Source organism: Bos grunniens, chromosome X (assembly GCF_055505025.1).
Source record: "Bos grunniens cultivar Pamir isolate PY7600 chromosome X, Bosgru_T2T1.0, whole genome shotgun sequence".
In the NCBI taxonomy this organism is placed as follows: Eukaryota; Metazoa; Chordata; class Mammalia; order Artiodactyla; family Bovidae; genus Bos; species Bos grunniens.
The window spans coordinates 8,569,678-9,723,110 of record NC_141194.1 but is presented as its reverse complement, the minus strand read 5'-3'; the positions used below and the strand labels follow the sequence as shown (position 1 = coordinate 9,723,110).

General features: G+C 40.7%; 4 protein-coding genes, 2 long non-coding RNA genes, 3 other non-coding genes and 1 pseudogene across 29 annotated transcripts; 5 read left to right on the top strand and 5 right to left on the bottom strand.

Annotated features, from left to right (window-relative positions):
• The first annotated feature begins 193,323 nt into the window (after positions 1-193,323).
• TRNAD-GUC (transfer RNA aspartic acid (anticodon GUC)) lies at positions 193,324-193,395 on the top strand. Its single transcript has one exon. It is a non-coding gene; the product is annotated as a tRNA-Asp (tRNA).
• A 97,387-nt stretch (positions 193,396-290,782) lies between these two features.
• LOC147339757 (U6 spliceosomal RNA) lies at positions 290,783-290,889 on the bottom strand. Its single transcript, XR_015160017.1, has one exon. It is a non-coding gene; the product is annotated as a U6 spliceosomal RNA (small nuclear RNA).
• Positions 290,890-352,539: 61,650 nt separating this feature from the next.
• TRNAW-CCA (transfer RNA tryptophan (anticodon CCA)) lies at positions 352,540-352,611 on the top strand. The gene has a single exon. It is a non-coding gene; the product is annotated as a tRNA-Trp (tRNA).
• Positions 352,612-435,270: 82,659 nt separating this feature from the next.
• LOC147339755 (uncharacterized) lies at positions 435,271-477,002 on the bottom strand. Of its 2 annotated transcripts, none has more exons than XR_015158558.1 (3): positions 476,820-477,002; positions 475,455-475,566; positions 435,271-435,395 (listed from the first exon to the last, which is right to left on the bottom strand). It is a non-coding gene; the product is annotated as an uncharacterized LOC147339755 (long non-coding RNA). The 2 variants fall into 2 exon arrangements; XR_015158559.1 differs by lacking the exon at positions 435,271-435,395 and adding an exon at positions 440,633-440,835.
• A 6,670-nt stretch (positions 477,003-483,672) lies between these two features.
• Positions 483,673-499,164, bottom strand: MSL3 (MSL complex subunit 3). Of its 6 annotated transcripts, none has more exons than XR_015158556.1 (13): positions 499,049-499,164; positions 497,677-497,759; positions 497,206-497,301; positions 496,805-496,905; positions 496,162-496,241; positions 495,487-495,609; positions 494,752-494,912; positions 493,803-493,961; positions 491,521-492,256; positions 491,098-491,207; positions 487,019-487,118; positions 486,604-486,688; positions 483,673-484,464 (listed from the first exon to the last, which is right to left on the bottom strand). XR_015158556.1 is itself a non-coding variant. In XM_086386909.1 (13 exons), the coding sequence occupies exons 1-13, from the start codon at positions 499,148-499,150 to the stop codon at positions 484,365-484,367; spliced, it is 1,563 nt and encodes a 520-aa protein (XP_086243035.1). In that variant the 5' UTR covers positions 499,151-499,164; the 3' UTR covers positions 483,673-484,364. The 6 variants fall into 6 exon arrangements, 4 of the variants coding, with proteins under 4 accessions (XP_086243035.1, XP_086243037.1, XP_086243036.1 ...); XM_086386909.1 differs by having other exon boundaries at positions 491,994-492,256; XM_086386911.1 differs by lacking the exon at positions 499,049-499,164 and adding an exon at positions 498,685-498,830 and having other exon boundaries at positions 491,994-492,256.
• A 92,311-nt stretch (positions 499,165-591,475) lies between these two features.
• Positions 591,476-1,132,920, top strand: ARHGAP6 (Rho GTPase activating protein 6). 11 transcript variants are annotated; one of them, XM_086386891.1, is made up of 13 exons: positions 591,476-592,982; positions 1,043,748-1,043,907; positions 1,073,950-1,074,021; positions 1,081,708-1,081,964; positions 1,084,437-1,084,632; positions 1,090,168-1,090,223; positions 1,093,006-1,093,156; positions 1,094,100-1,094,248; positions 1,100,855-1,101,034; positions 1,115,257-1,115,354; positions 1,125,247-1,125,518; positions 1,127,573-1,127,653; positions 1,130,924-1,132,920. In XM_086386891.1, the coding sequence occupies exons 1-13, from the start codon at positions 592,404-592,406 to the stop codon at positions 1,131,622-1,131,624; spliced, it is 2,952 nt and encodes a 983-aa protein (XP_086243017.1). In that variant the 5' UTR covers positions 591,476-592,403; the 3' UTR covers positions 1,131,625-1,132,920. The 11 variants fall into 11 exon arrangements, with proteins under 11 accessions (XP_086243017.1, XP_086243018.1, XP_086243028.1 ...); XM_086386892.1 differs by having other exon boundaries at positions 591,490-592,982; positions 1,125,250-1,125,518; XM_086386895.1 differs by lacking the exon at positions 591,476-592,982 and adding an exon at positions 853,427-854,051 and having other exon boundaries at positions 1,125,250-1,125,518.
• LOC147339753 (glycogen synthase kinase-3 alpha pseudogene) lies at positions 613,254-614,167 on the top strand (annotated as a pseudogene).
• On the bottom strand, positions 985,684-992,240 carry AMELX (amelogenin X-linked). Of its 5 annotated transcripts, none has more exons than XM_086386904.1 (5): positions 992,187-992,240; positions 989,683-989,730; positions 988,281-988,325; positions 987,516-988,004; positions 985,684-985,832 (listed from the first exon to the last, which is right to left on the bottom strand). In XM_086386904.1, the coding sequence occupies exons 1-5, from the start codon at positions 992,238-992,240 to the stop codon at positions 985,827-985,829; spliced, it is 642 nt and encodes a 213-aa protein (XP_086243030.1). In that variant the 3' UTR covers positions 985,684-985,826. The 5 variants fall into 5 exon arrangements, with proteins under 5 accessions (XP_086243030.1, XP_086243034.1, XP_086243029.1 ...); XM_086386908.1 differs by having other exon boundaries at positions 985,685-985,832; positions 987,516-987,590; XM_086386903.1 differs by lacking the exon at positions 985,684-985,832 and having other exon boundaries at positions 987,373-988,004.
• Positions 997,888-998,641, top strand: LOC147339751 (uncharacterized). Its single transcript, XR_015158555.1, has 2 exons — positions 997,888-997,982; positions 998,453-998,641. It is a non-coding gene; the product is annotated as an uncharacterized LOC147339751 (long non-coding RNA).
• Positions 1,132,921-1,142,595: 9,675 nt separating the features above from the next.
• Positions 1,142,596-1,152,841, bottom strand: HCCS (holocytochrome c synthase). Its single transcript, XM_086386888.1, has 7 exons — positions 1,152,739-1,152,841; positions 1,152,011-1,152,163; positions 1,149,501-1,149,652; positions 1,148,579-1,148,727; positions 1,147,707-1,147,826; positions 1,145,246-1,145,332; positions 1,142,596-1,144,346 (listed from the first exon to the last, which is right to left on the bottom strand). The coding sequence occupies exons 2-7, from the start codon at positions 1,152,129-1,152,131 to the stop codon at positions 1,144,148-1,144,150; spliced, it is 828 nt and encodes a 275-aa protein (XP_086243014.1). The 5' UTR covers positions 1,152,132-1,152,163; positions 1,152,739-1,152,841; the 3' UTR covers positions 1,142,596-1,144,147.
• Positions 1,152,842-1,153,433: the final 592 nt, after the last annotated feature.

Sequence of the window (1,153,433 nt, the reverse complement as noted above, 5' to 3'; positions counted from 1 at the left end):
AGATGAGTATCTTGCCTTCCTCCTCACCTTCCCTTTAGTACTTAAGCGGCAGCCTAGATCCCTTGATTAGTTTTTTTGAGACTTTAGAATTAGATTTGGAAATTATGCCCATGACTTGGTCTTCCTGCATGCACGTGGACATAGCTTTTCATATTGAATGGGCATAATACGTGAGTGATGGCTGGAATCTGCTCTGCCCGTGTATCAAAACAAATGGGTAAGCCAGTTGGGGAAAGAATATATTCAGAGAACAGGTGGCTGAGAGCATCTGTGCCCAGAAGTAGCAAATGAAATGGGTAAAATGCAAATAGGAGCTGGAAAAAAATTCATTCCCTGGTGTTTCCTATGAAAAAACAGGCTTGGTACTTTGGACTTTTTCATTAATGTCAAACCCTGAAGTTTAGGTGGGAAAAATTTTATTAAGGAAAGGCACTCAGCACCTTCCTGGAAGATTAGACTCTGTTGAGATCAGTAAGTCAAGGAAAAGAGTAGCCTAGGAGTTGAGATCTATGCAGTAACCTCACCCAGATTTCTAATTAGAGAACAAAAAAGTGAGATTTCACACTTCACATGGAGGTCTGACTTCAGGGACATTCATTGTTACTTCTTGCAATTTCTAATACTAGTTAGATCAGACACGCATGCATGTGTGCCAAGTCACTTCAGTCGTGTCCAACTCTTTGCTGCAACACTATGGACTATAGCCCACTAGCCTCCAATGTCCATGGAATTCTCCAGACAGGAATACTGCAGTGGGTTGCCACGCAGTTCTCCAGGGGATCTTCCCGACCCAGGGATGGAACCGGAGTCTGTTATGTCTCTTGCATTGGCAGTTGGGTTCTTTACCACTAGCACCACCTGGGAAGCCCAGATCACACATAAGTGAGACCAATTAAATATGAAATACCATGCTAGAAATTCAGAAACTGTCCTCTTGTAAACCTTAGTGTAAAGCTTGATATCTTTGTTCAATAGCCCCAGGTAGCTGCTGAACTCATAAAAAACGTGGTTAAGAACAAATACAAATATGTCATAATTGTACAATTACAAAGACTTACTTTAAACAAATGCAAAATGTCTTAATGATTTTTTTATTGATTGCATGTTGAGATGATCATGCTTTCAATCTACCAGGTAAGTAAAATATGTTACTAAAATTAACTGCACCATTTTATAACTTTTTAAAACATGGTTATTAGAAAAATTTTGATTTATTATTTCTATTGGACAGTGTTACTTTCTATAAAAGGTCTTAAAATAGATTTTTTATTGTCAAAGAAACATCTCATATTTTAGCTAACCATCAAATAGTTTTCTCTTGCCCCTTTCCCACCCCTTTATGTAGGAAAGCACGAGGTTTTTGTGCTCCAAGTCAGAGGACTAGAGATGGATCCTTACTCATAATGTCTTGGTTGCAAAAAGGGAAAATTGTGCATCTGTGGAGACCCAACTTGGCTACCGAACTCACATTGCATTCCTGACACACTGCTGCTCCTTCTGGGCCCAAGTTGTAAAGTGGAAGACTGAGCTAAATCAATCTCCAAATCACCCTAATCGTATCAATTGCATGTGTGCATGCTCAGTCATTTCAGTTGTGTCCGACGCTTTGTGACCCTATGGACTGTGGCCCACCAGGCTCCTCTGTCCATGGGATTCTCCAGGCAAGAATACTGGAGTGGGTTGCCATTTCTTTCTCCAGGGGATCTTCCCGACCCAGGGATCGAACCCACACCTCCTGCATTACAGGTGGATTCTTTATTGCTGAGCCATCAGGGAAGTCCAATCCCATCAATTAATCTTCCTCAAAGGTCCTTTTCACTCCCAACTCAAAATTCTGCATGATTGCTGGTTGGACACGATGGTGCTTCCTGTCCCTGTTTTCTGTGTTACTGTCACAGGAAGCTGGCCTCATGCCTTTCTGTCTTCTGTGCTTCACAGCAAGTCCTCTGCGTGAAATCCTGAATTGTTGCGTCCCCACACCTTCAAATGTCACCCATCAATCAAAGTCATGCTGAAATGTTACCTTTCCTGTAAGAGCTATATTTCCTCAGCTGGCAGTAATCTTAGCTTTTCTGGGTTTAACACCATATCTCGCTGCCTTCTAAAAAAGGAAATGCCTCCTGTGTTGGGCAGTGGTTATTGATGTATGTGTGTCATCTCTGGAACCCGGTGGCCCATACTGAGGACAGGAGCACCCCGTTCTGGCTTCCTTCTTCTACCACCTCTCCAGAAACACATTGTGCCCAAAGCATACACGATACAGTAGGAGTGCCGCGTTCAGTGGGTCACTTTGGTAGCTGACATGAGCTATGAACTCAGTCACTTGTTTCTTTGCTTTATCATTCTATCCATGCTATTTCTTTTTTAAGAGAAGTTAAGAATGAGCATGCATTTATTCAAAGTCAAGTGGCTGGTTTTTGTTTCAAAGCAGACTGCCTGAGAGGCTAATGCAGCCTCAGTTTAAGGGCCCTAATTACAAGGCTCCTTCAGGGGCTCTGGGTGAGGTGCTGGTAATTCATGTTCATCATGTTGCAGCATTTTTCCCAGAGAGGGAGTCTCATGGAGCAACAGCTTCTGGCTTCACAAAATATGGATCTGGGCCTGATTTTAGTTCTCTTTCAATTTTTAACTGGAATGAGAAGACATCTAAGCCTTTTCTTTGGTCACTCAAAAAAATTTCCAGAGGCCATGTGTCATTGTTCAGTCGCTCAGTCGTGTCCATCTCTTTGCGACCTATGGACTGCAGCACACCAGGCTTCCCTGTCCATCACCATTTTCTGGAGTTTGCTCAAACACATGTCCATTGAGTGGGTGATGCCATCTAGCCAAACCCATGGGAATGCACTGATTCCACATTCTGCGCTCTTTGTAGGTCTCTCTGGCTCTGTACATGAAAGACTCATAATGGTTTTGGAGCAAATGAGTCAACAAATGAATAAATAAATGAATATATGAGTGAAATCTTGTGATGTCACACAACTCCATAACAGGGAAACAAACTCTTTTGTAAAAATGACAAGGCAGCATGGAAATACTCTCACCTTTGTGGAAGGAAACAAAGCGCAGTGACAAGCCAGTAAAGAAACATTCCAGTCAAGGAGGCAGATTAAATCACAAGCATTTCTGATGCCCAGAAATGCACATGCAGTACAAAGAGGAAGTCTTCCCAAAGTAATTTCCTGTCCATGAAGCATAAAAGAGGAACTCTTTTTTTCTTTTTTTAGGAAATGTATGATGCACACAGACTTTCATGACCTCAGCAGGATACAGACACACAAAGAGCAAATCATAAAAATACCCTTGAAGTGAAGTTGCTCAGTCATGTCCGACTCTTTGTGACCCCATGGACTGTAGCCTACCAGGTTCCTCCATCCATGGAATTTTCCAGGCAAGAGTACTGGAGTGGGTTGCCATTGCCTTCTCTGGGAGATCTTCCTGACCCAGGGATGGAACCCAGGTCTCCTGCATTGCAGGCAGACGCTTTACCATCTGAGCCACCAGTGCATCTATTAAAAGACTACCCCCCATGACACTGGCACCACAAGCAACCAGAAGCTTCCATAAACTAAGAAGGTATGCATCTTAGCATATCATATGATTAAACATTGTATTTACATAAAATATTATTTCTGTCATTTTCATTTTTTTAAGTTCAGGGAACAATTGGTATTTGGAAAATAAATGTATGTCAGCTTATGCTTGCAGAACTTCTAGTGTCTCTGAATGTGTCTAATTTGAAAGCCAAATTACCGTAAGTGCTAAAAATAATGTCACACTGTACTTTGGCAGAAAATATAAAATACAAGCAAGTTGAGTAAAATGGACAGCAATCTTCTTTTTAACAATTTTAGACATTTACTTTTTAACACTTTTAAAGTGCGTTTCTAAAAGAACAAGACCACAAATGGTAGAGGGCAGGAACTGAATTTCCTTAAAAGACTTATGTCAGTAGCAGTGGCAACTAAAATGACAGTCATTTTCTTTTTATTAAGCTGTGGTTCACATAAGAATTGTATTTTCCTTTGAAAATATCTTAGATATGACATTTATTCTCCACTTTGATGAATTTCTCCACAAGTTAGCTACTCATTACTAACGTTACAGATTTCAAATAGGTCAAGGTTCAACCTTTGAACTTTGAGATCAGATGATCTAAAGAGAAGAAAATGCAAACTAGTACATACAGGATGGATAAACAACAGGGACCTACTGTATAGCACAGGGAATTATATTCAATATCCCGTAATAAAACATAATGGGGAAGAATATGAAAAAGAATATGTATGTATGTATAACTTCGCCATACAGTAGAGATTACACAACATTTTAAACCAACTATACTTCAGTAAGTGAATTCCCAGGTGGTCCAGTGGTTAACAATTTGGCACTTTCACTGTGGTAGCCCAGGTTCCATTCCTAGTTGAGAAAACAAGATCCCACAAGCTGTGCAATGGAGACAAAAAAAAATAAAATAAAATAAAAAATAAAACTATACTTAAATAAGATAATTTTTAAAAGAGAGAGAAGATTAATTAATAAAAAGTCCTACAGGCTTATTTCCCTCTATGAGTCATCCTAACCCAACCACCATGGTCATTTACTTCATCAGGTGCTGTTCAGACATCAAGAGCCTGTATTCTTTCACCGCTTTAATCATTCTACTCATTCCCTTGTCATTTATTTGATGCCACATTCTGCTGTCACTGCTTTCATGATGCCCACAGAAATCCCAATACCAAAACTTAGCTCTACCCTCAACACTTCTCCCAGAAATATATAACTACCTACCCAGGAGGCCCAGTGGCTGCAAGTTCAAAGTCATGATTGACAGAGAATATTCCCAAATGCCCAACCAGTGAATAATGATGATGACATTTATTGAGTGCTTACTATAAGCCAGGCACCAAAGCGCTTTACATGTACAATGTCATTTAATCCTTAGAAAACTCGACTACGATTTTCCCTACTTGACAGATGTGTAAATGGAGACAGAAAGAATAGGAAACTTATTTGAAATTCACAGGTCACCGGCAGGACAAAGATTTGAATCTGGGCAGGGTCCCCCGGTATCCCTATTGTCAACCACCAGAGCACTGCCCCTGGTTATAAGAAAATGTCTGTATCAGTGTGGTCCCCGTATTCAAGGTGTCAGTCAGGGAGATGGGAGGAGCATGGTAGAAATGCAGAATGCTCTACTCAAAACATGAGACTCCGCATTTTAAAGTGATCCCCAAGGGAGTCTGATTCCCACAAAGTATAACAAGAACTTGTCTAAGGAACTCATTAATGACAAAAGATGCAGTACAGACTTTTTGATCACCCTGCAAAATCTCCCACTTTCCTTTTATCTTAAAATGACAAGCCGAAGTCACAAATATAAGTTGCAAAAGTAAAGAAAATCTGGGGTACTCAGCCCAACTTTAGTTTAACTCACCTGGCACAGGTAATGTTGGCTTAAAAAATATTCACAACCTAAAAGTTGAGAGTTATGTTTTATCCAGTGGGGATTTCTAGGACTCCAAGCCCAGGGGGCAGCCTCTCAAGTAACCCACAGAGAACCACTCCAAGGAGACGAGGGGAGTAGCCACCTTATAAGAAGTTTTGCAGACAAGGGCAGGTAGTCTGAGTCCATAGATAATTGTGAATTAAAGAAAACCCAGTATCTCAAGTAAGGAATTTAGTACTTTTCTATGTCTGGGAACATGCAAGAGTCTGGGCTCACTGAAATCCTTCCTTTGATAGGCACCTCAGCTAGCTGGGGCCAGTATTCTGTTTTCACATCCTGAGTTTCCTCAGGGCTCACCAGCTCTGGAAGGAGGGCTGCAATAGCTGATGACAATGACATCTTTTTTTTTTTTTTTTTTTACTGATATGGCAGGAAATACTCCATTTCTCAGCAAGCTGCTAAGAGAAGAGCTCCACAGAAGCTCTTCACACCAGTGTGAGAATGGAAACCTGTGTGATGGTGGCTGCTGGCCTATATCTTTCTCCTGGCAGAAAAGGTGAGGCATTGGAAACTTCACTAGGCCAAAATGAGAAACAGGCAAAGCTCATCTACTGTCACCCTTGGCAGGAGTGGGGACTGAAAAAGGTACCCTTGGTGGGGTGATGATGGTGGCAGTGGCAGCTCTGGATGTTGCTCATATTTCAGTTCCTGATCCAGTTGCTCGTTACATAAGTATGTTCAGTTGTTACTAGCTGTAGACTTGGGATTTTTGCAAGTATACTGTATGTTGATAAAAGTTTACATAAAATATGTTAATTTTTTCTATAAAATAGTCTCACTAAATAACAGATAAGCAAAATAACAGTTTTTATAGCAGAGTGGTAGGAATTACATAGTTTAAATGGGAATATTACTACACTTTCAACAAAAAAGCAAGGTATATTCTTTTTTTAGAAAAACTATATATACTTATTTACTATTGGAAGCAGGAAGACTATTCTAGATATTTTGATTTTTTTATCATTTTATTTTATACTCACAAAAAATTACAAAAATAATCCAGAGAGTTCCCATGTACCCTTCACCATGCTTCTCCAAATGCTAATCCTATCTTCTATAAATATATTGTCAAAACCAGGAGACTGACTCAACTCCAGCTTCTTTCTACTAAGAGTTCACCAGTAAGAATATTCTGCCTTATCATATGATCCAGCAATCCCACTTCTGGGTATATATTCAGAGAAAACCATAAATCGAAAATATACATGCACCTCAATGTTCATAGCAGCATTATTCATAATAGTCAATACATGGAAACAATCTAAATGTCCATCAACAGATGAATGGATAAGGAAGACATGGTACATATCTACAGTGGACTATTACTCAGCCATAAAAAAGAATGAAATAAAGCCATTTGCAGGAACATGGGTGGATCTAGAGATTATCATAATAAGTAAATTGAAGAAACACAAATATCATGATATCACTTATACATAGAATTTTTAAAAATGATACAAATGAACTTATTTACAAAACAGAAACAGCCTCAAGAACATTGAAAACAAACTTATAGTTACCAAAGGGGAAAGATGGTGGGGGGAGGAATAAATTAGGAGTTTTGGATTAACACACACACACTACCATATATAAAACAGATAATCAACAAGGACCTACAAGTTCCCTGTGCTATTGTATGGCACAGGGAACTCTACTCAATATTCTGTAATAACCTATATAGGAAAAGAATCTGAAAAAGAATATACATATATATATATATATATATATATATATAATTGAATCATTTTACTGCACACTTGAAACTAACACAACATTGTAAATCAACTATACTCCAATATAAAATAAAAAATAAATTAAAAAAATATTCTGCCTTGGCTGGCAATGTCATACCTTGTGGCCCACTTCATAGATTTACAAAAGAAACAATGACTCATAAGTGAATACAATAAAATATATGTTGCTTAATTTTTGACTGTCAGATATTCTTTTAATACACATTATATAAATATATACACATATACATATAAATTGTTATGTAGATATATACCTATATATATATGTATGTGTACACATCTGAAATTGAACAGTAAACAGTCATTAGGTGAACCTGCAAATTAACTTTTCCTGTTCGTGACACTTATCACATGACTTGATCATAATCATTTAGTCCTACCAGTTGCCTAACTTCAATATTGGGGTTTCTCTGCATCTTCACCCTGCTTTCAATTCCTTAAGTGAAATTAATGCACTGATTTCAGATTGCAGGAGGTATGCATCAACCAGATGGTCGTACAGTTTTAAGAGAATAGAAAATTATTTGACACATAGCTCAATTAAGCAGTTCATCCAAGACAAACCAAAGAAGGTATTTTTAAATGCATATTTTAGAAGATGATAATGGCATTTGGCATGCTAACTAAGATACTTCATCAGAATGACATTATAAAGAAAAGCTCAGGATAAAAACATCAAACTGATGAAACTAAAGTAAAAAAGAAAGTCTACTGGACCATTGCAAGTAAATGATATTAGGTATAGTGAACACATGGTTATTTTTGCATCTAGGAATTCTTTCTGAAGGGTCCAGGAATGAGTTATTTCACCAGAGAGAACTTTCTACTAGCCCATTAGGACTTTGGGAATTAAATGTTACCAAACCTAAATAAGGAGATCCAACTAGTCCATTCTGAAGGAGACCAGCCCTGGGATTTCTTTGGAGGAAATGATGCTGAAGCTGAAACTCCAGTACTTTGGCCACCTCATGTGAAGAGCTGACTCATTGGAAAAGACTCTGATGCTGGGAGGGATTGGGGACAGGAGGAGAAGGGGACGACAGAGGATGAGATGGCTGGATGGCATCACTGACTCGATGGACGTGAGTCTGAGTGAACTCTGGGAGTTTGTGATGGACAGGGAGGCCTGGCGTGCTGTGATTCATGGGGTCGCAAAGAACTGAACTGAACTGAAACCTAAATAAATACATAAGTTTTAGAGCCATCTTCTCATTAGTCTCCGAATTTTCTACTGACTTCATCTACCTAACACAAACTCTAGGTGACATGTGGTTCAAATACTGACTGAAAGTACACCCCCCTTGCCCGAATGGTACAATGCTGGATAATTGGAATCTCCACATTCTATCTTGAATTCAGAGTTTCTCAGCCTCAGGAGTACTGACATTTGATCAGTAGTCTTTGCTAGGGGGGGTGGTGGTGGCTGTGCTGTGCATTCTAGAAGGTTGAGCAGCTTCTAGGGCCTCTACCCATTAGGTGCAAAGAGCACACCCTCCTCAGCTGTGACAACCAAAACTGTCTCCAGACATTGTATATGCCCACTGAGGAGGAGGGGGTAAAATCCCCACTGCTCTGAGAGCATCACTTAGATGGACTTTCAGACAAAAACTCAGTCCTTTTAACAACAAACTAAAAATAATGTGAAGGGCCTAGAAACAGGATGTATCAATGATGTGAGTGGATCCCAAAGATGTCATGAGTTTTTCATTCCAGCTTCAAAAAATTTTCCCAATCTTTCCAGTCAATCAACATATAGAAGAAAGCTAGAGCAAGAAGGTTTAAAAGAGCTTTGAAGAGACTATTTTTATCTCATTAATGAAGGAACTTAGGTCCTCTGAAGAGGTAAGCATTTCTCCACGATCACCCAACAAGCCAAGCTGTTTAGTTTCTAGTCCAGTTACCTTGGGTAGCCTGCTTGGCTTCTCTCAAACTCTTTTTCATATAATTCAAAAGGTTACATTTATTGACCAGCTGTAGATCACCTGGTTATGTGACATAAAGCCACAATCCCACTCTCCCACAGTGGTAAGCAATTGCAGGGGAAAAAAAAAAAAAAGATGGAAATGGCAATATAACCAAAAAGAACAGTCACATTTCACCCTTTGGAATGTTATGGCCAAGTTGCCACTGGAGGGAAAGAACTGCAGATATATCTTACAGAAAAGAGAGGAATCATTAAGACTACTCTCAGTGAGATGGTAAAACTCAAAGTGACATTGATTTCAAAACTCCCTCAGTATTGTAGTTACAGCCCCCAAATCAGAAACATAACTTCCTGCAGAAGGCTGTGTACCCTAAGGAACTAATGATGTGTTAGCCTTGTCAGGGAAATGGAAAACTTCTGTGTGACAGAGTCATAAAAAAGGCAATTATAGGCACTGCCAGAGACTGTAAAATACAACAGGAAGATGATACTTGCAAAATTATTCCCAACTACCAGCTCACTTGACCCTCAAAATCATCTTAAGATGCTGAGACCCTTGTTTTTATAGGTGAAAGAATGAGGGCTGGACCCCTAAACATTCGCAAGTGCAGAGTAGAGCCTGGAACCCAGATTCCCTGTGGAGAAGTCCACTGCCTCTGCTCTTCACCTCAGTGGCCCCTAGAGGCAGAGAAGGCTCCTGCTTTGGGTGTTGGTATTCTCTGTACTTCTGAAATGTTCCTGTCCACAACTATGCCAGAGCCTGCGACCATTCATGGGTGTTCCTGTTCTCCCCTGCTTCCTGGGCAAAAAGGAAGGCTAGGTTTTGCAGCGTGCCTTGTATCAGTCTGTGTGAGGCTGGTGCATTGTGAGAAGTGAATGTGCTATCTCCAAGCCAGGCCAATTGAAAATCGCCAACTTGAGGTCCTCACTCTTTTTTCCAGTCTCTACAGATCTAGAGAAAGACTGATCTGCCAGATGGAAGGAGTCTGGACTCCAGAATGACCCTGTGGAGCTGGGCCATCCTGATCTAAACTGCATGGACCAGGGATAAGAATAAGAAATAAGCTTTTATTGTATCGAACCACTGAGATTTGGGGTATAATTAACTACTACTGTTGCTTCTGACAAAAACAACTAGGATAGCAACACATTTCAGGGGTAATGTCCCACAAATTGTCAGGCAATTTCGGGGGGCTACACGTAGAGAAAAGAGTTACAGATGTCCCCCACAGAGTCCCAAGGCCAGTTTCCACTTGTCGAGTGTGCATTGTCATAAAGCCCTTTCCACCTCTGTTCAAGGATTTCACTCCCCAAAGACTTTCCTGCTAACCTCCTCTTCAGCAGGACTTCTAGTGAGAGCTAGCTTTGACAAAAGGAATGCCAGTTTCTTCTCCCATGACTCTGGGAGACCCTGAAAATATCCAAGTGAACCCCTCCTCCCAAACATTTTCTGTACAGAATCTGTGTAAACCAACACAAAAAATAATAGCTTATCATCACTCTGCCAAGAGCCAGCAACCCAAAAGTGAACCAGTAATTTGTTACTGAATTTATCAGGACTTATACTAATAAACATACTTCAAGATTTCACTTCCAAGCATCCCATCTGTCTTAGGAAAAAAGGAGCTATTTAGAGCACTACACATTTTTTTGTATTATAAAGGGAGGAAAATGGGCTGTCATAATAACCAAGCTTGGTAAAATTACCAGTACTTGGTATTATAGAAGAAATTGGGAGAAATTACAAGGTGCTTTTGAAGTCATGCTTAAACTATTTTTTCCCGTCTAAATGGATAGATCTACAGTGTGCACAAAGAGGGCAAGTGGTTGATTATACAGACATCTAATTTAGCCTCCCAAATCCGGTCTAGGCCATTCTGAACATACAATCATAGGCGATGTATCTCCCACATTATTTCCTGAAGAAAGGACAAAATCATGAAAAGATGCATAAACCATACATATCTTATTTCAAAGTTTTAAATACACTCACAGAAGACTTCTAAGGAATGAGAACCCATACAAGCACAGAAAACTCTGATTATACTTACTGGGCTTCTTCTTCCTTCTTAGAAGTTGATTGATTTACCATAAAAGCTTTACTAGTAGCTTTACTACTACTTTTCAACAGCTTTACTGTTGAACCAATGAGCAAATCACAGTATCAGAATCTGTTCTATACCAGAGGTTCTTAAATGTGACTGCACATTAAAATCATCTCGAAAAGACTTACAAAATCCTGATGCCCAGGTCACACTCTGGAGCAGTGACATCACAATCTTGGGGAGTGGGAACCAGGTACTTTTAAAGCTTCCCAGGTGATTACAAAGTACAGACAAGGTTGAGAACTTTGTCCTTGATAACTTCTATGGGCTAAAACCAAAACATAGGCAACCCTTGTTTTCCTTTTAATCCAAAGCCAACAAAGGAACTTCTTCTTCTATGGCATTATGTCAGCATGGTAATGTACAGCAGCATGAGAGTTAAAGTGTTAGTCACTCAGTCATGTCTGACTCTTTGCGACTCCATAGACTGTAGCCGGCCAGGCTCTCTGTCCATGGAGGTCTCCAGGCAAGAAGAATACTGGAGTGAGTGGCCATTCCCTTCTCCAGGGGATTTTCTCGACCCAGGGATGGAACCCAGGTCTCCTGCACTGAAGGCAGATTCTTTACCATCTGAGCCACCAGGGAAGCCAACAGAGGCCTTCATTTTCCTCTACTGAAAACTGGCTTACTTTGGGCCTTCTTATGAAATGAGGGGAGAACAGCTTCTTTTACCAGTATATTTCACAAGAGATAGTAGGCTTAATACTTCCCTGTATTGACAAAGGTCCGTCTAATCAAAGTTATGGTTTTTCCAGTAGTCATATGTGGATGTGAGAGTTGGACCATAAAGAAAGCTGAGTGCTGAAGAAATGATGCCTTTGAACTATGGTATTGGAGAAGACTCTTGAGAGTCCTTTGGACTGCAAGGAGATCCAACCAGTCCATCCTAAAAGAAATCAGTCCGGAATATTCATTGGAAGGACTGATGCTGAAGCTGAAGCTCCAAAACTTTGGCCACCTGATGTGAAGAACTGAGTCATTGGAAAAGTCCCTGATGCTGTGAAAGACTGAAGGCAGGAGGAGAAGGGAACAACAGAGGAAGAGATGGTTGGATGGCATCACCGACTTGATGGACATGAGTTTGAACAAGCTCCGGGAGATGGTGATGGACAGGGAAGCCTGGAGTGCTGCAGTCCATGGGGTCATAAAGAGTCAGATGCTACTGAGTAACTGAACTAAACTGAACTAGGCTTAATGGACTTGCCAGGTGATGCTAGGGGTAAAGAACCCACCTACCAATGCAGGATATGTAAGAGACATGGGTTGGATCCTTGGGTTGGGAAGATCCCCTGGAGGAGGGCATGGCAACCCACTCCAGAATTCTTGCCTGGAGCATCCCCATGGAAAAAGGAGCCTGGCGGGTGGGCTACAGTCCATAGGGTGGCAGAGAGTCAGACATGGCTAAAGCGACTTAACACACACCAGGCTTAATACACTCAAACTTCACATTTCTCTATCTGAACTTCCCCCATTCAGAATAATTTAAAATAATTGTGTCTCCTGAAAATTAGTAAAAGAATGCTTTGAAACCAACCAAATAATAGCTTCAGACATTCTTCAAGAACATCCTATGGCACCATCAAATGTTTCTTGATTTTTAAAATTTGTTATGTTAAACAAACTCATTAAAGTTTTGTGGGAAAACAAACAAACAGTTGTCTACACTTACATGTCACTTAATTCTACTCAACACCTGTTGTGGAGAGATGAGTTTATTAATTATCACATTGTATTTTGGGGACATAGTAATATAGGGCAGAACCATAATGAAGTGTTTGTGGAAAGCAGCTGCAGTGTGATAACAAGCCCCCCTCATCAAGAACTGAGGACGTGGAGGGTGTCTGGAGCCCCCAGGACAACACCCAACCCGCTCGTCTCCTCTGAACCTCATGTTTCTAAATCCAAATGCTTATGCAACAGTCACAGGTACCTCACACTTTCCTGATCTTCTCATTAAAAAGCTCTTCTCCTCTGTCTAAGCAAATGGCCATTTTCTCCTTTCAGTTACTCAGCACAAATCCTTAGAAATCCCCCCAACTCTTCTTTCTTCACTCCACATCATCTGAGCCTAGGCCACTGTAGGAGCTCCCCAAGTTGATTCCCTGATGCCAGCCTTGTTCCTTTCTCTAGTCTTGAAACAGAAGTCAGCATGGGCCTGCATCAAGCCATGTCACTCTGATTTTAACCTTCCACTGTCTCTGCACTTCATTCAAAGTCAAAACTGGTCTTTAAAAGCCCTACACAGGTGATGACCCACCTCACCTTGACTGCATTGTCTGTCACCTCCTGCCGCACAGACTCCACTCTAGGCACACCTGTCTGTTTGCCAATTCTTTTGCATGTGAGGCACGCTATTGCCACTCTTAAGGTTACCAGCCATCATTTTTTTTACCAGGGACTGAGAGGTTTCTGAAGACGTAGGACCTTCAGTGCATGTGGGACAAACCAAGATGAGTAGGTCACCCTACCTTTCCCACTCCCAGATGTCTTCCTTGGTGAAACCTTCACAGTGGGTCTTAGCTCTGTGTGTGTGTGTTCAGTAGCTAAGTTGTGTCCGACTCTTGCAATCCCATGGACTGTAGCCCACCAGGCTCCTCTATGGGATTTCCCAGGCAAGAATACTGGAGTGGGTTGCCATTTCCTACTCCAGGGGTTCTTCCCACCCCGGGAATGGAACCCACGTCTCCTGTGTCTTCTGCATTGGCATGTGGATTCTTAACCACTGAGCCACCTGGGAAGCCACTACCTATAGCTAAAACTGAATCTTTCCCCTCCCACCTATCCTTATCCCATCTCATAAATTCCTTTCTCAGAGCCTTTATCATCATTTAACATGCTCTATAGTTATTTACATGGTTTCGTTTCCTACTCCCTCCACTAACAGGTAAGCCCATGAGGGCTATTTTATTCACCACTGTATTCCCCAGAATCTAGAAGAGTGACTAGCACACAGGAGATGATCAGTAAATATTTGCTAAATGAAATAATTATTTATACTGTATAATAAATGTTCTACATATATATGACTCAAGGTGACAAAATTGTTTCAAGATGTAAACAGCAGATCAATATTATTTCTTGGTGAACTTAAGAACTATAATCAATGGGCAATTAGAAAAATCCATGGCACAAATAAAATTTAGTGACTGTGGGAGAAAATAAACTTGCAATCTGAGCCAAAGTCTACCTAGGGAAGACGGACTGAAAGTGGACAGTTAGTGTGACATAAAATGCCTTTTGGTATTGTTCTTGCATTCAAATGCATTAAAATCCATTATACTTATGAAAGCACATTGAGATTTTTTTCCCAAAACATTATATAAATTAATTATTATAATGTATCCACCACCAACATCCTAATGACATAAACAACTCATCCAAGAGGGAGTAAAGATACTTAATACCTTTTATTGTCATTAAAGACTGGTAGCACAGCAGGTGCAATGCACATCAGAAACCACAATCACCTCATTTCACCCACAACCATCTTCATAAACAAATTTGTATTATTGCAAGGATATGCTGGGGGAGTTTTTGTTTTCCTTCCAAATAAATATCTCATTTTAAGAGGCAAATGTTTGCTTCATGAAGATAAATGGTAAAATTCCCAACAGTTTTCTTTCCCTCCCCACTCTTACTAATACTGGCTTTGATTTCATTTTCTGGATATATTTTGCCATCCAGAGTTTGAGGCTTATAAAATTCACGGCATATTCTGCCCATCAACCAGTACACCAAATTCCAGTGTGAAAAATCAACCCCTTCCTTCCACATCAGCATGTGAGTCATTGCTAACCAAGCTGCATGTTCAGGGGGAGGCGAGGAGGGACACTTAGGGCCAGACCATAACCTGATTCACTATTTATATATAACAAAAGAAAGATTGCCAACACACCCCCAATTCTACTTGAAGTGAAGGTTCAATCAAAGCCTGGCCCTATTCATCCCAGCCCTGTCTGAGGCCACCTAAACAGACAAGCCCTGCTGGGAGGTGGAGGAGTCTTGCTAAGCATTAACCATTAAATCAGCAAATGCTTTGAAGATGACCCTTGTTCCAAATCCCCTCAAAACCTTCCATGGATGGACAATAACATGCAGTTTTGGGGTATAAGTGGCCAACCCCTTCAGCAGTTCAAATTTTAAAAGAAATGTATAACCTGAATTTCCAGGTTGATAAATTAGTCTCATGATCTGAAATCCACCCAAGAGAGAGAAACTCACTCTTGGGGAAATAACAAAGTAAGATTCCTAGACCTTCAAAGCTGAGACCTAGACTTGGGACTGTAGCAATTGAACTAAGATTTAGAGAGTTAACCCATGAAGTTTCTTGGGCACTTATTACCCTGATCTCTACAAGATCCACATGCCACAGTTTCTGCCCCAAAGAAGAATACCACAGGAACTCACAGAACAGCAGCCCTGTTTCATGGACCTTTGCCATGACCCACAACTTTGTCCTCTTGAGTTCTTACAGCAGTCTCACAGGGAGAGGACTGTTAACTGCCCTTTTACACTTACAGAAACAGGCTCAGTCGCAATAACTTACTTCTTCAAAACTTAAAGTGCCATATATACTGGATACTGGATATACATGAATACTTGGGTTGGTAACCATTTCCTTCCCCGGGGGCTCTTTCCAACCCAGGGATTGAACCCAGGTCTCCCACATTGCAGGCAGATTCTTCACTCTCTGAGCCATCAGGGAAGCCCAAGAATACTGGTGTGGGTAGCCTATCCCTCCTCCAGGGGATCTTCCTGACCCAGGAACTGAACCAGGGTCTCCTGCATTGCAGGCAGATTCTTTATCAGCTGAACTATCAGGGAAGCCCTAAAGTGCCAAAGCAGCAATTTGAAGGATGATGGGTTTTTTTTGTTAATTTAAATTTATTTATTTTAATTGGAGGCTAATTACTTTACAATATTGTATTGGTTCTGCCGATGGTTTTTATGTGACTCCAATACAACCACTCCCATCAGTTTGTTGAGGATTAAACAAACTCAAGGGCTTTCCAGGTGGTGCTAGTAGTAAAGAACCTACATTGGCAAATGCAGGAGACATGAGATGCAGGTTTGATCTCTGGGTTGGGAAGGCTCCCTGGAGAAGGTCATGACAACCCACTCCAGTATTCTTGCCTAGAGAATGAACAGGGGAGCCAGGCAGGCTACAGTCCATAGGGTCACAAAGAATTGGACATCACTGAAGTGACTTAGCATGCACGCAAACTCAAGGTTAAGTGACGCATTTAAGGCCACACAGATGGTAAGAGGAAGCTCATGCTCTAGATGCTGCTGCTGCTGCTAAGTTGCTTCAGTCATGCCCGACTCTGTGCGACCCTGTAGACGGCAGCCCACCAAGCTCCCCTGTCCCTGGGATTCTCCAGGCAAGAACACTGGAGTGGGTTGCCATTTCCTTCTCCAATGCATGAAAATGAAAAGTGAAAGGGAAGTCGCTCAGTCATGTCCGACTCTTTGCGACCCCATGGACTGCAGCCTACCAGGCTCCTCCATCCATGGGATCTTCCAGGCAAGAGTACTGGAGTGGGGTGGCATTGCCTTCTCCTTGCTCTAGATGAGGGACTGGCAAACTTCATCCGAAAAGAGCCAGAGAGAAAATGGTTTAGGCTTGTGGACCTCTCGGTCTGCAGCAGATACTCAACCGTGCCACTGCAGCCCAAGAGCAGTCATGGACATGACACAGATGAATGAGCATGGCTGTCTTCCAATGAAACTTTATTTTCAAAAACAGGCAGAGGTTGGATTTGGCCTGTGAGTCGGAGTATGCTGGCTCCTGCTGTAAACCTACTAAACTAAAGTACTTCTAGAAACAATTTAGAAGTGCAAATAAGGTCATTCATATAAGCAATTGATTGATTATTTTTGTGAGTCTTTTTTCCACATTTTATTAGGTAAACTAGAGCAAAAAATAAGTTATACTGTGATAATTTAAAGCAATACCAACTCAGTATTTCATATTTGTTATTAATTTTATGATGGAAAAAATTTTAATGTAGGTATATTGGTCTCATGCTTTTGAATATGTAAAAAGCCTCAATTTTACCACAAAAGAAAAAAAGCAACCGGAAACAGGGATGGTCTGGGTGCAGAGATGATCAAGAAATGGCAGAATGTTGATAATTGTTGAAGCTGGATGACATGAGGTGCTGTTTTACTACTTGGTTTACTTTTTGTCTGCTAGAAATTTTCATAACAGTTAAAAACATGAAAGCCTTACTTATGGTTGAATACAATGTGCATGGCACCTTGAATTCCTTCAGGGAGCTAATTCTGTTTTCTTCCTGACCTCTTGCTGGGCTAAGCTGTTTGTAGTTTTTTATCACCAAAATTATGTCTGCAAGTCCTCCAGCTTCCAATAGCCTCTTCCCTAAAGGTCAAGTCCTGGTGGTGTGCATGTGGGCAGGAAAGATGCACTGATGGCATTTTAAGAGGATAAATGCAAATCACCAGCTTTTGAAGTCAGAGGCTCTAGGAAGCATCAAAACATTGCTGCTTTTTTTTCCCCCTCAAATCAATAAACCCCAGAGAATCAGAGAGAATTTAGAGCTTCATATATTTTGCATTCTATTCATGTCAGCTTTAATGATTCTGAAATGCAATTTTCACAGATTTTTACTAAGTAAGGCCTCTTTTTTTCTCTTTTGGGAGATGACAAGCAATCATCTGTGGTCATGTCCAGGGCTCAAGATCTGTGTCCGGGTGAGCATGTTCTCTGCAAGAAGCTTGGCTCTGCTCAGCAAATGTTAATTCAGCAATTACTATGCTCCAGAAACTACTATGCTGGGTACCAAGACATGCTACTCTGTCCTCAGGGCAGCTACTCTTGAGAGGGGACCAGAAATAGGAATATTTGCATACTATTTTAAGAGCAAAGAAGAGAAAAACCACAGGGTGTGAGGAGAACCCAGAGGAGGACCATTTGAGCCAACTTAAAGGCAGCTTGGGCTTCCCTGGTGGCTCAGTGGTAAAGAATCTACCTGCAATGCAGGAGACACAGGTTTGATCCCTAGGCCAGGAAGTTCCCTGGAGAAGGAAATGGCAATCCACTAAGAGATACTTGAGTCACTTGGAAGGATAAGAGGAGGCAGCTATACACAGAAAAGAGAAAAGGGCATCTAGGGAGAGGCACCAGCTTCAGCAAAGGCATAAAGGAGTGGAACAGCATGGCATACTGGGAGAATGACAACAGTTTGTTATCACTAGAGGGTAAAGTACAGTGCAGAGGGTAGAGTGAGAAAGAGATGTTTCACTCAGTCTCATATGCCAGGCTAAGGAGCTTGGAATGGTACGTTAATTGAGAGTCGTGGATGGGTGAACAGGAAACAGCTGTGTACAGTTAGCATTTCAGAGAACATTCTGGTGCCAGAATGGTGCTGGGGATAATGGATTTGAAGGTAAGGTTAATAAGTGAGATCATCAAGAACTGGTGAAATAAAATCCAGTGAAAAATAATGACCCAGAACCCAGCAATGGATGGTGAGAAGTTGAGGAAGTGAGTTCAAAATTATAAACAGGAGGTAACATTGGTAAAGAGCCAGAATTGATGGTTATCACTAGCTTTCTGTTTTGGGTGACTGAGTAGGTCACTTACTGTGACAATATAAAAGGAAAACAAATCTTAGGATGAAACTGGAGAAGTATTTTCGCAAGAGGTTGCATTTTATGTATCTGGGACATACATAGCTGGACTCGTCATTCTGAAGCTCAGGTAAGAGAAATCGAGACTGATTTTGGAGTCAACATATAGGTGCGGGTAAAACCACAAAAGGATGAGGTCACCAAATGAATGCATATTGATCAAGAAGGACAAAAGGCCAAGGTCACAACCACGGACACTGAAGTCCAAGATGCTAATATAAGAAGAACCTACAGAGTAACAAAGAAAACACTCAAAGTCAAGGAAACTGAGTGGAAAACACTTGCTTCTCCAGTGTGTTCTCCTTAACTCTCACACTAACACCACATGCACGACATTTCAGAGTGCAGGGGGTTTTGCCCCCAACCAAGCAATTCTCCTGCAACACCAGCTGGGTGTGCTACTATCTATCTGGAGACAGAGTCATTCCCACAGGTTAAGGGCTCAATTCCATAGAATTCCTCCCACTTCAAAAGCCAATCCCAAACCCAAACTTCTGACCAACCGGCTACAAACTGAAAGTTCCCATGACCCCCACCTTGGGTTCAATTAATTTGTTACAGTGGCTTATAGAACTGAGGAAAACATTTCACTTACTACTAGGTCACCAATTTATCATAAAAGGATATAACTCAGGAATGGCCAGATAGAAGAGTTATGTAAAGTTTAAAAATAAAATAAAATTAAAAAAAAAAAAAAGAAGAGATGCCTGGGGAAAGATTTAGTTAAAGGATGCAGAGTTTCCATACCCTCTCTGAGGTTCCCACTCTCCCAGCACCTCCACATGTTCACCAACTTGGAAGCTCCCTGAATCTCTTACTTTGGGAATTTCTATGAGGGCTTCATCATGGTAAGTCTGACTGACCATTAACCAAATTTCTGGCCACTCACTGGAGAATGGGGGGTGGGACTGAAAGTTCCAAGCTTCTAAAAATGGCTGTCTTTCTGGTGACCAGGTGCTATCCAAGAACTCACCAAGAGTCACCTCGCTAGAACAAAAGGCATTCCTGTTACTCAGGAAATCCCAAGGGATTTAGAAGCTTGGTACCAGAAACCCAGGGCTGAGGACTATATATATATATATATATATATATATATATACACACACACACACATATATATATATATACACATATACACACACACACACACACACACACACACACATAAATTTTTGTTGTTCCACAGAAACCCAAGAGACTTTGGTAGAGTCATAGAGATAAAACAAATTATGCTACAAGGAGAGTGTCATCTGGGAAAAGATGTAATAATCCGTACTTTGCAGAGTTGTTGTGAGAGTTTGAGATAACAGACATCAGCATCTTGCCTAGTGCCTAGCATGTTAGCAGGCACTCAGCACCTGGTAGCCACCATCCTCCACTTGTTCATCAAAAAGACCCTGAAGAAGGTGAGAGGGATTGGGATCAGGAATACAGGTACAGGGGTCATTTCAATAAATGAAGGAACATCTTATCCTCTGAAACTGAAGGGAAGCACAGATGAAGGTTTGTCTAAGTAGGAAATGTCCTAAGAATATAAGCAGCAATTATTGACATCTACTTATGTCCCTGGCACAGGGCAAGATAATTATAAATGTTTTTCCATGGACTCCTTAAAAGAATTCTTCAAGGTACATAAAGTAGGCATTAGGCTTTTTTTTCAGATGAAGAAATGACTCAAAGCATTAAGTTATCCTCCAAGATCATACAGTTAATAAACAGCAGAGTTAAGACAGGAATCCAGGTTTGTTTAAGCAAAAAAAAATTCCCATGTTCTTTCCAATACACTTGGCAGATTAGAGAGGTCGCTCATGCAGTCCTGTTTACCATCTCATAGTCCAATGGGCACAATAAGAAGAGGGGAAAAAATCAAAGTAAATGAAAGATTTATACTGACTTCCATGAAGCTGGAAATGGCAAGATAATAAAATAATAAGAAAAGTCTTTGGCCTCAAGCATCATTAGATGGAAAATGAGTCAAGAATCAAAGCATGATCTTTTTTGGTTGTTTTATTTTTGTTGTTGGGGTTTTTTATTATTATTTTTGGTGTTAGAAGATGGAGGAATGAGTAAATCACATCTAGAATTTATAGGATTGTGAGAAAGAAAAAAAAGAAGGAAAATAAAAGAAATTACAAGCATGATAAAGCCTAAGACAACATTTTCATTTTCAATTAAGAAATTGTCCTCATCTAGGCATATGTGCTTTGAGAATTTGCAAGGAGAAGTCATAAAGCCAAATATTGGTGAAACAAAATGACTTGTAAGTTTCAAACATTTATAGCATAAAGAAAATGAAAATGTTGGCAAGAGACACTACATCAGTAAAACCAAGTAAGAAACATCAGCTCTGAAGTATCACCTCAACTAACATGAATCAAAATTTAAATAAGCTGGATGCTATTTCTAATGCTTGGCAGTAAATATCGGCTGGAAAATATGTTTACAAAGTCACTATACCTTCAGTTCAGTTCAGTTCAGTTCAGTTGCTCAGTCGTGTTCGACTCTTTGCAACCCTATGAATCGCAACACGCCAGGCCTCCCTGTCCGTCACCAACTCCCGGAGTTCACTCAAACTCAAGTCCATCGAGTCGGTGTTGCCATCCAGCCATCTCATCCTCTGTCGTTCCCTTTTACTCCTGCCCCCAATCCCTCCCAGCATCAGAGTCTTTTCTAATGAGTCAACTCTAAGCATGAGGTGGCCAAAGTACTGGAGTTTCAGCTTTAGCATCATTCCTTCCAAAGAACACCCAGGGCTGATCTCCTTTAGAATGGACTGGTTGGATCTCCTTGCAGTCCAAGGGACTCTCAAGAGTCTTCTCCAACACCACAGTTCTTTAGTCATTAAATAAATGAGAACACCGAGATAATAATTTGATTTCATGAATGCTAGCCACAAACATTTAGAAGATTAGGAAGAACTGAAGAATAATGCCCAAAGCCAATGTACACTGTTGTGCCATAAATGGGTTATAAGTATGCAGAGATATTTAACTACAGATTCTTAACCAGATATTTCACCAGAGGAAGTAGCCTAGACAGTTGGTGCCTCTGGGTCTGTACCTTCTGTTACAAATAACCTCACTCATTTACTGATTTCTGCCTTTGTCATGACATGAAAAGGCTGGGAAGCAGTGACACACCCATAAATGAGGTGCTACCATCATGAATAGGACACTATGAACAGGATACCCTCATAGGGCCTTCTCTTGACTGTTTCCTGGTCACAGGTCATTGAGATGGTCCCAGATACAAGGTTAATCAAGAATGCCATGCCATGAGGCTGCAAGACTTACAAACTCATTCATTACCTTGATGGATGGGCATCTGATTACCTGGCTAAATACTCCCTTTAAGTACACTGCAGAATAATACTTCATTTCAAATACCTAGTATATTGGAATTTAAGTTTTGAAACAAACTTACATTAAAAAAATAAACAGAGATGAAATAATCATGTATTCACTGAATATTTGAAATACAGCAGTGGACAAATCATGACCTGTCATTTGACAGTATTTCTTCCTCAAGATTCTGACCATGAAATTGCCCTCTACTGCTTCTCATACCACCTCCACACAGGGCTCTCCTGGAAAAATGGCACATAAAAGCTCAATCTTGCCCCTTTTTCAACTTAGGCGTAAACTCTGACAATTCTCCTTTATCCTTCTACCTTGTGCTGGGAGTATAGTCACCCATCCCAGTCTCTCCTCCTTTTGTGCTCTGTGCACTGATAATCCAAAATCCTATCCCTGGTGTCAGTCTCTTTTCTAAACTCAAGACTCAGTGTTGAATGAACAAAAGTTACCTAAAATCAAAATTGTTGCTACTTCTGCCACATTTCACTTGAAGGAGAAAATTAAGTGCTTTTCTGCTTTCATCCCAGGAAGGAAAATGCTGAATTCTCAATGCCTATGGCAGCTGTGGGCTGTAGAACGGTAGGACATAGATTTCAGAGTAGAGGAAGATATTAATGAGGTTTGGGAAAGGTAAGAATAAGTACTGATAACAAAGGGGAAAGTGGGGGAGAGATAAATTAGAAGGTAGGGATTAACAACAAAATGGGGCTCTGTTCCACACTTGGAGCAATGAAAGTGAAAGTTGCTCAGGCGACCCCATGGACTATACAGTCCATGGGATCTCCAGGCCAGAATACTGGAGTGGGTAGCCTTTCCCTTCTCCAGGGGATCTTCCCAACCCAGGGATCGAACCCAGGTCTCCGGCATTGCAGGAGGATTCTTTACCAGAGGAGCTACAAGGGAAGTGGACAGTGAAGAGAGAAGTGGACAATGAAGAGAAGTGGACAATGAAGAAGAGGAGAAAGACAGCACATAAGGACAAGGAGGCCATCGATCTACTGAACAAATTCAATGGAAGCAGAAACTGAGACTGAGATGAGCACAAAACAATTTGCATCGGGCTTTCCCTACTACCAGCCCTGCTCTCAAGAATCCCGGACACTGGGAAGGCTCTGTGTCTCCCACTGTGTGTTGATTAGGGTTCAACATAATTTCATATGAATCCCAAAGCAAGCTGCCTCATCTGCCTTCCAGTTTATACCAATACATTCAATCGCCCACCTGACATCTACCTTCACCTGGATGTCTTACAAATATCCTGGAATCAGTCCCAGAACTAGACAAATAGTCTTGTCCCCAAGTCAATCCATTTCCTCTTTTGCTAAAAGACACCAAACATCTACCCTGGTGCTCATCCTGGTCTCCCTGTTAGTCTTTCCCTCCTCACACACAGCCTGTTAGTCATCAAATCCTGATGATGATGATGGTGATATAAATCCTACCATTTTGCTTCTCTACTTTGAATACTCCTCTTCCTCCAATGCCAAAATCACTGCAGTAGCCTACAAACCAGCTATTTATACGCCTCCCTCGCCTTTGTCCAATCTAAGTTCTTACAAGAATACTGCGCCATCATATTTTCTATTAAAAAAATTCTTCCTGGTGACTCTTCCCTTCTGGAGAAAGGAAAAAAGAAAAAAAAAAACTTATTTACATGCTCTCCTGGTAATATTCCCTTGTTCCTGGAGTACACTCTTTACTCCTCAACTCTAAGTAGAAAATCTCTTGTGTTTTGTTTACTGGAAAATGTCTTTCATTTCACCCCTCCTTGAGGAGTGGTTTTGCTGGATATCTAATTATTGGTGCCGAGTACCTCCCTCCCTCACTCCCTTCCTTCATCTATTCCTTTCTTCTCTCTCCCTCCCAGCACAGCCAACATATTTTTACATTACGCACACACATTTTCCAATTACTTTATCTAAAAATATGCTTGGAATAATCCTGTCCATTTGAAAAAATATAATCTTCAAATTGATGCGAGAAGTAGCATGAATAATTAATACCCGCTGCTTTTAGTAGAGGGCAATGACATTATGTGTGGTATACCTGACTTCAAGACACAGACAGCTTCTTAACTAGACTCACAGAAATCACGAGGGTATAAAATTCATGACACTTTAAAACTATTTTATTAAGAACATTGATAATGTTTCAATTATAAGGACCACAAATGGTTCTGAAAATTAAAATGAAATAGTCATAGAAGTCAGTGAGAGTCAGATCTTACCTGAAGCTTTCTGTAACATCTTTGATAAAGGCCCACACCTCCAGTAATGGACCGGTGTTTATAGCTGAGCTATAAGAAAGTGCATCCTAGGGTTAATTTACCAAAGCTCTTCTCAAATTTTGGTTCTGCCTTCCAGAAGCCTGAACAAGAATCCAACACCTTCATCCAGATCACATTCCCCCCAGGACATTCCAACATTCCTGCATGTCTGGACTGTGTATGTACTTTGCTTCAAACAGAGAAGCAAAACAATAGAGACCCCCTGACTTACAGGACACTGTTTTGTGATTTTCCCATCACAACTATTCTGAGAACTGCTCAGACCTGGAAGTCCCACTCCCTCCAGGAAACTCAAATATAATTTGAAGTCCTTTATATATTATTCAAAGTCCTACTTCTAAATAGATTTCCTATACTGAACCTTCCCACCTAGTGAAATGCAGTTATACGTTAAAGACAGGAGTTATATATGCCCTCCACACATCAGTCTGACCAGGTGAGATTTCTGGGCTTTGATATACTGCACACACCTGAGGCTTTTCCTCCCGGTACATATGGTTTTCCATATGTCTGATCTGAATTTCTGTGGAAGTAATTAACACATACATGAATGCAATCATATGTAGATTTATGCACATGACCTTCAGATTTTCCATGTGACATTTTCAAATTCACATATTCAAGAGCTTCTGAGAACATCATCATCTAAAATCTCTTTCATTTCCTCTAGATATGGTAGAGGAATCAATATTAGAGATTGGAATCATTCAAAATTAGGAAAGACTCTCATGTAATGAAATATTATTATTGTTTGTGGCACTCAAAGAACAGTTAGAGGACATCCTTTTACTGGGTTATCTTACACATCTTTCCTTAATAAAAGACTATTTCTGATTTTTAAAAATCTCCCAGGTTCATTTTTATACTTGGAATTCAGTCTGCTCATTGGCTCACATAAGCAAACATAGTCCCAAAATGTCAGACCACTGGATGCCCAGAGACTGTGTGTACTGTGGATAAAGTGACGCCCTGCTGATCTAGAGCCCTGAGTCCTAGGCACAGACCTCATAAACTCTGCAACCTTTCTGAGCCCATCCCCTTCCCTACAAAATGGAGACCCTGGTCTGTCTCACAAAGCTTCTCTGAGTTGTGCTCCAGAGAATTACCTAAACATACGGACTTCGCTGAATCTTAGCAGGATTTTCTATAAAGCTAGTATTTATTGAGGGTTTATTATGTGCCGTGAACAGATGTTTTGGAGCATCCTTTTTTTTAAGCTTCACAAAACTTCATGCGTTTGGTTCCACTTTTCCTCCACTAAGAAAAGTGAAGCTCAGAGAGGTGGGCCGCTTTGCTTCACGGAGGCATCAAGGTTTCCCAGAATCTGGAACTGCACTAGTCTGGGTGCAGGCTGTCCAGAAGCAGATGATGAGCCAAGGGCATGTGTGGCCAGACCATTGAAGGCAGTTCTCCCCAGGAACACTTGCTGAGAGGAGGGCAGCATTGGGAAGGAGAGGAAGCTGAGAGGGACAGACTCCCTAGAAATGTCCAGTACAGGGTAGCTTAGGCCGGATTCCTGGATTCTGAAGTGCAAAGCAAACTTCAGGGGTTCCCTGACCTGAGCCAAAGGATTTGGGCTTGGACTCCAGCCCCAGCCAGACACTGCTCAAGAGCTGTGTGTTTGTGTGGAAGGGGTGGGCATAGGGCTGTCACTTTCAGGTCCTTCCAGCCTTTTCTACAATCAAGCAAAGTATGTTCAAATTGGGTTCCAGTAATCAAGGGGAATCACCAAGAAAGGGTGAGCAGAGGGCACAAAAACAGTGCAAATGATGTGAAAGAATCTAGGCCAGACCCTGATGTCATCTGCCCTACCTGTGAACCACGGAGCATGTGCCTGACCGGCCTGTGGGGGACACCTGCTCTGTGGCCAGCTGGGTCTCCAAAGTCTTCAAGGGAACTGGCTAAGACCGTGTCTCGTTTCTGAACATAAGGCCATTTTACCAAGCCTTATATTCCATTTGTGACATTTGGCAGTGTTATTCCTTTTCTGGCAGATCGGTGCTCACAGTAAGGCTAAGCTGAAAGAGGGGAAGAACAGAACTCCAGTTGGGGGCTTTGGTGTCCTGGCCAGAAGCGATGGGAGGGAAGGCCCTGGGCCTGCCTGGACTGTCCAGGAGCAAAGGCTTCTCTGACTGGCGACATCTGACCTGAGGCATCAGCTAGACACAGCATGCACTTTCTGCTTCTCCATCTGCAATTCCACAATCCCCATGCAAGGGGCGAGGCTCCCATCCAATCTCAGCTCCGCTACTTGGGTGGCTGTTTTTTTTTCAAGATTTAGACAAAGCACTTTGACCAATGATAGATTGTCAGTTGTGAGCATTTGGCTGAGGATTAAAAGAGCAGAAGCCTCTATTTTTTAGTATTGATCTCTCTTTTTAATGGCAGTTCTATGCTAAAATTTGGACAAAATAAAATTAAATTAATTTAAACGAGTTTTCATTTTCACTGTAGTGAAATCTTTATTTTCTGACCCTAGGGGTAGTCAATTGGACTGAAGTACAGAAACTGTCCACTTGAGAGACTTTTATATTATGTTTTGTTCTATGAAATTTATTCTATAATATGTACCAGTCTCTTCAAAGGTATATACCCCTGTCATTAGCAGTGAGTTTTGCTAAAGAAACATCTAATCAAACCTGGAAATGATTTTATAGTGAAGTATTCACATATGGTATTCTGAAAAAAAAAGTACCTTAAGAATTCATAAGATGCTATTACTCATCAGAAGTTCAGATATGTTTGTGATCTGCTGTGAAAATAATCATTACCAAATAAAAATGTTAAGAAAAAGAATGCTTCATTTAGGAATGGCAGAAGAGATGGTCAAATGCTCAGTTATAACGTGCTTCACGGACAAGCGGTTTCCAGTTGGTATCACAGTGTGCTCCTGGAAATGAAGTCACCAAGTGAACCTCTCTGGCAGAATAACATCACATGGGACCTTCAGCATAGCAAAAAAGAATAAAAAAACTTTTTGCCTTTTGTGTCTACTATACTAAAAAAATTGCACAAAAATGATATAAGCATATATAATTAATAATTAAAATCAACATAAAATAAACTTAAATATGATACTCCATTCAAAAAATTATATTCTAAACTAAGTCCTACAAAATGAGCACTTTGATACACAAGGGGCTTTAGCGTCATCCCCATTACACACATAACTGCACTATGCAACTCGACGAGCTTGTGTTTTTTGTCCTAAATCTAACTATCCACTTTAACCAACGTTAAATACCTCACTATCACCTTTCTTGTCTTCTGATAATTTAGAAAAGTTTCTGGGGGAATGCCTTGGACGGCTTAAGCCTCTGTAAAAGCTGCCCCAATGGTCCTCTTTTTCTCCCAATATGCTTGGGCGTATGAAGTAGACACTTTCCAATGCACCCCACTTTCACCAAACAGAACAATCAATCAATGTGGGTGGGAGATGACGACAGGCACACTTCTTACCCTGGACAACTAGATTAAATAGCAAGTCAGCCACTCTCCCTTTGCCCTCCGTGCCACTTCTCCAAGGCACCAACACCCCTCAATGGCCCCAGGAAACACAAGCTCATATTTCTTGGGTGATCCTTCCTTTTCCTTCACTGCCAGCCAGCCCTGCCTACACTTCCCCAGTCAATCTTTGCTGCCCTACAGCATATGACTGGTGAAGTTAATACCACATTTTCTCTATGGAACCTAGTTAGACCTGCTACTTTCACAAAAACCAAAGTCCAGGCATTATGCTTCCCTCTACCTTCTCTCTATTTTACTAACATAATTTAATACCACAAAGGACGTACTATATGCACCCGAAACACCTTTAATGTTTTTGTGCCTATAATATTCAAGATTTTGAACAGAAGAATATATTCAAATACTCACAGTATCTGATGTGACATGAAACAGTCATCAAGATCAAATACATAATGATTCTAAAAAACACTCACAATCTTTTATGCATAAAAATACTGTGACTTCCACGATTCCAATGTGTTTGTTTTCTTAATAAGTGTACATAACTAGGGGAGAAAAAAAAGACTAAAAGGGCACACACGAGAATGTCACCAGTGGTTATGACTGAGCAGTGGAATTGTATGTCATTTGCTTTTTTTTGTTTTTGTCATTTTACATTGTTTCCAAATTTGCTACAGTATAATTATAAAAACAGAACACTTTAAAAAGTACTTTCATAGCTGTTAAATAGAAAAAATTTGCACATGACCCTTAACAATTCTCCCCAGTGCTTAGAAGTTTACTAACATGTTACAGAAACTCATAACATTTCCCTGGGAAACCAAGAAATCAATCACAAGGTACTCAACCAAACTACAAGGATGATCTACAAGAATTATCAAAATGCTTCTTGTGAAAATGACTAAGGCAAGAGCATATCATCTCCTGTAAGAGGAGTAGGAAGAAGAGTCTTGTTCTTGCTTTTATGTGCAATAAGTGAGGCTTGAAACTGGAAAGAAAGAGATGCCTATATAGAAAATTACTGAGTATCATCAGGTGAAATTATACTTTCTTACCCCCACTCCAATTTCAATAAAGCTCAAACTAACATGTCAGTCTCTTAGAATTTCACCTCTTGAATACTCTTTTTGTGATTTACAAAGAACAACAACATGGTATAAAAGAAGATGGCTTTCTATGCCAGCTGGGACATAGAGAAGGAAGAGTATTAGTGATTGCTTGAGACAACTGGGGAACACCTAGAGAGACTCTCGTGACATTTCAAAATACCTTGAACACAAGGTTACGATCCAAGAAATGTAAATTGCATTCCTATTTTTTATACCAAGCTGCCTCCCTTGTTCACATTACATAATCTCCCTGAGTCTCAATTTCCTCTTCCATAATCTTACCTTATCACTATCTAAAAAAAAAAAAAAATGTGACAAATAGTAAAGTTATACATGGTTTTTTTAAGACACTTAGTTTAACAAACTCCTCTTTTAAAGTGCAGATATGTCTGGTTTCAGCTCATGAGACATTCATGGATTAGTGGGAACCACTTTAAACTTGTGACAAATCACACCCTTCCTCTGGGGGTCATGCCTTAGGGGAGAATGAGCAATGATTTTGGAGCATGGGTACTCCGAGGAAGGCACTTGGGGATGGGTTAGCATGGAGCACCCAGAGATTGGAAGCCACTGGAGCAGAAGTACTCAACTGGAAGAGAATTTGTTCTTCGCCCCCAGCAGGGGACATCTGAAAATGTCTGGAGACATTTTAGTGTGTCATAGCTGGGGAGGGGATGCTACTGAGATCTAGTAAGTAGAAGCCAGGAGTCCTGCTTAACACCCTGCAATGCACAGGAGAGCTTGTGCCACGAAGAGCTATCCTATTCCAAACGCCAATAGTGCTGATGCTGAGAATCTCTGCACTTGAGATAAAAGAGTGGGGGAAAGAAAGCGTGAGGCAAGAAATTTCAAGACAAATTTCACCAACTCATAAGTTTCCAGTTGGCACCAACGACTGCTCCATTAGACCAAAAAAAATCTTCTCCTAGGCATATTGCCCACACTTCTCATTTTAAATCATAGACTTAGGTTGATACAAATCTGGTTTCTGAATTTTTCATCCCTTTCTTTTTAAATCATAAGAATCCCATCTGTTGGCAGATGTAATGATACTCTATGGCCATCAACATTAATGGAAAGTGAGACCTTAATTTTAAGGTGTCCAGGAAAGATTATACTAAAATGTGCTAAAAAAAAATGCTAAACTGGTTCAGGAATCTCATGCAATATGTATCTCTTTTTTGTCTGCACTATTTCTCATCAGTAGAAAAAAAGAACAGAAATTACCATAAGAATTATGCAAAGAAAAAATATGGCTTTTTTTCTGTAACTCTAAGTGGTTTAACAGCATTATCAGAGAATGTGAAAACTATATTCTTAAAAATAACCTCACAATTAGTCTTACTCCATTTTCAAGGAATGAACAGCAAAAAGCCCAAGGAAATTAACAGGCTCATCCTGGAATTCGCAGTGGCTCCAAAGCAGGTCCCTGTGCACCCTGGGTCATCACTGAAGAAATGATGCTAAGAGTCCTGCAAGTATCTCTCTACCACTTTTGCATTCTGTCTGCTAACAGCACAGAAATGCAATCTTTACATATCAGAAGATGGCGGGAGATTGAAATTCTTCATTTCAGTCAAGTGACTACATGGTCAGTGTTTAGAAATAGGAGGACAGATCACTTTATTTTGATGCAACATGAACCAAGACTTCAACTTTTAACAGAGCAGCAATCAGACCATGAAGCCTTCTTTTTAGTACCCACATGAGGTCCAGGGTTCAGTAATTGCAAGGAAATGAATCACAAGAAGCAGTGGTGAGCTCTCAAAACATCTGTTTGCAAAGCCCAAGATGGGATGAACACACTGGCATCCGTGGCTGCATCAGAAGAGGTGGGAATCTTTTACAGTGAGGGCAACTCTGTGCCAGTCCACCTGTGGTGACTGTATTTGGACATCCTCCTCTGTGGGACCAAGCCAAGGATGCGGGAGAAGGAAAGATGAGTATGTGACAGAGGCAAAAAGACTGGAAAAAGAGACTGGGCTACAGCAAGTATCTTTACTGTTCTGGGTGAGTACACACAGTACATATCTGGGGGTTGACAAAGCGCTTGCTGGCACTTCTCAGTCCTTGGGACCTCTTGATAAGAAGTTTATGAGCTGAATGAGTCTCAGGGCAGCCCATAGACACAGTTCTTTTGTGAAGGAAGAATTCTAACCACTATTGCCCTGCTTTCCTTATCATCTTGAAGCAGGGGTGTTTTAAAAGGAAGTCAGGGGTGCTAGATTAAAGGGTGGTTCAGGCAGTCAACTGTCTCCCTCTGCACACAAGTGCCTTTATATAAGTGCACACCCACCCTCAACATTCACTGGCTGGGCAGGAACATGGATGGAGGCCCAACTATTAAATGTCTAAATATGTAAAGGCTCCAAATTCAGCCAATAAGCATTTTATCCTCTTAATTTGACAAATGTATTTTCTTAACATGCAAGGCAGTTTCAGGTTTAAAAATCTGCAACTCCTCAGAGTCCCATCCACAATGTGCCATCAAGGAGACAGCACCCAAGGGTGCCACAGACACACACACACACAAACACACAAACACTCACGCTGTAGGCCTACGCAAGAGCTCATGTACCTCAACACTGCCGGCCTTCCCTTCAAAAACAACCCTACTTGGCCATCTTTGGTGGGTCTACCTTCAAGAGCCTGGAAGCAGGCAATAAATTGTTGGTGTGAGGAATTCCAGGCCCCCAGGTAACCAGCACATGGTCTAGAACAGAAGTTGAGAACTTTCTCCTAAAAAAGCCAATTTTTTAAAGCACACATTTGAGGCTTTACAGGTCATATTATCTCTGCCACAGCTACTCAACTCTGCCATTACTACATGGAAATAGTCACAGACAATATATAAACAGAATTGTGTGACTGTGTTCCAAACCAAACCTTTATTTGCAAACATAGGCAATGGACCAGAGGCCACTGTTTACTAGAAACTAGTCGAGAAGGCAGCAGGGTATAGACTCAAGAGGATACATCCCCTTGGTCCTTGAAATTCCCTGAACCATGGGAAGAAGCGTGCCTGGAAGAGAACCAAAGTGGGCCTTCTAAATGGTCCAAAATGGGAGCCACCAGCCATACGCGGCAACTGAGCACTTGAAATGTGGTGGCTGGTCCACACCGAGATGTGCACCGTGTGCAAAACAGGATTTCAGAGACAGTACCAAAAAAAGCAAAATATTTCTATTGTTGATTTTCTACTGATTAGATACTGAAATGATTTTGGGGATAGGGAGGGTAAAAAAAGAAAAAAAGGTATTAAAACCAGGCTTCCTTGGTGGCTCAGCAGTGAAGAATCCACCTGCCAATGTGGGAGACACAGGTTCAGTCCCTGGTCTGGGAAGGTCCCACAATCCTTGGAGCAACTAAGCCCACGCATCACAACTACTGAGCCTGTGATCCAGAGCCAGGGAGCTGCAACGACCGAGCCCACATGCTACAACCACTGAAGCTGGCACGTCCTGGAGCCTGTGCTCTGCTCCAGAAGAAGCCAGAACAATAAGAAACTCACGCACCACAACTAGAGAAAAAGCCCACACAGCAACAAAGACCCAGCACAGCCAAACTAAATAAATAAATAAATATTTTTTAATGTTATTCAAGTCAATCTACCTGGTTTTTGAATCTTTAAATACTGCTACAAGAAAATTTCAATTTACACATGTGTTTACATGCGTGACTAACACTTGTGGATGGCAATAGAGTTTTGCCAGACAGGGCTGTTCTGCGTGGGGCCCCAGCTTTCCTGTTGGTCTAAAGACTGCACTGTTGCTGTGGCCAGAGTAAGAAAGCACAGGTAGAGTGGATTTCAGCCCTAGTTTTATTCCTCCTGGTCCGACCACAAAATGCGTAACCATACGTGGGCTAGGACCAAACACCTTTCCAATAAATCAGGAGGCCACCAGTTGGCTGAGCTGCCCTCAGTGAACTCCTTCTGTAATAGGGAAGAACAAATCCGACTCTATATTAGATCTTTTTCTTTGACTTTAACCCTTGTATTATGGTGCTTTTGCTTTAAGAATGTTGTCTATAGTCAGAAATATACAGGATAATCTATTCTCAAGGCTGTGATTTTTAAGGGTGTAATAGTTTTCTATTCACATAGTGATAAAAAATTACAGAACAGAGAATAAATAACATTTGCCTCCACGAAGATTTACAGGAACATCGAGACTTGACTGACACGGACAGCTGCAAGAACAAAGGATTCCGACATCAAGAAGTTTGCCTCAACTAACCATGCCCCTCCTTCACCTTGCCTTTAAAAATGCTTTACTGAAATCTTTCAGAGAGTTTGGGGTTTGGGGGGCCTAAGGCCCCCATCCTCCTTGCATGGGCCTGCAATAAACATTCCTCTACTCCAAACTGACATTTTAATATTGTCTGGCCTCATTGTGCATTGGGCACACAAACTTGCATTTGGTAACACTTTCTTAACGGGCAAAAGGAAAATTTCTTTCACTACCTGAAGAGAAGAGAGACCTCAAGTGGAAAGAAAGGAAACCCTTCTCGCATCCACTAAATAGTGAATTGTCTGAAGAGGCATCTATATGTTTCTTGGGACTCTGATGGAAGGCGGAACTACTCCTCTCCCAGCCATGAACTTACTAAAGGGTCACTTACAGAGCTGGAGGGTGGACTCTAACTGACAGCCAGCCCAACCAATCACATGCAGTTTCTGGGCACATTTCTTTTCTTGGAAGAATGAACGCAGAGTGCCCCCCAAAAATGGGGAGCAGTTGGCGACAGAACTGGTTCAGCTGTTTCTGCCTGCTGCTCACTCTACTTTAGGAATGTGGATCCAGGATGGCTGCACAGCTACTGGAATCAATGCTTATCTTGCTCCACTTTCCCACGCAGTCTTAGAGAAGAGCTTCCATCAAAATAACCTCAGTGAGCTTCCTCCATTTGAGGAACCTTTGGATACTATATAGTAATAGGAAAATCTTCCATTTTGTGAATAGAAACAGCCTTAAAGAGATGTCCCTGATTCTTCCTTCCAAATATCTGCTGTAACAACTTGCAATACATTTATACTGCAAATTCACTAACTAAACTGAAAATCTGCTATAATGAATTTGCACACACATGCACACAAACCTATTAATGCCTTCATCAAATGTTAACTACTTTGGTAATTTTTGTTGTATATGCTTTGTGTTATGCAGAAATCCATTGTGGATTGTTACAGAGGATTTTAGTGATATTTGGCAAAAATTGTTTACAGCTTTTGGATGAGTTGGAAACATATTATTTTTCCTTTATAAAATAAAATGATATTAACAGACTCCTTTTATCTAAACTCACCACCAAGCACACTTCTCAGAACTCAGAATAAGTAGGTTTGGAAAGGATGCAATGAATTAAAGTACAAGTTTCATGAAAAGAGATAACCAAATGCTACTGCTACTGCTAAGTCACTTTAGTCATGTCCAACTCTGTGCTTCCCCATGGACAGCAGCCCACCAGGCTCCCCCATCCCTGGGATTCTCCAGGCAAGAACACTGGAGTGGGTTGCCATTTCCTTCTCCGATGCATGAAAATGAAAAGGGAAAGTGAAGTCGCTCAGTCGTATCCTACTCTTAGCGACCCCATGGACTGCAGCCTACCAGGCTCCTCCATCCATGGGGTTTTCCAGGCAAGAGTACTGGAGTGGGGTGCCATTGCCTTCTCTGGAGATAACTAACAAGATCATTTATTTTATGAAAAGTGTACAATTATTTGAATAATGGTAGGTTGGCTATGTAGGCAGGTACATTAAATCTTCTTAATTACAAGCTGAAAAATAGTAATTCCTTACTCAGTCATAGAAAAGAATGCCATGTGCAGCAACATGGATGGACCTAGAGATTATCATATTAAGTGAAGTCAGAAAGACGAGTATCACATCACTTATGTGTGGAGTCTAAATATGACACAAGTGAACTTATCTACAAAACAGAAACAGACTCACAGGCATAAGAACAGCCTTGTGGTTGCCAAACGGTGGAGAGGAATGCAGTGCGAGTTTAGGGTCAGCAGACGCAAACTAGCGTAAATAACAACAAGGTCCTACTGTAGAGCACAGGGAACTACATTCTATATCCTGGGATAAATCATAATGGAAAAGAACATGAAAAAGAATGTGTACATATGTGTAATTGGATCACTTTGTTGTATGGCAGAAATTAACACAACACTGTAAATCAACTATATTTGAATTTTTTAAAATAGTAATTCCTTTAAAATATAGATGTGTTCACACTGAACTTCAGTGATGATTCCTGTGCCTTAATATAGATGATGCACCTACTGAAAGGTTACAGGAAGTGAAGTCTGTGAGAGGTCACTTAATGCCAGGAAAATCCACTTCTGGCCATTTCTTCTATCTGCTGGGTCCACCTTAAGATGTCTTACACTCACCACTTAGCAGAGACAGACAGGGGTCAGCTTCCCTATGATGGCACTAGAGAAATAGCTCCACACAAAAGTGAGAAGTGCGCTTTCACTTCAAATCTCAAATACGGGGGTCTGGCAGCATCACATTGATGTGTAAGTTACAAACTTGTAAATGACAAGCAAGGTACATTTGCTCCTTCTGTGTGGGACAGAGGCTGCCCTGGCACCTCCATGGTGATGCTTTTAGGGTCCACAGTCATGCGAGGAATAAGGATGACAGAACCGTGGTGGGCAGTGGGAGGCCTGGGTTAGAGCTGTGCACTGGACTCACATGGGGACCTTAAAAAAAAATACCCAGCCTGCGGTCTCCTCTGTGATTCCAGTGTAACTGTCTGGGGTATTGCCTGGGTACTAGAGTTATTTTAAAGCTCCCCAGGTGATTCTGACATGCAGCACTGCAGGGACACTAGTCAAGGAAGAAGAGGCAATGAATCATGAACATCATGACAACCTCCTGACAGGCTCCCGACAGGACAGAAGTCTGCCCAAAGGGAAGCAACAGGGAATTCAGTCACTGGATCGGATACCTAGGGGCTTCACTTTGGCTGTACCTGGAGTATTGGGAAGGTTCTAAGGTCACTCAGTCTAGAAACATCATCTGACTCCAGGTTTCTCAACCTTGGCCCTAGACTTTTAGGTCGGATCATTCTTTGTGCTGGGAGCTGTCCCGTGCACTGGAGAAAGTTTAGGAGCATCCCTGACCTCTACCCACTAGATGCCAGGAAAATACTCTACTGCTAGTCATATACCCAAAAAGCCTCTGGGAACAAAATTACCCCCAGCTGAGAACCAATGGATGTGATAGAAGCTGCATACTGTAGAAGATCATTTAGTTTCATCCACCAGATACCTCGGAATCCATTACTCAAGAGAACAGGAGTCTGAAAAGGGAGGCCCTGTCTGAAGCTGTCAGGACTTGTTTATTAATATATGTTTATGAAAGTATGGAGTGCTCTACTGAACTTGGCCCTGTTGGAGGGATTTGGGAAGAGGTATTTGCAAGAGGCTGAAAGATCTGCAGCAGCATATGTGGATGGAAGGAAGCCCAGGCTGGGATGGCCTAAAATATAAATTACACAAAAGAACTAAAGGTTGAAGAAATCTGACACACCCAGAGGCCTGTCTCTAGGGAGCACTGAGTTGCTAATTCAAATGCACCTCTGCTGCTAAGTCACTTCAGTCGTCCCACTCTGTATGACTCCATAGACGGCAGCCCACCAGGCTCCCCCGTCCCTGGGATTCTCCAGGCAAGAACACTGGAGTGGGTTGCCATTTCCTTCTCCAGTGCATGAAAGTGAAAAGTGAAAGTGAAGTCGCTCAGTCGTGTCCGACTCTTCGCGACCCCATGGACTGCAGCTCACCAGGCTCCTCCAGCAAGAGTACTGGAGTGGGCTGCCACTGCCTTCTCCAAATGCACCTCTCTACCTTCCACTATCAGTGCAACTGTGCTTAAGTCTCCCCAAGAAGTCTCATGGACCCAATGCTAATGGCACAAAAGTGACCCACTTGGACAAGATCTGAGTCAGTCCTGTTCCAATTCAAGTCCAAAGCAGATAAATCTCCTGAATGTAATAAAAGTCAAACAGCAATTCTTTACACTGCCTTTGGTGTGCTGATAAATGTCTGAAATTTCTCTGTTGTTGTTCAGTCGCTAAGTCATGTCCAACTCTTTGTGACCCCGTGGACTGCAGCACGCCAGGCTTCCCTGTCCGTGGGATTTCCCAGGCAAGAATACTGGAGTAGGTCGCCATTTCCTTCTGCAGGGGATCTTCCTGAACAAGGGATTAAACCCATGTCTCTTGCATGTCCTGCATTGGGAGGCAAATTCTTTACCACTGAACCACCAGGGAAAATAAATTTCTTTAGTTGCCAGCTTTTTAAAAGTTATTTGTGATGTCAGATAATTCTCAGGAATTAACGAAAAAAAAAATACTCCTATTGGATTTTTTTATGAAAGTTCTCCTTGTAGAAATCTTAAAATCTCTGATTGCTCTTTTTATGTTATTTGAGTCTTTTTTCTGTCTTTAAAAGAAAATCTAGCTGATAACAATCTTTGGATTTATAGAAACTTCTACTCTCACATGAAATTTATACTTCAATGAAACACTACTCTTTGGGAAGGTGCCTATTTGACAATAACGCACAAACATTGGCAGGTGCAATCAGAACAAAAAGACGACGGGATCCAGAAAAATAAAACACTGCTTTGATCACTATTTCAAACACCTATTGCATGACTAGTTCAATAAATACACAAATGAGCCTGTCAAACCCAACTCAATTATTGGACACCCCTGCTGTTTTCAGCTTATTGCTCATCTTGATCTAAAAAAAAAAAATTAAGAACAAAACAACAAACAACCTGTCTTTCATTTTGTGACTATGCACATTGAGAAAATAAGGTGTGATAAGCTGAAATAATGATTATGTGGGGAGGGAGAATAAAACAGCTCGTGCATTTATAGATCTTGAAATCATGTGAACACAAGAGTTGAGGCCACAGCTCAAGGGTAAGTCTACAAAAATGCATTTCTTGTATAAAATGGCAGGCATTGACTGTTGTCCACCAGTAACTGCTCTCTTCTGCAGCGCTTCACCGGACTGCATTGACCAGGTCCCCTTGCAGGTATTAGGGACACATGTTTGCATTCTAGCCAACTGTGTAGGCAAAGCCACCTATGAGCCTTGCCCTGAAATCTCTCCCAAGATCCCCCAGGTTTCCCCTCTTTTCTGACCATGGGGTACCATAACACCCTAAAACGTCCAAGCCCCTAGACCAGGGTTTTGGCAAGCATTTCCCTGTAAAGGGCAGATAGAAAATATTTAGACTCTGTAGGGCACGTGGGCTCTGTCACAACCCTCAACCTTGCCCTTGCAGCAGCAAGACAGCCAGAGACCAGAACTAAAAAAACAGGCGTGGCTGTGTGCCAGTTTAACTCTCTGGATGATGGTAACAGAAATTTAGATTGCATATCATTTTCATGTGTAACAAAACACTATTCTTCCTGTTATTTTTAAGCCATTTAAGCACTGGAAAAATGTAAAAACCATGCTTAGTCCCTTAGACTAAAAAATCTAGGTTCCTGTATGACTGCGTGGAACAGAAACTCTTCTCCCCCGTCTCCCTCGACTTCACACACTGCACAATGACATGAGTAAGAAATTGCACTGTATTAAGTCTGAGTTTGTTACAGCAGTTGGAATACTTTAATACACAAGTATTTGCATAATCTTTACCGCCATGAAAAGAACAGATAGCAGGAAAACTGTTTCAGGCATGAAGTTGAAGACGTATTTACAATTTTTAATCAAGGAGATTTTTTTGTTCTCCCCTGCCTCCTCCCTCATAGTTTTTAACATTTGTCAAGGATAATCTGATAGGATAATTCCCAAGGGTTTTTGAGACAAATCCTGCCAGTGACCAGTTTCTATATGATGGCTACCTAAGAAAAGAAATGGTTAGTCTTAAAGAAAGAGGTACAGTTTCCTTCTGGGCAAACGGTGTCAATTCCAACTTAATGTGATAAATTGATAGCACATAATAATTCATATACAGTGACAAATACAAAAAAGTTATCTTCTTATCTGCAGATGGAACCACAGAGACCATTTCACGTAATTCAGAAAACATTGTTCCTAAAGCATTACTATCGGAGAAGGCAATGGCAACCCACTCTAGTACTCTTGCCTGGAAAATCCCATGGATGGAGGAGACTGGTAGGCTGAAGTCCATGGGGTCGCTAAGAGTCAGACACAACTGAGTGACTTCACTTTCACTTTTCATTTTCATGCACTGGAGAAGGAAATGGCAACCCACTCTAGTATTCTTGCCTGGAGAACCCCAGGGATGGGGGAGCCTGGTGGGCTGCCGTCTCTGGGGTCGCTGAAGCAACTTAGCGGCAGCAGCAAAGCATTACTATTCCACCATCTAAGGAATTCTCCAGACAGACACTGTAATTAAGCCCCTAATATTCCTAACTTCATAAATTTTAAAACTGCATTTAAAGAACAGTAAAAGTATATAGAAAGGATTAGTTAATAAAATATTTGTAGTCAGATTATTAGACTCTATTATCTAAGAGCATATATATAAGTTTTTTCAAGAATTCTGTTCTGAAGTTTTAATGACATTTCTCTTATACTGAATATTTAAATAGGCAAACTTTTTATATTTGAGATGTAAAGAGATATGAAACTAAGTTTAGGATGATAAAGTACAAAATATACCATAACTGAATAATGATTACACTTTTAAATTATATATTTATAAGCAATGGTAACACGATCATTTTTATTAATAGAAAAAAATTATCAACAGCTTACAGCAGACTATAGATCACTTTTGTAAAGGCCTAATCTTGAATTGTCAAGAATGGCAAGATTTCCCCTCCCCATTTTTGTTTGTTTTTTTGGTAAAGGGCCAGATAGCATAGCAAATATTTTTGGCTTTGTGGGCCAGTTTATCTCTGTGGCAGCTATTCGCCTCTGCCATTGCAGTGGCAAAGTAGCCATAGGTAATGTGTAAAATGAGTACCTGTGGTTCTGTGCCAATAAAACTTTATTTACAAAAGCAGGCCTTGCTCTACTCTGTCAATTTCTGTTGTACTGCTTCCCAGTAGCAACCAAAGAATATATCAAGAAAAAGTTGTCTCACCTCTTAAACCACTGGTATTTAGGAATTAATATAATAGGAATAGGGCTTCCCAGGTGGCTCAGTGGTAAAGAATCTGCCTGCCAATGCAGGAGATGGGAGTTGAATCCCTGGGTCGGGAAGATCCCCTGGAGGAGGGCATGGCAAACTATTCCAGTATTCTTGCCTGGGAAATCCCATGGACAGAGGAACCTGGTGGGCTACAATCCATAGGGTCGCAAAGAGTTGAACGTGACTAAGCACACACGTGCATAATATACAATAATAATATTATATATTAATTAGGACTATAATACATAGTCCTAATATAATAATTAGGACAGATATAGTTTAGTTTCCTGACCAGTTTCCAGAATTTTGTATCAAGCTCTTATTCCTCTCCAAAAAAAGGACTTTAAAAAAGATTTTAAAAAACAAAATATGGGAATGTTTTTTCCTTCTTGATTTTAATTTTAAGACTAAATGATGTCTTGCCTCAACTAACAATTTACAGAAATACAAAGAACTTGGAAACGTATTAAGTGCTATGGAATTAAAAGCAGCCAAACCCAGACAAAGTAGAAATTCTACAGGGTAAATGACCCAGTTTCTTCAAAAACCACATTATAAAAGAGAGAGAGAAAGACAGCATAATAAGGGGGAACCGACGGACACAGTCACTTGCAATGGGTAGACCTTATTTAGATTCTAATTCAGACAAGCAAATTACAAAAAAAAGAAAAATACTGAGACAACTGAAAATTTGAACACTAAATGCTTATTGTTATTAAACAATTACTGCTAATATTTAGATACAATTTAAAAAAACAGGAAAATTGTTGAGAATGAATTAGATCTGGGTAAATAAAAACTTTGGGGGCCAACATAAAGGAGAAAGGCATGGTAGAAAAGATTGTAATGAAAATCTTTCCAGAAATCCCCAGGGTTAATATCTAAATATAGTCTCTCTTTCTAAATTTATGATCAAGTATGAAAGTCATATAATACAAAGATAAATAAAATGTGTTGGCACCAAGAATTGAAAGAAAATTTAATTGGCAATATTTTAATAAACCTTCCTCCCCATGAAGATGGAAGATATTTGTTCAAATGCTAACAGCACTGCTGAAACAGTCCAAGTCTGTTTGCCAACATGAAATATGGTAGGAAATGATCCTTTTCTGGCAGACGTTTCATTCATGATCAGGATGAATGGAGCATGTCTGAACTTGCAAAATCATCTATTTTCTGATACAGTTGCAAAACAAACATAAAAAATGAACATTTGCTATAAAACTCAGACCTATACACTGGAAAATGATACAAATACACACGTCTTAGCTGTAAAGACAATTTTTCAAAAGTAATTTTTATGATCAAATACACTGTTATTATCAGAACAAAGACTATGCATAAGCAATGCCCTCCTGTATGTTAATTTTAGGATATAAAGTTAAACCCTTATTCTTTTTTTGTGTAGATCAAGGTTTCTCAGCCTTGGCACTACTGACACGTGGGGCTGTCCTGTGCATGGTAGGATGTTCAGCAGCATCTGCAGCCTGTACCTTTCTAGATACCAGTGGCAACACCCTCATCAGTTGAAGTGAAAGTTACTCAGTTGTGTCTGACCCTTTGTGACCCCATGGACTGTATGTATAGTCCATGGAATTTTCCAGGCCAGAATACTGGAGTGGGTAGCCTTTTCCTTCTCCAGGAGATCTTCCCAACCCAGGGATCGAACCCAGGTCTCCCACACTGCAGGCGGATTCTTTACCAGCTGAGCCACCAGGTGGACAACCCCAAATGTCTCCAAAATTGGTCAAGTGTCCCCTGGGGGCAAAATCAGCCCCAGTTGAGCATGATGAGTATAGATCAATTCACATCTTAATATCCAAGAGAAATTAATATCCATAAACACTGAAATATGTTTGGACCTGCAGGTTTGCATAAACCAGTGCTATCTGTGTCATGAATATGCCAATACATACCTAAGTTTGTTGTCAAGCATTCTTTCTGACCAGATTCTTGGACATACTTAATTTGAGGATTATTTCAGCCTCCAGCAGTACCAGTCAGTAGAAATCAAAAGTCCCTCAAGTATGTGGATTTTTCTTTGCCAAATATTCCAATCATTTACAGAGAAACATGTGACATCAGAACAAGGACAGAGTACCTCATATGCATTTTAGAAAAAAATCACTTTGTCTGGTTTTCTAACACCCAATCCCACTGCCCAAGAAGATAACTGGAAATTCTCCATTTTCCTTTATTTTTTTCTTCTTTAAAAATATTTCACCAGGATTCATCATTTAAAGTTAAAGCACTTATTTCTACTTTTCCAATGAAACAATATTTTACATTGGAAATTTTTCATTATAATTGTTTCATAGAAAAATACAGAAGACATATCTGTGAAGGTTCTTTTTTTTCTTTAGCCTTACTTCCAAATGTAGAAATTACTTTTACATTATCTCCTCTTTCATTTCTATTATTTGCCTACTCATGATAACATTTTTGCATCCTGATTATAAAAGCATACACATATTTGGATTATGAATACATGCTTGTGTATTATATCACTCTTTAAACTTTAACCATATTTTTATTTTTATTTTTTTTATTTTATTATTTTTTTTCCAACTACAATTTTATTTTATTTTTAAACATTACAAAATTGTATTAGTTTTGCCAAATATCAAAATGAATCCGCCACAGGTATACATGTGTTCCCCATCCTGAACCCTCCTCCCTCCTCCCTCCCCATACCATCCCTCTGGGTCATCCCAGTGCACTAGCCCCAAGCATCCAGTATCATGCGTTGAACCTGGACTGGCAACTCGTTTCATACATGATATTTTACATGTTTCAATGCCATTCTCCCAAATCTTCCCACCCTCTCCCTCTCCCACAGAGTCCATAAGACTGTTCTATACATCAGTGTCTCTTTTGCTGACTCATACACAGGGTTATTGTTACCATCTTTCTAAATTCCATATATATGCGTTAGTATACTGTATTGGTGTTTTTCTTTCTGGCTTACTTCACTCTGTATAATAGGCTCCAGTTTCATCCACCTCATTAGAACTGATTTAAATGTATTCTTTTTAATGGCTGAGTAATACTCCATTGTGTATATGTACCATAGCTTTCTTATCCATTCATCTGCTGATGGACATCTAGGTTGCTTCCATGTCCTGGCTATTATAAACAGTGCTGCGATGAACATTGGGGTACACGTGTCTCTTTCCCTTCTGGTTTCCTCATTGTGTATCTTTACTGAATATTTAAATAGAATAATTTTTGAAAAATAAGTACATGTTTACTGAGTGATTTTCTGATGCTATATTTTTCTCCTTGTTTGTCTCTTTCTGATAAAAGCTACACTCTTTCTATGACTCTATATTTCACAATTTCAAATATATGTGTTGAGAAATAGCCTTCAGATTTAAAAAAACACTGGATAAAAAGTATAATATTGAATAGTAGATATAAAACAGTATACTGAAATCTAAGTACTGCTCTTTAATTTACACTTACTTTCATAATTACTGATGGTTAATCTTCTAAAGCAAGTTAAACATCCTAATTACATATTAGTTATACATGTCAAAAACCTAATTTATTAATTTTTCTGATATTGAGAAAGCATGAATTTTGATATCTGAAAAAATTTTAGTTACATGATAGTCAATCAAAAATCAAGTGTGCTGCAAGATGAAATAAAATTACCCCAAATCTTTGACATCTCTGGCCCCTCTTTTGCTTTGATCATAGACAGAACATGGAAGGCTTCTCTTCCCACATGAAAGGCATGGGAAAAGAGAACTACTATTAATTATAATTAAATTTAAGTTTGTAAGAGGAAAGAACATTTTAGTCTCTCTCTTCTTGCTTTACCCTAGTTTGTCCTCAAGGTCAGCACGCATCATGCTCAAAGCCATCACCACCCGTAGCTTCCTGCACACAGAAGTGATGTGTGGTGCCTGCATCCTTGGGCTCTTTCAATGGTTACCACAGTTGAGGTCACCACATTTCAGCCTCTGATGCTGTACCCTCTTTCCAGCCCCTACACAGGCCAGCACAGCATTTGCAGATGGGATGGCAACATGAGGTCATTAAAGGAACCCACAAAAAACCCACCCTATGCATTCATAAGGCAAGAGTCAGCACATACAATGACACTGAATGAATGAGTCATAAACACACAAAATCAAAATACCACAAGGGCAAGTTCAAAAAGATGGACTCCCCAGAGTTTGATTAAAACTGTATTTACAGACTTTTTTTTACCAGTCTCTCTCTCTTCCCCAGCAGTGTCCAAAGCCTTCACAAGTCATTAGCATGTTTTCTTTTTTCCCAACTTCGCAATTCATAACACTGCTGCCCCATCACTTTGGCTGGTTTTCTAACACCCAATCCCACTGCTGCTAAAGTGCTAAATATACATATATATATAATTGCATTTTAAATGGAAGTTAATTCATTTTAATTTTGCTTTTGATATGTCTTAACACCCCTGGAGATGGCTGGCAATGTTCCAGGAGGCTGCAAAGCAAAGACGCCAGAAAGTGCAGTAGGAGGAAATCCAGGAGTACTGCTCAGTACAGTGGCCTCTCCGTGGACTTTCTGCCACTCTGTTCAAGTCAGAGCAAACACTCAAGGACCTGATGCATAACTTGTCTTCAATACTGCCTCAGTTCCTGCCTTTAGGATTGATTCTGCCTCATTTTGTAATTAACCTGTACTTTGGAGGTTCTAATGAAAGATTTATATTGTAAAATGTCAACAGAGCAATCTCTCCTTAGCACAGCACTCACAAGCTGTCACTCTTACCACACACACACACACACACACACACACACACACACACACACACACTCATATTCGGCCCTAGTGTTAAAAGGCAGCCAGCCCTCTGCCTAGCTTAACCAGGCGGTCTACCAACCCATCCTCACTCACGCTGTTCTTTTGCTGAACCCTGTGGGGCCATTCACAAACTGACAGAAGGGAAGCAAATCATCTGCAGCAGCTGGCTAAGAAATCAATTTCCCAGTGGATTACCGAGAATGAAAAGGCAGAAGACATCCCCCTGGAAGAGGCCACTTCATTCAACAAATATTTGGACAGTCACTACGTGCAAAGACTGTTGGAAGCCTTTGGAAATAAAAAACAAAGCACAAGTCCTGCCTTCGAGAAGTTTCCCTGCCATGGCCCATGGTTGTCTGCCTCCATTTCCAAATCTACCTTTGATCCCCTCTCTGCCCTGTCCAGCTCCAGTCAATGATGGCCTCCCAAGGGGGCTTAAGTGAGACCACCTCGCTTACAACTGCTAACTTCACTAACAGCACCTGAACTTCCCCGGTGGCAGCTTCACCGTTCACTCTGACTCATTGCCCTGAGTTTTGAACCTCTGAGTACTGAACCACTGTAAGTTTAATTAGTAGTTTTTGAAAGAATGAAAGAAAATAATCTCATGGTTGGGCATGATTGGGACTAGGGTTATAAAAATGAAGATCAAATCAAAGAGTTCCAGGAAGTTCTCGAGTCATGCTTAGCTCCCCAAATATGCAGGGTTGTCAGATAAAATACAGGACATCCAGTTAAATTTGAATTTCAGGTAAACAGTGAAATTTAGTAAATATTTCCCAAATACTTCATGACACATACTCCCACTAAAAAAAATCATTTTTTTTTTGAAATTTAAATTTAACCGGGCATTTTTTCTTCTTTTTTGTTAAGTCTGGCAACTCCACATATATACCATTTTGAGATTCCTTTGGGTTAAGGTATCTCACTTTTGAATTAAAATAGTCAGTTCTCAATTATTTTAGTCCTTCAGCAATTATTTTAAATAGTCCTTACCCAGCATTAATGGTCACAGAAAACTGGATTTGTGAATAGAGAACAAGAATGCAGAGTGGGAGAAGCTGAGAGTTTGAGGCATTTGTATTATTAGTATTGGGTAAGGCTACACAGAATTTAGGATTACAAAACACAGCTGGAAAGTAAAAATGGGCCACAAGAAGAGACCAGTAAACAATGGGGGATTCTGATGGGGTTCCTGGTGGTAACTGTGGTCCTGCTGAATATTACCTCTGCATTCATGTAGACTCCTGTTGCATGAGTTATTGTATTACTTCTTTCTGAAGGAAACCTCTACTTAACCTCATACCGTATTTGAAAAGCCTGTACACTTATCCTTCCTACTATACCATTAGCTTCCTAAAAGCAAGGAATCTCTTATCTATTCTTACATCCCAGAGACTTCTCTGGTGGTCCACTGGCTGAGACTCCATGCTGCCAACAAAGGGGGCCTGGGTTCGATCCCTGGTCAGAGAACTAGATCCCAACAGGCCGTAACTAAAGATCCCACATTCCGCAATCAAATATACTATTAAAAATAATATTATTCTTGTGACCCAGAGTTCCTGATTCTTATCTCATTCAGCTCATTCCTGATTACATGGTGAGAAAACATAAATATTTGCTCCTTCTTTTGGTTGACTGAGTTGGTATGTCCAAATTTAATTGAAAGGCTGTACAACTCAGCGTAATCTAGTTAACACATCACCCCAACAGTGTTCCCTCTCTGCCCCAATCCCACCTGACACTGGTGTTCCCCAATCTAACCTCTCTAGGCAAGACCAGTATGTTCCACTGGCTACTAAAGAAAGCATCAGGGAAGAGAAGAAACAGAAAGAAGACAAAACATGGAAGACCTTTTATTCCCATGTGACCTTTTCCAATGGGTTCCCTTCCTTCACTTTTGTCTCTTCTTCTTTGTCTTAGGCCAGGATCCTATGGGCAGCCATGCATCTGTTTGTTGAGTCAGTTCTGGCTTATGTCTACTGTCCCAGAATATTTATTAATAGCTCCCCCTTCACTCTCAGAAGTGCCCTGGTTTGAATGCTCATCACACTCACAGAACATTCAAGAATCATTTTAAATAGGGAGGTGGCATGGAAATACCCAACAGAGCAGACAAACATTTGTCCTCAGAATGGCCATGATAAAAGCATTTACCCCATTATCATCAGTGCTTCTCTTCTGCTCAGCTCAAGAAATAGAAATTACAATAACAGACTCATACAGTAGAAAATACTCAGGCTTTCAATCTCATTTGTTGGTTCCCAATTATGCTGAAAAGATGGGCTGCACATAAAGAATCTCCTAAGCTCCAAGAGGTCTTAAAATTGCAGCAAATCACAGTAGTCTCTCCTAGTGAGGAGTACGTTACCTTGCTAATCTGAGTAGAGCCAAGAAACCTTTGTTTTAAAAATTTAAACCTTTGTTTTAAAAATTTTACCCAAGCGAGTTTTCTGTGCCACTTTGTTAGCTATCTGGCAACTACTGACCTGATCTAATCAACTGAACTACCATTGTTAATGGACCAGATGTTTTTTTAAGTTAATTCATATATTTCTCAGCTTTTTATCAATTGAATAGAAATAAATGTATTACCAAAGAAATAACCCTGTGTAGCAAATACTACAATATATTGTTACTATATATTTTTAATTTAAGACCAAACAGAAACAATAATTCAAATCAAGAAAGTCAATTAAAAAAAAACATTTCTTTGATTATTATTATGTTAAATAAATACTATATGTACAGTGTGTAAAGTTTGCACTACATAATCATTTTTTAAAGTTTAATTTTCATCAAAATTAATATTTTGGTGACATTATCAATAGAGATTAGATTTTTATCTCTATTCTATTTTTGGTTCATTTATGACTACATTTTTTTAAAAAGCTTGAATATATTCTTACCCATGCCCCTAAACATACAGAACTTAGAAGGGACTAGATATTTAGAAGAATTTGAGCCACATGAGGGCCTTGTGTGTAAACCTGAGCCTGGCAGGCTGTTCACCAATGCTTCGGTGGAGCAGAGGAAAAAAGGATCTACCAAGCTAAGAGGAAACACACCACTGGAGGAACAGCCATGCCGTGTGTTAACTGCTTTACAAGCACTGCATCATTTAATTCTTTACAGTGAGGAGGCTGACACTACATTAATCAACTTGCTCCAAGTTTGACATCCAAACGAAACACTCAGGTCGAGATTCAAGCTGACATCAGAGCCTGAAAATACCTACTATATTCTCTATGTACACAATATTTGAATTAGAAATATTTTCTAACTGTGCTTTGCAGTTAGGCCTAGAAACAAACAAACACAGAGGAAAGGTGAAAGGGTCAAGAAAATTTGTTCATTCAGTAGTTCTATGTGGACCAGAAATCACTAGAAATTACAGTTAAATGGTGGGCTGCAAATAGGAAAGAAAATCAACTGCTTCAAGTCCTGAGTTCATCCATTCACTACGTAGGACTGTCCCTGAGGCAGACCAACCCCTTTGAAAACATGACCTCCTACCAGCTAATCTCACCATACTTGTGAGTCCTCATTATTAAGACTTTGGGGTCCCCCGGATCTTGATTCGCAAAGGTTCAGCTTGTTGTGTGCAATACCATGGGTGGGTGGGAGGATAGTTAGATGGGATTTCCAAGACATGGTGATGTGGTTCAAAAACAAAATGGAAGATTCTGTGACGACATTGATATGCCTCCTGCTTATGTGCCCAAAGACAGTCTGATTAACCTTGGTCTCAGTTTGCCTGTGTTCAGCGCCTTATACACCATGGCCATGACAGCTGGCACAGTCATTTCAAAAATCAGGAGGATAACGGCAGTGCCAAAAGTTTATGCACAGCCAAATCTGCTGGAAAGGATCACTTCCCTGTGGCCCACTTCTCAAGTGATAACAATGTGACTATGAGAGGAAAACAGCTGGTCCAATTCATCTGCAGACATAATTTAATCCTACAGAACTGCAGTGGTTCAAGAGGGAAAAAAAGGACTTGGATGATAAATTTTCAGTGGAAGGCAAAAGACACATTTAAGGGGAATCAAGAGAATTGAATTCGGCAGAAAGGTCTAGAAAAATAAGGACTGAAGAATGTTACTGAATTTTGCGGAATGGTGTCTTTTTAACCGTCAAGAGAGTTGTTACAGTAAAACAGCAGGATGCAGAGTAAAGGCTAAGAATTAAGGATGGAGTGAAAGAGGAGAGAAATGCAAGCAGCTGGCAGAGACAACAAGCTCTAGGATTTCTGGTAAAGAACGGAAAGAGAACAAGGGAGGAGCAGAACAGAACCAAGACCTTCTCAGGATGATGAGATCAATGTTGGGTTGAAGCCTGGGAGAAAGGTCAACAGAGAGGGAGAGAGGAAAGATGAAGCTGAGGAACAGGGCAATGGAGAGGAAGATTAAACCATTCAGTTAAAAATGAAGGAGACTTGTCTGGTGATCCAGTGGTTAAGACACTGTGCTTCCACTGCAGGGGGCATGGGTTTGAGTCCTGATGGGGGAACCAAGATCCTGTATGCTGGGCAGAATAGCCAAAAAAAAAAAAAAAAAAGTGGTGGTGGGGTACAAAAGAAATGTGGAGGGAAAGGGTGGATCAGGCAAGATCCACATGGAGCTCAACCAAGGGGTTCCAGGGGAAGGATTTTAAATGTGAAGGGAAAGAATGAAGGGCAAGAAATGAACACATCAAGGGCATATATTATATTCCAGGAACTTATATGCAGAGTACATCATGAGAAACGCTGGACTGGAAGAAACACAAGCTGGAATCAAGATTGCTGGGAGAAATCTCAATAACCTCAGATATGCAGATGACACCACCCTTATGGCAGAAAGTGAAGAGGAACTCAAAAGCCTCTTGATGAAGGTGAAAGTGGAGAGTGAAAAAGTTGGCTTAAAGCTCAACATTCAGAAAACGAAGATCATGGCATCCAGTCCCCTCACTTCATGGGAAATAGATGGGGAAACAGTGGAAACAGTATCAGACTTTATTTTTCTGGGCTCCAAAATCACTACAGATGGTGACTGCAGCCATGAAATTAAAAGACACTTACTCCTTGGAAGGAAAGTTATGACCAACCTAGATAGCATATTCAAAAGCAGAGACATTACTTTGCCAACAAAGTTTCGTCTAGTCAAGGCTATGGTTTTTCCAGTGGTCATGTATGGATGTGAGAGTTGGACTGTGAAGAAGGCTGAGCACCAAAGAATGGATGCTTTTGAACTGTGGTGTTGGAGAAGACTCTTGAGAGTCCCTTGGACTGCAAGGAGATCCAACCAGTCCATTCTGAAGGAGATCAGCCCTGGGATTTCTTTGGAAGGAATGATGCTAAAGCTGAAACTCCAGTACTTTGGCCAACTCATGCGAAGAGTTGACTAATTGGAAAAGACTCTGATGCTGGGAGGGATTGGGGGCAAGAGGAGAAGGGGACGACAGAGGATGAGATGGCTGGATGGCATCACTGACTCGATGGACGTGAGTCTGAGTGAACTCCGGGAGTTGGTGATGGACAGGGAGGCCTGGCATGCTGTAAATCATGGGGTCGCAAAGAGTCAGACACGACTGAGCGACTGATCTGATCTGATACTGAATCCTTCATAGTTGGCATTTCATTCAATACTCCTCACATGCTGTGCCATAAGTATGTATTTCTTTAGAAAAGAGGAACCTGAGACTCATAGATATCAAGCAGAATTTGGTGGGCCCAGGGTTAAAACACAAACCTCCTTCTCTCCCTAACTTGAATGCATGATAAAACAGGAAAAGGAAAAGAGGTGTTACTGTGGGAAAACATCTTGTCCACATGACAATTTTAGCCATTGTGAAATTAATCACAATATCCTATATGATTGTTTATGTGATAATTCCTGCCAGGATAACTCCTCCAATTCCACCAACTTGGTCTTATCTTACTTCTTGTTGTTTAAGAAATAACTATAAAAGGAGCAGATGCCGTGTTTTTAAAATTTGATGCATGATTTGTGCAAAGAAGAGATAAAAAACTAATTTATCTTCCATTTAACATAATGAAAAACACTCAATAAAACTTCCAGTTGATTCAGTCTTCTAAAGATGAAAACCAAGACTATTCTCCAGTTCTTAGCTGCATTCTTCATATTTCACCTGGCAACAAAGACAAAATAATAAAAACCACACAGGGGCCCAAGAAAAGACATTCTTGTCCAATGGTCATCAACCTTGTGTTTCACACCATCAAGGAATTCACAAATGGCTGTCTGTAAGCCAGTTTTAATATTCCAAAAATCTGCTGAAAAATGGGAATCTGCTGCTAATAAGGCTGCCTTTCACCAGAATCGTATCAGCTCAACGTGGTAAATGTAGTGCTTATTAAAACCTTGGATTATTAAGTCAGTGTTGGAAATTGTGACCATGTATGGTGGACTGCAGTCCATGGGGTCGCTAGGAGTTGGACACAACTGAACGACTTTACTTTCACTTTTCACTTTCATGCATTGGAGAAGGAAATGGCAACCCACTCCAGTGTTCTTGCCTGGAGAATCCCAGGGACGGGGGAGCCTGGTGGGCTGCCGTCTCTGGGGTCGCACAGAGTTGGACACAACTGAAGCAACTTAGCAGCAGCAGCATGGTGGGCTAGATCTTCCTACTAGATTAATACAGTGCAGTGCCAGAGTTGAAGGATTTCGAGTTTGTAACTGACCTTAGATAGAAGTAGCAAGTGAAACAACAGGTATCACTGATACCTAATAAACTCCTAAAGAATCTGAAGGTTTTCTTTACCTTTTATTAGGATTTCAATTGTGATGGTGATGACATAATATTACCATAAAACATTCTCTGCACTGAGAGACCCTCGTGAGACCTTCATGAAGTTAAACAAATACACGATTCTGTGATCAGGTGAGCTTAGCAAAGCTTGGTTTAAACAAATTTCAAGAGCATCCTAAAGAGCAGGGCAACTGAGTCTTTTAATATCTTATCGTGAACTATACATCCCCAAGAGGGAGGAATACAGATATTCAGCATTTTCAAAATGTATTTGACCAAAGGTTTTCTCTTTTGCATGGTATCTGAAGGGGCAGCCTGGGGTTCTTCCAAATATACTTTGGGAGCACTAAACTGGACAATTGATAACTGTATGTCACTGATAAAACCTGTATCAGAAACAGAAAATGAGTAGGCATGGGTAAATCAATTTGACTGTATCTCACCACTTCATTATTACCATTTACATTTTCTTAACAAATTTCCAGTTCTACACAAACATCCCTACACGCTAGTCTGCCAGGCTCCTCTGTCCATGGGATTCCCCAGGCAAAAATTCTGGAGTGGATTGCCATTTTCTGCTGCAGGGGATCTTCCCAACCCAGAGATTGAATCTGAGTCTCTTACGTTTCCTGAATTGGCAGGGGATTCTTTATCACTAGCGCCACCTGGGAAGCCCACACTATAGGAAAAGGACTATAAATCAGGAGGCGCAGAAGCCATTCTCAATTTAACACATGGTCTGTTGGGTCTGGCTCTTCCCAACCATTGGGAAGCCCACAGTTCCTTATAGAGCTGCCTCCAATTACATCTAGTCCTGAATAATTTCCATTAGCCTCTGTGCAGTACCCACCATGGATCCCTCAAAAGAGACCTGCACATTTGTATAGAGGTTCCTCCTCGTTCTCTCCAAGGGGCATAAGGGAGCTGCTTTCCATTTAATATGCATTGCTCTCACTCACTTAACGGCACGGTCCCTCACTGTTCACACCCGTAAAGGGGAACTTGTTTGTGAAACGCTGTAGCTTGCTAACCCTAATCCTAATTCCTTCCAGGAAGGAGTGAGGTTCTTCCTGGTCCGAATGCCTTCAGGTCACACTAAGAGACCTCCACGCAAGTGCCGAAAGAAGCAGAGCTGCAATCAGAAAGCTCCATCTCATGCAAACCACTATATACAGAATGGATGAACAGCAAGGTCCTACTGTAGAGCACAGGGAACTGTATTCAATATCCTGTGATAAACCATAATGGCAAACAATATGGAAAAGAATGGATATATGTGTATAAACTGAGTCACTGTGCTGTACAGCAGAAATTAGCACAGGGTTAGAAACCAACTAATCACCGGAAAAGACCCTGATGCTGGGAAAAATTGAGGGCAGGAAGAGAAGAGGGTGGCAGAGGATGAGATGGTTAGACAGCATCACTGAGTCAATGGACATGATATCTGAGCAAACTCTGGGAGATATAGAAGGACAGGGAAGCCTGGTGTGCTGCAGTCCATGGGGTCACAGAGTCAGACATAGCAACTAAACAACAACAACATAAATCAACTATACTTCAATAAAATAAATTTTGAAAAAACAAAGCTCCATCTCAGGTGTATATTTTTTTGTTATTGTTCCATTTTCAGTTAAGTTACGGAAATCAAAAAAGAGAAGAACAGAAAACACTTTCCCTGGATGCCTGAATGACAATAGATTTTTAGAGCACTCAGAGCCCTTAGAAAAAGGTGCTACTGATTAAGTATTAGCTTCACTCTGTATGTGAAGTGCCATCAGGATGGCCATCTCTCTTACCTTAGTTGTGCTTAAACAACTTTGCACCAATTTATGATGAACAGTGAAACAGTTTTGTCCTCATCTTATTTGCTATCATCACTCCTTCTATCTCCTCTTCCCCTGGGTACATTAGTGCTCACTTATACACACGACCTTGCTGTTAATAAAAAATATTTATGTCCAAGTAAGATTTGGCCACTGGAGGCGATGGAATTCCAGTTGAGCTATTTCAAATTCTAAAAGATTATGTTGTGAAAGTGCTGCACTCACTATGTCATTAAATTTGGAAAACTCAGCAGTGGCCACAGGAATGGAAAAGGTCAGGTTTCATTCCAATCCCAAAGAAAGGCAATGCCAAAGAATACTCAAACTACTGCACAATTGCACTAATCTCACATGCTAGTCAAGTAATGCTCAAAATTCTCCAAGCCAGGCTTCAGCAATACGTGAACCATGAATTTCCTGATGTTCAAGCTGGTTTTAGAAAAGGCAGAGAAATCAGAGATCAAATTGCCAACATCCGCTGGATCATTGAAAAAGCAAGAGAGTTCCAGAAAAACATCTATTTCTGCTTTATTGACTATGCCAAAGCCTTTGACTGTGTGGATCACAAGAAACTGTGGAAAATTCTGAAAGAGATGGGAATATCAGACCACCTGACCTGCCTCTTTAGAAACCTGTATACAGGTCAGGAAGCAACAGTTAGAACTGGACATGGAACAACAGACTGGTTCCAAATAGGAAAAGGAGTACATCAAGGCTGTATATTGTCATGCTACTTATTTAACTTATATGCAGAGTATATCCTGAGAAACGCTGGTCTGGAGGAAGTACAAGCTGGAATCAAGATATTGGGAGAAGTATCAATAACCTCAGATACGCAGATGACACCACCTTTATGGCAGAAAGTGAAGAAGAACTAAAGAGCCTCTTGATGAAAATAAAAGAAGAGAGTGAAAAAGTTGGCTTAAAGCTCAACATTCAGAAAACGAAGATCATGGCATCTGGTCCCATCACTTCATGGGAAACAGATGGGGAAACAGTGGCTGACTTTATTTTTCTGGTCTCTAAAATCACTGTGAATGGTGATTGCAGCCATGAAATTAAAAGACACTTGTTCCCTGGAAGGAAAGTTATGACCAACCTAGACAGCATATTGAAAAGCAGAGACATTAGTTTGTCAACAAAGGTCTGTCTAGTCAAGGCTTTGGTTTTTCCAGTAGTCATGTATGAATGTGAGAGTTGGACTATAAAGAAAACTGAGTGCCGAAGAATTGATGGTTTTGAACTGTGGTGTTGGAGAAGACTCTTGAGAGCCCCTTGGACTGCACGGAGATCCAACCAGTCCATTCTGAAGGAGACTAGTCCTGGGTGTTCATTGGAAGGACTGATGTTGAGACTGAAACTCCAATACTTTGGCCACCTGATGCAGAGAGTTGACTCATTTGGAAAGACCCTGATGCTGGGAAAGATTCAGGGCAGGAGAAGGGGATGACAGAAGATGAGATGATTGGATGGCGTCACCGACACAATGGACATGGGTTTGGGTGGACTCCTGGAGTTGGTGATGGATAGGGAGGCCTGGTATGCTGCGATTCATGGGGTCACAAAGAGTCGGACACGACTGAGTGACTAAACTGAACTGAAGATTTTATTCCTTCCTTCAGCTGTTTACTTAAGAAGGCTTAATGCATAAAGTATTAATAGTATCCATACTCGGCACACAAGCAGATTTATCTTTTTTAACTCATCTTTCCATATTTTAAATCTTAGTCTGTCATGGGGATTTTATTTAGTTCAGGAATTCAGATTTAGCATATTGTTTGCTTCATATATAGGATCTTGAAGAAAGGGGAAGTATTAGACTATTATCGTTAGATGCCTAACAACTGGCACAGCTACTTAAGAGGCAGAGAAAGAATGGTTTATTCAAAGACTATCTTTGGTACTACAAGGCCTGTAGAAATTGGACATTTCCTAACTGGTACAAATACGGAAAACAAAGAGGTAAAACATATTCAAATCCATAAAGAAAAGTTATGTCCTTTATCCCAGTCTAGGGAAATAATCCAAAGTCAGGAAAACAAAACTTATCTGAAGGGAGGAGCAGACCGAAAATCCAGATTTAAAAGCACAAAATCAGAGCCACACTAAATGTGTCACAAAAGGTATGTGCAGTCCCCTGCCTACCAAGAAAGACTTCCAGATAAAGATGAGAAAGAAAAACAAGAAAGGAAACAACACTGCTGTCTGGTCTGAAATCTCTATCACTACAAAACTGCTGTAGTAGCAAAATGTATTACAGAAAAGGAAATATCTTACCTGAAATTCTTCCTCTTCTTTTTACCTTTCTAAATGATACTGATTTAAAACACCCAAGTTGAGTTCCACTTTTACCACATACCTTTGCTCTTGACTTCTTTGAAACCATATCATTTCCAAACCAGTAGATCTCAAGCAGAAGTAATTTTGCCCCCCACCTCTGCTCTGGCAACATATGGCAATATCCATGGACAATTTTGGTTATTATGACAGCATGCTACTAGACAGAGTCTGGGGATGCTGCTAAATATCCTACAATAAATAGGTCAGCCACCACTCCCTACTACCAAAAATGATCCAAAATGTCAAAAGTGTCAAGGTTGATAAACCCGCCACTAAATCATATAACTTTGTAATGTTTTAAAATATTTTACAAATAAAAATGAGCAAAAGATTTGAAAAGATACTTAAGCAAAGAAGATGTAGGAAAGACAAATAAGCATATGAAAGGATGCTTAGCATCATTAGTCATCAAGGAAATGCAAACTAAACCACAATGAAATACTACTTCATATCCACAAGAATGCCATCTATCAAAAAGACAGATAATGACAAGTATTGTCAAGGATATGGAGAAACTGTAACTCTCCTTCACACTGGCAGAAAATGTGAAATGGTCCACTCATTTTTGGTCAAACAGTTTGTCAGTTTCTTAAAACTTTAAACACACAATTCTTATATAACTCAGAAATTCTAGTCATTTACCTAAGAGAAAAAAAAAATTTTAAAAACATGTCCACACAAAGACTTCTATGCATATGTATACAGCAAGTTCATAATAGCTAATCACTAGAAACAGGCACCCCACTCCAGTACTCTTGCCTGGAAAATCCCATGGATGGAGGAGCCTGGTGGGCTGCAGTCCATGGGGTTGTGAAGAGTCGGACACGACTGAGCGACTTCACTTTCACTTTTCACTTTCATGCATTGGAGAAGGAAATGGCAACCCACTCCAGTGTTCTTGCCTGGAGAATTCCAGGGTCAGGGGAGCCTGGTGGGCTGCCGTCAGTGGGGTCGCACAGAGTCAGACACGACTGAAGCGACTTAGCAGCAGCAGCAGCAGAAACAATCTAAATGTCCAAGATCTAATGAATGAATAAACAAAAGATGGTACATCCCTACAAGGGAATATTACTAAATAATGAAAAGGGAGCAAGCCACTTATGTGTGAAACAGCATACCTGAATAGCAAGTGCTTAACAAACAGGCTTTAGTGTTTCACAATAAAGACAACTACCTTAAACGTCAAAGAGCTAGAGTAAGAAAATTAAGTGGAGAAATTACTCCTGTGATCTAAAGGACACATTTGGTGCCCACCAGGACATTCATCAGGAGCCCAGAACCCACAAGGATTAATGCTCATTCCCCTGAAACTGATATGGTATGCAGGGCACATTTAAAAAACGAATACTTCTTTGCATCTTGCTCTAAATTACCAGTGATCCACAATTCCATATAATAGTATTCAAGTAATCATTAATACATAGTTATATAGTAATGAATTTAATTTCTAAAAATTACACAAAAGGTAAAGGAGAAAAATTAAGCTAGAAAGTATGCAAATTTTTAGTCTGCCACAGTCATAGAAAAGCATAGAAAGTATAATTATTTGGACCATTAGATTATATTCTAGATTATAATATTAACTGTAATAGAAAAAAATATTCAATGTTGACCACTCTGATTCACTTTCTGGGAACAAAGGAAGACTACATTTCCCAGTACTCTCTGCAGTGAGGGTGGTGCCCATGTCAGTATCCCAGCCAACAGAAGAAATATAAGCTACTTCTAAACCTGAAATCAAGATCCTGCATGTTTGCTATACTTACTGGGGATAGGGATGGATAAAGACTGGGAAAGGATGTAACATTTTTTCAGATGTCCTGTTGCTTGATCTGGGTGCTGGTTACAAGAGTGTGACCAGCTGTCAAAATGCATGAGTTGCACCCTCGTGATTATGCACATTTCTCTTTGTTATACTTCAGTGATAAGCTTATTGAACATGATTTCACAATACATCCCTCTTCCTCTTCTTTATGGCCACTTCCACTCCTACTTCTCTGAACACGTGCTCTGACGGCAGACTTGTGAGATGGAAGCAGTTCCTACACAATGCCATGAATGGGGTTGGTCTGTTATTGTAGACCAGCCTAATATGTTAACATCATCTGCTGCATGATACTTTGCCTCAATAGAGGATATGGTACCAAAGAATTCCTAATAGTGCTTGTACTAGTATTTAAGATCCAACTACGAAAGTTTTAAGACAGTATTTTTTAAACTTTGGTCCATGAACCATTATATCAGGAGCACTTGGGATGTTTGATTAAAGTAGATATTCCACACCAGAATTTCCAGGAAAGATAAATGGGAACCTGAATTTTTTTAATGAGTTCCCTAGGTGATTCTTTTGCATATAAGAATTTGAGAACTATTATTATAGCATGATAACAAAAGTCACAATAGCTGTTAAAGACTAAACTCTTATTTTAATACCCATAGGTGAGGGTATTAATACAAAGAATTACCATTTGTCTCCAGTGGATTAAGACATAGGAGTCTGCTTCTCCTCATTAAAGAATCAAAGTAAAAAGCTCTCGACTGAGCACAGGAAAGCTAGATTCTAATTGTAGTTCTACTGTAATTCAATGTATGACCCAGGCAGAGTCATTCAAATTACTGGAGCTTCAGTTTCCTCATTTGCAAGACTTGAAGAGTTGGCCTAGAATCTATGGTTTCAAAAGAAAAACATAAAACTAGTTTAGTAAAAACTAAAAACGTATCATAAAGCAAATGTTATGTGTAAGGCAGTACATAGAAAACAAAGGCATTTAAAAATAAATTTAAAAAAAAGAAAGCATGAAAAGAGAAAACTACATTGACCCACACAGACCTCCAACTACCGCAGTCCATGCGGGTGCCTCAGAGAATGCACAGAACCATCCACCTTGGAGCAGAGTTTAAAAAACTCCGATCTAGTTCATCTCTTAGATCCTTTATACATTCTTCAAATGTTGACAGTCATGATTATCATCCTCAAAAGCCTTTAATTAAAGTTGATTCTACCATTTTGTTATTTTTAGAGCTGACTATTTCCTTTACTCCCATTTGGGGAAGAGTGTGGGTTATGCTAGAACTACAGAAAAGAAATTCAACGAAAATCTATTAACCCTGATTATGAATTCTCTGAACTACCACAACTAAATCCTCAGACAATTTTGCATTCTTTGACTAGAAAGATCCTTACCCTTCTTGTAATATAGTTCACACCAATTTTGCATGGCAGTTCAGAGGTGACAGCCTCTGCAGCCCATCACCCAGGGCCTGTGTGCAGTCCTATAACCAGTCTGCAGGTCTCTGCACTAACTGATACTCGGCTGTTACAGTCAGGGAGGTTCAGTACTGCAACCATTTTTGAAAGTCACTGTAAATCTTTTCACAAAGTTCTTTTAACCAAATATCACTGCACGTGATAGGATATTAACCTTAATTGCTTTTTCTAAAAAGAGTTCATCTCATAGATTCCTAAGTTCTTGTCTTGACCTTTTATTATTTTCCATTATTTTGAGATATTTTAAAAAATCAAGGATACTCATGAACATGTATGACTAAAATCCTCCATCAGAGTGCTTATTTCTCAGGTCCAATCAGATAAGAACCAAAATGAAGAGGTATCTTGGTTTCTCCTGACACTTTTATGTTGACTAAACACACAATTCAGTGTAAAGGTAAATATATTCCTACTAAAACTTGTCATGTGATTCAATGCATTACATGATACAGTACATAGAAAGAGAATCAAGAAATTAGTTTAAGTGCAATATATGCTTTTTTCTGTAAAAATCCAGAGAGCAAATATTACTCTTTGCAGACCAACTACACAGTTCATTCACTGTGCTGTGAAAGCAGCCAGATAACATGTAAATGAATGGGCATGACTGAGTTCCACTGTAAGTACTTTACAAAAACAGATGCAGGGCCGGATTTGGTCAGTAGGCCCTAGTCTGCTGACCCCTAACTTAGATGGGAATTTTTATGTGAGAGGGAAAAGACATAACCAAAATATTGTTTCCTGTGATGAGCTAATGATTATGCAGTTTGCCAATTAAGAGTATCAAGCTTACTATCTCAAGAACCCATGGGGTAGGACACTGCGTGCATGTGTGCATGCGAGCTAAGTCGCTTCAGTCACATCCAACTCTTTGTGACCCCATGGACTCTAGCTGCCAGGCTCCTCTGTCCATGGGATTCTCCAGGCAAGAATACTGCAGTGGATTGCCACGCCCTCCTCCAGGGATCAAATTCTAGTTTCTCGAATCTCCTGCATCGGCAGGCAGTTCTTTACCACTAGCGCCACCTGGGAAGTCCACCAGGTAGGACATTAGAAATGTTATTTCCTCTTTTTATACTTTATGGCTGGATGGCATCACTGACTCGATGGACGTGGGTCTGGGTGAACTCGGGGAGTTGGTGATGGACAGGGAGGCCTGGCGTGCTGCGATTCATGGGGTCGCAAAGAGTCGGACACGACTGAGCGACTGAACTGAACTGATACTTTTCCTTAAAGAAACGAACTTATTTAAATACCAAAGGAAAGTTTCTTCTCTAGTAACCACGCTTATTGATTGGCATGTGTTGAAGACCAACCAAAGTATTTATGATCTACTTTTACTTTCCTTTTACACTTCCCTTTCTTTTGGTAAATCTCAAAACAGCCCCACCAAAGTTTACATTCTAAAAACAATGAAAACTTACACCTGGCAAAGTTAGTCCAACAATAAAGAAATCAGGGGCAGAACCAGGGATGAAATAAAGACATCAACTTCATCAAACACAATTTTTAAAGTAATGTCCACTGATGTTTTTAGTTGTATGCAAAACACTGCTATACATTCAGTTTCAAGGCAAGTCCCCAGAACCCCCCAGATATATATGTTCCACATGTCAGAGACTATCACTTGTATCCCATTTACAAAGAATTTCTGCAGACCCCAAAAAGGGGTAATGAAGATTTTCATCCTAGGGCAGAGAAGAGGCCTTGCTTAGGCACAAGGAGCAAGGCAGTACCTCCAGGTTGTAAGGTTTGATTTCGACTTGGAAAAACAAATGCATACATTTACTATAACACGTATAAAAGGAGCAAAGCTAGAGGCTTGGAGTAACTCAAGATTTAGATTAAGAATTTGATGCTATTTGGCTTCTGGGACCCTATTTCAAAGTGGAGATATCCCCACACCAATAAGCAATTCTGAAACCAGCTGGGTGTCCTCCAATTCAATTCTGGCACCATCTACCCAGAGACAGCATCAGATTCCAAAGGTTAAGGGCCCAGCTCCATAAGACTGCCCCTCTCAACCCCCACTCCATCCCTCTTCAACTGCTAGCTGAAACCCCAGGCTATTATCTGTGCTTCTGACCAATCAGCTATAAATTCTCATCACCCTCTCCTAGGGTTCAGTCCATTTGCTACAGCAGCTCAGAGAATTGAGAAACATTTTACTTACTAGATCACTAGTTTATTATAAAAGGATCTAATTCAGGAACAGGCAGATGGACAAGATGCAGAGGGCAAGGACTGGGGAAAGGGTATGGGGTTTCCATGCTCTCTCCAGACCCTCCAATCTCTCAGCACCTCCACGTGTTCACCAACCCAGAAGCTCTCTGAACCCCAATCTTTCAGGATTTCTTAGAGGGTTCATCACACAAACATGACTGATAAGTCACTGGCCACTGGTGATCGATTCACCCTCCAGCCCCACTCTCCTCCCCGGATATCAGGAGGTGGGACTGAGTTGGTTCTCCTGGCAAACAGTCCCCCTCCTTAGGAGCTTTCCAAAAGTCATCTCATTAACACAAACCTGGTTGTGATGAAAAGGACCTGTTTTGAATAACAAGGCAACCACTTCACCTCATGGCTCTGAAGGGATTCCGGGAACTGAGAACAAAAGACAAAATATTATAACAAAAGATACTCCCATTGCTCTTATCTTCAGGAAATGCCAAGGCTTTGAGAAGCTGTCAGTCTAGAATTCTGTATAAAAACCAAATATATAAGAAATATATATATATTGTCATCTGAATGACAAAATATATATTTCTCATAAACCACAATTATTTCAGATGTTTTCTACTAACAGAGGATGGTTAACAGTAAAATAAATGTGACTTCCAGATACAAAGATGAGCAGAGGGAACCTCTGTGAGCCCAGTATCCTTTATTAAAAGTCATATTCAGGACGCTTTACATTCCAAATTTTAATACAACTGTAACTGGCTTAAATGATAAGGTGTTAGTTGCTCAGCTGTGTCCGGCTCTTTCCAACTCCATGGACTGTAGCCCATCAGGCTCCTCCTCTGTCCAAGGGAATCTCCAGGCAAGAATACTGGAATAGGTAGCCATTTCTTTCTCCAGAGGACCTTCCTGACCCAGGCATCAAACCCAGATCTCCCACATTGGCGAGCAGATTCTTTACCATCTGAGCCAACAAGGAAGCACCCCTTGGAACACACAGATTAGAAGTCTGGATGCCTGAAGCTGCCAGGCTGACGAGACCCTGCTGTTCCAGCCCTCCAGCTCATTAAATCTTCTGTGTCCTTTTACCAGCCATCCTGGAAAAGAAATGCTGTGCCCCATTGGCATTCATGACCCACAGAATCTATGAACATGATAAATGGTTGTACGACACCACTAAGATCTGAAGTCATTGGTTACACAGCCACAGTCACCAAAACAACTGGATATAAAAACTATTCAAGCCAAGGGTCAGTAAACTGTCTTTAAAGGGCTAGACAGTAAGTGTTTGAGACTCTGTAGACCACGTGGTCCTCATTACAACTTCTGAAGTCTGCTCACATGCCATGAAAGCAGCCAGGCAAAATGTAAATGAACAGGTGTGAGTGTATTCCAATAAAAGTTTATTTACAAAATCAGGTGGTGGGTGGGGATGGTGGGGGAGGACAGATCTGGTCCATGGAATAAAGTTTGCTGAGCCCTATTCTAGCCAACTTCTTGGAAAAGACTGATGGTGGGAAAGACTGAGGGCAGGAGGAGAAGGGGGCGACAGAGGATGAGATGGTAGATGGCATCATGAACTCAATGGACATGAGTTTGAGCCAACTCCAGGAGATAGTGAAGGACTGGAAAGCCTGGCATGCTGCAGTCTATGGGGTCACAAAGAGTTGGGCACTACTGAGTGACTGAACAGCAACAACATTCTAGGCAAAGGAAGAAATCTACTGTTAGGCCCAAAGGCAGTAATGTGACTTTATTCTAGAGATAACATAACCTTCTGTATAGGAAAAAGAAGGTACTCAGAGAGCAGGAGGGCTTGATGCTTAGGCTAGATACTTTCTCAACTGACAGAGAAAGTAAAACAACCTAAGATTGCAGGTAAAAAGCAATACGTGAAAGCTTCTCTAAATATGTAGAGTTGACATTCTCAAAATTGAGATGCAAGCCATTTTTAAAGATATTCAGTAGGTCAATATTCATTCAACAAGAACTGTAACTGAAAAATATCTTTCAGACAAAAACGGTTAAAGGCCCTTCTATCATTTGGAACTTATAGCGAAAATCAAGCCACTCAACTATAACACTATAGTCAGAGCCTCTTTTGAGGAAAATATGTCCTAGCTTCTTTATTTTTTTTTCCAGGCTTCTTCTAATGACAAAATATTTTCCATAAATTCTAGATGCTTTCCCCCCATCCTTCAACCTTTATGTGTGAAAGAACCAATTTAATCTAGCAAAATTCATTTATATTTTATTTTTAAGGCCAGCAATAAGAAGTATCTCCAAAAGTTATGGATTTATTCTTGTTTTCAAAAGCATTAGGGACGAGAGAATTAACTTCTATTGTCTTTGCTATGTGCCAGGTACTTCATCGTAAAGGGCGCCATATCATGATAGAATGGAGACTTGGGGGTGGATTCTCTTCTGGAGATGAGATTGGCCAACACAAGCCAGAGCTCTAGAACCTGAGAAGTCAGAGCAAGCTATCAAAATTGGGGCTCAGAAAGACAGGAACCAGGAAGAAACACAGTTATGACCATGTCTGTACCAGGGTTACCCAGAAGGAGGTAGTGAAGGAGGCTTGATTCAGACTCTTAGTCCCAATGTTTTTAGGGCCTCAGCTCACAATTTACAATAGAAAGAATCAAGAAATCAGCCAAACAACTAAACACACAAAATAAGGCACCAAAAAATGTCACTGGGCTTTCTAACAAACTATGAAGAGAATTTAAAAATCAGATGGAATAAAATTAGAATTCCTTTAGACTTGGCTGAGGAGGTGTAAGATTTTATCCTGAAAATGAAGAGAGGATGAAAAAACCTAGCAATCACTAAAGAATTAGTTTAATGACAACCATAAGGTGGTTATGAATTTTTGACTCACCAACCTGAGCTCTCCTGAGATATGAAATCTGTCCCCTTTGAAAGTGGATTCATCAAGAAACCGATTTGGCTTCAGATTACAATGACTTAAACAAGAAATAATTTAAAGGCCTAATTTAAAGATCTAGGCTATATGTCAACCAGGCTCCATGAAGTTGGAGTGTACTGGCATCCTGAGTGCCATGCAGCTCAGCCTCTTTCCATCTTGATGCTCTGCCATCTCCATGGTGCATGCCTTGACCATGCCATGATGGTGTCCTACTATGTCTGCATTCCATTCCAAGGGAAAGAGGACAAAAATCAGCCTAATGTCCACCTAGTTATGGGGAAATGTGCCCAGTAAACAAAATGTGGATTTCTTTAGTTTTTGGGGCATGCTGCAAGCAGCATGTGGGATCTTAGTTCCTGGATCAGGGATTGAACCACCATTTCCAGCAGTGGAGGCACTGGAAGCGCAGAGACCCTAACCACTGGACAACCAGGGAAGTCCAAGTGCTCGGGCGCTTCAGTCATGTCTGACTTTTTGTGACCTCATGGACTGTAGCCTGCAGGCTCCTCTGTCCATGGGATTCTCCAGGCAAAAATACTGGAGTGTGTTGCCATGCCCCCTTCCCAGGGATTATCCCAACTCAGGAATCGAACCTGTATCTCTGGCATTTCCTACACTGTAGGCAGGTTCTTGACCCACTGAGCCACCTGGGAAGCCCCAGGGAAGTCCAAAGGATTTTTAAATTGCAGAACAGGGGTCAACAAACTACAGTTCACAGACCATAGTCAGTCCACTGACTGTTCATGGTCAAAGGGTTAAGAATGGCTTTACCATTTTAAAAAATTGTTTACAAAATAAACAAAAGAGAAATATGAGATGGATACCGTTTATGGCTCTCAAAGCTTAAAATACTAACTATTCAGTCTTTTACAGAAAAAGTTTGACAATGTGTTATAGAGGAAGAAAGAATGGATGCAGGGGGAGAATTGAAGTTTCTGCCTGAGAAGTAATTGTGTTTTCAACAATGAGAATATTCAGAATTAAGTAAACAATGGATATCACATCACCTCATAGAGTTAGTATTTTTTAGTACATTTTATGAACAATCTGTGTTTATTATCAATATATGTGATTTAAGAAACTCTAAAATATTAGCCTTGCCACTTCAAGCTGAAAGGAATAAGAAAATTGTGTTTTTAAACAGAACTAGAATATTTCACATGCTTGTTTGCTTTATAAATTTAATTTACTATATTTAAAAGAGACTGATTATATTCTTTGCAGCCAAAGATGGAGAAGCTCTATACAGTCAGCAAAAACAAGACTGGGAGCTGACTGTGCCTCAGATCATGAACTCCTCATTGTCAAATTCAGACTTAAATTGACGAAAGTAGGGAAAACCACTAGAGCATTCAGGTATAACCTAAATCAAATTCCTTATGATTAGAGTGGAAGTGACAAGTAGATTCAAGGGATTAGATCTGATAGACATAGTGTCTGAAGAACTATGGATGGAGGTTTGTGACACTGTACAACAGGCAATGATCAAGACCATCTCCAAGAAAAAGAAAGCAAAAAGGTAAAATGGTTGTCTGAGGAGTCCTTACAAATAGCTGAGAAACGAAGAGAAGCTAAAGGCAAAGGAGAAAAGGAAAGATATACCATTTGAATGCAGAGTTCCAAAGAGCAAGGAGAGATAAGAAAGAAAGCCTTCCTCAGTGATCAACACAAAGAAATAGAGAAAACAATAGAATGGGAAAGACTAGAGATCTCTTCAAGAAAATTAGAGATACCAAGGGAACATTTCATGCAAAGATGGGCACAATAAAGGACAGAAATGGTATGGACCTAACAGAAGCAGAAGATATTAAGAGGTGGCAAGAATACACAAAAGAACTATACAAAAAAGATCTTCAAGACCCAGATAATCAGGATGGTATGATCACTCACCTAGAGCCAGACATCCTGGAATGCGAAGTCAAGTGGGCCTTAGGAAGCATCACTATGAACAAAGCTATTGGAGGTGATGGAATTTCAGTGGACCTATTTCAAATGCTGAAAGATGATGCTGTGAAAGTGCTGCACTCAATATGCCAGCAAATTTGGAAAACCCAGCAGTGGCCACAGGACTGGAAAAGGTCCGTTTTCATTCCAATCCCAAAGAAAGGCAATGTTAAAGAATGTTCAAACTATCACAGAATTGCACTCATCTCACATATTAGCAAAGTAATGCTCAAAATTCTCCAAGCCAGGCTTCAACAGTATGTGAATTATGAACTTCCAGACATTCAAGCTGGATTTAGAAAAGGCAGAGGAACCAGAGATCAAATTGCCAACATCTGCAGGATCATCAAAAAAGCAAGAGAGTTCCAGAAAAACATCTATTTCTGTTTTATTGACTATGCCAAATCATTTGACTGTGTGGATCACAACAAACTGTGGAAAATTCTTCAAGAGATGGGAATACCAGATCACCTGACCTGCCTCCTGAGAAATCTCTATGCAGGACAAGAAGCAACAGTTAGAACTGGACATGGAATGATAGACTGGTTCCAAATCAGGAAAGGAGTACATCAAGGCTGTATATTGTCACCCTGCTTATTTAACTTATATGCAGAGTACATCATGTGAAATGCCGGCTGGGTGAAGCACAAGCTGGAATCAAGAGCACTGGGAGAAATATCAATAACCTCAGATATGCAGATGACACCACCCTTATGGCAGAAAGCAAATAAGAACTAAAGAGCCTCTTGATGAAAGTGTAAGAGTAAAATGAAAAAGTTGGCTTAAAACTCAACATGCAGAAAACTAAAATCATGGCATCCAGCCCCATCACTTCATGGCAAATAGATGGGGAAACAATGGAAACAGTGACAGAGTTTATTTTCTTGGGCTCTGAAATCACTGCAGATGGTAACTGCAGCCACGAAATTAAAACACACTTGCTTCTTGGAAGAAAAGCTATGACCAAGCTAGACAGCATATTAAAAAGCAGAGACATTACTTTGCCAACAAAGGTCTGTCAAGTCAAAGCCATGGTTTTTCCAGTAGTCATGTATGGATGTGAGAGTTGGACTATAAAGAAAGCTGAGCACCAAAGAATGGATGCTTTTGAACTGTGGTGTTGGAGAAGACTCTTGAGAGTCTCTTGGACTGCAAGGAGATCAAACCAGTCAATCCTAAAGGAAATCATCCCTGAATATTCACTGGAAGGACTGATGCTGAAGCTGAAACTCCCATACTCTGGCCACCTGATGTGAAGAACTGACTCATTGGAAAAGACCCTGATGCTGGGAAAGATTGAAGGTGGGAGGAGAAGGGGATGACAGAGGATAAGATGGTTGGATGGCATCACCAACTCAATGGACATGAGTTTGAGTAAGCTCCGGGAGTTGGTGATGGACAGGGAAGCCTGGCATGCTGCAGTCCATGGGGGCAAAGAGTCAGACATGACTGAGCGACTGAACTGACTGACAAGAGTACTGTATTTTTTTTTTTTTTTTTGTGGCAATGCCACACAGCTTGTAGGATCCTAGTTCTGTGACCAGGGATCAAACCACAGCCTATGGCAGCAAAAGTGCCAAGTCCTAACCACCAATAGACCGCCAAGGAATTCTCTGTAAGTAATTTTAAATCCTCTCGAAAGCTTTTGATTATTTGCATATCCAGTCACTGGAAACACTTCAAAGGAAAATATAATATATTAAATGCATAACTGTAGTGAGGCATATTTAAGAGAATTTAATACACTACCTTCGAAAATGAGTCTGATCATTGGAATAAGTAGCCTTTGTTTGATCTGAGTTAATGAAATACTACTCAAAGAAAACGTGAAGGTGATTGTCCTTATTTTACTAGATGTAAAAATAGAATAATAAGATTGATTCACTGAACTTCAAAACGCAATAAAAACTAGGATTTTTGCAAGGGTAACTCTAATAAACTGAATATGAAGTTAAAAGCAAAGTTACTATAAATAATCTTTTCCATATGCAGAGGCTTCCCTTGAACATCAAAGAGCTCAGGGGCTGGTAAACAGATCTATAAGCCAAGTGGAGCAAAAGGGAGGGGAGGATTTGGCAGCTAAAGCAGGAGGGCAAGAGATATCCTCCCAGTGGAAAGAAGATGCAGGCTGCTTTGCTCAATCTTCCGGTCCACCATTTCTGCCAGAGCTCCTCATGGAGTTGCTTATCAAAGAAAACTTGGGTATAGCGAGAGGCTCAAGCAACCAGCACTCCTCGGCTTGGTGGATTCAGTCTCATTAATGAGAAGTACAAAAATGCCAGGCAGCCCAAGCCTGTCAGGTTACATGGAGTCGATCTCTCTCCTAGGTCCTTGAGGAGATTGTAAAATAAATGCCAAAGCCGCGAAACAATCACCCACTGAAATCAAACACTGTTTTATTTTAACAAAAGTACCTTTCAGAGAAAGATTCTATTTCATTTTGTCACTGTGAAATTATATCCGTGGAATTTTTTTAAAATGCCTAGTTTTGACATTTGGAAATCCTCATATTTCTGAAAATCTAACATTTTGGTGTTTGATATTTTAGAATACAACTTACCATTGAATGGTGTCTCTTCAAATTTGGCGAATGTTCAGGCTGTCACTTTCTCTCATACATCTAAATTCAAACTGCAGGTTGTCTGGTTTTATTTCCCCCTTTTGGGAGCCTGTGCGTGTCTGTGTGTGTGTGTGCGAGGGGAGGGTTCCAACACTGACACACGGTGACCGCCTGCAGGGTTTCCAGAACATCAGACTGTGCTCACTCGGAGCATGGCCAAGCTCTTTATAAATGTGTGTTAAGCTACACTCCCTTGTCTTTTAGGAAAAATGAGGACATCCTTGTCTACCCTTTCTGCCTGGCCGGCCCCTCCAAAAAGTCTTCTTCTGCAGGTCCACACCTCACACTCCCAATCAGATTCTTGATACATATTTAAATAGAGGGCGGTTTATTTCAGGCTCCAGCGGTACCAGTCAGTGGAAACTAAAATCCCTCAAATATGTGGATTTCTCTTTGCCAAATATTCCAATCATTTACAGAAAAGCCCAGGAGAGCATGAAGGCAGTTTCCCAGGGTACCCTCTGCTGCCCTCAGGAGATCAGTATTCACACTGCATGTCATTGGTAACTTCTCCAGACTGATTCCCTGGGGACTCAAGTGACAAATGAGTCACTCAGTCGTGTCCAACATTTTGCAACCACATGGACTGTAGCCCGCCAGGCTCCTAGGTCCATGGAATTCTCCAGGCAAGAATACTGGAGTGGGTAGCTGTTCCCTTCTCCAGAGGATCTCCACAACCCAGGGATCGAACCCAGGTTTCCCACACTGCAGGTGGATTCTTAACCATCTGAGCCACCAGGGAGGCCCTAACTTTCTCACTATGCTATATCCCCATGCCCAGCAGAGCACATGGCATAAGAAGGGCTTCTGGAAACCTTGACCAGAAGAAGAGAGGAAATTTACTGGAAACATTCAGAGGAGGAAGAAAGGAAAGGAAGAAAGGAAAGGAAAGGAGAGAGGAAGGGAGGCGGCGTTGAGGAACCAGTTGGGGTGGGGAGAAGTGGCAGGAGAGGGTTGGGATAGGCTGGGGTGGGAGAAGGTGTGGGCACACCACTGTCTGTCCCAGACATGCTCCAGGAGAGTGGAAGCCAGAACCACTCCATCACAGGGGCAAGGACACAGAACTCATGCAGCTTCTAACCAGTTCACACTGGTTTGTGCTAGCCCATGCCAACTGGTGCTCATTCAAACTGTCTTTTGCTGGTTCAAGCTAGTTTGACTGATCTGCACTCTCTCCCACTCTGACTCAATTAATTTTTCCCCTTTGTATTTGCTTCTATCACTTACTTTACCTTTTGTCATATGGTTTTGTGCATGTATCTCAGAAATGCTTTCAATCTTGTCTTGAATAAGGTGGAGCTATAATACACTGATCTGCTCAAAGTCACAGGGTAATAATTATTCACAAAGGTACGACCACAGAAGGAAAACCAAGCACCTCTCACTTCAGTTCAGTGCAGGTGCTCAGTCAGGTCTCATTCTTTGTGACCCCATGGACTGCAGCACACTAGGCCTCCCTGTCCATCACCAACTCCCGGAGTTTACTCAAACTCATGTCCACTGAGTTGGTGATACCATCCAACCATCTCATCCTTTGTTGTCCCTTCTCTTCCTGCCTTCAATCTTCCCCAGCATCAGGGTCTTTTCCAATGAGTCGGTTCTTCGCATCAGGTGGCCAGACTATTGAGTTTCAGCTTCAGCATCAGTCCTTCCAATGAATAATCAGGACTGATTTCCTTTAGGATGGACTGGTTGGATCTCCTTGCAGCTGGTAAAGAATCCGCCTGCAATGTGGAAACCCTGGGTTCGATCCCTGGGTTGGGAAGATCCCCTGGAGAAGGGAAAGGCTACCCACTCCAGTATTCTGGCCTGAAGAATTCCATGGACTGTATGTCACTTAAGTGGAACCTTGGAAGTCAAGGCAGTGGCTTTCATTTCTCACAATAGCAACATCTGCTACTGAAAAGATTTGTCTCATCTCTTACAAGTGAAATGATTATAAGAAATGACCATATGAATATCCCTCTACACTGACTTCTCTTGTCAGTTATTAAAAGTTAGGAATTAAGCCTGAGGAAATGGAAGAGATTCATCTTTGTCAATAACTGAAAAGCACTATTCGTGGGGCTTCTTATCCTTTCTGGAATCAAGGACACTATTGATAATCATCTGAAAGTGAGGAGCCTTCTTCCCAGAAAACAAGCAATGTGTACAGGTAGATCCATTTTTGCAAACACTAAGGCACTCACAAACCCACCCACTCCCACCCATCAGGTCCAACCACTACATTGAAGCCCATCACACTACAGCAGGGGTTTTTTAAATGGTAATCTGTAGATTGGGGTTATGTGAGAAAGTGTCCAAGATTTCTTAGTGGAAAAAGAAAAATTAAATCTGTGCAGTGTATATATATAAATAGATGAGGCTGTAAAATGTCTACAGTCCTTACTCACAGAGGATTTCAATTTCTCTTCTTATTTTAGTTTCCTAAATTAATTTTTAGTTCTGTAAAGTTATTTCTTTTAAGAAGTGGAGATAGTACATGGTATTGCTTTTTCATTTGTTATTTCAAATATTCAATACAGAATGGGCAAAAAATTAACCTCAAGAACTATACTTTTTTAATATATTATTGTTCTGTAAAATAAGACAAAGGCAAGGGGAAGTCTGCTCTTGGTTTTCTAAAACTCCAGATTAAAACCCCTATATGACATCATAGATATTTAAGGAAATATTTTATGATTGGAAATAATTTATATGTTCATTCAAGATATACTGCACTGATTCACAAGAGGCTAAGAAAATACTTTAGCAGCTAAAACAATTTAAAAAGGCAAAAGCCCATTCAAGTTTAATTGTGTTGGATTCTGTGATCCTTAATGTCACAAATAGTTTTTACATTCAATAATTAAAATCAAATTAAGTATCTTATTGAAAGTCACCTTACTTCAGTTAGCTGATTCTAAACAGGAAAACCATTCTATCAGAAGGATTCATTATTGTTGTAGTTTCTTCCAACTATGACATAATTTTGCCAAGTATTTCCTAAATAGAACTTTTCCATAATATTACTCTTTACATTTTAAATACAGGTGGTAAATGCAACAGATACTTATATTTAATTGAGTAGAGTGGCTTAATTGAAATAACTGGTTCAACTGTTTTTAAAAATTGCTTAAACACATTATTATTTTAATTTACTCTAAACTTTTATTATAGCATAGTAAGGTATTATCTTCCTATTTTTGTATGGTTTAAAGGAGGAAATCTGAATTTACGAATTTAAAGATATTTACCTTTTAGATATAATTAATAATCAGCTATGCATAAGCAATTCTATTTGGTATAAAGGCCTTGAAAAGGATACCGAAATGAATAGGCTACCAAAGACATAATTTTGATTTTTCTGTTCTAGGATTTCTATTTGGTTATTTTTGTAGAGTTTCCTTCGCTCTCCTGAAACTCTTCATCATTTTACATATTATACCCATCTTTTCCAAAATTTTACAAAATTTTAAACACATTATAGTTAAGTTTTTAAAGTCTTTATCTGCTAATTCCAACACCTGGATGACATGTGGATCTTCAGCTATCGATTACTTTCTTTCTTGATTGTGGGTTACATTTTCTTGCCTCTTGCAGGTCTAGTAATTTGTACTTATATAATACTGACATCATCATCATCAGTATTACTATTATTGGCCGCCCTGTGTGGCTTGCTTCCTGACCAAGGGCTGAACCCAGGTCACAGCAGTCAAAGTCCAGAATCCTAACCACTAGGCCACCAGGGAACCCCCTATACTGACATTATTGATGATATATTCTGTACAGTCTGGATTCTGTTATCGTCCCCCGAAGAGTACTGACTGTTGTATTAATAGCAGGCAATTATATTACTAGAGGATGACTTTAATTCTGTGGATGCTTGGTTTTTAGGTGTTCTTAGGATGGGTCTATTTCAGTTTTGTCCTTATTTCTAGGGCAAAGTCCTCATTCTTGGGACACAGTTCCTACTCCTAAAGCATGGCTACTCTGGGTTCCAATGAAAACCACAAAGTGTTTACCAAACTCTATCATGTCACAAAATTTGCACTCCAATCTCTGTTTTCCCACCACAGGCAACTGGTAAAATCTCTGTTCAGGTCTTTAACTTCCCAACCACTGCTTTCTGTCATGTTCCTTGGAGTCACATGTGCACGTGTAGTGTGAAGGAGTCAACTGGGGATGTGTACATAGATTTGGCAGGGGGTGCCCATCTCTAAGATTCCTTCTTAATTTCTAGGCGACCCTTGAACTCTAACCTCTGAATTGTCCACTAAATTAGAATGCCACTTTCTGTGTGAGCTCTCCCCCTGTGCGCCACGTGAAGTGGGAAGCAGGCTTGCTGGAAAAGCCAGTCAAGTGTGGATCTTCCTGATGTCCTCTTGTTTGAAGGGTCCCATCTCCTGCGCTTTCTGCTTGCTTTTATTGTCCTCCAAATAGCTTCCCAAAACTTGTTTTCATAGTTTATAATTTTGAATTTATAGTTTGTTATCAGCAAAATGGTTAGCTAGCGATGGTTAGTATAATACCAGCTACATGGTTAGTCCTAGAATGAGAACCTCGGAGACTGACTTTTGATTGGCTGATTGTTTGTTGTTTTTTAATGAAAGACGTCTTCCTTTTTTCTAATTCACAGTCTTGGTTAAAATACTGAGGAATTTCTATCAAGAGCAAAGAGCTTTGGGTTGGGACTTAATAAGTTTTAAAGTAGAATATTAATGAAGAATAGTGAGGCATATTTTAATGCCAAAAACAGAAAGTCGGAATTGTTTTCTGCCTGCATACAGCATTATAAGTTTTGGCAGAGTTCTACAGGGTGTCTCTCCTTGTCATGTAGATCTAGCATCAAAAGAATGGAAACTCTGGGACACTGCTATTTTTCTAATAAGAAATGATATGACAATAAAGGAAGATGTAGAAAGGTTTATAAACAAAAAGTGCAGCCTAATTGAGAAGGGATCACTCCAACGGCCTATTTATGGTGAAGGGAATAGTCTCCTTCTTTGATGGCAAGTAAGACACCACTACACAACCACACAAACTCATTATGATAATTATAACAATGTTTTTAGCAGCCAAAAGTTCGAGTTGTGAGCAACAGAGACAGAATGTGGATAACAAGCTCAAAAGGGGTTAATGAAAGGAAATGTAGTTGTTCATGAAGGCTGTTCATGGAGCTCGTGAGCACCAGGGCTGGAGGCAATGCCCACAGAGGAAATATTACAGGTCATACCACAGATAAGCACTCAAAAAATACCACTACTGTGGCCACTGAGGACAGACGTGGGAATTTGCAGGGTAGAAACCACCAAGGTGAACTTGAACTGCCTCTGCTAGAAATACAGCAACTGAGACCTCTCACAACCAGCTACGGTGGCTACTGCCAACATGCCCCATCAGCAGAATGGACTCTCGCAGCCCTTTCTTCTCTAAACCATGAGCGACCGATTCAAGGAAAGGTGTTGGTGTGTCTGATGGGACACCTGCCCCACTGCCAGTGGCAAGAAAGGCTGGAAAGGTGGTTCTGTGGCATCTTCAGGTTCTGAGGTGCCACTGGCTTAGCCTCATGACTTTGGAAAGTTCCCACATGCAGGAAGGCCATTTTGATTCCAGGAGGTAACTCTCTCCCAAAGGAAAGAATAAAAGTTCTCTACAATATCCTTAAATAACCAAAGAAAGAATCCAGAAGCAACATTTAAGTACCTACCCAGTCCTAGGCCCTCTTGCTTAGCCCTTTTAAAACACATTATCTCAATTTAATTTAATTTAATCGCCACAATAATCTTTAAGGCAGTCATGATTTCTTTCCATTTGCAAGGGTTGATTCTGAGGTTCAGAAAGATCACAGAATGATAAAGACCAGATTTCTCACAGGGTTTACCTTGGTTCAAACTCATATGCTCTTGAAGAATGCAGAAAACATACTTATTAGAAAGTTATGTACCAAATGTTTCCCACTGTATCTTACACACACTGCTGTCCTGTTTGAGCCCTTTCTCAAACTTCCTTATATGTACGAGTCTCAATTCCCTGCTGGGCTCTAAAGCCCCGTGCAGGTCAGAGACAGCTTCGTCTTCTCTGCATCTATAATTAGCCCACACGGTGCCTGAGCACACAAAAGAAGCTCAAGCCTTATTTGCTGAATAAATTGCACAAATCTTGGAAATTCATTTCTGCGATGAACGGTGGAATGCTGAGGTAGACAGAACTGCCCTGTGAAGTTGCATAATTTAGCAGCTTCCCTGTCGGAAGTTATGAAGGAAACAATACAGTGCGCCATTTTAATACAGAAGAGAGGATGGCTTTAAGGAGATAAACACCCCAAATATGAGCCATCCTGAGCTTTTGGCACTCTAAGTCAACTGTGCAGTAACAGGCTGAAAGCACTGAGAAAAAATGCAACTATTTTTCTTAGTTCATACAGTCTACCATCTTTTCAAGCTACTCATTTCTTCTGAATTCCAAACCCCTTGCCAAAAGTCCTACCTTAGCAATTTTTTTTCAGATAAAAATAAAAATCCTCTTAACTCAAAGGGAATTTGTACAATATAAATTTCTTATATAGAAAAATCTTAAGTCATATTTCAAAATTTATTACTATAATTTTTACACAATGTTGATTTCTTAAGAGGTAAGAGATTTAAGTTAAATAGAGAAAGTGAAGTGAAAGTCGTTCAGTCATGTCCGACTCTTTGTGACTCCATGGACTACAGTCCATGGAATTCTCCAGGCTGGAATACTGGAGTGGGTAGCCTTTCCCTTCTCCAGGGGATCTTCCCAGCCCAGGTATAGAACCCAGGTCTCCCACATTGCAGGTAGATTCTTTACCTGCAAATAGAGAAAAGTCTTTCATAAATGGGTAGTTAACAGCTGGAACAGGTTGTGAAATGTTCCTCTCTGGAAATCTTTGAAAATTGGATAGATCCTGCCCTGGAGAAGGAAATGGCACCCCACTTTAGAATTCTTGCCTGGCAAATCCCATGAAAAGAGGAGCCTAGCAAGCTACAGTCTATGGGGTCACAGAGAGCTGGACATGACTGAGTGTGTGCACACGCACACACACACACACACACACATACACACACCCTCTTCTACCTGGGTGCATTGGAAACAGGCTTCATGGGCTTCCAGAGTTTCTTCCAGCCTGGGTTACCATCACCACCATCATCCAAAGGCTTTCTTTAGCATCTAGTTAGGCCTGATTTTGTGTCCACATTGGTCAAAGAGTACTACAGGGACTTTGTTTCTATCCTCTCAGAGTTTAGTCTTTAGTAACCTAGAGAAGTGACTCCTCTGCCTTAAGCAAATAAACAAAGAAATACAATTAGCTCAATTCACAAATGGGGAAATTTACAACCTGTACAAATTCAGGGCAAATAACCTGGGCAGGAGGAATCCAGTTTATGTAGATAAGCAGAGTGGGATTTGGGGAGAAGAACAGATTTCTGTGGCACCAGCTTTTCTCTAGCTGATGTAGGAAAGATGAGAATGTTTAAAATGTCAGAGCACAGACCATTTGGCAAAGGACAAGGGTGAAGGGGAGAGCGCTAAAGGGAAGAGAACAAGGTTCATACACAGGTGATGAGAGCCTGAGACCCTTCAAAGGACAGAGGCAAACTACAGGCCGGCTGTTTCCAGACTAGGAGGAAAAGGCTTTGAAAGAGAGAGAATCTCAGAATGTAACAAAACCAAAGAGCCCTTGAAAGGGAGGGCATGCACTCTCAGCACCCTGGTCCTGAACTGGGCAGCCAGGGGGCCCTTTGGGCAAGAAACCTCAGAGGACAGTGAAACAGGTAAGGCAGCAGACGGGCAGATGACACGGGTGGCAGCAGCATTAAAGATCACCTGAGGTTAGAAAAGGGTCAAAATAATAAAGCTCTACCTCACCTTTTCCCTCCGACCACACATTGTAAAGAGGAGGGTTTTTCAACTGCGGCATTACTGACATTGAGGGCTGGATCATTCTTCATTGTGGGTATTGTCCTGTGCCCTGCAGGATGAATAGTAGCATCCTTGACCTCAACCCACTTGATGCCAGTACCATCCTCCCACTCCAGCTGTGAAGACCAAAAATGTCTCCAGACATTACACAGTGTCCCTTGGGGAGGTGGTGGTGGTGGTGGGGATAAAGTTGCCCTGTTGAAAATCACTAGTAATAGACAATTGAAAAGACTTTGGGAGAAGGCGAGGGTGGGATGATTTGAGAGAATAGCACTGAAACATGTATATTATCATATGTGAAACAGATCGCCAGTCCAAGTTCAATGCATGAGACAGGCTGTTCAGGGCCAGTGCACTGGGATGACCCAGAGGGATGGGATGGGGAGGGAGGTGGGAGGGGGGTTCAGGATGGGGAACACTGTACACCCATGGCAGATTCATGCCAATGTATGGCAAAAACCACCACAATATTGTAATTAGCCTCCAATTAAAATAAATATATTAAAATAAAAGACTTTAACCATTTAATCAGAATGAATCTCTCATTTATTGATTTGTATAAAAACGAAAGAAGATCAACCAAATGTCATTTCATGCACAAAGAAAAAGCCAAACTGGATTAAAATCCTCAAAAGGATTTTAGATTTCCACTTAAAATTTATTTGTTTATCTGAGGACCCCTCAGGAAACAGTTTTGATTCCCTGTTCCAACTAAATGTCAAATAAATGGATTCACTTTTTTTAATTAAATCTTTGATCTTGTGACAGTAAACACAGTCCTGGGAGAAAAGACATTTAAAGGTATCACTGGTCCTTAGTACCTTGGTATAAATGAATAGACTATCAGAACCTTTCAGGGAAGCAAGTGCTTTTGTTCTTGTTTTGAGGGAAAAGAGTTAAGATGAGTAAGTGGGACATCATCTCCTGTATGTACTTCTGTCCCTGCCCTTCAACACTCTCTTGAGGTCACTGGGACTGAAAGCCTAGAGACTATGTTTCCCGGCATCCCTTAGCAGCAAGGCTACCATCTACATCCTGCCTCTGAAAGTCATTCACAGAAACCTGGTAAGAGAAGAGACAGAAGACATTATTCACTGGTGACAGTGAGAGTCAGATGTGTGGACATCAAGAGATGATACACACAGAGTTTTGCTGGGAGCTTCCAAGCAGCTTCTTAAGAATGACTCCATTAAGTGCTGAAGGTTCCTAAGATAGCAGGTAGTGTTTCCTACATTCCCTGCACCTCCTGAGTTTTGGATTCTACAAACGTTTCCCTGACCTTCACTACTTAATCCCTCCAACAGTGTGCAAGCAGATCATTCTCTATATTCAGTCCCTTCCTGCTCAATATACCTAGAGTGGTTTCTGCTTGATTTACTCCATCTTGACTATTACATGGATAAGGCCACAAGATAAAAGCACTGAATACCAGAGCACGGGAGACCCCCAAGGAAGAAAGGGAAACACCACCATGAAGTAAGGCACACTAGGTTAGTTTCCTAGAGCTGCCATAGCAAATGACTAGAGTTTGGGTGGCTTAAAACAACAGAAATCTGTTCTCTTGAATCTAGAAGACAGAAGTCTGAAATCAAGGTGTCAGAAGGGCCATGAACCCTGTGAAGGCTCTAGGGGAAAATCCTAGATTAATAATCCTTCCTTGCCTCTTCCTGTCTTCTGGTAGATGCCAGCAATCCTTGGCATTCCTTGGCTTGCCGCTGCCTTACTTTCACCTCCGTCTCCATTATTACACGGTGCTCTTCCCTCTGTGTATCTGCATCTGTACGTGTCTTTCTTAGAGCACACAGTGATAGGACCTTACCTCAGCTTTATTATACCTGTAAAGACCCTATTTCTAAGTAAAGTCACAGATTGTTGTTTTTGTTGTTTAGTTGTTCTGTCATGTCTGACTCTCTGTGACCCCATGGACTGTAGCCCACTAGGCTCCTCTGTCCACGGGATTTCCCAGGCAAGAATACTGGAGTGGGTTGCCATTTCCTTCTCCAGGGGATCTTCCTAACATAGGGATTGAACTGACATCTCCTGCTTGGCAGCCGGATTCTTTACTGTTGAGCCACCTGGGAAGCCCCAGGTCACAGGTACCAGGACATAAAACTTAGGGGCACAGTATTCCACTCAGTACAGGCATCAAAGACCAAATTTGCCTCTTGTTTCTTCTCTCCCAATGTCAGTCTTGCCCGAAGGGTTGCTGCCCTGAACATCATGGGAAGTATGTCCAGCATCACAGGAGATGTAATGTTCTTAGAACTAAACCTCAGTGAACACTGCTCCCCCCCAACCCCAATGTTTCTTACAGGTGAGGTTATTCCTTCTGAGGGCAGGATGCTTACACAGTCACATACATGGCTCCAGGAAGGTGACAGATAGCTTGATATAAATAAACATTTTTCAGTTCATTCATTCAACAAAAATATTTTGGCAATAACATGCCCATAGCTCTGAGCTAAACCAAAGAAAAGCAAGAGACTGTTAATTTATTGCTGTCATATTAACTATTTTCATACAACAGTGATGAATATAACCTTCTAGGGCTATCCAACATGTACTGTGGGCACTGTCAATAAGACACACACTGTATCATATATGTGGGCCAATTTCTCTGCAGATCTCTCATCAGTCAGGATGAGGATTAGAAGAAAAATCTGGCACCCAAAAGGAGCTGCAGTTTGGCAGGCTGCAAGGAAATGAGGATTACAGCCAGAAGCACAATGGCATGAGAGGCAAAAAAAAAGAAAAAACATCTAGAGTAGAAAAAGACAACAAATCTTTAAGCAATAATCAATACATCTAGGCAAGTGTTACAGAATAATATAAGACATCAGTGTGTTCACCATCTCTTTATGACTGTAAAACTGGGGAAAGAAACAGCTCTGTTTAATTTTCAAATCACTTTTATAAACAAATACATTAACCCGAGAGGGTTACATGAACTTGGAAACATCTATTCATTAATAATTGTCATCTTCCCTTCTGACACACCATGCAGAGCCTCCAGCCTCTTCCCTTCTTCCCCAGGAAGTTGTTTGTTACTAAACAGGGTTTTTTCCTGACTCAACTTATAAAAGCACAGAAAACAGTAGTGAGTGCAGGACACTTTTTTTAGTGTTAAAGCCAAAAGCTCCTCTGATGTGCCAATGCACTTTGGCTTCATCTCATCTCTTGTAAATGGGGCTATTTTAGACCTGAACACAAGGCAATCAATGACAGGACCGACCAGAAATAGCAGGTTAGCCAGGGGACAGTCGGCCACCCCACATTCTCTGGCCCCCCTCTCCTCCTAGGGCCAGCAGACTCACAGCAGAGTCTTTGCTTTTGCTGTTGCTCTTGAAGGATTTATTAAAAAAATATGAGAGGATGCTTTGTAATTGTTTCTCAATACAGAAGTGGGTATTTCTCTGGTTATAAAAAATATTACATGCTCATTTAGAAGTACTGTGAAAATACAGAAAAACAGGAAAAAATATAGAAATAATAACACAAAATCATATCATCCATAATTAACTGTTTTTCAGTTCCCATCCCAGGCTTTAATGTATGCATACATGTAGGGAAAATGTGTTTTAAGGGAAAATTACACATTGCTTAGCTTCTGAACCGTCGAACATACCTTTCTGAGTTCTATGATTTTGATTTTATGGTGGCTCTGAACCTTTCATTGTCTTTGAACTGTTTTGAAACCCCATCAGCTATAGATAACTGACGGTAATGCAAAATAATACTTGTCAAATAAATTTGCAAATAAATTCTGTAAGGTGAAGGTGCAATTGACCACGGTTCCTGTTGAAGAAGCCACTTTTACTGCAGATTCGTTTCAATATTCTGTTCTACCATCTTACCAGTTCCCGCATTGATAATGACTTAAATAAGATCTTTAACATGTGTTCCTTTTATATCTGAGACTCGTGATTTTACTTTGTTTTGAAAATCGCACTTTAACACACATTATTTATCATTTTGCAATAATGTGATCCCACTGTAACTACTTCTTTGTAGGTTACTTTATTCTTTTAGTAATACATCATAGCCCTTCTCCAAGATGATTAATATAGATTTGTAATGAATGCATATTATTCTAGCTGCAGGCATGTTCCACACTGATGGCTATTTAGGTCATTTCTAATATTCTGCTATGGTGAACAATACCACAATGAACATCCTTGAAAAAAATTACACACCTGTCCGATTCATTCTTTGGGCAGCTTTCTAGAAGGAGAATCGCTGGGTCAAAGGGCCTGCACATCTAAATACAGAAACCTATTGCTGCCAGGCTGTACACATGAGAGGAGCCACTGAACACTATGAACACAAGAGAGGAACCATTTCTCATAGGGCAGCAAACTTATCAACCTAGGAGGCCAACACAGTAACACGGATGAGTTACTCAGGCCTCCTGTCAGAGCGCTGATCTCTGATGGGAACTGAACGGTGTTCACTGCTCAGGGCCTGCTCCCAAACTCTCAGCAACCAAGACATTCAAAGAAAACACACATATACTCATCATTTTCCTTAAAATGTAAATTGTCTACTTTATCGAATAAAGAAATGTTAGTGAGAAATTTGGCCTAGCATTAGCTGGTTTAAATAAAAAGCTCACTCTGTGAGATGCCTTGCTTCTCATAACTGACAGAAAAAGTTGCCCAACAAGCTGTATTTCTTGACAATCAAATAAGGACTCATGGGGACAGGAGAGGAGGTGCAGCCATTAAGTTAAAAAAAAAATCCCCAAATCTGTATCTGTATTAATATCTTCAATCAATACAAAGTGTGGACTTTAAAAAATACAACCTAAAAGTTGAAGGCTGTGTTTTATTTGGCAGGAATTTTTAGGACTACAAGTCTGGGAGGCAATATCTTAAGTAACCCTGAGAAAACCATTCTGAGGAGGTGAGGTGGGGAGCTGGGTTATCTAGAAGTTTTGGGTAGGTAGTCTGAATGTCAAAAGATTACTATGAATTAAAGGAAAACCTGTGTCTCAGGTTAAGAAATGTAGCACTTTTCTGGCATCATCCTAGCTATGTGGGAGATTCCCTGGTGGCTCAGAGGTTAAAGCGTCTGCCTGCAATGCAGGAGACCACGGTTCCATCCCTGGGTTGGGAAGATTCCCCTGGAGAAGGAAATGGCAACCCACTCCAGTATTCTTGCCTGGAGAATCCCATGGATAGAGGAGCCTGGTGGGCTACAGTCCACGGGGTCACAAAGAGTCGGACACGACTGAGCGACTTCACTTTCACTTTCAGCTATGTGGGGCCAGTATCCTGTGTTTTCACATCCTGAGTTCCCTCAGGGCTCACCAACTCACCATCAGTGGTGGCTGCAATCACTGATGATTATGACATCCTTTGTTTATGATATGGCAGGAAATATTCCATTTCTCAAAAGTATCTAGAAATAATCTAAAAAAATCACTGAGATGTAAGAAACAAATTTTTAACATGCTGTACCTTATATTTATAAAGTTCAAGAGAGTTCAAGTTATCACTCTGGCACCCTTATCCCTGTCCTTTCTGATTATTTTTCTGGTGAAATATTTCCACGCATATATTTCAAAACAATCATTTCCAGAAAAACAATTTTTTTCCCTTTAAATGAGTCACTGTAATTTTTATCTTCAAGAGTCATTTTAATTTTATGACCAGAGAGACACAAAGCCTGGAGAAGTCTGCAGAGTCTAATAGGGATGACATTTGAATGTCTTAAGAGTCAAAGAGATGCAAAACCAATCAAACTGTGAAGGAAGCTAGATATCTCAGTGGGAAAGGAAGTCATCTGTGGCAGATGGAAGAACTAAGTAAAATGCCCCTTGAACTCAAATGTAGTCTCCACAGCAGCAGTTTAAATACTATCTGGGAGCTTGTGAGAAATGCAGAATAGCAGGCCCACCAAAACCTACTGAATGAAATCCTCTGTTTAAAAGTTGGATACGTAATAGATTAAACTGTGGGTACATAATTAATAGATGATAACATTCTCATCTTCTGAACAGAATTCCTGCAGCCTGGTCACAATAATCTTAAGATGACCTCACTGATGCATTCATTCATGTTTCCAGAATGTTTCTAGAGATATTCTTTGGGTTTCCCTTCAGGCCAACCTTAATAGAAAAACATGAATAGATAGGGTAGGACTTCTGCCCTCAAGGAGTTGATGGTCTGACACATCTATTTGAACAAACATATGTTTATAGATGATCATATGACAGATACTACAAGAGCACTAGAAGTATACATCCCTGCCAGAAAGGGCCGATCTCTCAGATCTATGTGTTATTTTAACAAAGACATCTTGCAGCCCTGGCCCTTAGCGCTGCCTTCTGGGAAGCCAGCTTCTGAGAAGTTCCCTACATTAGCAGGTTGTTTTCCCACCTGGACCACAAAACACCTGTGTCTGGGGAACCCTGAACTTCAGTAACTGTGGCTGGTCCTTGCTATGATGTGACCGAATACCAATAAAAACCCTGGGCCCTGAGTCTCAGATAGGTTTCATTAGGCAGACAAGCTGTAGGCGAGTTGCTGTGTTTCTATGCTACAAGAGACAGTGCTTGGACTATGTGGGAGAAGGCGAGGGTGGGAGGATATGAGAGAATAGCATAGAAACATGTACATTACCATATGTAAAAGAGATAACCAGTGCAAATTCAAAGCATGAAGCAGGGCCCCCAAAACTGGTGCTCTGGGACAACCCAGAGGGATGGGGTGGGGAGGGAGATGGGAGGGGTGCTCAGGAGGGTGGGACGCATGTACACCCAGGGCTGATTCATGTCGATATATGGGAAAAACTACCACAATACTGTAATTAGCCTCCAATTAAAATAAATTTTTTTAAAGTGCTTTGTGTTTGGGAACGATAGGGGAAGCCTATGCATGGATTCTTCCAGACTAGGTCTGTGCCTTTTCATCTCACTGGTCCCAATGTGGAAACTTGCTCTGTAGCTGTGATAAATAAATAAGTGAAATCATAAACAGGACTGTACGATGAGTCCTCATAAGTCCTTCTAGAAAACTGCCAAACAAGTGAGTGATTTTTTTGGACACCCAAACAATCCCATTTTCAACAGTTTACCATTTGGATTGGTATTTACACGTTAGTGTCTTTCCAAACACCTGGTCAGTGAATTTGAGTCTGGGGGGCAAAATAAAATTTTTAAATAGATGAAAGAAATTACTTTGCCAAGTTCTTTTTAACTTTGCCTCACCTACCTGTCATCAGTGTTTTTAAAAATAAGAAAATCTATACCATATTTAACATACACCCACATATGTAATATACACATATATGGTGCCACATCTTCAATTTCAGAAATGTCAGTTGAACATCAAATGACATAAAAAGAAAGGACAGAATGAAGCCAAGGGCAACATGGCTTCTATTAACCTATCAGCCATAATCTTTTATTCCAGTTATTTGACAAATTAACTGATCTTGAATAAAAGGGGCAAGCCGGCACTGGGAACTTCCATTTCGTGTTGGCATTGTTTTCAATAATTATATGCAGGGCTTGCTATCAGCACTACCCCAGTGTTGTGCTAGGAATAGAAAAGTGTGAAAAGAAACAGTATTCCATCCGAAAAGGACCCATCCGTTTTTATCAGCATGCCTTTCTTCCTGCTAGTTCTTCTGCCATAGAGAATCTAAAATCCTGGGTCTTTGAGACAGAATTAGAAAATGTCATAATTATTTTCAAACATTTTCTTAAATACTAACCTAAATCATACAAGAGATAGCCAATTTTATAGAATGGTACTTCAATAAACATTAACAGTCCCCAAATTTCTTTCTCTACCCCCAACACCTATAACCTGTACACATGATAAGGAAAAAGCACTCCTCAATTTTGTACGTTCCTCAGTGATTAACCTATAGAATCTTATATTTCACCTCTCTTATCTGCTTCTTATAACTGACACAAAACAGTGATAGGTATATGGGGATATAAGTTAATTTTCACCCGTATCCTAAAGACAATCAAGTCATATTTTAAAAGCTGTTAATCAGGAATCCACACTTCAGAGGCGGCCAAGGCAAACACTTCAAATGTATTACCTAAATCTGCTCCAGCGGGTTTGTTAATTAGCATAAGAGGCGTCAGAAGTCATTTTTCATTGATGAAAATTTTCATTTTTCATTGTAGTTTTGTAGCCAGCAAAACTACATAGGCCCTACTGCCCTTGTATGAGGAAAGAATAAGAATTGGGCCAAACCAGCAGCTAAACACCCAAGAGTAAATCCTCTAAATTCTGCCATACCATCTGGCCTTGAGCACAATGCCTCACCATCACCCACTGTCCACTTGACAGAAAACTCTGTGCCCAGTCTAGCTAGACACCTGATACCATCCCTGTTTCCAAGAGAACTCTTCAGGCCAGTCCTGTCCAGAGACTCCACTGCCCTTCCAAGAACAGTAACTAGGTTCTGTTTTCTTTTTCATTTTCTTTCTTTCCTTTTGCCAGCTCACTAATTAATATCCATATAAACTTGGATCTGAAGCTTGCTTTCCTGTTTACATAAGAACATACCACCCACTAGCCCTGTCATGGAAAAAAAGAGACATAGATCTCCCTTATCTCTCTTTCTCAGACTTTTACCAAGAAACCATTTTTAAACTATCCAATTGGAATAATGAAGAAGGCAATGGCAACCCACTCCAGTAGTACTCTTGCCTGGAAAATCCCATGGACGGAGGAGCCTGGTAGGCTGCAATCCATGGGATCATGAAGAGTTGGACACGACTGAGCGACTTCACTTTCACTTTTCACCTTCATACATTGGAGAAGGAAATGGGAACCCACTCCAGTGTTCTTGCCTGGAGAATCCCAGGGACAGCGGAGCCTGGTGGGCTGCCGTCCATGGGGTTGCACAGAGTCGGACACGACTGAAGCGACTTAGCAGCAGCAGCGATTGGCATAAATCCCCTCACAACTACTTTCACCCTATTTCACAACGACCTGGCTATATTCTCCAAAAGGTATATAAGTTTGTTTCATAACCGATGTATAGCACCTAGATGTTTTTGGTATTAAAGGAATGTTTGACAATATTTTGATGGAAAAATAGGAAAAAGTGAAAGTGTTAGTCACTCAGTCATGTCTGACTCTTTGTGATCCCATGGACTGTAGCTTGCCAGGCTTCTACATCCATGGAATTCTCTAGGTGAGAATACTGGAATGGGTTGCCATTCTTCAGGGGAACTTTCCAACCTAGGGATTGAACCCAGGTCTCCCACATTACAGACAGATTCTTTACCATCTGCAGCACCAGGGAAGCTAAGAAGACCATCAGGCCATATTCTGTATTGCATATAAGCCAGGCAAGTAGCACAAAAAAACAAAACAAAAAACCACCTAACAATTCTGAGATGGACAAATCTACGTAGAAACATGAGAACTGATTTGGAACCAGGCAGCAAAAGTTACCATTTTTCATATTTGACATTGCTCTCCACCTCCAGCCTGCTCTTATTCTTATTTCAGACCTTTTTGCCAATGCCTTAAAAGGAAGTTGCCCACTGTAGTTGTTGCTTTTTTAAAAAAAATCTGTAACACTCACTATATTTTTTCCAAGATAAAATGCTCTGAGCTATGTATCCATGGTGTTTCTTTTTTTTTTTTTTTAAGTCAGATAAACATATGCTACTTTCTGGTATCTATAACACTTTCCACTAAGTTCTTCCTGTATTGTTTAGGTGGGCCTTCTTCTAGGACAGAGGTTCTTAAAGTATGGTTCCTAGATCAGCAGCAGCATCACGTGTAAATTTATTAAAAATGCAAATTCTCAGACCCACCCCCAGACCTAATGAATAAGAGGCTCTGGGAGTGGGTCCCCAGTAATCTGAAAATAAAAAGGCTTCCAGGTGATGCTAATAAACACTGAGGTTCGGAAATCACATTTGGCACACACTTAGTTAAACTTGGAAACACTGACTACAGATGTACCCAAGCTGTCATCTTTAGAGAGAGGGGAAGCAGATGGCAAGGAGGTTCATCTTTTTGTCATGCTTGACTGGCAAGTTGAAAAGTGGTTTTGCAAAGTTCACAAAATCTTTTTACCACCACATGAGACCTCCCTCCAGTATCAGTGCAGCTGCCATCTTTGCACATGCTCTCCAGTTATTGGCCTGCTTTCTACAGCTTGCTATGGGCAAAGTTTCAAAACACCTGTTGCTGACTACAGAATATCATCTCTTCTCTATGAAAGTGAAAGTGTTAGCCACTCAGTCGTGTCCAACTCTTTGCGACCACATGGACTGTAGCCCACCAGGCTCCTCTGTCCATGGGATTCTCCTCTTCTCTACAGTACGAGGGAGAAAACAAAAGCAAGCTAATGAAATCATCATGGATGTGCATGTCACATGGTATCCAGTGGCATCGAGGCTGGTCACAGCAGTGCCACTACAGGGCTCTGAGCCCCAGTTTGAGGAATGTGCCCAGAAATTTTGGTTGTATTTCAAAATGTGATAAAGTTGATTCAACCAAGAGAGAAGAGACAGCTCATTCAATCCAAACCCAAAGCAGAACACTGCCTTCAGGAGAAGGCTTTCCAGAAAAAAAAAAATCGATTCATAAGCATGTTTTGGTTTAATTAATTTTTAACAGATTTTATTTTTTGAGCAGTTCTCAGTTAACAGAATTGAACAGAAGGTACAGAGAATTCCCATATAAATGGATGTTGGTTTGGGGGGGGGTCTATTGAAACAAAGAAGAATTTTCTTTTTTAGCCTGTTGATGTGATGGATTGCATTAATTTTCAAATGTTGAAGCAGCCTTGCTTATCTAGGATAAATTCCACCTGGTTGTGGTGTATAATTATTTTTATACATTGTTGGGTTCAATTTGCTAATATTTTATTGAGCACTTCTGCATCTATGTTCACAAGAGATAACTGGTCTGTAGTTTCCTTGACTTGTAATGTCTTTGGTTTTGGTATTAAGGGAATGCTGGCTACATATAATGAGTTATGAAGTATTCCTTCTGCTTCTAGCTTCTGGAAGAGATTGTAAAGAATTGGTATAATTCCTTCCTTAAATGTTCAGAATTCTTCCTGAAGAATTCACCAGTGAACTTATCTGGGCCTGCTGTTTCCTGCTTTGGAAGGTTATTAATTAGTCATTTAATGTCTTTAATAGTTATAGGCCTATTCAGATGGTCTTTTTTCTTGTGTGAGATTTGTCAGAGTGTGCCCTTCAAGAAATTGGCCCATTTCATCTAGGTTATCAAATTTTTGAGCAGAGAGTTTTTCATAAAATTTCTAATGTGCATAAGATCTGTAGTGATGTGCCCTCTTTCATTTCCAATACTAATAATTTGTATTAATTTTTTCTTAGCTTGGCTAGAAGTTTATTAATTTTATTGATGTTTTCAAAGAAACAGCTTTTAGTTTTGTTGTGAAAACAAAAATAAATTTAATTCAGTTCTACTCAAAAGAAACTCATTATTTCTTTAGAGCAGACTGACTTGGAAATGACTAAAATATAATGCAATATGGTTGATAATGTAAAACATTTATGAAGGGCTACTGTAAAATATATGGGAGTGGGGAGTGCCACTGGAATCTAGTTGAGAAGAACCTGCATGAATGGGATGGATAAGCAAGTGTATTCAAGAAGGAAGGACCTATGAATATGTCTCGTTTACTCTCAGGTGGTCAGCATCTTCTAAAACAGTCCCTTCAAAAATCGTATTCACTTACATTATTGCCACCTTTTCCACTCTTTCAGCAACTAGAGAGGAAATTATGCTGCACTGCTATATTTGCGTAAGATAAATTCAGGTTCTCTAGATGTCCCCCAAATACTCTTCAGTATAGCTCACTATACCCTCTGCTATAAATGAACTTTGAGGAGATACAAAGGTAAGGTTACAGGGAATATATGAAGATGTGCTGACACATTAATGGATATACTCTTGTACCAAATACTGAAGAAAAATACTGCGCGATGGTGCAAGTGGAGAGAGGAAACCACATCAAAATGTCAGTCATAATACAGCTTTCTTTCCTCCCCAGAATTCACTCTATGAATGAAAATATTATTATTTCTTCTCTGACATGATCTTCTTATCAGCACGCCACAGGCCAGAGACACATTTGAGCCTCGGCTTTATTTACCACTTTGTTGTTAGGAAGTCACTTACCTATCTGGATAGCCACGGTATCAAAACATACTCATTCTGTCACCATCAGAGATTATTTAAGTCTTCTTTTGAGGATACTATTGTATTATTACATGACATATAATAAGTAAAATAATAAGTAACAGCACCAACAAGCACTTTGGGAGACCCCATTAAAAAATTAAATAATTATAGAGACATTTTTTTTTTTACCCAAGAGATTCCAGTCACTCTCAAATACTATGAAAGTAAGACAGGAAGAAGGAAGGAGCACCTATCACCACTTTCTTGTTTGATAAGTCAGTGGTGCCTCATGATACACAAGCATTCTAGGTTATTAGCAGGACGGAATCTAACTCATAAGTTTTATGGTCAGGGTGTTATATATGGCTGGTGAGATTTTGAAAAGGTACTTTACATGAAGCAGACAACTAAAATACCTTGGGGTGGAGGCAATTCAAGGAATTGTATGCAAACAATAAAAGACATGGAAAGTGCAGATTAGTTGCCTTTAAAATTATTTATGATGTGAGGCCTATAATTGTACCTATGGATTTCCTTTTATAATCACTTAACCATCTTTCTTATGTGTAGTAGCGGGCAGCCAAAAACATCATCTTCAAGGCTGCAGATCATCTGTCATTCTTTTTAATCAGAACGGACTTGACAGTCATGATTTCTTATTAGAGGGAATTTTATGGCCCTGGGTAATGGAATTCAAAAACTACCAAAATGTAATGATTTCTGGTGAATAGGCAATAAAGTTATAGTGATATTTGATGAATGGAGCTCCTGGGAATAAATCGAGTTCCTTAAACTATCACTGCCATTAGCACTCCATTTTTTTCCCCTTGTTTCTTATGTGAGGCCAGGAGTGCTTACATTTGCAATGACATTTTAAAAATGACTCTGAACAGTTTGCCCCTTGGAGATGTCTTCTAGTCTAGGAATTGTGAGTATGAGTATGTCAAGGAAGAAAGAACAGAGGGAGTGGGGAAGACACTTTTATAAGTATACAAAACTATTGGGAGGGTGGGCCCTGGCTTAACGTCTATTGGTGGGAGAGAAGACCTTGGCCTCACCTCATTCCAGTCATTTCAACAAGATTAACTCATGGGTGTTGTTAATTATGTACTAAGGCCAAACACCAGCACCAGAATTCTGGTTAGGTGGTTGTGGGATGGGGGCTGGACCCCTGTACTTTATAAAATCTACACACATGAGTCCTTTGTTCAGTCATGGTGGTCCATAACCGCTTCCATGGTGATTCCGCAGGCACACCCTTTATCTAAGACACAAAACAATCCTTTTAAGCAGTAGTTGAAGAGTAGAGTGTTGCTTTACCCTTTTGGCCGTGAAATAATCTTATTATAATGCAGACCTTAGTTTTGGCCTGAGCACTTACTGGGATAAATGTGCAATGTTGGTGCACAGTCTGGCTCATGGAAGGAAAGTGCAATGGCAGAAGTTTTACTATAATTTTTAATAATAGCTCTGGGTGATGCCTTTTACTGTGATCTGTTTCAAGTCTGAGCATGTAATGGGGGTATTAATCCATTTCAGTATGTGAATGGACACTACTAGAGACATAGGCTTGAACTTTGAAATCAAGCTCCATGCTTCATTCCATGTATGTCCAGGAATTCACAGGAAGCTCAGTGCAGCCCCTCTAAACCCGTCTGCTTAGTCGTTTAGTTGTGTCCAACTCTTTGCTACCCCATGGTCCATAACCTCAGATATGCAGATGACACCACCCTTATGGCAGAAAGTGAAGAGGAACTAAAAAGCCTCTTGGTGAAGGTGAAAGAGTAGAGTGAAAAAGTTGGCTTAAAGCTCAACATTCAGAAAACGAAGATCATGGCATCTGGTCCCATCACTTCATGGGAAATAGATGGGAAAACAGTGTCAGACTTTATTTTTTGGGCTCCAAAATCACTGCAGATGCTGACTGCAGCCATGAAATTAAAAGATGCTTACTCCTTGGAAGGAAAGTTATGACCAACTTAGATAGTATAGTCAAAAGCAGCGACATTACTTTGCCAACAAAGGTCTGTCTGGTCAAGGCTATGGTCTTTCCAGTGGTCATGTATGGATGTGAGAGTTGGACTGTGAAGAAAACTGAGTGCTGAAGAATTAATGCTTTTGAACTGTGGTGTTGGAAGACTCTTGAGAGTCCCTTGGTCTGCAAGGAGATCCAACCAATCCATCCCAAAGGAGATCAGTCCTGGGTGTTCTTTGGAAGGAATGATGCTAAAGCTGAAACTCCAGTACGTTGGCCACCTCATGCGAAGAGTTGACTCATTGGAAAAGACTCTGATGCTGGAGGAATTGGGGGCAGGAGGAGAAGGGGACGACAGAGGATGAGATGGCTGGATGGCATCACCGACTCGATGGACATGAGTTTGAGTGAACTCCGGGAGTTGGTGATAGACAGGGAGGCCTGGTGTGCTGCAATTCATTAGGTCACAAAGAATCGGACATGACTGAGTGACTGAACTGAACTGAACTCGACTGCAGCCACCAGGCTCCTCCATCCATGGGGATTCTCCAGGCAAGAATACTGGTGTTGGTTGCTATGCCCTCCTCCAGGGAATCTTCCTAACCCAGGGATCGAACCCAGGTCTCCTGCATTGCCCTCGGATTCTTTACCGACTGAGTCACTAGGGAAGCCCAAAACTACTGGAGTGGGCAGCCTATCCCTTCTCCAGGGGACCTTCCTGACCCAGGAATAGAACTGGGGTTTCCTGTATCGCAGGCGGATTCTTTATCTAGGGAGGCAAATATTTCTTGAAAGGCTTCCCTTGAATGTTCACGTTTGGTGTTCAAGATTTTTATTCCTATTCCCTAAAGCTGTAGTATGTTTTAAATCAGGATAATTCTCTTTGAAAAGATGGGAAAGTTAGCTTGGGACTTGAAAAATCCAACTGTTTTGCCAACTACTTTGCTAGTGAATACAAACAGAAATATGTATTCTCTTTTTTCCCCCTTTCAACCATGTTCTTTATCTACCCAGGTGGCATGCTCCCTTTTCAATATGCAATCTTAGTAAATAATAATTAAAAATTATTGCAAAATTGTGCCCTTCTGATTTTCAGGGAATTTAAAGAGAACGTTTCCTTGATTTGTCCTGGGAGACCTGCCATTTCAGAAAAAACACTGCAAAACTTAATGAACTAAACATAGGCACCTCAGCCCAACTTTAATTTCTAACTTAGTTCGGGAAAGTCAATTTAGTAAGCTCTAAGAGGATTTTCAATGCTTCTATTTATATTCTGAAGAACACTAGACTGGTATGCAAGTCTTAAAAAGCAATGAACTGTGAATGCCTATCAGGGGGAAGACCTGTTAAACTCACCTCTGTGGAAGATAGCAGGAGGGGATTAGGCCCTTATTCTCTGCAATTTAATCAAGAATCTTTAAGACCAATCAGAGCTGAGCACAAAGCTGTAAACTAGGAAAGTTCAAGTATTTGGGGGGAAAATTCTTAAATATAAGTATTAGACCAGATTTCCATCTCTAGGTGAAAGATCAGATAATTAAAGTCTTATCTTTTTCCAAAAGCTTTAGGAATCTTTCTTCTACTGAGGACTTTGGTTTCAGATGGGGGAAAGACAAAAAAGACCATCTTCTTGGACTTTCCATTAGTGTAAATTTGGGCCTTGTGGATTTGGGGAGGATGAGCCCTGCAGGCTAAGGACAGATTTTGGGTGGAAGTCAACCAATGTAAATATATATACCAACATATGTTTGGCCAAGCATGTCAGTAATTTATAATGTACTTATAAGACATTCCCTTCTCATTTTCTACTTTAACATCCTAGTTGAATGATACACAGAAATGTACCCTGTTAATCTCAGCAGGTTTGGGAGACCTGGAGAAACAAGCACGTCTGTTATTTTCCTGGTGTGGACTTAGACAAAGACAGCAGCAATGGCATTCCTACAGATGAGGAAAAAGAAGCTCAGAGAGGTAAACTGGCCCAAGGAAACACAGCTCATGAGTGGCAGGAGCAGGCATCCAACCCCATGTTTAACTTCTGCCTCTTTACAGCCAACTTCAGAAAAGGGTACTCTTTGAGCTGCATGGAACCATGACAGACACACCATAATGAACTGTCCCCTGCCTCCCCTGATAAACTGATTGTGATAAAATGGTTAGTTAATTCAGATCCCCCAAAAGTGTCAAATTTGACAGGAAAAATAAGGTCAGATCTCACTGGCTTAGAATGAATATCCTGGCTGAACTGATCTGTGTGGATGATCAATCCATTACAACTACAACAAACTCTCCATGGCCCTGGCACTCCCCGGTTCTTTCCTCCTTTCCAGGCATTAGACACATGATTTCACCTAAAAAAGTCAAGTTTTGAGCGGAGTTTATTAAACAATATGCTGGTTCAGCAGAAGGACTGACCAAGACAGAAAGTGATGACATATATACACATACATACATACATACGTTTACTCTCCTAAGTAACCAGAAAAAGTTTTGGATGAAAATAGGGCTTGAGAAATAAAATAAAGTTCCAGGGGAAAATATTCACTGAATTAAAATAATTTTCAGGTGGAGTGTTCGATCTTAGGATCTTGACAGTTTTTAAGTAGTTTATGCTAAGAATATAAACATTACACTGAATATACATGAAACAAGACAAATCTTGCTTATATACCTGAGAAACAGAATTTTAAAATTTAGAAAACCCTTTAGAGTGAAAGGAATCTGTTTACTTCTGGACAAGATCTCTGGATTAAGATATTTTCTTACTTTGAGTCATTTCTTCATTATTGCTCACAGCTGCTATTTGCTAAACAGAGTAGATATTTATTACTGGACTTCCCTGCATCCATTCTTCCTTGGTCAGTTTCCTCCACCTTGTTTTTCATTTTGGAACTATCACTTTCTCTCTTGGTCCTTACAGTTTGAGTAGAGCTGAGATTATCTGGTAGAGTAGAAATTATCTGCTACCATTTCCTGGTATCACCAAGGAGAGGAACGCTCTTTTCCAGCTATAAAATACAAGTCTTAAGCTGCCAGTGAGGAAAGGCTGGCTGAAAATGAAGCTAATTCAGAAAAAAAGAGAGTTGATAGGCAGAGGCAGACCATAACTTGAAGAATGGACTGGCTTCATGGGCATGCAACTTAAGGAGTTCACAGAGCTGTGTACTTGGAAGGGCCCTATCCTTGGTTTAAGGTGATGCTATCATCATTTTAAATATTCTTAGAATCTTCAATTGTCATTTTACAATATTTACTTTATCATATATCTATGTGTTACTCAAACCATCAATTATTATTTTTTGATGCCTTCAAAATAAGTTGCAAATATTAATGGGCCTTACCCATAAATACTTAATAGTTCATATAGTTAGCTAGAATTCAAATTTGTTTATGGACTTTTTAAAAGGTGAAATCAAGAAAAATCCAAAATCTTAAGGGTATCATTTAATCAGTTTTTTTAAATTAATTTTTATTAGAGTATAGTTGCTTTACAATGTTGTATTAGTTTCTGCTGTACAGCAACCTAAATGTCCATCAACAGAGGAATGGATAAACAAGACATGGTACATATACACAACAGAATATCACTCAGCCATAAAAAGGAATGAAACTGTATCATTTGCAGAGACATGGATGGACCTAGAGACTGTCATACAGAGTGAAGTAAATCAGAAAGAGAAAAACAAATATCGTATAAAATCACTTATATGTGTAATCTAGAAAAATCATACATTTGAATTTATTTGCAAAGCAGATAGAGACACAGATGTGAAGAACAAATGTATGGCTATCAAGGGGGGATGGGAGGGTGGGATGAACTGGGAGACTGGATTAGACATATTTCAGTTCAGTTCAGTCGCTCAGTCGTGTCCGACTCTTTGCGACCCCATGAATCAGAGCATGCCAGGCCTCCCTGTCCATCACTATATAAAATAGATAACTAATGAAAACCTTATGACCAACCTAGATAGCATATTCAAAAGCAGAGACATTACTTTGCCAACAAAGGTCCGTCTAGTCAAGGCTATGGTTTTTCCTGTGGTCATGTATGGATGTGAGTGGATGTGAGAGTTGGACTGTGAAGAAAGCTGAGTGCTGAAGAATTGATGCCTTTGAACTGTGGTGTTGGAGAAGACACTTGAGAGTCCCTTCGACTGCAAGGAGATCCAACCAGTCCATTCTGAAGGAGATCAGCCCTGGGATTTCTTTGGAAGGAATGATGCTAAAGCTGAAACTCCAGTACTTTGGCCACCACATGTGAAGAGTTGACTCATCGGAAAAGACTCTGATGCTGGGAGGGATTGGGGACAGGAGGAGAAGGGGATGACAGAGGATGAGATGGCTGGATGGCATCACTGACTCGATGGACATGAGTCTGAGTGAACTCCGGGAGTTGGTGATGGACAGGGAGGCCTGGCGTGCTGCGATTCATGGGGTCGCAAAGAGTCAGACACGACTGAGCCACTGAACTGAACTGAACTGATTGAAAACCTACTGTATAGCACAGAGAACTCTACTTAGTGCTTTGTGGTGACCTAAATGGGAAGGAAATCCAAAAAAGAGGAGCTATATGTATACATATAGCTGATTCATTTTGAAATTCTTAATAATTTTTGAACCAGGAGCCCTGTATTCATTTTGCACTAGGCCCCACAAATTATGTAGCCAGTCTTACCTAAATACCTTGGCAAGACCTCTAGATCCTGCCATGTCGGAAGTCAGACCTATCTTGGGACCTTTCAGTTGTATAAGCCTATAACATGTGCTCCTTTTTATATAAACGAGTTTGGGTTGAGATTTCTCTACATGCAATATAGTTCTGATTTGATAATATAACAACAATTAAATGATAATCCTTCCAACCTTCCACTCAATTCTAGAACAATTCTTCAACCAGCTCATAGATAATTATCCATCCTTTTTCTAAAACTCTTCAGTTGTGGAAAACTAACTACTTTGTAAGGTTGCCCATTTTCAAACAACTATAATATTCTTAAAGTTCTCCTTTTATTAACTTGTACTTATTAATTCTATTTCTAATCTCTAGAATTATTCAGATAAATTGTACCTCCTGCCACATGGCAGGATGTCAAATACTTAAAGACAGCTACAATCACATCCCTTAATAATTCACCATTAAGTTAGACCCAATCTCTTCCATTCTCCTTTTATGCAGTTTCCAAATCCTTGAACAGCTCATGTAATATCCAGACTGTTACCATCCACTGAATGTAAACTCCTACTGTGAACTACAATAGATTTCTTCCTTCCCTGGCTTTGGACGGAGCATGTCTATTTACACAGGCTAAAACAACATCACCTAAGGCAACTGGCTCCAGCCAAGCCACAAAGCTACTAAAGATCCCTTAGGACAGGGTCAGGCCAAGTCTCATCATTTTGCACTTGAACAACTGATCAAGTGCAGGAGTCAGTGAACAACAATGACAAAAACCCAACCCACTGCTGCTTTATGGTAAATTAAACTGTACTGGAACATAGCCATGCTCCATTTTTTACATCCTGTCTATGGCTGCTTTCATGTTACAACGGCAGAGTTGAAATTGGCTGGCCTGCAAAGTCAAAAATATTTATTATCTGGCTTTGTAGAGAACAAGTATGTCAAGCTCTGATTTACACCAACAATATAAGCATTTACATTTATTTTTGTTAGATTTTATTTCATTAGTTTGGGCCCTTCATTCTACTTTGGTAAGATTTCCTTTAACTTCATCAATATGTAACCTACATCTAAACTTTTTCATGTCACAGACAAATGGTCTCAAACAAAATTGTACTGTATTCCCTATCCCCAGTCTCTTTCTAAATTTTAATTGATGCATAATGATTTGAAATGGGTATTTTATTTAAAATTTTTGAAAAGTATTTATTTTTAATTGGAGGATAATTGCTTTACAATGTTGTATTGGTTTCTGCCATACATCAACATGAATCAGTCATAGGTATACATATGTCCCCTCCTTCTTGAGCCTCCCTCCCACCTCCCACCCGATCCCACCCATCTAGGTTGTGACAGAGTACTAGACTGAGCTCCCTGAATCATAGAGCAAATTCCCACTGGCTATCTATTTCACATATTTTAATATACACATTTCAATGCTGCTCTCTCAGTTTGCAATGGGCATTTTAGGTAACAAAGGAAATTACCCCTCACCCTTAATTCTAATCCAAAACATGGAGATCTAACACTGGCATTACCAGTTTCATTCTTAATTGGACAAGAAATATCAGAGTGGTGCTATCCACCACTGCTCCATGTTGACAGAAATGTTCTACACATCTGCATTGTCCAGGATGGTAACCACTGGCCATGTGCAGCTATTGAGGACTGGAAATATGACTAATTCAATTAAGAATTTCCATTTTTACTGTTACATAACTCACTGAATTGAAAATTAAATATAAATACGTACATGTGGCTAGTGGCTACTATGTTGGAAATGACAGCCTTAGAGAGTTAAGAACACTAAGCAGTAGTAAAGTTCCACGCTCTCTAAAGCAACTTTAGCTCTCTAAAGTTTTCTTGTTCAAGGCTCTTGCAGGGCTCACAAGAGAATTCCCTTATTTCTCCAGTAATCAACACCAACAGATGACCGGCAGGCTGAAGCCCATCTTGTCCATGATAATTAACAGCAAATGAGGGCTTTCAACTCAGCTCATGTTTGAAAGAATTCTGGGAAAGAAACAAATACATCATAAAAAGGGGCTAGGTTAGCAAGAAAGCAAGCAAACTAGAACACCACAGAAGCTACTTAGGAATTCATTAAGTTTTCATTTTACTACAAATTCTTTATTGAACATAGTAAATTCCTGGGTGGGCACTGAACTTTGTGGTTAGGACTAGGAATGAAAGCCAATTTGTTGGCCTAATTTACATGAAATCACTTCAGGAAGTGAGGCTGGATTCCTCATTCCTTGGTGAGTTCTTCCACCTAAGGTTTTGGGGTATCTCTTTCATGCATAAGAATCGCCATTACAGCATGTGGAACATATGGAAAACTGACCCTGTTCACAGGGGAGTCTGATGTGCAGCCACGATTTACAATCATGTCAGTAAATATTGATAGCTTGCAAATTTCTATCTTCCATCCAAATTACTCTCTTGAGATTCATATGCATCTATGCAACTGTGGTAGATTACAAAATATGGCCATGATTTTCCCTGTCTTGTGTGCAAAGACCCTTTGCAAGGTGCCTTTGTTGCTCTTCCCTTTAAGAAGGTGAAACTGAAAGTGTTAGTCGCTCAGTCATGTATGACTCTTTGCCACCCTATGGACAGAGGCTCCTCTGTCCATGGAATTCTCCAGGCAAGAATATTGTAGTGGGGTGCCATTCCCTTCTTTAGGGGAATCTTCCCGACCCAAGGATTGAACCAAGGTCTCCAGCATTGCAGGCAGATTCCTTACAGTCTAAGCCACCAGGGAAGCCCCTTCCCTTTAAGGGGATGAGTCAGTTTCCCAATCTCTCAAAGATGGGCTAGTCTTGGAAACTGCTTGGCCAAAAGACTGGCTAAAATGACACTGTGCGTCTTCCAAAGCCAGACCTACAAAGGCCTTGATTCTCCCTCCGCAGACCTGGAAAGCTGCCCTGAAACTATGAAAAGAAGCCAACATAGTGTCCCCTGCAGGATCAGAGACCACGTGGAGAAGAACCGAGGTGCCCTAGTCAACAGCCAAGAGCCTGAGGCACATAAGGCTCTCTCAGACCTTCTAGTCTCGCTGCTGTCCTGGATGGATGCAGCCATATGAGTGAGCTCAAGAAAACCAGCAGAGGAACTATTCAGAAAACCCACTGAATTGTGAGAAATAATAAATTGTTATTTTAAGCCAGTAAGTTTTAGGATGGTTTGTCACACAACAGTAGATAACAGAAGTTCCAGCTCTCTCCAGGACATCTCCAGGAGCATGTCTCAGAAGCACATCAAATTTACAAGTCCATTAGTCAATGCATGGCCAGCCCCTTCCAGGTTCCACAAGTCTTCCTTGATCTCCCACCCCCAGCCTGGCGAGGGGTCCTGGTAGATGCTTCTCTAGCTAGGACAAGGTATTACAAACTCCTGTACCTTCTCCTAGCTCTCAGGGCATGTACGTGTGCTCAGTTGCTCATGTCCAATTCTTTTCGATCCCATGGACTGTAGCCCACCAGGCTCCTCAGTCCATGGGATTCTCCAGCCAAGAATACTGGAGTAGGTTGCCATTTCCTCCTCCAGGAGATCTTCCTGACCCAGGGATCAAATTTGCGTCTCTTGTGTCTCCTGCATCCCCTGCAATGGTGGGTGGATTCTTTACTGCTGCACCACCTGGGAATCCCTAGCTCTCAGGGTATGCACTATGCTTGTTTCAGATCCTGTATTCCCAGCTCCTTGACTAGTATTTGGCACATACTAGATGCTTAATAACTATTTGTTAAATGGCAAATGAACAAATCATGGATTTAGAGACTTCAGCTATCTGGAAATACAGAGATGCAAAAATAACTAGTGGTCTGGGTGAGGTTGGGGAGTGGGAGTCGGTAAGGCAAGACAAACCCAAAAACAAGTTGTGAATTTGCCTAAAGCCTAGGGAATCTCATATTATACACATTTATAACAAACCTAGTGATGATATCGTGTAGATTATAGCAGCCATGACCTGAATGCTCATCAAGAAGGCCTAAATCAATTGATTAAAAATAAAATCACTCACAGTAGGCAAACTGAAAGGTAACATAAATGAAAATTCAGAAAAAGAAAGGAGACAAATGAAATTAACTACAAACAACAGACAGGAGAGGCAGGAAAAATATAGGACTCGGAGCTATTTGGTGTCTTGCCTTACTCAAAGTCCTCACCTAAGTCACCCTAAATGTCTCAACCAGCAGAAGAATGTAAGAGCAAGGAGGGTAGGGATTTTGGTCTCCTTTGTTCAGCGCTACACATCCAGCTCCTAGCACATCAGCGTTCAGTAAACATTTATGAATTGAATGAACAACCTTCAATTATCAAAGACAACACAGAACAGCTCAATTTCTAAAGTGAGAATGATCTGAGTCATTGGGAAAAGGTTAAAACATATTCATTACGCCAAGTTTAAGAACACAGGGCAGGAAGTAACGTATTGGAAAAAACTCTATTAAAATTGCTTTTCAAAGTTTGGACATATAAGCAGTACCATTCATTCATCTGAAAAATGTATGAACAAGGACAGACAGATAAGTGGAGTTAGGACGTGTCTATTTTACCTTGCATAGTGAAAACTAGAATGGTCTCTTACATTTTTTTGTATTTTCTACTCTGCCAAGCAAACCAGGTAGAAAACAATAAAACTGTAATGAATATTTTAAACCTTTTATTATGGAAATGTTCAAACATACATAAAAGTAAAGATAAGTTCATGCATCTCCATGTGACTATCACCCTGCTTCAATATCAGCCACTCTTGATCAACCTTGTTTCATGAAAATCACATCTACCTTACCTCCTCCACACTATACAAATATTTGGGGATGAATAATTGGTTTAAGAGCCAATTAATTGCTATCATCTATAATCTAGCAGGTGAAATTTCCAGATGTATTTGTATTTAATGGATACTAATTAATGGCATCTTTTCATTAGTGATTATTTCATCTAAGTCTATGAAGAATAACCCACTCATAATGGCTTTTTAAATTTTTTATTCCTTCATAGAAAACCAAATGTCATACTAAAATAAATGATTCATTTTTATTTTAATCAATTTTTTATTTGTTGCTCCCATTAAGTCATTTCTCTTCTCAAGCATCGGAGAAATTGTATTTTTCAAACATGACTATGGCAAATCACATAAAAGAAAATCATCTTATGGTTTACCCTTTCCCCTGGTTCAGTTCAGTCACTCAGTCGTGTCCGACTCTTTGCGATGCCATGGACTAAAGCATGCCAGCCTTCCTGTCCAACACCAACTCCCAGAGTCTACTCAAACTCATGTCCATTGAGTTGGCGATGCCATCCAACCCTTGTACTAGATGTTTTTAAATGCCACAATTCTATTTCCTGTGCCTTTTACAGATTATATATCCCAATTGTACTCTATTCTAATGTTCAGAATACAAAACATTGCTGTTTTGTAAGTAATTTTAGATACCAAATAATTCTAAAAGTTTAGAATATTTGAATCCAGTTTTGTTTTTGTTTTTTTTCTGATTTGTCTTCACAATCCCTAGACCTTCTGCCCCATTTTTAAATTTTTTTCTTTTTCATAATCTTTTTTTTTTTTTTTTACTTTACAGTATCATATTGGTTTTGCCATACACTGACATGAATCTGCCATGGGTGTACATGTGTTCCCCAACCTGAACCCCACTCCCACCTCCCTCTGAATCCAGTTTTAAAGCAAACATAACACCAATCATTGTCTTGAAATACACTTGTGTAGTGAGGAAAATTTATCATCTCAAACATATTTTATGATCTAAAATTTTGATTTAAATTATTGAATGTAAACTAAATCTGACTTTGATTATACAGATTTAACATCACATCTAGTCCTATACTTACACAAACATTTTTTGAGAATAAACTTCGAGGAAATGCATAAAATTCTTAAACAACCTTTTTTCTTGGTTTGAAATCAGTGACTTCCCTACAGAACTTGGTATGTCACAGTATGTTGTTGTTTAGTCACTCAGTCGTATCAGATTCTTTGTGACACCATGGACTGCAGCATGCTAGGCCTCCCTGTCCTTCACCATCTCCTGGAGCTTGCTCAAACTCATGTCCATTGAGTCGGTGATGCCATCCAACCATCTATCTCATCCTCTGTCATCCCCTTTTCCTTCTGCCTTCAATCTTTCCCAGCATCAGGGTCTTTTCTAATAAGTCGGCTCTTTGCAGGTGACCAAAGTATTGGAACTTCAGCATCAGTCCTTCCAATGAATATTCAGGGTTGATTTCCTTTAGGATTGACTGGTTTAATCTCCTTGCAGTCCAAGGGACTCTCAAGAGTCTTCTCGAACATCACAGTTCAAAAGGATCAATTCTTCAGTGCCCAGACGTCTTTATGGTCTCACATCCATACATGACTACTGGAAAAACCATAGCTTTGACTAGACGGACCTTTGTTGGCAAACTAATGTCTCTGCTTTTTAATGCGCTGTCTGGATTGGTCATAGCTTTTCTTCCAAGGAACAAGCATCTTTTAATTTCATGGCTGCAGTCACCATCTGCGGTGATGTCACAGTATAGAAGAGATTAAAGCCAAGGAGTGGGAAGTATTTTGCCCATGGCTGGGTAAGAGGAATTACATTCACTAAAAATGTATTTCACAAGTACTCTGCGGCAGTGGCTCTCAGACTTTACTGTACATGGAAATCACCTGCGGTGTTTCTAAAAAATCCTGATGCCCAGGTCACAACTTGGACCAAATGATCTGGATCTCTAGAGATGCGACCAATACGCACTGAAGCTGGCTTAACTCCCAGCAGCTCCAAAGGGCCAGTAGTGCACATGTCTTCCCAATTTTGTGTTCAGTGACAGTTGGTGTTGTGCGTGTGTGGTCAGTCACTCAGTTGTGGATGACTCTTTGCAATCCCATGGGCTGTGGCCTGCCAGGCTCCTCTGTCCATGGGATTTCCCAGGCAAGAATACTGGAGTGGGTTGCCATTTCCTTCTCCCAGGGGATCTTCCCAACCCAGGGATCAAACCTGGGTCTCCCACACTGCAGGCAGATTCTTTACCACTGAACCACCAGGGAAGCCCTTAATATGAATAACAGTCGCTAAGACATGTCTGACTCTTCTGCGACCCCATGGTCCTCTGTCCGTTGGATTTCTCAAGTTAGAGTACTGGAGTGGGTTGCCATTTCCTTCTCCAGGGGATCTTCCTGACTCAGGGATCAAACTCATGTCTCCTGCATTGGCAGGTGGATTCTTTACCACTATGCCACCTGGGAAGCCCATTACACTTATGTTAGTAGCTGTGAATTGGCAATGGTGGGAGTATTTACGTAACAGAAAGGGACAGACACTATAAATCAGAGCTCTTTATCTTCCAGGGAATCAACTGTTAACCATTTACCAGCATATCACTGGAGTAGGGACATGAGGGGTACATAAGTATCAGTATTTTTTTTTTCATTTCTTGTATGATATTATACATGTTTCCATGACACTCTCCCAAATCATCCCACCCTCTCCCTCTCCCACAGAGTCCAAAAGACTGTTGTAGACATCTGTGTCTCTTTTGCTATCTTGCATCAGCAGATGAATGGATAAGAAAGCTGTGGTACATATACACAATGGAGTATTACTCAGCCATTAAAAAGTATCAGTATTTTTTAAAGTTCCCCAGATGGTTTCAATGTGCAGCCAAGTTTGAGAAGCAGTTGTCTCTAGACATGGTGATCCTAAACTTGAAAAGTCATCAGAATCACTTGGAGGACTTGTTAAAATACTGGCTGCATTTCTGACCTAGTGGATCTGGGGTAGAGCTCCAGAAGCTGCATTTCTAACAGGTGAGGCTAAGGAAACCTGTCCAGGGACCACATTTTGAGAACCACCGGTTCAGGGCATTTAGTGAATGTGAACCAACTAACAAGTGCAACTATTAGCCCCAGAAATTGAGAGAAGGCAAAATCAATCCAGATAGATCACCTCTCACAATAAAAGCTGGGAAACAAGACCTAAATACTAGATATCTCTATTTATCCACACCTTTCATGTTCTGCCCATTCCTTATCACTTGCCCTCCATTCTCTGAGCACATTCATTCATTCATTCCTATCACCATCTTTTACTGAGTCTATATTATATGTCTGGTAGGATAGGACGTTAGAAATAAAAGATCAAGGAGACAAGATCTAGTCTAGAAGCTTACCTCCTGATTGGAAAGAGAAGCATCTAGATATTCAATCAGAGTAAGGCCTAGTAATTGTATCAAGGTTGGAGGACCACTGACTCAAGAGAATCATGACCAGATGTGACATGCCAGAGTAGCACCAAGAGTCCCTGAGGGAAGGAGGAGTTGGATTTGAGAGGAGGCCAGGGCCACTCTGCAATGAGTGACTTGAAATTATGTTTTAAAAAACTGAGAGATTGCTTACATCTTCTCCTGGCCATTTGGGCATCCAATACCCTGAGGAAAGTCAAAAAAGCTTTGGTTTTTGAAAACAGGGGCCAGCAAACTGCAGTCCACCAGCATATAGGGCCCACCACCCACATGAGAGGTGAGAATAGTTTCCAAATGGTGGAAAAAATACAATAATAATATTTTGTGACACATGAAATTTATATGAAATTCAAATTTCTGTGTCTATGAAGCAGTTCTATTGGTACACAGCCAAACTCATTCATTTACGAATTGTCTGTGGCTGTTTTCATGTGACAATGAGAGAGCTGAGTAGTTGTGACAGAGACTATGTGGTCAGCAAAGTTGGCCTTTACAGAAATGCTTGCTGAACCCCCTTCTAAAGGCTGAGCCTGTGAAGGTCTAGAGAAGCCTCTAAAGGATGAGGAAGAAGGGAGTGACCGAGGCCAAGAAGAGTTAGAGGCCCCCAACTGGTGGCTTCCACACTGAATGGAGCCCCAGAGACCCAGAGATCTGGTCTCAGCCCCAAAAGTAGCACATATCTTCTGGGACCATCTAGTGAGAGGCCACCAAGATCTGTGGCCTGTGTGCTTCAGGGAAGGTGCAGAGGCCAAGCTGACCAGGAGGAAGACAGGGCGTCAGCAAAGGCAGTCACTTTCAAACGCCAACCTAGGATTCGAGCATGGCAGCTGCAGTCATGACAAAATGAAGACCAGAGGCCCCACTTTAACAGTCCTGGCCTCCTTAACCCCAGGAATTCTAAATGAGCCTAAAGGTAGGAGCAGGGACTCTTTCCCCACCCCACGCACTCCACCTGTCAGGCAGGTGGTGGCAAAGCCAGTTTGAATTTGCTTTAGGAAAAGAAACAAATGTGGCATTTCCTGATGTACCTTAGTTCCCAATATTTTGTTCATACTTCAGATGCCCTTCTCTTCGCTTGGCTCTCCTTGAATTTGAATATCAAAGCCATTTTTCTTCCTGGTTCCACTGACATACGGCCAGAGGGGAAAGCTGGTGATCCCTGGAGCAAGATGTCTAAGCACACCTGTGGCCTCCGTCTCAGCACAGCATCCACTGTGGTTGGTTGCAAAGAGGCTATGCCGTGCTCCAAATATATCTGCTGGAGAACAGCCCAGATTTAATTTACTACTACACTCTGGGTGCAGGATCTGTTAATATCTTCCAATTACTTGCCTCATACAACATAGCTATTTTAAGCAGAAGTCACTTAAGGCTTCCTCATCATAGAAAACCTTCCCTTTTCCACAAACTTGTGGTCAGAGAAAAAGTCACAGAGACCTTGAGCTTGGATTCAGCCCACAGTTAGGATTTTGTATCTTTGGAAGCAGGAACTGCAGCAGTTTGAAGTTCTTCTGCGGAGAAAGGGAATATACGCTTTGGACAGAGGATGACTTTATTTGGCAAACGCTGCTTGAATGGGCTGTTCAGTTATGCAAATGTCAAGTGGAGACTATAATTAGTAAAGGAAAGGTTTGAAATGCTCCAACTGCAACAGTGGCTGATAAGAAAGCTGCTGTAGGTGGAGCCACACCCCTGTAGATAACGTCTGCCTTAAGAAAGATTTCTTATCAATGATGGATTTGGCTGTCCTTTGCTCACAGCTTCTAGATGCCATTTGTAGTCCTGGCTCACGGCCCTTTCAAACCCAGCCCCTGTGGGTCCTTCTCACCTTCCAAATCTCTGACTCTCCTCTTTCTAGCTCCTCTCCCAAGTCTCTGCTAACTGTTGATATGACTTTCTTTGTCTCCCCAAGTTCATGAACCCAAGGAGCCTCTGGGTTACCTTCAGTCATCGTGACTAGGTGCTGTGAGCTCCATGCTCATCAGCTTCATGGAGAACAGTTCAACCAGGTTTTGGCTCCTGAGTTTACAACAGCTTTTGCCTGGTTTTGTTGGGCTCTCAAAACTGAATCTGGAACCACTGTAAGCTTGCAAACCTGCCTTTTATCTCCAGTATCTTGCCAAGTTGTAAGGTAGCTCTTTCACTTGAACGGGTTCGAAGAACACACACCAGGCTCTCCTCTAAAGCGCAAATGACTTCTCTGCTATGTTTTTGCTGTGGGAAATGGCTTTGGCTCTTTCAAAGGCCTCAGGGAGCCCACCAAAGCAAAGTAGAGAGAAATCAAAAGCCTGGTTTCTCATTTTGAAAGCTGCTTATATAACCATATCTGGCATAAAGAAAAAAATAAAACTTACAGCCCAAACTGGGATGTACCATCAGTAGAAAAGCCCTGAGGTAAACCTGTGGTCCTTATGTAGCACATTTCAAGGCTGGCTGCTCTTGTTAGTGCTCCCCCCTGCACCCCCACCCCACTCCCTGCCCCCGTGCTGGTTTGAATCATTTGTTTTTCAGTTTATGGGGTCTCATTCAACAAGGAAAGGGATTCCCTAGTGGCTCAGAGGGTAAAGGGTTTGCCTACAATGCAGGAGACCTGGGTTCAATCCTGGTGTCGGCAAGATCCCCCGGAGAAGGAAATGGCAACCCACTCCAGTGTTCTTGCCTGGAAAATCCCATGGACAGAGGAGCCTGGTGGGCTACAGTCCATGGGGTTGCACACAACTCAGCGACTAAACAACAGCATCCACAAGGAGAGTTACAGAAATTAGCAGCCCTTCCTCCATTGTACTTGGGGTTACATAGTATTATGACCCCAATTGCCAGGGAAATACAAAAGGGATTAGTGAAGTGAAGTCACTCAGTCGTGTCCTACTCTTTGCAACCCCATGGTTGCAACCTACCAGGTTCCTCCGTCCATGGGATTTTCCAGGCAAGAGTACTGGAGTGGGTTGCCATTTCCTTCTCCAGGGGATCTTCCCGACCCAGGGATCGAACCCAGGTCTCCTAACCTTCTGAGCCACCAGGGAAGCCCACAAAAGGGATACCTAGACCCCAAATGCTGGGTGTCCTGAAATTCAGAAGAAAAGGCCCTCAGATGCTTTCTAATCACCATTTGCTGTGAGAAACTTTTCTGCAGTGTAACCCCAGCAGCTAGAAATCTGAGACCCAGTGGAAACAGCTGCTCATTAGACCCAACTCTTTTGAATCACACCAGAGAATAGAAAGCCACACAAAGAATGATCTCAGCCTGTTAACCCACCAAGGAGTTTCCAGACATTCACAAGACACTGAAGTTACACACAGGAGACAGGAGAGGGATTAGTTAAATCATGAAGTTCCCAGTCAGATCCTGTGGCTGCTCAGATGGGAACTGGGTTTAAACTCCAGGGCCGAGCTACCTTGGCCCAGGGAGCAGAGCGCCAGTCAGCACTGGGCATGGCTGCTATCAATCCAAATAACTGTGGCCCCTGGAAGAGTGCAGAGGGTTAAAATTCAGACACTCACGAAGACTGTTTCCATGCAGTTTCACTTTGAGTCTTGGTAAGAAGTATATTTAGCTTGATCAAGTAAAGCAAAGAATGAGCAGGACATTTCAAGTTGCAAAAGACCTACAGAAACACGTGACTGCATCCTCCTTCTCTTCCCTCAGCTAACCAGAATCTGAGCCGCTCCCCACCTGGTGGGAAAAAAACAAGCTAACATATTTGCATGAATTTTCTGACGCACAGGCCTTTCACATTTTCAAGTCTCCTGGTTCATTTTATAATATATGGCATTTTGGAATCTCTGCTTTCCCAAAGAAAGTATAATTGGTTGATTATTCTCAGGGTTATGATTGGACAATCACAATTCCTCACCATTTCAGCCAAAATCTATGTAAATTCTATTTGAGGAAGTAGAGAGGAGACATCACAGAGGCTGAAAAAGATTTCTGTTGAAAATTTCTAGGACTATCAAGAAAGGGTCTGCATCAAAGCACAAAGCAGCTTGGAAGAAAATCCTAGAGGCAATAATGAAGTACTCATTCAAGAAATGCTGCATCACCAGTGCTTTCCATGGCATCGAGGAAAATATTTTGTGGAAAATCATGGACATCAATTACTGCATTGAAAATGATCCATACAGGTCGAGCTCTATGTTTTATATGTACAAAAGTTTGAGGAATACCTTAACTAAGTTGTTTGCTGATATTTCACTTTTTTGTATGCACCAGAGTATAATATGGTTAAAATCTATGCTGAACTCTAAAAGCTCAAGAAATAGAAAAGTATTATAAAGCAATATATACAAGGGCTTGCCAAACTCTTTCTGTAAAGGGCCAGACAGTAAATATTTTCAGCTCTGTGGACCATTCAGTCCACTACTGCAACTATCCATCTCTGACACTGTAGCAGAAAATCAGCCACAGACAACATGTAAATGAATGGGTGTGGCTGTGTGACAATAAAACTTTATTTTAAAAAAACAGGCACTGGGCCAGATTTGACTTAAGGCCAATTTGCCAACCTATGATCAAAGTGATAAAACACGATGTCTTCATTTCCTAGTGGACACATAGAGAAATGTCTGGCAATTGATGAAGTCAGATTCCATGAAATTTGATATATATGCCAATGATACCAAATGTTGCCCAATTGGGGAAAATCCCAACATCTTTGTTTCCCACCACCTCTGTCCTTCCAGTTCAGGGGGATCATACGTATGAAGTGCTTCCCCTTTGTTCTAGATTTCACTAGTCACCACTTACTTAAGTAATCTTCTCACATATCCACATTCCTAGCCTTCTTATTACTTTCTCTTCTAACATTCTTGTCTACTGGCATTAGAAAGCTACCTCCATGTGATGAAAATGCAAGCCTCATCATGAATAATAAGTTTAATAGTTGTATTAGGGATGTTCTTTGTCAAAGAAGATGAAAGAAACACTTTGAAGTGAAAGAAAGTAATAAAGAATCAGTGTCTTTACCTTCTAAAATTCTCAATATGGTGCAAAATAACTTTCAGAAAGTGACATCTCCTTACTCTCTAATAAAATCTATTCCCCCTGCTTCAACATGAGCATTTAAAAGGCTCCCTAAGTTTTATTCTCGTGCTGTTTTGTCTTTGATGGCATCACAACAAGGCTGTGCACTGTTCATGTAAGTTGCATGCATATGGTATTCTAATCATACCGCAGGTTAGAGAATTTTTTTTCAATCTAGCTTTGAATTTCTATTACCAGGAGAGGCTATTTGCCATAATGAAGTAACCCCAAGCCCAAAGTATCAGTGGCTTAACTCAGCTGAAGTCAGTTTTCCCTATCCCAGTCCAGGAAATTATAAAGGGGTGGGAGAGGTGTGTGGGTGTGTTGGTGTGTTTTGTTCTGCATAGTTTCAGGGTCCCAGGCATCTTCCATCTGTGAGTTCTGCCTCCTCTAAGCCTTTAGACCAGGAATGCTCAATAGTGTCAGTGCTGACTTTCTAGACCAGCTCATTCTTTGTTGTAGGGTGCTGTCCTGTGCACTGAAGGGTATTTAGCAGCATCCCTGGCCTCTACCCATTAGATACCAGTAACACCCCCCACTCCATTGTGACAAATAAAAATGATGTCTCCAGATACTGCCAAATGCCCTTCAGGGCTACAACAGTCCTTCTCCACATTGAGAACCAGGAACTTACTCAAAAAGATTATCATCACTCATCAGAGATTATGTGTTCTATTTATTCCTGGGAGACTAAATTTATATTTAAAAGTTTTTAAAATATGAAATCAAGTTATCTTTGTTCAGGTAGTACACATGGAACGTGATTCCAATAGCTGTTGGACACAGGGTTCTTCAGCTGGAAAGTCCATTATATCATCTTCCCATAAAAAGCAAGTGCCCTGTTCATCTGCCTTGAATTATTTCACATGCATTTCAGAACCATTTCACTGGCCACAGGATCAAATGCCATCCATGAGTCACAAAATAAGCCTTTAAAAGCCTGAGTGAAATGGGTTCCCTTGGGAGTTTTTCCAGACCCCAGGAGGTACCCCTTGATATTCATTCTCTCTCCCTTTAAAAATCCACTATTCTACCAGTTTTGCTCCAAAGGAAGGCAACAGGCTATGCACAAAACCACTTGCACAACTGAAACAAAATCCCACGAGATTGTGAAAATGACTCTTAAAGCCAAATGCTGGGACCCCTAATAATTACTTACATTATCCTAATTCCCTTGAAACAGTACTACCTCTCATTCTTGCTGATGCAAAGCTGCTAAAAAGTAATCAAAGACAGGTCCGGGTCTTTTGGATGTACCCATCAACGTTTAGTGGTTACTTAGGAAAGAGTAGTATAATTACAACTGATAGGTTTTCCCTACAACTGGCACATGCTAGAGCCCTTGAAGTCATTTTTTGGAAAGTGCTGTCTTAGAGGAAAAAGGAATAGTGCACTGGCAAGTATAAACATGCACTAAAACCCTCATGGCTACAATTTGCCTAGGTCAGGAGACTTAGAGTGAAGACCGCTATCAAAATCAAACTTTGAAACCACAAGGTCTCAAGCACCACTTTTTTTCCTCCTCTCCCCCCCACCAAAAAAAAAAAAGAAAAAAAAACACTGGAAGCAATAAACCCAATTGCGAAAAAATTATGACAATCAAGAATGATCAAATAATAGCCACCAAAGTGAAAACAGTAACTATATAAAGTCTTATCACTTTGCCGACAAAGGTCTGTATAGTCAAAGCTATGGTTTTTCCAAGAGTCATGTACAGATGTGAGAGGTGGACCATAAAGAAGGCTGGGCACCAAAGAATTGATGCTTTTTCAATTGTGGTGCTGGAGAAGACTCTTGAGAGTTCCTTGGACAGCAAGGAGATCAAACCAGTCAATCCTAAAGGAAATCAACCCTCAATATTCATTGGAAGGACTGATGCTGAAGCTCCAATACTTTGGCCACCTGAAGCGAAGAGCCAGCTCATTTGAAAACACCATGATGCTGGGAAAGATTGAGGGCAGGAGGAGAAGGGGGCGACAGAGGATGAGATGATTGAATAATATCACCAACTCAATGAACACGAATTTGAGCAAACTCAGGGAGATAGTAAAGGACAGGGAAGCCTGGCATGCTGCAGTTCCTGGGGTCGCAAAGAGTCAGACATGATTCAGCAACTGAACAGCAAGAGTGGGAAAACATGGAGAGAAACACTACTCCAGAGGAGAAGGCATAATTGGAATAGTTTATCTTGCTCAAAGTCCTGGGAAAATCTCACCAACAAATATCATTAGATTCTAGATATCTCTGTTGCACGCCACTTACATACCGGGGAGGCCAAAATCCCTAATTGGAACCTAATGGCTCCATTTATCATTTGAAAACCACCTTCTAACAACCATCTATTTCCTTTTTGCCAGAGCACCAAAATATGCCCTCTCTCCCCTCCTTTCTCCTCCTTTCATGATGTGTGACCTGAGGAGGAGGCATCAAAAGATGTGACCAGTGAGAAATTCAAAATAAGATGAAGAAACATTTTTACTTAACAGGATGAATCTGGACATTTCAGTAGTGGAAAAATTCACAAAGGTGAAGAATGTAGCTGGATAAGGTCTAAGCTCATTGTAACATTGGAAGGTAGAGAGGAAAAGAAATCTATCAAATGTCACCAATTTGCAACATAAGCAGATTGTGTGCTCGGTCAAGAAGGAATCTCCCTGACCTGAAAATGCTATGTTCACCACAGGGAAGGGGACATACCACCCGCTAGGGGTGGAAGTGGAGGAGTCTTACCAAGTTTGCCTGGGACTAAATCCCAGATGCTGCTGTCAGGGTGTCTGTGGTGGGCAGTGAATTCCAAAGCATATGTCATCACCACTGTGACTCACTGTTACACAGACTAATCTACCCTGGCACTCGTGGTCCTCAGTTTCAAGGGCACTAATTGTAAATGTCATTGAAAACGATAAACAGGAAGCAAGTCACCAAAAATAATGCATCTGCTTAAAGAACAGTCTGGATTCGATTTACTATTGCACTGTGAGTGGGGAATCTGGTCTTCCAGCTTATTCGCCTCACATAACCACATCTGTTCCAAGGAGAAGGTGCTGCAGTAATTACAAAGCCTCTGTTCCTACAACGCTCTTTATCTTGTTCTTAGAAACCACCAGCACCTTTCATTGGGGCTTGCTATGGTGTTACCCAAAATGGACCACACAACTCCACCTAATTAATTTTGAGTTCTACATTGTTCCCAACTGGATAAACATTGTTAAATATGAGAAACCTGTTCCCACTTTAGAGTTCATTATACATGCCACTAAGAATTCCTAATCAGACCCTCCAACAATGATTCCAAGAAGAAAATAACTAGTTTTACCTGCAATTTCAGATTACTTCTACAATGCAGATTTTTTTATGTTCTCTAACATCTCGTGACAGCTTCTGTTCTTTGGAGTAGACTGCATGCATTCTAACAAAATGTACAAAGGCAGTATAGGTTCAAAGGAAAGAAGGGAATATGTAATGGGATGGTTGTCTAGACAGAAGGTTACTTGTGATTTTTGGAAAGACTAATTGCTCTATTTCCTTTGGTGGTGACGATAAAAATCATACTGCATTAAAGAGAGGGAAGAAACCACTTTCATTAATACCCACATTGTTGGAAGTGACACTATTACCTCTGGAAATATATAAAATATGACAAATAATATAAATATTGTCTTTGCTATAACATAGCGTTATTATTTAAAAAGGCAGCTCCGTGTGATCAGAGGAGGCAAACGACGACAGCACATCAGAGTGGCATTCATTTCTGCCGTACACGAAGGAGTTACAAGTGGGGACTCTGAAGTGATGGTCAGATCCCGAGTCAGCTTCCTCCTGAGGTAAGTTAGTTACTGAACCTCTCTGATCCTCAGTGGCCCCCTCTGTAAAGCAGGACTAACAATACAAGCTATCTCATTAAGTTGTTGTGAAAATTAAATACCAGAGTTACTGCTAAGAAAATGCTTATCAAAGTGCCTGAGACACAGTGAGTCCTCAATACATTTTAGGTAGTTGTGGGAGTAGAAGCAACAGTGGCGACAGCAGTAGTCATGATAGCAGTAGTAGCAGTATTTTAGTATTAATAGTAGTAGTAGCAGCTGGAGTAATATAAGAGAGTAGTTAGGAATAATATTGGGCTTCCCAGGCGGCACCATGGTAAAGAACTCGCCTGCCAACGCAGAAGACACAAGAGACTTGGTTCGATCTCTGGGTTGGGAAGATTCCCCGGAGAAGGGAATGGCAACCCACTTCAGGATTCTTGCCTAGGAAATCCCCTGGCAGGCTACAGTCCATGGGGTTGCAAAGAGTTGGACACGACTGAGCACATAACATGCACAGGAATAATATTATCTGTAAGTTTTGGAAGTGGAAAAATCATTACTAATATAAATATTAAGATATGGTATTTGTAAAACTGCAGAACTAAATAATATTACTATTACTGGTAATATCCCTGGTGGCTCAGATGGTAAAGAATCTGCCTGCAATGCAGGAGACCTGGGTTCGACGACTAGGTTGGGAAGATCCTCTGGAGAAGGGAATGGCTATGCACTCCAGTATTCTTGACTGGGAAATTTCAAGGACAGAGGAGCCTGGCAGGCCACAGTCCATGGGGTCACAGAGTCAAATGTGACTGAGTGACTAATACTTTCACTTTTTTCACTTTAATATTAACATTTCTAACAATAGCATTGGTGGTTGGCAACATAAAGAGCACTGCTATTACCAGTACTCATAATTATACTAATAATCTAGGCCCTGAAAATCACTGCACAGGCAATAAAAATAATGCAATATAAAATTGGTCTATTTTGTACCAGAAATTATCATTTACTTTGGACGTGGGGGTATTCCAAAGACCGTGATATTCCACCTTCCTTTCAAAGAAGATAATTGTATCCTGGAGCAATATTAGGAAAAAAGAGTCTCATCTTCATGTAGATAAAAGGGAATGAAAGCCACAGAGAAATCATTAAAGTAGGGGTTATTTATGACTTATGTTGATTACCAATGAGGAGGAAAGGTTGCTCTGAAAAGAATACAGATCTGAAACAGACAACAGAAATGAGCTTATTACTCTAGCAATAAGAGTTTCCAAATTACAGCTAATTCTTGACTATCTAGATGCAAGTGACCTGGTTTGAGAATGGTGGTGGTCAAAAACATATAGCCACATATAAGAAGATCTACACCAATTGGCAGGTGGCGCTAGTGGCAAAGAACCTGCCTGCCAATGCAGGAGACATAAGAAACTCAGTTTCAGTCCCTGGGTGGGGAAGATGATCCCCTGGAGGAGGAAATGGCAACCCACTCCAGTATTCTTGCCTGGAGAATCCCATGGATAGAGGAGCCTGGCGGGCTCCAGTCCATATGGTTGCAGAGTTGGACACAACTGAAGTGACTTTTATGCATGCATATGAATTAGAACTTTATTACCAAGAACAGAAGCCACTTGGTGTCTACCTATAACTATCTGCACTATTCTGGTACAGCCAGTTCTTCAAACTCATACTCCTCGCTTTGTAAATGTGAATTTGTTTCAGCGGGACTGATACATTAGGGAACTATTTGAGGACAATGCAAATTTCCTGTTTCCTGATGCACCATTTCATTGAGGAGAAGGACCATGAATTAAGAAAATTGCATGCAGCTGAACAGAGCCACATAGGATCCCACAAAATGTGCTCAGACCCCCCCCCCTCAAGGTGTACAGCTCCCTCAGTTCACAGGTCCTCACCTGCTGGTGCAACCTCCATCCTGATTTCAGATCGCCTTCCTCCACATGTATAGGCCAGCTTCAGGGCCTTTTGAGGGAAAGTGACATATGTATTGTAGTATTTATGTATTCCCTAACTACTTAGCATGTGCTGGCATTTTTATGAAGTTCTTATCTTTTTTTTTTAAACCGTGTCCTGACAATGTGTTTTTTTAATATTTTAAGTGCCATGCTCTTCACCCGTTTTCTCCACAAGCCTGGCGGGATTTTATTACATGATCTTGCAATTGCACTATAATTTCAAGAACACATATGTCACATCCACATCTTCCTCAGCCTAAGAGAGAGACCTTACTGCTAAATGTCTATAACAGAATATAGAGCATGGAGACACGCTGTGGTGGCCCAGGGCAATGGTCAGGAGAACGGAAGCAGTCCCAAAATCAAGATTTTTCTCACCCCTGGGATGAGGACAAAGTACTGAGAAGACAGGGAGCTCTCACTCAAGAATGAAGGGTAAGAACAGTGACAATGCTCTTGGAATTTCAGAACCGACTCTGCGGCAGAGACTGGCCAGCTGGCCACCAGACCAGTTTTTTCTCTTTATGATACCTATGAAACTACAATTCCCAGTGTCTCTTGTGGTTAGATCAGCCTCACAATGTGTTCTCACCTATGGATGAGAGCAGAGGGGATACATGTGCCTTCTTGTTCACTCTGCCTTCCTTTCAAATTCAGCCTGCTTTATGCACACAAACATGACGTCTTGGAAGATACATACCGAAGATCATACTGAAGACGACAGATGCAAAAACAGAAGGAACTTAGGTCCCTACATCACCACTTGCACAATAGGGAAGAACAAATCTGACTCCATATTAGATCTGTTTCTTTTACTGTAACCTTTATATTCTGTTGCTTTTGCTTCTTCAGAGTGTTGCCTATAGGACTTCCCTATAGGTGGTCCAGTGATTAAGAATCTGCCTGCCAATGCAGGGGACACAGGTTCGATCCCTGGTCTTGGAAAATTCCACATATGGTGGGACAATTAAGACCATGTGCCACAGTAAGAGAAGGCCCCGCACAGCCAACTAGGGAAAGCCTGCTCACAGCAATGAAGATCCAGCACAGGCAAAAATAATTTTTTTAAAAAGGCCAAAAAAAGAGAATTATCCCTATGGCCTGAATATATAGGACAGCCCATTCTCAAGACTCTGACCTTTAAAAGTGTAACTTTTCCTTCATATAAAGATAAAAAGTTGCAGAACAAAGAATAACATTTGGCTAGTTGGAAATTTACAGGAACATTGTGATCTGAGCTATGAGGACAGATGCAAGAACAAAGGATTCCAACACCAAGAAGTTTGCCTCAACCAACCATGCTCCTCCTTTATCTTGCTTTAAAATGTTTTCATGAAACCCTTCAGGGAGTTCGGGGTTTTGAGGGCATGAGCCACCCATCTCCTTGCATGACCCTGCAATAAACCTTTTCTGCTCCAAACTCCTACTTTTCGTTTTGCTAGGCCTCACTGTGAGTTGCACACACAAATTTGCATTTGGTAACACTTGGAAGAGAGCAAGACATAAAGGATTCTGGTATTAGAGATATCACACAATTTGGAGTTATTTTGTTAAGCAGCTTTACCTTAACTTATTAAATCCAGACAGACTGGCCAACATGTCCTGCTGCTGCTGCTGCTATGTCGCTTCAGTCGTGTCCAACTCTGTGCGACCCCAGAGACAGCAGCCCACCAGGCTCCCCTGTCCCTGGGATTCTCCAGGCAAGAATACTGGAGTGGGTTGCCATTTCCTTCTCCAATGCATGAAAGTGAAAAGTGAAAGTGAAGTTGCTCAGTTGTGTCCGACTCTTAGCGACCCCATGGACTGCAGCCTACCAGGCTCCTCCCTCCATGGGATTTTCCAGGCAAGAGTACTGGAGTGGGTTGCCATGTCCTTCTCCAATGCATGCATGCATGCTAAGTCACTTCAGTTGTGGCCAACTCTGTGTGACCCTATAGACGGCAGCCCACCAAGCTCTTCTGTCCACAGGATTCTTTAGGCAAGAATACTGCAGTGGGTTGCCGTTTCCTTCTCCCCACATGTTCTGGTCTAGCTTAAATGTTAAAAGGTTAATACAGGAGCACTGTCCGGAGTGTTTAAGAAGTGTATGCCTTGGGTGGACAACAAAGTCCTACTGTATAGCAGAGGGAGCTATATTCAATGTTCTGGGATAGACCATAATGGAAAAAAATATAAAAAAGAATGTGTGTATATATATCTATATATATGTATGTGTGCATATAACTGAGTCACTTTGTTGTACAGCAGAAATGAACACTGTAAATCAACTATACTTCAATTAAAAAAATAAATTTTAAAAAGTCATGCCTTTTCTATGCAACAGCTTCTCTACTATGTAGGGGTTATATAATGTTGAACAAGGCCCTCTCTCCTTTCAAGGAATCTACAGTCTAGCAAGAAGAGAGAGAAACATGAGTGACCATAAAAGATATTACACAGGCAGCAATTCTACTCTAAGGAATATGCACAAGAGAAATCTGTTCATCAGATCATCCTAAGAAGGCATAAGAACAATCAGGACAGCTCTGTTCAATATAAAAATGGAAAATTCCCCAAATAGTCATTAAACCAGAATGGATAAATAAATTGGGGGCCTTCATGTAATGAATACTCTACAGCAAGGAGAATAAGCAGACTACCACCGCATATGAGCATAAGTGAGTCTCACAAATGTTACTGAAGTGAAAGAAGCCAGACATATCCACATAGTACAATTTAAACTAAGTTCAAAGACTTAGTTCAGCCAAATGAACTGACAGTGACAGAGGTCAGGATAGTGACTAACTTCAGGAAAAGGATCTAAGGAGGGCCACTGGACTTCAAGTTGTATCCTAATTCTTGAAGTGGGTGGTGGTTACATGGGTGCATTCAGTTTATGAAAACTCAATGAATCTACACACTTACGATGCAATTGTTCATGACTATCATGCTTCAATAAACAGCTAACAAAATCACAAATGTTACTGATGTCAGGACAGCAGTTTGAAGAAGGTACCTCAGAGACTCAAAGATTCAACGTGTCCACAGAGTCAACTCACTCATTTAGGCAAGTGAGAGACAAAGAGTTTTTTGGTGGGATGTTTACTACTATTGGGGCTTCCTTTGTGGCTGAGCTAGTAAAGAATCTGCCTGCAATGCTGGAAACCTGGGTTCGATCCCTGGGTTGGGAAGATCCCCTGGAGAAGGGAAAGGCTACCCACTCCAGTATTCTGGCCTGGAGAATTCCACGGACTGTATAGTCCATGGGGTAGCAAAGAGTCAGACACGACTGAGTGACTTTCACTTTCACTTACTACTATTGAGAACTTATGCCTGCTTCCTCATCTTGCAACCCAGTCCAATAACCTCCAATTCAAACAGCAAATTTTTTTATTTACTACCTAAGTGCACCCTCAAGCCTTAGGAGTCCTCAGGAGTCATATTTTTGCAGATACTAAAAACTGTACAAGCAGAATTACGGGAGAAATGGATTTCTCTGCTAAAGAGAACATGAATTTTTTTTTTCCAGTAAATCTCTCCTTGCCTACCCTCCCTCTTTTCCTCCCTCCTCCTCCTCATTTTTGCCCTCTCACCCTCTATCTACACACACGAGCACATGCACATACGTATGTACATACATATACAGGAGAACCTACAAGATTCTAATGCAGTCACACCTCTTGACTCACTGAGGCAACCAACAGCTGTAGAGTTCAACAGGCTTATGCCACTCCAGATGCAAAAGAAGACTCTCTGCCCATCAGGTCCTGTCATGGAATCAGTACATGGCTCAATCTCCAGGGTTCACCATTTCTGTATTGGTTGATGTGTATTACTTACAGCCCTTTCAGGACTGAAACCATCTTAGACTAGATCAAGAAAAAACAAAACTGTGGCCTGTATAAGTAAACCCACCAAGGTATACTAGCTCCTGGCATGGCTGGATTCAGAGCTCAGATGCAATGAGAATCCTTTTTCCCAGCCTCTTACTAGATGCTGACTCAAACTTTCAGCCAGAGGTCCCCTGGGACTGGCACATATGGCTACAGGACGTTTTGGGATTACATTTTTTAAAGCCCATCTTCATCGAAGAACAAAGTACTTCCCTGCCAGCTCAGTTCAAAAAGCTCTGGGTGAGAGCTCTCATTGGCTTGGTCTGGGTCACAAGGGCTGAAAATCAGCAGCCACTCATGGATATTATGGCTGGCATGGGGAAAGAGAAGCTCCCAAAGGAAGAGAAGGGATGTTCCAAGAAGGAGGAGGAGTCCCAGAAGTGGAAAAATCACACATCTACAACCCCGGTATTTTTCAAACCTGGGCTGCTACTTACATAGGGCAGGGGGTCATGAAAATAATCCCTGGGTTGCAATCAGCAGAAATTAAAAATGAAAAAGGATAAACAGAACAGAATCAGACTTTACCCAACTCAGTATTACTTTGTGAAACTTTTGTTTTAATTATGGCTATGTGTGTATGGTGTATGTGTGTACTGGGTAACAATGGAAAAATTTCTTACTGTGGGTTTTGGTTTTAAAAAATCAGAGTAGTACAATACTCTAGGCAATCATCAAACATCAGATCTGTTTAACATCTATGCACACACACCTACCCACTCCTGGGAATACTTAGTGGATATTTCATGCCTATCCCCATATCTTCATTTAATGTGATTATGGCTATAGATAATACAAAAAAAGTTTAGCTGAGACATTTTTATTATGAACCATTACACCTTATCCAATCAATAAGAAGATGTTTAGGCATAAGAAATACATGATTGTAAAATTCTTTTCAGTGACACCCAAACAAAAGAGCCTAATAAATTAATTGGTTTTAGCATAAATACCAAGGAAAATTACTTTCAATTTACTTAATTGTTTATAATTATCTTTATAACCTTACTTTCAATCATATGATTAATACATTCTTGTTGGAAATAATGTGTTCGTTACAGAACAGCATGAAAGAAAAGATCATTTTACTGAAATCCTGTCATATAAGAAACACAGAGAAGCACACTCCCCACTCACAGAAAACTCTGGCCCTATGAGCTCTTCCTCATGAGGGCAACCACTGTCATCAGCTGATGAGTCAGTCGGTAATTACTAGGTATCCATGTAACCATCCCTTTCTGGAGATCAATTTAGCAAATCCTCCCTATTCTCCAGAGCTGGCCTAACCAACAGTTATTTCCTCTCCTTCTTTCCTCCCAGTGTCTCAGTTTTGCAGAGGCATCAGATGGCTCTGTGCAGGGCTGGGGGTGGGATGGGGGTAGTGGGAGCTGAGGTCCTCTCCCACACTAGAAACTAACTTTGAATTCATAGAAGCCAGTGCTATTTTGAGTGAGACAGCTCTTCATTATACAGAACTGTTTTGCTCATGTTAGGATGTATCACTGGTTCCTTCCTGCTGTATGCCCATAGAAACCCTGCACCCAACACTACAAACAGTTGGCACACTCAGGGTCATTGCCCATCAGTTGCCTGCCAGTTGAAAACCACTGGTTAGAGAAGCAGGGGTCAGCAAACTTTTTCTATAAAGGGCCACTTGGTAAATATTTTAAGCTTTGTGGGCCACACAGTTTCTGTTGCAACTACTCAACTCAGTCACTACAGTACAAAAGCAACCATAAATTTTTTGAATGGGCATGGGTGTTCTAATAAAACTTTATTTACAAAACATATCCTAGGCTGTATTTGGTCCACTAGTCATGGTTTGCCAATGTCCACAAGTCTAAACCAGCCAAGCCGATTCCCCAAACCAAGCAGATTTAAGAAAGACATGAGATATCATGATAACTCTGGATAATGCAAGATCAAGGGACTCTGCTATGAGGTTTCAGGGAGAGTTTTCCACACTCCCAAATAAGGGAGGCATTGCAGAAACATATTCTGCCCCTCCTTCATCTTTAGCTTTTTTGGTGTAAAGATATCATAGCTGGAGCTACTGTAGTCACTTTGCAACCATAAGAAGTGCAGTCTACATGCTGAGATGGCACATGAGAAAAAACAACAAAACCCAGAGCCCAGGAATCCAGTTAACCAACACTAAAATGGCCCTATCTCTGAATTCTTATGTGAGAAAATAAATTCTCCTCCTCTTTAAGCTATGTTAGTTGTGTTTTCTATTACATGCTGATGACAGTATCTTAACAAATACACGTTGATCATAAAGCAGTAAGAGTCATACATTAATTTCTACTGGCATATGAGTACAGTGTCTACATTGACACTTGTTAGCTACCTCCAAAATTCAAGTGTTTATTCTGCAAACAATAGCCTTTTTGTTGTTCTCCAAGTACAGTTCTGAATAAAAGAGAAAATACAAGAGAATAACTATATGTTGATTGCTTCTTCAACATCTTTCCCCTTCTTTCTCCATGATACTGGAACCCTGATTCTGAGCATTAGGCTCTCTGGGAAGGTGAGCCATAAATGAACATCTCATTGCCCTTTGCTAGATGTGGCCATGTGATCCATTCTAGTCAAGGAGATTCTAAAGGGAGAAAGTCAGCTTCTGCAAAAGATGTTCCTCCATGATTTAAAAAAAGAAAAAAAGAGCCACACAAGGAAAACACCTCACAGTGCCCCAGCACTTGCTGTTTCCTTTCTCTGAGCCCAGTCATGTTATGATATGATGCCTGGAGCTGTAGCAACCACTTTACACCATGAGGTAATAAGCATGACACTGGTGAAGCAGAAAGAAGGAAAGAGCTTGAGGAAAGCCCAACCTAGGAATGATCTCCCTCTAGAAATATATTGTTTAAGCCAAAGTTATTCAAGTATTCTTTTACTTGCAGCTAAAATATCTTGACCAATAAACAGATAATAAGAAAGGATGACATTTTTAACTGTAAAACACAGAACCTATTCAGGTTACATATGAACTACTAAGGGCTTTCCCTGTGGTTCAGCAGTAAAGAATCCACCTGCAATGCAAGAGATGTGGGTTCGATCCCTGAGTCAGGAAGATCCCCTGGAAAAGGGAATGGCTACTTACTCAGTATTCTTGCCTGAAGAATCCCATGGACTGAGGAGCCTGGTGGCTACAGTCCATAGCGTTGCAATGAATTGGACACAAGTGAAGAGACTGAGCACATCCATGAACTACTAAGTATAGGTGGCCCTAAATGAACTACCCATAGCGTAGTGGAGTTTTGATGTCCACTTCCAAGAAAGCAGACACAGTAGGATAACCTTATAGGGCTAGGGCTGGCCTGAGGGAGTGGTCCACATTCGCTTCTGTTTCTTCTATTTTCTAAAGCAATTCTACTTTTCCAATGTGGTTTCTACACTTCCCTTCAAAGCATCCACTCATCATAGCAAAGCACTCAGTGGACAAAGGGGGAAGAGTTTATCACTCTTTTGCTTTGAATCCTTTACTACATAGCATGTGGGGGGTATTACATCTTCTTTGTGGGAAAGAAAGCAAGCACGGCAGGAGGATATAAACATTTACAACACAATTCCTATTCAAGTTGTTTAAAATCTATTTGGGAAGAGAAAAGACTGTTCACAGTGGGAACATTTATACAGAGAATCATCTGTAAGTGCAAAGTGATATTATCTAAATTCTCCTTTATGCAGAATTTCCCCCAAAGCCCAGAAAGATAAAAATATTTATAAACCCAAATCTGTATCCACAGAGAATTCCCTGATGGTCCAGTGGTTAGGACTCCTCGCTTTCACTGCCGAGGGAGTGGGTTTGATCCCTGGTTGGGGAATTAAGATCCCACATGCTCCACACTGTGACCAAAAAAAAAAATTCTGTATCTGCACATTCATTTGTGATTTTCTTCCCATCAAGAACTACTTTTAATGATGTTTGATGACACAGGACAAGGATCAGCAAACTTTCTGTAGAGGGGCACATGGTTTCAGCCTTGTGAGTCATCTGGTCTCTGCAGCACTCAACTCTCACATTGTATGGACAAAGCAGCCACAGGCGACACATAATGGGTGTGGCTGTGCGCCAATACAACTTTATTTTCAGACACAAATTTGAATTTCATATAATTTTCATGTCATTAAATACTGTTCTTCTTTTGATACGGGAAAACCATTTAAAAATGTGAAAACCATTCTTAATTTTACACAAATATAGGCCCACAACAGGTAGGATCTGGCCCACGGGCTGTCATTTGCCAACCCCTGATCCCTGACCTAGGACACAGGAAAAAATATGAAATGACTTCTAGGTCAGCATTAAAACTGAGTTATGCCCGTGTACAGTTTTATGTATGTTTCTTCTTGCATTCAGATGATCTTTTTAAAACGTTAACACATATGCCTATAATAGCCAGACTCTTTGATTAAACACACCACTATATTCCAGAGAAATGTAAGTTTATGGAGTTATACATGACCACATCATTACCAGAATGAGATAAACGAAAGGATTAACCAGTAGAGACGAACCAGGCACTTTATTGCCTCCTATGTGTGTTTCATCAACTTAGTTAAATAGCACTCTATTCTTCAGCCTGTCAACATGATCTCAACCGGAAAGCCAAATTATGAACTAATGGCATCATAATCAAATTACGGTCCTAATGGAAACATCCATCAATATATCCCCAGAACATGGTTCTCCAAAAAACACCAAGTTGTCCTCTTTGGTGAACAGAAGATTGTCAGAGGATACAATTTTTAAGACTGCTGTCAAAATGTGGTGGTGTGTGTGCTCAGTCATATCCTGCTCTTTGTGACCCCATGGACTGTAACCCTCTAGGCTTCTCTAGCCATGGGATTCTCCAGACAAGAATACTGGAATGGGTTGCCATTTCCTTCTCCAGGGGATCTCCCCAACCCAGGGATCAAACCTGTGTCTCCCATGTCTCCTGTATCAGCAGGCAGATTCCTTACCACTGAGCCACCTGGGAAGGCAAAATGTAATTAAGTTTAAAAAACTTGTACATACTCTTTGTTGGGTGGTAGAGAACAAAAGAAAACATACTTTTTCATTTTATATTCCTATCAGAGAAAGAGTTATCCAAATTTACAAACTGATGGAACTTTGCTTCAGAGTACTCAATTCTATACAAAAAGTAGATCATTTTCATAATCATATGATTTTTCCAGTTTCATCTTAATTTGCTAAAAAAAATCTACCTGGTAGTCAGTGGTTAGGACTCCATGCTTTCATTGCCAAGGGCCCGAGTTCAATCACTGGTCAGGAAACTAAGATCCTGCAAGCCTTGCAGTGCAGCCCCCCCCCCCCAGATTTATATATATATATATACACACACACACACATATAAAATAAAAATTACTACTAAAATTTTATAGATCTGAAATTTATATTACATCTCTATGACATATATCCTTAATGTAGTAGACCATCTCTTGTGCTTCATTCATCCTAAATAGAGAAAACTATGTATAGGTTAAAACTGAGTCAGCGATTTAAACTTTCATCCAAGGCAGATTTTTCAACATTTTGTCACATTTTGGGAGATCATATTTACCTAAATTTTGTTGTTTTTTTCTAAGTAAACTTCCTTCTCCCCCTAGATTCCCCCAATCTAATAACACTTCTATTAACGTCTTATGTGTCCTTTCAGTATTTTTAAACATAAATAAAATTGTACCGTTGTATAATTGTCTATGTTCACTTAATAAGTACATTTGGAAATGGTTCTATACTACTGCATAGAGTGTTTCCCTTTTCTTTACTTTTTATAGCTGTGTTTCACGCTATCTTAATCTATGTTCTTATAGGTGCATTTCTTAGAATTTGCTTATTCTATGTGTGTGTGTTAGTCGCTCTGTCATGTCTGACTCTTTGCAACCCCATAGACTGTAGTTCTCCAGGCTCCTCTGTCCACGGAGTTCTCCAGGCAAGAACACTGGAGTGGGTTGCTATTCTCTTCTCCAGGGGATCTTCCTGACCCAGGGAATGAACCTGGGTCTCCTGCATTACAGGCAGGTTCTTTACCATCTGAACCACTATCAATAAAATGATAGAAGTTTAGAAACAAATTAAATTTAGAGGGAATATTGCATAATTTCCCCATTTTACAAATGTGAAGAAACAAAGATCTGCTTGCTAAAAATCCACCTGAAGTTTCTACCACCATTATGCAAGTCTTCCATTCCCAAATGCCTCAAGTCTTGTCACTAGGTTAACTTCTGTGACAAATGCTCCTTGTCAACTTTAATACCTTTGAGAAACCAGAATGTCCACAATTTTAGCATAAAATTTAAATACCATTTTAATGGCATCTCAAACTACCTTCTGACTTTTATGAGTTTTGAAATACTCAGTATGCTATTATTAATGTCATAAAAAATATGCTCATGAAATCCAAAGACTTCACTGTAAAGATATTCATCACATTATTATTCAAAGCAAAACACTGGAAAGGATCTAAATGTTAATTAAATAGGAAGTCATTCAGTAAACTGTGGTATATATAGCTGTTTATTTCATATGTGTAAAAATATTTCATGATACAAGAATACATTTTTTTTAATTTAAAGATAGAATTGTGTATATAGGATATTATAATAACTATGTAAAATAAATGGAAAGGTTAAAGAAAATAGAAAGATAACAGTGATTATATCTCGCTGGTGGAATGTCAAATATTTATATATATTTTTTCCCTTATACAGTCTATATTCTCAAAGCTTTTTACAATAAAGTTATCTTACTTTTACAATCAGAAAAATCATGTTAAAATTCTGATGCTATTATTGGACTCTTGGATTTATATGGGTATCCTCACTTTTTTGAAATTCAAATTTCTTTGTTAATAGTTGATATAATCCTAGGGTTCAAAAAATCAAAAGACAATAAAAATGTAAAGTGTGGATGGAGACATGGGGATCCACCCATGTCTCCTATCTACCCAGTCTGTCTCACACATAATCCCCTGTACCCACACTTTACAGAGTTAAACACTGTTGTTAGCTTTTTGTGTATTGTTCTAGTCATTTTTATGCAAACATAACAAATATGTGTATTAAATCCTCCTTCCTTTTTAATACAAGTTTTTCCCTTACTGTTAGCACTTAACAATAAATATATTCAGAGATCTTTTTTTTTCAGAGATCTTTTTATATTACTACATATAAAGAAGTTCCTTGTTCTTTTTCCCCCCTGGCCACACTGCATTTTATGTTAACTTTTAAGCCAAGTTCTCATAGACCTATTTCTTAAAATTTTCTCATTCAGTGCGATATTTTAAAAGTGCAACATAAAAACTAACCCTCGGTCAAATATGTGCACTTTAACAAGATAATATCTTTCCTTTAGTACAGTGACAATTTCAATTTCTAGTACTTTATTTCCTTTTCCCAATATACTGTATGCAAGATACCCTGATCATGGGTTTGTTTGTTTTTTATTGGAGTATAGTTGATTTACAATGTCCTGTTAGTTTCAAGTATACAGCACAGTGATTCAGTTTTATACACATATATTCTTTTTCAGATTCCTTTCCCTTACAGCTTATTACAAAATACTGAATATAGTTCTCTGTACTCTATAGTAGGTCCTTGTCATGGGTTCTTTACTCTCACATTAAAGTACCTAAAGCTCTCAATATCAAATCATTAAATATGATAACAAGCATTGTGTACAATTCTCTCCTGGCAGTAGAGAAACAATGTGTATAATCAGAGAAGACTAGGATATTCAGGACTAGAAGAAAGGAGAGAAAACAAAGTGAGACTGTGAGGATCTGGGTCCAGATGTAGAGCTGGGTCTCAACCTGTAGGGTTAGGCAGTGGGCTTCACTGCCAAGGGTCCAACAGGCACAATAAATGAGCTCTGGCATCAGATCCTAAAAGTTAGGAGCAATCTTATCTGCTGAATGAAGTACAGAAGCAGGTATATCTATGAAAATTGATACTTGACCTCACGTGGAATACAGCATGCTTTCACTCTGATTCATTCATAATTCACCAAATATTTACTCATTATCTACTCTGAAAAAAGAAGTTTAATAAAAGTTCTCTTTAAAAAACAAACAAACAAACAAACAGCCCTCTTCAGGAGGCTTGCCCTCAAAGAGCTCATAAAAGAGACGCAGTGCCAAATTGGACTGAATTGTAATATCATACGTGACAGTCAACTACTGCCATGGTAACACTGCATAACAAACCTCCCCAAAACTCAGTGTCAGCCAACAATAAGTGCCTGTTTTCATGCTCATAGGTTAACAGGATGATGCTGTGCCATGAATCTAGCTTCTGGAACTAGCAGACCAACCCAGACAGTTCTTCATACAGTAATGTTATAAGCGAAAAAGAATGAACACGGCTTCTTAAGGCCATCTACCAAAATTGATGCTCTGACCCCTGCCTGTGTTCCCCAGGACAAAGCAAGTTACAAGTCCAACAGCAGTGGGTCAGGGAAGGACACTCTAAGAGGAGGAACTGTAATTTCACACAGAAAAGGCTTGAATTCAGTGAAGGTTTAAGAATTGGGAACGAAAGTACAATCTACCACATAGTGAATGAATAAATGTTATGATAAAAGTAGGGCACGTGATGCCCAGCAGAGACAGCGTACACAGCTGGACTAAATTTCCCAGTCACTCTCGCATTTAGATATGGCTAGGGTTGAGGTTAATGGAGTGTGGGTAGAAGGATGTACTTCAATTCCAGGCATTGCCCTTCAAAACCTCCAATCCAGTCTTCCCCCTTTTCTCTCCCATCATCTGTCGCTGAACCTTGGTGGGCAGGGCAAGCTTGAATCGCATACTGAGGAGGAGACAGCCTCCAGCTTCTGGGTGCTCTGAGTGAGTGTGTAGAGCAGAGCTCCTTCAGTGCAGCAGGAAGGCCTGTTAGGGGCTCCAAGTAAGAATAAACCACTTATTCTCAAATTGAGGGGTTAACCTGATAAAACAATTAGATTATCTTAACTAACAAAAGATGCTCACCAAGCCATTTAACCCAGGATGGGGAGTTAGAAAGGCTACATGGAATAAGCATAGATTAGAAACTGAAAGATAAAAAACCAAATGGTCCTTTTCTAGGTGAAAGGGGGGCAAGGTAAAGATTGTTCCAGACAAAATGAAGAGTATATTTAAAGGCTCAAAGGCGTGACACAATTTAGGACTTCTAAAACAGTTTAGCACAGTTAGAGGTAGGGAGGATGTGTGTGTGTTTGTTTGTGTGTCCACCTGTGTGTTTGGGGATTGAATACGAAGTTAATTAATTAAGGCTAGGGAGAAATAAAAGTTTCCAAAAATAAGATACCCAAAGGAAACAAAGCAAACAGGGGCCCGCCCCCACAGGGCAGAGATAAAGAATGTGGATTCTCCCTCGGGGACATTAAGGAGCAAGGAGACAGACAGATAGAGACGATCACATTCGCACTTTAGAAAGCTTCTAAATTCACCTCCAAGTGGTACAGTAAGTGTTAACAGCTAAAGACCCCAGAGGGGGCTGCCAGGGCTGGCTGGGTGCGGGGTGTCCCCCCAGTCACAGCTTCCTTTCCCTCTCCTAGCAAAGCAGGCAGACAAGGCTCTAGTCCCAGGGCAGAATTTGAGTCCTGGGCACAGAGCTCAAGGAAGAGCAGTGAAGTGTTCCTGTCAAGGGCACAGAGTAAATATTGCAGGTCTTGTAAGCCACATGATCTCTGTCATAACTATTCAACTTTGCCACAAGTAGCCACGAACACAGAAGCAAATGAGCGTGGCTGTGTTCCAATAAAACTTTATTCACAAAAACTGGCAGGAGATAAGTAAATTAAAATAGAAGTAAACATATCAGGTGGGCTAGAGAGTGCTAATCTGTGCCCTGGGCCACAATGCAGGCAGGCACATGAGGGGTTTGTGACAAAACTAATCCCAGACTTCACTCGCTGTGTCCCTGAGACTCCCCCTGCCTGTGCCCTGGCATCAAGACTGGTGACCTGGACTGTGATTTTTATAAGAGGCAAGCACTCTCAACTCCAGTTAGACGGCCATTGCAAAATCACCATGGTTAGATGTATGACCCAATGTAGAACAGTCTAGAATTGGTCAAATGGCTTCATGCTCTCCACCATAGCAATCTTCCACCAGCTAAATAATCCTGCCAGTTAAATATATAAAGACACTCCTTCCTACATTCAATGGGTGAATTTTAACATTTATTTGGTAAATTTTGGACTATTGTGTTCTTTAAAGCTCATCTTTGTGAGATAATTATCATGTTCTCATTTTCAGTTAAGCAAATCTCACACAATCTTTGAAACATAAGGAAACAACCAAAATAAACATTAAACCTCTAAAGCAAACAGGAATTGTAGGGAAATTGCTTTCCCTTTTCGAACTTGAGGCACATTTCTTTCATAAAAATAATAGTATTTTTCTATCATTCAAAAAGGCCTTCTTAAAATAAAAACTTACTGACACCTATAAAAACTCATTTTAGCATAATACTAATTTTGCTCATTGAGCTTATAGGGTAAAACACAGCATTCTTAGAAGTTCAAGTCGATGACTTTTAAACCATTAATCATAGAAAACCACTTCAAATGTCAAAACAAAAATAAAAGTTTATTCTCTGAGACCAGTCCAAGAGACTTGCACACTCCTTTCCATTCCTGAGTTACTGATCCTGATCACTGTTCAGCTCAACAAATTACGATAACTCATTTGTTAAGAAGTATTAGAGTGGGTTTGTACATGACTTTATTCACTTATTATCTAGTATAGAGTAGTCATCATATGCCAAATGCTGTAACCATACTTGAAAATACATTTCTAAAAGAAAAGGGCAGGATGAAACTTTCTTATCTCTTTGTCAGGAAAAAATGGGAATGGTAACTTGGTTATCTAAAACTAAGGCTTAGAGTTCTTCAAGATACTTTCCACAGCTGAAGTACATAATGACCTAAATTGCTCAGAAGCAAGGCTACATATGTTTGATATGTCTTTGCCATGAAGAACTAAAGGCATATAAGTAACATCATATAATATTCATCTTTCTGTTTCTGACTTACTTCACTTAGTATAATAATCTCTAGTTCCATCCATGTAGGTGCAAACGGCATTTTTTCAGGAGGAGGTGGGCAGGGATGGAATGGGAGGTTGGGGTTGCTGCTGCTGCTGCTGCTAAGTCACTATAGTAGTGTCCGACTCTGTGCGACCCCATAGACGGCAGCCCACCAGGCTCTGCCGTCCCTGGGATTCTCCAGGCAAGAACACCGGAGTAGGTTGCCATTGCCTTCTCCAATGCGTGAAAGTGAAAAGTGAAAGGGAAGTTGCTCAGTCGTGTCCGACTCTTAGCGACCCCATGGACTGCAGCCTACCAGGCTCCTCCGTCCGTGGGATTTTCCAGGCAAGAGTACTGGAGTGGGGTGCCATTGCATTTTCCGGAGGTTGGGGTTAGCAGATGCCAACTATTAATATTTTATATAGAATGCATAAACAACAAGGTCCTACTATATAGCACAGGGAACTGTATTCAGTATTCTATAATAAACCATAACAGAATAGAAAAAATTTAAAAACAAAAAAAGAACTAAAGGCAGTCTGGTTTTTCATTATGATGCTCTCAATCAAATCACAAGAAAGTTGAGGTGAACTCAACTGCAAATTAATACAGCCTACCTCCAGTTCTCTGTCTACAACTAAATCCACTTATCTAGTTTTCTTTCCATGTGGAAAAAGATTAATGAAGGTCATCAGCCATTAGGACCAGGTGGCTCAAGTATACTGTAAGGAAATACCAGGCCCTCTCCTGTGGACTTATCAGTTCTCCACACACGTCAGTTGAGGCTATACAAGTACTGTTGGCCCATTCTTTTTCCATCCATGTTAAACTAGAAGTTGAAAGCTTTATGGAAGGCAAGTATCACTCTAACACATATCTCTCCAGTCCAGAAAGTGGGCCAACTCAGTGACCAAAGAATAAGCATGCAAAATTGTCGCCAGTGCAGCAAATACCACGAGGGCAGTTATGTGCACTTTTGATGCTCAGTGTCCCTACAGTTAAGTAAATAAGATCAGAAGTTTCAATAAAGGCAAGGTCTACATTAACTGTGAATGTGTACTGGTGAATGCGTGTATTTAATATACTAAATTGAACATGTGTTGACAAAGCTTCTCTCCTTAACCAAACTCTAGCCAGGCTCCTCTGAGCCCTCCCTTGACTAGGTTTCAACCTCGGCCCAGAAAGAACTGAACAAACACTTCCTCAGTTTCTAAAAACTCTAAAAACTCAAGGGTACACCCTTAGGATGACTTTACCTCCATTTAAAGTGCTTGTCTGAGAAAATTTAAGGCTGCAAATGAATTAATTGACTGCTTGTTCCAGCCCAGATCTGAAGATGGGGCCTCTGTCTCTCAGCCACTGTAGGAGGGCAGGAGTCTTAACTTTGATAAGAGCCAGCTGACAAAGCCAGATGGGTTTCACATGGACCAACCCTCTTCTTGCTTTTTCTAATATTTCACTTTCCTGCCTGTACTGACCCCCAGCTCCCTCCCTCCCTCTTGCCTCATTCTCCCTTTAAAATGCCCAGTCACCTCTGTACAACTGGAAGCTGTAGTTGTGTTCACAGCAGTCTCTCTTCCCCACTGCAATAGAATATTACTAATTAAAATCTGTCCATACAATTTTAACCAGTGTCTGGCTCTGTTGATCTTTGACACTGTGTATTTGGTTATGCTTGTGCCCACATACACGTGCTGATAATGTAACCAAGAGAACATAGGAAAAGGCATTGTTTTGCCCAGGAGTCAGTCAGCTGTTTCTGGAAAGAGGCAGACAGTAAATATTTCAGGCTTTGCTGGCCATAAGGGCCTTGGAGCATCTATTCAACTTTGCCGTTGTATAGCAAATGTAGACATAGACAATCAGCAGATGCAGGAGCAGAGCTGTGTTCCAATAAAACTTTATTTATGGACACTAACATTTTAATTCCATATTCTTTTGATTTTTTAAACCATTTAAAAATTTAAAAACAATTCTTCAGTTCAGTTCAGTCGCTCAGTCGTGTCCAACTCTTTGTGACCATATGGGCTGCAGCGCTCCAGGCACCCCCGTCCATCACCAACTCCCAGAGCTTGTGCAAACTCATGTCCATCAAGTCAGTGATGCCATCCAACCACCTAATCCTCTGTCATCCCCTTCTCCTCCCACCTTCAATCTTTCCCAGCACCAGGGTCTTTTCCAATGAGTCAGTCTTTGCATCAGGTGGCCAAAGTTTTGGAGTTTCAGCTTCCATCAGTCCTTCCAGTGAATATTCAGTATTGATTTCCTTTAGGGTTGACTGCTTGGATCTCCTTGCAGTCCAAGGGACTCTCAAGAGTCCTCTCCAACACCACAGTTCAAAAACATCAACTCTTCAGTGCTCAGCTTTCTTTATGGTCCAACTCTCACATCCATACCTGCCTACTGTAAAAACCATAGCTTTGACCAGACAGACCTTTGTCAGCAAAGTCAAGTCTCTGCTTTTTAATATGCTGTCTAGGTTTGTCATAGTTTTTCTTCCAAGGAGCAAGCGTCTTTTAATTTCATGGCTGTAGTCACCAGCTGCAGTGATTTTGGAGCCCAAGAAAATAAAGTCTGTCACTGTTCTTAGCTCACAGGTTATGTGAAAACAGTCAGCAAACCAGATTTGGCCCACAGGTCAGTTTACTAACCCATGGTTTAATGTATTAATTTCCTTTCCTTGCTTTGATTAGCTTTCAAAGTTCAAGATCATTTGATGATAAGAGTGGTAGATTTAAGGACTGTATTTCTCAACAAACTAGAAAAATGCTGCCAAGTTTTCTCAAGGAGCCAAGTATGAAATTAGTGGTTTTAAGTTCATTCCTTAAAGATAAATTTTCTAGTTCACCAATAATGGATATTCTCTCATAGTAAAACATCCATGCAAACTCCAAATGGAATAATAAAGCAGTAAAGTTGAACTGAGTGTGTATGTAATCATTAGAGAAATGCAAATCAAAACAACAATGAGATATCACCCCATACCTGTCATAATGGCCATCATCAAAAAGTCTACATACAACAAATGTTAGCAACGATAAGGAGAAAAGGGAATCCTTCATTGTTGGTGGGAATGTAAATTGGTGCAGTCACTATGGAAAACTATGGAGATTCCATAAAAATGTAAAAAGAGAACTACCATATGATCCAGGAATTATACTGTTGGATATATATCTAGAAAAAACCTGATAACACTAATTCAAAAAGATACCAGCATCCCAAAGTTCATAGCAGCACTATTTTCAGTAGTTAACATATGCAAGCAACCCAGGTGTCTATCACCATACGCATAGATAGTTAAAGAAGATGTGGTATAATGGAATATTATTCAGCCATAAAAAGAATGAAATTTTGTCATTTGCAGCAAAGTTCATGGACCTAGAGAATATTATGCTAAGTCAGACATAGACAAATATGATATCATTATATGTGGAATCTAAAAAAAAAAAAACCAAAAGAATGTACAAAGCAAAACAGAAAGATCCACAAATACAGAAAAAAACTAGTGGTTAACAGTGGAGACAGTGAAGGGAGGAGGGACAAGATAGGGTTATGGGACTAAGAGATACAAACTATTTAATAATATGTACACAATAGATAAGCAACAAAGATATATTGTACAGCCCAGGGAATTAGCTTGTAATAACTTTTAATGGAGTACAAGCTGTAAAAATACTGAATCACTATGCTGTACACCTGTAACTAATAAAACATTGTAAGTCAACTATACTTCAGTAAGAGAGAGAAAATGAACAGCTGGAAGGTTCATAAGCAGAAAGTAAGAATTTCCAGGTCATGCTTTTAAACAAGTAAGTTTCACTTCATCTGACAATCTACATCAAATTCTGATAGCAAGAAGGTAAATTCACTTGCCCCAAAGAGAGAGAGAGAGAGATGCCTGAAATATACATAGCCTGAACTAGACATCTTTTCCCAGAACAGCTAACGACTAGACTTTCACAGCTGCAAACTAGCAAGCTCTGGGAAACTAGAGTTAAATATTCCTAAAACAGGAATCTAGTTCTGTTATGAAACTGTTCATCATTTCACCTCATGACAGCCACGAAAATCAGCAGAACTCAGAAAGGACTCAGACGATGAGCAAGTAGCATTTTTAATAAAATTCAAATCCAGAGTCTTTGCGAGTTTTTTGTTGCTAGCCTCCAGAGTCACTATTATCAGTAACATTAATGCAATTACTTGGGTAAAAAGGGAGATGGGAAAAATCTGACCTTTGCATTGCTTCTTTAGCTGCCCTTTTCCCCTAGGAAATATTTAATTCTGAACAAGGGAAAGGTAAAGAATAGAAGTTTAGTAGTCTTTAAAAAGGTTTTACATAAAATGTAAGGAAATTTTATTTATATATATATATATATATTATTCTTACTCAAATGTATGCTTGGAACAAAATTAGCACACGTTATTTGTCACTGCTATATACCACAAAATAACTTGTGAAACTACAAGAAAATGTAAAATAAAGCAGCCCTCAAATTTACCTAACACTGTAAGAAAGAACATTCACATTAATAACTGGGACCAAATAATTATCTCAAAGTGTTCCATTTTGCTTAAAGAAAAGAAATCTTCATTTTTTTTTTTCAATTCATGAACTCGTGGCTCAGTTTAATAACACCCCTATGAGTTCTGGGTTTCAAATTACTTCCCTCAGGCAAAGGGGGCATAATCATATGTTTTTCTACTGAACTACATTCTTCTATAAACATTTCAAAGAGTGCATCTGCTTTACACATGAAACAGCTGATACAAAGAACAGTAACAATAAAAAATATATGCCTATTTTTATACTATTACTGGTTTATAAGGCAATCATCTGTAATGTTCTCATCTACAAAGATGGAAAATGATATATAACTGTTACCAAGGAAACAGTGAAGTAAAATTGCATGTAAACTATCAAGCAGTTTAATAACCAGAAAATTAGAAGAACAAGGAAAAAACATCTCCAGATAGAACCATGACACACTGTGCCACCCACAATGGATGCAATCAAGGGTCACTACGCAGAAAGATGATGTAAAGGGTCCCAACTTGCTAGCTAGTCCAATACTTGGCAGGTTTTTGTTTTTTTCTTTTTTAATGATGACCATAGGATGTAACTGGATTCTTAAGGGGTAATTTGTATTCTGACTTTTCACATGATTAAGAGAGTATAGATTCTGGGAACAAGTGGTTAAATGTAGGTAGTTTGAAAAGTCAAAACACGTTGTTTATTAATTCCAGTGTGGATTAATATTCTCTTGGAATTCTCTGAACTGCTACTTTCTTTACTCACTGGTGGGACAGTTAGCAAATATCAGACAGCAAATACTTCCTGAATGAACATTTAGAAACTCAAGTTCAACTCACTTAGGAACCAAAGGAAAGGCTAAGGCCTGGGGTAACTGTGTGTTGATCTCTAAACCAGGAGAATTTTAAGCACTCAAGTAACCACACTGATCAAAGCTAAATCCTTTAGGAAGATTATCCACTCCAAAATCAGGAAAATCCTGCAGTGTAAGCACTTTTATACTTCACCTTTGAGAAAAGAACTTGATTTCTGTAACGGTGTTTAAAACACACACACAAGACTTTATTCCTTCAAGGGCAGAAACAAGCAGCTGCAAACATGTGTTTCCACATGCTTATGACCCTCTAAAGGTATTTCTATTTCAGCTTGGGGACCATCGTTGAGCTCACACTGAGAAACAAGAAGAATTCTTATGGATGGGAGATTTCTTAATCGGCACATAAGCTCAGAACATGTGCAGCTTCTCTCTTTAGAATAAACACTCTATTTGGATCACGTTAAGGATAGAAAGTGAAATTCACACTCATTTACTAAATTTTAACCTCTCTTTAAAATAAGATACTAATCCCCCACAGCCTGGCTTGGGTTTTGCAAAAGCTCAGATTTGTGAATATCATGAAGGCATCCTAGAATTGAGTAAAAGAGCATAAAACATCTTTTCACTGATACACAGCACTGTTTTCCCCCAAGCTCTGAAGTTTAAGGACAAAATCTAGGCTCTAGATGTTTCATTAATCTTAACGTTTTTAGCATTTGAGGCAATCGATGGCTATCTTGGTTACTTTGAACTATATTATCCGTTGAACCTCACTTTCCCTTGGGCATCTCTCTGCCCGTCACAGATGGCACCAGGCAACTGCTAAACCCTTGCTCACAACCCTTTCCTGTCCATGGTTCATGATTTGACAGCTGTTTATAATCTAGCCACAGGCAGCAGCATGCAGGAAGTTAATAGAATAGAAGTGTGAAGCCACGGCCTTTGATGACATCGGTATGAAATCAAACAATCTGCCACAGTACAATCATCCACCACTCAACTTACCCATCAGCTGTATACCCCAAGTCTACCCAGACTAAGTTACACTGGAGCCTCTCCCTGGGAAATCTGCTAGGCACATTAAGACCCACCCAATGTGAATAGAGAAGGAAGGTGGAGATGGGCAAGAAGAACAAATAAAGACCGGTGGATGTTGGAGAGAGGCACATCTGAAAGGTAACATCCAAACTGAATGTTTCTGAAATGACCCAAACATACTTTAGCAAAGCAAAGTCAACATACATTTCTGTCAAAACAAAGTCAATACACATTTCTGACTACTTGACATTACTCACTTTTGCCTGATGCAATCGACACTTCTCACCCTGACAACGAATTATTCTCTCAGGATTCCAAGGGAGTATAAAGCAGGTCCTAAAGACCTCTGATGTCTCCCTCCTAAGATAGAGGTAGTAACTGCTATCAAGAGCTCAGGCCAGTACTTCCAGAGATCTGGGCAGTAGAGGTGGGGCACAGTCTTCTAAGTCTTCTCACACTGGGCTCTTCCAGTGAATGCCACTTCCTGGGCTTGCTGAAGTCTCCGGAAGGAAGCGTAAGCAGGGCAGGAGACCTAGGAGGAATGCTCTGACCGATAAAACCTAGGTAGCCAAAAAGTGGGAACGTTCCTCCTCTATCAGCACGGCCTGAGAAATCTGCCTGAATTGATGATTTTTCTTCCGTTTCAACAACATGGCCACTTGGAAGCAAATTTCTAAATCTCTCCAGGCTTAGAACTACACAGTTGCGCAAAGAAGAGCTAAAGGTCTTTCTCTTCTGTCTCCATGGCTTCAGCATCTAGGTCACTGCTGGGAACACCTGACAGGTTACCTGGGTCCACCTTCGAGCTCACTTTTCAGGGGTGTGGAGGTCCAGTTTTGGGGTGGGGGGCAGGGGGTCACTTTTGGTCACTGCTGCTTAGAAAGCAGGAACCCAAGCTCTAAGCACTTCTGGTTTTCCCTAGCAGGCGCGATTACAACCATCTTCTCTTAGCCCTCAATTGACCCCAAACACCACTGGGGCTTTTCTTAGGGAAAACAAACTGTCGTGAAGATTGCTCTGTGCGTGAGGGCATGTGTATGTGTATGTGTATGTGTGTGTGTGTGTGTGTGTGTGTGTGTGTGTGTGTGTGGTCTACAGTCGTGGCTCCACAAGCCCCACCAGCCAGTGAGAGAGAAGTTGAACGCGGCAGCCCCTGGCCACCTCGCTTCCGTCCTAGCTTAAGCTCAGCTGCTCTCTCGGCTTTTGCTTCTCCCCGAGGCTCCCGCAAAATAAAGCACCAAGTTGCCCACGGCGGGGGCCCTGGGTGCACGTGAACCGGCGCGGCCCCTACCTCGAGAGCTTTGCAATCTTCACAAAGCTGAAGACATCCATGCAGGCAGCCGGGGACCCCGAGCGCGGTGGCTCCGTCGCCCCTTGTCACGCCAGCAGCAGCGGCAGCCGCGGCAGCCCCATGGCCGGCCAGGACCTCAGCGCGCCCCGGGGCTCGAGTGGCGGCGACGACGGGTGGCGGCGACGACCCGGGAGAGCCCGCACCTGGAAGCGGCGGCTGCTACCCCCCTCCGGCCGCAGGCTGCGTGTGCATCCCCGGGCAGGACCATTGATGGGCGCCGGTGTCGGGAAAACTCAATGGAGAGGGGGCCGGGCCGGGTGCGAGGGGCGGGGGTGGGGAACGCGGCCCGGGAACCGCCGGGCGCCCCCGGGGAGGGCGCTGCTCTTGCTCCCCGACCCGCCGGCCCCGGCAGCCCCGCGTGCCGAGGAGCGCAGACTGAGCCGGGAGGCGGCGGGCGAGCCCGGCACACGCGCGCGCACCCCTCCCGGCACTGCAGCTGCCTGCCTGCCTCCTTCCCCGAGCCCAGTCCCTTTTCCTCTCCCCACCCCCAACCCGCGGGTGGTGGTGGTGGTGGTGGTGGTGGTGGGGCTCTCCTGTCACCGCTGCCTCTGCCTCCGGATCCGAAAGATCTGATCTAACAGTCTCGGACACACCGGGGGGCCGTGAACGCTGCCCCCTCCCTCCCCAAACCTAGCGAGAGCCGGGCCACCGCAGATTGCCCAAAGCCTCGGCGGGTTCCATAAACAAAACTAGCGGTCGGAAAGGAGCAGGGATGGTCGAGGCTGGGTCGTTATTCTAGGGGAAGGGGAGGGAGATGCCCGGCGAGGCGGGCTGATTTGGAGAGCGCAGAGTTCCCACCGCTTCCCCGAACCGCTGGAGCGAGACGTGACAGCTGGGTTGGCTGGGAAGGTGTGTCTTTGGACAGCAGCACCGGGAGGGAGTCGGAGAAATAAGAAAATAAGAACGAGAGGCATCGGCGGGGGAGGGGGGGGGGTTGATACACAGAGCTGCTTCTTTCTAGAGGGGCAGAGAGATGAGGGTCCCAGGAGCCAGCGGCGCGGAGACTAATAGGAATGGGGTTTCGAAATCTAAAGGAAGAGAAGGGAGGAGAATGGGGGTCTGGCAGGCGGAGCAGCCGCTTTCTCAAATTGAGCGGTGGGTGAAGAAGGAAAAAAACCGTACTCCAAACATGAAAACCAAAACACAAAAACATAAACACATACCTTAGGCAGAGTAAACTCCAAGTTGCAGCCATTTAGAACTCCTAGCCTTCTCTTTTACATAATTATCTGGGATAATCACCCCTCTTCATTAACTCAGTTTTATCTCCCCCGAGGCTCAGGCTTCCTCGGGCCCCCTTTTTCTTGTTCTTTATCTTCGAGACTCAAGGCCTCTTCTCCAAAATCCTTTAAAAATTTCTCCCCAGACTCTGTGAAGGTCAGATGGCTGCACAAAGTGTGTTCTCCCACCCAGAAGCGTTCACCTGATGACAGGGCCACCGCGAGGAAAAGATGCCACCCCCGAAATGTTGGAGGATCTGGCCAGCTCACTTCTAGCTCTCCAACAGGATTAGAGAAAAGGAAATAGGTTTAAAGTTCCCAGACTTCTGCTCCTATCCTGGTCTGTCGCTGCATTTAAAGTCTTCAGTATTCAAACCTAGTGCTTCCACTTTTTTTTTTTTTAAAGGCATTTCTTTCAAAAATTAAACATAAAATCAGTAGCAATCTGAAAGATCTGAATGACTCAAGACTCAGGCACAAAATTACATTATTTTTAAAATAAATAGAATCCATTTTCCTTTAGCTTCCTGTAGACAGACTGGTTTAATTTCATGAACGGGTTACTACTCATGATCAGAAGAGGCAAGAAGGACCTTGGCTTTTGAACCCTCTTTTGTTTGTGTAAAAATAATTATAGTTTGGGTCTGTACTGTGCTTTATAATTTTGAAAGCGCTTTTGCATTTGAGTCTCATAGCAACCCTGTCATATAAGTAGGCAACATGTTTAAAAAAGAGAAATCTTCTCTTTTTATGCCACAATCTATTCTCAATAAATTGTCAGCACTAGACAGATGAGTTTTAAACGCTGGCCTTCCCTTGTGGCTCAGCTGATAAAGAATCCGCCTGCAATGCTGGGTTCAATCCCTGGGTTGGGCAGATCCCCTGGAGAAGGGAAAGGCTCCCCACTCCAGTATTCTGGCCTGGAGAATTCCATGGAATGTACAGCCCATGGGGTCTCAAAGAGTTGGACAGGACTGAGCGACTTTCACACTTTCAATTTCAGGTAAGATTACTTCTCTGATCGAAACTCTGCAAAAGCTCTCCATGCTTTTTTGAGCTGAAGTCACACTCCTACAATGACCAGTGAGGCCCTAGATGCCTGGACCTTGATTTCTCTGACATCATCTAATTACTTCACATCTCCCCTCACCTTTACTAGGCCCCAGCAACACTGGCCTCCTTGCATTGTTCTTCAACTCTGCAGGTACCCTCCCACCTCTGTCTCTTTGCAATGGTTGTTCCCTCGGCCTGTAATGCTCTTCCCTCAGATATCTGCATGGGCACCTCTTTTGCCTCGTCAAGTCTTTGCACAAATATCCCTTCCAAAAAACCACCTCTGAAAACCTCTTTAAAACAGCAAGACCTCCATGCCCTGAGACTCTGAGGCCTCATTAACTGTTTTCCTTCCTTGTTTCCATAGCACTTATCACCCACTAGTATATTATATAATTTATTTTTATGTCTGTTGCTTCTTGTCTGATTCTCTTGCTGGAATAAAACCTTCACAAGGGCAGTTATCTTTTTTGGTTTTGTTTTTTGTTTTCGTGGGTCCCCCCCATTACTGATGGATCCCAAATGCCTAGAACAGTTCCCTGGATGTAGAAGAACCTTAATAGATACTTGTTGAATGAATGAATTTTATGCTTATGAGATTCACAGCGAAACCAGCGCTGGCCAAGCATCCCCAGTGGGAACCGCTCCTTCTCTGACCTCATTGCTGATGTTTGTTCATCTCACACCATTCCTCCATACCCAGCATCCTTCATCCTCCTTTGGCTTACTAATAATAACAATGAAGGCCCTCATAGTCTTCACTAATTAATCCCCTTCACCCTGTCTACCTCTTCCCAAGAGAATAGCCACCAGAACCTTCCTTCATCTCAGAATCAACAACTGGCAGCACAAGACCAGCTCTTGAGAGGGAAGTAAAGCAATGCCTTGGGAGAATGTGTTTTGAAAAAGTGCTCCCTTCTGAGAACAGAACAGTTGGGATGCCCTTTAAAAAAAGATAACCCTATTAATCAAGAATTATGCCAGATACCAAATAGCTAGTTATTCAACAGTGACAATGTCAGGAAATAGGTATTATGTTTACTTGTAGAGAGACAGCCTCCCTTCAAGACATCTGGTCTACCTGGAACAGCTTGCTGTTTGGGTTTTCAATCTTTGCCAATTTGCGCGCTACAGTTATGAATGGTGCAGATGCCGACTCTCCACAGTCTAATTGCCAACAGGGGGAAACAACGACTGGCTTCTCCAGTTCTTTATACTCCTCTGGTACATTAATTATCTAAAATGTTTTCTAATGGATTGATATATATATATTTTAAAGCAAAGAGATTTCCCCCCTCCTCCTTTGTTTTTCATTGACATAAAAACGGAAGAATCTGCTCCCTTGATACAAGCTAACACAGCCAGTTTATATCTTTAAGCTCTCTTGGCAGAGAGACAAAGATGTGAGTAGCTGGTCTCCAGGCCCTGTTCCCTCTCTGTGTGCCAGGTGTGTGCAGCAGAGGTTGGGATAGGTTTCTTTGTCTAGCATGAAATGGATCTGCCTAAAACAAACAAAAACCAATGTGTGGCATTAGAATACACGTGGTTTTCTGAGGTTTTATTTTCAACCTGGAGACTCTCTAAGGCCCCTTAAATATCTTGTAGAGATTAACTCATTGGAAACTGTACCACCCAGCCATGAGAATCTGTTTGCTTTGCTTTGCTTGGCTCAAAGTGGCATTTGGTCATTTCTGAGAACAAAACACTTTCAAACACTGTTGAACATATTCACAAATAAGAGACTTAAAGGCATCAGATCCAGAGCAAGACATTTAACTTTTCTGAGACTCAGTTTTCCCAGCTGTGAAATGAAAATGTGTATTTCTACCTTACCTAGAATGAGTCTTTGAGGTTGAACACCAATCCAGAATTGACTACATGTAAATTGAGGCACATGGCTATTAACTCCAGAAGGATTTTCACAACTGTCTTGAGCCTTGGCAGTAAAAGTTTCAGTCCATAAGATCATTACTTTGAATGTGAAAATATCTGCTCTGATTGATCAGAGGAAAACATCTGCTCTGATTGATCAGAGGTGGGTGTTTGGCCTAAAAATCAATCTCATTGCTTCCTGGTCAGTCACCAGAGCCCTAAGTAGTTGTATCTTTTCTGCTCTGAGGGCTTCTCAGGGAAAAGAGGGAGGCATTTTTTCATTACTGTTAAGACCTTATTTCAAGCCAGTGTCAGGAATCTGCTATTGGGCCAGATGTTCGGTACAGGATGGTAGCTGAGGATTCTTTTGATGCAAATTACAGTAGAGAGAGCCCCATACATTTCTCAGTTGGACTGTAGCATCTTGGCCATCTGGTCACAGTCTCGAAAACAGAAGTGAGTAGGTAAAAGCAAGGTATCCTCTAACTCAATAATTATTTAAGGAATTCTCCTATGAACCAGTTGCTGTTCTAGGCACTGGAGAATACAGCAAGCAGCAAAACAAGTTTCAGTTTGCATAAACTTTACATTTTCGTAGAGAAGACAGATGATAGACAGCAAAATAGAAAAACAGCAGATGGTGATGTGCAGAGAATTAAAGTCATTTTGATTGAAAGGAAGTCATGAGATGACTAAGATCCAATGGTCAAAGAAGATTTCTCCAAGGAGGTTATCTATCACCAGATGAATGGATAAAGAACATGTGGTATATACATACAATGGGATATTACTCAGCCATAAAAAAGATGAAATAATGCCATTTGCAATAAGGATGGACCTACAGAATATTATGCTTATGAAATAAGTCAGACATGTAAAGTAATTAGCCTCCCATTAAAATAAATAAGTTTATATTTAAAAATTTTTAAAAAAAGAAATAAGTCAGAGAAAGACACTCTATGTCATTACTTACATATGGAACCTAAAAAATAACACAAACAAATATATATAGCAAAACAGAAATGGACTCAGATATAGAAAGCAAACCAGTGGTTACCAGTGGGGAGAGTGATGGGGGAGTATAGGAGATAGGATTAAGAGATAAAAATGACTATGTATGCCCACCTTTCTATGGTTTACAAACAATCACCTTTAAGGCATTGCTTTATATCACCCTGTTCGTGTGCATTCTTTGCTAAAGCATTCCATCCTGAGCATTCCATCCTTGTTAACCAAGCACTGAATTTTGCCTGGGATATAAAATAAATAAACATGAATTTACCTAAAGAGAGTAGGCAAAAAATCAATAAATAAGCAACAAGAATATAATGCATAGTACAAGGAAATATAGCCATTAGTTTGTAATAATTTTAAATGGAGTATAATCTATAAAAACTTGCACTGTGTCCAAGTTTTTGTGTGAACGTACATTCCATTTCATATGTTACCTAGGAGCGGGCCTGCTGCATCATGTGACAAATTTTATGTTTAATTTTATAATAAAACTGCCAATTTCTTTTCTAAAGTATCCATACCATTTTGTATGTATGTATACACAAGCAACATATGAGTTTGTATGTATGTATAGCAAGGATATCAAACCAGTCAATCCTAAAGGAAATCAACCCTGAATATCCATTGGAAGGACTAATGCTGAAGCTGAAACTCCAATACTTTGGCCACTTGATATGAAGAGCTGACTCACTGGAAAAGACCCTGATGCTGGGAAAGATTGAAAGCAGAAGGAGAAGGGGGCGACACAGGATGAGATGGTTGGATGGCATCATTGACTCAATGAATATGAGTTTGAGCAAAGTCTGGGAGATGGTGAAGGACACAGAAGCCTGGAGTGCTGCACTCCATGGGGTTGCAAAGAGTAGGACACGACTGAGCAACTGAACAACACACACACAAAACCTATGGGGAGAGAGGTAGGAGGGGGGTTCAGGATGGGGAACACATGTACACCCATGGCTGATTCATGTCAATGTATGGCAAAAACCACTACAATATTGTAAACTAATTAGCCTACAATTAAAATAAATAAATTAAAAAAAATATTGAATCACTAGGCTGTACACCTGAAAATAATATATTATAAATCAACTATACTTTAATAAAAAAAGAAATACTCCACCCTCCAGACTCCTTATTCCTCTGTTTTAGTTTTCTCCATAGTGCTTCATATCATAGGATACTTTAAATTTGTTTTTAATTTCCTATTTCCCCTACCAGAATATGAGCTCCATAAAGGGGAAAAAGGGAAATACTGCTGATTGAATGAATGACAGAATACATTACATTTCATAGAGATGAAGTGAACTGCTTAGAGTCACACACACAGTTCATAGTAGAGTAAGAATCAGAACCCCGTGTTCTTTGCACTATGTCAACTAATGCTTCCCGCATCTGAACTAGCACATAATGGATAGTAGATATTCGGAGAGAGAAAGAGCAACTAGGAGGGACAAAGAACGCTTCCTGAAGGTGGTGTTGTGTGTACGTGTGTGTGTGTGTGTGCTCAGTCGCTCAGTTGTGTTCGAGTCTTTGCCATCCCGTGGAATGTGTAGCCCACCAGGCTCCTCTGTTCATGGGATTTCCCAGGCAAGAATCTTGGAGTGGGTTGCCATTCCCTTCTCCAGGGGATTTTCCTGACCCAGGGAATGAACTCACATCTCCTGCATTGGCAGGCAGATGCTTTACCACTGAGCTACCTGGGAATGCTGAGTCCTAAAAGATATGTGAAATTTAGTTATCTAAAGGCAGGATGGGGCTTTCAAGGTGGAGGGCACAACATAATAAAACAGTCAGGGACATGGAAGTGTTGTGTGTGCAGGAAATGTAGGCAGTTTGATGTTGCTTGTTCTATAGTGAGAAGAAGGGAGAAGAGAGATGAACCCTGAGAGGCAGGCAGGGACCAGGTCATGAACTGTATCTTATAGTCATGGGCTTCCAATTTTAATTGCATAATGTTTTTTTATTTAAAAGCAATTATTTCTAAGAATCTCTAAGAATGCAGAAAGCAAACACAGAGTGCGCTTTCCTTGTCCGAAGTGGAAGTAGATCACAGCTCCGATAGCATCCCCTTCACCTTCTTTCACTCTGCCAGCTAAGGCACCCCATGGGCTCCATATGAACCTAGTTTGAAAACCACGGATTTAGTGATGAGGAGTTATAGACTAGCTTAAGGCAGGATACGATCTGGTCAGACAGCAATTTGAAATACATCCTTCTGGAGGCTTTGGGAAGAAGAAGGAACATAAGAAGGCCAGTTGGAGAACAGAGAGGGAGTCTATGGCAGAAGATGAAGGGATAGAGCATTGTGTTGGGGATAAAATCAGCAGGACTACTTATCTGATTATTTTGGGGAGCAGGAAGGAAGGGGTGTGAAGAAACTCTTCCAGATGCCTAACTTAGATGCCTGGGCCAATGAAAATGTGCCTGAGACAGTGGTAATCATGTAGTAGTTTTGTTGGGAAAGGTGATGAATTCATTTTGTGATGTATTGAACTTGAATAGACTGTAAAACACTCAGGTGATGTGCATAGGATGTCAGATGTACACACCCGAACCCAAAGGGCTACTGTGCCAGGTAAGTCGGTTCAGCCGCTCAGTGTGTCTGACTCTTTGTGAACCCACAGACTGCTGCAAGCCAGGCTTCCCTGTTCATCACCAACTCCCAGAGCTTGCGCAAACTCATCATGTCCATCGAGTCAGTGAGGCCATCCAACTAATTCATCCTCTGTAGTCCCCTTCTCTTCCTGCCTTCAATCTTTCCCAGCATCAGGGTCTTTTCCAATGACTCAGTTCTTCACATCAGGTGGCCAAAGTTTTGGAGATTCAGCTTCAGCATCAGTCCTTCCAATGAATATTCAGGACTGATCTCCTTTCGGATGGACTGGTTGGATCTCCTTGCAGTCCACAGGACTCTCAAGAGTCTTCTCCAACACCACAGTTCAAAAGCATCAATTCTTCAGCACTCACTTTTCTTTACAGTCCAACTCTCACATCCATACATGACCACTGGAAAAACCATACCTCTGACTAGACAGACCTTGGTCGGCAAAGTAATGTCTCTGGTTTTTAATATGCTGCCTAGGTTTGTCATAGCTTTTCTTCCAAGGAGCAAGCGTCTTTTAAATCCATGGCTGCAGTCAACATCTGCAGTGATTTTGGAGCCCCCAAAATAAAGTCTGTCACTGGTTCCACTGTTTCCCCATCTATTTGTCATGAAGCGATGGGACTGTATGCCATGATCTTAGTTTTCTGAATGTTGAGTTTTAAGCCAACTTTTTCACTCTCCTCTCACTTTCATCAAGAGACTCTTTAGTTCTTCGCTTTCTTCCATAAGGGTGGTGTTATCTGCATATCTGAAGTTACTGATATTTCTCCTGGCAATCTTGATTCCAGCTTGTGCTTCATCCAGCCTGGCATTTCGCATGATATACTCTGTATATCATTTAATAACCAGGGTGACAATATACAGCCTTGATGTACTCCTTTCTCAATTTGGAACCAGTCTGTTGTTCCATGTCTAGTTCTAACTGTTGCTTCTTGACCTGCATACAGATTTCTTAGCAGGCAGGTCAGGTGGTCTGGTATTCCCATCTCTTGAAGAATATTCCACAGTTTGTTGTGATCCACACAGTCAAAGGCTTTGGCATAGTCAATAAAGCACATATAGATGATTTTCTGACTCTCTTGCTTTTCTGATGATCCAGCGGATGTTGGCAATTTGATCTCTGGTTCCTCTGCCTTTTCTAAATCCAGCTTGAATACCTGGAAGTTCTTGGTTCATGTATTGCTGAAGCCTGGCTTGGAGAATTTTGAGCATTACTTTACTAGTGTGTGAGATGAATGCAATTGTGTGGTAGTTTGGGCATTCTTTGGCATTGCCTTTCTTTGGGACTGGCATGAAAACGGACCTTTGCCAGTCCTGTGGCCACCACTGAGTTTTCCAAATTTGCTGGCATATTGAGTGCAGCACTTTCACAGCATCATCTTTCAGGATTTGAAATAGCTTAACTGGAAATCCATCACCTCCACTAACTTTGTTCGTAGTGATACTTCCTAAGGCCCACTTGACTTCACATTCCAGGATGTCTGGCTCTAAGTGAGTGATCACACCATTGTGGTTATCTGGGTCATGAAAATCTATTTTGTATAATTCTTCTGTGTATTCTTGCCACCTCTTCTCAATATCTTCTGCTTCTGTTAGGTCCATACCATTTCTGTCCTTTATCGAGCCCATCTTTGCAAAAAATGTTCCCTTGGTCACTCTAATTTTCTTGAAGAGATCTCTGGTCTTTCCCATTCTATTGTTTTCCTCTATTTCTTTGCACTGATCACTGAGGAAGGCTTTCTTATCTCTCCTTATTCTTTGGACCTCTGCATTCAAATGGGTATATCTTACCTTTCCTCCTTTGCCTTTTGCTTCTCTTCTTTTCTCAGCTATTTGAAAGGCCTCCTCAGACAACCATTTTGCCTTTTTGCATTTCTTTTTCTGGATGGTCTTGATCACTGCCTCCTGAACAATGTCATGAACCTCTGTCCATAGTTCTTCAGGCACTCTGTCTGTCAGATCTAATGCATTGAATCTATCTGTCACTTCCACTGTATAATGGTAAGGGATTTGATTTAGGTCATATGTGAATGGTCTAGTGGTTTTCCCTACTTTCTTCAATTTAAGTCTGAATTTGGCAAAAAGGAGTTCATGATCTGAGCCACAGTCAGCTCCCAGTCTTGTTTTTGCTGACTGTATAGAGATTTTCTGTCTTTGGCTGCAAACAATATAATCAATCTGATTTTGGTGTTGACCATCTGGTGATGTCCATGTGTAGAGTCATCTCTTCTGTTGTTTGAAGAGGATGTTTGCTATGACCAGTGCGTTCTCTTAGCAAAACTCTGTTAGCCTTTGACCTGCTTCATTTTGTACTCCAAGGCCAAACTTGCCTGTTACTCCAGGTGTTTCTTGACTTCCTACTTTTGCATTCTAATGCCCTATGATGAAAAGGTCATCTTTTTGGGGTGTTGGTTCTAGAAGGCCTTGTAGGTCTTCACAGAACCGTTCAACTTCAGTTTCTTCAGCATTACTGGTTGGGGCATAGACATGGATTACTGTGATATTGAATGGTTTGCCTTGGAAATGAACAGAGATCATTCTTGCAGACGCATAGACTATATGGTCCATGGAATTCTCTAGGCCAGAATACTCGAGTGGGTAGCGTTTCCCTTCTCCAGGGGATCTTCCCAACCCAGGGATTGAACTCAGGTTTCCTGCATTGCAGGCAGATTCCTTACCAGCTGAGCCACAAGGGAAGCCCTGTGACAGATCAATGAGGCACAAAATATGATAAAATGTTAATTACCAAATGTTAATTCTTCAGGGAATAGTGGGTGTAAATAATTGAGCAATGTTCTCAGAGCTGGAGTTGGCACCTAAAATAAAAGGGATTCTTGAGAAATGAGGCTAAAAAACTAATAAGAGCAGTAAAGGAAGGATTGCTTCTTTTAATTTTCTTCCTTCCTTTACTTTTTACTTTCTACCTTGCATGTCTTAGTATTTTATGGAGTTGGGTGTTGGGACTAGAGGTAACAAGGCTAGACAAGCTGGTTTCAAAGTCTGATTAGTATTAAATAAGATGATGAATCATGCCATACATTTGTAAGTTTTCATTTTTCTAAACTCTTTTTGTCCTATTAGTCCTTGAAATTACCCTGTAAGTTAGACAAGAAAGTTATTACTATCCCATTTGGGTGATGACAAAAGGCAAGATCAAAAAAGCTAAGTGATGACAATAATTTCTATAAAGTATGAGGATTATTATGAGAAGCACTGGTTCCTAGGAATAAGTCTAGTGTCAGGAGGGTAACTTTTGCACAAAGATTTATGGAATAAAAGTGTCTCAAGTTCCACCAACATAATTCAAGTTTTATCTCATATTTGATTATCTTAAAGGAGATTCAAAAACTAAACATGCCATATAGGGCATTAGAAAGAGCAACAGACAAGGCACTAGGATTTCTTGGTTCTGCTCCCATATCCATAAATAAAAGCGACCCTTGAAATATCACTTAACTTTTCTTAGTGTTGACTTCCTCATCTGTAAACTTTTATGGGTTAAAATACATTTGCATATTCCCATTCCCTTCCTTATTTTGTGCAATGCAGATAGACAAGCGCACCTTCCTAAAGATCAATAGATACACGATATTTTGAGATCTTATCCACTTTGGTAAATCTGTAATCAAGAAGGCTAGATTTTACAGGAACAAATTTATGATCAGAGACTTTTACCAGTCAACTGTAAATCTATGAAATAGAAAATTATTAGCTCATTCTCCTATGAGTTGAACTTTATTCAAAGTTAAGAACCACATTTGCTATATGTACCTTCCAGTAGGCCTTATTAGGTCACCTAATTTTCTTTATATCTTTAATCCCCGCCCTTGCTCACCCATTTTGCTCAGGCATATACCAAAAATCTGTCAAAGTAGGAAGGATCATAATTACTGCTTTCCTACTGAATCTCCTCCTGTCTGATAAAGTATGAAAAGAAAAGGGGGAGGAGGTCATTTAAAAGATTCTAAGAGTGTGTAATTTTCAGAATGTGGTTCTCACTATGATATACCCTGCAACAATATTTTGAATTCCTATGCAACTTTGTATAAAAAGAAAACCATAAAGGCTCATATGTGTCAGAGACATGTTTTAATATTTCAGACTCATTTTAAACTCTTAGATCTGGACTCACTTTTATGCTATCTTTGTCATATAATGTTCCTGCATCTGGGCCCTTGACTAGACAAAAACTAATCAAATCACTTTGAATAATAACACTTCTGCTTGATGGATAAATTGCTCTAGTTGTGAAGGCTCCCATGAGGGTGAACTTAAAGGAAGATAAATGTACAAACATGGCTGTATTGAAACCGCTTATTTCAGGCTTTTGAAATCTCAATCATTCATTTATTAATTAGTTCATTCAATTACTATTTATTGAACAGCTACCATATGACATCGACTGTATTCTAGGCACTGCAGAGAGGAAATCAAGATGAACAAGACTTGATTCCTGCATCAAGGACTGTAGCAGACACAGCTGCCTACTCAACATGTATACTTTTTCTCTTCTCAGTGGAAATGAGGTCCCTTTTCAAAGCCACCTGAGGATCCACCTCTGATCCAGTACCTCCTCCTATACACACAAACAGTGCATCCTGTCTCCAGTGAGGTCATCAAGTCTTGGGCTGTGGCTATCATCTTGCGACTATGAGACAACAAGCATGAAGATAGAAAGTCAAGGTACTGAAGACAGTGGGGTAGAACCCGGACAATGTTGAGTTGTAGACCGTACCTTGACTGCTGGCCTTCAGATTTCTTATTTTATGAAATAAATACGTCTCTTTTCTGCTTAAACCTGTGAAAATCATGTATTCTATTACTTGCACCTGAATGCCTGCCTAAGTGATACAGGGGGTTAACACTGATTGTGGGAGGATGGAATGAAATAATTTCTCAGATAGCTATAATGGAAGAAATATAATAAGGCGATTATGCAAAAACCTAGAGTATAAGATAGATAACCATTATGATATCCCAGACTGGTATAATAGTTTCCAATTAGAAAAGGTTTCTGCATATATCATCTCAGGATTTATGGCAATCCTATGAGGCAAGGATTATTACCTCCAACTTGAAAATGATAATACAGAGGTTCTAAGAGGTTAAGTCACTTGTCAGACATCACACACAAGCCAAGTGGAAGCATCAAACAGATGCACCCTAATTTCTAACGCATTGCGCTTTCAGCTATACCACAGGTACCTCAACCAGAACAATAGCCAGGGGCCTGGGGAAACCCCATGAGAGGTGGAGAGAAGAGGGTATGGAGTGAACAACAATGCTGAGAGGAAGGAAACACATCAGGAGGGGAAACAACAGACGCCACCTGAAGAAGGGACATCTTTTGAGCTGGGTCCTAAAGTATGGGTGTGTGCTAAGTTGCTTCACATGTGTCTGACTCTTTCTGACCCCATGGACTGTAGCCCACCAGGCTCTTCTATCCATGGCATTTCCCAGGCAAGAATACCGGAGTGGGTTGCCATGCCCTCCTAGGGATCTTCCTGGCCCAGGTATTGAATCTGCCTCTCTTATGTCTCCTGCACTGGCAAGTGAGTTCTTTACCACTAGTACCACCTGGGAAGCCCAAAAGATGGGTGGGATTTAGAAAGGGATCAGAGGAAAGACCATTCTAGAAAAGAGAATATTATGAAGATGCAAGTTACACTGAACAAGTATCTCAATTGAAGTTAGAGAGAAACTAAAGATATAAGGGACATAAGAATTCTGAAACTAGATCATAAATTTCATGCCAAGGAGTCCAAGTTTGTAGAAAATGGGGCTCTGTTTGCAACTCTAGAAGAGAGACTATGGAGGCAGTTACAAAAGGAAATTGAGTTTTATCAACAGAGTTATAGGTAGATGAAGGAGAACAGAGCCCAGAGAAACCAGGAAGAGGGTATCTGTGGTAGTTGGTCCAGATAAGAGAGCTCGTGATGACCTAAAGTGGGGCTCAGTTCAGTTCAGTGCAGTCATTCAGTCATGTCCGACTCTCTGCGACCCCGTGAACTGCAGCACATCAGGCCTCCCTGTCCATCATCAACTCCCGGAGTTCACCCAAACCCTTGTCCAATGAGTCGGTGATGCCATCCAACCATTTCATCCTCTGTCGTCCCCTTCTCCTCCTGCCCCCAATCTTTCCCAGCATCAGGGTCTTTTCCAAAGAGTCAGCTGGGACATCCAAAATTGAAGAAACAGGATGGAGTTGGGATGGTGGTGGGACTTATCTACCGAGTGCAGGAGATGGTGTAAAAGGGAGGAACAAATGAGAAACTTCCAAAAATCCAGTAGAAGCAAGTTTAGGGGAATGACAGAAATGATTGGTCCACTTGCTCTCTCACATCCTAGGAAGAACACTTAATTTAATCAAATCAAACTGTCCCACTCCCTGACTTGCAGAACCACTCGGAGGGTTCTTTCTTGGGCCATTAATCCAGTCTGTATGTGTAATATGGGACCTCTGTCTCGTTTCCTGGAGTCACCACCAAAATTCCAGATCCATCCTAAGTTATGTACCTGGCTTTGTGATGTGCTAAAATCCACCTCTCCCACACTATCATTTAGAGCAGGAGAATGGAGGGAGATCCATTATCCCTTTCTTTCTGAGGCACTAGCTTTGTCTCTGAGCAAGAAATGTGATCTCCTCTCTATGGCTTTTTGTTGTTATTATTATTGTGTCATTCATTCTGGCTTTCCTGGGAATCCTCGCCATCAATTGGCAGACAGATGTCCTTCTCTATGGTTCTTCCTGTGTCCTGCTGTGTCACTGGCTAGTGACAAGCTGTGGCTTAGTTGTCAGCTAACTAATTACAGGACAGTCTAATTACAGACATGTTACACTTGCAAGGTATTATTACTGAGGCCCTGTCTGCCATCACCCAGAAGTAATCTAGCAAAATGTCATCACGATTGTTAGGGGACTGGTATATGGAACAATGTAAATTCTGCCATAAATCATTAGCCCTGGGAATGCCCTTGGACTCTGGGCAGGAGACAGGAGCATAGGAAATGGAGAAAGGTCACTAAGCTGGATTCTTTGGGGCTGTTCAGTGTGGCAAGGCAGACTTTTCTGTGTCCCTCTCCTTATTCAATCCTTGGCCTCCTCACTCTAAGAGCACTTTTGTTTTTCTATGCTTAAGCTTAATGGCGTTTGAATTCTTATTATGAGGGGCTATCACTGTTAGCAAGGGGAAAGTTTTTCTTATGTCATTTCACTCTGAAGAGACGGAGGATGTAAAGCTATATCTGTGGAGGACTTCATCCTGTCTGAAAGGATTCACTGGATTCCTTCTAGAACAGAGTTGGGAAAGACAGCCTCTACCCACTTGACCCCAAGGTGCTTGCCATGCAGGCTCCAGAAAAGAATCAGGGGTGGAAAATTAAAAGAAGGGTGGCCAGGGAGGGAAAAACTGTCAATCACCCACCAGAAGCTGACTGTTAAGGTGGTAAGATTACTCAGTAAGAAAACTAATCTTGGGCATGGTCCTTTGGACTTTCTGTATATTTGAGATTAGCCAAAAATGAGATCCCTTTCTTTCTGGTAACACCCTTGGAAAGCCTCCCAGATATGGGTTCCTTCCAGTGTTGCAGAATCTAAGGGATATCCTTTTAAGTCCAGATGCTTGATATCTCAGGATTATGAAGATCCAGAAGAATCTTCTAGAAAATTAATACAACTTATGTTCATTCAAGAATACACAGAAGAACTACACAAAAAAAAGGTCCTAATGACCCAGATAACCACGATGGTGTGGTCACTCACCTAGAACAACACATCCGGGAGTGTAAAGTCAAATGGGCTTTAGGAAGCATTACTACAAACAAGGCTACTGGAGGTGATGGAATTCAAGCTGAGCTATTTCAAATTTCTAAAAGATGATGCTGTTAAAGTGATGCACTCAATATGCCAGCAAATTTGGAAAACTCAGCAGTGACCACAGGACTGGAAAAGGTCAGTTTTCAGTCCAATCCCAAAGAAAGGCAAGGCCAAAGAATGTTCAAACTACCACACAATTATACTCATTTCACATGCTAGCAAGGTAATGTTCAAAATCCTTCAAGCCAAGGCTTCAGCAGTATGTGAATTAAGAACCTCCAGATGTACAAGCTGGATTTAGAAAAGACAGAAGAACCAGAGATCAAATTGCTAACATCTCTTGTATAATAGAAAAAGCAATGGAATTCCCCCTAAAACACTTACTTTTGCTTCATTGACTATGCTAAAACCTTTGACTATGTGGATCACAACAAAGTCAAAACAACCTTTCACTGTGAAATATTCTTCAAGAGATGGGAATAACAGACCACCTTACCTGTCTCCTGAGAAGCCTGTAAGCAGGACAAGAAGCAACAGTTAGAACCAGACATGGAACAATGGACTGGTTCCAAATTGGGAAAGGAGTATGCCAAGGCTGTATATTGTCACTCTGCTTATTTAACTTATATCCAGAGTACAGCATCAGAAATGCTAGGCTGGATGAAGCACAAGCTGGAATCATGATTGCCAGGAGAAATATCAATAATCTCAGCTATGCAGATGATACCACTTTAATGGCAGAAAGCAAAGAGGAACTAAAGAGACTCTTGATGAATGTGAAAGAGGAGAGTGAAAAAGCTGGGTTAAAACTCAACTTTCAAAAAACTGGGATCATGGCATTCAGTCCCATCTCTTAATGGCAAATAGATGGGGAATAAGTGGAAACCGTGATAGATTTGATTTTCTTGGGCTCCAAAATCACTGCAGATGGTGACTACAGTCACAAAATTAAGACTCTTGCTCCTTAGAAGAAAACTTTACGACAAACCTAGGCAGCATATTAAAAAGCAGAGACATCACTTTGCCAACAAAGGTCTGTATAGTCAAAGGCATGGTTTTTCTGGTAGTTGTGTACGGATGTGAGTGCTGAAGAAATGCTGTTTTTGAATTGTGGTATGGAGAAGACACTTGAGAGTCCCCTGTACAGCAAGGAGATCAAACCAGTCAATCCTAAAGGAAATCAACCTGAACATTCACTGGAAGGACTGATGCTGAAGCTGCAGCTTCAATACTTTAGCTACCTGATGCAAAGAGCAGACTCATTGGAAAAGAGTTCAATTCCCTTCTTTTGCCAAGTACTAAAGGGAAGACTGGGCTTCCCAGGTGGCTTGGTGGTAAAGAACTCACCTGTAAGTGCAGGAAACACGGGTTTTATCCCTAGGTTGGGAAGATCCCCTGGAGAAGGAAACAGCAACCCACTCTAGTATCCTGGCCTGGAGAACCCCATGGACAGAGGACATTGGTGGGCTACAGCACATACGGTTGCAAAGAGTCAGACATGACTGAAGCAACTTAGCATGCATGCATGCACATAAGACACGACAATATGAAACTCCTAAAAGATAACATTGGCATAAATTGTCCCAATATTTTCTTAGGTCTACCAAGACAATAGAAATAAAAGTAAAAATAAATAAATGAGACCTAATCAAACTTATAACCTTATACATAGCAAAGGAAACCATAAATAAAATGAAAAGATAACCTACATACTGGCAGAAAATATTTGCAAATGATGAGACCAAAAAGGCCTTAACTTTCAAAATACACAAACAGCTCATACAACTCAGTAACAACAATGACAACATACTCAATCAGAAAATGGGCAGAAGACCTAAATAGACATTTGTCCAAAGACATACAAATGGCCAACAGGCACATGAAAAGAGCTACACATCACTAGTTACTAGAGAAATGTAAATAAAAACTGCCATGATGTACCTACCACCTCACACTGGTCAGAATGACCATCATTAAAAAGCATACAAATTACAAATGTTGGAGGGGACGTGGAGAAAAGGGAACCTTCTAATGCTATTGGTGGGAATGTAAATTGGTGCAGACACTAAGGAAAACAGTATGAGTGAGTGATAGTCACTCAGTCATGTCCGACTCTGTGACCCCATGGACTGTAGCCTGCCAGGCTCCTTTGTCCATGGAATTCTCCAGGCAAGAATATAGGAGTGGGTTGCCATTTCCTTCTCTAGGAAATCAGTATGGAGACTCATTAAAAAGCTAAAGATAGAGTTGCTATATGATCCAGTAATGCCACTTCTGTGCATATACCTAGAGAAAGCTCTAATTTGAAAAGAGGCATGCATTCCTATGTTCATAGCAGCACAATTTACAATAGCCAAGACATGGAAACAACCTAAATGTCCATCAACACATGAATAGATCAAGAAGATATGGTATATATACACAATGGAATACTATTCAGCCATAAAAAGAATGAAATAATGCCATTTGCAGCCACAAGGATGGACCTAGAAATTATCACACTAAGTGAAGTCAGAAAGAGAAAGACATATACCATATGATATCACTTATATGCAGAATCTAAAAAATAACACAAATGAACTTACTTAGAAAACAAAGATACTCATGGTCATAGAAAACAAACTTACGGTTACTAAAGGGCAAAGGGGATGGGAGAGGGATATATTAGGAATCTGGGATTAGCAGATACAAACCAATATATATATATATAATAGATGAACTGTAAGGTCCTACTGTATAGCAAAGAGAAATAAACTCAATATTCTGTAATAAACCATAATAGAAAAGAATATTTAAAAGAATATGTATATATACGTATAACTGAATCACAATGCTATACAACAGAAACTAACACAACATTGTACATCAACTATACATCAATCAGAAAAAAGAAAATACAGAAGAATCAATGATAAAAGAGAAAATAAGGACGCATATAATTATATATACTCAAAGATGACAATATACGCATGTAAATGCAAAACTAAAAAAATGTAATTTCAAAATATAATTATGCATACTATTCATAATAAAAAATACCCAGTTTGCTTTTGTGATTCAAATTCTGTTTATATGCAACTATGTAAGAAGAGGTGGCAAGAATACACAGAAGAACTGTACAAAAAAGATCTTCACGACCCAGATAATCACGATGGTGTGATCACTCACCTAGAGCCTGACATCCTGGAATGTGAAGTCAAGTGGGCCTTAGAAAGCATCACTATGAACAAAGCTAGTGGTGGTGATGGAATTCCAGTTGAGCTATTTCAAATCTGAAAGATGATGCTGTGAAAGTGCTGCACTCAATATGCCAGCAAATTTGGAAAACTCAGCGGTGGCCACAGGACTGGAAAAGGTCAGTTTTCATTCCAATCCCAAAGAAAGGCAATGCCAAAGAATGCTCAAACTACCACACGATTGCACTCATCTCACACGCTAGTAAAGGAATGCTCAAAATTCTCCAAGCCAGGCTTCAGCAATATGTGAACTGTGAACTTCCAGATGTTCAATCTGGTTTTAGAAAAGGCAGAGGAACCAGAGATCAAATTGCCAACATCCGCTGGATCACTGAAAAAGCAAGACAGTTCCAGAAAAACATCTACTTGTGCTTTATTGACTATGCCAAAGCCTTTGACTGTGTGGATCACAACAAATTGTGGAATATTCTTCAAGAGATGGGAATACCAGACCACCTGACCTGCCTCCTGAGATATCTGTATACAGGTCAAGAAGCAACAGTTAGAACCGGAAACAGAACAACAGACTGGTTCCAAATAGGGAAAGGAGTACATCAAGGCTGTATATTGTCACCCTGCTTATTTAACTTACATGCAGAGTACATCATGAGAAATGTCGGGCTGGATGAAGCACAAGCTGGAATCAAGACTGCCAGGAGAGACATCAATAACCTCAGACACTCAGATGACACCACCCTTTATGGCAGAAAGCGAAGAGGAACTGAAGAGCCTCTTGATGAAAGTGAAAGAGGAGAGTGAAAAAGCTGGCTTAAAACTCAACATTCAAAAAACTAAGATCATGGCATCTGGTCCCATCACTCCATGGCAAAAAGATGGGGAAACAATGGAACCAGTGACAGACTTTACTTTCTTAGGCTCCAAAATCACTGCAGATGGTGACTGCAGCCATGAAATTAAAAGACACTTGCTCCTTGGAAGAAAAGCTATGACAAACCTGGGCAGCATATTAAAAAGCAGACATTACTTTGCCGACAAAGGTCCATCTAGTCAGAGGTATGGTTTTTCCAGTAGTCATGTATGGATGTGAGAGTTGGACTGTAAATAAAGCTAAGCACTGGAGAACTGATGCTTTTGAATTGTGGTGTTGGAGAAGACTCTTGAGAGTCCCTTGGACTGCAAGGAGATCCAACCAGTCCATCTGAAAGGAAATCAGTCCTGAATATTCATTGGAGGGACTGATGCTGAAGCTGAAACTCCAATACTTTGGCCACCTGATGTGAAGAGCTGACTCATTTGAAAAGACCCTGATGCTGGGAAAGATTGAAGGTGGGAAGAGAAGGGGATGACAGAGGATGAGATGGTTGGATGGCATCACCGGCTTGATGGACATGAGTTTGGGTAAACTCCGGGAGTTGGTGATGGACAGGGAAGCCTGGCATGCAGCAGTCCATGGGGTCACAAAGAGTCAGACACAAGTGAGTGACTGAACTGAACTGAAGGATGAGAAATGCTATTGTGCATGGGACAAACTGAAGGAACCATGAAAAGGAACATTTAATGAAAAGCAAGCTAAGCTAAGCTAAGTCACTTCAGTCGTGTCTGACTCTGTGAGACCCCATAGACTGCAGCCTACCAGGCTCCCCCATCCCTAGGATTCTCCAGGCAAGTATACTGGAGTGGGTTGCCATTTCCTTCTCCAATGCATGAAAGTGAAAAGTGAAAGGGAAGTTGCTCAGTCATGTCCGACTCTTAGCGACCCCATGGACTGCAGCCTACCAGGCTCCTCTGTCCATGGGATTTTCCAGGCAAGAGTACTGGAGTGGGGTGCCATTGCCTTCTCTGAAAGAAAAGCAAGCAATAACTTAATTATGCTCTCTGGGTGCATTCCTGCAAGACAACTGGAAACCTGGGCTGAACTATAATGACTAAAGGGGTGGGAATCCTTAGCAAGCATAAAGGCAGGCCATCTTTTTAGTTGTACAGGACGTGTACTGCAAAATTTCAGAGGGCATCATTCATATTATATTAATAATAGGTCTGCATATTTGCTCTGAAAATCTTCTCGTAAATTTTCAGTGAAGAAAATTAACACTGAAGTGTCTGAGGAAAATAGTCTTTTCTATTATAATTTTCACTAGGATGTTATAAGGGCTGCTTAGTTTTAGGTATCATATTAAAGTTTTTGATAGTTAATCTCAGGCCCATATACACTTACATCTGAGGACCTCGGCCCTGGAGGCCTTAAAGTAAAGAAACTTCCATGTCAGGGATATCGAATTATTGGTGTGTCCTCAGTCATTCAGTAATGTCCAATTCTTTGTGACCCCCATGGACTGTAGCCCGCCAGGCTCCTATTTCCATGGGATTTTCCAGGCAAGAATACTGCAGTGGGTTGCCATTCCCTACTGCAGGGGATCTTCTTGACCCAGTGATCGAACACGAGTCTCTTGCATCTCCTGCAATGGCAGGCAGATTCTTTACCACTGTGCCACCTGGGAATCCCTATCCAATTATTGGTAGACCTTCTAAAGTATCAGTTGATCTGAGAGCTCAGACTCTAGCAATACTCCTATAATCTCCTCATTATTACTTAACATCAAACTCTTTACAGGTGCTCTATGACTGTTCAGCTCTTCTCTTTTTCCTTCTGGGCAGCTAGATCATATTTCCCAGCATCCCTAACCATTGGGTGTAGCCATATGAGAGATTAAAAGCCATGAAATACAGGTGGAAAAGCTGACTTGACTTGTGCAGTTTTCCATTATCCTCATTGACTGACTAAAGGTAGAGAATTCCAAGGGCTTACAGAAGGATGGAGCCACAAGATGGAAAGATCCTGGGTCTCTGAGTGACCATATGGAACCCTTACCTACCCACTTTGCACTGGAACACAAAGGAATTACTTTTATATGAATCTTCTGTAAATTTTAGGTTGGCTGTTACAGCAGTCAGTTGACCCTTCCCAGTACATTGGAAGAGGAAACTGTAGTCAACAAGCCCATAGGGAGAGTGATAGCATACAGACTTAAACACCACAGAACCTGGAGCCAAATGATTTGTGTCTGAATCTGACTTTTCTTACTTACGACCCTGTGAGACCTTAACCAAATTTAGCTAAACAGCATGTCTCAGTTTCCTCTGACATAAAACTGCCATAATAAGTATACTGAACTCCCAAGTGTGTTACGAGATTTAATACATATAAATTAGCTAGCCTGATGTCTCACCTGTCATGAGCATCAGTAACAGCAATTCTGAGGCTGATAGTGGAACACCAATTATGCATATGCTGAAAGACATACTGATGGTAATGATACAAGAGCAGGCTTTGTCACCAAGTCCAGGTCTTCTCCAGGGCCCTCCCCTCAGCATAAAATGCCATCAGTCTTTGACCCAGAGATGAGTAATGCTGGAGAATCCATACACCACAGGAATGGAATATGTTATGAGGCTTGGATATGATGGTATCGGTGAGAACCACACACACAGTTCAGTTTCAACTTTTACCAGTTTGAGAGGATTCCCAAATATCTGTACTCTGTGAGGGATTCTTCTCCTGAGGGTCCCACCACCTACCATAAGACCATGGCAGAAGGAGGGAAAGTTAGAGCATGCATGGATCACCTTACTCAAAGTCACTTTGCCAAGGTAAAGTGGTTCTCCAATCATTTTGCTTCAGGACTCTTAATACACTTTCAAAATTAATGAATGACCTCAAAAATCTTTTTTTTCACCACTCCGAGCAGCATGTGGGATCTTAGTTCTCTAACCAGGAATCAAACTAGAGCCCCCTGCAGTAGAAGCACAGAGTCTTAACCAGTGGACTGCCAAGGAAGTTCCTCAAGTCTTTTGTTTGTACGAAAAATATGTACTGATATTTACTATATTAGAAATCAAAACTGGAAAGTGTTTAAATGTTTATTTTTAAAAAATAAGAACAATAAGCCCATTACATGGTAAAAGTGAAAGTCAAAGTCACTCAGTCATGTCTGACTCTTTGGGACCCCATGACTATACAGCCCATGGAATTTTTGAGGTCAGAATACTGGAGTGGGTAGCCTTTCCCTTCTCCAGGGGATCTTCCCAACCCAGGTCTCCCACACTGCCTACTTTGCAGGCAGATTCTTTACCAGCTGAGCCACAAGGGAAGCCCAAGAATACTGGAGTGGGTGCCCTATCCCTTCTCCAGTGGATCTTCCTGATCCAGGAATTGAACCGGGGTCTCCTGCATTGCAGGCAGACTCTTTACCAACTGAGCTATCAGGGTAATACAAACAATATTTTAAGTGAAAAAGAACTGCATTTCCAAAAGAAAAAAATTAATAAGAAGAATAGGACTGTTTTATATTTTTGAAAATCTCTTTAAGCTCTGGCTTAAAGAAGCCAGCTGGATTCTCATATCTGCTTTTGCATTCAATCTGTGAGATATCACACACTATGTAGCCTCCAGAAAACTCCACCAGGCATTCGTGAGAGAATGAGATTGAAAAAAGGCAAATAAAATCTTAGTATTACTATAAAAGTTATTTTGACCTTGCAACCCCCCTGAATGAGTTTTGGGGACCCTCAGGATCCCCAAATGACATTGCAAGTAGAAGTGGTAGGCCATGCCTCAGTGCCCAAGGCTTGCTCAGTTCTCAGTGGCTCTCACTACTGGGCTGTAGGACTTGCGATCTGAATTGACTATATTTTCTTGTAAGTAATCATACATTATTATATCTTGAAGTAGATGAGGTATATACATTGTCATCATTTGAAGGAGAAATTAAGGCACAAAGAATTTATTTGTTCATCCAAGGTCATACAGTAAAATTCTCTGGAATTCCAGCCTTGAGTTATCTTCCACCGAATCAAAATTCTTACGTGGCCCTGATACTACATTGACATGTCTACTTAGTTCACTCTTGGGTTGGTAAATACAGATAATTTGAGGATAGTGATAAATACAGATAATCTGAGTAGAGTAAACTTTTTTTCATGGGTGACCTCAGCTCCAAGAGGTCATACTGGAGGCTATACTTAGCATTTTCTATGCATCCTAACAGAGATCCAACTCCCTGACTCAATAACAGAGACAGATATTTGGTGACAATTTTCTGGTGAAATCTTGAGGGAGGGGGTGGATAAAGATGACTCACACTACACACTACTTACAGGAAAGTCTGTTAATTTCTTTGAAATTTCCATCATTATTTCCCCATTTCTGGTCACTTCATCTGTCCTTCTCTCTTCTCTCACCTAGTCACTAGAATCTTACTTGCTTCATTATGAAGGAAAATTTAGCTTTCACCCTTAGTTCATAATTCCCACTCCACAAAAGAAAATTCAGTGATTGGTGACTATTGCTGCTCCTTTGAATGCCCCTTAGAGAGCACAATTCATTTGGCCACATCTGGAATCATTCATTAAGAAAAATATGATGACAAAAGTTTTTTTTTTTTTTTTTTTTTTTTTACTTCTGTCTTTAACTTCTACTGACTTTCACAAAACTAACCTCAGGATCATAGAGCTTGAGGCAATCTCAACAAAGTCCTCTAATTTATACTCCTGTGAGTATGATACCACATATCTGCTCCTATAAATACATTTATGAAAAGTGAAAAAGAAAGTGAAAGTTGCTCAGTCATGTCCGACCCCATGGACTACACAGTCCATGGAATTCTCCAGGCCAGAATACTGGAATGGGTAGCCTTTCCCTTCTCCAGGGGATCTTCCCAACCCAGGGATCAAACCCAGGTCTCCTGCATTGCAGGCTGATTCTTTACCAGCTGAGCCACTGCTGCTGCTGCTGCTAGTTCGCTTCAGTTGTGTACGACTCTGTGTGACCCCATAGATGGCAGCCCACCAGGCTCCTGTCCCTGGGATTCTCCAGGCAAGAACACTGGAGTGGGTTGCCATTTCCTTCTCCAGTGCATGAAAGTGAAAAGTGAAAGTGAAGTCGATCAGTCGTGTCCGACTCATAGCGACCCCACAGACTGCAGCCTACCAGGCTCCTCCACCCATGGGATCTTCCAGGCAAGAGTACTGGAGTGGGGTGCCATTGCCTTCTCCAGCTGAGCCACAAGGGAAGCCCAAATACATTTATACATCTTATATAAATAAAGAGTCCATGAATTTCTCTGAGCACAGCACTGCAGCCTAAAAGGTTGAGTTTATGTTGTCATTAAAATCTATATTCTATTGCATATTATATCATGGCAATAAAGGTGATCTCACTATATCTCTATTTCACCTTCATATGTTTGGGGAAATTCTCACATCATTACTATCTTCCCCAGGTTAAATAAGCATTAAACTCACATGCTATTTTATTTCTCTTTTATCATTTCCCTAGTTTTGCATTGTTGTTATTCAGTTGCTAAGTTGTGTCCGACTCTTTGTGACCCGAGGGACTGCAGCACACCAGGCTTCCCTGTCCTTCACCATCTCCCTGAGATTGCTCAAACTTATGCCCATTGAGTCAGTGATGTCATCCAACCACCTCATTCTCTGTCGTCCCCTTCTCCTGCCTTCAATCTAGACCCCCTCGAATTCTTCCATATGCTCTTTTAAATTTGTAGGCCAAAATTGCACTGAACTTCTAATAAGGTTGATTTTTAACCATGTAATGCATGATACACATGATTGTAAGAACTAGTTCATAATTTTTCCTCATTTTCTATTGATTACATCAGTAACATGACAATTTTAAGATTAATGAGTCTTCTTCCATATCATAGTGAAACTAGCTATTAAAATTAGAAGAAGGCAAAGAAACAGGCCTGGGGTGTGAAGATTCTCAAATACATACATAACACTCAACTTTTTTATAGTGGAAGTTTGGGGACCTATGTGTGACTCACTTAAAACCTCCTTGAACAAACAGGACCAAGTGTTTATTTTTATATTGTGTGCCCCCAGCCCCACAGTGCTGTGGACCAAGGATGTACACCTGGCCTAACGTCAACCATCATATCAAATCAAAGTTTAGCCAAATCCCTTGCCTTGAGAATCTGCAATCAGCCAACAGTAGATGATGGATTAAGTCAGTAAAGTCATGTGAATTGGGCCCCTTCGAGCCCCTTACAAGTAGTCAGCATCTTTGGAGAGCAGAGACCAAGAAAAGCAGAGATGGGAGAGGTGTTGCAGTTGTTGACAAAGAGTTAAAGAGAAAAAAAGAGATTTCAATCTCAGCATCTTCTTCCATTCTCAAGAAGCTTGGCCATTTTCTGATTCCTGTGTCCGAGTAATTGCATAGTATAAATGTACTACAATTCCCTTCTTCCCATGACCTCATCTGAGATTTCTAGCTCTTGCAACCAAACAATTCCTAGCCAAGACCATATTTGCCATCCGATGAAGACTAAGGTTTGCCCTGGAAATGAACAGAGATCATTCTGTCGTTTTTGAGATTGCATCCAAGTACTGCATTTTGGACTCTTTTGTTGACTATGATGGCTACTCCATTTCTTCTAAAGAATTCCTGCCCACAGTAGTAGATATAATGGTCATCTGAGTTAAATTCATCCATTCCAGTCCATCTTAGTTTGCTGATTCCTTGAATATCGATGTTCACTCTTGTCATCATCTGTTTGACCACTTTCAACTTGCCTTGATTCATGGACCTAACATTCCAGGTTCCTATGCAATATTGCTTTTTACAGCATCGAACCTTGCTTCTATCACCAGTCACATCCACAACTGGGTGTTGTTTTTGATTTGGCTCCATCCCGTCATTCTTTCTGGAGTTATTTCTCCACTGATCTCCAGTGGCATATTGGGCACCTATTGACCTGGAGAGTTCATCTTTCAGTGTCCTATCTTTTTGCCTTTGACTGTGTGGATCACAAGAAACTGGAAAATTCTGAAGGAGATGGGAATACCAGACCACCTGATCTGTCTCTTGAGAAACCTGTATGCAGGTCAGGAAGCAACAGTTAGAACTGGACATGGAACAACAGACTGGTTCCGAATAGGAAAAGGAGTACATCAAGGCTGTATCTTGTCACCCTGCTTATTTAACTTATATGCAGAGTACATCATGAGAAACACTGGGCTGGAGGAGGCACAAGCTGGAATCAAGATTGCCAGGAGAAATATCAATAACCTCAGATGCGCAGATGACACCACCCTTATGGCAGAAAGGGAAGAAGAACTAAAGAGCCTCTTGATGAAAGTGAAAAAGGAGAGTGAAAAAGTTGGCTTAAAGCTCAACATTCAGAAAACGAAGATCATGGCATCTGGTCCCATCACTTCGTGGGAAATAGGTGGGGAAACAGTGGAAGCAGCGGCTGACTTTATTTTTCTGGGCTCCAAAATCACTGCAGATGGTGATTGGAGCCATGAAATTAAAAGACGCTTACTCCTTGGAAGGAAAGTTATGACCAACCTAGACAGCATATTAAAAAGCAGAGACATTACTTTGTCAACAAAGGTACGTCTAGTCAAGGCTATGGTTTTTCCAGTAGTCATGTATGAGTGTGAGAGTTGGACTATAAAGAAAGCTGAGCACAGAAGAATTGATGCTTTTGAACTGTGGTGTTGAAGAAGACTCTTGAGAGTCCCTTGGACTGCAAGGAGATCCAACCAGTCCATCCTAAAGGAGATCAGTCCTGAGTCTTTGGAAGGACTGATGTTGAAACTGAAACTCCAATACTTTGGCCACCTGATGCAAAGAGCTGATTCATTTGAAAAGACCCTGATGCTGGGAAAGATTGAAGGCAGGAGGAGAAGGGGACGACAGAGGATGAGATGGTTGGATGGCATCACCGGCTTGATGGACATGAGTTTGGGTGAACTCCGGGAGTTGGTGATGGAGAGGGAGGCCTGGCATGCTGCAGTCCATGGGGTCACAAAGAGTCGGACATGATTGAGCGACTAAACTGAACTGAAGTTTGTTAATAGCCAGCAGTGACCTACTGTGGACCTTTATATTTTTAAAAATAAAAAGTATTCCGCAATTTGGTATAAAAAAGGGGAAGAAAGTGGAGGTAACAGTAATACTTCTTGTTTTCCTTGCTGTCCACTCAAGTGTATACTTAACAGGCTAATTATTGGTTCTTGATGAGGAGAGTTCCAGTGGATAATTCCACTTACTAGTATGGAGACAAGGCAGTAATGGACTGTAAGAATGAAAATTAGGAAAGAGTGAGTATTTAGGTTAAAGAGAGTCAAGCAGGCTTTTGGGAGGAGGTAGATTTTGAAGTGGTACAAGGGGGTTTTAGAAATCAGTAATAATTAAGAAAAAAAATGAACACTGTAATTCACTGTTTGCTTACTCTTCCTAACCACCGTATGTGGGTTATATTGAGAATAAGAGTGTTTTGAACATGGAGAAAAGAATTATCCAGGTGAAATGTGATGTGGGGAACAGGAAAAGAAGCAGTAAATATGGCTTACGATGTTCAGGAAACAAAATGATTAGAACATGCATATTGGGAGGATCATTTGGTAAGATCTGACAATGAATTTTTTTAGTTCAGTAAAACAGGTTGCAGTGAGGGAAGGGTGGTAGGTATAGCGCAAGTAAAAGAGTATGTACAGGAGAGCACCATCTCTGAGTGCAGTGAAGGAGGCGTGCTGGATGGAGACTCTGGGGCCAAACTATGGGAGACCTGGAGTGCTAGGCTCATGAGGTCAACTTAACCTCAAAGCCAGTTGGTATGATATCTATAAGAGGAATGATAATGTGTCTTTCTGTTTTGGGGAAAAATTGATCTGGGTTCAGTATCATTTAAGGGGAGAGCATGAAAGAGGTAAAGGGCAGCATGAAGAGATGACTGCAGGAATGTGGGCTGAGGTGATAATATACTAGACGAGGAGGGTGGGCATGAAAATGTAAAGAAAGGATAGACTCTGAGCAATGCTGAAAATAAAGACTGATATGTGTGGTGACTGTTTTGATATAGGGAAAAAAGAAAATGGAGAAATTTCAAAGGCTATTCATCTGATTAATTATTCAACAAACATATACAGCAATAAATACATACTCTCTGGTGCTGTTATAGTAGAGAACGCTCTTATTTGCTAGCAACCAAAACTGAATCTAGCTATCTCAGGTGTGCAAGGAATGGATCATAATGCCAGCGGCTCACAGCATCAGTGAGAACTCAGAGAATGAGGCTTAGAAATTTGGCAGATCCAAAATTGCCTTGTAGCAGTCTTTCTAACCCGAGTTTCATGAGAAAATTAAGTTCTATCACCCTATAGCATGCGTTATATACAGTATAGTGACTTAACGCCTCTCCTCTGCATCTAAAATGGCACTCGTCATATGCTATCTTTGGCAGGATGGAGAAATCTGTCACTCAAATCATTTTCACTTTCTCTGCCTCAAATGAGGTACCCTACTTGAGAAAGCCTGGCTGGGGGCTAAGAAGAAGTCACCACAAGATGGTCTTGCTGCTGCTGCTGCTAGGTCGCTTCAGTCATGTCCGACTCTGTGCGACCCCAGAGACGGCAGCCCACCAGGCTCCCCCGTCCCTGGGATTCTCCAGGCAAGGACACTGGAGTGGTTTGCCATTTCCTTCTCCAGTGCGTGAAAGTGAAAAGTGAAAGTGAAGTCGCTCAGTCGTGTCTGACTCTTAGCGACCCCATGGACTGCAGCCCTCCAGGCTCCTCCATCCATGGGATTTTCCAGGCAAGAGTACTGGAGTGGGCAACACATTATTCATTGCCTTTGTTCCCATGTGTGCTTAGTCACTCAATTGTGTCTGATTCTTTGCGACCCCATGGACTGTAGCCCACCAGGCTCCTCTGTCACTGGGAATTCTCCAGGCAAGAATACTGGAGTGGGTTGCCATGCCCTCCTTTATGGGATCTTCCCAACCCAGGGATCAAACACAGGTCTTGTGCATTGCAGGCAGATTCTTTACCATCTGAGCCACCAGGGAAGCCCTTTGTTCCCATATTATTGCTCATTTGCTTAAGATTTAAAATTCCAGGAGCATGGAGAGAGTTCAAGTATATGGGAAGGCTTTTTTTTTTTAATTTATTTATTTTAATCGGAGGCTAATTACTTTACAATGCTGTAGTGGTTTTTGCCATACTTGACATGAATCCGCCATGGGTGTACACGTGTTCCCCATCCTGAAACCCCCTCCCACCTCCCTCCCCAATCCCATCCCTCTGGGTCATCCCAGTGCACCAGCCCCAAGCACCCTGTCTCATGCATCAAACCTGGACTGGCCATCTGTTTCACAAATGATAATATACATGTTTCAATGCTATTCTCTCAGATCATTCCACCTTCGGCTTCTCCCACAGAGTCCAACAGTTTGTTTTTATCTCTGTGTCTCTTTTGCTGTCTCACATATAGGGTGATTGTTACCATCTTTCTAAATTCCATATAAACGTGTTAATATACTGTATTGGTGTTTTTCTTTCTGACTTACTTCACTCTGTATAATAGGTTCCAGTTTCATCCACCTCATTAGCACTGATTCAAATGTATTCTTTTTAATGGCTGAGTAATATTCCATTGTATATATGTACCACAGCTTTCTTATCCATTAGTCTGCCAATGGACATCTAGGTTGCTTCCATGTCCTGGCTATCGTAAACAGTGCTGCAATGAACATTGGGGTACACGTGTCTCTCTTTCAATTCTGGTTTTCCTGGTGTGTATGCCCAGTAGTGTGATTGCTGGGTCATATGGCAGTTCTATTTCCAGTTTTTTTAAGGAATCTCCACACTGTTCTCCATAGTGGCTGTACTAGTTTTCATTCCCACCAACAATGTAAAAGGGTTCCCTTTTCTCTGCACCCTCTCCAGCATTTATTGCTTGTAGACTTTTGGATAGCAGCCATTCTGACCAGTGTGAGATGGTACCTCATTGTGGTTTTGATTTGCATTTCTCTGATAATGAATGATATTGAGCATCTTTTCATGTGTTTGTTAGCCATCTGTATGTCTTCTTTGGAGTATTGTCTGTTTAGTTCCTTGGCCCATTTTTTGATTGGGTCGCTTATTTTTCTGGAATTGAGCTGCAGGAGCTGCTTGTATATTTTTGAGATTAATTCTTTGTCAGTTGGGGAAGGCTTTTTTAAAAGATGCTTTTAAATGGATCCTGAAGGGGGCGGGTCTGGGCGCCGGGCGGGGCGGGGCCTCCCTGCCGGGGGCGGCAGGGCCGGGCGGCAGAGAAAGTTTTTAAAAAAAAATAAATAAATAAATAAATGGATCCTGAAAAAAAAAATCAGTGGGGACTTGAAAGTCCTGACAAAAAGAGATCATCACGTGTAAAGTCAGAAGGTTGAAAGGGCTTGGTTGACCTGTTTTGGAAATGACATCATGGGCAAAAGGGCTGGGGATGTGAGATTGGGGCTGATGGCAGAAGATGAGGTGGGTAAATGTGAACAGGCCTTGAAGGTCTGTTCCAACAAAGAGTTTAGATTTTATCCTCTAGGTCCTAAAAATTACTGAAGTTAGCAAAGTTTGAGAGTGACAAGATCAGACTTTGTTTGTCACAACAGGAATACTGATGAGGGATAAGTTCTAAGAAGGAAAGACTCAAAGAGTAAGGAAACTCCTATATACATGATATGTCAGCAGCAGTGGGCTATTCATCCATGAGCCAAGGTACATAAATCAAGACCCAGAAATGTTTAAATGACTACTGTAGACCTGCACAGCTTGCAAGGAAGAGTGAGGATTGAAATTGCCAGGGAGCAAGGACACCATCCAGGAATGAATTGCAATTGTCCAGGTGATAAACGATAAGGTTTCACAACAAAGAAGTGGGAATGACAGTGGGGAGAAGACACTGTAGGAATGATACCAGGCTAAGGAACTGGTCAAGAGATAACCTTGAGCCTAGAGTATGATTGGGTTATGTGTGACATAAAGGCATTATCTGAAGTCAGTGAGGAAGACAGCAAAGGGGCCAGCATTGGAGGATAGTCAGAGTTAGGGGATGGAACGAGGAAAGGAATCAACAGAGGGGATGGGGCAAAAAGAAAATATCACAACACCATGGGGTCGGGGGGCAACACTGGAGGAAGGGGACACTTAAGAAAGAGAAAGGAATCTCAGAAACAAAAAACAACCATCCCAAAGGGGATACATCTCATCTCTTCTCCCTGAAATCCCTCAGATTCCAGGCTCATTAAAAACAAAACCACTTCTTCAATCTTGTTCATATGACAGAGAATAACCTCATCTTTTTGCTTCTTTGTGCTAGCTTCTTTCCATCAAAGTCTTATTTACTCTCTGGGGTATTTATTCTTACATTGTGAAAAGTATACTAGAAATAATTAGGTATGACCATATTGCTTGGCCTCATCTACTACCTTTAGGAATATATTTCAAGGAATCACTTAAAAATGTGTTCAAGACTGGTTATACCCATAGTGCTCATAGTGTAAACAAACAAAGCAAAATCAAAACAGAAGAGACACCCAGTAAGTGAGCACAGCTGGGACATGGTTCCATGTACTATACTCCAACATTTTACTGCACTGTGGATCCAGCAGATACACAGAAAATTTACATGGATTAAAGGAAAAGAAAAAAAATAAACTTTGAATGTACCAGCACAAGAGTTGGAAAGGGGTCATAGAATCTTACAGAAAAAAATAAGATTACATTCTAAAGTTATTTTGTACTTTTATTATCTATTCAGTTCAGTTCAGTTGCTCAGTCATGTCCAACTCTTTGTGACCCCATGAATCACAGTACGCCAGGCCTCCCTGTCCATCACCAACTCCTGGAGTTAAAAGGTGAGTGCTCAGTCAGGTCCAACTCTGTACGACCCCATGGACTGTAACCTGCCGGACTCCTCTGTCCATGGGGTTTTCCAGGCAAGAATACTGGAGTAGGTTACCATTTCCTACTTCAGGGGATCTTCCTGACCCAGGGATTGAACCCACATCTCTTGTGTCTCCTGCACTGGCAGGCAGATTCTTTACCACTGACCCACCGGGGAAGCCATTAACATACTTATTTGTGTTTATTTTAAAGATGGCTAGTTGGTGAAATATAAACCAGTTATTTCTCATATGTTAGTACAATGAGAAAAGAAATTTCATTTGTTGGATTAAATTGCCACAGATAACACAGTTAAATGTCATTGATTAAATAAAGATCTTGTACAATGTACTTGATGGGGTTTGGACAAACTACCTGAAAATATGGCACCTTGATAGATTGATTGTTTTAACCTGAAGGAATTTGAGCAAACTCTGGCAGAAGCAGGAAGGTCACTACAGCCTCCACCTGAAACAGGTCATAAGATGCTCATGTGAGATGCCCCCTCCTCACATTTCGAGGAAAGGAACACTCTGATCCTCCAAAAGCTGAGAAAAATCTGAACAAACAGGCCTTGCTAAGCTCCTCTAGTTTACTACACTTACTTCGTGCTCCTTTAACCTGTCATATTTTTCCACAACTGTCCAATCTTCATCAAGGCTAGCATCCAAATACACAGGTCTAACTATTTCTTTGGTTTTTCATTTCCTTATGAAGGTTCTTGTATCATGTAAAACTTACACCAAATAAATTTGTAGGATTTTTGTCCTGTTCATTTGTCTCTCTCAGTTTACTTTTCAGGCCCAGCCAGGGACACCGAGAGGGTTAAGGAAAACTTTTTTCTCCCCTATGTATTCTTACAAGCACAAAGTCAAAACGCCCTGGTGCAAAAATATTTCAACTTTAAAAAGAGGAGATTAAAATAAGAATGAGTACTTAAAGACTAAAAATATCCTTCTCTAAGCTTTTCAGGAAAGTAATATAGGGAAACAGCAAAGAATAAGAACCACTCTGAAAGCGAGAGATTTATTTATTCAGTTATTGTGAAATGGGAATTCATGTTTATTTGATACTAGCCATGAGAATTATAACAAAACATTCTCTAGAACAGCAGAAGCACACAATTAAAAAAAAAAAAAAGCTTTGAGCCTATTTCCTACTCCCAAACACAAACAGAAAAAAAAAAAAAAATTCACAGAAACAGTGAACAAGGGAAAACAGTTCAAACTTAAGAAAGACAAAGATGAATATTCTGAAAAACAAGAAGAGTGACAGTTGAGAGGAAAGAAGAAAAATGAATAACAGGAGGAAAAAACATTGCAGAAAGTCTCTGTAGCATATAATAGGCTGTAGGAAGGAAGATATTTTAAAGGTGAACTTGACTGAGAACAAGAGTATCTGAAAGAGAATTCCCAGTTGGTAGCATAACAAAAGTGAAAAAAAGTGTTTTAAAAAGGTACAAAGAGATTAAAGGACAGGAAAATATTGGAGTCATTTAAAGTTATATGTATAATTTAATGTTCTCTGCACAATTTTTCATATTTCCAAAAATGCTTTATAATTCCAAATATCTATATAAAATGTTCTTAAATTGCTCCTGAAAACCATTTTCTTTAATACAGTATTTTTCAAGATTCTTAGTTGCAAATAACAGTATTCCAACTCAGACCAGCTTAAATCAAAAAGAAGTAATTCACTTATTGTGGCAGGTCCCCAAAGATATCCATGTCCTAAGTCCTCAGAATTGGAAAATACGCCTCCTTACAGGGCATAGGGGACTTCTGCTGATGTGATTAAGTCAAGGATTCTGAGATGGGGTGACTATCTTAGATTACTTCAGTGGATCTAAAGTAATCACAAAGGGCCTTATAAGGGAAAAGAGTGGAGAGAGTCAAAGAAAGATGTGATGGCAGAAGCAGAGGTCAGAGTGATGAGAAGCTATAAACCAAGGAAGGCAGGCAGCCCCTAGGAGGTAGGAAAGGCAGAGCCATTTTAGACTTCTGACCTACAGATTATAAGACAATGAATGCACAGGTGTGTGCTAAATCACTTCAGTCATGTCTGACTCTTTGCGATCCTATGGACTGCAGCCCGCTAGGCTCCTCTGTAAATGGGATTCTCCAGGCAAGAATACTGGAGTGGGTTGCCATGCCCTCCTCCAGGGGATCTTCCCTGGCCCAGGGATCTAACTAAAGTCTCTTATTTCTCTTGTGTTGTCAGGCAGGCTCTTTACTACTATTGCCACTTGGGAAGCTCTTTTTTTATACTGGAGTGTGTAGCCTATCCCTTCTCCAGGGGAACATCCTTACCTAGGAATCAAACCGGGGTCTCCCACATTGCAGGCAGATTCTTTACCAGCTGAGCTACCTAGGAAGCCCCTGATAATTTGTTATAGCAGCAATAGGGAACGAAGACACTCAGCCACACTACACTGTGTGGCTGCTGCTAAGTTGCTTCAGTCGTGTCCAACTCTGCGACCCCAGAGATGGCAGCCCATCAGGCTCCCCCGTCCTGGAATTCTCCAGGCAAGGACACTGGAGTGGGTTGCCATTTCCTTCTCCAATGCAGATGGTAACAATAACCCTGTGTACGAGACAGCAAAAGAGACACTGATGTATAGAACAGTCTTTTGGACTCTGTGGGAGAGGGAGAGGGTGGGAAGATTTGGGAGAATGGCATTGAAACATGTAAAATATCATGTATGAAACGAGATGCCAGTCCAGGTTCGATGCACGATACTGGATGCTTGGGGCTAGTGCACTGGGACGACCCAGAGGGATGGTATGGGGAGGGAGGAGGGAGGAGGGTTCAGGATGGGGAACACATGTATACCTGTGGCAGATTCATTTTGATATTTGGCAAAACTAATACAATTATGTAAAGTTTAAAAATAAAATAAAAATAAAAATAAAACTCAACATTCAAAAAATGAAAAAAAAAAAAAGAAAGAAAGTGAAGTCTCTCAGTCGTGCCCGACTCTTAGCGACCCCATGGACTGCAGCCTTCCAGGCTCCTCCATTCATGGGATTTTCCAGGCAAGAGTACTGGAGTGGGGTGCCATTGCCTTCTCCAACACTGTGTGGCAGCCCTGATTAAAACTAGCAACCCCAGAAGAAAAGCAAAATCTCCCTGCCTCAGCTCCAGAAAAGCCCAGAGGAGAGAATCTGACCTGGGTGCTACAGGCCCCACCCATTTCTTGAACCAGTTATAGCTAGGGGTTTTCTCTGGATATATACATGCACCCCAGTGTTCACTGCAGCATTATTTACACTACCCAAGACACGGAAGCAACCTAAATGTCCACTGACAGAGGAGTGGATAAAGAAGATGTGGTACATATATACAATGGAATATTACTCGGCCATAGAAACGAATGAAATAATGCCAACTGCAGCAACATGGATGAAACTAGAGAGTGTCATACTGAGTGAAGTAAGTCAGACAAAGGCAAGTATCACTTACACATGGAATCTAAAAACAAAATGGTACAAATGAACTTATCTACAAAACAGAAATAGTCACAGATGTAGAAAACAAACTTATGGTTACCAAGGGAGAAAGGGGGAGAGATAAATTGGGAGATTGGGATTGATATATACACTCTACTATATATATAAAATAAATAACTAGTAAGGATCTACTGTATAGCAGAGGAAAGTCTACTCAACACTCTGTAATGATGTATATGAGAATAGAATCTAAACAAGAGTGGATATATGTATGTGTGTAACTGATTCATTTTGCTATACAGCAGAAACTAACACAATATTGTAAATCAACTATACTTCAATAAAAATTTTAAAAAAGACATTTCCTAAGAAACATTGTATTTGCGATAAAACAATAAATTGATAAATGTGGGTTAAAGGCAGCAAAGGTATAGTGAACTGGGGGGTGAACTTGAAGTCAAGAGTCCAGAATTTAAATTTTAGTTCTATCACCAGACATTGAGGCCACCTTGCACAACCCCTTAACTGTAATGACTGTTTCTTCAGCCCTAAAATGGAAATAAAACTAAATTGTCTTCTCCCATCCCACTCGTAAAAAATTCTATATTACTAACTGAAGTTGGCAGCTCAGCATTAAGGAGGACAATTATTATGTTAATAACAGGTAAAACAATTGCAAAATGCAATGTCTAAGTGGCACTGTTTTTAACCTGAGCTGAGGTTGCCCCTTTAAGGACATGGTCACTGTTCAAAGGGGGCTTGAGATGCCAGGGTGTAAGAATTCCAAAGAGTTGATGGTTGGTAGAATCAAATGGCAGCTCATCAGGACTCTGATTATTTGGCTTCCTCCTTTTTTACTGACCTGTTATAGTCACGTCCTCCCTTCCTGTTCTGATGCCCCTGGTTGTGGCCAAGGCCGAGTGGTGGGTGTGGAATCCAAGAAGGTGAAGTGACCCTTTGGGGTGTAGCTCTCAGAAAATTGTCTTAGAAAACATCAAAAATACGTTCACACCTTCCAAGATATCTTTAAATCTCAGGTGAAAGGAACCAACTCTGGTGTGAATATGGTAGTGATTTACTTTAAAGACTTACCAGGTAGCATCAGAGTTGATCTAGAGGTCAGGGGGAGCTCACTAAATACATACTGAATGAATGAACTGGTTTCAAAGTGCTGCTGTTCACCACTTGCTGAATACAATTTTAATTTTGAAAGTGAAAATGTTAGTAGCTCAGAAGTATCTGCCTCTTTGTGACCCCATGGACTGTAGCCTCTGTCCATGGAATTCTCCAGGTAAGAATATTGGAGTGGGTTGCCATTCCCATCTCCTGGGGATCTTCCCAACCCTGGGATCAAACCCAGGTCTCCCACATTGCAGGCAGATTCTTTACCATCTGAGCCAGCAATGAAGCCCTAGATTTTAACTTTAAGTTTATATAAAAGAGGCAAAACTCTTGTTTTTCTTTCTGGTTCCATATCTTTATTATCATCAGCAAGCATTTGCTATCTGCTTCCTTCAGACATTACTTTTGTTTTAAAGAGCCTGAAGTCAGGGGTTAAGTGAAAGTTTAAGGAACCTATACACAGAGATGATTTCGATGATACTAAAACCACAAATAAATACACAACATACACACATACGAAGGATATTTAAGTTAATGCAAAATCTCGATGTCTAAGATAATGCAGACTGGAATGCGGCCAGCAAAAATGTCATTTTCTGACTTAATGGAGAGATTAATAAATCAAAACCATGACTTATATACGAAGTCTCAGCCAGGGTCTCGGTTATTTTTAGCACAGGAGAGTAACACGATGCTGCAGGTATGGTCTGTGCCAACACCATAATGGGAGGAGCAAGTACCCAACAAAGCAGGACTGCGATGTTTCAATCAACAAAAGCAGAAACAAAAACTCAGCATCCTCCAGAAGAGAGAGCCAGCTTTTCTCCTGTGCAAAACCTAATGGCGAGCACGAAGGAAGGAATCACGAGTGTGGAGGAGGGGCGGCTTCACTAGCACATAACAGCTGATGCAAATACCTGACACTGTCTTCAGTGTCTCTGCCTGTCAAGTGATAAAGGTAATTTGCGATGGGATTTTAAGTTACCCTATGATAAAGAAGGCCACTGTCTGAAATAAAAATAAACAGGGATAATTAGCACCAGATGAAGATACATTACGTACACAGACTTAAAAAGGAGTCTACAGACTTGAGTTCAAATCCTGGGTCTCTGTTGTCCTCAACAAGTAATTCAACCTATAGAAGCCTTAATTCACTTGTCTGTGAAATGAAAGCAGTTTGTCTGTATCATAAGGTTTGGGAAGGACTCAACTTAATGACCTATGTGAAGTGCTTAGCATGGTGTCCAGTATATAGAAAGTGCTCAATAGTTAATATTTCTCAGAGATACGTCTGACAGTTACAAAGGTTAAGTGCATGTGTGTAACTCCGTATTAACCTTTATAATCATTAATAAATATAACTATTTATATATAAAACTTAAGGGATAGGCTTTAAAAGGTTTTAGTCGACGTTTCACAAAATGAAACAAGTCCAGGCCCCACAGATACTGAAGAGTTTGGGAGCACCCAGTGTGACAATCACATAAGGGAGTTTGCTCTTCAGTGAAGAGAGAAGACAACTCAGGAAAAGAGGAAACCTATAATATGTTATATCAACACCACTTCCCTGGCCTTTAGTGCCACAGGTACTGGACCCAGAGAGCAGTCCCACCCACTAATGACCATATTTAAGCTTTAGTGTTAAGAAGGAAATCACAAATAAACCAACCTCTTGGAGACTTCCAAACAGGAGAGATTAAGAATATCTTTTTACTGGATGAACAAACATTTATTGAATATTCACCAAAACGTAAACTCTAGTTATTGCTGGGTGGCAGACTACACACGATTTTTAATTTTCAACACGTCTTTTGATTTGTAGATAATTTATAGATTTTCTAACATATTTATATTTACATATGCATTAAGAACCAGAAGATATTTAAGTAGTATCTTCTTAGTTTATCTAAGGTAGGGAATAGGCAGGGGCCTGCAAACTCCAATCTGATGGTCCCCTGTTTTTGTAAATGAAGTTTTGCTATAACCCAGCCACAGCCCTTTGTTTGTGTACTCTCCATGGCTGCTTTGGCATCACAATGGCAGAGGTGGGCAGGAGCAAGAGACCTCAATGACCACAAAGCCTAACATATTTACCATTTAGCGCTTTAGAGACAGTTCACTGAGCCCAGAGTGAGTCAGTGTGAAGGAAATTCTCAAGCATGGCTTGCCCATTCTGGAATACCTTCTACAAGTGGGCCCCCCTCTCCCCGACCTATGATGGTTTGGACAAGTCATTAAACTCATAAGTTGCCTTATTTGTAGAAATAAATAAATAAACATAAACCTTTATTGAGTGTTCACTATGTGCCAGGCACTCTTCTGAGTGCCTCACAGATTAACTCATTTAGTCCGTATGACTTCCCTGGTGGTTCAGTTGGTAAAGAATCTGCCTGCGATGCAGGAGACAGCGACTCTGTAACAGTCAGTTCAGCTTGACATGGGGATGGCCTCTGTCAGTCAGACTTCAAAAAGGACACAGATCAGTTTCCAGGTGACCATACAACAAAGTGAAATGCAGTCATTAAGAACAATATTCATGAACACTATAGTAAACCCACAGTATTCCCTCACACACAGACTGGAAAATTATGGACTACAGTTTCTGAAAGGGGCTTCCCAGGTCGTACCTGTGGTAAAGAACCCACCTGCCAATGCAAGAGACATAAGAGATCCAAGTTCGATCCCTGGGTCCGGAAGACTCCCCTGGAGAAGGAAATGGCAACCCACTTCAGTATTCTTGCATAGGGAGGCCCATGGACAGAGGAGCCTGGTGGGCTACAGTCCATGGGGTTGCAAAGAGTCAGACACGACTGAAACAACTTAGCATGTAGGCAGTTTCTGATTTATTTGGGCAGTGAAATAATAGGGTGACTTTTTCCCTTTCTCCCTTCCTTCTGTTCTTCCTTTCCTTTCTTTCTTTTGGAGATACATATTGTCCAAGGTTTTTATAATTAATATTTGTTACCTTTGAAATCAGAAAAAAAGTTACACTTGGAAAAGAAAACCTTGATGCACTAGAATTGATCAATATAAGCAACCCCCAGATACTAAAAGGCCAGAATCTTGTCTTAGGAGAAACATCAGAAGGGCTGTGCAATTTTTATCATGGAAAAAAATGAAGGCTTTGAAGGGTGAGATAAAACTTATCAACTACTCTGAAGAGCAACCATGTAGAGGAGAGACGAAACTTAATTCTGGGTAGTTTCAGAGAGGAGAAACTAGGACCGACAGACAGACGAGGAAAGGAAGGTTCAGTAGAGGAGGAAATCCTTTCCCATAACGACAGTGTGCTAAAAAGCTTGACAGCACTCCCTCTCTGTGGAGGCACACCCTCAGATGACCATCTATAGAAACACATACCCAGATGCAGGCTGATTATCTACAGAAACACCCCAGATGCCGGATGACCATACATGAAAACACTCGCAGATGCCAATCACAATACATGGAATTCTACGTCCAGATGCCAATGAACAAAAAGGCACACACTGTGATGCTGAATGTCCTTCCTGCTCACAACCCTTCATAAATGACCATGAACTTGGCTTTCTATCTTTAGGATACTCTTCAGGGCTGGGACACATGTCCTAAAATAAGTTATGAAGTCGGTAGCATGTCGTCCTAAAACAAGTTATAAAGTTGGCAGCATGTCTTTAGGGACAGTGTTTCATGAATATGAAGAATGGTTTGGAATCAACAGCACGGTGACAATTAGCTGCAGAAGAGTTGCATGCTAATACTCAGCTGCTCCTCCTTTCAACCACCTGCTCTATGGCTTCACAGATGCAGGGGATACTCATTACCCTCCCTTACAAAATGCTCTCAATTAAGGAAAAAAAGAGGGGAGCTTCAAAGTGAAAGGAAGGACACACAAGATTAAAGAGGAGAAACAAGGAATGATCAAGTATGGAGAACAAGGAAGACAGCAACAAGTGAATACAAACATAAAACTGTTTAGAGAACAACTAAGGGCGAACACTGAAAATACAGTTACAAAATAAATAAATAAATAAATTCACACTCTGGCCTTTGAGGTTTATTCACCTGCTTAAATCATGACCTACTTTTGTAGATGTTTCAAAAACTGTCCTGAAAGAAGTTTTACAGGGTTATTTAAATAGAAGGAAAAAGAAAAACCAAAACATCTGTGATATCTATATTTTTGTCACCAATTCTCCTACTTAGCTCTATAACCTGTAGAAAGTTAATCTCTCTGAAACTCCACTTGTTCATATACAAAATGAGGATTATACCTATACAGGAATGACAGGACCAATTTCAGCTCTGAGCTGCCTTTTCTCTAAGAAACTGGAGCATAAACTCTCTGTGTTTAGGATTTCTTGTCACATGAAGGTAGTTTTCTGCCTCCTAGAAAGTACCATGTTAGAGAGAGTAGAGGACTCAACAGATGAGGCAGGGGAGCTGGCTAGGCTAAGGTCACAGTACAGAATTTAAATAGGACACTGATTTCTGGTTCCCTCATCCAGGAGGCCTTCTCTGATACCCAGCGTGAGTTGGGTGTCTCTTCTCTGTACCAAAAGAGTACCAAGCACATCTCTATTATACTACATATGCCCTTTCAGAATTGTCGATTTGCTCATCTGGTAGACTTTTTTGTCAAGCTTTTGTCTGCAACTACTGCAAAGCTGAGCAGATTGTGGGCTCCCAGTAAACATTCAATAACAATAAAATGTCTTTGGTTTGTTTACCAGGAAAATGGGAGAACAGGTTGAGAGGGTTGTTAATGTCTCTCCTGGTCTTGAGATTTGGATAAAGACCACTGTTCTAAGTCCCAAATCGAGTCTCAAAGGGGTAATTGTTTTTTTGGTTTGGGGGGTAGAAGGAGACAGAGTCTCAAAGGAGAAAGACATTGATATAACTAGATCCTTCTCTTCCCATGAAATGGACATTCCTAACTCAGCATCCAGAAGGATCCATTTTTCAAAGAATTCAGCTCTTATTATTCCTCTGCTCATAACCCTCCAAATGATTCCCCATCTTGCCCAGAGTAAAAGCCACAATGAGACCAGATGCCATTCATCAACAGATGAATCGATAAGGAAGATGGGATACATATACACAATGGTATACTACTCTGGCATAAAAAAACAATGAGATCATGCCATTTGCAACAACATGGATGGACCTAGAGGTGATCACACTAAGTCAAAGACAAATATCATATGGTATCACTTACATGTGGAATCCAAAGAAAATGATATAAATTCATTAAACAGAAACAGACTCATAGACAAAGAAAACAAACTTATGGTTACCAAAGGGGGAAGGAGGGGGAGGGATAAATAAGGAGTTTGGGAGTCAGTTTATTTCAGTCGCTCAGTCGTGTCTGACTCTTTGTGACCCTGTGGACTGCAGCACGCCAGGCTTCCCTGTCCATCACCAACTGCTGGAGCTTGCTCAAACTCATGTCCATTGAGTCAGTGATGCTATCCAACAATCTCATCCTCTGTCATCTCCTTCTCCTCCTGCCTTCAATCTTTCTCAGCATCAGGGTCTTTTCCAATGAGTCAGTTCTTGGCCACTGATGTTAGAGCTTCAGCTTTAGCATCAGTCCTTCCAATGAATATTGAGGGTTGACTAGTTGGATCTCCTTGCTGTCCAAGGGACTCTCCAGAGTCTTCTCCAACATCACAGTTCAAAAGCATATGTTCTTTGGCACTCAGCTTTCTTTACGGTCCAACTCTCACATCCATACGTGACTACTGGAAAAATCATGGCTTTGACTAGACAGACCTTTGTCGGCAAAGTGACGTCTGTGCTTTTTAATATGCTGTCTAGGTTTGCCATAGCTTTTCTTCCAAGGAGCAAGCATCTTTTAATTTCATGGCTGCAGTCACCATCTGCCATGATTTTGGAGCCCAAGAAAATAAAGTCTGTCACTGTTTCCACTGTTTCCCCATCTATTTGCCATGAAGTGATGGGAATAGATGCCATGATCTTAGTTTTTTGAATATTGAGTTTTAAGTCAGCCAATGCAAACTAGAATACATACAACGAACAAACAAGCAGCTCCTACTGTGTAACACAGAGAACTATATTCAGTATCCTGTAATGAACTATAATGGAAAAGAAAAAAAGAGCCACCACTCTTTCCATGACCTATAGATAGTATACTGGCTGGTCTTTTGCTCACTCACCTCTCTGACCTCTCTCCCTGGCTCACTCCATTCCAGCCTCCTTACTGCTCCTCCAATTTACCATGTGCTATTCATCCTCAGGGTCTAAATCCATGTGGTTCCCTCCTCTGGAACTTTCCCCCTAGATATCCCAATGGCTTGCTCTCTCACCTCCTCCAGATTTGCCAAAAGTCGCCTTCACAAGAAGACTTATTCTGACCACCTCACTGGCAACCTGTAGTCTTCCTTCCAGCACTCCCCATCCTTTTTGCTGATTTATTTCTCTCCATAATTCTTGTTGCCTTTCTTATACAAGTTACTTTTACTTCATCGGCTCTTTGAGTCTGTGCTTTTGTCTGTCTTGATCACTGCTGTGTCCCAGCACCTAGAAGCCTACCAGGCGTGCAGCATGGGACTCAATGAATGTCTGCTGGATGGATGGACACAACTAAGGCAGCACAATGAGATGGGAGTGAGGCTCATGAGCCTCAAGCCGCATTGCCTTTCCTGTTTGGCCTTTGGGCTGTTGCTCTAATCTCATGTTTATGGCCTCCTCCTGAGTTCATATTTGCTCTGCTCTTCAGCTGTCTTTCTCTTTCAACCTGTGTCCACAGGTTACTCCCTTTCTGGTCAGTGGGAGCTCGATCCCGAGGCAAATTAAGCAGGAGATAAAGCAATGGAAAGGGAAAATGCCTGCATGTACTAATGGAAGGCAAAAAGCTATTATCAACAGAGAAGGCATGGGGTTGACCATTGACCTTATTTCCTGATGTGGAAAAAGGAGGCAAACATCAATTTTTCAATCCCAGACTTTCAGAAAAGCTATTTTTGAGTTAATGATGGTTAGAAAAGAGATCTTACAAATAAAACCTGAAGACAAAAAATCTAGCACTGTTTTCTAGGCACAGTTGGTGCTCATGGGGGCTGTCCAAATCTTGAAATCCTATGTCCAAAGATGTAATTCATTATAAGAATGAGGCAGTGAGGCAGAACGGAAAGAGCCAGGCTTTGCATATAAGCATTTGTATTTCTTAGTGAAGAAACAAAATCATAATCCCTACTTATGAATTTATTTTAGAATGAAACAGGATATTTTAAGAGAAGCATATTATATGTATAATTATCCAACCCATAATGGGTGCTCAGTAGATGTCAGCTGTCACCGCCACTGCCACCACCACCACCATCATCGCTGTTATTTGCAAGGGTTGATCTATCAATACCTAGGGGGCAGTAAGAGAGAAGGGTACTATCATGCTGAGAGAAACAGAGAGGAAGGGACACGCTATAGGCTGAAAGATGAATTTAATTCAACTAGTTGAGGGTTTCTCAAGCTCAGCACAGTTGACATTCAGGACCACATAATTCTTTACTCTAGGTGGCTACCCTATACATTTTGAACATTATCCATGGCCTATACAGATGAGACAAACAGAAATCCCCCAGCTGGGATAAACAAAAATGTCTGTTCAGTTCAGTCACTCAGTCGTGTCCGACTCTTCGCAACCCCATGAATCACAGCATGCCAGGCCTCCCTGTCCATCACCAACTCCTGGAGTTTACCCAAACTCATGTCCATCAAGTCAGTGATGCCATCCAGCCATCTCATCCTCTGTCATCCCCTTCTCCTCCTGCCCTCAATCCCTCCCAGAATCAGGGTCTTTTCCAATGAGTCAACTCTTTGCATGAGGTGGCCAAAGTATTGTAGTTTCAGCTTTAGCATCAGTCCTTCCAATGAACACCCAGGACTGATCTCCTTTAGGATGGACTGGTTGGATCTCCTTGCAGTCCAAGGGATTCTCAAGAGTCTTCTCCAACACCACAGTTCGAAAGCATCAATTCTTCGGCACTCAGCTTTCTTTATAGTCCAATTCTCACATCCATACATGACCACAGGAAAAACCACAGCCTTGACTAGACAGACCTTTGTTGGCAAAGTAATGTCTGCTTTTTAATATACTATCTAGGTTGGTCATAACTTTCCTTCCAAGGAGTAAGCATCTTTTAATTTCATGGCTACAGTCACCATCTGCAGTGATTTTGGAGCCCCCCAAAATAAAGTCTGACACTGTTTCCACTGTTTCCCCATCTATTTGCCATGAAGTGATGGGACCAGATGCCATGATCTTCATTTTCTGAATGTGGAGCTTTAAGCCAACTTTTTCACTCTCCTCTTTCACTTTCATCAAGAGGCTTTTGAGTTCCTCTTCACTTTCTGCCATGAGGGTGGTGTCATCTGCATATCTGAGGTTATTGGTATTTCTCCCGGCAATCTTGATTCCACCTTGTGCTTCTTCCAGCCCAGCGTTTCTCATGATGTACTCTGCATATAAGTTACATAAGCAGGGTGACAATATACAGCCTTGATGTACTCCTTTTCCTATTTGGAACCATTGCCAAATATCCTCAGAAACAATCACTCCAAGTAGAGAACCACTGATGTCTGACCAGGAAACAGGAAATAGAGAGCAGTAAAAAGCAGATATGACTTAAAACGTTTGTATGCTGCTGCTGCTGCTAAGTCGCTTCAGTCGTGTCCGACTCTGTGCGACCCCATAGACGGCAGCCCACCAGGCTCCCCCGTCCCTGGGATTCTCCCGGCAAGAACACCGGCGTGGGTTGCCATTTCCCTCTCTAATGCATGAAAGTGAAAAGTGAAAGTGAAGTCCCTCAGTCGTGTCCGACTCTTAGCGACCCCATGACTGCAGCCCACCAGGCTCCTCCATCCATGGGATTTTCCAGGCAAGAGTACTGGAGTGGGGTGCCATTGCCTTCTCCAAAACATTTGTATACATATCCCTATTTATCTTTGTGCTGTGTAGTTTACAGTGAACGTTTGGCAAGTCATGGTGTGTATGTGTGTGCTAAGTCACTTCAGTTGTGTCCAACTCTGCGTGACGCTATGGACTATAGCCCGCCAGGCTCCTCTGTCCATGGGATTCCCCAGGCAAGGATACTGGAGGGGTTGCCATGACCTCCTCCAGGGGATCTTCCTGATCCAAGGATCGAACTCACATCTCTTATGTCTCCTGCATTAGCAGGTGGGTTCTTTACCACTAGCGCCACCTGGGAAGCCCCGGCAAATCATGGTTCGCTGGTCAAATCCATCCCTTGCTTTTTTAAATTATATTTTGTCAAAACACAGACATGTTCATCATTTCCATGTTATCCGCACCTGCTTTCACGCTACAAAGGCTGAGTTGAGCAGTTGTGGCAGAGAGTGTATGGCCCGCCAAGCCTAAAATATGTCCTATCTGGCCTTCTGTAGACAAAGCTGTGAGATCCTTGGTTTATAGAACAGATAGACTCTGGAGTCAGGCTGCTTGTTTTTAAATTCTAGTTCGGCTTATCACCAGTATATTTTGCAGCAAGGTCCTTGAACCTCCTGGTGCGTCACCTTCCTAATCTGTCAGTAGGGCTGATGATAATGGTGCCAAACTCCCAGGGTTGTTGTGGGGATTAAATGAATAAAGACATGGGATGTGCTCTGAACAGTTCTGTGAATGTTGTAGGCACTCAATACGTGTTTGCCATTATAATACTCTTCAAGGAGAAACAAAGAAAACATGGTGATCTTACCTTTTAAGGGACTGATTTATATATCAGTAAAGTCTGCTCAGAAAAGAATAAAATCTCTCATATTTCAATAAACTTATTAGTCTCCTTCCTTAAATAATCTCTCACTAATACTTGATGAGCTAACTTCAAAGAAAGGAGAGAATCAAAGGCCTTTGCAAAATGTGAGTTTAAAGTGTCTGATGTTACCATCTACCCTGTATACGAGACAGCAAAAGAGACACTGATGTATAGAACAGTCTTTTGGACTCTGTGGGAGAGGGAGAGGGTGGGATGATTTGGGAGAATGGCATTGAAATACGTATAATATCATATATGGAATGAGTTGCCAGTCCAGGTTCAATGCACAATACTGGATGCTTGGGGCTGGTGCACTGGGACAACCCAGAGGGATGGTACGGGGAGGGAGGAGGGAGGAGGGTTCAGGATGGGGAACACATGTATACCTGTGGCAGATTCATTTTGATATATGGCAAAACCAATACAATATTGTAAAGTTAAAAAATAAAAGAAAAAAAATAAAGTGTCTGATGGAAAACCCGGCAAGAGAAATACAAATCTGTAGTAAAACCCATCGAGTACTTTCTCGTCACTTCAGATGAAGGAAGGCTATGCTTTCTTTTGTTCATTGTCTTCTTCCTTGTCTTATTTTTAAACTTCTAAAAAGGAAGGCTTTCAAGTAATAACACACATTCAAGTGGGCCTGGATGTGTATACAGCCCCATCACAAATCCCTCACTGTGACTAGACTTGGAGCCTCATTTTACAGGAGTAAATGAAATTCTTGCCTGCCTGCTAGCATGTGCTAGGGTTGTTTGAGATTCTCCAATTCCTGTTTATTCTCCAGGTATCAGCATCAGTTCAGTTCAGTTCAGTCACTCAGTCGTGTCCAACTCTTTGCGATGCCATGGACTGCAGCATGCCAGACTTCCCTGTCTACCACCAACTCCCAGAGCTTACTCAAACTCATGTCCATCAAGTCAGTGATGCCATCCAACCATCTCATCCTTTGTCGCCTGCTTCTCCTCCTGCCCTCAATCTTCCCAGCATCAGGGTCTTTTCCAGTGAAATGGATCTTCACATTAGGTGGCCAAAGTATTGGAGTTTCAGCTTCAGCATCAGTCCTTCCAATGAATATTCAGGACTGATTTCCTTTCGGATGGACTGGTTGGATCCCCATGCAGTGCAAGGGACTCTCAAGAGTCTTCTCCAACACCACAGTTCAAAAGCATCAATTCTTCAGTGCTCAGCTTTTTATAGTCCAACTCTCACATCCATACATGACTACTGGAAAAATCATAGCTTTGACTAAACAGACCTTTCTGTTGGCAAAGTAATCAGCCCATACATGACTACTGGAAAAATCAAAGCTTTGACTAAACAGACCTTTCTGTTGGCAAAGTAATCAGCCCATACATGACTACTGGAAAAATCATAGCTTTGACTAAACAGACCTTTTGGTTGGAAAAGTAATCAGCATAGGTACTTCCTTTCTTCTCATGACCCTTGGCATGTTCTCCAAACTACTTCAAATTCCAGAAGGGTTCAGAGGACTTCATGTCTCAACAAGGCTTTTCATCCCATACCCACTGCATCTGTTACTCAATGCCTGCTCATGTGGCTGCCTTGTTTCCCAATCAAATGTCAAATGACTTGTGGCAATGACCTTGCCTTGTGTTTCTCATGTGTATCTCCTTTTGCACTATGCTTAGAGGAGGAGCCTGTAGTAGGCACTAAACTAATTAATTAAAAATTACATTGTTTACAGTACATATATTCAATAAAGGACTCACATAATTAAATTATGTATCCACATAACCCTATGAGGCAGTACCCTCGGGAAGGAAATGGCCACCTACTCCAGTATTCTTACCTGCAAAATCCCATGGACAGAGGAGCCTGGCAGGCTATTGTCCATGGGGTGGCAAAGAGTTGGACATGACTGAGCAACTAAGCACATGAGATAGAAAGTACTATGAAACCAACTTAAAGGTAAGGAAATTGAGGATTACAAAGATTAAGCAACTTGTCCAAGGTCACATGTGGAGGCAGGATTTAAACTCATACAGTCTCTTTCCAGAAACTGTATGTTTAGCTGCTACATTATGCCGCAATTAGAATAATTGTTCAATGCAAAAAAAAAAAAGAAATAAGGATTAATGTAAATAGATATAGATATAATTCTATGAATCATTGAAGAAGCAAACAACATCATGGTTAAACGGATGAAAAATTTAAACAAATAGCTCACAGGAGTTTATCTAAATGGTCAACAAACATATGAGTAAATACTCAACTGCATGAGTTATCAGGGAAATGCACATTAAAACCTTATGTTGCTATCATGACTTACCCATTGGAATGTCTAAAACAAAAAAGATGGAGAGCAAGGAGTAGAGCAACTGAATTCTCACACATGCTGGACGGGACCACAGATTGATATAACTATTTTGTAAAACTGTTTAGCAGTATCTATAAAATCTCAACAAAAGTACATCCCATGACTCAGCAATTCCACTCTTCGGTTTATTTTCCACAGAAATGCATACACAGATTAATTAAAGGTAAGTATTAAGAATACTCATAGTAACACCATTCATAATAGCCAAAAGCTGGAAACCACCTAAATGTTGATACATAGTAGAATGAATAAAGAAACACCTATATTCTTCTAATAGAATATGGCTCAACAAAGAAAAGGAACAACATATAATGTCTCATCAATACGGATGAATTTCACAATGTTGAGTGAAGGAAGCCAGTCGTAGAAGGTACCTAGCATCTGATCCAGTATAATACAGCACAGATCCTAGTGAAACAAACCTATGCTGTTAGAAGTTAAGAAAACAGTTATCCTTGGAGAAGGGAGTATGAGTGGGTCTTCTCAGAAAAGACCGCTAATATTCTATTTTTTCCTCTGAGTGTTGGTGAATGTGTTCAATTTGTGAAAATTCATTGAGCTATGTGATTAAAATATATTCCCTCTTCAATACAGAGTGTTTTTCCATATCCAGTTAAAATTATTTTGGTTGATTTAAAAAGGAGTAAATTATCAATATTCTCCTTTATTTCCAGACACTGCTTTTTGTTTTGTACATGGTATTTAGATAACAAAAGTCACCATTCCCTGGAGAGACCAACTCATAACCCATAAGAACTGTTTTTCTGCTTGCACTGTCACAAACCCTTTCATTCTCCAGATCAGTTCACCACCTCCAGTCTTTTGCTAAACACACTAGAACATGCCATTCTTTACACAGAGCTCAGCACTTGAGAACTGGAAAGAGCTTCACAAGCAAGAAAATTGATGCTTAAGAGTCAAGTTGTTGGTCTGACACCATGCAGCCAATTCACAGTTAAGGTGAGAGCTTGGACCCAGAACCCCTGACTCCCAGCTGCACTCCTGTCCCCACTGTTGGCTAGGAATTAGCAGACTCCATGGGGAAGGTCCAGAGTTTACACTCTTCTAGGGCAGCTGACCATCCCTGGAGTACAAAAAAAAGATGGATGCCTGCAGCAAAGGCCTCAGGAGTTCGCCATCCACACACTTCTCCGTGAAAACTTGATAGGAATCCAATAGGAGACGATACATTTCTTAATTTTCTTTGCAGCCAATTGTTTCTCTTGTACATGCTAATTTCTGTAGCTGAACAGAAGAATCATAACCTAGTACTTGGTGAGTAATTACATGGTACATTGTGCTATAGGACTGTTAACGTGCTTTGGGGGAAAGAAAGAGAAGAATTTTACAAGCAGCAGTTTTTTGCCTTGTCATTTTGAAGGCCAAAAAAATCTATATTTTGTATTCAAGGAAAACATGTTTAAATTAACGATGTGGGTATTTTTTGTTTCTCCTTGAACAAGGCTTTTGTATCTCTTCCCTGCTTAGTGCATACTGATGCCAGAAGGAGGTGAAGCTACAAAAGAGGCCAAAGTATTACATAACCCAGCCTGGGTAAACAAATCCGTCTACCTGGGAGGCCTCCTGAATCTCGATGCTGACCCTGGGTGATAACAACAATGAGCAAGGAATTCTAAGAGGAGAGCGCTGAGTGCATAAACTTGTACATTAAATACAAGCTGCAGAGCAGCAGAGAACTGAGTTCAGTTATAAAAGAGGGGAAGTTGGCCTGGAAAGCCTGCTGTGCCATATTGTGGACTTCTTTTCTCTCTCTGATTTTGCCCTAGCCTCTTAGCCCCTTACCCCTCACCCTGACCTCCCATCCGTAGGCCCTCGGCGCTTTTGGTGGATATACCCTAAGGTGACCCTCAAAGACTCACAGCTGTGCATAACCCCTTCCTGGGTACAAGTAGAACTTATGATTTGCTTCTGACCAACAGAATGTCGCAAAGATGGTGAGATGTCACTCCTTTCAGTTACGTTACAAGGCAAAGGTGATGGGATATTCGGTAGGAGTCCATCTTAGCAGGTTGGACTGAGAGACTTACCCTTGTTGGCCTTGAAAAAGTAAGCGCCATGTTGTGAGATGGCCTCATGGCAAGGAATGCAAGCAGCCTCTGAGAGTGAGCTGGCATCAGTAAGAAATTTGGCAACCTCAGTTCCACAGTACCAAGAAACAGTTCTGCCAACAACATGAGTTTGGAAGAGGACTTCAGCAAGGTAAGGCAGCCCAGCTGATATACAATGGCAGCCTCGTGAGACAATGAGCAGAGGACCCAGCTTATCTACACCTAGACTCCAGATCCACAGAAACTGTGAGATAATACAGGTGTATTGCTTTAAGCCACTAAGTTTGTGGTAATTTGTTACGCAGTAATAGAAAAAAAGTACACACTAACTGGAGTAAAGCTGAAAAATTCATGAATATGTTGAGATTAGATTACATGCTCCTGAACAACCAAAGGTCAAAGAAGAAATCTAAAGAAAATTCAAGAAATATCTTAAAACAAATGAAAATGGAAGTACATCATATTAAAACCTATGGGATAGGGAAATGTTGCATGACATCCCTTATATGTAGAATCTAAAAAGAAATGATACAAAAAAACTTACTTACAAAACAGATACTCATAGTTTAGAGAAGGCATTTATGATTGTAGAGGGGTGGGAGGATGGATGGAGGAAGGGATGGTTAGGGACTTTGGGAAGGTCATGTACTCACTGCTATATTTCAAATGGAGAAGCAACAAAGACATACTGTATAGGACATGGGACTCTGCTCAATGTCATGTGGCAGCTTGGGTGGGATGAGAGTTTGTGGGAGAATGGATACACATATATGCATGGCTGAGTATGTTTGCTGTCCACCTGAAACTATTGCAACATTGTTAATCAGCTATACCCCAATACAAAACTAACAGTTAGAAAATGAAAAATAAAGCCTATGGGGTGCTGCAAAATCAGTTCTAAGATGGAATTTTATCATTATAAATTCCTACATTAAGAAAAAATTCTCAAATAAACAACCTACCTTTATACCTCAAGGAACTAGAAAAATAAGAATAAACTTGGTCCAAAGATAACAAAAGGAATAAAATAACAAAGATCAGAACAGAAATAAATGAAATAGAGGCCAGAAAAAACATTAGAAAGATCAGAAAAAATAAGCACTTTTTAAAGAAAGAGAAACAAAATTGAAAAACCTTTAGGTAGCCTAACTTAGAAGAAAAGAGATGATTCAAGATCAGAAATGAAAAAGGAGACATTACAACTGATACTACAGAAATACAAAGGATCACAAGAGACTACTAATAACCAATTATATGTCAATAAACTGGATAATCTAGAAGAAATGGATAAATTCCTAGAAACATATAGCCTACCAAGACTGAATCATGAAGAAAGAAAATTTCAACAGATCAGCACTGAATAAGGAAATTCGATCAGTAATATTAAAAAACCTCCCAAAACAGAAAAGTCCAAGACCAGATGATTTCACTGGTGAATTCAACAAAACATTTAAAGAAGAATTAAAGCCAATCCTTTTCAAACTCTTTCAGAAAACTGAAGAGGAGGGAACATTCCCAAACTTATTAATAAGGCTAACACTTACCCTGATAGCAAAGTCAGATAAAGACATCACACACACAAAATATAGATATAGATATCCCTGATGAATATAAATACAAAAATTCTCAACAAAATATTATCAAATTGAACCCAACAGGACATTAAAAGGATCACATACCATGATCAAGTGGGATTTATCCCTGGGATGCAAGGATGATTCAACACATTCAAATCAATAAGTATGATATACCACATTAATAGAATGAAAGATAAAAATCATGTATCTTAGTAGAAGCGGAAAAAGAATTTGATAAAGTTCAACATCTTTCATTATAAAAAATCTCAACATATTGGATATAGAAGACACATGTGCTCAGTCACTTCAGTCATGCCCAACTCTTTGCAACCCCATGGACTGTACCCTGCCAGGCTTCTCTGTCCATGAGATTTTCCTGTCAAGAATACTGGAATCGATTGCCATACCCTCTTCCAGGGGATCTTCCTGACCCAGGGATCAAACCTGCATGTCCCATGTCTCCTGTACTGCAGGCAGATTCTTTACCACTGAGCCACTGGGCAAGCCCTTAAAAGACAGATACATCAACAAAATAAAGGCCATATATGACAAACCCACAACTAATATCATAGTGAATGGTGAAATGTGGAAAGCTTTCTAAGGTCAGAAACAAGGCAAGGGTGCCCACTCTCATCACTCCTACTCAGTACAGTACTGGAAGTCCTAGTCAGAATAATCAGGTAAAAAAAAAGAAATAAAGGCATCCAAATAGTAAGAGAAGGAATAAAATTATCTTTGTTTGCAGGTAGTATGATCTGATGTATAGAAAACCCTAAAGATGTCACCAAAAAACTGTTAGAACTAATCAATGTATTCAGCAAAGTTGTGGAATACAAAAACCAACATACAGAAAACAGCTGCATTTCTATACACTAACAACAAAGCACGTTAAAAAGAAAGAAAACAATCCCATTCACAACAGCATCTAAAACAATCAAATACTTAGGAATAAATTTAACCAAGGAGATAAAAGATCTGCACACTAACAATTCTGATGAGAGAAACTGAAGAAGACACAAATGGAAACGCATCCCAAGCTCATGGATCAGAATAATTAATATTGTTAAAATGCCTTTACTACCCAAAGGCATCTATAGATTCAATGCCACCCCTATAAAAGTTCTACTAACATTTTTCACAGAAATAGAAAACAATCCAAAAATGTTTATAGAGTCACAAAAGACCCCCAAATAGCTGAAGCAATCTTGAGAAAGAAGAACAAAGCTGGGGGCATCACATTTCCTGATTTCAAACCATACTACAAAGCTATAGTAATCCAAACAGTGTGATATTGACATAAAAATAGACACATAGACCAACGGAACAGAATTAAGAGCCCATAAGTAAACCCTTGCATACATGATTAACCAATATTTGATAAGGAGGCCAAAAATACTAGATGAGGAAAGAAGTGTCTCTTCAATAAATGGTGCTGTGAAACTGGGGAAACTGGGTAATTATATGTAGAAGAATGAAGTTGGACTGCTATCTTATAGCACTCACAAAAATTAACTTGGAATGCATTAGAGACAAACATGAGACCTAAAACTATAAAATTCCTAGGAAAAAAGCATAGGAGAAAAGCTCCTTGACGTTTATCTTTGGCAGCAATTTCCTAGATATGGCACCAAAAGCACAAGCAACAAAAGCAAAAATAAATAAGTGGGACTATATCAGTAAATAAGCGGGACTAAAAAGTTCTATACAGCAAAGAGGCTCTCAACACAATCAAATGGCAATCTATGGAGTGGGAGAACAATTTGTAAATCATATACCTGATAAGAGGTTAATAACCAAAAAACAAAAACAACTCATACAACTCAACAAGCAAAAAACAAATAGACCATTTTAAAACTGGGCAAAGGACCTAAATAGACATTTGTCCAAAAAAGACATATAAATGGTCAACAGGTACATGAAAAAGTGTTTGACATAACAAATTGTAAGGGAAATAAATGCATATCAAAACCACAATGAGATATGACCTCACATCTGCTAGAATGACTATCTTTGAAAAGACAAGAGATAACAAGTATTGGTGAGGATGTGGAGAAGAGGGAATACTATGCACTGTTGGTGGGAATGTAAATTGGTGCAGCCACCGTGGAGAACAGTATGGGGGTTTCTCAAAAAATTAAAAAAGAACTATCATGTGTTCCAGCAATCCCACTTCTTGGACACATATCCATAGAGAATGGAAACAAAATCTCAAAGAGATGTTGGCACACCCATATTCAGTGAAGGATTATTCACAATAGCCAATATACGGAAACAACTTAAGTGTCCATCCACAACAGATGAATCAATAAAGAAGATGTGGAGATATATATGTATACACACATACAAGTAGGCATTTGTTGTTGCTTAGCTGCTAAGTCGTGTCTGACTCTTTCATGACCCCATGGACTATAGCCTGCCAGCCTCCTCTGTCCATGGGATTTCCCAGGCAAGAATACTGGAGTGAGTTGACATGTCTTCCTCCAGGGGATCTTCTTGACCCAGGGATTGAATCCATGTCTCCTGCACTGGCAAGCGGATTCTTTATAAAGATATTCTTTATCTTCCTTGAGCCACCAAGGAAGTCTACAAATAGGCATACACGTAGATACTGTGGTTCTGGCTCCAAACCATTGCAATAAAGCAAATATCACAATAAAGTGAGTCACATGAATGTTTTTGTTTCCCCCTAGTCTGTTACGTGTGCAATAGCATTATGTATTTTAAAATGTACATACCTTAATTAAAATACTTTATTGCTAACAGCCAAAATATGAAAACAACCTAAATGTCCATTAATAGATGGATAAAGAAGATTTAGTACATATATATACAACAGAATGCTACTTGGCCATAGAAAAGAATGAAATAATGCCATTTGCAGCACCATGGATGGGCCTAGAGATTATCATACTAAGTGAAGTAAATCAAAGACAAATACTATATGATATCACTTATATGTGGAATCTAAAGTATGACACAAATGAAACAGAAATGGATTCAAAGACATAGAGAACAGACTTGTGGTTGCCATGAGGCGGGTGGGTCAGAGAGCGATAGATTGGGAGTTTGGGATTAGCAGATACAAACTATTACATATAGAATGGATAGGGAATTCCCTGGTGGTCCAGTGGTTAGGACTTGGCACTGTCACTGCCATGGCCCAGGTTCAATCTCTCGTCAGGAAACTAAGATCCTACAAGTCATGTGGCGTGGCCAAAAAAAAAAAAAAAAAAAGATAAATCAACAAAGTCCTAATATATAGCACAGGTCTATAGTCAATATCCTGTAATAAACCATAATGAAAAAATATGAAAAATAATACATATATATGTGTAACTAAATCACTTTGCTATACACCAGAAACTGATACAACATTGTAGATCAATTATACTTCAATTAAAAACAAATTTAAAAAGAAAGAAATTATTGCTAAAAAATGGCAAAACATTTATAATAGTTAACATCAAAGAACATTATGCTAAGTGAAGTAAGTCAGAGAAAGACAAATACTGCATGATATCACTTATATGTGGAACCTAAGAAAGTTGAAGTCAGAGAAACAGAGAGTAGAGTGGAAGTTACCAGGGGCTCGGCGGGCACGGAGGCGTGGGGTAGGGGCAGTGGTGGGAGAAATGTTGAGATATTGGTCAAGGGGTGTAGACCTTTCGCTAAAAGATCAACAAGTTCTGGGATCTATTGCGCAGAATAGGGATTATAACTCATAACACTATATTATATACTCACAAGTTGCTAAGAGAGTTGATATTAAATTTTCTCAGAAAAGAAAAAGAAATGGTGATTATGTGATGGGATGAGGTATGAGCTAATGTTATACTGGCAATCATTCTGCAATATATTAACATATCAACATATTGTACATGTTTAACTTATACAATGTTATATGTCAATTACAGGTCAATAAATCTGGAGGAAAAAAGAAAACAAATACAGCGCCCTCAGGATTTGCCTGAATTTTCAGGGCCCCTCAAGTCACTTCCCAATCAGACCTCCCTATCTTTGTCCCATCTTTGAAAGAGGTTCTTCCTCAAACATCCAAACTATCTTATTTCTCCAGAGCCTTAAAAGAAATTAATCATTAATCTCTAATAGGTTATTAATTAGACATTAATCAACCCTGTTATCTGTTCACTCAAAAACTCAGAATTTTTCCAGATGTATTCTCTGACTTATCAAGTGCTATAGAACAAAACAAAACAGCAAAATAAAACCAGTTCTGTGGTCAAATACCTTTGGGAAATGCTGAGCAAAGCAAAGTTAAGCAAATGCCTTCATTTACAAGAAGATAAGCATATGGCATTTTTGTAACTTATTTCACTACAGAGCCATTCCCTCGTTCACTTTTTGGTGTGTATGAGTGGAATTTCACAGGATACCAACCCAGAATGCACACACACACACACACACAAAATGATGAGAATATACTCAAATAGAAAATCTATAAATGATAATAGTTAAGCAGAAGTTATTCTACAATAATGGGTTTTTAAGGGTGTTTTCTTTTCTCTATAATTTTTATTGCTTGCAAATAGTTTTTAAAGGGTAAAAAATTTAGGAATAATAGCTAACATTAATCATCTCAACCTAGAAATTCTTTTTACAAAATTAAGGGGTGATTATTCATAAAACAGATCAATTAATTTTTTTTCAGTATTCAAAAGATGCCCACTGGAGAATACCTTGGTTCTCCAGTGGTTGGAATTCCACGTTTTTACTGCCAAGGGCCAGAGTTCGACCTCTGGTCAGGGAACTACAAGATCCCACAAGCCATACAGTGCAGCCAAAACAAACAAAAAGCAAAAGATGCTCACTGTTTTTTATAAAAGATGAATCTCCTCATATATTTAAACTATGCTTCAACTCTTATAAATTGAAATACACATGTTTAGAGCAATAATTGCTATATGGTAGACCCACAAGAAGGTTTCGTTTAATTGAGCTCTTTGAAGCTACATTTACTGGGTAAAATTTACCATCTGGTGGTATATCTGCTCTTATGGGACATTAGTAAACACCATTAACAGAGTTAATTATTTAATTGAAATTATTATCTCATGATTTCTTTTCCCCTGCACCAAGTACTAAAATAAAAGGGTGGAGACCATAAGCATTTTATCCACTGTTTTTAATTTTCTATTCTTCCATTATTTGTGATCCCCTGATGATGAGTTATGAGCAACCTAGACAGCATATTCAAAAGCAGAGACATTACTTTGCCAACAAAGGTCCATCTAGTCAAGGCTATGGTTTTTCCAGTGGTCATGTATGGATGTGAGAGTTGGACTATAAAGAAAGCTGAGCGCAGAAGAATTGATGCTTTTGAACTGCGGTGTTGGAGAAGACTCTCGAGAGTCCCGTGGACTGCAAGGAGATCCAACCAGTCCATTCTAAAGGAGATCAGTCCTGAGTGTTCATTGAAGGACTGATGTTGAAGCTGAAACTCCAATACTTTGGCCACCTCATGCGAAGAGCTGACTCATTTGAAAAGACCCTGATGCTGGGAAAGATTGAGGGCAGGAGGAGAAGGGGACGACAGAGGATGAGATGGTTGTTTGGCATCACTGACTCGGCGGACATGGGTTTGGGTAGACAACGGGAGTCGGTGATGCACAGGGAAGCCTGGCGTGCTGCGGTTCACGGGGTCTCACAGAGTCGGACACGACTGAGCGACTGAACTGAACTGAACTGATGACATCCCAACAGCAACACTTTTCCCCAACTTTCTTCTGGCTCTACTTAAATTCAAGGTATGTTACAGAGGAACCTGGCAGGCTATAGTCCATGGGATCGCAAAGAGCCGGACACGACTGAGCAACTAACACTACTATTTGAGCTTGTCTTAAGGCTTTTATGTTGCCAATCTGCATATTCTCCTATCTGAATCTGTGTGCCAGAGTCCTCCACACACACAAGTGTGCTGTGCTGTGCTCAATCATGTCTGACTCTTGGTGAGCCCATGTACTGTAGCTTGCCAGGCTCCACTGTCCATGGGATTCTCCAGCGAAGAATACTGGTGTGGGTTGCCATGCCTTCCTCCAGGGGATCTTCCCCACCCAGGGATTGGACCCATGGCTCCTGCATCTCCTGAACTGCAGGTGGATTCTTTACTGCTGAGCCACTGGGGACATCCCTACACACAAGAGTATCTCATGCTAAAGCCACTGGTCTTTCCAAAGCTTCCACCCAATGTGGCTTCTCTCTTCTGCAAGTTTCCTATGCCAGAAGAAGATTCATTTAAGTATTCATTATACCATTCTGCTTTCATTCACACTGAGGCAAGAAAATTTAAAGCCCATTGCTTATTTGTTTTTCTGATATGTCAGAAATTGTTCATTATTTTATATAGTGAACCACCAAAATGTCTAACTCTCTTTTGATGATCAAAAATAAGACTCAATATTAACATCAGAAACTCCCCATTACTCCTTCAGAGTACAGTAATTATGTGAAAATTTCATATATTTCCTGTGAAATATAAGCTTTTTGCAAAAGGAAGGGTGTTTTAGAATGCACACACACAAAACTACATATAAATCAATTAGCTTTTCTCAAAGAAACAACAAACAATAAATAAGGAATTAACTGCATTTCATTCCATGTGGTTAAAATCTCACTCTGCTTTAACAATTAATTAATCTCCTCTAGAAAATGACTTGTGTTTGATTCCTGGAAGAAACAAATAAAAAACATCATGAATTGGGCTACATCAGGTAATTTCACAAGTATAACTCACCCACTGTCTGAATAACGTCACAGTGAGAGGGAAGAATATTTATGGCGGCTCCTTCCTCGCATCATAAATTTCACAGGAACGAGGAAATTTGTCTCATACACAGTGAAGAATACTGATGAAATTTTCGAAGGTAGGCTCTGTCAATGCTAGTGACATTAGGGGATTTCAAATGTAATAAAAAATGAAAAGCACACGTCCACAGTCGTATTTTTCTCCCTCCCCATTAGAATCTAAAATTATACTGAAAGCATTAAGTAAAAGAAACTGATATTCTAAAAGCAGCAATCCAAGTGACATCAGGCATGGGAAAGGTTTGGGGCAGCTCTGCTGTTCCTTCTCAGCCTGTTACTAAACGTGTGTGCCTTCTTCCTCTCTGTTAAGTACTTAGAAGTAGCTAAGACAATGGTCAAATTCACAGCTGTGAAAGAAGCCCTGAAAACCAGAAATCACCAGTAATGACAAGTTCACCACTCAGAGAAACCACGAAGACTGCCTGCCTAAGACCACTCTGCTTGTATTACACTCTAAGTCTTATGACTTAGAAAGAAAAAATCTGCTTCTGGGAAAATCTTTAAAAAAGAAAGATATCATTATCCTAGAGGGAAGGAAACTGTTGTCAGCATTAACCTTAACCGAGTGATGACACACAGGTTGTATCCACAAGCAAGATAAAAATAAATGCAACAAAGGAAAGCTTATTCTCATCCTCTGTGCTCTCAGTGTGTGGGGGAACTGAGCAGCAGGCCCTGGTCCACCTTTTGATCATGTGCAAGTCCACTCTGTCTAAGGGGATTTAGCTCGTGAAAAGAACCAGTGTGAGAAAACCAGGAAAGATTTGCCATGATAAAGTCTCCTGTGGGTAACTTTAAATAAGCAGCCATTTAAATGGGAGGCAAGGAAAGCAAATAGGTAAATAATTCACACGAGTTGAGTCTGACACATTTTCAGAAGGTAATAAAATGCAATATATATACCTATATAAAGAAATAATTCAGCTCTGCATTGTTTTAGCTGGGTTGCTCAAGAAATCTATGATGATTCTGCCTTGACCTTGTACAATTACCTAGAAAAGCAGCTGTAATCACTACTGAAAGGGAAGTGCTCATAAATTCCATTTGAATTATAATTCCCAAATAATCACACCATAAATAATTTTTAGAATTCTAGATTCTTCCTCTTGTTTCATTCTTCTCTCAGCAATAACTGTCTTCTATTCCTTCTTCAGGGTCTGATATTTTCTGATGTTTTCAGCATAGACTGTGTTTTTATTTTTGGCTTCCAAGTTTTTGAAGTGCTACTGAGAGCTTTCTGCCCAACTGACGTCTTCTCACAGATATCCACGAGTTAGCTTCTCTTCTCTTTTTCTTACAATCTGCCAGAAGGAAAAAAATCTTCTCTGGCTGAGGAATGTAAGCCAGAAACAAGAGCACTCCCTGGTGGACATCTACAGTGATACTGCCTGAAAAGACATGGAGCACTTTTCCTCCAGTCTCTGTCAAGAAGGGATGCTTAAGAGGAGGACCATACATGTTACTGACCAAATCGGAATTCTTTTGAGAGTAAGTGGAGGTTGTGGAGATAAGGACACCGAAAAACAGATGTAAACCAGGAATGTTTGGGGCAAACATTCTATGGCCATTCTAGATATTAAAGTTAGAAATAGTGAATTTGTTCCTTGGGTAGCTGAAGTGAAACAAGAAATAGAATTTGCTAACTTGTGGAGGGGAGGGAAAAGAGGGGCATAGTTGGTAAATAATATGATTGTCCTCTGCTCATTGGGGAGGAAGTCTTCATTCTAGCTGCACTCAAAGAATAAAACACATTACTGATTGAAAGGATATGGTGCCTGATCTCCCAGAGTTTTCGAAAGTCATCAGTTCAGTAACAATTTAAGATATAAAAACTTAATTTCTGCATCAATGTGTTAGTGATCCAAAAGGCACATTAAGGTACAATATATCTTCGATTTTACTCTGTATTTAACTCTGGAATGTAAAGAGATATTCACGTTTCCAGCCAGTTTATATTGTAGTCATGGTTATTAACAGGCTTTCTCTATTTTAAGAAGCTGGTTGTGGAATATATTTCAGTTAACACTGCCAGTAGCAGAATGACATGGAGAGGTGGGTTCAAGACCACAGATTCCTACAAAACAAGTGAAATCATCAGGTTATATCTGTGTAATTGGCAGGACTTAATACTACCTCAGCCTGAATGAAAAATATTATATAATAAAACAAAATAAATGGAAATAATCTTTCATGAGTGCCAATAATTTAGATTTATGGGGTCATCTATACAAATCACAGTTTCTAATGGATTGCCAAACATGTGTCTGAGGACTTTCATTTCCAGTTGTGTACATTTTATTATCATCTGAAGGGCTAGAAAATTGGAGTCTTAAATTAAAGTGTGAAAATGGGGACATAAACCAATGTTTGTAAAATGGATAGTGTGCAGAGATTCAATAAGCAAACTGTATCTTTCACAAGAGGTTTCATTACAGTTTAATTATATAAGTGGTGAAATTTCATTCTTTCTTCAGTTCAAAGAAATATCCTGAGACTGTAAATGGTAAACACAGATATTTCAACTGCCAGGCGCATTGTTGAGGGGGAAGCATTCAATGGATACAGCAGCACTTTTCAAATCAAAGTACCATTTCTAGGATTACAATACCCATATTTTGCAGAGGTGTGAAAACTCAGCTTACGTTACAGATGAAGTGACCTGGGTATTGAGAAGTTAGTCCAAACGAGGCCTGGAACTCTTTAGAACCTATTAAGCTGCCTGAAGCAGGACTCTGAATTTCCCACTGCCTTACATCATTAGTTGTAATGCAGCTGGATAGACTCACAGCTGTGTTCATACCAATTTCATCCTAATTACATTTCCATGAAATTACACTGCATGGATTTTATTGCAATCAGGAGATGCCCACTGACTCCTTAATGGAAACCTGGGGGAAAGACCCAAGTTTAGTGGATCTCAATTGGGGTTGGTTATGTTCCCTCCAACAAGGGACACTTTTGCCAATATCTGAAGACATTTTCAGTTGATACAACCTGGGCCTGGGGTTAGGTGTAGGCAGGTGCCATTGGCATCTAGTGAGAAAGACCAAGGATGCTGCCAAACACCTTACAATGCACAGAACAGTCTCCAACAATAATTACCTAGCCGCAAATGTCAATAGTGTTAACAGTTGAGAAGTCCTGCCCTAAACATTCGAAGTGTATTTGAAGTGATTTCCTAAAATGGATCCCTCCATTTGATAAGTCACCAAATCCAATTTAGGTTGATGCCTATGGGCTGTAAAATCAGATACTTTCAATTAGTTTCCCAACTACAGGAATGTATTGCATCTGGAGCTTAGTGCTCTTTATTCAAAGGACCCTTAGAATGTGTTTCTGGAACAGGAAGGAAAGGAAGAAATTCTGAGCTGCCCAGATAAGAAGAAATGGCAAGTGTCTCATTCTTCATAGCCTAAGATGATCTCCAATGAGTCATATCCTTGTAGAATCCCATTCTCTTGAAAGTGACTGGGACCTGTGAGTTGTTTGAACATGGAAAAGTAGATGGGACATTATTCTCATGATGATGCTACATTGTATAAAACTCTTAGAAGATTGGACTAAGACATTATCCTGCTGGCCTTAAAGAGTTAAGCTTCCATGTTGTGAACTGTCTATGAAGTGGGTCATGTATCTAGGAGCTATGGGAGGTTTCTAGGGTGTGAGGATAGCCTCCAGTTGACAGCCAGTGAGCAGCCAGTAACCTCAGTCCTACAATCTCAAGGAGATAACCTGCCAACAATCTGGGGGATCTTGGGAGAGGATTTTGCCCCAGTTGACCTTTGGATGACACTGCAGCTCTGGCTCAGGCCAGAACTGTAGGTTTGTGAGACCCTGAGCAGAGGGCCTAGTTAGGCTGTGTTTGAACGTGAGCCATAGAAACAGTGAGATAATATACTGCGTGCTGTTTTAAGCATCTTGAGTTGTGGTAATGTGTTACTCAGCACCAGGATGAACTCACAATGGAAGAGCACTGTCTGTGGTGCTGAAGAGAAAGTATGCACCGTATGCTACTCTTCATTAATCTGACTTCCTAACACACACAGTCTGAGGTGATGTTGGGATTAGGATCACTCTGAAATGGCATCTAAAGGCCAACTGGCAGCAGTGAATCAAAAGGAGCCACATATTGAAAAGTCCATACTGTTTCACCAAACAAATTATGGAAAGCCTCCAGATTTCAATTTCACTTACTTTCTCTCCAAAGTGACCAGATCACACACCCCTAAGTGGGAAGAAACATGAGATGCTCTTCTGTGAGAAACAGCCACGTGGTGGCTTGCCATAGGAACCCTTGGTAGAGCTTTACTAGGTGGGGAGGGCGATTTCAAGGAGATGAAATTCTCCATTTCCAGCTGCAAAAATCCCACAGCCCACCTCCTGCCCTTTGAGGGACTGAACATAGATTAATAAGCAGCGGCACCCAGTCCTTCATCTAGGGTTTCAGGAGGAAGATTCAAATAGAGTTCAGGTGACAGTAGAAGTGACTCAGAGAACCTCTGTCAGTGACACTCACAGGGATAAAGGGGGATGGATGCAAACAGAGCTGTCCCAATTCAAAGTATGTTCACACACGTGGGCACACACACACAGCTAATGTGGGATCTAAACAAAAGTGCTTGTAATGGAAAGAATAAATTTTGGATGGAGAAAGCAAGTGACATGAATAATCAGAGGAAGATTTATTCGAGTAAACATAAGAATATTTTAAGTGACTCAAACACTGATGGAAATGAAAGAAAACAGATTCTATAAAATAATAAGAAAAAATGAATAAAAAAACAGAATGAGAAGAAAAGGGTGTTGGCAGAGCTGAGAAAATAAGAAAAATGATACACTGTGTGACTAAAAGAGAGCTAGAGACAGGGGCAGCAATGGTAATGTTTATTGAGATAACATACATGAGGTGATAGAAACTTATCTAAGGCCGGAGGCAGTGTGGATAGAAAAGACTGAGTGCAGATTTAGGGGAGAGAGAAGGGATGCAGAAAAAAAGGTCTATTTACTAAGCAGGAAGTGAATGAATACAGAACCACTCTGAGGAATTCAAGCAAGGGATTTCTAGATCCAAGGGCAGGCAGAGTCAAGTGCTAAGTGCTAAGGAAAGGTCATCAATGAGTAGACCAAGAGGGGGAAATTTTTCCCTCTACAAAGGAAGAAAAATCACAGGACTTTCCATTGTGGTGCCTTGAGGGTCCTTGATCTTGATGGGCTGCCAAGGGGAAATCTGAACTTTCCAGATCAAAATGAGGACAGCAGGGCTGTATTTGATCATCTGTAGTTTTTTTTCTCTTTTTTTTTAAATTTTATTTTATTTTTAAACTTTACAATTTTGTATTAGTTTTGCCAAATATTGAAATGAATCTGCCACAGGTAGTTTTCAACTTAGAGTCTTAAGCTGCTAAGAGGAGTCTTTGCCAACCACCCTTCCTTTTGACAAATGGACTTTTGATTTGAGGGTAATTTTTAGAGTCTTTTAGATGAGATTTCTGTCTTGAGATAGTAAGCTGTCTTAGGAATCCTGGCAACAGGTCAGGAGGCTTCTCTCTGTCTCTGTCTCTCTCTCTGTCAAGAATTTAAGCTGCAGTTGGTGCTTTTCCCCAGTATCACCCCATCTAAGGACTAATAACTTGCCAATGGAAAATGGTACTTGGTGCTACTCTCTACAGGGAAATGGAGCCAGTGAGGAGGAACCAAAATGCTTTATTCATGTGTTAGATATACTTTAGCCAACCTCCTACAGAACTGAGCAATGTTCTTAATTCTCTACCCTAAGTGTCTATTCTTAATACAGTACAGAAAAGAAAGCAATGAAAAACATTCCTTACAGTGATGTTTTTTAAAAAAGACAAACCACAGTTTCAAAAAGAATTCATAGAATAATTTTCTGAAATATTTATTATGAAGTAGAGGCCAGAGTTTGGGGTTAAAGTACTACTAACAACACAGTAGGGAAAGAAGAGGATTAGCCAAATAGGATATGTCTTATTTTGCAATTTCAGATTCAATCTCCAGTGCTCTTTGCAATCAAGACCCATGGGAAGCTCAGTTCAGTACAGGCAAATTAAATCAGCAACCACTGTGGTCATTGGCTATTTTGCTGCTAATTTGCTATTTTAAACAAAGTCTGAAAAGTGACTTGCTGCTCTGCAATTATCATTTAGTTCTGACTAAGAAAGCTAACTTCCCCACAATGCTGGTTGACTGGCAACAGGGAGACCCAGGACACCTGTGGCATCACTGTGGTTCTACGGCATTTTAGAGCAATTAGATACAGATCTTCAACTCTGACCACCACTAGCTGTGTTTTCTTTGGCAAGTCTCTTAAACTGACTATGCCTCCTTTTCCTCACCTTTTGAAAACAAAGAAAGTAAAATGAGTGAAGGATAAAGTTAAAAGGTATCACTAAGCCTGCTTTAAAACATTAAAGGATTAAATGGCAGACTTTAAGGGCAGCACTGGGCAGATTATTAGTATTTTACTATATTAGCCAAAAGTGTTATTTCCTTATAGCTGTAATTGCTTATATTGATAACATGATTGAATTTTACAAAAGAAGACCATCAGGGCTTTCAAAAAATCTTCCTAACCTGACTATTTTGGCCAATGGTAGGATCTATGAGGAAAGAATCACTTGTCACATGGGTGTGTATGGTGCAGTAGGGAGTGCTTTAGAAGAGAGGAACAGGAGAAATTTTAGGAGTAAAGCCCAACAGCAGGCTCCTATCCAGCACCCGTGCCAATGGACTGTCATTATGCGTTTCTTTATCTCCTCTTCTAGACTGAGTTCATGAAGGGAGAGGACTCTGTCTTTCTCTCCTAGCTTTCTTAATAACAGCAAGTTAGATGGACTGAATGAGAAGAAAGCATAGTTTTGGTGAAGAAGTGTCAAGTCTCCATTTCGAAACCATATCTGATAACATCACTTGTGTTGAACATTTCTCTTATGAAGAAAGAGAAATGGGTCACTAATATAGGTCCTATCTTTCCAGGCACAGCTACTCTTTATTTAATTCTCAGCACTTCTGGTACTATATTTTCTGTGTAGCTGTAAGGTCTTGCCCATCCTCCCTTGGAAGTTCTCATTTACAATCACCAATAGCATCCACATTATCACCACCAGCACCGGGACACTGATATAGGCATTAAATCCAGAGAAGGCTAAAAGTTTCCAGTTCCACTTCCCTGACATGTGACTGCCACTGCAAGGAGCAGTTTCCTTCTTCCCTGGGTCCTCATGTCGTTTTCACCACGAGCATTTGTATCTTGTTCTGACCTTTCAGTTCAGGCTGCTGAGCTGACTGTGTTTCTCTCCTTCATTCTATGACTCAGGCTGGAGAGTCCTGTTGCTCTCATTCCTTGAGGTTACTTGGTGGTATCCAGAATGTCCTTAACTCAAGAGGAAAGAATCTGTTTAGATCTGTTCTTTTTTTTCCCCCAGATTTTCATTTTTTCTTCTCTCTAGTCTATGGTCCTTAAGTGTGTTATTCTTCTTTCCTTGTGGGCAGGAAGAAAGATACTTCTAGAGTTCTCAGAAAGGTGTCTTTGGTTTCTTTACATATCTCACCATCACCATTCCTGTTCTCTTTTTAGAAACCCCCAGGTGGCAGCCCCTGAGTACTTCCACGGCAGCCTGTGCCCTCCCAAATTTGCATATTATTGACAGTTCAGTTGCTCCAATGTTCCTCTTCTCCAGAATTCCCTATATTTTGGTCTCCAGCCACCTCTCACATGCTCAATGAGCACAGGCATATAAAAATAATAATTTTGGGGGACTTCCTCGGTAGTCTAGCAGTTAAAACTCTGCACTTCCATTGCAGGGAGCATAGGTTCCATTCCTGGTTGGGATCCCACATGCCCTGCAGCATGGCCAATAATATTAGTAATTTCCAACCCAAAAGATAAAAGAGCAAAGTGAAGCATCAGCTGGTTCACCTTGTGCCCAGGCAAAGCCATGGACTGCCTCCAGGTTGTAACTATCCCTGATCAAGGCTCAAGGAGGGACTCAAATGACAGCCTGCACAGGCATCAGATCAACTAACTCAGTTTCTGACACAATGTGACCAACTAAATTGCCTTTGTCTTCTGCAAGCTAATTACTCTTCAGCTTCTTTATCACTGGTTACAACCTTGTTCCTACACAGGCTGCTAGCTCCTTCCTCCCTTTACAAATACTGCACTTCTCTTTCAGAAAACCATAATTTAAAGCATTGGGGGAAGAATAACTCTGAACATTGTTGCAAGAATCATAGGATAAAAGAGATTATCTTAATTATGTTACTCGACATGGTGCAAGACCCATGCAGAGCAAATACAGTTTCAATCTCTCATCACTGGAGAAAAGCTAGCAAAACATGTAATACATTTTTGGAACATTTACACATTCTTATTATCTCAAATCTCATTAATAGAATACAAGAACCATATGCTGAATCAATAATATGCTGTGTGGAAGGAATAATCTCATTTATCTTGCAATGGTAAGGCAGGTCTACAGCAGTCCAACTTGCCTGATTTCAGGGAGTTAAGAAAACTCTCTTTTTGTACTGACTGAGGCTTGAAATTTTACATTATTCAATTATCCCTTTAGCTTAGGACATTGATCTCTTTGGAAAAATCTCTAAATAGGTATCAGGGAATTGTATCTCCTGGTGGCTCAGGGGTAAAGAATCTGCCTGCAATGCAGGAGACGCAGGAGATTTAGGTACAATCCTCAGATTGGGAAGATCTCATGGAGGAGGAAATGACAACCCACTCCAGTATTCTGGCCTGGAAAATTCCATGGACAGAGGAGCCTGGCGGGCTCCATGGAGTAGCACAGAGTCAGACACGACTGAGCAACTAACACTTCTTCTTCTTCTTCTGGGAACCTGGGAGCAGGATTTAATACAACACATAAGAGAGGCAGCACAGAAGAGTGAGAGGAAGGGGAGATGGGGACTGGAAGGAAGATACAAGTGGAAAATCAGGACGCTGGGGTCAGTTAAGACAAGCATGAGCAAGGGTCAACAAATCATGACTTCAGTCAAATTAGGCCCAAAGCTTGTTTTTGTATGGCCCACTGCTCAAAATACATTTTTAAAAATATTCATAAGGAGGAAAGAAAATCAAAAGAAATAATAATGTGAAATTTATGTCAGCATTTGTAAATACAGTTTCCTTGGTACACAGTCATGCCTGCTGGTTCACATACTATGACTGTGTCCATGCTACTACAACAGAGCTCAATAGTTATGACAGAGGCCATCTGACCTGTAAAGCTGACAATATTTACTATCTGGCACTTTACAGGAAATAATTTGCAGACCCTGGCCATGGAGAAACTCTTTTGGATGTATGCAAGGAAGACGTGCAAGAGTGTTCACTGAAGTGTTGTTTATAATGGAAAGAAACGGGGGGGCAATGTGAATACCCATTAAGACGTAACCACATGCACTATTTACAATAGCCCAGACATGAGAGCAGCCTAGATGTCCATCGACAGATGAATGGATAAAGAACATATCCATATGGGACATATATACAATGGAATACTAGCCATAGAGGGGAAAGAATTTGAGTCAGTTGAACTGAGGTGGACAAATCGAGAGCCTGTTATAAAGAGTAAAGAAAGTCAGAAAGAGAAAAACAAATATCATATACTAATGCATATATATTGAATCTAGAAAAATGGTACTGATGAGCCTATTTGCAGGGCAGGAATAGAAACGCAGATGCAGAGAATGGACTTGTGGACACAGGATGGAAGGAGAGGGTGGAAGGAGAGGGTAAGGAGTAGCCTGAAATATATGCCTTACCATGTGTAAAACAGATAGCTAGTGGGAAGCTGTGGCAACATAGGGAGCTCAGCTCAGTGCTCTGTGACGACCTAGAGGGGTGGGATGGGGGTGGGTGGGAGGGAGGCTCAAGAGAGAGGGGATATATTTATACTTATGGCTGATTCACACTGTTGTATGGCAGAAACCAACACAACACTGTAAAGCAATTATCCTCCAACTTAAATAAATTAAAACATCAAAAAAATGTTTATTAAAGAATTCAAAGCAGGACCTCAAAGAGAAAAAAAAGTGAATGCATAACTCAATTATAGTATATTTACACAATGAACTATTTAAAAAAAAAAAAAAACAGACCTACACGTACAACTTAAATATAAATCTCAAACACTTGATATTGCTTGGGGGAAAAAGACTACTAAAGGATACAGTATAAAACCATTTACACACATTCTGAAAAATACCCTACATGATACAGTATATGGTGTATGCTGCTGCTGCTGCTGCTAAGTCGCTTCAGTCATGTCCGACTCTGTGCGACCCCAGAGACGGCAGCCCACCAGGCTCCCCCGTCCCTGGGATTCTCTAGGCAAGAACACTGGAGTGGGTTGCCATTTCCTTCTCCAACACATGAAAGGGAAAAGTAAAAGTGAAGTTGCTCAGTTGTGTCCGACTCTTAGCGACCCCATGGACTTCAGCCTACCAGGCTCCTCCGTCCATGGGATTTGCCAGGCAAGAGTACTGGAGTGGGGTGCTATTGCCTTCTCCGTATATGGTGTATAGGTATATACATAAAGAGAGATAGAGAATAAAATATAAAAGATGAGAAGGAGAAATACACACCCTCAGGATGCCAATTATTTCTGCAGAGGAAGAGAAGGGAGTGGGACAGAGGCCTTCATCTGTGACTATAATATTCTATTGCCTTAAAAACAAGTATTGGTAGGGAATTAAGAAGCTCAATGTGTTTACTATATGTATATGTGTATTGATTGCAATGTAGTCTATATCTTTGAAATGTAGGAAATCTTTTCACAATTTAAAATAATATTTCAAAGTTACAAATCTATTCCAATAGCCATTATTTCTAATCATTCACATTTTCAGCTGATTGCAACCTTTTCTATAAATGCCCTTTTAATTACACAACACTTGGGAAAGGAAGTCATGCAGGTTTGGTCAGTATTAGCCCTGTGTTGTTGGATGCTAGGAGATGCACACCAGTGGGCATGATTAATTACATAGTCCATAAACCTTATTCTTTGACTATCCTCCTAATTATGGTGACACTCTAGGGTATGGGTGACAAAATAATTGCTGTAACCCCAGACAAATGTTTTATGAATATTAGAACAGAGATGGAAATGGAAAAGAATTCAGGGGCAATATATTTCACGAGGAGTGAGCCATCTCCCAATTACCCCTCTGTTAATAAAGTGTGCATTTCCCAAACACGTTGAATGAAGAAACAGCTTCGTTTCCAACAACAGTATCAGGAAAAGAAACAGAAATGTGCTGTTCCTGTCTGTAAGTCAAGAGGGACACTGCTATGAAGCATGATCAAATATTAACAAGAATGATGTCAGATGTGGTGGGGAACTTACAGCATCTGTCTTAACATTGGAGAGTTTGAGGTTTGCTGGGGCCAGAAAGCATTCATAGAAACTCCAGTGCTTGTATTATCCCTCACTGCTGGGTCAAATGCCTGCCTGACAGGTCCTTTCTTTGGCTGGTAAGGGTGGACGTGGAGTACTAACAAAGTTTTCACCACTTTGTAAGGAAGAATTTATGGAGAAAGGGAAAGTGGGGAACATGGGTGTTTTGTCAGGCTCTCTCAACCTCATGATTCAGTCTGTTTGCCTTCACTAATGAGCAGGCAAAGAGGAACAGAGATTATGCAGTATTAGGGCAAGAGACGTAAGGCCATGTGACCTGCATTTCATTATCAGCATTGCCACCTGCTGTCTGTGCAAACCTGGGTAAGCATCTTGTCCTCTCCAAGGCCAAATGAATGAAATCGTAAGCTAATAAGGCTAAGTATTTTTCTCACAGGATTGTGGAACGTTTTGAAGGAAAAGTTCTGCCAAATGCTTTATAAAAGGCTAAGTGTTATAAAGATATTAGCTGTTCTACCAGACGCTTTGATTGGTGCCACGTGCATCTCAGTGAAGCCACTTCCACTGATCTGTGTGGTATATGCCATGTTTTGTAGGATTTATAGAAGTAAGGGAGGTGGGAAGGGAGGGAAGAAGAGAGAGAGGGGTGGAGAGGGCAGGAAAGATGCAGGAAGAAGTAAGTGGAGGAAGGGAGAGAAACGGAAGGGAAGGGAAAGGAAGGGAAAGAGGAAGGAGGTTGAGAGGCATGTTAGGAAGACAGTAGGGAAGGAGGAGAGAGGGAAGAGAAGGCAGGGGAGAAGGGAGACAGGAGAAGGGAAAAGTGAAGCCCGCCTAAGGCCCCCAAAGGAAAGTCTTGACCAGGTCTCATCAATACCGAGGGACCCATTCTATCAGCTCTGTTTACGGGCTCTGAGCAGGTAACTCAACCTTCTTATTATTGACACCTGCAATATGTAGATAATTGAACCAGTCTCTCAAAAATACTGCCAAGTAATTTTCTAAGACAAGAAACTAACTCTCCAAAATAAATCCAGAGCACACACTCCCCTGAACGGTCTTAATGACCAATACAGCCTAGTGCTGTGAAGAAACAGAGTGGTTTGCAATGCAAATGTCCAAGATGCTCTAATGCTCACACTTTAAATGATTCAGTTCAATTATATCTCATCTTTGAAAAGGCTGTTTCATTACATTGACAACATCAGTTCCACAATATATGTCTGTTTTTTGGCCTAAAGGACCATCTTTTATGTGAGCTCATGGTGCTGACGCACTGTCACTGGACGTGTTTTTTCCCCGCAGTAGTGAGAAGGCTACTGCAATGAATCAGCTCCGTGTACTCATGCTCCCTCAACCTTTACTTATATGGCTCGTTTTAGAGGTGCAATTCACAGCTACAGAACAATCACTTATCTGTTTAAAGCCAGCAGAACTATCCTGAGTTGCAGCCTTGAACCATGGCCTCAACTTAACATTCTAACAAAAGGAGTTAAACAAATCAGACATGATATCAATAACTACTGCTCAAATACATAGTTGTCCGTATATATGGGCTTTCTGTGAAATGCCCAGGTTTTTACAAAAATATTCTCCTGTTGTCCCCTCTAAACCATAAAAATTTCCAGAAATTCCTAACTTTCCCTTTTTTTTTTGCATCAAAACCACATATTTTGAAATGCCCCACACACTAAAATGTGGCATAAAAACTCTTTGTTAAATATATATCCTCATCACCAACAAGGACCTACTGTGTACCACAGGGACCCATACTCAATATCCTGTAATAACCTATATTGTAAAAGACTCTTAAAAAGAATATGCATATATACATATAAATATATAAGTGAATCACTTTGTTATACACCTGAAACTACCACAACATTGTAAATCAACTATATTTCAATTAATATATATATGTCCCTATCAATTGTTCAGAAAATATTTGACCTGTCCATTTACCATTTTTAAGGCCAAGCTTTTCACAAGACCCTTGAGCTTCATCCCTCCCTCTTTTTTTCTTTCTTGTTTACTTTTTAAATTACGAAAATATGATCACACATTTACAAGAGACTTGGAAAACACAAATCAAAGTTACATATAGCTCCACTATATATTACAATTATTTTTAAGTAGAAAAATTACAATTTTTAGTTGGTTTCAATAGCAAATTCTCAAAAATTAATAGAATGAATAGACAGAAAAGTAGAAGGATATAGTAGACCTGAAAAGCACTACAAACCAATTCAACATAATCAAGATTTATACAATCTTCACACAACAGCAGGATACAAATTCTATTTGAGTTCTCATGGACTATAAACCAGGAGACACTGGAACATATCCAGGGACATAAAACAAGGTGCAAAAATTTCATGGTCTAAAGGTATTGAAATCATACAAAGTCTGTTCTCTTATCACTGTGGATTTATGTTAGAAATCAATATCAAAAGATATTTGAAAATAACCCACACATTTTCAAGTGCAAGGTGACATTTACCAAGAGAGACCTTTAACTTAGCCATAGAAAACATCAATAAAGTTAAAAGACTGAAAAACAAAGGGTGATTGCAGAGAAGAAAGCACTTAAGTGAGAAATTAATAACAAAATTAGAAATTAAATCAAAGATACTTAAAGAAACTCCACATAATTGGAAATTAAATGTCCACTTTTAAATGATGGGTGTATCTAAGAAACCACAACAAGAAAAATTTAAAAATATCTGTAACACAATAAAGATGAAAAGAGAAGTTATCAGAATTTGTTGCATGCTGCTGAGGCTGCTCAATCCAACTACAATTGGAATCTTGAATAAGGTATGAAAACAAATAATGGACACTAGCATAAAATTTTGTGAAATTTGAACTAAATCTGTACTTTAGTTAATAATACTGTGTCACATGTTAATTTCCTAGTTTTATTTTTTAAATATAGTATTTTACATTCTCAGAATTGGATTAGAAGTTTCAAGTCTCATTCAAAATATTTTTTTAAATCACTAAGAAAATAAGCTTTCTAGACTTTGAGCTCGGAGAAGGCAATGACACCCCACTCCGGTACTCTTGCCTGCAAAATCCCATGGACGGAGGAGCCTGGTAGGCTGCAGTCCATGGGCTTGTTAAGAGTCGGACACAACTGAGCGACTTCACTTTCACTTTTCATTTTCATGCATTGGAGAAGGAAATGGCAACCCACTCCAGTATTCTTGCCTGGAGAATCCCAGGGACGGTGGAGCCTGGTGGGCTGCTGTCTGTGGGGTCGCAGAGTCAGACACGACTGAAGCGACTTAGCAGCAGCAGCAGCAGCAGCAGACTTTGAGCAGTAATACTAGCACCATCCCACTTTTTGATCACTCAAGCACATCACTTTAGAAATCATCACCCATCTCTTGTGTCTTCAATACCCCCCTCTATTTTATCATTGCCATCCACATTCAAACATCCTGTAATATTTCCAGTATCAAAAATAAAGCTTTCCTAGAAATTCTGTGGCAGTCCAATGACCACCCTGAGGCCAATGCCCATAATCAACACTCCCCTCCCATCTTTGCCATTTTATCCACAGATTTGACATGGGGATCCCTCTCTGTTCTAAATGCTTTCCTCACAGACTTTAGGGACTCCATGCTTGGTTCTCCTCTCCCTTGTGGCCAATCTCTTAATCTCTCAATCTCTTAATTTCCTCTACCTCCAAACATCAGGATTTTCTGGGCCCAGACATCCTTATTCTGCTCGCTTACTCCTCAGGTAAACTCATGAAAACTTCTGGATTGAAACCGCATCTATCCACTGACTTGGGCAAAATTTGTGTCTTCAGACTGGACCTCTTCTCAGAAATCCAGATTCACATCCCATATCTCAAACTCAATCCATGAGAAAATCCTACTTCTACTTTCTTAGACATATATCCATAATACAGCAACTTCTCACCAGCTTGGCCATGGCAACTGGGTTCTAAACTACCATTATTACTAGCCTGTATTCTTATTCTGCTTCTACCTTTGCCACCTACAGCCTAATTTCCATTTGGCAGCCAGAATGCTACTTCTAGACTGTCAGCTCATGATGCTTCCTGAAGTTTCCCATTACACTCAGGGTGAAAGTCCAACTTCTAGCCATGGCCCTCTGGACTGACCCAATGTACCTCTCTGATCTCACTGCTAGCAGTCCTCCAATTGTTCACTGGGCTCTATCCACAGGCATCTCTCTGAATCTCATTGAAGATGTCAAACATCCTCCTTGCTTAGGGCTCTCACTCCTAGCTGAGATAGTGACAGTGCTCACTTCCTCATTTTCCTCAGGTTCTACTCAAACATCACCCAGCTGGTGTGGCTTTTTTTCTTCCCTATATAAACAGCACCAACCCAACACTCTCACATGTCATTTGTTTTTCCTTGAAGGACTGGTCACTGCTAGAAACACCGTATATTCACTTGTTTTGCTTCTTTCTTTGTTGTCTATGTATCTCCTCTTAACATAAACATTTCAGGGGCAGGGACTTTTTTATAGAGTGCTTGAGATTGAGTCTGCCACACAATAGATACTCAATAACTATCATTAGATTTATAGAGTACAACATTTTAATGACATTCCATCGATTAATCAACTAATCAATGAGTTTGGTAATTATTGATTGTGAACTTACTGTGTGTAAAGAATTTTGCTAAAAGTCAAGAACTCATAAAGTTAGAAAAATAAGCAGTCTAGTTCCATAACTAAAATCCATTATGGCATAATGTGTTCATTAGACTTTGACAGTAAGGACTGGGGGGAGGTTGAGGATCAGAAGGTATGGACACAGATCAGTCATCAGTAAGACTGCTGTGCTCTCCAAGTGATGGCTTCCTTTCTCCCTTTATACTTTTCTGAAGAATAAATACTTTAAAAAAATCTGAGCTTGTTATTATAATCAGAAACAATCAATGAATCTCTTTTTCTCTTGCTCTTTTTCTCTCTCTCTTGCTCCCTCTGTCCTGCCTCTGTCATCACATTTCCTTCTCTGACTGACCCTCATGCATTCTTGTAAAGACCCTTGTAGATATACTGGGTCTATCCAGATAATTCAAGATAATCTCCCATCTCAAAATTCTTAATCACACTGCAGAGTCCTTATGGCATCTGAAATAACATTTAGGATTAGCACACTGACATCTTTTGGGGAAGGACCTTATACTGCCTCAAAGAGTCATTCACTATGAAAACAATAGGAAAAGATGTAGTATTTTGACTCATCAGATCAGTAACTTATGCATGCCAAAACTACAGCAGAACTTAAGAATATTAAATATTATTAACATAAAACATACTTCACTTGGTGCTTGGCTTTGAGTGAAAGGGTCAACACAGGCAGCCCTGACTGGTCATGAGCATTTCTGGGACCCGGTCAATGTCCACAAACCAGTGGAGGAAAGGAGACAAGGAAATGAGCTCATCTTCTCATCTTATGTGAAGAAAGTTCACTGTGCAAGAAACTTGTTATGGAGCTAAGTGCTTCTTCAAAATCTTGGGGCTGCTGTTATGATTATTTTATACTGTTTTTCTCTGTAAGATTCCTGGAGTTATAAACTGTAGGAACTAGAGTTTGACTTTTACAATAGTGTTTCCCCTCAAATAATGCTTCTTTTATGCTGCTTCTGTTAAAAAAAAAAAAAATCCAGAATTTTGAAAATTATAACAAAGCATTATTTTAGGACTTTAAGTCATCTATAATATATGAATCCCACATCTTTATTGCTCTTCAAGCATCTCAAATATTAAAAAAAAAAAACCCTAAATGTTCCAAAATTAATTTTTCTTTCCCTGTGAACAAGCCGAAAGTAGTTACATTTGTTAAAGGTCAAACAGAACTCAAGTTGTTTAAAGGGCAAAAAGCAGAAAAGAAACACTGAATATCTCATCAAATATATTTGCTTAATTGATCCTTCCAATTGTTTCTGTGCACATCATGCTCACAAAAAAGACACATTCCTGGGAAGTTAAATTTCAAGGGTTTGTCTCCAATCATGGACGATTATAGAAAAGACAGTCTTAGAATTTGATTTGTTTCCTAGGTAACACCTCTTCAAATCTGGTGTCTGTGTCTCATCATTTTGCTCCTACACAGGGATAAAGATCCTAAAACTAAGTGTAAATTTCAGGGACAGAAGATGACTTGAGCAGGCATCCTAAAAGAAGGATCTGGGATGGATATTATTCTTTGGAAGGAAATTTAATTTCTTTAAGTTAATATAAATAGCAGGAAAAAGAAACAAATTTGAGACTTGCTGAAACTTAATTCTCTGCAGGATATTGTTATTCTAGCAGGTTAATCTTGGACCCGAACCAAATGAATAAAGTTTCTGAAACACATGAAATATCTCCTAGTTTAACCCAATGGCTATGGCATAATATAGCTCCCAGGGGAGGAATACAGTTAGATTTAGTTAGATTTATATGTTTAAACAATTGTGGCTGATTTACAAACCTTAACAATGGGTTTAAGACTAGAAATATAGCATAAATGAGATTCATATAGACTGAAAAAAATGAATAATCTCTCACATAGCCTCAGGGTACAAATTTGGATTATTAAACACAAATATTAAAATTACTTTGCTACAAAAAGAGCCATTCCTCAAGGTATAAGAAAAAAGGGCAAACCATAAATTGTGTCTATGTCCCCATCTTCTGCTGTAATATAGTATTCAGGAAATATTTTGTTTAAAATAATCATCAAAAGTAGCCTCAAACCACAAAGCCAAAAGCAGAAATAAGAGCAGCCACATTAGGTAGACTGCTGCAGCTATACGTATACAAAGCAAGAAGAGATACTCACATTCAATATGCCGCCATAAGGGTAGGTACGGAAGTGGAGAGGGAGGAAGGAGGAATATCAGGATCAGGCGGCCAGGGCCTGATCCATCTACACAGCTAGCCTGCCAGCCCATGCCTTTTGAATGGAACTGTCCAAGGTCCTGAAATAGGCGTCCGAACAAGCCTCGATTCCCCTGATTACATATGAAATTGTTACCAGTCACTGGCATTGGCTGAAGACACACTCTCTTTGTCTTCTGCCACCATGAGTCACTGTGCATTTCCAGCTACCCGCTTCTCATGGTAGCTCAGTACCTGAGCCTGGCCAGGGATAGCTCTGTTTGAAAGGGATAAACCAGAATACCTGGAGGTCACACAGAAATCTGTTTAAAGATTTAATGATTTATTTCCTTCTAATATCCCTGGAGAAGGAAATGGCAACCCACTCCAGTATTCTTGCCTGTAGAATCCCATGGACGGAGGAGCCTGGTGGGCTACAGTCCACGAGGTCACAAAGAGTCAGACACGACTGAGCAAGCAACTTAACTTAATATTCACTAGCTTCTTCTAAGTCAACACCCACTCAATTTGCCAATTGAGAATGATTTAAAATTCAACAGTATTTGCAAATAGGAATCGTTATGGCCTTTTACAAACTACAGAAGCCTAATTATTCTATTTTCATGTTAAGTGCCTAATCTTCATTTAGTAAATGGAGATTATTAATTACGCACACTGACATTTAAAAACAGTATGAATTCTGTGTACTTATTACTAACTTGAAGCGTTCAAATCATGTAACTTCTTGCACAAATTAGCTCATGTATATTACACCAGACAGAAAAATCTTAGTGATCTTTATTAAAAACAGACTAATCCACTGAAATGAACATTTTTTTTTTCAATTTTTAAAGGGTCTTACTAATTACTATATCAAGACCTAGAATAAATTTTCCCCCAGGATATACTGTCTGGAATTCTTAAGATTGATTTTCACTTAAAAATTATTTATTTATTTTTGGCTGTGCTGGCTCTTCTTTGCTGTGCCCAAGCTTTCTCTAGCTGCAGGGAGAGAGGACTACTCTTGAGCTGCAGTGCACAGGCTTCTCATTGCAGTGGCTTCTCCTTGTTGCAGAGCAGGGGCTCTAGGATGCGAGAGCTCTAGGATGCAAGGCAGATTTTTAACCACTGGACCACCAGGGAAGACCATTTTTCACTTTTTTTTTAAGCAGTGGAGAAATCACCTAATAAGGTAGATGATGGATTTGTTACTCCTGCATAGGTTAGCCCCACCATTTCTGACTTTTCATTCCTCTGCATCTGACTTTGATGATCAACAGTTCCAAATTTACACATTTAAGAATTTTAAATGATATACTTAAAACATGCTTTGATTCAGGTCCAGAAAAAGACATCTGACCAATAATTCACACATTAGACATATTTCTTAGTCATGTGTTCATCAGGTTTGAAATGGGAACAGGGAGGCATATTCTGGGAGTACTGATTTATCTGGATACCTAAAAAAATTCAATCACAATTGAAATCTGTGCCAGAGACATGGTACTGAAAGGTACCAGATTACGCCACCCTCAAATATGCCTCTTTGACATATGGATTATTTTCAGTTAAAGGCAATTGAGAACCAGTCCAAATTCTAAAAACAGGGCATAAATTTTCCTTTTGTGAAAGAAATGTCCATTTATAAAGGAAATTTCCATTCATAGAGATGTCTCCCTCTCCCTTACCAGTTGCTAAGGACTCTTACCAACACCTATCCAGAGAGAAGGCTCCTAATTAAATCTGCTGAACAAACCTTATTAAACAGCCTTTGTTTACCATACCTTCCTGGTCATCCTTCCTTAACTTGCCTCTCCCACACAGAAGCCCCAGACACCTTTTTGTTTACATTTAAACACAAATTCTAACCACTCTTTTGGATTATTCACAACTGACTGCTCCCTTGTGTACACCACAAGTCACATATTAATAAACTCCTGTTTGTTTTTGTCTTGTTAATTTGTTTTTGGCCAGTCTCATTTATAGGGCCTGAACTGGAGAACCAAAGATAGGTAGAGGAAGAGATTTTTCCTTCTATACAGTACTGTCTCATAAATTTTCTCCTGTTACCACAGAATTCGGTCAGAACCCCAACTCTGATGCCAACTTGTCCTGGAATGTTGAGCAGATGCAATAATCCCTGAAGTCTAAGTTTAATCATCACCATAATATCAATGTGATTTTCTACTTTATAGGGTTGTTTAGAGGACTAAAGGAGATTGTATACATAAAGCATCTAGAACAAAAAAATGTCTGGATTAAGTGGATGGTCAAATAATAATATGGTCTGCCAGATCAGTATAAAATAGAGAGAAAGCTAAACTAATCATTCATCCTGATCTTTGATCACTCCCTAATATTTGAGACAATAGCACGTTGTGCATAATAAAATAGCACTATGGTATCAATAGTCATCATCATCAACAATAAAGAAAATATTATACATGTAATAGTCTGGGTGGAATTCAGATGTGTTTATTAAAACAAAAGTAAATCCACTTAGTTTTTCACTATACATATCACTATACATAACACAAACGATATGTATCTTCAAACACCCTCTTCCAACAACACAAGAGAAGACACTACACATGGACATCACCGGATGGCCAACACTGAAATCAGATTGATTATGTTCTTTGCAGCCAAAGATGGAGAAGCTCTATACAGTCAGCAAAAACAAGACCAGGAGCTGACTGTGGCTTAGATCATGAAATTCTTATTGCCAAATTCATACTTAAATTGAAGACAGAAGGGCAAACTGCTAGACCATTCAGGTATGACCTAAATCAAATCCCTTATGATTATACAGTGGAAGTGAGAAATAGATTTAAGGGACTAGATCTGATAGACAGAGTGCCTGATGAACTATGGATGGAGGTTCATGACACTGTACAGGAGACAGGGAACAAGACCATCCCCAAGAAAAAGAATTGCAAAAAAGCAAAATGGCTGTCTGAGGAGGCCCTACAAATAGCTGTGAAATGAAGAGAAGTGAAAAGCAAAGGAGAAAAGGAAAGATATACCCATGTGAATGCAGAGTGCCAAGCAAGGAGAGATATGAAAGCCTTCCTCAGTGATCAGTGCAAAGAAATAGAGGAAAACAATAGAATGGGAATGACTAGAGATTTCTTCAAGAAAATTAGAGATACCAAGGGAACATTTCATTCAAAGATGGGCTCAATAAAGGATAGAAATGGTATAGACCTAACAGAAGCAGAAGATATTAAGAAGAGGTGGCAACCTCCCAGAATAATGGAGATAAAAGCAAAAATAAACAAATTGGACCTAATTAAACTTAAAAGCTTATGCACAATGAAGGAAAATATAAGCAAGGTGAAATGACAGCCTTCAGAATGGGACAAAATAATAGCAAATGAAGCAACTGACAAAGAATTAATCTCAAAAATATACAAGCAAATCCTGCAGCTCAATTCCACAAAAATAAGTGACCCAATCAAAAAATGGGCCAAAGAACTAAACAGACATTTCTCCAAAGAAGGCATACAAACGGCTAACAAACACATGAAAAGATGCTCAACATCACTCATTATCAGAGAAATGCAAATCAAAATCACAATGAGGTACCATCTCACACCGGTCAGAATGGCTGCTATTAAAAAGTCTACAAATAATAAATGCTGGAGAGGGTGTGGAGAAAAGGGAACACTCTTACACTGTTGGTGGGAATGCAAACTAGGACAGCCACTATGGAGAACAGTGTGGAGATTCCTTAAAAAACTGGAAATAGAACTGCCATATGACCCAGCAATCCCACTGCTGGGCATACACACCGAAGAAACCAGAATTGAAAGAGACATGTGGACCCAAATGATCATCACAGCACTGTTTACAATAGCCAGGACATGGAAGCAACGTAGATGTCCATTGGCAGACTAATGGATAAGAAAGCTGTGGTACATATATACAATGGAATATTACTCAGCCATTAAAAAGAATACATTTGAAACAGTTCTAATGAGGTGGATGAAACTAGAGCCTATTATACAGAGTGAAGTAAGTCAGAAAGAAAAACACCAATACGGTATATTAATGCATATATATGGAATTTAGAAAGATGGTAATGATGACCCTATATGCGAGACAGCAACAGAGAGATAAAGAACAGACTGTTGGACTCTGTGGGAGAAGGTGAGTGCCGGGAGCCGGCATATTGCATATTGACTGCATATTGCATATAGAGTGCAGCACTTTCCACAGCATCATCTTTCAGGATCTGGAATAGCTCAACTGGAATTCTATCACTGCCAGGAGCCATCGTGAGGAACTCCGCCCATGACAAAGGTCATGAGAAAGGAGGCTCGGCGTACGCAAAGGTGGGATCGAGCCTCAGGAGTCCCCCTGGAAATTCTCGAGCATCTACCCCCAAAACCAGAGTCTGCCTACTTTCTGCTTTGTGCTTTCACCTACACCTCTGACTTTATGGGGGGCTGTCCCCCACTACCTCTCTGAAAAAAGAGTTAGCTTACAGCTCCAGTTAATAATTCCTGGGTGTGACAGTGTTTAACCTACAAACTCCTTTGGAAATCCTCTAGGCTGCCTGAATAGGTTTTTCCGGCCACATGTGATTGCTCAGAGCCTCCCAACTGTGAGAGGCATGAGATGTTCTAAACTGTCTAAATACAGAGTCCTTTGAGCAGTTAAAAGATTGATTAGATATTGTATTGGTGAAGGGTTTTTCACTTGTTGGGCCAATGTTTGCTGATAAGTCTCCATATCCCTTACCTGCTGTGTCCATGGCAGTGTATTGATTAATATAATTGGTGTAAGTAGTAGCTTTAATGTTTGTAACCTTGGACCCTTGAGTTAATTCTTTTCTTGATTGAGCCCACCACACCTTTGCCCTATAGGAATGCAACTTTATCTAATGCTTTTGGACGGTGGCTCCTGACTTTGGAATAATCACCTTTAGAGAAAAATAAGTTTCTTAAAATGTTAACAGGCCTCCTGGCCAGAAGATGATGTAAATCACCTGAACTTTTGCATATGATACGTTTGAAAGCCTGGCTTCGATTAGGATCAGGAACTGCTGTCCTTGCATGACTCCACCCCTTCCCCCATTATCCTCTATGCATAACTTAAGGTATAAAAACTACTTTGGAAAATAAAGTGCGGGCCTTGTTCACCGAAACTTGGTCTCCCCATGTCGTTCTTTCTCTTACCTTCTGGCTGAATTATTCAGCCTCTTTTCTCCACTGAATTTCCTCACTGAGCTATCCTTATTTCAGCCTCTTTTCTCCACTGAATTTCCTCACTGAGCTATCCTTATTCTATTACTCTTTATATCCTTAATTAACGTTTAATTAAGCAGTTGTTTCCTGATCCTCGCCGACGCCGTCCCCACTTCGAATGCCCTGGATCCACTGGGGCTGGACCCCGGCAGGTGAGGGTGGGATGATTTGAGAAAATATCATTGAAACATGTATATTATCGTATGCGAAATACATCGCCAGTCCAGATTTGATGCATGAGACAGGGTGCTCGGGGCTGGTGCACTGGGATGAACCTGAGGGATGGGATGGGATGGGGAGGGAGGGGGGAGACTGGATCAGGATGGGGAACACATGTACACCCATTGCTGATTCATGTCAATGTATGGCAAAAACCACCACAATATTGTAAAGCAATTGGACTCCAATTAAAATTTTTAAAAAATAATGAAAAAAAAGAAGAGGTGGCAAGAATACACAGGAAAACTATACAAAAAAGATCTTCACAGCCCAGATAATCACGATGGTGTGATCACTCACCTAGAGCCAGACATCCTGGAATGTGAAGTCAAGTGGGCCTCGGAAGCATCACTACGAACAAAGCTAGTGGAGGTGATGGAATTCCAGTTGAGCTATTTCAAATCCTCAAAGATGATGCTGTGAAAGTGCTGCACTCAATATGCCAGCAAATTTGGAAAACTCAGCAGTGGCCACAGAACTGGAAAAGGTCAGTTTTCATTCCAATCCCAAAGAATGTTCAAACTACTGCACAATTGCACTCATCTCACACGTTAGTAAAGTAATGCTCAAAATTCTCCAAGCCATGCTTCAGCAATACCTGAACCATGAACTTCCAGATGTTCAGGCTGGATTTAGAAAAGGCAGAGATAAAATTGCCAACATCCACTAGATCATCGAAAAAGCAAGAGAGTTCCAGAAAAATATCTATTTCTGCTTTACTGAATATGCCAAAGCCTTTCACTGTGTGGATCACAACAAACTGTGGAAAATTCTGAAAGAAATGGGAATACCAGACCACCTGATCTGCCTCTTGAGAAATCTGTATGCAGGTCAGGAAGCAACAGTTAGAACTGGACTTGGAACAACAGACTGATTCCAAATAGGAAAAGGGGTACATCAAGGCTGTATATTGTCACTCTGCTTATTTAACTTATATGCAGAGTACATCATAAGAAATGCTGGGCTGGAAGAAGCACAAGCTGGAATCAAGATTGCCAGAGAAATATCAAAAACCTCAGATATGCAGATGACACCACCCTTATGGCAGAAAGTAAAGAACAACTAAAGAGCCTCTTGATGAAAGTGAAAGAGGAGAGTGAAAAAGTTGGCTTAAAGCTCAACATTTAGAAAAATAAGATCATGGCACCTGGTCCCATCACTTCATGGGAGACAGATGGGGAAACAGTGGAAACAGTGGCTGACTTTATTTTCTTTTGCTCCAAAATGCAGATGGTGATTGCAGCCATGAAATTAAAAGATGCTTACTTCTTGGAAGGAAAGTTATGACCAACCTAGACAGCATATTAAAAAGCAGAGACATTACTTTGCCAAAAGAAGGCCTGTCTAGTCAAAGCTATAGTTTTTCTAGTAGTCGTGTATGAATGTGAGAGTTGGACTATAAAGAAGGCTGAGCACCAAAGAATTGATGCTTTTGAACTGTGGTGTTGGAGAAGTCTCTCGAGAATTCCTTGGACTGCAAGGAGATCTAACCAGTCCATCCTAAAGGAAATCAGTCCTGAATATTCATTGGAAGGACTGATGCTGAAGCTGAAACTACAATACTCTGGCCACCTGATGTGAAGAGCTGACATTTGAAAAGACCCTGATGCTGGGCAAGATTGAAGGCGAGAGGAGAAGGGGATGACAGAGGATGAGATGGTTGGATAGCATCACCAACTCAACGAACATGAGTTTGAGTAAACTCTGGGAACTGGTGATGGACAGGGAGGCCTGGCGTGCTGCAGTTCATGGGGTCGCAAAGAGTCAGACACGGCTGAGGGACTGAACTGAACTGATACATAACACTGGTAAATTTGAAATTTTAGATGTACTGAATAATTTTCTATGAAAATATCAATTTTAAAAATTAATCCAATGAGATATAGATTCTGGGAATTGCCTGTCAACAAAAGAATTTGAAAATATAGTGAAAATCAAAATCCATAAAGGCATTTTTTTTTTTTTTTTTTGGCTTTACTGCACAGCTTTTATGATCTTACTTTCCCCACCTAGGTACCCGGCAGTGAAAGTGCTAACCACTGGACTCCCAGGGAATTCCTGGTATAGATGGTTGTACAGAGAAAACCCAACAAACACAAAATGATCATATATTTCTATTACTTAAAGTAGTCCAGAATAGGGGCAAAAATGAATGTTTCTCTTTTTACTAGGCCAACCATCTCTGAAAATGCTGCTGCTGCTGCTAAGTCACTTCAGTTGTGTCCGACTCTGTGCGACCCCAGAGAGGGAAGCCCACCAGGCTCCCCCGTCCCTGGGATTCTCCAGGCAAGAACACTGGAGTGGGTTGCCATTTCCTTCTCCAATGCATGAAAGTGAAAAGTGAATTTGAAGTCGCTCAGTCATTTCCGACTCTTCGTGACCCCACAGACTGCAGCCTACCAGGCTCCTCTGTTCATGGGATTTTCCAGGCAAGAGTACTGGAGTGGGGTGCCATTGCCTTCTCTGCTCTGAAAATGAGCAGCACAAAATAAGGAGTGTTACATACAGATCTCTTCCACTTATTACTGTATACACGAAGTTATGAAGTAAAATACTGACAAATGTCATTCCATAGATTTGGTTATCCTATAATGAATGAATTTTAGTACACTACTATGTTAAAGCAGAAAAGCATACTAACATTTCAGTAGATAACACAAAGCACTGGAGAAGTGTCAATATCTGTTGTGCAAAAAAAACTACATAATATAGAAATGGTGGGAAACTTCCTTAATTTATGTCTACCAGAAAACTATAGTAAATTTCATTCCCAGTGGTAAAATATTGGACACATTCCCATAAATCCATGAATAAAGCAATACTCTCAACTCCTTCATCTCAACTAATCAACATTGGACTGGAAGTCTTATCTAACTAACACAATAAAGAATATAAGAAGCATAAACAGTGGGCAATGACAGATAAAGCTGTCAAGTATTTTTGGTATAATATTCTAATACAATTTTCTACATGGAAAATTTTAGTGGCTCAATAGACAAACCAGTAAAACCACAGAAATCAGTAACATGGTGAGATCAGTTCAGTTCAGTTACTCAGTCATGTCTGACTCTTTGTGACCCCATGAACCACAGCATACCAGGCCTCCCTGTCCATCACCAACTCCCAGAGTTTACCCAAACTCATGTCTGTTGAGTCGGCGATGTCATCCAACCATCTCATCCTCTGTCGTCCCCTTCTCCTCCTGCCCTCAGTCTTTCCCAGCTTCAGGGTCTTTTCCAATGAGTCAGGTCTTCATATCAGGTGGTCAAAGTATTGGAGTTTCAGCTTCAACATCAGTCCTTCCAATGAACACTCAAGACTGATCTCCTTTAGGATGGACTGGTTGGATCTCCTTGCAATCCAAGGGACTCTCAAGAGTCTTCTCCAGCACCATAGTTCAAAAGGATCAATTCCTCTGCGCTCAGCTTTCTTCACAGTCCAACTCTCACATCCATACATGACTACTGGAGAAACCATAGCCTTGACTAGACGGACCTTTGTTGACAAAGCAATGTCTCTGCTTTGTAATATGCTGTCTAGGTTGGTCATAACTTTCCTTCCAAGGAATAAGCACCTTTTAATTTCATGGCTGCGATCACCATCTGCAACATGGTGAGACAGAAACCTTTACAAAACCAAAGTGCTCCTATATACCACCAATAATTAATTGGAAAATATAATTAGGTAAAATAGGTAGGGCTTTTGCACAAACAACTCTGGTCCGCACATCTATCCATCCACTCACTCACCCACCTACATGAAGAAAAAGAAGAAACAAATACTAAAAAACAAGGAATAAATTCAATAAGAAATGTGGAAAATGTATATGAACAAAATTGTCAAATATCATTGAAGTGTTTTTAAGAAGATTGTAATGGAGGGACCTGACCATATTCTTGGAAAAGAAAACTCAATATCAATAAGAATAGTCATTTCTCACCAAAATAATCTATTTTAATGACTAAATTGGTTACAGATCTTGGTGGAGAAGGAAATGACAACCCACTGGGTTGGGAAGATCCCCTGGAGGAGGGCATGGCAACCCACTCCAGTATTCTTGTCTGGAGAATCCCATGGACAGAGGAGCCTAATGGGCTGCAGTCCACGGGGTCACAGAGAGTCAGACACGACTGAGTGACTAAACAACAATACATATCTTGGAAAACCATAAAGCTACAAAAGAGTGGAACAGATTTATATGTACTGACAAGACAAATAACCAAGTGAAATGTTTCCCAGAATGATTCCATTAATGCAAAAGAAACATTGTTGCATGATTGTACACAGAGCCAGAGGTTGTATATAAATAGTAGTATCACAGAGAGTAGAAGGGGTAGGATGAGGGCAGGGTAGTAGAATTGTAATTTATTCCTATGACTGCACGCTTCAGATTTTTACAACAAGCTTTATTTTTCTAATTAAAAACTTAAAGGATATTAAAGACAATAGGACTTGCTTGTGCATGTGCATGCTAAGTCACTTCAGTCATGTGTGACTCTTTGCGATCCTAAGGACTGTAGCCCACCAGGCTTCTCTGTCCATGGATTTTCCAGGAAAGAATACTGGAGTGGGATGCCATGCCCTCCTCCAGGGGATCTTCCCAACCCAGGGATCGAACCCACCTCTCTTATGTCTCCTGCATTGGCAGGTGGGTTCTTTACCACTAGCTCCACCTGGAAAGCTCTAGAATTTGTTTCAGTTCAGTTCAGTCGCTCAGTTGTGTCCGACTCTTTGCGACCCCATGAATCGCAGCATGCCAGGCCTCCCTGTCCATCACAAACTCCCGGAGCTCACACAGACTCAAGTCCATCGAGTCAGTGATGCCATCCAGCCATCTCATCCTCTGGTGTCCCCTTCTCCTCCTGCCCTCAATCCCTCCCAGCATCAGAGTCTTTTCCAATGAGTCAACTCTTCGCATGAGGTGGCCAAAGTACTGGAGTTTGAGCTTCAGCATCATTCCCTCCAAAGAAATCCCAGGGCTGATCTCCTTCAGAATGGACTGGTTGGATCTCCTTGCTGTCCAAGGGACTCTCAAGAGTCTTCTCCAACACCACAGTTCAAAAGCATCAATTCTTTGGTGCTCAGCCTTCTTCACAGTCCAACTCTCACATCCATACATGACCACTGGAAAAACCATAGCCTTGACTAGACGGACCTTTGTTGGCAAAGTAATGTCTCTGCTTTTCAATATGCTATCTAGGTTGGTCATAACTTTCCTTCCAAGGAGTAAGCATCTTTTAATTTCATGGCTGCAGTCACCATCTGTAGTGATTTTGGAGCCCAGAAAAATAAAGTCTGACACTGTTTCCACTGTTTCCCCATCTATTTTCCATGAAGAGATGTGACCGGATGCCATGATCTTCGTTTTCTGAATGTTGAGCTTTAAGCCAACTTTTTCACTCTCCACTTTCACCTTCATCAAGAGGCTTTTTAGTTCCTCTTTACTTTCTGCCATAAGGGTGGTGTCATCTGCATATCTGAGGTTATTGATATTTCTCCCGGCAATCTTGATTCCAGCTTTTGTTTCTTCCACTCCAGTGTTTCTCATGATGTACTCTGTATATAAGTTAAATAAGCAGGGTGACAATATACAGCCTTGATGTACTCCTTTTCCTATTTGGAGCCAGTCTGTTGTTCCATGTCCAGTTCTAACTGTTGCTTCCTGACCTGCATACAGATTTTTCAAGAGGAAGATCAGGTGGTCTGGTATTCCCATCTCTTTCAGAATTTTCCACAGTTTGTTGTGATCCACACAGTCAAAGGCTTTGGCATAGTCAATAAAGCAGAAATAGATGTTTTTCTGGAACTCTCTTGCTTTTTCCATGATCCAGCGGATGTTGGCAATTTGATCTCTGGTTTCTCTGCCTTTTCTAAAACCAGCTTGAACATCAGGAAGTTCACGGTTCATGTATTGCTGAAGCCTGGCTTGGAGAATTTTGAGCATTACTTTACTAGCATGTGAGATGAGTGCAATTGTGCAGTAGTTTGAGCATTCTTTGGCATTGCCTTTCTTTGGGATTGGAATGAAAACTGACCTTTGCTGCTGCTGCTGCTGCTAAGTCGCTTCAGTCGTGTCTGACCCTGTGCGACCCCATAGACGGCAGCCCACCAGGCCCCGCCGTCCCTGGGATTCTCTAGGCAGGAACACTGGAGTGGGTTGCCATTTCCTCCTCCAATGCATGAAAGTGAAAAGTGAAAGTGAAGTCGCTCAGTTGTGTCCGACTCTTAGCGACCCCACGGACTGCAGTCTACCAGGCTCCCCCATCCATGGGATTTTCCAGGCAAGAATACTGGAGTGAGGTGCCATTGCCTTCTCCCAAACTGACCTTTACTAGCTTCTAAATACTTTCAGATTCAAATTCCCCAAAATTAGTTCAGAACCAGTATACCGAACACATACCTGATTCTTCAAGAACAAAATAAAACATACATAAAATATACAGATACAAGCAAAATATATGTTTTTTGTTTTCTTCACAGTCCAACTCTCAAACAAATTATATGTTTCTCTTCTTTCTGAGTATAAAAACACCGAAAAGCGATAGTGTTAGTCACTCAGACATGTCCGACTCTTTGCAACCCCATGGACTGCAGCCCACCAGGCTCCTCTGTCCATGGGATTCTCCAGGCAAGAATACTGGAGTGGGGTGCCATTTCCTTCTCCAGGGGACCTTCCTGACCCAGGGATTGAACCCAGGTTTCCTGCATTGCAGGCAGATTCTTCACCATCTGAGCTATCAGGGAAGTCCCTACCCACCACATAGGAAGACTAAGTAAGGCACACAGCAAATATTATGCACTAAAATATGTGAACTGTTATTATTCCCAGACAGCAAAATCAGAGAAAAACATGCAGTAGCCAATTTGGATATAAAACATATTAAACTGCATACATAAGCTTGACTCATTACCTGTAAAGACAAAATAGGTATTGTTGGGGGCCAGAGTGAGGTACTCCGCCCGTGACAAAGGTCATGAGGAAGGAGGCTCGACATACGCAAAGGCGGGATCGAGCCTCAGGAGTCCCCCTGGAACTCCTCGAGCATCTACCCCCATAACCAGAGCCTGCCTACTTTACTACTTTGTGCTCTCACCTACATCTCTGACTTTACGGGGGTCTGTCCCCCACCATCTCTTTCAGAGAAGGAGTTAACCTAGAGCTCCAGTTAATAATTCCTGGGCGTGATAAGAGTGTTTTAACCTACAAACTCTTCTGAAGGTTCTCTAGCCTGCCTGACAGGCTTGTCCGGCCACATGTGATTGCTCACAGCCTCCCAACCGTGAGAGGCACGAGATGCTTTAAACCTTCTAAAAACAGGTTCCTTAGAAAAGTTAGAAAACTATTAGTATAAGTATAGTGGGCTGATTAGAAATTGTATTGGTGAAGGGTTTTTCATTTGTTGAGCCAATGTTTGTTGCTACGTCTCCACATCCCCTGCCCTTACACACATTAATGAATATATAGAAGAAATAAGTATTAACCTTTGATATTAATCACGTTAGACCTTAGGCTAAGTAAATTCTTTCCTTAACTAAAACCCACTACACCCTCACCCTATAGGAACATAACTTTATTTGGGTGGTGTCTGTTTTGAGAATAATCAGCCCTGGAGAAATAAGTGTCCTGGTTGACTGACTGCTGTCACAAGGAGAGGGTCGTAAATTGTCAGCAGGCCCCCCTGGCCAGAAGATGATGTAACACCCCTAAGACCTCTGTATACATTTGTATGAAGCACCTGACTTTGATAAAAGTCAGGACTGCTGACCCCGCGTGACTTTTGCATAACATCTCAGTGTATAAAAGTAGACCATGGAAAATAAAGAATTGGGATCAGTTTCTCGAAATACTGGTCTCCCCATGTCGCTCGCTCTCTCACTCTGGTTGAGTCTCCATCTGGAGCGCGGAACCCACCATGCTTACTAATTATGCCTGGGCTTCTGAGATCCGACCGGGGAGGCCTCAGTGTCTCCTCTCCTTCGGGAGAACGGAAGGACGCCTGCGGCCTACGTAAGTGGTGCAAACTTCTTGTCTTGAAGTTTTATTGGTCTCCCGCGTAAACCAAGCTACTCAGCCTCTTTTCTCCACTGAATTTTCCTACTGAGCTATCCTCATTCTATTACTCTTTATATCCTTAATTAACATTTAATGAAGCTATTGTTTCCTGATCTTCGCCTACGCCGTCTCTCCTTCGAATACCCTGGATCAGCGGGGGCTGGACCCCGGCAAGGTATCATAACTATAGGAGAATCATGACTACAAAATACACGATCTTAAACCAGATTTGAGGTTAACAGGGAGAGGGGAGAAAGGAGCCCACAAAGCAGGTGAGAAGTAGTGAGGAAGGAAAGCCAGAAGCTTCACATGGATTTACCCGGCCCATGATCCTTTCACCACCAATTTTAATGTAAAATAATGGTTTTTGCTTAAACTTACAGATAAAGGGAAAACAGTTTTATCCTTAAAGATAATCTATCATAGAGACAGCACGGAAAATAGGACTTTTCCCCCCACTGCATTGGAATTTAATATAGGTTTCTAGGCTATTTTCACTTAGGGCAAAGTTTCTCAGTCCTGGCACAACTGACCGGCACTATAAACCACTGGGTTGGATAATTCTTTGTTGTAGGGGGCTGTCCTGTGTATTATATATTATAGTATGTTTAGCAGTGTCCCTGACCTCTATTTACTAGGGCCAGCAGCACCCCTGTTTCCTAGCTACGACAACCAAAAATGTCTCCAGACATTGCTGAATACCTCCAGGTGTGGGGGAGCATGTGCAAAACGGCCCCAGGCTGAAAATCAGTGACTTACCGAAATGATGAACATTCTCCTTTGTCAAGAAATATTCTCTAAATGCATCTTTTAATGATTTTAAAATATTACAACACATGGGCTTCCGTGGTGTCTCAGACAGTAAAGAATCTGCCTGCAATGCAGGAGACCTGGGTTCAATCCCTGGGTCAGGAAGATCCCCTGGAGAAGGAAATGGCAACCCACTCCAGATTCTTGCCTGGAGAATCCCATGCACAGAGAAGCCCGACAGGCTACAGTCATTGGGGTCGCAAGAGTCGGACACGACTGAGCAACTAGCACTTTCACTTTCACAACATACAATAAGTTAACTCAAGCATTACATATAATTAGGCATTTTACTTTCATCATCTTTTGTTTCATGATAAATAAGAAACACTTGTACAAAATTCTTTGCTTGGATAACTGATTATTTCCTTAAAATGAACTCCCAGGTTGCATTATTCAATCAGAAGGCATGAACGTTTAAAAAATGCACCCTTGTTCCATTCTCCAGCAATATTGAGCCAAAGACACACTCCTTTGGAGGGAAAATATGTTTTCATACCTATGCAACACTGTGTATTATACTTTATAAAAATTATTTATGAATCAAGTACATTAAAAATGATATACCACATCACAGTATACCATTTTTATTTATCAGCATTTATTTTCCTATTTACCCTTCAGTGGGCTTAATCATTTTATTTGATGACTGAATCTTATATAAAATATTATTCTTCTGTATGCAGTGGTATTTTTTGAAGTAATTTCTACTTGTATATGACAGATGTCACCCTCTGTGTTCCCTGTATAATTTCATTTTACTGGCCCTGACTGCATTGCTAGGAAGGATTTGAAATGTGAGAGCAAGACAACAGAAAGGATTTATAGAAATACTCTGAGAGGAAGTGGACATTCTTTTCTACCAGCCCAAGAACAAGAATTTCTTACTTATCTATTGATAAACAGTCTAGTAAATTCAGGCTCTGGAAATGAACCTGAAAGCAAAGATAAAGCAGAGGCAGAAGAACTGTCACCATGAATCAAAAGCTAATATTGAACTGTTCTCTAGCATAACTCTAATATCTGTGTCATAGCAAAGTACAAGAATGGATATTCATAATACTATTTGTGCATTTTCAGAAATATTATATGAAGTACAATATGGTCTATTTGACAAGGCAGAATTCTAAGGTGATCTCCATGATTTTCACCCTCTTGATGGCGGTTGGAGATGCCCTAAGCAGAGGACCCAACAAACCCACAACTGGACTCCTGACCCATTGTTTTAGGCCATTACTTACAGTTACTCAGAATACAAAACTAATACTGTAGGAGGTGACTAATATTAATTTAGGGTAACTTTCACTAAGATTGTTAAACTATTTGAGCCTGTAAAAAATTAAATTTCAATGATCATATCTGGAAATTTATTCTTTTTGAAGAGCTCAGGCCCCAACAAAGGCTTGTTGAGGAGAGGGCAGTTTGTATATTTCACTGCCTGTTAAAATGTATCATTAATGCATAACCCAGGATAGTATACTGAAATCTAAATTTATGATCTAAGTTTTTAATATATTCCATTTACGACAAAGATAAGAAATGACACCAGAGAAATAACTAAAAATAGTAACTCTGATTTTGACTCTTTTCAGTGATGCTGATGAGACTAAATTATGCTCTGTTCAAAAACACCATGATCAGTAATGTAACTAATTGACAAATGAAAGCAGAAGGGACATCTGCCAAAATTTGGGTAATTAAAATAAATGCCTGTCTTCATTATATACACATTAAACTTATCATACAATTATGGTGTGATATTTGTATTCTTTGTTTCAAAGAATTTTATAGTATCAAATTGTTTTTCTAAAAATAAGCATGAGAAATTAAACTTACACAGTTGCAAAAAGGAAGAAAAAAAGGAAGAAAACAATTTATTCCAAAATAAGGTTTTGGTTTTTTTTTTACTATTTAAACCATAGCTCATAGGAGTCATTTGAATAGACAATGCATAACTTATAAAATATATAAGAATGATCATTAAATTATTTGTTATAATAAAACACAGAATCACCTCACATACTCATCAATAATGGGGATTGTTAAATATTTTTTATGTTATGTAATAAATGTTATGTAGTCATTAAAAAGAATGTTTGTCAGATTTTACTGACATGGACATACCCATAATGTTTTATTGAATGGAAAAAGTTGTAACACAATACATACAGTTTGAGGACATTCTTATTTTAAAAATATTGTGTACATATTTACACTTGGTGTGAAGAAAGATTTAAAATATAAGGTTTGTGAAAATAAAAGGACAAAGATTTAGCAAAAGCAACTGCTAAGAGAAGATTACATTGGGGAGAAGGAATAAGGAGGAGGCACTCCTTTCATTCATTATAATCTTTATGAATCCTGAATCTACACGGTTCACAGATACAGAATAATGTATAAAATGTTGCTCTTTCAATCTAATTTCTAAAATATCTAATGACACATCTTGCAAACATCAAACCAGATTCAAGCACAAACCCTCAGAAATGGGGGTCATAGTCCCCTTCTGTCCTCCTAATCCACTACCCTTCTTCTGCCGCGTGGCCTTTTACGTGGCTTGTCTGACCATGTCTCTCCTGGCCCCCATGGCTCAAGCCCTCAGGCTTCATCTTCTCCTACGTATTCTAATCCAAAAACCCCTAAAAAATTCTTAGCCAACTGAGGCAAACTTCTTTCCACTTTGAATAAACTTGAGCAGAGAGAATGGAAACATCTACACATTAATAATTTATGACTTATCACATTACACTCATAATTTATTTTTTAATATCAAACACATTTTAGTTAGGTTAACATTTTCTTGATATGTACTTTTTTTTTTTTCCATTTGCTTCTTGGTAGCAAGATCTGTTCCAGTTCAAACCTTTCCATTTTCATCTGATCAGAGTTAATTAAGCTTAATTCAACAAATTTTTCTTGACCACTTAGTGACCAAAATGAAGATGGCAACCAGATGAAGATAGATGTTCTCAGAGAGATTACACTCTAGGGAGAAGAGGCAAAGCCTTGAACAACAGACATAATAAAGAAATAAATTACCTGGAGTGGGACTTGGAAGAGAAGAACATGGTAATAAGAAGTGTGCAGTGGGGAGTGCACAAGTCACTTAGATTTTAGAGAAACTAAAGGAAGCTGTGAGGAGCCAGGACAAATCAAGGACTCATCATCACACTGAGGACAGGTCCAAGATGCAGTGGGAGGGCGCTAGACTGTGGGAGGGGACATGTCTGTGGTCCATTTCCACTTGCTTGTCCCTTAAACCACTGTCTATGCCTCTGCAAATGCAGACAGGCCCCTCACGCCAAGCCCCTAATTGGAACTGAGAGGCAATTCATCTGTTTCCTAAATGTTCCCATCAAGAGATTTTGGAGAGGCTTACAATTAAGAACTGGCCACAGTTAGGCTGTTGACCTAAAAATTTTCTTCTGGCCTTTTTCCTTTGTAATGTGTAAGTCTTGATTGACCTTGCTCCCACATGAATCTGTTTCCCACCTGAATACATAGCTTAAGTTCAACTCTTAAGAGAGTGTTTTACAAGAACCTGGAATCTCACAATATGTCATAGACGTAGCAAGAGAAAATATGGTCCAAGTTAAGAATACCCTTATGTTGACTAAACTTTTCATTTTCCTTAACCACTTCTCTACCTTCCTTGATACCTTGGATCGTGGCCCTAAACACTGCTGTATTTGGGTTTTATTAATATTAATATTGGGGAGTTATTGTTGATTTATTATAGGTGACTTTTTGTCACTGTCGTTTGTTTAAAGTAACTGTGCTGTGCTTAATCGCTCAGTTGTGTCTGACTCTTTGTGACCGCATGGACTGTAGTTCACCAGGCTCCTCTGTCCATGGGATTCTCTAGGCAAGAATACTGGAGTGGGTTGCCATGCCCTCCTCCAGGGGATCTTCCTGACCTAGGTATCAAACCGGAGTTTCCTGCATTGCAGGTGGATTTTTTACCAGCTGAGCTACCACGGAAGCCCTAAAGTAACTGAGAGATTGACTAAGTGAGAGACCTGGAAAGGACTCCAAACACTGGGGGAATCCTGAATACATGGTAACTGAGTGGCTGTGGGACAAACAGATAAAGAGATTGAGATACTCAGTGACTGATTTGGAATGGCTCATACTTGCCCACTGTCAAAGAGTAACAGAACTAATTAATTGTCCCTTGACTTTCAATTCAGGGCTTTCCATTCCCTCCATTCCCTTTTGTTATGTGAGTCAAGTATACACTCCTTTGCCTACTCAAACACCAAACATTTTATTTGTGGAAATACGTAAAGACATTATTTCAGTACTCAGATGCTCTCCTCCCCATGCCCCTCTGATTCTCTGGATGAGTGAGATCAAAATTACAATCCCATAAATTTCTTTGATGTGTTGGTTAGACCATCAATATAGCAAGCTGGGCAGAAGACAAAAAGGGCATTTAACGACCACAAGAAACACTTTTACAAGCTTCCCTTCTCTATAAATCTGACATAGTGATTTACACAGGACTCATCTGAATTTACCTCCAAGTAGCAGAAATAACCTTAAGAATATGGATCCTGGTAAAATCTTGATATCCTGACTAGCACAACACATCAAAATGGCAAAATGCCATTGGACCTTATTGCTGTGTTTAATCAACAAATTTTATATGTTTCAAAATTTTTAAAAAATCCTTACGTGAAAGTCACTCAGCCGTGTCCGACTCTTTGCAACCCCATGGACTATACAGTCCATGGAATTCTCCAGGCACACCATAAAAATGTGTCTAAATGATTAACAGACAAAATTGCTGGCTCCATTTAATGAAAAGAATTCTTTCACATTCTCTGCACAGCTTAAAATTGTCTCTACTGACCAAGATATCACTTCTCTCTTTGTGCTTCTGAAGTATTTGGAATATATTTCTACTCACATGGGGTTGTAACCACTTTCTTATATTCCTTTCTGCTAGACTTGGAGGAAAAGGAACATCACCCTAACAATCCCAGTGACTGGTACAACACTGAGCATTTACTAAGTTCATGGATAGATGTATGGATGAATGATTATACAGTTGTGATATCTATAACACTTCACCACCACTACCACCATATAAGAGTTTATCAATGGTTTTCCTTTTAAATTAGCACACCTTTTCTTTTTTTAAAAATTAATAAATTTATTTTAATTGGAGGCTTATTACTTTACAATATTGTAGTGGTTTTTGCCATACTTGACATGAATCAGCCATGGGTGTACATGTGTTTCCCATCCTGAACCCCCCTCCCACCTCCCTCCCCATCCCATCCCTCAGGGTCATCCCAGTGCACCAGCCCTGAGCACCCTGCCTCATGCATTGAACCTGGACTGGGGATCTGTTTCACATATGATACTATACATGTTTCAATGCTATTCTCTCAAATCATCCCACCCTCGCCTTCTCCCACATGGTCCAAAAGTCTGTTCTTTACATCTGTGTCTCTTTTGCTGTCTCACATATAGGGTCATTGTTACTATCTTTCTAAATTCCATATATATGCGTTAATATACTGTATTGGTATTTTTCTTTCTGACTTACTTCACTCTGTATAATAGGCTCCAGTTTCATCCACCTCATTAGAACTGATTCAAATGCATTCTTTTTAATGCTGAGAGTCATGTATGGATGTGAGAGTTGGACTGTGAAGAAAGCTGAGCACCCAAGAATTGATGCTTTTGAACTGTGGTGTTGGAGAAGACTCTTGAGAGTCCCTTGCACTGCAAGGAGATCCAACCAGTCCATTATAAAGGAGATCAGCCCTGGGATTTCTTTGGAAGGAATGATGCTAAAGCTGAAACTCCAGTACTTTGCCCACCTCATGCAAAGAGTTGACTCATTGGAAAAGACTCTGATGCTGGGAGGGATTGGGGGCAGGAGGAGAAGGCGACGACAGAGGATGAGATGGCTGGATGGCATCACCAACTCAATGGACGTGAGTTTGAGTGAACTCCGGGAGTTGGGGTCGCAAATTCATGGGGTCGCAAAGAGTCGGACATGACTGAGTGACTGAACTGAACTGAACTGAATATTCCATTGTGTATATGTACCACAGCTTTCTTATCCATTCATCTGCTGACAGACATCTAGGCTGCTTCCATGTCCTGGCTATTGTAAACAGTAGCACACACTTCCACAGCAAGGTTTCTTTTGTTACCCAGTCTACCTCCCAAAATTATGACATTTATTATAAAACATAGTTGTGTAGCCATCATACATATCAATAAAATATTATAAATATGTTTAAAGTTCTATGTGTATATTTCTCTCTACACCCTCTAAAGTTTGGATTATTCTGAATTTGTTGTTCATCATTTCCATGCCCACCTTTATATTTTTACTACACAGACATGTATCCTGAAATCACAGATAGTATTATTTGCATGATTTTAAACTTTATTCACATAGATGATATTGTACTATATGGTATTATCTATATGGATCTTTGTGTAATGTGCTTTTTGTCTCTCAACATGAGATTTTTTTCCATGTTGACACATATAGCTCTAGCTGGGTTATATTTCCTGCTGTGTAATATTCCATTATAGTAATGTACCACAATTTATTTATCCATTCTTCTCTTGATGGCTATTTATGCAGTTTATAATATTTGACTCTGGCAATGTTAATATGAACATTGTATACAAGTGTAAATACCTGTGCACAAGTGTGAATCATTTTTAGGTGGGATTAGAACTACAAGGTCATAGGAAATTAATGAATTTGATTTTACTCAATATTGTCACACTGCTCTCCAGTGAGTGTACAAATATATATGCCCACCAGCAACATGTGAAAGTTCTGGTCATTTCACATCCTCACCAAGACTTAATATTATCAACTTTTAATTTTTGCTAACTTCAATGGTATGTACTGGTATGTTATTTTAATTAGCAGTCATCTGATTACTAATAAGAATAAGCTTATTGAGGCTTTCTTTCTGTGAATTGCCTGTTCATACTCTGGTCATGCCAAACTGGGTTATTTGTGGGATTTTTCCTATTGCTACTGCTAAGTCGCTTCAGTTGTGTCCGACTCTGTGCGACCCATAGACTGCAGCCCACCAGGCTTCCCATCCCTGGGATTCTCCAGGCAAGAACACTGGAGTGGGTTGCCATTTCCTTCTCCAATGCATGAAAGTGAAAAGTGAAAGTGAAGTCGCTCAGTCGTGTCCGACTCCTAGCGATCCCATGGACTGAAGCCCACCAGGCTCCTCCGTCCATGGGATTTTCTAGGCAAAAGTACTGGAGTGGGGTGCCATTGCCTTCTCTGTTTTTCCTATTAATATATTCTAAATAATTTATTGTCAATTTTATGTATAATAAACATCTTCTTCAAATTTGTGGCTTATCTTTTTTCTTCTTTACAAAAGTAGTATTTTTGATGCTTAGAAGCTTTTAATATTTAATGTAGTTAATGTGTCCATCTAGTATCTTATGGTTTGTGCTTTTTAAATCTTATTTAAGAAACTTCCCCTATAGTAAAGCCTCAAATTATGCCTCCTGTATTTTCTTTAAAATATAGAAATTTTAAAGTTTTGCTTTTCATATTGCAAAAACTGTTTAATTCTACATGCTTGGTTGTACTTGACCAATCTTACCTGAATATATATATATATACACACACACATACATATGTGTTTACATATTTGTGTGTGTAGCTTTTTTCAAAGAACAAAATTTAAGTTGTGTTGATTTTTTCTATTGTACCTTTGTTTTCTCTTTCATTTCTACTCTTTATTAGTTCTTTCTAATTTCTTTGAGTTTATTCTAACATCTTTACTGAAATGTTTAGCTTTTTAATTTTTAGGTTCTTCTTTTCCTTAGTATAAGAATTTAAGATTGTTAATTTTCTAAGAACCACTACTGCTACATTCCCCACGTTCTGAAATACAGTATTTTTTTTTATCATTCCTTAATTACAAATGTTTTCTAATTCCATTATAAGTTTTTCTTTGATCTATGTGTTAATTTAAAATGTGCTTTTAAATTTCCAAGTGTACAGATACTCATAAATGAATGATTATGTTTGTGCTCCAATAAAAGCTTAGTAATAGACACAGAAATGTGAATTTTATATAATTTCCAAATGTCAATAAATATTCTTATTTCTTTCTCAACACTTAAAAATGTAAAGAACACCCTTGGTTGTTAGATTGTCTGAAAACAGGCAGAGAGCCAGATTTGGCCCACAGGCAAAGTTTGCCAACTCCTGGTTTAGAACATTTTCTAATACAAAAAAAGCAATGCTTGTGTTTGCTATTATAATTAAGCCAAGCAGCATTAATAATCACTTATTTTAAAGGATACTTTTGTTTCCACAGCAATTTTCCCAGCTGACAAACTGGCCAACAGAAGCCTCTTATTGTACCACTGAGGACAAAGTCAAATAGCTTGCAGCACATGAGACTGCAGCCTCCTATTTACTGATTGAATAAGATGGTTGAGTCTGCACTGATCTGGGAAAGCAGAACTTTAGAACTAGGACTTCAGTGACTGAGACCTGAAATGCTTAAGTGACTTGATCCATTTCTGACACTGGGAGAGTTGCATTAAAAAACCCTACTCATCTTTCAACTCGGTCGCCTCCTCACAGACCTCTCCCCTGAACTGTCCAAGGTTAATGCCCCTGTCGTCTGAACTCACTTTGCTCTTTGCACATATTCCCTGTAGCAGCTCTCAGTGCACTGCTTTTCTCTTTCATTTGAACATTCCTTATTCACCCTCCTATCTCTCATAACTACATCAGTGAAGCCAACGCCTGGAAATGGCTCATTTAAAGATTATTAAATGAATGGATGTGGTCTCCATAGAGCAAAGCTCATATATTTCCAGTAGACAGGACCAACTGACAGAGTAAGAACGAGCCAGTCATTTCTCAGACCATACAAGAAGAATGATACGATATGCAATTCCCTTGCATATCCATACAAACCTCAAGATCTTTAGAACACAAGCGTTGTGATGAGACCATAACAAAATTATCTGAGTATGGCTCTAGACTGCCGGTTATAAAGTCATCTTCTGCTGCTTAGTCACTTCAGTTGTGTCTGATTCTGTGTGACCCTATGGTCTGTAGCCACCAGGCTCCTCTGTCCACGGGATTCTCCAGGCAAGAATACTGGAGTGGGTTGCCATTTTCTTCTCCAGTAAAGTCATCTAACCATTGCTAAATTGATTTTTATAATAAAGATTTAAGAACTATGGGTAACTTTCTTCTCAGGCCCAAATAAGATTTTATCATTCAGAAAATTGGTAAAAATTAACTCAAATAGCTGAATTATACAGAAGGGAAAGCAGTAATTCATTTTTCCTGTCAGTTGTATAAAAATCCTTTCTTATGAAGAACAAACTGTATTCTAATTTCATAATATTTTATCCTCTTAAAATAACTGAGTGAAACTGAGAAAAGCATTTAACTTCATAGGACTTACAGTAAATTTTCAAAATGCTAGAGATTGACATGCAGTGCAAAAATCTTAATTTTGCTAAATAACACCATGATAAGTCTATTCCTCTATTACCACTACTTCATAGACAAGAAAGAACACTTTAACATCAAAGTGTAGGAAAACAATGTTATACTGGTTAAAATGGAATCCTTTTTTTTTTTTTTAATTTTTGGCTGCACCCTGCAGCTTTTGCAATCTTAGTTCCCTGACCAGGGATTGAACCTAGGCCACAGCAATTAAAGCACAAGTCCTAAGTCCTGGACTGCCAGGAAATTCCCCAAAATGTAATCCTTTAGATTAAATAGATTTAGCTTTTAAAATGAAGGCTAAATAGTTACTATTTTTCATATTATGCTGCAGATTTGAGAAAAGATTTTCAGAGGTCCCCCAAGCTCTAATAATCCAAAAAGTCCAGTGTTTGAGGAATACTGAATTAGACAACATCCAAGGTCTCTTGTAACTCTTTTTAGCATAGTTATTTTTCTGCATCATTATATATTAGATACTTCTCTTCCTTATAACAAGCCTCATAATAAGTCACCAAAGACAGCTCTTTCAGAAGCTTCTAAGTTTTCTTTTTCTTAAACGTGATATTGAATTTGCTTTCTAATCTACATCCTTATCAATTTCAATTATCTTCCTGTTTGATTTACAGGTTTCATCACTAGCTCACTAAATTAGCCATATATCATGTCTTTCACCACAAAAAAGTCATATGGTTTTCTTTTAAAATGCTTATATGGCAGAACTTCCATTTATGACAGAGGGAAAATTTTGGCAAGTCCTCTCCCCAGCAAACACATATAAAGCTGGACAAAACAGTCACAAACAACCATTTCAGAGCTCCAAAAATTGATCAAAGGCAAACAACAAATAGAGAAGCACTTATTGATGAAAATCTCCCCAGACTTCAGGACAGAACTGTGGGAGTCTATGGGCTGCTTGCCCAGAGCTGCTTTCATCTCCACTACCTGGTTCAGCAGACAGGAATGGTAGCTCTAGGTAAGGCTAGATTGAAAATCAGCAGCTTCACTGCAAGAGAGGGTTCACTTGATTTGGAGCAGGGCTGAAAACCTATTCCCCAACAGTGTTGTCAGTGAAAGCAGCAAACTCTGTAGGATATTAAAAGGGAAAAGCCACAGTCCTGCCAGCCTCAGGTACCAGGGCAGAGGGGAAGCCAGGAAGGAATTTAACAAGGAGGTAGTCCTGGAAATAAGAACGTGTTACAAGAAAAGCTCTCCACACATCTCCAATTGACTAGGCGAATTACATGTATAGGCAGGGAGAGCTGAAAGTGCCCAGCGGAAAGTAAAAGTCGAGGCAGACTTTAAAATTGCCTGAAGTCCGAATGTGCTCCCAACCCACACACACACTCACTGGTGGAGTGTGGCAGCCAAACAACTTGAAGTGTTTGAGCACAATCTCTGCCCGATCACTGCCTCAGTATTATGCTATCCAGATAGAGCAGTGACGTCTATATATCCAGGATAAAAATCTCAACTAGAGGAAAAAATGAGCAGAGGGAATATCAACCACACCTGCCTAATTAACATTTAAAGGACATGCTACTCAACAGCAATATAATACATATGTTTCTTCAAGTATACATGAAACTTTCCTCAGAATAAACCATATCCTAGCGCACAAAAGAAATCTCAATAAACTTAAAAGGAATGAATAATTTAAAGTATGTTCTACACAATGGAATTAAACTGGAAAACAACAGAAAGGAATTTAGGAAATCATCAAATACTTGGAAATTAGGCAATGCTTTTCTAAATACTATATAGGTAAAGAAGAAATCACAAAGGAAGTTATAAAGTGAACTGAATTAAGACAAAATTACATATACTAAAATTTATTAGATATAGCTAAAGTGTTAGAGGATAATTTATAGTTCTGAAGACTTACCTAAGAAAAAAAGAAAAGTCTCAAAGCAATAATCTGTTTCCAACATTATAAACTAGAAAAATAAAGAAATTAGATCCAAACCCAGCAAGAAAGAAATCACAAAGATCATAAAGGAAATCAATCAAATGTACAGTAGACAGACAATAAAGAAAATCAGTCATAAAAACTGATAAATTTCTAGTCGGCCTGACCAAAAAAAGAAGAGACAAAACAAAACTCAGGAATGAAAGTCTGAATATTCCTACCAATTCTAGGAAGTTTAAATGAACAAGAAGAATTATGAACAAATTTATACCAATATATTACACTAATTAGTTGAAATAGACAAATTCCTAAGAAGATAATCCAATGATAGACCTAAATGTAAGAGCTGAAACCAAATCTAAGAGAAGACATAGGAGAATTCCTTTGTGAAGTTAAGTTAGGCAATGATTTATTATATGTAGACATAAAAAGCACACAGTATAACAAAAAGTGGTAAACTAGACTCCATCAAATTTATACTCTACAAAAGACAATATTAAAAAGTGAACAAGAACTCCACAAATCTGGACAAAAACATTTCCAAAACACATCGATTAAAAGGTTCAAATCTAGAGTACATAAAGAACTATTATAACTCAAGCCAGCAATAAGACGTTTGCATGGAAAATTAATATCACAATGTTATACAAATACACAACTCTTTGAATGGTTAAAATGAAAAAGACTGAAAATGTTAAGTGCTAGCATGGATACGGAATAACTGGAACTCTCATTCATTGTAATGAGAATGCAAGGTGGTGTAGCCACCTTGGAAAACAATTTAACATGTATTAAAATTTTAAAGGCAGGAGGAGAAGGGGACATCAGAGGATGAGATGGTTGGATGGCATTACTGACTCTATGGACATGAGTTTGAGCAAGCTCTGGGAGTCGGTGATGGACAGGGAAGCCTGACATGCTGCAGTCCATGGGGTCACAAAGAGTCAGATACGACTGAGTGACTGAACTGAACTGAACTGAAAATTTTAAACATATATTTAATATATATCCCAGAAATCCCACGCTGAGATAATTACCCGATAGAGATGAAATCACAGGTTGAAAAAAGACTGGCATATGCATATTTATAATGAACTTAATCATGATCACTCAAAAACTAGAAATGTTAACACCCTATCAATGCAAGAACACTGGAGTGGGTTGCCATTTCCTTCTCCAATGCATGAAAGTGAAAAGTGAAAGTGAAGTCACTCAGTCGTGTCCGACCCTCAGAGACCCCATGGACTGCAGCCTTCCAGGCTCCTCCGTCCATGGGATTTTTCCAGGCAAGAGTACTGGAGTGGGGTGCCATTGCCTTCTCCAGTCAATAAACTATAGTACAACCATACAATGAGATACCATTCATTAATAAAAAGGAACAAATTATTGATACATACAAGAACATGGATGAATCTCAAAAGCTTTACATTAAACTCAAAAGGTCACACACTGGATGTTTCCACCGGAAAATGTAAGACAATATGGACAGAAATCAGATCAAGGGCCAGGGGTGACAGGGAGAGGAGACAGGCATAAAGCAGCACAAGAGAACTTTTTGGCATGATAGAAATGTTTTATATCTTGATTGTGATGATGGTTACATGACTGTATATATCTGTCAGCATGCATATTAAATAGGTACAAAAGGGGAAAAAAGATTATCAACAAATATCATCTTCATGAGAAAACAAGTTTAGAAGTAGATCCCCTCATCTTCTCACACTAAAAACTAATACATCTGTCTAGCAACTTATTCATTTCTTCTAAGTTTTCCAATTTGTTGGCATATAGTTGTTCATACTATTCCTTTATGTTTTTTTTTTTTTTTTTAATTTCTGTGGTACTGGTTGTTATTTCTTCTCTTTCATTTGGACTGTAGCACGCCAGGGTCCTCTGTCGATGGGGATTTTCAGGTAAGAATACTGGAGTGGGTTGCCATTTCCTACTCCAGGGGATCTATCTAACCCATGAATCAAACCTGTGTCTCTTGTGTCTCCTGCATTGTAGGCGGATTCTTTACCCGTTGAGCCACTGGGGAAAGTTCCTGCTAGATAGATACAGCCCACCAAAACAGAATCAAGAAGAAATGAATAACCTGAACAGGCTGATCACTAAAGGTGAAACAGAATCTGTTACACACACACACCACACACACACATACACACACACAAAAAACCTCTATTTAAAAAAAAAAAAAACCTTTACAATTAAAAGTCTAGAACTGGATGACTTCATGGCAGAATTATATATATAATTTAAAAGTCTACTTTTCCATCTGACAAAGAGTTAGTATCTATATAATATTTGTCGAGTAAATGAATGGAACATAAAAAAAATAAATAAAAACTCTAACAATACAGCTGAGAACACTGGAGAAATACCCAGAAGTTCCATAAGTCAGTGCATTGGCTGTGTGACGAGAAAGATATGGTGTAACCTATCTGTACAGTCCCAGTACCCAGCGTGTATGTGTGCTAAGTCACTTCAGTCATGTCCAGCTCTTTGCGATCCCATGGACTTCTCTGTCCATGGGATTCTCCAGGCAAGAATACTGAAGTGGGTTGCCATTTCCCTCTCCACCTGCTGCTGCTGCTGCTGCTAAGTCGCTTCAGTCGTGTCCGACTCTGCGACACCAGAGTTGGCAGCCCACCAGACTCCCCTATCCCTGGGATTCTCCAGGCAAGAACACTGGAGTGGGTTGCCATTTCCTTCTCCAATGCATGGAAGTGAAAAGTGAAAGTTAAGTTGCTCAGTCGTGTCCGACCCTCAGCGACCCCATGGACTGCAGCCTTCCAGGCTCCTCGGTCCATGGGATTTTCCAGGCAAGAATACTGGAGTGGGGTGTCATTGCCTTCTCCCCTTCTCCACCAGTACCCAGCAAATAGCCATAATCTCATAGCTTCTTAATAAACATTTGTATAGCATAATGGACAGGTAAATGGTTTCTAACGAAGATACTTGGCCAAACTCAGACACTCTGCCAGGTGTGGAGGTAGAATATTAAATGGTGAAATCTAAAAACAAAGGAGTCTATAAATTAATCTAATTCCCCACAGTACCATGTCAATAGTGCCTGGATGATTGTTTGAACATCTTTGTGCATAACTGTAGTGCCGAATCAGTAAACAGACAAGCACTTTAAAAAGCAATCATGTATAAAGAACAATATGTCTTTCAAATATCTCACTTAAAGATTAAAACAGATAGACAAATCAAAATAGAGAACTTTGGGGGATATAGTTCTCTATATATAGAGAGAATAGAGAACTTTACAAAATAGAGAATTTTTAACAAATCTTAAAATTCTGTGCAAGTAAAAAAAAAATCTGTGTAAGATAAAGCATGAGCTGAAATAAGGTTCTGTAATAAATTTGTTTCACTTGAAGTAGGCAGAATTTCTTATTTGCATTGCATTTTGCAATAACAAAGCAAACTTAAAAAATTCTCTACAAACTGTTCATTTCTTAGCTCTTGATTGTTTTCCCCCAAATTCAAATCAATTTGTATTATTTCTAAAGAAATGTCAGACAGTTCTCAATTGTTTGCAATGATTCACTATTTTTTCTTGTTCAACTTTTTACTTTGCAAATTTCCTAATAATATCCTTTATATAAATTTTTCTTTTTCTAATCCAGATGTAATGCATTGCTTCTAACTGTCATGTCTCTTCATACTCCTTCAATCTGGAACAGTTCCTCTCCCTTTCTTCCATGACATTTTCATTTTGAAGAGGAGAGGGGTCAGTTTTGTTGCAAAATATCCCTCAATCTGGGTTTCTAATGATTACATCATGCTTAAGCGTTTAAGGTGGGCTTCCCAAGTGGTGCAGTGATAAAGAATCCACCTTCCAGTGCAGGAAATGCAAGAGATGCAGGTTCAATCCCAGGTTGGGAAGATCTGGAGAAGGGAACGGCAACCCACTCTGGTACTCTTGCCTGGAGATTTCCATGGACAGAGGAGCCTTGTGGGTTACAGTCCATGGGGTCGCAAAGAGTCAAACATGACTGAGCACAGCACAAGCATTTTAGGCAGGTCCCTCACAGACCTGTTATACATAGGTTGTGCTATATCACATCAGAAAGAAAGGAATGTTCATTTGTGCTAGAATTGGGGGTGTTGATTTGGATCATTTAGCTTAGGTGGTAACCATCAGACCTTTCTACGGTAAAGGAATCTTTTATCCTTTGTAATTAATAAATAACTCATGTAGAAATACATTGATAGTTCATGTGATAGGGAGGCCTGGTGTGCTGCCATTCATGGGGTCGCAAAGAGTCAGACATGACTGAGCGACTGAACTGAACTGAACAGTTCCATTACATATATTTTAATACTAAAATATGACATTGTAAGGCATAATATCTTCAAAAAGAAACACATTTAGCCTCATGTGGTATAGTTTTGGAAGAGAAAGATGTGTTTACTTACCATACAGATTTTCAGAGGTTATCATATATTCCTATTATTTTTAAGGCATAGATTTAAGTAGATGTTGATAGAAGGGCTCTATAGAAATTGCCTATTTTCTTCTGGTACCAACATGAGGCTTATTGTTTATGCTTTGTGCCCATGAGCCCTGTTGGACAGTCATTTCTCCTGTTTAAAATTCAAGAGCAGTCCTCTTCATTCTGAAGGAAACAAAATGCTTTTCCAATGTACTGACAAATGTACCATCTCACCAAATATCAAGAAGCCCAAGAGGCCAGACTGGATCAATAAATAAACTTCCAGCCCCCTGCCTAAGCTCCAATGATTTAGTTCCATTTGAGAGTCCCTTGGACTACAAGGAGATCCAACCAGTCCATTCTGAAGGAGATCAGCCCTGGGATTTCTTTGGAAGGAATGATGCTAAAGCTGAAACTCCAGTACTTTGGCCACCTCATGCGAAGAGTTGACTCATTGGAAAAGACTCTGATGCTGGGAGGGATTGGGGGCAGGAGGAGAAGTGGACAACAGAGGATGAGATGGCTGGATGGCATCACTGACTCGATGGACGTGAGTCTGAGTGAACTCCGGGAGCTGGTGATGGACAGGGAGGCCTGGTGTGCTGCGATTCATGGGGTCGCAAAAAGTCGGACGCAACTGAGCGACTGAACTGAACTGAACTGATGAAGTGTAAACCTTGAAATACAGTTTGAGATCAAGTTAGACAGACTTTGTTACAATACAAACTGGTAACCCACTAGAAACTCTACTGGCTTAAAGTTAGCATGTTATAATGGAAAGAGCCCTATAGTTTAAAACAGCCAGTGTTTTTATCTTAACTCCATCATTTAAACCTAACCTTGGTAATTCACTTTCCTTTCTAAAAATTCATTTATTCTTCTTTAAATTGGGGCTCGCAGTATCAGTTCTGTAGGGTTGTATAAGTAATAAAACATTAATGAGTTCTGAAAATCATAAAGCACTTACAGATATTTGCTAACGAGGGATAAATGCCCTTCAAAATACAATTATTATTTCCCACATGAAAAATCATTCCACTTAGATCTGACGTTAAATAAAAATCTATTGATCAAATAATTTCCAAAGCTTTGAATGTCTGAAAATGGAGCATCCTGATTGTACAAATGAAGCAACACTGAAGAGAACTGAAATTTAGTGATGCCAAGAATCAAACATAAACTGCTCAAGAGACTGACTACTTTCCACACTGACTTCATGGGATGAAGTACAGTTTTAGAAGGAACAGCTGCCAAGTTGGGTTGTCAGCTTACTGCATACCTTTTACAGTGATGCTGGAGCAGTCTACACAGAAGGCTATGGGAAACACTCAAGCACTGGCTGCTTTTATCAGTCACGTGTACACACATCCACATCTGCACATGTGTGTGTACACACAATGGTCTGGCAATGAAACATATCAGTTTAACCAAAGTGTAACTCCCTTCAAGTAATGACTACATGCTGATTTATGAGTTCATCTAATCTAGTTCTTGAATAAACCACCAGAATAGTAGCTGTGTGTACCTTCCAGTGAAAGAATCTGAAAGGGTGGAGGCAAATGGTCCAGCTGTAATGTAACTGGTGTTCTATTCACAAGTGCTAAAATATGCATTGGTAAAGCTAGTGACTGCACTTGAAGCTTCATGTAAAACAGGATTATATACCAGATGAAAATGTGTTCAGCTAAATCAATCTCCCACCCTAAGGAAATAGCAGAAGGCAAGAGTTGGATGGACTGGGGCTCAGAAGGAACGATAAGCAAGAGGAGCACTCATCTGCTTACCCATTCTCCCCACCCCCACGCTTTTGTCACTTCCTTCTCCAATTAATATGGATTTATGGACATTTATTCCACAATACCCTTCTTTCACTCTCCTCTCAAATCCACTTGGCCAAACCTTAGCCCTAATAAACCCAACTCCCTACACTGACACCACTTTCACCAGATACTGACAATTGCTCTAGAGAATTCAAAACAGAATGGATTCGTAATATCGTATTGAAGGAAGTCAGCCTTAAATGGGCCCCAGAACTCCTTTGACTAGTAATCCTTTGTGTTTCTCTGGTCATCCAGTTCCCACAGCAGCTACTCTCAGATGTAACTGTTATGCCTGACATTCCAATAATGTATTTAATGCATAAAATTCCAAGAATGAACACTGCTTAGAAGGAACTCACAATAACAACTTACATATTAATAATCCAGGGAGTTCATATTAAGAATGATTAAAAACTCTACAAAGCAAGGGAGAGTCTGTCTGATTATGAGAAAAATCACATATATGAATAAATGTATTCATATACATGAACAGTAAATTCAACGGAAATGTAAGAAGAAATCATAACCAAATAATAGAAAGAAATTATTCTAGTAATCATGTTCAAAAATGCTCAAAATGCTAAAAAATCACGATTGAGCTTCAAACTTTCCCCCAAATTTCCAGGTTACTAAGGCAAAAAGAGAAAGAAGATCTATTATATGAATCTTATTGAATAAGCAATATGTGGAAATTCCCCCCGAAAGAGTATTCTTTTTATTTACTAGCAATGAAATTAAAATCAAATGTCTCATGTAGGTCATGAACAACATTTTTTATTAAAATGACAAATACCATGTTAAATTTTGTATGTTTATTTGTAGTGGTGGCTTCTGACAAAGGTAAAAAGCAAAACACTGAATAACAACTCTATGATTCCATGGGGGGCTAAACTGAGCCCATGAATATAACATTTGCTGGTTCAACTTGGTCCAATAATAGAATTAAAATACTCGCAGCAGGGTTTCACACCACAGCACTGTTTGTCTTTGCGTGCGTGCTCAGTTCCTCAGTCGTGTCCAACTCTTTGCGACCCCATAGACGGCAGCCCACCAGGCTCCTCTGTCTATGGGATTTTCTAGGCAAGAGTACTGAAGTGGGTTACCATTTCTTCCTCCAGGGGATCTTCCCAACCCAGGGATCCAACTTGTGCCTCCTGCATTGGCAGGCAGATTCTATACCTCTGAGCCACCTGGGAAGCCCACACCGTTTACCTTTAGGGCCAGATAATTCTTTTGTGTGGGGACTGTCCTGTGCATTGTAGGATGTTCAGCAGCACCCCTGACCTCTAACACTAGATGCTGGTAGCACTGCCCTTCCTCTTCCCAGGTCATAAGAAGCAAAACTGTCTTCAAACATTGCTAAATGCCACCTAAGGGGCAAATTCACCCCTGGTTGAGAACCAGTGACCTAGACTAAATTAAAACCAAATGACTCCTCAGCTTTCACCTTCCTAGTCCATTATCTACACTGATCAATTTCACCTTGCCACTGGCCTTGTGGGAAATTCACCATGAGAGACATTGCCACCTTCAACATTTTCACATTTGTTTTTGACATTCCTCTATCCCTCCATATTCCTTCTTAACCTGCCAAAAATCCTTTGCAGATTTAATTTCAAAAGATTTTTATAAATAATTCTTTGCTCTGAATAGAATGCATCATACAGACAGATGATACAGGCTTCTATTCACTACTGTTTCTATCAGAAAACTGACCTCGTAGGGGAAAGCACAACTACTTCTGTGACTGAAAATTGTCGGGCGTGTTGAAATATGCTTTTCTATATTCACTCCTCCTCTCTCCAGTCCTTGCATAAATTACCGTGAACTACTGGTGTTGGTACTTTATAGTTTTCCCTCTAAGGAGATTGCTGTAGACCACTGTAGACCACTCAAACTATTCTTCTATAAGCACTACAGGTTAACATTTGTTATGTGCATTCTTTATTTGTCAGGTATTATGGTAGATACTTTACAAATATTATCAATGTTCCTCACCAAAACTTTGCTATAGAAGCATTATTGACATCCATAGCGTATCTCAGAAAAGGAGATGCTCAGGGTTTGGGGAGAGAAATACAGTAATAGGCACTCAGCTTAAGAGGGAAATGTCTGCTGTCAAAACACTGCCTTCATTTCTTGCCCCTTTGCTTTGTTTCAATTAACATTCTGACTTTCCTTGTCTTGAGTAAGTCAATGGCTAGCTCCAACTTGATTTTTTTCCTTTTCTTTCTTCTCCTTCCTAGTGCTAATGAATAGTGCTTTCTCTAAAAACTTTCTTGGTGGTTCAGTCGGTAAAGAGTCTGCCTGCAATGCGGGAGACTAGGGTTCAATTCCTGAGTCAGGAAGATCCCTTGGAGAAGGAAATGGCAACCCACTCCAGTATTCTTGCCTGGAGAATCCCATAGACAGAGGAGCAGGTAGACTACAGTCCATGGGGTCTCAAAGAGTTGGACACAACTGAGCGACTAACACACACACTAACAACAACTTTCATGCCCATTTGTCTTAGAATGATCCATATTCCTTTTGTAACTAAGGAGTGGTTAGATGCCTGTGCTTTGTTGTCATTTTTCAGATTTGCCATAGAAAGTAAATGCTGTTTTTGTTGTCAGCCTAATCAATCACTGCCAGACTTACAGAGATTTCAATTACCACAAAATCAGGCCTCACTGAGTAGCTCAAGATGAGGCTTTCCATGTTGCTGGTCATAATCAAGAGGCCCCAAAACAATTATAAAGAATATCAAGCACCAATAGCTCTACCTGGGGAAGAAGGTCTCATCTGGAGGTTTACTCCATCATCCTGTATTTGGGTGTTCAATTTATTGTGGGATATTGTGCTAATGGTAGTGGCACTGAACAAGCTTTCTTAGATGACTGTGAAAGATGATACAGTGTAGATACTAACTTTTCTGGAAAGCCCGTTCTTTTGAAATGATCTTGACGACTAACATTCTCATTGCAGGATGCCAGTGTGCTTCATGAAGTCTGGGAAGTGTCCTATGATTCTGTAAGTCAAACTGGTCTCTATCTTTACCACAATAGCATAATGAGAAAGACAGAGCTCCTGCTAGGAGTGGGGTCCTAATACCTGTAACAATTCTCATTTGATCTGCAATAGTTCTCACTTGACAGATGAGCAAATGAGGCTCAGAAATATTAGGACCATAAATTAGCAAATGGAATGTACAAGGCTGAATTCTAAGATAGTCCTCAACATTCCCATGGTATTGGTGTACAGGCCCCATGTAATTCCTTTTCTTTAGATGTGGACATGATCTATGAATATGATGGGAGAGTTACTCCCACAGTCAGATTACATTAAATGTCAAGGGTATTTTAGATGTAAAGTCCCTAATCAGGTGATGTTAAATTAATTAAAAGGGAAGTTATCCTGGGTTGTCCAGACCAAAAAGGTGAGCCCTTTAAATGGGGTCGAGGGCTCAGAGAGATTCTCCTTCTGCCTTTGAAAAAGTAAAAAATATGAAGAAAAACAAGTGGGAAGGAACTTCAGAGGTCTCTAGGTGCTGAGAGCAGCACTAGGCTGACAACCAAGAAGAAAGCGGGTTCATCAGTGATACAACCACATGGAACTGAATTACAGCAACAACTACATGAATGAGGAAGTGGACCCAGAGCTCCAGAAAAACACAGCCCAGGCAACATCTTGCTTTCAATTTGGTAAAACACTGAGCACAGGGCCAGCTAAACTATGCATGGACTCCTGACTCTTAAAAACTGTATGTCTGCAAAGCTATCAGCTAAGTTTGTGGCAATTTATTATGCAGGAGTTGAAAACTAATGTATCCTTAATGTTGAGAAATAAAATTCAATGTTTGGCAATAGAAGGAGACTAGTGACCTACTTAATAAGCTTGCTTTTTCCATCTTATGGGAACTTCAAAGACGTGGCCAATTTTTAAACAAAAATAATAGAAAAAGACTGTATAGTTTATAAGCAAATAATTCCAATGCATTTAAGACTACACTGACCACTAATCAGGAATAATTTTACCTGTACAGGTAACACATCCCAGATACTAGCTTTATTAACATTTCTTTTGACTAGAAAAAGAAGGCACAATTTAGTTCAAAATAATGCATTAGATATCTATAAATGCATCACAAGGTCCAATTTATAAGAAGCAAAGGCTGAGATGTTTCTGTTTGAATTTTTCTGCATTGGGACTATCTTTTTTACTTACTTCAGTTCAGTTCAGTTCAGTTGCTCAGTCATGTCTGACTCTTTGTGACCCCATGAATCGCAGCACACCAGGCCTGTCCATCACCAACTCCCGGAGTTCACTCAAACTCACGTCCATTGAGTCGGTGATGTCATCCAGCCATCTCATCCTCTGTCGTCCCCTTCTCCTCCTGCCCCCAATCCCTCCCAGCATCAGAGTCTTTTCCAATGAGTCAACTCTTTGCATGAGGTGGCCAAAGGGATTCCCGAATAGCTCAGTTGGTAAAGAATCCGCCTGCAATGCAGGAGACCCTGGTTCAATTCCTGGGTTGGGAAGATCCACTGGAGAAGGGACAGGCTATCCACTCCAATATTCTTGGGCTTCCCTGGTGGCTCAGCTGGTAAAGAAGCTGTCTGCAATGTGGGAGACCTGGGTTCGATCCTTGGGTTAGGAAGATCCCCTGGAGGAGGACATGGCAACCCACTCCAATATTCCAGCCTGGAGAATTCCATGGACTGTACAGTCCATGGGGTCATAAAGAGTCGGACACAACTGAGAAATTTTCACTATTTATGAGAAGCAAAGGCTGAGATGTTTCTGTTTGACTTTTTCTGTATTGAGACTATCTTATTTACTTACTTACTTACTGCTTATCTTATTTATACCCCAGCAAATCTGTTTTCAAAAGGCTAGGACTGAGGAATGAGTGCTGACTTTCATGAATAATTTTTGCTGATCACTCTGTTACACTCCATGTAACAGGAAAGTATTGTTTCAGGCCGATTCTAGTTTTCCTCTCATAGATTGCTCACTCATATTAGATGATTACATCAAATGTCTATATGATTGAGGAAATTACAGCTTCTCAATTTAAGATCTGAAGATTGTCTCTTGCTGTAAAGAATCCATTGGACTGATGTGAGAACAAACTGAGTTAACTTTGAGAACCTAAAATTACAAACCATTAAAAAAAAACCTTAGTCATGAGGAGTTTAATATAAGATGAATTTACAGAATAGCAATGAACCCTAAGTTAGAATTACCCAGTTTTTCTAGAAATAAACAGGCTCAAAAGACATAAATCAAAAGGAAGCAGAATCCAAAGAGGTTAAAACAGTAAGAGGTAAAACAGTCTCATCTTTGTAACCATTAAGAGCTGCCTTGTATGATAATCAGTTGCCAGTTCCTGGAAATGATTATGCAGAACTTGGAATATCACTAGTTATGAAAGTTATGGGGCAAATCCCCACACTACATGGGTGAGTGAACCCAAAGAACAATAAAAGTCCCCATTTCAATTCTAAGAGTTTTTATGATTCTTTTTTTAATTTAAATTTATTTATTTTAATTAGAGGCTAATTACTTTTATGATTCTCAAGAAAACAGATGTAATCATTTAAAGAGATATCCCACACAATGATATGCCTATGTTAGAACACGATTTATGATATATACATCACTTACATATTACAGGAAAAAATTTACACCTTTTTCCTTAGGTAAAATGCAATCTTGACAGTTTGCTCAAACTCTTTAATGGTGAAGGAAGAAAGAACACCCAGCCACAGTTTCTGGTATTTAAGGCCCCATCCCTAGATACTCATATATGGGGAGGGGAATTAAGGAAGGAAAGAGAATAATTAGATAATTGAATACAATGACATGTGCATAACTTTATCAACCATCATGTTCTGCACCACACTGGAAAATTCTACCTCAAACATGTTGGAAAACACCTCTGATCAAGAATAACCCTCAATATCCATTTCTTGGGAAATCCTATGTACAATGGGCAACACTGTGATCTTATTTTCATTGAACCAGTTATCCCTTCTTCAGAGAATGCTCACATTTTTCAGTTAATTTGATTAATATTTGTCTTCTTTATTTTATTGCAAACTCCATGACTCAGGGATGATGTTAAATTTTGATCACAATCACCAGAATATTAAAAAATGACATCAGTAATCAAAATCTATTAAACAGGCAAATAAAATAATAATACAAAAAAGTCAGGAAGATAAAATGACTTTACCAAACCCTAACGTGCCCAATCATGACCTCTTCTTCCTGCATCAAGGCAAGAGATGAAGGTGGCTTTGCCTCATATATGTTGATGGAGATAGAAGTAGAGATACTTAAGTTATATTTTGAAGAAATATTTTGAATAAAAAAGATGTAATCATTTAAAGAGATATCCCACACCATTATATGCCTACATTAGGCAAAAAATTAGTTAGACATTATATATAGTTAGAAGCTGCAGGACTAAAAAATGCATTGCTATAAGGGATGATGAAGAGGAATGAGTCTAGGTAAACTAGCTTATAACCTGAGTTACCAAGTGGATGGTTTATTGATATGAGGATCACTGGGACATGAGCAGGATTTGTATTAGTTGTCTACCACTGTGTAACAAATTATTCCAGAACTTAGAAGCTTAAAACAACAAACACTTATTTTCTCATTGTTTCTGTGGGCCAGGCATCCCAGTGTAGCTTAGCTGATCCCCTCTCTCGGAGTCTCTCACAAGAAAGGACTCAAGCAATCACAATGTTGGCAGTCATCACAAAGTTCAGCTGTGGCAGGAATAACCTCCAAGTGCACACTCAGGTCATTTTTGGTAGAAAGCAGTTCTTCAGTGGTTGTTGGCCAGAGACCATTCTCAGTCCCATGATCACTCTCAGTCACATAGGCCACTCCATCCAGCAGCTTACAACACAGCAACACAGAGTGAGGAAGCCAGAGAGAATGCAAGCCACGTGGAAGTCAGTCTTCTGTAACCTAATGTTATTGGTGATGTCTCATCACTTTTGCTCTATTTATCAGAGGCAAGTCATTAGTTTTAGCCCACACTCAAGGGAGGAGACACAGAGATGTGAATATGAGGAGGCGGGATCGCTGGGAACCATATTGGAAACTCTCTGCCACAGGTAGAGACAGAAAAATAAAGAGCTTCTTTTTTCCCTAAAATGTCTTAAGTTTGAACTTAAGTGGCCTCTGAGATAACCAAGAAGATGTGTCAAGTAGGTAACTGTCATGATTCATGAGTCTGGAGCTCAGAGATGTGGGTGAGAAATGGGACTTTGAGCACTGTCAGTTTATACTTAAAGTCATAGGAATAGATAATACCGTCTAGGAAGAAAGTGGGAGGGAGAGACAAGAGGCAATGGCTTGATACCAAGTTCTGAGGAACCCCCAAATTTTAGTTTAAATAGAAGAGGGCAGGATGAGAAAGAAAATTCAAAAGGAGTGGCCAGAGGAGAAGGATAAAAACAAAGACTCTGGGCGTTACTGAACCAGGAGAGAAAATATAGAAGAACAAAGAATGGCTAACTATGGAAGATGTTGCTGAGACATGGCATAAGATGATGACAGAAGAGTGACTTTATAGTTTTAAAAACCAAAAAGAAATATAGAAAGATCTAATTATATATCAACATGAGGCCAGGTAAATAGATTGTGGTATATTCATGCAATGGAATATTCTGAGTAATAAAAATTAGTGAAAAAGAGAGACACTCCCATCAAAATGGAAAAATCCCAAAAACCTAATCTTGAGATTTAAAAAAGCAATTGTTATTCACCTGGTCTCAATAATACAGTTTTATAACCATTAATGCATAATTGTGCTTTTCTCACTGGTTTAATAATTTTCTAGTTTAATAACTTTATCATTGTTCACCATTTATTTTCTAAACTGGATATTTGCTTCACAGATATTAGATTTATTGTAAAAAAAATTGTTTTGTGTCATCATAATATTATGATTGACCTAAAGTTCCATAAAGTGATCTGATAAGACAATGAAAAAAAATAAATAAAATGAAAAAATCTAAAATTAAGTATATAGTTTTAGAGATCCATTTGTATTTAGGAATAATATAAAAGTAAGCATAGGAATTATTTTTAAAAATTCTTGAAAGCAGTGATATCTGGGAGGAAGCAGGGAGAATGCAATCAGAGAAAAGTATACAGACAACAGACATCACCTGCTCTGTAACAAATTATTACTTTCAAAAATCTGAAGCAACTATAGGATAATATATGAGTATTACTGATAGAATTTTCTCTTTCTGTTTATATATTGAAAATATTTCATAATGAAAATTTTAAAATAACAAAAATTGACAAGATTTGGCAACCTTTTAAAAGTAGCTTTAAATGGAGTAGTTTAAAATGTGCTAAAGAGAAAATGAGAAGTAAGAAAGGGTAACTTCTCCTATTGAGAAGCTGGACTTCACCCTCTGAGTGATCTTGGAGAAGTTATTTAACCTCTCTGAAGCTCAGTTTTCTCATCTGTAAAATGATGTGCGTGTATGTGTGTGTGTGCACGCATGCTTAAGCGTGTATGTTGTTGTTCAGTCACTAAGTCATGTCCAGTTCTTTGTGACCCCATGGACTGCAGCATGCCAGTCTTCCTTGTCTCCCAGAGTTTGCTCAAACTCATGTCCATCGAGTTGGTGATGCCATCCAACCATCTCATCCTCTGTCGTCCCCTTCTCCTCCTGCCTTCAATCTTTCCCAGCATCAGGGTCTTTTACAATGAGTCAGCTGTTCGAGCTACTCAGGTGTGTATGTGTGTGTACAGATATATGAACATATTCACACATGCAAACACACAAATATATATACATACATTGGTGAATGTATTGCAGGCAATAAATAAATCAGAGCTATAATTCAACCTTCACAGTGAGGACTGAAAAAAGACAATTGTTCAGAGTTTAGCTAGAATGTAGATTACAGAGAAAAGAAATGAAAGGAAGGAGGAAGAAAATGGCAGGGAATACTGCCAAGTGGTATTCAGATCTATCTGTGTTAGTACAAAGAAACTAGAAAAAAGATCTTCAGAAGCCAGCCAAACTTCATGGCTTGACTGTAGTTACTCAACTTTCAAAAGAAAGCAGTGTTCCAGCTCTACCCTTTCTACCACTGCCCTCCCAAAAAAAGCATAAAGGAAAAAAAGAGAGAAGGCATCTCTTCAGTAACTGCTTAAATTAAAAAAAAAAGACGGACTGACACAGGAGCCTAAAGAAGATGATCATGGTAGTTATGACTAGAATGGGAAAGGCAAACTAAGCTCAGAGACCCTGAACAGAAATTTCAAGGGAGTTGATGCTGAGAAGGAGGAATAGAGCAGAATTCCTGAAGATGGATTCAGGAACAAAAGGTCCTAAGAACCTTTACTCATGTACAATGTGTCCATTACTGGTAGAGAGCCTCTAACAACTGTTTCACTTCCTCCCATGCCAGGCACTGTTCCTGGCACTAGGAAACCATGGCGAACATGACAAAGTCTATGCCTTCGTGAAGGTTATATTCTAGTGGGAAGAGACAGATAAACAAGCAATGAAAGAAACTGTGATCAGTACTAATTTAGAAAAATAAAGCAGATGAGCACTGGAGGGGGAAGGTTGGGAATTAAAAATCCCATGAGCAGGGACACACTCACTAATAAGGTGACTTGTAACATGTAATAAGTATGGTGATGAGAGGCCAGGAAATGAAGGATGACTTGGGGAGTCTGAACTCCTTTTTGTGAATCCTGGCTCAAACAGGGTAAAAGACAAGATGAGATTTGATCTGATGGTTTCAAGGCACAGTGATAGTGGCATCAAGGCCAAGACTGTGAGCGGGGAAGGAAGAGATGGGGGAAACACAGCGGTCCAGACAGCTGCATCCAGAGCCTAAGGGCTCCTTCTTGATTCTGATTAGGTTTTAAAAAGAGTTTGAGCTGAATAGTCTACTGAAAGGCAAAACTGAACTGATAGAAGAAATATGTTGTTGGTACCTGACCCTTGCTTGACCTGGGAAAAACTGTGAAGAATGCCGTAATTAAAGGCATCAGTACAGGAGAGAGTCTTGAATCCTAAGGGACATGACCAAGGAGATAAACAGATCTGGGCTTCCAGAGACATAATGATGCTGATGATATCTCGAGCGTGGGTGACAAGCCTGGGGTGCCATGTTCGAGCCAAGCTCCATGGTGATTTAACAACACACAATGACCCCGGAGTGAGCTGCTCCTGCTTAAGGGAGAAGATAAGGTGCTAAGTGAATCCACAAGTATTTCATCTTCAGGTCCATTTCTGAGAGAAATCCCAGTGTTGAAAATGTTTGATGTGTGTGCCCGTCTTATTTTTTTTTAACCAAGGAATGAGTGGGGCCTACCTACCAACAAAGGTTCAGCTCAGCAAGTCCTGTGCTACCAAATGGGATCATGACATACATGCTACCAGCAGTTTTCATGAGTGCAGACGGATTCTTAGTTAAAATAATAGCAAACAGCACACAGTGCTTTTTTAAAAAATATATAAACTTATTTATTTTAATTGGAGGCTAATTACTTTACAATATTGTAGTGGTTCTGCCATACATTAACATGGCTTATATTGCACCTTCCAAAGTACTTTATATGTACTGAGTCACTTTTTTTTTTTTTTTCAATTTAAATGTTTGAGGGAGGATTAGGATCTGTAGATTTGAATTTGAACTAGCAATAGACAACCACATAATCCTTACTTTCTATTCCCTAATAACAATAAAAGCATTGTCAATAGGAAATTAAGAGCAAAACAAAACAAAATCATATACAATACTACATACCTATTAGAATAGCCAAAATCTGAAACAGTGACCACAGCAAATTCTCCTGAGGATGTGGAGTAACTGTCCTTCATTGCTGGTGAGAATGTAAACAGTAGAGTCACTTTGGAAGACAGTTTGGCAGTTCCTTATAAAACTAAACACATGATTTCCCTAAGATCCAATAAACAAACTCCTTCATATTTACCCAAAAGAGGTAAAAACGTACATCTACACAACACTTGCACATGGATATTTATAGCAGCTTTACTCAACACTGCCAAAACTTGGAATCCACCAAGATGTCCTTTAGGCAGTGAATGGATAGATGAACTGTGGGACATCTGGACAATGGAATATTATTCAGTGCTAAAAAGGAATGAATAATGAAGCCATGAAAAGAAATAAAAGTGAAAGTGAAAGAAGGAAGTCTGAAAAGGTTACATGCTGTATGATTCCAACCATGTGACATTCTAGAAAAGGCAAAACTATGGAGACACTTTCGGAAAAGACTCTGATGCTGGGAGGGATTGGGGGCAGGAGGAGAAGGGAACGACAGAGGATGAGATGGCTGGATGGCATCACTGACTCGATGGACGTGAGTCTGAGTGAACTCCGGGAGTTGGTGATGGACAGGGAGGCCTGGCGTGCTGCGATTCATGGGGTCGCAAAGAGTCGGACACGACTGAGCGACTGAACTGAACTGAACTGAACTGAATGGAGACACTAAAAAGATCAGTGTTTGCCAGGGGTTAGAAGGGGAGGAAGGAATGAATAGGTAGAGCAGAGAGGATTTTTAGGGTAGTAAAAAACACGCTGTGTGATATTATAATAGGGATACATGTCATTATGTTGTTCAGTTGCCAAGTCATGTCCAGCTCTTTGAGACCCCATGGACTGCAGAATGCCAGGCTTCCCTGTCTTCCACCATCTCATGGAGCTTGCTCAAACTCATGTCCATTGAGTCGGTGAGGCCATCCAACCATCTCATCCTCTGTTGTCCCCTTTTCCTCCTGCCTTCAATCTTTTCCAGCATCAGAGTCTCTTCTAATGAGTCAGTACTTTGCATCAGGTGGCCAACAGCTTCAGCATCAATCCTTCCAATGAATATTCAGGACTGATTTCCTTTAGGATGGATCTCTTGAACCCAAGGGATTCTCAAGAGTCTTCTCCAACACCACAGTTCAAAAGCATCAATTCTTTGGTGCTCAGCTCTCTTTATGGTCCAACTCTCACATCCATACATGACTACTGGAAAACCATAGGTTTGACTAGACGGACCTCTGTTGGCAAAGTAATGTCTCTGGTTTTTAATATGCTGTCCAGGTTGGTCATAGCTTTTCTTTCAAGGAGCAAGCATCTTTTAATATCGTGGCTGCAGTCACCATCTGCAGTGATTTTGGAGCCCAGAAAAATAAAGTTAGCCACTGTTTCAATTGTCTCCCCGTCTATTTGCCATGAAGTGATGGAACCAGATGCCATGATCTTAGTTTTTTGAATGCTGAGTTTTAAGCCAGATTTTTCACTCTCCTCTTTCACTTTCATCAAGGGGCTCTTTAGTTCCTCTTCGCTTTCTGCCATAAGGGTGGTGTTATCTGCATATCTGAGGTTATTGATATTTCTCCCAGCAATCTTGATTCCAGCTTGTGCTTCATCCAGTGCAGCATTTTGCAAAATGTGCTCTGCATATAAGTTAAATAAGCTGGGTGATGTACAGCCTTGATGTACTCCTTTCCCAATTTGGAACTAGTCTGTTGTTCCATGTCCAGTTCTAACTGTTGCTTCTTGACCTGCATACAGATTTCTCAGGAGGCAGGTAAGGTGGTCTGGTATTCCCATCTCTTGAAGAATTTTCCACAATTTGTTGTGATCTACACAGTCTAAGGCTTTAGCATAGTCAATGAAGCAGAAGTAGATGCTTTTCTGGAATTCTCTTGTTTTTTCTATGATCCAACAGATATTGGCAATTTGATCTTTGGTTCCTCTGCCTTTTCTAAATCCAGCTTGAACATCTGGAAGTTCTCAGTTCATGTACTATTAAAGCCTAGCTTGGAGAATTTTGAGTATTACTTTGCTAGTGTGTGAGATGAGTGCAATTGTGTGGTAGTTTGAACATTCTTTGGCATTGCCCTTCTTTAGGATTGGAATGAAAACAGACCTTTTCCAGTCCTGTGGCCACTGCTGAGTTTTCCAAATTTGCTGGCATATTGAGTGCAGCACTTTCACAGCATCATCTTTTAGGATTTGAAATAGCTCAGCTGGAATTCCTTCACCTCCACTAGCTTTGTTCATAGTGATGCTTCCTAAGGCCTACTTAACTTTGCACTTCAGGATGTCTGGCTCTAGGTGAGTGATCACACCATCGTGATTATCTGGGTTGTGAAGATCTTTTTTGTACAGTTCTTCTGTGTATTCTTGCCACCTCTTCTTAATATCTTCTGCTTCTGTTAGGTCCATACCATTTCTGTCCTTTATTGTGCCCATCTTTGCATGAAATGTGCCCTTGGTGTCTCTGAATACATTTGTACAAATACATAGAATGTGCAATATCAAGAGTTAACTATAATGTAAACTATGGACTTTGGGTGATGATGATATATTGATATAGGTTCATCAGTTTTAACAAATGTTGCACTCTGGTGGGTATACTGATAATGGGGGAGGCAGTGCAAGTGTAGGGGTAGGAGGTATATGGGAGATCTCTGTATTGTCCCAGCAATTTTGCTGTGAACTAATATTGCTCTTAAAAGAATAGTCTTGGGACTTCCCTGGTTGTTAGTTAAGAATCCACCTTGCAGGGCATACAGGTTCAATCCCGGGTTGGGGAACTAAGTCCCTACATGCTGCAGAGAAGTTAAGTCTGTGCACGGTAACCACTGAGCCTGCACACCACAACTGTAGAGTCCATGCAGCACAACTAAGACCCAACACAGCCAAGTAAATAAATAAATAACTCATTTATTTTAAAAGTCTTAATAAAAATATTTAGAAAAGCATATAAGAGAAAGTAATAGTGTTGTACCATAAACTTTTCCCTTATTTTTGGACAGTAGACCCTTGACCCTTCATTGACCATTTATTCAGCCTGAATGAGCTCTTCTATGAGGGCTGAATTTGATGTTCTTTTGAGATAAATGTTAAAAAAAGAGAGAGAGAGAGAGAAGGCATTGACTGTTAGGGGCCTGAAATGCAGACATCTCAATGAAGCCTGCCTATAAAATCAGCTTCTAGGAGTTAACCAGTTCCTGACTGACTAAGAAAGGGATGCTACGAATAGTCACAGGCAGGAACTCTGGCTTTTCCCATATGGTTGAGATAGGTGAAGCTTATGTGTTCACATGAATTTCCTGCTTAACAGTTCATCTCTTTCTGTTTCTCGGCATTTAACCCTGTAAAAGAACTCAACAGTTTATAAGAGCCTGGCCAAGGAACCAAAGAAGCAGAGACAGGGTATCTGCTATTGACTGAGCAAGTACTGGAAGTCAGAGCAGGAAATGGACCAGAAGCCACAAGGCAAGCCAGTGAGGAAGTGCACACAATCATCAAAGATCAGGGCAAGTAAGGATTCCAAAGCTAGGTCAATCAGTGAGAAGCAGGATATAAATAGTCTGGTATATGGGGCAAGCACTATTCTAAGGCGAACAGTAGCCTAGTGAATGGAGAAAATAGAAGAACCATGTAAAACTCAGGAGGTCAGATGCAAGTTCTGAAGAAGTGAGACCAGAGTTTGCCTCCAATGAGAGGTTTTGGCTGGCTTCGCGAGAAAGCTGGGCCTTCCTCGAGTGTGGACAAATCCGAGGCCCACGCTAGAGTCATTTGGCAAGGCATTTCCAGAGGAAAGAATAGAGAGAGAGCCATGTTGTGAGCCTCTTAATGAGCACTGTGCTTTGGCCTGATCTTCCAAAAGCAGAGTTTTCTATTTTTTTGGTACTGTACTCTATATATTTAGAAGTAGAAACAATTGATTTAAATAGCTTATTTTGTAAGGATAATGCTCAATATAATTATTCTTTCTAGGCGAGCATTCCTTTAACTAACTTCGTTTAACAAAAGTATAGTTCTCAAGGTCAAATAAGTATACTAAGTAATCTATGACAGAAGTGAAAGGGATTCAGCAAAAGAAATCTCCTTTCCCCAAAAGCTTTTCCGGAGAAACACATTTGCAGCATTGTATTAGTCATTATTTTGCTTAAAAGATGGCAAAGGATAGTTATATAAAATCAATTCACTCCGAATTTAATGCACTCTGGTCTACTCAATGTACCACAATAAGTATACTAACCATATTGAGCTTTTCTTCCAACTCAACCACATGTAATAAGCTGCACATTAGATATCCCACAGATTCTCATAATGTTTCTTCCATTTCTTTTGACTTAACTTATTCAATGAACACTTTTCTCTCCAGTGGGGTCTTGGCTTCACCCTCAGCTTTCTTCTACTGACTTCTTCAATCACAAGCTCCCAGGAAGCAGTATAACTTTCCCTCATATCACACCCCAGTCTAATAAAACCCTAATAATAGCTCTCTTCTCTAGGTAAAGTAGTCAATATCATTCCTTCTTTGCTTATCCTTCTATACTACTGCAGGAGAAACTGCAAAAAAAACAAAAACAAAAACCCCCAAAACACAATGAACATCAGCAAAGTGGTTATTTTTCTTGTGCTAAAGTCCCAAGCAGTATGGTAGCTGTGTGATGCCACTGGGGAATCTATGCCACATCTGTCTTTTTGCTCAGACTCAGCATAGAATATGGTTTTCATTTAATGTTTATTGCCTTATGTTTGCAAAGTGGCTGCTTCTCTTCCAATATTATAACTATGCCCTAAGCGGGAAAAAAGGGAATGTGACAAACACAAGCCACCCAAGTCAGCTATCAGTTGTCATTTTGAAGAACATCCCTGAATACGTGTTTTTCCAAAGAAGACATACAAATGACCAACAGATACATAAAAAGGTGCCCAACATGACTAATCATCAGGGAAATACAAATCAAAACCAGAATGAGATATGACCTCCTTTTCCAGGGAATCTTCCAGATCCAGGGATTGAACCTGGATCTCCTGCATTGTGGGCAGATTCTTTACTGTCTGAGCAACCAAGGAGGCCCTCAGTGGATATTATTCAGCCATGAGAAAGAAGGAAATCCTGCCATTTGCAACAACATGGATTGACCTTGAGGGCATTATGCTAAGTGAGATAAATCCGACAGAGAAAGATAAATACTTTATGATCTCACTTATATGTGGAATCTAAAAACACGATCTCATAGAAACAGAGATGAGAATACTATTTACCAGGGTCTAAGGAGTGGGGAAACAGGGAGATGTTGGTCAAAGAGCACAAACTTACAGTTAGAAGGTAAGTTCTGGCGATCTAATGTACAGAATGGTGAGTATAGACAATGACCCTGCACTATACATTTCAAAGGTGCTACAAGACTAGAGCTTAAATGTTCTCACGACAAAAAAGAAATGCTAAGTATGTGACATGATCGAAAAGTTACCTAAGACTATGGTGGTAACCACATATCAACATATAAACATTTCAAATCAATATACTGTATACCTTAAACTTATACAATGTTATATGCCAGTTATTTCTCAGTTTTAAACGGGGAGAACAATAAATATCAGCTATCTGACGATAGACAAAAGAAATAAGTACAAAAATACACAATGATAAGCTTTGATAAATGGTAAGATGAAAAAGGTCAAGTTGATATGAGAGCATACATTGAAGCAGAGTAATCTAGTGCGTGGAACATGAGATATTCATGAAAAACCTATTGAGTGAAACCTGGGAAATAAATAGGAATTAACTAGGTGAGGGAGCACTGTGTTCTCTCCTTGCTACCTCCAAACTGGGGAAATTGCCAAAGAGTCAAAACTGGAAACTGAAGCTTTTAAAATTTACTGTAAAACAAGGACTTCCCTGGTTGTCCAGTGGTTAAGACTCCACGTTTCCACTGTAGGGGCACAGGTTTGAACCCTGGTCGAGATTCCACAAGCCACACAGTCAAAATAGATCAGTCTTATGGACTCTGTGGGAGAGGGAGAGGGTGGGGAGATTTGGGAGAATGGCATTGAAACATGTATAATATCATGTATGAAACGAGTCGCCAGTCCAGGTTCGATGCACGATACTGGATGCTTGGGGCTGGTGCACTGGGACGACCCAGAGGGAGGGTATGGGGAGGGAGGAGGGAGGAGGGTTCAGGATGGGGAACACAGGTATACCTGTGGCGGATTCATTTCGATATTTGGCAAAACTAATACAATATTGTAAAGTTTAAAAATAAAATAAAATTAAAAATAATTTAAAAATATAAAAAAAAAAAGAAGAATATGTTCAGGAAAAAAAAAAAAACTTTATTATGAAATGAACTTTAACATGGGTGGGGGGTGCATATATTTTAAAATCCCTGAACTTGGAGATGACAATCTTCTCAAGGTTAGTCTACGTGAAAATCAATCCTTTTGTCTGAACTCACTCTTGGAATTAGAAAAAGCAGCCAACATTTTTTTCTTCTTTTTTCAAAATCCAGTATAGTGCTGCTAGTTATAGAAACACAGTTTAGAAAACTCACGTACTCTTGCCTTTCTTTATGTATCTTGGGGTCCAACCACAAAGCTCTCATTAAGCTAATGTATTTGTCCTTTACTGTCTAGCATGTTATTTTCTACTGTTGCCTATTGGGAAATAGAGGGAGATTTGCAATTTAATCATGACAACTGCACTTCTACATCCTTTACCCCATTTCTCCATCACACCCTGCCATCGTACAGTTACTACTTCCACAGAAGCTTACACTCAGTAAACTCACAGAGCCCTTGATTCTGTATATTTTCAGCAGCAATTCTGGCACGGCTCTCTCTCTCTAGAATTTCTTCAATAGGCACACACATTCATACTCACACCACATATGCACACAAGTACGTATATATTTCTATTTCTGGGGATCCATAGACTTTTAAAATTCTGTTCTTTCCTCTTTAGGATACTGAAAATGCTGATGGAAGAATACTATCTTTTGTTTTCCTTCTTTCTTTCTACACTATCTGGCTCAATTCTCTGTAAATTAGGCACTGAGCCGATAGGGATATCTATTATCCTATCATGCAAGTCGGATCCTATCAAACTTCTGAATTTGTGGAAGTGAGCTTCCAGCTCACAGAACAACTGGAATGCGGCATTGAAAATAACTTGTAACTATACATCAGGTAGCATCCACTTGGCACTGTAAAATCTCAGTGTTATAGAGACCGGCCATTTACTACTCATAGAATAGAATGCTGAATACCGCAAATGAGAGGGACAACAGCGTCATCCCTCATGGGCAGCAGCTGTCCCCTCTTTGTTTAAGCAGAGAGAGACAGACCCTAAGAAATCCCCTCACTTTGCTCTCCCCCCTGCCCCCACAGTTTCTTGTCACTGTTTCCTGTCTGCATGACTGCACTGTTGACAGCCAAGACTTGTGCTGTCAAATCTGAGTCTGGCATCCTCTGGATGAAGGTGTGGGGGAAACCCAAGCAGACACCTTCCCAAGCTTGGCTTGGAGGACATGTAGGAGAAAAATGAGACCTGGGTCTACCAGGACTTTTAGGGTCTAGCACAGTCCATGCTTCTCAAGAAAACTAGCAAAATATTAATATAGTTTAAATAATATATCTGATTTGAGAATGATTTTCAGAGAAGTACTAATATGTGATTTATATTAAGTTAGTTCCAAAATGATTCGTTCTCCTATACCCGTATGCTTTCTTCATGATTTAGGTAATGGGCTTAAAGAGTATACTCACATAGTATTTTCCTAATAGTGCCAAGCTGGGGGATGTTGCTGACAGCTAGAGAGAAGCAGTGGAAGTAATTCTAACAAGTTGGAGAACTGCAAGAGTACAAACCTGGTGCAGGTCAATGACAACTTATCTGGGTCAAATCATAAAGGAAAAGATAAAACTAATAACCTCAGAAACTGGCCTAAGTCAGGTTCACATAGTACTAGTAACTATAAATTGAGCAAAGCAGATCCTGAAGAGTTCGTTTTATGGATTGTAAGGTTCTTAGCTGCTACAAGTAAAGATGACCTCATGTTTAAGAGTAGGCGGTTGTATCCACGGGGCAGAGCTAGGGACAGCCGCTGCTCCAAAATATTGCTCTTCCTCTTTCTGCACATCTGGATGCTCACCATTTGGAAGTCATTACTTTGGAGTACGTACTGTCCACTGGTATTATTATCTATTGCTACAAAACCCTTACTTCACTGCAAACACTTGCTGTCAGAGTTTGCCTTTCTGTGCTAAGGGCACCCCAGCCCTTGTTCAAAAATAGAAGGAAGTCACTAAGTCAGTTCCACATTCAAGAGGAGGGAATCACACAAGTGAGTGAAGACCAGGAGACAGAGTTCCCTGGTGCCATGTCAGAAGCCACCGACCACACCACTCCTGGCTGCCCTGTTTTTAAATGTTTGCTCTCTGGGGAAAGATCACATATGAAGCTTCTCATATCTCAGTGTAAGTACATTTGTGAGGTTTCTTTGGAATCAAGAGGAAGCTAGATAAAGGCTGATACATAAGAGGTAGAGGGAACTGTAAAAATGGTCAGTGTCTTAGAAAGGGGAGATGGGCAAGAGTTAAGAGAATAGGCCTGACATCACCAGAGCTTGAGAAAATAGTATGGTCAAGTAAATTAAATATGAGTCAGCAAATTGGCACTGCAATGAAAACAAAGGAAGTTTGAGCTGGATAAAGAGGAATATAACACATAAGGGCTCTGGAGATGATGTTCACTGTGTACCCCACAATGGTGAGATCTTTGGGAGACTATAAAATCTCTCTTTGACCATGGATACAATGAGCTTGAATGTTCCTCAGACTAATACGCAGAAAATAAGGGAAGGCTGGGGATAAAATGGAAGAAGGCCACAATAAAACCTATTTATCTTCCCTGAAGAAAAGGGCTCTGAAACATTGAAATACACTGCTAAATCTGTAACTATAAAGAACTCTCAGGGAATTTCCTGGCATTCCAGTGGTTAAGACTCTGTGCTTCCCCTGCAGGGCACACGAGTTCCATCCCTCGTCAGGGAACTAGGATGCCACGTACTGCACATGTGGCTAAATAAATAAATAGCAAACATTAATGGTATATGGGTCTTATGCCAAGAAATAACAATTCCCACTGAAGTAGAACATGAATTCTGCATTGGTTCTTTAGCACCAGCCTTAATGTAGGTGCTATGGATTTGTCTAATGCAACCATATATTCTAGTCTGACCTTCCTAGGAAGAAAATTCTTTGTGGGATGCTACTAGGTACAGCCAGTGACACAGTTGGTTTCCATACCTATAAAGAGCTAAGAGAGAAAAAAAATACGTGAAAGAGCAAAGAAAATGTGATAAGCAAATTGAATGAGCAGAAGGGCATAAGAAAGTGCCAATACACTTCCATGATAACAAACAAGACAAACTAAAGAGACTTAGAAAAGAAGGGAATTTGCAAAAAAGAAAGGGTACAAGTGAACTTATTTATAAAACAGAAGCAGAATCATGGACGTAGAAAACAAACTTATGGTTACCAGCAGATAAAGGATAGACTGGGAGATTGAGACTGGCATATACACACTATGATGTATAAAATAGATAACTAATAAGAACTTGCTGTATAGCACAGGGAACTCTACTCAATACTCTGAATAGCTTATACGAGAAAAGAAACAAACAAAAAAACCCACAGTGGGTATATGTATATGTATAACTGATTCACTTTGCTGTACACCTGAAACTAACACAACATTGGAAATCAAATATGTTGTTGTTTAGTAGCTAAGTTGTGTCTGACTCGGCAACCCCATGGACTGCAGCCTGCCAGGCTCCTCGTCCATGGGATTTCCCAGGAAAGAATACAAGAATACTGGAGTGGGTTGCCATTTTCTTCTCTAAAATCAATAATATTCCAATACAAATTTTAAAAAAGGAGGGAACTTTCTCAACCTGATAAAGGGTTATCTACAAATAACCTACAGATAACATCATACTTAATCACTCACTAAGCCACTTCAGTCACGTCCAACTCTGTGTGACCCCATAGACGGCAGCCCACCAGGCTCCCCCATCCCTGGGATTCTCCAGGAAAGAACACTGGAGTGGGTTGCCATTTCCTTCTCCAATGCATGAAAGTGAAAAGTGAAAGTGAAGTCGCTCAGTCATGTCCGACCCTCAGTGACCCCATGGACTGCAGCCTACCAGACTCCTCCATCCATGGGATTTTCCAGGCAAAAGTACTGGAGTGGGGTGCCATTGCCTTCTCCGATCATACTTAATGGTGAAAGACTAAAAACTTTCCCCTTAAGATCAGAAACTAGATATGAATGTCTGTTCCAACCATTTTCTATTCAACACTGCACTGGTGATTTTCATCAGAGTAATTAGGCAAGAAAATGAAATAAAAGGCATCCAGAATGGAAAAGGAAAAAGTCAAATTATTCGTGAATGACATGATTTTGTATATGGAAGCAAACAAGGAAAACAATGGTAATTACCCAAAAGTACAGAGATAGTATCACTGAAATAATACCGATGTCATATACTTACGTAGCATTTTACAGCTTCCAAAGAGCTATGCATCATTTTATCTTCATAACCACCTGTAAGGTAAGTACTATTATTAATGCACATCACAAGTGACAAAACTAATACTTAAAAAGTGATGTATTTGTTAATGAAGCCAGTTACTAAATATCATAACTGTCTCCCAAATCTCCAGCTCCAGGACTCTAAATCAATGCATAATGGTTGCTTGGTTTCTTGTCTTTTAAGAGCAGCATGGTAAAACAGAACTTTCTGCAATGGTGAAAATGGTCTGTATCTGCATTGTTCAATACTGTGGCCACAAGATTCAAGTGGTATTGCACACTTGAAATGTGGCTAGTACAACTGAATAACTGAATTTTTAATTTTATTTAAATTTAAATAACCACACGAGGTCACCATGTTGAACAATGTAGCTCTAGAGAGTTAGACCCTGCTCAAGGACAGAAATGGTATGGACCTAATGGAAGCAGAAGATATTAAGAAGAGGTGGCAAGAATACACAGAAGAACTATACAAAAAAGATCTTCATGACCCAGATAACCACAATGGTGTGATCACTCACCTAGAGCCAGATACCCTGGAATGTGAAGTCAAGTGGGCCTTAGGAAGTATCACTACGAACAAAGCTAGTGGAGGTGAAGGAATTCCAGTTGAGCTATTTCAAATCCTAAAAGATGATGCTGTGAAAGTGCTGCACTCAATATGCCAGCAAATTTGGAAAACTCAGCAGTAGCCAAAGGACGGGAAAAGGTCAGTTTTCATTCCAATCCCAAAGAAAGGTAATACCAAAGAATATTCAAACTACTGCACAATGGCACTCATCTCACATGCTAGCAAAGTAATGGTCAAAATTCTCCAAGCCAGGCTTCAACAGTAAGTGAACTGAGAACTTCCAGATGTTCAAGCTGGATTTAGAAAAGGCAGAGGAGCCAGAGATCAAATTGTCAACATCTGCTGGATCAGAGAAAAAGCAAGGGAATTCCAAAAAAAACATCTACTTCTGCTTCACTTACTACACTAAAGCCTTTGATTGTGTGGATCACAATAAACTGGAAAATTATGAAAGACATGGGAATACCAGACCACCTGACCTGCTTCCTGAGAAATCTGTATGCAGGTCAAGGAGCAACAGTTAGAACTGGACATGGAACAACAGACTGGTTCCAATTTGGGAAAGAAGTACGTCAAGACTGCATATTGTCACTTCACCTATTTAACTCAGAGGCAGAATACATCATGGGAAATGCTGGACTGGATGAAGCACAAGCAGGAAGAAATATCAATAACCTCAAATATGCAGATGACACCACCCTTATGGCATGGTGAAGAGGAACTAAGGAGCCTCTTGATGAAAGTGAAAGAGGAGAGTGTAAAAGCTGGCTTAAGACTCAACATTCAAAAAACTAACATCATGGCATCTGGTTCCATCACTTCATGGCAAATAGATGAGGAGACAATTGAAACAGTGACAAACTTTATTTTCTTGGGCTCCAAAATCACTGCAGATGGTGACTGCAGCCATGAAATTAAAAGACGCTTGCTCCTTGAAAAGCTATGACCAACCTGGAAAGTGAAAGTGAAAGTTAAGTCACTCAGTCATATCCGACTCTTTGGGACCCCATGGACTGTAGCCCACCAGACTCCTCTGTCCATGGGATTCTCCAGGCAAGAATACTGGAGTGGGTTGCTATTTCCTTCTCCAGGGGATCTTCCCGACCCAGGGATCGAACCCAGGTCTCTGCATTAGAGGCAGACACTTTAACCTCTGAACCACCTGGCTGCTGCTGCTGCTGCTAATCGCTTCAGTCATGTCCGACTCTGTGTGACCCCATAGACAGCAGCCCACCCGGACAGCATATTAAAAAGCAGAGACATTACTTTGCTGACAAAGGTCCGTCTAGTCAAAGCTATGGTTTTTCCAGTGGTCACGTATGGATGTACGAGTTGGACCTTAAAAAAAGCTGAGCGCCGAAGAATGGATGCTTTGGAACTGTAGTCTTGGAGAAGACTCTTGAGAGTCCCTTGGACTGCAAGGAGATCCAACCAGTCCATCCTAAAGGAAATAAGTCCTGGATATTCATTGGAAGGACTGATCCTGAAACTCCAATACTTTGGCCAGCTGATGCAAAGAACTGACTCATTGGAAAAGACCCTGATGTTGGGAAACATTGAAGGCATGAAGAGAAGGGGACAACAGAGGATAAGATGGCTGGATGGCATTCCTGACTCGATGGACATGGGTTTGAGCAAGCTCCAGGAGTTGGTGATGGACAGGGAAGCCTGGCGGGCAGCAGTTCATGGGGTCATGAAGAGTCGGACACGACTGAGCAACTGAACTGAACTGAACTAAATCAGACTCCTCCTCATGGTTCTAGTCCCACAGTGACCAACCTATATGCAATTTGTTGTTGACTATGAGGAATATATACAGAAGCACAAAGAGAGACAAACCATCCTTGGGAATAATTAGAAGTTGTTGTATATCCTCAGAAATACATACAACGACTCTGCAACATATAAACATGTAGGAGTGTTCTAACCAACCAAAAATAGAAGAAATGCTTTCCTAAAAACTACAGCTTTCTTTTCATTAAGGGGGTGGGATGAGGTCAGAAATAATATACCTTATGTTTAAATGATTATATATGTTTTTCTGTTCTTACACCCACTCCAGTGAATTCTTGCTTCTAACTCTACCACTACAGATTTGTTAAATGAATTGCTGTTCTTCTTTAAATACCTCCTTCATGTTTCCACTTTATACTTTTTCTTAGGCTATCTTTTCTGCTGGGAATGTCTTCCTCCATCTTGTAAATCCAAACATGACCACATCCTTCAAGGCCTAAGTCAAATTTATAATCTCCTGGAACACTTTCTTATCTCAGCTAGATGATGTCCTTCACTCTTCAACTATTTCATTTGCAACACTTAGTACTGTACCCACATATTATAGTTTTATGTACACATCTTCTCCCTGATTAGACCCAGTCAGTAAACCACAACTTATGGACAAAATCTGGTCTATTGCATGTGTTGTAAATAAAGTTTTGTTGTAATAGAGCCATGCTCACTATTTTACAGCCATATTTTCTATGGCTACTTTGCCCGATAATGTCAGAGTTGAGTAGTTGCAACAAACTGTCCCTCAAACGCTTATATATTTCCCACTTGGCTCCTCACAGCAAGTTGTTTGATCCTGTATCACTATAAGCTTTTGGAATGAACTATAGAAACCATATCTGATTTATTTTTTTAAATCTTCACAAGACCTAGAGTATTGCCCTATATATAGCAGTAACATCATAAATATTTTAAGAATTTTCTTTTTATAAGGAATTAACAGTGTCTGCTTATGTATATCAATTTTCTATTGGCAAACATTATCCCACCCAATTTCTCATTTACTCATCAAGACAGCTTCCTGACACAGAAAAAGTAGGTCTCATTATCTACATTTTACACCATGAGAAATTGAGGCACAAAGAGACTTATGCCTATGGTCACAGCTAGTAAAGAGAGTTGTAAAACTGGGTCATAAACCCAGATCTTCTGATGCCTGACTCTGAGCTACCTTGTTCTGCCTCTCTGTGCTTACCTGCTTTACTCTAAATTGACCTAAGATGGTGATGGAACCCCAAATAACACTTGTCGTTGTATTGTTTTTCAGTCACTCAGTCGTGTTCAACTCTTTGCAATCCTATGGACTATGCCCGCCAGGCTCCTCTGTCCATGGGATTCACTCAGGCAAGAATACCGGAGAAGGTTGCCATTTCCTTCTCCAGAGGATCTTCGCAACCCAGGGATCGAACCCACTTCTTCTGCATTGGCAGGTAGATTCTTTACCACTGAGCCACCAGGGAAGCCCATGTATCTACTGAGTAAATTAATAATCATGTCTCAGGTAACTCATGTTCATTTTTAACAGAATTGCAACTATTTTTATGAAAGAAAGTGAAGTCACTCAGTCGTGTCTGACTCTTTGCGACCCCATGGACTGTAGCCTACCAGGCTCCACCATCCATGGGATTTTCCAGGCAAGAGTACTGGAGTGGGTTGCCATTTCCTTCTCCAGAATATCTTCCCGACCCAGGGATCGAACCCAGGTTTCCCGCATTGTAAGCAAGACGCTTTACCTTCTGAGCCACCAGGGAAGCCCATGTATCTACTGAGTAAATTAATAATCATGTCTCAGGTAACTCATGTTCATTTTTAACAGAATTGCAACTATTTTTATGAAAGCTAGTCATTTAAAGTATTTTTATGCTTCTAAATAAAAAAATGTATTTAAAAATTAAATTTAGAGAACTCTCTGGCAGTCCAGTGGTTAGGAGTCTTTGCTCTCACTGCTGAGGGCCCAGGTTCAATCCCTAGTTGGGGAACTAAGATCCCACAAGCCACAGTCTCCACCCTGCTAAAATTAATAAATAATAATAATAATTTAAAACTTAATATATAAAAAACTTTACAGAAAATAATTCCCCCCCTTTTTTTCCCCCCAAAACTTCAGAAGACAGAGGAAATGTACATTTCCCACGCTGGTCACACTGCCTCTCTCTGCTCTGTTTGTCTTCCTTACAAAGGCAGTTTCTCTTTTCCATTCTGTATCTTAAAGCTATTGACTTCAAAAGAGTACCTATCAGATTTAGCCATAAGCAAGAATCATATGTCCCACTGGTATGTTCAGTCTGCACAGGCCAAGTTTATCTAATTCAAATCCATTATCTGTTCAGCAACACCTCCTTACTATTCAGTATTGATTGTTTACACATCCAATATGAAACACTGGAAGAAAAGCAGAGTGGCGAGAATACAGGACATTTGTTTTATGTCTTCCTGTAAAAACCGTCTGACTTTACTCTGAATATATTAAACACTAGATTCATGAATTGTTAAATAGTATTTGTAATGTCTTCGCACTTATATTAGATAACTGCATTGTTTTTGATACACAAATAGGATTCTTTAAAGAAATACCCCCTTCTCTGCAATGGGTCACATTCTTTATAGTTATAAAGAGCCTACTTATTTCTGCCCAGTAAGAAAAAATGGATTCCTTTTGAGCCTCTTTGAGGTGTTAGATTCAGCTTAAATTATGCATGCAATGTAATGCAAATTAAAGGTTTCAATATAAGAAGGTGGTTCTCTGAGCTGGAGGCTATCCTATTGGCAAAATATATACCATCAAGTATATATTCAACTCTCTGTGGACAACCAATAAATGTTTGTAGACTAAAAAAAAAAAAAAAAAAAACCAACACTTATTTTTTTAAGAAAAGCAAAAATTAATATTTTTAAAACTACTGTAATAAGGGCTATTAGAATGTCTAGAAACTAAGGAACATGTGTCTAATACAGATGTGACCTCCTTTCTTGGTTCATCACCATAAAGACTACTGGGCTGGCTGGGGACTCCAAGATTTTAATTCTTATTACACAGAGTTATTCTGTTGTCTTTTTGTCATTTGCTTTTGTACCCTACCTTTGGGTATTTGTTTATTTTTACTCTGCCTTCTGAGAATGACTTCAAGCAGCCTACAAAGGCACATATATATTTGAGATTAAAATGTGTTTTGAAAAGATGAAGCATCTCTCACCCTGTGTGACATGCTACACTACATGAACCAAAAAGACTAGAAACGTATTGTGAAGTCAAACTGGGCTCACCAAAGCCTCTGTCCCCAGAGTTCTGATGTCAGCAGTGACAGATAATGGAGCCAGATTCCCTGCAATTGAATCCTGGTTCTGAACTCGGTTCTGCACTGCCATGCCATGTGATTTTAGCCAAGTGTCCTCTCCACTAGAGGCCTCAGTTTCCTCGGGCTGAAGTAAGGGATACTAAAATAACATCCACCTTAATTTAAACAAGGTGTTGGAACAGTACCTGGCACAAAGAAAACCTCACCATGCCATCAAGAAGGAGTATTAGTACTAATCATAGTCATGTTTCAGCATCGGCCTGGCAAACAGTGATTCAAAAGTACTCTCTCTTAGTCAGGATAAACCACGTGAGTTGTTTGTGTTTTTGTTTTGATGCCATCTCCATTTCCTGTCTCCTTCTCAGTATATTTCTCCTTCCTCTTGTCAATGGTGAGTATCCTCACCATCCTAGTGCTCTTCAGGGGGAGGGTCCCATACTGTGGCCACTGACAGGCCAAGCTTTACCCTTGGAAGACTGTCACCAATCCCTACTCAGAATTTAAGAGTATCATAGATTTTAGGTATACCCTTAAGGGCATATTTTTATCATGTAAAGGAGGATATAGAAAATGGAGCAGCTTTTAACCTTGATAAAAGCCTTCTCTTGGCATGATGAGTAACAGTGTGCTGCAAATCTGCCACTACTTCTGTCTCTTGACTCCAAACACACCGGTTAATCAGTGGGCTCCAAAGGAGAGAAAGCAGCATTGTGTGAATGAAGGAGCTGAGGGAAGGCACAGAGGGCATTCTGGACTACAGCACTGTCAGGGAAAAGCACTGGGAAGGCACATACAAGGGCATTCTGGGTTTGGGAAATTCTGGCAGGGACCTTGTCTGAAAGGCTCTGACATGACAGCAACTGCCTCTTGGGGAAGCAATGAGAAGGAGTAGAAAAAAAGGAGATGCCAATTGTCCTGGATATCTATTGCTGCATAAAGTAGTTTAAAACAATGACAATCGTTCATTTTGCTCCTGAATCTGTAAGGTGAGCAGGACTCAGCAGGAAGGATCATCTCTGAAGCACATAGCGGCAGCTGGGAAGTTCTACTGAAGCTGGGGAATCCAACTCCAACACGGCTTATTCACATGGCTGAACTTGGCGTCAGTAGTAATCCGGGCACAGTCCTCTCCATGTGAGCTTTTCCACAGAGATGTTTAGGCTTCCTCAAAGCATGGAGGCTGGGTTCCAAGAATGAGTGTTCCAAAAGACAGGAAATAGAAATTTCATGTCTTTTAAGGTTCAGGCCCAGAAACTGGCACAGCAACATGCCACTGTAGCCTACCAGTTAAACCATCATCAAGTTTACCCAGGTACAAGCGGAGAGGACGCAGAATCATCCTCCAGTGAGAGGTGTGTCAAATAGTTTGTGGCCATCTTAAATGGCCACACTCAATGGTCTGAAGTAGACTAAGATTTACATAGCCTCTCTCTGCTCCTTCTCCATCACCTCAGCAAAGGAGAGGAGCTGCAGTTGGCTACCTCATAATGATGTAGCCCTTTCTCTAGCCTCAAGATCACAGAAACTCTTCAGTCTTTGAGTTGGCATGTATTAGAATCCCTTCCTTTTGGGGGTACTGATACCTCTTCGCAAAAATCTACTTCTTGCTGCCCTAAAATTGGTCTTTGTCTCACTAAGTCAGATTAAACTGTAAAAGCAAAATGTTACAGCTATGGGGATGGAGGGAGAGAGGCAATTACATGTACCGTGTTCCCCTCAGGGGATCTTGGGCCTTACTGGCCACCAAGTGACTTTGAATTTTTGATATGTTTCAAAATGATGACATTCTCAACTATATATTTACAGATAGAACTTAATTACAGATAAGACTTGCTTTTTTGATGGCTTTTCTGGTAGTAAAACTATCCACATGATATTTATTTAGTCCAAGGCAATGGAAACATGTTAAAAGTCCTTGTAAGAAAACCCTGAATTTAAAGATATCAGAGAAATCTTGTTTTCAGTTATTTCTGCTTCAATATAGATTGTATCTATTAAATGCTTCTGTTATTAAGTGAAAAAGTGTATATACCTAAGCCCAAGGGCTATTTTGCTAAGAGCCAATTTCCATTATGAGATTTTATAATGGGCTTAAAGAGCAAATGTTCAATATATGATAAAATTAGTTTTTTAAATCCTAGGTTTGGTGGGTTCAGAAAATCAAAGGAGTCAAAGGATTCTCAAATAAAGCTAAAAGATAAAGTTGATTTATACGTAGGGACCAAGGGTGGTGACTCCTGTGAGAAGTCTGGCAGAGGGCAAGGGGGCTCATTGTACCAAGGCTGTTTTTTCTAACAGACTGAAAATTTTCTTATAAAGCTCAGGTTCTTAAATTTTACCCAAAGGGAAAAAGGAAGCATGAGAGAGTTTAATGACTAATGATTTCTTCTCTAAAAATAAATCCCACTTTTAAATGTGGCAGCCTGGGAGGAGACAGACTTGCTCCCACAAGCATGGAGGTAGGAGGCTTGAGTAATAGGGTCACAAGCCACCCTTTCCCCACTCGGCACCAGCCACAGAGTTTTCTGTCACACTTCTGGGAACCCTCTCAAGTCAGAGTTGCTTCAGGACGGGCACAGTGAAGCCATCATTTCACATCAGACCTAAAGGCATATCAATTCTTCTCTCGGCAGAGCTCAGAAGGATGACATAATGCATTTAGTGAAGGCTCACATGTCTCTTAAAAGATGATTCATCAGGATAAAAACTAGGACAATAAAATTCTACAGAATGGCTCTGCATCTCTAGGGTACTCTGGGATTAAACTAAACATGAGAAATAAAATAGACTCTGTCTAGACTGGAAATATATATATATATATATATATATATATATATATAATGGTAAAATAAAAAGAACCAAGTAAATGATTAGCTTTCACAAGTTCTTTGTGCTGGGGAGTCTCAATAATGGTCAAGCTGAAGTTAAAATATAAACTGTCAACCCAAGATGGTGTGTCCATGATTTAGGCCATTGCTACTCAAAGTGTGGTCCATGAGACCAGCAGCATTAGCATCATCTGACATGTTAGAAACGCAAATTCTGAGGCTCCATCCCAGACCTACAGACCCAGAATCTGTGGCAATGGGGGCCAGCAATCTGGGTTTTACTAGCCCTCCAGATGATTCTTAAGCACGCTAGTGTGCAACAAGCCCCAACTCAGATTGCAGAGAGAGGAAAAACGACAAAATAGACATTTGGTTGACTTATGCTTAACTCTCAAGAATGCATAACAAAAATGAGGCATAATTCATGTGTTATTTAGGTACTTGGGAAATTGCCTAAAGTTTGATAGGATTTGAGCAAATGCTAATAGATGAAACTTGACAAGTTCATAAATCATTTACTAAAATCACTCATCCCCAAATTACTAAAGATGTACTCCACACTTCAGAAAATAGTGATGTTAAGTTATGTATGGGCTTTAAGGATCTAAATAATACAAGGAAGAAGTCAGGCAGAGTGCTGGGGCCAGCAGAACATGGTCTTGCCCCTTGGACAGAGGAACACCTGGGCCCAGTACAAAAGTCAAGAGGCTAAGCTGGGCTGGACAGAACATGTTCCCCTGGCAGGGAGAGGCAGCAGGGCCAGGGAGTCCACACGGATATAAGGGGGCAGGTGCAGATCACGGACAGCAAGCAGAAACACAATCAGAAGCTTGAAATCTAACCTACTCCAATTTGGTTAAATTTCTAAGTGGTTCAACACCAAGGTGATAAACAATATAAGGGTTTGGGGGTCAGAATCCAAGCCTGCCTTGGGGAGATAGGGGAAGGAGAGACAGGACTGGAACTTCATGACTGGAACCTCAGATAAGTTAATTCTGTTAGGAACCTATGTGCCTGAAACACCCACACTCAGACCTTTGTCTGCAACCTGACATCGGGTATAGTTTTTAATAATTGTACATTTTATGTTAATGATGTATGTTTGTGTGATGATGGGTAGATAAAACAGGCACAGTGAGAGGACCCAGTGAAAGGAACCAGGTGACAAATGGGGAAGGGGATCAATAGTTCCTCAGTGGAATCTCAATTATGTATTTGTTGAACTGAATGCAATGGATGAGAATACACGTACCAAGTTCTAAGTAACCTGTGATAGAATCACTTCCCTTAGTGCAGTGACTGTCTCTGTTAATCTTATCATATCCCTATTTTACAGATTAAGAAATCAAGGTTGACACAAGGTAAAGCAAATCAGTCCTTTCAGATCTCAGGCCCTCTTCCACTGTCTTGGGCTACAACAGGTAGGAGAATGTCAACGGGTAACCCAGCTCAATGCTGTTGCTGCTCCTGGGCCATCACAGTTTGGGATTTTGAGTTTGAGTTCCTGGCATAGGTGGGGGTGGGGGGCTTGATAAGAATAACTTAAAGTCAAAGTAGCTTCTAGAACAGTTAGTAGACACCTACTCAGTTCCTGCTTATTTTACTATAACTCTACACAACCCAGTAGTATCTTAGGGCCTGGGTCTTTGGGAAAGAAGTTCCAATCCCCACCTTCTCTGTTAGTGGGACTACTGAAATATATGATCAACACGGCAACTTTAGTAGATAGATATTATGTAAGTGTGTCTTTATGTTCCAAATCCCACCTCCTTAGGCTTGAGAAACTCACGCACAAAGGACTCAGTCTTGCATTCTCAATGTCTAATACTATAAAATACACAGTAATTTCTTAGTAATGGTTTGTTGAATGAATGAATGAATCTAGACCTAACCCCACAGGGGATTCCTTCTGTAATTTCCAAGCGACTGTTCTCACTCATTTATTGAGCATCTACTGTGTACAATGCACAACTCCAGGAAGTGGGGGATACAACAATGAACACCAACAAAGGCTCTCAGTTATCAGCTCTACTGCATTCAGACTAAGGTTTTAAAAACTGGGAATGAGGTAGAGAGGAATAAGAATGTACTAAGACTACTTCTGACTTGTAACACTGCTTAATTTAACTTGGCTTTTCTGTTATATACTTGCTTTAAATGAATCCATCGCATTGAGCGGATGGATTAGACAGACAATTCTAAGAGAAACACTACTGAGTTTCTCAGAATTGCTGACTTGATACACAACCAAAGCCACCTGCCTATGAACAAACCTAAGAAGATAACAGATTCCCATACCCACATAAGCATAAGCAGGCAGGCTATTAATTCTATGTATCACTCATGCTGCATAAAGGGGAATGAGGGGCCCACAAACTCACTGGAGATCCAGAAAGTTAATTAAAACACATTCTTCATTGTAATAAGTGCTCTACAAATGCACTGAGAAGGAAGTCCAATGCTCTGAGGCTGCATTTTGCATCTTCCTTTCTAGCACTGAGAACAGGTCTCTGAGGAGCCACTGAATCCTGAGTTTAACATGGAATTTGTATGTCAATGAATGTTCCACAGGCCCCTGGAAAGAGTGACAGCTACAAATACTACTATTTACTCCCTAATTCTGGTTATACACAGACATTACATGCATGGCACACTCCAGATCATATTTTCTGAAAGCCCAGGTGTTTGTTCTAGTCTGCCAAGGATGGCAAGTCAATCTTCATTCAAAACCAATCAGTTCAGTCGCTCAGTCATAACCGACTATTTGAGACCCCAAAGACTGCAGCACGCCAGGCTTCCAGGTCCATCACCAACTCCAGAAGCCTACTCCAACTCACATCCATCGAGTCAGTGATGCCATCCAACCATCTCATCCTTTGTCGTCCCCTTCTCCTCCTGCCTTCAATCTTTCCCAGCATCAGAGTCTTTTCAAATGAGTCAGTTCTTCGCATCAGGTGGCCAAAGTATTGGAGTTTCAGCTTCAGCATCAGTCCCTCCAATGAATATTCAGGACTGATTTCCTTTCGGATGGACTGATTGGATCTCCTTGCAGTCCAAGGGACTCTCAAGAGTCTTCTCCAACACCACAGTTCAAAAGCATCCATTCTTCGGCACTCAGCTTTCTTTATAGTGCAACTCTCACATCCATACATGACTACTGGAAAAACCATAGCTTTGACTAGACAGACCTTTGTTGGCAAAGTAATGTCTCTGCTTTTCAATATGCTATCTAGGTTGGTCATAACTTTCCTTCCAAGGAGTAAGCGTCTTTTAATTTCATGGCTGCAGTCACCATCTGCAGTGATTTTGGAGCCCAGAAAAATAAAGTCTGACACTGTTTCCAGTGTTTTCCCATCTATTTGCCATGAAGTGATGGGACCAGATGCCGTGATCCTCGTTTTCTGAATGTTGAGCTTTAAGCCAACTTTTTCACTCTCCTCTTTCACTTTCATCAAGAGGCTCTTTAGTTCTTCTTCCCTTTCTGCCATAAGGGTGGTGTCATCTGCATATCTGAGGTTATTGGTATTTCTCCCGGCAACCTTGATTCCAGCTTGTGCTTCCTCCAGCCCAGCATTTCTCACAATGTACTCTGCATATCAGTTAAATAAGCAGGGTGACAATATACAGCCTTGATGTACTCCTTTTGCTATCTGGAACTAGTCTGTTGTTCCATGTCCAGTTCTAACTATTGCTTCCTGACCTGCATACAGGTTTCTCAAGAGGCAGGTCAGGTGGTCTGGTATTCCCATCTCTTTCAGAATTTTCCACAGTTTTTTGGGATCCACACAGTCAAAGGCTTTGGCATAGTCAATAAAGCAGAAACATGTTTTTCTGGAACTCTTTTGCTTTTTCGAGAATCCATCGGATGTTAGCAATTTGATCTCTGGTTCCTCTGCCTTTTCTAAATCCAGCTTGAACATCTGGAAGTTCATGGTTCATGTATTGCTAAAGCCTGGCTTGGATAATTTTAAGCACTACTTTACTAGCGTGTGAGATGAATGCAATTGTGCGGTAGTTTGAGCATTCTTTGGCATTGTCTTTTTTTGAGATTGGAATGAAAACGGACCTTTTCCAGTCCTGTGGCCACTGCTGAGTTTTCCAAATTTGCTGGGATATTGAGTGCAACACTTTCACAGCATCATCTTTGAGGATTTGAAATAGCTCAACTGGAATTCCATCACTTCCACTAGCTTTGTTCCTCGTGATGCTTCCTAAGGCCCACTTGACTTCACATTCCAGGATGTCTGGCTCTAGGTGAGTGATCACTCCATCGTGATTATCTGGGTCATGAAGATCTTTTTTGTACAGTTCTTCTGTGTATTCTTGCCACCTCTTCTTACGGTATCACTGCTCTCCTAAATCAACATTTGTCCACACTTATGAAGTACCTGAGAAATAGATGGTCATTTATATAGTCTCTTATTTCTCCAGGTTGCCTTCTTTCTTTATGCAAACTATCTATCACCTATCACCTTCCTAAATTGTCAAATATGCTTCTGTATGACTGTCAAGTAAATCATCAGAAAAGACAACTGACTGAGATTCCTGCATTTTCAGCTCAGTACAATATCATGTGGTCTATCTCAGATTAATATAAGGAATAATACACTGGATATGGTTGTCTCTCAGACTGTATTATAGCAGTTGTCACAACCAACCTTAACTAAAGACAATGCTTGCTCACTGAGTGTAGCTGCTGTATCAGGGAGCCCCGTGCATGTGGAGTGAACTCTTAGGGTGGGAGGCGTGCCTGAAGTCATTCTTCTTCTGTTCTAGAAAGGCAAGCAGTGCATATACCATTTATTACATAACCCATCAGTAGAGTCCAGAATAGCACCTGATCTTCGAGTATACTTGCATTCCTGTAGCTAAATGCATGAATATTCACATGGGGCAAGAGAAACAAAAACTATAAAGAGATTCATATCAGTCTTTAAAATGCATCCAATGAGTTACAGATTGAATCAAGGTAAAAAGTAGGATTTACAGAACCATTCACTCGACAAATTTTCCTGAAGCTAGGGGTTTGAGAAACAATAGACACAATTTCCTAGGGAAGGAACTCACATATGTGAAAAGAATGATAACTCAGCATGACAACAGAGCTAGCCAGAGGGTACTAAGGGTGCAGAGAGAGAAAAGATTTCTAATGCAGTTTGGGAAAACTTTCCAGAAGAAGGTAATGCCCAATCTCAGTCTTGAAAAGTGGGAATGCAACCTGAAGAAGGGAAGAGATGGACGAATATTCTGGGCAAGGAAAATGTACTCCAAGGCAGCTACTGTGGTCAGGAAGGACTGAAAAGAGGACACTCAGAAGCTGAACTCGGCATCATGCTTGACAATTTGGCTACAAGTAAACCAACTGTTTTTGGTTTGTTATGATGTTGAATTTTTCTTCTGTTAAACAGTATTGTATATTTGTCAAGTTGCCTTTTATTAACCTCAGATACACAGATGACACAACCCTTATGGCAGAAAATGAAGAAGAACTAAAGAGCCTTTTGATGAAAGAGGAGAGTGAAAAATCTGGCTTAAAACTCAACATTCAAAAAACTAAGATCATGACATCCGGTCCCATCACTTCATGGCAAATAGATGGGGAAACAATGAAAACAGTGACAGACCTTATTTTCTTGGGCTCCAGAATCACTGCAGATGCTGACTGCAGCCATGAAATTAAAAGACGCTTGCTCCTTGAAAAAAAAAGCTATGACCAACCTAGACATCATATTAAAAATCAGAGACATTACTTTGCCAACAAAGGTCCATCTAGTCAAGGCTATGGTTTTTCCAGTGGTCATGTATAGATGTGAGAGCTGGACCAAAAAAAAGCTGAGCACCGAAGAATGGATGCTTTTGAACTGTGGTGTTGGAGAAGACTCTTGAGAGTCCCTTGGACTGCAAGGAGATCCCACCAGTCCATTCTAAAGGAAATCAGTCCTGAATATTCATTGGAGGGACTGATGCTGAAGCTGAAACTCCAATACTTTGGCCACCTGATGTGAAGAACTGACTCACTGGAAAAGACCCTGATGCTGGGAAAGATTGCAGGCAGGAGGAAAAGGAGACAACAGAGGATAAGATGGTTGGATGGCATCACTGACTCGATGAACATGAGTTTGAGTAAGCTCTGGGGGTTGGTGATGGACAGGGAAGCCTAGCATGCTGCAGTCCATGGGGTTGCAAAGAGTCAGACATGACCAAGCAACTGAACTGAATTGAACTGCCTTTTACTAGGCTCTTACTGGACCTTATCTTTATTTCTCCTGTAATTCTAACCAATGTTCTGGGCATATTTTAAAATAAGAATTGAAATCCAAATATACTTTATTGGTTTTTTTGTCACCTTATCTCCATGTAACTCAAAATCTTCACAGATATTTTCACAGCTCTACTCTATGCCAAACTAATTGGAGAAAAATAATCCGAACTTGTATCAAAACCTACAGAAAAGATTTCATGTGGTTGGAGCGGAGGGAGGGCAGAGCAGAGATGGTAAAAGAACTGAAGTAGGTAAGATAAAAAGTAAAGTGGGTTTTTAAAACTATCATTGGAACATACGATTTGGCATAATTCAAAAGTAATAAATCTGAGGAGGCATATAATTTTATCACTTCAAGCTTAACTCTCAAACATGGACCTTTTAAATGCCAGTAAAAGTTAAGATCTTTTTCTCAAAAAGTAGGGCATTCAAAGCACAGAACATCTTTTCAGGATGTGCTCTGAGTGTTGACAAGGAAAGGCTCATCTTTACCACTTTCTGAATATCACTGATGGGCTCCAAAGACAGACATAGCCATCAGCGGCGTGCACAGATGCTCATAACCATTTGAAGAAGAGGTTTTTAGTTGGTGGGGCTGGTGTGCTCCATTTGCTAATTGCTTCCTCTGTAATCTCCCATTCAGGCTCGCGTTCTGCCTTTCTAGTCTCCGATGTGATCAGCAGCGGGGGGCACAGATCCAGTTCCCATGAGACTGTTACACGTGCACACGGCACTCTGCCTGTGCAAACTCATTTTGCCAGTGGTGAATTTCAGTGACTTCCGTAACGTGCCCCATCAGATTTCAAACAGGCTTAATGACCTCTTGAGGCTGCAATACACCCAGTACTATTTTGTCTTCATGCACATTCTTTTGTCGGGGGCTAAAATAAAACATTTATTCAACTTGAAAGTTTTCTGATCTACTTGTTAGTATTTCTATGTTCATATATGGCATTGGGCCATTTCCGCTTCTCTTTCTTCCTTGAGTTTCTTTAGAACACTTACATATAAGCCAAACTTCAGTTTTGGTCTGGCACAGCCAGCGATGTCTTAATTACTTTTGGATTGAGTGGCAGGTCACGGACAAATACGGCACCTCTCAAGGGAACCTTGAGGACAAGGGTAGAGGTAGGCTATGGGCACCCTGGATAAAGTGATGTGCTAGGTGGGATAGTTCCACAGATGACCATCTTCCAAGGCCTCCCCAAGAAGCAGCAGGCAACGCGCTTTCTCCATGAGATCCTTATACACCAGCAGTCAGGTAATCAACTGTTATTTATTGTATGTCACACAGACAGATGAAATTACACAGACTCATAGCCCATCTAGATAGGGACCCTGAGCCATCCCTACATTAAAAAACCAAAGGAGATTTCTCTTTTTTATTAAAAAAAGAAAAAGACATCTTCCCAGACAAATGGAAAAGTACTAGTCAACTAGTTCTTTTAAGTGACTGTGCAGCTGTTCCCCATGCAAGCTGTTTGGAAAGACAAGATGTTTCCTAAAGCAGCATTCAAAGTCTGGATAACTTTTCATGAATCCTAAGAAATGAAAGTTTTGGAGGTAGGATATGTCAAGCTGACAAAACAATCATTTCTCCTCTGAGCATGAGCAATCACATTTCCTATGATATAGATACAATGTATGGATTTACCACAAAAAGGCTTTAAATTTTAAAGGTGCCCTTTTATGGCAGAACTTTAAAAAACAGGATTTTGGATGACACTTAGGCAGAAAAGACTATATTATCATAGTCAAGATTTCAGTACAAGGTTAATACACATGGTCACCAAATTGGACTTGCCATCCCAGACCTCTCATCTTTGTTTCAGCCCCAGACTCTGAGCTATGTCTTGCTCTCACCTCAAATCTGAAAAGGCCCAAAGGGAAAACTCTTCACTTTCTTATCGTTCATTCACCCATACAAAAACAGCAATACAAACAAAGAAAATGTGTGGTTCTGCTTCCCTAGTTTCCAATTCCTTCTAAAGATCCCACCATTATCATAGCCTCATTCAGTCAACATGTGCAAGGGGGATCTAGATGGATAAGCCACATGGCCAGCCTCTAGAGCACAGCATTAAAATGTGTCATAATTTTTGCGGCAAAATTATGCATGAAGTATCAGGGAATGAAGATCAGCAGCATCCATCACAGCCTTTCAAGGTCAGAAGATCCTTTGAGAGAAGACAGCACTTAGGTCAAGACTCAAAGGACTGAAAGGAGAGGAGGGCATTCCTGACAGAAAGGAACAGGTATGAAAAGGAAGCATAAAATTTCATGGTGAATTGCAAATAAGTCAGTGGAATCATGGGCTTCCCAGGTCACACTAGTGGTTAAGAACCCGCCTGTCAATGCAGGTAGATATAAGAGATGCGGGTTCAACCCCTGGGTCGGAGAGATCCCCTGGAGGAGGAAATGGCAACCCATTCCAGTATTCTTGCCTGGAGAATTCCATGGACAGAGGAGCCTGGCGGGCTACGGTCCATGGGGTTGCAAAGAGTCAGACATGACTGAAGTGACTTAGCACACACGAACAGTGGAATTAGAAGGCGAGACAGATGTAGGAACCTAGCAGAACAAGGACAGAAACATGAGCAGACCATGAAGAACTCTACTAATAAGTTTGACCTTTACACCAGTAGGGAATCACTCGAATGACTTGTCCAGATCCATTTAAACAAATTATACCAGTTTTGAAAGTTTGGATTATTGCTCAGAAAATATTTGCTGAACCTCCCTTCTACTTGTAGTATATACGTCCCTGCCCCATTGACTTGGTTTTTGTCGTGTATCTTACTTTCAACAAAGGGATACAACTCTAACAGAAGCTTGAAGTACACTTTGCCCTTTGATGGCCATGTGAAGAGCATACTCTAGGAAGCCTCTGTCCCTTCAGCCTGGGCCATGAGACCCACATTGTAGACGTGAAGCCTGGAATTCAAAGCCTGGTCCGTGGACTCTGAAACATGGAACCAAGCCCCACCAAGTTGCAGCCTGAAAAAGAGTCACATTAGCGAATCGAAAGACTTACGAGCAAGAAAAAGAAATGTTTTTTAGTTGTTGGTGGTGTAGTTGCTGTGTCTGACTCTTTGTGACCCCATAGACTATAGCCCACCAGACTCCTCTGTCCATGGGATTTCCCAGACAAGAATACTGGAGTGGGATGCCATTTCCTTCTCCAGGAGATCTTCTCGACCCAGGGATCGAACCTGCATCTCTTGCTTGGCAGGCGGACCCTTTCCAACTGAGCCACCTCGGAAGCCCCAAATGCTTTTAGTTCAGTTCAGTTCAGTCACTCAGTCGTGTCCGACTCTTTGCAACCCCATGAATCGCAGCATGCCAGGCCTGCCTGTCCATCACCAACTCCCAGAGTTCACTGAGACTCACGTCCATCGAGTCAGTGATGCCATCCAGCCATCTCATCCTCTGTCGTCCCCTTCTCCTCTTGCCCCCAGTCCCTCCCAGCATCAGAGACTTTTCCAGTGAGTCAACTCTTCGCATGAGGTGGCCAAAGTACTGGCGTTTCAGCTTCAGCATCATTCTCTCCAAAGAAATCCCAGGGCTGATCTCCTTCAGAATGGACTGGTTGGATCTCCTTGCAGTCCAAGGGACTCTCAAGAGTCTTCTCCAACACCACAGTTCAAAAGCATCAATTCTTCTGCGCTCAGCTTTCTTCACAGTGCAACTCACAGACCACTAAATTTGCGAATGTTACACAGCATTACTGCAGCAGTAGATAACACATGCATGTTGGGAAATAAGACAAATTTTACCTTGTATTTAACCTTCTACTCCTTCCAAATCCAAAATATCAAGGTGATATTCTTATAGTCCCTCGTTAGAATTGTATTACTGGAACAGCATCCGAATCAATATTTCTGAGTCTGGTTTTGCTCGGTTCCCATGCATCCTGAAGCCTAGGCTAGACTACTTTTCTTAAACACCACCTTCATATCATATCTCATGTCAAAATCTGCAAGACTTCCCATTACATAGCCTTACAGCTTCAAATGCAGATGTTTCCAAACACTACCAAGTAGTTTATATCCCTTCACTGTTTGTAGCCCAAAGTAATCTTTTATGCCATATCTTTGTTCAGGCAGAACTTCTCCCCCTCAGCCTCATTTAGAATATTCACTATTTCTTTTCAACTCATCTACAAAGCTTCATTTTATGCCACCTTTCTTCCATGTAGTAATCACCCTTCCCAGACTTCTTAAGAGTTTCAAGGACTATACGTTTCTATAACATTTTTAGTCTACATTCCAGGAGCCTTTGTCAAGCAGTGACTTTATATATATATGTGTATCTTACTTTCCCAAGTACCTTGAAATCTCCTAGAAAGCCAGAACTACATAAAATTTTACTACATTTTCTTGTCCCCCTGCCAAACTCTTTGTGGAATGGCTGGACACAATAGGCAATGGAAATTTGTTTGATACCCTAAAATAAGTTTTCACTTGATCAATACACATTGATTAAGCCCCACCTCATGTACCAGGCATTATGATATGTGATGGCTGAAAAAAGATAAACAAGCCATCACCTATGGCCTCAAAAGCTTTACAATTTACAGCAACAACAAATATATACAAAAGGAAGCATCACTGTTTCCCTCTGAAGGAATCTTGTGTCATTTGTTGTATATATTTTAACTGTTTATACCTATTGCCAGACTAAAAGGATGAAAGAGGAGCATGACAGACGCACTTGCTGAAGTCACAGTCATGTCTTACCCAGAGAATTTTCCTAACCTAATTGCCACCACTTTGGGAACATGATTGTCAATCCCTACTTGTTTTCTCACAAAGGCAGTGAGGAGAAGCCAAAAGTTCATCTGGGAGGGAATCTTCTGCCAAAGCACACTATTCATAGTCTTCCAGTCTACCAAACAAGTCTCCCGTCTCCCACCCTTCATCTGACAAAGATGTAGCAACTTCCCTCATTTATCAAAGAGTCAGTGTATCACATTACAGAATCAATGAACTAATTAATGGAATTGTATTTTCTAGGTATACACTCTGCTTTTTTTTTTCTTTTTGTAAATGGAGATTCAGTACCTAAATAACTGCATCTTTATACCTGGCACATTTGGGGTAAAATTTAAAGTCCTGTTATTGATTATGAACTAGAACTCAGTAACAGAAGTTTAAAGTAAAATTGCCAAAAGATTCTGAAAAATAGTCTTGATGCATTTACCAAAGATGAAATTTAACTGAGGACCACTTCCAGCCTTCAGTATGTCAGCCACATTAAAAAAAAAAAAAAAAAAAACTTTTCATTGAAGTACAGTTGATTTACAGTATTGTGTTAGTTTCAGGTATATAGAAAAATAAATCAGTTATACATATACACATATCTACTCTTTTTTTAAGATTATTTTCCCATATGGGCCATTACAGCATATTGAGTAGAGTTCCTTGTTCTTATCAGTTATCTATTTTATTTATAGTAGTGTACATATGTCAATCCCAATCTCCCAATTCATCCCTCCCTGCCTTATCCCCTGGTAACCAAAAGTCTGTTTTCTACATCTGTGATTCTGCTTCTGTTTTGTTAACTCACTTCATTTATACCCTTTTTTAGACTCCACATATGAGTGATATCATATGATATTTGTCTTTCTCTGACTTAATTTCACTTGATATGACAATCTCTAGGTCCATCCATGTTGCTGCAAATGGCATTATTTTGTTCCTTTCTATGGCTGAGTAATATTTCACTGTATATATGTACTACATCTTCTTTATTCATTTCTCTGTTTATGGACATTTAGGTTACTTCTATGTACTGGCTATTGTAAATAGTTGCCAACCACATTTTAGCAAACATTAAGAGTTGCAGTGTTGGACATTTCAGATGCAATTTGATACTAATTATAAGAGTGGATATTTAACCACATAAGTCAAAAATTTTACCTACATATTTATTAGTCCAAGACCATGAAGGTCCCTGGCTATGACAGATGCCAAATCAAAAAAGGAGATAACATCACCATTGGGTAAAAGCCTTCTAATGACCAAGAAGGATAACTACATTAATTTGTGGTGACACAGTGAGATTTTAATAAAGTACTAAGTTTCTCTCTTTTTATTTTTTTTATTGAAGGATAATTGCTTTACAGAATTTTGCTGTTTTCTGTCAAACTTCAACATGAATAAGCCATAGGTATACATATATCCTCTCCCTTTTGAAACTCCCTCCCATCTCCTGCCCCATCCCACCTCTCTTGCTTGATACACAGCCCCCATTTGAGTTCCTGAGCCATACAGCAAATTCCCGTTGGCTATCTATTTTACATATGGTAATGTAAAAATTTCCATGTTACTCTTTCCATACATTGCACCCTCTCCTCCCCTCTCCCCATGTCCATATGTCTGTTCTCTATGTCTGTTTCTCCATTGTTGACCTGTAAAAAAATTTTTCAGTACCATTTTTCTAGATTCCATATATATGCATTAGAATACAGAATTTATCTTTCTCTTTCTGACTCACTTCACTCTGTATAATAGGTTCTAGGCTCATCCACCTCATTAGAACTGACTCAAATGTGCTCCTTTTTATGGCTGAGTAATATTCCATTGTGTATATGTACCACAGCTTCTTTATCCATTCATCTGTTGATGGACATCTAGGTTGCTTCCATGTTCTAGCTATTGTAAATAGTGCTGCAGTGAACAATGTGCCTCTTTCAATTTTGGTTTCCTCAGGGTATACCCTAGGAAATGCCTAGGGTATGCCTAGGAGTAGGATTGCTGGGTTATATGGTGGTTTTATTCCAAGTTTTTTAAGGAATCTCCATACCGTCTTCCATAGTGGCTGTATCAATTTACATTCCCACCAACAGTACAAGAGTGTTCCCTTTTCTCCACACCATCTCCAGCATTTATGGTTTGTAGACTTTTTGATGAGGGCCATTCTGACTGATGTGAGGTGATATCTCATTGTAGCTTTGATTTGCATTTCTCTAATAATGAGCAACGTTGAGCATCTTCTCATGTATTTGTTAGCCATCTGTGTGTCTTCTTTGGAGAAAAACGTCTGTTTGGGTCTTTTTCCCATTTTCTGATTGGGTTGTTTGTTTTTCTGGTATTCAATTTAATAAGCTGCTTGTATATTTTGGAAATTAATCCTTTGTCAGTTGTTTCCTTTGCTATTATTTTCTCCCATTCTTGGGGTTGTCTTTTCACCTTGCTTATAGTTTCCTTTGCTGTGCAAAATCTTTTATGTTTAATCAGGTCCCACTTGTTTACTTTTGTTTTTATTTCCATTACTCTAGGAGGTGGGTCATAGAGGATTTTGCTTTGATTTGTGTCACTGAGAGTTCTGCTTATGTTTTCCTCTAAGAGTTATATAAAATATACAGAACACTTCATGAATTTGTGTGTCATCCTTGGGCAGGGGCCATGCTAATCTTCTCTGTATTGTTCCAATTTTAGTATATGTGCCTCCAAAGTGAGCACTAAGTTTCTCTTAATACTTTAAATAACTGCATTTTTAAAGATCTAACTGCTGAAAGAGCATACAAGAATTCATTGTCTTCAATTCTCAATCTTTCCATTTGAAGGAGCATTTTCCAAGAAAAGTAGACTATTTGGTGGGGAAAGAAACCTGAAATGTTTAAGACAACTCTATTTACAGCTCCCTGGCAACTAAAATGGGAAACTTAAGAAAATAAAGATAGCAGGACCCAGACAAGAGTGGGAAAGATTGGGATGACAAAATTAAATTTCTCTGGGACCTCTTCCAGTCTGATCTGTGACTTAAAAAAAATGTGTTACAGTATGCCACTGCAAAGAAACAGATGTCAGAAAACCCAAATTTGAGCAGAAGTGGTGCTTCAGAGTACCACACTATAGTGTGACATTCTTGATGATCATCTTTGATCTTCAGTTACTTTTGAAAGACTCTTCTAAACTCTTAATTAAACCCAACCTTCTTTGTAAAGAACTATAATTTAGCAGTGAGAAACATTTCAGAACAAAGACAAAATACATAATCTTGGGGGGAAGAAAAGGTCCAAAGACCACATGTTCAAGCTGTTCTGAGAGAAAAGGGAGAGCTGTTGCAAGTATTTTGGAGTGTTAAGTGGAAAAGGGACTGGGAAAAAAGGATTTTTTAAAAGTGATACCAGGATTTCAAATTATTCTGGGCTGACTTCAGAGCAGACATATGGCATTAAAAATGCAAGAATGAAAAGAAAGAACACAGACAGAAAACTGGAATGAAGGACTAAGCATAGAGCTTCCTACAGAATTGATGTCTTCTAGAACTCCATGGGGTCGCTAAGAGTCAGGCATGACTGAGCGACGTCACTTTCACTTTTCACTTTCATGCATTGGAGGAGGAAATGGCAACCCACTCCAGTGTTCTTGTCTGCAGAATCCCAGGGATGGCAGAGCCTGGTGGGCTGCTGTCTATGGGGTCCCACAGAGTCAGACACGACTGAAGTGACTTAGCAGCAGCAGCAGCAGCAGCAGAAGTCTATGACCTAAATGTAAACTTTAGGTTGCTTGACTTATCGGGATGAATATTGCCCATTATCACTCATTCTCTGGAGAAGTAGCAAGCATAGAAATCTCATTTTATAGGAATTATCTTTTAGATTTAATCTAAACACACACACACACTGAACACAGTTTGCCATTTGTATCTCTGTGAATTTAAAAATGCTCCTGAAGACAAGGAAACAAAGCAACAGAGTTGAGTCTTACAGACTCCACAGCCCCTTTTGGCAGCTTCTCCTGGCAGCTTCTCCCTCATCTGAAAGACCTCTCCCACTCTCAAACGTGCTATTCAAACAGTATTGTTAAACTTGCTCTATCCTGCTATCTTCTCAGCATAAGAGCAAACCATCTGTGGCTTCTCACTGTATTTAGTAACTCAACACCTTACATCTCCGAAGACTATCAACCTTTAAAAGAGAATAAAAAGTCAATGCTAGATTCAAAGAAATGAGCTCCACAAATAGTAGGGAAGGAACTGGGGTGAAAAATAACCTTCCTCTGACCCTCAAGCCCCCTTATGTGATGAAACTCTCCCGTATGTATATCCCAGGCTCTTCCAACCCTGGCACCGCTGATATTTGGAGATGAAGAACTCTTTGTCACAGAAGACTGCTGTGCACCGTCGGATGTTTCGCAGCATTTGTGGCCAATAGCATCCCTTTACTCAGTTCTGAAAATCAAAAATCCCCAGATATCGTCAAATGTCTCCTGGGGGACGAAATCATCCAGCCAAGAAGCGCTGGTCTATGTGAAGACAGGCTTTACTTGCAAATACCAGTCATCTTAAAATTCAGTGCCTCAGATTGTGGTTTTTATCCCTGTGCAGTTGCTGTTAGTACATATATTACTCTTTAGAAAACAAAAAACAACACAGGAAACCTGCTCATCACAAAATAATTAGCAGAACTGGACTCCAGTCAAGAGCTTTTGTTCTTATCTCATTGAAGAAAAATTTACACATGAAAATATTCTCAAACGAGGACTCAATACATTATCACATTCCTTGCCTTCAGACTTGTTTACAAATACCTATTTGAAAAGATATTAAAGGGCAAACAACTATATTCCTTCAGACTCACTGTGGCTTTTGAAATTACTGCATCACAAAAACAGATGGAATGAAAAAATAACTTTTAAGAACATATGAAGAGGCAGAGCTTTGTTTTTGCAAAAATGCTAATATTAGATCCCTGACTTGTACAATACATGTTTCTGGCTCAAGTTAGACATACTGGTCTATAGAATATGTTGATTTTTAAGTGAATGCTATTTTTGCTCAAGAGTTTTTTTAGGGTAGTACTCCCCATCCCCATTCCTGATGGTTTCCTGAGTTCAGTAGGACTCAACTGGGAGCAATTTTGTCTCCCTCCCCCAGGGTGAGGGATCTGTCAATGTATGAAGATATTTTCGGTTATCACAACTTAGAGGTGGCAGGAGAGGGAATATAGCTGACATATAGTAGGTGGAGACCAGGGATGCTGCTAAACACCCTATAATGCATGGGACAGCCCCCAGTTATCCAGCCCCGAAAGTCAGTAGTACTAAAGCTGAGAAATCCCAGTCTAGACACGTAATTAGAACTCCTGGACACAGCCCCTGATTTGGTTACAACCTATAGGAAAGAGATGGTACCCACATCTCCATTTGCTTAATCACCATGCTGCCTAGGATAGGGATACAGCTACTGGAGGTACCCTGTTTATCTATTACTTGAAAAATCCAATTTTTTGGAAAGAGAAGACAAAGAAATAACTTCATTCTTCTTGATTAACGTATTCTTGGTAAACTAAAACAATTAAAGTCTTGTTGGAATAAATTCCTATCTTTTAAATGGATGAATTGCAACATTTGCAAAAAACAAGGACTATTTTGGAACCTGGTATCTGTTGGTTATACATTTGAACCTCCAGGGGGCGCTTAAAGTTCTTTTCCTCAGCCTCTACCCCCTGAGAGGCAATAATGCTGAAGGGCCTCCCCAGGGCAAAAGGAGGCGGCATGCTAGAGGGTTAGGACAAACAGTGAGCAATAAACAGAATTCAAGTGGGGGCGGGGTAACGAAAAAGAGAGAGAGCTCAAGTGAGGCTAGAACCTTTCTCCCTCTTGAAGTAAATCTCTTCACCATGAATTTATTTTCTCTGCATCTCTTTTTAGGAATTCCAGCTAAAATTTTTGAATGAGAGCTCTGACCTCACTTAATTCTTTTTGAAGATTTATGTAATTCTATCACATTGTTCCAAATTCTCTAAAGGCAGTGAAACTCAACAGAGGACAATCAAAATATTAAGGTTCAAAACACAGGTGGTGGTGAAATATCCCACCAAATGCAGGCATCTCCTTGGGACTCTGGGTAAGCCACACTAGATCCCTGTCCTGAGAGACTAAACACGTGGCAACAGCAATAACATGTTGGTTTTTGTAATAATCCTTGAAAGTATATAAATAAACCAAATATCTGCAAATAGAAATCTTGGGAGCTCTTCTTATGAGTAAGAATTTAAAGCAGCAATCTTCTCCTGGGCTTGGAGACTTTTAGAACAAAAAGTTTTAAGTGGAACTGGAAAACAGTTATATATTACAGATGCACCCATATTGCTCATGTAATATTTATAAGCCTCAGAATGATCATTCTGATTATTCCCAGCTGATTTTAACAACGGATTTTTTTTCCCTCTCTTAATTAGGTGCCTGCGTGCAAACAAAAGCCTATTATAGCACTCAAAAAGAACACACTGAATAAAATTAGAGCAGATCTATCTTCTAAATCATTGGATAGTAGTCTAGATATAAAAATAAAATGGTTCCCTGTGATCTGGATGTGAGTGCACTTGTAAGAAAGCTTCAATGATTTCAATTGTCACCCTTTGTAATCTGGGCAAGCAAACCCCAAATCAACTCTAAGTATTAATATAATGTATCTCAGTTGAGATGCACGCCTTATTGGTGTCAAAGGTATGGTTGCCTCCTTCTCTGTTTAGAGTAGCAAATTTGAAAATGTTCTCAGGTGAATAAAGGGTAAATGACTAAAATGTAAAGGAAATAATTTTTCCTACTGTTCAAAGCACAGAAGTATTTCAGATTGAAGAGGATGTAAGAAGGATGGATGTTTTAGAAGCAGTCACTATCTGTAAGCTTGACTCTGATATCTATTCAACTGCAATTAGTGTCTAAATTTAAGTCCCTGTCTGTGGTTGGAAGAGAGGGACAAAGTTAGGAATTCTGCTGCAGTATGCACCTACCTGGCCTTTTATTGAGGCATCTTATCATTTATGTTTCAACAAAAAGATAAAATAGATTCAAAGACATGGGATCCACACAGGTTAACAATAAAAAGGCTTGTTTTATATGATAATTACTTGATGTAATCATACTTTGTGTTTATGCTTGAAACATTGGACCTTATTTTGTTTTTTATTTTTTTTTTATTTTTATTTTTTAACTTTACAATAGTGTATTGCTTTGGAAATGCTGTTAAGGATTACATTCTGTGACACAAGGACTTCCCTGGTGGCTCAGACAGTAAAGCGTCTGTCTACAATGTGAGAGACCTGGGTTTGATCCCTGGGTTGGGAAGATTCCCTGGAGAAGTAAATGGCAACCCACTCCAGTATTCTTGCCTTGAAAATCCCATGGAGGAGGAGCTTGGTGCAGGCTACTATCCATGGGGTTACAAAGAGTCAGGCACCACTGAGAGACTTCACTTTCACTTTCTTTCTTTCTGTGACACAAAGACCCTAACGTGACCCTGAAAGGTTGTTGTTGAACCATGCAAAGACCCTGGGATCCTTGGCCTCCTGAGGAGAAGAATTCAATCCGGGGACAGAGACTAGGCTTGATTGCTCAGAACTTTTGTGTAATAAAGTTTTATTAAAGTATAAAGGAGATAAAGAAAGCTTCTGACATAGACATCAGAAGAGGGCAGAAAGAGTACTGGCTTGCTAGTGTTAACAATGGAGTTATATACTCTCCAATGAATCCAAAGAATGTCTGGAGGTTGTAAAGACCTCACCGGACCTACTCCCATAATTTACATTTTAAGATAACAGAATTAGCCAGAAGGTTTAATCCAGAGACTGTCCTCATGCAGGATACATTATTATATAATCCTTGTAAAACCAGACCTACTCCCATAATTTAAAAATAATAACATCTATTTCTGCTTTACTGACTATGCCAAAGCCTTTGACTGTGTGGATCACAAAAAACTGTGGAAAATTCTGAAGGAGATGGGAATACCAGACCACCTGACCTGCCTCTTGAGAAACCTATATGCAGGTCAGGAAGCAACAGTTAGAACTGGACATGGCACAACAGACTGGTTCCAAATAGGAAAAGGAGTACATCAAGGTTGTATATTGTCACCCTGCTTATTTAACTTATATGCAGAGTACATCATGAGAAACGCTGGGCTGGAAGAAGCACAAGCTGGAATCAAGATTGCCGGCAGAAATATCAATAACCTCAGATATGCAGATGACACTACTCTTATGGCAGAAAGTGAAGAGAAACTAAAAAGACTCCTGATGAAAGTGAAAGAGGAGAGTGAAAAAGTTGGCTTAAAGCTCAACATTCAGAAAACGAAGATCATGGCATCTGGTCCCATCACTTCATGGCAAATAGATGGGGAAACACTGGAAACAGTGTCAAGACTTTATTTTTCTGGGCTCCAAAATCACTGCAGATGGTGATTGCAGCCATGAAATTAAAAGATGCTTACTCCCTGGAAGGAAAGTTATGACCAACCTAGATAGCATATTCAAAAGCAGAGACATTACTTTGCCAACAAAGGTCTGTCTAGTCAAGGCTATGGTTTTTCCAGTGGTCACATATGGATGTGAGAGTTGGACTGTGAAGAAAGCTGAGTGCCGAAGAATTGATGCTTTTGAACTGTGGTGTTGGAGGAGACTCTTGAGAGTCCCTTGGACTGCAAGGAAATCCAACCAGTCCATTCTGAAGAAGATCAGCCCTGGGTGTTCATTGGAAGGACTGATGCTGAAGCTGAAACTCCAGTACTTTGGCCACCTCATGTGAAGAGTTGACTCATTGGAAAAGACTCTGATGCTGGGAGGGATTGGGGGCAGGAGGAGAAGGGGACGACAGAGGATGAGATGGCTGGATGGCACCATTGACTCGATGGACGTGAGTGTGAGTGAACTCCGGGAGTTGGTGATGGACAGGGAGGCCTGGCGTGCTGCGATTCATGGGGTCACAAAGAGTAGCCCAGGACTGAGTGACTGAACTGAACTGAACTCCCATAATTTACATTTTAAGATAACAGGATTAGCCAAATCCAGAGACTGTCCTCAGGCAGGATACATTATTGTTAAATGATCCTAAGGAATGTAGAGGGAAAAAAGTTTGTCTTTATTCCTCCTTGAGAATTCCAGACCCCTCTCTTGTTGGGGACCCCTAAACTTCTTATCAACCTGCCTAGGAAATGACTCTCTAAACCCCACAGTGATTCCCACCCTCCTGGTACGGGCATATTTCACCATAATTCATTTTCAAAATTAGTAAGAATTATAGAGGTGCTTAATGCTACAAAAAATAAGGTACTCTGAGAATAAAGAGGGACCTATTCTAGGGTGAGGTGTTGGCAGTGTATGTTACGGAGAGGAGAAAATACAGCAGTTCTACATATACTAAGTTTCAAGAAAAAGCACTGACCATAATGTGAATTAAGATCTTGAAGATGCCAAGATATGGAAACAACCTAAGTGCTAGTCGACAGCTGAATGGATAAAGAAAATGTGATATACACACACACACACAGAGTTGTTCCTTTAACAACATGAGTTTGAAGTTGCATGGATCTACTTATATGCTGATTTTTTTTCAATAAATACACAAAAAATACATGTAAAAACCATCATGTGCAAGACTTGTATTGAAGAGGATCACTTATCCTTATATAGATATAAGGTGATATTGAATATAAAATTAAATGTTAGTTTTCTTGCTGTTTTGCAACTTTGCTTTCAAAGAATTACAGTATTGTATAGTATATCTGTCTGTCTGTCTTTCTCATGTATCAGCCTATCATCAGAAGTGTTTTGTAAATATAATAGCGTTTTCAATACTAAGTTATAAATATGATTTATAGTGTATGACACAAAAATGTTATAAGTATTCATTCATTAGTGTATAGTGCTACCGTATCAAAGCAATCATATCGATTGCACGGTTCAGTTCAGTTGCTCAGTCATGTCCGATTCTGTGACCACATGAACCACAGCACACCAGGCCTCCCTGTCCATCACCAACTTCCAGAGTTTACCCAAACCCATGTCCATTGAGTCGCTGATGCCATCCAACCATTTCATCCTCTGTCGTCCCCTTCTCCTCCTGCCATCAATCTTTCCCAGCATCAGGGTCTTTTTAAATGAGTCAGCTCTTTACATCAGGTGGCCAAAGTATTGGAGTTTCAGCTTCAATATCAGTCCTTGCACAAGGCAACCATAAAGCAATCATATTGCTGCTTATTCATTATCAACCACTACCTCTGCAAAAAAATATGAATTTTCACATTATCTTTTCATTTTGACATCTAGTGTTAATAATACACATAACATCTACAGTATTTTGTAGAACATAAGACAATTCTGATGTAGGTATTGACAATTTTGTAAACAGATGTCAACTCACTGTATCAATACATACAGTAGAATACTGAAAATGTATTTTCTCTTCCTTATGATATCCTTTCTTTCTTTCTTTTTTTGCCACTCAGCATGTGAGATCTTAGTTCCCTGACCAGAGATTGAACTGGTGCCCGCTGCAGTAACAGTGTGGAGTCTAACTGCAGGAGCAGCAGGGAAGTCATGCTTATGATTTTCTTAATAACATTTTCTTTTTTCCAGCTTACTTTATTCTAAGAATACAATACATAACATATATAACATACAAAATAGGTGTCAATTGACTGTTTACATTATTGGTAAGGCTCAATGATAGGATGTTAGTAGTTAAATTTAGGGGGAGTCAAAAGTTACATGTTTATTTTCAACTGTGCAGGGGTCAACACCCCGATCCCTACACTGTTCAAGGGTGAACTGTAAATAAAATGGAATATCATTCAGCCTTAAAAAAGAAGGAAATTCTGCCATGTGACAATAGATGAACAGAGAAGACATTATGCTAAATGAAATAAGCCAGACACAGTAAGACAAATCCTGCATGAGTTCATTTCTATGTGGGAATATAAAAAAGTTGAATTCATAAAAGCAGACAGAGCATAGGATGGTATTACCAGGGGCTGGGAGGTTGGGGAAATGGGGAAATTTAGTCAAAGGGTATAAAGTTTCAGCTAGGCAGCATAAATACATTCTGGAGATCGAAAGCACAGCAGGCTGATGACAGTTATGGTACTGTATAGTACTTAAAATTTACTAAGAGTAAAGTTTAAACATTCTCACCATGCACACACAAAATGCTAACTATGTGAGGCAATGGGTGTATTAACTAGCTTGACTGTGGTGATAATTTTACAGTGCATATCAAAATATGATGTTGCATACTTTATATATACAGTTTTTGTCAGCTGCATCTCAGTAAAGCTGGAAACAATTTTTTTCCATCATAGAGCTATTCCTTTTTGTCCCCGAGTTTTCTAATCGTTTCCAAACAAATTTTTGTATTTGTGGGGTGTGATTTATTCTCTACAAACACACTCTACTCATTAAGATTCCATTTTTTCTAGCAGCCCTGACTTATGTTGCTCATAATAACCATTTCATTACTTCAGTGATTCAGTTTAGATGTCTCCTGAAGTAATTACCAAAAAGATTTCTTTTTCTTCCTCTCTAAGATGGATAGCATATATTCTTTGAATCGGTTTTCAATTCCAAATGTACTTTGTTTCTTCTTTTTTTTTAAAGAGGTACAATGTTCTATGCTATGCTATGCTAAGTCCCTTCAGTCGTGTCCGACTCTGTGCGACCCCATAGACGGCAGCCCACCAGGCTCCCCCGTCCCTGGGATTCTCCAGGCAAGAACACTGCAGTGGGTTGCCATTTCCTTCTCCAATGCATGTACAATGCTCTGGATAGCGCAATCTTGCTCAAGTAGCTATGCTGCAATATTCATGGGTAGAGCTCTCTTCTTACTTCTCCACTTAACACCATTTAACACATTCTACCCTTTTGAATCACAGAGAAGGACATCAGCCTTGGAGATGTTTTCCAGGAATAAAACCAATGAGAAGCCCCAATGACATCAGATTGTTCTGAGTATCCATCAGAGCCCCAGAGAACAAAACTACGTGGGCTGACAGATGTCCTTGAGTCTGTTGTGTCCACAGGTGCCATTTCTGAGATTGCAGGACCATACCAGAATACTCCAAAAAGCAAATTTACACAAATGCAGCCATTTTCTCAGAGCTTGTTTTCTATAGTTCCAGTTACCTTTTAATAAGCAGCAGCAGCAGCAAAATTTATCGACCTAAATGCCTTCTCGACATTTTTTTATTCGTTATACATGAGAAAAAAACACTATTTGCTTCATAGTCAAGTACAATTTGCTACTGTTTCCAGGTACAATCCAGGTACCAGGATTTATCCTGTTTTGTTTGTTGGTTTGTTTGACAAGAAAAAAACCTCTGTGATAAATATGATCCTGTGCAGTGGAAAGTTAAAATAAAAATCTGATGCAGTCCAAAACAAAGGACAAAATAAAGTGAAAATGATCACAGAACTGGTCCCATTAAAGCTGATGAGTCATGGCAAATAAGGAGGAAATAAACAGGGTCTAATAAAGATGCTGAATCACAGCCCTTCAGGGTCTTTTTGAGCCAGGTTAATCTCTTAAATTGGCTAGTCATTGGTAATTCTCTTTAGGCAACAACTTGAATAGTGATGGGCTTGTTTGATACACAACAGAAGTATTGTGATCTGAGGAATCACATTATATTTGGTAAATTGATCTAACATTTAAAGCTATGTCTTCCAATTAACACATTTAAAGGGTTAACCAGATTGATGCCTTGGCCAGAAAGTAGATTTCCCTTTCCATTTAAATAAAAATCAGTTTACTGATCAAGGTCACAGCTTACCGGAAAAAGGATGTGTAGTCAAGAGTGTTGCGTTTTAGATATTTCTTAAAGGGGAAAAAAAAAAAAAAGACAGTACCAGATCAAGACTGCATGACTTTTTTTTTTTTTTTTAAAGAAAAAAATAGCTTTTAGAGAAAGCACCTTTATCTTTCACGGTATTCACTATAAAAAGGCCAGTAGGCCCTCCTCTATTGTCCCTTAGTTCTTCATGAAGAATTTGTCTTTAAATTTTTTGTGTGATAAGCTACAGATTATTCAGATACCTCTGTTGCAAGACCTAACATCTCAGGCCTGAAAACAACCTACTCCCCACCTCAACATCAGGGAAGTTTAGGATTAACTTGGCAGAAGAGACACTCACCCAAAGAGGGAACATTCAGGAGTGCCACAGAGAGGAATACATAAAGTCTCCCTGTCCCTATGGCTCTGCCACAGCCTCAACAATTCCCAGTGTAAGAGCCACTGCTGTGAATGATGGTCTTTCTCTCTGGAATACCCTGATAAAATGCAAACAGCATGTATGGAGAGGGAAGGGTACTCACTGATACCCACTGCTACTGATAAGTCGATTCAGTCATGTCCGACTCTGTGCAACCCCATAGACAGCAGCCCACCAGGCTCCCCTGTCCCTGGGATTCTCCAGGCAAGAACACTGGAGTGGGTTGCCATTTCCTTCTCCAATGCATGAAAGTGAAAAGTGAAAGTGAAAGTGAAGTCGCTCAGTCATGTCCGACTCTTCGCAACCCCATGGACTGCAGCCTACCAGGCTCCTCCATCCATGGGATTTTCTAGGCAAAAGTACTGGAATGGGGTGCCATTGCCTTCTCCCACTAACTTCATGTAATTCACCACATAACTAGAAATGCTTCAATTTCAGCTGAGAAACTGGCCAGCACTTTATAGACATGAATTTTCAGAGCTTGCATCAAAGACTTTATTTCCCTCCAGGCTCTCTGCTCACCCACAGGGAAACAGGCAAAGTAAGGCTGTACTGTACATGGCTTCTAGGTAGTTCAACTTTCTATCAATTATATTTTTAACTAGGAATTATATTTGTCCTCATGCATTACCCATAAGAAATAGAATCCATCTTCTCTGTGCAGCGAATGCCCCCAAATTTAGTATCCCTCAATGCAAAAAAGGGCTTCCCTTGTGGCTCAGACAGTAAAGAATCTACCTGCAATGTGGGAGACCCAGGTTCCATCCCCAGGTTGGGAAGATCCCCTGGAGAAGGAAATGGAAATTCATTCCAGTATTCTTGCCTAGAGAATTCTCTGGACAGAAGGAGCCTGGCGGGCTACAGTCCATGGGGTTGCAAAGAGTCGGACATGACTGAGCAACTACACTTTCACTTTCTTTCAATGCAAAAAGGTAGGCTTCCCTGGTGGCTCAGCAGTAAAGAATCTGCCTGCAATGCAGGAGCCACAGGATATGAGGGTTCGATCTCTGGTTTAGTAAGAGCCCCTGGAGGAGGGCATGGCAACCCACTCAGTGTTCTTGCCTGGGAAATCCCATGGACAGAGGAGTCTGGCGGGCTACAGTGCATAGAGTGGCGAAGAGTCAGAAGTCAGACTGAAGTGACTTAGCATGCAGAGAACAATGCTAAAGGAGTAAGGAAATGTCCATAATGAGGCAGCAGTAGGCAGAAGGCTCAGGCAGCAGTATGATTGCTTTCTTGCCCCATGGTTATTTATTTGGATCTTATAAAGGCCCTGCTATATACCTGGTGTTTCTGAGTTACATTTTCTACATGTTTTAAACCTCCCCAACAAGTCTGCAAAGAAGGTAGCATTTTTTCTCGATTTTATGGAACCAGAAACTAAAGCTCAAAGATAATTTTCCAAAGCCCCAATGTGTCTGACTGCAATGCCTGCAAATTTTCTCGAGAGCATGCTTTGTCCTATATTCAGAATGGTGTCACTTTCTTTGGATGAAGGCTTAAACAACTGAAAGCACTAGGCGGAGACACAGGCCTCACAGATGCCAGGCATCTGCTCTTGTTCTCCACAGGCCTCTGCCCTCCTTTGTGATGTGATTAATGCTCAGGGTCATCAGTGCCTCATCAGACTCTGATAAAGCAGAGAACCAACAGTCAAATCTCAGCATCCTAAGCCAACAGTCTCATTCTCCTGACTGCGCTTACCTTCTTGACCTGAGCTGATGACCCTGTGTGCTTTTCCTGGCCCCCAGCAGCCCTTCAGGAGCTCTGCTCCTTAGCCTGGTGCAGTGGGGAAACCAGACCTCCTCCATTAATCTTTCCTGCTCTAGATTTTCTGACCGTGTGGACTTCATCTTTCCCGCCCAGTCTTGCCCCACCGCCACCACCATGGCAGGGGTCAGCCTGAGTCAACAGCTCCCGGTCAGCAGCAGCCTCTCTCTGTGACCCTCTCTGCTCACTCCAGCCAGGAGCTCCCACTTAATAACAGCCTAGATTCCAGGCAAACCACACACAGGGCTCAATGTCCTGCACATACAATGGCATGTGGCTGGCTCAGAAAGAGATGCTCATTAGCAAAGCTGCTCAGAGGGCTGCCCCCCAGACCTCCCGCATGACTTTTCCCACCTTTCAGCTCCCATGGATCTCCTGGTTTCTGATGACTACTCTGGACTTTTAACCTTTACCCTTTCACTTTCCTAAAAAGTGAAAGTCGTTCCGTCCTGTGTCTGACTCTTTGCAATCCCATGGACTGTAGCCTGCCAGGCTCCTCTATCCATGGAATTCTCCAGGCCAGAATACTGGAGTGGGTAGCCATTCCCTCCTCCAGGGGATCTTCCCAACTCAGGGATTGAACCCAGGTCTCCCACACTGCAGGCAGATTTTTTACTGTCTGAGTCACCAGGGAAGCTTGCTCTTTCCTAGACCCCTTGCAACTCTCCGTCTCTTGACTTTGACCTTTTATCTCAGCAAATCCTTCACCTCCTGGATGACCTGTGTTCCACTTTAAACCATTCCAGATCTCTAGTTCAAGTCTGCCCCTCAGCTTTCAGCCCCTCTGGAACTTATGTCTATGCCCACCCCTTTGAGCTGTAGCCGGGTCTGTCAAGCCCACCTCCCTTTCATCTAAGAAACCTTCTATCACTGTCAATTGCTGGACTGAATCCTAATTCTCAAGAGTTGAGAAGAATTCCTTTAACCACCATCCTGAGAGCCTGTGAGCTTTCTTTGGCAGACAACAAGTTTTACTGCTTGTTCCCTAGTGTTCTATAGGATTCCTTATCACAAGCACATCTCTATTGGTCCAGTTTCTTTCTTATGAAGTGGTTAGCTTTCTCTCTTAATGACAAAGGAGAATAACACAAAAGACAGAGAATGAAAACTTATCAGCAAAAAATCACACACAGGCTTTCTTCTAGTTAGAAGATGAGCTTTATAGGCAGTTTTCCACTTTTGTTCAGATATGCTCTGGAGAGCACTGCTTCTCTCACTTTCAGAACTGCTGCAGATCCTTGTTAAAACACAAATTCTTGCTCAGTAGGTGAAGGGGGAGAGGTGTGTTTCTAGCAGGCCCCTTGTGACAGCTACATCAAGGCTTACAATCTGTGCAGGGAAGCCCTAGATCTAGCGACATCAGGGGATGGATGTAGACCCAGCCTCCTCCTTCAGCAGGACATAACATTAGATGGCCCTAGTCTCTGATTCAAATCTTAGCCCTCATCTTAGAAACACCACATTTTACAGAATACACGTAAACAAAACCAAATGTTTTCAAATGTAACAATGATTTCTGTATTCCTAGCTATGGATGGGAGCCTGAATTAATAGACACAGTGGTTGTTTCTTTCCACAAGGGGAGGAGAAAGGAGAGAGAAAGTGAGGCATTGAAGTGGCGGTTACTGGGCAACCTAAAGAAAAAAGTTACTGAATCCTGGTGCTTAATGAATAAAAGACCCCCAAGGACATGACGCCATGTGAGAGGGAGGCAAAGTCAAGCCTCCATTTCAGAATGTTGCACTGGGCTAAGTCTAGATAAGACTTGACTGAATTGAGACAGGAAAGAGTCGTACTTGTTTATTGAGGTTTGGCAGCTTTTACTGGCTGAAAAGTTTTCCCTTTTTTTACTCAACCTAAATCCTTGAGCTTTAATATGAACTAATTTATCTTACATACTCATAAGGCTAGGGCAAACTGATTACTCTCTCTTCTAGATATGGCATATAATTGAAAATTTTTTGAATCTCAATAGTTAGCATCTGTAAGGCATTCTATATGTGCTTTCTGTGAGTCAATCTCAGCCAATTCTCTCAACAACACAAAGGATAAGGTACTCTTTTAGTCCTGTCTGGCAGATGAAGAAAGAAGAGAGGGAGAGCAGAGAATGTGCCTGAGGTCCCAGGAGTGAGCAACAAAGGCAGGATTTGAACTCAGGCATATGACTAACTATCCTGCCTCTTCATTATTACATGTTTAAAAAAAAACTGGGCAATTACACTATATTTTCTCATCCATGGAAGACTCCTCTGGAATTCTAATAAGAAGTCCTCCAAGTGAACTCAAGAGCAGGAACTAAATATGATCTGAGAACCTAGCTCAAGAGAGAACATAGAAGGGACACTTTACTCTCCTTACTTGTGGTTCTTTCATCCACTTTCTATACTGAATTACGGTTTGGATTTCTTCCCCTACAATACTAGCTGCTGTTCAGTGTATAGTCTGTCTTCTTTGAGCTCAGTATCCTTTATTAAAAGTCATATTCAGGATGCTTTAGCTTCAAAATTTTAAAAATACACCTGGAACTGGCTCAAATGATAAAGTGTTAGTTGCTCAGTTGCGTTTGACTCTTTGCAACTCCATGGACTATAGCCCACCAAGCTCCTCTGTCCATGGAATTCTCCAGGCAATAATACTGGAGTGGGTAGCCATTCCCTTCTCCAAGGAATCTTTCCAACCCAGGGATCAAACCTGGGTTTCCCCATTGCAGGGAGATTCTTTACTGTCTGAGTCACCAGGGCAGCCCTAAATGATAAAGGGGATACATTAATCCACATAACTGAAAACTCCCAAGATAGGACAGGGTCAAGAACCCAGTTCCTTTTCAGCATTTCACATTGCTGTTGAAATTGCTGAACACATCTGGGGCCTGCCCCACTTAAGAGTTCTAGGATGTGGAAGGCCAGGGACTCTCATAGCTACTTGCTTCCTCATTTCTACTTGAGAGGAGGACCATCTCTTCCCCAAACTATCAAAGTCCTGAGCTTCACTCTGATAGAACCAACTCATTATACTGGATCTATTATAAGATGCATATTTTCATATTGTAACATCTCTGAAGTATTGCTAACATTACATCTTACAACTCATATATAGTTAGGTCAGGGTTTTTCTTCATTTTTTCTTCAAAAGTGGAAGTGTTAGTTGTCAATCATGTCTGACTCTTTGCAACCCATGGACTATAGCTGACCAGGCTCCTCTGTCCATGGAATTCTCCAGGCAAGAATATGGGAGTGGGTCGCCATTCCCTTCTCCAGGGGATCTTCCTGACTCAGGGATTGAACCCAGGTCTCCTGCATTGTAGGCAAATTCTTTACCATCTGAGTCACCAGGGAAGTGGTTCCTAAAATAGTGTGTCCTTTTTGGTACCTAACACTGGGACTAACCAGTCAGGAATGATCTCCAGAGCCATGGCAGCCTCAATCCTTGTACCTAATGCATTACTGCTAGTTCCATGGAGGAGGGTGGAACAAGTGCTGGGAAGAAAATTGAAATGTTCTTTAAGTTACTAGGCACATACTCAGAGAAGGCAATGGCACCCCACTCCAGTACTCTTGCCTGGAAAATCCCATGGACGGAGCAGCTTGGTAGGCTGCAGTCCATGGGGTCGCTAAGAGTGAGACACGACTGAGCGACTTCACTTTCGCTTTTTGCTTTCATGCATCGGAGAAGGAAATGGCAACCCACTTCAGTGTTCTTGCCTGGAGAATCCCAGGGATGGGGGAGCCTGGTGGGCTGCCATCTATGGGGTCGCACAGAGTCGGACACGACTGAAGCGACTTAGCAGCAGGCACGTACTAACATGAAAAGTCTAGTGCTAAGTTATTCATTCTTTTATCCCATCATTTATTTATTCACTTAAATGAAAGCATTTATTGAATTCCAACTATGAGCTGGTATTCTTCAAGGTACTAGAATATAAATAATTGAGATATAGACATTGCAACTGACTAGCTCATACTCTCTGCTGCTATTACATTGTTAAATTTTACATATACATATGTTTCTACATAAGTAATACAATTACAATATTATAGTAACTCTGGAGTCATGTTCTACCAATAATAATCAGATAATAATCAGCTAAAGGAAATGGCCAGGCCACAGATAAAGTGCTGTATGGAATTTTTTACTCCAAAAGCTTTGCTGCAAGAGAAGGAAGCATGTCTCCTTGGCTCTAACAAAATCTGGGGCATGTAACACAGCAACTCAGATTTCGATTTTGGAGTAAGAATGGCAGACCCATCCATGGCTAAGATGCATTCAGTGACTCACAGATTCCAGAAAGGAAGGAAATAAAGAAATGTTGGGTATCAGATCATGACCTGCAGATATTTAGGAAGCCCAGTGGAAAAATCCCTGACAAATTCAGCCATCATAAACCATGTGAGACACACAAATGATCTGGAAGAAGGGAAGAACAATTGCCAATTACACATACTGACTATCAGATCAATACTATATTTATTTTCAGGGGAAGCTTAAACCAGGGGACAATAAAACAGAATTGGATTGAGCCAAAGGATGATTATCCAATTTCTATGAGATTCTTGGCTGGGAACAAATTCTCTGTCTCAGCTGTGTATAGTATGAGATAAATAACAGGCATTTGTGATGAGAGCCCCAGTGAGGTCAAACCACATTAGCAAAACTAGCAAGTGCTTTAGGCCATCACCAAAACCTTCCGGGAAAAATCATTTCACCCAGCCAAAGTGGCAGAAATTTGCAGTCAGCAGAAATTTTCCTCCTGACAGCTACTCTTTCTGTTCCCTGGTGGTTCTTATATACCTCCTATTTATGAAGAACAGTGGCATCCTGCAGATCATCTGTACAGAGCGCTATTAGTTAATTTTTATGATTGAGATGTGCTTGGTTAGTGCTGAGAGCATGCCTTTCTCCCGTTTTCTAGGCAACCAGTGTGCTTAGGCATTTATGCTGATCACAGTGTGTGGACTCTTGGCAATGATAAGGCAAAAGTGATCAAAAAGTTTGCACATGATATGGCAGCATCAGACTCCATCTAAGAAGGCAAGTCCCATGCCGATATGACATCTGTGTACTACAAAGTGCCAAGGGCCTGCAAGAAGATCAGATAACCTGATGGGCCCCAGGAGAGAAAAAAAAAAAAAAGACACCAGGAAAAGCTCTCCTCTTTAGACTCTCTTGATGAAGGTGAAAGAGGAGAGTGAAAAAGTTGGCTTAAAGCTCAACATTCAGAAAACGAAGATCATGGCATCTGGTCCCATCACTTCTTGGGAAATAGATGGGGAAACAGTGGAAACAGTGTCAGACTTTATTTTTCTGGGCTCCAAAATCACTGCAGATGGTGAGTGCAGCCATGAAATTAAAAGACGCTTACTCCTTGGAAGGAAAGTTATGACCAACCTAGATAGCATATTCAAAAGCAGAGACATTACTTTGCCAACAAAGGTTCGTCTAGTGAAGGCTATGGTTTTTCCTGTGGTCATGTATGGCTGTGACAGTTGGACTGTGAAGAAAGCTGAGTGCCGAAGAATTGATGCTTTTGAACTGTGGTGTTGGAGAAGACTCTTGAGAGTCCCTTGGACTGCAAGGAGATCCAACCAGTCCATTCTGAAGGAGATCAGCCCTGGGATTTCTTTGGAAGGAATGATGCTAAAGCTGAAACTCCAGTACTTTGGCCACCTCATGCAAAGAGTTGACTCACTGGAAAAGACTCTGATGCTGGGAGGGATTGGGGGCAGGAGGAGAAGGGGACGCCAGAGGATGAGATGGCATCACTGACTCAATGGATGTGAGTCTGAGTGAACTCCCGGAGTTGGTGATGGACAGGGAGGCCTGGCGTGCTGCGATTCATGGGGTCGCAAAGAGTCGGACACGACTGAGCGACTGAACTGAACTGAACTGAACTGATAATCACTGCTCATTAGGGATGAAGATTGTTATAGTGACAAGAGGCGTAAGGGGAATTGAAAGGGAAATGGAGAAGATATACACTTTTAGAAAAGTATATCACTGGAGAAGGGAATGGCAAACTACTTCACTGTTCTTGCCTTGAGAAACCCATGAACAGTATGAAAAGGCAAAATGATAGGATACTGAAAGAGGAACTCCCCAGGTCGGTAAGTGCCCACTATGCTACTGGAGATCAGTGGAGAAAGAACTCCAGAAAGAATGAAGGGATGGAGCCAAAGCAAAACAATACCCAGTTGTGGATGTGACTGGTGATAGAAGCAAGGTCTGATGCCATAAAGAGCAATATTGCATAGGAACCTGGAATGTTAGCTCCATGAATCAAGGCTAATTGGAAGTGGTCAAACAGGAGATGGCAAGAGTGAACATCGACATTCTAGGAATCAGCAAATTAAAATGGACTGGAAGGGGTGAATTTAATTCAGATGACCATTATATCTACTACTGTGGGCAGGAATCCCTTAGAAGAAATGGAGTAGCCATCATGGTCAACAAAAGAGTTCGAAATGTAGTACCTGGATGCAATCTCAAAAGTGACAGAATGATCTCTGTTTGTTTCCAAGGCAAACTATTCAATATCACAGTAATCCAAGCCTGTGCCCCAATCAGTAACGCTGAAGAAGCCAAAGTTGAATGGTTATATGAAGACCTACAAGACCTTTTAGAACTAACACCCAAAAAAGATGTCCTTTTCATTACAGGGGACTGCAATGCAAAACTAGGAAGTGAAGAAACACCTGGAGTAACAGGCAAATTTGGCCTTGGAGTACAGAATGAAGCAGGTCAAAGGCTAATAGAGTTTCACCAAGAGAACGCACTGGTCATAGCAAACATCCTCTTCCAACAACACAAGCGAAGACTCTACACAGGGACATCACCAGGTGGTCAACACTGAAATCAGACTGATTATATTCCTTGCAGCCAAAGATGAAGAAACTCTATACAGTCAACAAAAACAAGACCGGGAGCTGACTGTGGCTCAGATCATGAACTCCTTATTGCCAAATTCAGACTGAAATTGAAGAAAGTAGGGAAAACCACTAGACCATTCAGGTATGACCTAAATCAAATCCCTTATGATTATACAGTGGAAGTGAGAAATAGATTTAAGGGACTAGATCTGATTGATAGAGTGCCTGATGAACTATGGACGGAGGTTCGTGACATTGTACAGGAGACAGGGATCAAGACCATCCCCATGGAAAAGAAATGCAAAAAAGCAAAATGGCTGTCTGGGGAGGCCTTACAAATAGCTGTGAAAAGAAGAGAAGCGAAAAGCAAAGGAGAAAAGGAAAGATATAAGCATCTGAATGCAGAGTTCCAAAGAATAGCAAGGAGAGATAAGAAAGCCTTCTTCAGCAATCAATGCAAAGAAATAGAGGAAAACAACAGAATGGGAAAGACTAGAAATCTCTTCAAGAAAATTAGAAATACCAGGGGAACATTTCATGCAAAGATGGGCTCGATAATGGACAAAAAAGGTATGGCCCTAACAGAAGCTATTAAGAAGAGGTGGCAAGAATACACAGAAGAACTGTACAAAAAAGATCTTCACGACCAAGATAATCACGATGGTGTGATCACTCACCTAGAGCCAGACATCCTGGAATGTGAAGTCAAGTGTGCCTTAGAAAGCTTCACTACGAACAAAGCTAGAGGAGGTGATGGAATTCCAGTTGAGCTCTTTCAAATCCTGAAAGATGATGCTGTGAAACTGCTGCACTCAATATGCCAGCAAATTTGGAAAACTCAGCAGTGGCCACAGGACTGGAAAGTGCCACGGGTGGAGTTCCTCAGGTCCAGCCCCGATGGATCCAGGGAATTCGAAGCGGGGACGGCGTCGGCGAGATCAGGAAACAACTGATTAATTAAACGTTAATTAAGGATATAAAGAGTGGTGAAATAAGGATAGCTCAGCGAAGAAATTCAGTGAAGAAAAGAGACTGAATAAAATTCCGAAGCAGGGAATTTACATCACCTACGAAGGCCGCAGGCGTCCTCCCATTCTCCCGAAGGAGAGGAGACACTAAGGCCTCCCTGGTCAGATCTTAGAAGCCCAGGCAAAATTAGTAGGCTTGACAAGCTTCCCCGCCTCAGAGGAAAAATTCAGCCAGAAGGTGAAAGAAAGAATGACATGGGGAGACCAAATTTCGGTGAACAAAAGGACGTACTTTATTTTCCAAAGTAGTTTTATACCTTAAGTTGTGCATAGAGGATCATGGGGGAAGGGGTAGAGTCATGCAAGGAGAGCAGTTCCTGATCCTAATCGAAGCCAGGCTTTCAAACTTATCATATGCAAAAGTTTAAGTGATTTACATCATCTTCTGGCCAGGAGGCCTGTTAACATTTTAAGAAACTTATTTTTCTCTAAAGGTGATTATTCTAAAGTCAGGGGCCAGCCTCCAAAAAGCACTGGATAAAGTAGCATTCCTATAGGGCAAAGGTGAGGTGGGCTCAATCAAGAAAAGAATTAACTCAAGGGTCCAAGGTTACAAACATTGAGGCTACTACTTACATTTCTATACACCCATTATATCAATCAATACACTGCCAAGGACACAGTAGGTAAGGGATATGGAGACTTAGCAGCAAACATTGGCCCAACAAGTGAAAAGCCCTTCACCAATACAATTTCTAATCAATCTTTTAACTACTCAAAGGAATCTGTATTTAGACAGTTTAGAACATCTCCTGCCTCTCACAGTTGGAAGGCTCTGAACAATCACATGTGGCCGGAAAAACCTGTTCAGGCAGGCTAGAGGATTTCCAAAGGAGTTTGAAGGTTGAAACACTGTCACACCCAGGAATTATTAACTGGAGCTGTAAAGCTAACTCTTTTCAGAGAGAGGTAGTGGGGGACAGCCCCCGATAAAGTCAGAGGTGTAGGTGAAAGCACAAAGCAGAAAGTAGGCAGACTCTGGTTTTGGGGGTAGATGCTCGAGAATTTCCAGGAAGACTCCTGAGGCTTGATCCCGCCTTTGCGTATGCCGAGCCTCCTCCCTCATGACCTTTGCCACGGGTGGAGTTCCTCAGGCCAGCTCCCGGCAGGAAAGGGTCAGTTTTCTTTCCAATCCCAAAGAAAGACAATCCAAAGAATGCTCAAACTACCACACAATTGCACTGATCTCACACACTAGTACAGTAATGCTCAAAATTCTCCAATCCAGGCTTCAGCAATACATGAACCATGAACTTCCAGATGTTCAAGCTGGATTTAGAAAAGGCAGTGGAACCAGAGATCAAATTGCCAACATCTGCTGGATCATCAAAAAAGCAAGAGAGTTCCAGAAAAACATCTATTTCTGCTTTATTGACTATGCCAAAGCCTTTGACTGTGTAGATCACAAAAAACTGTGGAAAATTCTGAAAGAGATGGGAATACCAGACCACCTGACCTGCCTCTTGAGAAACCTATATGCAGGTCAGTTCAATTCAGTTCAGTCCAGTCGCTCAGTCATGTCTGACTCTTTGCAACCCCATGAATCGCAGCACGCCAGGCCTCCCTATCCATCACCAACCCGCGAAGCTTACTCAAACTCATGGTCATTCAGTCGGTGATGCCATCCAACCAACATAGCCTCTGTTGTCCCCTTCTCCTCCTGCCTTCAATCCTTCCCAGCATCAGGGTCTTTTCAAATGAGTCAGTTCTTCACATCAGGTGGCCAAAGTATTGGCATTTCAGGTTCAGCATCAGTCCTTCCAATGAATATTCAGGACTGATTTCATTTAGGATGGACTGGCTGGATCTCCTTGCTGTCCAAGGGACTCTTAAGAGTCTTTTCCAACACCACAGTTCAAAAGCATTAATTATTTGGCACTCAGCTTTCTTTATAGTCCAATTCTCACATGCATACATGACTACTGGGAAAACCATAGGTTTGACTAGACAGACCTTTGTTGGCAAAGTAATGTCTCTGCTTTTTAATATGCTGTCTAGCTTGGGCACAGCTTTTCTTCCAAGGAGCAAGTGGCTTTTAATTTCACGGCTGCAGTCACCATCTGCAGTGATTTTGGAGCCCCAAAAAATAAAATGTCTCACTGTTTCCACTATTTCCCCATCTATTTCCCATGAAGTGACGGGACCAGATGCCATGATCTTCGTTTTCTGAATGTTGAGCTTTAAGCCAACTTTTTCACTCTCCACTTTCACTTTCATCAAGAGGCTTTTGAGTTCCTCTTCACTTTCTGCCATAAGGGTGGTGTCATCTGCATATCTGAGGTTATTGATATTTCTCCCGGCAATCTTGATTCCAGCTTGTGCTTCTTCCAGCCCAGCATTTCTCATGATGTACTCTGCATATAAGTTAAATAAGCAGAGTGACAATATACAGCCTTGACGGACTCCTTTTCCTATTTGGAACCAGTCTGTTGTTCCATGTCCAGTTCTAACTGTTGCTTCCTGACCTGCATATAAGTTTCTCAAGAGGCAGGTCAGGTGGTCTGGTATTCCCATCTCCTTCAGAATTTTCCACAGTTTTTTGTGATCCACACAGTCAAAGGCTTTGGCATAGTCAATAAAGCAGAAATAGATGTTTTTCTGGAACTCTCTTGCTTTTTACATGATCCAGCGGATGTTGGCAATTTGATCTCTGGTTCTTCTGCCTTTTCTAAAACCAGCTTGAACATCTGGAAGATCACGGTTCACATATTGCTGAAGCTTGGTTGGAGAATTTTGAGCATTACTTTACTACGAACAAAGCTAGTGGAGGTGATGGAATACCAGTTGAGCTATTTCAAATCCTCAAAGATGATGCTGTGAAAGTGCTGCACTCAATATGCCAGCAAATTTGGAAAACTCATCAGTGGCCACAGGACTGGAAAATGTCCGTTTTCATTCCAATCCCAAATAAAGGCAACACCAAAGAATGCTCAAAGTACCACACAATTGCACTCATCTCACATGCTAGCATCTCACTGGGCTATTGCAAACATGAGTACAGTGTCTGGCATAAAACAATAACTTTCACCATGAACTAGACCTAAGGCTCAAAAACTAGGCGTTGGGAACTGGTTGTCCCCAGCTGGTCACAGGAAAAGAGAATTCAACAGTAGAGAAGATGGAATAGAAAGAGTTGGTGGACCTACCCAGTCAAACAGAGAAAACAGAGGACACAGAATTCTAGATGTTGGCCATATCTCTCAGTGAAGATTCCTGTGAATCTTTCACTTCTATGAGAAAAATCAACAGGTCAGTCACTGTAGCATCTGCAATGAACTACCCACTCCAGCTGCCATTCATCAGTCTTCTTAAAGAAACCACAATGCCCAGGAGTTAGCCACTTGTCAGTGTATCCCAGGCTCCTATCAGTCTGGGTCTAAGCTGAAGGAAGTTCGAGAGCTTCCCCTCCATTCTTGAGTCTGTAAGATCAGTTCTGGTCCTGATGCACTGTAAGGCCAGATGTTCATTGTAAAAATGCAAATGATCAAGGCCCACAGTAAGAGCTCAAGGCACCAGAAATTCACAAATTCAAACCCTTATTGCTATGAATGCATTGTGCAAATAAAAGTCATTCAGGGACTCTTGGGAGTCACAGCTCTAATCGAGACAGCAAATTGCGACTCTAAAGCTAAACTAAGAAATGCATCCATCAGAGTCTCACAAGTCATCACCATATAACAGCACTATCCATGCAAAACCAGTCCATGATGCTATACATTTTCAGCAGTAATGGGAGTGGCAGGAGGTAGTGTCTCCAATTTCTGAAGGCAATGAATTGGGAAGAAATCCCACCATGGATGAGATATATTTACATCTGAAGTCTTTGCTCAGTTCTAATTCCAGAATAGTAATAGCACTTTATTTTTTAAATGGCTGTTACCTTTTGCCATGAAAAACATAAAAGAAACCCAGATAAATGACTAAAACTCACTCCCAAGCTACTTACTTTCTGATGGCTAGGGAAGTGGGGCCTGAAATGAGCACAATTAGAAGAGAATCCTCCAGTGTAATCCAAGTAAGTGTGGGCACACAGAATATTTAATCTATCCTACTTGAAAAAAAAATCAGCTGTATTCATATAACTTAGTTTCTTAAAAATAAGTGAAAGTAGAGACATAAAGGATGAAGCATTCAGGAGTATTATGGATCAAAGCCAGAGTCTGTGAATTAAAGGATTGTCACTTGGCATTACTGGAAATAAAAAAGAGAAGAAAAGCATATTCGACTTAGCTGGTGTTACTTATTGATTATGCTTTAGAAAATACTAGACTCATGAAAAATTAAGTCTTGGTTAAAGCATTTTGAAATCACAGATTATTTTTATATATCCATGCTATCTTTTCAACCCATTGCCATGGTCAATTGATAAAAATTAAGGCTAAAATAGCATTATTATGATTAGATGCAAATGTGTCCATGCCATATGAAGGTTTCATTCATTCTATTCTTTGTATAAAAGCTTCTTTCTTTCCAACTTTGTATATGTTTTCCTCAATTTAAGTTTCTTTTGCGCAGGATTTGTGTCTTAGATGGATTTTCAAGCATAGCACTTAAAAAATACCACCTGACTGAGTCACTAAATATAAAATATAGAGTTGAGGAAGTATGACAATATTGTGAGAGACTGTGAAATAAATTTCATATTTTAATGCAAAACAAGACAAATTTGTGAATGAAAAATGTTGCCTGCTTTATCAGTAAACAAAGGATGCTACAGCCATCAAGCTGCTTTTGCCTCCCCAACAGTGAGCCCTGAGGGGACTTGGTAGGAGAAAAATGGGCTGCTGGCTGCCAAGCCCTCAGCCACTGTAGTCACCCCCAATGGTGCACCCTAAGGGGACTCAGGAGGAGAACGAACAAGGTACTGACCCTAGATAAAGTGCATATCAAAGGAATGATTTCAATGAGCCCAGACTCCTGCATCTCCCCATACAAAGAAAAGCACTAAATTCATTACCTTGAGATATCTGGTTTTCTTTCATTAACAATAATCTTTTGACTTTCTGACTACCGGGTCTTTGCTGCAAAACTCCTATAAATCCTCCTCCTCTTACCTTTTTCCTCGGAGATATGAAAGTCCACCAAACAAAACATAAAACTCCACTTTTAGGTTGTGCAGTTTTTCAGTCGACAACTTTAAACACACAAAAAAATGTCTCTGCCCTTTGGCCCCCTCATTTGCCTCTACTGTGCACTGTGGATCTACATTTAGGCATCTACCAAACCTTTCCATCAGCAGAAACACTGCTCAGACATAAAGGGCAATGTTCTCCTAGCGCCAACAAGACAACTCCTTAAAAGATTCTCTTTTTTCTGGATCTTATAAGGGCCCATGATGACCCATGACCTGTTAGACTGTGTAAACTGTCAATAATTCATCATTAATGTACAGCCCTGTCTCAAAAACATATATCTGTGCTTTGATTCCTAATAAGTGGAACAGTTCTCAGAGTTTTCTGCAATTCTGTTTCCAGGTTGCAATCCTCAATTTGACTTGAATAAAATTTTCCATTTCTTTTCTTAGAGCAACTACTTAAGTTTTTCATTGACAAGATATAAGAAAACTATTATTTTCCCCTTGTTAGGAAAGAACCTGCATTGCAAGACTATGGAACATAAGGAGTTTGCTTCTAAATAACAATCAAATCAAGGTACTATTCAAGTTCCATACTGGGGTGAAAACAACTAATGCCATTTTCTTTTATATTCATGTATTGTTTGATTTTTATTTTAAATTTAAGATGCTGAGAGAGTGGAAAGCAACAGACAAGAACCATGTACAACTAGCACAAGAATACTAATTTCTATTCCCAACAACGATGAAACAAGAGGATGCTTTTGCTGGACTCATCCTGCCAGACAGCCCAGGGACTCCTGAAGGAATGAAACACTTACCGAATCAAACAATGGGGAGAGCACGTGGTAAATGACAACACCTTTGGTAGCATGTGAATTGATATAAATAAGCAGATACAATATCTTTTTGGACACTGAGGTGAGTTATAGTGAATTGATGAGAGTCTTATTTCTGATTAAAATATCCATAACAAAATTATTCTGGAGTACGAAGTAACATGTAGGGAAGGGATGCCACTTGTTAGCATATGAAATTATCCAGCCCATATATAAGAAGCTTGATATTTCCCTTCCACTGCATCATAAAGGCCGGGAGAAATCAGTTCTACAACTGATCTTCAAGATAATGACTGTCCATCAAAAGAAGATGTCAAACAAGTTTACAAGAAAATCTGAAAAAAGCAAAAAAGATTACTAGGTAGCTCCAATGGGAAAACTATGAACTGAGAAGAACACAACCTTCTGGGTTATCTGATTCTAGCCTATCATTTTCTTTGAGCTACTTTACAACAGTAAATTGTAGATGACAGCAATGTAAAATAATTCTTGCTTATGGACATGCAAATAAATTGTCTGGTGGCAGTTGACTCCCTCAACCACATTCCTCGAAAATAAGGCAGCTTTGTGTCCATTTGTAAATTCGCTTTAACATTTCTTTACTCCATACGTATCAATAGTTCACTAATGCTACTTTGAATTGGCTGTAACATCTTTCTGGGACCCTCATTTAATTAATGAGTTACCTAAAATATTTTACATGTTCAGTTTGTATTTGTATGAATCATGGTTTTACCTTTTGTTTAAAATTATCCTTTAACAGGTTCTATGAAGGAAGTTGTTAATAGTCAAGGTCTCTAGAGGGAGATGAGACCAGCCAGTGAGTTCATCTACCTTTTTATTGCTCTAGTTCTCTGGCTTGCCAACAATCACAGCTTTTCTATAAGGGAGAAAAGGCAATACAACAGGCATTCTTGTCCTCTTACAAACTGGTCTTTTTAGTGTGAACAAATAAATTTTGACTGACGATAAACCATTCTCTTGTGAGTATGATTAGGCTACACATAAGGCTGATTGACTCTGAGTACCACACAAGCCTCATTTCTGAAACTCCAAACCTGAGGGCCATATACTAGAACATATGTTAGTAGCCAGCCTGCTTTCTTTGGCAACAATTCAACCTCAGTTCTCTAACTTTAACATGGAAAAAAATTTCTAATGCTCTTGAAATATTCTAAGTATATTTTCTGAAAGGCCAGAGATGAAAAGAACAAAGATGCTATTTAAAACTGGTACAGAAGAATGTTTCAAAGAGTTTGCTACACAAAAGAAAGCACAGTGATAAAAGAGGAACTGTCCACAAGCAAGGAAGAGCTAGGTCACACTAGAGACTAATTCAAAATGTGCACACATGTATCATAGGACCACAACACCCATGAATTCCACTAAGGGTCAATCTAACTCTACTAACAGTAAAATGAGCTCTTGTTACTATATTCAGCATCTTCTACTGTAATGGCTTTATCTGATTTTTGAGTAGCCAATGTCTCTAAAGCAGTCCTCCTCTCTTTGAAGCTCACGTACATTTTTAATTGAATTTATTACAATACCATCTTTTGGAACACAATAAATAGAATACATAGTGAAGGTAGCCTCCAGTCTCATTGGGGAAAATGGAATGCTTAGACATGGAGTAGAGGTGGGCAATGAGTTCAATGCATGCAGAGAGCTGGAGAGAGTGGAAGCTTTGTGGACACACCAGCGATCAAGCACATGGTGGGCAGTAATAATAGAGCACATCTTTCAGAGGGCATGAGCCATTGCATGGGAAGAAAAGTATCTTTTCCTTCTACTTTTTTAGGTTCTCAGCTGAGGCCACCATAAGAAAAGACAGATTAACAAGAGAAAAGCACCCACATTTATGTTTTATGTGACCTGGAAGCCTTCATAAGGAAATAAAGACATGAAGAAATGTCAAACCTAAGTTCTAGTGCCCAACACAGAGAGTCCAACCAAACCAAAATGGAGTATGGAGCACAGAAAGGTTTATTGCAAGGGTCATCCAAGGAGAACAGGTGGCTCATGCTCAAAGACCTGAACTCTCTTTGATGGGTTTCAGGGAAGAACGTTTCATAGGCAAAATCTCAAGGGAGGGCTGCAGGGTGTGTAACCCTCCTCCGGTTGGTGGGGAGGTAAAGAGTGGTGTTCCTGAAATCTCAGCTATCAGTCTTCCTGTTCCAACAGGTTTGAGGTGCGCTTACTTGTGTTCAGCCTGGAGTTCCCATCCTCCACCTTGGTGGGAGGCCTGCATTCCTGTAGAACTCACAGATATGTACCAAATTGTTATGTACATCCCTGAGAAGGAACCAGGACCAGGCCAGGTGCCACTGGCTGCACTATTGTTTCTCTCTGCTTCCTCTCACTTCTCTAATTAGTAACTGTTTGAATCTGCCCTTTGGAACTCAGAGAAGGTCTAGGAGGTTGAAATCTTTGTTCAGTAAACAAGAAATGGGGAACACAGAATACCCTTTGTATTCAGGAGGGCCCCATGAGGTCCTGCTTGGTTTCAGAAATAGAATGAAGTGTTTTCATACTAGGTCTGATGAAGAATGGAAAGTTGTGGAAATGAGATAGGACAAAGGGTATGAGCTGTGGGTGGTCAACTGGAGGAAACTGAGCAAGCGCAGTTCCTTCACATTCCCTCCAGCATTGCTCCACTTGCAGAGAAAGGAATGCTCCTCTCCTCAGGTATGGGGGGGGGCACCTCTCACTTCAGGGTCTTATGACCTGACTCAGGGGAAGGGCAGAGGCCTTCCTGCTCCTGCCATTTCTCAAACTTCTTCAGCTTAAAATGTTCAATATGCCAAGGTATCATAGTTTGAGGTAGAGTATCCTGAAACCTGTGGGCTTCCCAGATGGTGCTAGTAGTAAAGAACCCACCTGCCAATGCAAGAGACACAGGAGGCACGGGTTCAATCTCTGCGTTGGGAAGATCTCCTGGAGGAGGGCATGGCAACCCACTCCAGTATCCTTGCCTGGGAAATCTCATGGACAGAAAAGCCTGGTGGGCTACAGTCCAAAGGGTCACAAAGAGTTGGACATAACTAAAGTGACTCAGCATTCATGCACATCCTGAAACCTGTAACATTGCCATACTGTTTACCTCTGTCAGAGTTGATTTTGCAACTTGGCAAAGATGAGCCTGAAATGTGAAGCCGCTGAGGCCCATAGCTGAGAGAAGCTGGGAATACCTTCACCCCCACATTGAACCCTTATTTGTCCTTCAGAAATCTAGGCTCAAAAGGGGACACCTTTCTTTGCCATGTGTTTTAGAAGTTTCCTGTAGTGGAGTGATAAGACTGAGACTAACCCTTTGGAAATTCAATTTTGCATCTGTGGAGTGAAACAATATCCACTAAATAGGTTGTGAGGTTTAAATGAAATAAAATGTATAAACTGCTAGTAAGGTAAACTAGTTAAAGCTGAGTTGGAGGTCTGTGATTGGTATGAGGTTTCCCTGACTATGAGGCATGTAAGTGCAGGCTGACTTAGGTTTAGATTTGTGATGGGGATCAGGCCATGTGAACATCAGCCTCCATTTTGTGGGGCCCAATATAAGAATTAACTTTATCACTACCTAAGACAAGGTCTGGCTGATTGTTAACACATGGCTTTCTTGTTATTGCTGTCACTGTGGTGGTTTGGGAGGAGTTGTAGCCTCCTCCTTGGTGATAAGACTTCCCTGTGAAAGAAAAAAGTGAAAGTGTTAGTCACTGTCATGTCCAGCTCTTTTGGGAATCTATAGACTGTAGCCCCCCAGGCTCCTCTGTCCACGAAATTTCCCAGGCAAGAATATCAGAATGAGTTGTCATTTCCTTCTCCAGGGGACTTTCCCGACCCAGGGATTGAACCCGGGTTTCCCACATTGTGGGCATATTCTTTACCGTCTGAGCCACGAGGGGTTCCTACTCTGTTAAAAAGCTGCGAAGGACATGAGCAAGGTTAAGAACAAATTCTCAATGGAAATCAGCAGTTCCTACAAGCAATTCATGATCTTATAATGAAAGACAGAATGATAGCAAAACAACAGTGCAAACTGTAGAATGCTATGTCAAGACTCCAGGATGACATTAAAAAGGATCTGCATTGTTTTATCGGAGAAGGCAATGGCACCCCACTCCAATACTCTCGCCTGGAAAATCCCATGGACGGAGGAGCCTGGTGGGCTGAAGTCCATGGAATCACTAAGAGTCGGACTTGACTGAGGGACTTCACTTTCACTTTTCACTTTCATGCATTGGAGAAGGAAATGGCAACCCACTCCAGTGTTTTTGCCTGGAGAATACCAAGGACGGGGGAGCCTGGTGGGCTGCCGTCTATGGGGTCGAACAGAGTCGGACACGACTGAAGCGACTTAGCAGCAGCAGCAGCAGCATTGTTTTATAGAAGCTGTAGTCAGCTGATAGTCATAGTGGACCACGGCACTGAAAAATATAGTGTTAAAAAAAATAACCTTTTTTCGTCCCTCACCTCCACTGAAAGATTCCCCTGCTCTTAGTTGTGTTTCTTAATTTAAATTATTAAGTTTTTCATATAAAAAAAGCACTTCCGCCATGAGGATTATTTTTAGGAGGTAATAATGGGACAACCTGTGAACACCCTCTAGCCACAAGGCTCTCTCATTACTGTAATTAATGACTTCCCAGCGTTTCTTTGTTCACCAAAATCACATATTGGTGTACACCAGATTCACTGACAGGGGGAAAATTAGGTAATATCTTTTTCAGTTGCAACTCTTTCATCCAGCTTTAAATAGTTTACACAATTCTATCCATCCTCAAAGTATTTTTTAAAAATCTGTGCTATATATTTGCATGTGTTTAAAGAGAAATTCAGCATTCACCCAAAAAAGCAACATCTCTTTAATTATAAAACACATCAGTTAACTGAACAAAAGTCAACAAGTGTGTTTTGTATTAAAGAGAATCTTTTTATTAAATAAATGCTAAGAGGCTTGTGTTTTAAAATGTTCCAGTCACATACAGTGACAACATTAGACTTTATCTGAGCCGTAGGGGCTTGGAATATAGGAAAGGTTAAGAAATACCTCCATCCTTTTGTTTTCCAGGGAATGGCTTACTTAATATGGCTTCCCCATATGACTTCCATAAGACTTGTGCATTTACCTAGGACAATGTGAGACACGACCCTCCACATTTCCTTTCGTTGCCATAAGTGATTAGCTAGACTGGTTTTACCACTGACTGGTGTGGACAAAATGCCTGCCAATAGCATTGGAATGCCAAGCCCTCTTGACGCTTCAAGAAAATCAGCTGACCCCAGAGAAAGACATTTCCTGCTCAACTGTTGGAACACACCACTTGCTCATCCCTCTCTGCAATATTTGGGTTCTTTCTAGCCTTATTTACCTGCTCTTATATAAGAAAACTATTTTCTCCCCAGCCTTTGAGATCTTATAGCCAAATTGTTCTCTCTACTGTTAAGTTCTCTTTCCCTAACACAATGGTCCCTTCCACTTACTACAATAATCCTTGTGAATAAAGGTCTTTCCTAAATCTGGATTTGGTTTTTATTTGACAAGAAAAATCTGGGTAAAAGTTTTAAACAGTACCATGGTTAAGAATCTTTGACTCCTAAATTCCAGGATCCAAAAAAAGCTCCCTTTCTTTTTATACCCTCTCCACTATTTTTTAATTTCTTAATTTTATCTATTTGCAATGAAGTTAACAATAAAGTGCTTCTTGAAGGAAGAAGGATATTAACACAAATGATAAACTAACAGAGGCAGGTAGGAGACAGGAAGTCTCATTCACTTTTAGCCTAAATGAAAATGGTACCTGATGAAAGTGAAAGAAGAAAGTGAAAAAGTTGGCTTAAAGCTTAACATTCAGAAAACTAATATCATGGCATCCGGTTCCATCACTTCATGGCAAATAGATGGGGAAACAGTGGGTGACTTTATTTTTCTGGGCTCCAAAATCACTGCGGATGGTGATTGCAGCCATGAAATTAAAAGATGTTTGCTCCTTGGAAGGAAAGTTATGACCAAACTAGACACCATATTAAAAAGCAGAGACATTACTCTGCCAACAAAGGTCCGTCTAGTCAAGGCTATGGTTTTTCCAGTGGTCATGTATGGATGTGAGAGTTGGACTATAAAGAAAGCTGAGTGCAGAAGATGCTTTTGAACTGTGGTGTTGGAGAAGGCTCTTGAGAGTCCCTTGGACTGCAAGGAGATCCAACCAGTCAATCCTAAAGGAGATCAGTCCTGGGTGTTCATTGGAAGGACTGATGCTAAAGCTGAAACTCCAATACTTTGGCCACCTGATGCAGAGAGCTGCCTCATTTGAAAAGACCTTGATGCTGGGAAAGATTGAGGGCAGGAGGAGAAGGGGATGACAGAGGATGAGATGATTGGATGGCATCACCAACACAATGGACAAGGGTTTGGGTGGACTCCGGGAGTTGGTGATGGACAGGGAGGCCTGGCATACTGCGGTTCATGGGGTCGCAAAGAGTTGGACCCGACTGAGCAACTGAACTGAACTGAACTGAAAATGGTACAGTGGGTGCCTATTTGTGGGCACGTATATGCAAGCTTCAGAGGTTTGGATTCATGTCACCTGATTTCTTTTTGTTGGTTTTGCACCAGCTCTCAGAGCCATCTCGTTATGTCTTGCACTCTGAACCCCACCTGATCTTGGTCTTCTCACTGCATTTTGAATTTATATGTGCAAAAAGAATCTCCTGCAGAGTTTGTTAAAACACTGCTTGCTGGACATCACTCTCAGTTTCTGATTTTGGTGGAGCCTGAAATTTTGCATTCCTGATCAATTTCAGGGCAATACTGACGCTGCTGGTGGTCCCCACCTTGACTCTATTCATTATTTGGCTATCCTCAGGCAGGAAATTCCAACCCCCTTGGCCAGGGCAGCCATCCACAAGAGAGGTGTTGGTGACAGGGGAGATGTTGTATGAAAGTGGGTAGGGTGATGGCTGCAAATACATCCTCAGGGTTAGCTTTTCCCCTTCTAGAATCTCTAGGACAGGAAGAAATGCAAAACATCAAGGCCTTTCAAATACACTTTTTTGAGCTTTGAGTAACAGCTTCAATCTCAAGCATCTACTTCCTGCAATGGGAGGAGAAAGGAGACATTGGTTGGACTGCTGCCAGTTCCCACTGCCTTTCAAAGATTACAATCGGGCTCTGGGGAAGGCAGATTAGGTTTTGCTCCCCTGGGATGCAAACTGCAGCATCTGCGATAAATTTGAGGAGGTGTTACCCTGATAAACACGACTTCCCTTGTATGCTCCAGCTGTGATTTAATGCTCCCATCCTGATGTACCAAGAAGTGTCGATTTTGTAGCTTCAAGAAATAAAAGCACCAAGCTTAGCCTGACGGGGAAGGAGTCTGCATCCTGTTATTCTCTTAAAGCTCCCCTTAGGGGGATAAGGCTCCCACAGGCCCTGGGTCTCCCTGAAACACTGACCAGTGGCTGGACTATTCATGAAAGCAGGACTGACTCACTCACTAGGCACATGAGGCTTGATGCCCAAGCCTCGATCTCGTGAACATATTGAGCGCCACTGAAATGGGCACTTTAAAACGGTGAATTTCTTTAAAAGGTATGTGAATTATATCTCTTTAAAAGGTATGAAACTTTAAAAGGTATATGAATTATATCTCAATCTTTTTGCACAGAGTGATCATAGTCCAAGGCCAACCACAGTCCTTGCTGAGCCTATCCTTGACCCCAAGTAAACTTATAATAATACTGTTCTCACTTAAGAGTTCTGGAAATAAGACACATTCTAGATATGAAAAAAGAGGAAAAGGGAAAAATTCCGTCCCCCCACCCCTGCAAGCTAGCCTTCACCACCATATATGTACACATTGACAGAGTTCATTCTAGAAATGTCAACATTATCTGATCTCTTCTTTGGAAACTTGCCATCTCCCTGGAAGGCTCTAACTTGGATTAGGTGTTGGAAGCTGCTCCTCGCCCCAACTCTTCCCCTTCTGAACAAATACTCTGCGACTTTCCGGTTTCTTTTTTGTTTTTCCCATAAGGGCTCCCAAGAATAGGAATTCTTGAAGTACCAACAGTGAAGAAGGATGAGTAGGAAAAGCATCTTCTTATGAGACTTCACGGATCAGTCAGTGCATGAGAGGACAGCCATCTGTACATACACATACACCTCACAGCCCACACAATTCAAAAGCCAGACTGGGCTTTTGTTACTCAGTGACATCACATTTATCATACTAATGGGACCTCAAAAAGAGACTCTCCAACAGCCTTTTCTCAAAGCCTCTATTATACCTTAAAGTGGAATACTGATAGCCTCTCAGAGAACTAATTCACAAGCCAAGAAGGAAATTCTAGGAACTTTAAGTAATATCTCATTAAATTCTAGCTTAGCAGAGCTCTCATATGATTAACCTTACACATTTTCAAGACTATTATTTGTTTTTTGAGAACACAGGGAAAATGTTCTAAGGATTCAAATGCTCATGATTGCTAGGGAATCAAGTATTTTTTTTAAATGGTATGTCCAAATGCTACATTAAAACTTTAATTAGCCAGAATACCAGGACACCACGAATAATTTGTTAATTCATTTGTTTTAAAAAGAAATTTATCAAAAAGCCTTGGTTTTCAACACTAGCTGCTGAAGGTCTCTCTGAAATATATTTTTCTTTTATTATTTTATTTTATTTTCATTGAAGTATAGCTGATTTACAATATTATATTATCTTAGTTTCTAGTGTGCAGCAAAGTGATTCAGTTTACACACACACACACATATATATATAAATATCTTATTTAATGATCTTCAAGGTTGTTTTTAATCTACAGGACTCCTTCTTCAATCAAAGTCCTATGTGAAAGCTAACCCATGATGGCTGCAAAGTAGAGCTGTTGAGGTTGGAGTGGGCATTGATGGTTCAGGCCCTACCCACATAGCTGCCCCTTCCCCTCTCCAGGGTTGAGAGATAATCCACCCTAGAGGTATTAAAGAGATGCTTCAGAATCCATTGAAGAATAAAGTACAATTTGAAAGCCATAATTATTAGCCAGTTTCCCCTTTCCAATACAGTTTCAGGGGGATTGCTATTTTTTTTTACGATTGGATTTATTTATTTATTTACCACTATACAGTAGGTTCTTGTTGGCTATTTATTTTAACTCCCAATGTATTTTTAATTAATATTAATAATAGCTACATTTATTACAGGTTAACTATAAACCAGGACTTCCCTGGTGGCTCAGTGGTAAAGAATTCGCCCACCAATGCAGGAGATAAGAGTTCAAGCCCTGGGTGGGGAAGATCCCCTGCAGAAGAAATGGCAACCCACTCCAGTATTCTTGCCTGGGAAATCCCATGGACAGAGGAGCCTAATGGGCTACAGTCAATGGGGTCGTAAAGAGTTGGACACACTCAGCAACTAAAACAACAACTATAAACCAGTTCTGTGCTAAGAGCCTTACTTGTTCAAATTACCTCAATTAATCTTGACATCCACCCATGAGCGTTAACTTATAGCCAGTATACAGTCCTTTCAAACAAGATTTGCTCTGCCTCCAGCTCATTATTTGAACAAGGCAAAACCATGAGCTAGATGAAGTAAATAACTTTTGCCTTCACCTCATATCTTTCTCTTTTGTTCTCTCTCTCTCTCAGAGCCTCAAGCTCCAGGTATTATCTGTCTTTGTGCCATTAATTTTTTTCAGTGCCTAAATACCAAGTGTTCACTTCATATCAGGCATTGAGGCTACCAAGACAATCTCTGACTTCCAAGAGCTCAGTCCAGAGGGCATTGCCCAGATGCTAGTCTGCTCATTTCAGGCAACTGCTGGGCTCAAAGCATTGACACAGTTCAAGTTTTGGGGGGGAAAGCACCCAACTTAAAATATTTAAATAAAGATCCACAATATTTTATCTGAAACCCTTGGTGCCAGATGTGTTTCAGAATTTAGGAATTTTCAGATTTTAGAAAGGTAAGGTGGTACTTATACCACTGTATTTGTCTGGATAGACTAGATTATACTCCAGGAACGAATATGTCCAATATCTCTGCTCTCTGTCTCTTCAGGTCAGAACAGAGACTGTCAGGAGCATTGCTGGTCAGAGTTGGGGAAAGAACGAAAACTAATTACAAACTGTCTCCTAAAACTTTGACTCGGAAGTGACACAGATTACATCCGCTCACTTCTCTTTGGCCAAATCAAGTCACATGGTCAAACCTAACTTCCAAGGGGAAGCAAAGTGCCAGCCTCACAATGTGCCCAAAGAGTGAAGAACAGGAAATGTCTGTTACAAAGCCCTTTGGATTTCCACATCATATATTATGCAGCAGAGTCTGCCACAGCAAGGAGTAAGAAAACCCAATATCTGTGCCACAAAAACTGTGAATATTTACACTGAGGGGTGGCTGTAAAGAGACGATGTATGACCTCACATTGGTTCAGTTCAGGTCTTGTACACAAATGACTTTGGGAGCCAAACTTACAAAAGTCTGTTTTTCAAGCTTTGGGCATTTCAGATGTAAAGGATAGTAGATATGTGCTGTGATCAAATTTCTATTTTTGCTCAGTTTTATATTTATTTTATTATAATTTGATTCTTTTCCATAAAGACAGTATCTATTTGCAAAATTAAATGTAAAGGGAGTGTGGTCATGACCTTGAACCCTGGAGGTGGACTTCCAGATCTGCTACTTATTTCTTGAGTATAAATAATCTGGGATGGGGCCTGGGCATCAGAATTCTGCAAAGCTCCCCAGGTGATACCAAGGTACAGTCCCATTAGAAAACTGCTGCTCCTATGGCATTTCCTGAAACAGGAAATCAGCATTCTCTAGTTGGAAAAAACAGTGTATTTGTTTTTTAGCTCTCTTTCCTCAGTAACAGCACACAAAGCTTTTGTGTCTTGCTCTAAGAGAAGAAAGGAGGGAGTTTTGGAGCATAATTGTGGTTTGTGGACATACGTGGTGCTGCTCTCAGCTTATTGGGAGGTGTTGGTTCAGAGAGTGGCTTTCTGTCCTATTTGCCACCATGGCTCAAGGTTCAGGGTACAAGGACTAGCAACTGCTCTTGGTGGCCTCAGTTCTACCCCTGGTGGGTGGTCATGGTAGCAGCAGCCTCTGGATTATCTGAGCATATTCTGCTGCTCCTGGCCTCTTCCTGGGAAAGCTGTTTTTCTCACCTGCCATTTGTAAGTTAGCCTCATACTGCCTAAAATCTATGTTCTATTAATTTTATACAAAATTACAAATGCATGGCCTAAAATCTATGTCCTATTAATTTTGTGTGAAATTACAAATGCTAACATCCCACCAACTGCTGGAAATAGATTTCTTGATAAAAGCTGAAATGAGAGTAAAATTTGTATGGTAAGAAAGGAAAACAATGATCATAAGCTCCAAATTAGTCAGCCCTGCAAAAGGGTGAAACAAGTAAAATCATTTAAATGGCCTACTATGTCTGGGTCAACTTACAGAAATGGAAACCCCTAATACTACCCTTTATTAATGCTTAACTGCCATGTTCAGGTAAAGGTGTTGGTAGAAACAAGATATTCCAATATTTATTTACGTTCACTCCTGAAACTCCAATAAAAGCACTGTAAAAACTACTTAAAACAACTAATCTCAAAATAGCAAGAATTGAACAGGGAACAAACAACAGCAACAAAATTCTGGAAGCTGGAAAGCAGATGGGTAAGAAGTAAGAAAGTTAGCAGACCAAAAGACACTCCATCCTAACTTGACAGTGGGAAAAGCCACAATGCAGCTCAATGTATATCACAGACCAGGGGTCAGTGAATCAAGTTTGACTGAAACACAGATATGCCCATTGCTTTCAGTATTGTCTATGGCTGCTTTCATGATACATCAGCAGAGCTGAGCAGTTGTGAGCAGCTGTAATTTTATGGTTGAGCAGTTATACGGTCCACAAAGCCTAAGATACTATCTGCCCCTTTTGAGAAGCTTGCTGATCCCCATCGTACATTACTCCAGAGGATCAGGAACTGGCAGTATCAAGTACCTCAGGGAGTTGGTGAGAAGGTGAAGTTATTAAAAAAAATTGTTGGTTAAAAGTATGTTTAAGAAGCAATTAGATTTCCAGTTTCCCAGATCCTGTACAAAAGGGACATCCAGAGATTAAAGACAAAAAGGGAAGGTGGTTCATAGAAATTAAAAATAGCTCAATGAATGGGTCAGAAAATAAGATTAAATGTTCCAAAACCAGGGGAAAAATATAAAGGACTAGTCTAGTAGTTCAGTATCTGAATATAATAAGATATCTAGAAAGTAAAAAGAAAATGGGAGACAGGAAATCATTGATGAAATTATTTTTAAAATATCAGGTACTGAAGAGAATCAATGTTGAGAATGAATTTGCCCAGTGAGTGCCCAGCAAAATGGATGACCAGAGACCCAAACAAAGGCCTGTCAACATCAAAGAGTGGAACAGAAAAGATCCCTCCAGTTTCCAGAGAGAAAAACCAGGTCAAATCAAGAGATGAAGAATCAGAACAGCTTTGGTCTTCCCAACAGCAATACTGGCTCCTGATAGATATACATGGAAGCAATGCCTTCAGAGTTCGAAAGGAAAATGGTGCCATCTGCTTGGCACAGAGAGATATTCAATAAATATTTATTCAGATCAGATCAGTCACTCAGTCGTGTCCGACTCTTTGCAACCCCATGAATCGCAGCACACCAGGCCTCCCTGTCCATCACCAACTCCCGGAGTTCACTCACACTCATGTCCATCGAGTCAGTGATGCCATCCAGCCATCTCATCCTCTGTCGTCCCCTTCTCCTCTTGCCCCCAATCCCTCCCAGCATCAGAGTCTTTTCCAATGAGTCAATTCTTCGCATGAGGTGGCCAAAGTATTGGAGTTTCAGCTTTAGCATCAGTCCTTCCAGTGTACACCCAGGACTGATCTCCTTTAGAAGGGACTGGTTGGACTACCTTGCAGTCCAAGGGACTCTCAAGAGTCTTCTCCAACACCACAGTTCAAAAGCATCGATTCTTCGGCACTGAGCCTTCTTCACAGTCCAACTCTCACATCCATACATGACCACAGGAAAAACCATAGCCTTGACTAGATGAACCTTTGTTGGCAAAGTAATGTCTCTGCTTTTGAATATGCTATCTAGGTTAAGCTGCAGCAAATTACCAACCTTATTGCTGATTTGTACTTTCTTTGTTTCCAAGTCCCCTAGAAGAATATTACATGGACAGAATATGACAAGAATATGAACACCCATGCTCATTCCACCTTGCCTGGCACAGTTGTAGGACTCCAGAGGTGATTAGTGTATAAATAGGTATACCTCCACCCTGTCCGGCCACCACTATCTTGCTCCCAGATGTTTTTATTACCCTCGTAACTCTACTCTTGCTCGCTTAATAGAATCTTCTCACAGCAACAAGTGAAAAAAATTGCATCAAGTCAATCTCCTACTTGGTATTGCCCAATGACTGACCATTGCTTTCATAATAAATTCTGTACCATGGGCTGGCTACGAACCCCTGCACGACTGGCCCCTTGGCTACTTCTGCAGCCTCACCTCACTAAGTTTCTGGTCTTTTCTTCATAGAATGTGCTGTGATCCTTCTTGCCATGGGGCTACTGCACATGGCATTTTTTAAACCTGGAACTCTTGTACACCACTTTCACACAGTTGCCTCCTTTGTATCTTTCAACTCCTAGCTTGAATATGACATCCTTAGAGAGGCAACTCTTGAACACTTGATCTAAAGGAGCTTCCTACTTCAATTATTCTCACTCGAATTATGGTTTTCTCTTCCTTCGTACCACTTAGAGCACAGTGTAGCTATTTATTTTATTGTGTCTCTCCACACAAGTGTAGACTCTGTGAGGGCAGAGATAATGCCTGCTTTGTACATCATTGCTTCCATTGTGTTGACCATGCTATGTGTTTAATAACACTTGTTTGAAAAAGAAAATAAGGAAGGAAGGAAGGGTAAGAGACATGGAGAAAGCTGACTTCTCAGCTCACCATCGGTAGTTTCATGTACCATACTCAGGTCACTGTAATGACTTGAGATTCCAGTATGGAATTCTGCCCAGATTTCTGGTTTTGTGACACAGGAATTCACCTGAAATTCTAGAGTTTCATCCACAGTACCTAGGTACTGTAGCATCACTTTCTGCTCAATTATCAAGATTCTCCAGCTGGTCCTTCACTTTTGGCAGAAGGAAAGGTCGCAGATTGCAAAATCTAACCATTCACTTTTAGCATACTTTTCAAAGGATGATGATTGCTGGCTTAGATTATCCTGTTAAAAAGTTGATCCGTTTACATGAAATGTTCAGAATCCATAAATCTGAAGAGAAAGCATATTTTACTGGCTGCCGAAGTTTGATACTCGGTTGCAGGAGCTGGGAGGAGAGGGAAAGAGGAAAGGACTGCTCAGTGGATATGGGGATTCCTTTGTGGGTGGTGAAAACATTCTGGAACTAGCTCAATCTGAGAGAATATACTAAATGCCCCTGAATTGTGCACTTTAAAATGGTTAAATTGAGGAATGAAAATGTCATTATTTACAAATTTTGCCAAAATAAACAAATGGATCCTATGTGACTTCCTTTTACTTATTCTAAAAATAAGAGACCAGGATTATTGAAGACAACCTAATCCTTAACACCCCTTTTTTAGACACAAAAATCTGGTCCTAAATGGATAATAAATCTCACTATGTTTGGGGGGAGCTTCCATTTTCTCATTTCCAGTAGATTTTACGAGGTAGGAGGTTACTATTTTACCTTAATTCTACTATAGCCAGAATTCTACTTTGCTTCTTTTGTGCCTTAATTTGTAGTTAAAGCTTTTTAAATTAAATACTATTCAGAAAACTAAGATCATGGCATCCAGTCCCATCACTTCATGGCAAATAGATGGGGAAACAATGGAAACAGTGACAGACTTTATTTTTGGGGGCTCCAAAATCACTGCAGATGCTGACTGCAGCCATGAAATTAAAAGACGCAGGCTCCTTGGAAGAAAAGTTATGACCAACCTAGACAGCATATTAAAAAGCAGAGACATTACTTTGCCAACAAAGGTCTGTCGAGTCAAAGCTATGGTTTTTCCAGTAGTCATGTATGGATGCGAGAGTTGGACTATAAAGAAAGCTGAGCGCAGAAGAATTGATGCTTTTCAACTGTGGTGTTGGAGAAGACTCTTGAGAGTCCCTTGGACTGCAAGGAGATCCAACCAGTCTATCCTAAAGGAAATCAGTCCTGAATATTCATTGGAAGGACTGATGCTGAAGCTGAAACTCCAATACTTTGGCCACCTGATGCAAAGAACTGACTCATTGGAAAAGACCTTGATGCTGGAAAAGATTGAAGGTGGGAGAAGGGGACAACAGAGAATGAGATAATTGGATGGCATCACTGACTCGATGGACATGAGTTTGAGTAAGCTCCAGGAGTTGGTGACGGACAGGGAAGCCTGGCATGTTGTATTCCATGGGGTCACAAAGAGTCTGACACAACTGAGAGACTGAACTGATTATTTAGGTAATGATATATTTTAAAATGCATCTTGCAACTACAAATCAACATAATCATCCAGAAAATTTCCACAGGGTAAGAGTTTGAAGCAAAGTTACTATTAAAATGCAAAACGTAGCATAAATTTCCGCTACAGCACAAATTTTCAAAGATACATTTACACTGGGAAGAATCAGTAGTAGCTTTTCCCTTGCTATTTTATATGCATCAAAACCAGAAGCCAATTTGAAATAATGTTTAGCCTTTGTTCACCTCCAAAGGTTTAGCATTCATATGCATCTGGGTGGTGTGTTTTCCTCATTTCCTCACCACACATGTCCTTCCTGGAAGCCTTTGGTCACAACTGACTATTGGGGATTGATGTTTAACAGGGCTTCTGTTGGCCTCACATGCATGGCCTTAGGAAGGTAAAAGACCTGAAGTTCTCAGCACAGGAGAAAAGCCTTCTCAGACTACAAAGTGATAAAGATAATCCCTCCATGCTGCTAAGTAGCTTCAGTCGTGTTCGACTCTGTGCGACCCCATGGACTGCAGCTCACCAGGCTTCTCCGTCCACGGGATTCTCCAGGCAAGAACACTGGAGTGGGCTGCCATTTCCTTCTCCAATGCATGAAAGTGGAAAGTGAAAGTGAAGTCGCTCAGTCGTGTCCGACTCTTAGCGACCCCATGGACTGCAGCCCACCAGGCTCCTCCATCCATGGGATTCTCCAGGCAACAGTATGGGAGTGGGATGCCATTTCCTTCTCCATCCCTCCATAATAAGTGCTAAAAATAACTGCCATGCCTTCAATCTCCCTTGCCTAAGTCCTCTAAATTAGGGGATAAATCTAGAAGCCTGCTTGAAGTTGACTGGATTTCTTCAAACTTTGAACACTAGATTTTTTCCAACAAAGGTACTGCTCTCTTTAAGATTCTCAATACTTGAGACTGAAATGTTTCTTAAGCAAATGAAACACCACCCATGCTTCTCATTTTGGAATAAGCCTTCATATATGTAAGCTGTTTTTTCTTCTCAGGAAGGGATGATATGTAAGAATTACCTATGGATCTGAAGTGGCATATGGCTAACTGTGGGGAAGGATGGGCAGAATGTTTCTATATTTCATCAAGTGTTCCGGGCTGTGGGGAATGTGGTTACTAGCAAATACCAGAATGGCCTACAGGTAAACATATGGCACTGCACATAATAATCATCTCCTAAAACCTTCTGAATGTACTGTAAAAAAATTCAACACTACTTTATTGTACTGCTAGAAATTCAGTGTCACAAAGGGCCCAAGTTTACTGGCAAACTTGAACCTGACCTTCAGCATTCACAAGAAAAGACCAATCACACTGCAAGTAATTTGTCTGTCCTAGGTTGGGGATACAGAAGTGGAAGAGATAGTCATGGTTCATAACTTCAAAGAGTTTATAAGCTTGCTGCTGCTGCTGCTAAGTTGCTTCAGTCGTGTCCGACTCTGTGCGACCCCATAGACGGCAGCCCACCAGGCTCTGCCATCCCTGGGATTCTCCAGGCAAGAACACTGGAGTGGGTTGCCATTTCCTTCTCCAATGCCATTTCCTTCTCAAAATACTACATACTACCCAATTATGTTTGTCAAGAACACATTACTTTCTCATGTGGGAACAGAAAACACTTCCTCAAATGCTCTCTTTCCATTTATAATGAAAGTCAGTCTACCTCACAAATTAAGTAAACCACTCTTACCATGGAGACTTTCCTGGGGGTGGGGAAGGGGTAGAGCTATAGTTTAGAAACCACTGTTTCAAGCAGGCAGAGAGATGCTTCTCCATTTCTCAACAAATTCTGTACCGGTATTGTGCTTGGAGATGCTGAATGTCAAGATGTTCCTTCCAGCTTCAAACTTCCTATTTCTGTTTTAGGTAAACTGCCATGCAGGTTGGCAGAACCACGCTTAAGTGTGAACTCAAGCACACTTTCCTAGTTTAAAAGTTAGGTAGACTCAAGTAAGGCAAGCAAACAGACAGAATCCTTGCAATTTCAAGTCTGAGTACCCAATGCAGTGACCCAGTCAGCATGCAGGGTTCTTTTCATCTTACCAGCACAGTAGACTAAATCCACACCTCTTGGTTGAAATTCTTTGAAATTAAGATTATCAGACAGCAGACTGGTTGCCTGGCATTGTCAAACCATCTTGATAAGCTCATCCCCCTTTAAGTATGACTGGCAGTGGGCCAGGAGAGCTGGGTATATGCCATGAATAAGCCAGGACTACTTAACTGAAATAAAAATTCCACACCTTAAGCTTTCTTCTGAAGAGTTTAATTTAAAAAGAAAATTAGCACAGAGGCAAACATAAACAAAAGGGCAAGGTTATTGCATGCTTAGCACCAGACTGATCAACTGAATCATAATTAGAAGTTCTGCCACTGAAATAAAGTAATTTGATGCTACATTTATTCTAGCATTATATTGATCATCCCTAAAGAAACAAAACTAACTTCAATAATGTCACCAAATATTTTAGAAACTCAGTTTCAGTCCTACAAATGCACACAATTATTCTCCCCAATTGAGAGTAGGTGGATACAACTGGTTTCTGAAATAGAATTGATGGTGGAAGTACTGAGAAACAGTAAGGGTTTTGATTCTCTGGAATTTCTGGGCAGTGATTTGGGTGTAGGAAGAATTGAAAATCATTTTGCAGCAATAAAATAGAATGTTTGATTTTCTGCTGACTTTTTCCTGGTTTACTGCAACTCCACACATCTGGAAAACTTTCAATGATCCAAATGAAAGATATTTCCAACGAATCATTTGAGGTTGCTGAGATTAGCTCATAGCTTAAATACAAAAAAGGAGAACAGCCAATGGAAGAGAGGGGACTGCTATGAAAGGCAGTAAGCCCATCTTCATGAGGAGCATTGCAAGGGGATGGTTAGTACAAAACAATAAATACTGCTGACAAGCCATCTTCCAAGAGGAAGAAACAATTCTTTTTTATGATCCATGAATAATGAGGCCAATCTGAAACTGGCAGTCTTTTCCACAATTGGGGCAGATGTCTCCATGTTAGAACCTAGGACTTACAGTGGCAGCGTTTATCTTTCTCTTTTGTGGAAACGTGTACCTGATTTTGGAGTGTCTAAGCCCTCAACCCCTGTGCTGGCATTTGGGGATTTGGTCTTATGAATAATACATAGATATGCACTGAGCAGCTGCTGTATGCCAGGCACTATACAGTGGCAGTGGAAAGCAATGCCCCTGCACTCAGTGGACAGAGACAAATTATAAAGAGCAAACCAATAATTCAATGTATACATCAAGAAGAAACTTAGAATAATGGGAATGATATTTTAGCAAGGGTAGTCAGGAAAGGTAACTCTGGTGCTACAGACAGAATTTAAGCAGGCCTGTGAATGGAATCAGGGGCTAGTCCTGCCAAAGATGTGAGTTTCAGGGAGAGGAGGATATGGGCAAAGAGTAGGCTGGACAAAGGTACCCAGGAAAATGCGTGTCAAGTTCAAGGTATTTTTGAATATTTCTTGTATTATTCTCTGGCCCTTAGGAGACCTCCTTTTGCTCAGAGAGGAGAACAGTACTTGCCTTGGGTATTTAATATCTGGAACCTGGTTTGAGACATTCTACTCAAAGTAATGAATGTTGAAGAATTTCATTGCACATTATATAGCTGGAGATTTCTGCTTTAAAATGACATAATCATTTGAACAGTTGACTAATATCTCAATTTGAATAACATTTTCCCAAAAAGTTATTAATATTCCCCCAGAATTTTGATATACTTTAAAAAATATTTTTACGAATTAAAAAACTTTATTGAAGTACGACTGATTTATAATGTTGCTGATAAACTTTTTGTATGTTGCCTGAATCATTAATATAACTGGCAGTATTTAATTCATAAAATTAAAGCAATCATGATATCTGAAAGTAGAAAATTTATGACTTCTAGGATTCCTATCACAGGAAAAAGAGAATGTATATATCGATTTAAAAGCTTTTTAATTCCATAAAGTTTTTCAGTGAATACTTCATCTTTCTTAATTCATGCCTATAGTAGTTTTATCTGCTAGATTAGAATTCATTTTTAAAAGAGGAACTAAACGTTATTAATATCCCTTTATAACAAGTCTCCCACCTAATGGCAAGAGGCAAACACAGTGTTTTCCCTGGGCTCAGGATTGTGGTATATACAGCCACCTTACAATTAATACCATGATTTAATTAATGACACTACTTCATGCTGATTATCATACTCTTAACAGGACAAGATCCATGGGGTTGAAAAGAGTCAGACACAACTGAGCAACTGAGCACACATGCGCACGTGCACGCACACACACACACCAGGAAAAGAAGCTTTTCTCTTTTTTCTAATGTAATACCTAAACAATATTTCTGGCCAATTTCATTACAATGTCCTTGTTATGATCAAATCCTTTTAAAGTGACTTGGGAATTCTGAAACACAGGTGACTGTTTGCATGTGTGCATTCATGTAGTCATAAATCTATTAATCAAATATTCACTGAATACTTACCCTGTGCCTCTTCTTCTCCCAATTGTTCTGCTTAAGGAAAATGACAAAAGTGCAACTTTTTAAAAAAATCGCCTTGAGACAGATTAAATATGGCTACCAATTCTTGGTCTTCTCTCATCAAGAAATGGGGGTTATTTCTCCATTTCTCATTTTCCGTTGAATCTGGTGTACTGTGACTGCTTTAACTAAGAATGCAGCAGAAGTCAAGCCATTCTAATTTCAGACTTCCCTTTTAAGAGTACTCACAGTTTCTGTTTTCTCTCTCTTAGAACTCTCACATTTAGGACCTCCAAGTCACCCTGCAAGAAGTCCCATTCTCTTTCTGGAGAGAACACGTGGAGAAGCCAAGTGGAGGGGAGAGCTACTGCGACAACGTGGGGAGGGAGAGAAGCCTGGCCACCCCAGAGTCCCAGGTGAGCCTCTAGATGACTCTAGACCCAGCGTTACCTGACCACAACTGTGAGAAACCCCAAGAAAGGCCAGCAGAAAAGCTGCACAGCTGAGCCCAGTCAACCAACGGAACTATAAGAGAGAATAAAAGGACTGTTATTTTAAGCCCCTGTATTTTGGGATGGTTGGTTATACAGTAATTAAATAATGAAATGACCCTCAAGGGAATTTGGGGGCTGAGGTCAGTATTCCAGAGGAGGCAATGTGTGGCCAGAGGGTTACAAACTTTCTGCCCTTTACAGAAGGGACTCGCTGAAAAGGATGAATTCCCCTTCCTCTAGTAATGAACTGGCTATTCTGGAGCTACATAAAGGCAGCCTCTTAGACATCCCCTAAGAGGGTGGTAGGTTAAGTCACTGTTTGAGAAGAGATTATGGGACCTCAGAGCCGAGGCACAGCGAGTGTCTCTAGAGGCAGATGCACAGCTCCAGCTCCACTGCACCTCAGGCTCACCCACAGGTCTTCATCACCCCCTCTCCCAAGGACAAGCAGGCTTACAGTAACTGTCTGATACCTTTCCAAGCCATGAGCGTTGCCTTTTCTCTCTTTATCGATGCACAGTTGATTTACAATATTGTGTTAGTAGAGCTCCATCTTGAAGATTATCAATAATGTCTCCTGCACCCATTCCCTGCTCCCAGGATGATGTCCAAACTCCTCAGGAAGACACAGAACAGACTCTCCACATCTTCATGTATTAGTTTCCTGTGGTTGTCATAATAAATTACCTATATAGAAACTTCATGGCCTAAAAACAATAGAAATTTAGTCTCTCACAGTTTTGGAAGCCAGAAGTCTGAAATCGAGGTGTCTGTAGGACAGTGCGCTCTTCAGAGGCACAAGGATTCTAGAAGAATCCTTGCTTCTTCTAGCTTCTGGTGGCTCTAGTCATCCCTTAGCTTGTGGTTGTATCACTCCAATCTCTACCTCTATCCTCACATGGCCTCTGTGTACATGAGTTCTTCTCTTCTTATGGGGACACATCACTGGAGTACAGGTGCTCACAGAGACGGGGACAAAATGCACACCAATATTGCATTTTCCTGGGCATTCTGGAAAACTGTTTCTAAGCCTCCCCTGCATTTAAGTTTGGACCATGAGATTAATTCTCATCAAAGAAATGAAAATAGAATGGTATATTCCATTTCTAGGCTTTTCCACTAAAATTTCCCAAGAAATCATTGGCTTTCTCTTCTTTCCATCTGTGTGTCTGTGCTGTTGCTGCTGCTAAGTCACTTCAGTCGTGTCCGACTCTGTGCGACCCCACAGACAGCAGCGCACCAGGCTCTGCTGTCCCTGGGATTCTCCAGGCAAGAACACTGAAGTGGGTTGCCATTTCCTTCTGCAATGTGTGAAAGTGAAAGTGAAGTCGCTCAGTCGTGTCCAACTCTTTGCGATCCCATGGACTGCAGCCTACCAGGCTCCTCCGTCCATGGAATTTTCCAGGCAAGAGTACTGGGGTGGGGTGCCATTGCCTTCTCCGTGTGTGCCTGTAGCCTTGTGCAAATTTCATTAACTCTTTGAGTTTTACTTTGTCGGTCAAATAACACTGATAACTGTGTCCCAGGGTTGCTGTGAGAAGTAAAGGAGAGAAAAATCCAAGCACAGAGTAGGTTTTCATTAAATGCTATTTTGTTTTCTTCCTACATCCTTCTTAGGAACTGAAGAAATTCATCCTGAGGGGAAGCTAAAGCTTAGCATGTATCAGTGTTATCAAAAGAGACATTTTCCTTTGCTGCCTAAATCATTATTTTAAATCAAAACTCATCTTAACAGGACTAATTACTGTATAGAGATATTGTGACTAATTGTATGGGGACTGCAGAGAGTGGAGATGGGGAAGGAAGAATGGAGGTTGTTGGAGCCAACCTGCAGGCAAGAAGACAAGGTCACTGCATTTGGTTAACAGGGCCACTGTGTAGCTGACTGGAGTTTCCTTGTCATAACAAAGCTGGCATTTAAATAAATAAGTTAGTGTTAATCATCAATGTTGATTAAAACCTGCAGTTACTGCAGAAGCTGAAAACACACTTGGCTTTTTTTCCCTGCCTTATTTTTCCCCTGGTCTTAGCAATGTAGAATCTCAATGGTCCGGAAGAAAATTTTTCTATTTTTATTAGAAACAAAATGAGCAGGGTGTGGAAATTATATAAGGAATTTAGATGGTGGAAGGGAGGAGAGTTTGGTGTGTTTGTGTAACGCTTCATAAAAGGATGCCAGCTGTGTTGTTTTTAATTCAGGAATTATAGGGCTAAAAAGAGATTTACTCACCAATAAATATCCATTTCCTTATTCTTCATGGCCATATTGTCCTCCAGTAATTCAGTACTAATTCCAGACCAGTTTAATATTAATAGTTACCCAGCAGATAACAGCACTGTCACAGATGCTGAGCTCTGTACCATGCATAAACTGAGACTCTGAAGAGGAGCAAGGAGGAGGAACGGAGGGCTTTTTCTAAAGATACTCTACACTGTTTAGCTTTAAAACCTAGAGAATGGGATATTATGAGGCAGCTTCAATCAACAGTCTTGAAGTAGAAGCATAAACTAGTTTTTGTAGTGGAATTCTGATTTGGGCAGCGTTTTCCTCAGTCACTTATCCTCAAATTCAACTCTTCAAGTAGGCAAGAACTGCCACTGGACCCGCCAATGGTAACTGCCAAGCATGGTTTCTTGGTGCTCACTGTTGGCCCTGAGTTCCTAAGAGTTTTCTGAAACATCCCAGCCAGACCAGTCACACCTGCGCAGCACCTATGTCACCCAGCTCCTCGACCCCTGTGGGCAGCCTCCTGCGCTCCATGGCCCCTGTCCTCCCCACCGCGCAATCCTGTCTGATGGATTCTTATGTATTCACAACAGACATTTGCGTAGTTCCTATTATTTGCCCTTTAGAATTTGACATATAATCACAGCATCTACCTAGAGCAGTGGTTCCCAACTGGGGGACAGGTTTGCCTCTCAGTGGACAAGAGTAAGAGGATGTACAGAGTCAGGGGACGTCTGAGGAGAAGGGCAGTCCATGTTTGGTCCAGAGCCTCAACAACATCAGGATTCAGTGTCAGCTTTTATGATCTATTCACACTTGCCCCACTGTGACAAAAAGGGCGGCCACAACTCTAACTATTATATTTCTATGGAACTATGTCTCAAAGCAGGAAGGAGAGAGAAGCTTCCCATTTCCATATGCTCCTCTGTCAAGGAAGAAAGTTTCTGTCTAGCCCCAGGCCCAATAGTTTCCTGAGGTCACTTTAGCCAGAACTGAATCACATATCCATGTCTAAGCCTTAGTGGCAAGGGAGGCAGGGAACATAGGTTCTGGCATTTTAGTGGGCGGGGGTGTCTGCTGGCAAGGAAAAGGCCTTGGGAGGTTCCACAAGAAGGCAGAGAACAGTGTAGACGCTGCCTAGCTCTGTCCTCAGAAAGCTCACAGCCTATGGCAGGAAGAATCAGAATAGTACAAGGCCGCTGCTGCCATCTAGAGCTAGAAGGTAAAACACAAAACAGGAGCTGTCAGCACTGTCTGGAGAGGTCAAGGAAGGCTTCACAGGAGACACATGCCTGGCCTTTGTCCTGAAATCCCTGTTTTAGAAAGAGCATCTTCACCCAAGTCAGAAGCTCAGAGAGTTGTCTTTGAATCCCCTCTTTCCACCTCTCCACGTGTGACTCACCCCCAATATATGTCAACACTCTTCTCTCTCCCAGCTCCATACTTTCTCAGTCTTAATTCAAGGTCACAGACTTAGTTCAAGATCTCATCCCCACTTTCCCTCCTGATTGCCGGACCCCTCGACTTTAATCCATCTTCCACACTACCTCCATAGTTATTGTTCCAAACCTTATAGAGGGTCATGTCAAAACTGCTTGCTGACTCCTTACTTTTTAAATAAAATACAATCTGGCCTCCTTGGAGTGCCAGGCCCAGGGCACTGCAGTCTTTCCTCACCTGCCTTCCTAGCCTCACCTTCTGCCTTTAAGCTTCTGTACAGAAAAACAGGGCGATTTTGCTATTACCCAGATATGCCACATAATTTCATGCCTCCATGCGTTTGCACAGGCTACTTGTCCTTCTTTCCCATCCACTTCCCTTATTTGTTAAAGTTCATCATTTTAGGTCCAACTTAAATGTCACCAGATCCATGAAGCTTCTTCAGTCTCTCTGTGGCAGAATTAATATGCTGCCTCTTCTGAGTGTTCAGAATGTTCAGAATGTTCTGTTGAACCTCTACTGTGTTGAGGAATTCCCTCACTGTATCTAATATACACTTTCAATAGGCCAGGTACTTATAAAAGTTTTTTATATGAAACTCATTTAATCCTCACAGCTGCTGCTGCTGCTGCTAAGTCGCTTCAGTCGTCTCTGACTCTGTGCGACCCCATAGACGGCAGCCCACCAAATTCCCCCGTCCCTGGGATTCTCCAGGCAAGAACACTGGAGTGGGTTGCCATTTCCTTCTCCAATGCATGAAAGTCAAAAGTAAAAGTGAAGTCGCTCAGTCATGTCCGACCCTCAGCGACCCCATGGACTGCAGCCTACCAGGCTCCTCTGTCCATGGGATTTTCCAGGCAAGAGTACTGGAGTGGGGTGCCATTGCCTTCTCCAAATCCTCACAGCAGCCCTCTCTATAATTATCACCCATTTAACAATGGGGGAAGCTGAGGCACAGTGATCTCAAGAACTCTTCTTGGTTTCAAATGCAGTCAATGAGTCCAGAGGTGAGTTCATCATTTCTATACCAGCACTGTGTGATGGAACTTTCTATGGTGATAGACATGTTGCATATCTCCACCATCCAATATGGTAACCATTAACCACACACAGTATTGAGCACTTGTAATGTGACCGGGGTGACTAAGGAACTGGATTTTAGGTTAATTCATTTAAACAGCCATATGTGACTAGAGGCTACCATACCGGACAACACAGCTCTGTACCATATTCTTCTCCATATAAGGGCAGAGACTACAGCTAGTTCATATGCCCCTAGGACCCAGCTTCAAGGCTTGTTAGATTGAAATAGACTTACTTCCTTTTCTGCCATAAAAATGTAGTGCAGCCTTTCTACCCCTACAAATGAGGGACAAGACTATTTTGCTGAGTTCCATTCTGCAGCATATGCTACGCAATTTCTATTATTAGAAAATTTGGTTAACCACTCTAATTGAAAATGTTTCTCAAAAAAGCTGTTTTATTACTTTTTGATACCATGAGCTCACAAAGCAACCTCATGTAGCTTAGAAGAGACTCTGACCTCTGTGTTCAGAAATACAATTCCACTTATTGACAATTGTTCTTTATATTTACAGGTCAACATCTAATAACATTTTTAAGGTCAGCACACAGCACCAAGGAATAGGAAATAAAAGTCAACTGCAGTAAACACAAGCACATCCTGAAAGCTATTAGTTTTACATTGCTAGAAGGCTATTTGTGTGTGTGTGTGTGTGTGTGTGTATCACCATATCCCATGAAGATTTATGCTTAACTTTGGAAGATATCCATATCAAGAAATAACATTAAATTTCTGAACACTATTCACAAATCAGTGTGAAAATATCTAAGTGACAAAGGCAGCATATGTTTTGTCTTCACCATGTTATTTAATGTATACATAAAAAAAGGTTAATTTTTCTCCTCCATTCAGCACAATGCACAGAGAATAATAATATCCATAGAAATAACTTTCCCACGTGGTTAGCTACAGTTTAAAGAACAGGCAGGGTTGTTTGCACATTTTGAGTTTTGTTTTCTTTATCAGGGAGAAAAGAGAGATGGCAAGAACCTGACTGTTTAAAGTTGTAAAGAATTTTCCAATAATCAAAGGATTGTGCTTTAAAGCTGTATATAACATAAGCCTGCAACAGGATACTAAATGGTTTTGTTGAATCGGGGGTTACAAAGTGGTGGCCCTGGGATGTATTTTATTTTACCCACACAATTTTTTTTTTAAGAAATGTATTGTCTGAATGCTTTCAGATAGGACCTGTATGCTCAAATCTTTCATTGTTCCCACCATTCCTTTTTGCTTTCTATCTGTTCAGTACTCCGTCTCGTTTGCCTGTTTGGCCCTCTGGAGGCATTTAAGTTTGAACACCTGGCTAGGCCGTATCCCACTAACTCAGAGCACCCAGACACTTTCCCCTGCAGTCCAATTCTTACCTAGTTATTATTCAAATGATATCATAATTGAAGGACACCGTGTAATGTGCTGCTCAGATGTAACACACCATCAGTTCACCAAGTTAGATTTATTGATCTTTTAAACAAAAAGGACAAATTCACTTCCTGCATTTATGAACCTTCTCTAAATCTAGAGGAATTGATTCATCCAGGAAATATTTACAGAAGACAGAGTCGTAGACCCACGTTCTTCAAGTCACAGAATCCTAGCAGAACTAGAATTCTGGGATATGTTGGCAGGTTTTAGTGCCTACAGTAGTTAAAATGATTATAGTTATCAAATCTACAAATCCCTCCACTTTCTTTCCTCCACATCTGTTTTCTCCAGTGTTTGCTGGGAATCCCAGTGAAACAGGAAACTTGAATTCAGGTCTCACCACCCCTCTGCTCACTCACTCAATCTACCATCTTCAGCTGCTGTCTTTATCCTATTTCACAGCTTTGGGGAAATTCTTGATCTTTCTTCTACAGGAGATGCTGAAACACAATCAGTTAGAAACCTGCAAATACTGAGTTTTTCCTTATTTGCCAAAGGAAAAATGACATCAAAATGCCAAAGGAAAAATGACATCAAAATGTTTAATTCCAGAAAGCAACAATGTATTCGAATATTTACTGAACCATGAACCATCCAATATCAACTAGTTTTCCTCTAAGACTCAGGTAACTCAAAGAGATCTTGAAGGTCAAGTTCACTATTGGTCAGGGTTCTCCAGAGAAACACAACCAACAGGATATGCAGAGATAATAGAAAATGTATTATAGGAATTGTTTCATGAGGTTATGGAGGCCAAGAATTCACCCTTCTTCTGCCTTTTGTTCTATTTGGGCCCTTGATAGATTGGATGATGCCCACTCACAGTGCTGAGGGCGCACTTTATTTACCCAATCTACTGATTCAAAGGCTAATCTCTTCCAGAAACACCCTCACAGGCACCATCTGAAATAATGTCTTATCAGCTATCCCTTGGCCTAGTCAAACTGACACATAAAATTAACTATCCCAGTCCCATGCCTTATGAAGGAGCAAGGACTGTTAGTGATCATGTAGTTACTCCCTACCGAAACTGAGATCAAAAACATCTAGACCAGAGATTCACAACCCTCAAACCCATCAAAATGATCATGACCCAGAGGGGCAGGACTTGACTTTAACATACTGATGCCTGGGCTCCACTCCAGAGAATCTGAGGTGAGGCACCAAATATTGGCACTTGAGGTGACTCAATGTGCAGCCAGCATGGAGAACCTCAGATCCAGACTAGCACTCCGCCAAGTACTGGCTTCAGACAGTCAGCATCACAGTGGGAGAGGATGCCCAAGAAAATTGGAATTTCTGCCTACACTTCCAAAAGGGCGACAGAATTAGGATACCTGGGGCCAGGGCTCAGGAATTTGCATATGCCCAGCTCTCTCTGAAATACGTAGGCCTAGTAAAACTATAAAGCAGAGGCTAGACAAAAGTATAGAACTACAAGGACCACTGGCATTAGAGGCAGATATGGGTATTAATCTCAACTTGCCCACTTAAAAGCTACAGGCCCCCTTTACAGGTGAGTTTCTTAATCTCCTAAGCATTAATTTCTTTAGCTCTAAAACGAGGTAAAGGTAATGGCCTCAGACTTAAAGGAAATAATATGTTACAAAGCCACAGCATCACAGAGTTGGTGATCCATAAATTCCCTTCCCCATTTGCCACTGTCTAGAAGAAGCCTCTTTTGTGTAATCTCATTTATTCTGCCATAAATTTCAGAAAACAAGCAACTTGGAGTCATGTCCTACAACCGTGATTGAGAAACAAAGTGCTTCCACATCTAGAAATATTGCAAGGATTGATGGAGTATTTTTAAATTGTCTATTTGACCAAAAGAAATTTGCAGGCAGGGTCCCAAATCTTGTTTTGTCATCATGTACACATAGAATTTTTTACTCCATAGATCAAGATAAGTTCACTAGCTTGTCAGGCCAGTGGACTCAACTGTCAAGTGGCATTTTTGTCCTTGGAGAAATCTGAGTCTTTGTATTTTTTGTGTGTGTTATTATCCTAGCAAGTCATTTGCTATCTAACCTACCAGAGCAGTAGTAAACTCAAACTGTCTGTTCACTGTGTCAATCATTTAGACGTGTACCAGGAGGAAAACATCTTTCTGGTAAGTGATCTTTTTGGTCTCGAGAAGAGAAAACAATTTGTCCTGTGTTAACCATGTGTTTTCATTTCCAAGGTAACCTTCTAAGGCTGCTTGCTTGCATGCTCAGTCATGTCCGACTCTTTGTGACTCCATGGACTGTAGCCCGCCAGGCTCCTCTGTCCATGGAGTTTTCCAGGCAAGAATACTGGGTGGGTTTCCATTTCCTATTCCAGGGGATCTTCCCAACTCAGGGATTGAACTCATGTTTCCTGCATTGCAAGAAGACTCTTTACCTTCTGAGCCATCTAAGGCTGAGCTAAATATAAAGATGTAAGGCCAACATGGTTACACTAAAACTTTCAAACTAAGAGGCAAAAAATAAGACAAGAAGCTGGGAGTGGTTTAGAGAAACTCACTTTCCCCCAAGTGTTAGCTTCTACTGAGAAGACCAAGGGCCATGATTTTCCTTTCTTCAGTGGTTTCTGAGGAGGAGCCCACCTTTGCAACTGACATGGCCTGGGAAAGCCTTCCCCTCTTCTCTGCACTGCTCACCTTCTTCATGCTCAATAGCACTCATTTGTGAAGCAGCTGCACTGAAGTCCCCAACTCTCTCTCCTGCTATTATCATCACTGTAGCTCTCAGTTCCCACGTAGCCCCAAAATGGCTACCAGCTACAGTCCATCCCGTCTGTCTACCCTGTGCTCCACACTCTTGCTAACCTGGTCTCTGTACCCTACCCACTGAGTCTCTAGGAGAAGCCTCCCTGATGCCAGTACCTATCAGGTCCCACCAAAATTATGCCAAAGAGTCTCTCTCTGGCTGCTCTCTAAGGTGTCAGCACGCAGTTGGGGTCCATTCAGAAGGATGAAGAAGCCCTTTGCCCCAGCATGGTGTCACAGTTTGGCATTCTGCACCACAAAGCTTCTGTAATTACTCCAGGGTCTCCTAGAGTACTTGAATGATTCTGTTAACCTTGGCCTCTATACTGCTTTCACTGTAGGGGGTTTAAAACCAGCTCAAAGTAGAGTATATGGATGATTTGTCTGAAGAATATGACAAAAGCTGAATCAATAAGGAAGGCTTCTTACTGTGGAACAGAATTATTAACCATGTGAAAGCAGATAGACCTTTCTACTATAGTAGTAGATAGTAGTAGTAGTAGATAGTAGAAAGTAGTAGTAGAAAGACCTCAATAAAAGAAGGTAGGGAGTTCCTAGCTTGTTGCCTTAGATCAACAAAATCACCAAGGTCCCAGGATCATTTCTATCTTTCCACTTTGTCACTGTCAGCATTTTTGCCTTATTTTGTAACCTCGTGGTTACAAGATGGACACTACAAATCCAGGCATTACATCTTATAACCACATTCAAGGCAGTAAGAAGGGGGAAAGTGCAGTGTATAGGAAGTGTTTTTCCAAGCTCCCTCTTTTGCCAGGCAGTAAAATCTCTCCTGGATATCCCTTAGTAGTCTTACTCGTATGCCTCATTGGTCAAAAGTCACATGGCCACCTAGTTAATAAGAGGGGCTGAGAAAGGGAGTACTTGTCCAAAGGAAAGGGGATTACCATGCATTTATTTAGACCACCAGTTTAGACCACTTTCTGAGACTCATCTTGTATAGTACATATTGCCATCTAAGTAAAATTGAGTTCTTGGGGGCAAGGGAAAGGGGAGGAATACTATTTTGGATAGATTAGCTTAGTGTGCCACGGAAAGTAGGAGGAGAAAACACTGTCTTGTTACTTGAGAAGCTACTTCCATTATCACCGAAAATAGACTTACTCTGTACATGTCAATAATACTGTGTATCTTTAAACATAACCATAATATAAAAGTTCAGAAGCTGTGAGGACAAGGTCAAGACTTCAGAGTCCTAACATTAAAGGGAGAACAACAATCAAAGGATCAATAACAATTCTGTCTTAGTATGGTCACTGTTGATATTCCTAAAAGGTGCTGATGAGTATTGACCTCCCAGGAGTGTTGGAGGTCAAGGCTGATGCAGAGTCAATTCCAACTTGCTTCCTGAGAAGGGTAAAAGTGAGGACCAAGACAGGAAGCTCAATATTGGTTTCAGCTAATTGTGTGAAACCACTTGACTTGATGTTGGCAGGGCAAAATCGAACGCTGAATTTAAAACCCAAATTCAACTCTTGCCTTCCTTATAGCCAATATTTTAAGACTGTCCCTTATCCTTCATCTGAAAAGGTCAAGGATCAACGGGATTTGATGAAAGAGACATACACCCTCCTTAGCCTCAAGCTTAGTGGCAAAGTCTCTTCTTAATGATGTGAGTTAAGTGAATAAGACAGCATTTTATGAAGTCTACCTTTCATGATGAAGAGTCCTGTCTGGTTTTCATCGAAATAGATATTGTAATAAGCAAAAAATGACAACGGTTTAAACCAGATGATAACAATTTATACCTACTCATTTGAAAGAGAAAGACAGAGGGGATAAGTATGACCACTTCAAAATAAATGACACCATTCCTGCAATAGCCTAATGTTTCACTTAATGGATGTCTGGCTCAAGGAATTTAGACTATATATATAAATGTGGTTTTAATTTGCTCTTCAACCAAAGTTTCATTCAACTTTTCTTCAATAAAAGCGTTATATTAGAATAAATATTAAAATTGAAAATATTACACTTTAGAAAACAACGGCAATATATTCCATTTTGGGGTTGATGTCTGTGTTCAGGACTGACATATAAAACACATACCAATCATCTCTGCAGCCTTTTTCATTTACTAGAGAGATTTGGAAGATGTCCAGTGGTACATTAGACTAGTAATCACACTCAAAGACTATAAACAAAATGAAAAATGGCAGCTATCTCCTGCACAATGCCTTCCAAATCCTGCCTTCCTTGGTTTCCTTTCCATAGGCCTCCAAGAGTGCCCTGCTTATAAACTACATTCTTCCAGTTATTTAGGCCCCAAACCTCAGAGTTATGATATTTATCCTATCAGCAAATCCTGTTGGCCCCATATTAAAATCATGTCCAGAATCCACCTATCTTCTGTAAGCTCCACAACCAGGCCAATGGCTCCAGCCTCCCTATTCACTCACCTGGATTCTTGCAATAACCTCCAATCTCCTGACCCTTACTTTTACCTTTTTGTCAGCCACTCATTCTCCTTCAGGGAATTCTGCCCCATAATGGGTGTGATAGAGAAGAGGCCACTACCATTTCCATTTCAATTCCATTTAACAAGATGATCTCCCATGTCAAGTACAAGTGGACACAAAGTAAATTCCTACCAATTCTATTTTCTGGGGTGAGAGTTAAATAACAAATCTCACTGAAAGGAAATTTAATAAGTTGTTAAGTTATCATATCTTTTATATTGGATTGCTTATGATTGGATAAAAAAACAAAAGATAAACAAGGAACTTGGCACCCGTCAGACCTGAAGACTATTGTTCAGTGGTTTGGACCCCTGAGTCACTAACAGAGTATTTTTCCAAAGACCAAGCATTTGGATAATTCTTTAATACCCAATACTTTTGTATTATTGTGAGGTTATGGTAACAGCTGAAAATGATTCAGGGAAGGATGATGCTATACTGGTAGCAAATAACAGAGAGATGGAAAGGAAGGAATATTTGGAATTGTGTTCTCTATTTTTAGTACAAAATGACCCATAAACATTCTTTCACATAGTAGTCCATCTAAGTGCATGTGTACTCATGTTCAAAACTCCTCCTAAAAATAAAAGTATTATCAAGTAACTCAGTGACAACAATAAAATAATCATTAACATATTATCTATCATTTCAGCCTTAAACCTTAGATTCCATGAGAAGAGAGAGAAATATGTCAAGGGGTGACAATCAAAAGCAAAAATAAAGAAATAAAAGTGAAGGATGATAGCACAAAGTGTCAGCTGCAAAGAAAGTCAACATCACTTCTGAGTCAGAGCAAGTGAAAATAAGATTAGGATTGATATCAGGTTTTAATCCACAATAAACTCTTCAGCCATTTTCTTCTGCACTAACAAATTATTCTGCAACATGCCTCTTGCTACAGTCACCAGCCACAGCCTGAAAGGAAACAAATACACTCTCTATCACCCAGGTGCATTTTTGGCATGAACAATTAGAGTGCCACAGAGAGAAATGTAGAGCATGATGCCGTTAGCTGCTACATCACAGACATGTCCTACAAATTTATAGTTCAGACTTCCTGCATTCCTCAGTACAATGGAAAAGCCATTTTGTCATCTGTATGAAGCTGTTGCACAAACATAAGTCTGTCTTTAGGGCAGGTAGATGTTATGTTCACTGCAGAGTGGAGTTTGTCAAACTACCTCTAAACCCTTACTCAGACAACCAAAGCAGTCTTCTCATCTCATCCATTTTTTTCCCTTCACTCAGACTCTAACCTTGGGATATCCTTTGCTCACTGGTACTCTCACAGTCCACACACAACTGGTCAGGAAACCCTGTTAGCGCTACTTTCAAATGACTTCTAGAATCTGACTTCTCCCTATCTCCAGAGCTGCCATTGTGTCCAACACCCCCACAGTCTCTCACCCAGATTAGTGACAGGGCCATGTCTGAGGCTCCTCCTCCAGGTGAGGTTGATGCTGCTGATCCAGGGACCACACTTGGGTGGCCAGGCTTTGGGGTGTGTTTCCAATGGAAGGATATTGGAGAGAGGGGGAGAGACTGGAAAACAGGAGAGTATCCTTGGCTGTGAATAATAGGATATGGAGCCAGTGACACACAGCACGTGAGAGAAGGTACTGGAGACAGTCCAGGCTACTGGAGTCACCTGCCTGCCTGCCCCCCACCCCTTACTTCTGCCCTTGCCCTGAGAGTCTCTTCTCAACACAAGAGTCAGATTGAACCATGCCCTGCTCAAAACCCGCAGGTGACCTCCATCTGAGAGCAAGTTAGTCATTACAGTGACTGGTCTGGACCCTCACTGACCGATTTCCTCTCTTATTTCCTTCTTCCCTCTTCCCCACAGACCACTCAGTCACAAGGTTCTCTTCCTTTTGGCTTGAGCCTCAGGCTGCTCTTGTTGAGGTTTCTTACGAGGTGTTCTTTGCCTAGGATGTTCGGTCCCAACATATGTGTCCTCTGTCCCTCACTTCCTTCAGGACTTGATACAAACGTCATCTCAGGAAGGCCTATCCTGAGCACCCAACTCCTCAGTGAACCCTCATCTGTCCCTCACACTCTTCCCCACTTCTGCTCCCCTTACCCTCTACTAGTTTTCCCACAGCACTTATATCTTACACACTGTACAGTCTATTTACTTATTACCTTAACCAGTTACTGCCTGTCTTCTGCATCAGAATGCAAGCACTGTGAAGGCAGGGATTTTCTCAGCTCCATTCACTGATGTATCCCCATTACCTAGCACAGTATAGGGCACAACGAACATATGTTGAGTAACTGAATGAAAGTAATCTTTGGTGATAATATCGTCTACATGAAGGAAAAGCTTTCACTGTGACAAAAAAATTTTGAAGAAAAATAATTTTTTTTTAAAAGTTTATGTTCTGGAAATAGTCACATATACAGAAATATATAATAGTACAATGAAGGTCTGTCTAGTCAAAGCTATGGTTTTTCCAGTGGTCATGTATGGATGTGAGAGTTGGACCATAAAGAAGGCTGAGTACCGAAGAATTGATGCTTTTGAACTGTGGTGTTGGAGAAGACTCTTGAGAGTCCCTTGGAATGCAAGGAGATCCAACCAGTCCATCCTAAAGGAAATCAGTCCTGAATATTCATTAGAAGGACTGGATGCTGAAGCTGAAACTCCTATACTTTGGCCACCTGATGTGAAGAACTGATTCACTGGAAAAGATCCTGATGCTGGGAAAGACTGAAGGTGGGAAGAGAAGGGGACAACAGAGGATGAGATGGTTGGATGGTTGGATGGCATCACCAACTCAATGGACATGAGTTTGGTAAGCTCTGGAGTTGGTGATGGACAGGGAAGCCTGGCGTGCTACATTCCATGGGGCTGCAAAGAGTCAGACACGACTGAGTGATTGAACTGAACTGAACTGACAGTGAAGGCCATGTACCCAACACCCAGCTTCAACAATTATCAACACATGGCCACTCTTGTTTTAGTTATACCTTTATCCATTTCCCCAGTGGATTATTTTGAAGCTAGTCTCAGGAACTGTATCATTTATTTATAAACATATCAGTATCATCTCTAAAATATAATACAAGGGTTATTATCACCCCTAACAAATCCAGACAACACCTTCATCACCAGAGGCCCAGGAAACCACTGATCTAATATCTGTCACTCTGGCTGAACTTCAACTATTCTAGAAATTCACGTAAATAGAATTGGACTCTATGTACTCTCTTGTAACTGGCTTCTTTGCTAAACATACTGTTTTTGCAATTCACCCACGATTTATACCATACTTCAAAGTAGAACTGGAACAGCAATTGTCACCCAGGTGGTACTAGCAGTAAAGAACTCGCCTGCCAATGCAGGAGACATAAGATACAAGGGTTTCATCACTGGATCAGGAAGATTCCCTGGAGGAGGGCATGGCAACCCACTCCAGTATTCTTGCCTGGACAATCCCATGGACAGAGGAGCATGGTGAGCCACAGTCCATGGGGTAGCAAAAGAGTCAGGCATGACTAAAGAGACTGAGCATGCATGCAAGATGCAGTGAATATTAAGTGACTTACACCCTGATTAAGTCAGATACTGAATTTAGCAGCTTCTAAACTTTATGGGCTTCCCTGGTGGCTCAGAGGTTAAAGCATCTGCCTCCAATGCAGGAAACCCAGGTTCAATCCCTGGGTTGGGAAGATCCCCTGGAGAAGGAAATGGCAACCCACTCCAGTATTCTTGCCTGAAGAATCCCATGGATGGAGGAGCTTGGTAGGCTACAGTCAACGGGGTCACAAAGAGTTGGACATGACTGAGTGACTTCACTTTCACTTTCAAACTTCCAACCACAAAAACACAGGGTTAAATCCTCATTGTCCAAAGTGTGTTCTGTTGGGGACCAGCAGCACTGGCATCCTCTGGGAACCTGCTAGAAATGCAGGATCCCAGGCCCTGCCCTAGATCGACTGAATTAGCATTTACATTTCAACAAGATCCCCAGGACACCTTGTTTCAGCAGCACCTGGTTAAGTAGTCTTTAGGGGAACAGTTCAGTAGCCCCATCCTCGTGTCACATGCAGACTGTTGCGTCAGGGCTCCCTGCGTTGGTCACTTGACATGAACTAATAAGCAAGGACTCCTAACATCACCTTGGCTTCTTTGCAAACACCAGCTTGGCAACAGGGGGTAGAAAGATCAGGCAGGAACACTGTGGGGAAAAAGCAATTAATGTAGCCAAGTTTTAATTTGCTTCTTAAAAATACATCTACTGCTAAGATTTAGGAAAGCTAATTGAATTATCTAAACCATGATAGCCTAAAGAGCTCAAGAAGGGTGTCTGTGCATTTACACAGGTGAAATCATTCAGAACTCAATGGTTGACAGTCTGAAATGCAGGAATCACATCGAAGAGCATCCATAAGACACAGTTTATTTAGAGGAAAGAATCTTTGAATTCTTACATATTTACCTAAAGCAGAAGGGTAGCTTGATTACAGGGGATTACAAAATACTGGAAAGGATTCAGGTGCAAATATAAACAGTGACTTGAAAATGGCTATAAAATCTCAGGATGCTTACACAACCCTGTCAGAACCATAATCTCCCTATTACATGGTTGAGAGGTTTCTAGAAAAACAAGGCACACAGTCCCTGGGTAGGTACTAATGGAAGACCGAAAGGCAGACGTTCCCCATCTTAACCCAAAGTGAGATGAACCTACACACCACAATAGTTCATCTGCCCATCCACTGGTCTCTGCAGTGTCACCACCAGCAGCCAGATAGTCTTGTTCTGTTATTCTAAAACTGCCCAATTTTGAAGTTCAGAAAACTTTTTGTCGATTTTAACAGAGTCAAGAGGCAGTCCTAAGATGGCAAAGGAATAGGACAGGGAGACCACTTTCTCCCCGACAAATTCATCAAGGAACATTTGAACGCTGAGTAAATTCCACAAAACAACTTCTGAATGCCGGCAGAGGACATCAGGCACCTAGAAAAGCAGCCCACTGTCTTCAAAAGGAGGTAGGAAAAAAATATAAAAGATAAAAAGAGAGACAAAAGAGGCAGGGACAGAGATCAATTCCGGGAAGGGAGTCTTAAAAAAGAGAGAACTTTCCAAACACCAGGAAACACTCTCACTGGCTAGTCTGTAGTGAGCCTTGGAACCACAGAGGGCAACATAACTGGGAGGAAAAATAAATAAATAATCAAAACCCACAGATTATGTGCCCAATGGTAACTCCCAGTGGAGAAGCAGCTCAGACACCTGCATCCACCACTAGCAAGTGGGGGCTGGGCAGGGAGGCGAGGGCTGCATTGCTTCGAGTAAGGACCGGGCCTGAATGCCCCCAGGGCAATCTGAGGGAACTAACTTGGGCTAGCAAACCAGACTGTGGGATAGCTATCTCGCAAACTGCCCTAACCTAAGACACCGCCAGGCCCTCTCACAGAACAAAGGACTGACTAGAGCTATGCGAAAAGCCCTAACCTAAGACACTGTCTGGCCTGCTAACAGAACAAAGGACTGAGCAGAGCTAGCTGGCTGCAGACCAGTCTATCCTCCTCCAGTGACAGACAGACGAGGTCAGCCAGAGCCAGAAGGGGACAACTGCGGCCCCAGAGAGGCATTATCTACCAAACTGCATGCAGGCTTCATTGCTAACCAAGACTTCTTGGAATTCTGGACAGTCAACATCCGCCTGAGAAGGTGCGCTAAAAACCGAGCAGCAGGGACGGGGGAGGTGATAAGTCGCAGCGACCACGCTCACCAAACACCTGGTCATCTGAGCTGCTCGGACCTGGGAAGGGCACAAAATGCAGGCCCAACCAAGTCTGCGCCTTTGTGGAGTACCCCAGTGCCTGAACCTGAGCAGCTTATTTAGACCCAGGAAGTGCATACAACCCAGAGCCAGCCTCAGACAGTTCCCAGCAGAGCATCTTAGAGCCTGAACAGTGTAGACTGGGAAAGCACACACGCTGTGAGCAGGGGCAAACCCAGTGTGGCTGAGACATTGTGAGCACTCCCCACAGACACCAGTGATATTTGTTTGCAGCGTTCCTCCCTCCCCACAGCACGACTGAACAAGTGAGCCTGAGAAAAGGGACCACCACCACCTCCTTGTGTCAGGGTGGAAATTAGACACTGAAGAGACCAGCAAACAGAAGAAGCTAAAACAAACAGAGGGAACTGCCTTGTAAGTGACAGGTGCAATAGACTAAAACCCTGTAGTTAGCACCGACTACATAGGAAGGGGCCTATAGATCTTGAGAAGTATAAGCCAGATCAAGGAACTATCTAAAAATGAACTGACCCCACATTGTCCAAAACAACACCAGAGAAAGTCCTAGATATATTTTTACTATTATCATTCTTTAATTTTTTTAAATTTTTATATTTAAAAATCCTATTACTCCTTTAATTTTCATTTTTATAACCTACTATTACTTTGCAAAAAAAAAGACCCTATTTTTTAAAGCAAACTTTGTATATATATATTTTGTAATTTTTGTGACTATGTTTTTGTTTGTTTATTTTTAATATTGTATTTTTGAAAATCCAACCTCTACTCTAGATTTTTAATCTTTGCTTTTTGGTATTTGTTATCAATTTTGTGCCTTTAAGAACCCAATCTTCATTACCCATTTTTACTTGGGAGCAAGATTACTGGCTTGATTGCTCTCTCCCTCTTTGGGATCTCCTTTTTCTCCACTAGGTCGCCTCTATCTCCTCCCTCCCCCTTCTCTTCTCTACCCAACTCTGTGAATCTCTGTGTGTGCTCCAGACTGTGGAGAACACTTAGGGAACTGATTACTGGCTGGATCTGTCTCTCTCCTTTTGATTCCCCCTTTTATCCTCCTGGCCACCTCTGTCTCCTTCCTCTCTCTTCTTGTCTCTGTATAACTCCGTGAACATCTCTGAGCAGTCCAGACTGTGGAGCACACATAAGTGATTACTGGTTAGCTTGCTCTCTCTTTTGTTTTCCCCTCATCTCATCCTGATTTTAACAGGGTCAGGCTTGTTACATTGGATGAACCCAAGGCCCTCTGTACTCCTCTCCTTCTTCCCCTTGACCAAGTGCTCCCAGGGCAGTGACTAGATCTGTCATTCATTCTTTCTGCCTAACAGTTTTCATTATGCTTGAAATATTTCCTCTTGGAACCAAGTGCAACAGCCCTGTGCTAACTTTCTATCTATTTCAATGGATCTCAGCTGGGGGCAATTTTGTCCCCCAGGGCACATTTGGCAATTTCTGGAGACATTTTTAGTTGTTACAACTTGGGGGTGCTAATAGAACTTAGTGTAGGCTGCTAAACACCCCACAATGCATAGGATAGCCCTACAAAGAAGAACTGTCTGGTTCCAATTATCAATTAGTGCTGCTGTTAAGAAACCATGCTCTTCTCTAGTCTGCTATCCAAGCAAAAGCAAGAATCATATGGTCCAAAATAACTATCTGGGAATCTTTCTGGTCCTTTGAGTTTACATTTCTTGGACTGTAGTTGAGCCCAGCCAAGTTGACACATCCAAAAAGCCATGGCAGAGTTAAATGCCTTATCATACCCAGCTCACCGGGTACAGTACACCTCATTCATGGTTAGTACTCAATACGTGTGACAATTATCCTTACCAGAGCCATAAAAGTTTATTTAGTCCAAGATTCTTGTACCAAACTGCTTTGTGCATGTAATGCATTTTGATATTTTGAAACTGAAATTCTCAATTTCAGTTTTACATTGACTTATATTAGCTAAAACATATTTTCATCCCTAACCAAAAATAGATTATTTGTCATCAAGATGTCATAGATTCTTGACAGACAGTATGAAAGCTTAATAAAGAACTCATGGGGAAAATATATGCAAAATAAAGTGCAAGCTCAAGCACCTGCACAGAAAGGAGTTCCTAACAAAAGTGTCCTTTATAGACAGAGTCAACTCCAAACTTTTAAAAAGTAAATATACTCTTAGCCAGGATTCCTCAAGACTCTCAAGGTCATGGAAAACAAGGAAACACAGAGAAACTGTCACAGAACAGAAAAGACTGAGGAGACATGTCAACTAAATGCCATGAGGTATCTCAATGGGGTCCTTGAACAGAAGAAGGGGTAGTGAAAAACTGCTGAAATCTAAATCTAGTCTGAAGTTTGATTAATAGAAATACCATTGCAGCATGGAGATCTATGATGTTAACACTGAAAGGAAATGGGTGAGGGCTACATGGAAGCTGTCTGGGCTATCTGTGCAATATGCTTGTAAATCTGAAATTACTCTAAAATTAAAAGGGTTATTTAATAAAATAATAAACAAACCTGAATGATCCTCCAGGAATTTTGATCAAAATCCTGAGGCCCAGACATGTATACAGTGACAAAGCTGCCACTGATTTTGAAGCAAACCCCAGGACTGAGAGTCTTCCCAAGCTTCATTTCTGAAAGAGCATATCCTATTGCCATTTCTTTTATTTTTTGCATAGTATACAGGATTGCAGTTCTGAGCAGGGATCGAACTCGTGCCCCATGCACTGCAAGCACAGAATCCAAACCACTGGACCACCAGGGAAGTACCCTGCTCCCAGTTATTGTTATAAAATCATCCCTTCAGGAAGAGAGGATACCTGAGGGACAAGAGAGCAATGTCTGCCCAGGATCCTTGTTGGGCTCCCCAATCTCTGACCTAAAGCAGAAGACCCCTAGGAAACGCAAGGCTAGTCTTTTATTCTAGGCCCTTTCTTTAACTATGGAAAGTCCCCTCAGTCTCACCATCTCAGAACTTAATTACTGAGCACAGTAACTCCATTCTCTGCACAGTAGATTTTTATGTACTGATTCTTGTGCCTCTGGTTGTGTCCTCCTGCACACGTGTCTTTTTGCTCATCCTGTCTTCCTTCCAGCACATGCAGGAGTGAAGGAGCAGGTGGCTGTCAGAGCCTTCAGGCCTCCAACAGCCCAGGCTTGGAGGAGCTCCACTCCCTCAGATGCTCATTCTCCCAAGGAGGGCTGCAGAAGGACTGTCCTGGCGCTTAGTCTGAATTACAACAAAAGCAAGCTCATTGTTGAAAAACAGAGCACGAAGGTTGTACTATTTCACTTGGCAAAGACCTTGGGTCTCCACCTATGTTATTCATTTCTACTCTATTGTGAGCATGAAAGCAATCTATTCAGATAAGCCCTGAGGCAGGATTTAAATGCCAAAGCCAAAATAAGAACAGGAAATAATAAGAAAAAGAAAGGAAGGAAGGGGAAGAGAGAAGGAGAGAAGGGGGAAAATTAGTTAGTTTCAAAAAAAAAAAAAAAAGCAGTATCATTTTCGACCAACTTAGCAGCATCTGAAAAATCTCTGTCTACTCTCATAGACACACACACACACACACACAATCACACATACGTGCACACATATGGAAGTGCTCAACCCTCTACCTAAAGCTATTGAGCCATCTGATCAAGCACAGAAATAACAATCAGAATATTATATTATAGTATTTGGTCAGTAACTCATTCATCAAATAATTCATTTATTTATCAAATAATAACTAACTACTATGTGCCAGGAACTGTTTTGGGAGCTGGTGATACAACAGTGGATGAGTCAAAGTTTTTACACTCACAAAAACTTTAGCATTACTAAATAACATTTATCAAAAACACATTAATTGCCAGTTATTGGCCTATGTATTCCCTTAAAATGTATTTTTTTCACTTATTTCTCACAGCAACCATATGAGGAGATAAAATTATCACTCTTAGTTTTCAAATGATAACCCTGAGGCTTGTCAAGATCTAGTAAATTACCCAAAGAAACTGACAGCACATAAATTTGAATCCAGAAAGGGTAATCATAGCACCAGGGCTAATACTGCACAACTAACATTAGATGTCAGCTGTTAACCTATCATGTGGTGGCATAAAGTGTTGATGGGACCAAAGCAAATGTGAATCTTGCTCTTGTCTCCAATGTGGAAGAATTCTGGGGCTTTCTTTCTTTGCTCTCTCTTCCCATGGCTTCTGGGTCTGGGAAGAGGAGTGCCCTTGCTTGCACTTGGTCCTCATTCTTCATTCCTTCCTCCCTCATTCCTGGAAAGGGAACAGCAAGGAGGAAATTGCCTTTCCAGCCCACGCACAGCTGGTGGAAGGAAGCTCTGGCAGGCACCGAGCTCTCCCAGAAGCGGGATTCCAGGAGGAGCTATTCCCTGCTCCTCTCCTTCGCGTGCCCACTTTTGGATGCACTTCATCCACATGCCACCTGTTATGTGCAGCTTAAAGATTGGCACTGGCTCCCTGTAAGAGCCCAAATAGGGCTCTCTGCTTCAGGTGGAGACCCGAAGAGTGGCAGGAAGGTGTGTCTGAAAGAGAAAGCGGAGAAAACGCTGGACTGCACTCTCTGAGCAATGGCTCTTGGAGACACCTCGAGAGGCAGCTGCCCAACAGGCAAGGCCTGTGTCAGGCAGCTGTGTGCCCAGGAATGAGGAGCAGTGCACATATGGCAGAGCAGGGCCGTACCATCTGTCACACACCCATGCCAGCCTCTTCACTTTAGGCATGGTGGGAGTGGGAGGCGTCAGGAGAAAAGCAGCAGCTCACCAAGCCAGCCACACACCAGGGCTCCCCTCTAACGGGCTGTTCCTCTAAACATTTAGACTCCTTCACTGCTGCCATATGGCAGTTGCCAGTGTATACAGTCCCATAATTAAGAGCGTGGAGTCTGGAATCAGAAAACCCTAGGATTGAATTCTGCTCCACTAGGTACAAGTACAGGTCTTTGAGTATCAGTTTCCTCTTTTGTAAAATGGAAGTTATAATAATTACCCCTCAAGGTTGTTGTAAGGATTAAATTCAAGAGTAACTGTAAAGATCTAAGGGCAGTGCTTTAAAAAAAAAAAAAAACATAATAAGTACTAAGTAAACAAAGCCTTTTCCATGCTGAGTCAAGCCTCTGACTGTAAAACATTCTTCTTTTGTAGGTGGTAGCTTTTCTGTCTCAGTTTTTCAAAGTAAAAAGAGCAATGGCACTTCTCAGTAAACTTGAATGTGCCTTCAGAGCCCCTGAGGATTGTGGGAAAAGACAGATGCTGGCTTAGTAGGTTTGGGGAAGCCTGAGAATCTGTATTTCTAACAAGCTCCCAGTGATGTTCACACTACTGGTCCAGGGACTATAATTTGTATAGAGAAGGTCTAGGAAAACAGCTGTGGTACCCTGGGTAAGGCATCTAACTTTTCTACGCTTCAGCATTCTTAGATGTAAAATTTTTAAAGTTTGTCTAGATGATGTCACATTTCTTTCATGCTATCATGCTGTGATAGATTATTTGAAAAATGGCCACGTACAGTTCCTCCCACACTACCTGCTCTTCAGCAGTATGACTGTGCTGCCCCTCCCATTGAGAGGCGGAGCCCCTTCCCTTGATTCTGGCTGGTTCTGGGACTTGCCTAAACCAGGAGAATGTGGCAGAAATAAAGTTGTATGACTTTCAGTTTCTGGCCTGAGGAAGCTTAGCAGCTTTTCTTTTTGCCTTCTTAGGAACCAGATGCTATGTAAAGAAACTCAGGCTAGACTGTTGTATGAGAAGAGGGGGAGGGTCACCTGCCCCAGCTCTAAGTACCACAGCTGAGGGGCCAGACATGGGAGTATAGCTTTCTTGAACATTCTAGCTCCAGTTGACCACCTAACTTTACACAGCTATACAAGTGACCCCAGCTGAGATTTCATGCAGCAGATGAATCACCCTGCTGAGCCCAACCCAGAATTATGAGAAATAACAAATCTATTTCTAAAGCCATTATGTTTTGGGAGGTGGTTTGTTACACAGCACTTGACAGTTGATATACATGTTTTACTCCCACAGGAGATAATACAACCTTCAAAACCAGAACTGCTGGAAGAACTACAAAGAAACATGCCTACCAACTGGAGAACAAAATGTATGCCAAGAGTTGACTTTTACATTTAGAGATCTTTCTTCTATATTCAGTTTAATTTAATAAGTACTTACTCAGGGCTACTATGAGAGAATTTAGAGATATAATTTCAAGAAACTTGCAATATATTTGGGAATGGTAATATGCTACAAAGAAAACAATAAGAAAACATGCACCAATTAATAATAGTACACTAAGCCTGAATTTGAGTCCCATGAAACAGAAGACTGGTTCCAAATCAGGAAAGGAGTATGTCAAGGGTGCATATTGCCACCCTGCTTATTTAACGTATATGCAGAGTACATTATGTGAAATGCTAGGCTAGATGAAGCACAAGCTGGAATCAAGATTGCCAGGAGAAATATCAATAACCTCAGATATGCAGATGACACCACCCTTATGGCAGAAAGTGAAGAAGCACTAAAGATCCTCTTGATGAAAGTGAAAGAGGAAAGTGAAAAAGCTGTCTTAAAACTCAACATTCAGAAAACGAAGATCATGACATTCGGTCCCATCACTTCATGGCAAATAGATGGGGAAACAATGGAAACAGTGACAGACTTTATTTTGGGGGGCTCTAAAATCACTGCAGATGGTAACTGCAACCATGAAATTAAAAGACACTTGCTCCTTGAAAGAAAATCTATAACCAACCTAGACAGCATATTAAAAAGCAGAGACATTACTTTTCCCACAAAGGTCCATCTAGTCAAAGCTATGGTTTTCCCAGTAGTCATGTATGGATGTGAGAATTGGGCCCTAAAGAAAGCTGAGTGCTGAAGAATTGATGCTTTGGAACTGTGGTGTTGGAGAAGACTCTTGAGAGTCCCTTGGACTGCAAGGAGATCCAACCAGTCCATCTGAAAGGAAATCAGTCCTGAATATTCATTGGAAGGACTGATGCTGAAGCTGAAACTCCAATACTTTGGCCACCTGATGTGAAGAACTGACTACACTAGAAAAGACCCTGATTCTGGGAAAGACTGAAGGTGGGAGGAGACAGGGACAACAGAGGATGAGATGGTTGGATGGCATCACTGACTCGATGGACATGAGTTTGAGTAAGCTCTGGGAGTTGGTGATGGACAGGGAAGCCTAGTGTGCTGCAGTCCATGGGGTCACAAAGAGTCAAACATGACTGAGTGCCTGAACTGAACTGAAGCCTGAATTTGAGAATCAAAATATTTTAATATCAACAATAAAATTCTATGGACACCTAAAAGGAGTTCATTCAATGTATTCTAGAATTATCACAGAACAATTTACTAGAGGAAGTACAACTTAGGCCTAGATAAATGGAGAAGTAAAAAGAGGTATGTAAAGATTGAGTAATGGTGTTCAAATCTGCTATACAAAAATGAAAAACTCAGTCTTATTGACAAATGCATTCTAGAAAGTTCTCAAAGTCCTTTATACAGAGAATGACAATTTTAAACAGACTTTTGAAATTATTATTTGCTATAGCATATGGCATGTATAATTTCACTAAATTAGTAAATTGTGGAGATTCAAGAACATTATAGAATACATGTGACAGAAATACAATAGTAGAATTTCAGAGATGTAATACAGGTAAAAATTGGGATGTAATAGTGTGAAAGCAAAAAGATGATGACACAGAAATTTAAAGGTGAAAAGTGTATACAAAATAGACTTGGGACAAATAAATGTAAAAGATTCAATGTATATAGTGATCATCTTGAGCTCTCTCATCTAAATCCCAGTAGTAATACACTTCATTTTGAAAAGTATTTTCTATTAAGTGGTTGCTATTGGCAATGTGAAAACTCAGAATTAAAATTTTCCAATAATATTCCAATAAAATGAGTTCAGTGTTTAAGGATAAAATGTGAGGAAAATAAAATTATACTTATTTTTAATAATATTCTTTATAAACATTTTCTGTAAGAAAAGTACACACTTAAAATCATATTTTAACTGTACTGGATAATAAATCAACCAATCTATTTTTTTAGGACAAGAAACTAATCTTTTAGGCATCCTCTCAAAACTCCATTTATCTATGTTATCATTTTGCTACCTCTTTCCCCATGAAAACCCAAGGGGAAAGAACAGAATCCTGACATACTGGTAATATGAGACCTCAGAATAGTACTTGTTTTAGACAAAAGCTCGAACCCAAAATCATAGCTGAGTGTTCAAGTATTCACAAAGTCTAGCTTAGTAAGGGTATAACGTCACTCTCCAACTAGCATGTAGATCAGTGCCAGGTACATAGTCAGCACTTAACAGTTACTACCTGAACACATGTCAATGCATGCAAGCTTTCTCAAAGACAGCTTTGGAGAGAGTAAGTAAGAAAATACAGGGCTTTTTTCTCAACCTCGTATAGTTAAATCCTTCGAACACTCTTTCATTTATCCATTTAACAATGAAGCTAAAAGGCCAATATTGGAAAAGCTACAGTAATTTAAACTCTAAATAAAGGGTTATTTATTTGTTGAGTACCTACACCGTGCTGGGGAAAAACAGACAATAACAAAGTAATACATTTATGGAATGTTAAATGACTGCAAATACTCTGAAGAAAATTAAAGCTGCATTTAGAGGAGGAGAGAAGTGAGCATGAACAATTTTTAAGTAAAGGGTTCAGGAAAATTTTGTATCTGAGAAGGAGACATTTGAGCAGAAATGTGAGTGGTAAAACATTCCAGAGAAAGGGAGCCATTAGCACCAAAATCCTGAGTCAGAGACTCGCTATAAAGATATGACTAACAGATTACAAAATTAATACTAAAAAATAGAGAAATAGAATAAGCCAAAAAGTTAAATAATAAAAAAATCAAAGATGTGATCACTGGAGCTGGCTTTGTGTGTGTGTGTGTGTGTGTGTGTTTATATTCTCCACTTCAGGGTTTTGAGTTCTGTATTAGGAAGAAGAGATGACATTTCTCAGGGCAAATAGATTAAAGACACAGAACTTTCAACCCATTAGCTTCAGTCCCCTGGGAGGATTCTGTTCAATCCTGTCAGCCATTATCTATAATAAAGGATAACCATCTTTACCTGAGTGGGCTTTGAAAAGGCAAAGCATAGTCCTTGTCAGAGAAGGGTCCTTCAAGTGCATGTTGAATTGCCTCAGGAAAAACCTTCTGACATCTCTGCTTTTCAAAACACTGAGTTTGTCTGGGCTTTGAAACCAGAAAAAAAAAAAAATTGTTTGTCTAAATCGATCTCTTCTCTATAATTCCAACATGTTTCCCAGCTGTTTCCTTCTAGAAATCCCGCTTATTGAGACAGTAGAAGACTCTCTAATTGTCATCTTAAAATATCTTCAGAAAATAGCAGTACATTTTGAGGAAAATTATGAATGGGGAGTATGCATTGGTGGGGCTTGAATTATTGATTACTATTGGATTCACTTTCTTGATTTGTGTTAGAAGAGCTGAGAAAAAGACAAATATGACTCCTCAGGGCAGGTGCATCTTTGCAGAGTAAAGCACTCTCTAATCTGGGCATCTCAGAGGGACACCCTGGTTTCATAAGTATTTAGCCATAAATTCATCCCAGCTACTGAAAGCATAGATGGAATGATCAATCACACAAATGAGCCTTAATAAGATTTTGCTTTATTTGAGTATATATTCAACTCAAAGCTTTGATATAATAGCTTTTGTGCACAGTTAATTTAATAAAGTCTATTAAATAGAGACAATCTATCGGGCAGCACTTCCAAGCCTTTTCTAATGGGGAGGGAGCTATATACCTCTTTGAGAAACTGAAGAAAGTAATGCCCTTTTCCTCAGGAAAAAATGCTTAAACAAATGTCCTCAGAAAAAAAACTGCTTAAACAAATAAGAATCTGAATTAAGTATGGAGGAGTTTATGAATCTCCTGGGTCTGTTGTTGAGGCCCCCCTGCCTCACAGACACTGGAAGACAAATGTGACAACGGTAACACCTCAGGTCTGCTGGGCACTAGAAGAGCTTGAATTTTATAGGTGATGTGTATACTCAAGCAGGCCATGTTGACATACAGCTTTTTTTAACATTAAAAATTTTTAATTGTGGTAAAATATACATAACATAAAATTTACCATTGTAATCATTATTTAGTGTACAGTTCAGTAGTGTCAAGTATATTTGCACTGTTGTACAACCTCTGGAAGTTTTTCATCTTGTAGAACTGAAACTCCAAATGCATTAGGCAAAAGGACAGCTCTCCATTTTACCTCCCTCTCCCTCCCAGGAACTACTGTTCTATCAATACTTTCTGTTTCTATGAATCTGACTACTCTAGGGACCTCATACAATAGTATTTATCTTTTTGTGTCTGTCTTATTTCACTTGGCATAATGTCCAAAAGGTTCACCCTTGCTGTAGCAGTCATGAGAATTTCCTTCCTTTTAAAGGCTGAATAACGTTCCATTGCAAGTATAGACTTTGAGACCCCATGGACTGTAGCCCACCAGGCTCCTCTGTCCATGGGATTTCCCAGGCAAGAATACTGGAGTGGGTTGCCATTCCCTTCTGCAGGGGATCTTCCTGACCCAAGGATTGAACCTGGGTCTTCTGCATTGCAGGCAGATTCTTTACCATCTGAGCCACCAGGGTAGCCATATGTATAGACTACATTTTGCTTATTCATTCATCTGTGATGGACACTTGGTTTGCTTCCACCTTTTGGTTGCTGTGAATAATTTTGCCATAAACATGAGTGTATAGCTATCTCTTCAGGATCCTGCTTTCAGTTCTTTTGGATGCATACCCAGAAGTGGAATTACACAATGATTTTGATGGAGCTATTTTTATGGTTCCTACCAACATAAGGAACACTTGTGGTGATCATTTAGTCAATAAGCCATCCAACTCTTTGTTATCTCCTGGACTATAGCTCGCCAGTCTCCTCCCTCTGGGACTTCCCAGGCAAAAATACTGGAGTGGGTTGCCATTTTCTTCTCTAAAGGATCTTCCTGATCCAGGGATCAAACCCGTATCTCCTGCACTGGCAGGAGGATTCTTTACTACTGAGCCACCTATGACTCACCAATTTTGAATCAGGTCCCTTGTTGAAAGGGACTCTTCAAAATGTATGATTGGCATTCTGTTACCAAGTCATGCATAGGACAGACTTCCCTGATCCTTATTCTATACTTAACCCCTCCACAATTATGTGAATTTCACTTTCTACTTTATTCATTTGTTATTTTTTTGAATATTTATAAATATGCATTAACTTTATAATAAAAAGGCAATAAAGATTATCTAAAGTCTGTTAGAACTATGTATCTAATGGTTTCTCAACTGTCTCTTAAAACCATCAATTCAAAGGAAATTTATAATGTGAATATTGGGAAATGAATTCTATAGAGAGAGAATATATATATATTCTAATATAATATATTAAAAGATCTGCTAGAAATTTTTATTTGAAGATTTTCTATGCAGTGTGGAGCTAAGAATAGGAACACAAATTCCTCCTTTTTCCCCTAGTATCCAACATAACACTGACCAATAAAATTAAGTATGCTCAAGAAGCCTCCAAATATCAGAGATGCATATCTTTTAATTATCAAATGGAAAAGGAAACAAGTCAAATTTTTAGTTGAGTATGTATAAGCCTCTGTTGAACATAAACAAAGTAAGGCCATTGTAATTTTATAGGTGAAACTAATTAACATGAGGTGTTCAGTGGTAAAGAATCCACCAGCCAAGGCAGGAGATGCAGGAGACATAGGTTTGATCCCTGGGTTGGGAAGATCCCCTGGAGAAGGAAATGGCAACCCACTTCAGTATTCGTTCCTGGGAAATCCCATGGGCAGAGGAGCCGGGTGGGTTGCAAAGAGTCGGGCATGACTTAGGGACTGAGCATGCACACGCATAGACTATTCAAGATGTCCATGTTAGCTCCAAGAATGAGTGGTCACTCAGCTGAGAATGGCCTTTAAGAGCCAAGGACAGTGGTTAAGACATGACTCCCTGTTATGGGTGGTTTGCCTACCAGGAGATGCTGAACCTACTCTTTACCTCCTCACTTCTAACTCCCACCTTCTCTCAAGCCCACCACAGGGGAGATGAGACCCTAGGATGGAGAAAGGGCATCCATTGGTTTATTTTTTTGGTTATCAGAACAGCTGGAATTTTAATGATTTGTTCTTGGGGCCATGCCAACACCATGACATCAATAGGTACCTGAGTCACAAGAGCTGTAAAACACAGCTGGGTCTAAACTGTTTCAATAAAGTAATCTCTTCAAATACCAGTGTCCATTTATATTGTTCAAAGCGAAACCCAAGAACTTGCTATGGTATCCCAAGCCACTGTGGATTCAGGTCTTCAATAACTGATTTTAGAACATACTGCTTTTAGAAGTGTACTCTATTACTTTAGAACTCTGCCTGGAAGATTCAGTCCCCTTAGCCAGTGAGAATTTGCACTTGTTTGCTTATGGCTGTTTTCAGGCACTAGGAAAGTTTACAAGGAGTCCGGAGGCTCTGTCTCTGTGTAGACTGGGAGTGTTTTCCGAACAGATACTAGGTCTACTCTTTTTTTGTTCCATCCTCTCTGCCCACTCTCCACCCACACATTAGTATTATGTTGTGCATATCTAAAGTATTTGTAAATTTTAAGATGTAATTATCTTCTAGAAAGATTAGAGAGCCCTTTACCAGGATGTCATAAAAAAGGAATATGGATGGATGAGAATCCTTGAGTTACAGCATACGCTAGATGTGCCGCTCCTTTCTCTCATGTAAGGACAAATCCTGATAGCAAATTATTGAGAATTTTGGTGAAAAAATTAGAACTTTTCCCCAGACTTATTAAGGTATAAAAATTGACTATTTAACAAACTTCTCAGGTTCTAATTTCTATCTTTGTGCCAATGAGTCCTGATTTGTATTTTCAGCCCAGACTGCTCTTTACAGTTCCCATCTACTAGGTATTATTACCTCAGAGGCCCTTTACACTACAACACTGCAAAACTTAGCTCGTTTAGCCTCTAAAATATCAGCTCCATAAAAGCTGGGATGTTGTTTTGTTTGCTGTTGAATCACCAGGACCTAAAATAGTGCCTAGCATGCAGGTGGGTGCTCAATAAAGATTTGTTGAATGAAAATGAATGAGTGAAAAGATCCTCCCAGAAGGCAGTCTTCCAGTAATGCTCCACATGTTACAAGAGGGTTCTCAAGCACTTGACAGTTAACACTGAACCCTATACCTCTCAGCCTTCCAGCCTCCTCTCTTGAATCAAATCGCCCTCTCTGCTGCTTCATCCCCATTAACCTCTAAATATGCTCAAAATCTACTATCATAAAACAAACTGTTACTTTATTATACAGTTATCTATAAATCTTTTCACTCTGTATTCCTATAATTTTGAATACCCTAGAGATCCCACCAGAGAAGGCAATGGCAACCCACTCCAGTACTCTTGCCTGGGAAATCCCATGGACGGAGGAGCCTGGTAGGCTACAGTCCATGGGGTTGCAAAGAGTTGGACACGACTGAGCGACTTCACTTTCACTTTTCACTTTCATTCACTGGAGAAGGAAATGGCAACCCCCTCCAGTGTTCATGCCTGGAGAATCCCAGGGACTGGGGAGCCCGGTGAGCTGCCATCTATGGGGTCACACAGAGTCGGACACAACTGACGTGACTTAGCAGCAGCAGCAACAGAGCTCCCACCTCACATCCCACTCTTCCTCTTCTCCGTACCTTTCTCAGGCAAGGAATAGCTCGCTTGGAATGCCCTCCTACTCTCCTGGAAAAGCCCTTTTTGATCTAGCTAGCTTCCTCTTACCCCTTAATTTTCATTGCAGGTATTATTTCCCTTATGAAGCCTTTCCCGGTACCCATCTCCTCCCAGGAAACCAGGCTAAGTGTTCTTCCCCTGTGCCCTCATAATATCCCCAGCCAGGCCTTCCCAAATTTTTTCACATCTTGGTACACATGGAAAATGCTTGAGGCTGAGTCTCAGCCCACCACAGTCCTTGTGCAGCACCATCCGGGTACACTTGTGACTGAGTCACAGTATGCCAGTATGGCACATCACGATGCTTCACACTCTGCTGTCAGGAGGGCACAATCACTACATGCATCCCATTGTGCTCTGATTATCTGCATTTGTGTCTGTCCCTCATTGCACTTGTAAACTCCTCAAGGGCAAGAATTTTGTATTCTCATATTTTACATTTTAAATGATCACATACTAAAATTGACCTTTCTCTGGATGTACAGTTCTATAACTGTTATCACATGCTCAGATTCCTCCAACCATGACCACAATTAGGACATTGACTAGTTCCATCACACAGGGTTCTATCACATCCTCCTTCTACTTCTAACCCTCATTGGTCTGTTCTGCCACTATACTTTTGTCTTTTCAAAAATGTCATATAAATAGAACCATACAGTATGTATCCTTTTGAAACTGGCTCTTTCCACTTAGCATAATGTGTCTGACATTCATCCAAATTGTCATGTATATCAATAGCTTGTCCCTTTTTATTGCTGAGTAATATTTCATTGTGAGCATTTAAGACAGTTTGTTTATCCATTCATCCACTGAAAGATATATGGGGTGTCTCCAGTGTGGGCCAATTTCCAATACAGCTGCTATAAACATTTGTGAAAGGTTTTTCTGTGAACACCAGTTTTCATTTCTCTAGGGTAATACTCAGGAGTGGGATCTTATGGCTTTTATGGCAAATGTATATATACTTTTATGAGAAACCAACAAATGGTCTCCAAAGCAGCAATAGTGTTTTGTTGCTACATTGTGCTGGCAATGTATGACACTTTCAGGGGCTCCACATCCTTTCCAGCACTTGGCATTGTCAGCATTTTTCATTTTTCCCATTCTATTAGGTGTGTTGTGGTTTCTCATCATAGCCTAGACTTTTATCTTGGTACCCCAGCATTTAGCACATTGGTAGATCCTCAATAAGTACTTACCAAGCTGAAATAAACATCCCATTTTTTGACTCCTGTTTCAAGTTCACTAACATTTTAATTATACTTTCTATGATGAAAGCTTTATGTTTAAAACCAAAGAAGCTGCACAGAAGTATTGAACTCCCTTGTACCTTCCTATACTCACTGCTCCCAAGTCCTAGAGGAACCACTGTTCCTTTTGGAAGATTGATATAGTGATATAATATAATATATATTATATAATATATAAATATACACATATATATATGTATATATAATATAATATATATACATATATAATCTATGACTTTCACTCGAACATAAATCAAACTTAAAGACCTGCCAACAAGATTGCTTTGAAAGGCTCACTATCACCGCTACTAGGACTAACAATAAGAATCACCATAAGTTACCAGATAATTGGGTGAGCCAGGCACTGTGCTAGAAGCTATTCCTATAGTAACTCATTTACCCCAGAACCCCATGAGATAGGTGTTATCTTCTCTTTACAGACATCGGGACTGAGGTTTAATGAAGCTGACAAATTTGTCCAAAGTCATACAGCCAATAAGAGAAGGCATCAGGGTACACACTCAAGTCAGCCTGGTTCCAGAAACCATAGTCCTAACCCCCATCCTGTGTGGCTCACTCTCCTGAGCAAAGGAACCAGCTACTCTCTAAACAACAAAAACTCTCTCAAGTCACTTAAAATCTGAAGGATTATCACAGTTCAAGAAAGCAAACCATTCTCCTTATCACATCAGTCTTATAATCAACAATGAGTTTTTGATCCTTCTGATCAACAATGAGGCACCTGGATGAGGGGTGCAAGGAAGCCCAGTCTGGGAAGTCTGCTCTGACTGAATGAGGACAGACTCAGGATTTTAGATCTTATTCCCGTGAAGCCAGTAGCAGGAGTGGGACTCAAGTGAGCAGCACTTGTAGTTCTATGAAAATTATCCCCATCCACTGAATCTTGAGAGCATCCTCCACAGGAGACATGAGTTGAAGTTATAATAATAGTTGCTTTTTAGGTTGAGTCATAAAAATACAATGGCATTATATATGTATGCATATAAAATAAAATTAGTAATGTACTAACCTGAATCATCTAATGACTAAGCACATCCAGGGATAACACAGATCTTCAGTCCTTCAAGATATATCTAGCATTAATTCTAATAAAACAAGACATACTAGACTTTTCACTGGATTCATGGAGTTAAAACTCTGGGCAACAAACCATCAAATTGGAATTCAGTGGTTCGGCTTTAGAATTTTTGATTTAAAATATTTCTTATCTCTTTTATTACCTACTTTCTCCCAAACTCATAAACAATATGCTTCAATGAGCTTGGAGCTGAATCTATTTCTTTTTATGTTATTGACCAGGCCAGAAAGAGACACAAGTCTCAGGATCTTCTTCTATCTTAAGGAGTCACTTTCCTTAGCCCAAATATTCAATCATTTCATCCTTCAAGAATGAAATCAACAGGAAAATGTGTGCACTAAAAAGTTACCAGATGAAATTATGTCATAAGCAAACAATAGTTTGGAGGGCATAATAGCTAGTTCCAAAATGTCAGACCGTTCTGTGTGATTTAGTCCCACATGAGGACATAATTTTCTAAATTTTCCTTACAGTGAACTACATAACAGAGGTTTCATTTGCACTCATGCAAATGAGTTAAACTGGTTTAAAAGGAAGAGTACCACCAAGTGATTACTGCTGTGGAAAATGACAACAACTCTAAAAAATATTTGGCTCAAAGTCCCAAGTAGTAGAAGTCAAGGGTAATGAATTTTGTCCATTTGGAGAGCTTCTTTAACCTGTGGCAGTTCCTTTATAGTCGTGCCTCCACAGTGTTCCTATAGCAATGCTTAAACACTCAATTCTCATATGGTCTCCCGAAAGAGTATCATTTAAACAAATTCGTAAGTGGCTTAAAATACACAGTGCCAGTGATTAATGAGGAAGCATTAAATAGCAGAATGACTGGAAACTTTCCAATCAGCATTCCAAAATGTATTCATTACTGACAAATTTCTCATCCTTGAAATTTTGACAACCTCGAGAAAGAATTTCGTTTTTATATAAACCATAATCCACTCAGCAATGATCTGAACTTGCTGTAAAATTGTGGTTTTTCTCAAAGGAGAAAACCTTATTTATCAAGACCACAGAACATAGAGATTAAATACAAACCAATTTGCATAGCCAACATAGCATTTTCTGTTTAAAATTCAAAACTTTTCATCCAGACAGATACATTTGTCTCTGAGAAGACACCTTTTTAAAAAAGAAAATAAACACAACATAATCCAATTTCCCTTTCAAAAAGAGCAGTCCAAAGTTTACCGAATTATAGCCTATTATAATACCATATCTAAGGACGAGCAGCTGAAATCAGTTTCTTTTTCCTCAAAATGCCTTTGGACATTCAGTCTTATGGAAATAACCAGAGTTGAGTAGAGTTTTGTACTTTTCTTTTACAGGATATTCCCGCCTCATCTGCAATATTCTTTTGAAATACTAGAAATTCCTGGACAAAAACTCAGAAACATCTCATTACTTTTCTATCAAAGGCATCATTCTTGTATAATTCTGACACATGGCTTTCAACCCTTGTGCAAATAAATTTGTCCAACCAAAAAACACCAGATAATCTCTGAAAACAATAAGTCCCCTGCTATTTGCACTTGAGGACTCTTACTCACTGGCATATGTGTGCTCCTTCCTCCTCTACTGCCTTGCCGAAGCCCCAGGGAATGGAGAAGGTCTGCCAAGTTCCTCCTTCAAGATCCTTATCCATGGTAGGAAGCCAAAACAGCCCACCTCTTCCTAAAGATAGAAAGAAAGAACTTAGTTTTTGATTATTTTATAAGAAGAAATGTTTGTATCATAATAAACAACTGCCAGACAAGAAGAGTGAGGGGGAAGGAGAGGCGGAATCGATGCTGAGAGGCCAATCGTATTTCATCACTCAGCTACTTGGAAACCAGATATGCTGAGATAATCACGTGCTTTGAGAGATTTGAAGATGCAAAAGAGGAGTAGCTCTGTCTTCTGTAAATTATTAACAGGGACCTTTTTCCCAACCATGAGCAAAGATTCACATGTTACCCATTTCAGAAAAAAAGTAATCATGTTTGGCAGGGAGCACATAAATCGACGAGCCAAGGAACAAGATTTCTGATCTGAGCTCTGCCACTGACCCGTATGAATCAGGACAACTCTGTGCGTTTAGAATCAAAGTGATATTACGCTGGGAATAAAGCAGCACCTTCTGAAGAGGCCATAACTGCAGTTGCAGCATCTGCCTCTGATGAAAATGAATATTTGCTCCTCCCCCTCTGAAAACTCACTATGAGCTTTTGGCACTATGAGCTGGAATGAAGCCACACCTGCACACAATTCTCACAGCTCTCGTAGATTTCAAAGTGCTGTGAACTTCTCTCATGGCTTTCTTGTGTTTCATCCAAATTTGAGATTTAACACGACTGTCTTAAAGCCATTTGAAGTTGCCAATGTTAATGCTAGAGCCTAACTGGTAATTTAAACTCAGTGGGAAAATGCTGATTCAGAAAGCATCGGCTTCCAATGACAGATGGGGACATTTGGGGCACACTGTGTTGAGTGCTGTGGAATGTCTCTTTTTCTCTAGACCAGGATTTCTCAACCTCAGCATTATTGGCATTTTCAGCTGGAAACTTCTTTGTTGCCAGGCTGCCCGGTACACTAGGGGATGTTTAGCAGCATCCCTGGTCTCTACCCACAGATGCCAGCAGCACCTCCAGTTGTGACACCCAAAAATGTCTCCAGATATTGCCAAATATCCAGCGGGAGGTAGAATCACCTGGGTCAAAACCACCGCTATAGACCCAATTCTTTTTTTAAATTGTGCTTGTGCTTCGTTACTCAGTTGTGTCTGACTCTTTGCGACCCCATGGGCTGTAGTCCACCAGGCTCCTCTGTCCATGGGCTTCTCCAGGGAACAATACTGGAGTGGGTTGCCATTTCCTCCTCCAGGGGATCTTTCCATCCCAGAGACTGAACCAGCATCTCCTGTGTCTCCTGCATTGCAAGCAGATTCTTAACCTGTTGAGCCATTGGGGAAGCACTGTGCTGGGTCCTTGTTGCTTTGCACGGGGTTTCTCTAGCTGTGGTGAGCGGGGGCTATTCTTCATTGTGGTGCTCAAGCTGCTCATTGTGGTGGCTTCTCTTGCTGCAGAGCATGGGCTCTAGGCATGCAGGCTTTAGTAGTTGTGGCTCACGGGCTTAGTTGCCCTTCAGCATGTGGAATCTTCCGGGACCAGGGAGCAAACCCATGTCCCCTGCATTGGCAGGCGGACTCTTATCCACTGCACCACCAGGGAAGTCCTAGACCCAATTCTTAACTAAAGCTTTTCAAAATAGGAGGAATGTTATTTACATTTGAGATAGGCTTATGCCAAAGACAGGTGGTACGAAAATAGTCAAGGCTGTGGGTTAACCCGAGGACTCATATGCGGGTGGCCAATTGATTTGTTTTAATGGACATTTAAAGTGGAAAATACAGTGAATTCCCTGGCTGTCCAGTGGTTAGAGCTCTGCAATTCCATTGCAGGGGGCACAGGTTTAATCGCTACCTGGGGAACTAAGAAAGCCACAAGTGCCCAAAAATAAATAAATAAAGTGGAGAATACAAACTTTACATTTACATTTGCCAAACTACTCCCTACTTGTGATGGTTAATTGTATGTGTCAACTTGACTGGGCCAAGGGGTGCCCACATATTTGGTTAAACATTATTTGGGATGTGTGAGATTTCATCTAGATGAGATTAACATCTGAATCAGTACTGAATAAAGAAGACTGCCTTCCCCAATGTGGGTGGGCCTCATCCCAGGGAGAATTCACTCTCCACCTGTTTCCGAGCAGGGACATGGGCCTTCTCCTGCCCTCAGGCTAGAACTACACTATTGGCTCTCCTGGGTCCCCAGCTTGCAGATGGCAGGTCATGGACTTTCTCAGCCTCCATAATCATGTGACCCCTTTCCTTATAATCAATCAATAAATCTCTGTATGTATATATATACACACAGACCTCAGAGATAATGTGCATTTGGTTCCAGATCACTGCAATAAAGCAAGTATCACAACAAAGCAAGCCACATGAATTTTTTGGCTTTCTAGTACATATAAGAGTGATGCTTATACTATCCTATAGTCTGTTAAGTGTGCAATAGCATCATGTCTTAAAAAAAAAGTGTGTGCCTTAATTAAAAATAGTTTATTGCCCCAAAAATGCTATCATCTGACAACACAGGGTTGCTCTAAATCTGCAATTTGAAAAAAAAAAACAAAACAAAACCAAATGCTGTATCTGTGAAAGGCAACAAAATGAGGTATGCCTGTAAACACAACAATAACAGCCTACTTAAATTCAACACTGAGAAAAAGTAGGTGCATGGTTTCAAAAGCAAAAGTACAGAGCAGCCATTCCACAGGTATGGTAGACCTCTCTTCATTAAGAAGACTGGCATGCCTAGGAGAAATCCTGCAATGGGGTAGTTGCCATGGGAGAAGGAACAACCTTCAGAGCCTCAGAATTTCCTTTCTGAGTAGGAGCAATGACCAAGGGGAAGAAAAATTTCTCACGTGGTACAGTGTGTCTGGATGGCTGGCTGTCCACTCCAGGGCCTTATTGTGGAAGTTAGTATAGAGGGGTCAGTCACGAAGGGTTGAGGTTTGCACTTTGTGGTTCCTACGGGAAGGGGTATGAGTGGGTCTAGAAAGAGATATGCTGCATCCCATTTCCTTTGGGATAAGACAGAGAAAGAGTTTTTAATAAAGCAGAAGGGTGTTCTGAGATGGTTAAACCACACCCCCCTCTATGGACTGGATTGTACAAGGAGGAAACTGTGTGCCTTGGTAACTGTCCAGGGTGATCAATGTGGCCTGGATGGGGGAAAGACCCTCCACCTGAGCACTGGGACCCAGAAGCAGGTGCTTCAAGAAATAAAATCTCTTTATTTCTAGTCGATTTATCATATTTATTCCTTGATTTGGTGCTATGAATTTTTCTTTTCTTTTTTTTTTTAAACTTGGAAACACTCCTTAATAATGTCAAGAGCTACCAACTGGAGAACAGAAATTTTATCCATATTTACAGCTGGACACCAAAGATCTATTAAATACCTACCAAACAGCCTGTACAAGTGCAAATATGAAAGACAGATCACATGTTGCTATCCTCAAATACCTTACATTTGAGGATTGGAGCGAGATGGTAAATATCCAAGAGCAGCAGATCTGAAAGATTTCAATTCATATTTTCATTTTTGTTTTTACATTATGTTGAACTGCTTTGCTTAGTTTAAAAAAACTAAAGGTACACTTTGAGTGACTTTAAAATTACAAACATATCATCTTTTCTGACTAGCCAATAGAAAAAAACTATATTCTATTGCCCAGTCAAAAAGAAGTAAGATTACTATTTGAGAGTTGAGAAAATAATTTTATACTCTTCTAAAGGAAGGTGCTGAGAATTATTTAGAATTGTTCAGATAAAGTCCTTAATTCTGGGTCTGACATTCTAGGCTTCTGCCATCTCTTTCCAACCTTCCTTTCTGGTCCTGCCTCTCTTCTGCTTTTACTCATACATTCCGTGCTAATTACACTAAAGAAAGCAGTGAGCGCCCTGTAATTTTCCATCTCCAGACATTTGGGTTTCTTCTCTTCCTTCCCATTAGAACACCAATGCCCTTCTTCCTGACCAAAATCAATTCTTCCCCAAACACTGGTTTCACAACCCATCTCCTATGATGCATTTCACTCTCTCCAGGAGAATTAATCTTCCCCCTGGGTATTTATAAAGGACATGGTGTATGCATGCATGCTCAGTTGTATCTGACCCTTTGTGACCCCATGGACTGTAGCCCACCAGGCTCCTCTGTCCATGGGATTTCCCAGGAAAGAATACTGAAGAGGGTTGTCATTTCCTTCTATAGGGGATCTCCGTGATCCGGGGATCAAACCTACATCTCCTGTGTCTCCTGCATTGGCAGGCAGGTTTTTTTTTACCAAGGTGCCACCTGGGAAACCCAAAGGACATGTTACCTCTGTAAAAGCATCTATCACACTCTGCCTTCCATTGCAGGGACTTGTGCTCAATTTGCTAAACTCACTGACTGTCCTAATACGGTTTTTGCAGATACTTTAGGATTTTCTATATAGCTGATCTGCAAATTAAATCAGTTTTACTTCTTCCCTTTCAAAACCTTATTCCCACATCCCCTACCCCTGCCTTGCTTTAATGCACTGGTTAGAACCTCCAGTATAATTTTGAATGGAAGTGGTGAGAGTGGAAATCCTTGCCTGTTCCTGACCTTATGGGAAGAGCATTCTTAAGTAGTACAAAGAATTGATAAACCAAACTTTATGAAAAATCAAAAAACATGTTCTTCAACAGTGTATGGAGTAGGGAAAACATTTTTGTGTTTCTGAATAAATTTTGCTGAAAACTTGGGATCCTGAGCTAAAATCAACCCTTGGGACAGTAATTTAAAACTAGGTACACACCGAGAGAACTCCAGAGAGATGGACCTAACTCTAGGGGTATATGTTTACATTTCAAGGGAAAATGAGGCTCAGGGCCTTAGAGAGCCAGAGACATTCAGGTTTATACAGTCCCTGAAAAGATTTCACTACATTCCAAAAGATTAGAGTAAGAACCCAGGATTCTTCCATCCTATATCTGAGGAGCCAAAGTTTTATTTTTGAGAAAAGAGGGGGAGACAGCTGCCTCTTTCTCTTGTACACAAGCAGAGAAATCCATTTTTCTCCATGCCTCACCTATGGATTATCTGGCCCCTCACATAAGAGGTTTTTCCATCTGACTTTCATTGTGATGCCCCAGGGATAACGTCTGGGGCAAGGGGGCCAATGTAGTGATTATTAGGCAATAACACTAACAACAGTCTGTCTCTGACTCAGAAAGCCTCATGAACACATTAAGGATAAAATTAAAGAAGACGAATATTAAGAATGCAACAAAAAGACACTGGGCATGATTTCTGTCTCTCTTGTGGTAGGAGGCTGTAAAGAAAAGGTCTGAAAAATGGCACACACCGTCAGGTCAAAAGCAGTTTTTGTGCTCATTTACCTGCCAATTTTCTCATTTTTTTCTTTTATTGTGATAAAATATACATAACATAAAACTTACTATTTAAAGCCACTTTTCAATTTACAATTCAGTGCCACTAAGTACATTCACAATGTGCAACCAGCACTACTATCCATTTCTAGAACATCATCCGCTAAAGAGACTCTGTACCCATTCAACAATAATTCCCCATCACTCCCTCCCCCAGCCCCTGGCAATCACCATTATACTTTCTGTCTCTATGAATTTGCCTATTCTAGGTACCTCATATAAGTAAAACCATACAGTATTTGTTCTTTTGTCTTTGGCTTATTTCACTTACCATAATGTTTTCAAAGTTCATCCATGTTGTAAGATGTATGAGAATTTCATTCCTTCCTATGGATGAATATATCCCACTGTATGGACAGACTACATTTTATTTATCAGTTCATCTGCTGACGGACACATGGGTTGTTTCCACCTTTGGGATATTGTGACTAACGCTGTGAGTCTCTGCTTTCAGTCCTTTTGAATATATACCTAGGAGTGGAATTGCTGGATCACATGGTATTTCTATGTTGAACTTTTTAGGGAACTACCAAACTATCTGACAGAGCAGATACACCATTTTTCATTCCCACCAGCAATGCACAAGGGTTCCAATTCTCCACATCCTCACCAACACTTGTTGTTTTACAGTTTTCTTCACTTTTATACTTTTGTAAACTGTTCAGTAATTTTAAGCTTTAAAAAAACTTTTTTTATCTAGAGAATTGGTCTCAATAACTGGCCCTGCCACTCTCAGAAGCAGGAGACCTTTTACTTAAAAAAAAAAAAAAATTTCCATGACAATATCACACACAGTTGGTACAATAAATCTCAAAGTAATCTCACTGGCTCTACAGAATCTGGGGAAACTTTTGATAGAATGCTAACAACAAGTACATCTTTAAATTTACATTAAAATATGTTATTTTCAAGTCCTATGCTCATTTTTAGTACTTCTCCTTAAACAGATTTCTGCCCTTCTCATGTGGTTGACATGGTGTTAACATGAAATGAACATGTTAACTCTAAAAATAAATCATCCACAGAATAAATTATTTTAAGTTAAAACTACCCTTTGAAAAGAAGCCTCCTTGGTGTTTTGTAAAAATGTTTTTCTCCAGTAACAATAAAAGCTGACGTTAATGAAAATTGAGGAAATGTTGACACTACTTTCCTGTTATCTATACACTGTCATTTATTTTTCTATTTTCTGTCATTTTCTCTGTAAAACAGTAAGGAAAATACCACACAGCTTGTTGGAATAAGAACAATCTTTTTCAACTTTGAACTTATAGTTAGAAATAATTGACAGAGAATGAGATTTTATCCTTCCTGCATAAAGAAAAGGAAATGTCATTAAAAACATAAATTGATTATAGCCTTTTGAAATTGAAGGGAAATTTTTCTTCCCAAACTCTTTCTCTCAATCTAAATGCTCCCAGTAATATTGTTCAAGGTTCAGATAAGTTGGTTATTAAGTAAATTAGCTTTGAATATACAAGTGGCATTCAAAAACCTGTCTAACCATGAAAGATTTAAGTAAGTTCAATTGTACCTGCAATGAAAAATGACTAAAAGATTAGAAAAGCTCATTACTTAGAATTCACATAGCAATTCATGTTTTCTATGCATCCAAAATCAGATGCAAGTCATTGTTCAAAAAGGATCTGCATTTTTCGTTGGGCGCCCTTCTCCATAAAACTCATAATGGCAGACTTTCCTATTTCCATCCATCTTCCTTCCCATCATTCATTCAATGTCTATTGACTACCAAGAGTGACCTAGGCATTGTTTCAGGCAGTAGGGCTAGAGAAATGAATAATGTCTGGGTAAGTGCAGTGACGTCAGCATTCCCTCCCTGCAGTGTTTGAGACTGCTGGCTGTAGTTTTGCTTCCCTTCCTGAGCCCTTCAAATCAATAATTCCTTATCTAGCACCCCACATCCATCTGCTGTTTGGTTCCTGACCTGGCTTTGGCGGTGGTGGTGGTCTAGTCGCTAAGTCGTGTCTGACTCTTGCAACAGCATGGGAGCCTGCCAGGCTCCTCTGTCCATGGGATTCTCCAGGGCAGAACACTGGAGTGGACTGCCATTGCCTTTATCCCTGGGCACCGCTATGTAAGTGTGCTAAATAGCACTCCTTCCACATGCTGCATCTTGCAAGCCAGTCTCAATCACCCTCCACCTTCTCTCCAGCTCTGAAATTCTGTCTAGCTGTAATGCCCAATGTTCCCAATGAAAGCTAGGATTCAGGATGACAGATAAAACCTAAGACTCCCATTATATTTGAATTTCAAATAAACAATGAATTTTTTAGTGTAAATATATCCCACACAATACTTCAAATGGGACATACTCATACTAAACAATTATCTGATATTATCTGAAATTCAGCTGTAACTGGAATCCTGTATTTTTTTATTTGCTTAATCTGGCAACCCTAGTCACAGCAAATAAACTACATTCCTCAAGAAACTGACCACTGTGAATTAACATGCATGCTACCAGAGGAATCACAGCAGAACTTGCTTGGGACTGGTTCTAGGTTGAGCTCCCCTGGAAGCAGACCCTAAGACAAGAATCTGAGTGCAAGCAGTTTATTTAGGAGGTGACATAAAAGAGGGCAGGAAAGGAATCCAAAACAGTGTGCAGTAACCAACAAGTTATTGCTCTGGTTAAGTGAGAACCCACTTGAGAGATGTGTCCCCCAGGAGACAGAAATGCTGCGATACTGTTCATCAGCTCACGTTTGGCATCAGTTAAGCATCACTCCTGGGGATTTTAACTCCCCTGCATTTCCAGCCAAGCGTGTCTGGACAGCCAGCTAAAAGCCTCTGGCAGAGAGTGATAGGTGCTTGCAGAAAAGCCAGCAGAGATGGTGAGTGCCAAGGAGAGAGGAATAGGCACTGCCGTGACAGCATCTGCCACAGTGATATCTCTGGATGATGAGCCCTGTATAAACTGAGTTAACTTGGGAATCAAACCTAAGTCCAAAAATCGCAGCAAGTAAGAACTGGGAAAGACCTCAAAGATAATCTAGTCTAATTCCTTACTTCACAGATTAGGACGTTGAGGTTCTTATCCAAAGGAAAGAGTTACCTTTTGGCAGGTCCAAGATGCTGTTTCTATTACTGTAGGTCACCATCAAAAAGTGGTGAATGAGTTGCAAAGAATTTTCATGTTTCCTGACCCGGATCCTACCATTTCACACCCAAAGGAGAAGAAACTCTTTGAGCTTGCTCAGGAGTGGGGTGTTGAGCAAGGACCAAAGTGATCTGGGTATTATGTAGACTCAGAGCGTCCCCCTCACTGTGAACTGAGAAGCCACCCTCCTGCTTGGATCTGGGAAATAGAGTAGGGTGTGAATTAGGTATCAGGCCCCTTGTATGCAGAGGTCACCCTGCCCTAGAGCACATCACTACCCTTTTTCTGTTTCCCACCCATCCAATCCTTTGGCCACCTCATGCAAAAAGCTGACTCACTGGAAAAGACCCCAAAGCTGGGAAAGACTGAGGGCAGAAGGAGGCAACAGAGGAGAAGACAGTTGGATGGCATCCTCAACTCAATGGACATGAGTTTGAGCAAACTTTGGGAGACGGTGAAGGACAGGGAAGCCTGGTGTGCTGCAGTCCATGGGGTCGCAGAGTCAGGCACAACTTAGCAACTGAACAACAACAACAATGCTCAAGTCAACAAGATGCTTGGTTTTCCCCAGATCACACCAAAATCTCATATAATGAAAGTTGCCTGAGGAAATACGGGACTTATCCAGGAGTGCCAGCTTAGGCTCACCTCTTTACTCCATCATCTCAGTATTACTTCAGAGTGATCCCATAGAAACTTTAGGGGTGGACAGAACTCTTGTTCTGATTCCCTCCCAAATTTGGGGTGAAAATCGAGTGGAATCATGGTGTGAAATCTCTAAATTTCTATAGGCTTGCAATCTACAAAAGATAATATAAAATAGATATTCCAGCTCCTGGCACAGAACTGCCACATAGTAGATGCTCAGTTAATGTTTAATGAATGAATGATAGAGTCCTTGAATTGCAACTTATTGCTTACTCTCACTGAAAAATAAAAGTATTCCACTTGTTCCTCAGTTTGCTAGGAACCCTTGACTATATGATTTGATGGTGAGGTTCATATTCCATGGCCTGGGATAGAGGGTGTAACCAATAGTATTATGAGTAGTTAAGGAAGAGGATGGCAAGTATTGGAAGAAATACCCAATGCAAACTTTATGACCTGAAGAAAATTTTAACAGATCTGTCTTTGGAAAGTATCCATGAGGCTTTAATTTATTTAAGCATTTATAATTTAAACCAAAACAAGAAAACCAACCAAGATAATGTAATTGATTCTAACTTATAATTTTTCTCCTGCCATATGTAGCAACTAATAATTTTCTTATCTGGTTCATAAATGACCTCACAGTAGATCAAGGAAATTTGACTGGGATCTAATGTCATATTTAACATTATTTTTCACTTCTTAACTCAATATGCCAGACCTACACTTAAAGCATTACAGATTGTAAGTGAAGCCACTTATCAGAGTCACTTTGCAAGGTCTTTACTCTTACTTTAGTAAAGCTGTTGGGGAAAGCAGTGAGATAGTAGCAAGCAAGATAATAACTCTCTTCTCTAAGCACTAAACACCAAACCATAGAAACAAATTCAACCTGCAATGCTCTGTATGTCTTCAAGATATCTGTGGTAAAATCTTTTTGTTTTTATTTATTTTAATTAGAGGCTAATTACTTTACAATATTGTATTGGTTTTGCCATACATCAACATGAATCCGCCACGGGTGTACACATGTTCCCAATCCTGAACCCCCCTCCCACCTCCCACCCCATACCATCCCTCTGGGTCATCCCAGTGCACCAGCCCCAAGCATCCTGTATCCTGCATCAAACCTGGACTGGCGATTCATTTCTTATATGATATTATACATATTTCAATGCCATTCTCCCAAATCATCCCACCTTCCCTCTCCCACAGAGTCCAAAAGACTGTTCTATATATCTGTGTCTCTTTTGCTGTCTCGCATACAGGGTTATCATTACCATCTTTCTAAATTCCATACATATACATTAGTATACTGTATTCGTGTTTTTCTTTCTGGCTTACTTCACTCTGTATAATCAGCTCCAGTTTCAACCACCTTATTAGAACTGATTCAAATGTATTCTTTTTAATGGCTGAGTAATACTCCATTGTGTATATGTACCACAGCTTTCTTATCCACTCATCTACTGATGGACATCTAGGTTGCTTCCATGTCCTGGCTATTATAAACAGTGCTGCGATGAACATTGGGGTACACGTGTCTCTTTCAATTCTGGTTTCCTCAGTGTGTATGCCCAGCCGTGGGATTGCTGGGTTTATGGCAGTTCTATTTCCAGTTTTTTAAGGAATGTGGTAAAATCTTTATGTCTATTTAATGAGAACTTTTACTTCTTGAAATCAACTGTATTCTAAGAAGACACTGAGTATAACCTTAACTCTATATCACTCTGAGTTTTCTTTAGGGACATAGTGTCTTTTTAATCTTTTATTATTTTTAATTGGAGGATAACTGCTTTACAATATCGTACTGGATTCTACCATACAGCAATGTGAATCAACCATAATGGACATAGTGTCTTAAATTCTAGGGAATTCAGACATGAGCTCTGAAAAGGATCTTGGACACCACTGAGTCCACTGAATTCATTTTACAAATGACACAATCAATGCCCAAAGAATTTAAGTAATGTTCTCCAGCCCAGGGATCACCAAACTTTTACTCTAAACGACTAGACAGTAAATATTTTAGGCTTTGTGGGTCCTATGGTCTCTGCCACCCCTAGTCGGCTCTTTCACTGTAGTGTGAAAGGCAACGTGGTTGGCCCTCCATTTTCATGGATTCCACATCCACGGATTCAACCAATCACAGATCTAAAATATTCACAAAAAAATTCCAGAAAGTTCCAAAAAGCAAAACTTGAATTTACTGCACACTGGCAATTATTTACATGGCATTTACACTACATCTACAACTATTTACATATCATTTACATTGTATTAGGTATTATAAGTAATCTAGAGATGATTTAAAGTATATGGGACGATGTGTGTATATGATATACAAATATGAACAATTTTACATAATGGACTTGAACATCTTAGATCTTCATATTCATGGGGGTCTTGGACCTAATCCCCCAAGGATATCAAGGGATGACTGTACTTTGACAAATGAGCATGGCTGTGTTCCAATAAAACTTTATTTATAGAAACTAGTGGGAGCTTGGACTTGGCCTCTAGGCAGTAGTTTGCCAAACCCTGACCTAGACTGCACAGCTGAGTAATGTCACAGCCAGGCCAGACTCAGCTTATATAACCGTATATGTTTATTTATTTAGTCATCTAACTAATACCTACTAAGAGTATACTGAGTGCAAGACACGAGGCAGAATGGTAGGGCATTCTGGTACAGTTGAATAACTCCAAGTTCAGACTGTAATATTTTGTCTACAGGGATAAAATTTAGCAGTCTCTACTAATTGTGTCTCAAGAAAACATCTTCATTTGGCGATCAAATTTTTGATCATTGAAACTGTCTATGAGACACAAAACTTTGATCTCCTTTAGAGCTAATAGCGTGATACACCTGCAGTTGTCAGTCTCTTTTCTCAAATACATAGGTGGCCTGATAGTTTTATTCCCAGAAACAAGCCGTCAGGATTTCCACTATCAGCACCCCTACCCTCCTGCTGGATCATGAGCATTTCTTCCAGTGAGTTTTCACAGAATTTGGCTCACCCTACAACCAACTCCTCCTTTCTAATACAGAGTCTCTGCCAAAGGATATCATGGGGAGGAACCAGTTTCATAAACCAATGATCCAAAGGCACTGGTTCAAGTGAAGCAGAGGACAGGAGAAATGTTTTGAATCTTTCCACAAATATTTACAAGTCCCAACAACATTCTGGGCATACTGGGTTGAACTGTAAAGACAAAATCCCTTTCTAGAGGGGCTTAAAGTAGAGTTTGGAGGACATTAAACAGTGAAAGGTCCTGTGAAAATAAATAAATGAGAGTAATTGAATGCAGAGGGATGGGGGCTGTGGAGAGAGAGAGAGAAGGGGGCTACATAATATACAGTGATCAGGGAAGGTCTTTTTAAGAGGGTATCATTTGGGATAAATGCTACATGGTGACAAGGAGCCAGCCTCATAAGGATCATGGTAATAAGAACTGATTCTTAATGCACTGAGTTCAAATGTCCTGAGGTAGAAACTTGCTTGGTGTGAGTTCAGTGTGGTTAGACTAGAGAAAGCAGGTAAGCACAAGAATAGTGTGAGATGATGTCAGAATGGGGGGCAGTGGTGTGCAATCCCTGGCCACTGTGCCTATGAGTCAGTGTTTACAAAGTGGTACATGTTCCACAGGGCAGGACCCCAGACCATGCACTGGGGTGAGGGATAAAGAAACTAGCATTTTTATTTGAATATATTTCTATCACAAATAACAGGAAAGGAATTAAGCTTTGCTAATAGGTCATGTAAAGACTGACACTGGTGCTCTCTTAGTCAGGATGTCTGAACGTCACGAACCAGGTATGTTACTGGAAACTTTCCGAAGGAAAAGGGTTTTCAAAGGGTCTTCAGGACGCCTGCAGTGTTTTTGTCCTGTTGCAGCTGATGTGTGCCTTAAGTGAATGTATGTTATATTCTTCAGCTGTAACTAAATGAAATAAATACAATACATGAATGCTTAAACAGCTCTGTGCAAAGGAATCAAGCACTGAAAATAAGTCAAATAATAAGAAAAATGGTACAGTTTACATTGTTTCTTCTTTCCCTAGTATAACCTCTTTAATAGCAACAATTCCTGGGTGAGAACAATAATGATCTAATTCAATACTTTCAAAAGTGTTTGTATGCCACATTTCACATCATGGTTCAGTATTAGATATATATATAGAGTCCTGTAACTATACACAGATACATAGATGTAGGTACATAAGTGAAATAAGAGTGTATCAAAACAATACTTATTAGTAACATACGCTGATATTTTATCTTGTTTTTTAAATGTTTTATTAATTTCAAGAGATAGTTATTATTAATATTATAATCTACCAATAGGTTGCAATATGCAGTTTGAAAACTACTGACACAATCAGATCTGAGGAGAAATCAGCCACACAAAATTGAGTTGAGACTATCTAAATATGGATTGACCTCCATTACTGTTAACCATCAATCTCATCACAAAAGTATATTTTTCCCTTTAGAAGTTGGCTAATGGTAGCAATGAAGTCATCAGAATTCACAAAATATTTTAAAAACCAGCATGCATGCAAACACCCAGGCCACAAAACAAACCACTACCATATTTTTCAGTACTATTAAAACAATGAGACAATACTCATATATCACTTAACAAAATCTTACTAAACTTCAAAGTCTCTTTATATATATATAATCCGGAGAAGGCAATGGCACCCCACTCCAGTACTCTTGCCTGGAAAATCCCATGGATGGAGGAGCCTGGTAGGCTGCAGTCCATTGGGTCGCTAAGAGTCGGGCACGACTGAGCGACTTCACTTTCACTTTTCACTTTCATGCATTGGAGAAGGAAATGGCAACCACTCCAGTGTTCTTGCCTGGAGAAACCCAGGGACGGGGGGAGCCTGGTGGGCTGCCGTCTATGGGGTCACACAGAGTCGGACACGACTGAAGTGACTTAGCAGTAGCAGTATATATATAATCTGTAAACATATATAGACATATAAAGACACAGGCATATATAGATAGTCTCACCATTTTTTTTTTTTTTTGGACTGAGGTGATATATAAACATTAAATAAGTTTGGAGATCACCATTATAGCTCACAGAATTTGTCTGCCCTGGACCTTCATTATCCATCTGTGGATCTTCAGGACTCTAGAACTGAAAACTGGGATTTTCCACCTTGTTTCTCCTACTATTGCCTAAACTCAATGTTTGCAGTCCTTTATTACCTGAACTACTAGCCTGGAACGTGTACCCACACTGTGAAATCCTTTTCCCCAGTGCAAGTAACTGATGGACATAGGACCTCTAAAGAGTAGGTCACATAGTAGTTATTCTCATGCCAGACCCTTGTTTTTTGCCTTGTTTTGATTCAACTTACTCTACAATCTGGATATCCTTTTAGAAAAATCAAATGTGTAAAGGATTTGGTATATCCCAATCAACACTCAGTTTACCAGTTACATAATTTACTCTAGTTAGAACTATATTTGGAGAGATATAAACAAGTCTTCCCTGGTGGCTCAGATGGTAAAGCGTCTGCCTACAATGTGGGAGACCCAGGTTCAATCCCTGGGTTGGGAAGATCCTCTGGAGAAGGAAATGGAAACCCACTCCAGTACTCTTGCCTGGAAAATCCCATGGATGGAGGAGCGTGGTAGGCTACAGTCCATGGGGTTACAAAGAGTCGGACACGACTGAGTGACTTCACTTTCTTTCTTTTAAACAAGTCTAGTCATATTAGATATATGAACCTCAGCCAATGTCTTAGCCTTCTAGACCTGTTTACATATTCATAAAATGGTGAAAATACATAGCTCTAATTAATCCTACTACAGGGATCCCCTGCTTTTCAAAAGTTTGCTTTACACTACAATGTTTTACACTACTTGTTTTCACTAACTTAAAGAAATAAGATTTCTGATTTTACAAAAAAAAAAAAAAGCCAAAAAGTGAAAACAGTGCTCAGCGTTTGCTTTGTAGCAGCCCTTAGAGAGGCAGCATGAATCCCAAGCAGTGAGAGTGATACCAGCAACCTCCTTCCTCAGGAACTACACTCAGCACCTCAGCATCAAGCCAACACAGCCTTGAACTACGTCTGTGAGCATCTGTGCTTTATCTTATTTTCTGCATACATTAGCGAAATGTGTCCTAAGGTAACTGCCTCTTCGCTTTACATCATTTCAGCTTATGAAAAGTTTCATAGGAACACTTGACTTTTGGATAGTGGAAAAAACAGCATAAGGGTTAATTAGAAAATCTACAGAATGCACTTTAGCACATTGCTCAGTGTAGAATGGGTACTCCATAAATTGTGGCTCTCATTTTCTTGTGGAGATTCAGTTCTGTGTAGCACATCTTCATATGGTGTATACAACTGTCATAGATGTGCTTTAAAAAATCATACTTTTCCTCTAAGATCAGGAACAAGACAAAGATACCCACTCTTGCCACTTTTATTCAACATAGTATGGGAAGTCCTAGCCAGAGCAATTAGACAAGTCAAAGAAATAAAGGGCATCCAAATGGGAAGGGAAAAACTAAAACTATCACTATTTGCAGATGACATATTATATGTAGAAAACCTAAAGACTTCTCAAAAAAAAAAAAAACTGTTAGAAACAATAAATGAATTCAGTAAAGCTTCAGGATATAAAATTAATACTCAAAATCTATTGTTTTTATACACTTCATTATACATTTTATTAATACTCAAAAATAATGTTTTTATACACCAGGGCTTCCCTGGTGGCTCAGATGGTAAAGCATCTGCCTGAAATGCGGGAGACCCGGATTCGATTCCTGGGTCAGGAAGATCCCCTGGAGAAGGAAATGGCAATCCACTCCAGCACTCTTGCCTGGAAAATCCCATGGACAGAGGAGCCTGATAGGCTACAGTCCATGGGGTCACAAAGAGCTGGACACAACTGAGCGACTTTACTTTCACACTAATAACAAAATATCAGAAAGAGAAATTAAGAAAAGAATCCCACTTACAATTGCATCAAAAAGAATAAAATACCTGGGAACAAATTTAACCAAGGAGGTAAAAATCCTGTATATTGAAAACTACAAAACAATAATAAAAGAAATTGAAGAAGACACAAATAAATAGAAAGATAATCCATACTCATTAATTGTAACAATTAATACTGTTAAAATGCCCATACCAACCCAAAGCAGTAGGCAGATTCGATACAATCTCTACCAAAAGTCCAATGGCATTTTCCACAGAAATAAACAATCCTTAAATGTGAATGAAAGCACAAAAGATCCTAATAGCCAAAGCAATCCTGAGAAAGAAAAACAAAACTGAAGGTATCATGCTCTCTGATTTCAAACTATATTACAAAATTATAGAAATCAAAAAGTATGGTTTTGGCATAAAACAGACACATAGATAAATGGGACAGAAAATAGACCACAGAAGTAAATCTGCACATAATGGTCAATTAATTTATGATAAAGGAGCCAAGAATATACAGTGGGGAAAGGAGAGTCTCTTCAATAAATGGTACTGGGAGAACTGGACAGCCACATGCAAAAGAATGAAACTTGACCACTATCTTACATTGCAAACAAAAATTAACTCAAAATGAATTAAGACCTGAACACAAGACCTGAAATCATAAAACTCCTATAAGAAAACATAAGCAGTAAGTTCCTTAACACAGGTCTCAGCTATGATTTTTTGACACAAAAAAGTGGAAGTGACAAAAGCAAAAATAAACAAGGGGACTACATCAAACAGAAAAGCTCTCTACAGCAAAGAGAACCGTCAACAAAATGCAAAGGCAACCTACAGGGTGGAGAAAATACATGTAAAGTATGTATCTGATAAGGGGCTGATATCCAAAATACATACAGAAGTCATACAACTCAACAGAAAAAAAAATCCAATTTAAAAATGGGTAGAAGATCTGAATAGACATTTTTCCAAAGAAGACATGAAGATGGACAACAGTTACACGAAAAGATGCTCAACATCATTAATCATCAGAGAAATGCAAACCTAACCACAATGAGGTATTACCTCACAACTGTCAGAATAGCTGTTATCAAAAAGATAAGAAACAAGCGTTGGTGAGGATGTGGAGAAAAGGGAACTCCTGTACGCTGTTGGTGGGAATGTAAACTGTTGGTGGTGCAGCCACTATGGGAAGCAGTATGGAGGGTCCTAAAATTTAAAAATAGAACTATCATATCATCCAGCAATTCCACTTCTGATATTTACCCAAAGAAAAAGAAAACACTAACTCAAAAAGATACCTGCACTCCCATGTTTCCTGCAGGATTATTTACAACAGCCAAGATACAGAAACTACCTAAATGTCCATCAATGAGTGAATGGATGAAGAAACTGGAGTATAAATACACAATGCAATACTATTTGGCCATAAAAAAGAATGAAATCTTGCCATTTGTAACAACACAGATGGACCTTGAGGGCAATAAGTTGAAAAAAAATGGAGAGAAATAAACAAATATGTCCATCTATATGTACATAAGGTATGAATTTAACTAAATACATATATGTTACACACATATGGCTTTGAATATTTTGAGTGTATTATATAATACACAAAATATACAATACACATACACACACACAAAATTCTAAAGTCTTTAGTCCTGGTAGTGAGTGCAGTTCCCAGCCAGGTACGTGGGAGAGTTCAGCCTCTGGCACTCTGGCAGAGGGAAAGGCAGCAACGAAGCAGAGCAGGAGCAGCAAGCACAGGGGTTGGGTAGGATGAAAACCAGATGAGGATGACATCCTAGAGGGCCAGAGGAAGCAGGGAAGGTGTGGCAGACGACAGGAGAACACTGCTGGGGCACGTGGCTCCCCTCTGCTCTCATTACCAGAGGTTCATAGAGTCGGAAGCCCAGGAGACTTGGGTGGAGAGTCAGATAGGCTGACTGGTCACCTGTGACTTAGGGCTGTAGTCTCATACCTCCCTAGCACGCAGATTTGTACACTGCCAGTGTTTCATCCTGCAGAATAATGCAGCAAACAGCTCTTCTTCGCAATGCCAATTACCACAGAAGCAAGGGTGGCATATCTTGCCAAACTAGTGTAACACAGCGTTCAGGCCAGGTGGCCCTCAGATGGCCAGACATTCACTGTGGGTGACTGGGAAGAGGCAAGGACTGGGAAGAATCTCCCGCCGCCGCCGCCGCCACTGCCGCCAAGTCGCTTCAGTCATGTCCGACTCTGTGCGACCCCACGGACTGCAGCCTACCAGGCTTCTCCGTCCGTAGGATTCTCCAGGCAAGAACTCTGGAGTGGGTTGCCATTTCCTTCTCCAGGGAAGAATCTCCCAGAGGAGTTCAAATACAGGAAGAATTGGTCATTGGTCATATTGCTGGCAAAATCCAGACTAGCCTGGCAGTCGGACCCACCTCCCCACACCCTTGCCGTTCTTTGTTGTCAAGAGAAAAAAAATCAAGTCACATACTTTTACATTCACAAATAAGAAAACAATACCATCCTAATGATGTTTGCAAGAAAATGAAAACAATCTTTCCGTCAGATCAGCACTGCTGTCTTCGTCACTTTCTGTTTCCATAGACACTAGGTCAACTTTGAAAATGATTCATAAACATTCACCTGTATTTTTCAAAGATGAAATGGAAGGGCAGGGATTGGAATCTTGCATTTTATTTTCCACTCTCTGGATAAAGTGAGGTTATGAAGCCACTTATTTTTTTCTCTTGGTCTCATTTCCATCCACCTATAAGACAAATGATATCACGTTTGACTATCTTCTTCGCACAAAACACATTATACATTTTTAAAGAACAGTGTGATTCACTCAGTTTTACTCACTGGCAAAAATCCTTCTTTTGGGAATGTCACAGATGGATGTTCTTCAGACTTTTCTACCTCTACCACCCTCAATTTAAATAATGATTAACTTTATGAAACTACTGAGGACAATGAATTATAAGGTTTCTCTTACATTTTTCTGCACAAGAGTAAACATTTACCAGAGAAAACCCCATTTTACTATAAGCAGAAGTCAATATTGCCAACAACATCAAAGAGCAGTAAGGTCAATAGCAAGTGTCCATTAAATCCCTTCCAATTTTGGAATGCATCTTTGTGCCAAGGGATTAGCAGATGAGTGAAAGTCTTCGTGGATAAATGAGGTACCAATTTTCTAGAATAATCCCAGAGCAACAAAAGAATGACAGGATAGTTTTACATATAAAGACAAGAGGCCTGACTGCTGTTGCATTTGCTAAATAACCCCTCAGTCACTCAGAAGAAAGCATGAGTTTTCTCCAAAGAATACTAAAAGCTCCTATTCTCCAATAGTGCAAGCAAATCAAAACCACTGGCCATTTCCCCCTTCCCTTCTACTTACCCTGTTCAAAGTCCTGGCTTACTCTCAGGACTGCTCTAGATCCTCTAGGCAGTTTCCTCTGTTCTTGCCCCACAGTGTGCCTGGCCATCTGTTTAGTGCTGCCAATGCAATGCTCTTTGTGCCCTCAGTCAGCACCCAGGCTCCTCTTGCTCCCACATCTCTTCATTCCTGTTAGCTATCTGATCAGTCTTCATTTATTTATTGCATGTATTCCCAGTATAAATTATTTTCACAGATGCATATAAGTGTGTGACTTGCCAAGGCTGCAGCGTGTGTGGGGATCCAGTTCCCCCTTCCTCTGCTTCTGCCCGTCAGACTATTGTCTCCTCTAGTTAGCACCTGCAGCAAAGTCACAGCCTCAACTTGTGACAGTACCATGATATCCAAGGCAACCAACGGCAAGGTCCTAAACATAGAATTACTTCAATGCAAGACAAAGCATAACGCAAAGCTGAGGAACAGGCAGACAAAGCGCATGCTTTAACATATGTCTTCATTAATATTAAATTGAGTTAGTTTCTGGGTGGCAAAGAGTTGTTTCACAAATTATTCAAAGAAGGAGCACTGTAAATTAAGAAATTGTATGGCCATGTCATAATGCCTGATAAAACGTATTAAAAGCATACTGAGGAGAAAAAAATTAACAGAGAAAAGAATTTTTAAGTTGTTTTTCTCAAACACTTAAGACATCAGTTCTGAGTCTGAAGCACTGAACTAGAGGCAGAAACTATTAATATTATTCATTATTTTGAGTTTACATGGAATTAACTAGAGTTCAAATAATATTTTCTTTAGTCACACATTACATATACAACTTTAATCATACTTTATGACTGAACTATGAAATAAACTGCATCATCATTCTTGTATTAAGTCAAAAACTTTGTGACTCCCTGCCTACAAACACCCAGGTAACCTAGGGAGTGCTGCAGATTTCCATAGTTTTCACCAGTTTCTCCAGAGTCTCCTCAGATATCCATGAAACCAAAACAAAAGCAGTGTGTTCACCATAAAAACACCTCTTCAAGACAACCTCCCTAGCCATGCACCTCCAACCAGGTTACTATCCTTAAAAACTTTGAGTTGCTCTTGGTCCCTTGTCTAAGATGTAGAAGTCAAGATGAGATTAAATGTACAACGATTTCTTTTAGTGAAAATGCTTGTGCAAAGAGAAATACAGATGAAGCCAGGCAAGGCTAAGACAGCTGATGCACCCACCTTCTTATGGATGGAAGCAACCCAGACTTCCTTAATGTATAAATAAAGGTTCAGCAAAACTGTCTGGGAGTTCTTGAGTCAAGGTCAACTGACAAAGGAGTTTGTGTCTCCTGGAACAGCATGCCTTATTGTCTTCAACCTGCTTGGTCACAGTTGGGGAGCAGCCTCTGGGAAGCAAGATCCACAGTGGATTCGAACTGTAGGAGTGGGGGCCCTGGGACAACTGTTCCACAGTGTAGGAAGGTCTACAAGGTGCATTCCCAGGGCTTAAAGTACCACTACCACACAGAAATTCAAGTTTGTACCTATAAAATAAATCCTGAGCCTCAAATTTTCACCCATCACCACCTAACCCACCTGCAAACAATTTCTAGTATTTTGTTTTAGATACCTTTTTAGTAATTTAAGTACCATTTTCACCTGCCCCACAGGTGACCAAAATGCTTTCCCTCATGTTATTTCCTCCTTCTAATACTTTCTTCATCTCAAACCCTCTTTTCAAGATCCTACCCATTTTATAAGGTCCATATGAAATGTCAATCAACTACTAAGACTGTCCTCAAAATTCTTGCTCTCACCCCATCTGCTCAACCTCCATCCAAGTTGATAGGTTCTCTCTCCTACCTAGGAACCTTCATGGGATTTCACCTACTTAGGCATGAGCATTTAGAACGTTAAGCACTGTCCATCACTTTAGTTGTTATAAATTTTATCACCATCACAAACCCCTGGAAGGACTGCACATACTTCAAATTTGTATTCCTGTAATATTACACAAAAAATAAACTGAATAAATGAGTTAATTTATTAGTGAAAGACCAATTCTGGCCTGGTGTATACAAACAACCCAGGTCTAAAAGTAAAGCTAAAAGACCTTCTTTATATCTTAAGTTCTAGGCTTGTGCTGATTTTTTTAAATTTTATAAGATAAACAGAAACTATTAAACCCAAGGGTAGCTCAGTGGTATAGAATCCGCCTGCCAATGCAGGAGACATGGGTTCAATCCCTGGGTCAGGAAAGATTCCCTGGAGAAGGAAATGGTAAACCACTCCAGTATTCTTGCCTGGGAAATTTCATGGACAAAGGAGCCTGGTGGGCTAAAGTCCACAGGGTTGCAAAAGAGTCAGACACAACTTAGCCACTAAATACAAACAATATTGATTCTAACATTCGAGGCTAAAAATCCCATAGACCTGGGAAAGGACAGCTGCAGTCATAGAGAAATACACAGTAAAATAAGCTGACATAGGAAGTTGACCCAATAAATGACTATTTTGTGAGAGGTTTAAATATAGAATCCTGTTAAATTAATTAAACAAGGCCATTAGATTGAGGTGACGCTAATGTCCTAGAGGCCCACCTAAGTAAACTGAAATCTAAGTTTGTAAATGCCTCAAGGTTACAAGATCAAAATGCTAAGAATGACCAATCAGAAACAGCCAACTAGGCTTGAAGTTACAGTCAATCAATAATTTCCTTACTTTGCTTTTTTTTTCTATGTCTTTCTCCAGGCTCCTGTCAGTGGAATGTCCCTAACCACTTCTGACATGGCCCTGCCTGATTCAAACTGATTTTTGCTCAGAGAAATTCTATGAACTTTTAATATGCCTCAGTTTACCTTTTAACAGCTCTGGCATCAGCACAGGGAACCAAAGAAGCCCCGAGAGCCCCCAGGAGCAGTGAGCAAACAGGTACCTGTGAAGTCACTTGATGGGCGGCCCACTTGCCTCCCGAGGTGATGGGCGAGTCCCTCTCAGAGCCTGGACCTTCACACGTTTCTTTTCTCACATTGGGTCCAGAAACTGCTCAGAATCAGACTGGATCCAACTTAGAAACTGAACTGAGTCCAGGGACAAACCGTGTCCACCTTAAAAACTGGGCCAGGACAGACCAGGTCCGACTTAAGAACCAAATGAGGGCCGATGGCCAACTGGGTCTGGCAAAGAACTGGGTCCGAATTAGAAACTGGACGAGGTCCAGGGACAACAGGTTCCGACTTAGAAAGTGAAATGGGTCTGGGGACGGACTGGGTCCAACTTATTGAAAGAAACCGGAAACCTGGTCCAGGACGGACTGTTTATTTTTTTTTAATTGTGGTAAAAGTCACATAATATAAAACATACTATTTTAACCATGCTGCTGCTAAGTCGCTTCAGTCGTGTCCGACTCTGTGCGACCCCATAGACGGCAGCCCACAAGGCTCCCCCGTCCCTGGGATTCTCCAGGCAAGAACACTGGAATGGGTTGCCATATATTTAACTGTAAAGTTCAGTGGCACTATGTACATTCACATTATCGTGCAACTCACCATCAGGATGGACTGGGTTTGACCTAGAAACTTCACCGGGTCTGGTATGAGTCCTCAGGTTAATAAAATGTCTTGAAATCAACCTTACTGGACTTCCCTGCTGACCCGGTGGTTAAGATTCCCAGCTTCTAATGCAGGGGGGTGGGGTGGCAGGGTTTGATCCCTGGTGGTGGAATGAAGATCCTACAAGCCTTGTGGCACAGCCAAAAAATTTAAAATAAATAAAGACAAATTTTTAAAAATGAAGTTATGGGTGGGACCCCTCCCCCACCCAAAAAAAATTAAATAAAAATGAAGTTAATTTTACCAAAGATAATCTTGAGTTACAGTGGCCACAGTGGAGAACTTTTAACCACCTGAGATGACCTTATCCAGTTACAAGGTGCCCTAGAGAAAAGGGTCTCAGCCAGGCACTCACTATGAAGGGTCAAGACAGAGTTACTTTTCCCCTTCTGTGGTTTCTAGTGACCAGGATGAGACCCACTGGAACACCTCACTTGCTCTGAATCATGCAGACGGCATTATGAGGAAACTGGCAGAAGCCTGGCAAAGGGTAACAATTCTTAGCAAGGTCAGCTCTCCTGGATTTATGGAGCATGGGCGAGAAAGGAAGGGGAAATTTCATGTTGTCTTTTCCTTTCCAAATTCACAAGGGCAGGAAAACACATTGGCTATCGATCCTTTCCTTCCCAGGAATAGCTACTGCCTTCTTGTTTGGCTCATTTTGTGCCCTGAGAACTTAGCTTGGCCAACTGTCAGGTTGGGGACCTTAAACATATAGCCAGACAGAAATACTGACTGTTGCCAGCTGTCAGAGGAAGTAAGTCTTTCTTTCTTTTGGTTATTTTGGGGAGTGGCTCAGGATCTCCAGAGGGTACTGTTATTTACATTCTCTCTGAGAACCTCCCTTGTACCCATGAGGTTGTTCAACGTGCTGAGAATATTTACTCTTCGATCAGTTGAAACCTCCTGACAATACACTCAAGAAGTTTCTGTGGGTTTTTTTGTTGTTGTTCACTTTTTCTAAGTAGCTCTATGGTCAGAAGTTGGCCAAATTGGGAGCTGATATTCAGAGCCTGGTAAGAACATTTTTTAGGCCTTCTGCCCAAGCACTATGCACCAAAAGGGAAAGAAAAACATTCTGAAGCCATGGTGGAAGGCTTTATTAAAACATCTCAAAGACAAAGAGCTAGAAATCAATGATGTAATCTCTGTTACATAATTTGTGAGCAAGAAAGGTAATTGAAGATGATGGCTGTCAGTTCAATGTCTCATTAAATTTTCACAACTAATCTAAACAGTGCTGCACTCAATATGCCAGCAAATTTGGAAAACTCAGCAGTGGCCACAGGACTGGAAAAGGTCAGTTTTCATTCCAATCCCAAAGAAAGGCAATGCCAAAGAATGCTCCAACTACTGCACAATTGCACTCATCTCACATGCTAGCAAAGTAATGCTCAAAATCCTCCAAGACAGGCTTCAACAGTACATGAACCAAGATCTTCCAGATGTTCAAGCTGGATTTAGAAAAGGCAGAGGAACCAGAGATCCAATTGCCAACATCCGCTGGATCATCAAAAAAGCAAAAGAGTTACAGAAAAAACATCTACTTCTGCTTTATTGACTATGCCAAAGCCTTAGACTGTGTGGATCACAACAAACTGTGGAAAACTCTGAAAGAGATGGGAATACCAGACCACCTGACCTGCCTCCTGAGAAACCTGTATGCAGGTCAGGAAGCAACAGTTAGAACTGGACATGAAACAACAGACTGGTTCCAAATAAGAAAAGGAGTACGTCAAGGCTGTATTTTGTCACCCTGCTTATTTAACTTATATGCAGACTACATCATGAGAAACGCCGGGCTGGAGGAAGCACAAGCTGGAATCAAGACTGCTGGGAGAAATATCAATAACCTCAGATATGCAGATGACACCACCCTTATGGCAGAAAGCGAAGAAGAACTAAAGAGCCGCTTGATGAAAGTGAAAGAGGACAGTAAAAAAGCTGGCTTAAAACTCAACATTCAGAAAACGAAGATCATGGTATCTGGTCCCATCACTTTATGGCAAATAGATGGGGAAACAATGGAAACAGTGACAGACTTTATTTTCTTGGGCTCCAAAATCATTGCAGATGCTGACTGCAGCCATGAAATTAAAAGACGCTTACTCCTTGGAAGGAAAGGTATGACTAACCTAGATAGCATATTCAAAAGCAGAGACATTACTTTGCCAACAAAGGTCCATCTAGTCAAAGCTATGGTTTTTCCAGTAGTCATGTATGGATGTGAGAGTTGGACTATAAAGAAAGCTGAGCACCAAAGAATTGATGCTTTTGAACTGTGGTGTTGGATAAGACTCTTGAGAGTCCCTTGGACTGCAAGAGGATCCAGCCAGTCCATCCTAAAGGAGATCAGTCCTGAATATTCATCGGAAGGACTGATGATGAAACTCCAATAATTTAGCCACCTAATGTGAAGAACTGACTCATTTGAAAAGACCCTGATGCTGGGAAAGATTGAAGGGGACAACAAAGGATGAGATTGTTGGATGGCATCACCGACTCAATGGACATGAGTTTGAGTCAACTCCGGGAGTTGGTGATGGACAGGGAGGCCTAGCATGCTGCAGTCCATGGGGTCTCAAAGAGTTGGACATGACTGAGTGACTGAACTAAACTGAATCTAAACAGAATTAAAAACAACTAAATTAAAGAAACAGAAGTAACAAATGTTTGTAAATGCACTTTTCAACAATAATCATGCTTTATGGTATGTCTACTTAAAAATAGCTTTCACAGCCACTATGGAAAACAGCACGGGGATTCCATAAAAAAGTAAAAACAGAGTCACCGTATAACCAGCAATTCCACTCCTGGGCATGTAGCTAAAGAAAGCTCTAATGAGAAAAGATACATGCACCCCAATGTTCACAGCAGCACTATTTACAATAGCCAAGACATGAAGGCAACCTGTATGTCCACTGACAGATGAATGGCTAAAGAAAATCTGGTACATTTATACAGTGAAATATCACTCGGTCATAAAAAATGAAATAATGCCAATTGAAGCAACATGGATGGACCTAGAAAGGATCATATTCAACGAAGTAAGTCAGACAAACATCATATGATATCACTTATACATGGAATCTAAAACATGATACAAATGAAAAGTGAAAGTGAAAGTGGCTCAGTCGTGTCCAACTCTTTACGACCCCAAGGACAATATAGCCCATGGAATTCTCCAGGCCAGAATACTGGAGTGGGTAGCCTTTCCCTTCTCCAGTGGATCTTTCCAACTCAGGGATAGAACCCAAGTCTCCCACATTGCAGGTGGCTTCTTTACCACCTGAGCCACAAGGGAAGCCCAAAAATACTGTAGTGGGTAGCCTATCCCTCCAGATCCACTGGAAGATCCAATGGATCTTCCCAACCCAGGAATCGAGCCGGGGTCTCCAGTATTGCAGGCAGATTCTTTACCAACTGAGCTATGAGGGAAGCCCTAATACAAATGAACTTATTTACAAAACAGAAATAGACTCACAGAGATAGAAGACAAACTTATGGTTACCAAAGGGTAAAGGGAGGGGAGGGTTTACTCTATACCAGAAACTAACACAACTTTGTAAACCAACTATACTTCAATAAAAACAGTTTCAAAAATATTTTCGGTAACTTAAAACCCTAAAGTTACCTGAGATAAGTTGAATGATGGCTATTAATTGAACATCTAGATCATTTTCAAATAAGATAAAATACTGAAACATTAATGAACATAAGTTTATTCACTTTTGGTTTTCTTTTGCAGAAAAGAAAGATATTTGGTTCTACTAGTAAATTTGTTTTGTGTCCAAAACTGCTAAGAAGAATATACTTCTAGAAACTGTGAAAGGTATTTATAAATTTGCCAATCCACAGAATGCTAGTATAACAGACATTCCACACTGCTTACTTCTCAGTTTTCACTAGGGATAAAGTATTCTAAGGGTCAAGAATTTTAATAAATATATGTAATAAAAACCACTTAGAAATAATAAAGGTGAGAAGAAACAACTGTACCTGTAAACTGAACTTGATCCTGAATTCTTTTAGTTTCCTCCAATATCTGCTACAACTCTCCCAACTAGTGTTTCCAGTTTTCTCCCACTCTTCTGATTTGGAATCACTGAGAACAATGACTACCCTTGAACCTCCTTGGAAGGGACAATACCAAGTCCTTCTCACTACCCAGATGGCAGTCAAACTTCAGGGACCTGAACCTGGGTACACATCCCCCACTTAACAAGGGTTTTTCCAGACCTTGGAACTGCACACCAGCTGGAGACATAAAACTGACTAGGGAGGTTCCTCCCCAGAAGCAGATGGCATCTTGAGGGAGACAGCTCTCCTGAAATCATGAATCAAAATTGTCATCCCCAGTATGAAATCTTTATTCCTTTGCCTTCCTGCTACTTTCATTTTCCTTCTGTTAATGCTGGGAAGACAATGCCCCTTAACTCTGAGCACTATCGATGCATCTGGGGCTAAGGCCATAGCGACAAAACAAAGTCACAAGACTATCTCACTAAGGTGGTTTAGATACTATAATTGCTATAGATTACTTGTTGGCTGAACAAGGAGTGTGTGTCACAGCAAATATCTCCTGCTGAACCTGGATTAACACCTCTGGTATTGGAGCAAATGCAATAAATTAATCAAGCCACCTGGCTAAAACTGGTTGATACTCCTTTGGGTACATTCTTTGATGTATTTGATACCAATTGGTTTGATTCATGGAGGCCCTGGCTAAAAAGTATACTTCAGGCTCTTGGTATTATCCTCCTATAGTCAGCACTGTAGAGCCCCTGATGTGCCGTGTTCTCTCAAAGTTCTCAAATGTGTGTTCACAGCCATCAGCAGTACCTCAGATGGTCTACTGTACTGAGAGACAAAAACAAGATGATCATCAAAAATAATTCTCCCACAGATCAGACATCATAACCGATGAGTTTCACAGTGAGACAAGAGCAACTTAAGTCTGTTGGTGCCTGAAAGTGGCTCTAATACCAAATTTTAAGTCAATGTCTCCTGCATGAGAGGATGACCAAAAGGGGGGAATAGTTTCATTAAAAAGAAAACGTTATTAGAGCTGAGGTGGCTGGAATGCCTTGGTAGCCTAGTTAAGCAAACAAAATCTAAGCTTGTAAGTTCTTCAAGGTTATGAAATCAAAATGCTATGGACTACCAATCACAAACAGCCAGCTAGGCTTTAACTAATAGCCAATCAATACTTTCTTTGCTTTCCCCATTTTCTCTATAAAAGTCTCCCCCAGAGTTCCTGTTAGTGGAGTACTCCTAATCACTTCCAGTTTGGGGATTCCCTCTTCCAACTGACTTTTGCTCAAAAAAACTCAAAATGTTTAATATATCTCAATTTATCATTCAACAATCTTAATAATACCTCTTCATCTATCTATCTCCTTTTTCTTGATTTCTTTTTCAGATATCACTTATCTCAGCTATTGGGCTTCCCTTGTGCCTCAGCTGGTAAAGAAGCTGCCTGCAATGCGGGAGACCTGGGTTGGATCCCTGGGTTGGGAAGATCCCCTGGAGAAGGGAAAGGCTACCCAGTCCAGTATTCTGGCCTGGAGAATTCCATGGACTGTATAGTCCATGCGGTCGCAAAGAGTCAGACACAACTGAATGACTTCCACTTTCACTCTCCCAGATATCATAGTCAACCTCCTATTTGAACTTGTGACTCTTGTTTCCTTTGTACCAAATACAGCTGACCTTTGAACAACGTGGGGCTTAGGGGACTGCACAGTTGAAAATCCAAGTATGACTTTATAGTTGGCCCTCTGTATCCACAGTTCTTTATCTGCAGAATCAAACAACTGCACATCGTGTAGCACTGTAGTACATATTTATTGAAAAGAAATCTGGTATAAGTGGATCCACATGGTTCAAACTTGTGTTGTCCAAGAGTCAACTGTATATCCATAATTAATACAAGGAAATAAAATCATTAAATGCTTTTAAGTTGCTTAAGAGTCCCATAGCAGAGACTGAACTGTGACTGGAGTCCCTCAGACAGCAAGGAGATCAAGTAAGTCAATCTTTTTTTTTTTTTTTTGTAATTTTAATTTTATTTTATTTTTAAACTTTACATAATTGTATTAGTTTTGCCAAATATCAAAATGAATCCATCATAGGTATACATGTGCTCCCCATCCTGAACCCTCCTCCCTCCTCCCTCCCCATACCATCCCTCTGGGTCATCCCAGTGCACTAGCCCCAAGCATCCAGTATCGTGCATTGAACCTGGACTGGCAATCTTAAAAGAAATCAACCCTGAATACTCACTGGAAGGACTGATGCTGAAGCTCCAATATTTTGGTCACCTGACACAAACAGCTGACTCATTTGAAAAGACCCTGATGCTGGGAAAAATTGAGGGCAGAAGGAGAAAAAGGCATCACAGGATGAGATGGCTGGATGGCATCACTGATGCAACTGGCATGAACTTGGGCAAACTCCAGGAGATGATGGGAGACAGGGAGGCCTAGCGTGCTGCATTTCATGGGGTTGTGAAGAGTTGGACACAACTGGGCAACTGAAGAACAGAATGTTGTAAAGTTTTCAATAAAAAATAACCAGCAGTAAAAGATAATTAATCAATCTTCATATCTGAGAATAACCAGGAATTTGAGCTTTATGGAAGCCCCTAAAACTCATTTCACCTTACCTGCAGCAATGAAGGAACCATCTATTCCTAAGTTGGTGCAGGAAGAATCCAACTGACTTATGGAATTGTTACCTCTTTCATGAGTTCATTTTTAATCAGGTTTCAAGAACCTCCTAAGATGCTTCCAAGGCAGAAACATTTCTCCAAGACAATTTGTCTCTTTTAAATATCATTAAAGTGTGATTGGCAAGGAGCCCTTAAGGATCAGACATCCAGAGGGAGAAGAACATATTACTAATAGCTAGTCAGGTGCCAACTGGCTCAAATTTGCCAACTCTCTTTCCTGGGAAAACCAAGGATATCTAAGCAAAGGGAACTTTGATGATAATCAGGAGACATTCTCTGGCCTCAATAAGCTGCTTGGCAGGAGATGAATCAGGATTGCAAATGACACCTGGGTCATGGTATGGCTTCAATCACACAGTCCTGATACATCCTGGAAGAAGCTGAACTTCAGGCCAAGATTTCATAGAAAATTCTCCAGCAAGAAGTTCTCCTTAGACCCAATCACCAAAACATGATTAACCCAAGAGACAGTAACCATGTGTAGTAAGTTTGCTTCAAATTGACAACCAAGAACCACAGCAATAGAGTCCCTTGGACTGCAAGGAGATCCAACCAGTACATCCTAAAGGAGATCAGTCCTGGGTGTTCATTGGAAGGACTGATGTTGAAGCTGAAACTCCAATACTTTGGCCACCTGATACGAAGAGCTGACTCATTTGAAAAGACCCTGATGCTGGGAATGATTGAGGGCAGGAGGAGAAGGGGACAACAGAGGATAAGATGGTTGGATGGCATCACCGACACAATGGACATGGGTTTGGGTGGACTCTGAGAGTTGGTGATGGACAGGGAGGCCTGGCATGCTGTGGTTTATGGAGTTGCAAAGAGTCGGACACGACTGAATGACTGCACTGAACTGAACTTCTAAAAGACAAAACAATAAACTGAGACACTCTTCTTTCCAAAATACATGCCCATTGTTGTAGATTGCCAGTGTTCTGGCAAATGTGTTCTTACTTTCATATTGTCCTGAGAAATGTGTCTATTGCATTTAATTGATAATTTGCCTCATCTAAGTCAACAACAATACTCAGTAATTTGCAAGGCAAAGGTTGTTGCTGTTTAGTCACTCAGTTGCGTCCGAGTCTATGCTACCCCATGGACTGCAGCACGCCAGTCTTCCCTGCCCTTCACCATCTCCCAGAGTTGGCTCAAATTCATGTCCACTGGGTTGATGATGCCATTATCATCTCATTCTCTGTCGTCTCCCCCTCCTGCTCTCAATCTCTCCCAGCGTGAAGTGTCCACTCCATCCCAAGATTCTGTCTCAAAGGATCATTCCAAGTTCAAAAAAGCAGAAGTGAATATATTTTGTAAAACTTGTTCATGTGAAAGCCTGAAATTCCTTTTTAACACTGCAGGAAAAACCTCAAAACACTGCATAATGCTGTACTTCCCTGCTTTATGCTTCCTCTTTTTAGCTATTATCAACTTCATACTGCAGACAATAAAAATTGATGGCCTGGATAATTTTGTCCTTGTCTGCGAGTGTATTTCTTCCCATGTGCCATAAATGAATACTATTTTAATTAAATAAATGTCAAATAGTTCAGTTCAAGCATAGGAATGGCCTTAATAAGTCTCTATTATGTACACAAGTGTTGAAGAATATGGTGAAGAAACAAAGAATATTTTCACATCTTCAACTTTATTAGAACCAGGGTAAGAAAAAATAAATTATTTTGACAGCTACATTTTTAAGGATTTCTGCAAGTATATTTGTTTTCTTAATAATCTATATTATAAATATGCATCATTTTGTTAAAGTTATCTTGGGATAGGAAGAAGGCTCATTTACACAGGGGTATTATAAACTGATTCAAAGTACATTTCACAGAATATTTCTTTTCAGAATCAACTTATTTTTTTCTACAAGAGCCTTCATAGTAAGTATTCTTTTAATGTATACATGGAACATTCTACAGGAGAAACTACAGACAGGGCCAACATACCATCCCCCCAAATTTGAAAAGGCTGAGATCATACAAAATGTGTTCTCACCATAGGCTCTGAAAAAGTACTGAAGTGTAACCCACTTTACTGCTGAAGTCTGCTGCCTCCTCCTCCTGACACATAAGTAATTTCCAAACAGAAAGTGTGATTGTAGGGTCCAGATGGCACAAAATGGCTGAATGGGAATATCCTAGGCCCCAACTCACCCATCATTCATTTTTCTGCCCAATGGGCTGGACTCTTATTTTTAGCTAACACCCAGTAAAGAAACAGGTTTCCCACCAAAACTAGGACTGTCTCCTTAGGCATACCAGACAAAGATGTTTCACTAACTTCTTTGTGATAAAGAATTAGAAGTTGGTAACAAAATCTCACTGTATATCTTTTAGAGGGGGTTTCTGGTATATATTTATACTTGAGTCGCTGTGGGTACACTGCATATAATTTGAATTCCATGTGGTCAGTTTCAGTTCAGTTCAGCCACTCAGTCGTGTCCGACTCTTTCTGACCCCAAGGACTGCACGCCAAGCTTCCCCGTCCACCACTAACTCCTGGAGCTTACTCAAACTCATGTCCACCGTTTCAGTGATGCCATCCAAGTGTCTCATCCTCTGTCACCCCCTTCTCTGTCCACCTTCAATCTTGCCCAGAATCAGAGTCGTTTCCAATGAGTCAGTTCTTCACATCAGGTGGCCAAAGTATTGGAGTTTCAGCTTAAGCATCAGTCCTTCCAATGAATATTCAGGACTGATTTCCTTCAGGATGGACTGGCTGGATCTCCTTGCAGTCCAAAGGACTCTCAAAAGTCTCCTCCAACACCACAGTTCAAAAGCATCAATTCTTCAGCACTGTGCTTTCTTTATAGTCCAACTCCCACATGCATACATGACCACTGGAAAAACCACAGCTTTGGCTAGATGGACCTTTGTCAGAAAAGTAATGTCTCTGCTTTTTAATATGCTGTCTAGGTTGGTCATAGATTTTCTTCCAAGGAGCAAGTGTCTTTTAATTTCATGGCTATAGTCACCATCTGCAGTGATTTTGGAGCCCAAGAAAATAAAGTCTGTCATTGTTTCCATTGTTTCCCCATGTATTTGCCATGAAGTGATGGGACCAGATGCCATGATCTTTGTTTTCTGAATGTTGAGTTTTAGGCTAACTTCTTCACTCTCTTCTTTAACCTTCATCAAGAAGCTCTTTAGTTATTCACTTTTTGCCCTAAGGATGGTGTCATCTGCATATCCGAAGTTATTGATATTTCTCCCAGAAATCTTGATTCTACCTTGTGCTTCATCAAGCCCAGGATTTTGCATGATGTACTCTGCATATAAGTTAAATAAGCAGGGTGACAAAATACAGCCTTGACATACTCCTTCCCCTATTTGGAACCAGTCTGTTGTTTCATGTCCAGTTCTAACTGTTGCTTCCTGACCTGCATACAGGTTTCTCAGGAGGCAGGTCAGGTGGTCTGGCATTCCCATCTCTTTCAGAATTTTCCACAGTTTGTTGTGATCCATACAGTCTAAGGCTTTGGCATAGTCAATAAAGCAGAAATAGATGTTTTTCTGTAACTCTTTTGCTTTTTCAATGATCCAACGGATGTTGGCAATTTGATCTCTGGTTCCTCTGCCTTTTCTAAATCCAGCTTGAACATCTGGAAGTTCTTGGGTCATGTTCTGTTGAAGCCTGGCTTGGAGAATTTTGAGCATTACTTTGTTAGTGTGTCAGATGAGTGCAATTGTGCGGTAGTTTGAACATTCTTTGGCATTGCCTTTCTTTGGGATTGGAAGGAAAACTGACCTTTTCTAGTCCTGTGGCCACTGCTGAGTTTTCCAAATTTGCTGGCATACTGAGTGCAGCACTTTCACAGCATCATCATTTAGGATTTGAAATAGGTCAACTGGAATTCCATCACCTCCACTAGCTTTGTTCACAGTGATCACTGCTTCCTAAGGTCCACTTGACTTCACATTCCTGGATGTCTGGCTCTAAGTGAATGATCACACTATTGTGGTTATCTGGGTCATGAAGATCTTTTTTCTATAGTTCTTCTATAAATTCTTACCACCTCTTCTCAATATCTTCTGCTTCTGTTAGGTCCATACCATTTCTGTCCTTTATTGTACCCCTCTTTGCACGAAATGTTCCCTTGGTATCTCTAATTTTCTTGACGTGATCTCTAGTCTTTCCCATTCTATTGTTTCCCTCTGTTTCTTTGCACTGATCACTGAGGAAGGCTTTCTTGTCTGTCCTTGCTCTTCTTTAGAATTCTGCATTCAAATGGGTGTATCTTTCCTTGTCTACAAGATGGCTATATCTATAAGATAGTGGAGTACAAGGACATGCACTCACCTTCTCCTGCGAGAACTCCTAAATCACAACTTGCTGCTGAACAACCATCGACAGGAGAATGTTGGATCCCAGCAAAAAAAGATACCCCACATTCAAGGGCAAAGGAGAAGCTCCAGCAAGATGGTGGGAGGGGCAAAATAGTGATTAAATCAAATCTCATACCCACCAGAGATGCTTGGAGGGCTCAAACAAACCTTGTGCACACCACGACCCAGAGACCCCATAGAGACTGAGCCAGAACTGTGTTCAGTGTCTCCTGTAGAGGTACGGGTCAGCAGTGGCCTGCTTCAGGGGCAGGGGCTCTGGGTTCAGCAGGCCTGGGTATGGCATATGCCCTCTTGTAGGAGGTCACCATTAACCCCACCATAGAGCCACCAGAACTTACACAGGACTGGGGAAACAGACTCTTGGAGGGAAAAAACAAAACCTTGTGTGCATCAGGACCCAGGAGAAAGGAGCAGTGATGCCACAAGAGACTGACCCAGACTTGTGCGTGAGTGTCCAGGTGTCTCTGGCAGAGGCGTGGGTAGTGGTGGCCTGCTGCAGGATCGGGGGCACTGAGTGCAACAGTGTGTACACAGGACCTTTTGAAGGAGGTCACCATTATCTTCATTACTTCCACATAGTTTGGCCCCAGGTCAAACAACAGGGAGGGAACACAGCCCCACTCATCAACAGAAAGCTGGATTAAAGATTTACTGAGCATGGCCCCACCCATCAGAACAAGACCATTTCCCCATCAGTCTCTCACATCAGGAAGCTTGCATAAGCCTCTTATCCTTCTCCATCAGAGGGCAGACAGAATGAAAACCACAATCACAGAAAACTAACCAAACTTATCATATGGACTACAGCCTTATCTAACTCAATGAAACTATGAGCCATGCCCTGTAGGGCCACCCAAGATGAACGGGTCATGGTGGAGAGTTCTGACAAAATGTGGTCCACTGGAGAAGGGAATGGCAAACCACTTCAGTATTCTTGCCTTGAGAACCCCATGAACAGTATGAAAAGGCAAAAAGATAGGACACTGAAAGATGAACTCCCCACGTCGGTAGGTGCCCAATATGCTACTGGAGATCAGTAGAGAAATAACTCCAGAAAGAATGACGAGATGGAACCAAAGCAAACACAACACCCAGTTGTGGATGTGACTGGTGATGGAAGTAAAGTCTGATACTATAAAGAGCAGTGTTGCTTAGGAACCTGGAATGTCAGGTCCATGAATCAAGGCAAAATGGAAGTGGCCAAACAGGAGATGGCAAGAGTGAACATTGACATTTTAGGAATCAGTGAACTAAAATGGACTGGAATGGGTGAATTTAACTTGGATGGCCATTATATCTACTACTGTGGGCAAGAATCCCTTAGAAGAAATGGAGTAGCCATCATAGTCAACAAAAGAGCCCAAAATGCAGTACTTGGGTGCAATTTCAAAAACAACAAAATGATCTCTGTTTGCTTCCAAGGCAAACCATTCAATATCACAGTAATCCAAGCCTATGCCCTGACCAGTAATGCTGAAGAAGCTGAAGTTGAACGTTCTATGAAGAGCTACAAGACCTTCTAGAACTAACACCCAAAAAGGAGGTACTCTTCATTATAGGGGACTAGAATAAAATGCAAAAGTAGAAAGTTAAGAGACACCTGGAATAACAGGCAAATTTGGCCTTGGAGTACAAAACAAAGCAGGGCAAAGGCTAATAGAGTTTTTTTTTGAGAGAACGCACTGGTCACAGCAAACACCTTCTTCCAACAACACAAGAGAAGACTCTACACATGGACATCACCAGATGGTCAATACTGAAATCAGATTGATTATATTCTTTGCAGCCAAAGATGGAGAAGCTCTACACAGTCAGCAAAAACAAGACTGGGAGCTGACTGTGGCCCAGATCATCAACTCCTTTCTGCCAAATTCAGACTTAGATTGAAGAAAGTAGGGAAAACCAGTAGACCATTCAGGTGTGACCTAAATCAAATCCCTTAAAATTATACAGTGGGAGTGACAAATAAATTCAAGGGATTAGATCTGATAGACAGAGTACCTGAAGAACTATTGACACAGGTTTGTGACACTGTATAGGAGGCAGTGATCAAGACCATCCCCAAGAAAAAGTAATGCAAAAAGGCAAAATGGTTGTCTGAGGAGGCCTTTCAAATAGCTGAGAAAAGAAGAGAAGCGAAAGGCAAAGGAGAAAAGGAAAGATTTACCCAAATTGTCAGCTTACCCATTCTCAAAAATTTCTACTGCTATCATACCCAAGCTAAAGCCAAGTCTTTCCCCAAAGCCTGGGTTAGCAAAATCCATGTGTGTCAGTCGCTCAGTCGTGTCTGACTCTTTGAGATCCCATGGACTGTAGCCCGCCAGGCTCCTCTGTCCATGGGATTCTCCAGGCAAGGATACTGGAGTGGGTAGAGATTCCCTTCTCCAGGGGATCATCTCTACCCAGGGATTGAACCCAGGTTGCCTGCATTGCAGACATATTCTTTACCACCTGAGCCACCAGGGAAGCCCAGGAAAATCTATAAGAAGAGTTTAAAAATTAACAATTTATTTCTTAGTTCTTTACATTGAGAATACATAGAATACTCTTGTAACTCAATAATAAAAAGACAAACCATTTTTTAAAAGACTTAAATAGATACTTCACCAAAAATGATACACAGATAAATAATAAGCATATAAAAGGATGTATATCATTAGTCATTTGGAGAAAGGAGAACCCTTATATACTGCTGATGGCAATGTAAAATGGTATAGCCGCTTTGTAAAATAATTGACAGTTTTTTTTTTTTTTTTAAAGTGAAACTTCCCATATAAACCAGCACTTCTACTTTCTGGAGTCTACCCAAAAGAAAAGTCTACACAAAGACTTGCGTGAGAATGTTCATAACAGCATTATTCATAATAGTCAAAAGGTGAAAACAACCTAAATGTCCATCGACTGGTGACTCCATAAACTCAAGGCACTCTATCCATACAATGGAATGTTGCTCAGCAATAAAAAGAAACAAACTACTGATACATGCTACACCATGAATGAATGTCAAAAAACAATTGCGCTAAATAAGAGAAACCAGACACAAGGGATTGTATATCATAGGATTCCATGTATTAGAAATCTCAGAAGGGCACATCTACAGCTTCAGAAAGCAGATCAGCATTTGCCTGGGCCTGATAAAGGCAGGGGTGAAGGTTGGGGCAAAGGGTTAGGAATTAACTAGAAATGGGCTCAAGACAAATTTTGAGGATAACAGGAAAATTTTAAAACAAGATTGAGATGATGGTTACACAATTCTATGAAACTTACAAAAAATTAAAAAGAAAACCATTGGGTCCATTTAATCCAAAATCTTTATTTTACAAATGAGAAAAGTGCCTTCTTTAGCCCATAAAAACATATGAATGTCTTCCAGCACCTTTTGCTCTGTCTCATATTTGAACTCTGACATTGATTTCTAATTTTTCATGTTGAGGATCCTATCTCTCATGGAATGAAGAATATGCCTTAGAATATAGGGCAAGAAATTTGTGCTAGATTCTTGATGAGTTACTTTGAACTGAACTGACTTGATTTAAATTTATTGGAATAAGCTTGGTGAGACTGAGCCATTCTCCTGAATCAGATCTAACACTGTGTTTCGTCGCTTAGTTGTGTCCGACTCTTTTCAACCCCATGGACTGTAGCCCGCCAGGCTCCTCTGTCCATGGGGATTCTCCAGGCAAGAATACTGCAGTGGGTTGCCATGCCTTCCTCCAGGGGATCATCCCAACCCAGGGTTCAAACCCAGGTCTCCTGCATTGCAAGCAGATTCTTTACCATCTGAGCCACCAGGGAAGCCCAGATCTAACATAGTAGCTTTTTTATTCATTAATTACTCAGCTTGTACTAATGCAAATTCCCCATACACAGATTTAAATACTCATATCCAGGGGTAAACAAAAAATAGCCTCTAGGTTAAATACAAAAGCCAAATCACAGACTCCTCTCACTGTGAATCAATATTCATTTCTAGTTTTCTACTCAGTCCATGGGATTCTCCAGGCACAAGCACTGGAGTGGGTTGCCACGCCTTCCTCCAGGGGCTCTTCCTAACCCAAGCTCTTATGTCTCTTGTATTGGCAGATGGGTTCTTTACCACTAGCGCCACCTGGGAAGCCCCAGCAATATGGAGAGTCCATAGTGAGGGGACAGGCTGGGTGAGCTCTAAGTTTCCTTGAAGATCTAACATAAATCTTTCCCTTCTCCAGGGGATCTTCCCAACTCAGGGATTGAACCCAGGTCTCCCACATTGCAGATGGATTCTTTATCAGCTGAGCCACCAGGGAAGCCCAAGAATACTGGAGTGGGTAGCCTATCCCTTCTCCAGCGGATCTTCCTGACCCAGGAATAGAACAGGGGTCTCCTGCATTGCAGATGGATTCTTTACCAACAGAGCTATCAGGGAAGCCCACATCAATCTCAACTCTGTATTACTCCTGACTACTGTTTGTCATTGCTACCCACTGTCACCTATTTCTATAGCAGTTGAGCACGAGTTTATTTTTGTCTCACTCTTCTACCACATCCTTAGGAAAGTAAGATTTTTGTCAGATCGAGCATAGAAGAAACAATCTCAGCTTTAAAAAAAGCCTGAATCCAGGAACATTTCAAAATAATTTCCTCAAAATCCAACATCAACATAAATATTTGAGATTGCTAACTTAAAGAATTGACCAGTAGGATTTTTTTTAATAAAAAAGAAATGTATTGAAATAGAACTCCTCTTCAGGTTAAAAATGAAGTGAAATATAAACTATTATTCATAGTAACATAATTTATAGTCAGAAATATAATTCATAGTCTGAAACATAAGTTCAGTCCAACATGGCAATGAGCAGTCAGGATGCCCAAACTCTATCCAAAGAAGTTTTGAGGAAAGTGATTTATTATTTTAAGGATTAAATTTAAGTATTGTTGAGCTCATACCTTTTATTTGATATTTCCCAGTATTAGGGAATGAGTGGGACAATGGGAAAATGGAAAAGACAGTCTCTCTGGGGAATACTATGGGAAAGTTGTTGAGATAATTTTCTTTAGATTTGGCCAAAACCTTTTTGGTAAAGAAGTACACAATGCTGGCTTGTGTATTTAGAAAGGGGTGGGTAAAAATACAGCAAGAAAAAGCATATAAGCTAATATCTCATTAAGCTGACCACACCCTGAATACCAGTTGATGATTGACTTTATTCCTTTTTAATTATCTGGAATGTGCAACAGTGGGAACCCAGCCAGGATCGGTATTGATTGGAAAGATGCATCTTTCTGCATCAAAAAAGTGTCTGATTCTTGGACAAAAATAAAACACACTAAAGAGCTGCTGCATAGGACAGGGAGCTCAGCCTGGTGCTCCGAGATGACCTGGAGGGGTGGGATGTTGGGTGGGAGGGAGATTCAAGAGGGAGGGGATATATGTACACATATAACTAATTCATTCTGTTGTACAGCAGAAACTAACACAACATTGTAAAGTAATTATACTCCAATTTTTTAAAAAAGCAAAAAAAATGGATGCAGATTTTAACTTTACACGTTACTTTTTTGAACTGTCAGACTTTTTTTTTTTTCATGAAAATATACTTCTTTTACATTTCAAAACCTAATAAAAGTATTCAAGAACAAAATAGGGCTTTTTCATTTTTCTCATATGCATTTTCCCTGAAAGGAATGGGGGTGGTGTTATATCAATAATGAATTTTAAAAATAAAAAGCCTAAATTCTGCCATCAAAAATATTTAGATTCAAATTTCATATCACTCCCCCCCCCATATATTTGTCCTAAGCTCTCACCAGAGCCTAAAAATTAGGTTTATCTGTTTGTTTCCTCCTTAAATAGTGAGCAACTCTATAGTTGGGTCTTGGCATCACTGATCATTTTTGCTCTTGTGCCTAGCACACTGCTTGTTCATTGAACTAAACCACTAATGTCCTGCCTCCTCCAACTCCATCTTTGTAATCTTTGCTGAGTCAGCTTCCTACATCCACTGTAGGAGTGATAATAAAAACCTCACAGAGTTGTTGATTAAGATGGCACAATGTACATACAGCACTTGGGCTTCCCAGGTAGCTCAGTGGTAAACAATCTGCCTGCCAATGCAGGAGACGGGGGTTCGATCCCTGGGTTGGAAAGATCCCCTGGAGAAGGAAACAGCAACCTATTCAAGAATTCTTGCCTGGAGAATCCCATGGACAGAGGAGCCTGGCGGGCTACAGTCCATGGGGTCACAAAGAGTCAGACATGACTTAGCAACTGAACAATGACAACAAATATAAAGCACTTGGCACAGTGCCTGGTGTGTAACAGTCTGCATTCACCCTCACCTCTTTGAAAATAGGTCTCTTCCCAATGAGAAATAGTAATAGTTTTCACAAGGTAAAAAAACCCAGACTTTTTTTTTTATCAGACTTTCGTTGTTTTTAATTATTAAAAATTATATGTGTTACAAATGTTTCTTCCCAGTTTATACATATATATTCATAAAATGTGTATATATATATTTTGTTGGTGTTGTGTCTTTTGGCCACACTGTGCAGCATGTGGGATCTTAGTTCCCCAGATTTCAAACCTGTGCCCCTGCACTGGCAGTTCAGAGTATCACCCACTGGACCACTAGGGAAGTCATGATCTGACTTTTGAATGCCACTTTGAAGGAGGAAAGATGGGCCAGGAAAACCATTAGCCTTGGCACGTGTTTCAGGGGTCCAAGACTGCCCATACATTCTTTGATGTGCGAGAAGAGCTCACAAAATTCAGAAGCCATTGGACCCATGATTACAGGGTATTAGAGTAATCACCAAAGGGGAAAAAACACAGCAGGAGGAGTCTGAAGGAATCCATGTCCAGATTTCCTCCATTCTCTCCTGGCACCAGGTAGGAATGTGTTTCTTCTAAAAACTAGATGCAGCAACAGATGGGCAGTTTTCTGCCCAGTAAGGCCTGCTTGAGACTCTGAGTCCAGAGTTTATATCAGGCCTTGGTCACTTCCCTTGTGGCTCAGCTGGTAAAGAACCTGCCTGCAATGAGGGAGACCTAGGTTCAGTCCCTGGGTTGGGAAGATCCCCTGGAGAAGGGAAAGGCCACCCACTCCAGGATTCTGGCCTGGAGAATTCCATGGACTGTATAGTCCATGAGGTCGCAAAGAGTTGGACATGACTGAGAGACTTTCACTTTCACTCTGGTCACTTAGGCATGATGACCTTCCACCACTACTGAACTTCCAGATTCCCAGAAGGAAACAGGTGTCTAGGAGCCCAGATGGGCCAAACAACCTAATGCCTGGAGAACGCTTCAAAGGCAAAGTTCCCAGGTATCTACCAAGGGCCAAACTTGTAAAGCGAGCCGTTTAAAGACAGCCACCTCGAGCCAGCCATGTTAACTCTTCCCTGCACACCTGGCAAGGGATAAATTGGGCAGAGAGGGCAGAAGTTACAGGAAAGGAGAGTAATCAGAACTGAGGAAAGCAGAGAAAGGAGACAATTGTTGAAAGGAGGAGAGAAAATGAAGTAAAAGGAAGGCAAGGAAAGAAGATAGGAAAAGGAAGAAGGTAGACAGAAGAGAAAGTCATCACCTGGCTGACCCAAGCTGACCTTTCCTCCAGCCACCAGACCCATAAGCATCCTGGCTCCGTGCTGCCCTCCCAATGCCCCACCTCTTCATCCACTCTGTTTATATACATAACTGTTGCATTGGGCCTGCTGCCTTGGAGTAATCTGGCTGTTCTGATAAGGAGAAAAGAGAAGGGAAGGGGAGGGAAAGCCCAACAGTGATGAGATGGAAATAGGAAAAGGCATTTGAGCTAAATGGAACAAGATGGCAAGAACAGGCTCCGGGGGCCCCTCTGAACTTTGAAAGAAATACACAGTCCTTCCAGTTTTAAAAGACAAGAAACACTGGGAAAATATCATGGCTAAATAGGCTCTTCTGAGTGTATTTTAAATTACAGTGGCCTCCTTGACTTCTGAGAGGTCCTTGCTTACTTCACTCATTTAAATACCTAGAGCAAGTTTTGTTTTTTAAGCTGAAACTTTCTAGGGTTCTTATTCTTTCAACCTTCCCTTTTTTGACTTGCTGAGTTCATGAAAAGGAAAAGAGAAAGAAACTCTTCCTTGCTTTAGTGCCTTTGTAATTGAAAAATATGACAGATCCTTTTCTCACATTCCATCGTTTAAAAAATGCTGTCAGACTAAGGCTTTGCCAAGTTTCAACACCAAGTGAAATCTTACCAAAAAAACTGAAAGATGTATTAAAAGCAGATGGGTTATAGGTATAATCGTACAGCCTACACGTGTGTTATGGTTTTTTTTTTTTAAATAAGCTGATCTCTCTTGTGTTAAAAGTATAATATTAGCTACATTTATGTACTTAACTACATATATATCCTTTTATTATTCCTGTTTCTCATAACAGGAAAGTTTCACTTTTGTAAAAGATGTATATATTCACCTGGATGAAATGAGACACTCTAGATAAGAGAAGAAATTAGGAGGAACATGATAGCTTGCCATCCTCAGCTGCCTAGAAAACTACCACATAGGAGGAGGAGATATTTTCACAACTTCAGATAATGGTAGTTGAACAAATACAAGATAATTTGCATCAGGCACAGCAAACTCACTTAAGGAAAAACCTAATGTCGGTTAGAGCCTTCTAAAAGTAGAATGGACTGCCTCATTCAGTAATTAAGTGAGGGGCACTGTCACTGAAGGAGCTCATGCCTGGAGCCCTCGTGTTGGTGAGACTCAGAGATCAGTGGAGAACCTGTGGAAGGACTGGCTGGAAGAGTGAACACAGAGATTCCCACAGAGTTTAAAGACAAAGAGTGAAGTGGGAGCCTGGGAAGCTTTACTGACATGGTATAGATCTCCAAAGTCTTATTGAGATGGGCCAGGGGCCAAAGAAAGCTAAAGAGGTTGGAAAGCACAGTTTAGCACAGACATGGACAGGAATTCTGACTGGATGGAGCAACCTTAAAGATCAGCAAACAGAGGTGTACTAGTTAGGTTAGGCTAGAATACGTGGGGGTAACAAAGTAACCTGGAATCTCACTGGCTTAACGTGACAAGAGTTTATCCTTACTCAAAATACATGCCCCAGTGCAGGTGGGTATGGAGTTCAGTTCCACACAGGTATTCTGGGGTCCAAGCCCACGGACCTCTGGTGCCTTGTAGCTGCTTCATATGGGTTACAGAGGCTCCAAGTTCTATGAACATAAGGAACAGAAAGAGGCAGTAGTACACAGACTCTTAAATTGCTCACACCTGGAGAAGGCAGTGGCACCCCACTCCAGTGTTCTTGCCTGGAGAATCCCAGGGACGGGGGAGCCTGGTGGGCTGCCGTCTACGGGGATGCACAGAGTCGGACACGACTGAAGGGACTTAGCAGCAGCAGCAGCAGAGTTAGGCTTCACCTCTCCTCTTACTCCCATTGGCCAGTGCTCAGTCACAGGCCCCAACTTAACTATGAGAGAGGCCAGAAAGACAGGGGAGGAGACAGATAGTCAGTGAGGTAGGTGGGTGCACTGCCCAGCGGAGGCACCACGAACATTCTTTATTCCAGCCTACCACCTGTAAGGCCTTCCTTGCCTGGCTATTATACATGTTCTGAATTTCTGACATAGTGACTTACCATTGTCTGAGCACTCAAACAGAAGCCAACGAATGGCCAAAATCCAAAGCACTAAACACCACATGCGAGCAAGGATGCAGGGCAACCAGAACTCTCTCATTCACTGCTGGTGGGAATACAAAATGGCACAGGCACTTTGGAAGACAGCTTGGCAGTTTCTTACTAAACCAAACATACTCTCACTATATGAACCAGCAAATGCTACTCCTTCGTATTTACCCAAATACCAAACTTATGTCTACACAAAAACCTGCACATAGATGTTTACAGCAGCTTTACTTATTATTACCAAAACTTGGAATCCATCAAGATGTCCTCCATACAGGACAGCAGTGGTGACACAGACACAGACAACAAATGTATGGACACGGTGTGGGGGGGGAGGGGAGGGAGGGATGCATGCAGAGAGTGACATGGAAATGTACATTCAGTTCAGTTCAGTCACGCAGTCGTGTCTGACTCTTTGTGACCCCATGGACTGCAGCGCGCCAGGCCTCCCTGTCCATCACAACTCTCGGAGTTTACTCAAACTCATGTCCATTTAATGAGAGATACCATCCAACCATCTCATCCTCTGTCATTGAACCCTTCTCCTCCTGCCTTCAATCCTTCCCAGAATCAGGGTCTGTTCAAATGAGTCAGTTCTTAGCATCAGGTGGCCAAAGGCTTGGAGTTTCAGCTTCAGCATCAGTCCTTCCAATGAATATTCAGGACTGATTTCCTTTAGGATGGACTGGTTGGATCTCCTTGCAGTCCAAGGGACTCTCAAAGGTCTCCTCCAACACCACAGTTCAAAAGCATCAATTCTTCTGCCCACAGCTTCCTTTATGGTCCAACTCTCACATCCATACATGACTACTGGAAAAACCATAACCTTGACTAGACAGACCTTTGTTGGCAAAGTAATGTCTCGGCTTTTTAATATGCTGTCTAGGTAGGTCATAACTTTTCTTCCAAGGAGCAAGCATCTTTTAATTTCATGGCCGCAGTCACCATCTACAGTGATTTTGGAGTCCAAAAAGATAAAGTCTGTCACTGTTTCCCCATCTATTTGCCATGAAGTGATGGGACCAGATACCATGATCTTAGTTTTCTAAATGTTGAGTTTTATGCCAATTTTTTCACTCTCCTTTTTCACTTTCATCAAGACGGTCTTTAGTTCTTCTCTTTCTGCCATAAGGGTGGTGTCATCTGCATATCTCAGGTTATTGATATTTCCTCCCCACAATCTTGATTCTAGCTTGTGCTTTATCCAGCCCAGCATTTCTCATGATGTACTCTGCATATAAGTTAAATAAGCAGGGTGACAATATGCAGCCTTGATGTACTCCTTTCCCTATTTGGAACCAGTCTGTCGTTCCATATCCAGTTCTAACTGTTGCTTCCTGACCTGCATACAGATTTCTCAAGGGGCAGGTCAGGTGGTCTGGTATTCCCATCTCTTTCAGAATTTTCCACCATTTATTGTGATCCACACAGTCTAAGGCTTTGGCATAGTCAATAAAGCAGAAATAGATGTTTTTCTGGAACTCTCTTGCTTTTTCAATGATCCAACAGATGTTGGCAATTTGATCTCTGTTCCTTTGCCTTTTCTAAAGCCAGCTTGAATATCTCAAAGTTCTCGGTTCACGTACTATTGAAGCCTCGCTTGGAGAATTTTCAGCATTATTTTGCTAGCATGTGAGATCAGTGCAATTGTGCGGTAGTTTGAAAATTCTTTGGCATTGCCCTTCTTTAGGACTGAAATGAAGAGTGACTTTTTCCAGTCCTTTGGCCACTGCTGAGTTTTCCAAATTTGCTGGCATATTGAGTGCAGCACTTTAACACCATCATCTTTTAGGATTTGAAATAGCTCAACTGGAATTCCATCACCATCTTGGCTAATAGAGTTTTGCGAAGAGAACACACTGGTCATAGCAAACACCCTCTTCCAACAAGACAAAAGAAGACTCTAAACATGGACATCACCAGATGGTCAATACCGAAATCAGACTGATTATATTCTCTGCAAATGTAATCATCTGTTCTCCAAAGATGGAGAAGCTCTATAGAGTCAGCAAAAAGAATACCAGGAGCTGAATGTGGCTCAGATCGTGAACTCCTTATTGCCAAATTCAGACTAAAATTGAAGAAAGTAGGGAAAACCACTAGACCATTCAGGTATGACTTAAATCAAATATCTTATGATTATACAGTGGAAGTGGGAAATAGATTCCAAGGATTAGATCTGATAGACGGACTGCCTGAAGAACTATGGACAGAGGTTCATGATATTGTACAGGAGGCAGGGATCAAGATCATCCTCAAGAAAAAGAAATGCAAAAAGGCAAAATGGTTGTCTGAGGAGGCCTTACAAATAGCTGAGAAAAGAAGAGAAGCAAAAGGCAAAGGAGAAAAGGAAAGATATACTCATTTGAATGCAGAGTTCCACAGAATAGCAAGGAGATAAGATATCCTCCCTCAATGATCAATGCAAAGAAATAGAGGAAAAGAATAAAAAAGGGAAAGAGTAGAGATCTATTCAAGAAAACTAGAGATACCAAGTGATCTTTTCATGCAAAGATGGGCACAATAAAGGACAGAAATGGTATGGGCCTACAGAAGCAGAAGATATTAAGAAAAGGTGGCAAGAATACACAGAACTGTACAAAAAAGATCTTCACAACCAAGATAATCACGATGGTATGATCACTCACCTAGAGACAGACATCCTGGACTGCAAAGTCAAGTGGGCCTTAGGAAGCATCACTATGAACAAACATACATTATCACATGTAAAACAGACAGCCAATGGGAATTTTCTGTATGACTCAGGGAACTCAAACTGGGGCTCTGTAACAACTTACAGGGGTGGGATTGGGAGGGAGGTGGGAGGGAGTTTCAAGAAGGAAGGGACGTATGTATACCTATGGCTGATTCATGCTCATGTTTGGCAGAAACCAACACAATACCATAAAGCAATTATTCTTCAATTAAAAATAAATATTTTTTTTTAAAAGGTGTCCTCCAGTAGGTGAATGGATAAATAAACGGTGGGATATTCACACAATGGAATATTAGTCAGTGCCAAACATAAATGAGCTATTAAGCCATGAAAAAAACATGGAGGAAATTCATATAACTAAGTGAAAAAAGCCAATCAGAAAAGGCTACAAACTGTATGATTCCACCTAGATTACACTGGAAAAAAACAGAACTATGGCAATATTAAAATGATCAGTGGCTATCAGAGGTTATGGGGAGGAAGAGATGAATAGGCAGAGCACAGACGACTTTTAGGGCAGCTGCTAAATGAAATGATTACTGGTATTTGACCATTTAGTAGTTTCCTCAACATCTTTATACAGTATGCTTTATGTCACAATATCTTGCTTTATCAAAATTCATCTTGCTACTGCAGATGAAGATTTAACCAACTTCCCTCACCCAAATTCCCAGAAGTCCTTCTTCCCCAAATTCTGCAATAGTCATATCTAAGGCAAGATTTTGTCTCAAAATTAACCTATCAAAAATGAAGTCATTATTAAGCCTTTCATATGACAGGCAGTCTCTCAATTACTTCATTTTGAATGCCAAAGTTCTATGTGGGGAAGATACATTAACCTGAAATGACCTCAGACAAACTCAGTCTGAAAGCTTACAGAGGTCACTTGACATGATATAAGGAAGGTAAATCAATTTAACACAGATTGAGTCATCATCTGTGGAGAAACAACTTTAGACTGCAGCTCTAGGTGCCACTATTACAAGCTTTAAAAAATCAGATTATTACAATAAATTAAGTGCTTATGTTGTAGAGCTTAATATACATTAGTTCAGTTCAGTTCACTTCAGTCACTCAGTCCTGTCCGACTCTTTGCGACCCCATGAATTGCAGCACGCCAGGGGCTCCCTGTCCTTCACCAACTCCTGGAGTTCACTCAAACTCATGTCCATTGAGTCAGTGATGCCATCCAGCCATTTCATCCTCTGTCGTCCCCTTCTCCTGCCCCCAATCCCTCCCAGCATCAGAGTCTTTTCCAATGAGTCAACTCTTCACATGAGGTAGCCAAAGTATTGGAGTTTCAGCTTTAGCATCATTCCTTCCAAAGAAATCCCAGGGCTGATCTCCTTCAGAATGGACTGGTTGGATCTCCTTGTAGTGCAAGGGACTCTCAAGAGTCTTCTCCAACACCACAGTTCAAAATTATCAATTCTTCAGCGCTTAGCTTTCTTCACAGTCCAACTCTCACATCCATACATGACTACTGGAAAAACCATAGCCTTGACTAGACAGACCTTTGTTGGCAAACTAATGTCTCTACTTTTCAATATGCTATCTAGGTTGGTCATAACTTTCCTTCCAAGGAGTAAGCATCTTTTAATTTCATGGCTGCAGTCACCATCTTCAGTGATTTTGGAGTCCAAAAAAATAAAGTCTGACACTGTTTCCACTGTTTCCCCATCTATTTGCCATGAAGTGATGGGACCCGATACCATGATCTTAGTTTTCTGAACGTTGAGCTTTAAGCCAACTTTTTCACTCTCCTCTTTCACTTTCATCAAGAGGCTCTTTAGTTCCTCTTCACTTTCTGCCATAAGGGTGGTGTCATCTGCATATCTGAGGTTATTGATATTTCTGCTGGCAATCTTGATTCCAGCTTGTGCTTCTTCCAGCCCAGCGTTTCTCATGATGTACTCTGCATATAAGTTAAATAAGCAGGGTGACAATGTAGCCTTGACATACTTCTTTTGCTATTTGGAACCAGTCTGTTGTTCCATGTCCAGTTCTAACTGTTGCTTCCTGACCTGCATACAAATTTCTCAAGAGGCAGGTCAGGTGGTCTGGTATTCCCATCTCTTTCAGGATTTTCCACAGTTTCTTGTGATCCACACAGCCAAAGGCTTTGGCATAGTCAATAAAGCAGAAATAGATGTTTTTCTGGAACTCTCTTGCTTTTTCCATGATCCAGCAGATGTTGGCAATTTGATCTCTGGTTCCTCTGCCTTTTCTAAAAACAGCTTGAACATCTAGAAGGAAGTTCACCGTTCACGTATTGCTGAAGCCTGGCTTGGAGAATTTTCAGCATTACTTTACTAGCGTGTGAGATGAGTGCAATTGTGTGGTAGTTTGAGCATTCTTTGGCATTGCTTTTCTTTGGGACTGGAATGAAAACTGACCTTTTCCAGTCCTGTGGCCACTGCTGAGTTTTCCCAATTTGCTGGCATATTGAGTGCAACACTTTCACAGCATCATCTTTCAGGATTTGAAAGAGCTCAACTGGAATTCCATCACCTCCACTAGCTTTGTTCATAGTGATGCTTTCTAAGACCCATTTGACTTCACATTCCAGGATGTCTGGCTCTAGGTGAGTGATCACACCATCGTGATTATGTGGGTCGTGAAGATCTTTTTTGTACAGTTCTTCTGTGTATTCTTGCCACCTCTTCTTAATATCTTCTGCTTCTGTTAGGTCCATACCATATCTGCCCTTTATCGAGCCCATCTTTGCATGAAATGTTCCCTTGGTATCTCTAATTTTCTTGAAGAGATCTCTAGTCTTTCCCATTCTGTTGTTTTCCTCTATTTCTTTGCACTGATCGCTGAGGAAGGCTTTCTTATCTCTCCGTGCTATTTTTTGGAACTCTGCATTCAGATGCTTATATCTTTCCTTTTTTCCTTTGCTTTTCACTTCTCTTCTTTTCACAGCTATTTGTAAGGCCTCCCCAGACAGCCATTTTGCTTTTTTGCATTTCTTTTCCATGGGGATGGTCTTGATCCCTGTCTCCTGTACAATGTCATGAACCTCCATCCATAGTTCATCAGGCACTCTGTCTATAAGATCTAATCCCTTAAATCTATTTCTCACTTCCACTGTATAATCATGAGGGATTTGATTTAGGTCATACCTGAATTGTCTAGTGGTTTTCCCTACTTTCTTCAATTTAAGTCTGAATTTGGCAATAAGGAGTTCATGGTCTGAGCCATAGTCAGCTCCTGGTCTTGTTTTTACTGACTGTAAAGAGCTTCTCCATCTTTGGCTGCAAAGAATATAATCAATCTGATTTCAGTGTTGACTATCTGGTGATGTCCATGTGTAGAGTCTTCTCTTGTGTTGTTGGAAGAAAGTGTTTGCTATGACCAGTGCGTTTTCTTGGCAAAACTCTATTAGCCTTTTCCCTGCTTTGTTTTGTACTCCAAGGCCAAATTTGCCTGTTACTCCAGGTGTCTCTTGACTTCCTACTTTTGCATTCCAGTCCCCTATAATGAAAAGGACATCTTTTTTGGGTGTTAGTTCTAAAAGGTCTTGTAGGTCTTCATAGAACCGTTCAACTTCAGCTTCTTCAGCGTTACTGGTTGGGGCATAGACTTGGATTACTGTGATATTGAATGGTTTGCCTTGGAAACAAACAGAGATCATTCTGTTGTTTTTGAGATTGTATCCAAGTACTGCATTTCGGACTCTTTTGTTGACCATGATGGCTGCTCCGTTTCTTCTGAAGGATTCCTGCCCGCAGTAGTAGATATAATGGTCATCTGAGTTAAATTCACCCATTGCAGTCCATTTTAGTTCTCTGATTCCTAGAATGTCGACGTTCACTCTTGCCATCTCCTGTTTGACCACTTCCAATTTGCCTTGATTCATGAACCTAACATTCCCGGTTCCTATGCAATATTGCTGTTTACAGCATCGGACCTTGCTTCCATCACCAGTCACATCCACAAGTGGGTACTGTTTTTGCTTTGGCTCCATCCCTTTATTCTTTCTGGAGTTATTTCTCCACTGATCTCCAGTAACATTTGGGCACCTACCAATCTGGGGAGTTCCTCTTTCAGTATCCTATCATTTTGCCTTTTCATGCTGTTCATGGGGTTCTCAAGGCAAGAATACTGAAGTGGTTTGCCATTCCCTTCTCCAGTGGACCACATTCTGTCAGACCTCTCCACCATGACCCGCCCATCTTGGGTGGGCCCACAGGGCATGGCTTAGTTTCACTGAGCTAGACAAGGCTGTGGGCCATGTGATTAGACTGACTACTTTTCTGTGATTATGGTTTCGGTGTGTCTGCCCTCTGATGCCCTCTCGCAACACCTACCGTCTTACTTGGGTTTCTCTTACCTTGGACATGAAGCGTACCAGCTGCGACGGACTGCGCAGAAGCACCCAGCTGCCACAGACCATGCAGAAGTGTGGCCCAGAGGGGCTACCCGTTGCCCAAGGTCAGAGGCGGCAGCCGAGAGGAGCTACCCCACGTCCGAGGTCAGGGGCGGCGGCCAGGAGTGCCAGGCTGTGATGGCGCAGGAGCGGCAGGGAGGAGCTACCCCATGCCCGAGGTCAGGGGTGGCGGCCAGGAGGAGCTACCCCATGCCCGATGCCAGGGGTGTCAGCCGAGAGGAGCAACCCCATGTCCAAGGAGCGGTGGCTGTGCGAGCACAGGAGGGCTGAGAGGAGCTACTCCACTTTCAAGGTCAGGAGGGGCGGCTGTGAGGAGATACCCCTCGTCCAAGGTAAGGTGCAGCGGCTGAGCTTTGCTGGAGCAGCTGTGAAGAGATACCCCACGTCAAAGCTAATACACATTAATACGTGAATTATAATAAAATTTCTATTGGCGGCATCACGCTCAGATTCAAAAAGGGCTGTGAACAATTGGAAGTGCGCATGGCACTGTTTTCAAGCAGCTCTATCTAGAGAAGCGTACGTCCACGTGCATGTATGGGAATCTGAGAAAAATGCATCATCAAATGTGAGAATGAAAAAGGAATCTAGGTGGAATTCCACGCATTCGGGATGGAATTCCCTGGTGGTGCAATGGTTAGGATTTGTCACTTTCACTGCCACGGCCTGGGTTTGATTCCTGGCCCAGGAACTTAGGTTTCTCAAGCCACACAGCATAGCCAAAAAAAAAAAAGGCTACTTTGTAAAACAATATATTTGATATAACACAAGGTTTAGAATACATGTTTAAAATATGTATTTATATAATTAAACTTTAACCGAAATATGATAGGTAGACATTTGGCCAAAATATGGGTATTTTTATACTAGTTTGAACCATTTTACTTGCCAGATTCAACCATTTGTGACCTACAAAATATGAAAACAACATACATTTCAAACTGTGTTAAAAGCATACTGCTCAATAATAAAAAGACAAATAATATAATTTTTTAAATATGTAAAGGATTTAAATAGACATTTCTTCACAGTAGATACACAAATGGCCAATGAGCACCCAAAAAGAAGTTCAATATTATTAGTCATTAAAGAAATAAAAATCAAAACCACCAAGAGATACCACTTCATACCACTAACTTATATGCAGAGTACATCATGTGAAATGCAAGGCTGGATGAAGCACAAGCTAGAATCAATATTGCCGGGAGAAATATCAATAACCTCAAATATGCAGATACCACCACCCTTATGGCAGAAAGTGAAGAAGAACTAAAGAGCCTTTTGATGAAGGTTAAAGAGGAGAGTGAAAAACCTGACTTAAAACTCAACATTCAAAAAACTAAGATCATGGCATCTGGTCCCAACACTTCACGGCAAAGAGACGGGGAACCAATGGGAACAGTGACAGACTTTATTTTCTTGGGCTCCAAAATCGCTACAGACACTGACTGCAGCCATGAAATTAAAAGACAACTGCACCTTGGAAGAAAAGCTATGACAAACCTAGACAGAGTATTTAAAAGCAGAGACATTACTTTACTGACAAAGGTCCGTCTAGTCAAAGCTATGATTTTTCCAGCAGTCATGTATGGATGTGAGAGTTGAACCATAAAGAAGACTGAATGCCACAGAATTCATCCTTCAAAGTGTGGTGTTGGAGAAGACTCTTGAGAGTCCCTTGGATAGCAAGGAGATCAAATCAGTCAATCCTAAAGGAAATTAACCCTGAATATTCAGTGGGAGGACTGTAGCTGAACCTGAAGCCCCAATACTTTGGCCACCTGATGCAAAGAGCCAATTCATTGGAAAAGAACCTGATTCTGGATTGAAGGCAGGAGGAGAAGGGGAAAGCAAATGACAAGACTGTTGGATGGCATCACCAACTGAATGGACATAAGTTTGAGCAAACTCCAGGAGATGGTGAAGGACAGGGAACCTGGTGTGCTGCAGTCCATGGGGTAGCAAAGAGCTGGACATGACTGAGCGAATGAACAACAGCAACCCACTAGAATGGCTAGAATCAAAAAAGACAGATAATAACAAGAGTTGGTAAGGTGGGGAAACTGTAACCCTCATACACTGCTAACGACAATGTAAACTGGTGTAGCCACTTTGGGGAACAGTTTGACAGTTGCTCAAAAAGTCAAAACCAAAGTTCCCATATAACCCAGTAATATCAGTTCAGTTCAGTTCAGTCCAGTCACTCAGTCATGTCCGACTCTTTGCGACCCCATGAATCGCAGCACGCCAGGCCTCCCTGTCCATCACCAACTCCCACAGTTCACTCAGACTCACGTCCATTGAGTCAGTGATGCCATCCAGCCATCTCATCCTCTGTTGTCCCCTTCTCCTCCTGCCCCCAAGCCCTCCCAGCATCAGAGTCTTTTCCAATGAGTCAACTCTTTGCATGAGGTGGCCAAAGTACTGGAGTTTCAGCTTTAGCATCATTCCTTCCAAAGAAATCCCAGGGCTGATCTCCTTCAGAATGGACTGGTTGGATCTCCTTGCAGTCCAAGGGACTCTCAAGAGTCTTATCCAACACCGCAGTTCAAAAGCATCAATTCTTCGGCGCTCATCACTAGGTAAATATCTAAGAAAAGTGAAAAAAATATGTTCATACAAAGAACTGTGCACAGATGTTCACAGCAGCATTATCTGTAATAGCCCTAAAGTGGAAATAACCCAAATGTCCATCAACGGACATAAACAAAATGTGGTCTATCGATACAGTGGAATATTTTTCAGACATAAAAAGGAATGAAGTATTCATACATGTAACACATGGATAAACCCTAAAAACATTATACCAAGTGAAAGAAACCAAACAAAGAGCCATTATATGATTCCATTTATATGAAATGTCTAGGGTAGGCAACATATATGCAGAGTACATCATGAGAAACACTGGGCTGGAAGAAGCACAAGCTGGAATCAAGATTGCCAGGAAAAATATCAATAACCTCAGATATGCAGATGACACCACCCTTATGGCAGAAAGTGAAGAGGAACTAAAAAGCCTCTTGATGAAAGTGTAAGAGGAGAGTGAAAAAGTTGGCTTAAAGCTCAGCATTCAGAAAATGAAGATCATGGCATCTGGTCCCGTCACTTCATGGGAAATAGATGGGGAGACAGTGGAAACAGTGTCAGACTTTATTTTTTTGGACTCCAAATTCACTGAAGATGGTGACTGCAGCCATGAAATTAAAAGACATTTACTCCTTAGAAGGAAAGTTATGACCAACCTAGATAGCATATTGAAAAGCAGAGACATTACTTTGCCAACAAAGTTTCGTCTAGTCAAGGCTATGGTTTTTCCAGTGGTCATGTATGGGTGTGAGAGTTGGACTGTGAAGAAAGCTGAGCACCAAAGAATTGATGCTTTTGAACTGTGGTGTTGGAGAAGACTCTTGAGAGTCCCTTGGACTGCAAGGAGATCCAACCAGTCCATTCTAAAGGAGATCAGCCCTGGGTGTTCTTTGGAAGGAATGATGCTAAAGCTGAAACTCCAGTACTTTGGCCACCTCGTGCGAAGAGATGACTCATTGGAAAAGACTCTGATGCTGGGAGGGATTGGGGGCAGGAGGAGAAGGGGACGACAGAAGATGAGATGGCTGGATGGCATCACTGACTCGATGGACATGAGTTTGAGTGAACTGTGGGAGTTGGTGATGGACAGGGAGGCCTGGCGTGCTGCGATTCATGGGGTCGCAAAGAGTTGGACACGACTGAGCGACTGAACTGAACTGAGAGTAGGCAAATCTGCAGGGACAGAAAGTAGGTTAGTAGTTACCAGGGGCTGGGGAAAGGGGAGTGACTCCTAAAGGGTATTTTTCTTTTTGAGGTGATAAAATGTTCTGGAGCTAGACAGTGCAGTTGTTGCACAACTTTGTGAATATACTAAAAACTACTGAATCATAAACTTTCAAAGGGTAAATATTATGGCATTTGAATTATACCTTAATGATTTACAAAAGAAGACAGCAACATTTTCCAAATTTTCAGAGGGGACTAGCCCTTACACAGGATTGACTTTTAGGTGGTGTTATTTTCTTGGGTTTTCCTTCTAATCAGCAAAAGGGAGGTTGGGGGAGGCCATAATTACAGACTAAAATATGAAATGAGATTTCGTTTCTTCCTATCTATATTGTGGTATGAAAAATTCTGACCCCATGATATGCATAAAGATCTAGCCTTCCAGTTCTCTTAATTCTATTTTTTAAATCTGGTAACAGTAGGCTGGCAGTCCTGTATGAAAACTAGCCTCTCAGTTCAATAGCAGCAGCAGCAGCCCACCTTATTATTCTATTCCATTTTATTTTTCAAAATTGAACTATAGTTGATTTACAATGTTGTGCCAATCTCTGCTATACAGCAAAGTGACTCAGTTTTACACATATATACATTTTTTTTCAATATTATTTTCCATTATGGTTTATCCCAGGAAACTGGATATAGTTCCCTGTGCTGTGGAGTAGGACCTTGTTATTTATCCATTCTAAGTGTAATAGTTTGCATCTGCTAACCCGAAACTCCCATTTTACCCCCCACCTTGGCAAGCATGAGTCTGATCTCTATTTCTATAAGCACTTTTTGTAGATAGGTTTATTTGTGTCATATTTTAGATTCCACACATAAGTGATATTGCATAGTATTTGTCTTTCTCTTTCTGATTTATTTCACTTAGTATGAGAGTCTCTAGCTGCATCCATGTTGTTGCAAATGGCATTATTTTGTTCTTTTTATGGCTGAGTAGTATTCCCTTGTATATATGTACCACATCTTCTTTATCCATTCCTCTGTTGATGGGCACGTAGGTTGATTCCATGTCTTGGCTATGGTGAATAGTGCTGCTATGTATACAGGGGTGCATGTATCTTTTTGAGTCATGTTTTCGTCCAGATACATGAGAGGAGTGGGACTGCTGTGTCATATGGTAGCTTTATTTCAGTTTTCTGAGGAACCTCCATACTGTTCTCCATACTAGCAGGGGCCCACTTCAGATGGGATACTCATTCTCCAGTTCACCAAGCCCCCTCCTCAACAGTTATCACCCACTCACATCACCAACCTAGTTCTGAATATATTTGAATTTGCGATTCCTGGTCAAAGAGTCCATTATAAAAATTAAACTTCAATAAGCAGTGCTTATATTGGCTTCAGTTAGGAATGTGTTTAGCTGCAAATAACAAACATCTAAATAACAGCACCTTAAACACTTAGGACTTTATTTCAAGACATCTGGAAGTGGGTAGTTACTGAAGCTGGATCAAGAGCTCAGTGATAATAAGATCTCCATGTTGTAGAGGCTACTAGCTGTCTATCAAATATTATTTTATCTTTTCTGAGTTACATGAACCTTGAGATTATTTGAAAGGATGATATAACAAGCTAAAAATGAAATCTCCTGTGGCTCAGCTGGTAAAGAATCCACCTGCAATGTGGAAGACCTGGGTTCGATCCCTGGGTTGGGAAGATCCCCTGGAGAAGGGAACAGGTACCCACTCCAGTATTCTGACCTGGAGAATTGCATGGACTGTATAGTCCATGGGGTTGCAAAGAGTTGGACACAACTGAGCAACTTTCACTTTCACTTTACAATTAGGAGTATTTCAGAAAGCTCCTTATCAGTGAGATAAGTAAAAGTAACTGAAGGGAACTTACAAGAAGGCAATTTTAAAGGGTTCACACAGCTGGCATATGCCTTCATTTCTCTTTGCTGTTCTCCTTCTTTATGCCTGAAATGAAACTATGATGGCAGGAGCTCTGACTGCCATTTCGAGAAGAGAGGGATCAGGAAGACAAAGCACAAAATCAAAAGAGTATCTGTCCCTGGTTAAATCATATAACCACCATAACAATCTTGGACTCCAGACTTAATAAAAACTGTCATTTAAGCCATCCTTTTATGGGTTTTTATTACTAGCAGTTGAATGTAATTTCTGATTGATACACTGCCAGTGTATCTGTAGCTCCTTTGGCTTTTTCACTAAAATATTTAAATTACTGCTGCCTTGCTCATGACAAGAATATGGAGAAGGGGGAAAGGATCTGTCACAGGTTCAGCTTTTGTGTTCACTGAAAGCACTGGGCATTATTCAGGCACAAAGGATATCTTATCTAGTTGTGGTTGAAATTAGGAGCACACAAATTTTTCCTTGACTATGTATATACTACCACACTTCCTATTAAGGAAGTTTTGCTAGTTAGGAAAAAGATGGCATATATGCAAAACATCCATTGGAGCTCAGAATATACCACTAATGCTCTAGTCCAGGTTCTTTCAGTTCCATGTTCCCAACTACCCTGTGCTCAGTTTTCTTACCTACTTTCAAACTAAAGCAAAAAACTCACTGCAACAGTACATAGATGTAAATGCACTGAAACCATGTAAGATACAGGTTCATCCGATTCACAATAACTTCCATGTGGAAACAACCTATATATCCAGAGACAATGAACGGATAAAGAAAATGTGGCCTATTTATACAATGGAATATTCAGTTCAGTTCAGTTCAGTCACTCAGTCGTGTTTGACTCTTTGCGACCCCATGGACTGCATTATGCCAGGCCTCACTGTCCATGACCAACTCCCAGAGTTTACTCAAACTCATGTCCACCGAGTTGGTGATGCCATCCAGCCATCTCATCCTCTGTCGTCCCCGTCCCCTCCCGCCTTCAATCTTTTCCAGCATTAGGTTCTTTTCCAATGAGTCAGTTCTTTCATCAGGTGACCAAACTATTGGAGTTTCAGTTTCAGCATCAGTCCTTCCAATGAATATTCAGGACTGATTTTTTAAAAATATAGAATATTTTTAAATGGAATATTAGTCAGCCTTAAAACATAAGGAAATCATGGAAATGGGACCACATGAATGAACGTGGAGGACATTATGCTAAGAGAAATAAGCCAGTCACAAAAAGACAAATATTCTATGATTCCATTTATATGAGAAAGTGAGAGTAGTCAAACCCATAAAGGCAGAGAGTTGACTGGTGATTGCCAGGCACTGAGAGGAGGTGGAAACAAGGAGAAGCTACTCAATGGATATAAGATTTCAAATACAAAAGATGAATAACTTCTAGAGCTTTGCTGTACAACATAGGACCAGAGTTAACAATAATATGTTGTGCACTTAAAAAAGTGTTAGAAGAATAGACCGCATGTTAAATGTTCTTATTATAATAAAAAAAATGTTAAGTTAGATTTAGCCAGATAACTGGAAAAATATGTAAGTGTATATATATATATATATATATATATATATAATATAATTTCCACCTAAATGAAAACGCAGCAGCCTAAAAGATCCCATAAGCCATAATAAAGATCGAAGTTGTCACAACTAAGATTCAGTGAAGCCAAAGAAATAAATATTTTTTAAAAATAAATGAAAACACAGAAATTTTAAATTCTTGTAGTAAACTCAACACAGCCCAAGAATACATCTTTTTTTCAGACCCAGTTTAAGCCATGCTGTCCTGAATAGTTAATAATGTCTCCCTTATATCTTTCTTCTATATGTGCCTTTCTCACTGTGCTTGTCATTTTGTGATATACTTCTTTGTTTTCTCATCTTTTCCTACTTGTCTAGGAGCCTTTTGAAGTCAGCAACTGCTCTTCTCTATTTTCTTACAGATAAATCTAATTACTTACCACTGGATAAATGTTCTAAAAATACTGGTTGCTTTGAATGAAGCTCTATATAAAACTCATCACACTTTGAAGGAGGCCCATCAGTATAATAAATCTGAAATTATCTGTACTTGCATTTGTGCACAGAGAAGGCAATGGCACCCCACTCCAGTGCTCTTGCCTAGAAAATCCCATGGATGGAGGAGCCTGGTAGGCTGCAGTCCATGGGGTCGCTAAGAGTCGGGCACGACTGAGCGACTTCCCTTTCGCCTTTCCCTTTCATGCATTGGAGAAGGAAATGCCAACCCACTCCAATATTCTTGCCTGGAGAATCCCAGGGACGGGTGAGCCTGGTGGGCTGCCGTCTATGGGGTCGCACAGAGTTGGACACGACTGAAGCGACTTAGCAGCAGCAGCAGTAGCATTTGTGCAACGCACACAAAAAGGAAAACCCACTAAAAAGTACTCGAGCCTCAAGATCTTGATTTTGACAACCTGCAAAGAAGACCAAAGAGGGCATCTTGTTCTCTTTGATGGGTATTTATTATTTATTCTTCTTACCAGAACTCATAGATTTTGTTCATCCTTTTGGTTCCATCAGCACCAAGAGGCATAACGATTGTGAAAGGTCCCCTAATGTCTTTGGCGCCCCATTCCCAGCCTTCTATTTTAGGGCAGAGCCGATGATGTCATTTACAGAGAGGCTTGCCAGGCTCTGCATATGGTTTGTAATATAAATAGATCACATCTTACGCATATCAGCAAGACAGAGGAGGCTTGCCCTCCCCAAAGTCTGCTGAAGTAGAAATTCTCAACAGAAAAGTAGGCAAGCCACCTCTACTTTATACTTCTCAGGGAATTTAAGGATGTGTTCGGCAAAGATTTCAAACTCTGGCAAATTTAGATGAATCCTGGACTATACAAAGATAAAATATGCCCAAACTAAAGATAAATGATAATCCTGTTTCATTTTAGACTTCTTCCTTCCACTGGGCTTTGTGACTGCATAGTTAATATCAATTTATGTTCATGGTCTGTATTATAACCTATTGCATTAGCCTCAACATATATTGATTAGATTTTGTTTTGTTGTTTATAAATAAAACCTGATAATTGGGCTTACTCATGAGAGGAGTCGCCATTAAAATAAAAATAAACCACTATGCTTCTGAGCAACAAACTGTCACAAACAGGCAATCTTTCCAATCTATTTCAATACCTAATTATTTTTTTCTTTTTAACATTTGTTATTTGAAAAAGTTTAACACTCATAAGAAGCTACAAAAATAATATAGATGTCTGTGTACCCTCTACCCAGCTTGTCCCAGTGGGAACATCTTTAGTACCTATAGTCCATTGACAAAACCAGGAAACTGACACTGAGACAATATACTGACATTAACTAATAATCTTATTTAGATTTCACTCCTTTGTCTCACTTTTTTGGAGGTAAGTGTGCAGTGTCTAGTTCTGTGGCATTTTATTACGTTTAGACATGTATAACCACCACCACAATCAGGATACACATTATTATTATTTTTAAACACCTATGGAAGTCCAGCTATGCACAAAGGACTGTTGGGTGCGTTTATTTAACAATTTTATGAGGTAAATTTATTGTCTCCATTTTGGAGAAAGGAGACTTAAATAAAAAGGAAAAAGCAGACATTTCCCCTTTTTTTCATCTTTTAGTATCAGGAGTGTAGCAAAGACACACTCCTGTCTAATGACGCTAAATTCAATGTGAGGGATTTATTTTTTCTTACTTTTATAATCAACCTTTCTTAAGTCATAGCTCTCCAATTTTCAAATGTATAAAGTTCACAAAATCTACTCACTTCTTAAAAATACCACCATTAGGCACGAAGTAAGGGAAGAGATCATAAAAGAGAGTCCATCCTACAGTTCAGGATGGCAACTGCTCCAAGTCTTAAGTCACTTTTGCTTTTTCTCAAAACCACAGCAACTCTATTTCTGTTCTTATTTTTCTCTTGCACCCAGACAATAGTGTTTTTGTCCTCTGAGGATTATTCTAAAAATAAAATGTGAAAGAAGAAGAAACATGTAAAGGTCTCTATCTTTGGTTTCTAAACATTACTTTTAACCTCCTATTTAGTTTAACTGCCATTCCCTACCAGAAAACGCTCTGCCCACTGCACTGTCTTCAGATTCCATGCGGCTGGAAAACGCACATGGCCTTAGTGCTTCCTGCGCCCCTGCCCCTTCTACCACCACTGGGGGGCTCACAGAGGAAATACGGTGGAGCTCACTGGGGCTAGGGGACATTACTTCCTGTCTAATTTTCACCTCTGCCTTTCAGCAACCATTCAGCCAAGTCCAGCCTAAGCAAGTTGGGACCTCACATAGGAGTCTTCTTCCTACTTCCCTGGCCTCTCCTTCTCAGTCTCTTTTCCCATCTCCTTCTCTTATTTCTGACCTCCAAAGCACAAGCACAAGCACACCGGGTCAACAGTCCCCGCATTATAAAGGCTTGCCCTAAAGATCTTACTCAGTGCCACACTATACCCAGACTCAGTCCATATGCTGCTGACTCCCAGACTTCAATCTCCAGTCCTGTCTTCTCCCCCATCTCCAGGTGCTTATACACAACTGCCTCCACTTAAATCTATCATGTGCTTCAAACTTAACTTGTTCACAACTGAATGTACTGGCATCCACAAACCTGCTTCTCCCCTAGTCCTTCCCATACTGATGATGAAACCATGCAAAGTAGTCATCTTAGACCCAAACTCTGACTGCAGGAACACTCTGATTAGGATCAAAGAACAGTGGAGCTGTGAGGGATTTCATTTGGGAGGCGAGGAGAGCAAGATTCAGTAGTTTTGAGATGTCCCTACAGCTACACATTTAACTTGATAGTAGAGCCAGAATGAGAAAGACTTTCCTACAGCCAAGTAAGCTGACTTGGCTCCCTCAGGTAAAATACATAGCTCAGTTGCATTCTCTTTTTTCAGAAGTCAATGTTAGACAGCTTCGTACAATGCAGGTCCAGCAAATCACAGCCCAAGGGCCAATCTGGGGCTGCCACCTGTTTTTATATGGCCCATGAACAGAATGATTTTACCACCCTGAAATATTTGGGGCAGGGGGAAGAAATTCAAAGAACAACAATAATGTATGACATATGAAACTGACATTAAAAACAAATGTTAGTGTCTGTGAATCAAGTGTGACTGGGACACAGACACATTCATTAATGTTTTATCTATGGCTGCCTTCATGCTACAGAGCTGAACTGAGAAGCTGCAACATTCACTGTATGAAGGGCAAAGCTGAAAATACCTGGCCCTTTATAGAACAAGGTTAGTGACCTCAGTACATTAAGAGTCCAAATTAAACAAACAAACACATGGATTTCAGTTTCATCTCAACCAGCAGTGTGATCTTTGACTGTGTTTCAATGTCTATGAGCCTCACGTTGAATAGGGGTAATGATACTGCCCTTAAAGGATTGTTTAGGAGTATTAGAAGTAATGCTTGTAGTGATCTGGAGTACACTAGGAGGAACTCAACAAATACTAGCAAAAATAATACTACTACTTACTAATACTATTATTACCACAAACTTTACCCCTCAAAATGTCCTCTTTGGTACGCTTTGAGAGATTTTGTGTCAAATGCCTTCTGAAATCCAGGCAAACATAGAACTTAAAAGTCCTAGTCCTTTTCATCCATTAGTTGCATGATACCAGAACAAGTACCCATCACATTATGTTTTTTGGTAACAAGCTGGAGGGTGGTTAATATCTTTATAACTCATATGACATAGTGCCCAATTGTGAATTCCCTGAGTTTCCTGGAAAAATCATCTCCTGAGTAATAAAGGTGACACTACGTGAAAGAGAAAACCATCGAGACCTACTCCATCCTTTTTCCAACTTTCTTATCCCAAGACTGTCAGAAAATAAGTTTAGTTAACAGAAAACGGGGAAATCAACATTAAGTTAGTGAAGAACATGTAGAAACAGTCCCCAAACCCCCAGGACCCCACTCTTTCAGATTTCCCAGAGGGCACTGCATGTGGCCAGAGAGGCAGAGCCTGGCTGTGGTTTTGGAACTGGCATCCCCCACAAGCTTCCAAAGATAAGAGATGGGAACATGGCTGACACTCACCTTGCCCACGGCTGCCCTCGGGGCCTTGACCTCAGCCCTGGCCACATCCAGTCCTGCAGGAGACTCTGCCATCCCTGGGGGCTTCTCGGCCTCAGGCTTGCCTCCTGGCTTACATCTCATTCCTGGAGTGGAAAAGAGGTCAAGCCTAACTCTTTTTCTTTGTGTGACCCCATCCTTTCCCCCTCTCACATCCCGCCATTTTCTCTGGCTCTCCAGGTATTTTGGCTAAGCACAGGGTCCTTTCCAGCCTCCTCACACTTCCTCCTTCCACTGGACTGCCCCTTTCTATGGCACCTTCTGGGATGATCCACATTTCTCATGAGTGACAAGACGTCATCTTGCTAATTAACATACGGCCTAATTATGGCGGTGTTACACTTTAGGAGACAGAATTAAAGTCTGAAGTGACCTAAGTAATTAGGAGAGGCAGACAGAGACAAATGAAAGCAGTAGCAGTACCGTGGGGGTGGCCATCACTTGGCCACGTCCAGTGAGGCTGAGCACCACAGGCCAAGACTCAGGTGCGTGGACACCTCGGGATCAGCTCCAAGCCAGGGTACTGTGGTACCTGCTTGGAGGCAGCATCCCCATGTAGGGCAAGATGGGCTTTTCTTTCCTCCTCCCTGTCTTTATAATTTCCCTGGCACCGAGGTGCCTCTTGACAAGATAGAGTAAATGAATTAGAAAAATGCACGCCCACAAAGATGAATTTTCACCCCATGCTGCAGAAGAGACAGGACTGACAGCTTAATTGCTGTGCTGAGGGTGACGCTGCTAGGAAGTGGTCCCTACTTTGCTAGGAAATCTGGCCAAAAACTAGGACAAATGAGGACAGGAGGTGTGCATTCTGGGTTCCCCCAGAAGTTGACCTGGGGTCACGAATGTGAGTACAAGTCATTTATTTGGGAGGCGCTCTAACAAGCACTGGCAGGGAGTGAGAAAATGAGACCGAGGAGGGAAAGAAGGCAATAGAAGGTATGTTAACAAGCAAGCCCTGCGGCTCAACTTGGCTGGGCAAGTAGGAGAGATAGGAGAACAGAGGTCAGTGAACTTTTCCTATAAAGGGCAGAGAATAAATATTTCAGGCTTTGGGAGCCATGGAATGTCTGTCACGATGACTCAATTCTGCCATTGTAGAAAAAATGTAGCCAGAGACAATATGTAAACGAACGGATTTGCAGTAAAACATTATTTGCAAAAGCAGGCAGCCAACCCAATGGCTGTAGTTTGTCAGCCCCCTGCTATAGAAGAGTGTTTCTCAAACTCTCATGGTGAAGGACCCATTTTTTTTTAAATGTCCAACCCATTGAACAAGACTTTGTAAATACAACAAAAATGAATCAATGGAAAAGCAAAATTTAAAAAACAGGCATACAAAGTATAAGTCTTTTAAAATTAATTAAAATCAAAAGACACAGAATATCTTGGTCTAGTTGATTTAGGAAGTTTCTAAATGCCCACTCTGAACTTCTGCTAAGTTATCACAGAAGGGTGGAGTCCTTGATCTCAGCCAAGGCCCTCACCACAGTTTACAGCCCCATGGTCTCTCTTACTAGGTGAGAAGGCTGGGACTGTTACCCACTGATACTTCTATTGTTATCAAGGGCTGTTCCCCAGCACATCAACTCCTGGTCCTTCTGGCCTATCTGGCAAATGGACCATGCACATTTCTGCCATCTGAGAAGGAAAGGCACCAGCGGCTCCAGGTAGGAAGTTGAAGGCGAGTATGGGAATGGTGAGGACCAAGAGTTCACTGGCAGGCCACTGTCGGTGTCACTACAGTGTGATAGAATAGAAAGATCATGGGCTTGGAATGCAAAGAAATTGAGACAGAAGTCCTGATTCTGCCACTTAACTTCTCTGTTTCTACATTTTCTTGTCTGAAAAATGAGTATAATATAGTGAGGGTTGGACATTGTTATTTTTTTGCTATTGTTGCTGCTGTTAAAGACTTTATTTTTTTTAGAGCAGTTTCAGGTTCACAGCAAAATTGAGAATAAGGTATTGATACAAAGAATTCCCATATACTTCCCACCCCATATGAGCATAGTGAAGTCGTTCAATCATGTCTGACTCTTTGCAATCCCATGGACTGTAGCCTACCAGGCTCCTTTGTCCATGGAATTTTCCAGGCAGGAGTATTGGAGTGAGTTTCCATTTCCTTCTCCAGGGGATCTTCCTGACCCAGGGATTGAACTCAGGTCTCCTGCATTGCAGGCAGACGCTTTACCTTCTGAGCCACCAGTGAAGCTCACCCATACATGCATAACCTTCCCCATTAGCAACCTCCCACCAGAGTGACACAACTGTTACACCTGATGAACCTACACTGACCCTGCATAATTACCCAGAGTCCATAGCTTGCATTAGGGTTCAACTCTTGGTGTGGTACTTATGATATGTGTCTATCATCATAGTATTATACAAAGCATTTTTACTGCCATAAAAATCTTCCTTGCTCTGCCTGTTCATCCTTCCCTCCCCTCAACCCTTGGCACCACTGCTCTTTTCACTGTCTCCATAGTTTTGCCTTTTTCAGAATGTCAACTAGTTGGAATAATCTTTTCAGACTGATTTCTAACACTCAGTAACGTGCATTTAAGGTGTCTCCGTGGCTTCTCATGGCTAGATAGCTCACTATTTTTTTTTAGTACTGAATACTCTACCGTCTGAAACTACCACTGTTTATTCACCCATTCGAAGGGCATCTACGTTGCTTCCAAGTTTTGGCAATTATGTAAACATCTGTGTGCAGGTTTTTGTGCAGAAATAAGTTTTTAGCTCCTTTGGGTAAATACCAAGGAACACAGTTGCTGGATTATATGGTAAGAGTGTATTTACTTTTGTAAGAAACTACCACACTGTCTTCCAAAATGGCCGTTCCCTCCAACCAGTGAACGAGAGTCCCTGTTGCTCCATGACCTTGTCAGCATTTGGTGTTTGCCAGTATCTAAATTTTGGCCATTTTAACAGTATCTAGCAGTATCTCATTTTTGTTTTAATTGTATTTCCCTGATGATATATGATGTGGAACACCTTTGCATATGCTTATTTGCCATCAGTATGTGTTCTTTGGTGAAGTGTCTGTTAAGGTCTTTGGCCCATTTTTTAAAAAGGATTGTTTATATTCTGACTGTTGAGTTTTAAGAGTTCGTTGCATATTTTAGATAACAGTCCTTTATCATATATTTTTTTTAAATATTTTCTCATTTTGACTTGAGTTTTAAATGGTCTGATAAAAAGCCCTAGCATATGTGCAACATTTGGGGCACATTGACAAGAACTCAATAATAACTCCCTTTCCACAAAATATAAAAATTATACAAAAAGTTAGTGGTAGAAATCTAATGGACTGTCTCCCATTAACCTGTATTTTTGTCCCTTGTTCTCCATTTTATGTCATTCAGCTGCATTCACCCACCTAGTCTGGGTGTGCTGAAGGTGGTGAGGATGAGTTATAAAGAAGATGGGGCTACAACAGGAGCCTTAGAGAATGAAAGGGAAAGGGAGGAGGAAATTGAAATAGTAAATGTTTATTAAGCACTTCTTATACCCTGGGTTCCATGGGATATACATGTAAGAATAATACATGGCCCTTATTGTTAAAGAATTTATGGTTTAACCAGGGTGGATAATAAAACCATGAGATGAATATAAAGTGATATTCATTGATAGTCTACTATGTGCCAGGGATCTCACGAGATTCTTTGTATACATTAGCTATGATTCAGTTGAGAACACTGCAAAGAAGACACTGTTAACCTCATTTTAAAAAGGAAACTGATGTGCAAGGAAGGTATGCGACTCATTCCAAGCCACATGGCTAGTAAGTAACAGAGCTGAGATCCAAGCCCAAGGCTGTCTGATTCCAATGCTCACACTCTTCATACACCAAGCTATCGAGAAAAGCTCCTAAGACAAATCACAGATAGTTTCATTGTGAGAAGTGCAACCTGGACTGAAAAAAGAATACGCAAAGACTCATCAAAAGAAAAACAATCCATAAGGAAGATACAAAAGAAATGGCTCCAGTATAATTGAAGTCTGTGAAAAAATGGAAATAGGAGAAGTAGGGTCAGGTGTTTGAGGGTTCTGACTGGTTTTGATGGTGTTTGCCAAGGATACTCTCAATGAGATTTTTCTAGGAGCTGGAAACAAAAAATCAAAATTCATCTGAAAAAAAAATTTAAAAATTAAACAAAAGTGTAATAAGGCCTGACACTAATACAATGCTGTATGTCAACTATAGAAACTACATGTATACAGGACATATATCTATGTCTATCTGTATCTATCTACAGATATCTATATCTACATATCTATACTACAGCTATACTTGTGTTCAGTCACGTCTAACTCTTTGGGACTCTTTGGGCTATAGCTCATCAGGCTCCTGTGTCCATGGGATTTTTCAGGCAAGAATACTGGAGTAGGCTCCCAACCCAGGGATTGAATCCATGTCTCCTGCATCTCCTATATTGGCAGGTGGATTCTTTACCACTGGTGCCACTTAGGATGTTGATTATAGCTTCCCAGTTGGTTCAGTGGAAAACAATCCGCCTGCCAATGAAGGAGACACAGGTTCAATCCCTGGGTCAAGACGATCCCCTGGAGGAGGGCGTGGCAATCCATTGCAGTATTCTTGCCTGGAGAATCCCATGAAGAGAGGAGCCTGGTTTCTCTACAAAGGTCACAAAGAGCTGGACACAACTTAGCACACACGCACACATGTGTCAATTATATCTCAATAAAAAATTTTAAAATAAGTTTTAAAAGTACATACTATTTATAGAAGTGCAATAAAGAAGACTAGTCCTCACAGGAACTTACACGTACTAAAAAGCAGTAAGAACTCGAACAATGAAATACGGGCTCAAGAACAGACACAAATCAGTCAGCAGAAGAGAATCAGCAGCCCAGAAAATGAGCTTTTTTGTTCAAAACTGAATATTTAATAAAGAAAGCATTACAAAACAGAAAGGGAAAAATCATTTACCATATGTTGTTGAAAAAACAAATTAGGAAAAAAGTCGCTCTCACCTTATGCTATATATCAAGTTAAATTTCCAGTGGATTTAAGAGTTTTTTTAAGTTAAATATAGAAAATATTTAATTTCTGGTAAAACATGCTTAGACAAATAATGAAATTTAAAAAATGAAAATGCAGAAAGCTATTCTCACATCTAAAGTTCAAATAAGGGTATGGTTAAGGAACAACAGTACTTCAGCTCCATGGAATGATAGACGGCCATTTGAATAATTATAAAACTATAGCAACATTAAAAAATATTTAGGCTGGACATAACTATGAAAGATATGGCACATTATTTTTCTATTGTTGCTGTAACAAATCACCACAAATTTAGTTGGTTAAAAATAACACATATTTATTATGTTACAATTTTGGAGGTTAGAAGTTTGACATTGGTCTTACTGAGCTACAATCAAGGCGTCCTCAAGGCTGCATTCTTTTCTGGAAACTGTGATGGAGAATCCATTTCCTTGCCTTTTACAACCTCTAGAGGGCACCCACATTCCTCAGCAGATGGCCCATTCGTCCACCTTCAAAGTCAGCAAAAAACAATTGAGTTGTTCTCACATCACCGCACTCTGACTTCTTTCCAGAGTCACATTTCCCTCTGACTTGTCTTCTGCCTCTCTTCCATTTTTTTTTTCAAAAATAATGGCTTTATTGAGATATAATTTACATGGCATACAATTCACCCACTTAAAGTGTACAAGTCATTGGTTTTTAGCATATTCACAGAGTTGTGTAACCATCATTATAATCAATTTTGGAACATTTTTATCACCCCTGCTAAGAAAACTTATAACCATTAGCAGTTACTTCCCCTTCCCCCGCAAGTTCTTATTCCTGGATGAACACTCATCTATTTTCTGTCTCTATGAATTTTCCTATTCTAGACATTTCAGGTAAAAGGAATCATACAATACACAGTCTTTTGTGACTGGCTTTTTTCACTTAGCATAATGTTTTCAAGGTTTGCCTGTGTTGTGGCAGTATTAATACTTTATTTCTTTTTATGGATGAGTAATATTCCAGTATATGTATATAACATTTTGTTTATCTATTCATCAGTCATGGACATTTGGATTGTTTCAGGGGATACTGTGAATAATGCTACTATAAACATTTATGTACAAGATTTTTTTTTTGGATATGGTTTAATTTCTCTTGGGAAGCCCTTGAATAGTTAAACATGGTGTTATCATATGACCCTCAGTGCTTGGCTCACCCCACTCTATTCTTAGATAGAGTAAAAACCCAAGAGAAATTAAACCATATCCAGCAAATTTGGAAAACTCAGCAGTGGCCACAGGACTGGAAAAGGTCAGTTTTCATTCCAATCCCAAAGAAAGGCAATGCCAAAGAATGCTCAAACTACCACACAATTGCACTCATCTCACACGCTAGTAAAGTAATGCTCAAAATTCTCCAAGCCAGGCTTTAGCAATGCGTGAACCATGAACTTCCAGATGTTCAAGCTGGTTTTAGAAAAGGCAGGGGAACCAGAGATCAAATTGCCAACATCTGTTGGATCATCAAAAAAGCAAAAGAGTTCCAGAAAAAGATCTACTTCTGCATTATTGACTATGCCAAAGCCTTTGACTGTGTGGATCACAATAAACTGTGGAAAATTCTGAAAGAGATGGGAATACCAGACCACCTGACCTGCCTCTTGAGAAACCTGTATGCAGGTCAGGAAGCAATAGTTAGAACTGGACATGGAACAACAGACTAGTTTCAAATAGGAAACAGAGTACGTCAAGGCTGTATATTGTACCCTGCTCATTTAACTTATATGCAGAGTACATCATGAGAAACACTGGGCTGGAAGAAGTACAAGCTGGAATCAAGATTGCTGGGAGAAATATCAATAACCTCAGATATGCAGATGATACCACCCTTATGGCAGAAAGTGAAGAGGAACTAAAAAGCCTCTTAATGAAATTTTCAGTGAAAGAGGAGAGTGAAAAAGTTGGCTTAAAGCTCAACATTCAGAAAACTAAGATCATGGCATCTGGTCCCATCACTTCATGGCAAATAGATGGGAAGACATTGCAAACAGTGGCTGACTTTATTTTGGGGGGCTCCAAAATCACTGCAGATGGTGACTGCAGCCATGAAATTAAAAGACACTTACTCCTTGGAAGGAAAGTTAAGACCTACCTAGATAGCATATTAAAAAGCAGAGCCATTACTTTGTCAACAAAGGTCCATCTAGTCAAGGCTATGGTTTTTCCAATGGTCATGTATGGATGTGAGATTGGACTATAAAGAAATCTGAGTGCCAAAGAATTGATGCTTTTGAACTGTGGTGTTGGAGAAGACTCTTGAGAGTCCCTTGGACTGCAAGGAGATCCAACCAGTCCATTCTAAAGGATATCAGTCCTGGGTGTTCATTGGAAGGACTGATGTTGAAGCTGAAACTCCAATACTTTGGCCACCTGGAGTGAATAGGTGACTCATTTGAAAAGACCCTGATGCTGGGAAAGATTGAGGGCAGGAGGAGAAGGGGATGACAAAGGATGAGATGATTGGATGGCATCACCAACTCAATGGACATGAGTTTGGTAAATTCCAGGAGTTGGTGATGGACAGGGAGGCCTGGCGTGCTATTGTTCATGGGGTCACAAAGAGTTGGACATGACTGTGCAACTGAACTGAACTGAACTGATGTAAAGGATCATGTCATCTGCAAACAGTGAGAGTTTTACTTCTTCTTTTCCAATCTGGATTCCTTTTATTTTTTTTCTTCTTCTCTGATTGCTGTGGCTAATACTTCCAAAACTATGTTGAATAGTAGTGTTGGCCTCTCTTCCATTTTTAAGGACCTCATGATGACACATTGTACCCACCCAGAAAATCCAAGATAATCTTTCCATTTAAGGCCAGCAATAAGTAATCTTTGTTTCATATGCAGTGTTAATTTCCAGGTTTTCATGTAACCTAACAAATTCCCAGGTTCAGGGGATTGAGACATGGGCATCTTTGAGAGGCCATTATTCTGTCTATCACATGTGGTTTTCAACTGATGAAGAAAATACATAAAAAGATAACTTAAAGTAGGCTGGCAGGATAGTAAATGAATACCATCCAGACAGTCAAAGGCACAGTGTGCATGCGTGCTCAGTCATGTCTGACTCTTTGCAAGCCTATGGACTGTAGCCTGCGAGGCTTCTCAGTCTATGGGATTCTCCAGGCAAGAACACTGCAGTGGGTTGCCATTTCCTCCTCCAGATCTTCCCGACCCAGGGATTGAATCCACATCTCCTGCACTGCGGCCAGATTTTTTTTTTTTTTTTTACCACTGAGCCACCTGGGGAGCCTTGGGTGTTTGAGCTCAAAAAGGCTGGAAGCCATTGATGGATAAGCAGCGGTCCTTGAGCAGGGCTGAATGCCCCAGGGCAGACGTTCACCCTTTGACGTGCCTGTGTCCTGGGGATCTGGTAGAAGCGCAGATTCTGCTTCAGTAGGTCTGGGCTAAGCCTGAGATTTTGCCTTGTAAATATGCCCCCAGTGGATACTGATGTGCTAGTCCCTGGATCACATTTGAGTAGCAAGGTACTACAATGCTTCCAATTCCCAGTCTACCTGGCTTTCAGAAAGATATGTCACTGGTGACCAACAATTCTTGTTTGCTTGGGACTGAGGAGGTTGCCCAGATACAGGACTTTCAGGGCTAAAACCAGGAAAGTTCTAGACAAACCAGGATGAACTAGTCATCCTATTTAGAAATGTGAGGATGGACACTTATTAGAAAAAGCAATGGAGACTTCCCTGGCAGTTCAGTGGTTAAAACTCCACACTTCCATTGCAGGGAGCATGGGTTTGATCCCAGGTCAGGGAACTAAGATCCCCACATGCTATATGGCGTGGCCAAGAAGAAAAAGAAAAAACAGCAACAAAAATCCTGTGTATTTTACTCCCAACTAATCTCTTATGGATCACAACTGTGTTCTGACCAAGCCTAAACTTTGGCCCCAGGATTCTTCCTCACGTTGAGTTCCAGCTATCACTACCAATCCATTGGCAATGGCAAAGGAAATAAAACCTATTTCCAACTGAAGTTGGAACTAACAGTCAAAAAACATGCTGCAGTGCTTCTTGCTCTCTCCACAGAAATGATAGACACGATGATGACAATGAGGGTGATAATTACAACTCAGCAAAAATTTGGTGTGTGTTAAGGTCATTTTTCATATTTTTGTAGCAGTAATTATAGGTGAGAATGACTCATTCAGATCCCAATGATAATTATAAACACAGCTTGATGTGATGGAGAAAAAAAAAAAAAAAACATATCTAAGGAAGGGAAGGTTGGGGTCCAAACAAGAGACATAACTGCCAGGAGCCTGTGTCGCTCTTAGAAAAATGGGAAAACCACTGACCTTACACTTATGACTAATGTTTGGGTCAAATACTGAGCACATGCTTACAAGCCTGCACTCCATTTCCTTCTTTCTGTTCTCCTTTTACCAGTGGATTCACTTCTCTAGTTACAGACTTATCAAGAAGAGCATTCATGACAGGAGGAATGAAGCCTTATTGCTGAATGACAAACCGTATGAGGAATCAGATCCTTGACATCAACCTCCGGAGGGGTGAACCTTGTTTGAACTCAACTGTTAACATCGCTTTCACTGAGCTCCAAGTCTCAAAAAGGAGCATCACCGGCAACTCCTCCAGCCACATTCGCTATCAGCACTGTTATTAGTTATCTATTGCTCTCTAACAAATGACCCTAAAACTTTGTGTCTTGAAACACCACACATTTGTTATCCCACAGTTCCTGTCGATGAAGGATCTGGGCGCAGCTTAACTGAGCTCTCTGCTTCAGGGTCTCTTGCACGGCTGCACTCAAGGGTAAGGCTATCTGAAGGACTGAGGAGGGAGGATCCACTTGAGTTCACTCAGGTGCTTGTTGGGAGGAGTCACTTCGTCAAGCATCGTTTGACTGAGAGCCTCAGGGCCTCATAGGCAGTTGCTTAGAGGCTCTCCTCAGTTCCTTACCATGCTGGCCTCTCCAGTTGGCTTCAAGTCAGCCTGTGAGTGTGGAGAGAAGGGAGCCCTCCTACACTGTTGGTGGGAATGTAAATTTGTGCAGCCACTATGGAGAACAGTATGGAGATTCCTTAAAAGATTAAAAACAGAGCTAGCATATGATCCAGCAATCCCACTCCTGGGCATGTATCTGGAGAAAACCATAATTTAAAATGATACATGTACCCCCAATATTCATGGCGGCACAATTCACAATAGCCAAGACATGGAAACAACCTAAATGTCCATTTACAGATGAATGGATACAGATGTGGTATATATACACAATGGAATACTACTCAGCCATGAAAAGAACAAAATAATGCCATTTGTAGTAACATGGATGGACCTAGAGCTTAGCCTACAAAGTGAAGTAAATCAGAAAGAGAAAGACAAATACCATGTGCTATCACTTACACATGGAATATAAAATACAACAAAAATGAACCTATCTACGAAACAGACCCACAGACATAGAGAACAGATTAGTGGCTGCCAAGGAGGAGAGGGGTGGAGGAGGAATGGATTGGGACTTTGGATTCAGCAGATGCAAACTTTTATATATAGAATGGATCAACAACAAGGTACTACTGTTTAGCTCAGGGAACTATATTCAATGGCCTGTGATAAACCTTAATGGAAAAGAATATGAAAAAGAATATATATATATATATATGTTGTGCTTACTCACTCGGTCATGTCCGACTCTTTGGACCCCATGGACTGTAGCCAGCCAGGCTCCTCTGTCCATGTGGATTCTCCAGGCAAGAATACTGGACTGGGCAGCCATTCCCTGCTCCAAGGGATCTTCCCAACCTACAGACTGAACCTAGGTCTCCCACATTGCAGGCAGATTTTTTTTACTGTCTGAGCTACCAGGAAAGCCCAAGAACACTGGAGTGGGTAGCCTATCCCTTCTCCAGGGGAACTTCCCAACCCAGAAATTGAACTGGGGTCTCCTGCATTGCAGGCAGATTTTTTACCAGCTGAGCTACCTGGGAAGCCCCCCACCACCACACACACACACACAGTGATATGCATGCTAAGTTGCTTCAGTTGTGTCCAACTTTGCAACACTATGGACTGTAGCCTGCCAGGATCCTCTGTCCATGGAGATTCTCTAGGCAAGAATACTCTGAGTCTCTTACATCTCCTGCAAGCATCCCCTACTGAAATCACTGATTCCAAACCAGCAACAAGCATTTTGTGAAGCAACCACAGAAATGTTTCCATTCCTGCTTCTAGAAATAAAAGCACATTTCCCCCATCGCATTATTTAAGGAATAAAAATAAAAGATGATGTGTACTTTATTTGTTGCTATGGTGCAGTAGCAAGACAATAAGGTCGTTAGGGGAACAGTCATAAAAGTCACAATGTCTAGTTTTGGAAAAATTGAGTAAGTTGGCCTTTAGTCTATGTTCATGGATCAGCCATGAAAATTGGTGTCAGAAGAGCTATGTGTCTTAGTTGTTCCACAGTTATCCCTGACTTCCTAAACTTTACTAAAAACTTAACTCCTCTGAAGGGGGTTCCAGGGTTAACCTTTTCCAGCTCCAACCCTTCTATTTATTGAATAACTTCAAATTATTACTCATGAATAATGTTCCATATATGTTGAGTCAACTATGTAGCTTGAGAACTCCTTCTCCCCATGAGTGTAAAATATTTTAATATTATGGATTATGTCAACCCAAATTACAGACACTAAAAATAAAAACAGAGCTGGGACGGACCTTAGCAATGATCTGTATACTAGTTCTCAATCTTGACTCAGAGCATCCCTCCAAACACTTGCATTAGAATCTCTGGGGGTGAGACTCGGGAATCAGTAGTTTTAAAGCTCCCCAGCACCAGAGCCAACGTTTAGAACCATTGCTCTACCCTAAGTGATTTTCCTAACACTGTATGGCTAAAGAGTATCAAAACCACCAGCACCATGCTTTCTTTAGAGCTGGGACTGATAGTCTGTATTCTACACTGGGTGTGATCTGAAGGAGTTGTCCCCAACCTTGGCTGCCTAAAAGAGACACTGAAGTCTTTTATTAACACATACAGATTCCTGTCCTCATCCCAACATAAATACTGCTTTATATCTTTATGAAGCTCTCCAGGTGATTCTAATATGTAGGCAAGGTTGAGCACTACTGATCTAAAATGTGAGCATATAGCATACATCTCTGCTCATCTTTCTTAACCACAGACCACAAAGTAGGAGGATGAGACTCCAGCATGTCTAAGGGGCTTTATCAGAATGAAGTCATGTCTATTAAGCTTTTAATGTCCAAAAGGAGAATGTAGAATAGACATAATATATTTCAGTTCAGTTCAGTCAGTTCCGTCGCTCAATCATGTCCAACTCTTTGAGACTCCATGAATTGCAGCACGCCAGGCCTCCCTGTCCATCACCAAGTCCCGGAGTTCACTCAAACTCACGCCCATCGAGTCGGTGATGCCATCCAGCCATCTCATTCTCTGTCGTCCCCTTTTCCTCTTGCCACCAATCCCTCCCGGCATCACAGTCTTTTCCAATGAGTCAACTCTTCGCATGAGGTGGCCAAATTACTGGAGTTTCAGCTTTAGCATCATTCCTTCCAAAGAAATCCCAGGGCTGATCTCCTTCAGAATGGACTGGTTGGATCTCCATGCAGTCCAAGGGACTCTCAAGAGTCTTCTCCAACACCACAGTTCAAAAGCATCAATTCTTCGGTGCTCAGCTTTCTTCACAGTCCAACTCTCACATCCATACATGACCACTGGAAAAACCATAGCCTTGACTAGACGGACGTTTGTTGGCAAAGTAACGTCTCTGCTTTTCAATATGCTATCTAGGTTGGTCATAACTTTCCTTCCAAGGAGTAAGTGTCTTTTAATTTCATGGCTGCAGTCACCATCTGCAGTGATTTTGGAGCCCTAAAAAATAAAGTCAGCCACTGTTTCCACTGTTTCCCCATCTATTTGCCATGAAGTGATGGGACCAGATGCCATGATCTTCGTTTTCTGAATGTTGAGCTTTAAGCCAACTTTCTCACTCTCCACTTTCACTTTCATCAAGAGGCTTTTTAGTTCCTCTTCACTTTCTGCCATAAGGGTTGTGTCATCTGCATATCTGAGGTTACTGATATTTCTCCCAGCAATCTTGATTCCAGCTTGTGTTTCTTCCAGCCCAGCATTTCTCATGATATAACATATTTAAGCTACCCCAAAATTACAGAAATATTTCTGTGAAGAATGAGGAAGATTTCTAACAACAGGCTTCATTGTTTAAACCTCTAATATGAGAAGAAATATAACACCGATCGTATAAAAATCAATCCAAGGCATAATGTAAGGAAGTTTGTGATACAAATATTATCTTAAATATGAGATATTCAAACGTGATAGAAAAAAAACAGATATGTTCTTAGGAGCCTTGAGTGAGTCAGTGTGAGAAGGAGTTATTTAGGAGTAAGTAAAGACATCAAAAATGCTGATAGGGATTCAAACAAGGAAAGTATATTAGTTATCTGTCACTACATAACAAATTATCCTAAAAACCAGCAGCTTAGGGCAACAAGCAAGTATTAGCTTGTAGTTTCTGTGGATACAAATCTTGGAAGCAACTTAGGGGACTGGTTCTGATTCAGTCTCTCATGAGACTGCAGTCATGGTATTGGCTAGGCTACAGTCATCCTAAAGTTTGACTGGGGATGAAGAGTCTGCTTCCAAAATGGCTCCGACGATGGACAAGTTGATGCTGGCAACTGGCAGGAGGTCTCAGTTCCTTGCTATGTAGACCTGTTCATAGGGCTGCATGGGTGCCCTTATAAAATAACAGCTGGCTTTCCCTACAGTGAGTGATCCAAGAGTGAGCAAGGAATAAGTCACAATGCCTTTTATGACAACATCTCAGAAGTCATGTATTACTTTTCTATCTTACATGAATTATTAGAAGCAAGACATTTAGTCAATGCCACACTTCAGGGGAAAGTAATTAGGTTTTACTTTTTGAAGAACAAGTCAAAGAATTTGTGGACATATTTTAAAACATCACATAAGGCAAGAGAGAAAAGACAAAGACCAGAATGGGCTTGCCAGTAGATCTAAGACAAACTTCATTTCCTGTAAATGACAAGCAACCCAAACTATTTCTTTTTTGACAACTTCCAAGAGGTCCAGCTATAAGCCTTCAGAATGGGCTAGCGAAGCTTCTGGCAGGAAATACGATTATCTGAGATTTTTAGTAACACTTTCACTCTACAAATATCTATCCACCTGTTTCCTGAAGGCTGGAATTGTTTTAGTATTGAGGCAAAAGCCACATCTGGAGAGAAAGGACAACAGAGAAAATGACAACTGAAATAAACACTGATATAGCTGAAAATGGAAATGTTTACTAACCCAATCAGTGGGAAGTCTCAGATCACAGAGTTAAACTTCTCATGTAGGGAGAAGATGACAGATTCCAAGAAAATTAGGAGAAAGGACTGTGAAATATGAAATAAAATGGAGTCACTACATCAAGGGATTTTAAAATGGAGCTGGGAGGCCATTAAGGAGGTGGACCATAAGCACATTCTCACGGGGTGAAGCCATGAACTTTTGAACTGGGTCAAACCACAAATACTCCAAGGACTCTGAAACCTGTCACAGTAAGGAACTTTCACTTCCCTCTAGTAACAGCCTTCATATTCAATCAAGTTTAGCCAAGACTAGCTTCTGTCTCCAACTCCAAAATTACAAAATTCTTTGTAATGCAAACCTTCCTTCTTTGCCTTTAAAAGCTCCTTTTACTTCCTCAGTTCAGTTCAATCACTCAGTCGTGTCTGACTCTTTGCGACCCCATGGACTGAAGCATGCCAGGCCTCCCTGTCCATCCCCAACTCCTGGAGCTTGCTCAAACTCATGTCCATCAAGTCGGTGATGGCATCCAAACATCTCATCCTCTGTCGTCCCCTACTCCTCCTGCCTTCAAGCTTTCCCAGCATCAGGGTCTTTTCCAATGAGTCAGTTCTTCACATTAGGTGGCCAAAGTATTGGAGCTTCAGTTTCAGCATCAGTCCTTCCAATGAATATTCAGGACTGATATTCTTTAGGATTGACTGGTTGGATCTCCCTGCAGTCCAAGGGACTCACAAGAGTCTTCTCCAACACTACAGTTCAAAAGTATCAATTCTTCAGCACTCAGCTTTCTTTATGGTTCAGCTCTCACATCCATTTACTCCCTAGTGGAACACTGTTTGGGTTGCTACCCAAATCAGTGTGCCCCAGATTGCATTCTTTGATCCCCAAGCAACATTTTTTGCTTGATTATTGCCTCCTAGGTTCATTTAGGTTGACAGGACACAAAAGGGTTAGGATGAGAGCTAGGTTGACTGGACTTCAAAGTCCCCACAACTTTGCCCAGGTAGGGCTTCTAGTTGCTCAGTAATTGATCAGAAATACTTCTGGAATTTTGCTTCATACTCTAAACAATGAGAAATACTAAGGCAGACACTTAAGATCTCATTCTATGGAACTCTGAGGGTGAATCTCAAGTTTCATTCTTTGCTTGCTATGTTGTTCAGCAAGTCACGTAAACATCCTGCATCTCTCCTTCCTCATTTGGACAACAAGGAGAATTAACAAGGCCTACTTTAAAGGTTATTGGGTGAGTTAAACAAGTTATTATTTCCCAGAGATAAATCCACGCACCTATGGACACCTTATCTTTGACAAAGGAGGCAAGAATATACAATGGAGAAAAGACAATCTCTTTAACAAGTGGTGCTGGGAAAACTTGTCAACCACTTATAAAAGAATGAAACTAGAACACCTTCTAACACCATACACAAAAATAAACTCAAAATGGATTAAAGATCTAAATGTAAGACCAGAAACTATAAAACTCCTAGAGGAGAACATAGGCAAAACACTCTCCAACATAAATCACAGCAGGATCCTCTATGACCCACCTCCCAGAATATTGGAAATAAAAGCAAAAATAAACAAATGGGACCTAATTAAAATTAAAAGCTTTTGCACGATGAAGGACACTATAAACAAGGTGAAAAGACAGCCTTCAGAATGGGAGAAAATAATAGCAAATGAAGCAACTGACAAACAACTAATCTCAAAAATATACAAGCAACTCCTGCAGCTCAATTCCAGAAAAATAAGCAACCCAATCAAAAAATGGGCCAAAGAACTAAACAGACATTTCTCCAAAGAAGACATACAGATGGCTAACAAACACATGAAAAGATGCTCAACATCACTCATTATCAGAGAAATGCAAATCAAAACCACTATGAGGTACCATCTCACGCCGGTCAAGATGGCTGCTATCTGAAAGTCTACAAGCAATAAATGCTGGAGAGGGTGTGGAGAAAAGGGAACCCTCTTACACTATTGGTGGGAATGCAAACTAGTACAGCCACTATGGAGAACAGTGTGGAGATTCCTTAAAAAACTGGAAACAGAACTGCCATATGACCCAGCAATCCCACTGCTGGGCATACACACCGAGGAAACCAGAATTGAAAGAGACACGTGTACCTCAATGTTCATCGCAGCACTGTTTATAATAGCCAGGACATGGAAGCAACCTAGACGTCCATTGGCAGATGAATGGATAAGAAAGCTGTGGTACATATACACAATGGAATATTACTCAGCCATTAAAAAGAATACATTTGAATCAGTTCTAATGATGTGGATGAAACTGGAGCCTATTATACAGAGTGAAGTAAGCCAGAAAGAAAAACACCAATGCAGTATAATAATGCATATATATGGAATCTAGAAAGATTGTAACGATAACCCTGTATGCGAGACAGCAAAAGAGACACAGATGTATACTCCTTTGGACTCTGTGGGAGAGGGCGAGGGTGGGATGAAGTGGGAGAACGGCATTGAAACATGTATAATATCATATGTTATTACTGGCGAAACAAATCACCAGTCCAGGTTCGATGCATGATACAGGATGCTTGGAGCTGGTGCACTGGGATGACCCAGAGGGATGGTATGGGGAGGGAGGTGGGAGGGGGGTTCAGGATGGGGAACATGTGTACACCCGTGGTGGATTCATGTTGATGTATGGCAAAACCAATACAATATTGTAAAGTAATTGGCCTCCAATTAAAATAAATAAATTTATATTTAAAAAGTTATTATTTTCACATCATTAGAAAAAACACCTCTTGACAGTATGGCAAGATGCCCCACGACTCAACCTCAATATTTCTGCATATTTGCTGATTAGAAGCAGTACCCAAACTTCTAGAAATCTGCATCCTCAGTTGCTGCAGTTATTTATCCTTCCAATTGACCCTGCTGTCTGAGGGACCATTTAAGTGAGCCTTCTTGTTCACATACCTATGTTAAGGGCAGACCCACAATCCTTGGGTAGCTCCTGACTACTTGAAAGTAGTAAAGTTAATTATTACACATCAATAAATGTTTTTTGCTTCTTATATCAGTTTTTGGGCTTCTCTGGTAGCTCAGCTGGTAAAGAATCTGCCCGAAATACAGAAGACCATGGTTTGATTCCTGGGTAGGGAAGATCCCCCTGGAGAAGAGATAGGCTACCCACTGTAGTATTCTTGGGCTTCCCTGGTGGTTCAGATGGTAAAGAATCTGCCTGCAATGCAGGAGACTTGGGTTTGATCCCTGTGTTGGGAATATCCCCTGGAGGAGGGTATAGCAACCCACTCCAGTATTCTTGCCTGGAAAATCTGCATGGAAAGAGGAGCCTGGTGGGCTACCATCCATGGGGTCACAAAGAATCGGACATGACTGAGCGACTAAGCACAGCACAGTATATTGGCTTTTACCCACAAAAATGTCTTAACTTACCTTTGATATTTAAAAACAATTTATTAAAGCTTCCAACTCAAGAATTAATTATTCTCAGTTTTTCCACTCAATCTACTAATCATATTATTGTACTTCTAAATCTACCAAATTCTAATAATCACTCATGGGGGATCATTAATTAATGCTTGTTCCCATCACCAATGCAGTTGATTAGAGACTCTCTTTAGTATATTAAACAGCACCTAAATTTTTAATACATTCTATGTCTTTTTTACATGCTTCAATTGTGTAACAAATCTTCACAGGTACTTAAGTCATGTTTATAAATCTAATGAATTAAATTTGTAAATATGCTGATAAACTCAAGCTTTCCTGAATTTTCTAATACTGTTACTGAACACAAGTTGGTGTGCCCAATGCACATTCAGGCCAAACAAATCAAAATGTGGGAGTTTGGAGCAGAGAAAGGTTTACTGCAAGGCCATGCAAGGAGAAAGGGTGGCTCATGCTCAAAAACCTCGAACTTGCAGATGATTTTCAGGGAGAGGTTTTTATAGGCAAAATTTGGAGTACGGGCTGCAGGGCATGTGACCTTCCTCTGATTGGTTGGTGGTGCTCCAGGAATCTTGAGCTCAGTCAGAGGTTACCATCCTCCAACTGTGTGAGTTCCCACAGAACTCAGAGATATTGTTACGTATATTCCTTGAAAAGGATGCTGGACTCTGCCCCAGCACTGCTCTATTCTTCCTTCCTTTCTTCTTTTCTCTCTTTCTTTCATAACACCCATTTATTAACTCACAGTTCTGTAAGTCATAGTCTGAATAAACTTGATTGGGTTCTCTGCTCAAGGTCTCACAAGGCCAGAATCCAATTCTTGACTGGGTTGGGTCCTTTTCAGGAAGCTCTGGGGAAAATACATGCTTTCAAACTAATTCTTACAGGTAGCAGAATTCAGCTTCTTTGCTGGCTGTCGGAAGGGGGTTGATCTCATCTCCTAGAGGCTGCTCTTAGGTCCTTTCCACATGGCTCCCTCTCTCAAGCCAGCAATGCAGAATTTGTCATGTACTGAGTCCCCCTTGTGCTTCTACTCTGTGATTTCCTCTTCTGCTACACTGTTTCTCAGCTGTTCCACCTTTGTTTCTGCATTCCCTCCCTTCCCTGATTAGCAACTGTTCCAATCTGCCCTGTGGAACTCAGGAAAGGTCAAGGAGGCTGAAGCCTCTTTCCTGCAAATAAGAAAGGGAGGTGGGGCGTAGGGTGGGGGTCAGGACATGGAAAGAATCTGTACCAGGAAGGGCTCCGTAGGGTCCTGCTCTATTTCAGTATTGCTTATAAACTTCATAAAATTTCAAGCTAAAAATCACAAGCTTAAATCAATAACAAATATACATTTTGAATTGAAATCACAAAGCTGACTGGTTATTTTAATAGGGGAAATTCTCTTAGATATTGAAAACATCTTAGGGACTTCCCCAGGGGTCCAGTGATTAAGATTCCATGCTTTCATTGCAGGAGGCAAGGGTTTGCTACCAAGTCGGGGAGATACAATCCTACATGTCATGTGGCATGCCTCCACCCCCGAAAGAAAAGAAAGGAAAAAAAAAAAAAAACCTCAAGTAGTAAATATGTATCAATTATTCTTAACCACAAAAATATTAATGCTATAGTTTTCATTTTCTTAAAAATTTTTTTCTAAATTCTAACTTTTCCTTGGATTAAAGGCTATGGTTTTTCCTGTGGTCATGTATGGATGTGAGAGTTGGACTGTGAAGAAGGCTGAGCGCCGAAGAATTGATGCTTTTGAACTGTGGTGTTGGAGAAGACTCTTGAGAGTCCCTTGCACTGCAAGGAGATCCAACCAGTCCATTCTGAAGGAGATCAGCCCTGGGATTTCTTTGGAAGGAATGATGCTAAAGCTGAAACTCCAGTAATTTGGCCACCTCATGCAAAGAGCTGATTCATTGGAAAAGACCCTGATGCTGGGAGGGATTGGGGGCAGGAGGAGAAGGGGACGACAGAGGATGAGATGGCTGGATGGCATCACTGACTCGATGGACGTGAGTTTGAGTGAACTGTGGGAGTTGGTGATGGACAGGGAGGCCTGGCGTGCTGCGATTCATGGGGTCGCAAAGAGTCGGACACGACTGAGCAACTGATCTGATCTGATCTGATCTGATCCACAAAGAAAAACACAACTGTTTCCTTAAGCATTGAACATCTTAATGTTTTCATTCAAGCAGTTATGGCATCCCCCAAGAATGTTGGGTTACCTCTCCAGGTGATATTTAGGCTTGTCTTCGAGTTCCCTGAAAAGAGGCCCTTCCCTCAGTCCTCATGAACAGATGCACATACATAACTCTCAAGGGACACACTGAAGGCTCTTTATAGCTGACACACTAATGCTCTCCACATGGGGTGGTCTCACAGCTCAACTCCATGTAATCTGATTCTTGAGTCTGCCGATAAAAACCTGGAATCCCTTCCACAAATCTAAACGATGAGGTTTTGACTATATTTGTTTCATGAATATACTGAACACTTTTTCCTCCAGCTCTAGAGGCTTGAGTGAACCCTACAGTCTTTTCATATCCTTAGTATCTAGTAAAGTCAGAGTCCTATGGTTATTATAATAATATGCAACTGGAGAATGGATTGTTAGGGCAAATAGAGAAGCAGGAGGAAGGTAGTTTGATGATTCACAGGAGACACGACAGTGTCCAGGACCAGAGTGATGTAACCAAGGACTCTATGAGGCCTTTCCAGGACAGACCTCTCCCTCTATGTCCTCTGCCTGCCTCTTCTCTGTCAAAAAGATGTAGTCTCCCAGGCCTCCTGAGTCACAAAAGCCTGACTCAAGAATTAATGATTGTATTGCTTTTCAAAAATTGGGCTTTATTATAAAATATTTTGGTTTCAAATGACTTACTAGTCAAGAATCTGCTAAATATTATCATGATGGTTAAATCTTATGTGTCAGTTTGCTTAGGCTATGGTTGGTTGCTTGATAAAATACTAGTCTAATGAAGGTATTCTGTAGATGTGATTAACATCTATAATCAGTTGTCTTTAAGTAAAGGTAATTATTCTCCATAATGTGAGTCAGTTCAGTTAAGTCACTCAGTTGTGTCTGACTCTTTGCGATCCCATGGACTGCAGCACCCCAGGCTTCCCTGTCCATCACCAACTCCTGGAGCTTGCTCAAACTCATGTCCATCAAGTTGGTGATGTCATCCAACCATCTCATCCTCTGTCATCCCCTTCTCCTGCCTTCAATCTTTCCCAGCATCAGGGTCTTTTCCAATGAGTCCAATAATGTGTTCCAATAATGTGGGTGGGCCTTATTCAATCAGTTGAAGCTCTTAAAAGCAATAACAGGTTTCCCAGAGGAGGAATTCTGCTTTAAGACTCTAACAGAGAAGTCTTGCCCAAGTTTCTAGCTTGCTGGGCTACCCTACACATTTAGACCTGCCCCTATAGATTTCAGACTTGGCAGCCCCACAATCACATGGGCTAATTCTTTAAAATAAATCTCTTCAATATGTTATATAGAAATGTATGTATAAGGCACATACATGCAGATATATCCTATTGATTCTGTTCCTCTAGCGTTAAAGAGAGACTGATACAGTTAATTATTCCCATGTTACCTGCAGGCAAAAATTAATAAGCAAACTACATCTAATGATCAAAAAGTAACCTTGGGGCTCCTCTAATTATGTACCCTACCTCATGTACATCTGACGTGTTTCAAATTTTTGATGAATCAAAGAAGGAAGAAGGGAAGGAGGAATTTCCATTTACAAAGTGAACGTTTCTGGAGTCTCTGTTTGGAAATAGAGAGGAAGGTTGTAGCAGCTGGTCTTACTGCTGATACACACTATCCTCAGCACCTCTTGGAGGGCTCACCATGAGACACTCATAAAAGAAAAGGGCTGATGAGTTGTTCTGCACAGAAGCTGAGAAAAGAGATTTCTAGAGACAATATGCCATTGATAAGAAATTATTTCAAATTGTGAAATGCATCTGGGTAAAAGAAAAGTATGGAAAAACCTGCACATTCTTTTGTTAGCAAAACTGAATTCAGCTAGATAATCTTTCCCATATTATTACAAAGCGAGTTTTACATTAATTAGCAAGCTCTCCCAACAGAATGAAAGGCAGCTGATTTTCTAAATCACTTGCTTACTAATACATGATTGCAATTTAATAGGCTGCTATGAACAACTTATTTTTAGGACATATGTTTTGCATGTCATTATTTTCACAAAGAGCTGTTTTGAAATATAAATTTGTTTTCATGTCCCTGACAGATTTGTATATATGCAGAAAATGAGAAATACTGTCACTGGATCATAGAACTAAATGTAAAAGCAAAACCTTAATATTTCTTGAGGAAATCACAGGAAAATATCTCTTTGACCTTGAAGTAAGCAAGGCTATCTTTAAAAAGGACTCAAAAGGTATTAACCATAAAAGAAAAAGTGATTAACCACATTTGATCAAAATGAAAAATCTCTGCTCACCAGAAGACACCATCAAGAAAATGAAAAGGCAAACCACAGACTAGGATAAGATTTGCAATACACAATCCATGACAAAGTACATGAATCCAGATGCTAAAAAGAACTGCTCTGTGTGCGTATGTGCTCAGTCATGTTTGTGACCTCATGGACTATAGCCCGTCAGGCTCCTCTGTTCATGGGACTTCCCAGGCAAGAACACTGGAGTGGGTTGTCATTTCCTTCTCCAGGGGATCTTCCCAACCCAGAGATCCAACCTGTGTCTCTTGCGCCTCCTGTATTGGCAGGCAGGTTCTTTAACATTGCACCACCTGGGAAGGAATACATGGACATATTCCTCTGTAAAAACTCCCTGAACTGTGCACTGAAGACCTTGACCTTTACCTTTTACTGCCTATACGTTATTAGAAATTTCTTCTTCATGGGTAATTGTTGCTTCCCTGCTTTCCCCATGCATAAGAAAATTTCCAGAATCTACATAGGACAGTCACGATTTTAAAAAGTAAGTTAGACTGTTTTCAAAGGCTCCAGATAGAGCAATATCCTAAGATATTACAGCAACTGCTCTACCATGGTTTTACTAATGTTTAGCTTCTATAAAAGAGGCAGAATGTAATAATTGAATCCTCTGCTCTTTGCTAAAGTGGGCCATGACAGCATGGACAGCATACAGGTACGAGGTCACCTACGGAAGAGCTAACAGCATTCCTTCTTTGCAGCTCACCTGTCCTCATCAGTGTAGTTTCACTGGGTCCGGTATGTCACGTCATCTCATGTCTGTGTTCTATCATGACAGCTGTGTGGATCTCAGGAGCCTGCTGTGGGGCTGTGTCCAGGTGGCTGTCATCCTCTCTGAAAATGCTGTTGGCTCCGTGGCCCCCTAAGCCTCTCCAGTGACCCCCCACCTCAGGCAATCCAAGTAGAACTCCTTGTCTTCCAGAAGCACATGGGTGCTCTCCATTACATAAAAAAGACTCATATTTCCAGTCCACTCTCCCTACGATTGGGTTTCCCAGGTGGCTCAGTGGTAAAGAATCCGCCTGCCAAGCAGGAAATGGGGGTTTGATCCCTGGGTCAGGAAGATCTCCTGGAGAAGGCAATGGCACCCCACTCCAGTATTCTTGCCTGGAGAATCCCATGGACAGAGAAGCCTGGCGGGGTGCAGTCCACGGGGTCACAAAGAGTCAGACACGACTGAAGCAACTAAACAGCAGCAGGAGAAACTCCCTACAACTACGGCAGATGTCTATGAACTTGGGCTGGGGGACAATTTGAGAGCATGCAAGGGGCTATTTTCACAATGGTTCCTCCATTCTACTTTGTCCCAAACCTCTGATTTAATCCCTACTGGGCTCTGAACTGTGAAGTCTTGACATCTGCCTGGTCCACCTCTAACCCTCTGGCCCTGCCTGCTGTTTGAGGAGTTTGACCCTCAGCTGCTTCCCTATTGGCTTGGACCTTAATAGGCCACCTGCCTCTCAGCATCCCATGTTATGCCCTGCAGATTCCAAACCCTGGCCCAGGTACAGGGCCAACCCTAGATCCAGGTATGGGGCCATCACTTCACTACCACTGATCACTCTGAATGGAGGCTGAAGAATGATTACAAGTGGTAATATGTTGGTGGGAAAGCTTCTATTTGAGAACAGTTTAAAGTACTCAAAGAATAGCAAGTTTATACTATCTCCAATTTAACAATTTTCCTATTTTGTAAATGTAGTTGAAAAAATTCCTACCGTATGTAAAACTTCTTGCCTTTTCATACCGTTCACTCCAATACTTTGGCCACCTAAGGCAAAGAACTGAGTCATTGGAAAAGACCCTGATGCTGGGCAAGATTGAAGGCGGGAGGAGAGGGGGACAACAGAGGATAAGATGGTTGGATGGCATCACCGACTCAATGGACATGAGTTTGAGTAGACTCTGGGAGGTGGTGATGGACAGGGAAGCCTGGTGTGCTGAAGTCCATGGGGTCGCAAAGAGTCAGACATGACTGAGCAACTGAACTGAACTATGTCAAACTTTAGGCAGGCAGCTCAAACTGGAATTTTGATATATGGAAATCCTTTTCTCAGTCTGGTGTTTTGAGGTATATATCTGAATGGGAATTTTCTTTAAATGCTATAATGCTACATACACATAGCCACATTTATGGGATACTAATACTAATACATTTTCATAAATAAAGGGCTGGATTGGGAAAATGATGAGCTTTTCTGTTATCTGAGAAAAGTACTTTCCTTCAGATCCATGTATTGACTCTGAACAAATTTACTGCCTAAAAGAGGTTCTGTTTTGGTTTTCTACCTAGCTGAGTGTAGGAACTAGCCTTAGTTTATAGCAAAACCCAAGAAGCACATCTTTATAGACTGAAGTGAAAAGAACAGTTTCTGCAAAATTAAGTATGCATCACACTTGAAAACGCTGAGGTCAAAGAGAAACTTAGACCCTCTCAGGAAACTCTTTTGTCCTAGGCTGAAATTCAAGACTGAAGTTCAATTTAGAAGCCTGGAACTATCATCTATTATTTTTTACCCTGGCCACTGCACCGTTAAAATGGAAGATGTGGCTAATCAATTACAGCAGCTGAGGTGGAATACTGCATAGCTTGTAGTCTCTGAAGCTTAAAAGGAAATCCGTTTACAAAAATTCGGAGATACATCAAAATGACAAGGGGAATAAAAGTGCCTTCATTTTCAATTAACACCAGCCAGAGCTTTAGAAAGCTGTAACATCCTCATTCCCCTTTCCTTTACCTCTCCCAATATCTTCCAATTTCATCATCACCACATTGTGGAAATAGAACTGATGGGATGTTTACAAAACAGATGTTTTCAAGGGATGCTAATAATATATTTACACTGAAGAGATACTTTTCCAAGGGGACATAAATTACAAGTGACAGAATACAAGGTACACAAGGATGCATTAAAATGTATACCACAGAGCAGACAATATCACAGGAGATATTGTCTAGTCAGTATTTATTGAACACCTGCTATATGATAGAAAGTTTCCATGTTTCTCCTGAAGAATTAATAACCTTTTACTCTGTCAAATTATGGACTACCTGTTTAGAAGATGACTCAAAAAGAAAAGTATAATAATTCACCACACTCAGAACCAACAGGGAAGAAGTAAGGATATTCAGGATACTATCGTCTTATGACTAAGTGAACGGAGAATCGTATATGTGAGTGTGTATATACATCCTGGTGGCTCAGCTGTAAAGAATCCACTCCACCACTAATAGAGTTCCCTTCCCATGGCCAGTGCCCTCAGAAGGGAACTCTATTAGTGATACAGAGGTCCAATTGTTGTTGGTAATTTGTTCTTCCTACTTATTTCTTTGCTTCTCTGCCTGAACATAACTTTCTCATACCAAATACAGGTTTTTTTTTTTTTTTTTTTTTTTTACCTCTAACTTCAGCCAGCACACATCAGCAAGACCGTTCTTCTGGTAGCATAGCCTCAGTTTCTCGATCACTACTCTGTAAGTCAGTGGTTCTCCAGCAGGGCTGACTCTGTACCCCTAGGGTCTTGGGCAATGTCTGGAGATATTTTGACACAACTTGGGATAGGATGCTACTGGCATCTAGTTGTTGGAGGCCAAGAATGCTGCTCAGTGTCCTGCGATGCATAAGCCAGCACCCCATGACAAAGAATGATCCAGCCCAAAATGTCACTCGTGCTGAGATTGAGAAATTCTGCTCCACACTTAGGTATAATCAGGCTGACTATGTGACCTGCTAATGGCTTAATGACTAGGTCATTTTATTTTAGCATCTCAGATGCAGAATCAGTCAGAGTTCCTGGTTTATGGCACATTCTCATCACTGGACTCTACAAGGCCTGATTTTCTTTATTTTCTATCCCTATTCCCCAACTCAACCACTCTAACATACTTGATGTGTATCTTTTATTTGTATATGACCTTGGATAGCCCTTAGGGGTGTGTTTGTGCATGTGTTTTTTGTTTTTTTTTTGGTTTTTTTTTTCAGGTAAGAAGTGGATTTATTCAGAGTGAAATACACTCCAAAGACAGAGTGTGGGCCATCACAGAGGGCGAGTGCAGCAGCCTCAAAACGAGACGTGGTTAGCTGTTACGGGATGGCAATGAGTGGGAGGATTGTTCCAGCCGTTTTGGGGATGGGGTGCAGATTCCCAGGAATTGGGCCCTCACCCACTTTTTTGGTCTTTTGATGGTGCCTTGGAACTGTCATGGTGCTGTGTACATGTGTTTGATGTTACGTGCTTGGCATTGGGCTCTAAACCCACAGCCTTATCTTTCTGATTGCACACAGCACTGTTCTCAAGATCCACCCACACTGCTGTGTGTGAATCCAGTATGCTCTTTCTCTAAGAAAAGAGAGAGGCATGCTAAGAAATATTCCAGAGTATGCTTTCACCACAGTTAACTAATAGCCTCCCCCACTCCCACCAGTGGTGGCGTTTGTAACACTTCACTAGTACAAATGTCATGACAAACACCTTAGGAAATGTTTCTTCTATATCTGTGTGAGAATTTCCCTGAGACATGTATCCAGGAGAGAGACTACTCAGTGCTATTTCAGATATTATCACAAAGTCTTCCAAGCAATAACGTGAGATATTCAGCATCATTGTTTTCGACTGTAGAGAAGAAACAAAGGAAATGTCCAGGGATTACATACAGTGCCCATCAGCAGAGCTAGGATTTGAACCTATTTTTTTCTGAAGCTCACACCTCACTTTCTCTTGAGAAGCTTCTAGATGTAGAAGAGAATGAAATCCAGAGCAGAAATGGCACTGACAGAACAGTGAGACAGAGGGATCTGTGGAAGTCTGTAAAACATTCTAGAATCTTCTACCCTTCCCCAGATGAAGTATCTTCCTCTCCAGCCTCTTTATTATTCTCAAGGTATCCAGGAACAAATTTCACAGGGACAACTGAACCCATCACAGGGAGGATGAGAAGGCCCTGATGGCCTAAGCTTCAAGCCCAAAGGACACTCTGCCAAAAAACCCCAATCCTCTCCTGGTGTTGGAATGTCTTCCCCATTTGTTCTTTCATTCATTTTCAGCATTAATCAATCCTTATATTCTCTTGCCTTCTAGCTGAATCATGTTTAGAGAAGTCAAAACTGGATTAGGCTGTGTACCAGGCAGGCTAATGAAATCAGAAGGAGGAAGCTAGTGAAATACCCCAGGCTCACAATCTAGATTCCCAGGCCTGGGTCCAAATGCTATTGAACTGCTGAGAAACCGTGAGCAGCTCACCTTCTCTGAGTCTCACTGAACTCCCCCGGGAAAGAGGTGAGGTTCAACTTGTTTCAAAGCACATTCAGGGTCAGTAAACGTCCCTCAAGAGCCCTTCAGAATGGCAGGGCGTTTGGGAATGAGAGTGCCAGCACTTGTCCACTTTGACCAATTTTATATACAGTTGTCTCTCCATATCCACAGGAGGCTGGTTCCAAGACCCTCCTCAGACACCAAAATCCAAGGATGCTCAAGACTCTTATATAAAATTGTGTGGTATTTGCCTAAGCCTACACACATCCTCCTGTATGCTGCTGCTGCTAAGTCGCTTCAGTCGTGTCCGCCTCTGTGCGACCCCATAGACGGCAGCCCACCATGCTCCCCCGTCCCTGGAATTCTCCAGGCAAGAACACTGGAGTGGGTTGCCATTTCCTTCTCCAATGCGTGAAAGTGAAGTCGCTCAGTTGTGTCCAACTCTTAGCGACCTCATGGACTGTAGCCTACCAGGCCCTCCGTCCATGGGATTTTCCAGGCAAGAGTACTGGAGTGGGGTGCCATTGCCTTTTCCGATCCTCCTGTATACCTACATAAAATCAGCTCTAGACTATGTATAATACCTAACACAATGTAAATGCTATGTGCTCAGTTGCTCAGTTGTGTCTGACTCTTTGCGACCCCATGGACTGTAGCCCATCAGGCTCCTCTGTCCATGGGATTTCCCAGGCAAGAATACTGGAGTGGGTTGCCATTTCCTTCTCCAGGGGATCTTTCTGACCCAGGGATCGAGTCCAAATCTCCTGCACCTCCTGCATTAGTGGGTGAATTCTTTACCATTGTGCCACCTAGGAAGCCCCAAATGCTACATAAATAGGTATAAATACAATGTAATGTAAATAGCCACCAGTGCATGGCAAATTCAAGTTTTCCTTTTGGGAACTCTTTAGACATTTTTTTTCCAGAATATTTTCGACCCATGGTTGATTGAATCTGCGGATGCAGAACCAGAGAAACAGAGGCTTGCTGTAGCAATGCTACAGATCATACACGTCTTTTTACAACAAAGGGTTCCAGCAAAAATGAAAGATTCTGAAAAATGATGGATCACAGTGACTTTCAAACCCGGCTCAGTGCCAGATACTCTCTCTTTCTGTGACAAATCCCCCTTCTCTTAACCCCAGAGCTCTGGCTTCCTTTAACTTCACTTCTCCTAGAAAATAAAGACACTGAAGGAAGAATCGTGGTAGAGGGACCAGGCCACCTTCTCCGCTGGACACAATAAACCCGGGGTCCAGAGCTCACAGTATGTCTAGAGGCCCACACACATTATTTGCATTTTCATTTCTTTTCAAATCAGAAGAAAAAAGTAGTATAATAATAACGTACAAAAATGACTGCAGCCTGGATTAGATATGTCTTTAAGCCAAAGAGTGTGTGAGTGCTAAGTCGCTTCTGTCATGTCCAACTCTGTGTGATCCCATGGATCGCAGCCTGACAGGCTCCTCTGTCCATGGGGATTCTCCAGGCAAGAATACTGCAGTGGATTGCCATTTCCTTCTCCAGGGGACCTTCCCGACTGAGGAATTGAACCCATATCTCTTACATCTCTGGTATTGGCAGGCAGGTTCTTTACCACTAGCGGCCTCTGGGAAAACTGTAGTAAAATACAATTTTTACTACATATTGGTGGAAGATGGGGCCCACGAAGGCATCATCCGCCCCAGTCGTGGGAGATACATGGCCTCTAGAAGACAGATCTGGGTTCAGATCCCTGCCTTTGCCTTCTTGGTGGCCTGTTACTTGTCTCTGTGTCTCTGTCTCTGGTCAGCTCAGCGGGGACTCAGGTCCCCCCAGGCACTGCTGGGAGGCTTAAGTGAGCACGACTGCTCAAGGCTCTGGTCCACAGGAAGGACAACACCAGCCCTCCTCCCCCTCCTGTATCCTTTTGGCACAAGCCTCCAGCCAGATCACACAGGCAGACATTTCACAGGGCACTTAGCCAAGATTTGCTCCTTGACCTTGCCTCTAAATTTCTACAATCTCCTGCCAGATAATTCAGCCCTGCTTTGTTCCCTCTGTGAGGGATTAAACAGAAATCAGAGAATGGTTTTATAATTACCCCCTACTTTTCGGTGGAAAAACTCCCAGTGTTGACATAAGCTGATGTAAATGCCGGAGTCCCCGCCTGGACCTTACCCTCTCTCATATTTATGCCCCAGAGCTGAGAAGCAGCCAGACCTGACAAAAAAAGTAGAAATGAGTAGAATGTTCGGCCGGATTCACTGGAACTATCTATCCCTGGAAAGGTACACCTTTCAGAAACACACAAAAACTTTTAAACTTCCAGGTGAGTATTTGCTGTTTTAGTTGAAAAAATAAGAATATGGCATTAGTAGAACCACTTCAAATCAAGAACCTACTTAAAATAAAGCAGAACTGATGGGCCACCTTAAAGCCATGGAGGTAGTTCTCTGTATGAAAGTATTAATAGCTAGAATTCATTTGGGAAACTGTGTAGAATGTGTGTGTGTGTTCTTGTGTGTGTGAGTATGTGTGTAGAGAGAGAGCAATAATAGACATGTACATACACACACGTGTGTGTGCATGCTAAGTTGCTCAGTCGTGTCCAACTCTTTGCACCCGCATGGACTGTAGCCCAACAGGCTCCTCTGTGCATGGGATTCCCCAGGCAAGAATACTGGAGTGGGTTGCCATGCCCTCCTCCAGGGGATCTTCATGACCCAGGGATCGAACCCACCTCTCTTATGTCTCATGCACTGGCAGGCAGGTTCTTTACCACTAGTGCCACCTGGGAAACCCTACACACACACACACAACCAGTTAAAAGGAAATTAGGATAAAAGAGTGGCCTGGGACCCTAGCCCCACCCCCAGCTGGATCACCTGGACTAAAATCAGGCTGCGCTCATGCTTCATGTAAGAAGCAGCATGCCTCTTACACTCTTTCTCCAGTGAAAGGGGCCTCACCTGAACATAGCTCCCTCTAGGTCCACTGATGCCCTTCCTGAGACAAAAGGGGCCATAAGTCCCCAGGGACTCTGAAGGCCTTGGGTCTTGTGTAGTTGACATTTCTGGACAAGTCCTGCAAACATTGGACACCCATATCTAGACTTCTGAGTGCCAACCTTTGGATTATTCCACCTTTGACATGGTTGCTCTCAGGCTCTCTTATAAGAAGGCAAACTTACAAGGGGCAAGGTGATTCTGCTAGGACGTGGACCCCCGATGCATATGCAGCAAAAAGCCAGACTCCTTTCTATTGGGAGGATGGGGTGCTCACACCTCTTGTCAACCCTGGCTTGATAAATCTGCCCTTTCCCTATAGGACATACTCCTTATCCCATACTATGTAACATCCAGTTAATCCCACATCTTGAGGAATGGCCCAGAGGCAGCCATAGATATAGGCTGAGATATTGCTGCTGATCTCTGTCTGAGTGGTGGGGCTGTAGGCAATGGATATTTTTTTATTTCTACTTCTTGGACTTTATCAATTTTTTTCCTTTCCCTTAGAATGGAGGAGGGGATAGTTACCATGTAAAATGAACATGGGGACTTCTCTGGCAATCCAGTAGTTAAGACTTTGCCTTCCATACAGGAGGTACAGGTTCGATTCCCAGACAGGGAGCTAAGATCCCCACATACCTTTCTGCCCCAAAACTGGAACAAAAACAACAGAAGCAATACTGTAACAACTTCAATAAAGACTTTTTTTAAAAAAGATCCTCTACATTTAAAATAAAATAAAATGAGTGGGAAACCAAGCACATGGCAGCCCCTCAAAAGAAACCAATCTACTTGGTGATGTGGTCTGGAATTAACCACCCATTCCTTCAAAGGTGTAATCTATGAGATGCTGGTTTTAAAGGAAAGCTAATCTCTGCTTTCATTTTCTCACACTAAATGTTGCTGAAAGAGAAAGCAGTTTGTGTCTCTTCAGGTTAGCAGATACTAGTCTCTGTTATGAAAGAGTCTCTTAGAAAATGTCTTGTTGCATGCTTGACAAGGTTGCTTTCCCTCCAGGACTCTCAGGGAAAGCTATTTTTGTGAGAAATAATAAATCGAGCTAAATAAAAGGTGGCCTAAAAAAGGATTTATACTTTCATTTGTGAGACTGGTACGTGGCAGTACATGAATCAAAGTCACCTCATTTAATTGACTGTCCTAACAAGGGTGGTTATCTGGCTTCACAGCCTACAGGAGAGAAGAGAAGTGGAACAGGGAAAGGATGAAGACAGCATGTGAGAGGCTTAGTGGGTAACGATGACAGTGGTGAGTGGACACAAATAAACCCCTGCCTGGCTTAGAGGGTAAAAACCGAAGTGGTATCGAGATATTTTAATAGCAGATATCAAGAATTTCAAACAAAATATGTGTGGTACTGTTGGATCAAAATTAAGAAATTGAGTTTGTGTTCCTTTGTTTGTTTTATGAACGGTGCCTGGTACGTGGCAAGCATTTGCTGTAGGGATACTGAATGGATAAATGACACAGATCCCTGACAGGAACACAGTGAAATGGCCACACAGATTTTGCTGGAGCCAGTAGAAATTCTATTTTCTTTTTGGCAAGTCATTTAGAAAAATGGATCAGATCTTAAAAATGCCATTGATTTGGGATTCGGCAGTTGTATTTCTAAGAATCTGATCTAACAACATAATTTTAACAAACATATTTTCAATTGATAGGCTATCAGCAGTCACACTGGAAACAAATCAAGTTTCCAATAAAGTGGAATGGTTAAATAAACTCAGTGGACTATTACACCACCAGTATCATAGGATGTTTAGGACAACCTGTAAAAAATATAAGAAAATTCTCTAAATTCTTTACATTTATCTATCAATCTATTTATCCATCTACAAATATATATACACATATGTGAACATGTATAATTATATCCATATGTACAAAAGCATATATGTGGTATGATCATACTTTTGAACTAAAAGAATAACTATTATTCCCTATACCAACAGTGGTGGTGGTGGTGGTGTAGTTGCTAAGTTGTGTTCGACTCTTGCAACCCCATGGACGGTAGCCCACCAGGATCCTCTGTCTGTGGAATTCTCCAGGCAAGAATACTGGAGTGGGTTGCCATTGCCTCCTCCAGGGGATCTTCCCAACTCAGGGATGAAATCCAAGTCTCCTGCACTGGCAGGCCGGTTCTTTACCACTGAGTCACCTGGAAAGCCCACCAACAATACTGCAGAGTAATTAAATAGTCACTGAAGGAAAGTTTCACTTTACAGAAGTATTCTAGGTAATAAATGAAGACTGAATGAAAGGATTAGATTAGAATAACACCCAACTAGTTACCTTTGCTGAGTAACAAATTACCCCAGGACCTGGTGCCTGAAAACAAAATTGTTTCTAGGGGTCAAGAATTCAGGGCTGGGGCTTCCCTGGTGGCTCAGTGGTAAGGAATCCTCCTGCCAATTCAGGAGACACGGGTTCGATCCCTGGTCTGGGACGATTCCACATGCTGCAGGACAGCTAAGCCTGCAAGCCACAACTACTGAGCCCACCGGCCAAAACAGCTGAAGCCCACACACCCACGCTCTGCAACGAGAGAGGCCACCCCAAGGAGAAGCCTGAGCGCCACAACTAGAGAGCAGACCCTGCTCCCACAAGTACACACAGCCAGTGCGAAGCAGTGAAGACCCCGGGCGGGCAAAATAAAACTCATTAATTAATTTACAAATGATTGAGTCAGATAATCTGAAGTTTGACTTGGGTAGAAGACACCAAATAAATGCTCTTATCTTCTTTGCTTTAATTTTGTAACAGACGTTGTCAAAAGATATCACCATCTTACCTTCATGATTAATATTCCTGCCCTAACTCTTCAAGCTTTTAGTGACAAAGTAGATCCATTTACTTTCTTTTGGTGTGATTCAATATTCTTATTTCCACAGCATTATTTAGACTGAGACAGAATTCACATATCATAAAATGCACCCATTTAAAGCACACAATTCTGTGGTTTTTAGTATATTCACAAAGTTATGCAACTATGACCACTAATTCTAGAACAATTCCGTCACCCCCATAAAGAAATCCCATATCCATTAGCAGTCCCTTCCCAGAGCCCAACCCCTTCACACATGCCCTCCCCCTTACCCTAGGCAACTATTAAATCTATTTTCTGTCTTTATGGACTTACCTATTCTGGGTATTTCTTATAGATGAAATCATAGAATCTATACATTCTTTTGTGACTGGCTTCTTTCACACAGTATGATGTTTTCAAGGTTCAGGCACATTGTAGCATGTATGAGCACTTTGATACTTTTCATGGCTAAATAATACTCCATTGTGTGTATAGACCACATCTGTTCATCTCTTTTTCAACTGATGGGCATTTGCACCGTTTACACTTTGGGACCATTATGAATAATGCTGCTATGAACATTTGTGCACAAGTTTTTGTATGGACATATGTTTTTCTTTTGGGTAGATACCTAGAAGTAGAATTGTTGAGTCCCATGGTACCTCTGTGTTTAAATTTTTGAGTAACTGCCCACACTTACATCTTCCCTGTGTCTACTCCACTCAAGGTCTTACTGGACTGGCTTGCCTTGTTCACATGTTCCTCCTCAACCAAGCACCATGATGGCCAAGAGTCTGTGAGGAGCTGACTGGCCAGTCTATGTACTTTGCCCAACCTTGGAGCTGGAGAGGAACTCACTCACCTCACATACAAGCCACAAGCCACAGGGGACTGGCAGTGAGGAAGTGGGGTGGCCCTCATAGGAAATGTGAGGAAGGGGGGGCAAAGGAGGGAGCAAAATGCAAAAATGCCTGCCCTGCTGGCTTTCTATGAGTACAGATCTAACTGACTCAAAGAAATGACGAATTGAGAACAAGACATAATCTACTATGACCTTTTTGCCTCTGTCTGGCACTTTGTACAATAGCTTGCATGTCGTCAAAATAATTTTTAATACTTCCACAATTATTCCTGAAGCAATAAATCTAACTCCAAGAAATACGTAAAACAAGAAACACCAAAAAAGCAAATGAAAGTCTCCCTACTCTGAGCAACCAGGGTTAAAATTTCAGTGATTTACATGTTTTTTTCTATACATATGTAAACATGTATACAAACAAAATATTTATTAACCAACTAGAACATTTCAATTTGACTGGCTCTCAAATTATACCTAATTTGTTATTTTGGAAAAGTCTGGTTTTCCGCCATCAGGTTGATATTTAAATGCAGGACCTCACTCCATTTCTTGCTTTATGTTGACATAATAGCTGTTACTACCTAGTACCTGTTTATACTTTATTTTGTCCAACATTTTTAAATGCTTCCATTTGTCATGGTATTTTTACATGGTGTGATATCTGGAATTTACTTCAAAAACTTTAACAGCAGTACAAGAAGTGGGTAAAAGTATGGATAAAAAAGATCGGCTATTAATTGATAATGGTTGAAGCCGATGATCATACCTGGGGGCTCAGTACTTTACAGGGTCAAGTTTTGTATATGTTTAACATTTCCCATAACAAAACGCTTAAAAATAAACATTTTATACACGACTGTCCTAGATGTAAGCCAAATTTTTTAGAAGTACTTACTTTGCAATTTTAATTTGAGCTGAAAAAATCATTATACCATCCTTTTCTGTTATAAAACATAAAATATATATCATTGGACAAATTTTCTCTTCCTTTGTCCAAGAGGTACTGTGAAAACATATATTTATGTTGGAGTCCTATGTGGAAAGATTGTCCTTGTTATACCAATGCAAAATGAGTATTACAGAATCATGTAGCAATGAATGCCCAGGTAGACCATTCAATTTAATGCGATGCAGAGCAGACTCCATGTTGACAAATTAGCTACAGAACAACCAACTATGAAAAATGGTGCCACATCAGAGGGGCCCAGGCATCAGTTCTTTGTCAACCTGCCCATCATGAAGGCCAATAGGAGCCATGCACCCTGAAAGCATGTGATGTTACTCAAGCTGACAGGAGGCCAAGCCACGATTTAGCAAATCTTCAGCAAAACCTATGTGATTGCCACAAATGACTCTGTATTATTTCTGTAATGCTGCCTTAAACAATGCTATTCTTTACTGTTTCATTTTAAAAAAAAATAACTCCCTGTTTTAAGATGATTAAAATCTGCTCAGATTCTCTTCGGCTGACTTGATCGAAATACACAATTTAGTCATCAACACTGAAAACAGTATGCATTATATCGCTCTTTTTGAATATCCTGATAGCACACTACTTCTGTGGTGTGTCCCTGGAAAAGATTTGATTTGGTTCATTTAGATACAGGAGATGGGGGAAACAGGAAACTATCCTTAGGAAAAGAATACCCTTAAGATTACTGTTTACAATGAGATGCTAAAGATGAAATCATCAGTTTGGAAGTGTTGAACAGTGTACTGGAAGAGTAACTTCTCAACAACATACACTGAGAGGTGTCCACGGAATGCCTCTATATGTGTCTATGAAGGCAATTAGGCTAAAAAGTGGACAGCCAATTGTAGCGTGTTCATTTTCCCCTGTCAAGGTCCACATCCTCATGAGGTGGCAATTTCCACAGTAATCTAGGAAATTGAAATGAAATAACTGTCATTTCCAAGTCTTCAAAAAAACTCATTACTGGCTCTTTCAAACTATTCTGTGCCTTTTAGAAAATATAGGAAGAGGGCTTTTCTGTTTCATAGGGGATCCTTGATTCCTCTCTCAAGTCTTGAATCGCCAATATCAGCCATCAGCCTCACAAGCATATTTAATGTCTCAATTTCAGTCTCTCTGAAGAAGATACTTCAACAGATGGTTGAAAAGGAAATAGGACAAGAATCAAAGAAGATGGTTTCAAAAGGAAGCTTAGAGAAACTAACCCAATGCATGGTAACTTCATATGGCTAAAAAAAGTGCCAGTCAGCTGGCTGGTGGATGAAATAGAATAAGGTCTGTGCATCACCGTGGACTGATTTTCCTTAAGGAAGTAGAAAAGAGAAACAGCCCCTCCCAGAGATCCAGGCTCTAGGCTGGGTTCTAGAAGCCTGATCTCAGCAATCAGAGAGGTGGAGCCCACCTTCAGGCTGAGTGCTCTGGAACTGAAGGGAAAAAAAATCAGGAAATGAAAAGATAATATGTAGGAAGCACCAATCCGAAAGAGCCAAAGAGGAAGGCAAAATCCACTTCCAGACAAAAGGTGTGAGGAATGAATTCTATTTATTTTTCTTTCATTTCTGAGACAGTTCCTGGAGAGATTCGTGGTGGCTGCACGAGCTGAGAAGGAACTTTCTGTGGCAGGAGGAGGAGGCAACAACTAACTGCTATCCTAGCCATGCTGAAATTTTCAACCTACAGCACTTCTCGCTCGTGTGGTCTGTGCGAAGCCACACCATGCCCAATGCTATTCTAATCAAGCAATGAAGGATCCGTGGGAGAAGCTAAAGGGATTCCATCACACTTACAAAACAGACACTTAGTCACAGCTGCTCTCCAGTGAAGTGTGGGTACTTAATCACAGCTGCTCTTCAGTGAAGTGTGGGTTTTCTCGACCCCCTTCCTGCATACAATAGGCACACACCTCCGGGGGAGGGTGTGACAGTCTGATCCAGGGGCACACTGGGGAACGGTGAGGACCAGATAAGGAAAGGCGGCGTTCCCGCCTGAGTTCTTACAGGCTGAAAAAAGGGAGCCCAGAAGGCAGCACGAGCTTTTCTGTTCTGGTGTCTCACACACAGGTAGAGAATAAACTACTGTGACCTAGAATGAAATGGCTGTAAAGGGCAATATGATCAGCTTGAAAAACAGTTGCAATATTTACTTTTTAACAGACTGCATAGTGTTTTGCTTCCCTATTTTAATTTCAAAAGGAAATACTTCCCTTTGGCTTTAATGTAGGTCATTGTAGCAATGAGAAGAATGATATATCTGATTTATATAATGTATACACATAAAAATAGATGAAAAGAGTATCTTTGGTGCTGAGGAAGGAAATTCCTTTCCCTGAAATCCCTTGTGCTTTTAAATGGCATGCAAACCTCCCCTAAAACCCCCTCCCAAAAAACAAACCAAAAAAAAAAAAAAATGGTGTGCATACTAATGAAAAACTCTCCACAATTCCTACCCACATATGGGCATGTGTGGATGTGAGAAAACCCAACCATGACCTCATACAGCAGTAATGCATCATGAATGAAATATGAGATATTGAGGGATTACAGAAAACTGTAGAGGTCAAAAAAAAAAATCAGTCACTACAAAATGGGCAAGAGGGTTTTGAAATCATGACTTTCCTTTAGCTTCATTATTTGAAAGCCCAAGAACTCAACTATTTGGAGTCACAGGATAGAGAGCTACTGAATGTATTTTGAAAACTGAAACTCTCCCACTGTTTGCCTTCTGCTTACCAAACAGGATTTCACATTATCAAATACCCTTTCCCTGAAGACATGAAGCGATTTTATACAATCTAAAAGGCAATGGTAATCAAGTAAGGAAAAGCATGTATCACTCTCAAGTCGTAAACAGATTCTACAAACGGTGCCTGATGCTAACGGTATAAAACAACAAGTACAAACTGGCCACTTGTTCGTTATTGTGTTACTTTAGTTAGTTTCAGGTAGTTTATGTGGGTATTATCAGAATCTGAAATCTCCTTCCTAGATAATTCAAGTCCTTTAGAAAGCAGGAAAAGCACTACAGAATCTCTCTAGACCAGGGGCAGCAAGACAGCCTGCAGGACACATCCTACCCACCACCTGCTTTTTGTCAAGATGGTTGTACTCGAACCCAGGGCTATCCAGTCAAGTCTATGTCGTCTGTGGGGCTTTCATTCTCTAATGGCGGAGGCTGAGCAGTTGCAGCAGTAACTGTATGGCCCAGAAAGTCTACATTGTTTACTATCTGGCCCTTCACTGACTGATGCACTAGACATTTCATTATTGATCCTCACTGTCCCCAAGGTGCAAAAAAAAAAAAAAAAAATACCAGCTAAGTAACATCTCAGTATCTAGGGTGTCATTTACCCGAACATAATTCATGGGATTTACATTGTTTTGATAGAAAGTCTGCAAATGGGGCCGTCAAGCAGTCCTCCCCTGGCTGTGTTGCATTTTGCTTTCTCCACCAAGACATGGAGTTTGTTTTTTCTCCCTCTGAATCTGGAGTGGCCCTGTGACTTGCTTTGACAGCAGAATGTGGTGGAAGATGCACGGTGGTTTCTGCTTTGTTCTCAGCACCATGAGCCACCATGTCAAAGTGTCTCCCCTGCTGGAGAGGAGCCACCAGTCCCCAGACTGACCAGGCACCCCAGACTTGAGTGAAGCCATCTGGGAGGTTGCAGCCCCACCTGAGCTCCCAGCTCAAGGCAGTCACGGGGTAGCACCAGCCAGCACCATGGGGAACCGTGTGACAATCTAGGTAACGGGCAGAGTGGTGAGAAGGAATACTGTTGTTTGAAACCATCAAGCTTTGTCATTACACAGCAATCAGAGCACTCAACTTACTGTTCTGATGTCCCATTTGGTATTTCAAAACTTAAAGCTACTTTGAAAGAATTCTAAAACAAGCCAACTCCATCATGTGTTTTTTTTTTTTTTTTTTAATATCTTCAAAACAAGAAACATTCTGTTCAGATGGCCGTGTGAGCAGGTTGGATGAAAAATGTCTCTCCTAAACTACAAGTAAGACATGGAGAATTATCTAAGCAAGAGTGAAATCACCTGGCAACAGCAATAAGACATAAAATATAATCATACCCTAACGTTGCAAAGATTTTTTTTTAATCCATCATCTTATATCAGGGGTTTCAGAATCTCACGTTTGAAGAATACATTTTTCCCCCCATTCTACTTGTCTTATTAAACAGAAAATGGGTCAGGAGAAACAAACACTTCACAGAAACCAAAACCACAGCTGTTGAATAAGTCAGCTGATAAGAGGTGACTTGTAATTGACTAGTGATAAAAGGATCAAAGTTGATATCTCCTCCCAGAAAAAAAGAGAAAATAATTGAGAAGAGGAAGGCTATGGAGAATAAACTGATACAGACGTGAGAAGAAAAGTCCACCTGGTGTCACAGAAAGGTAGAGCAGGGGATTAGATTTCCCAGGGAGTGTGGAAAAGGGCGTTTAAGCAAATATAATTTAAATATCATAGAACAGGGGCTTCCCTGGTGGCTCGGCGGTCAAGAATCCACCTGCCAATGCAGGAGACTCTGGTTCCATCCATGGGTCAGGAAGATACCCTGGAGAAGGAAATAGTAACCCATTCCAGTATTCTTGCCTTGGAAATCCCATGGACAGAGGAGCCTGGGGGGCTACAGTCCATGGGGTCACAAAGAGTCAGGCATGACTTAGAGAACAGAAGGACTTCAACTAACCTTTGAAATACCCTTGCCTCAAAGAGGAGCGGAGAAGGCAATGGCACCCCACTCCAGTACTCTTGCCTGGAAAATCCCATGGACTGAGGACCCTGGTGGGCTGCAGTCCATGGGGTCGCTAAGAGTCGGACACGACTGAGCGACTTCACTTTCATGCATTGGAGAAGGAAATGGCAACCCACTCCAGTGTTCTTACCTGCAGAATCCCAGGGACAGTGGAGCCTGGTGGGCTGCTGTCCATGGGGTCACACAGAGTCGGACACAACTGAAGCGACTTAGCAGCAGCAGCAGCAGCAGCAAAGAGGAGGCTGGAAGGAAAAAAAAATCCAACATGACTGTGGCACCTGCTATAGTGGTGGGAGGATGGATGATATCTTTCCCCCTACTTTTTAATTGTGCTTTGATATGTCTCTGCCTTTCAGTTTTTGCCTTGGTTTTATTTGGGGGGCTGAAAAATGTTAGTATCGTGTGATTTAAAAAAAATAGGGGTGGGTTGGTTTAATAATAAAAAATAATAACCTTATATAGATGAACCTATCTGCAGGGCAAGAATAGAGACACAGACTAGAGAACGGACATGTCGACACAGTAGGGGAAGGGTGGGTGGGACAAACAGAGAGTAGCGTTGACATGCATACACGACCATGTGTAAAACAGATAGCTAATGAGAAACTGCTCTATAATTAGCACAGGGTGCTCAGCTCTGAGCTGTGATGACCTAGAGGGCTGGGCGCGGGGGGGGGGGGGGGGGGGGGGGGGGGGGGGGGGTTGCTGGAAGGGCAGTTTCAGAGGGAGGGGATACATGTGTATATATATATATAGGTGAGTCACTTCGTTGTACAGCAGAAAAAACACTGTAAAGCAATTTTACTCCAATTTAAAAAATAAAAAAATAATAACCTTAGCATTTTTAGAAAATGATTTTTGAGTCTAAGTAGGAGGAAGAAAATTAAGCATAAAAAGAAATATATTGAAAAAGAAAAACATAGCCTTATTGATCAATCTAACTGCAAATTTCTTGTGGGAATCCCCCCTCCCCCATAAAAGTGGTCACTTTGACAAATAAAATCAATTTTAAAGAGAGGAAAATGCCTCAAAAATAAATTATGAGTGTTAAAATGAGCCTAACAGCAGACTTCCCTGGTGGTCCAACGATTGAAACTCCCGTTGCCACTGCATCGGGCATACCTTCTATCCTTGGAGGGTAACTAAGATCCCACATGCCACGAGGTGCCATCAAAAAGCAAAAATCTAAATAAAAATAAATGGGCCTAACGACAACTACTGAAGAATAACTCTGAAAATGTAAACAAACAGGCAGGCACAATTTGAAAATGTGGACTGGGTTTCGTAAACTTTACCTGTAAAGCATCAGATAATACATATTTAAGTCCTTGCAGGTAAAAGACAAAGATAATTAAGGCTAACAAATGCACGGGAGCGGGCTTTCTAGAAGCATTTTCACACGTAACCAGTGAGAGTGTAAATCACAAAAATGCGTCTGGAAAGCAATTTGGCAAATGTTTCAAGAACTTTCCAAACGCGTATAACGTGTTGATACCTGTAGAGCAGACAGCGCTGCTATTCGGCTGCTGCTGGGACCAGGGGTTTGAGAAGGGGCTTCTGAAGGAGGGTGGACCTCCAACAAGGATGCTTCTGGAAAGTGCCGAAAGAAGGCGGAGGCTACAACCCGCTGCGGCTGCCAGAACGAGGTGCCCTCGCGTCTGAGACGGGAAATGTGAGCGCAGCAGGACGAAGCCCCGCCCCTCTCTGTCTTCCCTCTCCAGTGCCCTCTACTGGCGGAAACAGGAAGCAAAGCCAGCACAGGAAAAAATGCGGCTTGCCAAGCCCCATTTTCAGCAAAACAGAGGACAGCAGAAAGCGGTGCATTTGAAACTGCCAGATAATCACTGAAAAACTGGCAACACTTGAAACCTCTTTATAAAAATTCCCTTAAGAGTACAAGATGTGCTGGATATTTCCCAAATCAGAGCCTTGATTCCAAACATCTTCAAGGGCAGAACAAGCTTCCCTGGTGGTGCACAGGGTAAGAATCTGCCTGCAATGAAGGACACGTGAGTTCAATCCCTGGGTTGGGAAGATCCCCTGGATCCGCACTCTTCTTGCCTGGACAATTTCATGGACAGAGGAGCCTGGGGGGAACTACCGTCCATGGGGGTCACAGAGAGTTGGACATGAGTGAGCAAAAATAGACATATAGATGTTTCTTTTAGAGTGATTTCTGGGTGCAAGCAGTTTGCTGCTGCTGCTGCTAAGTCGCTTCAGTCGTGCCGACTCTGTGCGACCTCACTTCATTATTATTTTAATCATGATTTTGTGAGCTTCTGACTTGGAAGTTTTACACTTGATCTTAGCCAAAAGGCCAAGGAGTGATGGCTTGGAAGTTTTAAGGACAAAGATGTAGCTTTCCAATAGTTTTACTTTTCCTCATTTTTCTATACAAAATGCATGATGGAGTATTATTTCTGTTACTTCTAGTACAAACCTGCATTTCTTATTGCCAGTTATAAGACTTTTAAACTAGCAGCTGTATTACAGAGCATCTATAATGTAACCTGGCATAAATCAAAAAAACCTCAGGCAGCTCTCAGATATGGTTACACATTGAAAGCACTAGGGTGCTGCTGACATCATCCTGTCATGATCTGCCGGTCTGGACTGAACCCAAAGGACAAAGGGCACACACAATTTGTTGAGAAGAGTATTTATTGGGAGGATAGGCTTCTTGTGGACTGATGCACTTTTGACAGTGACTAAGAACATTTAGCTACTTACTTCGTAAGCAACAAAGAGTATTGTTGATTTTCTCCTGGCTACAGAGAGAATATTGTTTGACCTAACCCTGATTGTACCATGGTTTAGTTCAGTTCAGTCCTTCAGTCGTGTCCAACTCTTTGCAACCCCACGGACTGTAGCACGCCAGGCCTCCCTGTGCATCAACTCCCAGAGTTTACTCAAACTCATGTACATTGAGTCAGTGATGCCATCCAGCCATCTCATCCTCTGTCATCCCCTTCTGCTCCTGCCTAGCATCAGGGTCTTTTCCAATGAGTCAGTTCTTCGCATCAGGTGGCCACAGTATTGGAGTTTCAGCTTCAGCATCAGTCCTTCCAATTAATATTCAGGACTGATTTCCTTTAGGATGGACTGGTTTGATCTCCTTGCAGTCCAAGGGACTCTCAAGAGTCTTCAACAACACAGTTCAAAAGCATCAGTTCTTCAGTACCATGGTGTATTTACCATATCATGTCTCAGGATGGTAAAAAACAGGTTTTAAAATTTGTCCTCCCTCTCAACTGAGAAAACCAAAGAACTGGCTTGCCCTATAGACTAAGGAACCCATGGCTCCTCAGAAATTATCTAATGTTTGAATTTGAAATATTTGAAATATTTTTCAGGTGACCAATCAGCTCCTTTCCATAACACTTGCTCTGGAAACCAATGAGTGCTTTTTACCACTGTGACGGTTTTATTTCTAATTTCTATGAGCCCATCAAAGAACAATCCCCAGTACCACCTAAAAACACTGTTGTGGGGGAGGGCTCGATGTGAGATAAGGTAACGTGGAGAAAGTTTCAAAGAGACTTCAAATTTCCGTCCATTTTCTTTTCTTTAGCTCCCTGTGTTTTAAATGTCTCACAGGACAGCCTCCCTGAAATTTAACACCCCAGAACTCTAGTAAAGCCAAGTCTCTGTCTAACGGGGTAACTTTAGACTCTAGAAAATAAAAAACCCACGTGTCTGAACATCCAACAATTCTGGCTGTATGACCTAGAGAAGGACTGGCATTTGAATACAAGAACTCTGTACAAGGGCTAGTTCTTTGCAGCACTGTTAAAGGGGGGCTTGGAAACAATCTGAATGTCCAACAGTGGTAAAGGAATTAATACAGGACAGCATATCCACATGACAGATTTTTATACAGCAATTAAAAGAACTCAGTGTGCCTACGTGAGAACAGACTGATGCAGTTTTGTATAGGTACAAATGTATATTTATACATGTATGTATATGTATATATGTAAATATGAATCTATATGTTAAAATGTGATGAAGAGTATAAAAGCAGAGAGTTTCATGTGCACAGTATCTGTCCACACTACACCAAACTCAGAAGGGTCAAGGATTGAGATCCAGGTAATGGTGAAAAAAAAGAATTTTAGCCAAATCCAAAATATTTTAGTTCTTTTTCAAACAGTGGCTGGAAACAAATCTTACAAAAGAAAGTCAATTTTATGGTGAAAGTATATTTTATTATATTCTCAAGTTTTCTGCAAACTTTAAATTTTTTACAAAATAAAATCCAGGTCGTGCTAGCTACAAGATCTGGGATCTTGGGGTGCGTTGCTGTGTTTGTCCATTCTCTCACTTGGTACCTGATTAGAAGCAAAAGCACGTATGCGTTCCTTTGGTTAGCTGATGGCTTCTAAACATGCCAGAATTTCAGCAATTTCAGCCAAGGCAATGAACTTTGAGCTGTTCCATACAGAGTGTGCAAAATGAATAGGCACATTGCGATGTTAGCTATTGCTGGATAACTGACCACCACCAAGTTCAGTTCAGTCGCTCAGTCGTGTCCGACTCTTTGCGACCCCATGAATCGCAGCATGCCAGGCCTCCCTGTCCATCACCAACTCCCGGAGTTCACTCAAACTCATGTCCATCGAGTCAGTGATGCCATCCAGCCATCTCATCCTCTGTCGTCCCCTTCTCCTCTTGCCCCCAATCCCTCCCAGCATCAGGGTCTTTTCCAATGAGTCAACTCTTTGCATGAGGTAGCCAAAATATTGGAATTTCAGCTTCAGCATCAGTCCTTCCAATGAACACCCAGGACTGATCTCCCTTAGGATGGACTGGTTGGACCTTTTTGCAGTCCAAGGGATTCTCAAGAGTCTTCTCCAACACCACAGTTCAAAATCATCAATTCTTCAGCACTCAGCTTTCTTCACAGTCCAACTCTCACATCCATACATGACCACAGGAAAAACCATAGCCTTGACTAGACAGACCTTTGTTGGCAAAGTAATGTCCCTGCTTTTGAATATGCTATCTAGGTTGGTCACAACTTTCCTTCCAGGGAGTAAGCGTCTTTTAATTTCATGACTGCAATCACCATCTGCAGTGATTTTTGGAGCCCCCAAAAATAAAGTCAGCCACTGTTTCCACTGTTTCCCCATCTATTTCCCGTATGGGACCAGATGCCATGATCTTAGTTTTCTGAATGTTGAGCTTTAAGCCAACTGTTTCACTCTCCTCTTTCACTTTTGACCACCCCCAAACAGTGACTTAAAACAATAAGCATTTATTTTTAGTCCATAATATATGGGTCAACTGGATGGTTCTGTTAACCTAGGATGGGCTTGGCAGATTTTAACTGACTTGTCTATGCATCTGTGGTGGGCTGGTATAGGCTGGGGGTTGGTTGGTTGGTCTAAAATGGTTTCACTCACATGTTGAGCAATTGGCTGGCTTTTGGCTGAGTGATGAGACTAACTAGGCAACATGTCTCTTATCATCCAGCACGTTAGCCCAGGCTTGTCCACATCTAAGGAAAAGAAGGGAAGTGAATCAATTCTGGCACATTTTCTTGGCCAAAGCAAATCCCCAAGCCAGACTAGTTGGTGATTTCTATGTAGGAAAACAGCTCTCTCGTTGAGATCTACTCAGTCTTACACACGCACACACACACACAGCCAGACCAAATTCAAGGGGGAAGGAAAATTGATTTAAAATTGAAGTACAGTTGATTTACAGTATTAAATGTTAGATCCTACCTCGTAATAAGAGAAACTGCAAATTTACATTTTAGGGGCTAGGGAAACGGAGATGGGGTGTATGTAAAGTTTTAGAAACATTCTTCATTCTGTCTACCACACTATGGCTTCTTCTAGACCACCAAATTAAAACAGGGTTTTAATGCTATGATTGGTTAAGTTTTATGAACTACAGATATAAAAGATAAAATGGATTATCATGTAAGAAAAGAAAATCTTACTAGGTTTTCCCTCTAATAGAGCATTTTTGTTTTCAGTTTTTGTACTACCCAAACATGTTTTAGCAGCCTTCATCCTCTGACTCTAATAGGTGTGTTTCTATACAGCTCACAAATCATCTCACTCAAAATTATTTTGTGGATAATAATGGGTAACTAATAGAGGCTGACGACCCGAAATTGTCTCAAAAGTCACCTTTACGACAGTGAAGATTGAACAGTAAATAGAACCTGCAGGCTGGTGTAATTTACCTTGTGCCAAAGCAGAGCTCCAAAATGACTTATTAAATCATTCCACTGAAAGTTGTAAATCTGAATGAGAGAAGTACAAATCAATAGAAAAACAGTCAAGCACTTTACCACTTATGCTTTTTTATGACCTTTTAGAAGGATAAAGGTTGATGTCGCAAAGAAATTCCAGAACAGGAAGACTTGTAAAGACGACCTGGCTATGGTTTGCATTATTTTTAATTCACATTACTTTTGCTGTCACTAAACTGTTTGTTAATCTTTTTGGCTTATATCAGAATATCCATATATCATTATTCCTCATGCCCTGCCATGCAGAAGAATTTGGGAGTCAGAGAAGTTTGAAGATCTGCCAACTTCCCATTTGCCTATAAAGGACGTTGTATGAAGGCATGGCCCTGGGTCTCCTGACCTTCCCGTGAAGTGTAAAGTCAGTGGAGTGAGGAAAGGAGCCTTGCCTGCCTTGGGCAATGATGCATGAAAGAAGACATGTGAATGATTAGATCAAATGGCCAGCCATTCAGCTCTCAAAAAGGGATTTCTGTGGAATATTTTCTTGAGTTTTAGGCATAGCCAATCCCTAGATCTCCACGCTTTAACTGAGATGTAATTCACACGCCATAACACTCACCATTTAAAAAATATAAAATTCTGTGTTTTTTAGTAAACTCACAGAGTGGGGCAATGATCATGACTGTCTTAATTCCAGAAATTTCCATCACCCTGAAGAGACCTCAGCCCTATTAGCAGTCAGTTCCAATCCCCTCTTCTCCCCATCCTCTGACTACCACTAATCTACTGTTTCTATAGTTTGCCTCCTCTGGCCATGTCACAGATGGAATCGTATGTGGTCATTTGTGTCTGCCTCCTGCTAGACCCCTTTTGATGAAAGAACATATGAACCCAGTGTTACCAACTCTTGGGGGATCCCTGCTCTCTCCCTGCCTGACTGGAGGTCAATCCCAGCCTGGCAATCCACCTCCACAAAAGGTCAAAAGCATACATCCATCTCCTCAAGCTATAAGTGAATGGTTGACATTTTGGCCACAGTCATTTATGGTGATGAAAGAAAGGATTACACTGTAAGTCCCCCAGCAAACATGCCCCAATCCTCTTTTGCTGAAGCAGACCCTTCATTGCTTTTCCTTTGGTCCTCAGAAATATCCACCATCCCCTGAGACCACAATCAGACTGTTCAACACATGAAATCTTGCTTATTCACTCATTTATTGTAACTGTATTTGTTGGTGTGTGAGGACAGATGTAATACGTATGCTTTCGATGCCAGAGGTATATTGGCAACATTTCCAACCACAGCAAGGTGATCTGGGCTGGGCCCCTACTGGATGCGCCAGTCTACATGCAAGAGGAGTAGAGCTGGGTAAGCATGTCATCCCATGTGTTGAAGATACTCACTGGGGACATACATTCTGCTTACTGGTCCCACTATTTACACCAATCAGAGGGAAAGTTGAAGCAAAGAAATCGTCATTTACAAATTCACTTTGAGTTTAGAAGATGTATTCCAGGAAAGAGAGACATAGAAAATAGCATTGTTTTGATTGCTAAGTAGACACAACATAATTCAATCAGCTTAAAAATGCACTAAGGCTTTGTCCCAAATGAACATCTGGAGGAATCTGGCTTAAGCATAAGAGAAGCAGAAGCTTAAAAAAAGTGTCTCTCCAATTATTAACAAAGAAAGAAAGAAAAAAAAAAAAAAAAGATTTAACTGGTGTGTTGAAGAGTCTAATTTCATTCCGGTGTAGACATGACTTCCCCAAGTTACTGCTTTTAATCTTAATCTATTGAAACCCCTTTTCCCAATGGATATCAAGTCTCTTAACATCATCTTGCTAGATTTTATGTAATGATGGAAGGCAATAAATATGTTGGCCCCAAACCAGCCCAGAGTCAGGCAAAAAGACAGTGATGGGCTGCAGCAACTTCAGGGAACCACCTCTCAGTAAGGCAGCCAAGGTAGGAAAATAAAAGAAAGGAAAGGAAAACAAAAGTCCTTAACAAAAAAGGCACAAAGGGAAAGTAAAATAAATACAAAATTGAGGAATCAAAGTTACCTTACTGTTTTCCTACAACAAATAAAGAGAAAAGGACAAGACCAGAGTAAAAACTCTCTCCTGGTTCTTTCCAATAAGATCGAAAATCATTTATTTGAAATGGCCAAAAATAACATTTTACAGAAAAGGAACCATAATATTACACAACCAAGTGTAGCTATAAAATCTCAAACATTCAGGCAATGCTTTATTTAAATCACCAAAAATAAGGTTTTATAGAAAAGGAATTGTAACAAGCAAATGTATAGCTGCAAATTTTCTTTTGCCATCAACATCGATTCCCTCTAAAATATTCAGGGACTACTTTGCAGTTTCCAAGCAAAACTAGAATTTGTGGGACAGAGTTGCTCAGCCTTATCACAAGAATGAAAACAGTTTGCAAAACAATTTTGTTTAATGCTAACAAATAACTAAAAGACGTGGTTACTGCTAACAAGTACCTCCGTCTACTGAAACAGCCCAACCTAATCACATGTTCATTAACAATTCACTGTGAACACAGCTGCTGTTTTCTTGCCATCACAGATCACGTGTATAGGTGGCAAGGGTTAGATGCTGGAGGCCATCGAGGCACCGAGGAAGTAATCCTTAACAGAAATAACTACAGTAGGTAAGCAACTCAAACAAATGGGCCCACCTCTGCCAAAGCCCCCCAGGGTGGGTGTCACATTTACTTTCTGCATAAAGAAGGCCCACTGACTCCCTAGTTCTTTACTGGGAACCAAGAACTAGATAGAGAAACTGTTCTTCTAGGACCATCGAAACCTTAATAAATTGCCCTGGGATTCTTCGTGCTGTAGTGCGCCTCACAGGCAGCAACATAGGCAGACTCTGGGAAGAAGTCATCATGGTACTCTGCTAAAAACCTGGAAAAAAAATAGCCCCTGTGATCACCAGAGTAAAGACTAAATACCAGGAAGCAAAACGGGAATTTCCACAACTGTAACATTTCACTCTTTTTGTATTAGGTAGAAAAAAATAATATAATCTTGATTTCTATATACTGATTATGTTCACTGCACATACCCAGCTTCTATGTTAAAGACTGTTTCATTGGAATCCTTTCACTATCAAGTGTACAAATTTCTATTTCTATAGCTTCTAAACTCCACTAGGTGGCAGTCTTGATTATCTAAACACTTCATGCAAAAAGGCCTCTGAGTATTTCTACATTTTCCTGTTTTAAAAAACAAACTATAAAAAATAAATTATTAACTCAATAAATGTCACCTGAGAAATGCACAGTACTTACATGGGCTAAGTTAAAACAAAACTGAATGGTTTAATCAGTAAAGAGCATTTTGAGTTCTACTTTGCCGTTGCCAAAAGATGCTGTAAGTTCCAGCTTAGTAGTAAAAACGTAAGACTGACTTATGCCTGACTATGGATTGATGTTGAAACATAGCCAGTCACTGAAGAATCTGCAACACAGACACTGTCTTGACTCTGAAGTATCAAATATTTCACCATGAAGGGCTCAAATAGGCTCACATGGGCCGCATTAACTAGTATGCTAAGTAATTAGCTTCCTGTTTGTTTCCCTGGCCTCCTCCCAACTGTCCTTATTCCTAAAAAGGTAAGGATATACCCCTGCAATACCTTCTTCAGTAAAAACCAAGTCAAATTCATTTGAGGTAACTCTTTCTTCTTTGATTGTACCTTTTTTATAGCAACTCTCAATCCACTGATTCTGTAGTTGACACGTTTGGATATATTTTCATAACCCATTACAGCTGAACAGTATGGGGATTGGGGCCCCAACCCTCTACAGAGTTGAAAATCCCTGCATAACGATTTTATTAGTTGGGCCCTCCGTATTCACTATTCCTCCCAATTCACAGATGCAACCAGCCACATGGATCATGTAGTGCTAAGTGTTTACAATTAAAGAAAATCCACATGTAAGTGGATTTGTGCACTTCAAACCCATGTTGTTCAAGGGTCAGCTGTACCATTTTATTTGTAAATCTTTGTACGTAACCTCCTAAAACCCTAATTTCTATTTTGTTTTGGGCATAGCTCAGAATTAGAAGGCTCTCCTGTGCTAACTAGTGGCTGTCTCATTTTGGCATTATTTGATTTCAGTGTAACAAAATGTTTATACAAAACAGAGTTGTAGGTTTGTTTGAGGGGAAGGCTGAAAGAGATTAGGGCATTTTTGAAACTTTTTTCTATAAAATGTTTTAAAGTTGAATTCCACTCATTTGATACATTATTCAAAATACCCAGACAAAGACTCATTTCTCTGGCTGGAGTGTTCTCCACTCCAGTAAATCCTACTTGACTAGCTCTTACAGGTTGGGACCTAAATACAAGGAGAAAGTATCCTCTTAAAGAGAAAGAAAAAACAAGGTCAGGTACATGGGACACCCTGGGTGAGGCAGAGTGACAACAAGCCTGGAACGCCAGGAGAAACCAGTCAGTAGACATCTAGGTGGGAGAACTGGGCCATAGGCATAAAGGAGGCTGGGGTCTGCAGCCCCAGGTATGCAGAGGGCACAGCCTCAGGGTGAATGATCCAACCATATAATAAAATGGCTCTGTCAGGTGAAGAAAACGCTACCTTTCTCCAAATTCACAAAGTATCAGCACAGACTATTCATCATTTCTCTTAACTCCAAAGGAGACACCAAAATCAGACCTACAAATGTAGGTACATGGAACAAAGAAAAGTCACATGCTTAAGGTACTCTTGAATAAAATACATAAAATTAAATAGTTATCAATCTCAATCACTTCTTTAGAAAATTAATTTTCTCCTCACATGGCTATCCAACTGGATTCTTCCAGTGACACAAAAAAATTTTACCTCCATACCCTTTGTTTAGAAACCAGATAAACTATGAAAAAAATGAAATAGCTCCAACTCCCCATATTACAATTACTATTAGAACCAACTATACTTAGGTAATACTGCAGAGCTAGCTTCTACATCTGCTGAAGACAAGTTCAAAAAAGTCATATATACGGTGGCAGAGTAAGTTTTGACAAAGTAATAACAATACCTCAGAAAGAGATCAAAGTGCTTCAGTAAAGCCTTCAGATTCTTCTCAGAAAAGGACATCTTTCCAAGGATTTCTGGAAGTTTCACTGCATTAAAAAGAAAGCAAAATCATTTACAACTGGCAGAATCTGGCGATCAGTAGGAGATCCTCTGGGTCCCTGTGATCTTATTCAAACTGAAACTAACATCTATGCTGCCAAACAAAACCAAAACTCTTACTGAACATAGAGTAGTAAGTACAAATATTACAAACACAATTTGTATGAAATTTAAGATTCATTGTTTTTAAGAGATCAACATTCAGTGATTTTTCTTAGACCCCCAAATTACCACAAGATGTACCTAAGCCTACAGCTGTTAAAATTAAAGTGGAAAATAAAAAAGGTAAGAAGAAAGCAGGGCAAAGGATTTCTTACCAAACAAACGCAGCAAGTGTTGTGCCCCATAAATGTAAGAGGGTGGAGGTGGTTGGTCACCTGGGGGATAACTATCAGGTACAAGTTTCCAGGAGAGGACCTGGGAAAAGCACAGAGAATGCTTTGTTGTTATATCTTCACACTCCGTTACCCACAGGTCTGTACATTTGGAATTCCAGCAGAAATACACACACTTTGACACTCCCAAGCCGGCAGAAAGACACAGCTCATCAAGTGTCGCGTTTCTACCCTGGAGCTTCCCATCCATTTGGCACCTCTGGAGCTGCCTCACAGCTGGACCAGAAAATGGGAAGAAACCAAACATGGAACAGGACAATGACAAGAAGCCAATGTGGAGGTCCTAAAGCCATCCCACCTTCTTTGGCAACATGGAGACAGTCCTAATCACCTACAATTAAGACAGATTGTGTGAAGATGAAAAAAAAATGCCACTGTATCAAATAAACACAAACTCATAAAAATAAACAAGGAAAGAGGACTTAAAATTGGGAAAATATTCGATTTTCTAATTTTCAATAGCTTCTACCTGTAAATTAGCTGTAACTGTTTTGTCATTCTGCCCCTTCTCCTTTCTTGGAAATTCTGCTGTTTTAGACAATGAAGTAATAAAAGATGTTTTGAGAAAGGTTACCACTGTGTCAAGATTCTCTAAGATTCTGCTATGTTACAGTCACTCTGGAAACTAATTTCACCCACTGAATCAAGTGAAAATAGACTTCAGCCCTGGAAACTGCCTGCTTTTCCTTCACTTTGAATTCCAGAAGTGTGGGTGGATTGGGGGCTTTTGTTAAAGTAACAGTTGAATTTCAAAACTCTCTGATGAGCTTCCACAGAAATATTTCAGCAAATTATAGGTCTATTCTACCTAGTTGCTGCTTTGCCTTTTGGGATCTGCCAAGTTTAATCTGGAAATAGTTGGGTCAAAGGAAGACCTCTATAAGACAAAGCAGAAGGATGCCAAAATGAGCCCAGAAAGGCTGATGTAGTCAATTTAATCAAATGAAATTTTAGAAATTAACAAGCACCACCATGGTTCCATCTGTCAACATGCTGAAGGCCCAGGCTTCAGCCCGTGCCTCACCAACCCCACGCTCCTGTGGTACACAAGCCTCAGAGCAGGAGTAAGTTTCTGCCCCTTTATACTATCCCTAGCACTGAACTCCGCGGTGCACACAGCTACAGCTCAGCAACTGTTTTGACAGTGACACTCAAAGTGAACATGGGGGAATCCACCATCACTGGAGGCACGAAGGGCACGCTCATGCAAAAGCAGATCATGTGGTTAGTCAGCGAGCCTGGCTACTTCCCTCCCTCAATCCTGCAGCTCAATGTAGTGAATCAGCTCTCTCAAAGATGCATTATGGGTGGAAATAACAGGTTTCCAGTGGAGGAAGTCTCAACCAGGGTGTGCACAGGAATCGCCTGTGATCTCAACCAGGACTACACCAGTCCAGATCCTCCCTGGTGCAGTTGGGCAGCAAATGGCATTGGGAGAGTGAGTCTCAGGTGGTCAGGATGCAGGGCCCTGGGGAAAACATGCTGCAATGGAGGCTTTATGCAGACAGAATGCACTAAGGTCTCATCATGAGAGCCTGTCCAACCCCAACCACTTTTTCACTAGACCTTGTAGCTGTAACTATCACCACTAGATGGCGGCGTTGCAACAGTGACCAGAGTGGGAATGGCTGTGCCTCAATATTCAGATGTTTTCTGTGGGTCCCCAACTTTATGGCGCCAGGGTCCAGTTTTGTGGAAGACAATTTTTTCATGGCCCCAGGGCGGGGGACGGTTTGGGGATGATTCAAGTGCATTAGATCTATTGTGTGCTGTATTTCTATTATTACATCAGCTCCACCTCAGCTTATCCGGCCTAAGATCATGGAGGTTGGGGACTGCTGTAAGAAACAGGATTCTTCTTGAATAAAAACACCTGCAGGCTTTCTAGTCTGAAAAAAGGAAAATTAGGGACTGCTTGCACTAGGAATTTCCTAACCCTCCCTTAACATCACTGGAACACGAACTGGGTTTTCTAGCAGAGGTCAGTCAACTTATAACCCTTGAGCCAAAGCAACCCCCTCATGCTAAAAACAACTGTTTTTTAAATGTTTTTTTTTTATTAAATGAATACTACTTCACGAAATATAAAAATCATATGAAATTTGATTACTAGCACACATATTCATTGGAGGGACTGATGCTGAAGCTCCAATACTTTGGCCACCTGACGTGAAGAACTGACTCTGGAAAACACCCTGATGCTACGAAAGATTGAAGGCGGGAGGAGAAGGGGATGACAAAGGATGAGATGGTTGGATGGTGTCACCGACTCAATGGACATGAGTTTGGGAAAGCTCCAGGAGTTGGCGATGGACAGGGAGGCCTGGCGTGCTGCAGTCCACAGGGTCACAAAAAGTTGGACACAACTGAGTGACTGAACTGAGACTGAGCACACATGAATGAATTTTGGGGCCACCCAGCACACTCATTTGTGAACTATTTACACTACTTTCACAAGCTGATGCACAACCCTGAAAGTATTTACAATCTGACCCTTGATAAGAAAAGTTTGCTGACCCCTGTCACCAAACATCGTCTCATAAAGCCATCCTCCTCTGTGCACAGAAACAAGGAAAGCCCACTTGCTAGGCAAGATTCATACAATTTCCCCGTGGACTAAGACATCTCCTGAACTCCTGAAAACTCACTATGTATCTCAGTTAACTGGCCTTAAAAACAGTTTCAAACTGAAGCTTTCCTGTCTGTAAAAGGGAACTCTGCTGGTAAGGTTATTCTCAAGAACCTGAGGTAATTTAGATCAAGTGCCTGGCACAATGCTAGCATACAGCATGCCCTCAAAGGGATGGCTATTAATATTACTGTTAAAGATGGGTTTTATATTTTTAAATGGTTAAGACCAAAAGTAGAATAATATCATATAAATGAAAAATTATCTGATATGCAAATGGCAGTGTCCATAAACACAGCTTTATTGGAACACGGCACACTCATTCATTTACACAGTGTCTGGGGCTGCTTTGGAGCTGGGGAGTCTCAACAGTGACTATGAAGCCCACAAGGTTGAAAATATTTACTCTCTGACTTTTTGCAGAAAAACTGTACTGACAACTGTTCTACAAAATAACAATACTCCTATTTCAATGCTGCTGCTGCTGCTAAGTTGCTTCAGTCGTGTCCGACTCTGTGCAACCCCATAGACGGTAGCCCACCAGGCTCCCCTGTCCCTGGGATTCTCCAGGCAATACTTGGACTTATTTGAAATAAAAGAGGAATGGAGGTGCAGGGCTATAATCTCATTTTAGATACCACAAATACAATGTTACACATCATACAAAAAATTCTGTTAATATCCACAGCAACAACCTAGATGTCCATCAGTAGACGAATGGATAAGAAAGTTGTGGTACATACACACTATGGAGTATTACTCAGCCATTAAAAAGAATATATTTGAATCAGTTCTAATGAGGTATATGAAACTGGAGCCTATTATACAGAGTGAAGTAAGCCAGAAAGAAACACCAATACAGTATACTAATGCATATATATGGAATTTAGAAAGATGGTAACGATAGCCCTGTATGTGAGACAGCAAAAGAGGGACAGATGTATAGAAGTCTTTGGACTCTGTGGGAGAGGGCGAGGGTGGGATGATTTGGGAAGATGGCATTGAAACATGTATATTATCATATGTGAAACGAATCACCAGACCAGGTTCGATGCATGAATACAGGATGCTCAGGGCTGGTGCACTGGGATGACCCAGAGGGATGGTATGGGGAGGGAGGTGGGAGGGGGATTCAGGATGGGGAACACGTGTACACCCGTGGTGGATGCATGTTGATGTATGGAAAAACCAATACAATATTGTACAGAAAAAAAAAATAATAATAATTTTAAAAAATTGAAAAAAAAAATACCTACGGCAAGAGTAACATAATGTTTCTTCCCAGCAAACGGGATTTCCTCTTGTAAGACTTTTTAAGAAAACACAAAAGGAAGGGTTCAATGGGGGTGAACAACAGAAACTAACGCTTTACCTCATTTATTTCATTAGTTCTTCTGCCTTCAAAGCCAGCAAACACCGCACTCCCTTCCTTGCTAGGGGTCAGAGGAACAGGCGAGGATGATCTGCTATGAACAGGTGTCTCTTTAAAAGGAAAAGACTTTAATTAGTCACCAATTAATTATCCACTAATTAATCATACAGCTACTGAATTAAAGATTGCTGAAAGACCTTTACAAAGAGCAGAGAAGTTATTAATTTTTACCAATAAGACTTCCCTGTCAAGAATAGTACCTGGAATATTATTTGACGGAAAAAAGGAAAGAAAAGGAATCAAGTTCAGAGATATCCCTAGTGGCTCACAGAATTCACCTGCAATGCAGGAGACCTGGGTTTGATCCCTGAGTTGGGAAGATCCCTTGGAGAAGTGAATGGCAACCCACTCCAGTGTTCTTACCTGGGAAATCCCATGGACAGGGGAGCCTGGCGGGCTACAGTCCAGGGGGTGTCGCAAAGAGTTGGACACAACTGAGCGACTAACACTTTCATTTTCACACTTCACTGGGATAAACTACGTACAACATGATGAAACTTGAAAACATTGTACGTTAAGTGAAAGACGCCACGGACAAAAGGCCACATATTGCATGATTCCACTGATGAACTCATGCCTAGAAGAGGTAGATCCATATGTACAGGACGTTAACTAGTTCAGGGCTGGAGAGAGGGACTGCAAACAGATGGGTGAGCCAGCGCGAAACTGGTCAGTACCAGGAATCCTGATTGTAGAGCTGAAGGCACAGGAGTTGGGGCGGGGGGGCTCCCATCTCCCACTGGACTGGGTTCAGGAGCACGGTGCCTGACCCAGACCAAGCACAGAGTCGGCTTCACCTCTCCCCGGCATGGCCCTCCTGTGGGCAGTGGACCTACTCTTTTCCAGGTGCAGGAACAGCTTGGGCATGCTGGCAGACGTGTCCTGCTGCCGGCGCTTGGGCTGGGGTGAGGCGCTGCTCTCAGACAGCCTGTCGCAGTTGGCAGAGTGGCGCGTGGACCGCCTCAGAGACTGAAAGGCTTCCGGCTCGCCTTTGCGCCTTTTGGGGGTGGTTGGTTCACCTGAGGTTGGCTGACTCTCTGTGGACTGTGGTGTGGATGGATTCAGCAAAGGTGGGCTTGGAGAGAGCTCCTCCTGGTTCCTACAAAAGGAAGGGGAACGCATCACACGCGCGCGGTACACAGAATCTCTGCAAAGCCTGGAGGGGTTCCTCAATGTCCTTCTTCAGGCAGAAAACACAGCCTCCATTCCACTCCAGAAGGCTTAGAAGCTTTCACTTCCAGACATGCCAAAACAAATACTTTCTTAAAAGGTACCTAAACATTATTTTACCATTTTCACCCTTTAACTCTTCAAGGCACCCTGGCATTAAAGGCTGTGATACCCTTTGTCCTTGTTTTGTATCAGTGGTTCGCAACTCAGGGGTGATTCCACTCTGGGGGGAACACAACTCAGGGGTGATTCCACTCTGGGGGGAACACAACTCAGAGGTGATTCCACTCTGGGGGGAACACAGACACCTTCTGGAGTCAGTTTTGATGGTCACGACTGGGAAAGTGCCATTGGCATCCAGTGGGTGGAGGCCAGGGATGCTGCTCGCTATCCTACAGCACATAGTTCAGCCTCCGTCACCAACAATGATCCAATTAAAAACATCGGTCGAGCCAAGGCTGAGAAACCATGGTGGTGAGACTAAGAATACAACGTCATCTCGTGACAATGTAACTACTGATAGGGCTAGAATGCCACAAACGTTGGCCACATTTTGTGGAAACACGCGGTCCACTCTAGACACTGGGAACCTTGAGGTTTGGAGGAGGGTGTGGGGACATCAACATAGGTCCCCACTGGGAAGGAAGGCAGCCAAAGAAGAGACGGTCATAATGCAGACAGACAATTAGCAGGCAAGACCTGAGGAGGAAGCGGATCAAGGGGCTGAAGGGGAAAGGAGGGCAATGCTTAGTGCAGCAAGTGGGAAGCTGTCAGTGACTTTGGGGAGCAGAGGGAGGCAGGAGACCAAGATAGACAGGAAACATGCAAGAGGAGATGCAGGGGTGGAAATCATGAAAATAGACCAGTCTCTCGGGAAGATGGGCCTGAGGCAGACAAGGAAGTAGCTTACACAGATAGAGGCATGGACTCAGGTGCAGGGGGACTTGTTGAACCCAAAGAATGGAGATTTGGAAAAGCTTGGTCACTGAGGGAAGACTGTGACACAGCAGAGTGGGAAAGAAACTAACCTTTATTTGAAGGCCTAAGGCAGCCAGCCCTTCATGCACTTCCTCATTTAATAACTACCTACAGAAGCAAATGTTCTTTCCATTGTTGACAGGAAAAGCTAGAGACTCAGATGACACCTCACCAAGTCACAAATTCAAACCCACACCCAACCTTCTCAGGCCATGCTCTCTTCACCCCAATGTCTTTGGAAAGAAGGGCATTGGCTACTCTAAAGCCAATTTCTGTACACTGAAATCTTCACTTGGTAAAAACTTCCAGAGACATTTGAAAGTGAATGATGACTCAAACTTACCCAAGAAGAAAGAAAACCACCAGGACAGACAGTGGTTTGCCATCTACTCCCTCCTCCGAACGTGTTGGCCCCATAGCATCCAACGGAAATCTTTAAAAACAGATCTAGCTATTTGATTTCTGATAGCTGATGGTTGAACTACAAGCTAACTTACCTATTAGTGCTTGTGGTACTTTCCTTAATCGGAAGAAAAAATTTGGACGAAGTCACCTTTTTATACTGAACTTGTTCATATGGATAGAGCAAAACCAATGGGAGAGTGTAATCAAAGGTTATTCTTAATCCATCCACCATCTCCTTACAAAGGTCAACGCTGGAAGGATTAAAGAGATTAGAGATGCAATAAAATAACAGAACTTTTCAAAATGTCACAATGAAGGTGCATATTTCTAATCAGGAAGAGTGTTAAACACTGTATATTACACCTAAGTGTGCAAAACACAAAGTCTGTAGGTGCTAACGATAATTAAATGGGAGCACAGACCTAGAATATAGAGTGCAGTAAGCAAGTATTTGTAACTTACACACAGAACACAAGTAAATATGCTCAGTGCCACACAAGGAGCCCAAGTAGCCTGTGCTCCGGAAAGTAGACACACCCCAGACACCTGCAGCTGAAGGGGTCGGTTGGTCGTGATGAGCTGACACATCTGTTTCAACTGCAACAATCTACTTGTCTGACTCCACTCCTACGGGGTCACATTCCCAAGGCAAGCTATGAGGACAATTACTCAGATTAGGGTAAAGACCTGTTTGTAAACGGGTTTCAACAAAATTCTCATTCCCCATTCTGGTACTTCTCAAAGCAAAAAAAAAAAAAAAAAAGAGTTTGCTCCCTAAATTACATCATTGAAAACTTCTTCTAGTGTTGAGGCAGTGCATATCCTCGATGGATTCACATCACACTCCTAAAGAGTTACTGAACATTCTGGAAAAAGACAGTATTTTGAAACTTAACTGGTTACTGTATGAATTAAGTGTAACAGTATGTGAACTGTTTCATAGTAACTGAAACAGAGACAGTGTTACCTGTTCTAAATGGAAGTTTATTCTCTAACACCCAGAGTGAACCATGAAATGCCAACCCTCCCTCCCCTACTTACTTCTTTTCTGCTGGGATATAATGCACATTCATGTTGGCGTGTGGCATAACATGATGGTGACGAGGCCTCTCATTGGCTGAAAAGGCTGCATTGATAGCAAAATGCTTCACGTACGATTCCAAAATAGTTATAATGTTGGTCTGGCATGGAAGTTTCACTAACTGTTAACAAAAACATAAACATTTGATGTACACATTCCATTGGATAAACAAATATTCCAAGAAACAGTGGTCTTGTGTACATCATTTTTGAAGCTCAAAAATAAAGTCAATTGTGTATGAAGATAATTCTTTAGGTAAATGTGCTTTGAAACTCTCTGACTTTTCTTCTACTGATCATATCCCCATGTATATTACAATGATAATTTAAAGTTAATTGATAACTAATTTTAAAAATAAATGCAAGCAATGATTCTCAGCTTAGGGACCCATTAGAACCATTTGGGGAACCTCTAAGATATCCACAGCTGCCACCCCCAACGTCATAGATCAGTTTTCACCTTAAGCTTGAAGCCCAGGCATCAGGACTCTGCAAAGCTCTCTAGAAGATTCTAACAGGCAGCCAGGGCTGGAAAAGTCTGAGCACACTTCCATCAGGAGAACACTACTGCCAGAGAAGTGTAAAACCCAACTCAGCACAGAACCTGAGTTTCATTCCGCCAAGGCTCTCAACTTTCTGTGACTGCAAAATATGGCTCTACTACAAATCCATGTTTTATGTGTTCTCCTTGTTTACCCGTTTCCTCCTGTTGATATAGTAACAATCATCCTCAAGCTTCTTCTTCAGAACGTCAGGGATTTCTATAGTTATTGTTCTTTCTTCCATTTCCTTTTTTGTGTGCAGCTCTGGTCCTTCCTTCTGCAATATCACAATTCCATTTTAATTACCTAAAACAGAGAGTCTACACCCAAAGAAGGACTAACATAAGCACAGCCTACAATGAAACAAACCACTTAATCCTTGACATTTACACCAGTAATGATGTCACATGTTCTAATGAGAAGTATATTAAAGGCCAAAAGTTAACTTGTTTTAGGGCGCTAACGACATTGCAAATGCTTATTTCTTTTCTTCCCAATTTAACTTTACCAGTGGGATTCACGTTAACTTTGTATTCAGCAAACAGAAGATGCTAAACTCTTGATACACACCATTTAAAAATTAATCAGCACTATAAAAAGTTCACAATTTCATTGCAAAGAAAGAGGTGAAATGGTTTGTGGAAACATTTCATGGGTATAAAAAGCCACAGAGAATTTTTTACAATAAAAAGGGGTTTTTTCCCTTATATATGAAGTACAATTTTATCACATTTGGTTAAAAAGATGGATTTTTACAAAACATTTCACAACTAGAAAATTTTACCACCAAAATATATGCCAAAGAGTTTTTACAATAAGAACTGTATACCACTTCAGTCTTTTCTTCAGTATCACCCTCTTCACTTATTTCTCCATCCTTTTCTTCACTGTCAGAGGAACTGCTTATTGCTAGGTAAAACAAAAAACAGCAGTCAAACCTGCATTACACACTTCCTTAACCCTTACATCTACAATTCCTTAGGATGGCATGGGTGTCCTACTGCTAGTAATAATAAACTACTGTCCAGCATAAAGTTTAAACGTCAAACACAAATATTGGACCTTTCAGAATAGAAATTTATTTTGAAAAAATACAATACCAACCTCAAGGGGTGCAAAAACCACACAAGTAAATGATGTGCAAGTGTTTAGTCACCTAGGATCTTATTGTTCGCTGTCACATTCACAAGTGGAGCAAGGTACCATGAAGAAAACATGAGAATGGAGCTCTGAGGCGCTACTATAAGACACTGATTGAGAAGGCAGGGGTCATGTGCAAGACCCACCAGGTCTAATTAGGAACTTTCTGACTGCTACTTGAATTATCAAAAACAAATGAGCAAATGTTTTATGAAATGAGCTTACAATGTTTCCTTGTCTAAAGTTTCAGTGAATCTTTCCCCTCAACCCTGCAGTATAAAAGAACTAGGTAAAACTCCTTTTAACCAGAGACAATAAGTCAAGCCACTCACAGTTTTCATCGTTTTCATCTTTTTCGTCAGCAGGGAGGCTTTTTAAGACAGAGTCCACACCAGGCAACCTGCAGCGCTTCCTCTTTCTTCCTGTGCTTCTCCTGAAATGGATAAAGACCACTGAAATGTTGACTGATATGGGTCTTGAGGTTAAAAAAAAAACAACAAAAAAATGCAGTAACAATAATTCTTAAGTATCGAAGATATAATTACATTTTAAAACATAAGTGGTAACCTCCATTATTTCGAATACAATAGAAACACTATTTGCTACTACGTTTCAAATATGTTACATGACTTGATAAGCCACGTTTATCAGATTTTTAAACTTTTCTCTGACAAAAATTCTAAACCTTAAAAGAAAACACATTGAGCAAAATTCATGTTTTTGGTATTCTTACAGGCGAGCTACAGCTTTTTTGGCCAATTTCCGCTGTAATCTCCGATTTTCATCAGTGTCACGAAGGACATGATCCTCTGCTGCCCATCTATCCCAGCTAAAGAAACAAAAGAGGAAAAGGGTGTAAAATTCAGTATTTTAGTTTGACATGAAACAAATGTTAAAAGCACCACACAGGAACAGAAGTGTCTCAAAATTACTTACCTTTCAGAAAACTATTTAAATATTTTAAATCACAAAAAGAGAAACCACAACTCATTCAGACACAGAAGCAATGAGAATCTCCAAAAGCAACCATAGAGAATCCAAATATAGTCGACTCAGAAGTAATCAGAGTAGGCAAGGTTTGACAAAAAAGCAAAAACAGGAAATGAAACTTTCCAAGGAGTGTTTCTAAAACTTAACAAAGAAGTTTGCAATGTTCCTGTGCACAGATGATCAATTTTCAGTCAGGTTTAACAAGTACACTCACCTTCTGTTCCAACCATTAAAATGGATCAGATATTCTGGGATCTTTCTGCCTTTTTCGTCTTTCCCAACAATAACATCGACGATCTGAAACCAGAAAATACCGTCCACAAACAATAGAACATACAGAATTATCAGAAGCGGGATTAGGAAAACTAGATCATGGGCTTTTTTGTAAAAGAAAGGAAAGCATTCTCTCCTTTTTTAGACGGAGAGCTGGGCTGAAACATTTTCCCTTTCAATTCCATTTTTTCCCCTGAGTGGATGCCTCAAAATAGGAAACATCCCTCCAACCACCCCCTGATTGGTCTCTGAGTGTGAGAACGGGTGTAGGTTCTGAAGCCATTAGTCAGCCGAGTTGTCACTAAGAGTCCCGGCCTGACAAGCGAGCCTCTGCCGATAGACCTCTGGGAGTTGTAGTCTCCTGGGCTCCGCAGGATCGTCTGGCCAGTTAGGCTCGGAGATTCTGCCACCCCGCCTAGCGGTGTCCCCAGGGGGAAATTCGGGGGCAAATGAAGGGGCGTGTCACCCTTGGGGAGACTCAAGGCGGGGAGGGAGGAGGCACGGCAAACATAAACGTGAGGCAGGGGCAGCGGGTTGGAGCCCCAAAGTAGAACGGAAAGCCCAGAGGGGCGCTAGGGCCAGCCCCCACCCGCGACCTGCGAGACACACTCCTTCACGCCACCTAGACCGGAGGAGCCGCTGATGTGGCTCCATTTTCTCCCAACCTCCGAAACTTAGGCGGACAGGCAGGAGCCGCGACACGGCCAACTGAAAACCTAAGTGTTGCAAGGCCCTGGAGGACGAAGACACCCACTCAACCTGGCTCTCAGAGAGAATCCAGGCCTACGGGAGGGGCCGAGCCCAGACCACAACCGGCCCAGGGCAACGGCGTCGCCAGTTGACAGCCAGCCCTGCGGTACAATCTATGGATTAGGACGGGGGCCGCTCGATCAAGGCATCGCGCGGGAGCCCAAGCGGGCCTAGACAGCACAGGACGGGGAGAGTTAACCTCCAGGAAGAGGCCTTGAGCAAGCGGCCTCCTGGACGCGGAGCCCCCGCCGCCCTCAGGTGCGCAAACCGACGCCGCGGCTCCTGCAGCGCGACACCGCTCGCGCTAGGATTCCGACAGCGCCGGCGCAACCCCCGGCCCAGGCCGGAAGCGGAAGCGTCCCAGCCCCGACTCCCCATCGCGGCGTCCCGCGAGCGCCCCCTGCCGCCCGTGCGGCGCCGCGCAGGCCGAGGAGCCGCGAGCAAGGAGCGCCGAGCCCCGCCACTTCCCCCGCTCCACGGCACCGTCAGCACCCGCATCCGCGTTCGCCTCCCGTCCCGGGGTTCCCGGCCCGCGCCTCCTCCCTGCCCCTCCGCGGTGGCACCTTGGCATCGTACAGCACTCGCGCCTTGGTGGGGTCAGGCTCGAAGCACAGCACTTTCTCCCCTGAATGGAATTTAAATTTCATGCCCTCGCTCGCGCTCATTTGCTCATCGTGGCGGAGGGCGAGGCTCCGGGGCGGGCGGAGCGCGCGCGGTGGGGGAGGGGGGTGGGGGCTGGGAGGTGGCGCGCGGCAGCGGGGGTGGCGGGGAGGGAGCGGGGACTGGCGGAGGCTGTGGCCGGCCCGCCCTCGGCCCCGCCTCTGCCCGCCCCGCGCCACCGCTGGACCTCCGAGCGGCCAAGCGCGCGCGCTCCCGATCGAGCGCGTCCCTGCGAGTCGCCGCCGGGCTCCCGGGTGGCTGGGAGTCGGGCAGCCCGCGGCCCCTCCAGCCCTCCTGGGAAAGGCGGCCGCAGCGGGCTGCGCCCACGAGGTCAACGCGCCGGACGCGCGCCGTCTTGGCTCCGGGGACCGGAGAACCTGGGGTGGGCACTGGCGGCGGGGAAGCTCCCTGGCCGCGCCGACTTGGTCACCTTAGCAGAACGCGGTGGCCACCGCGGGCAGGACGTCGGGCCGGAGTCGGGTCTAGAGGGGCAGTGGGCTTGATTCGGGGTGGGGGTGGGGGAGCGAAGCGTGGTGGAAGAGAGATTAAAGCATCGGGGTTATAGCGGGGCCAGGATGAGCAGGTGGCAGCTCTGGAGCACGCCGGTGACAGTGGGCGAGCAGTGGGTGGCGAGGCTGATGGGTCTTTACCAGGGTCGTTAACATCTCATGTCTCAGCTTCCCCCCGTGGTTTTCCAACACCCACAACTGGCAGAGATGCTCCCTCGAGGTCTGTCTTCTCCAACACACTGAAACCTCCCTACAGGTGAGAGTTGTTCTAAGGCCGATACTTGCAGGTACCGACAGAGAGGGGATGCTCAGGACGAACGGCGGATGCTGGGAGACCCTTTCTTGAAGGACAAACCTCTACAAACAGGAAAGATGGTGCTGGGTTTGTTTTCTTTTGAGGAGTGGAAAGCCTTTAGGCACTGTAGAAGACTCATCTGCAAACTGACTGAGGTGGTGGTGAACTGCCAGTCCCCCACACTCTGGGCTCTGTTCTTGCCTCCAAAAATGTACACTTGCCTCCTCCTTCACTGGGCTCCTGATGCACATCCTTCACATTTCAGTCTGGACACAGCCAAGGGAAAACCCCTCCGCCTTCCCTAGACGATGATGCACCCCTCTAGGGATTCCCTCTCAGCCCTCTTGCATTTACTGCCCTGCAGTAGAAGGGCTGTTTACTTGGTAAATGTCTCCTGAAGTTCGGGAAGGCAGGGCTACAGGGAATCTCATCCAGCTCATCGTTACATACTCTTGCTTGTATGTCCAACTGCGACCCCCTGGACTGTAGCCCGCCAGGCTTTTCTGTCCATGGGATTTTCCTGGCAAGAATACTGGAGTGGGTTGCCGTTTCCTCCTCCAGGGGATCTTCCTGACCCAGGGATCGAACCTGCATCTCCTACATTGCAGGCAGATGCTTTACCCCTTAGCCATCAGGGAAGCCAGGCCTGCCAATGCATACTCTTGGCACACAATGAATAGTGATGAATTGGTTAACTAGATTACAGACTTATGAAATAAAGAAGGAAATGGCAACCCACTGCAGTATTCTTGCCTGGAGAATCCCATGGACAGAGGAGGCTGACGGGCTACAGTCCATGGGGTCACAAAAAGTCCCGGCTTAGCAACTAAACAACAACAGTTGTTGGGATAATACAGTGGAGAAAGCAGAACTGGAGCTATGATTCCTCTTCAGGTTGTGGTTTATCTGGGATGAGATCTTGACGATGGTGTTCCCCATAAATGGCAGGGGGACCTCTGGGCACAAATAATTGCATGTCATACTTAAGCCATAATTTAATATTAATGTTTTTATTTTTCTTGCTGGTAATTGGAGATTTCCTCTCCAGACTCTAAGCACTCAGAGCAAAACTTGGATGCTTTCTTTTATTTCTCTCCATTTGTACCCCTTATATCCTTGAGCAATGCCTTTTCCCCTGTCTTCCTAAAAAGTCCAAGAATGCACAAGGCTTCAGGATCCTAAAAGTTACAAATCCCACTAATGGGAGCACCCCCTGGCAGCCCTCATCCAGATTAGGACCCCTAGAGAGGTCTTCATGTCTAATGTGGGTGGAGCATCCTTTTCCTCTTGGGTTAAAGGTAAAGAACATGGTGGGCTCTGGGATCTGGTCCTACACTTGTCGGTTCCTAGTTTGTGTCTAACCTTGGACAACTGAGTAGTCTCTCTGGGATGCAGTTTTCATACAATTAAAGTGACAATAATAGTGGCTTCTACCTCAGGGTTGTTTTAGGAATAAATCAGTCTATTCAGTGTATATGCCTTTGTGCATAAGAAGTGGTGGGTCAATGCTTGCTATTAATATCAGGCACTTCGTGAACACTTCTCCTTGTCCCGATTCATTCAACATATATTTATTGAGCCTCCTGTGTGCTGGATACTAGACACACAAGGTAGGATACAGATACCCCTGGCCTCAAAGAGGATACATTTCAGGAGAGGCAGAGCAGCATGCAAGCAAATACAAGCCTCGTGGGTAGTCTGATAAAGCTGCCCTGGAAGAGGACAGACACAAGGGCTTACATCTCTTTAGGAGGAGGGGAGTGTCAGAAAAAGCTCCAGACTGGAAGTGCTCTTGTTAAACAATAAACTAAAGATATTAAACATTTTAAGAGCAGAAATCTATTGGAATCTGGCAGCACCACACCAGGCGTGGTTAGGAGTGCTACACTGTCAGGGGCTTCTGAGAGGCTTTCACAGAGATAAGGCAGAAGTAAGGAAAGTGCTGATTGGCTACAGCCTAAAGACCAGTTGGCTGTTTCTGATTGGTTGTCCTTAGCATCTTGATTTCATAACATTGAGGAACTTACTTACAGGCTTAGATTTTGGTTTGCTTACCTAGGCTGCCAAGGCATTAGGGCCACCTCAGTCTGATGGCCTCTTTGTTTAATTGATTAAACCTATTCGCCCTTTTGGTCATCCTCTCATGCAGGAGACATTGACTGACAATTTGGTGTTAGTGCCGCTCTCACTCACTCACAGTTAAGTTGCTCTTGTCTCATTGTGAAACTCACAGGTTTTGATGTCAGATCCGTGGAAGATCTGTTTTTGATGTTCATCTCATTTTTCATCTTGTTTCTGTTTCTCCAAGTGCAGTGAGACCACCTGATACACTGCTGATGGCTGTGAACCTGCATTTAAGACTATCGAGAGAACACAGCACACCAGGGGCTCTACAATGCTGACTATAGGAGGATAATACCAAGAACCTGAAGTATACACTTTGACCAGGGCCCCCATGAATCAAACCAATTGGTATCAAATATATCAAAAAATGTACTAGAAGGAGCATCAACCTGTTTTAGCCAAGTGGCTTGATTAATTTATTGCATTTGCTCTAATACCAAAGGGGTCGATCCAGGTACAGCAGGAGATATTTTCTATGGCACAGACGACTCCTTATTCAGCCAGCAAGTAATCTATAGCAATTATAGTATCTAAACCACCTTAGCGAGATAGTCTTGGGACTTTGTTATGTCACTATGGCCTTAGCCCCAGATGCATCAATAGTGCTCAGAGTTAAGGGGCATTGTCTTCCCAGTGTTAACAGAGGGAAAATGAAACTAGCAAGAAGGCAAAAGGAATAAAGATTTCATATTGGGGATGAAGATCTTGATCCATGATCTTGGGAGAGCTGTCTCCCTCAAGATGCCATCTGCTTCTGGGGAGGAACCTCCCTAGTCAATTTTACCTCTTCAGCTGGTGTGCAGTTCCAAGGGTCTGGAAGAGCCCGTTTTCAGTGGGGGATGTGTACCCAGGTTCAGGTCCCTAAAGTTTGGCTGCCATCTGAGTAGTGAGAAAGACTTGGTATCGTCCCTTCCAAGGAGGTTCAGGAGTTGTCATTGTTCTCAGTGATTCCAAGTCAGAAGAGTGGGAGAAAAGTGGAAACACTAGTTTGGAGAGTTGTAGCAGGTATTGGAGGAAACTAAAAGAATTCAGGATCCAGTTCAGTTTACAGGTACAGTTGTTTCCTTTCATCTTTATTATTTCTAAGTAGTTTTAATTACATATATTTATTAAAATTCTTGACCCTTAGAATCCTTTATTTCTAGTGAAAACTAAGAAGTAAGCAGTGTGGACTATGATACTAGCATTCTGTGGATTGGCATGTTTATAAATACCTTTCACAATTGCTAGAAGTATATTCTTCCTTTTAGTAATTTTTCAGTGTGGCACAAAACATGTTTCCTGGTTAGCATCAAGTATCTTTAGTTCCTCTGCCAAAGAAAGCCAAAAGTGAATAAACCTGTGTTCAGTAATTAATATTTCAGTATTTTATCTTACTTGGAAATGATCTAGATGTTTAATGACTTTCATTTAACTTATCTCATACAACTTTAAGGTTTTAAGTTACCAAGAAGACTTTGGAAACTAATCTTAGGTAAACATATCATAAGGTATGATTATTGTTGAAAAGTACACTTTTAAACTATTACTTACATCTCCTTACTTTACTTCTTTTCAACAATTATGTTTACTCATGAAAATTTCATGAGACATTGAACAACCAGCCATCATCTTAAGTTACCATTCTTGCTGACAAAACAGAGATTACATAATTTTACTTTACATTTACATAATTTAACTTTAGTTAACTCTGGTAGAATAAAAATGTTCAACTTAATACTGATTAGTCTAAAGAGATGCCTGTTTTAATTAAACCAACACAGTTAAACTAGGTTTCATTTACCAAAGATTATGCTAGACCATGTGAACTTGAAAAACATTTGGGTTGGTTACTATATTTCTTAGCACACACTTAATCTATATAAATGTTTGTTTTTTCAGCCTATTAGAGTTCTTTACAAATTAATTTTGGCTATACTATCCAAAGGTAGGAAAATATCACACATCTATCACATACATAAACATGCAGACAGATGCAGAGATCTTATAGGCTTTGTTTAACATTTTTAGCCATGGGATACATACAATAAGGCAAAACTCACTAGTTTATAAAAGAATGGTTGGATCTAAATTGCATATCAGGTAGACAGAATAAGTTAAGGTTACTTGCTCAGATGGCTTATTTTTTTACTGATATTAGTGGGGAAAAGTTTTAAGATCCTTCGTCCACTCACTCTCCAAATACCTGCTGTTGCTGCTGCTTTTTCTTCTTTTTTCCTGATAAGCATGACTTCTCTGAAGTTTGCATTTCATGAGATGCCTCTGGGTTCCTAGAGAAAACTAGGTAAAACATCATTTACATTTCACAGCTATCCCTGGGAGGGAAAGGATCAATAGCCAATGTGTTTTCCTGCCCTTGTGAATTTGGAAAGGAAAGGACAACATGAAATTTCCCCTTCCTCTCACCCATGCTCCACAGATCCGGGAGATCTGACCTTGGTAAGAACTGTTACCCTTTGCAAGGCTCCTGCCAGTTTTCCCATAATGCTGTCTGCAGGATTCCAAGCAAGTGGAGCGTCCCAGTGGGTCTCATCCTGGTCACTAGAAACCATAGAGGAGGAAAAGTAACTCTCTCTCGACCCTTCATAGTGAGTGCCTGGCTGAGACCCTTTTCTCTAGGGTCTTGTAACTGGATAAGGTCATCTCAGGTGGTTAAAAGTTCTCCACTGCGGCCACTGTAACTCAAGATTATCTTTGGTAAAATTAACTTCATTTTTAAAAATTTGTATTTATTAATTTTAAATTTTTTGGCTGTGCCACCAGGCAGGTGAGATCTTCGTTTCCCTGCAAGGGATCAAACCCTCGCCACCCCTGCACTGGAAACTGTGAATCCTAACTCCTGGGCCAGCAGGGAAGTGTCCAGTAAGGTTGATTTCAAGACAACATTTTATTAACCTGAGGCCTCATACCAGACCCGGTCAAGTTTCTAGGTCAAACCCAGTCGGTCCTGATGGTGAGTTGCATGACAATGTGAATGTACATAGGGCCACTGAACTTTACAGTTAAATATGGTTAAAATAGTATGTTTTATATTATGTGACTTTTAACCCCAATTGAAAACATTAAAACAAAAACAGTCCATCCTGCACCGCGTTTCTGGTTTCTATTCATAAGTTGAACCCAGTCCGTCCCCAGACCCATTTCACTTTCTAAGTTGGAACTGGTTTGTCCCTGGACCCGGTCCAGTTTCTAATTTGGACCCAGTTCTTTGCTGGACCCAGTTCCCCATCAGACCTCATTCGGTTTCTAAGTCGGACCTGGTCTGTCCTGGCCCAGTTTTTAAGGTGGACACAGTTTGTCCCTGGACTCAGTTCAGTTTCTAAGTTGGATCCAGTCTGATTCTGAGCAGTTTCTGGACCCAATGTGAGAAAAGAAACGTGTGAAGGTCCAGGCTCTGAGAGGGACTCGCCCGTCACCTCGGGAGGCGAGTGGACCGCCCATCAAGTGACTTCATAGGTACCTGTTGGCTCACTGCTCCTGGGGGCTCTTGGGGCTTCTTTGGTTCCCTGTCCTGATACCAGAGCTGTTAAAAGGTAAACTGAGGCATACTAAAAATTCGTAGAGTTTCTAAGCAAAATCAGCTAGAACTGGGCAGCACCAAACCGGTGTGATAAGGGGTGTGCTGCTGACGGGAAGTGTGGGGGCTGTGGGAGGCTTTTTAAAAATTTATTTATTTTAATTTATTCTTTAATTGGAGCGAAATTGCTTTGTAATGTGTTGGTTTCTGCCGTACAACAGCGCAATTCAGCCATAATTATAGATCTATCATCTCCCTCTTGCGGGAGTGGGTGTGAGGGCTTTTATAGCGAAAAGGCATAATCAAAATAAGGAAATTATTGATGGGATGTAGTTTCAAGCCTAGTTGGCTGCTTGGTATTAGTTGTCCTTAGGTTTCAATTTGGTAACCTTGAGGCATTTACAGGCTTAGATCCTGCTTTTGATTTGCTTATATAGGCCTCCAAGGGGTTAGAGTCACCTCTATCTAATGGCCTCCTTGTTTAATTAATTCAATAAGTTTATAAGGTATCTTCCTCCTTTTCCAGGTTTTGGGTTTCGCTTTTTTTGTTTGTTTCGTTTTTGGCAGGGCATTAGAGGATTAAGATAGCCATCAAATATCTATCTTATAACAGAATTTTTTTAAAATTTCTTAATAGGTCATCTAGATTGAGCTGCAGAGATCCCTTCTCTTGGCTGTAGCAAGGTATGTCCACGTGCCAAATTTATGCATTGTTCACACTTGGCCTTTGGCTGGCCCAGGTGCGTGGCTGCTAGCAGAGCCTCAGTTTTGTGCAGGTCTTTGCCTTCCCAAATCCTCAGAGAATCATCCTGCTTCCCTCCTCCCCCCCACTACTGAAAGAGATGGATATGATATAAATTCTCCTTTTACTCACTGGGTTTTATTATCTGGGCGGGAGTGTCGATTAAATGCTACAGTCAGTCTTCCTCCATGCTCTGAGAATGAAGGCAAAACCTTAGGGCGAGGTCACTCAACTGGGTCCCTGATACCTTTTTGCGTGTGACTTCCCGAAATTATCCAGCCCTGCTGCCTGACTCCAGGCTTCTTGTTATACTGTAGACTGGTGCAGCTGAAACTATCCTGATCACGCCTCTTCTGCAATTGCAGACAGTTAAGTTTTTGGCACCTAGCATGATCTTTGTATTCATTGTAATGTTATTGCTGAAATGCCCCCCAAGCCCCGGACTGAGAATGTATTAAAAAAAAAAAAAAGGCATAAAGACATAACTGATGGTGAATTTGAAGTAGTCCTTCAGTGTATTCAGGGTTAAATAGACTTTGTGAATGAAGGGTAACAACCGTTTATGATACAGTTGCAACTGAGATTTGCTCTTTTAAGTTTGGAGAAAAATTTGAATGCATATCTGGAACAGCCTGTGGCCTTAATACTTTTGATGTTGAAACTTTTTCATTATTTTTGTCTCTAGTGATATGCAGACTTACATTCTAAGAATGTGTTTTGTGGTTAAGGAATATTCTGATACAAACTTGTAGTGACTCTTTTACAAAAGTGGCAATGCGTCTTAATTCTTAATCCCTAAGTGCTGCTTGTCAGGTCAAGTGGGGAATGACCTTTGCTTCTTGGCTCCCACCCTTGGTGTTTCGAATGATATAGAAATGTCCTTCCAAGGTGAAATCCAGCTCTTTACATGTGGTTTCATTATGAAGAGTTCCAGAGTGACACTGTCAATGACTGCCAGCCAAAACTCACCAGGAATACACTTTTTCAGCTTAAGTGGAACCAGTTTATCTCTTTCTTTCAGTCTGGGAGAAGGTACACTGTGGGGAGCCTTGTTAGAGAACTTGGGCTTATGTTGAGTGATCTGGGGAGTGATTAAGGAAGTGGAGCTTCATTCTCTGGTTCGACGCTGTCTGGAAGAGGGGATCATACGACTGGGTATTTGAATACATCTTAACTGGGAGGGGGATCCAACTGAGGCTGAAGCTGTAACTGACAAAGACACAGCCGTCACTTCTTTGCATGAATAAGGACTGTTTTGTATTTTGTGTTTGGACAGTATTTGAGTTTTGTCTGTTCAGGCATGATTACAGAGTGGGTGTCTTAGTGACCAAGGTCCCTAAACTGGCCTTTTCTGCTATTCTGTGACATTGTTTAAGGTCAGTAGGAGAACAACCAGGCCCAGTTGTGAAGTCCTGACCAGTTCCTAGGTGTCAAAAGCTGCTTTTCTTCTTTTTATTTTTCCTCAGTGGCTAAGGTTTATTGGGGCTTCCCAGGTGGCTCAGTGGTAAAGAATCTACCTGCCAATGCAGGAGACAGGGTTCAATCCATGGGTCGGGAAAATCCCCTGGAGGAGAAAATTGTAACCAGCTCCTGTATGCGGTCTCACAGAGTTGGGCACGACTGAAGCGACTTAGCAGCAGCAGCAGCCAGTATTCTTGCCTGGAAAATGCCGGATAGAGGAGCCTGGTGGGCTACAGTCCATGAGGTCACAAAGAGTTGGTCATGACTGAGTGACTAAGCACACAAGCACAAGATTTATTGAGTGTTTCTGCTGTGGTAGGCATGGTACTAAGTACTTTACACTTCAGACTGCATCATCCCCACCACCTTGTGAGATGGTATTCTGATTATACTTATTGAATCGATATAGAAACTGGGACCTGCATAGGTAACTGGCCTGTCCGAGGTTGGGGTGTGAGTTCAGCCAGATGCCAGAGCCCATAGTGCTCTTAACCACTCCTTCCCAGAAAACCATAATACTGTGCTTGGGCAATCAGACTTAAGTCAAGGTCACTTTATAAATAATAAGGCTACTAATATATATGAGGTCTAGCTTGAATTTGAAACAAAACACAAGTATGAAAAAACATAACAGCAGCACATCTGTATTAGGAAGCCTTTTAAAATTATGCTGTATAATGATACTTATTGACATGGAAAATTATTAATGGTATAGTAACAACAAGGAGAAGGCAATGGCACCCCACTCCAGTACTCTTGCCTGGAAAATCCATGGACGGAGGAGCCTGGTGGGCTGCAGTCCATGCGGTCGCTAAGAGTCAGACACGACTGAGCGACTTCACTTTCACTTTTTACTTTCATGCATTGGAGAAGGAAATGGCAACCCACTCCAGTATTCTTGCCTGGAGAATCCCAGGGACAGAGGAGCCTAATGGGCTGCTGTCTATGGGGTCGCACAGAGTCAGACACAACTGAAGCGACTTAGCAGCAGCAGCAGCAGCTGCAGCAACAACAAAAAGCATTGCAGAAGGAATTTGGATTTCTCCTTACCCAAGGAGCTTTTTAAACCTGCAGTTTAGACCCCCTGTGACAAAATACTGATGGTGGGCCTCCAGCATCTGTACACCCAAGAATTCAAACTCTTATTGAACAGGTTAAGCCTAGTGTTTTGAGGGGTTAACTGAGGCAGGTATTTGTCAGGCTTTCCTGTTGTGTGATCAAGAACATTCATGGCCAACACCCAGCTTACATTTGGGTTCTGATGATTTCAGAGCTGTGGAACATGGCTGTTTAACATTCTCTACAGACTTTACCCTTCTACAAGGTAGGTACAGTTTTTTTTTTTTCTGGCCACACCACATGTCATGCAGGAATTTAGTTCCCTGACCAGGGATCGAACCTGGTCCCCCTGCAGTGGAAGTGCTGAGTCATAACCTTTGGACCGCCAGAGATGTTCCCTAAGATAGGTACTATTTTCTCCACTTATAAACAATAAAACCAAGGCTCAGTGACCTTTAGGGACTTGGCCAAGGTGGCACATCAGTAAACCTGTCTTCCACTCTGATTGCAGTTCCCATGTCCTGCTACTTTCTCAGTTTACTTGTTAACTTCCCATTGAGTTTTACAAGCTTTGAAAAAGGCTTGCAAAAGTCTAAAGAAGTTTTAAATGTCTCTGTCTTTATGCCGCCATGTAATCTCTGCTCTCTGCACCTGTGACATATCAAATTAGGGCTTGCATAGGGAATATTATTTGCATGAAAAAGGACCCTGAGCTTACAGTCATAGAATCATTTCAGTCTTCAGGATATTGAGTCATACCAACTACAATAGCCAGATTATGAGTCTCCTTACAGTTAGAATTTCAGAGAAATTTACAGAAAATAGTTTTATACGAGGGCCAAAATATCAAATCAGCTTTTCTTAATTTGACCTAATAATGAGAGTCTCCAAATGCCAAGACCTCTGAAATATTAAAACCTAATTGAAGTTTGCATAAAAATTTCAACAGAAGCATTGAATGTTTTATCTCAAATTTGTTTTACTTAAGGCTCATGTGATGTTTCTGAGTAAAATAACTATATTCTTGACTAATTTCAATAAAACGACAGTGTTATAAATAATAAAATCTGCTTCTGTTAATTATATATTGTGAATTGGTGAATCTTGACTGGGGAACAGAATTTATATAAGCTATAACTTCTGCTGTTAACCATATTCTGAAACTTATTAGTTTTTTGATCATTTAAATGTTCACATTCCAATCAGTGGATCTAGAAGAAAAGCAGTGTTCTTTGGTTTTATCATGTTTGAAAAATGACCCTTTAGTCCCTGTAATTAATTTGTTTTTTAGATGTTTGGAGAGAACATGGTAAAGAGAATTGAGATACAGTAAATATTTATTATTAGCTTTAAGTTCTCCCAGGAGTCATGGCTATAGGTTTACTTCCCCTTTCCTTGAATCTATGAGTATTGTTTATAAGATGTCATGTTGACATTGTTTTTAAGACTCTAAGGAAGAAACTACCATATGAGTATATGATGAATGGATCATGAAAAAAGTGGCATAATCATCAGATTAAAAATCATTGGCCTAGATTATCCTGCATTATACTAAAAATGGAAACTTTGGGCTCAAACGTAACTGAAAATTATTTTCATATTTTATTTTTCAGAGATTAATTACTATAACTATGATATTTAAAAGAACATTCAAAATTCTAAGGATGTACAGTGACACATAGGATTCAGCCTCCAAACTCTGTCTATGTACACAATACTCTCCAATGAGGATTATCATTCACAATGATGATTCTGAGGTATTGTCAGATCTGTTTCCATGCTATCCAAAAGGTCGGATTCTTGGCATCACTGTCATGTAAATTGTGTGACAGTGACTGTATCTGGTTAGCCTCACAGGATTTGCCATATTCCTTATTCTGGTAGAAGGTCTCTCTTTTTAGTCACAGGCTGGGCACATGGTCAGGGTTGACCCAATGTAGTATTATCTCATCTCCCCACCAAGGTATTAGGCAAAAAAACAGTCATCTCAGTTGTTGTTCAGAGCCAAATAGAATCGTTCCCTGTTCTTTCTTGGTACTTGGACACAGAGAGAAAGCAACTAAACTGGGACTAGGGCGACATCTTCCCCACCTGATGGAGAGGCTGATCTTCATAACAGTGTACAAAGCTAATTCATAAAGAGAAGCAGAAACAAGTTGAAATCCTGGTGGGTAAAGTGTCCTGATTATGATGTTTCTGGAATTCTCAGATTCTGCAGTTTTTTCCTGTGATAGCTGGGTAGCTCACTCAATCTAAGGCAATGCATTCTGTTTTCTTTAATCTGGGTTTTCAGATGGGTTTCTGTTACTTGCAACCAAGAGTCCTAATGAACATAACAGTCAACATGCTAAGAACTTGCTGATGTGGCCATTATTTTATATGTAGCAAAGGTGGAAAAGTGAGCCAAGTTATTTAAGACACAGTTTTTAACAGAGTTTGAAATTAATATGAAGGATTTATTCCACAAACCTTGAACCAAATTTTGTTTTTCATTTTATTAGCATCCACTTAAAGTTTTAATAATGAAAAATAAGTATTAGCTGTAATGAGTATTCTAATCTCACCTTGGGTTTGCAAATGCTTTTCTGAGTGTGGTAACACTCAGTCCTGACTTGTGCATGCTGTTATGTAATTGTTGGTATGTTGCAGGAGGAGACTAGAAAGGATGATGAAAGACCAGTTCTCAAGTAGGAACAGAAAGATGCAAAAGGGGCTGAAATGTGAAACTAATTCTGCTTTTCTTTACTCAATACTTGGTTTCCATTGGAAGAAAACAGTAACTAGTGAATCTGATTCTCAGAAGGGCTGTAACTTACAGCTGGTGAAGTTGCACAGACAAGATATGAATTATTTTGTGGCTATATAAACATGTTACTAAAAAGAGATTGGACTCTGATTAATGCATTAGATGGTCAGATCTGCAACCCTAGTTCTTCATGGTGGTATTTCCCCAGATGGCCACGTCAGCCCCACTGATGGGGCAAGCTGGTGACCTGCAAAATCATGACTCCAGACACTTTACTCCCACGTGTCAGAGTCCTGTTTCTAAACTGCCTGCTTGCCCTGTACCTATGGAGTACCCAAAGTATCTCAAATGTAACAAGTTCAAGGGAAACTCGACCTTTCTTCCTAAACTTCTGCTGTGAATCTTAGTGGCTAAATCACCATCCACCCTCTTAGTCAAATCATATACCTGAATACCAACTGTTAACTTTTCCCCCTCACCCAGTCATTCAATTCTACTTTCTAAGTAGCCCTTCAAATTTGTAGTTATTCGTGACACCCTCTTCCTCTCAGCTCCCTCAGTAATCATACACCAAGTCCTGGCACTTAAATATCTATCCAATGTATATCTTTTATTCCATCTGAGCTGCTGCCACCCTCATTTGAGCCACTGTCATCTCTTCCTGTGTAATGGGATCTCCTTGACAACTCCTATGTATCTTCAGGGCCTTGCACAATTTCAAGTAAACCATCATTTCTCCAAAAATGCCTGTCAACTGAACTAATCAGTCGGTCAGTTAATTAGTGAATGTTCAGCCTTCAAAGGTCTCAGAACTTGGCATTGTTCTTGGTATATCTCAACTGCTCCAGAATTGCTTGTTGAATAAAAGAAAAAAGAATCTTTAGCCTTCAAAAGTCATCTTGATCTCAATTTAATTTAAATTGAGGATGTGTAATAGAATATTACTCAGCCATAAAAAAAGGATGAGAATTTGCCATTTGCAAAAGCATGGATGGACCTGGAGGGTATTATGCTTAGTGAATTAAGTCAGACAGAGAACAATGAGTACTATATCTTGTCACTTATATGTGGGATCTAAAAGATAAACAAATGACTATAACAAAACAGAAATATGCTCGTAGATATAGAGAGCAAACTAGTGGTGACCAGTAGGAAGAGGGGCAAGATAAGGGTAGGGGATTAAGAGGTATAAGCTACCATGTATAAGATAGGCGAGATACAAAGATGTACAGCACAGGGAATATAGCCAATATTTTATAATAACTTTAAATAGAGTATAATCTGTAAAAGTATTGAATTACTATATTGTACACCTGAGACTAATACAATGATGTAAATTAACTATACTTTAATAAAAATTTTAAAATGTGGATAAACAACATTAATAGCTTTGATAGAAACCCAAGTCTATATATTTTTATTTTCCTTTTATTTCTCAAAATGTAATAAAAAGGGAAGGCCTAAGCAAGAAAATAGAGATAGACAGATTTTAGTTAAAGTTACATTGATACTCAAAATGGAAATCACATCCTGGAAATTTATCAAGTAGTAACTGTTCATTAGGAAAAAAAAAATTCAAAGTTACATTTTATTTTCAAAAAAACAGGAATTGAGTCTTAAATGAAGCAGGCTACCCAGGTAATGAATATTACAGATGTGAGGATTAAAAAATCATTGCAGAAAAAAAGGAACGTAGAACATTGCTGCTGCTGCTAAGTCGCTTCAGTCATGTCTGACCCTGTGCGACCCCATAGATGGCAGCCCACCAGGCTCTGCCGTCCCTGGGATTCTCCAGGCAAGAACACTGGAGTGGTTCGCCATTTCCTTCTCCAAAGCATGAAAGTGAAAAGTGAAAGTGAAGTCGCTCAGTCATGTCCAACTCTTCATGACCCCATGGACTGCGGTCCACCAGGCTCCTCCGTCCATGGGATTTTCCAGGCAAGAGTACTGGAGTGGGGTGCCATTGCCTTCTCCAGTAGAACATTGCAGTTAGTAAATTTGGAAAGCTCTTCCTCTGAGATGGAGAATGACACAAAAATGCCCATTATACCTCACTCCTATTCAGTACTGAGGTACTAGCTAGAGCAATAAGGCAAGTAAAGAAGTGAAAGAAAACGTTTGAAAAGGGAAAAATGAAGCTATCGTTATTTTCGAATGACACTTATCTATGTAAAAAAAAAAAAAACAAAACTAACGTTCCATCAGTATTTAAGCTATAAGAATTATTTAATGAATACATTTACTAAGGTTACTACAACTATGTGCCAGTAATAAGCAAAAATGAAATTTAAAATACCATTTACAGTAGCATAAGAAAAGCCCAATACCTAGAATAGAATCTAATAAAAGGTACAAAAAACACACAGTTGTAGCCACAGGTTCCGGGAAACAAACTCACTCAGAAGGACGATGCAGATAGTGGAGTGCAGTTTATTACACTGGAGGGCCCAAGGCAGAGTCTCCTCTTGGCCAAGGACCCTGACCATATAAGGTATACCCTACGTGTACATGCACAAACCCACCTCCCCAAATTCCCCAGACAATCAAAGTTAACCCATGATTCATATGCCTTAAGCCTAGGTAGTTAACAGTGGACTGTTATCAATAGGCCTGTGGCCATACCCCAATAAGCATAATAGAATGTATGATTCTATTCGTGATTCTATTCAGTTACACAGATAATTAGGGTATTCTTTTAGCAATGAAGAGCCCTGGGGCTCTTCCTTCCTGGGTCCTGGTTTTCCAGTTGGTATGTCGTTTCCATAGATACTGGGCATATAGCTCAAAGTCCACAGTCCAACCCAAGATGGAGTCCTGCTTTCAAGATAGAGCCTGTTCTGTTTCCTCCTTCAACACCATTATTAAGATAAACAGACCTAAATAAATGGAGGACTATATCGTGTTTATAGATTGGGAGATTCAATATTATAATTTAGTTCTCCCCAAATTGATCTATAGATTCATAAATACAGTGTACTCCTAGCAGTGTTTTAAAAAGTTGACAAGTGGATTCTAAAATGTACATGGAAATGAAAAGGACTAGAAACAGTCAAGAATATTTTGAAGAATAAGAAAAAACCTAGAGGAATTAGAAGATATTGGATATCATGACTTATTATAAACCTACAGTATTTAAGAGACTGTGGAATTATGTAAGAATAGACAAGCAGACGAATAGAGTCCACTGAGAGACCCCCACATGTCACTTGAATTATGTAAAAGCAGTTGTTTCAGTGTGGTGGAGCAAGGATGGTCTTTCTAATAAATGATGCTGAGTCAACTGTATGTTCATATGAAATAGGTATCTTGATCCCCTAACTCAGCCATCTGCAAAACCAATCTCAGGTGGATTGTAGGCACACATGTGAAAGGTAAAAACAATAAAATAGAAGAAATCTTAGGAAATTTTCTTCACGACTTTGGAGGTAGCAAAATGCTTTTAAACATAAAGGGCACTAATTAAAAAGAAAAAAGTGTACTACATTGAAATTAAGAACTCTTGTTCATTAAAGGGCAGCATAAAAATAGTGAAAAAAATGTGGTCACAGTGTGGGAGAGGATATTTGCAAAGTGAGTGACTTCAGCAGGGGCATGCAAATTACCAAGATTTTATCATATGCCTGCAAGTTCTTTAAATGGAAATGACCCATGGCTGATTCTTGTCAATGTATGGCAACAACCACCCCAATATTGTAAAGTAGTTCAGTTCACTTCAGTCGTGTCTGACTCTTTGTGACCCCATGGACCGCAGCACACCAGGCCTCCCTGTGCATCACCAACTGCCAGAGTCCACCCAAACCCATGTCCATTGAGTTGGTGATGCTATCCAACCATTTCATCCTCTGTCGTACCCTTCTCCTCCTGCCCTCAATTGTTCTCAGCATCAGGGTCTTTTCAAATAAGTCAGTTCTTCGCATCAGATGGCCAAAGTACTGGATTTCTATTGCTGCTGCTGCTGCTGCTAACAGTCGTGTCCGACTGTGTGCGACCCCAGAGACAGTGAAAAGTGAAAGTGAAGTCGCTCAGGCGTGTCCGACTCCCAGCGACCCCATGGACTGCAGCCCACCAGGCTCCTCCATCCATGGGACTTTCCAGGCAAGAGTACTGGAGTGGGGTGCCATTGCCTTCTCCCAGTATTGGATTAGCCTCCAATTAAAATAAATAGATTAATTTAAAAAAAATTTTTTAAATGGAAATGACAGATAATACCAAGTTTTGGCAAGGCTATGGAGCAACTGGGACTCTCATACCTTGCAGGTGGGACTATAAATTGAAACAACTACTTTTGCAAATTGTTTGGAAGGCTTCAGTAAAGTTTAACATGCAGTACCCTATGACCCAGCTATTGTATTCCTGACTCTATGCCCTCCAGAAATGCATACATAAGTTTACCAAAAGACAAGAAGGTTCATAGTTGTTGTTCAGTCACTAAGTCATATCCGACTCTGTGACCCTATGAACTGCAGCAGACCAGGCTTCCCTGTCCTTCGCCATCTCCCAGGAGTTTGCTCAAACTTATGCCCATTGAGTTGGTGATGCCATCCAACCATCTCATCCTCTGTCACCCCCTTCTCCTCTGACCCTCAGTCTTGTAATAGCACCTAGACTATCAGCTATACAAATATTCAATTGTAGACTGGATACATAAATTGTAATATATTAGTAAAATAAAATACATCACAGAGAACAAACAATAAAGGTGAATCTCTCAAGGATATGATCATTTTTCTACTTTTAAAAATTGAATTATAATTAATTTGTAATATTGTGTTAGTTTTAGGTGTTTGGCAAAGTGATTCAGCTATGTGTATATATATGTATATAATTTTCCATTGTAGGTTATTACAAGAAATTGAATATAATTCCCTGTGCTGCCAAGTCGCTTCAGTCGTGTTTGACTCTGTGCGACCCCATAGATGGCAGCCCACCAGGCTCCCCCATCCCTGGGATTCTCCAAGCAAGAACACTGGGGTGGGTTGCCATTTCCTTCTCCAATGCATGAAAGTGAAAGGTGAAAGTGAAGTCGCTCAGTCGTGTCTGACTCTTAGCAACCCCATGGACTGCAGCCCACCAGGCTCCTCCATCCATGGGATTTTCCAGGCAGGAGTACTGGAGTGGGGTGCCATTGCCTTCTCCTATAATTCCCTGTGCTACATAGTAAATACTTGTTGCTTATGTATTTCATATATAGTAGTTTATATTGTTAATCCCAAACTTCTAATTTTTCCTTCCTCCTTTCCCCTTCAGTAACTGTAAGTTTATTTTCTATATTTGTGAGTCTCTTTGTTTTGTATATAGATTCATTTGTATTATTCTTCAGATATCAGATGTAAGTGATATCATATAATATTTTCTCTTTGACTTGACTTGACTTAGTATGATATTCTCCAGGTCCATCCATGTTGCTACACATAGCAATAGTTCATTCGTTTTTTATGGCCAAATAGCATTCCATTGTGTGTATACTCACCACATCTTCTTAAACCAGTCAACTGTTGTTGGGCACTTGGGTTGTTTTCCTGTCTTGGCTGTGGTAAATAGTGCTACTATGAACATTGGGGTGTATGTACCTTTTTGAATTAGAGTTGTCATCTTTTCTGGATTGGGGGTGGGATTGTGGGATCATGTGATAGCTCTATTTCTAGTTTTTTAAGGAAACTCTGAGCTGTTCTCCATAGTGGCTGCATCAATTTACATTCCCACCAACAGTGTAGAAGAGTTCCCTTTTCTCCACACACTGTCTAGCATTTATCATTTGTAGACTTTTAGAGGATAGCTATTCTGACCAGTATGAGGTGATATCTCATTGTAGTTTTTATTTGCATTGTTCTAATAATTAGTGATGCTAAGAATCTTTTCTTGTGTCTGTTGGCCATCTGTATGTATGTCTTCTTTGGAGAAATGTCTGTTTAGGTCTTCTGCTTATTTTTTGATTGGGTTGTCTGGCTTTTTTGTTACTGAATTATATGAGCTGTTTGTATATTTTGGATATTAATGCCTTGGTAGTCACATCATTTGCAGGTATTCTCTCTCTCAAGGTTATTATTGAATGAAGGAAGCTACATACTGAACAGTACTGGTGGATAATTTCATTTATTTACAGTTCAAACATGGGGAAAAAGTATATGGTGGTTAAGAGTTGAGATAGTGTTTACCCTTGGGAAGAGGGACAAAAGAGGATATTCTAGGTTCTAGGAATATTCTACTTTGTTATGTGGTCACTAGTTACTTTTGTGAAAAGTCACTGAGCTGTGCTGTACTTTAAAAATTTGTGTATGTCAATTTAAAAAATTACCTAAAGAGTTTGCTTATCAGGCATGAAAAATAAGGTGTCAGAGAAGAATTTTTAGAGAATGCTTAGAAATCAATAAGTAAAAAGATTAATGACCTAAAAGACAAAAAACAGGCAAAGAAATACACCACTTAACATGGGAGAAATTTAGCAGAAACATTTGAAAATATGTATAACCTCATTAGTGTTTAGGGAAATGTATCTCCAAATAAAAATTTTAAATTTCACATTCTCAAGTTGGCAAAAATGTAAAGTCTAGATAATGCAAAGTTCTGGTAAAGGTACTAGGAGATGAGATTTCTTAAATGCTAGTAGAAGTACAAATGGGAAAAACCACTTTGGAGAACAATTTGACCATAGATCATAAAGTTGGAGATGCACTATTTTTGATTCACCAGTTCCATTTTTAGGGAGCTATCTAGAAAAATTCTTAACTTTATGTAGCAGAGACAAGTATAATAAGAATGTTCTTTATAGAATTGTTATTTCAAAAGCTTATGAAAATTATTTAAATAGATAAATGGAGAATGGATAAAATATATAGCATATATTCATATAATAGAATACTACACAACAAATAAAATTACATAGAGCCATTGTATCAAAACCATAGTAGTTAGTAAAACATGATGTTAAAAAGCATAGAAAATAATACTGTAAATGATATTTGTATGCAAATGCACAGACACAACAAACTCATAGTGATGGTTCTTTTTCCAGGAAAGGAGAGAAACAGGGCGAGGGAAGGGGCACATTTCAGGGAGGGGGTTTTCCCATTGCATAAATGTGTAACTCATGATTTTTTACTTAAAAAATACTGAAACAAGTAGTATACAATATAAAGAATTTATACAACTGTGTGGTAAGCATGCAAGTATTTGTTATATTATTTTCTCTAACATTCTATGTAGCTGTGATATTTCATAGTAAAGTTTTAGCCAGAAGAAAAGGTGAAACACTGGGCTATTTTCCACAGAAGTAAACCCCTCTGAAAAGGAGAGCTAGTTATACATGTGTGTTGATGACACTTAACTTGATCAATATCTTGTTCCTATATTCAAAAGTACAGTCAAACGCATTGGGGATTGTTTTCAGATGATAATAGCTGACAGTTATACAATGCTTTCTTTGTCAGACTCTTCCTTTTCCTGCTCCCTTCTTGTCATTCTGTTTTCTCGCCCTCTCTTCCATCTTCCTACCCTTCCTTCTTTTGCTCTTTCAGCCTTTAAAATTGTAAAATATTGCATTTATTAAAAAAAAACTGCATACAGCTTAACAAACTGTTGTGAAACAAATTCTTCGAAAACCAAGATTGAGGTGCAGAAACATAGCATGGTCAGCCCCCAGAAAGCCCGCTTATGCCAGATTCTGTTCCGAGGGGCACACAGAGGCAGCATGAGGTGGAGCCTGTATTCTGCGCGAGGTCATTTGGTTCCATAGTCTGTGTGATGTGTTTGTATACACATACCTTTCAGTTTCCTCGTATGTAGGCTGAGTAAGATATTCATATCTGACTCATAAAATTGTTGGAAAAGGTTAAATAATATATTGTTAAGTGCTTATAACAGAGCCTGGTACATATAATTCGTCTCCTGCAAGGAAGTAAGGGCCAGAAAACTCACAAAAGAGGCGTGAAACAGAACACATGTACAGTTTCCTGATGTAATATTGAAATGAACACGTAAAAGTTTAGGAAAGAGCACACAGTTCAGAACTTGAGAGTCCTAAAGAGACCTAAAGCTTTCCTACCCCCAGAACTTTTATGTAAAGGAGAAAAGTATATTTTGCAATGGATTTGTAGTATAAATTCTGCATTTAGAAAGAGATGTGCATCCTAGGAGAAACACAGCAACAGAGAGACAACAGGAATAGGAAAGAAGATTATGCATTGTGGTCATTGCTGATCACTATCTCATCAAAAAAGAAATTAGTAAGCATCACATCCTAGGGGAGAGACTAAGGAGATGAAACCACAGAAGCACGTTCCTGGCCTCATGAAACTAGATACTAGTCATATAGATGAATTTATAAATTCAGTGAAAAAATAATGTAATGATAAAGGAAATACAGGGGGCCAGAGGAGCAATTTCACGTCTGAAGGTCACAGAAAGGCCTTCTACAGGAGAATTTATGCTGAAAGAGAATGATTGTAGAGGAAACATTAGTTGTGGAGCTGAACAGAAAAGCAGAGGCAAAGATTTAGAAGATGTGGCCAAAGCTGACTTTGTCTAAAGTCTAGACATCAGAGAGCACTTTGGGGGCTGCTCAATGCCCAGTGTAGTCTTTCTGACCACAGCGGACAATGGGAAAACGTGGTCAAGTACGTCACATTAGCTCGCCACGTTTTCTAAATGCTTATGTTGGATCGTGGCTGATCTAAGTCATTTATCTTATGAACAGCTCTGGGGCTTCTCACTGAGATTGATAGATTAAATGTGATAACGTTATAGTTTATTGAATCTTTTCTACCATTTTTTCATTGTTTATATCCCAAAGGAAAAAAATACAAATAATACTGGATTTATTTTATAAACAGAAAGCTCCTAGATTCCCTATAAAGACAGTGTCTCTGACCAAATAGAGTTGTGCTATCAAACTTCCCTTTTTTGGAAATCTTTAACAATTTTCATCCAACAATGTTTAAAAAACAGTTTTTAGGATTATAATAAACTGATGTTGTAAAATAGCACTTGGGACAAGTCATGCATTCTTTTCTCATTGTTTAAACTGTGTCATTTCAACTGGACCTAAATATTAATTCACTTTTATTAGTTTTATAACATTTTCCAGGCAACTTTTAAATGGGAACTGATTATTTTGCAGATAAGTCTCTTACAGACTTGAGACCAATGGACCTTCCAAAAGGATCATGAAAACAGCAAAATGTATAGTGTTCTAATTTTTAGTTCTTTCATAAGTGAGGATGATAAACTTACAGAATGGCCTATATATATATTTAAACTTACATAATTAAAATTTTATGCACAACTGACTATCCATATCAATGTTGTTTATACTAAAATTTTAAGTTTCAAGGGGAAAAAAACTGTGGTTGATAAACTCTGAGTTATGTAATTATTCTGGAAGACAAATGGGGATAGTGAGCTTTAACATGAATTTGCTGGAAGAACTCAAAATAACATAAATCTAAAACCCGCAACATCCCTATTTCTTCCTAATGGCCCTTTCTTTAGCTTTGAGGACACATTAATCCTTTTAATTTCATTTTCCAATGTACAAACTGAAGGTAGTCATGCCTATTATCTTCCAAATTAATAGCAATCATCCACCTTTTAAAGACTTTATAAAGGCAGTAGTAAAGGACTAGGATTAAAATTTGGAGACAAAGGTCAGGTTGTACTGGACAAGCAAGCTAGTTCCTAGGAAGCTATGTTGTGTGAATGTGAAAGTTGCTCAGTCATGTCTGACTCTTTGCAACTCCATAGACTATACAGTCCATGGAGTTCTCCAGGCCAGAATACTGGAGTGGGTTGCCTTTCCCTTCTCCAGGGGATCTTCCCAGCCCAGGGATTGAACCCAGGTCTCCTGCATTGCACACAGATTCTTTACCAGCTGAGCCACAAGGGAGCCTTATGGAAGCTATGTTAGGTATGTTCTAAATTTCACTGAATGTCACTGCTCTGCCTAAGTGACTTTATTTCATTTAGCAAGCAGTATATAGGCATTTTATATATACAGGCTTCCCTGGTATATATGTGGGCTTCCCTGATAGCTCAGTTGGTAAAGAATCCATCTGCAGTGCAGGAGACTCTGGTTCAATTCCTGGGTTGGGAAGATCCACTGGAGAAGAGATAGGCTACCACTCCAGTATTCTTGGGCTTCCCTTGTGGCTTAGCTGGTAAAGAATCTGCCTGCAAAGCGGGAGACCTGGGTTTGATCCCTGGGTTGGGAAGATCCCCTGGAGGAGGGCATAGCAACCGACTCCAGTATTCTTGCCTGGAGAATCCCTTTGGACAGAGGAGGAAAGAGGAGCCTGGCAGGCTACAGTCCGTGGGGTCACAAAGAGTCAGACATGGCTGAGCGACCAAGCACAGCACACATATAGGCATTTTAACCACACCAGTTTATTAGTATGTATGTATTAGCAGTATGTATGGGGCTCCAAAATGGTTTGAATTTTCAGAGTCCATTTGAATTGATCCCATTTCTGACATAAAGAGGTTTATTAAAAGGATTTAGGGGACAATGAAATAATTGAAAGGGATGGGAGAGTGAAAGTCATGCAGTTGCAACTGTACTACTGATTTCAAAGTTACACAACCATAGCCAGGATCTGGAGTTGCAGAAGCTTTGGCTGCCATAGCCACAAGTGTCACTGCTTATTCATACCTGTGAAGCTGGAGAGTAGACCCTAGGAGATGGAGGCCAGCAACCACACAGACTCATAGCTGTCTGACTGTTTGCAGCTTGCACAATATCTTTTAAAATTAGTCACAACTGTTGACATATATACATCACTATGGGCTTCCCAGGTGATGCTAGTGGTAAAGAACCCACCTGCCAATGCAGGAGCCATAAGAGACTCGGGTTCAATCCCTGGGTCAGAAAGATTCCCTGGGGGAGGAAATGGCTACCTACTCCAGTATTCTTGCCTGGAGAATCCCATGGACAGAGGAGCCTGGTGGACTATAGTCTGTGGGGTTGCAAAGAATCAGACATGACTAAAACTACTTAACACACACACACTCTACTATATATGAAATAGATAACTAATGACAACCTATTGTATAGCACAGTGAACTCTTCTCAATGCTCTGCTGCTGCTGCTAAGTCACTTCAGTCATGTCCAACTCTGTGCGACCCCATAGACAGCAGCCCACCAGGCTCCCCTGGTCCCTGGGATTCTCCAGGCAAGAACACTTGAGGTTGCCATTTCCTTCTCCAATGCATGAAAATGAAAAGTGAAAGTGAAGTCGTTCAGTCATGTCTGACTCTTAGCGACCCCATGGACTGCAGCCTACCAGGCTCCTCGGTCCATGGGATTTTCCAGGCAAGAGTACTGAAGTGGGGTGCCATTGCCTTCTCCATCTCAATGCTCTGCTGCTGCTGCTGCTAAGTCACTTCAGTCGTGTCCGACTCTGTGTGACCCCATAGACGGCAGCCCACCAGGCTCCCCTATCCCTGGGATTCTCCAGGCAAGAACACTGGAGTGGGTTGCCATTTCCTTCTCCAATGCATGAAAGTGAAAAGTGAAAGTGAAGTCGCTCAGTCGTGTCTGACCCTCAGCGACCCCATGGACTGCAGCCTACCAGGCTCCTCCGTCCATGGGATTTTCCAGGCAGGAGTACTGGAGTGGGGTGCCATTGCCTTCTCCACTCAATGCTCTATGGTGACCTAAATGGGAAGAAAAACTAAAAAGGAGGGGTATATGTATAACTAACTTTGCTGTACAGCAGAAACTAACATAACATTGTAAAGCAACTATACACCAATAAAAAGTAAACAAAAATTGAATTGTTAGTCACAATTGGACTTTTATATAATATAACCCAAGGACTAAGTGATAAAAAACAACCACTGTTTACACATCTTGATATAAAATAGGAGGAGAGAGAAAAAGAAATATGGTTAGTATATAAAGATATATACATAGAATGACAAGGAAAAAATATCTGTAGCTACAATATTCCTCAACTTGGCAACTAATCATGTGTATATTTGGTGTTTACAAATGTCTTTCCTTTTGCCTTTGAATAGTATTTCAGCTGGTTAGAATTGTGTATATGGTGAGATAATGTCACCCAGTCTGGTGATGAACTTACCACTGCCATGAAAACCAAACAGGTTAGAATTCTAATCCCAGTTCTCCATCTTGGTGCCAAATACTGTTTTAGTCAATTAAATGCAGAAATCAATAACAACAAAACACTAGATATTTCAAGTAGAAAGGAATTTACTACAGAAAATTAGGTGCTAGGAAACTCACTGCAAACAAGGCAAGAGCTGAATTCAGGAGGGCTAATGGTTTAAAGATCGCACCATAATCACCGTGATTAATAAGTCAGGAAGCAGTTACTGTCGCTGTCACCACCACAACTGGGCCTCTTATTCATGGAGCTAGTAAGTAGACCCTGGAATGTGGGGTGTACAGGTACTGCAATTGCTCGTGTCCACTTCACTTTTCAGACTCCAAAGCATCAGGAAGATGTCTTTTTATTTTAAATTTCATACACATATAGCTTACTAATGAAATCTAAATCATGTCACAAATCCTAGCTGTATGAGAGTCCGGTAAATGTAGTTTTTAATCCTCTAAACCCTCATGAATACAAGGTAGGAACAAAGAAGGGCATGAGGAAATTCTGTGCTAGCGCACTTACTATCACAGACATTTATTTATGTTACTTCTTGGCTTTTGTTATTACACTCAGTCTTAGGAGGAGTATCTTTATGCACACACCATTTCTCACATATCCTAGGAATTGTATTGTTGGCTTAAGAGATAATGCACGTTGAAAATTTCTATTAAGCACTGCCACTTACACAGAGTGTTCTGTGGATCAGAAGTATTGGCATCACCTGGGAGGTGGTTTGAAATGCAGCATCTCAGGCCTCACCTTCAACCCACTGAACCTGAATCTGCATTTTCACAAGATTCCCGAGGGTTTGTGTACACATTTCAGTTTGATTAGTACCTGGATAGGGATTGTGCATATTGAATTCCCAGTGGCAATATACGTATGGTGTTCTCACAGTATCTCCACTAAGACTGTGCTCAGTCTTCTTAATATGTTTCAAATTAATATTTGAAAATAGCATTTCTTTTTTATGAATGAAACTGAGCATCTTTTCATATTAAATAAGATGATTTTACATCAGTTTCTTTGAACATACATTATACATCTATTGAATTACTGGTCTTATCAACTTAAGAATGTCTTTAACAGGAAGAAAACTAACCCTTCATCTTTGCAAATATTTCCCCCATTTTGCCATTTTCCTTTTTGTTTATAGATTAATTTCCATACAGAACACACACATATTTTTATCCGGTTGATTTTGTTAGTCTTTTGTTTCATAAATTAGAGATTATTGTCCTATGTTTAGAAAAACTTCTATTGCCTTGAAGTTATTTTAAAGACTCGTGTTTTGTTTTGTGAGGATAAAATCTTTGATTGATCAGAATGTATTTTGCTGAGAGGTATGAAATAAGGATCTAACTGGATATTTAGCATTGATGACTACACATCAAGAATTCTTAGCCTGCATTCATGAATGCACAGAGCACTTAAAGTCCTGAAATTGCATGTGTAGTTGTGCATGGATTTTCAGTTTTCTGAAGCAAACATCTGTAGGGTTCATTAGATTCTAAAAAAAAACAAACTAAGAACCATTTCTCTATGTGTCCATTATTCAATCGGTTTCAGTTACTTTCTGAATATATATTCATTACCCCCAAGTGTCCAGTTAGATCCTTCTCTTTACCTTCAGACATGGGCATACCGAAGTTAGTGGGGCCCAGGGTAATCATCAGAACCCTAATAAGAGAGGCAAGAAGATCAAAGAAGAATGAGATGGAATGACAGAAGTAGAGATTGAAATGATGCACTTTGAAGATAATGGAAGGGGCCAGGAGCCAAGGAATACAGGTGGCCTCTAGAAGTTAGAAGAGTCAAGGAAGTGGATTTTCCTCTGGAGTCTACAGAAAGCATCAGCCTTGCTACAGGGACTTTGGTTTTAGCCCCTTAAGACTCATATAGGCCTTTTGACCTCTAGATCTATAGCAAAACACATTTGTCTTATTTTAAGCCACTAATTTTTTGATGATTTATTACGATAGCAATAGGAAGCTAATACATGATATACCATTGGGAAGGCAGCAACAAAGTAGCTCAAGAACTTAACAAATTTGCTAGTCTCATAACAAGTGATATCATGGGCCCAGATGATACAGCATCCAAGCCCGTCTTAACAGGATACATTTATGTAAAGTTAAAGGAAAAACACACTGGACTTGCAGATCAGCTCTCTTCTGTTACCCTAAAATTGCAAACAACTGAGGCATTACTGAAAAGATGGATGGAACTGAAAGAGATGGAAGTCCATAGAACTTTGACTCTTTTTTCCCATCTGGCACTCTTACCTTCTTTGTCTTAGATTCTCAGCACCTTGTGCCATACAACACCTTTCTGTCAATGTATGAAATGTCTAGTTATGTCCCTGTTTCTCAAATAGGGGGAAAATGTAAGCAAAGATTCTCAAGCAGAAGGGAACATAGCAGTGAGGCATGCCCAAAGTTAAGAACACACTGAGCATTAGAAAACTAGAACTGAGTTTAACTTGAGGGCAGAGGAGAAAAGTGGAGAAACACTAGCCAAGGCAGGTTTGAATCTAGCATGTGCAATATAGTCTGAATGTTTGTACCTCCTCAAAATTCCTTTGTTATAAGCCTAATGCCCAAAGTGATATTATTAAGAGGTGGGGACTTTGGGGAGGTGACTAGGTGATGAAAGCAGAGCCCTCATAATTGGGATTAGTGCCATTATAAAAGAGGCTCCAGAGAGCTCCCTCATGCCTTCCACTATGTGAGGACACAGGGAGGAGCCAGCAATCCAGAAGAGGGCTCTCTGCAGAACCTGACCGTGCTGGCACCCTGATCCTGGGCTTGCAGTCCCCTACAACTGTAAGAAATACATTTCTGTTGTTTATTAGGTGCCTGGTCTGTGGTATTGTGTTGTAACAGCCTGAACAGATTAAGACACCACCCACTTCTTGAAAATGGGCACCTGGTGGAGCTTGGTCCCATGCCATCTGAATACCTCACTTCCAAAGCCACACTAAGATAGTGTGACTATGACAGTATGGTCAGACAACCAGAATTTGTAAACCAGGGTCAACTCATAACTCCAGCCTCTTGCTGCCCAGGGGAATCTGTGGAGCTGAAATCGACAGACTCCTTTCAAGGCCACAGGAAAGAACCTTTAGTAACACTTGCTTCAGAAGATCTCTTTCCTTAACCCCAGTCCCCTGCTCCTTAAAGCAAAGAGTTCTATCATTCTCTAACTGTAGTCAAGGACAGAATTTGTTTGTTTTTAGAAGGCATTGACAGACAGACAGTGTTAGCTAAGCCAGATGCCTTTTCATGTTTGGTGAAATGCAAATAGTAACAAAAATTGCTAAAGGGATGTTGAAGAGTTCAAAATGACTGAGGATAGTCATCACCACTGTGGAGGGGCCTCAGAGTGGGTATAGGTAGCAAGAATATCTAAGGTGACTTTGAATGGAGCTGTATTTTGATCATTTTACAAATGAAAATGTGCCAATGTAGTCATGATATAATTAAAAATAAATTTGTAAAGAAAATATCTGTATTTGAGAAGCTGAATGTTGAGGAACTAAAGATAAAAAAGACCCCCAAACCTCAACAGTAAGAAAATAGCACTGAAATCAACCCAGATAAAAGGAAGCAAATGATGCCTTTACATGGATGAGCATAAGCCACCTAGAGATGGAATATCAAGGGAAAAAGAGACATTAGATACTAAGATGACGAAAGAAGAGTCTGGAATAGAGTCAGGGCATACCACGAATATACAAGGAGAAGCAACTCTGTTATTCGTCTTCATTCCTCTGGTTCTAGAATAGTTCTTTGTAATTATGCATGCCTACATGAACACACATTGGATCTGTTTTCTCTTATTCTATTATCATGTAACATATGATATAGTGACTCTGCATCATAATATTTAAGTTATGGGATATTAAGAGAAAGAGTAAGCGTCACTTAAGGACTTATCTCCTCATCTGGGAAAGGAGTTTGTATGTTTTTGGTTGTACACAGGATCATGTTAAGTAGAATTATGACCTTGTTATTTATTGTGTTTGGAGATTAAGCATGGTTAAAGGAGATATATATTAGTGTCAAGCTGACAAGGTGTGGCCTTGTGATGGGTGGTTTTATATATCAACTTGACTGGAACATGAGATACCCAGATATCTGCTTAAACATTGCTTCTGAGTGTGTCTGTCAGAGTGTTTCCAGAAGAGATTAGTATTTGAATTGGTGGACTGAATAAAGCAGATTGCCCTGTCTGAGGTGGATGGGCATCATCCAACCAGTTAAGGGTCTGAAGAGAACAGAAAGGTGGAGGAAGGGGGAATTCTGTCTCTGCCTGGCTGCTTGAGCTATCAGTCTTCTCCTACCCTTGGCCTGGGATGTACACCATAGGTACTCTGGCTTCCCAGGCCTTCGGACTCAGGTTGGAATTTATACCACTAGATTCTGGGTTTCCAGCTTGCAGATGGCAAATCCTGGGACTTTTCGTTCTCTATAATCTCATGAGCCTTATAATAAATCTCATTTTAGATCTCTCTTTCTTACCTTCTCTCTCAAGATAGATATCTAGAATGAGATTTATTATAATATTTGCATATATGTACATAATACCTCTATATTCATTTCCCCTATTGGTTCTATTTCTCTGAAAAACCCTGACCAATATAGAAGGAATGTATAAATACTACCTGAGCTTTTATAGTCATTGTGGCCCTGTGTGTCTATTACTATTCCTATACCATTTATTCATTCACTTCTTAGAATTGAATCAAGTTCTCAATGAATCCTTTTGTTAATTTCGTAAAAACATACCTTAAGTGAGTCACATTCCATTGTCCTAACTTTAAGCCTAATGTACGCATATGGAAAATAAAAAAATTATGTTGATTAAAAAATAAAGTATAACAAAAGACCTGAGAGAATCAATCAGTAGAGAAAATGGGGAAGTATTTTGGATATGATAACACTTGGTGTAAATGTGATCTGTAATTATAGTATTCAGTCTCATGTGACAGGCTGAGACTGAGTTCCTGAACTGCTCTTGGTGGTGGGTCCAGTTTCTGTAGCTGAGTCGTTGTCCCTCACAACCTTTTATTTTGTTCCCCTTAAGCAGGGCCTATTTCTTTCTCCTTGGGAGTGTTGATGGATGTGAACTGATCCTTTGTTTTCTCTTACAATGTGTCCTTCCTCATCAGTGCTGCCAATTTGCAAGAAGACGCGGAAGCTGAGGTGCCTACCAGCATATTGTGACCCTAAGTTTATTGAAATGAAAAATTATAAAAGGCCCAATGTGTCCTAATTCTGCCATATATTATGCTTTTGTAGCAAATAATTAAAGGGTCTTATGAAAATGGACAGTTATTTGAGAATTATAAATAATTCATTATCGCTGATAAACTTTTAGCTGGAATTGTCTTATCAGATTTTCTATGCAGTTACGTGGAACTGTGTTGTGACAACGCAGGTAATAAATGCATAAGTATTGATAGAACAAGGAAGGGAATGTCTGGAATAAGAATGGCAAATCTAAGGCATGTGTGTTATCCTCGTTCACTTCCCAAACCTGTGGTCAACATCAGACTCTTACCACTTTAAGCCAGATAGAACATCAGAATCCTCTACACAAAGTTCTAGGAAAACACTGCATGTTCATTGGTGTTGACCAAAGACTTGAAGCCTCTTGTCATGTCCAGGAAAATGTAAGGGTATCAGAGTGGAGGAACACAGGCAGGGGTGACAGGAAGAGGCTGAGGAGCTGGTCAACATGTTATTGCAAAGGGATGCAGTACAGTAGCCAACTAGGTGATTGCCTTTCCATATTCATAGAGCCAAAGAGCATCACTTCTCAAAATTTAAGTATCAGTACATAGAAATCAGCTGGGGATCAGAATCAGCTTCTGATTCGATAGGTCTGCACTGGATCCCATGATTCTGCATTTCTAACAAGCTGATAGATGTTGCTGACAGTGCAGGTCCAAGGATTGCATCTTGAACAGTGATGATGGAAATTTACTTACAGAGAGTTAACTCATCTGTTGGGCACAGGACTCTGTACTCTTCCTCTGTGTTGTAGAGGAGAGAGACTAGAGTAGGAGTCAGAATACCCAAGTTCAAGTTTAAGTCCACCACTTATTTTGTGACCTAAGTCTTTAAGGCCAATTTTTCTTATTTGTAATATTGGAACAGAAATACATACCTTATGCACTACTCAAGGGGATCAAATAGTTATCTTTGTATGATATTTAGAAAAGGCTCATTAAGTGTTAGTTAACTCTGAACCTGTCACAATCACTAGTATTCCAAGAAGACTCAGAATTTCTGGCTACACACCACCAAAGTATCTAGAAGAAAAATTTTATCAGCCTTCCAGATGGCTGTCGACATGATGCCAAGCATCCAAATATTTGGACTGCATTCAAAACATATTCGACAAGCATTTTTCTCCCTTTCAGATGGGTGTTTTGGCTTCAAGAAGACAGAGTGAGGGGATTTTACGTAGAAAGATGTTATCTATCTAACTTCACTGGCTCTTTTGTATACTTTGGAGCAGCTTACAGACATCGAAGAATGGTAATGCATGCAACATGGATAATCTCAATTTTCAGAAAGCCTTTGATAATGTTCCATCTAATGGACTGCCTAAACCCAAGACAGCGGGGATGCTTGATAGAACCATGGGAAAAGGAAAAATTGGCTAGAGAACAAAACAAAAAGTTTAGAATAAGACAGAATGGAAAATAGATAGAAGATGGGGTTGCATTCAAAGAGTAGGGGAAGAAGTCCAGATGTTCGCATTGTGACTGTGACATAGATTGATGTGCAAACTTCCCAGGTAGCGCTAGTGGTAAAGAACCCATCTGCCAGTGCAGGAGACATAAGAGATGTGGGTTCGATCCCTGGGTTGGAAAGATCCCCTGGAGACGGGCATGGCAACTCGCTCCAGTTTTCTTGCCTGGAGAATCCACATGGATGGAGGACCCTGGGGGGCTACAGTCCATGGGGTCACACAGAGTTGGACATGACTAAAGCGACTTAGCACATGAGCTACAGAAGAGGCAGTTAAGACTGTAGTTTTACCATACAAGAACATCAAGTTTGATGGTGATGTGAACTTTATGACACTCTTAACATTATAAGGCCTACATATTACACTAGAAAGACAGTTAAGGATACTTGAAATGAAACCACTTCTGATTTAAGAATTAAAAATAGCCAGCTTCAGCACAAGACTTTTAGTAGAAATTTTATGTCTTTAATTACTTTATCTTAACCCTGGGTGAATAAGAAAAACATGTTCTTTTAAATCAGTGGTTCTCAACTAGGGGCAATTTTGCTTCCCCTTGACCTCCAGGGCCATTTGGAGATATGTGGACATTTTTGTTTGTCACATCTGAGGGGGAGGCTCCATCTAATGGGACAAGGCCAGGGATGCCACTAAGCAGCCTACAGTTCACAGCACAGCTTCTTAACGGAGTTTTGCAGCCCAAATGTTAACAGTGGCAACATGAGAAACCTTGTACTCTGAAGTGCACAGGAGGGAAGAATTCACAGGAGAAGAATGTTCTGTACAAAGCATCTGTCTGAAAAAATCATTTGTTGAATGAAGTACTCATTATCACTGAAGAAAAGTGATCTAATACTAGATCACTAGATCACAGGAGGGGGAGAGACAGAAGAATAGCAGAAATATAAGGAGAAAGATTCCTTCTCAGGTGAAAACCGTGAGCAAAAGACATTTAACCTTGCTGTGAACTTTTGTGTCCCCCTCAACTGGTGTTCCTCTTGGGTCTTCTGCTTAATTCACTTCAAATGAATTGGTCTGGAATTTGCTACAGAACAGGATCTGTAAAAAACTTCTGTTACATTCTGGCATGCAGATGTTTGAGTCTGTACATGCCAACCAGTCCCTTACTGACATCATTCTCTTTTAGAGAAAAATGTAGGTTCAATGAGAGAATGAAGAAGGTAGTTGGAACAAAGAAGGAATTCCAAAAGTTTTAAAAATGTATAAAATGTTCCTTTATTTTATGTAATATAAGAGAAGAAAGTAATTCTTCTAACTAGATGTTCCTAGAGGCACATTAAAAATAAAAACAGACTTGCTTTCAGTAACCACATTCTAGGACCACTGGAAGAGGCAGCTACCGTATGGTGTGCATTGAATGATTTCAGGGGTTCTGGAGAGGACTCCAGGCCCTGTTGTCCACTCTAACTCTTGTCATTTCACCCTAATGGCCACTTTAGAAGTTTTGCTTCCTATCATGGCACAAAACATTCTATTCAAGGTTCCTCAAGCAACTTACTCAGCTAACTCAATTTTTTACTTAACATGGTGTGTGTGCTTAGCTGCTCAGTCGTGTCTGACTCTATGCAGCCCCATGGACTGCAGCCTACCAGGCTCCTCCGTCCATGGGGATTCTTCAGGCAAGAATATTAGAGTGGATTGCCATGCCCTCCTCCAGGGGATCTTCCCAACCCAGGGATCAAACCCAGGTCTCTCACACTGCAGGCAGATTCTTTACTGTCTGAGCCACCAGTTAACATGGGGATGAACCAGAATAGAATGGAACATAGCTCATAAGTTGAAGAGAAGTGGGAAAAAAGAAATCTGGCTGAAAATAGCAGGAAAAGCTGCCTTAATTTGCATTTTATTCAAAATTCAGACTTATTTGTAAGAAGGCAGAGCCCTGAATCATTCAGAATTCCCTCTTTCTTAATTCATTGGAAAGCAAAACATACCTGTGTCAGGTTCTTGGCTAGAAAAATGATGCTTATTGACCTCTGACTAGTTCTACTTAGGAGCTTGTGATGTATACCTCCGGAAGTTTGTCTGGTTTCCCAATATGAGAGGGTTTATCTGGTGGAAGGGGTGAATTATGTTGACTAATGTCATGCCAGAGCTAAGGACCCTTGAAGCAACTTGAGAAGAACTCTACAACTAAGCCTGTTTTTATGCACAGATATTCATATAAACTGGTAGTGTCTTGAGTTTCAGCATTATTGTCATCTTTCTTGGTTGCATTATTTATAAAGGTTAATTGATAGAGCCCTATAAATTAATCAATTTATTTTTTGAATTGGTTTGTGAGATACGTGTATGTATGGGAATATAGACACTATATATCTTAACAGATAAATGTGAACATTCTTTTCATCCTTTTTTTCATATTCTATTTTAGATTTTATTAAGATATTAGTGAATTTTAAAGGTCTATATTCAATATCAAATAGGGCTAGGTATGGGGCTTCCGTGGTGGCTCAGTGGTAAAGAATCTGCCTGCAATGCAGGAGCCACGGGAGACATAGGTTTGATCCCTGGGTCAGGAAAATCCCCTTGAGGAGGGTGTGGCAACCCACAAGAGTATCCTTACCTGGAGAATCCCATGGACAGAGGAGCCTGGTGGGCTACAGTCCACAGGGTCTCAAAGAGTTGGACTCGACTAAAGTGACTGAGGACAGGGCTTGGTATAGGACTTTGCAGGTGGGGCTCAGTGGTAAAGAATCTGCCTGCCAAGTAGGAGACCTGGGTTCTATCCCTGGGTCTGGAAGATGCCCTGGAGGAGGAAATGGCAACCCACTCCAGCCTTCTTACTTGGAGAATCCCATGGACAGAGGAGCCTGGCAGGCTACGTCGATGGGGTTGTAAAGAGTCAGATGCGACAGAGTGACTAAGCAACAACAGGGCTAGCTATGCTTCCCTTTATTACATTTTTGTGGATCCCAGCTTATCATTGAAAAATCCTCATTTTTGTTTGAAAATGGGAAGGAGCAAAAAGACAATGGTGAATCGGTACCACCACTTATCCTCAACTGACCCTTTAGTGAAAGGGGCCATTAAATGCATCTTATATCTATCTATCTATCTATATATATCTACCTTGTATATATATCTTATATTTTATATATATATATATATATATACATCACCATATACAAAGGGGGAGGATATGTTATATATATCTTATATGTATATATTTAAAATGATTCTCAAAGGACACAGATGGCCAGTGTAAGTTTCCACCAGCCCCAATGCTAAGCAGCCAAGAATCTATTGAGGTGCTAGTCTGTCTGGCAAATGCTGTGTGTAGTTTTATCAAAGTGGTAGAGGCGAGATACTGGGGTGTCCTGAATATAGAGAGAGTCCCTCACTGGCTCTCCAAATTCTGGTGGTTGTTTAAAAATCCATTTTGCATATGTGCAAGCTTTGGGGCCATTTTCAATCACTTCTAAGACTCTCTTTTCTTCCACTTATTTCAGAACATTTAAGAGGGTCATGAGTAACATTGATAATGTGGAAACTTTACAAATGGAAGCTGCTCAGTTTGCATTTGTCGATTGTCATATTTCAGTCATAGATCATCGTCACCATAAAGCATGACTTAAGTCTCAGTATGTGAAGTTGACAATTAACTTTCCACATGTGAGGGATTGATTTATGACTTTGAGTCAGTCAGTCAGAAGAAATGTAGAAGAATATAGAGAAAGCATGCAAGAATGAAGAGAAAGTTACAGATTTCAAACAGCTTAATAAGGAAGATTAAATATCTATTTTTTGCCTTGTTCTTTATCTGCAATAGTCATTTTGTAAATGTTCTGTTGGCACTAACCATTATACATATTTTGGAAGTTGATGTATATGTTTTATGGAAGAAACTATCAGGGACTTACCCCTGGATTATCCTCTAATGTAGTGTACTCATAGACAAACCCACATTGAGGGCATCACTATTACCAAGCATGTGTAAAGTCCTGACCCTGGAGGGTACAAAAGATGCCTAAGAAAGAGTCTACCCTCAAGGAAACAGCACTAATGATGGTGGCAAGAAGACATACTTCAGAAGGTTAGATGGCAATAAAAATGTTTTCCTTCTACACCAAGACATGTTGTTGGTGACAGGTACAGCCAATACTTCTTTACTAGGCAGAAAAATGCAACCCTCTCCCCGCAAAGATCTCTGCATCCTCATCCCTGGACACTGAAATGGTACCCTGCACAACAAATCACTCTTGCCAGGTATGATTAAGTTAAGGCTAGTGAGATGGAGAGATTATCTTGGATTATCTGGGTGGACCCAGTGGTATCACAGGGACTTTCTAAGTTGGAGGCAGGAAGGTCAGAGGCAGAGCAGAAGACGTGAGGAGTAAAGGGGATCAGAGTAAGACAGGGCCCTGAACCAAGGAACTCAGACGATCTCTATAATCTGAAAGAAGCAAGGAAACAAATTCTCTCTTAGAGCTTCCAGAAGGAAGCAGTCCTACTGACCCATTTTGCATTTCTTACTCCTACAATCACTTTGTGTCATTTTAAGCCACTGAGTTTGCAGTAAATTTTTACAATAGCCATAGGAAGCTAATGCACTTGCTATAAGAATGCACCTCATTTCAGTGAACCCCGAAGTCCACAGCTGTCAAAGGGAGGTGAGACAAAATCACTATTAAGTACTGACACATCATATTCTTGACTAATTAAATATCTAAATATGCGTTCTTCAGTGAATAAGACAGAGCAGAGGAAAAGCAGCCCAAGTGCAGAGAGGAGGAGGTGGGAGGCAATGCTTAGTTTTTCTGTCTGAATTTGCAAAGTAAGGAACGAAGGTGGTATGATTTTCAGGACTTCTCCAGTTTCAACTCCATATGAGGTGAAGTATCAGAGAATTGTGGTCCAAGTCTACCAAAGCCATTAATTGTTGGTTTGATTCTCAATAATGAACAAAGGTGTTTTTTTGTTTGTTTGTTTGTTTTTACTGAAGTCAGTTTTACTCAAACTGATGTTGTGTTGCCATTATCAGGTAAAATTGCAATGTTACGACACAGATTTTTTTCTATCAGTCTATAAAATTTTAGTTGATTATTTTTTTTTTTGCAAAAGAATAATCTTGGTTTATAGAAGATCTTGGGGTGGGGTGGAAATGGACATGAAGGATCAAAGCAGAAGTACTAATTTAGGGATGATGGCACAGTGAAGGCAGCCAGTTCCTCATTGTGAGCCAGGCATCTCTTCCTACTGAAATTCACAAGAATAAGATAGAGTAGTATTACTGCAAGCACCGTAAAAAGAAAATAAATAAAGTAGGAAAGTCACTTAAGAGTGAGAAACCACTTGGTGTTCAAAGAAATATATTTTTATTTTTTAATTGCTATCCTAGGATCACTAAGGGACATGGACTTCTTATCTTAAAGGTCCCAGGAAGCTCAAACTTCAAGAACAGAGGATAACAAAGAAAAAGATCCCTGTACATATAAAATGCCAGATATTCAAGTGGCATTGGAGGATCCAAATGAATACCTCAGTAATGGTACAGAGACAGTTTTCACCAGAGAATCTGGCCATGATGGGAACTTCAGTGTGAGATGGCAGGGAAAGTAAAAAGGAAACAAAACACCCCCTCCAAAAGAAGAGAGAGAGAAATTAAGGCAAATAAAAATGATTTATGCAGGAACATTGTTGGGAAAGAACAACACTTCAAGAACTGAAGTGAAAGAATCCAAGATGCCACCTCAGTGTGTTAATTGCCCCCTTAGTTCTAAAATCAATTCCACACCCTAGCTGAGCTCTTTCCTGTGCTTCTAGGTTACAGTAACAGTGATGGTTAATAAGAACCAGCCCCTGTGCTAAGTACCCCCCCATATGTTATCTTCCTGTGGAAGGTAGAGAGACAGACGAGAAAATCAAGGCCTAAGCTACTTGCCTGAGACCTCAACATTTCCAGTATGGAACCGCTCTCAAACTAAAATCTCTCTGGTTCCAAAGGTCATGTTTTCAAGCCCCCCACTATACTGAAGTTAAATTCACACGTGGCTGCAAGAATATTTCCTGGAAATGTCTTGGCCCTTATCCCTTCCATTAGTGCTTCTCTCCCCTTCTGTCCATCTTTCCAGCTGTAACTCCTATTAACTGTACGTTGGAGCCCACCATTTCATCTGTCTTTTTTCTTGGCTCCTATTGTGTGTATTAGTCACTCCATTGTGTCCGACTCTTTGCAGCCCCATGGACTGTAGCCCACCAGGCTCCTCTGTCCATGGAATTCTCCAGGCAAGAATACTGGAGTGGGTACCTATTCCCTTCTCCTAGGGATCTTCTCAACCCAGGGACGGAACCTGGGTCTCCCACATTGCAGGCAAATTCTTTACCATGTGGGTCACCAGAGAAGCCCCTATTGAGAAATTTTCAAATATTTATCCTTCTGGTCTCTGGTTTTCTCGTTAGCTCTCTCTTCTAATTCACAATTATCTATTCAGCTGTATCCACCCTACTGTTCAGCTTATTTACTGAAACCTTTATTATAATCATCAAATTGAATTTATCTATTATCTATCCTTGTTATTTCTATGAAATTTGATTTCCTTACATGCTTTATAAGTTTTATCTGTGAGCTCATTTTTAGAAGAAATGATCTTCTATAGCAGTCCTTTAATCAGCCTATTATTCGCCTATCATGGCCATCTTTGTCAGGACTCTACGGGGTGTCTCATAGCCCTTCATCTCTTTGGCTGTGGAGGCATGAACAAGAGACACCCAGGGCAAGTATGCAGCAGATATGCCTCACAGTCATCCTGAAGGAAGTCTAGCAAGTGGTTTGTAGACTAGACTGGGAGTTGGAAAACTATAGCCCATGAGCCAAATCCCCCTCTTGATTATTTTTGAAAGTTGAGTGAGCTAAGAATGATTGTGGCATTTTAAAATGGTTGAAAAATACATAATATTTTGTGACGTGAAAATGACATGAAATTCAAATTTCAGTGTCCATAAAGATTTACTGAAATGCACTGCGCCCTTTTGTGTACATATTGTCTGTGGCTGCGCTCACCCTACAGTGGCGTTGTTGAGCATGCAAAGCAGAGAACACATGGTCCACAAAACCTAAAGTGTTTATTTTCTGGGCCTTCACAGAAAACTTTTGCCAGGCTAGATTATCCCTATTTGAAAGTGAAAGTACACTCCACAGATGTATGTCAAAATTCTCTGCTGATATAAAGAAAACTCAGAGCACACAAAATAAAAAAGAAGGGCTGTGATTACCAGTACCTTCAGATACCAAGGAAATATCTAAAATGCCCCCACTTCGCACCATTATTTTCTCAGGAAAACATGCCATTCCTCACCATGACCACCAGATGGCGACTCCAATGGTGGCGCAAAGGTTCATCGACATTTACGTACATGATCCTTGATTTTCTGTCTTGGAACCACAGTGAGGAACTGGTACGGGTACGCAACAAATGGCCATGAAAATAAAGAATTAAGTTCAATTTTAAAAAGAACAGAATCCAATATTATTCTTGTCTCCTTGATCCTTCTTTTCACATAATTTCCTTCAGGAGCATGGGAAATAGAGGTTTGCATTACTTCACTGCTCACTTCTTGGTCAAGGATTCCTGTGTCTTTTTTTCCATAGTATGTAGTATCTATCCCTATAGCTTGTCCACAGTTGGGATAACATGTACACTGCTTTCCTTCTATTATTAGCTTAAAATCATTTTGGCATTTAAAGGTATATTTATCAGAATATCAACTTCCATGAGAATATAATGAAAGGAAAACCTACTTTGAACTGACAAACTTATTCCAGTCTACATATCATTGGTGAGAGTTCATGGCATAGTCACATAAGAAGCAAGGGGATCTCCCAAAACAGTGCCAGATGGGGTGGCTGCTTTGCAGTGATCACCCCTCATGATGGAAACGGAGCACAATTGTTGGTGGGCAGCTAGCATCCTGCCATAATGAATATACATCTTTAACTCAAAGCACTTTAAAAATAGAAAACTTAGTAATTGCTGTAGGTTCAGAAGTGTCTCCTCAAAAGATATGAAGTTCTAACACCCAGTACCTCAGAATGTAACCCTTAGAAATAAAGTCATTGCGGGGCTTCCTTCGTGGCTCAATGGTAAAGAATTGCCTGCCAGTGCAGGAGACGTGGGTTCAATCCCTGATCTGGGCGGATCCCACGTGCTTCAGAGCAACCAAGCCCATGTGCCACAATCATTTGAACCTGTTCTCTAGAGCCCAGGCACCACAACTACTGAAGCCCTTGTGCCCTAGGGCCCAGGTTTCACAACAAGAGAAGCCACCCCAATGAGAAGCCCATGCATTACAAGCAGAGAGTGGCCCCCACTCACCACAACCAAGAAAGCCTGTGCACACTAACGGAGACCCAGCATAGCCAAAATAAGTCAATTCATTAAAAAAAGAGAGTCATTGCGGATATAGTTTACCCCAAAGTAGAAAGTCTGTGTATATTCCAGATATATTAGTTATTTAAGTATAATTTAATTGATTTTAAATTAATTGAATTTTAAATAAATTTGAGCAAATTCCAGGAGATAATGGAGTACAGAGAAGCCTAGCATGCTCCACTCCACAGGGTCACAAAGAAATGGACATGACTTGCAACTGAAAAATAACACCAAAGTAAATTTAAAATTAATTTTTTGTTACTTTTATGCTGCTATTAATAGTGAAGTAAGTCATGATCATTATACTGCACAAATAAGGAGAAGGTTAAGGAGATGGAGAAGACAGTGTGTTCTTTATGGATATTTTCTTTTCACTCATCATTCCAGCATCATGTGGTTCTGCCTTGGTTTTTGGATGGAAACAGAAGGATGTTTTAATTTCCAAATGCACAGACTTTCGGCCTTTCAGATATCTTTATCACGTGTCTCTTTGTTCAGTCCTATTGGCTCAGACATCTCTGGTGACTAGTCCTGACACCATCCACACTTTAGAATGTCACGAACCTGAGGAAGCTTAAGAGACTTCTCTCTCAGGAGAAAAGGCAATCTCACTCCGTATGGAGATCTTAGAATAAAACACTCATGCCAAAGGCTTGGTGACGGCAGAAGGTCTTTATAAAGGAATATATATGTATATATTTTTTGGTTCAGACATATTACCTGGAGCAGAATTTCTCTGCCTGGTGTGATTCTGCACCCACCTCCCCCGGGCAGGTTGACAATGTCCAGGCACAGATTTGGCTGTGACAACTGACAGTTAGTAGGTAGAAACCAGGGAAGTTGCTAAACATCCTACAATGTACAGGCAATCCCCCAGCAGAGAATTAGCCAGTTCCAAATTTCAGTCATGCTGAGGTTGAGAAACCCTGATGTAGAGTAACACGTGTAAAAATAGCTCATATTTAGGTAATCCTTTTATGGCATTTGCTTTATTCTCAAAGCTGAAGTTTCAAATAGAATAATCTTGAGAATTCTAAGAATAATACTAACTTTCTGTGAAATTTGATCATGTGCCAAGCACTGTGGTAACTGCTTTATATAAGCAGGAGTGACTTACAAATTCCCAGATCTCAGTTTTGCTTTTGATGTACAAAATTGAGAATCTAGGAAATAGAGAATTTACAATTTTTTTACATTAAATTTATTCATGAATAGAACTTAATTTAAAAATCATAGAAACAGTGAAAAAATCATCAAAGAAGCTTAATTCCATGAGTGCTAACGCTTTTAGAAAAAAAAATAAACACAAATAAGCATAATGTTACTCCAAGATGAACATGTTGAGAATGCTTCCTCTTTTTGAAGAATATTTATCCCTTTGAGAAAATGTACATGATGCAATGTTCAATTAAAAATTCAGCTATAAAAGTATGATTTCAATTCATAGTGATACTTTTCTTTATAAATGAATGCATTGACAAAAATAGTGGAGAAAAAAATGTAATGAATGAAATATACTATAATATTATTGTTTTTTGAGGTAAGTTTCTTCTTTATTTTGGTTATTTTATAAACTTTCCACACTGAATGTGTATTACGCACTACAAGAGGCAGAGGGGAGGAAAACAAAGAGGAAGAGACAGAATGTCCTTGGATGGGAACTCTTAACACATTCAGTGAATAGAGACATGCTTTTGATTGAACTATTTATGACTGATAATATTGGCTTCATTAATTGTACATAATTAATTGATTGTATGGAAAATTTATTAATTATACAGAATAGATCTGATGGGATAAATTACCCTCTTTCCATATTTGAGGAAATTTAAGCAAAATTAATTACTAGTTCACCTAACCAAATGTGCTTTGAAAGTCTTCATTTCCTTCATGCTGTGTCTATTTCTGCTCAATTTTGTTTTTGAAGGTGTGTGAAAAAGAAACATTTCAAATATTAGCTATATTTATTTCAAACATTCTTAGGTATTTGGCCAAATAGAGAAAACTCCCTGTATTTGTATTTAATGGTTCCTTTACCTATGAATCTAAAAACAGATTGTTGAGAGAAATTAATTCCAACTTCCAACTACCTTTTAAAAAAAATTCAGTTTGAGATCTTTCACAACTCAGACTTCTTAGAACTCTGGCTTCTGACCACAGATACTTAAGATAAATAGTATGGAACAGTCAAAAACCATACCTCAGTATTCTGAGCTTTGTACTTGGGAATGCAGCAAGGCACACTCAGATTCAGGAATCTTCTCTGCTCAGTTACAAGCGTAGATGAAAAGACTCTGGCCCAAATGTAGGCATGGTCTCCTCAAAGATGAGAAATCATTTTTTCCAAAATTAAACTGACAGGAATTTGAAAACTAGTTACAAATTTCACATTGAGTTAGCAGACAGGCTGTTCCAATTAGGAATGGTAAAAAGAGGCTCATTTCTCATTTCTTTTTATTATTATCAAAAACACTTATAAAAAGAGGCTCATTTCTCTTGATTATTATCAAAAGCACTTAATCAATGTTGTACTCAAGTGGTAGCAGACCAGTGGTTCTTAACCAGGGTGAGTTTTCACCCCCAGGGGCCATTTGACAATGTCTGGAGACAGCTTTTGGTTGTCGCAACTTGGTAGTGGGACACTACTGGCATCTGGTGGGTAGAGGCCAGGGACACTAATTTTGAAATGTGTGTTCAATAGATATGTGTGTTCTTGACATTGATTGTATTTCCAAAGTGGGTTTAGAATTTTTAAGGTATCTGTTACTGAGAATTGACAGGAGCCTTGAAATCAGGGGCTTCCCTGGTGGCTCAGACGGTAAAAGCGTCTGCCTGCAATGTGGGAGACCCAGGTTCAATTCCTGGGTCGGGAAGATCCCCTGGAGAAGGAAATGGCAATCCACTCTGGCACTCTTGCCTGGAAGACCTCCGTCCATGGGGTCGCAAAGAGTCGGACACGACTGAGCGACTTCACTTTTACTTTGAAATTAGGAATCCAGAACATTAACACGCAAGCTATGTAACTTTTAATTTACTTAACATTGTAAAAACTAATAGATTTTTAGAATTCAAAGTTGCATTCATTTGTTCCTACATGGGAATTTTTCTTATATTTAAACATGAAGCTAAACATTAAGTAGGAATGTGTAAGTAGGAAATGTGCCGATCATTAAGTTATTTTCTCTCAGCCCAAACTCAGTCTTCTATATTTTCCTCTTGATATTGGGGCTGAGAATCTGAAAACTTCATTTTCCTTTTGCCAGTAGGGTACTGGCAAGGAGGGTACTGCAGGGGAGACTGCAAAGCTGGAGGAGGCGGAAGGGGCTTGCCCTTTACTGTTTGCTTCTCGTTCCTGTCAGTGTCACCCTGGCAGTGACTCTTTACCTGGCAGTGGCAGCTGTTTTCAAGTTCCTAGGTTTTTTCCCCCACCCTCATTGTATGACCTTAGAGGCACCAGCACAGGCCAACCTGTGCCCTCTCTTCAGAGGTCTGGGTATTAGTTCTCTGCTGACCTCCTCTGATCTCCTAGGCTCCAATATCCCCAAACTCTTCTCTTTATTTCGTTAGCCTTCGAGTGGTAACTATTGCTTGCAGTTACTTTGTCTGTCTTACCTCAGTGGGCCCTTTATGTCCCTTTAGTACTCCTATACCAGTTCAACCAGTTCCTTATATCTAATTCTTTCTGTTAAAATACCTGGTATGATTGTCGTTTTCCTGATTGGACCCTGATTGAAAAATTAAATCTTTTTTTTACAAATGATTGCCACAGTATAGTTCTTTATCCTCATCTGCAATATGTAGAAGTATGAAAAATGTAAGTTTTAACACTGCTTGAACTCTGTTAAGAAACAAAACTAACAGAAAATTAACCAGAAAACAGATAAAGCTATAGGCATTGTTAGAGTCTACTATTTTATACCTGGTTTCTTTGCTGCTGCTGCTAAGTCGCTTCAGTTGTGACTGACTCTGTGCGACCCCATAGAGGGCAGCCTACCAGGCTCCCCGGTCCCTGGGGTTCTCCAGGCAAGAACACTGGAGTGGGTTGCCATTTCCTTCTCCAATGGATGAAAGTGAAAAGTGAAAGTGAAGTCGCTCAGTCGTGTCCGACTGCTAGCGACCCTATGGACCACAGCCTACCAGGCTCCTCCGATCATGGGATTTTCCAAGCAAGAGTACTGGAGTGGGGTGCCATTGCCTTTTCTGACCTGGTTTCTTTTGGCTGACTTAAAATAACATCACATGTATGGGATTACATTCTGTTTCACCAGTGGAAATCTTTTTACAGCGTGTCTTTTGATTGTCCAAATCATTGGACAGTTTTTGGTGGCATCCTTCAGTTCCTTTTCAAACTTATCAAACACTCCCTTAGGTTCATAAGGGATGAGTGATCATAATTATTTTAGCCTACATCACTGGATGCCCAACCATTCTACCCCTATTATGTAGAGCAACCAGACACAAAATAAAAACTCATTATCCTCAGAGCATAGCCCAACTCTGCTCCTGAATGTCAGGACTTTCAAAGAAGGTATTCAATACATTCTGTGAGAGTCTTTAATCCATCCACAAGAGTTGCATCTGATGGTGGTACATTTTTACTGAAGAAGGCATCAGAGATAAGGTATTATTTGAATTGGATCTTAGGGGATAGACAGAAGTATTCTAGGTGGATGGGAGTGGAGAGGAAGACATGTCTGGGGGAATGCTTTCTGGGGAATTAGTTGTGTGGGCTGCCCTGGAATGCAGATGTGGGGGCAATATATGTGGTTAACCATGAGAGAAACATGGGCTGTGGCTGTGCTAAGAGGAGGGCATGGCAACCCACTCCAGTACTCCTGCCTGGAGAATCCCCATGGGCAGAGGAGCCTGGCGGGCTGCAGTCCATGGGGTTGCAAAGAGTCGGACACGACTGGGTGACTAAGCACACACACATGCCGTGCTAAGGAATAAAATTTGGCCTGCAGCCAAGAGGAAGCTATTGAATGATTTTCATCAGGAAACTGGCATGAATAGGTCTGTGCTTTAGAAAAATACTTCTGGTAGCCATGAAGGAGTCAGATTAGAGAAGGAAATTTGAGGCTAAGTAAGACCCAAGTGGGGAGCCATCTCTTTATCCAGATGGGAGAAGGTAAGGCCATGAACCAAGTTGATGGCTGTAAAGATGGAGAAAAGGATATGCAAGCTTTCCAACATTATAATAATAATAAGAAGAAGAACTTAGGACTTACCTGGTGGTACAGTGGAGAAGAATCTGCCTGCCAACTCAGGGGCTATAAGTTCGATCCGTGGTCCGAGAAGATCCCACATGCTGTGGAACAACTCAGCCTATGTGCCACAACTACGAGCCAGTGTTCTAGAGTCTAGGAGCCACAACTGCTGGAGCCCAAACACCTAGAGCCTGTGCTCTGCAACAAGAGAAGCCGCCACGATGAGAAACCCATGTACCACAATGAAGAGTAACCTCCACGCACCACAATTAGAGAGAGCCCTGCACAGCGATAAAGACCCAGCACAATCAAATCAATGAAACAGTAATCTTCAAGGAAAAAACCTTAGCACCCAAAGCTGGGAGAAGTGGGAAATGGCAACTGAATGCAAGATCCTTGACAAAATGAGAAATATAGAAATAGTGGGTGGGGGCAATTTCACCTTGTCTCTGTCCCCTAGAGGCCCTCTTCCTATCACTTTCTTAGTGTGCTTTGGATATGTAAGACATCCAACAAGTATTTGTTGCATGATTTCCTTAATTAGGTTAACCTTCTTCAATTGCTATTCTCAGGCCTCTATTTTAGAGAAAAAAATTTCACTTCAGTTTTATTAATAACATTTGAATTTCTATAGTAGATATAGATAATTACTGTGTCATGTATGAAAATATATAATGAATGGGAGGCATACTTTTTATTTTCCTCTTTTTCTTCTATTTTTTCTCTTTTTTTTTGGGAAATTAACTTTGACATTCTAATTAAAAGATAAAAAACAAAAGCGAATTGACAGCAAAGTTTTTAGGTATTTTTTTTCCATATTCTTTTTTTTTAATTTTATTTTATTTTTAAACTTTACAATATTGTATTGGTTCTATACTGAATGTGCAAATTCCCAAATATGCCTTTAGCAGAAGATGAGAACTTAGTGGTGAAGACTTAAAGGTGTGAGGTGGATCTGACAACACTGTGTGAATATGAGTGTTGTGCTTCTGCAGGGCTCAAATTGGCCTCAGAATGAGGAATAGGAGGAGGAAAGAGCTGCAACATTGGCAGCAGCAGAGGAAGAGGGACACGAGAAGGGGAGGAGGAATAGGAGTAGATAAGTAGATACTGAGTTAACAGAACAGTGGATATTGAGCTCAATAGTTGACTTAAACCTGCTAGAAACCATATTGTGGATGTTAGTCACAAGTGCTACTATAAGGAGTGATATTTAAAAACCAATTTTGAGTTCTGTTTGGAATTCCTGTTGTGTTTGAATGTTTTGTAATTTAAAAAATAGTGTACTAAGGGACTAGATAGTGACTTCTAATGCACAGGTTTCCTTTCTTGGGCAATAGAAAAATTCTAGAGTTAGTATGTATCTTGCACAATTTGTGAATATACAAAAAACCATTCATTTTTACACTTAAAGAAATTTGAATCATAGTTTTAGTTCATGTTTTAATTGTCATCTTATGTTCTGTTAATGAATTAGTAAACTTTCATGTGACTTTTTATTGAAATATGGCTGATGTATAGTATTATATGTTACAGGTGTACAATATAGTGATTCATACTTTTAAAGGTTTGTACCCCATTTATAGTTATTATAAAATATTGGCTATATTCCCCATGTTGTAGCTTATATTATACCTAATACTTTGTACTTTTTAATCCCCTACCCCTATCTTGTCCCTCCCCATTTCCTCTCCCCACTGGTAACCAGTAGTCTGTTCTCCGTGAGTCTGCTTCTTTTTTGTTGTATTCACTAGTTTGTTGTATTTTTTTAGATCCCACATATAAGTGATAACATACAGTTTGTGTCTTTGTCTGACTTATTTCACTTGGCATGTGCATGCATGCTAAGTCGCTTCAGCCATGTCTGACTCTCTGCAACTCTATGGACTGTAGCCCACCATGCTCCTCTGTCCATAGGATTCTCCAGGCAAGAATACTGGGGTGGGTTGCCATTTCCTCCTCCAGGAGATCTTCCTAACGCAGGGATCAAACTCATGTCTCTTAGGTCTCCTGCACTGGCAGGCAGGTTCTTTACCACTAGCGCCACCTGAGAAGCCCAGGAATACTGGAGAGGTTTACTATTCCCTTCTCCAGGGGATCTTCCAAACCCAGGGATCGAACCTGGTTTCCTGCATTGCAGGCAGATTCTTTACCATCTGAGCCACAAGGGAAGCCTCGCTTAGCATAATACCCTCCAAGTCCATTCATGTTGCTGCAAATAGCAAACTTTCATTCTTTGTATGACAGACTAACATTGCTTTGTGTATATATATACTACCACTTCTTTATCTGTTCATCTGTTGACGGACACTTAGGTTGCTTCTATATCTTAGCTATTTTAAATATTGCAGCTAGGAACATTGGGGTACATGTGCTTTTCAAATTAGCGTTGTTGTTTTCTGATACATACCCAGGAGTGGAATTGCTGAGTCACATGGTAATTCTGTTTTTATTTTTGTGTGTGTGTGTTTTGTTTTTAAGTTTTTGAGAAACATCCATACTGTTTTACACCGTGGCTGCACCAATTTACAGTCTCGCCGCAGTGTAGGAGATTTCCCTTTTCCCCATATCCTTACAAATATTTGTTATTTGTGTTCTTTTTGACGATAGTCATTCTGACAGGTGTGAAGTGATATTTCATTGTGTTTTTGATTTGCTTTTCCCTGATGGTTAATGATATTGAGCATCTTTTCATGTACCTGTATTTCGTCTTTGGAAAAATATCTAATCAGGTCTTCTGCCCATTTTTAAATCAAATTAAAAAAAAAAAGTTTGTTTCTTTATTTTTGGCCATGCTGAGTCTCTGTTGCTGTGTGGAGCTTTTCTCTAGTTGCGGTGAGCGGGGGCTGCTCCCTAGTTGTGGTGCGAAGGTTCCTCACTGTGGTGCCTTCTCTTGTAGAGCACGAGCTCTAGGGCATGTGGGCTGCAGTAGCTGCAGCTCCTGGGCTCGAGGGCACGGGCTCAGCAGTTGTGGAGCACAGGCTTATAGTTGCTCCACAGCATATGGGATCTTCCTGGATCAGGGATTGAACCTGTGTCTCTTGCACTGGCAGGCAGATTCTTTACCACTAAACCACCAGGGAAGCCCCAATCAGGTTGTTTTGTTGGTGTTGAGTTGTATGAGCTCTTTATATATTTGGGGTATAAATCCCTTATCAGTCACATTGTTTGCAAATATTTTCTTCCATTTAGTAGATTGTCTTTTTGTTTTGTTGATGGTTTCCTTTGCTGTACAAAAGCTTTTAAGTTTAGTTAGGTCCTGTTTGTTTATTTTTGCTTCTATTTCTTTTGCTTTAGGAGATAGATTCAAAAGATTATTGCTATGATTTATGTAAAAGAGTGTTCTGCCTATACTTTTCTCTAGGAGTTTTATAGTATTCAGTGGTGGCTCAGATGGTAAAGAATCTGCCTGCAATGTGGGAGACCTGGGTTCGATCCCTGGGTTGGGAAGATCCCCTGGAGAGTATGGCAACCCACTCCAGTATAGAGAAGCCTGGTGGGCTACAGTCAATGGGGTCGCAAAGAGTTGGACATGACTGAGCAACTAAGCACAGCACTTACATTTAAGTCTTTAATCCATTTTGAGTTTGTATATGGTGTTAGAGAATATTCTAATTTCATTCATTTACATGTAACTGTCCAGTTTTCCCAGCACCACTTACTGAAGAGACTGTCTTTTCCCCGTTGTGTATTCTTGTCCCCTTTGTCATAGATTAACGGACTATAAGAGTGTGGGTTATTAAAGAGCGTGGGCTTTCTCTTCTGTTCCATTGATCTATGTATCTGTTTTTGTGCCAGCACCACACTGTGTTGGATCACAGTAGCTTTGTAGTATAATCTGAAGTCAGGGTGTTCACTTGATTTTTAATAGATTTTATTTTATTTTATTGCTATTTTAAATAGCTCATATATTTACTTGGTTCAAAAGACAAATATATGAAACGTTATTACTTGAGAAGTTTTATTCCTACGAATATTTACTCTTATTTCCCACCTTTTCTTCACGAAAGGTATTATTCTATACACAATGTTATATATGTTGCAGTATCCACTCAACAGCGTCACCTGGGTATCTCCCCACACTGCAACATAGGACACTTTCTGACCCTTGGATTTACAGTTGCACAGTATTCCATTGGTGGAAGCAAGAGGATCTGGTTCATCAGTCCCCCGCTTCATCTGTTTTTTTAAACATAAAGAGACATCTACATAGAATTTCAAAATGTCAGTGAGTAAAGAAAACACATACACAACTCACACAGATGTATGGCTTCAAATACTTCAGAATGGTTTCAGAATGAACAGAGTAAAGAAACTTATTTGTTAGGTTCTAAAACAATAATTTATAGAAAATATACCATAGAAAACTCATTTGGAATCAAAATACTTACCAGTCACAGAAAAGAAAAATGTCAGTGTCCATAGTGCAATTCTTTTTTTCAATATTTTGAATGAGGATACATTTCTTTTTAAAGTTTATTAAAGGTTCATATAATGGTGCAAATTCTGTAATTTTACATTTAATAGTAAAACAAAGCATTTTGTCATAGAAAATTTATTTATTTTTTGAAGTTTTATTGAGTTATACTTAGTCTATGTCTAAATTTGAAAGCACAAGCAACATGCTTCCATAGATTGCAGCAAAGTAGAAATGTTTAAAGTTCAAACATGCTAAAGGAGCTAATTTTTTACTTTCACATTTAATAGGAAACAATCAGCCTTTTATGATTTATAATAAATTTAATTAAAAAATCTTATTCAAAGGAGTCTTAGATTAATCCTAGATTTAAAAATCCACGGTTTTTAAAACCAAGTGGTCAGTTTTGCATGTGTTCATACTCTGTAACAAAGCTGAGATTCAGATGGCAACCTTTGAAAAAAAGCCAAGAGGTTGAAAGTCAGTATATCGGATTCTTTTCCTATTCATCTTGATAAAAAGCACTGACTTTATATCATTTATACATTCAGCAATTATATCCCATTGTGTAGGAAATAACGAAAAATGAGGAACTATCAATAAAATAGATGGTGTGCCAGAAAGAAAAATCCATTCAGACATTTGTTAGCATGAATGATTTGATCATGCTAACACTAGTTTTTGAATAAGTATTATCTATAATAAAATACATTTCCCAGTGAGCTAGAAGGTGAGATGATCGCAGGTGAATCTTTTGACAATTTCATTGAGTATCTGTTAGTTGTTTTCCATGTAATATACATTGGCAAGTCTTGATGGCCAAATGTAGCATGTATGACTTTTTAAATCTTTGTGATAGTCACCAGAATAATCTCATTTAAAATCTAGCTTGATTTTTAAATGCAACGGATTTTGGTACTTTTAGCAAAATGGTATAAGAAGTTGTTTTTTGAGAATTGTTTTTCAATGTGGCCTTCAAAAGGAAATTTATTTTCTTTCCCTGGTCTATAGAGCAATACCAATCAAAAGTTCCTCTTTTATTGCTCTTGTAACATTCCCATATCACAAGGAACTTTTGCTCAGTCCCTTATAACTGTGCTTTCTAAGTGTTCATTAGCTAATTCAATCTATTATTCAATTTATATATTTTTAAAAGTCTGTTATGTGAAAAGCCATGTACAATTTGCTGTTTGAGAAGCAAAGTGAAAAGTGTATGCCTGCTTAGTATACATGTAGTAAAACAAAATAGAAACACATGAAAATTTAAATAGTAACATATGAAATGGATAATATGAAGTGTACCATTATAAGAGGAGGAGAATGCAGGTAGGATACATGTGATTGCCCAGTACCCGGAGTGAAGAGATACCATGCACAATGCAGAGAAGATCAAGGTGTGTATGGGTGTGAGTTTGGGTGGCTTCACAAAGAAGGAAAGATAGCAATAGGCCATGGACAGAATTTGGGTGAGCAGAAGGTAAGGAAGGTCAGCAGGCATGGAGATACTTAGTAAGAAACCTTGGAGAGGAAGAAGTCATTCTGTCTGGGGGCCAGTGACAATGCAAGTGTGGCTGGGGTCAAACATGAAAGGAGGAAAATAGGAAGCCTGGGAAACTGAGGTTGGAGTCAACCAATGAAAGGTCTTGAGTGTGGAAATAGGGACAAATTTGCCACTCATTTTCTCCATACTGGGTACCATTTATTCATTCACCAAGAATTTATGGAGTGCTGGGCATGGTCCTGAGGAGCTGGTCATGAAGTAGTGACTAAGATGCTCAGAGTCCCTGCTGCCCTGGAGCCTCTGTTGTGGAAGGGGAAGACAGAAGATAAACCACAAAGCAAATTAACAAGATCATTTTAGCTACTGAAATCATGGTGAAAATAATGAAATAGGATGATGAGAAAGACGATGATTGAGGGCTATGGACACATTTGAATTACATATATGTGTTTTTTAAAGCAAGGAAATAACACTATCAAAACCATGTCTTGATGAAGTTCCATTTATCTTGACTTGATAAACACACAAACACCAGTGGTAAAGAGGAGTCTCCTGGCCTCCTCACCTCTTATGAGTTTTATAAAACATTTACTGAATGGAGCTTTTCTGGAGACTATTCTTTAATTTTGTTTTGTACGTTAAGAAGATCTCTAATGATAGAGATTTTGATCCAAGTAGAATAGTGAGTTCGAGGCAAGTTGTCACCTTCCCAATGTAGGTCAACAGGAAGTTTCTTTTGGGGGTTTTGGTTAATTATAACATTGTAGAATGGGCCAAGGCTTTGGAAAAGGAGTGTTCCCTTGACCCATCCACTGGCAGTTACTGTCCATGTTCCTTCATGATCATTTCCACTGAATGTTATCATTCTTAAGGAAAAATAAATATTCCTAATGACTATTGGTTTCAGTCTGTGTTTGCACAGGTTACATGAATCAACAGCATTTTAGGCAGTGCAGATTTGCCCAAATGAGTCCCCCCACCCCGCACCCTGTGACCAGATGGGCAATGTTAAGCCAACAGCATAGTCAGCAAAAACTGCCGGTAAATATGAACAGAAATGAGTGTTTCAGATAAGAAATGATCTCCTGGATGTGCTGCCAGAAAACAACTGCGTGAGTTTAGCATTCTGGCTGAGGATTTCTGGAGCAAGTCAATTTCATAATCTCCTAAACTCTGCTTGAAGATGCAGATCCCAGCAGTTCGTGCTATTGGTCTCTCACCATGAAAGCACATCTTCCTTTCCTTCAAAAGTTTTATTCATTTTCCACCTCCTTTCACCTTGTAGCCAGAAATTCATTGCAGTATAGCATAAAGAAGTGGACTTTGAAGTCTGGAAGACCTGGATTCATAAAACAGCTCTATCTGGATGGCTCTGGGGATCATTTCACTTTTTAAGCCTCATTTCCTCTTTCATGTAGATCACTGACTAAATGCTTACCATATCTGAACTTTAAATAATGTAATGACTATAAACCATAGTATGTATATGTGTGTGTGTGTGTGTGTGTGTGTATAAATGAATGGATGAATGAATGGATACCTTGCACATAGAAGATGATATACAGACAAATGTTTGAAACTAAGCACCCCATTCCTCTTCTTCCCCCTATAATTCCTTGTTTGGAAAAATTGCTATTATTCTGTATGTGTACCCAGGGTATTTTTTTCTCTCCCTGTTTCCATAATGTCTTAGAACTGTGATTTTCAAACTTTAATATGCATACAGATCACTTGGGGATCTTGTTAAAATGCAGATTCTGATTCAAAGAGTCTGAGGTGGGCCTGAGATGCTGCCTTTTTTTTTCTTTTTATAAGTTCCCAGGTGACACTGTGGCTGCTGGTTCATGGAACATGGTTTGAGTGGCAAAGTGTTAGAAGGAAAATTGAAGAGATAGTATTAGGAATGCATTCAGCTACATGTAATATAACATCTAAGAGTACCTTATCAAATTTTGTTCTCACACATCAAGAAATCTAGAGGTGGCAGATTGCTGCTAGCATTACTTTTGTGATTCCATGATATCTTAATTTTCCCTCATGTTTATTGGTGAGTGGCCACAAAATGGGTGCTGCAGTTTCATGCTTCATTTTCACATTCAAAGCACCAAGAAGGGAGAAGGCCCATGCCAAGCTGTTTTCTTTAGTCACGAGAACAGAAGCTTTTTCAGAACTCTCTGAAAACTGTAGCTTATGTTACAAGTATCATCTTGGTGTCACATGGCTAATGTTGCTCCAAGATAGCATGGGAAAATGAGTCTTCTAGGAAGAAGGAGAGAGTGGGTATTGAGTGGGAAACTAGCAGAGTCTGCCCTATGTTCATCTTATCTGGGATAAATAACTTCTATATAGCTCTTCTTTGATACCTAACCTCTTAATATACACTTAAAATATTCGTAATAACTTCTGTAGGCTGAATGTGTATGTGTTCCCCCGAAATTCATAAGTTGAAACCCAGTATCCATTGTGATGGTTTTTGGAGGTGAGGCCCTTGGGAGGTGATTAGGTAATAAGGGCAGAGCTTTTATGAAAGGGATTAGTGCCCCTATAAAAGAGACCCCAGAGAGGTCACTTGTTCTTTCCACAGTGTAAGGATACAGCAGGAAGATGGCCTTTTATGAACCAGGAAGCTGGCCCTCAGCAGACATTGAATTTTTGCTGGCATCTTGATGTAGACTTCTCAGGCTCCAAAACGGTGAGAAATAAATATCTGTTGTTTGTAAGCTACCCAGTCTAGGTATTGTTATAGTAGCCCTAACACACTAAGACAGTAACTCTTCGAAGATTTACTTAGCTACTTTAATTGGTCAACTGCTTTTTATAGCTCTTATATCACATAAGACTAATATGATCTTCAAGACTACAGAAAATATAATTGTGGGTAAATAAAGTCAGCTTGCAATTATTAACAAAAATATTCAGATTCTTACTGAACATACACCATATCACTTAAGTAATCCAGACTCTTAAATACTTTAATTTATATTTAATTAGGTCTCAGTGAAGGAATTAGATGCTAAGAATAATAGGTCAAAGGGAACATGGGAATGTTAATCCCTTGACTATAAATAGAAGACTAGTGATAGACAGTAAACACAGATCAAAATGAAGTTCAAAAGGCATGCCTGAAATAGGCTTTTGCAAATGGGACTTCTAAGGAGGAATTATTTTAGCAAAAATAGCTTCTATTTTAAGAAATCATGCATGCTAATGTATTTAGTGGCAAATAAATTAGTGGATGTCCAATAAAATCGCATGAAAAAGAATTCTTAATATGAAGAGACAAGCAGATTTATTTTCTAGGAAAATTGAGCCAACTCTTAGGAAATGAGAAATACAAATTTAATATTAATATTAAATTAATTTTCATTAATATTAGATACCAATAATAAAATCAGATTTCAATTACTCAAGACTATATTGACATTTCACCCACTATATTTACTGAATCAGTCAGTCAATACACATGAGATCTTTAAATAGTCTGTTAGGGACCGTAGACTAAGATTTTAAGTAAACATAATTACCTCTGTGTCCTAGTATGACACGAACCAAAAAAAAAAAAAATCTGTTTCCAGAGATGATGTGCAAAGATATGGTTTTGACTTTAGATACAGATTTGGATTTAAAACATTCACCTGCCACCTTCTTCAGCTGACTGATGCTAGACTATTTCCACACCATATTACTAATGTTGACCACGTAGGATTGTTCTGAAAGTGAAATGAGAGGATAGGTAGGGTGTCAAGCACTCAGTAGGCCTTCAAAAATGTTCTTCTTTCCTTCTCTGTACCTTTCAGAGAATACTCAGTCTGCTTTCTGTTACTTGGTTTTCAGATACTAGATTATCAGAAAGGTGCTTTGAGGGAAAGTATGGGAGGCAAGAGACTGTGGAAGCCTAACAGAGTGGCTCTATTATTTTAAAGTATTATAAGCCCCCAGGACATCTGAAATAAATACTAAAATAACATCTAGAAGCAAATGTAAATGATTTTTACAATTCCCTACTCTTCGATTGTTTGAAAGTCTCAACCTTTAGCAAATTTGGCCATAGTACAGATAATTAAGAGTTGATTAATTCCATTGACTAGATTTAGGCTCAAGGACAGCTGGTTTGGCTTCATACTTTGTTAAATAACATCTTTTTAAGAATCCATGTCAATTAGTGTCTGAACTTAAGAAGTCTTAACGGCAGAGAGAATTTGGGTGGCAAAGATCATTTCCGAAGAAAATGGGTATGCTACTACTGCAGAAATGAGGAGCAACTTCCTACTTGACGTTTTGGAGCAAACCAGGCACATTCACCATTACAGCAATATCAAAGCGGCTGGTTTCTTTTTCTGTGACACAGTAATCATTGTTACCTATTATGTCTAAGATCATAAAAATGATTGGTTGTATTTTTGATGCAGGATTAAAGCAGGCAAGGGATAGAAGTAGGGCTAATTTACCCGTTATATCCTATGAGCATATGATTAAGGCTTTGGGGCTTTTTAGGGATTTAAAAAATATTTAAGACACAAAATAAAATTTATAGGCTCAAGAATACAAAGTGAAAACTTTAAAATGAATAAATGTTTAATTAAATGTCCACAAAGCTTAACATTATGTCAACTTCAATAATTAATAAACTTAGTATCCATAAACATTTCAGTATATTTGAAAACCATCAGTAAGTTATATTTTCTCACTTTGTGAGAGTTGGTGTGTGTGCATGATGACTGTTGAGAAATTATAACCAGTTCATAAATCAGAAGTTACTTGTAGCCAAATATCATAAAACATAATTATAAAATCATTAAATTTTTTGCAGCAATTGAATTATGCTTCCTTTGAGATGAGGGTTTGTTTTAGTATGTTTTATTTAACGTAGAATGGGGACTCCAAAAGTAAGCAAGCATACTTAGACCAGCCCTTGTAGTAAAGACTTGTTGTTCAGTCGCTGAGTTGTGTCCGACTCTTTGTGACCCCATGGACTGCAGCATGCCAGGGTTCCCTGTCCTTCACTGTCTCCTGGAGTTTGTTCAAACTCATGTCCATTGAATCAATGATGCCATCCAGCTATCTCATCCTCTGTTGCCCTGTTCTCCTCCTGTGCTCAATCTTTCTAGGTATCAAGGTCTTTTCCAATGTGTCAGCTCTTCACCTCAGCTGGCAAAGTATTGGAGCTTCAGCTTCAGCATCAGTCCTTCCAATGAATATTCAGGGTTGATTTCCTTTACGATTGACTGGTTTGATCTCTTTGCTGTCAAAGGACTCTCAAAAGTTTTCTCCAGCCCCACAGTTTGAAAGCATCTGTTCTTTGGTAGGGACTTGATTGTATATAAAAAAGTATGAGTTGAACACCTATCTTATAGAAATCCTTTAATATAGAAAACTCAGTAATGTGATTAATATTTGATGTGCAATTATGGCTGTTATTGGCAGAAGAAATCTCTAAGTTTTATACTTTAATGAATAATTCATCTTTAAAATCTTCTCTCATCACCTTTCTTTTCCTCTGTCCTTACTGATTCCACATTTTAAGATTTCTCAAATATAAAATTCTAGACTTGGTTTTTATGGGGTGTCAGAACTTACTTCTAACTGACACAATTATCTATAGCTGTGAAATTAAGGCTTTGTCTTCCTGGTATCAACATTGCCCTTTCCCACTGCCCTTCGAAATAGTCCTTCACTCCTTCTCCTTAATCTTCATTCGTTTACAAGTTCATTCAGCATTTATTAAGCCTACTATACCAGACAGTGTGATAGGTTTGGGGAATGTGAAGGTGCCTGCCTCAAAGAACCGGTAATCCAACTACCTAGAATTACTGTTATGCAAACACGAGCACTGTCCAAACAGACATACTCCAGTCCTGCTGAAGCACTGTTTATTGGGGGGAAACTGAAGAAAACAGAAGCAGTGGCCAGTGTGCAGGTCTCTAGGGCAATGCACAGAAATCTGGCAGGACCAGACACTAGACCCTAGGAGAGGGGAGAAATAAAATAGAGAGGAAACTTAATCCAAAGGACAGCAGAAATAGAGAAAAAGGAAAAACAGAAAAGAAATATTGGAACAAAGGAAGAGCATACAATAAGATGGAAAAAGGAACCCAAATAGTTTATAATCATAATAATTGTAATTAACTCTCTAGTTAAAAAGCAATGATCAGCAGCCAAAATTTAAAAAAAAATTTTTTTTCTAAGTTATATTGTTTACAAGAAAGGTCTACAGTAAAAAAGCACAGAAGTGTTGGGATTAAGATAATTAAAAATATTATATCAGATAAATATTAATCTAGAGTTGATATATCCATATATCCTCAAAATAGACTTTGAGGCAAAATATGTTACTAAGAGGGCCACTAAATATCAATAAAAGTTTTAATGAGTAAAAAGTGTTGACAGTTTAAAACTTGTGTTGTCTAATAATAGAGCTTCAAATTCTGTAAAAATCAGATCAGATCAGTCGCTAACTCGTGTCCGACTCTTTGCGACCCCATGAATCGCAGCAGGCCAGGCCTCCCTGTCCATCACCAACTCCCGGAGTTCACTCAGACTCACGTCCATCGAGTCAGTGATGCCATCCAGCCATCTCATCCTCTGTTGTCCCCTTCTCCTCCTGCCCCCAATCCCTCCCAGCATCAGAGTCTTTTCCAATGAGTCAACTCTTTGCATGAGGTGGCCAAAGTACTGGAGTTTAAGCTTTAGCATCATTCCTTCCAAAGAAATCCCAGGGCTGGTCTCCTTCAGAATGGACTGGTTGGATCTCCTTGCTGTCCAAGGGACTCTCAAGAGTCTTCTCCAACACCACAGTTCAAAAGCATCAATTCTTCAGCGCTCAGCCTTCTTCACAGTCCAACTCTCACATCCATACATGACCACAGGAAAAACCATAGCCTTGACTAGACGAACCTTTGTTGGCAAAGTAATGTCTCTGCTTTTGAATATGCTGTCTAGGTTGGTCATAACTTTCCTTCCAAGGAGTAAGCGTCTTTTAATTTCATGGCTGCATTCACCATCTGTAGTGACTTTGGAGCCCAGAAAAATAAAGTCTGACACTGTTTCCACTGTTTCTCCATCTATTTCCCATGAAGTGGTGGGACCGGATGCCATGATCTTCGTTTTCTGAATGTTGAGCTTTAAGCCAACTTTTTCACTCTCCACTTTCACTTTCATCAAGAGGCTTTTTAGTTCCTCTTCACTTTCTGCCATAAAGGTGGTGTCATCTGCATATCTGAGGTTATTGATATTTCTCCCAGCAATCTTGATTCCAGCTTGTGTTTTTTCCAGTCCAGCGTTTCTCATGATGTACTCTGCATATAAGTTAAATAAACAGGATGACAATATACAGCCTTGATGAACTCCTTTTCCTCTTTGGAAAAGGAAAATATCTGTAAAATATCTGTAAAAATATCTGTACAATATCTGTAAAAATAGATATTGATAAATTATAAGGAGAAATAACAAACTTACAGTAATTGAAATAATTTTTACTTTTCCCTCTCAGTAATTCATAGATGAAGAAAACCATAATGATATAGAAGTTACAAGCAAACTTGAATGTATATGTATATATATGCATATATATATATAGAGAGAGAGAGAGAAAGAAAGGTTGATTATAGTAAACAATTGTGCTATATATTCTTTTCAAGCACATGTAGAACCTTATAAAATTTGAATACATACTGGAACATAAAATAATCTCAACAAATGTCAAAGAACATTATCATACATCTCATCTTTTCTGATCACAACTACATTAGAAATCAAAAACAAAACAATAGAAAACAAAAACATACCCTACACTTTTGGAATTTAAGGAAAAACATATATATAGTTTAAAGGACAAATATTGGAAATTTAAAAATACTTGTAATTTAAATATATTAAAATACTATTTATAAAATTTGGGGGATGCAACTAATGTGATATTTAATAGGAAGTCTATAGTCTCAGATGCTTTATTAGTTCAGTTCAGTTGCTCAGTCATGTCTGACTCTTTGTGACCCCATGGACTGCGGCACGCCAGGCTTCCCTGTCCATCACTAACTGCCAGAGCTTGCTCAAACTCATGTCCATCAAAGTGGTGATGCCATCCAACCATCTCATCCTCTGTCGTCCCCTTCTCTTCTTGCCTTTAATCTTTTGCAGCATCAGGGTCTTTTCCAGTGAGTCAGTTCTTCGCGTTAGATGGCCAAAGTATTAGAGTTTCAGCTTCAGCATCAGTTCTTCCAATGAATATTCAGAACTGATTTCCTTTAGGATGGACTGGTTGGATCTCCTTGCAGTCCAAGGGACTCTCAAGAGTCTTCCCTAACACCACAGTTCAAAAGCATCATCAGTTCTTCAGTACTCAGCTTTCTTATATTAGAAGACTAAAAATAAGTGAAACCTCCACATTAGAAAGCTAGAAAAAACACAGAATAAGCTCAAAGAATGTAGAAAGATAAGAATAATAGATAACATAAATTAAAAGAAATATCTAATAGTTCAAATACAAGCCGTTTATTTTAAAAGATTAACAGTAGTGACAAACAACTGACAAAACTCATAAAATAGAGAAATCAAAAAGCCAAAAGCCCACAAAACGGTATTAAGAATATAAAAAGGACTGACTACAGATGCCGCAGAGATCCAAAAGCTAATGAGAACGACTGGCTTAGACTGTGCACAGGTTTTATGCAAGAGAGAAGTTAGAATAAAGAATATATGTGTAGCATAGGTTGAGTGCTGAGGTAGAAAGGAGGAAGTCTTCTGGTTTTCTCAGAGAACTAAGAAAGAGGGATCTCAGTGAGAATGAGAAAAGCAGATAGGGAATTTATAGCTCCTTAAAAGTAGAAAAAAAGTGTTAAGTGTTAGTCACTCAGTTGTGTCCAAATCTTTGTAACCCCATGGACTGTAGCCCACCAGGTTCCTCCGTCCATGGAATTCTTCAGGCAAGAATACTGGAGTGGGTAGCCATTCCCTTTTCCTGGGGATCTTCCCAACCCAGGGATCAAACCTGGTCTACTGCATTAGAGGCAGATTCTCTACCGTCTGAGCAACCAGGTATAGCTCCTTGACTATCCCGCAAATCACTGTCATTGATCTTTTTTACACCTTTTCACTAGAATTTATTCCTCTAAAAAAAAGGTACAAGTATTTCCTTTGACAAAGACTTGGGAGGCATGTAACTTAGTACTCATGATGCCTTTGGCCAGAGCATTTGGGCAACCCCTCTCATGCTTAGCACCATCATGGTGCTAAGTACTTTGAGAACATATTTAATTTTTCAACTCAGTGTAAAAAGCCACTTGGATCAACCCTGATAAGAAAGATGAGTCAAGGTGAAAAATGTATTTTGAACCAAAATAATCTATAACTTTACAGAAACAAGTGTTATTTGCTTCTTAAATAGCATTAGAAACCCTTTGATAAAGGATTTCCACATATTCCAAACAATGATAATACACACCATCTCTATAGGTGGTTATGTTGGAGTACTCATTCAGCTGGCAGGTCTTTAAAAAGAAAATTTGAATTACCTTACTTAGGATAATTACACATTTAATGTTTTTTTTTTCTTGATTGAGGAAACAGATGAATAAACCCACCTAATATTTCATATGTGCTCAAAAATGGAAATTATTTTGTCAATGTTTAATATCTTTACTATAATATATATGTTAAAGAGAACATATAGTCCCTACTCTGAGGAGTATATTTCTCGATGATCCTTTAAACAAAACTAGCAATAGACTGGGGTATGCATTGATTTCTTTAACTATTTAAGATTTACTATATGAGTGATAGTTAAAGAAACTGCACACATCTATAATAATCAAAGGATTTCTCTAATTCCAATTAGATGATTAATTGACTATTCTTTATTAAAGTTTTTTCTGTGTTTGTCCTTCAAGAATTGGGTAATCTTGTCATGAGCTGGATTAAATAAGCTGGGAACTGGGGGTTAATTTTCCTTACACCGATGGTACCAATATCATCAGTGGTACTAGTTCAATTTATGTCACTACTGTTCTTTTCCTGATGCTTTATAATACAAAAGTGTTTTTCTGTCATCAAAATGTGACTATAAATTCAGTGGGAAGTAGAAAGTTTATTAATTTAAGTTTATGTCATCATAAGGCTTGTGCACAGAAAGAATGAACAAAAGATTACATGAATATATATTCAGTCTAGAAACTGATTTGTCTGAGTACCATATGCATGTTGGTAGAATAAACGTTTGCACCCCATCTTCCTTTTTATGCAGCCAAGAGCTCACAGAGCAGTGCTTTTCCATTTGGATTCCATCATTTATTTTGTTTATCACTTCCTGGCCCTTTCCCACGGGACAGCACCAAACTGATGACTCAGGTTTCAAAAAGCCACTCAATAGGTCAAAGATAAAGTTACTTCTCTTCTCCTGCTAGCCCCCTCCTCCTTGCTTACTTTATCTTCATGTGAACGCTGTTGAACTGCATCACGAGACACACACGCACGTGTGCGTGCACGCACACACACACTAAAAAGAGGAGCAAGCCTTTGCAAAACAGTGAGTACATGCTTAGCCCCCAGTCAGATATTTGTGCATCAATCTTTCTTGTTCCTGCAAAGACAGAATAATTGGCATCATAAAGCCATCAAGTTCAACCCAGGTTTCTAAGTTCAAGTCAGAGGCTTGAGTTCTAGGCTCAACACTTGAAATATGTCTTGTGAGTAATTTCAACAGTTGATGTTCTATCTGTTTCAAGACTTTTTTCACTGGTCACTCACCTGCCCCCACAGCATGGCAAGTTACATATCCACATAAAATATGATGTGAAACCAGTGCCAGATCCCAGGAAGAAAGCTAATGAGAAGCATTATAAGTAATAGCTCTTGAAAAGACTTTGGTGTCAGTCTTCTTAAGTGTACTTCTGGAAAAGTGCGTGTCAAACTATTCATGGTTAAACAAATGTATTGCTCTCTTTGAATACAAGTAATTTTAGAGTTTTTTAAAACTTAATTTTCCGCATTTTATAAATATTTTCCTTCAGCTTAAATTGCGGAACATGCTAACTATAAATTGTGTCAAAATAGCAATATTTCATAAGTCCAGATGTCCTGTTTCACATAAAAGAATGAAGATTTTACTTGTTTATTTTGGCAGATGAATGAAACAGGTGACCCTTCCATTTGGTCCCACAAAAGCAGTTAACAATTTCTCTTCAGTCAAAACAGGAAGGGAATTTTGGGGGCAACCCTCCGGCATGGGGACCATCTTGCCCTCATTCCTTTGATCACAAACTGCTATCACATGTCCTCCATCCAACCCCATTCTCCAGAGATGAAATAGGGACCGAGGGTGTTCAGTAATTGAGAAGGTCCAGGTTATATTAACCATAGATTCACAAGATTGGATTGATCCCCCAGACACACGGATGGCTAAGGGAGCTTCAACAGATCCAATGACAAGAGTTACGTGGACTCAGGGGTTGGCCATTTCTCTTCCTTAGCACTCTCCATCCCTGCCTAAATCCTACCCAGGGGCTGCAGGCTTCTGACAGTAAGTGGCAGGCACCACTGTCTACCTGGGAGCTGGTATTCCCACTGTTTGTCTAACAGAGTTAATATCTGGAGGGAAGTGAGTCCCTTCTGCTTGCTCTCTCACAGCCCTCTGTGGTATCGTTATCTGTGACATTCTGATAAGGCTCAGAGTGGAGTGGGCTGTGGGGATCAGCCAGCAAGTCCAAGACAGAGCAGGAACTAGAATCTTTGTTTACCCCTGGCCTGTTCTACATCATTGCCTTCAGAAAGAAGCCAGCAATTGCCCATCAGATGCCAGAACATGATATTGCTCCATGAAGACAAACACTCTGTTGCCCTATCCATCTATTGTTTTGTGAGACCAAACTTTGAATGTTCTTTTGCATTTTTTAAGCTTTTAGTTTCAGTATTTAGACCTTAGATCCACAAATGAGTTACTAATGTTCCCCAGTGTATAATATATGATCCCCTTCATTATCATTTAAGCATTTATTCTTCCCCTTTATTTTCCTCTCACATTACACTACGCTGACAGGTTCAATATATGTCTTTACATAGGCATGTAGTCTTGAAAAAATTTCTCTCATAGTCCACTGTTATCATCAGTCCGGGTGATATCTCTTTCCAATTTTATTTTGTCTGTTTTCTTCTTCATTCTGAACCCTGTCTTAGGCATACATCCTAACATGGTTAATATATATCTTTGAATAAGAATATATTCTAGGAAAATATTCATTGTTGTTTTGCATTTTATATTTAAAATTTTAATTTACATAAATGATGTTGTATTCAAGATCTGATTCTATAGATTTTGCTTAACTCTGTCATTTTAAGATCTGTCTTTTTTGTGTACTTTCAGTTTACTGCTTCTAATCACTGCTTTGTTTTCTATGGGTGACTTTCATTTTGGTGTTTTTAATTTATTTTGAGGTCACTTGTACACAATGGTTTTAGATAGTGGTCCAAATTACTTTTACTTTATAAATAGAGCCAATTTTCAAAACATTATCCAAGAAACATTATTGTCATCAGTTTTGAATGAAATTAGGCTCCTCTCTCTCCCCTTATTTTAAAGAAATTTTAATTGAAATTAATTGAAATGCTTAAATATCTTTCTTTCTTTCTTCATTTGGCTAGGTAAGCCTATTTAATTCAGTTAAATGAACATTTCTCAAGCACCTACTCAGAGCTAAATATGCTGAGTACTGGGAAAGTGAGATGAATTGAAGCCAATGTTCCTTTTTACTTTACAATCTAGTAGGGGAGACACTTCCACACTAACAACATAATGTAGAAAATACAGTAATGAAGGCACATACCGAAGGTTATAAGAACCATGAAGAGACTTCATAGAAGTGAAGTTCAACTGGACCTTGATTCTTGAAGCAGGTGTAAGTGTTAGACATTTTTAAGGAGGTTAGAGGTCACATTCCAAAAAGAAGAAAAGGCCTCTTTAAGATACCAAGATGTGACAAGAGGTGGGTTTTAATAGCAGCCAGGCAATGCCATTAGGAGAAAGGAACGGTGTGAGTATGAAATGCCAAGTTAGATTATGACTGGTTAAGATCACACATGTTTCTGAGAGCTGGCAGTGGTCATTGTGGTGCTCAACTGGGAGAGGATCCTAATAAAGTTTAAATTCTTGGAGTAAAACTTTGGGCCAGATGAATGCAACTGAAAGAGGAAGAAGCTGATATCAGGGAGACAAATTAGGAGACAGTTGTCAGAATCAAGGGTGAGACAATGAGGGCTTGCTTCACAGCAATGGCGGCGGGGAGGTGGAGGAGGGGATGGATTGGAGAGGTATCCAGGAACAAAAAACATTTGTAAACCACCAATGGCTCTGGAAGTTGAGCAGAAGGCCTCTGAATTGATGATTGCAGTGTGTCTGGTTCTTACTTGTTTAATATGGCCATGACCTAATAAAACTATGGTGCTAAGTTTTAAGGCTGCAGTCCTGTATAGAACTTGAGAAAATTTCTCTCTGCCTTAGGAAAATACTTGATGGGCCTCTGGGCTCTGTGAAGGTCTGTTCCAGGACCTAGTCACAGATGAGGAGTTTGAGGAAAATAGGGTTGTCTACTTTGTGCTCTGGAAAAAATAGATTTGAGCTCTCAGAACTGGTGGAAGTGAAGGGGGACTGAGATCTGTGGAAAGAGTAAGAGGATTCTCTGTAACAAAGGAAACCCAGGAGTGTTGATGTCCAGTTTCAAATGACTTCTAAGACTGTGTGGTAAATCTTCTCCAGTTTTTTCAATCTTGGATAACCTCTACTATAGAATTCAGCACTTTTTTGAGTTGCACTTTGACAATGAAGAAGAGGAGACTGTGCATCCAGCCTGGGGCAGAGTGGTTTGAGGACAAAGGTAGAAGAAGCCTGGAGAGGTAACTGAGGATGGCAGGGCTCAGGAGTTCAGGGGAGGAGGAACAGGTGTCCAACACTGCAACACAGACACACCCAGAAATCCTTGAAAATACCCAAGTAGCACTCAGGGCTGGTGAAGTGGACAAGAGCCTAGATTTCAGTTACTTTAATTGGAAACTTAAGGGAAGGGCAACTCAGCAGGTCAGAGACTGGGCACTCCAGTTACAAGATAACCAAAACATTCATTCCAGAACCCTAGATACAAAGACTCTAAACCCAACTTGGTGTGCCTTGTGTGGCCTGCATTTCCTCAGTGACTGAGAGAAGATAGGTTATACTGGGTCCAAGATAACTTCTGATTCTAAAATTCTAAACTAACCTGATCGGCTGCTTTAAGTGCTGACTAACATGGTAAGTCTTGCAAGTGGTTTTCAGAGTGTTGTTTTGGTTCACCACATTGTACACCAGGGTCAAATGTCTTCTCTTGTGTTGATTTTCCCTCAATCACTCTCTGCTGCCTTTATTTCACTTAAATGGGGGAATGTGCTTTATTCACACCCCAAATCTTCAATCAGTTGAAATTTTTTATGCAACTACAAAGAAGGAAATACTGCATTTTTAAAACCTCAAAATGACTTGAAGTGTTCAGTTCATAGCTAGAGGGGATTTAATCCTCTTTCTACCAGGGCCTTGTAAATTCTAGAATAAAGAGCATACCTCTCTCCCTTGGTTCCATTTTAAATGAATTGTGCTCCTCTATGACAATTTTGGAATTCCTAAGCACCTTTTCTCAACTGACCACTTATTTCACCTCCAGACTTTCGGGGCTACTGCTTTTTTTCCCCTAATTGTGGACTTGAGATTGCTCTCAAAATAACTTTTACTGTGAAGCTTATGTCTCTTCTCATTGTGGCAAAAGTGATATGGGCAAAACATATACTACTTTTGTTTTCTAAAATTAAAAAAACATAATTGTGCAACAGCCATAAGTAACAGTTAAAATTATAATATCAATAATAAAAGCATCTTTGTGTCTCTACTCTGTAAGAGACAAAAGAGTAGTTGTAGAGAAAAAGTATTTGCTTTTTAGTATGTACTTTTCTAGCCAGTGGTAGAAAGAAAATATACTTTATTTAATGTCTGTAATTCCCTTTAGTAGGTGTACTCCCTAGAATGCAATTGTTGGCATATGCACTGATGAGTGTTCATAAAAATAGTTGGGACACATTGTAGATTATTATTTAGAAGAGAAATCTATTAATTTTTTCTTTAAATTAACCTGTAAATTAATTTAATTCCTTTAAATTAATCTCTTAAAAATTATTGTAGGGAAACAATTATTTTGTTCAGTTCCTTTGCTGAAATTTAGTACAATTCCATTCAAAGTATTTTCTTTTAGGGAGAGGAAATTTGAATTAAAATATGTGTGAAAAAATAAAATTCATCAAATATAAGTCATTTACAGAATATTCAAATTGAAGGTGTAAGAATGCCAGTAACTAGATAAAAATGAGGTGGTGTAAGAAACAGAGTAATTTCAAAGAGTAGTATTAACTTGAAACTATCTTTTCCAAAGCATGAAGAATAATAAAGCAGCTATTTTACTGCCAAAACAATTCTGAGTTAACAAGAGAAGTCTGGCTCCAAAAAAGACCACCAGACTTGAAGCTAAAGATAGTGCTAAGAACACACTCAGTTCACCCAGCTCACATTTTTGTGGTGACCCAGTAACAAAGGAAAAGCTTATGGCATCTTTTATGTTGTTGCAAGTGGATGTAGGTCTTAGCATTGAGGGCAAAGCTCATTTTCCTATATATCCAAAAATCACTGGTGCACATCTTTTGTGGATAAATATATAAATATTTTGGTTTACTCTCAAAATTTTCTTGTTTTTCTCCATGTTGTGTTACTTATATTTTCCACAGAATGAATGTATTCAACTTCAAAACAGCACCATTCATTGGGAAAATTTCTGTAAAATCACAGATGGTTTCTTTGGAAGCCCCAGTGTAAAAGAAAATCAAGGCACTTCACAGAGGAGGAAAATTTTCAGTTCCTATAATGCATTGTGTGTACATGTTATGCAGGAAAAAAATGTTGGGTGGCCATTGTGAAATTAATCAACTTTCTGAAGACCAGTTTCATTTCAAAAAAACTGGGGGAGTGGAAATTTCTATTAGAGAACTTTTCCAGGATTAAAAAATTGTAAACACTAATGGAAACATTATAACGAGTTGCTCTTTATAAACATAAACACTTGGAAAGAAAGAAATTGAAATATGAATTATGAGCAATCAAAATACTTCCTATTTTCTATCAACTGATACACCTACCAAAATACAAAATAAAATGTTAAAAAAAAAAACACAACAAAATACAAAATAAAATGTTAAGTGTAATTGTACTTATTAATTTAAAAAACACTCATTGAGTGTTCATCATGTGTCATGCACAGTCCTAAGCATTTTATAAGTATTAACTCATTGAATTATCATAATAGCCCAGGAACAAAAATGGCTGTTGTCCCATTTTTTCAGTGGAGGAAATGGAGACACAGAGCTGGAAAAGAGCAGAACCAGAAGTCAAATGCAGCCCTGATTCCAGCATATGTGCTCTTCACCCCTTGCTCCATTGCCTCTCAGATATGTCTTTGCTATGTGCATGATTTGCTAGATGATGGCCCATGAAGAAGAAAACAAGGTAAGCTCTCTAACACTGCAATATTCAACAGCCAGAGATGCTTGTAACAGGGGAGCTAAGAGAGCCTTCTTGTTTGTCAGTGCTCCCTGCTTCCCTCCACACCCCTCCTGAGAGCATGCAAACAAACCCCTTTGCAACCTGTCAGTGTGCAATTTCTGACCCACCACCTTTTTTATTTCCATTCCTTCCTATGTTTCTATTCCTAAAAGCCCCATTGGGCAGAGAAGAAGCAATCTGGGTTGATGGAATTTCTCCCCCACCTCAGCTCTCAGTCTTGGTTCTAAACTATGTATTGTCTTTCCAGGAATGATGAATGTATGAGTCTCATAGATAATCAGGCTAAAGAACCTGGTCCCAGGACGGATTCACTGATATGCATAAATTTTATATATTACAAGAGCTAGTATCTTCTTTTTTTTATTGATGGATAATTGCTTTACAATGTTGTGGTGATCTCTGCTGCACATCAACATGAATCAGTCATAATTATATATATATATATATATAATATATATATATACTTAACTTTTAAAATTAAAGTATGAAAGTGAAAGTGAAGTTGCTCAGTTGTGCCCGACTCTTTGCGACCCCATGGACTATAGCCTAGCAGGCTTCTCAGTCCATGGGATTTTCCAGTGGGTTGTCATTTCTTTCTCCAGGGTATCTTCCCGACCCAGGGATCGAACCTGGGTCTCCCTCATTGTAGGCAGACACTTTACCCTCTGAGCCACCAGGGATGTTACTTTTTGATATACAATAAAGTGATTCAACTATATATATATATACATATACATATTCTTTTTTGTGTTCTTTTCTATTATGGTTTATTACAGAACATTAAATTTAGTTACCTGTGCTAAAAAGTGGAGAAGGCAATGGCACCCCACTCCAGTACTCTTGCCTGGAAAATCCCATGGGCAGAGGAGCCTGGTAGGCTGCAGTCCATGGGGTCACTAAGAGTCAGACACAACTGAGTAACTTCACTTTCACTTTTCACTTTTCACTTTTCACTTTCATGCATTGGAGAAGGAAAAGGCAACCCACTCCATTGTTCTTGCCTGGAGAATCCCAGGGACGGGGGAGCCTGGTGGGCTGCCATCTATGGGGTCACACAGAGTTGGACACGACTGAAGTGACTTAATAGCAGCAGCAGCTATAAAGTAGGATCATTTTGTGTATCTATTTTATATACAATAGTTTGTTTCTGCTAGTCCTAAATTCTTAATTTATTCCTTCCCCCACCCCCTTTCTCCTTCAGTAACCATAAACTTGTTTTCTGTGTCTGTGAGTCTAGTTGTCTTTTATAAATAAATTAATTGATTTCATATTTAGATACTAAAAAAAATATATATATATATATAATTTACCATCTGAGCCACCAGGACTTCCCTGGTGGCTCAGATTATATAATATAAAATATATTATATAATTATATAATATATTATATAATTATATATTAATTATAAGTATAATTATATAATATATTATATAATTCACCATCTGAGCCACCAAGACTTCCCTGGTGGCTCAGTTGGTAAAGTGTCTGTCTACAATACAGGAGACCCGGGTTCTATCCCTGGGTTGGGAAGATCCCCTGGAGAAGGAAATGGCAATCCACTCCAGGACTATTGCCTCGAAAATCCCATGGACAGAGGATCCTGGTAGGCTATAGTCCATGGGGTCGCAAAGAGTCAGACATGACTGAGCAACTTCACTTCACCTCATATATATATATATATACCCTCCCTCTCAGGGGCTTCCCAGGTGGTGCTAGTGGTAAAGAACCTGCCTGCCAATGCAGGAGACATAAGAGACGTGGGTTTGATCCTTTGGTGGGAAAGATCCCCTGGAGAAGGAAATGGCACCCCGCTCCAGTATTCTTGCCTGGAGAATCCCATGGACAGAGGATCCTGGCAGGCTACAATCCATGGGGTCGCACAGAGCTGGACACAACTAATGTACCTTAGCAGAGCACAGCACTCCCTCTCCATTCCACCTCTCTAGGTCATCACACAGCACCGAGCTTGAGCTCCATGTGTTATACAGCAGCTTACTGCTAGTTATCTATTTTACACATGATATAGTGTATATATATCTATGCTACTTTTTCAATTTGTAAGAGCTAGTATCTTAATTAATCTTGCTTAGTTCAGTCCCACTTTTTAAAAGAATTCCTCTATCATCTGTACAGTGCTGCAATACTCAAGAAATTCATTAAAAATCTGCTGTTTTTCTATGTGAGTTATTTGTATAACTGCTCAGCTCTCCTAGTTAATTCCCATTGTGGTTTCTGTGGAAATAATGAGGCAACTAGCTTAGAAATTGTGTTCTGCAAAATTTCCTTTAAAGCCTAATAAATAATGAAAGTTACATGTTTAAGCTTTGCTTTATAAGACACATTTATTTTCTTTTAAAAACTGATTTTACTACTATGACATTGTCATTTGGTATTTATGTAGCACTAATTCATTGTGGATGAGTGAGTGAACAAAGATGCCTGACACATGAGTGGATTTTTATCAGTATCTGCATCATAAGACGAGCAAGTTAAAGGACTGCGATTGTTTAGAGATTTGGCCAGAGTAACATAGTTGGAGTTAGGAATAACCCCTTGAATCTTGGAGTCTTGTTTAATTAGTCCATCTACTTCTGATCATTTGCATTGTTTTAGATATTTCTGATCTAGAAATCATGACATTGGGGCTGATCTTCATAGCCCAATGTGATATAGGCTCTAGAAAATACCTCCTATTTGCGCAGCTAAAGAATTCAGGTAACACTCAAGATCTCTATCATGAATTCCCTCCCAAGTAGATACTCCCCTTGAATGTTTGTTTGTTTTTCTTACCCCAGATAGAGTGTTTTATTTCCCTGTTGAGTTATTGAGATAATTGTAACTCTGTTGACCTGGCCTCAGAAAACTGGAAAGGATCCTGACTTCCATTTCAGCACCAGTTTCTGGATCTTGTCAGGTCTTGTGTTTGTTTAAAAGATGATATATTTTGAGGTCAAATTAGTCTAAGCACCAAATTTAGGATTTTGTGAAAGAGAAAAAGGCAAAAGGGCAAAGGTTTGCAAAACCTAATGTGAAGAGAAATGTTTGTGTAAGGTTTTTTAAGAATTAATGAAAACATGAAAGGTCGTTGAAACACTGCCACTTGCAGGGCTATGAACCCAACTGACAGCAGCGTCTGAAAGCATGAGAACTAGAAAGTGCACATGCCCTTAAAGGCAAATGCAACGCAGGGAAGTCAGCCAATGGCATGTGTGCCAAAACTATATTTAGTTTTGGAAACTATAATTTCACTGTAAGTGAAGTATATTACAAAGATTTTTTTTTTTTGAAATCACAGAAGTACTGTCTTTTCAGAGATTATAGATCTGTGGGTTGAACAGGAACTCTTGGTCTTGTGAAGATAAATGCCATTGCCAATCAGGGAAATATTTTTAAAGCCTCTAACAGGTCTCTTAAGAGAAGCCAGACTTTGCTTGTCTCATAAGGACAATGAAGTGAGCCTTGGGAAAAACTTCAGGTCTATTAAAGCTTACTCTTCACATTTGCCTTTGTTGCTCAGGGCTTTTAAGGTCACCACCATTTGCCTTTTTAATATATTTTATTGAATATATTTTTTTGAAGTATAGTTGATTTGCAATATTTCAGGTGCACAGCACAGTGATTCAGTTATACAAATACAAATATATTATTTTTTAAATTATTTTCCATCATAGGTTATTATATTAACTGTAATTCCCTATGCTATATAGTAAGTCTTTGTTGCTTGCTGCATATCTATTTTTTAATTAGAAATCTAGCATTCTATTCATACTAAGTCAAACAACTGGAATCTAAATGTCATAATTTTTTAGTTAGGCAAAAATTCATAAGTTTTCTAAAATATATGTTATACATATTTTTATATATGTATACAAAGGCTTTTCTACTACACTTGATAAAGGCTTGAGAAAGAACATTAAAAAAAGAGATGGAAAAATTGGAGAATATAAACTAAATGAAATGGGAGCACTGAATATGAAATAGAAAAAGTGAAACAAAATAGAAAAGATAGAAAAAGTGAAATAAAAGTAAAAGATCATATAATCCAGTTGTTTTTAAACATGACTGCTCATGAGAAACATATCTGGAGCTCTGGAGAAAAAAGCAATACCTGAGCATTTGTATTTTTAAAAAACTTTCAAGATAATTCTGGTATGCATCTGGATTTTAAAAAGTGATTATAGGTTTTTATATTAGATCCTAGTTTTGCTGATATAGAGTTCTATTATTTTTCTCTTGACCAATCATGATACAATGGTATTAAGTGAGTAATCGTTACATAATCACAATAGTAAAAGATGTTTATCAATTTTCACAATCAATAGCCAGACAAAAATAAAGAATAATTATAGTTGCAAGCTATAATGGGAACATGATTAACTTTACAATAAAAAGTAATTACCTAAAATTTGGGGGGTTCAAGCAGAGTGATGTGTTAAGTAGAAGTGCATATAGGCACACGTTTTCATCCACCCAGTCAGTCTATGTCTTTTGGTTGGTGCATTTAATCCATCTACATTTAAGCCAATTATCAATATGTAAGATCCTATTACTGTTTTCTTAATTGTTTGGGGTTTTATTTTTTTGTAGGTCTTTTCCTTCTCTTGTATTTCCTGCCTAGAGAAGTTCCTTTAGCATTTGTTGTAAAGCTGGTTTGGTGGTGCTGAATTCTCTTAACTTTTGCTTGTCTGGAAAACTTTTTATTTCTTCATCAAATCTGAAGGAGAGTCTTGCTGAGTAGAGTATTCTTGGTTGTAGGTTCTTCCCTTTCATCACTTTAAATATATCATGCCATTCCCTTCTGGCTTGTAGAGTTTCTGTTGAGAAAGCAGCTGATAGTCTAATGGGAATTCCTTGTAGGTTACTTGTCATTTTTTCCTTGTTGCTTTTAATATTTTATCTCTATCTTTAATTTTTGTCAGTTTGATTACTATGTGTCTTGATGTGTTCCTCCTTGGGTTTATCCTTCCTGGGACTCTGTGCTTCCTGGACTTGGTTGACTATTTCATTTCCCATGTTCAGGAAGTTTTCAGCTATTATCTCTTCAAATATTTTCTCAGGTCCTTTCTCTCTCTCTTCTCCTTCCGGGACCCCTATAACGCAAATGTTGATGCATTTTATGTTGTCCCAGAGGTCTCTTAGGCTGTATTCATTTCTTTTCATTCTTTTTTCTATATTTTGTTCTGTGGCATTGATTTCCACCATTCAGTCCTCCAGGTCATTTATCCATTCTTCTGCCTCAGTTATTCTGCTGATTATTCCTTCTAGTATTATTCATCTCTGTTTGTTCTTTAATTCTTCTAGGTCTTTGGTAAACATTTCTTGCATCTTCTCAATCTTTGCCTCCATTTTTTTCCCAAGATCCTGGATCGTCTTCACTATCATTATTCTGATTTCTTTTTCTGGGAAGTTGCCTATCTCTACTTCATTTAGTTGTTTTTCTGGGATTTTATCTTATCCCTTCATTTGGGACATAACTTTCTGCTTTTTCATTGTGATTAACTTTCGTAATATGGTTTCTGTTTTAGCTGCTGTGAGACTGTGTTTCTTCTTGCTTCTTCTATCTGCCCTCTGATGGATGAGGCTAATTGGCTTGCATAAGCTTCTTGATGGGAGGGCTCTGGTAGGCAGGGCCTTGATCAGTAAAGCTTTAATCCAATTATCTGCTGATGGGTGGGGTTGCACTCCTTCCCTAGTAGTTGTTTGGCCTGAGGCAACCCAGCCCTGGGGTCTACAGGCTCTATGGTAGGGTTAATGGCAAACTCCAAGAGGGTTTATTCCAAGGGGGACCTTCCAATGCCCCTGTATCTGTCTGTGATGAGCCCCTGCTGACCCATGCCTCCACAGGAGGCCCTTTAACCCTAGCAGACAGTTTGGGATCAGTCTCCTGTGAGGTCATTGCTTCTCTCCACTGGGTCTTGGTGCACACAAAATTTTGTCTGTGCCCTCCAAGACTGGAGTCTCTGTTTCCCTCAGTCCTCTGGAAGGCCTATAATCAAATCCCACTGGCCCCCAGTGCCAGATTCCCTGGGAATTCCCAGTCCTTTGGTCAGTTCCCCAGGCTAGGAAGCCTGATGTAGGGTTCAGATACTTCACAATAGCACAAGAACTTCTTTGATATTATTGTTCTACAGTTTATGGGTCACCCACCCGGTGGGTATGGGATTTGATTTTATCGTGATTGCGCCCTTCCTACTGTCTCACTGCAGGTTCTTCTTTGTTGTTGGACGTGGGGTATTTTTTCTTTTTTCGTGGGTTCCAGCATCCTCCTGTTGATGATTGTTCAACAACTAGTTTCAATTTTGGTGCTGTCACAGGGGTCAATGAGTGCACATCCTTCTACTCTGCCATCTTGAACCAGAAGCCCCCTTTGCCTTTTTGATTATTGTCTTAGTCTGAGTTCTCTATAGGCAAATAGAAATCAAATGGGCTACCACCTCCTCAGAAACGTCTTTTTTCATCACTGTAGCTAAGGCAGCCCACAGTCCCTCTGTTTTCCACTCTTTATAGCACATAGTAGTCCTTGAAGTTATATATTAATTTGTTCATGTATTTGCCATGTGCCTGCCTTTATAATTTGATAAGCTCTTTGAAGGCAGAGATGCTTTTTTTTTTTTTTTTTTTTTCTGTTTACTGCTATATATCCAGCACAGAGGAGAATTCCTGGTGCATAAGTTGCTGCTCAATAAATATTTGTTTACTGTTTGAATAGATGTATAAAGCCATGATCACTCATTTTAAGGAAAAACATTTCAAGAGATGCTTTGACTAGAACTTGGAGGTTCAAACACACCTACTGACAACTGTTTGTGTATGAAACCTATTTGACTAATTTGAGACAGGTCAGTCAAGAGATTTGTGCCAAAGTTTCTTTCCCTAGAAGGATCATGTGTGAAAATCAGCATTTCGAAGGTGTCTTGTGGTTGCCACACAAAGGGGGCTCCATGTTGGAAGAAGTTTCATTTCCATTAGCAATAGAGCCTAAAAGCTGACAAAGGAAAAAAGAGGAGAAGAGGTCTTTCTCACCAGCAGGTTACTTTCATTTGCCTTTTTCAGTCTTATCAAAGGAAAGTGTCATTGAATCCAATGTCTACCTTTAAAAAGTTGATGATGTTCTACATTAGACTGATAATTTGAGCCCTAGAAGAGAAAGAAGCTAGTTGACCATGGGTTAAACCTTTTCAAATAAAGAGAGGCATCAACAAAATATGGCATGAAAGGGCTCTCAGTCATCTTTATCAATTACTCTATTCCTCCAGGGTAGTTTGGGATTATGTTTTATCTGGCCCTTTCATTTCCAGTGTTTTTAATTTGCCTTTTAAACAACAGTAAATGTCAAACCAGGACACTGAAGCAATCTGTGAAAACAAATACTTTATCTTGCTGGAAATCAGTAATAATAAATCCATCTGGCTTATCCTTAGAAGTCTTAGCCTCTGGATCTGGTCAATCATCTGAAAATCCCACGACTCTCCTTTGGAAACTTTTTTTCTAGCAAGATTCTGACTCAAAAAAAGTATATTCTCATCTTTGCAATGATTTCTCCAGTAAGTTAAAAATGTACAACAAGAAAAAAGCCCTCTTTTAGTTATAGCCAATATATATTTTGTATCAATAATACTCATTTCTTAGTTGGTGGTCTCAAGAGATGCATTAATGAATAAATCAAGAAATGGATTCCAAAACTAGTTTTAGCTGTATGTATTCACTGCATCTCTCAACAAATCTTGAAACAGACTTTAAATACACACACACAAACATATATATCTCAGAACTATTTGGCTCAGTTGAATTAAAATGAACTGAGCTGGATATGGTGAATTTTATGGTATGTAACTCATATTTCAGTAATGATGTTTTAAAAGATGAACTGAGCTAATTAGTGTCACAGATGCAATTCAGAATAACAAATAACATTATAGAGGATGACTTCGGTGTGTGAGGTGGCAAGAATTCTAGCTCCAGTAATCTCTCATTCATTCACTGACTTACTCATTTTTTTTCATTTAAATTAGTGCCTACCTTGTATCAGGCATTGTAGAATATTCTGAGGATATAAGATGAATAGAATACAGTGTCCCATATCATAGGCATATCATTTGTCATTTTTGTGCCACAGATTTCTCTATTTCTTCAGTAAATGGACTGGATACTGTGCTTTTCTCCTTGTATGAGTCCCATTGCTGATGGAGATAGTAACAACTAGGTCAAAGAAAAGAGGCATAGATTTGAGGACATACTGAATGCATAAAAAATTGCCTTGGCACTGCTGAGATGTAAGTGCTTACTGTCAATAAAGTATATATTTTTTAAAATTCAGGACTTTTTGAATAAAAGGTTTATGCAATCAAATCAAAGTGGATTATTTCCTCAAATCAGGCTCTTGAGTAGTTTAAGCATATTTTTTTCTATTTTCTTAATGATCCACATTTTGTCACATTGTCTGAGCCAAATAAATTCTTTCTTGGCCCTTTCTGCTTTATCAACTCAATCTCCATTTAGAAAGACACCGTTTGGTCCAACATCAATTTGGAAATGCCTCAGGGATCATCTGGCTCAAGTCCACTGACTTTCCATTGACAAGAACTCATCTGGGCAAGAGGAGCCCTTCTGAGTAAGAAAAGGGAATTTAGTAACAGTAACTTCTCATAACCTTAAAACCCAGTTTGTCAGGGTTGGCCTCCTTTAACTTTATAGATAACAAGAATTTGATGAGCTTACCACCACTCTAAGGACATCAAGCAAATCATAAAAGTCAAATAATGGCCTTCTACTCAATTTCTTATGAAGTTATGACAAACCTAGACAGCATATTAAAAAGCAGAGACATTACTTTGCCAACAAAGGTCCGTCTAGTCAAAGCTATGGTTTTTCCAGTGGTCATGTATGGATGTGAGAGTTGGACTATAAAGAAAGTTGAGAACCAAAGAACTGATGCTTTTGAACTGTGGTGTTGAAGACTCTTGGGAGTCCCTTGGACTGCAAGGAGATCCAACCAGTCCATCCTAAAGGAGATCAGTCCTGAACACTCATTGGAAGAACTGATGCTGAAGCTGAAACTCCAGTCCTTTGGCCACCTGATGCAAAGAACTGACTCGTTTGAAAAGACCCTGATGCTGGGAAAGATTGAAGGCAGGAGGAGAAGGGGACGATAGAGGATGAGATGGTTGGATGGCATCACTGACTCAATGGATATGAGTTTGAGTAAGCTCCAGGAGTTGGTGATGGACAGGGAAGCCTGGCGTGCTGCAATTCATGGGGTTGCAAAGAGTCGGACATGACTGAGCAACTGAACTGAACTGAACTCAATTTCTTATTCAGTACACATGAATCAAACTAAACACAGCTTGTTTATGTCTTTCATAAGAGTATTGTGTTCAGTTTGGGGTTTACAACTTAAGAGGAACATGAAGTAGGTAAAAAGTGCCCCAAAGAACATGTTTAAAGCACTAGATAGTGATACTGGGAAAAACATTTAAAGACTTATCCTGGAGGGAAAAAGGCTAGAACTCTTTCAATAAGTGAAAATATGCACAAGAAACATACCTCTGGCTGCCTAATTCCCATCTGCATTCAGAAATTATGAAGGGCAAGTTCAAATTAAATGTATGACATTCCCGTTCATGTTTTAGGATGACTGTGATCTTTTGGTCTTCTTAGCCAGATTTTCTTGTGGCTCAGACAGTGAAGAATCTGCGTGCAATGCAGGAGACCCGGGTTCGATCCCTGGATTGGAAACATCCCCTGGAGAAGGGAAAGGCTACCCACTCTAGTATTCTTGCCTGGAGGATTCCATGGACAGAGGTGCCTGGCAGGCACCATAACATCGAAAAGAGTTGGACATGACTGAGCGACTTTCACTAGCCAGATTCAACATTCATGAAGTGCAAATTGGAAGTAGATGGGTTTTGACATTGGACAGGTATGGGTGTGAAGCACTAATTTATGAAATGGTAATAAGAATATTCACATCACAGTAATATTGTGTAGAAATTATCTGTGTAAAGTTCTTGACATGGAATAGGTGCTTTTAAAACATTAAGCTCCCTTTCCTCCTTTCTTCCACACCTGACTCCCATACCCAGACACTCCCAGTCTTGGCTATGTGGTCTAGATCGGGGTTCCTAACCTCTGGGATCTAATACCTGATTATCTGAGGTAGAGTTGATATAATAATAATAGAAATAAAGTGCACAATAAATGTCATGCACTTGAATCATCCCCAAACTACCCCTCTGTCCCCCAGTCTCTGGAAAAAAATGTCTTCCACAAAACTGGTCCCTGGTGCCAAAACAGTTGGGGATGGCTGGTCTAGATCATGTGAATCAGGAGATTTGTGTGACATTATTTATCATGCATCTTCCATAGAAAATATGTTTTAAAAACCCAGTTCATATTGTGTGTTGGGATTAACTTACTGGCTCCATCATTGACTACTTAACTTGTGTAAATCCTGGCTCTGCCATTTACTAGGTAACTTAGGCAAGTTTTTAACCTGTTAGTGACTTGGTTTCCTCATTTGAACAATGAAGATAATAACTACCCAGGATTAGATAAGATAATCATGTAATACACTTGACAAAGTACTTGATGCATATTAAGGGTTGGATTTTATTACTATCACTGTTACATTATTAGGTATTTGATTTGTGATGGTACATAGACAAGCTTAGACAAGCCATACTATGTGCCTTATTTTGTAATCCATGCTAATAAATTTTATTAATAGGTAATAATTCTGTGTTTGTTATATATCAGTATGTTATTCACTCAGTCGTGTCTGACTCATTACAACCCCATGGACTGTAGCCTGCCAGGCTCCTCTATCCATGGGATTTTCCAGGCAAGAATACTGGAGTAGGTTGCCATTCCCTTCTCCAGGGGATCTTCCCAACCCAAGGGTCAGACCTGGGTTTCCTACATTGCAGGTAGATTCTTTATCCTCTGACCCACCAGCAAAGTGCATAGACATCTCATAGTTATTAAGTCCATGTATCAGAGAAAGTACTGAGTCTCTGAAGAACTAAATAATTTTACCCAAGATTGGTTGGTCTCCCTCCTCCCTCCCTCTGTGTCTGTCTGTCTCACACACATACGCCCCTAGGACTCAAACTTGATGATGTCCAACTCAAAGGCCATGCATTTAATGAAATAGCAATAGTTTTATAAGCAGATGCCTATATCATAATTGCTTTTTTTAGTTCTTCCACAACAAGTCAGATCAACAAAAACATCTTCCTCTGGTTCAGTTCAGTTCAGTTGCTCTGTCGTGTCAGACTCTTTGCAACCCCATGAACCGCAGCACGCCAGGCCTCCCTGTCCATCACCAACTCCCTGAATCTACCCAAACCCATGTCCATCGAGTCGGTGATGCCATCCAACCATCTCATCCTCTGTTGTCCCCTTCTCCTCCTGCCCTCAATCTTTCCCATCATCAGGGTCTTTTCAAATGAGTCAGCTCTTTGCATCAGGTGGCCAAAGTATTGGAGTTGCAGCTTCAGCATCAGTCCTTCCAATGAACACCAAGGACTGATCTCCTTTAGGATGGACTGGTTGGATCCCCTTGCAGTCCAAGGGACTCTCAAGAGTCTTCTCCAACACCACAGTTCAAAAGCATCAATTCTTCGGCGCTCAGCTTTCTTCACAGTCCAACTCTCACATCCAACACGACTACTGGAAAAACCATAGCCTTGACTAGACGGACCTTTGTAGGCAAAGTAATGTCTCTGCTTTTGAATATGCTATCTAGGTTGGTCATAACTTTCCTTCCAAGGAGTAAGCGTCTTTTAATTTCATAGCTGCAGTCACCATCTGCAGTGATTTTGGAGCCCAGAAAAATAAAGTCTGAAACTGTTTCCACTGTTTCCCCATCTATTTCCCATGAAGTGATGGGACCGGATGCCATGATCTTAGTTTTCTGAATGTTGAGCTTTAAGCCAACTTTTTCACTCTCCTCCTTCACTTTCATCAAGAGGCTCTTTAGTTCTCACTTTCTGCCATAAGGGTGGTGTCATCTGGACATCTGAGGTTATTGATATTTCTTCTGGCAATCTTGATTCCAGCTTGTGCTTCCTCTGGTGCCTGAGGATAATTCCAATTTTCTGAAATGCACAGGGTAAGAGCCAGCACAGACCTGAAAAGTCAAAGATAATTAGAATGGGGCTGGGAGGTTGATTTATGATTATCGATTGAGCCCTTAGTCTTACGTGATATGAAATGTTCCAGCACTGGGAATACAAGGGGAAACCGATAAGTGATGGCTCTTACTGCATGAAACTTTTAATCTTGGCGATGTCAGAGCTTGAACATACATAATTGCACTAATAAATACCATATAACTAGCATTTAGACAAGTGCTATGATGAAGAAAAGGTCTGAGAGTAGAGCACATATAACATCTACCTAATTTAGCCCAGAAAGTAGAAGAAGTCAGGGAGAACTTCTCAGAAGAGTAACATTTGAACTGAGACCTGGAAGGTGAGAAGGGATTTATTTTGCTCCAGTTTAGTTGACTGGGCTAGTTAGTATCCAAACCTGAATTATACATTAGACCTATGATTCTCATTTCTAGGTTTCTCTCACTGCTCTATAAATCAACAAGTTCTGACAGTTTGTTTTTGCCAACTCCATGACACTGCTTTATAAGACCATTTCTATTTAAAAAGGGAGGAAATCCCTTAGATTTGGCTCCCTGATTCACAACCTGCTTATTATCTGAGTGTCTTATTTCCATTCCTATATTTTTAAAGACATGGTGGGAGTTCATTGGTATGTCTCTAATGTGTGTCATCACAAAGCAGTGAACTGTGAAAAATACCCTAGGAATTCCCAATAAATTGTACAGGAGGCAAATGAAAGGCATCCAGCTATGAACCTGAGCAGTTCTCTTTTTTCGACTACATCCCTGGAGGTTCTTTCTAGAACAAACCTTACCAGGATTTGGTTCTACATAACTTTTGAGGAGTTTGATCAGCTCCCACCCAAGGCATTTCTCTTGGGTTTGTTCTGTGAAGTTATTTGTATCTCAGGTATATGCTCAGCCACTTTAATGCAGAATGAATTAAACACCAAAAAAGGTACCCTAAAGCATCATAACCCTCCAGACCTTAGTGTCTTTTTCTGGCTTGAGCCTGTGATACACTTCTGTGTTTTGCTCAGCAGTTACATAACCAAGTCCCAAGGGCAGAAGTTTCCTGAGGGGCAGAGTGGACTCCATTCTGAAGGAGACCCATGTGGTGGACCCAGCTGCAGCTCAGCTGCTGCTATGACAATGATGTCACCAAGCTTAGCATCTAAGCAGGATGTGCCATGGATCCTTCTTCTCCTTTCTTTTAAAATGAAACACTGAAAAGCATTCTTTAGCCATTCTCTTGCCCTGTTTTTAAAATCTTTGAGGTTGCTTTTTTGCTCAATGAATTCTTGGCTCTGGGTTTTATCAAGTTGTTAGAAAGAATAAAAACCAATGGAAATAGTGAGAGACTTTATTTTGGGGGGCTCCAAAATCACTGCAGATGGTGACTGCAGCCATGAAATTAAAAGATGCTTGCTCATTGGAAGAAAAGCTATGACCAACCTAGACAGTATATTTAAAAGCAGAGATATTACTTTGCAACAAAGGTCCACCTAGTCAAAGCTATGGTTTTTCCAGTAGTCATGTATGTATTTGAGAGTTGGACTATAAAAAAGCTGAGCACCGAAGAATTGATGCTTTTGAATTGTGGTGTTGGAGAAGACTCTTGAGAGTCCCTTGGGCTGCAAGGACATCCAACCAGTCCATCCTAAAGGAAATCAGTCTTGAATATTAATTGGAAGGACTGATGTTGAAGCTGAAACTCCAATCCTTTGGCCACCTGATGTGAAGAATTGACTCATTTGAAAAGACCCTGATGCTGGGAAAGATTGAAGGAAGGAGGAGAAGGGACAACAAAGGATGAGGGGGTTGGATGGCACTTCCGACAATGGGCATGAGTTAGAGCATGCTCTGGGAGTTGGTGATGGACAGGGAAGCCTGGCATGCTGCAGTCCATGGGGTCGCAAAGAGTCGGACACAACTGAGTGGCTGAACTGAACTGATGCTTAAGTAGTATAACAGAGTTCTACAAACTGGCTGGTTTAAAACAACAGAAGTTTCTTCTCTCATGGTTAAGGAGGCCAGAAGTCTGAAAGCCAGGTGTCAAGAGGATAGCTTCCTTCTGGAGGCTCTAAGTAAGTAAGTGTGAGTCGCTCAGTCGTGCCCAACTCTTTGTGACCCCATGGACTGCAGCCCACCAGGCTCCTGTGTCCATGAGATTTTCCAGGCAAGGATACTGGAGTGGGTTGCCATTTCCTTCTCCAGGGGATCTTTCCAACCCAGGGATCGAACCCGGGTCTCCTGTACTGCAGGCAGATTCTTTACCAACTGAGCTACAAGGGAAGCCCTATGGGAGGATATATATATCATGCCTTTTTCCTAGTTCTGGTGACTGCTCGTAATCCTTGGTGTTCTGTGATTTGTAGACGCACCATTCCAATCTCTGCCTCCATTTTCACATGGCCTTTTATCCTGTGTGTATATGTGTGTCCAGATTTTCCTCTCCTTTCTCTTATAAAGACAGCAGTCATTGGATTTAGGACTCACCCTCATTTAGTCTAACCTGATCTTAACCTAATTACATCTTTGAGGACCCTATTTCTAAGTAAGGTGACATTCACTGATTACAGCATTTAGGACTTGGACATATCTTTTGGGGGAGGAGACAATTCAACTCAGCACAAGAGGTAAAAAACCCTGCTCTCTATTTAATTTTCCTTCCCTTTCTATACTGACTAAAGGCACAAGTGAACCATTATACAGTGCAAAATCTAGTGGTTAGTGTTTATGGAATTTTAATAAAAGCATATCCAGGAGTTGATCAGATCAGTCGCTCAGTCGTGTCCGACTCTTTGCGACCCCATGAATCGCAGCACGCCAGGCCTCCCTGTCCATCACCAACTTCTGGAGTTCACTGAGACTCATGTCCATCGAGTCAGTGATGCCATCCAGCCATCTCACCCTCTGTCGTCCCCTTCTCCTCTTGCCCCCAATCCCTCCCAGCATCAGAATCTTTTCCAATGAGTCAACTCTTCGCATGACGTGGCCAAAGTACTGGAGTTTCAGCTTTAGCATCATTCCTTCCAAAGAAATCCCAGGGCTGATCTCCTTCAGAATGGACTGGTTGGATCTCCTTGCTGTCCAAGGGACTCTCAAGAGTCTTCTCCAACACCACAGTTCAAAAGCATCAATTCTTCAGCGCTCAGCCTTCTTCACAGTCCAACTCTCACATCCATACATGACCACAGGAAAAACCATAGCCTTGACTAGACGAACCTTTGTTGGCAAAGTAATGTCTCTGATTTTGAATATGCTATCTAGGTTGGTCATAACTTTCCTTCCAAGGAGTAAGCGTCTTTTAATTTCATGGCTGCATTCACCATCTGCAGTGATTTTGGAGCCCAGAAAAATAAAGTCTGACACTGTTTCCAGTGTTTCCCCATCTATTTCCCAAGAAGTGGTGGGACCAGATGCCATGATCTTCGTTTTCTGAATGTTGAGCTTTAAGCCAACTTCTTCACTCTCCACTTTCACTTTCATCAAGAGGCTTTTGAGTTCCTCTTCACTTTCTGCCATAAGGGTGGTGTCATCTGCATATCTGAGGTTATTGATATTTCTCCCAGAAATCTTGATTCCAGCTTGTGTTTCTTCCAGCCCAGTGTTTCTCATGATGTACTCTGCATATAAGTTAAAACAGGGTGACAATATACAGCCTTGACGAACTCCTTTTCCTATTTGGAACCAGTCTGTTGTTCCATGTCCAGTTCTAACTGTTGCTTCCTGACCTGCATACAAATTTCTCAAGAGGCAGATTAGGTGGTCTGGTATTCCCATCTCTTTCAGAATTTTCCACAGTTTATTGTGATCCACACAGTCAAAGGCTTTGGCATAGTCAATAAAGCAGAAATAGATGTTTTTCTGGAACTCTCTTGCTTTTTCCATGATCCAGCAGATGTTGGCAATTTGATCTCTGGTTCCTCTGCCTTTTCTAAAACCAGCTTGAACATCAGGAAGTTCACGGTTCACATATTGCTGAAGCCTGGCTTGGAGAATTTTGAGCATTACTTTACTAGCGTGTGAGATGAGTGCAATTGTGTGGTAGTTTGAGCATTCTTTGGCATTGCCTTTCTTTGGGATTGCAATGAAAACTGACCTTTCCAGTCCTGTGGCCACTGCTGAGTTTTCCAAATTTGCTGGCAAACTGAGTGCAGCACTTTCACAGCATCATCTTTCAGGATTTGGAATCGCTCAACTGGAATTCTATCACCTCCACTAACTTTGTTCATAGTGATGCTTTCTAAGGCCCACTTGACTTCACATTCCAGGATGTCTGGCTCTAGGTCAGTGATCACACCATCGTGATTATCTTGGTCGTGAAGATCTTTTTTGTACAGTTCTTCTGTGTATTCTTGCCATCTCTTCTTAATATCTTCTGCTTCTGTTAGGTCCATACCATTTCTGTCCTTTATCGAGCCCATCTTTGCATAAAATGTTCCTTTGGTATCTCTGATTTTCTTGAAGAGATCTCTAGTCTTTCCCATTCTGTTGTTTTCCTCTATTTCTTTGCATTGATTGCTGAAGAAGGCTTTCTTATCTCTTCTTGCTAGTCTTTGGAACTCTTCATTCAGATGTTTATATCTTTCCTTTTCTCCTTTGTTTTTCGCTTCTCTTCTTTTCACAGCTATCTGTAAGGCCTCCCCAGACAGCCATTTTGCTTTTTTGCATTTCTTTTCCATGGGGATGGTCTTGATCCCTGTCTCCTGTACAGTGTCATGAACCTCATTCCATAGTTCATCAGGCACTCTATCTATCAGATCTAGGCCCTTAAATCTATTTCTCACTTCTACTGTATAATCATAAGGGATTTGATTTAGATCATACCTGAATGGTCTAGTGGTTTTCCCTACTTTTTTCAGTTTGTCTGAATTTGGCAATAAGGAGCTCATGATCTGAGCCACAGTCAGCTCCTGGTCTTGTTTTTGCTGACTGTATAGAGCTTCTCCATCTTTGGCTGCAAAGAATATAATCAATCTGATTTCGGTGTTGACCATCTGGTGATGTCCATGTGTAGAGTCTTCTCTTGTGTTGTTGGAAGATGGTGTTTGTTATGACCAGTGCGTTTTCTTGGCAAAACTCTATTAGTCTTTGCCCTGCTTCATTCCGTATTCCAAGGCCAAATTTGCCTGTTACTCCAGGTGTTTCTTGACTTCCTACTTTTGCATTCCAGTCCCCTGTAATGAGAAGGACATCTTTTTTGGGTGTTAGTTCTAAAAGGTCTTGTAGGTCTTCATAGAACCGTTCAACTTCAGCTTCTTCAGTGTTACTGGTTGGGGCATAGACTTGGATTACTGTGATATTGTATGGTTTGCCTTGGAAACGAACAGAGATCATTCTGTCGTTTTTGAGATTGCATCCAAGTACTGCATTTCGGACTCTTTTGTTGACCATGATGGCTACTCCATTTCTTCTGAGGGATTCCTGCCCACAGTAGTAGATATAATGGTCATCTGAGTTAAATTCACCCATTCCAGTCCATTTCAGTTTGCTGATTCCTAGAATGTTGACACTCACTCTTGCCATCTCATGTTTGACCACTTCCAATTTGCCTTGATTCATGTACCTGACATTCCTGGTTCCTATGCAATATTGCTGTTTACAGCATCAGACCTTGCTTCTATCACCAGTCACATCCACAGCTGGGTATTGGGCACCTACTGACCTGGGGAGTTTCTCTTTCAGTATCCTATCATTTTGCCTTTTCATACTGTTCATGGGGTTCTCAAGGCAAGAATACTGAAGTGGTTTGCCATTCCCTTCTCCAGTGGACCACATTCTGTCAGAATGAGACAGTAGGTGTTGCAAGAGGGCATCAGAGGGCAAACACACTGAAACCATACTCACAGAAAACAAGTCAGTCTAATCACACTAGGACCACAGCCTTGTCTAACTCAATGAAACTAAGCCATGCCCGTGGGGCAACCCAAGATGGGTGGGTCATGGTGGAGAGATCTGACAGAATGCGGTCCAGGAGGTGATAGACATGTTCTATATTTTAATTATGGTGGTGGTTTCATAGGTACACATAGCTATCAAAGCTCATTGGTACAGTTTATTGTATGTAGATTATTCCTCAATAAACTAGGTAAGAAAAACTATATCCCTGAGGCACAATACCAATTATTTTTCTTTTCTCCTTTCTTTTCTATGCTCCATCCCATCTTGTCAGTAGAAAAACATATTGGACAAATAGGTTCTCCCATTTCCATCCAAAATAGAGAAGTGGAAATCCTGGGAAAAAATAAAATTTTCAGAGGAAAAAATCCATATTATTTAGTTACTTTCAAAATCAGAAATACTGACAAATGTTTGTACTGTGAACATTTTAATTAAAAAATATTAAAAATTATTTACATTATTATATAATTCTCCATCTTCAAAAGTAGTTCTAAAACATATGCTATGGAAAGGTTTTAAAAACTCCTTTAACCACAGCTGAACCATGTACCATGTTCAGAAAAAATTAACTTACCTTAAGACTCCAAGTGCACCTTCACCCACAAAGACAGAAGAAAGTTAAACAAAGAAGGAATGCCACTGGCACAAAAATGCATGTTCAAAAATGTTTATAAACCCAAATTAAGTTTAGTTGTCAGTTAACTTTATAATATTAATGTTATTATTAAAAGTGTCTTGAATCATTTCAAAGCCAAAAACGAAACTGATGATGGTCATCCGTTTCAGATTTGGTGTTGGAAAATTCTTTCAAATGCTAGTTGCAGGTAAACAACAATTGTTTGTTTTATGCTTTGGTCCCTAGAACTCTGCTAAGCACATCTAAACTGCAACTTAAGATTTTTATATAACCTTGCTTTTTACCTGCCTCACTAGGGGGTATCCTGAAAACAGAAGAGTTGGTATTTAGAAATACTGTATTCACACCAGTTGGAAAAATAAACAAGTAACAGGGTAGAACATTGTGTTTATGCAAACTTGCTTTTTAAAGTTGAGAGGATAAAGATGAAACACTAAAAAACATAGAAGTGAAACTGCTGGTTGCTCAGGCATGTCCAACTCTCTACAACCCCATGGACTATAGCCCACCAGGCTCCTCTGTTCATGAGATTTTTCCGGCAAGAATACCAGAATGGATAGCCATTCCTTTCTTCAAGAGATCTTCCCCACCCAGGGATCGAACCTGGGTCTCCTGCATTGCAGGCAGATTCTCTGTCATCTGAGCCACCAAGCGGAGAAGGCAATGGCAACCCACTCCAGTACTCTTGCCTGGAAAATCCCATGGATGGAGGAGCCTGGTGGGCTGCAGTCCATGGGGTCTCTAAGAGTCAGACATGACTGAACGACTTCACTTCCACTTTTCACTTTCATGCAATGGAGAAGGAAATGGCAACCCACTCCAGTGTTCTTGCCTGGAGAATCCCAGGGATGGCAGAGCCTGGTGGGCTGCTGTCTATGGGGTCGCACAGAGTCGGACACGACTGAAGCGACTTAGCAGCAGTAGAAGCAGCATATACTGTCTGAAGAAATTGTCATAGATCTTGATGTTAACTAGACGAGTATGAAAACTGGGTGCCTGTTTTAAAGGCAACTGGGTGCCTTTTAAGGAGTTTTATAGGTGTTTTAAAGAGTTTAAAACTTTAAAGAGTTTTAAAAACTCTTTAAGGTTTAAACTTTAAAGGTGTTTTAAAGGCAACTGGGTGCCTGTTTTAAAGAGAGAGTTCATGGTTCCAGTTCTGGGCAATGTGAAACTGACCCAAAAGACTGAGTCAAAAAACTGATCTGTTGGTATATAAATGTAATAGAGGGCAAAGAATTTTCTACACTCTGCTCTGAATATATAGAAACCCAAACTGTCTTTCACTTAACTTAAAAAGTGCCCTGCCTTGAAAGACCATATTGGTATTATTTAGTTGATATTGACAACACCTCTAAAACTTGGAGAGGGAGGTGAAAATCCCAGCTAGACTCTTCACTGGGTTGACTGAGTCTTTTTCTAAGAGTTTTAAACAAAGGTTTCATTAGCAAATTAGAAAGGTTTGAGTAGATCCTTTGAGTGTAAGACCAGGTGAACTCACATGAGGGATGGTCCTTCAGTATAGCTTGATTCATCAAGTAATTCAAAAATATTGATTTTGTATAGATGATAGTACACTCCCATCACTCTGCTTGTTCTCTCCAGGATGCTCTATGCTAGGCACGCTGCATACATTAGGTCCTTTACTCTTACTCAGCCTTTTGAAGTGAACATGATTTTGTAGACTGGGAAGTGAGGATGAAAGTTGTAAAGTGATGTGCTCAAGGTCACACAGCTAGATAACAAATCAACAAATTGAAATGCATCCAGAAATGGTCCCAAAGCACTTCCAAATCGAACAGCTTCTTAATCTGCAATTCTAGTCCTACAAGAGTTAGTAGTTGATGTTAGATCACATGGATCTGAGTACTAGCTCTGCCACTTAACTAGGGAGTTAGAAGCTTTTAGATCTTGTTTCCTTCATCTGTAGAACTGGGGGTTAACTATTATAGCTGTGGGTGTGTGTATCTATTGATCTGGATAGTACATGCATAATTTCACCCAAGTGCCTGCCACATAGGAATTTCCAACAACTATTATTTGTTCTTATATTGTTATAATAACAATTGATTAAAGGGTTAGGAGCAAGATGAGTAGATAATCTTGAATATAACACTAAATTTAAGTTACCAGATAATATGGACATGTTTGGTGCTTTGTGCTTTTTCCCTTTAGTGTTTGCATGAATATTTTTTCTGGATATCTCTTTTGGTATTATAATATTAAATTGTCCTTTAAGGTAGAGAGTCAAACTTATATCTTAGTCTTTTCACCACACAGTACCAGTTAGGACTCAATCTCTCAAATACTGTTTTATCCTGTAAATCATTATATTCACTATCTAGAGAATAACTATGACACCATTTCCATCTTTTGAAAATGATCATTGTTCCTCAGTGCTGGGTTGGTATTTAACAAAGTGAGTTTTTGCTGATATTACCCATATAAGATTATCCTGCAAATCGAGATTTATTTCCACTGACATCCATCATTTGTAGTTTAAGTTCTTGGATATTATATTCATTCAGGGAAATTCTAGAATATGAATTTTAAGAAACCACTCTTGCTTCAGCTGCAAAAAAAGAAAAAAATTCTAGCTTAAAATCAAGAAGAATTTTAGGCATGGGGTAGTATGACTATTTAATTAGAATTCTTAAGGTCTGTAAAAGTTCTTCACCTGTTCTCATATATTCCATGTCATACAGATTAAAATCATGTCCTCCTTTTCATATTTCAGGAGCTTGGAGTTGGAACCTTTGACTTCTATGGGATAGTCAGATACTGTATACTGTTTACCCTAGGTACCACTAAGAATGTAGAAATGATATCAGAGGAATCACAGTCAGTTTGAGAGGCACAGGCAGGATGAAACAAAAATCAGTGATGCTGCTTAAGACTTATTGGAAGCCAATCAGATAGAAGTCTGAAATATTATATGGCAGTAAATCAGGAAGTTCAATGTGATTTGGGACTATATAAGCAGTGGGATTATATAACAAACAAGGGTAAAATAGGATGCCCTAACCTGGAATATTGGATCTCAGGACGGAAAAGAAATAAGCAACTGGAGGGTGTCCAGAGGAGATCATCTACAATGATGGTTTTAAAGCAAAATATGAACTTTATAGTGTAGCCAAACCACAAAGTCAGACCCAAGGGTCATGATAGAAATCTACAGATAGCTTGAGGGTCTAGACACCAAGGGGAAAGAGGAATCTTGGCTGGAGATAAGAAAAATTTCAAGGGATGAAGTTAAGAAAAGGGAAATCTAGGTTTAACAGAATATATTCCTTGGTAATAAGATGTATGTTTGTAGAACAGTGTCTCAAGGGAATAGAAAGACCACTGATGCATTTTCAAGGATCCCTGATAAGAGGATAGCTTGACATCAGACCAAGGTCTCTAGAACTTTCATTAGAATATTCTTGTGCCATGACCAGATGGAATAGATATATTTTTTATCATGAATTTCTAGGATAATTATAACATGATAGTGAACACACTGTTCTGCCCTTTAATAAAAGGTATCCTAAGACTTTGATTAACTTCAACTCTGAGGGAAAAAACAAAACCTAAAACAAATACAGACACTACTTTTCAACATTAAATGCCCTAATAAATGAGCAAAGTTTCAGAGACCTGATTTTTAAAGTTGTTGTTCAGTCGCTCAGTTGTGTCTCATTCTTTGTGACCCCATGGACTGCAGCATGCAAGGCTTGTATTCAAAACTATTTCTTTCTAGACTTTCAGTTATATTGCTTCTGAAGCAGGCTAATGAATTGTAAGAAAGATTCTGGGGATCAACGTAACAAAACCAGTCATTTTTTAAATTGGTAAATGAAACCCAGATCTTCCTTAATCAAGCCTGGCATAAAATGGCAGTCAATCAGAAAGGCCAATGTGAATTGGGTCTGTATAAGCAAAAGGGATTATATAACAACAGTAAAATAGGATGCCTTAACTGAGCATGAATGAAAAAGCCATGCACCACAATGACTGCAAAATAAGACTAATAGCAGTCAGATTGGAAATCTCAATACTTAAAAAAAATCATTTAAAAAACCCAAACAATCTTATAAAAATCTTTCTTTCCAAAAGTGCCATTACATTTTCCCCATGTGTTTTAAAAGCACATATACTTACACCAGGTTTTTAAAAGGGAGCCAGGGCTTAATTTTATGGGTATTTAAAACAATTCATTCATTGTTTCCTTATGCTGAGGCAAGCTCTAGGTTGATGAAGTCAGGACCTGTAGAAAACAAGATGATGAATGAATTGGATGCATCTGCTCTAAGCCTGAAGTGGCAATAGAAGAGTCCCTCTGCTCATTGGCTCCCCAGCATCCATGACCAAGCCTGTATGACTTTGTGCCTGGCCAGTATTCTTATTAGCCCTACATCATTGTGGCAGGGTTGCATTTTCAACCCCATGGTCATCTTTTGTGGTTAGACAAATATTTAACATATATGAATTATAAATACATTTGCCCAACCACCGGAATTGTAAGTAATCCTGTGAAGTGTGGTTTTGCTAACCATATACTCCAAATGCCAAAATCCAACAAAGCATAAGCAGTTCCATGCATGGGTATCCAAATGGCAGAGACATTGTTTTCTTTGATAGTGACAAGTTACATGATATTGTGAACTAGGGAAAGGTTAGGCAAGACCCTCCGTCTTTTCCGTCTTCTGGGATTTGTTTGAGAAGGGAAGAAAGCAAATGACAACAATCCCCTACATGTAATTTGATGTGTGCAATCAGGCAGGAAAGTCAGCAATTTTAAAGGCTATGGATCTCCACAGCACACCTAATCAACAGCCACTGGAAAGTATGCTTATGTTTCAGGGTGAGAAGAGCTGGGCGGCAGGGAGGGTGATAGGAAATTAGTTTCTCACTTTGTCTTGTGGTGGCAGATGGATCATAATGCTACAGGAGGGAACTCCCTGAGCGCAGTGGGTCCCGATGCATTTACAAAAGTGGGTACATCAGAGATCCTGGGGTCCAAATGAAGCCCTTTGTGGAAGTGTTGAATTCTTCTGTTAATTAGATTTCATGAGGTGACCCTTACTAGACAGTCAAATACCTAGGACTGTTTAACACACTTTTTAAGATGAGAAAGACATTAAATTTTCCCCTGAAAATTTTATTGGGTATAAAACAAGCTTTCCAAAATCCATGTCAGACAATTCTGATATGATACACAACAGAAGGCAAATGTTTGTGTCAAACACTTGCATTTATAAGTTCATAGTAAACTTCTGTTCTTTAATAAAAGTAACGGTAAGGGAAAGCCACCTTCCTATTTGCCTAAAATCCTCTTCATCCAGAAGGGGTAAAAGAGGGCACAAGAACACAGTTAAAGTACTCAGGCATTTCCAACGTTTTCTCTGTTCCCCTGCTGAGATGGTTGTGAGATGCGTTACAAAACATAAACGTTAGGTCAGAAACGTAGAAGCCTCGTAGAAGCAGGCGAGACTTTGAACTTTATATTCTAAGGTGCTCCCAGACTTGTTTTCAACAGGGAACATGGACATCGCCAGCGTTTTCCAGCTTCCCAGGAATGTGGCCACAGTGCTCTGTACCCAGAGGCGTCCCACAACCGAACTCTCCAAGACTGCTCGCTTTGTAAGCGCCAATCCCCGCAGCCTGTGGGCTGAAGCTGCGCGGGGCGCCTGCCGCCTGCTCGGCCCCACTAACCCCTCCTCCTCGAGTACAGTTACTGCGCGACCCTTACGCGGCGAGGACCCCTCGCCACCCCCCACTTTTCTTAGTAGGTCCCCATCTCCAGCCCATTCATCGGCAGCCACTGCATTTGAACTGAATCTCTATCCTTCCTTTTTAAAAACAAAAACAGCAGTTGGGGGGTGGGGGGGGTGGGGGGAAGGAAGGCAGGAGATTTAACTCCAACTTCAGAGCGCCGTCTTGGGCTGCCCATCTGACACCAGTGGGTGGGGTGCAATCTGACACTTCCTTTCCTTTCCAGAAACGTGAGTGGAGCTGGCGCCCCCTTCGATCTGGGGGAGGGGAGACCGGGGAGAAGGTCCGCACTTCCGTCCTCAGGGTTTTCTCCCCAGGAGACCCGGTATCAGTGGTGAGCGGCGCTCGCTGTGCGCCGCTCCCAGGTTTGGCGCCTGGAAAACTCCACGTTTTGCTTTCTCCTACTTCTGGCTCCGCCCCAGCTCCAGACCTGGCGTCTCTCCCACCCTACCCGTCCGGGCCGCCCCCTTCGCGCTGCCTCTAGCGCGAGCGTGTGGGGACATCCCCGCGCCAGCCCTGGGCCCAAAGCTGGGTTGAGAATATTAAGAGTCCCTCTCCAGCGGGTCATGGACAGCCGGCCCTGGGGTTCTTCCCTTAGCTCCCTGGGCGCAGCCAGGAATTCTCTCCCACCGTAGCCGCTCAGCCGTTGGAAGGCCCTGGGCGCTGCGCGCTCCGTGTCCTCACTTTGTAGCGAGAAACTAGCACCTCGGGGGAGCCTGGAGCTTGGAGACACTCTTGCGCCTAGCCAGTCAGAGGAGTGGGCGCAGCAGCCAAGTGGCGGCGAGACGCGTAGCTTCAGGGGCCCAGATACGGCGACGGTGCCCTGGGGCGCAGATCGGGTGCCCAGCTCCAGCGCGGGAGGAAGTCCCTCTCACGGAGAGCGGAGAGCGAGGGACGCGCCCTGGGCGCACGCCCAGGAGGCCTCCTCCTCAGCCCTCGGGACCGTCCTTAGGGCGCGAGGAGGAGCTTGCTGGAGACTTCGAGGCTGTCCAGAGCCAGAGAGCCCGAGCGCTGCGTCTCCTGCCTCAGCTGGGAAGGGGGAGTGGCGCTGGCCGCCGGAGCTGGGAACCCAGCGAGCGCCTGACCTTCCTCTTCTTCCTTACCTCAGGACTTAGGCTCTGCGGGAAGGTTCTCGCCACCGAAGGAGTCCTCCCTCCCCACCCCTTTTCCTAGAAGGCTGGTGATGGATCTCCTGCTTCTGCCCCCACCGGGGCACTTGGAGCGCGCTGGTGGCGCGTGAGCCGGGAACTGCCCTCTACCGCCCTCGGCGATCCTGGGGCCGACGCCGCCTGGCAGCCTCTCCTGAGCCCCCTTGCTTCCTGGCCCCAAATCGCTAGCAGTTCCGAGAGCTGGAAGAGGGTGGCCCTCAGGCACAGCCCGCCGAGATGTCCGCGCAGAGCCTGCTCCACAGTGTCTTCTCCTGCTCCTCGCCGGCCTCGGGCAGCGCGGCTTCTGCCAAGGGCTTCTCCAAGAGGAAGCTGCGCCAGACCCGCAGCCTGGACCCTGCTCTGATCGGCGGCTACGGGGGCGAGGCGGGCGCAGAGGGCGGCTCGCGGGGGACCAGCGGGGGCCGCCTCTGCTCTCCGCTGTCCCTGGCCGAGGGTCTTAGCCCTCGCTCGGCGTTCTCTCCCCGGGGCCCACCTTCTCGGGCCAACCGCCTCCCGCCCCCTAGACCCCTCTGCTCATCCTTCTCCACACCCAGCACCCCGCAGGAGAAGTCGCCGTCTGGCAGCTTCCACTTTGACTATGAGGTCCCCCTGGGTCGCGGCGGACTCAAGAAGAGCATGGTGTGGGACCTGCCTTCGGTCCTAGCCGGGCCGGGCAGTGGTCGGAGCGCCATCCTCTGCTCTTCCGGGGGAGGCCCCAACGGCATCTTCGCTTCTCCCAGGAGGTGGCTCCAGCAGAGAAAGTTCCAGTCCCCACCCGACAGCCACGGCCAACCCTATGTCGTGTGGAAGTCCGAGGTAGGGTCCGGTGCCGCGTGTCCTCGTGGCCCAAGGCTGGCCACCTGGGCAGTTCTTTAATTACTTCTCGTTTACACAGCCAGAGCTCCTCTGAGGGGCTTTCCTGGTGTGGCTGTTCCTCTGTGGCTGATGAAATGGTGTCTGGAAATGGGACGTCCCTAGTGGCCACCCGCATGTGTCTTGTTAGGACTCCTTGGCTCCGCTCGGAGCAGTGGTACGAGCTGAGGAAGAGATGCTTTCTGTGCGGCAGGTGATTTCAAAGGGTCACTTATCCCTTCACCCAATATTTATATTTTTTAGAACTCCAAATGGTCTAGTTCTAAGCTGTTTGTCAGGATTGGAGGAAATCATATTTTGAAATATTTCTGCCATGTGGTTATTTTACAGAGAATTTGGGAACATTATTCTTGAGGGTGGTGTCGGTATGTGTGTGTAGGTCTGTGTGTTTAGGAATGTAGCTACTACTAGAATTCTCTAGTTTTGATCTTTTATTCTCCCTAAAGGTTTAATATCAGAGATCTATGGTATTAAGTACTAGTTTAATCCTGGAGAAAAAAAATCTCTGCTTAAGGCTATCAAAGATTATGGAAATATGCCTCAGTTCCACTAAGGGCAACTTGTAGTTATTTCACTAGCTACATGACTCAAGAATCATTAGCAAAAAAAGGGACTCAGAGGGAGCTATTGGTACCTTTAAAAATGTTTGCTGGTTAAAAAGAATGGAGAACAGAAGTAATAGGAAACTGTGGCTGATGTGTACTTGGAAAGCTGCATGCTTTTAGAGAGTAAATACTAGTTGTTTTAAAAATGAACAACTCTTGTTCAGTTCACAAACTCTATAGATTTGCCTTGGGTCTGTTTCCATAAGGGGGGATTCCATCCATTGTAATTAAATATTTTAAAGTACAGTTAGAATTACAGAAATGGAGTGTAACACCATGTAACTGCTGGAGATTTAGACCAAAGGAAGAAAACACAACCAAGAAAAACAGTTGGAAAGTAGTGTCCAACAGCATACCTTGCTCTCTTAACATGAGACAACTAACTGTGAAATTTTGGCTTTTATCAGACCTCTTTAGAAAAATCAATATTTAGCAGAAATATTTGCATCACGTGTTAGTGAAATATTAGTTACTGTGTCAAAAATAACTGCTAGTGTTGGGTGGGGAGCATGGATTACAAATACTAACAAACATTGTTGACTGTCCTGCCCATTTTCTTGAGGAAGGTAGACAGTAGAGAGAAAAGTCAAATAGAAGAGGGAGAGATTCTCTTCAAACCAGAGAACTCAGCATTAGAAAGAGGGTCAAGGATCTAAATGCTGAATTTCTGTTGGTCTTTAGAGGACCCTGGATTCCTACTCTATATCAGAAGCACACATTAGCAGATTAGCCTGTAGGAGTTGAAAGAGAAAGAAATGCAAAAAGCAAGCCAAGTTCTTGGATTGGATAGTCACGGACATTCACGTTTAAACCAATTGCATCATTAAGAATGTCTCTGCTTTTCTTTGCAACTGTATGTACTTGGAATATAGTATGCAGATGCTGTTTGTCACTATTATGATCAAAAGGCAATCTACTGTGGATGATCACAACTGGTTAGAAATTTTCTTCTTATCCATTAAAATCTCATCATCAATGGACAAATATCTGAACTTCGGCAATACTGGGTGGCTTAAAACTGGGTGGCAATACTGGGTGGTTCTATGCAGTGTACAGGCAGTCTGCAGGCTCACCTACCATGACTTTCACCTCTTTTGTAGTGGTTAAAACTAAGTACATAGCCATCTAACAAAAGAACAAAATTTTTTTCATAAAATGTTCGTGTGTGTGTGTGTGTGTGTGTGTATGTAATCCCTTTAGTCCTGAGGCAAACGTGGAATGATTGGTTAGAATCCTGGCATGAAAGTCCAAGGCTGATTTCTTTTGAGTCCCAGATATCCTAACTTAACCCCAGGGTCTGGAACTTAATGGCCTGGATTACCTTTCAAAGGTTTAACACCCTGGAACCCTCTCAGAAACCAAGGAAGTTCATCCTATTGAGCACTGCTTGTCCTTCTCACTTGTAAGCAAGCTGAGTCCTTTATCCTAAAAGAGAATCTTTACTAATGATGTCAAAAGTGCAGCATATGAGCACCTTCTTATGCTTCTCCTGGTCGCTCTGGCTTGGGGTTTCTCTGCCTCTGCACTATTGACAGTCGTGGCTGAGTGACTCTTCGCTCTGGACACTGTCCTGTGCATTGCAGGATGTTCAGCAGCATCCTGGGCCTCTACCCACTAGATGTCAATAGCACCCCTCCCCACCAGTATGACAGTGAAAAATGTCTGCAGACACTGCTGAATGTCTTACGGGGGTCAAAATTGCCCCAGTTGAGAACGCCAACACCAGTGAGTTGAATGTAGCCCCATAGGATGGCCATCTTGACTGCCCACAGAGGTGCTTTCAGCTGGCAGAAAGTTTCCTTTTGGGGTCTTCTTCTGATTCCAAAACCATGTAGATCCCTCTTGAGTCTTGCCTACAGATTCCATGGGTCTCTTATAGTTTATTCAACTTTCAGTTTCTCTTCCATTGAATCCATGGGCAAACATGGGAATTCACCTTCATTCAGATGTAGCCAGTAATGGATCACATCCATCTCTATTTAGTTCTTTGAACAGATTCTCTGGTTTTAAACTAAATTTTTCAAACAATGGCTCCTGCTCCCAAGACTCTCCTAAATGCCTGTAGCTCTATGCCTTCTGCTCATTCAGAGCTCACAAATGGCAATTTTATGGCTTAAAATGAGGAGGTGTTAGACAAAGTCAGCTACAACTCAGTATTTCCTTACTATGTGTTTTAGGATTGCTCTAACAAAATCTGAATCATGGACATGCTGGGTAGAATATCTATTAAGTAGAAAAAGGGAGAAGAGACAGGGATAAATGGTACATGGTAATACAGTTGGTGCACACTTCTCAGCTTTGTTCTTAGCAGCCAGGTTCTGTCCTTTACTCTGATCATAAACAAGGGAGTAAGGTCTCATTCTAACCCTGGGGTTCTAATTATTCTGGATCAGAGCTGAGCTGACATAGAGTTCGCCAGCCTCTATCCATGAATTCTTTTTTCTTCATTCACACCACAAGAACTTCTTGAGCACAAGCATTTCTCTATGTACCTAGATTGAAGAGAGGCTAAATTATGGTGTCACCCATTAAAGAGCTCACAGTCTAAGGAGGAGCGTGGATGACTCAACCAATAGCTGCAGTGCAGAAGGGTCAGCACAGTGAGGGACTGGGGAATGTGATCACAGTGCTTTGGGGAGGTTTAGAAAACTTCACTGTGCAGAAAACACTTGAACTTGTTCTTCAAGGGTGATTGCCACTTATCAGAAGAAGAAGGGAAGTGATTCCTTGATGAAACAGAAAGGAATGGACCTGCAAAGGCACAGGGGTGTTGGTGATGTGAGTTTCCAACAAAGAGGACTTAGAAGAGCTTAAGTGCAATAGTTTGTTTGGAGGAGGAGGTTAAGATATCTGAAATTTAATATATGTAGCAACCACATGGTTTTTAGTATAACAACCCAATGAAACCAGAAGTGAGACACATACTTGGAGGCATGCTGTGCTGCTTAGTCGCTCAGTCGTGTCTGACTATTTGTGATCTGGTGGACTGTAGCCCACCAGGCACCTCTGTCCATGGAGATTCTTCAGGTAGGAATACTGGAGTGGGTTGCCATGCCCTCCTCCAGGGCATAATAACTATCTATGGGCTTGGATAAAAATGGCAGAAAGGCCAAAGCACATTGCCCATCTTCCAGGACACCCTTTGGGATCAAATCTGCAGGGAAGTGAAGGGATGTTTTTGAAGTTAGAAGTTTGGTGTGCCTGGAGCATAGGCTATATCTCACTGTATGTTGGACACTAGCATTCAATAGGTTGGGTAGGAGTTTGGACTCTGCATTTCAAAGAACAGTAGTTCTCAACCTGGAGGCAACTTTGTTCCCAGGGGACATTTAGCAATGTCTGAAGACAGAATTGATGCTTTTGAACTGTGGTGTTGGAGAAGACTCTTGAGAGTCCCTTGGACTGCAAAGAGATCCAACCAGTCCATCCTAAAGGAGATCAGTCCTGGGTGTTCTTTGGAAGGAATGATGCTAAAGCTGAAACTCCAGTACTTTGACCACCTCATGCGAAGAGTTGACTCATTGGAAAAGACCCTGATGCTGGGAGGGATTGGGGGCAGGAGGAGAAGGGGACGACAGAGGATGAGGTGGCTGGATGGCATCACTGACTCGATGGACATGAGTTTGGGTGAACTCCGGAAGTTGGTGATGGACAGGGAGGCCTGGCCTGCTGCAATTCATGGGGTCGCGAAGAGTCAGACACGACTGAGTGACTGAACTGAACTGAACTGAAGACAGTTTTGGTTGTCATAACTGGGGGTGGTGATGTGTTAACTTCATTTTGTGGCCATAATAAATTACCCCAAATGTATGGGTTAGAGCAATACAAATTTCTTATCTTATACTTGTAGAGGTCAAAAGTCTGAAATAGGTCCCCTTCGACTAAAGTCAAGATGTTGGCAGGGCCACGTTCCTTCTGAAGGCTCTAGGATCCTTTTGCTTTACTTTTCCAGTGTCCCCATTCCCCCATCTTTAATGCCAGCTGTGTTCTAGTTTTTTCTTCCTCAGACACTCTTAAGGATGCTTGCGATTACATAGGGCTCACCTGGATAATCCAAGGTAATCTCATTGCTTTAAGGTCAGTTGATTAGTAACCTTTAATTCTATCTGCAGCCTTAATTCCCACTTGCCATGTACACTAACATATTTACCCGTTCCAGAGAGTAGGACGTAGATATCTTTGGTGGGACATTCTTCTGCCTACTAGGAGGGAAGGTGCTAGTTGCATCTAGCTGGGACGAATCCAGGGCTGCTGCTAAACACTCTACAGTGCACAGGACACCACCCACAACAGAGAATTATCTCGGTTAACTCAAAGTCAGGAGTGCCCAGGCTGAGAAACCCTGTGGTGGAGAATGGGGTAATTGGTAATTTTTAAGCATGGGTGTGTAAGATGATTCAATATGTGTTTTAGAGAGATCACTCTAGTGTTTGTGGGGGGCATGCATCAATAGAATGAAACAAGCAGAAGGACAGATACTCACAGGAGATAAGCATGGGGTGACCATGCCAAGCATCCTACAGACAAATGGGAGTTGGCATAGAAACATAGCACTTCCGTATTTCTTACTTTTCCACTTTACCAAATCGTTTTCTTGCACTATTGAGCTACATTGAATATTTTTGTCTCAATAAACCAGTGGTTTTCAACCAGAAGGTAGGTTTGCAGCCTGGACGTATCTGGCAGTTGTTCAGTCATATCTAAAACTCTTTGCGATCCCATGGACTGCAGCGCGCTAGGCTTCCCTGGCCTTAAGTATCTCTCAGAGTTTGCTCAAACTCATGTCCATTGAATCCATGATGCCATCCAACCATCTCATCCTTTGTTGTCCCCTTATCCTCCTCCCTCAATCTTTCCCAGCATCGGGGTCTTTTCCAGTGAGTTGGCTCTTCACGTCAGTGGCCAAAGAATTGGAGCTTCAGCTTCAGCATCAGTCCTTCCAATGAATATTCAGGGTTAATTTCCTTTAGGATTAACTGGTTTGATCTCCTTGCAGTCCAAGGGACTCTCAAGACTCTTCTCCAACACCACAGTTCAAAAGCATCAATTCTTTGGCACCCAGCCTTCTTTATGATATATAACTACATGGCAATGCCTGTTGACATTTTTGATTGCCAGTGCTGAGGCTGGGAACGTGTGTTACTAGCATGATGGGTAGAGACCTGGGATGCTGCTAATCATTCTACACTACACAGAAGAGACTGCCGCAACAAATCATTCTCCTGCTCCAGTTTTCAATAGCCCCGAGATTGAGAAACCTTATATAATGTACTACTTTATACAAGAAACGGAATTCTCAGTTTTGCTTTCTGGTACCATTTTCTCTCATGTTTCTGGCTTTACTCTGTCATTTCTTCTTCTTTCCTGGTATATGTCAACTGCGGCTTTGAATTGGGAAAAATACCATTTTAAAAGGTAATGAAGATAGGGAAAAAATATGGGGTATCTAAACATATGTGTAAGAAAGAATTGAATTGTAAATATGTAATGATGAAAAGTGGTATTAAAAGTTAAAACATGGGCAGAGAGGAATATTGTGATTAAAAATAGAGGCTCACCCATGCCGAAAGAGGAAGTAATTAGAGTAAGGCAGCTTCAAACAGGAAATTGACAAAGGGCATTTTACAAGGAATTATGTCTGAAATCTGTTGGTCTCTGGATGGGAGGTGTGCGTGAGAAACCCGACGGCCCCCCTTCACACACCCCGGCCCACCACGATTACTCCCACACCCACGTGCAACCCCCACAAGTAGGGAGGGGACATGGGGCATGCACCCTGCCAAAAAGTCAGTTCCTTATGGCAGGTGGTAAGGACAACCACAGACGAGGCAGCACCTGGCCCCCACCAAGAGGGGGGAAACAGGCACGCCTCTCTTACCATCTGGACTGCTCCGCGCCACCCCCCCACCCCCGCCGCCACTTCCAAGAGAGCCACACACAGGACACACATCCCTTGGACCGCAAGGAGATCCAACCAGTCAATCCTAAAGGAAATCAGTCCTGAATATTCACTGGAAGGACTGATGCTGAAGCTGAAGCTCCAATACTTTGGCCAACTGATGGGAAGAACTGACTCATTGGAAAAGACCCTGATGCTGGGTAAGATTGAAGGCAGGAGCAGAAGGGGACGGCAGAGGATGAGATACTTGAATGGCATCACCGACTCAATGGCATGAGTTTGTGATGTCTGGGAAGCTCTGGGAGTTTGTGATGGACAGAGGAGCCTGGTGTGCTACAATCCATGGAGTTGCAAAGAGTTGGATATGACTGAGAGACTGAATTGAACTGAACTGATGTCTTAAATCAGCATAATGCCCTAAGAATTTATAACTTGGGAAAATATTCACTTTTCATGTGCTTTCTCTTGGATTATTTCTCTGCTAGAATTCATTTCATTTCTAAGGCAATTTTTAACTTGAATAGAGGATAATATTAAGACAAGTTCTTCTGAGATTGAACTGAACTTTCACCGGGATTTTGGAATGTGACGATTGGCAAGAGCATATTTTAGACTCTGAAAGGATCTTAGGTAGTATCTAGTTGCAGCCTCCTTACTTTCCAGTTAAAGACAGGGATTGAAAGAGTTAAGTTCAAATGCAGACAAGTTGAGGGCAGGACCACCCTGAAATCCTCCTTGACTCTCAATACAAACGGCAAAACTTCTGGAAAAAGTAAGCACTCATGAAAATCTAGAACTCTGGCAATCCTTTTTTTCTAGCCCCATTACTTAATGAAACAATTTACTCAAAGTTGCCCAAATCCCATGACTTTCTGAGACCTCATTTGGCTGAACTTCTGGGCAGAAGTGACAGCACTGTTCTGCCCATCCCCACTACTCCTCTAGGCCACTGCTCCCCCTCCTCTCCTCCCCACTGCGCACAGAAGAGTCCCAGTCCCCTCCCTGCTGCCTGATTCTCAGTCTGTAATGTCTCTTCCTGCTCTTCTGTTTCTGTGCTTGTCATCCACACATCCTCACAGTCCTGTGTTTTTCCTTCAGATCATTCTGCCTTGATGATCTCATTCACTTTTGTGACTTCAGCCATTATCCCTCTTGGGGACACTCATAGTTCTGTGTGCTTGAGCATCTAACATCTATTCCAGTTTCTTGCAAGACATTGCTCACGGTGCCCACTGGACTCTTCCTGGTCTACATGTCTGAAGTGGAACAAATCAATCCCCTTTTCTCTGAGCACACTTCATTTTCCGTATTCCTTATTCTTGGTTGGTGTCACCATTCTTAGGCCAGTTTAGTTTTACCAGGCCAGAAATGTCTTCAGTTTTCCCCCTCTTTTTTTTTCCCTCCTGTCGTCTCCAATAAGTTATCAAATCCTGTTGTGTTTATTTCTCATTTGCTCCATGCTTGAAAGGATTTGAAGAGGAATGTATCCAAGTTCTTACATCTCTCTCCAGCTGTTCCTTCTCATTGCCGCTGCCTAGTTTGGGTCCTCATTTTCTGTGACCTCCTGCTTGGTCACCCTGCCTTCAGTTTTCCCCTCTTCCCATCTGGCTTATGGGCCTTCTATTCCAAAGAAACAATTGTAATCACATTAACTGCCTGAGTAAAAACCTTTGCTGGGACTCAGTGTGTACAGAATGAAATCCAAACTGCTTAGCCAGTCATTTCAAAGCCTTTTACATTATAATCTTAGCTGACCTCCTCCCCTTTCCCTAGGAATTTTCATCCAACAAAAGCAAACTAGCCACTTAGCCAGGTCATCATTAAATTGTTTGTCAAGTGCCAGCTGTGCCCTAAACATTGGAAGTTGTGGAATAAACAGGCATGGACCTACAAGGTGCTTACCCCTTTGTGAAAGCAATCATTCCCAATAAATAAATTGCTGCACTTCCTCAGAATGCGATGGCATTATGACAGGAGGACTGTGGTGGACACAATAATGCCTGCCCCCAGGATGTCCATGTCCTAATTCCTAGAACCCATGGATATGTTACCTTATATGGCAAAAGAGACTTTGCAGATGTGATTAAGTTAAGTATCTTGAGATGGGGGAATGATACTGGCTTATCTGGGTGAGTCTAATGTAATCACAAGGATCCTTATAAGAAGGAGACAGGAAGGTCAGAGTTAGAGAAGATATGAGGACAGAATCAGCCAGAGAGACACAGACAGACAGATGTAGAAAGAGACAGAGACAGACAGACAGACACATATACTGATTTCAAAGATGCTACACTACTGGCTTTGAAAATGGAGAGGGAAGCCATGACCCAAAGAATGCAGCAGCCTCTAGAAGCTGGAAAAGGCAAGGGAACAGATTGTCCTTAGAGTCTACAGAATGACAGTGGCTCTGCCAACATCCTTCTAGCCTGGTGAGACTTCTGATCTCCAGAACTGTAAGAGAATAAATAAGTGTTGTTTTAAGCCATGACGTTTGTGATGATTTGTTACAGCAGCCATAGGAAGCTGATACAAGTACTAAGGAGGTCTGGGATGTCTCACCTGAAACCAGTAGATAAGGAGGCCTTTGCTAAACAAAAAAGAAGGGAAAAGATAGAATGGTATGTAATTAAGAGGGTCATAATATGCTTCAAGAACTTAGATAAATCCAACTGAAAGCACCTAGAGGAGTAGGAAGATGGAGAAGCATGAGTTTGGCTGGGCCTTGAGCTTCATGATACAGCTCAGGATTTTATGATTTAATTTAAAGGTCTCTGCAGGGATTTTTTTTTTCCTTTCCTCATTCTGCTTTTGATTGCCTGGTCCCATATCTGAGAAAAGTCCATCATACTTTATGACTTAACCAGATGTCACCTCCAAAGAAATACGTTCTGACTATCATACATGTCATGACAAATTCATGATTTACACAAATGTGAGCTCAGCTTTCCATAGCTAGATTGTAATTTTTTTAAGCCTGCATAGGGAACAGTGTTTCATATCAGAATCTATTCAATGACTGAGGGAATCTGTGTTCTGACAGTGATTCTTCAAATCCTGAGACACACCTTTGAGGCATGATGTCTTAGTCTAAATTTTACTGCATCCTCTTTGGGCCATTGCTTATGATAAAGAGACTGAGATTATAACTGCAACTATGTTCCAATGTGGCAAAACTGGAAAGGAATATGTGGAAATGGAATTAGGTACTGTGTTAGCTAGTAAAGAATGAGGTTTTCATTGGCTATTAGGGAAATACACATCAAAACCACAATGATATACTAATTCATATGGCAATATAGTCATATGGCTATAATAAAAGAGATAATATCGAGTGTTGACAAGGATGTGGAGAAATTGAAACTCTCATACACTGCTGGTGAGAATGTAAAATGGTGCACCAGCTTTGAAAATACTTTGGCAGTTTCTCAAAAAGTTAAACATTGACCGTATTACTCAGCAATTCTACCTTTAGATATCTACTCAAGAGAACTGAAAATACATGTATACAAAGATTGTAAGTGAATGTTCATAGCAGCATTGTTCATCATGGCCAAAATGGTGGAAACAATCAAATGTCTATCAACAGATGAATGGCAAACAAAACATGGTGTATTTATGCAATGCAAGATTATTTAGCAATAAGAAGGCCTGGAGTACTAATATTTGCTACAACATAGATAAACCTTGAAAACATTACACTAAGTAAAAAAAGCTAGTTAAAGGACCATATATTGTGTGATTCTATTCATATGAAATGTCTAGATTAGGCAAATCTCTAGAGACAGAGAATAGGTTAATGGTTGCCAGAAGCTGGCAGTAGGGAGTGATGAGAAGTGACTGCTAATGGATACCTGGTTCCTTTTTGGAGGGATGAAAACATTCTGGACCTTGATAGAGGTGATGTTTGCACAGCCTGAGGAATATACTACAAACCTTTGAATTGTACACTTTAAAAGGGTAAATTTTATGGTATGCAAACTTTAATATCAATTTAAAAAAGAATACTGTTGATGACTTTTAGAGAAAATATATCAATATTGTTGCTACATCATCTTTTCAGTAAAACATAAACGTGAATGAAGAGAGTTATGTAGCAGGCCCAAGCCTAATATGTATTAAATACTGTCCTTGAGGATGCAACGAGGAGGTAGTAACAGCTCTAACAGATTCAATGGAGGAGTCAACAGCCAGCCTGGGATTTTCTGAGACTGGTTACTGTGGAAATTCTGTGTCCTGATTAGTATGCTTTGGAAGCAAGTGCAGAGAAGCTATTAAAAAGATTGTTTTTCAGAATAGGCAGAGACTTTAAAATGTACTTAGAATCTTGAAAAATTGCCTGGCCATATCACACTAGAGCTATTGAATAGCCACAGATTTTTAGCAGCCATTAGAACTAAAAGCAAATTGACAAAATACAACACGTCTTGTGCCGATGGACCCAAGAGGAGAAGGCTGAATTGGAAATGAATTGAGTTGGGTGACCCCATGGATCAAGATAAATAACATGGTTTTCCTTCGGTATACCTGGACACTTGTGGAAACAGGTGAATTAACTACTACTCATAGGAGCTGAAGGGCTTCCCAGGTGGCTCAGTGGTAAAAGAATATACCTGCCAATGTAGAAGATGCAGGAGACGCCACTTTGATCCCTGGGTCAGGAAAATCCTCTATAGGAGGAAATGGCATCCCATTCCAGTATTCTTGCCTGGAGAATCCCATGGACAGAAGAGCCTGGTGGGCTAGTCTGTGGGGTCACAAAGAGTCAGACACGACTGAGCAACTGAGCATGCATGCACAGAAGCTGAGGTGTGAATAAGCATCAGATCAATTCTCAGCTTGCATTGTCAATAATTTCTTTTCTCGGGGGTTGAGAAACAGTTAGGCAAGCTGAGACCCAAAGGTGGATGGGGAATGGGAAAGATAAACCTTAGGTGACAGTAGCCACATTGCCTCTGGGTTTATTCTAACAAGGTTTCTGCTATAGTTAATAATTTGGTTTATGGAAATCCTGAACCAGGCCACCAGGTTTTCTGGCTTTTGAGCAAAGTAGCATTGTGCTCATAATGGAACTTCCAATTGATTCTTTGCCCACTTATTTCAGTTGTTTGCTTCAGATTGTTGGTGGTGTTTAGTTGCTGAGTCATGTCCTACTCTTTTTGTGACCCCATGGATTGTAGCCCTCCAGGCTCTTCTGTTCATGGGATTTCCTGGATAAGAATACTGGGGTGGGTTGCCATTTCCTTCTCTGGGGGATCTTCCCAACCCAGGGATTAAACCCGCATCTCCTGCATTGGCAGGCAGATTCTTTATCACTGAGCCAGCAGCATAGGTGATGATAATAATAAGTGAAATAACAATTATTAATAGTGTTTGTAGAATGCTCAGCAGTTTTTTTTTTTTTTTACTATTATTACAACAACTCTGTGGGGTGATAGAGTCAACCTTCGTTTTGCAGATAAGGACACTGAGACTCCAATTAAGAGGCAGCCAGACTTAGTTGGAGAAGAAATGAAGTGAATGGGTTAGAGCTGGACTCTGATCTAGACCACCTGGATTCAAATCTCAGCTGTGCTCTGTGACCTTGAACAAATTACAAAGCATCTTTCTGCCTCAGTTTCATCGTCTGTCAGATGGGGATAATTAAAGTGCCTACCTCAAAGAGTTTTTGTGAGGACCTCATGATCTGATTACTTGGAAAGTGCCCAGCACATAGGAAGTAATAAAAGATGGTTAGTAGAGCAAGGTTACATAAATTGGAGGATGTGTCCAGGTCACACAGCTAGGAAGCAACAAAAGTAGGACTTGAATTAGAGTATTAGTTGAAAATATTTATTCTGCACCTACAGTGTGTTCCAGGAACCTTACTCTTTCCACCAAGGCACTCAAAGAGGGCTTAGGTGATCAAATGAATGAATAGACCTGACTGAGTTGGACAACAGCAAAAGGTAATTGAAAATTTATCTTCAAGTTGTTAAGTAAGGTATACTTTTCATGATAGGCATTGGAGGCTGTCACCCCAGGGATTTGAAGTAGTGACTTGGAACACAGGAATTTGCTGGACTTGCATTGTGGATTTGGTGTAACACAAGATACGCCAACAAGCCAGGGGGGAACCTTCATTCCCACACACTAGTCCCAGTAACTTCATTGCATCAGACACTTTTTGGAGAATACTTAGCATGTTGGAAACTGGATAGCTCCCAGTTTAGTCCCGGTTCTCTAGCTGGCAAATGCCATGTACTTTCTCACTTGAAGCCTGGTGTTCTCACTTCCTCATGCTACCACTACCATGTGAGCTCAAGCTGACTATTGTTCATGGCTAATCTCATCAACATCTTCCCAGGGTAACAAGGCAGCATCACTAAGTTGAAACAATACCATCTATACTCAGATGCTTTTTTTGCTCAAAATCTAACCATAACTCCCATTAACATTTCTAGACTGACTTTGGCATTCTATGAACAAAACAGAATGTTGGGATGGAAGAGCCCTTAAAGGTTTTCTGTCCAGTCGAGACATCCCTGTGATGCTTAAATCCTATCTACAACATCTCCAGTTTATGCCCAGCACTGGCCCTGCCCCAACGGAGACCTTCAGAGTTCTGCCTTTTGATTATCATAGACACGGTTGATTCTTCCTGGAATTGTGTTCAAAACAAGCCTCCCTGGGACTTTTATCATGCTACAAATGAATTCTGCCTCTCCCCTCATACAGATTATCACAAATATTGCATTATTGTTGTCAGTAAGGAAGTATAGGTTCGCTTATGAAAGCATCTGTTTATGAAAGCATCTGTTATGAAAGCTTATGAGAGCTTCTGAGCATCAACACAAAGTTTGGTCATATTTTCTCTTTGACAGAGAAAAATCATGGATATATAAAACCAGAATTGAAGAATTGTTTACATGAAAATTAAATTATTGACCTGAAGGTATCTGTCAAATTACTTAGAGAAATCCAGGATTAGAGCTTTTTGTCTCTAGGTTCTTGCTACTAACCCAGTGAGTCAGGTTTCTTCCTTTGATGATTTATAAGACAACTCAAAGACAGGTACAAGTTTCATATTGTATCACAGAGGGTAGCTCTGGGTCTTTCAGCAAGCCCCCAAAGAGGCATGTTGAATCTGGTTTCTAATGGAAATATATTGTCAAAAAATGGTGTGCTCAGAACGTGTTTGTCAAAACGCCAATAAAATAAACAAGAAAGGCGATATGGAAATAGTAAGCAGCCTTGAATGTCATGGAGTGTGATATGAGTCCCAGGCTAACTTCAGAAGCTCAGAGTCATGAACTCAGCAGATATATTGTTGCTCTGCTGCAATGACAACATTTTAATCTTTTAATTTATGATTAAATTGGAAATAAATTGCTTTTGCACTGAGGGTGCCCTTTTGAAGATTAGTAAAAAGTGCTATGCAAACGATCAGATATTTAGGTTCTTGTTCAGGGTTCTTATAACTGAAAAAGGTTATTCAGAGTGACAAGATATTTTTTAGAAAGTGAAATAGTTTATTTCTCTTTGCAATATTATTCAGAGTTTCATTTTTTTCCCCAGGGGAGAGGGATGGAAGCTAGATGCAGATGAATCAATATGTCACGATTGTCTAGTTTGTCTTTCCTCATCTAGAAATATCCCTTTTGTAGGAAATGTTTAAATAATGCTATGTATCTTACTGATCCCATAAGGTATCATTTCTAATTTATATAAAGATATGCAAGATATAACTTATGTAAATGTTCACTGGAATCTAAAATCATTTTAAAAAGTAAAGTTATTTTTTAAAAGTTCAAAGTAAGAAGTTTTACTTTCAGAGTTCAGAGTAAGAAAGTTGAATGGTCAAGAAGAAAATTAACTTAGCATACTTACAAAGATTCCTTTTTAGTTATTAATTAAATGTTTCTATGCAATATTTTGGGCTTCATTCATAGCTCAGTCAGTAAAGAATCTGCCTGCAGTGCAGGAGACCCAGGTTCAATTCCTGGGTGGGGAAGATCCCCTGCAGAAGGAAATAGCAACCCACTCCAGTATTCTTGCCTGGAGAATCCCATGGACAGAGGAGCTTGGCAGGCTACAGACCATGGGGTTGCAAGAGTCAGACATGACTGAGCAAATAAACCACCACCACCATGCAATATTTTTAGACTTCCCTGGTAACTCAGCTGGTAAAAATCTGCTGGCAATGCAGGAGACCCCAGCTTGATCCCTGGGTTGGGAAGATTCCCTGGAGGAGGGTATGGCAACCCACTCCAGTATTCTTGCCTGGAGAATCCCCATGGACAGAGGAGCCTGGCTGGCTGCAGTCCATGAAGTCACAAGGAGTCAGACACGACTGAGCAACTAAGCACAGCACAGCACATGCAAACTTTTTACAGGGCAGAAAAATTAATTTTTTTCTCTTATTTGGAATGACTTCTGCAGAGTTTTAGACCACAATCTATTAGTGTAATTTTTCTGACTGTATGTCTATTCATACAGCTTTTAAGTTCATGATAACACCTTGCTTTAGAAATAAAAATGATTGGTTGGATGTTGCCATATATAATTGGAACATGGATAAATCATTTTCATAAAAATCAAAACTTTTAAAACTTCATGAAAAAATTGTGGGAAGGGCACAAGTTCTGTGTCTTAGTTTGAGTTCCACCAAAGAAAGGACCTGGGTGAATGTTGTTTCTTTGGGAGGTGATCCCGGGAAGCAGGAATGATGAAGAAAAAATGAAATGCCATTATAAATTTGTGCCATAAAATTCACATCTGTGGACAAAGGAATGACCACGATTCCAGCAGGACCACTGGAAAGCTTGCAGAATGCCTCTCAGAATCATCTACCTGTGTTTCTGTTATCTATTTAGGTATAACAAACAATCCCCCAACTTAGTGGCATGACTCTGTGGGTCAGGAATTAAATGATCACAGCTCAGCTGGGCAGTTCTTCTCCACATGGCATCAGCTGAACTCACTCATTTGGCTGCTTTTAGCTGGTGTCTGGGATGCCTGGAAAGTTCAGGATGTCTACACTTATATGTCTGGTGCATTGGTGATCCTCCATGTGGCCCCTCTCCCCGAGAGGATAGCTAGGGCTTCCTCACTGCATGGTAATCTCATGGTATTTGGTCAGCATGAGTCACAGGGCCCGCCCAGATTCAAGGGCAAGGGAAGTAGATTCCACCTGTTGATGGGAGAAGCAAAAATCACTTGTGGCCTTCTTGGATCTGTTTCAAGCTAAAATATGGGGAGATGGAGAATGTCTCCACTGGTTTCTTTTCTTTCTTTAAAAAGTCTTTACTGAATTTGTTACAATATTGCTTCTGTTTTACATTTTGACTTTTTGGCTGCAAGGTATGAGGGGACTTAGCTCTCTGACCAGGGATCAAACTCATATCCCTCTGCACTGGAATGCAAAGTCTTAACCACTGGACTGCCAGGAGAGTCATTCCATTGGTTTCTATCCTGAATTGGTTGGACCTTGTAACCTCTTGCACACGACCTAGTGTTCACTAGAGATGGGACAAAGGTCAGTGTGAGCTTGAACAGAACTAACTTCCCAGCACAATCCTAGCCAAATTCAAAAATTTTAGCACAGGCTCATGGGGAGCAGCAAGTAGAATGTCAACCACAATCTTATTTAACTGAAGGACAGTATAATCATAGATTTCGGAGGTGTGTAAACCTGGGGTCAAACCCCAGAGCCACTATTTACAAGGTACAAATTTCAGTTGCTTCACCTTTAAAGGGAATACAACTGTATTCTCTTTGTAGGAGGTTGTGAAATCAATTGGTGAATGCACTTAGGCCCCATGGGCCATGAGGTGTCATACAGCTATGTCTATTGTTAATTACTCCATCTGCTTCATTCCTAAATGCTGTTATAGGCAGTGAACATGGATCTTATAATGCTTTCAGAGGAAAAAAGGCAACAATACTATTTTTGGCTTTTTAAACTCTTAAGAAAATATGCAGTACCCGAGGCAACTATGTTACAGTGCAGTTTTTCCTCTACATATTAGGTTTTAAGATTTGTGTACAGTAATTAAGATTGTATGAAAAAGTGCTGTTTATTTCCTGTCAACTCTCATATACATACACCCATGAGTAAATGGCAAAATAAGCCCTTTCTTATGCAGAGTTGGGACAAAGAAGTTAAGACTATACATCCAATCCTGTAGTAGTTGTTCTTTAGGTAAGAGTTGTTCTATTGATTTTGGAGAAGGCAATGGCACCCCACTCCAGTACTCTTGCCTGGAAAATCCCATGGAAGGAGGAGCCTGGAAGGCTGCAGTCCATGGGGTCGCTGAGGGTCAGACATGACTGAGTGACTTCACTTTGACTTTTCACTTTCATGCATTGGAGAAGGAAATGGCAACCCACTTCAGTATTCTTGCCTGGAGAATCCCAGGGACAGGGGAGCCTGGTGGGCTGCCGTCTATGGGGTCACACAGAGTCAGACACGACTGAAGTGACTTAGCAATAGCAATAGCAATTATATTGATTTATATGCTGCCCTTAGGGAATTTCCACATAGTCTTTAGTTGGCAGTAGCTGCAGCTGTGATACCCCTTACCCTCAACTGGCTATTAAAGTATCATTGTGCAAAGCTACTTGTTCTTAGAACTTACTCCATTGAGATCCTTCCAATTGACTGGATGTTAATAAAACAATAAGCAAGGTGAAAATACAGCCTTCAGAATGGGAGAAAATAATAGCAAACGAAGCAACTGACAATGAATTATCTCAAAAATATACAAGCAACTCCTGCAGCTCAATTCCAGAAAAATAAATGGCCGAATCAAAAAATGGGCCAGAGAACTAAATAGACATTTCTCCAAAGACGACATGCAGGTGGCTAACAAACACATGAAAAGATGCTCGACATCACTCATTATCAGAAAAATGCAAATCAAAACCACAATGAGGTACCATTTCACACCAGTCAGAATGGCTGCTATCCAAAAGTCTACAAGCAATAAATGCTGGAGAGAGTGTGGAGAAAAGGGCACCCTCTTACACTGTTGGTGGGAATGCAAACTAGTACAGCCACTATGGAGAACAGTGTGGAGGTTCCTTAAAAAACTGGAAATAGAACTGCCATACGACCCAGCAATCCCGCTGCTGGGCATACACACCAAGGAAACCAGAATTGAAAGAGACACATGTACCCCAATGTTCATCACAGCACTGTTTATAATAGCCAGGACATGGAGGCAACCTAGATGTCCATCAGCAGACGACTGGATAAGAAAGCTGTGGTACATATACACAATGGAATATTACTCAGCTATTAAAAAGAATGCATTTGAATCAGTTCTTTTTTTTTTTTTTTTTAAACTTGAATCAGTTCTAATGAGGTGGATGAAACTGGAGCCTATTATACGGAGTGAAGTAAGCCAGAAAGAAAAACACCAATACAGTATACGAACACATATATATGGAATTTAGAAAGATGGTAACAATAACCCTGTATGCGAGACAGCAGAAGAGACACAGATGTATAGAACAGTCTTTTGGACTCTGTGGGAAAGGGCGAAGGTGGGATGATTTGGGAGAATGGCATTGAAACATGTATATTATCATATGTGAAAAGAATCGCCAGTCCAGGTCCGATGCATGAGACAGGGTGCTTGGGGCTGGTGCAGTGGGATGACTCAGAGAGATGGGATGGGGAGGGAGGGGGGAGGGGGGTTCAGGATGGGGAACACATGTACACCTATGGCTGATTCTTGTCAATGTATGACAAAACCAATACAATATTGTAATTAGTCTCCAATTAAAATAAATAAATTTATATTAAAAAAAACCACAGAGGAACACAAACAAGTATCTTGGGTTAGAACAGGCTTTCTAAAGCTTAGAGGCATGAGGTGGCAAATGAAGAAATTTAATTTTTGTTATCATTAGTTGATAATCGATCTCAGCTACTGGAGTATTATCAATCATTCTTACCAATCAACTCATTCACCAAACAATTCAGCACATCTCAAGTGTTGAACTCTGGCTTTATCAAAATGATAATTGTTAACAACTAATATTTTTGAATGCTTGCCTTGAGCTCGTTATCCTACTACATGCTTTAAAAAGGCAGTGGCAGTGGGAAGGTGACCACAGTGGTAACCACTCTAGGCCAAGGCCCAGAGTGCTCCCAGGAAGTGGCTTACAGAGACATCAAAGTGATTGGCAGTGGCTCATTTTGGGGTCGTGTACCAGGCATGGCTGGCAGACACCGGGGAACTGGTGGCCATCAGAAAGTTTCTCCAGGACAAGAGGTTCAAGAACTGAGAGCTGCAGATTATGCGTAAGCTAGATCACTGCAATATTGCAATGCTGAGATGCTTTTTGTATTTCAAAAGGGAGAATAAAGGTGTTATTCAGTTGCTAAGTCATGTCTGACTGTTTGCGACCCCATGGACTGCCTGGAAGCATGCCAGGCTTCCCTGACCTTCACTATCTCCTGGAGTTTGTTCAAACTCATCTCCATTGAGTCAGTGATGCCATACAACCATCTCATCCTCTGTCACCCCCTTCTCCTCCTGCCCTCAGTCTTTCCCAGCTTCAAGATCTTTTCCAGTGAGTTGGCTCTTCACCACAGGTGACCAAAGTACTGGAGCTTCAGCATCAGTCCTTCCAATGAATATTCAGAATTGATTTCTTTTAGGATTGACTAGTTTGATCTACTTGCTGCCCAAGGGACTCTCAAGACTCTTCTCCACCAGCACAGTTTGAAAGCATCAATTCTTGGTCACTCAGCCTTCTTTATGGTCCAACTCTCACATCTGTACATGACTACTGGGAAAACCATTGTTGTTCAGTCACTCAGTCATGTCCAACTCTTTGTGACCCCATGGACTACAGCACACCAGGCTTCCCTGTCCTTCACTGTCTCCCAGAGTTTGCTCAAATTCACGTCCATTGAATCAGTGATGCCATCCATAGCTTTGACTGTACAGACCTTTGTCGGCAAAGTGATCTCTGCTTTTTAATATGCTATCTAGCTTTCTCATAGCTTTTCTTCCAAGGAGCGAGCATCTTTTAATTTCTTGGCTACAGTCACCATCTTCAGTGATTTTGGAGCCCAAGAAAATTAAGTCTGTCACTGCTTCCCTGGTGGCTCAGATGGTAAAGCATCTGCCTGCAATGCGGGATACCCGGGTTCAATCCCTGGGCTGGGAAGATCTCCTGGAGAAGGATATGGCAACCCACTCCAGGACACTTGCCTGGAAAATTCCATGGACGGAGGAGCCTGGTGGGCTACAGTCCATGGGGTTGCAAAGAGTCGGACATGACTGAGCAACTTCACTGTTTCCCCATGTTTTCCATGAAGAAAGATGAGCTTTACCTAAATCTGGTGCTGGGATATGTGCCTGAGACAGTGTACCAGGTGGTCTGCCACTTTACCAAGGCCAAGTTGACCATTGCTATCATCTATGTCAAGGTATACATGTACCAGCTCTTCCAGAGCTTGGGCTACCTCCATGCTCAGGGTGTGTGTCACCCATACATTAAGCCCCAGAACATGCTGGTGGACCCTGTCACCCCTGTCCTCCAGCTCTGTGATTTTGGCACTGCAAAGCAGTTGGTCTGAGGGGAGCCCAATGTCTCGTACATCTGTTCTCAATACTACCGGGCCCCAGAGCTGATCTTCAGAGCCACTGAAAGTGAAAGTCGCTCAGTCATGTCCAAGTCTTTGAGACCCCATGGACTATATAGTCCATGGAATTCTTCAGGCCAGAATACTGGAGTGGGTAGCCTTTCCCTTCTCCAGGGGATCTTCCCAACCCAGGGATCGAACACAGGTCTCCTGCATTGCAGGTGGATTCTTTACCAGATGAGCCACAAGGGAAGCTCATTCATTAATGTGTGTGTGGTCAGCTGGTTGCCTACTGCCTGAGCTCCTCCTAGGCTAGCCCATCTTCCCTGGGGACAGTGGGGTAGACCAGCTGGTAGAGATCATCAAGGTGCTGGGAACACCAACCTGGGAAGAGATTTGAGAGATGAATCCCAACTACACAGAGTTCCAGTTCCCCCAGATTAGAGCTCACCCCTCGACAAAGGTATTCAAATCGAATGGCCCCTGAGGCCATTGCACTCCACTCTAGCCTGCTCACACTGGAAGCTTGTGCCCAAAGCTTCTTTGATTATCTTCAATGTCCTGGAACCCAGCTCCCCAGTAACCGCTTCTCCTTTCTTCAATTTCAGTCCTGTCCTTTCTTCAAATTCAGTCCTGTCCAACTCACTGTCCAACCATCTCTCAAAACTGTTCTCATCTCTTCTCACTTGAGGACCCCAACAGGCACTCCCTTCCTCACCCCATCCTCACAAACTTTAAGTCACGCTCAGACCGGCCTGGACTTAGCAGTTGACCAATGCCACAGCTCTTCTCACCAAACTCTTCCTGAGGGTGCCACCAACTACCCCTTCCATCTGGGAACCCCCAGGGGGCTGGGAATGGGGGCCATGGCCCACCAAGCTCCTGCCCTGACTGGGCCCCTGGACTGGGGGCAGAGGTAACAATGAGTCCCTCTCCCCACTGCCAGGAGGGAATAGAAGGAAGGACAGAGGATGAGGGGTGGGCATGAGGACTTTCTACCCCTCAGTTTCCTCCCCTCCCCTAGGTCTCCACCTCCTTCAACCTCCCTGCCCTCCTGTGTCCCTTGTGAATAGAAGCAGAGCAGTGCCTTTCCTCTTCCCTTCCCTGGCCCCTGGGTGTGAATAGATTGTTCTTTTTTTCCTTAAAACATCAATTCACACCATCCAACCTGGACCCTTCCCTTCCTACAGCTGTGTTCCCCCTCTTGTCCTCTGCCCCTAAGGCCTCCTCCCTCCTCTCCCCACCCTGGAGGGCAGAGGCAGTGGGGGAGCTTCTCATGTCTTAGTTTTCACATTAAGATTTGCCTGTGTACAGACCTCCATTCGATAAATTTTGGCACTAAAAAAAAAAAAAAGCAATGGATCACTAAATCCTCAAAATAATCCTAGGAGGTTTGAAGCCAATAAATGGCAAAGGGAGGATTTAAATCCGCTCTGAGAATTTCACCCAGAAAAGAAAATAACATGTGGTCCTTGATCTGAATGTTCTCAATCTAGAGGGACATGTAATAACAATAATAATGGCTAACAATTATTGAGTGCTTACTTGAGTCAAACTCTTTTAGAATTACTTTATTTGCATGACTTCATTGAGTTCTCATATCAACTGCGTGAGATGTTTTTATTAGCCCAATTATCTAGACAAGGAAGTTTAGACACAGGATTAAGTAATTTGCTCTAAGTTACACAGCTGGTAGGAGATTGGGTCAGGATTTGAATCCAGATAGCCTGTTTTTCCGGAGAAGGCAATGGCACCCCACTCCAGTACTCTTGCCTGGAAAATCCCATGAATGGAGGAGCCTGGAAGGCTGCAGTCCATGGGGTTGCTGAGGGTCGGACACGACTGAGCGACTTCACTTTCACTTTTCACTTTCATGCATTGGAGAAGGAAATGGCAGCCCACTCCAGTGTTCTTGCCTGGAGAATCCCAGGGACGGGGGAGCCTGGTGGGCTTCCGTCTCTGGGGTCGCACAGAGTCAGACACGACTGAAGTGACTTGGTAGCAGCAGCAGCAACAGCAGCCTGTTTTTAGATCTCTGAGTTATAACTGGCACTTCATATAGGCTATTGGAGAAGGCAATGGCACCCCACTCCAGTACTCTTGCCTGGAAAATCCCATGGACGGAGGAGCCTGGTGGGCTGCAGTCCATGGGGTCGCAAAGAGTTGGACATGACTGAGCGACTTCACTTTCATTTTCCACTTTCATGCATTGAAGAAAGAAATGGCAACCCACTTCAGTATTCTTGCCTGGAGAATCCCAGGGACAGGGAAGCTTGGTGGGTTGCCGTCTATGGGGTCGCACAGAGTCAGACACGACTGAAGCGACTTAGCAGCAGCAGCAGCAGCAGCATATAGACTATATTCAGAACCTTATCACATGAGATAAAAGAGAGGTTTCTAGATGATGCTCTAAGAATGGATAAGAGGGAAAGTCAAACTCTGCCTGAGGAAGCCAGAGGAGATGATATTTCAGGTCATTCTTCAAATAAGGAATAAGATGATATTTGAGGTCAGTCTTCACATAAGGAATGTGTCTGGCAACAGGGATGGGGAGGAAGACAAGTAGAAGAAACAGAATGAGCAAAGGTATGAAAGAATTAGTAAGCAGGGCATCGTCCAGAAACTAAAAATCGTATGATATGGTTGGACGGTAGGTCATGAATTCTTAAATTGTTTTGCATATGAATTAATATTTAACCCAAGCAGCCTTTAAGATTGAAAAAAAAAAAAAGCAGGACAAACAATAAATACACACTGTCTTTTTAACTTTTAATTTTGAAAATTTTTTTTGGCCCGACCTCCACCTCGTGTCTTGTGGGATCTTAGTTCCCCTACTAGGGGAACTAACTTGAACCCTAGCAGTGAAAGCATTGAGTCCTAACCACTGGACCACCAAAGAATTCCTGAAATAATTTTAGATTTACAGGAGAGTAGCACAGATACTCAGAGAAGGTGATGACACCCCACTCCAGTACTCTTGCCTGGAGAATCCCAGGGATGGGGGAGCCTGGTGGGCTGCCGTCTATGGGGTCTCACAGAGTTGGACACGACTGAATCGACTTAGCAGCAGCAGCACAGATAGTACAGAGGGCTCCCAGATACCTTTATCCAGCTTCCCCTAACATTAATTTCATATATAACCATGGTGCATTTATGAAAACTAAGAAATACACCTTGGTGACAGGCTTGTTACCAAAATAATCTTGGAAATGCCAACTGAGGTACTTTTAAGAGAAATACAGAACTTACTTGGATTTCACCGTTTTCTTTTGTTAACTAAAATTATTTCACATTTGTTTGGTTAAAGAAATAGAGTTAAAACATTAATGAGGTCATTTTTATTTTAAATAATTTTTAATTGGAGTACAGTTGATTTACAATGTTATGTTAGTTTCTGCTATACAGCAAAGTGAATCAGTTATACATATATATCCACTCATTTTTAGATTCTTTTCACATATAGATCATTACAGAGCACTGAATAGAGTTCCCCGTGCTATACAGTAGATTCTTACTAGTCATCTTTTATACTCATATATAGTAGTATGTATCTGTCAATCTAATGGGTTCATATTTTTCACCAGTAAAAGTGGCAAAGGTAAAAATGTTCAGTTCTCAAAGTTAGCAAGTTGGCAAAAAAACCCAAACTTATAAATTGGTATCAAACTTCATAGAGTTATTTGGCAATACCTGCTAAAATATTATCAGTGCGTGTACTTATTAAAAAAATCTTTTTTACTTAATTTTTTTCACTTTTTAGTGTGTTAGTCACTGAGTTGTGTCCGACTCTTTTCAACCCCATGGACTATAACCCGCCAGGCTTCTCTGTCTGTGAAATTCTCCGGGCAAGAATACTGGAGTGGGTAGCCATTCCCTTCTCCAGGGGATCTCTTTCCAACCCAGGGATTGAACCTGGGTCTCCTGCATTGTAGGCAGATTCTTTACCATCTGAACCACCATTAGAGTACAGTTAATTTACAATGTGTTGTTTTCAGGTGTACAGCATAGTGATTCAGTTATACATACATATATATATATGTATATATATATTCTTTCTTTTTCAGATTCATTCTTTCAGATTTTGCAATAGGTTAATACAGAATATTGAGTAGAGTTCCTTGTGATATACAGCAGGCCCTTGTTGGTTATCTCTTTTACATATATTAATAGTAGTGTGGATTTCACTGTTTTTCACATTTATGTTCTTTTTCAGTTCCAATTGCAAGATCCCATTTAGTTAGCACGACTTAGTTTCTTCCAAGAAGTCTTTCATGATCTTTCCACATTAAAAAAAGTGCCAGCCAGGTATTTTGTAGAATGTTCCTCAATTTTGGTTTGTCTGATGTTTTCTGATGATTCAAGTGTGGGAAGAATACATGCAACATGATTTGAACACCAAGGGTCACTGTTCATCTACATTAGTAAAATATAATGTGTCTGTTAACTGATACTTTTTAACTAATCAACGACATGCTCCTGTCCTGCCTGTATGGTAGCATGGTCATATGGTTCCAATACTGAGGGTATAGACTGTGGCTAAGGGGCTAAAGAAAGCCACATCCTAACAGTGACAGCACTAGCAACCAACGTATATGATTGGCCCTTCAGCCATATGCTTTCTCTCTAATCTGGATTTTCCCATCCTTCTTCTCCATCACATCAGAGACTCTCTCATAGGGTACTGCTTTGTCTGCCTTTATTGCCTCCCTGGGCCATCAACAGCATTTCTTTGGGTGCTGTGTTTGTTGGCGTGTGAGATTGGGAGAAATCCAAGATCAAAATGCTCTTTGCCATTCCCCTATCAGAGGGGGTTGGAAGAGCTGAGCTTTGAATAAATATTCATTTACATCAGCAGCATTCCTCTGTGCTTGTCCAGTGCTTACTTCTCTCTTGTTAACAGTGCTAGAATAAACACATAATTCTACCAAAATATTAGCAGTGTGTGCTGTTTTCTTTCACTTGCCAAGATTGTTTTATAATAAATACCATTAGAAAAAAATACCATTGGCCAACGTCCTCAGCAATTACATTAATATCTCCAAAGAGCAAAGTATGAATTTGCGAGGTGCTTTGCAGAGAAAAATGGAATACACCTTTATACTGTATTCCTTGAATATATTGATCTTGTTACGCTTCAGCTTGATTTTAACTTAAAATATTTCTCTTGGTTAACAAAAGTTGATGTCATTATTTTCTATGATACTGACTAATTAAGTATCTTTTACAAGGTAAATCTAACATAAGGTTTCTTTAAAACTGAGCAATACTAAAACAGATGTTTGTAATGTGCTTTCCTGGTAGAAATTTGTAGATTAAATTGGATATTCATGTTTGTCAAATAAAATTTCATTCAAATGGAAGAAATGGGTTTTCTCATGATTTTGTCCACTTGTTAATATTATGTCTTAGTTTCAGCTCTCACTTCTGTCCTTTAGAGATGCAAATTATTGTTTCCCTCCTTGGTTGAATTCTAGTCCCATATTTCCTTTTGCCTATAGGATAGTTCTCCTTATAGGTTCCATCTCACTTCAAACTCTAAATGTTCAAATAATTAGTGATCTTTTCTCCCTGAAAAGGAACAGTAACTAAATGAATAAACATATCACAACCAGCTTTTTCTCTAAACTTTCCTGTTTTCTTCCATGATAAACCATTTTTGTAGCCTTAGAACCTTGAAAATATTTTTGACTGTTCCTTCTCATTTATATTCTGTATTCATATGGCCCCATATAAGGGAAGACTTATCCCTCTTTCTACACAGTGGTCATATTTATCTTTTTCTCTCTGTCCATCCTGGCACTGACCCTCATGTGTCATGCTAGTCCTTCTAACTAGCTTCCTGAATGAGATTTTTCTCATTTCAATTCATACTTTCTTCTTCCTTAAGCACTAATATCATCATTTGATTTCCTGTTATATAGTCCCTGTTACAAGTAAGACAATATATCAAAAAATGTTTTTAAAAAGACAAAATATGTCATATAGACTCTTCCTATAGTTGTCACCCATTGTCAATAGTTTGTACCTTTTGGTTGCTGAGGAGTAAATTTCATGGTATAGATATACCATAGTTTATCTATTAAGCTGGGAAATAGTATTTGGCTGGTTTCCAGTTTGGGGTGATTATGACTAGAGCTGCTATAAACATCTGTGTAAAGATTTCTGTGTGAACAGGAGTTTTCATTTCTCCAGGGTAAATTCCAGGATGGGAATTGCTGAATCATATGGTGAATATGTGTTTAACTTTATGAGAAACTGTCAAACTATCTACCAGGATGGTTGTACCATTTTGTATTCCTACCAGCAGTGTGTGAGAGTTCTAGATTTCCTGCATCCTTGTCAGCATTTGGTGGTGTTGGTGGATTCCATTTTTATCCATTCTAATATGGGTACATGTGGTATCTCACCATGGTTTTGATTTGTGTTTCTCTAAGCACGAACAATGTTTAACATTTTTTAATGTGTTTATTGGCCCTTCTTATATCCACTTCAGTGAAGTATCTGTTCAAGTCCTTTGCCTATTTTTAATATTTTTATAAGGTAAAATGCTCCCTAGGTTTCTCTAGGTAAGACCATAATGAGAGCATCCATTTTCTCACACCAGTGGAAGCAGAAACTTCTAGCTTTGGAAGGCTGCAGTGTCAGAAAGGTTGAGTTTCTGGTGACAGTGGCACCTGTCTGGTGATAGTGTGGCTGCTGCAAGGTTGAGATTTTGGAGGTAACATAAACTATAGCATCTGGAGTTGGAGGAGGATCCAATGCAGTTTAATTATTAGGTCAGCTCTATGCTGTTCCCAAAGAAAGGCAATGCCAAAGAATGCTCAAACTACCGCACAATTGCACTCATCTCACATGCTAGTAAAGTAATGCTCAAAATTCTCCAAGCCAGGCTTCAGCAATATGTGAACCGTGAACTTCCTGATGTTCAAGCTGGTTTTAGAAAAGGCAGAGGAACCAGAGATCAAATTGCCAACATCTGCTGGATCATGGAAAAAGCAAGAGAGTTCCAGAAAAACATCTATTTCTGCTTTATTGACTATGCCAAAGCCTTTGACTGTGTGGATCACAATAAACTGTGGAAAATTCTGAAAGAGATGGGAATACCAGACCACCTGATCTGCCTTTTGAGAAATCTGTATGCAGGTCAGGAAGCAACAGTTAGAACTGGACATGGAACAGCAGACTGGTTCCAAATAGGAAAAGGAGTTCGTCAAGGCTGCATATTGTCACCCTGTTTATTTAACTTATATGCAGAGTACATCATGAGAAACACTGGACTGGAAGAAACACAAGCTGGAATCAAGATTGCTGGGAGAAATATCAATAACCTCAGATATGCAGATGATACCACCCTTATGGCAGAAAGTGAAGAGGAACTCAAAAGGCTCTTGATGAAAGTGAAAGTGGAGAGTGAAAAAGTTGGCTTAAAGCTCAACATTCAGAAAACGAAGATCATGGCATCCGGTCCCACCACTTCATGGGAAATAGATGGGGAAACAGTGGAAACAGTGTCAGACTTTATTTTTCTGGGCTCCAAAATCACTACAGATGGTGACTGCAGCCATGAAATTAAAAGATGCTTACTCCTTGGAAGGAAAGTTATGACCAACCTAGATAGCGTATTCAAAAGCAGAGACATTACTTTGCCAACAAAGGTTCGTCTAGTCAAGGCTATGGTTTTTCCTGTGGTCATGTATGGTTGTGAGAGTTGGACTGTGAAGAAGGCTGAGTGCCTAAGAATTGATGCTTTTGAACTGTGGTGTTGGAGAAGACTCTTGAGAGTCCCTTGGACTGCAAGGAGATCCAGCCAGTCCATTCTGAAGGAGATCAGCCCTGGGATTTCTTTGGAAGGAATGATGCTAAAGCTGAAACTCCAGTACTTTGGCCACCTCATGCGAAGAGTTGACTCATTGGAAAAGACTCTGATGCTGGGAGGGATTGGGGGCAGGAGGAGAAGGGGACGACAGAGGATGAGGTGGCTGGATGGCATCACTGACTCGATGGACATGAGTCTGAGTGAACTCCGGGAGTTGGTGAGGGACAGGGAGGCCTGGCGTGCTGCGATTCATGGGGTCGCAAAGAGTCGGACACGACTGAGTGACTGATCTGATCTGATGCTGTTCTGAAAACCTTTTGGAAATTGTTCTGGAAAACTTGGTTCTGAGCCTCTCCGTGATCCTCAGGTGCCCCATATCTTTTCAAGTCCATGTCTGATGAGCTGGAGTCAGCTTCTCAGAACTTAGACAAAAATTATATACTGCACCAGTTATCTATGGTTAGAATAAACTGTTTAACAAACAACCACAAAACTTGGCTTTGTGTACCATGGAACAATTATTTTTGTACCTTCTGTAGGTTAATGGATTAGTTCTGTTAATGTGGGCAGAACTTGGTTGATCTCTGCTGTGCTGCTTATGCATGTGTGGTTATGTAGCATATTGGCAAAAGAGACTTCATCTCTGGTCCACATTGTCTCTCATTCTCCAGCAGACTCTCATGGCAGAGACAGGGCTGTAAGACAGGGAGAAGATGCTCCAAAGTCTCTTGAGGCATAGCCTGCAAACTGTATACCATCACTTCTGCTGTCTACTGTTGTTCCAGCCACAAGGCCAACCCAAATTCAAAGAATAGGGACATAGACTCTGCCTATTAATGGAAATTTCATGCCACATTGCAAGGCCCAATTCAGTAATCAATGCACTCTATATATAAGTGACTTGGAATTTTGAAGTGAGTGTGTATAAAAAGATAATTCAGAAGGAAATACATCAAAATATTAAATTATAATCTCTCCAGATGAATTGAAATCTCCTTTTTGAATTTTTGTATTTTCACTCATCTCAAGCATGTATTACTTGTATAAGTTAAGCAATAATTATAAAAAAATTTTATAGAAGTATAGTTGCTATATAATGTGTTAGTTTCAGGTATACAGCAAAGTGATTCAGTTATACATATATGTGTATATATAGATATCTTCTTTTTCAGTTTCTTTTCTATTATAGGTTATTATAAGATATTGAATATAGTTCCCTGTGTTAAACAGTATGTCCTTGCTTTTTAAAATGTATTTAAAGTGAAGTGAAAGTCGCTCAGTCATGTCCAACTCTTTGCGATCCCATGGACTACACAGTCCATTGAATTCTCCAGGCCAGAATACTATAGTAGTAAAGGTCCGTATAGTCAAATCTATGGTTTTTCCAGTAGTTATATATGGATGTGAGAGTTGGACCATAAGGAAGGCTGAGTGCTGAAGAATTGATGCTTTCAAAATGTGGTGCTGGAGAAGACTCTTGGAGTCCCTTGGACTGCAAGGAGATCAAACCAGTCCATCCTAAAGGAAATCAACCCCAAATATTCATTAAAAGGACTGATGTTGAAACTGAAGCATCAGTACCTTCTTTGGCAACCTGATGTGAAGAGCTGACTCATTGGAAAAGACCCTAATGCTGGGAAAGATTGATGGCAGAAGGAGAAGAGAGTGACAGAGGATAAGATGATTGGATAGCATCACCGACTCAATGGACATGAGTTTGAGCAAACTCTGGGAGATAGTGAAGACAGGGAAGCCTGGTGTGCTGCAGTCCATGGGGATGCAAAGAGTTGGACATGACTTAGCGACTGAAGAGCAGCAGCAACCTGTTGTAAAAGTGTGTTGGGCTTCCCAGATGGCCCTAGTGGTAAAGAACCCACATGCCAATGTGGGAGAAATAAGAGATAAGTTCCTGGGTTGGAAAGATCCCCTGGAGGAGGGTGTGGCAACCCACTTCAGTATTCTTGCCTAGAGAATCCTCATGGACAGAAGAGCCTGGCAGGTTACAGTCCATAGGGTTGCAGAGAGTCAAGCATGACTGAAGCAACTTAGCACGCACAAGAGCATAAAAGACAGGGTGGTTACTTCTCTCTCTGATGAAGGTGCTAACATTTCTTCCCAAATAGCAAGAACTGTAAATCGTAGCCCTCTGGGGGGTAAACTTGTTTAGATTTTTTTTTTTTTTTGGTATAAAATTTTAAATGCACCATTTTTGCATGGGAACCTCTACTTTTAAACCAAATGTTAAGTGTTTTTGTACTTATTTTTCACAATAGCTGTCAAGAAGTAAGAATATAGAAGGAGAGACATTTTCCTCTTAGCTCTTAAGCTTGGGAGACTGGAGTCACGTGAGAAGGAACTCTGTGGTGTGGACTGTTCTGTTTGACTGTTGGATGGATGGCTGGATGATGGATCTGTGCTTGAGGTAATGGGTAAGAAAACTGATTTTCTTTCTCAGTGCTTTTGGAAAGTCTCAAATTGTTCTTCACAAAAAATGTAGGGAGGTTCTACAGGAGAACCCCTTTATTAAGGAGATTTCAGTTATAGCCTTTAGTTTTTTTAAAAAAAAGCTTTATTGAGATTTAATTCATATATGACACAATTCACTGATTTAAAATGTAGAATCCATTTGTTTCTCATATAGGCCCAGAATTGTGAAAACATCAATTTTAGAACATCATCACCCCAAGAAGAAATTCTGTATTCATTAAGCAATCACTCCCTATTCTTCCTTGTCCCCAGCCCCTGGAAACCACTAATCTGCTTTCTCTTTCTGTCTCTTTGGATTTGCCTATTCTGGGCGTCTCATGTAAATACAATCATACAATATGTAGCATTTCATCTCTGGCTTCTTTTACTTAGCATAATTTTTTCAAGGTTCGTGTATCAGGACTTCATTTCGTTTTGTTACTGAATAGTATTCCAACGTGCGAATATTCCAATGTGAGAGCACATGTGGCTTATCTGTTCATCAGTTGATGGACAGTTGGGTTGTTCCTGCTTTTGGCTCTTATGGATAATGCTGCGATGGATTCTCTTTTACAAGTCTTTGTGTGTGGACATATATTACCAATTCTTTTGGGTGTATACCTAGGAGTGGCATTTTGGTGTACACTAAGGTTTAAAGAAATTCACTGCTTAAGCTCATTTGGAAAATATGACAATAGATAGTGCTGGAAAGGTAGTGTTTTTTTGCCTAACCAAGGTGTGATTCTAAGGCATGTTATATGTAAATATCTGAGGAGAGTTTCCAAAAAGCAGCTCTACAGATGCTTCTGAGAAACAAGACCAAAGTTGGAATAAGTGCTCGGCATCTTTAGGTGAGTATTTGAAGCAAATGTGCAAATTCTGCTGCTTGTTTCCAAGATATACCACATATATAAGAAATTAAATCTTATATTTAATATTGAATGTAAGGTATATTGCACATAGTTGTTATTACCATACATACATGATGAATTGGAAAAGATGAAATGGCTCCATGCCATGGACTGAAAATGCGTAAAAGAAAGGGTAACGTTATAAACTATCCATTCTGTCAAGAACTATGGGAAAGATATGGATGTTTGTTATTTTTTAAAATGGTATTTTTCTATTGGGAGAAGAGCATAATGAGAAAAAAAGATGAGAAAGCAAGTGATGTTGTCAAGCTTTTGCCAGAATAATATGATTGATAATTACCTGCAGCTGAGCAGAAACCACGTGGGCATGCTTAGAATTTGCTTAAGCAGTTTCTAGGCTTTCTCCCTGTGGGCTGTTGAAATTCTTCAGCCTAAGAGCATTTATTTGAACAAGGAGAATATTGCCTTGTTCTGACTATAGAGTCTATTCAAGCATGCAGAATGCATGTTTTGCTGAAATGCTCCAAAGACAGGTTGTGGAAATATTTATAATGTACACATCAGTTTATTCATATAATTTAAATGCATGCTTTTGTAATTTTAATTTTTCTCTAAAGTTTTTCAGTGTCTATAAGACCAAATTTATTGCATCATCCATTACATGTGGTGTGACCTTCTTCAGGCTGAAAGTGCCCATTCAGCATATCACAACTAAAAGGTTCTCCTCCTCCTTAAATGCGGAGGCTTTGAGCTACTTACCATAATTGTCGGTGTGCCAAATCCCAGGCTTTGCGCCACTGTTGCTGAAGAATAAGATAAACGACTTTGGAAGAAGTTTTCTCCCAACTGGGCAATCTTCTCGGAACCACAAATGTCCCCTTCCTCCATGCAAGGGAATAGGTTGTACTCTCCCCTCTCTCTGTGAGTATAGTTTCAGCAAGTCCTTGTCATTGCTGTTAATTCAGAGGTGCTGCCAACTTGAAGGATATGGTGAATGTGAAACAAGGGGGCTCCCCCCAATTCTTCTTTAGGCATAATATGATTGCTATGCCTTGATCCTTTATGAAACCAGATAGTTAGGTGACTGTTTATCCTAGGGACAAGTCTTTTCCCTATACCCTCTTCCATTTACCAGCCAAGAAAAGAATTGATCCCTCAGTCCATCCACCAGCAAGTATTTGTCAAATACCCATGCCTCTGTCATTGTTCAAAGCCTTGTAATACATTAAAAACAAAACAAAAACAAACAAACAAACAAAAAAAAAACTGCTTCAGCCTTCAGACAGATTATCATTCTGGTTGAATAGGACACAGGAAAAGTTACAGAATAGCATAGAAATATTAAACTGGAGTAAAGCTGTATTGGAATACCTGCTAATTCCATCTAAATTGAGAGGATGGAGAATTTGGAATGATTAGAAGTGATTAACAAAGACCTCATAGAAGGTGGGGGACCTTGAACTGGCTCTGGAAGAAGATAGACTGTCAATATATGAAGTGGAGACTCTTCCAGGCTTCTGAGGTTGGGGAAGAAATATGAGCAATGGCTCAGAGAGAGAAGCAGCCTGAACAACAGCTCCAAGGAAGAAGCAGTCCCTGCATGCATGAGATTATGATTGGAGTTTCAGTTACAGGATAAAGCAGCAAAGAAAGCTGGTTTATAAGCACCTGAGCAAACCGTTTACTTTCTTGATGTTTTCTTGTTGGTCTCATCACATGTTTTCAATAGAAGATTCTTCAAAGGACAAGGACAGTTGTGGTCCTTTGAAAAACTGAAAAACTTTTTTTCAGGGACAGCTGAAAAACTTTTTCACTGTTTGCATGTATATATTCAATTTGAAAAATGCCATGAAGCAAACAAAAGCAGAGTTAGGATGAACACCCAGTTCCATGTACAAGTTTCCGTCTTCAATTCAATGAAAAGATTAGTCCTTTTAGGTTTTTGTTTGTTCAGATGGGAAGTAAAATGTAGACATGGACCTAGAAGATAATGCAGATGACAGGTTTGTTTTCTTGAGTGATGGATGTGGAATAACAGCTCGCCTGATGAGAGAGCAGTGAGGATGAATTAGAATGCATGCTTGGTTTTCCAGGGCATTGCTTTTGTCTCCTTTACATTTTATTGGATTTTAAAATTATGGGATCAGAAGCTTATCAAAAACACTGCTGTAAGAGAACACATTGAATACAATTAACAACAGCATTCAGTCCTCTGTTAACATCAGCAGTCATCCAAACGTGTATTTTTTCCTAGCATAAAATCATAGCTGTAGGGCTGACCTTTTGCTTATTAAAAATCACTTAAAGTCTTAATATAAATTGGCTTAAACCTAAAAGGAAGCTTAAACAATCATAATTAAAGTTCACATCTACTTTTAAAACTCGATGGGATTTGGGAGTTGGTGCTGTAGCAGGTTGGTGATGATCTGTCAGTATTTCCCTCCTCCCTTTTCTCTCTTGTTCTTACTCTTACTACACACACTCTCTAAAATATATGACAAAAGTAAAATCCTGTGAAAATTTATTTTGAAGCCACAGTATCATACAGGTGTCTAATTCAGAGGGAATATCTTTAAAATAATTTACAGTATTTTTGTAATCTGTACCAATGTCCCTTTTTAATTTCAGTCTTAATGTTTCTGCCCCCTTCCACTCCTCTGCTGCCTTGGCAGTTTTTCCCCTTTCACATTTCTTAGATTCTGGGTTTTCAGTCCTGATTTTTGGCATTCAGAAATCCCTTCAGATGAGACTTTCAATTCATGCTTCCTAAAACCTCTGATTTTCAGGTTAGCTAAATTATAAACTTTCCCATTTACAAGTGTGGCATTCCTCTGCAGCCTAACATTTGTCTAAAAATAGAATTCATTATCCATTAGATCGTATTCATTCTAATATACCAAATTAGTGTTTTAACCTTTGTTCTTACTAGCTAATAACATTTTCAATTTAAAAATGTAAGTCTTTTAGTCTGGAGCTACATATGATTTTTCTTTCATCTGTTGAAAATGATTATTTTCTTCCTTTGGGTTGGAAATTAAAACCTGAATTTAATATTAGGAGAGTAGTAATTTGGCCCTATTTTCTCTGTCTGCCAACTGACTCCTTGTTCAGTGGACAGATACCAGGAAGAGTTATTGTTACAACTGGAAACAAGTGGAGATTTTAATGAAGGGTATAGAGTGAATTTTAGATGACAATTTTCACTTAAAATATCTAAACAGTTCAGTCAAATTAGTTGTGTGGTTGTGCAGACAATTCATTTAAATGTCTGAAATTCGGTTATTTGCACACAGAACCCGAACATTATTTCAACCTTCAGTTTTGAATGTATGCCAACTTGCCAGCAACTTTTGAAGATTTAGTTCTGGCAGATTTACCTCAGACCACTGATTTTGCATTGCTTCTGTCAGTATTTTTCAGTGTTACGCTTGCTCTTTTTTGACTTTATCATTTTCTTCAGTCCAACTGTAAACATTATTCAGAATTTATTTTATGTTGGAGTAGATAGTCTTAGATACCAATTGCCTAATAAAGGCTCTCTTTCCCACTTTTTGTTTCTTCTCATGGTATTGTTTATATTTTGCCTTCAATAGTTGCCCCACCACTGTTTGAAAACCTTGCACTAATTGCTGTCCCTATCTGCCCAGTCCTCTGATTTGCTTCCTTATGGGAATTCAGAATAAGTTTTGTCCTGACTTCGTTGAAAACTCTCATTCTTGTAGCTCTGGCCATATTGTTTTGTCAGGAACGACAACCTTCTTTGTATTATGAACGTTATTTCTCATTTTTATTTCTCTGTAAGGAGGGATTAACCACTATTTATTATCTGAATGTTGATGGAACTACTCAAAAACTAACTTCAGAGAGTCTTAAAAGAATCATTTTAACTTAAGCCACCCAACCACTAATAATTAGGAAAATTTAAAATGCCAATAAAAACATTATCAAAATTTTCATTTTTTATAGCTAATACTTCAGAGGAAGGAGTAAAAACAATTATAGAAAAGTTTAATTAGGTTTGGGAAGAACTTGGGGGACAGAAACATATTTAAACTTAGTGAAGTGACTTTTTGAGTCTTTCACAGAGAGACATTTGAATGAAAACTCTGCTTATCATCAGAAGTTAGTTTTTCTTTTTCCTCTATTGGTGTAACAGGGTTTTTTCTCAAATAGGAGCTGAAATAATTAGCCTAGTGATTTTTGCTTCCACACATTATTAGGGGAATAATCCTGATGGAGTGAAAGTGAAAGCAAAATTTAGAATAATTTTTTTTTTAAGGTTGGAATTGTTAGGATTTTATTTTGTGGTCCCAGAAGAGTCTTGGATGGTGGCAGGATTTTGTATCAAATATTATCATTGTTCTCTTTTGTTATATTTTAATGAAATTGCCTGCCCTAAACATCAACTTGACTGTTTCAACTCTTATGTTTGAGGTGTGCTGCTGGCATAATCAGACCACAATAAAACCCATGATGTACTGAGTAATGAATGCTATGCAATAAGCACTTTTTAAAAGTGACTTTTCTTCTTCAGAAAAATCTCTATCTTGCTAACTGTTGATTGCATATTGATTAATCAATTATTTTTCCCTCTTGCATCAAATTTTTCTGCTTAAATTTACAGCTTATAAGTGTGTTAATAAGGCACAGCCTTGAAGCAATATTTTAATTATAAAGTAGTTCAGTTTTGGTATTATAGAGCCTTTCATGCAGATATTTTTATCAAATTGATCATAGCATAAAATTTTCTATAACATAGAAACTGGAAAATTCCAGTTTATAACTGACTGAAGTTATTGTTAAATTTGGCCTGACCAAAATTTGGATTTCGTATTCCATGGTTACCAGTGAACTCTCTGTAACAAGCTGTGATTTTCTTGTGATGGCAAGAATGCTGAGTGATTGTGATTTTTTTTCTGGTGTCAGCCATTCACATGATTTAGGGCTTCCAATTTTACATTATGTACAGAAATGATGATGCTCAACTGGGGTTTGATTTGCTGAGCATGGAGATAGCAGCCCCTTCCCCAAATCTCAGTTGATTTCATACCAGCAAGTCTTTTAATTCTGTGAGCCTTAGACTTAGTTCTAAGGATAAACCTGGGGAAAAAAAGCCTTATCTCAATCCCTGTCCTGCAGAATCCTGGAAAATTTCCATAATCTTCTTCCTTAAGCCATTGGGGATCTTTGTTCACTACAAACTCTAGATGTGCCTGTTACCATGAGGCTTTAGGAATTTTTCTGATATCTCTTCTAGTATCCTGATAACTGTAAAGAAGGGGAAAAAAGGGGGGAAAAGACTATGCAAAAAAAGAAGACTCTCATTTACAGTCCATTCCTCTAGTTGGCTCTCTTTCTGCATTGACAGTAAAAAGTTAAAACAAATTGCCATTTTATGTTGAATTCACATTGAATAATAAATGAACAAATAATCTGAATGAACAAATGATCTCTTGCTGGTGCTAGTAAAAATTACTATCTGTTGAGCTGATTGACCAATTTAGTGAACGTGAATGCCTACTACTTAGAGTATTTTTGCTTAGGGTGTTCATATAATTTATTGTAAAAATTAGGACACTTTGATGTGCAATGTTGTACAACTATCACCACTATTTTCAAAATTCCTCATCATCCCCAATGGAAACTCTGAACTCATTAAACACTCATTTCCCCTCCCCTACCAGTCCCTGTTAAAAACAGAGGTATTTTTCCTGTCTTTATGAATTTGTCTATTCTATATTCATATAAATGGAATCATGTGATATTTGTCCTTTTGTGTCTGTATTATAATTTTGTGTCTGTATTATTATTTGTGTCTGTGTTATTTCAAGATTGTACATGTTGTAGCAGGTATCAGAATTTCTTTTTTATGGCTTATAATATTTCTTATATATTTATATATTATTTTATTATATATAATAATGAGACAGGATGCTCAGGGCTGGTGCACTGAGATGACCCAGAGGGATGGAATGGGGAGGGAAGTGGGAGAGGGGGTTCAGGATGGGGAACACATGTACAGCCATGGTGGATTCATGTCAGTGTATGGCAAAACCACTACAATATTGTAAAGTAATTAGCCTCCAATTAAAATAAATACATTTATATTTAAAAAAAAGATTGTACATGTTGTAGCAGGTATCAGAATTTCTTTTTTATGGCTTATAATATTTCTTATATATTTATATATTATTTTATTATATATAATAATATATCATATATTATTTTATATATGTAATGGAGTATAATAATATTAATATATGTGGTAATATTCCATTATATATATATTGTTTATCCATTCGTCTGTTGATGGACACTTTTGTTGCTTTTTTCCTTTTGGCTACTGTGAATGGTGCTGCAATGAACACTGGTGTACAAATAAAAAGAATTAGGACACTTTGGAGTGTGAAAAGGTGCACTATCAATAATTATACCAGAGTACCAGCTCCAGTGTTCTTGCCTGGAGAGTCCCAGGGACGGGGGAGCCTGGTGGGCTTCCGTCTATGGGGTCACACAGAGTCGGACACGACTAAAGTGACTTAGCAGCAGCTGCAGCAACAAGCATAACATAAAACTACTGATCAAACCTCACCTGAAATGTCTTGTTCTTCTCCCTTCCACCTGCATTCAAGTGGTACCCACTTTAGAAGGGCCAGATCAACTCTCTTCCAAGAAGGATCTTTGGAGTACTTGGCCTTCCTTTTTCTGAATTACTGAGGCATCAGTGGCCTAAGCATGTCAGAAATTAGAATGTTTTATGTCCCTAGGAAAGAATTATGTGCTGTCTTTTGATGTGTGTTTGCTCTCTCTTACCATTTAGAATATACCCTTCTTGAGTGCAGAGACTGTGTCTCCCTGAAGCACTGACAAACACTGCAGCGCCCAAAGTCAGGAGAGAAGAAATTCTTGTTGAGAAGTTGATTATAAATAATGCTATGGTAAATATCCTCACATATCCATCTTTAACTCCACATCTTATTATTCTAGTAAGAAGCATTGCCAAAAGAGGAATCAGTCATTCAAAGGTTATGAATAACGTTAAGGATTTAGGAATATTGCAGAGTTACTTTCTGGAAAGGTTAGGCCATTAAACATGCCTCTGAGTATTTCACGTGCCAACTTTGAATAGTTAAAAAAAAATTAGCCAACCTGAGAAATAGTATCATTTTGTTATTTTAATTTCTATTTATCTCATTTTATTTTCACATAACTATTAGTTGGTTAAAGCTTACTCAACATTTAAATGAAAATAATGTGCTGTGTATATAGCTTAAACCACCAAATGTAAAAATAAATATATAAATATGAGGAAGTTTGTAAGTGCACATCTATAAAGTGTTCTTTATGTGCTTTATGAATATTATTTGATCCTCCTGGCAACTCTAAGTATGAAAGTGAAAGTGTTAGTTGCTTAGTCATGTCTGACTCTTTGCGACCCCCTGAACTATATAGCCTGCCAGGCTCCTCTGTCCATGGGATTCTTCTGGCCAGAATACTGGAGTGGGTTGCCATTCCCTTCTTCAGGGGATCTTCCCGACCCAGGGATCGAACCTGGGTCTCCTGCACTACAGGCAGATTCTTTACCACCTGAGCCATCAGGGATAGGTGCTACTATAATCCTCATTTTATTGAAAATAGGCAATGAGCAACTTGCTGAGGGCAGCACAGTTAAAGAAAGCATGTTTTAAACTATGCCTAGCGATTTAGCAGCAAGCAGCAGCAGCAGCGATTCAGTTGTCTTAGCTCAGGCTACTACAACAAAATACCGTAGACTAGGTAGCTGAACGCGTGTATGTGTGTTTGTGCTCAGTCATATCCGACTCTTGTGACCTCGTGGATTGTAGCCCGCCAGGTTCCTCTGTCCATGGAATTTTCCAGGCAAGAGAACTGATAGCAGAACAACAGACATTTAATTCTCTCAGTTCTGGAGGTTGGGAAATCCAAGATTAAGGTGCAGGCAGATTTGGCTCCTGGTGAGAACTCTCTTCTTGGGTTGCAGATAGCTGCCTCTCCCTTTGTCTTCACGTGGTGGAGAAAGAAAACTCTGGTCTTTTCCTGTTCTTATAAGGATACTAATCCCATTATGGGGACCCCCATCCTCATAATCTCACCTAAACTTGATTACTTCCCTAAGGCCTCACTTACAAATACCATCACACTGGGGGTTGTGGTTTCACCATATGAATTTGGGGGAGACACAAACATTCAGTCCATAGCAACAATGTATCAAAAGGATGAACTGAATCCTCCTCAATACGCTTCCATGTATTTGTGAAAACTGGAAGAGCTTTTAATTTGACAGTTGAGCTGCAGTTCCTGCTAAGTCTTAATGTATCAAACAGAATTAGAGAAATTGTATTTAGTTCTTTATACTGTGATCATTTATGCAGAATCTGTGGGAGTTAGATTTAGGTCAATTAAAAACACAATGTTCTAAGGGAAAATAAAGAAGATAAATAATCTAATTTAGAGGGTTATTGTTCAAACCAAATTGCTTTGCAAGTGATAATAGTTAACCTGTGATTGGGGCATTTCAATTCTCTGCCTCAAAGGCAGATTTTAATAAGAAAATAATAATCCCACAGGTTTTATACCAGCAGGAAAGGAAATTGCTATGTGTTATATTAGGAAATGAAATATGCCTTTCCAATGGTTATCACCCTAAAACACACTTTAAAAATTGATTAAGCAAAACCTGACAGAAGTTGTTTACTCTTACTTTTATTTTCTCAACTTGATGTTTTTGCTAGAATACATATATGTTAGCTAATCTGTGGCCAGCAGCAAGTGTCTGCATGGCCAGCAGCAAGTGTCTGCATGTTTTAACTATTCCCAAACTTCATTAATTGAGTAGCTTGAAAATAGTGCTTCATTTCTAGTTAATATTAATAATTTAACCTTTAACATTGGATCATCAGGAGAATGTCAATGGCATATTTAAAGTAAATACTCTTGATGCATTAAAGGACTCCAGTCAGGTATTAGAAAGTAAAACTGTTTTCTCTAGACCAGTAATCAGTAAACTATAGTTCATGGGCCAGATTCAGCCTTGCATGCGATTTTTTTCTCATAACCCAGAAGAATTATTTTGTGACACGTGAAAATTACATGAAATTCAAATGTCAGTGTCCATAAGTAAAGTTTTATTGGAACAGACACACTCATTTATTTATGTATTGTCTCTGGGTGCTGTTGTGCTATCACACCAGAATCAAGTAGTTATGGCAGAGACTCTATCCCCATGAAAGCCTAAAATAGTTACTATTTGATCATTTGTAGAAAATGTTTGCTGACTCCTGCTCTAGACTTCTGTGCATCTCTTTGCCCATACTTTGTTATCTTTTAAACAACACTAGAACACACACAACATGGGGAATCATGCAATGTGATAAGTTAATTTTACCTTTTTAGGGAAGAGGTGATTACAGTTTATCTTGATGAATTTTTTATTTAATGATATAATACTGCAGCACAGACAGCTTAAGATCTTTTACCTATGCATATTTAAAATGATCATAGATTTCCAGGGGCCAGAATTATCTGAAGTATTATTTCTGTTCCCTCTATGTGAGTGACATGTCTTTTAGCACAAAGGTCAATAACTCGCTTCATTTTATCTGTTTTCAGCATTTTAAAAATACAGTACCAGGTAGTTCAATGGACTCTTTCATTGTTATTTCATTTAATCTTCTCAAGAGCCCAAATAAATTTTGCATATCAATTTTAGTGATGAGGAAACGGGCCCCCAAAGATGATGTTTTTTGTTTAACGTTGCATAGCTAATCAAAGATCGCTCCAGAATCTATAGCTTAATTCACCTAATAGCAAAGCTTCACCCAAAGTATTTTGTCTTATTGCTAAAGGAAGAATGTGATTAACATGAGTCAGAAATCTTTCCCCAACTCATTTTTTTCTACCCCATACTCTTCTTCCACTCATCCAAATAGAAAACAATATCTATGCATTCATCCATCTTTCCATCTATCAAATATCAAATGTTTATTGAGTACCTAGTCCATGCCAATCATCATACTAACTGCACTAGGCATTAAGCATACAGTTGTGAGCACAAGAGACGTGGTCAGTGTCCTCATAGAGGTTGCAGTCCTTTTTCATCTACCAGAACCACATGGAAGATGAGCTTTATTTGCCCACAGATCTCGGGCCCAGGCACCCCCATCACATGTGGAGTTGGATGTGTACATAGTTCACCACCTGCCCTTTCAGATGTCACTTGAATTGGACTTCTTGAATATCTTGCTTTTTTTTAATGAATAGTCTAAATAGTGGAATGAAGATGTTATAATTTAATTTTAAATTGGAGGATGAAAAATATGTCAGACATTAGCTTTTTTAAAAAAAATAAGTGTAACACTTTACTTAAGTATTTGCCTCAGAGCTACTGAATTCTACTAACCACCATGTATGTCTTTGGTTATACGTTTTTCTTGATCCTGTTCCAAAAGATATTCACCTGTTACTTGTTTTGAGAGCACAGAAGCCAGCAGGGGGTAATTAAAAGACTTGACCTCTAGGCTAAACAGACATTAGGCACTGGTTGGGGAAGCCTCAGATTCTCTTCAAAGAACTTTTCTGGTGAAACTTGGAAGTGCCGTATGGCTGCTGGGAGAAGTTTTGTTTTGGTAGTAGTTACTGGTTAGGCTCTGTAAATTTTCCTTTCAGACGTTTGGCTGGTTCTCAAACACTGCCTTTAAGAATTGTATTTTGTAAGTTAAGAGCAGAAGCTATTATTAGCTGTGTGTTTGTGGTTGAAACATGAGGTCAGATTTGGCAGAGAACTCTTCAGGGTGTGTGAAGAGGAACCTCAACCCAGCATCTTGCTGCCACTTGGTGCCTTGAGGAGTAGCTTATTCTTGGGCCCAGAAATAATGACTTTGCCTTCCAATTTGCGGGATTATGTGCTTTAATAATGAAATGCTGCCTTTGGGAGTTAAGGAGTGACTTGTAGCATTTTTCCCCCAGAATTCAATGTTCTACAGAGGAGAATGTCTAATTAGTTCAGTGACCATGTTGGTCTTACTCATTATTGTACCCCCAGCTCCAAGTTCAGTGCTTGGCATAAATAATAAATATTTGTTAAGTGAATGAATGAATTAAAAATGATGATAAAGAGAAGGTTTAGAAAGATTAAGGACATAGGTTAAATGGAAGAATACATGTTTTTAGTCAGAGCACATTTGTGGGTTAAGCATTTCCAAAAGATGGCAGATACCCCAAGGTGAGGTGACCTTGGAGTAAATATGGAGTTTTCTGGACCAGTGGAAATTGAGAAACCGTGACATTATGGGTTGCACAGATGCTGAAATCATTAAAGGTAATGGCAGGGAAGAAGGTGAAGAGAGAGTAAAGTAGCCAAGTGCCCTCCTTTTGTAGTTCTCTTGGGATGAATTGACTAATTTTGTATAGATGTAGAAATATATGTAAAACCTACAAGACCCACTCTCCAACTTGTATGCATTCATGTGCATGCATACGTGCAAACCCACAACATGCACACACACGGAGTAGTGTCTGAAGCATCCGAGATGATCACATGACAATAATAATAGTTAAACGCTCATTGTAGGCAAATGACCAAAATTAGCCATGGTTGGGAACTATGGAATGATTAGTACACATAATTATTTTCCACTGATAGCAAAACAGAAAATATTTATACACATCTGAAATTTTTAAACAGGGAGAAAACAATTCTAGTTTGCCAAACTGTCTTTATATCCATTTTGTTGAAAATGCTCCGTATTAGAGAAGAAGAGTTCATCTGTTCACTGCCTGCTTGCTTTGGTTTTTGTTGGTACTTTCAGGGGAGCTTTGGAGGAAGTGGTTATCATTATTCCAGTTCACAGTTGTACCTAAAATTGCATATGACTAGAATTTCTTTATGCTCTGATAATCAGCTTGCTGTAGAGTACCACAGAAGGAAACAGTCTTGCTGCTGTTTGAAAGTGAAAGTCACTCAGTCGAGTCCGACTCTTTGTGATCCCATGGACTGTAGCCTGCCAGGCTCCTCTGTCCACGGGAATTCTTCAGGCAAGAATACTGAAGTGGGTGGCCATGCCCTCCTCCAGGGGATCTGCCCAACCCAGGGATCGAACACAGGTCTCCCACATTGCAGGAAGATTCTTTCCCAGCTGAGGCACCAGGGAAGCCGTGCTGCTGTTTGCATAGATGCAAAATATACAAGGAATATAGCTATTTTAAAAGGAAGCTTTTGTAAAAGTAAACTCATAAGGCTTTCAATAAGGAATCCTTCAAATCCGCAATTGTAGACAATAATGCAGTTCTTTTTTTACAGGTTCATTTATATCTTTAGTAAATCAGAAGATGATGTTAGAGGACAGTTGCTCTTCCATTGTAACTAGTATAATTTCACTGTGGCTTTCAAATAATTGTCTGTGAAATAGTTTTGTGATTTCTTTTTCAGAAGTTTAGCCATGACAGCAAAATCATAAATATTTCCCCCTATGTCAAACATTTTAGGTGGCAGTTGGATCCACCTAGTACATTTTGTTTCCCTCTAAAATCTCAAATATTACACAAGCCAGTTCTTTTCAAAAGTTGTGGCTTAATAAACAATTGGATAGCAAAGGGATTTATTGCAAAGAAAATGGTTCATCTTTGTCTCATTTTTTCTCAGATTTAAAGTGACATTCAGCACACTTTTATATCACATTGTAAATGAAAGTTTGATAGCTCAGTTGGTAAAGAATCTGCCTGAGTGCAGGAGACCCTGGTTCGATTCCTGGGGTGGGAAGATTGGCTGGAGAAGGGATAGGCTACCCACTCCAGTATTCTTGGGCTTCCCTTGTGACTCAGCTGGTAAAGAATCCACCAGCAATGTGGGAGACCTGGGTTCCATCCCTGGGTTGGGAAGATCCTATGGAGAAGGCAAAGGCTACCCACTCCAGTATTCTGGCCTGGAGAATCCCATGGACTGTATAGCAAAGAGTCAGACACAACTGAGCAACTTTCACTTCACTTTAATGAAAGTTTACCTATGGCTCTAAAAATAAGAAAAAGAGAAAGTGAGTTGACTGGAAAAGTAATCTTTAGAATTTGAATTTTGTGGAAATAGTAGCTTTGTTCTAAATGGGGCATGCTCCCCAAGGGCTTGGAGGTTGCAAATGCCAGTCTCTGCACTCCACGGGGAAAATGATTTCTATAATAACAATCATCATTTAATGAGGGATTATTACTTATCAGACTATGTACTGGGTGAATTCAATCAATAATTACATTTTGTCCTCCCATTATTAATCTTGTGTAAATTCTGTTAAACCTCCCTTTACGCATGAGAAAACTGAGGCCCAAAGATTAGATAATATATTCAATGTCATGAATCAATAAGGGCAGAGCCAATGTTTGCAGCCAGGTTTGTGTTCCTAATCACTTTGACCTAATTATGCTGTAGCTGCACTGTGACATTTGTTACTACTGAGGGAAACATGATAATAAAGACAATTTATTTGTAACCTGTATGTTTATGTATTTATGACTAACCTCAGCATTTTTATGTTCTAAAAAACTCTGTAAGTGGTATGATTTTTAGGTATCATTCTGCAACATATTTTCTTTGCACATCATAATTTTAATTATTCTTGTTAACTTTTATATGGTATTCTACTAAATACTTCATGCGTATAATATCAATTCTTTTATCTTTTTCTATTGATGAACAGCATTTTCTTCAAAATTTTCTTGGGTGTTCTTAGACCCTTCTTCTTTTATATAAATTTTATGATAAACTTTTGAAGTTCAAAACAATCATGTTGAAATTTTGTTTGGAATTTATATATTAATTTAGGAAAATTGACATATATGATATTGAATCTTATCATAAAATGGTGTACTTCTTCATTTGTGTGAGTGTGCATGCTCAGTCATGTCCAGCTGTTTGTGACTCTGTGGGCTGTAGCCTGCCAGGCTTCTCTGTCCCTGGAATTCTCCAGGCAAAAATACTGGAGTGGGTTGCCATTTCCTTCTCCAGGGGATCCTCCTGACCCAGGGATTGAACCTGAGTCTCCTGGGCAGCAGCATGTGGATTCTTTACCACTGTACCACTTCTTCACTTAGTAAGTTGATATTCTCTTTTCTTAGCATTTAAAAATTTTCTAAACATACCTTATGCTAATTTTATTACATGTATTCCTAGGAGCCTTATAGTTATAGCCTTATTGATATTTTGTATGATGTATTTTCTTCCTAATTTGGTTATTCCTGGTATATGGTAAGACCACTGATTATTGTGTGTTGAACTTGATTCAGCAACCTTATTGAATTCTCCATTTGTCCTAATAATTTGTCTATAAATTCTTCAGGCTTTCTATGAAAGATCATCGTATCATCACCAGAGTTTGACTAAAGTAAGCACTCAATAATTGTTAGCCATTATTATTGTTATTACATGTCCCTCTAGATTGAGAACATTCAGATCAAGGACCACATGTTATTTTCTTTTCTGGGTGAAATTCTCAGAGCGGATTTAAATCCTCTTTTAAAATAATGTATGAGTGATGATTTTTATGGATTTTTTTCCTGTAATATAATGTGGTATATTATTAGCTTTATTTTACTTTGAACCATCCTTGCATTATTGATATACATGCTAGATTTTGAAAATTCTTTCAGACTTTGACATCTATTTTTATTGTCAGGTAGTTCTACAATTTTAATTATTCATACAAACTTATTCATATAAAATTATTCATCCCTATCAAACTGGTATAAAAAGCATTCTGGGTTCATTCAGAGAATTGGTCAATTTTCCCCATTTTCTGAAGCTGTTTGAACAAACTACAAAACCGTCTGGGCCTGATTGACATTTTCAGGGGCATATTTCTAATTGTCAATTAAATTTCTTTAATGGTTATCTATTCTGTTTTGTGTCTTTTTGAACAATTTTCACAATTTTAAAATTTCTTTTAAAGTATCCATTTTATCCACATTTAAAAATTCATTTCATGATGTTCATATTATTCTTTCATGATTTAGAAGCTTTACTGTACTTGTATTATTAATTATTAAGTTCTGTATGATCAATTATTATTTGTATTAATTATAAGTATATTATTAATATTGTGTATATGTGTATTTTCTCTTAGTATATCTTAAGATTTTCTATTTTATTAGTTATTTTTAGTAAAAAACTAACTTTCAGTTTTACATATCTTTATTATATCTTATTTCCTATTTCATCAGTATCTACTTTTCTCTTATAGTCTATTTTTTGTGTGTTTTATTTATTCTTGAAATGCGTTGAGAATATATCATAGGTCAGGCACCATTGATATATTTGGCATACAATTAGTACAAAACTTTGGCGGTTAATAGAAATAACTGTTCCTGATTTAGCTGATCCAGCCTTCTTTTTAGAATCCCTAATAAGAGGTTCTAGATCTCTAATAAATGTCTAAAGTTGGAGACCCTCAAACCATCTACCCTGATACTTTTTTTTAAATTAATGTATTTTTTATTGAAGGATAATTGCTTTACAGAATTCTGCTGTTTTCTGTCAAACCTCAACATGAATCAGCCATAGGTATGCATATATCCCCTCCCTTTTGAAACTCCCTCCCCTCTCCCTGCCCATCCCACCCCTCTAGGTTGATACAGAGCCCCTGTTTGAGTTTCCTGAGCCATACATACAGCAAATTCCCAAATTCCCGTTGGCTGTCTATTTTACATATGGTAATGTAAGTTTCCATGTTACTCTCTCCTTAAATGGTCTTTCACAAGTCTTAATTTTTTTCTCTTTCCTCTGGTTTCTGGGCAAACTACTTGCTACCAAAATATAATTTACTAATTTACTTTTCAGCTATTTCAGGTCTAAAGATTATCCCATCTTTTGAGTTTTTAATTTTAAAAACTATATATTTTTCCAATTTTCAGTTGATTTCTTTTTACAGTTAGGTTTTCTTCTTCCCTTCTGTTTGATTTTATGTCATAATTTCTTCTATTTTTGCAGATGTGATTTCATCTGTTATTTTCCTGAACATTTTAAACATACTTCTTTTAAAGAGGATGGGATGATTTGAGAGAATAACATTGAAACATGTATATTATCATATGTGAAATAGATCACCAGTCCAAGTTCAATGCATGAAATAGGGCACTCAAAGCCAGTGGGCTGGGACAACGCTGAGGGATGGGATGGGGAGGGAGGTTCAGGATGGGGGACACATGTACACCCATGGCTGATTCACGTCAACGTATGGCAAAAATCACTACAATGTTGTAAAGTAATTAGCCTCCAATTAAATAAATTAATTCATTTTTTAAAAAAAAGAAAAAATAAAGTATTTTTAAAGCTATTTTATAAAATTAATTTTGTCAGAGTGAACTAACATTCTGAATATTTATACTATTGGCTGTCTTTTTCAGTGTTATATTTCTTCACATGTTTTATAATTTTGGTTTATAGGCTAAGTTTGAGTGGGATGTTTTGTTTGTATTTTTCTGGCTCTCTCTTACTCATTTGTTCTTGTTCTTTCATTCTCTTTCCTCTCTCTCTCTCTCTCTCTCTCTCTCTCGTTAATGGGATCTCATTGTGTCTGGCATTTTTCAGTTGACTTCTACCTGGGTCCCCAGAACACAAACACATTAATATGCTGATTTGGAGTTCCTGTCCCATAGTGAGACTTGAAATAATACAGAGCCAGTCCCCAGCCAGTAGCAGCTTGGTTCGGATCTTGGTCTAGGCAGACTGTGTTGATGCCGCTTGCTTCCATAGGTCTTCAGCTACTTATAATCCAGGGTTTCTCAATATGAAAACTGTTGATGTTTTGGTCCAGATGGTTCTTTGCTGTGAGGGACTGTCTTGTGCATTATAGGATGTTTACCAGCATCCTTTGCCCATACTCACTAAATACTCATTAGAAGGACTTCTTTCTAGTTACAACCACAAACATGTCTCCACACATTGACAGAAGTTCTTTGGGGAACAAAGTAACATCTTCCTCCTTGATAACCAGTGGTATAACCTCTTAAGTCATGGGATCAATTAGCAATAATTGACTCAACTTCTTTTAACAAGCAGAGTGTTCTAGCTTTACATCTAGAATATGACCCATGTTTAGTGCTTCATATTAAATAGAGGACTTTAAATCCCCCACTCTAAAAGAAATTTCTGCCCCTGCCCCTTTCAGGGCCTAGCATCCAGCAGGCTGTGACTTCATGCTCACTGCTACTGGTTCCTGAGGATGTATATCGTAGTTTGTATTTTGCTGTTGTCTTTTGGTATTTTCCTTTTATATTTTGCTTTCACAATTATCTATATGAAACAGAGGGGACACATTACAACCTAAATTTAAAATTGTTTCTTACCCACAAGTCACGTACGCATGGTCAGTTGCTTCAGTCATGTGCAACTCTTTGAGACCCCGTGGACCGTAGCCCGCCAGGCTCCTCTGTCCATGGGATTCTCCAGGCAAAAATAACTGGAGTGGGTTGCCATGCCCTCCTCCAGGGGATTTTCCCCACTCAGGGTTTGAATCTGAGTCTCCTGCGGCTTTTGCATTGCAGGCAGATTCTTTACCTCTGAGCTACAGGAAAACCCAACAGTCAGAAAGAAAGTCATAGAAGAAAGTTTTACAAAAAATGTTTAAAGTTTTTTCTTTGAACTTGAGGTTTTTTTCCTGTTCAATTTCTTTAGATACTTTTTTTATTACCTCCCTGCCCCAGCTTGATTATGATCTTTTTCTTCTTTTTTAAAATTTATAACAAAAGCCACTATAAACCTGTTTTGTTTGTAGCCAAATTGTGCATTTAGAGTATTGATCAGACTAAATAAAACCTCTAGATATTTTTTAATGACTTGTGCAGACATGTCTCTATGGCTTTATATATTATCTCTTTGGGACAGAGAATAGGCATTGCATGTTGCAAATCAAGAAAATGAGATTATCCTGCAAAGTAAGGAGTAAAGGAAAGTGCTGCCTGTAGTTATAATGCAGAAGGACATTGAAGTCTGTGAGAGAGAAGAGGGCAGCAGGAGATTTAGACCTTGCTGGAAAATCTTCAGGAATGAAGCAAAATGTAGCCAAGTTGGAACCTACTCAGGCCCTGTCCCTCCATGTTAAAGTTAGTTAAGTCAAGTCCAGTATCTATTTATAGTTAAGCCTTGGTTTTTATTTAATGATGTTGGACAAGGATAGGAGAGTGGGGGAGGGGACTGCTAGGAGGAAGGGAGGAGGCAAAGCTGCTGAAACTGATATGCTGATCTGTTGTTTGGATCCAGCCCTTCATCACACATAGATTTCTAGCCAAACATAATGAAAATTAGTTTTATTAGAGGGCAGTAATCCATGTCAACATTTTCACTACAAGCTGAGTGAAGACATCAAGTCCCTGAAGACTGAATAAACTGTAGAACAAATCATGCTGCTCTTTTTCATTGAGTCACCAGACGTGCATTGTCACAGATCCCACGTAAGGTTTAAATGCCTTTATAAATTATGCTTTTATATGTTAACAAAATGAAGTTAATAAGACAATCCTGCATTAATGTTTAAACATAGATTGTTTTCGAGCTGTAAAGAGCCTTAGAGACAGACAACTGATTCAACATTTCAGTGCTGTAGAGGAGAAAACCAAGATTTGAGAGTTCAAGGAACTTGTTTAAAGCTGAAAAGTATCTTGGTTCCAGAACAGGGACTAGATCCTATGTATTCCTCCTAATCCAAGCTCTTGCTACTTCTGCCCCAAAGAGAATCAATTTTAATTTTGGTCGCTAGCCATAAATACTTTTCTGGTTGACTTATGTTCTCTGCTTTTAAAGTTGGAAATAGATTAAAGTTTATAGTTCTCATAAATTAGCTTCAGTTACTAAGGAGATTAGTGTATTATTAATCCCTCCTATTTAAAAAAAAATTCTTTACTAAAACCCACCTTCCTTGAAAAGTGATATTATCCAAAGGATTAACTCTCCAGCCATGCACTCAAACAGAGAGGATTGTGAATAGGGATGGTCTGCATTTTGAAAATCTTTGTTTGCCTGGTAATTGGGTTTAAATGTTGTAGAAAAGCAGAGGGGCTTATATTGACAATGCTTGTACTTAGAGGTGTAGATGAAATGTCTTCTTTGTATATGTAACTGTTGTTCACTCATAGCAATTTGATTTTATGTTGGAATTTCAATAGCATGGATTGGGTAATGGCCATCTAATTATTTACCCACAGGACATAATATTATGTATGAAGAAATGTTATATAGAGCAATCACTTTTTATTTCTTCACTTCCTCTTCTTTTCGGTGATTCCTACTTGTGGCACATGTGTGTTGTCCATGTCAATTAGCCATGTATGGGCCCACTACAATTTACAGTAAATCATTGGGTAAAGTGTTTTATAGGATACATGATATTATAAATGTGGAAATGATATAAACTCCTAGAATATATCAGCTATCAATGAATGTGCTTAGTCTTTCAGTTCCGTTCAGTTGCTCAGTCATGTCCAACCTTTGCGACCCCATGGATTGCAGCATGCCAGGCCTCCCTGTCCATCAGCAACTCCCAGAGCTTGCTCAAACTCATGTCCATTGAGTCGGTGATGCCATCCAACCATCTCATCCTCTACTGTCCCCTTCTCCTCCCACCTTCAGTCTTTCCCAGCATCACGATATTTTCCAATGACTCAGTTCTTCGCATCAGGTAGCCAAAGGATTGAAATTTCAGCCTTAGCATCAGTCCTTCCCATGAATATTCAGGACTGATTTCCTTTAGGATTGACTGGTTAGATCTTCTTGCAGTCCAAGGGACTCTCAAGAGTCTTCTCCAACACCACATTTCAAAAGCATCAATTCTTTGGTGCTCAGCTTTCTTTATAGTCCAACTCTAACATCCATACATGACTACTGGAAAAACCATAGCTTTGACTAAACCAACCTTTGTTGGCAAAGTAATGTCTCTGCTTTTTAATTTGCTGTCTCTGCTTTTTAATATGCTGAGATTTCTATTTCTTAAAATGGAGTCATATGCTTTGGTAGAATCTTCCATTTTGAAGGAAAGCTGATGTGCAACATAATCCATTTATGTGTGGGCTAAGTCACTTCAGTCGTGTCTGACTCTTTGCAACCCTATGGACTATAACCTGCCAGGCTTCTCTGTCCATGGGATTGCCAGGCAAGAATACTGGAGTGGATTGCCATGTTCCCCTCCAGGGGATCTTCCAGACCCAGGGATCAAACCCAGTCTCTTATGGCTCCTCCTTTGGCAGGCAGATTTTTTATTACTAGTGCCACCTGGGAAGCCCCGTTTATGTGTACATGTAATGCTATATTGTTCTCCTGTGGTGCTATAACAAATTACCACAGACTTAGTGGCTTAAGGAGCTTCCCTGGTGGCTCAAATGGTAAAGAATCTGGCTGCAATACAGGAGACCTGGGTTTGATCCCTGGGTTGGAAAGATTCCCTGGAGAAGGGAATGGCAATCCACTCCAGTACTCTTGCCTGGAGAGTCCCATGGACAGAGGAGCCTGATGGGCTGCGTCCATGGGACTGCAAAGAGTCGGACACGACTTAGCTACTCATTTTCACTTCTAGTGGCTTAAGACAGCACACGATTATTAACTTACAGTTCTAGAGGTCGGATATCTGAAATGGGTATCAATAGGCTAAAACTGTGTCAGCAGCTCTGTGGCCAAAGCTTTTATAGTTCCCTACCCATTTAAGAGCCAGGTTGTCCACTCAAAGGAATGTATTATGATGGCTAACACATTAGACCAGACCAGTTTCTCAACCTCAGCCCTACTGACATTCTGGGCCAGGTAATTAATTCTTGGTTATGAAGGGCTGTCCTTTAAATAGTAGGATGTTTAGCAACATTCCTGGTCTCTCCCACTAGATGCCAATAGCACCTCTTATCCAGTCCTGACCACCAGAAAACGTCTCCAGATATTGCCAAAAGTCCCCTCCGGAGCAAAACTTCCCTGCTCCTCCTTAAGAACTGCTGGACTAGGTAGGCATAGAAGGCTTGGGTTTGAATTCTGTCCTCCATACATTACCTTGCAACCTTGAGGGTGTCACTTGAACCTGTTAAAATATTTCAACCTTTTTAAGATGAGTAAAATGTTTTTTAGGCTGCATGAGCCTCAGAAGGGACAGTATAGATAAAACAAGTCTGTAAACTGTAGTTGTTCTGCAAGAAATCAGCATTGTTGATATTTATTTATGTTTAGCACTTGAATTTAAGTATGGCTATTAATAGTTCAGTATTGATACACTGTCTCATAATATTTGACTTTTTAAAAAATGTTCCATTTATGACAATTAGATTATAGCTTGAAAGAGATGTTTTAGGCATTTTTTCTTTGCTGTTGGTGCTTGTGAGAGGGCAAAAATAAGTAAGACTGGGTCTTTTTAGTGGAGGACCATCTTTGAAATAACTAGGAGTTGCTTTGTGGCCTTCTCAATACTCACAGGGTGCAGCCTGCCCATAGAACTTGCACAGATGTTCTGTAAATTACTTTGATCCATCTAGCAGTTATTGAACATCTGCTCCTGCTAGGAACAGTGCTAGGTCCTGGGAAGAGAAAGGAAAACAAGTCAAGGTTCTGTCCTTCAGAGTACTTACAGGAGTAGTAGGAGAAAAGGCATCGACACTACAGAAGTGCTTTGAAAAGAGTCAGGGCAATATAAAGAGAAGACTCAGTTTGCAATGGAATGGATCATCATTCACAGAAATAGGAGCCAGCGTGGAGGAATGAGGTGGAAAAGGAGAAGGTGGGAGCACAGTCTCCCTGAGAAAAGTGGGTCCCCTTCTGGAAAGGGCAGTTCTCAGGAAGAGACAACTGGAGCTAATACAGTGCTGGAAATGGGTCGACCAGGGTGAGGGAGCCTGGAAATGGTACCACAGCATCCACTATAGGCTCTGATGTCCCTCAACCTTTTTTTCCTAAGGAGGCTTTAAAATTTAAAAATATTTTTAATTGAAATATCATTGATTTGCAATATCATATTAATTTCAGGTGTTCAGCATAGTGATTCAGTAGAAGCCGTTTTTAGACTTTTTTCCCTAACTGACCCTCCCACGTGAAATTTCAATAGTATAGATATGCTGTTTATTTATTTATGTAGTGCATGTATATCTGTACTTTATATATAACAAAGAGTAAATTTTCTTCTCCCTCCAAAATCAATTTTTATCCTCTCGGTGATGATGTCACCCTGCTGAGAATGCATGCACTAAACCCATCGCTAATGAATCGTGTTCTTGTTCTTGGTTCCCCTAATTCATAAAGGCCTTAACAATAATTTTATGTTTCAGGGGCTGCCCTAAAAACAATTCCCTTATCAGCTCTTGAGGGAAGAGGCTAGAAGTGGAGATTCTGAGAAGCACAGACACAGTGATTCTGCTTGTGTGCCTTGTGTCTGCCCAACAGGTCCTTGAGGTAGGGCTTGAGGTGGAGTTGACTGTGTGGGCCATGTAGAAGTTTCTGTTTGCCAAATTTGACATATAGGGACATGGGTGCCGCCAGCAAAGTTTCTGCCCTCGAATGGACCATGTGGTTACATGAACCATGGGTGAGGGACCATGATGGCCTTGAGACCAAAACCCTTCTAGTTTCTTGCCAAGCACTTCTGGCTTGATCTGGGGTTATTAGAAACAGGTCAAACTAAAAATAAAGTGCATTCTTATATTCTCTTTTGGTATTTTTATTCATGCGTAGAGCTCTCTCAGAAACCTGGGAGTGGGGAATTAAAGGTAGACGGCAGGCAGGATTTAATCCAGAGGTATCCTACACCACCAACCACAGACTCTTCCTAAAAGTGTTACTGTATTTCCCCTTTTCCAAAGAATGGCAGCCTGGCCACAAACTACAGAGCCAGAAGTATGATGGGATAGATAGTAAAATGACAGTTAAGAAGTATAGTGAAGTCGCTCAGTCGTGTCCAACTCTTTGCAATCCCATGGACTGTAGTCTACCAGGCTTCTCTGTCCATGGGATTTTCCAGGCAAGACTACTGGAGTGGGTTGCCATTTCCTTCCCCAGGGGATCTTCCTGACCCAGGGATCGAACCCAGGTCTCCTGCATTGCAGGCAGACACTTTACCCTCTGAGCCACAAGAAGCTTTGTCAGGGCTTCTAGTAACTTTGTGTGTTAGGGTTTTGGTTGCTCTTAATCTAAGCTGACTGAACTAGCTTAAGGACGTTTCATAAAAGTATTAGAGGACTACCCATGGATTCTAAGAACAGGGATATAGCCAGATTGCAGGAAAAGTTTGGAACCTAAAATTAGAATTATACATGTAGTATTCTGTATACTCTCAGTGCTAACGTCTGCTTGATTCATCTTTCTCTGTTCACCATCCTTCTCAGCTTCTTGGTGCCCATGGTGACCAAAAGGTAGCCTGCTGTTGGAGGCTATATCAAATGGGCCCTGCTCCCCATCCACAACCTGACAACAACCCTTTAGCCTTGCAGTTCCTGATTCCAGATGCAAAAATATAATTGAGCTTGCTTAGGTGGAGTGAATGCTCCAGTTTCGTCAGCTTAACCAAACAAATAATGGCTTCTGGAGGCCAATTCCTGAAGTGGGAGTGGATTGCATAAGCAAGTAGATAGTAGGTCCCAGAGAAAAAAGCAACGAATTGTTGGCTTGTAAAAGTGTCTGTTTATAGGCAGTGATCACTGATTTTCCCTCCTAGGGTAAACCATTCAGTTTCTGGAAATTACGGGCATTTTGAATAATGTAAACTTGAGTGTTTAAACAATATTCTTTCCTTATTTTAAGCCTACAACTGGTAGGCTTAGTTGGTTGATACATAACCAAGGAATAATAACTTGATTTAAGTTTTAGTTACAGACTTCATTCTTAATTCTTAAATCAGAATTCTTATGACTACCTACTATGGATCTAAAGGGGAATGAGTGAGAATGCAGAAGGATTAGAAGCAGAGTTGAGTGGTGGTTACCAGGGACTGGGGTGAGGGAAACAGGGAGATGTTGGTCAAAGGGCACAAATTTCCAGTTATAAGGTTAATAAATTCTGGGAATCAAATATCCATTGACTGCTAAATGGATAAATAAAATGTGGTACTTCCGTGAAATGAAATAAAAACCAATAAAGTACTGATAGATGCTATGACATGGATGAACCTTGAAAACATGATGCTAAAGTGAAAGAAGCCAGACATAAAAGATGACATATTGTGTGATTGCATTTGTATGACATGTCCAGAATAGGCAAATCCATAGAGATAGAAAATAGATCAGTGATTGCTAGGGGCTGGGGAGAAGTGCATGGGAGAATGCGTGGTTGCTAATGGGAATGGAGTTCCTTTCTGGGCTGATGAAATGTTCTTAAATTGAGTGTGGTGAATGTGGCATGACTCTGTGAATATACTGAAGCCCGCTGAATTGTATACTTTAAATGTTGAATTATATCACATGTGAATTATACCTCAATAAAGCTGTTAAAAAATTAAAGGCATATTTTTGTGTGTGTATCTATGTATGTTTCTGTGTACATGTACTTAACACATATTTTTGACCTTTCTGGTTTTGGCAAATGCAGCAAGAATCATTATAGTGGGCCTTTATTCCATACGGCTGCTGGAGGAATGTGTGTAAGAATTGTAAGCTCTGCCGTTGGTTGTGTGAAGCTGAGTGGGTCATTTCACCTCTCTCAGCCTCAGTTCCTCATCTGAAAAATGGGGATAAGAAATCCTCTTGGCACTTTTTAGAAAATGAAATGAAATAATATATGTAAGTCAACTGATCCATTAGGCAGAGCAGGCACAGCACCTGGGACCCATAGTACTTCAGGGACCTACAGAATGGTTTCAGTGCTTTTACTCAAAAGGAAAAATATATCTTTTTAGGTCCAGAAAAATGTCTTAATAATGTATAATATTAATAGACTCATTTTGTACCAATGGCATAGATATGTACTATATACTTTTTTGTGAAGGAGGGGGCCCATGAAGGCTTGCCTCAGGCCTGGGGAAGGCATCATGTGCAATTGAATATGGCAACTCAGTGACACGGACTGAGTCTATCTTATTGCTTTGCAAACTCAAGGAAAGTGAAAGCATTAGTCACTCAGTTGTGTCTGATTCTTTGCGACCCCATGGACTGTAGCCCACCAGGCTCTTCTGTCCATGGGATTCTCCAGGCAAGAACAGTGGAGTGGATTGCCATTCCCTTCTCCAGGGAATCTTTCCAACCCAGGGATCGAACCCAGGTCTCCTGCATTGCAGGCAGATTCTTTACTGTCTGAGGCTCCAGGGAAACTCAAGGAAACCTTCCTCTAAAACCACACCAGCAATTTATCAACAGGGCAGGCAGCCTGTGCAGGGCAGCTCACCTTCACACACCTGGAAGCATCCACCTAGAGGTGAGGAGGGGCTCTGGATTGGCCAGATGAGGTTACTGGTTGGTTTCTCAGTTTGTTAGTGCCTGTCCTCCTCTTGTAGGGCATCTTTGCCACTGTTGCTCCTATTTCCTGAGTCCCTGTTATGAAATAAGCACTTTATGTTCTTGTGGCTGATCCTCATGATGTCCTGGAAAAATAATTTGTGTTGTCCTGAGAATAACAGGTGCAGTCATGCCCTTCCCCGTGTCGTCTGTAGCCTTCTAATGTTAGCCACAGCTGCAGTTTGGGGCATGCCGATAGCTTCTCACTGCAAGAAGTCTGCCTCTGTCACCTCTGTCACCTCTTCTCTCTTTCCTCCTCCTTCGTGACATCTGCTGGGGAGGGAGCTTCCTTTAGCATCCCACAAGCTTGTTTTGTTGCATGTGGACATGCAACAAAAACCTGAACGTGCTGAGGGGAACAGACACTCCACAGGCCATCCCTCAATCGATGGTGGAAGGAAGTAGGTAGAAAAATGCTACCGTCTTCTCCTTTGTAGTGGGTGATCCTCAGATGTGTTCTTTGTGGTTTCTCTGACAAGACTGAGCCCCTCCTGTCTATAGCAGGAACCCGCTCACTGATGCACCTCTCGTTGGCTTTTCTGCCGTTTCTACCTTATTTTCCCCGGTCTCCCTCTTGGGCTTCTTGAGATCAACTCCCAGGTAAACTACCTGCATATTCATTTTTCTCCAGAGTCTTCTTTTGGTGGAGCTTAAATTAATGTAACAAATTTGTAAATGCAAAAACACAGGTTAGGGAGAAATTGGGGAACTTGCCCTAGGTTCACTGGCTGTAAACAGTAGAGCCAGGTTTGCAACCCAGCTCTGTCCGGTCATAGGGCATTCTGTCTCTCAGCCATTACCATGACTACTATTAGAGGCCAGGAGTTTCTTAATTGTGATGAAGTATGCCATTCATGATGCCACAGAGATATCCAGCTGAGACCTAGGTGGGCAAAAACCACATAGCTGAAAGCACAGGAAATCATCAGTCACACAGCCAGCCTTGTCTCGCTCTGAAGATTAGGTCCCTTCTCCTAGGACCCCATGCTTCTCTTGGGTATTTATGATGGTGAGGATGATGATGGTGGTGGTGGCAGCAGCTTTGGTGGTCATGGTTTACTAACTCATCAGTGTCCTGTGTACCACAGTCATGTTGTCATATTTAATACATCTCACAATTTTGTAGGAAAGAAAAATAGCATCTCTTTATATTTTGAACACTAAAATATATCAGAATTATAACTTTCTCATTTATATTATTGTTCTGTTACTTAAGTTTATATTTGTAAGAGGAGTGTCATTTCAGTCATTCTGCTCACACAGTCCTGCCACTTTTGCATGATAATCCATTACTTTCTCTAGAGTTGTTATTGTGAAATATCACTTCATAAAACTGAAATTTATTTATGAAATGGTAGTAAATGGGAGATTAATGAAAATCAGGTTTATCTATTTTTTTTCCAGGGAGGAGGACAAAACATCTTTAAATAATAGTCTGTTTTATGCACAAAGTATAATTTCATACAGATTGCACATTTAATTATTGAATTAGTGTTTCTGAAGTAAATATCCTAAAAAGAACCAAAATGTGATTATTTTCTCTGATTTTTTAATTGTAGCCTGTAGTGTCGGCTGTGCTCTTAAGCTCTTGTACTGGTTCACTTAAAACTTCATTGAGAGAAGCCAGAAGATTACAAGTTATTTATTAGCCCGGCTTTGGGACTACTATTAAACATAAATTTAAACTACAATATAAGGTCATTGTACAAGTATATTTTCATACCTAATTTAACAGTACCCAAACAGCCAGCAATAAGAACTAGATTACATTCCTTCATTGCTATTTTTAAAATTTGTATTTATAAAGGAGGATGGAGATTTTTAAAACCCTGAACATAACCTCAAATTGTCAGTTACTTTGCCTTTAATTCTAATTTGTTAGCTTCATGAATTTTTCCTCTGGGCACCTCAAACATCACCTGACCTGTCTCTGAACACTAAGTAATGGCGGGAATATCTTCCTTGGCTTGCTTTAATTTAAACAGAGTCTGGAACTGACTAGTGTGCTGTAATCACCACCAGTGATCCTCCTTTTTTATCCGCTCACTGTTAGAACGGACTTTTTCAGGGAACTCTGGTCAGAAGATGCTGCCTATGAATAAGCTCTGTAAATTGTGCATAGTCACTGTCTGCCATCTTTTTAGACTTCTGTTGATATTATCTCTTGAGATGGTGGAAACTATGATAATAGAAATAAGTAGAATTAAGGTTTTTTTTTTTTAAATATAAACCAGCACTGAATGTAGGAAAAAGTGAGAATTATATGTTGTCAAAATGCAAAGAGGCAAAGCAAAAACAAAACCCCATGGTCTGCAGAGGAACACATTTATACAGATTATAATCCTACCTGTCTGTAAGTGACAGGTAAGTATTTAAAAATCATAATGAGGATTCTTCCAATGTTGTTCTAAATGTAATACATAAAAATTTTAGGAATTACGTGTATAGCTCATGAATTAGCAACTGTAAGCACTTAATCGAATTAATACTTACTGAGGGAGAAGTATTTGAGCACCTGAAATAAGAAACAGAAGAGAATTAAGCATTGAATGAGGTGATTTCGCATTGTGGCGTTTTTAATCACTATATTTTAAGCAACATTTGCATTTTGCTGGGTGTCTTTCTAACGTATTTGTCTTATTAAATTACTATTGATAAGATAGGTTTCATTCGAAGGTGCAAAAGTGAAAATAACACCTAAACTAAAAAATGACTAAACTGACTCAGGCTTAGATGGAGATTATAAGATTTTAAAAAGTAAAACCAAGCCTCAGGAGGTCTAAAAGCAATTCGAGAAATTCATGGTATCTTTCACATTGAAAAGATGCTCCCACTGCACTTTCCCCTAATGTTCTTGGACTTCCTAAGGGAGATCCTGGTTATTGATTTCATTTTCACTTTAGCTGATGATGTGACCCCATCAGGATCCATCTATTCATTCTCTCTGGTTTCAATCATTAATCCTGTGCTCTCCAAAATCTGCCAATCACCTTGGATCTCCATGGACAACCCTTGCCCTCAAAGAGATCATAAAGCATGCACATAATTATGAATAAGTGGAAGCTGCAGCCCCTTCTTGGGATTCTCAAAAGTCAATAACACAGCAAGGAGCTTCATGAAATATAAGACAACTCTTTGAAAATCATCACAGGGACACCCACTAAGTGTTGTACCTCCATTCCTGCACAGTTTTATTAGTTCTCTCACTTCATTTATATAACTTAGAAAATCTAAACCACTTCCTATCCTGTCCAACTGGGCATCACATTCAAATAAACACAAATGCAACAACCCCCCAAAATAGGAAAGTGAAAGAAATTCTCCAGGCCAGAATACTGGAGTGGGTAGCCTTTCCCTTCTCCAGGGATCTTCCCAACCCAGGGATCGAAACCAGGTCTCCCATGTCGCAGGCAGATTCTTTACCAGCTGAGCCACAAGGGAAGCCCAAGAATACTGGAGTGGGTAGCCTATCCCTTCTCCAGTGGATCTTCCCAACCCAGGAATCGAACTGGGGTCTCCTGCACTGCAGGCAGATTCTTTACCAACTGAGCTATTAGGGAAACCTAACCCCAAACAGGAAAGCACCTTAAATCTTTGTTACAGTCAAAAAATTAAGTTGTACTTTAAAGAATTTCTTATTCTTTAGACAGTTAAAGTGAAATTAAATTCCATGGCACACAGAAAATCTACAATGACCTAAAAATCTCTAAATCCTACTCATCACAGCATAATTTTTGTCTCTCATCACTTTCCTCTTTTAACTCCCCTCTCTTCCCTTTCCTCTTCCTACTCAGCTTACTCAAGATCTTGTGTCTTTCACAGCACTGCTCCCCCCAGCCCCCCCCCCCCATCCAGTTGCTTTATGACTCTGTTCTTTTCTCCCTGGGCTGGAGTAGCTTTTGACTGTCATATAGGTCATTCTGTCTTCTCTGGATTTGATTCACGTCACCTTTTATCCATTATCTAGATCAATACAAACAAAGGCCAAGCCCTGTACTCTCTAGGCTTACAAGGCAGAAGTAGAGATGAAGGGACAGCTCCCTTGCTCTGCATCAGCAGTTATCATTTTAACCTGGCACTCAGATATGGAATCTCTCATGAAAATTTAAGAGCTTTAACCACAGCACTCAAACCCAATCCTAGGGACCAAATGGAGACTATTGCCTCCACTCTCCTTCTCCCTTCCCCTCTCCCTCGTGTATAATCACTAACTCTTTTCTCCTCCGTCAGTTACTTAGCATAGATCCCCTAGCAGATTGCTGGATGCCAACTGTAGTGGATATTCTGGTGCTCTGTCCAGGGATTCAGGGATAACTCACTCAACCCAAGCCACTGGGAATGGTACCTGCTGAAGGCTCACAGCTGTTCCTTTCGCTGGACTTGTCCTCTGCTCCATAGAAGTGACTCTCCTAAGGTTACACTCCCTCTGAGAGGGCAATCCATAGCCACTGACTGGCTGATTTGGAGATACAAAAGCCTGGCCTCCCTGCCTCTTAAGGGCCACCCTGGCTCAACCTCCTTGTCTGGTCATCTGAGACCTCCATTGCAACTACATTGCAGGCCAGCTCTTTCTGCCTGATCCTCCCTCCTTACTTCCTCATAAGTTTGTCTCTCTGGTATTCTCTTTTTAAAAAAAAAAATTATTTATTTATTTTGCATTTTAAAATTTTTTTAATTTTTTTACTTTACAATATGGTATTGGTTTTGCCATATATTGACATGAATCCGCCATGGGTTGGGATTCTCTAAGAACCTCTGTATGAAGCTCCCTGGCTTCATGAGTCTTTTTCTAGGGAACCTAATCCTAAGAGTACCACAAATGGTGCTATTTGTTGAGGACAGAGGCTCCAAATAACCTAGGTTTGAGCCTAATCACACAATAAATAACAACTGTATCTTTCATGTGTTGTGTAGATTTCATGTGAAGACTGGAAATTTCCAGATGTCTGTAGAACATAGCCTTCTAACTCACGCATGAAACTTGGAGCTGCTTTGTGATTTAAGCAGAAGTTTCCCATTGTTGAACTCATTCATTTCTGCCTTCCTCACAATTATTCCTCATCAAAATGTATTTTGAGTGCTTGCGTGTTTTTGTCCTTTTGGGTCGTACTGATGGGCTCTTTGTACACTGTAATAGCTTGTGTTCTCAATTCTCCATTTGTTACATGCAGTGTGATATTGCAGTGTACTAGAGTGGGTAAAGTATATTTTCACACTCCATTGTTGTTGAGCTCGGCCATATGACTTGCTTTAGCCAATGAAGATTAGCAGATGGGATGCAAGTACAGGTCTTACATAGGATTACATGGTTAAGTTTGGCCTTTGGTCTCCTAATATTGCACTGATTAGAATATGCCCTAGGTAGCCATTCCCCTTTTAGCCTGGGCTTCATAGAACAGATCTAGATCCAACCTGTGGTCCAGAGCCAAACCCAGCTGACTCTAGTCAGCAATAGAGTTAACTAAGTCATGTGAGCAAGAAAATGCTTATTTTTGTGAGCTCCAGAGTTTTGGGGTTGTTAGGTAGTATTGCAGCTACAGCTGACTAGTACATACCATTATTTTTCTACTCATGGTTTACCATTCTTCTGCTTAATTCATCTTAACATCTCTTCCTTTTCCTCTTCTTAACCTTATGGTTTTCCTTGGTTCATCCTCTGAGTGCTTCTAAGCCCCAAAGTCCTGTTTTTCGCTGTTGTACTTTCATGTATTTCAGTGGTGTTATATGTGTCATAAAAGGGATAAAGGACAAAGTTATTTGGGTTGGCATAGACTGAGAAAGCTTTATGCATGAAGTGCTACATGAGCAAGTCAGGGAAGACAAGGCATATTTCAGCTTCTGTGATTCTTTAAGAAACATTGCCTTAGCCCCTACTATGTGCTAGGCACTGAAGAATATAGTGATAAGCAAAGCAGCCAGGATCTGTGTTATCATGGAGTTTAGAGCTTAGTCTTGGAGGTAGCCACTAGTCACACAGTGACACAGAAAGATACTGGCATGAATGAAAGGTGGAGACGTTAGTGGTAAATGTTTGGGGATTCACAATTGGAAGCCTGACCAGCATGGTCACCAATAACTGAGTGTTATCAGTGAGGAAGTAACCTGGTTAATCTGTGTGCCTGGGCAGGGGTTGTAGAAAGGCATCATTCTTTCTAAGACTTTGGATTAAAATGGTAGGGCTAGTCTCAAAGGATTGATAATGCAGAGGTTTCTGGAGCTTGAATTTCATGTCCATGGCAGCTGTTGGTGTGAGCACTTCAGGGTCCTTGCTCACCCCTAGAACTCTGTAGGCCTATCAACCCCACATAGGCACCCCGGAAATTCATCCCTGGATTTAAGGGTCCTTGATACCAGTCCTCCACTGTCCCTTTGTGTGGAGGGAGTGCCAGGTTGGGAGTTTCAGGTATCAAGAGTAGTAGCTGAAAATCCCTGGATCTCTCATTCCTGCTGTCACTCTCTGAAGTTTGGGAAATGATCACACTAATCCCACTTGGTTAGAATACTTTTAACATAAAAGAACTTTGGTTTACAGCCAGAGTAGTTGATCCAAAGGAAGAAGTTGAAAAAGCATTCAAGGAAAACATTTTTTCCTTGATTTTAATCTCATATTGGGGAATAGGGAGATATTACACAACAAAGGAAATGAACACTGTACTCTTTAACAAGTTTCCTCAACCTATGAGTCTGAGTCAAAAGAGAACAATATTCACATCAAATGTTCCTTGGCACAGATCCTCTTAATCTGAATTGCATCTGCTGTTTCCCAGGATAAAAAAATTTTTTTTATCAATGGCTGAAATTGCTTGAGAACTGATTGTGGAATTTCACAACTTCTGCTCAGGGTTTAAAGGACACTTGACAGCCACTACCAATGGGATATACTAGACAACCTCAGTGCTCATTTCCAGGATAGGAGCCCATCTCATTGACATCCTTATGAAGGTTGGATGGGTTGGTCAATGCTGAATATGTAGCTGCAACTCAGTGATTTAGGTTAGTATTTTTAATGTCTTCATCCATTAAAAAATTATGAATATTTTCCATTTCCATTTTGACTTACCATATTCTTTCATCTTGTTAAATCAAAGGAATATAATAAGGCATATTTACAATGGACTAAATGTTTATGTTCCCCCTACAAATTCATATGTTGAAATTCTAACCCCCAAGGGGGTTGTATTGGTGGGTGTAGCCTTTGGGGGTAATTAGGTCATGAGAGCAGATGAAAGAGACCCCAGAAAGATCCATGGTTATAACAAAAAGACAGTCATCTATGACTCAGGAGGCAAACCTTTACAAGACACCAAATCTGCTGGTGCTTTGACCTTGAGCTTCTTAGTCTCCAGAACTGTGAGAAATACATTTGTTATTTATAAGCCACTCAATTAATGCTGTTTTTGTTATAGCAACCTGAGTGCACTAAAACAGTATGACTAAAAAATATACCTTTAAGAAGATTTTGTTCTTTATGCATAAACCTAAGTCCTCTCTCCACAGTTCTCTTTTCTTCTTTAAGTATAAATTACAGTATTTTTCCTGGTAAATTATATTCAGATATATAATCCCTCTTTCCCCACAACATGAATGAAGAAAAAAACGTCCTGTTAATAAACCAAACAACATCTTGTATTAGAATTGCAGAAACCACTGGCCGTTTGATGTTTCAAGTCTGAGGTATTTGAAGTATCCCTCAACATAGACACATATATACAAACAAGGTGTATAAACATCACACACACACACACACACCACCTTGTATTTGTAAGCCAAAGCAGCAATTGACTGAGAGTAAGACACATACTCAAGCATTCTTTGGTACCTTTGTTTTGTGAGAAACAAAAAGGCTTTCATATTGAAGTTTGGTCAATTAAAAACAGGACTGGAATTTTCACATCTAAGGTCCTTTTCATTTGAATAGCATTCACTATTTCCCGGTATAAAAAATTATACTCTTAGGGGACTGAGTTACCTGAGAACTGATTTGGGAATTTCACAATTTCTGCTCAGGGCCTAAATGCTGCTTGCGAGCCACTACCAGTGGCATGGACTGGAGAACTTTGGTGTTAAATTTTGGGACAGGAACTCCACTCCATATTTTAGACCCAAGATCATATTCTTGGTGATTTCTTGAGCACACAGCCCAAATCAATTCTACAATGAATGTGCATAATGACAGTCTTTATGACTTGGTAATGGTCATAAAGTCAGGTGGGCCAGTTCACTGGCTCTCAGTCATTGGGAATTTTTAATACACATTGCTCTTTGTTCTTATATACATCCTGATTTTCTGGGCAAAGCATGAGTCCATAAATAGTCAGGTGAATTGAGTTAACCCTACCCAGTGGGAATTTTTGCAGCTTGATGTTAGAAGACTCAGATTTTAAATTTTAATTTAATTTTTATTTTATATAGAAGTATAATTGATTTTTAATGTTGTGCTAGTTTCAGGTATACAGCAGAGTGATTCAGTTATATATATACATATATCCATTCTTTTTCAGGTTCTTTTCCCATATAGGTTATTACAGAATATTGAGTAGAGTTCCCTATGCTATACAGTAGGTGCTTGTTGGTTACCTACTTTATATATAGTAGTGTGTATATGTTAATACCAAACTCCTAATTTATCCCCTTCCCCCACCTTTCCCCTTTGGTAATCATGCATTTGTTCTCAAAGTCTTTGAATCTGCTTCTCTTTTGTAAATAAGTTCGTTTGTATCTTTTTTTTTTTTAAGATTCCACATATAACTGATATTTCATGATATTTGTCTTTCTCTGTCTGACTTACTTCACTTCCTATGATAATCCCTAGGTCTATCCATATTGCTGCAAATGGACTTATTTCATTCTTTTTTATGGCTGAGTAGTATTCCACTGTATATATGTACCACATTTTGTTCATCCATTCATCTGTTGATGGACATTTAAGTTGTTTCCATGTCTTGGCTCTTGTAAATAGTGCTGCAATGAACATTGGGATGCATTTATCTTTTTTAATCAGTTATTTCTCTAGATATATACTCAGGAGTGGGATTGCTGGATAATATGGTAGTTCTGTTTTTAGTTTTTGAAGGAACTTCCATAACTGTTTTCCATAGTGACTGTAACCAATGTACATTCCCACCAATAGCATGAGTTCCCTCTTCCCTTTTCTCCACATCCTCCTCAGCATTTTTTTTTTTTTTGTAGACTTTAGATGATGGCCATGCTGACCAGTATGAGGTGATACCTCACTAGTTTTGATTTGCATTCTTCTAATAATTAGCAATACTGAGCATCTTTTCATGTGCTTTTTGGCCATCTGTATGTCATCTTTGGAGAAATGTCTATTTAGATCTAGAAGATTCGGATTTGAGTTCTGGTGCTTACGCTTGCACATCACTGCTCTGATTCTCAGTCTCCTCCAATGTTAAATGGGAACAATGATAATTCACCACACAGAAGTTTAGTAAAGCTGAAAGATGTTGAATGTAGGAACTGAGCTTGGAGCTGACATATAAGCATACCTGGAGATTGTAGACAGTGGGCTTTGCCACATCAGCATCCCTTTCCTAGACTTGGGTGATACCAATTAGGTGAGTTGTGGTGTAAAGCAGATTCACACCTTCCTCTGTGGAGGTTAAAGGCACAGATCTTTTTTCTCCTGCCCCATCATGAGCATAGCAAGGCCATGTGACCTAGACGCCACTAGTCAGATTCTTCTGCCTGAGCTGTTCCCTTGAGTGAGTGATGGAGAGACAAAGGCCTGGAGATGACTAGCAGGCTGAGGGGGCACCGGGTCCCATGGCAGTGACATTGCACAGGCATGGTGGCAGTGTCAGGTATCTAGGATAGTTTTGTTACATAGCTTCCTTTCATTCTTGTGCATTTTCAAGCTTGACTTGAAAACAGTGATATTCTTCCAATATATTGCAATATATTCTTTTTTTAAAGTCAGAGTCAGGTTTCTGTTGCTTGCAACCAAGAATTCTGGCAGATACCCCGACATATGTTTTGTTTGATACACTTTAAAATGCTTTATTAATGTGAGGTATTGCTTTTATTATTGTGATATGTCATTATCTAAGGAATAAATTAGAAATATTTTTGAAGGATTCAAAATTAGCCTTTTAAAAGTATCAATTGCATTTTAATGTTGTAGCAAAATGTCTAATAATAGGGAATATTTATGATATAAATATTTTCAGGTTTTTAAAAAATCTTTAATTACCTTTTGGACTCACTACATTTACATCCTTGCTCAGCAACCTCCACCCACCCCAACCAACCCAATATACACAGCACTACTGTGACCAGCAAAACCACATGGTTGTTGTAGATTCTTTTCAGTCTTTTTCATCCTTGTATTTTTTCTCCTCTGCTGGACATATGTTCTTGGTTTCTTTCAAATGCTTTCATTCTGTGGTGGTTCCTCAGATATTGCTCAGAGTTGTTCTGTTCTCAATGTTGACACTCTCCCTGGACCTCTTTATCAGCCGCCATGGTTGACTGTGGTTTCTGTCAACATTTATGGTTGGTAAAACCTGTACTGTACTGAAAACTCCAAAACAGAAGGGATTCCTTCATATTCATCTCTACATATCTGTAGAGACTAACAGAGTACCTGGCACATAGTAGAGATCTTAAAGAATCTTTCTGGAGTTAACTTTGTTTCTTATATTCTGACAGTATCAAGTCTCTACCTTCAGTAAAGATGGCTTCTGAGTTCCTGACCAGTAACATTCACAGCATATGTCTACTTGGATTCTCCAGAGGTCTCAAACTCAACATGTTTTTAAAAATTTAATTACGATACTTACTCTGGACCATAAGTGATCTGTCCCTCTGTGTCCCTGGCATCTGGTCTCTTGAGGCAGATATCTTTTCAGGATTCTTTTCAGGATTCTTTACCCTCACATGATTCATCACGTCCTCTTGATTCTCTCTCTCTCCAGCTCTACTTCCTCTTCCTGGCATCAAGCCTGCACTAGTTCTCTTTTGGGTAGGTCCAAAAGCCTCCCACATAATGGGACTCCTTCAGATGGACCCTCCTCCTGTCTAGTGCTTTGTCACCCCCACAGCCTTCCCCCAAACCCTACTAACTCCTACTTGTCCTTCAGAACTTAACCTCCACCAGTTCCGCACAGTCTATGGGGTTTGTGCCTCTCTATAGCAGATGCTCTGAGTGCCCCTGAGCATTTGCCATACTTCCTCACTGTGACCTGTTGCCTTCCATCTACCAGCACATGCTCTCTGCCTCTTTGGACACTGCAGTCTGCCTGGCCTCATGATGGTGCCAACTGAAAGTGCCAAGCAGTTCGCATCTGCCAGGATCAACCCTTAGTCTAATGACAAATGGATATTAGTACATACACACACCAACTTCCTTAGCTTTGTTGGAATCACTCTGAGGCATATTCTACACTGTCTCCCATAAGTTCCAGCGGGATCAAACCCAAGTTGCCAACATTGCTAATTTGCACTACTGAACACCTTCCCTTTGCTTTCTCACTTCATACACTACTAGTTTCCTGGGAACACCTCCAAAATAAATTATATGTACTCAAATGCTTGCTCACTACCTATAACTCAGATCAATCCTGACAGAAGCCTTTGGGAGACTGTAGAACATCCCTCAGAATCATCCCACCTGGGAGCCCAGGAGATCAATGTATTAGTATTTGCTCCCCAACACCTCATTTGCCATCAGCAAGGCCTGCTTCCAGGGGCATTAACTTTCTGGTATTTTCCAGCTTGCCTTCCTCCAGGAAGTCTTGCTCCTTCGGCCAGAAAAAAAGCCCTGAGGCAGAGATTTACAGGTATTCCTGGTGGGTAGCCTTCAACAGGCAGAGTTGAAGGTCAAGGTCAAGGGTGAAGCGTCAGCAGTATCTGCTCTATGGATTTAATTTTTGTACAAGATTTTGTTATATTGCCACAACACAGAGGTTTTACTGTTTGCTTCTAGGTCTAGAGTCTTGAAATAGAATGCAAGAGTATTTTGCCCCCATATTAAACACTGAGAACATCTAGTTGCTTGACAGCCTCATTGAGCTGGTGCGTTAGCATCCAGATAGGCTCTGGGATTATGTAGTCAACATTACAACGGTCCTTCTGCATACTATTTTCCTTTGACTTTCCTTAGATTTTCATGAATTCATGCATGAGCAGCACCCTGGCCTGGGTTCATCAAATGGTTTCTGAGAATACGGCATATCTTGGTCATCTACCTACAAGAAAGTTTACAGGAAAAAAAAAGCTGCCCTAGGCCTCAAGACATTTGACCACTGAAAGCTTAGACTTATTACAAATTGGCCCCTCTATTCCATTTACTTTCTGCAGTCTTTATTTTTCACAAATGGAAACTTTTGTTTTGAAACTGTATTCGATTGTGCGGCTGTGTTTCTTAAATGAAAATATCTATTTGGATTATAAACATGGCACTATAATTTGGTCTTCCTTTAAGTGTTTGTCAGTTTAGTGTATAAAGCAGCTGAATTAAGCATCTCTGCACTCCCCCAACCCAACCCTCTTTCAGAGTTCCCTGTGAAGAGCATCAGGCACACAGATTGCTGAAGCCAGACTCCTGAATGTCCGTTTCAGCCATTTTCTCTACCTTGTGCCCATCCCACATCCACTCAGTTGCCAAGTGCCATGTCTTCTATTTCTTAAATCTCTCTTCATTCTCCCTCTCTGCACCCTCACTGCCCTCTGTTCAATCACACCGTGGCTTGTGACAGCCTCAGGACTGGACTCTTTGCCTTCAACTTGATCCATCAACGGAGCACTGTCTCCTTTTGTTTTTCAAATGGTTTGTCGGAAAAATGAAAATCTGACATCCACCTCCCTATTGAAATGCTTTGATATTTCTCCATTGCTCTTCAAATCAAGTCCAAATGCCATGACCTTGTTTGTAAGACCCTTGGGGATCTGAATCCACCTCTTTACTTCTTCATCGCTAGTCTATCACTATCTAGCCTGTTCTTGAATTCTGTCTCAAACAAATTAAACTCTTCAGCTCCTTAAATACACTTTGTGGTCTCTAACTTTTAAGTCTTTACATACGTTTTTCCCTCTGCCTGGAACATTATTGCTTAGCCGTGATTGCTCGCTTTTCTCAAGAGACAAGTTCAAGCCCTGACCTGATGTCAGTTTTTGATTAAAACTGTTGACTTTGGCTTTGTTTTTTATATTAACAGTGATAAACTCCATAATTCCTTACAGCTTACAGAATGATACTTGCCTCCCCCCCCAGGGATTCAAAGTAATGTTTAATGTAATATATTTGAAAACAAAAAAAAAAGCAAGAGTCAAAACCCTGCCATTATCATCAAGATCAAAGTTGGAAGAACAAATATTAATCAGCTCTATTAATTGGCTTCAAGCTTCAATCCTACTGAGTGTTTCTTGGTGGTCATAGACAAGCTGTAGACTAAGTTAACATGGATTTTCCTAGCTCTACCATATTTTTAAAAGCTATTAACATTTTGGCTCCAAACTTCTTTTTCTCTTCATGTCTAGGTTGCCAGGAAGTGACAGACCATTTTGTCTAATTATAACAGTACTTGGACCTTACGATGAATTTGCAGAAAATCACTTCTGAAAATGGCTGCTTAAAAAACAGTGATACAAATGCATGCAACTGAAATTAATCAAAGTATTTCTGAGTAAACATTACCCTTGAGGCCCCGTGTTAAGTCTGTGAAAAGCAAGATAAGCTCATAATTTACATCAGTGTTTACAGGACGACCAACCATCCCAGTTTGCCCAGTGTTGTGGGAGGAGAGGGAGGACTGTGAGATGTAATTTTTCAGTGGTAAATTCAGAAAGTCCCATGCAAACCAGGATGGGTTGATCATCCTAGCTACATGTCAGAATATGGGTTCATAGCAACTCCGTTTTATATAAAGCACCTTACAATTAGTTTTGAGGAAAAAAAATGATTTATTAAATGCTTGGATCATGTGGGCAAAGAAATATTAAGACATTCATAAGCCAGGAAAATAACCCAATCCAAGACAACATGGTATGAAACCTTAAAGAAGGTCTCAAGAACTAGATTACCTGGGCTTGAAAACAGGTGTAGGTTGGGAGACCAGAATAATAGGCCAAATGTGTACAACCTCCATATTCCAAGCCTGGAGGGGCCAGACCTTATTTGTGAAGTGCTTGGGTGCTAATTTTGGCTAATTTAGATAATCTGGGACAAGTTTAACAAAAATGACCATATAATAAAAGTGATGTTTTTGGAGGAGTAGTCTAAGCTTTGTTTTAAGCTTTCATTTCTAAGAGAATGGATAAATTGGCAGGAAAGTGTATTCATCCAGAAGCCATTATTGCAGGCTTTGTTTTCTACTTTGCAAGCAAAAGCAAGTATTCAGAAACTTGTGCTTCTTCAACAATTCACAATTATTACAAGGTATATTGAAAACTACCAGGTTGCCTTATTTTATGTAAAACTGTTTTGTGAAAATATAGATTTACATATGAAAAAAATTGAAAGGTTATTTCTTGTATTAAAAGATATATTTCTTTCCTAAATTAATGTTTAAAATAGTATTTTAAAATAGTTTTAATTTTGGGAAATATTATTTGTTATATAATATGAATATTGATTTACTTAGCTATCACCTGTCTGCTTAACTGGGACCTGCAGAATCAATAGCAGTTACTGTGATGAAAAAACAGGGAATTAAAGTCCAGGTAAGGGAAATACATGCAAAGACCTTGAGGCTAATAGAGTGTGAAAAATTCAAGAAATTAAAGGAAGCTCTCAATGACTAGAACATAGAAAGTAAGATGAGGCTGGGGGAAATGAAGCTGAAGAGAGGTAGTACAGTCATGAAGGACATGTAGAAGTGGTTAAGGACTTTGGACATCTTCCTCATTGTTTATAGGGGGCTCTTAAGTGTTTTAGGCAGGAGAATGGCAACCATATGCTAAAGCCAGAGCCAATTCATTGACATGTAACCTGTGCAGTAACATAGGATCCAGTGTTCAGAGGGGTCCAAACTTGGTTTAAGGCTCTGTTGTCACCATCTTGGGATTCTTAACAATTTTTGAACAAGGCATCCTGTAATTTCATTTCTGGGCCCTGCCAATTATGTACCTGGCTCTGGCCAAGGCTCCAGGTAAATGGAGCATGGTGAATCCATGGCTACTGAATGCTAAGAGGACCATTTTTTTCCTGTTTGCTGCTTAAACAAAACAACAACAAAAACAGACTATAATGGCAGTTTTAGGTTCACAACAAAATTGAGGAGGAGGTACAGAGATTTCCTGTATACCCTCTGCCCCCACCTACAGACTACCCTGCTATCAAAATCCTGTACCAGAGTGTACATTTGTTACAATTATGTTGATACATCATCATCACCCAGAGTTTGTCGTTTCCATTATAGTTCACTCTTCGTGTTGTATATTCTATCGGTTTTGACAATTGAATAATGACATGTATCCACCGTGATAGTAATATACAGAGTAGTTTCACTGCTGTAAAAATCCTCTGTGCTCTTTTTGTTCATCCCTCCCTCCCCACCCTTCTTAAACCCTAGCAACAGCTGATCCTTTTACTGTCTCCATAGTTCTGCCTCTTGCAGAATGTCCTATAGTTGGAACCCTATAGTATGTAGCCTTTCCAGTTGGTTTCTTCTCAGTAATTTTTCCCCCCTGTTCAGCTTTGGATAATTCTACAGGCCACTCTGTAATAGCTAAAGGTCATATTTCTACTCTTGGAAAAATGAGAAAAGAAGGTTTTTCAAGGGTAATCAACTTTAGAGGGTTAAAGGACAAATAAACATTCCAATGGCATGATATTCCTGGGCGATAATGTGAAGAAAGCATGGATGGATGTGGCAATTTTTATTCTGATGTTTTCTTCAGGCAGTTTTATGTTTCTAGATTAGTGCAGGGTATTCACAGAGTTGCCAAATCTTATCAACCAACTACTCATTCATTGCATATCCTAAGGAAATAAACTTCTAGAAAACTACTAGTCAAAGATATCTGTTAAATATAACTCCTTAGACCCCCAGACAATAAAATTACTGTGCATGCCAAACGTTTATGAAAGAAAGTGAAAGTCAAGTCGCTTAGTCGTGTCCGACTCTTTGCAACCCCATGGAGCCTATCAGGCTCCTCCATCCATGGGATTTTCCAGGCAAGAGTGCTGGAGTGGGTTGCCATTTCCTTCTCCAGGGGATCTTCCCAACCCAGGAATCGAACCCGGGTCTCCCACATTGTAGGCAGACACTTTACCGTCTGAGCCACCAGGAAAGCCAGTTAGTGTCATAACTTCTGGGGACTGACAAGGATTAAAGGTTCAAATATGTTCTAACAGGATGCTTGTTGCCTTTGAGGATCATCTTCTATCTAACCACAAATTTACCAGACACTCTACAAGCCACGCTTTTCCCAGAGTGCAGCCCTCTCCACTAACAGTTTCCATTAAGTTAATGACTCCTTGCTTTCTGTGCCATATTGGCCCTTAATTCTCTCTTCTTCAAAGAAACCAAAAACTGCAACTTTTGGGGCTTTTCTATAAATTTTATATTAGAATGTGTCAGAAATTCTGTAAAACTTTTATTATTATGTGTGTGTGGATTATATCATTCGTATACTATGTTTCTGTGTATACTATATACTGTGAATAGTTTTGAGGGGTTTTTCTCCTTGTACAATTAAAACATGCTTGTTGCATTTTGCCAGATCTTCATCCTTTTTTTTTTTTTTTTTTTTGCTTTCTTGTTCCAATCAATTATGGCACACACTGGCTCCTGGGGGCTTTCATACCCAACAGCCAATACATGTATCTCTTTTTGGGAGGACCAACCCTTAGGCTGTGGGTCCCACTACTTAGTGAGCACACAAATTCCTGGGAATTTACTCCTTATGGCATGTGAGTAGGGCATGGTGGGGCAGCCAGTAACTGATTGGTGTTGTGGTGCTATACATATGTGCGTGTGTGTGGTGTTTAAATATTCCAGCTCCCTGATGAGATAAGTAATAAGGAACCCACACTATCTCCCCAACTTCCCCCAGTCCTGTGAATTAATTCATAGTTACTCTTCCCAGAATCTTTGCCTGATAACACATCTTTCCTTGGCATCTTTATTTTCCTGGTCTCACTTTCCCACTTTGCTTCTTGTTCATCCTGGGAATACTTCTTATGAATCACTTTTGCACAATTCTTCCCCTCAGGTCTACTTTGAGAAACCTACTCTAAGAATTTGCTCATTCAGAAAATTTGCAGATCATTGAAGGTGTTAAAAAAAAAAAAAAAGAACACGAAAGAAATCACACACCATTCTCCTATCTCAAGACACTCACTGTCAGCCTTTATTCAATGAATAAAAAAATGTTATTGAGGTATATTTTGCATCTCATATAGTTTACCCTTTCAAATATATATTTCAAAGAGCTTTTAGTAAATTGCTAAGTAGTCTGTCCATCACTGCAAATTAGTATGAGAACATTTTCATTACCCCAAGAAGACATGTCATACGCATTTAAATGACATTAATCCTCATTTTCATCCATCCCGGCCCTTGGCAACCACCATTCTACTTTCAGTCTCTATGAGTTTGCCCATTATGGGTAATTTATATAAATGCTATCATGAAATATGTGATCTCTTGTGTCTGCCTTAATTTAGCATAATGTTTTTGAGATTCAGTAATGTTATAGCATGTATCGGTTCTTCATTTCTCTTTATTACCAGATAATATTTCATTGTTTGGATATACCTCCTTTTGTTTATCCATTCGTCAGTTGGTGGACATTCCAGTTGTTTCCACTTTTTGGACTACTGAATAAGGCTGTTATGAATATTCATCTGTGAGTCTTTGGCCATATGTTATCAATTCTTAGGGGTATATACCTAGGAGTGCTGGGTCACATGGTAATTCTTTAAGTTTTTGAGGAACTGTCCAGATGTTTTGTAAAGCAACTGAACTATTTTACAATGCATCAGTGTATGGGGATTCTAGTTTCTCCACATTCTTGTAAAGACTTATAGTAATTGACCTCTAAGAGACTCCATCTTTGTAGAGGTGTGATCTAGATTTTTCTCAAACATGAATGGATTTTTTAAACCTCCTTATTATCATTGTAGTGTATTTTTAAAGTATCAGATCCCCATCCAGGGCCATAGAGCCCTCTGAACACAGAAAGTTAGTATAATTTGTGTTTTCTCTTATTCTATTTGTCTTCAGCCTCCTTCTGATTCTCTTTATCAACCCCTCTACTTCTCCAAAATAAGGCTGATAATTAAAAGCATGCCCAATTAGTCTTATAATTATTTTTTCTTCTCAACATCAGCTGATTACTTTTTATAAAAGATTTTCATGGGAGCGTTTTGAGTGTCTCATCACTGAGTTTCAGGCTGATGTACTCGGCTCTCATAAGCTAGAGATAAGCTAACAATTCACACATATCAAGGGGGACTTGGGAAGTGAGGGCAAAAGTTTTTGCAATGAGGTAAATTTTCTTCTGCAAGTCTCTCTCTCTCTTTTTTTCTTCAAGTCTCTTAATGAGACATCACCACATGACTGGGCTGGTCTGGATTTTGTCACTCTCGTGTATCAACCTTTCCCCTCCAAACCAGCCTATCAGGTTCCTCATTAGATAATTTTGTTCAGACTCAGCATTTCAGCAGATAGTAACTAAATACCTTCTTTCCTTCACCCAGAAAAGCTCCCTGTTTTTATAGAAAACAAGAAGAGCTTGCTGAAATACTTCTCAGAGGGAGGCTTTCCAAGTGAGTGTATTTTCCCAGGCTTTTGATATTTTAATCTATTCACAAACTCCTAGAAGGACAGTATGCCCCTTTCCATGCAATCTTTTGCCTAATATCCATGCATGAGAAGTTCCAAAAAACAGTTATAAAAGTTCTTAATTATTTAAAACTGTGGTGAAACAAACCAACACAAATTTCAGTGCAGCAGATGAATATATCTTATTACCCTACATACAGCTATTGACAATAGGATTACAGATTAAACAACAGATTACAGATTTATTTTTTAATTACAGCTTTATTGAGAAATTAACATACCAGAAATTCACATTTTAAAAGTATACAAATCAGGGATTTTTAGTATATTCCTGGAGTTGTGTAAACCATCATAACTATCTAATTCTGAAACATTTTCATTGCCCCCAAAAGAACCACTGTATCTTTTGGCAGTCACTCCTCATTCCTCCTTGTCCTTCCCAGTCCTAGGAAAGCACTAACCTACTTTCTGTCTGTATGGATTTGCCTTTTCTGGACATTACATATACATGCAATCATGCAATACGTGGTGTTTTGAGGTTGACTTCTTTCATTTAGCCTAATGTTTTCAAGATTCATCTGTGTTGTAGCACATGCCAGTACTTCATTTCCTTTCCATGTTGAATACTCTTCTATTATATGGATATACCATATTTTGTTGACTGATTCATCATTTGACAGACAATTGGGTTGTTTCCACTTTTTTTGGCCGTTAAGAACAATGCTTCTATGAACATTAGTGTATAAGTTTTTGTGTAGACATTTGCTTTCACTTCTCTTGGGTGTATGGGATTCCCTCGTAGCTCAGTCAGTAAATAATCTGCCTCAATGCAGGAGATGTGGGTTCAATTCCTGGGTGAGAAAGATCCCCTGGAAAAGGAAATGGTAGCCCACTCCAGTATTCTTGCCTAGAGAATCCCATGGCCAGAAGAGCCTGGCGGGCTCAAGTCCATGGGGTTGCAAGAGTCGGACACGACTGAGCGACTCAACAACCACCGGCACCACTCTTCAGTGTATATCTAGGAGTGGGATTTTTGGGTCATATTGTAACTCTTTGTTCACATTTTTGAGGAACTGACAAACCATTTTTGCAAAGCAGCTGTATTCTTTTAAACTCACAATAATCATGGATAGTGATCTACATCTGTAGATCAGGAAATGGTGACCCAGAGAGCTTAACATTTTTTGCATAAGCTAATAAGTCAAGCCCGTAATCTTCAAAATGTTGGCTCATTCCAGAAATGAGGCCCTCTCAGATTCCTCTAAGAATATCTAGCATTCCTTAAGAATGTCCATTACCTGGGGTAATGGGTGTGTCTACCTCAAATTATGACATCTTAAGATGCAATTCTGTAAATGGAAAAACATCTGTAAAAATCATACTTCTGTTTTAACAGCAAAAAATGTTAATTCTTTCTACAGTGAACATGCATCTCTTTGAAAATCAAGGAGATGGGTTAAATATATAGAAAATATCATGCCACTGAAATCATGTTACTATAAAGATTTATTCTATTAAATGAAATTAACTCTTCTTCATTTGTTCTTTCAGTGGGGGTGAAGAATCCTGTGGCCCAGAGATTTTTACAGTGTTTTCCATCTTGCAGTATATTAAGGGATTAGTGTTTTTAGGAAATTCATTTCTGCTGAAAGACTCACTTTTCTAGCCCCTCAACAACATCATAGGGTTTCCCAGGTGGCTCACTTGGTGAAGAGTTCACCTGCAATGCAGGAGATGCAAGAGACCCGGGTTCGATCCCTGGGTTGGGAAGATCCCCTGGAGAAGGAAATGGCAACTCACTCCAGTATTCTTGCCTGGGAAATTCCATGGACAGAGGAGCCTAGCGGGCTATAGTCCAGTCGCAATGAGTCAGACACGAATGAAGACATGCATACGCACACACATACACACACCAGTATATGTGCTCTACTCTAGTTATTCCCAACAGATCTCTCCTCAGGACTGACCTATGGAATCTTTTCTTGAAGAGAGCAAATCCCAGATTTGTTTCCTGTTTTAAATTATTGGGAACTGATGTCTCAGAACCATGCAATTATTTATGCTTATAACTGCATTCCTATCTCCAATCACAGTATTCTTTATTACTGGCTGTAGTTCTTGGAACCCTTTAACCATTCTTGATGCAGGGTCTTCTTTCAGGTAACCTTCTAGGCCTATAATTATCTTCCAAATTCTTTTTTCCCTGTATTAAAAAAAAAAAGAAGCATAGTTAATTTATAGTTTTCTGTTAGTTTCAAGTGTACAGCAAACTGATTCAGATATGAGCTTCCCAGGTGGCTCAGTGGTAAAGAATCTGTCTGCAATGCAGGAGACACAGGAAATGGTGGTTCTATTGGGAAGCTCCCCTGGAGGAGGGCGTGGCTACCCACTGCAGTATTCTTGCCTGAAAAATCCTATGGACAGAGGAGCCTGGTGGGCTATAGTCCATGGGGTCACAAATAGTGGGACATGACTGAGCATGCATGCATATGTATATATATATTTATTCTTTTCAGATTCTTTTCTATTATAGGTTATTACCAGATTTTGAGTATAGTTCTCTGTGCCCTACAGTAGGTCGTTGTTGTTTACCTATTTCATATATATGTTAAGTTGCTTCAGCTGTGTCTGCTATGGACTATAGCTCACCAGGCCCCTCTGTCCTTGGGATTCTACAGGCAAGAATACTGCAGTGGGTTGCCATTTCCTTCTTCAGGGGATCTTCCTGACCCAGGGATGGAACGTGCATCTCTTATGTCTCCTGGATTGGCTGGCAGGTTCTTTACCACTAGCACCACCTGGGAAGCCCATTTTATATATAGTATTTATATTTTATATACGGTAGCTTGTGTATGTTAACCCCAATCTCCTAATTTATCTGCTCCCTTCCCCACTATCCCTTTTGGTAACCATAAGTTTGTTTTCTATGTCTGTGAGTCTATTTCTGTCTTGTAAATAAATTCATTTGTGTGTGTGTGTGTGTGTGTGTGTGTGTATATATATATATATATATATATATTTAGATTCCACATGTAAGTGATATCAGATGATGTTTGTCTTTATCTGGCTTACTTCACTTAGTATAATAATCTCTAGGTCCATCCATGTTGCTGCAAATGGCATTAAGTATTCTTTTTTATGCTGAGTAATATTCCATTATATATATGTACTGCATCTTCTTTATCCATTCCTCTGTTGATGGACACTTAGATTGTTTCCACGTCTTGGCTCTTGTGAACAGTGCTGCTGTGAACATTGGGGTACATGTATCTTTTTGAGTTTTAGTTTTGTCTGGATATATGCCCAGTAGTGGGATTGCAGGATCATATGGTAGTTCGATTTTTAGTTTTTGAGGAAACTCCATACTTTTCTCCATAGTGGCTGTACCAGTTTACATTCCTCCCAACATTGTAGGAGTTTTTTTTTCTCTCCATACTGTTTCCAGCACAAATTCTTATCTAGAATCCCTTTTTCTTTGGCAGGCATGTATTCTTCATGTGGATTACCAAACACATTGCTTTAAAATTTATGCAATTTCATGCCTTTCCATCTGCAGTAATTATAATCATAACATTTTGGAGCTATGCACATGAAGGTTCAGTACTGCAAAGCAGTTTTGAGAGAAGAATGGTCTGAATGTATAAGAAATCCAGGTAGACTCTTGTTTGATAAATGAAGTTGCTTATATTCCTTTAAACAGTAAGGTAATTCACACCCTCCCTCACACAGCAACCTATGAACATACCCTCCTCTTTGGGGTACTGTATGGGGTATGACAGACTGGTTCCAAATAGGAAAAGGAGTTCGTCAAGGCTGTATATTGTCACCCTGCTTATTTAACTTATATGCAGAGTACATCATGAGAAATGCTGGGCTGGAAGAAACACAAGCTGGAATCAAGATTGCCGAGAGAAATATCAATAACCTCAGATATGCAGACGACACCACCCTTATGGCAGAAAGTGAAGAGGAACTAAAAAGCCTCTTGATGAAAGTGAAAGTGGAGAGTGAAAAAGTTGGCTTAAAGCTCAACATTCAGAAAAGGAAGATCATGGCATCCGGTCCCATCACTTCATGGGAAATAGATGGAGAAACAGTGGAAACAGTGTCAGACTTTATTTTTCTGGGCTCCAAAATCACTACAGATGGTGATTGCAGCCATGAAATTAAAAGACACTTACTCCTTGGAAGGAAAGTTATGACCAACCTAGATAGCATATTCAAAATCAGAGACATTACTTTGCCAACAAAGTTTCGTCTAGTCAAGGCTATGGTTTTTCCTGTGGTCATGTATGGATGTGAGAGTTGGACTGTGAAGAAGGCTGAGTGCCGAAGAATTGATGCTTTTGAACTGTGGTGTTGGAGAAGACTCTTGAGAGTCCCTTGGACTGCAAGGAGATCCAACCAGTCCATTCTGAAGGAGACCAGCCCTGGGATTTCTTTGGAAAGAATGATGCTAAAGCTGAAACTCCAGTACTTTGGCCACCTCATGCAAAGAGTTGACTCATTGGAAAAGACTCTGATGCTGGGAGGGATCGGGGGCAAGAGGAGAAGGGGACGACAGAGGATGAGCGCCGAAGGATGGCTGGATGGCATCACTGACTCGATGGACGTGATTCTCAGTGAACTCCAGGAGTTGGTGATGGACAGGGAGGCCTGGCGTGCTGCAATTCATGGGGCCGCAAAGAGTCAGACACGACTGAGTGACTGATCTGATCTGATCTGATGGGGTATGATCCTGATCTGATCTGATCTGATGGGGTATGATCCTGGAGGAGGGCAAGGCAATGAACTCCAGTATTCTTACCTTGAGAATCCTGTGGACAGAGGAGCCTGGCGGGCTAAGTCCATAGAGTCACAAAGAGTCGGACACAACTGAAGCAACTTGGCATGCATGGAATATGACAGAATACTGGCCAGGAAGGCATCACTGGGACCTGCCACTCTCTAAGGGGCTGATAAACACTCCAGAGGATGAGGATAAATGCCCAAGAAATGGATTCTGCTTTTGGCTCTGAAGCTGGTCAGACTGGCAAAATATCAATTACTTGGTAAAATAGACCTCATTAGCTAAAGTGAGTAATTCAGCATCTCTCTCTTATGGGGTTTTAGTGGCTGACATGTTCCCATTCAATAATAGTTATCCATTAAAGTAATAAACACAATTAGCAGATTTTCATTTTTATAAAACTCTTATATAGATTTAATAGCACATTTCTCATTAATTGTATTCCTCAGTACTTTATGGATTTAGTTTTGTTTGTTTCTTGGTTGTTTTCCTTATCTAGATGAAATCTATTTTTCCATTATATTTTCAATTTGGTTATTGATGGCATATAGGAAATCTATTGATCTGTATGTTGTTCTTATAGCCAGTAACCTTATTGCTTTTTTTGTACTAATTCTAATAAATTGTAAATTCACAGGATTGTATTTGAAGATAGGAACTTATTTCTTGCCAATAATAACAGTTTGACACAGTCCTTTTCCATATTTAAGCTCCTTTTTGTCTTCTCATCTTATGTATTGATGAAGACTTCTGGTACAGTGTTGAATATGAGCATCTTTGCCTGCTCTCTGATGGCTCAGAGGTTAAAGTGTCTGCCTGCAATGTGGGAGACCTGGGTTTGATCCCTGGATTAGGAAGATCCCCTGGAGAAAGAAATGGCAACCCACTCCAGTATTCTTGCCTGGAGAATCCCATGGAAGGAGGAGCCTGGTGGGCTACAGTCCACGGTGTCGCAAAGAGTCAGACAGGACTTCACTTTCACTTTCACTTTGCCTGCTCCTAGGAATAATGGGATCACTTCTAACTTTGTACTGTTAGCTTAGGATGATTTCTAACAAGTTTTGGTAGATATCCTTGACTAATATAAAGCAGTTTTTATCTTGATTTATTAGTATCAATAGTTGTATTTTTCTTTTAATCTGAGAAGTCTTTGAAATTTTGTAAAATATATTTTAGCATCTATTGAGATGACAATGTTATTTTCTTTGACCTTTAATATAAAAACATAGAGAATTCCATTAATAGCTATCCTAATGTTGAACCTTTTTGAATTCCTGGGATAAAGCCAACTTGATCATGATTTGTTATTATGTACTTTTTTATTTACTTAGCTTTGTAATCATTCTCCATAAAAAAATACTTATTGGCTGAGTATATAAAAATATTTAATGAACCATGAAGTTGTTTGAAATTATTAGCAGGAAATACAAATAAACTAGTTGGCTATCATATTCACTTTTTTCTGAATAATTCCATTCCATGCAGACATGAGCAGTAGAATTTGATCATAAAAGAGAAATGATTTCTTGGCAGTGTCAACCATGTTTTCCCTGGTAATCCAGTGGATGTCTTAACATTGAGTAGCCTGTGTGGCTTATTTTGTATGTTTAAACAACCTGTTCAAGTTCACCAAAGTTGCAACAAGCATCACTTACTGACAAAACTCCTGACATTTACTTGATTTAAATGTGTTGCATTACTCTTTTCCCAGCAATCTCTGGTTGCAGAAGCTATAGCTTTTTCTTTTATTATTTGCCAAGAGCAGTTAAGAAGGTATAGCTCTTCAGAATATTAACTCCTGGTTTCACACCCAACCTCTGCCATTAACTGGCTATGAAGACCTTAATTCTTCAATTTCATCATTAAAAAAATGGGACTATTTAAAAGTACCTTATGGGTTATTATGAATATTAAATGAGTAAATATAAAACACTTAAAATAGTACTCAGAGCATGGTGACTGTTATGTTTTAGCTGTGGTTTTAAATAATCAAATTAGAGTTGTTAATTTTGTTATAGATGTCGGTATCTTATGATCACACATGAGAAATTTTTTTCTTATATATGACTCATGGAAGCATCCCACATGGAATTTGACTAGTCTTTTACTCATTCAAGGCATTTCTGAAAATAGGCAGTTTTGTTTGACTGTTTTTCCAATAAAAAAGGGCTGGATGATTTTTCCAAAATATTTTACATTTTGGAAAATTCAGAAAGATGAGGTTGAGGCTGATTATCAGAATAAGACAATCTGTCTACTGATAGAGAAAAATCATCAAACATTGGCAACCTGTAATCAACAAGCAAAGGGACTTGGGGAAGATGAGTTCTGAGTGGCAAGGGATAACCCTCACCTCTCATTGTTCTCAACAAGGCTATTCTACCACCTGTGTGTGCACAAGGACAGTTAAGACTTAGCCAAAGTATCTTTCGGGGAATGAGAGAGAGATTGATTGATGAAGAGATTGAGTTTGTGTGCAGACTGTTCCCAGACTGACTTCCTGGATTCAGATCTGAGCTTCACTACTGCTCACCAGCCAGTTGACCTTGGGTATGTTTCCAACGCCTCAGTTCTCCTTTCTGTAAAATAGTGGTGATAATAGTTAATTCTCAGGGCTGTGGGGAGAATTTCAAGGGAAAATCCCTGTGCAGGAGCAACATAGAGCCCTGCACACAGGAAGTGCTCAATCCATGGTGTCAATCATTAACACAATGAGGTCAATCATTTAACACAAAAGCATTTATCAGTTCTTTTTGTTCTACTAAGCAGGTCATCATATCTCCAGTTAGGCAGCATGTTGTATATGGAAGATTGGCAGCAGGGGAATTCACTATTTGTTTTTTGTTTTTTTTTTAAGACAATTCATTGTTTTTTTAGTATATTCAGAGTATTCACAGATATATGCAACCATCACCACAGTGAATTTTAGAACATTTTAATCACTTCCAAAAGAAACCTCATACCTTTTAGCTCTCAACCTCTCTCTGCACACACTATATCCACCTAACTAGCCCTAGGTAACCACTAATCTACTAGGTAACCACTAAATTGCTATGGTTTATTCTGGACATTTCATATAAATTGAATTGTAGAATATTTGGAGTTTCATGACTGGCTACTTTCATGTACTTTAATATTTTCATGATTTATCCATGTTGTAGCAAGTATCAGTACTTCATTCTTTTTTATGGCTGGATAATATTCCACTGTGTGGGTGTAACATATTTTATCAGTTCACCCATTAATGGACATTTGAGTTATTTCTACATTTTGGCTATTAGAAATAATGCTGCAGTGAATATTTGCATACAACTTTTTGTGTGATTATATGTGTGATATACACATACAACTATTTGTGTGTGATATTTCAACTCTCTTGGGTATGTACCTAAGCTTCCCTAGTAGCTCAGACCGTAAAGTGTCCGCCTGTGATGCACGAGACCCAGGTTTGATCCCTGGGTCAGGAAGATCCTCTGGAGAAGGAAATGGCAACCCCCTCCAGTGTTCTTTCCTGTAGAATTTCATGGACAGAGGAGCCTGGTGGGCTACAGTCTGTGGGGTCGCAAAGAGTTGGACACAACTGAGCGACTAACACACACACACACATACACGTACCTAAGAGTGAAGTTGTTGGTTCATATTCCATATCAGGAACTGTCAGACTATTTTCCACAGTGACTGTGCCATTATACATTCTCCCTAGCAGTGTATGAAGGTTCCAATTTTTCCACATCCTCACCAACACTTATTATTATCTTGGAGCCACTTTAGTGGGTGTGAAGTAGTATCTCATTGTGGCTTTGACTTGTACTTCCTTAATGATGAATGATGTCAAACATCTTTTCCTATGCTTTTTGGTGATTTGTATATTTTCCTTGGGGAAATGTCCATTTGGATTCCATTTTTAAAAATTGAGTTGTTTTTTCAATTATTGAGTTGTAACAACTGATTGATTTTATTGAGCTCTTACTCTCTGATAGATCACTGCTGCTCACACATCTCTGTATACATAGGTCTCCTGGGGCCCTGGTTAAAATGCAGATTCTGCTTCACTAGGTTCTGTGTGGGGCCTGAACGTCTACATTTCCCATTAGCTCCCAGGTAGTTCTGCAGCCCATAGAGCCCATTTGAGTATAAAAGAAGGATGTTATTTCCAGGGGCTTAATTTCCTCCACAGCGTGAAAGAACTGTAGGAAACATGAGTTCAGAAAAGAAACTGGAAATGAAAAATGCAATTTAATGAAGTTAATTGTGAACACTATGGGTTTGTTCAAATGAGTTGCTTTTTTTGGTAGTCATCATCCTCATAGTTCCCTCACCTACCCTATTGAACATATTATTTCACTTCCGAGGGGATGTCTCTGGCATTTAATGAGTCATCACAGTAGTTAAGGCTAGTTGCAGTGGCTGGTGGTATAATTTGGAGGCGCTTTCTGTTCTGCTGTTGAGACATTAAAATGGAAAATATGAGGCCAGAAATGGTTTCTCTGGGAATGCACATACATAGTTAGAGCTCATAATGAGCCTGTCAACATCTTCTTCTCTGTCCCTCCTCATGGGAGATTTTGTCTCCTGACAGTTTTCAATGAGACTTTCACAAGTGCTGAGTCTCGTACCTTTTACAGTAAAATATTTGCCCAGATGAAGTAATCTCCTTTGGAATTTGAGATTTCTCTCTGAAAATACAGCTAAACCTGTAAGCTGTGAAGAATTATAATAATTTATCTAGAGATACCTTTTAAGCAGCTGGAAGCACTGGAAATTTTCTGGACTGTAAGTTTAGGGAACTTAGGCCGAAAATCTCTGCCCCCAGATAAGTGGGCCTTAGGGAATCTGCCATATCCTTAGGTAAGAGGGTGATGGATGGTGAGTTAATTTATACAGTCAATCAAGATCTTGTTCCTTTAATAATTAACATTTAGTATGCACACATTGATGAAATTGGAAAATATCTACTCTGAAGTAATGTGACTAAGTTTTAAATTTAGCTTCAATAATACGGTTTTAATTTATAGTGGTATGCTACAGTAACACTATAGTATTACTATACAGGTAATACTGTGAGGCCAAGGGTTTGTAACCTTCTCTTTATTTCTTAGTTTAGATGGCAAGTAGAGATGCTCCATAATCAGCCTTTGAAAGTGTTTACTTTTTCCAAGTGGGCCCATGATTGTTCAAATGTTTCTCTAAGGAAAGTCCCCTTGAATAGAGGAGTCATCCTCAGTCATGAAAACAAAAGAGATCCCGCACATGCACCATCAGTATTGAAGTGATAATCCTCCATTTGTGAAGTACAGTCACATTATTTAGATGGTGGAATCTCCACCATGTTATTTGCCAGCTGGTCTTAGGAGGTTGGAGTTGAGGGCAATGCCCATGCCTGACTGCTGAGACCCTAGGGCCTCTTCTGTGCTAAGCACAGCAGTGTTGCCTTTACATCTTTTTCATACTGAGCCACCACTCCTTTAACTCTTCCTTTAAAAGTGTAAAAATGCCCCTTTCTCCTTCCTTCCTCCTCCCTTTCTTTTTTTTCCTTCAAAATTTAGTGAGAACACTCATACATCCTAGAGAGTGTGCCAGACATTAGAACATAGTACTCCCTTGAGATAATGATCTTGATGTGGTCCTTGAGACAGTCATAAGCTGTAGACTGGAAAGGAAGAAGTGCAAGTGTGGGCAGAAAGATGATGAATTCCATTTTGATTTTTAAGAGCTAGGAAGCCATTTAAAACAAAGTACCTCATAGGTCTCTGTAAAGCTGAGAAGAGAGGTTGAGAGAGATAAAGATTTAGGTTGCCTTGGTCAATGGGATTAATCTAACAAAATAAGTTATAACAAGGATAAATAAAAATTCTTTAAAAGTGGTAAATGCAGAAAAACCACCAGGATAGAAGGGATACAACTTAAAAGAATGCTTATGTGTTTCAGCTGGGAATAAGCTGGCAGCAGAAGAAAACTTGCTGAGACAATTTCCAAAGAATAAAATTTTTCTTGGGTTACTAACAGAAATATAGCATCTAGAATTAAGGAAGTGGTCGTCCTGCTGTATTTTAGGCTGGTTGAGACTATAATTAGAATAATGCATTGAGTTCTTAGCTCATGAGCTGTACAAAAATAGGGGGAAGCTTAGATTTTGTCTGTGTCCTATAGTGTGCCAACTCATGCTCAGAGATTTCTGTTACACGTAACAGCCACTCATTACATCTAAGTCTACATCTAGGTGTGTGATCTTGGCCAAGGATGTTAGGACAATACTGATACTCTTGTTGGAGAGTTACTATGAAGAATAAATGTAGAAGCACATGTCAAGCCCTGGATACAGCCCGTGATACATAGCAGCCTGAAAGTGAAGTTGCTCAGTCGTGTCCCACTCTGCAACCCTGTGGACTGTAGCCCACCAGGCTCCTCCGTCCATGGGATTCTCCAGGCAAGGATACTGGAGTGGGTTGCCATTTCCTTCTCCAGGGATCTTCCCGACCCAGGGATCAAATCCAGGTCTCCCGCATTGTAGGCAGGCGCTTTACCGTCTGAGCCACCACCCACCACCCGTGCTCCTTTTGGGTCATGTGACCTTGGGTAATCTCTCCACTATTCTGGGCCTCTGCTTTTCTGAAAAGGAATGTGGTCGAATTAGATGATTCCAGAGTCACTTCCTCCTGATGGCAAGTGCCTGGGGAGAACATCTCCAGTTCTTTTCCTAGTGTTTTCTTTCTAGTCATAGAATCACACGGCCATCAGAGGGCAAGCCAGAAGTGTCAGTGACTATGGGAGCAGTCCTCAGATGGTGACGGATGACCAGTTGGGAGGCAATCACCTGTCTTCTAAGATAAATCTGAAGCATTTCTGCCCTGTATCATAGAGTCTCCCCGCAGAACTGACTCTTGCCTGTCCTTGGTGATGTCTGTCTGGTGAACTCACGTTTTATTGGCTTCTTTCTTTTCCCTGCCTTACTTCTTCACTCCCCTACCATTGTTTTCTGGTGTCACATCCTATGAAATGAAAGTCACTCATCTTCATCTGTGTCTGACTCTTTGCTACCTCATGGACTATACAGTCCATGGAATTTTCCAGGCCAGAATCTGGAGTGGGTAGCCTTTCCCTTCTCCAGGGGATCTTCCCAACCCAGGGATCAAACCCAGGCCTCCCACATTGCAGGTGGATTCTTTACCAGCTGAGCCACAAGGGAAGCCCAGTTGAGTGAAAGTCGCTCAGTCATGTCTGACTCTTTGTGACCTCATGGACTGTATAGAATTCTCCAGTCCAGAATACTGGAGTGGGTAGCCTTTCCCTTCTCCAGAGGATCTTCCCAAGCCAGGGATCAAGCCCAGGTTTCCCACATTGCAGATGGATTTTTTTACCAGCTGAGCCACAGAGGATGGCCCCTAAGAGATGCCTGTGTCTAATCCTGAAACCTGTGAATCTGCTACCTTGCACGGCAAAGGGACTTTGCATCTGTGGATTAAATTAAGGACTTTGAGCTGAGAGAGTAGCCTGAATTATCCCGGTGGGCCCAGTATAATCAACTAGGGTCTTTATGGATTAAAAAGGGAGGCAGAGCACTCAGATTCAGAAAAGGAGAGATGATGACAGAAATAGAGTTTTAAAGATGCTATGCTGCTGGCTTTAAAGATGCAGAAAAGAGCCACAAACCAAGAAATGCAGGTGACTTCTAGAAGCTGGAATAGGCAAGGAAATGTATTTTCTGTTGGAGCCTCCAGAAGGAATACAGCCATGCCAACACCCTGGTTTTAGCCCAGTGAGATCCATTTTGTACTTTGACCTCCAGAATTTAAGACAGTACATTTGTCATGTTTTGAACCACTAAATTTGTAGTAATAGGAAACTAATAGCCCTTCTAAGTAAACTATTTGCCCTGGATGAATCTTTGCTTTGACCTCTACTTCTGGGGTAACCCCAGTTAAGACACTTCCCAATCTCACATTGTATACTTATTTCTATTTAACTTAAAATATCAGTGCTTTTTAATTATTCAATAGGCATTAAGTTATTGTGTAATTCTCTCTGTTTGATGTTGCTCTAAGATTAGTCATAAAGATGAAATGAACTCAGCTCTTCCCTGCAAGGAGCTTACAGTGTAATGGTGGAAATAACCCCCTGTGCCTATTTAGTGCTTTTTCTCTCAGGAGTCACATAACCATAAGTATTTAATAAGCATTCACTGTGAACATTGATCAGAGCAATAGCATATATACATATATGCCATAGTCACTACCAACAAAAAAGCAAATTCTCATTTCAATAAAATGGCAGTATCCCCCTAAAAGAGGCCAATCTCATTTTGTCGGTGAGAAAAAAAAAGGAGAACAAGGAGTTCTAAGTGAAAACAATGCAGGATCCCATTTTAGGGAAACTGAAGCAATGATTTCACCTTCTAGTTCCCGTAAGAAGCATGGAAAGTTTATTTTGTTCCCAAGGAAATTCACTGTTGTTTAGCTCCTGAACCATCAACACATTTAAGAAATTATAACCTGCTGCAGCATTTTGGCTGTGAAACGTATTGAAAGTTGAAATCAGATGCACAAGATATGAGTTCAAATTCTGGATCTGTCAGTTCATAAAGTCATGTGATCTCAGGCAAAAGTGTAACTGCTCTCAACTGCATCTGGTAAATGAGGGTAGTTCCACAGCTAATTGGCTTATGGAGGCTGGCAAACACTAATGTTCATATAGTTGGGCATCTAGGAGAGTAAACTTCTCCAGCCTTTTAGGCTCAGATTCTGGAATCTTGTTCCTTTCATTTCTGTGAGCATAGTTGACATTCTCTCCCAGATCCCCTCCCCTTTCTTTTAACCCTTTGTCCTAAATGCAGTCCAAAGTATCCAATGTGTGTTACCACTTTAATTCTAAAGGTGTGTGGTCAGCCTTCCAGGTCATCACAGGTGAAAGTTTTAGTAAATGTTTCACTGTTGCATAATATGTCCCTTGCGTTTTCAACCACTGATATTTATTACCTCTGCCTGTTACCTGCTGGCTAAGCCAATTCTACTTACTACCGTATCAGGTCTTGGTTATAGCAGTACCTCATGGTAAAATTCTTATCTCTCTTCTAGGCTGGCTAACTGTTGTAACAAAAAGCTAACTGCTAGGACAATCTGAATGTCTCTGTGGTTTCACACAACAAAAGTTTATTTTTTTGTGCTGGCATTGGAATTGAATCAGGCATTTGAAGGGCACACTTCCATTCAGGCATTCAAGGACTCAGTCTTCTTCCACCTTGTGGTACCTCCGTCTTCAGTCGGTGTGCTCCATGGAATGGCATGACCTGGAGCTCTGTCTCCATTCCATTGACCAGAACTCGATCATATGGCCCCATCTTAGCTGCACAGTGGGGGTGGGTTGGAGCGATGTGCACCCATAGTTTAGCACAGATTCTTAGTCATCAGCTTGCCATTTCTGCCTCTCTATGCTTTCCTCAAAATGTTGCTATGTGGGTTAAAATGCATAATAGATGGAAATTCCTTTTAGAGGAAGAAGTGTGGCATAAATCAGGATTGTTTTCCTCAAAGAAACCTTGTTGCCTATTATGATTTGGTTCTCCTGAACACAGTTAGGTACCCAATAAGTTAGTGGGGTTTAAAGGACCTAACCCCTGATTACCAGGTATTAAAACTGTTCTTATGGGAAAATGCCTATCCACTTCCAAACCACTGGCCTAAAGTCAGCTACTAAGTTAGTAGCTTTCTCTATAAGCTTTATTGAGTTCATTTTGATTTAATTTCTGCCTTTTCATGCTGCTGCTGCTGCTGCTGCTAAGTCGCTTCAGTCGTGTCTGACTCTGTGCGACCTCATAGACGGCAGCCCACCAGGCTCCCCCGTCCCTGGGATTCTCCAGGCAAGAACACTGAAGTGGGTTGCCATTTCCTTCTCCAACGCATGAAAGTGAAAAGTGAAAGTGAAGTCGCTCAGTCGTGTCCAACTCTTCGCGACCCCATGGACTGTGTCCATGGGATTTTCCAGGCAAGAGTACTGGAGTGGGGTGCCATTGCCTTCTCTGCTGCCTTATCATAGTTTAATTCAAATTTATACTTGTGGTTTTATGTGATTTCATGTTTTGTCTATGTTAAAGTATGATTGTCCCTTGACCTTGACTCATGAAGTCATTAGTAACAGTTACTGACTGCCTACTCTATGTCAGGTACACTCTAAGTATGTTAAGTACATTCTTATTTTAATCCTCCTGGTGACCCTGCAAGGCATGCACAGTTATCTCTATTTGATTATTGAGAAAACACACTCAGAGGTAACTATATTGGTTTTATATTGCTATGTGACAAATTACTGCAAACTTCTGGTTGTGTTCTGTACTGGAGGCTCTTGGGGGAGAATCACTTCTGAGCCCATTCAGGTTGTTGGTAGAACTCAGTTTCTCATGCTTGTAGGACTGAGGTCTCTGTTGCCTTGCTCACTGTTGTCTGGGGGCCTTTCTCAGTTTTCAGAGGCCATCAGCATTTCCTGGCTTGTGGTCCTTCCATCTTCAGAGCCAGAAATTGCATGCCAAATCTTTCTCAGGTTTTCAGTCTCTCTGTCTTCTTCTGTCTTTTAAAGAAGTCATATGATTAGAATAGGTCCATCCAGATAATCTCCATATCTTGAGGTCAACTTGGGACTTTAATTACATCTACAAAATCCCTTCTTAGTAGTATCTAGATTAGTGTTTGATTGTTTAACCAAGGAATGGGAATTTTAAGGGGCCATGTTCAGAATTCTGCCTGCCACAGTAACTAAGTCGCCAATTCACCCAGCAAGAGAGTTATAGGGCACAGACTTGGAACTCAATCTGTGCAACATGAAAGTCTATGCCTTTTCCATCTACCAGGCTGCCCCTCTACAAAATGAGTGGTGGGAAATACCCAAAGAGAATTCCTGGAAGGAAATCCCAAGCCTAATTCCTAACCTAGAAGCATTTAATTTAAATAATTCTTACATTAAAAATTGTAGATTCAATGTTTTAAAACTCTGCATCAAAGTAATACTGGCTCTTTCCAAAACGGCACCACCACAGCGGTGATACAATTGTGGGCTACCTAGACAGATCTGGATAAATTCCAAGAGCTGCCACTTACTCCGAAACCCTAGTCTCAGTTTCTACACAGTAAAATGGGTATAATAATAGTATCTTAGAGTTGCATTGAGAGGCTGAAACAATGACACTTAATGATGTTTATCATAGTTCCTGAGGCGATGTAAGCATTCGGTTGCTAACCATCACTCTCATTATCATCATCATGTTGCTATAGCCTACCTTCAGCCCATATGGTAACTATGTAGTAAACATAGTATCAAATATTTATAGTTTCATGTCAATAACATATAAAATATACCATGCTCATTTATCATATGAGCAGAAAAAGTTATTATGCCTATGATCTCACTTTTAGCTTGCATTTTCTTCTGAAATCTCAACTGCAGATTAATAAATGTAAGACAGTAATTTTTTGGTCTCTTGGAGACTCAGAAAAGAGGAGAACATATTTTCTCTGCTATTCTGGTAATTTAGAGTTTGTCCACTTGGTACTGATTCTGCCAATAGCTTAAATGGATATATTTCATGTCAAAACTCATGAGACTTGACTTAGTGTCACTTTCAGAGCCCTTCTCTTACCTTGCCCTTCTCCTGTTCCCTCTTGCTCCAAGACCCATTATTGGAAGGTCTCTCACATATGTTTCATTTTACTTTTACTCCAGACTCAAGCTTGCTGTAAACAAGAAATTTATTTTTGGTTTTTTGCTCTGCATTTTATTCTGAGCTTTTCTTTTCTGCATTTTCACCACATTCCTAAGCTTCTGTTAAGCCAGCTTTTTAAATGTGAGAGAAATAAATGTCATGGAATGAAGACTTTGTGGCAGCCAACAGAAGTGCCTGTTGAGTCCTCTGTGGGAGGCAGCTTGAGACCCCTGGATGGTTTAGGCAGACATTTGCATGAAGTAGTACGAAGGACAGAGGTCTCAGGAGGAAGCCCCAAGGCTATTTCTAAGCAGCATATACTAAAGAAAATGTGGGGCTTAATTAGGATGGAGGATGTGATTGGGAGAGGCTGCTGCAGTGCACACATCCATCTGAAGTCAGTAATAGAAATGCTCATTGGTACAATAGTGTTATAAATGGTGCCAGAGTCAGAACTTACAGTTTGATCACCTTACGAGGATTCCGTGTGTTATTAAAATGTAAGAGGAGATGAATTTTGAATTAATAAAACTTTGAAATCCTTCTAGCCTTCCTACCTTATTTCAATACCTAAACTAGCCACCTTGGACATCCTTTACAAAGTAACAGACCTCTTTTGCTTTACAAGTTAACCTTTTAGTATTTTTGTTGTGCAAAACAGGATTTCTCAGTGACACTGTTGATATTTCAAAGTGAAAATGTTAGTCGCTCGCTCAGTTGTGTCTGACTCTTTGTGACCCCATGGACTGTAGCCCACCAGGCTCCTCTGTACATGGAATTCTCCAGGCAAGAATACTGGAGTGGGTTGCCATTTCCTTCTCTAGGGGATCTTCCCGAACCTTCCTGACCCATTGCAGGCAGATTCTTTACCATATTTGGGACCAGATGATTCTTTGTTGCCCTTTCAGCATTCACTCATCAGAAGGCTGCTTATTGGAAACACCTGAAACTTTGCATTTGCAGGCTTTTTTTTTTCTCATGATAGGAAGTTCTGGGGAGTTAAAGGCTATGAAAGCACCCCTCAACCAGTTGAAGGAATGATGAATGGGAAGTTGGTGGTTAGTTGCTCCAGAATCCTAGTCCCTCAGTCAGAACAATTCTGAGGAATGTTCTATATCCAAGCATTCCCAGGTGGGATTAAGCTCCAGTTCCCACAGAAGTAACTGGTTTGATAACACACCTCTATTGCTTTCTTTCCTTTCTCTGACTCACCTCCCAAATAAACTATTCACCCTCAAATCCTTGTCTCAGGGTCTACTTGCTGGGGAACCCAAACCGAGATTCTATGTTCCAAACATGGCAATTCAATATGTTTAGAGAAATCGTGAGCTAATTCACAGAGATTTGCCTGTGAGATGCTGTTGATTGGTGTTGTCACCAAGTGCTCCAAGGCCTGCACCCTGGGTGGGCCAGGGTGTCACCAATGTGTATGTCTCTGATGATGTGGACGTTGTTATTTCTCGTGGGTTTGTTCTGAGTAGAGCTTTTGGGAATTGTGTTTTCCCACAAGTTCCACAAATGTTTCCACATTTTAGAAATTGTTTGAGCATGCTCTAAGCCATGACTTTGAAAGTCAAACAGTTTGGCTGGTGATATTATTTTTAAAGAAACAAAAACAGTTTTGTTTTTAATTTTGGCTTTTGTTATGCTTTGCAATCTTTTTCTGCTCTAAAGGCCTTAACTTCCTTTGTTTAATGCAGGGCTTTGCATGATGCTCATGGAGGTATTTCATAGACATTTTTTATATGGATGTGATTGCCATGAATTTTTCTGATAAAATTTGCGTTCTAAAGTTCTTATACATATAGTGTTTCATTTGATCCTCACACATACCCTGAATAATAGGATTATCATCACGGTTTAATGAAAGAGGAAACTAAGTTACAGAGAGTTTAAGCAAGTTTCCGTTTAGCACTTCAACTATTCCTGAATTAACAAAAAACTTCCCTTAATGTAATCAGCATTCTGCAAAGACACAAAGGAGGAGAATGTAATCTCCAAGGGAAGCGTGACCTATATTAGCAAGCGGTAGGATGTGGTGAGCTTGAGGGTGAAAGGATATAGACCTCAGCCTTGGTCATAAATCTTGTCTTCTTTTAGATTTTTAGTTGGCTATATTCTCCTGGCCGGGAGGGAAGCAAGCACTCTTTGCTAGCATGCTTTGATAAAATTAATGCTAGTGAGTCAGAGATTAAAAAGCAGCATTTTCCCAGGTGCTTTTCTCACCTCCTGGAAATCTCCACTATTGCCTTCAGTCTCCAGTGGTTTCTTGGCATAATTAAAGTTACAGTCCATCTTTTCTGCATTATCAGGCAGGAGCCCAGAGGCACCATGGTGTTGGTTCACACACTGTCTTGCTTGCACTAAATTTGTACCTGGAGTGAAGAGGAAATGCATCACTATTTAAAATATCGACGGATCTTGAGGTCAAGTCCAAAACTAGTAGACTCTCTTCCTTCCAGTAATTTGACTCTTGCTGCTGATATCCAGCTCTGAGTCAGAGTCCCCACTGACAGGGGCCACTGATGTTGAGCTCAATTAGATTTTTCGAATCTTTGCCTGTTGCTCACTCTTGGTACCCAAGTTGCTCTTATGGTACCCAGTTAACTCACTTTGCCCTTCCCCCAACAATGAGCCCCAGTTAGGATTAAGCCATTCTGCACTAACCAGGAATCAGATGGGAAAACAGAAAACTCTTAGATGTTTCAAAAAGAAAGTGATTTAATACAAGAGTAAGAGACTTACTAAAGAACTGAGAAGGACTACAACTAGCATTCTAGAATTTAGGAAGACGGTACCTTTAAGAAAGCACCACTGATGATCTCAGCTACCTGCTAAACCTGGAAGCACCTAGCAATACCTGCATTTGGCATCTGCTAAAGCCTACACACTTACTTTCCACTTTCTTTGTTTAGTGCCAGGCTTTGTATAATGCTCATGGAAGCACTGGGCTGGGTCTTCTGCCTTGTGAGGGTGTCTTGTTTGTATGACCTCACTGTGAACTGTGATGGCAGAGATTCTAGAAAATGTAGCTCCCAGACTTCTAGCCCTTGGGATATAAGAAACAGCATAAAAGATAAAATATGATATTGAGTAACTTACTGTTCAGACCATATCCTGTCTCTAGAAATTTTCTGAAACTGCTCTGTGAGACTGGTGCCTTCATAAAGAGGATGTTATTTCTCCAAAATTGAAAGTGCTAAGGAAAATATTTATGATCAGGGGCAGGTCAATAGAAAAAAGGGAGAAATCAACTGGAGAGATAGTGGCCCTTAAAGTTAAGATTCTGTAATAGTTGTGATAGTTGTTGATGTGAAATAGGAAGATAATGGGACTTAGGCTTGAGGCAGAGCTACCAGGCAAGTTGGGCAGTGTTGTACCCATATGCTACTATACTAGGCATAGTTGTACCCTGAGATGTCCTACTTTCTGGTAAAATATGTTGTGCACTTTAATCGACTGGCTGGGTGTCTATTCTACTCCTGTATGCCAAGGACAGAGTCTTGAATAAATCTGTTTGGCCAGAGACAGGCCTTGGAAAAAGTCTCCAGAAGGCAATGGGAATCGGGCAGAGGATCATCCCTATATACCTGCTCTATCAAACCAGTCCTACAGGGCATGGGACCTGGCCAGGAGTGCTAGAACCACTGTGGTATATTCTACTTGTCGTCTGATTCACAACATTTGCTTCCAGAAACTGTGCTTTTGGCCTGGGTACAAGACTGGCAGGCAGAAGCATCCATGAAATTGACATAATGCTGTTTAAAAATGTTACTGCCTGTTACGAGTGACAGAGTCTAATTTATTATTCCTCATATATGATTTATTCCTCATAGAATGCTAGTTGTTGGTTTTCTGTAATGTAAAATAGTCTTTGTACATTTATGATTAGGTTTTGTTAGGCAATTTTACTCTACTTAGATTAATTAATAATAAACATCAAGCTATGATGTGTTTTTTTTTCCCCTTGAGAGCACCTTATAAAACCAGGCCTCTGTAAAAATAAATTGTTTTTTTTTTGTATGAGCCAAATTAAAGGTACTCTACCTAAGTATCTAGGAACTCCTGATTTAATCCAACTAAACATTAACTTCAAATATTCTTAATACCTTAATATCTAATGCTTCTGTTCCATTTCTTATAGAAAATTTGTATTAGAATTATAATGAATATTCTGAAAATTTTAAAAATTCTGATTGCAAAGTACTTTACAGATATATATGTATATATAATATTGAAATTTTGTTTCTTTGATAATGATTAGCAGGCAAACAGAAAGGCATAATAACTTAATAGTGAAAGTACTAAAATTTAAAACTATTTTCCAAAGTACTTAATTAATTGGAAGCTGTATTTTTTCCCTTTCTATATATTTTGGAGATGTCCCTTAGTTGCACTAAACACTGGTTTATTGTCTCTTCTTGCTATCTCTCATTTTATTTTTTTTTCTTGGAGTAAAAACACCTTTTAGACTTCATTTGATTTTTCTGTTGACAATGATAAGGTAATATGTAAACAAATTTTTTATAAGAGAGTAGGTTTAGGGGCTGCATCTGACTATGACATTTAAAACATGATGTTTTAGACCTTGAAACTAGTGTAAAGTTTGACAAATCAAAACTAAAAATGCTAAGAGACATAGTACAGAAAATAAGGCCTGCTGGAAATCATTCTAAGCTGATAAACAATGACTTATCAAACAGCATTATTTTTCAGTTGTACAAGAAACCAAGAATACCAATATTTATTCCAGAATTTAACTTTACCTTGATTTACTGTGTAAACATAAATGTGAATTTAAGGCAATTCCTTTTAGACTTAAGTTGTGACATGAAATTAGGACCTGTTAACTATAATCAAGTTTTTAATTAGTATAAGTGAGAAATATGTGCAAAGTATGTTTTCAATCTTTGTATAAATGCATTATTGTTCTGACTCATGGGAGTATCTTTCTGATTAATCAAAGGGTGTGTACTTATTTGTGCATGCATGTAAGAAAGAGAGGAATACTTGCTTTTTGCTTCTCATTATATATATCTTGTGGGATTTCATAAAACTGAAAAGTAGCTATGAAGAACAATAACACTCAGTTTTCTTTAAGAGACATTTCCATATGCTTGCTCTGTGACCCATGTTATTTATATACCTGAACATCTTTATTATTTTTAAATTGGTTTTCTTCTGGTTTTTTAAAATAGGATATTCCAACTCTTGGCTTATTTAAATACAGCTGGTAATTAATTTTTCAGTTTTAATATTGAAATTTCTTATTTCAAATAATATATTCATTTCATATCTTTTTGTTTTCATTTCATATCTTTTGAGTTTTCTAATAAAAGAGCATTTCCTTTTCTCTTTTCAGCTCAGTCCCTTGAAAAATGATATTAATATGTGGCCATAAGGATGCATTTATCCCAGGTGCTTAATGGTCATTACAGTTTTTTAAATTACTTTTAGTTGTTGTGGGGTTTCTCCCCAAAGCAGAAATTAGGCAGTACAAACAGATGGCATAGAAATTTCACAACAAGCGATTAAATTAGAAATATGACAGTTGGCATGTGTTCAAAGTAATAAAGTTCCAAAAATAGAAAGTGAATCAAATTAACATAAAGGCATTAACTTCTTCTGGGTGGCGTGAGTTTGCAAACGTCTTGAGTAATTAGATTTGCTTATACTCAAAATAGCCAGTGAACCTTGAGTGACATTGCATTTCAAAGGTGGGAGCCAGAGGGAAGGTCACCGTTGGTATTAGAGTGGCAAAAAAAGAATCAATTTCACTTTGTTTTTGTTGGGAACTTATAGGAAATTTGGCTTCACCAAATATAACTATTTCTTTTGGAGTAATAGCCAGCCTTGCTTTTATTTAATGTATCATTTTTAAAATATATTATTTCCTTGTTATATACTTATCAATGTTGAACAGATCATATATATTTATGGTAAAAATAACTGAGATGGTCCAAAACAGTATGTGCCTTTTAAAGGTCTCTCTCCCATCTCAATCCTGAGTCTAACATTTTACTTATCCAGAGATGACAACTGATACCGGTTTCTTTTAATTAAAATTAAATTGAGGTATGATTGACATATAACGTTATGTTAGTTTCAGGTGTAGAGCATGATGATTTAATATTGGTATACACTGTGAAATGATCACCATGATAAATCTATTTAACATCCATCACCTTCTAGTTTCTTGCAAATATTTACATTCTTCCTGTGATGGTATATACATTTGTAAGCATACATTTCTCTCTCTCTCTCTGTCTCTCACACACACACACAAGCACACACAAATTTTAGTACACTCTTTGTACACAATTTCTTACACTTGACATTCCTTGGAGATAGATATAGTTTCATATCTCTTCAGGTCCTTTATTGTATTTAACCTGTTTCCTACCGATGTTGTTTGAGGTCCTTTGCTTTGGATCAAGGGTTGACACTTTCTCTAAGGGACAAGTAGTAAACATTTTAGGCTTTGCAGGCCATGCAGTCTCTGTCACAACTACTCAACTGTGTCCTTATATCATGGGAGCAGCCTTAGACTATATGTAAATGAATGGATGTGGCTGGGTTTCAGTAAAATTTACTTACAAAAACAGGCAGCAGGCCAGATTTGGCTCCTGCTCTGGATGATCAGACTATTTTAACAAGCACTGTTATAGCACCAAGTACTGTGACTGGCCTTCAGCAAGTGTTTAGTAGATGTTTGTTTATTAATTGATAGGTTGTCTGGAAAATTTTTATTAGCAATAAGGAGAATGCTAAACAGTGAAAGACTTGAACAGGATATCTTGGTATCAAAAAAAGTTAAAAGGAAAATACATGACATGAACAGCATTCTACATTTGGTGTTTTTTAAAAAAAATTAAGGTGGTACTTTGACTTCTTTTTCAGTGCGGTAAACAGTAATGAGAAAATTATGTAATGGAGGAAGGACTTATCTGACTCCTCCTAGCACTGCTACTCTCTCTTCCTATGGGCCCTCAGTCTCACCAGAAAACTACAGAACTGGGTCCAGTGACGTGACTTGTTTTGATTTTGGGCGGTGAGTGTATCTTCTTGAAAATGACTATCATCCCCATTATGTCTTCATCTCCATGTCCTTCATGACTTTCCCCACATTCTCTTGTGAGGAATCCTAGATATCATGTGATAGCTTCCCTTTTCATTAGACACTAAATTTGATACCTTAGACTCATTTGAAGTTGTAGATCAGGAAAAAAAAGTCTAAGTCTTGCAGGCCAAATCCAATCTACTGCTTGTTTTTGGAAACATAAAGTTTTATTGGAACATAGCCACACCCATTTATTTATGTGTTGACTGTGTCTTCCTTCACATTATAACCTTCACATTTCAATGAGTAGTTGAAACAGAGACTGTAGAACTCACACAGCCAAAAATATTTCTTATCTGGCTCTTTATGGAAAAGGTTTGCCAAATCCTCTTGTAGATTGTATGATTCTTTTCTCACCTGAGAATTTGGCACTCTCTGCTCTAAAGCTGCAGGGTATTACTTCTAATTTTTTTTAGACTGAGACCTTGAAATAGGATTGTTTCTTAGTTTTTATAGAACAGGCATCATTGGTTGATTTGTCTTTTCACACAGTGAACTCCTCTTTTATTGAGCAGACAATTATTGAACACCTACTATGTTCAAGCCTCAGAATACAAAGGCAGATAAGATTGATTTCTTGTTCTAAAAAACTTGACACCTGATAGTTGACACAGATAAATGACTCAGTGGTTATATTAAGTGATAGAAGTGTGAAAGGACTGCTATGGAAGGAGCCATCATATTATCCTGGAAGACCGTGAAGTCTTCCCAATGCAGGAAGATGAAGCTTGAGCTAAGTTTTGCTGGATGAGTGGGAGTAGGTCAAGGAAGGAAGAGGAAGGCATTCAGGCCAGGTGGAGTGTACACTTAGCATGCACAAAAGTGCTGAGGTCTTAACCACTCTAAAATAAGGAAAGGAGGGATGACAGAGACAAAGAAAGGGATCAAAAGCGTGGGTGGTACGAGAGTGGGTGAAAGTATTGCCTCCTCTTCCATACTGCCACTAGCTATCAAGGGATCATGACCTTGAAATTGCTGGAACATGAAAGACTCTAATGTTCTGGAGCTGTTGCCATCTCAGAACTCTTCAAAGAGAAGTAAGAGAAGGTTTGTTTCTTCAGCTGAAAAGTAGGTATAGCCAGAGCAGACAAGTTGCCAAAGGCAAAATGACAGGTTCCAGTAAATCTCCAAAGTAGTTAACCTGGAGGTACAGGGAGTTTACATGACTTTACTCTAGAATTCTCCATGGTTGAGGGTGACATCTTCTTGGAAGTACTGTTCTCCTTTTCAAACTCTAGCTAAAGCTCTTCATCTTAGGAGAGCAAGTAGGACTGATAAAGTCTTCATAACCCTCTGCAGCCCAGTTCAAGTTAAAAGCGAGAGAGAAGAAAACAAAAGCAAATTAAGCCTATTCTTTTGCCAAGAAGTGTTATTTGATTTTTATTTGCATCCTGAATGTTCCTTGGAAAAGAACATGCCATTTGGCAATATCCAAAGGCCTGTTGACAATCCTCCGACATCATTTTCTGTTTCCATTGCCTCACTCGGCACGAGGGCCCTCATAAGCTTTCCAGTCAACGATGAAGCCCAGATGTTGTGGATAAACCACAGCCTTTGGGGGGGAAAATAAGCAAACACCAATAATAAATAATGCCTCGAGGTCATGCTGTGGCCCCCTCTAAAGTGTCCTGATGGTCAGGCCTCATTGTTTCCAGAACATTGCTTGGATTTTAATTTTGACAGAAAATAACATGGAGCCTAGAGGCTTGGGAATGGTAACTCCATCCCAGTGATTCCTGGTGATGGTCCCATTCCAGCTTTCTTTAACGTGGTGACTTGAGTGCACATCGTGGTGTGTCAACAAGCCATTTCTGTTGAGAGTGATGTAGCGAGTCTGCTCCCAGTCTGGGTCATTTCTCATCCATACAAAATATTGAAGACCATGTTAGCCTTGAGTATAATTTGAGAGTTAAGATATGCTCAAAAGAAAGCCTGGGTTTGATTAACAGGTAAGAGGTTAGATACCTCCTTTCTTATGATTTGATCCCAAATTCCCATTTTATATTGTGGTACTCGTGACATTTTTCTAACTAAGGATGACTTAATGTTAATTACCATGGGGATGAATTTTGGGTGAAGTTTCTCATGCATACAGGTTTTCCCATGATAATTAACACTGCATTGAATCAAAAGCCTCATCTTTAGAAAAAGTCAGTCTTCTTCCCATTTTGAAAGGATTATTTCTGAAAGGATGTTGTTCATGCTTGGGCTCCTGTAATATCTCTATTCATTTTTTTTCATGGAATTATTGTTTGTGTCTTTTTTCTTCTGTATACTTTTTGCATTTCAGTAGAAATAAAGAAGAAATTGCTGAAATTCAGGAGATTGTTGTGGCTCTGGGGGTAAAACTTGCAGTCTATTGGTACCATTTGTGATCCCTGCAGGCTCTTAGCATTTTATTTCTGTTTCAGGATTGGGGCTGCTATCTTTCTCATCATAAGTAATCTAGCATTTGTGCTGCATTCTATTCATAGCTGTCATGCTATCTCTGACAGCATAATTTCAAAGCTTCTGATCTGCTTCCAGAAAAGACTTTTACATGAGTGATAAGATTTATAGAGGAAACTGTCAACTCAATAACAGGTATTAACTTCTTGGAAGGAACAAAACATCTAGCACCATCTCCTCCTCCTCCCTTTTTTCCTCCTTTCCTATTAGTAAATCTTGGTCTGCAATAACTTTATATTTTGTTTTAATCACAGTATCTTTGTTCTTTTCAGTAACAATGTCCTAGGGTAGAAAACGTGATTGTTGTTGTAGAAAAGAAGCAAGAAAAGAACTTATTTAGATGAAGATTTGATGAGCACCTACTATGTGCCAGTCTCTGAACAAGTTATTGGGACACAAACATGGATTAGACATGGTCTCTGTCTTTGGACCTAGTAGTGTGATAGTCATATAAATATAGTATAATATAGGAAGCAATAAGCAGGACTTTCTAGAAGCACTAAAGTCTCTGAAAGCAGAGCCATTTCTTGGAGAAGAAATTCAGATTCTAATATTAAATTCATGGAAAACAAGGGCAACCTTGGAATTACACCATAGCACAATTAGCTACAGTTTGTTATCCTAATAATAACTGGTGTCCTATTCTGGAGAAACTCCTTTGTTTTAGTCCTCAAAAAAAAACTACTTTTGTGGGAAACACAAAAAAAGCAACATTTTGCTTTTGGGGGGTTGGAGGGTATAAGACTTTTTGAGAAACTCTGTTATTTACAAAGAATGGGTCTATTGCCGGAAGTTGCCCAGTGGAGTGTTGGCCAGTTAAATAGCAGCCTTGCCATGGTATGGTACAGGTTGGCCAATTTGCACTGGCAATGTGGCCTAGCCTCTTGGCTCTTCCTTGCAACTCAAATCACCTCATGAGCCCTGGGAGCCACGTGAAGGTCAGAGGTACCACTAATTCTGACTCCATGCACCTCACTCTCCTGGAAAGAAAGGTGTTGGATCTTAACCCATTACTCAGGAAAGTGTACTGAGCACTCATTATGTAATAAATAATAGCATTTGGAGGAGGAAAGAAGAGGAGTGGGAGGATGGTGATGATGGTGATGTTGATAATGATGATGACGATGGTGATGATAATGCTAATAGTGTTGATAGTGCTGCTGCTGGTGCTCTTGATTGTAAGGACACATGATAACAATAATAATGGAGCAGAGTCTGTTCCTTACTTATTCTTGCATATCTGTACTTGCATTTGTGCACAGAGAAGGCAATGGCACCCCACTCCAGTACTCTTGCCTGGAAAATCCCATGGACAGATGGGGTCGCACAGAGTCGGACACGACTGAAGTGACTTAGCAGCAGCAGCAGCAGCAGGGATTTCCAAATTTTTGTTCAAGTATGGAACGAGCAGTCAGTTTCTCTCTTAAAAGGTAACACAGAGCTTTCTGCCCTTCATGTTCAACACCCTCCAATGGACTTCCATTTCATCAGCATTAACACCCATCTTTCTTGCCTTGGTCTATGCATTCTGTCTCTCCTCTGGTATCACCCTGAATGGTATTGTTACTGCTCCCTAGACACACTGGTTTCTTTGCTTTTCTTCAAATATTCATATATGTTCCCATCTTAGGTTCTCTGCACGTACTCTCCCATCTGCTGGAATGCTTTTTCACCAACTAGCCTTGTGGCTCACTCCTTTACTTTCTCAAATTTCTGCTCAAATGTCCCCTTCTCAGAGAGGTTTCTCCTTACCACTATGTATAAAAAGGCATCACCCCTGCTTCCTTCCCATGTCCCTTTATCTGGAGCTATGAGCTGAATATGTCCCCCTCAGGTTCATATGTTGAAGCCCCAATTCATTCCCACTATGATGATATTTGGAGGTGAGGCCTTTGGGGGTGATCAGATCATGAGGGTGGCACCCTCATGAGTGGGATAGTGTTTTTATAAGAAGAGACATGAGAAAGATGATCTCCCTTTCCAACATGTGGGGATACAGCAAGAAGACAGCTGTTCATAAATCAGAAAGAGGGCTCTCACCAGACATAGATCTGGTGGCACCTTGATCTTGACTTTTTAGCATCCAGAACTGTTAGAACTGAATGATTATTGTTTAAGCCATTTGGTATTTGTTATAGCAGCCCAAACTAAGATACCTGGCTCTATTTTTCTTTGTAACATTTACATGGCATGCATTGTTTGTGTATTTATTTATTGCCTTCTTTTTCTCTCCCACTGTGTCTCCACTGACTGTAAACTACATGAGGGCACCTGCTTCATTTCTTTAGAGTTATTTCCCCAGAACCTAAAACAGTGCATGGTACATAGGCATGCATCTGTAAATGTTGGTAGATGAATTTGAAATGAATTAATGAGTTGTTTGTACCATCAGAAAACATGTTTTACAACCAGGCTTGTATTCTGAGACACCTTTCTAGGTTTGTCCTCATCACCCTTTTGGTTGTATGACCCTTTTCAGGACAAAGATTCCATCAGAAACTTTTGTTGTCCCCAGCGGAGCCCAGGGCAGCCTCATTTGCAGAGTAGTTGCTCAGTAAGTTCTTATTCATTGAAAGGTTCCCTAAAATGCCTTCCTGCCGGGATTGCCCTTGCTCCTTGCTCTGCTTCACCACATTTTCCAACCTCCTTGTTTTCCTTCTTGTGTTTTTGCCACGTCCTCATGTGTCTTTTTCATTGTAGGTATCTACGGGAGAGGGAGATTATACAAAAGCATTTGTGCCTCTACTCTCAAATAAATGAGGCGGGCTCAGGTTCATTTTGTATTATTCACACCACCAAAGACCAATTACCAAGAAGGTTATAAAAGTCAGAGAGTAGTTTTTTTTCTATTTTTGATGAAATGCAGGTCCTCTTTTTAAAAACCCCAAATCTCTTAACTTAAAAAAAAACTGCGTAAGATGGTTCTTCAAAGGAATTTGTGGGTGATCACATTTAGATTTTTGCCATAGTTTTGTTTTGTTTTGTTTTTAGCATTTTCGGCAGCTTTTGAATATAGTACATTTCCACAAACTCAGTGTCCTAGAAATGTCTTTCTGAAATAGTTAAATCCATGTTGATATTCACGCTGAACTCAGTATCACTGCCTCCCTTACCCAAAGGAGCTTGGCCAGTCACTTGCCAGCTGAAGCTGGCCTGGTATTTGCTGACACATTTTTCAAGAACTGATTGTGCAATACATGTTGATATTCTCTGTTCTTCTTCCTTCCCTTATTCATCCATTTGGCTCCTTCCTCCTTTCCCAACTCCCTCTATTCCCTCCCCTGTTGGCTTTTTGGAATCTATTATCTGCTTTAGTAAACCTAGTGGTAAATTGCCTCAAGGATAAAAATACTCTGCATTTCAAATCAGAAAGGACTGTTTTTCATTTTTCTTGAGAATCTTGTTCTGTCATAACTCTTATTTTAAAAAGTTTTAAGCAAGTTCTTTTTTGTTTGAGATTGGATTTTTCTATTCTCAAGCCTGATTTGTCACAAACAAAACTTTGAAAACATACTTTCTCACATCCTTCCTCACAAAATATATCCTCAATGAATAGCTGTCATTTTCGTTAGTAGCATTGTCTTAATATTACATCAAATAAACTCCTCCAGGTTTTGCTTCTAATCTTCTCTTATAGCTCGTCGGATTACCTTGCTGTAACAAAGCAGGACAAACTGGGTGGCTAAAACAGCAGCGGTTTTTTCTCTCACAGTTCTGGAGGCTAGAAGTCTGAGAGCAAGGTGTTAAGAGAGTTGGTTCTTTTCAAGGGCTGCAAGAGAAAATCTGTTTCATGTCTCTCCTATTTCCTGGTGTTTGCTGGGCCGTCTTTGATATTTCTTGGCATGTATGTGCATCAGCTGCATCTCTGTCTTCCATCTTCACATGGTGTTCTCTCTACACACATTTGTCTCTGTGTCTAAATCTCCACATTTTACAAGGACACCAGTTATATTGGGTTAGGACCCACTCTAATTACCTCATTTTAACTGGATTATCTGTGTAAAGACCCTATTTCTTAAAGTCACATTCTGAGGTCCTGGGGTAAGAACTCCAGCAAATCTTAGAACAACCCTTTAACACTCATCTTCTGAAAACTGAAACTCTGGGTTTAGTAAATGGAACCCATTTTCTTCATTATCAAGTCTTTAATTTTGACTCTTTAGATACAGTAAAACTTCACCTGATTAGGATGAAAGGCTGTAACAGATAGAATTTCCTAATTTACTGAGAATTAGCCTGTAAATGACACTGTGAGTTACCAGCTCAGATTCCTCCATTAGAATATACATTACTGAAACTTTGATGACTAACAGACTTTTCATTCAGTTTATAATTTCCATTCTGACCTTTCACTCTTCATCCAGGCCCACATTCCATTTCACAAACCCACCTGCCCATAATGCACAATCAAGATACCCTAGTATTATCTGTAACTTTTGTATAGGTCCCTTTTTCCCTATTCTAATCACTCCTCCAGCTCCTGAATCTTGCATCTCTCTCTTGCATTTGTATCCGTTCTCTGAATTTCTACACTCACCCTCCCCTAAAGAATTTGTCTTAGATATACTCTACTGGCTCTCACTGTCTCAAATCAAGTTGTTAGTTGAGCCACCCCGGGCAGCTAGGTCACCACTGCCAACAAGTCCACCCACCAGCACATAGAACAGACCCCCTTAGTTTCTCCACAAAGTGGGGAATTTGACAAAAGAATACATTGTCATCTTGAGATAAGTACTGTGGTAGCCTCCTAGAGTTTTTCCATGGCTAGTCTCTACCTTGTCTGATTTGATTAAGGTGCAATTATTTGAATAATCTTTATAATGCATTGGAGAAGGAAATGGCATGATTCTGAAAATTCGATTTGCTGCTCAAAACTTTTCAAGGTCCTCCCCTCCCCAGTTGCCTATTCAATGAGTGCAAATTCCTCAGCCTGACATTTCACCTTCATATATCTGCTAGAGCTCCAAACCAGTGGCTCTCAGTCCTGGCTGTGCATTGAAACCACTTGGGGAAATTTACAATTAATTGATGCTTGGATCTCACTCCTAGAAGTTCTGATGTAATTAGTCTGGGGTGCATCGAAAACTTGAAAAGCTCCCTAAGTGATTCTAATGTTCAGTCAAGGTTGAGAACCACCTGTTTAGAGCAACAAGTCTCCAGTGTTAATGCATACAGTAATTGCCTGGTTCAAATGCAGACTCTGAAACTCAGCAGGTCTGAGGGTGATAGAGTGAGCTTTCTGAGATCCAGGACCACATTTTGCCCATCATTGTGTCTCCAAAGTGTACTGTAAAGATTCTCAGTGAATAGTTAAAAACTACATTTTTACCTACCCACAGCTTTCCCACGTTTTCCTCTGCACAGTGAAGTCTACGTAAACTTAGGCCTACCTCCTCTTGGAAAAATATCCACAACCACAACCAGAAGGCCAGCATTTTCTTCATTCATTCGTTCATCTGTTCGACCAACGTTTACCAAGTACCCTTTAGGGCCAGATACTGGGCATTGGGTTAATAAGATGACATTCCTGCCCTCAAGTTTACATGTTGGTGGAGGGATTATACTCTAGGCTGGCATTTTATAGATTTTCTGGGCAAGAACCAGGTGTTTTGTTCCAATCTGTTTTACTTTTGTAAAATACAAAATTCGGCTCTTTGGTGTCTCTGCAATGTTGAATAAAAGTTTCTGAGTGTTCTCAGGTTCTTCACTTGTCACGGGAATGGCAGAAACTAGTTTTTTTAGGATACAGTAGTCCATGGATCCCACTCTGAGTACCTCTGCTCCAGCACCTTGCCAGACAAAGTGGAGTCTGTGGACCGGCTGCACCAGCATCTCCAGCAGCTTCTGAGAAATGCAGAAACTCGGGTCCCAGCCCAGGCCTGCTGAGTCAGAATCTGCATGTTAACTCGATCCCTAGAGGACTTGGATGCACATACAGATCGAGCAGCACAGTTCCAGTGCAGTGGCTCTCGACTTTGGCTGCATATTAGATTTCTCTGGGAGCTTTAAAAAATTTCACTGACCAAGCTGTATGCCAGACAAATTAAGTTAAAATCCCTGGGGTTGGCACCCAAGCATCGGTATTTTCTTATAATTCCCCTGGTGACGGTGAGAAACAGCCGATGAGAACCAGTGCTGAATGATTCAGAATCTAGGAGGTCCTGGAAAGTGGTTGCTATTATTCAGTCACTCAGTTGTGTCTGACTTCTTAGTGACCCCATGGACCATAGCCCTCCAGGTTCCTCTGTTCATGGGATTTCTCAGGCAAGAATCCTGGACTGGGTTGCATTTCCTTCTCCAGGGGATCTTCCTGACCCAGGGATTAAACCTGCATTTCCTGTATTGGCAGGCGGATTCTTTACCACTGAGCCACCAGGGAAGCCCGGAAAGTGGTTAACCTATTGCTTTAACCCTCAAACCAGCTTAGGTTTCCAGAGACCCATTTGTCGCTGCCTTCCCTTCTCTTAGGAAACTCAGGACCAAATACAGAGTATTGTGTGGTGGGCAGTTTTAGGAGGATTGCTTGGGTCAGTGGTTCTTCACCTTTCTTTGCCTAATAGTTTGTGAAATTGGACAGGTTCATCTTTAAAATGTGGTTTCAAGGGCTGTCTTTAAACTGGGCTGGATCCCAGAGTGTGCATTGGAGCACACTGAACACATTTCATTGGGGTGAAGACCAGCAGCTATTCTTTTCCCTCTTCTTTTTAAGGGCAGAGTCTGCTCCCAGGAAAATGTCTGGAAACACCAGATACTGTCTTTTCCAGCCTCCCTTGTGGCTTAAAAATGGCCCTGTGACCCAGTTTTGTCCAGTAAGATGTAAGGGCATGGTGCTGAGGAGCTCTCTCCCTGATAAAAGGAGAAGCACAAGGAGAAAGTCTATTAGAGGTCCATGCTGATGCCCGCTCACCTCAACTTTTTAGTGTTTCAATTTCTACCCCTGGCAGCTCAGATTGCTCAGTGGGCCAATTGGTTAAAGAAATAGAAGGGACTGGAAAATAAATCCTGCTTAGAAATACTCCAGTATCTTCCTCCAAATGTGGGCCATGGACCAGCTGCATTCGCTCCACCTAAGCAATCATCAGAAAGCTCAGACCCCGACCTGGACCCACAGAATCAGCAAGATCCCCAGGTGATTCCTATGCACACTAAATTTTGAGAAGTGGTGGTCTGTAAGAGACAGAGTTTTCTTTCTGGAACAGCTTTGTAACACCCCTGATCCTTCTGATGCCGTGTTAGGTAGGCTTGGCACAGAGGGAAGACCACCAAGAGTCTAGGCACATTCTTCACTTGGGAATTCAAACATCCATTTTCACACTGCAGTGTAACTGTTGTGACATGTTCTGTTGGAAAGTCACTACCTAGATGCCATCATGTCGAGCCACAAGCTATTTTTAGGCTTTCTGGACAGGCCAAAGATTCTGCTGCCCAAATGACTTCAAAAAATGTGAGGCTGAAACATTTCAGATTTTCCTGTAACCCTTACTTTTGAAATAATGTCTTGGGTGTTTACTCTTGAGTTTAGCCCCATTGTACTAACTAAAGAAACCCATGTATTACTATGTCCCACTTAATAGGTTGTGCTCCTCCCCCCACCCCACATCTTCATTTACAAAGACGTGTCATGTTTCCTGGCACTGTTTTATCTGAGAAATAGAACCCAAAATGGATTTTATATGCATAACATTTTATAGATGGTCATCATCTTCATCTCAGATTTTTCTTGGGGTTTGAGATGGAAAAGAACATTGAATGTAGACCTGAAAAAAAGAGGGGGTGGTGGAGGTTCAAGTTTCCTCAGTTTCTGCTAGAAGAGTGTGGAAGCTGCCAGGAAGTGATTAACAAATAAGCATGCAGCCACCTGAGACAGTTCACAAAGCCTGGAAGAGCAAGTGTAAAAAAAAAAAAAGAAAAAACCCAGCAACACATGCTCCTTCAAAGAAAAGAAAAAGGCCATGGGAGAATGAAATTACTTAAGTCTAATAGAATTAGTCAAAAGTGGTTTCCAAATGTGCTTCATTACCCCTTGCTTTGTAACCCTCTGGACACTAAGCAACACTCTCATGGAATCTGGGAAAAAAACAGATGTGAGTTTAGGCTTAATACTTTCTTAATCCTTGGGCTATTATAGTTTATAGTGTTTTATAGATACATATTTGAAGAAGTCTTGCTACCATAATTAAATTCTTCCCACTATGATCATTTTAAAGGGCTTAATGGATGGAGAAAGACATTTACGTACAGGGAGTAATCTTTTATTGTAAACCCAATAAATGCTGGGCATTAGGGATATAAATATAAATAAAATGATGTTCCAGCATAAAAGGTAAAAACAATATATAAATCAGGAGTCCCACAGAAGACAATAAAGTGATCCTTAAATCATAGTTCATTTCTTAATTCTTCCAGTAGGAGAAGGCTCTTGTTTCATATTTTTCTTTATTATTTTGAAGGCAGGACTTCAAAAGAAATAACAACAGAAGGTTGGCGGCAGGCAAATCACAGTGACTCCATTCCTTCATATCCAGATGGGAGTCACCCAAGTTTACCTACTTAAATTAATAATTCTTTTTTGTTGTTGTTGTTGGCAAAGTAATGTCTCTGCTTTTTATTTTTTCATTTTATTTTATTTATTTTTTAATTTAAATTTATTTATTTTAATTAGAGGCTAATTACTTTACAATATTGTGTTGGTTTTGCCATACATCAACATGAGAATTCTTACCTCTTTTCACAAAAACATAATCCATTATTACTTTGTTCTACTTCACTTTTTTGAACTGGAAGGAAATATGTAACTGATGGTAAGATACTCTTTGAATAATAAACTTATTAAAATTTCCTGACTGCAATTTGAGGTATTACATTGAGCCAACATCAGCTCATGCAGTGCTCAGAGCAACTTTTATTCCTATTTGAGAGATGTTCGACTAGATTTAAGGTATAATTTTCAACAAATCTCAGCTAGAAATGAAGGGATCCAGTCAGGGTGTCCACTTGACCCCCAGGCTTAAGTTTCTAAATGTTGGCTTGTACACTGTCTGCTTTGTAATCTGGAACTCATAGGTGATGAGCCATCTTGAAACCCAAATCTGTTTTATAAAAAAGTGTTAGTTTTATCTGAGAGAATTAGTTCCTATGTGAAAAAGTCTGAAGGAAGGAAGCTATACAGCTCCCTGAATTTTTGTATTTTAAGTTTAAGGGTTGTTGAAATTAATAGGGCTATTATTCAATCTGATATTTACAGATAAGCATAATATCTACTTGAAGTCAACGGTTGTTGAAAGGTGTCATAGTTTGGAGAATGGAATATTGATTTTCCAAATAGGATGTTTCTTATTCCAAGAATATATGTAATAGAATCATGGAACATTTGTAGTTGCCAAAAATAACTTCCTATATTATGTAGAGCACTCCCCTCCTCCTTTATTTTACAGATGAGAAAATCAGAGAAGGAAAAGCATTTGATGCAGGCTACACAGCTTGCTACCATCTGAGATGAGTTAAACCTGAGAGGTTGTCTATTCAGCGCTGTGATGGATTGATCTCCAGCTGAACACTAAGTGTAATCATGAGCTATTTACATAATTCTGGTAGAAAGTTTCAGGGTGATGAGATCATTTCTTCAAAGATTTTCTTATTTATTTGTTTAAGGTAATGTTTTAATTTCTGCCAAACAGCTTCAGCCCTATTGGAAAACTTGGATTATGTAAATCTAGCATGAAATATTTATCATTTCTTCTATTTGCTAAAATGTTTGATCTTCTTACCACTGTATAGGAACAGGCTGGATTCAGAAAGGCTGATTGTTTATTCACAAGATAGAAATCACACTATGCAAATGACCAACATGTCAGTGTGAAATTAAGTTCCGCCAGAGAACTGACGATATGATATTGACCCTTGCTTGAAACAAATAAACAAGATGAATGATGGAGTGAACTCCATTCCAAACAGGACACCAACAAATATAATGAAAACTTAAAAGGACTCTTGTTCTGGGTGCCAGATTCTTCAACCTCAAAATAAAGTGATTATGAAGTCAATTTCTAAATGACAAGGATAACCTAGCCTCTAGGGCTGGTTAGAACTTTGGTCATATTCTTAAGGCCACTCAGGTTTTTGGCATGCTTTGAGCATTTTCCACTCTGTTCCACATATAGTAAATCCCTGACTTCTGACTAAAGTTTGGCCTGCGAAATTTCCCCTGTACATGGATTTTAAGCATTCAAACATTTTGTGTTCTCTGAAATAAACATTAATTTGACTTATAGACCCCTGCTGTTGATGTATATCCTATAGTCATATATTAACTTTTTAATCTTTTAATTTATTCTTTCTCTTCCCCATTACTGAGCATTATCCATCACATGAACAGTGCACATTTCAGATGTTTTATGTATCACTTTGTATGCTTCATAATGCCAAATGTCTAAAAGTATTTAAGCCAGCCTAGATACAAGGGTTGTTGGCAGCCCTAAGACTGAAAAAAGAAAGAAAGTCACTCAGTTGCTTCCAACTCTTTGCAACCCTATGGACTGTAGGCTGCCTGGCTCCTCCATCCATGGGATTTCCCAGGCAAGAATACTGGAGTGGGTTGCCATTTCCCTGGGAATCTTCTCGACCCAGGGATTGAATCTGGTTCTCCCATACTGAGGGCAGACTGTTTACTGTCTGAGCCACCGGGGAAGCACCAAGGCTGAAGGAACCTTCTAAATCATCAAAGATTGAGTTAAACTGAATATAGTCTTAGCATTAAAGCAATTTTCCTGCATTCTTATTCTTTGAAAATTGGTACCCTATCTATGAGTATATGCCCTTGACTGCATTGCTCAGTTCCTTAGGGAATCTTGATTTCAACAAAGATTGTTAAAATTAAGCAAATTTAAAAATTAGCACTAGAATTTAAAATTTCCCCTTCCCTTTTCTACACACACACACATACACACACACACACACAATTATTTGTAGGGTTTAGGGACCCTGTGTATAGCACACTGTTTAGGGGTACTGTCTTTGGAGTTAGGCTATCTTGAGTTAGACTCAGCTTTGTCACCCACTTTTGACATTGGCAGGCTCCCATCCTCATGTGAGCAGCAAAGTGGGGAAAGATAATACTTACCTTTTAGCATTAGGATTTAATGAAATAATTTGACCGAAATACTTTTGCGTCTTCCAAACGAGGGACTCTTAAATGTGGCTCTCCTGACATTTGGAGCTGAATCGTTCCTTGTTGTGAGACCATCCTGGACACTTACTAGAGGATGTTGAATAGCGTCCCTGGCCTCCACCCATTAGAAGCCAGTAGCTCCCAACCCCCACTTCACTTCTAGTTGTGACAACTGAAATGTCTCGAAACACTGCCAGATGTCCTCTGTGGAGCAAAACTTGCACAGGTTGGGAGCTGTTGCTCTAAAAGTAAAATACTCTCATTTTTGATAAAGCAAAGTAACTGTTAGCCATTCAAAGTCTTTGAAGAGAAGGAACCTTGGAATGAATCAAGCCACTAAGGACATTTGAACTGAGAAGCTGCACCAGGCAGAAGCACTCCCAAGCCCCTTTAAGAGCCCTGAGGGTCTTCTGTCTACATTTCCTTCCCTCCTGAAATTCTGTTAGTATCACAAATGAATCACCACTGTGTAAATTCTACTAGCTCCATTTTTCAAGTCATTACTTCATCTCTCATTTGAAACCCTGGGTAATAAAAGCTATTCTTTTTTGTTCCCTCCCCCCATACATATTTCCTTTCCTACTTGGAAGAGATGCTTTCTACCCCATATCTTTTTTTTAAATTTATTTTAATTAGAAATTTCTAATTTCTTTTAATTGAAAGATAATTGTGTTGGCTTTTTTCATACAAGAACATGAATCAGCCATAAGTATACATATGTCTGCTCCATTTTGAACCTCCTTCCCACCCTCCCCCGTCTAGGCTGTCACAGGGTACAGCACTGAGTTCCCTGTGTTATACAGCAACTTCCCATTGTGTGTGCTTAGTCGCTCAGTTGTGTCTGACTCTGCGACCCCGTGAACTGTAGCCTGCCAGGCTCCTCTGTCCATGGGGATTTCTCCAGGAAAGAATACTGGAGTGGGTTGCCATGCCCTCCTCCAGGGGATCTTCCCGGCCCAGGTATCGAACCCAGGTCTCCCACATTGCAGGCGGATTCTTTACCATCTGAGCCACCATTAGCTATCTGTTTTACATATGGTAATATATATGTTTCAATGCTACTCTCTCAACTTGTCCTACTCTCTCCTTCTCCCACTGTGTCTGAAGTCTATTCTCTATGTCTGCATCTCTATTCCTGGCCTGCAAATAGGTTCATCAGTACCATTTTTCTAGATTCCATATACATGCATTAATATATGATATTTGTTTTTCTCTTTCTGACTTACTTCACTCTGTATAAACAGGCTCTGGACTACAACTGACTCAAATGTATTCCTTTTTATGGCTGAATAATATTTCATTGTATATATGTACCACCACTTCTTTATCCATTCATCTGTTGATGGACATATAGGTTGCTTCCGTGCATGTGTGCTAAGTCGGTTCAGTCCTGTCCAGCTCTTTGCAACCCCATGGACTGTAGCCTGCCAGGCTCCTTGTCCATGGGATTCTCCAGGCAAGAATACTGGAGTAGGTTGCCATGCCCTCTTCCAGGGGATCTTCCTGACCCAAGGTACGTCTCCTGCGGCTCCTGCGTTGCAGGTGGATTCTTTACTGCTGAGCCACCAAGGAAACCCAGGTTGCTTCCAGTGTAAGTAGTGCTACTATGAACATTGGAGTACATATGTCTTATTTAATTATGGTTTTCTCAGGGTATATGCCCAGTAGTGGGATTTCTGGGTCATATAATAGTTTTATTCCTAGTTTTTAAAGGACTCTCCAAATTTTCTCCATAGTGGCTATATCAATATACATTCCCACCAACAGTACAAGAAAGTTCCCTTTTCTTCACACCCTCTCCAGCAATAATTGATTTTAGATTTTTTGATGATGGCCATTCTGACTGGTGTGAGGTGATACCTCATTGTGGTTTTGGTTTGCATTTTTCAATAATGAGTGATGTTGAGTATCTTTTCATGTGTTTTTTGACCATCTGTATGTCTTCTGTGGAGAAATGTCTAAGTCTTCCACCCACTGTTTGATTGAGTGGTTTGTTTTTCTGGTATTGCACTGCATGAGCTCCTTGTATATTTTGGAGATTAATCTTTGTCAATTGTTTCATTTTCAACTATTGTCTCCCATTCTGAGGGTTGTCTTTTAATCTTGCTTACAGTTTCCCTTGCTGTGGAAAAGCTTTTAAGTTTAATTAGGTCCCACTTATTTATTTTTGTTTTTAATTTCCATTATTCTAAGTGGTGGGTCAAAGAGGATATTGCTGTGATTTATGTAAAAGGGTGTTTTGCCTGTGTTTTCCTCTAAGAGCTTTATAGTTTCTGGCCTTATATCTAGGTCTTTAATCTATTTTGACTGTATTTTTGTGTATGGTGTTAGGAATTGTTCTACTTTCATTTTGTTTTACACATAGCTGTCCAGTTTTCCCAGCACCACAATGGCTGTTTTTTCTCTATTGTTTATTCTTAACTTCTTTGTAAAATATAAGATGCCCATAGGTTTGTGGGTTTATCTCTGGGCTTTCTGTCTTGTTCCATTGATCTATATTTCTGGTGCCAGTACCATACTGTCTTGATGACTATAGCTTTGTAGTATAGTCTGAAGTCAGGCAAGTTAACTTCTCCAGCTCCATTTTTCTTTCTCAAGATTACTTTGGCTATTCAAGGTCTTTTGTGTTTATATACAAATTGTGAAAAAATTTTTGTTCTAGTTTTGTGAAAAATGCCATTGGTAATTTCATAGGGATTGTGCTGAATCTGTAGATTGCTTTGGGTAGTATAGTCATTTTCACAATGTTGATTCTGCCAATCCAAGAACATGGTATCTCTCTTCATCTGTTTGTGTAGTCTTTGATTTCTTTCATCAATGTCTTATAGTTTTTGGTATGCAGGCCTTTTGTGTCCTTAGGTATGTTTATTCCTAGATATTTTATTTTCTTTGTTACAATGTCTATGCCATATTTTAATATGTCTATATGTTGACTTAAATAAGATCGTTGCTAAAAAGGTTAATATGTGCCAGTTGATCCTTGAATTTACCTCCAGCAAGCCCAAAGAATTTTTAACTTTGCATCTTAGACTCAAAGATTCTTTAACCTCAAAGAGTCTTTCCTTGTCAGCCTTAACTACAGGTTCAGGTCTCATAGATAGCGTATACTTGAGGTGGAAATGAGAGGGGAGTGGAGAAAGCAAACCCATTTTCAGAAAATGGAGTCTGCTCTCATGCCTTCCCATTGTACCTTTCTGAATGTCTAGTCCCAGTCTGAGACTTGAATTTGGGTAGATTGCTTGAACTGGGAGGTTAGGGGTACATGGAATAAATCAGTCCATAAACTATAGAATATTTTGTCCACCTCTCTCCTCTTCTCTCTCCCATTGTCCCTCCTCTGATTCCATTGGCATGCGGACTGGCTTCTGGGGAATAATCTGACAGGCATAGAATTTAATAGTGATTTTCCCCACCATTATTTACAGCTCCACAAACAAACAGTCTAAATCTAAGTAGGGGAAAGTCTCACAACCTTAAAGATAGACATAATTCACAAAAGGCTCAACATTCCCATTGATATGCCTTTAGTTCAGTTGAATTGACATATTGGAAGCCAAATAGTTATATGATGTTTACAGAGATTTTTATAAATGTTAACCAATTCAACACTCATATTAAATAGATGTGGTTGGTATTATTATTTATCCTCATTCCACTCATAAGGAGACTCAGGCACAGAGAGGTTAAGTAACTTGCCAAAGGTCATAAAGCTAGTAAGTGGTGGCACCAGATGTGATAAGCCTTGTATAACAGAGATAAGTAAGAAGCCTGTAGTTTCATGGGGGACCTCTAAATTGTTAATCCTGTGATGGAGTGTGTGTGTATGTGTGTAAGTGTGCTCAGTCGTGTCCAACTCTTTGCGACCCCATGGACTGTAGCCTGCCAGGCTCCTCTGTCCATGGGATTTTCCAGGCAAGGATACTAGAGAGGGTTGCCATTCCATTCTCCAGGGGATCTTCCCTACCCAGGGATCAAACCTGCATCTCCTGTGTCTCTGTTATTGGCAGGCGGATTCTTTACCACTGAGCCATCAGGGAAGTGCCCCCACCCACCATTCGCCGTGATAGAGTGGTGCAGTGCTATTAATCTTGCCTTTTTATTTTCTGTATTTCTGATGGTTTGACCTCTGGAACCTTGCTATCTCTGGAGGGAAATGCCCCTCCCAGGCCTAGTCAATTCCTAATCACAGTAAATAACTCACCTGCAAGCATGCCTTTCATATGCAAACTAGCCAATGCAGAGCTTGGACCCCAACCATTTCTTTTATAGGCCTCTCATGCTCCAGGTCCCTACTTCCCAGTGCTAATCACCCCAAGGCAGACACCAAACACTAGAGACAGTTCTTGCATCCCTGAACCTATTTAAATTATTTATACTAGCCAATTCTAAGGCTGCTTACAATGCCTAGCCTATTCCTTTCCTTGAAAACCACAATAAAGGCTCTTGCCCACGTTTCCCCTTTGCTCTCTCAGCCTCCTGACTGACCCTAGTATTTCCCTGTGTGGCGTTGTGTAGTATGGCATGGACCTAACTCTTGGGACCTGTGAGTCACAAACTATCTTTTCAATGGCAATTGTTTCCTGATCTACTGGCCTCACCATACTTGAATAATAATAAAGTCTCCTTTTAAAAACAGTTGTGTGCCCATGAAGCTCCATACAGGCACACAGGAGATGAGCACTGCTGGACATTGCTTTCAGGCCACTCAGATGTACCACAGTGTGCCACAAAATGCCATTCTTATGCCAGTGTTCATCCATAACCACAGTTTGGCTCCCCACTGCCCTGGTTTGTGTAACAGATGACTGTTCATAAGTTGCAGTACATAGAACCATCACTTTGCTTACACAGTACCACTTACAAACTGCTTCCAACACCGAGTGATTGCTTTGTCCCTTCCTTATCTGAAGGAGCACTGTGCTTTGTTTAAAGAAACAATCTTTATTGAATTTTCTGCTTATTCTCTTGGGGCCATGTTGGTGGCAATTAGCCATTCCCAATGATGAAAGCCACTGTTAGCCACTGGTTGGGAACTGATGACGTTTAGAGGCCTCTGCATAGGATCTAAGACTCTCTTGAGCTGGACTAGTCATTTGGTCGAGGAAAGACAGTTGTCTGTCAAATGGATAATTTAGCTTTAGGAACTCTTCCCAACTTCCAAAAGGTGAACATTTACCTTGATTATTGAAAAGAAGATTCTAGAACTGGGTGAAAGAGTAGAAGGAAATGTAAGGTTTCTTGTAGCAGAGAGCCCCTTCCTTTTCCTACCAGCTTTTTTTCTAAGGCTATAGAATTGAGTCTCATGGTACTTTTTCTAAATTAATTATTTTAAATATTGCAATTGCTGATTGTTTTGGTCCCTAGATAACCAATAAGCTTAGAGCTAACTGGTCTACCCTGGCTAGTTATCTCCCTAACACTTATTGATTTTCATCCTACATGAATTTAAAAGATCTTAGAGACTAAATTAAGGGATAGTGGCTGGAAACAGAGTATGGGAAAAGCATGAAGATATGTACACTGCGATTACAGGTCAGTGTAGGCCTTAAGTCACATTCCTTTCTGTATCCTCAGCATCTAAACAGTCAGTGATTAGGCGCTCTGCTAACATTAATTGAATGAGGGTGTTTTCCAATGTTCGATCACTTAGGCTAGTTAAGAAGTGCGAGTTGTGGTCTGGATCTCTGGGAAACATTTCCTGAGAGAATAGGAAGAAAATGTTTACCCCCAAGTGTCTAAGTTTATGTCCATGTGGGTAGCTAAGGGGTCGTCTGTTCAATAGGGTTGCAGCTAGGCACAATTACAGATAAATTAACGTTCTTGGAATCAATGGAATTGTTTTAAGTTTAATTCATAGAAATGAAACAAAGCCCTTACATGGATCTTGCCAAGAAAGTAGAGTAATATTCTCAAGCCCTCTATACTTGCTTGTTATGAGTAAGTTAATTGTCTCTGTTTCATTTCTCACACAGCACTTGGAGAGTGCTGCTGGCATCTGGTGGGTGGAGACCAGAGATCTTACTAAATATCCCACAGTGTATAGGATAGCCCCCACAGCAAAGAATTATCTGGCTTCAAATATCAATAGTGCCAAGTTTGAGAAATCATGATTTTTATTTATACAGAACAACTGGATTAGTTTCCAGGAATCTATGCTGAAAATTGAGTGTCCAGAATATTAAGAAATGGAGAAAATGATTGTTTAAAATTACTTTAATATTTAAAAAATTAGAAACATTTTTTGAAAAGCCAAATGGTTTTCATTATTGAAGTCTTACCACTGAGATTATATACGTAGCTTCGATCCCTGGGTCGAGAAGATCCCCTGGAGAAGGAAATGGCAACCCACTCCAGTACTCTTGCCTGGAGAACCCCATGGATGGAGGAGCCTGGTGGGCTATAGTCCATGGGGTCACAAAGAGTTGGACATGACTGAGTGACTTCACTTTCTTTTCCTTCTGCCTTTAAGAAATTCAGTCATTGGTTACTATTGTACATGTTTGAGACATTAATTCTTTAACAAGTAGAGAAAAAAGTTACAAAAATTCTCCCACAATCTTCATTTAAAAAGCCATTCTGGGTCTCCTCTCTGGGCAGTTGACTTTTTGAGAAGAACAGATTTGTTGCTCTTCTTATTTTAGAGATAAATTTTATTGGGAGGTGCTCAACCACAAAGGGCTAAGGAAAGCAAAGAGAAATATCGTTCAAGATCTCAGAGTCCCTTTTCATTACCAGATTTAATTGGGTTTGGACTCTTTAAACATGAAAGCACAATATTCCGATAGTTCCAAATGTCTCAGATTAGAAGAAATTTAGTATGACTGATTCTTTTTCTCAAGTGATCTGCAAGACCAGTGAGCCAGTTCAATGTACATATTCAGTATTAAAAATATCAAAAGTCACTGTTAATCATACCATAATTAATTTTTGTCTCTTTTATTTGTATGTACCTTGGGCTTTAGAGAGCTATGAGAAAGAACTCTGTATACCTTGTAGAAATGATGAGCATATATTTACAAGGAGGAAGTCCCCTTTCTGTCACAAAGGATACTAGAATTTTTATTTATATCTATGTCTTTAAAGTGGGTTCTTGAGTCCTATGATTCTCAAAGTATGGTCTGAGGAACTTTTCAGGGTTTCTGAGTCTCAGGAGTTCCTTGAGGTCAAAATTATTTTCATTATAATATGAAAATATTATCTGTGTATTTAACTCTAATTCTTTTAGGAGTCTACAGTAAAATTTTCATAAGATTACATGGTGTGTGATGATTGATCATGTCATTACATGGTCAGCTAATGGAGTGTGTGCTTATGTTCTAAAACTTTTTCAGTTTTAATTACTAAATCAGTAAATAGTATACATAAAAACTATATAAATGCATGCATTTGGAGCCCTAAGTACTTTGTAGGAGCTTAAAGGGGTCCTGAGGCCAGAAAGTTATGAGAACCACTGCTTTAGTGATTGACAGAGAACATGAATCAGGTTAAACAAAAAATCAGGGCTAAGAATACTTCAAATACCATGGCTAATAGCATGACCCAGCATCATCTCTTATTACTTTGTAGATATCAAGGTAGCAAGAGGCTCTTGGATTCTGTGAGGAGCTTGAGAAAACCAGAAGCAGTTGTTTCTGAGTTATTGTTTCAAATCCAGTGTCTAATTCAGAGTTTTGATATCTTGGCGGTATTGACATTTTGGGTAGGATCATTCTCGGTGGTGGAGATTGTCCTGTGCATTATAGGATGTTTGGCAGCTGCTATGGTCACTGCCCATTTGATGCCAGTAGCAACCTCCAGTTGTGACAATCAAAAATGTCTCAAGACATTTATGAATATCCCCTGAATAGCTAACTACCACAGTTGAGGATTATCTCTAAAGGCTCTGTTGTCGCAATAGGACATTTCTGCTTACATCCCATTTTCCAGAATTTAGTTACATGGCCATTCCTAACTGTAAAGGAGGCTGGGTAACATGACATTTTAGTCTAGCTGGATATATGCCAGCTTAAATTGAATCCTCAGAAGAAAACAAGTATCAAGGGGCAGCTCCAAGCCTCCATCATTCATGAAGAGAGAATTCATGTGGGAAATATTTGTGATTATGATGGTGCATTCTATCACGTTAAGACAAAAAAAAAAGTCGTTGGATTTTGCTAAAGTATTAGGTCTAGAAATTTGAAGGTTCTTTCAGAGAAACAATTTCTAACTCATAATTTTCTTTTAAGCAAAGATCCTATTATGCTGTTATTTGGGAGAATTAAAATACAGCATTCATCCTTGGTGGATAAAGTTCAAATATCAGAAACAAATATGAAAATAATTGTACAGACTCTTTACTTTCTCCTAGTCATATTTTGGTCCAGGAATATGTTTTCTTGTGCTTCTTTTCACACCAATAGCTAAATTATTTTTCAATTTTCATTACGATTTTATCCTCTCTCTTAATGGTCATTGTCCACAAGAAACAAACAAACAAATCTATCTCTTAATGAAAGTTAGCATGATTTGCATGAGATTCTCCAATAAGCTGGATCTGAGTCTAGGATTCAAGTTCAAGGGGGTTATTTGGCGAATATGATGGGAGGAGTAGAGAAGAAACATGAGAAAGAGAAGGAAGAAATCCAATAAAGAGTCTATTATAAAACAAATTACCACTTTAGCCAATGGACTACAGTCCCTTTAAGGAACCTGAGAGTCAGTATAGAACATATATCAGAGTTATCCCACCCAAGGGCAAGGAAGCTGGCTGTTTATCCTCCAACTCTCATATGCCATTGGCTCTGAGCTGCATCCAGAGACACGAGCTCCCCAGCACTTCTGGCCTGTGCTGTCTCTGACTAAGAGAAAGCCCTTAGGCAGGTGGTTGCAGACGTGTGCAGTAGGATGCCATTAATATGTACCGGAACACTGAATGCTTAGAGGATGTGGAGGGGGGAGCACTGACTGTGCTGCTCCGCCCTATAAGCTGGTCAGTTGGCTCAGCTCACTCACCAGGCTCTGGCCCACCAGCCTTGTGGTATGTTATGCTGTGGGATTATTGAGGTTGGCTAAGCAAAGGAAAACCAGCTGATACAGGACCTCAAAAGGATGCTGACAGAATACTTGGATAATGAATAAACACACAAATTTCATCAACTTGATGATCACGAAGACACATAATTTAACAAAAATATGAAGCTAGTTTGCAAGAGCCATAGCATACAGCTAAACATTCCACCTCAAAGGAGATCTGCAGAACAGCAATGGGAAGTTGAATGTTTTTGCTGTCGTTTAACTTGAACATATCACAGATCCATCCCCTCTAGGACATTAATCAGGGACATCTTTGCACCATACTTACTGTCAGATGTTAGCCAGACCTCTGCTAATGAGCGTCTGGAATGCAGCCCCAGAATCAATGTCTGTTCCAACACAGATGGGCATGGAGATGAGACAGGTGGGTGCTTTGGAATGCGGGGAAACAACATGGTGGCCTGAAGAAGCACACAGGCCCTAGAGGCTCCGTTTATAGCATGTCAGAGCTGCTTGACCACTGTGGCCTGCTAATTGCAGCAAGAATGCTCATTATTTGGAGCATGTGCTGTGCTAAGACGCTTCTGTCGTGTCCAACTCTCTGCGACCCTATGGATTATAACCCACCAGGTTCTTCTGTCCATGAATTTCTCCAGGCAAGAATACTGGAGTGGATTACCATTCCCTTCTCCAGGGGATCTTCTCAACCCAGGGATCGAACCTAGGTATCTTGCATTGCAGGCAGATTCTTTACCATCTGAGTCACCAGGAAGCCCTGCTTTTGAGCCTAAGTAAACCAAATAGCCTCATGTACGGGCCCAGTGTTCATTGGCAGATATTGCTTGAGACCACACTATTTGCAGAACAGCAATTTAAGCAATCTATTGAAGAAGACAGTATGGCTACCTTGAGCCTCACATAAGTGGGACTGATTCTAGAAATCGAGTGTTGGTCAGTGAGCTGAGGGACATGAGGAAGAGATAAAGACTTCTGTGGGCAGTGGAGAGTGGGGGCAGGGGACCGCACATCAGCAGCACTGCTGCTGCTGCTGCTAAGTCACTTCAGTCGTGTCCGACTCTGTGCGACCCCATAGACGGCAGCCCACCAGGCTCCCCCGTCCCTGGGATTCTCCAGGCAAGAACACTGGAGTGGGTTGCCATTGCCTTCTCCAATGCATGAAAGTGAGAAGTGAAAGTGAAGTCGCTCAGTCATGTTCGACTCTTCGTGACCCCATGGACTGCAGCCCACCAGGCTCCCCAGTCCCTGGGATTCTCCAGGCAAGAGTACTGGAGTGGGGTGCTATCGCCTTCTCCAATCAGCGACACAGTAAGTGGTTAAAAATATAAAACTAATAATATTGAGTGATATGAAGGGGAGATGGCGGGGGTTGGGGGAAGTACCAGGATACCAGTATTCAGAAGTATACACTAAAAGATCCTGTACCTGCACTGTCTGATACAGTAGCTCCAAACCACACATAACTATTGAGCACTTAAAAACTGCTGAGTTCGGGGCTTTCCTGGTGGTGCAGTGGTTAAGAATCCGCCTTGCAATGCAGCGGATACCGGTTCAGTCCCTGGTCTGGGCAGATCCCAAATGCCTCCGGGCAACTAAGCCCATGCGCCACAACCACTGAGCCTGTGCTTTGAAGCCTGGGAGCCACAACTACTGAGCCCCAAGCTGCAGCTACACAAGCCCGCGTGCCCTAGAGCCCGTGCTCTGCAACAAGAAAAGCCATTGCAGTGAGAAGCCCTGTGCACTGCAATTAGAAGGTAGTCCCCTCTCGCTGCAACTAGAGAAAGCCCACCCACATCAAGGAACACCCAGCACAGCCAAAAATAAAAATAATTTTTTACAAAGTGGTGAGTTCAGATGGAGATGTGCTGTAAGAGTTAAGTAGGCACACTGGATTTCAAAGACTAATATGAAAAAATACATAAAGTATGTCATCGATAATTTCTATGTAGATTGTGTGTTGAAATGGTAATATCTTGGCTATATTGGGTTAAGTAGAATATAATTTAAAATCAATTTCATCTGTTTCTTTTTACATTTTAATATGGATTTTGAACTGTGGTGTTGGAAAAGACTCTTGAGAGTCCCTTGGACTGCAAGGAGATCCAACCAGTCCATCCTAAAGGAGATCAGTCCTGGGTGTTCTTTGGAAGGAATGATGCTAAAGCTGAAACTCCAGTACTTTGGCCACCTCATGCGAAGAGTTGACTCACTGGAAAAGACTCTGATGCTGGGAGGGATTGGGGGCAGGAGGAGAAGGGGACGACAGAGGATGAGATGGCTGGATGGCATCACCAACTCGATGGACATGAGTTTGAGTGAACTCTGGGAGTTGGTGATGGACAGGGAGGCCTGGCGTGCTGCGATTCATGGGGTCACAAAGAGTCAGACACGACTGAGCGACTGAACTGACTGACTGACTGACTGATGGCTACTAGAAAATTTTAAGTTACATCAGATCAGATCAGATCAGATCAGTGGCTCAGTCGTGTCTGACTTTGCGACCCCATGAATCACAGCACGCCAGGCCTCGCTGTCCATCACCAACTCCTGGAGTTCACCCAGACTCACGTCCATCAAGTCAGTGATGCCATCCAGCCATCTCATCCTCTGTCGTCCCCTTCTCCTCTTGCCCCCAATCCCTCCCAGCATCAGAGTCTTTTCCAATGAGTCAACTCTTCTCATGAGGTGGCCAAAGTACTGGAGTTTCAGCTTTAGCATCATTCCTTCCAAAGAAATCCCAGGGCTGATGTCCTTCAGAGTTACATAGTAGCTCTCAACTGTGGGTTATATTATATTTGTATTGGACAGAACTGTTCCACACCAGTCCAATACATGTTCCATGTTCTGTGCCAGTGATTCTCAACCAGGAGTGATTCTTGCCCTCCATGGGACATCTGCAATGTCTGGAGACATATTTGATCATAACAACTGGAGGGGAAGGAATATTGCTGGTATCTAGTGGATAGAAGCCAGAGATCTGCTAAACTTCCTACAATCAGAGGCAGTCCCACAATAGAGAATTATCCAGTTCTGAATGTCAACAGTGCCGAATTTGAGATACCTTACTTCAGGTAATACAAGGATATTTTGCTTAAATTGTCTCACTAAATCCTACGAATTCCAAGATGCACTGGACACCCCATACGATAAAAATGATCCAACATCAAATATCATTAGTGTCAAGGCTAAGAAACTCTGCCCTTGCCATCATTGTAGAGTGCTGGGAGACCCAACAAGGGGCTACAGTTTCAACTTAAGTGTGAGGGTGTAAGGGTTTTCTCTGGAGTGAAGACAGCGAGACCCATAATAACATCCTCTGCCGTACATCTGTGAATCGACAGACAGTACATTAAATACCTTCTATTGGTGTTATTTAATCCCCAGGAGAGCACTAGTGAGGTGGGGATATCTCCATTTTACTGATCACATTGCCTGCAGTTCATAGGACTCAAGGAACTTGGCTGACCAATTGCACTTAGGGAGGGGGAGGCAGATTGGAATCGCAACCATCTAACTCCATGGCATGAGCCTTATTCACCACAGGGACGAGGATTGTAACCACTTAGATAAAAGTTCAGGTCTCCAGATACAATCTTTTTCTGTCCATCAGAAGGCCCACCCCCCTAGTCGAGTCACCTCACTGGTTTCCTATTGACCACTTCCATCTTCCAGTTCTCTTCAGGCCACAGTGATCTTTCCCCAAACCCTAAACCTTTCAATATTTCTTTAATTACCCTTCAGATATATTCTTTGTCATGGGTTAGAAACTATAAATTGGATTCAAAGAATTTTTCTTAAGTCTGCACGATGTATTTGGGGCTATGCTAAGAATTAAAAATAGCTTCACAGCATTATGTTAGTGACTGTCATTAATAGAAATGTATCTCATGGACAGGCTTAATGATGGCACTCTTCCCTGTAAACAAAGATTTGAGGGGGAGTATTTTGCTCATGTAAAGTGGGACCCGTGACCATGTGGGTAAAAACACATTTAGAAGATTTAAATAGTTATCAAACCAGCAACAAGTGTGTTGAAATGAGAACACTTTCATTTGGGGGTTAGGGCAACTTATGTTTTACTTTAAAGATTTTTAACTTTAAGTCTACAGATTTGTTCTACAAACGATCAATACTTGGAGGAAAGAGCTCTGATTTATATCTTTTTCTGTATTTCCAGCAATAACTGAATACACAGTGCACTTTGCTAGACACCAGCTATCAATTAAGTCAAAAACCTTGTGATGATCCTGAAATAGTTTTGAAAGTGTAAAAGCTCTTACGCGCCCCCTAGTGGGGATAAGGTGATATACTATATTTTTTTTTTTTTTGGAATATTAGAAACACTGAGAATGAAAATGCTTTATTTCATTTCTCTTTATACCTCAAAAATACTTTATACGTTACTGAAAATCTCTCTTCACCTTGGTAGCCCCAGCATGACTTAAGGCCTGTGAATAAAAAGCAGAAAGTGGTATCTTCTTAAAAATATACATTCTTATATTTTTTAATTTAGTTTACCTTTTGTAGTCTTACTCGTCTGTCTGCCCCTGCCTCTGCCCTTGTTGTTGTTGTTTAGTCACTCAGTCATGTCGAGCTCTTTTGGGACCCCATGGACTGTAGCCATGGGGTCCCAAAAGCATACTGAAGTGGGTTGCCAGTTCCTCCTCCAGGGGATCTTCCATCCCAGGGACTGAACCCAGGTCTCCTGCTTGGCGGGTGGATTCTTTACCATTGAGCCAGCTGGGAAGCCCACCCACCTCTGCCCTAGGCATTACAAAAAAACCTTTTGTATTAGTTGCAGTAAGCCTATGTCCTGAAAAGAATGAACTCTGAAATCTGACCGAATTAATAATACGCAAATTTCTTTCCCTCTTATGTCACCATCCAATGAAGATATTTGATGAGCAGCCTTCCTTGTGGTGACTCAGAGCTCCTCACATCTTGTAGCTCAGCCCTAAAGGAAGTGATCAGAAAACTTCCTGTGGAGGTATTTTAGGCTGTGTGGACTACAGGCTCTCTGTCCAAATGCTGCCAGCTCCATGGTTTTGGCATGGGAAAGCAGCAGTAGACAATATGTAAGTGAATGAGTATGGCTGTGTGCCAATAAAGCTGTGCTTATCAACACTGAGATTTGAATTTCATGTAATTTGTATGAAATATTCTTCCTTTTTAATGTTTTTTAACCAGAAAAATGTAAAAATCATTCTTAGCTCATAGGCAGTACAGAACCAGAGGGCAGTTGTAGCTTGCTGACCCTTGCATAGGGGTAAGGAATCTTTTACTTCCAATCAGAGATTGGAGAAGGGTCTTAAACGGGAGATTTTTCTGGACCAGCCTGGAAGTAGTGCACCATCCCTTCTGCTTCCATCATTGGCCAGAACTCAGTCATATGACCACAGCCAGGGAGGAGAGGGAGTGGGTTTTGGTGAACATGTAACAGTATAGCCACAATTTCTAAAACAGTTTACCTCGTTAGTTTAAAAATGCAATTTCATTCATTCTTAGCCATTCTTAGTCGATGCCATTCCTTAGCCATATTCTTCATAATCCCTTTTTATGTATTGGGTTTAAAGCCTAAAGGTCTTAAAGCGAGTATGTTCAGGAAAACATTTGTGATATTATAAATACCAAATATTTATAATAGCTAAGAAATGGCATCAAAGAATAAAGAATGAATGAAATTGTATTCTTAAAGAAACAGCATGAACTCTAATAGAGGTTGTGGCTACACTGCTAAGTGTTCACCAGATCCTTTTCTAATGCCTATTCACTTCTGCATGTCAGCTCAAGGCAGGTCAGTGTTCTCACAGTATCTGGTAGGAGCAGCGTTTCTCAGTCATGAATGTGCGTGTGATCAGCTGGGGTATCGTACCAGCACTGCAGGGTGCCTGCACGTTCGCATCTTTAGTATCAGTCATGTTGGTGTTGCTGGTCTGGGGACCACACTTTGAGTAGTAAGAGTTAGAGTGCGGTGCTCATAAGGCTCAGTTTTTTCATCTCAGTAATCTTATATACATTTGGCTTTAATGGCTGGGACCCTATGCAGCTGTCTGGATTTTGGACAAAATGGGGGTAAAAAGAGATAGTGAACTGAAGCCCAAAGCTTGGGCTAGCTCGCATTGTGTTTTTTGCCAAAAAAAAAAAAAAAAACCACCCAGTCTTTTCTTTGGCATTTTTCATGCTGCCTTACAGAATTTTAAAAGCCCAGACCAACTTTATACCACTGAAATGATCAGACAGAATTAATGAAATATTCTGCTTTTCCCTGATGTCTACTTTGGGACATTTGAAAAGCAAGAAGTATTGAGTATGGTAGCATTATTATCCCACAGAATGAGTGTATCAAATACTTCTCATATTTGCACATTTTCATTGGTTTCATTCTAATCTCTATTGGCTAGATCTTTTTTGAGAATGAATTTTACTATATCATTGTCACTTTCTTGTTTCTATAATAATTAACTCAGTATATAGGGAAATTTAGGATGCTTTTCATTGAAATATAGGCATCTTCAGAAGTGCTAGAAAACCTAACAGATTGTTAAAATCCTAACAATATTCAGAGTTTGTCATATATTTGTGGAGAAGCTAAGTTTATTTACCAATGCCTAATAATGTTCCTAGAAAGTAAAAATAATTTCTAACCCAAAGTAGTACATATCAAAGCAGATATACTCTCAACTCTGAAATTAATGAAGAAACGTGATCATAGGGGAAACAACAACATATGAGGCCTTTGTACATTGTAAACTTAAAACTGAAAGGAAATATTAGTATAAGATGTGCTCCACCTAAATATAGAGTGAAATGAAATCATCTCTCCATGTCTGTGCTCAGTCGCTCAGTTGTGTCTGACTCTTTGTGACCCCATGGACTGTAGTCCGCCAGGCTCCTCTGTCCATGGGATTTCCCAGGCAAGAATACTGGAGTGGAGTCCCATTTCCTACTTCAGGAGATCTTCTCCACTCAGGGATCAAACCTGCATCACTTGCGTCTCCTGCATGGACAAGAGGATTCTTTACCACTAGTGCCACAAATTTGAACAAATGTTAAAGCAAGAATGACAAATGGAAATTAAATATCTGATGCAGTTCAGGTTTTAAAATAAACCTCATAGCACAAAAAAGTAGCCCCTGTCATTAAATAAACTTGACAAAAATGAATCAACAGTATATCCAGAAAAGAAAGGAAATTGAGTGATAGGTGAGTAGTGCAGGGTAGGATGGGATGTTGTGACCTAACTGGAGTGCTTATTTTTATTTCATGTTGTTTTTCACATTGCCAGGAGAGGGCAGCCAGTCCCCACACTGAAAATCAGCTAGCAAATTAAATTTCAAATTTGCATCTACCATTTTCAGAGATTTTTCTTTTAAGCTTACATCAACTGTCCATTTTACTGACCATAATGGGAAGCTTGATGATTTCAAAGAGCATTAAACAAGCGGATCTGAATTTGGAATGTCTGCCCTGCTGCTGCTGCTAAGTCACTTCAGTCGTGTCCGACTCTGTGCGACCCCATAGACGGCAGCCCACAACGCTCCTCTGTCCCTGGGATTCTCCAGGCAAGAACACTGGAGTGGGTTGCCATTTCCTTCTCCAATGCATGAAAGTGAAAAGTGAAAGTGAAGTCCTCAGTCATGTCCGACCCTCAGCAACCCCATGGACTGCAGCCTTCCAGGCTCCTCTGTCCATGGGATTTTCCAAGCAAGAGTACTGGAGTGGGGTGCCATTGCCTTCTTCGAATGTCTGCCCTAGATCTCAGCAATTCTGTGTCTGCAAGCAAGTTTATGAACAACCTAGATTTCTTTGTATGTAAAACAGATGTAATAATACCAGCTGCCTCCTCAAAGTGTGGCAAATAATGTTCATGAAAGCCCTGTGTCCATTTATTCATTCATCTCTTCACTTAGTCAATGCATTTAAGCCTTAATAGTCACTGTTCTGGATGCCAAAATCCAAAGATGAGGATTACACCAACTTTGCTTTCAAACGATCCTTTGCTAACTGAATAGAAACGGGATGGTGGCACTGTAACTGGGCCGCAAATAAAGGGATAGACTGGTGAGGCTTGGTCCTGTCTACTCTATAGCCCTGCCCTGTTGTCCTCATCTCCCACTACTCTGCCCTTCACTCACTCCATTCTGATCATTCAGACCTCCCAGCTGTTCTTTAGACTCAACGAATTCCCTGCTTCTTTGAGGATTTGTATTTTCAGTTCCTTGCCTGAGTGCTCTTCCCTTAGTTATCTACAGGACTCACTCTTAGGAGTTGATTTTTAGGTCTTGTCTCACTTGTACAGTCCTTAGAGAGGCCCCTCTGTGCACATTATCTGAAATAGCATCTCCCTCTCTATTTCACTTTCTTTCAGTCTGAGAATTAAGACCTCAGTCCCTAAAGTATCCTTTTGTGTGTAATGAATTAACTTCTCTCCTATGTGTCTAGAATGATAATAGCTATGCATTATATTTAGAAAACTTGAGAAATAGTTATCACTTTCTGTGCTCTGATGAGGCAAGCAAGTTGAATCTGTGGTTTAGTTCTTAACTTACGATACTGTATTATGAATATGTTTGTTTATTTGTTTTTCTCTCCTTTGTCTTCACTGAAACACAAGCTCCAGGAAGATAGAAATGATGGCATGTTCACTGTGATACTTCCAGCACCTAGAACCATGCCTGGCAATATGTCTTTGCTGGACTAATGAATGAATGGATGACAAATGAATGAATGGATGTTGAGAAAGCACTGGCAAGGTAACTCTTGATCTGAATCTACTAAAATAAGCAGGGACTTCCCTAGTGGCTCAGATGGTAAAGAATCCACCTGCAATGCAGGAGACCTGGGTTCAGTCCCTGGGTTGGGAAGAGTCCCTGGAGAAAGGAATGGCTACCCAGTCCTGTATTCTTGCCTGGAGAATCTCATGGACAGAGGAGCCTGGCAGGCTACAGTTCATGGGGTCTCAAAGAATCGGACACAACTGAACGACTAGCACACACACACATACACATACACAAGGTAAGCAGAGTTTTACTTGGGAGTGGGAAAAATATTCCAAACAGTAACACAACATGGCTTGATGAAATAGGCTTGTAAACCTAAGAGTGCCATATTCAGGTAAAGTAGTAGCTTTCTGAAGTAATAAATCCATACTCTTTAGCTCTTCTGGGGTTTTTCTCCTTCTTTGAGGAGTATTATATACTATATGCATATTGTGTTATTCACAATATATTTTTAACAAAAATAAGTCATATTCCCTAAACAGATTTCCACCTGTTGACTCTCTGTGTGTTCAGGAAAATACAAATTTTAACATTAGTTGAAAAGCTATATATAATTGAAATTTAATCTACCAGGGAAAATGCTACTAGATAAAATTTCAAACCTAGCACATTACTTTCGGAGAAGGCGATGGCACCCCACTCCAGTACTCTCACCTGGAAAATCCCATGGACGGAGGAGCCTGGTAGGCTGCAGTCCATGGGGTAGTGAAGAGTCGGACACAACTGAGCAACTTCCCTTTCACTTTTCACTTTCATGCATTGGAGAAGGAAATGGCAACCCACTCCAGTGTTCTTGCCTGGAGAATCCCAGGGACGGAGGAGCGTTGTGGGCTGCCGTCTATGGGGTCGCACAGAGTCGGACACAACTGAAGCAACTTAGCAGCAGCACGTTACTTTGGCTTCTCAGAGTTATTCTTCTCTTATTAACAAAAAGAACCACATATCAACTCGTTGATTAAAGCAATAATATTCTCCCAGTGCAAAAATCTCTCTCTCTCTCTCTCTGTCTTTGAGCAATGAAGTGTATATGCAGTGACCATTAGATCTCTGCTACTTAAAGTGTGGTCCCTGGACCAGTGCTGGTCCTTGTGTAATCCTTGAAGGTCTATAATGAGATAAGCAAACCAAGTGAGAGGATACACATTTAAAACCTTTAATGGAAATGTGACAGCATAATTTTATATGTAATTTATTTTATTTTTATTACATTTTCCAAAAACATCAGTATACAATGAATTCAAATAAAAAAAAATCAAACCCTGGTGTTTGAGTACAGGTCGTTTGAGGAACATTTCTATAGAGTGTGATCTGTGGACTGCTTTTAGTCCCACAAAGTCGAAACTATCAGACACACGGAAGATTTAGCTTGGAGTTCATAAGCCTCAAACTTCAGGCAGGTGACAGTACCTCCTAATAGTGCTGAGGGCTGATTTTTATGAGGCACTTAATACGTTCTAGCTGTGCTTTGTTGCTCAGTCGTGTCTGACTCTTTGCGACCCCATGGACTGTAGCCCGCCAGGCTCCTCTGTCCATGGGATTCTCCAGGCAACATTACTGGAGTGGGTTGCCATGCCCTCCTCCAGGGGATCTTCCTGACTCATGGATTGAACCCAGGTCTCCTGCATTGCAGGTGGATTCTTTACCGTCTGAGCCACCAGGGAAGCCCACTGTATTCTAGCTGCTGCTGCTGCTGCTAAGTCGCTTCAGTTGTGTCTGACTCTGTGCAACCCCGTAGACGGCAGCCTATCAGGCTCCTCTGTCCTTGGGATTCTCCAGGCAAGAACGCTGGAGTGGGTTGCCATTTCCTTCTCCAATGCATGAAAGTGAAAAGTGAAAGTGAAGTCGCTCAGTGGTGTCCAACTCTTAGTGACCCCATGGACTGCAGCCTACCAGGCTCCTCCGTCCATGGGAGTTTCCAGGCAAGAGTACTGTGTTCTAGACATAATGCTAAAAACTTGAGAGCTATTCTTTAGAGTAAGGGATGGAGAAAAATAATAGTAGTGGTTACTGTGGTGGGGAGAGAAGGTACCATGAAAATGACAGGTGTTCTTGGTCTATGCCAGCCAGGCTTCTTTTAGGAATTATACCTCAGCTGATAAAGAATACACCTGCAATGCAGGAGACCTGGGTTCTATCCATGGGTTGGAAAGATCCCTTGAAAGAGGGCATGGCAACCCACTGCAGTATTCTTGCCTAGAGAATTCCATGGATAGAGGAGCCTGGAGGGCTATATTCCATGGGATCGCAAATAGTCTGGGCACGACTGAGGAGGTTCGGCACTCTATTTCATTTGACATTATAGTGAACCTTCTCTGTGTCAAATCCAGCACCAGTATATCATTATCTTAAGCTGTCAACAAAATCCTTATTGAGAAGAAATCAGACTCAGAGTGTCGAGGAGGAGAAAACATGGAGTCAGGGGCCTGGGAACAAGGGACCGGAAGCTGGCTTCCCGGGAGCTGGGGCGGGGAAAGGCGTGAATCTCGGGGGTGGAGACTCAGCGTTCATTTGCATAACCAGCATGCACTGCACGCAATATAGATTGAATTTTCTATTATTATTCATCGTAGATTTCTTTTAAACGTAGTATTTCGATGAATGAGCCTTCACGCACTTAAGTGAAAAGATCTGCCGCAAACTCTTGACCAAGAGTTACCCTTGACACTGCTCACCCTAACTGTCTTAGGAGTGCTTGTTCTCAAGGTGGGTCTTTTGTGTTGCAATCAGTATGCAGCTTTGCGTCTAAAAGGGTATAAGCTGCGCGGTCCTAATTTTTGGAGGCTTTGTCAGCTGGACAAAGCCAACATGGTTGTATGCAAAAAAAGACTTTGCAAAGGGAGAGTTTTGGGTTAGGTGTCTGTTTTCCTCGGGTTCTTATACATAAGAGTGTTCTGTGTTTGTTTACTGTGTTAGGGTTTAGTCTTCTAAGTTGATTTTCTTAGTCATGTCCGATTATTTGGTAAACCCGTGGACTGCGGTTTTTTGGCTTTTCTTATCACTCATTCGTGGAGATTACTCATGCTCTTTGAATCCATGGTGCTATCTAACCATTTCATTTTCTATTGTTTTCTTTTTTCTTCCAATCTTTAGTCCTTCCTAGGATCATGGTCTTTTCCAGCAAGTCAGTTCTTTGCATCAGGTGGCCAAACTATTGGAATTTCAGAGTCAGCATCAGTTCTTCAAATGAATATTCGGGACTGATTTCCTTTAGGATGGACTGGTTGGATCTCTTTGCAGTCTGAGGGACTCTCAAGCGTCTTCTCTAAGACCACAGTCCAACAGCCTCAATTCTTTGGCCTTCAGCTTTCTTTACAGTGCAACTCTCACATCCATACATGAGTACTGGAAAAACCATAGCTTTGACTGGACAGACCTTTTTCAGCTAAGTAATATCTCTGCTTTATAATATGCTGTCTTGGTTGGTCATAGCTTTTCTTCCAAGGAGCAAGCGTCTTTTAATTTCATGGTTGAAGTCACCGTCCTCAGTGATTTTAGAGCCTAAGAAGGTAAAGTCTGTCTGTTTCCATCGTTTCCCCATCTATTTGCCATGAAAGATCATGGCATCTGGTCCCATCACTTCATGACAAATAGATGGGGAAACAGTGTCAGACTATTTTTCTGGGCTTCAAAATCACTGCAGATGGTGGTTGCAGCCATGAGCTTACTCTCTGGAAGGAAAGTTATGACCAACCTAGATAGCATATTCAAAAGCAGAGACATTACTTTGCCAACAAAGGTCCGTCTAGTCAAGGCTATGGTTTTTCCAGTGGTCATGTATGGATGTGAGAGTTGGACCGTGAAGAAGGCTGAGCACCGAAGAATTGATGCTTTTGAACTGTGGTGTTGGAGAAGACTCTCGAGAGTCCCTTGGACTGCAAGGAGATCCAACCAGCCCATTCTAAAGGAGATCAGTCCTGAGTGTTCTTTGGAAAGAATGATGCTAAAGCTGAAACTCCAGTACTTTGGCCACCTCATGTGAAGAGTTGACTCATTGGAAAAGACTCTGATGCTGGGAAGGATTGGGGGCAGGAGGAAAAGGGGACAACAGAGGATGAGATGGCTGGATGGCATCAACAACTTGATGGATGTGAGTCTGAGTGAACTCCAGGAGTTGGTGATGGACAGGGAGCCCTGGCGTGCTGTGATTCATGGGGTTGCAAAGAGTCGGACATGACTGAGCGACTGAACTGAACTGAACTGATGAAACCAGATGCCATGATCTTCGTTTTCTGAATTTTCAGTTTTAAGCCAACTTTTTCACTCTCCTCTTTCACTTTCACTTTCATCAAGAGGCTCCTTAGTTGTTCTTCAGTTTCTGCCATAGGGGTGATGTCATCCGCATTTCTGAGGTTATTGATGTTTCTCACAGCAATCTTGATTCTAGCTTGTGCTTCATCCAGCTTCATCCAGTTAGCATGATGTATGCTGCATGTAAGTTAAATAAGCAGGGTGACAATATATAGCCTTGATGTTCTCCTTTCCCAATTTGAAAGCAGTCTGTTATTCCATGTCCAGTTCTAACTGTTGCTTCTTGACCTGCATACAGATTTCTGAAGAGGCAAGTCAGGTGGTCTGGTATTCCCATCTTTTGTAGAATTTTCCACAGTTTGTTGTGATCCATGCAGTCAAAGGCTTTGGCGTAGTTAATAAAGCAGAACTATCTTGCCTTTTTTCTGGAACTTGCTGTTGTTGTTTTTTTTTTTTTTTTTTTTCTGGAACTCTTTGTTTTCAGTGATGATTGGATGTTGGCAATCTGGTCTTGGGTTCCTCTGCCTTTTCTAAATCCAGCTTGAACATGTGGAAGTTCCCAGTTCACATAATATTGAAGCCTGGCTTAGAGAATGTTGAGCATTACTTTGCTAGCGTGTGAGATGAGTGCAGTTGTGTGGTAGTTTGAGCATTCTTTGGCATTGCCTTTCTTTGGGATTGGAATGAAAACTGACCTTTTCCAGTCCTCTGGCCAGTGCGGAGTTTTCTAAATTTGCTGGCATATTGAGTGGAACACTTTCACAGCATCATCTGTTAGGATTTGACATAGCTCAGTCGGAATTTATCACCTCCACTAGCTTTGTTCCTAGTGATGCTTCCTAAGACCCACTTGACTTCCCATTCCAGGATGTTTGGCTCTAGGTGAGTGATCACACCATCATGGTTATCTGGGTCTTGAAAATCATTTTTGTATAGTTCTTCTGTGTATTGTTGCCACCTATTCTTAACATCTTCTGCTCTGTTAGGTTCATACCATTTCTGTCCTTTATTTTGCCCGTCTTTGTATGAAATACTCCCTTCGCATCTCTAATTTTCTTGAGGAGATCTCTAGTCTTTCCCATTCTATTGTTTTTTGTTCCTCTTTACTTTCTGTCATTAGAGTGGTGTCACCTGAATATCATATCTAAGGTTGTTGATATTGCTCCCAGTAATCTTGATTCCAGCTTGTGCTTCATCCAGCCCAGCATTTCGCACAGTGTGTTCTGCATATAAGTTCAATAAGCAGGGTGAAATATGCAGCCTTGTCGTATTCCTTTCCCAATTTTGAACTAGTCCATTGTTCCATGTCCAGTTCTAATTGTTGCTTCTTGATCTGCATACAGACTTCTCAGGATGGTCTGATATTCCCATCTCTAAGAATTTTCCACAGTTTGTTGTGATCTACATAGTCAAAGGCTTTAGCACAGTCAATGAAGCAGATGTTTTTCTGCAATTCCTTTGCTTTCTCTATGATCCAACGGATGTTGGCAATTTGGTTTCTTTGCCTTTTCTAATTCCAGCATGTACATCTGGAAGTTCTCAGCTCACATACTGCTGAAGCCTAGTTTGGTTATGCATATATGTGTATATATCTAAATTCTCTTTTTTTCTGATTCTGTTCCATTATAGTTTCTGACAAGATACTGAATATAGTTTCCTGTGCTATGTGGCAAATCTTTGTTTTTTTTTTGTCATTCTTAATAATACCAACCTCTCTCTCTTTTTTCCATCCAGTTCTAGAAGTCATAGCTGATTTTTAGCAATTTGCTATCTTAGGGTTTTCATTTTGCCATTTCAGCTCTCCAATACATGGGTTAACCATTCTTTATATTAAATTTTGCCTATGAAAATAATTTTATTTCTGCCTTTTGACAGGACATGATTGATACATCAACTACAGTTAGTTATTCATTGTATTTGCTTTATAGCTTATTTAAATCTTTGCTTAACAAATCTTTCATTCTAATATTTTTATTTTACTAGAAGAGCCTGGTGGGCTGCAGTTCATAGGGTCACAAAGAGTTGGACATGACTGAAGCAACTTAGCATGCAAAAAATATAAGGTAGCTAGGACCAAACCTGACAAAGATGTATATGCCATAGAAGGAAATATTAAAGAGCATCTAAATAAAAGAAAGATATACTATACTAATACATTCATGGATGGGAAGACAAATATCTCTAAATATGCCAATCTTCTCCAAATTAAATCTTAGAAGGAGGCCTGGAATCTGCATTTTATCATCCTAGCAGAGTTTGAAACTGTGGTTTTGGACCAACTTTAGAAAACACTGATGAAGAAGGATAGTATTTCAAGTCATAAATATTTTCTCCAGGACATTTTATATCAAGGCCTTCAATAGCGCCTAACCTCACAAGTATTCTGTATTTGTCTTTACCATTGTCTTTATACACATTTCCTTGAAAGTCTGTAATTCTGGCTGAGACTTATGGAAATAAATCAGAACAAAATTCATGAAGCCTGTATATGCAGCATGTGTATTTGAATTTTTCAAATGCATGTACTCTCTCCCAATATTCCAGACAGGACAAGAGTTTTTATTTGAAGTATCCTGTTCCTTCTGGAGCTGGCACCCCAGCATCTGCCAATCTAATTATACCCTCCACAGCCAGCCATCAGTATGCCTGAGCAAGCTGGCTATAATAATCATTTCTAAAATCTTACAGTGTCTGCCAGAAATGTGGAAATGTATAGCAAATGCTGAAATTGGCCAAATTCCTATGAAGACTAAAATCAGGGTGAGCACCCAAGGACAGCATTGGGTAATCGAATCAAACAATCACCTCTTTGTTCTACAGAAAGGCAAATACTCCTTTGCACTACCTGCAACCCCAATAGTGTGCAAGAAACATGAAATTCAACTCTTTTGTTGAAATAATACCCTTGGCTATTTTAAAGATTGGTAGGAGCTTTCCTGTCTCTGAAAATACTCTGAGGTAGACAAGTCAAACTAGCATGGTTACTTTAACACCTGTTGATCCTTCAAGACATGGCTCAGATGTCACTTTAAACCTTCCTTAAACTTCCCCTCCACCAGTAGAAAATAATGCTCAAGATGTTACTTTGCAATAATACCTCTATCTTCTGAGTTATGTTAGTTTTTCATTTCAATTTTATTTATTGGAATACAGTTGATTTACAATGTTGTGTTAGTTTGTGCTGTACATTGCATCAGTTTACATATACATATATCCACTTTTTTTTAAGATTCTATTCCATATAGATTATTCCAGATGAATTATTTTACTGTTTGTTATCACTCTCCATTGTTGGCCTGAGAGCCCTTATTCTAAATTGTGGTATGCCTGGTGTCTAATTAAGGGCTCAGAATGTAGTAGGTGGGCTTCCCAGGTGACTCAGTGATAAAGAATCCACCTGCCAATGCAGGAGACACAGGAGATGCAAGTTCCATCCCTGAGCCGGGAAGATCCCCTGGAGAAGGAAATGGCAACCCACTCCAGTATTCTTGCCCAGGAAATCCCATGGACAGTAGAACCTGGCAGGCTACAGTGCATGGGGTTGCAAAGAGTCAAACAAGACTTAGCGACTAAGCATTTACGCAATGTAGTAGAATGTAGTAGGCCCTTGGTAAATGTTTATCTGATGAATGAAAACTTTCTGTTGCCACCAAGTTTACCCTGGGATGATCTTGGTCCTGTGGCTGCCTGAGGTCTTCTCAGTACAGAAAACTCTCTGAGAGGTCGCAAGAAAGGATATCACCTGGGCAATTGGAGGTTTGGCCCTCATCTGTATAGATTCAGAAAACCGAGTGGTCAGTGCATTTTCACCATTCAGAGGCTCTTTTTCTCAAAAAGTATGTATTGAGGGCTTTCTCTGAGCCTGGCATTCTGCTGGGTGCTGAGAATAAAGGAGCTTCATGAGCACAGCCCCTGCCTTCACTTCATTTACCACTTGGCTGGGGGGGTGGGGGTGTCCATTCAAAAAGCCCTAAAAGGAAACAACTCAAGGGAGTTCCCTGGTGGTCTAGTGGTTAGTTATGATTCTAGGCTTTCACTGCTGGGGCTCAGGTTCAATTCCTGGCAGGGGAACGGAGACAAGCCAAAACACAAAACAAGACAAAAACCAAGCCCCTTGTACTGGAGAGTAGAACTGGCCTGGTATGGGAAGTACAGTGTGCTAGAGTTGCAAAACAGGAGCACCCAAAATATTTTGAGTGCTCAGGGGGCTTCCAAACACACTCCCAGAAGGCACTGTCTCCAGAATATGGCTCTCAGGCCTGATTTACAAAGTCAAAATGTCCCTTTATTAATAATGAGCAATGGGAGCATCTCACTGAATGCAAATGTACACTGTGGACAGAGAATGTTGCCTGCCATTTCAGTAAACAAAGGATATTGAGACCATAAAACTAACAGGCACCACTGTCACCCCAAGGGTGGGCCCTGAATGGATTCAGGATGGGGAAAAATAGGATAGTGCCCCTAGATAAAGTGTATATCAAAGGAATGATTTCAATGGGCCCAGACTCTTGCATCTTCCCATACTAAAATCATTAACTTGAGATGTGTGTTTTTGTGATTAGCAGTAATCTTTTGATGTTCTGATGGTTGACTACGTATTTTTTTTTCTCAGCAAAGAACTTCCTATATATTCTGGCTCCTCCCTTATCTCTTTTTTTGCCAAACTGAGTGGCTTGCGGGATCTTAGTTCCCTTAGATCCCGTTGTTCTCCAAGCAGAGATTGAACCTGTGCCCCCTGCAGTGGAAGCATGGAGTCCCAACCACTGGCCCACCAGGTAACTCCCCTGCCCCCTTACCTTTCTGGAGCAGCCTCTGAGAACTAAGAGACTGCATCCCGGGCTCAAGTCCTCAGTGAGTTTGCCAAATAAAACATAATTTGGGGGAGTTCTCTGGCCGCCTAATGGTTAGGATTCTTCACTTTCACTGACAGGACTGGGGTTTGGTCCCTGGTTGGGGAACTGAGATGCCACAATTAGGTTTGCCTTTGTCTTCTCAGTGGACTACACACGTCTCCATTCTGTCTCTCTCTGGAGTCAGATTCACACGGGGAGACAGATTCTAATGGAAAGGTTGTTTGGTGAGCAAGAAATCAAAACAATTTTCCCTGTTAAGAGGCATTAGATTTGAATGTTGGGGCTTCTCTCCTCACACGAGGGACAGCCTTGGAGATGGAGCCGTTAGTTTTGAACTTCTCTTTTTTGACCAAGCTTCTCTCTTTCCTGTTGAATGGGCTTTGCCAACCTGGCCTCACTGACTCCTCTTTCCTAGGTTTCCACTCTTCTAATAAGATATATATAGCTTCTTGAGATTTGTCAGTACCTTTGACCATATTATAGAGTATGACAAAGTCTTCTAATTTACTGCCAGCAAATACAGTGTCGTAGTAGTAGCTTGTGTGTGTGTGTTGCGTAAAACTAAGAGCTAGCAATGACCCCACTCAGGATGTCACACACCAGGGGTAGTTGGCTATATTAATCAGGGAGTTTGTATCACAGCTTCTAGCTACTGCAAATGTTTCTGTTAGCCATAGCTCAATCAACAGCAGAGACTTTGCTAAGTAGGGAAATGAAGGTTAGAAATGGATTTTCACTGGTGAAATTAGTAACGTGTTAGCCAGTATGATGGGTGTTAGTAATGGGTTAAGAGTGGTAAAGTTAATAATACTCAAGACATGTGCATTGCTTAAAATTTGTGAGTCTCTTCAACCTTGCATTTACAGGGTATGAGAACCTAGCCATCTGAAGCCTGTTCCCTAAGGAGTAATACTACAGGCCAAACCTCTAAATAGCTCTGTGTCCAGCTATGAACTCTGAGGGTTCCAGTTCCCTGATCCTGGCTGCAAGGCCAGCAGAATCCTACAAGTTGATCTCTTAACCAAATTGCTGGGAGCATCACTGAGCTTACTACTCCTGATAACTTTGGGCCTCAGGCTCTCGGTTGTTTTTAGCATCTGAATAGTGTTATTCTTTCAGTCCCGTCAGACTCTGTGATCTCATGGACTGTAGGCCCACAGGATCCTCTCTGTCTATGGAATTCTCCAGGCAAGAATACTGCAGTGGATAGCCATTCCCTTCTCCAGGAGATTCTTCCCCAGGATTCAATTTGGGTCTCCCACTTTGTAAGCAGACTCTTTACTGTCTAAATCATCAGGGTGACTCTAATCACTATTTTTTAAAAAAAGTGTCTGCCAAAATAGGAGGGCCCAGTTCCGTACCTGGGTCGTGAAAATTGTCCAGTACATTTGCTCAGTTCTGTCTGACCGGCTTTCCTATCTGTCACTAACTCCCAGGGCTTGCTCAAACTCATGTCCACCTCAGTGATGCTATCTAAGCATTTTCCCCAATGTCGTCCCTTTATCCTCCCGTCTTCAGTCTTTCCCAGCACCAGAAAAATCTCCTGGAAAACCCATCCACAGTTATGAGAACCTTACTGAGCAAAGACCAAGCAATCTTGCTGACTGATCAACCTGACCTGCCCTGTGAGAAATCTCTATGCAGGTCAAGAAGCAACAGTTAGAACTTGACATTGAAAAACAGGCTGGTTCAAAATCTGTAAACGAGTACATCAAGGCTGCATATAGTCACCCTGCTTATTTAACTTATATGGAGATTACAGCATCTGAAATGCCATGCTGCATGAAGCACAAGCTGGAATCAAGATAGCTGGGAGAAACATCAGTAACCTCAGAAATGCAGATGACACCACCCTCACGGCAGACAGCAAAAAAGAACTAAAGAGCCTCTTGATGAAAGTGAAAGAGGAGAGTGAAAAAGTTGGCTTAAAACTCAACATTCAGAAAACAAAGATCATGGCATCCAGTCCCATCACTTCATGGCAAATAGATGGGGAAACAATGGAAACAGTGACAGAGTTTATTTTCATGGGCTTTAAAGTCACTGTGGACAGTGACTTCAGCCATGAAATTAAAAGACGCTTGCTCCTTGGAAGAAAAGCTATGACCAACCAAGATAGCATATTAAAAAGCAGAGATATTACTTGGCTGAAAAAGGTCTGTCCAGTCAAAGCTATGGTTTTTCCAGTACTCATGTATGGATGTGAGAGTTGCACTGTAAAGAAAGCTGAAGGCCAAAGAATGGAGGCTGTTGGACTGTGTGGTCTTGGAGAAGATGCTTGAAAGTCCCTTGGACTGCAAGGAGATCCAACCAGTTCATCCTAAAGGAAATCAGTCCTGAATATTCATTGGAAGAACTGATGCTGACACTGAAATTCCAATAGTTTGGCCACTTGATGTAACGAACTGACTTACTGGAAAAGCCCCTGATGCTGGGAACGACTAAAGGTGGGAGGAGAAAGGAGACGACAGAAAATGAGATGGTTAGATAGCACCATTGATTCGAAGGGCAGGAATATGAGTAACCTCCAAGAATGGGTGATAGGAAAACCTGAAGTGCCGCAGTCCACGGGGTTACAAAATAGTCGCACACGACTGAGAGAGTCAACTGAGCAGACCAAAGCCTAGCCTCAGAATTTCACGTGATAAACACACAGATAGCTCTTAAGTACAACAACCCTAGGAAAAAAAGCCTGCCTTAAAACTTTCCCTTCATAAAGTCTGTTTTTGCATACAATGATGTTAGCCTTGTTTATCTCACAAGGCCTCCAAAAATGGTGTCACTGGGCTTATATTCCTCCTCAGGCCTAACTAACCGAATCTTAAGTACAAGACAAAAGACTCAGCTTGAGGATGAGCAAGAATAAGCATAAGAATGCTTCAGTGTGCCTGTGCACATACAGATGAGGGAACACACATTCCTAACACAGTGAGGCAGAGGGGCGTGAAGTGTAAGTCCGAGTCAAGAGTTTGCAGCAGATCTTTTCTCTTAAGTGGGTTAAGGCTCATTCATTGAAATACTATGTTTAGAAGAAATCTATGATAAATTGGAACTATATCACGAGGAGTGAATTCTGGTTATGCAAATATTTGCTGAGTCCCCGCCCCTGAGATTCACGTCTTTCCCCACCTTAGCTCCCGGGAAGCCAGCTTCCAGTCCCTTGTTCCCAGGCCTGACTCCATGTTTCCTCCTTCTTGACACTCTGAGTCTGATTTCTTCTCAATAAGGATTTTGTTGACGGCTTAAGATAATGATATATGGGCGCTGCATTTGACACAGAGAAGGTTCACTATAATGTCAAATGAAATAGAGTGCTGAACCTCCTGGGAGGAGAAAAGAGATGACAGAAAATGATATGGTTAGATAGCACCATTGATTTGAAGGGCATGAGTATGAGTTAAGCTTCAAGAATGTGTGATAGAAAAACCTGAAGTGCCGGAGTCCTTGGGGTTACAAAATAGTCGGACACGACTGAGTCAACTAAGCAGACCAAAGCCTAATCTCGGAATTTCCCCCAATAACCACACGGAAAGTTCTTAAATATAAGGACCCCAGGAAAAAAGCCTGCCTCAAAGCTTTCACTTTGTAAGGTCTGTTTTTGCATACAACGGTAGTGGTCTTGCTTCTCTCACAAGACCTTCAAAAATTGAGGGTAATGCAGTGATGTTTCTCCTCAGACCTAACCAACCAAATACGAAGTGCAAGGCAAAAGACCCGACTTGAGCACGAGCACACATAACACAGTTAGGGTGAGGAGCGTCAAGGGTAAGTCCAGGTCAAGAGTTTGCAACAGATCTTTTCTCTTAAGTGACTGAAGGCTCATTCTTCAAAATACTACGTTTAAAAGAAATTATGATAAATTGAAATAGTAAATTGAAACTATATTGCATGCAATGCATGCTAGTTATGCAAATATTCGTTGAGTCCCCGCCCCCGAGGTTCGCTATCATGGCGAATGAAAGAGAGTGCCGAACCTACTCGGTCGTGCCCAGACTATTTGCGAATCCCATGGACTATAGCCCTCCAGGCTCCTCTGTCCGTGGAATTCTCCAGGCAAGAATTCTGCAGTAGGTAACCATTCCCTTCTCCAGGAGAAGCTTCCCCAGGATCGAACCTGGGTCTCCCGCTTTGTGAACAGACTCTTTACTGTCTAAGCCATCAGGGTGACTCTAATCACTATTTAAAAAAAAAAAAAAAGGTGACTGCCAATATAGGAGGGCCTGGTTCCATCCCTGGGTCGTGAAAATTGTGCAGTTCATTTGCTGAGTCTTATCTGACCAGCCTTCCTGTCTGTCACCAACACTCGTTCTTGGTCAAACTCATGTCCATTCAGTTGGTGATGCCATCTAATTGCTTTTTGTAATGTGGTCCCTTTCTCCACCTGCTTTCAATCTTTCCCAGCATCAAAAAATCTCTTGGAAATCCCCATTCAGTGTTATGGAAATATGACCAAAGTTTCCCATACAAGATGGAGGAGTAGAAGGTCGTGCCCTCATCTTCTCCTGGAAGAAGTCCAAAATTACAACTCAGTGCTGAACAATCATCAACAGGAGAACGTTGGATCCCACCAAAAAAAGATACCCCACGTCCAAGGGCAAAGGAGAAGCCCAAACAAGATAGTAGGAGGGGTGAAATTTCATTTAGAATCAAATCCTATACCCGCCAGTGACACTTGGAGGGCTCAAAGAAAACCATGTGCACAGCAGAGTTCAGAAACCCCACAGAGCCTGAGCTAGAAATGTGTTTGAGTGTCTCCTGTGGAGGGAGGGTGGGTCAGCAGTGGCCTGCCGCAGGGGCAGGGGCTCTGGGTGCAGGAGCCCTGGTCATGCACCCTGTGGCATAAGCCCTCTTGAGGAGGTCACCATTAACCCCAACCATAGAGCCGCCAAGCAGATGGCCCACAAACAATCATACCAAAGAAATTCTCGCACTGTTAAGGAAGTTCTAGGACTCACAACAGATTTACCAACCTGGGGATCTGGCAAGGGAACTGAGAACCCCCAAGGAATTTGACTATGGAGGCCAGTGAGATTTGATTACAGCACTTACACAGGACTGGGGAAACAGACTCTTGGAGGGCACAAACAAAACCTTGTGTGCACCAGGACCCTGGAGAAAGGAGCAGGGACCCCACAAGGGACTGACCCAGACTTGCCCGTGGGTGTCCAGGAGTCCCTGGCAGAGGCGTGGGTCGGCAGTGTACTGCTCCAGGGTTGGGGGCACTGAGTGCAGCAATGCCTGCCTGGGACCTTTGGAAGGAGGTGGCCATTATCTTCATTACCTCCACCTTAGTTTGGGCTCAGGTCAAACAATAGGGAGGGAAGACAGCCCCACCCATCAACAGAAAATTGGATTAAACATTTACTGAGCATGGTCGCGCCCATCAGAACAAGACCCAGTTTCCCCACAGTCAGTCTCTCCCAGCAGGAAGCTTCCATAAGCTTCTTATCCTTATCTGTCAGTGGGCAGACAGAAGGAAAACCAGTGTCAAAGAAAACTTATCAAACTGATCACATGGACCACAGCCTTGTCTAACTCAATGAAACTATGAGCCATGCCCTGTTCAGTTCAGTTCAGTCCCTGAGTCATGTCAGACTCTTTGGGACCCCAAGTACTGCAGCACGCCAGGGTCCCTGTTCATCACCAACTCCTGGAACTTGCTCAAACTCATGTACATCAAGGTGGTGATGCCACCCAACCATCTCATTCTCTGTTGTCCCCTTCTCCTCAAGCCTTCCCTCTTTCCCAGCATCAGGGTCTTTTCCAATGATTCAGTTCTCCTATTTTGGCAGTCACTTTTTTTTTTTTAAATAGTGATTCGAGTCACCCTGATGACTTTTATAGTAAAGAGTCTGCTTACAAAGTGGGAGACCCAGATTCGATCCTGGGGAAGCTTCTCCTGGAGAAGGGAATGGCTACCCACTGCAGTATTCTTGCCTGGAGAATTCCATGGACAGAGGAGCCTGGAAGGCTATAGTCCGTGGGGTTTGCAAATAGTCTGGGCACGACTGAGTAGGTTCGGCACTCTCATTCGCCATGATAGTGAACCTTCTCTGTGTCAAATCCAGCGCCCATATATCATTATCTTAAGCCGTCAACAAAATCCTTATTGAGAAGAAATCAGACTCAGAGTGTCGAGGAGGAGAAAACATGGAGTCAGGGGCCTGGGAACAAGGGACCGGAAGCTGGCTTCCAGGGGAGCTGGGGCGGGGAAAGGCGTGAATCTCGGGGGCGGAGACTCAACGTTCATTTGCATAACCAGCATGCACTGCACGCAATATAGATTGAATTTACTATTTTAATTCATCGTAATTTATTTTAAACGTAGTATTTCGATGAATGAACCTTCACGCACTTAAGTGGAAAGTTCTGCTGCAAATTCTTGACCCAGAGTTAACCTTGACGCTGCTCACCCTAACTGCTTTAGGAGTGCTGATTCCCAAGGTCGGTCTTTTGTGTTGGGCTTAGTATGGTTAGGGTATAGGAGAAACATAAGAAGCGCGGTTCATAATTTTTGGAGGTTTTGTCCGCTGGACAAAACCAACATGGCTGTACAAAAAGTAGACTTTGCAAAGCGAAAGCTTTGAGATGGGTTTTTATTTTCCTTCTTTAGTGAAGTGTTTCCCTGGTGGTTCAGATGGTAAAATATCTGTATACAATGTGGTAGGCCCAGGTTTGATCCCTGAGTTGGGATGGTTTCTTAGAGAAGGAAATAGCAATCCTCTCCAGTACTTTCCCCTGGAGAGTTCTGTGGACGAAAGAGCCTGGTGGGTTGCAGTTCATGGGGTCGCTGAGAGTCAGACATGACTGAACGACTTCATTTACACGCATTGGAGAAAAAAATGGCAGCCCCATCCAGTGTTCTTGCCTGAGGAATTCCAGCTATGGGGGAGCCTGGTGGGCTGCCGTCTATGGGGTCGCACAGAGTCGGACACGACTGACGCGACTCAGCAGCATTCAGTACTCTTTCCTGGAAAATCCCAGGAACGGGGGAGTATGGTAGACTACAGTCCATGAGATCGTACAGAGTCGGACATGACTGAGCGACTTCACTTTATTTTCTTGCTGTTGCTGCTAGCAAAGTCACTTCAGCCGTGTCCAACTCTGTACGACTCCTTAGACGGCAGCCCAGCAGGCTCCCCCGTCTCTGGGATTCTCCAGGCAAGAACACTGGAGTGGGTTGCCATTTCCTTCTCCAATGCATGAAAGCAAAGTCGTTCAGTCGTGTCCGACTCTTAGCGACCCCATGGACTGCAGCCTACCAGGCTCCTCCGTCCATGGGATTTTCTAGGCAAGAGTACTGGAGTGGGGTGCCATCACCTTCTCCATTTATTTTCCTAGGGTTGTTATACTTAAAGAGTTTTCTGTGTGTTTGTTAACTGTGTTGCGTTTTGGTCTACTCAGTTGACTTTCTCAGTCGTGTCCGATTATTTGGTAACCCGGTGGACTGCAGCCTTTTGGGTTTCCCTATCACCCATTCGGGGAGCTTACTCATACTCATAATCTTCGAATCCACGGTGTTATCTAACCATCTCATTTTCTGTCATCTTTTTCCTCCAACCATTAGTCCTTCCTAGCATCAGGGTCTTTTTCAGTAAGTCAGTTCTTTGCATCTGGTGGCCAAACTATTGGAATTTCAGTGTCAGCATCAGTTCTTCCAATGAATATTCAGGACTAATTTCCTTTAAGATGGACTGATTGGATCTCCTTGGAGTCCAAGGGACTCTCAAGCGTCTTCTCCAAGACCACAGTCCAACAGCCTCCATTCTTCAGCCTTCAGCTTTCTTTACAGTGCAACTCTCACATCCATACATGAGTACTGGAAAAACCATAGCCTTGACTGTATGGACCTTTTTCGGCCAAGTAATATCTCTGCTTTTTAATATGCTGTCTTGGTTGGTCATAGCTTTTCTTCCAAGGAGCAAGTGTCTTTTAGTTTCATGGCTGAAGTCACCGTCTTCAGTGATTTTAGAGCCCAAGAAAGTAAAGTCTGTCACTGTTTCCATCGTTTTCCCATCTATTTGCCATGAAATGATGAGACCAGATGCCATGATCTTCGTTTTCTGAATTTTCAGTTTTAAGCCAAATTTTTCACTCTCCTCTTTCACTTTCACTTTCATCAAGAGGCTCCTTAGTTGTTCTTCACTTTCTGCCATAGGGGTGGTGTCATCTGCATTTCTGAGGTTATTGATGTTTCTCACAGCAATCTTGATTCTAGCTTGTGCTTCATCCAGCATGGCAGTTAGCATGTTGTGTGCTGCATGTAAGTTAAATAAGCAGGGTGACAATATATAGCCTTGACGTTCTCCTTTCCCAATTTGAAAACAGTCTGTTATTCCATGTCCATTTCTAACTGTTGCTTCTTGACCTGCATACAGATTTCTGAAGAGGCAAGTCAGGTGGTCTGGTATTCCCATCTTTTGTAGAATTTTCCAGTTTGTTGTGATCCATGCAGTCAAAGGCTTTGGCATAGTTAATAAAGCAGAACTATGTTACTTTTTTTTCTGGAACTTGCTGTTGTTGTTGTTTTTTTTCTAGAACTCTGTTTTTCAGTGATGATCGGATGTTGGCAATCTGGTCTCAGGTTCCTCTGCCTTTTCTAAATCCAGCTTGAACATGTGGAAGTTCCCAGTTCACATAGTGTTGAAGCCTGGCTTAGAGAATTTTGAGCATTACTTTGCTAGCGTGTGAGATGAGTGCAGTTGTGTGGTAGTTTGAGCATTCTTTGGCATTGCCTTTCTTTGGGATTGGAATGAAAACTGACCTTTTCCAGTCCTCTGGCCAGTGTGGAGTTTTCTAAATTTGCTGGCATATTGAGTGGAACACTTTCACAGCATCATCTGTTAGGATTTGAAATAGCTCAGTCGGAATTCCATCACCTCCACTAGCTTTGTTCCTAGTGAAGCTTCCTAAGGCCCACTTGACTTCCCATTCCAGGATGTTTGGCTCTAGGTGAGTGATCACACCATCATGGTTATCTGGGTCTTGAAAATCATTTTTGTATAGTTCTTCTGTGTATTGTTGCCACCTATTCTTAATATCTTCTGCTCTGTTAGGTTCATACCATTTCTGTCCTTTATTGTGCCCATCTTTGCATGAAATACTCCCTTCGTATCTCTAATTTTCTTGAGGAGATCTCTAGTCTTTCCCATTCTATTGTTTTTCTCTATTTCTTTGCATTGATCATTGAGGAAGGCTTTCTTTTCTCTCCTTGCTATTCTGTGGAACTCTGCATTCAAATGGGTGTATCTTTCTTTTTCTTCTTTGTCTTTAGCTCATCTTCTTTTCTTAGCTATTTGTAAGGCCTCCTCAGACAACCATTTTGCCTTTTTGCATTTCTTTTTCTTGGTAATGGTCTTGATCACTGCCTCCTGTACAATGTCATGAACCTCCATCCACAGTTCTCCAGGCACTCTATCAGATCTAATGCCTTGAATCTATTTGTCACTTCCACTGTATGATCATAAGGGATTTGATTTAGGTCATACCTGAATGCTCTGATGGCTTTTTCTACTCTCCTCAATTTAAGTCTGAATTTGGCAATAAGGAGTTCATGGTCTGAGCCACAGCTCCTGGTCTTGTTTTTGCTGACTGTATAGAGCTTTTCCATCTTTGGCTGCAAAGAATATAATCAACCTAATTTTGTTATTGATCATCTGGTGATATCCATGTGTAGAGTCTTCTCTTGTGTTGTTGCAAGAGGGTGTTTGCTATGACCAGTGCGTTCTCTTGTCATAACTCTGTTAGCCTTTGATGTGCATCATTTTGTGTTCCAGGGCCAAATTTGCCTGTTAGTCCAGGTATCTCTTGACTTCCTACTTTACAATCCAGTCCCCTATAATGAAAAGGACATCTTTTCTGGGTGTTTGTTCTAGAAGGTCTTGTAGGTCTTCATAGAACCATTCAACTTCAGCTTCTTCAGCATTACTGGTTGGGGCATAGACTTGGATTCCTGTGGTATTGAATGGTTTGCCTTGGAAATGGACATAGATAGATCTTCATTCTTTCTGGAGTTATTTATCCACTCTTTTCCAGTAGCATATTGGGCACCTACTGACCTGGGGAATTCATCTTTCAGTGTCCTATCTTTTTGCCTTTTCATACTGTTCATGGGGTTCTCAAGGCAAGAATATTGCAGTAGGTTGCCATGCTCTTCTCCAGGAGAATCTTCCCCAGGATTGAACCTGGGTCTCTGCATTGCAGGCTGACTCTTTACTGTCTAAGCCATCAGGATGGCTCTAATCAGTAAAATAATAATAATAATAAGCTGTCTGCTATTATAGGAGGACCTGGTTCCACCCCTGGGTTGTGTATATTGTCCGGTTCATTTGCTCAGTCTTATCTGACCAGCCTTACTTCCTGTCAGTCGCCAACATCCGGGCTTGCTCAAACTAACATCCATCCAGTCGGTGATGCTATCAAATCATTTTATTAAATATTGTCCCTTTCTCCTCCTGCCTTCAATCTTTCTGAACAGCAGAAAAACTTCAGGGAAAACCCCATGCAGGCTTATGGGAATCTTACTGACCAAAGGTACAGCAGAAAAATCTCTTAGAAAACCCTGTTCAGAGTTATGGGAGTCTTTCTGACCAAAGATAAAACCTGTGATTTCAAATGATCAACCACACAGAAAAACTCTTAGTTGCAGAAGCCCTAGAAAAACTGTTCAAAGTCACCCTCTTTTCAGGATCTACTTTTTCACACAAGAATGTTGGCCTTTTTTATCTCACAAGACCTCAAAATATTGTGGGTAGCTCGCCTTTTTTATCCCTTGGGCCTACCTAACCAAATCTTAAGTGCAACACAAAAGACTCAGTTCAAGCAGGAGCAAGAACAAAGGTAAGAATCCCATACTATCACCTGTGTACATACTCATGAGGAGAGATACACTCCTAACAACTGAGGCTGAGGAGCATCAAGGGTCAGTCCTGGTCAAGACTTTGCAGCAGTTCTTTTCAGGTAAGTGGATGAAGGCTCATTCTTTGAAATGCTACATTTAAAAGAAATCTATGATAAATTGAAGAATTGAAACTATATTGCGTGCAGTGCATTCTGGTTATGCAAATGAACGCTGAGTCCCCACCTCTGAGATTCACGCCTTTCCTGCCTCAGTTCCCATGAAGCCATCTTCCAGTCCCTTGTTCTCTGGCCCCTGACTCTGTATCTTCTCATCATCGAGGCTCTGAGTCTTATTTCTTTTGAATAAAGGATTCATCACCAGGCCAAATCTCAGAATGATTTTATGGAGCAGGTTTTTTGTACCACCTTCTTGGCCTTCTCAGTCCAGGTGGGGAAACCTTTGATCCATCCTGTGAATGTATCTATCATGACTAGTAGGTATTTATACCCTTTAGAAACTGGCATCTGCGTGAAGTCCATCTTCCAGTCCTCTCCTGGGTAGGTCCCATGCTGTTGTATGGATTGGGCCAGCTGGGGTCTTCAAGGTCCTTGGGGGTTGTTCAATTGGCAGGTGGGACAAGAGGAGACCACTTGCATTATAGTCATTTGGAGGCCTGTTCCTCTGAAGGACCTTTCTAGTAATCTTTGGAGGGCCTTCTCCCCTAAATGAGTGGTAGCATGTAAGGAGTTAACCAACTTCCACCAGAGGTTCCCAGACAGAAAAAGGAGTCCCTCCTTTTGGAACCACCCTATATGATCTTCTTGAAAGCCCTCACTCTTAGCTTTAAGAGTCTTACCTTCAGTATATGGAGGAGTTTCTAGCAAATTAGTCTGTGGAACTAGGGTGGCAACCCCTATTAGGTCACTGTTCTGTAATGCTGCTCTCTTAGCTGCCTGATCAACTGCTTGGTTCCCTCATGCCACTTCTGTGTTCTGTTTTTGGTGTCCTTTACAGTGGGAGACTGAAACCTCAGTGGGAAGATGGACTGCCTCCAAGAAACTAAGGATTTGATCACCATACTTGATTGGGGACCCTTGGGTGGTCAAGTGGCCTCTTTCTTTCCAAATAGCAAGGCATACTTGGAGCCAGTGTAAATGGCTGCTCTTTTTACTTTTCCCAGCTCCAAAGCTCAAGTCAGCTTTATGAGCTTTATGAGCTTAGCCAACTGGGCTGGAGTATCTGGTGGCAAAGGTTTAGCATCTGTAGTCTCAAAATTGGAGACTACTTCATATCCAGCTCTTCTTTTTCCATCTAAGATAAAGTTGCTTCCATCAGTGTACCAGATTTCTTCAGGATTCGTCAGAGGATCTTCTGACAATCCATCTTGGGGTTTTGTCCTATGGTCCAAAGTTTCTAAGCAAGAGTGAATGGGGAGAGAGCCCTCGGGGTAGGCAGGAGAGTAGCTGGGTTAAGAACCTCACAAGGGAATATAGTCAGACCTGGATTTTCCATCAGCACTACTTGGTATCTCATGATCCTTTGGTCAGACATCCATAAATGGCCTCTCTCATTCAGGAGTTGTTTCACTTGGTGGCTAATAAAAAATATTTAATTTGCCTCCAAGAGAGAGTTTTAAAGCATCTTCTATCAGGACTGCAATAGCTGCAAGAATTCGAAGGTAGGGAGGCCAGCCTCGAGTGATTGGGTCTAGCCTCTTGGATATGTAAGCTACTGGCTGGGACTCAGGTCCCAGCCTTTGAGTTAAGATTCCCAAGGCTATTTCATTTTTGTGGACATACAGTTGGAATGCTTTTTCCAGGTCTGGCAATCTCAAGGTGGGTGCTTGTGTTAAGGCTTGTTTTCGTGTAGCCTTTGCCTCCTTTGGAGGAGTTCCCCTTGTCAATGGGATTGAGTCGACCTGTCCCTTTAAGCTTTCATATAAGGGCTGGGAGATTAGACCATAGCTGGGTATCCAGATTCTACAATACCTGGTTAGCCCCAGGAAAACTCACAATTGTTTTCAAGCCATGGGGGAAGGCAACTGCAGGATTCCTTGTACTGAGTTGGAGGACAGCCTCCTAGACCCATGTGTCATCTGAACTCCAGGGTAAGTGACCTTTGTCTTAACCATCTGTGCCTTAGCAGGGGAGACTTTATATCCCCTCTCTACCAAAAAGCTTAGAACCTTAATCACATGTTGTTGGACGTTTTCCTCATCTGGGCAGCAGACTACTAGGTCATATACATATTGCAATATTTTCCCATTTGGTCCCAGGTCCAGATCTAGGAGATCCCAGCGTAGAACCTGTCAAAACAGGTGGGGGCTATCTCTGAACCCCTGGGGTAATACTGTCCAAGTCATTTCAGCTGTAGGGGCTGAAAAGTTTCCCACAAGTTTATCACAAGGGTGGCTCCCAGCTTAGTGAGTATATCTCTTCCCAAAAAGGGAGTAGGACACTCAGGGACCACCAGAAACTGGTGGGAAAATATTTGTCCACCCCAGAAACAAAGAATTGCTCAGGCAAATCTTGTTGTAATTGTTTTTCCTATAGCACCCAAAATGGTATAGGTTTGGGAGGAGAAGGCTCTGGAGTAGGAGGTCAGGACAGAATAGGTAGCCCCTGTGTCAACCAAGAAATTCTCAGACCTACCTGCCATATCCAGTTGAACCCTTGGCTCCATCCCCATGATGGTTATCTGTAACCGGTGGGCCGGCTGGAGTGGGCTGCTTCACTCCTGTTGAACCATCATAAGGGAAGGCTTGGCACTTGACCTTGAGGCTCTTGGGTCCCCAGGGCAGAGTACTACCCAGTGTCCCAATTGATGGCATTTGTAGCAAGCCACTTTAGGAGACTTGCCACGGTGTGGACACTTCTTGGCCCAATGTCCCGTCTGTCTACAGATTAGGCATTTGTCTCGTGCCTTGTCCTTCAAGGACTTGGGGTTTGCCATAGGGCTTCCCTGGAGGGCGGCCAGCATCTGGGCATGCCTTAGCTCTTTCCTTCTCTCTCTTTCTGGGGCCTTGGACTCCCTCTCCTATTCTCTGTGATAAAAGGTATTGGTGGCTATCTGGACCATCTCATCTAAAGAGGCAGCAGGGTCCTGCTGCTATAGCTGTTGTATATTTATCCTTACGTCTGATGCACACTGGGACAGGAATTTGTCCTTTAAAATCACCTGTCCCTCATAAGAGTCTAAGTCCAGATTGGTAAACTTTGGGAGGGCCTCTTTTAGACTTTCCAGAAAGGCAATGGGGTTCTTTTTGGACTCCTGAGTTATTGTTGAGACTAGGCACAGTCCCACAACTAATAGGCTTCCTTCTATTTCCATGGGTGGACTTACTTAAGGGTGAGTCTTTCTGAAGTTAATCCTACCCAGTACTGTTGCAACCTGAGAGCTGGGCATCCCTGGGTCAGGGTGCAGATCCTCAGGCAGGTTGAGGCATGTCAACCTTCTGGAGATCAAATCCCCAGGCAGGTTGAGGACCCCTGGACTGGCAGATCTGCGAGCAGGCTAAGGCGTGACAAACTCCAGGGGACCAGATCCTTAGGCAGGTTGGGGCAGGTCAACCTTCTGGGATCCCCAGGTTGGAGCTGGGTGTCCCCAAGGTCTCCAGTGTGACTAGTGCTGGGTACGATTAACAGGCTGTAATCTTAACTCATTGCCAGTTTGTCCACCCTGGATGGGAAGATACCGTGATGTAAAGCAATCCAAGCCTGTGCCTTGAGACTGGGCACCTGGCAAATAGCTCCAAGCCTAATCCTCTTAAGGTGATATAAGTCACTGATTTCTTCCTCTAGTCCTCCATAAGAACAGTTTAAAGTGTCTCCAAAGGTAAACATTTCATTGTCATAGACCCATTCTAGGTAATAACAGAAGTAATGACAAAGGAGTGGGTTAACTGGTCCTGTTAGGGGCATTCAGTTCAGTTCAGTTCAGTCGCTCAGTTGTGTCCGACTCTTTGCGACCCCATGAATCGCAGCACGCCAGGCCTCCCTGTCCATCACCAACCCCAGGAGTTCACTCAGACTCATGTCCATCGAGTCAGTGATGCCATCCAGCCATCTCATCCTCTGTCGTCCCCTTCTCCTCCTGCCCCCAATCCCTCCCAGCATCAGAGTCTTTTCCAATGAGTCAACTCTTCACATGAGGAGGCCAAAGTATTGGAGTTTCAGCTTTAGCATCAGTCTTTCCAAAGAAATCCCAGGGCTGATCTCCTTCAGAATGGACTGGTTGGATCTCCTTGCAGTCCAAGGGACTCTCAAGAGTCTTCTCCAACACCACAGTTCAAAAGCATCAATTCTTCGGTGCTCAGCTTTCTTCACAGTCCAACTCTCACACCCATACATGACCACTGGAAAAACCATAGCTTTGACTAGATGGACCTTTGTTGGCAAAGTAATGTCTCTGCTTTTGAATATGCTATCTAGGTTGGTTATAACTTTCCTTCCAAGGAGTAATCATCTTTTAATTTCATGGCTGCAATCACCATCTGCAGTGATTTTGGAGCCCCCCCCCCCCAAATAAAGTCTGACACTGTTTCCGCTGTCTCCCCATCTATTTGCCATGAAGTGATGGGACCAGATGCCATGATCTCAGTTTTCTGAATGTTGAACTTTAAGCCAACTTTTTCACTCTCCTCTTTCCCTTTCCTCAAGAGGCTTTTTAGTTCCTCTTCACTTTCTGCCATAAGGGTGGTGTCATCTGCATATCTGAGGTTGTTGATATTTCTCCCGGCAGTCTTGATTCCATCTTGTGCTTCTTCCAGCCCAGCATTTCTCATGATGTACTCTGCATATAAGTTAAATAAGCAAGGTGACAATATACAGCCTTGATGAACTCCTTTTCCTATTTGGAACCAGTCTGTTGTTCCATGTCCAGTTCTAACTGTTGCTTCCTGACCTGCATATAGGTTTCTCAAGAGGCAGGTCAGGTGGTCTGGTATTCCCATCTCTTTCAGAATTTTCCACAGTTTATTGTGATCCACACAGCCAAAGGCTTTGGCATAGTCAATAAAGCAGAAATAGATGTTTTTCTGGAACTCTCTTGCTTTTTCGATGATCCAGCAGATGTTGGCAATTTGATCTCTGGTTCCTCTGCCTTTTCTAAAAGCAGCTTGAACATCTGGAAGTTCATGGTTCACGTACTGCTGAAGCCTGGCTTGGAGAATTTTGAGCATTACTTTACTAGCGTGTGAGATGAGTGCAATTGTGTGGTAGTCTGAGCATTCTTTGGCATTGCCTTTCTTTGGGATTGGAATGAAAACTGACCTTTTCCAGTCCTGTGGCCACTGCTGAGTTTTCCAAATTTGCTGGCATATTGAGTGTAGCACTTTCACAGCATCATCTTTCAGGATTTGAAAGAGCTCCACTGGAATTCCATCACGTCCACTAGCTTTGTTCATAGTGATGCTTTCTAAGGCCCACTTGATTTCACATTCCAGGATGTCTGGCTCTAGGTGAGTGATCACACCATCGTTATTATCTTAGTTTTCTGAAATTCAAGTTTATCTGTGTTATCAATAAAAAGTGTGGGAACAAATAAAAAGATGCACCGGAAGAGAGTGGTTAAGCTAAGATAGCTATCATGCCTTGAATACTAACTATCTACCATGTCCTGTATTGAGAGTTTTATACATGTATCTCATTTAAATTTCATAATACTCATAGAAGAAAGACATATCATTTAAAACTTATTTTACAAATGTGGACACTTAGGCTTAGAGAAGTTGTCACTTGCGTAAGATCAAACATCTACTGAGTTGTAGAGCTGACATTCAAGCTCACATTTAATTTTGGCCTGGATTTTTAAATACTTCATTGCAGTCCAGGTGTCAAGTAATACAAGTACTTAGGAAGCAGATGGACTAAAAGAAACACACATGCACACACACACACACATGCTTGCATGGGCGTCTTTCATATCAGTAAACTTTCATCTGGAGTATTTCTCCTTTAATATTCTCCAATCATTAAATCAACGGTTTCCAAACTTTCCAGTTGTGGAGGATTCCCCTCCCTTATTTTAATCTCTCATGGTTCAGATTACTAACTGTGGTAGTTTTAGTTTTTGCTGTCTAAAAAACTCCCACATAATGACATTATGATTTTTGTGCTTTAAAATGAACTCATATATGATTTCACAGTAGCAGCAAACAACATATGAAAAATGTTAAATTTTATTTCTTGAGATCACTTATTTATTCTACAAATGATGTTTAGTGAGAATAAAGTTTTGAGGATTAATTTGTATGACTTGAGACTCTCCTCACCCCTGCCTCCAAGTGTCTATGTACCACTGGTTGGGAATCTTTAAAGTAGAGCAGTTAAACTTAGACCCAGAATGAATGAGCTTCCTTTCCTGAATGCAGAAATTAGCTCCAAGGAAACTACTGAAGATGGGGATAAATGCAAAGGGCAGGGAAGTGGAGTGTCCATGATTTGATTCTGGACCATAGAAGATACTTCTGGTGCCCTACCCACATCCACCAGGAGGCTTTAGACTGCAGTCACATGAAGCTCTTTACTAGAAGCCTTTCTCTGCCACCCCTCCCTACTTCATGTGTTCAGCCAATAGCAGGGGAATCTGGATGGCAGGAAGTTCCACACAGGAAGCAACCCTTGACATGACCTTCCTTGCCTCTTGGGTAGGCAGATTTTAAGTCAAGCCTTCTGCAGTCTTCCATGGGACCCAGCAGGGTTGAGCCCTGGTTGCCCACAGTAGTCACCTGCTCATTAACGTGCTCTAAATTGGCCACCTTTCCTTCCTTGTCTCACTTCTCCCCTCCTGTCCAAATCCTATTTGGGACCACCTCTCAATTAAACTACTTGCACAATTTCTGATCTCACTACCTGCTTCTGGGAGAACCCAAGGTTAAGGTAAAAATTAAGAAATTATTTTTTATATTTTCAAACTCTGCTGTAGGTACCAATAGTTTCAAGATTAGATTCAATTCTTTCTCTGATATTCAGTGCCTTGAGAATGAGTCTAGCGTTTTGAGAGCTAGTAGGTTGGAGAGCCTGGTTAATATCAATTCTCGACAGAGGGGATGTGTAGTTACTAACAACATGTGTAAATAGAGCCTCATGCCATTATTCTTGTGTAGGTTTTTTTCCTCTGTAAATTTTGGTCATTGTAAATAAATAATTGACAGATTTTAAAAATATAATACATAGCCAATAGCTGGTATCCTTCAGTGCCCCCTCCTAGCATTTTCTGGGGGACATTTTCCTTGAACTAAACTATGGAAGATAAATTAAATGCTTTTATTTGGTGAAAACATTGTGTAATAATAGAACAATGTATCCACTCAGCCTCATGCCAAGCAATGTGGGGTAGTAAAAGTGAAATTAAACTGGGAGTTGGGAGCCTTGATTTCTGCATGACCTTGGGAAGTCCTAAAACATCTCCAGGTCCAATTTCCTTAGAGACTGAATTATTTCTAAGAATCTACACATCAATAGATGTGTATGATCTCTTTCACCACTACAAGTTCTAGTGTAAATTGCAGAATTGAAAGGGATGCAATCATGGACAGACTTCAATATCTCAAGCTTTCCTGCTCAACCACCCTGGAAATAGGGCATGCTTACAGTACCTTGAATACCTCTGAAGATAAGTATATGATTAAGACAGGCTAGAATAGTGGTTCTAAGGGTGATTTTTTGCTTCCTAGGGGACATTTTGCCATATTTGGAAACATTTTTGGTTGCCACAACGGGGGAAGAGGAGTACTAGTGGCACCCAGTAGTGATGCTTCTAAACATTCCGCAGTGCACGGGCCAACCCCATAATAAAGAGATGTGTGTGTGTGCGTGCTAGTCACTCAGTTGTGTCTGACTCTGGGACCCCATGGGCTATAGCCCGCCAGGCTCCTCTGTCCATGGGATTCTCCAGGCAAGAATACTGGAGTGTGTTGCCATTCTCTTCTCCAGGGCATCTTCCCAACCCAGGGGTGGAACCTGGTTCTCCCACATTGCAGGCAGATTCTTTACCATCTGAGCTATCAGGGAAGTCCTAACAAAGAGTTACCCAGTGCCAAATGTCATTGGTGCCAAGGTTGACAAATTCTGGGCCAGAATAAGCTAACAAACAGAACAAAGCATCTTATGGCTCAAAACAATAGAGATTTATTTATTTTTGCTTCCATAGCAGTTTAGGGCGCTTCAAGCTAGACTAGGATGGAGTTGAAGAAGTCAAAAGGGATAGACCCAGTTCTTATCCATGTAAAGATGCCATCTTATGATGCTCTGTCTCTTTTTCAACATTTTGTTCTCAAGACCACTTAAGGTCCGTCCATTCCAGCTGGCTAGAACAGGGGAATAGTATGGAGGAGCATGTGAGAAGTTTATGTGAGCCAAATTGAATAATAACACGCAGCTCTTCCTCTCATATTCCATTGGCTGGAAATCAGTCAGTGAGTACTCCTAACTCCAGGACAAGTGGAGAAATATGGACTAATTATTTCCCCAGAAAGAAGAGGAAAGAGTACTGCTGACGAGTTAGTATTCTCTGCTCTAATAGGCAATTGTACTACTTCCTTTATCATAAAAATAAGAGTGAGAATAATACCCTAGTTGTTGAATACTCACATGTTTTCTGAGTTTGTGTGCATTTTGTGTGTTTACTTATTTAGTTCTCCCAATTGCCTAATGGGGTACATCTTGTTGTCTCCATTTTACATTTCAGGAAACTGAGGCACGAGAGGTTAAATAATTTCTCCAAAGTATTCAACTAGTAAGTGTCAGAGCCCAGTTATAAACTCAGGCTGATGCTAAAATATAAACCCTACTCATTGTACTCCCATTCTCATTTTCTCCTTGAGTATCCTAGTTATTATTTCTTCTGTCGAACCAGAATATGCCTTTCTCTAATCCCCACCCCAAGTTGCTGGTTACACTTTTGTCATTGGGGAGAAATAGGCAAATCTTCTTTAGACTTTCTAACACAGGGAAGTAGAAGCATGGGTAGAAGTCAAGAGATTCTGAGCCAGGATGATGGCAAATATAAGAGATGTAACATCGACAGGGTAGCATCTTGACTAGTGAGTATTAGATCTGAGACATAGTAAGTACTCAGTAGCTGTTTTTGTTAAGTGAAAATATGAGTGCAGAGAGAGTTCAGAGTTCCCCAAAAATAGGGTTAGAAATAGCCACATAAGATTTACAGGTAAGCTGGATGGTCTGTGTCTGTCCATAGAAAGTAAAATTTAACAGGAAAATTAGTACATTCCATTGGGGATTTTGTATTTGGGGGTGGTCTGGCAATGCAGAGGCTCGTGGGGACTTTTGACTCCATCTCAATAATTTAGTTTTCATTTGTTGTTTTCAAAATGCCAGTAAAACTTCATGAATCACATAAAGTTTTGAGATAAAGCTCAAATAAATTTTAGAGAATGTTTTGAGCAAATAAATTGTTTACTGCTTCTGGAAGGGGACAGATTTCTTCCATTACTAATTTGTATGAATCACTTTTTAGTAAACAAGATGATTTTGTGCCCACGACAACGGCACATTTTGTCCTTTTAATACAAAATATGTTTTAAAAGAGAAATAAAAGTGAAACATTTAGCAGGGAGATGTCCAAAAAATATTTTAAGAGGTGTAAATTTCCATGGCCAAAATTTTTTTTTACCTTATTTCAGAAATTTGGCCAAAATTATTGAGAGAGAGCTTTGGTAATCAAAAAAGGAAGAGGTATATTTTTATGCCCTAATAGGTATATATTATATAGCTGCTACTCAAATTGATAATTTGAAGAAATTAAAAAAAAAAAAAAACTCCCTAACGTGACAGTGTGATTAACACAGAGCCTAGGGTAATCACTGCATTAGAATGAAACTTTTCTTTCTTGATGAGTATATTAGTAAAAGGTTTAGGAATGATTATAAAAAAATTCTCTGTGCCCTTACTGACCTATGAACTAATATTTTGTTATCTGAGAACCTGAGACAGTTTTTCCTGCTATATGAAACATTGGTGCTGTTTTTTAGGAAATGATGATAGATACTCCGGTACTCATTGCAACATTATTCACAATAGGCAAAATATGGAAACACTGTAAGTGTCCATCATGGATGAATGGAATCTAGAACAAAAAAGAACTTTGGACAATAAGAGAAGGTCAAATTATGAATATATCAAAAATGACAGAGGAGTTTGGGTTTCTGCTGATAAGAATGGAGAACTGATATGCTAGAAGACAGAAGACTGTGCATGCCAAAGAGATCAGAAATGGGGTGTATTAGGCAGCATAAAACAGCGGTTGTCACATGGAGGCAATTTGGTCTCCACAGGGGACATTTGTAATGTCTGGAGACACTATTGGTTGTCACAGCTAATGAAAGGGTAGTTCTACTGGTTTCTAGTGGTAGAGGCCAGGGATGCTGCTAAACTTCCTATGATATTATAGACAGTTCTCCACAACAATGAACTTTCCAGCCCAAAATGTCAATAGGGCTGAGGTTGGTAACCCTGATACAGGCTAGTTGCTGCAAGAAATAACCCCATATCTCAACAACTTAACATATCTATCATGCTCATGAAAAGACCAAAGCAAGTGGTTTAGGTCAGTGGCAGTCCTGGGAGTTCTTCAAGTAACCACTCAGGGACTCAGACACCTTCCCTTGTGTAAAGCCATTGTCTTTTATATGTAGGCATGAAGGTAGTCATGGAAGGAGTAGGAGAGTGTGTTTGTAGAGAAGTTCTGTTCAGTTCAGTTCAGTCGCTCAGTCAAGTCCAACTATTTGTGACCCCATGAATTGCAGCACACTAGGCCTCCCTGTCCATCACCAACTCCCGGAGTTCACTCAAACTCACATCCATCGAGTCGGTGATGCCATCCAGCCATCTCATCCTCTGTCATCCCCTTTTCCTCCTGCCTCCAGTCCCTCTCAGCATCAGAGTCTTTTCCAATGAGTCAGCTCTTCGCATGAGGTGGCCAAAGTACTGGAGTTTCAGCTTTGGCATCAGTCCTTCCAAAGAAATCCCAGGGCTGATCTCCTTCAGAATGGACTGGTTGGATCTCCTTGCAGTCCAAGGGACTCTCAAGAGTCTTCTCCAACACCACAGTTCAAAAGCATCAATTCTTCGGTGCTCAGCCTTCTTCACAGTCCAACTCTCACATCCATACCTGACCACTGGAAAAACCATAGCCTTGACTAGACGGACCTTTGTTGGCAAAGTAATGTCTCTGCTTTTGAATATGCTATCTAGGTTGGTCATAACTTTTCTTCCAAGGAGTAAGCATCTTTTAATTTCATGGCTGCAGTCACCATCTGCAGTGATTTTGGAGCCCCCCCAAATAAAGTCTGACACTGTTTCCACTGTCTCCTCATCTATTTCCCCTGAAGTGACGGGACCAGATGCCATGATCTTCATTTTCTGAATGTTGAGCTTTAAGCCAACTTTTTCACTCTCCTCTTTCCCTTTCCTCAAGAGGCTTTTTAGTTCCTCTTCACTTTCTGCCATAAAGGTGGTGTCATCTGCATATCTGAGGTTATTGATATTTCTTCCCACAATCTTGATTCCAGCTTGTGCTTCTTCCAGTCCAGCATTTCTCATGATGTGCTCTGCATATAAGTTAAATAAGCAGGATGACAATATACAGCCTTGACGGACTCCTTTTCCTATTTGGAACCAGTCTGTTGTTCCCTGTCCAGTTCTAACTCTTGCTTCCTGACCTGCATATAGGTTTCTCAAGAGGCAGGTCAGGTGGTCTGGTATTCCCATCTCTTTCAGAATTTTCCACAGTTTATTGTGACCCACACAGTCAAAGGCTTTGGCATAGTCAATAAAGCAGAAATAGATGTTTTTCTGGAACTCTCTTGCTTTTTTGATGATCCAGCACATGTTGCACTTCCTCTTATGTATATAGGGCCAGAAGTGACCCGTCATTTCCATTCACATCCCTTTGGTAAGGCCCCACCTGAATGAAAGATGGCTAAGAAATGTGCTTTAGTTCTGTGCCTAAGAAGAAGTATGTCTCTTGGAAGGTGGTCACAAGTCTTACTCCTCTTTGAAATCTAAGCTCACTTGGGCATAGTTCACTGTCCACATTTCATGCATGACTGAACAGACGTGTAGAAATAAAGAAGGTGGGAATAAAAGCTTTGTTGTTGGTGGTGGTGCTTTGTTTTTTACTGGAGTCTCCTGGAGGAGAGGATGATGATTTAAGATGTAGAACATGATGAGTTTTCAGTAATGGTAAAATGTTCTAATAGAACCAGACCCTAAAATATTAGATGAGTGCAGCATTGGAGATATAGTTTTGGTACTGATTATCAGTTCAGTGGATTTCACTGCTATATCCTTGGAGCTCAGTTCAGAGCCTGGTAAAGATCAGGATCCCTGGGGTGGGAAGATCCTGTGGAGTAGGAAATGGCAACTCACTCCAGTATTCTTGCCTGGAGAATCCCATGGACAGAGCAGCCTGGCAAGCTATAGTCCATGGAGTCACAAAGAGTTGGACACAACTGAGCATGAGCAGGATGGGCTTAGCTGCTCTGCAGCATGTGAGATCTTCCCATCAGTTGAGTGGATTTCAATGCTATATCCTTGGAGCCCAGTTCACAACCTGGCAAAGAACAGATGATTAATATATTTAGTTGAATGAAATAGATCATCAATGTATGTTTCAATAAAAGAAATGAGGAAAAGAATAATTTTTCTTTTCATTATAATAGAAAGAAACCTGATGCTAACATATCTGCATATCAGTTAGCTATTGACACATAATAAGCCACCCTAAACCTCACTGGTTCCAAAAAGTAAATATCTACCATTGGTCACATACCTAATGCTCAGATAAGTTATCCTTCTGGTCTTGTCTGGGCTGCCTTATACATATGTGGTCAGCTGTGGGTGGCTCTGACAGAATGTGGTCCACTGGAGAAGGGAAGGGCAAACCACTTCAGTATTCTTGCCTTGAGAACCCCATGAACAGTATGAAAAGGCAAAATGATAGGATACTGAAAGAGGAACTCCCCAGGTCAGTAGGTGCCCAATATGCTACTGGAGATCAGTGGAGAAATAACTCCAGAAAGAATGAAGGGATGGAGCCAAAGTACAAACAATACCCAGTTGTGGATTTGACTGGTGATAGAACCAAGGTCCAATGCTGTAAAGAGCAATATTGCATAGGAAGCTGGAATGTTAGGTCCATGAATCAAGGCAAATTGGAAGTGGTCAAACAGGAGATGGCAAGAGTGAACGTTGACATTCTAGGAATCAGCGAACTAAAATGGACTGGAATGGGTGAATTTAACTCAGATGACCATTATATCTACTACTGCGGGCACGAATCCCTTGGAAGAAATGGAGTAGCCATCATGGTCAACAAAAGAGTCTGAAATGCAGTACTTGGATGCAATCTCAAAAACGACGGAATGATCTCTGTTCATTTCCAAGGCAAACCATTCAATATCACAGTAATCCAAGTCTATGCCCCAACCAGTAACGCTGAAGAAGCTGAAGTTGAACGGTTCTATGAAGACCTACAAGACCTTTTAGAACTAACACCCAAAAAAGCTGTCCTTTTCATTATAGGGGACTGGAATGCAAAAGTAGGAAGTCAAGAAACACCTGGAGTAACAGGCAAATTTTGCCTTGGAATACAGAATGAAGCAGGGCAAAGGCTAATAGAGTTTTGCCAAGAAAATGCACTGGTCATAGCAAACACCCTCTTCCAACAACACAGGAGAAGACTCTACACATGGACATCACCGGATGGTCAACACTGAAATCAGATTGATTATATTCTTTGCAGCCAAAGATGGAGAAGCTCTATACAGTCAGCAAAAACAAGACCCGGAGCTGACTGTGGCTCAGATCATGAACTCCTTATTGCCAAATTCAGACTTAAATTGAAGAAAGGAGGGAAAACCACTAGACCATTCAGGTATGACCTAAATCAAATCCCTTATGATTATACAGTGGAAGTGAGAAATAGACTTAAGGTCCTAGACCTGATACATAGAGTGCCTGATGAACTATGGGTGGAGGTTTGTGACATTGTACAGGAAACAGGGATTAAGACCATCCCCATGGAAAAGAAATGGAAAAAAGCAAAATGGCTGTCTGAGGAGGACTTACAAATAGCTGTGAAAAGAAGAGAAGTGAAAAGCAAAGGAGAAAAGGAAAGATATAAGCATCTGAATGCAGAGTTCCAAAGAATAGCAAGAAGAGATAAGAAAGCCTTCCTCAGCGATCAATGCAAAGAACTAGAGGAAAACAACAGAATGGGAAAGACTAGAGATCTCTTCAAGAATATTAGAGATACCAAGGGAACATTTCATGCAAAGATGAGCTCAATAAAGGACAGAAATGGTATGGACCTAACAGAAGCAGAAGATATTAAGAAGAGGTGGTAGGAATACACAGAAGAACTGTAAAAAAAAGATCTTCACGACCAAGATAATCATGATGGTATGATCACTCACCTAGAGCCAGACATCCTGGAATGTGAAGTCATGTGGGCCTTAGCATCACTATGAACAAAGCTAGCGGAGGTGATGGAATTCCAGTGGAGCTCTTTCAAATCCTGAAAGATGATGCTGTGAAAGTGTTACACTCAATATGCCAGCAAATTTGGAAAACTCAGCAGTGGCCACAGGACTGGAAAAGCTCAGTTTTCATTCCAATCCCAAAGAAAGGCAATGCCAAAGAATGTTCAAACTACTGCACAATTGCACTTATCTCACATACTAGTAAAGTAATGCTCAAAATTCTCCAAGCCAGGCTTCAGCAGCACGTGAACCGTGAACTTCAGGATATTCAAGCTGCTTTTAGAAAAGGCAGAGGAACCCGAGATCAAATTGCCAACATCCTCTAGATCATGGAAAAAGCAAGAGAGTTCCAGAAAAACATCTATTTCTGCTTTATTGACTATGCCAAAGCCTTTGGCTGTGTGGATCACAATAAACTGTGGAAAATTCTGAAAGAGATGGGAATACCAGACCACCTGACCTGCCTCTTGAGAAACCTATATGCAGGTCAGGAAGCAACAGTTAGAACTGGACATGGAACAACAGACTGGTTCCAAATAGGAAAAGGAGTACGCCCAGGCTGTATATTGTCACCCTGCTTATTTAACTTATATGCAGGGTACATCATGAGAAACACTGCACTGGAAGAAGCACAAGCTGGAATCAAGATTGCCGGGAGAAATATCAACAACCTCAGATATGCAGATGACACCACCCTTATGGCAGAAAGTGAAGAGGAACTAAAAAGCCTCTTGAGGAAAGGGAAAGAGGAGAGTGAAAAAGTTGGCTTAAAGCTCAACATTCAGAAAACTGAGATCATGGCATCTGGTCCCATCACTTCATGGGAAATAGATGGGGAGACAGTGGAAACAGTGTCAGACTTTATTTGGGGGGGCTCCAAAATCACTGCAGATGGTGACTGCAGCCATGAAATTAAAAGATGCTTACCCCTTGGAAGGAAAGTTATGACCAACCTAGATAGCATATTCAAAAGCAGAGACATTACTTTGCCAACAATGGTCCATCTAGTCAAGGCTATGGTTTTTCCAGTGGTCATGTATGGGTGTGAGAGTTGGACTGTGAAGAAGGCTGAGCACCGAAGAATTGATGCTTTTGAACTGTGATGTTGGAGAAGACTCTTGAGAGTCCCTTGGACTGCAAGGAGATCCAACCAGTCCATTCTGAAGGAGATCAGCCCTGGGATTTCTTTGGAAGGACTGATGCTAAAGCTGAAACTCCAATACTTTGGCCTCCTCATGTGAAGAGTTGACTCATTGGAAAAGACTCTGATGCTGGGAGGGATTGGGGCCAGGAGGAGAAGGGGACGACAGAGGATGAGATGGCTGGATGGCATCACTGACTCAATGGACATGAGTTTGAGTGAACTCCTGGGGTTGGTGATGGACAGGGAGGCCTGGCGTGCTGCGATTCATGGGGTCGCAAAGAGTCGGACACGACTGAGTGTCTGAACTGAAGTGAACTGAACTGTGGGTGGCTCTGATGATCTTGGCTACCTCTCTCGTATATTTAGAAGTTGGCTGATTTAGGGTAGTCATGGTGATAAAACTGGGCTCATTTATGTGTGTTTTCCATCAGACTCTCCTGAGCTTTTCTCATGGTGTGGGTAAGGATCCATGAGAGAGTAGATGTACTCAAGACTTCTTAAAGTTTAGGCTTAAAACTGGTCTCATCACTTCTTCCAAAGCCTATTGGCCAGAACAATGGACAGGACCAGATCATAGTCAAAAGTGGGGAAATAGACCCAACTCTTAATAGTAGTCATTGCAAAGTCACATTTCAAAGCATGTGGATATGGAGAGGCTCTTAGCACCATCAGATAAAATCAGTTCATCACAGTGTGCAAGGAGATTACTACACAGCAAAGAAAGACCAAGCACTATCCTTGATTTGTTCACTTTTGAGCATCCTGACCTCCAAGATAGTAAATGACATTCTTAAAATAATTTCAAGGCCAGATTTATCACTTGATTTATGAAGAACTAATTAAAATTCTAGTGTATTCCCTGCCCTTTAAAAATAAGTATCTTTCAGACTAAAGCTAATGGCTTTATATGCTAAATCCTGGCTCAGCTTGCCCTGAGTTATTCTAACCATTTTCATGTCATGGCACATGGAAAAAAATAATTTTGTGGCACATTAAAGTAAAAGGACAAGGATGCTTATGACTGGGAGGACTGGCCATGGAGGTTCTGGCTACCCCAGGTCCCACCTGGCTGGACTGAAGGCTTCCCACCTCTTCAATCTGTAACCCAGCAGTGGGTGGGCTGACTAGGATCTTCTGTGGTAAACCAAAATAGCAATGAGTCCAATGACTCTCACCACTTATTTGCAAGATCAGGCATAGAAAACAAACCTATTGAGTCTCAATCTCATGCACTTTCCATAAAACCATGTTGTCTTCAAAGATATGTCTTCAATCAACATATGTTTATCAAGTGCCCACTGTTTGTCTTGAAATGTGCAAGGTGCTGAGAGTGATATAGAGGTCATATATGGCCTGGTCCCTATTCTCCCTGGGGTTAAGGAAGGAACTCTCATCCACCTATTCTGGTCTCTTTTCTGGCCCAGTGTCTAGTCTAATGCAGGTAAGGAGGTTAGTGCCTGTTTCTTATGGAGTTGCAAGCTTGGCATAGTCTTCCACCTCTGTTTTAGTAACTGCATTTCAACATAAGGTAGTCCACAGAAGCACAGGGTCAACCACCAGTTTACTTAAGACTCCTTGACAATATGAGGCAGTATGAGGTATGTATGGATATAAGAGTTGGTCTATAAAGAAAGCTGAGTACCGAAGAATTGATGGTTTTGAACTGTGGTATTGGAGAAGACTCTTGAGAGTCCCTTGGACTGCAAGGAGATCCAACCAGTCCATCCTAAAGGAAATCAATCCTGAATATTCATTGGAAGGACTCATGCTGAAGCTGAAACTCCAATACTTTGGCCACGTGATGCGAAGAACTAACTCATTTGAAAAGACCCTGATCCTGGGAAAAATTGAAGGTGGGAGGAGAAGGGAACAGCAGAGGATGAGATGGTTGGATGGCATCACCGACTTGATGGACATGAGTTTGAGTAAGCTCCAGGAGTTGGTGATGGACAGGGAAGCCTGGCGTGCTACAGTCCATAGGGTCACAAAGAGTCAGACATGACCAAGCGACTGAACTGAACTGATGATGCTTGTATAGCTCAATGCAGGAGATCCTCCAGTTATGCTACTTTTGTGCTATTTTAAATATGTTCATTTCCTGTGATGAAATCACTACTAATTATTTACTAGTTTATTGTTTGGGAAGGGGAATCACTTACATTTTGCTACATAGTAAGCCACTTGAAAACTCAGTGCCTCCAAGAGAGGTGGAAAAATTTTTTCTGGAGAGAGCCAGATTGAGTATTTTCAGCTTTGTGGGCCATATGGTCTGTATCACTAATATCCATGTCTGCCATTATAGTGCTGAAGTGGCCCTTGGCAATACATAAATGAATGGCAGTGGCTGTGTTTCAATGCAACTTTATTTATGAACACAGTGTTTTGAATTTCATATAATTTATGTGTCACAAAATCTTCCTATGCTGTTTCCTTCTACCCTTTAAAAATCTGAAATCCATAAATAGCTGTCTGGTGGATGAGTTAGGTGGCAACTGGCCATAGTTGGTCTGCAGGCCAGAGTTCATGGTCTCCTGGCCTAAAAGGACCATCATTACTACTCGTTAGTCTTCAGGGTGGGTGAGGGTGTGGTGGAGCGATGTAAGCTTGGGCCCAGTGACTTTGTTTCAAGGTCTGGATCCAGTTAGTCTTGGCTTCTCACCAAGTGAAGGCTAATGTTCTCATTTGTGTGTTCATTCTGGGGCTCAGGCTTAGTGGCAGCAGCTCTTGAGTGAGTGTCTGTTCATGGCCATGGCACAAGAGAGCAAGCCTAGTCATCCAGGCACTTTAGTTGCCTCATGCAGGCTAACATTCCATTGCTCAGAACAAGCCACTTGGTGGAATTTGAAATCAACAGGCAGGAAAATGCACTTTTAATGAGAGCAACTCCATACAGTGTGATTTCAGGAAATGGGGCTTTTAATGTCATCTACCAGTCACATTTCTTTTCCTTTATTGAAAGGTGTAATGTAATGGTCTCCATTTATTTTTCCTCCAACTTTGTTCAAGGTGGAAAAGAAAGGAATCAACAATCCATCTTGGATTCTTTCTGGAGAGAATAGCTTCCTGTGACTATTACTCATTTGCAGGAAAATGTCATTTATAATTTTGCTCTCATTTGATATCTCTTTTACTGGAAAATGCACATTACACATTTTTGGCTATTCCACGACCTAATCTGATATACTAAAGGTCAACCAAATGTTTCTGTTAGAGAATTTCAAACCGCCTACTGCTGTGACTAGCCTTTGTTTAGCATCTGAAGGGTCTCTGTTACCCAAGAGTTTCTCTTATTCTGCACACCAGGAGGTGAGAGTTTATTCCTGGAAGTTGGATCTATGAAACCACTGGACCTTTTCCTGCAATGGTTGTATCTACATCATTGACTGAGGGCTGTTTCACACAGCTTTTTTTTTTTTTCTGCCTTTAGCCACATTCCTTCCACTTCACCATTTGTTGATGCAACTTTTAACACAGGACAAAGTGTCTTATGTTTTTCTAACCTTTCTTATTTTCTGGATTTTTTTTTTCTGATAACATTCTGCATTTTAAAATTATGAATTTAAATTCCTGAATAGAACATTTCTCAAAACACCTCTTTTTTGAAGCATGTATCCTGAATTTTAAAAATAATAAATCAGTGAACAATCATCTTTCTGCAGCAAAACATCAAGAAGACCAAGAATGCACACAGTCCACCTGGCCAGGCTAGGAGGGCCATTTAGCTTTGCAAGACCTCAGTGTTTGCATCTGAAAATAAAAGTCAATCCCAACTTGGAAATTACATGATTCTGAGGCATCATAAAAAGCACAAAACTAGAATTCTGTATAGCATTGAAATAAAAATTCCAAAAAGTTATTTTTATCATCTGGATATAGACCATATATTGGACCAAAAAACATTATTCTTGATCTCTCAGTTTCTTCCCTTCTTTTCTGCCCCCAACTCTTCCTGATCCTGAAAGTGAAAGTTGCTCAGTCTTGTCTGACTCTCTGCGACCCCACTGTCCATGGAATTCTCCAGGCCAGAATACTGGAGTAGGTAGCCTTTCCCTTCTCCAGGGGATCTTCCCAACCCAGGGATTGAACCTAGGTCTTCCCCATGGCAGGTGGATTCTTTACCAGCTGAGTCACAAGGGAAGCCCAAGAATACTGGAGTGGGTAGCTTATCCCTTCTCCAGGGGATCTTCCCAACCCAGGAATTGAACCAGGGTCTCCTGCATTGCAGACAGATTCTTTACCAACTGAGCTATCAGGGAAGCCCTTTCCTTATCCTAGGTACCATAATCTCCAATTTTATTTTCTTTACCGGGTAAGATGTCATGAGTCTTTGAGGAGCTTCTTATGGACAAATGTACATCTCCCCCAAATTTGTATGTTGAAGCTCTGACTGAGTGTGACTGTATTTGGAGTAAGGAGTAATTAAGGTTAAATGAGGTCATAAAAGTGAGGCCTGATCCAATAGTATCAGTGTCCTTATAAAAAGAAACATCAGAGAGCTTTTTCTTTCTCATTCTCTCTGTGTGCACACACAGAGGACAGGGGAGATTCCCCTAACTTTACCTTTTCATAATTAATTACATGAAGGTATTTATGAACACCATGAACATCATACTGGATATGTCACACAGAACAGATCCAAAAGAAAATATACTTTCCCTTTTGATCTATAATGAGATATATATATATGTATTGTGTACCATAGCTACAACTATGGTAAGACTTCTTGTGATATGTTTAGTAGTAAAACCTTCAAGAAAGCAGCATGGTGGTTGAGAGGGGAAACCCTGGAGCCAAAACATGGAATAGTTAGATCCTCGCTCTCCTTCCCACTGGCTGTGTGAGTTGGCAAGTTGCCTGAACTCTCTATGCTTGGTCTGTAAAAAGGGGGAAATAATTACATTTACTTCATAAGGTTGTTCTGCGTATTAAATGAATTAATATTTGTAAAATGTCTAGATCAAGATATAACACACAATACACATGATCTCAGTGTTTGATAAAAAGAATAAAAGTAAGCATAGAAAATCATGAAATGTATTCATCCATACAAACAAAATTAGAAAAAAAGGGGGAAACATTTGGAGTTTATGTGATAAGTCATATATGTGATTGGGGAATTCTGTGAAAACCTTGCTATTTCTTTCACGAAGGCAGGAATGTTGAGACTGTGACAGGCAAGGGAGGGGTAGGGAGTGGAGAGTATAGATGCCTGGATCTCAGCTGTGACTTTGCCACTGGATGCCCTTGAGCTAGCATGTCACCTCCCCTCCCTGGAGCTTGCTTCTTCCTGTCTAGAAATAGTTGGATTAGATCTATATATTGGCTTGTTCGAAGACCAGAAAAAGAAGATCTTTTGTGATCCTAAAAGCACATTGTACAATGCTGTTAGGTCACATTGGTTAAAGGTTTTACTTGAGTGAGAGGCAAAGAATAAACGATCCTAAACATTTTAAGAGGTAAGAAAATTCACTCAAATAACGAGAGAAAATATTAAGAGATATTGGTACCTAGAAGCTTGAAGTATTATACCACGATTGTTTTAGTTCTGAGCATTGACCACAGGGGTGGGAAAATAATTTGTGAGTCATTGAAATTTGTCTAATGATGCCTTTATAGCTGCTCTTGGTAGAAAAATATTCCTAACCTGACTACATATTCAAAGATTTGGAGATTGGGAAAAGGTGGTCACTATCATAGGGTGAAAGATTTTAACCTGAAAACCTTTACGAGAATTACTGATTAGCATCCCTGTTTACTGTATACTCCCTGCATCATTTGGTGGCCAGTGTTGGCTGGGGGACCATGCAGCTTCAAGACTTACTCTAGATTTATGGATCTTCCAGGTGATTCTACAGACTGTAGTTGCAGTGGTAGAGTGTGTTGTGTGCCAAGTGGCTTAAATGGTTTAGATGTCAATGCTGCACCCAGATTATGAATGTGTGTGTATGAGAGAGAGAGAGAGAGAGAGAGGTCAGTCAATGTAGACCAAGGTTGCTCAACATCGATGCTATTGACACTCAGAGGCAGATAAGGCCTTGTGCACTGCATGCTCTTTCACAGCATCCCTGTCCTCTACCAGGTAGAAGACAGAAGCACCTCCCCCACTCCCTGCACACACAGGTCACATGTGACAATCAAAACTGTCTCCAGATATTGTCACATGTCCCCTGAAGGATACAGTCGCTTCTGGTTGAGACCCGTTGCCCTAGACTGACAATCAGATGGCCTGCTCTGTCATTGTCTGAATGACTTTAGGAAGGTACTCAACCTTTGTGAACCTTGGTTTCTCCCCTACAAAAATGGGGGTTAAAATCAGTAGCTCAGGGGCACACTAAAGGATTGAGAATTCGTGTAAGTTAAAACGCATATTAGAAATAATTATGCTGTCCTTTTTGAAGACACAAAAGCAAATTTCCATACCACAGAAATGGTAGAAGCCCCAGAGATAAATATTCCTGTCAACTGAACAGATATCTCTGGTTTGGAAGATGTGTACAGTGAGATATAGAATCTTTCCTGCTCGAGTTCACCCTCTAGAAACTGCTTAAAAGCTGTGCTGCCTTCACCATCCCTTGTGCCACCCTAAGGTCACTTCGTGGAGAGTGTAGGCGAAGAATTCACCCTGTAAAGAGCAGTTGTCAGCTGCCCCTCCCTGATCATAAACATTCATGTTCCTTTGTAGCAGATGACTGAGTCACAGACCGCCAGATAGTTCTCAGGAACTCCTCTCCCCTTTAGGATGAGGTTTTTTTATATTTATACTCAACTTTCACCACTGAGTAACCCGTAGGGATTCAGGAGTGTATTAATAGATGAGGCTCAATTAAACAAGTATTTAGAGTCCTACAAGGCTCTGCGCTTGGTAAACAGTGGTGAAAACAAAGATGATTACCACACATCATGCTAGAGTAGGGAGGAAAAGCTTGCACATAAACAACACTAATAAAAGAGCGAAAGACACAGGCTAAAGAGAAGAACTAGAAACTTCCGACTGAGGGCTGGGGATAAAATCAAGGAAGAATTGTGGGAGGATGAGACATGCATTGGGGGTTTGTACGTTGTATAGAATTAAGGTAATCCCCAAATTCTTCCTTATTCTCAAGTTCATGACTCTGTGCCATTTATATGATTGATTTATCCCAGTATAAAATGAAGGTAATGCAACCTAACTTGTCTTGGCTACCTCAGAGAGTAAAATGAGAGCTCGTATGTGGGATGCACTACACTGGTCTTATTGAGTGGCTTGTCACCTCCATTAGTCCTTCTCTCATAGGTTGCTCTTTGGGGAGGAGGGGATTTCAGGGAAGCTTCTGTGTTGGTTGAATGAGAGCCATCCAGACAAACCTATCAGTCATTTTCTACTTTAAAAAAAACTCCACCTTTCTTCTGGATGTCTTAATTTACCAAGACTAGGGAGAAGTATAAAAAGGAGCAGCTACTAACTTTTGGGTTTGCTCTCCCCATTAGGACTTTCCCATTGTGGCATCTGAAAGATCTCTATAACTTTGTCTGTGGCTGTTAACCACTTCCATTCATGTTTTTCAATATGTTTTTACCTCCAGGAAAGCATGAAACCACCATCCCCCACTCACTGTCTTTTCCTGAATCTCTCTTCAGCCTTATGTCTCCTGGCTAAGTAAGCAATGCGTATGTGTTTTCCTCATTTGGCTAAAGACCTACTTGTTTAGCACTTAATGGAGGTGAAAGATATAGTTGGGTTTTAATCAATGCTTTGGATTGTATCTTGTTCAACAGACAAGCAAGTTTAGACAAAAGGACTTAACAGAGTTCTAGGCTTCCCTCATAGCTCTGTCGGTAAAGAATCTGCCTGCAGTGTAGAAGACCCTAGTTTGATTCCTGGTTCAGGAAGATCCCCTGGAGAAGGAAGTGGCAACCCACTCCAGTATTCTTGCCTGGAGAATCCCACGGACAGAGGAGCCTGGCAGTCTATAGTCCATGGGGTCGCAAGAGTCGGACACAACTTAGCAACTAAACAACAACCAGCAGAGTTCTAGACTATTTAATTATAAATTTAAGACACTGGTTCTTAGCTGGGGGAGACATTTTTGGTTGTCTCAACTGGGGTAGGAGTGCTATTGTCATCTGGTTGGTAGAGGTCAGGAATTCTGCTTAACGTATTACAATGCACAAGACAACCTTACAACAATAAACTATCTTTCCCAAAATGTAAATAGGACTGAAATTGAGAAATCCTGATTTAAAATAGATACCTGATTTCCAAGGAGGCATAAAAATTAAACATAATAAATGAAGAGCAATTACCAATAGAAGTATAACTGAAAGAAAAGAAGCAGAAGCATAGATGTCACCATGGTCCTGAAGTGACTTTGTCATTTGGGCTAAATATTTGATTCAGTTTGGAATTTCCTGACAAATGAAGAAAAGGTGGGGAAGGGGAAGAGACAGTTCTTGGGCTTCCAAAACAATCTTTAATAAAAAAGTTAATAAACGAAGAACCTCCCCACCCTCTCACTGAATTCAAAGAGAAATATATCCTGTAGTGTTTTATGTATGGGATATTGTGTAATGAAATAGACATTTTCAACTATGGTTTTACCAAAGACATGGATTGTGTGTGTGTGTGTGTTTATGTGTGTACACACAAATGGATATTTCTGATCTCAGCTCTTTACCAGAAAATAACAGAGGGTATAACATTAGATCCGGAGAGGGCAATGGCACCCCACTCCAGTACTCTTGCTTGGGGAATCCCATGGACAGAGGAACCTGGTGGGCTGCAGTCCATGGGGTCGCTAAGAGTTGGGCACGACTGAGTGACTTTACTTTCACTTTTCACTTTCATGCACTGGAGAAGGAAATGGCAACCCACTCCAGTGTTCTTGCCTGGAGAATCCCAGGGACAGAGGAACCTGGTCGGCTGCCATCTATGGGGTCGCACAGAGTCGGACACAACTGAAGTGACTTAGCAGCAGTAGCAGCATGACATTAGATCTTGTGAAATTAAAGGCATTTCTTTGAGGAACTGGACAAGTATGATCTGGGTATTGTCTTTGTTTCTGAACTAACAAATCAGGGGTAGAGTCTCTGAAGATCTGAGAGAGATGGCTGACATTTCCATCAGACTATGGGATTCTCTCTCTCCGGATTATCAAGTGACTTCAATGAGTTTTGGGCAAGGGCTAAAGAGTAATCAGATCATGGTGGAATTGTCTGATGAGTGCCTGAAGTGCTGACTTGAGCTCATTCAGTGGTATTTATTTCTGGTCTATTCTATCAGTCAGTGTGTTAGTGTTCAGGCACACAAAGGTGATTAAAATGTGCTCCCTGTCCTCAAGTAGCAAAGACTTGTGTGTGCTTCCCTGGCATGAAGATCTGTAAATAATCATGAATTAATACACATAGTAGAAGAATGTGCAATGTGCCATAAGAACTCACATGAGCAAGTGATGACCCTGGGGTGTAGGGGAAGGTTCAGTGAGGAAGTGAGGTTTGAATTGTGTGGGTTATTGAAGAACTCCTTACAGAATTTATCTACAAACATTTGCCGTATAAAATGCATGCATAAAAGTATATAAATCATGGCAAAACCAATATAATATTGTAAAGTAATTAGACTCTAATTAAAGTAAATAAATTTAAAAAGTATATAAATCATAATACATCCCTGGCTCTATTTTCACAAAGTGTACCCACGCATGTAACCAGTGCTTAAGCAAGAAATGGAGCATCACCAGAAATAGAATCCCGAAAACCCCTCACACCTATGTTCCAGTAATTATCTTCCCCCAAAGTAACTATGGTCCCAACTTATAACCATGTAGTTTAGTTTTGCACTTTATATAAGTGTAGTCACATGTTACATGTTATTTTGTGTCTGACTTTAGCATTTTTTTGTGAGATTCATCCAGGTTTTCATTTGTCACTATAAATCATTCATTTTCATTACTGTGTAGTATTCCATTGTATGAATATACCACAGTTTATTTAATCCATTGTACTATGGATGAACATTTGACTTCTTTCCAGTTTTTTACTATTATAAGTTGTACTTCTATGTATGTTCTTGTACATGTTTTTTAGTGGCCATGTTTATATGCTGCTATGTGCATACACATAGAAATGGAATTACTGAGGCTTAGTGAATGGCACCCACTCCAGTGTTCTTGCCTGGAGAATCCCATGGACAGAGGAGCCTGGCGGGCTAGAGTGCATAGAGTCACAAAGAGTCAGACGTGACTAAAGCAACTTAGCACGAACACAGTATACACATATATTTTGGGGAAAAAAATGCTTATTTTTGCTTCCAACTCTTAAGTTGTGGGGCTTAATAAAATGTTTTCAAAACATTCTTAGGTTTACTCTCAGCAGGTTACAGTGTAGTAGGCTAGTAAGTTAGGTGGCAATGGGGGGCACAGAAACAGAGAGGGAGCCCCCACAGATGAGGCAGGTAGACCAAAGCAGTGATAATGGAGAGTCTTGGGAAGGACCTTTGAAGGAAAGAAAGGGCCCCATGAATATTTATTATCTGAATAAAAAGAAAAAAGGGTGGACCAGGTGACTCTTAACGTTCTCTCAAATACTCTCATTTTGTAAAATCACCTACAGGGAAGTTGTTACATTTGATAAGGAAATTTTCTCCCTTCTTCAGATATCCTCCTATGCCAAAGGCTTTGTTGGGAAGTACTGTTCCTCTTCTAATAAGAAAACTGTCAGTAAATAAAACAACCCACAACAACCTAGGTCTGAATCAGTCTTTGAGGAAAAAGCTGGTGCACACACACATAAATTTCAGAATATAGCTCAGTAAATCTTCCTGCTTCCAGATTGTTTCCAGCTGAAGTCATGCTTGGCAAAACTAGATGCCTCTGAATGTAAAGATGGCCTTTGTCCAGGAGCAGACCTCCATGCGGCTCCTTCCTCTTCCCATTTGCATCCAGCAGTGCCTGGGAGAGGCTGGGATCAGAGTCCCTTCAGGCAGTAAGAGTGAGATGGAGGCAAAACAAGGACATTAATGCTGGGAACCAGAGGTCAGGGAACCTGAAGCCAAGGGTAGCAAGGAGATGTGAGGAAATGGGTCATTTCATAAACACCCAAAAGGGGAACCTTTGCTCTCAAGAGAAGAATTATTGGTGAAAAACAAAACAAAAAGAGTTAGAGGATCTCTGAATCTTGGAGGGACATTGAGAAGGAAAATAAGGACACGCCATTTTGATTAAGAAAGGAAAGTAGTGGAGAAGCACAGGACTACTATTGTGAAGATACATGAATTAATAGGAAAAGAATCCTATGATATGTTTAGAAGGAAGGAAAACTCTGCTTGATGAGCTTAAGAAAACACTTTCATAAATGTAAACTTCACAAATATCTTCAGATCAAACGTGTGACTGACTAAAGATGAGTGACCTCAAATCCAACTAAAAACACCAAGGTTATGTCTGCACAAAAAAGTTGGCTTGACTCAATGCATTAGGGAGAGAAAAGATTAAGTTAATAAAACAACACCAAATCTTAAAGTGCCAAGTACCTGCTTTGCCTGAACATTTCAGTTTTCACTTGTTTTGGCATCCTGTAGACACAGCCAGAATATATTATGACAACAGAAATATCCTGTTCTGAAATGTTATTTTAGTTACAGGGAAAGGGACAAGTGCATTCCTAGATATAACTCAGTCAATGGGTACTGCTGGTTCTTAAAATCTTTTTCAGAAATTGCTAGAGACCCTGACCAAATACAGTTAAGTATATTCATTTTAAAAAGGTTCCAGAAAATGCTGTTTTACCAAGTGGCTACAAAACATGGCCAGAAATAACTAGGTCACATTTTCTATGTGTGTTGACTTTTATTTCAACAAAACAAAATATTCTTTGATAAATTGGACAATATATTACCTTTAAAAAATTTTCCTCCCCCCAAAAATGCTTTGATATAATCAAACTTTTGTTTACTTTTTATCATTTAATGTATGGGATGAGTGTTGCCACACTATCATTATGATGAAATAAAGTTCCAAGAAGTGAAATGAGTAGCCTAAAGATGTCTAGGCAGGGAGAGTACAGACAGGTCTTAAAGAGGGTCTAATGATTTTTTTACCTTGATGCCTCCACTGGACTTGGTTCCAATTATGTGCTTTGGTTTCAATAACACAAGTGTAGATGTCTGTTTATGTATTAATGTTGTAAAAATGGTATTAATATGTACAATATTTTTTGCTAGTTTAAAATAATCGGAATGCACTTAACTAAAGTGAATCATCCTCAAATGTCAGTGCTAATGAAGAACACATGGTGATTCTCTGAATCTCACTCATTGGTCTCAATATAAAGTTAGCACAGTAGCTTTCTTGTGACTCTTATAATAGCAGATATAGCATAATAAATCTTATAATAGGCAGAGCTTGTTACCATGATAATGAAATATTGTAAGTACAGAAGGATAGGATCCACATAAGAAATTTCCCTGTGTATCATCCAGGCTGCTTTTGGCTGAATGTTTCAGAATATATAACTGAAAGCTGCTTAAACAGTAAGGAAGATTTGAATTTCACCTAGGCATTGTATTAGTTATCTATTACTATATAGCAAATTACCACTAACTTTGTGGCAATGCATATTTATTATCTCATAGTTTCTATGGGTCAGGAGTGGCAGGCACAGCTTAGCTGAATCCTCTACTTCAGGGTGTTTTACAAGGCTGCAATCAAGGTGGCAGCCTGAGCTGGAGTGTTATCCGAAGGCTCAACCAGAGAAGGATGCCTTTTTAAGCTCATTCTAGTTGTTGGCAGAATTCAGTTCCTCAAGGGCTGTTTGACTGAGGGCTTCAGTTTCTCAGTGGCAGTTGACCAGAGGCCATCCTCAGTTCTTTGCCACATGGGTACCTCAGGTCACTCAGTGAGTGAAAGAGGACATTTATACCTTTATTATTGTGAAAGAAAGACTTTTCTAGAAAGTCAGACTTTCCTGGCAGACTTCCCCTGAGGCCTCATTTGTCAGTAATGGGTCATGTGCCCATATTGATATTGTAAAGGAGTCTGGGAAAGATAAGTGTGAGCATGTGACATTTTTACCCTTATTAAGAGACAAGTCTCTGCCAACAAGGAAAGGTATGTGGAGGGCAGGAGCTGGAGACTTGCTGTTGAGGAGGCAATAAATATCTACAACCAGCAACAGTTACTAAAGGACAGGCTTTTTCAGGGACATGTGTCAGTAGTCCTGTTTCACATAATGGCTGAATTCTCTGCCTCTTTTCTCTGGTCTTGTTTGAGATGTTTATTCATATAGTGTGTTGCAATGTCATTGAAGTTTTACTTGGATGAAATATTTTTGGAAAACAAATGCAAACATAGGTTCTGAAGCTGCTCAGAGTTCCCTATTGTTATTGTTTTTATCCCAGTGTTTCCTGAATAAATTAGTAAGCTGGTTATAAAGTTCTTATTCTCAGATTTCTTATTTGAAAAATGTTTGTAATGTTTCTTATGTTTCTTTTTTATTTCAAACCGAAATGACTAGTTTTAAAATTTAACTGCCACTCATCTGAGTCATTGGTTTAGACATGCAAAGATAATCATTAAAAGAAAAGCAGGTGGTAGTACAAGCATTTGATCTACCCTCCACCCCTACCTCTTCAGCAAAAGGCTCTAGATAAATACACAAAAGTGGATTCGTTGCAAAAATTCCTCTGTAATCAAAGCTGGGGCCTGTGACCATCAACACCTTCCAGCCCTCCTTGCAAGTCCCTCAAAGCCTGGTGACCACCTCCCATAGGTGAGCCTGCTGCTGCTGCTGCTGCTAAGTCGCTTCAGTCGTGTCTGACTCTTAGCGACCCCATGGACTGCAGCCTACCAGGCTCCTCCGTCCATGGGATTTTCCAGGCAAGAGTACTGGAGTGGGGTGCCATTGCCTACTCCGATAGGTGAGCCTAACACCAGTCAACTTGACCATCCATCCTAGCTGACTGCCAGGAGTTTGCCTGAAACGACTCTACTCCCGTAGTACCACTCCTTTTGGTAGTCACATTGCAGTTTGCTCTTGCAGAACTTCTTTTCATACTTGAAGAAGCTAAATCATGTCTCTTTCCATCCTATAATTTGCTGTTGGTGGTCTGGACTCAAGTGACTAAGCTCTCTTTATTCCTTTTGAATTGAGTCATATTTATTAGGCCCATTTGCGATGACCTTCTGAAGCCCGCTTCTATAATCTCCCTCAATTACTGTAATGCTCAGTGTTGTGTCAGCTACAGGTTTTTAAAGCATGTCCAGGCATACTAATTGACTGATCCAGTGCTCAGTTATGTCCCAAATGGCCTGACCATTTTGTGGGATTTTAAAAGAAAACATGCTAGAGGGAAAGCAGAGATTTTTATTAGTTCCCTTAATGCAGTGGTTCTCCTCTCAGCCTGGGTGGAAGGGGAAGATTCAGCCCCCAGAGGACATTTGGCAATGTCAGGAGACATGTTTGGTTGTTACAATGGGGAGGGAGGGTGTACTGCTAGCATCTAGTGGATAGATCCCAGGCTGCCGATAAATACAGCACAAAGAACATCAGCATCTCTCCAACAAAAGACCTGACCCCACAGGTCTATGCTTCCGAGGTTAAGAAATCTTGATTTAAGAAATGGCCTCTGGTTTTGTATGGGAATTTTATATAGCAATTTGATATGAATTTCTATTAAATATTTTTATGTGCAAATGAAGAGCCCAAGTCTTGACGTATTTCTCCACATCTTTATCTCATTTCTCTCTTGAGCAATTCTATTACATCTGGACCCCCACAGCTGAACTCCCTGCAAACACCCTTAGGATTCTTAATCTCTTCTCCGTATCCCAAACCATTGATAGTTGAGAGCACAGACAGGGTCGCACCCAGGAATAGTCAGGTAAGAAAGCTGCATCTGTGGGCACTTGCCACCACTCCTGCTGGACTCAGTGCTGCTTTTGTCCCCATGAATAATCTCTCATTGCCCTGTGATCCTCTGTCACTCTCTACAGATCCAAATTGCTGGTCAGGAGCATGTGATTGAGTCTGAGCTTTAAGGATGGGCTGAAAATCAGGAGATTCACATGTTTAATCCACCTGGTAATTCCCATCCCCCATCAACATTTCAATTCCCCAGAAATAACTACTGTTAACAATTTGTTGGTTATTTTTGCAAGTATTTTCAATGCATATACAGACATATATTGTATGATATACTTTTTATATTATAATGCACATGCAAGTTTCAGTTGGCTAAGCTATCAGATCAGATCAGTCGCTCAGTCGTGTCTGACTTTGCGACCCCATGAATCGCAGCACACCAGGCCTCCCTGTCCATCACCAACTCCCGGAGTTCACTGAGACTCATGTTCATCGAGTCAGTGATGCCATCCAGCCATCTCATCCTCTGTTGTCCCCTTCTCCTCCTGCCCCCAATCCCTCCCAGCATCAGAGTCTTTTCCAATGAGTCAACTCTTCGCATGAGGTGGCCAAAGTGCTGGAGTTTCAGCTTTAGCATCATTCCTTCCAAAGAAATCCCAGGGCTGATCTCCTTCAGAATGGACTGGTTAGATCTCCTTGCAGTCCAAGGGACTCTCAAGAGTCTTCTCCAACACCACAGTTCAAAAGTATCAATTCTTCAGTGCTCAGCCTTCTTCACAGTCCAACTCTCACATCCAGATTCCCATAATTCAGTGGCTTTGAGAATAATGAGATTTATTTTTCCTTCAAGTCAAAGCCTAATGTGTGTAGTCCAGACTGGTGGGCAGATCTGCTCTAGTCATTTGGGGATGTAGTATGACTGTGTCTTTGCCACCTTCAGCACATGATCCTGCAGGTCCCTCTGGGAGTCACCATTCCACCTACTGACAAAGAGTGCAATGCAGCCTGAAGAAGGCACAAGACCTAACTTAAAGGACAGGCTTGGGCAAGAACCTACTTGCATGGCCATGCCTAACTTCAAAGGGTGCCAGGATTGAAGTGTAGCTGGGCACTTTGTTTCTCTCTATCTCTCTCAACATAAATTGGACCACATCATGTAAAAACTCTAGCTCGAATATTGTCCATATAAAGATGCATCCTTTTAAAAGAACTGTTAACTTGAATGAATGGATTGTGTATTTTTGATTCTCATAAGGCAGATGTGTAATTTTTCCCCATGAAGGGGCTCTTTTGAGCCCTTCAGTCTGTTTAAACTGTGATCGAAAGCTCAGCACAAATAGTACTTGGCCAATATACAGTAGTGCTTTTTGAATGACTAGTTAGGTTTTCTTTTCTTTAGCCATTCTTTTTTAGCGTAGAAATTTGCATTCTGATATAGAATGTTTATAAAAAAGCTATGACAAACCTAGATAGCCTATTAAAAAGTGGAGACATTACTTTGCCAACAAAGGTCCATATAGTCAAAGCTATGGTTTTTCCAGTAGTCATGTATGGATGTGAGAGTTGGACTCTGAAGAAAGCTGAGCGCCGAAGAATTGATGCTTTTGAACTGTGGTGTTGGAGAAGACTCTCAAGAGGCCCTTGGACTGCAAGGAGATCAAACCAGTCCATCCTAAAGGAAATCAATCCTGAATATTCATTAGAAAGACTGATGCTGAAGCTGAAACTCCAATACTTTGGCCACCTGATGCAAAGAACTGACTCACTGGAAAAGACCCTGATGCTGGGAAAGATTGAAGGCAGGAGGAGAAGGGGATGACAGAGGATAAGATGGTTGGATGGTATCACCGGCTTGATGGACATGGGTTTGAGTAAAAGCCTGGAGTGCTGCAGTCCATGGGGTCACAAACAGTGGGACATGACTGAGTGACTAAACATAGACTGCTTTGTAACTTCCCAAAATCATGTATTAAAGAATTGTTCATTTGTTCTGTTTATTATTGCACTGTTTTTTTAAAATTTTTTTAAATTCATTTTGATTGGAGGCTAATTACTTTACAATATTATATTGGTTTTTGCCATACATTCACATGAATCAGCCATGGGTGTACATCTGTTCCCCATCCTGAACCCCCTTCCCACCTCCATCCCCATCTCATCCCTCAGGGTCATCCCAGTACACCAGCCCTGAGCACCCTGACTCATGCATTGAACCTGGACTGGTGATTTATTTCACATATGATAATATACATGTTTCAATGCTATTCTCTCAGATCATCCCACCCTCACCTTCTCCCACAGAGTCCAACAGTCTGTTCTTTACATCTGTGTCTCTTTTGCTGTCTCACATATAGGGTCATCATTACCATCTTTCTAAATTCCATATATATGCATTAATACACTGTATTGGTATTTTTCTTTCTGAGTTTGCTCTGTTTCTTCACTCTGTACTTCGCTCTGTACTTCGCTCCAGTTTCATCCACCTCATTAGAACTGATTCAAATGCATTCTTTTTAATAGCTGAGTAATATTCCATTGTGTATATGTACCACGGCTTTCTTATCCATTTGTCTGCTGATGGACATCTAGGTTGCTTCCATGTCGTGACTATTGTAAACAGTGCTGCAATGAACATAGGGGTACACGTGTCCCTTTCAATTCTGGTTTCCTTGGTGTGTATGCCCAGCAGTGGGATTGCTGGATCATATGGCAGTTCTATTTCCAGGTTTTTAAGGAATCTCCGCACTGTTCTCCATAGTGGCTATACTAGTTTGCATTCCCACCAACAGTGTAAGAGGGTTCCCTTTTCTCCACACCCTCTCCAGCATTTATTGTTTGTAGACTTTTGGATAGCAGCCATTCTGACCGGTGTGAGATGGTACCTCATTGTGGTTTTGATTTGCATTTCTCTAATAATGAGTGATGTTGCGCATCTTTTCATGTGTTTGTTAGCCATCTGTATGTCTTCTTTGGAGAAATGTCTGTTTAGTTCTTTGGCCCATTTTTTGATTGGGTCGTTTATTTTTCTGAAATTGAGCTGCAGGAGTTGCTTGTATATTTTTGAGATTAATTCTTTGTCAGTTGCTTCATTTGCTATTATTTTCTCCCATTCTGAAGGCTGTCTTTTCACCTTGCTTATAGTTTGCTTCATTGTGCAAAAGCTTTTAAGTTTAATTAGGTCCCATTTGTTTATTTTTGATTTTATTTATATTACTCTGGGAGGTGGGTCATAGAAGATCCTGCTATGATTTATGTCAGAGTGTTTTGCCCATGTTTTCCTCTAGGAGTTTTATAGTTTCTGGTCTTATGTTTAGATCTTTAATCCATTTTGAGTTTATTTTTGTATATGGTGTTAGAAAGTGTTCTAGTTTTATTCTTTCACAAGTGGTTGACCAGTTTTCCCAGCACCACTTGTTAAAGAGATTGTCTTTTTTCCATTGTGTATTCTTGACTCCTTTGTCAAAGATAAGGTGTCCATAGGTGCATGGATTTATCTCTGGGCTTTCTATTTTGTTCCATTGATCTATATTTCTGTCTTTGTGCCAGTACCATACTGTCTTGATGACGGTAGTTTGTAGTATAGCCTGAAGTCAGGCAGGTTGATTCTTCCAGTTTCATTCTTCTTTCTCAAGATTGCTTTGGCTATTCGAGGTTTTTTGTATTTCCATACAAATTTTGAAATTATTTGTTCTAGTTCTCTGAAAAATACCGTTGGTAGCTTGATAGGGATTGCATTGAATCTATAGATTGCTTTGGGTAGTATACTCATTTTCACTATATCGATTCTTCCAATCCATGAACATGGTATATTTCTCCATCTATTTGTGTCATCTTTGATTTCTTTCATCAGTGTTTTATAGTTTTCTATATAAGGTCTTTTGTTTCTTTAGGTAGATTTATTCCTAAGTATTTCATTCTTTTCACTGCAGTGGTGAATGGAATTGTTTCCTTAATTTCTCTTTCTGTTTTCTCATTGTTTATGTATAGGAATGCAAGGGATTTCTGTGTGTTAATTTTATATCCTGCAACTTTACTATATTCATTAACTCTAGCAATTTTCTGGTGGAGTCTTTAGGGTTTTCTATGTAGAGGATTATGTCATCTGCAAACAGTGAGAGTTTTACTTCTGCTTTTCCAATCTGGATTCCTTTTATTTCTTTCTCTTCTCTGATTGCTGTGGCTAAAACTTCCAAAACCATGTTGAATAGTAGTGGTAAGAGTGGGCATCCTTGTCTTGTTCCTGACTTTAGGGGAAATGCTTTCAATTTTTCACCATTGAGGATAATGTTTGCTGTGGGTTTATCATATATGGCTTTTATTATGTTGAGGTATGTTCTTTCTATGCCTGCTTTCTAGGGTTTTTTTTTTTTTTTAATCATAAATGGATGTTGAATTTTGTCAAAGACTTTCTCTGCATCTATTGAGATAATCATATGGTTTTTATCTTTCAGTTTGTTAACGTGGTATATCACAATGATTGATTTGTGAATATTGAAGAATCCTTGCATCCCTGGGATAAAGCCCACTTGGTCATGATGTATGATCTTTTTAATATGTTGGATTCTGTTTGCTAGATTTTGTTAAGGGTTTTTGCATCTATGTTCGTCAGTGATACAGGCCTGTAGTTTTCTTTTTTTGTGGCATCTTTGTATGGTTTTCGTATTAGGGTGATGGTGGCCTCATAGAATGAGTTTGGAAGTTTACCTTCCTCTGCAATTTTCTGGAAGAGTTTGAGTAGGATAGGTGTTAGTGCTTCTCTAAATTTTTGGTAGAATTCAGCTGTGAAGCCGTCTGGTCCTGGGCTTTTGTTGGAAGATTTCTGATTACAGTTTTGATTTCTGTTATTATTGCACTGTTAAGTAACAAGCATAATTAAGATGATACACAGCACATTGTATTCTGTTTTCCAAGAACTGGAGACAAGTCTGAATTCCTGTGATGTCTGTTGCTGGTTTGCTTTTACACTGTTGACATACCTCAGAAGAGGCGAGGATGGCTGAAGAATAACATGATGCCCATTTCAGTTCTGACCTTCACTGCTTCAGCCCCCCACCCCCGACACTGTTCTTTGGCATTACAGTGTTAACATTAAGTATTCTTTCTGAAAAACTGACAGGGCTTTTGTCTGATAATCTCAATATTGACATTCTATGAATGAGTTTTGACCATAAAATCGAATCTGTGCTTAAGCACAACAGTTTTAGTATAGTTTCTTTACACCTCTACCAATCACTTGAAAAAGAAAGAAGAAAAGGTGGAAAGCTTGTAATACATGAGGCACCTCTAGGTTTGGGTTTTCCCAAGACTATGAATAGTCATAAACTGTCAAACAGAAGCAGATCTGAACATCAATTGCCATCTGAAACACTGCCACCATCTGGGACAACTCGTTGCAAATCATCTGTATCAGTTTCCTATTGCTGCCTAATGCATTACCACAGATTCAGAGGCTTAAAATAGCATGCATTTATTAATTAGTTCAGTCTCCCTGGGTCAGAAGTCCAGGCATGGCTTAACTGGATCCTCTGCTCAGTGTCTCACAAGGCTGCAATCAAGGTGTTGGCCCAGCTGCATTTCTTTCTGGAGCTCAAAGACCTCTCCCAACTCACGTGGCAGAATTTAGTTCCTTGTGGTCATAGGACCAAGTTTCTGGTTTTCTTGCTAGTGTTTGGCAAGGAACTCCACTCAACTCCTGGAGTCTAGTCACGTTCCTTGTCACATGGTTCTTTAACAAGGTCTCTCACAGACCTACTAACATGGCAACTTACTTCAAAGCCGGCAAGGGAGAGTGTGTTGCTCTAGTCTGCTAAGATAGAGCTATATATGCGTGTGTGTGCTAAGTCAATTCAGTTGTGTCTGACTCTTTGCGATCCTGTGGATTGTAGCCCACCAGACTCCTCTGTCCATGGGATTCTCCAGGCAGGAATACCGGAGTGGGTTGCCATGCCTTCCTCCAGGGGAATCTTATTGTTCCAGGGATCGAATCCACATCTCTTATGTCTCCTGCATTGGCAGGCGAGTTCTTTACCACTAGCATCATATATATAGTGGAACATAATCATGGGAGTGGCATCCTGTCACCTTTGTCATATTCAGTTGGTTCAAAGTTAAGTTCTAAGCTCTGCCCATATACAAGGGGACTGGACTACACAAGGATGTGACTCATTAGGGGTCATCTGAAGGTGTGTATGCCACATTGCTTTTATGATTTAACTCTCTGCCTTCTTTTCATTTGATCTCCAGTGCTCCTCTGATGCCCGTCTGGTGCCAGGTTTCAAACCTCCACCTGTTTGGTCTGCACATTATTTGATTCACATGTCTGTTACTGTACATGAAGATTTGCTGGGGCACAGTCATGCCTGTTTAAGTATGCTCTCTGGTTGCTTTTACACTTCAGTGGCAGAGTTGGGTAGTTTCTACAGAGACTGACTTGTGCTATATGCTAAGTCTAGCTGATAATATTTGCTATCTGACTCTTTATAGAAAACATTTGCCCACTTGTGCTATAGAATAAAGAAGACCAAGTTTGTTTCTTTTTCATCTGAAATTTCAGTAGCCCCTATTTTTTCCAACCTGTTCCTTCTGCCAATATTCACCCTAGTTGACTCTCTTGTTACTATATACCTGCATTGACACAGTCATCTCCTAATTGGCACCCAAAAGCTAATTAGATCTTCTCCCCTTTGGAGCCTTTGTTGGATTCCTATTGATTGAGCATCAAAGGCTCTTCCCTATTTGGTTCCAAATTCTTTTTTCTCTCTCTTTATCTGTGCTCTTTAATAGAAACCCATCTTCTGCAGGCAGGCTGACAGCAAACACAAGCTCAAAGACTCTACTCAGTTTTACCTCTGTTGTGTGATTCATTTAGCACTTCTCATAAATTGTCTGAATTTAATCATTTTCTCTTACCCTATATAAGCCTTGGAGCCTCTGTAGATCATAAGATCATTGCACCCAAGAAGTGTGTCATATACCTTGCATCTGATAAAATGCTTAGCAGTAGACTGAGCTGGAAATGAGGTATAGGAAACATACCCCATTGTTAGGTCTGTATGACAAACTGCCTTACTATTTAGAAAAGTAAAGTTTTGCTCTATTTTATGTTATTTTTAATGGTGGTGATAATTTTTTCAGTTCAGTTCAGTCACTCAGTCATGTCCAATTCTTTGTGTCCCCATAGACTGCAGCATGCCAGGCTTCCCTGCCCATCACCAACTCCTGGAGCTTGCTATATTTAAAATTTTTCTTTAAATAAATAAAAACGTACAAAAAGGTTGAACTTTTCCCTAACCCATTTGGGAGTAGGTTGGCAACGTGATACCCTTTCACTGCTAGTACTTTAGTATGTAACTCATCTAATAAATGGCCACAATATAATCAGCAAAATCAGGGAATTAAGATTGATATGTTACTTCCATTTATTCCTGGGGCCCTATGCAAATTTTACCAACTGTCCCAATACTCTCCTTTGTATCAAAAAGATCCTGTCCAAGATCAGGAGTTGGATTTAGTTGTTATGTCGTTTTAGTCTCTTTCAATCTGAAACAGTTCTTCAGTCTTTTTTGACTTGTAGGACCTTGCTACTTTTGAAGAGTATAGGCCAATCACTTTGTAGAATATCCCTAAATTTGTGTATGTCTGATAGCTCCTCATGGTTGTTGTTGTTTAGTTGCTCAGTCATGTCCAACTCTTGCAACCCCAGGGACTATAGCCTGCCAGGTTCCTCTGTCTATGGGATTTTCCAGGAAAGAATACTTGTGGGGGTTGCCATTTCCTTCTCCAGGAAGAGATCTTCCTGACCCAGGGATAACCCACGTCTCCTGCATTGGCAAGCAGGTTCTTTACCACTGAGCCACCTGGGAAGCCCTCCTCATGATTAGGTTTAGGTTTTTGTTTTTGCACTAAATGTATAAATATCTTGCTCCTCATTAAAGTTTTTCCCACTAATTTCAGCATCCATTGATGTTTCTTGACTAAATTATTACTGTGATAGTTGCCACATGATAATTTTCTGTTTCCATCAATCCTTCTACAAATATTATTTGGCATTTCACCATATGGACAAGCTTTCTACTCTCCCTATTTGCTTATTTATATCACATGAACACCTTATTCACCCCTTTTGTGACTCCAGAAACCTATACCTGGCCAACACTGTTGTTTCCCTGTGTGGGCCTTCCTCATGGCATTTGAGCTCTAACTGCCAGCATCAGGCAGCCTGGAGCAAATGCCCTGCTCAACTTACTTGGGCTCTGATTTGCTTTGCTGGGTTGCCACCTCTACCTTACCCTGTAGAGATACATACCCTGCATGGCCCACCTCACAGCTCTTAGATTGGAATATTTAGAAAGAGAGGAAAGGAAGCTCTCACATTCTTCTCATCACATGATATTATAATTGATTTACTTTCCTATTGTCTGTTTTCCCCTCTTCATTTGCTCTATTCACTGGTAAGTTAGCAAGACCTAGAACATACTTGCCCTGAAATAGGCATTCAAGCATACATTGAATGAATAAGTGAGTGAATGAGTGAGCAATGAATACATGGAAACTTAAGCTGGTTCACCCCCTGAAAATAAGTCCTAACAAGCTTAACATTTTCTCTCCTTTTATCCCTTGAACTCATTTTAATTTTGATGTAGAATTCGCCCATGGTAACCAGTGGTTGTTTTGGGTTTCCTACCTGACCTAGCCTGATGTTGGCGTAAGCTTATTTTCAGGTCACCACGACTCAGCCTTTTTTTTTTTCCTTGCAAGAGAATGGCTAAAACATCATTTTTCCTTTTTAGGAGGCAGCTCCTGTGTTTGTGCTGGGCTCACATTTCATGCCTCCCAGGCTTCTCCTGCTTCTATCCTGTGTGCAGCCTTAATAGTAGGCCTAATGGACATTTCGATACACAGAGAGCAAAATCAGTCACAATCAATTGCTGCTTCTGTCTCAGAATCAAAGTGTTATTCAAGAAGACATGTACTCAGGAAAGCTGCTTCTACACATAGAAAGAAAGAATTGAGGACCACTTCTGCGAATGATATGAGTAATGAGTTGGAGAGAGAAGGCAATAAGGCATCCAGATGCTCCCGGAATCAGGAGGCACATTCTCGTCCTTTCACCAGCTTGGTAAATTCCTGTGGGAAAACCTTCCTCTTGAACCTGCCAGCTGGGGAGACGTAACAGCTACTATGCTCACTCCCCCCACCCCAAGTCATCACAAGGAAAAAAGGAATGTATATGAATGAGCTTTGCAATTTAAAATTATATTTTCATTTAGCATTGTGGCTCAGCTGGTAAAGAATCCGCCTGCAATGCAGGAGACCTGGGTTCGATCCCTGGGTTGGGAAGATCCACTGGAGAAGGGACAGGCTACCCACTCCAGTATTCTGGCCTGGAGAATTCCATGGACTGTATAGTCTATGGGGTCACAAAGAGTAGGACATGACTGAGTGACTTTCACTTCACTTAGCATTTATTATAGGGTGCTTCTCAGGTGGCACTAGTGGTAAAGAACCTGCCTGCCAATGCAGGAGATGTAAGAGACTCAGGTTCGATCCCTGGTTTTGGAAGATTCCATGGAGGAGGGCATGGCAACCCACCCCAGTATTCTTGCCTGGAGAAATCCCATGGACAGAGGAGCCTGGTGGGCCCCAGTCAGTGGGGTCGCCAGAAGTCAGATACAACTAAAGTGACTTAGCACAGCATTTATTATAACTAATTTCCTAAAAAAAAAAAAAAAAAAAAGTCACATATTACAAAATGCTGTGTAATTTCTGAGTTTTTTATACTTAATGTGTGTGGAAGAGAGAAAAGGTAGATGGGCCTTTAAAAAGAATGTTTATTTCTTAACTAAGAACTGCTTCAGGGGCTGAGAAGGCAGACTACATTATGTAGACTCAGAATATTTTTGGAAGTTAAATGGCATTTCCTACCATTTTACTTCTAATGCATTCAACTGCTCACCTCTCTCAAAACACCTTGTGCCTTGCATGCCGTTTGAAAGATTTATTTCTTTCCTCCCTCTTTTCTTCTAAAACGTTTCCCTGATAAATCCTCATTCATCCTGTAATGAAGAACATTTTCTCTATGAAATTTCCAACAGCTCTCCAGCGAGTTTAGAACAATTATCATGCAATGAAATTATGTATTTACATTCTGTATCCACCATGGGCTGTGAATTTCCAGACGGGGAGATGTTGCATTTCATTCTGTTTTATTTTCTTTATGTTAAGGGTCTCAAGTGTACAGGATTGAAGTAACTACACCGGCTAGCTCATGACACTCTTGAGTGATGTGTTATGTGTCTTTTCATTTTTAGTAACTAGCCTTTAATAAAAGAATGGCTAACAGCAAAACAGTGAACTTAGGCACACCTGGGCTGAATCTCTGCGCCACTTAGCTGTGTGACTTTGGGCAATTTATACAGCGTCTCTGAGCTTCTGTTTTCTCAATTGTAAAATAGGAATAATAAAAAGGCCCTATTTAATAGTTTTTCTTTTTTTCTTTTTGAGTGTTAAATGCAATACTGAAAATCAAATGCTTAAGAGAGTTTCTTGACGATAAACAGTCGGTAACATTTTAGCTTTTTTTTTTTTTTTTTTTTTTGTTAATGGAATGAAGCTGAACAGATACTTGATAAATGAAACCTCCATGAAGCTTTTTGGAATTCCAATCTGTTATAAAACTATTTTCCCTTTTCCTTTCTCCTCCCTCCCTCTTCCCCCTCTTCCTTCCTTCCCTCTTCTTCCTGCTCCTCTCCCTCCCTCTTCTTCCTTTTCCCTGCCCACACCATCTCTCTCTTTCCCTGTCTCCTTACCCCACCCCCACTTTTGCCATCTCTGAGCATAGCTGCAGCACAAACCAAGGCAAAGTTGAATCAAGTACCGAGGTCTTTTTCAAGGGAAGCCAGTTTTCAAGCTCAGGCACACTCGACTTCTAGGATGCAACCCAAATACTATCAAATAACAGCATTAAGCTTCTTTGCAGATAAGGCTGGAATACCTCATTCTCCAAGGTTTTTAAATTTAAGGGAAGTGAAACCAGGCATTTTATAAATATTCGTTCAAATTATTCTCATAGCAGTTCTGCATTGTTGGAATTATTATTCCCAGTTTACAGATAAGGGAATTGGAGCCAGTGTCACTATACGAATTAGCTTTATTGTAGGTGCAGTCTCTCAGTTCTTTTTGCTTCCCTGAGGGTTTGTTTCCTCATACTACAGATGTAGTCGATTTCTACCCTTTCTCCCAGTAGTCACGGGAGAAGATCAACAGCCAACAGAAACATCCATCCTTGTAGCTCACGGCCCCAGAGAACGTGAAACACTATTGTGACATCCAGTTTCTTGACCAGTTGCACGGGAGGACTATAATTGGGCTTTGTCTTGGGGTATTTTCATTGGCAGGCAAACAAGCAATCGGCAGTGGTTTAAGCAAAAAGAAAATATTTCCTTATCTCACAGATCTAGAAGTCTGAAGGTGGGGTGCTCTTGGGTTGAGTCAATGACTTACTATAATCAGGAGCTGGGCAGTGTGTTGTGAATCTTTTGAGTTTATACTCAGAGTTGCAGGTGACTGTTGCTGCTCCAAATATCACGTCTTCATGTCAGGAAGGAAGTCATAGTAGGAAGGAAGTTTAGTAAAGAGGTCCTTCTGTCCACAAGTCTTACTTTGGGGAGTTGATCTATACTCTCTAAACTGGAGACTTCTTTTTATATCCCATTGGCCAAGTGGGTCATATGTCCATCTGAGACCAATCAGTGGCTTGGGATGATGGAGTTACCAGGAATGGCTTGGAGCAGTCATGACTCAGCCTCTGAGGCTAAAGGAAGGGACGGCTCCCCTAATAGCAACGGTTTTTTACCTTCAACCTGAACACAGCACAGGTTCCCTGGGCAGGAGAGAGTGTGTGCAGATGGTCATTGGTAAGGTGATGACTGGGACTTCCCAGTGGCTCAGTGGTAAAGAATCCGCCTGTAACGCAGGAGCCAAAGGAGACGTGGGTTCAGTCGCTGGGTCGGGAAGATCCCCTGGAGAAAGAAATGGCAACCCACTCCAGTATTCTTGCCTGGAGAATTCCATGGGCAGAGGAGCCTGGCAGGCCACAGTCCATGGGGTCACAAAGAGCTGGACATGACTGAAGCGACTTCAGTTGCATGCATGTGTGCACGCAAGGTGATGGCCAATGTCAGCCATAGCCCATTTTGGACTCATGTCCATCCCTCAGATCTGTTGAGGATCATGGATGAGTTCTGCCTCTGATTGTGTTCCCCACATATGGACTCTAAAACTGGGATTAATGTGAAAGGGATTGATCAGGACAAAACAGTAAGGGAAGTGGGATAAAGAGTGGAAGGAGGCTCCACAACGGTTCGGGGTCCATGAAGTCCCTTCCAGAGAGTAACTTTAGCTCATCCCCATGGAGGAGCACTGGGAACAGCACGGATCCCACTCAGCACTGCTGTCCCCGTCGGGTTTCTGCCCCCAGCCCTGTGGGGGCACTTTGTGCTCTCCACGTGTGCAGGCGAAGGTGGTTGTGGAAACTCGAGTGTGGGCCTCCAGTTAGGAGACACAAGACTGGCTGTTGGGAATAACAAGAGTCCAGAGCTACTCAGCACAACACCGGGGAAGGGACTGGAGGGGGTGAGCAGAGCCCTGAGGGCATCTTCCACAGCGTCCATGAGAGTCCAGACCTGCATTGTATGCACCCCAGAGCCAGATGCTGGGTGGGCATTGCTCAGTGGTTGCCAAGTGAACTGGAACACTCTGGGCATGAGAAGATCCTCCAATGGAAAGGTGAGTACTTAGAGGTCAGCATCTCAGGGCACCCCTTTGTAAGCCCTTTGCACGTTTCCCCGACTCAGGAGGGCAATGCAGCGGTCTTGCACATGCACAGAAATGTTGGCTCTACAGGTACGGTGGAGTCAGCCCGGGTCTCATCTTCAAGCTAGCTGCTGCAAGGACCCCAGCTGTCAGTGATGACTTCTACCACGGCTCCTCTCTTTCTGCTGTAGGTCCCTCTGACTCTCTTTAGTTAAGCGTAGGGTTTCTCAACCCTAAGAACTATTGATATTTGAGGCTGGATCATACTTCACTGTGAGGGTCTGTCCTGTGAACTGTCGACTTTTGAGCAGCATTGCTGGCCTCTACCATCATTCCCCCTCCTCATATGACATATGGCCCCCAGACCTTGCAAAATTGCCCTTGGTTGAGGACCACTGGCTTCAAGCACTGGCTCCTGGAATGCTGGCTTGCAGGACTTCACCTGCTATCCTGGGGTAAATGTCCTCCACCTGATGGAACTCTATAGACTTCATGTGAATTTGTCAGATTTAGTGCCACAACTCTTCTTTTGTGTTACTTAGTGAATAGATTTGGTACTTGAGTCTCGTCTCTCGTGTTCTAAGGAAGGAGTACTGTGTCTGGATTCCATCTCCTCTCCCTCCTCATACTCACCCAGCATGGCCCAAGCTGGGGCTTTCTTCCCTTAGAATTTGAGTTGCCAGATTTAGCAAATAAATTTGATTTTCAGTGAAAATCATTTTTGATTTTGTTGAAAATCATCAACAAATGATTTTTCAGTGTAACTCTATCTCGTGCAATATTGGGGATACTATAGAAGTATGCGTTCTTTATCTGAAATCGAACTAAGTGACTTGTATTTTGTCTGACAGCTGTACTTGATACATTCCAGCTCCAGGGACCCCAGCACACAAATGCCGCCATTACTGACTCCTGATGCACTCGGCTTCTTTCACCACAAAATCTTAGCTCTGCTGCCTAGTTATTTTCTGTTCCATTCACCACAGCCTCACCACTTGGACTGTTTCTATCACAACACTTAAGCATAGTCTACTTCCATAGTTCCTTGTCCTTTCCTTCTCCGGCTTTTGTGATCTTCCCTCAACTCCTCACAATGGACTTGAGTTTTAAAGGCCTGTTGGCCTGATGGATTTGTGTGTGGATGGGCATGGGTGTGAGAAAAAAATAATTACTGTCCCTAAGAGAAGCACATGGGAATAGAATAACCGAATAACACAGTCATGGAAGGGCTTCCCAGGTGGCACCAGTGGTAAAGAACCTGCCTGCCAATGCAGGAGACATAAAAGACCTGGGTTTGATCCCTGGGTCGGGAAGATCCCCTGGAGGAGGACATGGCAACCCACTCCAGTATTCTTGCTTGGAGAATCCCATGGACAGAGGAGCCTGGCGGGCTACAGACCATGGGTTCGCAAAGAGTCTGACAGGACTGAGGTGACTAAGCGTACACACACAGTCAGGGAGGGTCCTGGGGAAAGAACTCTCCAGCATTCCACACTAGCCCCTATTCAGAAAGCTAGTATACCCATGAAAATAATAGAGGCAGAGGAAAAATCCTCCATAAATAATAACACTCCGGAGCACATCCTTGTAGTTTATTTTTAAAGATCAGATACAAGTAACCTTTGATATGTTGCACATACTTTGGATGATTTTTCTAAAAGATTTTGGTTGTTAATACTATTGTGGCCTAACAAAGCAGCTGAATTTTGTGTTGTTTGAACAAAGCAAGTCAAAAAATAGGAAAAAGTGTTTGCTTGTCATCTCCCTTAGACTTGCTAACTCTGTTCTGTGTTAGAAAGGCCAGTGGTAAACTTTTGGTGGCTTAGAGAACTACAGCTGAGTGCAAAGATGCAGGAGGCAACCTCATGGGAATCCCACATCCAAGTGACTCACATAACTCATGTCTGTTCCTTTAGTAGCCCAGGGCAATTTGGGCGTGGGTTATAGTATATGTATTTCTGTGTTCTTTCTGAGTATTTTGGTTCATTCAACTAAAAAGACCAGAAGGAAAAGAGTAGCTAATGTGCTAACATTTTAACAACTACTAAAACATTACTTAAAAATAAAGCAGCTTTATTGAGACATAATTCACACACCATAAAATCCACCCATTTAAAGTGTACAGTTATATGGCTTTCAGTATGTTTACAGAGTCATGCAACTTTTACCACAATCAATTCGATTTTTATCACACCAAAAAGAAACCCCATACCCACTGGCTGTTACTCCTCATTTCCCCCACCCCTACCTCTAGTCCTGGGTAACCACTAATCTACTTTCTGTCTCTATGGACTTGTTTACTCCGGACATTTTGCATCAGTGGAATCATGCCACGTGTGGTCTTTTGTTTTTGGATTCTTTTATTTAGCATAATGTTTTCAAAGTTCATCTATGTAGTATCATGCATCAGTAACTTTATTCTTTTTATTGCCAAATAATATTCTGTTATATATACCACAATTTACTTATCCACGTATCAATTGATGGACATTTGTGTTGTTTTCACTTTTCAGCTATTATGAATATTGCTGCCATGAACATTCATGTATTATACAAGTTTTTGTGTGAATATGTTTCACTTCTCTTGGATAGATACCTAGGAGTGGCATTGCTGAATCCTATGATAACTCTATATATAACATTTTGAGGAACTACCAAACTACTTTTCAAAGTGACTGCATCATTTTAATTCCCACTAACAGTGTGTGAGGATTCCAATTTGTCTACCTTCTTGCCAACACTTGGTATTACGTGTCTTTTTGATTATAGTGCTCCTAGTGGGGGTAATATGGTATCTCACTATGGTTTTGATTTGTGTTTACCTGATGGCTAATGATATTCAGAATCTTTTCGCATGCTGAGTGACGATTTGAATATCTTCTTTAAACAAATGTCTATTATATCCTTTCCACTTTTTGAAATTGTGTTTCTCTTTATTACAGCATTGCAAGAATTCTTTACATTTTGGACTCAAATTCTTTACCAGATATATGATGTACAGATGTTTTTATCCCATTCTTTGGGTTATCTTTTCATTTTCTTTATGTCTTTGGAGAACAAGAGTTTTTAATTTGCTGAAGTTCATTTTGTCTATTTTTTCTTTGGTTCCTTGTGCTTTTGGTGTTGTATCTAAGAAGGTTTTGCCGAACCCAAAATTATGAAGATTTACTGCTATGTTTTCTTCTAAGAGCTCTGGTTTTACCTCTTACATTTAGGCTGTGATCCATTTTGGAGCTAGATTGCAGTGGGCCAAGTACAAAATAAAAAATGCGAAGCTGCATTTGAAAAAGTTATTAGAATCTCAAGATGGCAACAGCTGAGCATTCACCCATGTTCAGAGCCTTTCTGAGGATGGAGCCCTGTGCACAGGTTTCACCACCCACCCTCCATAAAGGTGGCCCTGAATAGAGTTCTTCTAAGTTTGAGAATTTGTAGATTACCTCTGCCATACGGTACCACACTATAATCAGAATCACACATGTGCAGATGCTTCCTGAGCAACTGAACACCCACCATGACCTGTTGATCTGAAAGCTGCTACTTTGTCTGAAATGAGTATGCAACTAGATGTCTCCAGTATTAAATCTTTTTGGCTGAATCTTTGGAGCTGTGGTGCAAGGAGCTGGACTGTGATGTTGCCCTTGTTTGGGAAGGTCTTTGCTGATTGTACAGTCACGCACAAGCTCCACTCATCCAAAGGCATATGAGCAACCTTCTGACACCCATGGCCCTCAAGCTCAGGACCCTGCAAGTCAGATTAACTGTGACTGCAGAGTGCACGGGTTGTTATGAGTAACTCTGGGAGAAAGCTGCATTTGTTTAAAGTGGGCACTGAAGTTGATTCTGAATGCAATTTAAGATATCTGTGATGACCAGATCATTGTTTCAATAGCCTCATTGCCTGCCTGAAGCTTTAGCATGCATGAGTGTTTTTGCTAGGAAACAGAAAATGTTTGGGTTCCCAATTTAGAATTTGTTCTTTTGTGAGTTCAAAGATTTGGGGCTTCCACATCTCAGCAGGCTCCTGTTTTTGTTTCTTTGGGACCTCAGAGAACTAGAGCTCTGTGTCACTTTGCCCTCGGAAGAATTTTGTTGTTTATCAAGGATATTCTTGATAAGTGGCATATTTGGAATCTCCAAGAAAATGAGAAAATAAGTAAAGTGAACACAAGTTCTGAAGAATTCCCCACCCCTCAAATCTTCCTGGCTTCAGATTTTATTTTTGGTTTTTTTTTTTTATACCTTGTCAAGGTATGATTTATAGCCATAAAATACACCAATGTTCAAGTATACAGCTTGATGAATTTTGAGAAGCATGCACACTCATTGTGCAGATTGAAATATAAAACATCTCCATCACCTCAGAAAGTTTCCTTATGTTCTCTTGCAGTTAGTTCCCATTCCCAGAGGCAATCACATGACTTAGGGACTGAGCACGGATCTATCTATCTATATATAGATATAGATGGGTGTATATATATATATATATATATATATATATATATGTCTCCACATAACCACCTCAAAAATCAAGTATTGATTGTTCAATATTTCAGATATTTCTATCACCACAGCAGCCCTTCATGGCCCCTCCAAGTCAGTGCCTTCTCCCCTCATACCAGGCAATCATTGATGCACTTTCTTTTGCTCAGCATGTTTTTGAGATTCATGCATATTCTTATGTATTTTGGTAGTTTTTTATTATTGAATTATATTCCATTGTATGAACATATCACATGTTATACCTATTCATCTGTTGATGAACATTTGAGTTTTCCCAGTATTTGGCAACTATGAATAAAGCTGCTTTAAACATTGTGTACAGTTTTGGCAGGGGATACATGTTTTCATTTCTCTTGAGTAAATATCAAGAAGTAAAACGGCCATGTCATGTGGTTAGTGTATGTTTAATCTGTAAAAAGCTATCATACAGTTCTCTAAAGAACTTTCATGTTTTGCACTCCTATCAGCAATGTATGAGAGTTCCAGCTGTATTTCATTCTTGCCAACCTTTGCTGTTCAGTACTGTAATCATACAATATGTTTTAGTTCCAGTAGGCTTATAGTGATACCCTCATTGTGGTTTAATTTGCATTTCCTGATGACTAATGAAGATAAATATCATGTGCTTATCAGTCATTCATATATCTTCTTTTGTAAAGTTTCCAAATGCTTTTCCTAGTTTTAAAATTTGCCTAAGTTTTTAAAAATTTATTTCTAAATTGTAAGAACTTTTTATATATTTGGGGAGCAAGTTGTTTGTCAGATAGAAGTATTGTGGATATTTTATCCTAATGTGTGTCTTGCCTTTTCATTTCTTAATAATTTCTTTCAAAGAGGAGGAAGATCTAACTTTTATAGAGTTCAGTTGTTAATATTTTCATCTAGGCTTATTGCTGTTTGTATGCTAAAAAATCTGCCTACCACAAGAGTGCAGATTTTCTTCAGTATTTTCTTTAAAATGTTTTTAGAGTTTTAACATTTACATTTATGTATATGTTCTACCTGTCTATCTATGTATAAATAGATAGTTATATAGCATGAAGTGTTTTTAAAAACCTTTTTCCAGTACAATCTATTGAAATTCTATTCTTGACCATTGAATTACTTTTTGACATTTTTGTTGAAAACCAATTGATTGCATTATGTATATTTGTGTTTGAGGATTCTCTATTCCGACATTTTGTTGTGTATGTCTTTCTTTATGCAGTGTCACCCTGTCTTGAATATTGTAGCTTTAGACTAACTCTTTAAATCAGGTAATACAAGTCCTCTACCTCTGTTTTGTTCAACTGTGCTAGCTAATCTTGGCTCTTTGCATTTCTATAACATTTTATAATACGTTTGTTAATTTCTGCAAGAACTGATGCTAGAATTTTAATTGTGATTGCATTGAACTAATCAATTTATTTATGCCTAAATTATTTTCTCAGTAAAATTCTTAAATTTTGAGTTTTTTGATTATGCATATATTTTGGTACATTTATCCCTGAGTGCTTTATGCATTTTGGATAACATTTTTATTAATTATATTCGTAAACTATATTGTTTTCCTAATTTCACTTTCCAGTTCTTGGTTTAGCAAACAGAAATATAGCTATTTTTGTACATTGACCTTGCATCCTGAGATCTTGCTAAATCTACTTATAAATCAGTGACTTTTTGGCAAGATTTCTGGTTTTTCTTCCCATGTAATTAATACATGATTATGTTTTCTGTAAATGAACTTAGCCTATTTTGTTTTCAATGTGTTTCTTTTGCTTGTCTTGTTGCACTATCTATGACCTCTGAATGAATTTCATTATGGTTTTGCTAAGAATTTCCTTGTTTAATGCCTTTTCATATGTTTATTGACCATATGAGTATTTTATTTTGAGAATTTCCTGTTTATATATTTTTCCACTCATTATTGAATTGTTTGTTTGCATTATTTATCTGTAGAACCTTTTGAAAATATATCTGAATACAAGTCTTTTGTTGGATATATGTCTTGTTAACATTTTTTCTAGTCTGTGACATGTCTTTTTCACTTCAGCAATGGTGTCTATTCATGAGCAAAATGTTTTTAATGTGATGAAGTCAAATTTATCAGATTTTCTGTCCTAGGAACTGTTTGCCTATTCCAAATTCATAAAAATATTCTAGGCGCTTCTATTCTTCCAGAAGCTTTTAAGTTTTGGCTTTTACAGTTAGCTCTATGATTATTTTGAAAAAGCTATATGTGTATTTTGTCTTTAATTTACATAACATTCAAAAGACTTTTCACCATTTTTCAAATGTAAATTTGAAAAAGATAAAAAATATATAGTATGTAATGTTGGCATTAGGTACGGAAACAAATAGTTGTGATGCTGGTGATGCAAATGCATGCAGTCTTTTGGTATACAAAAGAGCTAATTCTGCAGTAGGAATCAAAAGCATTAAAATTAAAAATGTTAATTCCTGAGACCTCACATTTTCAGATTCAGAAATTTGTTCTGTGAAAATAATCCTAGATGTGTGCCCAAATTTAGCTTCAGTTCAGTTCACTGACTCAGTCATGTCCCACTCTTTGCCACCCCATGGACTGCAGCACTCCAGGCTTCCCTGTTCATCACCAACTTGCGGAGCTTACTCAAACCCATATCCATTGAGTCAGTGATGCCATGCAACCATCTCATCCTCTGTGTTCCCCTTCTCCTCCTGCCTTCAATCTTTCCCAGCATCAGGGTCTATTCCAATGAGTCAGCTCTTCACGTCAGGTGGCCAAAGTATTGGAGTTTCAGCTTCAGAATCAGTCCTTCCAATGAATATTCAGGACTGATCTCCTTTAGGATGGACTGGTTGGATCTCCTTGCAGCCCAAGGGACTCTCAAGAGTCTTCTCCAACACCACAGTTCAAAAGCATCCATTCTTCAGTGCTTAGCTTTCTTTATAGTCCAACTCTCACACCCATATATGACTACTGGAGAAACCAAAGCTTTGACTAGATGGAACTTTGCTGGCAAAGTAATGTCTCTGCTTTTAAATATGCTGTCTAGGTTGGTCATAACTTGTCTTCCAAGGAGTAAGCATCTTTTAATTTCATGGCTGCAGTCACCATCTGCAGTGATTTTGGAGCCCCCCAGAATACAGTCTGACACTGTTTCCATTTTTTCCCCATCTATTTGCCATGAAGTGATGGAACCAGATGCCATGATCTTAGTTTTCTGAATGTTGAGGTTTAAGCCAGTTTTTTCACTCTCCTCTTTTACTTTCATCAAGAGGCTCCTTAGTTCTTCTTCACTTTCTGCCATAAGGGCGGTGTCATCTGCATATCTGAGGTTATTGATATTTCTCCCGGCAATCTTGATTCCAGCTTGTGCTTCTTCCAGCCCAGCATTTCTCATGATGTACTCTGCATAGAAGTTAAATAAGCAGGGTGACAATATACAGCCTTGATGTACTCCTTTCCTGATTTGGAACCAGTCTGCTGTTCCATGTCCGGTTCTAACTGTTGCTTCCTGACCTGCATACAGATTTCTCAGGAGGAAGGTCAGGTGGTCTGGTATTCTCATCTCTTTAAGAATTTTCCACAGTTTGCTGTGATCCACACAGTCAGAGGCTTTGTCATAGTTGATAAAGCAGAAGTAGCTTCAAGCATGTGTTATCACAACCTTTTTTTTTTTTTTTAAGGGCCAAGGAAGAATGGAAACAGTCTCTAATAGTGGATTGTTTAGATTATCATATACCACTATTATGGAAAACTGTCTAACCATTGAAGATGATGCTGTAGAATATTCAGTGTCATAGATGATGTTCATATACATGTTCATATACATTTTAAGTGAAAGATGAATTACAAAACTGAGCTTATGGGTTGATAGTCTTTTGATCTGTGTGCGCACACATAGATGCCTACAGGAATTTGTGCTTACTCTTGTTTCTAAAGCACATGTATTTCAGGAAAAATTGTATATATTTAAAATTTTGTCTCTAGAAGAATAGAGAGTGTGAGGGAAGGGGAAACACTGAGGTAAGTGATAGCCGGGAGTCAGTGTGTTACAATGAGAACATCTGTTTCATGCTAGAAAATGTTTTTAAGTTACCATCTGTTTGCTGCTTTTATACTTTTAATGTGTTCCTTTGATTTCATATCTTTATTCTTCTGTATGTCTAAGAAAAGGGGTAGCTAGTCCCTGCCTATGAATTGAAAGCGTGACAGAGAAAAGTGCTCCTATCGAAACCATTTCTCTTACTGCCTAGTATTGTATCCTTAGGGCTACAGTGCCTTGGGTGATTTATAATTTGGGGAGATTCATGTCTCCATTTAAATTCCCTTTGAATAGACACGGAAGTAGATGTCAACAAGAAACACTTATCTGATCTAGGGAAGGGGGATGTGGATCCGAAGGAGCACCCACAGGTGAAGCTGTATATGGACTTGGGGATGAAACTGTGCTGGACTCCCTGGCATTTTGCCAAGGCTGACTCAGGTTTGGTGTGAGGGCAGCACTTCCAGAAGCCTGTGCCCAGGTCTTTTTGGAGTCATATGGGCCTATGTCAAGCCTCTGGCCTTTGGGAAAGAGTAATCAAAATGTACAAGTCTTGATCAACCTTGTTTGAGGCACCTCCATCCGTGTTACACCAGCTTCAGCATCCTGAGGGTGTGCACTGGACTTTGTGCAGCTAAAGGCAGTTATCAGAAAGGCAGTTTAATCAAGGCACATGTGTGAAATGCCAACTGAACTCAGGTCTAATGAGGGAATTTTCTATTTTATTCATCTTCATCTTTCAAACACTCTGTTACAGTTTTTCAGCAGAAGATTCACATGTAGATAAAAAGTACCTTTTAGCCCAAATTGTCCAAATGAGCATTTGGAGTATTGTATTCGTTTCCTAGGGCTGCCAAACAAATGACCGCAACCAGGGTGGTTTAAAACAACAGAAATTCATTCTTCTCAGCTTGGGAGGTCAGAAGAGCAAAATAAAGGTGTCAGCAGAGCCACATTCCCACTGTAGGCTCTAGAGCAGAATCCTTCTTGGCCTCTTCCTAGCTTCTGGTGGCTCCCAGCTTCCTTGCTGTCCCTTGTCTTGTATTAATAACCGCATCACTCCGATCTCTGCCTTTGTTGTCCGGTGGCCTTCTTCCGTGTGTGTCTGGGTCAGTATGTGTCCTCTCTTCTTTTTATAAGGATTCAGTCACTGGATTTAGGGCCCACTCTCATCCACTGTGATTAACTTAACTAATCACATCGACAAAGACCCTGTTTACAAATAAGTCACATTCACAGGCACTGGGGGTTAGGACTTAGACATTTCTTCTAGGGGAGCACAGTTCACAAGCATATTCAATAGAAACATCACTTCAAATGTCACTCCTTGGCTGCTGTGTTGTACCATTAAGCTGAAATTCATTCCTGTTTATTGCATTTCTGACCCCCTATATCTCCCTTGTCTTTGGTTCATACGATGACTCTGGGAAGGCCCCTAGGCCCTTCTCTGGAATTTGTAATGGAGATAGTTTGTGCGTTTCTGTATTCATAGAAACAGAATGTTCAGCTTTAGCTCCCAAGAGAGTTAGAATTCTGGCAGCGTTTGGAGGGAAAGTGGATGTGAGGGAAGGGCAGGGATGCTAAGGGAAGATGAGGCCCCTGAACATGGAGCTGACCTAGACAGAGGTCCGGGGGGTGACATCCTAGATGATGACGGTCCAGAGAGGGACGAAGAACCAGAGATTGAGTCCAAGGAAACAAACGCACAAGTCTGGTGCAGTGGAAAGCATGGGGTAGATATACAGAATATGCAAACTGGGGCCCACCTTGGCAGACAGGCAAAAGGAACGGAAATTTGTTGTTCACATCCAGTCTCTCAGCCAGGCCTCTCAGCTCTACAGCTCCCTGTACAGCTGTCCAGTATCTTCCCATTTCCTCCGCTGAAGCCCTATCCCAGCCTCCGTCAACGCTCTCCTAGACAGCCAATTCCCTCTTCTTTTCCTGCCATCCAAACTGCTCTCCAGAGGGCCACTAAGTTCTCTTCTTACAGTGTAAATCGTAAGTCGCTGTATGATCTTGTCCCTGCCCACCCATCCCATGTCATTATACTTTAGCCACTCTGCTTTCTTTACATTGCTTTAGCATCCCAAGCTCCTGCTCCCTCACAACTTTGCACCTGGAACTCTCTGATTCTCTGGGGCTCTACACCGCCTGGAACTGTCCCCCCAAGTTGTTGATGTCTGCTTCTTGGCCTCTATTCCTTGGAGTTACCTTCTGTAATCCTTCTGTCTAAAGCCATGCCTCCCCATCACTCTCTATCCAAAATCCAATTTTATTTGTCACAACCTGAAATTATCAAGTTCGTTTATTTCAATGGTTCTCAACCTGGACCAATTTTGCCCCCAGGTACATTGGATAATGTCTGAAGATGTTTTGGGTTGTCATCCCTTGGGAGTGAGGGTAGGGTGCTACCACATCTGGTGACTAGAGGCCAAGGATGCCATTAAACACCCTACAATGCATAGAAGAGCCCCCATATGAAGATTTATCTGGCCCCAGGTGTCAGTAATGCCAAGGTCATGCCAATGTTGAGAAACTTTGATATATTTGTTGCTTTTTTATTCTCTACCTATGTATGACCTTCTCTTTCAACGTACATCCCAAGACAGCAAAACCCTGTTCTGGCTTGTGTTTTATTCACTCCTCTATCTCTGGTCTCCAGAACAATGCCTGGGCCATGATTGGTGCTCAAAAAATCATTGATTGATAAAAGAATGCATAGCTTCAAGCTGTGCATCTGACTTTTTGAGCCTGGAACCCTTGCCTCCATGCTCCGAGCTTCAGTTGCTTCATCTATAAAATAAGAATCATAAAGTTGCCTAATTTATTAGAGTTATTGACTGAATAAATGAGAAAATTGCCTCTAAGACACTGAACAGCATCCGTGGTAAGCAGCAGCCCACGATTCACAGGGGCTCTTACTGGTGCCGTGTGCCCTTTGCCCTAAACTTTTGCTTCCATCTCCTTTTCCCTTTCCTATGTTTAGAAAAGAAAAAGTCCTTCCCCTCACTTTGGCCTGAGTTTGCTGTCTTAGCTCTGCACTCTCGCTTCACTTTACCTCTGTAGCCATGCTCAAATTCTCTCTCCTGCTCAAGTACACTCTTCTTGGAGACGAGGACAGGGAATATTCTTCTTACTGTAGACCGCAACACCTCTTAGAGCACACTCACACAAGAGATACTCAACTAAATGTGTTTCTAAGTGTATTAAACTGCTGTTGACCTAGTTCAGCTCCAGTCTTAGGCAGGCTCTCGATCCCTGGGCTCAGGGCTTAGACTATGAACTTGCCCTTCCCCCGAGGATCCTTTCCTTCACTCTCACCACTTAGGGGGCTAGAGAGAGTTTTCTTTACGTTCTTTTTTGCCAATTATTAAGAGAATTTATTTTTATATCTTAATTTGGAGAAGACTGATATTTTTACAAAATTACATCTTACCATCCAGAAATGGTTCTTCATATATTCAAGTCTTCTTTAGTATCTTTTCATGAAATTTTATTGTCCATTCACACACATGTATATCATTAATGCAAAATTCTTACAAAATTGAGTCATAGCTCTTTTATAGTTTTTGTGACAATTATAAAAGGGATTTTCAGTTTTGCTATTGTTGGTAGTTCAATAAACTATTGATATTTAAACAGCCCTGGTGGCTCAGATGGTAAAGAATCTGCTTGCAGTACAGGAGACCTGGGTTCAATCCCTGGGTTAAGAAGATCCTCTGGAGAAGGGAATGGCAACTCACTCCAGTATTCTTGCCTGGAGAATCCTATGGACAAAGGAGTCTGGCAGGCTACAGTCCTTAGGGTCTCAAAGAGTCGAACTTGACTGAGCAACTAACACTTTCACTTTTGCTATATCAAAACATTTAAAGTAAATCTTTTAATTGTTCTAAAATGACATTAGCATTATATTGTCAAGTTTATAATTTCCATTGAGATTTTTCTTTGATACAGTAATTTTTTAGAAGAATATTGTTCTTTTTTAATTTTCAGTTGTGAAAGGGGTTTGTTTTTTTATGATTTTACAACTGTCTTTTTAAAACTACTTATTTTATTTTGTAAATCTGTGATGAGCTGGCCTTCTTATTTTGGGATAAAACTTACAGAAAAGTTGCAAAAATTGTGCAGAGAATTCCCTTGTGCCCTGAACCAATTTCCATTCCCTCTGATGTTATCTTTCCACATTACTGTTCTATGATCCTCTTTTTCAGCCTTCTGGTGAGACATACCCTTCAAAGAGACCCAACTGCTGAAATGTAAATTTTTAATTTAGTGTGAGCAGAAAATATTGTATATGCAAATGACAAGAAAGAAAAATGTCTAGAAAGGGGGTGGAGATAAGGCCACACTACTCTTCCCAGGATTGTTACATAATTTGGGAGGCTCAATGCAAAATGCAAGTGCTGAGCCCCTTGTTCAAGACTTATTAGGAATTTCAAGAAGGGGACAGCAGAGTATTAAACGAATTGTGGGGCCCTTTGCAGTGCCAAGCCTTGGTGACTGCCTGGGGTTGCACACCCATGAAGCCAACTCTGACTGTTCCAACCAATATTTCAACTTCCTCCATGGTCTCACTATCTAGCAGGTTAAAGGAAAGTCTTTTGCATAACCAGGCCAGATCTACTCGTATGTGAATTTTTCTAGAACCATACTCCAAGTCACAAGCTTTGCAGCTTGCCCACCTTCTAAATTTCAGTTCAGAAGACTTTGAGATGAGGACAATGGTATTAGGTACCCTGAAATGGCAGCGAAGCTAATTCTAAAATAACATCCACGTTAGCTCACACAGGCTGATATTTTCTTTGCTGAAGATCAGGCAAATGAAGTGTTTGTTTTGAGTGCCTTCCAGTAATACTTACAAGTAGCCAAGATTGCTTGGAAATTGTACCTGATGCTGAGAGGCTCTTGGTGAATATATATTTTTTTAACCAGGTTGACTCATTTAACTTGTCCAAATGGGACACTTTCACAAGGGAACCTATCAGCCAGTCTTTTCTGATGAAATCACAAAAATACCTATGAGGAAATGAACTATAAAAGTTCTTGGGAAGCTGGGATTTTGAAAGTATCTGGGAAGTACACAGCTGGAAATTGATTTAGCTCCATCTTTTATTTATAAACCTTCAGCAGCATTGTATTTTGAAATTTGAGGGCATGCTGTTTACTTGTAGTATAAGAAGTCCCCCTACATGTGAACCTTCGAGTTGCAAACTTTCAAAGATGTGAATGTGTTCCGATATGCCAGCTGCCATACTGTGCTTTTCAAGGTATTATAAGATTAAAAATGTTTCCTCTATTTTTTGTTTGTTTGTTATGTATCATTTGTGTTAAAAGTATTATAAACCTACTAAAGTACAGTACTATATAGCCAATTGTGTGAGTTGAGTACCTAGGCTAACTTTGTTGGACTTAACGAACAAATTGGACTTACAAACACAGTCTCAGAACAGAATTCTTTCGTATGTAAGGAACTTACTGTATTTTCTTAGCTGACCTAGCCAGGTAGCTGCACACCCAGATCAATCTTCAGTGTGACTACACACCTCTGGCCACGCAGACACACCCTTCTTTCTGCACTAGTGTCCTAGTGCTATGCTGTGCTAAGTCGCCTTAGTCATGTCCGACACTGTGCAACCCTACGGACTGTAGCCTGCCACGCTTCCTCTGTCCATGGGCTTCTCCAGGCAGGAATACTGGAGTGGCTTGCCATGCCCTCCTCCAGGGGATCTTCCTGACCCAGGTATCAAACGTATATCTCATAAGTCTCCTGCATTGGTAGGCGGGTTCTTTACCCTATCCCCACATCAAAGAAGGCATTCTGGATCTGTGGCAGCCTTCTCATATTTCTACTGCACAGGGACTGGCTTCTCTGTTAAACAGCATCCCACTCATTAGGAGAGATGCACCTATCTGTCTCTCCTCTCTCTTTCAATGCACAGGAGTTGTTCCACTGGCTTCTGGGAACTGATTGCCACTGAAAGCAAATGGGCAGATGACCGCTTAGAATGACACTGGAGAACTTTTCGTTCTGCTGTCTTTCTCTTCCCTGTGTGTGTGCTCTGTGTGTAGCTGGTGTACAGACCTAGTACTTTACATCTTGCCACTCTGGGGCCCTAGTTCCTGGAGTGTAAAGAGGTCACTCACTCAGAATTTCTGGCTGTTTTAGTGGCTTGGAATTTCTAAAAGTCTGCAAGAGACTGTTTAGGAGGCTGTGTCAGCATTCTATGGAGATGATATAAGCATAAATCAAATATATATAATTATTATATAACTAAACACATATAAGTTTGTAATAACTAAATGTATATAAGTATTAACACATAATTATGTAAATATATAAATAACTTTAAAGCATAAATGATATATGTGCTGTGCTGTGCTCAGTTGCTCAGTCGTGTCCAACTCTTTGTGACCCCATGGACTGTAGCCCACCAGGCTCCTCTGTCCATAGGGATTCTCCAAGCAAGAATACCGGAGTGGGTTACCATGTCCTCCTCCAGGGGATCTTCCCAACCCAGGGATCGAACCCAGGTCTCCTACACTGCAGGCGGATTCTTTACCAGCTGAGCTCCAGAGAAGCCCAAATGTTATGTACTTACAATTAATATATATTATATATATATATAAATGAAAGTATTAGTCCCTTAGTTGTGTCTGACTCTTTGCAACCCTATCGACTGTAGCCTGCCAAGCTCTTCTGTCCAGGGGATTCTCCAGGTAAGAACACTGGAATAGGTAGCCATTCCCTTCTCCAGGGGATCTTCCTGACCCAGGGATCAAACCCCGGTCTCCTGCTTTTCAGGCAGATTCTTTACTGTCTGACCCACTAATGCTGCTGAAGGTTGATGACTAATCATTCTCTAAACCACCTTCTCCAAGGTAACTCATATTCTGATCTCTGTCACCATAGAATAGCTTTCTCCATTTATCTACTTTATGTAAGTGGAATCATACTTTTTGTACTCTTTTGTGTCTGGTTCTCTTGCATATGGTTGTATCTGTGAGTTCACTCACAGTGTAGCATTCATCTGTCATACTTCCTTCTACATATATACCACAATGTATCCATTCTCCTGATGATGTACACTGGAGCTGTTTCCACTGGCCAGGTTTAAGGCAGGAAATTTTCCTGTTTTATGATTGGAGAGAGGGGTGTTTCCCCTTGCCACAAGGTCATATACTGTTGGAGTTCCAGCTTTATGGGAAGGAATGTTCTATTCAAATTGCCACCTTGGGCAGACTCTGGAATTTGCATTTCATCTCCTGAATCCATGAGACCAGAAAACTAGAACTTGGATTCACCAGGTTCAACAAGTTGCTTCTAGGCAAACAGTGGCTGTAGAGCTACAATGTCCTGTCTAGTCATTTTGAGACCTAGGTGTTTCTTATTTTCTTGCCTACTCATACATGCAATTTAATGGATTTTAAATATGTTATCCGGCATTTATAGATGTTTTTTGTGGAAGGTCAACTTGATATTTATTCTGCCTTACTGTACGAAACATAAATAAATATGTATGTCTAAAATGCCCCTTGGTTTTTGAGACCAATGTGTATGTTCTAAAACTTATAAAAAATGAGGTACACCGATATTCCTTTTATCCATATTCTTTCTCAACTTATATAAGGACACCAAAGAGATTATAATTTTTGCTAAATAAATTTTCTTCTGGGTTTGTTTGTGAGGATAACTATAAATATGTTCCTTTCAAAAGTTTGGGCTTGTTTCTTTTTAATACTTCCTCCACAAATCACTTTGGGTGATTCAGGCAGAAAATATTTTTAAGGAACTGTTTTTTACACAGTTTTGAGTTAGACCAAAGATGGAAGTATGGCGACAGGAATAAAAGGAAACATCTATTATGCAAAGGGAAAAATAATGGTTGCCATTGAGGAGGTCTAGAGAAAGTGCTCTGCAAATTCAGAGGAGAGGTGAACTTTTGGATTCCTTTTGAGTGGATCAGGAAAGTCTCAGTGTAAGAGGACAATCTGAGCTGAGCTCTGGAGAGGGGGCAATGAAGAGCTTTTCTTTTGGAAGAAGAGGAGACATACTCACTGCATGAGCTCACATGGGAGCATATAGTTGAGTTGTCTGTAAGGACACATTCCTAGATTAGAACTGTGCTGTCCAACATGGCAGCCACTGACCCCACATGGCTGCTGAGAAATTGACATGTGGGTAGTGCGACTGACAAACTGACTGTGAAAGTCAAAAGTGAAAGTGTTACTCACTCATGTCTGACTCTTTGTGACCCCATGGACTGTAGCCCACCAGGCTCCGTGTCCATGGGATTCTGCAGTCAAGAATACTGGAGTGGGTTGCCATCCCTTTCTCCAGGGGATCTTCCTGACCCAGGGATTGAACCCGGGTCTCCTGAATTGCAGGCAGATTCTTTACCGTCTGAGCCACTGAGGATGTTGGTTGTAATTTTATGTAATTATAATGAAGTTAAATTTAAACTTTACTAAAAAAATGATGCTATGTTCAGTGTTTGGAAAATGTTTAAATATGTTTGGTACAACTTGGGTATGTGAGTTGACTTTTTCAACTGTTCATTTATGAAACCTAAATCCAAATCAAATATTTGTAATGAAAATTTATTGTCCAAATTGAGATATGCTCTAACAATGCAAAATGTTTTATTAATCATTATTTTTATATTAATTTCATGTTGAAATGATACTCTTTGGGATATTCAGGTTAGATAAAATATATATCATTATGATCAATTTCACCTGTCTAGTTTTACTTTTAAAATCTAGCTGCCGAAGCATTTAAAATTACCTATGTCTCTTGCATCATATTTCTGTTGAACAGTGCTGAAGTCAGAGGAAGGTTGGAGCATAAAGTTGGAATGTCCTAGGAACTTTAACAAGTTAACTTCTCTGGGCTTAAGTTTCCTTATCTCCTATGGTTCTTACCTCATACAAGTATTGAGAGGGCAAAATTAATTTTCATGCAAAGCCTATGTAAACACAGTAACAACTGGCTCAATAACTGGGTGTCATTGTTCTTCTTTAATGAGATAAAGAGGAAGAAATTCAAGTTCTGTAGAAAAGCGGGAAACAACAAGGTTGCCTGATTTTATAAAATCTGTGATGGCTTGGGTGGTAAGAAGGATCAGTGCGTACTAGTGAGGGAGTGTGGTGAATCAGCAAATGCAACTATGGAAGCTGAAAGAAGATGGCAGGTGATGGATGAAAGGTGGGATTGGAGAATTGTTCTAGGATTGGAAGGCAATTTTAACTTTACCATGGATAGACAGGGTGTAGGTGGGAAAGCCAGGTCACCTGCCATGCCTCTTTTTTAGCATCTACAGAATGACACACTCCTTTTAGGCCAGTTGCTTAATTTGATGGGAAAAAAGTAGAAGGAAAATTGTTCATAGATGTTGGTTTTGCTTTGTGTGTGAGGCCTGCTGCAGCTAAATAAAAAGGGGCAATTTATCTAAAGGTAGATCTAAGGAACTTCTGATGAAATACTGAAGAAAACAGTGTATACAGAGAGAAGTAAACTCGTGAAAGAAAGAATTGGCAAATTTTTTAGCTTTGCAGTTGGACTTGCTTGACAATTACTGAAGATAAGGAAAAGAAGGAGGGTTTGACTGAGATTTGTTAATTTTTGTAAACAGGTAGGAACATCCTGTGCCTTTCCCCTCTAATTATAGTTTATGAATAATTGTTTGAGTATTAGGACAGTTGTCTCTGTGCCTTTTAATATATTGTTATGTGTACTCCTTGTTTATCTGTGATTTAGTTTCAGTTTTCATATCTATGTGAGGTAGACATCAGTAAAATTAATCATATCATCTTTAAAATGATAAATAAAAAAGCTCAGCAAGAAATATTTGAAGTGAATACACAGTGGTTTCTTCAAAATAAAGAAAAGTAAATAATAACTTTGTAAATATTCCTCATTAGGGGAAAGCAGCACTGTCTTTGGCCACAAAGAGGTCATGCTTTTTATATTCTCAAGGTGGAATTAATTTTACATTTTAAACAGTGCATAAATGAATATGAGATTTAGGTGAACATATCAGAAAACTCAAATTACAGTAGTTCATAAAGATAGAAGTTTTTTATTATTATTACTTAAAGGAGGCTGGATCTGCATTTACCTGGGGCCAATGTTCCTTTAGTCTCCCTCCTCCATCTTCCCAGCACCTGTCTTTCTCCTTAAAGGGATTTCTGGTCTAAGATAACTGCTACTGCTACTGTAGTCGCTTTGTAAGGACACATCACAGGCTGGGTGAGAGTGGCAGTATTGGTAGATTTCTGCGAAGGTTCTTTAAAGAGCCTAGGCAGGTAGGAAAAGCCAGGCTGCTGAGTACAAGTGGAGAACTCTGATCCTAGGCTAAGAGATGTTTTCTCTCTGGTTTGTTCATACTGCCTACTGGTACAAGTATATATTTGTTAGGGGTACAGAGCATGGCTAGGAGGTAGATAGTAGTTTGATAATCAGTTCAGTTCAGTCACTGAGCTGTGTCCAGCTCTTTGCAACCCCATGGATTGCAGTACACCAGGCTTCCCTGTCCATCACCAACTCCCAGAACTTGCTCAAATTCATGTCCATTGAGTCGGTGATGCCACCCAACCATCTCATCCTCTGTCATCCCCTTCTGTCCTACCTTCAACTTTCTCAGCATCAGGGTCTCTTCCAATGAGGCAGTTCTTCACATCAGGTGGCCAAAGTATTGGAGCTTCATCTTCAGCATCAGTCCTTCCAATGAATATTCAAGACTGATTTCCTTTAGGATTGACTGGTTGGATCTCCTTGCTGGGCAAGGGACTCTCAAGAGTCTTCTCCAACACCTCAGTTCAAAAGCATCAATTCTTTGGCGCTCAGCTTTATTTATGGTCCAATTCTCACATCCACACATGACCACTGGAAAAACCATAGCTTTGACTAGATGGACCTTTGTTGGCAAAGTAATCTCTCTGCTTTTTAATATGCTGTCTAGGTTGGTCATAGCTTTTCTTCCAAGGAGCAAGCGTTTTTTAATTTCATGGCTGCAGTCACCATCTGCAGTGACTTTGGAGCCCAAGAAAATAAAGTCTGTCACTGTTTCCATTGTTTCCCCATCTATTTGCCATGAAGTGATGGGACCAGATGCCACAATCTTTGTATTTTGAATGTTGCATTTGAAGCCAGCTTTTTCACTCTACTCTTTCACTTTCATCAAGAGGTTCTTTAGTTCCTCTTCACTTTCTTCCATAAGGGTGGTGTCATATACATATCTGAAGTTATTGATATTTCTCCCGGCAATTTTGATTCCAGCTTGTACTTCATCCAGCCTGGCATTTCCCATGACGTACTCTGCATATAAGTTAAATAAGCAGGGTGACAATATACAGCCTTGACGTACTCCTTCCCCAATTTGGAACCACTCTGTTGTTCCATGTCTGGTTCTAACTGTTGCCTCTTGACCTACATACAGATTTCTCAGGAGGCAGGTCAGGTGGTTTGGTATTCTCATCTCTTTAGGAATTTTCCACCGTTTATTGTTATCCACACAGTCAAAGGGTTTGGTATAGTCAATAAGGCAGAAGTAAATGTTTTTCTGGAACTCTCTTGCTTTTTTGGTAATCCAACAGATGTTGATCTCTGGTTCCTTTGCCTTTTCTAACTCCAGCTTGAACATCTGGAAGTTCATGGTTCACGTGCTGTTGAAGCCTGGCTTGGAGAATTTTGAGCATTACTTTGCTAGTGTATAAGATGAGTACAATTGTGAGGTAATTTGAACACAATAATGAGACATCACTTTAAATCCAACATATTGGCAAAAGTTAGAAAGTTGGAAATGCCAGGCATTGGTGAGGACCTGGGGATCTGGGACTCTTCATGTACTGTCAGGGTGTAGACTGGTACAGCCATTCAGGGAGGGAATCTTTTATACTTTGTCAAATTCAAGTACCTTACCCCATGACCCAGCACTTCTGCTCCTGAGTATATATATCCCGGAGAAACTCTTAAACAGGTCCATTAGTGACAATACAGAGATGTTCATCAGAGAATTTTTTGACAGTGGGAGTTGCAGGCAACCAACTGTCCATCCCTGGGGGAATGGCTAGGCTAGACACGCACTAGGAAACATGACACAGCAGTTCAAAGTGCCAGGCTGAATATATGTGTAGCAACATGGGTAGGCGATTGTTTTTAAAGGGTTGAATCTCTGTCCTCTTCTATTAGTCATTAATTGAAGTTGACCATTTGTTCCAAAAGTTTATTCCTTCAGAGAGTCTCTCAATTGCAAAACTTTTAATTCCTATGCTGATTTTGGGGACTGAAGAATTAAGGACCCACTGAAAACACTGAGCTCCCTGGAGTACACCAAAGGCCATTAGATAAGCCACTCCTGCTCAAAGTGTCCTTCTTCTTCAACTGGTTAGTGCTTCTTCACCTTCTGTCACCAACTCAGGTGAGCTTTCTCTGACTCATGCCTGCGTCCATGTTCTTCTTCTTCTTCTTTGTACAGCACCAAGTATTCACCCCCATGATACATAACCCCATCATCTTGTACCCTGATTGCCTGTTTACCTTTCCCACTTTGTTTACCTTTCCCACTAAACTGTGGGGTAAGGGCCGTGTCTCAGACTTCTTTCCCAGCTCTTTGCTCAGTGACTGGATCACAGTAAGTGATCAGTAGATGTTTTCTGAATGAGAAATTAATAAATGAGTAAATGAGTCAAGGATGAATGAATGAATGGCCTAGTCAGGAGCTTTCCCATGAATCATCTCATACTGTTGCTCATGTTTCACTGGCCTGCACCTATTGACTTTGCAGTGCTCAAGGTTGAGAGAAGCTGCAAAATAAAAATATTTTGGCTGAACACACTGTCCTCCCCAAAGGACAGAGGGGCTCTCTAACCAAGGACACAGGCAAGAGTGAACAACCAACAGTCCCTTCTCTATAAACTAATAATGGCGTCTTACAACTGAACTCCCTGAGAGCACAATCTACCCCGTGGGTCATGTCCTTTCTCTGATCAATGACTGGTCAGCAGTTTGATGCTCAAAGTCTGATCTATTTACAACCAGTCCTGTTCTTCCTGACTTACATGGAATTTTCTGTCTCTTCTATTTCTGTTCCTCTGCTGGTTTATTTTCTGCAAGTGGAGCTCATCTCTGGTTTTCTGGGTAAGCACTTTCTGAATTAGCTGGCTTCCAACTGGGGGCTATGTTATGTTTTAAAGTGAGTGACTTTGAACATTAAGTCCAGCTCAGCTCTGCAAGCTACTGCTTCCTTGGGAGCCAGGCGAAGACAGACATAGACAGAACAAAGTTTGCCATTCTGACTTTGTTCTAAGTTATTTTTCTAAGTTATGTCCATCCTGGAAGGCCACACTCATTGAACGAAAAGTAGTCTGGAATCAATATTTAAGTGAAGAGTGTGATTGCTCATGGCCTCTGTCGCCTCTTCTCTCTCACCCTTCTCCATATGCCCTTTCCCTGTCTTCTCTGGAGTACCCATGGTTGAATGCAAGGCAAATTCTTCTGCATATATGTGACTTGTACCTGTCGCTCCACTCACCCAACACCACCTGCCACTCTGCTCAGGTTCTTGTGGGCACTGCAGTCCTGAACTGAGCAGGAAGAGAGAAATCTACCCATGCTACTGACAGGAGACATGTAAACTGCCACCATCACATGATAGTGAGCTGGCCGCCCAGATTTCAGCCTGGGACAGACCATGGTAAATTTCCCAACCACTGAGCAGACAACAGGGGAGAGATGGGAGCATTTTCTCACATCCTTCCAAAGGTCTTACCACTCCATTAAAAACAAACAAACAAACAAACATTTCAATCAACCACGCAGCTAGTAGAAACACCTACACGAGTTCAGCAAGGTGCCAGCATGGGTCCAGCACTTGCTGCTGCTGTTTGTTTGATCTCCTGTTGCGTCACCATAGGATTTAGGTTAGAAAGTTGTGAGAAAATATATCATAGAGTCTTTGCCACAGAAAATTGTGAATTCCAATCTCACCCTGGCATAGCTGTTGTGGTTGATTTGGGGAAAGAAATGGCTACTTCCTAAGATTTGGGGGGATCAGAATGTCATTCTAAGTCTCACAGAAATTCAGTGAATCAGTTTGGAGTAAATTTTCAAACATGGTATGGTGGTGATATTTTCTTTCTTGAATGAGTCATTAAAATGACAAAATTGCTAGATTCCTATTGTGTTCTTCCTTGACCAGGACTACAGTAAAGTTGGAACGTGTTTTCAGAGGGTTGGGAAGGAGGAAACACAAGGACACCATTATACACCGTACAAATAAAGTAAAAGGTCATTTTCCCACATCTTCTCAAGGTTTAATCTTAATCTGGGACAAACACAGTTTAATATTTTTTTTATGGAGAGGACACTGCTATGGGTGGAGCAGAGATGAAGCAGTTCCCTTTGACTCAGCTGTGACTCAGCTCGGGTCACATCTCTTGGCCTTAATTCTCAGAGAGAATTAGATGTGTGTGATTTTACAAGCTGGACTTTCTTTTATAAAACATTTTAAAAGCACTAGAAGGAAATGTGCAGCCCATCTTGTGCTAAAAGGCCAGCAGACATTGTTGCTTTCTGATTGCCCCTGGTTCATTTTGTGTCTCATAAATAAAATATTTCTGCAAAAATATGGAAAATATCCTTGCCCTAAATTGGGAAAACAGCTTTGCTTTAATTTCCTTCCCTGAAAGTTGGCAACTGGGTAAAAGAAAATATTTTTACTTCCAGAAATGCTATTGTCCCTCCTGCAGGCTTCCTCCTAAAGACCTAGGGTATGAGCAGTCTGAGGGGCATCCTCTCTGATCAGTTTCTGGTCAGGTCTGATCTTTTTCTCCTTGACATTGGCCCATGGTTTTCAGCCACTAGAGCCTGTGGCAGGGAAGATTTTCTGGCTGCAGGAAGTCTAAACTCCAGTCACATCTTTCAACTCCATCCTTAGTTTCCAAGATAGGAATGAGGCTTCCTTGATAACATTCTGCTGAGCTGTCCTACATGCAAGAAACTGTGTTTGTTTCATCATCTCTGAGATATGTTTCCAGAACCTGCTTGTGATGGTTACAAAGAGATCTGTAACTTGGTGAGATCTGGGGGAGAAAATTCAGTCAGGCACATCTATCAACACTGACACCGTGTTCGTTTATTCATTCAGTAAGTGAAGCTTCTTTGAGTTTCTTCTCTGTGTCCAGCAAATGTGCTAGGCACTTGAGGTGTCAAAGTGAAAAATACAGATACCTGCTGCCTTCATAGCTAATACTCTAGAGGCAACACAGACACAGGCATTTTCTTTCTCTCACTCTTTTTAAAAACAGCTTTATTAGAGTATAACATATATACTGTAAAATTCATTCATTGTAAGTTTACAATTCAGTTATTTTGAGTAAACTTACAGAATTGTGCAGCTATCACTATAATTCAATTGTGGAACATTTCCATCACACCAATAACATCTGTCATCATTAGCAGTCACTCTCCTTTGCTCATCCCAGTCTCTGGCAGTCACTAATCTACTTTGTCTCTAAAAATTTGTCTATTCTGGACATTCTGTATAAATGGAATCACACAACACATGATATTTTTTGTCTGGCTTCTCTCACTTCCTATACATTTTGAGGTTTATTATGTTGTAGCATGATTCAGTACTTCATTCCCTTTTATTGCTGAATAGAATTCTATTGTATGACTATGCCACGTTTTGTTTATCCAGTACCTAGTTGATGGATGTTTGGCTTGTTTCTGGGTTTTTTGACTGCTGTGAATAATTCTGCTGTGAACATTTGTGTACCAATATTTGGAAGGATATATGTCTCCATTTATCATAGAGATAACTAGAGATGGGATTTCTGGGTGAAATACAGATGTTTAAACAAGTATTTATAAAAAGTGAGTGATTTAAGGGCAGGAAGATTCAGTCTGGAATCTATAGCACAGTTTATTACCTCTAGTCATAGAATATAGGATGAGCAATAATCTGAACATACACGTTCAAATTCTTCTCACCTTACTGACTGGGTAAACTTGGGGAAAACGACTTCACCTCTCTAGATCTGTCGCCTTATCTATATATGATGATGTTAATACCTATAGTGTATATTATCATGAGGGCAGATTTAAATAATTTGTTGATTGCCTGGCTGATACATGATATTTGAAGATGTCATGTACAGCTTGGTGATTATAGTCAATAATACCATATTACATATTTAAAAGTTGCCAAGACAGTAGAGTTTAGACATTCTCATCATAAGAAAAAAAATGTGTAACTCTGTGTGGTAATGTACATTATCTAGACTTATCATGGTGCTTATTTGGCAACATATACAAGTATTGAAACATGATGATGTGTACTTGAAGCTAATATGTAGTGTTACATGTTAGTATTGTGTTACAATTGACATATGTCAATTACAGCTCAGTTAAAAGGATGAAAATAAAACTTACTTGAAAAATAAAAGTACATAAGGCTTTCAGAAATTATTCTAAAAGATATTTAATAATGAAAAATTCATACATGTTACTCAGGAAAGTTAGTTTAAACTAAGCTGATCTTAGGCAGTCTGGCCTTATTTGGGCAACTCTGTTTGAAAGACTCTAAAGGAAGAAAGTTTGGATTTCCAAATACTCAAGAATGTTGCATCGACTTTTTGTTGAGGGAAGGCCTGCCTGAGAATGGGTGTGGCTTCCACACTACTCATGTCCTCAGCCCCTCTGTTCTAGGTGTGATTAGCTCCCACTGAAAGAGCCAAGTGACACTCACTCCTGTGCAGGCCTGCTCCTTTAACTGGGCTGAAGCATCGTGGTTCTCAGAAGTAGGGTGCAGATGTGTTTCCTGCCATCAGCTCTTAGGAGGGACTAACATTCTCCTATAGGATTGACTCCTATAGGATTGACTCCGACAGGATCTAAATGGAAAATTTATCTTGGAAAGGCCTTTGAAGCGGACAGTGTGTTCCTTCACTGAACTCATCGACTTTGGTGTGCAGAAGCAAAGTGAAATTAAACATCTCTCCATTAAGTCATTCAATGAGCATTTATTAAGTCTTTTAGGTTCAGGTACTATACTAAATGTTGAGGAGAGAATGAACAAGACAGGAATCTCTACCCTCATTTTGCTCTCTAGTAAGGGGAGTCTGTAGGGAAGCAGTAAGAAATACATGATAGAATTACAGGTACCTACAGTGAAGGCAATTAAAGCAGGCTAAGGAACAGGGGTCATCAGAGAAATGAGGATGCTATTTTAGAGAAAACCAACAAAAACTCTCGGAGATGGAAATTTGTTTCTGAAGAATGAGCTGCTGCCCTTTGAATGGGGCTTCCCAGGTGGCTCAGTGGTAAAGAATCCACCAGCCATGCAGGAGCCACTGGAGGTGCGGGTTCGATCCCTGGGTCAGGAAGATCTCTAGAGTAGGAAGTGGCAATCCACTTCAGTATTCTTGCCTGGAAAGTCCCATGGACAGAGGAGCCTGGGGGCTACAGTCCATGGGGTCGCACAGAGTTGGCCATGACTGAGCGACTAACATACCCTTTGAATCATGATAAGACCATGTATGATCTCCTCCCTGCCCCCCGCCTCCTCAGTGGTTTCTCATCTTTAATCCCCACACAGCTGTCACAGCAGCTTCTTAGTCCTCCTTGAGTAGATCATTCCTTCCTTCCTCAGAGCTCTCTATTGCCTCTTCTCTCTACCTGGGACGATTTCCACATGGCGGGCTCCTCCTGTGTCCAAGTTTCTTCCTGACTAATGAGTTTGGTGAGGCTAGACGATTCATTTGAAAGCATGGGCTGTGAGCAAAACAAATGTTATCACTTAATGCCCAAGGTGGTAAATGTCCCTCCATCTCCCATACGTTAAGATGGTCAGATCACAATTTGGAGGGCCTGCCATCAGCTGGAGTCCTGTGAGTAACTAGGAGAAGCAGAGCCCCCTGAAAACCCAAATTGAACACCTATCATGAATAAAAAACGTTTTCATTTCATAAAACACTGAGGTTCCATGGTTAATTTGTTGCCCTGGAATAACCTAGCCCACTCTGACTCATATGGCCCATTTGAATGCAACAGAAACTATTGTCTCCCATTACAAACATGGAAACTGAGGTACCAGAAAATAACTTACCTAAGGTCACACAGCTGGTAAGCAGAACTGAGATTTACACCCAGGTAGTTTGGCTCCTAGGACTGTGCTCTAAGCCCCATCATAAGCTGCACAAAGAACACGACGGATGCACTTAAATCTAACTAATAGGTTAAACCAAGAAAAGCATAGTTGAAATTTCTAGCCTGAGGGAGCTGTTCTGGGGCAGTACACACAGCAGGGGATCAATAAATGTTAAGTGAAAGAGTACATCTTTTTAAGGAGCAGTGTGTTCTGTTTCTGTGGCTGGGTAACAAAATACCACAAATGTAGTGGCTTAAAATATCACCCATTGATTAGCTCACAGTTTCTGTCAGCAGTTTAGATATCTAACTGGATCCTCTACTTAGGATAAGATAAAACTGCAAAGAGGGTGTCATCGTGAGCTCAGAATCCTCTTCCACACTCATGTTGGAAGAATCTAGCTCCTCATCATTGCAGAACTAAGGTCCCTCTTGCTGGTCCCATAGACAGCCAGGGATTGCTCTCAGCTCCTAGAAGCCCCCAGACATCCCTTGCCACATGGCCCTCTCATAGACTTTTTCCTAACAGGGCAGCTAACTGCTTCAAGGCCAGCACGGGAGACAATTTCTCCACTCAACTACTATGGGATCTTATATAGCATCATGTCATCATGGGAGTAACATCTCCTTTGCCATATAAGGTAACCTAATAAGGTAACCTAATCTACAACCTTACCTTATAGTTCCCATCCCATTCCCAGGTCCTGCCCGCACTCAATGGGAGCGAGGTATACAGGGCATATTGCAGGGAATGTTGCAGGCCATTTTAGAGTTCTGCCTACCACAAGCAGTAAACAAACAGAAACTGTTATACTTTTTTTTTTTGATTAGTCAGATTCATTGCCTACTGTGGAGAAATTCAAATTTCATAGTCTACAAATTTTTATTGTTGTTTAGTTGCTAAGTCCTATCCGACTCTTTGCGACCCCATGGACTGTAGCCCACCAGGATCCTCTGTCCATGGGATTCTCCAGGCAAGAACACTGGAGTGGGTTGCCATTTCCTTCTTCAGGGGATCTTCCTACCCAGGGATCAAACTTGCATCTCTTATGTTTCCTGCATTGGCAGGCGGATTCTTTACCACTGAGCTACCTGAGAAGCCCATACAAGTTTTACCTCAAGGCAAAATAAGAGACTTAAGAGAAAGCACATAAATCACTTTTAGACCACCAAACATGGTTAAATAAAGAGATATGTTCTGTACAATGACTGGGGTGAATGGTGATTTCAAGATAAGTGAAACTAATTTTTAATAAATTTCATTGTGGAATAATTTTATACATAATAAACTATATCTGTTTCAGGTGTACATTTTGATAAATTTTGATAATTGTTATGAAACAACCACCACCAAAAAATAGCAAAACGTTTCCATTACTCCCAAAAGGCCACTCATACCCCTTTGCCATCTAGACTTCTATCCACACCCCCAATTCCTGCCCCAGGAAACCTGTCCAGTGCCCCTATATTGTTGTTGTTTAGTCACTAAGTCGTGTCCGACTCTTTGCTACCCCAAGGACTGTAGCCCATTAGACTCCCCTGTTTATGGGATTTTCTAGGCAAAATGCTGGAGTGGGCTGTCATTTCCTTTTCCAGGGGATCTTCCTGACCCAGGGATCGAACCCATATCTCCTTGTAGGCAGGCTCTCTCCTGCTGAGCCACCAGGGAAGCCCCAGTATCCTTTTAGCTATTAATTAAAGAAAGGCACTATGATGTACAGTTGAGCATTTACTAGTTGGTTCCTCCCTCACTTTGATTCCTCCCTTGACCACAGACGTGCTGTGTGACCTTGAGCAATTTACTAATTTCTCTCTGCCTCAGTTTTATTATCTCAGGACAGTATCTCTCTCAAAGATAGTTGCTATATCAAAGAGCTTCTGTGAGAACCAATTTAGTTAATATACGAGAAGCATAAATAGTGTTTAGCACATAATGAGTACTAAATAAGTGTTTGCCATGTTTCTTTTATTGTTATTGTCAGCATTGCTTGCTTCAATTAAAGAGCCGTTTATAAAGATGGCTTATGGAAGATATTTAATGTACATTAAAGTCTAATTATGCCTCTGCCTAGAGCACTCTTTCCCCAAATATCAATTCTCTAATGTCCTCCTCTTCTACCATTTTCTCTAATCTCAATCTCTCATTGAGGATCCTAAACATCTTATCTGATATTGCAAATTGCCCCACCTTACTCCCTCCCTCTTGATGCTTCCCTATCCTGCTGCACTTTCTTAAAATTGAAGTATAGTTGCTTTATACTGTTGTGTTGGTTTCAGGTGTATGGCAAAATGATTCAATTATACATGTACATATATATATATATACGTGTGTTCTTCATGTTTTCATTATAGGTTCTTACAAGATATTGAATATAGCTGCCTGTACTGTGCAATAGGACCTTGTTTATCTATTTTACATATAGTTGTTTGTATTTTATACGTAGTGGTTTATAGGAACTCCTAATTCATTCCTCCCCATCTTTCCCCTTTGATAAGTACAAGTTTGTTTTCTATGTCTGTGAGTCTCTTTCTGTTTGGTAAGTAAGTTCATTTGTATTACTTTTTAGATTCCACATGTAAGTGATATCATATAATACTTATCTGACTTCACTCAGTGTAATAGTCTCTAGGTCCATTCATGTTTCTGCTGATGACAATATTTCATTCTTTTTATGGCTGAGTAATATTCCATTGTATGTGTACATATACACATATATGTCTAAATAAATACACACACACACACACACATATATATACAAGATATATATATATATATATATATATATATATACACATCATGTTTGTTTTTTTTTTAATCCATTCTGTTAATGGGCCTCTAGGTTGCTTCCATATCTTGGCTATTATAACGTGTATCTTTCTGGATTAGAGTTTTCTCTGGATGTATGCCCAGGAGTGGGATTTCTATATCATTTTCTAACTCTATTTCTAGTTTTTGATGGAATGTCCATACTGTTCTGCATAGTGGCCTCGCCAATTTACATTCCCACCAACAGTGTAGATGGGTTCCCTTTTCTCCTCCCACCTTGGCCTGTTATACTTTTAATTTGTCCCTACCATTTATCACCATCTAATATATTAAATGCAGCAGTGAAAGTCGCTCAGTCATGTCCAACTCTTTGAGACCCCATGGACTATACAGTTCATGGAATTCTCCAGGCCAGAATACTGGAGTCAGTAGCCTTTCCCTTCTCCAGGAGATCTTCTCAACCCAGAGATCGAACTCCAGTCTCCCACATTACAGGTGGATTCTTTACCAGCTGAGCCACAAAGGAAGTCCAAGAATACTGGAGTGGGTAGCCTACCCCTTCTCCAGGGGATCTTCCTGACCCAGGAATTGAACCGGGGTCTCCTCCATTGCAGGCTGACTCTTTACCAACTGAGCTATCAGGGAAGCCCTAGCTCAGTCAGTAAAGAGTCTGCCTGCAGTGCAGGAGACCTGGGTTTGATCCCTGGGTTGGGAAGATCCCCTGGAGAAGGAAATGGCAACCCATTCCAGTATCCTTGCCTGGAAAATCTCATAGACAGAGGAGCCTGGTGGGCTGGAGTCCATGGGGTCACAAGAGTCGGGCATGACTGAGTGACTAACACTAATTAACTAATATTCTAAATAATTGTATATTCTATTTCCTCTTTATTTTCTATCTCTCCTTGCTATAATATAAGCTCCACCAGGACAGGAATGTTTGTCTACTTTGTTTGCTGATTTATCCCAGCCTCTTAGAATAATGTTTAGCACATAAACAACACTCAATAAATACTTGCTGAATGAAATGGACACCTGTAGTATGAGCTTTATATATATTATCACATGTAATTCTCACAACAAAACCATAAGATGTAGATGTTATCACCACCATTTAATAAATTAAGAAAGCAAATACTAGAGAGATATAGTAGCTTGCCAAAAGATACACAATTAGTTGGTACAACTCCAAAACATACTCTTTTAGCCATGGTGTGCCTTATGGGGGAACCTGAGGGCAGAGGTGAAGAGTCAGGAATTATTGTCCAGCTTTAGGAACCCACAAGCAATTTGTATGTTTACATACATTAGGTTTTACACACTTGCTTATGCCAAGCTAATTCCTTATTCCTGCTTTGCCACATTTCAAAATACTGGAATGGTGAGAGGCAGAGGCATATTTCTGAAGAATGAGCTCATTCCCTGGCCTGCAGCCTTGCCAAAAGTCATCGCAAATCTATTGCAGAAGGTTGGACTCCATCAAGTTTAGGATTATCTTGCTTTACTACAACTGGGACCTCAAGAGAATCAAGATTTAAGTCATCATAGTAACTCTGTGAATCAAGGACCATCCTATTAGAGGAAAGAATTTATTTTCATACTGAGATATGTAAAGTCTAGACATCACAAAGTAAAGACGTCAGTTATGGACCTGAAAATTCAGCACACATTTAGTTTCTTTGCTCTATCTGCCTTGGTATGAGTTTTCCCAAACCAGACGTTGAGACTGGAAATTGAGTGCAGGCAGTTTATTTGGGAGGTGATGCCAGGAGCACAGTGAGGGAGTAGGAACATGATACAGAGAAAAATGGGAAGCCAATAAATAATATGTTAATGAGCTGATAACTATTGTGGGAACTTGGAGCTCTGTGCTGCTGAGACTATATAGGACACACCTCGGAAGTGTCCCATTGGGGTGTGATGAAGCGGGGGAACGCATGCCAGCATTGGGAATCTTTTCTGAGCCCTCAGCCTCTCTGCATTTCTAGTCTGCATGTGCAAGTGATCCAGCACTCCCATGGCCAAGAGACTATCCTGAGGCAGACACAGGAAGCCGTCTGAATGTAAGAAACTGTCTGCAAGTGACCACTGTTGAAAGACGAATCTCACTGTGTCTCTCGTATTTCATACATATTGTGAATAGGGGCAAAACGCCTGTGTTTTGGAATATTTAAAAAAAATATATTTGTATAGTGAACATCCTTGAGAGATGAAGGCCATGTCTCCCCCTAGAGGGAAGGGCAGGTCTGTTTGTGGTCCAGCATAATACAGATAGTGTCTCCCTCTGGGACAAAGTTCAGGCAGGCTTACTGCCCATTATAAAAATTTATGTTCCCTAAACCTCAGGGTTCCTCTCCTGCAGTGCAATCTGTTATGCACACAGGTGTCAGCTGAATCTCTTCAGGTCGCCTTGTGGGACTCAGTGGAAAGAGGAACTGGGGCCAGAGCCGATACTCTGGCGACTACTACTGACTGTTGTGAGGAATAAACCATCCATGACATCTCCACACTGTGAGTCTCTGACTTCCACGTCTCATGTCTCCTGCCAGCGCCCATGAAACTGTGGCAGGAAGACTTGTTTGCTTGCCAGTAGGGTCGAATCTCAGAGAAGGCAATGGCACCCCACTCCAGTACTCTTGCTTGGAAAATCCCATGGATGGAGGAGCCTGGAAGGCTGCAGTCCATGGGGTCGCTAAGAGTCAGACACGACTGAGTGACTTCACTTTCACTTTTCACTTTCACGCATTGGAGAAGGAAATGGCAACCCACTCCAGTGTTCTTGCCTGGAGAATCCCAGGGGTGGGGGAGCCTGGTGGGCTGCCGTCTATGGGGTCACACAGAGTTGGACACGACTGAATCGACTTAGCAGCAGCAGCAGCAGCAGCATATAGGCTATATTCAGAACCTGGTGGGCTGCCGTCATAGAGTCGGACACGACTGAAGCAACTTAGCAGCAGCAGCAGCAGGGTCGAATCTCAGACCTTTCACAGTTCTGGAGGGTCTCTAAGGTGGATGTAGGGGATATGGACAGTATTCAAACTGTGACTAGTACATGCAATGTTTCTCTCTCTTGACAGTGGCATTAGCCTTGATAGTATTAATACTAAATCTCGATTTTATTCTCTATGTTTGATTGAGCCTCAGAGCTAAGCACTGTGTTCCTCTAGTAGTATTCCCCCTTTAAGGATAACAACAGCAGCAAAAATAATATTGGGGAAAATCTCTGAACATGTAAAAATGTACTGCCTATTGAATACTCATCACATATTCATTTCTTCAAGGCCAGACACCTCTTCTAGTTTTGTACAGAATAGATTCACTAGTTAGTGAATGTCATAATTCCTTTATTTCTAAATTATGTTGAACATGTTAGAAAATTACCCTGATTGTCTTTTGTAACCAAGGTTTTATGTTGTTCCCCTTTTCAAGGAGTACTTTCATGTTCTGTTATATGCAAAGAAGGTTCATCTTTACCTGGGTCCTAGGGGATATTAATGGGCTTAACCCATACCCTGCCTCTAGTCATATTGACAAGGAAACTGAAATTCTTTATTCTTAGGCACCAGGTCTGCCATACTTCAAAATTCCATAAATATCTGAGTCTGTAGGTAAAGTCTGTTCTATTTCAGTTTTCGTTGTCTATTCTCTCACCCTTGCCACATTCTCTTACTGACATTTGATAGGGCAGGTCACTCTACATGGATTTTTTTTTCTTAAAGAAAATCTCAGCCATTCTTAAGCTTTTTCTTATAAAGTTTCATTAAAAAAATTAGTTGAGATTCTGCTTGGAGTTTTATGAACTCTATCTTAAAATTTGGGGTATATTAAAACATTTACTCATTTTGCCTTTATATGGTATTTATCCCCATTTACTTGGACTTCTTTAGTGACTTTCAATAATTAAAATGTATAATTTTCTTAAAGCTGTTGTATAATCTGATAGCTTTCTTCTTGAGTACATTATATATTATTTTACAATTATAAATGGCACAGTTTTTAATATTGTAGCTTATAACTGCTGACTTCAAGTTTATCAAAATGTGATTTGTTTTTACATATTGAAATTATTGCAGCCACCTGTTAATTTTAATAATTTATCTGTGGAATCTCTTGAGTTACCTATCTAGGCAGTTATATCATCTGCAGATTATGCAACAAGCTAGAATTTTTTAAACATTTTCACATATATTATGCCATCTGATTCTCCCAGAGCAAATATTTATCCCATCCTAGAAATGAGAAAATGTATCCAAAAATTGTAAGTGCTCTACCATAGATATCAAGTAACTGAAGTGGAATAGTCTCCTGTCCTCTTTTTTTTTTTTTTTCCTGTCCTCTTTTTTCAATATTGTATGATGCCTCCTGAAATCACTCAGCATGAAAAGATGATGAAAATTACAATCAGAGAGAAGTCACAGATAGTGAAAGTAGGTGAAAAAGAGGAAAATAAGTTCAGTTACCATGTGAATGTCAAAATATAATGAATTGGCCAGGTTTTGATTTATTGACCATAGAGACTTAAAAACTCTTTCTTTTCTTCCCCCCAGTTTGCAAGGTTTAATATTATTGCTATGTTTACTTTAAAACTTTAACATTTTTCTTTTGCCCCAGGGCTCCTGGGCTAATGAAGTCCTTGGCTGCGCTCATACAACCATGGCAAGATCGGGCTGCTCCAGTCACTTCCTAAGTGGTAGGGATGGGTATCATTAACTGTTCTGCCTCTCATAATGCTTTGGAGAATGACAAAGATGTCACCAGCGAGTCTAGCCATGTTTATATCATCCTAACCATTATTCCAGGTGGAAGGTCACAGTTTCTTGTTTTGTCTTCATGCTGCAGAATCTGCAAAAGTACTTTAGAGTTTGGGTTCTGAAAGAGTATATCCCATTTCTTCCTGTGGTTATTTTCAAAAGAGGCCTGGAAAGCAAATGGAGGAATTTCCATTTGGTAAATATAGGAATTTCTTCCACTACCTTGGAGAATATGTTTCCTCTCCAATGTCAAGAAGATATATTAGAATCTGCCCATTGAATAATGAGGAAATTGAATCCAGGAAAACTCATGAAAGATTAAGTATTGGTTTCCATGTTTACAATAAAGATCTGGCATCTCCCCAAGTTGTGCTTGAAAAAAATGTTATTTGTTATAAAGCCAAATAGCTCCTATTCCAAGGTAGTACAGTATTGGTTCATAGTCTGCAGTAATTCCAGTCAAGAGGCCAAACTGGACTTAGGTGTATGTACTAAATACAAAATATTTTGCATAATATGTGGCCTGCATCATAAAGTCCCTCCCTTTCCAAATGCTATCTAAAGTGCCTAGTGTGGACCAAAGACTTAAGTTCCCCAATTGAACCATCTGTTCCACATGGAAGTAGAAATTGAGAATTTGTAAGCAGGACTTGCAGCTGTGACTCACAATAAGGCAGGACTGGATCGGCAGTACAATCAGTAAACAGAACACAGCACGAGCCTAATCAGCTCCAAGACCTGAAAACCACACTCCTTGATTCTTGCCAATGCAGTCCCATATGGAAACTTACTATAGGAAATACTCCAGTGAATTCAAATGCCAGATTGTTGGAAAGCCTTCTCCAGAAAAATAAATCCCTCTTATTTAGGCAGTTACTTCCTTTTGAAAAAAGATCCCCTTAGTTTTAATTCAGGGGCTACAAATTGGGCCTCCTTTCTCTTTTTTGGTACTCTGAATGCTTCCGGGAAAGTATTTTAGAGATTGTATTTCAGAAGTGTGATTTTATAACAAAGGAGGTCCATCATGGAAGGTTCCATGAGAACCCTCTCATTTCACGAACCTTCAGTAAACAGTTTGCCTCTGAATATGACCCTTTTTCTAGACTCTGGCATGACAGAGACAGCATGAGACAAAACCAAGGGAAGACAGTGAACCCCACCTGAAGTGCAAAGTCACAGGAGATGGCTCCAGAAGATGTATAATTAAAGCACATGAAAATGGAACGATTATCAAAAATGAGAGCTGACACGTATGCTCTACATTCTGCTGTGCTTACTCTTTTGCAAATACTATTACAAAATAAAAATGTGGATTGACAGGCTTTTTTGAGCCTTGCTAAGCAACAGCATACCTTCAGAGGGCTGGAGATATGTCACGTAACTCATATGTGGCTCAGTTTTGGAAGAGTAAAAAGAATACTGTTGATACAACCAGAAGTAATTTTGAGATAACTCAAGTAATTTACTTAAACTTCTTGGAAATAAACAAACATTCAACCAGAAATACTACTTATTGTCTTTCTCCTTTTCCATCCACCATCCTCAAGCACTATAACCAGATCCGTGCCACTTTTCAAGTGCTCAGATCCTCAATAACCACTTTTGTGAGTCTCAATTCCCCTTGGAAGCCAGGGCAGGCACATCCTGAAGCTGGACAAGTCAGAAGATCTTTAGCATGCTGGGGAAAGGAATATCTAAGAACACTCTTAAAACTTTGTTAAAAAAAAAAATATACGTAGCCCTTCTCACATAAAATTGCAGCAAATAAATTTAATACATCCTAAATGAAACTGTAGCTTACCTGTTTCTATGTTCTGAGTGACCCAAGGGTATCTAATTATTTCTGGGTTTTTCAAACTCACAGTAGCATCACCTTACTTTGAATAGGGGCTTTTATAAATGTCCATATAAAGATGCTTGTAAGTCAACCTTTCAGAATATAGTGGTGAGGAGCAGTTTTGGAAAACTTGGCTTTGACAACTTTGCAAGGCTAAGAAAAAAATGTAGAATTCATTTAGCTTCTGCATAGCTTCCTTTGCTATTTGTCTTAAAAACTCAGTGAGCTTCCCACCTTTGGGCAAAGCTCAGGGGACTTTGTCACAGAGAGAGATTCTTGTGTTCAAATTGCTGCTTCTGTGACAAGTCTCCTTAGAGTAAAATTCTGATTAACTAGCATGATTGTTGTGTGAACTGAATGTTGAAATTTTGAAGATTTGGAATTTTAATTATTTGCTTACTGAATTTAAACTGCTCAGTCATGTCCGACTCTTTGCCTCTCCATGGACTATACAGTCCATGGAACTCTCCAGGCCAGAATACTAGAGTGGGTAGCCCTTCCCTTCTCCAGGGTAACTTCCCAACCCAGGGATCAAACCCAGGTCTCCTGCATTGTGGGCAGATTCTTTACCAGCAGAACCACAAGGGAAGTCCACGAATACTGGAGTGGGTAGCCTATCCCTTCTCCAGCGGATCTTCCCAACCCAGGAATAAAACTGGGGTCTCCTGCATTGCAGGCAGATTCTTTACCAATTGAGCTATCAGGGAAGCCCATTTGCTTACTGAGAAGCATACAATTCTTCAGAGATATTATTCTGAATGTGCTGCTGCTAAGTCACTTCAGTCGTGTCCGACTCTGTGTGACCCCATAGACGGCAGCCCACCAGGCTCCCCCGTCCCTGGGATTCTCCAGGCAAGAACACTGGAGTGGGTTGCCATTTCCTTCTCCAATGCATGAAAGTGAAAAGTGAAAGTGAAGTCGCTCAGTAGTGTCTGACTCCTAGTGATGCCATGGACTGCAGCCCACCAGGCTCCTCCGTCCATGGGATTTGCCAGGCAAGAGTACTGGAGTGGGGTGCCATAGTAAACAGCTATAAAAAGAACACTAAGCATAGCCTTAGTCAGGAGAAGTGGATCTCTCACTTTGTATGATCTTAGGAAAGAAAATCAAGGAGTTTCTGGATATGCCTTTGATTAGATTATGTGGATGAAACTATTGCATACACTATAAAACCTTATGTAAGTATAAAACATTATTATTCTTACCTGTTGGGTGCCCAGGACAACATCATAGACATGCAAGCAGATATCCCTCAAATGAATGGATAGATGAATGAATAATAGGTACTCTAAATCAGTCAATGGAAAATTTAGAATTTCAGATTACATCTCAACTAACCAAAATCTCCTGCCAGAAGTCTGAGGTGGGGAGTGGAGGTGTGATTCATAATTGTTCTTTTTCGTGCTTTTCTAAATTCTTGTGTGAGATTCTTTTATTATCCTTTGGTTTTCATCTTTTCTTAAATGTGAATCAAAGCAGTTCCTTCACTTCAGCAGACACTTATTAAACCTTTATTAAATATCAGGGAAGATATCATCTCTGCCTTCGAGGAGTTGCCAGTCTCGTGAATTCAGACATATAAGAGAATGTCTGTACAATGGGGCAGTTTATGAACAGGTGCTATTTGGTCAAGGAGAAGGGGCATCATCTTTACCTGGGGACTCAAGGAGGTGACCCCTGTGAGGGATGAAGGAGGCCCTGTAGACAGAGGTACCAAAGGAGAGCTGAGCTGAGAGGACAAACTAGTGGGATTGTTAGTCGCTGGAATTTTGCTCTTCAGAACATTCGCTTGGGTTCCTAGATTCTGCCTTCACTCAGAATTTAAATCCATCTACAAAGAGCCTTGGTGCTTCCCTTGAGCTGATCTCCATAGATAGAGCCCCCTTTCACTAGAGGAACCATATATTTTTTTTTATTCGATGTGTAGTTGCTTTACAATATTGTTTTAGTTTTAGATGTACAGTATTTTGTTGTTTAGTCGCTAAGTTGTGTCCAACTCTTTTGTAAACCTGTGTTCTGTAGCCTGCCAAACTCCTCTGTCCATGGGATTCTCCAGGCAAGACTACTGGAGTGGGTTTCCATTTCCTCCTCCAGGGGATCCTCCTGACCCAGGGATCAAACTTATGTCTCATGTCTTCTCCATTGGCAGGTGGGTTCTTAACACTAGCGCCACCTGGGAAGCCCCATATTTCATTATAGTTTTTTTTTAATATAAATTTATTTATTTTAATTGGAGGTTAATAACTTTACAATATTGTATTGGTTTTGCCATACATCAACATGCATCTGCCACGGGTGTACACATGTTCCCCATCCTGAACCCCCCTCCCACCTCCCTCCCCGTACCATCCCTCTGGGTCGTCCCAGTGCACCAGCCCCAAGCTTCCTGTATCCTGCATCGAACCTGGACTGGCGATTCATTTCATTTATGATATTATACATGTTTCAATGCCATTCTCCCAAATCATCCCACCCTCTCCCTCTCCCACAGAGTCCAACAGACTGTTCTATACATCTGTGTCTCTTCTGCTGTCTCACATACAGGGTTATCGTTACCATCTTCCTAAATTCCATATATATGCGTTAGTATACTGTGTTGTTTTTCTTTCTGGCTCACTTCACTCTGTATAATAGGCTCCCATTTCATCCACCTCAATGATTACAAGATAATAGGTGTAATTCCTTGTGCTATACAGTATATCCTTATCTGTTTTATATACAGTAGTTTGCATCTGTTAATCCCAACTCCTAATTTACCCCCCACCCCCTCTTTCCTTTGGTAACATAAGTCTATTTTCTGTGAGTCTGTTTCTGTTTTTCGCATGCACTCATCCGTATTACGTCTCAGACCTCACAGGTGAGTAAGAACATATAACGCTCGTCTAACTTGCGGGCTTCCCAGGTGATGCTGCTGGTAAAGAGCCCACCTTTGAGGAGACGTAAGAGACACAGGTTCAATCCCTGGGTCAGGAAGATCCTCTGGAGAAGGGAATGGCAACCCACTCCAGTATTCTTGCTTGGAAAAACCTATGGACAGAGGAGTCTGGTGGGCTACTGTCCACGGCAAAGAGTCAGACACAACTGAAGCGTGTAACTTGTCTAACTTGTTTCACTAAGTATAATATTCTCTAGGTCTGTCCATGTTTGTGCAAATGGCATTATTTCATTCTTTTATATGGCTGTATAACATTTATTCATAAATATATATATATGTGTGTATCTCACATCTTAATTCAGATACCTGTTGATGGGCACTTGAGTTGCTTCCATGTCTTGGCTATTGTAAATACTGCCTCTGTGAACATAAGGGTGCGTGTATCTTTTTGAATTAGCATTTTGGCTTTTCTTGGCTCTATGCCCAGAAGTGGGATTGCTGGATCATATGGTGGCTCTATTTTTAGTTTTTTAGGGAACCTCTTACTGTGTTCCATAGTGGCTGCACTAATTTACATTCCCACCAACAGAGTACAAGGGCGAGGAACCACATATTCGAATGTTCATATCACTTTTAACTGAAGTTTTCTTTCTTTAATTGTAATGCCTGAGTATACTGATTCCTCTATTAGAGCAATCAAGTCAGATAGCACTGGGAGACTGCACTGTGAACTCAGATGGTTACAGGAAATGTGCCTTGGCTCTGCTGCTATGGCAACAAGTGGTTCTCCTGCTTTCTGATTCCAGCATAGACCACAATGATAACATTTTCTTTTGGAGTGATTAAGAAAAAAACTTGAGAAAGCAATAAAGGCAATGACTTGGTGTTTGTCTCTGCATTTAAGAGCTGAATTATATCCCCGCATCTACTAAAGGGATCAGAATGGGCTTTTGGAAGGTGAAAGTATTGTTGGTAACTCTTCCCTGGGACTCTGTGTGACACTGGCCTTAGGAAAACTGAATGTGCCTAAGGTGCAGGAGGGCTGATCATCGCCGTCTGAGCTGTGCTGCACAGCTGGATCCGTAAGTGAGGATGTTTGAGCCTCTCACCTGGGAGCTCTACTAACAGCCTCCTTGATGATTCCCCAGCCAGACACCATCCTTTGGTGCTTCTCAGTGTGGGAGTAGGATGGGCAGGTGATTTTGCACTGCCCTCCCCCGACATTTGGCAAGGTCTAGGGCTTTCCAGGTGGTGATAGTGGTAAAGAACCTGCCTGCCAATTCAGGAGAGACGTGAGTTTGATCCCTCGGTCAGGAAGATCCTCTGAAGGAGGGCATGGCAACCCACTCCGGTATTCTTGCCTGGAAAATTCCATGGACAGAGGAGCCTGGAAGGCTACAGTCCATAGGGTCGCAAAGAGTCGGACATGACTGAGCCACTGAGCACACACGCAAGAGACATTTTCGGCTGTCACACTGGGAGAGGTATTATACTGATGGCATTTAGTAGGTAGAAGCCAGAGATGCTGTGAAACATGCTACAGTGCGCGGGACAGGCTCCCACCACATAGACTTGTCCAACCACAAGTGTCCGTAGTGCTGAGTCTGGGACATCATACTGTAGACCATGAAGTACATGAAAATTTTGGAACAGCTAGCTTTCAAGATGCGAGAATAGTCAGTATGAATAAGAGGCCATGAAATGGATTTGAATCTTCAGGGTGAAGTTTCTGGACTCCTCATGGGATGGTCAGAGATGGTCCACCATGGAAGAAGGTGCGTTACTAACCGCAGCCTCTTGAGAGCCTCATTCAGCTGGAAGCTTGTGTGACTCAGAAGCCTGAGAGGCTCAGGTGCTCATTTTCAGAAATAAATTCCTTTCGCTTCTCACTGTATGACTTGTTTAGAATTTCACGTAGGTAGCAGAGCACATGGAAATGACACGTTGGTTGTACTTTGTTTGAACACCATGTGTTGAAATGGCTGCAAGAGCAGCAAGCTGTTTTCCAGAGAATTTCATTAATCACTCTTCTCATCAACCTGGGATTAAACACATAGGAGATAGCAAAAGAAAACACAGCTAGTGATGATGACTCACAAACATAGAGAACAAGCCAGTGGTTCTTAGTGGGGTGAGGGGAGGGTGTCGGGGGTTAAGAGATACAAACTCTTAGGTATAAAATAAGCTACAAGGATATACTGCACAGCACAGGGAGTATAGCCAATATTTTATAATAACTAGAAATGAAGTACAACCTTTAAAAATTGTGATCACTCTGTTGTATACATGAAACTTATTTAATATTGTACAACAACTATACCTCAATTAAAAAAAACACACTCACACACAAACATGAACACACATGCACATAAAAACAGGTACATGTGCAAAATCTTGGAGATTTTGAACATAAATCACTTATCAGGCTCTGTGTAAGTATCAACTAGATGTCAGCCTAATTCTTAATATTCTGGAAAACCTCCCTTAAAGGGGCAAGAGCACACTGCCTTGTTATCGGTATCTGGGGACCATTGTGATGACACGTGTGTATGTGTACACAGCTCTGGAATGTGCTTACTCATCCACCATGGCTGTCAGGGTGAATACCTCACCTGTCACAGGGAAATAATACACCCCTGTGTAAGCGTCTCTAAGTGTTTCCCAGTGGCACTCTGGGGGTTCACGGCCTGTCAGTTTTTTCTGAGCCAAGGCTTTCCAGACATGTCCATCCACCAGCATCTACTAGCATATCTGCCCAAGGCATTTTCGGTCACTGATGTCAGTCAGATACAAATTGCCCTGGAATCCTTCTGAATCCTCGGACTTTCTCCTGTCAATTCACTAAGCCTTTATGACCACACCTCCTGCAACATGCCAGACCCCAGGTCCCAGGATGCAGATCTGGGAATCTGGAAGGTGTGGTCCCTGCTTTCCAGAGACCTCGGTCAGGGGAGGAAAGTGCAAATGGAGAACATCCAGTGGATTTTCATCCCAGAGAAAGCGTAGGAGTGCAGGGCCAGGAGTAGCACAGGGAGGGATGGGTATGCTGAAGGTGGATGTCAGAGGAAGGCTGATCTGGGAGCTCAGCCATAAAGCCCCAGTGAGAATGTACCTCGGTGGAGAGAAGAACGAGATGCAGACATGAAAAGAGAACAGCGAGGTCTCTTCCAAGGGCTCACATGCAATGTACAGTGGCTGCCCAGATGTTTGGATCTCATTGCTTATGAGATGTGGCGGGTCTATCCAGCATTTTAGAAAGACCATTCTGGAAGCAGAGAAGGGCATATATGGACTGGGACTTGGGAAGGTGACAGAAGGAGGCTGAAGCCAGGGAGACCAGTGAAGAGACCCTTCATTGGTGGTGATAACCAAAAGTAATGGGCTTGAGAGAGGTCTCTGATGTAGGGTGGACTGGCCTTGGTGCCTTGTTGGGTTGGGGAATGGGGGGTGGTGCCTCAGCTGGCAGTGGCACAGAAAGCTTAGTGGGACATCTGGCTTCTCAGAATTTTCAAAAGCATCCTGTTCCCAACCACCTCAGATTAGCCTAAAAACCAAGTCAAAATAGCTTGCTCCCAGTCTCCCACCCCAAACCACAGTTCTGGTATATAATTCTGGAGGCCCCTGGGCTTCCCTCATAGCTCAGTCAGTAAATCATCTGCCTGCAATGCAGGAGACCCGGGTTCGATTCCTGGGTCTGAAAGATCCCCTGGAGAATGAAATGGCAACCCACTCCAATATTCTTGCCTGGAGAATCCCATAAACAGAGGAGCCTGGTGGGTTACAGTCCATGAGGTCGCAAGAGTCAGACATGACTTAGCAACTAAAACCACCACCACCACCCATTCCCCCAACTCGCACCGTTACTGCCTGCCTCTGGCAATCACCAGTCTGTTCTCTGTATCAGCTTGGTTTTTATTTTTCAGATCCCACGGATAAGTGAGGTCTAACAATATTTGTCTGACTTATCTTACTTAGCATAATGCAGTTTACACATCAGTGCAATTTTTTCCCAATGTACTTAGTATTCACCAGGAAGGAGGAGGTGTGGTCCGTTTGATCAGGAGTGGAATTAGCTGAATCACAGCAAGAAGACAAAGGAAAGGCAAGAAGAATTTCTGAAGCTGACCTAGGTATCCGGGTTAGATAAGGAAGGAGAGTCCTTGTCTGAAGTTGACAGGGGGCTGATTATCTGGAAGAAAATCAAGACAAGAGGAAGGATTGGAGGTGGTGCTTAAAGACTGGAATATCTGAGTTTAAGATTCCAAAGTAGTACAGTTAGGGTGGAGGCAGGAGAGAGGGTGACTGGATTTGCTTGGAAGTGAAAGCCATTGCAATTAAGAAGGCATATGTGTGGAGAAATATGTGTTCACTCCTCTGTACTCCTTTCTTCTAGAAATCTGTCTTGGTTATTGCTAGTTTCATTAACATAAGAGCTATCTCACAGTGACCTTGGAACATTTTAGGACAGTTATATTCTATAAAGTAGATAGGTCTCAATTATTTAAAAACACTCACCACAACAAATTAAAACCCCTCATTCCTGTATTAGGAAATGCATATATCAATCCAACTCTTTTTTTGTCAATTACAAACCATTTATGCAAATTGCATGGTTTCAAGTGAATGTTTTGCAGAGTCAGCATCCTTTAGAAACATCTTTCTTGCTAGAACCATGTGTTTTTCACCTGTGATTGTGTTTTTTTTTTAATTTTTGGTTAAGTCTGTAGATAACATCCTTTCTTGAAGATTATTAATTATATATACAAATACCCTCTGTGAAAGTGTACACTTCAAAGAAGCCAGAGATCTAAGGCAGAAGTAAGTAAACTGTTTCTGTAAGGGGCCAGAAAATAACTATTATTGGCTTTTCAGGCCAGAAGGTCTCTGTCACAAAAACTTGATCTTGCCTTTTTAAGCCAAAAGCAGATGTAGGCAACATATGAACTAATCGTAGCTGTGTTGCAGTAAAACTTTATTTACAGAAACAGGCTATGCACTAAGTTTGGCCCACAGGCTGTGGTTTGTTGACTCTTAATCTAAGTTAGTAAAAGACTCCTGTATGTTGTAGAATTTTGTGAGAAAGTCTCAAGTTCAGATTTTAATTGGCTTGACTTTTCAATTTTTCCTTTTTCTTTACATATATATTATAGCTTGCTGTGACTCTATAGAAAGGAAACAACTTGTAAATGAAGATGACACATGGAAAGTTCAAACTACGGATCATTTGCTGTGCTCAGTCGTTCAGTTATGTCTGACTCTTTGTGACCCTATGGACTGTAGCCTGCCAGGCTCCTCTGTCCATGGGGAGTCTCCAGGCAAGAATACTGGAGTGGGTTGCCTTGTCCTTCTCCAGGGATGGATCGTTTATGGAAACCTAATAGATGATGATGGGCTTCCCCAATGGCTCAGTAGTAGAGAATCTGCCTGCAATACAGGAGACCCGGGTTCCATCCCTGGTTAGGGAAGATCCCCTTGAGAAGGAAATGGCAACCCACTCCAGTATTTTTGCCAGGAAAATCCCATGGACAGAGGAGCCTGGTGGGCTATAGTCCATGGGGTCTCAAAGAGTCGAACATGACTTAGTGACTAAATAACAACAACAAGTAGATCATGATAGTCTATTGTAGACAGTGGTCAGGTTTGTCATCTTAACTTGCTTCCTTGAACACTCAAGCATGTCCTCCCTGGTCTTGAAGAAATGTGGGTATCTGACTCCGCAGTGCCATTCCCTTCAATGATGTAATCTATAGACACAAGGCAAACAGTGTAATGCATGCTGTACTGATGCCTGTATTCTAAAATATTTCCTCATGGAAATTCAGTATTTTGGACTGAAAATCTGTTCCCAGCTTTTAGAGACTTTGCATTAATGAACACCTTTTCTTGATAGTAAACTATGAGTGAGTGAGTGAGTGAAGTCACTCAGTCGTGTCCGACTCTTTGCAACACTATGGGCTGTAGCCCGCCAGGCTCCTCCACCCATGGGGTTTTCCAGGCAAGAATTCTGGAGTGGGTTGCCATTTCCTTCTCCAGGGGACCTTCCAGACCCAGGAATCGAACCTGGGTCTCCTGCATTGCAGGCAGACTGTTTACCATCTTAGCCACCAGGGAACTCCTAGTAAACTATAGCTTGACCAAAAATATCTCTGACAAGATGTCAAGACTTACTGTTCCTCTTGTGATTTAACAGACATAATGAAGTGGAAGGATACTTCTCACAAATAAGTGTTAGAATGTCAATCAGAGTTTTGTGGTTTCCCTGTCCCCTGAATATATTTAAATACTTAGTATTAAGGCTTATTAAATATTTACTACTGAGGCTGCCACTCTCTGAGGTGGTTTGATGTTTCATTTAGGACCCCGAAGGGCTGTTTTTGATCAGTCATTCTTTGGAGTTAAATGTGTGTACGTTGGTAGGACAGGAAAGGAATGGAATGTCAACTTTCTGCCAACGACTCTTCTGGCTGAAAGAAATTTTTTCTTTTCAGTATGAGTCACATGGAGAATCTATCTTAGGAAAGGATCAAAAAAAAAGTGAAAAGCAATTAAGAAGGAAAAAAAAAACTGCTTACATCCATGTTGGTCCTATTCCCATTGGAAAATGGGTAACAAATAGCGTTTTTTGGTTACTGCTTTTTCTTTTTAAAGCAAAACTGAACTTAATGAATTGTTCATTTGGCACATGCCCAGATGAAATGGGCCTTATTCAGGACTCATTGTGAAAGAAGATAGCAAAAAGCACGATCTGCTTTTCTCACTCTGAACGTGGAAATTCTTATCGGAGTGGTCAGTTGGGACAACTGCAGGGAACAATATCTAAAGCGATCCTTTTAGCCCAGATTGTAGAGCAAAAACCAAAAGAATCATTAAGGATGACTACCTTCTGGATGGAATAAATTAGATTTACAATTGATTTCAAAATGTTACTTGAAGGTATACAGTAACAGGAGTCTGACACTCTATTAATCCTTCTGCATGAAGCAACTGGTAAAGCCTTAACGTGCTGTGAAAAGTTACCCATGCCAGTTTGTGACAGGATCTCCCTTCTATACATTCATTGGGCGTAGCAGGTACTACATCGTTTTAAATCTCACGCCAGTGTGCTTTGGAGTGGGTGTGATCCATCTTAGGTATTGCTCTAGCTTCTGCTCATTCTAAGTCAGGGTTTCTTTTCTTTTTTTTGCTATTTATTTTTCAATTGAAGGCAAATTGCTTTACAATGTTGTGTTGATTTCTGCCATACAACAACGTGAATCAATCATCATTATAAATATATATATATATTCATATATACACATATTGTATCAGTTCAGTCACTGAGTTGTGTCCAACTCTTTGCAACCCCATGGACTGCAGCACATCCTGTCCATCACCAACTCCCAGAGCTTGCTCAAACTCACGTCTATCAAATCAGTGATGTCATCCAGCCATCTCATCCTCTGCCATCCCCTTCTCCTCCTGCCTTCAATATATATGTATATCTCCCCTCCCTCTTAAGCCTCCCTCCCCTCCCTCATCCTACCCCTCTAGGTCATCACGGAGCACCAGGCTGAACTCCCTGTGTTACATAGCAGCTTCCCACTAGCTATGTATTTTACACATGGCAGTGTGTTTATGTCAATGCTACTCACTCAATTCATCTCATCCTTTCCTTCCCCCGCTGTGTCCGCAGTCCATTCTCTACATCTGCATCTCCATTCCTTCCCTGAAAATAAATCCATCAGTATCATTTTCTAGATTCCATACATATGTGTTAATATACGATATTTATTTTTCTCTTTCTGTAAGTCAGGGTTTCCTAACCTCAGCGACCATCGATACTTGGGGTCAGGTGATTCTTTGTAGTGGGTGCTGTTCTAGGCAATGTAGGATGTTTAGCAGCAGCCCAGGCTTCTACTTACTAGAGGCCAGGGGTACCCCTCCACCTCTCCCACTCCACCCCTTCCCCATTATCACAACCGAAATGTCTCCAGACATTACCCAATATCCCCAGGGAGGCAGAATGACCCTGATTGAATAACGGTGCTTTAATTTGATATAGCACAGCCTTGGTTTGGTATCATTTAACTGATATTCTAAAAAGCACTGGCTACATGCCAGTGCCACCTTGGGCTTCTTTGTGTGAGTGTGATCTTTGCTTTGCAGTGAGTTGTATACGGAAGAGGGTACATGTGTAGGGTGTGCACACATCTAGATTTGTCTGGAATAGCTGAGTTTTTACCTCTTGCCTGGATGTAATTATTAAATAGCATCACCCAAAAGAATGTCCAAATAAGGGTGAAAATTATCCAGCCCCCTTGCCATCTGGGGCACTTTGACTTTAGAGAATAGGTATGAGTTTTAAAGACTCCTACAATCTCAGGAGGCTCTTTTCCTCTGCAGAAGTCTTTGATTCTTTCCTGTCCTGTTTCGGAATCTGGAAATTTACCTATTTCATGCCTACATGGACTGCATACTCAAGTCTTAGCTCCTAACAACTTCAATTTTTAACCAGCTAGGCCATGTGAGCTCAGACAATAGGGAAAAGAATGGTGCTTTTAAAAGAAGTTTCTTCTCTCAATAGAGACAGTTTGAAGTTCTAAGTAAAGAAAGAGTTGCAACTGATTTTATAATGGCTTTTATACTGGCTTTTACAATCACACTATTACTGGGATCAGGCTTCCTGCTTGGATAAGTGCTTTGCAATACTTCAGACAGAAGAGAGTGAGTTTAGAACAGACTGGGCTACAATAGAAGGGAGTTGAAGAAATCAGAGGTGGTTTGAAAAGCAATCATTCCTTTGGTCTTAAGAATAAGGAAAAACATTTTTTATTCCTCAATAAATCCTGTTAAACATAGGACAGACTGCTTGTTAAAGCCTTGAGTGGACGTTTGGATTGTGTGGTTCCTGGCATGTACCTTTGCTTAAAAAAGCACACAGAAAATCTCCAGGTAGTTATATGCACTCTAACCTGTAATCAGAATCGGCCTCCTACCTGAAAATATGAAGACAAGATTTTCAATCCATAGTGAAGGCAAGATAATTATGTGAGAACACTCCATTTCAAAGGTCAGCATTAATTTGGTTATTTGTAACTCAATGTCAGATGAGATTTTATTTTTAAAGTAATACAAATTCATGGAATCTGTGTGAGATGTTGGATGTGCAATCTCCCTTCCTCCCCATACTTTTCTTCTCTTTTCAGCCTCCTAGAACCTTCATCTTCCCTTTAACCCAGACCAAATCCTCTGGGTCTGGAGGGCCAAAGTTACAGTTTCCTGACTGGAAACAAAATAAGGCCAGGTGGCTTCACCTACTAACAAGTCCTTGTCCCAATCTCCTTGACTTCACATTGGGGTGATTTTTCCCCCTGGGTACACCTGGCATCAACATTGTAGTGGGTGTTGTCTCTAACACTTTAATGAAGGTTGTGTTTTTCTCTTCAATTGGATTTCAGTAGATTTTTCAGGTATTTCCTGAGTCTTGTTGCTTTTCCGTCTTGACTGTGAAATACAAGTTGGCAACTATACTGTATTTGCCTGTGATTGTCAGTCAGTAGCCTTCCGTTGAAACGATCATCTCCAAAACTAGTCTTTAGCTCAGAATAATTATCCCTTATCAAATAAGGGAACCTTACTATAGGGAACATGGTAGAAGTGATTGTTTATAAAATCATTGAATTAGATTATGCTTTGAAAAGTCTATTTCATATTTTCAAGTTATATATTAATAGAAAACTGTCTTAGGATATCGTGTTTAAGGAGAGTATGAGCCTGGCTCTACACAACTGCAAGTGACAGCAACCAGGTTGTTGCCTTATAAGGGAACATCCTATATGAGATGAGATACACCTGAACCTCAGCTTAAATGCACTCAGAATATAAGAAGTCAGTTTCACAGTAGTGTACCAGAAGACTCAACAATGCCCAAAAGAGTGTAACTTTGAGTTGCATAGGTTTAGAATATTAGTATTATAGGCCTCAGTGCCTACCTATTAAGAGGCTATGGAGCCCTGCCCTTTGCCTTCAGACCCCAAAGTCTCCTTTCTTTGACTGTCTTTCTCACCAAAAATATGCTATCCTTTTGCCAAATGAAGAATGTTCTTCGCCATCTTTAGCATAACCATTCTCATCACAAAGAACTGTTTTTTGGAGCATTAACTACATGATGCACAATGTACTGTGGGCACAGAGAATTATGGAATATTTCTTCTCCATGAACAAGACATGATCAAGGGGAGGACAGGACAGAAGCAGTGAGAAAGTACAAAAAGATAAAAGAGCATGTACTAAGTGTTCAATGACAATGGATGAAATAGCAAACAATAAAACTGAAGGTTAAAATTTTAGTGAGAAGTTAGTAGGGAAAAAAAATACAATCAAAGATGGGAGTTTTCTTTTATCCATTAAGAATTACATTGTTAGAAACAGGTTGCCAGAAACAGAACTGAAAGAATGTCTTAGAAAAGGTAGGTAGTAAGTTTTCTTACACATAAAACAAATGGAAGGATTGGGCTAGGATAGCAGTTCTACAATGTCATCAGTGTCTCGAGTTCTCTCTGTTTTGTCATTCCTAGTGCCAGCTTTCCTATTCAAGATTGTCTCACGATCACAAAATGTCTGCTATATATCCAGCCATCATGTCCATTTCTTGGACAGAAAGAATAAGGAAAAGGGGAGCTCAGAGGGTCATCCTTGCTGAGAGAGCTTCCTTTTAATAATTTCTTAGAAACCTTCCACCCAACGCTTGGTCTCTGATATCTTTAATTTTTTCAGCCAAGTTAATACCTGCCATAATTGGCACCTCCTCCATTGTCATGGCACCAACAAATAATAGAAGAATGGATACTGGATATATAGTAAGTTTTGGTATACAATTCCACTTTTGCTGATATTGAAAAGTCAAAACCACGTAGATCTTCTAAGCCAGAGGTGGACAAATGCCTATGGGCTAAATTCAGCCCACTGACTACTTTGGTAAAAAAAAGTTTCATTGGGACTCAGCCACACCCATTAATTTATGTATAGTCTATGAATGCTTTTGCATTGTCACAGCCGAGTTGAGTTGTGACAGAGACTGTCTGGCCTGCAAGACCAAAAATATTTTCCATCTGTCCCTTTATATGAAAACATTGCCAACCCCAATTCTAGACAGATAACCAAATGGAAAAATGGGCAAAAGAATGGAATGGACTCTGCAAAAGGGATCTCTGAAGACCAATACACACATGAAAAATGCTCTAACTCATTAGTCATCAGGGAGATGTTAATTAAAACCACAGTACAGAACCACTGAGTACCCATCAGAATGGCTCTAATTAAGGAAGAGTGAGAACTGATAATATCAAGTATTGCATTAATATGGGACAACTGGAATCCTCATACATTTCTGGTAGCAGTATAGGTTGGTACCAATACTTTGGGCAACTACTGAGCAGTACTGCTAAAGCAGAAATATATGTCCTCCCTATAAAGGAGTCATTCTATTCTCAGGCATATACCCAACAGAAATGCCTACCTATGTTCACCAAAAACCATGTTCTAGAATGTTCTTATCAGCACTATTCATTAATAACCCTAGACTGGTAACATGCAATAGTGATGAAAGACACCAGATTGGGGAAAAAAAAAAAAAAAAGACCGTCCACTGCAGGATTCTATTGATCCAAAGTTCAGAAAAAAGGCAAATAAAATCTATGATGGTGTTGGTCAGGAGAGTGGTTCCTTTTAAGGGGTAAAGGTTGGGAGCAGGTTTTTCTTGTTCTAAGTAGTCTTTAAACAGGGATGTTCACTTTGCAAAATGCACTGTTACGCAGTTATGAATTCAGTACGTTCAGTTTATAAATGTATTATATCTCAGTAAGGAGCACCCCCATCCCCCCAGAAAAAAACTCCATATCCTTTACATGATGGAAACCTTGCAGTGAGTAGTTAGTTTTCTATTAAAAGTGTTGCCCAGATGATGCGTTCTTCCTCATACAATCTCAGGAGTCTCCACAACTGGGGCAGCCCTTTGTTCGAGACTATGTTTGCATTCTAGTCTCAGTAACAAATGGGGCACATTTTCTGTTTCTGGCTTTCTGTGTTAGACTACATCCCCCCTGACAGTGTGGCCGCCTAGGTGGTCTCAGCTCCAAGCAGCCCCTGCCCAGGATAAGAAGGTTGTATCTAAGCTGCACTGGATTAACCCCCTGAGCAGACCCTGTGCCCCTGGGCTTTCTGGCCAAAGGAGAAAGTGAAGGCTGCAAGGTCAGCTGAATGTGTAATTCATGGATCCTAAGAAGGCCTTTTGGAAAGAGGGTTTCCCCCCATTTCTGTTTAGTCTTAACATTGTGAAGTTGTAAAGAGGCGCTGGAGACTGAGGGAGCTGTTTGTATGCTGTGTTGTCTGCCTCAACTGCACTCTCGAATTCTGGCTGGCTGCCCAGTCTTGTGTGGGAAGCTGCTTAAGATGTGTGTACTTCTCCAAAACATCAATTTTAGATTTTAAAAGGATTAAAATATTATTCCTCCAAAGCCAGAAACTCGGGCAGCTTTTAAAGGAGAAGTTCAGAAGCAATAGCCAGGTCTTTTTAAAGAATTACCCAAACTTTTGGCTGATGAGTTCAGTTCAGTTCAGTTGCTCTTTGTGACCCCATGGACCACAGCATGCCAGGCTCCTCTGTCCATGGGATTCTCCAGGCAAGAATACTGGAGTGGGTTGCCATGCTCTCCTCCAGGGATCTTCCCGACCCAAGGGTCGAACCTGTGTCTCCTGCACTGCAGGCAGATTCTTTACCAACTGAACCACCAGGGAAGTCATACAGACTAAATGAGCTAATATGTGAGGTACTCAGAAGACTTAGAAGTCACAGCCCATTAAAAAATTGATGCCATAAAAATAAATAACAGTTCAAGTTTGCTTCCTTGAAATGTCATAAGGCTTTTAAGACACCACAAAGTCATCGGACTCTAAGGGCCAAATGTAGACATGAGTGTTCTAGAATCTTCTGCTTTTCTCATCGCAGAGCACATGATGTGGTGTATAATTGAATCCAGTGTAGACATGTGCAAAGTCTATTCAAATTTGGAGTGATTTTGGAGGAACAGCGTGTGTCCAAAAGCAGGTTTATATTTGCAAGGCGAGGGCACAGGAAAAGCTTTTCTTTTGATGAGAATTAGAAAACCCCAATCAATGAGAGGGAAATACTTTGACAAATGATTTGAGACTAGTGAATACAAACACAACAAATGTTTGCTTTTGGTTATGATTTATATTGCTCTAGAAAAAATGGGAGTGGGGGGCTGACTTCTGCACACCAAATGAATCCCATATACCTTTACCCGAGACTTCTAGAAATAACAAAGGTGTGTCTCTGAAAGCTTAGATATACGGAAAAAGAGAATCCAGTTTGGAAGTCTGCCTGCTCTGAACAGGCTGGTTTATCTTAGGCAAGTTGTCTGTCTGCTTCAGGGCTACAAATTAAATAAAATAATTGAGATGTTAATAGAAACAAATATATGAAAGATACATGTTTTAAGTCCAAAGGAAAGACTTATAAAACTCCAGGAGGGTGAAGATGAATACTAAAAGTAGAAAAAAGATCAAACGAAATAAAGTGCTATTTTAGTTTTCTAAGTCAGGGGTCAGCAAAAATTTTCTGTAAGAGAATAGATGTGTTAGGCTGTTGGAAGCAGCCATAGATAAATACATACATGAATGGATGTGACTGTGCTCCAGGAAGACTTTATTTATGGATGCTGAAGTGTGAATTTCACATAATTTGAATGTCATCAAATATTATTCTTTTGATTTTTCTTTCAACCATTTAGAAATGTAAAAGCCATTCTTACTCCTATGCCAGATCTGAGACAAACATCTCCCCTTAGAACAAGCAAAACAAAAAAATGTAGAAATACAACATGCCTTCCTTTTCAGGTTTTTTTGTAAATTATTTGAGTGATGGTTTTCTACCTTTGGTATTTTCCTGGATTTTTCTCTGATGCTTTATGCCCCTGCTAGAATGCTTTGTGCCCCTGTAACACTTTTTAACATCAGCTGTCATGCATATATTAAATGCTCATCATGAACTGAAATCCTGGGGACAGACTTCAGAGGAAAAAAGATATTAGCAATAGAAAGTGGTACAGAAGCTCCTCTATTTATGGAATTTCAGCTTGTGCACTTTCATAGATACAAACAAAACCATACTCTGGAATAAAGCCCTCTGTCTCTCTCCTCATCATCAAAATATGCACTAAGAGGTTCTGGGAGCTCTCTTTGTTTTTCTGCTTCCCCGCCCCCCCCCCCCGACCTTGTTTTTCAATTTACCTAATATTTACAGTACTTCTGTTTGGTGCTGAGTTTTGCCATTAACCCCATCTTGTATGATAACTTCAGGGGAAATGAGAGAAGAAAATGCTAGTAAGAAGTAGAAGAAAGAAAGACAAGATAGAAATAATTTTTCAAAATCCAAATAGGTCAGAAAAATTGTTGCAAGTCCCTTGGCAGGAAGAATAGCTTTGAGGACAAAAAACCTCATCATGCAACCTGAGAGTTCTATACCTATGTGATAATAGCAAATGTCAATATAGAGTTTATATATGCTCAGCACGTTTCTGACTAACTGCTAAATACACACATGCTCGTATACTAATTTAGTCCCCAGAAAAAGACGGTAATCAACAAATGATGTCATAAAATGATTGATGAAGCAGAGAGAAATTTAACTGTATGTCTGGGGATCAACATTTTAGACCTTTTTATTTTTTAATTGGTTTACAGTTTTGTGTAAATTACTGCTATACAGCAAAGTGATTCAGTTACATACACGTTCTTTTTCATATTCTTTTCCGTTATAGTTTATTGAATGTAGTTCCCTGTGCTCTACAGTAGGACCTTGTTTATCTAGTCACTGTATAATAGCTTACATCTGCTCACCCCCGAACCTCCCACTCCATCCCTCACCCCCCGCCTTGGCGACCACAAGTCTGGTCTGCTCTCCATGTCTGTGAGTCTGTTTCTTTTTTGTAGATAGGTTCATTTGTGTCGTATTTTAAAGTCCACATAAAGTGATATCATGTGGTATTTTTTGTTCTCTGTCTGGCTTCACTTAGTCTGATAATCTCTAGGTCCATCCATGTTGCCGCAAATGGCATTATTTGGTTCTTTTTATGGCTGGGTAGTATTCCACTGTATATATGTACCACATCTTCTTTATTCATTTATCTGTTGATGGGTATTTAGGTTGTTTCTGTCTTAGACCTATTTATGATAATCCAAGGGAAAGAAATAAATCCAATAAGTAAAATAAACTAGTTGTGAATGGTTCCATGGGTTTGCAGCTTTTGAAATTTATCCAAACTTAAAGTCCATCACTAAATGACAAATGGAAATGCTAAAGCTGCTGAGAAATTCCCCATAGTGCAGAAATTCTCTGTATGAGCAGATTAACCACTTCAGAAGATTTTTAGCATATGAAATGAAATAAGTCTACTGTGAGCAAAGATGCCAGATATAGTATTTATCAGCGAGGAAGGGGGTAAGCTGGAGTATGAAGTCGTGGAAGATCAATTCATACTTCACTGGAAATACATCAGGGGCTGCCAGCTTCTACTCTGCTCAGGATATCTGGACATAGGAACAGTCATAAACAGCTTTTAGAGCTTAACAAGTTTTCAACCAAAAAGTATAGTGGACGCTTGCTGTTGGTACTCTGCCTGGAATATCTCAGATCTATTACCATTCTGTGTGTCTGTTCCATCCCCCCATTTCTGTGTGGTTTGCTTCTAATGACCAACATCTGTGAACGTCTTCCGAGGATTTCCTTTGGGATTCTTGAGCAGTTTCCCTGTACCCACAAAGAACAGGAAGTGCTTGGGAGTTTACATCACCCTGGGGCATCCCACAGCCCGTGATTGGTAGCTGTGAGAATATTTAAGCTCAGCTCCTTTGACTTGAGGTGGGACAAATCCTAAGCTCCCCTCAGGATCAGACTGAGACTGAAATTCTGCCAGAAATCACACCATTACTTGACTTCCTCCCCTTTCATACCCTGTTATGCTTACCCCTTACCAGTTACTCCTGGGAACATGTACTTAATAAATCACTTACCCATGAATCCTTATCTTAGTGACTGTTTCTGAGGAACTCTACCTAAGGCAAGAAGCAACTGTATTATTAAGAAGAGACAGCATAGGGCCTTCATTTGGCATTGAAAGAATAAATGAAAGAATGAACTTAATGAATTAATAGATGCCAGTCTTTAACCTTGAACCACGCATGTTATAGTCAGGGAAACAGCAAAGGGATAAAACATTAACTGCCATTTTAGACTTGCAGATCCTATAGTGAAACTCCTTACATGGTGCAGCCCCTTAAGCTGATGGTCATACAGGCTCATTCTAAATACTACTGGGAAGAGCACATCTCCACCTCCCAGAATAGCTGCCTCCTTCTCTTGCATTAGTCAATTTATTATAAAGACCTTCCATCTTTCTTTCCTTTCCTTTCTTCCCTCCCTCCCTTCTCTCTGTGTCTGTCTCTGTCTTTTGTAGTTTTATGGAGATAGAAAAGAATCCACCTCCAATGCAGAGACCTGGGTTCAATCCCTGGCTTGGGAAGATCCCCTGGAGGAGGGCATGGCAACCCACTCCAGTATTCTTCCCTGGAGAATCCCCATGTACAGAGGAGCCTGGAGGGCTACAGTCCATAGGGTTGCAAAGAGTTGGACATGACTGAGTGACTAAGCACAGCACACAGCACAGAATTCACATTTCATACAATTCACCCATTTAAAGTGAATAATTCAGTGGTTTTTCATACATTGAGAGCTGTGCAACCATCCCCATAATTAATTTTAGAACACTGTTATCACCCCAAAAAGAAACTGTGGGCCCTCTAGCTATCAACCCTCTCTGCTCCCCAACCCCTTCTGTCCCCAGCCCTACACAGCCATGGATCTACTTTTGGTAGCTTTTCCTGTTCTGAACATTTTGTGTACATGGAATCATGTAATATGTGGTCTATTGTGACTGGATGCTTTCACTTAGCATAATGTTTTCAAGATTCATCCATGTTTTAGCATATGACAGCATTTCATTCCTTTTTATGACCAAATAGTGTTCCAGTGTGTGGATAGACCACATTTGATTTATCCGCTCATCAGTTGATTAACATTGGAGTTGTTTCTACTTTGGCTATTGTAAATAATACTGCTATGAACATAAGTGTACAAGTTTTTGTGTGGACATATGTTTTCATTTCTCTTCATTGTGCACCTAGGAGTGGAATTGCCAGGTCAAATATAGAAAGTTGTTTCTTATGCTGAGCCAAAATCTGTTTCTTCATAATTTCCACTCTTGATCCTGGTCCAGCCTTCTGGAGAAAGCTGACCAAGCTTTCCTTTCTTACACATGACATCTCCTCAAATCGTTCATCATTGTGCTCATGTTCATCTTCAACTTTCCCAGACTGAATTTTCTTTGTTCTTTTGATCAGACCACTGTAAAAATGAGACTTCACAGAAATGCAAAATGATAGCCTTGAAGCTGTCACATTGTCTGTTATGATGTACAAAACAGCTCTCTTTTGTTCCAAATCTCAGACTGTCCCATCAACCATAAGGAACTAGTGGCCGACAACTTTGCTTTGCCAAGACAGGTGACAAAGAATTATTTCTAGGTAGGAAGTTTTTTTTTTTTTTTTCAATAGTATCTGAAGGAATTTTTCCCTTTGGAATATCTAAAAGGACTAAAAATTTGTGTAATTTATACATGTTTGTCATTTCTGGACATGTTAATGTGAGAAAGTGAGTCTCATGTCTTGAAAAATAAAATTTAACAGAGATCAGTTATCCCTAAAAGCTTTGAAACAAATAATGTATAGCATTCTTTTTACTTTTAGTCATGAAGACACTGAAAAGAAAACTTGACAAAACTACAGGAAAATGTAACAAGTCACTCAGCAGGCTCTGGGTTATGATCAACGAGGTCAAACGTTATGTTCATTTCTTTTTCAGTAATTACGAATGAATCCGATTCTTGCTTGTTTTTTCAAACATTTAGAGATATTTTCCACCTTCTTTCAACATTAAATCCAGAGCTCTGGATGGGTTCTGACATTGTCTTATGCCAGCCGCTTGACCTTGAACAAGTCATTCAGCCTTTCTAAGCATTACTTTCTGCATCTTACTCTCATGATGGCATTGGTTCTCACACTATGTTGTACATGACAACAATCAAGGGATCTTGCTAAAAATATTATTCCCGAGGTGGTGCTCTAAGAAATTCTGATTCAACATGTTTTGGGGAGGTCTACACAGTCTATTTTTTTTAAATCCCACCCCAAGTGATTCTGATGCATGTGTTCCTAAAGACCATATTTTCAGAAACACTGATTAGCTATTTCTTCCTGATCCCTTTTCCTTTTGTCCTGTCTTCTGCTGAAAAGGAGAAGTCTTATTGTCTTTCCAGGTAATATCTTTCCATGTATGTTGTGTCCATGAACATGAAGAAAGATGACAACCAAGCTTGAAATAAGCAAATGTCCTAGTCTAACACATAGAATTCTGATATATTAGGATTATTGTGACCAGAAGGACAATTGTATCCATAAAGTAGGGTTTGTCAACCTTGGCAGTATAAACATTTGGGACCAGATCATTCTTTGTTTTGTATATGTGTGTGTTGGTGGGGGGCGGGTAGGGATTGTCTTGTTCACTGTGGAATTAAATATCACTAGCCACTACCTCGGAGAAGGCGATGGCATCCCACTCCAGTACTCTTGCCTGGAAAATCCCATGGATGGAGGAGCCTGGTAGGCTGCAGTCCATAGGATTGTGAAGAGTCGGACACGACAGAGCGACTTCAATTTCACTTTTCACTTTTATGCATTGGAGAAGGAAATGGCAACCCACTCCAGTATTCTTGCCTGGAGAATCCCAGGGATGGGGGAGCCTGATGGGCTGCCATCTATGGGGTCGCACAGAGTCGGACACGACTGAAGTGACTTACCAGCAGCAGCAGCAGCAGCCACTATCTACTGATTACCAATAGGACATCCCCTAGTGTGTCTCCAGACCCTGCTAGATGTCCTTTGGCAGACAATGTTGTCCCTGGTTGAGAACCACTTTTTTAGAGCATGGTCCCAAAGAAAAAGAATCAAGAAATTAAACTTGGCTCCATTGCACAGCAAGGCAAAGAAGGCAAGGCTAAACCATTGATGTCCGACCTTTATGTGTCAAGCATTCCTTGGAGATCTGGAGCTCTGGCCCATGCTCTCTATTTGGTGGATTAATGGGATACAGATAGTTTAGGTGACTTGGCAAGCAAAGGACACTCTGTTTCATTCTCCTCATTTTATTACACTCCTAACAGCGAACTCTTTAACGTTTGCCTTATATGTTCTGCTCCCTATAAAAAATTTAAATCACGATCATAAAATAGATTAATTAGGGGAGGGGAACTGATACGTGTGGAATTGCCTGAAATGGGTGTCATCATTCATAATACTGAAACTCCAAAACCGGGGATTTTTGAGGATGTAACAGTGGTTTCCTTGGGTGACTAGTCAAGTGCTCTAAATGACTCTAATAATAGCTGCCAGTTTTGATCATGCAAATGGTCAGTTTTTGCACCCTCTGTTAGCCTTTTGACATGCTATGCTGAGTGGAAACCCACTTGCATGTAAGCTCCAAAACTCAGTCCTACTCTTCCACTCTAGGGAAATGTCTCCTTGTTTTCTTTGTTGGCACAAGACCCACTCCACTAAAAGAAAATGTGTTGTTGGTGTGAGGTGTACTGCTAAGTGGAAGTTATTAATGAGTGAATTTCTTATGTCTATGAAGTATTTGTTTCTCAACCTCTGTACCCTTGATGTTTGGGGCAGGCTAGTTCTCTGTGGTGGGAATGTTGTGCACTGTAGGATGTTTAGCAACATCCCTTGCTTCTACCCACTAGATATAAGTGGCACCCCCACAAAGCTGGGTCAGTAAAAAGTATCTCCAGACATAACCGTGTGTCCTCTTGGGGGAAAATTGTCCCCACTGAGAACCACTGGCCTAGGAGGTATGGATGGGGCACTGGCAGCGTCTTCCTCCCCTCTTCATAAGAAGACACCACAGCGATCTAATGAATGAATCTGACTTATCAAAGAGTCTCTACTTTGAAACACACTGGAATGGCCTGTGAAGAGATTTGGACCCAACTTCATTTACATCTCAGCCCCACCATTTACCAGATGTGCGAAACAAGTGAAGCACTCTCATGAATAAAATGGAGATAATCGTACTCTCCTCACACAATTATTCTGACGATCTAGATTTGCTATTTGTAAAGCCTCTGGTTGAACAAAGGGCCAGCGATGTAGGTGCTCAATAATTAGTGGAATTGCTTTCATCCAAATTAGCACCTGCAGCATTGGTATTGTCATGAGTGTTCTATAGGCTTTACATGCTTGCCACACCGTGCAGAGGAAAGGAGGTTGTAATTGGTTGGGTGGAGATAACAGAATAACATCAAATTGTGGATATGACGAAAGTAGTTTCTTGATTCTCCAACTATTTCTTGGGAAATCATAACTAGAGGGAATACAGTCTCTGTTTTTTGTCTGTTTGTTTTTTGTTTTTTACCTAATGAGCCTGAAATAGAAAACTTATTTTAGAAGCATCTCTCTGTGGATACTTTTTTAGGGCACTCTCCTTGGCTCCAAGTCACTGAGTAGCAATTCTTCAGTGAAAAATATCAAAATGGCGAGAAAAGGGCAAACCAGTGATGCTAAACTGACCCAGTGAACAAAAGCAATGGTCACTTTTGTTTTCAGCCACACCTTCTTTCCCTGCATCCATAGATCATCAGATTCGCAGTTCCAGTTGTGGATGCATAGCTTCTTGATATTCTCTGTAGTAGGGGTCAAGGTTGAGGGCAAGAGTTCTGAGTGATGCTCTCTCCTCTGTCCTATATCACCACAGCCCCAGGCATCATTCTTGGGACCTCCAGGAATTACTCAGTCACTGGTCATCGGACCAGGTCTGTCTTTGGCTGGCATTGTCTCTCTCTAATGTACCTGGAGAGAGGAATGGGGCACTTCATTCTTCCTTGGATCTGTCCCATCCCCATATCCCTGTTAAGGTTAAAAGGAAGGGGGGAAGATTATGGCTGTGGAACAAAATGATAATTCCTTAAGTGGCCCTTATATTTATAGTTTGGTTGCTGAGGTTTGCCCCCACTATACTGTATGCTGAACTTCTGCCTAAAAATAGATCCTCCTTCACTCAGAAGATTAACTGGTACATCCATTACTGTTACCCACACATGTGGATGGACTCAGCAATAGTGTTTCCAATGCTATGACCCTAGCACAGCTGGTAGGTCTTTCTTCATTTGCAAGAGACATGTGATTTTGGACAAGAAGGACCTTATGCCTGCTTCCCCATTTCTCCTTCCCGATCCTGGAGTTTGATTTCCTGAATTTTATCTTCATAGCCCCATGAGAAAACCTAGAAGAGAGACAATTTTAAACTGTATTCAGCCTTTATATAAACTATGTTCAGTCTATTTATACTGTAGTGTAAATAAAGACTCTAATTGGTATGATCAGTTTGGAAAACTGTCGGGCATTGTCCAGTAAAGTTGAAGGTATGCATGCCTATGAGCCAGCAGTTCTGTTTCCAGGTTTGCACCCTATTCAAGGGCGGGCACATGTGCGCAAGGAGATAGGTATACTGATGTTCAAGCCGTGTGTTTTCAGTAGTCCAAAACTGAAAAAGACACTAATGTCCACCAGCAGTAAACACAGCCAATGGACTACTAGACAGCAATGGGAATGAACAAACCATAGCTACATGTGACAACATGGAAGAACGTTAGAAACATGATGTTGAGTAAAAGAAGCCAGATGCAGTAAAAATGTAATTATGAATCCATTTATATAAAATTGGAAAGAAGGCAACACTAAGCTCTAAAATTTGTAAACACATAACTTCCTAAAAAGTAGTAGTCCTCAAATAGGGGTGATCATGCCTCCCTGCCTGCAGGGGACATTTTCAGTGTCTAGAGATACTTTGGCTTGTCACAACTGCAGGAAGGAGATAATACTTTCATTTGGTGGGTAGATGCCTGGGATGCTGCTAAACATCCTGTGATGCACAGGATGGCCTCCACAACACAGAATTATTGGTATGACACCAAAATCACAAGCAAAATCAAAGCAAAAATAAACTATTGAGACTTCATGAAGCTAAAAACTTGTGAACAGAGAAAGAAACAATCAACAAAACAAAAAGGAAATCTAAAGGACAGGAGAAAATACTTGCAAACCACGTATCTGATAAGGGGTTAATATCCAAAATAGAGAAGGAACTCTAAGAACTCGGTAGCAAAACAAAAATGTATCTGATTTAAAAATGTGCAAAGGACCTGAATAGATGTTTTTCCAAAGAAGACATACAGATGGCCAACAGGCACATGAAAAGATGCTCAGCGCCACTATCAGGGAAATGCAAATAAAAACCATAATGAGGTATCACCTTATACCTGTTAGGATAGCTGTTATAAAAAAGACAAGAGGTAAAAAGTGTTGGCAGGAATGTAGAGAAAAGGAGCACTAGTACACTGTTAGTGAGAATGGAAATTGGCACAGACATTATCAAAAACAGTATGAAGGCTCCCCCCAAAATTTAGAATTAAAAACAGAACTACCACATGATCCAGCAATCCCACTTCTGTGTATATATCCAGAAGAATTGAAATCAGGGTCTCTAAGAGACATCTGCATTCCCATGGTCACTGTAGCATTATTCACAATAGCCAAGCTATGAAAACAACCTTAGTGTCCATCTGCATGGATGAATGGATAAAGAAAATATGGTGCATATATGTACAATGGAACGTTATTCAGCCACAAAAATTCCTACCATTTGAGACATTAATAGACCTTGAAGGAATTCTGTTAAGTGAAACAAAGCAGAGAAACACAAATACTGTATGATCTCACTTACTTGTGGAATCTAAAAAACCTGAATTCAGAAATAGAGAATAGATTGCTAGTTACCAGGGACCGGCAGTGGGGGGATGAGGAGGTGTTGGTCAAAGGATTAAAAACTTGTGGCTATGAAATAAATTTTGAGAGATCTAATGTGCAGCATGGTGACTTTAGGTAACAGGACTGTACTGTACACTTGAAAGTTGCTAAGAGGGTAGATCTTAAATGTTCTCATCACACACACAAAATTGTTCACTGTGTGAAGTGATGGAGGTGTTAAGTAATCTTATGATCATCATTTCACAATATGTGTGTGTATCAAGTTACCACACTGTACACCTTAAATTTGCACCATGTCAGGTATAGCTCAGTAAAGCTGGTGGGAGGATTATTGGTCCCCAAGTGTCAGAAGTGCTGAGACTAAGAAACCCTGCTATAAAAGGGAAGCAAATAACTCTGTTAAAGACAAGACTGTGTCTGCCCCTGGTCTGGGGTTGAGGGGAGGGTGTTATAATGCAGCCGAAGGACACTAGCAATATTCTATTCCTGATCTCAGTGATGGTTAGATGGGTATATGTTTTGCAATAATTCATTTAGCTGCACATTGTATGTTATTAATTTTTCTGTTTCAAAAATTTAAAAATACTCTTGGAGGTGGGTTGACAGGATAAGTAGGATGGAAGAGTATAGGAGGTGGGTTTGGAGGAAGAGGTTCCCCACCAAGAGGGTCCCATACCTGCTCTGTCCACGACAGGGCTGGGTGTGCAAGAAGGGCCTCGTCCTCTGATCTAAGTGCATTTTAGTTCTCGCATGGGCCTTTGGCTCCTCCTACACCCTGAAGCTGAGTTTGCTTTCATGGATTTAGATAAAGTTTTCCTTTAAAAAATGTAATCACCCTTGGGTTGGCATGAAATGTGGAAAATATTAACTCAGTTTATAGGCAGGCAGAGTAAATGCAAACAGGGATTTTAATTTAAATGTCCTGGCCGAGAGGGCAGCTGTCAGTACTGGAAATGCTGTAATATTTGGGGATAGGAAGTCATGAAAATGCCATTGATAGCGTGACATATTTTCTCTTAAAAGTGATGCTAGTAGAGGAACTCCTAGACATTATTTTTGAGTCCTCTCTGGGGAACACTGTAAACATCAGAGAAATTTATTTTAAAAAAAGATGACTAACCAAAAGAGAGCATTAGCTCATCAGGCTCTTAACCTAACCAGTGAATGATATGAACTTCAGCCTTTTCTGAAGTGAGGTTTTTATGTGTTCTCTTTGTCGCCCTCCATCACCCCAAAAGATCAAACCTGAATTTTGAAACCACCTGCCATTTAATGAATAGGTTAAATGACCTAGAACAATAACTGCAAATTATACGCACTTAGAATATTTATTGAATAAGTAACCTAGTTAATAGTTAAATAACATGGGAAGGATACTTGGAAGTAGAGATGTGCAAAAAAGAATTTTTTCTTGCTGCTGCTGCTAAGTCACTTCAGTCGTGTCCGACTCTGTGCGACCCCATAGACGGCAGCCCACCAGGCTCCCCCGTGGTGTTTAAAATACACCTTTAAATAGATTCAAATAAAAATAATGTGTGGAATTCAAATTGTTTAAGATTTTTATTAAATTATAGTTGATTTACAATGTTTCAGGTATACAGCAAAGTGATTCAGTTACACATATATATGCACACATATATTCTTTTTCAGAATCTTTTATATTATAGGTTATTACAAGGTATTGAATATAGTAATATGCATCTGTTAACCCCCGGTTCCTAATTTATCCCTCCCCCTTCTCCTTTGGTAACCATGTTTGTTTTCTACTCTTTCTGTTTTGTAAGTAAGTTCCTTTTTATCATTTTTTAAGACTCCATATATCCGGGAGTTAGTGATGGACAGGGAGGCCTGGTGTGCTGCGGTTCGTGGGGTCACAAAGAGTCGGACACGACTGAGCTACTGAACTGAACTGAACTGAATATAAGGGATATCATATGATTAAGTTGTTCAAGATTTAGCAGACCTCTTAGAGTTCTACACAATCTTCTAGATTCTTTGTCAAGTCTCGAAGAAATGGATTGAGAACTGAAGAGGTGCATAACTCACTCAGAGATGAATTGAAGAGTCTTGCAGCATGGACTGATGATTTCTTTTCTTAGATGCTTTGTCCTATCTCCTCAAACCTTTCAAACACAGAAAAAAAAAAAAAACAACAACCCTGTTGCCCTTGAAAATTTAAGTCCAACTTAGCAATGACAGTTTAGCAAGAAATCTGCTAGCAGACAGAAGTCATTCCTAAAGTGTAAGTACACAGTTTGGGGAGTGATGAATTATTTTGGGCTTACAACAATGCTGTTTAGTGACTTAATAAATTTTTCAAAGACAGAGTACAAACAAACTAAGATCTAAGATAACCCAATTTTGACCTGGAGGTGGCATCATGTTCAAGGATAATGATCAAAGCGCTATGTTTAAGTTTTTTTTTTTTAATCCAGGAACCCGATTATTATGGTGTGTATGTAGATAGATAGATAATGAAATTTTTTTTTTAGGGAAAGGGATTTTTAGCTTTGAGAGCTTAATGGCAGGTGTAACAGAGGAAGAAGTCATCAGGCTAGAGAGCTCCTCTTTCTAAATAGAGCACCAGGAAGCAGAGGTCGACATGGGGCATTTGCATATGCATCCCCTCCTTTGGCTGGCCCTCCAGCAGCACTCTGTTAAGGGTGCCGGGTAGTGAAGCTTGTACTGCTTCTCCTTGTTCTGAGGGTCTTTGATGACATAGCTCTAAGGGTTGCTTTCAGCAGCGGAGCAGAGTGAAAGTGAAGAGGGGACTTTAATGTGTTGTCTTTCCAGCTCTGCCTGGACGTGTCTGAGAGTAGGGAGGGCCTCTAAGGTGACTAGGTTCACTCTTTTCACCCACTCTGCAGAGGCAAAGGTGATCTGAGCAAGGCAGGCTGTAGGGAGGAGGAAAGTGAAGTCCCTCAGTCGTGTCTGACTCTTTGAGACCCCATGGACGGTAGCCTTCCAGACTTTGCAGTCCATGGGATTTTCTAGGCAAAAATACTAGATTGGGCTGCCATTTCCTTCTCCATGGGATCTTCCCAACCCAGGGATTGAACCCGGGTCTCCTGCATTGCAGACAGACGCTTTACCCTCTGAGCCACTAGGGAAGCCCGCAGGGAGGAGGAGACCTGGGCAAATGGTGAAACTGACTTTCTCTTAAGACTGGTAGCACTCTGGCTGGAAGTTCCTGGTTTGGGCAGGGGGTTGAGTTTAAATTTATTTTTGTTTCTTTGCTATTACAGTATAAAATACACATGGTGAAGGGTGTAAATTGCCCAAATCTGAACTGTACCATTCAGTGAATTTTTACACATGGGTGTCCTTGGGTAGCTGTCATACAGAATAGGATACAGAACATTTTCAGAACCCTAAAAGGTTCCCTTGCATCCCCTTCCCAGTGAGTACCACCTCCCCATCTTGGAAATCATGATTCTGGCTGCTATTGCCAGAGATCACATTTCCCTATTTAAGTTCAACATGTGAATTTCAACTTCTGAATAAATAAATGGAATCTTACAGTATGTTCTGTTTTTCAGTCTGATTTCTCTCTCTGAACACAGCATTTGTGAGAATAATCCATGTTGTTGTGTCCAACAGTAGCATTTTCCTGTCATTGCTGAGCAGTATGTATTCCCTTATATGGAGAGACCAAGGTTGGTTCATCACGCACCAGTTGATGGACATTTGGATAGTTTCCATATTACTGATTCTGTTTAATGATATTATGAACATTCTTGTCCATGAGAAGGACACTGGCATCCCTTTCTCTATATATTTACAAGTGGGGTCAGAGGGCAGGCATATGGTCAGCTCTAGAAGATGCAGTCTTACAGTTTTCCAGGCAGATGCACTGTCATGGTATCTAGTAGCAGATTCTTTAGGACACCTGAACCCCTGGCTTCACATTCTCACAGCTGTGAAGAATTGACACATGTGCATGCACGCTCAGTTGTGTCTGACTCTCTGCGACCCCATGGACTGTAGCCCACCAGGCTCGTCTGTCCATGGGACTGTCCAGGCAAGAATACTGGAGTGGGTTGCCATTTCCTTCTGCACAGGATCTTCCCTATCCAGAGATGGAACCTGTGTCCCCTGCATTGGCAGGGGGATTGTTTACCACTGAGCCACCTGGGAAGCCCCGAATTGACACAAGCCACTCACAAATCCAACCTCTACTTGATAGCCACCCCTCTTGGGCTTGGAATGAATGATTTCACAGAGTCTGGAGTTTCTCTACTCTGGTCCCAATCCCTACCTTTGTCCAGATGTAGCTTGTGAGAGGCTGCTGGCAAATCACAGAATATCAGGCCTGGGGAGGGACCTTGGCGCTCAAAGTGTAGGCTTCCACCAGGATATTGAGAAGTAGAAGTCAGTTTTAGGTGGCCTTGTGAATCTGCAGTGTGTGCTAAAATCATTCGGTTAATCTGGCAGCATTTGCAAATAGTGTGCGTTTCTTCTCTTTCCAAATCCTCGCTGTGTTGTTTTCTGATTTGCTAAGACAAAGAAAGGAGGGTTCCGAGCACTCCCCCCACCCCCAACTCAGCTCCATCCTGGCACCCACGCTAGTCTTCAGTGCCAGCTGAATTCCTGCAGATTTTCCAGGACTCCCCCGTGCCGCCGGGTTCTCTAGACATGCCCAGGTCCTGCACGCCCTCTGGGACTCAGTTGGCCCGAAGTGGTGTGGCCGAGCAAGCCTCCAGCCCGGCCTCCCTCTCCCCAACAGCTCCCCGAGGCAGCTGACTTGGCCCCTCTCCGGCCTGCCCCCTCCTGAGGTTCCCGCCACTGAGATTCTCTCAGAGGAAGGCTTTCCAAAGACTGAAACTCCACCCTCGCCGGGGGCCGGTTCCGAATCGGCTTTCGGCGTCAGGCCCACACCTCCTTCAAAGTTAGTCAAAGTCTCTTTCTTGGAAACCCAAGCTCTCTCCCTCTCGCTGGTGGTGAAGGCGTTAGCAGCCCCGGCCCTGGCATCCCGGGGCCCGTGGGCTCGGGGAGGGGCGGGGGTGGCAGGAGTTCGGAGCGCCGGCCGCCCTGACACCTGTCGTGGGCGCGCTCGGTCGCTGTAGCCCCCAAACAGCTGGCAGCGGCGGTCGAGACTGGGGCCCGGCAGGAGCGGAAGGAATTAAACGCCCGCCCATCGAATTTGACTCGGCCTCTCCCTCCTCCTTCTCCTCCTCCTCCTCCTCCCCCTTCGCCGTCGCCTCCTCCCTGTCCCCACCGGCTCCGCGGCGGGACGCTGGTGCCCCGGACGCTTTGCACCGCGCTCTGGGCGCAGGGAGCAGGGCTCGAGTCCGGGGGCTGCCCGAGGATGGCGGTAAAATAGGGGGACCCCGAAGAGGCGCCACGACCCCAGCCTGAGCCCCAGAGCCTGCTACTCCTCCCCCGGTGGCGACATGGGGGACCCGGTGAACCGCGAGAAACCGCAGCTGCACTATGCGGTGAGTGTCCCGGCGCGCGCAGAGGCGACAGGGGGCGCCACACGGCCGACCTGCGGGGACGGCGCGGAGTTGAAAGGATCCGGGGCTCCGCAGAGGTCCTCGGTGTGTGATTGGGGCGGGGGGCGTTGGAGAGTGCCGCCTGCATCACCCCGAGTGTCACCTGTTCAGAAACTCGGATGCCCCTTAGAAGGGGAACCCCCACTCCCAGAGCCCGTGGTCCTCTGCCCCGCGCAGTAGTCACTGCGTTTGGGGTAGGGGACTGGACCTTGCCGCCGCCTCTCTGGCCAAGGCTGAGAAATGGGACTCCCGGGGCTGGGCCCAGGTTCGCCCACCCAGTCTTTGGTGAGATACACCGCAAGAACCCACAGAGAACTGGACGGGAGGCTGGGCGGCTTGGCGATCCCAGCGTGTGACCAGTGGACCCTCCGGAGAAGCCCTGCAAGGCGCTTTGGGGTGCCTCTGGTTTGCTCCTTGGAAAGGGGGCGTGCATTTCCCTAGGAGTTTGTAGCGGGACACAAGGTTGCACATTTTCTGATTTAATATAAGAAGGTGGTAGGGTGTCATGTGTTGGTGGCCTCTCTTCCTGTTGCCTCAAATATTGCACATTTCTTGGGGTCCTACTGTATGCCAGGCACTGCGCAGAGCTGGGGACCGCAGGACACACGAGACATAAAACTCGTGGAGTTTGCCTCCTTTAAAGAAGGAGTCAAGATTTCTAAGTGAATGATGGGACCGACCAGATCCAGATTGTAGACGGAGTTTCTTTTTGAGAAAGAGAGAAGACTTAAGAAAGAAAAGTCCAATGAACATAGAGATGTTTCTGAGGAATGGGTACTACTTGTGAAGATTCTGAGCACCGCCTCCAGGAAGCCGACAGGGATCTGTTTTAGTTTACCCCAGTCTTTGGCCATGTCTCTGTGGTAGATGTGTGGCTTTGACATGGGGCATTGCAGTTGTTCTGGCATCTGCTACTTTACTGAGTTCTCTCTGACATGATTTTCACTATTGAGATGCAACATTCTGGGGGCTGACTTTCAAAACTAGGGAGAATTAAGACGGAAAGTTAGGGATCATCAATATTTATAATAAGGCACAGGCAGTTATCTGCTGGGAATTCGTGTCCTCCACAATGCACTCTCCACATTTAAAAAAGGGAAAGCTTTCAAGAAAGGAGTCGAGGTGAACAGGGGTGGTAGGTGCAGAGATCCCGGGGAGCTGCTCCAACTGGTTCCCGGGGCGTAGTAGAGTGGCTGGTTGCAGACGGGGCGGGGTTGGGGGGGACATGACAGGTTGGGCTCACCGCGACCTTCTGGGGTTTCACTTTGCTGCGCTGGAAAAAAAAAAAATGAGGGCCTGAATTAGGAAATTCTTAAGGTTCCTTCTCAGGCACCCGTTCTAGGAACCTATGACGGCTCTTTCTCTAGTTTTGCCAGCATTATTTGCCTTGAAATGCTCAGTGAGACACTAGTAAGTTACTAATGCCTGTTCTTTTTTTTTTTGAGACACCAGCGGCTCAGAGATTTGCCTTTTAAAGCGGTATTAAGGGCAACCAGTTTTCAGCAGAGGTTTCTTTGCACAGAAAGATCTAGGGTCTGTGCTCATTATGTCTAATCAGCATCTCATCCCACTACCTTCTTCTGATTTTGAACTGTGTGCTGGTGCCCTTTGAATTGTAATCTGAGGTGTCAATATCATTTACAAGGTAAGGGAGGAAAGGTGAGAAGTGACTCCTTAAAAAAAAATCTATTCGTTGTATGAATGATTATTGCCTTAATTATGCAAATACACTCAATGCATCACGAAACAAATTAAAAATGATTTTCAATCAGATGTCTCATTTTCCTAAAAGCAAAAACTTAAAAGTCAAGCAGATGTTAATGCCTCCTCTTGCTCTCTGAAGATATGCTGATGAAATCACCCTGTATTCTAGCACAGATGACTATATACGTATTTTCTGATTTAAGACTCAGAAGGACGATTCCAGAGAGAATATGTTGGCTCTCAGGTCGAAAGAAGTCACCCCGGTCCTCTGAAACATGCATTAGAATGACAAAGCAGCAGCGCTCAGCAGCACTGTATCAGTCACAAGTCAAAAGAATGTTCTGTATTAAGTGTGACCCATTGTTTTTCATATTAACATAACCCTCTATGGCTTAAGATTTTTCTAACGCTGCACTCTTTGTCTGCTTCCCCCACAGTGATTGAGGTAATTCCAAGAGCTTCTTTTGCCTTTTTGCATAAATATTCCACTTATTTTGCCCAACTTGGTTTTGCCCCATTGTGTATTATCCTGGAGTCCTGGAGGCTGTTTTTTTTTTTTTTTGTCTTCATCTTCTAGAAAAGAATTATCCTCAGGTGTCCTCAGTACCTCTTGCCTCCTCTGAAATCTAATCCAGGGGCAAGTAATACTCTTTCTTCAGTGCTTTTTTTTTCATTTGGCCAAGGGGACACTGTATTTAAGAAATCAGTGGCTCACCTTTTACTCAAATGTTCATCAAACATTTTTGTGGGCCAGGTATTCGGCCATTTTTCCAAAGATGATGAAATAGTGAAAATCTTAGGAATTGCTATGAGTTCTTCACTCATCTTTTCAAACGGTCCTAATAGTGACAAAGAGAGAAATACAAAACACTTAAACAGAGAAGAGCATCCTGCATTTATAAAATCAGTTAGCACTTTCCTGAAGTATAGCACAACTGTCTTGTTTTATCATCAAAACAAAAATGCAGCCAACATTTTCCTCCCAACCTTTCCTCCCACGGTTTTCCCACATGGAGTTTATGGTGACTCCATCCTCCCAGCTGGGTGTCATCCTTTGATGCCTTTTGGTGACTTGGTAAACTTCGTATTTTGAAAATCCTGCTTTGGTCCCAGGTGAGGAGGTGTCAAAGTGCACGCTTCCTGGCATTTGGACCAGGGAGAGATGAAGGAGACGCTCTCTACCTCAACTGAGCTGGAGGTTGAGTGCAGTCAGCATATTTTAGAGATGCTTAAGACACTGAACTAGCCAGACTGCATTTGGAGAGGCTATAGAGGGTTTTTTGGGCTCCAAAATCACTGCAGATAGTGAGTGCAACCATGAAAATAAAAGACACTCCTTGGAAGGAAAGTTTTGGCCAACCTAGATAGCATATTGAAAAGCAGAGACATTACTTTGCCAACAAAGGTCCGTCTAGTCAAGGCTATGGTTTTTCCTGTGGTCATGTATGGATGTGAGAGTTGGACTGTGAAGAAAGCTGAGCCCCGAAGAATGGATGCTTTTGAACTGTGGTGTTGGAGAAGACTCTTGAGAGTCCCTTGGACTGCAAGGACATCCAACCAGTCCATTCTGAAGATCAGTCCTGGGTGTTCTTTGGAAGGACTGATGCTAAAGCTGAAACTCCAGCACTTTGGCCACCTCATGCGAAGAGTCGACTCATTGGAAAAGACTGATGCTGGGAGGGATTGGGGGCAGGAGGAGAAGGGGACGACAGAGGATGAGATGGCTGGATGGCATCACCGACTTGATGGACATGAGTTTGGGTGAACTCCGGGAGTTGGTGATGGACAGGGAGGCCTGGCGTGCTGCAATTCATGGGCTCACAAAGAGTCAGACACGACTGAGCGACTGAACTGAACTGATAGAGGGTCAAGGATGACATGCACAAATCAGTGCTTGCCTGGCAGCACTCCTAGAGAAACTGCAGCTTCTCACTGTTATTGTCTTAAACACGTTGCAAAGTGTTTGGACACTGTCTGTGTCAATTTCAGCCTCAAGTCCAGCTGGGCGGTTAGGTTTTCTATTTGGTGGTTGAAGAAATCCAAGTTTAGAGTGGTGGAGTTCAGGGTGGCACAGGTGGAGTTAGTGACAGAACAGAGAGTTTTATGCACATGCCCTGATCCCACAGAGCTCATTTGACTCAGAAAATTGAGTTAGAAGAGCCAAATTCTCCTCCCTTCTTCCTCTTTTGTCACTATAATAAACCAACAATCAAATATCCTACTTTCAGTGACTTAATGTGACCCTTCATATCATTGAATTACACAGCCAGATAGCTCTTTAATTGGACTGCTATAGACAAAACCCCAAATTTGCACATCCATTAAGTTGAATGCCATTTTGTCTTGCGTTTCTCAGCCTCAGCAAAATGAGTGTTTTGAGTAGGATTGTTCTTTGTTGTGGGGCTGTCCTGTACTCTGTACAATGTTTAGCAGAATCCTTGATATCCACCTACAAGATACCTGTACCATAGCCCCACCCACCCCAACTTGTGATACCCAAATGTATCTCCAGACAGGGCCAAATGTCCCGTAGAGGGCAAGATTGCTCCCATGGAGACCCCCTGGTCTATCTAATTTTCATGTATATTTTTAAGAAAATGTAACATTTACTGTGTAGCGAGACTGAGAAAGAGAAGACAGAGTAAATCTTCTGAATATTATATATATTCTATTCAAAGAACATGCAGAACTTCAGAGAAAGACCAACACAGAGATTCAGAGAGAGCCTCAAATGCATCCCGAGTGCTGGGGGTATAATAATGAGTCAGCCTAGTTTCACTGATCGTGGCCTTAGCAGTGTTCTCCCACTCTTGTTGGGCCCCCAAAAGTCAGATCGCTTGGCCTGAGTTAAAGATTACCTTAATCTGGGAAAAGATGAGGAAAGCATCTTTCCTCATATGCTTTCTTGCATTAACTCCAAAGAGAATATTGCAAACCTTGATCATCTACCAAGGTCTTGTGACAAATGCCTAATTTCATGACAATCTGTGCAATTGAGTATGGTGACTTCAGTAGAATCACTACACTGAATATTAATTTTAGAACAAATTATCAGAGGCGTCTTGGAACACCTTATGGAATACTGTTATCTCCAGCATCTCCCTGGAGGCACTCACTTATTTTCACCCTCTTTTTTGTGAAAGAGAAACAATAAGGTTTCATGTTGCTGCCTGTAAAGATAAGTCTACAGATGGGTTACGTGTCTTCTGTTCACTGAGGTGTGGCAAAAAGCAAGGGGCTTAGGCTCTGATTTGGGACATCCCCCCATGAAGTCCAGATGTCAAGATGCAGCCATTTTTGTCCCTTGACTGGTCCACTTCTGAGCTTCTCTGTTGCTGACATCACTTCCTGTTTGGTGCAGTCCCTATCCTCTGTGCTCTTGACCACAGCCTCGTTACTAACCGCTGACTCTTTCCTTGCTCTACTTATGGTTCCTCCTCCCTAAGGAACCCACTGGAAGGGCTAAGCTGCTTACCCTGGCAGGGAGCCTTTCCTCACCCAAATCTGTTGAGGTCTTATTATGAAAGTTTCCAAGTTTGCTTTCTATGAACATTTGATTCTGAAAGACTTTAAAGCCATTAAGTCTACTTAATAATTCAGTGGTGTTGGTTACAGGACGCGTGTGTGTGTGCTCAGTTGCTTCAGTCGTGTCCGATTCTTTGTGACCCTGTGAACTGCAGCCCACCAGGCTCCTCTGTCCGTGGGATTCTCCAGGCAAGAATACTGGAGTGGGTTCCCATGCCTTCCTCAGGGGATCTTCCCGACCCAGGGATTGAACCCGTCTCTTTGCATTCCGGGTGGATTCTTTACTGCTGAGCTGCCGGGGAAGCCCCTGATTACAGGCTATTCTTTGGTAATTCCAAAGACACCCAGAACTGGGCACCTTTGCAGCACTGAGCTGATATGGATCAGTTATCATCCATCAGTTCTGCCAGTATAGACATCTTAGGAAATTCAGCGGAATTTGTACTGGCCTGCTGCATGGCTCAGAATTCACTTTTATAATACTCTGCTTGCTACTCATTTGTCTCCTCACAAAAGCCCAGATTTTGCAAGTTACAAATCAGAGGGAGATTATTGAATCACCTTAATTAACACCTCTACTAATCATGGATACCTTTTCCATTCCCCATCCCCACCTCCCAACACACTTTCTTTTCTGCTGCCCTAAGTTTTTCCTGAATATAACCTCTTTGGTTTGGAACTCTCATCATCTTAGGAAGCCACATCTCCCATCCTTCAAAACACTTCATTTTTTTAATGTTATTTATTTAGTTATTTACAGCTGGGTCTTCGTTGCAGTGTACAGACTCTGTTGCTGCCTGTGGGCTTGCTCTAGTTGTGGCAAGCAGGGGCTACTCCCTAGTTGTTGGGTGCGGTCTTCTCACTGTGGTGGCTTCTCTTGTGGAGCACAGGCTCTAGGGCACGCGGGCTCAATAGTTGTGCACAGTCTCAGTTGCCCCGCAGCATGTGGCATCCTAGTTCTCAGACCAAGGATCGAACCATGTTCCCCTCATTGACAGATAGACTCTTAACCACTGGACCACCAGGAAAGTCCCTCAAAACACTTGTTAAGCACCACTGCTGGTTGATGAACAATCAGATTTCTGTTGCATGTTGTGTAGCAGAAATATCTGTTAATCATAAGAAAACAGATACTACCCTTGGTCTCAGTCCTTTCTAATCATAAACTTGTATTATTTACTTTTCCTGTTCCCCACCTGGTGATGACTCTGAACCAAATACACTTGAGTCTCAGCTTGGTCGTGATATTATTGTCCAGTTGTATGTGCTCTTCACTGGGTGTTTGGTTTCTCACCTGCCCCTCACCTGTATCACTCTTGGCCTTTCCTGCCTCAGTAAATGGTCAGTGACTTGGTGAGCTGCCCAAGCCAGACACCTAGGGGTCATCCTGAAGCCCTCCCTTTCCTGCATGCCCCACCTTGAATCTGGCCCTGCCAGGTCTGTTTTCACAGCACTCTCCAAATTCATCCTCCTCTTTCCACCTGCACTGCTGTCATCTATACCCGAACACACAGCAGCCATCATCCTCACTAAGACAACATGGTAACCCTATAGTCCAGTCGTGGGACCAGTTGAGATCTTTTTTAAAAAATGAGATTGTGTCATTTCAGTGCTTAAAGCTCTTTGACTGGTTTCCATTACACTTAGACTAATACCTTCATCTATGACCTTGGCCTTCCAAGTCTTCCTACATAAATCTCCCTGGTTCCTAACACCCTCCCTCAGCTTGACACTGCTCAGCCACATCAGTGTACTTTTAGTTCCTCAAATGTGACCAGCTCTTTCCTTCCCTGGACCTTTGTTCCTGCTGTCTCTTCTGCCTTGGATGTTGTGTGGGTCTCTCTCTATATATATCCTATAAGTTGTGGGGGAAAAAACTCACTTCCTCGACTGCTCTCTCCAAAGTGCTTCTGAGTCCATCAATTACCATTGATCATAGCACACCAGATGCTGCATTCATTGTCTGCTCCACTACTTGGTATTATATTATACGTGTTAGACTCCCTACGTTCAGGGCAAGGACCTCATCATTCTTTTCCCATGATATTCCCACTGTCTAGAATGGGTCCTGCTACAGGATGGGCACACAATAAACATCTATGAGGAAATGAATTTGGCTACTTGAGTGGTTTCACCTATACACATCACAATCCACAGTGGATTCAAAACTTCACTCATCATCAGCTGGTGATTGCAGAACATACTGGCTTGAGGGCTTCACCCAATTTCCACTAAATGAGAATCTTCAAGGCTGACGCTTGGCATCAGTGATTCTGACAGCAGCCATGTTTGGAAACCACCAATTGATTGAAATACATGGTGGACCACGTACTGTTCAAGAAGCCTCTACAAAGTCTAGATTCAGCGGGAAGGGGATCCAGAGATTTCAACGTAGGGCTTCTCCTGAGGTGACTCTGAGGTAATGGAGTACCAGTTTTCAGAGAGGTCTTTTGTTTTGTAACCTGGCATTTTCATTTCAGCTGAATGCACTAAGAGTACAGGAGGCATAAGAATGCTTCCTCTCCCATAGCATGAGGGCAAAAATGTCCCTTAGCATCTGTTTTCTAGGTAATCTAAGCCAGTGGTTCTCAACCAGGGGACACTGAGAAATGCCTGGAGGCATTGTTGGTTGTCACAACTGGCAAAGGATGCTACTGGCATCTAGTAGTTAGAGACCTGAGTTGCTGCTCAACATCGTGCACAGCACAGCCTAACAGGATTGTCCATTGCCAAAGTCAGTAGTGCTGAAATTAAGAAACCTTGCCTTAGATTTATCTCTGTAGACATCAACATCTTTCTGTTTGTGAGGTTCATTTTGTATTGTGCTCTCTCAAATGAATTGTATGTCTTTCCCTGCTGTTTAAGAGTGAGACAAAATGTGACTTACCTCTTCCAGATGTGAGTGAATCATGACTATGAGCATCATGTTTCACACCGTGGGGGAAGGGTGATGGTGGACCTTCTAGAAGCCTCACTGCCTTGGGATTTTCTTCTTCACTCCTCAACTCCTGATGCCCTTTGTCATCTTGGATCTTGTTTTTAAACGTTTCCTGTCTTCTCTCTTGTGTCAGCCTTCAGGTGACTTCTTGATGCATCAGCATTTAACGATCTTGTCTCAGTTCACTACCTCTATTCTGAGATAGCTGGAATAGCAGTTTATTAAACATGGTAGTCCTGGCTCTAGAATTCATTTCATTTCAGTTCAGTTCAGTCACTCAGTCATGTCCAACTCTTTGTGACTCCATGGACTGCAGCACACCAGCTTCCCTGTTCATCACCAATTCCCAGAGCCTGCTCAAACTCATGTCCATCGAGTCGGTGATGCTCTAGAATTAGTGATCATCATCTCCCAACTGATGTGAGGAATTCTCCGAAAACCTGCATGCTTGGATGTTGGGTCCATGACTGTAGGTGAGTGGAGAGCTAGGGTCTGTCACTCTCCAACAATCACTTGTTGAGGATGTGATACAGACTGGCCTGCTCTGGGGGAAATGCAAAGGCACTGAAAGAAAAACAAAAGTGAGAAGGAGAAAGTTAGCTTCTCCCAGCTCTTCTCTCTCAATTCCATCCTGGTTAAAAATCTCCCAGTCAAGACACACCTCCTTGGTCCAATGTGGGCCCCTCGCCAACACAGGAGGACAGAGTGACAAGATCAGTCAGACTTGAGTCATTGCCCACTGCTATTGCTAAGGAGGCAAACTGACTCAAAGGCATTGGATTTAACAGAATAAGTGCTTAATTCCTTTTCAAAATTTTAAAAATTATATGATTTTCTATGATCTTCATCATCCTATGATTTGTACTCAGACTTAAATGGTTTCTAACTATCCTTGTTTCTCTATATTACTTCTTGGAGTGGCAAAGTCTTACATGGCAGCATCTGATTGGCTGGAACAGGCCATATGATTTCATGTTAATTTTAAAGGGAAGAGAGAAGGTCTCCCATTAGGAATTTCATAGTCGGAGATATGGACTATTGGCCGATAATTCTATATGATATATTGCCTTGAAATAGCAGTTTGCATGATGAAGGGTTAATAAATGAACAAATGTCAACTGCAAAAAAAAAAAAAAAAAAAACCCACAAAACTCCCAATCAGCCCAGGGTGGCAGGTGTGTTGGCATTCTATCTGTCACTGACAAGGATTGTGGGGCCCCTTCTCAAGCCCTGGCCACATTGGTGAATGTTATTTAGCATGGCCTGTCTTAGATTGTAAGTTCTGAAGTAATAGGGGAGTAAATAGTTTTAAAAGTCTTAGGAGCTTGCAAAATTTTGGACTAAGATCAGCAAGGTTTACAAATGAATACAGTTATTTAATATCTTTTAATGTACCTTCTCAGATTTTCTGGTTCTAATCTTATTTTCAAAAGACCAACTATTCTGATTTGTTTTATTCTTAAGTACTTTCTGAATACTTAAAAACTTAAAGATAGATCAAATGAAACAATAAGGACTACCACCCATCCTTATATGGTACTGCTTTCTCTGTCTTTATGGTGACTGCTTGGATGTGGCTGTGGGATACATCTCAGTTTGGGTAAATTATACACAAAGAACGAAACTACTTTACTCAAATATGAGCAGTGTTGATGAGGGCTCTTTCCTTGAAAGATGTCATGATCCTTTGAAATGAAAATAAAAACCGGTCAGGATTTTCTCTCCTTTTTTTTGGTTGTTTGACACACTCTTAGAATTCTTCCAAGTTAAATTTGTATAGTAAAATTTGAGTGTTTGGAGTGCCAAATACATTAGATTTCTGAGATGAAGTTTTCAGAGGAATTTAGAGTTATGGCTTTGGGGAAAAGTTGCCATGGAAACAGCAAAAGATGTTCAGATGAATCAATTTTAAAAATATTTTTTGAATGACCCCTTTCTATAGCTGATTGAGATCTTGGTAAAGAAAGGTGTCCATCCAAGTGAAATAAAGAGGCTAAAAGTATGTCACCAGTGTGCGGAGCAGTTTGGTTGTGTATTTGCTGAGCTCCCCTGTGCCAGGGAACACAGGGCATGAGCTCTGCCCATCAGGACAGGACTCTTGGACATCGCTCTGTAGTCCTTACTTAGCAGTGCCGTTTTAATTTAGTGCTGTTTTAATTCAATCCACAGAGTAATAATCGTTTAGCAAGAAAATGGGATGTCAGGTTTGCTGAGGGAATTTGAAAATGGTCACACCTAGTATTATTTATGTGAGTATTTATGCACATGACCTGTAACAGTCCCATTATGATGTCAGTTTGATGGTCTGAGCAGAATGTAAACCACAGTCTTAACTTCAGTCTCAAAAGATAAGGTGTTCTCCCACCTTAGCTACTGACTCACAGAGAAGGGCATTGTATCCATAAGAATGTGACAGGAAACAGATGCGACACTCAAAAATGCCTAATTTAAGGAAAGGACTATTAACCAGAATCAGCAAGGGGCGGTAAGGTACATAGAAATTAGCAGTGGGGAAGCCGTGACTGCAGGGAGACAGAGAGGGTCCAAAACCTCTTGTTGACGACCCACCTCACAGGAAGGGACCCTGGAAAGGTACCCAGTGAGGACTGCAGCAAGGGCAAGATATAGAGAAGCAGGGATGGAGTGGGATGAGAGATGAATATTCTGACCTCTTGGTCTTCTGCTCACTCATCTCCTTCTAGTACTAAATCCAACAAAATCCACTGAGATCAGTTTCAGAGGGCAAAGGCCAACGCAGAGAAGGGAGGACATTGTTTGCTTTGTTTTGGTAGACATGGGGGAGAATTGGCAAACAGAAAATTCATCATATGCATGTCAGTCTTGTTTGAAGTTTAATTGCATTATGAAAGACCCTAAATTCCTGAGTATATAGAGGACTCCCAAACTGCTTACAGTGGCTCTTTCCTCTCCCCATGGGTTATCTATATTACCATATTTAAGCTAGTAATGTGTCATGCCAACTCCATCTGTATATGATGTGCATGCCTTTAATATTCAAAGCTTGTTACTTTCATTATACAGTGATGTATTTACATAGGTATTGTAATTAATTTAAAATCAAGAAACTCCATACTTAATTCAGAAATGCTTTGATCTAAATTTATTAATACAAACTCAAACTATAATAAATTCCTTTTCCTCTATAACCCTGGGGATACTTTAATGTCTTTTCTAAAGAATGATAAAGGAAGAATGGATTTAGTTTTTTTCTGGTTGATGGGTAAAGAGTTTTAACCCTTAAAGTTATACATCAACACCAATGGGTTAACCTGTGCTTTATTCTCATTTCTGTCTGTTGGTAAAGGAGTGCTTGCAGCTGAAGACTGTACTCCAGTAATTTAGCAGAGAGAAAGCTCCCATTTCAACCTTGACTGCAGAAAGGGCCTTTCGTTCTTAAGTTAGTTCCTCCTCAAGGCCCCTGTGTTTCCACTTTCATAACATCCATCTTACATGTAAATTGCATCTTTAAAGATCGTATTCATTATAGAACTGAAAAATCCAAAGAGACAGAGACCAGAACCAGGGCCCATGTCTAGACTCCATCTCCTTGGTCACATGAGGCATGTGCCTGGCACTTGGTGTGTTCTTGAATGTCAGCCAAATTAATCAAGAACTTAATGCTCTTAGAAGTACTTAGACTGATTTACCATCTTAATAATAATAACAGCCAATACTTACTGAATGCTTTCCATGAACTCTGGACATATTGCCTGTAGTATCTCATTTAATCCTTTAAAGACCCCTGTTAGGTAGGTCCTATTATCATTCCCACTTACAGGATGAGGAAACTAAGGCACTGAGTTTGGATCTCTTTCAAGGTCACAACAGCTAGTAAGCAGTGGAACCAGGACTCAAGTCCTCATTGGTTTGATTGCCAAGTCTCAGTGCTTGAACCACTGCATGGTGGCTGACTGCAAAATGACACTGGGTTGGGATGTTACCTTTAAAATGACAGTTTTAAAAGCTTTTTATTTTGTAAATATTCTAGAGTCGTAGGAAGTTGCAAAAGTAGAGTAAAACCAAGATAGACCATGTACCCTTTATCCAGCTTCCCTCAATGATAGCATCTTCCATAATTACAGTACAGTTTCAAAATCAGGAAATTCACATTGGTATAATGCTGTCAACCTGACTATAGACCTTGTTCATGATTCACCAGTTTTTTACATGCATTCCTTTGTATTTTGTGAGGGATGGAGGGACAGTCAGGAGGAAGGAGAGAGAGACCGAGAGATGTGCGGGCAATTCTATCACATGTCTAGATTGGCGTATCTGCCACCACACTGAAGATATGTGACTGTTTCATCGCCACAGAAGAGCTCTCTCATCTACCCCTCTGTAGCCACACCCACACTACCTCCTACCTCCTTCTCTAATCCGGGCAACCACTGACCCGTTCTTCATAAAATGCCACCTTTTAAATTACTTCCTCTGTCCTTCTGGCACAGTGGGAACATTCCTATCTCCATCGATCATTTATGTCAGAAAGGTCCAGAGACCTAACAGAAGAAAGTTAAGATGAATTGACAATGAGATCAGAGAGGGTTTTGGAGTTCTTGTTGTTAGTAACATATACAACCACAAATGAAGAACATCCTGTTTGGTATTTTTAGCTGAGCATTGTGGTTATTTTGTAATTCCAACTGTTGTGTTTTCTTTAGCAAAGTGCTTTTGATTGAAACAGCACAGAATTTAGCTCCTGCATGAATGCTCCATGCTCCTTCTCTGCATGGCTGTTCTAATGGAACATCCATTTCAGGAATGACAACTGCATGGTTGAACTTGCAGCCGCCTGGGAAAGGTACGGGAGAGCAGGCACTGTACCGTCCAAAGGTATTTATGAACAAGGATAAACACAAGTCCCACATGCATTTGCAGTAGCCATGACCCAGTTGGGCAGCACAATTGTTGTATAAACCCTGATGTTAATGGTACACATGAATTTTTATTCATTCGATTCGAAGGGAGTGGCAGTTCATAGACCTCTCTTGGGGAAACGGTTGAACCTTATCAAGATTAGCTGGTTCAAAAAAAACCTTAATAGCTGTTTTTATTCAGGATGGCTGCAGAGTGAAACCTTATCATTCGGGACACAGTTCAAAAGACTTCCTGCACTTATTTGGTTCCCACTATTTAAAAAAAAAAAGTTGTAAAAAGAGCTGATGCTGTCTGATTCTTCTAACATAGGCCCACTTATTGGATACTTAAATTATTAGTTTTTACTAATTATCAGTTTTACTATATGATTTGCCTTGATCTTTATTAGAAACGGAAAATATTTTTTAAAACCTTGACATTCTTAGACCAACCTATTGCTTTCAATTCAGTAGGCAGGGAAAGCCCTCATTACCCTGTGGGTCCTTCATATCCCCTTGTAGAGACTATAGGAAAAACCTGGGTGTGAAGAGCTATGGGGCCTTCCAGGAGATTTCTTCACTGGGGGACACTATTTTATTTTGGATATCATTAAAAAGGAATGAAATAGAGAACTCCTGCCATGCATACACATGTGCACACAGACACACAAAATGGTGCTTTATGCTGTGTTATCGAAAATGTAGAATTGTGTTTCTTTCAGTTAGCTATTGCCACACTAAATTGCTGCATAAAAAAGCTACTTTGAAAATCAATGGTTTAAAACACCCATCACTTACTGTCACAGACGTGTGGCTTTATCTGGCAGAACTCAACTGCTGGACCTGAGGTCAAGCTGCCAGCCCTACAGGGCTTGACTTCTTGACGATTCCATTCTACATGTGTTTATTCTAGGACCTAGGTTGGTGGGGCAGCATTAATTTGGAGAAGTGCGGATGCACAATATGACAAGTGGAATTGACTAAGGATTCTTAATGCGCAGGCTGAGCTCAGGCACACTCTCATCTCTACCCATCTACCATGAGCAAGGCAAGTCATGACCAAGCCTAATGTCACTGAGTGAGGAAATATACTTCCTCCATGATGGGGCCATGGCAGGGGTATGAGCACAGTAAGGGGTGAAGAAATAGGGCAAATCAGTCACTTTCCCACAGTATGTAATCAAAGTTTGAAAATACTGACATGTTTAAGAAGATGCAAATCTATCTCAATTTTTTCCTATTTGCTCAATGATTCCTTTCTGTTATGTATCAATATGTATTTCCTTATGACCTAATTAAGCAAGAGAGGCAGGATAATGGGAAGATCCTTCTGATACCAGTCTCCACAAATCCACATTGATTGGATATATACTGAATAGATATTGAGGGAATATTATAGAAATAGACTGAATCTATTAACATTTAACCAGAATCGTCACAGTCTTCCTCTGTGTCCTTGGGCTTAGCAACACTGGTTCCTCAATATATTAAAAGGAAAACATTCACCTCCCGGGAGATTTTTTAATTCGTTTTAATTTACTAGTGTCACTTTACAAAGATTTATAAATTTGGCTCCCGTTTTTAAAACCGTCTTCTGAGATTGTGGATGAGGTCATTTACAATAAGAAGAAACAAATATAAATACCGTAGTTCAAACAAATCAGAGCCAACATTTGGAAATTAGCTGATGAGTTTGATCAACTTTGCTATGTACATGGATAAACTAAATTAAAAATAATGCACACACACAGAATTTCCTCTCTGAATTTAAAACCTTTGCCCTGTCTTCCTCTAGCAAATCAACTGACTGAACAGTTGCCAAATACCATTTTGTTTTTCAGTTTGCTCTGTAGGTGGTCATACCTAGTAGAGCACCCACCATATCACAGTCACTCAGTTGTCTAAGTTGGAGGCCAGCAAACTACGGCCCATGGACCAAATCTGGGCTGCTGCCTGCTTTTTTTTTTTTTTTAACAGCCTGCAAGGTAAGAATAGATAAGTATTGCATTTTGAAATAGTGGGAAAAAATGCAAAGAAGACTAGTTCATCACATGTGAACATTATATGCAATAAAAATTTTGTGTCCATGAAAATAGCCATGCCCCTTCATTTACATATCAACTATGACTGCTTTCAGGTTACACCAGCAGAGTTGAGTAGTTGCGACAGACTCCATGGCATGCAAACTCTAAAATATTTTCTGTCTGGCTCTTTACCCAAAAACTTTTTGGATTTCTGGTCTGAAGCTGTGTCTCAAATGACCACAGATGCTGTAGATAGATCTACTGTTATATAAGTGTGTTAGTGTTAGTGACTCAGCCGTGTCCAACTCTTGGTGACCCCATGGACTATAGCCTGCCAGGTTCCTCTGTCCATGGATTCTTCAGGCAAAAATACTGGAGTGGGTAGCCCTTCTCTTCTCTAGGGGACCTTCCTGACCCAGGGATTGAACCCCAGTCTCCTGCATTGCAGGCAGATTCTTTACCGTCTGAAGCCACAAGGGAAGCCCACTGTTATATAAGAGAGAGGGCAAAAGAAAGGGGACACATATGGTCCGTATGGAGAAGAAAATTGAGTGTGTTCAGATAAGGGCAAAATAGCACTGAACATTCATTTATTCACTAGAATGTGTGGAGAACCAGATGTGAGTCCAGTGCTAAAGGAAAATTTCAAAAAAGGATAATATCTAGTTCCTACTCTCAGACTTCCTCTTAATTAAAAAGTAAGATGCATTCACATATAGCTTATAGTGTCTAAAACCTATCTTCTTCGTCTCCTTCTCTAAGTCACCAGAAAATCCTCTGCAAGTTTTAAGTTAAAAATTGTTTTGTCTCATATTTTCCCTCGTAGCTCAGCTGGTAAAGAATCCGCCTGCAGTGCAGGAGACCCCAGTTCAGTTTCTGGGTCGGGAGATCCCCTGGAGGAGGGCATGGCAACCCACTCCAGTATTCTTGCCTAGAGAGTCCCATGGACAGAGGAGCCTGGTGGGCTACAGTCCATAGGATCGCAAAGAGTTGGACACGAATGAGAGACTAAGCACATACCTTATTTTGTAAACATTCTAGGCAGAAAAATTTTCGCAAACTTTGCTATTCTTACCCCTTCAAAATGGAGAGTTGAACTCGGAAAAATATCATTTACTCCTTGGTTTAAAGTGCTGGCTCTTGTTTTGCATTTGCGATTTTTACATTAATCTGTCCAGAACTCCCTCAGAGCAAGGAATGTAAAGGGCCTCCAAGGGCTGACCCTAAAAACACCAGTGCCCTTTTCTTTAAACTCTTTAAACTCTATATAGCTTGCTGAGTGCAGCCACAAGAGCTGGGCGGTGAGAGAGCTGTTGGTCCTCCAGGGCAGCCTGTGTTTTGCCAAGGGATGTGGCCCCATCTTATGCTTTGGGATGTTTCTTTTGGCTGACTCTTCCACATTCTTGTGACCCTTTGAATGGAGATGTCTTTACAGCTTTAGCCCTACAACCTGGCCTCCCTGCTATCATTTCCTGCAGGTCTTGTCTTAGATCCCAGCAACTTCCTGAGTAAATATCACTTTGGTGTCTCCTAAGAGGAACTTGGGATGCTCACAAAACCTGATTCCCACCATACGTGAAGCATAATGTCCATGAGTGTTCCTGTCATTGGACTCTGCAAGAGGCGAGCCTGGAATTCCCTTCAGTTCCAGAGCGAGGGGCAAGCTGTAGAACAGGGGCACTGAACAGAAAACCAGGTGAATGCCACTGAGGGTGGGGATCCTGTCACCCCAGAGGAGGAAATTCCAGTTGAAAATAGAAAGCAGGTCAGCACCCTTGTGAGAGCCAGTGTACTAGACTCAGAAACTGGCAAAATGGGGGCCTGTGAAGGCTCCTGTCAGAAGTCTGTGAATTGGCCTGAACAAGGCTGTTGTGTTCTAGGGCAGTAAATTGGGTGGTACAAGCCCAAATGAAACGTGATTTATCTACTTTCACAATTGTGCTGGGCTGGAGAGTTATGGGGAAATGACTTAATTTCATACATTTGTCATGTTGACCAATGGTCAATTCTTTAACCTACCATGATAAGAATTTTTTTCATTGGTTGTTAAAGGGGCAAAGGGTTATTTTGTAGAACCTATTTCATAACCTCTTGTTAATTTAATTAAAAGATCTCAATTAATGATTGTTCCTTAAAATAACAAGATCTATAATTAACTTGGAAAGCTCACAATATTACCGGGTTGCTAAGGAAGTTAGTGGCTTTATGACTAGTCTGATGAATTTCCAGAATATCTTTAAAGAGAGTCTAGAAACTTTATCATAGCTCTTAAAAGCTATGGAACAGGATGTCATTTGGGGAAGTTTCATTTGCTTGCTCCAGCTCGTGATCCGAATTTGGAGGAGACTAAATTTCTCCAGGGTTTTGTCTGCAAATGAAGTTAAGGATATGTGCTATAAACTCTTTTAAACCTGTGAAGAGTTTGATTGGGGTTGAGGGGATAGGAATACTGGAAGAGAGTAAAATGGACACTTTTGACTTTAATGAGGAAAACATTGCATGATGGAAAAATGCTGTCTGTTGGTTGGTTGTCATAAGCTTTAAAGTAGTATTTTACAGTGGAAAAACATGTTGTTTGTAGGACTGTTTTTCAGAGGTTTCTTTGCAACCTTTCATTTATTTGTTACTAAAAAAACTTTAAACATTGAAAACAGCAAAATCTTGGTGTATAAGTAGGATTTTGTTAAAGAAGAGATGTATTTTTGATTTATATTACGTATATGTGTGTGAAGATATAATACTTTCCACAAATCTCTAGAGATAGAAAGTAGATTAGTGGTTGCCTGAGGCTAGGAATGGAAAAGGGGAAATGACTCCTTATGGTCACCAGGAATGTTATTAGGGTGACTGAGATGTGCTCAATCCAGACTGTGGTGGTGGTTGCAGATTTTGGTAAATTTATAAGTGAATTTTATGATAGGCAAAGTACATCTCAATAAAGTTGTTTGTAAAGAGTAGGCCTGGATAAAAGAATCAGAAAGTATACACTTGCAAATGAAGGACTGAAATCAATCTTACACAGCCAAACTTTAAATACATTAGTAAAATTATGGTATATCTTTTTCCCTTCTAGACCACCCACCTAGAAAAATAAAAATGTAAGAAACGAGACAAAGCCCCATTTTTTATTCCTTATTTGGGGTTCACAGAAATCTGACCAAGCATACATTTGTGGTTAACACAGAAACATCCTACTGAACTAGACACTCTAGACTTCTAAGAAATTCAACTTTCTAAGCGAAGTACTATCTTAGTTTTGTTACAATGTCCGTTTTAAACAAGGACACATTAGGTGATTGTTTGCTTTACAACACTATTTCCTGTAGTGCTCTTTTAGCAATCACAAAATCAGTATGTATTTAAAGCAGTATCCTTAATAAAATAAAATTCTACTGCATCCCAGCAGTATCCATTACAGAAAGTGAAGTGCACGCCCGAGGGTCCTTCCTCCTCCCCTTGCCTAGGTCTGTGTGTCTGTGAGTACGAAGGCCCAGTGCTACGTTTGCAGCCTCATGGGAGGATGTGACAGGGGCCCTGAAGCTCCACGGCTCTCTAGCCCTAGCTTTTGGCAGCAAGACCCTGAGAAGGCCAGAAGGTGTGTGGCCACAGGTCCCTGCTCATGCTCCTGAGTGAACACTTGACTTAGGTTTCCAATGAATGTGAAAGTGAAAGTTTTAGTCACTCAGTCATGTCCAGCTCTTTTTTGACCCCATGGACTGTAGCCTGCCAGGCTGCTCTGTCCATGGAATTCTCCAGGCAAGAGTACTGGAGTGGGTTACCATTTCCTCATCCAGGGGATCTTCCTGACCCAGGGATTAAACCTGGGTCTTCTGCACTGCAGGCAGATTCTTTACTATCTGACCCACCAGGGAAGCCCTTCCAGTGAATCATGGGGTGCAATTCAGAGACACCCACCCCTTCTCTTTTCTGAGGGCTATTGAACCAGATCGCCCTGGTTGTGGCACATATATCTTTTATGCCTGGAGAAGTGATGTTTATGGCAAGATATCCAGGCTGAAGAGGCATTAGGTTGGCCAGGAGAGGGAGAAAGCCCTCCAGAAAGAAGGAATAGTTTGTGCAAAGACCCTGAACAAAGAGGAATAGCAGGTTCGAATAGCTGAATGAAGAAAGTTCAGAGTGAATAAGGGGGAGAGAACATAAGAAACATTTTGAGAAGTGGGTGGGCGTGGGCAAAAAGAATGACAGGGTCTTGTAGGCCACAGAATAAGAATATTAGATTATAGCCTAGGACCAAGAAGAAGCTATTGAAAAATTTTTAAACAGTGTAATGGTGTATGTGTGTGTGTGTGCTGTGATCAACTTCCTCATCCATAAAACAAGACACGATGAAGTTGTGTTAGAACCTTTGGATACTCAAGATAGAAGATTCTTTATTGCCAGAATATCTACAGGATCTCCAGACCAGGATATCTTGTCAACCCCAATAGGAAGAATTCATGGATGACTACTGTGGGATTCTGGGCTTCCCTGGTGTCTCAGATGGTAAAAAATCCACCTGCAATGTAGGAGACCTGGATTCTATCCCTGGGTTGGGAAGATCCTCTGGAGAATGGAACAGCTACCCACTCCATTGTTCTGACCTGGAGAATTCCATGGACAGAGGAGCCTAGCAGGCTACATACAGTCCATGGGGTCACAAGGAGTTGGACACGACTGAGCAACTTTCACTCACTCACTCACTTTGGGATTCTACTACTTTAATGTCTACTTCTGACTGTTCCTGGCTCCTCCTGCTCTGTCACCCACTGAACAGCAATTACTACATCTCTCAGGTAACTAGGAACAGAGAAAATCCCATTAGTTAGTTCAGTTTGAGTAGTGGCATCTGTGCAAAGAGAATGATGTCAGCATGTCTCTTCATAGGCCCCTACTGATTCAGTGACTATTAGTCAGTCAACATCCCTGGACCAATCAGATATTGGTAAGGGTGGGTTTTTATTACCTGGAGGGAAGTTTGTGCTCTAGGAGCCTCCAGCGGCTGCTAACCTCAGCAGAGATGAATGTGGGCATGGAAAGAATTGTGTTGCTCTTCTCAGTAACAGATAAGCAAACCACTGCAAAGAACAGCAAGTAAAAAAAATCTTAGAGTTGTGGCAAGGACAACAGATATTGTAGGTGAAATTTACACAGTGCTTGCCTCACTGTTTACAACAATGCTTGTCAGTTAGTGTGCAGTGAGAAGTTGGTTGTTATTTTTGCTATTAATCATCCCATTCCTCCCACCCCCATACACTGTGTCACTTCAGTAGATTCTGCTTGACAGGTTACCAGCTTGGGGTCTTAATCTTTGATGCAAGAACCAGTGATAATACCTTCGCCCAATGGATGGATGATGTATAGCTCTATTTTTATAGCTTTTTTAAAAAAGTTATGTTATTGAAGTCATTTGTTTTCTTTAGTTATTAATCTCACTGCTTCCTCCAACATTTTGTTGAAAAGCATTTCATCATGTTTTGGTTAAGCCATTTATGGTTAGCTCACAAATTCCAGTCTCAGGAGTACAGTTACTCACAAATTCCTTAGGACATTCACTGTGTTAACAGAAATTTAAAAAAAAAGAAAAGAACTATAGGATACATTCCTATATCTGATTCCTTCACAATTCTGTTGAATTTCATCATATACCTCCACCCCATTTACCTCCAAATGGCCAGTAAGCATATGTAACATGCATACAGTTGGCCAATAAGGACATGAAGACATGCTCAAAATCATTAGCCATCAGAGAAATGCAAATCAAAACCACAGGGATGAACCATCTTATAACTTCTAGGATGATAATAGTCAAAATGACAGATAATAACAAGTGTTGGTAAGAAGATGGGAAAATTGGAACCCTCATACCCTGCTGGTGGGAATGTAAAATGGTACTGCCACTTGGAAAACAGTCTGGCAGTTCCTCAAAACGTTAAATATAAAATTACCATATGACTCATCAGTTCCACATCTAGATATCTACCCAAGAGCAGTGAAATGTGTATACATATACAAACTTGTATATGAAGGTTCATAGCAACATTATTCATAGTGGTCAAAAAGTAGAAGCAATCAAAATGTCCATTAACTAATGAATGAGTAAATAAAAGTTGATATACCCACATAATGGAATATTAGTCTGCAATAAAAAGAATGAAGTACTGTTCCATGCTACAGCATGGATGAACCTTGAAAATATCAATCTAAGTGAGAGAAGCCAGACACAAAAAGTCACGTTGTATGATTTCATTTATTTTGAAATGTCCAGAATAGGCAAATCCAGAAAGTAGATTGTTGCTTCCCTAGGACTGTGTGGGAGACAATGGGGAGTGACTATTAATATTTACAAGGTTTCTTTTGGAGGTGACAAAAACGCTCTAAAGTGGTTGTAGTGATGGTTACAAAACTCCATGAACATACTAAAAACTATTGAATTGAACATTTGAAATGCATGAATTATATAGTATGTGAATTTTATCTTTATCAGGTAGTTATAAAGATGATAAAGCCAACCAATGCCAGACTTGAATGATGTAATAAGGTAAGGTAATTGTCTAAGCACATTTACCTATGGAACAAAAGCTCCTCAGTTATCTATTGGATTGACCAAAAATTTCATTTGCGTTATGGAAAAACTCGAATGAATTTTTTGCTAGCCCAATATTTATGAGTTGGTTTGCCATACATGTACTTAAGAAACTTCTCAGTTTACTCAAAATATACATGACAGGCAGTTTATTTTATGTTGTGAGAAACAAACAGAATGAGCAAGGGCTGTTGACGAGAGCATAGTGTGGCCCCTCACTGAAAACTTGTGTATATTTTAGTGCCCCAAACCCACATATCCCACACATTAATCAGGGCCAACATGCTGGGAGCAACCCTGACTGCCAACCACAGGAAACGAGGATGCATTTTATGTGGACATTTGTAGGCAAATGTAGCATAATCTATTTAACTGGTGTGGTAGTTGTGGTGACGGGGTGTGTGTGTGTGTGGGGGGGTGTTTGTATGTGTTTACTTTGTGTGTGTGTGTGTGTGTGTGTGTTTATAGCAAGCTCAGTCAGAATGCCCTAGGCCAAACAGTACCAAGGCCCTCTAAAGGAAGAAAGACTAGTATCTTGGAAAATGCATTCTTGCTTGCTCTCAGTTGTTCAAGGATCGCCCTCCTCTGCTGAGGTCCAGTTTAGTCTTCTGTTGCCAGAGGATCAAAGAGAAAAAAAGATGTTTCTCCACATACCTCCTCTGTATCGAACCTTTTACTCTGTGCCTTTATGTGTGCTTTCGAATCATAAGAACAGCTGTCTAGTGGGGGTTCTTTATCCCACTCTGTAGGTGAGGAAACTGAGGTTTGTGGAGGCTAAGTGACTTGCCCAGAGTCACAGGGGTAGTAAATGCTGGCACTAGGGTTTGAGTTTCTGTTAGCTGACTCCAAAGACCAGATTCAGACTCCTTCATGTGAGACTGTTTCTCATCTTCCCAAGGGGAAATGATACCCTTGATTCTTTTGCTATTGACTTAATTATCATCATTATTAAAGCAGAAAAACGAAAGCTCTTCCAAGAAGATGGTTAGAGCATAAACTTTGGGCTATCCAGGATGTGTGCTTATCTGGAATGACTCATTCCCAGATGATCCAGGGTCACTGAGGATTTGCTGTACTGGGCCTTAAGAGCTGTGACCTACTCTTTTTAAAAAATATTTTTAGAGACATTTTTCCTTCCTGAGGTTACCCATAGCAGTATCCTTTGACCACATTTTCTTTGAGGTCTAGATTAGAAAAAAAATTTATAACCACCCACAAATACAAAATTTCTTAAGAAGAGGCTTTCAGGGGCATAAAACTTACAAACTGAAAAGAAATTTTGGTTCCTGTTGGCAGGCACTGTTGCTTTCATTGAATTCTAACTACACCGAATGGTTTTTAGATAAATTGAACAAATGCAAAGGGTTATTTTATATTTTAATCTATACACTCCATTAGAAGGACTGAAGATTGACTTGACTAGATTGGAAGTCTTGACGCTTAATGAGCCTCATGTTCATCTTCGGACTCTTGCTCAGGTGGGATATGTGGAGTTAAACTTGAAGGCTTTGATGCAAGGGTGACCTTGTTGCCAACCTGAAGACTCCTTATGACTATGGCAGGTTCTGGAGCCAAAAGTTAGGGTGGTTTCCATTGGTGGGGTACAATACAGCTGAGCAATGGGAGATGCCAAGGGTGGAGAGGTTCATCTGAGAGATGAAGAGAATGGCTTTGCCTCTGACCCCGTGAATCGGCCAGGTGGTGGTGGTGAAGATGGAAAGGAGAGGCCAAAAAGCAAGTAGTACCTGGAAAGCATACAGTATTTGAACTCAGATATCTGTAACATATTTGCATTCATATATTCAACATTTTCTCCTCTCCTGCCTTGTATAGGCCTGGCCTTTCTCCATCTATGTGTCTTTTTGAAACATTGCAGGATATTCAACATTAGCACCTAATTATAGGTCTGTTTCAATGTTAGAGCCTGTTTCATCTCTACTTTAACATGGTTTAAGTATGTCTGCAAAGGAAGAAAATTTACTTACATTGTTAACCATTGCTTTCATGTCTCAAAACAGCAGATTTGTTTATCTGACAGATTTTGCCAAGGAGGCAGTGAATGAAATTTTAGTTTTCAAGGATGTTTGAAGTTAACATTTTGCAGTAGATAGCCAAGCTCAGTCAAGCAACACTTTCTTATGAAAGCGTCTCTGAGCTCAACATAAATCATGCCTTAAAGTAACATTCAGCTTTCAGACCAGCACTATCCAGTAGAAATGTAATTCAAACCACATAGGTAATTTAAAATTTTCATGTTTAAATAAGTTTTCTAGAAAAAGGTAAAAAGAAACAGTAATATATTTTGTTTCACCTAAGACATCTGAACTATTACCATTTTGATATGCAGTCAGTAGTAAAATTAGTAAGGAGACATGTATGTATGTATATTTCATTTCAATCTTTGAACTATGGCATGTATTTTGCACTCCTAGCACGTTTTAGGAGAAGGCAATGGCACCCCACTCCAGCACTCTTGCCTGGAAAATCCCATGGACAGAGGAGCCTGGTGGGCTGCAGTCCATGGGGTAGCGAAGAGTCGGACACAACTGAGCGGCTTCACTTTCACTTTTCACTTTCATGCATTGGAGAAGGAAATGGCAACCCACTCCAGTGTTCTTGCCTGGAGAATCCCAGGGACGGGGGAGCCTGATGGGCTGCCATCTCTGGGGTCGCACAGAGTTGGACACGACTGAAGCGACTTAGCAGCAGCACGTTTTAATTGCGACTAGCCACATTTCAAACACTGAATAGCCACAAAGGCCAGTGGCTACTATATTTGATACTAAGGCTTTAGAGGACTGAATTAGAACCCCAAAGGCAACAGATTTGACTCAGTTCTCTGCTGTGGAAGTTTTCATATCAATCAGTGGGCTTCTGCACTCTCTCCCACCCTACAGACCAGCTCTGGGCACCCCAGGACTGTGTTTCTGTTCTCCCACTGAAGCACTCAGGATCTAGAATCTTGGTAGGTACGGTGCGGGTGGAGCCATGTTTTCATGTTGCGTGGTAAAGCCTAGCTACTTTTCTCTGCTGGTGTCCCACTTGGCTTTGAATTTCAGCCCCCTGGCTTTCCTACACTGAGCAGCCACTGCAAACTATTGTTTGCAGTGATACCTGTTCCTTTCTAAGAAGATGAAGGCAGTAATCAGATTTGCACTTAGCACAAGGTGTTCAAGTGACATTACGTACTTGTTTTGGCCATCCCCCTACTCCCAAATTGCTGGGGTGTATCTTCATCAGGGGTTATATAAATAGGAATTGCCCACCTCCTAAATAGAGTGTGTAATACAGGAGGTAACCTAGGCATCCTCCCACACCCTGCCACAATTGACGCCCACTTATTCCCCAGAACACCTAAGCCTTTATGTAATAGGGCCCTGGGAAGAAGGGAAGTGGCAGGCGAAAGAGGAATAGATAGTTCAAACAGCGCTCGTGTGTGAAACATTCAGATCCAGCGCTTAGATGCAAGACTCTTTTTGCTTCCAGTTTCAGGGTTTGTTACATTGCAAGTGTGGTTCGGTTGCCAGGGCAGCATCTTGGAGCTGATACTCACAGAGTGAGCCAGCGGTTGCTAGACCTCTTGATACAAACACAATTTCAGACAAAGTCATCCTAAGGAAGAGGCGACTCCTGTGTCATAAAACCCGAGTTGTATGATGCGTTTCCTCCTGTAAAATGGAGAGAGAGCTCGTCTATTTTGTTAATTCATTTGCTATATAAAGTTTTGCTTAAATTAGACATGGGCTTGAAGCATGACTCACAGTCTTTAATGTTTGGGAAACATTCAGAGACGTTGGAATAAAAGCGGATGGTAATCTTTTAGCATATAGTTTTAAGATAAATGGTTGATTGAGTTTCTCAAGAACTGACTGAATTTTTTTTAATTTTGAAATAGACAGGGTTGCCTGTTTATTGTCATCCTACTCATAGTGACTACCCATAGTGTCAATGTTCATGTGTACAGATGAAACAAAACCCGTGATGATACTTCCACCACATGCAGGGAAATGTTGATTACTTTGCCTTTTTGCAGCCAGGGCAGTTTTTGTTTTTTAGAAACAGTTGCTGGTTGTGGTCTGAGAGGGTATCAGCATTCCATAGTATGCCAGCTTATAGAGAAATACCCTTAAAAATCACTTAAACATGTAAAGTTTCAAAAGAATTCATTAAATATTAATAATACATGCCTAATAGATGTACCCTGGTAAATCTGCTCACCCAGTGTCATTTACATACTAGACAGTTGGTTCTCACTCAATCAGTTTTGCCCCCTGCCCCACCAGGGGACATTTGGAAATGTCTGGAGACATTTTTGGTTTTCACTAGTGGAGTAGGGGTGGTATGTTACTGGGGCATATTGGTTCAAGATCAGTGATGCTGGCTAAATATCTACAACGCACAGACCAGCTTCCACCACAAAGAATTATCCAGCCCTAAATGATAAGGGTGTGAGATTGAGAAACCCACTCTAGACATGTATTTTTCTAGAGTTTATATAGTCTCTTTTCATTCAAGGTTTTGGCTAGGCTATTAAGATTGTCTAGGTAAAAACTGTCCAGTTTTGTGCTGGCTGGACATAAAACTGTGAGTGTTAAAGTCAAGGTGATGCCTACCTATAACAATTGTCAGAAGGAATTTGTGCACTGGGTACGAGGCTGGCTTAGCTTCCCTTAGATGTCCTTCTGATCCCAAAAATATCATACTTTTTGTCTCTTGCCCCACCGAGCTGTTTTTCAGGAAGAATCCCTCCCAAAGTTTATGGTCATCATGACCAGCGTGTTCTCAGATCCTGCCATTAGAGCCAAGCAGAGTATTTTTGGAATGTTGATGAATGTGCTGAGATTGTTATTTTTAAATAGCATTCTGCTATGCAACACCATGATACAGTCTCCTGAACGGAGCTGATTCCAAGTGGAGGCATGACCTCTAATGTTGAATAGTAAACTATTGAAAACTTATCAAAACAAACAGCACAAGGGATTTCCAAATCTCCTGACTAGTAACTGCAATTGCTGTCCCCCCATATACATAGACATCCCCTTCTTGAAATTCAGACCCTCACATATTGGGAAAGAAATAGAATACTGCACAGTCATAAGACAAGTATCATTATACAGTGAAAGGTCAAGCTAGGTTAGTGTTAAACATTGAGTCTAATGTAGAAATCTAAAAGTTAGTGTCTTAAAATACTAAGCCATAGGAGTGAAAATAGAGGCTTCCATGGTTTGCATTTTGGCTGCCTGTTCTTTGGCTATGAATTCCACCTGAAGTAGAGGCAGATGTACTTTTAGTGAGTGAAAGCACAAATTCACTGACAATCATGTCACAACGTGTGTTGGCCTTTCTTTCCATGATTGGAACAATGACTAGCCTCACTTTGCCATCTTCTTCCTTTCATCCAAAATGCTCTCCCTCCTCCCACCTAAATCCAATGCGTTCCTGAGACCTAGCTCAGCTTTCTCATTCTCCTGGAAGTCTCTGTAGGTCTTCTAAACTTGATTTCTCTCTCTGCTGAATTCCTGTACCCATGTCTCTTTGGCATCTTAAAAAAAATGGAATTCACATACCATTACATACACAATTTTAAAGTGGGCAATACAATGGGTTTTAGTACATTCACAGAGCTGTGCGTCCATAACCACATATTTGAGAACATTTGCTCATCACCTGAAAAAGCAATGTGGCTTGCAGTCAGCTCCCTGCCATTTCCCTTCAATACACCCACTTCCACTCCTGAGAACCACTAACCTACTTTCTGCCTCTAGATACTTCATATAAATGGAAATATGCAATATGTGTTTGCCTTTTTTTCACTTAGTGTAAGGTTGATCCAAGGTTGATCCATGCTGTAACATGTATCAGAACTTCATTTCTTCTTATGGCTGAATGGTATATATGGATATACCACATTTGTTTATCCATTCATGGATAAACAGTTGATGGACATTTATCAGTTGATGGACATTTGGGTTTTTCCACTCTTTGACTATTATGTATAATGCTGCTAAGAGGATTCATATTCGAAATTTTGTATAGACATATGTTTTCATTTCTCTTGAAATGAAATATACCTAGGAGTGGAATTGCTGGGTCATACTCTATGTTTATCCATTTAAGAAACTGCCAGACTGTTTTCCAAAGTGGCTGCACCATTTTCCATTCCCACCAGTGGCATATAAAGGTTCTGATGTGTCCAGATCCTCTTGGACATTTTGAGCTGCACAAGCCTGTTGATGTCACTTTTTGCCTTCAGGACGAACTCCCTCACACATGTTAGTCTCACTTCCCAAATTCGACTACAAGCTTCTCAAGACAGCGATCCATGTGTTCAGTCATCATCTTAGGAAATGTTTCTTAATTTCCTACTGGGTGCCAAGAACTAAGTCCTAAGGCTACGAATATGAAAAAGCTCTGTTTTGTGGAGGAGGTGCATACAATCACAATAACCCATTTCTGAGCGACAGGTGTGGTAATGACCGCCTATTCAAGGAACAGCCTTTGCTTCTCAGAATTCATATTGATTATCTCCCTCCCACAATGTCATACTTAAAAACACCACTCAAGCCTATTATTTAATCCATCCTATTTTAGAGAAAGAACAGAACTCTGTGTGTGTCCTCCTTTTGTCCAAATGTAGAAGGTCTGATTTTTCTCTTGGGCTTTTGTGTTTCAGTACCACTTAGCAAATATGCTTAAGAAAATAAATGCCAGCAATATTTCTAGCAGTAACTTTGGAAGTACAATGTGAGTTATTTTGAAACAGTGAATCATCAAGAATGTTAATCTGTTGACTTGTCAGTATAAAAGCTGTTTGAGACTCTAGGCTAAAGAGAGACAAGGAACCTTCTAAAAGTTTAAGTCCTCTGGATTCAACAATAAATTGTCCATATGTTGCTTTCACCTGCAGTCAGTCTGGTTTCATGCTTTTCTTTCTTCAACTACCAGTCAAGAGAAATTAAGATATTTGGAATCCCTAAATCATGTAAAGAATGAAAAGAATCAAACTACAGACTATTGAAATAAAAGACTTGTTATTGCCATATGAAAGTACAATTATCTAAGTATAAGAATATGATCATTAAAACACATCTTATAGTGTGTCTTTTAGTGATTTAACAGTAGTATCAAATTGTTTTCATTTGATTTCTTAATTACCTAATATAAAAACGTCAAATCAGCAATGCCAGAGAATGTGTGGATGGAACTGGCTTGCATTTAGGAAGAAGATGTTGATCACTTGATGTGTTCAAGGAGAGAGATTGGCACTTCTATTCCAGTTTGTAAATCATATCAATTTTAAAACTGACTTAAAAATTCTTCTGTGATTTGTTTGGACTCTTAAAAGAGGTTTGTTTATTCCAAAGAAAAATTAAGAGTGAATTGTGTGTTCATATTAAACATAGATGAGTGAAATTCATATTGACTCTGTGAACATACAAGAACAATAAGATTCTCCCATGGGTTCAAGGTTTTATTAGCACTTACAAAACACTTACTATTTACCAAGCACTGGTTTAGGGTTTTTACAGCCACTAACCTCTTTAATCTTGATAAAAACCCTAGAGAACACACACAATTATTGTCCCCATTTTATAGATGAGGAAACGGAGAGTTTCAGTAACTTGCTTGAGGTCAGCCAGGTAATTTGTGTAATCCCATGCAATCTCCCACTAGAGTGCTTACTCTAGTATGTCTCTCAAATAACACACTCATCAAGTTGAATAAAGATGAGGATTCTGTTGGGCCTGACATTATTCCAGGTTTCAGAGGGCAGCTGGCTGCAGGAACTTTCATACAGTCTAGGACAGCAATGAAATTAAGTATGTGAGATAAAATATATACATTGTAACATTTCACATTATAGAACATATGTATGACATTTTCATATTACATCTTTTCATATTGTATGTTATGCACATATGCATGTATATGTATATATTATACACACACATACATATGTAGCCCCTTGCAGGGTACCCTTTCCTGTGTGTCTCCATGGCCTTGATAATGATGTGAGCTCCCCATCCCCAATCCTCCCTTCTCAAACTTTTGGGAACTTCTATGCTACTAGTATTCTTGGGAGTTATTGTTCTTTCTTCTTGGTATGTTGAAAGATCAACAATGTCGCTCTTTCTCTAGAGGCCAAGCATGGATTATGGAAGAGAGGTTCAAAGACCTTGAACCTGTCTACAGTTGGGCAACCCGACAGTAACTTTTATGCTTTGGAGGCAGATCTTCTTGTCATGGTTCTGACATGCAGGGGTATCTCATGGCGGTGGTTTGTATTACCAACTTCTCCCAAGAATGACAAACCTCTATTTATCTACTGGGCAGTGGCTTCCCAAAGATGGGCCCCATTTATGAGCAGTTCCTACTGGCAGTAGTTCCCCCTCAACTAATCATTTAGGGTGTGTGGTATGGTGGTGGTGGTATGTGTGTGTGTGTGTGTGTGTATTTTAGTGGGCTAAAATAATGAGTGTTATCAAATCTTCTATGCCTAAAGGATGTAAAATTAAGTAGGACATCACGTGTGCTCATGACAGTAAGTTATAAAGGCAGAGAAGACACTGGATTGAAACTAAAATTTCTAGACAGGCTCTGAGATATATTTTTTTTTAAATAGAGCTTATGTTAAACAGATGTAATGAGTATAATCGCAGCTGTATATGCTTCTTTAATATGTCAGTGTTTCTCATTTTGGAATTCATTCCAGAACTTATTTTTAAATGGGCTGCTAGGTGCATAGTATATTACCTTGCCTTCCAAGTGCTGTCTCTGAATTTAGATACTGGATCAGTATCTACCAAGAATGACAAAATTATGAGTCCCAAAACAGGCCTGGTTATAATAAGCACTCAATATATACTTTTGAAAGAATAAGTGGACTGACTACAGTTTATCACAAGATTTAGGTGGCACTAGTGGTAAAGAACCCGCCTACCAATAGACATAGGAGATGCAGGTTCGATCCCTGGGCTGGGAAGATCCCCTGGAAAAAGAAATGACAACCCGCTCCAGTATTCTTGCTTAGAGAATCCCTATGGATAGAAGAACCTGGCGGGCTACAGTCCATGGGGTCACAAAGAGTCAGACATGACTGAAGTGACTTAACACGCACACAGAACAAGATCACTTTAACCTCTGTTACTTTGGAGGAGCGAGCAGTTACTATAAGAGGGGCGATCACTCAGGATTGTCTTTTGTCACCTCTAAATAAAAGGACAACTGAGAAGGGGTTGGAGAAACGTGGGGCATTGGGTGAGCAAGATGGCTCCTCTCTTGGACACCATCAAGGAAGTGTCTTGTGTGGCGTCATGCTCAGAGCCAGAATTTGGTTGACTTCTTGTCCTTTTTTTCCTTAATTTATGTATTTTTAATTGAAGGATAATTCCAATATTGTGTTGGTTTCTGCCATACATCAATATGGATCAATATGGATCAGCCATAGGTGTTCATATGTCCCCTCTCTCTTGAGCCTCCCTCCCACCTCCCACCCCATCCTACCCCTCTAGGTTGTCACAGAGACCTGGTTTGAGTTCCCTTGACTTTTAAGAGGTTCTAGAGTTCTCCTGAGATGGGAGCTGTAGTGTAGGTTAGTGATTCTCAACATAACCTATTGTGTTTTGAAATGTTTACTTTTCAATAGCCCATTTACCCTCTTGTCTGTGTGTGTGTTAGTCTCTCAGTCGTGTCCAACTCTTTAAAACCCCATGGATTGGGGCCCACCAGGCTCCTCCGTCCATGGGATTTTCTAGGCAAGAATACTGGAGTGGGTTGCCGTTCCCTTCTCCAGAGGATCTTACTGACCCACGGATTGAACCTGGGTCTCCCTCACTGCAGGCAGACTCTTTACCATCTGAGTCACTAGGGAAGACTACCCTGTATTCTATTGGAAGCTAAAACTAAACTAACACTAAAACTGATAGTAAAGTCGTATGCTTTTGCTATAAAAAGTATGAGTTCCATGTTTCTGATATGATAATACTCCTACAGGGTGATTCATAGGTTAAACCATTAGAACAGAAAAGAGGAAATATTTTTACTGGGCTATGCTCTTCTTTTTAAAAACAAATACTATTTTTTAAAAAACCATATCACTGGCATAGCATTCAGCTCTTTTCACAATTGATTGTCTTTAAGCATACAATCTTTAACTGTGAAATCATTCAGAGATAATTATTTTGGGGAGGAAAATGACAAGAGAAATAGTTATGTAGTCAGTTTTTGATTATCCATGATGATTTTGCCACTGGAATTAAAATCCCTTTTTAACAAATAGCAACAGTTACCATCTCTTTCTTTGCTAACTCTTAGAACAAAATGTTTTATTAGGAAACAGAACTGAATTTTATTTCTCCTCCTGAGCCTTGGGTCTGTCTTGTATTTTTACTTTCTGTAGCACCTGATGTTTCCCCCATTTCATCAGTGTGCTGGAGCTGGCTTGTACTGTGTGGAAAACCAATCGTGTGTATCTCTTTCCAGCTCCATGTTCTGTTTCCCCACCTTGGTACCCTGAAGTCTGCCCCAGTGGGAGTATTTATACCATGGAAATTGACAAAGGCTGCAAATCAGGGCTTTCCCCCAGAGTTAATTATTAAGCATTTTGCCAGCACACTACTGCCCCACTCAGTCCTCACTTTTGTTTTGGATAAATATCTCTAAACTGTATTATATGTCAGCCTTTTTACAAACAGAGGATGTGAAGGAAAAAGTCACTCTTCCTTGGCCTCATTTTCATGATTCATATATCTGTGTTTGCTTTTAGTGTCTCTTTCTTCATGTTTCCCATCAGGAGGCTTCTTCCTTTTGAAAGCATTCCTCACTTCTATTTTTTGACTCTGATTACAGCCTGTGACTTAGAGAAACAAGTTCACTAGGTATGCGTATTGAAGAAAAACAAATGAGAGTTTGTGGAGTTCTGTAATATTAATAGAATAAAGTTTGTGAGTACAGCCTTGGCCCAGATCTTTTATGACAACTAGTTTGATTGCTAGGACTGGCTTCATGGGCATGAGATCTGAGCAGTCACTCAGGGCCCAGTGCCCAGAAGGGCTTCACGCATGGTGAAATGCTCCACAGTCACCATCTTGAAATTCTGAATACTTTTTGAGCAAGAGGTCCTGCATTTTCATTTTGCTCAGGGCCCCATAAATTATGTAAGCAATCCTGATAGTTGTTCAGATGTCTGTTTTACTTCTGATTTTAGAAAGTTGAATTTCTTAGAAGTCTGGTGTCTAGATCAATGGGATGTTTCTATATCAACCACAGATGAACGCTTGGTCAGATCACTGTAAATCCTAAGTAAGTAGCAAAAAAAATAATTGGTGGTGTTGTCATTTATTGTATTTTGATTTTTTTAAGGGAATGCCCTAGAAAGGAAAAAGATATAATGGTAAATGATTTATCTTAAGTTTGAGTGTATTTTCCTCATTTGCAAGTAAGTACTTTTTGATTCTCTTATTAATGCATACTTTTAAAATAATTTTATTAACATATTAGCTGCATATCACAAAATTCACCATTTAAGTGTACAATTCAATGACTTTTAACAAATGTACACAGTTGTGCAGACAGCCCTGCAATCTTCTTTAAAACATTTCCATCACCCCAATGTGATTGCTCCTGCCCATTTGCATTCACACCCTCTTCCCACCCCCAGCCCCTGGCAACTGCTAACCTACTTTCTACCTGAATAGTTTTGCCTTTTGTGGACATTTCAAATAAGTGGACTAATAAAATATATGACCTTTTTGTGACTCACTTCATTCACACAGTTTCATGTTTTTGAGGTTCATCCATGATATCGCACATAAATGTACACTTTCAGGCAAAGATTCATATGAGGTTTGTGCAGGGGAAATAATCTCTACTGTTCTTATCTGTGAGTACACATTCATTTTACCTCAAATTTCCATTTAGAATGGAAAGGTAACCCAAGTGAATTGCAAAGGATCCCCATTTTCAACATTTACCCACATACCATTTGGCACTTCCAGATCAACCATTTGCTCCACCTCCTAAGAAAGTTTACACTCTATTTCTAAAAGTCTACATGAGCTTCATATTTGATTTCAATTACTACCAAGTACACTTTCTGGAATTATCACTCAATTGCAAAGATATTCTGGCAGTTATAAAGAAGCTCTTTTGAGTTAGTGTTCATCAGTATTAAAAATACAGTTTTCTTAGCTTAAAAACAGAGTAAAAATGCCTTGAATTAGAATTCAGGCTCTGGACTCAAACAACTCTCAGCTGAAATCTTAGGTTTACTACTCAAAGTTGTGACCTTAAATAAGTTACTTAATCTCTCCAAGATTCAATTTTCTATAAAGCTTTATCATTATTTCTGTCATTATTATTTACACTGGCTTTCTTTTCTTTTCTTTTTTTTTTTTACTTTAGGGAAAATTGTTATTGGAAATGTCTTCTTAATGGGGGTTGGGGAGTGCATGGTTTCCATTAAAGAAAGCTCTGTTGACCAATATTTCAAATTGTCCTTGTTTGGCTTTTTTTTCAGTGAAATCATGAGTTTATTTAAAAAGATGACCTAAGACGGCAATCATAAACAGTTTCTACATTCTCTTTTTTTCCTCCCAGTATCTTTCTCTTTATTGTTACTTTGAAATGGAAATGAGTCTCTTTATAAGATTTAACATTTGAAACAAACCATTTTAGTATTTTGTATTTTGGTCAAAACAACAAAGAGTATAGAGGTAAACTCAGCAATGTTTTTTCAAAAACACCTTGTTTGGCTTTCTAATGATTTTTAAAAGCAGGTTGATGATGATGGTTTACTGCAGCCCAAACTCCAGCAACCCCTTGGACTGTAGCTCACCAGGCTCCTCTCTCCAAGAGATTTCCCAGGCAAGAAACTGGAGTGGGTTGCCATTTCCTTCTACTACACTGACTTTCTTTAGGGAGTGGAACTATAAAGGATTTCCTCTTTTCACAGTCAATTTCTGGTGTTTTGGTTTTTGCTTTTCTTTACTTCATTATTTTTTAAAACAAACATTATTATTTTTTAAGTAGGAACGGGTTCCCTGGTAGCTCAGAGGTTAAAGTGTCTGCCTGCAATGCGTGAGACCCGGGTTCGATCCCTGGGTCAGGAAGATCCCCTGGAGAAGGAAATGGCAACCCACTCCAGTATTCTTGCCTAGAGAATCCCATGGACAGAGGAGCCTGGTGGGCTACAGTCTACTGGGTCGCAAAGAGTTGGACACGACTGAGTGACTTCACTTTCACTTTCAAGTAGGAACAAGTCACGATTTCAAAAGCTTAAATTGTTCTCTGACAGATTTGTAATCATTATATGATCTCTTTTAGTGCTCAGCTTTTATAAATTTTAGAATCCATAAAAATATGAAATTCCATTTCCTTTAAATAAAAAAATCAGTGATTGCTTTAAAATCATGAATAACACAAGGGGACTGACTATTTCATGAATTTGGCAGTGTCTTTTTCAGAAAATTCCTAGTACTTTACACTTAGGCAATAGAAATGGCCCCATCAGCAATCACAGGAGAAAGTAAGGAGTGTGATGAACACATTAGTTGGATGGGGCTTGTCGCCCTTACTTTCTCATTCTAGATGGTGTAAGTAAGTGTTAGTGGCTCAGTCATGCCCGACTCTTTGCAACCTCATGGACTGCAGCCCACCAGGCTCCTGTGTCCATGAGATTTTCTAGGCAAGGATACTGGAATGGGTTGCCATTTCCTTCTGCAGGGGATCTTCCCAACCCAGGGATCAAACCCAAGTCTCCTGAACTGCAGGCAGATTCTTTACCGACTGAGCTACAAGGGAAGCCCATTCTAGATGGTAATGGGGTAAAATTTACTTTCTGAATATTCATTTCAAATGTGTGTGTATTCTTAGGATTGTATCCTTGGTTCTTCAGAGCATGTTGAACAAATAAAGAAGGCATCTAGGTGAAGCTAAGGGACCCTGGAATCCAGAGGTCTTTGTTTCTATTTCTGTTATTTTTGAGATGCTCTGTGGCATCTCAAAGCTCAGTTTTCCCATTTGAGAATGGGGGTAATCCCCACTCTACTTCATAAGTTTTTCCTGAGCATTGAATGAGATAATTGATGAGAGGTTATTGTATAAATGTAAAGACTGCCCCCAAATATGAGCCAGTGTGTTTTCTAAGATCATTTATTACTTGCTATCCCTGTAATATTTCTCTCCCTCAACACTCCTCTGCTGATGAACAGTAAGGATACCTTCATGTTTCATCAGGGCTTGGAATGGCTGTGGGTTTCTTTGAGCTCACTAATCAGTTATTATTATTGATGAGTTAATCAATAATCAATACCTGAAGAAGAAAAACAGGATAAGGAAATGAGAATGATGGTGTAGGGTTGAGAGTAGTACCTTGAGAGAAGACCTGAATAATGAGAAGGAGCCTACCATGTAGAACTCTGCTGAAATCAGAGCATTCCGGAACAGAAAACAGCAAATGCTAAGTCTGAGGATTGTTGCCTGTGTTGATATAAAATCAACATGGAATGGCTGCCCTTCCAAAGGAGTAACTGGGTTGTTTTAGCCCACACTGGAAGCTAAGATAAAGGTATGTGGATTGCATAACAGTGAAAGCTCTAATTTAGGATGGAGTAATTCCTTACTTGAGGAACGCTTTTTTAAAAAGTTTCTGTTTCATCTCTATGCCCACATAGCACCCAGCCCAAAGCTAGGGGCTCAGCCACTGATGGTTCTCAATGCTGGCTGCAAATTAGAATCCAGAAAACCTTCGGCACTTCTGTATCCAGAGTGTGGCCCTTAGACCAGAACTATTAGTATCAAGAAATGCAAAACCTCAGGCACATCCAGACTCACTTAATCAGAATTGCACTGTGGTAAGATCCTTAGATAATCTACATACACGTTGAAGTTTGAGATATGCTGTACAATATCATGCCCAAGGTCAGGAGAATCTTCACTTCTGGAGATTCTGGTTCATTTGTTCTTAGGAAGAGCCCAGGCATCATTTTAAAAAAAGCACCTCCAATCTTCAGTTGATCAGAGTAGACTGTGGGGCCAAGTTTGACAACCAATGGATTGGTATTTCCCATTTATAGACCCTCAATAATGGATAACTGTCAGGTACTCAGGGCTTCCCAGGTAGCACAGTAATTGCCTGCCAATGCAGGAGCTGCAGGAGACTTGGGTTTGATATCTGGGTTGGGAAGATCCCCTGGAGGAGGAAATGGCAACCCACTCCAGTATTCTTGCCCGGAATCCCATGGACAGAGGAGCCTGGCTGGCTACAGTCCACGGGGTCACAAAGAGTTGGACTCTACTGAGCATGAACACATGTACCAAGTACTTGATTTCATCAATTATTTAAATTGCTTGTTTTAGAACACCCAGTCGTGTTTCAGTGTTTTCTGACATACTACAAATAGTCTTAATAATTTGTAAATCTTCCTCTAAAATAGTCTTTGGTTCACATTTTAGAATTATTGTTACCACAGATCAGGGACTGGAGATAACTGATTAGTTACCTGGCTTGATTAGTCTTCAAGCCAGGTAAGACTTTTTCTTCACCTCTAGCCACACCCACTGTCCATATTTGGAGTCGTATTACTTCTCAATATCTACTTGCTTTGCAGTCCTGAAAATCATCTTACTATCTCAGATTCACTTTTATTTCTATAAAATGAGTACATTTACTAAGTGGTTTGGTAGAAATAAATATAAGTGTATGGCTTTAAAAAACTTCATTTTTTTCTACAAATATATGATGTGAGGAGTTTAAAATGTAATGTTCAATGTGGATATATTATTTCAGGCACCATTTGTTAAATATTGATAATAAAGTGTGCTGTTTAGAAGTCTTCATTTAAAGGACTTTCAGCTAGTTTGAATGTAAACTCCAACAGTCAAATTCAATTTGAAACCCAGTTTTCATTTCAGCATACTGATTCTCTAGTCCTCCATCTTTAACTGTGTGGTAAACCCACAAAATGATTTTATTAGTGGTTTAATGTTCTGTGGGAGGTTTTCTTGTTTGTCTTTATTTTGGCATATAATTTGTGCATGTTGAAAATTGTTTCATTTGTGTTGAGATTGGAAGGCAGTGTATATTAGTTATTATTGGTGGAAACATTAACTTTATTGTTTGGAGCAGGGTTTCTCAGCCTTGGCACCGTTGATATTTTGAGCTGAATTGTTCTTTGAGGCCACCAGCGCTGTCCTGTGCATTTTAAGCTGTTAGCAGCATCCCTGGACTCTCGTCACTAGTTGCCAGTAGCATGTCCCCAGTTATGACAATCAAAAAATGTCTGAGACATTGCCCAGTGTCCTCTGAGGGGACAAAACTGCCCCTAGTTGAGAACCACTGATGTAAGGCAGAAATGAAAGAAAAATAATCTAGGTATCTTAAAAACTAAAACTAGAGTTGCTGTATGATCCAGCAATCCCTCTCCTGGGCATATATCCAGAGAAAATCCTAATTCAGAAAGATACATCTACAACCCCAACGTTTGTTGTAGCACTACTGACAATAGCCACAACAAGGAAGCAACCTACGTGTCCATTGACAGGTGAATGGATAAAGATGTGGTACGTATATGCAATGGAATATTACTCAGCCGTAAAAAGAATGAAATAATGCCATTTGCATCATCATGGGTGGACCTAGAGATTGTCATACCAAATGAAGTCAGTCAGAGAACGAAAGACAAATGCCATATGATATCACTTACGTGTGGTATGGGAAATGTGACACAGATGAACTTCTTTACAAAACAGAAACAGACTCACAGACATAGAGAACCAACTTATGGTTGCCAATGGTGTAGAGGGTAGGGGACGGATAAATGAGGAGTTTGAGATTAGCAGATGCACACCACTATATACATAATAGATAAACAACAAAGTCCTACCGTATGGCACAGGGAACTGTTCAATTTCATGTAATAAACTGTAATGGAAAAATATGTATATATATATTACATATATAAAAATATATAGTACATACATATGTAATTATATATATATATATGTATATATATGAATATATATATGACTTCCCAGGCGGCTCAGACAGTAAAGCATCTGCCTACAATGTGGGAGATCTGGGTTCGATCCCTGGCTCGGGAAGATCCTCTGGAGAAGGAAATGGCAACCCACTCCAGTACTCTTGCCTGGAAAATCCCATGGATGGAGGAGCCCGGTAAGCTGCAATCTGTGGGGTCGCAAAGAGTCGGACACAACTGAGCGACTTCATTTTACTATATATATATATCTATAAAATGAAATCACTTTGCTGTACACCAGACACTAAAACAACATTGTAAATCAACTATAATTTACTTTAAAAAAAGAATCCACAGATATTTTATGATCTAAATAAGACATTTCATTTCTCAGTGTAGCTAGTTTTTATTTTGTGGCTAGGTGAATTGATATCAGTGTGAAGAGCACTACTACATTGGATTTCTATTTAGAGATGGTTACAAATATTTACAATAATTAGCTGAGAAAACTTTCTCCTTTCTGAATTTTAAAGCTCTTAGTGTCAAATGGAAAATCAAGTAATTTATCTGCCAAGTTAAAATAAGAAAATGACTTTGACCACAGTTATTGGAGAGCTTCAGGTGCAAGTGCCTGTTTGGGCCTGCTAACCTCAACACAGGGGACCTCACACTTTTACTCTGGATGGGCAAAGCAGTGGGTCTCCACCCTGGCTGCTCACTGGAGCAGAAGAAATGTTGTGCTTGGGCCCCAGCCCCCAGACATGCCAGCTCACTTGTCTCAAGAGGGGCATAGGTATGTTTTTGAACTGCCCAGGTAATTCCAGAGTGCAGCCAGGGTTGACATCTGCTGATGTAAGAAGATACAGCTCCACTGCCTTTATCCTTCATCCATCACTTCCCCACATTTACCTGTGGCCTGCTTTCTTCCTATCTACACAGTGCTGACCAGACTCTTTTGCCTATCCTTGATTATTATTTTTTAACCAAATGATTTTTCCCCACTGTTTTTCCTTTGCTCAGACCTGGACTTGCAAGGAAACAACTGGCTCAGTCTAGTCCACTTAATTCATGACCTTCTTTTGACTGCTGCCTTCATTTCAACTGTTAACCTCATTCCACCTGAAAAACCTTTATTGTTTTAAAACGGGTATTTCTTCTTTTGCCAGCAGATCATTATCCCCAATCCCCATTTATGTTTCCCATTATTACTTGCCTCTTTTTCCTCCTTACAGCTTAATTTTCTTTCTTTCCTTTGTGCTCCCTCTTACTCATTTTTCCATGCTTAAATGACATGCTCATATTTTGTGGATTCTTATGTGTGTTTTAAAATGTCGGGAGAGTATGTTTCACTTGACGCTGATCTCTTTGCCTTTTTGATCCTCACCTGCCTGTTATTTTTAACTTGAGACTCGTGTGTTTTGTTTGTGCATTGGTTATTTCAAATCGATGCTCTTATGTCCCTGTTTGCCCCACCTGAGCATTTCAATGTGACACCTCATGTCTGCAGGGCTCCCAGGTTCCTATTATGGCTGGTGGCTCTGGGCCAGGGAAACCAACCCAGGTCTCAGGCATCTCGTCACGTCTGGATTCACCTCTCCCCTTCCCGCAAGACAAGCTCACCTGCCTTATAACCCAGGAGCCAGCCTCTCCTTAAACCCTGTTGTCGCTATTGCACTTTTAAATAATATCTAAAGAGTCTTTCTCCTTGGCTTGCTTGAGGGTATTTCTGCTAAACCCCACCAGCAACTGTCATCTTGTTCCTTCAGCTAGTTCTTCCAAAATAATTCATAACTTGCCTCGTTGCTAAAATGTATGCCACATGCTCTCAATTCTAGTATCTGAATCACAGCAGAAAAAGGCCCCTTGGATTCATCCCAGTGATGGTGCAGTGGAGGCTCCCACAACACAATATATGTGTGGGCTCCCTTTGGCCTTTTCATTCAAACTTAAGGATGGATTCATCGTGCCTGCTATGTCCCTTTCCTTCTTCTAGTTTTACACAAATAGTCTTGTTTTCTTGTCCCCTCTGAGACCACAACACCACACCTGTTCCACAAATATCACTTGACTTGTGATTTTCAAAGCCTGAGCTTTTGTTTGTGTGTGCCCAGGTACCAGAATATTAACACTGACTCCAGCTTCATGAGAGACCCAGTATATCCATACCCAGTTGTACTTTTCCAAACACCATTTTAAAACCTCTAAGTTTAATTTACAAATCTCATTTCACTTGTAAATCTTAACAGGTTTGCATTAATGTAAAAAGAAATACTGCTTTTCTGTTGATCCTTTAAATGCCAGCCAGTGAGATTTCCGAATTTAACCCTTAAAATTTCACTGAGCAGCTAAATAAGCCTTACGAGGTCTAAATTTTCAGATTTAATACATTAGATTTTTTTTCAAATATTTGAACAGTGATTACAAACTTGTCATTAAACCCTAAGTATTTTAATTAAAATCATAAGTTTAATATGTCAGATTCTCCCAAACAATTCAAAGACTGCAAAGCACAAATGAAATATGCATATCCTAACATATTGACTCCAGAAGTTATCATACTCAGCTCAATAGTATTTAAATGAAAGTTTTATTAATCTCTTTATTAGCCCCATGTATTTTATTAGTATTAGGACTAAGGCCTATATTAGTATTGATACTAGTATCAATACCATCACTAGCAATAGCAATGATATTTAAGTTAAATTAATACTAGCACAAGTATTAGTGCTAATAGGAGTACTGCTATTAGTGCTAGTGTAAGTAGTACTGGTAGTAGTGCTAGTATAAGTACTACTACCAGCATTAATATTATTTTTGCTAATTATTATTGTTAATGCTAATGTTAGTGCTAGCATTGGTACTAACATTAGCATTATAGTAGTACCAGCACTAACATTAGTATTTGCATTATTATTAGCACTAATACTAGTATTCAGACTAATATTCATGTTTTTGTATTATACTAGGCTCAGCACTAGTGTTAGTATTAGTACTACTGCTATTAGTAGCATTGCTAGTGATGTTAATACTTAGCATTAATATTAACATTAATATCAGTTTTAACAGCAATACTAGTGCTTGTGTTCGTGTTTGTTCTAGTACCAGCATCAGCGTTAGTATTCACCTTACTGCTACTAATAGAATTGCCATTATTAGTTGTACCAGCACCCGCATTATCATTAGCATTAGCCTTAGTCTTAGAATTAGTGATTAGTATACTTTGCAGAGTTTCTGACCCAAGGTTACTGACCCAAATGAGGAAAATAGAGATTGTGGATACAGAGTTATTGGTTGAGAATGTGGCTCCAAAGTTAAAATTCAGCTGTTTCGGTCAGCAATTTCTGGACCAAGACACCAAGAACTGGAGTTTACCAGCCTGGCACTACAACCTCAGTGGCCTTTGTTGAGCTACAGTCATTCATAGAGCAGTAGTGTTTTCTGAGCCTCAACCTTCTCCTGCACTCTGGTGAATTGTGGTTACTTATATCCAAGAATCTTACTTCAGATCAGTATTTTCTTATTTGATTTTCATTGAAAATTTCTGTGACAACTTTTTATTGCCTGGTTGGAGACAATGATCTGCCATCCTTGTTTGCCCAGGACTGAGGGGTCTTCTGGGATGTAGGACATTCAGGGCTAAAACTAGGCAAGTCCAGGCTGGCTGGTCATCCTAGATTCTAGACCAGTGATACTCTGGCCTCTCTAGACTGGGCTGGGAAACTTTCAAACATATCAGAGCCCAAGTCCCACCTCCAGAGATTTTGATTGAATTGGTCTAGAGGTAGTGCCCCAGCACTGATACTTTAAAAAATCTCCCAAGTGATTTTCATGTGTAGCCAGGGTTGAGAACCACTGTTCTGCACTCCCTATCTAGTTGGAAACTCCTTGTGCAACATCTCACTGCTCACCTTCACCAAATGGGATTCAGCAAATCTTGAACTGGGTAAGCATGTGTATGGGTTCACCAGTGTACAGCATTTCCAGTAAATATTCCTGGGGGCAATTAGGGCTTCCCTGGTGGCTCAACTGGTAAAGAATCCACCTGCAATGCAGGAAACCCAGGTTCAATCCCTGGGTTGGGAAGATCCCCTGGAGAAGGAAATGGTAACCCACTCCAGTATTCTTACCTGGAAAATCCTATAGATAGAGGAGCCTGGCGGGCTACAGTCCTTGGGAACACGAGTTGGACATGACTTAGTGACCAAACCACCAGTAATGTACACCTTTCTTGCATATCATGTCATTTGTTTTTGAGTATTAATGTGTTCTCATGAAAGTGAAAGTGTTAGTTGCTCAGTCGTGTCCGACTCTTTGTTACCCCATGGACTATAGCCCACCAGGCTCCTCTATCCATGGGTTTCTCCAGGCAAGAATACTGGAGTGGATTGTCATTTCCTTCTCCAGGGGATTTCCTGACCCAGGGATCGAACCTGGGTCTCCTGCATTGCAGGCAGATTCTCTACCGTCTGAGTCACCAGAGAAGCCAAATGTAAGGACTCTGGTAGTAGGTGTCTGAGCATCCACAGGTGGCACCTGACTTGTGAAAAACCTCACGGTGCTTCCAGCTGGGGTGCAGGGCCTGGTAGTCCAGCCAGTCCTCAGCCACAGGGACCACGGGAAGAAGCAGTGGCCAGCTCTGTTCCGGCCAGTACCTTCCACTGTTCTAGGTCTGCAGACTGATGGCAAGGATCCCGCCTATGGCTCCCGCCTTCTCCAGTTCCTCTTATTCCTCCTCTGCAGCTGCTTCCTCATGTGTTCTCATGAGAATGTGTTCTCATGGCTTTTCATAAAATTATTATGTTTTTGTTTTGTTGCTTAAATTGTCATACCTTCATCAGTGAGTACTCCTCACAGCTGCCCCATTTATCCATTTAGCACCATCCTTTTACTTAAATTTATTTATTTTAAAATTATTTTATTTATTATATTTGGAGGCTAATTGCAATATTGAGGTGGTTTTTGCCCTACATTGACATGAGTCAGCCATGGATGTACACGTGTTCCCCCTGTCCTGAACCCCCCTCCCACCTCCCTCCCCATTCCACCCATCTGGGTTGTCCCAGTGCACTGGTTTTGAGTGCCCTGTTTCATGCATTGAACTTGGACTGGTCATCTATTTCTCATATGGTAATATACATGTTTCAATGCCATTCTCTCAAATCATCCCACTCTCGCCTTCTCTCACAGAGTCCAAAAGAGTGTTCTATACATCTGTGTCTCTTTTGCTATCTCGCATATAGAGTCATCATTACCATCTTTCTAAATTCCATATATGTGAGTTAATATACTGTATTGGTGTTTTTCTTTCTGACTTACTTCACTCTGTATAATAGGCTCCAGTTTCATCCACCTCATTAGAACTGTCTCAAATGCATTATTTTTAATAGCTGAGTAATATTCCATTGTGTATATGTACCACAACTTTCTTATCCATTCATCTGCTGATGGACATCTAGGGTGCTTCCATGTCCTAGCTATTGTGAACAGTAGCACCATCCTTGAAAGCATTCATGTTTCCTGGTGACAACAAAGTATAAGAAATCCATCCTGATTTTTCTTGCTTCATGTCATGGATTCAACTACACTCCAAGGATTTCTAGTTCTTTTGAGTGGGGAAAGTTTTAAAGATAAAATCTTGGCTATAGGGGTGCACATCAGGTTGTTTTACCAGAGTACTAATAGCAGCTAGATCTTGGATCCATGACCATCTCTGCAACTGAAATTCATTCTACTCAGTGCTCTGTGGTGACCTAAATGGGAAGGAAATCTTAAAGAGGGAATATATGTATAACTGATTCACTTTGCTGCACAGCAGAAACTAACACAATATTGTAAAGCAACTATACTCCAATGAAAATTAATTAAAAAGAAGAAATCCTTAATTCTTTCATATGCTTTTTGTGTATCTCATTGGCTATCCTATGAGTTTTTCCCTTATTGTATATTTTTTTCCCATCAAACTGATATTACAATGTTTTTGCCCTTTTTTTCAAGCATTAAAATTCTTTCACTCCTTTATTTACTGTCTTTTCAAGTTTCAACTATGAATCAGAGAAATATGTGAATAGACTTCGGGTATTTTCTAATTTATGCTGAGAGACAGGGGAAACACCCTGCTCTCTTTTCCAGGCCCAAACTCTATTTCCTTTTATAGTTTTGATAATTTCTCCCTTCTCCAGTCCTCATATTTTCTCAAGTTCCATCACTCCTCCACCTATTTCTTCATAAGCCATAGCCAACTGAGTTTTATACACAAAGTGGAGAGTGGACCTTCCTCTGAAATGATAGGAAGTAACTACTTTGTTACTGTTTTAAGAGAAGTGGAGATGAATGAGCAGATTTACCCTCTCAGTCATATCTCAGGCTGATCACTTGTGTCTGAAATTACAGATTCAGGATATGGGTCAGAAATTTGGGATCAGAACAGCACAGCCACTAATGGCAGGGACCACAAACAAGAATCAGTAATAAAACCACATAAATGTTATTTTTCATGAGCTTCATACTCACCTTGTATTGTTTTGTAGAGAAGGTATAGGAAGAAAGAGGTAATATCCAGCAAAGTCCTTCTGTAATCTCCTTGACTTGTTGTTAAAATATTTTTTTAAATTGGAGTATAGTTGATTTACAATACTGTGTTAGTTTCAGGTATACAGCAAAGTGATTCAGTTATACACACACATACACACACACACATATATATATTATTTTTTCAGTTCTTTTCCATTATAGTTTATTATAAGATATTGAGCATAATTCGCTATGCTATACAGTAAATCTAGAATAAATCTTAGTTTTAGAATTCACTCTGAGAAGAGAGTAGGCAAACCCTCACCATCCAAAGGATTTCCCTCATTTGAGATCTTGAGTTTTGTCAAGTCACTTAAGATCAGTGATAAAATCCCCTTGAGAGTTTCCAGATTTTTCTCCACAGGGAACCATGAAGTAGACTGTTTATTTGTGGAACTCCTAGTCCTAGTACTTTAAACTCTTTCCTTTGCTGACCTAAAGATAGCCAGCAAAAAAAGACTCTTAAAAATACATGCTTTATTGATTTTGGAATGTTCTGCTAAATGCTAATCTGACTCATGTCTTTTACTTAGGGGTGGCTTTGGCTCAAGCCCCAAAGTCATTTTAGACAAGAGGAAATAGAGAATCTAATAAATAATACAGAGTTTACATATCCAGATACAAAATAATAATTATTGTTGCTAATAATATGACTATAGATGCCACACCCATCTCTCCATTTATGTAAATTCCTAATAGATAAATCCAAGTGAAATTTGATATAAATATAGGGTTCTTTGGACTTACTATTTTTGACTTTTGTTACAGGTGCATTTTCATTAGTATTTTTGTTAGTTTCACCTGTACTTTTACTTGTTTTGGTAAAAACTCGGTGACTCTTTAATGACTTAGGAAACAGTTTAATAAATATGTACATCCATGTTTCAGACTCATAACTACAAGTGATTATTTCTGAGAATATCCTTGGAAGCTACATCTTTTGTTTGTTCTAAGACGACAAAGCTGTATTCGTTTTGGTTGTACATATAACACACGCTCATAGTAAAAATGTTACAACTATAGAGAAAATTATAAAGACTGCAGCATAGTAAGAAAAGCTTCTGGGCAGGATCCATATGATATGCCTATTTTTGCCTCATTTTACATGGACATCAATGAAAATGGGCCAGTAACTCACCAGAGCAGAGTCAGCCTTCACAAACACAGCTTTATGGAATTTTGTTTGAACATAAAAGCATTCTCTATATAATAATCATTAATTTAGTATTTGTGTGTGTGTGTGTTTGTGCTAAGTAGATTTAGTTGTGTCTGACTCTGTGACCCCATGGACCGTAGCTCGCCAGGCTCCTCTGTTCATTGGATTCTCCAGGCAAGAATACTAGAGTGGGTTGCCATTTCCTTCTCCAGGGGGTCTTCCCCACCCAGGGATCAAAGCTGTGTCTCCTGCACTGCAGATGGATTCTCTACCACTAGCACTACCTGGGAAGCCTGATTTAGTATTTAGTTAACAAAAACCTTTATATCTATCTGTTCACTTACTTACTTGTGTTTGAGGGCATTGAAAGGTTTTTGAGAATGATCTGGATACCCTAGCTTTAAAACAAGTAAATGAAGACAGCTCCATACTTTCCTCCTAGGGTTGGGAGAAGTTTTATAAATATTTATTTATTTATCTGGCTGCATCAGCTCTTAGTTTTGGCCTGTGGATTCTCGGCATGCAAACTATTAGTTGTTTTGCATGTGGGATCTAGTTCCCCAACCAGGGATTGAACCCAGAGCCCCTGCATTGAGAGTGCAGAGTCTCACCACTGGAGGAAGTCCCAGATTTGGAGAAGTTTTAATTAGCTGTTGATGTTAATTGCTTAGCCTAGTACCTGTCCTATGGTGGTAGGCTTTCAGGAAATGGAGCTAAAGTCATTAGCACCTTCATCACCAACATCATCTTCTTTATCATTACCACCATCACGACAACAGCCAACATGATCACACCATCATCTTCACTATCATCAATCTTACTATTTTACCTTGTATAGATAGAGACATTCAAAGACACTTCAAATTATTCCATGAACATAGGGATTATCTGAAAACCACTGTGGTTCCTCTGCCTAAATGCTTGTTGTTCTATCTTGGAGGATTTCATTATTCATTGAAAAGACATACCAATTACTGTACTGGGATATTAAAACACACTGTAAAAATAAAAGTCTTAAGAAATTTTGCTCACAGAATTACCAAAATATTGATAACATGTCCGCTACTGGCTGATGGAATAGATAAAAATGGAAAGAACTGGGTTGGGATGGGAATAGCATTGTCTTAATACTTGGTTCAGAGATGCTAAAGGGAGCCAAGAGGCCGTTTCCGCCTACATTCTTTAAATGCACCTCTTTCTATACTCTTCTTCATAATAAATTGTTGGCACTGGCCATACACTTTTCTTATCTCTAAACTGCAGAACTTTCTTTTACGTAACATTATTTTTTACTTGTCTTATTCCTAATTCTTCATCTTAAATATCAAGAAAGAAAGAACACCAGGAGATGGTTAACGTTTTCATCTCTTGCCTCCCAGGATCAAAAATAGCTGTTGCTGCAGTGTTTGGAATAGAAAAACTTTAAAGAACCTTATATACAGAACTGGTTTGTACAGCCTTCTCTGCTGATTTCACGCCAGGAGATATTTTTATCCTGTTAGGAAGTAACTAAAAGCTTTACTCAACTCCACCAGCCTCTGTAATGCATATCTGACACATGCTTGTGACCCTGTGAGAAAGTTCTGTACTCCTCCTGGTGGCGAAAGAGAAAAACTAACAATTGAGTTCATCATTGGAGAGTGTTCATAGCTTATGAAATGTGTAAATGTTGCCATATGCTTTTAGCCAGTGTCTTGTGAAATCCTTGTTTCAACATCTTTGGTTGGTTTTGCTTTTTGGACAACCACATTCTTTATCTTCTAAGGTCATTGGGATGAAAGAAATTTGACAACGGGCATACCATTTTGCTTTAGAGAGAACTTGAGAAACCCAACTATGTCTTAAATCAAGATAATTTCAGGATCATAACACTGTGTTCGTCATATTAGTCACAGTGCTAGCTTCTAGGCCTCATGACTATAGAACTAGATGTTGGGCTTATTTTATTATTTTTGCCTCTGAACACTAATTTCTCTAACTCAGTAGACAGAACAGATAAACTCTGTTTATCTGTGATAAACAGAGTTTGGAGAATGTCAGCTCACAAAAGGAGTCACTAGTCCAGGTTCGATGCACGATACAGGATGCTTGGAGCTGGTGCACTGGGACGACCCAAAGGGATGGTACGGGGAGGGAGGAGGGTTCAGGATGGGGAACATGTGTATACCTGTGGCAGATTCATGTTGATATATGGCAAAACCAATACAATATTGTAAAGTTAAAAAATAAAATAAAAAAAAAAATCCACCACTCCTTATTGAGCCCTGATTGGAGGCCAGGCTGTATGCTACCTGATCGGATACATTCTGGGTCAATCAGTCCTTGCAACAGCTCTGTGGGGTCAGACAATCTTGATTTAACAATCTGGACACTGCTACACTGAGTCACATGGATAGGAAAATGGTTCAGCCAGACTTCAACTCAGATCTTTTTTTTTTTTTAATTGAAGTATATAGTAGATTTACAATATTGTGTTAATTTCTGCTGTACAGCACAGTGATTCAGTTATACATATATGATGTGGCGTGTGTGTGTCTGGCTCTTTGCAACTTCATGGACTGTAGCTCTCCAGGCTCCTCTGTCTATGAGTTCTTCAGGCAAGAATACTAGAGTGGGTTGCCATTTCCTTCTCTGGGGGATCTTCGTGACACAGGGATTGAACCCGTATCTCTTATGTCTCTTGCACTGGCAGGCAGATTCTTTACCACTTGCGCCACCTGGGAAGCCCTATACGTGTGTATATATATATTCTTTTCTATATTCTTTTCCACTATGGTTTATCACAGGATATAGAATGTAGTTCCCTGTACTCTACAGTAGGACCTTGTCTATCCATCCTATATATAGTGGTTTATATCTCCTAATCCAAGACTCGACTCTATCCCTCCTCCACTCCCAACTCAGATCTTTTTTTATTCAGAACTCATTCTCTAAGCCAGTGGTTCTCGGTGGGGGCAATTTGACCCCTAAGGACATTTGGCAGTGTCTGGAGCAATTTTGGTTGTCACACCTGTGGAGGAGGTACTGGCATCTAGTGGATAGAGACCAGGGATGTTGCTAAGCATCATATAATGCACACTATGGCCCTCACAGCATAGAATTATCTGGCTCCAAAAGTAGATAGTGCTGAGGCAGCGGAAACTTGCCTTAAACTAATACTACACAAAATGTGGTTCTTGGACCAACAGCTTCTGAATCACTTAGAAGCTTGTTAGAAATGCAGAATCACAGGCCCCATACTAGAACTAGTGAACAGAAAGCTCCAGAACTGGGATCCAGGAATATGTGTTTCAACATGCCTTCTCCATCCTTCTTGCACACTCAAATGGGACAAGCTCTGCTGTGAAACCCCAGGCTATTGTGTGTTATATTGAGCTGGACACAATTGTATGGTTTCCTCATCACTTTCAGTGTTCCATTGTTGAATAGAAGTTTCTCTTCAGGCATCCAAAAGGGGAAAGTCTGGCATTTACTAGGAACAAGTGTGACTCATGGGGAAATCAGCACAGTTACAAACCCAGGAACCATGCCCAGCTGAAAGTCTAGGGGGCTCTTTTTTTCCTGTTTTCTCAGCCTACGGAGGGAAGTCTTGGAGACTCAGTCCAAGTTAAAAAAAAAATGTGAGTCTAAGCACTGGTTTGGTTTGGGGTTTGATTATCTAAAATTAGGCTTGCAATTGAACTTAGTAATGACCTGTTGAAGAGGATAAAATCCACAAAGTGTTAAATTGAAAATTGCATGAGTTTCTGATTTACTGACAGTTACCAAACAGATCTTCAACTCTGTATGTACATTTTTTTGGACCATGAATTGTTTTTTGGAGAGCCAGTGGAATCAGTATTTTGATCTGGGTCTCTTTTCAGAAAAATTGCTCATTACTTGGTATTTTATGTGATTTGTGTGGGGAATACATCACAGGCAAGAATGCATTGTACAGAATAAACATTTCAGGCAAGACCCACATACATGTTCAGGTAGTTTGTGCTGCAGTGCCACACCATTCTCTGCCTCATTCCTTAAACAACACTGCCAGAACTTAAAAAATAGCATTTATTTAAAATTTGAAGAAAAACACAGTATCCTCTAATTTAGTCATTATATTGATGGACTCCTTTGATTTCAGAAAGTTAAAATTTTTGTAAAACCTTGAGAAGGTTTTCTAACTCGTCTGTTTTTTCCTTCACCATCTATATTAAAGTTTAGAAGAAATGAGTATTCTCCTAAAGTAGTCTGTAAAGGTTGGCTGCATTCAGATCACTCAGGGTGGTAGACAAATTCCCTGATCTGCTTCTCCTGGGTCAAGGATTGAGTAGCTGGGATGCTCAGAAACCATATATTTTAAAAAATGTTTTTGAAGGATAGTTGCTTTACAATGTTGTGTCAGTTTCAGGTGTACAGCAAAGTGAATCAGTTATGCGTATACATATATCCACTCTTTTTTAGAGTCTTTTCCCATATAGGTCATTACAGTGTATTGAGTGAAACTATATTTTTTAAAACAGCCAAGTTTAGGAGCCAACACTAGAGTGTGAGTCTTCAGCATCAAATGTTTCCTAATGTGAAGGAATCAAACTGATGCATCTTAGTTATGGTTATATTATTTTGGTGGCAGAATATTTACTGTAAATATTTTATACTGTTAAATGGTCAAAAGTAAAAATCATTAAACCTATAGGCTAACATATATATAGAAGTTCAATAAAAAGCGTGTTAGTCACTCAGTCATGTCTGACTCTTTGCAACCCCAGGGACTGTAGCCTGCCAGGCTCCTCTGTCCATGGGATTCTCTAGGCAAGAATAATGGAAGGGGTTGCCATTTCCTTCTGCAGGGGATCTTCCTCACCCAGGGATCAAACCACCGTCTCCTGTATTGCAGGTGGGCTCTTTACTGTCTGAGCCACCAGGGAAGCCCAGAAGTTCAAAAAGTTCAATAAGGATAAATGCTTATTGAGTAGAGGATTTGGCAAGTGAATAAAGGATAAAACAATTAATTGACTAAGGCATTTATATGATCTCCGTACAAAGTTGCTGTGACTTTGTTAAGTAGAAAAAGAAAGGCCAAACCACGTGGCAACCTGAGGATTTGGGGACAGCAGCATCACTGATGAACTCACTCTAGAATAATCGTTCATCACACACTGCTAAGGGAGGTTGGGAAATACATGCGGGAGTTTTCCAAGTAAGTGAAGTTTTACCGTGTATGTATTGACTTCCATTTTCTTCAACGTTATTCACATAACAACCGAAAAGTGCGCAAAGTGTCATTTTTAGAAGTAGCATTGAGCATCTACCCTGCCGCCAGAGCTGTGCAAAGACGTGACTAAACCACTCACTTCCGGCCTTTGAGGGGCCGGCGTTCAGAGCATGAGGCTGGGGCATGAACCGCTCCACCGAGCTGCAGACTGAGGGATAGTTTGCTCTGTGTGAGCACAGAGGACAGGGAACTGCAACAGGCTGTTTCTGAACACAGGGGCCTCTAAAGATGGGTCTCTTTTCCCCATGCTTCTGCTTCTCCACTGTGGCTGTGGCTGAGCGAACTCTGCTGTAATCGGGAGGTCTTCAGAGAGCCCCGAGGTGTTCAGGAATGTCTGCAGAGTCCCAGAGGTCTCGGACGGTGGAGGTCCCCTTGCTGGTTTTCCTCTCTCCCCTCATCCATCACTGTCCTCACGGCCTCCTCTCACAGGCTCTGAGGGCAGAGTTTAAGGCTGCCACAGGAAACCAGAGAACCGTGCTCATTAAATAACCTTAGTTAGAAACACGATATGAAGCTCATCAACTCTGGCCAGAGGGAGTCTCAGAGCTTCCCCATCTTGAGAGGAAAGTTCACTGGAAAGCTTTGGGTTTCCTTCCATGTTTAAGATCATCTGAATAGTTCAAGTCCCTGCATAACAGACAAGCAAATAAGTGGAGCCATGTCAGTCATAATTTTTTCAAGGGCCCAAAGGAATAAATATTGCTATTTGTTGTTAAAGGGTTTTATTTGTTAAATCTCATGGCACAGATTTTTATTTCTGGTGAGAATTCATAGAATTGTATGCTCTGCAGGAACCTAACTTGTTTGCCGATTCCTCCTTGTGATTTCTGAAGAATTCTTGTAGACTCCAGAGTCTGGGTTACTTTATCTTTTCCTGTGCCAAACTGGGGCTTCCACCATGGCTCAGCGGGAAGGAATCTGCCTTCAATGCAGGAGATGTAGATTTGATCCCTAGGTCGGAAAGATTCACTGGAGAAGGAAATGGCAACCCACTCCAGTATTCCTGCCTGGGAAATCCCGTAGACAGAGCAGCCTCGTGGGCTACAGTCCATGGGGTCGCAATGAGTCGGACACGACTGAGCAACCAAAACAACAATGCCAAACTGAGCAGTGACCAAGAGACAATACAGGGGAACCTGAGTGACAGCATGAGAAGAACAGGGAATGTTCCTAAGACCTCTTGTCTGCTTAGGTCTTTCCGGTGTGAAGACAACACATTGAGTTGGTGGTATCATGGCAACAAAAGAGGATTTCCCCACGAGCTTTTCTGTGCCACACGTTCAAAGGCTCTACAACACATACCATGGAACTTAGCATAAACACTGGGTCAGAGGTTACTTGTGCTCAGGTGGGACATATTTTAAGAGAGATAATCTGTGGGAAATTTATGAGAAAAATCAATGGATGTTTTGCTGTTTCACTAACAGGAATTGCTCACTTTTTTTCAAGGACATTTTCCCCTCAACTCTCAAGTAAGTCACTAGAGATCAGCAGTTCATTTGTGTAGTTTGGCAGGCAGAAAAAAAGAAATTCTAAAATGTTATCAATGTTTATTAATCTCTAGGAAAGGTACAGTGTCTCAGAATATTATAATGTAAGGCCAGAGGACAGTGAATGATCTAGAACCAATGATTAGTAGCAAGATTTTACTTTTGTACAGGGGTGTAGAGTATATAGACTCTATCATGTAATAGTCATATTAACTATTTCTGCTTTGTGGGGTGGGGAAAACAAGCAAACATTATTAGTACTGGTTTATAGAAGAAAGTCGAAGATTTAACCAAGATCTTACCATCTAATAAATGACAGAGCCTAGATAAGAAGGGAGGCCTTTGATTCCTTTTATGCACGTTTTTAGGAAGCTTAAAAACCAAAAAACATGCTTCAACATACTTTAATTTTCTGATCACCTCTTTGTGTGTGTGTGTGTTTAAGATTTCTGGTACTCATAATGTTTCCTTCATTTCTCTCTTGAATGAAGATAGTCTTCACGTGATTTTATTGCTGAGGGTTGGAGCTTCATCTGAGGCAAGAATCAAGGTTGAAGGCCAGGCAGGGAGTGGAAGAAGGTACCGTGATCTGGGGATTCACAGTTAGCAAAGTAGCAGTGTGGCATCTCCTTGTGCCTTTCTTCCATCATCACATCTCTGTCTCTGACAGAACTAGGCTGGGACAGGCTCTGGCTTTTCAAGACCCATGGGATTAGATTAGGTCCACCTGGATAATCCAGGGTAATAGCACCGTCTCAGGGTCCATACACTTAATCACAGCTGTGAAGACCCCTTTACAAGGCTCCAGGGGTTAGTGTGTGGGCCTCTTTAGGGGGCTGTTATTGTGCCCACCACACCATCTTAGTCAATGGATGTGTTTCTGGTACTGTGTTCCCCATCACCCTCCGTCAGGTTTGGGAGTGCGTGCACATGACCATCTCTTTTTCCTCTCTTCTCTGTGTATGTTTGCCTTGGAAATGAACAGAGATCATTCTGTCGTTTTTGAGATTGCACCCAAGTACTGCATTTCAGACTCTCTTGTTGACTATGAAGGCTACTCCATTTCTTCTAAGGGATTCTTGCCCACAGTAGTAGATATAACGGTCATCTGAGTTAAATTCACCCATTCCAGTCCATTTTAGTTCATGGATTCCTAAAATATTGATGTTCACCCTTGCCATCTCCTGTTTGACCACTTCTAATTTACCTTGATTCATGGACCTAACATTCCAGGTTCCTATGCAATATTGCTCTTTATAACATTGGACTTTACTTCTATCACCAGTCACATCCACAGCTGAGCACTGTTTTCACTTTGGCTCCATCTCTTCATTCTTTCTGGAGTTATTTCTCTACTAATCTCCAGTAGCATATTGGGCAGCTGCTGACCTGGGGAGTTCATCTTTCAGTGTCCTATCTTTTTGCCTTTTCATACTGTTCATGGGGTTCTCAAGGCAAGAATACTGAAGTGGTTTGCCATTCCCTTCTCCAGTGGACCACGGTTTTTTCAGAACTCTCCACCATGACCCATCCATCTTGGGTGGCCCTACACGGCATGGCTCATAGTTTCATTGCGTTAGACAAGCTGTGGTCCATGTGATCAGTTTGATTTTATATATGTCTGTATGTGTGTGTGTACACATACAGACATATATATTTTGTTTTCTCTTTTCATGGTGTATCTCTATTTAGCCCCCTTTTTACATTCTGTTTTTCCTTTGCCATATATTTCTTTTCTCCTTTATAATTCTTTCCCCCTCCTCTTTACCATTTTGTTTGCATTTCTTATATATTTGGCTATTTATGGCTGTTTTGAACTTGTTTTACCTTCCTATTCTTTTCTCTCTAATTTAATTTTCTTATCACTTTTCTTTAAGCCTCTTTGGTCTCTATTTTTGTACATCCTTGACCCAATATTTTTCTGTCCTTCTTCAACTTCCCCTCCTAACCCTCACTCTAATCCACAATTCTTATCTCCATGCACACATGTTTCACTTTGGTGGCTCCTTCAGCTTTGACTGTGCAGTTTAAATTTGAGCAGACAAGATAGGTGGAGAAGGAGACACAGCAGGGAGAAGTCACTGGTGCTGAGACTCACAACCTAGGCTTGTATCAGTTTGCCTTAGAAGGCCTCAAGTTCTACACACAAACTCAACCCTCTGGAGCTCCTGCTAAAATCTCTTAGGGAGACCTTGACAGACAAAAAGTACATAGTTATTGATTACACATATGTAAATATATCTATATGTTCAGTAGGAAGGGTCAGAATAGAATTTGGAGTAACCTAAAATATTTAGTATGGATTGAATTCTTTTCAGAGTAAATTTTACTACTTTTGCAAGAACAGTGACAAGCTTTTAAAATATAAACATTCTATATCATTGCTTCCTCAGTTTATCTTTGTTTATTTTGTAGAATTCTAATAAAGTGAGCATTTGGTCAGCTGCAGAATTTATTTATGGCTATTGCTGATAATAATGTTACTGATAATGAAATGGAATTACACATGTGTAACTGAGGTTTTTAGTCTTTTTAGACCACAGACCTAATTCGTACAGAATAAGATCTCAGTTAGACATTCTTCTCTCCATAGAAATGCTCATGTACAAAATTCTATATTCATTTTCAGGAGATTCCATTCATAAACTCATCCTATAATTATTTACTGAACATGTACAAAAAAACAAAACAGGGTTACTGTTCTAGGCATGATAGCGATGTCAGTGAATAAAAAGGTTACATCCTTTTTAGAGATCACAGAGAATAGGGAGATTGACAACAAATCAACAAACCGCTAATAAATAAGCAGACAGAATGACGGACCAGAGTTGGTAGGATGCTAAGGAAAGCTTTCTCAGAAGGTGGTATTTCATCAGAGATGTGACATAATGGAAGACCTGGTTTTTAAAGAATGACTCAACTGTTGTAACATCTTGCTATCACTTAGGTTCCTGCGTAGGAAGTCATTTTAGATAGACAGACAAAGCCCTTTTTGTCTGTTAATGTGAAGAGCAGGTTTTAGTTTAAATTCTTACACATAGCCCTGAGTAACTAGAAATTAGCACATTCCAGGGAAGACAGACTCTTTCAAAGTTATTTGGTTTTCCAATTTGACTAAACAAACGTGATTAGCCATTAAAACCATAGCTCCAAAGATGATATTAGATTGCCCACTTCTCGGGAATTGACAGAAAAAATCATTGCAGATCAGTTTTGAAAAGGAAATTTTTAAAAGCTGACACCTTAAAATTTTACAGCATTGTTTGTGATGCTGGAAGTGTTTTATATTTGCTCTGTCCTAGTGAATAATCTTCCTTAGAGGTTTTCCAAGCTCCTGTTGTTTGAAACACCCCCAAAGGGCTGGAAAGACCAAATCTCTAACCTAGAGACAGGCTTTCTTAATATCTCAGTGGTGGCTCCCAAGTTTCTTACCAAGTAAGCTGCAGTCCTCTTGAATCCAGTTTTGGATTTTAAAGCTGCCCTGGGTTGACTCACTCTGTGTCTAGTACCACGGAGAGCATGTCTGGACTGTGGTGACTCTGAGAAGAGGGCTTCTCTCGAAACGCCCTTTGCCTCAGAAGGCCAAGATGTAGAGATATCTTCCGGGCCCTGTGGTTGTATCTTTGGACAATTTCCATGGGTCATTGGCCTTGACTCTGGTATTTTATGTTACACAGCTGAAAGGCAGATAATTGCTTGGTCTCAATTAATAACAAGAAATTGCTTAGACATTGAAATATTAATCAGAAGGGTGGGTGCTGCTCTTTTAATCAAACGCTGATTAATTTAATCCCAGTTGTATTTCCTAGAGGAAAGAGAAGTTTGGTTACAAACACCGTGTCTTATTTTTCATCATTCACGGTCCCACCGCAAAGGAAATAAATCACAAATCAAATTTACCTCACCAACACTACCTGTGCCCATGTTACTATGGTGTTCACAGATGTTCAATCATCCCACTCCAGTGAAGCTCAAATGGGAAAAACTGGTTAAGCTGTATATATGCCTTTCATTTAAATTTCATCCTCAAAGTATGACCTTCAGAATGTCACATCTTGGGGAGTGAGGGTAAATTGCTCTTCATAGTGAAGGCAGAATTCCTTTCTGTTATTTATGTGCTTGAAATGCAAACTTCCTGTGATCTAAATCCAGAGAGAAGGATTTAATTTTCAAAAGTTAAAAAGTTCTCTGGTCAAATGTTAAACCTTGTGCTTTAGAAATCTGGGCAAACATTGCTACCATTTTCTTTATTGCTTTATTCTTTTCTTTTGTGTGTGTGTCATTATTATGAACTTGAGAAAGTTAGTGATGTGGCATTTTTTCCCCAAAAGTGAAAAAAACACAATCTCTTGTTTTACATGAATTTGTTGGGCTGATTTCTCTCCTACTAACATTCACGTATTCTGGGATTGAGCATTGGCTACCATAAGCTCTTTACAGGGTCAATACTGACAGGCAGAGATTTAGCATTCTAACTAAAAAAATATAGAGAGAGAAGTAAAAAAAAAACTAGAACTCATTCATATAAAAATTCAGAATATTAGAACCTTTAGTTTCATGTTTAGGAATTTTTATGAATAATTTTTATTTCAATATCTCCATATGGTAAGCATTTCTTGAGTCATTTTTTGCACCTGATAAAAGAGAAAGGAATAAAGCAACAATAGTTGTCTCGGCTTTTGTATTTCCAAAGTCATTCCTTAGCTTTTCAGTACAATTAGAATTGTAAATCATTGCACTAATTATTAATAATTTCTTAACTCTTAAGATGCACACAAAATGAGGAATATGAGATTAATACTCTCAACATGGAGATTTTAAAAAATAAAATCACTCTTTATCACTACCCACTTATATAGTTATAGATAGTGTATAGTTAATCACTGATTCATTAATTGGAAAGTATTTGTAGTAAGAAAAATAATATCTAGTTGTACATATTGGCATGAGGTAGTAAAAGTGGTAATAAAGAAATATAGATATTAATTATTTACTTTATTTACCTATAAAAATATACTTCTGTGGAATTTCCCATCAGATTTTAATGACACATCTAGATATCATGAAAATAAAGCTGTAGCAGATACCTGAAGGCCTTTGGAGGAGAGAGAAAGAACATTTCAAAAGCAGTTTGGATGTTAAGTTGCAAATTCTTTATGGCAGATGGTCTTGTTTCTCTTTTTGTTTTATCAAATGTGAGTATTCGTGTCTTAAAATTAAAAGCAATACACCAAGTTGTTTTTTTCATTTAAATTTAGTTTTTCCTTATTGTTCTTGGTCCTCAAATAATTATACGTTTGCATTGTTTAAAACTATATAATGAGATACATTAAATCTAAATTGAGTAGACACAGGGACATTTCTTATGTTACAGAGAAGTCTTTTGGATGTATTTGTCTATTCCAAATTATTATTTTGATACTTAGGATGTGAGTATAAATTCAAGTGCTAGTATTTATTATATGCTTGCAGAAATCCAAGATACTGAATATCTATGTTACTACCTGTCTTTTCCCACTCAGTATGTAAAACTAGACATTATCTTTCTCACAAATAATATTTGATTCATTTGTCAGTGATTAACTATATACCAAAGGGATATTAATAGAGAAATTTTTTAAAAAACTTCTTTGTACTAGCTTTTAATGTCATGTTAAGGATTATAATTATTTTAAATTATTGAAGATGTTTATGAATGCTTAAGTAAATTATTTGTCAGGGAAAGTTGAATTTTTTTAGTGGAGGACAGAGGAGCCTGGCATGCTGCAGTCCATGGGGTTGCAAAGAGCTGGAGATGACTTAGCAACTGAACAACAACACAACATAATATTTTAGTTAGTTAGGGCCAGATAGTAAATATTTTAGGTTTTTCTGGCCTTATGGCCTTTGTTACAACTCTGCCATTTTAGCACAAAAAACAGCCCTGAAAAATACATAAATGAATGTGCATTGTGGGTTCCAACCAAACTTTACAATAACAAGAGGGACTGAGTTTGGTTGATGGGTCATAGTTTGCCAGCTGCTAGCTTAGAGGATAAACAGCTGCATGCCTGTTGAACCAATTTGGTGAGAGAAACACTTGAGTGAACATCTTTATTTTGATGCTGCCCATGTCTTGCTGTCCATTCTTTATCCCTCCAATAAGATAATAGAAATGTGCCAGAGGTTTTTCTCCCTGTCTACACAGAGACCTTAGGAAATTTTTGAGATTTATGCACCAAGTGAGATGTCAGTGCCAAGTGCAACCCTGGTGGAAAAAAAAATGTTAATTTTGCTCATCTTAATAAATACATTTCCTATTTCAGTCTTCCTGATAGTTGGGCCAGTCTTTATTATGAACATATTTTCAATTGTAGATGTCCTTTCAAAATGACCTGGCATCCAGGTGCCAAGATAGTTATCTCAGGATGGAGCATGATTAACCTGTAGATAGTGATAGACTTCAGGAAACATTCCCAGGTAGCTCTTTGAACTCTCAATGGGAAAGCCATTTTCCTGTGTTCTGCATGCCATAGGTACTGTGGTAAAGTCCAGTGTTAAATGAATAAGTCAATGGATGAATCAACTGAAAAGTTTAGTCTACAGTGAGCTTTGAATTGTAGGAGGTAAAAGCACAGCACATTGTGACTTTGAATTCATCATCCAGTTTTACAATGACCAAATAGTCAGAGATAACTTTTCCAGTGAGAGAATTATCCGAGTTTCTGATCTTGCTTTTTCCCTTCCATTGTTGACTCTACCCAGAGAAAGAACATTAGTCCTACATTAGGACTGACATCAGAGGAAAGAGAAATGTTTATAGCTGGAGATGACCTTAAAGATGAGGAAGAGGATAATAATTTTGATGGCTGCAAGAATGATTGTGACCCCATTGATTTAAATAGCAAGTTATTGTTTACAAAATTCTATTTCAATCCTATCACTTTATGATAGTTAAAACAAAGATTCCGGTTATGTGACTTTTGAAAGACTAAAGGAAAGAAAGTGAAACTGAAATATTTGGAATTTTGCCTCCTGATACCCAGTTAGGAAAAAAAGGAGACAAAGTTTAAACCAAGATCTCGTTTGAAGAGTCTGTTCAACCCCCCTATTTTACTGATGTTCACTGTTTCTTCTACTGGTAATACTGAGTTTTAGAAGAGTTTTACAGTCAGATTGCTCATGGCTGCCGCTTCTGACACTTGACAACTGGGGAAGGCAGCCATGGTGTGGAGAACTGAACCTGCCCAGTGCCGATTGAACACCATGAACTGGAGTTTATCACCAACTTTCAGCTAAATGTTTGTTCCTGCTTTCCTGTGAATCTGTCCAAACATCAGAGTTTGTAACTCCTGCCTGTACTGGCAACTTGATAATTTAGTATACCCAAACGTCCGTTTTTAAGGAACGATTCATAGTCTTCATTACTTTCTGATGTTTATCTTGAGTACCTTCTAACGTTAAGCTTTGAGTAAAACGGAAGAAATGGCAGGGAAGTGATGGAATAGAGTGGAATGGGGAAGAAGGCAAACTGCATTTTAATTATTATGATGACAACAGTTTCAACTACCACCATTTTTTAATATTTTCAAGGGGTGAGAACAGGATTATTTACCATTTATTATCTTATATCATCTTCACACCATTCCCCTAAGATAGACCTTATTCTTTCTATCTTACCTGTAAGAAAACCGAGGCTCATAGAGATCAAGATTACATAGGTAATAAGCAATAGAGTCCGGATTTGACTTCAATGCTGTGACATCCACAGCACATGCTCATAAGCTCTAAGTGATACTATATCATAGTGGCTGGTCTCTACGTTGTGGCTAATTAGGAATCCTTGCAGACCCTCACCACTCAAAGTGTGACCATCAGGCCAGCAGTATCAGTATCACCTGGGAGCCAGTTGAAAAGGCAACATTTGTGTCCCCATCCCAGACTTGCTGAATAGAATCCAAATTTTCACAACAGCTCCAGGTGATACATTACACTTCAAAATTTGAAAACGTCTGGCTTAGGCTTTTTCATCGGAGAAGGCAATGGCAACCCACTCCAGTACTCTTGCCTGGAAAATCCCATGGATGGAGGAGCCTGGTAGGCTTCCTAATAGGAAGCATGATTTTAGAAATAAGAGTTAACCTTATGGAAGTCAAAAATTGAAAGCATCTTTGTTCTTTTTTCAGTCCTATATCTGAAGAAGTGATATAGTCTAACCTTTTCTAATTTAAAAATCTTAAAACAATTTCAAACAGATTACTGGAAGCTGAATCCAAATGTGATAATTAAGGCAAGTTAGAAGTTAGTATTGGAGGAGGGATAAGAATGCTGTTTTAGATGATAAGAAAATAAACTTGCCCTCTCTAATGTGTCACCTGGATCTTCTGACAGATATGGAACCATTAGCCAAATGGGCCATGATGAAACTTTGAATACATGTAAGCCTTTGAAAGTTCATTATCTTGTGGGCTTCAGAATGGAGTATTTATCTTAAGGGTTTGTCCACCCTGATCTGTACCTCATAAATGAAAACACAACGTGTGCATCCTCAATGCTGAAAAATAAACAACAACCTCATTTTTTTGTAAACAGTACTGCGATATGCTTAGTGAGATTTACAGATGCATCCGTTTAGATAAACCATAAGAATCCTTTATTTTCTCCTCTAGAAGCACCACGTTTTTTTAACTTATTTTTTAAAGTTGAAGCATCGCTAATTTACAGTGTCATGTTAGTTTCGAGTGTATAGCAAAGTGATTCATACACACACACACACACACACACACATATATATATATATATCCTTTTTCAGATTCTGTTCCATTATATGATAGATTATTGCAAGATATTGAGTACAGTTCCCTGTGCTATACAAAAATCTTTACTAATAATCAGTCCATATGTGAGACCCATGGCCTTGTATACTACATAAAAAATTCATTTTATTACCAGCACTCCTTTCCAGCACCTGGAATAACTCTAGTACATAGTATGGAATCAATTAAAATTTGTGGGGTGAGTAAATGAATCAATTGGCTTTTTAGAGATGCTGAAGAAAAAAAAAAGCACTATCCATCATTCCTATTTTAGTTCTTCAGAGTGCAGAATTGCTCCAATACAGCTCACATAGATAGTTCCGGGTCAGTACAGGAAACAAGAAAGGAGAGGGCAAAGGCTGACTTGAGGCTTTGCCAACTGTCTCTTCTATTCTTGTCTTGTTTCCTTCATTTGGAGAAGCAGATGTGCCTGCCTGATAGGGTGGAAGCCCTAAAGCTTCAAGATCTGGAGGTAACAACATCCTGGTCTCTCAGACTTCCTGGGTGATTCATTGGCCAGCCACAACTGTGAGATTCATCACTTCCAGAAACCCAGCCCCAGCAGTGCTCTTATGAAATGGGCTTATGATCCAGAGCAAGGGACAATAATTGGCAAATTATGGATAGCCATATTGTCTATGCATAATACTTCATAAGCTTAAACCAAGCTAATTTTAAGCTTGAAATATTCCTTTGTTATAGATAGTTTCATTTGAAAGCACTGTGTCAATTTGTCTTGTGGCAAAAGATCCATCACATGTGAAATTCAAATGAGCTGCCAGGCCCTATTTCTTTCAATCTCAGAGGCAAAGAATTTGTCTTCCTACCCAAATTCCATGCAATCATGCTTCTTCAGGGTCAGCTCTAGATAGTATCATCTCATTTTCTTCTAGCTTCAGCTTCTCTTCTACACACTTAATTATCTCCTCATATCAAACCTTTCCTTGAGCAAACCTCTCCTGAAAGCCATCTTATCTGTTTTTTTTTATAGCTAACACTTTGCATAAAGGTAGTTTATACTCAAAACTACTTCACATACTCATCTCTATTCACTTCTCAATCCTCTGCCAGCTGGCTTTCACCCTATCACTCTCTTGATTCTGCTTTTTCCAAGGTTATGGACGACCTCATTGCCAGTTCAGGAAGATGAGTCCTTATTGCATTTAAGCCCTGTGGCCTTTGAATTCAGCTCTGTTTCTCCCTGGCAACCTCTTTTCCTCCTTTTTCCATAGCTCCTTTATTTCTCTCCCTACATTCCAAGGCAATACATCTTAATCACCTTTGCAGGCATCTTTCCCTTCATTTGTTCTTAAACACCTTTCCATTTCAGCCCTCTTCACTTAACACTGTACTCACATTCCCTTCACTGTTGTTAATTCCATGGCTTCTGCTACCATTTACTTTGTTTCAGGATCTCTTGTGTTGCAGAGAATAGAGACATGCTTGGTTATTTTAGATAGTAAAAATTCATCATAAAGTTATAAGAGAAGGAATGGAAGAGGAGAAAAACCTCTTAGTACTTGGGAGCACTGGAATACCACTCCAGGCAGGACCCAAAGGAACTCATCACTGTGCAAAACTTGAGTCTTTAATGATGGTGGACATTTACCAGGCTGTAGACTCAACTTCACCTACCCACTCACTATTTCAGTCTCTTGCTTTCTCTCCCTCCCTTTGCCTCTCCCGCATCAACCCCCCTCTCTCTTCTTTAGCCATTTCTTCTCTCTAGTCTGTATATCTTGACTCTCCTCTTTCCCGCAAGGTTTCTCTTCATCTGTGTTATCTGCTGTTTCCTTCTTTCTGCTGTCTTTGACAACTCATAGTTCTCTGAGTTCTTTATTCTCTAAGGTAAAACATTGCTGTCATTTTTATATTTGCCTTCTGACTGCTTTCAGTGACTTCTGAAACTCGGTAGAATATATACATATATACATGTGTATAAAGAAATGAAAGAAGGAGGGAAAGAAGGAAGGAATGCAACTCTGAATGAGATCAACCCATTTCATCTTTGTGTCCTCAGTGGCTGCCCAAGGTATTGAAAGGTTGCTGTTAGGAGCCATGAATAACACCGGGATCCATGGCCTCTGGAGGAGAGGAATTCAACCCAGGGCCAGTGATGAGGCTTGATCTCTCAGAGCTTTTTATGTAATAAAATTTTATTAAAGTATAAAAGGGGCTTCCCTGGTAGCTCAGCTGGTAAAGAATCCACCTGCAATGCGGGAGATCTGGGTTCAATCCCTGAGCTGGGAGGATCCCTTGGGGAAGGGAGCGGCTACCCACTCCCGTACTCTGGCCTGGAGAATTCCATGGACTGTTTATCCATGGGGTCGCAAAGAGTCGGATATGGCTGAGCAACTTTCACTTTCAAAGTATAAAAGAGATAGCAAAAGCTTCTGACACAGACATCAGAAGGGGACCGAAAGAGTGCTTCTGTGTTAGTTTTTAGCAAAGAGTTATATACCTATTACCAAGCTGCTAATTAGAAAAAAGAAAACGCCTCAGAACTGAGAGAGTTGCACCAGGCCCCTCACCAGCAACATGCATTTTGAGATAACGTTGGCACAAGTGAGTCAATCTGGGCCATAAGACAATTGACATGAATCTTGAAATAAGGCAGATTTCTAAGCAAATGCATAGTTCATTAACATAGCTTAAGAAAGACATTTCCATGAGGAAAACGCATTGGTTAGCTCAAGGTTTGAGATAAAGTAAGTTCAGGTGGAAATAGGTGTCGCCATGACAACACAGGATTAGCCGAGAAAAGAAAAAAAAAAAAAATCTGCCATTTGCAGTTTTATTTCCTCCTGCCGCTTGGGGACCCCCAGCTTCCCAACTGAGGCTGTTAACACTCTCAATATAACAGTTGCCAGTTATTGAGCACCTACTGTATAGATATATACATATATACATATATATACATATAAATGACATTATGTCATTTATATGTATTTCTGACATTCACACACTCCTAAAAAAAGATGGTATTTTCCTTTCTTTTTAAACATATAAGGAAACTGTGGCGCTCAGAGACTAAATTACTTGCTCTAGATCATTGTGCCAGAAATGGTGAAGCCAAGATTTCAAAACTGTTATGTTTTCTAGGACAAATTTGAGTACCTGAGTAAATGAATGCAGTATGGTTTCCTGTATTCATTTTTAAATAAAACAAGGAGTAACCAAAGTATATTTTGATAATAGTGATTAAACAATAATTGATTGGTTGTTTATATCACTAGAATTTTTAGCTTGTGAAGATACAGACAAGAGGAAGAAGTAACTGTCTTCAAATTAGGAAGGCCTATGGGCTAGGTTGAATGAATTAGAGGGGATTCAGCTACAAGTACCAGAATACTGTCTCTCCAACATAATGGAATAGCAATGAGATTGCAGTCTAATATAATAAGAATTTCAGAGTGGCATGGGATCCTTGGACAGAATATTAGAGTGGCCGATCTTTCCCCCTGCAGGCTCTTGAATGCTCCGTGTGTTGGCTTTACTCTTGGGCTTGCAGCAAGATGGCTGCCTCAGTCCCAGACATCACATTGACAGTAACAGTGACTGGAAGAAGTACAGGCCATCTCTTCCTTTCTCCTTCTTAGCTAGAGACTTTCCTAGAAGCTTCTTCATATCTCAGTGGCAGAAATTTGGTCACATGCTGTGGCAATGACTGCCAATCACTGCCCCTTCTCCCCACCCAGCTTTCACTGCCTCCCATACAGCTAACTGTGGCCATGTAACTAAGTGCCCACTAATGAGGGCCTCCTGTTGGCTAAAGTACAAATATACCGTCCAGAGCTCAAGCAACCGTGTTGGACCTGATAGTCAAGTAAGCTCATGTGAGCCTCATCCCTGTGCCGTGGCAGTGCCCCAGGTTGCCTAACAGCGATTTCTTTTCCCCTAGAGGGAATTATACTTGCATCTTATTGAGAGCCACAGTTCTTTCTGTGTCTGCTCTTTTTCTAATTGTTATAGGATTTAACTTAATGTGCTATCCATTTCCCTTCTTAAAACAATCCTGGCAAATGCAGTGGTATAATTGCAACTTACTAAAAACAATGAGGATCTGTCAGATGGACCCATCTAACAATGAGATGGGTCATCTCCCCTTTGTCATTTGGGGGAAGATTAAATAGCCAAACAGTGTCAGGCCTCTATTTGGAAGGAGTGGGGAAGGGGAAATGACTGTTGGATCAGCAACAGAGGCTGCTAACCAAGTTAAGTAACTTTCCCAAGGTCATGGATAAATACTGGTAGAAGAGAACTTCTAATTCAGGTTGTCTAGAAGCAAGTTCAGTGGACTTTACCAGCGGAGGTTAGTTGACAATTTGTCATTGATACTACAAAGGAACTTCATACATATCTGGGAGATAACACCCCAACATCTATTACTTTATTCCCTCTTACTAAGATATAAATGGTTTGCAGTTACCTCTGCATTGGTGAGAATTGGCAACCCTCTCCAGTGCTCTTGCCTGGAGAATCCCATGGACATGGGAGCCTGGCAGGCTACAGTCCATGGGGTTGCAAGAGTCGGACACGACTTAGCAGCTAAACCACCACCATGTAATTGTTACCTGCACAGAAAAATAGCAGGCAGAGCAGACCGCCTCAGAGTTGTGTACTTGGCCAAGTAGTAATTTGCCTTGCTAATGTTGTTTGCCTGAGGTAAATGCTAAAATAGCCTGTATTCCTAGCACGGAAACTGGGCAGAGTGAGGACTGATGTGAACTGGGATTGTTTTGAGTTGTGAAAGGAAGGCAGCTCTAACGTGTGTTTGTGGGCTTTTTACAGTTTGGAACTAGTTTGAAAAACAACCCACATTGCACCATGCTTGTGGATTTCCTTGTCAACACTCCTGATGCTGACCCTAGAGATTTCATTTCCCTTAACATGCTTAACATCCATTCGGGGATAAGGCATAACACTTGGATTTTAAGGGTAGTGGTCTTGTTAGTGATTTGTGGAGCTCAGTAGCCATTTCTAAAAGCAAAATCAGTAGGGATGACACTGCTCAAAGATCTTGTACCTCAGCTTTATTTTCTATGATGTTTTTTCTTTTTGTTGTAAGAGGACCTTCAAAGTGAAGTATCAGAGGGAATGTGTTTGTATATTCTCTTCGTCAACTAAAGATGTAGAAAAACAGTTTGCATTTGTTAATGGTATTTGTATAAGATTCAAAGTCACATTTTATCTGTGTGACTGACTGGTAAATTGCTAATGGTCTTCAATCCCAGTGGATTTTTACAAAATAATTTCACTGAAGCATCTTCTTAGAAGACAAGGGAAGGAAAATTGTTTTAAAGTGTGAAGCAATGCAGTGCACAATTACAGGGTTTAATAATGCTTATATTAAGGTAGCTCGGAATAGTGAATGTATTGAAATACAGTGTTCGGAAGTTTGCTGCTGAACAAATCTTTTAGTATATGTTACATGAGATTTGGAGGTTATAATTTTAATATTTATGAGCAAGACTGTTTAGTTACCTTTAACTTTCTTTAAGAGATATTTGCAGAATTAATGAATTTGTTAATTATAAATGTTCCTCATTTTCTAATTAAGTTTCTTCTTTTATTCTGTGTGATTATATGTATTCTGGAATATTTCTAAAAAAGTTGCACATAAAAAGTTTTTTATGACATCACTAATTCCAGTTGGTCCATTTGTATTACTAATCAATGGAGAATTTACCCATTCTTTTACATACTGTTTTTTTCTAAACTAAGATGAATTTATTTTTAGGAAGATAAATACATAGGATTTAATTTTGAGTTTCTGCAGGACTTTCCATTAAACTGTTACTAGACATGAATTGATGACCTTTATGATGATAAAACAGAATGAAATAACCTTAACTGATTTTTCTCTTATAAAAAAGCAATAGAATTACTAAATTATGGGAGACTTTACAAAAGGACTGAGATCATTTATGGCTGTATGAGGAAAACAAGATATAATTAAGAGAAGCATTATCATATGACCTAGAAATACCACTCCTGAATGTACTCCTAAGAGAAATGAAAATGTATGTCCATACAGAAACATGTATATGAATGTTCATGGCAGCATTATTTATAATAGCCACAAAATTGAAAGAATCTAAATGTCCATCAAGTGATAAATGGATAAGCAAATGTGATATATGCATATAATAGAATTCTATTCAGTCACAAAAAGGAATGATAAATGTTACAACATGGATGAGACTTGAAAACATCACACTAAGTAAAGAATGTAAACACAAGAGGCCCACACTGTTCGACTGCATTTATATGCAATACCCAGAACAGGCAAATCCACAGACAGTGAAAGGAAATTCATGGTTGCCAGGGACTGGGGGAGATGGGAATGGGGAGTATGTGTTATTGAGTATGGGTTTCTTTGGGGGTGATGAAAATGTTCTGAAATTGATTGTGGTGATTGTTGCACAAGTCTATGAATATACTAAAACCCATTGAGTTGCACACTTTCAGTTCAGTTCAGTCGCCCAGTTGTGTCCGACTCTTTGCGACCCCATGGACTGCAGCACACCAGGATTCCCTGTCCATCACCAACTCTTGGAGCTTGCTCAAACTCATGTACATAGAGTCAGTGATGCCATCCAACCATCTCATCCTCTGCTGTCCCCTTCTCCTCCTGCCTTCAGTCTTGCCCAGCATCAGGATCTTTTCCAATGAGTCAGTTCTTCACATCAGTTGGCCAAAATATTGGAGTTTCAACTTCAGCATCTGTCCTCCCAGTGAATATTCAGGACTGATTTCCTCTAGGATGGACTGGTTTGATCTCCTTTCAGTCCAAGGGACTCTCAAGAGTCTTCTCCAACACCACAGTTCAAAAGCATCAATTCTTCGGCGCTCAGCTTTTTTTATGGTCCAACTCTCACATCCATACATGACTACTGGAAAAACCATAGCTTTGACTAGACAGACCTTTGTTAGCAAAGTAATGTCTCTGCTTTTTAATATGCTGTCTAGGTTTGTCATAGCTTTTCTTCCAAAGAGCAAACGTCTTTTAATTTCATGGCTGCAGTCACCATCTGCAGTGATTTGGGGGCCCCCCAAAATAAAGTCTGTCACTGTTTCCATTGTTTCCCTATCAATTTGCCATGAAGTGTTGCACACTTCAAATTGGTTAATTTTATGGTATGTGAATTATATCTCAATTTGAAAAAAAAATCATAGTGAAGACCCAAGTTTGAAAAGAAGCATACCTGGTTGGTACTTCTAGCTCCTTTGTTCATATAGCAGGTATTTATTAGGAAAATTGCTATGTCCCTAGGACACTACTGGTCATGACTTATGGATATCCAAGGTACTACTTGGGCTTTAAATGACTTATTAGCACAGAGGAGAGATGCTTTTTGGCATTCAGACAGTCCTGTGCCACTAGCCAGAGGGACTCCATACCTGAGAATACTGCAAACTTGGGGAGAGAAAGGAGAAAAAGTACTATAGCTATTTGAATGCAGTGGATAGAATTAGAAGTCTGATCAACTGACCGAAATACATATCAGATTTGAAGACCAATAAAGAAAGGAGCCAAATTCTGAGAGTGTAGGGTGCAGATTTCTCTAACTGTATCCCTCATCTAACTTGAAGAGAGTTTCCCACCAACTGAATGAGAGAAAAGTCAAGAATCCCGTGAATCAGAGCCCCTTGGATTTCATCCATCCTCAATGCTCTGGCAGTGATTAAGTCCAATGATGAAATGTGAAGAATGATGCATTGTGTATGTATCTGTTATTTTCATATTAATTATAAAAGGTGACTAAAAGAAAATGACTTCCCAATTCAGTGCAGTTTGGGGTTCGGTTATAAGCATGCTATTGCAATTAAAATCCACAGTGAAATACTCAGAGACTGCAGGAGAGAATGCGGTAGCATTCTCAGTTGACCTGAACTATCATCTACTGGCAGGTAATATAGCTATGATGAAATTCCCCAGCAACAAAAGGTGAAAACAAATTAATTAGAGGCACGGTCTCAGTTAGTACTAAGTGTATTACCAACATAGGAATAAAGAGGCAAAGGGAATATTTGAAGATATCATGCCTTCTAACAAATATGCCCTGTGATAATGTTCTAAACTTGTTTAACACTATAACATCATTTTCCTCATTTCTGGGTCAAAGCAAGGTGGATATTTTATGTTATTTAATTATGTGATAAATTCTCAATTTCTTTTGATGTAATTTAACTATGTAGTGAATAGATGGATATAAATCTTCTAGAAAGTTTTATTAGATATTAAAATGTGCACATAATAAAATATATGCCATGTATCTTAGAATGTTATATCAAGTAATTATATTAAATCACTACAGTATTGAATCACAGTCTAGCAAAATTCATTAATGTCCCACCAGATATAAAAAAGTATAACAATGTTTTTCAAAAGGCAAAAAATTTAGCAGTGATGAAAGTGTTTAAGGAAAAAACCCTAGGGAATTCCCTGGCAGTCCAGTGGATAGAATTCCATGCTTCCACTGAAGGGGAAACAATTGGGGAACTAAGATCCTACATGCCGAATGCATGGCATGGCCAAAACAAACAAACAAACGTATTGATACTATGATATTTTGCCACAAAACAGCCAAAGCAATTTTTATCATTCTGACATCAAAATACTTCCAGTCAGGTTAGAGTCATACACCCTAGTGAAAGCAGTCAAGCAAATAGCCACTTTATCAAACCAGTTTCCACTGCTGGCTGATTATTCCTCATTCTTTAACCTGAATCCCCTGAAGAAAAAATGGAAAGTTAACCAAGCAGCAAGTGGTTGGTGAACACCTACCACATGGCTACTACCTAAGATATTGTAGGGAACATGGAAAAGCATGAGGCATCATTCCTAGGACCAGCCTTAAAATTCTAAAGTTTGGTTCAGGCCTTTATTAATTAATTAGCATGAATCCACTTATCATGGAGACTACACCACTTGCTACACACCTCAACCACACAAAGCCATCAATAAATTTCTTCTCTCTCATTTTTAAGCATCCTCTTCTCCCTTAATGAACCCTTGCCTCTTCTTCATGAAGGGAAGTGAAACTCGCTTAGTCGTGTCTGACTCTATGTGACCCCATGAACTGCATAGTCAATGGAATTCTCCAGGCCAGAATACTGGAGTGGGTAGCCTTTCCCTTCTCCAAGGGATCTTCCCAACCCAGGGATCGAACCGAGGTGTCCCACATTGAAGGCAGATTCTTTACCAGCTGAGCCACAAGGGAACCCCTGGGGTTTTTTATGCCTCTTCTTCATATATTTCATCAAAACAGTGTAGGAGAATTGAATCTTGGTGGTGCAACCTCAGAGATCATGTACTTGGCCTCTCACCCAAAGTAGGAATCCATTTTATCTACACTGGTAATAGATGATCAAATGGTTAGCTACATGAACCTCTGAATTTAAAGAGTTCTGTTCCCCCTAAGCCACTTATCCATGGGTAAATGTTTTCTTTAGAAAGAATCTCCTGGGGAAAGGTCCAGGCCTACTCCCAGGAATTCCCATTCAGTCATTTGAAATCTGCTCTCTTGAAAGATAGGCCAGATGTACTACTGAATTCCCTTGATGGCCACTCAACTATTTTAAGCCAGCATTTCTCGTACCTCACAGTCTCTGCCACTCCAGACTGTAATGTGTGAAAGTCTCTCAGTTGTGTCTGACTCTTTGCGACCCCAGGGACTGTAGTCTGCCAGGCTCCTCTGTCCATGGACTTCTTCAGGCAAGAATACTGGAGTGGGTAGCCATTCCCTTCTCCAGAGGATCTTCCCAACCCAGATATTGAACCCAGGCCTCCTGCATTGCAGGCAGATTGTTTACCTTCTGAGCCACCTGGGAAGTCTCACCACTCCAGACTAAACAGACTCAAATCCATTTGTGAAATTAATAGATTTATTAATGATGATATATCTAGAACTTTCTCTCCCCCATCCACACTGCTCCCTTCAGGGCTTGCTGGATGGGTCAATGTCTTCCAAAGGTGTGGCCTCCAGAACACAGTTTGATGCTCCAGGAGTGCCCTGACCTGCATGGAGTACATTGCATTACTATTTTTATCAGGTTGGATTCTAAAGTTCTTTTCATGCTGTCCAAGTTTCCGTTACCTGGTTTAGCACTTTTGTCAGACTTCATTTGAGCTTCGTGGACAATCTAAGAGCTCTACCTCTTCCTCAAATGGCTTCTCTATCCCAAATTAATTTTCAGTTCAGTTCAGTCGCTCAGTTGTGTCCGACTCTTTGTGACCCCATGAATCGCAGCACGCCAGGCCTCCTTAAATGCAGACTTCTCTCTAATTTTTTTATTCTTTTTGTCTTAGTCTCATTCTAAACTTTTGATCTAATTAAATTATTATAAGTTTAAATTATAGTTTAAAACACTAATTCTCTCTCCTATTATCTATTCTTTCTAGTTGTTAGTACATGATATTCATAGTTTTTACATCCATTTGAATGTGTAACCATTTCTGCTACATGTTATATCTGGTAAATTTCCAAAAAAAAAAGAAAAATGGCTCAGACGGTAAAGCGTCTGCCTGCAATGCGGGAGACCCAGGCTCGATTCCTGAGTCAGGAAGATCCCCTGGAGAAGGAAATGGCAATCCACTCTAGCACTCTTGCCTGGAAAATCCCATGGACGGAGGAGCCTGATAGACTACAGTCCATGGAGTCGCAAACAGCCGGACACAACTGAGCGACTTCACCTTCACTTTCACTTTCACTGAAATTGGTCATTTACCTAAACCTTTTGGAGTCATCCATGCGGAAAATATATTGAGGCTGATATACTACTGGGGCACCCCTGTAAATACAAGAACTATATATTACTGTGTTTACCTTTGAGTTTACTCTATCATAGGGCACATTCCTTTCTTAACTAAAATCCTATAATTAATAGTCAAAATGGTGATGATGGTGTAGTAGTAGTGGTAGTAATGATGATTATAATGATAGTAATGATGATGATGGTGATTGTGGTGATGGTGGTTGTATCTCTTTCTAGATGCCAGGTTCTGTCTTAAATGCTTGGCAATTATTATCTCATTTAATCATCACACCAATCTTGTAGGGTTAGGTGTTATACACTGACCCTCACCGGTTTGGGCATTCACAACTATTAGATTCTCTTTGGTAGATAAGTAAAACCACTGAAGAACTGTGAGATGGTAAAGGCTACCTACCCACTCCACCATATCACTATGTGTGTGTGTGTGTGCACGTGCTAAGTTGCTTCAGTCATGTCTGACTCTCTGCAACCCACTGGACTGCAGCCCTCCAGGCTCCTCTGTCTATGGGATTCTCCAGGCAAGAATACTGGAGTGAGTTGCCATGCCCTCCTCCAGGTGTGTAAGTACATGTTCATTTCAGTTCAGTCACTCAGTCATGTCCTACTCTTTGCAACCCCATGGACTGCAGCATGCCAGGCCTCCCAGTCCATCACCAGCTTAGAGTTTACTCAAACTCATGTCCATTGAGTCAGTGACGCCATCCAACCATCTCATCCTCTGTTGTCCCCTTCTTCTCCTGACTTCAATCTTCCCCAGCATCAGGGTCTTTTCCAGTGAGTCAGTTCTTCGCATCAGGTGGCCTAAGTATTGGAGTTTCAGCTTCAGCATCAGTCCTTCCAATGAATAATCAGGACTGATTTCCTTTACGGTTTGATCTCCTTGCAGTCCAAGGGACTCTCAAGAGTCTCCTCCAACACCACAGTTCAAAAGCATCAATTCTTTGGTGCTCAGCTTTCTTTATGATCCAACTCACATCCATACATGACTACTGGAAAAACCATAGCTTTGACTGGATGGACATTTGTTGGCAAAGTAATGTCTCTGCTTTTTAATATGCTATCTAGGTTGGTCATAAGCTTTCTTCCAAGGAGTAAGCATCTTTTAATTTCATGGCTGCAATCACCATCTGCAGTAATTTTAGAGCCCCCCAAAATAAAGTCTATCACTGTTTCTACTGTTTCCCCGTATATTTGCCATGAAGTGACAGGACTGGATGCCATGATCTTAGTTTTCTGAATGTTGAGTTCTAAGCCAACTTTTTCACTCTCCTCTTTTACTTTCATCAAGAGGCTCTTTAGTTCTTCACTTTCTGCCATAAGGGTGGTATCGTCTGCACATCTGAGGTTATTGATATTTCTCCCAGCAATCTTGATTCCAGCTTGTGCTTCATCTAACCCAGTGTTTCTCATTATGTACTCTGCATGTAAGTTAAATAACCAGGGTGACAATATACAGCCTTGATGTACCCCTTTCCCTATTTGGAACCAGTCTGTTGTTACGTGTCCAGTTCTAACTCTTGCTTCTTGACCTGCATACAGATTTCTCAATAGGCAGGTCAGGTGGTCTATTCCCATCTCTTTCAGAATTTTCTAGTTTGTTGTGATCCACACAGTCAAAGGCTTTGGCATAGTCAATAAAGCAGAAATAGATGTTTTTCTGGAACTCTCTTGCTTTTTCCATGATCCAGCAGATGTTGGCAGTTTGATCTCTGGTTCCTCTGCCTTTTCTAAAACCAGATTGAACATCTGGGAGTTCACGGTTCATGTATTGCTGAAGCCTAGCTTGGAGAATTTTGAGCATTACTTTACTAGCATGTGAGATGAGTGCAATTGTGCAGTAGTTTGAGCATTCTTTGGCATTGCCTTTCTTTGGGATTGGAATGAAAACTGACCTTTTCCAGTCCTGTGGCCACTGCTGAGTTTTCCAAATTTGCTGGCATATTGAGTGCAGCACTTTCACAGCATCATCTTTCAGGATTTGAAAGAGCTCAACTGGAATTCCATCACCTCCACTAGCTTTGTTCGTAGTGATGCCTTCTAAGGCCCACTTGACTTCACATTCCAGGATGTCTGGCTCTAGGTGAGTGATCACACCATCGTGATTATCTGGGTCATGAAGATCTTTTTTGTACAGTTCTTCTGTATATTCTTGCCACTTCTTCTTAATGTCTTCTGCTTCTGTGAGGTCCATACCATTTTTGTCCTTTATCAAGCCCATCTTTGCATGAAATGTTCCCTTGGTATCTCTAATTTTCTTGAAGAGATCTCTAGTCTTTCACATTCTGTTGTTTTCCTCTATTTCTTTGCATTGATCGCTGAGGAAGGCTTTCTTATGTCTCCTTGCTATTCTTTGGAACACTGCATTCAGATGCTTATATCTTTCCTTTTCTCCTTTGCTTTTCGCTTGTCTTCTTGTCACAGCTATTTGTAAGGCCTCCTCAGACAACCATTTTTCTTTTTTGCATTACTTTTCCATGGGGATGGTCTTGATCCCTGTTTCCTGTACAATGTCACGAACCTCCATCCATAGTTCATCAGGCACTCTATCAGATCTAGTCCCTTAAATCTATTTCTCATTTCCACTGTATAATCATAAGGGATTTGATTTAGGTCATACCTGAATGGTCTAGTGGTTTTCCCTACTTTCTTCAATTTCAGTCTCAATTTGGCAATAAGGAGTTCATGATCTGAGCCACAGTCAGCTCCTGGTCTTGTTTTTGCTGACTGTATAGAGCTTCTCCATATTTGGCTGCAAATAACATAGTCAATCTGATTTCAGTATTGACCATCTGGTGATGTCCATGTGTAGAGTCTTCTCTTGTGTTTTTGGAAGAGGGTGTTTGCTATGACCAGTGCTTTCTCTTGGCAAAACTCTATTAGCCTTTGCCCTGCTTCATTCTGTACTCCAAGGCCAAATTTGCCTGTTACTCCAGGTGTTTCTTGACTTCCTACTTTTGCATTCCCATCCCCTATAATGAAAAGGACATAGTTTTGGGGTATTAGTTCTAGAAGGTCTTGTAGGTCTTCATAGAACCGTTCAAGTTCAGCTTCTTCAGCATTATGAGTCAGGGCACAGAGTTGGATTACTGTGATATTGAATGGGTTGCCTTGGAAACAAACATAGATAATTCTGTTGTTTTTGCATCCAAGTACTGCAATTCAGACTCTTTAGTTGACCATGATGGCTACTCCATTTCTTCTAAGGGATTCTTGCCCACAGTAGCAGATATAATGGTCATCTGAGTTAAATTCACCCATTCCATTTCATTTTAGTTCACTGATTCCTAAAATGTTGGCGTTCACTCTTGCCATCTTGTATGTATATGTATGTGTGTGTGTGTGTGTGTGTGTGTGTGTATAACCATTTATTAGCCAGTTGGCATCACATATTGAACCTGTTTTGTTAGCTTGACAACAACAGTAAAAATGTTAGATGCCCTGTCCTTTCAGGTATTCTGAGTATCTCTTTGCATGAAAAGTATACCCGATGCAGTCACAAAAGATGATTGTCTTGTTAGAAATCCTAGACCCTTTATTGGCGAAGGTACACCACTGTATGGGCATACCTTCCCCAATGATGAGGAAAAGGAGACTGACCTAAAAGTAAGTAGAACAATTAGGGAAGAGGGAATCGAAACAAGGAGTGAGGGAATCAGGGTAAAATTCATTTGGGCCACGTGTCAGATATTCAAACTCATCCTAAACTTGATGTGATCAACTGTTGAGAAATAAGTGTGGCCCTTGGGACACCTGAGCCCAGGTTGACATACATGCCACCCATAATTTTTTTTTCAGTATAGTGGCAGTTTTACTGTTGCCTGAGACAGATTGCTTCTGGTCAAATGAGGATACTCCAGCAAATACATCAACACTGAAGACTTCTAAGCACTCATCAAGCTGGGTAAATTCCCTGAAAAGAAGGAGCTTAGTTTTCAGGGTGACTTGAAATTAGAACTTTGTTCCCCACTGTTTTTATCTTAAAATACTTTTGCCTGGGAGAAAGCACTGTGTGAAATTAATACCTTCTCCAGCTCCACACCAGCATGCAAGTTAACCTAACTTGGATGGGGAAATTCTTTCTTGCTGTCTTTCCAAATGTCTTAAGAGAACCCCTTTGGAGGGGCGGGGCTTACCTTTGTGTATTGATCAGACTGAATATTTCAAGGAGCTCTGTCTACCCCGGAGGGCAGATTTTTGTTGAAACATGTGCAATAGTGCCAAGGATAGTGCATTTCACAACTGAAGCAGATGTGCATACTTATAACTTACCTTCAGTTTGGAAACGTGTTACTTAGTAAGGCTCTAATTTCTAATTAGCTACCCATGGATGGCTGTGGAACTGAATATGGTTGTACTCATTAATACACATTGAAGGCATTTTTCAGGTGGGTTAATATCTACATTATATGGACAAATTGTATGTATTCATACACATATACACAGTATATATACATCTGCCTCAGTAAACATATTTTGTATACTTAGTACAAAGTATACATATATTGATATTTGATATGCCAACTTGAAAGATCATTCTTGGGCATTTATTTTAAGAACTAAACTCAAGTCTGCTCTTACTTCACTTTGGATTCTCCATGGTGCTAGAATATTTTATCCTTTGGATGGTTAAGTGAGAAAGATTTAACAACAAAGCTGGAGTGTCATTTATGGCTCTGTATTGGAGAATTAAAGGAGTTGATTCAGGTTGCTGAAATCTCTCTTCTGGCCCTCTCCCTGGAAGACAAGCCACCACAGTGAGCTTGATCCCTGTCTTTGCCCTTGCCTTTTGCTTAATGACTCTGAGTATGTGACATAAGATAGCACATCTGGAAGACCCTCTGGTCTTTCATACACTACCCTGATCTTCGATGGTTCCTATGCTGTCTTTAAGTAAATAATAAAGGCCTTGGCTTCTTTTGCTAGATCAACTGAGGGTATACTGGATATACGTGCTTCTGTAGATCCATTGCTTCATTTGGACTGGTTAACAGTGTGTGTTTTTAAGGTGCCTAGGCTGGGAATATCCTTCATTTCCTAGTGTAATTATCCAACATCTCCTCTGTTGCCTTATTAGCTGTGTGTGAGGGGGGGCACTATTTGAAATTGTTTTATCAGTTTGTACCTAATTCTTCCTGCCATTGATGAGAGCAGTATCTTTTGCACACGTTTCACTAATATAAGAGGACTATTATGTAATAGTGAGTTTCTCTGTTGATTCGAACATGATGTTACTTAGGTCCCAAGTCTAAACTTGATTCTGGAGTAGGAAATGGCAACCCACTCCAGTATTCTTGCCTGGAAAATTCCATGCACAACAGAGTCTGGTGGACTACAGTCCATGGGGTTTGCAAAGAGTCGGACACGACTGAGAGCACACGCATGCACACACTAATCTTGATTATGATTCTTTCACTTCCTGTCCCATACTTTGCCTCGTTGTCCCACAGTTGTCTTTTGGACTTGGGAGAGTCAGTTAAGAATGAGGATTAACAAGAGCAAATCAATCCCCACAATCAAGTACAAGCCAGAGAACACCATTTAGAGTACAGAGCTCAGGCCTGGATATGGTTCATCTTTTCCTCAAGAGAAGACAGACATTTCTGTATAGATGGAAACGTATTTGCATGGAGCATTGTATAGTGCAGTGTGTATGTGTGCATGTATGTGAGGTGTCTATATGCATGTACATGTGTGCATCACGGGAGGAGTAGATCTGTTGTCACATTAATGATGATAGCAAAAATACCCACTGGTTACCACGGAGCAGGTCATGTGCCGACTGTTGGTCCTGCCGTATGTTTATTTGTGCAAGGGTTTACTATAATACTCACCCAGGCATTTCCAGAAGGAAAGGGTGAGGATTGATTTGTCAATGCCTAAGGGTCTCCCAACATGTGGTCTACTACAACTGTGTTTGTCAGTGAGTTGTTTGGGCCTCACAGGAATTTTCCCACAGAAAGGATGTTCTAACTGGCAGGCTCCCAGGACCGCCTACAAATCCATTTAACCATAACAGAGCTGACGAGCACTGTCAGGACTGGAGTTGGCTTCCAAATGGGAAGTCAGCCTGGTATTAATAGCACAGTTCCAGCTGCACTTTGGGTCCAGCGGACTTCTGATGGACCGGCCTGGGAACCCAGGCACTCTTTGTAACATTTATAGGAAATGGATTCCTTGGTGAGCATGGTGGGAAGGGAGTGCTGTGGTGGCTTGAGAATCATGGCTACCCATTTCCCCCTTCTCTGATCACTGCCATCGTCGGTATCCAGCAGGAAGACACTAAGGTGAATCCTAGGGAAATTCTTCTCCCAACTTCAAGTCTGGGGAAAGCCTGCCCTGGTCCTGGTCTGCTCGCTTGGGTTGACTGTTCCCATGTACAGGATATTTGTAAGTTGGGCATTCCTAGGCCACTTATATTTAATTGTGTGATGCAGATGTTTATTTTAACATAGTAGCTATTTATCCATGTAAATTTTACATTAAAATTACAGGCTTATTTTTATTTTAAACATGTATTATTCATTTTGACTGATTTCAGCCCTGATGATGTTTTTGTGCTTCTTTAATGGGTTAAAGGCATTATATTTATGCAAATTGAAAGGGTGTGTGCTGTTGCAGTACAACACTCCGTTTTCTGGTTGTAGGAGGAAATAAGAGAAGTGGGTGGTACCGTGGTGTGTGTGTGTGTGTGTGTGTGAGCATAATTTGAATTTGACCCAAAGTTGTGCGCTTTGAATACGACCCAAAGGTGTGTTGTTCAAACCAAGATATGCTTTAAGATATTAAAAATTGTGTTTGTACTCAAGAGAGCACTTTCTCAGTAGTGTATTTGGAAATATTTCAGGCCATTTTTTCTGCAGAAGTTACAGACCTAAAAGATTTTTTTCCCCTGGAAGCTCTTTGAATATATAAATTTTTAAAAGGATTTTTAAAGGCTAGATGGCAGCAAGGAAATTGTTTTCTGTTCATCTTAAGTAAATATGTCTGTGTTATAAGTGCTGCGTCAGAGTTATCTTATGGGCTGCATATGACTCAAAGGGAAAATAATTTGTTTAGTAACTTGATTTTCTTCCTTTTTTTATGATTCACAAGTTGTCAAGCTCATCCTGTTTGGGACACTATAAATGTAGTAGTAGTATTAGTCGCTCAGTCATGTCTGACTCTTTGAGACCCCATGGACTGTAGCCTGTGGGAACTTGTAAATGAATAACAAATTTAAATGTAAATCAACTGAAATGTATATGAAATCCTACTGGATTCTTAGGAGGTCTCTCAGTATTTATGAACCACACTTCTCTTTTCTAGGATTCTGTTTTGGGACACAGTCATAAATGCAAAAGGAAGTTTTCAGCACCTAATGACATTTATACTTATAATATTGGGCCCTTCAGCCCAAGCATTGAAAAACTATCTGCAGTTGGAATTGCTGAGACATGGAAAACTTTTCTTCCAGAAGGATTTTTTTAAAATAAAAATTATACTTTAAGATTATGAGTATAGAATTATAACACAGACAATTCATCATACTTAATAAGCCTCTCTAGATCAATCTAGATTATCTCTAAAAGGTCTATTTCACCCAGTCCCATAATTACATACTTGGGGAAGTAAAATGAAGTGTATAGGGTTTTCAAAGTGGCAGATCTATTCGGAATCCTTCTAACCCAGTCGCTTATTGTGTAGGAAAGGGAACTGGAGACCAGAGGGATTAAGGGGCTTGAGTAAGGCCGCTGTAGTGAGGACAGGGCTAGGAGGGCCATGAGCAACAGTGAGAATGGCTGTCACCTGGTAAAGGGCTTCAGTTTCCTGGGTTTACTTCCATCTTTTCATTTAATTCTCACAACAGTTTTGCAAGGCATGGATCATATTCCAGTTTTTAAAATGATAAAACTGAAACATAGGAGGTTCTCTAACTGCTCAAAGTCAATAGGCTTTAGGAGGCAGAGCAGAAATTCAAACGCACACCCCCTGATTTGAGAGTCTGGTGTCTCCTGCCTTGAGCTGTTTTCACTGTACCAGGCTGGCTCCCTGGCTTCAGTATATAGCCCAAAATCCAAGCAGCATTCCGTTTTTCTACATGTTTACAGGCATCACTCATCTTTTGAGCTTCACTTTATCACGCTTCATAGATAATGCTTTTTTCACAGATTGAAGGTTGCGGCAACCCTGTGACAAGCAGATCTATCTGCACCATTTCTTTTTTCAACATTATTTGTTTACTTTGTGTCCCTGTGTCACAGTTAGGTAATTCTCACAATAATTCCAACGTTTTCGTTATTTTCATATTTGTGATGGTGGTCTGTGATCAGTGACCTTTGATGTTACTATTAATACTATAACCTGCTGAAGGCTCGGGTGATGGTTAGTATTTTTTAGCAATATTTTAAAATAATATTTAAAAATTTTTAGATGTAATGTTATTGCATACTTAATGTTGTTGTTCAGTTGCTCAGTTGTGTCCAACTCTTTGTGACCCCATGGACTGCAGCATTCCAGGCTTCCCTATCCTTCACCATCTCCTGGAGTTTGCTCAAACTCATGTCCATTGAGTTGATAATGTCATCTAACCATCTCATCCTCTGTTGCTCCCTTCTCTTCGTACCCTCATTCTTTCCCAATATCAGGGTCTTTTCCAATGAGTCAGTTCTTCGTATCAGGTGGCCAAAGTATTGGAGCTATTTGCCAGGGGATATCCAATAAATAGACAGCAGAAAATAAAGTAAATGAGATGGTGGTAAGCGTCGAAGAAAGAAAAGACATAAAGGGAAAAAGTCAAGGAAAGGAGACACTAGAAAGATGGGATGGGAATTATTAAAAAAGGACTTTGCTGTGAGTATGTATTTGGGAAGTGTTTGTTATTGCATTATTGGTTCAGTGAAAGAGGCTGGCAGGTGTCTATTTTTTCAGCAGCTTCCTTTCCAAAACCATAATATTCCATTCTCTACCAGTGGTAAAAGGCTTATTCTAACTCCATCTCCATCTTCATGATACATCTTCCCATCTGCCCCTTGTGGGAACCATTGTTATCCCCATAGTATCAAAAAAAGAAAACAGGGGTCAAATGAGTTACCCATAAATGGAGAACAAGACAAGCATAGTGCCTGGGCTACTCTTTCCAAATACCTAATTTACAGGGAAGGAGAATCTCAGAAATGCTAAAATGACTAGCCCAGAATTACATGGCAAAGTGCTCATTATTTTATTTATCCAGCAAGATATGGATGGAGTTTTTACAGTGGGCCAGGCTGCTGAGATGGATCCAGAAAGTGGTATTCCCAGGAGATGTTCTCTGACCTAGGCGCACATGCAGGGACCTCTGTACCCTACCCAGTGCTCATTTATGCATACCATGATGGACAGTCTTCTCTCTTTTCCAGACTCTGAGAAGAATGGTGTTCCCACTTATATTTCCCACTCTGCATTTCTAGTGTGTTATGGATTAAATGAGACCATATCAGCTGGCCTGGGGACCAGAACAACTATGTATACCATTGTTTCCATGGGCAAATGCATTTAGACTTTCACACATCCAGCCATCTTTACAAACTTTCAGACTGGGGAGTGTCTGGGTTGGAGAATACAAGCAGAGATTGTTTAGCGTCCATCAGGGCACTCTGGCTGCCCAACCTCCCAGATATTGACATTGCCTGGAGTAAACAATATCCTCTTCAGTCCTAATGATAGCATTAAATGAGATACAAATGAGCAATAATAGCTTCCTCAAAATTTTACGGAAAAGATTTTATTTTCTTTACTTGGAAGGCAAAGTGATGGTCACACGTATTTACCTTTAGGGAAAAGGTCTTCAAATGGTAATCTGTGGATTGTGTCTACGAGCCATTCTATAGTTTGTCATAGTTCTCTAGGGCCGTGGGCATCTACAAGGAGATTGTAGCTCATTTAATCTGTGTTTATTCCATTATCTATGTATGAGACTATCTATGTAGTGCCACAAGTGTGTCTTGAATGGAACAGAATGGAAAGAAATGTTCTCTTGGCCATTGCATACTAGCAAGTGTCGTTTTCCCATCTTTCTTCCATAATGCGAATGCCATGGGCATTTCAGTTCCTGTTCTACATGCCTGTCATCATCTGCTTGATTAGAATGATACTGCTGTAGATAATAAGTACTTTGAATTTATATAAGCTTCTTAAGGAATGATGAACTTAGATTGAACTGCAGTGAATGCTTCAGTAAAATTCAAAGGAATTATGATTATGGTTGCCTTGGCAACCATAGTTCTGTATTCTCTTTGTTGTATTACTTACCATTTTCCTATATTGAGGTCATTTTGAGGAGATCATTAAGGTCTCATTTTCAGTTTATGAGGCTTCTGGGAATGATACAATTTTATGTAGCTACAAATGTATCTCCTTTTCTTAAAATTTCCCCAAACATTGGAAAGTCTGGACATGTGAAATGAACTAAAAATAAGCTATTACTTATATTGACACATACATGTCATCTTTACTGTCTATTAAGGTAATTATTTATAAGGACTGAAAGACATTGTTACTGTACATTTCTCCTTAGCATGCAAATATGACTTTTCATTTCTTTCAAAAGTGAAGAATTCTTTGTCAATAAATTTCCATAACTGTTTTTACCTATAATGCAGTTATTAAACTGAAAATAACTAAACAAGAAAAATAATTTTACTTTAGGAAAGGGCCAGTTTGAGACACAGTCAAACAGTGATATTTTAACAACATATTAAATAATTAATCATCAACACATCCACTGTTAAGTTTTTTGGTAACCACATTAGTTTTTTTAAAGTGAAAATGTGGTAATTAACACTGTAATCTTTATAATTGGTTTATTGGTATTAAAAGGAAAATATAGTATAAATTGTATATTACCACATGACTACAATATAAAAATCATTGTAAAACATTTTATTTTGTCCAATTACTTATTATTTCAATCTAAAGGAAAATTATATATGTTAACATTCTAGGACAGGAGTTAGGAAAGTTTTTTGTAAAGGGTGAGGTGGTAAATATTTTAGGTTTTGGGGCCACACAGATTTTTATTGCAACTACTCAACTCTGTAACTGAAAGCATCCAGAGACACCAAGCTGTATTAAATTAATACCGTGTTTATAGAAACAGATGGCAAACTGGATTTGGTCCTCAGGCTGAAGTTTGCCAGGGCTTCCCTAGTGGATCAATGGTAAAGAACCTGCCTGCAAAGTAGGAGATGCGGGTTCGAATCTCTGGGTTGGGAAGATCCCCTGGAAAGGGAATGGCAATCCACTCCAGTATTCTTGGCTGGAGATCCATGGGCAGAGGAGCCTGGCAGGCTACAGTCCACGGGGTTGCAAAGAGTCAGATGCGACTGAAGTGACTGAGCACGCATGCACAGGAGGGTAGAAGCAGACATTTCATGATAGGTTGCTTAGTTTAAAAGCTAGTAGAACATTTGACAAAAATAAGCTAATAACATTTCCTTATATGTTGGGCAAGTTCAAAACTGAACTTCAGTGTCAAAGGCCTGACATCCCCTACCTGAATATGCCAACAATGTAAACTGAGTCAGTGAGATGAAGCCCCTTTGCCTATAGCTGGTTTCTCCATCCTTGTGGAGTTTCTTTGGTCACCTGACACCAAGTGAAACATATATTTTCATCTTTATTTTCCTTTAGAGTATTCTCTGGTGCTTTGTTCAAACTAATCTTATCATCCTCTTTTAGGTTTAGGGCTTCCCTGGTGGCTCAGCTGGTAAAAATTCGCCTGCAATGCAGGGGACCTGGGTTTGATCCCTGGGTTGGGAAGATCCCTTGGAGAAGGGAAAGGCTACCCACTCCAGTATTCTGGCCTGGAGAATTACTTGGATTGTATAGTCCATGGGGTCACAAAGAGTCAGACAGGACTGAGCGACTTTCACTTCAGGTTTAGTCAAATATTTCAAACATAAAGAAAAGTACAGAAAAAAAAACACAAATATTTGACCCTCAGTTTTAATAAATTTTAATATTTAATATTGTTTAAGATATTTTAATCTTTTTTAAAAATAAATAATACATATGAACACAGCTGAAGCCTATAACAGACTTTTAATGTGTATGATTTTTCCACATTCTAACAATTTTTAAAGAGGCAATTTATTTTTAGATGGATCTGCATTTTTCCTACTTATTAAAGTGAATTTCTTGAGAGCCAAAAGGATGGAAAGATTAGCGAATTGATTTTAGATGTGCAAATTATCATTGGTACACAGTAGACCAATTTGACCTGATTTGATACATTTTTCTGTCCATCCAGGACTAAATTAATGCTATAAGTTTACTTCCAAGAGAGACTTTGCAAATTCCCTATATCTCTTCCATGTGGTAAATGAGATGTGTGATTAAGAGACAGTGAGTATAAATCATCCTAATTCATAATCAAGGACTGAAGACAGCTTTTCATTTCTATAGTGACTTATTCAAATGCATTATTTTTCTCTGCTGCCCTTAACACAGTTAATGCTTTGTGGAACAAACGCTTTCACAAACATTCTGTCATTCAATCTTTGGAATGTCCCATGTGGGGGTTAGAACAGATAGTATTGCAATCGTCTCCTAGGTGAGGAAATTAAGGCACAGTGATGTCAGTGCAGTGCTTATAAGTCTTGGCTGAACCTTAGTTCCACTGGGTGAGCTTTGATAAAGGATCCCTGAGCCTACCCACAGAGATTTGATACAACCAGGCTGGAATGGACCGAAAGTGTTAGTATAGTTCATTGATTCTTCTGTGCAGCCAAGGTTGAGAATTTCTGCTGGACTAGGGAACTGATCAAAGTTGTTCAACCCTGTGGTTCTCGAATGGGGGCTATTTATCCACCCCACCCCCCCGCCAGGGGAACATTTGACAATAAGACAGTTGATTGACACATGTTGGTTGAGGACACTACTGGCTTCTAGTGAGTGAACATCCTACAGCCTCGCCTCTCAACATGAAACTCTCCAGCCCCAGGACTTCCCTGGAGGTCCAGCGGTTAAGACTCCGCACTTCCACTGAAGGGGACATGAGTTTGATCCCTGGTGGGAGAACTAAGATCCCACATGCTGTGCAGTATGGCCAAAAATAAAAGAATGAGAAAAAAAGAAAAAAACAAAAAAATCTCTATCCAGCCCCAAATGCCACTATGTCAATTGAGCTGAGGTTCAGAAACTCCTACTTAACCTCTAAGTGTTGGACTGAAGTCCCTAACTCTAAGCCATTGTTATTTCTTCAGTCCCAAATTGCTAAATTATTCAAATTAGTCATCCTCTTATTATTTCTCTAATAATGCATTTTTAAAGTGACTTTAAACTTTTTCAGGAACCAGGTGGTCTCATGTCTTAACCACACTAGGATAGGCAGAAATCCTACTTTTCTCAGAATACCAAAAGTAACACAAAAACAAGCAAATAGCCACAAAGGATACAACATCAAAAAGAAAAGAACTATTTCTCAACTAAGTATATGTATGATCCCAAATAAAAAATGTGAATTATGTAAAGCAGTAGCTCTCAAAATTGAGCATGCATTGAAATCCCCTGGAGGGTTATTAAAATACAGACTGCTGGGCCCCACCCTCAGAGTGTCTGATTCCCTAGGTCTGGTGTGGTGTTCAAGCACTTGAATTTCTAAATTTCTAACAAGAGCTTCCAGCTGAGACAGACTCTTCTGGACCTTGTAACACACTGAGAATTACAGATGTAAAATGTGTAATAGCTTCTCAAATGCATAATCCCAGGACTATCTATTAAAGCATCAAGTTAATATTCCTAAAAATGCAAGCACTATTTCATCATAGTATACACATGATTTTAGAATATAATCCATCAATAAGTACAAGAACCTTCCAGTTCCATGATTACAGTCAGGACAGACCTATAAAATCAAACCATTTGCTCCCACTTCTAAGAGCAACAGGAGCTAGCTTCAGTAAGCTTCCTGTCCAAAACAAGTCCAATGTTAAGAATGTACAGCTGTCCACCTTATCAGAAATAAAAAAGTGACAATACCCTGAGACATTTTAAAATGCATCTAAGGTACACGATGCACATTCTTCAAATTATAAGGAGATGCCTAAAGCAAAAATGACTTGAACAGAATTTTCCTACTTTTGGATACATTAACACATGATTGTAGGAGGGTGGATGGATATCTAAAATTTCAGGGAAATTTATTGCCTGTATTAAATAACAAATCCTAATTCCTTAACGAATTGGAATATTGACATAGGTGGCTAAATAATCATAGAATTAAACATGGAATCTGAAACCTATTTCAGAAACAAGTCAATTACTTTTCCAGTTCATCAGCCCATGACACTCTAAAGATAGCAGCAATAAAGGTGGTGTGGTTTGTGATTTTCATAAACTAGCCTTAAGTTAGATATTACAGCATATTTTGTAGGTGAAAAACCTAAACCCTGAAGAAGCAAAGTACATGTCCCTTATTTTCCACAGCAAGAGCTCATAGAAACTAGAATATGCTCTTATCTCTGCCTCTTAGATGTTTTCTGAATCTCTTGATAGTGAAGATTTGATCTCTTTCTAGAACCTGGCACACTTCCTAGTACATACCAAGGGGTAATTAGGCTTCTACTGAATTTACTTAAGTGAGTTTGTGAGAAGTTCATGCATTTCTGTATTTCATGAATTTTATATTGCATAGTTCAGTCCCATTTAAATTCAGGATCCTTACCCCCAAAATCCCAAATAAGATCCAGTCTATACTGTCCAAAGTACAAACTTTAATTATGAGCTAGGGATTAAGAAAAGTAAAGGGAAACTATGGGAGAATTTTCCAACAAGTAAGCACTTCTGTTGTACCGGCATTGATGATATATATGGCAGTCAACAATGTAAGACTTCCAAAGGGTAACTAAATAGCCCTGTACTGTAAAGTATAAAATTTACACATCTAAGGGAACAAATAAAATCTAAGAATTGAAAAAAATATACCTAATAGCATCGTTCTGCTCCAGTGTTTAAGAGCAAACCGAGAAGTTGCTATGGCATTGACTTATGCGAGCATAGCAACAGAGCGAACTCAGTGATTCAGCTTGATAAAAGAGGAAATTATCTCACCATTTCCCTTTCCCTAAATCAGTCAGATATCCAAATATTTCATGTTGAAATGGTATATCCATCAACATGTTCTAATGGATAAAAGTCAATAGTGGGGGTGGGGAGGAAGGTCATAAGATGAAATCTGTATGACATATGCTTACTTTAGAGAATGCAACTCACATCTAAAGAATCTATTAATATCTCTGCATCCTGCTTTCCCCCGATTTAATGGGGTTTGTCAGTGGCTTATATTGGGTGAATATTGGGTGAATATGAGTAATAATTTGGCAAACGACAACAATTTATCAGCCCGTATAACTTCGTTCTAATGAAATTTGACTGTGGTGTATTTTGAGAAAGAAACATTGTTCGGCCGTGAAACTGTAATTCCCTGTGTGCAACAGCCCTCCAGGGAAGGGATAGATTATGCCAGCATAATATGTGAAGTTTAGTCATTATCACTTGTACCAAGCAGAGGTCAGCTGTGGGTGTATATGTGGGAGGCACCACTGTGGTGAGCCAATACAAACAGAGCCAAATGTCACAAATAAATGCTGACATTTTATCACGTTATTTTAAATATTATTTTACCACTGTGTTTTTTCTTGTATTGTTTAACCTCCACATCTTTATTTCCCATTTCCTTTCTTTAAACTGATAAATGAGAATTGGGCAAGTATGGTTTGAATCACTACTTGACCATGAACATGGGAAGTTAATTGACCCCACAAAAGAGCCCCAAACCTATGAAACTTGGATTCTTAGATTTATTCTGTTTTTTTTGTTTTGTTTTGTTTTTTGAAAATACAGCAATTCTTTATTTCTTTATTGTTTTTTACTTTAAAAATTTATTTATTTTAATTGGAGGCTAATTACTTTATAATGTTGTAGTGGTTTTTGCCATACTTGACATGAATCCGCCACAGGTGTACATGTGTTCCCCATCCTGAACCCCCCTCCTACCTCCCTCCCCATCCCATCCCTCTGGGTCATCCCAGTGCACCAGCCCCGAACACCCTGTCTAATGCATCGAACCTGGACTGGTGATCTGATTCACATATGATAATATAAATGTTTCAGTGCTATTCTCTCAGATCATCCCACCCTCGCCTTCTCCCACAGAGTCCAAAAGACTGTTCTGTACATCTGTGTCTCTTTTGCTGTCTTGCATACAGGGTCATCATTACCATCTTTCTAAATTTGATATATATGTGTTAATATACTGTATTGGTGTTTTTCTTTCTGGCTTACTTCACTCTGTAGAATAGGCTCCAGTTTTACCCACCTCATTAGAACTGATTCAAATGTATTCTTTTTAATAGCTGAGTAATATTCCATTGTGTATATGTACCACTGCTTTCTTATCCATTCGTCTGCTGATGGACATCTAGGTTGCTTCCATGTCCTGGCTGTTATAAACAGTGCTGCGATGAACATCGGGGTACAAGTGTCTCTTTCAATTCTGGTTTCCTCAGTGTGTATGCCCAGCAGTGGGATTGCTGGGTCATATGGCAGTTCTATTTCCAGTTTTTTAAGGAATCTCCACACTGTTCTCCATAGTGGCTGTACTAGTTTGCATTCCCACCAACAGTGTAAGAGGGTTCCCTTTCCTCCACACCCTCTCCAGCATTTACTGCTTGTAGACTTTTGGATCGCAGCCATCCTGACCGGCGTGAGATGGTACCTCATTGTGGTTTTGATTTGCATTTCTCTGATAATGAGTGATGTTGAGCATCTTTTCAGGTGTTTGTTAGCCATCTGTGTGTCTTCTTTGGAGAAATGTCTGTTTAGTTCTTTGGCCCATTTTCTATTTATTCTGGGTTGACTTGGGTTTCAGAAACATGTAATTTGATTAATTTATTTTTAATTTACATATAGTAAAATCCATCTTTTGGAGGGGTACAATTCTGAGTTTTGACAAATACATAAAATTGTGTAACCACCACTACAATAAGGACCCAGAAGAGTTCTGTCATCCCCCCCACCCCACAGATTCCCTCCTGCTGCCCCTTCATAGTCAGTGCCTCCCTGAACCGCCCCAGGACCTGTCATCAAAAACCTGTTGGTGCTCTTCTATTTTAACTATTTTTTTTCCTTCTCCATTCATTCAGTACAGTCTATCATGTGCTGGGTTCTGTTTGAGGTTCTGGGGATGAAGTAGTGAATAAGATTCACATGGAGCTTTCCATGCAGAAACAAGATAATGAACAAAAGTAAATCTGTAATTCCAATGTGTAGTAAATGCTGTCTAGTAAAAAGATCCTGCTTGCTCCTATGACATACCTGTGAAAAGCTATGACAAACTTAGACAGCATATTAAAAAGCAGAGACATCACTTTGCCAACAAAGGTCTGTATAGTCAAAGCTATGGTTTTCCAGTAGTCATGTACACATGTGAGAGCTGTACCAGAAAGAAGACTGAGCACTGAAGAATTGATGCTTTTGAAATGTGCTGGAGAAGACTCTTGAGAATTCCTTGGACAGCAAAGTGATCAAACCATTCAATCCTAAAGGAAATCAACCCTGAATATTCATTGGAAGGACTGATGCTGAAGCTGAAGCTCCAAATAAATGATGCTGGGAAAGATAGAGGGCAGGAAGAAAAGGGGGCAGTAGAGGATGAGACGGTTGGATGGCATCATCAACACAATGGACATGAATTTGAGCAAACTCCAGGAGACAGTGAAGGACAGGGAAGCCTGGCATGCTGCAATTCATTGGGTCACGAAGAGTCGGACATGACTTAGTGACTGAACAACAACAATAAGTAGATCCCTATGATAACAAGTATCAGAAGATGAAACCTCATTTTAGACAGAATGTTAGAAAAGGTGGCTCTGAGAAGTTGGCATTATATCTGAGGACTGAAGTCTAAGAAGGAGCCAGCTATGTGAAATGAGCAAGGGGTGGGGACACATGGGCAATCATTCCATGCAGAAGGAACATTGTATGGAAAACGGGGGTCAGCAATCCCAAGAGTGAGAGAATAAAGCAATGGCATGAGGTGCTGTGGACAGATAGGCAGGGTCTAGCTAAGGTGTATCAACTTCATTCCCTTGCAGCAGGACACCATCAGCTAAGTCTGTACCTGGAGATGATTTGATTGATGTTTTGAGTTCTGTGTAGAAAGTTGTTTGTTATAGAGTGAGAATGGATACAGGGCAGTTACTGGGCCATGGCAACCAACCAGTTGACTACTGACGGGCAGCAACTGTGGAGATGTAGAAGGAATGGATTTGAAATACATTTTAGAGGTAGAGGGCTTCCCCAGTGACTCAGCTGGTAAAGAATCCACCTGCAATGTGGGAGACCTGGGTTTGATCCCTGGGTTGGGAAGATCCCCTGGAGAAGGGAAAGGCTACCCACTCCAGTATTCTGGCCTGGAGAATTCTTTGGACTGTATAAGCCCATGGGGTCTCAAAAAGTTGGACACAACTGAGCGACTTACACTTTTCACTTTCAATCCATGTTACAAATATGAATTCATTCACTTATATTTACTGAGGGCCCACAATGAGTGAGACTCACATGAGGAAGTAGGGATATAATGTTAAAGAGGAACCTACAAGATTGGAGGTAAACTGGCAGGAGAGATAGGACTTCATTCAACAGTCTCACACATATGTGTAAAATTAGTGTGACAGAAAGTTTCACAGAGGAGAGGGTTCTATGAGAGGGCATAATAAAGAGATCTGACTTAGTCTGAGCAGAGGTTGGGTTCTGGAAAGGTGTCTCAGAGCACTGAAGAATGAGGAGTGGGGAGAGGGTATTGGACGAAAGGTCATGTGACAGAAGAGCAGAAATTTGGGTTTTCAAATGCCAGATACACTGTGATTCCAGTTTAGGAGTCCAAGAATACATACCAGGAACATGCATTTCCACAAGCACTTCAGGCAATCCATTTCCTCCACAAACATTTATTGAGCACGGAAGTGGGCCTGAGACTCTTCCAGGTGCTGAGAATTCAGTAATTTTTTTTTAATTAATTTCTCGGCCTTCTGGTTCCGAGGGATGATCTCCCCAAAAGCTACCCAGTCAATGGTTTTTAGAGCAAGTTTCCGTCCAGCCATCTTGAGATCTTCACCGACCCCGGGCGGCCCGCAGTCCACAGCAGCCAATTCAGTAATTTATGTTAAAAGTTTACTTCTTTCATGGAGCTTGTTTCTGATGAACCTGATTCAGGAGATTCACAGACCCTGGGCACATCTTGAGAAGATTTGACTTAAGAGATGTTAGCCTAGAACAAGGTCATGAGGAGTGCCACCATTTAGAGCCTGAAAGGAAGAGCGGCAGCAAATAAGCTCGTGATCAAGTGGCTAATGAAGGAAGAAATGAGGAAAGTGGTGCACATAAGCAAAAGTGGGGACCATGGGGTCACAGAGAGTCAGACATGACTGAGCGATTTTCACTAACGGCAGTGGAGAAAATGGAAAAAACAGAGAGGTAAGGGTAGAGAAAGCACTTGAAAGTTACAATAGAAATGGTATAGTGTTTGCAGTAAAATAACATATGTTGGTATCTGATAGAAAAATAAATACACTAATAACAAAACATAAGGAAGTAAATCAAAGTGGTTGATTATTGTTTTGTGTCTATATCTATATTTGCCTTTCCATCTATTTATCTCCATCCTGGTGCATTTTTTTTCCTCAAAAAAGAAATACTACAATCATCAGAGATTGTCAGTAGAAAGATTCTCTGGAGGATCAGACAAGAGGAAGCATTCTCAGGACCCATTAAGGGGCCTGGAGACAGTGGGCTCTAGGACTTGTGTGGAGAACTTGAAAGCTGTCACCTCTTGAAAGAAAGGACTGTAAGAGGTGAAGTAGACTTAATCTGTGCATGTACCCCTGGGATTTTACTAACTGACCCAGAGGAATTAGATTGAACAAGCATGTGGAGAATGTCTGGGGATCATACTTGTTTCTGTTATTTCCTGTAATGGCAAGAGTGGCCTGCAGAAGCTGTGCATTCTGGGTCACCACTACAGTCAGGGTTAGTGTTTCCTGGGAACTGGAGAAGGGAAATGAAACCAGACCATGTCTAGATTCCTTCCCAGATCTCTTGAGTTGAATAATTTGAAATTGCCATTTTTATAGATCCAAAATGGTACAAAAATTAACCATTTCATACAGTTCAACCAAAAAGTATAATTCTGGTACTACAGTGCAAAAGTGTGGATGGCGGGAGACCTTCTTGTTGGTTTAAAGATTGATCCATTGGTGCAAGTATGCGACCATATATTAAAGCCTCTAAGTTTTGTGAGCCAGACCAAAGGCATTCTTGTTCCTGACTCTATTTGAACAGCATATTTGATGAGAGAATGCCAGCATCATCTATTTATTACCCTCCATACTCAGCGATTATGTGACAAGAAAGGAAAAGACCTTTAAAGCTGGGGTGATTGTCTAGACAGTCCTAAAATAGCTCTTCCCAGGTGCAAAGGAAGCAGTAAAATGCAGACAAAGCATGAGGGTCCTTTGCCAAAAATACAGTGCATTTGAACTTTCGTAAGCTCCTTGTAAATTCTGAAGGAGAAAATCGCCAGAAGACTAAATCTCGATAATTATGATCACTAGTAAAAATGGTATAGTGTTAGCAGAAAAATAAAATCTGATTGAGGAATATACCACCCCCTCAAACAGAGGCATTCTCTGCATGCTAAATTACATAGAAATTTTTGAGATAATTATTTGAATAATTTAGAGCTAAAATAGTTCAGGCTAAAATATTTAGCTGACTGAAACACCTGTGCAAGCTTTCATTTAAAATATACAAAAACTTGGTTTCATTTTTCACTTCACAGTGGAGGTCTTGTAATAAAAACAAGATAGTTTATGTAAGTCCCCTGTCAAGTCATATTCTGTAGCATTGGTGCAGTTAATAAGATTGCATTGAATCCAAAATGCACTTTTGTTAAATAAACTGTGCCAGTGGGTCATACCCTAGAATATAATTTAACAATAAAAAAAATGAGCTATTGATACATTCAACAACTTAGGTGGATCTCAGGGAACTTATACTGAGTGAATAAAGCCTGTCCCCCCAACAAGCTACATGCTATATCATCTCATTTATGTAACATACTTGAAATGACAAAATTATCGAAATGGAAAATAAATCAGTGATTGCCAGATTTAAGAAGGTGGTGGATTGAGAGGGAAGTGAGAATAACATAAAAAGGGTAGCAGGAGGGATCCTCGTGACTATGGAATGTTCTGTGTCTCGACTGTTGTGGTAGTCACATAAATCTACACATGTGATAAAATCGGATAGAATGAAATAAACATACACATTTACACACACAAATGAGTGCAGGTAAAACTGGTTAAATCTGAATAAAGTCATTGTATGCTATCAGTGTCAGTTTCCTGGTTGTGACATTGTATGCAAGATGTTACCATTGGGGGAGGCTAGGTGCAGGGTACAAAAAGGCTCTGTATTATTTCTGCTATCTGAACATGAATCTACAATTCTCTCAAAATAAACTGTTTAATTAAAAAATAAACTTTCTCAAAACCATTGGCATTGGTTCAAACTTTGTTTATTAACGTGGGAAGAAAGGCTCCACCCGATTTGGGGATGGAGGAGCCTTCTGAAATCACCAGGGAACCAAACCACACATGTATCAGTAGGTAAAGTTTCTGCACTGTGCACGAGGGAATGCGTGTGCTCTTTAGAACGTTTTAGTTTGCTTTGTGTGTTTTGCACCCTAAAAATTTACAAATGAAGGTGGATACATGAAAACATACATCTCTAAGATTCATCAGCACTCTAAATACAAGAGTAAACCAGGTGTTGTTGGGAGGTTATGCAATGGCAAGTATGGGAAAAAAAAAAAACCCTGGATAATTGAGTTTATTCAAATTGAGAAGGCCTATTTCTAGGCCTTCTCTCTCTATATATATCTAAGAGAAGCCTGTTGAAAATAAGGGTAGCAGAAAGACAGTCACTGAATGTGAGTGATGCCTCTAGTACTTGTGAGAACCCACTTAGCTAGCCCTTTAAAGTCTATTAAAGAAACTGAAATGAATAGATTACATTCAGAAGTAAACAGTTTGGAAATGTTCTTATCCTTAGGTACTTTACTCTCATTGACTTAGCAATATGCTGAATTTTGTTAGCTGTTTATATGTAGCTTCACAGTTGATTTTAAAGTCAGCCATTGTCGGTTATGGCTAATCACTTTATTTTCCTAGGGAAGTCAAATCAACCAATAGTTATCAGTTATCTTCCCCATGACAACACTGGGTGAGGTGGAATACCAGGATGAGACCAAAAGTGCTTCCCCATGATGATTGCAGACCTCCAAATCTAATCAAGTGAGAGAATAACGCATAGTAAATCAACACCACCTATATTGCATGTGAATTCAGGTACACAGTTTGGTCTGTGGGCCTAACTGCCTTTACTTTGCAGCTCACAGAACCCTGTGTTCATCCTACTGTCTTAAGCAGTTTCATTTGCTTATAGTGTTAGCTCATTTATTTTACTTATTTTATTTAACAAGCTCTCTAAACTACTGACCATATGCCAGGCATTATAAGAGCATCATAAATATTAGTTCCTTTTTATACTCAAAGCAAACCTAGATTATTTGCATTTTGCAGATGAGGCAGCTGAGGCACAAGTTTAAGTCACTTGCCCAAAGTCACACAGCTAGTCAAGTATGCTTTGCTTTTGGGATTTGCCTCCAGATACCAGTCTCTATGATCAAGCCATTAATTCACGTTCAGCTGGAGTCCTAAATCAGGCGAAAGAGATGCTCACATCTCAGATGTGACTATATTCATTCCCTCTGGCTTTATTCCCTCATTCAGTCCTTCCTTCATCAAGCATCCTTTAAATGTTCACTATGTTCAAAGCATTATGATCGGCAATGTAAACACAATATGATTTTGGCTCTCATGGAATTTACATGCTATACAAGAGATAAGACCTATGCATAAATCTTTAGGATTATCATTTCACATACTGGGTAACTCTTAAAGGTTTATAAGCCATGGAATGGCATCAATAAACTTCTGCTGGCAATGAGCAGAAGGGGTTAGAGAACGGGAGGCTGCAAGTAGGGAGACTATCCTAGCACATGAGTCCATTCAAATGCCTATGAGGGGCTCATCAAAGAGGTAAACCTTAGAGTTACCACATGACTCAGTAATCCCACTCCTAGGGAGATGCTTAAAAGATGCAATTCTACTCCGAGGTATATGTTTCAAAAGAATTGAAAGCAGATATTCAAAAACATTCTTGTACGTGACTGTTCATTGCTGCTCTGTTTACAATGCCCAGACAGGGAAAGCAACCTGGATGTCCATGAACAGATGAATGAATAAACAAAATGTGGTCTAGCTGTACAATGGAACATTGTTTGGCCATTAAAGGGAATGAAGCACTGATTCATGCTACAGCATGGGTGAATCCTGAAAACATTAGGTCACATATTATACAGTTCCATTTACAGGAAACATCCAGAATAGGTAAATCCATAGAGACAGAAAATGCATGAGTGGTTTCCAGGGGTTGGAGGAAGAGAGGGAGAATGAGGAGAGATTACTTAGTCGTACTACTGATTTTCCTCTTGGGATGGTAAAACTGTTTGAGAACTAGATCACGGTAATGATTGTACAACACTGTGAATGTACTAAATGCCACTGAAGAGTACACTTTAAAAATGGCTAATTGGATTTTGTGTAAATTTCACCTCAATAAAAAACCAAAAGAAAAAAAAAAAAAGCCAATTTGGACTTGGGCCAAGGTGAGAATGTGAGAATGGAGAGGAATAAGGAAGAGAAGTCACTCGGGAGACTTGGCCCGTTTAGTGGTGGTAATAAGAGAGAGCAGGAAGGGGGAAATCCTGAAGGTTCCAGCTAGAGTGCCAAGATGAATGGTGACCACATTCACCAAGTGACTTGAAGGATTAACCAGATCTCTTGTCTTCATTTTGATGCTGCCACTTGCTAGCTGTGGGTCTGTGGGCAAGTTTGTATACCTTTCTGCCTGGACAATGGGCACACTGGTGTTGTCATGATGACTGAATGAGTGAGTATATCTGGAGCCTGACATATAGGAGGCCCTCAATGACTGTTTGTGGAATGCATGAACGATGACACTTATTTGTTTTTTTCAACATTAGGCTATCCTATTCAGGGATGCCAAAATGGTAGTTACTATACTTTCTGGAATTCTAAGACACATGTGTATCTTGTTATGTGTGTGCATTCATGCTCAATTGTGTCCAACTCTTTGCAACCCCATGGACTGTTGCCCACCAGGATCCTATGTCCATGAAATTTTCCAGGCAAGAACACTGTTGTGGATTGCTATTTCCTTTTCCAGGGGATCTTCCTGACCCAGGGATCTTCCTGATCCAGGGATTGAACCCACACCTCCTTGAGAAACCTCCTTAGGACTTTTAGCCAGCATGGTGGTGCACCCTGGGCTTAGAACTATGCTTGGACGAGTAGCTGGCCTGTGTGTGTGTGCTCAGTTGCTCAGTCATGTCTGACTCATTGCAGCCTCTGACTGTAGCTCATCAGTAGTAAGTGTTAAACAGTTGTTAGCTTTAGTTGTTGCTGTTGTTACTGTGGTGGTGGTGGTTGTGGTTATAAAACGATGGCCAGAATCTACTTGAGAATATATTGGGTTGGCCCCCAAAATTCATTTGGTTCATGAATATGTTGTTCAATAAAGTTCTTTGTGAAAGTGAAAGATCTTTTTGAACTTAAAACTGAGCGAACTTTTTGGCCAGCCCAACATTTTTGGCACAGGTGCAGTTCTTGAACAACTTGTTGTAAAGAGATGAGATAGAGAGCAAAGGGTTAACTAAGACTATTTAATCACTAAATTGCAATGTTGGAAAAAAAAGACTACTTCAATGTTGATCCATAAAATCTTTACCAACAGAGACAGAATGAATAAATCAGTCTCCCACCAGCAGCTCCAGGAACTTCCCCAAATGATCTCATAATCCTGGCATCAACAGTGCTCAGCTCTGTCAGCCTTCCTGAAATTTATTATTAAAGTGAGGAACCTGATCTCGTGTAGGTTTAATGGCATTAGTTGAATTACAAAGATGGTAGAGCTGCCATTTAGAGGAAAAGCGCCTTTCTACCACTTGCCTGTTTTAATGAGTCCCCATCATCCCTCTATGATTACCAAATCAATTTCCTTTCATAGATTAGCTATTTTATAGTCCTGGGAGAATTTGTTGAAAACATTCAGTTATTTAGCCTCAAGAACAATCTAGCTGTGGGTTAATATTCTTTGGATTTAATGGGTTGAAAATTAAAATAAGAGTAGAATTTTTGTACACAAAAACCTTTAGATGAATTTTGGCAACTCCAGGGCACCAAACTAACTTTTGAATTGGGAGATAAGTTGTACTAAAAAGATTTTGTACTGCTTTCCACCCAATCTGGTCCACTAAATGCTGGTCCTCTAAATCACGGGGTACATTCCTGTGTCAACAAAGGTCCATCTAGTCAAGGCTATGGTTTTTCCAGTGGTCATGTATGGATGTGAGAGTTGGACTACAAAGAAAGCTGAGTGCCGAAGAATTGATGCTTTTGAACCGTGGTGTTGGAGAAGACTCTTGAGAGTCCCTTGGACTGCAAGGAGATCCAACCAGTCCATCCTAAAGGAGATCAGTCCTGGATGTTCATTGGAAGGACTGATGCTGAAGCTGAAACTCCAATACTTTGGCCACCTCATGCGAAGAGCTGATTCATTTGAAAAGACCCTGATGCTGGGAAAGATTGAGGGCAGGAGGAGAAGGGGATGACAGAGGATGAGATGGTTGGATGGCATCACCAACTCAATGGACATGAGTTTGGGTAAGCTCCAGGAATTGCTGATGGCCAGGGAGGCCTGGCGTGCTGCGATTCATGGGGTCGCCAAGAGTCGGACATGACTGAGCAACTGAGCCGAACGGAACATTTCTGTACCATAGCTATACTGCCGCAAAGTAATACTACTCAGATGTTTGCGGATGAACAGTACAAAGTCTGGAAATGACTTTAGATACCTAATTATTCTTCCTTCAGTAAAATGAGAACATTATCACCAATCTAATACCAAAACAACAGCATTCACAACACAAGAATGATTTTCTTGTAATGTCAGGGATTCAGTGTAAACTATCAGTGAATGTTTGAATGGGCACCAAGTTAATGCATGGCTCCTTTCAGTTCAGTTCAGTTGCTCAGTCGTGTCTGACTCTTTGCAACCCCATGAATCCCAGCATGCCAGACCTCCCTGTCCATCACCAACTCCCAGAGCTTACCCAGACTCATGTCCATCAAGTCGGTGATGCCATCCACCCGTCTCATCCTCTGTCGTCCCCTTCTCCTCCTGCCCCCAATCCCTCCCAGCATCAGGGTCTTTTCCAATAAGTCAGCTCTTCGCATAAGGTGGCCAAAGTACTGGAGTTTCAGCTTCAGCATCAGTCCTTCCAATGAACACCCAGGACTGATCTCCTTTAGGATGGACTGGTTGGATTTCCCTGCAGTCCAAGGGCCTCTCAAGAATCTTCTCCAACACCACAGTTCAGAAGCATCAATTCTTCAGTGCTCAGCTTTCTCCACAGTCCAATTCTCACATCCATACATGATCACTGGAAAAACCATAGCCTTGACTAGAGGGACCTTTGTTGGCAAAGTAATGTCGCTGCTTTTCAATATGATATCTAGGTTGGTCATAACTTTTCCTCCAAGGAGTAAGTGTCTTTTAATTTCATGGCTGCAATCAACATCTGCAGTGATTTTGGAGCCCCCAAAAATAAAGTCTGACACTTTTTCCACTGTTTCCCCATCTATTTCCCATGAAGTGATGGGACCAGATGCCATGATCGTTGTTTTCTGAATGTTGAGCTTTAAGCCAACTTATTCACTCTCTTCTTTCCCTTTCATCAAGAGGCTCTTTAGTTCCTCTTCACTTTCTGCCATAAGGGTGGTGTCATCTGTATATCTGAAGTTATTGATATTTTTCCCAGCAATCTTGATTCCAGCTTGTGTTTCTTCCAGCCCAGCGTTTCTCATGATGTACTCTGCATATAAGTTAAATAAGCAGGTGACAATATACAGCCTTGATGTACTCCTTTTCCTATTTGGAACCAGTCTGTTGTTCCATGTCCAGTTCTAACTGTTGCTTCTTGACCTGCATATAGGTTTCTCAAGAGGCAGGTCAGGTGGTCTGGTATTCCCCATCTCTTTCAGAATTTTCCACAGTTTATTGTGATCCACAAAGTCAAAGGCTTTGGCATAGTCAATAAAGCAGAAATAGATGTTTTTCTGGAGCTCTCTTGCTTTTTCCATGATCCAGCGGATATTTGCAATTTGATCTCTGGTTCCTCTGCCTTTTCTAAAACCAGCTTGAACATCTGGTTCACATGGTTCACATACTGCTGAAGCCTGGCTTGGAGAATTTTGAGCATTACTTTACTAGCATGTGAGATAAGGGTAATTGTGTGGTAGTTTGAGCATTCTTTGGCATTGCCTTTCTTTGGGATTGGAATGAAAGCTGACCTTTTCCGGCCCTGTGGCCACTGCTGAGTTTTCCAGGTTTGCTGGCATATTGAGTGCAGCACTTTCACAGCATCATCTTTCAGGATTTGAAATAGCTCAACTGGAATTCCATTGCCTGAACTAGCTTTGTTCGTACTGATGCTTTCTTTCTTTTTTTTTTTAATATAATTACTTTACAATATTGTATTGGTTTTGCCATACATCAACATGAATCCGCCACGGGTGTACATGTGTTCCCCATCCTGAACCCCCCTCCCACTTCCCTCCCCATACTATCCCTCTGGGTCATCCCAGTGCACCAGCCCCAAGCATCCTGTATCATGCATCGAACCTGGACTGGTAACGATAACCCTGTATGTGAGACAGCAAAAGAGACACAGATGTACTGATGCTTTCTAAGGCTCACTTGACTTCACATTCCAGGATATCTGGCTCTAGGTGAGTGATCACACCATTGTGATTATCTGGGTCATGAAGATCTTTTTTGTACAGTTCTTCTGTGTATTCTTGCCACCTCTTCTTAATATCTTCTGCTTCTGTTAGGTCCATACCATTTCTGTCCTTTATCGAGCCCATCTTTGCATGAAATGTTCCCTTGGTATCTCTTATTTTCTTGAAGAGATCTCTAATCTTTCCCATTCTGTTGTTTTCCTCTATTTCTTTGCATTGATCGCTGAGGAAGGCTTTCTTATCTCTCCTTGCTATTCTTTGGAACACTGCATTCAGATGCTTATATCTTTCCTTTTCTCCTTTGCTTTTCAGTTCTCTTCTTTTCACAGCTATTTGTAAGGCCTCATCAGACAGCCATTTTGCTTTTTTGCATTTCTTTTCCATGGGGATGGTCTTGATCCCTGTTTCCTGTACAATGTCATGAACCTCCATCCATAGTTCATCAGGCACTCTGTCTATCAGATCTAGTCCCTTAAATATTTCTCATTTCCACTGTATAATCATAAGGGATTTGATTTAGGTCATACCTGAATGGTCTAGTGGTTTTCCCTACTTTCTTCAATTTCAGTCTGAATTTGGCAATAAGGAGTTCATGATCTGAGCCACAGTCAGCTCCCGGTCTTGTTTTTGCTGACTGTATAGAGCTTCTCCATCTTTGGCTGCAAAGAATATAGTTAATCTGATTTCGGTGTTGACCATCTGGTGATGTCCATGTGTAGAGTCTTCTCCTGTGTTGTTGGAAGAGGGTGTTTGCTATGACCAGTGCATTCTCCTGGCAAAAGTCTATCAGCCTGTGCCCTGCTTCATTCCATACTCCAAGACCAAATTTGCCTGTTACTCCAGGTGTTTCTTGACTTCCTACTTTTGCATTCCAGTCCCCTATAATACAAAGGATATCTTTTTGGGGTGTTAGTTCTAAAAGGTATTGTAGGTCTTCATAGAACCGTTCAACTTCAGCTTCTTCAGCATTACTGGTTGGGGCATAGGCTTGGATTACTGTGATATTGAATGGTTTGCCTTGGAAACAAACAGAGATCATTCTGTCGTTTTTGAGATTGCATCCAAGTACTGCATTTTGGACTCTTTTGTTGACCATGATGGCTACTCCATTTCTTCTAAGGGATTCCTGCCCACAGTAGTAGATATAGTGGTCATCTGAGTTAAATTCACCCATTCCAGTCCATTTTAGTTCGCTGATTCCTAGAATGTCAACGTTCACTCTTGCCATCTCCTATTTGACCACTTGCAATTTGCCTTGATTCATGGACCTGACATTCCATGTTCCTATGCAGTATTGCTCTTTACAGCATCGGACCTTGCTTCTATCACCAGGCACATCCACAACTGGGTACTGTTTTTTCTTTGGCTCCATCCCTTCATTCTTGCTGGAGTTATTTCTCCAGACTTTGTTTCTTTCTTAGTAGGAATGAATGCCAGATGCCCTTTTCTTACCTCACCTTCTCACTCCTAACCCATTCTGAAACTTGACACCAGTTTCCTGAAGTGGTGGTGACCCATAACCTAAAAACTTATAGACACCCAGGAAAAGTAAACACACAGGAAATTTCTTTTTCCCTTCATAGTATGATGTTTTCTATTTTTCTTTCCTTTGGGTGGAGTAAAACATGAGAAATTTACACACTGCTAGTTCCTAGTTTAAAATGATAAAGTAATTTATATTTAGGAACACAGTTTGTTTTGTTTTAATTTAATGTGCATTTATTGTGTAATATGTGGATTATTTGCATTGTCTATTCATGACTTAATTAAGGGTTTCTACCATGGCATTATTTAATGAATTAGTTTAAAAAATGGTTTTATTTGGAAAAGACACTAATAAGCCAGTGAAGAGAAATTTTAGCCAGAGTTTAACAAGTGTTTAGTTCATGATGAGGCATTTGCAGCTGTAAGCAATCATATTACTCTGCCATCACTTAGGTCTGTGGAAAATGAAGATGTTTACTTAGGGCTGTTAAAAGTTCGATTTTTATAGTGAATCCTAAGCAATACAGAATATCACTATGGCTGACATCAGGGTGGGGAAAAAGATAGTTAGTCAAACTCATTGCTTAAGCTTTAGCTGTTTTAATTTTTGTGATGCATTTTTCTTATCATGTCAAGCAATTCCTGTTTTGCAGTGAAGGCATTGCTTCTCCCTTAGTATCAAAGTATTAATACATACTTTCTGCTCAAATAAGATATATTCAATTAGAGAATAGCAGTGTAAGGATTACTCATTTCAGACTGCTTCTATTGTCCCTTCAATCTTCCATTTTGTTTCTTGTTCCCAAAGATGCCAACAATAACAAGAAGGGTAGTTAAATTTCTGCCTTCCATGGAGGAAGAAAACTGTCTTTGGTAATAACATACTCTCCAATAAGGGATTCTCATCATATTTGAATTGGGTGATTCTTGCTTTGTTACACAAATTAAACCAAGAAATACTTTCATCTAGAGCAAGGTTTCTCAGCCTGAACACTATTATCTTTGGGACCAGATTTTTTTTTTTTTTTTTAATGAAGGGCTGTCCTATACATTGTGGCATGTTAGCAGCATCCCTGATCTCTACCCTCTAAATGCCAGTGGTACTGCACCTCCCCTTGTTGTGATACCCAGAAATGCCTCCATATATCCCCAAATGTCCTCTAAGGTGGGAAGTCACTCTAGTTGAGAATTACTAAGCTAGCAAGAAAAATAGAACTATATTTTTTTTAAAGAAGTTTCATCTGGGATGTTTTCCTTTTTCAAATGAAATCTATTTTAGACTCTTATATTTTAGTTTTTATAATTTCAATAATAAATGTCAAATAATTGCAAAGTGAAAATTTAGGTCTAAGATGTTTATTTGCGTGAGAATGTGAATAACAGAGTGACAGAATTTTCTGAACCAATAATTTATTGTACAGACTAACAAAGATTTTATTCTGATATACATTTAATTATATGAAATGTCTTCTGGTGATATGATAATATGATTATACTTAGTGATAAATAAATCATCTTTATCATAAAATTATAAAAAGAAATAAACAATTTAGAAAATAATAAGACTGTTCATATTTTGTTTTATTATTGAAGTGGGCAGTTTGTCCTCACTTGACTTGTTCAATAATTATCCTTAAAATTTCCTGACATTTCTTGTCAAATTTGAATAATTCTTCTATAATGTCAGTGAGTATATCATAATTTTCATAGTTGTTGATAAGTATTTTAATCTCTGGATCTATTATCATTAAGTAATGTAGTCACATATTTTTAAATAAATTTGGCTAAGAAAATTTGCCTATTTTCCTTATTTGGAAAATCAATTCCTCAGATTAAAAATCTAAGTAGAGTCAACCACCTTTGACCTGCATATACTTTTTCTTTGTTCATTTTACTAGCAAGTGCTACTAAGACAAATTTTAAGGGTAAAATCTCACTTAAATGGTTATTGCAATTGACTATTTCTGAAATAATCTCCTTACAGAGAGTTTTTGCCAACTGATTCCTAAGTAATTAATATAAATTATCAATATTTACCTATGATATATGTGATAATTAATGTAAAACTTTTAGAATTTCAAGGTATATCATCCTCAGTAATATTACTCTGAGACTCTGTCCAAATAGGAGAAACAGATTGTTTTCCTTCATTTAAAGTATAACATAAGCAACATCATTCCCATGCGGTTTCCAATGATAACACAATCTGTGCTTTCATTCTGGAGAGAGCATTTTGCAAAACACTGATAATGTTTCGGTTTAAGCCTCAAATTACAAATGCTGGATGAGAATCTTTAGAATTTTCTTAAGATCATCAGAAGTATTTTAATGGCTTTTAATAATTTCTATGTCTAAAAAGCAGTCACTCCAGATTTGTCAATCTGTTGTGATAAAATACAAAAATTTGTATACAACACTTTGGCAAAATTAACAGAATGAGTTCTGATGAATATAAACTTTTGAACAGTTTTATAATATTTACTACAATTAATCAAGCAAGTTTATATAAATGTGTGCTGTCAATGCTTTTAACTGGAAGAATTCCCTCACTCCCACCCCAAAACACTTTCGCAGTGTCTGGAGACATTTTTGTTGTCAGAATTGGGAGGTAGTGGTTGGCTTCTGGCATTAGGGAGTGAAGACCAGGGGTGCTGCTCAACATCCTTCAATGCACAGGACAGCCTCCCATGACAAAGAATGACCTGGCCTCAAATGTCAGGAATACCAAGGTTGAGAAACTCTGTGCAAGAGATGATTCACTAAAATATTTTCTTTTTTCTCCAACAATTTTTTGAGATGTTCCTCAGACGTGGGACATTTTGCATCTCTAAAGTTGACATTAGTGTTTCACTGAGGATGCCAGCTGTTTTACTCATGTATGTCTCATCACAGTACAAAGAAAAGATGATTCCTTAGTTGGTCACTTATCTCATTTTCTAGAGCTATCATTTTAACTGCAATTCCTTCATAAAGATTTCTTGCTAAGATACCAGCAGCTGTGATATTTATGGTCAGTTTATATTAACGATGAGAGTTAAAAGTTTCACTCTATTCCTGTGACAAGTGTTTTTGAATTCTGAAGCAAACTTGTTTTGATAACTGCTTTGTGTGTTATTGTGCTTTTAAGATCTTAATTTGAACAGTGTGGAAGCTGCTATAGCCAAACTGTGCATCTTTTGGTGTGATGGGTAGTTATAACTTCTTTTGGCACAATTGTTTTAAAAATAGGATTATATTCACTTTGAAAATGAGTGTGTGTGTGTGTGTGTGTGTGTGTGTGTGTGTGTGTATGAGATATCTGTTGAAGTTCTGGGAGGTAAGATCTAAGAACCAACAGATTTTTTAAAATGTATTCTTTTATTCATGCATGCATTCACTGTATTGGGAAGTTCCATATGAGTAGCATTTATCTCACTATTCTTTAAAGATTACACATCTTTAGAAAAGATATTCATTTTGGAAAATGTTCACTTACTGCATCTTGTGTACTAATTTTTACTTCAAAATAGCATTTTGCCACTAAATTTGTGCCTAATCAAATTAAAACTATAGGCCAACTGTTGCATATGAAAACTCTTATAGTTGCCATTTCTACTATTGTAATGCTTCCAGTAAATTATCTTCACAATTTGCAATAAATTATCTTTTTATATTGGGGATGTCTTTAACACAAAAAACAGAACCTAACACATATACAGCTGTAAATGTTAAAATGCAGATATTTGTATTATTACAGCCTATTAGTACTTTCTTTTTGACATTTTTTTAGTGGCAATTTTACTTCAGTATTGCTGACTCAGTTTAGTTATTCAGTCATGTCCGACTCTGCGACCCCATGGACTGCAGCACACCAGGCTTCCCTGTCCATCACCAACTCCCAGAACTTGCTCAAACTCATGTCCATTGAGTCGGTGATGCCATCCAACCATCTCATCCTCTCTTGTCCCCTTCTCCTCCTGCCTTTTATCTTGCCCAGCGTCAGGGTCTTTTCCAATGAGTCCAGTTCTTCACATCAGGTGGCCAAATTATTGGAGCTTCAGCTTCAGCATCAGTCCTTCCAATGAATAATCAGGACTGATTTCCTTTAGAATTGACTGGTTTGATCTCCTTGCAGCCCAAGGGTCTCTTAAGCATCTTCTCTAACACCACAGTTCAAAAGCATCAATTCTTCGGCAATCAGCTTTCTTTGTGGTCCAACTCTCACATCCATACATGACTACTGGGAAAACTATAGCTTTGACTAGATGGACCTTTGTTGGCAAAGTAATGCCTCTGCTTTTTAGTATGCTGTCTAGGTTTGTCATAGCTTTTCTTCCAAAGAGCAAGCGTCTGTTAATTTCATGGCTGCAGTCACCATCTTCAGTGATTTTGGAGCCCAAGAAAATAAAGTCTCTCACAGTTTCCATTGTTTCCCCATCTATTTGCCATGAAGCAATGGGACCAGATGCCATGATCTTAGTTTTTTGAATGTTGAGTTTAAACAATGATTGCTGTCTGTATCATTGTTTCAGTGGCTACTTGCTGAAACATTTGAAATTAGCAGCATTTTGAATGCTTAATGGGAATGAGAGGGTCTTACAGATAAATTGGAGTTTTTCCACAAAGTTTGATGTGAGTGTGTACATGCACACACATCTGTTGATCTACAGATATATTGAGGTAGAAAGAGAGACTTTTTCTGAACTGCTCAAAGCACACATCTTCCTTTTTCTCCATTAGGGCACAAGTTTTTTTCCCCATTCTTCCATCTATCCTGTTCTCACATGAAAGACATTCAGGATAGGTTGCAGGTAGCCTGTAATTTATAATCATTTCAGTAGTGGCATTCATCATTCCTGGGATTAATTCCTCTTGTCACACATTAACTCCTCCTTCAGACAGTCTTTACTATGACCTCTTCTTTAAAAATTTGCCTCCCTTTTCAATGTCTGCATTTCACTTTCTGGAGAAATAACGTTTGTTTCTCAAGGATTTGAACAAATGGAATATGAGGTTTTTCCCAACTGCACGAGAGCAAAGTGACTTTCTTTTTCTCAGTCCTACAATTGTTTACCCATTAAAGTCACCAATAACATTTCCTTGTGTATACATCTTGTCTCCCACTAACTGGTACCCACTGGGGTCTGAGACAGCACAGCCCGTATTCTTTAACTTAACCCTGAAGAAATGCAGGCCTAGCTTTTATTTAGGTTAAAGTTGGCATCTGGGGAACTGTGTTCCCATTGCATGCTGCAAACCTGAGCCAACACAACCCCTAAGTCAAGCGCTATCAAATGAACATGAGGAAGCAGGCCACAGAACTGTCTGATAAGCTTTGCTCTTTGAACCGCATCTTGAGTATGGCTAACATGGTTGACATCCAGCGAAGCCAACATTTACTCAAGGTAATATGGTTGGTTCAGTACTGTAGACCTAAAAAAAGAGAGAGAAAGAGAAGTTAGGAGAATAACATCTGCTTTTCTGTGTGATATTTTCCCCAACTGTTTAGAGAATTATAAATTGCTCCGTCAAGAGCTTGTTTACAAGAGCTTGGCCAATTTCAAAATGAAGCTGCCTTTGCGTCGTCCCTGTTTCATCTCACTGTTTGGAAAATAAATCTGAATCGTTAAGATGTAAATACATCAAGTTAAAAGCCAAATGCAGTGAGAACCAAGTAAAAGCAAGAAATGTATCACAATTTAACTTTTCTCCTGGGAGGAAGAAGGTACATGGTGATAATTTTTATATCTTATAATTCTTTATTGAATTAAGTGGAAAGAATTTGAAAGCACCATAATATCTGTTTTGTATAGTATGTAACACTATGGTTTTTATTAACAATTTATGATAATGAAATTCAAGCATGTGGGGATAACCATATGTTCACTAAAATGTAGATTGGTAATGAGAGATAAAGCATAGGCAGGGCTTCTCAAAGTGTAGGCTTCACACCAGCAGCATTGCATCACCTGGGAACTTACTAGAAATGCAGATTCTTAGATTGTGTCAAAGACGTGCTGAATCAGAAGCTGGGGACAGGATAGAGGAACCTTGGTTTTAACAAGAAGCTCTCCAGGGGATTCTGATGCACATTCAAGTCTGAGAACCACTGGTATGTAGATGGGCAGTGGATGGATGGGTGAATGGATATACAGGTACAGTTACAGGTATGTTTATAGATATAGACGTAGGTAATAGGCATCAGTACAGATATAAATACATATAAATATAAATAAACATAGACATGTGGATATATATGCAAATCTAGCTATTTGAAATTGCCATCACAGGATTTTTGTAGAGGAGCAAGCTATTTATTTTTCACAATTGTATGATTGAAGACAGCCTGTTTTGTTTTTTTTCCTAGGTAATGACTTTATGACTTCCAAACTAGGAAACTCTGCTTGGGACTCATTTGTGGCATGCTTCTCCATTAGGTTTATGTAGTGTTTGTCCCACCATGTCTGTCGCAGGGGTAGTTTCCTTTGCTGCAAGGCTGCTTTTCTCTTTCTCCTTTGTCCTCTTTGAGGCTGCTTTCTGTGATTGGATGTACAAGTGGATGATAGCAGAACTCTGATGCCAATGATTTTCAGTCCATGTTGTAGAATTTTTTTTGTTCTGTGTTTTACTCTTGCATTTTTATTTTTGAGCATATATAACTCGTTTTCAGCCAGCCATTCATATGAATCACTGTTTACAATGGGGTCATGATAGGAACAACTTAAACATCTGATTAAAAGAAAGTTTTAAAATACCTTAAAGGGGATTTCAAAATAATATGATACAATTTGGGAAGAAATATCTCAATATGCAAGAAAAATATTTGGGAGAATATTCACTAAAGTATAATCAGTGATTGATTCTTGGATTATGGATTATTAAATATTATTCATTTTGCTTATTTTTATATTTATGATTTTATAATTGTAAGCTTACGTTGCTTTTATAATAAGCAACAATAATGTAAACTAATAGTACATAGAAATAAAAGTCATAAGAAATGGATTACAATTTTTTATCTTCTCCTCCTCCCCACTATACCCCAAATAGAATAGTCTGTTAATTATGCCAGCTCTAGTTTGTGCATCAGTTTTCAGGTTTAAAAAAATAGATGGTAAAATTAAATGACAGATCTGAGCACAGAAATGACAAGAAGTTCACTGTAAATAGATAATTGATTTAGTCATTGAAACCATGCAGAATTCCTATTTAAGAAGAATGAATATTTAAGTGTATAAGAAATATACATAAGAAAATATCTCCCTTTGCTTTTTACGCAAGATGTATGGTGACTCGTCATGCTCAGGAAGTGTTTTGAAGTGGATAATGGCTCTTTTCCTGATATTTGCAGGCACATGGCTTAATCCTCTTTGGAAAGCCTTCCTTTGAAGATAAACATAGACGTTGGTTTTAGCTTAATTCTCCTTCCCTAAAATCACTTCCTGCTTTGAAATTATACAATTCTATAACAAATGTGGATAAGCAGTAATTAACAAATGGGAAAGTGAGCCATTTTATTTCTGTCCTAAACATAAAGCTGAACCCATGGAATTGTGCCCCAAGCTGGGACTTGGCTCATTTCTGCAAGCTGCAGGGTGCCCTGGAATAAAGCAACGTGCTGCGAACTGTGATGGTAGACCCTGGATCAGTTTGATGCTCCTCACTGATAATAATGGGAAAACCCACTTAAACCAGCTTAAATAATTAGGAATTGTTGAGGCTTGTGTCATCCAAAATTTCACAAGTATGATGGGTTTCATTCAGTGACTCTGGTCTTTTTCCTGCAATTCTCTTGACTTTATGTTTCTCTAAGCATCTCTATAGCTTCCCTGGTGGCCCAGACTATAAAGAATCTGCCTGCAATACAGAAGACCTGGGTTTGATCCCTGGGTTGGGAAGAGAGAATGGCTACCCAGTCCAGTCTTCTTGCCTGGAGAATCCCATGGACAGAGGAGCCTGGCAGTCTACAGTCCTTAGGATCGCAAAGAGTCGGACACGACTGACTGACTGACTGACTGATTAAATATCTCTAAGCTCTTATTGAGAGAACCTGTGGCAGTCTGGGAATAAATCTGACGTTTAGGGCAGTGGTTCCCAACTTGGGGTAATCCACCCCCAGGAGACAATGTCTGGCAATGTCTGGAGACGTTGATTCTAACAACTGAGGAGATGCTAGTGTTGCTGCTAAGCATTCTTCACACACAGGGCAGTCCCCATGACAGATGACCCAAATGTCAACAGTGCTGAGGTTGAGAAACCCTGACAGAGAGGAAGAAAATGTTTCCGTCTTCCTGTGTCTCTTGCTAACAGTCAAAGCAAGATTTTGCATAAGCCTCCAGACACCTTTTATTCACATGCTTTCATCTGGGTTCCAGGATCAGTTATGGGCAGGAAGGGTGATATTACCAAGATCAGCTCATTTGGCCCTTAAATATATGCGAATGCCCACTCTACACACTGTGTCCACATGAAGAATAAACACACTTCGTGGAACAGTACTATTTTGTTCTGAGCAAAAAAGGGCAATTTAGGTCTCATTAAGAATCCTGTGAACTGCCAAAGAATAACCACTCTCTGTAGCAATCCAAGTCCCCGCTGTGGGATTTGGGAGAGCTCTTCTGCACCCCTATTTTTTGGGGGGTCATCTGCATCAATACCTTTCTAGAAAAAGATAAGACTGGAAGTGACTCACTAACAATCTGAAGACTTTCTCAGGGAAAATTATCTTCAGTGAGGAGGAATGATAAATGAGTATTTTAGGGAGGGTTTGCAGAACCACTTTCTATGCTGAGTCATTTCGAAATTTTTGTTATTAATCGAGGTGAGAGATGATTTTAGCTTGGACCAGAGTGGAACAGTGGAAACGATGAGAAAAGGTCAGATTCTACCATGTTTTGAATATAATGACAGTGAGATTCACTAATGGATTGCCTGTGGAGTACGATATGAAGTCAGAGGTGATAGGGAGACAAGGTTTTGGCCTGAGTCACTGGAGGGATGAACTTAGATCAACTTAGCTAAGGAAAACCATAGAGAGGGAGCTTGGGAAGAAGTTGAAGAAGTCAGGGAATTCAGGAAGAACGGTCCTGCTTGGCTACATAAATTAGGGAGTAATAACAGATGGGATATTTAACGGGAAATATGAGGGTCAAGGGAACCCTGGAGAAGGCAAATGACAAAAGCAAAGACAGGATCTGAAAAGTAGGAGAGTGAACAGTTCTGTTGAGCCGGAGTGCAGGGTTTGCTGGGAGGAAGGGCAAGAGAAGGATTCGGAAGACTGGATTAGGGTCAGGTCATGGAAAGCCTAGGGTCTTGTGCTGAAAGATCTCAACTGACTGAAGAACAGTGGAAGGATTTTGAGCAGGGAAGGGCCATGTGAAGAGAGGAAGGTCACGGTGGACCAGGCAGGAACTCATCTCCAGCATCTCCAGCATGGGGTGTAGGTGTGGGGGCTCGGTAGCTGTGGCGCACTAGGCTTAATTGCCCTGCAGCATGTGGAATCTTCCCAGTCCAGGAACTGAACCCATGCCCCCTGCATTGGCAAGGTGGACTCTTAACTGCTGGACCACCAGGGAAGCCCTCCTGCTTACAATTTTAATTTTCTTAACACTATCCACTTATAGCCTAAAACATAGCCTGGCCAAATGATTCATCCTTCCCCTCCAGGTGAGAAATGCCAGGCCCTTTCATCCCCTGTGGACCTATAGGCTCACAAAAGATATTTAACAAAGATGATTCATTTTCCTGAAAAAATTATTGATAATCTGCATTTCTGGACACATAATGAGCTTAACATTAATTAGTAGTGCATGTTTTTCCTTTATGTGAAACATTATCTTGGATTTCGCAGAATTGAACCACAGATTTAAAGAGCGGACACTGCTTTATGTTGTATATTTTTCTAAAACAACACACATAAGTCTAGACAAAGAGAAAAGAATAGCTTTCAAATTTTGTGTAGGATTTTCCGGAAAATTTCTTAAAATGCAGATTCCTGGGCAGGAGTCCTGTTGTGGTTGATTCAGGGCTGACTCCAGCTGGTCCATTTTGTCCATTACACACCATTATCTGATTATGGGGCCTGGAAACCGCAAGCTCTCCAGGAGCCCCCACAAATGTCTACAAGCTTGAAAAGGAAATTATTGGCTCCCAAGGTAATAATGTAATTCTTACCTAAAAGCATAGTATGGCAATTTCACTGTCAGTATTTTTAACAATCTTATCACATGTAAAAGTGATTTATAATGTACATTTTTCTCTCCTAGCAAGTATTCCTGAAAACACACAATGATAACTTAAAAATAACAGCCAAACAAGAATTCTATGAGTTGTTGCTGCTAAGTCACTTCAGTTGTATCCGATTCTGTGTGACCCCATAGACGGCAGCCCACCAGACTCCTCCGTCCCTGGGACTCTCCAGGCAAGAACACTGGAGTGGGTTGCCATTTCCTTCTCTAATGCATGAAAGTGAAAAGTGAAAGTGAAGTCACTCAGTCGTGTCCGACTCCTAGTGACCCCATGGACTGCAGCCCACCAGGCCCCTCCGTCCATGGGATTTTCCAGGCAAGAGTACTGGAGTGGGTTGCCGTTGCCTTCTCCGCTATGAGTTACTCATTGCCAAATCATGTCAAAATCAAAATTATAAAAATTCTCTACAAGACTGTGATAGGCCTCAAAAGTAAGTGCTTAAAATAACAGTCCTGGCGCTCTACTTTGATTTTAAAAAAAGGCATCCCTAGGTGATTCCAGTCACACTTGGAGAACCAGTGGTTTAAGCGGATATTTCATATTACCAAAGCCTTCTTGTCTTCATCCAATCTTTTATCAAATTTCTCAGCATGCACTATGTGCAGGGCAATATGCTCAGTGGCGGAGATAGAGTCATGAACAATATTATCCTTGTGAAGCCTCCAGACCAATGGGAGAGACAGTCAACAGACAAATGGACAAGCATATGAAAACAATTACAAGCTGAGATAAGTGCTGAGAAGAAAATCAATGGAATGTTGAGATCAAGAAACCAGGGAACATTGATTTCAGACTGAGAAGGTCAGAGAAGCCTTTAGCAAGGGAGTGGGATTAAAGAATCAAGAATGAGGAGGCAGGCCTATGAAAATTCCTAGGAAGAACAGTTCAGGCACAGGAACAGCACAAAGAGAAACCCCTGTGCAGTACCCAGCTCGTCTTGTTTATGAGTGTCAGGGCAACAGGAGGAAAGACAGAGGAATGATGGGGTGGCTGAGGAAGCCAGTCCGGACCATTTTGCTCAGGGCACTTCTTTGCAGATGGACTGTATTCTAAGTGAAGCAAACTGACAGTCTTTGCTTGTTTGTTATTTTTTTAAAGCTTGGGTATGGAATGGTATTTTGTATAGCCCAGCTCTGGACTCAAACTGATTGAGTGTGAATTGTGGCTTTGCCCTCCTTACTCAATCCCTTACCTGTAAAATGGAAGTAATAATAGTATCTACTTCATAAGGATGTTTAACATATTTCATAAATACATGATAAGCACCATATGGTGCATGCTAAGTCATTTCAATCGTGTCCAGCTCTTTGTGACCCCATGGACTACAGCCCGCCAGGCTCTCCTGTCCATGAGATTCTCCAGATGAGAATACTGGAGTGGGTTGCCATGCCTTCCTCCAAGGAATCTTCCAGACCCAAGCACCATATGTGTTTTGGTAATGAAGGTTTGTGTTTAAGAAAATCATTCTGGTTTCCCCTCTGGGAAGAAGGAACAAGGGCAAGGGCATGAGTGGACATGGTTAGGTTGGCTAGAAGGCTGTTCAAGAGAAATATGATGGAGGCTGGAGGTGGGATGATGACAGCAGAGTTGGAGAAGAGGGGTTGGTTTCCTGAATTTTTTTTTTGAAGGCAGAGTTGACAGAAACTGGGAATAGATGAAATGTGAGGCAAGAAGTGAAGAAAAGAATTAAGAAAAACCATTTGGTTTCTGGCTCAACTAATTGGATGCATAAAAATCATCTTCCATCACTATCAATCATCATCAATATCATCGTCATCAACCTTTATTGAGCAGATCTGCATGCCAGGCACTGAGATAAATGCTTTACAAACACCTCTTAAGACGTGGGAGGCTTAGGCACAAAGACATTTGCCAGAAAGGAAAGTCAAGAGTTCAGCATTGGATAAGTGAAGTTTGAGATGACCCTGAGATACCAGATGGAAGGGTCAAGAAGGCAGTTGGATAGTCGACTCTATAAAACTCAGAGATGACTGGTTTGGAGATAATGTTCACGAGTCATGAACTCTGCAACGGAATTCACCACAGTGTTCTTTTACATAATGATTTGAACTGTTCCAATAATGTTTTATTTCTTTTGGCCTACTCCTTTCTTTTTGAGTTCAGGACCTGCTTCCTAACAACCTTTGTGTCAATTGAGTTTTCAGTCAATTCTCCATAGTGTAAAATAATGCATTGCATGAACATTTCTGATTCTGAATAGAACTCAACTGAGCTCAACTTGTCTACTCTGAAGTTCATGTTCTCCATGAAACATTTCCTAGTTAAAACTCAAAGAAACTTCAGTTCAAGTTATGGTCTGAAATCAACAGAATTATATTAATTCATATGGGTATAGAAAATCATTTATTTACAGTGTTTAAAGTGACATTTAAATTGACATTTGAACAGTTTTTCCAATCCCACACAGTTAGTGGCATAAGGTCTTGAGAAAGCATGAAACATTTTTTTATCAGCTTCATATTTCATCAAGCTTGCCAAACACAGTTCGTTTTCCATAGAAATTCACAAACCTGAGCAGTGGCCAAATTTTCAGAGTCGCTGAATATCAGCCAGTGAATAAAATTGTTAAACCCTTTGATCACCCCCCCCTACTTTTTTTTCCTTAAAAAGTAACATAGCGTGTGCCTCTGAGTTTTATTATATGACATCTATTACACACAGCACTCAAATGCGTTTGAGAAAAAGCCTGTATGAACATTTTGGCACAGAATGAACACAGACAGGGTCTATTGTGAACAGTCATTTGCAACCTTGCTTATCCTCAGATGGGAAAGCCTTCTGCTCTACCGATGTTCTTCAGAGGGCAGTGGTACCAACTTATAAAAATGAATAATTTTTTAAAACATTTATTTTGCTGAAGTATAGTTGATTTGCAATGAGCTTAATTTCTGCTTTAGAGCAAGGTGACTCAGTTATACATATATATGTATATATTCTTTTTCATATTCCTTTCCATTATGATTTATGACACAATATTGAGTATAGTTCCCTGTGCTCTACAGTAGGACCTTGTTATTATCTTGCATTCACTAACCCCAAACTCCCAATCCATCCCTCCTTGTTGGCAACTACAGGTCTGTTCTCTATGTCTGTGAGTCCATTTCAAAGATAACTTCATTTGTGTTATTTTAGATTCCACCTGTAACCTGATAGCATATGTTATTTATCTTTCTCTTTCTGATTTATTTCACTTAGTATGACAATCTCTAGGTCCATCCATGTTGCTGCAAATGGCATTATTTCATTCTTTTTTTATGTCTGGTGGTATTCCATTATATATATACACCACATCTTATTTACCCATTCATCTGTCGATGGACATTTAGCTTGTTTCTGTGTCTTGGATATTGTGAAAAGTGCTGCAGTGAACATTGGGGTGTATGCATCTTTTCAAATTATTGTTTTCTCTGGATATATGCCCAAGCGTGGGACTGCAGGATCACATGCATCTCTATTTTTAGTTTTTTGAGGAACCTCCATACTGTTCTCCATAGTGGCTGCACCAACTTACATTCCCACCAGCTGTATAGGAAGGTTCCCTTTTCTCCACACCCTCTCCAGCGTTTAGCGTTTGTACATTTTTTGATGATGGCCGTTCTGACCCATGTGAAGTGGGACTTCATGGCAGTTTTGATTTACATAAAAATGAATAGTTTTAAGAACTTTTAAAGGTTGAAAAATTTCCAACAAATCCAATAGGTAAAAATTACACAATGGTCCAAAATGTGATAAATCCCAAACACTATGCATGATTGTTAATTGGGGCCTCTTGTGAACCTTTCTCTTAAGACATTTGTCCTAATATCAGAATGCTCTGATTCAAACAAAATCTTGAGCAGGGGACAGGGTATAACTAGTTATCAGGAAGAAAATGATGTTCTTGGGCACTGGCATATTGTGCCCAAGAATAGTTTGGAAAGATAAAGGCTATGGAAATAAACAAATAATAATAATAATGAGTATCATTAATTAAAATGTCAGTAACTCTAATGTAGTTCTCTTTGTGAATGATAAAATTATATAAGAATGTTGAATCTCTTTAACCCAGTGAACATTGTGATTTTCTCTTCATTGAATTGCTTGCCTCATTGGCATCCTGATAATTTCATCCTGATAATTTTTTACTTATAATTGTAAAAATGCACAAGAGCTTAATGCTCAAAAAAAAAAATAGCTCCTTTTTCTTCAAGAAAAAAACAAGGTAAAGAGTAACGATTAATTACTGAATTTCAGCTATGAAAAAGTGACTGTGCTGTCAGGGGCCACTGTGCTTAAGTCACACCTCATGTATTTGGAGAGCGTGGCTCCATGCGATACCAGAACAAGTGTGAGTTTGGAAGGACTTTCACCAATGGGAACCGTGGGTGTGCTGGGAAGGGAGTCACCACCAGGGAACGAAGGAGTCAGGGCGGAAAGGAGCCAAACCATGAAGCTGGAGCAGAAGTCTTAGCAGAAGTGTCCTAGAAAGGAAGCTGAGGAGAAGGGTCCTGACTTGCCAGGGGCCAGGAGTTACAGCTTATGCTTGACAGAAGCCCTGTCTCACCATGGCCCCTGGCAAGCCACATAGGTGAACTTGCCAGAGTCATGGTGATCTCAGAGGAGCCCAGTGTAATTGGGGAAGTGTTGTGGCATGGGAATAAGCAAGAGCTAACACTCCATTTTTTAATGAAACAGCTTTATTGAGGTTTAATTCACATACCTTACAATTCACTCATTTAACGGGTATAATTTAACAGTGTAGTCAGAGTTTTGCAACAACTACTGCCATCAATTTCAAAACTTTCATCAGCCCCAAAAGAAACCCTGTGCCTCTTAGTCATTGCTCCCCCCAGTCTTCCCGTCTGCCTCAGCCCCTGGCAACCACTAATCTTTTGCCACTCTACAGATTTGCCTATTCTGGGCATGTGGGCTGCTGTCTATGGGGTCGCACAGAGTCAGACACGACTGAAGAGACTTAGCAGCAGCAGCAGCGGCAGCAACATAGAACTGGAATCATACAATATGTCATCTTTTGTGTCTAGCTTCTTTCATTCACTGTAATGTTTTCAAGGTTCATCCACACTGTAGCATGTATCAGTTCTTCTTTCCTTTTTATGGCTGAGTAATTCCATTGTATAGGTATGTCGCATTTTGTTTACTTATTCATTGGCTGATGGACGTTTGGGTTGTTTCAATTTTTTGGCTATTGTAAGTAATTCTGCTGTGAATCATTTTGTGTACAAGTTTTTGTGTGGATAAATATTTTCATTTCTCTTGGGCATATAGTGAGGAGTGGAATTGTTGGGTCATTTGAGAACTTCACATTTAACATTTTGAGAAACTGAAAACTGTTTTCCAGAGAATTTACGTTCAGACCAGCATCGTATGAGAGCTCCAATTTCTCCACCTCCTTGCCAACAGTTCTTTGTATCCATCTGAGTGGGTGTAATGGAGTATCTCATCGTGATTTTGATTCGTATTGCCCTGATGGCTAATGCTGTCAAGCATCTTTCTTTTCATATCCTTATTGGTCATTTGTATATTTCCTTCAGAGAAATGTCTATTAAGAGTTTTGCCCATTTGAAAGTTGGGTTATTTGTTTATTTATGATTGAGCTTTAAGATTTCTTTATATATTTTGGGTCCAAGTCCCTTATCAGATATAAGAATTAGCATATCATGTAAATGATGTGCCCCCTCCAGCATTCATATTGCACCTCTACCATTTACTTTAAACTGGTATACACCCATGTAACCATTTACCTTGGAATTATAACTTTCAGAACTTTCCCCCTAGTAAGTTCTCTGTGCCTTTCCGCCTTGTGTGCCAAAGGAGGCCTTTCAGAGCTGAGAGTTCCCCAGGGTGTCTGACTCAGAGGATCACAGTGACCCCAGGCCTTCTCCCTCCCAGGGCCTCTAGCTACGCATTCCAGCTGGGGAGCCTGCCTGCCTGGCTCCTTCAGCTCCCCAAGCAGTATCCCCGTCTCCAGCCTCCTCCTCTGTTCCCACACTGACCAGGGGCTCTGCTTGGGGAGGATGGGAGGTCAGTTCTGCCTGGAGCTGCTGCTGCTGCTGAGGTGTAAGGACCCTGCAGAGGTAAGAAGATACAGTGTGTACATTTCAGGCTCTGTGTGTTTGTGCCTCCTGCCTGAAGTGCAGCAGGACCCAAGCCAACAAGATCGTGGATGGCTTCATGAGGTAATAGTCCTGGAGCTGCAACGGGGAAGGTAGACACAAGCAGGAAAGGATGAGAGCAGCAGTCACTTTGGAGGGATTGACTCAGCTGGTGCCAGCACCTGAGTCTCTTTCAGCTTCAAAGTTCAGATGGTTCAAATGACACTTCAGATGTCTCTGCCTATTGCTTTAGGAGAAGGTTCAGAGCCTTCAAGCCAGGCTGACTGGAATGCTACATATCATTGCCAAGACACTCATATTTTTATTGAACACGTAAAGCAAATCTCAGTAAGGATCTGCCATTTCTTCGGCACCTTTCCTTTTGGCTGTTTTTTCAGTATTTAAAAATGGATGCAATTTGACCTTAGCAATGCACATTGGCTTATATTGTTAGTGTTGCATGCATCTTAGTGGCCTTTGATTGCAATATTTTTCTGAAACAAAGAAACTGAATGTAGTAGTGGATTTGACGATGGCAGTGTCACCTGGCTAGTCCGTGGTAGAACCGAGACTAAGTACCTTTGCTTTTGAGCTTCTCTTTGGGTCTGGATCATTGGATGCCATATAATGATGAAAATTCAGGAAAAGGGCAAATCTTGCCCTTCCCCTCAGTACAATGGAGGATGAAGATTCTATGACATTTACAAGCAGAATGGATACTGATGTGAAACCTCAAAATGTGGTCTGACTCTTGCATGCAGCAAAGACAGATAACTGATGGAGAAAAGCAGAAAGCCTTGGTTTTGCTGCTTGCAACCTCTGGTACAAACCTTGTTTTGTGTGGGTCCAGCTTTTTATGATTTCATAGAAAGACCTAAAATTTAGAATATTCTGAAGGTGTTCACAGAGCTTAGATACTTGCTGGTTTTATATAGCTACAAGTAAAGGTTTCTTTGAATCCTTCCTAAAGGAACAGAGGGTATCATATTAAACATTAGCTTATTTGATGAATGTTTTTAACACCAAGAAGGTGAAGCCACAGGCCTTCCTACAGATCAGCCATCTCTTACCTTAAACTACATGACCATCTACTTCAATTCATATGTGGAGTTCTTCCCTATCGTGCGCACATTGTCACTATCTATATATTAAGTATTGTAAATATATGAAAATTATTTAATTTGTTAAAAACCAAATTACTTTTGGAGAAAATTTATTTGTCTTAAGTCACCGTCGTTTACAATCTGTTGAATGATCCATTTTGAAAGAAGGGCAAAGACTTAAATACTGCAATTCTGGTTATTTACAGTATTAGCAGCTATAACCGAAATCAACTCAAGCTGCAGTGACTGCAGGTTCCAAGCTACCTAACACTGTTCGTCCGACAGTTTTTTCTACCTGTGGGAAAATGAGCCACAAAGGCAGTAAATCCCCTTTTGTTTTCCAACTCTCTTCGAAAATCCTACTGATAGGAATTGTGCATTTAAGTAATGTTCAGTAAATATAGTTAAAAATCCATCACTGTTTTTTCTATTAAAAAAAATAATTTGCAGTTGGTCATTTGTGGCTATTTCCAGATTAAGAACAAAGTATTTGTGGAAACCAGGTTGAGCCCAAGTTCCTGATGACAGGGAGAACATTGGATTTTGTGAATCTTCCTTCTGAGCCTGAGTTTGTTTCTGCATGTCACTGTGCAAATTCACAAACGTTTCCTTCTCTAGTCAGCACGCTGTGGGGGAGCCAGTTGGGAGTGCCACCTTGAGAGCTAGGACTTGTGGAGGCTTCAATGCAGGAGGCTCTTGAGATACTGAACCTTTTCGTGTATTTTAATCTGTACATCAAGTGCCGGGTAGAGAAAGTATGCCAGCCAATTAGTTCTGAGTTAATGTCCTGGGAAGAATATGTCAGCAACCTCCCTGTTCTGACCATTCTCAGTGAACTTTAAAATGCCACTTGAAATGGCCTCTCCATGTGTTGGGTATGAGTTCAGTGCGCCTCCTGGGAAGCAAGATAATGTAGGGTCAAGGCCTGAATTTTCTAGATGTCCTTAGTTCCCACTGTAGCTTTCTCTGAACGAATCAATGAAAGACAGCACCTAGCTGTTCCTATAAGGTCTGGACTTGTGTTTGTTTTCAACCCACCTTTTGGAGCCAAGGAAAGGGTGAGGGCCGTTCATGCTCAGGTTCACACTCACAGCTGGGATGGACGACTCTCTCCTGGTTGCCATGGCAGTGATGCCCTGGAGTGGGGATACTTGCCTATATTTGCAGAGCTTTCCTCCCCATGTGTGGTGGTTCACAACAACTGCAGAGGAGTTATCGGATTGAGAGTTCTGTAGCTTTCTTTACAATGAGCTCTTTATCACATCCTTGGGAGGTCAAATGGGCAGGAAAAATTAAGTGGCAAGAGGAGACAAGCTTTATGACTCTGATCAGTTGAATTTATATTTGCTGTTAGCAATATAAATTGGTTTAGTTAGGATCCTAGGAGCAGATGACAAATTAGTTAACCTTTTAAGTGATACTCATCAAACATGGGACAGGGTTTGTGTTTTAAGAAATACCTCATTTCTTTTTCAAGTTGAATGTTTGAACACCTCCTCATCTATAAACTGAGGACAGAGACAAGTTTTCTTCTACAAGCTTGTGAAAATTGAAGGAGCCAATACATGTCACGTGCTTAGAACAGTGCCTAGACTATAACAAGAGCCCAGTAAATGTTTGATGTTATTATTATTAGCTTTACTTTTATAGGACTGTGCGGTAACTTTTTAATGCAAATGACAGTTCCTTGAGTAGATATTAAGCATACCGACCAGCTTCTAGATATTTTTCTAAATCTCCCTCAAGGAGTTTACCAGTTAGTAGAGAGACAAAAGTAGAAACAAGTAGTTTCTTGAAATAGAGGCACACCCAACATATCCTGGGAAACCTCGAGGCCTGAGCACTCCAGCCTGTATGGACCAACAAGAAAAGGTCTCCAGATGAGGAGGCATTGAGCTGAAGCTCGTTTATGGCCATTCTCCTGATTTGTGGGGTATGGAGGCCAGGAGGGAGGGGCTTAATCACATTTGAAAGAGTGTCTTGAGTTTGATATTTGGACAGATAAGATGTTCTGTGTCTTGAGTCCCTCAAATATTGTAGGTTTCCTAAGGTCTGCACTCAATCAAAGTAGGTCTCCTTTACTTACATCACACTGCTTTATATTCCCATGGTTGTCAGAGGTTTTTGGTAATAATTTTGTGCCCAAAACTTTACTCATCAAATATTGGGAGAGTGATGGTTCTGAAAATCATGAGAATTAAGGCATCTTAAATTCCTGCCCACTCTTTGCACACACTACTTATCTTGTTATTCTGCCAAATTCAAGCAAATTTAAAAACCAGATGTTTCCCAAACAAACTAAATGAGCTCTAATTCAGTGCTTATTCTAATGGCTAATGATCTGATTATTTTTCTCCTCCTTTCTTACTCAGCTAACACAACCACTTTTATGTAACTTCAGAAGAAGCAAGTAACTATTCTAATTTCTGCAGAATTGCCTTGATTTAGAGAACTCAGCTGATTTAATCCTAGAATGACCATCTCTTCATCTTGCACATTTTCTTTAACAGCCTGGTCACTCCCCAAGCTGTTTAGAGTTTTCTGATGCAGTTGATACAGAAAGTGAAAATCCTTTTGTATGAGGTCCTATAGCAAGTTTGCTAACTGAGATGTGAGCTTTGGGTTTTCTTTCTCAGTGATGTTTTTAAAATGCATACCGACTCAGACATTTGTCCAGAGTCTCAATCTTTCTGTATGTTAGGTTTTGAACACACAGCATGACTCAGTGTTGGTGTTCTTTTCCAGAGTAGGGTTACTCAGCACGAGCAGTGCTGACATTCAAGGCTGGATCATTCTTTGTCGTGGGCGGTCTGTCTTGTGCGTTGAGGATGGTCAGCAGCACCCCTGGTCTCTCCCTACTAGACACTGATAGTACCACTTCAGGCCCATCTGCATCCCCACATTGTGACTCCAGACATTGCCGCACATGCCCTGGAAAGCACTGCTGCCTGGTTGAGTACCCCCGCTCTAAAGAAACACAGTTTGGTAAAGAAATGCCTAGAGGGGAATTAGCTGAGCTGAGACCAATGCCAGAGTGACAAGGAAAGGTTCAGAGTTGGAAGTCGCCATATACGGGGGCCAGGCCTTACAAAGAAGGTAAAAGAAGACATTCCGAGGGAGAAGTTCTAATGCTCTGGCCGCCAGTGAGCCCATACTGCCCTCCTGGTGGATTTACTCTCCTGCTGCCTTTAGAGTGACCTTAGAGGTGGCGAAGAACAGCCTCTCGGGATGTCAGATAGAAGGCAGGGACCATGGAGCATAGCCATCGTGAGAGAGGTGTTCAGCTGGCTCTGTCAGAGATGGCACATTGACATGAGGCAGTTGTGTTCAACTTTGGAGCCTTTGGCAGAGAAAGCTTTCATAGTTTCAGATTCTGTATCAGTCCCGGCTTCCACCTGTGTGGTGTCCCCTTTGCACGCCTATAGATCCGGGAGAAGGCTCCCCCTTTCTGAATATGAGTGGGAGAATGTGTTGACATAAAAGGACTCAGAGATGGACGTTAGTACCACTTATAGATGAAGAAATTGAGGCATAGAGAGGCAAGAAACTCATCCAAGTTTCCACAGCAGATAGGCCAAGGTCACGATTGTGACCCCAGAACCCCCACATTCCACAGACAAATTCAAAGCATGGAAAATTCTTTGAAGAAGAAAACAAGATCTGGCTGTTCTGAGGGAGATAGTTAACATTGTTGTAAAATTTTTTGATTAAGAAAAAGAAAATAAATGCTGCACCTTGAACTATTTTTTGTTGACCCTAGGGCCTGTTATTTGTAAGGGGCCTTCACTAATCTTGATTTTTTTTTGATGGGTGATTCAGGCATGATTTATTGAGGGAGATATTTTGGGACCTAGATGACCATTTCTTTCCTCTCACCCCAACCTGTTCTGTCCTCACCACTCCCAGCCCCATCTTATTCCTCAAGCATTATCTATTTCTAGAAGAGTCAGGTGTTTCAGATGAAGACTAGATGGATAGCCATTCCCTTCTCCAGGGGATCTTCCTGACCCAAGGATTGAACTCACGTCTCCGGCATTATAGGAAGATTCTTTACTGTCCGAGCTACCAGGGAAGCCCATCTTATTTCTCAAGTGTTTTTTATTTCTAGAAGAATCAGGTGTTTCATATGAATACAGGATGAATTCTTCCCAGCAGGGAAGTGTTTTGGAAGAAGTAAATTTCAGCCAGTGACTCCCTAGTGATAAGGCTCTAGATCAAAAGAGAGCAAAGGAAATTATAAGGCAAATCACAAAACAACAACTAAAAATTCCAATTAACAAGAATTTCACAACAAATACAGGCTGATGGCTGTTTTATTAAAGCAATGTGGAACACAGCTAGAGGCCACTATGTTCTGGAAATGTAGGAAATTGGCTGAAATCATTTTTCTCTTGTGATCCCCATGTTAAGCCGCAATCAAATCCCTTTTAAGAAAAATCAATACAGTTCCTTGCTATTTTGTATTCTTTTTAAAGCCTTGGCCTTAAACTCAGTCTTTTCCGCAAGTGTTTATTTCTAAGGGGCAAACTTCAGAAATGGGAGAAAAGTCAGTGTTTCTGTGTTGAGTTGTGAGAGGAAGTGGTCAACTTGACTTTGTTTGTAAATAAAATGAGCAACGTGACCTTTTCCCCTTGTATTTTTGTATTGAAAGAAGTATAATATGCCTTGATAGTGATAATTAGTACAATAGCCGTATAGTCTCTAAATGCTTGGAATGGAGAAAACTTTCATTTAAAATTTCAGTTTGTTCTAATAGCATATGTCCTTTTACTGGAGGTAAACTTCGTGGACATGTAAGTGTGTCTGTCGGCGTGTGTATTCTCAAGCATGCAGGTACCCATTTATCCTATGTTGCGCTCTTGGTTTGAACCACAAAATAGAAAAGAATGTAAATATTTTCCAACGCTTACAGGCAATCAGCCACTCTCAGGGATGGACGAAAGTTTGTTATTTTTTTCTTTATCTTTCCATCAGCTTACACTTTGGCCTAATTCCAGTGAAACCCTAGGTCAAGGGCAGCCCCCGCCTTCTACCTCCAGTGTGGATGTGGCTGGCAGAGGACTGAAAATAAATGACCATTTCTTTGGAACTAAAAGTGTCTCTTACAAGCAGAAAAATCAATTTAGCGGAACTCTGGATTTGTCTATTTTAAAAGACCACTAGAAGGGAAACCATTTTGGAGTCTGTGATTCAACCTCAGGAAGACAAGGGTGTTTCTAGGGTTCTTAGAAAATTCCCATACAAGATTGTACTTCCTGGAGTGCTTGGAAAATGACTTGTAATGGATAGTTGAGATATTCAGTTTTAACCAGCAAGTCTGTTTGTTTCATCTTTTGTTTAAAATCTTTGAATTCCTCGGAGAAGGCAATGGCACCCCACTCCAGTACTCTTGCCTGGAAAATCCCATGGATGGAGGAGCCTGGTAGGCTGCAGCCCATGGGGTCGCTAAGAGTCTGACATGACTGAGCAACTTCACTTTCACTTCTCACTTTCATGCATTGGAGAAGGAAATGGCACCCCACTCCAGTACTCTTGCCTGGAGAATCCCAGCAACAGAGGAGCCTAGTGGGCTGCCGTCTATGGGGTCGCACAGAGTCGGACACGACTGAAGTGACTTAGCAGGTCTAGTAAAACTCTGGGTGGTAAAAGATATGTTTTGCGTCTATGCAGTCCAGTATGGTAGCCACTAGCCACATGTGTCCCGTGTGACTGAGGAACTGAATTTTAAATTTCATTTCATTTTCATTAAAAAAAATTTGAATAGCCACATGAGGATCTTTACTGAACAGTGCCAAGTGTAGAGCATAATTACCAGTCAGCATATGTCTTTGATTTTAAATATTCCATTATATTATCACCCTAAATTTTGATTTGTAAAATGTGACAACTATTACTCTTTCTAACTGAGTGATGGTTACTTCCAGGTAATCCTTCATTTCCCATCCTCTTTGCATGCTAACAATGCATATATTAAAATAATGTGTCTTACACTTGTATTCTAATTTTGCTGCTGCACAGCATTGTTAAAGGACTCTTGCCTTCCAAATAGCTCATTAGCCAAGAGCCATATATCTGGCAAGGAGTAATAAGCATTACTCATGAATTTAAGATGCCAATCTTGGGTTTTCTTTCAAATTGTTTTCAATTTAATAAAACCAAACTTCCCATAAAAAAAATAGGGGGTTATGAAAATAGAGCCTAGAAATTAGCATGTTAAATTGCATCTTCCTTTGCCCTTTCTAATAAGTGAACTGTGAGCATTTTCTGGTTAATTAGAATGGGTACTGACTGAGGTTGAACTCTTCAGATGATTCAGACCCGATGTAATTAAGCATAGGAGAGAAAAATATACATTATAGCCAGTTGAAGCCCCAAAGTAAAATTAGATAATTGACTAATTTTAAGTCAGCAGTAGTTTAGGTATTATTTGAATCAAAAGAGAACCAACCCATTTAATTTGAAATCATCACAAGCCTCCTCTCTTTAAGGGTTTAGGACTTAAGACATTGAGTTTTCTCTTTGACCTGCCTGCTCTTTGAATCCAGCTAATCTTTGATACGGAGAAGGCAATGGCACCCCACTCCAGTACTCTTGCCTGGAAAATCCCATGGATGGAGGAGCTTGGAGGGCTGCAGTCCATGGGGTCGCTAAGAGTCGGACACGACTGAGCGACTTCACTTTCACTTCTCACTTTCATGCATTGGAGAAGGAAATGGCAACCCACTCCGGTGTTCTTGCCTGGGGAATCCCAGGGACGGGGGAGCCTGGTGGGCTACCGTCTATGGGGTTGCACAGAGTCAGACTGAATCAACTTGGCAGCAGCAACAATCTTTGATAGAATTTCAGTAGGAGCTGCTTTGGTGATCATTTCTATTTTACTTTATTTTTGTTGTTTCTAAATTCTTTTTCCTAAAAAAAAAATAAATAAATAAAATAAATTCTTTTTCCTTAACTTTATAATGCTCATATCTTCTTTGTTGTTTGATTGTATTATTCGTTTTTGTTCCTGCTAAAGCCAGTTGCCCCTTTCCTTTCACCCGTCTTTGGTCCAAATATTTCTCTGAAAAATCAAGTACATATGAACTGATTTCTGCTGGGAATTTACCTGAAGGGGACTCACCAAGATCCAAAACTAACATCAAAGGGAACTGAAGGAAGGAGGTGTGTTTGAATTGAAGCAGAAAAAAAGGGAAAAAGAACTTTAAAAATTAAATTTGTTCTTGATTACAGAAGTAATTTATTATATTTTTTGGTAGAAAAATTGGATCTTCATACAAACAGATGTATCTTCTTTCTAGTTTTTTCCTACACACATTTATATATGTGTGTTCAAATTATCTACACATTATGAAAAGTGAAGTGTTAGTCACTCAGTCGTGTCCAACTCTGTGACACCAAGGTCTGAGGCTACAGTCCATGGGATTCTCCAGGCATGAATACTGAAGTGGGTTGCCATTCTCTTCTCCAGGGGACCTTCCCCACCCAGGGAACAAACCTGAGTCTCTACATTGCAGGCGGATTCTTTATGGTCTGAGCCACCAGGGAAGCCCTGTTTACATGTTATGGTTACATGTAATATTCACATTTGATATACAGTCTTGGTCTTAAATTTTACTTTATCACATTTTTTCCACTAATAAATTTTCTTCTAGAGATACTTTTTACCACATAATTCCTTCAAATACATATAGACAAATTTCAAAGAGATGCAGGTTCTCAGTAGAATACATAATCATCATCTTTGAACATATCTTACCATACATTTTGATGACTCTCTTTGGGTAATTCCTAGACATATATTTGCACCCTGGAAAAGTTATGCATATTGAAGCCCTCACCAATAAGAAGTGAATGAGAGCAGAACAGGTTTTAAATGTATTAGTGACATGGGAGTGGTTATGGTGAGATGAGAATTTCCTTGAGGTTATCTACTCAACTTCATCTGTATTTTTAGCTTAATTTCAAAGACATAGCACCCTTTTGTCAATAATATACTCTTGTGTTTCTATTTTTGTTGATTTAAGAAGTTTTTATATATATTTGTGTTTATTAGTGTATTTACAATCAGATCAGATCAGATCAGTCGCTCAGTCGTGTCCGACTCTTTGTGACCCCATGAATCGCAGCATGCCAGGCCTCCCTGTCCGTCACCAACTCCCGGAGTTCATTGAGACTCACGTCCATCAAGTCGGTGATGCCATCCAACCATCTCATCCTCTGTCGTCCCCTTCTCCTCCTGCCCTCAATCCCTCCCAGCATCAGAGTCTTTTCCAGTGAGTCAACTCTTCGCATGAGGTGGCCAAAGTACTGGAGTTTCAGCTTTAGCATCATTCCTTCCAAAGAAATCCCAGGGCTGATCTCCTTCAGAATGGACTGGTTGGATCTCCTTGCAGTCCATTTATAATCAGTGTTGCTATTTATTTCAGCCTATACTTTGAGTCTTGGTCATTATTATCTAGTGATTTTTCTTCCATATTTTATTCAAAAACATACGACATTGGGCAACTAAGCTTGAGTTTAAATGAATTAGAAATGCTCCTTTTTATTTAATTTACATCAGCTTTGTAAGTATTGCATGGTGATACTTACAAAGTATGTGGTGTAAGTATTACGTGGTGATACTTTGTGTTACACTAGGTAGCCACACATATCTACATGTAGTTTGTCCATTTCAGTCATCTGCCACAGATAGGCAATCAGGAAATTAAATAATTTCAAAGTGACTGGAACTTCCAGAATAACAATCCAAAGGTCAATGTACTTTATTTTGTTAGGAAGAAAATGTATACAAAGTAACCTACATATTAGAAGATGTAAATAGACACTAACAAAAAGAAGGAATTGCCTGCAGCAGAAAGGAATGATTAGACTAAGTAATATCAGGCAATTAAAACAGGCATAAAAGCTTTATTGCTTCTGAGTTTCCAAGACAACTCGCTTCAGTGATGGATGTTCATAAGTCTGATTCTGGACCATCAAACAGATCCTATGTTCTGGTTAACATGCATGTCCATTATAGAAGACTATGGTAAAAATGGTTTATTAAAACATATGTTTGGGCATTTAATACAGAAGTTTCAGTTTCTTATCACTTACACAGTACACCTCATTCCATAGTGAGCAGTCCTCAGAGTCCAGAGCCTGAACTTTTTCCTGTAATTCAAATATGTGGTTTGAATATATGTATATAATTTGAATTATTATAAAACAAAAATAATTTTGTCAGTGATTTTCCCAAATAGAGAATCCTTTTATATCAGAAAACCTGAAAGCAACTCCAGTCTGATTTGAAATTTTGTATTCTTTCCAATATCACACATAGTTTTCAAGTAACATCATTCCTTACATCCTGAAAATGTTTCTCAGTACGAATAAACATAATGGCAATATTTTCATGAGCTGTGGAAGACAAAGTGTGGTGGGGGCATATATTTTGGGGACTATACCAGGATATATATTTCTATCTTTCTACTGGATTTTTTTAGGAAAGTCATTGACAAAACAGTTCTCCTTAGTCCTGACCATATAAGCATTACATTGTTGGAAGAGAAAGTTTGTTGGCATGACATAAATGATAGGGCTCTTGATGTCGATGTCATGACCCACTAATCAATTATGACCCACAATTGAAAGACACTAGCATGGAAATAGAGTGCATCATTCATCTAGAGATAGATGGTTCTAAGGTTGGTTATTTCAGGGGCACCGAAGACCTAGAGAGTTTCTGCCTTTCTACTTGTCCCTCCTTGTTACAAGATGGCAGACACAACTCCAGGCATCACATCCTCAAACAAATAGATCCAAAGACAGAACAGCACTTTTCCCTAGCATGTGTATACAGTTTTTTTTTTAATGTATATATTTTTTAATTGAAGGATAATTGCTTTACAGGCTCAGTAACAACTTAGGTACACAGTTTTAATTAGACAGTAATTCTTTTTCCCAGAAGCTCTGCCTCTCCTATTAGATTTCCCTTTCAGCCTAATTCATTGTTCAGCTTCCAACACAACCATTCCCTAAACCAATCACTAATGAGGGAAACAGATGCCACATTTGGTGTGGATATGGTATTTTATAGTAATTGATGCCATAATTGGAGGAGTGAGCATTTGTTCTGTGGGACAGGGGAGGGGGCTCCTCCCTCCTGAATTTATGGAAAGCCTGATGCTGGGATTAATTCCAGCATTGCCAACAAGGACCGAGTGGTGAGGAAAACTATTGGACACATGGCTAATGATGTCTGCCTGGGTCAGGAAGACATCCCCTGTAGAGAGAAATGGCAACACACTCCAGTGTTCTTGCCTGGAGAATCCCATGGACAGAGGAGTCTGGCAGGCTACAGCCCATGGGGTCACAAAGAGTTGGACATGACTGAGCGACTAGCACTTTCTTTCATATTTGCCAAGGCATTTTGACTACACTTCTGCCACGGTCTTAACACTATTAGGCTTTCTCTTATCATTATTTGACTTCCCTGGTGGCTCAGATGGTAAAGCGTCTGTCTACAATGTGAGAGACCTGGGTTCAATCCCTGGGTTGGGAAGATTCCCTGGAGAAGGAAATGGCAACCCACTCCAGTACTCTTGCCTTGAAAATCCCATGGACGGAGGAGCCTGGTGCAGGCTACTATCCATGGGGTCACAAAGAGTCGGGCACGACTGAGTGACTTCACTTTCACTTTATCATTATTTGTGAGCTTATTTTAGCCCTTTGGTAGATTCTAGATTCCTTAGGATGGGGACTTACCATTTTTATCAGGTCATGGAATACTGCCTTACCCTAGAGGGTGATTAATAAATACATACTAAATTGATTAGAATTGGCCTATGTCAGTTGATTAAAAGCTTTCTTTCTGACTTTTTAATTTATTCTAAATTCTTTAAAATCAGGTTATTTGCTTGAACATTGACACCCTCCCAGTAATGTTTATTCATTCCAGAAAATGATTAAGGGGCCTTAATCATAAAGGTATTGGAATAAAGTTACTGTGGGTACTGTGTAATATAAACGCTAAAAAACCTGTTTACAATTCTGTTTGGGTGTAGGAGGAAAAAAGAATTCAAATATAAATATAAGTGGGAAAGTAAAGCTGTACTGAGTCCATTTTATGCATCTGTTAACATTTTGAAGACTATACAGTAGAATTTATCATCTTAAAGATTATGAAGTGAAAGAAATGAGTTGTATATAAAACCACTGTGATTCCCTATTTGAAGCTCCATTTAATATAAGTTTTCTTAGGAAAATACCTCGAAGATTTAAAATTCAGTACATTATTTTATGTATCACATAATTTCATCAAAAAATTGCTTTCAGTAGAATGAGATCAAAAGACCAGATTCTGGTTATTAATGTGGTGTGAAATATAAAGCCAGTGGTCCAAGTTTTCATTTGTTTTGTAATATAAACATTTCAGAAAAGCTTATCTTTTTAATGTAAAGAATTCTTCATATAAACTTCCCTCATTTGGTTCTGGCTTCCCAGGTGTTTCAGTGCTAATGAATTCTCTTGCCAATGCAGGAGATGCAGATTAGATCCCTGGGTTGGGAAGATTCCCTGGAGGAGGAAATGGCATCCCCCTCTAGTATTCTTCCCTGGGAAATCTCATGAATAGAGGAGTCTGGTGGGCTACCATCCATGGGGTCACAAAGAGTTGGACATGACTGAGCAACTGAACAACAATGTTTTGTTCTGGCTCAGTGACTATATACTTCTTCATAATTTTACACATTACCAACTATTACAACTACTATGTAAACTTCTATTTTTTAAAAGTTTTGAGATGGTATAATTTAAATTGTCTCTAAAGAGAAATATAGTCCTTATTTGCCTGCAGAATGGTCAATTTGTAGGTGTAAATGAGCAGTTCCTATCTTATTCAAGAAGATCCATTTATATCTTCTTTGCAGTTACATGAAATTTTAATTCAGCACAAAATCAGGAATGATTTTTTAAACTTTTTATTGTTTGCTTATTTTTAGTTACAGAATTTACTAAGTAAGGTGGTGGTAGGAAAAAATCTTTGTGTTCTTGTGTCTTTCTGAAAGCAACTGAAGTATTTACTTCAGGTCTCTTCTCATTTTCTGATCTTTTAATCCTGGAAAAAAATTGCAAAAGAAGCAAGTAAAACAATTTACAAATATTCTTAGTGAGTACCATTTATAGTAACAAATATGGGTTCAATTTTGCCAAAACAATATTATAGCCATTGAAGTTGAACTCTATAATTTTCAAACTTTCTTTGTTGTCTCATAGTCATTAGATATGAGGTGTCAGGATGGAGGCCCCTGCCTTCAGAATACTTAAAACAATTATTGAATAATAAAACAACAATTGCTGTATTTTGTTGAGTACTTTCTGCATGGTCATTTCTAAACTCATCACTTTATTTTCTTAAGACAACTCTAAGATGCTATCACTATTTAACTCTAATTTTAGATGGGAATTTTAAAGAGTTCAAACTATGTACCCAAAATCACCTTTCCTTGAATAGCTCTGGCAAGATTTATAAAGTTCATAACACTAATTATTAATAAAGAGATAAATGCATTTTTTGAGATAAACACATTTTCTATACAAAGAGGTAACCTGTACCTTAGACTAGAATAATCAACTGTAGGCACCAGATTATTTGGGATACAATCATTTTTCAAATATGCTCCATATTTTCCACAAATATGCCTGTGTTCTCCACAAATATTCCCATAATTTTGAAGCCTTATATAACATATAATTTTTATTGGAAAACTATGGTATTTCTTCTTAGACAAAGTCTTGAAAATTATTTGATTTAGTTACTTCCTCTCATTTTAAAGGGTAAACACCCATATAGTTGAAGTGACTTGTTAAACAGCATCTCCTTTTTGAGTGCAGAGTTATAACTGGAACTCAGGTATCCCGGCTCCCCATCCAGGTCATTTCTACCCCACCCCTCACTTTCTCAGTAGAAAGTCATTAATAACATTTATAGCTTGGAATTACATTTGAAGACATGCATACAGTAGAATTACATAATCTCTTATACACAAGAGTGAGGGTTTATATATATGGATAAGGGTCACTTATTGACTATTTCCCACTCACTTGGAAGAGTGGGAAAGAGCTTTCTGTAATGAAAGGATATTTTGTCCTTTACTGTGAAGACTTATTGCTAAAAGCTTAATCTACAGAATCCCAGCACTGAAAAGGAATCTAGCAATCTGTGTAGTTTAGCTTCCTCCAAGTTAGATTAAAAACCACTTTAAACAAGTAATTTTCCTTTAGGTTTTTAAAGAGACCTCCCACCTACCTGTTCAAATATCTGCATCCCCTCACTGGCAAAAATTACCCTTTTAAGAGAAATCTCCGGTTCAATTCTAGCCTATTATTGCTGGTCAAACCTTTGAAAGATAAAGAGAACTAATGTTCCCTTATAGTACTGTCTGTAAAATTAACAGGTTTCAATAATAGATATTCTGGTAGGAATTCAAAGTAATTATAGAGTTTCAGATCAGATCAGATCAGTAGCTCAGTCATGTCCGACTCTTTACGACCCCATGAATCACAGCACGCCAGGCCTCCCTGTCCACCATAAAAGCTATTGTGTTAATTCTAAGCCATATAGATGAACTCATTTATAATATAAACTTACAGCACACACTTGGACTAACTGAATCACTGAGCTGTAGCTGTAGCTACTGAAACTGTAGGCCTTGGACTGTGAGAGATTTTCAATCTCTGGGGGGGCCATTTTCGCTCGACCATTTTCATAAGTGTTGTAGTGACTTCAAGGTATACTCACCACTTCCTCCCGCTTGGTCTTGTCTGTTGCTGGCCAAGCTTCCAGAGGCAGGTCAGGAAGCATGGGGGGCAGAGGCTGCATGGGGAATATCGGAGGCAGAGGTGGCTGTGGCGGCAAGGGCTGGATGGGGTGCACAGGTGGCTGGGGCTGCAGGGGCTGCAGGGGCTGCAAGGGCTGCATGGGCTGCATGGGCTGCAGGGGCTGGTGAGGCTGCAGGGGCTGGTGAGGCTGCGGCTGGATGGACTGGGGCTGGAAGGGCTGCTGGGCGGGCAGAGGGAGGTTTGGCTGGTGGTGTTGGGTTGGAGTCATGGAGTGTTGGCCAGGAACTGGCATCATTGGTTGCTGGGGGACCACGGGCTGCTGAGCTGGCACCATGGGGATGTGGTGATGAGGCTGCAGGGCGTGATTCTGGGGAGTCTGCTGGGACACCACGGGAATGATTTGGTGGTGCAGCCATCCACCCATGGGTTCGTAACCATAGGAAGGGTACTGGTGAGAAACAAAGAGTCAGGTTTACCATCAGCTCCATTGACTTCCAACTGGAGAAGCAGCAATGTTTTCTTTGTCATTATGGCAATATTAATATTTACTCAATTTTTTTTCCTGTGCAAGAATTTCTAACTGTGTATACAGATTTGACCGTTTACCAACTAAAGTTCCCATTAGTGTCTATATGTGGCATAGATATGTTGCCTCACTTAAAAAGGGAATTGAAATGCATGCTTAATATTTTAAGGGAATAAAGAACCAAAAACATCTACATACCGGGTGTCTTATCATGCTCTGGTACCACTTCAGAGGGGTGAGCACCTTAAGAGAAAGAGAGATTAGAATACATTTGTTTTAATTTAGTTGCATGAAATATAGACTCACTAATGCAGTCTCGTCAATACTGATACCCTGAAAATAGGAGTTCTAAGGAAGAAAGAATAAGGTAAACATTTGTTAGGTGCTTCCTATGTGTGAGGTTCCACCTTACAGCCATCACACACATTTTTCATGTTTTCTTAGATACTCTGAGGCAAGTATCATCACTTTCACTTTTACAGACAAGGTCATGGAGAGTTAGAGGCTCATGAGGTTGACTGAGATTATAAAAGTTGTAAGTCTGTTTAATTCCTCAGCTCCTGTTCTTCTTTACAAGAGAAAAAACAGAAAATTAATGTGATATAATTTTAATTATATCCTTTTTTGATGTGATGTAACAATGAAAAAAAATAAAGGAGGCAGAAACACTGTCCCTTATACTAGAAACACAGGTTTTCAGGTCACATATGTCATCCTTTTAAGATATAACAGAAAATCTTGCCTCAAATTTTTATTGACACTTTTTCTCAGTTTGTATGGGTAAACAAACTCATGGATTGTCATTTGAACCTATGAAAGAAGTAAGACTTTTCCTTCTTTCTAAGCAGTATGTATTTGGTTCACCCCAGGTCCAGTGACTCCTTCAGATCGTATTTGATATCAATACAATAAACAATTATTAACTTTGCTCAAGTCATACTTAACAAAGCACCTTTGATATTGCTTAACTATTTTGCTCCCCAAACAATATTTTGAAGGCAGGGGATTATCATTATTTCCCTTCTCCAGATGAGGAAACCAAAGTTCTAGAGAGAGAAAACAATTGACCTAATGTCTCATGGTAAGTATGGGGGTGAGGAGAGCCTCAAACCCAATTTCCAGAAATCTCATGCTTTCCATTGCTCTCACAGACCACTTGGTCACTAATATCTCAGTAAGGACAAATGAGGGAGATACACAGAGTGTGACTATCTTAGAATTGGGAGTTTTCCAGCTGGAAAGGATCTTAAATAGCATCTTACCTGATTCCCCATGTTTTACAGGCTGGGATAGAACAAAGCTGTTCAGCCAGAGTTCATTTCTGCCCTACCGTGCAGTCCCCCTGAGTGGTAGTTCATGGGAGATAAACTTTATAGCCATATAAGGAGGAGGAACTGAGTCAGAGAGGCCAGGTGGGAGGGTTCTGGGGCAATGAAGGCTTGGGATGACCCACCAGGGCTTAAACCAGGAAGCTGGTAGTGAGAACTGAAAAAGTGGGACTGAGAAACATCTTGAATGAAGAATCAACACACTATTCTTTACAGAGCCCAGGGCATTGTTAACTCAAACAATGGTCAAAATTAGTAAAGAGAAAAATTACCTCATAGCTGAAGTTGATATAACCAGGGTGCCCAGGATGAGGTGGTAGCTTTTATAGGAAGGGGGGAAAGGAGAAGAAAAAGAATGATAAAGAGGAAGAGAAAAGGGAGGGGGAGAGAAAGAAGGGGAGAGAGAGAGAGAGGGAAAGAGATTGTCAATATGCAATTTTCACATTAAGAGAGACTGCAGCTACTTTTAAAAAATCTATATAGTGCAGAATATATTTGAGGTCTACTTTTAGTTTGAACATGTGCCCTGTGTAGGAGAGGAGCCCTCTTATTTTAAAGAGGTCCAGAACAACTAGATGTCCTAGGAACAGAAACCAGCACACATTTATCCTCCCCTGATCTTCAGACACCTCTCCGTCCATGTTGTCAATCAGTCTTACTCTAGCCCACCCATCATTTTATTTCTTGATGAAGCTGTCTACTGAAAAAATATTCACAACCTAAAAGTTGAGAGTTATAGTTTATTCAGCGGGAATTTTTAGGACTTCAAGACCAGGAGGCAACATCTCAAGTTACCCAGAGAGAACTGCTCCGAGGAGGCGATGGTGGGGAGCCAGGATATATAAGAATTTTGTAACAAAGGGCAGGTGGACTGAATGTCAAAAGATATTGTTAATGAAAGAAAACCAGATATCTCAAGGAATTTAGTGCTTTTTCTGTATACAGGAAGATGGAGGAGTCTGAGCTCACTGAAATCATTCCTTTGATCTGCAGCTTAGCTATCTGGGGCCAGCATCCTGTATTCTCCTTCCCTGAAAGTTTCCTGAGGGCTCACCTTTGGGAGTGACTGCAATCTGATGGCTTCTAGATGGCAGGTATTCCTTCCTCCCTGAGGTCCCCTAGGGCTCACCAGCTCACCCTGAAGGGGGCTGCAATCACTGAGGACTGTGACATCCTTTGTTTACTGATATGGCAGGCAATATTCCTTGTCTCAAAACTCACTCCAAGTTGGGAAGAAGGATATGTTTTTCTTACACAATTACAAAATGCCAGCAAGAAGAGCATTGTCTGACGAACATTCCCTTATAGATCAGGAGGTGGCTATGTGGTTAAGTAAAAGATACTACTCACAATGGGCATGCTAAGTAAATAAGGCATGAGCAGCAACCAAAGAAACAACTATGTGAATGGAAGCATGTGAAAACAAGATGGGTGTGGCGCAGTGGAGACAGTACAAATCACATGGGAAATGGAAGAGTTGATTTCTGAAGTTTTGGCTGATTCTTTTCATTATTCTGTCATTTTTTTATGATTCTGTCAATGTTTCTATGGTAGAAGAATTTTGAAGCTCAAAATAAAAAACAACCTGAATAATTATCGAAACCAGGACTGTCTGTCTTGTCAAAAGTGGAGGCCAAGTGATTGATGCCTGCATTGTGGAATTCTGGTTGGCCCTGAGGGGTGGGGGGAAGGGGGAGAGGAGGACCTTTCAGACCATCCCCCTCAGGCTGTGAGCTGATTAAGGCTCTGTTCTTTTAAAATGCTCAAATTTCTTAAGAGGGTTTATTCCTCTCATCTGAGTGTGAATTGTTTTCCTTTTAGTTAACTGCCTTTCCTCTATATTCTTGATTGAAGCCCTCAGAGAATAGGGGTGTTAAATCGAAGAGGGGAAAAAGGACTGAATTTGCAATGCTGGGGCCCTCAGGGACCTAGGAATTGCCACAATGCAGGATTTCAGGAAGGCAGAGCACAGAATCTTGGTCTTATGGGTGAGAGAGGAAGAGAGGAGGCAGATATTCAAGCTTTGCTGGCTTCTGGTTGTATCAACTGCTCTTTAGGCCACTGAAAAACAGATGGATCCTGCTTTGCCTGCATGTGATCTAACCTCTTGTGTACCTGTATTTAGAGACAATTGGTCAGACCTCCCAGCCCTTGGTACATCTCAGTATAACATGTATCCATATGTATTGAGCATAGATTGGATTCCAGACAACCACACGGACGTCCTTCGCTTAACAGGTACGCCCAAAAGGATGAGGTCTCTTAGAACAGGGAGATGGTTCAAGAAAGGAATTCCTAACACAAAATCTTACCCTCTGAAGGTCAACAGCAGTGGACATGGGGGAGCAGGAAAATATTTGGACACTTATGAAAAGCTGAATTTTAGAGAAAACTGACATTTTTGTAATGTTTGCCTAAGGCTGGTTGAATACTTTCTCTGGAGGCCTTTCAAGGGTCCCTTCCAAAAGTTTCCTCCATCTAGAGATGGGTGATGATATTTACAGGCTAATTGTTCCAATAGAATCTCCTGGGGTGCTTGTTAAAATACAGAGTCCTGGGCCCCACCCCAACTGTACTCAATCAGAATCTTTGACAGAAGCATCTGGGAATCCATTTTTTATAACAAGTTTTCAAAGTGTTTCTTAAACACAGAGACATTTGAGGAAATCTGATCATGTACTGTTTTAAACCCTAACGCTTACCCACTGTGGGGCAGACTTTTGTTTCCAAGCTTGTGAAACTGGACATTTACTTTTGAAGGAGGGGTTTTACTCACAGGCATAGAGAAGGCTGCTCCCAGGAGGCAGGCAAACAAAATCCAGGTCCCCATTTCTTGATAGCCCTGAAATACAAGTCAACACCCACTTTTCTTATCTCTTCTCAAAGAAGGACATAATTAATGCTTCATGAAACCCACATAAAAATCTATATTAGTCTGTTGCTAATAAAAAGGATGGACCATTTCTTGTGAGATTACTTCATTCCTGTATGATTCCAGTTCTCAACCCATTTTATTGTTTCTGGAATTACAGTGGTAATAAAGATGTTTTTCATTTAGGTTGAGAGCTGAACAAGCTTTAGGGACATAAATGACATGAATTCGCAGGCCATTTTCCTATACCTATATAGCCTGTAGAGTCATAGAAGCTAAATGTAGGTTATAATTAAAATGATTAAAAACAGAATTAACTCTAAAAACTGAGATCATCAGGGTGCATACTATTTGATACTTTTAGAACCAGGAGGCACAGAAACGTTGGTTTTGGTACCATCCACCTGAGCACTGCTACTGTTAAAAATCAGTCATCTGAGAAAATAGAATAAGGAAGGAATGGAATTTAATTTCAGGTGTTCTGACTGACAGGACTTAAGACCCTCAGGTAACATCCTTGAGCTCCAGATGTGGAGCAAAAGATGTGGTTGAAGAGAGGGGAGAGGACGGTGCTAATATTCTGTTATTATTCTCTGAACGTCGAATGGCTTTTATTGAAAAGATTCCATATTTAGATGATGACATTTTCCTTTTGTTTGACACTGCACTGTAATTATTCCACAAATAAGACCCTTGGAACATGAAGCAAAACAAGCCATCCTAAAATACATTGCCTTGTGGTGCAAATTACTGGCTAACTTTGAGAACTGTCAGAAGAAAAGCCTTAAATTTGCATCGGAAATGAGTATCGGGTGTAATAATGCAGGCTATGAGAAGTACACTGACATTTTTACCTCCTAAATCTGTTTTTTTTGAAGTTTGCATTCATGAGGAAAACCATTTTGTTGATGGTTCTGTTTGATGGAATTAAATGAAATGTTTTTCAAAGTAATGTATCACAGCCTGTGAAAAATTACTTTTGCCTTAATTGATAAGTAATTAAATATTTTGCTGTGAAATTTGGCCCTGAAAAGTGCTTTGGGATTCTGGACCTAAAATTTAAAGAAATATAAACAAACATTTTGCTGCATGAGAAAGTAATAATTCATTTAAGTAATCAGTTTAATATAATCATGGTCCAGCTGAAGAAGCAACTGAATATTGACAATATAAGTTATTAGAAATGCAGAACACATTTGTATCTTTTGAACATGAAATGCAGAAAAAGAAGTAAGTACAATATAAAGGATACCAAATTATGAATAAAATCCACATACCTTTGAACACACGTTCTCAGTAAGTTTCTGTCTGAAACTCAGGGATGCTTGATTCTTTAGATTTCTTCCAACTAAGAGCTCATTTTATACCATTCACAGCATCTAGAGCAACCAATCAGGTTTCTGAAGGAAAAATGTGTTGAGTGTAACTAAAAATCCCTGCATCATGACTTTTAGAAGCTGTGATCAAATATAAGACTGTATGTTGTGATTAGTGCATATAGTCTTTCATTATAGGCAATAATAGGTTTAACAGGCAAAAAATTTCATCAGTCTGTTTTTAGGTCAGCAAATGAGTTGACTGCACATGCTGATATATTCAGATTTACTATTAAGAAACAGCCATGTCATTGTCTGTTCCCTGGTTCTAACGAATATAACATTGTTCTTTACCAAAAAAATGTTAGATGGCTGAGTTTCTATAGTCTAATCAATGTGCCCTCTAGGGTTCCCCAGCCCTCAGATCAGGATAAATTGATTGAAATCTCCATTCTGGTAAAATCCCAACGCTCTTGCCAATAATTCTCGGAGGAATTATAATTTCAGGATCACCACTGCTCTTTTTGCTACTTCCATTAAAGATATTTTCTCTGTTCCCTGTGAAAATTCCTTTATCACCTTCTCCAAACTTTATCAACCTTTATGGTGATAAAGGTGATAAAGGAATCACCTTTATCACCATTCTGGTGTCCATGGAAAGAGGATAAAGGCCCTTCTCCTTGGCTTCATTCTGTAACCCATCTGCCATCCAAGCCACCATGAACTCAAGATTCTCCCAGTAACCAAACTTTACTCATGATTTGAAGGACAGGCCAAGGACATACCACATACCACACCACACACTTAAAAACACATTTTGATTCCTGCAAACAAATGTATATCACAGGAAGCATTGCCCTGGCTCCCCCACCCCACACAGCAGCTCAGCCTCTCTTAGTGGCTGATGGCCCTTCTTAACCTACATCCTTCTGGCCCAATCCCTCGTTCTCTCATAAGCAAATCCGAATTCTACTCTTTTTTTTTTCTTTCAGAGACTCCTAACTGTCCTTCTAGTTATCTTATCCCCATGTTCACAGCAGCCTCTCCTTTGCCTGAAGAACAACCAAAGCCCTGTTCTGAGAGGACCTCCAGTCTAGCTATTAAATTTTTTTATTCTTCTACCTTAGTAAAGCATATGGATTTTTATTTTGTTCTAAAATGTGATCAGTAAAAAAGCAAAATTTGTTGGAGAAGGAAATGGCAACTCACTCTAGTATTCTTGCCAGGAGAACCCCATGGATAGAGGAGCTGAGCAAGGTGTCGCAAAGAGTTGGACATGGCTTAGCAACTAAACAGCAACAGCTGTATAGCACAGGGAACTGTATTCAATATTCTGTGATAAACCATAATGGAAAAAATATTAAAAAAGGTGAATATATAAAGAAAACAAAATTTGTGACTATTGATAAGAGGTAGCTGATGAGGAGTCTATCATTATTCGATCAATAAAGGAAATTCTCATTATATGCCCAGATACTGTTAGCAGTATAGCTGGATCTTTTTGACTACTTAAGTAATATTTCTAAAGTTTGTTCATGTACATATATCTTTATATTGATACTCCACATTGGCTGAATTAAATTCAAGGAGATAATATCCATGAAAAGCAATACAGTATTAAGAACTGGAGGTTAGACTTACCTGTGGGTCCTGAACCCAGCTTCACCAAGGGGTTGAGGGACTTGAGAAGATATGTAGCCTATCTGAGCCTCAGTTTTCTCATCAGTGAAATGAGGACAACTCTAGAGCCTACAAGAGGATTCATGTAAAAACTAAATGAGAGACATCTCTGGGGGGAATGGAAAGTTATCACCTTCCTCAACCCCAGCACTTGGCACACAGTTAATGTTTAAAAATGCTAACAAATAAGATTCTAAGATAATCCTTGGGGATGAATTAGTAGAAATTGAGTAACCATTGTGAAGAAAGGTAAGGTAGACCTTTCAACCATAGAGATAGAGAGAAATTACAAAAGAGGAAGTGGAAAGTTTTAAAAGGCAAGTATGTGATTGAAAAGGAACATAGAATATGCTTCTAAAAGTCAATTGTGTCCATAGTCTGAATTTATTCATGAGTGTATTCATTATATGTCAAAGGTAAGAAGGATTCCTTTTGAAGGAAGTTGCAAAATGGATGGAGAATTGATATCAGCTTACTTGGAGGGAGAGGAGGTGGGAGGTCTGTGGCAAGGAGATAAGGGAGAGTAGGAGGGACAGTAAGAGGGAGAGGAAGGAAAATGTAGATCATATTATATGCTTTTGTAATCTTTCTCCTCATTTTATTTAACTACATACATTGAAGTGCCTGAAAAGATTAAGGACAAGTCATTTGTGAACTAGTAGTGGTTTTGTAGGTTTATAGAATGTGTCTCATTATTTTGCCTCACCTTTCAACAATGAGAAAGAGTCATACATTTGGCCACAAGGATCAGCAAAATGATTCTTTATTATGGCATTAATTTCTCTGGTCCATCAGATAGTGAGTCATTGCCAATCCACCATGGGCACTTGTTCAGTGTAATGGCAAATGCAATAGAAACAATGTGGTTCTTTCTATTTATTTCCCCCCACCGAATATCCCAAGTCACGAGGTACTAAAATATGGATCTCTATGCTTGAAATCTCTTCCACTAATTTAGGTCCCACAGGCAATTTAACAGTTACTCAATGTTTTTCAATTGAAAATTTTTTCCTATAAGCAGTTGTTTCACTTATGAATAAGTTAACTTTATAAAACAGAACTTACTAGACTGAACTTACTAGGTTTATTTTGTTAGGTAGAGGCTATAACATTTCCAAAGTATTTGTGTTATTGTTTTTCTTATTCTCTGACATCAAATATTTTTTTTAAATCACTATTTCAAAAATGCATCACAAAATAAAATATTTTCCTCTATGGAAATATCTATGGAATATCTGTGATAGAATGACCCCAGAATATGTCTTTATTCCCTTACACATTCATTTCAAATATATGTGTGGAATACTTATGAACCTAGGACCATTTGTATTACTTAGGGGACAAATATTGATACATGAATGATTTTATTCCTGTTTCCAAAATTTTTTCTCCAAAATGACTAGTGAATAAATGCCCTTATAGATTCCCATTCTTGCTTAATGGGAACAAGGAAGATCCGAGAAAGGGTTACAAAAAACATTACATTCAGACACCTTCTGTCCCAGAAACAGCTGCTCTAACTCCCTCCTGATTTTTGTGGAATCAAGCAGGGGCTGCAGGATATGCAATTCATGTGGAAGGACCTCAGGCTGGGATTTTGGCACAAATCAAGAACCAAATGGTCCCTGCCTGCCAGTGATCAGAGATGAGGCAGTTCAGTTCAGTTCAGTCGCTCAGTCGTGTCTGACTCTTTGCAACTCTGTGCACTGCAGCACACCAGGCTTCCCTGTCCATCACCAACTCCTGGAGTATGAAAAGAGATGAGCCAAGCATAGGTTAATCCCAGGCAACTAGAATCTAACCCACCACCGTCACACTCCTTACTTTGTCCCAATCAACTACTCTTAGTAAAGAGAAGCCATGGAAGTCAAGAGCCGAAGCACCCTTGAGCTCTGAGCGGAAGCATATCTTAAATTTCTTCACTTCCTGCAATGCCTGGCCTCAGACAAAAAGTTGGATACTCAACAACAACAAACTTCATACATACAGAAAGTTTTCATGTGGTGCATTATAGTTTTTTAATAAGTTCTTTTGCCCATTTTTTCGTAGTTATTCTTTTTCTTGACTTACAACCCATCACACTTTGCTGTTCTCACATTCCTTATGCTAGCAACTTCTCCCCTTGTAATCTTCTGATTTACAGTGTGCTGGAAAATCACATGGCCAAGCATGTTAGGAATATGTGTGGACTGTAAGTAAAGAGATGCTCTAAGCTGAGGTGGCCTGGGAGGCTTACTTATGAGAAAAGCTCAAAACTTTCAGTATTGTGGCCCTGGTTTTTAATGCTGGGAGGATATTTTGTTTTATTTTTGCACTTTCCCCCTTTGCTCAACTTCCTGGTTTTCAGCAGTGGTCGAGATATGCAAGTGACATTTGGATAAGTGAGGTGTTATGAGTTCCAGAAGACTTTCCTATCATCTACAGGAGCCCATTTCTTGAATCTTCTTTTAAAGCAGATCTACAACTCTCTAGTATTCTAGAATAATTTCAGGAGTGGGTTTTCTTATGCGGCTGGAACTAAAGTCAGATTTTAAGTGTTTCTTCTGTAGACATTTACTTAAAAGAAAATATCATTCTCCAGGCTGGTTGTTTTGTTTGGGTGCCTTGCTGGAATGGAATTGTACCCTCTTCAGAACCCTGGGACACCATCACTCATTGATTCCAATAAACACACTGACTTCCCTTTGGAACCTTTAAAAGTCAGGTATTGTGTCATACTTCCTTGGGAGCTCTTTGGTAGCTAGAAAAATCTCTTTTACAAAGTAGGTGCTGGCTAAATGTGTCAATTAATTGATGAAAATGTAGAGATGAGCTTTTAAACAACTAAGATGGTTACCTCGGTATTGCTGTCAGTGCTCCTCTTGACTTTCATGCAAACAGCCTGTGATAAGGACCTAAAAAGGGAGATGCTGTAAAGGATTTAGAATCAGTTATCACAACATCCTCATTATATTTGGCTCTGACCTGTTAGTTTAAATTTAATATATTACAAGCAAATATACTATGATAGATAAAATTGATTTTTTTCCTTATTTGAAACTGAGTTAATTTGCTTGATATAATAAAGTTTTGTTATTATTATTATTATCTTTCTAGGCTTCAGCCCAAGGTGTAATTTGAAAAGAATAATAGCAAAAAAACCTAACCTCTCTCACCCATATTTACATGTTTTAGTGACTGCAAGCCATCAGTACATATTCCAGAATATCCTGGACTCAACTGTTTTATGGCTGGTCATTTGAAGCTATGGGAAAAAACAGGAATCTTCTACTGGCTAACAACATTTAATAAGTGAGTAGACTTGGGATTAAAAAAAAAAAGCATCAGAAAAGCAGTAACAGGGGTAAAGAATTAGAAGAATGGCATATATAAGAAGATAGAAGTGCATGGTGATGTTATTCAAGGTGGTGATCAAAGGTGGTGACTGGTGGTGACTGGCTCAGCAAGCCCCAAGAGTCCTGAAATGAAAAAAGGAAACTTTACTGAAGCAGCAGGAAATACAACAGCACTGCAGTAAAGGAAGATAGTCCTAGGACCCTAAACTCTTATCCCTCAAAGGCCAAAGCTCTGATCTAACTTCAGTAGCCATTGCTGAGCTCTTCGTATGTACCTAGCAAGGTCATTGGCGCTGGAGTACAAAGATGAATAGGTCAGTGACCCAATTCTCAAACTGCTTACAGTTTCTAGAAGCATTCTTCACTCTGCATAGGGGTGGAGAATGCTAGGAGAGGGTATTGGAACAGATGGTCCTTCTCACCTTCAGGAAGTAAACACGCTCTTGGCCTATGTCTGTGTTTGTGGAGGAGAAAGGGATGAGGAGGGCAGAGAAGGAGCACAGTGACAACAAAAGACTCGGGGTCTGTGGGAAAGGCGGCCCACCTAGAGTCTTCCAGGAGCTCTCTGGCTGGACTGGGGAGGGGTATATTAATTTTCCATGGAATCACTTCAGTCTTTCAGCCTGAGGTCCTGCAGTGATTGGACATGAATGGATACCCACGCGCTGAATCACCAGGGAAAGATTCAGTTACAGGCAGTGCCTGCTGTTTCCAAGGACAATATAAAGTAGATAGAAGTGTTTATGAACCAACATCTAGAACAAAATGCCTCCCAATGAGGGACTGGTTCAAATCCACTGTGGCACGTATAAAGGGTATCCATCTTTATTTGGTGACATAGAAATATGCTTGTGATACATCAGTTCAGTTCAGTTGTTCAGTTGTGTCCGACTCTTCGTGACATAGTTTAGTGGAAAAAAAGATTTTTAAAGTCCTTTGGCTCTGAAATAATTCTCCTTCTCCTCCTCTTTCCTCTTCCCCTCCTTCTCCCTCTCTCCCTTTTTCCAGTTGGGGAGATAGTCACCAAAATATTAACAGTAGTTGTCTAAGAGATTTATTCCTGAAAGCTTTTGGGAAACCGAGATTTTATTTCTTTTAAATAATTGGTGAACAGAACAAATGCCGGAGAGATACAAGTTTAGGGTATAATATTGCTCATCCCTGTTCAGAGAGAGTGCTGAGTGATAGGCCTGGATCTTTCACAGGCCCTAGGTTTATTTAATATTCATTCTCAGGGGGAGGAAAAGCTGAACATACAAATCAAAGACGGAAGAAATGATTGTTAAAAAGCTATAGGGTCCCTTTTAGATCACTAGTGAAAGCTATCTGAATAATATAAACACACACAGAACTCATACAGCTTGTAATTTGTCAGGTCTGTAAGCATTTCCTAAATATCTGGTGGAGCAGTTTTCAGTAAGGGAAATTATATGCAGATGGATAGTATGTTGTTTGGGTTATAATTAACTGGTAACTGTCAGGAGTGAAAATGTTATGTCTGTGTTAACAGAGGTAACAGAGTAACATAAGAACAAGCATTTTTATTTCTGCTTATTGAGCAAAATACACCAAAGTAAGTTGCACTTTCCTAAGGGAATTCGATGTACACGTACTCAGATTGGTAGTCTCCAAACAAAAGCAATATGCTATGGTGCAGAGAACTTGTCTTTGGTAAAGGACAGCATAGGTTAGAGTTATGGTTGGGCCATTGAGCCATGATGCTTGACCTGAGCCAGTGTTCTTGACTCTTGTATACTTACCTCCCTACCTGGAAAATGGGGAAACATCAGTAACAGGAAGCTGGTAATGTCTTGAGCATACAATTGACTCTTCCTAAACATGGTTTCCAATATTATGACAATGTCACTACTTGCTCAAGGAGACACAGCAAAGGAAACAGTTCACCACCCAAGAGGCTGGAAATGATCATTCTCACATATTTGATATGCAGAATTTCTTCTATTGTTCTTGGATAGAAAATTCTTACTTTGTTACAATTCAGTAGGATACCTTTCATGTTCATTTCTTAAGGAATTACCCACAAGGACATAAGTGTAAAAAGTCAGAATACTATTTTCATATGATCAGCTAATTCTACAGGGAACAAGAAATAAATGGTGAAACCGAAGTGCAGGCAATGCCCCCAGTTCTGGTTGTGTTGTCGTTTCTGGTATCCATTCTGGTTATTGTTTTAGCTCATGGCCCTTTGAATATAGACAGCACTGTGAGCAGCTTTTCAACTAGTATTTTCTTTATCACATCCCTCAATTATATAAAATTCAGTGATAGTAGTTGAGAGTTATTTCCAAACTTCTATTTAAAAGGCCACATCATGAATGGTATGTCTGGAATATTAACTACATTTGAAGTTGCTCTAACTCTGAGGAAATAAATTAGCAGGAATACCAAAAGTTCTTCCCAACCCAGGGATCGAACCTGAGTCTCCTGTGTCTCTTGCATTGGCAGGCAGATTCTTTACCACTAGCACCACCAGGAAGCCAATAATTCTACTCACATCCATTTTATCATAAGAAGTTTTACTTGAAATTAAAGAGATGCAGTCACCTATCACAGAATTCAATGGAGTGAGTACAAGTTTGTTCTAATTGTAGATGACATTTGCCCCAGTATAATGCTAACACAGCTTGAAAAAATCATAAAATCTCTTTTTTTAAGTTACCTCTTTTTTAATGTTAATTTTTTTACCTTTTTTTAATGTTACATTTTTTTAATGTTTTTTTAATGCATCATCTTGATTATCATGTGCTCTTAGGAGAATCACAGTCCTGTGCTAATTTTCTTCTCAGTAGCATTCTATATGCTTCCAGAATTTTTAAATCATTGGGATAAAATGTTTATTGAGTATCTGTAATATTCAAAGCCTAGCATACATGTATGGAGAAGGCAATGGCACCCCATTCCAGTACTCTTGCCTGGAAAATCCCATGGACAGAGGAGCCTGGTAGGCTGCAGTCCATGGGGTCGCTAAGAGTCGGACATGACTAAGTGACTTCACTTTCACTTTTCACTTTCATGCATTGGAGAAGGAAATGGCAAACCACTCCAGTGTTCTTGCCTGGAGAATCCCAGGGACGGGGGAGCCTGGTGGGCTGTCATCTCTGGGGTCGCACAGAGTTGGACATGACTGAAGCGACTTAGCAGCAGCAGCAGCACACATGTAAACATATGGCATGATATCCATACCACACAATATTATTCAGCCATAAAAAAGAATGAAGTACTGGCAAGTGCTGCAGCATGGATGAACCTTGAAAACATGATGCTAACTGAAAGAAGCCAGATACAAAAGACCACATATTGTATGATTCCCTTTTCAAAATGCCCAGAATAACCAAATCCATAGGGACAGAAATTAAATTCCTGGTTGCCGGGATGTGGGAGAGAGAAGCATGGGGAGGGACTGCTAATGGGGTTTGGGGTTTCTATGAAGAGGGTGATGGAAATGTTCTGGAATTAGATCAGTGGTGACAGTTGTACAACCGTTTGACTATACTGAAAGCCGCTCAGTTGTAAACTTTCAAGTGGTGAATTTCATGGCAAGTGAATTATATCTCAATCTGAAAAGAAGACATATCAAAAATATATACATGCCATTGGTCTCTCCCCTTAAGAAGCTTACCCCACCTTTATACAGTATATAAAATACAGAACCAGGAAAGGTTAAACACAGTGCAGTGGTATGGAGTTAAAGTATGTAAGAGTTGCCCCATGAGATACAGTTGATGGTGACGACAGCAATGATGATGAAACTAAAGTTTATTAAATGTCATCCGATGTTCTAGCATTTAACATGTTTAAATAATAGTTGATTACCTTCCACATGCCAGGCATGTTCTACATTCATGGAGTGTATCAGTACACAAAAGGCAGAGATCCCTGTTCACAATCTCACAGACAGCAATATGAACAACAGATATGATAAATAAAAGATATGTTAAAAGATGAGAAGGGCTAAGGAAAAGGAAATACAGAGCTGGCTAAAGGGCATTAAAATGCTGAGTTGTAAGGTACAATAGGGTCGTCAGTTTTAAAACCTGAGCATCTCTTGGGGGAGAGCCAACACAAAGGCACCAACATGGAAGCAGGCTCGGCATGTTGGGGAACTGGCAGGAGGCCAGTGCTGCTGGCATAGTGTGAGGTCGAGGCTGGAGTATAAGACGAGGTCCAAGAGGTGACAGACATCTTGTCGTGCTTCCATGCTTAGCAATTAAATGTACAATTCCTTACCTGAAGTAACTGCTGTCATTTACCGTGAATCAGAGGCTTTGGAAAAAGGTAGAAGGGTGTCTGGACTTTGGGAATGCAGAGGATTTGGATAGATGTAAAGGCTATTCCATCACAGGGCTTTGTCATTGGAAACAGCAGAAATGGAAAAATGCAGAGGGCTCTTGGGTATGCAGAAGAAGACCAACTGGGCAGGAGCAGGGATTTTAGATTAAAAATAGCGATGCAAGTGGCCAGTGGGAAGAGAGAGACCTGGATGCCAGGGCAAGGAATGTGAGTTGTGTACAGTTGGCAGCAGCGAAGCATTACACGTTTGCTCTCACCCTGCTTGCTTTCTTGGGTTTCTAACATGAAAGTTTGTCAGGAACGAGGAAGTTGAAGTGGGAAGTGATTGGCTGACTTGGCCATCTTTACATCACAATGAAAGCTAGAGTAGACCAGACCCCTGGGTACCCGCCCTGTCCCAGGCACTCCTGACCTATTAGCTCACAGATAAATGTAATATCTGAAAGGGCCCCAGACCAAATAATATTATGGAAAAAAACAATAACATTCTGGGAACATCTTAATTTAAAAAGTAAAAGTCTGTAATCTTTCCTATAAAATACAGAATTGCATTTAATAAGGGCTGCCACAGAATATTCTCCAGCCAAACCTAGAGCTATTCAAAAATGCCCTTGCTTAGTCAGAAATAAAAGCTACTTAATGAAAGGTCTATAAAAAGAATTTTAATAACTTTATTGTCCTAGCAGTTACATATCATAAAGTTTACCTGTTTAGAGTGTACAGCTGAGTGGGCTTTAGTATATTTTTGTATCTTTATAAAGTTTGTAACCATCCCCACAATCTAGTTTCAAAACATTTTCATCACCTGAAAAGAAATCCCATACTCATTAGCAATTGCCCCCTATTTCCCTTTGCCCAAGCCCTAAACACCTACCAATCTGCTTTCTGTCTTGATGGGTTTGTGTATCCTGGACATTTCATATAACTGGTATCATACAGTATGTGTTGGAAAATGGATCTTGCTAGCAGGGTTTCTCAGTGTCAGCATCCTTGGCATTTGGACTACATCATTCTTTGCTGTGGGTCCGTCCTGTGCAAGTAACATGTTAGCGGGATCCCGGCCTCTATCCTCCAGATGCCAGAACCACCTCCTCTCCCAGTGATAACAACCAAAAATGTCTCCGGACATCGCCGTATGTTCCCTGGGGAGGAAGGGGAACAACAGTTCTCCCAGTTGAGAACCACAAATCTATACTTACCTAAGAATTGAGCTGAGTGTAGAGGTGTAGGAAGTGGCGTGGATGCCTGCACCCAGCCTCTGTGGTGGAAAAACCACTGTTTCAGGGCCTTTGACAATCTGAATGATGAACCCCGAGTTTTAAAATTCTGTGATTTCTTTTAGAAAAGTGAAGAGATGAATAGGGGAAATGAGTTACTTAGATAAAAATTACAATTGAAAAAAATATCTGATGGGAAAAACCACCCACTTTTCGGAGTATTAAAAAAGATTAAAATTGTTATTTAAAAAAGAAAATGGTATGTCCCAGTGCTCTTCACCTTCAATATGCAGATTTGGAATCATGGTCCCAATAATTTAAAATGTATATCAATTTGGATTTGGCGTGTTCTATGCTACAAATGTCGGAGAAGGTTATGGCACCCCACTCCAGTACTCTTGCCTGGAAAGTCCCATGGACGGAGGAGCCTGGTAGGCTGCAGTCCATGAGGTCGCTAAGAGTCAGACACGACTGAGCGACTTCACTTTGACTTTTCACTTTCATGCATTGGAGAAGGAAATGGCAACCCACTCCAGTGTTCTTGCCTGGAGAATCCCAGGGACGGGGGAGCCTGGTGGGCTGCTGTCTCTGGGGTCGCACAGAGTTGGACATGACTGAAGCGACTTAGCAGCAGCAGCAGCAGCATGGTACAACTGTAACACTGTATCAATCGTTCTCAGAGAGTTATGCTTAACTCAGCTTTAAAATTCTACTGCAGATTATAAGTACCCCTTGAGCAGCAAAAAGAAGCATGAGATTTGATTTAAACCGTGGATAATGAAAACAAGCGGGCAATTGAAATTTAATCATATCCTACTAATCTAACAGTCTAAGGAATGAAGAAAGAGAGGAAACACGTAAGCTTCAAAAATGTGTACACTTCAGAAAGTCAGTTTATAAGCGTGACCTCTTTTCTGTGAGTGGACGAGGCCCTCCTCCTCCCTGTAACCCATTTACAAATGAATGCTAGTTCTCAAGATCTGCCCTGGTCAGAGTGGGAATCTTAAAGTTATGCAGATAATAATTGGCCCATTTCCTGCTCTCAATTTTAAAGAAGTGTTTTCTCAAACTGCCTGAGTCTGTGTAACCTTGACTGTCTAGGACTTGATGCCCTGTGTATGGCAGTGCTCTCAGACTCTTCCCACTCAGTTCTTTATAGAATTGTTATGAGGATTAAATGAAATAATGTCAATCAAGCACGTGGACTAGTGTTTAAGCCTGTTAAGCACTTAACAAACTGCTAGCTCATATATACACATTAGCTGAAACATCTGAAACCATAACATGGTTGAATACCACCTTGTGGTCAACCTTCTAGTAAAAGTGCACACACTGAAACCAAGTGTCAACAAAAAAATAGTCACAACCTAGGACTTGACAGTTATGTTCTATTAGATGGGAATTTTTAGGACTTCGAGACCTGGAGACAGCATCTCAAGTAATCCCGAGAGAACTGTTCCCAGGAGGCGGGGAAAGGAGTCAGTCAGGTTATATAGAAGTTTGCAATAGGGCCAGATAGTCGGAACATCAAAAGATTATTGTTAATTAAGGAAAACCAGATATCTGAAGTTAAGAAATTTAGCGCTTTTCTATATGTGGGTAGATGCGAGACTCTGGGTTCCCTGAAATTATTCCTTTCCTATGCATCTCAGCCTGGGGCTGATGGCTGCCGCTGCCACTTCTTCACCCATCCTACCCCCACCCCTACCCCGACCCCACTCCTCAGTGCTTTCCGGGCTCAGAAATTCACATTTGGAAGGCCAGAATCAACAATGGCTGTGACATCCTTATTTATTGATATGGCAGGAAATACTCCATTTCACATAAGTCATATTGGGTCCCTTTCCAAAATGCTTCTTGAAGGGCCACATCTGATTCTTTTACAATATAAATTCAGGAGAAATTTGTTTCAGTGCAGACTATAGTTTAGAGCCACTTGGGTAGCTTTTAAATAACACTCTGTGTCCCGTTCCACCTAGCTTCTGATGTAATTGGTCTGAGCAATGGCTCCAGTTCATCATGGTTTTGAATCACCTGGGGAGCTTTTACAACTATAGATGGCCAGGTGCCACCTCTAGAAATTCTGTTTCAGTTGAATATAACATGCAACCAGAGTTGAACTCCATGAGACACAATCTAGTCTACCTTATGAACTGTTAATATATGTCTCATAGACATTTACTGTGTATGAAAAGCTGTAGTTCTATCAACTTTACCCAAATCAATGGTTCTTTCTTTCAAGTGAAGTTCCATTCAGTGCCATGAGTGGAATTAAGTACACTCAGCACAGTGGCATTTGCAATTGGTTATAAAATAGGAGTGTCAGTACACACTGGTATATTTAAAATGGAGAACCAACAAGGACCAGCTGTACAGCACAGAGAACTCTGCTCAGTGTTATGTGGCAGCCTGGATGAGAGGGGAGTTTGGGGGAGAATGGATACATGTGTATGTATGGCTGAGTCCCTTTGCTGTCCGCCTGAAACCATCACAATGTTGTTTATCAGCTATACTCCGACACAAAATTAAAAGTTTAAAAAACACGTGGCGGATGCATGTTGATGTATGGCAAAACCAATACAATATTGTAAAGTAAAAAAATAAAAATAAAAAACAATAGGAGTATTGGACCCACTGAGTTTTAGCATGATGGCAAACCCACGGTGGGCACTCAGAAAACATTTGTTGACGATGGTTCAAGAAAAAAGTGTTTTCCATGGTCTGTTGGTTTATCTACAAGTGAGTATTTCATTTCAAACAGATTCTCTCACAGAGTCCGCATGAGGCTGCTAAAATGTTGATTCAATGAGTGAGTGAATTTCATGAACCACCCATCTGGGTAGGTTACTTTGGGTGTAGCTGTTTTGATTTTTCCTTCCTCTGAATATACAGTTTTGTTCATGTAATCAAACAAATCCAATTGTTTTCTCGTTTTGTAGACACATTCTTTGTGTGGCCAAGAATCCCGTTTGTGGTGGCCACACCACAACTAGATTTGGATGTGGAGCAGCCCAGCAAACAAGTGTAAATTTGAATCAATTGTTAAGATTGCCAGCAACAAACCAACAGTGACCACCCTCACTGGATTCAATTAGGAGCCCTGCAGGCAAGGCACTAGGTTTATCTCATTAGCATCGCCTTCATCCAGCAAAACCCCGTACTTCCCACGTGATGACATAATAACCGGCTCAAATGTAAGGCATATCTTGTTCATCTTAATTTTCTCTATGCCCTTCTTCTCTGAGTACAAACATAATACATGTTAGTAAATAAACTCAAACAATATTGAAATACATTAGGCAGAATGTCAAAATCCCTAAGAAGCCCCTCCTCAAGCAAAAGTTACTATTAACCATTTGCGAATATCCTTTCTGCTTTTTCTGTGCTTACACTCAAACGTGTTTCCTATAAAATTTATGATAGACATCATGCCGTTCTGCAACTTCCTTGTTTGCCTTTATATAGCGTGGACATTTTCCCAAGTTTATACAGAGAGTGCTACTTCATTTTTCTTAATGGCTGCATAGAATTCCATTCACTATATATCCCATTTTGTAGTTTATGTAGCTAGTTACCCACCGATGGATATTTAGGTTGCTGATGTTTATATATGTATGTATTTATATATATATATATAGAGAGAGAGAGAGAGAGAAAGAGAGAGAGAGAGAAGGAGAGAGAGAGAGAGAGAGAGAATAGAAGTGTGTGTGTGAGTGCTAAGTTGCTTCAGTCGTATCTGACTCTTTGCAACCCCATGGACTCTAGCCCGCCAAGCTCCTCTGTCCATGGGATTCCCCAGACAAGAATACTGGAGTAGATTGCCATGCCTCCTCCAGGGGATCTTCCTAACCCAGGGATCAAACCTGCCTCTGCTGCGGTTCCTGCATTGCAGGCAGATTCTTTACTGCCGAGTCACTGGGGAAGCCCCTATAAAATAGAACACACATGTAGAAAAGGGCACCTATCGTACATAAGCTTACAACTTCATGTTTCCCCAAAGTGAACACACCTATACCATATGAGGAAACATGACCAGCACCCTGGGCTCCCCTTGAACTCCCTTCCAGTCACTTCTCCCCTACAGTAACTCCTGATTTGTCTTTTTACAGCACAGATTTGCCTATTATGCTTTGCATTTAGGGTTTTATACAGTATTTTCTCTTTTGTGTCAGGCTTCTTTTGCTCAGAATGATGTCTGTGGAATTCATCCATATTGTTGTAGGTGGTTGAAGTTTGTTTATTCATTCTCATTGCTACACAGCATTCCATTGTGTGGATATATTTACCACAATTTATCCATTCTACTTTGATGAGTATTTGTGTACTTTACAAACTTTGATTGTTGCAAATAACGCTGCTATGAACAGTCTTGCATGCATGTTTTGGTGAACATAGGCTAGCATTTCTACTGTTATGGAGTTTGTTTTTGCTATCAGAGTTGATGTTGAGGTGAACATCTTTGTAAATGTATCTTGCCCATTCCGTATTTCTGCAAAATACATTTTTAGAAATAGAATTGCAGGGTCGAATGGTATGCCCAATTGTATTCTGAGTAGATATTACAGAAACTGCTCTCCAAAAGTATTTTAACTACATCCCAAGCAGCCCAGTTGTGGCTGCATCCCTTTGCTATCTCCATTGCCTGTGACACAGACACTGCTGTTGTGTCTTCTGGACTATAAGGACAAGGCTAATGAAAAGCAAATCTTCATGCCCTGGTGGGCTACTGCTCTTCCCACATGGCCATTGAAGGACAAAAGTAAAATAATGTAGTATTCCAGGATGGCAGGGCAGAATGTGAAAGTACCAGCTGAAACTAGTTAGTAAATCGATGCTATGAGAAGATGCACCAAATGGACCCTGTGATTCTAAGTGGCCCCATCCCTGGTTGAGATAACCTCATTTCCCAGATAGAGACTCTAACCTAGAAATGAGAAGGCGCATGTCCTACCAACAATTAGCACACCCTGGCCTGAGGAGGCATTTGGTTTGGGTAGTGTTTCCTAATCCTGGAGCTCTTGACACTTCGAGCGGAATCTCCCTTTGTTTGGGGGCTGTCCTGGGTCCTCTAGGATGTCTAGCAGCATCCCTGGCCTCTGCCCACTAGATGCCAGTAGCACTCCACCCCTCAGTTGTGACAACCAGCAGTGCCTCTGCGTATGGCCAAAGGTCTGAGCAGGTACAGCCACCCCCAGTTGAGAACCACTGGGCTACTGCTTACAAGCCCCCTGGCTCTAAGTCAGATTACGTGGGGACTGACTCCACCACTTCCTGTCACTTGACCTTGGACAGAGTACTCAAATTCTCTGTGCCACGGTTGGCTCATCTGTAAAAACAGAGATATTAATAGTAATACTTAACTTAATCGGGTGTTGTAAAGATTAAATGAGATTCCTCACATGAAGCATGTAGCACAGACTTTGGCACAAAATAAGCATTCTGAGTCGTTAGCTTTATCAGTTGTAATCTTTATTATTATTATTTAAAAACCTAGGTGGTGGAAAAAAGTATTCACTTTCTGGAAAAGGATGTGGATAATGTGTATCTGAAAAACATCAAAGGACAGTGCTCTTGGAACAGGCAGTGGGAAATGTGGAGAAAGCATTATTTAAGTGCTATGAAGGAAAACAGCAGCATTTGGTCGTACCTCTGTTCCTTCTCAAATTAGCCTTTATGGGAACCAGAGTTTGTGGAAAATGGACTCTGGCAGCAGAGTTAGGCATTTTGAGGAACATACTCAGTCACCATGGGGGAAGTATTTTACTGCGTTCCTCTGGTTAATGAAATTAGTAAATTTTCAATAGTTTGTTGAACCCTTTTATTTTAAATAATAAAATTCAGTTCAGTGCTAAGGCAGCCATGTTGTTTTTGCTATTATTGAGGAGAGAATTTGATGTTATAAGCTTTGTTGGGGTGAGTCTCTCCTCATAGTCCGGATTCCAGGGAACGTTGTCTTGTCAGTGGGACAGAGTGGCTTTTTGAACAGGGTTCTAGATGAGGGCTGTGAGGCCTGGGCTGAGTCTTTGTGTTGCCAAAGTGCCATCTTGGCTAGTCACTTCTTTCTTCTCGGTCTCAGGTTCTCAGCTGAGCAGGTAGGATTAGCTCAGCATTTCCCAGCTCTGTTCAGAGGAATCTGAGGGGCGTGAAGACATGTTCTGAAAAGAAAAAAAGAAAAAGGCGAGATTGTAGCAAGTGCATTTAGAAGATACTCTGAGTTACAATGCTCCCTCTTCAGGACTTCCCAAGTTTTCCTTAGTTATAGTAATCTTGACTCTTTAAGATGGGGCTCACATGAACAACTTTCTCAAAGTTACTTGATCATGGAACAGTTTGGGAAATCCGTCATTAAATAGTTTAGGAGTCCCTTGTAAGGCATAGACATTTTCTGACTCCCCCTGGATTCCTTTTCTATTGCTGCTGTAACAAATTACCACAAAATCAATGGCTTACAATGATACACGCATTATCTTACAGCTCTAGGTTAGAACCTGACACAGGTCACAATGGACTAAAATCAAAATGTCCACAGGGCTGCATTACTTCAGGAGGCTCAAGAGGAGAATCCATTTCTTTGCTTTTTTTAGTTTTTAGGAGCCACCCACATTCCTAGGCTCATGGAACCCTGTCTCCAACTTCATAGCCAACAAGACTGAATCTTTCTGACCAATTTTCCATAGTCGTATCTCTATCACTGTGAAATTTGCTGGAAAATGTGCTTCTATTTCAAAGGCCCAGGTATTTATATAGGGCCCATTTGGGTAATCCAGGGCCTCTCTACATCTCAAAGTCATTACTTTACTTACATCAGCAAAGTCCCTTTTGCCATGGCAACATAAGTTGAACCTTGAACAATGCAAGGGTGGGCATCAGGGGCAGTGACCCCCTGCACAGTTGAACATCCACATCCAACTTACAGTAGCCCTCCGTAAATGCAGTTCCTCTGCATCTATGCTTCCATATCAATGAACTGCAGATCATGTAGTACTGTAGTATTTACTTTTGGGAAAAAATCTGCATGTTAGTGAATCTGTGCAGTTCAAACCTGTGTTGTTCAAGGATCAACTGTATTTCCAGGTTTCAGGGATTAGGGTGTGAACATCTTTGGGGAGGCCATTATTCTGCCAGCCACATTATCTGTCTAGTGGTTTCTCCATTTCTCGACAATAGAGGCTGTGAGGGACTGTTCTGTAGAGCCAAAAAGAAGCTCATTGAGTCAGAAAGAAAGCTTGATTATCTTTCTTATTTATTTGCTTCTGGTCCTATTAAATGTTGCAGGAATGACTACCTTGCAAGAGGTACTAAGCTCTTCTGGCTTTTCCTCACCCAAAGAACAATAAAATCAAAGAACACAAGGGCAATTAAAACAAGGCTAATGAACAGTTCTGTGCAGTTATTTTGTTTTTAGCTTCTCTCCTTATATAGACAAGAATATCTCCTTGAAAGGAACTAGACTCTGAACTGTACTTTATTTTTTTAAACACGTAAAATTGCCAGGCTAGATATCAACACTTAGTCATTGGAATTAAAATGTGAGCATAAAGGGATTAAGGCTTTACTTGCTCTTTTTGATAGAGCCATTACCTGGCTCAGTTTCTAAAAAAAAAATTAACACTCCAAATGTTTAAATTCTTCAAGCCACTCATGATCATCAGCCTGTGAAAAGAAAATAAATTGAAGAATTGTATTCCTTCTCACTGTTTAGTTAAAGCTCCAAAGCTAATCTATATGAAGTGGAAGTACTATATAGGTTTGCTTGTACTTGATATTTTTTTCACATGAAAGGAATGAACTGAAAAATGAGTTTTGCACTAAAAATATTTTGAAGTGTTGGTGTTTGAACTCATGTTGTTTAAGTTTTTGTTGTTGCCTTTGTTTGGCTATTTGTAGTGTTATCATTGGAGAAGGCAATGGCACCCCACTCCAGTACTCTTGCCTGGAAAGTCCCACGGACGGAGGAGCCTGGTGGGCTGCAGTCCATGGGGTCGCTAAGGGTCGGACATGACTGAGTGACTTCACTTTCACTTTTCACTTTCATGCATTGGAGAAGGAAATGGCAACCCACTCCAGCGTTCTTGCCTGGAGAATCCCAGGGACGGGGGAGCCTGGTGGGCTGCTGTCTATGGGGTCGCACAGAATCGGACACGACTGAAGTGACTTAGCAGCAGCAGCAGCAGTGTTATCATATAATCTAGTAATTCCACTCCTAGGCATGTACTCAAGAGAATTGAAAACATATTAACATGAATACTTTTACATGTACAGCTCTATTCAAAATGGCAAAAAGTGAAAGCAACCCAAATATCCATCAATTGATGAATGGTTAAACAATATTTGGTATATTCATATAGTGAATGTTATTCAGCCATAAGAAGGAATGGAGTACTAATGCGTGCTACAGTATGGATGAACCCTGGAAACATGCTATGAGAAGGAAACCAGAAACAAAAGGCCACATTTTGTATAATTCCACTTAAGTTAAAAGTCAAAAATTGGTAAATGTATGGAGACATAGAGTAGGTTAGTGGTGGTCAGGACCAGAGATGAAGGGGGAATGGAGAGTGACTGCTAATGGGTATAGAGTTTCTTCTGGGGGTGATTAGAATATTGTAGAATTAGATAATGGTAATGGTTGCATGTATCTGTGAACATACTAAAAAAAAAAAAAACACTGACTCATATAGTGTAAAATTATAATTTTTATGGTATGTAAATTATATCTTTAAAATTGTATCAAAACTTTGGGTCTCTCGTCTGACGTGTAAAAAGCTTGGAAGACACCCCTCCACCTAACAAGTACAAGTCTGACAAACTGAAAAGTCAACAACTCTGCTTAGATCCATAAGAGAAGGAAAGTCAGAGGGTGCACTGATGCCTCTAAAAATTGGAGAGATCAACAGGTGAATACTGAGAATCATAACTTATTGAAGCAACAGTCTCTAAGGGAACCAGTGCTGGAGTGGGGAAACCTGAACTGCATTGACGAATTGCTGGAGACTCAGTGTGAATAACTCTGAGAGTTGAAAACCTCAGGGAAACCCAATCATCAGGAGGCCCCCACACTTTTGTAAGTTTTACCTCCTGAATCTCTACCAGATGATGTGATCATTCAACCATTCACAGACGATGTGATCATCTACATAGAAAATCTAAAATGATCAACAAAAATCCTGAAACTAATAAGCAATTATAGCAAGGTTGTAGGACACAAGGTTAATATACAAAATCACTTTCCTATATACAAGCATTCAACAAGTAGAATTTAAACTTATACCATAATACCGTTTATATTAGTACCCCGCAAAATGAAGTACTTAGGTATAAATGTAACCAAATTTGTACACCATCTATATGAGGAAAACTACACAACTTCAACGAATAAAAACAAGGAAGAATTAAATAAATGGAGATATTCTGCATGTTTATGGATAAGAAGACTCAGCGGTGTCAAGATGTCAGTTCTTCTCAACTTGATCTACACATTCAAGGGAATTCCAGTCAAAATCCCAGCAGGTCATTTTTGTGGATACTGGCAAACTGATTCTAGCATTTATGTGTGGGGACAAGAGACCCAGAACAGCCAACACAATTGAAGGGGAACAAAGTTGGAGGACTGACACTATCTGACTTCAAGACTTAGTATAAAATGGCAGTCATCAAGACAGTGTGGTATTGGCACTGCTGCTGCTGCTGCTGCTGCTAAGTCGCTGCAGTCGTGTCCGACTCTGTGTGACCCCATAGATGGCAGCCCACCAGGCTCCCCCGTCCCTGGGATTCTCCAGGCAAGAACACTGGAGTGGGTTGCCATTTCCTTCTCCAATGCAGGAAAGTGAGAAGTGAAAGTGAAGTCGCTCAGTCATGTCTGACTCTTAGCGATCCCATGGACTGCAGCCCACCAAGCTCCTCCGTCCATGGGATTTTTCCAGGCAAGAGTACTGGAGTGGGGTGCCATTGCCTTCTCCAGTATTGGCACAAGAACAGACAAATAGATCAATGGAACAGAATAAAGAGCCCAGAAGTAGACCCACACAAATACAGTCAATTGATCTCTCCCACAAGAGCAAAGGCCAGACAATGGAGCAAAGTTCGTCTCTTCAACAAATGGTGCTGGAACAATTGGACATCAACAAACGAAACAATGACTCTAATCACAGACCTTACACTGTTCACAAAAATTAACTCAAGGTGGATCACAGACCTCAATGTAAAATGCAAAACTGTAAAACCCCTAGAAGGTAACACAGGAGAAAACCCACATGACCTTGGGTATGCTGATATAACAACAGAGGCATGACTTCATTAAAATTAAAAAATCTCTGCCCAGTGAAAGACAATGTCAAGAGAATGAGAAAATAAGTCACAGACTGGGAGAAAATATTTGCTAAAGACACATCTGGTAAAAGGTTGGTGTCTAAAGTATACAAAGATCTCTTAAGACTCAGCAATAAGAAAACAAACAACCTTGTTGAAAAGCAGCCAAAGACCATAACAGACACTCCACCAAAGCAGATCTACAGATGGCAAATAAGCCCATGAAAAGATGCTCCACGTAATGTGTGATCAGGGATATGGAAATTAAAACAGCAATGAGATAGTACTATACACTTACTATAGTGGTCCAGATCCACAACAGTAACAACAGCAGGTGCTGGTGAGCGACAAGAACTCTCATACATTGCTGGTGAGAATACCAAACAGTACAGCAACTTTGAAAGGTAGTTTGACAGTTTCTACCAAACTAAATACACTCTTCCCATATGATTCAGTTACCCTTTTAAAGGTGCTGAAACTTATAGCCACATGAAAATCTGCACATGGATGTTTATTCATAATCACCAAACCTTGGAAGCAATCAAAGTGTCCTTCAGATGGTGAATGGATTAATAAACTCTGGGACATCCAGACAATAGACTATTAGAGCCAAAAAGAAATGATCTATAAAGCTGTGAAAAGACATGAAGAAACTTGAATGCATAGTAGAAAAGACCAATCAGAAATGACTATGTACTGCATGATTCCAACTAGATGACGTTCTGGAAAAGGCAAAACCATGGAAACAATGAGAAAATCGGTGATTGCCAGAGGTAAGGGAAGCGAGAGATGGATAGGTAGAGCACAGAGGATTTTTAGGGCAATGAAACGACTGTAGGTGATACTATAATTGTGAATACATGTCATTACACATCTGTCCAGACCAGCAGAACATACGACATCACACATGAACCCTAATGTAAACTATGGACTTAGCCTGATGGTGACACATCAGGGTAGGTTTGTCGGTTCTAACGAATGTGCCCCTCTGCTGGGGATGTTGGGAAGGGGGGAGGCTGTGCTTGAGTAGGGGCAGGAGTTGTATGGGAGTCTCTGAACCTTCTACTCGGGTTTGCTAGGAAACTGAAACTGCTCTAAGAAATAAAGTCTATTAAAAATGCATCCATTTGTTTTACCTCTCCAAGCCCCAGTAATATTTTACTATAATTTACTTTTTAGACTTCAGTTTCTGTACATTTCATTGCTCAAAGGAAGCATTTGTTCCTTATGTCAAAGCAGAAGTATTTAGACAGGTCTGTGAAACACTTTTTATCATTTTAAACATAGTATATTGAAGAGAAAACATTTCTGGAAGAAAAAAAAGCCTGAAACATGGCAACTAAAAAGTCAGCTCTGTGCCAGTAAGTGCAGATGGCTTGTTTTTATGTCATACCTGGCATTTTGTGTTGTTCTGCAAATTAAGTTGACCCTTTTAGATGCTTTGACACTTAATAGTAAAAGCCAGAAAGTAAGACTTTTTTCATTTTTATTGGAAGTGATGTTAGCTACTTTAGAACAAGTGTCCTAAATATAAGTATGGCCTGCCAGTCTTGTTGTTTTGCTAATGGACACAAAATAGTTTTCAGTTTAGACTCAGAAGTGTACTTTCCCAAAAGCTTTCTTTCAATCAACAAATGTGCAAAAGCACAAAATGTAAGTGCTATTTCTTCGAAATGCCACATCTATGTGCAATCTAGGCAGAGTGAAAAGGCCCAAATATAAAGAGTCAAATAGATTTCCTACGTCTAAATGTCAAGAAATTAGCTAAAATGTGATGGGCTGGGTGGTGTGATAGTTGCAGAAGAGGGAGGCAGCCTATGAAGTTAGAGTTTTCTGGGAAAATATCTGACATTTAGACATTCCCCATCCTCTCTTCCCTCCCTCCACAGTGAGACATCACAAGTTATTCCCTACGTAGCTCCAGGGTCTAGGTCGTTTGGGGCCTCAAAAGAGACATAAAGGGAAACTACGCTATTGAGCAATCTATAGATTCATCTGCTTATACATACGTACATGTTGCAATGGGAGTTGTAAAAAGATGTGATTCCTTTGCAACTCTGTCATTTCCTGTGCTGCATGTCTGGTGATTTATTTTCAGTGAGTCCAGAACAGGACCAACTAACTTTTTCTGTGAAGTTGTAAATATTAGTCATTGAAAGTCATATATCTCTAGTGCAACCACTCAACTCTGCCATTCTATCAGTCATGGCCCTAGACAAGGTGGAAATGAATGGACCTTGCTGGGCTCTAGTTTACAAAAGCTAGTAGGGGCTGGATGTAGCCAGGGCTGTAGTCCGTCCACCTGTCCTCTAGATTGATAGTTGCCACCTCAAGGTCAAGTCATGCCTGAATCAATGCTAGGAGTAATTTATTCTTGATATTGGATAATTTAGAAACTTCAGAATTTTATTTTGTAAGAAAAATAAATGAGAGAGGATTTGAGATCAGCCTCGAGTGCCCTCACACAGTCATTCTGATGTACTTTTGGAGTCATACCGCCCATACTTTGAGAGAAAAGTTTGGTACTCACAGGGAGGTAGCAGAGTGGGGTGGTTAAGACCCCAAACTCTGGGGTTAAGGCTCATGAATTTGAATCCCAGCTCAGTCACTTACAGTCTATTTCCTGGGACAAGTTAATTGCCTAGTGCTTGATTTCTTTATCTGTGAAATGAATACATATTAATATACATTACCTCATAAAATTGTTTAATGATTAAAACAAGGAATACATAATTAAGGCTAGGAATAATGATGGCAATAGGTGGCATTAGTGGTAAAGAACCCACCTGCCAATGCAGGAGACATAAGAGATGTGGATTTGATCCCTGAGTCAGGAAGATGCCCTGGAGAAGGAAATGGCAGCCTACTCCAGTAGTCTTGCCCAGAGAATCCCATGGGCAGTGGTACCTGGTGGGCTACAGTCCACAGGGCCGCAAAGAATCAGACACAACTGAAGCGACTTAGCACACACACACATATTTACATCCACAAGAAATGTTAGTTATTCCTCACCTATCTAAATTCCCTGGGGATAGTGCATAGTTCCCTGCTTATCTTATCTGTGCTGTGAGTCACTGACAAGCAATCCTTACCATTGATAGTTGTGTGGACTACAAACTCTGATGATGCTAACAGATTGTCATTTTAGGTTTTCTTACATTAAAATTTTTTTCTACCCATAGACAGATACTTAACAAGGAAGAAGGCAGGAAAACTCAGTGTAGAAAATCAATCAATAGTGTTTGTAATTGAAAATAATATTGGAACATGTTGTTAGACTACATTGAGAAAGCTCTACAAAGGGATAATGTGCCTGGAGATTGTACAGTATACTTCTGATGTTGATATCACTGAACCCTGGAATTCTGAGTCTTATAATTTTTATGAATAAATTGTTTATCTGTGTTTATTAGCACATATTTCCTTGTCCCATTAATATTAACTGGTGGTATGGAAATCAATCAAAGTGAAGACTCATTAGAATAAATAAGTTCAATATTTTTTGAAAATCACAGAATCATATTATTTTTCCTTGTAAGAATTTTCCCAATTGTCTTCATATTGCCACATTAATTAATCACTTATTGGAACATGCTTTTATGAATTCCATGACTTCCTCCCAAAAGTTTGTCCTGCTATTTGCTTTACTCACCACAAAATGGCAGGGCAGGGTGTCAAAATCTGGGGTAGGAGAGTGTGTGTGTAGCACATGTCTCATTCATCATGCATATTTTACATGCATTGCTCAATCCTCCCCACAGGACTATTTTTTTAATTAAAGTATAGTGGGCTTCCCTGGTGGCTCAGATGGTAAAGAATCCACCTGCAATGCGGGAGATCCAGGTTAGATCCCTGGGTTGGGAAGATCTTCTGGAGGAGAGCACAGCAACTCACTCCAGTATTCTTGCCTAGAGAATCCCATGGACAGAGGAGCCTGGTGGGCTCCTCTTGGGTCACAAAGAGTCGGATACAAGTGAGCAACTAACGCTTTCACATAGTTGCTGCACAATATTATATAAGTTGCAGGTGTACAATAGAGTGATTCACAATTTTAAAGATTGTACTCCATTTATAGTTATTACCAAAAAAATGGCTATATTCCTCTTGTTGTATAAAATATCCTTGCAGCTTATGTTATACCTAATAGTTTGTTTACTATTACTCCCCTACCTCTGTCTGGCTCCTTCCCCATCCCCTCTCCCCACTGGTAACCACTAACTTGTTCTCTAGGTCTCCCACAGGACTCTGTAACTGAGCCTTAGAATGGTTAGATACAGACATGGCTAGCTGTGGGCTGAGCTGGAATTCAGAGGGACCACAGAACCTGCCCTGCAACCACTGTGCTGTCATCCGCATCCCATTTGAAGGAAACAGTGGCAAATAAGCAGATAAGACCTGTTTATCACACCTCAAAGACGGTGGCTGCTTCATTGTGCTACCATTAAAAATATTCCTCATCATGTCCATGGCAGTAATCATAGAAAGTGGCATCTGGATCAAGCCTGTGCAAGGGAAAAAAAATTTAAATTATGGGTGCACAAATGTGGGAACTGAATTCTTACTCGGTAGCATTATTAGGTTCTATTTCTGCTGCCCCTGAGAGAGAAGGAAAGAGGATCAGAATCTACCCTTGGTATCAGGGAAATCTGGCAGGGTCAGTAAATAAAGGACTAGACAGTATACCTTTCATATGGCAATGTGGCAGGATGTGAGAAGGGAGAAGTGGGGACAGCAGGAAGAGAGGCAACGGTGCATGGCACACACTTAGTGGAATTAGAGAAAAAGTGGGAGGAATTTGCCACCACTGATGATTTCCTTAATCGCAGACCTTTGCAATGAATGATTCTCACCCTGAACCACACATTGGAGTCCCCTGGAGAATTGTGTAAGCCTGCCAGTACCTACACCCCAACCCTAAAGAGTCTCAGTGATTTGACCTCTTCCTTCACTGTCCAATACGATAGCCACTCGCCACAGTGGCTACTTACATTTATATCAATGAAGATGAAAGAAAATTAAAAGTTCAGTGACTGTCTGCTTAATCACATCTCAAGAGCTCATTAGCATGGGTGGCTAGTGGCCAGCATATCAGACAGTAGAAAAATTTCCATAATCACAGAAAAGTCTATTGGACCTCTCTGGTCTGGAGGTGGTCGAGGGCATGAGTATTTTTGAAAACGGCACCAAGTAATTCTTTTCTTTTTTTAATTGAGGTATACGCCAAGTAATTCTAATGTGCAGCCAGGTTAGAGAACGGCTGGTCCTTGTAGTGAAAGTCACTCAGTCGTGTCCGACTCTTTGTGACCCCATGGACTATACAGTTCATGGAATTCTCTAGGCCAGAATACTGGAGTGGGTAGCTGTTTCCTTTTCCAGGGATCTTCCCAACCCAGGGATAGAACCCAGATCTCCCGCATTGCAGGTGGTCCTTGTAGAGTTTGTTCTAAAATTTGTCACCATCTCCATCTGAACTGATTTTGCTTTTGTAGCAAATATCCCAAGAATATTATTAAAACTAGACTTTTTTTCTGCAGTCTAGTAACAGATGCATATACTTGAAAATGGATGCGAACATCTCACTATGCCCCTGAAGGTGTTTCTCCCAGTATAATATTGGATCCGACTCTCTGGGGAATCCACATTTATTGGACAAACTGAAGGACTGTCATAAATAAAGCATCTCTAAGCACTGCTTGCTTTATTGCTCCTGTGGGAAATAAAGCCCACGGGCCCAAACCCAAAGAATGGACTTGGAGACACGAGGTGCAGTGGGAAGCGAGGCTTTAGTGATGGTCTTGCAAGATCGGGTGGCTGGTGGGCAGGCACACCCAGAGTGGTTACAATGGGTTTTTCATCAGGTACCCTAGCCCCTCCCCCAGTTCCTCCCTGGCTGAGTACTATGGGGTTAACAATCTTCCCGATATCACCTGGATTTATTATTCTCCTTGCACTCTTCTTCCCATTCTTATGTTTTGAATTCACCAATAGAATGAGCCCGAGTGAAAATCCTAGGCACTCCACTTTCCCTTTGTCTGGATTTTCCCCCACGAGGATCCTAATGGCTATCACATCAGCAGGCTGTCACTCTAGGCTAGTTGTCCTTGAAAGTGGACCACTTTGAGTTTTTATTTCTGACACTGCCTCAGTCCCTTTCTGTCAGTTGATGCCATGCGCAGAGCCTCCCTTTCCCACCACACTGTAGACCTCAATGTTTACTTCCTCTTGCTCTCCCGTCCTGTCTGTTGTGCACCAGTTTGCGTCATTCATCTTTCCTCAAACACCGCTTTCACTGTGTCACACCTTTACCCCAAAACTTGGCATGTGTGTTCCGCTTGTAAAGGATATGACCCGAGAGGCTTTCTAAAATGCCTGTTTCTCCTTCTTTCAGACACCAGTCCCCCACTCTTGCTCCCGGAGGTGATCTCCACCTCAGCTTTCTGTTTGTTTCCCCCAGCTGCCCTGCCTCTCTGTGTGCACATTTCTGTCCCTCTGTTTCATAAAGGCTTTGGGAACTTGGCTGCCCTCCATGCATTTACCAGATTTCCCCCAGTTACAGAGGGGCCATCCAGTCCTGGTCGGGTGCTTTGTGCCATACTCACTTCGCGCACGTGTCTTCCAAGAGACTCATTGAAGAAAATGTCCCTGGCATGCTGTGATATAGCCTAAGGGCTAAACCCATTGCATTTGGAAACAGGCTGTCTGGGTGTGAATTCAAGCAAGTTACTTTCTTGTCTGCAAAAGGAGAACAATCCTAGTACCTGCCTCCTATGCTATGCTATGCTATGCTATGCTAAGTCACTTCAGTCGTGTCCGACTCCATGTGACCCCATAGACGGCAGCCCACCAGGCTCCCCCATCCCTGGGATTCTCCAGGCAAGAACACTGGAGTGGGTTGCCATTTCCTTCTCCAATGCAGGAAAGTGAAAAGTGAAAGTGAAGTTGCTCAGTCATGTCCGACTCTTAGCGACCCCATGGACTGCAGCCTACCACGCTCCTCTGTCCATGGGATTTTCCAGGCAAGAGTACTGGAGTGGGGTGCCAACCTGCCTCCTAGAGTATAGCAAATATTCTGTAAGCCCTAACTAAGTGTTGGGCTTCCCTTGTAGCTCAGTCGGTAAAGAATCTGCCTGCAATGCAGGAGACCTGGGTTCATTTCCTGGGTCAGGAAGATCCCCTGGAGAAGGAGATGGCAACCCACTCCTGTATTCTTACCTGGAGAATCCCATGGAAAGAGGAACCTGGCAGGCTACAGTCCATGGGGTTGCAAGAGTTCAACACGACTGAGCTACTAAACCACCACCACCGCCAGGTGTTAGAGACTCTTTGTTGTGGTTTTGATTGTTTCAGATTTGTGGCCTTTAGTAACTTTCCAGATATCTAATACTTGGCTTTGATGGTAGATATTTAGATCTGAAGGATCTGAAAGTTAGTCTGTCTGCAAGTGGGTGACAGTAGGAGCAAGAGAATACTAGAAATGAGACAAAGGTCAAGTGCTGGGAGTGAAGAGGGCAGATAAGTATTGTTAGGGAAGCAAATGATAGCCACGAGAGAATGCAGAATCGTCCTTCTGTGTTTTTACTTGTTGTTGTTTAGTCGCTCCGTCGTATCCCACTCATTCACTACCCCATGGACTGCAGCCCACCAGGCTCCTCCGTCCATGAGATTCTCCAAGCAAGAATACTGGAGGGGGTTGCCATTTCCTCCTCCAGGGGACCTTCCTGGCCCTGGGATAAAACCCCTGCATTGCAGGTGGATTCTTTACCACTGAGCCACCAGGGAAGCCCAATATAAAGGTAGAGTCTGATAATGCAACTAAAAGATACCACATCTTCACTGTACTCTGTACAGTATCAGAAGGATTGAAATGTCCTTAACAATTTTTCACATTTTTTACATACCATCACAAAAAATACTAAGACCTCAAGTGCTAGTTCTATGTTACTGGTCAAAAGAGGGTAATTGGACCAGCAAAAGTTTGATCAGTGATAAATATGATCTAGATGAAATTTCACTATGCCATTGCATCATATCAAGTCATAATTCTAAAAGAAGCATCACCTGTTTCTAAATATTTGCTATATATTATTTAAAACTATTTATTCTTTTGTTCCTAAAAGACTTTCTACATGTTCTGCAAAGTGACTTATAAAGAATAGTTTTTATTTTATCATCCGGTTGATCAGCTACTTCCTTTCCATGTGAAAATGTTGAAACTGAAGGAATGACCTGCCACGTGGATCAGTGGGGAGACGTACATGAGAAGTTCCAGGGATAGGACTCCAGATTCAAACTGTTTAGAATTGTGATCTGTGTGTACAAAAGAAGTTTAAAAAGGTGAGGTTGATTGCCATATCACAAACGTTCCCAAATCTCACCATAATGTTTGTTACTCACTCATATTGTTGGGCTTTCCTGGTGGCTGGAGACCTGGGTTCAATCCCTGAGTTGGGAAGATCCCCTGGAGAAGGAAAAGGCTACCCACTCCAGTATTCTTGCCTGAAGAACAGTCCGTGGGGTCACAAAGAGTCGGACACGACTGAGCACCTTTCTCTTTCACTTTCACTTTCGTATTGTCATAGTCTCTATGATTGGTAGGATGGCTGTGTTCCAAACAAGGATTCAAGGACCCAAGCTGTTTTTTCCTGTTGCTCCACTATCTTCAACACAAGAAGATATTGATTTGGTTATTCACTGCCTCAAAAAAAACCCCCGCCCTCCCTGCCCCCCAGCTTTGGTGGCCTAAAACAACCACTGCTTTATTCGCTGATGGTCCTGTAATCTGATCTGGGCTCAGCTGAACACTTCTGCTGGCCTTGACAGAGGTCACTCATAAGACTTCACTCAACTGGGAGGTTGTCTGGAAGCTGGATTGAGCTGAGACATTGGGACAGCTAAGCTCTTCTCACGCTCCATGTGGCCTCTCCAGGTGGTTTCTCCAGTAGAGTAGCCACAGTTATGACATGGTAGTTCAAGGGTCCCAAGAATGCAAAAGTGGAAATTGCCAGGACTTCTTAAGTCTTAGGTCCAGAATTATCTCACTGTCATTTCTGCCACGTTTGATTGGTTAAGGCAGATCCCAGAGGTGGTCAGAACTGAAGAGCAGGGGACGCTTGGGCATGAATATTGAGAAGTGTGGTCCATGCCTGGGATGACCTCATGTAGCTTTGAGAGATGTTGTCTCCAGGTTTTTATGGGCCAAGGCTAGAAATGAAGCCTGTCACTTCCTCCTACAGTCCATTGCTTAGAGTTTAGTCATATGACCTCTACTCTGTGCAAAGGAGACTGGGATGGGTCATCTAGCTGAGAGCCCATGAAGAAGTCTTTGTGCAGCCTGTGAGTCTTTTCGTCTGTTTCTATATCTCCATGACCACACCCATAATATGCAATTGTGGGAGTGAATGCATACCACATGTGTAGTGCATATCACCTAATATATGCTCAATATATTCAATTATTATTATTTTCTGTTTTGCAATGAATATTTGATTTTATTCTGTTTAAATCAGCACACATGGCAATGGATGCCATGCTGAGGAATCTGAACTTTATCCATGAGCTAAAGAGGAGACATCAAAGGGTTTTAAGCAAAACAGTGGTATCATCAGAAATGTGTTCACTCCAAAAGTTTGAAAGTGGTTCTATAATATTTTTGCCCTGAAAGTGCAAAATGTCCCTAGTGATATAAACAGTAATAATCCAGAATAAGAGTCAGGAGTAAATGCTTAATGGCTTAGATATTGAGGCTGTAAATTGTTGTTTGGTGTCCTTGGCTAATCAAGAGTTAAGTGGGTAAAAGATCACCGTGTTCCTGGCATTTTTTTTCTGGGTGGCAAAACTCTTCCACAGATTGGACCTTATGATTGCTTCCTGATACTTATTTCAAAGGCTGTTTGGGTGACTTTTTGGCCTCTTCTTGGTTCTACTTAAAGAGTATTTGAATCTTAAAGAAGATTCCGTATGTCACCCCTTGTTTTTCTGGCTTGAATGCATTTTCCCAAAGAATGCCAGAGATACTCAACTTCTCCATTATTTCTGCATATCCTCTCAAGGCTTGACTTGTTTCCACTGTTAAAACAAACTAGGAATTTCACAAAACATTGTCTCTTAAGATTACTTGAGATTAGCCACTTGAAGAAATGCTCACTTTCACATGAAACATTCATGGACCTGACAGTGTTGTCTCCATCAAATGAACAAGCCACTCCAGGCTTAGGTAATTGTACTCATTAAATCCCTGCGTCTATTTCTTACTGAACACCATGACGTGGCTCTAACTACAGCTGCTTGTGAACTATGGCTTTGTCTTCCAGCCAATTTCATAGAAAAACTTTAATATAGTTGGGATCACAGCTGCATTACTTATGAGCTGTGAATTTGGGAGTAAGTTACTTAACCTCTTGAGCTTCTGTTTTTCATCTATTATATGGGGATAAAAATGTAAACTACTTTTTATAATTCTTTCATCAGTTAAATGAGTCAGTGCCCATAAAATGTTTAGAACAATATCTGACACTTAATAAGGATTCACTGAGGACTACAGGGTGCTTGCATCTATTCATAAACTGAAAGATCACTTGCCCAACAATGACAAATGAATCGCATACTTATCATTTCCATGCAAAGTATTATATTAAATAACTTTGGTGGGTCTAAATTCCATAAATGAGTATTCAGATTACATGAACCTTATTCACTATCTGCTGAAATGATGACTTTTCAACATCTGAGTTTTGAGGTTAGTGGAGGTGAGGGTATATGCTACAACAGGCAAATTTTTACTCTGAATTTCTCTTTAAGTGTAATTGTTCTAGTAAAGAAAAACATCTGATGTATTTTATTGTTTTTAAATTCTTTCCTCTCACTAAATAAATATCAGGAGCAACAGAAGCTGTGTGTGGCTTATATCAAGTGATGATTAACCTCACAGAATCCTAGTAAAAAATGTACCGAGTCCCTAAATTTTGAGTCAGTAAGCTCTTCCATGAAATTATTGCTCAGTTTGTCAGTTATAATCACAGTGATTCTTTTGTTGGAACTTGTGACCACAGGAGAACTATAACTTCATATTGAATGGAAAACAAAGATGTCTTTTTGAGTTATTTTTGGTTCAGTGCCATGTGGAATACATGGAGATCAAGGTAATTAGTGATCACGATATGTTTTTAATCTTTCCTTTTCTCTCTGTTCTTCAAGGCTGTCTCCCTGCTGCCCCCACCCCCAACCTGCACCCTCCTAAACAGGGCCACAGTGGTTACACCCACTCTGACCTCCACACCCCCTGTGCAGGAAATGAACAACTTCTCAAGGACTATTGTTTTACAAAGAGCGTAAAATTCAGAGCATGTGTTGTGCTTCAGTATAAGGGAGAATGAAACCTTTTTGTTTAGTGTTTTTTTTTTTACTAGTGTTAGAAAAATGAAGAAGTCTGTGTTTTTAAAATGGAATGCAAGAACTGAGACTTTATCCTAAACAAAGAAAGCACCCTATGTGCTTTATCACGCTCTCAGAGGTTTTACCCGAGGCTTCCGTCATTCTTTGGTTGATTCCTAATAAGGACAGTTTGCACAGTTACAATCCAATTACCATTTGTAGATCCCTGTGGAAAGGGGGATTTTTTTAGAGGAATCCTTTTGTAACTCCAGAATATCTCTTCAAAATAGTCTTATTAAAATAAAAATCAGGAAATCCAGTTTCAATTTCTCTGCATTCTTTTTGTTCCTCCCCCTTAGCACTGCTTTCACACACACACACACACACACTCAGTCACTCGCACACTCACTCAGCGACACAGCCTGCCTCCATTCTGAAGGGACAGGAACTTCTCAATGGTCCGATGAAAAGATAGCTTTTTTTTTTTTTTTTTTTTTGGTCCCGAGACGTATGGTAGCAGAGGTCTCTGGCAACAAAAGGTATCGTGGGAGTCACAGCTATGCCAGCTGGGCCATTTCTCAGACACTCGCTGCAATCTGCCATTTCAGGATGTATTTTTCATCAAAAAAATAATTTTTTTTAAACAGACTCAAGTTCCTACTCCAAGCTTAGCTCAGTGAAATTAGAGAGGACAGCAAAGACACAGCTGAATATAATTCATGGGTAAGCAATATAAATATCTATACTTCGTCTTTTCCAGATTATTGTGATATAATGTTGTGATCCTTCCACATTTGTCTTGTGATTTGGGAAGAAAAGTGGATTGATTAGTGTCTGAAATGTGTGACAGCTAAGGCTGTCTGTGCCAATGGAGATTTATGGGAACATTATTTTTAGATTGATTGATGATATTGGAGCAGCTTGAAATGAGCAAATCGGACCAGAAAGGAGCGTGCCGTGATGAAGTGGATCTGGGCTGATTTCTACAAAGATTCAGCACAGGCTGTTTTCAGGTCTGAAAGGGTAAAGTAGTTTATGTGCCCCTCTAGACTTCTTGAACTCAGGGCAAGATTTTAGTTTCCGTGGCTATGATAAATACAGGCTTTGCAGAACAGCTCAGACATTAGATAAGCCTAATCATAAATCGAATGTGCTCTGCTTTATAGAAGAGTAAAACCTTAAGCTTTTGGATTTTTACATAATTTCTGGTTTATACTATTATAAGGGTATGTCTCAGAATGAAAAGACTCAGTGGTGGAAAAGGTAGAATGTGACTCTTACAATGCAGATCCCACTGCTATTGCAGGGGTCACCTAACTTCTTTGGATTTTTCTTTGCTCCTTTGCAAAGGTAGGAATTGGATTGATTCATCAGGAGATGTGGTGAAATACATACGGTTGTGAGTGTCTAGATTCTGGAATCTACATCCTGGCTGCAAATTCCAATTCTGCCATTTACTAGGTGCGTGATCTTGACACGTTAAGATAATCTCATCTGAAATATGGGGATAATAATGGTAACAAAGTTCTTAGAGTTGTTGTAGGAATTATATGAGTTAATATAAATAAAGGACTTAGAACAGTAGCTAGCAGAGAGTGGACAATGTTAGCCATATCTCCAAGGTCCAATCCATCTCTGGAGGTCTGTCATTCTAATTTCAGTGAACTAAATTTAAGTATAGAAAGACAAGCAAAACCATCAGCTGCTGGAGCTGTCATTGAGAAGTTTCTAATTCTTGCAAGGGTCTCCATTTTTCCACACTCTTGGGATCTGTGCAGGCTCTTTTATCTCTTCCCCATCCAAGATTCAAGTGAATCTTAAAACTCAGAATTAAATCGGTGGCTGGTAGACAAGTCCACAATTCAACTCAGGATACACAGAGATGAAACTGGCCTTTTGTTCTGATGTTTTCGCCTTTGGGAACTTCGAATATGTGGTTGTGTCTCTTCCCTGCCAAAGGTTCTTTCCACTGAAACAAGATGTATGAGTGAAACAAGATGTGACGAGAGAAATTTGGGAGTTGTTTGTTTGTTTGTTTGTTGTTTTTGAGTGGTGGTAGCACAGCACTGGGTTTCACAGTGTTCATTTCAATTTTGGTTTATCAGTAATCCAGACAAATAGGCCATTTGCAGAGAACCACTTTTATTTCACTCCAGCTTTTACATACTTTACAATGTCCCCAAGTCTTACTGTGTCATGTGATATATTTATAGGTTCTTTGGGATGTTGCCCAGAGAAACAAAATCTTAGGAGAGGAGAATGATGATCCCAAAGAGAAACCCTAATCATAGGTGTGCCTTTACTTTTAGTGTAGTCCAGGGGCCAGCAAACTTTCTCTATAAAGAGTCATATAGTAAATATTTCCACCTTTACAGGCCAGTCTCTGTTAGAACCACTCAACTCCGCCATTGTAGTGTGAAAGCAGTTGTAGACAGTTCCGAAAGGAATGACTGTGGCTATGTGCCAATAAAACTTTATTTGCAAAAACAATCAGTAGATGGGATTTGGTTCACAGTCAGTAATTTTCCAGGCCCTGGCTTGTCATCATCCCCATTTCATGGATTAGGAAAACAAAGCATGGGGAGAGAAAATAAGCTTGTGAAAAGCCACATGGCTGGAAAGTGGCAGAACTGGGACTCAAGCCCAGGCAGCCAAGCTTGCCAACCTTTGCTTTTAGCCACAGCCCCAAGCTGCCCCTGTGTCAACTCATACTTGTCTGGGATGCTCATCTCCTGAAATCTGCCTGGCTCATTACCTCACCTCCATAAGAGTTAGTTCAAATATCACCTTCTCAGTAAGGTTGCCCTGGAAACCTTCCCAACACTCCTGATGCCCCTCACTTTCCTCTACCTTCTCTTTTTCTTTGGAGCTTATCACTTTATTACTTGCTATGTAATCGACTCATTGATTATGTTTATTTCTCATCAGTTTCCTCCACTGGCCTGGACACTCCTTGAGAGGAGAGCTCTTTGTTTTGTTCTCCAATGAATCCACAGTATCTAGAACGGTGCCTGGCTTATCAAAGGTGCTCGTTAATATTTGTTGAATGAGTGAAGTCCATTTTTCCATCATGTTACTCTTAACATATTTTGGCACCTCTTGTACTAGCAATCAATAGCTAATATACTAAGGCAAAAAGTAAAAATGCACTGTTATACCAACCAAATGTTCAGAATTTTCTAAAGTTTCTGCTTTTGAAAACAAAGCAGAATATACAAATAATACAAAAAATTAAGCAAGATATAGAAGTATTAAATATTCCTAAAGATCTGTTGAGAAGGAGTGCTTGAAGAATCAAGAGAAGAAGAATTAGCAAAAGTTATTTGTTGAGTTCATAAAGGAATAACCTCTTTGAAGAGTCCAAACAGGAGTGTAACAGCTATGCAAATACCCTCAACTTTGCCCGGAAACTCATGAGGAAGGGATTTCCTTGTCATTGGAGATGTGTTTATTTTGGAGTTATAAAGAACTAGGCAGCCCTTTTCAGAAATGTGGGTTGTGAGCCTGGTATTTAAACTTATGCCATACTTCAGCAAGTATTAATTATTAGTAAATGACAGGTGGCCACAGTAGAAGACAAAAGAAATTCAGCCCCTGGCATGGTTTATTTAAATGGCATGCCGGTTTTCCCACCCTTAACTTACTGATCTGGTCTTTCCTTCTGCTTCTCACCTATGTGGAATCACAGTCCAGCTGTGCATGCGAGCATGCTAAGTCGCTTCAGTCGTGTCCAGCTCTATGCAACACTATGGCCTGTAGCCCACCAGGCTCCTCTGTCCATGGGATTCTTCAGGCAAGAATATGGAGTTGGTTGCCATGCCCTCCTCCATCTTACTCATAGTGGAACCGTTTATTCATGAATTCAACACACATTTCTTAAGAGTTATTGGTATCACTAAAACTGCTAAGTTTTTGAAAGGGAGGCCAATTTAGAGGAATGATGGTTAAAATTAATTATAAATTTGTGTGTGTGTAAACATGCTTAGTCACTCGGTCCAGTCTGACTCTTTGTGACCCCATGGACTGTACCCCTTCAGGCTCCTCTGTCCATGGAATTTTTCAGGCAAGGATAGTCAAGTGGGTTGCCATTCCCTTCTCTAGGGGACCTTCCTAACCCAGCAACGGAACTCCGGTCTCCTGCATGGCAGGCAGATTCTTTACCATCTGAGCCACCAGTGAAGTCCAATTATAACTTTAATTACCATGTATTTAGGGCTTGCTGGGAACTCATACGCACTCAGCAAACAATTCACTTGCATTGTCTCATACCATCACTACAAACCTGGGAGTAAGTCTTATTCTTTGCTCCATCTTATTTATGAGAAAACTGAGGCTTAGAGATGTTCTGAATCATGCCAAAGAGCTCATAACCATATGAATCCAAGTCTTTACTGCCATCCCAGTGGGTCCCAATCTTTATTGTGCAAAGATGAGAATCTCCTGAGGATTCTGGTTTATGGCGAAGGTATTTGGGCCCTGTTCCTTGTGACCCTAATTCCCTGAATCTGCCTTAGAGCCCAAAAACCTACATGTTGACAAGAATCATCTGCCCAGGTAATTCCACTGCCCCAGGTCTACTGGCCGTATTTTGAGGAGCCTTGTATCACTTCTTATTGGCTCACTGGGCTTTGGGAAGTTTACAGTTGGATGAGGTTAAAGAGATGCTGCAATTAGAGACGAGTCTCAAGGACATAAGAAAACAATGTGGTATAGACCAAAACCAAAATCATTTCAGTCAATTTTATTTCATGGGAAAATCAAGTCTGTTTGTAAAGATGCGATTTAGCTCAGAAGAATGACCTTTCTGAATAAATCACAGATATTAGATGGTTGGTTTTTCAGTTTGCCTTTTGCTTCTTTTTTCTCAATGTGGAGACATATACTTCTGGCGGGAAGGAAATCTCTTTAGTTAATGCTTTCGGTGATTTGTTCTCCAGTTAATGAAGATTTGAGGCTTTTTTGTTTGTCTCTTTTAAATTGGCTTGTGGCGTTTGTCCTTCTTAATGCTAATTCTACATAACTTCTAGGATTCTGTTTATTTATTTATATAACATACAGAAAACTACATGTATAATATACATAATCATGCATAAGGGAATATATAAGGGTGCATACCTTTGATGATAAACAAAACGGATACTTGAGTGTTAATATCTTCTGACACCATCATTTTAAGGCGATTGTGTGAGATTTGGACCTAAGAGCAGACCTAACTCATGCTAGGCCAGGTTTTTTCCATCTCTGTATCGTGAACATCTGGAGCCAGGTAGTTCATTGTGGGCACAGGGGGCTATCCTGTGTATGGTAGGATGTTGAGGCAATCCCTGATGTCTACTCACTAGTTGCCAGTAGGAAACCCACCTGAGAGTCATGATAGTCAAAAATGTTTCCAGAAATTGCCAAATGTCCCCTGAGGGGGCAAAATCACCCCCAAGAACCACTGTGCTATATCCTTTTGTTACCCTTTATTAGTGCTGCCCCATGGTATCCCAGAATGAAAGGATATTTTTATAATATCAAGGTCTTTTGTCTATCCAGAAACATTGGGTCACTTTCAATCTCACATTTATGAAATGAAAGCAAATTAGAAATCATCCACTTTCAATCTAAAAGAAAAAAAATCCTGTGACAACCTCTCAAAAACTGGATCCGGAGAACCTTAAAATGAGTCATCCACTTATGAGATAAACAGTCACCAAAGAAAAATGCTGGCCTGGAGTGTGTGTTTCAGAATTGAGGAACAGCCAGAAACATTCTAGGCTGTGCTGGTGGGCTTTGGCGTGCTTCAGGGTGCTTGTTTATTGCTCCGGGGCCCATGTAGTGAGTGTCGCAGGGCAACACTGACCTTTGTGTTTGTGTCTTCCTGCTCATAAGAGATCTGATGTGTGAGTGTGAGTGTCATAGTTTCATTATTCCTCAGGGCTCATATTCTTACACTTATTTTCTGCCCCCATATACTGGCATTTGGGGGCTCATCTACAGGCTTTGTTTCAAAAGACTGTTTCTTAGCAATTTATTCAAATCCAGAAGATATTCTCCCTCATAGACACAGTATTACATGAGTTGGTGAGTTTCCAATTTCCTATTGGACTCATGATGTACCTTATCCATGTAGTTCTTAGACTGACAGATATTTATTATTTGTGAATTATTTCTTCTTCAGTGATAATTAATTGCCAGGCACTATCTTGGGTACTGGGAACACCAAGGTCAGTAAACCAGACAAGGCTCTTGCTCTCATGAATCTAGCTGATATATATAGCTCATGATGCAGGGTGCTAGGGACTGGGTCTTGGCCACGTGAGAGTAGATGCCAAATAAATATGTATAGGGTCCTAAGTGACCCCAATCTCTTTATATCAGGGGTTGGCAAACTACAATCAGTGGGCCAAATTGTTTTTGTATGACCTCCATGCCTAGAAAGGTTTTTCCATTTTTAAATGGTTGAAAAAAGTCAGAAGAATAATATTTTGTGACTTGAAAATTATATGACATCAGAATTTTAGTGTCTATGACTAAAAGACACTTACTCCTTGGAAGGAAAGTTATGACCAACCTAGACAGCATATTAAAAAGCAGAGACATTACTTTGCCAACAAAGGTCCATTTAGTCAAGGCTATGGCTTTTCCAGTAGTCACGTATGGATGTGAGAGTTGGACTGTAAAGAAAGCTGAGCACTGAAGAATTGATGCTTTTGAACCGTGGTGTTGGAGAAGACTCTTGAGAGTCCCTTGGACTGCAAGGAGATCCAACCAGTCCATCCTAAAGGAGATCAGTTCTGGGAGTTCATTGGAAGGACTGATGTTGAAGCTGAAACTCAGCCACCTGATATTTGGTGGCTCAATTTTGGCCACCTGATGCGAAGAACTGACTCATTTGAAAAGACCCTGATGCTGGGAGAGATTGAGGGCAGGAGGAGAAGGGGACGACAGAGGATGAGATGGTTGGATGGCGTCACCAACTCAATGGACATGAGTTTGGGTAAAATCCAGGAGTTGCTGATGGAAAGGGAGGCCTGGCATGCTAGAGTCGGACATGACTGAGTGACTGAACTGATGACTAAAATTTTATTGGAACTTTTGTTTACATGTGGTTTACGGCCGCCTTTGTGCTGCATTGGCAGATCTGAGTAGTTGTGACAAAGACTATACGAACCACAAGCCTGAAATATTTACTATGTGTAACTTTCTAAAATTCTAGTTAGTGGGGAAAGTGCTTTCAGGATTCCAGTCTTGGAAACCTTCCAGCTTAAATCATTGGCGGGATACCTCTAGTGTGAAGCAGCACTTGAGCACCAGGAGATAAAAATCTGACAGGTCGAGATCTACCTTCTACAGTGTTTGGGAGCTTATCCTCATCTGAACTCAGTCCCCTTGACCTCACCAACATTCTCTTCTAATGCTCCCTCCTATTCCTTCTCTGTTAGTTTCCTATTTATTGCTGATGTGACAGATTATCATAAATTGAAAGCATCAGAAATTTAATGTCATACAGTTTTGGATGTCAGTCTCACTCCACTGCAGAGAAGGCAATGGCACCCCACTCCAGTACTCTTGTCTGGAAAATCCCATGGATGGAGGAGCCTGGTAGGCTGCAGTCCATGGGGTCACTAAGAGTTGGACACGACTGAGTGGCTTCGCTTTCACTTTTCACTTTCATGCATTGGAGAAGGAAATGGCAACCCACTCCAGTGTTCTTGCCTGGAGAATCCCAGGGATGGGGGAGCCTGGTGGGCTGCCATCTATGGGGTCCCACAGGGTTGGACACGACTGAAGCGACTTAGCAGCAGCAGCTCACTCCACTGAGATCAAAGGCTGCATTCCTTTTGGGGGCCCTGGGGGAGAATCTGTACCTTGCCTTTTCCAGCTTTTAGTAGCTGCCTGCATTTCTTGGCTTATGGCTCTTTCCTTCATCTTTAAAGCTGTGAGCCTAGTATCTTCAAATCAATCTCTCTCACACACACACACACAGCCACCTCTGCCTCCCTCTGGTAAGGACTCTTTGATGACGTTGCATTTGTCTGGATAATCCATAATAACCTCACTATCTCAGGATGCCTTAACTTAATCACATCTACACAGCCCCTTTTGCCAGGTAAGGTAACACAGTCACAAGAATTAAGAGGTGGCCATCTTTGGGGGCAGGGGCTATTATTTTGGCTGCCACACTTTCTGTCTAGTAACTCCGCACTATACTTCTCTCTGCCTCCACAGAACTTGACTGCAGGCTGAAGAGCATCTCTCAAGCTTTGTATCCACCAGCCAGGATGTTTAGTGGCTAAGAGTATAGGTTTTCATCTCTGAGTGTCAGGTTCAAGTCATTTGTTGTTGTGGTTGTTGAATGAATGAAGAATGAATGAGCTTATGGCATCACTGCATTTGTTCAATAAAAGAAAGCAGAACACGCTTACTGCTGGGTGCCTTAAAGCTCATGTTAGTTCAGAAAATCACATCTTGTGGTAAATTTGCATCTTTCTTTGGTGGTAGTTAATGTCTTGAATTTTCTAGGAAGAGCAGACTTACTAGAACCCAACCCGAATCTGGTCAACATTTGAGCACAGTGGTTCTCAATCCTGATTGTGTGGGCCAATCAGAAAACCATATGCGCTCAACTGCAGAGCAGATACCTGCCGCAAAACTTCTGTGTGGTCATTAGTCTAGTCTCTGTCTTTGCTCATATTTGACAGTTTTCATAATATAAAGGCAAATATATTTTACACATGTAAACACTGTGACCCTGGGAACTCTAGGAAGAGGCAACCAGGAGATGTGGAAAGCTCATGGACTGCCCTCCCCCCCACACACACTGGTCTGTGTGGTTCCATGGGCGCTGCATCCGGGGACTCTGTCCTAAGCTGTAGCAACCTGAATGAAGAAATGAGGAGGCAGGAAAAAAAAGCTGATTTTAGATTTCAGGGTAAATGCTTCATTGAGAATACTCTGATTAAAACTTTAGGATAACTTGCATAAACCTTGGATGAATGTTTTGAGAAAAAGCTCTTTAATTTTAAAAGATGATGTAGATTGAGACAAGGAAGGTGGATGCATTCGTCCAAGTATCCTAAGTCCCCTACATACGAAAGAGCTCTGTTCCAAGATTGAGATCATAAGTCCAGTTTATTCGTTAAGTCCAACAAAGTTAGCCTAGGTGCCCAACTAACACAATCGGCTATATAGTACTGTACTATAATTAGTTTATAAGACTTTTCACACAAATAATACATAAAAAGCAAACACAAAAAATAGCAAGCTTTTATGTTTGCCTCTGGACTTGAAGATATTGTACTACTGTGCTCTATACAGTTGTTATTTAGTCGCTCAGTCGAGTCTGACTCTGCGACACCATGGACCATAGCCCACTAGGCTCCTCTGTCCATGGGATTCTCCAGGCAAGAATATTGAAGTGGGTTGCCATTTCCTTGCCCAGGGGATCTTCCCGACCCCGGGATCACTAATTTATCACACCTTAAAAAGCAATCCAACTATAACTCTAAGACATGTTTGCAGCTTTCCCAGCCATTGTATTGTGACATTTCCTTGACTTTATGTGTTCTTGGCTCTGAAATTAGACGTTTATTCTCAAAATGTCTCTACTGCATTAAGGATAAAAATAAAAATGAAGAATACTGTTCTAAGTCATTTAAACAGTCACACACCTCCTGACTTTATCCCAAGATACTATGAAAGTAGTTCATAGTATCACAGGGTTTAGCCTGTGAGTTGTGTTCATTTTATAATTTCCCCAGAATGAACCTCATGTTTCCAACTTAAAAAAAAAAATGTTGAAATTACATGCACTTAATTTGAAACGAAGTCATTAAAAATTCACAATGGTGGAAATATAAACTGGGAACACTGAGAAAATTGGGACCTAGGGGAAGATGGAGATTATTTAATGTATTATGACTGCTGATTGGCAGGTAGCAGCAAAAGACAATGAGATGGTGGAGAGGATGAAGGGTGATGAACTGAAGTAGCCCATACAGACTTTTCCAGGTGTGAGTGAACTCTTTAGGCTTCAATTATTCAAGTTTCTGGTACATTATGTTTGTGATTATGAAACAACTTGGTCCATTACCCATAATCAAAAATGTAACTGAATGATATTTTTAAGATGCCACACATTTGCTAATATACAGCTTTTGAGATGTCTTTGAAGTCCCTCTTCATTTATTATTTGATAACTTTCTCTCCTAGGAACATTGTTTTTTCAGCCATGTCCTAAGGATGGGGTTAAGAACCAATTGACTCTGGGGACAGTTTCGTCTCCTTTGAGAAATGACTTTTCCAAAGCCTGATCAATACAGCTGCCGTGCTTTCAAGAAAGCGCCCCATTCTTTTCTCTTTCTGGGTTTGTCTGTAGCCTTCTCTGGAACCATCAGCTGCTGCAAGAACTAAAGTCGCAGGAGACAGCAACTCCATACATTCAAGTCTTTACAAATAGATGAAGCCTTTTCTCCCTTTTGGCTAATAATTCCAAATTTTCCAAAGAAGTTACAAATTCTACAAAGTTAAGAGTCATGGGCTATGATGTATAATGGACTCAGAGGAATTTAAAACACCACATTTCATTTTTTATTATGCTAAGGGTGGTCATTTGTGAGCAGTTTCCAAAACTATGTATTACTTGATTGTGAAGGAACTATTGTAGTTGAGAGAAGACGAAGGCTCAAGAAAGATGTAAACTGGCCAGATTCTATTTTGCCAGATTTGGGAATGTGTTTTATTTATTTGTTTTTAGAGATAAAATATCACTTTCAAAATTTGAACATCTTTCTTTTCCACATGCCCCCCCCACACACCAGACCTAATTCCCTTCTGCTCATTCTCATCTTAGTGATTTAGTGTATCATCGTCCCAGTTGTTCAAACCAGAAATGTTTAAGTCATCCTAGATTACCCCTTCCCAGCCCCCAACTAGATACAGTTTTCCCCCAAGCATTTTTGTGGTTCTAAGTATCTCCCCATCTATTCCAATTTCAATCAGCATCCTACCTAGTCCAGTGTCTCTTCTGATCTCTGGATCTTTGGCTTGCTTTCTCCCTCAATCCTTTACAACAGTGTTTCCAGTCATCTTTCCCTTATGCAAGTCTGATCATGTTCCTCTCTTAACCAAGGTTCCTTAATGACTAGCCATCACTGGCTGAGTAAAATCCTACAGAGATAGCCCTCCAGGATCTGGCCCTGATTTCTACGTGGCTTTACCTACTGCTGTTTCCTTTCTTCTAGCCTTGTAATTTCCCCCAAACAAGCCTGTTCTCTCAAATTCATTTGCCTTGGCACCCACTGAATTGTTTTTCCAATGTTGCATTTCTACTGAGCAAACCCGTACTCCTCTTATTCAACTTCAAGCCTCCAGTGAAACACTGACTTCTTATAAAGCCTTCCTTTATCCCCAGATTTATATCACAGCCTTTTATTCTAGGCATCCCATTGCATTTGGCTCTTACTTCTAATATCACAATCTCTGTATTTCATGGATTAAGTGTGTTCTTTGTACCAAAATTCAACTCCTTAAGGACAAGGACTGTTGTCATTTTGATAATCTAAAGCCTAGTACTATTTTTAGCATGTAATAGGTGTTCATTACATTTTGTTCAAATTAATTATGCAGCAGGACATTTGTTGTTTACTCGCTCAGTCGTGTCTGACTCTTTGCGACCCCATGAACCTCATGAACTATAGCCTGCTAGGTTACTCTGTCCGTGAAATTTTCCAGTCAAGAATCCTAGAGTGGATTGCCAGTTCCTTCTTCAGGAGATCTTCCCAACCCAGGGATTGAACCTATGTTTCCTGCTTTATATGCAGATTCTTTACTACTGAGCCACCAGGGAAGCCCTGGAGGACATAGTAAATAAAAAAAATAAAATGTATCTTGTAGGAAATGGTTTATTTTACTTAAGCCATAAACTATTATACATAGGTTGGCAAATTGTAGCCCACTGTCCAAAGTGGGCTACACCTTCTTTTGTAAATGGAGTTTGATTGGCACACAGCTGTACTCATTCACTTATAAACTATGGCTGCTTTCATGCCACAAAGGCAGATCTGAGTAGTTTTGACAGAGACCACATGGCCCACAAAGCCTGAAATATTTACTTTCTGTCGTTTTACAGAAAAAGATAGCCAACCCCTGCTACAGATAACAGAGCCATTGGAGGGCATATTTTTTAAATGCTTTTAAAGAATAGGTATGTAATTCCATTTTGACACTTCAAGCAGCAGTAGGCTCCATTTGATACCTAAACTTCATATTTAAAAATCACCAGGGACTTCCCTGGCATCCCAGTGGTAAGGACTCCACAGTTCCAATGCAGGGGACCTGAGTTCAATCCCTGGTCAGGGAACTAAGATCCCACATGCCTTGTGGTAAAGCAAAAAAAAAAAAAAAAAAGAAAGAAATCAAGAAATCACCAGCTCATCTGGAACTTCCCATCTGGGATGCACTCGTGTGTGCATGTTTAGTGAAACATAGCCTTCCCTGTGAGGTCTTTCCCAGCGCCCTGCCCCCCTCCCCCAATCTAACACTGTAAATCTCTGTCCTCTGCTAACACTGCTGGCCCCTTCCCTGCTTTTTCGCCCATCCTTAGCTGTTATTATTCAATACACTATATTCTTTACTTACCGTGGTTTATTTTCTACTCCTGCCAAAGTGGTGCAGTGGTAAAGAATCCACTAGCCAAGGAAGAGACACGGGTTTGATCCCTGGGTAGAGAAGATCTCCTGGAGGAGGAAATGGCAACCCACTCCAGTATTCTTGCCTGGAAAATCTCATGGACAGAGGAGCCTGGCGGGCTGTAGTCCATGGGGTCACAAAGAGTCGGACACAACTGAGCAACTGAGCATGCACACCAGAGTATGATATCTCCATTTGCTAAAACAATGAATAAATAAATTAGTGAAATCCCAGATAAAGAGGGGGAAAAAATCCAAGCATTAACATACTTCATTTACTCTTTGGAATGAATCATCTAGGCAGGAATTTGCTACCAGTATGGAAGAAAGGTGTCTTAATAGTCTCTGGGGCCAGTCTTTCTGTCTCTCTTCTTTCAGGTGAATAATTAATAAGGATGATGAAGTCTTTGGGGATTCCTTAATGTTTCCCACATCCACAGCAAATCCCTGGCAGTGTCTGTGGGGCCCAACACTGTTCCTTCTCCCAGAACTTTTCTTGATTGTTGAGGAAACAGTAGCTACCTCATCAAAGCTGTTGTGCCTTGGCTGATATCTGTGATTCCTAGGAATTCCTTCTCTGTGAGGGGACATTAGGTTTCAGAGGACTGCGAAGTATTGTTTCTTATGTCATCACTTTCTCACTGTCTGCATCAAGAGTAGAGATATTCACTCTCAGTGGAATCAGTGGTGTATATGTGTGCACACAAACAAACCCAGGATTCTGGGAATCTCTGCTTTGATTCTTTGATGTGGAGTATTTTCACATCAGATGTCTATACGAATATGTACTTTTTATTGATCATATCTCTATACTTACTATGATGAAAATAACTCATTAGACTGCTATAAAATAGAAACTCAGTGGTTACAATTTAGCATAGAATTTAAAAGCCTAAGTCTTTTTAGCTCAAGTCCTGGTTGATTTCAAGTCTTTTAAGTTTTACAATTTTGGGGAAATTACTTAACCTTCTTAAGCCTCAGTTAATCTGTATTTGCGTACTGTGTTTGCTCAGTCGCTTCAGTCATGCCCGACTCTTTGTGACCCCATGGACCGCCAGGCTCCTCTGTCCATGGGGATTCTCCAGGCCAGAATACTGGAGTGGGCTGCCATGCCCTCTTCCAGGAGATCTTCCTGACCCACTGATCTAACCCACATGTCCGGCATCTTCTGCATTGCAGGTAGATTGTTTACCCAGTGAGCCACCTGGGAAGCCGTATTATATGTATACATACTATATATTACTATAATATCAACATAATGTATCCTAAGTAAACATTGTGATAATGTATCATAAGTATATATTATATATAATAATATATTGTGGCATATATTATAAATATACTAGATTGTATTATTATACAGTTGTTATTAAATACTATATAGGATAAGGTCAGAAATGCTAACTGCCTCTTAAGGTTGTTTGAAGGAGTAACTAAAAATCCCTTGACACCATCACTGGTACATGGGAGGCTATCAACATACATTCCTATGTCTAGTGTGCATGATGGCAATTCAGTTCAGTAACTCAGTTGTGTCTGACTCTTTGTGACCCCATGCACACCAGACTTTCCTGTCCATCACCAACTGGAGCTTGTTCAAACTCACGTCCATTGTGTCAGTGATGCTATACAACCATCTCATCCTCTGTCGTCCCCTTCTCCTCCTGCCTTCAATCTTTCCCAGCATCAGGGTCTTTTCCAATGAGTCAGTTCTTCACATCAAGTAGCCAAAGTATTGGAGTTTCCGCTTCAGCATCAGTCCTTCCTTTTCATAACTGGAACTAGCTCAAACTCATGTACATCAAGGCGGTGATGCCATCCAACCATCTCATTCTCTGTTGTCCCCTTCTTCTCAAGCTTTCCATCTTTCCCAGCATCGGGGTCTTTTCGGATGATTCAGTTCTCCTATTTTGGCAGTAATTTTTTTTTTTTTTTTTTTTGAATAGTGATTAGAGTCATCCTGATGGCTTATACAGTAAAGAGTCTGCTTACAAAGCGGGAGACCCAGATTCGATCCTGGGGAAGCTTCTCCTGGAGAAGGGAATGGCTACCCACTGCAGTATTCTTGCCTGGAGAATTCCATGGACAGAGGAGCCTGGAGGGCTATAGTCCATGGGGTCGCAAATAGTCTGGGCACGACTGAGGAGGTTCAGCACTCTATTTCATTTGACTTTATAGTGAACCTTCTCTGTGTCATATCCAGTACCCATATATCATTATCTTACTGCTACTGCTAAGTCACTTCAGTCGTGTCCGACTCTGTGCGACCCCATGACGGCAGCTCATCAGGCTCCCCCGTCCCTGGGATTTTCCAGGTAAGAGTACTGGAGCGGGTTGCCATTTCCTTCTCCAGTCCATGTAAGTGAAAAGTGAAAGTGAAGTCGCTCAGTCATGTCCGACTCTTAGCGAGCCCATGGACTGCAGCCTACCAGGCTCCTCTGTCCATGGGATTTTCCAGGTAAGAGTACTGGAGTGGGGTGCCATTGCCTTCTCCGATCATTATCTTAAGCCGTCAACAAAATCCTTATTGAGAAGAAATCAGACTCAGAGTGTCGAGGAGAAAACATGGAGTCAGGGGCCTGGGAACAAGGGACCGGAAGCTGGGGCGGGGAAAGGCGTGAATCTCGGAGGCGGAGACTCAGCGTTCGTTTGCATAACCAGCATGCACCGCATGCAATATAGATTGAATTTACTATTTTAATTCATCGTAGATTTCTTTTAAACGTAATATTTCGATTAATGAACCTTCACGGACTTAAGTGAAAAGATCTGCCACAAACTCTTGACCCAGACTTATCCTTGAAACTGCTCACCCTAACTGTTTTAGGAGTGCTCGTTCCCAAGGTGGGTCTTTTGGGTGGCGCTTAGCATGCGGCCGGGTTCGGTTAGGAATTCAGGTTGCGCAGCTCCTAATTTTTGGAGGTTTTGTCGGATGGACAAAACCAATATGGTTGTATCCAAAAACAGACCTTGCGAAAAGAAAATATTAAGGCAGGGTTTATTTTCTGGGCTTGTTGTGTCTAACACTTTTTTGCGTGTTTGTTTAATGTGTTATGCTTTAGTCTGCTCAGATGATTTTTCACCTGCGATCAATTATTTTATAATCTCGTGGACTACACTTTTCGGGTTTTCCTGTCACCCATTTTCGGAGCTTGTTCATACTTACGCACTTTGAATCCATGGTAGTGTTTAACCCTTTAATTTTCTATTATTTTCTTTTTTTCTCCAACCTTTAGTCTTTCCTAGCATCAGGGTTTTTTCCAATGTCAAATTTTTTGCATCAGGTGGCCGAAGTATTGGAATTTCAGTGTCAGCATCAGTTCTTTCAATGAACATTCAGGATTGGTTTCCTTTAGGATGGACTGGTTGGATTGGATCTTTTTGCAGTCCAAGGGACTGTCAAGAGTCTTCTTCAACACTATAATACAAAATCATCAATTTTTCAGCGCTCAGCTTTCTTTACAGTACAACTCACACATCCATACATGGCTACTGGAAAAACCCTAGCTCTGACTAGACAGACCTTTGTCAGTGAAGTAATGTCTCTGCTTTTGAATATTCTGTCTAGATTGGTCATGGCTTTTTTTCCCAAAAGTAAGTATCTTTTAATTTCATGGCTGCAGTCACCATCTGCAGTGATTTTGAAGCCCCCCCCCCAAATAAAGTCTGTCACTGTTTCCATCGTTTTCCCATCTATTTGCCATGAAATAATAGGACCAGATGCTATGATCTTAGTTTTTTGAATGTTGAGTTTTAAGCCAACATTTTCACTCTCCTTTTTTACTTTCCTGAGGCTCTTTAGTTCTTCACTTTATTCCATAAGGGTGGTGTCATCTGCATCTCTGAGGTTATTGGTATTTCTCCCGGCAATCTTGATTCCACCTTGTGCTTCATCCAGCCTGGCATTTCGCATGATGTACTCTGCATATAAGTTAAATAAGCAAGGTGACAGCCTTGATGTACTCCTTTCCCGATTTTGAACCAGTCCATTGTTCCATGTCCAGTTCTAACTGTTGCTTCTTGACCTGTGTACAGATTTCTAAGGAGGCAGATCAGGTGGTTTGGTATTCCCATCTCTTGACTTTGCATTCCAGGATGTCTGGGTCTAGGTGAGTGATCACACCATCGTGATTATCTGGGTTGAGAAGATCTTTTTTGTATAGTTGTTCTGTGTATTCTTGCCACCTCTTCTTAATCTCTTCTCCTTCTGTTAGGTCCATACCTTTTCTGTCGTTTATTGTGTCCATCTTTGCATGAAATGTTCCCTTGGTATCTCTGATTTTTCTGAAGAGATCTCTAGTCTTTCCCATTCTGTCGTTTTCCTCTATTTCTTTGCATTGATCACTGAAGAAGGCTTTCTTATCTCTCCTTGCTATTCTTTGGAACTCTACATTCAAATGGGTATATCTTTTCTTTTCTCCTTTCCTTTTGCTTCTCTTTTCTCAGCTATTTATAAGCCCTTCTCAGACAACCATTTTGCATTTCTTTTTCTTGGGGATGGTCTTGATCCCTGTCTCCTGCACAATGTCATGAACTTCCGTCCATAGTTCATCAGGCACTTAGTATATCAGATCTAATCCCTTGAATCTATTTGTCACTTCTACTGTATAATCATAAGGGATTTGATTTAGGTCATACCTGAATGGTCTAGTGGTTTTCCCTACTTCAATTTCAGTCTGAATTTTGTAATAAGGAGTTCATGATCTGAGCCACAGTCAGCTCCCAGTCTTATTTTTGCTGACTATATACAGCCGTTCCATCTCTGGCTGCAAATAATATAATCCATCTGATGTTGGTATTGACAATATGGTGATGTCCATGTGTACAGTTCTCTTGTGTTGTTGGATGAGACTGTTTGATATTACCAGTGCATTCTCTTGGCAAAACTCTGTTAGCCTTTGCATGATGGCAATTAGCAGTAGTTTTTTCTGTTACTGAGAAATAAAAATGAAAAAGTTTCCATGTGTTCCCATAAAAGAGAGGAAGAAGTATCTTGAAGTATCTTTCCACATGGTTTTCTTTGTGTCATTTTATGAGATCGGGTGACCTAGAAGATTCTCCAGACTGGGATGTTTGCAATTGACTGAGAAAATCCACAGTTAACTAAGAGTGGGTTGGATTTTAGGGACTGAGAGCTGATTTTGGAACACAAAAATGAAGTTTGCTTGACATTGTGACCAATTGAGGGAGAGGCTGAGGTCTGTGAGTCACAGATCACTGTGTGACCCTTGATGTTTTCCCCCTTGGTCTGCAGGGTGATTTCACCTGGAACAGTATGTCAGGTCGCAGTGTGCGGCTGAGGTCAGTGCCCATCCAGAGCCTCTCAGAGTTGGAGCGAGCCCGCCTACAGGAAGTGGCTTTTTATCAGCTGCAGCAGGACTGTGACCTGAGCTGTCAGATCACCATTCCCAAAGGTAAGGCCCCATTTTGCCATTCCGTGGGGGATGTTGCCAGTCACAAATGCTCTGCCAGAGTTACAAGCTGCAGATTCATCTCAGCCCTACCACTGACTCAGGAAGGAAGCTACAGCTTCTGGGTCATTGGCTGGCATGGGCATCCAGCTTGACAGATGTGTTCAATAGGACAGTTTACATGTCAACTAATATGTTTATTAAAAGGAAGATTGACGGGGCATTAAAGGGGAAAAACACGTGCATCTCAACAGTCTACATGGCTTCAGCAAAACCAGTTAAAAAGAACTTTCAAAAAAGTCCCTTAAAAGATGAGAAGAAAAACCATGTCTATCTCAATATGATTTCAAAATAACCAGTTGAATGGTTTAGCAACCAGTTAAACACAAGGTCTTTTGACCTTATGCAAACCCAGAATCAGTTATTATACCAATGTTAACTTATTTTTATCCACCTAGCATTCTCTGTTAGGGTTCATCTGCACTGAAGCCAGTGCAGGCCTAGTTGTCTGATGTTTTTACAAACACAGATCCTGATTCTACTAAAACTGGGAAACATATATTTGAAATCCTTTGATCTGTAAAGCCACATTTCTGAATGTTTTCTATTTTCTATAAAGGCACTTTTTAATGTGTTAGCATATACAGAAAGGTAATTTGAGGTGGAGTGAAAAGTTGTGATGCTACACAAATAGGGTAAACCTGACATGAAAAGAACATTGGAAGCTGTGCCTAAAACTTACATATAAAAGCTAGATTGCCTGCCAGATTTCAGTATCTGCAGAACTTCTCCTTTGTTTTCTTTTATTGAGGGGTTGAGGGAATGCTTCGTGAGTAGTTATTCATAAAATAATTCATATCATGCATATGCACATACACATAGATACGTAGTTCTCAACCAAGGATGGTTCTCCCACCCCCAGGTGGAATTTAGCAATGTCTGGTTCCACTTTGAGTTTTCACAGCCTAGAGGGGTTAGAAGCCAGGAATGCTGAACATCCTATAATACACTGGACAGTTCCCCACAGCAAGCATTGTCAGGTCCCAAGGGCCCAAGTGTAGAGACTGGGCAACCTGAATGTACACATGAACACATGTGCTTACATTTCGCCAACAACAGAGCTGGTGGGGCTATTTTCTGGGCTTATTTGTGGCTAATGGTAACAGTTCTAGAGTAGGACTCTGAAGACTAGAATATGAGAACTTGTCTGATCACTTCCCCTCCACAGGTGATCTTGTGTAATTCACCTCTCTAGTAGGAGGTTCAGTTTCGTTGACTAAAGAGAGCAGCACAAAAACACTGACCACCCAGAATTTTTCATTGGATGATGACTCTCAGGGCCACTTTTATTCTTTTTCTTAAAAAATTGAAGTATAGTTGGTCTACAATGTTATATTAGTTTCAAGTATACAGCATAGTGATTCAGTATTTTTACAGACTATACTCCAGTCAAAGTTATTATAAGATAATGGTTGTGGTTCCTTGTGCTGTACAATATATCCTAGATGCTTATCTGTTTTATACATAGTACGTCGTACCTCTTAATCCCATGTCTCAATCTTGCCCATCTCTCTTCCCATTCCAAACTTGTAATCACTGGTTTGTTTTCTACATCCATGAGTCTATTTCTGTTGTGCTATATACATTCGTTTATTTTTTGCATTCCATATATGAGTGATATCATTCAGTATTTGTCTTTCTTTGTCTGACTGATTTCACTAAGCATAATATTCTCTAAGCCCATCCACATTGCTTCAAATGGCAGGATTTCTTTCTTTTTATGCCTGAGTAATATTCTATTTTGTGTGTGTGTATATAAATATAAATATATACACACACATATATTTATATATATATATACACACACCACATCTTTATCCACTCATATGTTGTGAATACTTCAGTTGCTTCCATACCTTGGCAACTGTAAATAATTCTGTCATGAAACATTGGGGTACATGTACCTTGGTTCAGTGGTAAGGAATCTGCCTGCCAATGTAGGAGACGCTTGTTTGATTCCTGGGTCAGGAAGATCCCTTGGAGGAGGAAGTGGCAACCCACTCCAGTATTCTTGCCTGGGAAATCCCATGGACTGAGGAGCTTGGTAGGCTACAGTCCATGGGTTCACAAAGAGTTGGACATGAGTTAGCAACAAAACAATTTGAATGTGTGTTTTTTTCTAGATATATACGCAAATGGAATTGCTGGATAATATGGTAGTTCTATTTTTAGTTTTCTGAGGACCCTCCATATTATTTTCCACAGTGGCTGCACTGGTTTACATTCACACAAACAGTTTTGAAGGATTCCCTTTTCTCCACATCCTCGCCAACATTTGTTGTTTGTAGACTTTGTGATGATATCCATTTAGCAGATGTGAGGTGATATCTCATTGTGATTTTGATTTGCATTTCTCTGATGGCTAGTGATTCTGACCTCTTGACCATCTGCATTTCCCTTTTTGGAAAAATGTCTATTCAGGTCGTCTGCCTGTTTTTCAGTTGGGTTATTTGTTTTCTTTAATGCTGAGTTGTATGAGCTGTTTTTGTATGTTGGATACATACAACCCCTTATTGGTCACATTGCAAAAATCTTCTCCCATTCCATAAGTTGTCTCTTTTTTTTCTTCTTCTTCTGTACTGCATGGCATGTGGGATCTTAGTTCCCTGACCAGGGATCTAACTTGTGCCCCCTGCATTGGAAGCATGGATTCCTAACCACTGAAAGTCCCCATAGGTTATCTTTTTGATTTTTCAAGGACAAAATATTAAGTTTAATTACACCCTGTTTGTTTATTTTTGCTTTCATTTCTTCTGCCTTAGGAGATAGATCCAATAAAATATTGCTCCGACATGTAGAAGAGTGTTCTGCCTATGAGCTTTATGATTTCAAGTCTTATATTTAGGTCTTTAATACATTTTGAGTTTATTTTTGTATATGGCGTGAGGAAGCATTCTAATCTCATTTTTTTGCGTTGGCTCTTTTTAAAAGTTGTTATGTTTTATTTATTTTTGCTTGCACTGGGTCTTTGTTGCTGCCCTTGGGCTTTCTCTAGTTGTGGTGACTGGGGGCTACTCTCTAGTTGCAGCGTACGGGCTGCTCATTGCAGTGGCTTCTCTTGTTGCAGGGCATGGGCTCTAGAGCATGTGGGCTTCAGTTGCAGTTTGCGGGCTCCAGAACTCGGACTCGATAGTTGTGGCGCATGGGCTTAGTTGCCCTGCAGCATGTAGAATCTTCCCAGACTAGGGATGGAACCCACGTCCTCTGCATTGGCAGGCAGATTCTTTACCACTGAACCACCAGGGAAGTCCTAATCTCATTTTCTTACATGCAGCTGTTGAGTTTTCCCAGCACCACTTATCCAAGAGACTGTCTTTTCTCCATTGTATGTTCTTGCCTTCTTTGTCATAGACTAAATGACCAGAGGTGTGTCCGTTTATTTCTGGGCTCTATGTGTCTAATTTTGTATCAGTAACACACTGGATTACTGTAGTCTAAGGATTAGGAAGGTGATATCTCCAACTTTGTTCTTTATTCTCAAGATTGCTTTGGCAATCCCAGGTCTTTTGTGGTTCCATACAAATTTTAGGATTATTTGTTCTAGTTCTGTGGAAAGTGTCATGGGTATTTTGATAGGGATTGCATTAAATCTGTAGACTGCTTTGGGTAGTATGGCCATTTTAATAATATTAATTCTTCCAGTCCCAAAGCATGGGATATCTTTCTATTTCTTTGTATTATTTTCAGTTTTCTTCATCAGTCTTTTATAGTTTTCAGAGTATAGGATTTTCACCTCCTTGGTTAAGTTTATTCCCAAGTATTTCATTCTTTTTGATGTGATTTTAAATGGAATTTTTTTTTTTTACTTTTTTCTGATAGTTCATTATTACTGTATAGAAAAGCAACCAATTTCTGTATGTTATTCTTGCATCCTGCTGCTACTGAATTCATTGATTAGTTATAATACTATTTTGGTGGAGACTTTAGGGTTTTCTATACAAAATATCATGTCCTCTGCAAATAGTGGTAGTTTTACTTATTCCCATCTAATTCGGATGCATTTCTTTTCCTTGCCTGATGGCTGTGGCTAGGACTTCCAATACTATGTTAAACAGAAGTGGCAAGAGGGGCCACTTTTATTCTTTAAACTGGTATCTTGGACTTTGTTGAAGGTCATGAAAGAGTTCAGGAGAAGGCAGAGGCAGGTTAGGCCAAGGGACTGGTAGGACAGGCACATTTCACTGACTGATGCCTGGCTCCTATGGCTTTTTCATCATACTCTACTTGACACCACAACCATAGCCAGTTCCTCCCAGGAGGAAATTCCTAGCCTTGTTGTATCTTCTCATGCTAATGTAACACAGAGATACTCAGCTCAAGTAAGAAGAAAATCCCTTTGGCAGTTGGTGAAAAATGAGTACTAATTGCCATCAGGCCGGGTTGCTGCTTCTTCCTAGGATAATCTCATTCTGCCTCATCTTGTCTTTGTTTGGTTTTAGGTTGGAGTCGAAACCTGCCCTTGCTTCCCTATTAATTCACAAGATGGCCCAGGTGGGGTCCAACAGCCCTGTTTCTGTTTTACGAGAACAGATGATCTTTCAGTTCCTAAGAAAAAATTTTAATAGAAATGTTGGCAAGCCCAGTTTATAGTGAAGGAAATGATGACTCTAAAAACTTATGTGAAACCCAGATTTGAGACATATCAGATGAGATATCAAGGAACAAATATTCTTTGTAATTTTGTTTTCAAATCCAGTGAATTTGATGTTTCTCTTTGTTCTTGCTTTTTAAAGAGTCCATTAAATAAATAACCTTTAACAAACAGAGAATTTTATATAACTTATCTGCTAGAAGCTCTGTCTCCATTGCTTATTTCTGCAACTATGTGAGTCCTAGTACATTCAGAGAAAGATTTGTTCTATCAAGATGTTCAAAGATGTTTGGGCTTCAGGAGTTATTTTGACACTTTCTATCAAAATGGGAGCTAATGATTTACAAATCATCTCTTACTTATGAAAGAGAGAAGGAATTGTGTGGCTGGGTGGGAAAAAACAGATATCACCCAAGAGTTCTAAAACTAGTGTTTGGGTGAGATGATTATAGACATTGAATATTTACCAAGATCAAATGCATGGCTGGTGCTGAGTGCTATGATGGCAGCTTCGGGCTGAGGATGGCCACTTTTGTTCCATGCAAAAGCCTAAGTGGAGGTTCTAAACAGAGTCAGAGTCACTGTATGAATTTACTCAGGAAAATAAATACAGATACCACGGTCTAGAACCTAAACAAATGATATAAAGCCTACTGAGATAGTGGGTATAATGAAAATGGAAACATATTCAAGCTCACATTTTTGCTCTTTGTTACCTTAGAATGACTGTGTGTGCATGCTCAATCACTCAGTCATGTCCAACTCTTTGTGACCCCATGGACTATAGCCCACCAGGCTCCTCTGTCCATGGGGATTTTCCAGGCAAGAATACTGGAGTGGGTTGCCAATTCCTTCTCCAGGGGATCTTCCAGACCCAGGGATAAAGCCCACATCTCCTGCATCTCCTACACTGGCAGGCAGGTTCTTTACTACTGTGCCACCTGGGAAGCCCCTGGAATGACTATAGAAATTTATTTATGTGTATGTTTGGAGGACTGTCTTCCTCTATGAGACTGGTGCTTCCATAGCGCAGATGAATGATAATATAATGTATTCATCAGCTGCTGGGATTCACCATAGAGAGGGAAGAACTGAAGGTTGAGGGTTAGGAAATTACTGGAGTTATTTCCTAGAGTGGACTGCAGTGGTGGGATCCAAAGCCACAGGTAGAGAGTTTGAGCTCCTCCTGGGGTTTAGTAGCAGGTGGACATGGGTTATATGGGTACAGATGTAGGCAGATTAGATGATGGGAAAGCATGTGGAATTTCACTCCAGATTGCCTCTCCTCTCTCAGCAAAATAAACGATTTCATCTGTTAGGAGTGGGGATAAGAAGGAGGTCCTGGAGGTTTGAGGAAAGAGGAAAAGAATGGAAAAGCGGGAAGTGAATGGACCAGCAATGTTGCAGAATTACGGGGCAGCCCAAAAGGTCTATTCAAGGTTAGAAGCTGGGAATTTAAATTGCAGAATAAACATCTGGGCAGCTTTGTTGTTGTTGTTCAGTAGCTCAGTGATGTCCAACTCTTTGTGACCCCATGGACTGTAGCAAGCCAGGCTTCCCTGTCCTTCATTATCTCCCGGAGATTGCTCAAATTCATGTCCATTGAGTCAGTGATGCCATCCAACCATCTTATCCTCTGTTGCCCCCTTCTCCTAACAGTGGAGTTAGGATTTTCTAGTTGAGTTCAGTCTTGGTAGGGAGGGACATGGCAGTTGAGAAATCTGTGGTAAGAAGAAATCTAGACCCCTTAAAGATGGCCTGGAATCTTTGGCTATTTCCTTAACATGTCTAAATCAACTTTGCAGATGTGACCAACTCGGGTCTTTAAGACAGCAAGATTATTCTGGATTATCTGGGGGGATTAAAACTAATCATATGAGTACTAAGAAGCAGAGAAACTTTCCTAGCTGTAGTCAAAGAGAGATATGACTTTGGAGGAAGAGTCAGAGAGATGCATTGCTGCTAGCTTTGATGATAGAGGAAAGGGCCACAAGTCGAAGAATGCAGGCAGCCTCTAGAAACTAAAGAAAGGCAAGGAAACAGATTCTCACTAGAGCCTCTAGGACGGAATGCAACCCTGCTGATACCTTGCTTTTAGCCCAGTGAGACTCATTTCAGACTTCTGGTCTCCAGAAATGTCAATAATAAATTTAAGTCATTTTAGCCACTAAGTTTGTGGTTGTTTGTTACAGCAGCTGTATTAATACAGTATACAAGAGAGTGATTATAGTCTCAGACCTTGGGATCTAAGCTGAATAAGAAGAGAAGTTAGAAATAAATGTAAAAGACATATTTTTCTTAAGTAAGAAGAATCAATTATATAAAGATATAAATTATGTCCTAAATTATCTATAAACTGGGCATGGTTCCAGAAAACATACTGAAAGAATTAATTTTTGTAATATCACTAAATTGATCTAAACATCATCTTGGCAAATAATTATATGAAAGTTAGTAGACGGGGGAAAATCTGAAAAAGAGGTCAAAGAGAAATTATCCCTAGCCATTTATTAAATGTTATAAAACTAAAGCAATTAAAAGAATATTGTACTGCTTCACAATAGGCAGATCAATGGAAGATAATAGAGTTCAGAATTGAGCTAAAATAAATATGAGAACTTATGACATAAACATTGCATTTCCTATCAGGGGGAAATGATGGATTATTATTGTATTTCTGACAATGAGACTACCATTGAGAAGAAAAATGGAGATTCTGACCTTGCTCCTTATATCAAAATAAATTGATGTGGAAGAAAGATTTGAAGATTTAAAAAATGAAACTATGAATGCACTAAAACAAAACAGCTAGATATTAATATATTTTTACGTGGAGAAAGTCACTACACAGAAAACATAGAGTGACCTGTTTCACTACATTTAAAAAAGAATAGAATCATCTGTGGGGCAAAAAAGTAAATAAATAAATAAATAGAAATGTATAACACATTTGAAAAACTAAAGGCTAACTTCTCCAGGATACAGACCTTTATTACAAATTAATATGAGAAAGAAAATAATTAAAATGTGGACAAATTATAGGCATCTCACAGGAAAAGAAATTAAAATGAGTTATAAATATCTGTAAAGGTGCTCTCACCCTCATATTCATTCAGGAAATGCAAGCTCAACAACAGGGAGATTATTTTTTCCTCTTAGATTGGAATGACTCCAAAAGTTGGGTAGTATATTTTCTCAGAAAACAGACTCTCATATACTGTTGATAGGAATATAGTTGTTGCAGCAGCTTTCAAGGCAATTTGACAACATTGGGCTTCCCAGGTGGCGCTAATGGTAAAGAACCTGCCTGCCAATGCAGGAGACCTAAAAGTCACGGGTTCAATCCCTGGGTCAGGAAGATCCCCTGGAGAAGGGCATGGCAATCCATTCCAGTATTCTTGCCTGGAGAATCCTATGGACAGAGAAGCCTGGCAGGCTAGAGTCCATAGGTCGCACAGAACCAGATATGACTGAAGGGACTTAGCATGCATGCAACTTTGAAATGGCCCAATAAAGCTACTTCTACAAATATATCTCACAGATATATACTTGTCAAGATAGGCTATTTATATATTAGTCAAGATAGGCTAACCACTTAGTACCTTAATAGTATCAAAGTGTCTTTCAGGCACTATCTAATGCAGCTTGGCCATAACAATCAGGAGAGTGGACTGTCCTCCACACAGTCATGCAGGAACCTAGGATTCTCCAATCTTGTGACTCCTCCCTCCTCTATATCTATTTAGCCAGGAGACACACACAATAAAAATGAGTAAGATTTACATAAACCTTATAAGATGACTGATGAGTTTAATTTGTTACTCCCATCTAGACTTCGGTGCGGTTCGGTCGCTCAGTCACATCCGACTCTTTGCGACCCCATGAATCACAGCACACCAGGCCTCCCTGTCCATCACCAACTCCCGGAGTTCAATCAAACTCACATTCATCGAGTCGGTGATGCCAACCAGCCATCTCATCCTCTGTCGTCCCCTTCTCCTCCTGCCCCCAATCCCTCCCAGCATCAGAGTCTTTTCCAGTGAGTCAACTCTTCGCATGAGGTGGCCAAAGTACTGCAGTTTCAGCTTTAGCATCATTCCTTCCAAAGAACACCCAGGACTGATCTTTAGAATGGACTGGTTGGATCTCCTTGCACTCCAAGGGACTCTCAAGAGTCTTCTCTAACACCACAGTTCAAAAGCATCAATTCTTTGGCGCTCAGCGTTCTTCACAGTCCAACTCTCACACCCATACATGACTACTGGAAAAACCATAGCCATGACTAGACGGACCTTTGTTGGCAAAGTAATGTCTCTGCTTTTGAATATGCTATCTAGGTTGGTCATAACTTTCCTTCCAAGGAGTAAGCGTCTTTTAATTTCATGGCTGCAGTCACCATCTGCAGTGATTTTGGAGCCCCCCAAAATAAATTCTGACACTGTTTCCACTGTTTCCCCATCTATTTCCCATGAAGTGATGGGACCGGATGCCATGATCTTAGTTTTCTAAATGTTGAGCTTTAAGCCAACTTTTTCACTCTCCTCTTTCACTTTCATCAAGAGGCTTTTGAGTTCCCCTTCACTTTCTGCCATAAGGGTGGTGTCATCTGCATGTCTGAGGTTATTGATATTTCTCCCGGCAATCTTGATTCCAGCTTGTGCTTCTTCCAGCCATTTCAGTGAGGAAATTTTGAAGATGCTATAGAGAATCTAGTGTAGAAATAAGGATGTCTTTCAGTGGGAGGGATCGTATCTATCAATTGCGTTTTCCTGTAAGCTTGAGATTGCCCCATGGAGGCAACCATGGAATGTTTCTGCCTGGTCAAAGGCTGCTCTTGGCATAGGCTCTTGAATCAGACTGTCTAGTCTATGGATAGTTTAACAGCTGATCCAGGAAACAAATGCGGAGATCATGATCGAGAAATTAAACACCTCATGGCCTTCACGGGCTTCCCTGATGGCTCAGTGCTAAAGAATCTGCCTGCCAATGCAGGAGACTCAGGAGATGCAGGTTCAATCCCTGGGTCAGGAAGAACCCCTGGAGGAGGAAATGGCTATCCACTCCAGTATTCTTGCCTGGGAACTCCCATGGACAGAGGAGCCTGGCAGGCTACAGTCCGTGGGGTTGCAAAAGAGTGGGACATGACTGAGCAACTAAAAAACAACAACAGCAACAATGGTTTTCACGAACTTTTCATTTATTCAGAGCACATCAACTGAGTTGTGTTTATGTATCAGGTTCAATTAATATTATTTGGATAGCATTTTAATACAAATGGTCTAAGACGGGGTTAGTGAACTGACACCCACTGGCCAAACTCAGCTCACCATCTGTTTTTGTAAATACAATCTTATTGGCACACAGCTATGCTTATTCATTTACGTATTGTCTATGGCTGCTTTTGAGCATCAGTGGGAGAGTTGAATAGTTGTGAGTCCTTATGCCTCACAGAGTCTCAAACTTTTACTATCTGGTCTTTCACAGGAAAGCAAAATTGCTGACCTCTGGTCTAAGGTAAAATGAAAGGAAGTGACTAGTTGATGCCCAGTATGTAAAGCAGGTTAGTGTAGGCGATATGGCTTAACCTCATTATAATGGAAGCTAAATATTTAAAGCTGAATAGTTTCACAAGAGAGAAATACATACTCAAGTTTTCTTCAGTGCTGTTTTTTTCTTCACTTAATTTCTGGTATCAAAATTGAGAAAGGCTTTGTTTACATGTTTTGAAAACAGTGTCATGGAATGAGGAATAGCTGATGGTTTAAGAAAATGTGGACAATAGTCTAAGAAAAGAGAAGCCTGATGCCTCAAAATTGCTCAGTTATATGGCTTCCTTATAAAATGGTCCCTCACCATTGTCCCTCAGGCTGTGTAAAACCCAAGTAAACAACTCAGTGAAATCAAGAGAATGACATTCTTGGTTGGTTAACACTGCAGCTATCTTTGGTTTGTGATTTGAATGTTGATTTTAAAAAATAAGGGCAACCTGGTGGACAAGGCAATTGATCTTGGGTGTTTATGTAACAACCCTAGACAGAAACTATAACTGTCCAATTTCTGCATTATCCCTGCTGCCGTTGTCCACTTGGAGAGGTGAAATGCTAGACCGGTTTATCAGAGCTTTCTGTGTAACTATGGGTTGCCCAAAAAGTTCATTCGCGATTTTTGGCCAACCCAATAAAAATGAAGTTGAAACCTACTTTCAGATCCCCAAACTCCAGTGTAGGTAAAAATGCTGATAGGAAACAATCACCAAGTAGGGTGACCAGAAAATAATGTAGGCCACTGGGCTCAGAGACCCTCAGCAAATGTCTCTAGTGTATGAGCTGTAGAGGTAGTCGCATCTTTTATGTGTTCACAATCACCAATGATGTGATCTCCCTGGAGAGTTGTGATTTCCCGTGGGGTGAGGCTATTTCTTATTTGTCTCTGAATCTGGAACACTGGTTATACTGCCCAATACTCCAGTGACTCTCAGCAAAATCTTTGAGAAATGCATGAATGCATGTATGCATACCTGCATATTTACCTTTGAAAGTAAGCCCCTGCCTTCACTCTTCCCTTTCTCTCTAAAGACCACCAACCATCTTTCTCTTGTGTTCCACAGGATCCTCAGTAATGATCTTGAAATGGCAGTGCTTCCCTATTGCTTCACCCCATGCCCAGTTTCCAACTTTGATTGATGGTCCCACAGGGTTGACAGGATATTTGAGCAAAGTAATAACCATGATGAGCTGAAAACATCACCTAACGTTTTATACTCTCAAGAAAAGTCATTCATCATCATCATCATTATCATATCATCACCATATCACTTTGTCTTGTATCTATCCTCAATCCTGGGTCACCCCATCATTATGTCTCACTTTAACTATAACCATAGACTCTGCTTTCTTCAATTCAAGACTTCTCTCCGATTCTGCCCACTGCACCTAAAAAGCAGCAGAGTAATCTTCAACCACAGAATCTATGCCTTTGTTGAAAAACCAACTCCCAAGGCCCCCGTTGCCTACTGAGGTTACTATCAAAGCTATTTGCAATACTCTTTCACTTAAAAGAAGGAATCTGTTCAGTTTGTAGCCTGTGCTGAGCATGCCCCACAGATTTAAGTTTATCTTAGAGGAAAAGGTTTCAAACTTTTTGTCCAAAATCTATAGTGAGAAATACATTTTACATCTCAGCCCATCAAACACACAAGCCAAATGATGCTTATCGTTATCTGAGATACACCTCTACAATGTTCTCTTCTATTGCGTTCTATGAGCTACCAAATTTTCATGATTCATTAATAAGTTATGACCCACACACAATCTTGGAAAGCAGATGGAATGGAGAAGAGATGATCACAAAGAACAAAAAAAATGTCAGCGTAGAAAACTTTCACTTGTTCATTACTGTGGCCCTTAGGGCCTTGGTAAGATTGATGCTTTTGAACTGTGGTGTTGGAGAAGACTCTTGAGAGTCCCTTGGACTGCAAGGACATCCAACCAGTCCATTCTGAAGGAGATCAGCCCTGGGTGTTCTTTGGAAGGACTGATGCTAAAGCTGAAACTCCAGTACTTTGGCCACCTCATGTGAAGAGTTGACTCATTGGAAAAGACTCTGATGCTGGGAGGGATTGGGGGCAGGAGGAGAAGGGGATGACAGAGGATGAGATGGCTGGATGGCATCACCGACTTGATGGACGTGAGTTTGAGTGAACTCCGGGAGTTGGTGATGGACAGGGAGGCCTGGCGTGCTGCAGTTCATGGGGTCACAGAGAGTCGGACACGAATGAGCAACTGAACTGAACTGAACTGAAGATGGATGGGGCACTTTCCCTAGGGCCACAGAAAGAGGCTAGACCCTCGGCCTAAGCATCTAGTGCCTTCTCTACCTGGAGCCCAACAGTGGAGTGTCACCCAGGGGCTTCCCGTGCCGCTTCACTGCTCCCTCTCCTGTACCAAGCTGGGCATACAGCCTGAAGGAGGGCGCCATGTTGAGTATGAGGTTCTGAAGAGGTAGAAACCTCTGATGGAAGCTATAATGTCATGTCAAAAATAATCCACAGGGACTTCCCTGGTGGTCCAATGGTTAAGAATCTACCACTCCCAATGCAGGGGACATGAGTTCGATCCCTGGTGTGGGAAGATGTCACATGCTGCAGGACAACTAAGCCTGCGCACCACAACTCCTGAAGCCTGAGCACCCTAAAGCCTGAGCTCCACAATAGTCCATATCCTCCAGGAGTTCTTAGTCGGTTGATAGAGAAAGCACAGATACATCAACTGTGTTAAAACACAGAGCAGGGGATATCATCCTTTCCAAGTGACCTGTGGTGGCCCTGACAGATATAAGTTGCCTTATCTACCTATTCCAGGAAAGCCCAAAAATGACAGCGAGGTTTCGCTGCAGGTTTGTTTTGTTTTGTTTTGAAATTTTCTTCTTGGATGCTCTCCTCTATACCCCAGGGCGTTTACCACGTCAAGTTCTCGAGTGTGTGCTGCTGTGTGATTCTGTTCTGCTGCCAAGCAGGCAAGTCAGTACAATAGTCAGGGGTTATTTACACCATATGTTTTGTGCCTTCATGTTTACAAATGGCTTCCTTCGTGTTCTCAGACAATATAGGTTTCTATCTGAGCTCTTGTCCCTACCGATTACATTTACATGTATGGATATATTTTTGTTGGAGTAGCAGCTATTACTGCACAAGGCTTTGGCATCTTGAACAAAACTTTTGTCACTGCATTTTCTGAAATATTCTGGCACCTTTCAAACATTTCAAGACTACACTATTCTCTCTTTTGGGATCATGGCCCAAAAGTAAACTTGATAATTACCCAGAATGTCCCATCCTTGAAATATGAATAGGAGCTTCCAGTTTTGCTTTTTTCTTTGTTTCCCTTTGGGCAAAACAAAGGCAAATAAGTATTAATTGAAATTAAATACTGAGTGTTTTTTTTAATCCATCATGCTTTCTAGATAATTTGAAATTGAGCCCTCAAGATGATTTAAAAATTCAATCATTTCAAAATTCTAACATTTTTATAAGTGGAAAGCTGTGGGAAAGTAGTTTAAGGAGGTCTTCATTCAAGATTGGAGAGGGCAAATTACAGCCCACAGGCCAAATTCAGCCCACTGCCTGTTTTTGTAAATAAAGTTTTATTAAAACGCAGCATACTCATTTGTCTCTGTATTGTCTAAGGCTACTTTAGTGCTTCAACAGCAGGGTGGAATAGCTTTGGCAGAGACCATGTGGCCCACAAAGCCAAAAATATTTGCAGTCTGGACCTTTACAGAAAAAACTTGCTGACCTCTGATTTAAGAGATTAACATTAATTAATTTGATATAGTAATTCACAGTTATTATCCATGTGTTGGTCAACAAGACCATCCCATTCATTTCAATTTCTTCACTATCTTAATTTTATTTTTCAATAATTGAGTGTTTTTTTTTAGTTATCAGAACTTCATAACTCTCAGATGTTTTAGTGTTTATTGTGATCAAATATTTTTTCTTCAAAGTGAGTAATAAATTCCTTTGGTGAAACTAAACAAGAAAGAAATGTCAATATTTTAATGAGTTGCTTAAACAACTGAAGCCAGCATGCAGATTATAGGAATGTAAGTTATGCGTCAGATGGGTGACTTTAATAATAAGTTAATCTCCAGTATGGGTTGATTTTTAGCTTTATTATTACTATCTGGTTTGATAACTGAGCATTTAGCTATCTTTGTCTTTAAGGACTTCACTTATTTACAGATTTGCAGTTCTTTGTAATCTGATCTTCCTGTTCCTACCCTCCTTCCTTATCTCAGATGCCACTCAAATCCGGATCTTCTAGGGCTGCCTTTACCTGACAAGGCTAGAACAAATATAAGTAGAAAAACATATCCTGCAACAGTTTTGAATTATCCACCGTTAAAGATGCTTTGGCTGCAAATGACAGAAACCAAAAAAAAGTGAACATATTGCAAAGCAATTGATTATATTTCTTTACTAGGAGCCCACAGATAGGCTAATTCTAGGACTCATTAATTCTGTGGCCTTCCACCTTTTTTCTCTGCTGCAATCATGGGTCACTTCCTTCTTTGTCTGGCTTCCCTCCTTGTCACAAAATGACTGTGGTAGCATCTGGCATCACTGCTTCTGTGGCAGCATGAAGAGGCAGAGAAGAGCAGTGACTCTTCAGCAAGTATTTTTTAATAGCAAAAAAAGATTTTCACTGCTGTCTCCTAGCAGGCTCCCCTCCCTTCTCAATCCCTAGAATTGCAACACCTGCCAGTGCCCATGGAGAAGGCAATGGCACCCCACTCCAGTACTCTTGACTGGAAAATCCCATGGACGGAGGAGCCTGGAAGGCTGAAGTCCATGGGGTCGCAAAGAGTCGGACACGACTGAGCAACTTCCCTTTCACTTTTCACTTTCGTGCATTGGAGAAGGAAATGGCAACCCACTCCAGTGTTCTTGCCTGGAGAATCCCAAGGACGGGCGAGCCTGGTGGGCTGCTGTCTATGGGGTCACACAGAGTCAGATACGACTTAAGTGACTTAGCAGCAGCCAGTGCCCAAATCAGTATGGCAAGCAGAAAGAACTAGCTTGACTTAAGATTCCTTTCCTGAGCCTTGGGTGAGAACTCATCTCGGGATGCATGACCACACAGAGGGTGAGCACATAACAAAACAGGGAAAGGAAAAATTGGATGGGGGGTGTAGTAGGATAAAGATGGGTTTAGATTAGAAACTATTGATGTCCATATAGCAATGTCATCTTCTGCCATTGCAAACAAGCAGTAGGGAGGAAACCATTCTTAGATTGATTTGCATTCGTGTCTAACAGTGCTTTGCTTTTGCTGCTCAAGAAATAATTAAGAAATTGAATGGAAAGAATTAAAGATTCAATCATAGCACTGTTACTTGTATGGTATTTCTATAGCATAAGGGGCTTCCCCGGTGGCTCAGTGGTAAAGAATCAGCCTGCAATGCAGGAGGCCCAGGTTTGATCCCTGGGTGGGGAAGATCCCCTGGAGAAGGAAATGGCAATCCACTCCAATATTCTCGCCTGGAGAATCCCATGGACAGAGGAGCCTGGTGGGCTACAGTCCATGGGGTCACACAGAGTTGGACACGACTGACGCAACTTAGCACTCATACATATCATAAAGAACTGCTCAAATGGTTCAAAGAATAATCAAAAACAGGAATGGGAAAGGAAAGGATGAGGTTAATAGTCTTCATCCAATTGTACCATTGAGCCAGTGACTGAATCTATGAGAGCTGTTTTCATGACAGCAACTGGAGGAAATTTGGAGGAGTTTCCAAGGATTAAAGTCTATTACTTAAAGATAATTGATCCCCCCCCCAAAAAAAAAGATAATTGATTCCCTTCTTGCTTATATAAAATGATATCTATCAAGAGAAGGTAGGTAGCATTAGCCCCTTAGAGAGGTCAAAAATCACACCATGTGTCAATGCCCTTGTCTGAGTCTTTTTAACTTGACCTGCAAGCTTTGGCTTTAAAACAAATAATGCTGAAACTCTTCTAATTTGCAATTTAATATCCTTGAGTTACTAATCTAGGGTATTTCTTTGGGATGAATGCTTTCTGTCTTTTTTTTCTCCTACCTCCTTGCTTTCCTTTATGCTCCAGGAAAGAAATATAACTTAAGGAAATGACTTGCCAAAAGCCATTTTTCTTGTCCTGATATTTGGACACTTTTGTTTCTGCAAATACAATACCTCCATAGACTAAGTTAAAAATACTGTTTTCAACTCAATGTATGCACAATAAGAGCATACATTCAAGAGCCTGGAAGGGCAGACTAGCTCCTAGTTTGAGAGAAGGTAACAGCAGAGCTGTTCTTTTGGATCACGAGCTTATACCTTTATTTATTTTTTTCTTAACTCATAGTACTTGAAAGTGGAAAAAATGACAGCAAGGAAAAGGTCTTTGTAGGGTATAATTTGTTCACGACCAGTTATTACAGTAAGCAGTGATTACATAGAATGCCTGGTTAAGGAAAAAACCATAGTTGAGCTTTTAAGCCCGTGGCATCCAAGCCATGCAGACAGCTTTTCTACCTCACATTTTGGTAGAATAATGGGACTGCTGGACAAATCGAATAGCTCAATGTTTTCTGAACTAGAACCTTACTTGTTTTGAGGTTCAAGAATCTACAAGGCCTTTTTTTTTTTTTTTTCCTCTTGAGAAAAAATTTCAGAACTAGAGATTAAAGTGTCTGCCTGCAATGCAGGAGACCTGGGTTCGATCCCTGGGTCAGGAAGATCCCCTGGAGAAGGAAATGGCAACCCGCTCCAGTATTTTTGCCTGGAGAATCCCATGGATGGAGGAGCCTGGTGGCTACAGTCCATGGGGTCGCAAAGAGTCGGACATGACTGAGTGACTTCACTCACTCATACTCAATTACCTTGCCAAATAATTTACACGAAAGGAGAAAGGTTTCTTAGTGTTTAGTTTAGCTGGAAGCGTGATCTCCAAGATCTGTCTTTCTTTACAACAGTGAGACTCACAGAATGTTCTTAGTTTCTGACCATGGCTTTGATAATTTCACCGCCACTTCAACATGTAAACTGTGGGGATTACATTTCTCAAGTACTTTGGGGAGCCGTGGCCCTAAGGAGAGGCATCAGCATTGCTTAAGAATACCATAAATATTTCCTTCCCCAAGAAACACAGGCACTTTGGAAATTAGATTTTGAAAACTCTAATCCACAAGGTGATAGCAGGATGAAGAAATAGTGTTGGATAGATTGGAATTTAAACCAAGAAGAATGACTCATTGACCCGGTTTCTACCTGCTTTCTATTTCAATCAAGGTTAATGGAAAAAACTGCCAAGGATAAGGTGATACATAAAAGGAAACTTTAACCTATATAGATTTGATGAAATAACCAAGAGTCCATAGCCTGAAATATTTTTTGAAAATAGCATGAATATCTCTATATACAGTGAGGTTCAAAGTTGACTGAAAGGCAGAGCCAGTTTGGACTCCAATACATTGTTTCGCACTTTTTCCATGTAGATTGTTTTCTTCCAGAATTCTTGTTTTTCACTCTCTAGAGCCCTAGTTTCCACTGAAAAAAACTATCAGTGTCCCCCCACCCCCCGCCCCGAATTTGAGATTTTCTCATCTTTTTTCACCAGTAGAACACTTGCTTGATAAAAGTTTGGATTACTAGGAATAAAACACTAAGAGGCTTAGGACAAGAACGGATTTCCTAGACTCAGCAGGCACCATGTGATTTATTGGGAGAAATCCCCACCAAAATTCAAAGGCTCCTGAGAAGGGTAACTTCATCCTTTAAGACTGAATCTGAGGGGCTTCCCTGGTGGCTCAGTAGTAAAGAATCTCCCTGCCAGTGCCGGAGACACATGTTCGATCCCTGATCCGGGAAGATCCCACATGCCACACAGCAGCTAAACCCAGGCCTGTGCTCTGGAGCCTGGCAATTGCAACTGCTGAGGACTGTGCACCCTACATCATCCCTTAACAGAGGTTACTCATTTTAGAAGAGAGGAGAGAGCCCTCCTTTGGCTCCTGTCCTAAATATATGGGGTCAATCCCAGTTTAACTCTTAGGCCAGAGTATCTCACTGGCTCCAATGGTTCCCCTATCCTCGGATTGTTGCCACATTTCCGGCCAAGAAGCAGAGGTGGCCACTTTCCTGGTAACTACTACTCTTTCCTGTCCAGGCTGCTCTCCTTTCCTTTTCTTGGGATGTACTTTGAATATGAAGCAGGCAACTCAAAGTGGCAGGGGCTCTTTTGAACTCATTCCACTGTGCATGTGTGTGGCAGTAACTGGCTCCATTGTCTAGCTCGAATTTTCCTGGAATATGACTTTGGTGTTTTGGTTGCCCAGCTCTCATCAGTCCCTATATTGTTTTCCAATGCTGATTTATTTAGCCATATTAACTTACATCGGTGAGATTAATTATCCAAAAACACTAGACTTGGAGTGTGGGCCCAACGAATGGCCTTCAGGTGCCAGGGGCCATAAATAATATTATTACTTCTTTGACAGAGCTCCAAACTGGAAATAAAATATCTTGTATAGTCTTTCACTTACCTTATTTTGGGGAGATCTGTGGCTTGAGAGCCATTGAAAGGGGATGCAGATGAGAATAAAGGATGAATTTTAGTTTTAGTGAAGGATTAAACATAGTTTTAGTAACTGCTTTTATAAGACATCCACAGATTGTAACTGTGGATTGTAACTCACCTAATGTACTTTCACACATCTGATTTAAAACTACATTTTGGCTTATCAGAATAGGCATCAGAACATGAAAAGTAAACAGATTCTGTACTAATCAGTGTTCTTGGATGCACATGACAGGTACCAAGTCTAGATAACTTAAAAAGAAAAACGATTTAGAGAACCTAAGAAATAGGAGGTATCTAAAGATCGTCTAACTAGCCATGTATGAAAACATCACCAGTGCCAAAGAAACAGATCTGGTCAAGCCTCTCAACTGTCCACTCCCTTTCCAGAAAACATGCTACACCGAATGGCGATAAAATGGATTCTTTATATTGGCCTAGACACATGTTTTCTTTCAGATCAGAGGGATGTGATTAGGCAGATTATTTCAATAGTTTCAGCTAGGTCAGAAACTGGCTTGTGAGTCACCTTCTTGCCATAAAGTTCAGCTTTATGTGTGTGTTTCAGAAGTACTTAAGTGAGCACTACAAGCCTCCACTTTCTCACATGCTTGACAAATGAGTCTTCAGCCGTTGCTTGAATTCACCTAGTGCCTGGGGGAAAGGGCATTTAAAAAAAACAAATGCTTAATTTGGGAGTCATTTTAGATTGGCAGAAAAGTTACCAAAATAATACAGAGTAACCTTATGCCCTTCACCCAGTTCCCCCTAATGATAGCATGTTTTATAACCTTTGTACCCTTATCACAACCAAGAAACCAACATTGGTTTGTTATTCTCAACTGAACTACAGACTTTGGGTTTCACCAGTGAAAGTGTTAGTCGCTCAGTCATGTCAGACTCTTTGCAACCACATGGAATTCTCCAGGAGAGAATACTGGAGTGGGTTGCCATTCCCTTCTCCAGGGAATCTTCCCAACCCAGGGATCGAACTTAGGTCTCCCGCGTTGCAGGCAGATGCTTTATTGTCTGAGCCTCCAGGGAAGCCACACTAGATTTCACCAGTTTTCCCACTAATAATATCCTTTTTATGTTCCAGGATCCCATTTAGGATACTACATGCATTTAGCTGAGCATTATGTTTTCTTTTTTAAAAACTAACAAATGTTTCTTGTCATACAGTTTCTGGGATTACCCTACCCTGGTTGTTCCGGTTCAGGTTCTGGTTTATGAGGTTTGCATCCAGTTGGCCCGGGACTGCAGTCATCTGAGTGCAGTCATCCTCCGTGACTGGCCTGGAGGATCAGGGTCCAGGCTTGCTCGCCTGGCTGCTGGCTGGAGACCCCTCTTCCTCACCACAGAGCCCTTTGCAAAGGGCTCCTCATGCCATAGTTCCCCCCGCAGAGTGAGGGCCACAAGACAGAGAGCGTCTGAGAGTGAAGCCACAGGGAGCAGTGCTTTTTTGTGAGGCTACACATTTCACTGCTGAGCAGTTCCATTTGCTGACAAAAGTGTCTTCCTACAATTTCCTCCAGAACCCTAGTTCTGGCCAATGAAGGGCTGGCCAGTAGGTCTCTTCACCCTCACCATGTTTAGCCCTCTTAAAAAAAGAAGAAGAAATGGTCTCCCTGTATCTTCCCTGAATGCTAAAGATGCTCCATTCACACAACTGTTCCCCACCAGATGACACGATCTTATGTCCCCCTCCCTGCCCACAACCCCATCAGAGGAGGAAAAAAAAAAAAAAACTTCATGGAAAGAAATAGAAGGTTTTTGACTCATGGAGTTTGCTGTATCCCCCTACCTGTAATCAGGACTTGGTATAAAGATAGCTATAGGCAGACTTGCATTTCTTTATAAATTGATAGAACTTGTTATTGTGTCCAAAATTCATCATTATATATAAAGGCTCATCGATTCATAAACATTTTTATATTATTCTTTAAAAACACATACTGAGATTAAAGTTGAGTATTGTGACCGGTCAGAAAATGGCAATGTTTTCTAGTTCAGATGTCACATGGTTTGAGCCCATAGCTGTTCTCTAGGTAGAGTTATGCACAGACCGGTGGTGGTCAACCAGAGTGGTTTTGTCCCTGAGGGACACTTGGCCATGTCCAGAGGCATTATCATTTGTCACAACAGAGAATGGGTGGGTGTTCTGGCATCTGGTAAACTAAAGCCAAAGATGCTGCTAAATACCCCACCATGCAGAGGACAGCCCCTCAGGACAGAGAGTTATCCAGCCCCACAAGTCATTCATGCCAAGGCTGAGAAAGCATGGCATAAATTATTTGCAGTTTCTAAAAGGCCACTTCCCATTCTGCCACCCAAGTGTGTCTTTTTATGTCATTTTTTCCTTACTCTGTGACTGTGCTCCCCTCACTGCCTATGAATTCCTTTGGTTTGCGTTCTCTAAGAGTCTGTTTTTCTGGTGCAAGTAAATAGCAAGGCAGCTGTGGTTGGGGAAAGTGGGAGAGGTGCTGCCAAAAAGCATTCCTTCAACTTTTCTCTGCAGGAATTTTTTTTGAAGATTTGAAACAAGCTAGAACCTCCCTTGTAGGCTAGGATGGAGTCGCAAACTCCAAGGCTTGCCAGGTGTGCCATGGCTCAGGGGCACAGGCATCTCTGCTGGCCTGGGGTGAGCGTGAGGACTGTGGGACTGGTGCTGCCAGCTCTCGCACCTTCCTCAAGAGGTCGGGAATCCAGACACCTATGTGAACTTCCCAAGATTTCGCCCTAGAGCTTAAGTTTTTGCAGATCTCCGTCTGGCTTAGAGATGATCATACTGAGTAAGTAAGCCAGACAGAAAAAGACATATGATATCACTTATATGTGCAGTCTTTAAAAAAAATGGTACAAATGAACTTATCTACAAAACCGAAATAGATACAAGGACATAGAAAACAAACATGATTACAAAGGGGAAAGGAAGGGAGAGAGAAACTAGGAGTTTGGGATTAACATATACACACTACTAATATATACAATATATATTAGTATATAATAATATATACAAGAAATATATACAATATATATTGTATATAATAATATATACAAGAAACACAAGCTGGAATCAAGATTGCCGGGAGAAATATCAATAACCTCAGATATGCAGATGACACCACCCTTATGGCAGAAACTGAAGAGGAACTAAAAAGCCTCTTGATGAAAGTGAAAGCGGAGAGTGAAAAAGTTGGCTTAAAGCTCCACATTCAGAAAACTAAGATCATGGCATCCGGTCCCACCACTTCATGGGAAATAGATGGGGAAACAGTGGAAACAGTGTCAGACTTTATTTTTCTGGGCTCCAAAATCACTGCAGATGGTGATTGCAGCCATGAAATTAAAAGACACTTACTCCTTGGAAGGAAAGTTATGACCAACCTAGATAGCATATTCAAAAGCAGAGACATTACTTTGCCAACAAAGGTTCGTCTAGTCAAGGCTATGGTTTTTTCTGTGGTCATGTATGGATGTGAAAGTTGGACTGTGAAGAAGGCTGAGTGCCAAAGAATTGATGCTTTTGAACTGTGGTGTTGGAGAAGACTCTTGAGAGTCCCTTGGAGTGCAAGGAGATCCAACCAGTCCATTCTGAAGGAGATCAGCCCTGGGATTTCTTTGGAAGGAATGATGCTAAAGCTGAAACTGCAGTACTTTGGCCACCTCATGCGAAGAGTTGACTCACTGGAAAAGACTCTAATGCTGGGAGGGATTGGGGGCAGGAGGAGAAGGGGACGCCAGAGAATGAGATGGCTGGATGGCATCACTGACTCGATGGACATGAGTCTGAGTGAACTCTGGGAATTGGTGATGGACAGGGAGGCCTGGTGTGCTGCGATTCATGGGGTCGCAAAGAGTCAGACATGACTGAGCGACTGATCCGATCTGAATATATACAATAAATTATGAACAAGATCCTAGTGTATAGGATACGGAGCTATATTCAATATTTTGTAATAACCTATAAGGGAAAAGAATCTGAAAAAGAACACACACATACACACATACATATGTATAACTGAATCACTTTGCTGTACACTTGAAACTAACACAACATTGTAAATCAATTATACTTCAATTAAATCAATCAATCAATCACTGTGCAGGCTAAACACAACTGGAGTAGTGGGGTGGGGAAGTGGGTATGGTCATGTCGAACCCACTGGACTAGTTCTGTGGCAGCATCAGAAGAGGGTTTTGTCCCCAGAGTTGCACTTAGTTCTGTTTGACTTCATTTCATGTCTCAGGCAATTTGCACAGGCAGTTTCTTCTCCTTTCCAATAATGTGATCTTTATGAAACTCTGTGAGTGAAGGAATTTAAAGGGACTTAAATGTTGATGCCCTGTCCCATATCCAGGTGCATCTCTGAATTTGGCCGTCTACATCCATTCTCTGCTATTGCTTCACTAAGGAATGGGCCTTACCATGTTCTTGCCCATCACTCAGACTTCTTGTAGGGCAGAGTCTAAATGACCCTCACAGATGAACAGCCCCTGTTTTACAAATACCTTCACAACCATCTCTCATGATGCAGACGCCTAGTGACCTTAAACAAAGGATTTTCAGCTTCTCATCACAAGTATCTGAGTTCTCCAAGCCACCCCTCTCAAGACAGAGTCAGGCTTTTTAGAAAGAGCTGTATTAGGAGTTTGGATTACAGTTCTACCACCTACCAGTCCTGCGATTTGGGGACAGTTTCCTTTAGTTCTCTGATGTTAATTTTCTCAACTGCAAGATAGATAGATCAAAAGGCTACATGAGTGGATTGTATGCTGATATGTATTAGATAATATCATACATGCAAAAATAATTGATGCCCATCCTGGTGAACATTTAGAACTCAAATATTGTTAGTTTCTCTTTCCTCTGTAACTCTGTATTACTTTGGACATGTTGCTCCCTGTATCTGGTCTTTAATGTCACCTCCCTCAAATAGACACCATATTTTCTTCACTACAGCACAGTGAGAAATCAAGAGGACCAATTTGGTGTGGGCTAATCCTGGGTGTAAGTTTTTAAATGTATCCCTTACCAATTTCTGCCCTGGACAAGTTACTTAACCTCTCCTAACATCATCTATAAAATCACAAAATATAATAGTGTGAGCTTTGTAGAGCTGCTATGAGAATGTAATGAGACCATGGATGCTCAGCTTCTAGTACATACTCCAAAATCACCCAGCTCTTCATTGTCCCTGTATGCCTGTGTCACAAGGAAGTCATGGTTGCTGGATGAGATCATGGGCATTCAGATATTTAGAAAAGTTAGAGGTACGAGAACTTTCTGGTGGTGCAAGACTTTTGTGCTGGGTTTGCATCCCCATTCGATTCATGTAATTTTTATATTGGTGCCATTCCATAAAAATGACAAAGTCTTTTGTTATGTTTATTGAGGAATAACATATATATAGTGATGTAAATAAATATGAATGTCCACACGTACAACTCAATGGGTTTTTAATACATATAGCTCATGGATCATGTTACCAACAACCAGATCAAGCTAAGGAACAATCTAAGCACACCAGGAGGCTCCTTCATACCCCTTTGCAGTCAGTCACCATTCCCCAAAAGTAACCCTTACTCTTCCATCTGTCACCAAAAATGAGTCTTTCCTTGGACAATATTTTTTACCCTTAGTATCTCTAGAATCAGCTTAATATGGAAAATACTCTTTAATAACCTCTACATATGCAGATGACACCACCCTTATGGCAGAAAGTGAAGAGGAACTAAAAAGCCTCTTGATGAAGGTGAAAGAGGAGAGTGAAAAAGTTGGCTTAAAACTCAACATTCAGAAAACGAAGATCATGGCATCTGGTCCCATCACTTCATGGGAAATAGATGGGGAAACAGTGGAAACAGTGTCAGACTTAATTTTTGGGGGCTCCAAAATCACTGCAGATGGTGATTGCAGCCATGAAATTAAAAGACGCTTACTCCTTGGAAGGAAAGTTATGACCAACCTAGATAGCATATTCAAAAGCAGACACATTACTTTGCCAACAAAGGTTCGTCTAGTCAAGGCTATGGTTTTTCCTGTGGTCATGTATGGTTGTGAGAGTTGGACTGTGAAGAAGGCTGAGCGCCAAAGAATTGATGCTTTTGAACTGTGGTGTTAGAGAAGACTCTTGAGAGTCCCTTGGAGTGCAAGGAGATCCAACCAGTCCATTCTGAAGGAGATCAGCCCTGGGATTTCTTTGGAAGGAATGATGCTAAAGCTGAAACTGCAGTACTTTCGCCACCTCATGCGAAGAGTTGACTCACTGGAAAAGACTCTGATGCTGGGAGGGATTGGGGGCAGGAGGAGAAGGGGACGCCAGAGAATGAGATGGCTGGATGGCATCACTGACTCGATGGACATGAGTTTGGGTGAACTCCGGGAGTTGGTATGGACAGGGAGGCCTGGCGTGCTGTGATTCATGGGGTCGAAAAGAGTCGGACATGACTGAGTGACTGAACTGAACTGAACTGAACTCTCTGAATCTGATCTTATCTGATTAAAATTAGGAATTGTATACTTCAGTGGTCCTGGGCTCTTCCTGGAACCAACCCAAAACCTCCATCTGACTTCTGGTCATAGACAGTGCTGACAAGTCCTCATGGCATGCCCTGCCCTGTGCTCCTTACCTGGAGGGAGACAAAAGCCTAGGAGATATGGTTCTACCCTCAGAGAGCTTCTCATCTAGCTAGAGAAATCACCACTACCTGACAGCAAGTGAGACCATGAAAAGCCTCTCCTAGAGGGACAAGCTCATGTTTTGTTGTTCTCAACTCTCCAGAGACCCTGTTTGGTACTGGCCTCTTTCAAGATGGCTGGATTAACCACACTCCATACCAGTGATTCCTTTCCTCTGGTCACTTGGCTGTGGAAGGCTTGCTGTCTTACCACCTGCTATTGTTTCATGTATGTCTGTGGGCCCTCCCATCTAGGATGTGGTCTCCTGCAGGCACATGGAGGGCAATCCTCTAGTGCTTTGTCCAAGATGCCTTTGATCAGGATGTGTGACCCCAGTTTTCTCTCCAGGCCACTGTAGCCCATAAGATAGTGCCCACTCTGGGACCAGTTAGTAAGCATATTGTTGTTGTTTAGTTGCTAAGTCATGTCTGACTCTTTGTGGTGTCAAATATGGTGTCTATTTGAGGGAGGTGACTCTTTGTGACTCCATGGATTGCAGCATACCAGGCTTCTCTGTCCTCCAGTATCTCCCAGAGTTTGCTCAAATTCATGTCCATTGAATCAGTGATACTATCTAACCATCTCATCCTCTGCCACCCCCTTCTCCTTTTGCTTTCAATCTTTCCCAGCATTGGGCTCTTTCCCAATGAGTCAGCTCTTTGCATCAGGTGACCAAAGTATTGAAGTTTCAGCTTTAGCAACAATCCTTCCAATATTCAAAGTTGATTTTCTTTAGGGTTGAATGGTTTGAGCTCCTTGCTGTCCAAGTCACTCTCAAGAGTCTTCTCCAGCACCATAATTCAAAAGCATCAATTCTTTGGTGCTCAGCCTTCTTTATGATCCAGCTCTCACATCTGTACATGACTACTGGAAAAACCATACCTTTGACTATGTGGACCTTTGTTGGCAAGGTGATGTCTTTGCTTCTTAATGCACTGTCTAGGTTTGTCACAGCTTCTTTTAATTTCATGGCTGCACTCACCATCCTCAGTGATTTTGGAACCCAAGAATAAAATATTCACTGCTTCTACTTTTTTCCCTTCTATTTGCCATAAAGTGATGGGACTAGATGTCATGATCTTAGTTTTTTTTTTTTTTTTTTCTAACTTTGGGTTGCAAGCCAGCTTTTTCAGTCTTCTCTTTCACCCAAACCAAGAGGCTCTTTAGTTCCTCTTCACGTTCTGCCATTAGAGTGGTATCATCTGCACATCCGAAGATGTGATATTTCTCCCAGCAATCTTGATTCCAGCTTGTGACTCATCCAGCCTGGCATTTCACATGTTATACTCTGTATATAAGTTAAATAAGCAGGGTGACAATATACAGTCTTGACATACTCCTTTCCCAATTTGGAACCAGTCAGTTGTTCCATATCTGGTTCTAAGCATATGCTGATCACTATTTGCACTGTAAAAACATTGCTGTGCAGCATGGATAGTCAGGAAGCTTGCTGCTAAGTCGCTTCAGTCGTGTCTGACTCTGTGTGACCCCATAGACGGCAGCCCACCAGGCTCCGCCGTCCCTGGGACTCTCCAGGCAAGAACACTGGAGTGGGTTGTCATTTCCTTCTCCAATGCATGAAAGTGAAAAGTGAAAGTGAAGTCGCTCAGTCATGTCCGACTCTTCGCGACCCCATGGACTGCAGCCTACCAGGCTCCTCTGTCCATGGGATTTTTCAGGCAAGAGTACATTGCCTTCTCTGCAGGAAGCTTAAATTACTTTACAAGATAGAATTGCCCTTATCACACTTTCTGGCATCTGAGGAATGATGGGTTGAACATAAACTGTTCTGTATGGTTGTAAGTACATGGTACAGCAGTCTCTTGAGCAGATTCTCTATGCTCTGTGGGAACAAAAGACATTCTTCAAAAACTAAAGAGTCAATCAGAAAACTACTGACGGATCGCAAGGAAGGAGTGAGCAGTTTTATTGCGCAGCTCTGTTTGTTTTTCCTGAGGATTTTAAATGAGAAAATGGCTAAAGCCATGCCTCCTCACATGTTATTGCACATCATCCATCATTTTGTCTAGTTGCCTATTAATAACGTTCACCTCTGTCTAATTAGGGGCATTTTTAAAGAATGTGCCTGCAGTGCAGGAGACCCGGGTTCAATTCCTGGGTTGGGAAGAGCCCCTGGAGAAGGGATTGGCTACCCACTCCAGTATTCTTGCCTGGAGAATTCCATGAACAGAGGAGCCTGGTGGGGTTCGCCAAGACTTGAACACAACTAAGTCACACACTTTCACTACCTGCCTCAACAGAGTGATTTTTAGCAAGTATTAATGACTAAAATATGTAATTGAAGCAAGAAAGAATACCTTCAGTATGAGGCCCTCTCTGGAGGCTCCTCGGGTACTAGCAATAGTCTACATCTGAATTTGGCTGCTGGTTATGTGAGAGTTGAATTCTTCATTATTACTTACACTGTATATTTATATTTATACACATCTACACATGTCCTACATCCTCTAATTAAAAAAAAGTTTTAAAAAGTTGTTCTATCTTAAAAGAAAATGTCTCCTATCCTACATGTATTCTGGTTTTTTGACAACTTGCTTGAAATTTAGGATATGTCCACTGGTTATGAAAAATAAATCCCTTAGGATTTAATATATGGTTTAATTTTTCTTCTGGCTCAACTATTAAAACGAAGAGATGATAGAATTTTTAAAGGAATCTGCTCGTAATATAGTCAAGTTTATTTGGTGATATGAACTACTGATGAACAAAATATTGTTGTTGTTCAGTCGCTAAGTCATGTCTGACCCTTTGTGACCCCATGGACTACAGCACACCAGACTCCTCTGTCCTTCACTATCTCCCAGAGTTTGCTCAAATTCATCTCCATTGTGTTGGTGATGCTATCCAACCATCTCATCCTCTGCTGTCCTTTCTCTTTTTGCCTTCAATCTTTCCCAGCATCAGGATCTTTTCCAATGAGTTGGCTCTTTGCTTCAGGTGGCCACAGCATTGCAAAGTAAAAGACCTGTCAGTTCTATTTGAAGAACAGATTAGAATCGTGTGCAATTAGTATGTTTAATGCCTATATGATATAACATGTCTATATGATAATGTCTGTGATGTCTATATGATGTAACACATAGAGATTAATGTTTATATGATGTAACAGATCATGGTAGGCCCAGTGGTGAGATCATCTTTTAGATACTGAAGATAAGAACATACACATGATGAAAGAGATTGATGGCTCTTTGCCACATCACAACTGATTTACATCATTTTCACCTACATATTTTATAACTGCAAAAGTGAAGACTGTCATGAACTATGTCCATTTTATGGGTATATCCTTTGCTTTCTGAAGGGAAAGAGGGCTTGCATGTGCCTGTTGATTATATTGTGATGTCTTCTGACTCCAAAAATTCAGAGAGGGGGTGTGGGGAACATCTGCAGCCCCATGAGGATCCCAGGAATGTTCATTTCTGTTGACGAATGCCTAGTCTGTCTTGTCCTGATAACAGTCTTGCCTTTAAGTTGTATTGGACTCAATCTCTTGCTTTACTACACTATTAAGGATATCTTGTGAAAAATAACAATTCTTAATCCCCTTTAAAACCCAAGGTTCCTTGCAGCATGGGCTGCATTTCTACTGATGGGTAGCAGTGCAGAGTCCTGATTTGCACTTCCTACACATGAAGTGGACAGCTGCATTATTCCAAAACACATTCTCACTATGATGACTGCCAATATTTTATAATGACATACTAGGAGTTCATTTGCAGCTGCCTACTGATATAGAAGGTATCTATATTCTTTAGTGAGTTCACCAGTGAAGTACATATGTTGCAAGTGCATATATATAAGATGCTAAAAGGATAAATGCCTTCCTTATTCTAGTAAAAATTAGAAACAACCCAAATGTCCGTCAGTGGGGGTGATGGGGGATGGTTAATTAAGTTATGGTATAGCCATACTATGGAATACTATGAAACCCGACCCCCCTACCTTGAAAGAGAACAGATCTGAATTTATAGAATGTGTCAGGCTCCCCATTAAGCACTTTATATGCAACATTTTATTTAGTCTTCACAACAACTCCATGAAATTCCCATTTTATAGTTGAGGACCCTGAGACTTATCCAAAGTCACAAGATTAGTAAATGGTGTAACAATGATTAGATTTGAGTTCTATGGACCCCAAATTCACTTCCTTATTCAGTTACACTCTATTAGCTCATGGATGTCAAAGCTGTGTGTACTGTTGACTCCCCTCTCATGGAGATTTAATTTGAGATGACATTAGTTTGCATAAATATGAAGAAACTCATGTAATAGTAAAAGCAAACATATCTAAGTGTCAAAACTAAATGGCTTCTGAAGGAAACAAGTTTTCTGTACTTTCCATGGTTGAAATCGAATTAAAGAGCACACACCAAGATTCTGGCTATAAGTTCAATCCAAGTTAAGAATTTTCACGTATTTTCAAGGCCAATATTCTGTTTAAAATGCCAAATTAAAAAAAATAATAAAATGCCAAATTATGAGTAAAGTGAGAGGTCACACTTCTGCTGAAATGTATTTATTGAAAATGTAAACTGTCATTTATCTGCTTGTTTTTACAACTTTTCATTTTTTTAATATTTACAGATGGACAAAAGAGAAAGAAATCTTTGAGAAAGAAACTGGATTCACTCGGGAAGGAGAAAAACAAAGACAGAGGTAAAAGACAGAATGAACTAAAGCAAATGTGTCTTCCATGGAGCATACTGGTTGAATTTGCTGGGGTTTCTGAATTGCATTGATTTACGTGGTTCAACTCTATTATGTAAACTGGATGTCTACAGTGGAATGCCATTAAAGGCAGTTTGGGTCTATTCTTTTGTGTTTGAGTGGCCCTGTACTGAACTGATGAGTTCAATTGGTTTGAGCAAAGTATGATTCATGCCAAGTTCATGGTTCCAATTATGAAGCTGGCCAATCAGCAGTGTATAAGGAAAACCTGGGTTGAGTAGCCATGGATAGCATCTCTAACGCTAACCAGCTGTCTGGCAAATCTAGATAGTTAGGCAGGGCTAGTTGAATGACAAAGAGTTTGGATTCGCCTACCATTTCTACTGGAAAGAAATAGTCTCATCCTCATGGTTAGTGAAGATGGGCTGTTGTCAGCATTGTAATGTTAGATCACAGCATGCTCATTTTTTTTTTTTGCCCTGTGGGTTTTGGGAATGGTTGACTCTCTTCATACTGTCCCCTTCTGTGGATATTTAGGAAACCAATAGTTTAGCCACTCTGTCAGAGGTATTTGGCGGAGAATGCAATGGCACCCCACTCCAGTACTCTTGCCTGAAAAATCCCATGGACGGAGGAGCCTGGTAGGCTGCAGTCCACGGGGTCGCTAAGAGTCAGACACGACTGAGCGACTTCACTTTCACTTTCCACTTTCATGCATTGGAGAAGGAAATGGCAACCCACTCCAGTGTTCTTGCCTGGAGAACCCCAGGGATGGCAGAGCCTGGTCAACTGCCGTCTATGGGGTCGCACACAGTCGGACATGACTGAAGCAACTTAGCAACAGCAGCAGCAGAGGTATTTGTGTTCCTTTTTAACTAATATTCATTGAGCCCACATAATGGGCACCTGGGCCCCATTAGCCCAGCATATCTTTTTGTGGCTTGTTTCTATGTCTTCATATGAAATGACTGCTGAGTGATGTGGTCATATGAATGTATTTCCATTTTATGTGTCATAGTGAATGAGTGTTGAGTAAGGGAGGCCATATGTCTTGCCTTGGCGTTCTTTTATATAATGATCAAATTTCTGCTTGAAAGTAATGAAAGGCAATGAAATCAAAGGTATAAAAATAAATGCATTGTGATAAGTATTAGACAAGACCTAGATACACCACTGATCCCAGACTCTACACCCATATCTTGAATTGTGCCTAAAGGGTCATGACATCTGGTTCTTGGACTAAAAAGAGATAAAGAATCCTAATAGAAAAAAATGGTATTGATGAACCTATTTGCAGGGAAGGAATGGAAATGCAAATATAGAGAACAGACTTACGGACACAGTGAGGGAAGGAAAGAGTGGGACGAATGGAGAAAGTAGCATAGACATATATACACTACCATGTATGACACTGATAGCTGGCGAGAAGTTGCAGGCACTCTGTGATCTAGAGAGGTGGGGCAGTGGGTGGGGAGGGAAACTCAAGAGGGAGGTGATATATATGATATATATGTATGATATGTGTATGATGACGGTTGATTTGCATTGTCACATGGCAGAACCCATCATAATATTGTAAAGCAACTTTCCTCCAATTAAAAAATAAATTTTAAAAATAAAATTTAAAAAGAATTCTAGAGAATAGAAAACTAGTGTTTTACTGCCCTTAGAGCATGATATCTCAATCTTGGGACTCTTGATATTTTCTACGAAACAGTTCTTTGCTGTGGGGGCTGTCCTGCACATTGTCTGAGATGTTTAATATAAGCGTCCCTGGTCTCTACCACTCGATGCCAGTACCACTGCCCCCAACCAGAATATCTCCAGACATTTCAAATGTTTACCTCCAGCTGGAGGAAAGGACATGAACATATCAAGGATCCCTGCCCCTGACTACATTGTATTGGTAGAATAATTTGTGAAGCCTTTAAATATCCCAGTTCCCCTGAAAATCTGACCCCATTGGTCTCTATAGGTACTGGGCATGAGTCATTTTATAACTACCAATGTGCACCTTCTAAGATGAGAACTCTGGTCCATACTAACCAGTTTACTCATCAGGGCACAGTCTACTGTAGCAGAATCTAATGCTAGCATAATGAATGCAAACAATATTTGCTCTTCTTCAGCTACCCATCATTGTCTGAAAAATTGTATTCTGTTCAATTAATTCATAAATTCATGGCCTTATATTTTAAATAAATATTAGTAGCCAGGGTAGCTTTTTTAAACTAGAGTTTTTACTCATCCTATTCCTGCCATGAGCCATCTTTATCTCGTTAGATTAGAGTGATCCTCGGTGTTATAGATTTATTAAAGGGATCATCCAGACTGATATTAGTAATGTGTTATCTTTAAAGTTGTTTATTCTAGGATGATGATATTGGTACTGGGATCTGAACACTCAAAGTGTAGACTTGAGGTGATTCTTCAGAAGTGCCCATTCATGTTAAATGAAACAGAATGAGCATTTCTTTTTTTTGCAGATGTTTTAATTCCCTCAGCAGAGGGAGATGTATGTGTGCTTCTCCAAAAGGTTGGGCAGAAAGGGCCAGGGGAAGTAATCAACCAGTATGCACTGGGCTAGTATACATTTTTCAGACCAAATTGTATTTAGATATTATATAGGCTCACTGAAAATTTGGCAGTGTTCTATGAGGTTGCACGGTGTGCTGGCTGGGAAAAGGAAGGCGGATTCTGGTGATTCCAAGGAAAGGATACATCACGCATCCAACTAAGGAAAGAAATATCAAGATATATGGCATAAGAGGTGGTTGTGTTTGTTTGTTTGTAGCTTTGATAGTTAAAAAGATGATATCCTAGGCTTAAGTCAAGCTTAATGACATGGCTTTTTTCCTGACTAGAAAGTCCTCTGTATGGCCACACGTCCATCACATGGATGTCCTGGGAACCAGGGTGTGATGGAGCAGTGCGCAGGGCTCTCACAGTTGTGGCCAGTTCACATTGTTTTCTTCCATTCCAATATTACCATTTGGGTTCATAACAGCTGCACATGTGAAAAATGACAATCATTTGAATTCAAGAGTAAAAGAAGGAAAACAGGAAACTCTAAATGACCTTTTGGGTTAAGTCATCTAAAAATAGATAGGAGCAGCTTTTTAGAATCAAATTGCTCTCCCAATAGAGTGACTCATTAAATGTTTGATTTGTTGCTATATTAATTGATTCAATCAGACTGAATCATGTCCCGTGTTTTACTAAATTGCCTTAACATAATATGCAGCAGATCCTGTGACACTTCTGTGTCCCTCCTGCCACTTTAAGCAGTGCCCATATGACTTATAATTTCCATCTGGAAGCCAGGATTGATGCTGGTTCAGAAAACATATATTTTCATACAGAATACTTCTAAGTCCTTCATTTCTCTTAGTTAAATTACTTGGCATCCCAAAAGTATTTTTTCAACTTTCAGAACTTCAGAAAATTTCTTTCTTCTGTCAAAAAGAATCACTTTGGGAAAAAAAAAAAAAAGGTTTAAAAATAGCTGCTTTGTTCCAGTTAATATTCTTTCTAATCAGAGCACAAGGGGAATAGGTTTTACCATAGCCTAGGTCTGGGAGCTAGGTCCCCACTCTACAGGATACTTTCGGATGATGCCGTATGTTTATCGACGTAAACTCTGGTGATAGTCCGGGTCTAGCACCTTTCTTTATGCTGAAATGACATCATGCCATGTTTTATTGTCCCTCCCTGTCTAGACGTGTTACTACATGTGAGCTGTGAAGTAGCCCCTATAGAAGAATAGCTGATACAACTTCATTCTGTGTCATATTAAATAACAGTTGAAACATCAGGTATTTGTTACTACTCTTTAAATTAAGGAGGGATGGCTTAATGGTATCTTTGAAAGGACTGTCACACCGCAGTATAAAACATGATCTGGGTTGGAGGTGTGAGACAACAGTGGAGGGAGGAAGCCTGAATCCAGATGCCAGATCGCTTTTTTTTTTTTTAATTTGTTTTAATTGGCGGATAATTGCTTTACAGTATTGTGATGGTTTTTGCCATACATCAACATGAAACGGCCATAGGCATACATGTGTCCCCTCCATCCTGAACCCCAGCCCTCTCCTCCCTACCCCATCCCTCCAGATTGTCCCAGAGCACTGGCTTTGGGTGCCCTACATCATACATCAAACTCCCACTGGCTATCTATTTTACATATGGTAATATATATGTTTCAGTGCTATTCTCTCAAATCATCCTGCCTGCTCCTTCTCCCTCTGAGTTCAAACGTCTCTTCTTTACATCTGTGTCTCCTTTGCTGCCCTGCACTTAGTTCTGGTGAAGGTAAGGTCCAGGATTGGGACCAAGGGAGCTGGTGAAAAAGGCGGCATGCAGGAAAAGAGAAGAGGAGGAGGAAGTCGAGGAGATGTGAGGATAGAGAATCAGATGGGTCATTTAGGTAGACATCCACGTCACCTGGGATGATGGTGGCCAAGGGTTCTGACTGCCAGGATAGAAGATAGCAATGAGCAGGGGTGCCAAGGAAGCTTGCAGCCCAAGGTTTCAGCCACGCAGTGGGAGGGAAGGATCTGGAAATTGCTGCAGGGAGCTGAGAGACCAGCACACCACCTCCAGGGGCTCAGGACCACGGGGAGGCAACAGAGACAGTCTGCAGTGAGGATGGCAGGGGATGCCATCTCCTCAGGAAGCACAGACAGTAGATCAGAATGTGATACACACTGTCCCTGGCCCCAAAACACTGACTCTTGGTTAATGTCTTTATGGTTTGAAAAACCCATTATCAATTTTATTAACAGCTATCAGCACAGAGTCCGTAGGTTTCCTTTTCCCTCCAACAGAAGAGGTTCAAGCCCACAGATAAGCCTGTGCCCAGCACTTTATTTACACAAAAAGGAAGGTTTTGCTCAACCCGGTTGGGCTAAATCCTTGCTTTTACAATAACCACATTTCGAGAAGCAATTATATGCAAGGAACCCTGCCGAGAACTTTCCAGAGACTAGACACTGTGACACAAGTTCAGGGCATAGAGGGATCTATCTCCTCTCTCAAGCTTGTGAGAGTTCTCCGGAGAAGGCAATGAGAAATTAAAGAGATTACATCAAAACACTACCACTGAAAGAATAAATAAACTCAGCCAGGGAAGAAAGCCTATTAGAAATAAAAACCTGTTATACGTGGCTGCATCTCTTGAATGGAAAGAAAAGAGAAGTGAAAGAGTCATTTGGGGAGAATGACTTTATGCATTCCATCTGCTTCATTTGTATTCCATGATTCCAATTTACAAGTAGAGCAACAGACTTTTAGATATGAAAAATGACAGATACCGAAGGAAACCATATTTCTTTTTTTTGCCAAGGATATTAGAAATCTCTAGCCGAAGCTGGTTGGTTCCCTTTATATGGATAACATGTCTCGAAAAGAAATCAATACTCCTCATGTCATATTAAATCCCTGTTATGAATATACCTACTTGAGCAGACACAGGTCATTTGATATATTTATCAATGTCCTTTCTGGTGTTATTACTCTCCAAAAGTTTTTATGTATTCCAAATAGCTGTCAGCCTTGCCATATACATGTTCCTAGACTTGCCCAACCTTTCTGAAGGAAAACTATTTGATTATTCCCATAGACAAGATAGCACTGATAAACACAATAAATCCTGAGCTGCCTGTTTGGTCTCTAATTTTGCTAGTAGTGAAAATGACCTTTTTTTACCAGCAGTGACTATTGGATCTTACTACCCTGTCCACATTGATCCTCAAAACAAATGCCTAAATTATTTTTTGTATCATCATGTGTCGACTAGTTTGGTGATAGAGGGTGAGAAGCAGCCTCTGAAAATCCAGAAATGTGGAAGTTTTGATTTTTCACTTCAAAATAAATTGCATGTTTTGACAGAACAAGAGGTGCAGACTTTTCAAGTGCCATTTCTGCTTTTACTGCAGATTTGAGTACTAGCCCGGTGATGTTCAAGCTGTTGCCATGGATCAAAGGGGAAAACCTTTTAGAGCCTCTTTCCACCTGATTTAATGTTCGCCTTTTCAACCTTTGAATTGTTTTCCCTTGATCATTCTGGTTTTATTCACAAGGGTTATAAAAACAAGGGTGAGGCTAGACTCCAGTTTCTGCTGCTAGGAGATGTAATTTTGAGCCTCACAGAAATAATCCATTTAATTTAATTTTTAATGCTTTTCAGCATGAATGTAAAGTATTACCAATAAAATGCCTGGCCCTAAGGACTGGTGTGCTTACAATGTATGTGTATACAAATGGATTTACTCTAGAGATCCAGAATGCGACTGTCTCCATCTCCATGATGCTCCTTCCCCAAAATTGTCCTTCCTGGAGGATGTAACACATTATATCCTGGGCCCTTCACCAGATAGTTGGTGCTGAGAACCCACTTCTTTGTGTGGCCAGGAGAATGGCTTGAATGTAGATCACGAGAGTGACAGCACAAACCCAGCAACTGGAGGCAGCACGTGGGGACAAAAAACACAAAGAAAGAACTGAACAAACTCCTTCCCCAGCTGCTCCTCTGCCTCTTGGGTTGTCATTTCAGGCGCTGGTCTTTGACTTGGAACCTCGAAGTGTAACCACTTACTTGAATTTCAGGCTTTCTGCATCTCTCTTAACAGCCCGTGTGGTGGTGGTTTAGTCAATCAGTTGTGTCTGACTCTTTTGAGACCTCGTAGACTATAGCGCACCAGGCTCCGCTGTCCATGGGATTCTCCAGGCAAGAATACTGGAGTGAGTTGCAATGCCCTCCTCCAGGGGCTCTTCCCTACGCAGAGGGGATCGAATCCAGGTCTCCTGCATTGGCAGGCGGGTTCTTTATCACTGAGTCACCAAGGAAGCCAGTATAGCACATGATAGACTCAATTATAATTATTTATGTATCTGATTCTCTACTCCCTTACCCCACCCCACATTCTGAAGCCTGCAAGAGCATACTCCCCACTGCATAGCTTGACACAGTACATATAGGTATTCAGTAAGTGCCTGTTGAATAAATGTATATGCACAGAGTCTTCTCAGGCCTTGTAAGCTTTGGGGGTTCTTGAGACATCAATCAAAGACTTAAGTCTGTAAAATGGTGTACTTATGAGGGGGCTTCCCTGATAGCTCAGTTAGTAAAGAACCTGCCTGCAATGCAGGAGACCCCATTTCGATTCCTGGGTCAAGAAGATCCACTGGAAAAGGAATAGGCCACCCACTCTAGTATTCTTGGGCTTCCCTTGTGGCTCAGCTAGTAAAGAATGCACCTGATGCTGGAGACCTGGGTTCAATCCCTAGGTTGGAAAGATCCCCTGGAGAAGGGAAAGACTACTCACTCCAGTATTCTGCCCTGGAGAATTCCATGGCCTGTATAGACCATGTTCATCCTATCAAAAATGTCACCTTTCTTTATAAAGTTATTTCCTTTAAACATTCTTGAGATACATGGAGAAAAGCTGGAAGCCTAGATTTCTAAAACCCTTGTTCTTTAAACAAACTGACTTTCTTTTACTGAGATAGAAACTTTGGCCTCCCTGACAAACCCAAAAGTCACCTCTATATTTTTTGGATGAATCAGTTCTTCAGAAAATAGTCATTTGAATATGTCTGCCCTTCAGTCTGCAACATGACTGAGAGTCTTCCCTGGTCTGCTCTTCCTCTGAATGTTTGTTCTTTTGATTCCAGAGTTCATCCCACAAGCGTTTGGAATGCCCTTATCCCAAGTTATCGCGAATGACCGTGCCTATAAACTCAAGCAGGACTCGCAGAGGGACGAGCACAAGGATGCCTCCGATTTTGTGGCTTCCCTCCTCCCATTTGGAAATAAAAGACAAAACAAAGAACTCTCAAGCAGTAACTCATCTCTCAGCTCCACCTCGGAAACACCAAATGAGTCAACGTCTCCCAATACCCCGGAGCCGGCTCCTCGGCCCAGGAGGAGGGTGAGTTGGCCAGTGTTTTCTCTGACACTGAAGTTAGGACAACGGAAAAGCTCTAAGGTTATTCTCTGAGTCTTGGCTTATGTGAAACCTGGAAATACAGTTTGTGTCCAAGTATCTGTCAACAACCCCGTTCAGGGAGAATTTGCATTGTCCCGAGACACCTGACACACCCTCACAACCTTTCCCTGACCCCTTTCAAAGGTGTTGGGTGCCTCTCCTTGGTTACCCATGATATTCAGAACATTCTACAACATCACCACTGATCCTGCTCTAGTGTGATCTTCTGTTGTTACCAGAATTTCCGGTGAGACTGTGAGGCTTGAGGGCAGGGCCAAGTGTTTTTGTTAATCTCTTCACTCATCTAAGAACTATGCCTGGCTAAGTAAATTTGCTACTGGTCTTCATAAGCAGGGCTTCCCTGGTGGCTCAGATGATAAAGAAGCTGCCTGCAATGCAGGAGACTCAGGTTCGACCCCTGGGTGGGGGAGATCCCCTGGAGAAGGGAATGGCTACCCATTCCAGTATTCTTACCTGGAGAATCCCATGGACAGAGAAGCCTGGCAGGCTGCAGTCCATGGGGTTGTTGCCAAGCATCAAACAGGACTGAGCTACTAACACTTACTTACACTTACTTCATAAACAATGAGATTTTTTCTTATCAATAGGGCGTGGGTTTTTTCTCCAACATAACTGTAGAAACACACACACATATCCTCTTTCAAATCAATACTGTAATAACATGGTAGGTAGTGCTAGTGGTAAAGAACCCGCCTGCCAATTCAGGAGATATAAGAGACATGGGTTCGATCCCGGGGTCAGGAAGATTCCCCTGGAGGAGGGCATGACAACCCACTCCAGTATTCTTGCCTGGAGAATCCCATGGACAGAGGAACTTGACGGGCTGCAGTTCATGGGGTCACAAAGAGTCAGACACAGTTGAAGCAACTTAGCATAGCACACAGTAATATGGCTCCATTTATTAAGTGAGTACTGTGTTCCAGGCACCGTGCTATTATCTAGCACTTTAGATTTCACATTTCAATCCAGGAAAGCTGAGTTTCTAGGCAAGTTGGTTGATGATTAGCTGAATCAGGAGATAAATATCTCTGAAACTTCCTGGGTCACTGAGAGATCTCTCCTTTTCCTCTTGCCTGAAAGCCCAAATCTGCCATCTCCAGCCATCAACTCTTACCCTAGTTAAAACCCCAGACACTTTCCAGTTAACATCCACAATGCTCAGTCAGCCTCCAACATTTAGAACCTCTCCAAGATTCAGGGGCACCTGAGCCACCCACCGGTGTTTCCAGGGTTTCCCTGTGTTTACCATTGAAGAAATGACAGCATCCTGGAATATTTGAATTTGCATGATGGAAGTGTTCTTCCAGTCCCATCATAATCTCTCAGACTGTGTGTATAAGTCTACAAGGCAATGACACCAAAATGCCATGTATGAGCTTTCTGAGACTCTAGAGCCCAGGCAATGGGCCTCCCCAATGCCCTCCCCTCTGTCCAGGCCTTGCTAGGACAGCAGCTGCCAACCTCTTCCTCTAGGTTTCATCAAAGAGTGGGTGGCCATACAGACATCATTGGTGCCCTGTGCCCTTACCCTCAGCTCTTAACCATTCCTAGCGTTCCAGCCTTTTTTCCACCTGTCATTGACCTCATCTCTTGGCTGGAGGCTCTCTCTGATGGCCAGAGACACCCACCTGTGCAGATGACAGCCTGCAAGTAGGAAGACATTAATGTCGCCTCCCTACCCCTGCCAGAAGTTGCCCTTAATCAGTGACTCTGGAGACTTGTGGTAAATACTTCAGCTCCCTCGCTCCTTAGCAGGAATAGCTCTGAGGTACATGACTGACACGATCGTCCAGATTCCCAGGGCAGTTGGGCTCCAGCTGCACACAGGTTTGTCACGGGCTTGGCGAGGCTCCCTTTGCTGGCTGCCTTCACTTGCCTTTCTCATTTCCCCACTCCCCCACAGCTATCTCCTGGGACTGTTCCCCTAATAAAATACATTGTGCCACTTCTGGGGAAAACCAAACTAAGACTGTTTATGGAATCCTATTTTAAAATCTACTTTCTAGAGCCATAGTTGAATTGTTGTTGTTTTTTTATAATTCACAAGCGTTCTCTGACTTTACCTCATTCATCAAGTATGTGATATTTTTTTTCTTGTTTCAAGGAATGAAGTGGTTGGGTCAAACTATTTTAATTGTATGTTTGCCATCTCTTGTCTTCCATTTGGAAAAAGTTGTCTATTGTTGAAATTGTAACTGTCAGTACCTTACCCCATGTCGTGAAGGTTTCCCAACTTTTTCAAAAGGTGTTTGGTTTTTTCCTTTTAAAATAGAAACAGCACAATTAAACAGTATAATTTTAAGTGGGCAAAAGTATTTATTGGACAGCATTGGGCGAAGCAGTTTTTATTTTCTCCATCTGTACTCTTTGTTCATGTCTGTATATAATTTGCAGGGTGCAATGTCAGTGGATTCTATCACCGATCTTGATGACAATCAGTCTCGACTGCTGGAAGCATTACAGCTCTCCTTGCCTGCTGAGGCTCAAAATAAAAAAGAAAAAGCCAGAGATAAGAAACTCAGCCTGAATCCTATTTACAGGCAGGTCCCGAGGCTGGTGGACAGCTGCTGTCAACATCTTGAAAAACATGGTAAGCAGAGTTGTGTGTCAGCAATCAAGTACTTTCATGTATTCAAGCATCATTCATTTAAACATTCAATTTCAATTCTATATTCATTTGATCAGGCTCTAGATCGAAATTTCCTTTGTGAAGAAAGTTTACATAGTGTTGGCATAACCCCAGTAGGGATAAACAAGATATGAGGGGGGATAAACTTGATGATATTCAAACTCCCTAGAGCCAAAGAGTCCTCAGAAGTGACACTGGAGACAGGAAATTGAAGGGAGGGCAAGGCGTGTTGGGCTGGGTTATCCTCTGCTGCTGCTGCTAAGTCACTTCAGTCGTGTCCGACCCTGTGCGACCCCATAGACGGCAGCCCACCAGACTCCCCTGTCCCTGGGATTCTCCAGGCAAGAACACTGGAGTGGGTTGCCATTTCCTTCTCCAATGCAGGAAAGTGAAAAGTAAAAATGAAGTCACTCAGTCATGTCTGACTTTTAGTGAACCCATGGACTGCAGCCTACCAGGCTCCTCCATCCATGGGATTTTCCAGGCAAGAGTACTGGAGTGGGGTGCCATTGCCTTCTCCGGGGTTATCCTCAGGACCTCAGGACCTCCTTTAAACAAAGCAGAGCCACTTCTATGTTCTTTACATGTTGAGGTTACTCAAGGCTTCCTTTAAAAGAAAGAATCAACTTCTTAAAAGAAGAGACCGGGAAACCATTCCTTAAGTGAATAGAAAATATGTAGTTTTGGACAATAGTTTTCTCTATTGTTATTTGCATTTTTGTGGAAAGATGTCCACTTAAAATTTCTTCATCGTACCCCTTTTGGCAACTCAGTTCCACTTAATATGCTGACTTTAAAGCTATGTACAGTTCTTTAAAATCTTTGTTGAACTTTAGACTTTTGGCTCATCAAACTGCCATGTCTACAACCTGAATTTGTTTGCTATCACGTTAGCATGCATTTTATGGAATGAGAAGAGTTTATTAATTGCTTCTTTTTTCCAGTTTTATTGAGAAATAATTCACATACATCACTGTAATTACCTTTTTACTATAAAAGTGATGTACTCATCATAATAAAGAAAACAGAAACAGAAAAACAAATCCTGAAGATATATAGACATAACTACATTAACATTCTCATCTATTTCTAATAAAAGTGGGGCTTTACAAAAATTAATCAATTTGTTATATATGGAAATCACTAGATAACATACATATGAGTGACTTAATATAATTAATATGTGTGAAAACTTTGCTTATACAAAATTTTAATATGTAGATGTATGTATGTATGTTCATGTGTTTGTTTATCTGTGTCTTCTCCTTAGAAGATAAACTAGACATCAAGAAAAGTATCTTAGACATTTGGAATTCCCAAAACTTAGTATCATGATAACAATGTAAATGTTCAATCAGTATTACATGAACAAAATTATTTTTCAAAATAGCTTAGCAAGTAAAGAGTTCAGTACCATAAATACATAAATTCAGCCTATACTTTGCTACAAGGTAGAAAAAGCGACTCATACTTTTATAATTATAATTTTTCCTTGTAAGGAATGTAGAGAGTAACCATAGGCACTTTAAAGAACTCTAAATGAGAAAATTCTACTCCAATCATGCAAAATTGCAGTGACAGTTTGAGTAACTGCTTTTGTGAAAGAAAACTTGGCATGTCTTTATATTTTCTGTTGGAAAATAAATTTTCATGAATTTTACTCTGTGAAATAGCATTTCCTTTAAGACTACTGAAAAACAGGGCAGTTCATGGGGTGGGGGTGGGGTGGGAAATAGTTCCAGTGCACTTGAGGGCCTAAAGGAAAGAAGATAACCTGCATGGTCTTTCAAGATCCTGATTCTGTTCTGAGTTTCCACGATGCTTAGACCAAATGGCTCTGGAAAAAATAAGAGACAGGCTCAAATTCAAACAGATATTAATCTTAATCACAAAGAAAGGGCAAACTTCAAAAGCAATTTTTGTAAGACTTTATTTGCCAGTTTTTGAAATGGATAGCAGAGAGTTTGAGTCACTTTAGCCTTATAGATATTTGTCAAAGATCTTTTCATTCTCTCTCAAATCAGTCTTGGACTTACACACTCAATAATAAAACAAAACAAAAAAAAAATGGAGAGAGAGGGAAAAAAAATAAACCGGTCTTGGACAGTAGTCTTGACTCCATCTATATTCGTGTACACTACCCTTCCCCACTTTTACTTCACCAAATGCTTTCTCTACTATTAGGCCAGACTTCCTTAACCATCCTTGCTTTCTCTGAACCACACATTTCAAACAAAAACAAACAAACAAACGAAAAACCAGACAACATAACAAAGAGTCAGACTCTCCTCTGTCTCAGATTTAGGCTGAGTTGGGGGCGGGATGCCGATTTATTATGCCTGCCCTCCTTACTTGAATTCCCTAAGCCTGAGATTCAGGTGGCCGGGGTCTAGTTCCCATTCCAGGAAAGGGGAGGAAAAGGAGAGAAAAGTGATTGCATCAATTTCTGGGACAGTGTACAGCAATGTCATATTTCTTTCCCAGATCTACGACTTTTCTGATGGACACCTGTTTTTTCTCAGTGACTGTCTCAAGTCAAGGTTACTGAATGCCTGGACTGCATCTTCTTGAGGAAAATGACTCTAAAGCTTATATCAGAGAATGGCATTGGCTATCTGAAGGCTGTCATCTGCTCTGCCTAAAAATTAATTAATTAAAAACTTAGATTATAATCGATACATAGAAATTACAGTAATCAATCACTAGCTATTAATTGTTATTTTCAAAATCACGGTCACCTTTACTGAGTGGAAAAGTACTATAATTGAGGAAATAATGACATAGAAATAGGCATTTCTGCCCAGACTGTAGGGATTCAAGCAAAGGAATAGTCTCACGTGGGAAGAAAGTGCCCTTATGTGATATCTCACTTATGTAGAAATTTCAGCTATTTGGAAACCATCACACCAACAAGAAAATAATGCAGCCAAAATTAAAATTGTGAAGTCATACTATTATAATAAGGGCTTACCAACTGTCTCAGTGGTAAAGAATCTGCCTGCCAATGCAGGAGACGTAGGTTTGATCCTTGGGTCAGGAAGATCCCCTGGAGAAGGAAATGGCAACCCACTCCAGTATTCTTGCCTGGAGAATCCCATGGATGGAGGAGCCTGGTGGACTGCAGTCCATGGGGTCACAAAGAGTCGGACACGACTGAACAACTGAGCACAACACAGCACTATTAAAATAAAGTTTTCTGTTTTGCATGGAAATTCTCATTTAGACCAGTCAGGGCCTATATCTCTCTGTAGGTGCCATATACAAGTCTATGCATTTTATATGCATTGATTAATTGAATCATTGAACAACTTTTGAAGCAGATACTTATTATGCTCATCTTGTAGATAAAGAAATATAATTCTGTGTTTGATTCTAATATGTACTTGTGCAAATCAGCAATGACTAGCCTCTCAGCATGATTCTCTCAAATTATTCTGGAAATTCAGAATAACACGTATAAGATATAAAAGTGATAAAAAGTCCATTTTTTTATATTATATTTTTGGATATTTTTGCGTATTATATTTTCTAACTGAGAAACTCTAGAAAACCAATTTTAAAAGTCTTATACCTAATACACAATGTGGCAAGACCATAAAATAAATATACAAAAATATATCCACGTCTTCTATAAGAGCAATAATATTATGTACTATACCAATAAAATAATTCATTTATATTAATATCAAACATACAGTATAGCTAGAATACCTGAAATAAGAAGAAACTTCTGTGAAAAAAACTGCAAAGCTTTACCAAGAGACATTAAGGAATTAAGAAACAAAGTATGATGTCTACTTTGTTTCAGGATGGAAAGAAATAATGTTATTAAGATTTTAAACTCTTTCCAATTTAATTATATACTGGACTAGTCAGAACTCTTTCAGTGGCAAGAGAAGAACCCAGATAAAAATAGATTAAGCAAAGCATACACCCCCCTCCCCCACCAAAATCCCATTTACATACTGAGAGTCTGAATGTTTTATCTAGATTCAGGATCAGACAGATTCAGGATGCAAATGATGTTTGCTGGCCCGTTTACTATGTTTTCATGGTCTGTTGACTCTCACACCAGCCCTCTTCGTGTGGCAGCAAAACAGACATGGGCAGTTACAATCTGGCATTGCCCTTATCCCAAATGAAGAGAAAGTAAGCCAGCAATGAAGCAGTAAATGTGGGTGATGATCAGCAGTGGCAGTGACTGATGGCTTGCATAGGAAAATAAGTCCTTCACACATTCTCTGCCCCCTTAAAAGAAGTGCGTAATAGCTCTTGTGAAGTAGTCTTGCCCCCAAATTCTAAGCGGAATAAGAGAAAACTCTATCTCTTTAGAGGAAATAAAGGGGAGAAAGGAACTTATAAATGGCACTGCAGAGTGTCTTCATCCAAACAGTGAGGGAATCTACGGTGGGAAATCAGTGCTATATCTTCATCAAACCAATTATGACAAGGAAAATGTATAAACAGCCAGGGGGGAAAACATACACATTAAGAGACTGCAAGGCGCACCAACCGATCACAGTTGGTGAACCTTATCTGAATGTTGACTGGATATTTAATGATACTGAGGAACTACTGTTGACCTTTCTAATTTGTGATCAATTGTTTAAGAGACCTAATTTTTTGGAGCAAGGCTTCTCAACCTTGGCACTACTGACATTTAGGACTAGATAAATCTTCTTGATGCACTGGTCCCATAATCCCATTTCTAGGACATGCTCTCAAGAGAATCAGAAATGTAAACTGAGATGGATGTGCAGAGTTGTTCCTAATCGGCAAGTTATGGTATCAGAACAAGTGCATATGTGTTCGTGGAACATATATTGTCATTCAGAGGAGAATATGAAGTGAATTTTGGCACATTCATGTAATAGAGTATTTTGTATCCATTTTAAGTAACATTTACACAGAATTTTTACTGGCTTAAAAAATTCTTGTGACATAATATTAAGTAAATGCAGCAGCATTTCCTCTCTCTATATATAATTTTTTCATGGAGAAAAGACTGTATAGAAATAAATCAAAATATTAAATCATTACTTCTACACCAGGTATTTTTAAAGTATATCATTTTTTACACATAGATTTTCTTTCATAAGTACCTGCTTTAATTATGATCAGTGAGACAAGAAATATCTATCTTCAAATTGATAAAGGGCTGGAAATTCATAGAAAGCTCATGTTTAATTCTTCTGTATAATGAAGAAAATGTTACAGTATTTTTTTCATATGGAGAAAGTGTGGAAATACATAATATCACAAGAATAATGTTTAACCAGAAGTGTTTAATGTACAATGATCCTGGTGCTAGCAGGGCTAACTTCTAGGTACCTGGTGAATCCAGCATGGCATAAATAAGCATTAGTGCATTGCTGTCAAGTCACCATTACCCTGCATGTTGCAGCGTGGTATTGGCATTCTGTTTTATATCTATTTTGATTTGCTCCAGTTTGAAACCATAAAACAGGACTGAAGATTTTGTTTCCTTATTTGCAGGCCTCCAGACAGTGGGGATATTCCGAGTTGGAAGCTCAAAAAAGAGAGTGAGACAAGTAAGTGAAAAGTGGAGATGATATTGTACATTTCACTTGACTTTTAGGTGAATTACCTTGTGCAAAGTTCGAGCTTATGCAAATTCATTTCTGAATATCTTTTCTGCACCATCTCACCGATTATAGTATAATTGAGTCCCAAGAAGTAAAAGGTGAACTCAGAAGCTCAGAAAGATTCAGGATCATACAATTGAAAGCACAACATCTATACGTGCCCCTGGCATGTACAACAAAACAAAACTAATTTATAAACATTTTATTGACACTGTAAATTCAGGAGATTCAGAGCGTACCTGATCAGTAAGTGAAAATAAACAGAAAACAATTATATAGTACCCATTTCTACTAAAATGCAATATGAGTGATCCCGTTAATATCTCTTCTGTGAAAATGCTACATTTATAGCTTTAACTTCTCAAAAATAATGGTATTAATTTTCTATGGAACCATTGATTCCCCAATTCATCTTCCATGTGGGGATTGTACCCCTCAGTTTCCTTCAACACTTTCCAGATTTCTTGCAAAAGAAGTTTGGTATTAGAGCTTCAGAAGCAGGTTCCTATGATTAGACAGATATCTGTGTTCATGACAGCTTCATAAAAGACAAACCTTCCTTTGAGAAAAGAATTCATATGTTGGCTAAAAGAAAATTAAAATATTATTTTCCCTCTGTTGGTTCCAACAGAAAGAAGTAAGGAACCCAGCAATTCAAAAATGAAGCCAAATGAAAATAATTTTAGTTGGATGAAGCTGAAGAAACGATATTTGTTCATATTATTGAAACTAAGTGAAATAAATGCCTTCTTGTGTCTTTTCTTGTCCAGACAAAAGGGGTTTTTCAAAAGAAGTATGTTTTCTGTTTGGTTGGTTGGTTGGTTTTATTTATAATAGTCACTTAAGAGACTACTGAACAACATTTAACATTTCACAATAGGACTAGCAGGAAGAAGATAGCATAGTAACATTTCTTAGGCCTCCTGTGCAGAGCTGCAGAATATTTTCAAAAACGTTACCTCACTGAATTCGCCCACCAGCTGAGAGACAAAGCCTTTTCACCCACTTCTGAGGCTTAGAGAGATAAAGACATTTAATTCAAGACACACAGTTTAGATCAAGCTCTTTCCACAGTCCTTTCTTTCGGCACGCGCACGCATATGTGTGTGTGTGTGTTCTCGCTCAGAAAAGTAACACAGTATGTTTGAATGGTCACGAATAGGGGTGGTGCCAATGGAAGCCTGCTTCGTTCTGGCTGCCTGGTGCACACTAAGGGCGAGTGACCTGGAATTGATGAGCCATTCAGGACAGTAATGGCCATTCTTATCAGGTGGTGAGGTGGCTAGTGACAGACATTATTCCTCAGATATATCTTTATTCACCCAAGGGAAAACCTTCGTATGGAGATTTGCTTATGGACTCTCCAAAAAAAAAAAAAAAATATATATATATATATATATATAATAATAAGTGGTCAGATTTCAAGCATGAAGTATGATCCACCTCACCATTGATGGTGTTATATCACTTCATAACCCTCTACACTTTTTCTTCAGAACAACTGTCACAGTATTAAGAGCTAATTAGTGATTGATGAGGTTACCAGTTTATCACCTGACTGAGAGCTGGAGGAGGGGAAGGGCTTTGCCTCCTGACTCATCACCGCATTTTGAGGACCTTTACCAAGGCCTGGTACGCAGCAGATGGGCAGCACATCTGTCCTGAATGAGTGACAGAGCACACGAACACTTACAGAAGTTTACTGCCTAGAGCAGATTCATAAACTCACTGACTGATTTTAACATCAGAGAACAATACCTAAGAGAAGTTGAGCTGTCCGAGATGAAAGTAGGGTGTAGAGTTATGACTTCCTTCTGGCTATTGTGTTTTCCTACTGTGATAAATGCTAAAGGAGCGAGGGTAATGATGAAGGCAGGCAAACTTCCTGGAAAATGTTAATAAAGCTACTTTGACAAATCTAAGACAGATTTTATTTAGGTATTGTCACCCTTCAAGCCTCAGAGAAACAAATGGTTTCTCAGGGTGTTTAATTTCATTGTTTGCAGAAAAATCTCTTTGCTTCCTTGTCTAGTATTTGTGGAAAATGTCAGAATTCCAACGTGGTAAAATTGCTGACATGCAAAACTGCTATACAATGGATTAATTCCTCCCTCCCACAGTCAGAGTTGACCTAACCCCTTAGCTCTTCCTCCCAACCTTCTGGATGTCATTATCAAGCCCTGCTGCTTGTGTCATTAACAGTAAACCCACATACTTTTATTTAATAATGCATTTCCTATGTGTGTGTATATATATGTATATATATATATATGAAAGTGAAAGTGTTAGTCACTCAGTTGTGTCCAACTCTTTGTGACCCCCTGGACTGTAGCCCGTCAGGCTTCTCTGTCCATGGGATTCTCCAGGCAAAAATACTGGAGTGGGTTGCCATTCCCTTCTCCAGGGGATCTTCCCGACCCAGGGATTGAACCCAGGTCTCCTGCATTGCAGGCAGATTCTTTACAGTCTTAGCCACCAGGTGGCTATAGATATATACACATATATATGGGCTTATATCGGCTTCTCTGATGGCTATATAGTGAAACTAACACTTTCACTTCATTTATTCAGGGCTGGGTTTGCGTTGTTTGCTTCTCCTTCCTGGGGTCTGGGCGGGGTCTGGGTAAACCTACTCCTCGAGGCTGCGTGTCACAGCCCTTCTTTTGCTGGGCACTGAATGTTGAGGTGTGCTGTTCTGAGACTGCCACTGGAACCGTTGTCTTTCCAGCTACGTGAGGAGTTTGACCGTGGGGTTGATGTCTCCCTGGAGGAAGAGCACAGCGTCCATGATGTGGCTGCCTTGTTGAAGGAGTTCCTAAGGGACATGCCAGACCCCCTGCTCACCAGGGAGCTGTACACAGCTTTCATCAACACCCTCTGTATGTAACCCAGTCATCTGCAGGAATGTCTTACTGGGATGTCCCACTCACTCATCAAAACCTTGTGCATATGTTTCCTAATAGCTATTTTGACCTGATTTATCTATCTCTAATGATCGGGCTATTGGGGGAATTTTCTGAGACTTACCCTGGGGAGAATTGGCAGGAAGAAAGTTGCCATGAATCAAATGGAAGTAGCCAAGAAACACTGGGGATGCCTTCAGACGACTCTAGGATAGTAGAAAGTGCTACAAACTGATGCTTTGGAGTAACAGAGAGGATTGAGTCCATGCCTAAAAATGAGTGCATTTCCGGAACCCAGAGTGAGAAAGGGGGATGGGAAATATTCCAGGCAGAGCCCAGGATTAGGACTTGTAATGTGGCTGGTTCAGGGCTAGAGGCACAGCTCCCCAAAGGAGAACAGGAGGGCGACCGGGAGGAGGAAGTGGCTGGAACTGAGTGAGCCTCCATGCGTTCCTTCCTGCTGCAGGTGACAGGCTCAAAACAGAGAAGAAGACCCTGACTTTGTACCGGGTTTCGCTTATTGCCAACAAAGTCTACCTCTTGTGTACTGCTCAACAGATCAGGGCCTCCAAACTGTTAGAAAGTCAGATTTCAGAACATTCCCACATGGTTCGCAAATGGGCTGTGATCCCTAAAGTTTGTGAGGATTTCCACCAAGGGAAGGAAGAAGAAGAAAATAAGGGAAATGAGGTTACCTTTCTCGCCTGGATTAGAATGATTTCTGTGGGTGTTACATTTCCCCAGGTCACGTTGGTCTTTCTGTCCCTCATAGAACCTTACTGTTGAATTGCTAAACCAGTGGTGGGGGGCAGGAATGAAAGGTGACTTGCCTTGCTAATCCCTTTCTGAAGACAGTTGAGCCGGAAGGGCGTGACCTCCGCCTTGACTTACTGAGAGCCCCTCTTCTTGCCCTGCTCAGTGCTGGAGCCAGAGGAACAGCTGGGCACCTTGCAGCTCCTCATCTACCTGCTACCTCCCTGCAACTGCGACACACTCCACCGCCTGCTGCAGTTCCTGTCTATCGTGGCCAGGCATGCCGAGGACAACGTCAGCAAGGACGGCCAGGAGGTGCGCCCCCCCACCGCCGCCACGCATGCGCGCCTCTTCCTTTTTCCTGTTTTGAAAGGGAGAGCTAAAAAAGAAAAAGGTGGCTTCCCTGGTGGCTCAGCAGTAAAGAATCCGCCCGCCAAGGCAGGAAACGTGGGTTCAATCCCTGGGTCAGGAAGATCTCCTGGAGGAGGGCGTGGCAAGCCACGCCGATATTCTTGCCTGGAGAATCCCACGGACACAGGGGCCTGGCAGGCTACTGTCCATGCAGTCGCACAGAGTTGGACACGACAGGGTGACTAAAGAGCAATGCATCTCAGTGCCACCTGGTATCAACTCCTACAGACAGGTTCTCCACAGTCCTTTGAACGCCTCTGGAATCTTCTTGTTGGACTTGGCCCCCAGTCTGAGGTCTTAGGCTCTGGTGTTCTTTGGTGCTTCAAGGTATTTTCCACTTTCTCCCTTGAACAAAGGAGAGATGCTGGCCTCAATTTTAAGTGACCTATTCAGTTCAATTCAGTCGCTCAGTCGTGTCCGACTCTTTGCGACCCCATGAACCGCAGCACACCAGGCCTCCCTGTCCATCATCAACTCCCGGACTTTATTAGCGAGCAACTGAGACCCGGGTTCGATTCCTGGGAAGATACCCTGGGGAAGGAAATGGCAATCCACTCCAGCACTCTTGCCTGGAAAATCCCATGGACAGAGGAGCCTGATACGCTACAGTCCATGGGGTCTCAAAGAGTTGGACAAGACTGAGCGACTTCACTTTCACTATTTAATCTTAACCCTAACAAGAGACCTGCTTCCCTTTTTTGAAACCATGCAGTCATACTTCTCCCTGACTTTTTATTCCCCAGGAGATTCAGACCCTTTACTATGCTAACATGCATTGTAAATCAACAAGAAGGAGCCAAAGACATTCCAGGCTTACCTCAGAAACTTTCTATTTTAAATCCTATTAAGCAGAACTCAGCTGTGTCATGGATTCATTTCTGTAATTGTCAGATTGCTTTCCCTAAGGCCATGCTCATATGTAATTTTTTTTGCTTTAATCCAGAAAAGCAATTCTACCTTTCTTATCCTCATCGTCCCTATCAGTGTGAGAATAGAACTTCCCTGAGTTAGCCGTTTATCTCCATAGCAGTTATTAGTGAAACTCTGCTGGCTTCAGGTTTCATAATATGACACTGACACCTTCCTTCAGCCCACACTGCTCTTCATTGGATATACTGTAATTCGCATAATTGTTAAGTAGTTATATTACCCGACTGGGTGTCAGCCTTTATTGACTATAAGCTATAGAATCATCTCCCTAATCATTGGGTTAAGGCAGAGCCCTGTCTGGGTTCCCAGGTACGTGAAACGCCTCTCTGACATTTCTTAAGTACTATGTGTGAAGAAAGTCAGGTTTTAGGTGATTAAGAAGGCATTGAGGAAAGCAAAATGTCCAGTGGAACTCACTTGTGCCTTTTTGGAATCATTTTCAGACTTTCTTTCAGTCCAAATGCTGAACAAGACTGCATTGCCTATGGCAAAGAAAAGAAAACATCCTTGCATGTGTGCGTGCTAAGTCGCTTCAGTCGTGTCTGACTCTCTGCGACCCCATGGACTGTAGCCCACCAGGGTCTTCTGTCCATGGGATTCTCTAGGCAAGAATACTGGAGTGGATTGCCATGCCCTTCTGCAGGGAATCGACCGAGGGATCGAACCCACATCTATTACATCTCCTGCATTGGCAGGCAGGTTCTTTACCACTGGTGCCTCCCGGGAAGTCCCCCTTTCCCTGGGGATGATGGGGAGCCCACCCTGGTTGTAAACACTTGGTAGCTTTATAACTCACTGAGTCTGTGTTCTTGGTACAAATCTGTTAACCTCCTAAACCTGGATTTCCTTACCTAAACTTTGGACACAAAACTTCTTCAACTGGTACTGCACAGTCATTGAGAAAACTAGTTTATTACAAGGCATAGAAAAATATGCTGGTAACAGCAAAGTTGTACGGGAAGCAAGAGATGACAAGGGTTCCTAGACACTCTTAACCTAAACCTTGAGTTAAAATGAAGGACCAGTAACCAAAAATTAGAGAGACAGAGGAAATATGAGGAGAGCATTGCTTTTGTGAAATGTTCGGAAGTTACAGGAAGATGTAGCCCACACAGCCATCTTGGACTAGAGGCTGCAGTATGGGAAAGTACTGATGAGGTCTGAGAGGAAATTGGGCTAAGTTCCCAGGGTACTGAATGCCTTTGCCAGCGGTAGGTGGTTGATTCTTTTAAGCCATGAATCTTTGGAAGGATTTGACTAAGGTGATATAATCTATGTTGTAGATTGGTTTGAGACAGGAAGAAAGTGAGTTAGGAAGGTTTCATAGGAATAGCAATGTGAAAAACAGCACTTCACATTATAAATGTTTCCATATAAGAGTGGCCTTGGTATCTCAATCATGTATGTTCTGAGCACCTACTCTGTGTTTCTCTAAACCAGTGAGCGTCGTTTGGGAATTTTCTAATTCATGTTCCCGGAATGCCATGGCACCCTAGAAGGTGGAGTGGGTAAAAACACAAGGATTTATAGAATTAGAAATCTCAACACAGAGTCACTGCAGAACTCCAGAGATGAAGTGATGAACGTGGACCAGAAAAGTTAGGAATGGCTTTGTGGAGGAGATTGAATTTAAACGCCATATCAAAGGGTGTGCAGAGGTTGAGTAAGCAGGCCACATAAGTATGGGCTAGGAATGGGAGTTAGCTTAAAACCCCTTCTGGTAGACAAGAAGGGCAAGGGAGGAGGAATGAGAGAGAGGTTCTTTATTCACGATGTTTAAGTTGCTTTGGTATGAACAGGTAGAATGGGTGCACTGGAGTGAGAGAAAAATTCAACTGTAAAATACAGTCAAGAAGCAAAGCAGTTTTCAACCTCTGCTCTCACCTGTTTGTTAGTTTGTGCTAGGTGTGTCACCTGTGTGTCCGGCAGTTCTTACGCGTTGCAAGAGGCAGAAAATGATGCAGAGTGTCAGGAGCTTGGAGGCCCACACAGCCTCTGCCAGTACCTTACTATGTGAAATTGTTTTTATAAAACAGAGGAAGAGGAGAGAAAATAGAGTTGGGGTAGGGGGAGACCTGAACTTCCTCTTTTATGAGATGAATGTAATATTTCTTTTCTAATAGGTGCTTAAACTCCCATGTATCACTGACGGGATCTTAAAGATGTCTAAAAGAAGGGCATGAGAAAAATTATTGACCAGTAAATGAGTGCTTTAGGGGGAAAAAATAGTGGTATTTTATCAAATGTTTTGCTATCTTGGGTTTGTTTTGCTTTATTCCATTTTGTTCAGTTTGCTATTTGTTTTGCTCCTTAGGGGAAAAGAGAAATTCCCAAATATAAGAAAGATTTCATTTCCTCTAGAGAGAATATTGCAGGAACATCATGGAAACGTCTAGAGCAGTGGTTTTCAGGTTATCCAAGAACTCCCCGGCATGGCATGGAATATGTGGTGTGAATGTGTGTGTGTGTGTATATATATATATATTTTTTTTTTGGGGGGGAGGTGAGAGGGTCCATAGCTGGCCTCCAGTTCTTCAGAGAATCTTATGGGGCAAAAAGAAGTTACAGACTACCAACACAGGGCCGGGATTATGGGCCTTTGATGAGACACAGGCCTCAAGGAAGTGGAAGCTTGGCTTTGGATCTGTAGCAGGGTCAGTACCTGACTCTCCTCACCCTGGCCGGGCTTTGGAGCCAGTTCTCCCACGTGCCTGCTATGCTGGCTCTGCCAGCAAGAGTGAGGGGCAGAGGCTGCCTGGAACCGGGCTCTGTGCATCCCTTCCCTTGTCTGTAAAATAATGATGACAGCAGCAGCTTCATCTTGTGAGTAGTGAGAAGGAATCGCAACACTCTGTGCAGAGCCCCTAGCCCAGTGACTCTACGTGCTAAACTTGAAAAATTTTTCTATTTTACTGACATATAGCTGGTTTATAGTGTTGTGTTAATTTCTGCTGTACAACAAAGTAATTCGGTTATATAGGTACATTCTCTTTCATATTCTTTTCCAAGATGGTTTATCATAGGGTAGTGACTCAAGTAGGGCTTGTCCGGTAGCTCAAATGGTAAAGAATCTGCCTACAGTACAGGAGACCTGGATTCAATCCCTGAGTCAGGAAGATCCCCTGGAGAAGGAAGTGGCAACCCACTCCAGTATTTTTGCCTGGAAAATCCCATGGACAGAGGAGCCTGGCGGGCTACAGTCCATGAGGTTGGAAAAGAGTTAGACCCAAGTTAGTGATGGAGCACACAGGAGCACGCATTGTATATATCTCCCTGTGCTCTAGTAGGACCTTGCTGTTTATCCATTCTATGTTTAAGTTTACTTCTGCTAATCCCAAACTCCCAATCCTTCTCTCCCTCACCGACATGCTGAGCTTTTAATAAATGTGAGCTATTCATATTTGGCTTAGAAATGATCTAGGATGCTTATTTAGAGATAAATGTTTTCCTTGAATTCTCTGATAAATAATGGAGCAAGCCCAAGTACACATTATATTAGCTAGTCATAGAGAAAGGTGATGGGGCAAGTGAGAGAGAGAGATGCTATAACATGGGGGACAAAGGTGGATGCCATCTGTGAGCAAATCTCCTTCCAGTTTAAAAGACAATTAAGTAAAACCAACCAAAACAAAAAAAAAGCATTAACAAACCACAGCATCGTGGTCTGCAGCTGGAATTTTGGTGCATTTTAACAGCGGGCTTGTGTTGCATTCCCAAAATAGCACCAGGAGAAGACAAGCGAGCGGAAGCAGAGTTCTGGATTGTCCTTGTACTAAACATTCTTTTCAAAGAAAACAAAATCTTCTATTTGATCGTGTTGTTGTTTTAATTAGAAAACCCCAATATTACTTTAAGAGGGAAAGGGGAAGCATTCCAAATGCCTCTGAGTTCTAAAGGGATGAATTTGAAAATAGAGCACATTTGGTTTTATCCTCAGCCATGAGTTTCCAGGAAGAGAAATGAAAAATAATATGAAACCTTGTCAAGTTTTATATCGATGAAATGAAACAAAGGAAAAACGGAATTGAACTGTTGTACATAAAGGGCACTTTCTTAAAAGTTCCCAATGTTTACCACATGAAATCATTCCCCTTGGCAGCAAACCTGAAAACGGCCTCGCCTTCTAAAAATAACACACCCCTTATCTTTACTTTAGTGGTAATGATAAAAAATCCCCCTGCCAATGCAGGAGATGTAGGTTTGATCCCTGAATTGGAAAGATCCCATGGAGCGGGGAATGGCAACCCACTCTAGTATTCTTGCCTGGAGAATCCCATGTACAGAGGAGCCTGGTGGGCTACACTCCATGGGGTTGCAAAGAGTCAGACACGACTGAGCTACTGAGCGCCCACGCAGACAAGTGCCATGCCAGGCTTGCGGGGCTGGGTAGCCATCCACTCAGGGCTCCATGGGACAAGGTGGGGACTCCAGAGGCTGAGTCTTAGCTGTGGGTCAGAAATTGATTCTGTGTTTGACTTTTATGCTGTGCATCCACCTGTCTCTCGAAGGCCGTGCAGACCTTCCCAGGCAAAGGAACTTCCCCAGGCATCCACAGTTCCCATACTTACCTGGGCATTTATAGATTTTCAACTGATTTCAACAGGAGAAATAACTGGCCTAGATCAGTGGTTCTCAACCAAGAGCAGGTTTGCCCCTCAGGGGACACGTAGCGGTGACTTTCACCTGGCCCTCACCAGGCCTTCCTGTAGCACCCTCTGCCTTGCTGAGCTTCCTGGGGTGCCTTGGCATATTTAATCTATTTCTGTCTTTGCATACAGTGTTCTCACCACTGTGAAGGTGCCCCCTGTGCCAGCTCCTCTGTTTTTCAGCCCAGCAAACTATTCTCCTTCAAGGTTTTGGGCAAATGTTGCCCCCTCTTTGGAGTGTCTTCCCTGGGGCCTCCAGAGTTGATAGTTTCATACTTTATACTCATGCGTGCATGCTCAGTTCAGTTGTGTCCGACTCTTTCTGACCCTATAGACTGTAGCCTGCCAGGCTCCTTTGTCCATGGGATTTCCTAGGTAACAATACTGGAGTGGGTTGCCATTCCCTCCTCCAAGGGATCTTCTCGACTACTTGTAATTGATCAGTTGCTTTTCTCCTCTAGAATGTGAACCCTTTAAAATAAGGAGTGGTTTGTGATCTTTGTTGAAAAAAACTTTAGAATAATTAGAATCCATGAAAAATGCCCATCTATGGTGGGTACTGAGTGGATGGAGTAATAAAGAGATGATGGGTTGATGGATGAAGAGATAGATAGAGGGATGGATAGATGGTCAGTTGAATGGATGAACATCAATATTTTTTGAGAGCAGACAGGATAGAAATTTTATATAGTACCAGTTTCACAAAAACAGCATTCTAAAATTTTACTCAGGATGCTATTGAGATGACCACTGAGCTATGAACTTCAAGATGTGAGGCAAAAGGAAAATGTGATGCCCTTCATGGATTCTGACAGAGATGATGTGGTCCTTGCAGAAAAAAATGAGAAAGTAAAAAGATTCAATTGATTATTTAACCGCTCAGTGTTTTGAAAAGCAAAAATCACAACCATCCTTGTATCCTCTGCTTCTGCAGGTCACTGGGAACAAAATGACATCTCTAAACTTGGCCACCATATTTGGACCCAACCTGCTGCACAAGCAGAAGTCGTCAGACAAAGAGTTCTCAGTCCAGAGTTCGGCCCGCGCTGAAGAGAGCACAGCCATCATTGCTGTGGTGCAGAAAATGATCGAAAATTATGAGGCCCTGTTCATGGTGAGTGTCCCGCGTTTGGCAGGACATCTCGGTAAGCTGCCTGTTGATTGCCTCTTGGTGGCATAATGAAACAGGGACACCACCTTTTGGCTCATAGTACTGGTCATTGACTGAATTCACTGGAAGCCAGGCAATTTCAGTAGGAATAGAAATGTACACACCTATGACATCACTGTAAGTTTATGATTCCATGTTTTAACAAACATATCCAAATTATAAATGTCACTTCACTGTCTCCTAAACAATAGTCATGTTTTGGAATCACTTGATGAATTGTATAGCAGTGTCCTTGCCCCCAAAATTGATAAAAAGACCTCTTTTTGGAATTATGTGTGGCCCCCATGAATTCATGTATTTATAACCATCCTCAGCAATGGCCCCTCCTCCAAGGTCAATCTGGAGATTCTGCTTCCTGCATGAAGCTCTACCTATCTTCCCTGTGTCCTTCTCACATCACTTTACCATGTCACTTCTCTGTCCCTTGAACCCTATTACTGTTCCTATTGATGTTTATCTTATCATTGTGTTGAAGTCATGTATGGCTGTTTCCCCTAGTAGATTATAAGCGCATTTAGCACACAGGCTGTGCCCTTGTTATCGCCTCTCTGTATCCTCTGTACAATTTTGGAAGGCTCTCCATCTGGCAGGCACTCAGTAAATATTTTTTTTATTTGTATTGAATTACTGGTTCCTGTTTTCCTTCAGAAAAACTTCATTGCTTGCTCCCACTTCCCTTGGATCATTAGAACAAATGTCAACTCTCTTCTGTGTCTATTCACACTCAGAGCACATATCAAAATTTGTAGAAACCTTCTCGATGGTTCTTCATAGATTTCTTTTTTGAATTTGAAGACACTCACTACAAATCTTACCTATTCCACTAGAGCCTTTAGTGGCTTCTTCAGCTGAGTGTGCTAATTCCCTCTTTTGAATTTCCCTAATATTTTGTCTATGTTAATCAAAGGCCTTGCATTAGATTTATTTCCATCCTTGTCTTATACCAGTTATTTTTGTAAATTTGAGAGCCAGTGGTTTAGAATATTTGCTCTCTCTGTTGCACCTTTGTAATCATGACCAAGTAATTCAGTATTCAATAAGCATCAGTTTCAGTTTTTGGAAAATGGGGAAAAAGTTAAAATATGACCTGTTTCCCAGGGCGGTTCCCAGAATCCTTTGATATGTGAAAGCATTCTGCAAACTGTAAAATTCTATGCAAATGTTCATCAATAATTGTATTATTTGGGCAACATAAATTGGCTCAGATCTCAGCACTTCAGCACAATAGACACAAATATCACATAAATTTTAATCAGATGTTTAGTGGACAGCCTTCCTGCTGGTGACATAGGGACCCCAGCTCCTTGCATTTTGAGACTCTTCAATCCCCTAGGATTTCATGGGCCAGACCTAAAAGGGACATCCATCCTGCCCACTCCAATCCCATTGGCCAGAACTCAGCCACAAACTGTACTTCACTGCAAGGGAAGTGGAGAAATGAATTCCTTCTGGATGCCCAGGAGGAAGTGAAAATGGATCTATTGCAGTGAAAAGTTCACTGAGGTAGAAATGTGTCTTGCTCCTCTTTGAGTCTCTGAGGCACTGCCTGTGTGTTGCATGCAGTAGACTCTCAAAAAAAAACATGGACATTTTCATGAACTCTATATAATAAATTTCAGGGCTTCCTTGGTAGCTCAGTGGCAAAGAATCCACTTTGCAATGCAGGAGATGTGGGTTCAATCCCTGGGTTGGGAAGATCCTCTGGAGGAGGAAATGACAACCAACTCCAGTATTCTTGCCTGAGAAGTCTAATGGACAGAGGGAGTCTGGCAGGCTACAGTCCATGGGGTCACAAAAGACTTAACACAATTTAACAACTAAACAGCAACAACAGTCTAAATTTCACCCTTCAGCCAAAATCCTCATAATTAATTACATATTTGGGTGAATCAGATGTTTGAATTTTTCAACATTTTCATCAAATTTTAAGTCACATATCATCTTGCCAAGTAGTCTTGGCATTGCTTCATGCTCTGTAGATTAAAAAAAATAATAATAATACTGCTTGTCAATCTGAATTCCATTCTCTAAACTCTGTATTCTAAGCAAGGTTCTTTATGTGAAACCACAAACCATCAGACATTTCTTTTCACCTCAGATACTAGCAAATTGCTTCATGGCTTCCTTCAAAGTCTAGTTGCTGCCGTTTTAATTGTTCCATTCCTCTGCTTCCATTTCGCACTGCCTAGATTATTAACAGCACCAGAAGAACGTCAGTACTCAAATCTTTCCCAGCGTTTTCCAGATCTCATCTCTACCTGCCATTCTCTGTGGAGACTGATGTCAGAATTCTCTTGGGTAGTAGCTCATATTTGCGTTCCCCAGTTGTGATCTGTACTTCTCAGCAAGGCCTTCTGTGGCCACCTTGTCTGACATACAGCCCACAGTCATGCACGCACATCCTCACTTCCTATTCCCTCTCCCTGCCTTTTCCTCCTAGCGCTCATCATTACTCATAAGGACTTTATTCATTTCTTTTGTTTGTGTTTCCCCACTAGAATATAAGCTTTCTGTCGGAGTGAATTTTTGTTCATTTCCATCTACTTTTTTTACTGCATTACCCCTACACCTGGTACTTGGTGGAAACACAAGAAATATTGGTTGGATTAATGAATGACTCAGTGGTACCTCTGTGACATGTGATGATTTCTGTATTATTGATCCTTACTCCTTATGAAGAGGTATGGGCATGGAGAAATTAAGGCTACCTTTCTCAGAGTAAGTTAACCATTCACATAAGCATTCTTGATCTCCTTAGACAACCTATGAGATTTATATATTGAGAAAAAGGACAATGAAGTAGGAGGACAGTACAAAGATCTCTAGCATAGGTCAGTAAAAAGAAAACGGACTTTGCTATAGTCCTCTCTTTACTATACATGGATTCCCTGGTGGCTCAGGTGGTAAAGGATCTGCCTGCAATGCAGGAGACCCATGATCAATCCCTGAGTCAGGAAGATCTCCTGGAGGAGGAAATGGCAACTCACTCCAGTATTCTTGCCTGGGAGAATCCCATGGACAGAGGTACCTGGTGGGCTCAGTCCATGGGGTCAGAAAGAGTCAGACATGACTGAGCGACTAACACTTAATATACATTAGCTCTGAGACCTCATCTTCTTTGATTTCCATTTCTTTAATTATCAAAGGACTAGGTTAGAATGAATAATAACCAAGATCCCTTCTAGTTCTAAAATCTGCACAGTTCTATGTGCTAGCTTCACCTCTTTTTATTAATTAATCTCCTCACTTGTGGATGATTTTTGGAATATCTGGCATTTCAGAATCTAGTTTGTTATACTGACACTGGTGACTGGTTGGCAAAGCTGGTCTGTGTGAATGGACAAAAATTCATTCCTGTATATAGCTGTTTCATTTTGTTTTGTTTTAAGAAGCTTTCAGAAGTAGCGCAGTAATGACAAACAAGAAAGGATGAAGCTAGACAGAACCTAATGGTTAAAGGTGGTTAGCTGTTGTACTCTTGCACAGTTCTTGGACATGTTTACGAAGTCAGAGTAGGAGGCATCACTTCCCGTTGGCATCAGAAAGGAAGACTTGTTAGAAAAGGTGGCTGTGAGCTTGTCCTTCAAGGCAAAATGCATTCTGGAGGCAGTGGTTCCATGGAACTGATGAAAGGGATATAAAAACCCACAGAGGCCTGGCAGGGACCCAAAGCTTGTTCTGAGTGTTATAATGTCCTTCATTTCCACATGTTGACACTGCCTTTCCCAAGTGGCCAGTATCTGACTTAATGGGAAAGTGCCAAAAAGAACCTGACTGTCCCAGAACACAGAAGCGATACCCAGCTTTAGAGGCTGACCTGCAATTTGAGAGCGTGGCTAGGACAGTATTTTTTTTTTTTTAACTGGTTGTTTGCTTTTCAGACACTGGGTTAGAAATCATCCAGCTGGAAAGCGGTCATGATAACACCCACCATGATGATCACTCTATCAAAAGACCAAAGCAGCAGATTAAAATCACAGTTCTCAAACTTGAACATGCAGCAGAGTCGTAAGAAAAATTTGTCAGACATTCAGATTCCTGGGCTGCACTCCAGAGATTCAGACTGAGTAGCAATGAGATGGGGCCCAGAATTGTGCACTAATGAATGCCTCCAGGGCTTTCTGCTAGTTTCCTAATCACACCTTGGGAAAACCACATCTTGGGAAACTCCCAAAATGGTGGGAGGACCATGAGCTTTACAAACAGTTCCCAGAATTCAAATCTCTGCTGAGCCAGGTATTTGCTATGTAATCTTGGCCCTATTCTAAGTCTTCATTTTTCTGTTGGAAACAAACAAACAAAAAAGATGAAGCTTTACAGGATTATTTTGAGAATTAGAAATGATATCATAGGGCACTTAACGGCATGGACTAGGTACATCAAAGGGCTTCCCTGGTGGCTCAGACAGTAAAGAATCTGCCTACAATGCAGAAGACCCGGGTTCAATCCCTGGGTCGTGAAGATCCCCTGGAGAAGGGCATGGCAACCCACTCCAGTATTCTTGCCTGAGAAATCTCATGAACAGAGCAGCCTGGCGGGCTACAGTCCATGGGGTCGCAAAGAGTTGGACATGAATGAGCGATTAACACACACACACACACACACACACACAGAGGCACTTCAGAAACAGAGAGAAATCACTGCTATTATTGCATGAAATTGATCAGGTGCCTGCCCTATCAAAGTACCTCCAGGTGTCACCTTGGCAGTGATGCCCATCTGCACCTCACCATGTGACACTGTGACCTGCTCCCACATATATATACTCCTAGCCCTTTATTCTTTTCTTCCTTTTAGCTATAGCACTTAGCACCTTCAACTCCCTGTGTATTATGCTTGTTGAAACCTAATAGAATGCGAACTTTATGAAAGCAGGGATTTTTGCTTGTTTTATTCACTGATATCCACAGCACCTAGAAAATACTTGGCAGAAAATGGGAGCTCAGTAATTATTTGTTTAAAAAAATACTGTAATACTGTATTGCTAAGAAAAAAATGTGTTTTTTTTTTTTAATTCAGTACCCATACACCTTAGATTCCCCAACCTTTAAATCATAACCCTCCATCCCTGATATCAGTAACTATATAAAAATTGAAAACACAAAATCATACTCTCTCTGGAACACTGAAAATCAAAGGGAAGAATCATGCATATCTAGAAATGATCAGTGGTATCACTGCAAGGCAGAAAGCATTCAGCTACTCCATCAGGGACCCGTTAAATTGTTCTGAAAGTTGTGGCTTCTGTAGCTGATGTTGGGAATGCCAGAGAAAATTCATCGTGGCGCTTGGAATTAATAAGAGCTTCGGAGCAGAGTGGAGAAAAGAGTCCGCTCCCTCTCAGGGCCGATACTACTAGGGCTTCTTTTTTGGAGAGAGGGAAAGAGGCAAAGGCACCGCCCTTATGGGCTGATGGAAAGTGCCGAGCACAGTGGAGACGTGGGAACGCCAGAGCGTTCCCACTCTGCTGATTGGTCAGCCTTAGCTGGAGATCAGCACAGCACACGTGGGAAATTTCGAATGAGAACTACTGGGAGCAAGGGTCAGAGGCTGTGATGAAGATTCCAAGCTTAGAAGCCAAGCTTTGCTCTATGTTCTCTTCTTTCCCGGCACAAATTACATTTTCTTAAAATTTCTTTTGCATGCCAAGTCAAAAGGAGTCAAGCAGCAACCCAGATCATCAAACTAGAGACCACCCCCTATCGACATAGCTAGATAATTATATGTGATTTCCATTTCCCTTTTTATATAACCACTGTTTTTCTTTTTTAAATAACCACTGTTCGTGTGCCAGGAGTTGGGCTAGTTATTATGTACATCATAATAATTTATTCTAAATTTCACCATGATTTCATGAGAAGTAAGCCAAGAGTGTTTGCCCAAGTGATGCAACAACTGTAAGTGAACTATTACTACAGTGTGATACTCCCCCCTACTCAAAAGATGAGGTACTTTAATATGATGTCTCATATATGGAGTTCATTTGGCCAGGAGTGGGTGGGGGAGAATATTTTAGCCAATTTGAAAATGGGGAGTAAAGGGGACCTTTAACAGCATCGGTCCTTCTGAACTGATCATAACACTGACCCACTCGATGTCCAGGCCAGCAGATGGCTACAAGAGCCAGTGTGTGTTCCTGCTGGAGCCAGCTCACTTTGTCCCTGTCTGCAGTGACAGAATGCATGCACTGTTGCCGCAGGGGGAGAGGAGCCAGAGTGTATTACACCTGATCCGTTTCCACTTCCTGTAACCTGTTGCCATGGAGCAAAGACTACTCCTTGCTCTTCATCTTCCACGAGTCATCCCCCATCACAGCTCCATGAATCCTGGGCTCTTAGACTGTATTTGTTCATGAATGCTTCCTAATTGCCAAAAACGCTGTGTGGCATGGGTTGGCACGTGAGAAAAATTTTTTGAATTTCTTAATGCATCCTGACCCTTCAAACGCACTGAGACCTCTTTACATAATATCAAGCCATCCTCCAAACCAGAGCTGCACAAAGGTCCAAGGCTGGGCCTGCCCGTGTTTGAGCTTTTGCTCCCATAAATAGCCAAAGCGATTTCTTGAGTGTGTTTGTTAGCTGAAAAGAAATGTCATCATGACTTTCAGTGACATCCACTTCTGCTGGGGAGCGTTAAAGTTCTCAATGCAAAGCATCCTTCTCGGTTCAGTGCCAAGTGGTGGATCGGTGTGAAACACCTGCTGGCAAGACAGAGCAGCAGGATTGGGTCCTGGGAACTGCTCTCCCAGATGCCCTTAATGGTTTATTATGGTGACTTAGCAAATGGAGAAAACTCAAACCATCTTTCCCTCTCTGTGGTTTATGGGATAAAATACATCATAGCAGTTACACCCGAGGCAATCATTCAATGTTTCATTTTTAATTTGATAGGGTGGATTTTAATTGTGACAGTTTTATTCCTTCATATGTGCAGTGTTTACATTTTTTCTTTCAAGCAGGAGAGTCCAAAGTTCTTTTGAGTTTTGAAATAGCATTATCCTTTGAAGGAACATATGAAAATCTAAGGAGTTGAGTCTCCAAATAAACACAACCATATATGGTACCCTTAGAAAATATCTAAAGTTGCTAAATACTTGAGTAAAACCCAATGGAGATTTTGCTTTGAAACAATAAATTGTAAAGGAAGAAGCCCTTTTGGGATGGGTTTGGTTTCTTCATGTAAATGTTCAGAATTGATTGATTTAAAAAAAGTAATATGCTTTTTATGATTCTACTCCTTAGTTTCCGTTTCACTACATACAAAGTCCCAGAAGAAAAAAAATTTGATTATTGAGTCATACATTTCATTTTTAGAGTTTTTGTATCGATGGCAACAGTAGTTTAAGAACTTATTAGAAAAATTCTAGTGATCCTCAGTTGGGAAAGGAAATTTATTTTCCAAGTCTAAAAATGAGTAACAAGGAAACTTTCCTATAGCCTGAGATTGGTACCGCTTCCAAGAAGAGAGAAACAACTAGACCGGTGTACACCATGAAGACCAATAATCCTGGGTTATTTTTTATTAGTATTTGTAGCAATTCCAACAACATTCATTCAGTATCTATTGCAGAGGAAGCACCAGCCTAGCTCGTGTTCTGAAAGAGCATAAAGTTGAGTGTGTGAGTGAATGAGTAGGTGAGTGAACGGTCCTGGATATGCTGGTAGGAGTTCCAACTGCAACTGCAGTCAACTATGGGTGGTGGCAAACGTCAGGATTTATTGGGCTGGCCAGAAAATTTGTTAAAAGATGTTATGCTGCTACTGCTAAGTCACTTCAGTCGTGTCCGACTCTGTGCAACCCCATAGACGGCAGCCCACCAGGCTCCCCCTTCCCTGGGATTCTCCAGGCAAGAACAGTGGAGTGGGTCGCCATTTCCTTCTCCAGTGCATGAAAGTGAAAAGTGAAAGTGAAGTCGCTCAGTCTTGTCTGACTCTTAACGACCCCATGGACTGCAGCCTACTAGGCTCCTCTATCCATGGGATTTTCCAGGCAAGAGTACTGGAGTGGGGTGCCATTGGAGAAACCCTAATTAACTTTTTGGCCAATTCAATATTATCTCACATAAGAAGAAGCCTGGGGGCACAATTTTAGCAGCTCAGTTGCACTTATCCTCTCTCTGGTCCACCATCTTTAGCTGAAGAGGCCACAATCATTTTCAGCAGCTCTTGCAGCCATTATCACATCCAGTCACAAAGAGAGATGTTTTCTCTCCTGCATCTCTTGTCATTATGAAGGAGAGCCTTTTCTAGAAGCTTCTACAAGACCCCCCTTGGGGTCCCTTGGCCAGGATTGGCCCATATGATCTTGACGTAGATGTGAAGGAGGCCAGTTGACAGAGAACTGCAACCTCTTGAAGTTCCAGGCAGTCAAGTCAGATAATCCCTGCTTTCTGACAATGTGACCAGCCCAAAGACCTGAGGTCTGACAGAAGAGAAAAAGCCAAAAGGTAGAAGCTACAAAGAGTCTAGCTTCAAGAGGTCATACAGTGTAGCTCTAGAAATTCAAGGGGCAGCCGAGAATGGAGACATGTTGAGAAGAAATCCCAGAACTTCCTTACCCACCAGAAGTGTTAGGCAGAAGAGAATAGGCATGTTTCTTTGCAAGCACCCAGGATAAGAGGTGGAAATTGATGGCTGTTAGGCAAGAAAAAAAATCTCAGAACAAATATTCACATCTCCAAGTGATCTGCTTTTAGTTTCTTCTTTTAAGTGTTTGACTTATTTTGTCTATTTCCAATACAGTTTTTATTCTAAAGTTCTTTGCAACTCTTCAGATACTTTCAAATTTGTTAGCCCTTTGCTCCACATAGCATCCCCATAAAGGAGAAGGGGACAGATAGGACATGCTCAGATTTCCAGATGGAGGAACAGAATCCTAAAGAAGATGGTTGATGTTTCCCAAGTTTACGTTAATTATAAGCAGCAGAGCCAAAACTGGAGCTCAGGAGCTATCGATTCCTGGTCAGATATTCTTTCAACAGCATCCTAATTACTGAAAAGGAATGTGTGTGTGGATGGGCTGCCTGGGTATTTCTTCTTCCGCACTGTGAGCTGCTATTTCCTGTCAGGTCATTCTCTTCACTTTGGCTTCTCTATTAAGTATCTAAATTAATAGAAAATGAATACTCATCCTATTGAACTGAGCCAGTAATTTGAAATTTTTATTAAATAGTAGGAAATGAAATGTGCAAATGTGGACCCAGATAAGAGGAATTATTGGGAAAACAGCACTGAATGCTGTTGTATGAATATTAAAAGTCAGTTCCAGGCATCATTTCAAATTCTCTACTTTCATTTTCCCACTGGCTCCAATTTTCTGAACTATTCCTTTATTTTTTAAACAAACGTGGTTTTATCATGTGAATTCTGAAAGCTGCTTTAAATCATGTTGTAACAAGATGGGCTATGAATAAATTAATTAAAGTAATGGCTTATGTATTATACACTGTAGTCAGTCTTGTGTAATACATAGGAAAATAGTACCTACCCTTCCTGCAATACACAGATCCATACATAGTTAAGCTATATTTTTTCAGTCATTTGTAAATAGTGTCTCCAAGGCAAAATAGTACCAAGAGTCTTTTAGAAAGGAACTGTAGATAGGGTTATAGCACTGACCCTTTCTATTTGCATTGCTTACCAAGTAAAGGTCACATATGCTACCGAAAATAAACGTCAGTAATTGTAATTTGTTAGGAATGAAGCCTAGTTGAATGAGTAAAACTCTGAATTGCAGAATGGTTTTTGAAAATGTATGCAAAGTTATTTTCAAATAATGATCCCTCATGTAAGCTATTCTAATAATGAACCTGAGTTGATCAGAGAATTGATATTGTGATGTTTGCACCACTCTGAAGGCCATCCACTCCAACTGTTTATTCTTAGTGGGAATGGATTTGGCGCTTGGAGCAAAATTTTTTATTACATGTCTAAGCATAGGAAATTTTAAATTAAACTAACTGGACAAAAATACACATAGTTTTCCTAATTTGCTCGTGAACGTTTCTTTTAAAAAAAAAAAATTATTGTATACATTGTTGGCCTATACCATTTTTTGCTTCGCAGTTCATTTTTTTTTTTTAATGAGTTCCCTCTCTTCTCATTTTCACCCTTTGAATTTTACTTTTAGAAAAACTGATGGAATCATGTGTATCTGTTGGGTCATATTGTTTGTAAACATTGTCAGTCTTTTAATTGATTTAATGTATTCAATAAAGTAAGAGAACAGATATTCCCATTCTGGACCTAAAGTCCTGCTCCTCTCTTCTTCCATTCTCATTCCTAGGCCATTGCACTTGGTCACCGAGCTTTAAGTACTATCTATATGTGTGTCCCCCAAATTTCTATGTTCCACCCAGGACTCTTCCTGAACCCCAGACCCTTATTCCTGATCACTTAGTAGAGCTTTCCTTCATTTGGACGTCTCACAGGCCTCTCACTCTTATACCTAAGTGAAGTGAAAGTGCTAGTCATTCAGTTGTGTCTGACTCTTTGCGACCCCATGAAATGTAGCCCACCAGGCTCCTCTGTCCATGGGATGCTCCAGGCAAGAATACTGGAGTGGGTATCCTATCCCTTCTCCAGGGATAAGCCCGATCCAGGGAGCCAACCTGGGTCTCCTGCATTGCAGGCAGATTCTTTACTGTTTGAGCCACTAGGGAAGCCACAGTCCTAGGCTCTACCCCCAGCCTCCTCCTCATCCTGCAGTTTCTCTGTATCAGTAAACAGCAAGCCAGTCCTTCCTGGGAACGTTGACGTCAGCCTCTCTTCTTCATCCCCTGCTCCCTCTCCTCTTCCTTGTCTCTCTCCACCCGGTCGATTAGCTGCTGCTATGGTCTCTACTTTCACTGTCTCCAGGATCCAAATATTTCTCATCCACTCACCACGCTGGCTTGGCCCTCCCTTACTCTCTTCTGGATGTATCGACAACAATTCCCCCATCTGCGCTCCCAGCTTCACCCTTTGCTTCTTTGCAATCTCCTAGCACCTCGGTAGCCAGAGTGATGACAAGTTGTGTTCGTCTTCTGCTCAGAACTTCCAGAGGCTCCCTGCCTACTTTGGTTGAGAGCAGAAATCATTATCATGGAGTAAGACTCCACAACATCTGGCCTTGGTTACCTGACCTCCTTCCTACCACTCGCCTTCTTCCTCTCACTCTGTTCCAACTTCCCTGGCCTCCTCGCTGCTCCTGACTCAGCATCTTGCTGTTTCTTTCTCCCTTCTCCTTGGAATGATTTTCTCCAATTCCTTCCTCCTTTCTGTTCTCTGCTAAAATGTCAGTTTCTCTGACAATCCCATTTAAATGGCACGCTCCCACCCAGGATTCTTTGTTCCCTGTCTTGGCTTTATCTTTCTCCAGGTGATCCTTGCTATGTTTTCTGTTTATTTCTTTAGTGCCAGTCTTCCCATATTCACTGTCAGCTTCAAGGAGATATGAATTCTTGTCTGTTTGGTTTGTTGCTGAATCCCAGAATCCAGTGCCTGGCACTCGGGAAGCATTCACCAAATATTTATGTAATGAATTAAAGGGATGAGGTGGGAAAAGGTCAGAGTGAGACGCACAATGGTACTGAAGTAGAATGTGTGTGGGTATGACAGCTAGGGGCAGAGATGGGAACAGATTGAGGCAAGCAAGTGAGGGGATGGCTTTGATTAAAAAGGGTTTTGGTCAAGTGTCTTGATCAGAGCATTGTGACAACCAGAGAAGAAATTTGACATACGTGTTGAGGGAAACAGAGAGTACGCAAGTTAGATACTGAAGCTCCAGTATTCTGGCCACCTGATGCGAAGAGCCAACTCATTGGAAAAGACTCTTATACTGGGCAAAATTGAAGGCAGGAGGAGAAGGGAGCAACTGAGGATGAGTTGGTTGGATGACACCACTGACTCGATGGACATGAGTTTGAGCAAGCTCCGGGAGACAGTGAAGGACAGGGAAGCCTGGCGTGCTGCAGTGCATGGGGTCGCAGAGTCAGACATGACTGAGTGACTGAACAACAACAGGTTAGCAAGCTGTTGTATCAAAGGCTCATCTAAGATGGATCTTTGTTTTCGATTAAAAGCTCAAACCAGCTTAAGGAATTTGGGGGCTCACACAGCTGAACAATCTAAGAGCAAATGTGGCTTCAGGCATGGCTTTACCTGGGACTCAAATGATGTCAAGAGACCCCTTTTTCTTTCTCTCCATTTCTTGGAATTGTTTCTTCAGTTGTCAGCACTATCTTCAGGCCCTGTATCCTGTCTCTCCCAAGTCCCTGGGGACTTCTCACAGCTTTGCATTGCTTCTAATGAAGTCCCATGCTCAGCACTCAAGCACCCACGCTTTAGTCTGGGGATGAAAGACTCATTGGTTTAGGCGAGGGCACACCTCACCCTCAAGCTGAAGGTTGGGGAGCCGTTAGTTTTTCAGAGGGAACTTGCAGTATGACTGTCAGGGAAATGAAAGCTGGTAATGGCTAACAGATGAGAACTCCAAAGGGATAATGAGGGCTCAAACTTGGATCATTGCAGCTGGAATGGAAAAAAGAGGGAAGAAGTAACAGGCATCTTGGAGATGAAATCAAGTGGGTTTCCTGGCTCTGAATGTGGAGGGGAAAGGACACAGAGAAGCTTGAATCCAACCCAGCTTTTTAGCCTGTGTGACTAGGGTTTGACAAAGTCATTAATGAAGATTCAGAATGAAGTAGGAAGAACAGATTTATTAAAGGAGGAAAACATTTTGTTGCTTTCTCATCCCTGTTCTTCTTAATAAAATTGTTTCCAGCTTCTTAGAGTTAAGATGAATTGAGTTCTGCAAGAGGCAGGAGGCAAATTCTTCCACCAACCACTTATTCTCAGAAGACTTGTCCCCACAGTTTTTAAGAGTCTTGTCTCTGAGCTCACATGTGAGAGAATCAGAATGAAAATGTATTTTCCCTCAATAGTTGAAATTTCCTTTGGTTGAGCATCTACAGAGTAGAAAACCGTTGGAGCCAAGTTCAATCTTGTTTTCTAGAAAAGTCCTACATGAGTGATTTAGGATTGGAAGGCCGTCCTCTCATGCCCTGAGGATTAAGCTTAGAGAAACACATGATGCTCATCTATAACATTCTGGAGCATGCCTCATCCCACTGTGAAGCAAAAACTCTTAATTGTTGATAGACCAGGATGCAAGAAACAAGTGGAGGCAGGCACTGAATGGCAAAGTGGCATCTGCAAATGTAGTAGCAGCATTTTTTGAGTGTCTGCTATCTGCCAGGTGGTGTTTCTAAGTTCTCAACATGTAATGCGTCCTTTACATCACCACGTCAATCAGCCCTTTTGGTGAGTCCTCTTACTGTCTCTAGTTTCCAGATGAGAACACCGAGACCTGGAAAGGTTAGATCCATTGCCCAAAGCCCAACAGCCATATACTGGAACTCAGACACAAGCAGCCTCTGGCTGCAGGGTCTGTGCCCAATAAACCAATCATATGTTCCAGAACCACCCAAGACAGTCCCCATTTCTGCCTGTTGTCTTGGCATAATTATAAATATGAACTTAGAAAGTGTCCCCATTTGGACAAGAAGTTATGAACACCAGTCCTCTTAACCACGATATTTTGCTCATTCAAAGTCAAGAAAATTGAGTCCAAGCAACAGAGGGTTCCAAGTGGTTAGGGTCTATCTCCAGTCACAAATGGAGTGACAGTTCACCCCACTTGAATTGAATTGAGTAGTGAATATGAAAGTGAAGTGAAAGTGTTATTTGCTCAGCCATGTCCAACTGTTTGTGACCCCCTGGACTGTACCTCTGTCCATGGAATTCTCCAGGCGAGAATATTGGAGTGGGTTGCCATTCGCTTCTCCAGTGGATCTTCCCAACCCTGGGATTTAACCCAAGTCTACTGCATTGCAGGCACATTCTTTACAGTAAGTCTGAGCGACCAGGAAGCCCAGTGAGTATGACTCTCTGGTAATCATCCAGTTTGTTCTAAGAATGAAACTGGCTGCATGGATTGGTGTAGATTTGGTTTTCACCAACAAATCCCTCTGTTCTCTTATAACTTTTGTTGTCTGTGCGACCCCATAGACTGTAGATAACTTTTGAGGCATCCTTTTAGATGCTATTGTCAGCCTGCCAGTGACCACAGTTCACCTCTTGCTGGAGTGGTTTTATTTATGCCTTGACACTTGGTCCGTGCAGGTTCCCCCGGATCTGCAGAATGAAGTGCTGATCAGCCTGTTAGAGACCGATCCGGATGTGGTGGATTATCTACTCAGAAGGAAGGCCTCCCAGTCTTCGTGAGTATGCTTGTTTTCCCATCTTCTCAAATCATCTCGGGGATGTCTATTTCCATTTCCAAAGAATTAGAAAAGTTTACATAACTCCACGAAGGGTGACTTGAGTGGAATTTTGGTGACTTCCTGGCAAATCTGATCTGTCCCCCTAAAAAGAAAATCCTTGTCTTACCAATTGACTTGTCAAATTACAAAATGCCTTTGGGGATTTTTCTGCTTCATTTTTTGTCTTTTTCCAGCCCCTTGAGACTGTGTTTACCAGAAAAAAAAGAAAAAGCCACTAAATCACACTGGCAGGAAGTGCAGGAACTGACAGTGATATGCATCAGTGATTCCACTTCTACAGTGCTTAAAACTGTGCTTAGCAGCCCCCAAGGATGCGCCTGGATGCATCTTACCTGTGTAACTCACCAGCGGGACAGGTGCATCACCAAACCACAGGACAGGCCTCAGCCAAGGCCTAGGTGGCCATTTGAAATGAGACATGTTCACCCTCTCGACTTGCCCACTCTTTATAGCTAGCATCCTTTTGATAGAAATGCACACTGGTCTCCACAGGCCCCCATGTTTGCAATGAGGAAAATACAAGCCTCACTGTAGGCTATGGTTTGCCACCATTTTTTCCCCCAAAGGAGAAGCACTGAATTTTTTCTGCTGGTTAGATTTTATGATTTCTCTTCACCATTGGCTATAGAGGCAGAGTGTATGGAGGGCGCCAAATATTTAACAAAGCCAGTTAAGGGGACAATATTGCATCATGAACCAGGAGCGATGTTGCCATCAAGGCACCAAACCCTCGAGTATGGTTGCTTTACAATGTTGTGTGAGTTTCAGGTGTACAGCAAAGGGAATCAGTTACACATATGCACATATCCCCTCTTTTTCAGACTCTTCCCATATAGGTCATTACAGAGCATTGAGTAGAGTTCCCTGTGCTATACAGCAGGTTCTTATTTGTTATCTATTTTACACATAGTGGTGTTATATGTCAATTCCAATCTCCCAATCCACCCCAGCCCTTCCCCTCCTTGGTATCCATAAGTTTGAGATTAATCTTATAATCAGTGACATGTCTTCATAGCATTTTCTCTCTTAGTCATACATAAATACTGTAATGGTCTGTCTTATTCAGTGGTATCTTGGAAAGATGGACATGCATTAAATTGTTCTTTTATACTGATGTTGAGTTTGATGCACTAATTTTCATTTAAAATTATTTCAAATGCTTAAACATTATGTTCTTTACAGAAACTTGGTGGAAAGAAATTGCACACTGCTCAGGCCTCCTTCTTTTCTGGGTCATTACGTCCATAACCCTGCTCAGTTCAGTTTCACTCTGTGTCCTATAGAGCAGTGAAGAATTTTTAAGTGGATCATCCTTTCAAGAGCACTTTTTAAAATCCATTTCTGTGCAAATCATTATCAAGATAATTTCTACTTCAAGTAAGACATTCTGCCTAGATTCAAGCCCTAAGAGCAAGGGAGAATAAAAATTAATTCAAATTATATACATGGGCTAGCATTTCATGGTCTTACTTTTCATATCAGAAAATTAGGCTTTCTTAAATTTTCCTGAGATACCTAGCTATCATCAAGGTGTAGATTCTAATTTAAACTAACACAGGGCTTTTCTTCGCAGTAGATCTTGTGCGACCAGAATTTAAAGGAACTTACTTATTTCCTTCCCCTGCAAGGGAACAGACATTGTGGCCTTCTCTCTGTGAATCCCCCGTCAAGCTGCCTTTAAACCACTTCTCTGAGGGAAAGCTAGAAAACACACACCTAAAAAAAACACTGATTTTTGACTTGCCGAATTTCTTGCTTTTACATGGCATTTAAAAGCACATGAATGTTATACGTTGAAGAATAGGTGATAGAAGTTATTTCTGTGTGGTTTTCAAGTACACTCTTTGCATATAAACACCAATAAATGGGCCTTTCTTTCTCTGATCTTAGGAAAAGGAGGAATCATATTAAGCCCATCCCAAGCTGTAGAGTGGTTTGGCCTCTTCTGTTGCCTGTCCCCATAGGAACAAGAATCGCAAGGCCTAGGCAAGCTGACCCTATTCCAAGATGTTAGGTGAGTGACAGGGCTTCAAGGAAAGGGAGGTGAGCTCACAGGAGCATGGAAGATGGCAGAGATGAGTGCCATGGAACAGAAATCTTTGGGAGAAGACTGACTAAGTAAGGAGAAGTGAGTGTTTAGTTTTTCCGTCTGGATACAGGTCAGACAGCAGCTCAGAAGGATGATAATGCTGCCAGGAAATGAAAATACATACATTAACAAATAAATATGGATTTTTAATGGCCATTTGAGGCTTGCAAGTCCTAACCCTTGAGCTGTAGATAGTCTCTGCAGGCTTTAAAGCGTGCTTCTCCACTTTACTGTGCATCTGGATCGCCAGGAGTTCTTGTTAAAAAAACTCTCTGAATCAGTATGTCTGGGGAGGGAGCCTGAGAAACTGCATTTTTAACAGACCCTCAGATGGAACTGTGATATGGCTGGGCCATGGTCCACACTTTGAGGAGCAAAAGCTTAAAATCTCAAGGCAATTTTTTTTCAATTTTTTTTGAAGTATAGTTGAATTACAACATTGTGTTAATTTCTGCCATACCACAAAGTGATTCTGTTGTGCACATATGTACATATATATATGTATACACATATATATACATTCAGTTTTTAGATTCTTTTCCAACATGGTTTATCACAAGATACTGAGTATAGCTCCCTGTGCTCTACAGTAGGACCTTCTTGTTTATCCATCCTATTTATAAAAGCTCACATCTTTAAGAGCTTGCAGGTTTGTTGATACTCCAAGGGACAAATGGTATGTGCTGGGTCCCTGGTTCTCAGCCTTGTCTCCCCATTTGAATCACCTGGGGAACCTGAAGAATACCTCCCCCTGGGTGCCCCCCTAGAGATTCAGATTCACTTATTCTGGGGTGCAGTCTGGACACCGGGATTTTCAAAGCCCTCATGTGATTCTCTCTCAAGTGGCCAGGCTAAGAACTGCCAGCTGAGAGCTGCCCCAGTAGATACTACATATTTCCTGTCATCCAGAGAGTTGAGGTTAGGTGATTTGTTACATTCCAAAGGGGGCTCTGTGTTGACAGAGAAGGCAACCAGTGCTCCAGACCATAAATCCACATGAACTTTGGAGAAGAGAAAGAAATGTTTCCTGCTGTCTCATGGATAGCTTCTGAGAAGAGCAAGGATTTGAAGGGAACTTTGTAGGGCTGGAGAGGTTGTCAATAGGCCTGGATGTTTGGGGAGCTTGAACCAGGACCTGGTCATAAAAGTAAATATGTCAGCTGGCTGGGGACACAGTAAAAAAAGCTGGCCAGCACAGAGGGCAGAAGCCCTTAAATGGCAAGCTTAGAGGTGATGCCTAAACCAAGAAGCAGTGGCGAAGAATTAGAGTGATCGTGGTCATGATAGATTACAGTGCTGACAAATTGCAGGACCCCAATGCTGGCAACACTGGCATGCCAATTACCCATCAATAGCACACACTTATATGATATAAAATGCTGGTCATGAGGTTTGAATTCAGAGCCAGATTGCCTGAGTCCAGATCCCATTTCCACTTCTAGTTAGCTGTGCTGTCTTGGGTAAATCAATTTCTCTCTCTGTCTCAGTTTCCTCATCTGTAAACTAGAGATAAAAAGTCATACTGGGATGAGGACTTCCCTGGCAGTCCAGTGGTTAAGACTCTGCACGTACAATACAGGGGGGTGCAGGTTCGATCCCTGGTCAGGGAACTAAGATCTCACATGCCATGCGGCCAAAAAAAAAAAAAAATAGGAAAAAGTCGTACTAACTTTATAGTTATTTGGCTATTAGTATCCGGCTTTAAATAAATGCTTAGTATTCGTTAATGATCATTATCACATTGCTTGGCATTTCATCATTCTGTTCATTTATAACTACTTACCAAAGTAGTTGGTAAGTAGGTGTAAGTAGTTTTAAGTGGGGTGTCACTAGATTCTGCCTTGCTGTCCATGAGACAGTAACTTACGAAGGCAACATGGCATGAGAGAACCCATCCATGTTAAGTTGTGGCACTCTGGAAAAAGGCAAAGTCCACCTGATCTAACTGGCATCGGGATGGTGGCGTGGTTCTAGAATGGAAAGAGGGGTGAGGACGAAAGGCACCGAAGTTGGGAAGGTGACCTGATCGCGTCAGGCCAGGTAGAGTTTGAAACGGACAGAAAGCGGTTCCGTTTGCAGGTCATGAGGTGGAGGACCTGGATAAGCTGTGGTGCAATGGAAATGGACAGAACTCTTGTTCTGAAGATTTTATTTAGTGAAAACTCAGCTACAAGGGCTATAAAAGGCAAGAATGGAAAGGATTTTCAGGAAGACCACAGAGTGGAAAGCAACAGTAGCTTCTAAAATGAACTCTGTAAGTGCAGTGATATGCACGAGCTCCCTCGTTATTCTCTTCCGACTCTTTGATTTATTTCCTGAAGCTTCTGTTCTGTGCCATCAATTCACATACCTAAATAAGGTTTTAGGTTCCCGTGCCCCACATGGCAACTGCATAAGATTTTATTTGGAGTGGACAAGTAAATTTTCAAAAGAGTGTCAAACCAAGAACAAGAACATCCTCATCATAATTTCTGTTTTGAAAGATGAAACATTTAGTAATAGTTGGGAATTTCATGCTTCCATTTGAATTGTTTCCTCTTCTGTATGTGACAACTGAACTGGGGGAGTGAAAGGAGGATTCATTCTTTTTCCTTGTGCTTGTCTACTTACATTTTTGGCTTCAACCAAAATGGAATGCCAAGAGGAGATTAGAAGAGATTTATATTACTAAAAAGGCAAGACTTCTAGTTTTTTAATTGCTTGTCTGGTATATTTATTGGAATTATATGCTCTTTTTTTCCAAAGATACTTAGAATAGATTCCCCCCCTCCTTGATTTAGGGATGTAAGGAAGTAGGGGATGAGAACAGAATCAAAGAAGACAAGGTGTGATAAACACAGGCATTTGCAACAGAACAGAGCAGGGCTGGGACTAGGGTGAGGAAAGTGAGGTGCCAGTTTTAAGGGTGTGCTAAAACAGTCATCAAAATGAACAACAATTAAATGTAGCAATTTTTAAAAACCAATGTCATCGCCAAAGATCTACAATGAACAAAATAGCAACAAAAATTTTAGGAGACCTGGGCAAGTTCTAATGTCTATCTCCTGGTGGGAGTGTGGATCCATGTCAGCTTCTCTTTGGAGCGGGCTGCCTTTGTCCCTAGGATTCTGCATAAGGGATGTTTTGCAGAAGTGAACATGATGAATGTGAAAATCTTCCATAAATCCAGAGTGGCTATGGCAGTGGATTCCTTTCCAATTACAATTAACAGCGTCGACGATGGTTATGTGCTTTGAGTTCCAACAGATGGAGGGTTTATCAGTTCCCGGCTGAACCAATCATGAAACCAAAGCAAGTCTGAAATCCCCAAGGATGTTCCTTACTGGGGTCGCTCAGCCAGGGGCCGGGCCGGCCATTTCCGGTGATTGAACCGGAGTTTTCCGTCTATCCACAGAACGAGTTCTGTGCCTCCGGCTGCAGTGCAGGCCTGCCCACAGTACCCTGCCAGCGTGTTTACACCCTGACCTGGAAGGACCAGCTAAGGGTGAGAAAGCAATTCGCTCTCCGTGTCCATCTCATGCCTGTTTGGTTGGCCGAGACTGGCCATGCATGCTGTGGATGGTCCCGAGGCTTTCAGGGCTCATGGGAAGGCTCTCCAGTCATGGAGGCAAACCCATGTCAACTGGCAGTGTATCCACTCAGCATTCCCCACCTCAATCCATGAAATTCCAACACCTAGAGAGACAGAACACCATGTGCCTCTCAACGATGTCTCACTGCTTAGAGTAAATATTTTCTGTAAATAAACACATGAATATTTTAGCCCTTTACTTGGAGCGCTGAACTTAAAATTGTCTTCCAAGAGGTGAATTAGCTTAGAGGCAAATCTTAGAGAAGATATCAGTGACAGCTTGTCTCATTTTTTTCAAAGATACTCACAGGGAAGGTCCTGGATTTGTTTCCAGTTGATTTAATGATAAAGCAATGGAGTGACACTAAAATTTTTGAAAACTCTGAACTCCCAATATTATAGTGAGACTTCTGAGGAATAAATATAATCATTTTATTTCATTAATTGGTGGGCTCTCGTGTGGAAAGACAAGTCTTCCCAGGTGGCCCAGTGGTAAAGAATCCGCTGGCCAGTGCAGGAGATGCAGGTTTGATCCATGGACTGGATCCCGGGGGACTGGATCCCCCGGGAAGACGAAATGGCAACCCACTCCAGTATTCTTGCCTGGAGAATTCCATGGACAGAGGAGCCTGGAGGGCTACAGACCATGGGGTCTCAGAGAGTCGGACACAACTGAGCGCATATGCACACGTGTAGAAAGACAACCCTTGTGCGTGGGTTCTTGGGCAAATTTGGCCACCACCTTACTGACCTCTGCTGAGAAATTAAAATGATAAATAGGAAATACTTTAAACATATAAAAGAGCCACCAACTGTAAGCATAAAACAAGGCATTTTACTATTGATTTTGAATAATTTTAAACTATACAGTCCAGGGAATTCTCCAGGCTGGACTACTGGAGTGGGTAGCCTTTCCCTTCTCCAGCGTAACTTCCCAACCCAGGGATCAAATCCAGGCCTGCCGTGTTGCAGGCAGATCCTTAACCAGCTGAGCCACAAAGGAAGCCCAAGAATACTGGAGTGGGTAGCCTATCCGTTCTCCAGAGGATCTTCCTGACCCAGGAATTGAACCGGGGTCTCCTGCCTTGCAGGAGGATTCTTTACCAGCTAAGCTATCAGGGAAGCCCATGATTTTAAACAGTATCTATCAAATACATTTTCAGAGTCTTGGCCCTATGCAACGTCACCATCCCCTCATTTCTTTCAGTCCTCTCTTGACGTGTGATCAGAGTTGTTAACAGTAACTTCATCCAGTTGCTGCCACACAATGAATTCTATATACACGTCAACTTATGTGCTTCTGCCAGGCCAAGGGGCTACCCAAGCTGTTCGCCATGTGCACTCAACCTGCATCAGCTTCCATGGCTAGGTACACTGGCTGGGGAAAGAGGGATCCCCCACCTGCCCATGTTCCTGGGGGTGACCCCAGCCCCACTGAGGAGGTCCATGGGCTGTGTCTGCCGCTTTCGCCTCCACCCCCAGGGATTAGCTCTGGCCTCCTCCTCCGGTTTCTCCCTCATGGGGGCTACAGCTATGGTGACCTCGGTTGCTTGACTTGGACAATGACACCGAACAGCAGAGAAAGGCAGCTTGGCCCCTCCTGCCCCCTCCCCTTATCATGTTCTGATCCATAACCAGATAGCATTCAGCGATCTGGCTCCTGCAGGCTGGAGCTGGCTGCAATGGGCACGCTCTCTCCTCTAATCCGATGTAGCCCTGCCAGCTGGAAGTCAGAACCAGCCCATTGCCCCCACTGCCAACCAGGGCTGAGGCTGTGGCCAGTACCTGTGGTCTCTCTGCTGACTTGCCTCCGAGGAGATCCATAGCCCACAGTCACATCTATGGGGCGAGGGAGGGCAGATAGGCTTGGTATCTCAGGTTTGGTATCTGACTTCCCCCAAGTATCAAAATTACCTGGAGGGCTTTTAAAGCCCTGCACCCAGAGGTTCCCTTTCAGTCCTCAGAAGCAGCACCCATTTGGCTTAATGATCTGTTGTCACCATCTTGAAATTCTAGTCATTATTCTCACTGTGGGGCCCTGCGGGTTCACTTGGCCCTGGGCCCTGCTTGTGATTGCCAGTCCCGTCAGGAGATCCAAAGGGCAGCCTGCGAATTCGCATTTCCAACCAGTGATGCATTTCGCAGATGATGGGGATGCTGCCATGTCAGAAGTACTGTCCCTAGTACTTGAGATGTTCAAGAAATTTCTTTCATGGGGTGTTTTTCCTGATGCACGTTGACTGTTGACTGAATCTGCAACTTATGTTTTGCTCTATATATTCTCTTCTGTATGTTTTGTAAGACAGATGAGCAAGATATGAGACCAAACCATTGTGGTCTCCATGAGCTATAATACGACCTTTCCAAAACTCTCTTCCTGTTGTAAGGGGGCCCAAAAGCATCTGTGGCCCTGATAGATGTTTTAATTTGGCAAAGGAATTGACTAGACTCTCTTTAAAACAGGTCATTAAAGCAGGTTTTATGTGCCCACTCTTATCGAAATAACACTGTGACTTATTCTTGCCGAGTAGACATAAGACACTTTCATTAATGAATGGAAAAATGTCAACTAAACAGGGAAAAACAACTGAAGTTAGCCCAGCAATTTGATGTCTAGCCCCGGTCAGAATGTAGAACCCAGATTCTGAGCTGAGTTCTGTGTGACTTCCAGTTCAACACGCTTGTATTTGCTCATTCTCACAGTGGAGTGTCCCCAATGAGAGTCAAACCCCATGATGACAGACAAGGGTCTGTTTGTTTTGTCCTGTGTTCCCTCCATAGAATCAGAGCGAGTTTCCCCCTTTAATTAAATGATGGCAGTTAAATCGTTTTTTTTCTCCACTTTCCAGCAGAAGTAGTAAGTTCCTTTTATTTTTCCTTCATTCATTGGAAGCCTGAAGTTTCTGGAAAACCATCTTCGTGGGTTGTCCTCTGGCTCTTTCCCATAAGGTCGTCAGTCATTGGTTTAAAGAGTAGGCAAGGAAAGGACTGTTTATTCCATGTGGTTAAGAAATTCCCTCAGCAGAAAGTGCTTGGGGCCCTAACTGCCTCGGTGACAGGGAAAGCTTGTCACAGCTGAGTTGCCTTCCCCTGTCAGTAAGCCTGGCCCGAGCCCCCAGTGAAGCTGGACCCCCTGACAGCATCCTTTCTCCTCCTGCATACACAGAACCCTTAGATTAGGAAGGGCTTGCTCAGGCATGTGGTTACCTTCTATAAGATCACCAAGGATTTGTCTTGAAAAATTAATCCAAAAGAAAGTAAAGACCAGAGAAGTGAAGTGGGGCGAGGGGTGGGGGTGGGGGGCAGCAGAAGCAGGTTTGGGAACTTTTAATCAATCTGTGATCATTTCCCTTTAAGATGTTGTCAGGGCCACTGTTTTGAGGAAAGTAGAAAATACAGATGTTCCCAGGTAAGACTTCAAACACTCTTGTCATGTTCCTGATGTTCTTGTTTCCCTATTCGGCTCACATTTTCCCCATTATTTCTGTTGCTGTGACAACTCATGCTCATATAAAACTTAATGGATATGCTCATTAGTATGCTTTACATCAATTTGTAAAAGCACGCATGCCTTGTAGAATCCTTTTAGGTGTATTTAAATACCATGGATTCCAGTGACGGTCATGTTTATCTTTTTAGCCACCATTTTATCCATAAAACAGTTATTCCCACCACCACCACCATCATCATCGTTGTCAGGAAGGATGGATTGATTGACATTAGTATTTGGGTGAAAGGAGAAAAGGTGTCCATAAACTGCTTGTAACGTTTCACTCATAGTTTTGTCTGAATTATTTTTAATTCAGGATATTGAGGAAAGCTAGAGTTATCTACAGTTTTCCCTATTTAACAGATAGTGAGCATCAGATTTTAATTTTTAAATGGAAACAGGGATTGATCCAACAGGCATTTCAGCGATGCACCTTGAAGGGTTGCATCACTTCGCCCTGCCGTTTCCTGTGACATCTGTTGGGTTTTGCTGCCATCTGCTGGCCATTTCATAGAAACGCTTTCACCTGATTGACATGGAACCTTGCTCAGAAACTCTTTTGTTTCAGCCCCTGTGTCCACACATTCTCCTGCCGTCATTTGTAAACCTGTCCGCTGGTTTGAATCTGGTCTCTCATTGCTAACACACTCACGCACCTGTAATTGTCTCCTTGTGCCAGAAGCCCTGACATGCTGAGGTCTGAAGTCTCCTTTTCCATGGGAGGAAGGCACTCGTCCACAGACTCCAACAAGGCCTCCAGCGGAGACCTCTCCCCTTATGACAACAACTCCCCTGTGCTGTCTGAGCGTTCCCTGCTGGCTATGCAAGAGGACGCGGTGCCGGGGGGCTCAGAGAAGCTTTACAAAGGGCCGGAGCCGTGTGCGCGCCGGGTGGGCCACTTGCCCTCCTCGAAGTCGAGGGAGAGTTCTCCTGGACCAAGGCTTGGCAAAGGTAATTCATCCAGTCCCTCTGATTGCACCTGTGGCCTGGTGTGGGCGCTTTGGACCTGGTCTCCAACCCTTCCTTGTTTCATGTTTCTCTAATTCAATGAGCATTTACTGAGGACCTGCCAAACACTCATCCTGGGTCCAAGTCCCTGCACACCCAGCTAGGTGGGAAGCAGTCTCCAGCGCGGTGAGCCCCAGACAGTCCCAGCTGACTCTCCCCTCCAGCATCCGAGGAACTTGCTGGCTCCTGGCCTGTGGGCTTGGGTACATATCTTTTAGTCTAAGATGGCACCCCGCCATTGCTGTTACTTTTATACAGAGAACAAGCTGAACTCACTATATAAGGAGCAGGCAAGTTCCAAATAAGTCTCCATGGCAATGATGACTTTTAGGCAAAAGAAGATTTCCATGGTCAAAACATTTGGGAAAGCCTGAGTTAACCAAGTGAACTGTTTCTCTGCTGTACAAGTTCTCAAAAATCTTTACACTGCTAGCAGGCACCATGAATTTCCACGACGGGAGGGAGGGGTTGGTTTGCAGCTTTTCTCAAATGGATTTGACCACTGAATGTTCAATTTTGTACTCCCCCTCCACAGAACAATTCCTCAGGGTCAGGACTCGCAGGACACTTTTAAACTGATCACTGGAAGACAAAATACAAATTCTTGCTGCTGTATCACAAATATATAGTTTTCTCTGAAGAGTCACTCTGAAAGGGCTCCCTTTTTTTGATGTTTTTAATCACAGCAGCTTTATTTTTATTTCACAAGTATTTCTTTCAAAAATTTCTTTTAATTTACAGTGAAAACAGTAGTTGGTATTTCCATCAGGCATAACATTTCTTTTTAAAATGTGAAAGTACTTGCCTCATCCGTGAAATGGACTCAGGGACATCTCTTCAGGATTAAATGAGAGAATGAACACATATGAACTGCTGAACACAGGGAAGCACCAGTAGACATTTGCTTCTAGAAATAGTCATTATCATCACGTTGCCGAATTTGTTTGTTTAGATGCTAAGTCGTGTCTGACTCTTTGTGACCTCACAGACTGTAGCCCGCCAGGCTCCTCTGTCCATGGAATTTTCCAGGCAAGAGTACTGGAGTGGGCTGTCATTTCCTTCTTCAGGGGATCTTCCTGACCTAGGGATTGAACCCATGTCTCCTGCATTGGCAGGTGGGTTCTTTACCACTGAGCCATCTGAGATGCTCTTAGGTTTCAGGATTGTAGTAAGGATTAAATGAGATGGTGGGAACACCTAAGATAGAACCTTAGGCTGTAAATATTTACAGACAGATTAGGGAGGGTGTATGAATAAACACATATAGGACTGTGACTGCTGATGCCACAGAGGAGTATTCCGTAGGCAAGATAAACAAACTATAACCATTGTTCCTCTGTCTCTATGTTGATGCGATTGAAGCTGTTGTCACCCATGACAACTCTACTCATTTCCTAGGGCTGCCATAACAAGTGAACACAAACTTAGTGATTTAAAACAAAAATTTATTATCATACAGTTCTGGGCGTCAGAAATCTAAAATGGGTCCACAGGGCTGTGTTCCTTCTGGAGACTCTAGGGAACAATCTGTTTCCTTGCCTTTTCCAGCTTCTGAGGCTGCCTGCATTCCTTGGTTCATGGCCCTTTCCTCCATCTTTAAAGCCAGCAACATAGCATCTTCTATCTTGCTTCCCTCTTATAAAGACCTTTGTGATTACACTGGGCTCACACAGATAATCCAGAATCATCTCCTCATTCCAAAATCCAGAACTTAGGCACACCTGCAAGACCCTTTTCACTATAACATCTTCACAGATTTTGGGGATCATGACTTACTCTGTCTACCACAGCCATCACAGAGAAAGAGCCTTTTCGTGAATCCCAAATGGAATAGGCCTCTTAAAAGGCAGGTCTGCATCATATTCTGTCTTGTATCCATCACAATCTCGAATACAATACTTCGAGTAGAAGAGGTGTCATAAAAATATTTATTGATTTATTTTTAATCTTCAGTTTTCATTTGGAGTTACATACCTTTTTTTTACACTTCTTCCTAGATATGGCAGAGGAGGCTTTCAATATCTGGGGAACTTGGCATTCAACATTAAAAAGTGGATCCAAAGACCCAGGAATGACAGGTAAAGGATTATATTTTCAAACTAATATTGCACTTATTTTTAAAGTTAATTTTCTTTGCTTTTCACCTTACTATCATTGTATTACATGCTTCTCAGATATTATTTGAAAAATGCTGTGTTGACGTAGGAGGAATATTCACAACCTAAAAGTTGAGTGTTATATTTTATTTGGGGGGAATTTTTAGGACTCCAAGCTGGGGAGACTTGGAGTAGTGTGAGAGAACTGCTCTGAGGAGGCAAGGGAAGGAGCCAGGTTATATAGACGTTTGCGACAAAGGGCAGGTAGTCTGAGTGTCAACAGATTATTGTTAATTAAAGGAAAACCAGATATCTCAAGTTAAGGAATTTAGCACTTTTCTCTGCCTGGGAAGATGCAAGAGCCTGGGCTCACTGAAATCATTCCTTTGATCTGCACCTCAGCTACCTGGGGCCAGTATCCTGTATTTTCATGTCCTGAGCTTCCTCAGGGCTCACCACAGGGAGTGGCTGCAGGAAGTGGCCACCATCTGATGGCTGCTAGATGACAGGTATTCTTTTCTTTTCCTGAGTTTCTTCAGGGTGGCTCACATTGGAAGGCTGCAATCACTGAGGGTTGTGACACCCTTGTTTACTGATATGGCAGGAAATATCCCATTTCCCAGCTGGAAATAGGGAAAAAGGAGATAAAGCTATACCTTTCCACCAAAGTACATCAATCTTTGACTTTCTTTCATTTGCAAGAGTTTTTAAAGATAGTTATACTCATTCTGACTGTGTGCCTTTATATGATTTGTCTACCTTTCATCCTCCAGGTATTTTCCATTATTGTCGTTAAGGGCTGTGTAGTATTTTGGATGCATATTCATAGTTTATAGCCCAGTGTTGGGACCACTGAGTTGTTCCCATTTTTTTTAGTGATGTTGCAATAAGTTAATGTCAGGGACCTCTTTTAGGTACTTTTTGGATTTTGTATTTTAAATTGTAAAAAGAGTTCACAAAATTTTAGAAAGCCAGTTATAAATCTGAAATAGGAAAGTGGGAAAATAGGAAAATTCCTTGGTGGTCCAGTAGTTAGGTTTCCGTGCTTCCACTTCTGGGGGCCTGGGTTCCATCTCTGGTTGGGGATATAAGATCCTGCAAGCTGTGTGATGCAGCCCCCCCAAAAAAATACAAAACAGAATAAGAAAGTGGGTCAAAATATAATGAACCTATCCAAGAATTCAGAGGTATAGTCACTTCACATTGCATAGAGGATACAGTGGCTTGTGTTCCATAAGCCATAGTGGCAGTGCCATTTCATGGTACTGTCCATGTCACTTTAATCTCATTGGTATTGCAAATCACTGGGTTTGCATTTGGGTTTCTTTAAAAAACAAAATTGTGTTTATTATTATCATTTGCCTGTATTTCTCACCAGTATTTTTCAATTTTTCTATTAATCAGCTGAATTTCACCCACAGATTATCCTTATGTCATTGGCTATTTATGTATGCTAGTGTTTTTTAAATTGATTCTTACAAACTCTTCTTATAATAAAGGCATTAACCCTTTGACCACATTGTTTGCCACTGATATTCCTTGCATTTTCTCCCTTTTTGCATATCTGGATACTTTTTTAATGGTTTTACACGAGTAATTCTCTCTCTTTTGTGTGAATTCTTTCACAAAATTAATCTTAACTTGTACTTAAGCATTGGCGAATTAGTCATCTATACACTTTTCTCCGTCACAATATTTCATTATTTTAACACTTAATTCTTTAATCCATCTGGAATATATGTTAATATATAATATGAGGGCTTCCCTGGTGGCTCAGACCATACAGAATCCTCCTGCAATGCGGGAGACCTGGGTTCGATCCCTGGGTTGGGAAGATCCCCTGGAGGAGGGCATATAATATGAAGTGTGTGAATTGTTTTATTGTTTCCCTGTGTGTGTGTGTTCCCTTTTTCATTGTTTTGTAATACTTCCCACATTACATTTTTAAAGTATGGTGCATTTTTATTTTGATGGCCTCTACTCCAGTTTGAGTATTTGAGTATTGAGCCATTATCTAAGTACATCTCCCCTTATCCCATGAGCTGCTTTACTGTCTTTTCCCCCAAGGATAAATTATTCCAAGATATCCTGCTCTGTTTTCCTTCTGCTGGTTCAAGTCTGATCTGTCCCTGTGTACATGTTTATATGCCCCTCTCCCCGCAAAATGATCTCCCTGCTTACTTTTTAAGAAATGAGAGAATAGGGCAAATCAACAGGAGACAGGCAGCCTAGGGACATATGCCCCAGGAACTCCTCATTTGCTTGTGAAACACACTTTTTTTTGCTCTCCTTTCAATTTCCTGAAGAAAGTTGTATCCGTTAGGGAAGGTTACAAACATCCTCTAAATGTCAGTGGCTTAACCTTTCACAGGTTGATTTATCCTCACTCCGCAGTCCAGGTGGATTGTGCAGGGTAATGAGGGGTGGGAATACTCTGTTCCAGTCATGCAGGGGCTCAGCTCAAGTTTCATCTAGCCAGTGGCTCCCCCATCCTCAGAGGCCTCAGAGTCTTGCATGGTTGCTCCATTGTGGGCTAGAAGTTGAGGGAAGAGACAAAGTCCAGACAACTACGAGTGCATTTGGTGTTTTCCCTACTAGACCAGGCCTAGAAATGGCTTCCATCACACCTCCACATTTGTTAGCCAGACCTTATATATGTGGCCCTCCTAACTGCAAGGGAGGCTGGGAAATATCATCCAGGAAGGAAAGGGGATGATGGGTGAATAAGGAGCCAGTCTCCCCGACAGTGGCAGGGGTAGAATATTCACATGGGCTGCTGCCTTCCCCTTCTGGCACTAAATGGGGCATTTTGGATTCAATTCATTTATTCCTACAGCTTTGATTGACACAAGAGAAACATGGAAACACTGTAAGTATGTCTCTTCCCAATTGCAAGTTGCACTGAGCAGGAAGAGAACGTTCCTTTTACTTTCTAGGTTCAGAAAGTTTCCATAAGCACGGCAGAGAGGGGCTTTCCGAAGGCAGAAATTAAGGCACAGGACTGTTTAGTCTCATTTGACAGTGAAGCTGCCCGAGTCCAGGCATCTGTCTTTGGAGCTGTTACATGAATTGTGCTGATAATCAAGAAGCATGGTCAGGTCTCTTACTAGGAAGTTTTCTACTGTAGTCAGCCACAGCTAAACATGTCCTGTGCTTTAAAAAAAAAAGTTTTTTTGTTTTGAAACTTGCAAGGCATCCCGAGAGGGAGGCTACAAACCAATTGCATTTCTCGTCCTTCTCTCTGGCTCCCAGGTTCCTACGGCAACATTTTTGAAAGCAGCTCCCTCCGCCCGGGGCCGTGCTCCCTGTCTCAAGGGAACCTGTCCCCCAATTGGCCCCGCTGGCAGGGGAGCCCCACAGAACTGGACAGCAGTGCGCAGGCTATTCGGAGGACTCAGACCACGAGCCCGGCAGCTGAGGCGAGGGCGCACGCCCCGGTGGCCCGCGTCTGCAGCACGCCCCACATCCAGGGCGGCGGGCAGCCCACACCGAGGCCGAGGCCGGAGCCGTGCTGGACTCTGAGCAGCGCCGAGGACCTCGCCGAGAGCGAGCCGGAGGGGGCCTGGCTGCAGAGGAGAGCCAAGCCCCTGCCCCAGAGACCTGCAGAGGGTGCCAGGCACGACAAGCGGCCTCCTCCTCCTTATCCTGGTCCAGGAAAGTCAACCGTCGCATCCCCGGCCCACCAAGCCGCCGAGCCACCGCTGTGGAGGCCGCGGAGGCTGGAAGAAGGCTCCGGAACAGCTTCGCAAGAGGGAAGCCAAACAGTCGAGCCGCAGCGAGGGCACCAGGCCGCCCAGCAGAAAGCGAGCAGCGCCTACCCCAGTCCCGCCGGCGATCAGAACAGTAAGACCTTGGGGGAACCCAACTGGCTCGACTGGCAGAGGGAGCGATGGCAGATCTGGGAGCTCCTGTCCACCGACAACCCCGATGCACTCCCGGAAACGCTGGTCTGAGCCCCCCACTCTCACCCCTCACCTCCCAAACAGCCTTCTTCCACTCAGTAGGGGAAAAAGTGGGTGTTGGACAATTGGGCACTTACTTATTTTTCTTCTTTTACACTTTAAAAAAAAACAACACGAGAAACGTCAGTACACTTAAAGATAGAGCACCCTAGGACCCTGACCCTTTATAATAAGATTCTATTGCATAGCCAGCCTTCAGAAAAAAACAAAAATGTATGCTAACGTCCGATCTAAAAGCTATTCACATTGGCTTTGTATAAGATAAAATTCTCGCTTTGGTATAGCTTAATTGTATTTATGTGACTTCAGTTTTGACTCTTGTATATTCTGTAACAGATTATGTATGATAATCCTATATGTTATATTCACAGAAAACAGAAGGAACACATTTTTTAGTCACTTATTCTAAGTAATGAGATTCTATAGAATGTTCTAGAATATGCACAAGCGGGTTTCTGTGCTTTTGCCATAGCTTTTAACTGGGGACAGCCCTTCTTTCAATGCCTAAGAATAACACTAACAAAGCAAAATAGAACTGAATATGAGAAGCCATATTTTTATATAGTAGTGAGATACAAAAAGAATATAGTCACTGAATGCCTTTTCATATTGAATATGTTTTAAGGAAAATATTAAATTTGATACATTATGGAATATATTTTTAGAATCTGTTTAGAAAGAATTCAGTTAATTGAACAAGAGAAAGGCCGTGCCTGACAAAGAAAGAATAATTAAGAACTTGTCCCTCCCATTTTAGGTCAAATTCAACTTTATATAGACCATATATAATATATATTTATAATGTACGATTTCTATGTATTTTTCAAAACTATAAACTGGAATCCAACTATAAAGTGTTTGGGTGAAAAGAGAGTACTCAAATTACAGAACATGGTTTTTCCTTTTGCCCCATCATCAGTATTAACCAAATTATATGCAGCGCTTTGTGAAGTAAATCATATTTGGAAAAAAACGGAGCTCTGTATTTACACTGTGCCAAAGGCTGAGGAAATGTTTTTGGTAATTTTCTGTGCAATGTAAAATGTTCCTACCATACTTCAGTAAAAATTTGAAGTTTTTCAACTGCAAAGCAATTTTTGACCAGCAGGTGGCAATTCGCTTAAGTATTTTATGAGATTTTTTTTTTCACTTCATAAGGGAATGTGTATCATAGAAAAAGATTTTTTTTTATAAAACATGCTACTCTTAATTTTCATATTGGCAATGAAATTTTCAGTGGTGTTTCTTCAAGTTCTTGTGCCATAATGAATAAAAAGTTAAAGCAAAGGCTTTGTTCACTGGCATTGAATCTCATGAATGAACCCACACACCATTCCACATACACACTTCCCTATCTGCAAGTCCAAGTGTAATGAACAGTGGCCGTACTATCCACATACAGCTGAAGAGCTAATAAAAAGTCGTAGGTGGCTTGGAGACATAACCCAGTGAAATTGGTATTTGTTGCAAGTGAAGGTTGATTGTCATCCACTTGAAACTCAGTTGTTGATGAGGAAGTAGATGGGAACTCGGGTGGTTTCCCACGTGCTGGACAAGTGTTTCCCAACACAATCCTTGTATGTCATATCTACACCACAGGCCTTGGATGCCCCTTCTGTTTCAGGGTTGAAATGATGAAGTCTAGAAATGCTGTCTGACATTTCTTAACCGGGAGGGAGGGCAGTGATGGGGGTCTTCGGGCTCTGCCTGTGGGTCCAGCACTTCTGCCACTGGCGGGAATGTGGGAAGGATTTGCCTGCTGGCCTCTGGCTCTTTCTGGCTGCCCCCACACAGCCCAGATTTGCAAACAAGACCCAGAGCAAATGGTGCCTGATTGTAGCTCACAGGTTGCTTTCCCATGCCACCTCCCCTCGTCCTCCTCCTGTTGACTCTGTGTTTTCTTGGCTTTGGATTTAACCCCCGTCTGGCTAGTTCTCTCTCTCCTTTCTGGATTCAACTGCCTGATATATGGGGCTGCCCCCACCCCCTGCCACCACCGGGTTTTTGCCCTAACAGTCCTATTTTTTTTTCAACTGCCAGATCAGATGGCCCTGAGGTAGATGTCTGTGTCTTAAAAGGTAAAGTATGTCCATCTATTAATGGTCAGATCTAGAATAGTCCAGAAAACATGGCTCAGAATATTTTTATGTAATGCAATTGTGTGTGTGTGTGTGTGTGTGTGCTGTGCCTGTGTATGCCCACGTATGTCCATGTAATGAACGATATTCACTCTCCCTTTCTTTTTAGATGGTTTAGGCCAGTGGCCATATTGTTAACTCAGTGAGTGAAGGCTTGTTTCTCAGATGCCTTTATCACATTGAAAATAAGCTGTTTTAAAACACGCACGCACAAGACACAAAGACCTGAGTCAAAGTTGGAGTCACTTCTAACACCTTGTAAGTGATAGAATACCTGACAAGAAAAAAATAATAAACTCTTTCAAGTTGGACAAAACCATTTAAAAGGCTGTCGAAGTCATTCATTCCTAGGAGCAAAGAGATCCTACAGTCAAGAAGAAAGCTACCTGCTGACACAAGTCTTACGTCTTTGAGTACTGAGTCACCATCTTTATGTGTCGGCAGGAGGCACAGTGATAGGACCCAAATGGCCAAACAGGAATTTGTCTTGATCTAAGTGGCTATTAACATACGTGTGTTGTGGGTTTTCATAGAAAAAAATAATCTCTTTTACCAATGGAGTTTGTGCAAATTGAAGAAATTTCTAAGTAAGCCCAGCTTGCTTCTTTTTCTTATGCACATTTTAATACACATCTGCTTGGCAGACAAACAGCACTGGGATCAAATCAGGTCCCCGTCCAGGCCTATGTGTACATCGCTCTGATAAGCAAACTGCAGGAGGCACCAGAACTGAGAAGAAAAGAAATGACTAAGAGGCACACTGAGATGAAAACAAGTCAACATCTCGACCCGACAGAATTTTAAAACAAGACTAAATCAGCAGCAAATGTTCTTGAGAAAAAAAAAAATCCAAAGCAAAGGAAAATTCCAATAAAGCTTGGAATTCTTCTGCACAGGATGGCTTTGTGAAGGCATGGAGCTCCAGACACCGGTCTCTGGAAGTGCGGACCCCTGGCCTGGTGTGGCCTGCAGTCCCCCATGGTGCACACAGCAGCAGCCCCAACTGCAGGCCCCCCGAGGTCACAGAAAGGTCAGAAGATTCTCTCAATTCAGTTGGACCAACATGTGTTCGCCAGTATTCTTTACGCAGCATGATGAGCTAACATTTTTTAAGGACACCCGCTCCGGTCTAAGTGTTTCACTCCCATTAACTCTTTCACCCTCTCACAAGCAGTAGACGGGAATCACAACTATCCTCATTTTCCAGGGAGCATGAAAGACCGCGAGTGACATCAAATGAGTTGCCCAAGGTTGCACAGCTGGAAGGTGACAGAACCAGGATTTGGTGGTGGGCCATCCACGTGTGGGGCTTCCCAGGTGGTGCTAGTGGGTAAAGAATCCACTCGCAATGCAGGAGATGCAAGTTTGATTCCTTGGTTGATTCCTCCTGGAGGGAGGGCATGGCAACCCACTCCAGTATTCTTGCCTAGAGAATCCCATGGACAGAGGAGCCTGGCGGGCTGTGGTCCATGGGGTCACAAAGATTTGAACATGACTGAAGCAACTGAGCGTGCATGCATCCAAGTGTGCAGACCTGCTGTTTGAACTGAACCTTCAGGAGCAAAGCTGTTTCTTGTTTCTCTACAAACAAGACGCCCACATTTGCTTAGAGGGTGTGTGTGTGTGTGTGTGTGTGTGTGAGTCTGTTAAGTCACTTCAGTCGTGTCCAACTGTGTGTGACCCTATGGACTGTAGCCTACCAGTCTACTATGTCCATGTGCTTCTCCAGGCAAGAATACTGGAGTAGGTTTGAAGGGAAAAAACTTTCCCATACCCTCTTAATCACCCGGCAAAAAGGATTTATTTCACATGCATACAGGAACCAACAAAGGAAGTATCTGGCTCCTTAAATGGTTAAAGGTTTACAGACCTAACCTAGTAGGGAAAAGGCAGTGGAGAGAAACAATTTCTAAGGGAAAAGCAAATAGGTTTGTTTGAAAAAACAAATGAGTTTTCAGGAAACCAGACAGGAGATAAGAAAGTTTGTGATAAGGATGGTCTATACAGGTATGAGCAGTCTTTCTGTCTCCCTCGGAACCATAAAACTCCCCCAGAGAGGGGATTTATAGTAGCTTCATTTCCCACAAGTTGCTTTTAGTCAGATAAGGGAAGCTCTAAAAGGCTTTTTTTCTGCATCTGTTGAATCTCAAATGTCTTCAGCTTAAAGCCGTCTTGATGCCAAGTCTGGGGTTCTGAGTGGGTCTTCTCTAGCAGAGGAAAATGACTTAGAGAATGAATCAGAAACATGTTGAATCATGCAGGAAAGGATCATGGCAAGTCAGTGTTCAGAGTCCTCCTAAATTCAGATCACTTTACTTGGTCAAAGACTCAGGAGCTGGGTCTGGAATCTGCTTGGGAAAGTCTGCCATGAGGGGAGGCTGTGGGCAGGTGAGTCGCCTGCTTCGTTTTCCTTCCTGGCACTTTGCAGGAGGTGAGCTGGTTGCCTTGCCCTTTCCCTGGCCTCCCACCAAGAGACTTCCATCAGCCGCTGAGACCTGGAGAGGCAGATGTCACGGTGGCCCTGAGCACAGCCGAGCTTGGCTGAAGGGCAAAGACTTGCTAGGGACCAGGGCAGTGCTGGTTGGCCATGTCACTGCTGAGCAAAGTGCGCAAAGAAACAGTTCAGCAGTGACAGCTCTCAGACGCCAGAGGGACAGGCTGCCTGGCCTCGATGAGAAATTTCACAGCCATTCTGCCAACGAGCATGTTATGGGTTGAGTTGTGTCCACTATGGAAAAGATGTTGAAGTCCTAGCCCTCAGTACCTGCCAGCGTGGCCTTATTTGGTAAGAGGGTCTCTACAGATGATCAAGTTAAGATGAAGTCATTAGGGTGGACCCTAATCTTGTATGACTGTTGTTCTAATAAAAGGGGAGAATTTGGACGTGGACATAGACACGTACCCAGAAAGAACAACTTGTGAAGACGGAAGTTCTGGAACCAGCCAAGAACTGCCAGAACTTTGGGAGAGAGGCCTGAAATAGACCTTCTAGCACCTTCTGGCACACCTCTGACAACATTTTGATCTTACTTGTTGCTTCCAGAACCATTTCTACTGTTAAAACCACTTCGATTGTGGCAGTTCATTATGCCCTTGCAATTGAATACGATGAACAGAGCTCAAGGAGCAGAGACCACCCAGAACACCTCTGCAGCTCGAGGGAGTGGCCACCAGGAGAGGGTTTGCCTTTTGAGACCACGACTCACAAAGAAAGAGCACCCACTAACAGAGGGGTTTTCTGTCCCAGCTGAGAAGTCATTCATTGCCTTCACCCCATTGTCATCGTCCTACGCCCCCGCCCCCCGCATCACCTACTGAAGTGATGTGAGAGGGTGAACTTTCCAAGGAAAGGTTTTCATTATGAAGACAAGACAAAGGTGGGATTGTGCAACATTCAGAGCCTAGAGGAGCGGGAGGACTTCAAGGAATCCTTGGGAATAAGCCACAAAGGACAAGTGGCATTTACATGTAATCTTCGCTTTCCCATTTCCTACTTGGGACTTTGACCCACGGCTGTGTAAATACACGGCAATTGTAAATACATGGCAATTGTAAATAAATCGTGAAGATGGGGTGTGTGGAAGTGAAGAGGGTTTGAAGGCTGCAGAGTCCAGTGAAGCTCAGACCCTGGTCAGCACCATTAGCATCTCTTGGGCACACTCTCCTCCTAGGAATGCCAATTCTAATGAGACTGACTCAATCAGGCCCCCTGGAGGTGGGGCCCAGCAATCTGCATTTTAACAAGCCCTCCAGGGGATTTGATCTCCACAAAATTTTGAGGAGCATCTAGCTGGGGAGACCACAGATGGGGGAGAGGCGGAGAGGGGGAAAGGCAGCAAGATCCAAAATGCTGCTCTAATGCAATACTTTGCCTGAACAGTATGGAATCATATTTTTTTAAGTCAGGTGAAACAGGTGATCATAAAATGATTTTTGTCTTCTGTTTTAACAGCACATAAACAGACACCGTTTACTAAGTTTCCACTGTGGAGCCGAGGCCATTTCTTTCTCTGGGTGTGGGAGGGCCCACTTTCACATTCTTAGTCCATCCACAGCCACTAACATCCCACTTCCAGTTTCTTTGCAGCAAATTGAAGAAACCACCGTGAAACAATGAACCGAGAGTTATCCTGGATTTTTACAATATTTCCCCAACCCTTTCTGATTTCATGGTTGTATTTGTACTGATTCTGCTTTCAGCTCTTCTCAATCATTCCTTAGTATGTATGGATTTGGTTTATGCATTTATATCACATCTTCTTTTGTTTGGTTTAATTAAGTTATTGACTCTTGGTAGACTGACTACTCAGTTAATAGAGGGATCAGCCAGCACATTTTTTCCCATTTTTCAAGTAGATTTAGTGAGCTATAATTAGAAACCAGACACTTCACACATTTAAAGTGTACACTTCAGTGGTTTCCAGTAGAGTAACAGCGGTGCACAACCATCAGTTTTAGAACATTTTCGTCACCCCTGAAATAAAACCCTATACCCATTAGCACTCACTCCCAATTCCTCTCTCACCCAGCTATGGCAACCACTAATCTACTTTCTGCCTCTATATATTGACCTATGCTAGACATTCCTATAAATAGAATCATACAGTCTCCACCCTTTGTATCACTTAGCACATTATTTTCAAGATTCATCCATCTTGTTGCAGGAATCAGTACTTCATTCTTTTTATGGCTGAATAGATTCCATTGTATGGATGGACAACAATTTTTTTTTTATCTAGTCATTAGTTGATGGACTTTTGGGTTGTTTTTAAGCCCATTTTATAGAGGAAAAAGAAAGCACTGGTTAACCACGAATGGTGTGAAATTTTAAGAGTGCAGCCACTGATGTACTTTATGTAAAAACTAGTTTGAAGTAGGTTTTCAAAGCATTTATTTTTCCTTAGCTTAAAACATGGCATCACCCAGTCCATCAAATGTGAGAGAAATAGGCCACATAAAACCTAGAATTACGGTCAGAAAGGAACCTTTAGGAGGATCTATGGGAAGACCCAAAAGTCCATCAACTAATGACCTGATTTACAAAAAAAAATGTTCTCCATCCATACAATGGAATCTTATTCAGCTATAAAAAGAATGAAGTGAGTTAGCCTTATAGACCTAAAGGGCTTGTTCAAATCCCCCAGCCGATGCAGAGAGTCAATACAGAAATGAAGATTCCCCAAGCCTGTCTTCTTCTGTTACACTAGCCACTACCGCCAGATTTGAAACACCAACCTACGAGAGTGAAGGAAAAATAATGAAATGACAACTAAGACTGGGATTTTATCATTGTTTAGTGATATAATTCTCTAGTGGGCACTGCAGTTTTCTGCAGATGATTCCTCTGGTTAATCTAAGCACCAGGCACTCTCCTGGGAATGCAAAATGGGAGGGGTGTGAGGACACAGGCCTAATGCCAAATTGACCCAAACTGATTAAAGAGAAACATTTTCCATGTGTTGTGGGAGACTTCCACCTCTTATCTATTAGCAATAAGCAAGGATCGTAAAGCTCGGACAGCATCTGTTAATAGAAGCCATCTGATGATGATGAAACTTAGCCCATTAAATGTTGGTCAGTCACGTCCTACTCAGTGCGACCCCGTGGTCTGTGGCCCACCAGGCTCCTCTGTCCATGGAATTCTCCAGGCAAGAATACCAGAGCAGGTTGCCATGCCCTCCTCCAGGGGATCTTCCCGGTACTTTTCAATACCTGCTATGATTTCAGAAAAAAATATTAGAATACTTTCCACGTGATGCATTGCTTTTGAATTGATTTTGCATACCTTTTACTCTCAGTAAACATAACTTTGTAATGTTTTTAATCTGGAGACATATTAAGTTGGACTTCCCAGGTGACTGAGTGGTAAAGAACCTGCCTGCCAATGCAGGAGACACAAGAGATGTCAGTTTGGTCCCTGGGTTGGGAAGATCCTCTGGAGGAGGAAATGGCAACCCAGGCCAGTATTCCTGCCTGGAAAAAATTCATAAACAGAGGAGCCTAATGGGGGTCCATGGGGTCGCAAAGATTCAAATCAGACAGGACTGAGCAGGCACACACATTTGAAGTTTCCACGGAGGGGACACCTTTGTGATCCTGAGGACACAATGAGCTACATCTCAGGTTAGGAAGCACAACGGCCTAATTACAATCTTCAGTTTTGTCAAGCGGATCTGGCATAGTACTAAACCAAATGTCACCCTGTCATGTTCATGGTTTTTAAAAGGTCAAAGTCTGCTACCCATCTTTTTCCCCTTTAGCGATTTTAAAGATCATGGGCTCCTTTAGAGCAAGCTAATTCTTACGAGTAACCAAAATCAAAAGGAGACCCTTCTGCTCCCTCTCTAGACAGACTCGTCTTGGGAGAAGCAAGGCAAGGGGTGGGTACTGTTTCTCGGTTCTTCTTTGATTCCTAGCCGCGCCTTTTCCTCGTGAATGACTAGGCACAGCTGATGTTCATTAAGCCTTTCCAGGCTGTGGGCTCCGAGTGGGTTCAGGTGATTTGGGAGGTGATTAGGTCAAGAGGGTGGAGCCTCAGGAATGGGATTATCAGCCTGTAATAGACACCCGCACTCTCCCCTTTCAAGAGAACAAGCCCAAAGACGCCATCTCTGAACCAGGGAGTGGGTCCTTCTTACAGACAGGGAATCTTCCAGCGCCTTACTCTGGCACTTTCTGGCCTCCAGAACGGTGAGTGATGAATTTCTGTTGTTTATAAGCTACCCAGTCGATGGTATTTGTAACAGCAGCCCAAACAAACAAAACCGCTCAGTTCTTTTGTTCTTTTTATGGCCAAGAAAGCTGAGGCCAGAGATATTAAGATTACACAGCAAGTGAAGGGCTGAGACGTGGCTCTAAACCAGACGTCTGCCCCCAGGACACGGGTTTGTCTATCCTTTTTTAAAGAAATTGAGCTTTAATTGCCATATAATATTGGGCTTCCCTAGTGGCTCAGACGGTAAAGAATCTACCTGCAATGCAGGAGACCCAGGTTTGATCCCTGAGTCACGAAGATCCCCCGAAGAAGGGCATGGCAACCCACTCCAGTATTCTTGCCTGGAGAGTCCCATGGACAGAGAAGTTTGGAGGGCTACAGTCCATAGGGTCACAAAGAGTCGGACATGACTAACACTTTCATACTTTGACCATGTTGAACATTTGTCCTTAATTGCTTTGCAACTGGAAATTTGTACCTTTTAATCCCCTTCACAAATTTTGCCTACCTGAACCCCCACACTCTGGAAACCACCAGTCTCAGCAATCTATGAGCTCAGGTTTTTGGGTAGTTGTACTGTTTTTTAGATTCTGCATATAAGTGAGATTGTATGGTATTTGTCTTTCTGACTTACTCCACTTAGCATAATGCTCTCAAGGTACTGCAATATTTTTGCAAATGCCAAGATTTTATTATCATGGCTGAATAATAGGCATATATGACACACACACACACGCACGCACGCACACTGCCCTGATGGCTCAGCGGTAAAGAATCCACCAGAAACGAAGGAGACCCAGGTTTGATTCCTGGGTGGGGAAGATCCCTGGAGGAGGGCATGGCAACCCACTCCAGTATTCTTGCCTGGGAAATCTCATGGACAGAGGAGCCTGGCAGGCTACAGTCCATAGGGTCGCAGAGTCGGAACAACTGAAGCAACTTAGCATGTATGCATGTACACACACACACGATATAAGACATTTTCTTTATCCACTCATCCATGAGCAGACACAGGTTGTTCTGGGATGTTGTATATAATGCTGCAGTGAACATGGTGGGGTGGGGTGGAGGTATCTTTTCAAGAAAAAGTATTCTTGATCACCACACACAGCCTCAAGCCTATGGCGACAAAAATGATCCATGGTATAACTCCCATAGTTGTTGCAGAGGTGAGGTGTGAAATGTGCAACTCCTCAGTTGAGGAGTAGCTGATGGGGGATAAACCATACTGGTGTCTCATTAAAAAATTGGTAACTGTATATTCAATATATTAAAAATATACTTAAGTGAATTTGCATATAACCCATGGATTAACACAAGTCTTTTTAAATCAGCGTTGAATTTATAGACTGTCCTCCCTAAGGTTATGAGTTCCCTGCAGGTGGGGGCTGGACCTTTTGCTTTTTTGTGTTCCCGACAGGATGTAGAGTGTCATAAACATTTCATGAGTGGATGGGAGTTAGGGCACGACTAGGAACACTACATTTTCATCTGCAGTCCCAGTTGGCACCCCCACCTTATCTGCTAATCCTTAGCCTCAGGGGCAGTATGTTGTTCTAATCCTGAATAGCCTATGACAAAAGATGGAGCTTAAAAGCCTGGAGAATATCCAAAATGATTTCAAGTTATAAATGAAACCTCCTATCAGAACAGAGTATTGATCCCTGGATCTGATCAAGTTTATACTTATACTTTACTTTATACTTATACTTATACTTTAGACACCAAGCAGCTTACGTCCAATAGGCTGCAGTCTTCTCTTCCCAAGTGGAGGGTGTATAAATGTGGTCTTGTCATCAGCTTCGCAAGACAGTTTACTTTAGAGGTGGTTTTTCTCAAGAAATATTAGAATCCTTTAAAAAGGGGTGATTCCCGCCTGTGGCTCAATTTTCAGTTTCCAGATACAACACTTAGTTTCTCATAATAATGCCTTAACCTTTACTTACTCAATGGCATTTAGGACCAAAAAACATGCCAACAGTAACTCCCTTCCTCAGCGGGTGAGAAATATGTGCTGTGACGAAAATGGCTACCTCCAGCACAAAGACTATAGCCGTCCTTTCTGTAAAGATTATTTCTGTCTGATGAAGTATAAAATTACTCTTAATAGATTTTCAAAACCTGTTAATTATCAGCTTTATTTTCTTTGAAAATACACAAATATTTTGAAACGTAGATGTTTAAGGTTATTGGATTTTTAAAACTCTACACAGACACACCAATGAAATTCATACCAAATGAATCACTCCAGACTCCTAAGTTCATGTACTAACTTAACTCCACGATATTCAGGATAAATGAGTTACTACTGCTGCTGCTGCTGCTAAGTCGCTTCAGTCGTGTCCAACTCTGTGCGACCCCCATAGACGGCAGCCCACCAGGCTCCCCAACCCCTGGGATTCTCCAGGCAAGAACACTGGAGTGGGTTGCCATTTCCTTCTCCAGTGCATGAAAGTGGGAAGTGAAAGTGCAGTCGCTCAGTCGTGTCCAACTCTTCATGACCCCATGGACTGCAGCCCACCAGGCTCCTCCATCCATGGGATTTTCCAGGCAAAAGTACTGGAGTGGGGTGCCATCACCTTCTCCTGAGTTGCTACTATGAACACTTAAAACAAAAACAACCAACAATCGTATTATGCTGCTCTAAGTTGAACAACCAGTGTGTGGGTGACTGATACAAAGAATTTCAGTGGCAAACTTAGAAATCCCTTAAAAAACAGATGTGAACAGAGAGTGAGTTGATGCAACCATTCTACATCTGGGAAAAATATTCTCCTTGTGAATTCTAGCAATGGATAAAATACTGTGTTTTAGAGCAGGACCACTCCTAGCATTGTGACTTCAGCCAGACCTTCAAGGTTCAGGTCAGGCAGACAAGAGGAAGGCTTCAGGCAGGGGAACGGATGAACTCCAGAATGGGATTAAGTTGTCAAATGCCAGAACAGTGAAGCCTGCTTACATGGAACACAGTTACAGGTCAGAACAATGGGAATTAAAAGGAAAATACTTAAAAAGTTAGGACATACTCCCAACACACGTGCGCCATCAAATCATAGCGGAGTTGAAATTATTCTGGATTGAGGTCCAGTCTGAAAAAAAAATCACAACAGCAAGAATCTGGAGAGCAAGACACACACACCTCAGGTTGGTGGAGTGCATTGCTGGGGTGTGGCTGTATTTTCTTCAGGGGTCACTACTGTATTTGATGGACTTGAGAAATGCTGGTAACTTGTATAAAAAGCCTAACAGAACACTTTTAAATAAAATATTGGACCAGGTCAAAGTTGAGCATCCTGTGGGCTTTCAGATCTACACATCAGTATTTAAAATAGGGAGGGAAAAGAGCAGCTCTCTTCATATTTTCAGCAAAGGTCTTTTTCAGAAGTTCAGATTTTTAGATCAAATAGACAGACAATACTGCAGTTAAAGGAGAAACTCAGGGAGGGCCTCAACTTAAAATGATGTGCCGTCAACTGCAAGGTACAAACGGTACTCAGAAGAGCACATGCTGAGTACCCTTTGCTAAGTGGCATGGAAGGTAGGATGATCCTCTGGAATCCCTGTTACATCAGGAGCGCAATTCAGTTTGGGGAAAATAGTTTAATGTACTTCTCAGAAAAAAAAAATTGTTTCTATTTTCTCATCTCTGACAAAGCGGTGCTTAGGAAGTCCAGCGCCACCAGGCCACCTTCATCCGGTCCCATACGGCCGACAGCGAATCCAATGCGGGCCGCACGTCCAGGATGGTGAACTGGTAGTCTTGGTTGACCTCACCCCCGTCGTAGTAGTCAATGACATATCTCACTTCCGTCCCGCAACGGTTGATGATCCAGTCGTGCCTGTCGAAAGGCAGCTCGTACCTGGAATGAAAACATGCTGGCGGGGGTTACCATGCCTGTGGGATGCTGAGCTGGGGTTTAGGCGGTAAGAAAGCCAGCAGGGCAGCACATGGGGAGGCTGGCTCTCAGGGTCCACCTTGGATGAGAGGTGAGACTCCGATGAGCATGGTCCACAGTGCTGTGGGAAGGTAGGGCTGGAAAGCAGGAGGCTCCCCCATCAGCAGACAGCTCATCTGCTACAAGGGAAGAAGGTCAATGGCAGGAAGCACAGCCAGGCTGGGGAGGTCAGCTCAGCACCTGCAGAAATGCAGGTGAAAGTGAAAGTTGCTCAGTCGTGTCTGACTCTTTGTGACCCCATGGACTATACAGTCCACGGAATTCTCCAGGCCAGAATACTGGAATAGGTAGCCTTTCCCTTCTCCAGGGGATCTTCCCAACCCAGGGATTGAACTCAGGCCTGCCGCATTGCAGGTGGATTCTTTACCAGCCGAGCCACCAGGGAAGCCCAGGAATACTGGAGTGGGTAGCCTATCCCTTCTCCAGGGGATCGATCGAACTCAGGCCTCCCGCATTGCAGGTGGATTCTTTACCAGCTGAGCCACCAGGGAAGCAGGTGGGAGCTGTGAATCCGATGACAACAGGGAGCATGGAGTGCATAGGTGGACAGAGCAGGAGTGTGGGAGGAGCGAGGGGGCACTGCAAGAACACAGAGAAGATGACTCCGGTCAACTCTATGAGAAGAAGACAGGAAGTAACCCCGAGCTGCCCGCCAGCACCACCTTGAGGGAGCACAGGAGGTCTGCAGCTGAAAGTGAAGCATGTTTCGCAAGATGGCACTGCAGTTCTTTGACTGCCTGGTTTTAATGCCAAGAGCAAGCAGACCGTGACCTGAGGAACAGAACGTTTCTGCAGACACTCACCCCATCCAGGAGCGAATTCTTGCCCGTGGCGAATACTCTTTTGCTTTGCCTCCAAACCGGATCAGGGATGGACCACACGGACACTCACTAGAAATCCCCAAAGAAGAAATAAGATAACTCTCTTTCCCTTGAAAAACAGAATGTTGCAGTTTCTCCATGACACACATTTTTCTGTATATATTTTACATATTAGAGAAAGGTAACTGAAAAACCTCACAGAAATATCCCTATTTGCTTTAAAAAAAAATGCTGTGCTTTAACTTCTGGATCAAGTGCGTGCCACTCCCTCCCCTTCCCTCTGAGTATCTGTGCTGCTCTTGGCAGGAGTCCGGGGTCAGGGCCTGTCCACATGGTGTACTCTCAGGAAAAAAAGGATCAGGTATCAGGCATAAACTCTTCTCTTGCACGAAGAGCAGTTGGGGTTTTTTCCAGATGAAAGTAAGAAAATGCTATACTCCTCTCTCGTTTGAAACCAATGAGCAACCTTCATGAAGAAAGAAAATTGCTGCTCTCCCTAGGAACTAATGTAATCAGTGTTGGGCCATCTCTTTAAATAACTGTACACAAGCTGACAGGTGGGGGACAAGGTCGTGCTGAGACAATCTACTCACTCTCTGGGCAGACCCTGGGCTTGAACTTTCTAGGTGCCCTGCCAGCCCCCACCCCCAAGCTCACAGGGGCCATGGGGGTGGGGTGGGGGGGGGGAGTCTCCTGGTCATCTGGCATAAGGCACACAGCACTGTCCCCTGCAGGGGGAGTGGAAAATACAAGAGGCTACTTGTCTTGGCAGCTGCTGTCACTATAAAGACAGGATTTGGCCTAAATAGGTCTCTCTAATGAACTGGGATAGAGCAAAGCACCCCACGTGTGATGGGCCCCCGGCTAAGGACTAGCCAAGCTCCTTTCATTCTCAGCTTTAACAACGGCACACTTGCAGCCTGGACTTCCCTGGTGGCTCAGACGGTAAAGCGTCTGTCTATGATGCGGGAGACCCGGGTTCGATCCCTGGGTTGGAAAGATCCCTTGGAGAAGGAAACGGCAATCCACTCCAGTACTATTGCCTGGAAAATCCCATGGACAGAGGAGCCTGGTAGGCTACAGTCCATGGGGTCGCAAAGAGTCGGACATGACTGAGCGACTTCACATTTGTTCACACTTGCAGCCTAAGTCTCCACATTGAGTGGATTTTGTCCAAGAAGTTAATCACATTTTGCCATGTATTAAAAACATGAGCCACCAACCATGATGACATCTGGTTCTGTGGAGACACGCCCCACCCCCTACCCTTCTCCAGGTGGAGCCCTCAAGCAGGCACCATTTTGGAAATGCTCACCCCAGATCGACTGAATCAGAAATCCTGGGAGCGGGGCCCAGCACTCAGTATTTCAACAAACCCCTAGGTGATGCTGAGGCAGCTCAAGTGTGAGGACCACGGCTCTGAACAGACTGATGGCCCATCGCCACTAACTCACAAATGCATTTAGCTAGTCTCCCAGAGAAAAAGTGTGTAGTTTCTTAGTCATGTCCAACTTTGCGACCCCATGGACCGCAACCTACTAGACTCCTCTGACCATGGGATTCTCCAGGCAAGAATACTGGAGTGAGTTGCCATTCCGTTCTCCAGGGGATCTTCCTGACACAGGGATCAAACCTGGGTCTTCTGCATTGCAGGCAGATTTTTTACCATCCGAGCCACCAGGGAAGCCCCATCTCCCCAAGAAAAATGATCATGTGCAAAGATGCCTCTTGATGTTTACTCCTGATGGGGATTCAATACATGCTGCTGTGTGAACAAAATCTTTCCCAGCTCCCTTAGGGCAGAGAGCATTTTAGAGTTTCTCGCCCCTGTGCTCTGCCTGGAATGGACTGTGATGCTCCTCCTGTTGAGATCTGGGGTCAACGGCCCCTCCCCTTGCACGTGGGCAGGCTTGTGACACTATGGGACTTCCCAGACTCAGTCATCACAGGAGATGCAGTGTCTCTGGAGCTTTCTGTAACTCTAGCTCTGGGAACCTAGTCACCATGGTGTGAAGAAGCCAAAGCAGCCACATTTAGAGGCCATGGGCAGGCGTCCTAGCTGAGAGCTGGCATGGTATCACTTACCAGGGGAGTAAATGGGGCCTTCGAAGGCTTCCAGCCCACGGCTGTCCAGTCACCCCTGACCACTAAGTCTCGGTGGCTGAGACCCCACGCATCAGGAGGCAGAGACCAGCCATCCCTGCTCCGTCCTTTCTGCACTTGGGACTCACTGAACCCACGAACATACTTAAATAGTTGGCATTTTACATGACTGAGTAGGGCAGTCTGTCACGCAAGTCACTGAGACAGGCCTGCTACCTAAAATGTTTTAATAGAATAGCACAGTGTTGGACTAAAACCCTTCTGTATTTCTTTCATAGAAAGCAGCTATGAAATTAAGATGCTGGAAGAATGGTTTTTTTAAGATCTTGAACATACTTACGCAGCGTGAAGGGCTTCCCATTTCAAAATCTCCTTCCAAGCTTGCTCATTATTCTGGTTGTGAATCCTAATGATATTATACATGTCTTTCTGACTAATATCCTCATCCTTCCATTTCCACCTAGGAAAGAACATTTGGTAAAACTTGACAAACATTACTGTGAATGCCATGTATTCATTTCACTGTGTCACCAAAAATCCGATTTATCCAAATATCAAGGATCCCTCGATTTTTCAAGTGACACTTTTTTAATTAGTATCACAAATTCCCTTTTTCTAAGTATTTTATATAGCAGTGGTACTTAAAAAAAAGTTACTGGCTGTGATGGGTTAGTTTTATGTGTCAGCTTGTTTGGGCCATGGGGTACCCAGATATTTGGTCAAACATTATTCTAGATGAGATTAACATTTAAATGGGCAGAGCGGGCCCAGCTCTCAAAGCTGAAACAGAACAAAAAGGCAGAGCCTCTGCAAGTAAGAGGGTACTCTTTCTGCCTGCCTGCTTTCCAACAGGGACATCAGTTTCTCTTCCTGCTTTTGGACTTGAACTGAAATATAGACTCTCCTGGGTCTCCAGCCTGCCGAGCCGACTATGGGACATCTCCACCTTCGTAACCATGAGTCAGTTCCTTACCACAAATCTGTCTATATGTATATCAAGATATATACATCTTATTAGTTCTGTTTCTCTGGAGAATCCTAATACATTGCACTTAAGTCTGAAGAATCAGTTGGTTAGTATAAAAATTTACTGTACACCTGGGGGATAAAACCTCTAACATTTAATTCTTAGATTAGATTCATCTAAAAATTAAATGTTAAAAAGGTTAGATTCACAAGCAAATTTATAGCCTCAGGAATATGCTCACTTACCCTTTTCTTAACATCGCATTCCAGAACATCTGTTCAGAAGGATAAACCCACTTTTTATCTGAATCTGCCCTCGGAATAGACGATTCCTCTCTCACAGTAGATAGTGGAAACGGCTGGTCGGGGGCTGGTGTCTGATTAGGAGGTGGCATCTATGTAAAGTAAGTGGGTTTAAAAAAAAAAGGTTGGAAATACAAAGTAGAAACAAGCAACATAATTACTTCCTGGAAAGCAAGGCATCACACACACAGCCCAGTTTCCTCATCAAACCAGCGACATCAGTTTCAGGCCTCTCGGTTGAGTCAGAGCGCAGAAGCTCTTTTCCTTGTTGACTTCACATAAATGGTAAATACATACTACAGTCAAACATTTGGTCTCTTTCTCAAGGATTAGAAAGTAAAAACTAATAACCATGATGGGCAGGCACTACTACAAATTTCTGAAAAAGATGGGGTGATAAATGTGTGTGTATTGATATGTATACAAAACAGAATACCACCACTTTCTCGATGGCATTCTGTCACTGGCAGTCACACAAGGCTGGCACCCAGCTGTGCCTTAAGAGGCACCCCAACCTTGCCGTGTGCCTATGGTGTTTCCCCAAACCAGCAACACCTTTCCGAACTCCAGCCGTGCTGCTAATAGATCTCCCGCCCACCTAATACTCTACCCCCAAAGCAACATCCTCTGGTGTGGCTGATTCCAGGTCAGCCTGCTCTGGCGCTTGGGGATAGTCCATGGCTTTCCTAGGCGCTCTCCGAAACTACACTTAGTGACACAGTCTAGATTTTCACTACGGATGGAATATCAGACTTCTCCATTTTAAAAGCGCAGAAGGATCAATCCCAGCAGCCTGTAGTTTGGGAGCCTGTAAGAGCATCCCTACATTAAAAACTTCTGGGCAGAGGGGCTGGTCGAGGGTTACCAGGTTAGAAGGATCCAGGTTCTCCTTATTCGCGGCCTTGGCGCCGGTGATGGGACACTGCACGTACTCGTAGGCGCGCTCCTGGTGCGCAGGCACAGAGTTCGTTTTGCTCCCACAGGTTGAGTCCGACGGCTCGGCACTCACTGGACAGCCTGAAACGGATCAAGGGTGAAAACACTGTCACCACAAAGGCAGGACATCTGGCTCTCAATCTGGGCCCCAAAAAGTGGAATGTCTGACTAGGGATCACCGGCACAGACAAAGTCAGGCTTCTACTGGTCACAGCTACCAAGCGCTAACATCCGACAGTCCAGGAAGAGGCTCCATAAATTAACTTTCCCCTTGGAAGAGAAATGGGTACCCATTCTCCTATTGTGTTACCCACCCCAAGAAAAATAAACCCCCAGAGTCTCAGCATTGGCAGAGTAGGTACTGCCCACAGCAGGGGTTTAGGAACGGAGCAGGGAGTTGCTATGAGCTGTTACAGAAGTACCTCTGGGGGCAGGGCCCCCCGTGAATGGGTCTCCCTGACTTTTCTATTCCCCAGTTCCAGACAAGACCCAACTCCCACCAGGGCACAGGAGGCCAGACCTTCATTATGGATGTCTTCTCTCAGGGACTGGGGACAGGAGGTAAAAATGAGCAGAAGAGCCATCCAAAAGGCTCATGGAGAAAATTCAGGATGTGCTCTGCTTGTGCCCTGCTCCAGGACTAAAACAAGACCACTTGGCCGAGGCTCAATTCGCTGTCAGGAGACAGCGAGTTCATCAAGCAAAGGCACCCACTAAAGAAAACATCCCCCAGTCCACGTGGGATCCAGATGCCACTTTGAGAACAGCAGCGGGCAGGGTAGTCAATGCCTAAGGATCCCAGGTGCCGCTGGAAACAAGTGTGCGGGCCGGGAAGGCGGTGTAGACACAGGAGGCAGGCAGGCAAGGGGAGAGCTATGGCCCAGGAAGACACAGCTGGTGGAAAGGAACCCTTATCTTGGGCAGCAGCAGTGAACACCAAGGAGACACTGAACTCTGGGCACCCTACACGCAAAAGACAAATTTCTGTTTACTTCCTTTCCTCTGCGAGGACCCTGTAGAGCTGTCTACTGAGGGGTGGAGGGAGACTTGTTCCGCCCCCCTCTCCTCTCCAGTCTCTTCTGGCACACTGGTCCCAACTGGTGTTGGAAAGAAAATCCTGTTTATGTTTTTCATACCAGAGAACCAGTAGCCCCTTCAATCTCCTACAGATATACCCACCTTCTTTCCTAAAGCAAATTCATCTGACTTACAGCTCTCCTAGGAACACAGCAAATGAAATCAGACCCTAGACAGGACTGTGTGACTTTCTAGGGATGCTCAGAACAGACACACACCTGCTTCGTCCACATCTGCCTCCATTTTGCCTGTAAGGAGAAACCCTAGAAGAGCACTGGACTGGTCCTTATTCAAGGCCCCAGAATTTTCGCTGGTTTTGCCACTCACTAGCTGTGTGACTTGTAAGTTTCCTTAATTACGAAACAAGGGGGTCGGGGTAGGGGACGTACCACGCAGGATTTTGAGGATGAGAATGTAAACTCCACTAGGCAAAGGATTTTTGTCTGTTTTAGACACTGCTGTTCTCTCAGTGGAAAAACAAAACACACAGAACCACTCAGTGCTTGGCACAGGGTGGACAGGGAGCAAATTCTTGTGGGCTGACTGAAGGAATGAACAGCCGTAACACAGGAAGCGTCAGCACTAGATAAGCACGCTAACACTGCTTCCTACCCTCATGTCTGGAAACAAGTCGTCACACATCTGGTGGATTCAGAGCATAGTTTTACAAAGACAATCTAAAGCGGCAGGTGGACCAATGAAAAAGGAAAGCATTTCAAGTCTCACCTTTGCACCTAAAAAAATGAACAGCAAGTCCATCAGGCAATGACTTATTTTTTACACAGAGAGTAATCCAACAGAGGGAGGAGTAAAGCTGTCTGGATAAAGAAAGACAGCATGATCTAGACCAAAGTTTCTCAGCCTGGGCACTCGCGACATCTGGGGCCAGGTGACTGTTGCAGGGTCTGCACTGTACACTGTAGGATATTTAGCAGCACTCCTGTCTTCTCATTAGACACACCTTCCCCTCTGAGTTACGACGTGCAGAAAGGCCTCCAGGCATTGCCAAGTGTCCTCTGGGCTGAGGGGGGCTTGCCTTCCCAGCTAAAAAACCCGCTAAAGTAGACCACAGCAAATTGTTGGAGTGGGGGCTGATGTATGGAGCAATCCCTCCTCACTTACCCACGATCTCAGTCATGACCACAACCCTGGGCAATTCTATATCCTCAGCTTACAGGTGATGATGGGTTGAGACTTAGAGAAGTAACTTGTCTACAGTCACATACCTTGAAAGTAACAACAAAAGGACCAAACCCAGGTCACCCCACTCCCAGGCCTTAGGAGCCTCACCAGCATGCTATCCCACCTCCTCAGAGCTCTTTTGGAGAATTCTTTTTATCTTCTAGATAAATGGTCCATTACCTTTCACTTTCCCTTCGTGCATTGGGCATCCAGACGTTGGGGCTGCTGTCTGATGATCTGAAGCAGCAGGGGTAGAGGTCTGAACCGTAGAAGCAGCAGGGGCAGATGCAGACAAGCCCATGGTGGGACTCCCAGTGTTGAATCCAAGCAATTCTAAATTCACACGGGCCAAACCAGAGAGATGAATGCTTGATGCCTGGATTCCCACTATTCCCTTAGTATTCTTAATGTGGCCAACCCTTGTTTTTCCTCCTTGTCACCTTTATAGAAATGTACTGGGCAGGGGCTCCACTTCACCCTCCACTTTGATGAGGGACAGCTTTAACAGATCACCCCCTTTGGGACATACTAGTGTGAAATCTACACCTTTGAGGGGACGTTTCTAAGGGTGTGCGGACTTGGGGGGTGAAGTGAGGCGGTCCCTGAGAAACCATGTCATAGCGAGGGGGCTGTAGGCCCGGGGATGAAGGAAGAGGGTCCCGAGGTGGTGATCCGATGAGAGAGGAAGCCCACCGAGTCCATACTAGACACGCGGCACGAGGGATGGGCGAGGAGCTGGGGGTCTGGGAAGAGTAAGGCGCAGAAAAGAGAGGAAGGAAGGAAAGGTCAGCGGAGGGCACAGCGCGGCCGCAGTCTTCCTCGCACGGTCCCCGCGCGTGGCACCCTCGAGTCCCGGGATCCCAGACACCGCCCCCGGCCTCTGCTTCAGCCAGCCTGCCCCTCCGCACCTGACTCCTGTACCCGGCTGCCGGTCCCGCCTCTAACCGCCAACTCCGGCGCGGAGCGGCAGCAAACCACCGCCACCACCTTCCCCTCCCCTCGTTCGGTCACAGCTGTTGCCCGGGTCACCACCGGCTCTCGCTCACGCCGCTACTTCCTCTTCCGAAGGCAGGACTTCCGGGCGCGTGGGAGGCGGGCGCACCGGCTGAAGGGGGAGGGTTTCTGTCCATCACAATGGAGTAGGCCCCGCCCCTCCTGTCCTCCTCGGCCTATAAAGGCAAGGCCCCTCTCTGGCCCCGCCCCTCCTGGCGAAGCCGGCATAGACTTTTCGGCTTGAACAAACTTGCCATAGGGCGAGGCGCTTTAAGCTGCGGAGGCGTTGCATAGGAAGAGTTTTAAAATTTATACCTTTTAAATTGTATCCCGTCAGTTTTAATTATAGTAATGACTCAAGAAACATCAGTAGGTATGCAGATCTGTGGCCGAATCTGGAGATCCAGAAATGAACAAAAGTTCTCGGCTCCGCAGGTCTTCTTAACAGGGTGTGTGGAGTTCAGTTCAGTTCAGTTCAGTTTAATCGCTCAGTCGTGTCCGACTCTTTGCGACCCCATGGACTGCAGCACGCCAGGCCTCCCTGTCCATCACCATCTCCTGGAGTTTACCCAAACTCATGTCCATTGAGTCGGTGATGCCATCCAACCAT

What these genes read in the sequence shown, in the direction of transcription:
- MSL3 (XM_086386909.1), bottom strand. Translation starts at nt 499,150, where the DNA reads ATGAGCGCGAGCGAGGGCATGAAATTTAAATTCCATTCAGGGGAGAAA. An exon ending in AGATGAAAACGATGAAAACT is followed by an intron (nt 496,242 to 496,804) that starts GTGAGTGGCTTG and finishes TGTTTTACCTAG; the next exon opens with CAATAAGCAGTTCCTCTGAC. An exon ending in AGTACCACAAGCACTAATAG is followed by an intron (nt 492,257 to 493,802) that starts GTAAGTTAGCTT and finishes TTCCTTTTGTAG; the next exon opens with GAACCAGGAGGAGCTCTCTC.
- ARHGAP6 (XM_086386891.1), top strand. Translation starts at nt 592,404, where the DNA reads ATGTCCGCGCAGAGCCTGCTCCACAGTGTCTTCTCCTGCTCCTCGCCG. An exon ending in CTCCTCGGCCCAGGAGGAGG is followed by an intron (nt 1,081,965 to 1,084,436) that starts GTGAGTTGGCCA and finishes TATAATTTGCAG; the next exon opens with GGTGCAATGTCAGTGGATTC. An exon ending in AGCTTTCATCAACACCCTCT is followed by an intron (nt 1,093,157 to 1,094,099) that starts GTATGTAACCCA and finishes TGCCCTGCTCAG; the next exon opens with TGCTGGAGCCAGAGGAACAG.
- AMELX (XM_086386903.1), bottom strand. Translation starts at nt 992,240, where the DNA reads ATGGGGACCTGGATTTTGTTTGCCTGCCTCCTGGGAGCAGCCTTCTCT. An exon ending in GAGCAGCCTTCTCTATGCCT is followed by an intron (nt 989,731 to 992,186) that starts GTGAGTAAAACC and finishes TTCCTATAAAAG; the next exon opens with CTACCACCTCATCCTGGGCA. An exon ending in AGAGCATGATAAGACACCCG is followed by an intron (nt 988,005 to 988,280) that starts GTATGTAGATGT and finishes GTTTCTCACCAG; the next exon opens with TACCCTTCCTATGGTTACGA.
- HCCS (XM_086386888.1), bottom strand. Translation starts at nt 1,152,131, where the DNA reads ATGGGCTTGTCTGCATCTGCCCCTGCTGCTTCTACGGTTCAGACCTCT. An exon ending in GCACGAAGGGAAAGTGAAAG is followed by an intron (nt 1,149,653 to 1,152,010) that starts GTAATGGACCAT and finishes GATCCGTTTCAG; the next exon opens with GCTGTCCAGTGAGTGCCGAG. An exon ending in AATGCGATGTTAAGAAAAGG is followed by an intron (nt 1,147,827 to 1,148,578) that starts GTAAGTGAGCAT and finishes GTTCTTTCCTAG; the next exon opens with GTGGAAATGGAAGGATGAGG.